Raw genomic sequence first — 1,153,433 nt, forward strand, 5'->3', positions numbered from 1 at the left:
CTGCCATCCGGAGGTGGGCTCGGCACGGCCGGCAAGGACAGGTAACAGCCAACACACTCCTGTCGAAACCGAGCTGGGAAAACAGCACTGCATTGCCCTTCCTTGTATCCTGCAAAAATCCTGCCATCTGCACATTCTCTGCAAGATCCATCATCTGAAGTCACAAAAGGCAGCGCGTTTCAAGGTCGTATGTGGCTAAAATATCTGTTGGCTGCTTTCAGGTACACAGAAAAAACATGACACAGATACACTGCCACGTCCATCTTCCCATTTTATTGTAATCCCTCAAAATGATCCAGTGGGGATGGTCAACTTCCCCTCCAGCCTTGGTTAATGAATGTAAAAGAAACACTCTAAGTCCCATTGCATTGGGCCTGACCCTGAAATTGGGCTCCATTGAATCAGAGCTGTGGGATACAGTGAGCAGCATTACCCAACCCAACTTTCACATGCTCAGAGCTTCTTAAAATGTTGGATTAGCACATCCCTAAGTTAAATCACAACTTTTACTAGGCAAACAAAACCTCTCAAGGCAACATACTCAGTTCTACTCAGATTTTCCAAAAGCCTGTGGAATGCCTATTTGTCCTGAACCAAATTCACCAGGTGCTGTGTTAAATGGGAGAGGCTGGGGTAAGACTGTGTCTCCAGCTTAGCTAGCCCCTCTCAACCTGAGCAGGAGACTAGTCCCAACTCCAGATTTCTTTCCCAATTACCAGAAAACATGCAGCAGTACAGACTATGCATCTCCCTGCCCACACATGCAACACCTTGTCTATCAGAGTACTTCCACATGTAGAAAGAGCTCCAGGCACTCAGGTGTGGTGACAGCAGCTCTGGTTCATACACCACCTTCACTGATGGAGGTGGTCTTGCAGCACAGCACTTAGTGACAACTCAGGCAAGTCTGAAGTCCTGCCTGAGCAGGGAAATGGAGGAAGGACTGCAAATAAAAACCAAGACTTAGGTATTTCTTTGCCCTGTCCTCACAGTAAAACAACGCCATATAACAAGGAGGAGGGGCATTAATTATGGCTAGGAGTGATAAAAATAGTTGCACCCTCAGCTGTTGTGTTTCCAGAACAGGAATGTGATATTTGAGCATCCTACAGAGCCCAAGAGGTGTGGGAAGATGGTAATTCTAGTCAGTTTTGTGTAAGGCCTGGAGACATGGGTGCCTTGTTGGCTCCTAGCCTTTTATAACAGCAATAGGTCTCAGTTTAATGGCTTTCTTGCTGATGCCAGCTTCGTGGCAGGTGTTAACCACATCAGTCACGTTCTTGTAAGACTCTGGTGCCTGGAGGGGGGGAAAAAAAGAAAAGACAAAACTATGAACAACTGATAGTCACATGAAATCAGGCATAGGCTTTTGAAATCCACTCTTCACAAAAATAACCATGTCAATGAAGAGTGTAGAAGCAGATGAACATATTGAGAATCTGTCCACCTTATGTATCTAAGAAATCTGTAAGACACTTAGCTTTCCAAATACACTCTCATCATATTTCAGATAAAATATTAGCTATTTTAATCCACTTTTTCAGATAATGAGTGCCCCAGCATGTTAGAATGGCAAGCCTCATTATCTAGTCGGAAGTGACTCCAACTTCTTCTTTACAGGCAGCCTTTAAGTTTTATCTTCACAGCTCCTTAGTGACAGCAGTAAAGGTTTAACTCTACAGTTTCCCCCCCTGGCCCCTATTCTGACAAGGAAGCTGCTCTTAAATACAGACTTCAATGTGATCAACATGTTCATATAACACCAACACCCAGAAAATCATAGCGCCAAATGATTAACACTTTTATGAGTGAGGTTGTGAACAGAAAAGGCACGCTCATATTAATGCAGAGGAACTGGAAGTCATAATACTCAAAGTTCTCTGACCATTCAGAGTTCTCTTCTTGAGCAAAGTTCATCTTAAAAGAGGATCTTTCAAGATGCTACTAATCTACATGAAAGCTGCAGAGTAAGGTAAATTTAAGCCAGGGAGAACACCATTCAAGAAGAAAATCCATAAAACATAGCTACTTTTGTTGATGCTCACACAAAAACAGCAATTATCCCTATCACCAGGCAGAAGAGGAAAAAACATACCCCCAAAACCTGTCAATCAGGCATCTCCCCTTTCAGCATGCTTTTAGGATAGAGAACATTTCACATCATTTTCCAAAAAATTTGACAGCTCTATCAAAAATCACACAAGCTGCATATTTAGAGTACTGGCAATTGCTTAGCACTGCAAAAGATCAGGTCAGGGAGGGTCACTCAGCCAGGGAGCAAGACCCCCCTTTTCCTTCTAAGATAATGAAGTACTAAACTCACTTCTTCCATGACCAGTTTGGGAGAAGCAACACGGATGGCAATACCCATGTCAGCCAGCTTGTCCAGTACGTCCTGGAAGTCCAAGTTACGTCGAGATTTGGCTCGAGACAGTGCACGACCCTAGGCCAACAGTTGTGTTAGTTCTACTTTTTGTAGCAGTTTGGAAAAACAAAACTCTTTCTTATCAGAAAAACCCATTATTGCATTATAAGCAAACACAGAATGACTGAGAGCACAGACCACAGTAAATCCAAAGACAGGAAATTAATTTGGCCTTCAGGTCACAGGCTCCTGCAAAATCTGGTACCTCTGGTATGAAGAGTAGGAAAAACCTCATACCTCTGGTATGATGAGTAGGAAAGTTTCATTTGTATAACACACTTGTCTGCAAGTGTCATTTTACCCAAACCAAACAGTATTCAGGACTTGGAATTTACTGGAAGCTGCTTCTCTTCCTCAATCATTGTCTCACACTATGAGTAACAGGGGAGAAAACACCTTCTAAATACTGAGGAGTTTTATATATAGACAGCCTCAGCCCAGTTAACCTCCTAGTTAGCTCAGAGGTATCAGAATTTTGTAAAATAAGCTTATTCTCCAAATCTTCATCCTAAAATCTGCCTTATAAAAAGCAGTATATCCCCTAGGTTTTCTGCAGAAGTAGTCACAACTACTCAGTAAGGGACCAAGACTTCTACCTTGCAGTTCTCCTGGGCAAGGACTACTGGCAAGGCTAATGTCTGCTTTTATGACCAACAGAGGAATCACACATTGGCTGACCCTTCAACAACTTTGTTCTCTGGATGAGTCTCATCCCAAGACCTCCCTGAAATAAATTCTTGACTTACAGCTCCATGGCAAGTAGTTCCAAAGGTCTCAGTCATGCCTTGCTCTGTGCCAGTGAGGACATAGCTGCAGGTGCCCATTGTGCCACCGATCAAAACAGGCTGTCCAGTCAGCTGTGGATGCAAAGCATTCATTTGTAAGAAAAAGCTGAAAAATCTCATTCTTAAGAAAAATCTGAGATTAACTGTGTCTCCAGAAAAGGAAGACAGATTAATATTCCTTGAGAGCATCCCTGGTTGTCTCATGTGCCTGGAATCAAAGCATTCTAGAAAACTAACTGGTCTGAAAGATGCAGACCAGTAGACCAAAAGCCTTGTGTCCAAGAGACAGACAAGGCAAACCACTGAATCCTGAAGTCCATAAAGGACTTCTTTCCTTTCATGTTCTTCCAACCATTTTGGGTGTGGAGCAGAAAGAGAAGCTCAGTGTCCCAAAGATCTAACACAGACAGAAGCTGAATACTGCCATCCCACCAGGGTTCCAGTGCTGTTACTTTAAAAAATTAACTCACAGCATTTAGGTATCTGTTAGGAACCCTAAAATTGTCTGATTAATCCAGAATTCTCTATTTCCTTCTCCCAAAGCTAAACTTACTTGATAATCAACAGCAATAAGAGGATGGTGAGGCGGGAAGGCCCTGGTTGATCCCTTTCTGTGCACCAGCAGAGTCCGCTCCTTTCCATCCACTACATGCTGTTCCACTTTGGCAATGTTGTGAGACACATCATAGATAACGTGCATGTCAAGGTCATCTGGGGTTGTGTTGAACACTTTGGCAAAAGCCTAAAAAGAGAACAAATCAGGCTGTGAGATACAAGACCATCATAATTCAGCCACAATGGAACTGAATAAAACAGTGCTGAGAATGACAGAATTGGACTACACAGATTGTTTCTCTGCCCACTGGGAGCTTCCTGTTGTAATTCAGTCAGAAATCAACTAGGCAAATTTGTGCAACTCTGAAAAGCTGGCTTTAGCAACGAAATACCCCAATTTTAGCAACAAAACCCCCACTTTTCTTATATCCTCTTTTTCCAGCTCAAGGCATTTTCAAAAATACTGCTTAAGCAGCTTCTGCCAAGTACAATCCGGTGATGTTGAGAGGTTTTAGACAGATTGTCAGGACTACAGCTTTGTGCAAGTCTCTCCGGAAAAAAACAGTTTAAGAAACACACAAATGAAATAAAGTTAAATAGTGCAACTACTCTCTGTTCTCTGTGTCAGGGATGAAGCAGGAAAAAATATCTGCATCAGAGACAACTCTGCTCCTACCTGTCGTGTTAGGAAAGTCATGGAAGAGCGGTTAACCCAGGCATAGTTGCCAGCAGCTGCCATTCCCTTCAGGTAATCCTGTCCCTCTGCAGAGGCAATCCTGGCACACGCCAGCTGGCGATCATTCACTATGATTTTGTCCCGTTTCATAGCTTTTTCCATAGCCACCAGTGCATCTGGAAAATAAACACAGGTGATTTCTTATTTTGCTGCAATCTTTGAGATTAACAAGGTGTGTGTAATTTATATCCTAAAACTGAACTCATGTGTCAACGGTCAAGCCCAAGGCTATTTCTCAAATGCAAAAGCAAATCTGTGGCAGAACGTTATCAACTGTTTGCAAACAGATAACACCTGACCAGGCAATTCAGGATACTCTCAGCAATTCACTGTAGGAAATGCTCTTTGGTGCTGGAGTTTGCTGTCAGTGACAAGACCACGCTGAGGAGTTTGGCTCACTCCAGGCAGCTACACCAGTCAGATCATACCTGTGGCAACCTGGTGGCCCAGCCCTCTGCTTCCACTGTGGATCATCACGCACACTTGCCCTTTGTGGTCAATGCCCATTTTCTTGGCAGCATATTCGTTGTAAATCTCATCCACCACCTGGATCTCGGCGTAATGATTTCCAGCTCCCAGGGTCCCCAGCTGCCAATCACAACACACTGATCAGACAGGGAGCCTTTGGGAGCACAGGGGAGAGCTACAGCAACAGGCAATAGTGCAAATTGCTACAGCAAAGTTTTGGGTTTAGAAAAGGTTCTTTGGGAGAAAAATATTCCCATATAAACTGCAAGGAAGTAGAACTCAGTAGCATCACCACTTTCCTTTTTGCTCAGATTTGTAACTACCTGTGGTGTTGGAACAAGACTGTGATTAAACACGAGGAGCAGGATCTACATACAGACTGTGCTGCCACTTTTTTCCACCTTACTTTGGCCTGGATGGGAAGAGTATAGCGTATTGAGACTTCAGTTTGTACAGACAAAGCAGACAGGCTTATACTCAGTTATAACTCCACAAAGAAATTACAACATCTTGTTAATTAGGTACTTAAAACTTTTCAGTAGATTAAAACAAGATATTCCATTTCCAAGCCAAATCTTTTTCAACTCTGTAACAGATGATTGCTTATTTGCAAGGCAAATGTGAAAATTTGGGACATAACATTATTTTGAGGTTGAAATGCTGTAATTTTGCACCACCCCAATTAATAAAGAATAATATCAATTAGACCAAGAATGTACAAGAAAGCTTTACAAATATGTCATTAGTATAGCCATCTCAAATTGTTCCACACAGAGCAGTGGGACACTATATACAGAAATTAAATCCAACTCTTAAAATTGTGATTCAGTTATGAGCTAGTTCCATTTATTATTGTATCTTTTCTTGCCCTGCTATTAACTTGCTAAGCAAACACAGACTAAAGTTGAACACTAACTCGCCTATCTCTTAAAAACAAAATGCATCTGGATGTGGAAATGGCACTCAATATAACTTCCAGTACCAGACGTTAACAGATGAAAACCTGATGGCCCCAGAGACCTTGGGTAAGCCCAATATTATTCTCCTCTGTTGCAGCTTTGTCAAGAATTATTCAGAACTGACCTCACCATCTCACCTTTCCCCCTGCCCAGAAACGCTAGACAGAGTTTCGAGAAAAGATACAGAATTAGAGAACTACTCTCTAACATTTATCTTTGAACCCTGGGAGCATGCACAGCCCCACTGAAAGATAACATTACCTGAGGCAGGCCCCTTTTCTTTGCCCTTGAAGAGACTTTGTTGGGGTCGGCCTGTAGCATTCTTCCATATTCCTCACAGTGCTCCTTGTCCTCTGCCCAGGCATAGCCCTCTCGGAGAGACCAGTCCACACCCATCTCCAGCGCCTCTTCCAAATCCCTGCAATTACCAAACACCTACACATAAGATGATTATCCTTGGATATACTCAAAACTCCACTGGATATGGCCTTAAGTGACTTGATGCCTTTTTTTGACAGACCTAACTTAAGATTTAGATCCTTCCTGCAAGGAGTCGGGTGAGATGACCTCAAAAGATCCCATCCAACCTAAATTATTATATTATGGTCAGCCCCCAACTCTCCTAACAATAAGTCCAGCTTCTTAATACTTCATGAAAGCTCTACAAATATATTAACTTCTGGTACATCATCACTTTTTCCTCTTTGCTGGGTGGGAAATATCCTATTTTCTATCTTTAATCCTCTCTTTCAATAAAGACCTTCATGTTCATGGAAGAAGAAATGAGAACCCAGCAAGAACCTTTAAGGGGTTTAAATGGGGGAGGAAAGAGTTGACTGTGCATTGATGATTTTGTCAGTCCTGGTAATGCACACATGCAGAAAGAACAGAAAGCATTCTAGAATTACTTTTCCTTTCTTAAGTCTCTCACTGATAAATCTTGCGTCAAAACAAACAACAGAGACATCCCCTCTAGGTGATGTGTGCACAAAGTCATTCTCTTACTTGGCATTCATGGGGATGACACCTTTGGAGCCAACACCAACAGGAATGTGGTCAAACATAGCCTGGGCGAGCTGTTCTTTCACAGGTTGCACGTCACTTTCATCCAAATTTGTCCGCAGCAAGCGGACACCACAGTTGATGTCAAAGCCGACACCACCTGCAAGATGAGAAAAAGCCATGTCAGGGAGCACGTTCTGAAGGCTGCAATCTCACTCCTTTTCCTGTGACACAGTACTGGGGGAAAAAAAGCAGAACTGTACTAAGTTTCATTTTAACAGATTTACATGAAGCCTCAGACTTCAAGACATAGCTGTATGATTGCCTACAGAGCTCTCCATTCACAAAGTTACTCCAGCAAGCTGACAAAGAGAAGTGGACACAATTATAAAACACACTGCCCATAGAGAGAAGAGAGAATGTTCCTGTTCCACTGCCTCAGGTCAGAAGAAAAGTGACAGATCTTAGAATGGCTCCCTGATGTAAATTGCTCTTGAAAGCAATACCCAAAAGTAAGTTCTTTTTTGAATCTTCACTGGAATAAATAATAAATAGTTATAAGAAGTAATAAATACTTATAAGGAATACTAAACTTCAGTTCTTGATGTTTTGCTTAACTATTTATAATAATAAATTCTATAAAGCAACGCCAAATGTGAAAGATAATCATGCCACCTTTATTATGAAGGTTCTGCTATTACTAATGTTAGAGGGGAGATACCAAACTAAGAGACTTTGGGTCTCAGTCAATCAGGAACACTTGAACTGATTAAAGCAAAACTAAAACACGAGTATCATGTTTCATGACAACCACACAAGCTTCAGACTGTCAGTAACCAAAGATCTGGGTGTTTACTAAAAAGACAGACATACTGTAAAGTCATGTTTTAAGTGGAGAAATATCCTCAAAAGACGTTTTCAAACTACTCAAAGAAACTAGTCAGTTCTTTATCAATCTGGTGAAACAAGGTCAAAGACTTCAGAACTGAGGGATATCACAAGTCCAAGCTGCAACACAAGGGCAATTCTCCCTGTACTGTTTAGCTGTTCTCAGTGTAATGACCTGCTCCATAAAGAATAAACACTCTAAGTGCAAGAATTAAGCACCCCTTAACTTCCTGTAATTCTCATATTTTTTGCTTTGTTTCTGAATGTAAAGTACTGTAAAGTCATGCCATTTTGAAAAGTATTTTTATACCATCCCAGATATTTCTCAGAGCAGGTTAAGCCAGTCATCCTTACCTGGTGAAACCACTGCTTCAGGATCACTCATATCAAAGGCGGCCATGTTGCCAATAGCAAATCCATAGCCAGAATGGACATCTGGAAGGCCTATTGATCTCTGAAAGGCAATTTTAAAGCTTTATGAAACTCAATGCTTGCAGAGTAGCCTTGGTTATACTATGCCTTGTGGCAGTGGTTGTCATATTTGCGAACAAATATACCAAAAAGAGAATGGATGTTCAGATGTAGGTGGAGTGAACACATCAACTCAGGTAAGGGTCTAATCTCCTGCACTTACAGACAGTCAAAAAAAGCAGAGAGCAGACCTCTGAAGCAAACACCCTGTGACACCCAGAAAGTTACCAGAAATTGGAACTTTTCAGTATCTATTAAAGTGCTACCACACACTGAAGTGAACAGTACTTTTTTGCTTCTTCTGCCTCTTTGACATCACCAAGAAATCCTTGGTTTGGAGAGAAAAAGTTAAGACCTGAATACGTAGATGATTGTAGCATCTCTTCTACAAACTACCAGCCAAAATTCCCATTTTAGAAGGTTGTTACTATTCTACCTTACTCCATTTTGGCCTGACCCCTAAGGCATTTAATAGCATGATGGTCTGCCTTTTACTGCATCCATAAATTCAAAACTTCTGCCAAAAGAGACAATTTTAAAAAATCTGTTGTTACTTATTAATAAATGCAATATTGAATGTGAAAAGGATAATTTCCACATTGTACTTTGCACTTCTGGAAAAGAGTCACGGGTAAGCATTTTCCTTCTGCATCATTATATGTGATGCTTTGCTTCCAAAAAGTCACAGGATGAGGGAAGTCAGTGTTGAGTGTATGTGAAGGGTCACTACTCACATGAGGCCAGTAACAATAGTACCACCTCCTGCTCTCTCCACACTTCTCCATGTATTCCAGAGCAGAAGCAATTCAAAACCAACAAGCACTTAGTATGAACAGCGGGAAAAGGTGGCTCAAGAAACTGAAATAGCATGAAAACCTCTATGTCAAAAGCCAAGCAATGAAGTAAGTGGCTGCTTCTCTCTCTGATAACTCAGTTTTGCAGCCTGCCTTGCAAGCACGCCTTCCTCAGACTCAGGTGCCTAACATACAAACTGCCTCGAGAAGAACTTTGATCCATACCTCTTCTCATGAGAGAGTTTCCATTTGGAATGCAATAATCTCAGGCAAATGGGAACAGAAAAAGAGCAGATTTTTCAAAGCAGGTACTCACGTGAACAATGCCAGGCAATGCAGCCACATTCCCAATCTGTTTCATAGCAGGCAGGAAGCCACCCGCACCTGAAAAAGATTTTTTAAAAAAAGTAATCTGATAATTTACCATGATAATCACAATGAAACACTCTCTAAAGAGGCTGTTTAAAACACTGGCAAAAGAGAAGTCAGCCTCAGCAAGACTTCTAATCTGGTATAAAGAGCCTGGCATTGTGCACAATCTGCAGTTTCATTAAATGCAGTGTTTATTTCACTGAAGACCAACTTCTGCTGTTTGTACCCATAGTGTGAGGTCTGTGCTAACAACAGCAGCGTGCTGCCCCCAGCCCAGCTGGCGGCTGGGATCCAGCCCTGCACTCCAGCCCCACGCAGTATCCCCCAGTGAACTCTGAGAGCGGCATTCAGGGAACACTCCGAGCAGTGGCAGTGCTGGCACAGCCCGCTACAGCTGCCGCTGACCGCCCGCACTGCTCCCGGCCCGAGCGGCGCGCACGGCGGGAGAGCGCGCTCCCGTTCGCCGCCTCTCCGCACCCACCGCCGGGCCTGCCCCGCTGCACTCTGCGCTCGCAGAGGGACGTGCGGGGACACAGGACAAGAGGACAGCGTTAAGTTGTGCCGGGAGAGGTTGAGCTTGGACATTAGGAGGAATGTTTGGAATGTTTGCTGGACTCGATGATCTTAGAGGTCTTTTCCAAACCGACTAATTCTGTGTCACCCCCGGGGTCAGGGGGTCCGCTCCCCGCCGGACCCACCTCCGCCGCGGCAGGCATTGCGCAGCTCCTCGAACATCAGCTTCTCCAGCGGGTCGTTCACGTAGAAAACGCCCTCCACCTGCGGGGAGAGCCGTCAGCCGCCCGGGCCGCCCCGAGCCCGACTCCGCGCCCCTTCCCGACCCCCACCCCGGGCACCCAGGCCCCGTCCCACGCACACGCATGTTCGGCACAAAGCCCTTCTTGATCCGCCAGCAGTTCTTGTCGATCTTGTCCAGGTACTGCAGCTCATCGTTGTAGCTGCGGCTCATGGCGGCGGCGCTCCCGGTCGGCGGATCCCGATGGCAGCGCCGGCCGGCGGCAGGAACTGACGCGGGCCCGCGGCAGCAGCGGACAGGAGCCGCCGAGGCTCAAACCTCCTCCCTCAGCCCTGCCTCCTGCTGCCGCCGCCGCCGCCGTCCGTCCGTCCGTCCGTCCGTCCGTCCGTCCCTCGCCTGTGCCGAGGCTTGGCTCGCCCCCAGCGAAGCCCATGCCGGGCCCGTCTCCCACGATACTTGGGCAACCCGCGGCAGGCATCGGGTACCCGGGGCCGGGGTGTGAGAGGGAGCGCAGGGGTCTGGGTTGTACCTGGCTGCCTCCTCCCTCACACCACGTACGGCTTGTGTGGAAAGTTTGTGTGGGGCTAGTTTGTGTGGAAATACCCCAAGTATTTTTTTTCGAGTGCATGTGCTTGCTGAGCCCCCGGGCAGAGTACCTTTGGGGTGTTTAGGTACCGCCTTGCAGCAGGTGGGATGAGCTCGCTCAGCTCCGGACAGCAAAAGCTGCCTGCACCCCATCGCTGATTGTTTCTCATCGCAGGGAAACAGGTGCGTGGGAGGCCGGAGCCGGCTTCCCGTCCAGGTTTGGCCAAAGCACAAGCACCTACGCATTGCAGGGCCGGCATGGCCCTCTGCAGAACTGTGTTCCCATTTGCACACGAATAAAGTACTGGAAAAAAAGGAGGAGAAAGAAAGAGGGTAAGATACCATACAGAAACGAAGTAAGAAAAGTATCTAATCTTCAATTCAGAGAAAAGATGTCAGAGAGTTAGATTTAGAGGTCTTACCCAGAAACACTGAAGGAGTTAAATGTATCTAACCTGGCTAAACAGCACTAAAGAGACTAAAGAGAGCACATGACAGGCACACAGATTTGAAGAGTCACCCGGAAAGATGGAAAGTAGTAGTGCCACTGGCTCAGGTCCTGTTCTGCATATTAAGATTTATGTTAAGACACTGCAAAGATTTTACTTCCCATTGTAACTGGGACAGTTTTCAGTTTGACAGTTCCACAGTTCTGGAGAGGGCTCACTCCCTACTTCATGCATGGTGTGCAGAAAGGAAGTGCTTAAGCTTGTTAGAGTAGAAATATATTAGCAGCTGTATCTGCCCTAGCAGCATTTTGACAATGTACTTTTCCTAATTTTCAAAGATTGCAGCATCCTTCTGGAAGTGTATGGACAAAAGTGTATTTCAAAAGAGTCATTCATCTTAAAAACATTTTTGCATCAGTTAAACTACAGAACAAATAAATGTCAAGCATGCGTTACATGTTTTCCCTTGGGTCTGCTTGTGACCACCATTACACCAGCTAACCATTCCATCAGCTTTTTTTGATTCCCAGCACCCCTCTTTCCCCCAGCCAGGATGGGGGTTGTCAGAGCTCAAGTTAAACATTTCAGCAGAACTGGACAGTGTTTAGTCTTCAGAGTCACATTATTGACTTGATTTGAAGTTCATGATTAACACATGGTCTCTCTTCTCCTGTAGTGTTTGTAGTGGACATCAGTCGAAATCAACACATATCCCTGCAGGGAGGAGAACAGTCATGGACATACTATGAATTAAAATGAACATGTTATTTTGGAGTTTCTTAATTTCAAATTGATCTTGGTGTTTAAGGTCTAAAAATGTACTGAGAAGAGCTGAGCCTTGGAAGTAACAAGTTTTATTCAACTCTGTCCTTTGAACTTTGCAAAAGGACTCCATCTTTCCCTGGGTGCTATCCCTTTGCACCATGTTAGTGACAGAATGGAATCTAAAGATTGTACAGCCTACTCAGGAAGGTTCATCTGAGCCTTGAGGCAATTAGGCAAGGATCACAAGAGATTACCTAATTTGTGCCACTTAAGAATTAGCCATTTAATGTAAACTTGTCCTTAAAGCTTCCCCCAGTGTCAGCACATACAGAGCAATAAGCCTGCAGAGAGCAGCTCATCACAGTCACAGAATCACAGAATGGGTGGGGCTGGAAATAACCTTAAAGACCACTCAGTTCCAACCTCCCTGCCATGGGCAGGGGGGTTGGAACTGGATGCTCTTTAAGGTTATTTCCAGCCATGGGCATGTCCATGGGCAGGGACACCTTCCACTAGATCAGGTAGCTCAAAGCACCATCCAGCCTGTCTATGAAAAGTAAGAATTGTTTTTCTTCTGTTGACCATAGCCATCAGAGTGGGACTGAAAGTGAAAACTCTAGAACTAGAGCCTAAACTCTAGCCTTTAAATGGGAATCTCATTCACTTTGGTAGGGCATAGCAATTCTGTATTGTCTCTCATTCCATTGTTACTGATGAGGAGATTGGTGAGAGAACGTGAGGGGGAATGGGCACTGCAGAATCACTAAAATCCTTCATTCACAATTAGTCTATAAGACTGTTGGCAGTGAGTGCCACTGAAAGCATTGTCTGAGCAATTATATTTTGTAGAGAACCAGGTATGTGGGAGGCAAAGAACAATTAAAAACAACCTTTGCATTTCCTTTCCTGAGCTGTGTTTTGTGCTTAACAGCTAACAAAGATTTAGAAGTCTCTGCAAAGAAAAACTTCGAAAAAACTGAAAATAACTTTGAGAAGTTGTTAAGCAAGTGGAGAAATGCAGAAGGCTTACTCATTTTCTGGGCATTAATTTGTCAGCAATGCCCTTGTACTGACTGGTTACCCAGCAACATTCTGTATGCCCAAACTAAGGGCTAGTTTTGGAGAAGGATAACCAGAAGGCAAAAACTATTTTCTGAGGGCTCACTAGCTACTTTTGGCTACTAGCCTCAGTGATTATCACCAATTATTAACAAAATCCGGGCATCCTAGATGCACAAAATTGAATTCTCCTCCCTCTCATATTCCAAGTATTCAACAAGACTGTGAGATAGCAATAACTCTAATTTGATGTGGTTGGCCAAACTTGAACAATATGTCAAGCCCGTTTTTACACTCAATTCCAACTTAGAAGGCTGAAAAAGTTGTACACTTGATCACTTCATAGTTATATAATCAGTTCTAACTTTTCCTCTCAAAGAAAGATACATTCGTTTCTAATAGAATTTTGCCATTACTAGGGACCTCATTTTAAACCCATTTTTATTAGTTAAGTAGCTCCAACATAGCAAATTTCTGGCACTGAAGAAAGTGAATAAATGCCTAGGGGAAAAAGTAAAAAGAGAGATAACCTTTTATAAAGGAAAATCTTTCATAAGTATCAAAATCTCACCTTTACAATTGTAATGTGAGGTCTTGTAAAGGTAACATTGGCCAGATTGGGAAGAGGGAATCCTTTTGACAGTTTAGCTTAAAAAAAGAGACAAAAGATGATTTAGGTATGCATTAGAAAGATAATAAACATCTGCCCTTCAACAACACTGTTTATCCAGAGACTTGTAGGTCATTTATAACAATTAGCCTCTTAGTCTTCACAAGCAATCCTGGGAGGCTGCTAAGATGCTCATTTAGCAATGGGAAAAAAAGAATTACAAGTGCTTCTCTCTTGGCAGAGTGTTGCAGCCAAACCAAGGATTTAACGTTCAACACATTACATACTGAGTGCTTTGTCCCTAATGATCCCTGAGGGATTATTAATACAGCTTTACCATCATTAGGACCTGTTCCCATTTGTATCCATTAGCTAAAGAAGGTGATGTTCATCCCAGTATAGAGGGTTGACAGAAAGCTGTATCTCCCTCCAGGGCCTTAAATAAGATTTATGAGAGGCAAAAGCTCTGTTCTGGTCTAATAAAAAGGAATGTATTTCACATATAGTGGCCTCAGGCAGGTGTGCAGATGAGAGAGATTTTGCTTTTCTCCCCGATGCATCAGGACCACCTAGACTGAGATGAAGGCAGATGAATTTTTGCTTTCCTACTGATTTTTGCCCTTTTTGCAGAACAGTGAGAGGGAGCACTTACACCCCTACAATCTTCACCTTACACTGCTTATTGGCTGATGGTCATTTTCTACTCCAAGTTAATGGGAGCTGACAACTTAATCAGAAAGTCAGTAGAAGTTCCTAGAATAACCCATTCTGATGGAAGCTTTTTAGCTGATGCTTTGAAATACAGCTTTACCATTAGCTGATGGAATTACTTCAGTCTGTAAAATGTAAGATAGGATGTTCTCCAGAAGTAAGACCTGCCACAGACAAGAAAACTGAGTTAGCCATCATTTCCTGATAGTGGAAGAGCTGTTGTACCCTAATCCTGGGTAGAGTTAGTAGGCTCTTAATCAACTTCCAGTTCTCTTTTGGCCTCAAGAGTCATAAGTTCAAGTGAACTTCAAATCTTAAGGTTTTGGAATGATGCAAAGGAAGTGAGATGCAAAATGCAAATGTGTTTCATTATGCTTGGCCAACATTTTAATTTAAAACAGTCTATTTGCTTTATTTGTGAGATAATATATCACCAATAGCAAAGCAGGACCAGAACAGTTTTAATCCTTTCTCCTCAGCTACTCGGAACTGATTGATTATACTGAGAATGAAATGACTCTGTGGGGGCAGGGTCTTCCCCTGCAAGGCTACAACTGCACTATTTCAGGCATCTGAGGGAAACATCTTGACTCCCCCTCCTTGCCAGAATTCTGAGCACGTTGATGAGCACCCACGGAGTGCCTGTGCCTCAGCCATCCCTGTGACCATTGGATGGCGCTCTGCTCTGCTGCTACAGCTCAGCTCTGCCCTGCTGCTGCAGCTCAGCTCTGCCCTGCTGCTGCAGCTCAGCTCTGCCCTGCTGCTGCAGCTCAGCTCTGCCCTGCTGCTGCAGCTCAGCTCTGCCCTGCTGCTGCAGCTCAGCTCTGCCCTGCTGCTGCAGCTCAGCTCTGCTCTGTTTCACCCTGATGATTCGAGAGATCTCTTCCTACTGCAGCCGGGGCAACTACAGAATGTCTCATTTGCACAGCACTAGCTTGCCCCTAAGAGTTTACTTTTAACTCTTTGGGGCAAGAACAGAGAGGTGGCTGCCAGAAGACAGGAAGAGAGCCACTTGGGAATGAAGCCAAATGATTTAGAAATACTGATAAAATTTAGCTGCTTACTCTTTAGCCTTGATATCACTGATATTCTTAGTTTGCATTTCCTATATGCTTCAACTACCCAGTTACCTCAAAAGAGCCAACACTGGAGTGGGCTAGGGAGAACTGGATCCTGAGGGAAAGAAGTGAAACAAGATGAGTCACTAAGAAAGGATAAACACAGTTATTCTAATCATGTGTAGTCATGCTGTAGGGCTCCAGGTCTTTGGAAGCATCTGTACAGAGATTTTTTTTGAAGCACTTTCACCCACTGCATACTGCTACATAGAGAAAGATATGGTTTTCTTGGGGCATTGCTGAGCATCCATGCAAGAGTGTGCTAGAAGAGCTGCAGCCAGCAATTTGAGTGTGCTTCTCCCTCTGTATTGTTCTGGAAATCCTACTGACAATTGATTTTACCAAGGACTTGTAGGGTGTCAGGTATTTTCCAAAGATTTTGGTACATCTGCATAATGCTTTCATGTGAGTCTTACCAGGAAGGAAGGATCTGTTTATTGTGTGGTGCTGCTGCTACTGATGGCTTTGTTGCTACTGCCTCTGTTTCCAAAATGAAATACTTATTTCCTAAGTTGCTCTTGTATCTAACAAAAGATTTCTGAGTTTCCTCAGCACCAGTACTTGAGTTCTCAAGGCCAGCTTCCAGCACACTCTAGATTTTCCTCTTAAAAAATTACTGCAGAAAATGCTAACAGCACTATTCTCCTTAAATTCCTAACATCCCTCTGCCCTGATGAACTCTGCATGTTCTTAACCCCGTGTCTTTCTTAGGGACTTTTATGAAATTGGAGTCCCAATTCCCAGTTGTGAGGTCCTGATACACAGAGCTTCTTCTCCATGAAATATGACATGTTAGATGTGTAAATGGCCTAGCCTCTGGTTTCCAGCTTTCTGAACCCTTCCAAGTTGCAGGAGTTTAGTTGGATAATGTCTGCAATAAGAATATCTGCATAGGGAACCTGCAGGGGCCCAGGTTCTTTACTGTGCCCTGGACTGCTCTGACATTCTTTAGTAGCACAGGTTGTCTAGAAAGCCATGACATCTTGCCAGACAGAAAGTGATGAGGGAAATTCTCAGATGATTTATGGTCATCAAAACTGCCCTGGATGCTTAGTTTGTCTAGCTCAGAGGGGAGAGTAAATGTAAAAAGAAGGGAAGTCTAGTGAGACCACTTCCCTGCAGCGGTCCACTGGTGGGAAGCCCCTTGGGGCCATTGCACTTGTCAGAGAGAAGCTTCCTGCCTCCTCTAATCTGTACAAGTGCTGCCAGATTAAGATAATCTAATGCAGGTGAATTTACCAGCAAAACTTATTTACAGTTATCTGATCGTATGTCTAAACTACTAATGTTGGGATTGCTAACATTGTTTTCCAAAGGAAATATTTTTCATCCCAGATTGGATTACCTGTTCAAACATAGCGAGCCCATCAATTTCTGATCAAATATATTCAGGGAAATGCTGGTGTTGGCTGCCTGCAGAATAAAGAAACCATGGTTTACCAGACATAAAAAACCCCAGGACCCTTTCTATGAATTAGTCACAAACACATAAATACCATCTTTTCAGTTATGCATGGAAGCTGTTTTAGGTAAATGCAGCTTTCTCATTGCAAGGCTGCACACAGTAAATGTCTGTTTATTTGAATGGCACTGACAAGAGCTGAAATGGAGGTAATGAGATGTCATTAATCAAAGCCATGAGCAAGATGCCAAGAGGCATGACTCACACTTGCAGAACTGTCATTGCAAAGAAAAAAACCTTGCTTAATCAGAGCCACTACATGTTGGGATTTTTGTCCATCTGTAGGAAAATGTTCTTTGCTGCAGAAATGTCCTATAGGTTAGTTGAGGTCATGCCTATACCTGTGACACAGGTATAGGTCATGCCTATACCTGTGACTATTCCCTTGTGTAGGGGAATGTGCATGTTTAAGTACTAGAAATTTGGCATTTTCTTTGTTTCTTGTACAGAGTTTTAAAAGAAGGAAGGAACAAACATATTTAACCCTGAGTTAAATGTCACCTTATTTGTTGTACTTACTATGGTCAGTGTGAACAGAGACTGGGTGGTTGAGTCTGGCAGAATGGCCAACACCTCCACAGAGCCCTGAATCTCCTCTGTGAAGGAATCCTGCTGTAAGCTGATGGTAGGGATTTCAGAAGACATTAGCTTCAACATCACTAGGTAGGGTGTAATTGAATATTTAGCTACCTGTAAGATTCAAAGACAAAAAAAAAGAAAAAACATTTTTCTCATCGAATGGATCAGAATACAACATTTTCTCACTTTTGAAGCAATAATTCTTAAGTATTTCCTTATGATGAGGTTAAGGACAGCTGTTAACATAAGATTCTTTCAGGTAAGCAGGAAATAAAGGTTTTCTGTGGTGCTAAATTAACAGTATTGGCCACTCAGGAATGCAGTGAAAAGTTCCTTCCACTTGAGGAATACAAATTTTTCCATATTATTTCAAGAGAAATTGAATACTAGCTAGTGAACAGAGGAGATAAATGGACCCTGAATGTGGTATTTAGTCGCACAATAAAAGAGCTCAGGAGTCATTCACTTTGAAATTCACCCATCTCAGGAGACGGTTCCTCCTCAGGACTGTCCTCAGAGGAGCCTCACTCTGTTCATTGCCTAAAGAGTGAATAGGCTCACAAGTTCAATATTCAAAACAGAAGGGGTGGAATATTTGCATCAATGCTCATGGCATTTTATGGAGAACATCATACATGCCTACCCTTGGAGAATTCTTATATTTCTGAGGAAGGAACTTAATAACATCTGGGAAGCAAACAAGAATGTGAAGTACTTTGAACTATTTGATTTCACCCATCCTCTGCATTTATAGCCTAAGGGTTCTTCTGCTCATTTTTGGTTTCTCATCCTGTCTCAGAAGGCTGGTGGAAACCATGCATGCTCATATTCTCTGTCAAGTTATATTCATCTCCTTCACCTAAAATAAATGGAAATCCTGTGCATCTGCCTTGTCTGTTCCATAGGATGTAATGTTTCCTGTCCATCTGTTAGTTCATTTTCCTGCACATGGTCCCTTCCCAGGTTTTCTGCTCATCAGTCACAGGTCAGCAGCAAAGTAAAGAGAATTAAGCAGGTTTGGGGAGGAGAAAGGCGATTTTTCTGAGCTGAGAACGCTCTTGGATGTCTCTCAAAGCAGAACTCATGACTGGAAGCTTTTTCCTGCATGGAGCTGGTTTTAGGTAGGAACAGCTGTGGCTTGGGCATGGTGCCCAGAGAAAAGATTGATGTGCAAGGTTATGGGCCAAGATTATGTTTGGTAACAGTGCAAGTCATTCAACTCATCATGGGGTGGGAAGTGACAAGGCCCATCTGCTCTGCTGTTACAAGGCGCACGTGTGCCTGCTTCTCCAGTGCAGGAGCCCTGCTGGCCCTAGAAGCCTTTGGGATGCACCAGTAGTGAGGTGTCTTGACACCCACACTGGGTGGCTTCCCTGAGACTTTGTGAAAGTAATGATACTCACCTCAGGGATGGTACTGCTAAATATCTCTGTGTTTATATTAAAATAGCTCAAGTCTGAAGGAAAAAATAAAAGAGAGAAAACAAATGAGTTACCAGATTTGACCTTCATGGTCAGCTTTTCTCTGAATGCATTATTACAGTCATTTCAATTAATCTTTGATTTTGTTCCTCTCAGAAATATTCCTAAGAGACTCGGTACACTTAAAGCAGCTTCCCAATAATACATGCCAAAATAATCCCTCAGAAAGCAAATTCTTAACATCATTATAGTTTGGCCTGCAGTCTATAGGTTTTGGGACTTACTGAACCTCCTGCAGTCGGGCTAGCCAAGTCAGGCAGCCTTCAAGCCACAGATGCTGTGCTTTGACATATGCTTTGCTTACAAGGCCCCTGTAGTATTTTCATTCTAAGAAGATCCCTTAGAAAGCAGCCAATGAGGCTGCAAAATTCTCCAGAGCTGATCTCTTGTTCCTGTTAGAGAACTCTGTGCCTCAGGTCTACAAACTCCTTATTTTTTGGCAGTATTTGGTTCTTGGCTCAGTGGAACTTGGCATTACTTACACTCTATATAGATGCCTGGCTGTGGCCTGAGGCATCTATATAGAGTGTAAGTAAAAGAGAATAACAATACCCTAGTATTTATAATCTGTCCCAGGACTCTACAGACCAACTGAGAGCTTTATATGGCCACATACTGACATCTGGCAGGTCAAAGCCCTAACTGGGCCACTCTGACCCCATTCCTCTGTGTCCTGCTCACCTCCTCTGCAATGGTCATGTTGAAGGCCCCTGCGGTGTAGTAAGCAAATGAGGAGCTCTGAAAGAAATACTCAGAGAAGGCAAGGTACAGCATGGAGTCACTTTGGTCTGGGATTGTGAAGGAAGCTGCCATGTAGGGAGAGTCAGTGTGGTTTCCAGCTGGGAAGACTACGCCCTAAAAGTTATTGTCAGAGATAAAAAAAACCAGAATCAAAATATAACTTTACCATGACTTCAGACAATGAATGGTACTTTCCTTGACTTTGCCCTGGCTATTCATTTGGTATATAAATGAGTATGCAGGCTTTGTAGTACACCCTGAAGGCTTGGTGCTTTCAAGCAGGTGGTGAAGGCAAGTTCCAGCATTTGGACATCTTCACAGATGAGGCCTAAGATCTGTCTTTTGTGATACTGGTCACCAAGGACAGTCTGCCACCTCAGGCCACACTCTAAATTAAGAGTCTAAATATTGCATGAAGAATGTGACTAGTGGTCCTCCTTTCTCCTTTTCTCATCTCTAGGAATTTAAATCTGAGAACTGCTGCTTAAGAGCTATCCAATGGTCTCAATTACAAAATTGTTCTGTAAAACCAGAGGTCTTTCTTGGTCAAAATCAGCACTGTATTGTGCCCAGAATCAAGGTGATAACTTGTGCAGACAAAAGGCTTATGAGAGAGGAAAGTTATGTCAGACAAACCCAAAATGCCTATGTTGTCTTCTGCATTAGCCATCATATTGGCCAAGCCTTGCAGATCTAATACTTCCAAATGCATACAGATGAAACAAAGAAGTAAATCAGTAAACTGATTGGAAGTGATGAAGACATATAAAGTTTAAAGTTTTTTATGTCCATTTTATTAGTTCTGTTTCTGTTTAATCTCAAATGTATTTTGTCTGTCTTTATTTTCTCATCTAGCTCTAAAGTTCCTGTTGTCTTTTAAGGACTATCAAAATGCTTACAAGGTGCTGAATCACAGTAGGTGACCTCTCCATTCAATCCTCACTTGCTGGAATTACCAGTCTTTGTATATTTCCCCACTTATGTGGAAGAGTAGCTCTTGGAACAGCCATGATTTTACATCTTTAGTTTGACTCAAGTCCCTGCTTAAAATCCAGCTGCTGCAATACTCAGAAGAGTTTGACAGCAGCTGCAGAGCTGGTGTGCTGAGACCAGTGTCTACCACACAAGCAGATACTAACTTTTTGTTCCTTTTTGTTTCCCCCTCTCTTATTTCCCTGTTGTCCTTTTTTTAATACTTAATTTGTAGGATCTTTGTGACAAGACTGCCTTTTCATTTGGCCTTTGTAAAGAACCAAGCACAAGGCAGCTTAAACTTAATTAAGGATCGCAGATACTATAATAATGACAACTACCCTCAATCAAATCACCTTATACAGAATGACAATGAAGTCATTTTAGAATCAGGAACTAGTCAGATTTTTTCAGTACATAAGGAGACTTTTTCCTTAATTTGAAATAAGCTTTCAAGTCTACAGACTCAGCAGCATTCCTTGGGCTCCCATGCTTTTGAAAGGGTCTTCTGCCTTCCCATTCAAGAAGCTAGGGGCTTAATTCTTGCTCTGATAGTCTTGCTCTTTCTTCTCTCTTATCCAACAGCAGACACACCTAGATAGTCCCATGTATAGAAAAATTATCCTGACTGACTGAACAATGAAGTCCCAGCTATAATCAACAGTGAGAGAAAGATGAGGTTTAATAACTTTTTTTCTTTCCTTTCCCTTTCTTTTCTGTCTTGCTTAGTCTTTTAACTGCACTCTATTTTTTACAACCAGCTCAAAAGCAGTTTAAAGAAAAGAATGTGGCTTTTAAAGAATTCATTGCCCAACAGGATTGTTACAAATTATTACTGTAACAAATTCAATAATGCTTTGAAATGTCTGTCTTCTCAGATGGTGAGCCTTTATGTTCAGAACAACAACCATGGTCACCTAAGAAAGTGTCTCATAGAATAATGGAACCCACAGCAATGTAGGCAAACAGCACTACAGGCAACTACCTTTAAGTCCAGGTCAATGAATGTTTGGAATACTGCCAGCAAGCCACTTAAGGAGTAGACTACTTCAGCCATATCATCAATCTGCATTACAGCTGTAAGAGTAGTAGATAAGACACAGAATATTACAAAAAACATAGAAATAATTTTATGTATGCATAATTACAATTACATAATTTTATGTATACTTGAAACTAAGTCAAACTATGTATACTTAAAACTAAGTCAAACTATGTGTACTTAAAACTAAGTCTTTTCTGAAAGAGAATGACACAAATTGTTCCAGAGAGTAGGGAAAAACACAACCAGGGACCTCCTAATATGCATTCTGACCTAAGAGTTGATGTTTCTACTGAGACTTTATGTAAAGTGCCTTCTCTAGTTTGTCTATTGTTTTCTCATTGTGGAAAGTAAGTTTGGTCTAACCCCAAAAAGGAGATGGCCATATCAGTGCCTCAGGGCATAAGGAGGTGTTGGGATTTTTTGTTTTAAGAGCATCCCAAGTAGCTGTAACTTGCAAGTACTTTCCCAGGAGAGTGCCTGATCTGCTTAGATAGCTGTTTTGCACACCAACACTTTGGGTGTCTTAAATGCCTGTAAATCTAACCCAAAGTAGTTCAAGTGAGAAGGCTTTTGCAAAGGAGCTTTTCCATTTTTGTCTCTGGCAAGTCTGATAAATAGGTAAGTAAAACTTAATTTCCAGTCAGGCTAGGAGAACAGGCTTCAGCTTGTAAAGTGCTGTGTATGCAGGATGACTTGGAGCATGGTAAAGGAAAACTGTCTTAGTAGAACTGTGTGGCCTCTAAGTGGCATTTCTCATAACAGAAGTGCACACTGCCACACTTGCAATTTGAGAATTGCTACCAAGTCCTTGGCTCTTAGAAACACATATTTCTTGCTCAAGTAGCCCAGCCTTTAGTTAACTGTGGTTCTGTATGCAAGGGAGCAGATGGAGCAGAGGGACTGATACCACTCCTGGAGGCATTGCTAAACAGCTGCTGTTAAGGAAGGGGGAGAATTTCACTGATCAGAAGAGAGAAAACAGAAGGAAAAGGTATCACCGATGACTCACCATTCAGTGATCAGAGGTCTCCATCTATCAACTGGATCTCAGCTCTGATATTGGGACATGACTACAATAAGAGCACACTCAAGTTATGGCCTGATTACCATGGATGCATAAGCACCTCTTACATGTGTGCTAGCAGATCTTTCTGCTGCATGACACACATTGCAGCATTTGTTTATCAAAACACCTAATCTGGCTTCTCTTTACCTAACTGGATCCCCAAGGTATCTGGTTGGTGCAATGCAAGTGTGTTGTATGTCAGAGCTACAAAAAAGAGGGACGTTTCCAGAGGCAGCCTGGTGGGGGTGACAAAACCACAGCCTTAAATAGTGCGAGGACAGATCTCATACTGGTGTCACAGGAGAGATCTCAGAATTGTGGAATCATTTAGGTTGGAAAAGACACTTAAGATCAGTGAGTCCAACTGTAAACCCCCGGACAGAATGACAGCCATCTCAAGCTCTGTTCCCTCTCAGCGGCCCTGGGCAGGCTGTCACCAGAGCTACTCACCCTTTTGCTACAATGAAGTCAAAATGTCATACTATCAGTTGATATACTATAATTTCTCTATGTGTTGCCCAGTATATGTTTTGTCTGCCAAGCATAAAAATAACCCAAGCCCCAGGATGCCTGTGGGTACACAGGCAGGGACTTATTCTGCATTGGAATGGAAAAATAACTACATTATCCATCCCTATTGCTACTGAGGTTGAACATAGCTGTGTCAGTATCTTGGCTATGAACCTGTCACTTTATCTGGAATAATTTCTGGCTGGCAAAATGATGACTGTGCTGATCAGACCAGAATAGGACTATTACAGGATTATTTTTCTAATTCTTCCTTTGCCAAGTTCACATCACTGACTGAATGCTATCCTCCTTACACCCCTCCCCTACACAATGTGAAAAGCTTACATTAGTGACCAAGCTCCTGTGAATGGGTTTCTTCAGATACTTGATAAAGAAGTTATGCAGGAAGCTAGAGGGAAGGAAGAAGGCAATTAATGGGTCAAGTACTATGGTCACTAAGGGGAAATCAGGTATCTCTGCAGAACATGAATTTAATGGCCTCTTAGTGTGATATTCTGTTACACATGGGACCTTTTTGAAATGTAAAACCTGTCAGAGAGCCGCCATTTAGAAGATGATCATTTCAGCACTATGCATGTCAGCCTGGGTTAATTAATATTTATAAAAAATGGATTTCTTCAGAAGACCACCATCTTATATGTACAAAATGGTCTCTGCACTAGAAACTTCCAAAACAAGTAAAAATAAACAAACAAAAACAACTCCCCCAAACAGGTGACAAGAGTGGTATTCAGACAGTGAGAGAAATACAAGAAAATAATGAGATACTGTTTCATGGGGCTGTATCCAGAGGGTTAATAGACAGTCTGTTTCTGTTCAATTTTGATAGCACTGTGAGTAGGAGAAGTGAAGCATAGTACAACCTCATAACTTCTACCTAGAGTTGAAGATTAGAGCAGAAGTTTGAAAGTGCTGAAGAAGCACAAGGGATTGTTTGATTCTTTCTTTATCTTCTACTGTGTGTAAATACAAGGCCAAATATCAATGTTGACCATTTTAATGCTTTATTGGGACCCCAGTTCTCACCTGTGCTGCCTTATGATGCCTAAAAGCAGTTCTGTGTGCCCTAATTTATAAAGTTGTCTCTGTGCCATTCAGTGACAGTTATTTTGTGAGAATGTTTATACAGATCTCTTCCACTTACCCAGTTTTCCCATTCAGCTTGATATCTACATCACCAGGAGTTGTCCGGCAGCTGGTGAGGGCTATTGATGTAGGGCCTGCATTATCCAGGGGTGTTGAAAGGATTGCAGTAACAAACACTTTTGAAATGTGCACTGTGCCTCTTCCACTGTCTTTGCTGCATCAAGTGAAAATAAATAAAAACTGAAAAAAATCCACCTCTTCACTATGGAATTGCCTGGTGATGTGGACCCATGGCTGGTCACTGCCACTACTCTGCTTTGCCTGCCTGTGTCGGGTGCTTGCCAGTGAGGGCACTGTGACTCCTGCTGTGTCACCCCTCAGGTCCCAGGTCCCTTCCCCCTGCATGCAGCCCTGCTGTCCCTGGCAGAAGTGCAGATCAGAGACTCCTGTAATTCAGTCAATTTAGCAATACAGGTAATGTGGGGAAGAGGGACTTCTTTCCTCTGAAACAGCCTGGGACTAGGAAGGTGTGGAGATTGCTCTAAGGATATTGCCATTTGCTCATCATTTTCCACCAGCTTTTGAACTGTATCTCTTGGTGGCATAACAGAGAGTTTCTAATAGTGTGACTGCACTATGAGGGTTTATTATACTAGACTGTGACCCACCACACTACAGCTTTTCTAAATGTGTCATTAGCTGGCAGGCTGGACAATGACAGCATTCAGCTAGAGCAGCAGTCCTGTGCTATTTGCAGCAGTGCTTCTCAGCCATGGACTCTTTATCAGGGCTGATGTCTGAGGGTGCAGGGGCTGTCTCCCACCAGCAGACCTGTCAGAAGCACCAGTCTGTGCTCCTGGGTTACTGCTGCCAGCTGATAAAGAGCACCTTTACAAGGAAGGGGTCACAAGAATAAACTAAAATTTGCATTTTTATATTATTCATCAAGAAAAATACCCCAGAACATGCAAAGCTGTACATACAACATCCAGGTCCTTATGTTCCAGTTCACATCAATGGTTAGAGAAGCATTTCCAATCACCAGTTTTATCCCAGACCCTGGTAGGAGGGAGATGGAAGCACTGGGTAATTCTACAGCAGTAACATGTATCCTAGAGCATGAGAAAGAAACGGGAGAGAAAAGATTTTTTAAAAATGGATTTAATAAGTCAAAATGAACACAAAACAGGATTCAAATTTCAGTCAAACACAATTTGCCCCCAGAGAGAATACTTACCTTGAGATGTTGTATTTGACATTACCAAGCCCAAATTTCTCATGGCCAGTCAAATCAGGGAAATGCTCCTTCTCCATATTCTGCTTCAGGATTTCCAGCCCAACCTCCCTGGCTACAGGAAAACAATGATCAGTTCAGTTGCCTTTGACAGTGCCTGGGAGTTATGTGTTTCTGGCTTAGGAAATGTGATGGACACAGAATCAGCAAGAAGGTGGTATCTCACTTGAGACATGGCAGTGCTATTTCAGGTCTCACTCCTAGTCATGGCAAGAGCTGAACTATCTGGCTCAATATCTGAGGTCAGGTGAACCTTGATATGATGTACAATACTGTCAAGTAGCTTACTGACTTTGCTCTTTTATGCTCTTAAACTTTCCTTTATAGCCTGCCACGGGGTCATTTACTCCCACTTCAGTATTGAAGGCAATGCTACTAGCAGCTCTTGATGAGAGCATCACACATACCATACTCCAGCCCCTTCTGGGTGATCCTCACTTTGACTCCAGGATTGGCACTAAGTAGCCCACTGAGCAAACTTAAGAGAAGGAGAGAACAGCAAATCTTCAGCATCTTCCTCATTTTTTACAGGACCTGTTAGTAAATATTTATAATAATAGCAGAAATTCATGCTGTGTCACTTGGTGGTTGCACTCCCTTCCCCCCTACCCCAGACACCAGCTTTCCCTCCAGAATGAAGAAAGTGGAAAGCCCAGCAACTCTGGCAGAGAAGACCACAGACTTACAAAAAGTAAGCTCTGTGGGGTAGAGGAGAAAAATCAACCTATTCACTGACATAGAGACTGGGGAAAGTGCTTGGGATACATCCATCTGGACAAACATTGAACTTTTAGGCTGTAATTTGGTGGCTCTACAGGATTCACCACAGGGCTGGTGAATGAGAGAAGCCAATGCCCATCCCAGGGGCTTCTGTGACAAGATTTAAACCAAGATAGAGTTATCTGTATAAATCACAGACTGCATGTAGTGTGAAATTCAGAAGGTCTTGCTTTCAGCAAGGTTTCCCAGGGAGAGTGAGAGAAGCCACCCTGATAGAGAATTTTTAAACAAACCTGGACAAAATCAGATAATGTTTTTTTTTTTTTTTCCCAGAGCTGGGAACAGCCTTCTATGGAGTTATTTGTCATCTGGGACTGACCTGGCAAACATGTCACATTATTCTGGTTTTCCTCATTTCCAGCTACTGCACTGGATTATAAACAGCTGAAAGTAGAGGAGAGTGTCTTTTCTAGCAATACTTTTACAGATAAATTTTTTTTAGTTACCACAGGGCTATGGAAGAGCTGTGGAATTAATTATGGAATTAAACCATCTATAAGAAGACAATTGCCTCTTCCCTAATATCTGAAAAATTCTTTTGAAATTGCTGCATCTTTCAGTAGCTGCTTCATTACCAGAGGTAACAGTATACCTCAAACCACTAGAATATTTTCAGTCATGATCACAATATAAACAATCTCCAAAATTATGAGAGAATATTGACTTAATTTTTTAACACTTTCAACCAATCCTGCAGAACACCTTTGCCTTTTAGTATAACTAGCATTGTCTTTTTAAATTTTAACTGACAGATATTGAGAGATGAAAGAAACACACTTCATATGTAGAACAAAAACAGAAGACTGGAAGGATACGTGTTTTTGGCATATGCATAGTTCTCAAACTTTAAAATATCAAAATTTAACTAGATTTAGCTACATCAATCACTTCCCAACAAAGCCACTCCTTGACAAAGAGGAATCACCATGTATTTGTTTCTATACCTCTCCTCTGAAGGGTGAAGACAAGATCTTTGCTGTAGCAGACCACAAGGCTGAGGATGTTGCAGGGAAAACCTTCTGCAGCCATGAGCCCATCACTTAAAGGAAAGAGCTGTGGGCTTGAAGAGAGCCAATTGCTATCACCTTCAGCGGTATCACCTAGGGAGTGGCCTCTGATAACCACATCCCAAGCTATTTTGGACCTTCCAGGTAAAATCTATTAAATTTCATTTAGGGATAAGCAGAGGACAATGTAAACTGTTGGCTGGGGGTGCTCAGGTGCCAGAATGCAGAGATTGGGGTGGCATGCTGCCTTTGTGGAAGGTGGTTTCAGCACTGGTTTTTCAAATGAGGAGGAAACCCTAGTAGGAATTCTAGTATTTCCACAGGACAGATATTCCTAGCCATGCTTGTACTGTAAAATAAGTAAATTAATGCGCCATTGGTATGAAAAACAGATGGAAAACAAGTCCCATCTGTCTGAAATTGCTCAGGATACAGGAAACCATAAAAAATATAGTATTTATATTACAATACATACATATATATAAATGCATACAGACACTGCAGTGTATATATCTGGTACAAATATATAGTATCGGGTCCTTGCAGTCAATATTTTCCATTTCTTCTGTTTTCTTATCCAGTTAACCAGTACTTCAGCTAACCAGTACTACTTGGCTTGTCAAGGAGGTGATTTAATCAATTAGCTTGCAAGTACCAAGCAAATGCCCCCAGGCATGGGGCACTTTGCTGGACAATCTGAGTCACTTCATTGTGCAATCCATGAATAGAAAAGGTAGAGACACTTCTCAGTCAGTCAGTCAACAAATGCTCATACTTCACACAGATTTAACATCTACCACAGGGAGTGACCTGCATAATAATTTCATTATTCATATCTCTGGCCACTGATGATGAATGTAACTCACACCCTCAGTTACATAAGCCTCTATACATTTTCTCATATCAGTGAGGGACACCAATCTAATTGAAAATCTCAATTTCTTTGGAGTTCTTCCAGTCTTTTTCTAGTCACTCTTCATCTACCAAACAACACAAAGAATTAGAAGCCCTGCTATGACTTACTGCTATTTGGTTTCAGGATGCCTTTTTTTAGTATTCTATCAGACAGCCGGATAAATAAACTGATTCAGCTCAAACTACACAAGCAACATTTCTATCCTGAACTGAACTTTCTGTAGTGTGACTTTTGTAGAGTAGTTTTCCTTTCCAAATGCTTTTAATGTCTCCCGGTTTAATGTCTCTGTTGACACTGATAAAAGAAAAAATACAGCTTCCATTTTACAAATATTAGAAGTATGGAATTATTTGAAGGTTGATACCCTTGAAGAGCTGCAGCTACTCACAATCAAAGAACAACTTCTGTAAGATACAGAGGCCAAGGACAGCCTTGGCTGCAGGGAGCATGAGACTGTCAGGTTTCAGATCCTGGGAGAAGCAACAAGACAAAGAACAGAATTACAACCACAGACTTCAGATGAGACCTGCTTGGCAGGATCTGTGGGAAGTTGCCCTGGAGATCAGAGGCCCAGAAGAGCTGGCTAATCTTCAAGGGCAGCTGCCTCAGAGCATAAGAACTGCTATTAGAATGTTCAGACAGTTCAGCAACTGTGGCAGAAAGCCAACATGGAGAACATGGAGCTACTGAGTGAACCTAAACACAAAAAGGAAGCATGCAGAAGATGGAAACTGAGACCAGCTACTTGGAAAGAACACAAACATTTTGTTTGCACACATAGGAATGAAATCAGGAAACCCATAGTTCAGTTGGAGCTGAAGGACAACAGGAAAGATTTCTGTAAGAACATTGACAGCAGAAGATGAATGTGGGCTTATTGCTCAGTGGGATGGGAGAGTAGTCACAAAAGACATAGAAAAGGCCACTTTTACTAGCAAGGCTTGTCTTCTGGCCTGCACCAGCAGGTGTGGCCAAGGGGGCTGGAGAACATCAACTACAAGGAGAGTCTGAGAGATTATGCTGTTCACCCCAGAGAAGAGAGGGCTTGAAAGGCCATTTTGTTGCATGAGAATTTTGCAAAGAGACTACAGAGAAAATGGAGCCAGACTCTTCTCGGAAGTGTGTAGTGAAAGTACAAAAGGCCACAGAACATACTGGAACATGGGAAATACTGATTAGATACTACTGAAAAAAATTACTTTAAAGGTAGTTAAATAATGAAACAGATTGTTCTGAGAGATTATGAAATCATCCTTGGAGGGGTTCAAGACTTGACTGGACACCATGCTCAATAGCTTCATCTAATTAGTCCTGTTTTGAGCCAGTGTCTGAACTAGATGATATTCTATAATTACATGGCAATTCACTGAGATTTGTAGATCTGTTCCCACTCTCAGTGTCCAGTTACAAAAGGACAAATTGTGAAATTCTTACAAATAATAAGGTCTCACTCCATACACAAAGTTTTGCTAACACTAATGGAAATAAATTGAATTATGCAAGAACTGGCTTTTAATATTAAGAAAATGCATTGTCTACAACTCTAGTGAAAAGAACCAGTCACTTCTTCTCATCAGGCTGCAGGAAGTTTTCCAAAGCATCAATAATAATTAGCTACACTCACTGTACTTAAAAACAACAGATTTGCTTTGTGAAAAGTGCTTAAGAAGTTTTTAGTAAAACAGTAAAAATAGTGATGAGCCACGCTTCTAATGTTATAGCATCTACTCCCTATAAGACAACAGAAAGAAGGCTAAATTTTTCCCTTATTGTTCTTTAAAAGTAAAGGACATCAGCAGTGGCTGTGAAGGTCCTCCTCACCCTCCAGTTGATAGCGAACATCAATGTAAATAACCAGATGGCTCTAATGAAAGAAAAAACATATAAAATGTGTTTCACCCACCCTAAATTCAGGTGGGTATATTCAGGTACAGTACTCTGGGACTTGTTCCCATGGTAACACCCTCAGCACGGCAGGAGGCAAGAGTGGTTTTGTGCCTCCTGAACTATAGTTAACTTTAGGGTAGCAATGGGCTCTGATGTAGGCTAATACAACTCTCCAAAAGACTGAGCAACACTTACCACAGAGACACCCTGCCCATGAGCTTTCTTAGAGAATGGTCAGAGAAATGAGGACTCAGGCACTCAATGCTCCTAAGCCCTGCTGGGGATAGTAGTGCTGACCTTGTCATGTCCCCATGAAGGTACCCCAAAAGGCTGGTGGGACCTTTACAGCCTACAACTGCTAGGGGTGGGGGGGCTCATTTTGGTTCAGAGATTGCATGTTATATCCAATGTATAGTGAAAGCTTTACTATTGACAACATTTAGATCTACCCACCGCTGGAAAATGCACCCATTAACAGGCCTGAAACAGCAGCAATATTCTATAAGAGGAAATTTGGCTTCTCACCTGATTCATTTTTATTACAGATCCAGTCAGGCTAGTATGGGTGAAATTAAGAAGAGGAAATCCTTTCCCTAGTTTATCTTCAAAAGGGACAAATAGAAATACATTTGAAAGTAATAATAAAATGCATTCCAGAAGCATCTTTCTCAAGGAACTCAATTTGTTTGCAATTTCCCTTTAATTAGCTGTTGTGTCTCTCAAGGGAGCTATTATTCATATGTACTAAAAAGGCAAAAAACCATGCAAAAAAGTTGCATATAAACCTCTTACAATCTCTCAGCTATCTGACACTGGGATCTGCCTGCCTTTGTTCCTCATCTGGTATTTCCCCCTCAAAATCTGGTTTCTGCTGTTTTCCATTCTGACTTACTGTCCATCTTTATTTTCTTCTCTACTTGATCCTCTCAGCCTGTGGGTTCCTCTTGTTCTCATCTATTCCTATTTTCCTGAATCAAACCCCAGCTTTTTTCTTATTTGTTTTTCTAAACATCTTACTTTTGATTCCCAGCCTTTCATTCTCTTTCTTTTATTCTCATTGATAGGTCAGCTTTTTCCTCAGCAGTCTTCTCACCTCTGTTCACCTCACAGGCAACTTCTGTACCCTCCCACCTGCTTCTCTCTGCCATCACCCGCTTGCTCCTTGTCCCTTACTCCCTGCATCCCACGGAGCTGATTTTCTACTCTGTCCTGCCTGTGGCAGCAGGAGAAGCACAAAGGCAGAGGGAAGTGATAAAGTTAGAGATGTTACCCTGAAGCTCAAAGATGCAAGTGTGCTCTGCACTTCCTCAGTTTGGGCCATTCTCTGGTCATGGCTTGACTCTGTCAGGACAAGACTCAAGCCAATCTCAGCTCTGCTGCCACACTGCATTCAGTGAAAATGGAACCCTAGACCAGTGTTTGAAAGGGAGCAAACACTTTGTGCCAGCCCCTGATCCATATGGCTGAACGACCAGGATTGAAGTCCAGCACAGAGTAAACCTGACCAGCTGTCACCAAATGGAAAGAAAACCTCCCATAACAGAGGTACTCCCTTTTATGGTTTCAGTCTTGCTTTCCACCCAGCTGTGCTTAGGAACTGGCTACAGTCCTTACATTTGATTACTGGAATCACTATTCTCTGTAAAGCATAAGACAGAAAATTCTCCACCAGTGACTTCTGCTGTGACGGAAAAAGCACATTTGCTGATTAGTGCCTGATGTCTATGAGGTTGTAGCTTGATGAGGAAAATGGAGGGCTAGGACCAAAGTGACAAGCAAAACAATCAGAGCAGAGCTTGACAGAGAAAATCTCAGGCAAAAAAATATTTATTTTGGTTTAAGTTGCAGCTGAACAATGCAAAATATACATGGCAAAGAGGTGTTCATGTATCTTGCAATGAATTAAATTGAAGGGTTTTTTTTCTTTAAGTACCTGGGATGAACCTTAACTTTAGGAATGAAATATGCTAAACCTTATTTCAGCTGGTAGGACTCAGTTCTCAGAAGTGAACTGCTCTCTGGATGGAAGAACTGTCCTGTGCTTATGCTCTGTCTTAATGCCACTGTGATTAGAGCCTTTCTCCCTTTACTTAAAGATGTGGGTTGGACTAAGTTGCTGTGGAGTCTCAATAAGCATATCCAAGTCTGCAGTGAGTGATCAAAATTGTGGCAGTGTGGGTTTTTTATTCCCCTTTTAAACTCCTGTTTTTATTGTATTTGGTTGAAGTGATTTAAGATAATTCCTGAAATGGAATTTAAGCCTGATTTTGTATCCACTCCAACTACTATACCTACTCCATCCAGCTGTGAATTCTGTCTGAAGCTAGGCAGGCTATATAATATTTTGAGCCTCTGATGAGGGAAAAACCCAAAACTCTCAGACATATCTTCTCTTACTGAAAAGAGAAAGAAAAGCAGAGAATATAGAGTTTCAAAACACAAAGAGCAGTGGCAGATGATTTCCCAAGACAGACCAATAATTGTTCACAATAGGTTCAGAAGAATTTCTTTTGCCTCTGAAGGGCTCAGCTACCTTTCCTAGGTACTGAAACCATCAACTTACATCAGGGAAACCAAGACTGGAGTGCAGCAGGGAAAACTGGAACCTGAAGTAAAAAAAAAGTAAAAGAAGAGGATTCACTAGAGGCACAAGTTATGTTCACTGCTTGAAAATTCATTTGTGGAAATTCATACTTATTTCATGCTGATCCACACATTTAACTTTGACAAAGGCTCTTCAATTCCCAACAAATTTTAATTAAAACTGGCACGACTACAAATGAGTTCTAGAATCATCAGGCTCTTCCTGATACTAATCTCCTCCTATGGTCATGTGTAGTCCAGTGCTGTGACTACAAGACTTGGGAAATCAAATTTTTCTGTAATAGTAATTTCCTGGAATGGCTGAACTATACCTTTGTTAAATATTAATTATGATTTGAATAAACTCATACCTATTTCTAACTATTATGATTTGCTAACTTTTCCCACTGATGCCTGTAATGAATCCTTGGTTCACTGTACACATGTTCCTGGGGAAAAACAAAGTTTTGAAGAACAGGATAACACATTTTTGTGTCAAAAGCTCTAAGTGAGCAGCACCATTACTTCTTAAACTTATACTGACAGGCTCTGATCATTTCAAGTCCTCTTTTCCTGTTAAAAGGTCCAGTGACTAAAACTAAGAAAAGACTGCTCACATTTTTCTTTAATGAAATTATAATAGAGTAAAAATTGTTATAAGTTCTGGAATTCTAACCCACCTTGATGTATAGAACTAATGTGAAGAAACACTGATGTGGGCTACTTGTCTGAAAGTCTTTGCTTCTACCCATCATGTGCATTTATGGAAAAAGAGGCTTTAAACCCAGCCCTACTTGAAGTGTGGATAAAATGCATTGTAAGACAGCTGAGAACAAGCACAATTGCAGGTAAAAACACAAAACCAGGAAGACCTAAGTGAAATCTAAAATGCTCTGAGCTTCGATTCAAACTACAGACACCTTTCTAGTCTCATTTGTTTGATGACATGCTGCTGCAGTGTGTGCTATGTAGTCTCACTTTCCCCTGCCCCTCTCATGAAGGCATATGGAGAACTATAGGGACAGTGGTCCTGTGCAGAGTTTGCACTACAGCACTTCTGTTTATGGTGCTCAGACTTTGCAGGAACATTCAGAGGGTTTTGAGTAAACTACTGAACTTGATTCTCCAAAACCAACATCGACTGAAACAGATGCCCTCAAGATAACCAATAAATTGAACATTATCATCTGGAAAGGTATTTAAGCTACAGAAAGGGGGAACATCACGGGGCACAAGAGACATGGTTGTTCCACAATATTATTATATTTCATCTCCAAGATTTAGACTAACCAGTTGAAAGTATCTTGGAGCTCCTATGAGAAAGAAGGTAACTAATATTCTTTTTCTCATGGTGAAACAAGCACTGTCAGCCTGACACAAATTCTATTGTATCCTAATGTAGGGATAATTAATGCTTCTTTCTGAATTTTTCTTGGTTACCTCTTCAGAAGTAATGAGATAATCAACATCTGTTTGCTTATAGTCAAATTGGCTCTGGTACTGGCTGTCTGCAGGGAAAAAACAAAGCAGTCTTCTGTGACTGTATGCACAGATAGATACTGTCTTAGATACAGGCACAAATGCAGTTGCTTTTGTGATTGGAAACACATTGTCTAAACTTTTTGTGTGGTCAATATGTATAGATTGTGAAATCATTTGTGAATTTGCTGTTTTCTGCCAGCAACTGGGATTGAGTGAACAGAGTGATTACACTGCCCTGATTGCCTCTTTATCATTAGGATCATTTAAGTCCTTGCATGGCTGACATAGTTGGTTCACTTGCAATCTAATGAAAAGATGTCTGGGGACACACTGAACTATTTCATAACACAGAGGTTAGGAACACTGCCCATCAGACAGTAACATTTTTATATATTACAATTTATTCTTGAATAGTTACTCAACCTCCCACATGGAGAAAAGGGCTCTCTGCACCTGCCTATTAAATCTATTAACTTCTACAATGTGTGGTGTGTGTTTCCTTCCTGTGAAATGCAGCACAACAATGTGCATATTTGTGGCAGAGCAGTATATGCTATTTTATGCTAATCTCTAAGATTTTCAAAGGACCAGGAAGATTAGTAGTGTGTGATTTGTCCAGCCCCAGCGCTGAACATTATCTTCTAGCTCCTTTTACTTACTAGACTCCCTGCAAAGATGTACTGGGTGGTTGAATTTGGCAGAACAGCAAACACTTCTACACAGCCAGTGATCTGTAGGACACATCTGCCTGCATTTAAACTGACTGCAGGAAGTAATGTAGCCATCAGCCTCAGCAGCACTGGGCCCACTGCTGTGTGACTCCAAGCAATCTGAGCAGGTTGAAAGAGGAAGAAACTGCTGAGGGCAGAGTTAAGCTTTTCTCAAGCTACAGTTCCTACAGCTGCATCATAACCGGGTGCTATTCACCAATCCTCTTGTAATGAATCAGTATTAAAAAAGCTTCATTTTCATTACACCAACTGAAGTGACAAAATTAGCATTGCATATACTCCGAGTCTCAGAGATAATAAAGCAAAAGATGAAGTTTTAAACTCACTGATACTGAATATATATAGAGAAACAATTTAGAGGCTACTCCTGAAAAACACATTTTAAGAGAAAGAGATCAGTATGTTAAATAAGTGAAGGAAATGAGTGATTCCAGTTAAGAAAAAAAATATTAATCAGCTTAACAATATAAAGAAATTGGAAAAGTTGACAAGCTTTGGAAACTCCTAGAGGACAAAGCTTCAGTTTGCGATGCAGATTCTGAATTTCATAGTCTTATAGTAAATATTGCCATATTTTTAAAGCATTTCATAGTATCTTAATTTCTTGCATCACATTTATAGATTCATGACTATTATTTCCCATCATATATAATCTCTAGGAGTCAGAAATCAGGAATCTTTGCAAAGAGAAGTCAGGCTAACAATAGCAGAGATACCATTACTTTGAAGAGGAATGAAAGGAGACTGATCTGACAGATGGCTACCACTTATTCTTTTTAACTGTTTCAAAGACTGAGAGGAAATCTAGCCCTCAGAGGAGTGGAGAATGACTAAAGTCTAGTATGATATAGTTAGGAAGAGTTATCATGGTGTAGACAAGTAAGTTTGAATTTTGCACTAAAAACAGACCAGTTTTCTTGTCTCCTCCCAGCTTTTGCAAATGAGCTAGCACACAGATAATATCCATAGAAAACATTAGATAATGCTTTTTCTTAAAAGAGCTGTACAAATAAAAGTACTCACCTCAGAAATAAAACATCTGAGTAGGGAAGTGCTTAGATTAAAAGTACTATTAAGCTGTAAACAAAATAAATTAGGCAATTTTATCAGCTTGAAAATTAGGTTTTCCTTGGGGGGAAAAAAACCCAACACATCCTGTTTATTTTAGATAATCCATGTTTTGATTTAATATTTTCTTGCCTCAGAATGATTTCTAAGGAACCCACAGTGCTCTTTGGGACAGAAGAGAGAGATTTATCATGGACTTGATTCAGGAGCATAAATCAGTAAACAAGCATTATTCTTTGAAAGAACAGACATGACTTCTGCCTCTGAGACTTTCTCAGATGAAATACGCTGAATATGTCCAAGGCAAGGACTCAAAAATCTCATTTGCCTTTTTGCTGCTAACCACTGTGATGATGTTTACTAGTACCATTTGTGTCACCAGTTTTCATAAACACCCTCTTAGCATTGCTACAGTTAGCAAAACTTATTGGAAACTTTGACTACAAATGCCACTGTGGAAACTGGCATTTCTGAGAGGTCCTGTATGTTCTTCAACCACAGAGGAAAGCTTAGTTTGCTTGTACCGACTGCTTGCTTCTTTCTGCTGCTCTCTTAAGTCTGAGGATTTATTCTAGTTTGTCAATATAGCCAATACATTTATCATGGGCCACTGTGCAGCAGACTGGGGCTTCAGTACACTTCTTCTTGTCTTGCCCTTTTCTATGTGAAATCCATGCTGAGAAAAGCTCTTTTAGATTCCTTTTGCCACTCCTGGCACACCAACTTTTGATGTTCATTCTATCATTCTTTGCCTAGAGCTGCCAAGAAGTTCAGTCTGAAGTCTGAAAGGGACTTTGACTACTTGAATTATGACAAACTGAATGTCATGAATCTCTCTTACAAGTGGTATAAGTAGGACCCAAATCTATGTGAAATGGCAAACATAAGGTGTTAGTGTTTGCTGACTATCCATCTTGCTAATATTTGTAATTCTATTACAAGCAAATCATACTCATCTCCTTGGAGATAGTGATGTTAAAGGCCCCTGCTCTGTAGTGAACCAGTGAAGCAGACATAAGAAAATAATTGGAGACTTCCAGATATATCAAGGAATCACCCTGGTTTGGGAGAGCAAATGGAGCTGGCACAAAGGGAGGGTCTGTGTGATTTCCCTCTGGATAGACTATGCCCTGCAAAAAGTCATCAGCAAATATTTCTAGTTGAAACATTTTTATCTGTTAGAATGCATTAGCAGTGGTTGAACAGAAAGATTTTTTCCTAGTCTGAAGAAAAGCTTGACATTAAAGAAACCTTGAACTAAGGAAATAAGTTTGTGTTATGCCCTAAAAATCAGCAAATTATGGCTCTTTAAAAAAAAAATCAAAGAAATCAAAGAAAATCTGGGTGCCATGCTTTCAAAGTTTTAATTTGAGCATTCAAGTGATTATTCTGAACAGCAGCTACAAGACACACACAAAAAATAATTCTCTGGACCACAGTTTTCTTTCTCTTGTAGCAAAGACACCTTTTAAAATTTAATGCTGAGGGTGGCATTTCAGGAAAATCTTCAGGCACTCCTGAAAAGCACTGGAAGTTGCTTAGGACAGGGACACAAAAGAGCCTTTTATATCACTTAATACTTAGTCCTGGCCCAGCTGCCAATCCTCCCAGACCTATTTTGGGTGCTGCACAGGTAGGGGACCTTGGTTCAGGTATGCTAAGAAAATAACTATTAAAATGTGAGAGGGTATGAGGCCATGAAATTAAAGGAGAGTAATAAAGACAGTAGATAGTGTAGTGACTGACACTGTGAATGTTACTAGCTGGAAGATTCAATAGGAAAAACACTGGCATGGAAAGGTATAAAACCCTAAGAAAAAAAGCTGGAATTTGGAAGAAGACAATTTATAACCATCAAGAACCAGCCTGTTCCAATGAGCACTGAATAACTTGCTTGACTGACTTAGAAAAGTCATCCTGTGTCCCACTGTGATGCCCATGTATTAAAGCTTAGCCTATGAATTCAATATAGTGACAGTAGCTGATAAGTAATTGCTTGGTTCTTTAAAGCTGTATATATCCTGCTCGCAAAGTTTTTTGTATGTGGTAAGAGCTGCTTGAACAAAATCAGCTCTGGCACATTTTTCTTAACTGAAATCTGTTCTGAGAGCCATGGGGATGCTCTGAATTACAAGGACTGTTGAAACTGCTGGAAAAACTGGGTGTTGCTGAGATAACTCCTTCAACAAAGGTGAAAAGTAGATAAGAACTGTTATGTGCTGCCCAAGGACTGTCTGAGAGGAGCCTTTTTTTGGGTGTAATCTGTACTTATACAAGATGCTGAATCATCTCAAAACAAACAGCTTTGGACTGCAATCACGTTGGGAACCATCACAGATTATGTATCACTGCTAACAGGTGAAGACCAAGCAGCAGTAGAAGAGCTGTGTATCTAAAGAACACTTTTAAGCTGCTTGTAAAGCACCTCTGAAGGGCTTCAATTCTGAAATAATTTAATTACAAATAATAGCTTGGGTGAATTAACAAATGCTGGTTTCCAAAATAATTCTTGACCAAAATTCCCAAAATGTCTTATTGTTTTTCTAAGTAAATGTTGGAGAGGCTGAATAAGACTGTAGTGAGAGAATTCATCAACTCAAAAGATAATCAGAAAAGTCTTAGAAAGCACACATATTAAAGACAAATAACCTTCAAATACAAGTTAATGTGTGATTTGGAGACTGCTGAGAATTAACTAGGGAAAAGTCTACTTGTGCAAAAGTGTCAGTCTGGCTTAAAACTAAAAGAATGATAGACAAAATCAAAACAGATGCTATTTACAAAACCACATCACAAACAGTTATTACTTAGTTTAAGCAAAGCATTTTTGCGATGATGAATCTGAAGAATGCTGGGAGATGGAAGAAGAAAAACACAGAAATTATTATAAGGGAAAAAGCGAGAGTATTCCCTTTGGAAAAGCCACTGATTCCTCCTGCTTTAGGCCTTGTTCTCCTGCTGTTCACAACTGAATACACTTTGCAGAAGTCTCTCCCGTGTAGTGAAAAATCCAGGGCAGAGTCGCTGTTTTTGCTACATATTTGCACCAGAGAAATAAACTCTCCTATATGGTTAGTGAAAAACTGCTAAACAGGACTAAATCCTATGGAAGATGATGTTAGCACGTTTTTCTGCCTATCAGTGCTGAAGAAAAGGGACTTTTATTCACATAGAGAGTGCTTAATTATCAATATGATTGAAGACTTTTTCTGAGGGTGCTGGATGCAGCCTCAGTCTGTTACTTTTGACTGGACTATGTAGTCTGTTTATACTGTATAAAAATCAGATGGCTTCAAAGAGAAATGGGGGATTCACACAGAGATTATGAACATCTCCATATGAATATGAATGTGACAGCACAGCTCAGCGTGCCCTGGAACCTGAAGTGTTTAGTTATGTGCTATGTAAGAAAATTGTCTCAATGACCATGATTTTCAGTAATATCTGCCACTGCTTGGCACATGGAAGGTATAGGTCATTTTAAGAAAAATAAATGTCTACTTACTCTGCTTATGAATAACAGAGCAGATAATAGAAATACCCACAACGAACAGTGAAGAATGGGAACAAACTCTATTACTTGAATTATATTACTTACAGGAATTTAATTAATTTGAGTTAAGAAACAACCCAAATGTTTTCAATCTTGAGGGGAAAAACCCTAACAAGAACAATAATAAAAAGCTGTGGCATTGATTATAGTAGTGAAAATCTTATATCCTTTTTGAATATATATAACTATTTTACTCACATCTCTGCAAGAATGACACAAGTATGGTTACTGGTGGAAAAGAAACAAGCTCTGTGTGACACGGTCTGCCTGCAGCATCTTGTTACCTCACAGAACACAAGTCTTATGTCCACACACCAAAAGCATAAAGGAAAATGCTCATCTCCAAAATCTAAAGAAATAACACAGGTCAATTACAACAGACTGAAAGATTGCAGGTGACTTCCTATGGGTACAGAAGAAATCTAAATATTGTATATAAGATGCATGCAAGAGATTTCTAGGGTGCAGTATGGAGTATGTTAAGATACAGAACAATGGCTGTATTTTTCTTCCTTTCCTTTTTTTGTACCATGAACACCGGAATAGTTTGGCATCTAATAAAAATGGCTACAATTTGAGCACTATGAAAATTACTTAACAAAAAACTGCTATCACCAACTCACTCTTATGCTTTCTAAGCAGTGCATCCATCAATTTGATTTTGTATTTGATATTTAGGCATAGCTATTTGAAAAGAGAGACAAGTCAGACATGTAGGGCCTGTGTTTTAACTCCTCCCTTCGCTAACTGAAACCATCTTTGCAAATTTACATTTTATCCAATTTGTTGTGAATGGGCTTATCAAGATAACCAGATAGAAAGCAGTAGATACAGCTGGAGGAAAGGAAAGGGACACAGTGGCTTTCTTACCATGGACTGACATATTTGAAATATAAAATCTATCAGACTGGGACATGAATGTCATTTATATTAACAAGAAGCAACTATAGCAATACTGTTGACTGTTAGTTGTTGACTATAGTTGACTGTTTTTATTAATTTGAGAGTCTCCTAGACAAATCTAGGGGGTTGGAGTCTTAGTAGAGCTATATAGAAAGCAATCTGCAAAGTTGTGAATGTTAGTTTATAAATAACGCTCAATTAGCCACATTTTGTCTAAGAAAAAAATTTATAGAAAATCATAGTAAGAACTGTAAGCATTGTTTCATCTTCTCTTTTGAAAGCTGTATTTATAAATTGTAGGTCAGCTTGCCAAAAAGCTTAATCAATCTAGATGCCTTTTATATCTGCAACCTTCCATTTGCAACCTTGGACTCTCTAATATGGTCAAATGTCAGTGTTTTCGTGTGCAATAGGTCTAGTCAGCTCATTTGCTAGCACATGCAGGAAATGTAAATTAACTGCACTTCACACATTCAACAAAGGAGTCTAGTTTTGAAAATAGATCATTACATATCTCTTTTCAGAGCTTTCAGTAGTTAATCACATCCTGTAGCTGGATCCTTAGAAATCAAAATTTGAAAAGTATCCCTTTATGGTACAAACAGTGCTATTTCTCACAGAATAATTAGAAAGTTTGCTGTATATACCTAGATCCTCCACATGATTTGACTTTAACACTATCAGTGCTCAGCTGGCAACTGTGTAGCAACGTGCACAAGTGGCCACGCTATCCCGTGACACTCCGAAGATAACTGCAATAAACAGTCCTGGGATGAACACAGCAATTTCTCCTTGGTCTTTGCTGCTTGGGGAAAAAAAGCCAAACTCAGTCAAGAAAACATCTGCTGTAAGGGAACTATTTAAGAAACAGCTTGTAAATCAAATGTGAAAGAACTTCTTGTTTCTATTATCTAGAATGAAGAATGGGTTTCCAAGGAATTGAAGTATTTTAGGGACATGCCTGGTATCCAAAAACAGATTATATGCAAAGGTTTCCAGGACATGAATTTTCAGTGTGGTGCGGGATTTGACAAGTTTACAAAAATGTCACAATTTCACAGAAATACAGGACATTCCAATTTTTCATGACAGATCAACCTGAAGGTCTCTGGGACTGCAACAGCAGAAGCCAGATAGCTCATAAATATATAACTCAAGTTTTATCAGTGCTTTAATTGTTCCACTTTGCTCTTTCTAGTAAGAAAATTTTCAATAACTCCTTTAGATCTTTACATTACTCCATTTTTTTTGTCCAGCCCCAAATCCATTCATTCTCCTTTCTAAGAGAGAAATCTTTCTAAAATCCCTACTAAGGTATCAAGAGAAATCTCTTTAAACCTGAATTCCAGCAAATTTAGGTACTAGGACTATGGTTAGGAATTGCAAAAGCTGTAGACCAACCAAGTAGGACAGAGAGTTGAATGGTTGTTAGAATAGCCTTATAAAAACCTCATTTTCTATAATAGCACTGACACTGAAAGCATCACTTTTCACCCTTTCATCTTGATAACTTGAGTTTTCTTCTCTCAGGCATTACTACAGTGATGGTACAATACTATAGAGAAAGAACCTTGTCCAAGAGAAAGTTCAAACCATGAGTCTCTCCACTTTCCTCTTAATTTTTTTTAGGCAATGCAAAATTCCTGGAAAAAGAAGCTGTGATGCTAAAAGGTTAATTTTTACCCTAGACTGCCCCTAACCAAACCAGTGTCTAGTATTGCCAGTCACAATATTTTGCAAGTCCTTCCTATCAGCATTACCATATTAAACCTCCCCTTTTCAGTTCATGTATCTTTTTCTTCACAATAGTGATGAAACAGAAGAAAAAACAGAGAGTCTGGAGGAACAGTGACAGCAGCTCCCAGCCACCAGTCTCACTGAGACAGAATGCAGAACTGCATGTCCATGCTCCTTTGGAATCAGGATGTGCTGTGCTGTGAAATTTTGCAGCCTGGTGATCCATCTTGCTGTGCTATCTGGCTCACAATAGAGCAATGCCTACGGTTACCAGCTGCTCCATTAACCCAAATTGTAGAGATTAGCACCTTGCAAACTTTTCTGGTATTCCAGAAGTTTTAGCCCTCCCCACTCCCAAGAAAAGCTATACTATTTAATACCATTGTATTACAACTGTATTGCAAGAATGCTGAAATAAGTGTCAAAATCAGCATGTAATCAAGTCATTACAGACAATCTTACACTGCACAGGCTTATGAAACTAAGTCAGTTTTCCATAGCAACCCAATTTCTGGAGTTTCTGAAGTTCTGAATGTTTGGCATTGTGACCGTGCCCTTCCTTTAGTAGGAGTTCTTTGGAAGGCAATAGACACTGTACCAGCACATAGCTAATTAGCTATGAGCTGATCAGCTATAGAGTCGACCTTCCAGCTATACTATACAAAGAAAGTAACAAATCTGGCCACTGTAAACTCTGTGGTCCTGAATATTCATGCAACGTCTGGACAAACTGAGCATGCTAACAAATGTCAGAACTGACACTTCCCAAAAAGATCTCTGGAGTAAAATAATTTTAAAAAACCCAAAATCCAACATTACTTGTCAGGGGATGTTTCCTTCTTAAGAAGCTTATTCAAATAGATTATTGTTGGATTGTAGTTAAATTATAATGTATATCTGACTTGAAAAATGATTTCCCACTATATTTCTTAGTTTCATTTGCAATCCTTCTCCCAGAGCCCTCCTACCTGCATTCTGTACAAAACTTCCAGTAACCATGTGTGTATTGTCCAGTCTGCACTGATTGTAGCCTGTGCCACTGACAGATAAATGCCAGTGCCAGGAATAAAGGAAGCAGAAGTTTCTGGGAAATCTACAGCATTAATTCTGTGCCTGCAGAATACAGAAAGGGGCATTATTAGACTGCATGTCGAAAGACTAAGAAGGACTTCTGATCACTTAAAACCCTTTTGGTATAAAAGGCAAAGTCTGTGCTTCAGTAAAAGCATTTCCTAGAAATGACTGATCCATGTATATTTTAGGAAAGAAAGACACTTGTACCATTATAACTCATAGCATCCTTGGAAAAAGAATCCTTGATATTTAGCCAGGGTGGGTTTTTTTTAGTTTGTTTTTGTTTGTTTTGTTTTTTGTTTATTTGGGTTTTTGTGTATGTGTGGGGGGGAGTTTGGTTTTGTTTTTTTTTTGTAACAAAAACTTTCCTTGAGAGAAGAATGAACTCTTTAAAGAGAAATAAAGAGAAATCTTCTTGCCAGGCAAAGAATAAATCGATGTTTAATCTCAGATACTACATTTATAAATAAATCCAGGTTGTCCAAATGCTAGCATTTGCTGAAGACAACCAAAGTTTTTGTTCTCCTATTTTGCTTCCTTGCCTAAACAAAGGGCTCTGGAGAGGACCCATTTTTCTAAATTAAATCTTACTTGAATTTTTCCCTGCCAAAACAAATATTTCTGAAATTCAAGGATATTGTCTTGCAAATGGGTGTGTTGAACTGAGCTGAACATTGTAAAGATATCACGTCATCTTATTATGCAGTATACATTCCTCATTGTTCCCTGCTATCTGGCAGATTTCTCTGAAACAATTGCCATTAGTCTGCTTTCCCTGGGGCAGAAGGCACCAGCTACTTTCAGCAAAAATGACCATAACTTTCCAATAACACCTCAGGCATGCCTGATACCTTTAGGTATCTTGTTTGCAGTGAGCCAAAATCAGATTATGTACCAGGAAGACCGCCAATCTCAAGAACTATGGTTGGGGGAATGAATTGGGGTTTTGAAAATCATGCAATAATTTAGATTGAAATAGGACTTCAGGAGACTTTTCTGGTTCAACCTCCTACTCAAAGATGAAACAACTCAGAGACTCTGCCCACCTTAGTCTTGAACTCATCCGAGAATGCAGACTCCCCAACATTTTCAGTCCTTGTTCTGGTGCTCCCTAGAATGTTTTCTTAACAATGCAGTACTTTTCTTGATGTGACTTATGCCTTTTGCTCATCATTGTTCCAGTGTGTACCTTTGGAAGAATCTGGCTCTGTGTTCTCTTGGTTTTTTGTTTATAGCCTGTTGGAAGGTGGGATTAAAGTTTGTAGAAAGACCTGCTTCTATATTAGTCTCTGTATTTGGAAAACTTGTAGGAAACTCTATAAAGCCATTTTTCTACTGGCTGTCCCTGGTACAAAGATTTTCCTCTTCAATAAACACTTGTTGAGCCCTATCCAGTTAAAATGGTAATTTATGATGTAAATTCATCCAAAAATATTCTGTAAAAAGCATCTTCCTGCCACATCAGCCAAGATACATCATCCCCTGCACACATTTTCATCTTATCCCTTTTTTGGCTTTTTTTTTCATCAAACACAAACAGATTATTTTCACTGCTACAGATCCTTCAGAGTAGAAGATTGTTAATAACACCAATTCTGCCCTCTTTCACACCTATTTCTACTGATGTATCATAGCCATGCTTACACCTGTCTTGCCCCAACCTCTTACACAAACTAGATGAAAAAAACCAGCCAAGGTGCTCCTTCAGAAGCTTTACAAAGTTCACCTCTGAGTGTAGCAGAACAAGTACTTTTAAAACCAATCAGAAGCAGAGTTAGATGGACCACTAAAATTTTACACTGAACAAAACAGTGGCTGTGTAATTATTGCAATGTTGTAATGAAAAGCGGTTTCATCATAAAACTTTGAAAATTATTTCCTTTACTTAACTTGAAATGACATAGTTGATGTTAACAACTGAGAAACTCTCCTGCCCACTCCAGCTTGGGAAAGTCTCTTTCAACACTGCTTGCTTCAGGAGCTCCATCCCAATCCTCCTGCCTACAAGAGGACATAGGAAAGCATGTGCCTTGCAGATTAGATTCAGGCACCTGAAGGCCCAGATACACTGCTGAATAATTTAATAATTTAATAATTTAAATAATTTAATTTTTAACATAGTTCTTGCAACACTCTGATTCTATGATGCTTACCTAAATCACCTTCCAACTACAAATATTCCCATCTACAACTTCTCTTAAGCTCACATATAAGACATTTAATCTAAGATCAAGACAATCTGTTAGGATCATTTTGTCCCTGAGTTGTATTTCATATTCGAGAGTTCATGTCAGGTTTCTGAAACTCTTATACTCCCTTCATTCATAATGTGGGTGACCATGGGAAACACTTGATCATCATCCTTACCTCAGATTGGCTCACATCTGTTGGATGAAAAAGCAAGTTATGAAGTAGCAAGGCAATTTCTCTCTGTAGTGGTTACTTATAGAAAAACGGTCACATATGCATCTGAAGTACTGGTATGTCAAATGCAGAACTGTCTGAATTGTTGCTTGTGTACAGGAAGTTGTTTGAGTTTTAAAGACAATCCTCTAAAATGATTTCTTCCAGTTTCTTTCACAGTACGTGTGTTTTGCCACTGCACCTTAACCTTTACAGACTGCTACAGATATCTGACTTATTTCCTTACCTTCTTTCCTGCTTTAAGGAATCTCTAATTTCTCGAACGTTTCAATGCTATTTGTGCATTGATAATATACACAGACCCTATTGTCAACAAACAGAGCATCTTTTCATTCTAAATTCCTTGGGCCTTCCTTCTTTGATTAAGACATAACTAAAACTTTAATACTGAATGATGTCCTGGTTTCCAATGTTTGTAACACAAGAGTCTTTAGCTTTTGACCTCACAATTGCTGAATACAAAACACCTGGGTTTTTTCATTGCCAGGCTCCATAGTATTAGAAAAGCAAAGAACTGAAATTTGTGATAAGGTAACACTGGAATATCTTTTTATAAAATGCATGTTTTATGAGGGAGAAGTAAGTCATGATTCCCTGGGAATTCCTGTCTCCAAAGCAAAATATGGCCTCTCACTGAAATAACTTAAAGCTCTCTTATGACTGTCAGTGAAGGCAAATAGTGATCACAGGTGGAATTTCTCTCAAGGTTCTTGTAGCAGGCAAGAAGCACGAAGGCAGGATCTATTGCTTCAGCCTTCAATTCTCACATTAAGGGAAAGGATGTGAGGCACTAAGATCTTCAAATATGAGAAATACCTTTGGGAGGGGCACTGTTAATCTGCTCTTACTACTAATGCAGGGGTGTGCCAACTTAGTCTGTTCATTCAGCAATTGGAAGGCCATGCTGACTGTCACAAGAACTCCTGTGCTCGCAAGAAGAATCTAAAGAATCTAAAGGCATCAGAGATCCCTAGAAAGCAAGGGAGATCAATACCATTTTGGGTGATGGATGTTTGCCCTGCACTTTTCAACTCCTCAGAAGCCTTTAAAACAATGCTCATACAGCCAAATAAGTGGATCTGATCCTTGCTTTCATCTCAGTGGCATAAACCCTTTTAGTTTTCACCTCACAAGTCCATCGTTTACCTGTCAGCATGCTCGGTACATAAATGACAATTAATCCTTAGCATGACCCAGTCTTTGTTGAATTTGTGCCTTGTTAACCTTTATTACTAATATTGATTCTGTAAACAACTGAAATTCTATTACATGTCCTTCACACCCATGGAGTAAGCTTTAGGTAAGAGACAGTGAAAGTTAGCATGAATAGAAAGAGTATGGAAAACATACTGTGGAAATTTTCTTTTAGGGGCAGAATTATGGCAGTCACTACATTTTTTTTTTTAAAGAATAGTACATGCAGGTGCTGTCCCATGCCAAATGCAGGAGTGAGAGTCAAGGTGTGAAGCTATGTGGCTGTTCCAAAATGGTAAGCTTTTTTTCCCAATTTTGTCTGTTTATTTTCAGCTAAATATTGCACAATAAGTCAGGTTTCTGACACTTTAAGAAAAGAGAAATTGTATGACCATCTAATCCTGGTTCTAAGAAAGTATATAGGTATAAAGAATGTAGTAGAACCTTCTGGACCGTAGGAGAATGCAGTCATCAATAAAGGATAAATTCACACATGGGATGCACACAAAAGAAAGGAAATAAATTAGGGAAGAGACAAAGTGTCTTCCTGGTGTGAAGTGACAAAAGGAATATATTCTCTTTCAGTATTTAAGAAGCTTGTTCCTTCATTGCACCTCTATTAAGAAATGATATTCTGTACATAGAGTATTTATGATAAGTTAACTTCTGGCATCATATATTTATGATAAGTTTACTTCCAGCCCCTTCTGAGTAATCCCCACTTTAAGACCAGGATTAGCCTCAAGCCTCAAGGACAGCCAACACAGCAGGAAAAAATACCATATCTTTAGCATCTTCTCACCCTTGTCACAGATCTATTAACAACATGTATGATACGGATGTTTTCATAAATTACGCATACCATGAGTTGCAAAAAATCAGTATCCATTACTTCCCTCAATGAAATTTGGACAAGGATGGATAGGCAAGAGGACTTTAGTTAATGATTTTATTGTGCAGAGACATCACTGTGGGAGCCAGCACAGATTTCTGATTCCTTGGATATCACTTTGGCAGGCACTAGGTTTTGGTGAGACTGAGTGGTTCTGCTCCACGACTCTACCCTTTCCCCACACCCATGTCTTGGCTATTGTATTTTATCATCTGTCCTACCACCTGCAGAGTGAGCATGACAAAGCAATCCCAGTCAAGCAGGAGTAGGTCTGTCTTTCTCTATAACACCACATTCTTTTTACAGAGCCTCCCTAGGATACACTGGCTTTGAGAGTTCCAAAGTTTTTCAACTGAATCTTCTGGTCTAATACAATAAGACAGGTCAGACACTGCTACATGAGATTGACTAAATGAGATTACAAGAGAAGGGACTGCAAGGGTAAATTCAAAGCCTGTGTGAGAATTACATGGTAATCACAAAGGAACAGCGAAGGGTTTCCTGGCATGAGAATGCAGTGGTGTGGGTGAGTGCAAAGCAGGCTCTGAGCCACTGTGTGGTGGGACATAACCACACAACACAGATTCACAAAAGCTGAGGCAAACTGTTTCTTTCTGTGACACATCCCTACTATAAAAGTAAGGTTTCTTTGTTCAAAATTCTTGAATTGATCCTGATTTTCACTACCAATCACAGCTACTGCTCAATTTCCTAGAAATAACAATACTGTTTCTCAAGACAACTTCAAGTCTTCCCAGTGCTGCCTTAGAAAATTGTTTATTAGGGACCCATAATAACTTTATGCTGGGCTTAGCACAGAGGGGAGTGGCACATCCTTTTCTAACGTCCGACTGTGATCATGATACCTGCCTATGTATAAAACCATGCAGGTTAATTAGTAGCAATAAGTTTTGCTGGTTTCCCAGTCATTTGGAGTCTATAAAGTCATTCCTGGATTTCTAACCAGCATCATATTGTCTTGGACAATCTTTTCCATAATCTGCTAGAAAACACATAAATGCTCTTAAAACGAGCACAAACCCTCTGCTCCACAAAAAAAAAAAAAAACCCCAACCCCCACCCTTTGTTAGTCTTACTTCTGTATTGAACTTAGTATTATCAGGTCAGACTACAAATGGTTGCAAATCTATGTTCTACCTAGTACCTCATAAAAAACTGGTCCTTGGTAATTTCCCACTATAAGACAGACAAAATACATTATCAATATTGCCCTGATATTGGTTCTTTGAGGAATCCTTACAAAGTTATCCCAGGACACTGTGCAAGAAAAAGTAGTTTCAGGGAAAAAAACATTTTGAGAACATAATCCGCATTGTGACAAATTTTGAAAATGTACCCTTTAATTGGTCCATCTCTAGTTCTTGCCGTTTTGGTTTTCTCTATTTTAAGCAACTCAAAATAAATACTTTAAGGTAGCAATGCTGTATTATGCACAACAGACTCCTGAAGTCACATACCCTGCATGTTTTCCAAAAAAGTGTCCTAACTTTTCTTGCAAACATGCCACTTTCAATCCTGATTAATAAGGGTCAATTAAAAATCAATGTAAAACCAGACAGACAGATTTTTCTATTATTAAAGGAGATGGATATTTACTAGATATTTATCTAGCAGGATTGCTAGAAACATTGATGCAGATGACATACCTCATTCCCATAGCATTTCATTCACACTGAGGGACAGAAAACAGCAGTCTTGGTCATTACTGTGCTTTGGAGTTGATAAGTTCTTCTTTGGATCTTAAATGTATGTTGGGTAAGAAGCTGAAAGAAAAACTGAACTGCCATGGGAATAAAAGAAGTATCATTTCAGGCTGCTTCCTTACACCAACAAGCTGTACTTCTGCACTCCAAAACTGATACTCTTGTTTTCATTCCCAAGCCCCTCTCAGACTCAGGATGATTGTACAAGGTCCGTCAGATGACTGAGGCAGACAGAGCTAAGCAGAAGGAACTTGTCAGCTGCCTGATAGTCTTAATGAGAGCTGCCAATTGCACTGCTGAGGACAATAGATGTCAGACAAATTGCTCTGATTTTTATCTTCAGTAACTGAGCAGGCACAGTCCAATATCTGTATGTAAATAATTCTCTTAATTCTTTTGTCTTCACAAAGATTAAAGTACCTTCAAGTACTGTTTCAATTTGTGTACCTGTCTCACCCTCATGAAGTATCCTACTTACCAGAGTGTAGATACCATGTCTGGTTTCTCCTTTGTGAACAGTCTGCAAAAACTCTTAAGAAAAATCACAATAAAGATAACAGATGAAATTTGCCTAAGAACTCAGCAAGCATTTGATGTAGAAAAAGTCACTATACTTGTCTTGTACAGGTTTAACACATCCATAAAAACACACTATCTTAAACTGACCATCCTCAGAATAGAGTATATCTGAAAAAGAATTTTGTCATTGTCTTGCCTTGGTCCGGTACAAGATTCTCCAGTCTACAGCCCACAGAGTAATTTCTTTCACTTTCAAACATTTAGAAACCCCATTAGTTAACAAACACAAGACAAACAGTTCTCAGACACGATAGCAAATATAGTGTCTACCCAACCTGAAGTCCAGAAAGAGCACTTTAGTTTCCCAAATATTTCTGCTGTTATCTCTGGGACTGGATTTTTCAGTTTCTTTACTCCATTCTTCCTAGTTACTCTGCAGTATACTCAAGAACCAGTATGGTTTTTGCAGCTCACTCAACAATGTCAAATCAAAAAGGACTCAACACCCTCAGGGTTTTAACCCTTCCTACACGCTGATATTCCATATGGAAGACTGCCTCTTGAGGGAAAAGGAATATGAAGTTTATATGATTGATGAAAGAGATATATTGGTAGGAATGCTTAAAGAAAACAGCAAATGACACAAGAGTTTGCTAAATTACATAAAAGCAGATGAACCCTCTTCCCAACTACTGGGAATACCCACAGAATAAGAAAAACTCCAGCAAGCTCCTGCTCATGGTTTCCTGCATTCTGTGTAGAAAGTCATGCTATCCACTTCCCAGTTCATGAGGCAGCCATCAATCTTACTCAGTGAAATCTTCAAATAGAAAGCACAGGAGGCAATGGCCACCCCTACTCCACAAGTTGTATCTGTGAGTATGTCTGGGACACTCCCCAATTTTTCAGCAGCTTTGCAAAAGCTTTGTGTTACCACAGCTTTTCCTAAGTGTGGCTTTACTACTGATACCCTTCATAAAGGCTTTCAAGGCCTTGGAGCAGGGTTGCCAGAGAACTATTAATCTATGCCAGGCTGCAAAATAAATAGCATAGCTGCAATGCCTATGCAGAATCTGCTAACAATGGATAACAATGTTGGGAAGCAGTTGTCTGATGAGCTGATGGAAAAAACCATTGTCACTGTTAGGATCCATTGAGTCAATGTTGCTGAGCTCTGTAACTGCCCTATCCTAGCACTTGAGCCAGGACTATGAGGCTCATTTTTACCAAAGTCCCTTTAGCAAAACAAAAATCAGTGTCCTTGTTCTGGCTCTACCCTGCATGCTGCCCTCATAGCTAAGAATTGAGGGGTGGTTCCCAAGACACAGGGAAAGAGTAAGAAACACTGAGACTCTGAACAGGAATGCAGCAGGCATTATTTGTCTGCCCAGATTTAGACTCGAGTCCATCATTTGCATAGGTCTGTTCTAAACTTTCTTCTCCGCTTTTCTGTGCATAGTTTGGCTCACTCATCAGCCTCTTGTACAACCATTCCCTTCCTTTCTGGGAACTGACAGTAGCATGAGGCACACTCAGCCTAGGCAGCCACTTCCCTGGGTTCACACAAATTGCAGTCCTGTCAGATTTCCAAGAGGTGGATGCAGTGATCTCCCTAAGAAAAAAATGAGCCTCTTTTTACCACCCAGAGAAATGTGATTTTAGTCTGCTAATGAAAAGATACAAAATTCTGACTTTAGCCACTTCAAATACTTTTGCTCAGCACACAACTCCCAGCAATTTGATACTGTTAAAAATATAGAAATACAAGAAAAACCACCAAAAGTGTCTGAAGCAATCCGGCAAACTCCAGGAAAACTGCTGGAAGGTCTTTTGCTCCATACAATCATGATTTTAATCAGCAACAGAGAAGATAAGAGCCACGTGAGCAAACTCAGACACTGCTTAAGAGTAATCTGTAGACAGCCAACCTGAGATGGTGTAACGCACTCACTGTATAGAGCATTAGCATAAAGGGCTCTAAAATACCTTCTAGCAGTAAAGCTGGCCACCAGCAAGCTGCAAGAATTTAGGAGGTTGCCTCCACTGGCTTTCATTTGAATCTCCTCCACTGGCAAACTTCAATGGCACTTCAGACTTTGGCACTTCATCTCCCAATGATACTCCAGCCTTCATACCCATCTCCTTCTCTTCCCACACTTTATCACATCTTTCAGTGTGACTCTTGTCATTCAAAATATGAGCATCGTAAGTTAATACATACACATATGTATTTATTTATACATATTATAAAATACATCATTTATAGTGGCAAATACATGAAGAGAAATAACAGAAAAGGTCCACCAGCTCACAGCTTTATTACCACACTCTTCTTTCAGGAAAAAAAATTTCCATGAGGTATGTAATTGAACCAAAGAGACCTTTACATTTTATAGCTCTCCTCTGCCATGGGACTTGGTCAACAGGACTCCAGCTTTAATTTTCAAATAACTCAAGAGCACCCACAAGGGCTATCAGTAGGGTTTTACAGCTTTGGTGAAACAGGTTCTGTTGCCTGTGTTTCACACTGACCATGAGGAAAAGAAACATCCTCAATAAAGTACTTTGAGTAGAGAAACCACAGTCTTCAACGACCATTTCAAGCTACTGACAAAGAGCTTTCTTTTGGCACCATACGGTGTATTATCTTAATGAACTAGATTTAAAAATAATTTACTCTTTCTGACAAGAGTGAACTATGCTGAAAGTCAAAATTCCTCTGTACACAACCATTCTTTAAGCCTCTAAGCACACAGGTTTCCTATAGTATTTGGACAAGTGCCCTTCCCAGACAGAGGCAACTTCATATATGGCCTTTGAAAGTCTCCTGCCTGCACACTGAGAAAAATTAAAATGGTGGAGAAAACCTGTAACTCATCAAATAACAGCCCCTTCTTCTAGAATGATGTGTGAAGGAAAAAATAATGGTGGTGTTGAGTCATGTGAAATTTGCCAGACTTGAAAGCTGAGGAAAACATTTTAGCCTTTCATCCTAATTGTTTCCTAGGAGGTTTTCCTGCTGTGTGGAAAATGTGTCTAAACCTTATATTATAGCATGACTCATAAAGTTCAAAGGAAAAATTCACAGAGTGGCAGCAAAAAAGCTCACTTGTAACTTGGTCTAGCTGGTTACCCAATAATGACTAGTCAGCTCCTGAGAAATTGAACCACCTCACGTCACACAGTCGCTTCAGCCTGCGCAAGCTACAAGAAAGGTGGTTCTGCTGTTAGCAGCATGTCTGCCATGGAGCCAGTGGGGTAACAGGAGGCGGCTGTGACAGGGATAAGTCTGGAGAATGAAACAGAGTAGGACATCCATGGCCAAAGGAAAATGGTGATGATGTTGAGGCAGCAGCTTGACACACTTTGGATTCAACCCTCCTCGAGAGAGCAAAGAATTTCTGAAAGGCACAGTGCTCCTCCTGTGCTCTCCTTTCTACTTCTCTGCAAGGTCCACTCTCATCCCCCTCTGTGGCAGCAACCCACTCTTCTGGGTTTATTCAGGATGTGTCCCCATTTGATGATGACTGTGTAAGGACTCTATCCAAAAGGGCGGTGGCAAAGGGTGCAGCTTCTCAGGAAATCCCTTGTTGTTGTGGTAAGTTACACCAAGCTGACTGTAATGAGCATCAGCTCTTCCCTTGTCCAGCGAGTGGTGTTCCAGCTCAGCTGCCTCTTTCCTTTCATCACCTCCAGTGCAAGCCTCTCCTTTCCACTGAGGAATTTATTGGCATGTTGAAACCAGAGGATGGCTGCCCTTCAATTTGAGACATCTCTGAGAGCCAACTCTAAAAAGAACTGCATGAGATTGATTGGATGGCCATTTTCAGATGCATTAAGGAGATTTCACCTGCAGCCCAGAATAGTTTTTTGGAGTTTCAAGTCTCCTTTTTCTTGCTGGGCTCCCAGGTGCTGAAAGAAGACAGCAGGGCTGTTCCTACAGGGTTAAGCAATGTGATTAGGGCCCTAATAAGCAGTTGTACTTGGTGGTAGCTGTCTAAGCTAGGTCTTGTAATTTCACTTATCATTTTAGTATTACATTCCCAGAAAGTACCCCACTTATGTTATTCTTTGTATGGGGAAATGTGATGCACCCCATGATCTGAGAATATCCATTGTTCTAAGTTAGCTCTGAATTTACTGCTTTTGAAAATTCTATGGAATTCATTAAATGAAGTGAAAACTTGAAAAAAAAATTGCTTTTTACATTATTCCCCCACTCAACATTATGCTCCTGCCAAGTGTGCACTTTCAGATAAAAGACGTGAGGAAATGCTATTTTTCCAAGTATGACAAGTGAAGGGGAACTAAAGCCAGTAAACTTCAGTTTGTATCACTTCATACTTTTGTCGAGATTATTGGCTCACAGGTGTTGCAGCACTACCTCTGAAGTGACAACTTAGCAGACTGGTGTAGAAAAAAACATGTTCCTTAATAAAACTAAACACTCTCGGGGGCAGCATCCTCCTTCAGCCTTTCCTTTTGAGCATTTCCACCCTCGGCCACAGTTTAACAGCCAGCCAGGCTCTCCCTTGTAGCGTTGGCTACAGAACATCACCTGGCCCGATGTTACCCTGAGGAGGAGCAGGGCAGCGGCCCAACCACCCTCGGCACGCGGCATCAGGCAGCCCGAGCGCAGGAGTTACTCCGCCAGTTGCTCATCCACGGCAGGGTAAGAGGCTGAGGAAGAGTGGAGCCGTTGTGAGGCGCGGGAGCAGCGCCGGGGCCGCACACGCAACAATGGCGGCTCCCGCATCGCCTGGGGGGGCGCGCGCGGAGGCGGCTCCTCCCCGCGCGCAGCCGAGCGCCCAATCATCGATCGTGGCTGGGCCACAGCGCGGCACGCAGAGACAGCGATTGGGGGCGTGCCGCGAGCCCCGGAGGCGGGGCCGGGGCCGGGCTGAGGCGGTTCCGCGACAACCAAAACAACGGCCCGGCCCGGCAGCCCTTGCGCCCGCGCCCCGTCGCCACCTTCCCCGCCGCTGCCGCCCGGCGGGGCCCGCTTGGGGCGTGAGGTGGGCGCGGAGACCCCGCCCGTCCCGCTGCCGTCGCCATGAAGCTCCGCGTACGGCTGCAGAAGCGAACGGCGGCCCTGGAGGTGCAGGGGGCGGAGCCAACGCTGGGGGAGTTGCGCGCGCAGCTGCGCCTGGCCCTGCTGCCCGCCTGGGGGTACAGGTAGCGAGCGGAGCGAACCATCGCGAGGGGTGCCGGGGGGAGGCGGTGCCACCCGTGCGCGACCCGGGCCGGCGGGGCCGTACCACGCGGCGCGGGGAGAGGGATCTGCCCCAGGCCCCGAGCGCGGTGCTGCCCCCTGCGGGGCGGGTGGGGCGCTGCGGCGGCGGCGGCACTGCCCGGCCCGGGGATTGACAGCTCCCAGCCCGGCCGCTTTACCCGGCCCACGGCACCGGCTGCCCGGGCTCCTGCCGGGCCTGGGACCCGGGCTGCTTCCTGGCTGGGCGCTGCGGAGCGGGAAAGCAAAACTTCGGCAGTGCTCAGTTGCAAAGTGCGGGTTGCAGCGCGGTTAGAGCTGACTGAGATTTCTGCGCGGCGCTGAAGTTACAAAATGCTGTAGGGTCTCGGTTTTACACTTCTCTCAGGCTTCCTGGACAATCTCGGTTGAAGTTTCATAAACATTTTATCTGTGAAGATCTCACGGCATCCTCCGTAGGAAAATGAATTGCCTGTAAAAAGGGAGCGTTTTCTGATGCTGGCTGAAGGGTTTGTGTCACAAACCTTTAATTCGGTCCGACGTGCTGCTGTTTCACTGGTGATTCACACAGCAGTGTGGGCAGGAGGAATCTGAAGTTACTGCTTGCCTTGCCGCAGTGGGTGTATTTTATAGCTGCTGCCGGGTAGCTGCTTCCCTGCTAACCAGTTTCATTTCTGGGTTTTTTTTTGCCTGAAGTGTCTTATCTTATTATCCTCATTTGCAGCTAGTATTCTATAGGACACCTGCTGATCATTGAAATTAATATTTAGCTTGGTGAGAAAGCAAGTTGGTTGAGTCTTCAACACTATTTATTTTTAAATAATCCGAGGCAGTAGTTTATTTAGATCTTGTTTTCCTAGCTGTGAAATCTCTTTTGAAGGACACTTACTTGCTTTCCTTCATAACTGTTTTATGACCAATTTCTGTGAATGAAATTTTATTTACCAAACAGCTGCAGCAACTTAAAATGTACTTTGGCAAGAAACATGGGGGAAATAATTTCATATAATCTTTTTCCCCTCACCCATATTTCTTTTATATACGGGTAATTAATTGTGGATTAAGCCCTATGGCACAATACTATTGTAATATGCAGTATGCATTTCTAATTGTAGAATCATAGAATCATGAAGGTTGGACAAGATCACCAAGTCCCATCTTTGCCCAATCACCATGAGGCCACCTAAACCACAGCACCAATTGCCATGTCCAGTGTGTAGCTATCCAGGTGCAGCCAACCATGTTTCCTTACTGCTTTTTAAAATTATTTTGCAGTTCTGATACCACGTTTTCAATAACATTGAACAGAAAAGATGCTCTCACAGAGGATCAGAAGACCTTAGCTTCATATGGGATTGTTTCTGGTGATTTGATATGCTTATTACTAGAAGAGCCAGATGGACAACCCAGCCTACCTCCTCCTCCTGCTACTCCTGCCCCACTTCAGAATGGTCATGAGCCGTCCACCTTGACCCCCAACAACAGTCAGGCCAACAGTGCAAGAGAAGGGCAGAATGAGCAATCTGACAATGACAAGGCTCTGGTGGAAGTTCAAGAGAGTGGTGAGAGGGTAAGTACATGAGAATTTTCCTGTACAGCACAAGGCAAAAAGGAAGGTGTCCTGTTGTGTCAGTTGCTGTACTATGTAGGAGTGAATTTCTTGGGAATATGTGGTTCCCTATACTTGTCTGATACATGCTCGGTTATTTGAATGGAAATTTGTCTCTGTTCATTGTATATTACTGTGGCACAGAAGAGAGAGAGTGTTTCAGGTTTACAGGAGTATATGTTTTTGCTGGAACATGCACTTAAGGAAGTAAGGATTATGTTTCTTGCCTGCCTCGGTGCCGTCTTCTTGAGGAACCGAGTTTAGATTGGGGCAGATGCAACAGGCAGTGTTGAAGACAGGCTCTTATTTTTTCCCCCTTTCCTGACCCTTACCTTAGGTAAATCTGCTTATAGTTTTCATTCTTCTTTTATTTAATAATGTGTCTGTGTGTAGTTTTGTCAGTTAATTAATAACATGCCATGATTTATAAGAAAGGAAGCTACAATGAAGCCACAGTGTTCCTCAAGTGGCAGCAGATGCACTCCATTGATCGATTTTTTTTTTTTCCTCCCCTGCTGTTTAGGCCTGTTGTTTGTTGGCAGCCCAAGTTGGCATTTGGGTTACCTGCCATGCATATTGGCTAAGTTCAAATAAATATTGATACTGTAGTGATTAAATTATTCCTATGTATGTTGCAAAAATTCTGATGAAGGTTTAATATAGTATGATCACTTTGCCTTCAGTTAGTATATGCAACAAAATGACAGACCCTTTCATGAAGGGTTTGCATTATAAAGATTAAAAACCACAAGGGCTACATATATGACCCCAGTCTCCATCTGGAATGCTAGAAAATGGAGGTATAATGAATCCATACGACTTGTATGGGAAATCAGGCTGGAATAAGCAGCTGTATAATGTTGATGTATATAGAGGTGTAATATTCTGAACAAATATATGCTTTGCTTTCCCCTGAAGGCAGGATCCAGCCAAGAATTTCCTTCTAGATTAGTCCCAGAAGATCCTGACCTGGAAGAAAGTACAGGTTCCTATCCCTCTGAGCCCATGCTGTGCAGTGAAGCTGCTGATGGTGAAACACCCCATTCCTTAGAGGTGCTCTACCTTTCTGCTGAGTGTACCAGTGCCACTGATGCCTTGATCGTTCTGGTTCATCTTCTCATGATGGAGACAGGCTATGTACCTCAGGTAGGTAGGTGCAGCAGAAGCAGAAGTTTCTGGGTCAGTGTGGGGAAGCTGTGGAATATACAAGCTGCATCTGAGGATCTGCTTCTGCCTTTTTACGTGTCAGTTTGCTGTAGGGGCTGCTGAAGGATCAGCTTCTCAAAATTCACAGAAAGTTTTCAGGGTGAAGACTGGAGCAGCTTTTAGAAGAAGAGGCCTGTCCTTGTGTTTCTGTTGGTCCTCAGCCTCACTGGGACCCAGCTGAACCTCCTGCTTCTGCCTTTTACTATAAAGCATGTGAAAATGTGCTTAGATTGTGGCACTTCCCCAAAATACTGCCTTAAGTGTCGGTATCATCTCAATGATATCCTGTCAAATGGTATTTAATGAGGTCTAAGTCTGCCAAAAAAGTGTCTCTAATTCCATATTCAACTTAGTGCCAAGTTTGGCTTTGATTGTACTAATCTGTAGAGGTGTCATACTCAAGCACCAATGGCAGTACATCTGTACGATGTATGGATTCACTTTTCCCCTTTTCATTTGCATTTTATGTTTACTAATACATGGCTGAACATGGAGAAAAAGATCTAGTCTCAGTAAGGTGTTTAAATTCTCATCTTTTTTCTTGCAGTGAGGCTGACTAAGCACATGTGGGTGTCTGGTTGACCAATACCAATTTAATAAATCTGCTAAGTTCATTGTAGCACCATAATTTGAAATACTATGTAAATAATACATTTGCCACTGTGAATAAAGTTTATGGCAGTGAGCAGGCTTGGAGGTATGGAAGATGAATGCTGTGCAGATTTAAGAGGAAAGAAAGAACCTACTTGTGCTTGTGGTTATATTATATCCCACTCCGATAATCTATCTGAGCTGTTTCATACTGAAATTGAAAGCAAATCTGTTAGTTGAATCAGGTTTTCTAATTAACTTCAAACTGTCATTCTTAAAGCCCTGTCAAATATGGTAAGTTCACAGAAAAGGTGCAATAGCTTTTTTTTGAGCAGCAAATTAATTATGTGCAGGAGTTGTCAGAATGCTGGAATGGATGACAGAATGAAGTATGTGTCTCAAAGAAAGAGGTGTGAGTGCTCACTGAATGTCTGTTCCTATCAGGACAAAAATTACTGAACTTCACTTAGATTTGCTGTTAGTTTTGGGGAAAATGTGTATAATCATATATTTTCATGATCACTGAGTCATTAGAACTGATCTAAGAGTTGAATTGCAAGCATCATTCTGCCATTTCCTAACTTCCAATCCTTTTCTCACCCTTCAGCATTGGTACATTGCAAAAGTATGACAGTATGTTTGTTACCCCTTTACATTTGTAGGGGATAGAAGCCAAGGCAGTCTCCATGCCAGAGAAATGGAGAGGGAATGGTGTTTATAAGCTACAGTACACACATCCCCTTTGTGGAGAAGGTTCTGCTGGTTTGACTTGTGTGCCTCTGGGAGATCTTATTGCTATTAATGGTAAGTCAGTCAAGTCTTCATCCTGGATGCACATTCCTAAGTATCACCATTGTTTACGAAAACTCAAGTGTGCTTTTGTGTGTTTTGAACTGCACCTTTATTACTTGGGTTGCTGAGGTGCAGAGGATGCCACTTCCTGATGCTGAATACTCTTTTCCAGTCTCTGTGTTGACTGTTTTTTTCCCTCTTGTTTTAAGAGATTAATCCTTAGGAGTTTCAGCTGGCCTTTTCATTGCAATATTGTAGAAATATGTTTGTTGTCTCATTTCATAGGAACTTTGGTACACATTGCCAGACATGAAGGAAGTAGATTTGCTTCAGCTACAATGTTTTGGCTTCTTTTATGTTTTCTGCAAGACTTAAAGCTTCCAGACTATGTATTACTTAAGTAATGAAGTGGTCTTTGTTGTCTCTCTGTGTTTTAAATTTTGAAATGTCTTTCTTTCTTTTATTTGTAGCAACATTAAAAATCAACGAAGAGATTAGAAGTGTTAAGAGAATCCAGCTATTGCCATCATCTTTTGTTTGCTTTCAGGACCCAGGTATGCCTGAGCTATGATCTCATAGTAGTAAGCTGAAAAGTAAAGAAGGGACACAGTGGGTAAGAATTTGCTTTAGTAGAACACCAAATAGGTACAGAATAGCAAAAAAGAATAAAAGTGTGGTTACCATTTAGGTTAGTCGTAACTTCTTGGTAAAAGGATTTCAGAGTGTAGCCATTTACTCACATTTTGTTGTTATAACAAATTGAATTTCTTGGATTAACAATGTAAGGAAAGAACCTTGTAAAGCTCAGTTTATCATTTGGCCCATATGCCTGTTATTTATGAGGTCTTAGGCATATGTGCGAATCTCTGGGACAGCAGATCTGAGTGATATCCCCTTTCTGCCTGGCAGCTCAGAGTTTCAGAGGCTGGTTGTACCTACACTCTTGTTGTGGTACTGTAGTTGTTAAATTCTTTTTGTCAGAAAACATGTGCTGACCACATGTTTTCTGACAAAAAGAAACCATAGTTTCTCCAGAGTGCCAAAATTAGAGTGAAAACTAAGTTGAGGGAGGAGAGAAGGGCAGATCCATGTGGGTCTTTGTGAGCACAGACCTGACCATCCTTATATTCTCTGGAGGATATGAGTTGCTTTACTGGCAGTCCAGGCTGACTCAATTTCCTATGTTCTGTGTAGTCCCTGATACACAAGTCTAATTGAAAGGTTGTAGAAGAACTAACTGAGTGCTGAAGTGTGTCCAGTATAACACTAAAGTGTTCTTGCTCCTCTTTCTTCAGAGAACAGCATGGAAGAGTACTTCTGTCAGAGAAATGAAGGTTGCAGGCTCTTAGAACATAGATCTGTGTTAGGCAGGAGCTTTGAAGTCTGACAAAGGAAGCTCTGACAGCTTGAGAATCAGTTTGTTTCCAGAAAACTCAAGTCTTTCCCTTAACTGTGCCTTCTAAGGCTGAAGGGAAAGCTTAGCCCAGTCATGGTTTCTAGTGACTGACTTGTTGCAGGATTATTACACTCTAGATGCAGAGCTGCTCCTATCAAGATCACAAGCAGAAAAAAGCTGTGCTAATAAGAAAACTGTAATTCTTATATAATTGTTGCATTATAACCTCTTGAAGTTAAGCTTTTTCTCTCTCTTCTTTGATAGAGAAGGTTGCAGGTGTTTACAAAGACCTTCAGAAATTGTCCCGTCTCTTTAAAGACCAGCTGGTTTACTCTCTCCTAGCTGCTGCCCGACAAGGTGAGAGAAAATATTTGCAATTAAAGATGGTACTTAATTTTTGAGGATGGAAGGAAGGGAGTCAATCTAAAGCCTTGAAGGAAGAGTGTTAGAAACAGCTGTTCAGTGATAGGCGTATAAGCAGTAAAAATAAAGTAAAATATACATGCTAAAGAAATCATATTAATCTTTGTAACTCAGAAAATGTTAATATAATTCTGGTTTTAATTTTGATTGCTCTACTCTCACTTCAGAGATGGAAATGGAGTGGCTGTTTTCCATGCATAATGATGAGCAAATCCTACCACAATAATTTTATAGCAGTAGTTCTGTAGTTTTGATCTATTTCTTTGTCAAAACAGAAACATTTATTTAGCATCATGTTTGGAAGTCTGACCTCAGGAATGATCTTACTAGGAACGGTCATTGAGGGCTTGGAGAGGATGGTAGGAAGTAACCCAGGCTGGTGTTTGTGAAGCAGTAGGAACCTAGGCTTTCTCTGCATACTTACTGCCATAAATGGTCTCAGCTTTGTATTCTGAAGACAATGGAATTCCCTCTAGACTTCAGTGCATGAAGATTTTATGTGAAGCATGTGCTCTATATTTGTCTTTTTTGCAGGGTCATGAAATTGGACAGGTCTTTTTCCCTCTACTTATTCCTTAGCTCTGTAGCCTATAAGCATAATTTGGTGTGCAATGATTCTTAGGCATAGTGCTCAGTATAAAGTGTCATTTTCCCTATTTTGTGCTCCTCTTAAGTGTAGTTAGAGTTGCAAGAGATCTGTTTTGCAAGGAGTCACATCACAGTAATTGCTCAGAAAAGTGGTGTAACTCAGGCATCAAAGGGAGAGGATGTAAGGGAAAGATTATAATGTCCTTTCTTTCTTTTAGGGACTTCGGAGATAGAAGCACTACCTAAGAGATGTCGAGTTTACTGTATTTTTTCTGAACTTTCTTTCTCCTTTCTGTAGCTTTGAACTTACCAGATGTGTTTGGGTTAGTGGTCCTTCCTCTTGAGCTCAAGCTTCGGATTTTCAGGCTTCTGGATGTCCGTTCCCTCATCTCTCTCTCCGCTGTTTGCCGTGATCTCTACACAGCTTCCAATGACCAGCTTCTCTGGAGGTTTATGTATCTGCGGGATTTCCGAGGTAATGTTAGGCACATCTTTTTCTCATTATGTTCTCATGTTAACAGAGGGGTTAGTTCTGACAGGCTTTGATAAGAGGCTCCTCAGGGAACCAATAATGAGATTGAAACACTGTGAGTAATGCAGTTGTTTGTGATACTAATCAGTACAGTTGATCAGTGTGTGATTCAGGGGGATGCAGAGTTTTCTACCAAGGAAAATGATTGGCAATCTTCTGAGCCATTATTGATGCTCCACATGGTTCATCCCATTGTGTGGTGCAGGCTTTCCTTGTTTTCATCTGTTTCCTTTGCTACCTTGGTGTATTGGCTACTGCAGATATTAGGAAATGGAGGGAAGATATATTCCTGCTTCAATTTCTCACAAGAGAGTTAAGAAACAAAGGTAATCAGGGGAAGTGCTGTCAGAAGGTGAAGGCAGAAATTATGTTTCTGGGATTTCTGTATTTAATAACATTTAATGATCATGCTTTACATGGAATGGGTGTGCAAGTAGATTACCTATCAAATGGACCTGGAGCTTTATATTTCTTAAGATACATTATCTTTAGAAAAAGATGTATTGACCAAAAATGTTTTTCATATCTTGATTATTCTTTGCATTCTGACAAACTGCAGGTATCTGTGGCACAAGATCTGTTGCTTTTCCTAATGCTTTGCTTCTCTTTGTAGATCCTATTGCAAGACCTCGTGACACAGATTGGAAAGAAGTAGGTGGCTTTTTAATATAATCTCTCTGAGATCAATCTTAGTTTGAGAATTAAGTATAGACTTTGGGAGGCAGTAACTTTGAGTTAAAGTTTAGCTTAGAAGTGTGGTATTCTATGTGTGCATGTTGATCAGACTAGCGGAAAGGAACATCAACAAGTTGTGGTGCATGCTCCACGAAGTTTAGAGATCTTCAGGGGTGCTGTGCCTGGTCTTTGGTGGGCAGGGGAATTGCTGGTCTGAGTTTTCAGGCTGGTGAGGAGCACGTTTTTGAGAAGTGCTGTAAAACTGAATGCAGCTGCTGAAGCTGGAACACTTAGAGAGCTTTAAAATGCTTTTTTTTTTGCCTGCAGCTATACAAGAAAAAGTTGAAGCAGAAGAAGGAAGCTCTGAGATGGAGGCACATGATGCTTCTGCCCCCTATACCTCATCCAATCCCCTTTCATCCCAACCCATTCTATCCTAATCCCTTTCCACCCAACCCATTCCCATCAAATCCAATCTATCCCCCAATGATCATTGGGGGAGAATATGATGAGAGACCAACACTTCCATATGTTGGAGACCCAATTAACTCACTCATTCCTGGCCAGGGAGAAGCACCAGGTCAGTTTCCTCCATTCAGACCACATTTTGACCCCATTGGCTCCCTACCTGGAGCAAACCCCACGCTTCCAGGACGAGTTGGTCCCAATGACAGGTTTCCACCTCGACCCAGCCGGGGCCGCCCCATGGACATTCGCCGTGCATTCATTTGATTGCTGCTTTTTCCTGCAGGGAGTTCTGTAGTTACTGAGCTTGCTTTCTAACTGTAGGAGATTGCAAATCCCAGGCACTAACATCTGCCTTCAGATTGTGTCAAGAACATGTGTGCATGGTGATGTCCCAACTGCAGAAGCTGGGTTTGTTTTGTGCTCCGGTAGTGCTGTAATACCTGGCACTTAAGGTCTGTTCCTCAAAGAGCTATGACTTAGAGCAGTTTGTTCTGCTGCCCCCCTCCTTGCCCTTAATCGTCTGTGAAGTGCTACTTAGAGACCAGAATAACGGCCAAATCCTTACTGCATCAGATAAAGAGCACTTTAAATACAAACCCTCTACTTGTCTGTTTTATTTGAAGAGTTTTACTGCATTGCCAGGATGAAAGGTTTTGTTTAAAATCTACTCAGCTAATTAATAATCTTTATTAACAAAAAAGTTACCACATAGAACAGGATACTGCCGCTGTTATGGTGGATGTGCGTTCATGGAAATTTTTAAAGGTGTTGTTTCCTTTTTCCTTTAATATTTTATTAGGTAAAAAGCGTTTTTGTATTGTTACTTAATGCACAAAGAATACAGCAAAGGGATTTTCTTTACAATGGAAATATTAGAACACAAATTAATTCATTTTACAAACAATTGAGTAAAGTCATGCCACAGTGCAACTCAGAAGTCTAAGCAGAAGCAGAGCAATTTTACAAAGAATCAGCAGCAAAACTTTTGACTTTGTCCTTGACTTTACAAATAAGGATCTGTAGTACGTGACTGCATCTACTGTGACTAAAAGTGGTGTGAAAATGCATCTGTTCTTCCTATCTGACATACTTAAAGAATTAAATAGGCTGACCTGGTTACAGTGGGGATGGGATCACAACATTATAAGAAGCAGAGCGTATTCTGACTTTAGTAAATTCCATTTAGTTCCATTACTTAAGTATCAGATGATAACTTGCCAAAAAAAAAAAAGTGTTGTAGCATGTTATGAGCACCTTTCAAGTGTTGTCTTATTAACTAATGAGCAGCTAACAAGACCACTGGTAAAGTTTCCTGATGAGACCTGCAAACTGATGCTGGAGCTCAATTAAAGGAAGACTGGAATGACTGAACTTTGCTAGAACTTTTAATTTCTTATGTATTTTTTAAGATGATTGATCTCAGTGTTTCTATAAATGTGAATGGTACTAATGGCTGTTGTGACAACTGATACTATTTTCTAAAACTTTTTTGAAATTCCAGCTGTGGAAATGGAGTGACATTTCCTGTTAAATACAAGCTATTTAATCAGTAATTCTTATGTGCTTTTTCAGGTGAGATTTCAGTGGTTCATTTTCTCGTTTTGTATAAAATCAGCTGACATTAGTAAGGTCAGGGAGTTTTGCCAGTGGAAGTAAAATATAATACTTTATTTTGCTGTCAAAAGTTGTATTGCTTCTTTCTTCCTTTTCTTCTTCGCAGAGATAGTTTTCCTTCCCTACCAAGATTAGCCTTAACTTTTAACTTTTTCCTTCTGTGGTTGAATTGCCTTGTTCCAAAAGCATTTTCACCAGTGAAATGTATAGTCAGATCTCTTAGAGTTTGCAGCAATTCTTTATATTCCACTGACTATAAAAAGGAAAAGGTAAATCTATACTGTATTGGTCTTGCACAATTTTGTCCTTGTCATGCTTCAGCAATGCTTCAGTGCTTCAGCAATGCATAAATAATACTCAGATAAGGGTACAGAGCTTTAACTGATAAAATAATTAATAACTTACCTTTTTCCTTTTTTTCCAAGCTATTTTTGGGAACAGTGACAACATAATGCGTGTTAGTTAATTTTGTGGTGCCAGTGGTGCTCACATTGCCAATGCCTTGATGACAGTCGCATGGTTTGCCCTGCTGGCGAGCCACGTGCTGCTCTGGAATTGGGCCGTCTTTGCTGAAGACAACCATGAAGTCATACTTCTGCAGGCTGATGCCAGAGGTTCAGTTTATCCTGGATTTTGTCATTGAAATGTTTGGTTTTGAAGTAATGAACTCAGCCCTTTTACACATACACCACTAAGTGACCTGAAGATACTCCTTCCCTTTTTTTGTTGTCCCTCACATTGTAGTAAAGGTGTTGTGAACCAAAGATTAAGAAATCTGACTTAGCTGGAACTGTAAAGTTCCTTAAAGAGGAGTTCCTGTTATTCATAAAACAGGGTATCAAGTATAAAGTATCTCAGGACCAACAGTATAAAATTAGAAGACAAAACAGAGGAAATACTTGAAAACTACCTGCTTGTTTTTTGTTTTTTTTTTTATTTCCCAGCTCCTAAGTTAAGTGTGTATATCATTGCTGTTGCAAATGATAAAAGAGAAATCACAAAAGATGAAATGCCTTAAGATGACCATTCCTTACCTGTACTAATCAGTATCTAGCACTGTAAAGGTTGCTACTGAGTCACTTGGAAATAAGGAACTATTATCCTTGGCTTTTCTATTTATTGTTTTATCTTAATCATGAAACTTCAGGCCAACCAGATGAAGCAGCTGAGCCATACACAAGGTCTATGAGCCATACACAAGGTCTTACGTACCTGCTTGTGATTATTGGAAGACTGTAAAATACCACTGCATTTACAAGTGGTATTTTGTAAGCAGGACTGCTGTTCTGCTGGACCTTAGCTTGCCTGGGAATGTGTGTTCCATTCCTCTTGAAATACCACACCTAGCTATGACAAGAAAGTCAAGGTGTTCTTCAGTTTGTAGCTAAACAGCAAAATGTAAACTAATTTTCCAGGTGGTGGATATGGTTGGGTGTCGTAGCTGTGTCCCAGCTGCTTCTCGGGCTGGACCTAAACACACAAATCTATTCATGTTTCCTGGCTTCCGTGTGAAGAAACTTAAAGCAAATAGGACAAAAGAAGCTTTGACCACGTTCTCGGTGTTCACATCTGTGTGAGAAAGATCCCAAGGTGTGCTGTGGGACTTGTGTGCCTTGTGATTTAAATGTAGCTTCTCTTTACCAGTTTTTCTGTTGTTTTCTTACTGCCCCTACTGTTATATTTAGGTACCTAAATGCCTCTTGGGTGTACCTTTGTTTTCCATTCATATAAAAGAAGAATACCCCTTGTATTCCCTCTTCTCTTTTTCTAGAGGGTAGGGATTTTGGAGTAGAAAGCCAGCATCAAAGGTGATAATTTGAAGATGGGATGATGCATTTGTGAATCTCCTGTTAGCACATCTAGTATGTGAGCATCATAGCTGTAGATGGGAAGTATACTGTTGGAACAGTTATAGGATGCAACAGATTTTCATCATTCTAACTTTAGAAATCAACTCACTGCTTTAAAGCACTTCTGTAAATAGAACTGAAGGTGCTTTTTCAGGAACCATGGACTAACTAAATTAAGCTCAGAGTGCCTGTTGTTTGTACTTGATGTTACAACTTAAAGCTAGGCAGTGAGATGCAATTCTGTTTGCTTGTGCCTCAAAAGGCGACAGCTGGGAGCTGTAGGCAAATGAAGAGATTGAGTCACTACTGGGAATGAAGGCTGACAGTGCTGTCCTGTTCCTGTGGTCCGTCAGAGGACAGCCCTGCTGTGTTCAAATGCAGCCTCAGCAAATTACCCAGCTGTTGCACTTTCAGTGATGAACTGCTGTTGATTTATGGGACCATGTCGTACTAGTCACCATTCCTTTTTTGTATATGGTCTACTGGTGAGGGAATCATGGAATTTCAGGGGATAAAGCAATTGAGGGTTCTCTCAGTAAACTTTCATTTCTGTCTCTGCATCTCTGGTGACCATTCAGAAGGGAAAGGCATAAACCATGCTGAGGGAAGTGTTACAGAAGGAAATCCTCTTCTACATAAAATGAAGCCTGTTAATCTACTTCTCTTGCCAGTGGGACACTGCTTGCTCAAGGCCATTTCTCACTCTTTTATTGCTCCTGGAGACAACACAGCAGGGACTGGAGTTTTTTTTTCTCAGATGATGACATATATTTATGATGCTACATGGTAAACTGCTTATCAAACCCTGAAGGACAGCACAGAGATGAGGAAAGCAAAACAGAAGACAAACCATCAGAGAATAAGATGGTTCTGTAATACTGAACTTGAGGTATAAATCATTGATCCAGATGAGTCTCTTGAGGGACTTCCAATCTGGAAAAGCTGTGCTGTTATTTGCCATTATATGTGCAAAGGCCTGCTCAGGGGTAGGTCATACAAGGTCCAGATGACTTCATTGGATTTAGATGTTCATTACAGGTGCTGTGCAGGAAGGATTTCCTTGTTTGGCTTTACTCCCACCAGTGAATCATAAGATCCAAGATGGCTAATGCAGCTGTTGCTTTTGCTGCTTTGGGGATCTCCTTGTTTAAGTGACAGCAAAGATCTGGGCCATTGGCTCAAATATTTTTTTGACTTACTGACATCCCTGGGCATTCTTAAGTATCATCATGGTGAAGTTGCCAAGGGAAGCACAAAGCCAAGTCTGGCCTCAAAGCTGCATGTTGAGGAAGTGGGATGAGGACTGGCATCTGCATTAGGTGTGTTCCAAACAGACCTCCCAGGGTGCAAGGGGTAGGATCTCAGCTGGTATAAATAGCTAGAAATACATGGATTTACCTAGGATGAGTTTTTTCAATCAGGAACACAGGTTGTGTGGGGTTTGTCATGTCCCAGTTCCAGTGTATGTGCACAGACACACACAGCTTCTTTCAGTGTTGCAGGATTAGAGGAAAAGCACACCAGCAAAGATCCATCTCTGTCTTCTCTGGAAGAATAATTCTTGGGAATGGTCAGGGAGAAGTAATACTGATTGTTACTGCTTGGGACAATCCCATATGTGCCCTCCTGTGGCTTGGTGTCTCAGGAAGGGCCCAGGTCATCTTATTTGTGAAATGTAATTTTCCAGTTCTATTGCAAGTTTGTCACCTTGCATTCATTTTGCATTCACCCCAGCAAAGTCAGTGGGAATTCAAGGCGGGAGACAGGATTTCACTCCATCTCTCTGTCCATTCAGTATTATGGAACACTCAGCACACAACTATGTGCACTTCATCAGATCTGCTATTAATTAAGCATGTTCCTAAGGGACATATACAGCCAGATGTGACCAAGTCACCAAAGTGCTTGGAGTTTAGCTGGGTTTTGTCTGGAGTTTGTGTGAACTGTGAGTGTGAACTCTGGTGTTTTCAGGGGCAGGGGAAGAAGTTGTTTTTTTGTGTGGAATGCCCATTTCTTAGGTTATTTTTGAACTAAGGCTACAGGGTTAGAACATGACATTTTTCTCTCAGACCTCGGGAGTCACACGCAGGGGACATAAATGCAAGGCATGAAACAGAGATGTTTTATCTGCTATGAGCAGAATGATCTGTAAAGTAGCAGAGTAAAGTAGCAGACCATCTGGCTGACCTGCTTATGTGATCTTTGGTGCGTACTGATGCCTGGTACCGTCCTTATCTTGAACGTAGTTTTGCTCTGAAAAGTGACCTTTTAAGAAGTTGCTATAATGAAATTCCACAGTTCACTGGATGCTCAAGCATGCTCACTTTGTTGGTCAATGGATACTTATTCTTGACTCTGCCTTTGCATGGGTGTTTCTGAAAGAAGCCTAATTTTTTTTTAGCTTGATATTAACAAGAATTCAGTAATTGGAAGTTAACAATTGTATTGACTATATACAAATTAAAATAAAACCTAGTTTGCACTGTCATAACTGTGCAAACTAACAGAGGTTAAACTGTGACTAACAGAGGTTAGTAAGAGTAAAATTTGCTTTACAACTCAGTCATTTGAACAGATATTATTCTGATTATGCACAAAACCCAATGAAATACTGACACTTTTATACAGTCACTTTTCAGATCATTATTTGAATATTTTCTTTGTATTAGAACAACTATAGTTCTCTAAATTCCCTTTACCCAGGTGTTAGTTGTAAATCGCTGGGTTCACTGAGTGTATTCCAGGATGACATCAGGTATGACATAATGTAGAGTGAGGGCTGACAAAAGCACAGATCCAGCTGCAGGACTGTTAATCAGAAAACAGGCTAGCAAATGATTTCCTCAGGTTGCGGATGGTTTCGGCTTTTGCTTCATCTTCAGTGGCATTTCCTCGCTGAGATGACTCAGGTATGCTGAAGTTGTTTGTCAGGGACTGCGATTTGCTGAAAGGGAAAACAGAGTTCAGTCTCAGCAGGAGAAGGTGGGAATTCAAAGCTGGTTACTCAAGCTTAGTGTTTCATCACAAAAACAAATGCTAGGATAAAAAGATAGGTTGGCATGGAAAATACCCATGTGCTAAGATATCCAGGAATGGGGGAGGTGGGACGGAATGAGGCATGGGCAAGTGGCTCAGTCCAAACTGGTAGGTGTTGATAAAAACATCCGACTAGAAGTATGCAGTTGCTGTTTGGTGAGGCTGTTGTGAGACACCCTGAAGTAATTTCACTACTAATACAGAAGAAGAGATTAATATTGGGGGTCACCTGTCTTTCATCAGCCTTACCAGTAATGATTGTCTTGGCCTTTCAGCTGTGAGAGCCCAAGAGGCTGGGTAAGTTGGTATCCAGATCCCTGGCAATGTGTGCTGTTTCCTGCCCTCCCCAGCCTGTCTGCTCTGACTGTCAACTCTCTAATGCAGGTCTTTGGGTTGACCACACTGCTCCTGCTGGCTGTGTATCTGCTAGTGATCAAGTTCAGATCAGGATGTGCTTTTGAAGTAAATGTCCCAGTTTTCCCTGCTACCATGCTTAGTTTCTTCTGATCAGTAATAGGTATCCATCCACAAAACTAGACTGGAAAAAGTATCTGAAATATGTATAGTGTGTAGACTGCATCCTTAAGTACATCTCTTTTAGTTTATCTTGCTTGTGTAAACATGATCACTGAAAGCTTGTTCTAGAACATCGCTCCTCTGCTTCTCAGAAATTGTCCTCTTATTCCTAGCCTATGTTTTATTCTGGCCTGTTCATACCAATTTTCTTGTGTTAACTTTTTGTCAGTGTCAGACCTTTTTTTGGTCAGTTTTCCTGTCATGGCGCCAGGTAGATATTCTCCACACAGGGTGACAACAAAAGCTGCTTCCAAAGATCCACAACAGTTCAGCAGTGTGCTCTGCTCCAGAAGAGTGCTTCTACATACAGTCACCATCTGGAATTTTATATACATGAATAGGGCCATGTCCCCCTGTCTTCCCAGCCTTTTTGTTACCAAATGCAAAAAGAATCTTTGTGGCTCCTGCACTTAGGAAATAGTGAAGGAATAACCCCTGGTGAGCTTTCTGGCCAATGCTGTGCTGTTTGCAGCCTGGGAGGATTATACACCCTGCTGGGAAGGTGGTGGCTCTGTTGATATGGCCGGGGTAGAGCACATGATGAACACTGAGCACATGAACAAGAGGAAGAATGTGAAATCTTTGTGATGTCAAATACAACCTGGTTTTCCTGACAACAGGTCACTGGTGCGCTGTTATGCCAAGGGATACACATTTACCTTTGAAGTCACTCACAGTTGTGCAGGCCTTTGTCCCTGGGGACTGCTGCTTGACAACAGGTGATATATTCTCCACGTCATCTCAGGATACTTTCTGGACAGCCTTATTCTAATATCTACAGATACTAGGAGTCTGTCAAAGACTTACTTCAGGTGTGGGTGTGGGGTGGTTTGCTGCTTGGACATTTCCGTGGGGCTCGGCTGGCTGGGAGCCCGGCCTTGGGCAGGAGGCCGAGGCTGCTGTGGAGGGAACGTGCCTGCCTTGGAGGCCTGGACTGGAGAGGAGCCAGTTGCTGATCGGATTTGCTGTGGAGATCCAGGTGACCTTTGCTGCTGAGGGGAAGTGGACTGGGGACTCTGGGGCTGCTGTCCTTGAGGAGACAGCCGCTGCTGTGGGGGTGCGTTTGTTCGAGGAGGCTGAGATCCTTGTGGCTGGCGTGGTCCACCTGAAAGGGACATGTAGACATAAACATGAGGAAGTGCATGTGGTGGGCAACAAGCATGGAACATCTCTATGGAAGGATGGGTTTTGCTAAGAGGAGAGACTCTTTGGAGTAGTTAATGGAGAAGAATATGGCAAATACTCTCTTACAGGCTTAAAATTGGTGTGATTTCCTTCTCTCTAGGGTTGTCCATTTCTCTACCTTCTTCAGCACTAAAGAAATTTCTCCGCTCTCCCCAAAGGGAGTCACTTCAGCCTGCCTTACTCTTCATGTATCTGGTGTTTCTTATCCTTGGTGAGCACTTCCCGCTTGGGTAAGGAAGAGTCACTGGAGAAGCAATTGTGTGGGTAATGTAAGCTGACCCTGCTGGTTTGGGTTAGCAGTCCCTTCACGGGCCCAGCAGTTTGATGTGAGACATTCCATCCTATTCCTACCCTCTGTTCCAGAACCATCACCCAGTGCCTTCAGTTGCTTTGGCAGCAGGCTCTCAGAACTGAAGAGGATGTGGAAAACAATTGGACATGACATGAAAAATTGCTGGACAAGACAGATAATACTGTGAGAACCTGACAAAAGTTACAGATAGTGTTGTGAGGTCTGGCTGGATTTCACAGCTGGTCAGGGGAGTTATGTGAGTAGAAGTTTACAGAGAATTGAAGGGGAGTACTGGAGACAGATGGAGAGTAGTATCCTGCAAGGCCAACAGCTCATATCAGTAATAGTATGGAATGCCAAGATTACATAGAAATGCTCAATTTTGGATGCAGCAAAACGATGACCAATGAGGAAAAGATAATTAGAGGAGGATGTTAATTTGGTAGAAGGTTGAAATGGAGAAAGGAAGGGAAGGTGGCAAAAATGAGGGTCTAATGAGTTATGTGAATTGAGTGGTTGGTGTGATCTGGCTACCCATGGGGCAGCCCTGTGCTTCATCACCTCAGTGTACATCAGGACAATAAGCCAAACCTCTTGTTCTGACCAAGCCACATAAGTCAGAACTGCTTCTGCTGTCAGGAGGAGCTGGAGGTGTGCTCTTGCTGACATGGGAGCTCCTGGACAGACGGATCAATGATCCTGGCATTGCAACGTTGATGTCTGTTCCAAGCCTGACAACACTAGCATCTTCTTATCAATTCTTAACACTTGTAACTGCACAGCTTTGTGCAAACACAATATACTCTGTGCCCAGAATCCTGCTCCAGTGCCAGTTCAAGTGGCCTTGTTTTGCTGAGCCAAGTCCTACCAGTGGTATCAACTGGATCTATATCAAATTTTCATCGCACTTTCTAAGCTTCTATGGAATATGACAGTATTTGCTTTAATAGTACACTGAATTTGCTGCCTGCTTGGCAGTGAATTGGAAAATGAACAAAACCTTTATCCTGATACCTTTTATTTAGAAGGAAAACTGATATGACTCAGAGTCACCACTGACATGGGAATCAGAGAACTGTACCTTGTGGAGGAGGCCGTGGTTGTGACAGTTGTCCAAGTGGAGGTCCAGTCTGAGATTTCATTGACACAGGCTGAGCTTGTGGAGGCTAGAGGGAAAAAAGCCAGTCCAGTTAATACAGAGTCCCTAAAAACAAGCCCTGAGGTAATACAGGAACTGTAGAGTCATGAAGTCTTCCTTAAATACACTCACACACATACAGCATCTGGCTGGTAAAATCTCATGGGACTAAAATGGAGAGGTGAGTCAAAAAGAGCATAGAAGTTGTTTGCTCTCAGGGAATAACAATGAAATGAAAATTTAGAATGTTTTTAGGCAATCAGGAATTACCAAAGTATCTGGCCTGAGGGATTCTCTCAGTCCCATCTCCTATTTCGGACAGTTGCCAGCACCAGATGTTCCAAAGGAAGGAGGGATGAACCATGGAAATGTCTATGGAGTAATCATCTCTGTACCCTGAGGGGTCTCCTCTTGATTACTAATAAGCATGGGTCAGCTTCAGCCCTGAAACACGAAGCTTATTATCTGCGCCACAAAATCTTTGCAACAGTTTCAGATATTTTGTTTTGATATTTATGTCCAGACCCTTTGAGTCATGCTCACCTTTCAGCCTCATTGTCTTTCCCATTTCTTATCTCTCTTGCTTTGTTCTGAGTTTTGAGACTAGTTCTTACAACCTGCCCATGCTAGGCCATCCATTATTTTGCAAACCTTCACTGCCCTCTCTCTCATTTACCTCCTTTCTAAAGCCAAGAGACTTTAGAATCCCTCCAGTCCCTCCATGGGAATATTTCCAAGCCCCTAATTGTTTTCATCACCAACTTCTCTTTCCCAGCTTTGTAATTTCTCCTGCAGATGCCAGAGATGGGTCTGCTTATATTTTTCCAGATGAAGCAATATCTGGGTTCTCTGTATACATTGCCAGTTCATTTTTCCTGCATCCTAATTTCCTGCTTTTCCCTTGTCAACACAACCATAGGCTGAGCAATGGTTTTCATTAGCCTGTATGCAACAAAGTATTTCACAAGGGAATGGCTGGTGCCACTTGAAAGTTCTGCACATTGTTTATGCTCTCCCTCTCTCTACCCCCAGCTTTGCTTACCCTTCAGTCTTCCATATGGAGTTTCATTTGCTGTTGTGGTGACTGAACATACATAGCTCTGTCAGATGTTCTTCACTGCCATCCTTGGTCCTGACTAATGCAAATAATTTGGTGCCATCTGCTCTTTCTTCTCTCTCACTGTTTAATCTTTTTGACAGATATTTTAATAAACAGATTAAGCAATGCAGAGCTGCTGCACAAAGGGCTGGTCCAAAGTTAACAAAAGTCTGAGTAAGCCTATTGCACAAAATTGTTTATGAAAACCAGGAAAGCTGGAGACAGATAGGCTGGTACATGCTGGATTATTTACATGCAGAACATCATGATAAAAGGGTCTTCAAGGCTCCTGGAAGGTCAGAAGAATGAGCTAAGTGGTTCTGGAAATGTGAAGAAATGTTTCATAGTTGGAAACATTGAAATTAGTTTCAACTGACTAGCATAAATGTGATGAAGTTGCCAGTCCATCTTTTGCACTATTTACCTGCAATGGGACTTGCAAATGGACAGGGAAGGAAAATCTGGGAATTTTCCATTCATGGCTTCTAGCCCTACATAGCTTGGGAACTAAACCTTGCCTTGGTGTTGATGGAAATTACCTGTTCTGATGCTGTGAGATGTCTTGATTAGATCAGGCAAAGAAAAGGAATTGGATATCCTATTCACCTCTACAGTTTCTCCCTACAGTCAACCAAGGCATCTCAGAAATAAAGGCAAAACAGGTTTTTGAGGCTGAGAGATGAAGGGGTGAGGGCCAGCCCAAGGTCTTCTGGTGGAAGGTCAGAGAGGCAAGGACAGAATCACATTGTAGCCATGGCAGCGGATTTCATGTTGAAGGCATGAAAGCAAACTTGTCATTAACATCCTGTCCTGGGCTCAACCAACCCATTTATCAACATGGCCAGGTGCAGTATCCTTGAAGTATCCCCTCTGCTAACTGTTCACAAGAATTAAAATCTCTAACATCTATATCTGAGGTCAGCTTCTGCTACACAATAAAACTTTACCTTTTAGCCCCTCCATGCTTTCTTTTACAGCTTGTCTGTTACCTTGCCTAAGGCTTTTTGACTAGCTACATCATTCTGACTGCCTGTTTTCTACCACTTCATGAAAGTATTCCCAAAGAAATGAAAGGAAAAGAATCAAAAAGAAATTAACGGGACATTTTTTCTTCTTCTTTGCAAAAAAAATCATGTGGTAAATGCCCTGACCTGTGGTTTCTGCTGATTTATTTATTCTTCTGTATTCTTCTTTAAATTATCATTTGAGATAATTCATAAAGTCTATGACTTACTTGTCTAAATTTTTCTACATTACCCTTACAGCTTTCAAACCACATATTTTGTATCTGTTTTACACCAGTCCTCTGGAGCAGTAACTATTTCTAATGATATTGCACAGTTTTTTTGGCAGCTTAGCCACTTCCCAAATTCAGTTCATTGGATGTAGCCATCTGGAATTGGGGGCTTAATTTTTTTAAAATATCAGTCATCACTGACTTAATAACTGTTTTTGTTCTTTTCTGTGTCATTCTGATCAGGAAAAACTATAATGAGGTAAAGAAATTCCCCACTTTCAGCAATTACATTTACTAGAGTCACAATGCTGTCTCTGTTGTCTTCTTTTCCTCCCTAAAATTTGGATGATCCATAGAGCCCACCAATTGTTTGGTAGGGTTCCATTTTCTGAAGAATTCAAAGAACTTTTTTCATTCTTTCCTCTATCTGCTCCTTGAAATTAATTTCTATCCTTTTTACATTTCCTTTTATTACTTGTAGGATGCCACATAAAGGTCTTCTTAAATGTCAGATTTCCAAATTGGAAAGACTTTTTTCCGTTTGTTTTAAATATCCTATCTGTAATTTAATTCTACAAGTTTATTTCTCACATTCTTTGTTCAGGAGCAGATCAGAAATGTATATATGCATTCTGGAAAACAGTGGTCTCTCAAATAGCATCTCTACAGTTTTACTGCTAGGGAATGGATTAATTCTCTTTTCTCATGCTTGTGTCATACCCTTACTTTTTGATATCACATTTGTCCCTTGGACATTAAATCTAATTGTACACACTCACTATCTGACTTTGTACCTGGATGTTTCTTATGGCAAAGTCAAGGTGTTTTTACCTCCTCCTGAATTGCTGTTCCCCTGTGATATTTGACTTGCTTCTTGATAGCTGAAGTCTCACATTGTTGTGACTCATTACTTTTCCATCTCTGTCAATTCTGTGCACTCAGTTTCATAATTTCTCAGGATTTTTTAATCCAGAGACTAGTACAGAGAGGTCCAATAATAAGTATAGGTATTCTATTCATACCCATAGGACTATGTATTCAGTACTGCTGCCTTTATATTCGGAATTGCTCTTTGTATTCCTTCTGTGGAAGTCTTCATCTGCAGCAGTAGTTCTGCATCTTAGCAGCCTCATATTTAATTCTTTCTCCCTGGACACTTCTAACTGTTATAACATTATGTTAGTAATGCAGCATGTACAATTTTTTTGATGTTTGTGGCACCAAGCCCTTTCTCTTTTGTAAAACACTCTAGTTAACATGTTTGTGGGTTTAGTTTTTTTGATTATATATACAGGTAATTCTAGGTTTTATTCCCAATGAAGACCCTTTTCTTATTTGACTCTACTATTTGACACCCTATCCCTTCAAGATTTATTTTGTTCTTGTTTTTGCCTTAGTTGAGGTCTGCTGTAATCCAATCCAATCCTGTATCAGTATATTACAGACAGGGAAAACAGATGCGTCTGTCCATGTTCTCAGTTTCTGTTGGCTTGCCCTTTTCTCTTAGTTCATGCACTCTATATCTTGGCTATTTCAAATGGTAGTTCTTGATTCCACTTTGTAAATGCTATCTCTTCTGCATCACTTTTCCTGCTTCAAAGCATTTTCAGTGTCTATTAAATGTTTACTCCTTCACTCTAGCTAAAACTTGGAGCTGCCCCGAATACCCTTTGTGCTGGGTCCTGGTTTAGCAGGAATAGACTGTCATATGACAAAGGCAGAGCACCATAAAGTGCCTTCTCCCATTTTATTGTCTCAAGTGGAAATGAAAATTCTACCAGTGTATTGCAATCAGGTTTGTCCCTCAACTTTTTACTCTCTTGTCTCTTCTGTTGTACAGATTTGTTGTCCTCAAACCTTCACACTTGGCTCTCCGTTAGGTACTGAAAGAGGTGCAGCAAGTATACCTGGATACTCAGGTTCTGTTTTGGGGTGTTTCATTTATATTTAACTGCCTCTGGGAAACGTGGTAGTAAAATTAGATGCATTTGATACTCAAAATGGATGTACACAAGAAGAACTAAGGGGCCAGTTTAAATGCAAAAGTAACAGGTTCTTATATGAGTTCAGCTTTAGTAAAGCCTCCCCCGATGAAGGTGGCAAAGGACATCTCTGAAGAAGAAACTGCAGTAAGGAATGGAACAAATCTTGCTGGAGATTCCCACTTTCTGTTCTTGAAAGCAGAACAGGGATGCAAAAACTGGAATGAAACCTATCCTGAGGGATGGTGTTAGACAGAAATGAAACTGGGTTGTGGGTTATAGATTTGTAGAAAATTCTGGGTATTAGAAGTACCTCTAAAAATGCCCGTCTTCAGTGTGAATCAGTGAGTTTAGCAAGTCAGAATGTCTAGATGCATGGACATGCTACTGGTGTGATGTCATATTTATCTGGAAGGAGAGTAAGGGAGAGAGATGTGCTCCTTAGGGGTGCCCACTTCAAAGAGCCTGTGAGAGTCTCCTTTGGAAGAGCAGGAGTCAGTCTGTTCAATACACTCCCACATGGGACTGTTCAACTCTCTGAGATGTGTGACTGCTTGACACACTCAGTGAGGAGACAGAAAGAAAGAAGGTCAGGGAAATAACTTGCTCACTAGGTTCACTCATACCCAAGGCCTCAGCGGTGACGGTGTAGATCCAGCAGTGGCGGCAAGCTGAGTCATTTTGGAAACAACCAGATCCGCTATAAGTTGTCTGTCCTCTTCTATGTGCTCCCCAATCAGGGGCATTGAGCTGTCCATCACCTGCCACAGGAGGCAAAAACAACAGTTAGTGAGGTAGTTTCCTGCTGGCAGATGCCTGTTTCAACTCAGCTCTTACATGAACCTGTTTTGTGTCTGCACATCCTTGTCAGTATCTACAGTCACCACTCTCCTCATGATGAAACATGCTTGACTTTTCCAGGTGTGGGATTTCGCTTAGGGTTTTTTGGAAATGTGCTTCCCCCAACTCTCCATCTTTCTTCCCTTCACAACTTGGGAGCCAAGCCAAGACCTATGGTGGCTGGAAGCTTTCTATATCGACTTAATACAAATTTTCTCCTTCACATGTCCCAAGGAGATGCGTCTGATGGATAAGGTCTGGCATTATCCCACAGTACTTGGGGGTGACATTGCAATTTAAATGGCCACAGGAGAAGAGAAACAACATGTACTGAAGCCTGAGGAGATGAGAGCAACAGGGACTGGAGGAAACCAGGAAACATTTGGGATTAATGAACACAAAGCACTGCACCCTGAGAGGGAAAATAAACACCACAGATGTGTAATGAATAGGATGTCACCAAACCGGCACCAAGTGCAGGAAAATAAACTTGGTCTCTGCTTGTCTTCTTGATAATGCTGTGATACAACTGCTGCCCAAGCAAGTTCTACAAATCTACTGGGGAAAACTGGGAAGCAAGACTGTGGGGATGGGGGAAGGAGAACTGTCAAAGGATCTTTGAGGTAAGAAATGGCCTCACAACAATAATACTGAAAGCACAGCAGACCCTCATCTGTATAGCGGCCCTGAACATGATTTTCAACAGTTCATCATAAATCAAGTGTTTTGCAAACATTCGCTAAATCCCACAGGAAGAACTGTACTCTGATGAAGTTAGGATTCAGCTGGAGTAAATATAATAGTACCAAAATATCAGGGTTGGAAGAGTTTATTTTATTTTGCTTTTATTTTTAAAGCAAACATTAAAATCCCTGGAAATGCAAAGTTGAAGGTTGAATTGCTCAAGAAAGGCACTGACTCAATGCTCAGATAACAATTGGAAGTGCACTCCACCCTGGCAGGGCCGCAAGAGGGAGGGAAATGGAAAATTTTGCACCTCTTTTTTTAGATTTAAAGTAGAGGAAATCAGTGACATGAGTTCACTGAGTTTGTATTCTGCTCTTTTCATGCAGCATAATGGTTTTGTTTAATTTCTACAGGTGTCTTCTATAAACACTAGAAAAGCTACCTAGAAAGGTTTAACTAAGGTATGCATGGAAAGGGGGTTGATGTTTATATCCATGGCCTACTTGGCCCAGGGGGCAAAAGGAGAAGGTTAGAAAATTATATGTCAGCGTTTGGCTAAATACACAAGGTGGCTTTTCCTTCCACTATCTACTTAGCTGTTCTTCCATTGAGAAATGAGGTGAGGAATGTGATGCTTCCTAATAGTGTCAGGGGATGGCAAATTCCCACCTGGGTCTCACTAGCCAGGGGCTCCTGGGGGCCCTCCAGCAGGTTTCCCTTCTTTCCACTCCTATCTTAAAAGGAAATGTGGCAATTACAGTTCCCGAGAGAGAAGCGGTCTCCCGTGTCCCCGCACGGCGCGGTGCGAGGGCCCGTGTGGCCACTAGATGATGCCGTGTGACCGCTGGATGATGCCCTTACCCTGCCTAGCGTCAGGCGAGCCGCGCTCCCGGCTCCCCGGGAGTCACCGAGACACGGCTCTGCTCAAAACACCCCGAGCCCCGCTTGCCACAGACGCATAGAATGGTTTGGGCTGGAAGAAAACTGTAAAGGCCGTCCAGTCCAATACCCCTGCTATGAGCTAAGACATCTTCAACTAGATCAGATTCCTCTCGAGCCCCATCCAGCCTGACCTTGAACGTCTCCACAGATGGGGCATCCACCACTATCTGCACAGTAAAAATGTTCTTCCTTACATATAGGCAGAATGTACCATCTTTTAGTTTAAAATCATTATCATTTGTCCTGTTGCAACAGACCCTGCTAAAAGGTTTGTCCTTTTCTTATGGGCCCCCTTTACATACTGGAAGGTGCTATGAGATCTGCCCTGATCCTTCTCTTCTCCAGGCTGAATAACCACAGCTGTTTTGGGAGCTGTCTTCATAGGAGAGATGCTCCAGCACTTTAACATCTTCATGACCCTCCTCTGAATCTGCTCCAAAAGGTCCATTTTTTTCCCTGTGCTGAGAACCCCAGAGCTGATTTCCCTATCTCAAGGATTGCTTTTTTCCTCTTTCTGTGGCTGCAGTGGCATAAGAGGAAGATGGTGCTTTATAAACCAAAGGCTCCAGGGGGAGTGAGCCCTGGAGCAAGTTCCACCTGAACCAGTGAAGACACACCAGGGATGAGGCTATCTGATGCCCTGATGTGTAGTATCTGGCAGGGGAATGTGAGATTTGGGAAACAGCAAATACAGGAGCTATCATGAACAATCACATGCACAAGGGAAGGCCTTTGAAAATGGCAGTGATTTCTGACATCAGCTGGTTGCCACTGAACTGAAAAGGATCACGAGCTGTCCTCCAGGAAGGGTCAATTGGTCTAGAACTGGGCAGATACAAATGCTAATACTGAATAAATCAACTGGCTGAAAGGAATATGTGAATTACAGACAGACTGCACTCATCCCTTCCCGGGCGATCACAGAACAGCTGGGCAAGGAAAGAAGATGTCAGCACATATGGACCCAGCCTTTGTAGCTGCCCAAGGTCAGAGGCTGCTCCTGGTGCAGCTGCTGCTGCCTGATAAGGTGAATGAGGGGTGAAGAAAAGTGCCCAGGCAAAGAGACTCAGAAAAAGATCATCCTGTTTCTCCTTATGTGCCTGTATGATGCTGAAGCCTGGGCTTGTGTTTTTACACTCTGATGTGCAAGAGTGGAGTGTTAGGTGATTTTGAGGAAGGAAGGAAGGAAGGAAGGAAGGAAGGAAGGAAGGAAGGAAGGAAGGAAAACGATGATTTGACATATTAAAACAAATTACAGGCACTGCTGAAGGGATGAGCAGGGCTCCTTGCAGGGCAGCAAGGAGCATGTCTAGTAAAATAGCTTAGCAGTCAGGGCCTATCTTATTCTTCCAGGAGGAAGAATAAACCACATGGACCATTTTTCTTGCCCTCTGCTTGCTTCATATTTTTTATCTTAGCAGAGATGTAGAAATGGGCTATATTACAAAAAAAAAAAAAAAAAAAAAAAAGAGGGATTTACCAGCATTAACTGCTAAATTCAAAATCTGTTTCAATATGAGCCATGAAAATGGTACATAAGTGTGTAATGCTCTGAAGGCAGAAATGTAACAGATTCTGCTGTTTGTCATGGGAAAAGAAAAGGTGAAGTTCAACTAAGAGCAAATACCATGTGTGCAAGATTACTCTTATGCTGTTGATAACTCATCTGTCTTAATCTAATTTATTTTGCAACGAACCACTGTGATAAGTCTCAGTTCATAGCACTGCCCATCACTACTTCTGTGAATCTTTCCTGAAGAACTACTTTGTGAAAATTAATTACTGCCTGCAACTGCATTATGCAAATTCCTTGTTTGTTTAGCCCAATTAGGCATGCTTTCTTGTAAAGTGTCATAGCACACTGTTCCTTCTTACCAAGAAAATACAACTGTCACTCTGTCAAATAACTTTTTTCTCCCACTATCAAAAGAAAAAAGCAAAACAAAGGATCAGTTTCAGACCAATAAAAGTACCCCAGGAAGTTGGCTGGAGGCAATTAATTACTTGTCAACATCTCCCTCAGATATGCATAAAAAGTTACCTGTTTGGCTTTGCTCTGCTCCTTACATTGCACTCCTTTCCCAACAACATCATCAGCCTGGCATCTGAATGCCTGCTAGATATTGGTATATCAGGCCTGCTCAATCAGGTTCTCTCCACTGTGGTAATTCAGCATGACCCATCTGAAACTATATAGTGTTTCTTCTGATTTGTGTTGTATTGGATGTGTTGCTGCTTACCTTGGTCACAGAGAGAGGAGCACAAGCGTGCATTTCTCTGTGTGTGAGCTGATGATGGCTGTTAAAGTACAGATGTGCTTTTCACCAGTCAGTCACACACAGTGGCAGATGTGAAAACCCAGAGGCATACCCAGACAGAGCCATATAATCTTTAAGCCCAGAACTAGCAGTGTGTGCACGTACATAGGCTTATGTGCAAGAATATATGTAGGGATATGAAAACCACATATCATGTCTAACCATGTGTGGACACACTCCAAATGTCCTTACAGTTGTCTCTAGCAAGGCTACTTTCTTGCTCTTTCTTTCCCAGCTGCAGCGGCATAGAGATTTAAAAGTGCACAGCAGGGAAACAGTCTGCTCTGGGGGATGCTCCTCTAGGTGCTGATGAATTGCATACGGGAGCAGACCCATTAGCCCTGGCCCCATCAATTCAGGAAAAGACAGAGGCTTGCCAGCGTTTGGTTGCTGGCAGCACGCTTCTATCACATGGCCTTTGACAGGTCACTGCTCCCCTCCCTGGGGAGAGCAGATACATAATGCAGGAATGCACAGTCACTGGAGGGCTCATGTGGTTCTCATCAGCATCCCAGCCCTCAGCGGGTGGGACTGCTCTCCCACACATAGCTTTGCAGTGTGTCAGCACCCCTGCATGAAGCCAATAGCCTGGCTCTGCTTGTCTTCCTCAGCTGGCCTGTGTTGGTGGAGTTTACAGCAGGTCAGATCTTGTGTCTCCTCAAGTCGCATACTGACAGAGGCACTTGCTTACTGGCTGGATTGTCTCGCCTCCAGGGCATCTCTTCAGTTTCCCACTTTGATTTTTCTGGCCAGCTTTTCCTTCTCTGCCCTGTTAGGATGATCTGAGTATGCTATTTACCCCACCTCCATATCTGCCTCTTGGCCTGGGAAGGAGCACATTGAGCTTTAGCTCTCAGAGCCACAGTCTGTCCAGCCCTGAATACAAAAAGTCGTAGTACACATTACTCAGAGTAACTTTGTGGTGCTTTGTCTTGATGGCCTCTTATGTAGTGAACACTGTCTACGCAAAAGATTTTAGAAAATACACCTTTCTTTTTTTGCTCTATCAAGGTGCTCCTGTTGCTTGTGAACCTTTTGCTACACTCTCACCATTTATTTTCTTCTTTTAAATAAAGTGCAACTTGGATTTTTGTTTGGAAGTCCCCTTTAAAGTGATCAAAGAAAGGTTCATTCAGAGAGAAATTGAGATTTTTAATGAACTGAATCATCTGCTGAAAAGCTGAGGTGGCCAAGCACTCTGTGGCTCTCCATTTCCTTTCACTGTCCACACTGAGAAAGGAAGGCACTTCAACCCTGACACTTTGCTATGTATCTGCTAGTTTGGCTGGGGCTCTGAATCAGTTCCTAACGTATCAGTGGGCCATGGCCTGAGGATGTAGGTGGGCACAGAGGAGCAGAGACTGCAGAGCACACAGGGCTGGTGCAGGTAGGTGCATGTGAACTCCAAGGCACAGTGCTTGCAGATACACTTTCCAAAGGAGACTTAACATTCAGGGTGCCCATGCTCTCACCTCAATGATATAGTCTTTTCCATCTTTGCTGTGGACAGCTTTGACAGCACAGATATCCAGACCTCCAAACATTTCTGCGCAGGCATCGGCCCAGAGTCGGTACCTGCAGAAACCACAAGAGCATGGCCTAGGATTAGCTGTCCTTGGGTAGTCCACCAAAACCAGCCACCCACCCTGCTGCCCATAGGAACACAAAGTGATTTGGGAGCCCTTATTACAAGCTGTCCTTCATGTGTTTTGCTGAGTCCTTGACTCCCTCTCTTGACTCCCACTCACAGGAGATGGAGTAAATAAAGAATCTTGCCAAAAGTTTCCCTTCATTTCAGATTGATTCAATCCTGCCCTCAAAGCCACCTTAAAATGTTTCTTTCCCTCCTTGGTATTTACATCAGATCTCCAGTTGGTTGTCATTCAGCCAAGCTATAAATATTTAGCTCATTTAATCTCCCAGTAGTGTTGGCCCCTCAGCGTTTGTATTGGCTTTGCCTGAAAGCCCTCCATTATGCAGGCAGCTTTCTCCTGATAAGATGTCCTGAACATTAGGACTGGAATAGGATCAGAAAGTGAGTGTTGAATTTAGCAAGGAGTCGCCATCCCCTCTCTGATCTGTAATGCAGTAGCTCCTGAATTTTACAATTTACTTTCAATTTTATCCTTTTACAGTCTCCTGCTTCCTTCTATCCCTTGGGTGTTGTTCCTAGTCAGGCAGTCTCATCACACGGACCAGGCACTATTTGTTGGAGGGTGACCTTCAGGCTGCAGCATTTTTCCCTATCCATCCCAAGATGGGGATGTGAGCTGGTGGTCCCCTAGCTATCCTGGAGTCAGAGGAAGAGAGAGAATGACAAGTGGCATGTTATGGGGGGACCACATTCCCCCACTGTGCAAATGAGGAGGGAATGAGGCAGCTTGGTTTTATTTCCTGTGCAGCTGTGCCGTGGTCCCGGCCATTTAAATAAAAATAATAATCTCAGAACAGCAGATCTGTAAGCAGGACTATGACATGATGCAGAGAGGGGAGGGAAGGCCACAATCTCATGAAAACACTGAAATTTTGCAGACCCTACAGGGACTGGGGAAAGAGCTGTTCTGGCTAAAGAACAAATTTATGTCCTTGAAGACAGCCAGAGTCCCCATATCTTGACAATATAATGATGAACTTGTGTGAACACAATGTCTCTGGGAAGAAGAAAAATTATGACTTATATGACTACCGGTGCTCTTTTATCCCTAATGAGGAGACCAAGTGTGTTCACCCTGGACCCCCAAGGAAGACAGTGTATGAGGAGGCATCAGTAGCATAAGGAGGAGGAGAATTATGGACTGCATGATCAGGCAGGAGGCACAGAGAGCACCCCTCATGCACTGCTGTGGCCCAGCATCCAGGGGCACCATTGTGGGAACCACCTCTCTTCCTGAGGAACATCTCTTGGCATCTGGGCACAGCAGCCAGGGAATTGTTGGTTATGCCAGAGACTCTGATGGCTGCCCATCTTCAGTGTTTGTTGGCTATAGGTGTGCACTGGGAGCATCAGGGCTGCTGGGGTGTAATAGGAGTCTTATAAGGAAGGAGATCATATTTATGCATGTGCACCAGGTGTTGCATTTTCAGAGGATTTACTGTCATTTCTGCATTACCTGAACATTTAAATTCTTTGTACTTATGTTCAGTACAGTAGGTACTTCAGGTAGCTCCTACTCATCAGAGCATTTGAGCACATTCTTGCCTTGTTTAGTGCACTGGCAACTCACAGATTTCAACAGGGTTTGTTTCATTTATGGCTGAATAAGACTGGAGTGGTTATTTGTAGTACAATTAACAAAACAAACCTTCAAAATGCAGTGTTGCAGGCTGGCAGGAATCTGGCTTTCAGTCCTACAACACTGCAATAAGGTAATGTCTACCCTTCATGTGTCTAGCTTCAGCTGTGTTATAAACAGCCAGGATGCATCATCATGTCCACTTCCCACAGTACTATTAGGGTCTTGCAGAGTCACCTTCAGCATCTGATTTGGGGCTTGGCTTCCCTGTTTCACAGAACTAAAGGTGCAGAAGGGATCTTAGATGGCTGCCTGCACAACTCTTGTGCTCCCAAGAGGAGACATTTCTTTAATCTGGTCTGAAAGAGGACAGAGATTTGCTATCACCTTCAGAGCATCAATTTCTGTGCTATGCTATCCTTACTTTAGGAAAATACAGGAAATGTTGAAAGGGACCTTTTAAGCTATAATTTATTTCTTACAGTATTATACTTGTAAGTAATGAGAAATGCCTATATCATATATTTAAAGACCCTATGCTCTTTCAATTTTTTCATCTTTAGAATGAAGAGGTGCTCAGCTTGTGGGCAACTTCTTCCAGGTTGGTAACATTTAATGAAGGAGAGTGAACATCTGCACTGCAGGCAGGATAGTCTACAACTCTATTGGAAAAATATCAGTGGTCTGCTAACTGAAAAAGCTGGAAAACTACATAGAACTTGTTGCATGTTTTTCTCAACATCTCATTAGGTTTTCTCTGAATGTTCCTTTTATTGTTCTTTGGACTTTCTCCAGCTCCTTGCTATTTCTCTTCAATTGTGGTGCCCAAAACTGGAGAGTCAGAATTAATCATGAACCTGACAAACTGGAGGTATAATCTCAAAAAATCTTAAATTCACTAAGGATGAATGCCTACATGTAATCTATAGATTTTATAAATCTATGAATAATCTACTTAGATGGGATGGAGAAAAGTGATGAGAACAAGTGTTAGTTCTGCAGGATAGGAGTTACAGCAAAGCATGTTACCATGAGTCCACAGTGTCAGGCAGTTGCAGTATTAGCAAATATCACAGTGATTTGAATACATGGAAGTAGCATTTGCAAATTTTAGTCTGTAAGATGCATGAGGGAATTCTTTCTGCTCTGTTCAACAGTGAGAAGATCTTAACTTAGACAGTGACCACTTTTGTGAGCCTAAGCAAAAAAGTGCTTTCAGCACATCAGCTGACAGGTTTTTTCCTGTTAAGCAGAAGAAAAACTCTTTTTCTGCCTCTCGTTAGTAATATATTTAGGATAACCTCATGTTACTTTGTGTTTTGTACTTTGACCTTTCTGATTTTATCCCTACATATTTGTACTGGTGTGCTTGACCTAGTATGCTGGTCTTGTTTCCTGTGGTTGCATTCACTAAAGATCTAATGATTTAGCAATGTTGGTTTCTAGCTGTACTTTCAGTCTGTTCTTCAAAATAGGACAGTTTGCCTTTGTGTCCTTAGTATTTTTTTAAGAAAACACTTGGTCTTTTAAAGTCTTTATCCAGCCTCCCAGGAGACCTCACTTACCAGTTCTCCCAATTGACCAAAGTCGGAAATACAATTCCTCCCTTCTAACCCAAGAATAGCTAATACTGTCTTGAAACTCTTCCTTACCTCTCTGTCATTGCAATCTGTTCTAGCATCGCAGAACCTGTGTTTGCCTTCCAGTTTCCAGAGATGGAAGTCCTCCTAGGAAAACAAACCAAAAGCATAACCTGAACATGAAAATAGACTCCTGACCCATCCTCCTGCATACTGTAGTGCTCATTCTTGAGTCTGTGCTTGTACAGGAGGGGATGAGGTGAGGTTCTTCCTCCCAGAAGCCTTTCCAAATCCTTCCTGAACAACACTCCATACAGGATATGTTGTTCAGACCCATGAAAAACTGACTGAGGATTTTAGGCAGAGAAACCTCCAAGGAATCTTGAGCACACATCAGGCTCTGTGAGTACTCTCTTTCTTTATACATTAGACCTAGCAGAGCTGAAATGTGTGTGAAAGATCTCTAGGATAATCACCCTTATGTTCTGCCATGAGTAGCATCCTCCATCCATGGAACAGAAGCTCTCCAGGCAAATATTTACTGAGCAGCTTCACAAAGTATCAGTTCTGACATTCTGGGTCTACCTAAATTTGATTTCAGTTGTACTTCTGTGTCCACTTCAATTTGATTTCAGTGGTACTGATGTCATAGAATATATTATCATACTATCACTGACTTTTCATCGACTTTTCATCATGGCTCACTGTCTTCGGACTTGGAGAATTCCTTATTTCAAAATCTTTGGAGTTTCATTAGCTGCAACTGATAGTTATTTTCCAAAAAAGGTACTGTTGCTAGAAAATTCTGGGTTTCACCATCACTGTCGGGGGTGAAAATTTTCCTTTTCTTGACCTTAGGCCCAAGGCAGACATTGGACAGCCTGCTCTGACAACACTCCAGATAACCCTTCCATAGTGCACAAGCCAGAACAAGTCAACAAGCTGACAGGATACATCCAGGAAGCCTCTCCACACTGAAAGAGATTTATGAGTGGAGTATGAGGTGTGATCCAGCACTTCAATATAAGGTTGTGGGAGCCCTTGCTGCCAGTTCTCTCACATTTTCAGCAACATGTACAAAAGACACTGAATTTGCAAAACTATGTTCAGCGGTGGTAATAGTGATGTCCTGCTAGACTACAAACTTGAATCATTATAGCTGACTACCTAAGGCTCCCCTTTACTCTTGTGAGAGATACCCTGGAGTGCTTTTCCCAATTCTCCTCCAAACTGGCATGTTTAGTTGCTGTGAAATTGAAATTGTCTTTGTGGCCATGTTTAATGGACTGGACTGGGGGGGCTGAAGGAGCATGATTACTGTGTTGAATAACTGTGTTTTCGTATAGTTGTCTTTTGGGCCTGTTGCCTTCACCCAGCATCCATTCTGCTGCCCTACTTCCTAAGCAAAAGAATGGATTCCTCCTCAAGCTTGGACTGTCATTAGCCCTTTGATGGCCTGTAAGGTCAGTGCTCAGTCTTCAGCCTTTCTTTCTCTTTTAATATGGGATTTGTAGGATTATGTTTTTCAGTTCTGCAATGAGAAGAACCACTCTTTGCTAACATTTATTTTTAACAGAAAATTGCCCTGCAGTGGCAGAGGGCATCCAAAATCCCATTAGTACTGGTGGGAACTCCTGGAGTCTCATTAGTGACATGATGATTTGACACTGGGGTTTAGAATATGTACCTGGCATACCAAATGTAAGCACCTGTGTTGTTCCTAAGAAAATTAAACCACAGTTTGACAGTTTTACAAGGAAATTTAACATGGGAAAGCTCCAAAAATAAGAACTCTGCTCAAGCCATTGGGCTGATTTGTTGGACTTGTTTATGCCTATCCAGCATGAGCCAGTTTTCAGCATAAGATTTAAAATATATCTCTCTGCTGTATTCCTAACTTTCCTGTTAGGGAACCTTGCTGTTTTGAAACTGAAGAGTTTTATTTGAAGCCCACTGGATCAGACACCAAACCCTACACCACAGCCGCTGTCAAGATCACTCTCTTCCAAGCAAGTCTGGTCTGAGCAGTTCAGGAGTCAGCTGTGCCTCCAGACTTACAGAATCACAGAATCACTGCATATTCTCAGTTGGAAGGGACTCAAAAGGATCATTGAGCCCAACTCCTGGCCCTGCACAGCACCATCCCCAAGAGTCATATCATGTGCCTGAGAGCATTGACCAAATGCTTATTGAACTCTGTCAGGCTTGGTACTGTGACCGCTTCTCTGGGGAGCTGTTCCAGTGCCCAACCACCCCGTGGTGTAAAACCTTTCCTAATGTCCAACCTAAATCTTGCCTGACACAACTTTAGGCCATTCCCTTGGGTCCTGTCACTGGTCACCAGGGAGGAGAGATCAGTGCCTGCCCCTCCTCTTTCCCTCATGAGGAACTTGTAGACTAGGATGAGGCCTCCCCTCCATCTCCTGTTCTGCAAGTGACCAAGTGACCCCAACTGTTCCTCATACAGCTTCTTTTCAATTTTCTTTTTTGTATTGTATGAAGTGAAAAAGGAGACTTAAGACAAAAAAAATTTCCTAAGGATGTCCTGCCTCAAACCCCACTTCTCTTAGGGATTGAAAGGCTTCCAACAATCCTAAACATCAGGGGGCCACACAGTGTACAGTCAGTATCTTAAAGAGAAGGACCCCAGACTCCTAGAGATCAGTTGCTCAAACAGATCTGTGACCACAACACCTTCAGGATTGTTTAGTAGAAGTGGATAAATGAGCTGATCAAGAGCTCTTGGTGTCCTATCTCAGTCTATAAGTAGCTCTAGTTTAGTCACAGTTGATGTGCACAGTGAACTGCTTTGGCGGTGACAAGTCAAAAATCCTAGTCATGAAACTAGGAAGGTAATACCCTACAAAGGAAGGGTATTACCCTCTTCCTAAGAGCTGGTGGCAAGAATTGCCCATGTCTGAAAGTCAATAGCTGCTGGCTTAATTCAAAGTGAACAACATTTCATGCGTCTAAACTGGAAATGATCCTGCTGTTTGCCTCCAGTTGGGGTGAGTATGGAAGCAAAATTTCTGTCCCAATTTCCCCTGTAACATGAACTGTTTTCATGTTTTCTCTTTACCAGTATTACAATGGCAGTCAAATACATTTGGTGGAATTTTAGGCATATATCATATGCTGCTTATCTGCTGTTTTCAGACTGGCTCAAGGCATGGACAAAGTAGGAGTTTGTTAGCAGTGTAAATCTGGAGTCACTGCACTGAAGCCAATGGGAAACCAACCTGAAGCCTTGGGCCATAGGCTGGAAGGAAGTGCATCGAACATCTGGGGCAGGGAGGAATACATGACTCACCCTGCAGCATCCTCCCTCTGGCAGATGCTTGGTGCAAAGTAAACATATTCTTGAGAATTTCAGTGCAGTCTTTTCTCAATAGAAAAGGGTTTTTTAAAGTCTATATGTGTGGGTGAAGGTATAAAATCACTGAATAGATTCCATGGCTCACAGATCAAAGCAAGTCACTTAGTATGACGCTACTGCAGATGCTGGAATTGCCTTTAAGGCTGAGATTTGCTAGCGTGACTAATGGTTTTGAGTCTCCTATTTGGGACACCAGTCAGAGCTCTGATATTTTGGGTGCTTTTACCTCTGTCCTTGGACATAGTAGGGACTTATACCATAGAAATAACCTATTTTGTCTAATGCTGGGGCGGAAGGAACAGTCCCTGGTGGGACTGACTATACTACTCTCCCAAGCTCACATCCATAAATGGCTCTCTCAATTTAACTCAACCTCCTGGGTTAGCAAGTCACTGGGTGAATCTTGCTGTTTGCTTTCTTTGCTAATGAGCTTTATTTCTCATTAAGGTGTTCTCTGTTCATGTCAGTTTTCACATTAAAACATTTTTTCTTTAGCAAACAATTATCTGTGAAGCTATACTCCCAAGTGGGATTAGGTCTTCGTGTGACTCCTTTCTTTCCTCAATCATCTGGTGTTATTTCCGATCCCTGTTCTGGATGAGTGCATGGTGAGTGTGAATAATAAGTGAGGAGAGAGTATGGTCAGGCTAACTTGGCCTTTGTTTCAGTTAGAGGCAGTTGGGGAGCAGGCTCTGGAGCCAAGGCTGGGTGTGTTGGCAGGAACAGGGAATTTTAATTGATATTTTAAACCTTCTTTCCTTTGGCCAATTTGAGTCAGACTCTCTGAGATGTTAATGTAGTATTAGGCAACTGTGCTATTGTTGATCTGAATCAATTACAAATAAATTTTCTTTCATTGAGATCACATGAAGTAGGCAAGTGTCCCCCATGTCCTTCCTTCCCATGAAGAATGTAACTCAGTCATTATCTAGTTTTCTTAAACATCTTTGTGCTAGGAATCCAACTGGGATTTTTAGGCAGTTATAGCTGAAAAATATGTGATTGTGTACATTTGATTATCTTGTTTAACTATGCTTTAGCAGAACTATGGCCTAGAGGTTTGCAGACATGGACCCAAAAGTCACAGTGTTGTGGGTGTTAGGTAACATATGCAGTTTATCTGGCGACCTGAAGAATGTACTGCTGGAGCTGACTACTTATCCGGAATTCTGTGATTGGATAAGGAGCTTCTGGAGAAGCTGTGCTGTGTGGCTTTTTTCATATACTGGTTTGTAGTAAGAAGAAACAGGTGTCTTACTGACTCATGTGGTTACATCTCTAATTGAGCATGGTGACTACTGAAGTTTGGCTGAATGCTTTTTAAGACTTTTAAACATACCAGCACTGAAGATTGCTGTCATGCCACCTCCCTCACTGCACCACAGGGCAGGGAGGAGCTTTGGGGCACTCACAGAAAAGTTTCACCTCCTGTCCCTCCTTTATATGCAGCAAGGAGCACACAAGCAAAATGCCCACAGAAACTCTGTGTGCTGCCCCAGCTGAGGCTGTTCATACCCGGTGCTCTGTGCCCCTTGTGTGATGTGGTGCTGTGATCTGCAGCTGGGGAGAGCATAGGGTGCTGCTGTGGGCTGAAAGATGGGTGCTGCTATGGCCTGGACACTGTAGGACTCCAGGAGTTGCAGCTAGTTCAATCTTTTTTATTTTTTTCTCCAGGTGGAAAGTGGGTGGGTTCAGCTCCCACTAGAGGGTACTTGGAGCTGGAGGACTTTGCTGGAAAAGATGAACCCTTCAATAACAGGATGGAGAGGTGATGGCCAAGCACAGTCATTATAGTGGGAATTAAGTGAATCTCAGAAAGAGACAGACAGAAACAATGGCCTGACAGTGACTAATAGAGAAGATGATTGGGATCTGGGTTCAGAGGTGGGGGAAGAACAGCAGGGTTATTCTTCAAGGAAATGAAGTCTGCTACCCACTCCTGCCCAGAGCAGGCACTGACTCAATCATATCCATAGCACTGCCTCCTCCCCATCTCGCTCTGGCATAGCCATCCACTCACATGTAAGCCTTGTAGTTGCTGCCAATTTTCTGGATTCGGATGTCGTATTTGGAGTCAATGAATGGCTCGGTGGTGGCATAGGTTTTTGCCATGGCTACTATGCTGGCCATGTCCCGGAAGTCGTGCTGGTTCTCAACTTTGACCTTGATAATCAAAATCCAGTGAAAAAGAGACAAGAGCAAAAAGAACATGAATACTTTGTGAGCAGAAGTCATCTCTGCACCTGAATAGCACAATGTTTATTATGAATTGCACAGTTAAACCCTCCACAGACACAGCTGAGGACAGAGCAAGTCTTCTGTGATTCAAAGAGAGAAGGCTTCCCAGAGCAAACCAACCCAGACAAATCCATCCTATTCTCCTTCCTTATGCACCAGCCCTGGTCATCCTGGCACCAGAGAGGCAGCTAGACCTTTGCCCAAGTGGCTCTTGCTAATGCTCTTTGCTTTTAGGATGCTTCAGAAAAATATTCAATCTCTTTAGAGCTATTACTTCATTCTAACGTTGCAACTGCTGTTTCCCATGTTGGGATGGATGAAAACAGAGTATTTTAGGTGGTCAGGAAATACAAACCGATTACAGGAAATCAACATGAGAGCTGGTTGTCTGTCACCTCTAGCCTTCAGTTCCCTGCCATCTCACATTAACCCACTCCAGACTTTCTTTGAGGATTGTAGGTCTCTTGACTGGACATAAACTCTGAAGGAGAAGGATGTCTCTGGGGGAGTTTTTGACTCTTGGGGAGACTTGTGTGAGTGTGAGGCAATGGGCATGTGGGTAGGACAGCTGGTAGGGTGTTAGACTTGAGTCTCACTTGGAAACAAATGAGCAGTTGGGACCTATGAGGTACAGTTTTTCTGAGAAGATGGCTTTTCACAGATCTGTATTCAGTTATGGGAAAACTTCTGTATCTTAATTAAAAAAAAGTTAAATGAGGATGACCAAAACAGTAGAAGTTCTATTGATCTACTCAAACCTCTACAAAAGCTCATTGATTTGGGAAAGCAAAACTGAACAAGCAGGTAACAAGAACATAGTGGACAACTTCACCTCACTCATATCTTTAATTATGGTCTTTAGTGTATTGGCAAACACTTGTTTGGTGCATCATGGAAACCTGTATGAGTCTTTTTCCTTAGGGCTGGACGTTTGCAGGGAGGGTGGATTAATTTGTGGAAAAAAGACCATGACTGTATGAAAAGGATGAGCGAGTGACTTTCTTTATGGTTTTACCCCCACTTTGTCTTTTGGTGATGCTTTGAGACCACAGCTGGGGATTGCAGCCCTGCTTTGTTAAGCATGCAGTGACGGGTGACAATCCAAGGGTGTCTTCTCCAGAAGAGCTTTCCGGCTGCGTCACTCTGTGTTAAAGGAGGGTGATGCCAGACTCCATGGAGCCAGCTGAAGGAAGCACATGCAATGGTATTTGGTGTTTCTTTACAAAGAACAAACAAGTGGTTTTATGTATCTGCTTTCAACCATGGGAGGGTGGGAGCCATCTTCACTCAGGAATAGAGAACAAGCTTGTTGCTAACCTGCTTTACTCTGTTTAGATTGTTTTGTGTAAGTTCCACCTTACACATAGAGCACATACAAAGATTTAACCACATCCTGTTGCAGAAAATCTTTCAAAAATGGAACAGTTGTGGGGAAGGTGAAAAGTGCAACCAGTTGGACCGATGACCATTTCTAGATGCCTGAATTTGCTTCTCCTATTACTGACCAGTAAATACCCCTAGTCCTTCTCTTCTCCCTTTTGCTGTGGTGGGAGCTGTGCTCTCACCATCCAGGAACTGCTGAGGAAAGGAGCAGAGGGCGATGACAATCATCTGTGGGAAGGAATGGTACCAAAAAAAAAAAAGGGAAATAACAAATATAAAGGGGATATGTAAAGGCAACCATTACATGGCATCCAGGAGGAGCAGCCTTACTCTAGGCTGTGTTGTTTCCCTTTCTGTCTGAGTGGGGATGTGCAGGGCAGGGTGAGGTGGTAGGAATGCCCTGGAGACAGCGGGGAGAATGGGAGAGGGAATCCAGAGTCTGGACTTGCAAAATACCAGAGAAAACAATGCAGGCTGTGTTGGAGCTGGGTATTTTTGTTGCACTGATAAGAGCTGCCCTGGGCTGAATGACATCAAGCGAGTCCCACCCAGATGAGATGATCATAGGAGGGACTGCAAGGGTAGGCGACACTGACACGGTGTTAAAACATATTCTCCCAGACCCTTTTGGGAGTGAGAAAATACAAAAGCCATTATATAATGACCTACTTGGAACAAGGACATTTGTAGGATTTGAAACAAAGTGCTGTGCTTGTGCAACAGATGTCTTTGGGCCCAAACTGAAATATTTGCATCCTCAGCCTAGGAACATTTGACCCAGAGCAGAGGAAAGGATGCATCTCCCCCCTCCAGACTGGAATTATACCATATTATATTGCTAGGAAGGAGCTCATCTTGTTAAATGTGATGTTTCCTCAAAAATACAGCATGTCTGGAAAGGAAGGGTCCATTTTTCCTCCTCCTCCACCACCCCTTCCCTAGAGGGAGAGAAGGAAAGCAATTGAAAATGTTCTCTCTAATGGGCCTGAGGACTTTTGGCTGGGTTAATAAAGAGGGGGGACTCACCAAGGACACAAAGTAAGAAATGAAAAATAAAGATGACTCCCACAGTGCTACACCACTGCACAGTCCTCAGGAAACAGCTCTGGCAGCTTCCCCGGCCTGTGCCAGAGTACTTCCCATGGACTTTTCAGAAAAAGCAACTCACAGAAGTCCCCTTGTAGGGGATCACAGCCTTATTTCCCACCAGGCATCGAAATAATCACCACACCAAAGCTGAAATCTGAGCCACCATTTGTTAATTGTTAGAGCCAGCCAAATTTCACAAAACAACAGCCATGTTCTGGGTTAATGCTGGTTTATCCCAGGGTACGGTTATTACTTCATAAACAGGAAGCACTCAAGTTACAGTCAAATTAGATTTATTTTCCTGCCTTATCTATTGAGTCCCCCATTTTATGAGCTTTCTACTTTTAAATTTTGTATAATTCATTTCCTCCTGCCTTGTAACCCTTTTAGATGTCAATAAGATATCTATTTTCCTAACAGAAGAAAAAATCCCAGACATAACCGAAGCCAGGATGGCTATAGTGTGACACCAGAGGACATTATTTAAGAAGGTACTATTAAAAATCAATCTAGTGCAAAGTTACGAATTTACCTAACAAGAGACAAATCTGTCTTCTAAAACGGCAGGTTGGCCAATACATGAAACTGATAAAAGGAGTTGAAAAGAAACCAACAGGAAGCCATTTTCCCCGTCTCTCTCTTTTATTTTGCAATCTTCTTAGGATAAATGCTATATTCCATTAACTGCATAGGGAATGCAAACAGTGAATACAAACACAGCCCCTGCCCTGGCAGCCTGTTTGCTTAGCTGTGCTGGCTGTTTGAGCAGCAATAGATTCATTCTGAAGCCATAAGGTGCTGTTTGCTGTAGCATTTTAGTGACCTGCTAAGAAGGGTTTGGGCCAGTGTGTTGACAAATGCCTTTTCTGAGTAAGAAAGCTCCTCCTTCCCTTCTGGCTCTCTTCTCTAACCCAGGCACCAGTTGGAAAGGGGAGTCTGGCTGGTTTGCTGGGGACATGCTCACACAGATGTGACCATCCCTTTGCCCTGTGGTGGCATCTCAGAGCCTGATGCCACCACATGATCTGCATCTGGTACCTGTTGCCATCCTCAGCCTGCCCAAGAAGAACTGATCTTTCTGCCTGTGGCTGGAGAGCAGTCCAAGGAGCAGGTCATGAAGAAACATTCTGCTCCATCCCTGTTGCAGACCTTGTTTTGAGATCTTTCTTGCAAGGCAGAATCCGTTCTGGCAGAGTTAAAACTCCACTGTGGCAATTTCCTGGGCAGTCTGAGCCACACCTCAGATCTGTGAGCACAGGTTCCTTTAGTGAAGGATCTGTCTGGGTAGAAACTTCTGCTTCCGCTGTCTTACAGGTCCCTATCTGCTGCCTCTTCTACATCCCAGATGTTCCTGGACACCAGGGTCCCAGGGCTACAGCTCTCCTCCCTTATCCTTAGTCTAACCACTGCAAGGTCTGGCTTTGCAGTCCCCTTTTGCTTTCATTATGTGGCCACATGAAAAAATAATCGGGTAGCCAAAGTGCCATAATTATTTAGTCAGCTAGGACTGCCCTAGCCTTGCCTCTCTTGAGTGTCATCCAGTGTGAACTCTGCTTTTGAGGTTAACTCTGCCCTACAGGCTAAACATACATCACTTGGGAGATAACTTGCAGAAGCACTTTCTGTGTCTAAAATGAGGTTAGAGCCAGGTTCAGCTGGAAGGTGAGTGTCCAAGGCTGAGCCAGGACTGGACATGGCAATGTGGTGTTTAACTGAGTCTTGGTAGGCTTGTGAAAATGCACAGTCTGAGTGTTTTCCTCCAGAGGAACTGGTGCAGCCACACAAAGCTTGTGATTTTTCGTCCATCTTGACCTGCTCTCAGCCTTTCTGTAGGGACCCTACCATCTTGGGATAGTGGGTCTTCAGGAACAGTTCTGTGCAGATGGTTTCTGCACAGAATCCCTGCACTGAATCTCTCCTTTCCTCTACCTGCACAGAATCTCTCCTTTCCTCTACCCCAAATTATGCTCTTATTCTCAGAAAATACCCAATCCAACTGACACACAATCAGTTTAGGCCTAACTTTGGCCCATCCCAAAATAGTGAAGTCACAATGGTGTCTGCATTTCCTTATTATCCTCACACTGAAGTTCCCCATCTGCTGCCCTTAATGCTTTCAACCTTCCTAGTACAGAGCCCAGGTCTTGGCTGCTGTGGTCCTTGGTGCCTTGAGTCAGTCACTGTTTCCTGTGTTCAACAAAAGCTTCCAGACTGATGTGCAAGAAATGGGGATGTTTTTGCTATTTTCAAGACGTTTGGAACATCCTCACTCATGAGTCAGTGGGAATGCAGTGATTGGCCTGCTCTGTTGTGAATGAATGTTACTTGTCAAGTCATTATTTGTCTTCTCCAAAAGAAAATATTTGTTCCTTGACAAACTGAGGCAACCCTTTCCCTTCCTTTCCCCTTTAGCACACTGGATTTTCAAAGCTCTCACTTTTGGAACATTCTATTTCCAGTCCCGAGAGAGACAAGGTGACGAGCTGTCCTTCCTGATAAAAACCTTGCAGTATTTTTACATTACAGAGTGGCTCTGTTTAGTTTGTGCTATATTTATACCAGGGGAAAAAAGAAGCAGAGAAGTCTTTCCCATCCAGTAAGAGAGAAAATAACTCTGAACATATTATTACAAACAACAAGTTTTTCTTCTACAATGTCATAAATTCATCCGAGCCAGGATTTGAACTGGGAAGGTGTTTTCATAATTATGGGGCAGGAAGGGGCAGGAAGGGACAGGAGTGACTCTTAAACTGACCTAATTTGAGAGGTCTAAAAATAAAGTAGGAGTAGCAAAATATACATATATATAAAATTGATATAAATATATGTAAATTCACATGAACAGATACTGGTTTTCCTCTCTTTGTAGATCTGGCAGTTGTTTCCTTCTCATGATCTGATCAAGAAGAGGTGAAGAGGCTCTTTGAGTGAATTTACAGTACTGGGCTCTGTTCCTAGGGCACTTTAGGGTCATGTTAGCACACAAATGGCAAATACTAACACACTCAGAGCTTTATTCTTTTCCATGGGCTCTGGCATTATGAGATCCGGAGTCAGGAAGAAGTGTTATTCCTTTCTCACTGCAGTGCAGAGAGAGACCCAATCACTTCTGGGGTAGGTAGGCTCAAACTGCACAATGCTTAAAAATGCCTTGATCTCCAAGGAGCTGCTGGGTAAACAGCAGTTCTGTTCTGTACATGGAAAGACATCTCTTAGTGTCCATCTGTGGTTTTCCTGGAAGATTCCTTGAGTACTGTTGATCTTGTGAGTTTGGGCAACTTAAGTACAACATGAGAAAGGTCCTTCTCTGCTGACTCCATTGTAAACAGTTGTCTAAGCAGTATTTTTACAAATATTTTATTTGTATCGATACTGCACAGGGCCAGCAGCAAAGAGAGCACTTGTTATCATCTTCCAGTGCCATGGAAATATGAACTGACTCCAAATTTTGGAAGGAGGATAATGATGGCCATGGGAGGGGCTGAGGGGCATGTGTTCTGTTTTTAGATTAGAAGCTTGTCTGTTCTTGGGTGAAGGCTATTACTGGTGTCTCTGTTCAAGTCAATAGAGAAGCTGTTGTTTCTGCTTTTCTCAATGGAAATTTCAAAAGATGTCTGTTATTGCAAACGTGTTTTCTCCATCTCCATGTGCACCTCACATGCACACATCACTTGGCAAGAGCATTTCTTTCACAAATGGTACACTGCCATCCCTTTTGGTTCTGATCCTGAATAATAGCTGCTCCTCTTCCAAGCTGAAGACAGTTGTGGTGACCTACCCTTAAGGGGAAGGGAGTCAATAGAGCCTATTTTGTACAAGTCCTACTGTGGTTATTTTTCATTTTAGCTTTGAGGATTCTTTGTTCAGCCCTCTAATTAAAAAATGTGGTGAGTGAATTTTGTGAAAATTGTGTCAAAACAAACAATATGTGAAAATGAAAGTCTATTATAATTATGCTCCTTCTAGCAATTATTACAAAATAATAAACATTCAGCACTTACACTGCCAAGAAGGTTATGAACATGAATTAGCAATAGGTATCAGGTAATCATTATAATTCCTCTAGTCTGTAACACAGAGAAACTGAAGAAAACTGTGAAATGACACAAATCTCCCTGAAAGCAGATGGTGGAACTCTTTGGGCAAGAGGCATTTTCTGCATCCAGAATTCTTCTGGCTCCTGGCCACTGCCTCAGACAAATAAAGAATAACAATGCCAGGACTTCCCATCTTTGCTCATTCTTCTATGTGTTGGTGCCTCCCATTACACGTGATTTTATCGTTAATAACAAAAATAAAAAGTAACTACTTCCTTGACAATTTCTCTTGTAATAACACTGAATTCTCACATCCTTTGAAGCACCAATTACAGGTACACGTACATGGCTCACTATCTTGGCATCATTTGTTGCAGTAAGTACTATTTTAATACTCACATGTGTACTTTGACTAATATAGTGGTTATTCTATCTTTTGTTTCTCCAATCACTGATTTAATACAAAACATGACCTGACACAGGTGCTTTATTAACATTTACTTTGTTGCACACATCAAACCAAAAGCAAACCTATCTCTTTTCATATTATGTATATTTTATAGCTAAAGACCTGCTATTTCCTGCTATCTTCTCTAATTCTGAAAACCAGTGCAAGGAAATAATTTAGCTCTCTCTAATCTCACTGGTTATTGCTTTTGCATTATGATGGTTAAAAACAATATAATGTCTCCTGGGAACTTCCCTCTTCTACATTACGTTATTGTAGGTTTGATTTTTTTTAATCTGTAGGTGTTACTTTTCTAGTATACCCATAATTGCACTTCTCTGTATTTCTCCTGATATTTTCTGCAGTTTCTTTTGTCAGTCCTGCTTGGGCTTGAACCTTACTGTTTCAAAAAAAGCATGAAACAAATTCTTGCTAATTGTGTTTTAAACCAACTGATTTATTCTTTATTTTATTTTATTGTTCTCTCTTTTTTTGCTCTGCAATGAAATGCAGTGAGACTGAACAGAGAAAATTTAATCAGTCTCAACTTTCCTTCAGGCTGCTTGTGGCTGGAGAAGGGCCCAAACTAAAACCATAAGGTCAACAACCCTTGCTTCCTGTACCTTCCCCATCTACAGAACAGAGCAGTGTCGAAACTCCGTGCCCAAATGCACATCCAGACTTTGCTAGTAGTCACTAATTTCATAATGGACTAAAGTAAACTTGGCTTCAGACCAATTCTTTCTTCTAAGATGCTGGCTGTTAGCCTATCTTTATCTGGAATGACTTCCTACATACCCTCCTTGTACCTCTGAGTACAGTTGTGCCAGGAGTCTGAATAGAACCTCTCTTCCTCCTTAACTTCTGACAGCAAAAATCAATATAGTTAAAGAATAAAAAGGGAGGGAAAGTATGAGGTGGAAGAAGATCTGGTGTGTGCAGAAGACAATAGCTAAATGTTCTGCTGAGAGTTTTGTCTGGAAATGCTGTTGAGATTGGAGTACTTCTCTCTGATTCTGCCCTCATTTCTGTAGCCACTAAGGATCCTTGCTGCATGAGACACATGAAGCCCTGCATTACAGGTGAAATGGCAGAGCAGACAGGGACATGCAGGCTTGCAAGGTCTCAGGGGAGAGGTTTTCCTCCTGGTTTGTCCTGGTTGGTTTTTGCTAATTAAACCCTTCCTAGGAACAAGTTAACAAGCACCTTAGGCTGTCTGCACACACTCTAATTCCATGACACCTCTGGCTGCTTATCATAGACAGTACCAATATATTAACCAACATTTCCTGCTTATTCACATGTTTGTTCCTTGATGCTGAAAGCCAGCTCCACCACTGGCACAGAGATCTGTCCCCACTTCCTCCCCAGCAGCTACCATCCAGACAGGGGAACATTGCAACCAGAGCAAGAAAGATTATTAGATCCTCCATGTGCAATCCAGCAAGCCAGAAAGGGCTTCAGTTTCCAGAGCACAACAAACAAATTGTACCAAGTTTAAATTTGGTGTAACTATAAATACTTTTCAGGCAAAGTGTGAGGCTAGGAGAAGGTCTGTCTGCTCTAGGGAGGCACTGCGACAGGCGTATCAGTTACCAAGTTCATGTAGCACTCATTTGGATTCAGAGATGATACCTCAATTTTGTACTTCTGAACAAACCAAGTTTTAGACAGATAGGGGACCCCTTTTGAAAAGATATATGCAAGAAAGAGGAGACTCAAGTGCAGTAGGAATGTGCAGGTGATGCCTCACAGAAAGGGGAGCCCAGTCACCCCAAAAAACAGGGGCTGCTAATTCACTAGGGGAATAAAGATCCCAGAGAGCCTGGGAAAAACAAACAGGTCCTTCTGGGTAGTGAACTGTTTTTCAGGATTCCTTGGCAGGCAACCAGCCACTCTGCTTTGTAAGGTCTTGTTCTTCCTTGCAAGGAGGAAAAAAATAACTGAAGGGCTCCCATTTTTTGAATAAGGTCGTCATAATGCACTCAAGAAGCCCAGTGCCACAGCTCCTCATTGTGAGCGCTATGGGGTGTAGCTGCACTTTACAGGTGCTTGAATAAACAACACTACCACTTTCAGGAGAAGAGAAAATGTATAAAAGACAAGCCTAATGACTTCAGCCCAGCCAGTTTTCCCCCACACTTCACCAACCCCCCTTCCCGCATCCCAGAAAGCCTCCAACCCAATCCCACTGCCTGTCTCCAAGTGCGTGACAGTGGAAAAAGGCCTTTTCTCCCACAGGAACAGCCAGTGCGACCCAGATAGGTTGTGGGGACGTTTAACCCCTTGGCTGGCTGGTCACATGCCATGTGTAATCACAGGAATGCTGAGCCACATATGTATCTGTTTCCAGATATATAGATATATATATTTTTTTCTTTTACTTACCTTCCCCATTCCAGCATGAGCATGTCCCAGCTTGACCACTACAGGAAAATTTGGAGTTGTGAGCTGAAAGACAAAAGGACCCTTTCATTAGATTTTTTTTCCCCCCAGCCACTGTATTTGGAATAATTTTCTTTGATTTAGTAGCTTTTACTCCCTTCCTGGATACTGTAAACTGCGTAATAAGAAGGCCAAATAAAGTTTGCCTGGATGATAGGGAAGTGAGCAAATAGCGCTTTACTGGATCCCATATGATTGAAAATGGAGACCTGGCAGAATTCCTCAGATCTGACCCACTTCTGCTGTGTGATAGCAGTTTTCCCACTCTGTACATAAGGATTTGTGTACACCCATATGCATGTAAAACACTGTTGCACTTGCAAGCCTGAGTAAGTGAACACTTTCAGATGCTGAAAACACCTGAATGGTGAGAAAGACAAGGGTTGTTTGCTCTTCTCCACACTGAGTGCTTTGGCCTTAATAGTGAGTGCACTCTTCCCATCCCCAGGGAGGGTGGGGGGACAAGGAGAGAAGGAAGTGGGGCCAACACTTAGGTGCAACTCACAGAGTCCATCTATTCATAAAGCCTGTTTTTCTCTACCTTCAGGGGTGGGTATAGTGAATAAAAGAAAACAAAGAAGGATTGGAATCAGCAATAAAAATAGAAAAAGGCATATTTTCTCCCAGTCATATTTTCTCTCTGGCTTGTGTGGTGTTTCCATTGGGAAGGGTCCTGCCACCCAAGGCATACAAGGTCCTCTTAGAGCATACATGGGATTGATTTTACTTGAAGAACTGCCAGTGCCCTCTCTGCCTCTTTTTCTCCAGTTTCAAGCTCATGCAAGGATTCACTTGGAGTGATTGGCTCAGAGCTGGGCAGCTGTACTGGTAGGAAGTGCACATGTCAGGATTAAGTAGGATATCTGCACCACATTTCCCCTACGTACTGGCTGGTCCAATTCTACACCTCTGCTTGGCATCCCTGTGCCCTTCATCTTGTCCTGTGCTTATGATTCTTGTGATCTAAGTGCTATTTGTTCAGTATATGGCTGATTAATTTTTATTGCATATTTAATTTCCTTTAAAGGCACTTTTATATTTGCTTAAGTGCCCGAAGTGATGAGCTCTATTCATTAAGCAGTTAACCTGGAGATCTGGCAAAGGGAGGCAGTTGAATTTTGATGGATAAATGGGTCTTCTATTTATTTATGTTTGAGAATAGGTAAACAACTTGTTCTTGTGCTAATTACCAATTGTCTGTACAGGCAGGCAGGCACTATGCCCTAAAGATAGAATGGTGCTGCAGTCTCCATCTGTGGCAGCTCACTATAAATAACAAAATTAGTAATGAACACTGATATGTTTTGCTATTCGGCTGCTTATATAAAGAAATGTCACAAGAGAGGGGAACAGTGAGTGCATCACGTCCTCAAGCAGCCTGTGTCCCTTTCTTCAGGCAGAAAGCCGAAGAAAGATCCTCTTTGGACCACAGAAGGGCATGATAAATCACAGTCCTGGCACAGGCTGGGACCAGCACCACTGCTTCAGAAGAAGAGGCAGAAGACTGACAGGTGGCACTCCTGAAGTCAAATGGTTACATATATGTCCAGGCACGTGCTTTTGTCCTCTATTTCACCTTTGCCTCTTTAATTCATTGGAAGAGCCTGAAGTTTAATTTATGCTGGCATAAATGAATCAATTGGAGGACTGCACCTGAGGCTTACTGAAGATAGGGTTCTGGATGGACCACGCCAGGCCTTTAATGCTGGAAGATGAAAGGCAGCCTAGTAGTTGGGGCACCCACCTGCTCAGGCTCTGGGAGATGTGGCTCACTTCCCAGCTCTCTCATCCCTGCGCCATGTGTCCTGTTTGAGCCAAAGTGCTTGCAAGCCCTGGCCTCTGTTCCCTGTTTGGAAGCGGAGGCAGCAGCTGTTCCTACGGAGCAGGAAAAGCAAACTGCACGCTGTGAGCCTGCCTGATAGCCTGGCAAGGAGGCCAGAGAAGTGTGCAGGATAGATAATGCTCTATCGCCAGCTCAAAGCAGACAGAGGCAGGAAGCAATGTCTCTGCTGCTCTGCTTTTTGTTCCCTGCCTGTGATGTTGCTGAGGGAGCCTGCTCGGGCATGGGGCCCAGGAGTGGGAAGCATCTGTTTTCCTGTATACATGCAAAGAAAGTTTGGGATCCAGTAAACAACCCAAGTTTACTGTTAGTCTGGAAAATACCACGGGCAATGACAACGTGCTGCACAAACTTCTCCCTTTCTTTTTGCTTCTTGGAAACATCAGCTCAGCTTTCTGACTAAGGCTTGATCCCATGCCACATAGGGGTGATCAGCATGTTAGGGTCACATGTGGCTTGGCCTAGGCATAGCACTTGGGGCTTGAGGTGAGACAGATCCAGACTGTGAACATGTGGTAGCCTTGCTGGGAAAGCTGTGGCTCCAGAGAAATGCTGGTGCATGGTTAGCCAGGAATCTGCCTCTGCCGCTGAAAACCCATCAGATTTCCACATACATGAACCTGCCTTATGGGGGAACCAACAAGAGAGCACAGCACATGCACAGAACTGCATTATATAATGAGGCTATCTAGTGACAGTGGAGTGCCCTTAGCCTGCGCTGAAGTTAAGTGTAATCAAAAGCTCTCCATAGTCTGCAGGACTAAAGCAACCAGAGTCCACAACCATGCACTGGAAAGCCCTTGCTGAAGTGGTGGAAGTGGTTGAACACCACTGCAGTCAACAGGGAGACCTCCAGCTTCCACCACAGTCTTGCTGGGACTCAAGTCCCATTTTTGTTGCTAATAAGGTGACCAGCCAACATACTTGGCAAGCACCCAGATGGATAGGGAAGCCAAAAGAAGGGAGAATCTGTTATGCACACAACTCTGATGCAATTCACGCACAAAAACAGTGAGAAGATCTGTAGGTGGCCAAAGCCACCACAAGGGCAGACCCCTGAGATGAGTATTTACACATACTGAGTCATAAATTTCCCAGGAAAAAAGATTATTATAATCACAGAATAGCATCACATTTTAATAAGAAAAGCATGTTTTTACTGAAATCATGCAAAGACATATATCTGTGTCTTTCTATGTGTTGCAAGGGCCCCTCTTTTCTCAGAAAAATAGTGAAAAACACTTTGATAATTTTGACATGTGCATGAACTGTTGACAGGACTGTTATAAATGAAGGTAGCAGGTTTTGGGATGGGTCTGTAGTGCTGCAGCTAGCTCAGTGATCATATGCAGGGTGTTAGTTCATATGCATAACTCAACCCTTTGAATTAAAATCTTACAAATGTATTCCCAGTGGTTGTGGCAAAGCCTTGAGGTGCCAAGGATTACATAAATGTCTAGAGCTTGTCGTATGTAGAGGCCTGTTAAGAGTCAAACAGCAATTTGAATCCTGAACTAGCAACTCATCCATGTCTTTGATAGTAGGGAAGAGAGTAATGAAAATCATTTCCAACTTAGAACACTGATGGCCCAAAGTGTACCATTTCAGCCCCTGATTTTCAGAGCTCTGCTCTGTGTGTAGTGTCACTGCAAAGACAACTTTGCACTTTATCAGTTTTGGCAGTGGTGTGTAAAATTAGTGCTGGTATGGACACATTAGCCTTTATTTGAAAACAGCGTGGCTGTCAACTGCGACACTTTCCCCTTTACCTTCTGCCCCTCCTTTTAAAAAATAATGAGGGCTTCAGTACTTTTTGTAAATTTATGAATATTTTCTCTATTCTTTTCTGGTGGAGCAGTAGAACAGAGTTGGATCTAAACTGATCTGAAGGAAGGAATGTTAGACAGGCAGTGTTCAAAGCCAGGTTGGACAAGGTCTTGAGCAACTTGGTCTAGTGGGAGATGTCCCTGCACATGGCAGCAGGGAGTACAGATGATCTTTAAGGTCACTTCCAACCCCTTAACAATTGATGATTCAATGAAACCTGTGAGACCCTCAAGAGAGAGGTTGATTTTAAGTTTGTTATTTTTTGTACTGTCCTATAGTCCATGAACAAAGTAGAATGTCTCTTTTGATTTCCTTCTGCTATGTATAGTTTTGTGCATTAGTTCACCTTAGCTAGTTCATTTTATACAATTAACTTTCAGTTTCTAGAACTATTCTTTCTTCTGCAAAACCCTTCCAATCAATGCTAAAATAAATAGCACAGGCTGCAATTACATAATGGAGCAAAAACTCCCCCATATTAGAAGGAATTTGGGGTGGTGAGAGATGGGGTCATTAAAACTTTGTTCTCTTGGCATTGGTACTGTATTACCATAGCACCCAGTGTTTTCAACCAGGCCAGAAGGCGCCATAGCACAAGGTATTGTAATTTTGCCCTCACCCTTCCCCCACAGGCAATATTCTGAATTTTTCTTTTATACTCTAAAACTGATTTTTATGTTTACTTAGCTGCTTTCACTTGTATGATGACAAAGTCTGGTTTGGGTGGGTACCTAATGGATGATGGGAATGTTGTTCACGCACTTGAGACCTAAATGTTGGAAGTAATGTGTGTGGCACTTCCCTGGTGTCAATTAAGTTGAAGGAGATGTGAACATATAATTTCCTGTAAAAGCAAGCAAGCTGATTCAAACCTACAGGAAAATAATGATGTCATGACATTATGTCATTGTGTTTATGGAACTATCTTACTAAAAACTTGAGCTGAAGATCAGCACCGGAGAGATCAGGACCGCATGTGATATGGTTTCCTGTAAGACACACACCTGTGTGTTGATTACTGTATTGTAATTAGAGCACAATGAAGAAAAAGATTATTATCTGGGGAAAGAGGGCCTCAAGACAGCTTTCAAGACAGTTGAAGTAAATCCTGAGGAAGAGTAGGTATCTGCAAAGGTCTCAGGAGGAAGGAGGAGATAGGGGGTATGATGAGAAGAGCAGGGAGATACTTGTGACAGGAGGAGTTCAATGACAGGTGGATCACAACAGCATTATATACAGGTGGGATCTGAAGCGGTGGGGCAGTTGACGGATGAGATGGCAGCAGGGTGGTAAAAATATCCTTTGATTCTCCCATTGCTTTGAAAAAGTACAACAAAAGAGAAAAAAAAAAGAAACCCCAACAGCAGCATGACCTAATCCCCACATCCTCGAGTAAACAAACCACAAACCAATGTTTCAGGGCTCCTAACACTTTCTGTGGTTAGAATGGGTCATGGAAGTGAATAAAAAGTGGTAAGCACAAACCGGAACATTTTGTCATTAATTCCACCTCTAATGTTATGTAACTTCTTTATTTGAGACAAGACATATTTGGGTTCCCCTAGTGGAGAATAGGAGTGTGAGCATATGATATTATTCTAATTCCTTTGGAGCTTCAAGTGTGAGAATTATACCAACATATCCAGACAAGCAGATGCTCAGCAAAAAAACCCCAAAATGCAGTATGTGTGTACTTGTATTCACACTTCACACACATATCTAGCAGTCCTGGTTGATAAATCCCCTCTACCACACATCAAATCACAAGCAGGTTTTTAAAAGGTTCTATGACTTTGTAGAAAATTTCTATAATTCCTTAATGCATGATGTTCACTTGGCTATTTTGCAGTGGTGCCTTTAAGGAAGCTTATCTTTCCTTTTTTGCTAGGAGAGTGAATACATTCTCCCAAGTCCTTATGTTGAGAAACTGTCCAAATATTTTTTTGTGGGATGCAGTGAAAAAGAAGAAGAAACTCGAGTTTCATTTTCCTCCTGACCTGAATTATGTGCCTTTTGCTGTATTTTTCTCTAATTAGAAAATTCCATCCCACATGTAAATGCATTGCAAAGGAAGAGATGGTGAACACCAGTTGTTAACTGTCGCATCTAAGCTATGGTAAAAGATATAAGGAGACAGATGGGAAATAAAATGCTTTATGAATTTATGCTGGAGTCTTCAAAGCCATCACTTCTCTAAGAATCCTTGGGGTTCACAAGATACTGGCCAACAAACCTCTCTTCACTTGGCAGGTATGACTGTCTCCTTTTCTTTGGGAAAACTCCGAATTCTCACTGATTTCAAAATGGGCAGCATGGGGTTTCTTTGGAGAGAAAAAACTTCCCTAAACTTTACGGAGGAAAACAGCCTTTTGCAACAAGTCTCACTGAAGCCAATCATGACCCAGTTACTGCTGGTCTCTAATCTCACCACCCAGTCTCCTGCAGGTACATTTCTGTCACCAAAGGACAATGTGCATATGGTTCTCACCCTGACTTTTACACACAGGGAAGCTGTGTGTCCCGACTGCAAAGCTGGGAGGCCCCCACATGACTCCAAGGGCTTAGTTGCAATTTCACAGCCTTCTGTAGCACATCTGAGAGTAGTGTAGTTATCTCACTGTAAAATAAGAAGCAGGTCCTGGGCTTATTAGTGCATTCATTGTGAAATACCTGCCTGCCACAGAAATGGCTCCAAAGTTTTCTTGTAAGCCTCATGCCCTTGTGAGTGCCAATGACCATGTGCAGACTTGGCCAGCATTGCCATGTCAGATGCTGGCATGAGCAATGAGCCATGGGTGCTGCTTAGTACAGGCAATGGGATACTGGAATATTTGAAATACTCTCTGGGCTCCTGAAAGCTCCTGGGTAATGAATCACCACCTCCTTCCCTCTTGCCCTTCTTCAGCACTGAAAGCTATAGAAATAGCAGCACAGAGGACCAGGCACAGTTGGACTTCTTCGAAAGATTAATTTTTTTTTACTTTTTTAAAAGCACAGTTAATAATCTTGATTAATGCCTCAGGAGGGACTTTGGACATAAAGAAGAATGAGGATTACGGGAAGTATCACCCTGAAGCTGGCATCTCATGCCACATCTATACAAGTAAATAGAACAATGACATAGCAAGGACACTGGCCCTGATTTGCCTGTACTGTTAAATCGTTAGACCAATCTCTGGCATATTCTGTCTCAAGATGAATAAGCTTCTCCCAAGCAATTCCCAAGCACAACATGGAAGCACCATAAGTCTGCAGACATGCCCCACATAACACCGGAGGCTAGAAGAGCTTGATAACACACACAGCTGTGGCTGGGCCATGACAGAGCTGCTGGAGAATGAGCCTGGCACTGTATGGTTTGCTACTGCTAATATAGCCTCTGTGTGCCTCACTGGGTTGAGCAGGAGAGTAGTTCTTATCTTGCATTATGTATTATATTTGTCCGCTGCCACATTAGTGTTTCATTTTGGTTGTACACACAAATGGTCTATCTCATGAAGCCAGATGTCATACCATTCCCATATGACAGTTTCCACTGACTACATTTTTCAGGCTGACTTCACAGTGGATCCTTTTTTTGGCTTACAGCCACAGGTATTTACACCACATTTCTTTTGCCTGCTGACCTGGAAAGTCAGGTATTGCCTCACATGAGAAATGTTTGAGCTAGGGGCTCAGTTTGTTCTGTTTTACAGGTGGGTCATATTTTCAGCTTTTTGAGCTCTTAGGCTCATGCAGGAATTCAAATACTTTGCTAATGTGGACTGGAGTAAAATACACACCCCTACTTTTTGTGCTCTGGGGCACTAATGTGGGGAGTAAATCTTGTTCTATGGATTTCCCTCCTTCTTGAGATGCACGCAGAATTAAACAGTGGCAACAACTCTTCTTAACCTGAATTTGTTGTGGTGTCTTTTTTAGGCACCTAGAGCGGGTGGGGGCCAGGTATGAGCTCTGCTCTTCCTACATCCTCATTCTTGTGCTTCACAGTTTCAAGCTTCTTTCTCCAGATAAAAATCTTCTGTGTTTATCCAGACTAATTTTTGGCTCATGTCAGAGACATTGAGGACATGAAAGGCAGCCATTGTATCCCATGTTTGAATTAGCTCTGTGTCTGTTGAGATTTCTTGGGAACTTTCAAATTACATGTTTTCAGCAGGAGCCAAAAACTGTAGGAAGGGCTGTATTTCACAATCTCTCCAAATTCAGCAATTGCTTGGGAAAGAGAATGAGGTCGCAGGGGGCAAATTTTATATTTTGAAAGGTGAAAGTATCATGTTTCAATGATTCAGTGAATGAGCACTAATTAACTTCTTCCCCCATCCCCAGTCCAAATGGGACATGGAATGCTTTCAAACTGCAAAAGGGAAGTTTTTCTGACATGAATTAAATTTCTCCATGTTTCATTCTTGAGGCTTTTGGAGATATTCAAAACCTTGAAACCTCTCAAGAGCTGAGAAATACATTTTCCTGTCTAAGGCTTCAAGGGCATCGGTCCACATTGGCACCACTTGGGTATTTGTCTCCCTCTTGTGTCTCATTCCATGAGAAAAGATACAATCCTGCCCCGCCTGTTTGATAAAGCCCCTAGAGCTCCCAGTGAATTGGAAGAGGCTGTGGGTGACCTGTGCTCCTAACTGTCTGCGAACTCAGTGCTGAGAGACAACCTAGTTTGATTAGCAATAAAAAGCAAAAAGGGAGATCAAGCAGGCTCCACACAGGATACAGGCAGAGTTATTTTCAGCTGGGACTGGCTTCTGTTTACATCTTTCCCAGCTGTAACAAGGAAGGGGCTCCTGAAGTGAAAGCATTCAGACGAAGACAGAAGAAACCACTGTGTGGATCTGCCTTTTTCATCTCGCAACCACCACCTCAGCCAGTGGCATTTTTCCCCCGCTGAGCACACATTGATGTACTACAGGCTGCAACAGCCAAGAATGGTGAGAAGCAGGAAGCAGAGAAATTCCTTTTGGAGTAACACATAGACCCTCTTCTTTACCTTGGGCAAGCCTGGAGTAGCAAAGGATGCTGTGGTCTCTGTGAGCCCACTCCTTCTGTTTGTCTAGAGAGAAAGGGTTCACCCTTTACTGGAAAAAGAGGTGGAGACCTGAGCTGATTTCATCTCTGAGGCAATATCTCCACTTCTCAGGGATAAATGAGACAAATGTGATTGAGTTGGTCCACGCCCAGTACAGGAAGTAATTTGTTTTTTTCCCAGGCACAGTACTGAGGCTGTTGCGGGATCCAGGTAGGATTATGGAATGTGAGCAGAAACCCACATGGAGGTAACCAGGGATGTGCCCAAAAGAAGGGCATTGGGTTCAGCAGAGGAGCTCATGCCAGGCACTCTGGTTGGAGGTAGAACCAGGCACAGTAAAAGTCTGAAACTAGTCTGGAAAAATGTGTTTCTTTTAAAACGTGTTTCTGGAATACAATTCTACCTCTTTTCGTCCCATCAAACCTCATGCCATTAAATTATTTTTCAAATATAGCTGCTGAAATCTTCTATTGAGGTAATGGTTTTTATTCTCATGGAGGAAGTGCCAGCACCTCAGTAATGCAGCAGCTGAACTTCTCTGCAGTTTCTGTGCTGCACAAACTTTGCTATCAAAATACACAGATCAAATTTCAGGGGAGCAGGAGTACCTTTTAAACAACAAATCTTTGCACAGACAAAGGAAATAGTTCACTTTCTCAAAGAAGATAAATCATACCTTAACTGTTTAGGCTTACATAAAGGCTGCAAAGTAAAGTTAATGCGCAAAAAATTAGGTTCAAATGAGAGAAGCCAAATGGACTTTTCATTTTTTCTTGGTTTTATTTCTTAAACTGTGAAATCAAAGAGAGTTTTTTGAACAAAAAGAGTTTTGTATTCTTGCAGACCCCTCAACTGATTGGTTTTCATCCATCAGTTGTAGGTGGGACAATAAAGAAAATATTCAAAACTTCCCATACAGAAGTGGCTTGGCTAATTCCATCCTCAGAGAGTAGCAGGTGTCCCTGCAATGTATCACAGTGCACTTTTGGACTTCAGTAGCAACAATCTCTGATACTGAACCTTGAGGACAGAGTGCTATTTCATATGCATTTTGTAGACAGCCCTAATTAGTTAAATTAGTTTGTCTGCATCATAAATGTAAAGCAGCGCACATTGGATTTGTCTCTAATTGTGGCATTGCTCTGGTGATGGGTTGCAGACTTCTTTTTTTTTCTTTAACTTTCTCATTAGTACTTAGCTTTAGGCATTTGTGAGAAACCACAGCCTCCTAAAGCTCCCACTCCTGTCCTCTTAATTTTGACTCACAAGGTTTTAATGGATGAACAGAAGGCAAAGAAAGCCTTTGGTTCTCATACCATTCAGCAAACCTCCGGCTGGCACTGGCATTGTTTGGGAACCCTTGTGGGGATGAAAGCAAACTCTGTACAGATGTGGCCTCTTCTGAGACTGCCCTTTGAGGCCTGTTGATTCTCAGAACAAAAAGCACGTGAGGAGGGTGACTGGCAGGGGATTTCCATGGAGTGCTCTAAGTGAAATTATTTTAAACTGATCCTGCACCACACAGGGATAATAATAGTCCTTGGGAGAAGGGGTTCTCAAAAGCACAAATGCTGCTCTGATCCCTTCTTTGTACAGAGTAAATTTTTCCATAACCTCAGTGGGACACTGTGTGGAGATTCTCTGGGCTGATAGGCTCATGAAGCACATCATGATGCAGGCCCACCAGTTTGGAGCAGGAAAATGTAGGGCTGCATGAATGTGGTAAAAAACCCACATGTAAATGGCTTTTGAAGGGACAGTTTGGGTGTTTCCGTTCCCAGACCTTTCTGGGGAGGGAGCATGGGTCTGGCCTACATGGATCTAGCTGCTGCTGCGTATTTTTGGACCTCAGTCTCCACCTGTGAGAAGTTAATGGAGTGAAGCCATCTGGTTGGCTATCTCTGTGCCTGCTGGGAAGACACGTCCACAGGGAGCTAATGACAAATCCTGTCCTTTCTTCCTAAGCCCTCACATTGGGAGTTTATGAGGCATGATATGCGAACCCTGCCCCACGGAAGGATTAACCAGCTCTCTGAAACTGGGAGTGGTAAATGGGATCCCTCCTGAAACAAATCCGACTGTGAGTACAACCACTGTTTAAATTGGGGCTTTGGATGGTAAAACTGTAACCAGGGCAGGAAATTTGATTGCATCCATCAATCCAGCTGTCTGACTTCATGTGGCTGATGCTGCCCTGAGCTCATCACTGCGGCAGCACGGCATCGCACACGTAAGGCTTGGATCCCCGGCCACACCGAGGGCAATGGGAGTCAGCGAATTCATTTTGATGAGGCCATGCTTTCTTTTGCAATATCTGGTAAAGAATGTTTATCTCAAATTCCTCTCCTACCCTGAGGTATTTTCACTGTTTTATTGCTCAATGATGTAACTTTTAAGCAATCCATATGAAGATGGTCTTTCACGCCCAAAGCTGAGGCTGACTGAGAGTAGAGGGACAGCTGAGAGGCTGTGGCCATTCACCCAGCTTCTGATGCAAGGTCCCAGGGGAACATGGACCAAAGCTTCCTCGAAGTGTCCCCACAGCAGGGAGAAACAAGCTTTTTCAGGAATTTGGAGCAGTGCTGGGAAAGCTCAGAGAGAGGGGGGAAGCTGCTGACCCCTTCCACTCTCGTCTCTTCCCACACATCTGTGAGGTCTCAGATGAGGTCATTGAGGACAGGCTGGGACTCTTCCTTCTAGGGTGGCACATCTCCATGCCACACCAGCACTGGCCTGGGACCATGGACCTCATTTGCCCCAAAGTTTCCAGGTTGCCAAGTAATGCCAGGAGACACAAATTACTTCTATATGTGATTTCATTCTTTTATGCCATAAGCTAATTGCTTCCTTGTACCACAATATGTTCCAGCTGTCGGTCTTTATCTGTTTCTGGGTTTCTTCTGTCACTCTGGAGCATGGGCAATTTAGAAATGGTTCCCACATTTCCTCTTTTACTTCAAAAGAAACAAGAAAACAAAACACTCTTAGGCAAAATCTGGCTGCTCCTAACTGTACTTCTCCATGTGAGAGGATCCAAGATCAGATTTTCTAAAATATTACTTATTAAAAGGGTTACTCTGCATTTGTTGATGAAGAGCAGAGCTTCTTTGGGGATGCTGCACACATAGAAGTACAGACAGAACTGGGACAAGCTAAGCAGTGCAGTATGTGACAAAGTGTTAATGTTTAACATGGTGAGACTCCTTGTCCAAACTTACAAAGTCTGGCTTGGGAGGGAGAATAAGGACCCTTCATTTGTAAAATTTGGTGTAAACCTTCTGTGTCTCCACCAAAAGATGATATTAATTATATGACATTAATTATATTGAATTCACATCTTTAGATCCAGTGGGCTGGTTGAGAGGTGATTAGGTGGTACACAGTCCTGTATAGAGAGCCAGAGATCAGATTTTCAGAGCTACAAGCAATCCATGTGAGAAAGGGATTAAACAGGTCCTTCTTGTCCAAGCACAGCCTTAAAACATTTCCCAACACCCAATATTATTTTTAATGTGCTTTCAAGATATAAAATAGTATATCAGTTTTAATATTTTTAATGATATTTTTATATTTTTAATGATTCAGCTAAAGCCAGCACTGACTGAAAACAGAGGGCAGCTCCTCTGGTAAGTGACGCTTCAGTGCTGCCAGCTTAGGGCTGAGGTCTTCAATGCACTAGGCATTGTACAAAACCAGATTGCAAACATCCAGGCAAAACACAACTGGCGAATAAACAGGAAAGCAGGTGAGTGCAGGTGTAGTGGGAAGATGGTCAGCACAAATGAGTAAACACCACATTGTGACAGAAAATTGTCACTGCTACTAAAGACTTATCTGGCTAATCAGAAGTAGATCCTGGGGAAGCACATGAGTAGATCCTCCCAGTGTAAGCTATTCTGAGACTGATTATTTGACAGGTGGAGATGTGAGAAAGCACCAGAGTGAAGCAGGTCCTTCAGCCATTCCCACAATACTGAGTTTTCCCAGGCATGCTGGCCAAGCGTGCTCAAGCCAGAGTTTCTGTGTTACCTAACCCACAGGCCTGGACCTGATCTGTAGTAACACTTCTGATGAGATTTCATACATTCCTTAGCTTAGATGAAGTCTAAGGATGCAATGAAAGAACTAAGCTCTTCTTGAAGTTGAGTTCTTAACTTCCAGAATAAAAGCCTAGGATTTGGAAACGTGAGATCAGCAGATTTACACGGATGAAAACTCAGTTTTGAGCATGGTCTGACAGAGCTCTGACATTGCCTGTCTGGGTGTGGTGAAAAGTATACTTGTTTTCAAATCCATGCATTGGGAAGAACTTGCAAAGGGATTTTTTTCTTGGAGACCTATTATCAATATGTATGCCTATAAATTAGAATATATTATGCTGAATACTGTGGAAAACACACCCCAATTCAAGCATTTATAGTCAAAACAGAGACAATGAAGGGGAATTATCTTCATTTGGGGAATGGAGAACTGAAGCGCTGGGAGATTAAGTGACTTGCCATGAATCAAACAGGCAATCTGTGGCAAAGTCAAGAATAAAATCCAGATCCCACTGCAGCAACCTAACTAGGAACATCCTTCCCATTGAATAGTTTAATTAACATAAAATAAGCAGCAAGTTGACTCAACGTGTTTTTAATTTTACTTGCGTACTTCAGAGAACACAATAATTGCATTTTATAATCTAAAAATAAACAAACACATATGTTTGTTAGAAAAACAACAGGCACACAGGAAAAATAATTCTTCCTTCTATTGTATTTGGTGTGGAGCCCTCCATTAGGACTAAAATTGTTATGTGAAGTGAAGGAAGAAGGCAAAGAACTCTCTCCTTCTGTACTAGTTCATTAGAATTAAAAATAAGCCTTCTTTTAGGTTTGTGCTGAGTGCCAGGGCTCTGTGTAAACAGAGAGTCAAAGGACAGATTCTTTAAGCACAGATTCCATCAAATCCACCACATCCTCAGTCATCTCAGCAATCTGCAGAGGGCAAGAGGCAGAACTGAGAATTTGCTAGCACCTTTGCAATTTGAAAGGGTCCAAAGATGGAAAGAGTCTGGAAAGCACCTGAGCCCTCCCATATCCTGAAAAGTAAGATAAGAGCAAAAACGGATACAATAGCAAATCCCAGTCAAGGGAAAGATGTCTTTTAAACTCAGCAACAAATCTGTCTAGTCTTTGAAGTTAGCTACACCAGGCTTCATTCCCAGACAGCAGGGTGGGCATTCCTCTCTAAAATTAAGCCCCTGGCAATTGCTTCCCCCAGGAATAGGCATGTACTGAGTGCAGGAAAGCTACACGTGAGTGACAATAGGATTTAAAGAGCAAGAGAGACAGAAGAACTGATTTAGACCTCATGGGAACATTCACGGAGCCTTTTCTACATGCAAAATACTTACATTGAATTAAGCTAAATCAATATAAGCCAGCTGGAAAGTGATCAATGGGGATGGCATTCCCAGGCAAACAAGAGATCATTTTGCAGGGACTGCCTACCAGCCTAGTTCCACGTAGCCCTGGCCAGCACAGATTCACTGGGAGGGTCAAAAGGCAGCAGCTCTTGTGGTAACCACTCTTGCAATACATGATGCAAGCAGAGCCCATGTCTGCAGCTACTCCCCTGCCAGAGCACAGCCACATCACCAGCCCTGACAGGGAGCACTGGGTCTGAGGCAACTGCCCTGTGGATGGCAGTGGAGCAGCTGGAGCCTGGTGCTAGAAGGATGATGTCCCAGCGCAGAGCAAGTGCCGAACAACTGCAAGTCTGCCCAACACATGTTTTGTATGTAGATCAGCCTTCACTAACTTGGGCTCTCTCCTGCAACTCCTTTCCCACAGTTAAAGTGAAACTAGAAAATTTGGCAGATCTCTGGCTTTTGTCTATGGAGCTGAAAAGGCACAACTCTTTCTTCCTGTGACATTGATGCCAATATGACACAAACCCTGCTTTGGTTTTCACTGGGGTGACTTTACACAATTTTTTTTGTCTGTAAGGAATGTCAGGAAAATGTGAGTAATATTTGATGCGCCCAGAATTATGTCTAAGATTGCATTTAGAAGCAGAAACTTGGCAAACTGGAACCCGGTGGCTGCATCCTTCCAGCCACTGCATCCCTTCCAGGAGAAACTGCCCCTGTTGCACTCTACTTTTCTTTCACGATCAAAGCTTGAAGACCTTTAAAGGTTATAGATAGATGGAAGACCTTTAAAGGTTATAGTCCAGGTTTGCATTACTTAAGCTAAAGAGTTGGGAGTGAGAAACTGAATAAAGCAGGTTTCTGTCACACTTCTCCAACCAGTTACTTGTCACTCAACATTAGACACACATGAATCTCATTTTTATATCTGCAGCAGCCAGCCTGGACAAAGTTTAATATCAGTAGATCAGTTGGAGGTTTCAGAGCCTGGTTTGTCCAAACCACCTGATACATACCTCAGGCTGAGAATTGGTGTTCCTCCCCACTGATGACTAAGACAGTGCTGGTGACCAGGTCAAATATATACATTTACAGGATACATGTGTAGATTTGGTTGAATGAAATTGATTTTGACTAATGCCCTGGTGCCCACAGGTAAAAAAAACCTAAGAAAATTCTCTGAATGGAAGAAAAATCCTCACCTTACTGGAGCTAATGCTCTCTGGGCATATGGAGGCTAACTTGAAAAATTTAAACAGGGCTTATTGTCTGCCAGCAGAAGTTGGGGGCCATGGAAAGGGAGGAGCCAGGTTTGCTCTAAGATGCTGGGAAGTGGTAACTGGAGTGACTGTGTGTGGAAATGTGGACAATCTGTGTCCTTGTGGCCTCCAATGCTCAATGATTACAGGAAATTATGCTTAGGTGACTCTCCAAGTGAATGGCTCTACATCACTCAGAGGTGGCTTTATTTTTTGACAACAGCTGGCTCAGGATTACTGGATGCTTCTAGTAGTTTTGAATTAAGCCTGATATCTGTGGCTCACCAGGATCCTGCAACACAGGAATTTGAAGAGTACTGGCTTCCATGTAAAAATGAAACATGTGAACCACATGCCATTAAGCAGTAAGATAACCAGAGGTAAGGGCAGCAGAGTTTTGGATTGTCAGGGGGTTGAAAATCCAAACTCCTTGATCTTGAGAAGCTGACTCTTTAGGAGGACAGCAAACATGGCTGGAACTTGAGAAAAAGCAGTCAAAATCTACTGGATGAGCCAGAGCTATTTTTTGGAAATGCCATTAAAATTTGCCAGCCAAAGGAAATTACCTAATTCAGACTAAAAGCTACACAAGACAGACAGTACTGTCATGCTGCAGAGGATGCCATTACAAGACAGGAGAGTGGCAGCAGAATGGAATATTGAGCATGAAGCTGCCTCACAAGACTGCACACAGATCTACAAACACCACAAGTCAGGACAAGGACATGTATTTGGAAAAACCTTCAAGGACCACAATAATTTCTATCTCTGTCCAAGACATTGCCCAGCATGGACAAAGAGAACAATAGCACCATGTTGGCAGGCAACATTTCATGGGACCAGCAAGCAGTGCTGCAGAGGATTAGAGCACTACCTGCTCAAAAGCAAAGGAACATGTGTCTTGAACATGAGACTGGTACAAGCTGAAATGTTGCCAGGAACAGGCATGTTAGCATAGCAAGTAAAACTACAGGCAATTGACCATAAACAAATGAAGCTTGGGACTTAGTGTGGTGAGCTAATTCCTATTAGAGTTGTGACTAAACTCATGGGCAATTAGCAAATTGGAAGTAGTACAATTTATAATCACACCAAGAGAAAAAAATTACCCATGAATAAAAACATGCCACTCCCTTAATTTCATTAAAGAGGTAACTCACCAAACAGGCAGAAGATCAAAACGATTGAAAAATAATTTGAGGATATCTTCCAAGGGAAGGGGAACCTGTTAAGGCTAGTCACAATTACTGAAATCACAGGCCAGTCAAGTGAAAACTCCCATGGCATGGGAACAGTTGGTCAGCTGATGCAGTCTGGCATAAATTCCTTTATGTTGGAGAAATGAGGTATTTATTTCAGAGGCAGCCTTACTAGATAGCCATAGAGGTGATCATATCCATTTTTGCTAGGTTTACTCACATGGCATAGCTATTTGCTAACACAGCACTGCAGTTTTAGAGATCTGTCTGTGATGAGGTGTTATGAGACATTTTATTACTGGTCCAAATTTACACTCAGTACAACAGGTTGGTCGGAAGCATAATTAAAATGAGAAATCACCCAGTGGAAAAGTGTAAGGATGTAAGGAAATTAGCTATTACCTGCATTTAGCATTGCTAAATTATAGGATTTTACAGAAGATGAGTGGTTTGTCAGCTACACAGGTCTCCTTCAGCAAAAATCTGAAGCAGTAAGAATGCCTAAAGTGTTAGAAAGTGGTCAAACTAAAGCCTAGCACATCTACAAAGAAACAGATGAGGCAGAACAAACTTTTAAGGACTGAGGTCCTGGAACCATCCACTCCTTCATGAAAAAAAAGCAGTCGATCTATAAAAAAAATGTATGTGGCATTCTGTGTTTTTGTTGGTGAAGGTGCACAGGGAGAACTGTACTTTGAAAGCAGCAACTGCCTTGATGACAGGCCCATGTTATGCACTGATGAACTGAAAATCAGGCCCCAGTGAAAGTGAAATGCATCTCCTTCAGATATGATAGCTCTAAATAATTTCTGAACAGGCATAGCTCACTCAGGACTACTGTTTAGTGCCATTTAGTGAGGAAGTACTGCATTAGCTGGCATTCAGGATAAGCATCTCTTGAAGTCAAAATAATTTTGAAATTACTTAGAAACTGATTGTACTTTCATCACAATACTGATTTGCCAAAAGATCACATATCAGTCCAGTATAACTAGGGAAAAGCAAACTAAAAAGCATTTGAAATGCAAGGTTTCAGCAGTTCACAATGGCTTATCTCTTTGTGAAAAAATGTCATCAAGACAGTATTTTCTGTGGACATTTCAGTGGAAATGTCAAATGAAAGCAGGAGAATTTTAAACACTAGGAGAAGAATACATTTCCCTTAAATGCAGATTTTTTTCTTTAAAACAGTCAATCGACAATATTTTTTATGCCAAGTGGGACTTTTGGGACATTGAAAATCACACAAAACTTGTAATTCTGTGATGGCCTATCTGCTATTTTCTGCCAGGCTTTAAGTCTCTTGTGTTATCATAAAAATTACAAATCAACAGCACAGATCTAAGAGAAGCACCTATGAATATTCTGGGAATCTAAACGAATCTAGTTACAACTATTAATAATTGGAAAGTTAATTAGACTGCTGAGGTACTTAGATATCTAAGGACCATTTCTGTGGTCTGGGCCTGAATGCTTTTGGGACAGAGGGGCAAAGCACTGCAGCTATATTGGAAACAGCTGAAACAACCTTTGTTTTATCACAGCACCATTTCCTAACTTCTAAACCCATTCCCCCTAAAAATCTCCCATAAACCATAAAATGCCAACAAGAAAAATAAAGCAAAACAGAAGGGATGTCCTTAAAATAAAACATTGAACTAAATTTCCTTCTGGACTCCTCATAAGGTTCTCCCATCCCAATAAGGGAATAGTGACATTGGTTCAAGGTGTCATCCCCGTCTGAGTCATTCAGCTGCACAGAAGGGAAGGGAAAGGGAAAGCATTTTGAATAGGTCTCCAGGGCTTTAGCCCACTGAATTCCTCCCCAGCACAATCTCTGGAAGAAGTGGAGGAACCCCTTGAGCAGGAAGTGATTCAGAAACATACGATGGTTTGTTTGCAGTGACTCACAACACATCAATAGCAGAATTGTCCAGAGACCTATAGAATGTCAGGACTCTTTTATACCATTGTGCAAGCACAAGTACCAAGAAACATATGTTTCCTATCACTCAGCCCAGCTTTATGCTAGACTAATACATAATAATCTCTCTTGCTTGAAAACATTCCTAGGCTTGCATAGATGTGGTCAGCATATTATTATTACTATTAGCATCATCATTAGCATCATCATCATCACATATGTTTCTGTTGAAGATTGCATAGATGCAATTACAATTTGTTTGTTTCCAGCAGACTGCACTGTGTCAATATATACACTGTGGATGGTGTGTATGTTTAACACTGTCCTCTACAAGCAGGTTCCATGGAGACATGCCATTGCCTGATGTCTCTGTGGCTGATCACAACTTACTATAAGATACTGGTTTTACCTTTTGAAAAAGTTTTCCTTTTTCAAAAGGTGACCATTCAGGATGGAATATTCCACCCTGAGTGCTTCCCTTAAGAAAAATAGATGGAATATTTCAGGGAAACCAGAAGGCTTAATTGACATGAACTCAGACACACAGGCAAAAGAAGAGTTGGTTTGCCTATAGTGAAGAATATTTGTGACTGCTACCTTGTGAATCTGAGAACTTCAGCTATTTAAAGAGCCAATGAAGAGTAGAAGTCCCTGAAGTTTTTTAATAATTACAAAAATTTGTCTTCATGTCACTGTCACTTTGGTGAAGTTTCAAACTTCTGGTACCTGCAGTTATCACCTGCCAAAGACCTACCCCATGTGTATCAAAACATCTCCCAGTGCTAAGCAGGTTTCTGAAGTACAGAGGCTCACTGAGATCCTCCCCTGCAATTACAGGTGCTGCAGGTACTGAACTGAAGAAAGGCAGTCTGTGGGTGTGGAAACATGAACAAACAAATGTCAGGAAGCATATTACTTTGTGTGAACTGGTACGTAGCAATTATCCCTGTTCATTCTTACCCTGCATAAAATGGGGTAATTCACAGCAATTTACCTTTCAATAAAAGGCAAGTAAACTGCCCTGCACTTACAGCATGGTGAGAGCTGTCAGCAGACAGACACCAGTTTGTGGTCACCAAGAGTTGATGGGATGTGCTACTGCATGGTGACCTTTCTGCACCTCTGTCCCTTTCTTTGGGACATGTGGGGCATGCCACTCTCCCTGTGCTGGGCTAACATTGGGGCCACTGGGAATGCCCTGATTTAAACACAGGGAAAACAAGAATCAGCTCTGGGAAGGAGTGGTTTTATTGAGGGAGAAGTGGAAAGTCAGCTGATGACACTGGGATTGAAGACTGCTATGAAGGAGGAAAATAGAAGTAAAGTCTGCCCATGTGAGAATAAGGATGGGAGACAAGAGCAGAGTATATGGGGACCAGTGGGACAAAGAGACCATGAGGAAAGACAGCAGAGATGTGATCTGATATGCAGTGATAAGGAAGGCAAGGAGTAGCTGGGCAAGGAACTATGGACCAAAGAGCAAGGTATTGACAAGGGTCTTATAGAAGGCAGGTATCTCACAGGGATCACGGGGCAAACAGAAAACTGGGATGGGCTGGAGAGAGTTTGAAACAAAGGGGTGCACTGTGAATGAACAGATATCTGGGAAGGGAGTCTGAGTGAAGAAACAAGCAGGTAGGCAGAGTCAGAGAGGGGAGGGAGCCAGGATAAAGGCTCCCTCCCTTCCCATGGATAGAGAGCCAGGGATAAAGGCACTGGATGGGTCAGCCAAGGCCAGTGGCACCAGTGACAAATATTGGGACTTAGTGGGCACCATGTTTATGACAGGGAAGAATAGGACAGATATTAAAACCAACTACATGAGGAGAATGGGGCTTGCCTAAGGGGCCAGGATTGGACAGACACAGAATGTAGACACAGATGAACTCAAGGGAATGGGGAAGGAAAGCCTGTCTCCAATGTGACCTTTTCCCTTCAGAGTCCAGAGTGGATTTTAAATGTCCTGATTGTTACCAGTTCTCTCCCAACAGAAAATATTTGCAAAGATGTCCTTATGGCCACAGGTGATGAATGCAAATACATGCCTGCTCTTCATGAAGTGCAGGTCAAAGTGCCAACCTTGGTGAGTCATGCATGTACCAATATACAGCTGCCAGAGGGAATTTTTTTTTCCAGAGTGATTTGTGGTAAGCCTAGGGATTGCCGTGCCCATATATCACATGAAAAGAACCTTATTAAGGTCAAAAAGTTAAGCACCCAAAGTTTAGGAAACACAAACTTCATTTTCATTCCTTGTACATAAGCTTTATGAATCAGGATTTAATTACATGACTATGAGCTATTTTTTCCACAGGTCTTTTTCAGAAGGGTCCACCAGGTAGACCTGTTCTGAGGCTAAATCTGGACTTAAGGAAGAGGTTGTTTGCAGGACCCCTGCTTCATTTCTTCCAGAAGTCAGAAAATGCATAATTATGTGTCAGGGAGTAGCAGATTAAGAAAGAGCACTCTGATGATTTAGGCAGCTGAAAGACATGTTAGGGAATTGAGTTCTATCCCTAAGTGTGTCAAAACGTCCAAATAAAATTCTGAGAAAATCCTTTAAATCACAGTTCTCTGTAGGAATTAATGTTCTGTCTCTCAATTTTTGATTCTCTTAGTTTGGACACAGTAAACTAACTTGAAAAATTTTCAATCCTGCTGTAATGAACTCCAGAGACTGGCATCTTGGACTCATGTTTGTTGTGGAAAGGAAGAACTGACTTCTTAAACTTTTCAAACTTTTTAAAATATGGCTGGAAAACAGGTTACAAATATGCTCCTGTGGAATAAATACCAGATGTAAAAAGAATCTATAATCCAGTGGAGAAAAGTAAAGTAAGCACCTGTATCTGTGAGATGAAGCTAGGCAGATTCATATGAGGAATTTGGCATAAAGCTTTACTAGTGAAAGTAATTAATCATCTCTCCAAAATCAACCCAAGAAAATCATCAGCTCTTTATCTCTTCAGGTTTTCAAATCAAGACTAATTGCCTTTGTAGCTACTTGCTTTATTACTTGGATAATCCTGAAGTATTTGACTAATTACAGGGATAACTTAATTAAATTATATATAGGTCTGTAAAACAGTCAGACTCTGTGACCTAACAACCCTTATCTTTACTAATCCAAGTGCCAGGTAGTCACTGTTGCATCTGAAGTCAGTCAAAACTTCTCTGTGATTACATAAAATTCTAAATAGTGCTATACAGACAAAAAACTCCAAAATCTCAGATATCTCACTTAAGATTCTTAAATACAGTACTTTTGAATGTAATCCCTTACTAGCTCAAATTTACATCTATATGATGGGTCTGAAAATCTCCCCTTAGGTGGAAGGAATGTTTTGAATGTGCACTGTTTATTATTTATGAAACTTCAGCAATGAGAACCACTGAAATGCCCACAAGTAAAAGAATAATTCTCTCCTTAGGACATCATTTGAATAGTGTCAGAACAGTGGACCAAAACTTATGAGGAGGTAACAGGTCATTCAGTCAGAATTGGGTGTTAAATGATGCAGAAAATTTGTGGAAAAAAGTCAGTATGTGATCAGTAATCAAGGACTTATGCACAGATGCATAAGGGAAGCAAAGAAAGTTGTTTCAATCAACCTGATAATGGAATTTCCTAAGATATCTACAGTTTTCAGCCTGATTATGTTCCTTAGTTTATTATCTGACATACAAAATAAAATGAGGTTTCTGCTTTTTCCTGAGCCCTGAGCTCACTAAAGCCCTAATGATGCTGAGAGCCCTTACCTGGAACTCACACCCATGGGCCCAGGAGCTCTATCTAAGCTCAGCCCTGGGGATTCGTTGCTTGCTTGATCCATACTGGAGGAGTGCTGGTCTCCTGTCCAGCCATGGCCCTGCTCCTGTCTGGTTATGAAGCCTGTTGAACAGGATCTAAACTGATGGATTGGTTTCATGGATTGATTTTTGTCACTGTGGGCCTTCCTGGTGAGCACTGGATCTGATCCTTTTCCCTGACTTTGTGGCTTGGCCTCAGAACCTGTCCCATCACCATTATACAGCATTTTGACCTGAATTTTTGGTTGGACCTGGCCATCATCTCTGGGTTTGTCTGGCTCACCTCTGGCAATGTGGGACTGAGACCTGGCTACTAAGGCTCCCCCTTGGCTCCTACCTCACCTTCCTTTAAGGAGCAGCCCTGCTCTTGCTACTCCCTGACAGATATATCCTGGTGTTTGGGTGCTGGGTGCTCTGAAGGAGCAGCTGCCTTGCCATTTGAAGCCAGAAAGCAACATAACAGTTCTGAGAGGGAGGGAGAACTCTCCAGCCAAACACATCTAATTTTATTTTTTAGCCATAACAAAAGTTTGGTGACTGGTAGCTGTGTGTTATGTGGGACTAAGTGCATGCACCCAGAGCTCTAGTCTGACTGTAAGATGACATCAGCTTAAGCAGCATGCCAGCAGCTTCTGTCATCTCTTTCCTTGCTTGCCAAGAGCTGTTGATGCTTCCCAAAACATGTGGTAAAAGAAGCCTCATGCGTGTTTACATTCAAGGCAGGATGAAGGCCTGGCCCTGACCAGACAGCCAGAGTGCACTGCAGAGTCTGAGTCAAAACAATGCTGCTTTGACAGAGGCTGGTTTCTGATGGCTCCTCAAGAGCTGGGCGAGGCTGTTTCCCATCGTGTTCCTCTGCTGTATCTGTTTATCTTCCATGACATTCCGATATGTGAGAAATCAAGTGTGGGACCAAAACGATCGTCCTGGGAATGACGGAAGTAAGGTCTCATGCTCGAAGCCAGTCTCGGTGAGTGGTTTCCAAAAGCTGGCACAAGCACAGAAGCTGTGGATGAGCTCTGTGAAAAGCTTATCTGTGTGTGTCCTCTGCCTGTTTCCCAGCAAGTAAATATCTTGTAATGTAACCACCCTTGTAACCGTGCATGACAGAGATTTACAGGAACGTGTTTACTTTGGTATATAGGTGTAATACCAACAGGTGTTGGTACTTTGGTTTATAGGTGTAATACTGCACAGCTTCTAACTACTGAAGCAGGCTTTCCCTTGTGAGCTGAACAACTCAAGTTTGAAGGGGACGGAGATCCCTCTGCTGAGAAAAATGCGTGGTCTGGTGAGGACGGTGTCCCCTCTCACCACCTTGGGAAGCAACAGAAAGGGATTCATGGGTAGGCTTGAGTCTGTTCAGTTGGCACTTTATATTTTATCATGACAGTAGTGAAGTTTAAAAAAAAATTTCAAATATAATGGGGAGGGATATTGTGCCTTTTAATTACGTGCCATAAGCTGGGCAAACCAGTGTTACTTAAACATGGACAGGAAGAGCTTGAACATCCTCATTTTAGGCAACAGCTGTACTTCAGAGAAGTAACAATCCAATCTAAAGGATGGATTGGAATATGTTGTTTTAAAAAACCCTTTCTTTGGACAGAATGGAGTGAGTATATGCGTGTTCTTGTTAAAACAAAGGTGTTACTGATGACCAGAAGTGGCTGTCAAAGTCAGTGCAGGTGGCCAGCTGAAGTAACCTGTAGGGATGGTTAATGGGCTAAGAGAGACAGGTTTTAGTGGCCTGGACATGCTGTGTAGCCTGATGAAGCAGGGGTCAGGCCTTGCTATTCAGCTGTGTCAATCTCAGGCCCAGGCCAGCAGAAACTGCAATTGTGTCTCTGAAACAGCACTGACAGCTGCGACACCAAGAACTGATAGGGTTTGAAATGATGGCTGTGTTATAGGAAAGGTCTAACTGATTAATCTAGCCCTTCCACCTCATTGCTCTTATAGTACATTATTTTGTTTATTTTTACTCTTTTCCCTTTACTCAACAATGTGCTGTTTTGGTAAGTTGTTAGGTGCACCATATGGCAGCAGGGAGGCTGAGCCCTCAGATGAGCCCATTAGTTCTTGTTTTCCCATGTTTTGAGGTGGCAGATTCAGCTGGTGCTTGTTAGAGCCTCAAAACTGAGCTGGACCATTCTGCTGCTAGCCTAGGATCATGCAGGAGGATTACACAACCTTAGCTTCCCTCCATTTTTTTCTGCTATGAGAATCTGCTTTATTTTGAAACATAACTAAAGAAAGGGGAGAATGGTACTTCCAAGGAATATTTACTTTCTTAATGGCTTTCAAAGGCTTCAGGCGAAAAGGTCCTCATCTGCTCATAAGGTGTAGAAGAGTGGCCAACTGATAGGACCTCACATTCTGGTAAATTCTGGAAAATTGTAGAAGCCCTGTAGTGCTTTTTCAGAGTTCAGCATGCTTGTCCAAAATCTCTGTAAGCCTTTCTCACCATAGTACAGCAAGTCTTAGGAAACTCATTGAGTCCATCACCTCCTACCTCTAGTTTTGCAAAACTTCCCCAGGGGCTTCCTCCTTTTTCCATCAGGCTTTGTGGTTTATAACTACAGGGGCAGAGTCACGTGAATTTGGTAGTAGTACTGCATTCAGAGCCATATATAATGAAGAGCTGCAATTTGCTGGGCACAATGACTCTGCTGGGATCTTTCTCTGTGCTGCAGGCAGGGCTAATGCATATGCAGCTGTTTTCCACTTGGTCACGTTATCTTCTGTAGAGGGGGCCCCACCACATTCGCTGGTTTTGCTGCCCTTTAGTACCACTGGAGAACTTTCCAGTTTCCCAGAACAGATACTGTCCCACTAACTCCGACCTATGGAGTTAACCTCTAACTTCCCCCAGTTCAGAATGAAAGATGCCTGGCATGCACAAAGACCACTTTCAATGAGGGTGCACCTGACTGCATTGCTGGATTTTGTGGATGCTGTCTTTTCTTGCTTAATACTAAAAACTCATGTGTCCTGTACATGGAATTTACCCTGATTATTGCATTTCTGGTAGGAAAGCAGAAGCTTTTCTTTGTCAGTATTTTTTATCTCTGAACCTCATTCTGAAGATATCTACCTTCTCCTTTTGATTCCAGGCAAATATATTAGTCTGCCATTGTTTTTGAATTAATTCCCCATTCTGTATTTATATTTGTGCTTTGTTCTTTTGGGGAGACAGCTTTTGACACGTCTGTAAGGGTATAGAGCTCTGCTGGTAAAATAAAAAATAAGTTTTAGTTCTAACACCCTGAGATCCATGTGTTTCCATTCTAAGGTCCAAAGAGCCAAGTGAATAAAATGTTACTTGCTTATTCTTGATTTTATTTCTTTAAATCTAGACCTCCTGATGCCAAGACAGTTCTTCTGAGAAGAGACAGTAAGAGAGAAATAATTATGTCCACATTTGTTTTCGTATTTTCTTGACATTTTAATTTCAAAACCTCTAAAAACTTCAGGCTGCAAAGCAATCTAATCAGCTGTAGGTTCAATTTTAAAACTATTTTCTATGTTGAAAGTTAGAGGTATCATTCCTGGAAGACATCACTGATAAGCACGTAAATGTTGCAATTTGTAAAGAATATTTTAAAATGTCAAAAATAGAACTCTTGCTTCACATTTGATGATCAGAAAATACTCCAATACTTGTTTTTTTTTAATATAGTACAGGTGGTAGAAACACCAATGGGAATCTCTAATATCACTTAAAATGGGTTGGCATGAAATGGTAGTAAATATGTCTGTGCTGATACTGGTTTAAAAAGTAATAGTAGCAACAGATATTTAACTGAATTCATTATGAACAATTACTTTTGAATGTAGTTTCTACTTGCTACATTCACTTGTCCAGGCTGGTTTCTTCAAGGGTATGTTTGTTAGCTTTTGAAGCAAAAACCACCAGCCTTTAGGCTGTTTTAGAGATATTTGCAGCTGAAAGCATAACTTGTTACATCATTCATGTTACTCTGTTCTTTCCTGGATGTCAGAAACTACAGAAATACTTCACAACTAAAATGGATCAGACAGCCAAAAAGCCAAGAGAAGGAAAAAATTTGTAGGCAAGGAACTGAGGATGAGAGATGAAGCAGCCTGCCAAAGTTTACAAAGGAAAATCTATGCTAGACTAGGAATTGGACCCAGACATCCTAAATGTCAGTCCAGCTGTAACCACAAGCCTGTCCCTCTTCTGATTCATAAATACTATTGCAAATTAACTAGCAGCTCTGAGTCCTTGTGATACATTAGTCATAAATAGTGGAGTAAAAGTATTGCATTCTTTGTAAAAACACAACACTTTGGGTTTGCCTTGGTACTAGTCAGCCTTTTTAACTAAAGGGTCATTGACTGAAATAAGGGCTGCAGTTACCAGATTTAGACTTTGGCTTTTTGTCATTGCTGTGTGTCTGTAGCCAGGACTCACTAAGGACACTACTCTGTGACAAAGAGACTACATTGGTAAAAAGAGGACCTAGCATTCACATTTTAGCTGTCACAGCAAGGAATGATTGCTGCCACCTGAATAAGTGCCTTTTCTTGCATAGGTATCATGCATATATATCTGGGACATAGGCGTGGGCCTTCAGAGTATTTTTACATGACAATAAGTTATTTGAAGCCAATTGACTCTGCTTCAGGATTTTTGTGGCACCATTTCTATTGTGGCTGAATACCTCTGAAAATGTCTTCTCAGAAGGGAATAGAAAATCCAAAAGGTGTCTCTGACCATCAAGGATGGTCTGAGCTTGCTCTCAAAACCTCACCTGAGTGTAACATTTTAAAATCCCTTGTTACTTCCTAGTGGGGTCCTCTCTGACCAAGGACTGATTAGAGAAGATGCTGATTGTACAGCTGATGCCAATATTAGTCCCAAAGAGCATCCATCTCAAACTCAAGTTCTATGTATGTATGATCTGTGGCTGACTTAGAATAATAAATGGGAATCATGTTGCTCGACATGAGGAAATTTAACTATAATGCTGCTCACCATATTTTAGAGGAAAAATAGCTGTGAGGCATGCAATGATCTAAGTCTGCTAGGAAATAACTCTATCTGTACAGTGAACTTTGGGAAATCCCCTTGTCAAATTCAGTGACTTGTGACTATAAAGAATCACAGAACAATAGATATTGTGATTGGAACAGCTGTAGAAGTCATCAACTCCACCCACAGAATTGCTCACAAAAGTGCTATTGCCAACACATCATCTGGTCAGCCCTAACTCTGAATAGCTGCATCCTGAAAACTGCCTAAATTGGATATTCTATGACCTCTGTGGCCTGTCTGTTCCAATGCTGCACTACCTTTATAGGAATTTCCTTCTTCATGGCCAGCTCCTGTGGCTCCTGTTCAATGCTGTATCATCTGATACTGCTGAGGAAAACACAGATGTGTTGTGTTTGTAATTACCCTTCAGGCAGTTGCAGGCTGTTTGATTAGCCTTCCTTTCACCTGCCTCAACATGCCTCAGCACACCCTTGCCAATCATGTGCTCCAGGCCTCTGACCTCTTCTGGTCAGAGTGTTAGACTTCTGCTGGACACTCTCCAGTTTCCTCCCATCCCTCTGCAATGTTCAGGTTCCAGATTGGATAGTGTGTCCTATGCAGCCTCATCAGTGTCAGGCACAAGGGAAAAGAACTTTCCTAGATCTGCCAGCCATGCTGCTCCTAGTGTAGTGCAGAACACAACTGCCTTGTGGTGTCAATGCAGGATCAGCTCATTCAGCCTGAAATCCACTGTAACTTCCAGACTTTCATCCTGACTTTCACCTCAGCCAGTTCCCTCCCAGAGTGTAGGAATCATTCCAGCTCAGGTGAAGAACTTTGCACTTCTCTCTACTGGACTTAATGAGGTTTCCATAGCTACAATCCTTATATCTTTGAGGTGCCCCTAGGTTGAACATGTCATTTGATGTGTCAGATTTCATAATTTTGCATCTTCCAGTGATATGCTGAGGGTGCATGTGTATGCTATTCAGGTTGTTGGTGAAGCACGTGGATCACAGGATCAACCTCTTGTGCACACCATTTATTACTAGGTGTGAGCAGATGCTAAGCCTTTGATCATCACTGTCTTCTCAGTCTTGTGGTCCAGCTGATTTTTAACCCACCTAGAAGTCCTTTTTCCAACCTTGGCATTAAAAAGCCTAGAAGATAGCAGAGCTTTACCATTTCTAGGAGTTTCTAAAGCAGCACTGGGGGGTATTGTTTCCAAATTAATTCATAGAGATTCTCCAAAAAGACTATCTGCAACAGTAGGAGATTGATAAAAGAAAGACCATGTTCAAACTGAAATTAGGCATTTATGGAAGATAGTGTGCCTCTATTGTGCTGGAAGTTTCAAAACTGTTGCTTTCCCATTCTGCTATTGCTTCTTTCCTTAGCTACAAAAATTGCAATTTAGATTGATTGTGCAGTTAAAGGAGAAGGGATGAGGCCTGGGGTAGAGACAGTGAGCTGATACTGCCAGCTAACATCTACAGACCCAGCAAACTGCAGTGAGAAAAGGCCACTTTACCTTATGTTGTCCAAACGTGTTAATTCAAAACATCTTTTTCTGGGAAAAATTACCTGGCATTCTGTCATAACATTTAATTACAACAGATTTATTTCCCCACCCCAGATAGACTGAAAGAGTTTCAAAAGGTGAAAAAATTAAATAAATTAATTTTAAATTTTGTTTTGACTGCAAGTCCTTCTTCCTGGTGTGAAAAGAATGGACCAAAAAAACCCCTTCACTCTCCAAATATGCCTGGCTCTGGATTTGGATATTTCCTATCCAAAGTCTCTGCCTGTAGTCCATATTTGTTAGCAGGAGGTCAGGAATTAAGACAACCCCAGTCATCCAGGTCAGAGCTGTTATAAGGGGCCTTTATTCATTCAGTTGTTCCTTACTCATCCTCTTTCACATTCAATTTCTCTTTGTTTTCTCTTTGTGTAATTCTTTAAGGGGAATTACACATCCATATGGTTAGGAGAGAATGGATTCCTTCTTCCTCTGTAGACAGTAAGGAAAACTAGAGGAAGCATCAATTTGTAATATAAGATGACCAAAGAAATCCTTAGCAATTATTTCATCACAACTGTCTAATTATGAGGCTACAGTTTCCTCTCTACACCTGAGGAACTGCAGGGCTGAGCTACATCCCAGATGGGTGTGGTACAACTGAACAGTGCCAGAATTAAGTCCTATTGGAGAAGTTCCTCCTGTTGCTAAGCTGGCTGGGTGACCTACTTGTACTGTCACTGGATACTGAGCATCCTTGTTTGAGCACAAAGTTGGTATTGTTGCTGATGCTCAGACTTATTAGCTATTTCTCCCTGCCACCTATGATAGGATTTAATCTCAAGTAATCTGAGGTGGCAATGAAACATGATGCAAAGCAACTTGGAGGGCTTTTCACTTCAGACAGGCTTATTCAGTTTGCCCTGTATGGCAGAGTTTATTGAATACCAAGCAAGAAACCTGTTCTCAGGTAAAAGGCTCTCTCCATATGTACGGTGTCTTGCTGCAGTGAAGGAAGCTGCCCTGACCTTGCTTTTGTTCCTCTCCAAAAGCCAATTCAAAGGCACAAAACCAAACCCCCAAGAAGAAGGTGAAGGAGCTGGAGCCCAGAGGCAGTTTCCAGCTCCCTGGCATAATTTCTCTCCACTAACATGAGCCTCCTCAGGGATAGGGGTCAGCAAACTGGGTTCCCACCACCCACTTCACATGGCAGGGACTGCCTTTGGACTTGGGGATGAACAGAGGGAAATTTTCCTTCAGCTCAGTCAATGCTGCAATGAGGTGACTTTGAGTCCTCCATCTTTCAGTTACTTATTTTCTTGGCATTTCAGTGAAAGGCAGAGAATCTGTTTTCCATTTGCTGTACTTTTGCTGGAGACTGTAATTGCTCTTTGAACCTTCAGGAGCAGGAAACCCATTAAAGGCCCAAGAGGACAGGGATTCAGTGCCAGCCAGCACATTCCTTAGCTCCTTTCATCCTGCAAGAGGAGAGTGCTTCTGGCTTCTCCAGAAGGGATATTACTACATTTTGTTCAAATGTAAGGCTGATTTCAAGAGTAATTTTACCACTCACCTTATAGTTATCATAATTCCTGCTATTTGCAGTATTCTCTTTACAGTTATTAACACAGAAATTTCTATAGGGAGGTCATTACAGAAAGCCCAAGTATCAAGCTTGCCTTTCAGTATCTTGCAGACTCTAATGGCAGATATAATAACGAGAAAATCTGAGCTGTGGGCATGGCACATCAAGCTGTGGAAAACTGTTGAGTCAGAGCTTTTAAGTAGCCCCTGGAAAGAGAATGAGAAGGCTGCATCTGTATGGGATTTAAGAGTGGCCTGTTTCAGGTAGAAAAAGTATGAAAAATCTTTCATGCATGACAATATGCCTTAAATGATGCAGTTGCCATTCAACAAGATTATTTTTTTGAAGAAGTGACATGGCTCAGAATAAGTGAGATAGGCATTTTCTGGATTATCTTGGTGGTGCACCCCCTCTGTGAACTGCTGATAATCTTCCAGAAAGTGGGAAGTGGTTGGCTGTTACTTTGCCTCAGTACCGTGTGCCCCACAATGACTTTCTGCTGCCTGAGACCCCTAGGGTAGCTAGCTGGCTGTGCCTGAGTCTGTCCCACAGACTCTGGAGTGGGAGAGAAGGAAGCAGCACACCACAAAGAGGAAAGGGTAAGCCTCAGAAGGTACTTCTAAGAAAATAATGGCAGACTGGGGTAGTACTGGGAGCAGGAAGGCACAGATATTCTTAGCTTAAAAACTGAGAATGAGGAGCTTGGATCAGGTGCAACGAAAGAAACTAAAGAGATTCTTTTAAGGATGACCCAGCTGAAGTTTGTTTGTTATTCTAGTGAACTTCACAACAGTTAGTCCTATGCCGGGTTTTAGCCCATTCAGTAGTTGGCTCAGTGCCATTTCAGTAACACAGATTGTCACTAAAGCTGATATAATGATCTGGGGAAATAGAGGATAGAGTGCACAAGAACAGAAGTGAAGTGGCTCACAGTGTTGTCCCATCCTTACCATGCTGAAATAGTAAAAGGAAAGGAAGCAGGAGACATGAGGATGTCCCATGTGTCTTGAAGATGTCAGAAAGGCCTTGAGACTTCTCCAGCTGATGTCTGGGAGTGGGTCCTACAGGAGAGGAGCTAGACAGACCATCCTAGTGATGGCAATACTTGCAGAGGAACTATCACTTATTTTCTGTATTTCTCCTTATGAGGGATCAAAAAAAGGATTTTGCTAGGCAGTGACATGAAGCAAACCCTGTCATGCATGCTCTGTGTATCCAACAGAGGCACTGACATATTTGCAGTGGTCATGGGTTTGGAAGGAGCCTGTGCTGTACATGACAGTAACCATCTTGCTTCCAACAGAAAATAGCACTTTGCAAGTGACACCTTCTCTGCAAGGGACCAACAGGCTAGCTCAGCTCTGCAGTTTGCAGCAACAACCAGGTTCTGAGAGTGGGGAATCTTTGCTAGTAATCCCTCCAGACTCCTTTATCTTCGCATAATCTAGCATAAAGGACAAGGATAAAGCATTGGTTCTGGTCCTCAGCATTGTCCAGATACGCATCTCCCTTTCTCATTCTTATACTTCAGGTTACTTTAAATAAGGATATATAGAATCATGGAATTGTTTAAGTGGGGGAAGACCTCTGAGATCAAGTCAAGACATTAGCCTAACACTGCCAAGTCCATCACTAAACCAAGTCCCTAGGAACAACTTTTACATATGGTGTGTATAGCACACAAAATGCCTGCAAAAAATATTTGTAATGGCTGTGAAGTCAAGTGCTTAGAAACCTAAGAAATCCAGGATGAAAGTTACCTGAGAATGAGTAACATTCAAGCATCCCCTGATGGCTGCTCATGGCTGTGAAAGCCCCACAAGGGCTCTCTGCTGTACCCCCTGCCTCTTGCATCGTGGGACATAGATGGCAGTGGTCAGCAGAGGAAAAGGGACTGCAGAAGCAGCAAGAGTCATCATGGCACTGAAGGGATGGACTGCTGCCCTGCAGAGCTGACCAGTGCTCCTGTCATCCAGTGTGATGCTTGGCAAGTTAGCCAGATTCCCCATGAACGATTGTGACAAGGCTGTCCATTGCTTTCTGCATGCTTAACATAGCCTCTGGTCCCAGACTGTGTTCTGAGGCCAAGCAGGGTTATTTTTATTATGAATTGATTCCCTGATCCTATTTGCAGAACAGGCCCAAAATTGAAAGTGTGTGTTGTGAGATTCAGTGTAGGGCCAGGGTGGGAAGGCAAGGGCTCGGGTGACCATAGTGGAAATTATTGGACCTGACATTGCAGCCAGAGCCCCCTGAATGGCTGAGCCACAGCTGACTTGCAAAAGAAATGAACACTTGCTAATGCACCTGGACTTCGTGCTTAGAATATAAAATGCTGCAGCATGGTATAAACTGAAAATCCAAGTCCTTGTAATTCTGTATCAAGTACACAAATCTTCTGACTTTGCACTTTCAGCAGGCAGCCTCTCACTTACAAAATACATAATATTTACTGTCCTGCTGTGAAAACAAATTTGTTGATGTTTCTGAAGCAGTCAGATACATCTTGCTGAATGCCATGAGCTCAAAAGGGGTTTTAGGGTTTTAGTCATTCTGCTCTCAGAACTTTGTTTAAACCCTATGATAAAGATGATCTAAGTTCATCCACTGAGCAGAAGGACAAAGCTAAATCTGAAATGTTTATTTTTTTAATTGCAGAAATCCTGTGACAGGAATCCTGTCAAAGAAATTATCTACATTGCATGTCTCAGAGTACGGAAATGAAAACTTCAGTGTCAACCCTTCTTTGGGCATTTCTCATGGGCAATTCCTGGCTTTGCAACTACAACATTATTTGAGTGTAGTTTTTGTACTCAGACAATACATTTACAGTCATCTTCACTAGTAGCGTACCAGTCCCCGCTGACCTGAAACATTCTCAGCTGAAAATGTTTTGTTTTAATTAACAGTCAGCTACAAGCTCAATTAAGCCAGAGGGAATCTTGTATATAGACAGCTTTTCTTGGAATAAGTGGTTTATTTGATTTGGCTTCCTCTGCTTTTTTTTTTTTTTTTTTTTTTTGTACAGGAAAAAATATGAAACATGTGAGCATCTCTCATCATCTTTATAATCTACAAACCCTTCTGGATGGGCTTACTAGCACATCCCTGGAGAGACAGCAGGTATGTGTGTGGGAGCTGGAGTATGTCTGAGATGGCTAATGACCTGTTGTCAGATTTTTTTCAGAAGCAAAGTTCAGTAACACTTCTGATGTGGCAGCCCTTTAGTACAAGAAATTTTTAACATAATTTTTGATTGGAAAATAAAAAGAATGTAAGAAAAATAGTATTTTAAAACTTTTTTGTTTTCTCTGCTCTCTCTTAGCTTTCTGCTCCTTGTTTACAACTTGGAAGCAAAGGAACCAGATTCTTTCACCCTGTGAAAGGTTTAAAACAGGTTAAAGCACCAGCTTAGGATTTTTCTTAAGTAATAACCAACAAGCAAAGCTAAATCCTTTTGCAAAATAACAAATTTAATCGGACAGGCAGCTTTGCACCAGCTTCCGCCAATCTGCTGCCCAGTGCAGAGGCACAGGAACCGAGGGGGCTGCAGCTGCTCTCCAGGGAGACTGGCAGGGCTCCAGCACCAGCCTGCCCAGCAGATAAAGGTTCCAGCCTGTTGGGAGCACGCAGCAAAGTGTGCGACTGTCCCACTGGTACTCAGCGTTGGGAAACTATTAGAGGAATGTGTAGTTCAACAAGCCTCTACACACATGCCTCTGTTTTTTCCCTTGAGATAAGATTTCGTGTTATGAATTCTCAGGGCTTCCCCTGTTTTTCTGGCCAGAGGAATCCTGGCTTAACCCAGCAAATTATGAGAGGGGCCCACAACATGGGTCAGAGGCAGGCCTTGTCACCTGAGGCACCTGGCAATACATTAGGAAGGAGTTTCATAAAGCAGGGAACTGTCATTCTTGGCACAGCTGTCCCTGCAGAAAGCAGACAGTAGCTCCTGCAGCCCCATCCATGTGCAGTTCAGATGCCCTGAGCTGGGCTTTAGCAGCACTGTGGGCTGCCCAGAGCAGGCTCCAGCCCTGCACAGTTCCTGGGGTGAGGATGTTTGCTAACAGCTCCCCGTGAACTCCACAGCCTGAATTGTTATCAGCACCCACTCCAGGCAGGTTACAGCGAGTTCGAGCTTGCCTGCCTGACCCAGGGGCTGGCCTGTGATTACAATGTCAGTGTATGCTCAGCTCTACACCCCCTCCTGCACTGCCTCCTTTGACAGACCACTTAATACACACCACTTAATACACACAGCACATTTCTGAAAGGAAGAAACAATTCCCCCCTCCACTCAGAGCCTAATGGAGAAAAGTCTTGCTCAAATACAAGTCCATGAAATGCTTCAGAGTCATTTTCTTGAAAATGGCTGGGAGTAATTTCCTCCTTTGTCTCAGAACCTTTTCTTACTCTTTATTTATATAAATACTTGCAACAATGGCTAATTGTCAGAAAAATGTAAGCTATTTCTTAGCAGGATTCTTGTCTGCCCATTTCTACATTCCAAACTTCTGTCTTTATGGCTGAGGTCTTGACTAAATTATATAGCTCAGTACTGAGCTAGGTACTACCTCCCCAGAATGAGCCTGTTGGGACTGGCAAGCATTCTTGTTAAAAGCCTGAAATAAAATAATCTGTTCCAAATGACTTATTCTTGGCTCTGGCAACTATTTGTGTGTATATATACCCCAAGTTACGTTAATGTGGAAGTAACAGATCACAGAGAGCTGGTAGTGTTGTATATGATACTTACACATTATGCCTATGGCCATGACATCACTGCCCTTGTTCTGGGCTCCAGTGATGGTGTAGCCAAAAAAAACGTAACTGAGAACACAACTCATTGTTCCTCTCAGCTGCTGAGGCCCTATTGACTTTGTGAGTCATGCTCAGCATGCAGAGGTGACACATTCCCCCATTAGTGTTACTAATTCCCTGGTTTGGGAAGGGAATAGCGCCTGCTCTAGGAAAACAGGGAAGGGGTGGAGAAGCATTGGGACTCACAAACTCGCTAGCATGGCTTAGCCTTTCTGAATTCATCTGTCTGCAGCACAGATATGACACTAGGGTCTAAAGTTGTTATAAACAGAGGATTGTCCTGAGGCTTATATAGGACAACTACTATTCTTTGGTGAATCCTAATGAGAGGCTCAGGCTGCCTGCAAGATACAGGGAACTAAGACCCTGTGTTTTCCTTTCTGTTTTGTTGGCTGACCAGCATGGCAGGCCAGAGGGATGGAGAGTTATAGGGACAGAATTGCTCTACTGGCCTCAGTTGGAGAGAAAAGAGCTGAAACAGCCTAGAGGTGGGCCTAATACTGATCAACATATGCTGGCACATATGGGTGGATTTGTGTAAGAAAACAACAACATCATCAGCATAAAGTGTGAAAAGAACCCAGTGAGGATCAGGAGTACTTAACAGAAACTGCAGGTGGTGGGAGATGCTTAGCTGGACCCACTTAATAGAAGCTGCTAAAGGAGTTAGAATAGCTGCAAGAAGCAGCAAGCCAGAGGGACTGGTCAGGGGTTCCTACCCTATCTCAGCTCCAGCTTGAGGAAGCCTTTGCTACCCAGCAGGTGTGTGGCAGTGCCCCTGAACTGTCAGATGTGAGTAGAATGTTTCCAGACCTGGGGAGAAATGGTCTGCTCTAGCAGCTGTGCCAGCAAGCAATGAGAAAGGGCTTTGGCAAGTATCATTCTGGGAGCTGGTGGATGCCTGTTGTTTATGTTCCTTTGTCCTTTTGTTCTTTATTTCCAAAACAGCGCTGTTCTGCTAAGCCATTTATGATTTGTGAGCAAGGCAGGAGAACTCTCTGAACACTCAGTTAGTTTATTTTTCTCAGGTTGGAAGTTGGAACATGAAATTCTATTTATTAATGAAATTGAACTGCCCTTGCTGTTGTCAGTTAGACTGGAAGAAAGAGTACATTTATTCCTTCCTTAATTTTTTATCTTTCCCTTGTTGTACACTTGAGGCAAGGATGAGGAAAGCTGCTTATTGTCTGTGTTTGAGCTCTTTGCAGACTTGATGAGTCTCTAGTGAATGTCTGCATGAGGAGCCATTGGGAGGTTGGTACCACAAAACTGGACTTTCAGTTTATATACAGGAAAAAAAATAAAGGGCCCTTTATTTACGCTCTGTTGATGCCACCCCTTGGCAGCTTTTATACCTCTCCTAAGCAGAGCCTGAATTCCTGACTGCATCTGACATGTGCTCACCATGTGTGGCTGCAGTATGCAAAGGTGTGTAAAAACTGGATATAAAATAACTCACATGAGTGGTAGCATGGGTCTAAGGTCAAACATGCCAGGCAAAATTCTGGGTAAACGCCCAACAAGTGAAGCACACGCCAGCACTGATGCACAGCACTGCAGTTCCCTTTGCTAGCGAGAGGAATGAGGGAGGTGTGCCCCCACACTGCCATGTGTCTCTAGGACACTGCCAAGGTATTTCACCTGGGAGGCCAAGGAGAGGAAATAAGAGCCTTTGGTTGTGTCCCACTGTAAATGGGGCCAGAGGTACACTCTGCTGATGCCACAAGCATTGCACAGAGTCTTTGGGAAGGCTTTTTACAGCTTCTGTTCCAATTGCCAATTCTGGCAATTGCACTTTCAGAGCAGTATGAACAGTATCAGCAGCTTGAAAATATGTTACATTTGAAGACTTTGGAGTCCAAGACTGCTTCTTACTCTTGTGTTGCTCAGAACAGCCTGGAATGATGTCTAACATACCAGACTGCTCTCAAGCCTGAGAGGCTGTTTCAGCAGTAGTCAGGACTGGCAGAAGCCAATTGAATCAGGCAGAGAGAATGCAACAGACTGGCCTGAGGCTGTTCATACAGCCCTGAAGGAGTCAGCTGCAGGGAAAGGACTATTTGGGGAGATAGATCCAGATCTTGTGATACTTGCTCAGTTGCACAGGGTGAGAGGAAGCTGTGAGCAGTCTCCTTGCAGGTAGCCCTGTGATCACAAAGACACCTTTGTCTGTCCTGCCATCACTCCCCTAGTATTTGTACACAGACCCCAGTGCCATCTGCCTCCTATGAAAGCTGACCCCCACGTGCTGCTTTTTTCACAGGGACTCGATCTATTCCTATGTTTCTCTATCCTTGCTGGAGGAAAGTGGACTTTCCTAAAGTCTAGCCCAAAACACATTATGAACCCTTTCACCTTGATTCTCTTCTTGGATCCCCTTAAATAAGATTACGAGGCCCTCAACATCTTTTACTTTCTAAATTCACTCTTCAGAATGGTGTATTCGGTTCATTTTCCACAAAGGGGAAGGCTCCATGCATAAGATGCTGCAGAGAGCCTTTGCCCCCACCCAAAGTCTTGTTTTTCAGAGTGATGCACACCCCGCTCTGGTATTACTTAATAAGAAGTGAAGTCACTGCTTTCCTCCCCTTCAAACTGCTCCACCCTCAGTCAGGAGGTCTGCTTCTCCACCCTTTGGCAAAACAGCTGTTTGGGGGTGGAGGTGAGTTTAGGGGTGGTGTTAACCAGCCTCTCATCTGGGGAGAAAAAAAACAACCAGTCTAGCCCTGTCAAAGACCTGCTTCAGAGCTGGGAACAGCCCTGAAAGCCTTCCCCACTTCTGTGTTTGTGTGTATTTCATGTGAGCACAAGTTAATAAGATCATTCATGTCAGTCTGTGGGGCTACTTTAGGTTGCAAAGAAGAGTGTGAGCACAGCAAACCACCTGGCTATTCTTTATTTTTCTTTTTCCCTACTCCAGAAGAAAGTTTTCACTGGAACTCTCACCCTCATACTTTGGCAGGTAGGAAGAGGCAGAGAAGTTGGTGTGTAGTGTGATGTGGGTCTAAGTTCTCTCTGCTCTGCTCAGACCTTTCTCACAAGCAGTGGGAAGACAGTCCCTAGGAGTTGGGTGCAGCTGCATGATTTTGCCTTACCTCTCTCACTGTGAGCTCAAGTAGCCCAGAAGCTGCCCTAAATATACTCCAGCATCCAGCAGTCCCTCAGGGACCACGTGCCAGCTAAACATGCCTGGAACACAATGTGGTGCAGCCACTCTTCCTTCCCACCCTTGACATGCCCTTTCTGGCATGCTGGTGGCTGTTCTGGCTGGCTGCTCACTGGACACTTCACTGCAACACAGAAACCACAGGCAAGGGAGCCATGCCTGGATTACATTCTATATCCTTGGAAGACAGAGTGTTGACTTTTGGGGTCTCAACATCAAGGCTTTTAGGGAAGGCATTTGCTCCAAGAGGTGTTACGTCGCTCTAGAACCTCCATGTTTAAAAGGGGAACACGGCGAATATTCATTCAGAAAAGAAATTGTATCATGCAAGGAAGCACAAAAATTGTGAAGGAAACTTGTCCTGGTAGGGGAGGCAAATGTTTCAACTGGCTCATGCAGAGGGTGACAACTGGAAGGGACCTCTCCCATGAAAAGGACAAACAGATGGCGAGGGACAGAAGGCAAAAGCAGAAGGTCTGACAAGTGAGGAGGCAGCTGGTAGGTCCAGTGGTCAGGATGGCCAGCTGCCCGGGGTTTGGAGGACTGGACCTTCACCTGCTGTAGAGTAAATGTAGTTTTGTTCCAGTTTTGCTGGGACCAGTAGAGGAGCTCTCTGTGTACATAACTACTTTTCTGGTATCTCCTGCTTCAGCGAGTCTGTACCAGCTCATGCATTCTGTTCCACTGTGCTACAGCAATTTATACTCCAGTCTCTGTTTTCCCTGCTCCTCAGGCATTTCCTGGCTGAAGCAGCCATTAGCTCTGCTCTGCTCACTCAGATGCTTTATGATCGCTTACTCTTAAATAATCAACTCAAAAGCAGTAAAGAAGAAAGTAGGGGTCCCACGAATTTTTAAATTTGCTTATATAGAGGTAGCACCTCACTCAAATGCCAACATCCCCATTGTGCCAGGTGCTACACAAAAATGGAACCAAGTCTGTGTCCCAGAGGGAAAATGATTTTCATGTTAGCCGAGACAGACAGAGCTAAAGATGCAATGAGCTAATACTGGTTAATTCCAGCAGTCTAGGACTTCAGCTTTGCATTGTTACAGAGCTCACATTCCTGGGTCAGAGAAACCATATTTTTGGGAAGGTTCAGTGGAAATGGTTTTGGGACTGTACCAAAGCCCTCCCAGGATTCCAGTTTTCTTAGTCTTAGCCTCAAAGGAATTTACAGCTGGCTTGGGCAGAACTGGAAGTCCCCACAGGAAGGATTTTGTTGATATTCAGTCTTTGGAGGACAGTGAGTTTCTCTGTGAAAGGCAACACATATATCTGTCCATGACCACAGCACCACACCCACCATTCCTCCAAAACAGATAGAATTTCACGGGCTCACATGACCCCATTCATCTGTTCAGGGACTATTAGGACAACCTATATATGGGGTGTAGTGGGGGAAGATTCCCTCCATGCATTCCTCCAGTTTAGGCAGGACTTATCTCTGTCTGAAAATGAATCAAACTGCCAACACATAAAAATTAAGGGACCTTCAGCCATCAGCAGAGCTCCCAGGAAAGCAGCTCACGAGGTCTGTTTTATGTGCAGACTGGCTGCTTCCTGCCAGCCAGAGCAGGGTGCTACAGGCAGTCTTGTCCAAGATACCCCAGTCAGTCTTTTGCTTTTGGTCCAACACAAAACCAGAGGTGTCTGTCTAATTAATAATGTAAATCTGGCCTCTGGCCTATTCTCAAGGAATACTGCTTTTCTGTCTTTGAGAAACATAATAACTACCTTTTCCTCCTCCTAATCAAGTTTCTCAGGATTCCTCACCTGACTCTAAGATTTTTGAAATCAATCAGCTGAAAAAAGGTTAGTGACACAATTTCCAAGCCTTGAACTAAATTTTCTTACATAGCAGAGTCAGCATCTAAGGGCCCATAAACCCTTTTAATGTCCACAGTCCCACACATCCATCACTTAGAGCACACACTTTCCCCTGTAGAGCATCCTCTACAGATTGTATGTGGAGAGGAGAGGCAATCAGGAGAGGGAATCCATGAGAAATTTAGTGGAAGAAAAAGAGCCACCTGTTGCTCATGTTTCTGGAAAAATTTGGTTGAGACAAGAAGAGTCATCCCTACCCTTTTACCATTCTTTTGTACCCTGTGGTGCCTCTGGACTTCAGACTCATCACAATCTGTACAGCAAACCTCATGTTAGATAAAGCATTGACATCAATTTACCACAGGAGTGTAAAGCAGGTAAGACTCAGAGTTCCCTGAATGTGGTATCTGCAGTATAAATGCCACAAGCTGCAAGCTCCTTCCCTCCTGGTATGGCACATTTATTGCCACTATGTTCATTTTAAACCCTCTCTAATGTGCACTCGATGCCCTTTGGCAGGGACTCATCCTGCCTATTATGTATCAGTACAGTGTTTGGGACAATGTGGTTTTGGTTTTTCTAACAAAGAGCAGTGCCAAAACATAATGAAAGCGTATCAGTCATAGCCTGCATAGGAAAGGCAGTGTCCATGGGATGATAACATCTTTGGTGGTTACCATAAAATTTTAAAGAATAGGTCATTCCCCTCATACACTTTTAAAAAACCTCATAAACTTGGTATGCTAAGAACTACAAATATGAATATATTTCCCTTATTTGGAAAAAAAGCAAATTATGCTTCCAGTTGCACGATCCCACTTCATTTTTTGATATTTGACCTGCAGATTAGAGGTTTTCACGTCATCTGTCAACCCACAGAGACTATCCCAAGGTTCAGTGTGTGTGAGAGAGATAGGAAAGGAACATTAGGAACAGGCCAACCACAAATAGCTAAAATTAGCTATGAGAACTGGAGTACTGAGGTCTCTAAGGAACACTAGTCAAAGGAAGAAAATGGTTGTTTGCTAACCTCCCACTTATTCTACTGCCTCTGAGGACTCCTGGCTCATATCCCTGCCCAGACATCCTACATGGCTATTTAAGAGGATTTCCCCCACCCCTTCCCCCTCCATTGGCCATAATTTTCCTTTTTTGTAAGTGCAGTACAGAGTGATATGGAATTCCTGCTCTGGCAGCAAGATTCTGACTGGAAACAGGAAATGGGGGCTCTGCAGAGCTCGGCCTCTGTGACAACACGGACGTCACACCCACGTGCAGACAGGGATGCTTCTCACATATGGCAATCATCAGCAGCTCCCCTTTTTCCTCCCCTCTCTCTTCCCCAGAAGGGCTTACAAAGCCCTAGAGGGGCCATATATCGAGTTAGAAGCAGTCTTTAGGAAGCACGGCTGTGTGAGGCCTCAGTTATGACAGAACATGATTTCTTGCATAATTCTTTCAGATTCTCTGAGGCCAGTAAATTTGAGACTGTAAATCTTCACGTGACCAGAGCATATAAACTTAGAATAAGACATGGTATGAATTACAAAGAGACAGCCCATCTTCTTCAGAATCTGATTAGGGGAATCCTTTAAGAACTGTCCCTTATATGCAGCCACAGGCATGGTTTTAAAAGCTTCCCTCCCTCCTTCTTCCCAGAAATGCCTGATGGAATAAGTTGGGTTATTTGGCAGCACCAGGTTGTCCTATTTTCTCCTTCCCATTTTAAAAGCCTTTTCTCAAAATAAAACCAAATGGCTATGACTACCTAATCCTTCAGATTACAATTTCAGGGAGAAAAAAAAATTGTTAAAAGTGATTGCATTGATACATGTGAAAACACCTTAGGGGACTTGGAGACATTGTCTAAGCTAAGGAGGTAGGTTCTGGAGGAGCAGAAGGAGAAGGAAATGCTCTTGTAATCACTAGGAGTGAGTATGGGTTTCCTCCAGCCATCTCTCTGGAATGCTATTGCTTACATCCATACACAGATTATGCTATATATTAGCCTCTCTAGGCTAACTTGCCATTATACATGGTGTTCAAAGGTGAAGTTTTATTCTGTATGGGGAAGTCAATTTCAAATGAAGTAAAAGATTGCCTCCCTAGCTTGCTCCTTCTTTTTCATGGGGTGCACTGTGCTCTTCTTGATGATCCTGTTTCTTTGGCACAGAAGAGACTTTATTTAAGTATCAATGGAAGAAGTTTTTTTCCAGCAACAGCTCATTCAGTCTCAGCACTGGAAAGGGGAATTGAAATGCCTTCAGTAGGTACACCCACAGCTATCCTATGAGGAAACAGAGACCAGATTAGTTCCTTCTATCCTAGCTGCACTAAGGATTTGTTGGCACTGCACAGAACTTCACCCCTGCCCTCCCATTCCCCTCACTGGTCTTGTGGTGGTTCTGCTGAACTTGAACGGAGGGAAAAGGAAGCAAGATTTTGGTTAAAAAATGCTGGGTTGTAATCTAGGGAACATAAAGATACAGCTAAAATGTAAACACATAAAATACTTGTCTATCTACTGTCTTTTGTACTGTCAGGTGCTGGGGAAAGTCTGCTGGAGAATCATATCTCTGTTGGTAGAAACTGCTGTTGCTCAGCCCTTTGTTTATTATTTTCCATTAATTATCCCATGATTAAAACTGTGGATTCCTCCCATGCATTGCATAACTTTTACTCTGAGAGCACTTTCCTCACTGACCTCAGCTAGGTGTCTAGGGAGAACCCTTCTGCCTCCCTGGCCTGTGTGGTGAGAATTCAATCTCTTCTTGCAGTTACCTTGGAGAGGAGAGGCAGGCAGAGGCAGAGGGAGAGAAAGAGGAAAGGGAGAAGAGAGAATGTGCTGTAATAAGCTGTTACTGGACACCTGCTTCTGCCAAAAGTGTTCAGTCCCTCTCCAACCTCTTAGCACTTGAGATGAGCCACTGCTTTGGAGCGCAGTCCAGGATCCCACTGCAAGGCACTTGGGATAATGCCAGACTCTGGCCAACACTCTGTGTGAGATTTGGTGGCACAGCTACAAACAGCAAAGCTACAGAGAGGTGTTTGCTTGCTCACAGCACATGGTCAAACTTTGGTACCTTCAGAGTTCAACTCCTGGTATGTATTCTGTACATATAGACTACATCTTCCTGGTTCCTGCAGCTCTGGGTAGTTCTCACTGAAACACCCCTCAGAAAGGCACAGTGAAGGGATAGAGGCTGTCAGATTAAAGGAAAGGGGAAGAGAGGCTGTGATTAGCTCTGTTTTCAGTGGACAAAGAATACTATTTTTGCACATCTGTGCTAAATCAAACAATGATTTTTTCACTCCTGACATTAATACATTAGGTGTGGAACTCACACTGCTGACCTGAGAAGTTCCTTTGAGGAATGCATTACTCTTCACTTGGGAAGAGCAGGACAATAAACAAATAAATGTTCTCACTTTAGACTGCAGATCTACAATCTCCTCATCTTTTGTCTCACACCGAATGCCAAGATTTATGGATAAAAATTCCAAAAGAGTGAGGAAACAGAAGTGCTGCCTTTTGCTCTAGAGAAGAAAGAGATCCGTCCTTGAAATCTCCCATCGGAAATTCCCCAGCTTCTCCTGGCTGGGACTGTGAGTCTGAGGGAAGGGCCTGATGTCAGTGAGCAGTCAGCTACTGTTTAGAATACAGCATAGATTTGGGAGCACAGGAAGGAAAGCATTGAAAAAGTCTGGATTTATAAGAAAAATCCTATGCAGTGGCAATTCCACACAGAGGAACTGCTTCTCACTTTTGACATCATGCAGTGGCATGCATGACAGGAGTCACTGAGTTCATTCCCTGCTGGGACATTATCCTTGTCACTAGAGACTGTTCTTGTAACTAATATCTTAATTTGCAGTTTCAGGTGAGAGGCTGGTAACACCTGCACTATGGGGATGAGGAGACTGGCTTATTCTTACAGGAAGTTTCTGAAGGTTGTGCAGGGAGAAGCAACTCAAGACATCAACTTTTCCTGCACTTGCACCTGTTCTGCAGGTAAAGAAAAGACCCTTCCTTCACACCAGACAGCCCAATACTATCTTCAGGCTCTTTAAAGAAACAAAAAAAGGGACGCAAGCACCGTGGTGCTGCTCTTTCTGCTTTTCATATGTATGGTAATTTTAGGGGATTCCAACATGCTTTAAAACCAGTGACACATCCTAGGGACTGGCACATGAAGGGGCTGCAGCTTTCATAGCCTCAGGATGGTCTAAGAGATACAGGATTAGTGCTTCCTGCCTGGGATCTTTCTCTACCTCCCTACACTCACAGGGGGTTGTGGAAGCAGATGTATCCTGACAGTGCCCTCTGATGAGAAGGAGAGAAAGATTATGCTGAGAGATGAGGAAGCAGGCTCAGTCCATGCCTTCAGAAGGCTGGTGAGAAGCCTTCAGAGAGATGAGAGAAGAAGGATCTAGCTGTTCAACATGCCAAAAAGGCCATGTCCTTAGGTCAGCCAGCTCTCCCCCCAAGGGAGGCTATATTCAGCTCTCCTGCTCCTCTGTGGCCAATCATCACTATGAAAAGCCAGGCCAGTAGTTGAGAGAAAACTGGGGATGGAGTGGTCAGCCACCTCCAGTAAAAAGAAAAAATTGGAAAAGTTGAAAATGAAATACTGGACTGTGCCGGGGGAGCAGAAAAGCACCAAGATAATACCTCACCCCTGACAAGCAGAGTAACTTCACAGGGAGGGCAACCAGCTGTGAGAGACATGCCAGTCTGGCAGGCTTTCTGTCCCACACTTGAGTTTGAGCAGGACATTAAAGGCTACAGTGAGAGAAGGCAATAAAATCTTTGACAACCACACCAACCTTTAGGCTCTTATCCCATCAAAAGGAAGATTTGCCCCATAGCTGCTCATGGAGCTGATGCAGATGTTACTGCGTTTCTGTGTCTATCCCTTCTTCCTCAAGGGAAGGCTTCTACAGAGATATTGTAGAAGCCTCCCCTCAAAGGCTTCTACAGAGATATTGTCTTCTTCAAGTTACGTGGATAGAAACGTCAAACCTCGATTGCAGCCATGAATCTGCTCATGAACTCTGCTGGCTGCAATGCCACAGAGCTGCCTTAAAGCTCTCTTAAAAATGTGAGGCATTCCAGTCATTTTAATTACTGTGCATTGCATAAGCCAGAAACCAGTTCATACAAAGGAACAACAGAAAAGTGATTTTCAATTGCTCTCACTCTCTTCTGTATTTAGTGCAGCCTCCAAAGCTCTGGGAACACCAGCTCTTATTACCATTTGAAGTACTTCATCTATTTGAAATCTCTTTGTTCAGTCACTTAAAGCTATTGATGCATTTAGAAGGCTTTAAAAAAGAAAATCAAAACTTCAATTTGAAAATGGCTACAGCGGCAGGAAAGCAAAACAAGAGAAATGGAAAGACTTACTATAAACAAAAATGAGAGAACATTAGTTGCTTGGAATGAGGCATAGGCAGGTAGAACCAAGCAAATCACGTCATGTCCTTCCCTCCCGGATTCTGTCAGACCATCTAATCACTGCCTCCTGGCTTGAACCCTGCATGGTACTGAGCCCTCTGGCCCTGGTCCAGAAATGCACTTAAGCTTATATTTAACTTTGTGTATGTAAATGGTTCTGTTGACTTCAGTAGAGCATCTTGTGTGCTTAAAGCTGAACATGTGCCTTAGTGTTTTGCTGGATTTGGGCCAAAGAGCGCGGTCATGTGCAGGAAACATTTTCAGCTTGATAAGGCTGTTAAAAGATATTTCCTGGTTACTCTTCTGCAGCTGATGCCACATCACAGCCTGACTGAAGGATACCCAACTACTGAGGGGTGATTTCATATTCCACAACCCTTTATAATGTAATATTCCTGGAAACACATGGTGCCTACAGTCTGCTACCAGGCTGGGTGCTCTCAGTGGGCACAGTCTCTAAAGGATTCTTGAAGACTGAACACAGTATAGAACTGTTAGAGCTGATGAAAATTTAATGGTGTACCTGCAATGAAAAGCTTGGGAATGGGATGGAGTGTTACCTATGTCTGGCTTGCAGACAGGAAGGTGACATAATTCCTTTGCAACCTCAGAGAAAGAGATCAAATGAATTTTTTTTGTATGTATTCATAGAATCAAAGACATTTTTGAAGAAGGAGTATTCTCATTTTAAATAGCATATAAAGTTCACAGATACAACACTGGAATTAATAGGAGTTTTTCAATTTGTTTCACATACATAAATCATAGCAAATACAAACATTTTAAACAAAACATCTTCTCAGAGGACAATGTTAGAAAAGAAACAGTTTACTGAAAAAGAAGCAGATAATCAAGAACCTTTTTGTAACACAATGCATGACAATTCTCTACTGTCCTACAAGATGGCAGGAGTGTGCTGTAGAAAGAACATCAGATAGCTCTGAAAACACCTACCCTTCCCCTCATGCATAAAAACAATGAGACCTCCTAGAGGGCATGATGCTGAGCTGCTGCAAAAGATATAAAGATTATCAACTTCAAGAAAAGTTTTTAGGACAAGAGGATGCTTTTGAGCAACTTGTCAGGTGGACAATTTAGAATGCTAATGGCAAGACTCCACACTCATGAATCAAGTCAATTTGCTGTCAAAAAATTAAAATAGAAAAGGGCCCTTACTTCAGAAGCTTTTAAAGTTAATATATTGTTAAGGAGGTGGCAGGGCTGTTGAACTGCAGGTTGAATTCTCCTGATTTCATTCATGCTAAGCTCAGTTTAAGCCAGCTAAGATCTGGTGATGAACTGAAGTGTTACCAACCACTACATGTGACATTTGTCAGGGTATTTTTCTCTGGTGATAGTGGGGTCTCTCTCTCTGCACCTCCCCCTCTCTCTCTTTCTCTCAGCCCTCCTGGTATGTGGGTTTTTTTTGCCAGCAGTTGCTGTAGTTTGATGAAGCCCTTCTGTACTGAAGCAGCCGGCATCCCTCACAATGAAATGTGATCAGAAGGCAAGTGAACATGCCTTTAGTTCATATCTCAGTCTCTGTCCCTGGTTCCAGGCGAGTCTTGTGGAAGGAAAATGATGTAAACATGCACCTGATATAAACTAATATGAGTATCTGAAAGCAGAAGGTAATTCTCCTTCCCGAAATTTAAATGACACCCAGCTTAATATGTTTCCTTTTCCAAAGAATCGGTTCTTTAGGTCCTGCGTAGAGCTGGCTGCAGGCGCGGAGGTCGAACCATCTCTTGCAGTGCACTGCCCCCTAGCACTGCCGCGCACATTCCTGCGCGGAATGTGGAGGGGAGAAGGACGCTGAGCTCAGTCAACACCACCTGCGGGACATGGCTTTTCCTGGGAATTTTCACACCAGCTATTGACCCAGCCCAGTCATGCTTGGCTTGCGGGATCCGACGGGGTCACAGCATGAAGTTGTGTGGCTGCTCGGTAAGGCAGAGAGATCCTTAATTGTGTTCAGCAGTGTGTTCTTGATGGAAGACTGGAATAACATAGATTTCTTTATTTGGGGACATTAAGCAAACGTGAATTCAAATTTTCTCATATGAAGATCAAGGTGTCTATTTTCTCCTTCTTTCAATGCTGCCTTCTTTATGGCCATATAAGGTTTAAAGTTTTATCTGAGCAAAGAAGCAGAATGACAGTTTTTATTTATTTTTTTCCCTTTGCAGTTTTTCCCATGCAGACAGGGCATAGAAGAGGAATTCAGAGATAATTATCCTTTCAGTTCCTTCATTGACCTTCTCTGTTAATCTGACACCATTATCAATATTTTCTCATATAAATAAACACTCAGAATCTTTGCCTGGCTTTTTCAGAGTCACTTTGCCAGTAGGTCTTAAAGGGGAGAGGCTAATATTGGATATCTAATGGATATTATCAGATGATAACATAGAATATCTCTATTTGCAGATGATAAAATGAGTGTACAGGCAGATTAAAGTATTTAACAAAGGCCTTGAGCAGGCCACTGGCCAGACTGAACTTTCCTGAGTATAATTTACCTGTACTTTACAAAAACAGCACAATCTGGTTTCTCTGTGTGAAGTGTACTCTTCAAGAGGCAAATAAATATTGTTCTTAATGTACAGTATCCAGTCCTGATTGAAAAAACTGCACCCCAACTACTGTAGAGAAATGAATCTCTCTGAAAAAGAATATCTAAGTGTAAAAAAAGCAGGTGAATCAGCTAAGCCCTGATCAAACACAGGTACTACTACTCCAGGCAATGATAATAAAAGCACTAAAAAAAATTCTGGATCATTTCCCAAACAGTGGTATAGAGGATAGTGGTAAGCCTTGCCATACTGACAGCCTGCACCCCATCCCTTCTGAAGAGATGTGCCCAGCCCTTGGATCAAGCTGTGTCACTCCTTTTCATCTGATTGCTTCTCTGGATTATATCTGAAAAGTGAGCCAGTTCCTGCAATCAGCACAAACTTGGTGTCATTTTAACTAGCTTGGTCAGCCTCACTGTAAGCAGGCTACTTCCATACCTTGGAGGGCCCTGTGGAACTTCAGTAATTTCTGGGCCCCTTCCTCTCCCATTTCAGATATCGAGAAAGTGGGTTTGTTTTTCAGTCTCCTCTGAATGTGTCCTGCATCTGTATATCATAGACTCTCAGCATTTACACAGCACCCAACAGCTTAAAAGCTTATTACAAAGCATTTAGCATGTTAGTCCTCGGAACACACAGGAAAGGTGTTATTATAGGAATGAAGAAACATATTCAGGGGAGTTACTTGGCCAGAGAGCGAAGGGAGGTGGTGCAGGAGCTGTGATTATAATCTAGTTGTGTGTGGGCCAAACTCTCCCTTACTTACACCAGTGTCAGGTTCTGGCAGAATTCTACTTATCTCAGGTATTGATCTGAGATGCTGATAGGCTAGGTGTATCATGATGTTGGTGGATATCAAACTTTTTACAACAACAAAGGAAAAATGAGAGTGCCAGACACACCTCATTCTTCTTCCGTGTTTCTCTGCTGAGGTTGGAGGAGTTGTTCCTTGTTTACAGCCAGTGAGACTGAAATGACATCCACCCAACCTGAGGGATCCAGCTTCACTTGTAGTACCTTGAACAGACAGTCTAAGTACCTAAAATATTTTTTGAACAGGGTTTCTTGTATTGCAAGTTGGGCCCAATGGTTCAGACTGTGAGGTGCCTAAACAGAATGATTTATTTAATGCCCTGTCTCACACATACTTATAGGACCCGTTAGTACCTCAGCACCATCTGATTTTTTCACTGTGTTCACTAATGCACATTCCTGAGTAGCTCCCAACACTATTATCCCATGACACAGGGATTTGAAGCACAGTGAGGCAAAGCTGCCACACAGGTTGTCCGTGTCACAGCGAGGGTAGGAACTTGTGTTTCCCACTGCTGGCATTGCAACCTTGATCCCTACTGACAACACCCATCCTGAAGCTTTTGCCTACCAATGCTCCAAATAAAAGCCTGTGCTTCCATAAGACAGGAGATTTTAATTTATATGGACTGTATGATTAAAGAAAAGGTGTAGGAAGACTGTGTTTCACCCAGATGGAGCAGAATTGTAAATCTAAAGACTTAGCTGACTATACAGAAATTAGGACAGCTGGTCCCTGGCCTTTAATACCAGCATAATTTATAACTAGACGCACTTAAGTCTTGTAAACCCCGTGGAAAGTACTCTGACATTATATACACTGGTTTGATACTGTGATTAATCACCCCTCAGTCCCCTTTGGAGGATAATAAGGCTGTCTGTATCATGCAGCTGGCAATCTCCATCCTTACAGTCCCAGCTCTTCTATAACATTTACATTTCTACAGCTGATGGAAATTTCTGGCTTCAAAAGGGGATAAAGGAAAACAAAACAAATAGGACATTTCTCTAAATTCAACTAAAGCTGCTCTGCTGAAATATACTTTGAGATTAAATATTGGGAGTGCCTGGGTAGAAACAACACTGCTTTTTCCAGCTTGGTTTTAGCAGGTTATGACCGCTTTCTGACTGAAAGGCCAGAGAAGGGGAATTGCTGGGTGGTGGAGAAGGAGCATCTGAGCAGGATTAAAAACATGCAGGGCAAAATCCTGGTTTACAGTTCAGAATAGGTCTTGTCCTTTCCCCCCATCCTCTTTCTACGGCCTGTTGGGAGAGGAAAAGAAGCAGCACACTGCACTTGTGCGTTAGACAGCTCTTTGGAATAGCCAGAGTGGTGTGCCTGCAGTTTACAGTCAGTTTGCAGGCGGACTGAAGGGAAGCAGCGCGAGCTGTCCAAGGACCGCAAGCGTTCTCCAGGTGTCCTGAGGAGCGGCGCGGGCCGGCCCGGGGCAGGGTGTGACAGGCTTGGGCGGACACTCGCCGCTACGGGAGAGCTACGGCCGGCACGGAGCGAGGCTTCCCCCGCCCCGCGCTACCGGGAGCGAAGCGGGTCGGGTCGGGTCGGGTCCAGGTCGGATCGGAGCGGGTCGGGGTCAGAACCGCGGTCGGGGTCAGAACCAGGGCCAGTACCGCGGTCGGGCCAGAACCAGGGCCGCGCCCCCGCGCGCTGGGCGCCGCGCGCCGCTCTATTCCCTATAAGGCGCGGCGGGCGCGGCCCCGCCCCGCGCTCGCGCCGATGAGGTAATGCGGCGTTGCCATTGGCCGCGCGCGGCGGCGCCCCCGGAGCGCGAGCGGCTCGAGCCGGGTATAACTCCGCGCGCCGGTCCCGCTCTGCCTGCAGCGCTCCGCACCTCAGCTCCTCGCAGCTCCGCACCCGCACCGTCCCGGCGAGCGAGTCAGCCAGAGGGGCAGGGCAGGCAGCCGCGGAGCACGGGCTGTTAGGGAGCAAGAATAAAGTCAGCTGAACACAGCATTGGCCGCTTCCCGCTCCGCAGAAGTGAGGAGGCACCTCGGGGGCAACATGACGGCGTGGCTGAGCTTCCTCGTCGTGTTCCTGTGCAGCTGGAGCCTGCGGGACTTGGTGGTGGAGGCTTGCACTTGCGTCCCCATCCATCCGCAGGATGCTTTCTGCAACTCTGACATCGGTAAGTGCCGCCGCCCCGCAGCCGCCCGGGCCGGGAGGGCTCGGGGGAAGCCGAAAGCTCCCGGGACCCTGAGGGGTGCGGGCAGCAGCGCGGCTGTCACCGCCAGGTAGCCGCGTCCCGCGAGGCACGCAGTGAGGGCAGAGGTGCGGCAGGCGGGTCACACCCCACAGCGGTGACCTGACTTTCCAGGAGCGGCTTTAGCTCTGTTGCTGCCGCAGACGTCTGGGTTGGTAAGAGGAGAAGCGTGTGGTGGCGGACCCCCGCCCAGCCCTCCCAAGCCCTGTCCCACGGCGGCAGCAGCCTTTCCCAGAAGTATCTTAAAGAGATCAGTCATTGTTAGAGTGCCATATTTTGTACAGCAGGACAGAAACACAATTGGAGGTGTAGGCTGCCAAAACTTCCTCCTCAACTTGGTGACAAGAAGTAGGAGGCAGGATTAGGATGGGTTCTCCCAAGCCAGGAAGCTAGAAGAGCAGGTACCAAGTGTCTCCAGGCTTTCTGCATGCTGTGCTGTGGTCTTTGCAGCTGTGGGAGGTATATATACCTGCACGCTTTTGGGAAAGTTGAAACGCTTTCCTTGGATCCTGACTGATATTTTCCACTATGGGTTTCAGCATCCCTAGGGTTTTTCGTTACACTAACTTTAGGTAGAGGACAAGGACAGCACCAAAAATCTCTGAGGAGGAGGTAATAGAGACTCTGTTCCCAAGTTTGTTGGCTTTCTTGTGGCCGAGGGTGGGTAACAAGATATTGTTGTTGCTTGTTAGCTCTTCCGTGGCAAAGTGTACGAAATCAATTGGTTGTGTCCTTTGAGCTACAGCCTGTATTTACCATTACATGGACACATGTCTATGTAATGGTAAATACAGGCTGTCACTTCAGCAGTGGTGAGAGGACGGCACAAGTCCGAGAAGTCTCCTGCCTTCTCTGTAGGTTGTCTTAGTAGCACAGCATAAAAGGGGCCAGGGACTTTGCACTGCTGGTACCCACATGGTACTGACTCAGAGTAGAGTCTGCAAAGAAATCTTCCTGGCAACTGCTATGGAAGTCAAATAGAAAGTAATTCTCACTGCAGCAGAACACCCATTGCTATGAATGCTGCCAGTAGCCTTTCAGTAGCCAAGCTTAGTGGCAAAATATCTCTTGCCTTGAGTTCTACAGAAGCTGCAGTTGTGCCTGCTTACTCATGTTTAGTTTATATAGTGAATCTGCTCCTGAATGCCAAAAACCCATTCCATATTAAAAGTGGTGGGAAGGTTGCACTTTGTTTCAGTGACGATAGCCTGGAAAACATACATAAAATAGTTTTATACTGGGAAATTCTTCCAGGAAACTAAATTATTTAAACTTCTGTTTCCATTTTCATAGTTTGGATAGACAAGTGTGCCACCTAAGTGGCAACTGGCAGGGAGATTGTCCTTTCTGTGAAAGTGAGACTGGGAAACAGTTTTTCCACAGCAAAAGCTCATGGCAGCATGTGGCCTTCATTAGCTGCATTTTGGGAGAAGGACTGTTTTCTTGCTCTGGTTAGGTCATGCTATAATAGATAAGAGGTAATTTCAGTTCAAAAATGGTATTAAATATATTTTTGTAATAAATACACACTGACAGAATATTTTTACTAGACGGATAAGTGACTCAGGGTAAACTATGATGTTTCATATAATGGTGCTCCTAAACTTTAGGGCACAAAGTTTTTCTGTTTTCTACTCTGTTTTCTGGTTGAGTTTAAAGTCTTCCCTTCATCTTTCCTTTCTCTCTTCTGGGCTCTTCATTATATCTCAAGCCTTGGCTTTGCTCTGAGACAACGTAGTTCAAAAAGTTGATATGTCTGGGGCTGTCATGCCTACAGACATCACAGCAATGCAAAGGAAGAGCAGCTTGAGGGGAAAGAGCAAGCCATTCCAGTAAATGCCTTGAATGCAAGTTTGGTTAAGACTGCATGGGTTGAAGAAAAAGTAAATCCTTACATTTGCTAAGACTATCTGGAAAATGTGATATTTCTGTAGGCTGATTTTAGTAAATGCTGTCATGTTCTTCATATGCGGAAAGGACAAAAAGCTCACTAAAACTTTCTGGCTTTGGAGGAGTTAATCATCTCCATGGAAACTGATGGCAGTGTACTAGTGCAGTGTTTAGACAGACTAAACTACACGCTGGGTTATAAAACACATTGTGGAGAAGAAAGGGACTTGGCAGCAAGTTTTTATCGCTCTTAAAACTTCTGACAAAATACCAGCTCTAAAGGGAGGAGTCAGCGCAGTAAGGGCTGGAGCAAAAGAGGCTTTTAAAATAGCTCCTAAAACAATGCAAGAAATTAACTAGCTAGGTGGCAGCCTAGGAGAGGCTTTTCATCTTCAGAAGCATTGTATTTTGAAGAAGAAGAAAACTTTTAGTTGAGGACTGTAATGCAAACTTCTACTGTTGATGTTTCTTGCTTAACCAGTGAAGTCCTACTCTCAAGTTTATTCTCTTCTCCTTTAATCTGATCTCACCGGACATTTAATTTTTCATTTTTCCGATGGCTCAGTTCTGATACAGCCTCCCAACCCTGCAGTCACTAGAAGGTTTTAATCTTTACAGAAACAGATGGTCAAATAAACCCATTGGAAAGGGCAGGATTTCAATATGTACATAGTTTGAAAGTGAAGGTTGTGTTCTTTAAAGGAATCTTGAACTTCATAAATAACAATGTATATATATATATATTTAATTTAAAAAAGGAGGAAGGGGAGAAAAAAGAGGTACTGTTGCTAGAGGTACTATTGGTCACAAGGGATCTTTTCACTCAGCCTGACTGTTCCATCATGATGAATGGAGCAAAAGTGAAGAGGTGTGTCTTATCTGGCCCTGTGGGGTCAATCAATAATAAAATTGCTATTTTAACTCTTGGCTTTCTTTCTTTACCGGGATCAGTAAGTGCCTGAAGAGGCAGTACCGTAATTGGACAAACAGCGGCTGCTATGATTTGCCATCTGAACTTTGCTTCCTCCACTCCTGCCCTCTTGCCTATGACCCCTTCCAGATGTGAATATTTTTCTTTTGTTTGAATTAAGAGACCTTTTCAGAGAACAGACACCAGGCATGCTTTGTTCTTTTGTGACAAAGCTGTGACATTTCCAGCTGGACATAGCTGACATGAAAGGGACTTGTTTGTCCTTTTTTTGCACGAACAGCAGGAATTTTTGAGCTTGGCTGCAGAATGTTGAATTCACAGGTCTGGAAAACGCCTCCCATTTGGCTGGCCCCCTCTGCCCCACATATCCTTTCAAAAAAAAAAAGAAAAAAGGGAGAAAATATGTCAAATTGCAGACTGCACTTTGACAAATCAATCTGCAAGTTTATTCACTCCACAGCTATCTTACTTCTATCTTGCGCATATACTTTAGAGAAGAGCTATGGCACTATAGATGTCTTTTACCTAAGCTCAAAGGAGCTCAACATTCCTCTGTGCTGGGGGAAGAAATACCTGTATCAGCAAGGATGCCAGTGGGTAGTGCTCCTCTCTGTTCTAAGTAACCTCGCTCTTGGTGAGATGGAGGTGGCAAACTCTGGGGAGGCGAAGCCAAGTTCTTAAGAGTCCCTTGGTGCTGTGGAAGCTGTTCTTTATTCCATCCTCCTATACCCATAGCACTGAGCTCACAACACCTGCAGTGGCTCCCATCCTTTGAACTGAGAATATGAGAGAAGAGCAAGAAGAAAACAGCAGAGAAGGAGGAAACTGGTGAATTTGTTTGGCCTGAAGTCTCAGCACCTAACTGAAAACCTGCCCTTTCCTGGTTTCCCTGAGTTGATTATTCCACCTTCTCACTAATAACCTAAAAGAGATGTGCTGAACACTTGATCACACATGAGATTTTGAACATGCTTTCTTTATTTTGTTGTAGTGATATCAAATGTCCTGTCTTAGCCTCTAAGGCAGACAGGTAAGGTCTACCAGACTGATAAAAAAGTTACAATAACCTGTCTCAAATTAATTATACCAATCTTTAGTGCTGAGATGAATTTAAAACTTTTTTTTTTTTTTTTTTGTTACGTGTTGTGGCAAAGGTTGCAAAAGTGTATCCACTTCAGAATCAGACATTTGTCACGGAAGTAATGATGTGATTTTATTTTTAGACTGGACTTCCCTTGGAGGCATTTTAGAAGCAGGAAATCTGAGAAGCATCCCATAAAGCTTCAAAAAAGAATTTAAAAAAAGCACTGCAAATTTCATTTTATGTGGGAAGAAATGGAGGAGATTTGTTTGACTTCTATGGAATTCCCATGTCCATGCTAATAACTTTGTTGAAAGAGGGTGTTCGTTGTGACTGGTCATGTCTCCTGACAGAATTATGGCCACTCCACAGAATGATGGCAGCTGAATTATCCTATTTAGTAGCAGTGGAAATAGAAATTATTTCTTTAGTGGTTATTATTATTATTATTATTATTTTCTTTTTTTGTATGTGGTTATGTGCAATTTTAGTTCCTTATAAGAGTTGTGGGATCTGGAGTTAGTCACTTGACCAAATGTATCTATTAAAAAACAAAAGTGGTGAAAATTACTGTTCGGAAGATGTAGTGCAGAATGTTATTTCTTTTTATTATTGCATATGCTTACTCCAGCTTTCCTGCAGGAAGTGTCTCCAGCAAGGTCTCTAAGCCAGTAGAGAGCCAGATGTTCCAACCTTAAGCCTTGGAGCTCCTGCTTTATGCAGACATTTTTTTCCTTATTTTCACTGATTTCCCACATGTTCTTTAGAACTCTCCACCTGTCAATTGCTCCTCTGATCTTTCTGGAAAGAGGTGGGCTGGTGTGAACACAGTTGTGTACAGCCAGGCACAGTATGGTGTTTTTCATCTGGGTTTGGGAAGGACCTGCCTTATTCGTGTCTGTTTTTCAGGATGAGCAGATTTGATTGTTGACCATAGGGGAAGTGACACAAGGTGTCACACAAATTAATTCTCAGCTCCATTGGTGGACTTCACATTTTCTGAGACACTACTACAGTTAATCCTGCACTTTCAGACCTTCTTGGATATGGAAACTGAGTTGCATCTGATGAAATGGATCTCTGTACTCAAGTGCAATCCCAGCTGGGGTGGGTGGGGCCAAGCATTTTTAATAGGAGCACTCATTGAGTCACCTCGGCCTAGGTTGGATGTTGGAACTACTAAGATGCAAACTTAGTTTTATGATGTAACAATGTTGTCTAAGGTCAACTTCTTTTTCCTCACAGCTCCAGGACCATGTGGTGCTCTTAGGTAGCCCAACCAAGCGTGCATCACTGAAGGAAGGAGCCTATTTGGTCTGGTCAGGAGGTGTTGGAATTAAATGAAGCTTCCACCAGCTGCTCTCTCTGGGAGTTTGGAAGAGCTGGTAAACCTGAGAGGACAGCTTGGTTTTAGTCAACAGGCAAGACCAGGCATGCTGTGTTTGCCAGCTCTGAACTAGACTAAGCTAGGGGAACTTATTTTTGGTCCTCATAATGTCAGCAGTGCCTGTGTTTGAGTTTCTCTATAATTATGGTGTTTTTTTTTTTTTTTTTCATTTCAAGATGAAGAGGCTTTTGCTCTAATATGCTGCTTATTGCTGTAGACTTTCAGGGTATGATTCTGTCTTTCACATGATAATATAAATTGGAAGCAAATTATAGTGGTAAAATGATAGTAGTGTAGAAGATGAAAGGAAAATTGTGCCTTCAAGCACCAATTAATTAAGTAAATGCAGAGTTCATTAAAGGCCTACTGTAGCTCATCTAAACCTCTGAAGGACATCCACATGTGACACTTGAAATTTTACTGGCAGAACTTTGATTCTTACTACTCTTTAAGCTAACTATCCCTTCCATAGACTTCTCTGAGACAAGGCTGATCAGAGCAGCTGATTACATTTGAAACTATCCGAGACTGTTTCAGCTTTTCCACAGCTTTGTGGCACTGAACGCTCTTTGCAACTTGCTGAACTGAAGGTCATCCCATTTGGTAACCCTCTGTGTAGAACTGCTCAGAGCTCATAGGGATGACCTTATCACTTCTCTGCCCACCAGTGACATGACTACCAATGCTATTTGCCCATAGTGGGATAGGGCCTTATTTAAAACTAGGGCTAAGCTGGGTGTGCCTTGGAATAGCTTGAGAAAAGAATGTTAACCAGTGTGAATTTCAAATTTCTGCTATTTGAAAGTATTAGGCTAGTGCTGGGCTTGAGGTAAATGAGACCAAGGGGGGATTAAATGGATATGCACCCTCTTAGACAAGATCTAAAATCTGTCCTAGTAATGAATATGGAGAGGAAACACTGAGCCAGCCTCGTAAGCCTCGTGCTCTGCGCAAGGCAGGTGCATTGTCACGTGCCTCGCCAGTATTTCACCACCTTGTATCAGGGCTGGATTTGACTTGATTGTTTCAGGTTTCTAAGAGGAATGTTACAAACACTAGAGAGCTTAAAAGCTATTGTCAAAAACAAAGTTAACATTCTACTGTAATGTGAAGTAGTTCTCTTGAGTGACCAGAGTGAAGATATAGTGCGTTAACTGACACTGTCTAATAATGTAAAAATGCAAGTAATTTCTAATAACCCTGATTACTTTATTTACTCAAAATTTCTGCCAGCTAGAAAAGATAGTGGGAGTCTTCTGGAAACATTCTTCAGAAACTCAAGACAGAAGTCTCTTGAGCTGCTTGGTGCTAAATTTAATGTTGACTATGAATAGTCCAAATTCCTGCTAGTGTTTATATAAGACCTTTCTAAAGGGCAATTTGAGCCCTTAGACACAGTATACAGACAGTAAAACTCTAGTTAAATAGCAGAGAGGTGCATATACAAAAAATTATATTAAACCTCATAAAAATCAGCTATGGTTTGCCTGCAGTGTAGAATCTCATTTTTACTTTAGAAAGAAAGGAGGGGGTTTGGGGTGTCCCTCCTTGGACAGAAATGTGCCAAGAACCAGCAGAGAGCAGTGCTTGGGGAGTAGGGAGGCCATGGTCACTTTAGGGATATGGTCTTGGGCTGTGCTAGTGGGTCAAGAGGTCTGTGTCAGTGGGCTCAGCTTTGAAAACTTCTGTCTTTATTACAGGCTGGGGAAGAGAATAGTAAGAGGCTCAATGGGAAAGCTGTAATGGGAGAAGGTAATTAGGAGCTGCAGGAGTGGCAAAGACCCTCCAGAGAGTATCTCAGAGTATAAGGAGGAGAGAAGGACTCCTGGAGAAGGTAAAGGTGCAGTGTGGAAGCCCCAGTGAAGAACTAGTGCAGGCTTGTCAAGCCAGGAGTCACTAGCTGTGACACATGGCAGGCCGCCCTGCCTGGAGCTATGGGAACTGTGTGGGGCATGCCTAAGGTGGATCTTACCCATCCAGGAGAGCGAATGTGCGCTTGGTCTTCAGAGATCACTTCATTAGGAGAACCACCATAAAACAATCTGCTATTCTATTGATTGATCCCTAACAGCCTGTAGCATGGTAATTTCTGACTGGCAATCGAGGCTTAGGCTTTGAAAAAACCCAGCCATGGATGGAACACATGCCCTTTATATGGACTCCAGCCAAGCTGTTGCCTTCCTCCATTCAGATGAATGCAAAGTTCCTTCAAGTAGCCCTTCAAGAAATGCAGGTTGTATGGGTGTGTGGGCAGGGCTTGGTCTTTTATTTTTGCCAGGTGAGTTACAAGGAAAATACTGCTTAGCTGGAAAATTATTCACATTGAGCAGCAGGAGAAGCAAATGAAGTGAAGCCATATATAACATGCTGTCTAAAGGCACTTTTGAAATACATGATGTAATAAGCTGCCCCACTACAGCCAGGAGATAAAAGGAGAGTGTGCAGGTGGCAGAGCCATCATTGTTCAACATGTTCAACTGATCCTGGGCAAAAATACACACTAATAAAAAAATCTACAATCTTCCTTAACTAGCTGTCTGTTCCTAAAGTGTCAGAGCTCTGTAATCCTGCTGGTTCATAAGAGTTTAGAACCAGTTTATTGGGGAGGTAAAAAGGCATGTTAAAGGGCCCAAGGAGGGAAAAGCAACCTCATAGATTTTCCCCTTTCTTAATTCCTCAGTTATGACATGAACAAGCTCAGCTTTCTGCTGGCTGCATGATCACTGGTACTTCAGCAAAGCAGCTATAAATTGCACCAAATTTACACAAGAATGAGCAGGTAGCAACGGCTAAACCAGGTGCAACAGCATGAAGGTAACACATTATTACTTCTTGCTCCCTACTGATTAATTAAAAAAAAAAAAAAAAGTCACACAACAGCCCATAGGAAACAGGAGTACTTCTGTTTCAGAGGGCTATATTTAAAATGACCCAACTCCTGTTGGCCTAGAATGAAGGACTTGAATTTTAACTCCCTCATGTTGCATTGTAATTACAGTATGGAGATTTCAACATCTGTTTCCTTTTCTCCATGTTTCCCTGAGTATTGGGTGTTACTGCAGTGAAGTCAGCAGGGAGGCCTGCTGGCATTATGTTAGTCTGTTAATTTTCTATAGAGGAGCACTGAAGCATTTGTTCAGACAACACATTCAATCTCTCATGCTCAGTGAATACACGAACAAGCAAAGATCTTGCTCCTCTGATGTTTAATCAGCCCTCTCAAATTTCATGGATCAGCTGTAAATAGGAAGATTTTCCTCCAGTGAACAGGTTTTGTTGTTTGTCTCCAAACAGTTAAAATGCAAGAGAAAAAAATGCTCTTGCTTGTACCAAGACAGGAAGACTACAGAATGGAAAACTTCCGCTTAACTTTGAAAGACGGGAAATAGCTGGTGTTGGAAAGGGAACAGGTAGAGGAGGAGTGAGCCAGGGGATATCTGTGGCAAACCAGCTATTCCCCAGACACTTCTTCAGCTCTGTGTTCTTTTGGGGGATGGAGTTCCAGGCTGACCCCTGTGCTCCAAGCCCTTTATACACTTTCCAAGCACCCACCCCAGTTCTCTACTTCCTGCCTCCTCTGACACTGCTATAAATATCCTGCCTGCCTTTCATAGGTCCAGAGAAATGCACATTGCAGATAAAACGGATCTGAGGTGACAGTATGAAACAGCTTTTAGACCGGCTCTTGTGAAGTGAGTGACCGTTGGGTCCTCTGCTTTATCTTGTGAAGTGTGAGGTTTCTGAGTCCCCTGCTTTAAATTTCTTTAAAAGTGAAACATGCTCCTTATTTATCATGCTCACCTCTGGATTAGGATCCATGGGTATTTTTCTAAGGAAATTATTTCCTCCAATAAATAATGTGCTACATAAGGCACAGAACTGAAAGCTGAAAGAATTCTGGTATTTGGGAGAATGTAGGGTGGGGAAAAGATGGAACTAGCTGAGAGACCACACTGCATGCAAAGTATAGCACTTACAATACTGAATATCTTAAATGCTTTGGTGAGGTGGATCAGTCCAAGAGGAAATAAAAGAGTGAAGTGATCCCTGGGGCACTGAAATAGCCATCATGTACAGTACTTCAATAGCCACAAAATACCCAGCCCTCCCTTAGCATCCTGCAGGGCAAAAATCACAGAGAAGCGTGGGAAGACAAGAGCTGCAGTTCCTGTGCAAGAAGTTCAGTATTGAAAAAGATAGTGCTGGGGTGGGGGCAGGATGAGTTCTTAAGCCCTTTGTTTTACTTTTTTAAATATGAAGAGCAGCACCTATCCCTTTTTTTTTTTTTTTTTTTTTTTTTTTTTGTTCCCCAAGGGGTTGGGGATTAAGGATTTACATGGTTATTTCCTTAGAGGATCAAGATAAAAAAAGAGACTTCAATAAGTCTCTTTCCATCTTCTCTACAGACAGTATATTTTCAATAGAATTAAGCAGCTGTCCTGCTTTCCCCCACTGTAAAACAGTTTGCAGCTTTACAGAGAAGTAGAGAAATAGAAGATTTTATAATATCAGATAGAACTTCTAGGTGTAATTTAGGAGACTCCAAGTTATCACAGAAAGGTTTTAAGGCATTCAGACAGAAGTTCAACTAGATCAGGTGACAAATAGCTAGTGACCTTTATCAGTATTTTGCCTTTAACCTCTGTACTTTGGAACTAACACGCTGCAGCAGAACCTATCATAATGAGTCATTTGCATCATCCAGTGCAGCTGGAGTCCTGGTACTGATAAAATATAACTCCCAGAAGTGTGGTGTGGGATACTCTCATTTTCCCAAACCTCCCTTCTCAGGCTGTCGTTTTAATTCCTTGTTATTGGAGATTGATTCAATCCATGGAGTTTTAAGTTCCTTCCAAAACTCTATAGAGACATATTTCAACTCTGAAGTCTTTTTTTCTTTATCGGGATGAGTGCCTAATCTACCTCCCACATGCATTCTAAATTGTAGCTATCTCTTGAGTTTGCCACTGTATTCTGTTTTCCTCTTTTTCTGTTTGACTGGGAGATCAACAGGGTAGAAAGCAGGTCCTTGCCAGCCTTTATTCCAAGGTTTAAGTTGACTGAAGAAATGGTGTAGATTGAGATCATCAGACCGCACCTGTTTGGTGTATTTGGCTGTATGATGGGAAACAAAGCTTTCACTAGTACCGGAAAGTTTTCAAGCCAATAGGTTCCTTCCTGTCAGTGCAAGATTTTGTGTTTGTTTCTGCATGCCCTTCTCACACTGATTTCCTCTAGTACTAATGGCTGTTGGAAGAGCTGGACAAAGGAAAGCACCGGGTCTTTCTTTCCCTCCTGTTTCAGAAACTGCTTTCCTGTTTGTCCTTTATGCAGCATGGCAGCTTGGGCTATTGACGTAAACTTTGTTCTTTGTGCTGTTCAAAGCTCTCCTCTTCTAAATTTGACATTCTACTCACATTGCAACTGCTGTTTTGACAGAAAGAAGGAAAGAGGAGAGAACAGGATTCTAGGTGGTAGTTGTCTTGGCACACCTGGGGATTCACATTTTTGTGCAGGTTCAATGTTTGTACATCAAACTGTCATAATCCTGCACATGGCAGGATTCCTCCAATACATACTCCTCAATATATATGTGGACCAACGTTGGAAAGATTGACCAAAGTTGTTATTGAAACACTGTGGTGGTGCTTTGAGGAAGCATCACTAGGTTGCACTGTTGAAAAATATGGGAAAGACAGTTTTGGTTCAAAAAAATATCCAGGACCTGAATGGGAGAGGAAGAATTCAGAGGAGTTTTCTAAGAGTAGCTTAGCCCACTTGGTTCCCTTTTCTGATGAAATCCACCAGGGCTTGCAGTATCCCATCTTAATCCCATGGCAATTAGGACCAAAATGCTGATGTATGTGATTTTCCCACTGAATTTTGGCTGTATTTCTTTATTCTACTTTTTCACCTCATGTGAACATCACTGCTGGAGTTGCTGCAACATGCTACATTGTCATAAACATACTGAGATGCAGTAATGTGGACAATCATTGTACACTGGGATGAAAAGGTGTTAAATAAAATAAAATCTTGTTTCTGTGTATTCCCAGGGTATTTTTCCTTGCCAAAGACCAAGCACTGAATGGAACTATACACTCATGAGTTAGCTACATGTTTGCCTGCCAATTTAATAGGAAGAGTAAGCAGGATCTGTTATGCTTTTACCCAGAAAAACAAAACTGTGTTTTGGTGAGATTTCACTATAATGATGGTGGTTTCAGATCAATTTTGGTTTTAGAATATATAGGCAGCAAAGCTAAAGCTGACAGAACCAGGCAATGCTGGTCTGCTTTCTGCAGAACCAGTAATGTTTCAGCTATTCAAGGTTATATTTCTTTTCTGCCCTGTTTGGAAGGTGACAGGGGAATCCTTAATTGTCTTGTTGTGTTTTCCTTAAAATCCCTTAACAGAAAATGTTACTGCAATCTGAGGCAAGGAGAATGTAATCTGTGGCTGTTTTGCATAGTTGGATTTGTTGTTTTTGTTTTTAAGCCAACTTGTGACTCTCTGAGGCTAACACTGTTCCAAATCTTATTAATAGCAGTCCATGACATTTTAGAGGTTTTATCTTTTCATTATTATTCATACATGCTCATTTCTGAATTTGCTAATGTGCGCTTGCACTTCCTCAGCTTCCTTGCTTGTGGAAGGAAGCTGTGGAAGGAAACAGTGTGCACCAACAGCATGGTTTTGTTAAGTGGGGTTCTGCTTATCCCCACAGACTGTTAGACGTGAACATGAAACTACACATTGTAAGCTACACCTCTGATTTTTTTCAGGGGAAAAAAAGCTCTGTAACTATTCTTAGTTGGTATATTATGTGTGAAATGAAGTAGTTCCAAGGGGATGAACAACTGCTATTCAGATAGGGTACGTTTATGCTTTGGTCTTCTCCTCAGAGCTACAGCAGTTCAGTGTTCTTGACTCAAAGTGTATCCTTGGGGTAGGAGCAAATCGGAGCGCGGGCAAGGTTGCCAAGCCCAGGCTTAGACGTGTGCCTCGTGTGCGTGTGTGTACATCTCGCAGTTCGGTGATGACCCCGGTGACTTCTTGAACTTTTAATGACAATGCAGCTGTCTGTTCATGGTGCTAATTAACCCAAAATCTGATTCCTCCCTCCCCCTCGTTATCCATTGCGTGAATGAGATGTGAAAACAAGAAGACGACTTTTCCCGTGCCCTTAGGGCTGTCTGAGCCTGGCAGCAGTGACCCTGCCTGAGCCGAACTGAAAGAGCTGCTGCGCAATGGCCCATACGCCTTTTTAATGGACTATTAAGATTTCACCTTCTCCCCCTCCCTCCAGTCCTGTAACAATTTGGAGCGATATGGCACTTAGGGGAAAACAGCTGCAGGAATAACTTCTCTTTTGGAAAGCCAGAGACAGCTGTTCAGTTTGTAAGTATAGGGATTCCTCCACTACTTATTTAGGGCCTGATCCCACTCCAGTTAGAATCAGTAGAAAGTTTCCAGCTGGGTTCACTGGGCAGTTGAAGGAAGCAGCTTCAGGAAGCAGCCTGCAATCAAACAATACTGCTTCAAAATGTTGGAAACAGAAAAGAAAATTAAAGTAGGAAAGCATTTATCACAGAGTTGACTTTCTGACTTGACTGCAGGCTCAAAGTAGAAGAAGTAAGCAGGCTGATGAGGAACAGGTTAAATTAGTGTTTGTGGTATCCTAAGTTGCTTTAAAAAATGGTTTTTGTAGGTCTACGTTTATTTACAGTCTGCAGTGTTGGCAGACTTCTACTGGCACAGTGAATTAAAGGACGGATCTTTGATGTTGAATGCTGATTTTAGTTTAGATGCTCTGAAATCATAGGGGATAATGGCTTACTTTTTGAAATTATGCAAGTTCTCAGTACCTGCAGCTCTCATTTGTATGAATTTACATGCCATGTATGAAAAATGAGGAGAAAAATGGAATTACTCTTGCTTCTGTTATTAGAGATTGTTGTTGTCACCTGATTTATATACAGTGGAAGAGAAGGCTAGAAACTTGCTGATGAGGGTCAGATTTTCTGCTTCATAGAGAATTTTGAAATGGTAGAAGTTTATTCCATCTGAAATGTGAGGGAAAATGATAATATTGGAGTTTCAGCATGACATTTTCTAGGAAAAGCTATTCAGATACATCTGAATCTAATGTTTTGAAGGATTAATTGAAAATGTCCAATTTGACTGAAGGTGTCTTTCATGTCAACATTAAGACTTCAAGTGCAGTTGAAGAGAATTGCTGATGTAGGTTAAAAATAGTTCAATTTTTTTCTGAGAAAAAAAAGAAAAAAACCAGTTTTGCTGGAGTTTATACTTTCTGTAGAAAATTGTGACTTAAGTAAAGCCATGATCCCTGACAGGAAAAAGCCTTTCCAAAAACATCCCTGATGGCTTAACAGTAACAGCCTCCCCTTCTGGAAGTGATGATTTTGGTCAGGTTACATGCTGCCTCTCAAGCTGGGAGAGATTCCAGTTCATTAGTCCTTCTAGGCTTATAGTTAGCTTTTTCTGAATGCTCAGAATTCCCTTTAAAACACAAATCTAGCTTTTCCTGAATGCTGAGAATTCCCTTTACAACACAAAACTAGATTCCCTTTGCTTGCTCCAGTCCTTGTCAATAGGCTGCTCTTGTGTTTGCTGCATTAATGAACAAACAAGTTTGCTTTGTGATTGTGTTGCTGCCAGTGGACTGAGACGAGGTATTTCCCCTTGTATTTCTGTTAGTTCCCTCCCTGTCAATGTTTAAACAAGCTTACACCTGTGTTCCAGGTGCAAGCTTAACTCCAGCCCTGAAAAGCCGGCTCTTGGGAGTGTGGTTCATTACTTTGCCAAAATAGTCCTATTACAGCAATGTCTGAGAAGACTGAGACAGGCAGGAAACAGTCAGGCTTGGTGGATACCCTGGAAATCATTACCTTTCTCTGTAAACATTCAGCACTGCCATATCCAGAGAACTTCTGCCTCCCAAACAGTTAATGGGCCTTAGAGCATTCAAAAATAGCCATCATTGTGCCAGGGCAGCTGTGAAATGATTACCCAACCACATCTTGTGACCTTTAGGTTTTTTTCTAAAAAGTTACAAGGACACCTAAGAACTGATATGGGAATGCAAGCTTGTCTCCCTCAAATTGGAAATTTATGAAAGTTTTCAGTAAGAATTCTTTCTGAAGCTGTCAAACTCCAGTAGCACAGATGAGCTAAGTGACTGGTACATTCACTTCAGAGTGAATCTCCATCAGATTCATGTGATCAGACTTGAGCATTTCCATTTAAAGCAAACCCACTTATTATCAGCACTGTCTAAGAATAAAACAACATGGGTTAGTCTTTAATTTGTGTAAATATTTGTTGAGCAAAATAAAAGTCAACAATTGGTGTTAGACAGGCACACATAACCATTCAGTGTGTTCTCTGCACTTACACAAGTCTGGCTAAGAATCATAACTCATTAATATGTCATTGGTAGCATCAAGGATGTATATAAGCACCCTAGTAATGATACAGTACTTCTGGGAATCCATTTTGATTATGGTCTACTGGGTTGTTCATGGATACGAAATTCTGATGAAAAGTATGTGTGAGGAAAGTTTGGGCAGTAGAAGAATGAGATGCAGTTTCCATAGAACACCTTAGGCTAGTCTGTCAGTAGGACAGTCAAGGAGTTTGAGCAAACTGTTTAAAGAAGGAAGGTGACTGACCACTGGCTATCTACCTTTTCTGCTGTCAGTGCTCTGTGTCATTGCACAGGGAGAATCCTGTCTTCAGAGCCAGAGGATGCACAGCGTGCAGTATTTGTGTTGCTCATGTAAAGAACTGGTGGTTTTGGTTTTTTGGGGATTTTTTTTGGTTGGTTGTTTTTTTACCTGATTTTCACAACAAATCAACACTGAGTTCTTGAAGACTTCTAAAGTCAAAAGTGAAGGATGATGCTTTGGAATGCAGTTTTGACAGGGCACTACAGGGACTTCTGGAAAGTTCTGGATAGGTGGGCAGATTAGTTCTATTGCCCTGCTATTGTCCTAAGCATGACCTTGTATTGTCCTATCCTTGACCTGTAGGCTGCTGGGAACTGTGTTATGTGAGGCTCACTCAGGACTCAGGGAGGTTTCCTACTTGCTTTAATGAACAGTGAATCAGGATCTGAGTACTACACCTAAAGCTTTACGTGGTGCTCAGACTCCATAAAATTCTTCGTGTACCTAAGATCAGCTACATGGTAGTAATTACTGTGATTACATAACAGACATTAATAAAATGAGCAATTAGTAAATTCCTTAAGCATTGTGATATAACCAGAACTGTGTCATGGATGTGTCCAGCGTATGTGAACAGTCTGCAGATGCTGGCAGCTTGAGAACAATTGATAATGTCTCCAGAATGGTGGGAAAAGATACTCTTTTTATTGGGGAAATTATTTGAATGCAGGTTTAATTTCAGGGTCTGGCAGACCAAATACTAGGTCCTGTCAGGCCCAGTGTGAATAGGAGCAGCAGAGCAGTGCCTGTAGGCCTGACCTAGTTAAATATGTGTACCTCTCTGGTATGGACAGCTGCTTAGCGTGTCAGTGTAGCGCAAGTTTTGTAATGCAGGAAGGAATTTGCAGGCCCACCCAGTACCCTTGAAATCTATACATGTTCCCAAACAGTTCTTCCTCTCTAGCTCCTACGTGCAAAATTGAGCATAAACCATGTGATCAGTGGAGTGCGGCCTCCTCGCAGAAAGCTGGCACCCATCCCAGATGGGCAAGGTGCTGGAGCAAGGAGAGTCCTCTGAAGTAAGTTGATGAAGCAGGGAGTGTCCAGGCCTGGGGCTTTTGATAATCTCTCTTTTGAAAGGTTTGCGTGGCTGTCAGAGATGCCCTACTTCTAATGCATAGATGAAAACTCACTTCAGATGTTCTCTTTAGTAGGACTGTCTTTCCTCCTCCTTTTCCTCCTGTTGAACTGTTTGGATCTGGTGCCCAGTAGGTTTGTGGATTGCACAGTGGGTTAAGAAAGACTAATAAATTGGCAAATCTAGCTCAAAAATTTTTATATTGCATCCTTAAAAAATACAGTGATGAATTTATGATGCTTGTTAACTCTGGTTATACCCCAAGGGAAATCTAGCACCAAGGACAAAAACGTGCCAGTTCTATGTGTCTGGTTTTACTGAAGTTTCATTATTACTTGTAATGCCAAGTAGCATCTACCAGGTTCAAGCCCTGGGCATTCACTTGTCAAGTGCTGGATCAGAACATCTTCCCTCACCTCCTCTTTGATGTATGTGAGCCCTCTCTTGGCTGCTTAGTGGAGACAGTGGGTTTGTCCTGAAACCTGATTCTAAGCTGCAACACAACAGCCTACAGAAGAAACTACCATAGCCCCATAAAGCAACTTATCTACAACTTTACAGGCTGGGGACTTTCCTTTCTCAGCAGAATTGAAATTTCTGGGTAATTTATCGTAAAATAAAAGAAAAAAAATTCAGAAGGGTGTGTCTACATTGCCTCTTCAACCTGAAATCTCATTGTGTGCCCATTTTGATATACACCAGAAAACAACATCATTTGAGAATTATTTAGTTTTAACAGTATTTTGTTCTTTAAAGAGTGACCATGACCTCAAGAGAAAAAAAGTCTGCCCCATGTGAATCAGAATGGGATTTCTGTGATTGTGGTAGGTTCTTGAAAATATCACTTGATCCATTTTAATCACTTTAGCACTTGTTCTTGCAGTTTATCATCATGATCTGTGGAAATAGAAGATCAGCTTCATTACAGCTGTATCACTAAATCACAGGCAAAGGACATATTTTCCTCCTTGCAGAGGCTGCTCCCCTAACTGTACTCTTTAGGCAATTCATCTCTCATCATATGCTCCAATTTGCTTTCCATGTTACTGCTCACTTGATGGGTTGGGAAACGATCAATGCCAGATGCACATTCCTTTCAGGCAGTAAATGCTCCTGCAGCAGTAAGTTATGCGCACCAGCTTCTTGTTTCATTAAAATCACATATGGTTTCCATTTGCCCCTAATGGGTCTCACATCAGCTCTGCCATATTCTCTGAGTGGAAAGCTTAGACCTGTGGCTCCTTTGAACAGTTCCAAAGAACTGTGGGAAACCAGAGCCTTGTCTCAGCCTGGCTTCCCCTGGTCTGCTATGGAAGTACTGTGTCAAGAAGTACTTGATCTGAAAGAGAGGGCTGAACTAAATCTTATTCTATTGCACCAATTGTATGTAGACAAAAGGAAACAGAAAAGGTGTTTTGAGCTGAGTATTGCTCTGAGTCATAAACTTGTTATCCATTGTTGTAAGCTGGCTTTGGAAGAGCTTTTGTGTGATAATTTTGACAACCATCTTTCCAACACTGCTAACCTTGGCTGAAAGCATTTCTGCCTTTGGCAGTTGTCAGAGACACAAAATGAGGCAAAATGCACTCTGCTGAAAACAGTCCTTGGAGAATGCACTCTGCTGAAAACACTCTTTGGAGAGAGATGTGAGATGCCTCTACTGTGCTCTGTACATGAGACACGCCCTTCCCCTCCCTCCACTTGTATCATTTTTCCTTCCTTTTCTCTGATTCTTGCCTACTGCCTTTTGCCTTAGCCTGAATTTAACTTCCAGTGACGATTTAAAAAATATAGGTGGAAAGTAAAAAAAAAAAGCCTGCCAAAAGGGAGACAGAAAAATGTCTAGTTGGCAGGAATGACATTGTTTTCTCCTTTTATTTTTCCAGAGTGTTCTCAATGCTGTAGGCATGTTCATTACATAGTCTTCAGTGTCTCTGCTTAGATCTATAGCAAACCTAGAATGTTTTGTTGATATAAGTTGTGAGACTAACCCAGCAATACATGTAACTCCAGTAACTCAACTCTGTGCCTGATCTAGCTAATCTCTTATGTCTACCTGGCTTCACTGAATTTAGTAGCTGGTAACAACAGACAGTGGGTTTTTTTTTTCTTTCTTTCCTTTAGCTTCTCTGTGTTTTTAATGAGGTATTTCCTGAAGCTAGTTTTTACATGTACTAGCATCTACATACGGATCTAAGAGATTCTACTTGGACCTTTTAAATGAATATAAATGCATTTTAGATCCATCTATTCTTCCTTCTCCATTCAGTCTTCCTTCTGTATTCCCCACGGCGTGTATGATGGGGAAGCAGGGGAACTAACATCAGGAGTTAAATGCAGGGGAAGTGCTGGGCAGTTGAGAGTTTGAGCAACTGGCCAAGTTGCATATAGGAACCTGAAGGAAATGCCCAGAAGAGAATTTGCAGAATTTAACAGAAATCTCTTGTTTCTCTCTGATTCTTATGTATTTCTAAGAGTGCTTGGACTTCCATAGGATCAGATGCACCATATAGGGAGGAAGAAAATGCTTGATACTGCTGCTATCACAAAGGTTGTATCCAGTTAATAAGCTACAGGTGAAATGCCAAGCACTAACCAAGTTCTGCTTGGTTGTTTTATGCAACCTTGTGTCTTTAATTTATGGTCTTGTTGGGAGGACTAACTTTCTCCCAAGTAAGTATATGCTAAAGTATATGCTATTCTAAAGAAGCATATACTTTCTATTCTAAAGAAGCATATACTTTTTGAGGTGATGGAAGGTCTGACACAATCAAAATCTTGTATGAAAAAGTTGTATCACTCCTTATTTTGCAGTGTTAGAAGTCAAGAAGCACAACATGTTGTGCAAACAGAATCTCAGTGGCAAGGAAATCTGCAGGGATGGGAAATGTGGTTAATATTTAGCAAGTGTAATTGTGATCAGTTGTTTAATACGCAGCTTAGGCCTGGGCAAACCCATTTAATTGCCTTCCACTTTTCTTTGGGGTGGCCTTCAAACAGACTTGCCATGCCACAGAGAGGGGAAGTTTTTTTGGAACTGTAAAACAAAGGCCAAAAGTAAATGTCATAATTCTGGTTAGAACAGGGGAAGGAAAGTTATCTCTGTCTTGCTTTCCTGTTTTTATTTAGACTTCCATTGTTAGTTACCAACACACTTGCTGATGTAAATGCACGTCCTTTACAATGTGATATTTATGTGACAACTGACTGGCAGAGGTGAATGGTGTTGAAAAGGTGCTCTTTCTCTGTTCATGTTCCTGAGAGCACTTTGAAAAGACAAGAAGTCAAGATTTGGAGTGCCAATAATGGAAACTAGTTTGTTGGTCAGGGTATGAGAAGAAGGCAACCAGCAGTGAACTTCTTAACTTCACTACCTTTTTTTTTGCTTCCTTGATGTTCTTTGGTGATGCTGTGTACCAGCACAGCTGAATTTGACTTCTTCAAAGACAAAGCAAAAAGGGTTTGGTTTGCCTTTTTTTGGCTTTGGATGAAGGTCATGATGGAATGAGGCAAAAGAAAACTTCTCCGTGGTATTTTTTCAGCCTTCTTGTGCTTTGCAAGAACCCTTCAAATTCAACACTCTAATTTATAAAAGAATTCTGTTTTGGTCATGGAGGAGGAAGCAACTTTCAGTAGTAATAGATCATCAAGCTGGCTGGAGGCTTCTGTTTTTTCCCCTCTTCATAAATCCCCTGCTGTAATCAGTGTTTCCCTCTCCCCTCTGCTTTCCTGTGGAAGTGGAGGAATGGGTGAAGGGCTGCTATCTATTCCCTCTCCTAAACCAGGCACCAGGTACTTGCTGCTCATAGAAGCCTGCAGCCACTGGGCAATTCAATAGAACCTCCCAAAAGGCTGCAGACAGTTGGGCCACACTTACAGTTCAAAGGACAAAATCCACCCCTAGTTATGGTCCTCTGGTTTTAGGGCAACCAAGAGTGTTGCCCTAAATAGATAGTAATTGCTGACAGATCAGCCAGGGCAGTGGCAAGAGGAATGCATCATGTGAGAGTGAGTAAGGGAGACAGCAATTCCATCTTAGCAGCACCATCAGCACCACTACTAGAAAATCTGTGTGTAAAAGCATCCTGCTTTGACCACATTAGGGGACACTCCCATAAATGACACTCAGTAGTGTGCTAGGTATACTCAGAGAAGTCTAAAACATACCAGTTGCCTTAGCCCTGTGTGATGTGAGCCCTCCAGCATGTACCAGCACAGAAAGGAGTTCTTGTGAGGCAGATCAAATGAGAGAGCTGCTAGTAAAGCTGGTAAAAAGGTCTCAGTAAATTGCTCATGGAAGTGAACACTTGTATAGTCTTTGGATAAATAAAATGGCAACCATCCTCCTTGGCATATCATGTGTCTGGTGTTGAAGCAGTGTTTTTAAGTGTTGGTGTAGTCAATGGCCTTAGGACAGAAGGAGCTTCTCTTCAGCCTCCCAGTCATGTTGCTGCTCCCTATATATTTAACTTAGCCACTATGTCAGAGAATGGCCTGGGAGAATAACTTGTCTCGTGTGTCTCCATTAGTAAACAAGTCCTCCACATCCTTCACTCACTTAAGTGCAATGAGCATGCATTTCAGCCAAAGCTCTCACTTAAAATTACTTATATTGCACACCAATAAAATAAATCCTTGAAACAATAATGAGAAGTGTGGCAGTTGTTACCCTCCTGAGCTGTTCATGGTAATTGGTCACAAGGGAAATGGGTTTGGAGCAAATCCTGGTCTCTGAAGGGTGTGCCTCTATTTAAAATGCTGTTTATGGATGACAACTAGCCCACTTGCATGAAGGCATCTGGTTCTCATGGTGCAATTGAGCAAGCAGCCGGGATTGGTGGTGTTAGGCCGGGTCTGTACTGCTGCCCTCTCATCAGGGGAAGGTAAGATTTGGGACAGGGTCACCATCTAGTGGCTGGTCCCGATAAAGGACACGGGCTGAATTGAACCAGGACATATGATGTTGCATATCGGTGGGGAAAACGAGCTGCCACACATGTAGTAGTTACTCTGTGCCTGGATGGAATTATTTGGTAGCTGAAAGTCTTTTCACTGTGTTGTTTCCTCAGCTTAGCAAATGCATGTTTTAATCTCTGTTTTTCTGCTCCTTGACTCGTGCAAAGAATGCCTTCTGACATCTCAGATGTAAAGTCAATGTCCTCTTCTGCTTCATGCCTTGCCTTTAGGCCTATTCTCCCTTGAATCCTTGAGAAAATGGCCACAGAGTAAGTGATAAGATAAAGAGTATTCGAGTTAGATATGTATGCATATGGGCAAATAAAAGATCAATTTCTCTTGTTCCCATTCTGATTTGTCTGCCTTTGTAGGACCTCATCCCATGACATTTGGAAAAGATGTAGGTGATTTTTGCCTGTATTTATGAGTGTTCTTGCACCTGCAGACAGTTTGTACCACACTAGAGATGCCAGGGAAACACAAACCAGTAGCTGCTGGCACTATACTAGTCCTTGCAAATCTCAGCCATCTCTGTTTTCCTAACTACCAAGCTAGTTTACATTTTAAAAATGCAAACAAAAACCGCAAAAAAAGCCAAGGAAAAGAGATAAATACACTAATAATTTGTGATACATTCTTAGATGCATTTCTTGAATACTCAAACACAGCAGGTTATTATTTTAATTATTTTTTTTAGAATATCAACTAAAAGCCTGGTTTCCTTCCTTTCATGAGGGGATGTTTCCTCCCTCAATTTTTTAATCATGTCAAATTTTGAGAAGCAGTACATATGTTTTCTCCTCTTTGTATCATGGCATGGCTGCCATGCTTATCTTACCAAGATTTATATCCTTGTCTAATTTAGCTTTTCATAAATAATTACAAATCACTCATGAGACCTTGCCAACTGCTCCAGTCCCACAAAGTGACCTGACCTGAAACCCCAAAGTACTGAGAAACATTCATCTTGGAGTATTTTCATAGGCAGTGCTTCAAAGGAATTGTGGTTTAAAAATATGCAGCTATTTTGGTGACCACTTGTGTGGGATAAAGTTCCCATCAGTAATAGCAGGACTGTAATAGAGCTTCAAGGAGAAGGGAGGAGCTCAGGAGAGCAGTCACAGCACCTTTTGCCTCATTCTGCTCAAGAAGTAGGAGTCTGCAGCAGTAAACAGTTGACTTCATTAACTTAACATGGACTGAATTTGCAACAGAAATGCTGTAAATTTCAGATAATTTGCAGAGGGTGGAAAGTTCTTCTGGCAAGTAGGCATGGCCCCTGCTCAGTCAGGAGCAATGTTCTTTATTTTCTGTCCAGGTGTGAATAGTGGCTCAGCCATATAACTGGAGAATGGTGGCTTGAAGGAGCAAAGATAGGGATTGGGAAACACGGGGCTGCAGGTGTGCAGTGTGGAGCTCTGCTCTGAGCAGGGTGTGCAAGTGGCTCTCGTGTGTGGAGCCTTAGGGGGTTGAAGCTACACATGCAAGAGCAGTTCTGAGCAGTTCTGTCCATCCAGCATTTCTCTTCAGTGGCTCAGAGGCATCTCATCCTCAGGGATGGGAATGTAACCACACAAATTAAAGGAGATACACTTAACTTGGAATGTCCTCTGCTACTTGGCTAACAGGTTGTTTTTTCCTTTAATATGGGAAAAATTGTGCAGGGTGGGTTCTTTTTTTCCTTTCTAGTTCTTCAGTGAAGAAAACTTAGCTAGAAATGTTACAATTGGAGTGATAGGGCACCTTCTCTGAAAAACAGAGGGCTTGACCCTCTTACAAAAGGCTTGAAGTGATAGCTCACGCTAAGGTTTGTCATGGCTTTTCTAGTTGAATTTGCTAGGATGGTTCTCCAACTTTATTAGGGAACAGTAATAGAAAAATACAGACCCTTCTACTTGTTTGCAAGGGTATTATTAGTTGAAATCACAATGCTCTTATGTCCTAGTAGAGGTATGCATTTTTAATATTTCGTGAAGCTGTTGGTTAGTCCATAAATCAAAGCTTCTGTCTGAAATGGCTGTGGTACCCTAAGTAGAAGTCAAAAGACTGACAAGCTAGGAGTGAAACACATGAAGAAAATGGTTTTTAGGTATTTTGTCAGCAACTGAGAATGTGCTTGTGGTCTTATATGCTAACTATGTTCTGGTTTGGAAAGCCTAACATTTTGTAACACTGACTTTTAGTATATTTCTTATAATTGTCAATAAGATATAAGATTTTTTTTGTTCATGTTAGATGTGTTGGGCAAACACCAATTTTTTTCAATTTCAGTGTATCAGCAAATGAAGAGAAGATTTTTGACACTCTCTGCTATAGACTCCAGTGTTAGTGAGCTGTCTTGGAATTTGCAAAACCTTAAGGAATTATGTTCTTTCTCACTGACCCTTGGACAGTCTGGTTTCTGTAGCTTTGCTGGTGGTTGGGGGCAGCAAGGGAGGAAGCTAGTTCTTTAAAGACTTTTGCAGTCCTCAAGTACACAGCTCAATATGGCTACTAAAATTTGAAGATGAGAGTAAATTGAAGTCAGAACAACTTGTTAAATAGAAGAATCAATGAAATTGCTTTTACTGCCATTGGGAAATTAAAAAAAAAATTGAAATTTTACACTTAGTGAATGAAGGTTTTGTTGGTTCCTTGAATCAAAGCCAAGACTGTCTTACCTAGTTTAAATTTCTTTGACAAGTCTGGCTGAAGCACAGGATATAAATCAGAGCAGAGTGGATTTGTCTTCATTTCACACCACCCTCGTGGAACAAAGTCCAGGAACTGGTGTGTAAAACCAGACCTATCTATTCCCTTAAATCTGTTCTTCTGATCATTCCAAAAGTTGGGACAAGCTTTTTGTCTCCTTAGTTGGACCTAGGTAGCGAAAAAAACCTTAGTCTTCTCTTTTTCCTCATTCCTTCCAGTGGGCTTCTGCAGATTTGAAACGAAAATGCAGCAAGATGTTTGTTTAATGTCCTTTATATTCAGGAAAAAATATCGCAGAACTTTGTTGCTGCTGTTAGATAGTGTTGTAATGCAAATAACTCACTGTATTTTCCTGCTTTCACCTCTTTAGCCCATTTCTATGCCTCCCTGCGTTTTGTTTTGGTTTTCTGTGATAGATTAAAATGGATAATGCCTGCCTGTCCCTGAGTTTTGCTCCTCTGCTGAGATGAGCAGGTAGTTGAAGAACTTTTTCAAAGAGGATAGATAGAACAGTTTTTAAAATTTTCTTTTGTGTGTGTGTGGAATGCCCCAAAAATGGATGAGCAAGAGAACCCTTCATTAAGCACTGACTGTAAACTTCCCACTAGATAAAAAAAAAATCCTTATCTATGAGACCTCAAAATCCTTATCTGTGTTGGGTTGGGCTCAGTTGACATTGCTGTAGTGCATCTGTGGTACACTGGCAGTACCTGTGCCACAGAGCACGCACTGCCCCTTGTTATCCATGAGGAAATGCAGTGCAAGGTACATAAGATCTGATGCGTCAGCTTTAGTTTGTCTTCCAGGTGACTTCTGGCTAGCCTGGCAGCTTTCACTGGGCACTTGGTGGTTGCTGAATAATCCAGTTTGCACAGTAGCTGTTTGTTCAAGGGAGCATTTGTTAGTTTTGTGGCCCCTCAGAGGTGGCAGTTGTAATGAAATCCCAGATATGAGATATTCCAGTGCCCTGTACTGAGTTGTTATGTTTATTGGGAAACAGCTGCAGTGGGCACACAAAGAACAAAGTAAAAGTACTATCCTATTGAACATCATCCTGTATGTTGAGAGTTAAGGCACTACAAACTTTGCTTAGTGCAAAGATTTTAATCTGTCTTGGTCCCAGCTACAGTCTGCTCTGCAGATTTCAGTGAGAATTAACCACAAATAATGCTTGTTCTTATTCTTCATACAGAACTGGATTTCCTCTAAATAAATACCTGCTTTGCCATCCCATTTTACATACCTTCACTATGTGTGAGACTTAGAATAAATTGAGAGGAAGGTTGACCTGGACTTTTGTTTATTTTACAAGATAACTTATGTAAACAGATTTGTGTTTTTGTTGTTTGTTTCTTTTTTTAAGTGGACGATATAGCAAAAATGCTGCGTAAAGTTGTCTATAATTTGCATTCTTTTTCTCTCCCTTATGACAGTGATCCGAGCTAAAGTGGTGGGGAAGAAGCTCATGAAAGATGGACCCTTTGGAACAATGCGATACACGGTCAAGCAGATGAAGGTATGTTTGCAGACATTTCCCATGGGCTAGGAAATATGGTAAGGAGTCTAATTAACACATAATAACAAGCACTTTGCATATTTAACAGCACCTCCACTTTTTGTACTGGCCATACAGAAGGGAAGGAAACCAGCAACTGGTAGAAACTTGCCTGAAGAGGGGAAAGGAGCAGGAAGAGATCATTCCTGACATACAGTGCTGAATACCTGAATTCTCCCATTATTTTAAGATTTCTGGTAGTAAAAGATGCCAGATGGTCTTCTCTAGGTACTGAAGAAGTGTTTTGTGTTCAACATGCACAGTGTTAGACTGGAAATGCCAGCTTTTCCATGCAGCACAATCATTAAATCCAAGAAGGAAATTATGGTAGGGGGTCTGCCAGCCTTGGGAGAGTGCTCATTTCTCTTCTTTCCTTGCTTTCTTTGTGATCAATAGTTAGGATTACAGCATTTTTTCCATCTACAAAACAAATGAAAATCATATAGTGAAGTCTTTATATAAAGCTAAAGGGAGCGTTGTAGCTTTTAAATACCGTCGGCTTAGAAGAGCTGTGAAGTATTGATTCAGAGATGAAAAGAGGTACAACTACACCAGTTGCTCGATTTCTTTAGTTTCTTTCTTCAGAGCTCTAATTCTTTGCTGCACAAACTGCACTGAACCTGCTGCTTTGGACTTGGGTTTTTTTCTTAAACTGCCCCCTTGTTATGTAATGCTAAAAATCAGCACTAGATTGTTTTTCTTGGCAATGCCATTCCAGTCATAAGACTGGTTTATGTCTTTAGGAAAAAAGAAAAAAAAAAGAGAAAGGGAATGGAAAAGCTTGGCAGAGACTGCAGAAATCTGAAACATATTAGACAAAGTAAAGGTTCAGAAAAAACCAGTCACTTGCTTGCCTTGTAACAGTAACTCTCTTTATAAGGCAGTTTATAGCTAAGCACGAAAGCCGGGAGGAGGAGACGCAAAGCCTGTTTCATAAGCTGTCGCAAAACCATGCACGTAGCCAAATCTGGTCCTAGCATGGCTTTTCCACAAGAGTGGAATGCCTGCACTTTGAATAAGAGGGCGTGAGGTGCTGGGCTTGTTGACTTCCTTAAAAACCTTGAAAATTTCTCTGCAAGATTCCAAAGGAAATATATATTTGTAAAAAAACCCAAAATAAACAAAACAAACCAACAACTGGTTGTGTTGGCAATAATGAGATAATACTGCTTTTTTTTTTTTTCTTTTTTTTTCTTTTTTTTTTTTTTTTTGTTATGGCTGTTGTTGGCTTCATCAAGCTTGCAGCACTCTGCCTTTCTTCTCAAGTTTTGTCACTCTCCAGCTCAGCAAGTGTACCCTGCTTCACAAAACTACTCAGTGTCTGCATGCTGCAGTGGCTTCATCAGCTTCTCTTTCTGATTTCATCCTGGTCTGTCCAGTACCACTTCTTTTCCTCCTTCTCAGCCAAGAGTTTGGTGCTTTCTGTCTAACATATGACCATGAACTGTGATCTAGAATGATGGTAGTCCCTTGAAACGAATTACTACCCTATTTACCACTCAGAACAGTGCCCCTCTTCTAATTCAGTCCCAGCTGTTTTCATTGGGTTATTCTGCAGCACGGGGCCTTTCTGCAGGAGCATTTACATAGTGTTTTTTAGGAAGTTATGTGTCCAACAAAAGCAAGAGGGATTTTAAAAAGGAAATCTTGTGTTGGTCAAACTGCCCTTATGTCTGCTGCTTAGATGGTGAGCTGGTGGGATGTTGCACTGGACATTTAACTGTGACCTTTGGCAGGAAGGAACCTGAAGCAAAGTGCTCAGTAGGACTGGAATGTCCGGAGGACAAAGTTCTTCATAAACAAACAAACCAACTGTCTTCTTTGGAAACCCTGCTGTCTTTCTGCTGAGCTTAGAGACTTCAGTATAAAGAGGGATTTAGATCCATACAGTGGGGGAGTTCTGAGTGACACAGCAAATTTTTCCCTTGTTTACTCCAATGAAAGCTAACTGTCCTCCTGCTGAAAAGAGAACCAAGGAGGCCTATGGCTCTGCACAGCTGTATGGGAACAACTCTGAAGATAAAACTAACACGTCAGTCTGCATAAACCCTTCTGCACCTGCAGGTGAAAAATAAACGAGCCATTTAGTCTGTCAGTGTGTGCTGAATTGCCTGTGGAAAGCACTGAATGCCTTAAAGGGCAACAAACCATCTCTGTAGTTCTTTCACAGGCTCCTTGGAGTTTGTGGGTTAGATTCTTGATCTCACTAATATTCCTGAACTCGTTGCTGCATTTCACAACTAAACCAACCTTGGGCCTGGACTGGAGCACAAAGTCAGCCCACAGGGACAGAACAGTACTGGGCTTTCTAGAGTTCAGGTTTGTTGTCTGAAGAGGCCTTGTGCTTTTCCAAGTAATCTCTGCCTCTCCCCCTTGCTTTCTCAAATAATATAAGAATACTTTGAGATCACGTGTCATAAATGTGCACAGGACTGATCTAACCCCTACATGTTCTGTGATCTTGCAGTGCATTCTGAGAATGGCCCAAGCCTATTTCCAGAAACTGCAAAGGAAACAAGGAGATAAGATATTTCTCCTCCATGAGCACAAACAGTCCTGGTTGACCATGGCAGCACCCTGCACAGGCTGCCAGAAGCAAGGAGACTTTCCTTGGTTTGTTGCTTATCTGTAAAATGAGTCTGTGGGGGGAAATGTGATAGTCCCAAGAGGAAAGAAGTGGGGTAGGATTAATTTAGTTTAATTTTAGACAGACTAAAATGAGGTGTTGAGTCTTTCCTGCTCTCTTGTCAATGGGTAGAGAGAGGAACCACCAAAGTGTAATTCAGCCCACAAGTTGTAGGCAGCTATTTTAGGATGGGCTGAGTTGCTCTGGAGGTGTCTGTTCTTGGCATTTGACTAGAGAGGATGCCTAATTCCTGTGAATTGCCTATATTTTAGGTAGCTGAAGGTTAGGCAAGGTGTGACTCCCAGGTCTTGGTATCTAGTGCAACCTCACAGGGGAGGTATAGAGGGAGGAACATCATGAACAGTTTTACAGGGTGAAGTCGTTTAAGCAGCAGGAACCACCACAGGATTTGCCTGTGCATTTCTGAGGCAGTATGGGGGCTCCTAAGGGGAATGCTGACACAGATGGAAATAGAGCAGCACTAGCAGACATCACCATGTCATGCTTGCTAATACTTTATTCCCTGTTATTATGCTTCCAAAAATACACATTTGTGGGGACAGGAGAACTCTGAGGGTAGCAGTTAGGAGAGAGGCTAGCTTTATGGGTGGGTTTCTTCTGACTGGTCTAACAGCAAGACATTTTGTATATCCAAAAATAATGTTCAAGGTATTGTTTTATTGAATAGTGGGCATCTGTAGAAGATTCCCCCTTGCCAAACTTTCTTTTTCCTTCCCTGAGAACCAAGGTCCTACTGGTGAATTTTATTCAGTCATCAGAGGGTGTGGGAAGCCCTGACTGCCCCAGCAGGGGTTCAGTCAGCATGACAGTGGCTCCCATCAACGTGGATCACTGAGGGCTGAGTAGAAGTGCTTTTTGGGAGGCTGAGCATGCTTTCTTTAGCAGCCCTGACTGTGGTGGCCCTGATGGTAATGTGAACAGGAAATTAGCTCCAGGAGCTGAAAAACAAGCCCCAGTTCAGCATCACTGGCTACTTCCTAGGCAGTAATGTTGGGCTTGATAGCTTAGAAGATGAGAAAAGTGATGACTAACAGTCCTGTAGAAAGGACCTGAGCAGCTTCCCAGGGGAATGATTAGGGTAGCTCATAGCCCTGTGGGCAGCAGGAAGAAAGGGCTCCAAGTGTACTTGCTCATATGTAGACCTTACAACAGAGATGCTTAATTAGCCCAACATGAGCTCAGCACTGTGAGTGACCGATCCCTTGCACTGCCATGCACAGTGTGCAGCTCTCTGCAGTGTTGATAATGCACTGCCTGGAGGGACTGGGCAGCCCCAGCTGTTATCTTAGCTCATTTTATCTGCTTAGATACTGTTACCTGAGCTTCTTGGTGTGACACCCACTAGAAAGGGGTCTGGACACGTGACCTTTATTCTATGTGCCTTTCCTCACACTACCCTTGGGAAGGAAGAAACAAAAGTGTGCTGAGGGCTAAATAACTCATCCAAGGACAGACAGGATGCTTGTGCCAGAATCTAGATCTCCAGCTCTGTTGACTGGATTGGAAAATCTGAGTAGGCAATCTGATAACCAAGAAAATTGCAGGGATAAAGCAGAGATTAGGTAAAGTTCACTTCTTCCATCTCCATTGAAAGACTTTGGCCATTTATGGATACAATATCATATTTCAAGCATGATCTATGAGTTTTTGTTGGTATAGTAGGATTAATTAAAAAAACGTACTTTGCTTGCATATTAGCTGGGTATAGAAGAAAGGCTGGAAAATGCAAACTCTTTAGTGTGTCTTCTACTGCACCCAGCAATGCTGTTACTGGGTTGTGACACTGTTACAAGATCATGCTGATTAGGGGAATCTAAGGAGAAAAAAAATTACCTGGCTAACATTCCATAGATACTCCAAAGATAATTTGGCCTATCAGCATAGCAGAATTAGTAGTAATTTTTTATGGTTTTATATTAAGTATTTGGGCCTAGCATAAAGTCTGTTAAATTAACAGATGTTCTTCCACAAACAAAAAGATTTGTTGTTTTTAAAGGAGGTAAGGGCATGGTGAAATACCCTGGAGTAATAGGAGACTTAAAGGAATAAAATGCAACCTGGAGAAGAATACTACAGCTTAGGTGACACAGCAGCAAGGATCTATAGCTCTGGGATTGTTTGGGATTTTTTGGTCCTCTTTTGCCTAAATAATTAATATTTACTACTAAACTGAACGTGCTGTCTATCAGTAAAGATGAGAGGGAAAAGGATAGGCTGGGAAATGCCAAGAAACTGATTCTCTCTGACTTGTATTATTTCTTCTTTAACTTCTAAATATTGGCCATTTGTGGAGTTGGCAGGGAAAAAAGGAAAAAAGAGTGACTGAATGCTTTGAAAAGACAAAAAAATATTTAAAGATTAAATTCTCAGGAAAATAATCCTCTGTGTTTCAAAAATAGGATATGTTTAATGGGTCCAATGTACACATGTAGTGGATGTTTCATTGCTATGCAAAGACTTCATTATGCTGCTAACAGGTGGACATGAGTTTCTCTAGATTGCAGCAGTAAGACCAGGTCAGATGGGGACATGTGCTAATTTCTGATTGAATCCAACTGCCTGTGTATCTGTGGGCTCATGTTTCGATTAAACTGAGCTGGAAGAAAGATTATGAAGATGGAGGAGGAGTGCAGAGGAATTATGTATACATGATATTTTCTTTATGGCGCCCATCAGTATGGGACTAATTTTAGAAGATGGTGTAGAATTCAATGTCTGCATTCATTGCGTTAGAGAAACAGTAAGTCCTTGCTGAGGTCAGCAGGAGTTGCGTGTGCTACACGTTTGAGAAGGAGGTGTCTGGCTTGATGACTTAGATCAGGCGCCAAAGGTTTGAAACTCTTACAGCAACAACACTGGAAAATAGGGTAATTGTTTAAAAGAAAAACCCTTTAGTTTGGAAGAAATTGTTTAAATCACATAGAGAGAAAGATTCTAAGCTTGAACTAATTTTATTTCTCCCTAATTTTGACCTTTATAAGGGGGAAAAAATGTTCAGGATGTTGGCAGAGCCTGCAGCATTGGCACTTTGTTCAGTCAGTGCCACTGGAACTAATACGAATGGGAAAAACTGGTCCCTGTGCTGAATTGCAATGGCTTATTAGCAGGTGGTTTTTCTGCTTTACCAGCAGATCTGGTAGGGAGACTTCCATGAGTCCAGCCAGTGTCATTATTCCTTCACTCTTGTAAAAACTAGAAAATTTATTGCTTACCACCACAAACTAGGAATGTAGATTGTAAAGAACCTTAAGTGAAATTTGCCCTCTGAGGATGACTTTTTATTCTTTCTCTAGATGTACAGGGGCTTCCAGATAATGCCACATGTTCAGTACATCTACACAGAAGCCTCTGAGAGTCTTTGTGGAGTCAAGCTGGAGGTCAACAAGTACCAATATCTGATTACAGGTAATGGACCTTGTACTTCTCCATAAGCAAAACTTCTTCTGTTTTATACACACACCTGCTAAGGACACGGGCAGTGGTGTAGATAGCTCTGTACACAATTTCCTAAGTGTTAAGATGGCCAACAGTAATCTGGTGTTCAGTACTCTACTCTGAGTGACTCTGAGAGTCACTTCACTCTCTAGATGTCCCTCTCTTTCCTAAAGTGTGTCTTATACCCAGAGATGCTGTGACAAGTATGTTTTATGACAGTTCATGGCTCTCAATTTATACCTGAGCTGGCATGTCTGTCACAGGGAACTGGGTGCTACTGGGCTGTGTCATAAATGGAAGGTCATTTTTGGAATGAGCTGGAGAATGAGATGGGGGGGATGCAGGGGGATGGACATGTGTCAGTTGCCAAGTCTTGTTTCTAGGGAAGGTGTCTAAGGAGCAAGTTAATTTGGTCTGTTGTTAAGAGGAGCTGGAGAGCATTACTAAACTGCATGTTGCTGGTGGTGCTCTCAGCTGGCACAACACTCCTGACTTTCAGAAGTGCTGTTATCTTGCTGGCCAGAGATTCCTGAACTAGTTAATAAAAAGAGAGCATTTGCTGAGCAGTGGCTGAAGCCAAACATATTGAGAACATTAGCAATGTCAGGAAACGAGAGAAGTGCTTGAGCTGAGAAGTGCTAACTTGTGACCATGTGTCTGTTTTCAAGGCCGGGTGTATGAGGGGAAGGTTTACACTGGCCTGTGCAACTGGTATGAGAAATGGGACCGGCTGACTCTGTCCCAGCGCAAAGGACTGAACCACCGTTATCACCTGGGCTGTAGCTGCAAGGTAGGTGTGTCTCTAGGGTGGCATTCAAGCCCAAGAACTCTGTTTCCCCTGGCTGGTAATACTCAATGATGCCGGAGAAGAGCCAGGAAGAGAAATGGAGGACAGCAATTTTTACAGAGAAGAAGTAAAGTTCATTTTCAGTGTTGAGACAGAGAAGAGACAATCAAATAAAAATGCAGAGTCTGTGCCTTTAATACCTTGTTGGAGTTAATTGGGGTTGGGGAAGACTTTCAGAATCTATGCAGAATCATTTGCAGGTGAATGAAATCAGGTACCAAAGGCTTGGCAAGATATGTCCAGCTTTTTTCCTGTGTAAACATTTTGAGTACTTAAAACCCCACAGCCTGGCACTGGAACTAAGACTTTTGCATGTGGCGTCAGGCCTGCAAAAACATAGACATAAGCTCAACTTTTCTGCACCTGAAAAGCCCTTTTGACGACAGAGTTAGCTGTGTGTGTGAAGCTAAGCACATGCTTACGTGCTTACAGAACTGAGGCTGAATTTTGTATTAATAAGCAAGGTTTGAGGCTGTGGAATTTTGAATCACTTGTCTCTGTTAAAAAGACATATAATATAATGTTGTTTTTACATGTAGCCTTACCTGATTTCTCTTTCCAATTGCAGATTAGGCCCTGCTACTATTTGCCCTGCTTTGCCACCTCCAAGAATGAGTGCATTTGGACAGACATGCTCTCCAACTTCGGCCACTCAGGATATCAAGCAAAGCACTATGCCTGCATCCAGAGGGTGGAAGGCTACTGCAGCTGGTATAGAGGATGGGCACCTCCAGACAAAACGATAATCAATGCCACAGATCCCTGAGCAGCTTTCCCTTTCCTTATCTCCCCTCTCCCTTACTTGTGGCTGATCTTCCTTTGGACACTAACTCTTACCAGATCGTGATGATGACAATGAAATTAGTGCCTATTTTCATGCAAATTCTAGCACTTCGAACATTTAAAAAAGAAAAGGAAAAAAAAGGAAAGAAAAAAAGTCTGTGCTACCTTACTGAATTTTTAATCACCTTTTCCATTTTTTGATACCACTCATTCTGATCAGACAACATATGGGAGCTTACTTTTGCACACCAGAGGGAAAAATGGGAGGGAAAAAAAAGGAAAAAAATAAAAGAAGATGGAGCTCTTGCTCTGTTACATGTATCATTAGCTGTAGCAATATAATCTCTATTTTTTTAGGAAAACAAAAATCTAAAAACTATGCCAATTAGGCACTGTATTCTTCTATGCGCTGGCTTCCCATCACCCCTCCTCATGCACTAAGTGCTGAAAATACATAGAAAAACCTATTTTAAGGGAAACAGATTTCATTAATCAGATTAATCAGGCAAACGAAGGAAAATGAAAAGAAACCCAGCCTAAACTATGGACAAAATGACATCCAAAAGAAATCCTCCTCTCTAGGAGAGATTGGCAATGTGATTGACTCCAGCAATGGGAGACTTTACCTGGTGTGTCTGACCACATCATCTGGTAAAAGCATTGTTGACTGGCTGTCCTTGCTAATTCAGTCACAGTGTGAATGCAACAGCACATTTGAAGTTCTGGCTTTACCCAGAACAAAAGAGAGTATTTTGTATTCTTGTTGTTGTTTCAAAAACAAAAAACCCATCCCCTATTTTCAGGGAGGTAAATGCAACTACAGCAGAGCATAAGAAGGGTTGTCCTATCCTGTTTTGAGCAGCACTGGCCCCTGAAATTTTTGCAGCTTAGCTTCGACAGGAAAACCAGCTTGTGAACACCTTAAGCCAAACAGATGCAACAATAACAACTGTAAATCAATCATGTGCAAGAGGGAAAGGGGAGACTTGCTAGAACTCATATTATTAAAAGAAATATTGCCAAAATAGTGTTTTGCTGAACTAAGATGTATATACACGTAATGACATAAGCTATTTTTGACAGGATGTGGAATTTTTTTGGTGTTATAAACAAAAGAATGGTTTGATTGTGTTTTAAAGACAGAAATATTGACATTCCGAGTCAGTGAGTCGCTTTTAAGATATTGAAGCTCCAGTGTATCTGCAGTAGTGGCTACAGTCATTGTTTCCTCTGTAACTCCTTGCACCACGGTTCCTCCCCTGCAGCTACAATAGCTGCGTTTGTTTATATGGTGAAAGGAAGTGTGTGTGTGGGCTAGGCAAGGAAAAGTGGTCTTCTAATAAGTGTTGTCTGGGATCATAAAATTTTCAGCTGCCCGGAGGATTCCTTTTGTGTCAAGTGCTGCGTTTCCCCCTAGGCACTGTTAAGCATAGCCCTGTGCATGTGCTCATACCATGTCCTGCAGTCATGTGGGAGGAGAAGCCTTACTGTCTTGTGCTTTGCTGTTGACTGGAGAAGTTTTTTTCATTCTATTTTGGTTTTTTATTATTAAGAAAACTATAATATAATTTTTCTTATCAAATAAAAGTATTTTAAGTTTTAATGATGGTGAAGAAGGGGTGCTGACAAAATGCGTGACTTAAGTTTTGGATGGGGAGGGCTTGGGCAGGGAGAAGATTGTGCTTAACTTCATTTTTGTATTATTATGATTATTTATCTTAAGTTTCGATATATCTTCTGTTCATTCCACTTAGAAAGCAGAGCTGCCATGAACAGGAAAAAGTTGTTGCAGTGATTCCAGCTTGGGGTAATACAGCATTTTACAAATCAGTGACCTCAGTTACTGGAGAGTTGTTTAGAACCACTTTGCCAAATGGAAAAGAATGGGTGTCTGAGATGGGCCCTGATGTGTTTTTAAGTTCCTTGTGTGCTACCAGAGCTCTGCCAGATGTACACCCTCTGAAACACCCCATTTTCTGGATGACTTGTTGCAGCAAAAAGCTTCATTTTTAGCATGAACTTTGAAGGGCATTTTCACAGAATTGCTGTAAGAAGTGCCCAGGTCTGCTACATATATTTTTTTTCCCAGCAGCTCTGAGTGGCAATGCAGCACAAACACATTGAAAGTCTATTCCTGTGATTTAGATTTGGAACATTTCTCAGAAGTCCTCTTCCCTGTGACTACTCCTAAATAACGGGTTGGAGATGAGAGGGAGAATAGGGTGCTTCATGACACCTGTCACAGGACCAGGTGGTGGTTCAGAAAATTGTTCCTTTTGGCAAAATATGGGTTTGGGCTTTGGGCCCAGTGGAACAATCTCTGTTTGACTTTTGCATGGCTGACAAAATCTGTGAGGGTCACTGGGGGCAGAATGGAGCCACCCTCAGTGTCTGCATTGTTTGGAGTTGCAGGATGTGGCCCTCCTCAAGCTCAAGGTGACTTGGCAAAGCCAGTGTCTCTTTGAGCTGCAGCCACTTCTCACAGCTTTGGAAGGCTAAACAAAAATGCCCCTCCATGCAGTAAAGTGTTGATTTGAATTTTCATTAAACTGCAGCTTTGCATATTTTACCTGTCACTGATTCATTTAGCTAGCTGAGACATCACAGTATTGCACTCAAATTATTGTGAAAATATTTGCATTCTAATACTATCAGGACTTGTGTCCCTACGTAGGATATAATGTAGCTTTGTGCTTTGTAAACAACAAAACAGCAGATGCATTACCAGAAAGTGAAGCATATTCCCACTTTGTTTTGCAGACAGTAAAATGTATCTGAGATGCAGACAGCTAGACTGGCAAGGGCAGAGGTTTGGTGGCAAATCTTTGCCCTTGCTGTGTAAAGAAACAGTTGTTAAGGCTTTTCAAAATGTGAAGCCAAAAGGAGGGGGAAGAATCCAATGAAAATACATTTCTTTTGGGAAGCTTCTTTATTCTGTTTCTGTGGATGCTATCAGGGACATGCATTTCTTGGGCTTGTGCTTGCATTAAGGACCTGCCTGAAGGCACTCCTGAAGTAGAAGCCATTACATGGATTGAAGAGGCTCTAAATTGGACTCTAAGACTTCTTCCTTTCTGTCAGCTCTCCTTTCTTCTGCCTTGCTAAGTCACTTCTGCCTGCCAATGGAGATGTCCTGGATTACACACACAGTCCCTGCCACCATGCTTTAGACACACAAACATTATTAAAAATACTTTTAAAAGTGCATAGCTAATATCTAGACCGAAGCTGTTCAGTTTCCTATGCATATTTTTTCCCTTACTTGCTATAGAGTGTTTTCCCCTTTAAAATGACAAAAATAGATATTGAAGGTTTGGGAAAGGTTAGATTCTATTTGCCTTTTCCAAAATGGAGGGGGTAGAGAGTAGGAGGAGATCTGTGCATGGAGTTTCTTAAATAAAGTCCTCTTGTGGGAGGCTTCTACCTCCCCTGAATGGGAAAAAAATGCCATTTTAAAGTCTCAATTTCCCATGTTTTGAAGAGTTACGTGGCCCTTTAGGTAGGACTATTCTAAAACATACATCTATCATTGTATCCCATTTATACTTGTCAGAGTGAAATGCTGATGGGAAACATACTGTTGTGTTTTTACAGTAAAGACTGTTGGAAATAAAGGCCTCCATGAGAACAGGTTTCCATCCTTGCAGGTGTCTCTGAAAATACTGCTCGCTTTATAGCTTCAAAGGACAGAACAGAATTTAGGGAACTGCAAAAAGTTTTGGTTTTTTTTAGAGTAAGTGACTTCTGGGGCTACCAGTCTTGAGAAAAAAACATAAAAACCCACTAAACATTTGCTGCTGTTTTGCTTGTACTGGCTTCTCCTTCTCTCTGACACTGTCCTTCCTTCATAGAGCCACTCTGCTGTTCCTGATAGTCACGGAAACTTGGGGAGAGAACCAAACCCATGTGAAAAATCTTGTCCAGAAGGAATGTATTTGTTGCTAAATTTTCTAGCACTGTTTACAGATTTCCTCCATGTTATTTATAAATTTTATATTCAGTGAATGTATATTGTCTTTTAAGGTAATGTTGCATAATGTTCACTTTTTATAGTGTCCTTTTATTCTAAACAGTAAAGTGGTTTTATTTCTATCACAGACATTCTGTCTCTGCTTCACTTATATTAGTTTTCGTCGACTTCAAATGTACACAAATGGATTTGCAACTGGATTTCTTAATTTCCTTCCCCTTCCTGATACCCTTTTATTGGTCCCAAAGGAGATATTCCACCTCTGGTAATTCTTGTGCTTTGGCAAAGATCCCTTCAGGAATCCCCCCCTCTTTTTAAGAGCTTGTTCTCTCTAAGAATTGTTATTGTGGTCATAAGCCCAGGAGAGGCAAAAAATCCATTTTGAAGTGAATGACTCCCAGTTGTTAATTGGCCATAGGAGGTCAGTACAGAGCAAGGCACTCATTAGGGCTGGCTGTAGCACCAGTAGGTCCTTGGAAGAACACTTACCAGATTGCTCTTATTTCCAGAAAACTGAACATTATGGGGAGGTCTGAAAGGTGCATGCCCATGGCAAAGGGAAGAGAGGTTCATCTTTTCTGCTGTGAAATGTCAGAATCTTGTGTCCTCTCTTTAGGCTTACTGTTTAAGGCTGATTTAAAATACCCTGTTCTCGTGGGAAAGTAGCTTCAGAAAAAGCATTTTCAGATAAGTTAAAATGCTCACAAAAATGGACCTCCTGTTAGAAACCTTCTTTATCTCATGTTTTACTCTTGGAAAATATAGTCTCTACAGAGATGAAGGAATGAAGGAGGTCTTTGAATCTGTTCTCTGTTTAATCCAAAGGTTTAGAAAGTAGACTCTGGAAAGTTTTGGATATAGAAGGATGAGGGTCTCCTGTGTGAGAATTTAAGTGCTTAAAGTGTGTCACATTGCAAAGAGGTAAAACCATAGCACTCGTTATAAACACTTCCAGGGGGTGACCCATCAAAGGAACACACTGAGTTTTATGAGTGCTCACTGGTACAGCTTGGAAATACCTCCAGGAGAGTGAAGAGAAAGAGTGGCAAAAGAGGATCAGTATATTTCTATCTGACAAATGGAGAAGCTGATGCACAGTGGAGAAGCAACTTCCACAGGTATTTGGTGATGACTGTAATGCAGCATGCTTGGTGTAGACACTTGACCTCTCAGACACTCACAACCCAGGATGCTGTGAAGATGCTCCCAGAAAATATATTTATAAGTTGTGAAGATTCATTCTGTGAGGCAGACCACCCCTGTCATCTGGGAAGGGCTGACCTGAACTTGCCCAAGTGGATTGTTGCTCTGTAAATTGTTGGGAAGTGACTGATTTAAACCAGATTACTCAGGCTTGCATGTCAGCAGTAGTGCTTGTGTTCATATGAGATTACCTACAGTTTAAAAGGCTTCCTGTACCCTTTTGGAAGTAAGTAATAGCATCTCCAAGTAGGTGATTAGTTACAAAGATGGAAAATAAGTGAAATTAAGATCAGTGCTAACCAATCTACTTTGCTGGTACCAAATATATCTACATCTGCAGAACCAAGAATCAGATTGCCAGACAAGAAAAATGTGCTAAAAGTGCTAACTTATTTGCAATGATAACCTTTATCAAGTCTTCAAAAAATACTGTTCCTGAAATGGTGGTCCAAGTCACAACTGTCCCGAAGTATTACTTATGTCACAAAATCGTCTTCATAAATCATTAGTAATTAAATGCAACAGCTATGTGACTACTTAATCTTATAAATGTGCAAAACACTGTCACATTGTTTAAGGACTATCCATTTCTTTATGTCTTAAATGATAATATAACTTCATGACTGTACTTACCTCCACGATGTGCCTGTGAAGCATGGAGGTGCCATAGTCTACACAGCGCAGGTAGAGAGACAGTATTGGAACAGAGAGGTGAAGGACTGGCATTTAAAATATTTGACTACCTAGCAGGCAGCAGTGGGATTTTTCACAGGAAACTAGAGGATCATGTATCTACACCCTGTTTTGTGTTGTGGCTGGCCCACAGTTGCAACAAGCGTGTGACAAAAGACAGGATTGAATATTTTTGAGCCTTAGTTTGACATCTCAAAAACCGTCATGTTCAGGCTGGCAATGCTGCTTGGGTTCACAGTCAAGCCTGGGAAATGAGCTCAGCCAGCCAGTGGTCACAGAAAGGGTCATGGTTCATACAGGGTTTCATCAAAGCCTCAGCCATGTAGGAAGAGCCACTAATTCATGGATGTAAGTTGGGAGCAAAAACTCACAAAGGACTAGTCTTTCCTTTAACACAGGGAAAAAAAGAGCCATGACCAGCTGTAAACAAAGCCCCTCTCTTTGCCATGTTCTCCAGGACTAAAGGCACCTATGCAGATTTCTTTGGAAGGTGCCCTGAGAGTTTGGTACAGTGCCCAGCAGTCACACAGGGCACTGAGTGTTCAGCTGTTGACAGAAAGACCAGACCCCAAAGCACTGTGCAAAGAAAACATGAGAAGCTGAAACAAACTCTTTTAAGAACACCAGGTTACCCCAAGTACCTTCAGGTTGATAAATGTTTCATGGATGGTGAGCACGTGACAGACCAAGCAAGCTAACATTGTGAAACAAACATCTCTTAGGATCCATGTTCCAAATTGTCAGAATATTTTTAAACAATTCCATGAGTAGGGAAAATCCACTTTATCTGAATAGAGTGATTCTTTGCTCTAAGGGATGAGCTTTTTGCTGACTGTGTTTTAAAATGGAATTCTGCTTTAGTTTTGAGCCTTTGAGCCTTTTTGTACATTTTTTCAGGGTCCTTACATGACCTAGGGGAGGGCTGGGCAAGAAAGGAAAGAGGTTCCCAAGCAGTGCCTTTTGCACAGCACTTTTTAGCTAGTATTCTTCTGTAAGCAAAATTCAGACTCTTCCCAGCATTCCTGCCACCATTTCCCGGGTCCAACTTGCATCTGTTGTCTCCACCTCACCCATAGTGGCATCAGAAGAAAGCAAAGTTACTCACCATCTGCTTATGGCTTGGGAAGAACGTTTGCTCCACCAGGGGGAACTTCTCAGGGCCCAGCGAGTTGAAGATTTTGATGAGTTGAGAGAACTTGGGGTGAGGGAGGGGGAACAAAAAACAGACACAGTGGATGTCAGTGACTCATTGTGCAACAGGCAAATGCTTGCAAAATGTTCTGATAGTGGTGAAGGAGGTGAGAGAAATGTTATCATGTCCTTCCCACCTTGCTTTCTTGACCTGAGAGCAGCAAGAAAATATGATGCTGCTGTATTTATTCATGGCCAAGCCAGCCTATGTACACAAACCTGGACTAAGGGAGCACAGAAGGGATTCAAGAGCCAGAAGGGAATCAGTTTGCATTTACTTAGAGATCTACTATGAACAAGATTTGCATTCAAAATGCAGCTGGGGAGAGGAGCCTTTCTTAGTAGAGGATAGAGCCAGGAAATCAGTGCCACCACTCCCATCAGAGACCAAATAAAACAAAGCTGTCCCTTGGATCTCTTCCTCACAACCAAATCCAAGCAAGGCACTTTGTGCTGGAGGGCAGGAGAGCTGCTAAGGGACAGTGATTACAAGAGGGTTTGAGTGTCAGACCAAGGGAGTAGAGTCCACTGTTAATCAGAACTGACATTTATAGTGAACCAAGGGCCCCCAACAGCCCTTCATGAATGATGAAGAGAGAGGGGTTCATCTGCCTGTCCCTGTCCCGTCTACCATGAGGTCTGAGGGAGGCCCCACTCTGTGAGGGGCAGTATCTAGAGAGCAGTATGACATCAATGGGGACAGCAGCCACTGGCATTTCACACACAAGGAAGAACATTTGTTATTGTCCCCACCCATCAGCATGAACTTCACCATCATCACCACTATCACCATTATAAACCCTTTTACCCTGCAGGGTTGTGCCCAACCAGACACAAAGCTCCCCATGGTAGGACTGAGTTTTGATTTCTGTTCAGGTTCCAAAACCTTGAGAGAAGTGTAACACATCACAGCAAATTCCTGCTCCACTTCAGCCATCTGTGAAGCAAGCAGACCATTCTGTACGTTCTCTGCAGCCTCCCTGTTCAATCCATCATTCATCACACAGAGAAAAAAAAATCAAAACTATAAGGGGGAAACCTAATAACCATGACAGAAAATGTTTTTGAAGTAGGGTTCATATACCAAAGAGAGTAAGAGTGATGCATATCCCAGAATCTCAGGAGGAGCTTAGACACAGCCCTGCTACCCCAGTGCTGAACTGGCATGACTTGAAGTGGTTGGACTGGCAGCCACATAAGAGAATAAAGTGTTTGGGAATTGGTTCCTGCTGAGCTGGTAGATAGATCTGAGTTCTCCATTGACTCCTATTCATAGCGTAGTTTATAAATTGAATTCAGTTTCCAAGCCCCTCAGAATCAGGCAAAATCAAGTTAATTAATAAAGGTCTCCACCCTGGGCCAAGTAAGGACAGATTTTAAGTCTTTGCATGAGTTTCTCAAGTTGCCCATCAAAGGTAGGGATGTATTAATCTTGAAGGAGATCTCTGTGTCACCTAAGGGAAGAAAACAGACATCTAGGGAAGAAGGGAAAGAAAAGAAAGCTCCCTTTCTTCACAAATGCACTAGCAGCTTAGTCTTGCATGTTCTGAGCACTTCTGGGCAACAGCTGGAGCCAGTAAATGCACTAAATCACAACACCAAGGTTACATTGCAGATAGAGAAAGGTACTGAGGATGTTTTCTGCTGAGTAGCCCTGTTAAGGCTTCTCTCCTGGTTACTGGGCTCGTCTAAGGACTCCAAAAGAATTGCTACATAAGAAGTTGAAACTTAATTTGCTGGTGGAGAAGAACAACCCCTTTGAGAGTTAAATCTTGGCATGCAGTCACTGTGAAAAAAAATTAGGCTGCAAGGTGTGTGCCAGACCCAGGCCAAATGCTGAAGAGGCAGCTGCCAGCAGATTTGCAGACAAATGCAAAGAATCCTTTTCCTGATCTCGTAGTTCAAAACACAGCATTTAAAGAAAATCTAGGAAACATCAAAACGCAGCATATCCCATCACTAACACCACCACCACCCTCACATGCATCAGCAGATAAGAGGAAAAACTCCCAATGTAGAATAATTATTGTTGGCAAGGAGGGTATTGATGTTGTGAAAGGAGGAGAGCTTGCTTCTCTTAACTACTTGCACTAGCCCTGCACATTCTAGAAAAGAAAAATAAAGCCCTGTTTTGACTAGCAAGGTGAGCAAACAGGGCTTAAAAGTTAAACACAATGAGCCAGAGACAGAGAGAGAAGGAAAAACACTCTGGCTGAGAACAGCCCATGCCCCTTGCTGTGTGTGCATGCAGCCCTGGTGAACCATGGACATTGTGATGTTGAGGCAATGTACAGTTATCCTGGGAAAACAGCTCAAACAAAATAACTGGAACAATTGTGCAGCTGATAGACAATGTTCTGACTTGCTCCTTTTGAAGCATACAGCTCTTGGCTGTTGCTGAAATAGCGAGTGTTTCAGATGAGAGATTCAGACATCTGGGAGCCTCGTCACTGGGCCAAGCCTGCAAAAAGATCTGACTTTGGTATTGCCCCTCATGGGACAGTTTCCTCCCATTTTCTCTTTTTTTACCAGTTCTCAGGGACAGGATGTTGACAAAGAGACTCCCATGTTAAGTGGTGCAGCAGCCTCTGAGATACCTGATAACAGAGCTCAAGTAACATTTCCCCATGCAGATGGGTAGGAATGTTGTTGTCAGCAGCTCTGCTAGATATAACCACACCTTCCACATGCTGGCAGCAGTTCTGGCTTTCTGTCTTTCCACTGGTTTTAGTGAGATTGCATCCAGACCACAGATAACACATGGGGGAAGGCAGAGCCTGGTTTAAGGTACCTGGAACACGCAGGCAAGGGAAATGCCTTGGCCTGACTGTTTGGAGAACAGTTACATGCAGGGAGTCTTTACAGAGAAATTAAAAGATCCATTCAGAGCATCTTAAGGCCTTTCACACATTTTGAAAGTGCCTAGGTCATCAGGGAGCCTATATCCCTTGACAGTCAATAACAGTTTGGCTAGGAGTCCCTGGACTCAGGAGGGGACTGTCAGAAAAACTTCATGTTTTCTGCTGCCTTAAAGATGCAGAAGTTGCTTCGCAATTACAGACGTTACCTGCATGCAGTGTGAGTACTACTCTGAGCATTCTTCCCACTGTATTTTGGACTTCAACTTAGAATTCTAACACAGAAATTACTATTGGTCCTTGAAGCAATGTGCTTAGTGTGCTTGTAGTATTATTTCTCAATAGTTCTGGGATCATCTTAGATTTCTTAGATGTTTCTCTCAGAGTGTGAGACTCCCTGAATACTTTTTTCTTTTCTCTCATAAACATCTAATTCAAACTGTGCCTGTTTTAATCTTAAAAGAAATTTTTGTATTGCAGAACTGGAAACCTGGAAAACGTCATTAAAAATGGGGCTGCATGTTTGAGTAAACTCAAAACCAAACTCAGCTGATTGTAATTAGAGTTGCTGAGAATAAAATGTGGTTGCAAACTGCCAAGGAAAAGCAGTCTCAATTTCGTCCCCCTCCACAAAATCATAAACATTTCTATGAAATGGAACCGTTTTTGGAGAAAATAAAAAATGAGAGTGAAAAGCACATTTCCCAGGGGTATTCAATTTCATTTCTTCATGCATCTCAACTGTTTTCTAGATCCAAAAAGTTTCCAGTAATCTTTGTTATGCAGATCCCTTATTTCAAGATGCTTGTTTTGCAATCAAAGTGGAACGTGCACCAAAGTGTCCCTATCTCTCACTTCCCAGCTATCACAAAACCAAAATTTTCTGATTCTGCTGCCAGTGAAGCTTTTTGCCCTCAAATACCCCCCTGCAATCTCTCCATGAGCTTAAATACCATCTGAACGTTTCTCATTCAATGCAATCTTAGATTGCTGAGCACATTGCAATCACTGGTTTGGGAGTGATGGGTGTGCAGGGGCAGCAAGGAAAGGAGGCACTCTGAAAACCTGTTTAAATTGTTTGCAAGTGGTTTCCTTGACTCCTCTGGGAAGGCTGTCTGTGCCAGCTGTATTCCCTGTGAGGAAAGCATGGCACAACCAGACCCAGAGTAGCTAGAGCCAAGCTGCTGGCAGAGCCAAGTTCTCCCACACTGCCTTTCCAGCACTGCTTTTTTTTTTTCCTTCCTTTTTTTAATGTGCTAAGTTTGTTTGTTTCCTTTTATTTTAGATGCCTAAATATAGGCCTTTCGCATCTTGAGGCCCCTTCACACCATCAGAAACATAATTACAAGGCATGAGTTGCAAAGTGTCAACTAAGCCCTGACTGACTTCACCCCAAAATCAGATGGAATTGACCACATGGCAGTGTAAATGTGGAGGCTTTTTGTCTGGTCATCAGGGCCAATGCACTTGTGTGTAGGACCAGCTGTCAGAAACAGTGAGGAGGTACTGAGCCTGGAACTGAAAAATCAAATGGAAACTGAGGTCAAATGTGCATTGCCCACCTATACAGTGATGGCAAAGTGAGATTGTTCTCACTACCCTGATTATTGCACGACAGCATTGTTGGAAAAGACAAGATCTTTCTTTTGGTCTCAACAAACCCCACAAATGTTGTAAAAGGGGTGAAAACTGAAAAGACTCTGTTTATTACACCGGTACCATTTTAGTAAGAAATTACTTAAATCCAACACTGCCCAGTCATGCAAATAAAAGTCTGAGACCTCATCTGGACTTGAGCTACCAACCAACGCACTGAGGACCACTAGGATATTTATTCCAAGGAGAAAAACAACAACAAAACCCCACTTAATTAGGCGATGAGGAAGACAGCTATCATTTGCTATAAAAATTCCATCTCACCCCAAGCTCAATTTGTTCAATGAGTAAGGGAATTCCTGAAAACGCATCTAAAAGTTTTCCATGGAAAACTTTCATATTGGAAAGCCCTATCTCCTTCTCACATCCATATAGCTGTAGTTTGCTCCTTTGAAGAATGCAGGGAAATTTTCATTCTGGAAGCATCAGTGATCAGAGAACATATTTTGGGACAAAACTGCTCGGAAAACACATACAACAATTCCAAAATGGTATCAGGATCTGACTTCCTCCTGCAGGTGCTGCCATGGACAGCCTTACTCTTGTGGCTCATGGCCAAATTATCTCTCCAACTCTCCTGCTTCTGCAGCTACAGCTGCCTTGGAGCTGGTCATAGAAATCGACTGGGGATTTGGGGCTGAGAAAATACAATGATAATATTTTTCAAGGTTTTCTGAGATTCTCATGTGAACTTGACAAAATTTAAAGAATGGGTGAAGGGAGCTTCCAGTGCAAAATATCAAAATATTGCCCTGCCCTCATCAGGAGCTGACCCAGCCTAAGTCTTTGCAAGGTGCAGTATTTCAGGTTTAATGAACCAACACTTTATGATAATACTGCATTTTGGTCTGAGACTGTTGCAGAACTACATGTGTGGTGATTTGACCCTGACTGGACTGATTTTCTCTACTTCTTCCCATGTGGGTCCTTCCCACGCCTTACAAGAAATCTAGGTGCTGCTGCACTATCAGCTCTTGGTGATCCTTTTGAGTCTGGGACAAGGGAAACATCCTGCTCAGGGTGAAGAAATGGCATCTTGATACAACTAGAGGCTGATAAAGAAGTAGTTCTGGTAGATTTTTCCTCCAACGACTCCCTGGACTCCTAAGGTTGTTTAGATTTTAACCTAAAGAGACCAACTCCTTTGAAACTCCTGGAAGGTGAGCTGGGCTTTCTATTGGTGCCAGAGATCTCCTGTGCAGTGCTGACACGCAGCAGAGCTGGATCATCACTTACCACCCAGGGCTTGCTGCAGAAGTTGTAGATGGAGTAGAGGGAGTTGACTGTGTGGACGCCGCCGTACTGGAGGCCGATGATGAGGCTGCGGAAGTCTTCCCCCAGAGCCATGCTGTAGGCGTGCTGGCGGATCAGGACAAAATCCGGCTTGAAAGACCTGGAAGAGGTGAGGAGAATGGTGTTTTACTTTCAAATGCTCCAGAAGCACTTCTAACCACTCCTTGTTTCTTTACCATCTTCCCTTTTCTTTTCGCTAACACATGTTGCTCTTCTCTAGGGCCTCTCAGGGTGTATTGCTTGTGTTATAATGTAACAAACCCAACAAAACCCCCTAGTCGTTTGAAAAAAAGGAAAAATCCAACGTAGCTGCAAGTGTGAGAGCATAGAAACAGGCCAAACAGATTTTCTGCAGTTTCCATGTCACTCAGGCATGCACAGGAACAAGCCACAAGCAGAGCCAAGGGTCATAAATTCACTGGTGGGGGGATTCTCTTTTCTTTCTAAAAGCTTGGCCGTACTTGGCAAGCTCTTTGCAATGTGCAACGCAGATGAGGGAGCAAGTTTGTTTCCTGACGATTGAGCTCTGTATTGAAGCAATGCCCAGTGGGTGGGAAGATCATAAGGGATTTCAAAAAGCTCTCATACACATCCATACATTGACACACATTCCCCCTTTAATGAGTTTACTACATACGCAGCACATCCCAGGCTCTTATGGCTATGAGTCAACAAGTGAAGGGCAGGCATAGCAATGAAATTAATCAAATGAGTAGAGCCCCTCATATTCTGCTGTGACTTGTGGCATGGACTTCCAGAATATTATTTAGCAAGACTGGAGCTTGGACTCCTATGGTTCAACAGCAGCAGCCCTCAGCTAATGCACAGGAAAGTGAGGCCCTTTCTAGGTAAGCCAACAGGCCATGGATTATCTTTCAAGCAGCCAGATTTTATTCCTTGCTGACACTCTGTCTTCAAAGCCATTCAAAAATATCTGGAAACAGCAGCTGGAAATAAATGGTTCCCAAAATGGAGCCCAGCAGTTCATTCTCGAAGGAGGGGGCTTTTCCACGGAAAGAAGGGATTATTTTACAAGTTAACAGAGGTTGCATCAAGGACATTGAAAAATTTCCATGCTGTATTAAAGATTTTCAGAGAAATGAGCTCTGTAACCAGGTCCCATTACCTCACTACCCTCGAACATTTTCCTTGCTAAGAGACTATAATTTCTATCCTTTGGATGTATGAGCTGGAAATACTTTGGGTTTATAGCCCCTATTTATATTTCCATCATTCTGGCAGGGAAATGGTGACTCTGGGCCAGATTGTGGCAACAAACACTGTACACAAACCCCAGCACAGCTTTGTTGTTTTAAAGCTGTTCATTTTGTTTGTTGACCTTGGACTTTTGTTATCACCCGCCTGACACACGGTGAGGAGCATGCTCAGCTTTTGTGATGCAAGAGGCCAAGCTGTAGAAATGTTGTGATTCCCTCCCATGGAGGTTTTTTAAACCCAGGCATGTTCCCTAATGTACTTGGCACCAAAGGTGGTGCTTTCCTCCAGCAGCAGGATGCATAATGAGCACCGTGAGGGCTGTGCTATCGCTGTGCAGCTGATTTATGGACCTCCCTGGTATCAATGGGGATGAGGCAAGTGGTGACCCCCGCTGAGAAACAACAAGTGAATACAAATCTTGGAAAGTCTGAGCTGCTCCATTCTGCTGGACTTGCTGTGTAGAAAGCACCCTGGAGGCAGGCACAGGTCCCCAAGAAGGATTAACCAGCTACTTAGGACCAGGACTCAGTATCTGTGCTGAGTTACTGAACAGCTGTGGTGCCTGAAGAGGCAAGAGCTCTGGGCATGTCTCTCTTCATGCAGCTTTCTGAGAGGGGGAGGACACAGAGTGGCTGGGAAACTGCCTTCATTGGCTTTACTTTTGCCAGCCAAAATCTCAGGAAAAAAACTCTTGTCTTTTCAGATCCTGGCAAAGAAAGAGTTTCTCCACTTCAAGGATGGACACAAGAATACAGAATTAATGTAGAAAAGCCTATTCTCAAACTCTGTGTCCTGTAGGAAGGCAGCGCACTCTCTCATGCAGCAGATGAGGAGTGAATCTCTAAAGCGAAGGTGGACACTGAATCCCTGTTTTGAGCTGTGGAACAATGTGAATGTTCCCATGGATACTGAGAACAAGGCAGTGGAGTGCCAGGCCTGGGACTAGCTGAGAATAAACATCAGCTGAAGAGCAGCAGAGCCTGTACAGAGAAACGGAGACCAGCGGCAAAATGAATAACAATCAATAACATCTCTGTGCAGAAAGCAGCTCCCCAGCCTGCTTTGGGGTAGAGAAGATAATGACAACAATTCCTGCTGGGAGGTTTCATGCCTTAAAGAGATCTCCTATTTCTTATTTCTGCATAGAGCCATAACTCTGGCTTGCTTCCTGGTCCTTCAGCTTTTCTCACTGAAGCACAAAGAGATTCGAGGGCATGAAGAAAGAACACAGAAGAATGCACTATTTGCATCAGAAATAGCATGATTAACACATTAGATCGTCTCCCTGTGCTGAGCACTGGTGAGGCCACACCTCGAATCCTGTGTTCAGTGTTGGATCCCTCACTGAAAGAAAGACATGAGGTGCTGGAACATGTTGTAGTGAGGTGGGGATTGGCCTCCTCGCCCAGGTAACAAGGTATAGGACAAGAGGGCCTCAGGGAGAGGAAGAACAATGGCCTCAGGTTGTGCCAGGAGAGCTTTAGTGGATATCAGGAAAAATTTCTTCATGGAAAGGGTTATCAAACATTGAGACAGTCTGCCCTGGGAAGTAGTTGAGTCACCACCCCTTGAACTGTTCAAAGGGTGTGTGGATATGGCACTTAGGGGTGTGATTTAGTGGTGAAAATGGCGGTGCTCATTAATGGGGGATCAATGCTCTTAGAGTTCTTTCCCAACCAATTCTGTGATTGTCAAAATACTTCTGTATGACCCCTTCCGCAGTGCATAATCATTTGCAGCCAAAGGGTGCTTTATATTTCAGCACCATGATGGGTGAGAGAGCTTTTTTCTGGTGTTGTTGGAGAAGGATGGGCTCTCCTGCTCTCTTTTTAGAAGACTGACAGTCTTACTAGACACTTTGCCCTTTGTGTCAGTAGAAAAAGATCTTCCCAGGACACTGAAGATGACATCCTCACTTCGGGTTCTGGCTACCCTCCATTATTCTAGGAGACTTCATTCAGCTTTCAGATACTTCACAGGGATCAATACACTCTGACTAAATTCCCTTCCAAAGCCTTTCCTATCTGGCATGACAAAGAAAAGAAGAGAACTGCATAATTTAGCAAAATGATACAACAAGTTTTGCATTACTGGCAGTTAATGAAGCCTTCAGGGAAGCGTCTGAGGCACAAGTCCAAGCCATTAGAGGCTGCAACTTTTGCCCAAGAAGTGCAAAAAGTCCCTCCAAATATGCAGTGCCTCAGGTGTCTGACACCTAATAGAAAATGGCATTTACAAATAGGAACAAGTTCTTTTTGTGCGTTGCTTCAGTGTTAATAGCATTGTTATTAAATTACTGAAAATTAATATGAAATCAATGACATTTTGCCTTATCTCAATGTTAGATTTAGCATTCTGTTTGATGCTTTATTAAAGTGGAAAATATGCTAAGAAAAAAAAGTCATTTCAGTCAAAACCTCATGTCATATTTTCTACAGAAAGAAATAAACCTTGTTGAAGTTATTCAAAGAAAGAAAAAACATATCTATAAATAAGATAACACAGAGCTGATTTGAGAAAAAAAAGAAAGCAACATAGAATAAAGAATAATCTCTCCTTACTCGGCTGGAAGAGAGAAGCAGGGTTTTTTTTTTAAACATTATAATAGAAAATGGCTGAGTAAAAAACACGGGAGGTGTGGCAGATTAGTGCAGCAAAAGCAGCAGGAGCCAGGAATCACAGTTGCAGTAGGACCAATACCACTGTAAGCAGATGAGGACAGCCTGGAAGATACTCTGATTTGCTTCTCAACCACAGGTCAATGCTCAGCTAACCATTAAATCATGTCACACACTCTCTGAACTGGAGTCTGGCAGTCTCAATAGTCTGCCATATATTTTACTTCTAAACTGATTGACATTGACAAGGAAAATCATGTGGACTCAGACAAAGCCTGAAAGTAGTAACAACCACACCTGCCAACACCAACTTGCCTTCAAAATGCTTGTGATCCTAAGCTTTTACAGAAGGTGATCCAAATACTTTCCAACATCACAGAATAAGGTCACAGAGTAATTTAGTTTGGAGAGGATCTTTGGAAACCATCTGTCCCAACGCCATGCTCATTGCAGGGCTAACTCTGAGGTGACAATAGGATGATTGCCATTTGCTGGAAGAAGCCTTAGTAAAAACCCATGTGGAAAGGAGACAAATTATGGCAGGATTGATAAAAAAAAAGCTGATCAAGACTGAAACAATGTACTAAAGTTTTGAATAATTCTTGTATTTAGTCCTGGATTAACTAATTATTGAGTGCTCTAGACCCTGGAGGCTTATTCCTTATTGGAAAGAATTACTGTAAGTGCAAAAAGGGTCAGGGAGTAGTTTAATATCTGAAATGTTCCCCACCCTGGTCTGCTCAGAGTGACTTTTTCTTTCTGGCAGCTGCCTGCACACCAAATGTTTTCCTGATAACTGTCAGCATCCTGCCTGCAAGTCGGCTGGGCGCCAGCTGCCAGGGAGGTGAAGGGGGACATTATTCATCTGGGACATCAGCAAACCCCAAGGGGAGAAGCAGGCCTCCAAGCAGCTGTTTAGCAGCAGGAGCTGAGGTGGAAGTAACTGAGAATAAATGCATAAATCATCACACTCCGCTGTCTCTTCTATTTTGTACTTCCTGCTAAAAGAAAAATTTAAAAAAAAATTTAAAAATTGAGGACAGGAAGAGGCAGGTGAAGAGAGGGGAGATACTAGTGAAAAAAACAATGCTAGATCATCCCCCATATGGGAATAATTCTCAGTTTATAAATGTTTACTAGAGGTGTTAAATTCCTTCATATGTAACTGCAGCTTGCCAGGGTGTATACTCTGTTAGACACCTCGCCCCAGCTCATTGTCTCTGCAGGGTATTTCAGTGAGGAAAGTGGTCATTTGCCACAGTGGTCCCTTGCCTAAACTGAATTTTCAAAATCTTACAGGCTGTTACACACACTTCTCCATTACCTTTATGGATTGCTATGCCATTGATAAAAAAAATATTGCCCAAATATTTCTGTGTAAAATACATAGCACATACTGTACTCCACCGAGTGGCACTTTCTGCAGAACTTGGGAGAACCAGGCGTTCAACATATTTTTCCATCTGGCTGCTAGAAACCTAAACTTTCCCTATCAGTTTCTGCCATTTTTTTCTCCTATTTGCAACTTTACAAAAAATTGCAGAAATTTGGTTTGGAAGCAGCAAACCAACCAACCAACCAGCCAACCAACCAACCAACCAACCAACACAATGACACCCCACCCCCAACCCCCAAAACAACAACAACTAGAAAAATACACTTTATAGAAGACCCTAATTAGGGTCAAGAGTTAAATTAAAAAAGGCAGGAATTTGACAATGGCTGGAGTTCATCTTTGGCACAAGCTTATTGGAACATGAGAAGCTGGACAATGACCTACTGCCTACCAATACTTGTTACATCAGTGTCCACCAACAGCAGCTACTCCCATGACCTTCCTGCGCATTGTCCCTGTAGAAGAACTACAAGAAACCATCAACTCTTGTGAACAAATTGTCCTGGAGAGATAAGAAAACATCCTTCTAGCAACGTGCAACTACTGTGTGGTGAGCAAGCATGGCCTCTGTGGAATAGAAAACCTCCATGCCCCTTTCAGGCAGCTGCTTCTCAATGGACCTTTGGGGTGAGTGAACCTATTGGGATGGGACAAATGCAGTGGGCAGAGGACAGTGTCCTCACTGGGCTTTAAAGATCTGGCATCCTGGTGCAGACAGATCTTTTTTAGTCAGACTACGCATCTCCTGGAGCCTGCAAGCTCTGAATAGCAGGGAAACACCTGTGAGTTGGCCAGTTTCTTCTCTACCCCTCCCATGTAAAAGGATTTGCCTCCTGAAGCTGTGACTGTACTGTAGCTTGCAGTGTGAAAATATGCTTAAAGAAAAAAAGCACTTTCAGTGATTTTGGGAATGGTGATTCAACAGGCTGCTGTCCTGTTGTCACAGCACAGGGAATCATAGAAGCACTGAATCAGCTGGAAGCAACAGGAATGTCAGTGTTAACTACAGGAATGAATGGGCTTGTGTGGAGAATTCACTGACCCCACCACGGCTGTGAGCAGCAAGGGCACATCATCCAGGGTGAGCAGGGGAGACACACACCTTACACACACAGGCCACATTCAGGGAGGGCCTGTAGGGCTAAACATCATTTCATGGCAGAGATCTTCCCCACAGCAAGGCTTTGTCCTGGGTGCTGTTCCTCTTTCCTTTGCTGATATTTTGGACACCCCTCTACACTCACCAGGGCCATTTCTCCTCTCAGGGTCCTCCCCACATCAGACCCTGGGCATCTCCTGTCCACCAGCTGCTGTCTGTGCTGTGGGGCTGCATGGAGCCTGCATACCACACTCTAAGGGGTATGGCCACCACTCTGATAGGTCCCATGCAAACATGAAAATGTGCTTTCTCTCCTGGATGATTGGCCCCAATGGCAAAAGAGGAAGCTCTACAGGGAGACAGGAGATGAGAGCAGTCTGGTGCATGATTAATTTATATCCTTAAAGGTCTGAATTGCTCCCAAAGACATTAGTATTCCCCAGGTAAAAGAGCTGTCCAGATTTTCAACATATCCCTGCCTTATATCTAGTGGAATTAATAGCTGAAGTCTGTTGAAGCCCAACAGTCAAGCATTTAATTGAATACAGAACCTGAGATCATAGTTTGGGAGTCTAAATGTTGCTGTCAGAAACAGACACAACCCAAATTTGCATTTCTACTTAGACACTTTTATAATATCATGAAAGCATAAATGCATCTCAGAGTGGGTGCAGTGCCAACACTAACAGCCTCTTTACACTGCCAAAATATTGATATGAAGGGCCCTTCAGAGGAATGTGAAAATAAATTCCCCTTCCTCCCATCTAACCCCAGTAAAAGTGACGCAGTCCAAGAGCTTTCTAGACTAAATTAGATTCCAGACGGTTCACTCTATCTCTTTCTGTTTGTGTGGGTAGACCTGTCCAAAAGGAGGTTGTGTATGCACTGGGAGGAGGATGAAGAATCCACCCAGGTGTTTTAAAAGTAGGCATGAACCAACACTTATTTTTACACACTCTTTAGTACTCCAGTAGTACTTTGCACACAGAAATTATTCTATTTCTCTGTTGTAAGAGTTGCTATGTCTAAGTTGGAGAGGGATCCTTTGGGATGAATAAATACTACCTCCTGCTTCCCATATTTAACTTTTTAATAGGGAAGGTCTGCTGCCAATTTTTTCCAAGTAAGTGCTGGGGTAACAAGGACCCCACCCCACCAGTCCAGGCTGAACCCAACGCTGCTCCCAGCGCCCAGCTCATCCCACCAGTGTCCTCAGTCAGGGCAAGGGTTACAAGGCACTGACATAGAAAAGTGCTTGCTAGAGGCTGCACAAGATACTTCATGGCCAACTCTCTGAAGGAAATGTGCTGAACAGGCTGATGGAGCCTTCACAAACCATGGTGGAACTGGCACAGAAAACACAGATGCAGTTTTTTAGATTTGTTAGATCATAGCCTCTGTCTCCAGTAGCACATTTTGCTGACACTATCTCAAATCCTCTACCCCCTCCTACAGATGTGCAGAATGTAGTAGCTAAAAAAGAGAAGTTGGAGACCCAGAACATTGTTACTGTAAATTTAAATTCTTGGAGCCACATTTGTTTTAAAACTCAGGCAAGCAAAGTAATGTCTGGCTTCAGTTAGATTGTTTGCTAACTTACTTGTAGCTACTTATTTCAAGATGCACAGGCTAGAAGTCATGTATATGTCCATGTCTTTGCTTTCTGTAATTGCCAATAATATTTCTAAAGCATATTTTTTTCTTTTTTTAAAATTATCCTGAGTCAAAAGTGGTAAATGGAAGGCTTTAAGGACAGTTATACCTTCTTACTAAGGGAATTAATCTTCCTGGTAAAAGAACCATAATTGTTTCCTGGTGCCGTTCAAATCAGTTGACGTGGGGTGTGGAAGAAAGCCTTAATTCCAAGGTGTCAGAAAATACCAAGTGATCAGCAGAAAAAAACCCTTTGGTTCAAACTTTGCTTTACAGGTGCCATATGGTATTTCCAGTTTACAGAAAGGACTAGGAGACCTGCTCCAAAATGATGGAATTTAATAGGCTAAGAAATTGTTAGATAGCTTATCAGTAAATGTAATGTCAATTTGGAGAGGGCAGCCCAGTGGTTGCTGAATATGAATATGAATTGTTGGTCTTAAGAAATTTATTATTTCAGTGATTTAAATCTACTGGTCTGTAGTATATTCACTGTCTTTCCCCTAAACTGCTACATTCTTTTGCTCTCCCTTTGAAGAGGAATGTGAAGTAGGCAGGGCTCCTGCAGGAGGGAATCCCAAACTTGGTTGTTAGCAAGATGGTGTTGTATTTATCTCCTTATAAATTGTCAGTGGGATTTCCATGATTCTGGGAATTTGAAAAATATGATGAGTACTATATTTCACCATGTAGAAGCATTCTGACTTTTGACTGAATGTTTTGCTCAATTATTAACAGAGGACAAATAAGTGATGGAAAAAAGGTGACAGCAGCAGCAGGGTTGGTGCACACATATGAGTTGAAGGTGTCTCCCTGTGGCTGGGCACTCTGAAAGGTGTCTGCAGCCAGGCAGGACATGGCTGTGGATGGGACTGTGGGACTTGAAGGAAGTGGGAAGAAGCTGTACCCATGTGGATGGGTTGAGGTACCTCTACACAGCTCAGTTCCACAATTTGCTTTCTAAAGTGAAAAAGAGTTTTAATTTCTATACCTTCTAGGGTATTTCTGGGAGTGGCTATGGAAGTTGGCAGACCTAAGATCTTATACTACTGAGCTGGGCACAACAGGGTCATAATAGCACAGGCTGTAAACAAATATTTGCTGGTTGCAAGGATTATGGCATGTAGCATATGCTATATAAAATGCATATCCAGACAGGTATATAGTTACCAAATCTGCTTCCCACAATGAAAATGTGTCCTTAAACATGCAGGAATGAATACAAACAAAAAAAAATCCCTCCTGAGCTAATGCCATTCAAAAACCCACGTAATTCACATATAAATATCCATGCAAAAATGGTAGCAGGAATACCTGTGTGTTCACTGTGAGCAGAAACATGAACACCATGCCCCAGACAGTTTTGTAAAATAAATTTTGTCTTCAGTTTCAGTTTAATAGCTCAAGATCTTTCTGCCAGATGTATGAATGGCTTTGGGAGGAAAAACACAGGAAGGAAAATGAAGATGTGATCAACCTAGGAAATGGTTCTTGGGAAACCTTCCAGCACCATGAGCAAGCGAACACAGGAGTGCATTAGCACTGCACACTGTCTGATGAGTGCTCCAGCGGCTGGTTCATGGGACATAATGCTTTGTTTCACTCAGAAACAGACAGGGAGAAAGCAAATGCATGTAACAGACACAGATTTAAAGGTTTTTAGCAGAGGCTCGTGAAATTTTACCAAAGAACAAATGGAGATTTGTGGATGTACTAAGAGAGATGTCAAGTCCTGAAATGAATTGATGGACCACAGTTGACAGTGACATGTTTTGCTTTGCACTGTTTGGACTGGAAATGAAATTTTGAGGAATTAAACAGAGGCCAGCATGCTGTTCTAATAATCCCTTTCAAAAATATCACTGCATGCTACATTATGTGTCTCTACCTCTAACTTTGAACTAGTTGCAAACAGACAAAAGCACTGATTAAATATGTCAACAGTATTAAACTCAAAGATCCTGAATACACCAAAATGTGCAAAGGAACTGTACAAAAAGAAGCAGGGTGGCTAAAAAAATTAATTTGGAACAACAATGAGATTTCAACACAAACAGAGAAAAGCTATTGTATCAAAGATGAAATGTAGAGTTGTAATGACAGGAACCCATAAAGATGAAGGCTTCGGAATAATAGGGTGGAAGGTAATATTGTTGAAGAGGCATCCTACACAGATGTGACACTATTCTTTACATTGAACTTGTAAAGATGCATCTAACATTAGCTCCAAATTGCTGTCACTCTGGAGCTTGAAAGAAGGGGAGCAATGCTTTTGGGAAATTAATTAGATGTGTGATTGGAGAAGCATTGCTTGGGAAAAGAGTCTGCTTGCAATGAATGCAATTATGAAGTAATGCTAGTAGGACAGAAATCCCCATCAAACAGAGATAGGTATTACCTCTGAGATATACCACAGGGCATTGCCAGAGCACTGGCACATCTCCCATAAAGAAAACAATGCTATTTCAGGAACAAATCAGGCTACAAGAATCAGGATCTTAGAATTACAGAATAGTTTGCATTGGAAGCGACCTTAAAGGTCACCTGGCTCCAACCCTCTTGCCATGAGCAGGGACATCTTTCACTAGACCAGGTTGCTCAAAGCACTATCCAACACTGAACGCTGCCAGGCATCCACACCTTCTCTGGGCAGTCTGTGCCCGTGCCTCACCACACCCACAGTTAAGGATGTTCTCCTGGTATATAGCCTAAATCCACCCCTATTCAGTTTAAAGGCATTCCCCCTTGTCCTATCACTACATGTCCTTGCAAAACTCTATTGTAGTACCCTTTAGATATTGCAGGTCCCATAAGGTCTCTTCTTCTCATCTCTAGGCTGAACAACTCCAACTCTCAGCCTGTCTTTACAGGAGAGGTGTTTCAATCTCCTGATGGTAATCAGGGCCCTACTTTGGACTCACTCTAACAGCTCCACATCCTTCTTATGTTGGGTGCCCCAGAGCTGGACACAGTGCTTCAGGTGGGGGGTCACCAGAACAGAGCAAATGGGTAGAATCCCCTTCCTTGTCCTGCTGGCCACACTTCTTTGGAGGCAGCCCAGGATGTGGTTGGCTTTCAGGGCTGTGAGAGCATACTGCTGGCTTATGTCAAGCTTCTCATCCTCCAACACCCTCAAGTCCTTCTTCTCGGGGCTGCTCTTGATCTGGTCATCTGGGCTTAGTGGCTACTGCAAGGGCAGTCCACTGGGATCAGGGCCCAAGACAGGCAGGCTAATGAATTGGAGCCACTGTTTAAAATGAGGGTTAGTTGACAGAGGAGAGAAAAATCAAGGGAGAAGACGATCTGTTGTCCCTTTTATTGGGAGACTGGAGGCTAAAAAGAACCTGAGAAGGAGGCATTTGCTGTTGCATGAAGGGTCTAGACCAGAAACAATGACTGGCATAATGTGCACCTGAGACCTCATACAAACCCACCAGAGTCTGGCCAGTCTTTTCACCACTTCCAAGAATCCTTGAAGCTACCAGCATTGTGCTGCCCATTTCACATATTTGTCACACTGTGAGGCCAACCTGCTTGCCCCAACACTGATCCACAAAGCCCAGTTTCCAAGAACAGCTGGTGCTCCTCACCTGACCACCTTGGTGCCATTCCTCATCACCTGCATGTCCACCATGCAGCCACCCATGACGTAAGCAGCCAGGTTCAACTCGGAGAACTCTGCCTGGAATGGAGCAAAAGGACAAACTGTTACTCAAGGGTGGCAGAAACACAAACACACACACACAGACGCAGAATTTTCTTTGTCTGGAATGTGCCTTTCCTTCTTTTCTTTTTTTTTTTTTTTTTTTTTTTTTTTTTTTCTGTGAGGCAACTGGAGATCCAATTATAGCTGGTTTTCCCTGAGAGACTGTAGAAGTATTTATGGCAGGAGCCACTTGGGGTGTGAAAGTACACAGGATTAGACTTATTGCAGTAATAAGTACTGAAGGAATTAAGAATGAGCAGGCTGAAAAATGCACACAGGAAAGAATAATAAAAACAATAACAATAATAATGAAAAGATGTTAGGTCATTTGAATTCAAATTCCAAGTTTCCACTTGGAAACATCCATTTAGAATTATGTCTGAGTTGGCTGTCATGCCACTGGCCAGCTATAAACCTAATACAAAAGATTTAAACCTTTTTAAACCTCATTATGTTGCAGGAAGGTGATAAGCAGAGGTCACCTGATGTGATTTGCTTACTAAGTTTTTTACTATTAAAGAGTTAGCAGAGCTGGGTAAGTTATTAAGAGAGCTGCTCAATCATTAAAACACTTTGTATTTTAAGAGAGGCATGACTTGCAAGGCTGAAATAGTTGGCAAGGGATATTTCAGCCATGGGGAGCAAAAGATACAGGGGTGATTATGATAAATGTAAATAAACAGGTTTCAATTTTTGAGGCAGAAAATTTAGTCTTCTCCCTTTGAGCAGTTTTTTCCCCTTCCTTTTAAGGCCTTTTTTCAGCCTTAGTATGATGAAGGCTGGGCAGGAGTAAATTCGTCTTCTAACCAGTAGCTGTCTAATACCAGAGCACTCAGATGGTGCTGCTAATACTTATGACTTTATTGAGATCCTTGTACTGTTTAATGTTCTTCTGCTACTTCTATTAGTTGGAACCAAAAGATAGTGCCAGGAACAACTTTTATGCATTAAAAAAAAAAAAGGAAAAAAATGAGTGTTTTGTCCTCATGAACTCATGGAAAAAACTTGCCAATGGAGAACTGGTGCACCTGTAAAGGCTCAAAGGCCAGACGACAAATGAAAAAATAATTTCCAACTTTCCTTTTAAAATCCATGTAATTTTAAAGCAATGGCTGTGGACTGGTGACCCGATGATGTAATGAGATTTCATGTCTGCAGCTCGGCGTAAACTTTTTAAAGCAACACCCTTACACGATCTTACATCATTGTAACTCCCAATTACAATAAAAAGAGGGGGAAAATTCCTATTGCTGAGAAATAAATTCTACTTCAAACACAAACACACACACAGAGACATGCTCACAGGGAGAGATTGGCAGTGGTTCAGGTGACTGCCTGGGTTTTACTCATGAGAGATTGCACTGTGTTGCCTTGGCCACAGCCATGCTTCTTCAGTGACCCTATCAGATCAGAGATGAGCAAACATGTACCCCTGAAAGGCACCTGCCTTTTATACATTTGAAAATCTCAGGAGACCTAGGGAGAGAGGAGTCCACCTTGGACAAACTCAGTAAGATCAGATGCTTTGGGCACCATCAGTGATCTCCCCAACAGGTCATGGCAAGCTTGCTAGTTTACACATTAGCTCCAGAGGCTCTGTGGACTGGGGAGATGAAAGGATGTTTTTTCCACCTCTGTGTCTCCATATGCCTCAGAGATGTCTCACTCTGAAAGCAGAGTGTTGTCGAACTGGACCTCCAGCTATTGTTGCTGAGGAATGCATCATCTGATGTGAACACCAATGCAAGAAAGGGAAGTTTTAGGTCTGTGTTTTCATGTTTTTTATGCTTTTCTCCCAAAGTTTTTTCCATGATGGTTTGTAGTAAAGTGCTTAACCCTCCTCTTTGCTGGGAGTGAAAATGGGCAGTCTTAATTTGATGAAGGACACTTGCAGTCTGACTAAGTTGGTCTGACAGGCGTTTCCCTGAGGCAGTCAGGCCAACAAAGCTGTGCTCAGACACCTGACCTGCAAACAGGCCTGAGAACCCCCCGAGCTGGTGAGTACTTCATGCCAAACTGCCAGGACCAATTTCAGGCCCTGCTAATGTCAAGAGCCAGAAGAAAAGGAGAAATCCCCTTTGGCAACCATTGTCCAGGGAATGCTGGCAAGGAGAGAGAAGTTTAGAGAGGGTCTGGGGGATTCAGCTATCTCACTCCCAAACGTCCAGATCTACAATCAGAGCTGAGGGACAATCCTGACCTTTGCCTGGCATTCACTTCTGCTTTAACAGACAAAGTTAAGGAATGCTGCTCCTTTCATGTAGCTGCTTTGTTCTATCCAACAGGCCGCTGCTAGCTGGCTTTTGGAAGAAGGCTAAAACCTTCAGTCAGCAGAAATTGTTTCCTGTTGATTTTCCAGTGCTCCCTGTATTTTTAACTTTGTGGGTTTTGTAGCCCGATGACTTCCCTTGGCTGGGATTTCAGCTCTGAGATCATCTCCAGCCTGAGTTTACCTTGCAGACAAAGAGGTCTTTGAAAGCAGCCCATGCAGATAGAGTGACAGGTAACTATGCATAAAACAGGAGAGCCCAGCTCTCTGTGGCCTTGCAGAGTCATTTGCATTAGGAATCATGGAATAGAAGGTGGCCTTGCATTAGCCTGATGGTGTTTTATACTTTGCAGCAGTGCCAGTGGCTGCAAAAACATTCAGGGCAAGAGCAAACCATGTGTGACAAACGTGACACAATCTGTCTTGAAGAATAATCTAATAAGACTGTGGGAGTAGAAATATTTCATACCTCTGTGAGGCTCAGATGTGAGATGATGCCCACAGCTACTTTGATCACAGTTCTGTCAAAAATGCCTCCTTCAGGTATTAAGAATTGGAAGACTCTCCAAATCATTTCGACTAAACCTTAAGGTACTCTCAGTTTCCATCAGTGTCCTCTGTGTGCTGGAGATCTTTTTGGTGGGCTATTTTAGAGTGTCTATTTCTGTTTCCTGATATTAAAACAGGAAGATATTTTCATTTTCAATCATGCAATAGTAGAAATGCCTGGCTTGGTAGCTATGCCTGTTAGTGATTTAGGGGAACCATGTGTTCAAGGTGTATTTTAAGCATTTTTCACAGAATAACAGAAAGCTGTGTTGGAAGGACTTCAAGACATCACATAGTCTTTCTCTCTTTTCTAAGGCATGACCAGCTCTGCCTCTGCCATTGTGTGCTGATACTACATAACCTTCTTCTGTCTTCCATAGATGAGGAACCTCCGCAGGGAGTCTCTACCTTAACAACAATGGAAAATTTTCCCAAAGCCCAATCTGAATCTCTCCCCTTACTTTTAAAGGCAGCAATTTTTTTGTGTCCATTACTTCTTTCTGCAGAAACTGAAGACTTATTTTATTCCTCACAGACTTGCCCTTCCTTTTTTTTTTTTTTTTTTTTTTAAGACAAAAGTAGTCCCATTCTTACAAGATTTTCTTGCAGGTTAGGTGATCTTTTCAGTGAATTGATCAGAGTTGTTGCTGTCACAGGGATTTTCTCTGGCAAGTCCACAACTTCCTCCATATGTAAAATTGCCAACCATATGCTTGAGTAGGGATTTGTCATACATGCAGCAGTGTGACTATTTTTTAACTCATATTCTGGCTGAGATCCACTGTAATCCTTGTACTGCTTTGTCTGGCCTACTGACTAGCCTGGTCTGTGCCATGGCTTAGGCACTTGGGATGAGGAATTGCTACTGTAAAATCAAATCTCATACATTCCTCATGGATTTTATGCCTTATTTTTTGGTGGATCTTCCAATATGTACAAGGAAGGGCCCACATCAGGCTGCATTCCTAAAGCAGCACATTTCACTACAACCATTACAAGCATCCCATGGGGAAAGTAAGCAATCCCTAAATCCTGCACAGGCAGAAAGGTGGGCAGATAGTTTGGATGCCTATGGGATGAGGGCTGAGGCTATGTATGCATGCAGAATTAGAGATTACACATCCTGATTCCTCCTGTCTTTTCCTGAGACATTTTCCCTCGGGCAGGCACCCTCCTTCCCACCTTTCCCCAGCACTAGGATTGCTCTCTGGGAGGAAAGAATGGAGAAAGTCCATCCATGATGTGAATATTGCTTTATGGCTGCAAGAGCAGCTTCCTCAAGTGCTCTTCACAAGTCCTGAAGCTGGGATGATTCTCCTAGGCTAGAGATAATGCTGGTGCTGAAGGGCCACATGCCTTCACCTGTGAGAACAACTTTTGGTGCATCAGCTCTGATGGCATTCAGAATTGTCTCTTGAGTTTTCATTTCAGAAGTTATGTGACTACCTGAAAATTTAAGGTCTAGAAAAAGCACATTTCTAAATATTTTGATCCCAGGAAATGGCTCAAAACCATGAACTCTGTAAACTTCCAAAAGCCAATGAAAATTAAAAAAAAAAAAAGAAGATAGTATTCATTTAAGAAAATAATGAGTTTAAAGTAATTCTTGCTAGTTCTCCCTTTATTCATGGTTTCTGAATGCTTGCATGTGGCAAGCTATGAGAACCCTGTTGCTGTTCTTGAACTGCTTTCTGGCATTCAGCTGGAAAAAACCCCAAACCTTAAACATATAATGAATAAAAATTATAGTGTTGTTTGACAAGAGGCTAGTTTTCCTTTCATCACACACAGACCTGTCAGCCTCTACCTTTTGAAAGGACTATTTTACACCACACATGAAAATACCTCTTCAGGGCGGGAAGTACAATGGAGCTGGAATTCATGATTTGTATTACAATTATCTTCTGTGACTGCCAAGTATAACTTTTTTCCTGACAATGCTGCCAATGGAGTCATAATCTATACCACAAGACTTTTCCAGAAGCGTGTACATAGGAGTTCACTGAATAATCATTCCCTGAAAATAAACTGAACAGTGGGAACAAGTGAATGAGCTGTGCAAGAAAAATGTGTGTCAGACAGACAGAAGGACCCACCTCGTCACAGCAAGGAAATGGTAGGAAGGAGAAGGGTGAACAAACATCAGGGATAAAAATGTAGATAGACCTTTGGGCTTCATGACTCCTCTTTCACACTTTTCACCCCACTCCACCATCAATTAGGCAATGCCAGGAAAGATGTCTCTGAACATATTAAAATTCCTATGGGAAATACCTGCAGGAAAGGTACCCTGAAGGTGGGGGACCCTCTCTAAGAGGTGCTGCTTGCTCTTGCCTGCTGTGTCCCTCATTGGTCTGTGCAGGGCACAGGACTGGAAAAGCCCATCAGAACCATAGGGTTTAATCCCTTGCTATGCTTGGCACTGTGTCATGAAACCCTTACCTGCACCAAGTTATTTACTAAAAGCATTCATGTCTGTTTTATGCTCTGTTATGGCAGGAGAAACAAACTGAACTCTTTCAGTCTCCTCTCATAAGCCAGATCTCCATGGCCATCCCAGTGACCCTGCTCTGCACATGTCCTGCTTTGCAGACATCACTCTTCCAGACGGGCATCAGGGGTCCCCCTCATCTGCCCCCCACCCTCAGGGTCATGTCTGTCTGATGGGTCTGGGGCTGTCACGTCTCAGCCCCATCTCTCTCACCCTCTCTGCTTGTCTGTGGGGATATATGGCCATGAGGCATTCCTCTGGGGCATGGGGCACGTTTCATGCCCAAGGGGACCCCACACAAGGCATGTAATGATCCAAATGGAAAACCTCCGAAATCCTCAGAGCACACAAGGTTTAGTTTCCTCTGGGACAGCACAGAGAGGGTGGGGAAGGAGGTGCTGAATTAGTTTCTCTCTAATGAAGAAAAACATCTGACAGAGCATAAGGCCTATGGTATAATTCCTCCTCTTCCTCAGTACACTGTGGTTCCTAATGCCTCCTGCCCTCTGGCCAATGAAGAACTGAGGAGATAAAAGCAAAATTTTTTTTTGGTGAGAGACTAAAAGCAATATGGTCCACTCCTGTGGCACTTTAAGATTCTTCTTTAAGTTCAACTTAGCCTTAGAGCCATTTATTCAAACTTATGCTTTTCATTTCTAAAAGAACTTTTTTAGTATTTGTATTTCTAGAGAAAAGAACTAGAGATGCATACACTGCAGATCTGAAAGCTAGAAATCACCAGAGAAGTAAAAGCAACAATGTGGATCAAAATTTAAGCAGCTTATTTTTAGCATAAAATAAGAGATAGTATTTTTAGACTCAGCTGTTCTCTTAAAGCTTAGAGCTTTACCCATACTGAGTAAAACTTAAACCATCAGGGTTTTGATCAGAATAGGTCAAACAGATTTTCACTTTTGGATCAGTGTTTCAATCAGTCTCATGAACAGTTATCATTGGTACAGAAGTGGAAAAATACCCAAACAAGCAAAATGTAATCCAAGCTGCCTCCAAAGAAAAAGAGGCCATGACTCAGGGGAGTGCTTGAACTGGCTTTACACCACCAAAGCCTTTCACCTCCCTCCCTCCAGCCAGCAGGAAGAAAGCAAAGGCTCTGCTTGCCCGATTTCACTAAATGGTCGACAATAATAAATCCTTCAGCCTTTAAAGCATATTATAAATATGATTTCAGTGTTACACTGAAGATCAGAAGAGAAGAAACAAAGTCAACAAAATTAACAAAATGTTAATTTTAATGAATGACGGGAGAGTGGTGTGCACACTGCAGTGTCCTTGCCAGCTCTCTCCTCATCCATTGGCACCAGGTGATGCCCACAGTAACCCCTGTCTCTTCCTGGGAATAATGGATGTGAAGAACTAGGGCCTGGGCTTGCTAGCAAGGTATGCAATTCACTCAGTGCCAAAGAACCAGAAAACCTTATTGGAGAGTCCATGAAACCTATTTTCATACAAGCTGAGACTTGCAGAAGCAGCTCCCTGAGTAGCAGGATGGCATTTCACAGTCTCTTCCCTGTGTATTACCCAGTGTCTAACATGAACTGGATTCACCTCTTGCAGAAACTTAGTACCTTCAAACATCTGCCTGTTTCTGGAATTCAGCTGAAGTGAGCCAATGCGTTCCACAGAGCTGGGTGTGGGGGACAGACAGAGCAGGACAGCATGATCACAAATGTCCTGCATTCCTCAGAGAAGATGGGAGGCAGCCTGGGGAGTTGGTAGGGGTGTACAACCAGATTAGATAGCTGAGAGAGGGAGAGACACTGCTGCTTGCAGCACTCCTGCTCCATTACAAATAAGTGATGTCAGGCTTTCAAAAAATATCACCTACTATCCTGTTCTGCTTCCCCTACAGATTGCTAAAATGGCTTGCTTAGAAAGAATTAAAATGTAACAGAGATGGATATGAAAGAGGAGAGAAAAAGTTCAAACCAGCTACTGAACATCCTGGAAGAATGGCAAAAGAGTTAGCATGGGCAGTAAAAATAAGGCAATGGCTTTTTCCCAGTGTGGTTTTCCAAGAGTATTTAACATTTGGATATTTCCTTTCATTGCTTTCTGCCATTCAAACTTCTTTGTTATTTAGCCTTTCAGATCAAAAGTGGTTTTTTTGCCTATAAAATCTAAAAAAAGTTCCTAAGGCAAACTGCATTTCTGGCTGAGTTAATAATGTGTGGTTATCTGATACAGGATCACATGGAAAAATGAAAAACTAAATGAACTTACTGAGCAGACTAAATGCTCAGGGTTCAAGAGGTGCTTAAGAATCGAAGTCTCTGATGGAGAGTTTATTCAGAACTGAACAGCCAGGTTAAGGCTTGTGCACCATGGCACAGTCTGTGTGCCACGTGGGGGAGAGTTACAGGAGTGAGGGCTGTGAGCTGGGAACTCACAGAGAAAGATGTGGACCATGTTGATGAACACAGTTATTTTCTTTTTTATTTTTTAAAGAAAACTGTGGAAGAACATTCATTTTTCAGGTAGAGAGGGTCAACATTCAACTTCAGGGGACCAGTTCCCACAACAGCTTAGGCTCCTGGACTGCTTGAGGAAGAGGTGAAGTTAGGAAGGTTCCAAATAAATAGGGTAGAAGCAATGAGTGAAAATTAACTATCAAGAAATACTGAGCAAGGATGGATGGACAAAATAAGAAGGGAAGAAAAAGCCAGAGTCTGAAGGAATCGGTGCCTCTCTCTTGACCTAACAATACACAAGAGGGGCCTTGACAATGCAGCCTCTGTGTTTCCCCGGAGAGATAGTGGTCCAGCTGGGAAAAGTCATCTTCCCTTCTTCTGAGGTCTGCAGGAGTCAAGAGCAGCTCCCCACCCACTAAATGGAGGCTGGGCTGCCTGATCTGAGTTGGCAGGGAGGGGAAAAGTGGAAATAGCCAGGATCCTTGTTTTCCATTCCTCAACTCTCCTACCCACTGGGGGCTTCATTCCCTTAGGCAATGCTATAGTCACTATGTGGGCATTTAATGAAAGTTGCAGGGGCACCAGGGAAATTGCATTATGGTCTTTGCTTGGAGCATTTGTTCCCTCATCTGGAACATGGGTATTCAGCCTATGTGAAGGATTTCAAGAGGTAAAATGGGAAAGCCTCCCTACAAGAGCCCGTGGGGACACGTGATAAGCTACTTTGTGATGGTGACAAGGGTCACAGCTTGATCCCCCAGAAAGGATCAGGAGTCCATTCCTGACCTTCTGCACTCACCAAACATTTGAAGGCAGTTCCTTTATAAGGACTTCAAGTGCAATAACATCTGAGGAGAAGGATTATGAGGGGAAAGGCAGAGACTGGAGGTTTGGGAAGGAATTAACAGGCCATTTTGAAGAGTACCAAGTCTAGCTTTGAAGCTGAACCCACCTTGAATGATGAAGAGGCTTGAAGGGAAAACCTAAATTATTTGGTTTCATGCTTCTAAGTGAGTAGCATGATTTGTAAATTTGTAAATTTTTCCAGTTCTCTTTTAGGATAATTGCTAAAGCTGACAACAAAATAAAGACTTTGATAAGGAAATGCCAGGAAGAATTATTCTTGCTAATACCACCCAGACTGACAAGTGTGATATCAATAGAAAAGAAAAATCTGTCCCAGACACAGTTTGATCAGAACATGTGTGCTCATGAACAGTCATAGACAACAGGACAGGACCCCTTTGAAAAGAAAAGAAACACCTTTTCAAGGGCAAGGGGGTCCTGAAAAAGTCTTCAAAAGCACTGCACTAATAATCTGTACACGCACACGATGCAGAATCAACAGCCTTATAAAAACAGAAATATCAGGTCATTCAAACAACATTCAGCAGCTTTCTTTACCCACCCAAACATTTTTATAGTCCTAATGAGTATAAAACAAGCATATGGTTCCTTCAGGACCACCTTCTTATCTCTACATCCCTCTCTTCTTATGCCTGCTTTCAAGTTGGGTGCGTGCAGATGATTATTATTAATAATAATTTCTCTTTTGGCAACAGCATCCAGTCTCAGTCCATATGGGACTTTTTTTGACAGACACTGCACCAACACACAGAGGAGGGGACAGACCCCAACATGAAGAGGTTTCAATTGAAATGAGTATTTGGTGACAAGGCTAACAGGGAAACAGAATGTGTCCAGTGCCCAGTGGAGCACATAAAAAAAAAAACAGGCTATGAGCCTCAATACTGTTCCTGGGACAGATTACCTCTCCCTAGCTGTGTCCACATTCCTTAGAGAGAAATTCACTTGGCACTGACCTGTTCCACTCGGATATCAAATTCTCCATTCACCTTCTTCCCCTGGAAATATTTGGCCCTGCAGAAGAAACAAGAGAGATAAACATAGTTAAATAAGATTTTGGGCTTTCATTACATACAGTTTTGCTTCTGCATTTCCCTTTTTTGATGAAGAATTTCTATCCGGGTCACAGCATGTTTTTCTAATTCCTATCTTCTTTTACCTTTCTGTTCTCCAGGAGAAACCTTCCAAGCCAGATGAAAACCACATTGGAAAGTTCCTTCAAGGCTTGTTACTTTTTCATTTAATTCTCAAACTGAAAACCAAATGTTCTCCTAATCTTTTCCAGGGAACAACTCTAATCAGTGATTCCTTGCTATATCTCATTTAATACTCAATCTTTACTCTGTAAAAGGAGAACAACATATGGCACAGCATTGGGAATTTCTTCTGATGTTGAGCAAGGAGCTTTATCATCACAGCTGAAGTACTTGTGAAGCCTGTTCTCATGCTCTCTCACTCCAGAGCTGCTTTCCACTTCTGTTCCTTTTTGCTGTTGATTTAGGGAAACTGTATCTGCATCTCTACAGGGTCACTGATGAAGGATCTCTTCTCCTGAACACAGAAACTGTGTTTGCTTTGGGGTTGAACACTGCTGTGAGAAGAACATACACCTTCCATCACCTCTGTTCCTATCTCCTCACACTATGCAGACAACAAAGCACTTCTAGTAGGTAATTCATGCAGGGGGAAGGCTGTCAGTAGTGCTGGAGAAGAAAACAGAGGAAAAGGACAGACAGTTTTAGATTTTTGTATTCATATTTATGCATAATGCCCCTTATATTGATTCATCAGTGGGGAAATTGCCAATATAAATTTCCCAGAGAATATTTCTCCCCAGTTCTTCCTCTCACCAAACAAGCTTGACAGAAGAAAATATGAATTTATTTTGTTCTCCTCCCCTATAAACTTTCAGAAGGCCATGTAGGCTCCAAAGGGCTCTTCTATTTGGAAAGCATTGAAAACAGTTTAGCCCTACAAGAGCTGTTTCCAGAGACAAAGTAACTCTGGGGTCTGTTTCCAATTGGCAAAGAAAGGACAGAATAAAGAAGTAAAGGAAAATGAGGGGAAGCCGGCTTTGCTCCCTATTTTATAGTATGAGAAAAAAAAAAAGAGCTGGCTTGCATTTTTACTATGTGTCTATTTGTTCCAATAAAAAAAAGAGAGACAGTAGGAAGGCAATTTTCCCCATGGCTGAATCACATCAGTTTATAGCTGCATGCTCCCCACCCCCAGAAATGTAATGTGTAAATAAAAAAGTTGTTTTGTCATTCTGGCTCAAAATGAAGTAAAAATTTTTCATTATAATCGAAAAATACATTAAAAATGGCAAAAGCCTTCTGCTTAATTCTAACAGGGACATCTGAATGCTGTATCACACTTCCCTTCCCAGACAGCCAATCCATCAGCCTGTAAGACTTCTGCATAGGTGAGGGACAATGTAGCAGCCAGGTGTAACCGAGACCAGGTGACTCAAAAAACCCCTGTTTGGTATAAAAAGCAGATCTCTGACAATTTTTCCTTTTTTTTTTTTTTTTTTTTTTTTTTAATTTATGAGCATTGCATGAAAAAAACAACTCAGCAGACATGCTAAGACATCATGCCTCTAACAATAAACAGGAACTCTAAATGCACTTAATAATTCTATTAAATTTCTGGAGGCATGGCTCAAGAGGGTCTGGCAACATTCCTCACTCCTAAACATTGGGGATATTGCTGGAACCAGTGACTTCTTAAAAACTGCAATAAGCTTTCAGAGGGCTCACAGGAACTGCTCTGAAATTTGAGGCGTGCTATTCCCTGGTACAAGTTTGTTTTTATTCCCAGCATGCTCATAATATATATTCCTTACCCACATTTATGGAACACACTTCCTCCCTCTATGGCCTCTCCTCTTTGTTGACCAGCTGGTTGCAAACTCCTTGGTGATGCTTTGCTTCAGCTTGTAATGAAGTGTGATTGACCACAGTCCTCAGCCTGGTTCAGAGGTATCAAAGGGGCTTCCACTGCCCGGTCCAGGAAATTAGCCTCCACACAAAACCATCTTTCTCCTCTCTGCAGTACTGGCTGGGCTTATGGGTGGTCACACAGAGGGTGCACCCAGCATTAGGAGTTGCTGGAGTGGTACAAGGGACCTCAGCTTAGACACTGTGTGACCTCTCTGTCCTATCCCTCTTTCCACACAGGTTGTCTCATCCAATGTCCCTAGAACTTTCCTTTAACAGTAAAATATATCACTTTCTTCCCAAAACAGTCCCCCAGGAAGCTTAACCTGCTCTGAATGTCTCTGAAGACTACAGGTGCTAAGCGATTTGCAGCCAAATATTTTGGCCCGCCCATCATTTTGACAAAGCCCAGGGTAAGAATAAAACATTTCTTACTGAAACATTTCTGAAATGGATGGAGTGATGTTTTCAATTCTCACCTGGGGTTTTGGAGCCCCTGGGCAGTAGAGGCTATCACAATGAAATGAAAAATGGCCTTAGTATCCTCCTGGAGCCTCTCAAATTTTAAGCAAGCTGGAATCATTGCCACTGCTGTGGAAGTATCTCTTGCAAGAGACTCTTTTGGTCAGTTCTGCACAATGTCTGAAATGGCTTGTGGTCCTCACAGTGGGCATGGGACAGAGGAAAGGAAGACCAAGCTCCTGTGGTGGGGATGCATGAGAAAGAGAGATGGATGTTTCTGGCAGACTCCTGGCTGCACAAGACATTTGTGGATGCTCTCTGCCGCAAAACCACCTGAGCAAGTCTCTTCCAGACCTCTGTCTAGGACCTGACTGCTGCAGCGTTATCTAGGCAGCTTATAGTGCAGCAGCAGAGGAGCTGTGCCCAGAAGACCAGTCCAAAAACTTTCTGGCAACCTTGAAAGTGTCCCCACTCACCTTCAGCTCCCAGTGATGAGAGGAGCAGTTCATGGCCCCAGGAGGGCTTAATGTCCCCAGCTTGGGACACTGGGCAAGCCACTGGCCACACAGACCCACCGCCTCTGCCAGGCAGTCAGCAGCACTGACCACTGCTTGGCTGGCCACCCCTTTATTTAAAGCATGGCAGATGTTCAGCTCAGCACAACACAGAGCTATAATTTGGGCAGGCAGGGTGCAGATGGGCTGGTGTGGTTGCTGTGATCTCAGTGAATTAACATGTAAACATGTTTTGACTGAAGAAAACTGCAGGGCCATGCTCAAGAGCAGTTCCTGGGTGGGATTTATAGAGCCAGGCAATCCATTTAAATGTGGCCCCATGCACTGAGAGGGAGGAAGGACTGTGATAAACAGACAAATGTCTGCCCTGGCTTGCAGGAAAGAAGCTTGCCTCAAACCCCTCTCTCTTTCTGATTAAGAAGCTGCATGCTCTGGAAAACAATGTATTTTATGGGTGCGAAGACATCAAACAGACTTAAGTTTTGCTTTCTGTCCCAGCTCTGACATGATTACAGGGACATAAGAAACCCAAAGCCTCTTCTTATGAAGTAATCTGGAAAGGATATAAGTTTATTTTGTAGAGATATTCTGTAAACCAGCCCCAGTCTGCCTCAATTACCATGGCTGGAGGAAGCATACACAACAATTTTCTGTCAGATATGGAGTGTACCTTTACCAGCAGTAGGGAATAATAAATGATCGTTTCACCCCCCATTACCTACCTCAGGCTAATTCACTGATTTTCAGATCTTCCTAGGAGAGACCTCAGTGGAACTGATACAGCAAATATTGGAATGCTGCCTTGGAAACTGGGAAGCCATTCTTCAGATGAACTAATAAGCTTGAGCCCAAATCCCCTGTGAAGTGAGTGAGCCCTGACTCACACCTCTATCGCTGTTCAACAGAGGCCTTGAGCTACAAACTCAAGAGCTGGCTTGTACCTTCACTCAGAAATGGGCTCTCCTCACTGAGAGCATGCAAAAGAAGGACGCTAGGATATTGTAATGACAAATTCCTCCAAATCCTCTGACTGAACTTGTGCCTCTGGATCAAGACACAACAAGCAGAGAAAGCCAAGCCAAACTTTGCATGGAAACCACTTATCTAGAGCAGGAAGCAGCCTTTCCTATGCTGTGGAGGGGCCAGAGCAAAACACAATGAAGAGAGAAATGCACAGGACTCTTGGGGAGAGGTGGGCAAGCAAGTGGGTGTAAGAAAGGGGAGGAATAGTAAGAAGAGACTCGGGTAAACAAACCAAAAAGCATCCATGGGTAAATTCTGGAATTATCTGAATTATTTCCCTGGCATCACATTACACATATTTCTCTTGGCCCTTGAGAAAATAAGGCATGTAATTTCTTTCTGAATAATCTAGGAAAAGGCGAGGGCAAAGCCCCCCGGTTTGGGTGTGGGGGTGCCCCAGGGAGGGTGGGGAGGTGGTGAGCCACTGTATAAAATCCCCATGTCAAAGGGCCTGGGGGCCCAAATGATGCACAAGGCACTCACTGTATGTCCACATTGTCTCCTTCATAAAAGGGGCTGAGACTGGGAAAAAGGAGGCAGTTTCCAGGATACTGGCCAGCAGCTGCTGGAATGCCCCGACCCCCCCAGCCCCTACACGCTATAAGGGCAGGGGAAGGAGGAGGAGTGCCCTTTTTTTTTTTTTCAAGGTTGAAAATAAGATTTTCCTTTAAGGAGCCAGCTCTCATATGGTCCACTACTTTTCCCCACTTCAGAAATTCCCAGCTGTACATAGTAAGAAATTTTGAGATGGTCAACTCCTGACTTCCCAGGGCACAGGGATGGGAAAAATCACTCCGTAAATGCTGAGGCCTGCAAATTGCTGGAGCTTTTGTCCACATCTACTTTGGCCCAGAGACCTTTATGCAGTGTTCAGCTGTGAGGTGGACTGGTTGGTAATTAATTCTTATTCTCCAAGAGTACCTTGGGGCAAGAGATGAGGGTGTCAGAATGCTGAATAAGAGTGATGGATGTGTGCTTTGACACCTCAGAAAACAAGGTTTGAATTAAAAGTTAGATGGACCAGAGGCAAGGGCAGAAAGAAAGAAAAGGTACATACTGAGAGGGAAGGACCAGTGAGTAAATCTCAGGTTTGTGGTGGGTCAAAGGTAACCCTAAATACACTGCTACTTTGCCAGGAGCTCCATAGAAGTTTCAGCTCCATCCCTGGGGTACAGCAGTGCTGTGACCAGCCCTGCCTCTCCCTCGGGCAAGATCACTTTGCTCTTGGTGCTGTCACCACCTGCCTTGCTGAGGCCACCGAAGCCAGCCAGCTCCGCAGTGCTGCAGGTGTGTCCTCGGATGGGCTCTGGGAACAGACTTCTTTTGTTGCCTTCTGGGAAGAACCACAAACCCAGCCCACTCTGGTTACTGTGAAACCACCCCCGAAACATTATTAGTTATGGGATCACATCAAGGGAAGGAATGCCTCACCCGAAGGGGGTTGTGTTGGGCTCTGATGGCAGGACGGATTAGGGTTTTTTTGGATAAAGGAAGTCCTCCTGGTGAGGTCCTTGATGAGATCTGAGGTCCCACCCTACAGGGCTGGGAGGATTTTCTTGGCTTGAATGCAGATGGCAAGAGAAGCGTTGGGGCAGCAATGGAGAAGTGTTTTTAAAATCTTCCTTTGTGAGTCCTCCCTTTCTGAAGGCCTGTTTTCCGGGAGACCTGGCTTGGCAAGCCACCAGCACTTTAACCATTGCAGACACAACCATTCAGGCCACTTGTCCTATTCAAGGAATTGTGGAGTCCCACACAATAGTGGCCTCCCAGCATCTTCCTGTGCCACCTCCTGCTCATCAAACAGGGGTAATCAAAGCCATCCCCCACCAAGAGAAGAAGCACTAGTTAGTGCAGCACTATTGCTTTTGGGCACAGCCTTTTGTGCTTCTCTGAGCTGTCAGAATAGGAAGGACACTTTGCTGTAGGTCTGGTCCCCCACCCAGGCTGTGCTGTGGTCACATTCCTCCTGCCCACAAAGAGCTGGGGGTGGGAGGCTGGGGGGTGGAGGTGGGGTACTGCATGAAGTACAGCATGAGGCAGCAATTTGATTTTTGTGTATTATCAAAATAGTGCATTGCTGGAACATTTCCAAGTTGCTAAATCTAAATACTATGGCCTGGAGCTGTTTGCAAGGGGTATCAATTATTGTTGAGGATCTTGCAATTTTTTTCCAGCCTACTTCAGTTCTCCTTGAATTTGAGGAGCAGTAGAACTGGCCTAACTTGGACCAGTCCTGGGGCAGGGCTGTGGATTTTCAGGCAGAAGAAATCTGGCTCACAAACCTTGAGAAATGTATCTGAGGTTTGGGTTTGTTGGATGTTTTTTTTTATATGTACAGGACTAGGCAGGACATTCTGAGGTTAAATTCTATGCATTTATAGGAACTCTGGTAAAGTAATTAAGGACCCAGATTTGACTTGCATTAGCATAGTTATAGCCTGATGGGGAATGTTTTCCATATTCCTTGTGTCTATTTTTGTAATGATACTAATCCTTTACATTTCTGTATCAACTTTCATTTAGGGGGACTAGATCCCAAGACACTTTACATATGCAGGACAAAAATACAGACAGACATGACGGTGCTATACCTAAAACAGATTGAAAAGTGATGTGATAAATGCAATTTCTTGAAAAATTTTGACAGTCTTGTCTCCTTTTCACCCTTTCTGTATGCTAGGGAATACAGAAACTCTCCATGCTGCTCCCAGGCATGCATATGTGCACAAACACACACACTCATTTAACACAAACTTGTCTCCACTTTCTGCTTTCCACTTCTCCAAAAGTGGAATTTGGCAGGAAGCATAGGGAAAAAATATTTGGTCCTGGGTAGACAAAGCTAAATGATGAAAATTTAAGGGCTTTTAAACCAGACTTGTGAAAACGTGAATTTTATGTCTAAGTTTTTTCAAATTACTGCTACATTGTTGCACAGAACTTGTGAAACATTAAAAGTTCACCACTGTGTAAAAAAAACTTATTCATAATAATCTATTGTCAGTGACCATCATGTTAGATGATTTGGGACTTTCTTACCAGGAAATATAGACAAAAGTTTGAAATTTTACCGGCAAATTCCTAAGTTCAAGCTTAAACTCCAAAACTTCTCATTATGCTTAAATGAGTTAGGTCCACTAACTCATTTACCATGACTCATAAACCATTATGTTTAAATGAGTTAGGAATACTCCTCTTAATAGGAGGCTTAGTATATCACCTTCAGCCTACTGAAAGCATGAAATGACTCATGACACTTACTGAATATTTTTAAAAGGAATTCCTTGAAAAAAGCAGGAACTCCGATGTTACCAAAATTCAGTATTAGACTGTTATTATTCACAATCAAATTTTTAGGCAAATGACATATTTAGAGCTCAATATTTTTATGTTTCAGAAGGAAAAATTATTTTCTTTTTAAAAAAAGTTGATTATTTCCTTTGACCAGTATAAAACAATAATCCTGTCCAATCAGTCCATAATTAGACCTGAATCATGACATTATTGCTATACAAAGAACCATTTCAAATGTTTTAAGAGGATTTAATTCAGTGCTAATCACAGTTTCTCTCTTTCTTGATCTTAAAATTTTTGGAGACAGTATGTTCAGGCAGATTTGGCTGCAAATTAAAGAGGAGATAAAACAATGCAATTTTTATATCCTCTGTGACTCATTTTTTGGTGAAGTATTTCACAATACTCATGTATATAATACTCACAATACTCAACTGCTGCACTTGTATTTTGGACAAGGCAGCAAACACAGCACTGTGAGCTCTGGAAACAGCCTGAAATGTGGACAAAACACACCAATGGCTTTGAAAAGCCACATGAGCTGTTTCACAAATGTAACTTAGATATCCAGCAAACGCAAAAAGAACAACTTTGTTATGCTGTCTGGTCCAGAAAGCAATGCTTTTAGCATGTGTGGCTAATAGGAGCCTTAGCTGTGCTTGATCACTTCCCCCATAAGCTGTTTAAACATGAGGCATTAGGCTGGAAAGCTGAGCATTTTCACAGAGGATGGGGGTTAATAATTCACAGTGCAAAATCCTGTTTGATCTGCTGAGAAATTCAATCCAGCTAGAGCATAATTTTGTTCAATAGCATGGTGGGCAAGGAGGTTGCCAGAGGTGGGATGCTTCCCTGCTGGCTGAGGTCAGGCTGCTGGAGGTGGCCCATGTGCCAGCACCTGGAGTTCTGCTGTCTCCCTTCCTCATGGTCTGCTCCCTTTTGCTGTGTGTTTAACACACGCACGTGTATTCATGTCTGAGCTCCATTTTCTCTGGCAGCTGCTGTAGGTGAGCTGTGGATGCGTCTTTGGAAGTCTCCCAAGGCACAGATACTCCAAGCCCACCAGAAGGAGCCTCATTCTCCAGGTGGAGGCTCCCCAGCTGAGAAATGTGCCAATAATGAGAGCAGAGAAGCTGAGCTTTTCCCTGGTGTGTTGATGCACAGGTACACTCACTGCTGTGCGTGCCTCTGAGGGCTGCCTGTCAAAGCCAGGAGCACAAGGGAGCTCTATAGGTAGGATTTTCCTCTCGTGCCCATCCCACACATGGCAATTCACTGCGTGCTTCCTTGCAATGCCTAGAGCTATGCCTTTCAGGAGAATGGAAAATTTGTCAAAATGTTGCCACTTTAACAGAAAGCTGGGTGAGTTCCCTTGTTCTTAATAGAATGTACCTTTCTTTTACTGCTACTAATGCAGAAAGCAGCTGATCATATTTTGTGGGACTCACATTGTTTTTATAGTACTTTGCCTCTGGAATAAACCAGAGCATATTGCATGTCAAGAACAGCAAGGATTTTATGGTGTAAGACAGGCCATGGATTTCCATGGATGCTCTTTCTTTCCTTCAAACCTCTGAGAGAAATTGAGTGCTACACTGTGCCATCAGAGACATAGGAGCTCCTCACAAATAGAAAGGATTGTCATTTGTCTTTTTAAAGTGCATTTAACATGCACTTGCCTATTTGGGTTGTTAAAGCATTTTGTCAAGCAATTGTGCAACACCTCATCCTAACCCACAACTGCAGCCCTTTGCTGTAATACAAACAGTGATGATAAATTAATGTCTGGCTTGGCAATATCGCCACAGTCTCCAATTCTGAGAAAGTGTTTTCATTTAGAGAAGAGAAATCAAATGGCAGATTCCACTGTCTCTCACCCTTCCTGTCTGTGAACAAGCTGGTCCTTGTTTGTAAACCCTGTGTAACTTGCTCTGGGGGAGGAGGCATTGTGGAAGCCCCTCACTCTTGTAAAAAGGGCAGCACATCAGTAGTTATTTCTTGGGGATTTTTTTAGTTAGCTATTTCAAAAGGAGAAGGAAAGAGTTTCTTGAAAACCAAATACAAAGGTTTCACAAGTAGAAAGAGCAGAGCAGGCAGAGGTGAAATGCATTACAAACATGATGCTCTTTCCAAACCCAGAATCAACAGCATTGAAGAAACAATGTGCTGTTGTTCACCTTCCAAAGTCTGGAACTGTTTCTTTACATGATGCAGAGGGGATAGTCAGAATCCCTGGATAATCAGCTTTGTCAGCTGGGCTCTCACAAGGTAAACAGCTTCCTGAGACTGCTCAGCCTGAACTCACATAACACCCTGGCTGAGACCAAGAAGGTGACTGGTGTTGCTTAGAAGTACCTTACCAAAAATAAACATCCACGGAGCCATGGAGTCACTGCTCTTCAGTGCTGCTCTCAGGGGCTCACTGAGTTTCCTGAAGACACAAAATCAACCAGGAGGAAGCACTCGTGGCCCACTGGAATGGTTGCATTGCTATGCTCTCTCAGAAAGGACCGGACTTTAAACTGGGGAAGTTTCTAGGCATGTATTTCTGTCCATGCTACAAAGAGCCATGGCAGGCAAGGGTTAGTAATGTTCTTTCCTTGTTTTTCATGTCATACATACATCAGGGTATGATCATGAATTCATACACTAATTTTGTTCAGTGTCCTCACAGCCTTAGAGAAAGCAAAGGCAGGGAGCCTTTGCAAGCAGCATTTGATACCTGCAGACTTGTGGGTTGAGTGAGAGAGCTGGGATAAGTGAAAGGGATATCCCATCATTCCTAGAAATGTCTAAGTTATAGACAGCAGAGGGATAGCCAAGACAGCAGGATGTGAGGAGTGCTTAGAGGAGTGGAGGAGTGAGGACAGCATGGTAGCCTTGCTTAAAGGAAGGTATACTTCCTTTTTATATATCCCAGCTGTTGCTCCCTCAGCAAGCTCAGCTCACAGACCACAAAGTCTGCATGACAGAACAGCAGCTGGGCTATATAGAGGCAGGAATTCAAATGAAGTGTGTATATTTTAAAACATGAAAACCCTGAAGCAGGGTCCAACCCCTCCTTGTCTTTTGCCCTGCCCTGACTACCCCAGCACCATTAATCTCAAGGAAAAACTAGACTGGCCTTTGAGCTAGGGCTTTCCTCTCTGATTACAGTGTTTGGACTACACAGTGCTGGCTTAGCCCCAGATGCTGGAGCATCAAAAGCACGCCCATTCCCAGACGGAGGATGCTGTGTTAAGGGACTGCCACCTGGCAGCATCTCCAAGGAACTGCAAAAACACTTCGCAAAACCTTGAAGAGGTTAGTGAGCATCAACCTGCAGGAGACTCGTGGTGCACCCAGGAAAGAGAGATCAGGTCTGATTGAGCCAGACTGATGTTGCTGACTGATGCAGCTGGCATTGAGGGGCTGCTGCTGTGATGAAAGACACTAGGCCAGGGAAACTTTCATGGTGACAACCTTATCAGGGACTTTCCCACTCACTGAAGAAGTTGTTCCTCCTTTGAGAAAAATCCCACTGTTTTGCCTCTCTTAAGTTGGCTGAAGATGCCTAGCCTAGATGTACTCAGTCATGGTCTCTTTTTAGGTAAGAGCTAAGCTTTTGATTAGTGAAGATACATGTGAAAAGGTAGGTCTCACCTTGTCCCTATTCTTCTAGTTAAAAAGAGAAGAACAAACGTGACAACTGTACTGAAGAGTGGTGTGGGATGAACAGAAAAATAAAATAATCTCTCTTGATCAAGACCCAATAACCCAACCTTCACTTTGAAGTCTTCAATACTGCCCTCTTACCTGGGCTACTCTTTCCTTCTTTTATTTTGCGACAAGCTGGCAGATGAAACAAGAGCATCTTTTCAACATATTCTCTGGATATTTCCCCCAGATAAGACTCTCAGACAAGTTGCCTAAAGCTTTCTAAACCAGTTGAATTTGAAAAGGAGCATGCAAAAGGCAGTAAGTAATTTCTGTAACATTTCAGAAGACTTCAAATGGGAACACTTTGGAAAGTTTACTGTGCTACCCAACATCATAGGAAACAAACTTCCAAACTTTTTTTTGTAAAGAGACCTGCATGAACTAGACAAATTTGAGGCTTAGCTGAGCCTGAGATCCTTTTGCCAATGCACATTGCTATGCTTAGCATGCGAAGGGCCCTTGACAGGTAGTACAATGCTTGGTTATCTTTTCATAATTCATGTATAAATTTGCATACAGAGAAAAGCTCAAGAGAGATTGAGAGCTGAAGAGATTAAGTCACTTTTTAGAGTCAGCACAGTGGATTAAGGTCCTGAATGACATCATTAACACACCTTCAGCTGTGACCTCGTAGGATCATTGCTATCTGTGACATCTTAGCTAAACATGCTGAGCCAAGAATGCCCTATGCGTGTTCGTATATTAAGGCCATGAAGAAGTTGATCAGTAAATACCAAATGATCATTTTTTACCAAGAAAGTTATGAAAAATCCCACTCTGCCATTCACACAAGTTGTCTGACAGACACCAACTGAGGGCCAGACCTTCTTACCCAGATGTGAAAGCATCTGTGCACCCCCTGCAGATTATCTGTGATTCCCTGAGAATTCTCATGGATTCATGAGAATCCATGATTCCCTCCAGCTCCCTGGAGCTGAATTAGTGGGGGATCAGGGTGACTCACCAGTCTGTGTGCGCGTCATCGATCACCAGGAGGATCTTGGGTTTCTGTGCCGCGGGGGGCGCGGGCCCGGCCGAGTGGTCCATCAGTCCTGCAGCCGCCTGCGTGGTTTGCTTCATGGCGCTGGAGATGGAGCTGAAGATGCTGCTGCCGGTGGAGGAGGAGTGCGAGGGCTGGGGCGGCTGCAGGTGCTTTCTCTCCGTGGCAGGAGACACCGGGGAGCTCGTGGAGCTGTCGGGACGCTGCAAGTCCATCATGTAGCCATTGGGCAGGTTTGCCACGAAGCTGCTGTCTGAGAGACGCCGCCGGAGGAAATTCATCGTTACAGTGCTGTGGGAAAACTTCCTCAGAGAGAGCAAGGCTGAATAGTGCTGTTACCAGTCCTGGAGGATGCCTCTGTGGCCGTGTGGGTACTTCTTTAAAGTCCAGGCAGGCAGGCTTTACCCCTTGAAACTGTGCTGGAGATCTATGCCTAATTTTGTCAGCTATATTTTCCTTCTCTCCTGTGGGAAGAGAATCAAAGACATATATGTGAGATACATACTGTGAGACTGAGTTAAATAACTTCCTTTTGGTGTCTTAGGTACCTTAATCAACAGAAGAAAGGACTGCTGGTTGCTATGTAGTATTCCACACTGCTACAGTCAAACAATTAGGACAAAATATGTGTCACCATTGTAATCCCCAAACGTTTTCTGGTCTGTAGAGACCAGCCTGCACTAGCTTAGGGCTAACAATTCTATCACTGTGGACAAAGAAAAGATTACTCTGATGATAAATGTTAATTTTAAAATGAGAGGCACCTTATTTCTAGTATCTTGTGTGTTGAAAATTGCAGAATAACAAGCAAATAATCCAAATGGTTAAAAAGTTGTATCATCTTTGGTAGGCTTCTGAGCAAGGTTTTGAATGTAAGGAACAAATGTCCAAAATTCAAATAGGATGTAAATAAAAAATAGCAGAATAATTCCCATATACATTTTGATCAAGTTCAGCGACAGAAATTACACTTTTTTGCCCCTCCTCCTCTCTGCACTCAAACTCTGAGACAGGTCCTTGCTGGTGGTTGTTTGGTAGATACTAGCAAGCCATCTGATTTAAGACATTCACTTGGAGGAATTTTGCAGGTACTCAAAACTAGAAACTTGGCTGTCTAATCTTCACACAGTTTTTTTCCTCTCTCATTGGTGTTTTTGGTTTGTTTGTTTTGTTTTAATGGGAATTTATTCTGCTCTTCTCTTCAAATGAGAAAACTAACATGGTGAAATATAAGTACTTGACTCCTCTCCCTTGACCATGGTATGATGACTTTGTTTTTACTCAGAATACTAAGTATTTCAGCGATTAAATAATCTCACAATTTAAAAAATATTTCACCTCTAGGCACACCCCAGAAGACAGACTTCCACAGTAATTCCCTGAGAAATTTTTATCTGCTAAGACAGCCTTTGAGTCCTGGTTGGTGAGATTTAGGGGAAAAACAACAAAAAATTATTACTGGTAAAACACATGCATTTTCTGAGACATACATATTTGCAGCAATAAAAATGAGTGTTACCTCATACATCAAGTGAGATGAGTCTCATGCATCCATGGTATCATTGTTTAAATTATGCCTAACTCCCTTCAGGTCTCTTTGAATGACCCCCTGCAAATACTGGAGCTCCTTGCCTTCACCTGGTTTGGTGTCCCTTACTGCTCACCCTCCTGTCCCAAATTCTAATTGCCTCCTGATGGCAGAAAATTGTCTTTCCCCAGTTGTCCAAGAGGACGAATTGTGAATGTCTCTCCTGGAGCTGTGGGTGAGAGCTCATGGAGCAACCAAACAGCTTTCTAAAAGTAAGCTCTCATTTATTTTCACCTACAGGGATTTACAAAGCTTTGCAGACCAAAGAGTCAGACCTGTCCTTGTCCACATTGGTCATAGCCCCCAGACCCTTAGAGAGGCTCAGATGAGCCTACCTGGAAGTAAGCAAGCTACAAAAAGCCCCTTGGCAGGTCCCCAAATCTCAATGTCCATTGCCCCCCTGACTCTGCGGGCATAGGATCCATCCAGAGCAGAGGGCTCCCTACTGGAGCTGCTGACCCTGGCTGATTAGAATAATTTTTCTTTTGATTTCTAAGCCCTGGCAGTGCAAGTCCTCTGGCTTTGCTGGAGCCTGGAGGTAGTCTTTTCCCAGGGAATGGCTCAGGAAATCTTTAATGACTTCCTGCCACATTCACAGTCGATAATGTATCTCGGGGTATTGTGCTGACTTCCCGCCTGGTCCTGGTGCCCCCGGTGACTGCACAACATCAGCAGACACACACCAGGGAGCATTTCAGTAGCACTGCCTGCAGCAATTGCTCCAAAAAGCAGGTAATGGAGAGCACTCATGAATTGTGAGCTAGCTACTCACCCCATATATACACCCACACAATACTTGCCCTGCTGCAGGAATGGTGAGTGCCAGCACTGAGCCATCCACTGTTACCTGTCCAGGATGATGGGGGTCGAACAGCCTACAGAAGCTTTGGGGGATTTATATGCCACAGACTGGGTAAAAATGTGTTATGCTGTCCTCTGCTCAGGAACCTGTGTTTTCTCCTTGCATAACACAAAGAAGAAAAATCCCCTCCCCTCAGTGACAATTCATTCAGGAGAAGATGTAGTCCTGGTTAAAGAGGAGTATCCCAGAGATCTGCCCACTGTCAGAAGGGCTCCAAATGAGTACCCCATTGCTGTGTACAGCTATTAGGCATGCTTTCTTCTAGGGCCTTGGTGTTAACTGGCAAGACATGGGGCATACATTTGATACTGCTCTTGGGAGAAGCACTTGCAGCACAAGATTCCTGCTCTTTGCATGACTTGCACATCACAGAGCTGCTGGTTCCTGCTGTGGCAGCTCTCAGCCACGGGAGGGAACCTGCCCCCAGCCATACAGGCTGGACAAGGTTCTTGTCACAAGCCAGTATCCTTGGGACAGGGTCCATATTGACTTCCATTTTTGTCAAGGTGCTTCTTCCTCTCTGCCAGGTTTTTGCATAGCTGCTTCCTCCCCTGAGAGATTTACACTGTCCAAATGAACATGGATAACTTGCAAAGTATCAGCAAGTAAATAAGTGGGCAAATGTCTCTGCTGGGCCCTGCAGTGAGGGAAGAACAGCATGGAGGCCCATGACCTAGGGTGTCCCAAGACTGTGTAGGGCCAGAGTATTCCATGAGGTGCATGGAAGGCACACAATTTTCCTCTGCAATGGGACTTCACAAATTGTGCTCAGTGCTTGCACTAAACAATTTATCATACTTAGTGCAAGGCTATGACCACTCTGCTCCTGGCCCCTTTTAAACAGGAATGTTTGCAGTGACCTGTCATTTTTTTCCACCAGGGGTTTTGTAGTGGGAGCTGTTGCTGGAAATGCTGGGAGCTGGCAAAATTCTCTTGTCTAGAGAGTTTGGGACATTGCACTTAGTCTGGCCTTTCCCTGTACTGGTTGGCACAGCCTCCACTATCTGCTAAGACTGGGCTGCATGCTGTTGGCTTGGGGAGGAAGGAGAGGAAACCTAAGCTCTGATGTCACAGGGAAATCTCCGTCTGGCAAAGCACACAGAGGTTAAAATCAATGGATGACACTGCAGCAGAGAGCAACGCATGGCTCCACTCTGGGGTTCCTCAACTTTGGGCATCTCGGAGTGATGGTCCTCCTCTCATTACATACATTTTCCTAATGATCTGGCTAATGTAATTGAAAAAGTTTGTTGTTGTTTTTGGTTTTGTTTTTGTGGGTTTTTTTTTTAAGGCTTCACTGTATCGATTTGTCAATTGCCATTAGCGCCACCACAGAGATCTTCTCTGCAATGGGAGCAGCGCAAACTGCCAGGAGCTTTTCTGCCAGCAGTTTACATCGCTTTGATTGCTGGAAAGCCTCATAGTCTGCTTTTGCATCACTCACACTTACTGTTATTTAACTTTCAGAAGTAGGTGTTTTCATACAGGCACAGGCTGAGTAGGTTAGGACCTCATTTTCCTATGGCTTGAAACTCTCTGTGGACTTCCTGAGGGCTCAGCCTGTCAGGCCAAATCTGGCTCTGTTGCTCTTATGCAGCACAACATCCACCCAGTGCACACACAGATCTTACCCTGGCAAGTGAGCAGGGCTGCAATTTTAACAAATGCAGGAGCCTACACCTCCATCAGAAGCAAGACAGATCTGCTGAGTGTTTTTTGTCACTCCAGAGCCACAGGCAGGAGAGCTGCTGGCTCTACACCATCAAGTCATACGTTCCCTGTGTACACCAGTCTCCGTATGGCTCACACGGAGACACATCACCTACTTTATGCTGTGCCAGGCACAAACTTGCCTGCAGGAAGGGAGCTCCCTGCACAGCTGCAAATACAGCCCATGGGCTGCTTCCAGACCAAGCAACAGCTCCTGTGGAGTTCCTCAAGTTGCAAGACAAGCAGCTGCTTCTCACCAAGCAGGAGTCATCTGCTGCTGAGTTGAAACAGCTGCTCCTGAAATCTAGCTGGGAAAACAGCATCTGGGCCATGGAGCTGCAGGCTGGGGATCTGCTCTATACTTCAGGGTGGGGAAATAATAACTGAGGCACAGGAGAATGAGTGAGTCCTGAGGAAAGAGAGCAGGCAAGAGAGACAGGGAGAGGAGCAGGAGGATGAGAAGGCACTAGCAGAAAGGGAGGAAGCAAGCAGGAATAGGCTTAACCAGCAGACAATGCAGGAACACGCAGAAATCCCAACAATGTGAGCACCTTCAGGGAACCAAAAGGGAACAATGTGAGCATCCAAATGACGCAAGAAGAAAGTCAAGTGGAGCTGACCTTGAAAACAATAGCCAAGAGGTTGGCACTGTCAGCCCCTTACTAACACACAGTTAAACTTCCTGGCTGATATTTTTGGAAGAGCAAGGGAGGATATGCAATCTACTCACTCAGCACACTGACAGCAGCCAAGCACCTACCTGCTTTCTCTCAAGGATATACTCCATGGAGACGCAAGTTATCTCAGAAAACCTGTTGACATGTGTTAGGAAACAAGAACAGAATGTTCACTTAAACCTCTAGTTGGGTTATTTTCTGATGTGCAGCAGTGTCTGGAGGGAACCCAGCTCAGCTGGCTGATAGCTGCTACCCATGCTTAGATTTCCCCTGAGCTTGTTATCTCATGCTGTCAGGTAATGAACTGACACAACCACACCAACCTGCATCTGATTACTGCTCTTGACAGAGCAATGCTGGGGGCAGCAGGATGGAAAAACACTGCGGAGGGATTATCCCCCACCTCACTGTTAGAGACTGCACTCTTCCTTCTGCCCCGCGGTGGGAGGGAAGGTGAGGGGAAGCTCCTTACCTGGCAACAACCATTGACTTTCACCCCCTCACATCCATTTTGCAGATTGTCTTCAGCATACATTTAGTCTTAATACTTAATAAAGTCTTAATACTTTCCCATGGATCCCTTTCTGCCTTCGGGCATACTGACATAATGTGGGAGTTGACCTCTGTGGAGGGACAGCCGTGTTAGGGAACTCAAAATCCAGCTGGAGGCCTTTCCACACACAGTATATTTTTTAAAACTGTATTTTCCACATTTCTAGTATATTTCAAAAAGAAGAAAGCATGAGGTTATTTATCATTGTCAAGCTTTCAGTGTTTCACCCTGAATGGTTTCAGTGTTTCAGCGTCCCAAGCTTGGCATAACTTGGCATTTTTTGGGAAGAACCAAAAGCATAATAAACAAATTGTTCTGAAATGAATTAGAATTTTTGTTAGATTTTTATTTCATTTGCCACAGTCCTGGGTCCAAGAGGTTCACACATTTAAACATTTCTTGGTATTTTTCAGCAACAGCTGAAATTCCATAAATCAGGAAATTACAACAATTTGGGTAAGAAAAAGAAAGTGATACGCCACCAAAAATACTCCACATTTTGTAAACCTGAAGCACATACAAAAAGCATAAGAATTGGAAAGACTGAATGCCAGCCCAAAGAACAGAGCAAAAGCAGAGTTTCCCTTCTGGTTTTCAGTTTGCAGAGAGCTTTCCCTCTACAGTAGACACTGGTTTAAATTTTCCAGAGCATGTAAAACTTCAGCACAAACCCCACTGACACCAGCAGAGCCATATGGTGTCTTTTGAGGCAGTTGCAAGAAGTCAGAAGCCTGCAGCTGGAGGGGATGCCAGGGCAGGGGAGCAGAAAGAGCTCTCAAGACAATAATCCTATCTGGAGCCTGAGTCTCCTGCTATGTGTTAGACAGCAGCTCACCAGAATCAGAGAATGGCCTGGGCTGGAAGGGATCCTAAGAATCATCTAGTTCCACCCATCCTTCTGTGGATTTTCACAAGAAGCCAGTCTCTTGTGCATTCAATTTCTTGCTCAGAGAGACTGTCAGAGATAGCAGGATGTCTCTCTGTCAGAAGCGAATCACTTCACAATATTCAACATGCTTCACTAAGCCACTGAAACATATAAAGGTGCAATGATTCCGTTGTCTTATTGCTGCATTCCTGTAGATCTTAAAAAAAATCCTCTCTGCCTGCTTGGGTGGCTATTTAACTGGAAGTCTGGGTTTCAAAAATCTTTTCTGTATTTTCCTTTTGCAAAGCTGCCAGAGTTTTCTACACAGCAGTTTCATGGTAGGGGGAGGGCTGCCTTATTCCTAAAGATAGTGGGGGTGTGCATATCAAACCAAGTGCAAATGGGACCACTTCCCAAGAGCTACACCCTCATTTGCACAGCAAATGACTAAGTCTGCTTCCTCTTTTGCCTAATATTTCATAGTGGCAAGTGAGGAAAAGAAGATGGGGAAAAACAATCCGAGGTGAAAAAATGCCTCTGTAAGATCATCAGACTTTCAAGTAGATTGCAAAGGAAGATGACTAAAGCCATGAACAATAGTGAAAAATTTTCTAGCAAAAATAAATCTGAATATTATGATAAATCTCTCTGGCTTTAATATCCCCCAAGAACAAATTACGACGTGCTACTTCTTGGAAACAATATATTATTTCATCATTTTAGTCTCACTTTGGAAATCCTGTTGGCACCTAATGGCTGCAGTGTTGTCTCAGTGGTAATATCCTCTTGTCAATGAGCTTATGGAGGCCTTTTGTGGCCTGTCTGTTCAACATCAATAATTGCTTATCAGCAAAGCCAGACCCAGCACAACTGGAGCAGGCAGTGTGTCTAATCCTTGAATGCCACAGAGTCATCTCCATCTCAAAGTCAGTTGAGTTTGCATCCTGGCTCCATTTCTTATTTCCCAGGAGTACTGTGGTCATTCCTGCCCCCAGCACTAGCGACACTAATGCTTCCATTAAGGCTGATAGTTACACACATGCCAAAGTGGCTCCTCATGGTGATAGTAAAGGAAAGCAGGAGACAGCAGTACAACCTGAGAACTTGTAAAGATAAACGCTCTGCATATTAAGTGGATAAAATCATAAGAAGGAAGTAAGCAGGGCTTGGAAGGTCCTGTCTTTTTCCTTCCCAATCTTGGACTGATGCAGCTCATGTTGTGTGCTGTGAGACATGCTTTAAGTTCTCTGCAGCAACTGTGCAAGTCCTGATTTCATGGTGATAGGAGTGAAAGTGGCACCAGACACACCATTAATAGAGCAGGGATTTCCTTCAGCTGAGAGGCGTGCTGCTTTGAAGAGTGCTGATCTGAATAAAATCAAGGAGCTGGGTGTATTTAATATGTAGGGCCTGCCAATATGCATTAGGGCTCATGCAGATAAGAGGTGCCTCAGGGACTGACAACTCACTGGGTCCCAGAGGAAACTGCAGCAGCTTTCCCAGTGCTAATGGGGCTCATGTCTTGATTGTGATCACTTCCTCATTCCCGTGCCATTTTCTTTCTACTCTATTTCAGTTCTGCCACAATAGACTGGTTATTCAAAATGCTTGTAAACAAAATATTTCATTACCACAAAGTGAACTAGATATGTTGTAGGGAAAAAAGTGCTATAGGCTGTGAAACAGGAAAAAACAATTAATTAAGAGATTATAGTATACATCAAATAGATAATTATTAGTTAACTGGTAATGATAAGAAGGATTTTCTGTTTGGAGCCCAAATTGTATCACTTTTGATATGATTATAAGATAAAAATCTATTGCATATTTCTAAAAAAAAAAATCTTCAAACACAACTTCATAATCCTTGCATCTATGCTTCTAATTCATTTTAAGCTGCTACAAAAACTCAGTTTCTTTCCCAAATGTTCTATGCTTCTGGGGGTTAAAAAGTCTTCCTTCAAACATTTTAAGTCCTCCAAATTATCTGTAGTACTAACATATTCCATCTAAGCTTTGCTGCCATTTGCATCTGCCTCATTTCTTCCCCTTGCATCACTCCAGGCACCAGCACATTCCAATTTCCCAGATTTTCCCCATATGGCAAGGAACCCCTTATCATATACTTGAGATTTACTTCACCTGATGGTGTGAACTGCAGATACCTGGAGAAATAAAACCTGTAATTTGCCTTTGTGTAGCTCTTTTGCTTTCTAACCTTATGTGCCCATCTCATGTAGCAATACAAAGACTAAGCCAAGAATTGGAGTACCCTTACTGCTTTATTTTGATAATAGAAGGGAAAGACAATGTTTCACTGCATTCTGGGCAAGATTTGTGACACAACTGTAAGACAGCTTGATGCCAATTCTTTCATGTGATGTAGAAGTGGTCAGAGATTGACTGGCTGGACTATTCCTGACAATGAGGATTGGTAGACCTTCAACTGGAGCACTGCAGGGGTTGTCTCAATCTCTGTGATAGCCAACCCAAACCATGCTGAGGATTTGTGGGAGATATTTTCCCTCACTTTTTACATCTTTGATCACATGGTGACACATGAAAAGATGTGTGGGTTTGTGGAACATGTCCCTTTTGCTCCCACCATGTACCCACACACTTCTCACCCCAACAAGGGCACATTCCCCTATCCCAGAGCTGAACTGAGCACCCCAGTCTTTGTGACATTGCCAGTGCCTGCTTCCCTGTTGCAACCTCAAAAAATGTGCATAAGATCCTGCTCTAGCATTGCTGCAGGTTGGAGAGATGCAAGACAAACATATTTGTGGTACCAGCAGAAAGCTCTGCAGGACAGTCAGGTAGGTGTTAGGTCCCTTACAATAAGGAATCTGGACAGGTTCTGAAGGCTATTTATGAGTTTATGTTGTCTCTGTAGGGACACTGTGTTGATGAAGAGTTGCATCACCAGAGATGCACTGCTAAGATTAGAAAATAACTTTTGAAAAGCTTGTGATAAATTTTATTGCTATCTTATTTCACTAATTCTCTTTTATCTGGCTGTCTTCTCTCCCAGTTCCTGCCTGCTTGCCTATCCAGTCTTTGTACTCATGCTGGATGGTGTAGGAACCCTCCACAATTGGCTCCAAACACCAGATACTATGTTTAGACGGAAAGCATCAGAACATACAATACATGAGTGTGGAAACTGGATTAGATTCTGGACCCATACAAAGTTCTGAGAAATCAGGCTAGTGGGCTGTGCCCAGAGATGGAAATAAAGCACAATGTGATTTTAACAAAGTCTCCTGCTATCAGCTTGGGGAAAGGTCATGCAGTGCCTTGGTTTCCCATTTAAGAAGACAAGCTTTATTTTGCAGAGTGCAGAGATCGTGCAAGGCTCAGCTCATACACCTTCATGCTACACTTCTGAGCCAAGCACAGGCAGCTTCAAGAGCTCTGCTTCCCCTGCTGATCGATAGCTGAATTACAAAGCTTTTAAGAGTTACAAGGGCGGCCAGCCTTATTTAGGAAACAAACCACCAAACCTTTCAAGACCTGGAGAGTATATAGCCACCATGAGTGGGGGAAAACATGAAAAAGTATTCTTGGAAAGCTTGGGAAAAAGCAGCACTTAGAACCATTTTGTAACAGGGAACACAAAGGATGAATCTGCACAGCTATTTTGGGTTCTCCTTCTGTGCTTTGAGAAGTTCTGTCTCAAGGAAAGAAGAGAAGGAAAGGAAAGAGAGAAAGAAGACCATCTGCAGCTGGACAGCCCCAGCAGGCACTGTGAGAGGAACTCAAGCCACAGGCACTGATGTGAACTCTTTCTGGGTGCACACACAAGCATGGTGTGAATTACTGTACTTGTGTACAATTGTACAATGATATGGGTAATGATAGAAGCATCATTGCAAAGTATTCCTATTCCTCTCTGGGGTAATCTGCATTTTTCAGAGCTAAGTAGTGCTGTCCCACATGACTGCTGCTTACAGACAAAAGCCACTTTTACTCTGGATATGCATTTACAAAATAAAAAGACATGCCCACGAGTAGACTGCAGTATCAGCTAAAGAATCCAAACCAAAGTCCACAGAGTTCTGAGTAAAAGCTGAAGAGTTGCCTTGCTCTGCTAGGTTTGTTTCCAGCTCTTGCCCAGAGTGCCTGTGCTCTCAGGATCATTAAGGCCAGAAAGTTTGAAATTTTCTGGCCACCTGTTAACAAATGCCTCTCTGTCATCACTATGGAGGCACAGAACTTGTTAAAAAACCACACCAAACCAAACCAAACCAAACCAAACCATACCAAACCATAAACTCCAGAGTGTAACTTCATAGCTTCAGGATTTCCATGGCTGGCATGGATAGCCAGATGTTAAGTAAACAGGCTGAGGAAGTGTTTATTCCCTGCAGCTTTGCAGAGGCACTCACCCTGGCCTCCTCCTGTTCAGATGACAAGCCAAAATCTGTGCTTACACTTGCATATCCAGCATTTGCCAAAGGTTTGACCTGAAGGGCAGAAGCGATATTCCTGCAGGTTACAGTACAGCAGTCAGTTCACTAAAACACACAAAACATTGTGCTTTATTTCAAGACTGCACACACAAAAGAAAACCGGTCTTTGAGTTTTTCTGGATCAAAAGATCTGTTCCTTTCTCTATTTTTTCTAAAGGACTTTAAGCAAGTTACTAACTATACAAATAAATCATTGAAAGGTTAAATTGGGTCACATTTTAGAGAGACTGATCTCTGCGGTGACATAAATACAGATTGCAGGTGTTCAATAATACACAACATAAGTACAGCAACTCTTTAAAATTAAATCTACCTTAAAAACATATTACTTGTTAACATGGAAGGATATACAGAGTTCTCAGCTTAAATGAGTACTGCTAATGTCACTGGAGTCTAGTTTCAGAGCTGATTACTGCAAAAACAGTTGTTGATGCCCAGAAGATGATAATGTGTAAGAAATTAGTATATGGATGATCTGTTATAAATAAGCCAGGTTAGACACAAGTTCTGTCCTCTTTTTTATCTACTCAGTGCAAAAATAGTAACCAAACACATCCCAGTGATGGGATTATAAAATCTGTTATCACTGAACTTCATTGAAGTATTGAATCACCTTTCCATGCTGGCGACAGGCCCTGCACATCCACATGTGTTTTCCTAAGAGTTGCATGAGTGATCCTGGTTAAATCACTTCATATTAGAACACAAATGTAAAACCAGGACAAGAAGGGGCCATATTGTGAGCAAAAATAATGTACACAGCATGACAACAAATATATAGAAGTCCTTCACTATCATCAGCTTAATCACTTGCTCTTGTCTCGCTTCAGCTCTCCATCATTAGTATCTCATTTCTGAAAGAGGATAATTGCTTTGGATCTCTTCAATTACCACTAAAGCACTGCAGAGCACTTGTAGAAATCAAATGAATTTGAAGACTAGGATCATTGAGCTTGTCCTCCCACTAGTGCAGCTTGTGTACTTTCTCCTATCTCCTCCCATCATGAGTTTATAGTTTCTGATTGAAAAACAACTCCAAGGCTAGTTTGTAAATACTCACCAGCTGGTCCAAACTAGCCCTGTAGTTAAGCCATAGTCCCTGCAGCAAGAGCAAAGCACAGCTCCCTAAAAGCCTGAGTGAAGAAAACAGTGTTTTCTCCCAACTTCAGCAAGGACTGCACGACCACATGATACCCCAATGCAAAGACACTTGCTTAAGCATCCCAGGAGAGCTCAGATGTTCATGCTGTATACCAGAAGCTCTCTCCTGGGCAGCTAGATCTTGAGCAGCAGCTGCTGACAGCACAGGGCTAGGCAGTGCCTCGCAGCAGTTTTAACTGAGCTGATTTTTTGGTTTGTGTTGCCCTGAAAATTGAATAAAAAATATTGCCAAGTGATGCAGGAGGTGGCAGCTGGTTTGTTGTTTATTGCAGATGATTATTGAATAGGGCCCTGAGCAACCTGACCTAGTGTAAGGTATCCCTGTCCGTGGTGGTAGAGGGCAGAAACTAGGTGATCTTTAAGGTCCCTTTCAACACAAGACATTCTATGAGTCTATTCTTATTTCACCTCCCCCATCAGCTGCTACCCCTGACCATACTACAAAACATGCAGGTGCTGTGCTCTCCTTAAAAATCCTTAAAAATCTCCTTAAAAATCCTTAAATCTCCTTAAAAATCAGAGTTTTTCTTACCTGCCCATTGCCTTTGTTGTCCTATCACTAAGCATGAAAACATACACTTAGGAATTCAGACAACTGAAGAGTCTATTCATTCTTCACCACCTACTCTGTTCTTGGAAAATATACTGGTCTTACAGCATTGTGTGAGGTAATCAGCTATTGCTTCTATTAGCAGAACAGGGCATAGAGAAAAACAGTAGCAATGCTACTTATTTAACTGGAAACTATCTCAGAAAGCAGAAAGTCAATTCTTTCCCTTCTAGCTCAAGCAAAATTCTCATCAACTTCTAAGGGGTTCTCTCTGAAATGAAAAAGATTTGGAAGTTAGAAGTGACCCCTCTCTCATCCTGATGATGGTGGAAGGCAGATGGTCTTGCACAGCTGGCATGATTTTTGTAGGAGATGTCGGCTGTGACTTTGCAAGGTCTGAGTTTGTCCTGGGTGACTAAAGGCACTGTCCTGCTCTGACGGTCACGCCTCTGGAGGTGACAGTCTGACTGTGGGGCTCAGCAGAAGAAAGAGGTGGCACTTTCCCGCAAGAAAGAAGCATGACATGTAAAGCCAGAGGCCTGTGAACTGTGACCAAGAGTCAGGGACATGAAAGAATCTTCCCTGGAAAAGCCTGCCTGCACATTAATAGGAATTGTCAGCTCCAGCTCTTGACAGGCATCATCCTCTCCTATGCCTTGTGTTTCTCAGTAGCTGGGGCCTTGAATGGCCTCAAGAAACTCTCATATGTGAAACTGGCCCTGTGGGGAACAGCGTGGGAAGCCTGGACTAGAAAGGCTCTGCTAAATTATTAAGGTTGCCCAGAGTGAACCAAGGTAACCTTCATGTGGATTCCTGTCAGCCTCTTTCAGTTTTATTATAAAGCAGCAACCCCCTACCTCGCCTACTCCTCTCTCTCCTGCTAAAAGAAACTTCACAAGACTGCTGAAGTAAGAAAGTCTGCCCAAAAGATTAACTAAATACACACAGGCCTATTTTAGATAGAAGCATCAAGCTAAATACTGCAGCATTGAGCTGTTGGAGGGAACACAGTTCTTCATCCAACCCCTCTTGCCAAAATGCAATGCTTTAGGGAACATACAGGGAAATACAGGCACTGAGTCTCATCTTTAGCAGTAAATCAAAAAACTTTGGGGCTAAAAAAAGAATAAATGCTTCCTAGCTTGTCGCATAATTTGGTTTTGCCAAGCCCACTTCAGAAAAGAGCTGTGCACCAAGTGTATTGTTCCCTGCCCATGCGCTGTGTCCACAGCCCCTGGCAACTGCCAGTGATGGGCACAGTGCATCAGAAGTGTGTGTGGTGACTCAGGGACAGAAACACATGGTGCCATCACCTCTGGCACCATGGGGTCATTCTTTAACCCAAATTTCCATTTTATTGTTCACTGCTGTACAGCAGTGGTTATAAAAAACTGCGCTGTGCTGGTAAGTTCAGTGAGAAAACTCCTGATTTTCCTTCTTCAAGAAGGATTTGTATTTTCTAGCATCATCCTCTGGAGTGTATCAGCTTGCTCTGCAGAGTCAGGAAAAAGTATTTCTGCAGCTATGAATGTCTTTGATATGTTCCTGGGCTGCAATGCACTATAGGGCTCTTCAGCCCTACTCTAAACCCAGCAAAGTACAGTTAAAAGTGGGGGAGAAAGATGGTGGCATGACAGATATGCTCGTTATGTTTTACAAAAGAACACAACCGCATAGGCCAGAATACCCTATATTAAAAATAATGCACTTCATCTAAAAAAGGAGTGTTACTATATTTTAAATGACAGATTTTAAGGGTCTGAATCATCTTGGAGCTGACTGTTCTGCTGCTATTGGTTTTGCTTTTCTAATAACTCTATGTAAATATCCTTGTGTTTGCTTATAAACTTAATTTAGTGCTGGTGAAAGCCTACCAGTCCTTCTAGATTAAAAATATTTTGCATTGGCTACATAAAAGATATGATGTAAGCATTTCTGGCTGTTTTTTTCCAGCAGGCTTGGAAGTTCTGAGTTGCAAAGGAGTGGGACTTTCTCCATTCACTTGGATGGGAATCAGTAAACTATTTGACTCCAAGTAATCTGAGTGGCTTTAGCTGTGGCTTTTATGAACAACTGGTCAATTAGTATCTTTTCTTAAATGGCTTTGTGGTTTTAAAGGGCTAGAATCAGCAAGTTAAAATACTATTTCCTTCTTGTCAACTAAATGCAACATTAAATTGCAAATTAAAACATAGGGCTCAAGGTAGCACACTTTTTAAACTCAAGGGAGCTCAGCAAAAAACCATTTCAAACCATGAAGACCTGGCTGAAGACACTGCCATCTTTCAAAAGGAGTTGGTAGGTGTATGTTTGCTCCTGTGTATGAGAAGAAACACAGAAGCAAATGCTTTTTTTCCCCCCCAGCTGAAGGAGTGCTTGATCTGGATCATGCTGAGAGTGGGAAATAAATCAGCCAAAAGCCATAAAGCTTGGCAGAAACCAAAATTTCCTTCTTCCAAAAAAATGCACACCCCTCTCTGTTACTTTGTCCAGCTTTTCTCATGGCTCTTCAGTCCTGCCTTTGTCCTACCTTCCTCCTTCTTTCAACACGGATTCTGATTTATTTTTCAGACACACAGGAATATAATGCTGCTTGTCTTCTTCAGGCTGGAGTATGATACAACACAGCAGTTCTCTCTCTTGTTCATATCCCAGTCTGACAGTTCAAAGCAAAATTTAATGTGCTTTTAAATATGACTGTAGTTACTCTCTCAAAGTGATAGGAAGGGTATCCCAGTTTCAGGAAACCTAGAAAAAGGGTCTTTCCTACTCCATCCAATTCACTTTTTCCCCCCTCCCCCATGCCAGTCCCCCACAGACCATCCTGGGAAGCAGACAATCTTTTCTTCCTCTTCCTGTCACTCTGATGGTAATTCAGCCCTTTGCAGTGGAGGGCTGCCACCAGGACAAAAGATTATTCCCCCCAAAAGTCCCACCATAGACTCTTCCTCCTACTTTTCCAAGGCTGTGTCATTAGTTTTTCTCACTTTTATTAGTTTTTCTCACTTTTTTAAATTACAAGCTTGTGCCCTGGACCACCTTTCCTGTGGCCAGTGTAATCTGCTAAGGGCAGCAGAGCCAAACTGCACCCTTGCTTTAGCATTTGATCTGCCCAGACATAGTAGAATTATTCGTCATTAAACAGACAAGAGATGAACGTCTGGAACCTGATAGCCATTAATACAGACATCATTAGTTCTGCTTAATCACTTCATTTTCCTTGATAACTGTATTATAAATATATATGAGTCTACAGTACTGGACTGGTAAGTGATCTGCTACAGTTGCTAATCAAATCTCTGTTACTTGTCAGCATTTAAAAAAGCTCCTTGACATTTTCAAATTTCTTGATGAAGTAGAAGAATACCAAGACAAATCACAAAGGATGGGAAAAGTGAAGAATTATCCAGAATGGAGAGAGAGAGCATGGCTTCCCCACTGCTTAAATAGAAAGGAAACCATTTTATCCCATAAATAAAAGGCCAATCTAGAAATTGAAAGATTTCCATTTGGTCTTACCAAGTCTGTTTGAAAACTTAGGGTCCAGGGCTTTGTACACCTCTGAGGATGTAAATCAGCCAAAACCACAAAGGCCTGAAGTGAGAAGAACAGCACTGGAGTGAGCGAGAGGGAGGGATCCATGTGGCAGAGTGACACAAAATACTCTTACAACAGCTCTGAAAATGCCCTGGGTGGTTTGTCCGACATTTCAAGTTAGATGTTTCACCTACCAACAGATTGACAGACCAAGTTGCTGCAACTTTATAAGCTATTAATTGTGTCTGGGCCAGGACAACTCTTTGTAGTGCCCACCTGGGAATTCTAGACTTATTTGCTTAGCTAGTAAAGAGACAGGAAAGGGATTTTTAGCCTAAAAACATTGCAAAAGAATTAAATATCCTAGAGTATTTACTGCAAAACTTGACATTCTGGGGAATTTCCAGACCAACTAAAAATATATCCCACACCCCTATAGACTGAGCAGGACCCTCTGAGATGAGAGCACCACAATGCAACACACCAGCCACTGTGCAATAAGAAACAAACAAAATTGCACTTCTTTTTCTCTTTTTTTCTTTTGTCTTTGTAATGAGAATAATACCGTTTTTTCTTGTTGGAAAGTGCAATGTAAATGGCATAAATAAAGTAGTTAACATGAAAACAATTAAAGCAAAAATCCTTGTTGCAGAGTAGCTGTGAAAGTTAAGGGGCATTATGGTTCAGTCCTCTGGTGTAGAATTTGCAATACTGCAAATCCCATAAGAACACTTGCTCACACATCCCATGGCACCACCCCCTCATCCCCCCTAAAAAACCCAAGAAAAAAGCTGTACCCTTTCTGGGGGAGGAGGGATGATGTGGAGCACGCAGTGGCTGGTTTGTTCTGATTAATGCTAACACCAACAAGGAGCACGAGTTTTGCATCCCATCCCGCCTCTCGTTACTAGAGTACATAACCTCCTAACCTCCACCCCAGAAAGTGATATCATTGCATGAATTAATCATCTTTGCAATTAATGGCAGAAAAGCGACCTCAGGTTTCCAGCACAGTGTCTGGCACCAGTGAATTGGCGATGACGTCAGCTTCCCTGGGAATTTGCTGGCGTTTTGCCCGTTCCTGAGCTCCCCGTTGACTCTGAGGGCAGAAGCAAACAATGCAGGCACCCAGCCGGCCGTAACTGCTGCCAGCACCACCGGGCTGCTGCTGCTGCTGCTGCTGCTGCTGCTGCAGCCTCACGGGGATGCTTCTCCTGCCAAATCCCTGCGGGCATCTCCCAGGGAAGGTGCACTTCCCAAAACCAGCAAGAGCAGAGGACTTCCTCTGATGTGCAGAGAGAGGGACAGGGACTCTCCAGGAGCAATGAGTATCTGCCCACTTTTGGTTGGGTGAACCTCCTGCTCTGCACCTGGGAGCTGTGCAGCCTTCTGTAGTGAGTGAATAAGCAAGTTATTCGACTATTCCTCTGTTTTGGGGCAAAGGGAAAGAATTTTATTATACTGGGGAGTTTATTCTCAGATGTCCAGGGTTGTTTTTTTCATTTCTTTGGTGACTCTGTTACTGTGAGTGCTCTGAAAGCTGGAGTCAAACACAACTATGACCATATGCCCTGTGTTAGATCCATTTTTTAGTCAGCTATTCCAGGTGAGATGAGGAGAGCCTGCCTCTATCCTACAGGAATCTGCAATGTTTCCTTTTTTTCATCACCCAATACAAGTACCCTCTGCAAGGTGGAACCTTTTCGTACTTTTACCAAGTGAGTGTCCCTTTGGCCCCGCTTGGTGTGCATGTACACGCTGTGAGACAGAGGGGGTCAGACTCAGCCCACCACTCAGAGGAGCACAACCAGAGACTCCAGGAGATGTCATGGGCAGAGTGTAGACATGAATAGGGAGGTGCTCTCTGATGGAGATATCAGTCATTTTCTAAACCTTCAGGCCACGTGAGAAAATCACAGAAAAGAAAGAAGCTTGGGTAGAGGAAAGCTGACTCCTGACGTAAGAAATTTGATGTCAGGAAGGAAGGAGAACCTATTTGGGCAAAAGGCTAATCCAAGATAAGCCATTTTGTAGCTTCTCCCTATGGGATTTTCTGCCTTACTTCTCTTTTTGGAGGCAGCCTCTGGCTGCTGCTTTCTGAGCAAGCGGAAAAAGCATATCTCCCTCCACAGTCATCATAAGAATGAGTTTCCAACAGAGATGAGATATCCACAGGTGAGCAACGCCTTAGTCTCAGCAACACTTTCCTCTGGATTCCAGCTTGAAAAGAATGAGGTGGTGAACCCCTATGAGGAGCAGCTAAAAATTTTAGTACCTTACAATGACCTGTGACCCCTGCTCCAGTTAGTACTGGAATAAGCTTACCCCAAATTCAGGACAGCCTTGTCTTACATGCTTGCAAAGATGTAAGCAGAAGAAGTGTGATTATAACGTCACTGCAAAGGACACTCACTGTCTGCACGGCTTAATGCCACTTGCCACATTTGTAATCCATCTTCCCCCACCTGCCCTGTCTGCTCAGCAGTCACTTGTTATCAGAGCAAAGGCAGTGAAACAAAAGGAAGGGCAGAGGCTAATTTGCTTGATGTAGTCCTGTTCTTCCAGATGATGTCAATTTATGGGCTCTACCCTGATCCTCAGAGATGTTCACATTTGCATCATTAAAAGGGAAATAACAAATATGTGGAAGCAACTCAATAAGCTACCACTTTAGCTGCAGGCACAGCAGGCAGGATGGTTTGAGCATCAGTTTCCCTAACCAGGCACGTTACCTGTCCTGATTCCCAGCCCATCTCCCCCTTGCTTTCCAGGTGTAGCCAGCTCAGCAGATAGGATTAATCCACTTCCGTACTTACTTGCATTCTCCATGTTAGAGAATCTGATTACACAGATTGCCTGCAATTTATCTCTACCTGCGACACCTAATGCTCCAGTGTGATCTCCTCTTTCTCATTTTAACATCTCACTGCAGAGCCTGTACATACACAGACAGATGCACATACACTTGCTCCGTTTTGTTTGCCAACAGCTCACAAAGAGCCTTGGCATTTTCATTTTCAATCAAACCAGAAAGCACTACTGTTTTCCCCAATCTGCCCATGAGGTAATTCCTCCCTTTGGACTCCCCTCTTTACATTTATACTGCACAGGCTCCATGCACTGCTGCTGGGTCCACACAAACCACAGGAATCTCTGCACAGACACGCTCAGTGAACATGCAGCGTTATAGAGCCCTGCAGCACATATAAAGACAAAGGCACAGGCTACATGCACTGAGCAAGTGCCACCACATGCATTTCTGCTCCCTCCAAACCCTGCAGGAAAACATTGCCTGCAGAGTGCTTTCCTATGAACAAAACCAGCCTTTCAGCACAGGGTCAGTACATGATTCAGGCAAATCCCTTTCCCACCCGCTCCCTTACCTTTCCTTTCCTTATTCTGCTAATCCAGGGGCCCTGGACCGATTGCTTTTCCCTCCTGCACACAAACTGCCAGTCCGTCCTGCTTCACATTCACAGCACACCAGCAGGATTCACCGTCATCCCATTCTGCCGGATCCTTATCACCCTATTGGCCAATGCCAGACAGTAAATTCAATTAGGCTCCTCCTTATAACTATATTATCACAGGAACAGGGATGAATAATTTAGTAAAACAACAAGGGTGTGCAGGCTCTGGTGTCACAGACTTCACCCCCACTGTCAAGCTTTTATCAGAGAGGTGGGTAAAAAAAAAATAGAATCTCTCTGTCACTCCTGAAAAGGAGACCTCAGATTACCCACTTGTATTCCCCACTACATCCCTCTTGTCCTCCTCCCCCTAAGCCATGGCATTCCCATTTTATTGTTGCACCTCCTTCCTCAGCCCATAATACAGTATTTCCCTTGTGAATGGTTACCACCACCTCAGTGGATGCAGAGATTTCTGTCCAGGCAAAGCAATACTGCAGAGCATCAAACACTTTGCCTCTTTGCTGAATGCAATACGTGAGAAAAGAATGAAACTGTTCTGGAGAAGGGACTGACAATAGAAGCAGATCAAGGGAAAAGGGAGAGTCTGCCTTGTATCACTGTATCTTCTGTAAAGCAACTGCTGTCATCCCATCGGTTCGGACACCCAGAGGATGCAAGTACATGGTTCCTGAGAGAGAAAGGTTCACAGATGCACTGCCCAGGGACTGTGATTTCACATGCCTGCTGTGGGAGTTTGGATCCCCACATAAAAAAACCCACTCTAAAATGGCAGTTTTCCCCCAAACCAAATGACTAAAGTGTTCTAGTGTTCTGTTTTGGCACTTTTTTTTCCTAACCAGAAATTTCTACAGACAACTACCTATACTTGCATTTCCTAAGAAGTAGTTGGCCCCAAAACAAATACTGCTGTTTTTCTTTAGGTGATGCTTTGTTTGAAGAGTTACAGACCATTGCAGATTCCCTCAACAGGGTCACCACTATCTAAATCAAGCCTCAGACCACTTTGATTGCCTAAAGAGTTTTATTGTTATGGGAGGAATAGTGGAAGTGGAGGAGCTCAGCAGGGCAACCCTTTGGTATTCTCAGAACAGACCAAGCAGCCAACAGGGATTTTTAATGACCATTCACGGCAATATTGAAAGCTACTGCTAATACATGCTGATGTGCACAGTATTAACAAAGAGATGTGTCATTCCACCATTATTGAAAAATTAACAGACAGGATGAAGCTGCTGTTCTTCTTCCCTTAGAGTCCAAGAACACCCTTTACACTCTGCTTTCCATGTGCTAATATTTACTCTGTAGAGTCTATATATCTACTACCACAACGATGAGAGGTTCAAATTTGCACTAGAGCCCAAAGCAACTCAAGCAACTCCTACACCAGCTCTTGGTTTGGCTCCTCTCCCAGGCCTGGCGGGCTGGGTAGCCTCAGCTCTGCCTCCAGAGGCAACAGGGACACCAGGGTGAAGTCAAGCCCAAGTACCAGCAAAGATACAAAGGCAGTTCACTGGTGACAGACCAGAAGTTTCCTTATGCACTGCCTTCACATTGAAAGACTTGCAGGAAGCTGGGACAATGCATGGGGGTTGCCACCAGCCCATGGCTGGGCTATCTACCTCCATCTCAGTCCCAAAGCAGGATCGAGCCATGCTGCCTTCCCTGGGAGAACAGAGTACAGGATCAGTGGATGCTTTTGCCCTTCTCACCAAGTTCAAAGTGATCTAAAGAGTGAAAAAGTAACAGTCTCTAAGCTTTTGTCTTTCTCTGTTATGGGCTTCTTTGCCACAAAAAGGGACAAAACTGTCCTCTTGCTCCTGAAGTTGCTTCACTTCTGAAGAATGGCAGCTGCTCTTTTCCTCCTCCTCTTTCCCTTCCAGCCATCCAAACTTTTTTCCTGTGTTAAAGGAAAGCCTGAATTATGCACTTGGTGGTAGCTTCAGAGCAATTAAACTAAGCCATGTGGCAAGTTGCCCAGTGTCACTACCAAAGCTCAGGATGTTTTAGCATCATTTGTTGAGGAGCTTTTACATGATGCTTACTTAAACCACAAAAAGAGAGCAAATTAGGCTGTTGCCATGACAACTAGGGAATCTACTCAAAATTCAGGAGATGCTGGGGAGGGGGGAGAGCCCTTCAGTGGAGATCTCTGCATCATGAATATGGCCCTTGGTTATCAAATTCCTTTCAAGTTAATTCCTAGCATCAAAGCCTCCCTGAGAAAGGCTTTAATAATTGGGAGCAAAGCTTGGCTAAAGAGGGAACAAACCAGCCCTCCCAGCACTAGTGTGAATTTCATTCTGCTGTGAGGTGCTCAGCTCTGTGGTCCACAGAGCAATCACAGAGGTGGCAGCCCTGCCACAGGAGCACATATGCAGCAGGGTGGAGGAAGGGGCAGGGGCTTTACTGCAGACAGGCACTGGAGAGAGAGACAGACAGACCCTGAATCTGTGCTGCAGTTAAGAGGAGAGACAACTTCCACAGGGTAGAGGGAGAGGGAGAGAAGGAAGAAGGGTCCTCGCCACCTCTGGTGGAAACCCTCTGGAAGTTGAAACAAGCTGAGTAAAGTCTTTTGCTAACCCCAAGGAATGAATTAAAGCAAATAAGAGAAAGAAATTGCAGGATCGATGGTGTCAAGAGAATCTGACAAACTAAACAAATGAAAGACAGGCACTACAGTTCTTCTGATGGAATTAAATCCTTGGTAGGATTGTTGAATATTTTCTATCAAAGCGGGCTCTCTTTCTAATTTTTCTTTTCTTTTAGCTGAATATTTTTTCTGTTGCACGCCTTCTAAGAAAATCACTATTTTAATAGAAAATTTTCAGTGAAGTCTTCTGGTTCTCAATTGCAATAGCTGAGGTATTCTTGGCTGAAAACAAAGTACATTATTTTGGAAAAATTACAGACAGTTTTGTAGTTTTCATAGAAGCTCTCTCCTTTCCCATAATTATTTTTGATCAGATAATTTATTGCTAGTGGAAGTTTTGGCATTCTCCTTTGAAATGATGCCTTACTGGGCATAAGCCCCTTTTGGAGGGTAGCAGCAGTAAGTGGGAGCAGACTCAAAATTAGGGAAATTTGAGCACTTGGACAAATGAAGTTAAATTGCAAAAGTTTCTTGTCCTCTCTTTTCATCTCCAGATGAAGAACTGTGTTTAGCATGAACACCAGAAGCAATTGAGAAATTTAAGGATAGATAAATGATTGTATTGTAGTGAGCATTACAGTCCAAACAGGATACTTGCCAAGCAAAAGCACACATACTACAGAGATCCAAAAGTTCAAGAAATTTTGAAAAAAACCCCTGTTTATAAAAACGATGCATTTTCATTATACAAGTCTTCTCATACCTGATGTTCAGTTCATCTTTTGAGCCACAAAATTCATTGCCAGTCTGCCTTACTTGGAATGTTGTGGCATTATTTCAACACCTTGAGTCACTGTTGATCTTGGGGTCTTCTTCCCAGTGCCTGGGTGTCCACATACACAAGTTGCTAAGAGTGTCCAACACCTAATCGATTATAACTGACCAGAAAACAAGGCTTTAATTCATTATCTACTTGCAAATGAGACTGGCTGTTCCTTTTCCTGCTCCCTCCCTGCCATTTTGCCAAAGCCTTGCACAAAATATTTATTAGGTAATCCCATTGTAGCAGCAGGAGTAGGCTGGGCTGCACACAAGCCAGGCAGGCTTGGTTTGGACCCACAATACATGGCAGAGATGAGGTTGAAGTGAGCTTCTTTTTCATATTGTGACAGCTACTTTAACAGATGTCAATTTGGCAAATGTGCTCATGAGATGGCAGGAACAGAGGCATTCAAGGGCCAGGTTCAGCAGAAATAAATCTGAAGAGCCTGAGGAACAGAGAACAGGGTGATAGGAAGAAAAGAGCAATACATAGCAGAAGAGGAATGGCCCCTTAGAAGTATCTGGGATGCTATTTTCTGAAGTGGGACAAGTTGAATTTCTCTTATCTAGTCAGATTGAGGCATTATTCTGAGGCTTCAGTGCTACTGCATATCTGTATGGTGGTCTCTATAAAAAGCATATTACCAGCCCACTGAAAACATGTTTTATTATCCTAAACATGTCCTTAATTAAAATGGTTTTTCATTCGTCAGCAATAGCGACTTATTCAAACAAACTTTTCAAGAACTTCTAGGTATCATCTCTTAATCTAGGGAAAGAAAAGCAAACCATTTTTCTACTGGTATTCTTTACTTACTTCAGTAAGTAAAGGTGAGGAGCAGCTGAGGGAGCTGGGGTTGCTTTGCCTGGAGAAAAGGAGGGTCAAGGGAGACCTCATCACTCTCCACAAGTATCTGAAAGGAGGCTGCAGCCAGGTGGGGGCTGATCACTTCTCACAAGAGGCAAGCAATAGGACAAAAGGAAACTAGCTCAAGTTGCATGCACTAGAGGAGCTTTAGATTGGATATTAGGAAAAAAAATCCTCACTGAAAGGGTTGTCAAGCATTGGAACACACTGCCCAAGGAAGTGATTGAGTCACCACCCCTGGAGGTATTTAAAATACACGTACATGTTGTTCTTAGGGACACAGTTCAATGGTAGACTTGGCAGTATTAGGCTAATGGTTGGAATTGATCCTAGAGGCCTTTTCAAACCCAAATGATCCTATGATTCCATGATTCACTAAATTTTTTCTGTAATTAGCTTATTCATTGCAGTGACTTCTTGCTATCTCAAAGACAATAGCAATGAGGCCTTTAAAAGCCATGTTTTATCCCACTCTGCTATTCTTACACAAGAAAGCAAAAATATAATTTTTTTCCATGAGGCTCTGTGAGTGCAAATCTATTTAATAGCTTTAATCATCTTTAAAAATACATCACATTTTCACCAAGTCCTGTGCCACGCTTTGCAAAGCATCGTTTCTAGGCTGTTTTCCAAGGCAAAAATAGTGTTCCTGTTCACTGATGGTATGGATTTTCCCCTCCCAAAGATCAGAAAAGAGAGAGACCTGCCCTAACTCCATGTCAGCATAGGCAATATGCCAAAGGTTATAGCACCCATTTAGGATGAAGGAAACAAAGGGCCCAAACCTGAACAAAGCCAACAGGAGACTCACCTCTGGGTTCTCCCCAGCACAGAAAGTAACTGCACCAAAATTTTGTCAGCTATTCAGAGCAGAGACTATTGTTACACAGAAATTATTCTACTGTCTGGACACCCTGCAACATTGGGCCAAATACTGACCAATTGGATGACCAATGGCCAAGACACTCATGAGAATGTGACACTCTGGCTTGTAGCTCACAGAGCACAGGTTTGACTTCTTTCTCCCACATTCCTGCTTCATCTAAGCGTGTTTTCATCCAAAAACAAATCCTACACTGGATTTGTTGTTTGGATATTTAATTGGAGATGAAAAATTCTACCTTTCTGTTTCTTTACTTTCTTGGATTAGAAAAACCTACTTCACCTTTTAGAGTTTCTAGCCCTTTTGACAATTAAGGAAAACATCATATACAAGATCTGAGGTTAAATATCATGTTCAGAAGGGACAACTGAGCTGAACTCATCTTTGGCTTCCTTTTAGCTAAGAGGCCCTGCTCAGTCACACAGCATACCTAACACAACACAGGGAAGCTCTGGGCAATGATCAAAGCTCTTTTCTTACCTCAGAAAAGGTAAGTTCCCACTGCAGAAGAAGAGTTCTGGCACTGCCAAAGGATTCACACTAGGATGAAACTGTTGTAAAATTACAGCAGAATCATGGTCGTCACCTTTGGCAGACAGCCATCTGAGGAGGGCCAGTAGGAATGACCTAAGTAGCTCAAGAGAACCAAGAGCTGATTTGCTGCAGATAATAATGTGTGCTGACTGGTTTGCTACAAATAATCTGCTTCTTCAGATGCCTCCATGCTCTCACATCCTTCTCCTCCTCCTCCCTTTCCTGGTTGCCAGGCAACTACAAAAGGACCAGAGAGCACGCTAGAGGAAACCACCTTGTGGAACACTGCATGGGTTTGGGTTTTCTTTCCTAGAAAATGCTCCAGGGCAAAGTGGCCTTGGCTTTGGAGGCAACATCTCACTGTGAGACCTTGCTTTGCATGAACACTGGCTGTGGGGCAAGTGATGTATATCCATTATTTCCAAAACAAATGCCTTCACAGACTCAAAGCTCGCTTCCGAGATTTTTCTGTGGCTCAGCTACTTCCCATCAATTCCACAGACCAATAGTTTAAGGAGCTCAGGCACAGAAGCTGCCAGCCTGTGCAGCAGGAGATTTCCCAATAGCAGACATCCTACTCAGCTGAGGATCATTGCTGTAGCTGGCCAGAGCCATGTGTTTGCAGCACTTAACAGTGTGCCCATAGGGTTAATGCAAGAGAAACACAACATTTTTTGACCAGAAATGTGCTTGCTCATAAAAGCTCAGAGACTTATAGAAGAGGACTGAGATCAGCCACTAGAAAGTGAAAGAGAAAGCCCTTTACTGGTATCCATGTGAGAGAGGCTGTCTCATTCTCCCAAGTTTATCTGGCTTCCTTATAATTGAGGGATAAATCTCAAATCTATGAATAACTGCCCCTTGGGATCTGATGGTTGGAACCATCAGTATTTCAAAATGTAATTTAGTTTAAAAAATGATGGCATGAACTAACCAGAGGTATAAAGTCAGATTAAAAAAATACCTGGAAGATTAGACACACACATCTATGACTTTACTTTCAAAACTAGCTTAATGGGCAAAGTTTTATGCTCTGTGACTGAATCCAGCAAGAAAGAGAAGAAATTTTCCATTTCACCATCTTCAATATCACTTTTCATTTTAATTTACTGAATTCTCAAGGCTTTTCAGTATTTCAGGCATATTTTTGAGACTTGTTAAGACACCCCAAAATCTGGTTTATACTCAAACTCCATATATCATGCCAGAAAAGCCATTTTTTCTAAGCAAAGTTTTCCATTTCTATTTTCTATTGTGCTGCCTAAACTGATAAACCCTGTACCCTGAGGCCATTCAACCTAGCATCATTCCCTACAGACTCCACAGTTCACAGTTCACACAGCCATTTTACCACATATCCCAAAAAATCTCAGGAATTTCTACAGTTTCCCCCAGAACTCTTCTCTCCCAGCCCTTTTGAGCCCACCTGCTATTTCTATACAGCACACAAACATTAATTAGTACTGATCTAGATGGCCAGTCCCTGAACAGACTCACATTTTGCTCTCAGTGGAAAGGAGAATGCTCTTCCTCCCCCACCTACACCTCAACCAAGGTTGAGTTTTACTAGCAATGAAATAATTTCACAACTGCAAAGCTCCAATTCTGAATCCTGCTGTTCTTCTTTGAGATTTTCTTAAATAACTGCATCCAGCCTAGAAGCAGGTTTCTTCTTCAATCCTCTAGCAGTCCAATACAGACAGTTAATTTTTTCCTGATTGTTTTTTTGCTTTTTCTTGTCATATCCAAGGTCAAATTTTGGCTCTCTGTCTTTTCTGCTGAGGTTCGAAATACAAAGCAGTACTCTATGACAAAAATCTCAAAAGTGCATTCACAGTTTTTGGAGTGGAAAATTAAGTTTAGAGTGACTAAGGAAAGGAAACCAGGATTTAGGAATAATTTTATTTTTGCTGAGTTGTCCTTTTTGTCCTTTTAAAAATCTTTCAAATTTGGAAGGAAACAAAACAGCTATTCTAATGAGGTATTAATTTCACCTTTTTAATCTCAAGGTCCCTGCTATTACTCAGAGAAGGGTAGGGATGGGATTATGACTACTGGCAAGCAAACCTTGCTGTTTTTTAAATGATGTATCCTTTTGCTGGCTCTAGAGAGAAATGTCTTGAATAAGAAAAAAGGGTTTGAAAGGATTTCCTGAAAAGAACGGGATAAGCAGGATTGCCTGGACACATTTTTCTGCAGTTCTCCCAGCTATGCAGTGTTGTGCAGCAGCCTCAGCCCTGGTGGCCCAGCTGGGCTCTGGAATGGGGCAGATTTCACATTGTCCCAAACCCCAGGGGGTACAATGGGCAGGCTGAGGCAAGAGGAATGAGGAGGGCGAATACAAGGGGGCAGGGGAGGGAATTGTGAAGGGAGGGGATGGTGAACAAGTAGAGTGGCAGGGAGGTGATGTGGAAGGAATCTGGTGTAGCCATGCAGATTCCTCTTGTTTGAAGTGGTTAAAGACTTGTTCAGTGAGGAAGAAAGGTGAGGGAATAAATTCTTCCAAAGATGCAGATATCCTAAGGGAGCATTTCAAATAGCAGTGTGCAGTGGGCAAGAAACAACTGCATTTAAAAGAGGGGTCTGGGAATCAAATACTCTAAAGGTTTCAAAATTAAGCACAGAAATTGTTAACAGAAAAGTTACAATTTAGAATTACTTGCTGACTGATAATGAGAGTAAAAATATGAACATATTTCTTAATGCTGGTGGTTAAATGTCTTCCTCTGAGCATGTTAAAGAAGAAGGAGACACTGGTAGTAGGCTGAAAGGAATTTGAGAGAGCTGGGTATATGCTACAGCAGCAGACAGAATGGCTAGGACCAAACAACACAGCAGAACAGATATTGACCACACAGATATTGACCACTATTCCCTCTCAGTACCTTTGGTGTCTCCTGTAGGGTATTATAAATAGTGTGACTTCACAGTTATTTGGGAAATAACACGTTCTTCATTAAAGATAATTTTTCTGGGATTGGCTAAGTCAGTTTTCCCTCACATTTCTTAGGCTATGTCTTTGAAGCACCCAGCACCCTATGAGGAGGCCTTCAGGTTTGTATCTCATTCCAGTTGAGCTATTGTATGAGGAGCAGGGCCAATCCACTTGGACAGAAGAGCACACTGGTGCAATTCAGATTCTGGTGCTGCTGGTTTTGGGGCTGCTGGTTCTGGTGTTTCTGGTTCTGGTGCTGCTGCAGCCCCAGCTCTGTGTTTGCAGCACAGTGCTCTGTGCTGTGCAAGTGCACTTCCATGTTCTCATAAGGCAGCAGCTCTGGCCTTAGGGACTGTGGTGCAAATTAATATTGTCTACAGCCTCAGTAGAAAAAATTAGTTATATGTGGTGTCTATAAAGCCTGTGAGTGAGGGGTAATGAAAACTCATCAATTTTCACTGGTTTTCATGGGTGCTGTCCTGCAAATGCACTTCAGCAGAATCACACAGTAATCCTGGCTCCTGAACAGGAGAAGACTTTCATATCTACAGCTCAGTCAGACTTGGCACAGGCCTCTACCATGGGGTCTTCCCTATTTCTTAACTGTATCTACTTCTGCTGCTGCTTAAATGACTTCCTGCCTTTATGACACAATGAGAAAAAGATTAATGTATTCTCATTTTCATGGTTTTTAAATTTATATCTTAGATATACTTCTCTCTCCAGTTCTTTATGCATTTAGATTGAATGTATCTGGACAGACTCAAGATTTCTATACCTTCCAGACCCAGGACTCTTTCCCAGATGCCTTTAGACATTTCAGTCAAATGCTGTTTTCCACACAAGCCTTTTTTCTCCAGTCAGTAGATTCTAAGGAGCCCCACAGAGAAGGAAAGACGACACTGAGAACCCCAAATGTTGTAGCTGTAGCACCTGAGCTTTCTTTGTGTACATTGCTGGGGAATTGCTGCCCATTCTGTAAGTCAGCATTGGAGCAGAAGATCAGAAACATCTTGCAATATCCTCCCAGTGCAACTACATGCTAAGCAGTACCAGTAAAACAGAGAGATTTATATTTCAGAAAAGAGCTTCACCAATTTATTTGTGCTGAGACTTCTTCTCCATGGGGTCTGTTTACCCAAATAAAGCAATGTGTGAAATTCAACAGCCACAGAACCTCAGAGAAGTCTTCTGTCTGCTCTTATTAAAGAGAGAAGGAAAACACCCAAGGATCCTTTACTGTAGCAAAAGCTAAAACACTGTGGGTGGATGAAGCCTCTACATTTTAAGGACTTCTGAAATATCTTTAAGTCCTCCAGGCTTTCAAACCATTGCAATACAAGATCACTGTGGTCACTAAACAGAGATTATGTACTGCAGATCTCTGATTCCAATACGTACATCACAAGTAAAAAGATAAAAAATAAGTTAAATCCTGTGAATGTCAGTTAGGAAAAATACAATCTTACCTCTGCAAAAGGGAGAGATTCATATGAAAGTAGAACCACCATGCTTTTCCATATGCCTTCCATGCTGTGTGAGTTGAGGGTTGATTTGTTTGCAGTATTTAAAGCTCCTTTTTAATGAGTTGTGTGAAATCTGGCAGACACATAACCTCTTTGAACTACAAAGCATTTCCTGCATTAATGAAGGAAGGAAGAAAGAAAGCCAAGAATTAATTTATTACAGCACATTAATTACTGCATGAAATAAAAGTTCAAATAATCAGCAGAAACCACAAGGGTGAGGTAAAGGTGAGAGAGAAGATAAAATATGTACATTCTGTTTAGTGATAGCCAAAATGGGCCCCATTACTACCAAACAAAAATATAAGAAATGCAGCTGGAGTTTGTTATTGCAGAAGAAAGGAATTATATTGAGGCAACTTCTAGAAGTCTTTTCTTTTGGTAAAAAACCTGCTCTAACCTTACACAAAGGGAATCAAATAAAAATAAAGATCAACCACAGCTAGCAAGAGTGGATAGATATACAGAACTGCACAACTGGTTCCTAGAAAGGTATGTCACACATGAAAAGGGCAGCTGCAGACTTGGAGGAAATTTTGCCATCAAGGGGGTGATTAAAGAATTAAAAAACCCAAAAAACCCCAACAAAACAAGCACAATGAAACATTTTCCCCTGAAGCAAGGCTCTCAAAGGGTATGTTGTAAAACTGTGCACATGCGTGGGCAGGAGATGCGTGCGCTTAAATACTGAAGGTACATGACAAAGGGAAGTGGTGAAAATGTCATTTTTACAGGATGAAAAGTGAACACAATCATTTGTTTACCTGTGCATGCACAGGTGGAGTTGAGGTTCTTCTCTTGCAGTGGAATACCTCCTAGGGGCAAAGCAGCCAGGAACAGCATCCTGCACATCCAAACATCCCAAAGCAAACCCAAAGATCTCCACTCAGACAAGAGATAATGACAATCTGGCCCATGGCCATACATCTTCAGTCTTGCATTCATTGCCTGCTGCCACAGCTCTGAGACCAGAGGACATTGCATGGTCTGTCCCTCCTACATCATGTACTATATACAGCGGCACTGACAAGCATTGGTGGCTGTGCCCTGTCCTGACTGATGACCAGGAAGAACTCACTCAGTGCTATTCCTCACATTTTCATTTAAAGGTTACTGGGGAGAAGCCATAATACTGAGTTTGGGCTATGAAATTGCTGACTATATACTTGCAGTATTAGCCAGCAATGAAGAATTTTGCAGAATCCACAGTTAGAATAGTGATTGCCTTCTTTAGTTTGCTGTAAGATGGTCTGCAAATCTTTTCACTGGAAGCACCAGAAGAATATCTGTATTCTTTCTTGCGTTTCTGTGGTTCTAGGTTTCCTCAAAAGAAATATGGTTTTACATTAAGAGATGCAGGTGATAAAGATTCATCATTTAGATGTGAACCCACAGAACCTAAAGCAGAGCTACCAGAGAAAGCTCAGATGTCCTGCAATGCTCCTAACACTGCTCTCTGTGTGAACAGTCAACATTAGTCAGTCACATTGTGCAGAATGTCTTTGGTGCTTGTTTCTGGACATCCCACCAGACCAGGTGGAATACAAATCTCTTGCTCTGAGAAATAAAGGATGACATGAGACTGTTAACTGAAAAGGGAAGTGAATCAACTAAATGCAAGACTGAGATACTCAGAGGGTAAAAACAGGGCATACTGAGAGCAGGTTTCCTCTGGAGGGCACCACATCTTTCGTCCTCCTGCTTGGCCAGTGCAGGATACCTCAAAGAGCACACAGAGCAATCCTGAGCTGCAGTGACAGCCTAAAGAGCCCCAGCATCCTCAGCAGTGCTTGCCCAAGTGTGTGTGTGAGGACAGCATTGCCTGGAATTGGAGTGCTGCTCCCTTCCCTCACAGCTCTCCTTCTCCAAGCGCTGCAGGTTGTTTTGTGAACAGCCTCATTCACTGCAGGCTGCACTTGCTAAGGCTGGAAACTCATCTCCCCCCTCCTCCCAACCTGCCGCTAGTTTTGATGGGATATTTTTCTCCCCATATTAGCCTGCTCTCTGCTTCCCTCTCTTCCCGAGCTGGGCCTGTTTCCTCCTTCTAATTATTCAGGCAGGAGAGCAGATGGCAGGGGGAGTGGATCTCTCACTCGCTCATACAGACATGAAGCTTTGTCACACAAAGAGGGAACAACACCAACTGCACAAGAAAGCAAGATATTCCAGAGCCTGATTCCTAGCAGCCCCCTATTCTCTGTTTTTCCTTCAAGCATGATATATTTTGGGAAACACCACTCAGTTCTCAGTGTGTATTTATGTCAGTTACATCACATCATGCCTTTTCCTTCCCTCGTTTTAAAATTTTAATTTAGCTGAGAAAACAATTCACAGTGCAACATTTCTCAATTTCTCATTTCTCACAAATTTTTTCCTCTCAAGAAGTAGCTGCAGTTCAGTAGTCACAAACATTTGGGATGCCTGTTTACAAGTCCCCAGTGGAAGCCTCGGTCACCCTGCGCAGATGTTCCATAATCAGAGCAGGTCAGTTGCAATGGGGTAAGTGGGGCACGGGCAGGATCTTTCTGACCTGAGGGGAGGACATTTGTACATCCAGCTTGCCTGCAAACTGCTGGGATAGTCACCAGCCATCCCTGCACCTGGTTCCGTGATGAGGGCATTGCTGGGAGTGTTCCCAGCAGGCAGATTGTACAAGCCATGCTAGTTTGTAGTCCAGCAGTATTTACTGTCACAGAATTAGGCCACTCCATGCCAGTTGGCCTCAGTACCCAGGGAAATTCCTGGACATGCACAATTTATTAAACTGGATGTAACTGTGCCTCAAATACCTACACAGCTGTCTCAGGTGTGCTGGCCCAAGTGACCTTTTTATCAGCGTGCCAAATCCAGTTGCCACTGGAATGCAGCTGCAACTATCATTGATAAAGCTTCTGTTGCAGTTACCACCATGACCAAAATAAAATGCTGATGAGAATACACATATATTTTCCCAGCTCTTGCAGTCCGACCAGCTCTAGCTGACAAAACACCACTAGGACCTAACAGCAAAGCCATTGTTGTTGCCTCACGGATAAAGAACAGCAATGCTTTACATGACGTCTTTCAACCAAAATTTTGCCTGGTAGAGTCTGTAGCAATAACAAAGTGCAGTCACCTTTTGATTTATAGTGACATTCCATGGGTACCCCAAGAACAGGACAGAGAAGTCATTGGTAAAGGCCAGTGGGGTCTGGGCATTTTAACTGAAACAACAATGCTGTCTTTGACTGCTATACAAGTACTGCCAGACTTGAAGAGTTTTTGCTGTTTTTCAGAAAGCCTGAACTGAAATGACCTTGCAGAAAACTATATGCAACTGAAAACAGCTATTCAGAAAGAATGGAGAAGTCAACCAAGTCCAGATTTTAATCTGTAGTTTCAAAAGCTTCTCTCGTGCTCTAAATTAAGATAACTACTGAGTTTTAAATCAATGGAGCTGCAGTGGGAGAAAACTGGTGAGAGAGGACCTGCCTGATGTTTATCACACTAAAGCAAAAACTCAATTTTGTATCAGGAGAATGAGCAGCAGGAGCCAGTGAGCTTCCATTCAGCAAATTTACGAGTTTATCAAGAGAAGTATCACAGAAAAAAAACCAGCAAAGAGGAAGGAGGGGAAAAAACCTTCATGTGGCAAAGCACTATAAGGTATTATCTTCAGACATCAGAAAAAATGTAATTAAATCTCTTACTAATGCAAATGCCATCTTGCTTCCATTTGTCATCAATGATGCTAGACTGTCAAGGTAACACAGACAAAGGCAACTTAAGGCATGTGCTTTCATTATATGTCTCAGAGACAAAAGCTTTGGCAGTTTGATGACAAACAGGAAGAATAAGAACATTCTCTGGTTTCATTGTATGTAAAACACAGTGCATGTACCTCCCTTCTAGGATGGCTTCTTCATCACTACAAAACTTAGACTACTGTGGCAATAATTGTAGCATACCTCAAATTGGACAGGATCCATAAATGTACCTACTAATCAACTTCTCTCTAACTGGTCCCTGCCATGTGACTTTTGCCATAAGGCCAGTCAATAAATGTCATTGTCACACAAGAAAGCAGATGAAGGGCACTCAAGGAGAGGAACTGTAAGCAAGGCAAACTGAATAATCCTTCACAATTCTACAGGGAAGCATGGACTCATCTCAGCCATGTTTTTATAAATCATATAATGGTCAAACAATCAATCAATGAGGAGTTCAATCCCCTGAGCCCAAAGCTGCATGATTTCTTTCTTAACTGCTTTAAACTCTTCCAGCCCAGTTTAAGTTGAGATTTCGCCAAACACAGAGTGTAACTGTTTTGTTGAATTGGGAATTTAGCCATGGGATAATGAGAAGAAGTTTTTTTGTGTAGGGCTGTTGTAAACATAAAGCCTGGCCTCATGTAAGGCTATTTACTTCAATAGAGACCTGGAAGACTATCAACAGCTTTCAGAGTCAACCAGGAGGCTCCTCTGAGCAGTTTCTAGTTATGTTTACAGAGCAGGCTCTTGGAAAACCATTATGAAATACTTGTCAAAGGGTCATTCAAGCATTCAAGTCCAGTCACATTAATACCCAAAACAAAGCTTTCAAGTCATATCAGCATTTGCTATTTGTAAAACCAGAAGGCAATCCCATGCCACCCCCTCCTTATACTTTTATAACTTGGATTTCCTCCTCCTCCACTCCCAACTGTTGTTGACTCACTGTCAGAGTTTTTCTTCCAATTTGCTGTAATTGCTTTATGTTGAGGCTCTATTGATCTGTCGAGGATGTGCAAGTGGAAGGAATTTCTTGACAGCTCTGAGGCTCCAGGTTTCTGCCTGCTGGCAAGCAGGCATGGGCAAGTCAGATGGACAGAGGTGAGGGGCCAAATGTCAATTTATTTTTACTAAACACCATCTTTCCTGTGCCAGCGATACCACCACCACCCTTTACCCAGCATGAAAAAAGCATTTGAAATGACCACAAGAAATTGTCCCAGTTCCTGCCTCCCCCAGGCACTAAGATGAACAAAAAAACAAACAAAGCAGAGCAGAGTCTAACAGAAGAAAGGGCAAGCTAAACACAGATATTACCCACAGCAACATAGATGTTTGATCCTGTGTATGACTGAACCCAGATCCTGCAGCCCAGCCTGCTGGTTAGTCTCCTTTTCCAAGTAGTTTTTGAAGTACTGTAGCTGTCTTCCTGAGGAACTGTGCTGCCATCCCACCCACCTCTCACAATGAATATTTTTTCTTCCTTAGGTGTTGTGCACTCTCCTTGGGTAGCACAGCCCTGAGCACAGCCACAGTGGCTCTCATTCACTGTGTCCTTAATATTGATAGCTTGAAGGCTACCAAATGTTTATCCTGGCTCATGGCAATGGCCAGGGATCTTTAGAAGTCTCATTAGTGGCTGATGAAATAGATATTCTGTTTGTCATGAATCATCTGACATCGTTCATCCAACCAGCCTCCTGCCTGATTCCAAATGCCAAGGTTTCCCCAAGCCAAGCTTCCAGGAATGAAAGCGACAGCACTTCAAATCTTACTATTCCTCAAGTCTTTGGACTGACTGTTGTGTGGATGCAGTCCAAGCTGGGCCTAGCAGAACACACCAAGCACTTGCTTCTCTCTGTATCACACAAAGTTCTTTCATTAACAGTTCCTGCCATGTAATGTCATTTTGCCATTCAGGGTAAGAATTGTTTGTGAAACCAGATTAGTCCTTTGATTTGCAGTGCTCCCAGCACACAAGAAGAGGGATGAGATAAAATTAAAGGTCTGTGGTGGTTCAAAAAGCAATTTGATGTGCACCTAGGCTTTTGCTAGACATTTATTCTCTAGCCACGTAAGCCCCATTGCAGCCAGTATAAGAAAAATAGGAAAAGATGAGTGGATACAGTAAGGCAATTGCAAATGGGGTGTGCAAACACAGAAAACACTTTCATACTCTAGCTTGAAAGATTTTTATAAGCAGAAATAATGAGGCCTAACTGAGTTAATATAAAGGAAACACTTAGCCAGTTTGACTAGATTACAGACGGTCCTGTTAGAGAAAAATGTACTTACATCACATGGGATATTTTTCCCCCTCCTCATGACACCAAGATTTGTTGCAACACCCAATAAATTTGATTTTTTTTACTGTGACTTTAAAGGCTGGAGACTTTGTATTTTTCTGACAGCACAGGGTCACAGGAATTGTTTGGACTTGTCCCAGTGTAAGCTTATTTTAGGATGTTCTAGCAACAAGGAAATCAACTGTCACTTAACTTTGACTTTTTTTCACTTTAGAGTAGTAACAAAGAGTTTTTGCGTGTTGTGTTGTTTGCACCCTTCCCCACCTCTGTGCTATCAGTAACCTGCACACACAAGGCTTCCTCTGCAGGACTTGTCACTCAGGCCAGCAGCACTGCACTGTCACTCACCACCCTGTCCTGCAGCGTGCAAGTAACTAGACAAAAAGCAGGGAAAGCAAAGAGCCTTGTGGGTGTATAGACACTCTCTCAGATGACTGCAGAGCTCCTGAGGGTTCCTCTTTGCTCCAAACAAGAACATAGCTCTGCTGCCCTTGCCCCTCCTGCAAGCAGGAATGGCAGCTGCACTTTGCTGCCCGCAACACTCAATACTCAGAACATTCATTACTGCCAATGTATTGGGTGAGCAGCTCAATCCTCTGGCTGCCTAATTCACCTCCTTTAATCCAAACACTTCAATGCTCACTTTACTTAATACAGACCCCTCTAAATATCTCCTGGTCTGCAAGCCATTTTCAGGTAGCAACACAGCTGAAATACAGTGCTGGTTGTTGTCTAGCTTTGACATCAAAAGGCTTTTGCAACTCAAATCTGACTGTTCCAGCACCAAGACTACAAGGCAAGACATATGACTCTACTTGAACAAGCAAGAACAAGCTAAATAACTGTGCACATGGCTGCCTGGGACCAACCACCTCTGGGTTTCTGCTAAACCCAGAGCACGACTCCCTTGTGAAGAGCCACAGGCAGTGCAGGATGTTCCTCAGCTTTTCCTGCACCCAGTCCCCAGAAAACAACTGCAAATGAACATTGCATGGCTACTATGGAAGTGTGGGCTCCTGTTGTTTGGGTAAGAGAAGTTTTAGAGACAACAATTAAAAGAGAGCATGAAAATAGCGTTAGTAAAAAATAAACCAAACAGGAGCTCAAGACTAAGGAAGAAATAGCTGCAAACACCATGTACCTCCACCTGAAAGAGAGGAGTAAATACCCACTAGAAACAGCACAGTTCTCCTGGAGAAAGCCAGAGCACTCTGGAAGATCATCACACCCTTCTCCCCTAACACACAATTTCCTGTATAACGTTTTAAAACTGTATTAATGAGGTTTTTCTGTACTATTCTGGATTATGAATGTACAGTATTGTAGCAAAGCCAACAGGTAAGCTCAGACAACAGAACACTTGTCATTGCCTTTCTTGTCTGCAATTTTTCTGGTCTGGAGACTGGAGAGAGGGGCAAGGTTTGTTCCCATGACAGAGGGCTTGCAGCACACTGACCAGCTCAGGCTCTCCAGGATACAAGGGTAAGATTTTCACCTTTGTATCCTTTTCCTTTCCTGATGTCTTCCATGACTCACTTGGACATACACCACAGGATTTGGCAGTTTTCAATCTCAGTCCAAGAAGATATCTCTGGTTCTTATCTGTAAACAATGCAGGCACTTTCATGAATGTCAGATAATCTTCAGTGTGTTATTGGTATCCTAGCTCTGGGGCTTCCATGAACTTTTAAAATCACATTTCAGCCCTGAAAAAAAGAAGAATGGTAACCCCTGAAATTACCTAACAACTTCTCCCAATCTGATATTATTAGCTTTAAAGGAAAGGCAATTCTGGAGCAATGTGGTTAGAAATGAAATTGTGAAAACAGGTAACCTGGAATTTAATCCACAGTGAATCTCTAATTGTCTCACTCTAATTATCATTACAGCACATTAAAAAAAATCTTGTTCCCCTAGTCCACTTCATAGAGTACAAACCTGAAAACCCCACCTATAACAGAAAAATCATGGAATCATAGAATAGTTTGGGCTGGAAGGGAGCTTAAAAGGCTTTCTACTTCTTCCTGGCAACAGTCTTAATCTTGATCCTAAATGGTTTCTGAATTTTCACATGCAATATGTCAAAACATTAGGAACTTGGGGATTTTTAACAACTGAAATTTAGGTTGAAGCCTTGATAGAAACAACAGTCTTGCATTAAAAGTACTGAAAATTCTCAGAAAAGTTAGAAAGTACAATTTTTCAAACTTGTATATAGGAAGACTTGAAGTGACAACCCTTTAATTTTCCTTGTCAGAATGAAAGGTGCAATTTCTGATCAAAAGAATTCAGCATCTCTAATTTGAAGACTTTCAGAAAGTGTTTTCTCTCAGTTCATTTCTGCCTTTGTGGACCAAAGGAGAGGCTAATTTTTAAATGCTTAAGCTTTCCAGGGATGGAAGATATTTCTGGACCAGCTCTACTGAATATGTTATGTGCCACTTGATCTTTGTGCCAAAAAAAAGCTTTCAAATCACCTTTCACATACACAGAAAAAAGCCAGCCTAATTATGCTCTTTGGTCATGGAGTTTAACATCACACAGAGCTGCCACCAAACTGAGAGGGTTTACATCAGAAATGACAGATGGCAAGATGGTTGCCACCCCTATCAACCCTGTCCTGTCACTGGTTCTTGAGTCTGAACGTGCCTGACACAAGGACAGCCTCGGTTTATAGCTGCTAAAGCTGAAAGGATGTATTTTTCATGTCAACAGAGTGGAACAGTTGGTAATTTTTCCAGAGGAGAGATTGCAGCAGGCTGCCAGGCAGCCATCAATTCTGACACACTATTCAGAGAGTCCCTGTTGCTGCACACCAAATGTCTGAGCCGCAGCTCAGGAAAGAGCTGGAAGGTGAACAAGCAGCTGACATGCATAGAACAAGCTGGCATTCCCACAGCATGGCCATTTTTCTAAGAGTCCTTTAAAGATCATAAAATATGCCTAGCCATTAGCTGAAAATGCTGAGGCTCAGCCAGAATTAAGTCTCACATATACACAGATGTGAGGTAAGCATTCATGTACACACATCGAATAACAAATGCTATGGATACTTCAATTAGTCTGAAACATTTAACACATTTAGGTTTGGAGACTGAAGGGCAATCTCATGAAAAAGGAGCACAGTAATTTTCTGCTCTTTTTCCCCTTTGCGGGTGGGGAAACAGTGAGGGTGATTTCTCATAAAAGGGCAAAAGTGGGCAGGGAGACTTAGAGAAGTCTATAGGTTTGGAGAGGGACTACTAAATGTTAAATCAAAGCCACAGCACCATGTCTGAAGTGTAGGCTTATTTCAACCCTGTTGATGAAGTGCTCTGGTACACTCCAACACTTGGTGAGCAGGTTGCAGCTAAAGGAGAAGGCAGCCTGCCTAAACAGCAATTGTCCCTTTTCTGACTATCCTGTTCCCTCATGAAGGCAGTACTGCCCTTAATAGGTCACTGGATCCCTCTCCCAGGGAGAAAAGACATCCCTCAGGAAGCAATGTCTTGGCTGTTTGTTGTTTGGGCACGTGTACAGATAACTCTCCTGCTCCTACCATCAGAAAGTCTCCACGAGGCTGATCCCTACTGTTCTGAGCCATCTGGATATATCAGCTCCAAAGTACTGCAACAGAAAAGCAGTCCATAATGTACTAGAGGAAAATATTCAATGTTAGCTGGGCACCAGAGATGGGGTGGATTAAGTATTCCTGAACAGCTGTCCTGTGCCATTTGTACTGTGCCTGTAGGATGTGTGGGTATTTAACAGACACGGTTCTCACTTGAAACAAGACCTCATTGACCAGTGTTTTACAGTTAATTAAAACCCAAATCCATATAAACCCATGTATTTCCATGCTGTGAGAAAAACATTAGGTTGAATAGGTCACTTGCTACACTTTAGAGGTCTTCTAGCAAAACCAGACTGCAGGGCTCCCACAGCCTTGCTTCAAGCCCTGCCACTGGCAGGGCAGTCTCTATAATACCAGGAAGGATAAAATTGCAGCAGCTATTATTTTTCATTCTTCACTTAAGAAAATGACCCACCACCTAAAACTAGGCTAAGATAGCTTCCCTTGCATTAAATAAATCATGTAAATTGCACTCCCGTCTTTGAGGAATTCACATCTCCTCCCAAGAAAGAAGGGGGAAGCAGTTCCTGCAGGAACTTAGCTCTTACTCTGTTACATGTCTGAGGCAATTCCTCACCTCTCTTACAGAGAGAAGCATGAACATACCCCAGGCCAAGACTCTTTGTGCTAGAATTCCATCCAACAAAAGAGAATGATGAGATTACGCTAATGCAAATGCATCAGTAGGAAAAAGGGTCATCTGCTGACTCGCCTACCATTTTCCTCACAGCATTTCTGTCATCCTGATTTGCTGCTCTTCTGTCTACAGAAGCAAAGGGTAATCCTATTGTGCAATTACCTCCTTCTCCTGTAATTAATTTGTTGCTTGAAGGAACAAAGCTAAATGACTTTTAATTTTATTTTGAAATAAACTGTGCTGTGCAACTTCTTTTGCAGAAATGAGAAAAGAGCTGATTTTCTTCTGGATTGTATTGTTCTTCCTTAGCATTGTGTGCTTGGTAAATTATATTAGCACAGCATGAAGCTGGCACAAGATATGTGACACAGTCTCAAATGTAAAATCAAAACTGTTTGGTTAGGAGAATAAAGGATATTTCCTCCTCCCCCTCTATCCACAATATTCAGGGAAGAGGAAAGCCATAGCTTGGCTATGTTTCTTAAATTGTCATTAAAATATATAGATATGTCCTACAGCAAATTCCTTTTGACTGATGCTAAATGCCTGACTAATTCTGTAGGCTGAGATTAGAAGCGACAAACCTACAAAATTTTCACTAAGTCATTTTTAACATGACATACATTATACTTTCCTTTCCTGGACCAGAAGCAGCTCACAGACATCACTTTAAAGAGTTTTCCTCAACCACTGCAAAGAGTTCTGCCAAATGTATCGACTGAAAGGCCAATAAAAAATCGAAGATTCAGGATCTAGGTTCTATATATTCCCTGTCAAAAGGAACAATTTCAACACTCTCTAAGGGGAAGGACCTCTTTAGTGTGCCTCACTGAATAAATTTGGCCAAGATACTCAATCCACTCAAAAGGCATGTTGCCATGAAGCACCTCTTTTGCTGCTCCCATAAGGCATGTCTGGATTTCAGAAAAGTTCAGAAGCCCCAAAGAAAAAGATTTCCTTTTAAATAGCCCAAATTTTCTTTTGGATCAATTTGATGTTGGATAAGAATATTTCCTGCTAAAGCTTTCAATGGACAAGAGGATTTGATATGATGAAATGTCAAGCAAAAAGCATTAAAGGAGCTTTATATCATTTTTAGTGAAGTTGTCTTTGAAATCCTCTACTCCGTGTTTAACTCCAGCTTTGAAACTTACTTAATGCTGATTATTTCACATGGCAGGGCTTCATTCATGTTGAAGATCCTAAAATTGCAGTTATTTTAAAGGGATTCTCTACCTTATCTTTCTTACCCTAGCAATAAGTAAACTCTAGAAAAGTATTAGCTTAAGTTACCTATGGCACTGAACCTCAAATTCGCCTGAAATAAGCTCATGCTAAAAAAATCCTGGAATTTTTGGATTTGGATGAAGACCTTTGATACCCTTCTTTCTATATCTTAAACACTCATGGATCATGTTAAAACAGAGTAGGGCAGAAGACTCCTGAATTTGATGGGAAGAAGTGAGGATGTGGCTTCACTGCAGACAGCACCCCATAAAGAAGCTTCCTCACTTTGGGTGGGGGAACAAAGGTGAGTCAATCATGGTTGCTCCACAAGGAGCATCCCTCCCACAGATGAGCATACACATGGACCCAGTGGGGCTTCTTGTTCAGAGACAGCAACCTGTGAGGGGTTTTTGGCAGGAAGACTCCAAGAAGTCCTACAGTTTTGACACTAGCAATAAGGATATTAGGGAAAAAGTATGGACAGAAAAAATGGATGAAATACGAACACAGTTGCCAGGGTAAGCAAGACATTTCAATAGCTACAATGTAGGGCCAGTGAGGCGAAGAATACTTCTTAACTGCCACAGCTGTAAAAAGTTGCAAGAGTTTTAAGTCTACTCAAAGATAAGCAATGTAAAAAGGAAAAATAATTAAGGTTTGTGTAGTCATAGAATTACTACTTCTGCTACATGATAGCACATGGTGATAAAGTGAGCTTTAAAAAAAAGGAAAGCAGCTAATGTGATACAGTCAGTGGATGGGTGATATCTAAGTCATAAAAAGCCGTCAGAACCAATGAATTTCCAGAAAAACAGTTAAAGAGTAGACTGAAGTGCTCTAGAATTTCCTAGCTGTCTCATCCTCTTTTTTTCTTTTTTTTTTTCCTAGCATTCTTCAAGTAAAAAAAGGAAAAAAAAAGCCTCACTTATTTTGACAGTCCTGTCCTTATTTTTAAATCTCAGCTTATTCACTAGAAAGGAACAATTAACCTTCCAGCACAAGTTCCAATTCATATACTCAAGAAATTGCATTGAATGAGTGATGTGAGGTCTGAAATTAGACCACACAAATTTTTAAGCTCTTGAGCAGACTAATGAAGGTAATTATTAGGACAGAAAGGCATTTTCTGAGGGAGCCTGCTGAACTGAAGGCACCAGTCTAGCCTCCTCATTATGTACCACAGCATGGCACAATAAGCTGGCATCCACTGAAGTAGAGAACTTCAGCCCAAAATACTTCAAAAAGATGTAGCTTTTCTGAAGAACTGCTTTCAGACTATGTACCTTTCTATTAGCCTGCAAAGCCATAAGGTCAAAGAGTAACTGAGCAAATGGGATGAGACATCTGACAAAACCCTCGATCCCATGGCAGTTTAGCAGTTTACTATAACCTACTTGGCAGGAAATACAGGGAGCTTAGCCACTATCTGGAGTGCAGGTTTGAGTCCCATCAGCACAGCCAGTCAGGGCATTTCCAGAAAAACGTTGTGGTACTTGAAAATAGATGTACTGCAGGGACCACCAGCAGTGAAGGCATTTTTGTCCTTCAGGAAATCACTTCATGCTGCTAATGTGCATGTCTTTTAGGAAAGCTCAGGGTGATTTTTTGGGGTTTTTTTGTCTTGTCTTAGAGTAGCTCTTTCCCAACAGTGTTATGCCACAATCAGGGTGAGTTTGAAAAAAAAAATTACATATCTGTTTATTTGCAAAACTTTTACAGAAGATTAGCAGCAGTTGCATACAAAACCCAGAGGAATTTTGTGTCAGAAGGAGATCTAATAAAATACACATTGAATTTTGAATTCAGGCAAGTGCATTTTTCATCTTCCCCAAGAGGGGAAACAAGGCTGCTGTGGCAGCAGAATGTGTTGGTGTTCCATGTCAGAGCTATATGCAAAGAGACTAATGTTATCTTTGCAGAAGCTTCATTAGGAAACTGCCCAGAACACAGAAAAATAGATCTTATGTGGGGCTGCACACACAAACATAAAAATTAAAATTGCAAAAAGCCTGAAGAAAATTGGCTGCGTTTCAATTTCAAGTAGAAAAATAAATTCCACAGACTAGACAATTATTCTCACAGGCTGAAGGCTGGAAAATTTTCTGTGTTTCATGCAATATTTTCTAAATTTTGTTTATTGTTCTGAAAGATGACAGAGAAAGAAAAGAAAAGATGAAAGAAAGAAAGAAAGAAAGAAAGAAAGAAAGAAAGAAAGAAAGAAAGAAAGAAAGAAAGAAAGAAAGAAAGAAAGAAAGAAAGAAAGAAAGAAAGAAAGAAAGAAAGAAAGAAAGAGAAATGCTTCAGTGTATGTTTGATATCATTATTAATGACGAAGAAACTGAAGAAAATACTACATTAGTGCATTCTGATGGACTCTGTGGGCATGGTTAGGGTGCCAATTTGGTTAAAAGACTGAATCCTGGCCTAATTCAATTACTCTCTCTTGCTAGAGAAGGTATGCAAAATTGTACAACAGACTTATCTCTATACTCAACTCCCATAGCGAGGCGAGAAAACATTACCTAAAGTATGCTCTACCTGAAACTATGTATTGATAAAAGCTTAAAAGTCTAGAGCAAGGACTAAAAGATATTGAACCAAAGAGATCTTCACATGAGTTACTGAAACTCTAGATCAGTCACATCAGCTAGATAATCCAGGTCAGTTGGACTTAAGATACAACAGCTAGGTGTGAACTATATGCAGCTTCTTTAATGTCAGTGCAGAATTTGCTGTAATAAAACAAAGTAGAAAGTTTTTGAAGGCAGTAGAAGGTTTTGAGAATCTGATTAACTTTTTTTTCTACTTCTGCTTTTACAAATCAAAATAATATGATGTGTCTTTTCCTTAAATTGAAGCTCCCCCAGAAGGTTGTTTAGAAACTCCCTTTTCAGAAGGAACTACTGAGCATTTCAATTCTAGGTACCTCCTCTGCTCTGAGCTTTAGATATTTTTTATAAATCTTCAGATCAAGTTCCTTGAAAGAGATGTGACAGATAAACAGAACAGGTTAAAAAATAGGAAAATATAAAAAAAAAAAAGAAAATATATTTCCCAAATTTTTGAAAGTTGCTTAACAATCTCACTCACTCTCCTAGTATTGGACACTGAGTTAAATTTTCATGGCTCTCAAATTACACATCTTCACTTCAGTTAGACTCATTTTGTGCTGATGCCTCTAAGTCACCCTGTGCTTCTGGGAATCTGACTCCTTGTTTGCAGGGTACAATGTCCTTCCCTCTCCATCTCCATCGGTTCCCACATTGAGTCCCAGGAGGAGAAATCAAACACCAGCAGGCTCACCTGGAGCACACATGTCCAGGCAGTGAGACCCTCTCAGCACAGTAAGACAACAGGACAGAGAGCTGAGTGCCTGAGGAGCTTGCTACAGCCAAACTGGGATACACTTTGGCTTTGGGCAGTTGGTTTCTGCAGCCACCTAAAGCTTCACCCTTGGAGGCCAGAGGTGCATCAGCTCTTCTTCCCAGCTTGTGCTGCCCGGCTACATTGACTGCACATTTCCCATTCTGGGTGGGAATTTAGTACTATGGGAATACAAATATAAACTGGGGATGACAGGATTAATATCACATGCCACACAATCCCACTTTCAGACACTATTTGCAGTTAAGAGTGTATTTTGCTGACCACTGGTGGGACAAGCCAGGATGGTACATGCCAGGATTAGCAGAATAGACAGAGCTGCTGCCTATCTCATGTACACCAGAGTTCAGCTAGCCAGGAGGAACAGGGTGTGTGGAGGACTAGCTCTTGCTGGGAAGGGGAAGAAAAGAGCATGCCTGCATGCCAAGGATGCTTCAAGAGCTGAGAGAGTGGGAGAGATTAGTGTGCAACACATGCGCCCAGAGCAGCTAAAAATGGACAACCTACATACTTCAAAGTAACTGTTTAAGTATCACTATCAAGGTCTACCTGTGCCTAACTTTTCCAATGAATGACAAGAAAGAAACTGGTAACTCCTCTCTTCCTCCACCCAGACAAAACACTGGCACCACTGATGGGAAAATGGGAGCAGGGTGGAAGACAGATTCTAGTCTTTCATTGGGTTTGCAATGGAAATCACAACTATTGATAAATGTGTTGCCAAACAGGCAATATATATTTACTAATTTTGGTTCATTTGTCTTCATGGAACCCACCAGAAAAAATTAATCTCCCAGCTGGAAGTATGCCACTGCCAGAGCCAAACTCCTCCAGCTTGCCTTCAGGGGATTCCTTGCCTTTCACTGTGATTGAAAGCCTGTGCTGCACCACTGAGCTGCACCTCATTAAATTAGCAGTGAGCAGACTTCACAGAGCTGCTTCCATTCTAACACCATGAGAGTCAGAGCTTGCTGCTGCCATGAGGAATGAGCTGCTGAATGTCATGAAAACATCAACATTTAGCTGTAATGAGGAGACACACAGGTAAATAATTTCTGTGCCTCCCTTCCCTAATGAATCAGAAAGAGATAATGTTCAAATTTTGGTTTCAGCAGCCTGGCTTGCTCTTTCTGGTTCTAGGGGACTTCTATTAACTTCGAGAAAAATCAGGCACAAGCAAAATATTTTGATTCAGACTTGGGTCAGTGTGAAAGGCTTCATTAGCAAAGCCCACCTCTTGCCAGAGTGTTCATGTGCTTTGCAGTAAGGCCCATATTTAAATACATCTGCAGATTTCACTCCACTGATTTTGCAGAAAGAAAGAAATGAAATTATGAAGGCATATCCTTTAAAAAGATGCTCATCTTTGGATGCTTTTCCTTTATAAATAAAAGGAAATCATGAACAGCTACTGAGAGCAAGGATAAGGCAAAGCAGTTCCCTGGTAATCCTGTTTCCAAATTCAAATGTAAAACCCATTGTTTATGAGGTCAAGTAGCTGAAAGTAGCAGATAAAAACTGTTTTTACCAATTGCTATTCAATGTGTTGTCTGAGCTTAGAGAAGTGCAGCTGGACAGCCTGTAAGGAAAAGGATTTCAGAATAAGTGATGCAAGGATTATTGCTGGCCTTGGGAGTTTAAGCTGAGCTCTTATCACACTCTTCCTGGACAAACACCCACACTTCAAATGGTGGTGCAAGCAGTTATGAGGGTGAGGTGCTGATGATCATCATCATTCACTCCTGAGATGGAGCTTGCCATGGGAGTCAGATCAGTCTGTCAGAGCTCTGCAGCTGGTACCAAGCAGTTTGGTGCAGCTCTCAGTGCAGCAGATCTGGAGGCCATGCTGCTCACTTTGTGTCCCCTTCCAAGCACACCAGAGTACACCACTGAGAGGTTTAAAAATCAGTTCTGGAGACAGAAAGCCTGTTCATGTCATATCCCATGTTAGTGCCCAGTTTGCTTTCTGCTTTGACACTTGGAGCCCCCATGTATCTGAGAGGCCGGTGAAGTGAGATACTCTGGCACTGCACTCCTGAGGCTCAGCAGGACTTTCTTCTGAAGGAATCAACTCAGCTGAAAACAGATGATTTCACTTGGTCTACAGACATAGCATTAGCATGTCTCACTGCATATTGCTGCTTCCCTGCTAGAGCACAACTCAACCTAGAAGGTTTGTCACAAGAAATGCTGAAGTTTTCTTGCTGTTAAACATTGTCCTCGTCCAATCAGAAAGATTAGAGAGGTCTTGAACACCTTCAGAATATCCGGAGATTTATCCTTTCAAGCTGTGACATCTCCTTCTTGCAATTAAGCTACCATGCATTAGTGCTGGTCACACCAGATCCTGCTGTGCAGCCAAGGACAGACAACCAAACACTGAGGCACATGCAGGCTGTGAAAAATGAACGTGCCATTTTTACTTCTACTTTGTCCGAAAGACCACAGCCACAACTCAAACCCTTCTCTTGCTGAACAGCCCAGCTGTTACCTCTGATCCTTTTATCATTCTGACATTTTTCCCATCTATTGGGAAGGAGAGGGACTGTGAAGGGCACCCTGCCTTATCCAACCCACAGCAACAGCAATGCCTTCAGGTGTCTTTCCCCCAGCTGAACTGAACTGAGCCTGTTAAACACTAATGGGAACTGAGGAGTAGAAACATACATTATCCATCAAAAAAGCAGAGCCTCACATTTAAAGAGAGAGCAAAGAAACAGCCATGGGAAGACTTTAACTCATATCCTGACTTGTGGCAATTACTGCCTCTCTAGTGCTTTGGGAGCCCATCTTTTTATATTACTTGAGATGACTTCTGCTGTTTCATTCACTTCTCACCAATTTACTGACTAGCAAGTAGCAACTTGAGAGCTTTCTGAAGAACAGCAAAAACACATTTTGCATTGCCTACTACTGCTTAAAAAATAAAAAGAATAGAAAAGAAATAAGAGGGACCTTTCAGCAAAAGTGAGAGAGAGAGCTCAGCCAGTGTGGGCTGCAAATCACTTTTGGACCTGCAACAAACCCAGCTGAATTACACTTATCTCTCTGCCTCACTGGCAAAATGCTGAAGAGGGAAATTGCCCTGGTCTCATTGGGGCTGTTTACTATTCAGAAGTTAGGACTAAAGGGCTCATATATAAGTTTTATCTTTCTCACTAAATTCCTAAGTGTCTTTGCTCAGCTAGCTCACTGCTTTCAGTAAATGGGCTACTTGAAACTAGCTGAAACTTAAGTCAGGATAAGGCTAAGGCATCTGCACAGAAAAGGCTTTGGGCAGACATGTTTATTTAAAAGCTTTAAACCACTGTGTTAAATTAATGGTTCAATCAGTTTTCAAGGTTTTAGTGATGCTTCCTCACTGGTGGAAAAGAAAAATCTTTCAGTGGGAAAGTGAGCCTTTTCTAGACTCCTTTCAAAAATGTTGCTGATAGAAGCCACAGCTCTTTGGAGCGTGCTGGAAAGCAAGCTGTGAGCTTGGCTCTTCTCACCAGAGCCCTGTTCAGTATGAAATGAACATCACACACAGGATCTTTCCTGCATTGTAATCAGCCTTACTAACTCAGGGTATGTCAGCAGTACCCCCATGCACCATGGCCAGGCCCCCAGCAAGGCACAAGTCTAATGCAGAAGGTTGAATCTCCAGCTGTTTTGGTGGAATAACAGGTACTGGGTCCCAGATCACCCCAGGTCCCCTGTTTTCATCTCCTAGTTCTTATCCTGAAGCATATTAGTTCAGCAATTCACTATTTTTTTGTTTAAAGCAGAAATCTCATGCTGTACTAATAAGTTCACAGGGTCAATGCCACGATACCACTAAAACACATCCAATCTGGAAGCTGGAAGAGTGAGAGCCAACTTCACAGCTGCAGAGAGAGGAACATTTGCCAAGAGACCCCGCAGTTTTGAAGAGGACTATAGGACACAAGGAGCAGACAGGTTGAGAGACATCACAGCTTTCCTCCTGCAGCCACTGCACAGCCAGTGGCACAGAACTCTTTCTCCTTCCTGTAACACCACACAGCAGTCTGCCTTCTGCCATGATATATGCCAGCAGTTCCACAGAATCCATACAACCTATGGGACCTAAAATATAAAACATTTCATTGCTAGAAGTATATTTCTCTAAGGATGAAGACCCTTCCACACCCACCTTCCCTGGTTTCCTTCAGGAAATGTATTTCAGAGACACATTAAATACCCATAATTAACTACTTTCTTATCAAACTCCATTGCTGTAAGCATGTGAAAAATAGGGTATAATTTAGTCAGCACATGTAACATACAGAATAACTCCCTCACTAACATTAGGTAAAACTTACTATGCAAATCATAGTTTTATAAATTTAATTATCCATTCATACCATAGTACATTTCTTGCTGGACAAAGCTTCTATGATGGAGTGAAATATGTTGGAAGCAGAAAAAAACCTCTGTGCTGTCTTTTTAAAAAAATAAAGAAGAAATTTGCACTGAAATAAATGCTTCATAAACATGCATTAAGAGGGATTTACTAAACAAAAAAAATTCTGAGGAAAAAGTTAAGAAATATGAACATGTCTTAATATGTGCTTATTATAATGCATAGTACACTCCCAGGGTTACAGACACTTGTAATATATAGCATTTGCAAGTATCTAGAAGAAATTACTACATCAAAAGGAATATAATTGGGCAATTACGAAGCATTTTGAAAGACTGAACTTTTATGACACTGTTCCTTTGAATGCTCTTGTGCTGTTCTTGGAATGAACATTTTACAGGTCTTTTTTGACTTTCTAATGCTCCTTTAAGAGGCTTCTGAAAAAAATCCCTCCTCCCTTCAGGTTTCCCCATCTAATTAGAATATCACACTCTCCCTGCATAGCCAATATTTGTTAAGAATAGATAACTACAAACACCGAATTTCTCATGGAACAGACAAGTTCAGTTTGACAAGCCACCTCCATAATTTCAAATGAACAGGTACCATTTAGAAAAAAGTAGACAGGAAGAGACATCAGAGGTTTCCTTCTTTTACCTAATGGGACCATGGTGCCTATGCTCCATGGGAAGTCTGTAATAGCTTTGAAGGCTTAACTAACAGGCTACTTATTCTATATTTTCCACATCAGCTGCTTAAATATTTAATCTGTTAACACCTCTTAATGGTATTGCTGACTGCTGAAGGTTTAGCTTTCTGAAGCACTTACTGCTGCCCAGCACCCTGCTGCAGAAGTCCAGGTGGAATCCTGTGGGAAGCCAGCAACCAAGGAGTTAAAGCTGGGGATGAGGACAGTACACACAATAATTGTAACTAGCCCTCGTTTAGGCCTGCTTAACGAGCATAGCAGATCATTTGTGACACAACCTCAAGCAAGTAAAAACCCCCAAATGAATTTGATGCATTCCTATATGGCATGGCTGAGCAGAGGGGCTTTAGTAAGTTTAAGGAGAAATGTGAGAAGGCAAATTGGGTTAAACAGCTTAGATGGCAGCTGTTCTTGTCCCTGAAAAGAAAATGTGTTCAATTATTCATGTTCAGCTTAAACTAACAATGAAGCCAGCTTCAACAGAGAAATTCTTCTGCATTATTCATACCATGGAGAGAGCAGAGTCTCTGCAATGAGGTGTTTTTGCAAATGGATGAAGCCTACAAATGGTTTAGAAGCTGGGCTTGTTCATAAACTCAGTGGAGAGAGAGAGTGTGTGTGGTATTTAAATATTACAAAAAAAAAAAATTCCACTGAATACCCCTGGGAGCAAATAGATAAAGCTTACATCATCTGGAAGCTAGAGAGGCTTAGAAACATTATTGAGGCAAATTTGAAACCATTACAGAATGGTTTAGATTGGAAGGGATCTTAAAGCTGATGTAGCTCTAATCCCCTTTCCATGAGCACACCTTACACTAGACCAGATTGCTCAAAATCCAGTCCAACACTTCCAGGGATGCGGCATTGACAACTTCTCTAGACAACCTGTTGCAGTGCCTCTGCACCCTCATTGTAAAGAATTTCTCCCTAATATCTAATCTAAAACAACCTTCTTTCACTTTAAAGCCATTCCTCCTTGTCCTATCTCCTTGTCCTGCCATTCTAAAAGGTTCCTCTGCAGCTCTCTTGCAGTTCCCTTTAGGTACTGGAAGGTGCTGTAAATTCTCCCTGGAGCCTTCTCTTCTCCAGGCTAACAACTGCAATTCTCTCAGCCTTTCCTCATAAGAGAGGTGTTCCATCCCCCTGGCCATCTTCATGGCCTTTGGGCTCATTTGAGCAGGTCCATGTCCTTCTAAAGTTGGATGCAGCACTCTGGGGTGTCACCAGAGCAAAGCAGAGGGGCAGAATCCCCTCCCTCCAAGTGTCAGCTGCACTTCCTCACATGCAGCCCAGGACACTATTGGCAAGCATCACCAGGAGGAAACAATGAAGTTCACATCTCAGGTGTCTGGTCATTGTATCTGTTATTCTGCAGGATGCACCAGAGAAAAATCTATTTAATGCAGTGGTTATTGCCTCCCAACAGGTCTTCTGTGGTCACTTAACTGAAGGGCCAGGAGTTCTCAGTTTCTCCAAAGACCCCAGCTAGCCTTCAGACCAGCTTCAGCAGACAGCTGCATATCTTTGCTATGTCTCAAGGAACTCCAACAGCTGAGCTCTTCTAGCTGTCAGCAGCTGCAGAAACTGCTCAGGTCTCTGAAAATTATATAAGGGGGTAGTCAAGGTGGTACACCAGCAAAGGAAATTCTTCAGAGGTTATTTTGTGAGTAGGAATTTTAAAGAAGTCTGGAAGTATCACATCACTTGCTCATGACAGAAGAGCAGAGCTGTCCTGCAACAATTACAGGGTCCTATTTGATGGGAGCACCACGCAATCCTGAGGGCTTCATGACTCAACGTAGAACCTGCACCTATCACAGTCATCCCTTCCATTCCTCTCCAAACTTGCTGTTCTTCAGAGTAATATCCTATATGGATGCATTCATTAGACCTCAAAGTTCCTGACAAAAGTTGTCTGGTTTAGCCACAGAGTGTAACAGAGAATGGGCTGGAGAAACACAGGAGGACTCTGAGCAAGACAGACTGAGCTTTTCTCTGCAGGCAAATGCTCAGAGTCCTGTCAGCCAAGCTGAGAAGACAGTTTTCAGGGAACTCCAGATGATATCCCTCCATGTGGTATAGACTGAGATGGCTTCCTTTCATTCCAGTGGATTTTTCCAAACACCACCATAACTCTGCATGAGAAACCCTCCATTTCTAGTCTGATGAAAACAGCAGTATAACAAAACCTGATCAGTAAATCCCACCACTCTTTGCAAGCCAATACAGCCTCTCTGGGATATGCCATTCCATTTATTTATAACCACAGGTGTGCAAACTCAGCTACAGATATGGATCTGAGACAAGCAAGGAGCTCTGAACTCCAGAAAGGAAAGAAATGTGGATGAAAACAGACCACTGACTCCAGTCATGTGGGACTGAGCATCAACACAGCCCTCGAGGTGCATGGAGAAATGTGTCCTACCATAAATAGGTATCCAAACCAGTGAGCTCACAAAATCTTACTTGCCACTGCCATGGAGAGAGAATAGTGACAACCTGTAACGACATATCAGACCAGATGAGAGCAGCTCCCTTTGGTACTTCATGTTCTATGAAAGACCAGAGCCAGAGACAGTGTACGCCTGTAATCCAGAGTGAAAATTTTAAGCTGACCTCCTGCGGCCAGTGGATGCCGGCCAGTGCACAGCCAACAAGGCACAGCAGAAACCTTGCACGGCCTCCTCTGCAATACTCAGCTCCAGGGAACACCGCTGTGCACATGTTTTAGTGACTGGTGCACCATGCAAAACCCATTTATCTCATCCCAGCCTCATCCATGTCACATAATCCCTTACTCCTACTCAGTTCCTACACAACCACACTTGTACCAACTCTGAAGTTGCTCTTCTAGAATTGCTTTATTTCAGAGGCTGAAGTTCGCCCTCTGCAGAGCAGACCTAAAAGGTCTGTGGAAATCTCTGCATCCAGCCCAAGCCCAGTCTTTGGGATGCAAAGCACTTTGAGAGTGAGGGCCAGGATTTTAATCAAGATTTAAGTCACAGGCCTCATGCCCTCCCTGCAATTAGTCACCCCATTAACCAATTATCCTCACTGTTGGGAGCTGGAACTTGATTTTTAGCCTGATTTTGTCTCACTTCAGGCGCCAACCACCGTGCATCAGTTTTCTCTTGGGTTAGAGAGCCATCTAGCAGTGGACTCATCACCTTGCAGATTCCCACAGCACATTAATCCTTTTTCATACAAGCTTACTAAGCATGGATTTTGCTGCATACATTTTCGTGAATTAACCTCAAACATTTTCTGAACTTTCCTGACCTCCTCCACCATCAATTATTCTTTTGGATATGTAGGCAACATAGACTGATGAAAGAAAAGCATTCAGGGACTTAATAAGAGGTGACAGCATTACTTCTTTACAGGTTATCATTTTACTGACTTGTTAATTGCTAGATTGCTACTCACTACCCAAACCAATTGACTTTCAGAGCTTTATGCATTTTCACATCATATGTTCCCAACACACTACACAGCAAATTGATTTCACTATGTTCTTTATTGGAATCACAGTCTTGTGGATGGGTTTTCAACATTCCACCCAAAGTTTGGGAAATATATTTTACGGAAAGTGTTTTATTGCCAAGAGGAACCCAAGCTAAACATAGCAACATCCTGTCTTTGCTTGTGTACTGCAGGAAAGAGCACACCCTTCCCTCAAGGGCTTCTAGGCCTGGCTTCTCCTCCCCACCAGCCTTGGCATAAACCACAGCACTGAAACACAGTGGCAGAGCATGACGTGTCTGGAACAGAGGCTTTCATCCCCCAGCAGAACACACACTTGTTTTAGCAGCATGACTACAATAGCAGGAGAGTAAGCACCAGAGAAACAGGAAAAGGAGAAGGAAAATAGGTCAAGATCAAGAACACGGCTGAGCCCTGGTGCATTGAGAACATGGTCAAATACATACCTGTTTTGCAGATGTATTTGTCGGACAAGTGGCAGGTCCCATTCTGGCTTTATTCCCAATCTTTGAACGTACTCATTGATGCAAGTAACCCCAGACTTACATGAGCCAGGATCTGTCCTTGAGCATTTAAGAGGTATTTCTGACAATACACCAGTCCTCAGGCAGGCACAGACCTGATATGAACAGCAAAGCAGAGGTCAGTGCAGCTCTTCCCCTCCTGGGCCTCCATCCACTCCCACACTCTTCCACATCCCTGCTTCCTCCACTACCAAAGGCAACACGAGCTGGCAACGCTGCCATGGAGGAGAAGGGGACAGCCACTGTAGAAAAGTAAACTCATTATGGCCCCATAGTCAGAAGGTCAGACTCAGACTTGTGATAGGCATCCAAGACACAAGTCTGGGCTACTCTGATCTCAATTTTATTATTTATTTTAACCAAAAATGATTCTAGGCCTTGATTTTTTTACAGACCAAACTGATATTAGGATGGAAGATCATGGGTTCAGGAAATGAAAATATTATTTTAAAATTAAAATATATGTAGGGTGATGTTTAAGCTGCTCAGAAGTAATTTTTTTTCCAGATGGAGTTGACGCTCCTAATTTTTTTGCTTTCTTTCTTTTAGCTGATATTGTTACTACAAACATAACTGTATCCCAGCTCTTTTGGATATGCTTCTCCCTACACCTGGCTTATTAATGGAATAATTTAAGTCCTTCAGATCACTAACAGGCCACAGGATCCAGGGATCACCTCTGCACCTGTGATTCACCTAATTGCGTGGTCCTCCTGCAAGTATGAGTTACTGAATTTCCTTCTATGCTGGAAGGAAAAAAACCCCACAATTTACACAGAATCAAAAGTTCTCTCTAAAGCACCTTTTCTTCTTTGGGGGAGATCACATAACAGAGGTTTAACGCTTCAGCATCTTTAAAAGAAGAAGACAAAGCAATTTTCACTGGCCTTTGCAAGGGACAGCTCTGTATGTCCAGGTGCACACTCACTGCCTGCTGTGCAGCACAGGCAGGACCAAGCCTTTGGTGCTGCCATCAGCTGTGAAATCCACCCCACTCACCTCCATGGAATCAGAGAAGAGTTTGGGTTGGAAGGGACCTTCAAAGTAATCTAGTCCAGCCCTGCCCTGCAATTAACAGGGACATCCTCAAAAAGCTCAAACACTCGGAGCCCCATCCAACCTGGCCTTGAATGTTTTCAGGGATGGGACATCCATCCACCTCTCTGAGCAACCTATTGCAGCGTTTTACCACCTTCACTGTAAAAAAAGTATTCCTTCCATAAATTTACCCTCTTTTAGTTTAAAACTATTGTCTCTTGTCCTGCTGCAACAGGTCCTCCCAAAACACTTGTCTGCATCTTTTTTACCTGTGCCCTGTCAGTATTGAAATGCTGCTATCATATTTCCCATATCCTCCTCTGCTGCAATCTTAACAATCCCAGCTCTCAGCCTATCCTCACAGGAGAAATGCTCCAGCCCTCTGATTATCCTCACTGCTCTTCCCTGGACCAGCTCCCACCGGACCATGTCCTCCTTGTGCTGGCAGCCCAGAGCTGGATGCAGCACCACAGGTGGGGCCTCACCAGAGTGGGACAGAGGGGCAGAATCCCCTCCCTAAACCTGCTGGCCACGAAGCTGCTTGTTTTCCTGGATTAGCATCACTGTTTTCCCAGGATTAGCGATCCGGAGGCACCATCTAGTGGTGTCTAGAAAATGCAGTCTCGCATTTAGTTGCAGGTTCTTGCAGACTTACAGAAACAACTCGTATCATCTGCTAAGTGTGCACCCTCCACCTCCTTCTAGACAGGGAAGGAAACCTAACACAGGATAGACAGGAAGCCCTGCAGAAAGAGGTTTGACAAGCCATTACTCACCAGAGTCACAGACAGGCTCTAGACTAAACTAAGCTTCATAAAAAGATGAATAAAAAGACTCAGCTGGGCATCACTTGAGGGAGAGCACAGAACAGGGATGTTGCTCCTGGACCCTGACCTGGCTCCAGAGCCACAAATGGTGCTCCTAGACACAAGATCTCCATTAGGCTTTCAAATAAAGTGACATTTTCATACCAGATCCTGACATCAAAACCCGGGTGGTTTTGTCAGAAGGAGCAACTCCATTTGATAATGTGCCCATTTAATGCAGAATTCAGTATGAAGACCATATGATTCCTACAGTTTTCCCCTTTAACAGCTGCTTGTACTCCTCATCCTATCTGTCTTCAGGAAAGCCAAAAAAAGCAGATGCTGATAGAAAGTAAGAAACTGCACCTCACCTAATTCTTAGTATTTGCAATTTATATTTAGTTATAGGCAGTCAAGTTACCTTTTTCTTGCATTCAAAGCCCTCTAGACAATAAGCCTTTTAGTCCGCATTGCATTTGCCTTTTTATAGGCATGAGTATTTCACATACAAGCCTTTTTGAGCTGAAGGAAACATACTGCTCTATAATCACATGACCCTGCACAGTACTGGAAACAAAGTTTTCACACCTATTTGTTTATATATGGTGTTCTTAGATCATCCAGAGACAATAATGCCCAGCTTCTTTCAGTAATGCTTGAGCCAAGAAAAGGATGAAGAATTTTCTTGCAGGCATTTGCCTCACTTTGTGTCTCATTGCAGAGTTGAGCAGGTTTTGTGTATTTGCATCTCCGAGTTCTCCACCACTTTTCCCCTCTCAGTGGTTTAACTTTTTCTGGCACTGACATTTTGTACATTCAGCTACCAGCACTGTACTCTGGCCCTTACTCTCCATACAAAGAAGAAAGCAGCTCCTTTACTCCTTATACTGTCTCTTCAAAGGCATTTTCATCCTGTAGACATATTTATTTAAAGAATATAAAATAAACAACATTTCCTCACCTGTAACCTGTAATGAATATAAATTTTTCATTTATTTTCAGTGTTCTCTGCAGATTCTGCACTAGAAGCACTCTCCCAGGTTCATCATGCTTTTGTCAAGAAACCTTCCAAAATTATTGAACTATCAGGGTGCCACCAAAGCCACACCTTGACCTGTCTTGAGTCAGACTGGCCTCCCTACCAGAGCCTGCAAGGAGCCCTTCAGTGTCAGCCACTGGGATCAGCAAGGGCAGGGTCAGAGCACAGTCAGACTGGGAGGAGCACAGAGATTCTGCATGGGGCCAGTGTGAAAGCCGAGCCCAGTGACTAGCTGCAAACTCAAGAAAGGAGGAGGAGACACTGTGGAATGGGAGCTTACAACTCCATCTATGGCTTGTTGACAGGTATTAATGTGCTTTCATCTCCACTCTAGCAAGGACCATGGTTATACTGGGAGCCCTCTTTTGGTATTAAACGGTGGTCAAAAGCAGGACTACTTCAGTAACTGTGGGTGTCAAAAATAATAAACACCTTTACAGGGCTGTATCTTTAAATTCAGACTGAAAATAACCCAAATCCCAAATCTGAAAAAAAAAAAAAAACAAAAAACCAAAACCAAACCCAAATCTTGCAGATGTTTTCTTTAAGATGGCAAAGTACAGTTGAAATAGTTGGGCTGATTCTGTCTGGAGTATATTCAGCCAGAGGCAGGTACCCACAACAGAAAACAGCAGCTTAAACAACATATTGATGCTGAAAGCAACAGAAGACATGCAGATGGAAACATCAAGAAAACTTAACAATAGCTGTTATTTCCTGCACAGCCTATAATTAGATACTAGGGCAGTACCTTATACATACTTGAGATCCAAGCCAGAATACATTTTGGTTATTTTTCCATCTCTGCATTCCCATCTGGGCTCCTTGTGTTGATGCCTGCCAGCTTTCTGACAAAGCAATATATCTGTGGCTGATAGTGGATAGGAACCATTGTGAAATATGTTTTCTTCAAAACCAAAATGCTATTAATTTTTTTCTCTAAATAAGTGCTGAGAACAGTAAGGTTTAATTTCCTGCCTCCCCACTTTGCTGACTTCTCTTATTAACCTCAATTTATTTTTTCACCTCAGCCTGTAAGAGAGCTTTACAAACCATGGTGTTATTTCAACACTTATTTTTCATTCTGATGCCTGGCTTGGGAAGACATCAAACTGAGTATTCTACATTTGCTTTTTTAAAAAAACCCACCCTTTTTTGATGCCTAAGCACACCCTGAGAAGTTTCACTTCAGACAGCCATTTTTGGATACCGTCCCCTAGAAAAGTTCAGACTCTTATGTGCAAGGGATAACTATGGCCTTTCTTGGATGTCAAGAAACACAGTTCCTGTATCAGGACACATTTTCAGTCCTGCTGTCTAACCCTTCAGTAGGGAAGCCCCAGAAGGTGAGTGTGGGCAAGGGCTGCTCCTGTGCACAGCCCACAGTGCCCTTGGCATTTGCAGATGAGGGGAAAGGGAGAATCTGGCTGGAACATGCTTGTACCTACCTATCCCCAGCTGGGATGCTGGCCTGAAAGTGCCTTGGGGAGTCCATACAACATCATACTGCCAGGTTAGTGACAGCACATCAGCATCGCAGGCCACTGCTTGGGAAAGCAGGTGGTGTACAGGCTGGGAGGAAACCCCCTCTATATTCCCTCCAAAACAGCAGGCATCAGGCTGTCTCTCATTTCTTCTTTTATCTTTTAACAACTCACTTTGACTCACTTTGTGTAGTGTAGGCTTGAAAGGGTGAATTTAACCAGCTGATCAAGTGGTACTTCTTGTTGGCTGAAGCCTATCAGATGAGACAAGATAATACAGTCCTGTGGTAATGCAAGCACTTATTTTCCAAGTGTCTGAGTCATGAAACCATTTTACCTGTCTTGGGTCTCTCAGAGAGTTGATACAGTAGAAAAATGCTAAAAGGCATCTGAAAAAGTCACTGCACCTAGAAAAAACTGTGGTGCTGTTTTGAGGTAGTAGCAGAAAGTACAGCACGATCTAACTTGATATTCAGCTCACAGCCTGCTAAAAAGCCAGTGAGCATACAGAAGATCTGACTGAGCATTTTCCCTCTTTATGTGACCTAGTGTCAACTACAAAGTTCAGAGAAGCACGCCACGGCAATGAAGATGGATATTTCCAGACGAGTCATAACAGTACAGAAAAACCCCTCAGTGCCTTCACTAAAAATCAGTGGATCTGTACCTACGCTGGGCCATAAGCTTTCATCTAACACTAAAAACCCAGACCTACCTAAAGCAAGTCAAGTCTGTGTTGAAGGACAACACTGCTCTCTCCCAATTCTAAGAAAATAAAATCAGTTTTAAAGTTGCTTCACGCTTCATGAAAGAAATCTGCAGCCAGACCCTGGCCCAAGAACTCTGTATGACCCACAGAGGCACAGAAGGGCAGAGGGGCAAAGTTTGGAAGTTGCCTCTGCAACAGTTTTGTTCAGCCTTCCTGCCCAGAGCAGAAAAGCTTCTCAGGGCCAAGCTTGATAGGATTTTGAACATCTCAAAAGGTAGAGACTCCACAACCTGTCTGGGCAATCTGTTCCAGTGGCAAACCACCCTCACAACAAAAGAGTAGGGTAGGGTGGGGTAGGGTAGGGGGGGGTAGAGTAGGGTAGGGAAGGGTAGGGTGTGGTAGATTGTTTTTCTGTTGTAATCTTAAGGTGTTCCTTATTGTGAGGTTATAGTGGTTTGTTCCATGTACCCTGTTCAGTTTCCCCAATGGTTTTGCCCTGAAGTTGTTTACTACTATTTTCCCGCCTAATCTTATGTCAGTCCCCATGTCAATCTCCCTTGCACCTCCCTGATTTCCAGACCCTTCCCTCCCAATCCTTGAAGTACTGCCCTCTTCCCTTGTTCATCAAATGTAACCCCACCCCTTTCTCTAGAACATTCCTTGTCTATCCCCTTTCTCTCAAAGTTCCATTGATGTGCCAAGCCTGATCCCCTCCCATGTTATCCCCTATTGGTTACCTAGAATCTGATCCCCACCTACATTCCTCCCCTGCTGTTCTACTACGTGTTATCCTCGTCTAGTACCCTCCCCTGTTCTTAAGTTGCTCTTACCTTGTTGGAGCTTGTCACTTGTCCTGAACTTCCTCGGAGATTAAACCCTCTTGAGAACTTACACAAGTGGCCCCTCTCGTCTCCTTTGTTCTGGCTTCCTCAACTCGGGATTCCTATCAGCAGCTGCCCAGAGCAGCTTTGCTGCCTCTGGGAGTTAGACAGCTCTGCTCTACTGCCCCCAGACTGGCCCAAGGGGTGGATAGGGGCAGCTGCTCTTGGCACGGGCCAGGAGGTAAGGGCTAGCCAAAGGATCACCAAGCGACTGCCTGTGTCAGCAGAGTTTGGAAAGTAACAATGCTCATCTACTCCAGTGGCAGGATGTGGGCCATGTGTCTCACCTGACACATGCTGATCTCTGCTGTGATGAAGCAGTTGTAGGGCTGCCTGTAGAAAAGGCTGGGTACAGCCAGAGTAAGTTTTGATGAGACCTCCTGGCAGGCTTCATCTGTGACACAACTTCTGTTGAAGCACCGTCACCGGGTTCTGGATGTGATTATTTTGATGAATAACATTCATACATCACCTCTCTGCTGGAATTTAATTGACATAAGGAACAGAACACGGAAGAAATCTGTGCTGTGCAGTGACCCAAAGATATATGGAGGCCTACTTACAAACTCGGGTGAAAAATGGGAGAATAATAACACCTATTTCGCAAGGTATTTGACTTATAGGCCTATAACTCTTAAATCTTGGCAAACATGCTCCAGAATGATCTGGAAATATGAGAAATTTACTGCACAGTAAGCATTCTCCCCCTAATGAAAGCAGCAGGGCTTCCCACTCGTCCTATTGCCTCCTCCTGCCATTCATCACTGAGCAGGGAAAAGACAGAACTCCAAAGCTCGTAGGTAGAAATACGATCCTCACACCAGGTTTTACACCTCAATGAACCCCTTATTTCAGCAAAGGCTGCTTTACACCATCAGCCTATCCATCAGTCCAGTTCACATGATAGAGGATGCAAAGAGGAGGGAAGAGATAGGATGTCAAGAAAGGTCTGTTTCTGAGGAGGTGTGAGGGAGGAGTAATTTGGGTAAAGCAGTTTGTAACTGTGCTGCAGGACTGCTGTTGGCTGGGGGCTGAGGTGACACATACCCCAATTACTCATGCTAGCCTAAAGCACCGGACATGAAGCCCTGTTCCTTTTGCTGCTGCTGCTACCACCACTGGCTCCTCAAAGGGGCTGCAACACTGCCCAGGGATGGCACCCAACCAAGCTGGCTGGGTCTAGAGAAGACAAAGATCTGTGCTGGGAGACAGCCAAAGAAAGTGGTCTGAAAAAGCTTTCTGCAGGCATTAAAGATGGAAAAACTGTAGGTACCTCTTCGGAAATTGGAACCAGTAAAAGTGAGATGTGAGGCCATAGTGAGAGGAACGGAGCGAAAAGGTGAGTGAGTGCAGGCAGAATGAAGATTTGTTTGCTCTGAATTAATGAAGTATTTTATCTGCACAGAGCCAAAGGACTATAAAGTTTCAGTCTGCACTTGTTTTTAACGCTTATTATTTCTTGCCTTTATAGCAAGAGGCCTTTATAGCTCGACAGCAGAAATAAAGCAGTCTACCAGAAAACAAGCGAGGCGTGAACTGCGATAAGAACAAGGGGAGATCTGTTTACCAGGCAGGATGAAAATATAAGTAATTAGCTTACCAACAGGCAGGGACTGCTCAATCAAAAGGCAACATGATGCACAGAAGACATTTACTGATGGACACAGAAGAAACTATTTCAAGGAGATCAAATTTAAACTCAGCTAACAGGAATTTAATGATGCTGTCATTAGTAATTCAGATAGCTCTTACAAAAGACATCACTTCCATTATCCAAACTTTTCCAAACCATTTTACTATTCATAAACTATTCATCTGGCCCTTTGCAGTGAACCCCAGGCTGACTGGAGATGCTACTGGTTAATGAACATCCTGTTCAGACTTACTGTGGATGAGAGACGGCCGTAGGCAGAGTCACAAAAGCAACGCTGTGATCTTAAAAAGAATTTTTTCAGCTGAAAAAGAAGTGTGGATGAAGGTTAAAACACAGGTCAGGATGTAGAAGTTCAGAGACTCTGATCTGATCTACCAGCATTCTGTTTGATGCTCAGTCAAGTATTATCTCCACATGTATTCATTTCAAAAGCTGAAATAATGGTAATAGTTACTTAATTCAAAAGGCCACTGTCATGACTAATCACAAAAAAAATGTTTATAGAACACTATCAAATTCTTGGGCATAACACATCACAGAAATGCAAAGTATTGTTTATAATCACAGAGAAAAGACTATGTTAAAAATATCAAGGTTGCAAATTCAAGTATTAGAAAGCTGGAGATTTTCAAAACTTAAGGTATAGATAAAATCTTAGTTTGACTTCTCTATTTGCATGTACAATCATAGGATCATTAAGGCCAGAAAAAACCTCCAAAATCATGAAGTTCAACCTTTGACTGAATATCATCACACCAACTAAACCATATTGTGAAGTGCCACATCTACTCATTTTTTGAGCACTTCCAGGGATGGTGACACTACCACTTCCCTGGAGAGCATGTTGCAATGTTTAATCACTCTTTCAGTGCAGAACCTTTCCTAATTTTTCTAAGCTTGAACCTCCCCAGTACAACTTGAAGCCACTTCCCCTTGTCCTGTCAATACTTGCCTGGGAGAAGAAGTTGGATGCCACCTGGCTACAACAGCCTGCTTTCAGGGAGTTGTGGAGAGTGATCAGGTTCCCCTTGAGTCTCCTTTTTTCCAGACTAAACACCCCCAGCTCCCTCAGCTCCTCCTCCCAGAACCTGTGCTTTAGAGCTTTACCATCTCCACTGCTGTTCTCTGGACACCCTCCAGCACCTCAGTGTCCCTGCAGTGAGGGGCCTAGCGCTGGACTCAGGGTGGAGGTGCAGCCCCACCAGTGCTGAGTACAGCGGGGCAGTCACTGCCCTGGTCCTGCTGGTCACATTGCTGCTGACACTGTCACGATGTCCTTGGCCTTCTTGGCCACCTGGGCACACCTGGCTCATGTTCTGCTGCTGTCAACCAGCACCCCCAGGTCCTCTCCTACTGGGCAACTTTCCAGCCACTCTTCCCCTAGCTTGTAGCACTGCATGGGGTGGTTGTGACCCAAGTGCAGGATGTGGCATTTCACCTCGATGAACCTCATACAAGTGGCCTTGTCCCATCAATCCAGTCTGTCCAGATCCCTCTGCAGCATCTTCCTACCCTCCAGCAGGTCAATATTCTCACCCAACCTAATGTCTTCTTCAAACTGACTGAGGGTATGCTTGCCCCTGTCTGGATCATCAGTGAAGGTATTCAAGTGGACTGGCCCCAAAGCAGCCTGGGGGAGCACTCCTCATCACTGGCTGCCATCTGGATTTAAGTCCCTTCACCACAACACTGGGCTTGAGCAGTGCATTACAAGGTACTTTGCAAACACAAGAAGTCATTTCAGGGCAGTACCTGGCAGCAGCAGAGCAAATGCTCTCCCTCTATCAACACACACATAGGAGCCATCACATACATACCAAGGGGACAGACTCACTCATGGGGATGTGAGCAGAGCTGGCCAAAAGCCTGGGGAAACCCAGGGCATTGGGAATATTTCTCTGTCTGCTCTGGGGTGCCCTGATCCCCTGGGGAGCACTGACTTTGACCCTCATTCATGGAGAAAGTTTCCTAGAGTTCAAGATAGACTAGAATGCACAAAAGTGTGAAATAGATTGTAGAGAGTAGTGTAGGTGTATCAATTGGTGAGAAATTTAGGTTTTAGGATTTTTAGTATGTTGTGGATGGATGCAAGATGGAGGGCACAGGGTGTCATCCTGGGTTTCTTCTTCATGCTGCTTCTTCCTTCTTCTTCATGGGTTTGGGTGGCATTTTGTAATTGGGCAGGAAAGCCTGCATTGGGGGCTCCTTGGGGTCAGTTATTGGGTATATTGAGAAAATAATCTAGGTGCCAGTTCTTAATTGGATAGTTTAGTCTTACAAGACCTTGTAACGAGATTGTTAGCCATTTTGTGCTTTCTAATGAAAAGCTGCCAAACTCACAGTGGTGAGACTGTTTCACTGATAAGAAATAATAAACACCTGAGTCCAAATGTGAACTACTGTCTCAAGTGCCTTCAATCCAGACCCAGAGAAACTGACAAAAGCCTAAATAGCCACAACCCCCAAAGCTTTCTATAGACAAAGAATGAAGTATTTATGGGTGTGTGATAAAAAACAATGCTAGAAGTATCCACCCTGGAGAGTGTATGTTACACCTATGGAAAACAGCACAACATTCATTCAGTGTTATGTGCAATGACTGGTAGCACTCTGGCATTAACTTTGTTAGAATTTGTTTTTTACTACCTCATCCTGATGTTGCTTTTCCTTCTATTGGATCACTTCTTTTGCCTTGTTTGTGGCATCCTGTACTGCTGCTTCTTGATTTCTGTATTTCTGCTTCTACTCCTTTCATCCCTTCTGGTTGTCCTTCCTTCTTTTTCTCTCTGATTTTTCCTCACACACACTTCCAGTTTTTCCTCAAAAAAACTTTCTCCTCTGCTTTCCTCATATGCATTTAATCATTACTGTGTTATCTTACTGTCATCACTGCAAGAGCCCCATGAATGCCCTTCCACTTCCACAGCCCAATACTTTCAGCTAAAAACTAATTTACTGGCAAGAACTGAGGCAACAGATTAGCATAACTTTGATTACAAACTGCTCCATGAAACTGAGAGAAAATCCAAACTAAGAGAGGCACAAACAACAGATAGCAGAGGCCAAGAGAGTTTGTGATTACCACAGTGCTCAGTGAAGCATCTACCTGCAACCTAAATGACTCTGTGGCAGCCTGTGCAAACTACAAGGAGGCTGCCCAGAGCTCTGCCTCCTCTTCCTCCTCAATAAGATTTCTGTATGGAATTACCCAGAAGAAAATTAGGCTCCTAGAGAAAAAATACATCTCAAAATTGGGCATGCAGTGAGCAAACTTGATAAGAAATATTGCAGGGGAAATGAAACTTCAAAGAGAGAAATGGATTAGTGATAAACCTCTCACACCTGAGCAAATTTTTCATGTCAATTAAGCTTGGGATAGGTCTATTAGGTTTCATAGGAGTTACAACACTGTACATGAGATCTGAATTGTCCTATGGTATTTTAAATATTATCCCCTCTTCTCTGCCCTGTTCTTCCTACAGCATGAAAGTGTCTATCTAAAGGACAAGAGTCACATTTGCACGACCCAAGTAAGAGGATTCAAAGTGTGCTAATGATCCAAGCTGTTGCATTTGGCATTTTGAAAGGGCAATGCTAGGATCTGAGATTATGGGCACAAAGACAGATTTAAGCAAATCAAATTCTCACAACTATTCCCATATAGGCCACTTACTTGAATTACAATGTTTCCAGAGGTGACATTTCACTATAGCATTTGGAGCAAAAGGACATGCCTTCCTAAGACAACTTTTTCTTTGTCATCCTGAAATGATGTGCATGCCCAGGACAGAGGGATAGAGAGCCCACTGTGATAAATGAAGTGGAAACTTCAGTTAAAAACATCAGGTAGTTTCACATAGAATTAAACATTCCTGTTTTGAGAAGACTACTGAATTTTGTGCAGGCAGAGAAATCAAAGTGGGTCTGAGATAAAACATTTATTACACTGGGCCACCTGCAGAATTATCCAGGAACAACAAATGCAATTTAGATTCACAGCCTGTCTTAGCTTACTTACTCCAGGCATGCGAGTCACTGGAGAGCAGCACAAAGCATATTTACATTCCCAGTCTTATCCGCCCTTCAGCCAAGCCCACTGCAGAACTCTTGTCTTTCAATCATGAGTAAAGTTTCTGTCAATTGTACAAGCTAACCCAGCTGTGCTATGTATAGTTTTATTTGGTCTGGCTGTGGAGATAGGAATTAGTTCATTTGGCTGGTTGAAAATCCTGACTGGCTCAGTCTCCCGGAGAGCATTTCCACAATAACCTGTAAAACATGTGGCAATCACTGCTTAAAGTACCTGCGGCTTTCTGGTGTCTGCAGATAATCCAACCATCCAAGATGTAAATTATATAAACAGCTTGGGACACCCTGATCTGGAGAGGTGTGCTGTTCCTGTGCCATCATGTATGTGAGACAGACACAGGCAGAGAGACCAAACCTGATCCCCTTTACTTTTTGAGAGAGAAGAAACTAAAACAAGGCTCTGCAAAGTCTTCCCTGGTCAGCACATCCTGAACCCCATTTCCAAGTACTTCCTTATTCCCACAAAAAAAGGCTCCAGGCTACTGGTTCTCAAAGGACTTGGCCAACAAAACTTAGTCTTCTTCCTTAGCTCCACACAAGAAGCAGCAGCACAAACTCCCCTGGTTACCTCATCCCAGAAACATCCTCGTTATCCTGGCACAGAACTTTGCAAAGGTGAGGTATGGGATTGCCACCCCATGGTGGGGACAACTCCCAAAGGCCTTAACATCAGAACTTCTGTCCTCTGGCCTGAGTGAGCGGGGAGTGAAGGAAGCTTTGTGCCCTGTGAACTGTCCTGCACAAGCACAAAAGCTCAGAACCTCATTTCACCACGCCCATGCTCCAGGCTGGGCTTCCCAAGCTACCAGTAATGTGAGAGAAAGCAGACCCAGGCTCCCAGAGGAACAGATGTTCAGTCCTTGGGTCCTTTGCTAAGGATGTCTCTTGGTTAACCTTATCTCCAACAATAATGTCAGTCTGACATATTACTGACCCTCTTCCAAGTGTTTCCAATGAGTCCTCAGAGATTTTGCTACCTGATACAGACTTTCACCTTGTTTGAGTTGTTAAACCAGTTGTGACTGCTACGAGGTAGTCAGGAAGGTGACTGATACTTTCCAGGAGTCTCTAGTGGCAGAATAGTGGCTATAATTAACCAAAACTTGTTTTCCCTCCTTCTGCCTCTTGCTCTCAGAGTGCACACAGCAACACATATCATAAGTGTGCACTGACGTGTGACTCCAGATAAAACAGTGTTCTCTGCTGAAAACAAAACCAACCCCAAATGTAAAACAGGCAAATAAAGTTTCAGATAAAACAAAAAAACAAAAAAACAACTCATCAGACCCATGATTTCCCCAACAGCATTATTTTCTGCTCCCCAAGGAACAGCTGTTTTCAGACTAGATTAGCATCACTCTATTGATGACCCTTCAGAATGAAGTTTCAGGGCAGCAGCTTCTCAAGTTCTACACGACTTACCATCTATATTTTTGTTGTGGCCAAGCATCTTTGCAAGTGCAGAATAACACTGCTCATTCTTGCTCAGCACGAGAGAGATCTCCCATCTCCAGGCATTTCTGTCACACAGGCAGCCATGGAAGGGAAGCTAAGCTGAGAGCAGTGCAGAAACAGCAAAATGCAATGCCTGAAATGTAATATGGAAAAAAGCACTAAAGACTCTTCTTAGGGTTGTTGGGAATGTGAACTTTATTCTTATTTAATGTGATGCCTCTAAAGGCAATGGGCCTGTGCTTATCAGGGAATAGTGTCCCAGGAACTTTGGCAAGAGCAGAAAAAGTCATTAATCGTTACACTGTAAGTAAGTGAAACAGGAAAATCTTTCAGCTTCCTGATTCTTTCCCTCCAAAGGCCTCCTGCCCTGTTCATCCAGCATTTTACACTGCAATGCTTAAAATTTGCTAGATGACTTACAAAAAACACTTTCTAGCATTTCCACACAGTTCCAAAGATGTTCCTTACACAAAGGGGCAATGACTTTTGTGTTGAGAGAGAGACGAGGAAGACAAGGCCACAACTATCCCCACAGGAGAAAAGTAAGTGGAAAAAGGTGTCATTTACAAAAGGGTGAAGTTGTACCCTGCTCAGCTGCCACCAGAGGAGCAGGAAAGCACAACTGCTCTTAGGCTATGTGTCATAAAGAGGGAAGGAGAGACTGAAGAGCAGGACAAGAAAGCTGGCAAAGTGTCCCTGTATGCTCATTATCACCCACTCGGGGCAGCAGCCAGCAGAGGGCAATGCCAGCCCACATACACACCACTCCAAAAGCAAACAGGGTGGCCCTGTCTGCCAACCAGTGTCCCAACACTATCTGAAAAGTGTGACTTAAATAGGATATTTCCCCTTTGCAGACCTGTGGCACTCTAGCAGTGATTGTGCTTGCCCTTTTACTTATGCAGCCCTGAGCAGCTCTGTGTGCCATGGCATGGGGAAACAGGGACCTGAAAGTGCATGTCTGGCCCATTCAATACAAAACCTTTTTATTTTTCATCAGTCCCACAGCCATGCAATTGGCTTTCCTGAATCACTTGCTATGTACAATGGTCTGAGCTGTCATCCACTGCCTTTCAGCTGTGAGGCAGGTAAATGATAAGCAGTTTTGTGCTGCTTGATTTCTCTGTACTTTAAAATATGCCTGGTTGAGCCTCTGACACCGGACTGTGCAGCTTGACATCCTCAATGGCGTCAAGCAGAACTGCAGTCCCAGCTAACACAGCACAGAACACAGGTGGGTGTGAACTCACTCACCTAGGAGCTACAGCCATGGTCATTCTTTCATGCTATTGCCTCTCCTGTCAGCTGTCCCCCAAAGCAAAGCAGTCAAGTTTTTATTGTTGCAAAGGTTTTCAGGCATTACATAATAAAATATTGCCTGTGTATGACCAGAAGCTTCAGGTCATGGCAATATGGACTGCTTTATGTAGTGACAGGAACAGAGCACAGCTAGGAGAGACAAGGGCAGGAGAGATGGTGTGCAGGGAGAGCACTTGGAAGAGCAGGGGAGTGCCTGGGCTTGCTGAACTCCCAGAAGGAGTTGGGACTGAGGTGCCAACAGAAAGGAAATTCAGGCAGGTGCTTGGGCAGAGTACGGCAGTGAACGGTGAGAGCTGCAGGAATTTCTCTATGAGTTGGATGAGTTTAAATGAATCAAATAATTGTTTGGGCTGGAAAGGAGCTTAAAAGGTGTTTAGATCTAGTTCAAACCCCCCTGCCGTAGTTTGGGGCACCTTCCACTAGATCAGGTTGCTCAAAGCCCCATCCATACTGGCTCTGAAGGCTTCCAGTGATGAAGCATCCACAGCTTCTCTGTGCAGCCTGTTCCAGTGTCTCACCACCCTCACAGTTTGCAATCACAACCTCAACTTGCTTCAGATAACTCAGCTCTGTAATGGGTATGCCCTCTTTCCCATTAAGGACTCTGTACAAAGGATGAACGTTCAGAGGACACAAAATATTACAGCCTTTAGCACAGGGTTTCAGCATTTGCTTCTCATCTTGATCCCATCTGAACTCTGCAGTTGGGATAGGTACAGGAATGAAAGGACCTACAAAATCCCTCTCCACAATACCTCCATCTTGGCTGTCAGCAGACCACTGCTTCTTGGAAAATTTGGCATGGCATCTCTTCCCCAAAAGGAGAGACTCAGTCAAGCATGTCTCATCTTGTCACAACACATGAACGTGCACAGCCCTGCACCTCTCTCTTCTAGTCAGAGTCAAGCAGAGATGTGACAGGCTAAAATATTTTCCCTGTCAATAACCAAATGCTCCAGTTCCTGTGCCTTCAGCTTTGCAACAGCTTATAAAGCAAACTGCATTGAGTGCTGGAATCTGCAGTAGAATCCCATTCAATTTTTTTCCAGACAACAGCTGGGTTAAAAATCTTTGACTAACATGGTTTCCCTGCCATACGAATCACTTTTCTTAATCAAACCAATGAACCATCCAATTTAAATCTGTTTCTCATGAAACAGACATTTTACAAAGATTCAGGTGTGATAAATAACCACAAAACTTGAGACACTGAGCTGAAAGGGGCCTCCAGCTCCCAGTTCCTGCCTTTCCTGACAGCCAGAGATGTGAAGAAAGCAGTCATCCAGCTCAGGGTCAGGGCTGTGACAGCTCCTCAGTGTGCTGGGAAAGGGCAGATAAACTGCTGGGTCTCTGCTGTGTTGTGTTGTAGCTGAGGGGAGTAGCTGTAGCACAGCAGCAGAAGGACTTTTAAAGGCTCCAGCTGAAAATTAAGCATCTTGTTATTTTAAAGGATGTTTGAAGTTAAAGTCCTATGCCTCACACTCAGCTGCAATGAACAGAACAGGTGGACTGTTTCTAAAAAACTTCCTCACTGCAGGGGGAATACAATGAAGTTAAGCCAGACTACACATAGGCAGATGTTCCTACAGCAAGGCAATTCCCAGACAGAGAAGTTCTGATCCATGAACCGCCTCAATGTATGGTACCAAATCCCCCATCTGTGCCAGAGAAAAAAAGCATCATGCTGCCGTGTTGATGGGTTCACTGGATGGGAACACAGTGACACAGGTTTGTGCCACTGCTCTCTCCCTTCCTAGAAATCCCAGGGAAACCATGGAGCCTCACTGAAATAACCCAAGGTTTTCCACCCTCTCTACCAGCCAGCGGCACTTCAGAGGGACATTGTGTAAAAACCACCTCTGTGAGTGCAGTAGCATACAGAGCAAGGAGGAATTTGCCATGAGAGTTGTTCCCAGACGTGGTTTGTAGGCTTGCAGCTTACCCAAATAAGAACACATAGCCTCACCACCTCAGCAGCCACTGCATAATGGGAAACACAAAGAGAAGTGAAGAAAGGCTGAAGACAGTGTCACTAAAACAAGAAATGAGCTCCAAGGAAGAATGCTGCTTAAGGCTTGAAAACAGGCATTGTTAGGTTAAAAAAAAAAATTAATAGAGGAATAAATAAATGCTGTCAGTACAAAGTGACATTTCTGGTCCTTGAAAGCTGTCTCTGCTGTTTGATGGAGCACTGTGGCAGTCCTCTGAGTGTGATGCTTATATACTACTACAACTGTTATTTTGGAACTGAGCTGACTGATTTGTGTTCAGGGGGCATCTCATCTATGTTTCCTTTTGCTGACCCTCTGAGGACTGACAGACACACACCTATGATGAGCCTGCAGTCTCAGTCAGTGGTTTGCCTGTGAGTACCTCAATGTTGCTTTGTTCCTTTAAGATTCCCTTATGGTTTGCCCAGGCAATCCTGATGGACAAACCCAACTTCACAAACTTCCTCCAGATTACTACAAACTAGCACATCAGTAAAATATACAGCAGTAGTACAGATCTCCCAATTTCTTCACCACAAACCTAAGTAAAGGTTTCACACTTGTTGCAAACATTGCCCAACCATAAAAGGTAATGAGCAGATGTGTGGGTATGCACATGTGCTCCCCCAGAAACAAGAAAGAGTAACCAGGTGAAGAAAGGACAAGGACTTGGGTCTCTCTAGGAGCAGTGATGAAACTAACAGGGCCATAACAGGTGGGCTGCTCTCTGAAAACAACATGAAGGAACTCTTCTCAGGAAGAAATACATGAGAGTTCTCCAGTGCAAGACAAATCCAAGGGCATGATAAAGGAAAGGCAACTGTATATGGATTCTCACACTTGCCTATGCAGTTCAGGAAAGAGGAACAATTGCTTCTAAGAAATGTTGTTATGCCCTGAAGCAGAGGATGAATTGAACCCATTAGAGTTGTTCAATCTTCTCTCTGGTGGCCACTTCAAAACAGTGGCTTTTGTTTAGCAAAATGTGTACAGCAGTTATAATTGCAAAATTAACCTTCAAAATCAGAAACCAGCATAACTGAAGGAGCTGTATCAGCAAAAGCTTGGAACAAGAACTCTGAGGGGTTGTTGCCATTTACCACCTGAAACTGTCAGCTCTGGAGCCAGACTGGGGGGTAAATGTCATCAAAATGCTATTTTTTTTTTCCTGGTATACAAAGACTGATATTCAGTGACCAGGTGATACGTGTGGTTTCACCACAGGCAGTACTTGGGTTTGTATGACTGACATCCCCTTCTCAGCGTTGCTGTGAATAATCTATGCTTTTATTTATGCTGCAACACAAAATTACCAAGGCTCAAGGTTTTAGGATATCCCAGCATCAGGGTTATGAAATCCACACTTTGGTAGGTGAATGAGGTTTTTATTTTCATTTTCCACGCAGGCTCCGGGTACCTTGCCAAACAAGTCAACATAGAGCATGTGACTCATACTACCATCGTGCTCCATAATTCTTTAGGCATAATTTGGGCAGGGGGAGAAAGAAGGGAAATCACAGACTGTGCTGCTGTGTGGCAGGAAAATAAAGGAACTGTAATCAGATTTAGTCTGTGGAAACCTGAGATGGAAACTCAAGTGGCAAATTAGGGAGATATATAGCCCTCTTTCATGCCACTTGAATGGCTAAATATGTGGCAGAATTCTCATCAACATCTCCATCCTCACACCTGGCTCTTGAGCAGCATAACATACCCTGAGGCAGCAAGCACACACACATTCCACATCTGCCTGTCCCTCCCAGTCACCAGGTAACTCCTCTTTTAAAACAGCTTGAAGATGAATGTAGTTACACAAAGACCACAGAAATCACGCAGACAGGGAGAGAGAGCCTGCAGGAGAGCTGGCATGGAATGAATGCCCCATCACTACTTCAGTCTTGGGAACTCAACTTCCCCCTTCTGATGAAACGTAACTTTTGAGCCCAGGCTGAACACACTGTAATCTGCCCTACTGCACCTGTCCTGGATATTATTAACCAACATAAATCCTAAAGGAAGCACTGTTCTTTATTTCTAATTTGTCAGAGGTGGATGGATTGGAAGGGTTGTGGGTAATATGGAAATGGCATAGGCAGAGGATCCCTTCTGGGAGCCTGATTATTGAAAAGCGGCTGCTATTTACACAGTTAATGCCATTCACTTCCTGCACCTGCTCAATCATTCATTTCCCAGTGCAAGCCAGCTTTGCCTTGCTGAAAAGTCAGGGAATTTAAGGGAGTTACACCTGCAGGTTTTCTTTTTCTCTACAATGACTGCAGAGTTGAGCTTATAAAACTCCCATTTGTACATTTTCAGTCCTTCATCTTCCTTTTTTGCCAATTATTTTCCCACCCACTTATATGTATATATGCTTTTCCAAGTATTTATGTTTCTGATAATGAATCCAAAGCCCTCTTTTTCTAACTCCTGTTGGACTCCCAGCCCATTCATGTACTCCAAAAAAACCTATTTCATTCTGCAGTTGTCCAAAAACACCCTAAAAACTCAGCTAGCTTCCCCACTTACACTAGTTTTTCTTCATATTCTATGCAATCTTTGAGAGATGCTCCATGTCCTACATCCAGGGACATCCAATTTTTATGATGTCCCTATGAATGTAAATTCTGTGTTATCCCCAGCAAACACACTTTTATAGTTGAATCTACTTTGAATTCTGATTTAACAGAAGACCAAAACAAACCACAAAGAATTATGCAGCTGACCTTTCTTCCCATTCTTGCCCCAGTCTCCTTTCTTGATAATGAATGTCTGCAGAGAGGCTGTAGGCCACCAAGTGGAAAGGAAGCAGGAAGGGAGAGAGCTGTAACCCCATGGTTCTGCCTATTAGTGCTTAAGGACACACCAGCTGTAAGTTATATTAGGGGAGGGGCAGTAGCAGCTCTGAGCACCTGAAAAACCCATCAGCAAATGTTAAGTAACCCATCAGCAAGGGTTAAGTAAGAAAAGTGAAGGCTTCTGGTTTTTGATAGTTTTCTTTTTTCCATTATCAGGAGAAGGACTCCTATATAATGTAAAATCCATGCTGCCACACAGCACATAAAGCCTTTGCAATACTAAACTGTTAGACTTGCTGCCATGCTGGTGGTGAGCTGTCATCCATTGCAGAGGATCCATCTGCTTGTTGTCATACTTACACAGGAACTGAATAAGTTGCCCCCATCTGCCAAAGTTTTGGCTTTCATTACAGAGACAACAGCAGGAAGAAGGTCAAGGTCAAGTAAAGCAGATAAACATGATTAACTCAGAGCAGATGATGACTCACCTGTCTTCAGTGGGAACAGCCTGGTACTAATGTGTCTGATTGAACCAGGGTTGGAAGGATAAACCAACTTAAAGGGAATGACAGTGCAAAAATTAAAAAGTAATAAAAAGCTTGAAGTTGAAAGCAAAACAGCTCATGACCTCTTTCTTTTTGTTCCCATCTGAAGAAACAACGGTATGCTCTTAAAATCAGCACCTGTCAAGTCAGACGCTGGAAAGGAATTGAGAGGATTATTTCACAATTTTATTGCACAATTGAAAATTAACCTGGTTTTTTTCCAGTATTTACAAGCCATTTACTTTGCACACACAATCTAAACAGCATTTTCCCCAGTAAAATTGTCACCTAGAAAACTTACACACGGACTGAAGTTTATGTGTAAATTAAGTCAAATTGCCTCAGTCTGGAGGGGGAGGTGCTTGGGAGGTGAGGCAGCATAAGGAAAGACACATTTTTCTTTTCTCTTTCCTGAAAACATTACTTAAAAATCTTTCCCCAAGCTGGGGAGAGAAACAGAAGAGTTGAAGCAGAAGGACATCCAGTCAGGTAATATATTGGGAAATTCAAGGTGCTGAGTTGGAAAGATTCAGAATCTTCAATGCCACAAGCCTTGTTTCATGCATAGCTCACCCTAAAGGTCATGGGACTCCAGTTTTCCCCTGGAGAATGTAGAATCACCTTGGCCATGAGAGAAAAAGAATGAGGTTTGTGTTTTAAGAAGAAACACACGTGGAAAGCCATTGTTGGGGGATTTTACCCCTTTCTCACAGTTTCTTACCTGCACTGTTGGAAATGTGCTGGCTGACACACTGCCACAGACCTGGCACAACCCGACCACCAATGCCAGGGGTAATATTTTACCCACCATTATGAAGCCCACGGTTTTGGGCTGAAAATGAGTGCTTTTCTGCTGTTAGCACAAACTGTCTGTCACAACATGCAGCACAGTCTCTGGAGTCCACAAATCACCCCCCTCCCGTGGCTGATCCACCCACACCTTTTCTGTCACATGGATTGTTGTTCTCAAGTTTGTCAGTTAATATTGAGTATAAGGCCTTGTAGCACTTACTGCTTAGTTTCCAGAGGATTTTGACACCTGCAATCTTAAATGAGTATGTGGCAATTCTAAAACTGATGCTCACTACCAGCACTGTAACCCTTTCTGCTACTCACAGAGCAAGGGGTGATGTGGTGCTGAAGTGAACTGAAATGCCCTCTTCTGAAGTCCTGTTCATTCCATTGACTCTCAAAGGAAACAAAGGGGACTGTGAGGGATGTCATTCACCAGAAAAGGCTGCCCAGGAAGTGTCACCATCCCTGGAAGTATTTAAAAGATGAGTAGGTGTAGCACTTAGGTACATGGCTTAGTGGTGGACTTGGCAGTGTTAGGTTAATGGTTGGACTTGATCATAGATTTCTCTTCCAACCTAAATGATTCCATGACTCTATGACCAACTCCCACACCACGGGTCTCAAGACAGCTGCCAAGTTGTATGGGCTGAATCAGGGCCTGAGTGGTTGTGGCTGGGCACCTAAGAACTAAGGATTCTGGCATTGTGAGATTCATTTGGTATTCAGATCACTTTGGTGCTACCTTTCATCAGGTTTTGGGTACCCTAGGGAGGAGAAATGGATTAAGTTTTGTTTTTGCATTAATGGCATTTGAAGCCTAAGTATTCTCTCTCTCTCTCCTCCCCTCTAATTTTTTTTGCTCTCTTTTTTTAAAATTTAACATGTTATTGATAGTTTAAGGGAGCCAGTAATGGAGAGGTATCTTTTCTCTGTGTAATAATTATAATCAGATCTCAGCACTGTGGATGTTGTATATACTGTCTTTAAAATGCCTGTCAACACCAGCCTAAGGTAGGATTTAGGGCTGCAGCAGATGGGAACAAGGAGAAAAAGTGGAAAACGCAAGAATGGGCTGGCTGCAGAAGGATCCTGAAATGGAACCCTACAGAAATAGGGAAATTTGTAAATACTGGAAACCTGTGCTGATATTCCTGGCTTGAATAGATTACTAACCCTCATAGTGCTGCTGATTCCAGCCACACAGGACTATTTACAATTATGCTCTTTCTCTCAAAACAGTATTTTCCTGGAAGGTCTATGGATGTAGTAGACAGAAAACTTTGAACAAAATGAGTACGTTAAAAATAAACCAAAACATAGTGAACCCTTTTTTACAGCTTTAAAATGATGAATTTTTTATCAGGTGTAGCTTGAAGATTAAAATTGAAAAAAAAAAACAAACCCTGCAGAATAAATTTGTGTGGAGGCTTAGGTGCCATGTGAGAAACACTGCTCAGTACTGAAATCATGCAGTGGTCTGGTATGAGCCAGCAGACTTTCATACTTATTGGAAGAGACACAGCTAAGGTAGAAGTAAAACCTGTGATAGCACAAACTAATAAAAAAATCCCCCAGGCTACAGGAAAGACTTTCCCTGCACTAACATGGAGGACAACTCAATGGCCCCTCAGTTCTGTTCTCCACAGACAATGCTGTAATGTTTTCAAGTCTGACAGATGCAAAAGAAAGCTACAACATATTAAAATAAATAGAATAGAATCACAGAATGTTCTGAGTTGGAAAAGATCCACAAGGATCACCAGGTCCAACTCCTGGCACTGGACGGGATCATCCCCAAGAGTCACACCATGTGCCTGAGAATATTGTCCAAATGCTTTTTGATCTTTGTCAGGCACAGTGCTGTGACCACTTCCCTGGGGAGCCTGTTCCAGTGCCCAAACACCCTCTGGGTGAAGAACTTTTCTTGATATCAAACCTAAACCTCCCCTGACACAAGTTCAGGCCATTCCCTCAGGTTCTGTCACTGGTCACCAGAGAGATGAGATCAGTGTCTGCCCCTCATCCTTCCTGAATGAGGAAGTTTTAATTGCAGTGAGGTCTCCCCCCAAGTTCCTTCTTTTCCAGGTTGAAAAAGCCAAATTATCTCAGACACCTCCTATGGCTTCCCCTCTAAACCCTTCAGCATCTTTCTGGATCTTTATTATACTGTGGCCCCCAAACCTGCCTGCAGCGCTGGAGGTGAGGCTGCCCCAGTGCAGAGCAGAGCAGAGCAGGACAATCCCTCCCTTGCCTGGCTGGCTGTGCTGTGCCTGAAGCCCTCCAGGACAGGGTTGGCCCTCCTGGCTGCCAGGGCACTGCTGGCTCGTGTTCAACTTTGAATATAAATATCTAAATTGAATAACATAAATAAAAATATTTTGCAAACTTTTAATTTCACTTATGAAAATAGCAATGAAAGCACTAAAATTTAGAAAATATTTGTGTCTTGGGTGATGTGATTCAGAGTTGTTTTTTAGTGCATGTATTTTTTTTGCTCTATGAAGCATAAAGAGAAAGATGATGATAGTGCCTGTATTCTCTGCATTTGTGACAGAAGCTGGAAGGTTAACTTGGTGGATATTTTATATTGATGACTCTCTGTGAATGTTAATCCTTGTGGGTCCTTACAGTACTCAATAGCTTTTTTATTTTTTTAAATTGCCTTTGCTGTTTTTTGAAGAAGCCTTAACAGTGAAAAATACAAGATGTAAACTCTCTGTGAGCCATTTGAACCTGTATAGAAATATTCATTGATGTTATGGACGAAAAACATAATTTTTCTTATCTATTCTCTTGTCAACACAGCAGAAGCTTACTGCCTGGCCTGAACACTGAGTCTCAGGTGAGCTGGATTAATTGGTGCTAATATAATTAATAAACACTGAGCAAGGTGTCAAGGGAAAATACACACATCTCTTGTTCTCATTCTGGACCAGCAAACTGCTGAGTCCCATCTTTTCCTCACCCCAAGGGGCCTCTGTCACTCACAGCAAGTGTACATGAAAAATGCAGAAGAGCTCGGTGAAATCTATCATCAGAATAAGAGATTTCATACTGAACTCACTATTGCCATCTACAAACAGTCCCAGGTGGTGGCGCCCCTTCCTTCCTGCTGCTGATGTTGAGGTCTGACTGGATGAAGAGTTCATGGATCAATCTGCATTGGACAGCTCTTCCTTCCCTTATAGCATCACTGGAGAGCACTGCTGGAACAAGAGTTCCACAGGCAGATCAAAAGAAGAAATTCTGTGAACCTCACTAACTCTAGCTTTGCCCCAACCATTGACCTCAGTGCTGACAATTTAAGAATGGCTGGATAGTCGAGACTCCTACTGTTATCAAGCTTCTATTATCTTTTTTCTTTTTTTCCTTTTTCTTAAGGGCACCAAAGGATCAGTATGGAAACTCAAAGAATTGAAACAAATTAAATATCTTTGAGCTGTGAATAGTTTACTGTCAGTGCTTTCAATAATTTTACAATCCACAGAATTTACTGCAGGTGGGATGCATTGGCCAGTGTTTGTTAAGAAATGCCACAAATCCAGAATGGGGTAAGTCCAGCCCACACATCCTATGAACAAATCTTCTGAGGGACTTCAGAATGCTTATGTCTTCCTCATTCCTCTGAAAATCTGGCTACTTAAAACAAACCCATCATATCCCCACCTGCAATTATTTACTTCATATTTCTTTGCTTACCTGACAGACTGCTCATAGTCCTTAGAGTGGTCCCAGTGATGGAGCAGATATGCTTGGACAGAGCTGGGATTCATCACTCTTGCAAGTTCAGCTGTTAGCATTTGTAGCCTGGGGGTGAGTGCTACAAGGCCTCTGAATGTGTGATTTCCATCAGCTTCATAGGATCCCCTTCACATGAGAAAAGCCCGCAGAACAGAACTGCAGGTGTTCTGCTCTGAAAGCCTGAGAGCATGGGGGATAATTGATTTTCCTAAATCAGTTTATACCTATCCTTTGGGGAAAGAAAAAAAGTCTGTCTTTGCTCAAAATCAAGACTGCTATCACATTATGAAAACCTCAATGAAAGAAGAAATAAAAAGAAGTATCATACACCCAGCTGCTTCATTCACCCAAATATTATGCATTCTCTGAAAAGAAAGGAAGAGAACTCCCTCAAAAAAACCTGAATGAAGAATTGTGCACAGACCACATCCTACTATATATATGTGAGGGGACAGATACAAGTTTTATGAGCAAATCACCAACACCACCACCAACTTGAAATTTCAGATCTTCTAACTTTCATGTGATTGAATTTGCAGCCTTATCACAAGACTTGTGATGTAATTGTTAAAGCTGAAAATTCACACTTCCACTGAGTCTCAATTATGTTGCCATAATACTCAGAAATAGGCAAAGCTTAACTTGAATTACCTGGCCTAATATGTTTGGGGACCTGTTCTTGAACATACCTGGTAAGGGTGTCTAAATCCCTGGTCAGAACTGTTTCTTTGGGAATGAAATTTTGTGTCTTGTGGCAGTGGACCATGGAGCTCTCAAATGCAGCCTTTCCTACCTGTGCAGTGACTTCCACAAATTCATGCTGCAGAGATTTAAGACATTTTAACTCTACAGAAATAGTAATGTGCTAGAAGTCAGCAAGCTGCTCTTACCATATGAGGAGAAGCCACACACAATGACTGACCAGATACTAAACTCTAAGCCTGAGTTCAGATTGTTTGCATCCTGACACTTTCAGTGACCTAACACTTCCACTGGAGTAACCACTAACATGTCTGAACAAATATGTTCATATGAATGACCACATAAATAAATATTTGGCTGGTTTTCTAATTCCCAGATTATTTTTCTAACTCAACATCTTAATTCTTCTCTGTAAACAAACCCCAAATCCCAAGTAAGGGTAAGAGGAAAACGTTCCAGCCAACTGACACATACACAGCTCCTTTTGAAATTCTCAAGGACTTTATGTTCTGTTTTGGGAGTGTATAACTACTCATAAAACCAAACTCTTATAAAATCAAGATTTTTCTAAATCCAGGTTTGTAAGCATTTCCTGAGCAATTATTTGCTGTGCACAGCCAGCGGCTTTTCCAAGCAATTTCATATTGTGAAACAATATACAATCTTCAAATAATCCACAATACACCTAAGTGTTTGGATGTAAACACATCATCTAAATATACATTATTAATTACTACTGTAAAAATTACTTCATTGAGCTATCAATGCTTCTACATTTTCAATGCTGCAGTGGAAATACCTGACTATTGGCTGGCATTTTCTACTAGCGACTTATTTGTTCTAGTTTCACCTAGTGGAGTTGCCAAAACTTAGCTGCTTTTTTTTTGAAATATTTCCTAATATTGAAATATGTTTTGAGCTAACAATGATACATTCTCTTTCTAGCACTCCCACCACTGAAAGTGTTAGACCTGGTTGAAGTTCATAAATAATGACACTCACCCCACTTGCTGTGCTTGCTGTGTTCTGCTGCTGCTGCCCTGAAACCTGAGGAACACCCATACAGTATCTGGCAGAGCAGGAAGGAATGTCCTGAGCAATGCCTAAGAGTAATATCTCTGCTGATTTGCCAGGACTCCCAGTGCTTCTGGCCATTAATCTTTCTCAGCTGAAAACAGATGGGGCTATTAGGCAGGCTGGAGTAATGGGGGAAACTGGCAAGACAGAGAAGGAAATGCATTATCTTCTGGGTAGAGTTGCACATAAAAATGAGAACATTAAAAATGTATTTTTCATATTTAATTGGACGATGTATGATTATACCTACCAGAAAATGATGTGCAATGTGCTTTGTGCAGGGCATTTATAAAACTGTTCAGCTGTGCTAGGCCCTTATTTTCCCCTGTGGAGAGAAACAGCAGCTACAGTTTTGATGAGGTTTTTGTGCTTTTCCCTCTAACACAGGGCTTACTCTGCTGCAACAGCTACTGCAAATAACACTACAAAGTGCCTCTGCTTGTTGCAGTAAAAGAAAAATGCAGCTTACAATTTACCAACAAACCACATGAAGCCAACCAGGTAAAAAATCAGTACTTTAGGAGTAATGGGAGCATATGTCAGATTCAGTCTAACTAAGGCGATGGAACTGCAGGTACAGCTGCTGATTCCTTTATGCCATGGCATCCAGGATAATGATTACAAACAGAAAAAAAAAAATAGCAAATTATGAAGTGGGACCAGATTGTTTACACAGGAAAACTAGCAAGGCTGGAAGGAATTACTACAGGTAGGACTTGGGAAAAAACCTGATAGATACTAAGAACTATCCCAGATAAACAGAGACATTTTCTGTGTAGGCAAATGGTAGATGATCCTTTGAGAGAAAGTGGTATGATGGAAACTACAGCCAAACTTTTGAAGATGTGTGTATTTATCTCTATACATAGATATATCTACTGTGACAACTGAGAAAAATCATAGAAACATATCAGAAGGGTATGATAAGGTATCAATTAAGTGTTTCATCCAAAACTTGGGCTTGCAGAGCCTGTTACATACAGGAAGAAGCATGAAAACAAAAATAGGAGGACTAGATGCCAGGCAGGAGGTTATTATTTGGAATAATAATTATGTCTGATAGTGGTGGGATGTCAAAAGGTGCTAGAAAATACACAGTTCTGGCTTTGGGACTTGAAAAGTTTGCAATGACTCCTGAATGTCAATGTTTGTAGTGGAGAGGGAAAAGGGAGATACAGAAGGGAGATACAGAGGCCAATTTCTGTAACACTTTATTTCTGATCCCCTAATTAGGAAATTAGAAAAATTTCACATTTAGGAAGGTGAAAGAGGAAAATACCCTCAAAACCTAGTAGGGTGACATTCAAGGTAAATTTAAAAACAAAACCATAATTTTCTTTTTAAAGAATCAATGGCTCTAAAAAAACCGACTAGAAAAGCTGAAATCCTCAGATTAAAATAGAAAGGGCTCTGATAAGACAGCCATGGAGTATGGTACCCCTTGGATGAATGGAAGACAATGACAAGGAAATGTTGATATGACTAAATGGGAAATTTTAGAAGTTATTCAGGCCAAATAGGAAACTTTCAGAGAATGGAAATAAAACTATGTAAAGCTGAAAGGAAGGTATGTAACAGTTAAGATGGAGTTTGAGAAAGCTAAGAGGGAATCTGAAGAGCAAACAGTAGGAAGTTAAAACTGAAAATGAACATTTGCCCAGTACACCAAAAAGCAGAAAGTGAAGATAATGGGCAGGCCACCCCAAACAAGTACAAGAAACAATTAAAGACAATAAAGACATTGCCAAGAATCTAAATGATTTATTTGCATCAGTCTTCACTGAGAGGGTGCTGGAGTGGTATCTAAACGAGAGACTCACATTTTCCAAATATCAAAGATAAGGAGAGGTCATAGATTGAAGACTCAAGAGAGATGTTGCTGGAACAAATCAATAAATCAAAGGCATTATGTTACCAGGTTTATCTGCTACTTCTGGAAGATTTCAGGAGAAAACTGAGAATTAAGTAACAAAGTTCCTAGCAAATACTTACTACACCAGAGGACTGGAAGACAGCCAGTGTTATAACTGAGTTGGGAATTTTTTTTGTTGTCTGTGGTGGATTTTTTAATGGTGTTGGAGGAGCCCTGGCAGTTACAGACAGATATGTAATCCTAACTTGCCATTAGGTAGATTGTTTGAAATATGCTAAAAACCCCCAAGACCCACACCTCTCTAATTATGAAGCACAGAAACAAATATGACATGACAGATACAAGTCAGTACAGTGTCTATAAGGACAAAAAAAGGGACTCTTTGTACCTACTACCAATCTCTGAGCTGGTTACACCAGCCAGCACACCTAAGCCTACCCAGGAGGTCCCAAGACTCAACCTATAGGCAAGTAGCAAATCATTACCTCCCTGCTCCCCCATCCTTCACCACTGAGAAGAGAATAATGAGAAGAATGCTTATAATGGAACAGCCAAATAATGGTTATGCTGCTGTAGGGCAATCCAGCCTACCCTTAACGTTGTTAAGCCAAGGAGAAATGTACATCTGGAATGCATATGGAACATAATGGTGGCCACACCGAAGCTCTGACTGGAGATTTCATGCAGGTATAATGAATGGTAGCCTCTCTTAGATCAGCTTTTGGGATCTTTCTGCACACTGGCTAATCAACAGTCCCTGTGCTCCAGGGTTCTTCTCATTCTCAATCAGTACAATGACCTCTGCATTTAATGGTAATACAGGACTTGGGGAGTTAAGACTTTGATGTTTTTAAAAGAACGTATCTTGGCCAGAACTGAGCACTAATATCATTTCTTCCCAGCTCTCTCCAGCTTTTTATGTAAATCTTTACATAAAGCCATTAAGAACAGAGAAAAAAGCTCTTTGGAAAATTATGCAGTGATATATTCTTATGCAGCCAACACTCCCAGGGGAAAAAGTGAAAACTACACACAGCCTCCCGCCCCTTTTTATTTCTTGTCAAAGACATTGCCTTTTTTGGCTTTTCTTATATATACACAGAATGATGAACTGATATTTGTAGTTTAAATGTCTGGTTTAACTGCATGGTTTCCACCGTATCAGAAATCTCTCACAAAATGTCAGGTTAGAAATAAAACCAAGCTCTAGAGGGATGAGGTGGGGAGGAAAGTAGAAGGTCCAGTGGCTGAAAAACAAAATGGAAAAACGTGAGCAGAACACAATATGGATCCATTTCCCAGCTCAGGCAGTGGTATTGGTACATGTGGTTGTTTGGGGTTTGGGGCAGGGAGACAGACACATTTCTCACTGAGTTGTTTCTGCTTTCTCTATTAACATTGCAACAGAAATTACAAATAGCCCTGAAAGGGGTAGTGCACCTCATCTTTTCCTCCCATGTAAACACAACATTAATACTGAAGATAAAGAAAATGGCAAAAAGTCCAGTGTCTTGTTTTCTGCATTTTGCTTGTTAGGTTCCTGTTCGCCCTCCAGCAAATTCCTGTGTGTACCGATGTTGTGAACTTGACCAGTCCACGTTCAAGCAAACACTCACTCAGATTCCCAACACATTCTTTTCTCCCCGTCCAATGGGGAGTTTATTCCTAACAGTTCTGCTCCTTTTAATTATAAACTCCTTTAACGAAGTAGTTCTGAGACCTTGCAGCAGGCAGCAGGAGAGCACCAAGGCTACTAGTTGCCTTTTACTCGTTTATATTCACTGTTCAGCAAAGAAGTCCACTTAAAGCCTAAGGCCCAGAGCCTTCACGGATGGGCAGCACTGAAATGAACCTACAAATCAGTATTCCCCTGGTACAATGTGCCTTATAGGTAAAATCCAATTCCTGCCTAAAAGAGATAAAGGGTTAGAGCTAGGCCCTTTATCTTATGAGACACATGTGAACAAGTTGCTCTGATGAAAACAGACTTTAAAGTGACAAGTTCTGTTCACTTTCTGGCAGAGCTACTGATCTTCTTTACTGGACCACCAAAACAGAAGATGGCAAAGAAACACAAGGGAGATATTTCCTTGGCAAGGAAAGGAGCAGCATTTAGGACTGGGGCCAAGGCAGGGTGGGATATAGGGGATTTTCCTGATAAAACAATTAATTTGAGAAAAAAAAGACCAACCGATATCATGTATACAACTGAACCAGTAACACACCTTCTCAGGAGTGCAGTTTTGTATAAGTGTCCCCTGTGTTTTCAAGGCTAATTCAGACCTTTGGCTCATCCTGCATTAACAAGGTCATCCATTGTTAACAGGGCCCCTGTGAAAGTTCACAGGTGAAAGTTCCCTTTTAAAGTAGTGCAGATTTGAAATTCACAGGACAGCGACCCGAAGATCTTCCTTTACAGATAAAAAGCATGTCAAATTATTAAATAGCAACATAAAATCCTATATTCTGAAGGTCTCTTGTCTGCAGTCAAGAGAGCGGAGTGCAATCCCAGCCCCTGCCCAGTCCCACTTCGGGTGGCTCGGAGGGTGCCCGGCCGGCCCCGCTCACAGGCACCTCACAAACGCTGAAGCCGACAGAGCCGGGGCAGTGGGGGAAGGGATGAACGAGCATCATCCGAAGATATGTCACTTCAAATTTCTACTGTTAGAACTGCCAAGTATGATATAAAAACAGAAAGTATTTCTCAGTTTGGAGTTCGAAGGCCAGGCCCCAAATGCTGAGCGGCTCTTGCCTCAGTGTCCCTGTTGGCCAGGCAGGGGCTCCACGCTGCTAACTGTTGTTCTCTGCCGTCAGGTATTTGAGGGCCGCGAAGCCGTAGTGGCGCGACATGTCCTGCTGAAACTCCTCCTTGAGCGTCTTGAGACAGATGCGGTATTGCTTGTTGGAGCGGAACTTGGTGATGTCGAAGCTGGGCGCGTGCGGCATGTGGATCATGTAGGCGTTGGGCAGCACCGTGAACTCGTATTCCTGCGGGACAAAGACATGGCTGTGAGGGGGATCCCAGCCTCCCACAAGGCTCCTCCTCAGCCAAACATGCTCCAGCGCCGAACGGCGCGGTTTGTGTCTCAGGAACAACAAACCCATCAGGGATCTCAAACAAGCTGCCTTTGTTTTTTCAAGTAGCTTTTTCTTGGTTTTTTGAAAGATCTACCTAATCTTTTTGTAAAATCATAGAATTTTTGGGGTTGGAAGGCACCTTTAAAGACAATCTAGACCAACCTCCCTGCAATGAGCAGGGACATCTTCAACTAGATCAGGTTGCCAGAGCCCTATCCAACCTGTCCTTGCATATTTCCAGCGAGGCAAGGTCCATATCCCCTCTGGATAATCTCCTCCAGTGTTTTCCACCCTCATGGTAAAAAAACCCCAGCTATTTTAAAACATTTTATCCCATATAAGCCAAATAGTGGGGAAATAGTACAAAAGGCACACCTGAAGCCATGTCTGCCACACAGATTTTTCAGCAATGTGATTGCAACAACACAGCTGTGAGTACACAGCATGAGTCTTAAGTGTCCATGCAAAAACATGGCTTTGCCCCTAAAATTTATTTTGCTTGGGATAATGGAATAAGCTACATTTACAAAGGCAAAATTGCATGACATATGTTGCTTTGCCTATATGCTAAGATACTTACGGAGACAAAAGTGTCCAAATTTATTTATAAACCTGAAATAAGGGGAGAATATGGTGTCATTTATAGGCAATGTGTGAAAATGAACCTGCTAATTCCATATGCTTTGAGACATTTTTACTCAAATTAAGTTCTTCCTCACAAAGTTTGAAATACTGTGCTAACTCTCCTTCTCCTGTAAAACTACTTCACTTATTCTCTTTATATCTGACCAAGTTCTTTGACAATTCTTGTTGTTAAAAAAATGATGGTTGATTTAAGTCTCCATTATGCCTGTAAGATTCTTTCAATTTTTACAGGTAAATATATAAGGATTAGAGCAAAGCTCAAAAAAGCCTGATTCTTAGACAAGCTGAAAGTTCACTAGTGTAGGATATGCAACAAGCAGGTATCTTCTGCAAGGAACTGGGTAAGAGATATGAACCTCATTATTCTGTAGCCAAATAAAGTACCCTAATCACTTTTTTCATATGGAATTTCAAGAAGTCGGATTTGTATTGGATGCAAATGATAAAGAAACTTTGAAGCCTCCACAGGCAAATTTCCTATTTTCTCACACAGTTTCTATCTGCAGCTGTTGCTGGATGGACTCCTTAACCAATTAACAAAAGAAACTGGACAGGGAAGGAACAGCCACAGAGCATGCTGCCTTTACAGGAAGTGGTGCAAAACTCCCCCTGGTTTGTAATTCCCAGTCACTTGTAGATTTAGGAGTCTGTAGAGAGTCAAAGAATATCTGCTGCAGATAGGCAGAGTACTCCAAAATATTTTAGTAGAGATTTGTGGGAAAAAAACCCACACGTCTGCTGATAAACCTTAGTGTTTCACCTGTATGTGCAGCTTAAGAGCAGATGCAGCTCCTGTTTCCCTATAAGAATGCCTGCTCCCTGACAGACAGTGCTAAAGTGGTAAATCTTTGTGCATATTTACAATGTTGTCATATACAGGAATGGTGTGCTCTGAGCTTCTGTTTGGGGTGCAAAATGTATAGCAAGAGCAAAATAAGCTGATGCTCACATGCAGAATTTATGCACCTGGAAGATGCTTAGGACTAATGGGGAACCAAATGTGAAACCAAATGTGAAACCAAAGGCTGGCACCATGGAGTGAGGAGAGCTGATAAACTCTCCTACAGAGAGACTGTAGGAGACTACAGAAAATTACTCTAAAGAACCTTAAAACTATGGGCTGGAGCTGCAGAGGAAGATGCATTCCCCTCATACAACCTTTTCTTTGTTCTCTGTTTGCAACTCAAGTCTGTAATACTGCAGGTCAGGGACTGTCTACACTCTGCAGTGCTAACTGTTCAGCACAGCAGCGTTCTCATCCCTCTGAATGGTCTTCAGACACATAAAGCCTTTCAAAAAACTGTGAGTCTACTGCTAATAATCCCCTTTGAAATATGCTGGGCTAGGGTCCTGGAAAACGGGACACTTACAGTCTAGCACAGTCACTGGAAAGGTAGGGAAAGGTTTCCTAATGACCTCGCCCTGCTACATGGAAGCCTCTGTTGAGAAGGCAATGCACTAGCAGGAACCTCTGTCCCTAGCTCCTAGATTACAAATTCTTTAGATGGCGACTAGCATTATCTGTGCATTTGTACAGCATCCAGCTCAGTGGACACCTGCATGCTCCCAGAATAACAATGATGATTATCTCCATGCCATGTCCTGCTCTGAGGGATGGCAGAGGCACAGGCTCTTGGAAAGGGATCTGGAACAGACCTCTTGACAGACACTGCGGTCATGAGGAGCAGCGAAATAACTGAGAAGCTCCTCTGCCTGCTGGTAATGAAGCCAGCCTAGCAGCTGGCAGCAACCTGATCTGTGCACACCCCAAAGCAGAGGAATGCCACAGGGGAAGTAGCTGTGCCATCCCATGTCTCCTCTAGGCTCATTTGTGGGAGAACCTGCCAATATCCAAATTGCTACAGAGGAAAAGGAAGCTTCTTTTAAATGTGATACTGTGCTCAAGGCTGGAAGAGTGAGAAGAACAATTTCCCAGAGTTAATTCCAACCCAATGGTCATTTAAAATAATTGCACTATGATCAACTTTGAAAACTGTTTCCATTTCCCATGTGCTAATCTCTGTGCTGAGCAGACACCTCTGAACAGAAGAGTTAAATCCTGAATGCTACATAAGAGCTGCCACTGGGAACATAAGACTTGTTACCCATATTAACAAATAATAAACCATTACCCTGGCACTCTCCACAACTGATGGTTAATTAATTAGTGCTTGGAAAGTGCACTAGAAAATTACAGTGCTATAGCAAAGTATTATTAACATTAATATAAGGGAAAATGTTTTTTCTAGTCTGTAATAATTTTTTGTCATGTAAGAAGGTACAAATTTGTTGGGAATGACCTTGGCAAACAGAGGGCAAGTGGCTGCCAGCCCAAGGTGACCATGTGGTTTTGTAAGTAGTAGAAAATATCCTTCCCACACATGCCTGCACACAAATACACTGTAGCCCACACCCCAGAGACACAATCTCCCACTAACTTGCTCCAAACCTTGAGCTGCTCTGCTTCACATAAAATGGTAAGACTTGAGAAAAGAAGGATCTGCTCTATTCCAGATTGATAGCAGAAGCTATCACAAGAGGATAAAGATCACCAAAACCTATTTTTTTGGTTAGCATGAAATGCTACTAGTTCAAACACTGGGATTGAAACCAAACTGAAAAAAACTACAACAAACCCAAACTAAAAAGAAATGCCATGACCCAGACCTTACTGATGAGCACAGTGGGTAACTCCTCATCCAAGAACAGCAGGGTGATGCAAATCCTGCCATTTCAGTGAGCAGCAGCACTGGGCTCCCATGGAGCCATAGTCACTGCCAGCCTCTAAGATTTAGGTTGGCAGCAGGGACCTTGGCAACTCTGAGAGCTCTGGTGCCAGTCTGGGACTCCTGAGCTTTCTCTGCATCCTTATTATTATAAATTCTGCCCAGCAGCTTCATCCCAAGTCACAGATCCAAGAAGCAGGTAGCCCAAGGCTCAAGTACCTGGATCCTTTAGAGTCAGCACCATGGCCCCAGACTTTGGAAATGTAAAGACCATCTTTGCAGAAATGTGCTGTAAATTCCAGACAGAAATTAAAGATGCTTGCCTTGAATTCAACTGAAGATTAGTTTTTGAATTGTAAATTAGTATTTGGGACTCACAAACCTCAATTTAATGGAAAAAACCCAGCTAGGTCTACGTGTTCCTTAATAAGTGATGGGATTGGCAACAACTGCTTCAATGCTTCGGTCAGGATGAAAGCCCTACAGGGGTTGTGCCTCTGCAAAACAATTAATTTCTTAAAACTGACAAATAAATGAACTCAGACTCAGCTCTTCATTTAATACTTGACAAGCATTAAACAGAGTGTTCCCAACTCAAGAAGTGCTCATTAAGGAGCTCAGTAAGGCCAGATGAACACTTTGGTGATGCAAAGCGTGACGCCTTCCTACAGGACACAGCCTTGGTTGGAACAACCCTGCTGCAGAGCCCTGGGTGAGATACTCGTGTGTCATCTTCTCACCTGTGCATCCAGTTCCATGATGTGAGCTACTTTGTTCCAGCCAAATCCCACAAAGCGCCTGTCATACTCCGGGCAGTCCTTCCTGACAACAACGTATGGCTCAAAGTCTGCTTCCCACTCCACGCGGTAGGGAGTGGTGGCCGTTCGCCACTTGGCAAAATTTGTTGGCGCGTGCCCTTTCGTCCAGACATGGTACCTGAAACAGACATAAACGGCAGGGACGTGGGGAGGCAATTAGATAGAAAGCATCTTGGCGAGGAAACGAAATATTACCTGTTAGATGAAATGCTCAAAAATAAGGACATTAGCTTACAGTTCACATCATCATTTTCAGGACGTGTCGGAGGCAATTTCTAGGACTATTTCCAGCACGCCTCCCAGAGCTCAATGCTTAAACACATCTAGCTGGTGAAGGATAGTGTGAAAACAGTACCTCATGCTAATGTGAGAAACCATTACACAGTACCCTGTCAGTTCATCTGCACTACAAGGGCTGTGTCTTATTCCTAGCAACCAAGCAGCTGCATCAGTCGGTGCTCTAAAATCGGTGTGGAAATCTGCAGCTCAGATAAAGTCCCTAAAATTAGCCATTTCCCCACCATGGTGATATTCACGATCTGTTTTATAGGCAATTTTATAATTTGCATGAGAGACACCTGCAGCTCTGGATAGATGTTCTATGTTATTAATTATGGTTATTACTATGGCAGGAACCAAGCTGCATAATTACATTAATAAGTAAAATATTACATAAAGGCTATCTGCTCTACTAAGTTCTACATTGTGGGGAGTACTCCTGTGATCTTCAGTATGGCAATCAATTTGATTTACAGAAAAAGATCCTTTTGTATTTTGCTAATCTACTTTAGGTCACCGCAGGTCTCTTCCTAGCACAGCTTGAATGCACCCCATTAGTGCCAGGGTCAATGACTCTCTCGCCCACTTATTCTAACACTTTCCAAAAATCAATGAGACAAGCTTTTTCTTCAGTTTCACAGATTAATTAATGAAACAAAGGAATAGCAGGTATCTGTATTACAGCTCTGAGACAGATAGGCAACAGAAGGGACAAAACAAATATCCTGCCAATTTGTAAATTAAGGTACATTGAATTCACAGGGATGACTCACATGCTAAAAGTGAAGGGATTTGAGCATTAAATATTGCAAAATTACAGCATGATGTAATGCTTAAATCCCAGAAATTCTCATAACATTGTAAGCCATTGCTAAAAACAGGAATATAAAATCACAGCCTAGGAGTTTTCATTTGGACATATTTGTATGGCTTTTAACAGGAGAATCAGAGGTGTTCATCTTTACTGACTCTCTCTTTAGGGAAGTGCAGGAAGACTGAATTATTACCATGGCATTGGGGTCACAAGTAATGTATGGTCCTTTGTATGCTGCATTTCTAAACTGTAAATAGGTTTTACCACTTTCAGATATCTCACTTAGGGACCAGGGGAAACAAAACCGTTTTGTATTAAAAAACAGTGAAATAATGACAGTGACAGTGAAATAATTCTCGAGAGATTATTAGTAAGCAGTGCCAGATTCACAAAGATGCTTATAACCCTTAATGCCCTTTGGAATCATTGCCAAAAAGCCTATCCCTTTTCTTGGCCTCTTTTGGAGATGAGTGGCTAACCTAGCCAGTCATGAATGTGCAGCTATCTATGCTGGAAAAAAACCTCAACCCAACAGTCACAATGTGGGGTTTAAAATGATATAAGATTGTGGAGGGTGCTGTATCTTCTAAAATCCTACCTCCGGCATTTTGAAATTAATTACGATAATAATAATAATGACTGCTAAATACTTATGAAGTGATTTGTATCTTCAAAGCCCCGAACAAACTTTGGTTAATTGAGAGATTCCTGCAGAGAAGCAGCCAAATGCTGCTGTTATTCTAGTAACACTCTCCCACTGATTTAAACAGGGGGTAACAAGATGCTAACCACAAAAATAATTCCATTTCTTTCCACCCTTTTTGGAAGTATCAGTGTAAGCACCTATAGCAGCTCAAGTATAACCTCTGTGAGTCAAGATAGCCAACTCCAACTAGCAGGGCAAAATAAATAATTGGGAAGAGACAATAAAGTGAAAATATGGAACTGGGGTTGCAGAGACAAAAAAAAAAAACCCAACAAAAAAAACCCCAAAAACAACAACAAAAAAACCAACAAAAAAAAAACAGAAAGAAAGGAGTAGATTTCACAGTACAAAACTAAATAACAACAGAAGTTTTTTATTACCTCTTCAGAGTGATTGATGTGAGTAGAAGGAAAGAGAAAGGCAAAAGGACAGCTAAGGTCCTGACAAAGAGGTAAATGAATATTGGATGCTCAAATGAGGTGTACACACAATAGTGATGGAGGAGTAATTAGACTGAAAACAATCTAATTGTGAGAACATTAAAAGAATTGTGAGAGCATTATTGTATTACATATGTACATACAATATATATGGGTTCATACACAGATAATCTGCTGGAACTAGGTCTTGGCCAATGGCTGATTACATGAACTGTACTGCAAAGAATGAGAAGCAGACACCATTCCATGGAGGTCCATAGAGAGGCAGCTCCCATTAAAGGATGAGTCATTCCAACAGACTTTACTATCAGTGATGCAGTTGTGAGAAGAGGTTCACTGTCTATACTGGTATCCCATCTCACAGGACAAATGAATAAATGCAATTTTCTGTTCAGGCCCTTCTCACTCAAGACTTAAATACACATTGAATTTTAAGGCCACACTCAATCTGACAATCCCTGGAGTACTTAATGAAAATTGGGAACAATATATTTTTCACTATGCTCACATTTTTGACAAATCCAAACCAAGTAATTCAATCTCCCTAAAATCACGATGAGTTTCTTTCCCACGGTTCATGGAAAACAACTGGAACACATCACATCCCCTCCTCCTCCGCTTTGGATCCAATGCTTCATTTTACTTGTGTTCCTAATTGCTTTTATTTAAAATAAAATTTCATTTTGCTAAAGTTAGCAAAATGAAGTAGTTATTCTTCTCAGAGTAGTCTTCCTCCCTGCCTCCTCTAAGTTTCCCGCTTCAGTGAGAGAGATGAGTGAAAGAAGAACTTTCCCACTTCTGTTCTCAGATGCTTCAACATTTTGCTGGATTGTGGATGCAATCAGTTAATTAGTTAATCAGCTGTTGGTTTTTATGTTTTCTCACTGCGATGATGTGTCTCCTGCCAGCTGTGGTTTCCCCTGTGCCTGGATGTGTGTGGGGATTACATTTGTGTCCATCAGCTCTTAGCCAGGCCCTGAGCAGGCACATCCTCGGGAGCACATTCCCAGCCAGCAGCTGCCAAGGGAGCCAGCGAGCTGGCACAGAGCCCCCGCTGTGGCAGAGGGTTTCACACAGCACACCTTGCCAGCCACAGATGCTCACTTGTCTTCTCTTTTCTTCTGTTGCTGACTGAGGGATGTAATTGAGAGCGGTTGTGTACTTCTTAGCTGCCCAGAGGTAGAAAAGGTCACCATTTCAAAAAGAGGTGACAAAAGCAATTTCAGTGAGGGAAAGATTGTAATCTACCGTGTGGTGTGAGGTACTGGGATGCTGCAGGCACTCTCAGCAATCACTGTCACACCAGTCCTCCCCAGCTCACTCCCACCTGCTCAGCAGCAAATTGCAGCATTATTAAAGCACCTTGAAGGTGGAGGTGGAAATTCTCAGCCCAGAGCTGAGAGCCCAGATGCTTTGTGGCTGTCTACAGACTTGAGCAATGAAATGAGCCAAAACAAACTGACGAAGCATTTGTAAAATGTATCCTACATTAATACGTACACCAGCTACAGACTGCTTGTCCTTCAAGTCTTACTTAACCTTGCTTTGGAAAAACTCCCACTGGTGTTAAAGACATTTTTGCCTGAGTGAGACTTGAGAAAGGATTTGCAAATCCAACTGTGCATGTAACACACCGACATGCTGTTTAGCTTGAAGATGAAATCTGTAGTGGAAGGCCACCACTGTGCAGCTGACTGCTGGTGGAATGCAACATCTGAAAATCCTGAGGGTGTTATTTTCCACTGGAAAGACTTTTTCTCTCAGCTATGGAAGAGGAAACTATTTTTTATCAGATCTCTTGTTAATTTTTATGTCTTTTGTATGTTAAACAATGATGGCAGAGGGAAAAGTACTTGCTTTATCAGTATCCTTAAGTAACTTTCCAGAGGCATGCCTCTCTCAGTCACCTCAAGTTTCTGTTTCAAGGCATTTATTGGTAGAATTCTGACACTGATCAGAATTATGTTTTTCAGACTCACACAGGCTGTCTGCTATGGTATGTGTATGCAACCACATGAGGGAAGGGTGGCTGCTGCAATGAGAGAGGTGTGTAATATAGGGAATGGGAAAAGTGTGAGGAAAGCTCTAAAGTAAGAGAAGGATGAGAGGTATGATATGGAGCTCCTCCAGCCATGGATAATGCCTAGCTTTTTCATAGCTTTTATCTCAGATCTCAAAATACTGCAAAAAGGAGAGGTGAACATTGTTACCTGTATTTCAGAGAAGGGGAACAGAGATGTAAGAAAGCAAAGTGATTCGTGTAGCACCTCTCAGCAGGGGAGCAGTGGAGCTGAGAAGAGAACGCAAGTCTCCTAAGCCCCCTCTCTGTGCAACATCATAAGGCCATATTGTACTCTTCCCATTGCTGAGATGCTTTACAAATGTCTGCTAATCAGACCTTACCACACACACCTAAGAGATGGTTAACCCCTGCTAGCTGCATTTTAAAACTGAGGAGTCTGGCAGGTAATAGAAGTGACTTGTTCACAGCCACAAAAGAAGTCTGCTTCCAAGAGGAGTTCCAAATTTAGGTGTTCTTTGCTTCTTAGCCTCTAGTCAGAGTACTCTCTTACCTCTGCACAGAGGAACTCTAGGTATTTAAGCAGCTGTTTCACACTTTAAAAGAGCATAAGACAGGCCTGTGTTTGTTTTTCCAGTAAGGAAGAGAACCAATGGGCAGAGATACATTACTTTTGGTCACATGAGAAGACACAGCTCCACAGATAGTATTTGGCAGCCAAAAAGTAAATTACACGCACTTGAGTGTAATGGTCACGCTTGATTTTGTAGTGCAATAAAAAATGATGAAAATAAAACAAATTTGATTTAACAACTGAAGTCCTTCAGTAGAGGACTGTAATACAAGATAAAATGCTGAGCTTAAAGACAGAATATATCCACATGATTCTGTTCACTGCCTCTCTTCGAAAAGGGAAAAAAATTCCAGTAAGTTTCTTAATGTACCTGACAGTGAAAGAGAAGAACCAAATATTCAGAAGAACATAAAAACCAGAGGTAATCACCACAGGTTAAAGAGTACTTTCCATTACCTGAATGTAAAGAGGGTTCCCATGTCCAACATAGATAACAGCTCTGCTTTTGACTTGGGGAAGGAGAGGCGGTAGCGCAGGGTCTCAAAGGCAGGTACAATCAGAGCTTTCTTGGTGTTAGCTAGGTCTAGCTGGATGACAGACTTCCTGGCAAAAGAGAAACAACAAATAAAAGCAGGAAAATTTTCAAATGAGCAAATCACTGAGCTTTTCAAGATAAAGTGCAAAAAATGGGTAGTTAGGATACTATAAATGTAACTATGGCCCATATCTTTTCCTACATGTGTTTCAAATTTTCTTCTCCTTTTCGTCTGCTGCTCTAAGAGCAGGGAGAGCAACAGAATTCCAAATGAGCTTGTGTGTTTGACTGATCAATGCTGATCCGACTCTGTTGGCAGCAGAGAAGTGCTCTACACTTGAATGGACTGGGATGCCTCTCTTTTTCCTTCTTTTTGCTGAAAGTTGTTCAGTGCAGAGACTGTTTGGGTGTGTGAGTGTGTGTGCACATATGTATTTCACACAGGGCTCTTTTCCAGGCAGGGGCCTTGGGATGATTGTTGCAGCAGAGGAGCAGCTTAGCATTGTCTCATCCTGCCTGCCAGAGGTGTTCAGCGTATTTTTTTCTAACAAACTAAAATTCAAAGAAAAAGAAGTTACTTTTTCCATCCCCCAACTGAATCTTACTATACTTGTCATTAGAAATAACTCTGTCTCAATTTTTATTTCATTATCTCCATATTTCATACCAGAAATATGCCTCTCTCCCTGTCAAAGTCAGTTCCCCTTAACAGGATTCACTGTCCTGACTTTTATGTTACTGCAACAAGCAATCAAGGAGAATGGTGACAAGCAGCAAACTCTCTACAGCCTTTTAAGTTGAAGGAATTGGGATCACTATCCTAATAACAGAAGAACCAAACAAACCATTTTTCTAAGCCCAGAACACCTAGAATTCATTTATACTGCTGTCACAGAAAATGAAGATGAGCACAACTACTTCATAAAATCTGAATTTTAGGAAATTCATACCACCCTATAGGCCTGTTCTATATTAAGCAATCTGTTCTCAGCTCCTTACTGCAAAGTTTGCATTGTTTAAAGAGCCTCTGACACATTCCAGTTAACTTTTCACAAATGAAGGATTTTAACAGCATCTTATCATAAATGGTTTTGTACTTTCTTCTTGTATCTTCTCCCTCACCATCACTAGAGGCCAAGATACCTGCATGTCAATAGATGCATCCTTCACAACCAGCAGTTGTGACCTTCCAAAGTTGTTGAGCAGTGCCATTATACAGTCTTTATGATGCTTTTAAATGTTTATTCCCTTTCACACTTCTGAGAGCAGGGGATACTAATATAGTTTCTTTTCCAAAATCTAAGTCTTTCTGGTCTCTGTGCAATCTATCAGCCTTGAGCAGTACAGTTTTGGGGATTCATTTCTAGGAAGGAGCAGGTAACATTTGCAGTGATGCTCATCCTTTGGGCTGCGCAAGGGAACAGCAGCTTCCATTTATGGCTGTTACTATAACTTTGTTTTATGGAGAGCTCAAAAGGCCCAGGCAAAATTCAAAGCCTTGCTGTGCTTGCACTGTCCAAGAGTAGGAAACAATCCTGCCCACCAAAGTTTACAGTCTGAAGCTGACCAAAGCTGCAGCAGGCACAGGTATCAAGCACAAGTAACAGCAGAAACTGTCAGACAGAGCAACTTGTGATGAATCTAGTGCTGAATGTGACTTATTAACTAATATATGGGATATAACCACAAAAATGCTGTTGATACCAGCAATCCTTTCTGCACATTCCCTGCTGTTCCTGTCACCTCTAAATTTCATACAGTCGTCAATGCCTGAACTATTAGAAGGAATAAATGATAGTACCTTCATGAAGAAATCAAAAAGCAGAGGGAAAAAACTGACAGAACAGCCTGAAATCACTTGCACTGACAGAGGTCAACATGAAGAGTGAGGTAAGCGAAGAGAAACAGAGGTCTGGAAACAAGATACTTGAGGTGCATTCAGGCTACCAGAGAGATGTGGAGATACTTCCAAAGTGAAAAAAATAGCAGGATATTCTCTGCAGAAATATTTTCAAGAGATGCATGAAATATTTCATGAGGTGCATGTTGGTATGGTGGGTTGACCTTGGCTGGACATCAAGTGCCCACCATGCTGCTCTTAGCCCTCCTTCTCTGCTGGGTATGGGAAAGAAAATAAGATGGAAAACAACTTGTATGTTGAGATAAGGCAGTTTGCTAAAACAAAACCAAAAGGTTGAGTATGCACCAACAAAGAGAGAAATAGAAGATTTTATTTTCTCCTTCCCATCAAGTGATGTCTGGCCACTTCGGAAAGCAGGGCTTCAGCACGCATAGTGGTTGTTGCAGAAGGCAAACATTCTAAATAACAAATGTCCTGCTTTCCTCCTCCTTTTCTCAGCTTTTATGTCTATCTGAGCAGACACCATTTCGCATGGATTCTCTCTGTTCAATTTGGCTCAGCTGTGTTAGTTGTGTCCCCTCCCAAGATCTTGCTCACTCCCAGATGGGGGCAGAATGATGGAGAGGCAGCAATGATGCTGTGCCAGCACTGCTCAGCAGTAGCCAAAACACTGGTGTGTCAGCAACACCTTTCCAGCTACCAAGGCAAAGCACAGCACTGTGAGGGATGCTACCATCACACAGGGAAAGACCTCCAGCTCAGCCACAACCAGTGCAGGTGGTAAGGTCAAAGCGGAGGGCTCTCCAAAATAACGCTGGGAGCTGAGGCACACAGACAAGAAGTCCAGCAGCACTGATCTCCGAGTAGAATCACCTGCCCTTGAGGTGGACTCTGTGACGTAAAAGACTGATGCAAAGGGAAGAAGAAATCACTGCTGACATCCAGATGTTGGACTTCAGAGACAAAGGACAACAGAGGCCCTTTAAACTGTGATAATGGCAGGGAGGACTTGTTAGAGAAAAAAACACCTTCCATTTTCTTCTCATAACTTGGCTAGTTGGACAACCAGCTGAAATTCTAACTTCTTCCTACTGGAAGCAAATCTACCTTTTCATTTTTCTGTGGGATGACTTTTTCTCCTGTTTTGAGCGGAGGTGCTATTTGTTGGTTGGCTGGTTCTGTTACCATTTGGGAATAAGAAAATTTTGTTGGTGCTGCCAGATACCTGGAATGTAGGGAATACATTTGCTTATTTTGCAAGCTAACACTGGGTAAACTACGTAACTCTTGCACTATCCTGATGAGGGCTGTTTTTTTTGATTAAGTAGTATTGATTCAGTATCCACTTTCCTTTCTTATCCTTTTCCCTCAAACCCCAAAATAAGGATTTATGACTATGAACAGCTAGCTCTCTTTGTGCTAGTGTTGTCCAGGAAACCATTTTCCAGCTATCTTTGTGTTAAGACCTATGTGTGTCATTCTGACACAGTGAAGGTTGGGTTAAATTTTAAATCTAATCAACAATATTTTTCACAAAGCAGTGAAGAAATGAATCCTAAAACACAAGAGTCTCCTCACAAGCTGAATGAACTCCAGCATGCTGATATCAATCTTCTAATCTGCATTGTTATTTTCAAAAATTAACACAGAATTCTCATCCTCATATAAGTAGATAGTAAGATCCTTCCCATTTTTGGAGGATAGAGAAGCTCAGACAGAAAAAAGCTAGCAACCTAATCCTAAAGCACTACACTCAGAAAAAAAAAGAGTCCATCATCGGGATTTGGAAAGTAGTTGGTTGCAAGTTACAAATATGTCAGTCATTGAACTTGTGGGTGAGAACTGGAGAGTTGCCAACCACTGTTAAATTCATTTGAATGCTCTTCCTCTCTGCAGAAGACACGAATTCATAGACTACAAAGGCAACCAAAACAAAAACCCCAATAGACACAATCTGAACTATCTCCCTAGCTGAGATGCTGAAAAATAAGCAGAACTACTTCACAACTCATGATGTAGGGGACAGATACAAAACCCATGGATGGAGCTGGGATGCTGGGTCCCAATTCATGCTAAATATGTCACTGGAAGCCAAGGGCACATTTTACACAAATGTGTCAGGAAAGAACTTCAATGCTAGTTGTGACAGCTGTAGATAAGCAGCCTGTCTCACGGTTTTGTGTTAGAAGTCACTGTAGGATGACCCAAGCACCTTACTTGCAGCAACCAGAAGAAGCCTTTACCTCTGGGGCACTGACAAGATGACCTCAGTAACTACTGGTAAACAGGAAATCTTTAAATGATACATTTCATTCTGTACTTCACAGAAGACTAAAGCAGGACTAAAAGGGTATTTGATGGAGATAAAAACATTGAAATGGTTTTACTTAGCAGCTATGAAAAAGCTCAATTAGCACAAATCTAAGTGCAAAGCAACAGATAAATAAAGGGATACATAACCATCAGCTCCATCAGCTTCTCCTTCAAAACTGGTTGTAACCTTTATCATATGACACCTTCAAAATAAGTTGAAAATATTTTTCAAAATTCCTTTCTTTCCGAGAATATATTATCTGCAGAGACATAATATGCAATATATGTAAATCAGCAAACTTTCAGTGAGTAGGACTTTCCTGGCTTATTCTGTACAAAGTGATGCCCAAAATACCACACTGTTTCCATTTGTTTATGGTTGTTCTATCTGAGGAAATGAGGATAAAGATGTTTTACGTCTCTCTAACAAACAATTGCTGCCATTCAGGCAGATAGCTAATCAGCTATTTGCAGAGGCAGTGGGAACAGTCAATGCAGAAAGACACAGGGTATCCATATTTAAAATAATCTCAATGCAACTCCCTGCTACTTTGCTTAGAAAAATTGTTACAGAAAAAGCTACACAAAAGCATCTAGTCCACATGCAAAAAAAACCACAAACAAACCAAAAAAACAATCCAATCACTTTTTAAAGAGCTGGTAGTAGCTGATTAGCAACTTCAATATTCCCAAGCAAGAGAGACTCTCAGTCAGAGTTGAGGTGGTACAGGCCTTAAAAAAGGCTGGCAGGGTAACACAAAGTCTCAGAGGTAATAGCTCTCAGAGAGCATCTCTGCTTTTTTCTGAAACATCACCAATGCACCGTCATGCTGCACTTAGTTCTGTAATACAATATCACCCTATGAGAATTATTTCTGTGGTTGTAATATCTCAAGGAAATGGTGGTACTTCATTCTGCCTTCTCTCCTCTTTTCTTCCTTTAATTGCTGGCTCCTTTAATTGCTGCACATCCGTGCACTGTGAAGCAGCATGAGAGAACAAGTTCCTTATCTAGCACTTAATGCCATAATCAACATCTGCCATCCTTACTGTGTCCAGCAGTGATCTGAAAAAATGTAGCACTATGCAACACTAACAGAAGAATAGAGAAATGAAGAATAACTCTTCATCCACGTATCTGGAGATGCATGGATGTATCTAATGTGGGCAAGGAATAGTTTTGGAGTGCTCCTAGCACAACTTGAAAAGACTTCAACAAAGTAAGAGGAAAACAAGCTTACACAGTGTGCTAATACTTCACTGATACAACTGAAATTCAGCATCTTGAAAGCCATAGAATAGTTTGGGCTGGAACCCAAAGGTCATCTAGCCCTTTTTTTTTTCTAGTAGCTTTATCTTGGTTTTTTGAAAGATCTACTTTCTCTTTTTGTAAAATCATAGAAATTTTTGGGTTGGAAGGCACCTTTAGAGATAATTTAGACCAACCTCCCTGCAGTGAGCAGGGACATCTTCAACTAGATCAGGCTGCTCAGAGCCCCATCCAGCCTGACCTTGAAAATTTACAGGGATGGGATACCACCTGTCTGGGAAACCTGTACCAGCATTTTGACATCCTCATTGCAGAAAACTTACTCCTTGCATCTCATCTAAATCTCATCTCTGTTAGTATATAACCAGTTATCCTTGTCCTATCTCAACAGGTTCTACTAAAAAAGTTAGTCCCCATCTTTCTTATTAAGCTCACTTGATATACTGGAAGACCATAATAAGGCCTCCCTGGAGCCTTCACTTCTCCAGGCTGAACACCTTAACTCTCTGATCCCTTCCTCATAGAAGAGGTACTCCACCCCTCTGAATAGTGAGTTTGGCCCTGTAATGTCTTACAGAGTTAAGCCTGAAAGAAAGAAACTCCTCCATAAGTTCATGATACCAGAAGGCATATTTTCCTTTACACTCCAAAGCCCCAGGCTTATGAACTGATAGGGAACACCTACAGGCAGGCCCTCACTGGAACACTTTGATCAACTTTTACCAAATTAGAATAGAGATGTAAAGTAAACTGGTCAGGATAAAGGAACTGACATCCTCCTGTCTGGCCACAGGGTGTCCTCCTTGCTCTATGCTTTGGCCTCAGATGACCAGCCTCTGCAGGGCAGAAAGGTCTTAATTAAAAAAAGCTCAGTTAATGGATTGGAAGTCTGTAGTTTGCTCAGCCCAACCTGCTCACATTCAGTATGATACAATATACACTGATGTTACTCCTCCCAGTTTCCTTAAGACAATTACTTTGCCTTGACAGGTGCTGGCATTGCAGTCATATTTTTGAGATGGTTAGACTCTTTTCAAGATAAGGAACTGAATTAAGAGTGTGTCACATGGACAACAAGTTCAGTACTGCTCTGCATGTTTTTCTGTCACTGACATTAAGAACAGAATTAACACCAGAGATGTTTAGAGAAACTGCCTGTTTCACATCTCTGCTAATAAATGATGCTCTTGGACATTTAATAATACTTAACCCAGTTCAATTTTCAAATTGGTTCCTCTGCAGCCCTGAGGAGATTATTCTAATGGCTAACAAGACTCACATTCAGACCTGGGTTTTTTCTTTCATAACTATTTTGCTTTACTTTCCAGTTACAGTCCCTTCTTCTACTCTAAAAATTCTTGCTCTTTGCGGGCATTGTCACACCTCAGATCATTATATGCTTCCGTTTCCAGATCTGCTCAAACTGCTTTGTTTTGGGAATATGTGAGAAGGGTGGTGGAGAGGGGGAGTGGAGAGGCTGAAATGGTGGGTGGCAGTGGGAATTCCCTCACTGTCCATTACCTGAGGTACTCGTAGAGTCCATACATGGGCAGGAAGTCGATGTCGGACAGGAACATGTATGGTGTGCTGATGTGCTTCATGGCCACGTTCCTGAGCAGGTTCACAGGGTAGAACTGCCCCTCCTTGTACACGATGTGGTAGCCAACGTTGTGGCGGCTCATCAGGACTTCCGAGCCCTGAGCGTAGCGCAGGAATTGCTGGGCTTCTGCATCGGAAAGGTAGAGTGCCAGGCTGATGGGACCTTCCCAGTGCTTGCAGATGGCTTCAAGCATCTGGAGCCTGGAAGAGGAAGGGTGAGAGTAAGAAAAAGCTATTTCCCTGTCTGGGACTCTGTGTCTGTGTTCACCTGACCAAATGCAGATATCTTTCTCTAAGTGAGACAGATTGGGGATGCTTTATATGCTGTGGAAAGCAGTAAATATTTCTACAGTGTAATTCATTATTTAAGATGGTAAGTAGAGGGTCTCCTCCTGGACAGATGGCCTGCACCCTGGATACACCAATCTCACTAAATCCAATGTAGCCTAAGATGGCCCTAGATCAGATACCTAAAGCACCATCATTTTCTGTCTAAAGCTTTGATGCCACAGGAAAACCCACATGGATAACAGGACTTATCTAGTGGGAGCTTTGAGCAATTGCAAGGATCTGTTCATGTGGATCTACTTAGAGGATAGAGGGCTCATAAACTTCAACTCTGTCTAGTGCCCAATTCACATTTCAGGTCAAGCTATTCCCACACAGTAGCACACCACAGTGCTCTTCAACAAGCTTGTGGAGGACAGAGGTGTATGGACCCACCGATCATTTTACCTCCTGTCAGGAAAACCTTCCCCAAATTTTTGCAAGGCAGTTAGTCAGATCTTAAAGGCTGTTAAAAGAGACACGTCAATGGGATAGTGCCTTAGGTGAAAATGTGCAATAACTAGAAGAAGGCTTGATGTCAGGGAAAAGGACAGAAGGGGTGACACATTGATAGAAATGGGATTTACTATTAGTAGGGAGTAAGGAGAGGAGGAAGGACAGACATGGCATTGCTGTGGAATATCAAAAGAACATTTCAGAGAAAACCATCATTAAAAGTACTAACTTGTGTATGTTCACACTATCTCAAATTTCATTAAATAATTTCTTAAACAGATTGATGTTTAAGAATCAATCAATTTGATTCTTTCATCAATATTGATGAAAATGACAAGGAAAGATTTAATTTGCAAACATAAATCAAACCCAACTTGGTCAAAATCATTTAAACGTTTTGGGTAATTTATTGCCTAGAGATTGAGATGTGTCACCCAAAAGTACCACAAGGACTGATTACAAAGCCTCTTGATTTAATATGAAGGGAAATGACCTATGCAGCCTAGCCAGATATTCTATTAAAATCTGGGAAGAGTAGATGATGCAAAATTAGTATCTTCACTCTGTTTGAAATCCACATTACTGAATTTTTCCTATTAATATTATACAAAATGCAAGCTTTCTGCATTATCATAATCTGAGAAAATATTTTCTCCCTCCTACTATCTCCTGAAGATTTGCAAAAAAAAAAAGAATTATATACTCATGCCAGTAAACAGTCTGCCTTCTGAATGATTGTGATGATACCAAGATGATATAATATTTTTTTTAGATATGAGATATTACCTTACTAGTCTACACTTGGTACATAATTTTCTTTTTATCTGTTATTGAAACAAAGGCTATTATCAGCCTGAAACATACAGCTGAATTTGAAACACAAATCAATATAAAAATATCTAAAAGGTATGTAAGGGGTCTAGAATTTTGATTACACAAATAATAAATAGGGGGAAAATACATTTTTTTGCCTCTTTCCAACATAATACAAATCTGCTAATCAGGAGACTCCAATCTGTCAGCACTCAAATTTAGGGCATCAGTTTAAAAATGGAAAACTTGCCTAGTAAAAAATGCAGCAAAATGCCTTCTAAGGACTCCATGCAGTGGACTGATAGCATATATAACTTATTTAAACAGCACATCTGCTAATGCAAACCTTTTCATGATACTGAGGTGGAAACTGGCTTCTGGTGGTACAAGTTCCCAGCTGGACACCTTAGTACCCTTCAGAATACTCCATTTTACTGTGTTGTTCTCATTGACAGGCTCTACATCCATAAATATGATACAGGGACTGCTAGGTGATCCTCCATAATCTGCTCTCTATAAGTTGTTATGTCTCTTTTGACCACAAAACTTAGAATTATGAGTTTCTAAGCACAACATGACCAATTTATTTTGGGTTTTTTAGTGGACTTGAGGAATGTGTTCTCTTAAGGACTCTAGAGAAAACAAATGTACTGCTGTACTGCATAATAATGAGACCATAATTTAGTTGGTAAATTTTTTAAAGGTCTGTTCAGCTAACTGAATTTTGCTGGAATTCAATTGTTTTGTGAGATTCTTTATTTTTATTTTTCTTCTTAAGAATTCTCAACTGATTTCCAGCTCATTCTCAGATTCTCAGATTTCAAGCAGTGTATTGCTAATAATGTCTTTCCTTTTCCCCATTCTGACCTCATTTTTTTTTAAGTTCTTCTCTGATTTCTGAACCTCAGGTACGTACTGAGTCTCTAAAAAGCCTGCTTAGCCAAAACATGTGCATGAAAATCACACTGAAGCAACCAAGCCATTATTCAAGGAAATGTCACATCACTGCAAAAAATGACAACTACCCAATAATGAACAACCCTGAATGAAGTCTGTCTCAAAGCTTCCACCTAAAACAATAATGTTAGCTTGCAGAATGCATCCCTCTCTTCCATTCCTCAAGCCTACAGGACAGGTAAACCTAAATCTGTCATGACAGTCATGTCAATCTCACCTCCAACAGGACAAGGGGAAGTGCCAGGAGTTGTTTTTTTGCTTTTCCTCATCTCCAATAAAAATTTCAAAGAATAATTCAGGAATGTAGTGTACAGCATGTTGTTTATGTCCATGTCACCTTACAGCTGAGACACTCTTCTTAAATGCCTACAGTTGTGCCAGAGGAGTTTAATAAAAGCAGTTTAAAGATGATGGAAAAAGATAAGGCAGTAACTGCAAGATGTGAAAGGAAACAAAGCAGCTAAGCAGTTCTTTGGTAGGTTATTATTTATTGATTTTAGCTGAAAGAAAGTATTTCCAACTCAAATCAATAATTTATAGCAACACACCAGTGAAGCAGGGAACATTTTTCCTGCACAGAACCAGGACGGCTGTTCTTCCTGAATAAAAATGTGTGGTTCTGTCTATCAATAAAAACATGTGCCCCAGTGAGGATCCAGAAAGGGAAACAGATGCTCAGACTTTGCATCAGTGCCACTGAATCAGCACTGAGCCCCAGCTCATTCTTTTTAATTATATTCTGGGGGGAAAAATATACCATGTGCACACACCGGCTTTACTAATTTACTGTGGCACTCACTCAGGGTCTGGTTCAATTTATTTCTTTATTTTTTTACTCAGAGGTTTGTGAACACTTAAGAAATGTTTACTCAATTAAAAATCAATAGAACAGACACTGATGTGCACAGCACATCATAACACAACATGCAGTGCCAAGGCACCAGTGGAATAGAATACCACTTATTCATTTTTGTTTATTTAAAAAACAGGCTGTAAGTGTTTTGTTTGTCTCAATTCCTGTAACCCTCCTGGAAAACTGCTGACCTTCTACTAGTGTAGCAGTGGTGTTATTCACATGCCATGTCATATTCTGTATGTGCTATGCTCAAGGAAATGATGAGTTTCTGGATAATACTCAATGACTTCTGATTTGTTTTGTAACCCACTATGATGGCAGTAACTACAAAGTTTGGACTAGATTTGAACTGAGAAGCTGGAGGAAAAAAAAAGAGAGCTGACAATTACAAAATTTCACAAAACTGGCTGACCAGACTGCACTTTCTGGAAAATTTCTTCTGAAAAAAAAAGCTTCTGAAAAATTTCAGCTAATTGCAATGGTGGGAATCAGAAAGGTATATGTGGAACTTGTCACGAAATGGATTTTTTTTCCCCAAATTAAATACTAATTACCCCAAATTAATTTCCACTTCACCTAAGAACTAAAAGCTCAAATGTTCTTCTGAGAATCAACATTTGGATAAAGATGCAGTGACTGCTCAGATGGAGATTCTTTATTTCACACTAGCACAGTATAAAAAAAAGAGTATAATTTTCAATTTCCTAATTTGAAACTAGAATATTTAGTTCTGATTCTTACTGTAAGAAAAATCATTAATTGAAATTTTCTGCAAGGAAAATGCCAATGAAAGCAAAAATAACTTCCTCTAGTGCAGAAAAACACATGCAAAAACTTGGGTCAGCTACAACTGCTTGCCTAATTCTATTACAAACATCTGTTTTTTCTAAGTTGCTGCAAAACTCCATGGACTAATAATGCCTGACAATCCCATAAAGCAACAACTTTCTCAGCTCCAGGAGTCACCTTCTCATGAACTCTACTCATGTAGAGTGTAGCACAGTGTGTTCACTGCACAGACAACATCTAGGTTTCCATGGACGCGCATTTTTCCTCTCTCCAAAGCACCCGATATTCAGGTTTCCCTGTAACAAAAAGCTGTCTCACGCTCCCAGATGAACAAGAGGTGTTCCCTACCTGTCCATGGACAGTTGTGCCACCAGTGTCACATCGGTGTTGTCTGCAGCAGGCTCGTACTCGTAATGCAGAAAATAGAGATGAGTGCGATGGACGGTGAAGCGCTCCCGACGGAATTCATAGCACAGGTCGTCCTCGTCCAGCTCAGACAGCTGCTTCTGGAGCTGCAAGCAAAGAGTGGAAGTAACATCGTTTCCTTGTAATTATTTTAGCACATCAGAGAGAACCAGGAGGCTGGGAAATTGCAGAATGATGCAAAGAGGAATGAATATACAGAGTAGCAGGGTTTTCCTGAGGTTTCCCTTGTTACTGCACAAGAAATTAGAAGGAAGGGCTTGCAGGTAAATTCATAATGCAGACAAGGACACTCTATTATGGTCTATATATTCTCTATATTAACTGTATTACATGCTTTCAAGATCCAGTGACCAATCCCAGTTTGAATAATCATCAAGTCCAAGAGTTAATGTTCCAATGTTTTGCATAATTTCATTCTTACTAGAAACAGTGCCTCTGCTGGAGAACAGTAACTGCTGCTACCAGCACGGACAGAGAGCTGGAATGTAACATCTTTAACTGATCATTACTCCTTCTCTTGAGATTTATGTTCTTTTCACTGCAGAGGTGCCAGAAGTAAGCCTTTAAATGGGATTTATGCTTCTGGATACCTAGTTTGAGAAAACATCTGGAGGATGGTAGATGATAACTTCCTGGCTCCCTTGGAAACCAAGCCTCTTCAAAGAAAAAATGGGCATCTCAAAGCAATCCAATCCCAAGTCTCTTAGACAGGTAGCTTTAAGAGAATAAACTTTAGCTCTAGGGAAAGGTAGAAGTGAAAAACTGACCAATTGTCTATGCACATCACCAATTCCATTCCTAAACTAATTATTTTTGGGGTTGGACTAGATGATCATTGAACGGTCCTTTCCAAATCAAACTATTCTATGATTATATGATTCTCTGATTTTAAAGCCAAACATCTAGCTAGGATATTGAAAATGCATTAATTTTAAAGGAAGAAAACGATCACACCTGCAATAAAATGTTATGAAGATGAAAATTTTTTCTGGTTTTAGCATTGAAATTGAGTTCAGTATCTATTGCTCTAAAATGTAGGTTACAAATAAAGTATAATTTTTGTATCTGATTTCTTAAAAGCAATCTGTAAGAACAATAGCCAATTAGTAAAAGATTCATCAGCAAATGAGAAAAATTATATAGGAATTTTACAAATTTTGATAAAAATCACAGTGTACCTCAAAACTATTTTGTTAAAAAGGTTATTGAATTATAGACATCTTTTTGTCCTGCTCAGAATGAATAAAGTAATAGTTTCACCATCTTCAAGAAAAAAGAAAAAGGAAAATGTAGGTATTTTCTGTTCTGTGTTAAGAAGAGCTGTTGTTCTTGGAACTATAAGCATAATGGTTGCCATCCCACAGCAATACTTACAACTGACTGTTTTCCTGTGAAGGCTGATGGAATAATTCCTGATATTTTCCTGTACATCACTCTATAATCTTCTTCTGAATAATGGAAATACCTACTTTGATTTCAATGAGTTTTGGATAAGGCTGTCATTCTTCTCTGCTATTGTTCTGCACAGATCTTAAAACACCCCTCAAGAGGGACTGCTATTAGAAAGATGAGAGTCTGAATCTTCACAAATCTTTACTCAGGCAAAACTTCTATTGGTATCAAGATCTCTTTTAGGTGGAATAGAAATCAGGAGTTCTTTTATGTATCCTTGGAGTTTCATTCTTTCTGCTTTACAAACCATCATTCAGCTGAGCCTGCACTCTATTTTCAAAATCACATTCAAATAATATTTGAATTAAACTCAGTATTTACAACAATGACTAGAAAGCATCTTATATCTTTCTGTTTCTTCCTTGAAAAGGACATTAGTGTTCCCTTAAAAGAATTATTAAAAAGATGATTGAAATTTTGAAATTTCAATAGTTAAAACAACAGCAATGCACATTTTAGGGGTACCTTACTATCCTTCTGAATGTACAAATGACCAGGCCAAAAGATTTTAATTGCACAGCAGTTATTAATCAGGCAGTCACCAAATAATTATCAGATTGCATTTGGGTTGAAAGCTAAGAGGCTAAAATATTTAATTATGAGTTCAAGAATAACATTTGGAGCTAAATTACAGCTTTGTTCACTATTGAATCCTGGGTGAGAGAAGAGGAGGAGACATAGCTTCTGAGAAGTCCCACCTTTTTAATGGTGAAGCTCACCAAATCACAAAGTTGGTGATGGAGGTGAAGGAGAGAACATAAAATTTCTCTAATATAGTCTTTTCTACTGCACACATATTATGTGGATCCATTATTTAAAGACAAAGAACTCTTAGCTTGGTTTGAAGTTTGCTCCCACACTGTCTTCTTGAAAAGATGTGTTTATAATGGGAATGCTGACAGATCTACGCAAACAGATGCTTAAATACAGTACTCAACCAAAATAAGGACTTGAATATCAGCTGGACTTGATAAAACCATTGTGGATTTTTTTTCCCATTATGGATGCATCCATTACACTGATAATGATACGCCCAACCCAGCAAAAGTTTCTCAGCTGTAGAGAAAAAGCATGTATTCTCCTAAGCAAGTACCCTGCTAAGCAAGACTGTGTGCTTCTAGAAGAGTTTCAATGCTAAGGCTCCTTGCCACTTAGCATGTGGGAAATGTCACCCCTAGGAAACATTCTCACCGTTGAAAAGTATTTTCTGACTGTGTGGGGTAGATACTGTCCTAGCAAATACCGTTGTGGGAAACAACACCTGCCTTCATTAGCATCATGGTGCTACTTGGTTCAGAATTAAAAATGAACTATGGTTCAGAACATGGTTCAAAAAAGAAAAATGAATTGTGATATGCATAAGGCCCAAATGAAGAGACAAATATATAAAAGAAATACAGGCTATATTATTTCTCTGGGACACCAGATGTGGCAGGGGATCAGGCTCCATCTCAGGAAAAGTAGTCTTTGAAGCTAGGCTAGTCAGAGAAATAGCTTAGCCTTGATCTTCCAGGTCTACTTGTCTAACACATTTCTGTGAGATGAGGTGTTTTGTATCCCTATGATAGATGGCAGACCTGTATGATACATGGCAACACAACATGTACCTTTCACTGGCAAACTGGTGACTCTGCTCATGAATCTTCCTTCCTAAGGCTGTTCCTAATGTAAGCAAATCTGTCATTGGATTAGTTTTTTTCCTAAACTGCTGTGTCACTGAAACAATTCACTTCCCACCAAAACCCAGGACTTCATATCAGATGAGATAGATTAAAAATCCAAGATCAGAAGTATTTTCTGAGGGATTATTTATTAAAAAAAGATCAAAGCCCACCAACAAACAATGTCATGTGTCTACAGGCCAGTTAGATCTTGGGGAAAGGGATAATACCCCTAATGTAGGCTCTCTCATCAAGTGTTTAAGTTGAGGTGAGATGACACTAGGCTTAAGTCACCTGCTCAATATCCCACTAACACAAAAGGAACTGAGCAGCTTAGACAGAAACTCAGAACTTTCAGATCATCTTTCCTTTTCCCAGATGTGTGCAGTTAAGTTTCATAGTACAAAATCAACTCAGCCACTGAAATGAAAACTGACACCAGCCCAGGATGTAACAAAAACCTGGTTATAAACTGCAGCAGTTTCATTTTCTCCTGTGTAGCTGTCCAGTTCCCACCACAAGGCAATTTGGATTGCAACATTTAGCATTTTGAAGTGCGTGAATTAACAGTTGCCTTTAGCACGGCATAAACAAAACAGATGATGATGATGTAGAGAGGAAAAAGCATTCACTGAGTCTTGTTTTGGATGACCTACATAAAGTCCTTCTGGCCTCTCCAATGATCAGTAATAAAAGCCAGACTAATCCTACGTCAATTAAACTTTTATTCCTCCCACACCATAAAATTTTGCACATTTGCTATGGGTCAAATTGAGCCTTCTGTGAAACAAAGCTGTGCTAAGGACAAAGAGGATAGTTCCTGAGCAAATCCACCTGGCAGGAGGAATTTTGCTGCAGTGTGTGAAAGCCACTAATACTCCTGCTAAATGGAAGTGATGGCTTATCCTGACTGCAAATATTCAACACAACTGAGAATACAATTCTTAGGCATGTGGAGTATCTCAGACAGTTCTGTATATATCAAGTACAGCTCCCCTTGATCTTAGCTGCAGATGTCACATTTGGGAGTACTCTTCATCTCCTTTCCCCAGACCCTTGACAAACATTTTTGGCTGAGCTGTTCCCAGACCCCCTTGCAGCACACTATCTTGACAGGTAGGTCACCTTGCTTTTGTTGCCCCAGATTAGTCTTTGACCCATTCCTTCTTGTGTGGGAAGTTTTATGGGTCTAAGTCAGTCCCAGTCCTGTGTCTCATCCCATGCTCCCTGTTCAAGCAGTCTGCCAGCTCCTTATACCTATAGGTACCCAACTGTCCTTTCCTCTTCTTGGTACACTCTCTTTCCTTTCTGCCTTTGACCTGGATTTCATCTCTTTTGTATGTGAATCTGGATATTTTCTCCTCCCTACTGTCCGGTCATCGCTGAGGGCAATGCATGTCCCTCAGAGCAGAGACCAAATACAGGTTCCTGCTCTCAGCTCTACTGTCCAGTCAGAACCTGGCATGAAGGATTCAGAGGAAATAATCACAGAAAACACCACTCTTTGTCCAGGTCCCCTGCCTGCAGCATGCCCAACCCTGCTGTGTCACTGGGATATGTATAATCTGGTCACATGTATCCATGCACATTCCTAATAAAGAGTCTCCTGAGACCTGAGCCTCCTGAAAGTCAAAGAAAACGCTACTGGCAATGTGTAAGCCATAATTTTTCTGCATTATAATTTGCCTAATTTGTCACCAGGCTTGCAAAAACAGCTCCTTCTCTGAGGTATGGAGTATTTTCATGAAGAGGTCATCAGAACTTTTGGTGTGGACAAACCTCAAAGCTTTCCCCCATGTTTCATGTTAAAAAAAATGTGAGAAAAGAAAAAAAGGGTATAACAGTATGACGAAAAAAAATCCCAGTCCATGTGCTCCTTCACTTAATAATATTATAAACAGTTGAAAGCAGTATAATGGCAACTTTCAGGCAAGTAACAGGATGCCAGCTCAGCATTTAATAACAATAACAGTTACAATAATAGAAACAACACAGCTGGGGGAGTCAGGATTTCACCTCAAAACTGCCATATACCATCTGTTATTACTAGAGAAAGACTATGACATCACAAAATAGTACCTTAAATTGCAGTTCTACAAATGAGGCTGTACTCTTGAAATTCAGCAGGAGCAAAGGGTACTCAAAGCATCAGTCTGACTGCGAGTTCAGGCTGTGATACTGACTTGGAAGCTTCATTTACATGCTATTATAGCCACTCAGAAATTGCTAAATTTGTTAGTTCTGTTTATACTGCGTGGTACCTTGGTAGAATCTCCCTCTTTTCTGGTGAATACTATTAGTTGGCATGCACAGCCTTTTGCTCATATTAGGAATCTTTGGTTTTGCACAAAAGAAGTAACTAAGTATGTAAGTACACATCTAAGCAAGTTGTATGGGGACAGCTGGAGTTTTTTTACACTGTTTCTTTGTATTGCTGATTTAAAAATTTGAGAAGAAAACATGCAGACATTTTTTTTTCTCCTGTGTTTCCTGAAAGTCTTCTCTAATGGGATTCTACTGTCCTTTCCTTAAACTGAGCAGAATCAGTGATACACTTCCCACTGATCTTGCCCTGGGGTTTTGGATCAGGACACAGGCTTCACTAGCAGGATGCTCCATTCAACCTTCAGATACTTTGGCAGAAGTACCTGGTGAGAAGCTGTCTGCAGGAAATAAGTTTTATAAGAATGCTGAAAGGTTGAGTGTGTGCCTTGGTCTAAAATCAGGCTGACAGTAACTATCTCATAGAGTAACTATAGAGATTGGCTGGAAGATCCTGTTGAAATATTCTAGGTTTTACAGTAGGTCCTTTAGAATGAAATGCTGGAAATAAGCATTAAAAGCCAAATGAAAATGTTCAAATTTGAGATTATTATATTATTATTTGAGATTGCCTTTTTGGATTTCTCAAAAATCTTCCACATTGCATCCAAATAAGAAAGAGGGTGTGGAAATGGGGAAATAGCATGGAATGAGTAGGATAGAGTGACTAAGGACATGCTGCCCACTCAAGTCAATGACTGTGCTTACAGGAGGGTTTGGTTCATATTCTGGATTTTCCACCCAGAATCTGCACAGAAGACAAAGGGATGACTGTAATACCAACTTACAGAGAAGAGTCTGCTTTGCATGACCTCACTCAAGCACATATTGAACAAGGGTACTCTTAGCACATGGCAGGCTCCTGCTCCCAGCCTGCTCCTGCCACATAGAGGTCTTGTAGCTTGACTATTTTCAAGAAAGGATGAAGCACTCATGTACACATAGACATACATATATGCATTTTTACATAAACAGATAAATTATCCCATTCAATGGGGGTTTTTTTGCCTCCAGTATTTCAGTTTCTGAGCCCTATCTGTTCTATCCACTCCTTTGCAGTGCTTTGGAACCTAGTAAGAGTCCAGTCTGGTGAAACTGAAGATCAGCATCTGATTAAATCAGAACTATGCAGTATATCATCTGAAGATGGCCTTCAGACCTCTTAAAATTCACTCTCTGGTATTATACTTTCATAGCAAACATTAGAAAAAGAAAAGTACTGGTACTTCCACATGTATATAGACATAATATATATTTAAGCATACATGTATTCACATGCATACACAGAGGAAGGGTGAGAGAGATTGAAGTGAGATCCAATTACCTTTTAAACTAATGCCCCTTTATATCTCTCTGGCACTGTTAAGAGTCCTTAAAAAAGGAAGATATGTAATTTACATTCATTTTAAGGCCATCTCTGTAGTGATGAGAAGTGTAAAGGGGCCTTAGAGAAACAGAATCAGCCCAGCGGTCCCCACTGCCACACTTCCTTTTCCTGTTCTACAGATATTTGCATTACAAATGGAATTCCTTAATTACAGGTTGAATTGTAAATAAAACATCACTACAAATATTAAGCTGTAGAAAAACAGTGGCTGGTATATTGGAACAGGACCTTAAGGGTATCTTTTGACACAGCCAGACTGCGATTGAGACTCACACCAAGCCACTGCTTCTTCCACAGCAGGGCTCAGTGCATTTAGTGCTCAAGTAATTCTCTCCAATTATAAATAGCAGAGCTGTTCTGACATTTTTTCCTCTGCTCCACAGTGCACAGAAGCACAGGCAGCTGAGGGAGCACCTTCTACCCATGTACACTGCCTAACGTAAGAAAGCCCTGTTGTGTTTGGGGGTGCCAGTCTCAATTCAGGAAAAAAAAAAAAAAAGGAAAAATAATAGGAAAAGATAACTTAATCAGCAATTCCTACCTCATACATACCTGACTTAACAAAAATTATAGCCTTTCACGTAAGATACAAGCTTATGAATCCTAATGGAATTCTATGAATGCATCTTAGACTGAAGGCTCACCTAGGCCAGCATCCTCTCTCCAGCTGTGAGCTGACTGCCTAGGGAGTGTAAAAGTGAGGATTTCTCAAAACTCTAACCTAGACCTCAACTTGTGGTTCAAGGACTTCCAGCACCAAAGCTTAAAAGCTCCTGATTGATTTGCTTTCTGAGAAGAGTAACTTTTGAGGACATGTATACTTTTAGAAACATTACTTCCTGCTCAAAGCTTCATCACATTGTGATGAAGTGAGAACAAATGTCTTTGTTCTGAACCTGCTACTTGCTGTTTCCACTTCATGCCCCCTAATTCTTGTACAGGGAGAAATGACAGTGCTTTCCTCCTCACCTCACAAGATGCTCTGCTTCTGAAGATAATCCTGCAATAGATCACGGGAATGTGCTGGATTTAACAGGACACCTGTGACACTGTATATGCTACAGCAGATAGAGCAAGAGTTGTTTCCAAGATAATCCTGTTCTTAGGGTCTCATAACTTCAAAGCTGAAACTTGCTTGCTATGTTCTACAATAAAAGGACATAGTCAAGTCTAGAGGGGAGTTTATATTAAGGGCAACTAATACAAATGTCTTCTCCTAAGTGACTATTTTGAAGTCTTCTGAAGTTGGATTTTTCCTACTTCAGATTGTTTTGATAGAAGGCTGTTAACTTTTTGGTGCCTCTTGGCAAATTAGGAATCACATATTTTTGTATGCCTAGCTTGTTCTTTTCCAGTATCTTATATATATATATCTATCTATCTATGATTTATAAATGGAGGAATGAGTTACATTTCTTTTTCAGACACAAGCCATACCATATAGCATATTGCATTCTACTTGTCTTGAATAAGAAACAGGCTTGAACAGTTAGTCATTTCCAGTGTCTGTCAACCAGATACAAGTTCAGTAAAATGTGCTGTTTTAAACTTTAGGGACTGCTATTTACAGCAAGAACTTGCATTTGCTCTGCACTGCTCCCAAGGAACTTGTTGTCTGAATAAATCTGTTTATTAAGGATTTACAGAGCTCTGGAAAATACAGCAAGAAGTTTGTGACTGCATTCATGCTCTTTGAACCCACACAACATATTGTGAATTCAGTACAATTTTAACCTGCATTCTCAAAGTGTTATAAAGGTGTGTATTGTTTTCTTTCTTTTAATGTCTCAGTCAGCTTTTCTCTTCCTATTCTACCCTCTACTCTGTCTCTTGTATCTTGATGTCTCCAAGGGTGAGGCTCTTAGTGGTTTTTTATCACATTGAGTTCACTTGATTGTCTAAAAGGCTCTTGCAGAGGATTTTCTTCCTCCATGTGCTTTTGCTTTGCTGGTGCACTCATCCTCCCTCTCTCTCATTCTCTCTCTTGCTCTTCCTCACCTCCTTGTCTCTCCCAGTTAAGCCCCACTCCTTTCAGAAGACAGTGAGATGGTAAAATAAAGTGTCTGGGAAGCTGTGCCTTGGGTTAAAATATATCTATCCAATCTCTTAGTGCTGTATCTAAAAATATGGGAATGGCATCTCCTGTGATCATTTTATTCACAGGCTAAATGCAAACACTACCAGCCTCAATGATGATATTGATTGTCAATTACCTCTTAATTGCTAATGTGTACATGATACTGGCTTTGCTTAATTGATTTTTATGTAGACAACATTGCATATTTTAGAAATATTTTTTTCCTGAATAAACTGTTACAGATTCCTTTTTATTTCCTTTCAGGTTATGTAGGCAAAATTGGTACTTGGTCTACAAATCTCCAGAAACCATATTATACACAAGGAGTTCATATACATCTGGGTATAAACATTTCAGTTAACAGTTTTTTACTTTGGAATTATATGTACTAATGCATAGGCATACACATACACGTACATCTGTGGGTAAACATCCTCGATTTCAATCATTTCAAAAGATTTGCTTAGTCTGAAAGGTTCTGATTGCAGATTTTATGCAGACACACATAAATACTGCTTTGATTGGTTAAGGGATATAAAAAACCTGCAGTCTCACAGCCTATGTGTACCTTGAAGCCTTTGCTCATTCTGCAGTCTGCAGCACAGCAAAAATTCACATACCTAAATACCAGTAGTCTTGGTATTTTCCTTTCTTCTTCATTATTTGTGCATTAGTATCTACCAGACAAAACTGACATCACTGTTTATTGAACAAATACACAGCAAGAAACAAGACCTCCTGGAAAGTTATAGGTCTGCCATACTGAATCCAAAACAGAGCCCTGGCTACTAAGGCAAAAAAATTAACTCTATCCCAGCTGAAATCACTACAAGATTTAAGGGTGAGATTGCCTAATGGAATAAGAGCCCAAATCCTCATTTTCAGCTTGTGATGTTGGGGATTTTAAAAGGGCAAAGGAGACAGAAAAAAAGCAGCAAAAGCCAGGGTAAAGATGGGATTAATACAATGGTTTTACAGGTGAGGAACTGAGGCACAGAGAGATTAAATGATTTGCACAGTGTCTTTCAGGGTGCTGAGCATTGCCTTTAATTCTCCTGAGTTCCACTGCCCTGCACTACCCCCACAACCAACTCTGAGTCTGCAGAAATCCTGTGCCTTGTCTGAACCACCCTTTGTATCACCAAGCTTTAGACATCCCACTTACATTCTCACTGTTAACATCTGCTTCACTGGGGCAGCCAAAGAGTTCCCGTCTCAGCAAATTCCCGTCATATTCCAGGAATGTCAGGTAGAGGTTGCGGAAAAACTCCACATGCTTGTTTTTCACTCGCAGCTTCTTCGGTGAGTTCCAGTGAATCACCTCAGAGGGAAAAAAGAGAAAAGACATCCTGCTGTTAGAATACAGATTTGCTTTATCTGCTCTTTTTATGCGTGTTCAGTGTGCTGCCCTCTTAAAAACAGAAGAAAAAAAAACCTCAAACTACCCACACTTCTGTCTTTTTATAGGGAAGGCTTTGCCATGTCTTCCACAAGTAACTGTACACTCTGGAGGTGATGTGCTTGGAAACTCTTCCACGGTATCACCTGCACATTCTCAACATACTCTATGTTGAGAACAGCACCTTGTAAGTGCTGCCACAACTCTAAAATCATGGAGCTGATCCTTTATGGACTCTGCTGAAGAAGATGGAATGACAAGGGACACAGTGATGTTTAAACATTAATCTCAGATTTCCACATGACTGTTTCTGCTAATGAAACTGATTCCCTGTTTCAGGCCAGGCAGCCTCTTTCCTGGTTAGATATTGAGAAGAAGCAGCTTGAAATTAATTCCCATACCCATTTAAATAGTTCAAAAAGGACTGAATTTAATCTAACTTCCTTTTTGCCATTGCTTAATTTAAACAAGACTGATCTCTGTTGGATTAACACAACACAGCGATGCAGTACAACTTCTCACCCTCTGAGTTCCAATTTCTAGCAGGTATTTATCTTCTGCTAATGGGAGATGACTGTGGCCTAGACTTAAACTCTAATGCTGGCATAAAGGGCCTGATCCTCATTTGCATTGAGGCAACTTTGCACCGCTGCCAGTGTGAATGGGAATAGGACCCTAAGGAAAAACCAAGAGGGAGATGATAGTGGCTTGCAGGAATGATTTCATTTTATAGAGGCTATATTTTAGACATAAGAAAGAAATCACTGAATGCTTTGTATTCAGTTTTATTCCTATGACTTCTAAAGAGGTTAAAAACAAGAGTCTCCCTTCGGAATGTTTCCAAGCTCGAAGTTCTGGAAGTTCTCTGAATCCATTAAGATAATTGTGTGAAGACACTGCGCCACTCACACACAGCACAGAGCTGCAGCACCATGGTCAGCTTTGCTCTGAACATCATGGCTCAGGGAGGGACACACCGAGCTGAAGCCCTGCACACACAGCAGGAGCAGCCTGGAGAAGATAAATGCAGCTCCCTTGGTGTCAGCAACACAGCTCCACAGGAACAGGGAGTTCTCTGAAACCATGGTATTTGTTGCCGAGTGAGTGGACTGGGTGAGGAAAGAACAGGACACAGCCTGAATTCTACCTGGACTACAGCAAACAACAGGTCACTCCTCTGAGTGCTTATACTGCCATAAAAGCTATAGCACTCTATTCTACCCACCCAAAACCCACGAAATATCTCCTGATAAGAAAAGCTTTATCCATTACTGGGATTTCACTGGTAAGCCTACTAGGATGTCAGAAAACCATACAAGCTCTTGAAGAAAAACATCTGTAGGGAAAGAAGAAAATTTCAGATATTGGCAAATTGCTTTTCCCAGTTATAGGAGCACCTTAAATAAAGATTATGATGCATCCACACACTGCACGAATTTGGGAAATTATTTGGACCAACTTACTTGGTGTAGATATTTGTCCAAGGAATGCTACATTCTTTGCTGGTTTTACATTTCTCCAGATGTTCAGAAGCACAGCCTAACTGTGCAGAAACATGTTGCTGCATCATGTGGTGAAAATACACCACATAAATGAAAAGAGCTTTGGGTAAGTAAGGGCATAAACTTAGGATAATGGACTTTTTGCACTGAAAAATGGATCATCAAAATCTCCTTTCTTTGAAAAGAACTTGACATATTTCCTCCATTGTATTTAACTGCAGCAAAAGGCATTAATGCTTGAAAAAATCTCAGCAACTGAATCCTACCTCAGGGAAATGGGCACATGTAACAGAAGCACAGAAGCACAGGGCTGAAGGAACCTAAAGAGCTATTTACCAGTTTTACAGGGTACCGGAATGCATTGTTACAAGCAGACATAGAATGGAAACTGTCTGCTGGTAACTTGTACTTATTTAAGAGTGGATCAAAGAAAGCTAAGAAGCTGGCAAATGGGACAAAAATGCTTGCTAGAAAAACCTTTTGTGTGCTATCCATACTGCTCCTACTCTTCATGTGTTTCCTTTTGGATACTGTTGTGGTTTGAGAGGAACTGAGTTTTTTGGGATGCTGTGGTCAAACCAATAGGTGCTCAGATTTGAATATTGGCACCTGGTGTGGCCACTGGGGACATGGATACGCCTCTGAGAACACGGGGGTTAAAAGCAGAGAACTCCCAGGAAAACCTCTCGTGGATTCTGGTAGGGAAAGAACTCGGACCTCTCCCCTGCCCAGCTGCCGGCTGGGCGGGGGAGGAGAAGCCATGTGGCCAGGTGAGGTAGGCCTGGCCCTGAGGATGGAAGGGTGGAGGGGCACCAAGAGACATCGGGCAGCCACCCGACCCCCCCCCCCCCCCCCGCCAGGAGAGTGAGTGAGAGAGAGACGGTGTCTGTGCTTGTGCCACCTTGAAATTTGATAGCACGGCCAGCCGAGAAGGAGAAGGGGGGGGTTGCGGTGAGAAAGTGCCTGGCAGGGCAGCCGTGGGAGTTCTGGACAGGCAGAGCATGAGACTTTTAACCCTTTTCTTGGATGATGGAAACCTTAGAAATGCTAATCCTCCTGGAGCTGAATGAGAAGAGAGATAGAGATGAGATAAGATGAAATGGGCCACAAGGGAAGTGGAGAAGAATCTTAGGTGGGAGGAGGTGATGGAGTGGCTTTTGGCTAGACTTTTCTTGTATAGCCATGGACAGAACCATTTTTCCTGTGACACAGAGACTGCATTTGGGGGGAGGCAATGGCTCGGAGCCAAGAGAGTGCAGTGATGTTATGTGAAGGAGTGCGTGAACAGAGGTGACGGGTGAGGAGGGTGGTTGGTGCCCTCGATGTTCAGTGGAGGAGAAGATCTCTGTTCTTGAGACCCCTCGGCCCCAGGGGGTGAAATCTGGGGGGGACAGGTGTCCCGAAAGTGAGAGACTGTGCTCTTTTTTGGAACTGGACAAAGCACCCTTAAAAGAAGCAGCTCTGGTCCATGCGCAGTGGTGAGAGCACTGTACATGGAAGGAAGAGGTCACGATGGCAGACGTTCTCCGGGTGGTGCCACGAGTGACATGGAAATACACGAGGTTTCAACGGTGTTTCCTGGGGAAGCCTATGGCACAAGAGGGACTCCTCTCCTCTCGATGAACTGAGAATTGATTATCTGAAGGGTGGTGATGGTCTGGGAGTTGGTGATATAAGGGATGGATGTATTAGAAATTTGGTGGGGGGAGGAGGAATGTTTTTGGAAGGTTTTCATTCTTTCTGTGTGTTTCTTTTTACATATAGTTGTAGGTTAATAAAGTTTTTTCTTCTTTATTCCTAAGTTGGAGCCTGCTTTGCTCTATTCCTGGTCACATCTCACAGCAGACACCAGGGAGATTGTATTTTCATGGGGGCATTGGCATTGTGCCAGCATCAAACCATGACAGATACCAACAAGCATCCTCATCTTCACAAGCATCCTAATGCTGCTGAGCACTCTGAGCACCCAGAGATCTGGGACCATGAACACAGACATGGCTAATGATGATAACCTCAGAAACTGTCACAGGACAGGCTCCTAGGTAGTGCAGGAAATTCCCATCAACAGAGTGTCACATCACAGCCAGGCCTTTGCTGATGCCTCTACCCAGTTGTGTGGGAGATGATTTCAAACCCAGACAACTGCAGTTGTCAGTGCAGAGGCTCTTTGCTGCCGTGCTTCAGGATCTGTTGTGTGTGTAAGCTGGAAAGTGTCAAGGGCTTAGCTGGTGGCTCAGATCTGATCAGATTTGAAACGTGTCAGGGTGCTGCATGTACACTGATGTCAGGAGCCTGGAGTGAACTGCACACAGCTGAATGGAGCTGATGACTATCTAAACAAGCTGATTTTTTAATCAAAAAGGACAGCAAATGCCAATGTGTGCTAATATGATGTGCTAAAGAACATCAAGGAACTAACTATGCAACCATCTGGATGACCTGAGGTAGAAAAACCACAAAACAGGTCTAGCAAAAAAGCAGGCTGCTTTTCATATGTAACACAATTAGATAAATAGTATGTGATATACCAAAGCATAAAAAAGAACAGCAAGTTACAAAAAACAACAAGACTTTTCACCCTGATTTAAAACACTACATCCAAAGACCATGTGCTTTTTTATGTCAGCCCACAAACTCACATTCAGTTCTGGCTGTCTGATATGGTCTATTGCACCATCAACTACAGCAGAATTTGTGCAGGCCAAGACACTCTTGTAGAGACTGTCAGGGGCATCAGTGAGGTACACAATAAAGATTGCACAGGTAAAGCGATGGCCACTGCATTAAAGACTTTAATGTGCACAACAGTAAATTGACTGGAGAAATAAAAAAGATCAGTTGGCAAGAGACTACAGGGAAATCAGAAGGAAAAAAAACCCACTTTGTTTGAAGACTGTTATCTCCACATTAAAAAGAGAAAGTGAATCTAGAAACTGAGAATCTCATTACTCCAACATCCCTGTTCCAAGACTGAATAGCACCATAATACTGTGTTTATTTCTTCTTCTAGTTTCTAAGTTATTTCAAAGCTCTGCTGGTTTACAGAGGAAGTTCCAGATAGAAATATAAAATTCCACTGCCATTATCTGGGTAGACACCTCAGGAACAATGCTAGCCTTCAGGCTGACCTACAGGGCCTTCCCACTCTTGATCACAGCCTCCTGAGGACTATGAGAAAATACACTTCCTAATCTTCATTTAGCAATTTAAGTACTGAAAGATCAGAACTTAAAATTCCACATCTATTTAACACTTGGTTAGTTATCATTAAGCAATTTGGCACTATCCACATTTCTGTTAATACCACCCTAGTTAATCAGCAACCATTACCACTCCCTGATTACACACAGCCAACCTCCTGGAACACTTCCATACGTTTGTGGCCTAAACCAGGCTAACTGCACCCATAGTTCCCATTTATTCCCCAGGTTCTGACCCAAGGCACTCAGTGAATGACACAGTGGGAGCCTCATGGACTGGCAGTGGGATCTGTGATGGGAGGGAAGAAAGGATGTTATATGCTGGAGGAGTCTAGGAAGGCTCTAAACCAGTTATCTGGATGGAAATACACTGAAAACAAAAATTCCAGCAAACCTCCTTACATTACCATCTGCATTTAATCTCTGGGAAGATTAAATATTTCAAACATGATGTTCAAACCATGAAACAATGAACATAAATACATTATTTCTATAGGTACCTTTAACCATTTTTTTCCCCTGAAGCATTTTCTCTCTCAAAAAGATGTATTTAGCCAAATGTTTCCTTAACCACAATCTCTTCCATTTTTTCACCCAAAGAGACATCTTGATAATTTCTTGCTCTGTTTCAGCCCTTCCAGAATCAGAGAGCAAAGGATATCCTGTATAATTATATACCTGCTTTCCAGGCTGAAGGGCAAGAAATAAGAATAAATTAAGCTTAAATTTAAGCTTAAAGAAGTTTAATTTTGCAAGGCACTGAACAGATATCCTTAATTAAGCCCATGAGCACTTCACAGTTTAGGTAAACAAGTGGTATTTTGTAAACAGGAAGCTTTTCTGCTAAAAAACTGGACTCAGGCAACCAGACCCTTCTCATTGAATCAATACGAGTTAAACATTTGGCAAATCTGCACAGTAAAGCCACCTATATATGTCACTTTAATGCCATCTCAATAGGCTTTTTTAGAAGCTTAAATATGCCCCAAACCACACTGCAAATATGCACCACATGTGTAACTTATGCCATGATTAGAAATGTCTGGAAACTTTATTTTTTAAAGTGTGTTTTATCAGAAATGAATGGTTTAATAAAAGAACCAATTTCCTCAGAAAGGTTCATATACTTCATAAGAATGCCATCACAGAGATTTTAATGTAATATTCTAAAACACCTAAGTGGAAGAGACTTGAGTTGGAGTAGCCAGCAACCCTAATTTGGATGTGGGACTCAAATCCCTGACCTGCCTAGTTTGGTGCCCATGGTCCCAGGGATTACTTTACTCCCCTGCTTACTGCCACTGCTGTATGGCACTAAGCTGACAGACTGCCCCTGCCTTGTGCTTTTCAAAGGTCATTATTTGTCCTCTGAAGGATTTTTCAACTTCTTTTCCTTCAGCTCCTGTGCCAGCGTTTAATGAGAGGCCTCCTGCCTGCAAGAACACCCCTATAAAAACCCATGGTGCTTCCTGTGTGGCAGGACAGAAACATCTGACTGGCTCCAATGTTCACTCAAAGGAGGGGTGTTTTTTAACCCTCTTGAGCCCTCACTCCTCTCACTGCAGCTCTTCCTTCATTGGCATTAAAGGGTGCAAGGCTGCAGAGTGCCAGAAGCGCTGCAGATTAGAGCAGAAGTGCTTGGACAGCATGGGGCAGCTCAGGGACTGGAACACAAAGAGGTGAAATGGGTCATGTCTGAGGCAGAGCTGAAATGATGTATTACAGTTATGGAAAAGAAGCTGTTAAAACTTCTGTAAGCAATATCACAAAGTCATTCCAGTGTGGAGGACACTCCCAGGGAGGACACAGTGAATCACAGAACACAAGTTCCCAATGAGGAATTTATGAGATTCATGATTTATCTATCTGCTGATTTAGTATCAGCTGTATTCAAAACCAGTTTGAAAAGCCATCAATAGGTTGTAAAGCATTTTTCCATGTTAAGAGTGTGTGTAAATTCTAATAATTTGATACATTCCCATTGAAGAGTCAAGCATCTGATTTCTGTGATTGTGAATTACCAGATTGTCTGCATGTAAATAGCATCTGTATCCTTGACAACCAGACTTTATGACTGACTCATACAGTGAGGTCATGATTCATTGTCAGAGGTATCAAAATTCAGTACCTTCTTTCACAGTACTTTCCTGCCATTAGGTTTGTGCCAAATCATAGTAACTGAGATTTCCTTACAGACAGGAACAAAGTACTGACCAAGAAGCAAGCAAAAGCAGGGACTAATCCAGCAAAAGCAATACATAAATGAACCTCAGATTCAGACCAATCCCCCAGGAAAAGGAAAAAAAAATCAGTAAAATGGATAGAGATGCAATTTAACGTGGTCTAAAAAGAGAAAAAGGTGATCAGAATCCTCTTCAGGCAATATGAAATATTCAACTTCTCCCTAAGCCTTGCATAAATGTGAAGAAAGCAGCAAAGTGTCTGAATGCATATGCACACAGAGGTCCCTGAACAGCCCTGGGGGTCCAAGCTTACTTGACACAATTCTGTGTATAAGAGATGACAAATCCTCAACTCCCTTGGACTTTGAGGCCAGATGGAATCAAATCAGCACCTTTTCAGTCTGACAGGAGGAATGCACTCTGTTTTGGCTGAAGAATCCTTGACTGGGTCAGCTTTACCTTTTGAATTTAAATCTCTCCATTCACTTCCTTCTTTCTTATGCTATTCTTCTTTATCCTCCAGTGCAAACTTCAAAATCTGTCTTTCTTTCCCTCTTACCCTCAAGGTTTGTTCTACCTTGTTTCTCATTCCAGTCTTACCATGCAATAAAGAATGTGCCAAATCTGTTGTGTTGTACCATTTATATTAAATGCCACGGAACTGATTAACTCGGGTGATTTTAAGAGTGAAATTTTTAACTTGGAGTAATGACATTTGTTAAGTTTTTGTGAGACTCAGATACCTAACCAGCTGGTTTCTTTACAGAACTAGAATTTTGATTATTTTCATAATGCAAATTCACAACTTTAATTGGTCCATGCCTTTTTTTTTTTTAATTGTATGAAGAATTTTAAACAGTGCTGCCTGAGGGTCAGTTCTTTAACTGCTCAATATGGGAACAGCTTTATTGAAACCATGGGGTTTTATGTGCACCAGATAAGGCTCTGACCTCTCTTTCAAGGCAAAGAATTTCAGCCCAAATTTAGTATGTAGGGGATAATTTAAGTAGAGTGAATAAGTCCAGTTTAGCTGAAGAAATTGCTTATGTGTCTTCACCCCTTGTTGAGTTAAAATACTTCAGGCCAGAAAATCAGTGGAGAGTATTGCACATCTTAGACTTCACTGCCTATGCTGCAATGGAACTGACAGTGTGACACAATATACAGCAACAATGACCAAGCCTGAATTACAGCTGTAAAGATAAATTTGTTAATTGACAAGAAAGAAAGGATTTAATTTGTTTTTAAAATACTGTCAAATGCTTACTTGTAGGTGTTACATATGAGTTAGATGTCCCACACCTGAAGCAGATGAGTTAACACAGTCACTGGACTCAGAAGATCAGACATCTGCTCTGAGGTGAGCTCCAGCCTCCAAATCCACTCATAAAGATGACACTTTGGCTGTCTAAATCCAGATGTACAGCAAGGTGTACATCTCAATCCCTGAAAGCACCTTACAGTTATCCTGCCGGCCCATCAGCTGCCTTGCCAAGAGGACATCTCCTGTAGGTCTGTGTTTTATCTGCCACTCCTATATGGATACTGCAGAGTCCCTGTGGTGACTCAAACCATGTTTAGGCAATGGAACCAAACCCTTCATCCTTGTTACCAGCTTCAGTATCTTTTCCTCATGTAAATGGTTGTGTCTTTACCTTGTGCTGAGTCCAGTCTCAGTGTCTCAATAACATAAATTAATCTCAGTATCTAATTCACAGCAAAATACTGTGATATGTCAAAGGTGGGATGTGTATTTTTCTGAAGTACATATTTTAGGAAACATTTTCCCTGTTACACATCTTTCTTTTTGTTTCAGGCCCTGCAATCACTGTCAAACATGATTCTCAACATGAATGCAGTACAAAAATCTCTATCAGTACTTTGTTTCAAGGCATAAAACCATCATGCTTTTAAAGTGCCTGTGTTGATCCTGCCCTACAAACAGGTATTATAAACCATTTAGTGACTAGTGTACTGACAGTACAGTGATTTAACTTTAAAAGCTGTCCTCTACGGATCACACCTGAATAGACAGTTGTGAATAATTTATATATGAAATTCAATCAATGATGGCCAGTTTTGACAGGTCATTTAACCCATGTAGAACTTTTGTCTCTTGGAAGCACATCTTTTGCAAGTGTGTTGAGAGTGATTGATTTTCTATATTCATCCTGCATCTGGTGTTCATATTGAACACTCCTGCTGTTACTCTACAAATTGCTACAAGGGAAAACTTTGTTAGATTTAGGATATATGATGTACAAAGAGGGTGGCCAAAATCTGGAACCTGGGGCCCAGGGAGCATGTGAAACCTCAGTGCTTGGAGACTCAACACTCATCTGTACAAGATGCTGAGCAGCTGGGTCTATCTATGTTGGTCCTGCATTAAGTGGGGTTTGGATAGTACCCAGAGAGCCCTTGCAACCTCTTCCATAGTTTTGTGCCTTTGATTTTTTTTTAAACCTCATTTGCATTCTCAAAACTTAAGTCCAAATATACAAACCTTAACTGAATTCTAAAATCAGTCACTGAAAACTACCTAATATTTACTATGTTCTGATGCCACTAGGCTGCTCTGATGGAATCTACTGCTGCACAATCTTACTCTACACCTGGACAAAGCTCAACCAAGCTTCAATTCTGAACTCTCTGCATGCTACATTTGAATCTCTGAGTTCAGTCTTTCAAAATGGCCAGGGCACAATTGATGTTCACTTACCCATATCTATTAAAATTCATCCTGCTTTAATACTCTACTTGTTAATAGTGAAAAATGTGCTAATAAACTCACACTATAGTTTCATTTAATTAAATTAATAGGTTTTTAATCAGTCTTCTTTTTTTCAGGACAAAACATGGGAAAATGAGTGGCAACATGACTGGGTAAAGTGTGTGCAAAGGCTAAATATGAAGTGAGCAAGGTCTTTACATTTCTCCTAATGCATTTCTAGCTAGGGTCTGCCCAATCCTCTCTGAATTTCACTCTGTTAAATGGTGTTCAGCAAAGAGTTTCAAGCTTGTCCAGTACAAAAATGAAAGGTTTTGTATTCTTTGTCTAGGAAGACCTAAGACCTGAGAAAGCAGTAAGAATTCAGTAGTAAGTTGCACTGGCACAGGTGGCAGGTGCAAAATGTAAGAAGGCAAAGCACTTCTTTAACACCTTGCCAAACCCCAAAGCAGCATCTATATTTGAATTTTCTAATAGTAGTCAGAATGCACAAAACCAAAGTCACACTTCCTTTCCCCGTTTGGGTGTCTAATGAACAGTATGTGTTAGTTTCCCCCGTACTTAAGGCAGTTTATCTTTCTCTGGCAGCAGTCCTTCATTCTCTGTCCCAAAGGACACCTCCTCTGCAACATACCTTCAGGTCAGACACATCTCTGTAGCACTGCTCAGAACGGGTGTGATCAGAAAGCTGCACATTCCAGAAACATGGGAGCTGGTAGACAAGGAAGGGATTTTGTTTGATGACCGCATTGAAGATATCCTAGCAGAAAAAAAAAAACAAACAGAGAAACATTTGGGTATGTTGTTTCTACTGCGTGAGGTGATCTCAACTCCTCCCCCAGCTGACTCTCCTTCTCCCCCTCACAGGCAGAAATTCCAATGGTGATGAAAGGTGAAGTCTGTAAACCTTTCTCCATAATTCTGTTGCCTTGGAGGGTGCTGTTAATCTAAGGGGTGATATATAGATCCACACAAGAGCAAAAAGCTCTCCTGACACACAGAGCTAAGGCACTCCAGCAAAGTTTTCTAACATTCATCTTGTACTGCTGGCATGAGGTGTGGTTCCTGTTCTAGTCACCAGGGAGAGTAACAGGCAGTAAAACACACAGTGCCTGCTGGCACTGAATACTGCACCACTTTTTAACAAAGGGCAGGAAAGTGAATCTGGCAGCTATATTGCTTCAAGGTGAATTACTAGACATGAATTTAGGTAGAACTTTATTGTTGCAACAAGTACCACAGGTACTTTATGGAGAAGGCATGTAGGACAGGTTGCAGAGCAGCCTACACCATGAGGGAAAGAAAGTTTTACCATAAGCAGTCATTCCGTTGGAGAAGTAAGTTAAAAGGACAATCTGAGGGTAAGGTACTAGGGGAAGACTCAAGCAGCCCTCCTCTGTTCTGCAAAATTCTGTCCCATGCAGGTATTAGACAGCAACTCAGGGCCTGACTGAAAACACAGTGAAGTTGCAAGAATCTTTTAAATGAACCTCAGGATCACCCTGCAAAGATGCTGTACAGAGTGCACATCTCCATGAGCACAGCGAGGAGCGTGCTTCCTTTGTGGTGACTGGTCAGCAGCCAGAGGTAGCTCAGAAGGAGAACAAATATCTAAATATGATGCTGTATTGAATTAACATGTTCAAGCTGTTGAGCAAGAATTGTTGGTTCAAGTCTAGTATTACATTCTGTTTCTGGGTCTAAATTGAGAGCTGGCAAGAAGCACAAATTGAAAAACTGTATTTCTATGTTTAAGCACACTGTTTCTTCTCTAGGCCTCAGCTTCCTATCTGTGGCAGGGAGACAGCAGCACTTTTGTCTTTACAGGGCTGTTGTGGCAAGGAGTACATTAAAAGACATCTGGGACTCATCTGCCAGAAACAGTAAAGAAATCTCAGGAGACTCTTAAAACTAAAATCTGATTAGACAATAACCAGTGGGAAAAGACACAGTTTATTTGGACTTCTGGTGCCTGGAGGGTTCTCTGTTAAAGAAGGGAGGACAGAAAATGAAAGCTTGAAAACCCCTTTTGTCCCTCTTATGAATCATCTGAGCAGAGGAGGTAAAAATGTCAGTGTAGTAAGAGGAACCAAACCTTGTGACTAAATCTCCATTCTCTTCCACATTTTGCCCAGAATGATTCAACAGATGGTGACTACAGGCACAATAGCTTTCCCTTGCCTTTTCCCACATCTCATCCCCTCTCCCTTTCTTTCCTTCCTCAACCCATGGCTCAGTGGTTGTGCCACAGTCCTGCAGTGTCCCACTCACCTGGTCAGCCAATGAAGTGGACAGCATGCTCATCAGCTCCCGCTCCGCCGTCAGTCTCCACATCTGCTCCCACTTCATCTTCCGCAATTTATCGAGGAGCAGCAAGATCACCCCTGAAGGGAAACACAGGGCAGAGATAAAGGGAACCCATGATGTCACGTGCCAGCCAAGGCCCACCCTGCCCATGTGCTGATTCAGCAGCTAAAACAACATAAAGTTATCTGACACACCTGACTGCAACCCTTGAAACTTCTCCGAGGAACAAATTACCAATGCTGGTTACAATCTAGACCTTGACAGGGCCCGCCATTGAGGCACCAAGTGTGCACAGAACAGGATCCTCAAACTGGAAATTTTAAGTTGGAAGAAAGGTACCTCAACATTCATTGTATTCCTCAGTTGCTTTTTGGCTGGCCAAAATTCCTAGTGTACAAGAAGGGAGAACAGCAGAAACAATGAAGCTGGATTGAAACACCAGCAAAACCTTTCCTACAGTGTCTTAGAAAAATCTGCTTGAAACATGAATTGGGAAAGGCTCAGATAAGAGTGCTGTCATGGGGAATGAATGCAGATTGAAGGACCACAAAGAAGGAGTACTGATAAACAGCAGGCTGACAGAAACCACCTAGTAAAATCAATGACGGGTTCTGTGTTGTTTCATATCTTCATTAGTGGAGGGAGGAAGTAAACAGAACAGTAATGACATCTGCAAATGACATTTAACAAGAGGCCTTACAAAAAAATATCATGGCAACTGTAGAGAACCGTAGCAGCTACACAGAAGAATACAAAATGACAAAAAGCAGGCACAGGGAAAAGCTGCCTCAGGGAGTCCAAGTTGATAAAAGTAAAAGTAATGAGAAAAAGAAAAGAAATGTAGTCTGAATGCTTAAGAAAAACTCTCCTAAAACCGCTGCAGTGAAATAAACTAAAAATGGCAGACAAACTACTTTATTTCATGAGTCTTTCCAAATCAGACTACACCAGGATTAGAAAATGTACCTGGAAAAGTGCTGCTCTGGATGGGAGAGGACATAGGTGGTTCCAGTTGCTTCCTATATTTAGTTTCTATGACATGGAAAGTTTCTTTCTAGTAAAACCTGGCACTGCTATGAATAAAAAGAAAACCTCTCCTGGCAGTGCATTTTGTGGCCTATTTTAGTTGTGTTTTCCATTTAGTCCATCTGGTTCCCAAGGATGCTGGAACCTGTGCTGGAGGGATCCCCTTTCATCTTCAGTCAACCTTTCTGCTTCCAGCTGTTAGATTTTAAAGGGATGCATTGTCACAACATGCTACAGTTAATTTATGCCAGTGTGTTTGTCTTCTCTCCAGCATAAGAAAAGCCTATTTTAGAGCATGTAGTGTGCATGCATGAGCTTCTAAGAGAGCCATTATACATTGTCTGAAATTCTACATCAGTGTGAAACAGGTTCCTTGTGCTGCAGCAATAAACTGGGTGGGAGATCTCCTCTCCAGCAAAGGATTTTTTCCAGCTGGCAAGAACTGTCAGCTTTGCAGTTAAATGCAACTGAGAAGGTTCTTTATTAAGAAAAAATAAAGAATAATGGTTAGATAACTGTAATAGAATAGTTTTTATAATTCATAGACAATAGGCTGATTTTTCTTAATTTCTCTAAGCCTCCAGTCTTAGGAAGGAGGAAGAAAAGGGGAAATATTTTAATATGTGCAGTATTCTCTTTTTTTTTTGACTTCCACTCTTATCCTAGCAGCAGATTATGGCATTGCAGCTAACAAGATTATGCTGTCCTGAGGGGCTATCATGGTAGCAGCTGAGAGTAGAAGAGGCAGATGGAGTGAAAAAACTGGAATATATGTGAGAAAGGATGTACTAAATTATAATGCAATAATGGCTACTGAAAATATTCACAAAGTTTTACTGTTTCCCCACCAAAACTGATTTCAATGTGATTTCTATTTTAATTCACCTGCAGGCTTGAGTTTAACACCTTTGTACAGTTTCTATTTAGGTTTTTAATTTACTGCTGCCAGAGAATACTTACAGCAAGTTTAAATATTTACTCATTAATATTAGTGAGAATAAGATATTTCTACTAAGAGGAGAATTTAATACTATTCACTAAGTGTTACTGAGTGCAAAAGCAAAGCAAAAGCATGTGTTTTGGGAACTTTTATAACAGTTCACACAGAGGAAAAATTATTTTTTTCAGAACAGTGAACTTCAGGTTCTTGTCTATATTGTTGTGTTGCCAAAAGCAAACATAACAAATGAACTAACTTCAATCTACACAATTAGTTTGCAGGCAAAGTGTCTGAAATAAGGAAAGGAAAATATTTGCCTCAGGATCCGCTTCCCTCAGAGTCAAATTGAGTGAAATCTCAGACTAAATTCAAGATGACATACAGCTGAACATAAGGGGAAAAGGGACTCGCTCTCATCTGCTGTGCTGGGGGAAGAAGAGACTGGAGGAAAAACAAGAAATGAAAGGAATATTTTATTAACATCTAGCCCCAGGCAGCAGGACTTCTGATCTTTTGAGAAGTACAGCATCTTCCTGCCGTAACCTACCTGAGAAAAACAGAAGGAAAGCTTGGCAGCAAACAAAGAAAAAGAGAGAAGTGGCATCCCAAACATCTCATGAGTATTAAACAAATTATGATTAGCCACAGAACACCCTATTTTCTTTGTCCTGAGGAAATAGTTCAGGCATATCCAGAGATGTAAATATCTCAAAGATCTAGGAGAAAAAGAATGCTTTATTACTAAATTTGTGGAAAACATCCTAGTCTTGTTATAACTTGAATGGCATTTCTCTCCTGCTGCTTGATGAGACTTTGCTTGAACTACCAAAATTTGACAGATTCTGAACTGCTCAAACAGGCAAACAAACAAGAAAGCAAACAAACAAAGAAAGCAGTTTCTCAAAAATGTCATTTAAGGACACACAAAAACCCAGATCCAAAACCAAAATAAAAAAACTCCCCCTAAGCACAAAAAAAAAAATTGGTGAATAAATTGAATAAAACAGGACAATAAACCTGAATTAACATATTTGGATTAAAATGTTTCAGTTGGAAAACACTGCAAATTTTTTTTTGGTACATTTTGAAGCTCAATTTACTTGAAAATAATTTTAATCTCAAAATTGATACAAATTAAAAATCTTATTGAAAATTATTACAAGATCTGAAAAGGAAAATAAATTTTCTATTTTGGGTCTAACCAAACTTTGGGAGTCACCTTTTCCATCCTTTTCCCATTTTTTGATTTAATCTTCCAATGTTTTCATTAAGCAATGGTTTCCAGAGATGCTTTAAGACATGTCAGCAAATTTGTTCTTCTTTTTTGTTTGCTTTTGTTAATCTGCTCCAGAACAAAATATTTTATTTCATTTTTCTGAACAGTATATTGAAAGTCTACAGAAAGATCAGCCATTTCCCTTGGAATACTACCAAGCATCCCCACCTCTTGCTTCTGGAACAAAGACAACAGCTCCTCCTGAAATTCAGAGAGGAACATATAGTAGAGCTGGAAGTAATAAACACCATTTTTAGACAAAACAGAATCACTTAGAGATGTTATAGTGAAACTGGACAAGCTTTCAAACTCAATCAATTTATTACAATGGGCCTTTTAAAGTGCCTGAAAAAAACATTCAGTGCTGTGGGGGAAGAAAATGTAGCTCCTAAGAAATAATTTTCTGTAGGATCTTGCCTTTCCTTTTGGGTGGAACAGGATGCTTTTGTGAGCCTTTGAGGCAATGCCATCTTATATGAGTAGCACCTCAGAATCTATCCCTGTCAGGTTTTTAAAAGTTCTTCTTGAAATCAGGCCTGCAACACTGAACCAGCTAGACAAATAACAAGTAGATATCATCATAATATCCAAAACAGACAGGTAATACACACTTCAAAATATATCATAAAGCAATAGTGAGTTTTAAAAAATTACTGGGATTTTGCTATAGCTAAGCAGCACACCAACACCAACCAAACCACTGAGTCTGAGAGAAATAATGAACTAACTGAGTCTGTAAGAAATCACTTTAAACAGGCCTTTATAATATTATGCAGATTTTGTAATAAATATCTGACCCAGACATTTAGGGCAGTAATCTACCGTGTTTTGCGAAAGAGATTTGGCACCAAAAATTTCAACTCCATTTTAAGTGCTGTGGAAGAGCCGTGTAGCTCTGCTATCCTAGGAGAGGCTCCATGATAGTGCTGATTGCTGAATACTCTAGCAAATACTTACAACTTCTTTTAATTCTGATTTATTGTACTTGAAGTCAATGGAAACTGTCCCAGCGTGCAATGTTAGGGATGTGACTATGCCTTTGCTGGTCAGGGCTCCAATGACCAGTTTTGTTAAGGACTGCATTTGGAATCCACTGAGCCACAGCTCCACACCACTGGCTGTGGCCTCTCTTTTCCACCCACAGTATCAAGAGCAAACAGAAAAACCTAAGTATATGGCTGTTAGGGATTAAAACATTAAATTGAAGTTAGAATTCCAAAACAAGCCACTGCACACGTTTTAAAATGTACATCTTTGTGTGGATGAAATTCACAGCATTTATCTCACTTGGTTTATGGACTATCTGTTGCTCATAATTTGACCAGCCATATCATTACTGTAATAAAGCCATATTTTTCTATAGCTTTTAACATGATGTGACTGAAAGGACTGTCATTCTAGCACATTTCTGGAGCCTCCTGAAACATTATTTAACTATGAATTTCATGCACCAGTCTTTTTTTCTCAAAAAAGCTTTTCACAATCTAAAATACCCAAACTAATAAAAAACTTGCACGGATGTACAATGTGTTCATTGAGAATAAATGATGATCCACATTGGAACTTTTCTCTCAGAAAACTGAACAAGGCTGAGAAGCTGTTTTGAAAGAAAGTGTGCGTCCCTCCAGGCATGGTGACAGAATGCAATAGCCCTCGTTTTCTCTGCACATGTATTAAAATGAAAGTTGTCATAGAGGGCAATTTGAAATGTTGTGCAGTCACTCTGTTGGGAGGTTGGTTCCTCCTGAAGCATTAGAAACATTTTGTTTACACTTCCTGATGACCATTTAATTAAATAGAAGACTTTTACTTTCTTTATTCTCTTCTTCCCAATTATGGTACTTTTCCTTAGGCAGAATTAAGATGAATGTTTTACTCAAGCATAGTTCTAACTTCTTATTATAGAGCTGCTCACTGTAGCTCAGAATGTCCCAGTTTTCTGATTCTTTACTGCTTAGATGCTATTCTTCCTGAGCAATTTGGAAGAAGATAAACATGTTTTCTATCTTCTATTTAATTACTTCCACTTCTGGGGGAATTTCTCCAACTTTCTTTAAGCCTCAAAGCTGCTACAGAGGAATTTCCTTGATTCCAGAGTCTAGAAGGTCTGGAGGAGAGGAAACATGAGCCATAAGACTTTTTGCAGGTCTATGGAGGAATACCTCTGCTACTTAGAGACCATCCTGTTCAGTAATGCTCTCTCCTCTTATCTCCCAGAATCTTGTGAGGAGAACTAGCAATTCCACAGGCCTTTCAGAGGTCAGCAAAGAAAAATCTTCTCTAGACCTGAAGAAATTGGCCTTCTCTCACACAGATCCCAAGCATATAAAATCCCAAGCAGTAAAAATTCACACACTTAGCAGCCCAAATTGCTGAAAAGATTCACCTAACATGGAAAACAACATGGCTGGGAAATAACAAAAATATTAGAAAAGTAAAAAATGGAAACTAGGGGTTATTCCCAGCTGCTGTTTGGGCATCAAGGAAGACATTAAGGATAGTAACCTTTCTCAAAACCCTGTATCCTGAACCTTGTGCTTAGGGTTGTTGGAGACAAAAACCATCTGTGAAGAAGCTCCTTACATGGCTTCTTTTTGTGACCCTTTGAATATATAGCACAGAGAAATTACATTTTAGAGGCAAAAAAGACATATTCCAGGGAGTTCTCATTTGGTAAACTATGGAAATGGCTTCTAAGAAGGGAAAAAACCCTGTAAGAGGCACATCATTAAAATCTCATAAAATGCAAAAGACTGGGAAAGTTTTTTCTGAGCACTTTTACACCTCAGAGAAAACAATCTAATCTCAAACCTGCAAAGGGAGAGAGGAGGGAGGTTTCAGCCATTATACACTGTATCACCATGGCAGTGGCCACATGAAGTGGAGATCTGTCTTAAGGACATCTCACAGCACTGTCATGCACAAGGATCAGCTGACACATCTCTGCACATGTCTGAAATACATCATGAAGATGCCAAAAGTGGCCACTAGCTAAAAGATGGCCAGGTACACATCTTATTATAAAGTATTTTGAAATGTGAGATTTAAAATGAAAAGTGATATTGGGGGGGAGGGGTGTGAATGTCTAAAATTTTTACCAAGTTTTAAAGAACTTTTCTTCTCTTCAATACTAAAGCTGCAGTAAATTCTTACACACAAGATTAACTGTGGCTTCATTTGCCTGTGTGCTTAGGTGGCTTCAACAGAAAAAAAAAAACTCCTGATTAAATACTTATTTAGGTGATAGAGTCAGAAAGGATGATTTTTCACTCTTGTATAACAGAGGTCATAGGATTTTTCAAAATCAGTTATGGGCCTACTAGAGCATAACTTCTAGAAAAAAATTCAGTCTTGATTGAAACATTTACAATAATAGATAGTCTACCACAAACTTTGATAAGTTATTCCAATGTGTAATTACCCTGATGCAGGGTGCTTCCCTTATTCTAATTTGAACATCTCTTTGAACCTTCAGTCATTTGATCTTGCTGAACCTTTGCTAAATTGGCAAGCCCTCTATTAAGAAATGTTATTTTCTCCTCCAAATATTAATAACCTAGGATCAAATTATCCTTTGACTTGGTCCCAGATAAGCTCCTGGAGCCATTTTTCCAAACTTCATGGGAAAGTTTCCAGTATTATTGCTGAATTTTGCAAATTTTTGAGTGGTCATCTTTGACCTGTGAAGCTTAGCCCTGGACAAGTAGCTAAATCTACATTTTAAAATATAAACAGTCCAAGAAATGATCCCTAGCACCCAGAGCACCAAAGCCCTGGTTGTGTGTGTACAACTGGGGGTGAGCATGCTCTGCTCAGGGCCTGGCTCTTTCCTGAGCACGCCCTGCTGGCCACATCCATCCTGCACAGCACTTGTCTCTGAGGTCTGGTTTATGCTCCTTCAGTCGTCAGAACGATTATCCTGTTTGCATTTCTCAGTGTGGATGACATGATGAGAGAGCCAAGCCACAGTTTTCTAGACTGGAGTGTTTTTAGCAAGGAACAGAGGGTCTGTGTTGTGTGCACTGGAGAATGTCATCAGTGCATGTGAAATATTAATCTTCTGAGGCCACACTTGAGGCTTAGAAAGAGGTGCCAAATAGAGTGTAGTCCTATCCATGCCACCTTCCAGAAATACTTCCTGAAGTGAACAATGAAAAAATTACACTAAATTTATTTTTTTTTTAATGAAAGACAGTTTGGTTCCTGAGAAAGACAGGGTACCAACTAATTTCTGTGTCCTGTGGATAAACAGGGAGCCAAGAGTGAAGAATGAACTGAGCAGCTAAGTTACCTGGCAGTGTAGACATCAGGTGTGACAGGAGTAAAAAGCCTCCATTCCATACAAAACAAATTCATCTCCTGTACTCATACTCGAAATTACGCTACTTGTACATCCACTGATCACACAAAGTATTTTGTCAATAACAAACCTGGAGTTCATCCAATTACCCATTCTGGGTAGGGATGATTGTCATGCATCTCTTAATTCTTCCTGAACATAGAATTCTTCATGTCAGTGCCTCAAAACACAGAATTGTGAGTGAGTGAGTGTCACAACTCTACAAAAAGCCAGAGGAACTGGACTTTGGGTGAGCTGTGCTGAAGAGGAATCACAGAACAATACAGACTGTACAGGGTTACTGTGCAGGAGGTCCAGTCATTGCATCTCCGTGTGCAGGCATGTTTGGAAAAAGGGATCACACAAAACGGGTTTTTATGGATAAAAACTGAGGAGGTTTGTTGAAATTTGCTGGCTATTTACACCGTTAAAAGCAAGTACATCTTCCAAAAGTAATTTATCTTAGACTCTCCACCAAAGAACCACCCACCTTTAAAAGAAAAAATAATCTGTTTCTTAATCCTTAGCTGTTGTAAATCAGCTTAAGTCTCTTTAATGCAAGAGTCAGGCATTTATATCAGATCTGGACCTTATCTATGATACTTATCTGTGTTTTATTCTTCCACAGAAAGCAGCCAAAAGTGAATGGTAACAGGGACCACTGCTTTAAATTATGTTTGGCTTTTCGGTTTTGATCCTCTCAAAGGCATCATATTCAATAGGGGTCAAAATACCAACAATTTTACAAGGTTTCCACTTGGGACTATGTGAAGAGGAAAAATGCATGCATCCTGCACAGGTGCTAATTATTTTGGCTGGCTTTTAATATTAACAGTATCTGCCTTATACTTTCCCCCTGCCTTCCCCCCGCCCCCCTTAATGGGCAGTTTATTGACTGAGTGAGATTCAGGACGAATAGAACATTCTAAGATATGGATTAGGGGAATGAAAGCAGCAGCACACAATGAACAAGCCTGGAAATTAACTACAGCATTTAAAAAAAAAGCCCAGGAAACATAATCCTTCCTGCACAACCACTTATTTTCTAGTAACAGAGAGAAGGATTAGGTTCCCAACAGAAATAGAGAGATTTGCTTAAGGAGCTGTTTATCATGCTCATATAACCAAACTGCGGTACAGTTTGGGTAAGGAGATTGCAAAGTTGGACTGCCAAGCTTGGAGGGTTGTGTTCACCAATAAAACACCCAGATGGTGGCCAGTTACAGGGGGTATTCCACAGGAGTTGGTACTGAGCCTGATACTATTAAGCATTCAGAATAATGATCTGGAAATGGAATAGAATGTGTCCTAGGCAATGTAACACATGACACCACATGGTGGGCTGTGGCCTAATTCCCTGGGGATGGGCAGCTACACAGGTTCCTTGACTGGACAAGTGGGTATGAGAAAGCTCCTAAAATTCAACAGAAAGTCCTGAAAAGGACTATTCCTGAATGGAGAGTACATGCTGGAGGACAGGTGGATAGAAAGGAAATTTCCAGGAGAAGTTCTAAGGGATTGGGTGGACAGCAAGTTGAACATGAGCCAGCAGTGCAACCTTGGGGCAATATTCCATGTGTTGAGCTAGATTAGCCCTCAGGTCATGGGAGGTGATACCACTCTTGGCTCAGCACTTTTAAGACCACATGAGAAGCACTGTTTTGGATTCCTCAGTCAAATAAATATCCTGATATGCTGAAGTAAATCCATCAGAGAGCAACTCAAATGGTCACAGGCCTGGCACTCATAAGGATAAGCTGGAGAACTGGCCTTCTTCAGCCTGGGGAAGAGATGACTGAGGGATCTCCTGTTGCTTTCTAAAACTACTTAATGGAGCAATAATTTTCTAACAGATGCACAGAGACAGAATGAGAGATAACAGTCACATACTGCAGCAAAGGAAAATCTAATTACAAATATGAATCTTTACTTTTATTTTTCACTGAATAGAAAAACAGTGGCTGAATACAGGAACAGGCTGCTCTGAGAGGTATCCATGAAGACACTTAAAACTCAGCTGGAAAAGGCCCTGAGCAACCTGAGCTGATTTTCAATGGGAAGAGGGCCAAAAGACTTTGGGAGATCTTTTCTGATCTAAATTGTCTATAATTCAACAATTCTACTTGGGGAAAACTTCTCTTTTCACTGTCTGTGACTTTCTTGAGTACAACTGTATAGAGAAGATCTGCATATAGAGTGTACTGCAGCACCCCTGTCCTCCCCTGAGCTCACTTTGACAAAGATTGGTGCAGAAGGGAAGGCAGAGGAGCTACAGCACGAACAGTTAAAGCCAGGACATAGCTGAACATAAAGACAAGACAATGAGGAAAGGCAAGAAATGAGCTGCTTCTTCTGAGATTTGTGTGTAGTCCACAAGATTTGCAGATTCTTCTCTTTTAAAGTCTCTTGGTATTTTTTTAAATGGGAAAGGTTTGTCCTGAACTTAGTTTGCCCAAACACAAAATGCTAGGTTGCCCTAGCACCTAAGAGATCCTAAGAGGATCCGACTATGACCAAATCCAACTGGTTTTGTTGGCACTCTATTAGTGGGAATGACTTTGACACGGGGTAGAAAGACATCTTAGTCACTCTGCTACTTTCTGTGACAGGCACCAAGCTCCCTATTAAGAGTCCAAAGATGGAGTCCAACTGTGATGCCTCTTTTCTTTGTTTCAGGACTGTGGCTAAATCTGCTGTCTCTGTCTCTACAAAAAGGAACTGTCTTTCCACAATCACTTTTATGAGCACAATGAGAACCTGGAAAGTGAACTTGCACTTCAGAAGAAAACGTACTGGTTTTACTATCACTATGCATTTGTCTGGGCTTCTCCCATCATATAATAGAAGGTTTTGTTCTCAGTGTAGACACCTCAATGCCTTTACTAAGCTTTTATGTGCAAGCCTTTCATCCAAATTTAACCTGCTAATCATTGTCCCTCTACAATAAAGAGGGCACTTCAGACTGCTGGACAACATAATTACTGATCAAGGTATGTATGTTCACATAAAGAACTGCCTTGATCAAGCTAAAAATAAAACACTTCAAAATGATTTTTTAAATCATTACATTGGAATGCTACCTCTAAATGCCTGATTTATGTACATTACATGGAGAACTCTACAGTATGGACTCTGGTCAGATCAATAAAACTCCCAAAACGAAGACAATTTAATCAACTAAAAAGAAATAAATTTTATTTACTCCAATACAACTAGAATCTGGTATAGACTGTCTAAATGCCATCTTTTTTAATCACAGGTTTCCTACAAGATAAATGTTTTCAGTGTTTCAAAGCAAGTCTGGTGGTGTTTTTTAAAAACAGTTTTTGCAGGGGCTGAGACATGAAATTGCTAAGGAGTAGAGGAGGTATCTGAGAGAATGCCATGAACAGTAGACTAAGTCAGCCACAGTAATGCTTTTACTACATGGATAGGCCTCTCAAACTAGAGACCTCATTTTCAAAATCAAAGACATATTGACCCTCATTTCAGAAATGTCAAGCATGCTGTAAACAAGTTCTCAGTACATCACATGCTTTAGAAAGTGCATGAGAAAGACCTGAAATGAAGCTATTCTTTGAGGATAGTCAGCTTTAAGATAGCTTATTTTTAAGTGCAAGCTACAGATTATAGACAACAAAGATAGGCATGGGGTCATCAAAAAGCAGAATTATTGCTTTAGCTTCCCACCTTTGACACAAACAGACTAACAGACTAATACTTCCTGTTGAGACTGAAAGCAACGAGAGGCTGGCATTCCTAAACTGCTACCTGGACAATGTGCACAGTATTTGTACTTCAAAGGCACCTTTACATGTATAAGGCTCATATGTATCACCATGCTTTGCACTGAGAACAGTATTTACTGAGTAAACTCACGGTGCCTTAAAGGAAGAAAAATCTAATTCCAAAAACTGGCACAGTGTGAACCTAAGCAGATGAAGAAAGTGCTGCTTTTTGACTTGTCATGAGTGTTGGACATTGGTTTTTTAATCATTAAAATAAATTTTTCATCTGTTTGCAAAGACTCCAAAGGTACTTTGACCCAACCCTAATGACAGGTCTTCTATTACCAAACATCACTTATGTTCGAATTAATGGCAGACAGGAATATTGCAATGGCTTTAGAGGGGGCATGGCTAAGCTTGGTCAGGCCACCATGGTGGGTTTAAAAGGTTCTATAAACCATGACTTTTCTGACTTCTTCATTCACTGAGACAATTTGACAACATCCTCCTCTCTCAAGCAGCCAACATACTTGACTACAATTACCACAATGCCATGAGCAGAAGCCTGTGGAGCTCGGTGGAAAGCTGTTACCAGGTTTCTGGAGCAGGACCACAGGCAGTGCCATGACTACCAACAGCCCACTCTGCACTGCTTCACCAGTCATTTGTTTTCTGCACTGAAGATGCACAGCTTCATCATGAAGGAGCACAGGATGTGATCCAGGCTTATTTCATATAAACAGTCTGTTCTATGCTTGTCTTTCATCATTCAAATTTGTTAAATATAATGCAAAAATGACGTAACACGTCCTTTCAATTTCCAATTCCACTTCCACAGGTCCTTTTCTTCAGGGAAACAATAAAGGAGAGAGACTAATTCTAGCACTCTTCCAGTCATTACAAACACAGGAGTAATAAGGCACAGTACACATGTAGCCTAGTAATCGTTAGGTGCTAGCCATTCCCTTCTGTTCCCAATCCACAAATCTGGTAATGTCACATTTCCCAGTGTGGGAGTATGAATTCTCAGCTCAAGCTGTTGAGACACCTCCTTATAGTTTCTGGTGGTTCCACTGAGGCAGTGCATTTCAGTTGAGCCTCAAATCTTCAGTATGGGCTTCTGTAGTCTAGGAGTCTGAAATCCCCAGGGCCAAAGTTTTTTAAAATTACCCCCAGCACCCAAATTATAGATTTATCCCAAAGCTCCATTTGGCAGGCATGGGGTCCATTCTCAGCTGATGGAAGTTGGCTCTGCTGCACTAAAGCCAGAGAAGCCAGGGGTGAATCACCCCCCTGAAGAAGTGGCCAGAAGCCTTAACAGTCACCAGAGACTGCTTTTAAAAGCTATTCTCCACCATGATGGAAAGTATTAGACAGACAAAAAGTACTAAAAAAAATACTAACAGCTTTTATGTTTAGAATTTCTTTTAAAAGGTACTTTTCTGAGGACTAAGATGACTGTTACTCCCAAAATGAACATCAAACTATATAGTGCAACTCTGAAGCTGTAAGTTTAACATCTGTACAAAGAAAAATCATAGTGTAGCAATACTTTCAAAAGCACAGTTTAGTCAGTGAAAGATAATATAGTTACATAGCAAGAAATTGTGCTTGAATTAGTGTATGAGGAATCTGGAAGAGTTAACTCAGCGCAGACAATCAGCATGGAGTGGATGATACATAAAAAGGGCATTTGATTAAGCAGCTTACTGAGTGTTTGCCAGTAGAGTACAGAAAAAATCTTGGAAACCTTTGTGGTACAGAAGGAATTGTGTTTAAAATGCTTGAGGAAGAGAATGTTATCACAAATAAAGAATGGTTCTAACTAAGAACACCTTAAACACTAATTAAATCATCTGACTTTGGGTTTGGTCTGGTTTTTCAACAATTATATTATCATCGACTAAAGTATGACTTGGATTATCTGCCTGTGCAAATGAGGAAGAATGAAAAACAACCAAATAAAATCTTTCCTTGAAAATCTGTACTGGCTGTCAGGAGATCTGTCCTGGGCATACAAGGAAGAGAGGAGTGCAAATGCTTACTGGGTTTAAAGAACCAGCGAAGAAGGAACAAACACATCCTTGCCTTTAATACACCTGCCTTCTGGGACTCTCCCAACCTATATGTTGTCCAGAGAGGCTCAGGCATAGAAAGATAAGAGTGAAAGAGAAATTATCTTCAGAAACTGTTAGGAGCAGTAGAACACTTTTGACTTTGAGAGGTGCTTCAAAATCAAATCTGCCAGGGTTAGGTCTGGCTGAAGAGGCTCACATAAAAATCTCTTTCCTTAGGATTGTATCCTAGGTCTGTAGTAAATACTCTCCCAAGAGCAAGAGCAAAGTCTGTCTGAGAGCCTTCCCATGATCCAGCCCTGTTTAGCTCATTAAAGTTTCAGGGGTTTGAGGTCCCTTTTGGAGTTCCTAAGTACAGCTCTAGGCACTAATTTCCATGCCTTCCCCCTCCTGGACCGCTGCCTTTCATGAGTGTTTTGCTTAGAGATACTGCCCCTCTTTTCAGAGTCCCCCTGCTTTAGTTTTCTGAATCCTCCTTAGCCACACCGTTGCGCTCAGTGTCAATTATTTTTATTTACTGAACCCATTACACAAGACCCAGTCTCATCTTCCCTGAGAAATGTATACCTCCAGTCTCTGCTAGATTACTGAGGCAAACAATTAATTCAATCAAGGAATTTATATTAAAGGGTGCTGATTCTGTCAATAATCTCGTTTCCTACTTCTCAGAGGTTGCACTGTTTCACTCTTGTTCCACATCCTTGAAAAAACAACATTCCACTTCTTATGATCACTTGTCAATCTTCCATACATTATCTACCTTCTGGTTTTCTTTCTAAAAAAAGAGTTTTTATAACTACAAGGTAAGTTGTGTGAAGAAAGAAATTGTGAGGAAAATAAAATCTTGTGCAGGAGTGCAGGATTATGGGATTTTGCATGGCTTGATAGGTATGTATTAATAGAAGAATAAACACATGCAGTGTATGTGAAGGATGCAGATATTTGATTATTTTTGCTTTCAGTGTTAGGTTTATGTGATATACTGACATTTGGTATTCCTAGAAACCATTTGCACAACTAAGTTAAGACAACATAAGTTAAAGCCTTACAGATTTTTTTTTAATGTTAACATTTTAGAAATAAATATATATATTTTATACCATCCACCATAAAGTACTGCATTATTCTGATCTTATGTGGTTGTGCCAGATTCTCTCTGCCGGCATTAAAATGGCAGAAAGGAAAAGGCAAAAATACGGCAGAAAGGAAAAGGCAAAAATACAGCAGAAAGAAGGTAGCTATAGAAGGTGGTCATTTCTCAGTAGAACAAAAGATACTGCTTTGTGGTGTAACAGTGAACTGAATTGACACCAACAAGTTGAACTGTGTATAACACAAGCTTTCAAATTTCAGAAAAAATCCATGAAACTTATCTCTGTCTCATGCTTTGAGGGGGCTGGGGAACAGGGATGGGCAGACCTAGCCTTTCTATTTGCAATTCTGGCAAAGAAGAGTTAGGAAACAAACCTATTATGCCAAGATCTTGTTTCCACACTAATCTGTGTTCTGTTAGGCTATTCTTCTGAACATTTCCAGAGAACAGAGATGCTCTGCAGAGGCTAAACTATGAATTCACAAAAACTAGTGGGATTCCCACAAATATACATAGGAATATGGAAATACAGATGACCCAACCACACAACTTGTTCAATCCTTTTTCTAGTTAGTCTGTTTAATTTAATCCAATCTATTTCTGTGAAGCAAAATCACTTTTATGGTGAGTAATTTCCTGATAGTTCAGGGATATTTAAATGGACTCATCTGTTCCAAATGGAGGCTTCACCATCTGTTCTGCCCTTTTATTACAAAGAGAGAGAGAACCGAACTCACTGCATCAGCATTTAAAGGCCTGCAATGAAATGATTTAGGTGTATGCGTGTGTTCTGTATGCACCTGGTATGTTTTCTCACATACCAAACACAAATCAGTGGGAAGACCTGTCTCTTGTAAGCTAATAAATTCTCTGATCTAGTGCCTTTATTCCTTTCTCATGGCAGCAGACACTGATGGCCAGTAGCTTGCATTTTATAAGGCAATTATGACCCGGTTGGTGTCCTGCAGGGGTTATTATCTTTATTTGGCTAACATTTTGTGATACCATTTATTTCTCTACAGAAAACTATCAACTCCTATTCATTCCCTCTTGCTGGGCCTATATACAAGTCACAAGTCATTGTGGACAGAAATCTTGTAGGAGATGTGCTGAGGACCTGTCAGATTGCTGAAAAGCTCTGTTCCTCCCCAAGAATGTCACACAATCTTTTCTAACACCATTTAGAGAAGACCAGAAATTCCAAAATGCATTACATTGCATCATTTTTCCTTTTCAGAAAGATAAATTTAGCTGTAGCTTAGGAAGGGAGGAGCCAGTTACCACATCTCATACTCTCTATACCAGGAGACTGACTGCAGGTGTTAATTCAAAGCAAACCCTCAGGTCCTACCTGTGTTGTAGCCTCTCCCAAGCGCTGGCCAGGGCCGATGGTTCTTCCAGAGATTGCCCAAATACCAATCACTCTGGTTCTCCACCAAGCCAAGAACTTGCTGCCCTGGAAAATGAGCAAATTGCAAGAATATCATAAGATATAAGACAGTCAATAAATGGAAAAAACACAGGAAATCTGGAGAGGGACAACCAGTGGAAGAAGGCAGAAAATGGGGTGCTGCCTTCCTTCCATGCCTTCAGAAGAAGCCAGCTTATGTAACAGACAAGCAGGCGTGGAACAGCAAATTCAGCATGGCTCATTTCTTCCCTGGCTAGCCTGAGTAATTAAACACTGTGGGAACCTTTGTCACGCTGACAGAAATATGTCATCCAGACAAATCTGAATGCCGCTTGATTTTGGAATACAATGATGGAGAATCCTCCTAGTGAGAATTAAGTGTTGGTAAAATGATCATCTAATATGAAGATCTGTTCATACTCTGATGGAGAAAACATAATTGAAGAACAAGGCTCAATGTCACAAAGAGTGACTGAGAAAAAAAGAGTAACACATCCCTCCCTTTTGCTTCAAAAAATACTGGATTTGAAAAGTTTACCTACATAAGAAAGTTGCACTGTTTTAATTTAAGAGAGTAATTTAGAAGTCATTTGGGTGAGCCTGTGTAGAATGCTGCATAGAAATTATGACTTCAGTTTTATTTCAGTTTATCTTGCATTGATTAGCAGCTGGCTTCAGCTAGAGTAAAATGTATTTTAAATCAAATGTGTCTAGAAGGTTTGCACTGCTTAAAAATCAACCGAGAAATGAATGTTTGTATAGATAAGGACTTAATTATGTATCCTAAAATGTGGTGTGTAAAATGTAAATAAGAGAAGTGATTGAAAGGATGCTGTGGTAATGGAGGTTGGAGGGAAGGGGAGAACTGCATTTGGATCTAGTCAGAGAAAGTAAAAGGAATGGTGCTTTGAAAGGACATGCTCAGTGAGGGCACTGAGACTAGTACTGGAAATTATTTTGCAATCTTTTGAGAAAGCAATTAAGCATCATGCTTTGAAGGCTCGTTTTCAAATCCCAGCTATGCTTGTAAAATTGTGTGCATTGTCACCAGCAGTGCACTGCAAGCCTGAAATGACCATTGTATGTTGCTTACATAAAACCACAGCTATTTCAGTATGGTCCAATACAAAGGTTGGGCTGAGAATAAGACACAAAGACAGATATGATTAACTCAATTTTATAATTGGCTTGAAAGGTGATTGCAATACACTCTTCTGTGGTATCTGCAATTCAGTGGAATGTCAGTAACCTCAATGTGTCTTGAATGCTGTTTCAAAGAGTGTAAGCAGCAGTGATTGGCCAATGCAAATAAAAAAACCAAGCCAGAACACTAGGAAATTTTTCAAGGAGTGAATGGAAATCAATCTAAAAATAACTTTGAGAGATTAACAAATCCACTCCACACCACTCTATCATCATCCTACTCTATCCTAATGACAACATGACACTCCTCACCTTATTTTCCAGTGATGTATCTCCTATTCCCTTACATATTTATTATACAGTATATACAATTTTTTCATGTTAGATCCCATAAATAAATTTTTAAGAAGGTGGAAAAGCTGGGAGAGAGCAAAAGGATCATATCAAACCCATTGGTGCTACTGAAAACTGGTAATACTAACAAAGTGCAATGCACAAGCAAGTGAAGGAAATTACAAGCCAGAGGCAAACACATCCTAAGCAGCTCTGTTCATACAGATAAATGACAGCATCTCTCAACCTGTGACACACATGGGACACACTGGAGAGCACATCACTCACAAGCCATATACTGTGAGGAAATATGAAAGGGATCTCAACTGGCTGAAAGGAGCCTAAGGCAAAAAGAGGCCGAAGGACACAATTTAAACCAACACTTGTTGACTCCCAGCTGGAAGTCTGCCTGTTTATGGCCACTCCCTTACAGCTGAAGTAGAATAAATCAAGATAAGAAACATTGGCTAATAAGGCATGAGGAGAAATAAAAAAACCAAACCAATAGAAAATGCAGGTGTAGCTGGGCTGGAATGGGTTGGCATAGTTGGTAGGAAGAGACTGACCCTGCCCATAATCTAATAGCACATTTCACAACTCAGCAGTCCAGAGATCTTTCTCAGGATAGTACAGCTACCATCAAAAGAAATGTCAGAATTCCATTTGCAAGAAGCAGATACCAAACTTCTTTACCACAGAGCATCAATCTGCTTTCATTATTTTAGCCTCATGGATTTCCCAACATGCTACAGACTTCAGCCTTTAAACCAATGGATAAGGAAAAATGAACAAACCTTAATGCTTGTCAATGGTTTTCATTTCCCACGTACCAGTCCAAAATCTCAGTTCCAGTAACTTACCCCTGAAATACTTTTTTCTCAATTATTATTTCTCATGCCAAGATAAACTAAAAAAGGTTCAGGAAATTATGTTGGCATGTATTTACTGTAGTTGTATAATTTCTTTCTGTATTTTCCCTTTATTTTTGATGACACCAGAAAAAAACCTCACTTTCACCAGTACTCCTTGAGGTTTCATATGGGACACAGATGAAGGCAGAAATGAACATCATGTAAGCTTTAAGGCTCAGATACATGGATCAGATAATGTGACTTACTGTGTATCAACTGAGCTGGAAAAACTGCTGTACATGCCCTCTTAGCTTGTCACAAGCACACAGTAAAATGTATGAGCTAACATGCTCTGCTTTGCTCTTGCAATGGCCTGGGAATGTGCACACGTTCACACACTGTTCTAGGGTAAAGCATTATGCAACTTGTCAGGCTGTTGTAACTCTTACTGGTGCATAAAAGCCTATTAGGCAGATGTGATAGCTTGTCTCCCAAGTCACCTTGGAGAAAATTATGGAGATATGCTTTCCATCTTCTCTAGTTATATTTCTATTTTCTCTAGGCTGGAATAGTGTTGCTATCTTGCTAAATAATATATTTTATTTCCCTTTACATTGTCTCTGTGATCTTGATTTAAGGCAGAAGTAATCTAGAAAATAGAACTTCAGCTGCATAGCAAATATTAATGTTTCCAAAAAGGTTTTCATTCTGAATCAATACAGAAAAAAAGAAAATCAGAAATATTTTCTGGAAGACATTCCCCAAATATTTTGATCTGAAGATATAAAAATCGCATCTAAGAATGTACAACCATCCTCATGTTACATATAATACAGATGCATAATATATACTCTATAGACTACATTATTCCATGTATCTCAAAGTTCAAACAAAAAAAATCCCAAGTTGTGTCCTTCCAATTACAACCAACTAAAAATTTACTCAAAAGCTTTCACTCAGTGTTTTAATGCAATTTTGTTCTTTAAAGAGTCATTGTGAGAATATCTGTCCAGTAGCAGCTATTTCATTTAGTTATTTACTTTTCTAAGTGCATCACAAAGTTACAGACATGAGGCACTGGATGAAGGGATGCATGGTGTCGAGCAGGCATGTTGAACAGCTCTCTGACCACAACCAGCCTGTCCCTCTGCCACCCTTTGGGCCTCCCCTGCAAGGTGCTCACAGTTCTGCAGGAAATATCACCAGCTTCACTTCACCTCTGATCATACATCAGTCTGAATTCAGGTTTTCTGGGCAGCATAGACTAGAGTTCCCTCCCAGCACGGCCTTTTGGAAAAGGCAAGCATAAAGGAGTTATGTGAGCTATTCTTCCAGCAGATGAGAACACGGTGCCTGCTTTAATGGATTTGAACCTTTCAGCATTCTGAGCTGCTGGTTTCTTCTTCCTAAGAGTTATTATAATAAAATACCACAACTAACAGCAAAAGCTCTATCATTTTCTGTTCTGGTCCTGCAGTTATGATTAAGTGCACTCCTCTCACTCTCTGTTACTCCAGGCACAAGTTAGCTTATGAAAATTAAGCTGTCTTTCTTACTTCTTCATACATCACCACTAACAGCCAGACAAGAGAAAACAAGGCTATGATTCTGGCATGACCACTGTGAAAAATTACCAGGCAGGCAGAATTACAGCTGGATTGCTGGAAATGGGGCTGTGTGCTGCCTGGCTGTGGGTTGAGACTTCTCCAAAAAGCAGCTGCAGCTACAGCATTTTGCACAGAACAGCTGCCTGACAGCTCCCTCATGATGAGAAGCTTGGCTGTTGCTGAGAAGAGGTTTCCATGGAAAAACAGACACTTCTGAAGCTGACAACTCAGTGCCATTAATTCTGCTTTTGCTTCACAGATTTTTGGTGGCTAATGGAGGGGAAAGCATTATGCTGTAACTCAGACACTGAAGGGGACTCCAGACCTTAATTCAGCTCCCAGCTGTGACACTGATTTCTTGGGTGACACTGAACAGCCTCTTGCTCAATTCTCCCTGAAAAAAACTTTACCCCTCTTCCATTTTGCCTGTCTCACATGTTGCAAATGTACATCCTCAGCGTTAGTAAGTGTATGCTACTTTCTACTGGAAGGGTAAGAGCAGCAGCGTGTGGCCAGGCTGCAGCTCCATCCAGCACGGAGTTGTCTCCAGCAGCAGGGAGGAGCAACTGTGCAACACAGAGCACAACACTGCAGCTGTATGGTGCCTCTTCTTAACAGGGGTCCTCAGGATACAGTGACTCATGGCACATGACACATCTGAAGGAGTATCAGCTATTTTTCATGTTGGGTCTGGTACCTGCTGCTTTTTCTTGGTGCCAGTCTCCGTGCCTGTGAATAATATTTTCCTATTCTGCCCTATTTTTTCCCATTTTTAGAGGATTTCATCTTCTTTGCAGTCTATGGTACCCAGGACCTTAACCTGAGCTCTTGCATTGATGTATTTTGCTATAAAAAACAATAAAAATAGTAGTAAAAAATTACAGTTATTACAGGTACTTCAGGTACTTTCAACATCTTCCTTAGTGGAAGTTTTTTTTTTCTTTTAAACCTATAGTGGCTTTTACATGACTCCACTGCAATTAAAGTAAGAGCACTGGACCTACTGCTAACACTTAAGTGTGAATTGCACTCTCTCAGGACATCAGACTGTTTCCAGAAAGAGGAAAATAAGAAGGCAAAAATAAAGGGGAAGAAAGGGCTGGAGTGTCACCTGATTTCCCATGGCCAAAGGATGAGCTGGTGTCACCGAAAAGATTCAGCTCACTTCTCCTGGTTGTTGGATTTGCAAGGTTTAGCTGTATTTGGTAGAAGCCTTCAAAGTTAATATCAAGTGCAAAGTAGTTTTCAGCCTCTAAAAACATAAGTAAGAAATTTCTACACTGTGGACACTCTTGAAGTAGAACAGAGCAGAACTCTGTCTTGCTACTTCTAACTACTCTAACACCCATGGTTTAGATAATTAGGAATTTAATACAGACATGAATGCTGGAGCTACATCCAGATACTGCCAGAGCAGTGCAGGTCTTCAGTGTAAGCTGAAAGAGAGGAGAAGGACTCAACAAAAATTTAAGATTCAAGCTTGGCAAGATTCAGAACTGCAGCATTCTGCTCCCAAAATGAGACACAGAAAAAGAGAACAAAAAACTGACAGAAGGGAAGAGGGGAAAACGTACATCTTCTCAATGTGGAAATATTCTAAATTGGCCAGTACCAAGCCTGATGAACACTGTCAGGACTAGCTGAATCTATACTGGTTGAATCTATACTGGTGCAATGAAGCAGAGTTATTTTCTGCATGATTCAGAGTTAAAATCTTTGATTAATGCCCTTCACTTCTTTTCGGCTTCTCCTGATTTCTTTTTCTTCAGCCTTTAAACACCTGCCTAACACACCCTTCCTTTCTGAAATGTGTGAGGCCACATCCTTAGCTGGTATAAATCAGCATGATTTCAATGAAATTAGTGTACTTAAGCTGACCAATACCAGTTGAATGTGTTGCACTGCATAATAAATCTTGCCTGAGTGACCCTTTCTTGATGGCCTTCCTGCCCCTGACCATATATTGGTTCATATAAAATAATTGGCTTCCACAATATTTCACTTCTCCCACATCTCTCATCCACCTCTTCAGATCACTGTCAAGCTCAAGTTCTTCATCCTCACTATCACTGCCCTTTGCAATTCTTGCACTGTCTATATAAATGCATGTTTTTTCCTGCTCCCAGGCTCATTTCTCTCTTCTACTGCCATGTCCTCTCTCATTCCTAAAAGAGACTCTGTCTTCTCATGCAACAAATGCCCTGACTTACCTCTGAAAATTTATTTCAAGCACAAAATCCCTCAGGACTTTCCTCCAAAATTTTCTTTAGAAATTTTACCATGAATCCAATGTATAGTACACACATAAAATTTTGTGGGTGCTCTATAACACAAGTGTGCCAGACCCTAAAAACACAGTCTGACACGGTCTCATACACTTGTATGGTACAGGACACACTGTGTTCAGCAGAACTGAATGCTTTAACCTCTGCTGTGCATTTATTTCAGAGGTGTGCAAACATGTGACAGATATATGCATTACATTTGTATGCACATATTCACATGCACATACATAAATGCATGCATAAATATGTACAGACAAGTGTGTGCAAATATATAGTCTCTGCTGTGAAGAACTTCATTATTACATACGGAAATGTGAAGTTTCATGGAAAAATGCCTCCTGCAAAAGTTAAAATTTTTTGCTTGATATATCATTTGCATTTAGTACATTGCTGTCCCCCAGCAACCATTTCTCCTCCTTAGTGGACTAAATAGTCACGGAGAGAAACTGCACGGACAGTTATTAAGGCCCAGGTTGGATGAGAAGGTGGCCAAGGAGAAGCTCACTGAAGGTACAGCAGGACCGGCTCAGAAGAGGAGAGGATGGCTCCACAGGAGCATTGTGTGCATAGTACACTGGTGCCAGGAGAAGAAGAGAGGATACAGGCAGTGAATACCTGCTAAGAATGGATGGTAGACAAATGAGGCAGATTTAGATACAATAAATCAAGGGCAGAGAAAGTCAAGATGAGCCAGGTTGACTCAATGCAAGAGAAAAGAGCAAGTGAAAGGAATAAGGCAAACTCTGGCAAGGCTGAAACAAGGATGTAAAGCAATGTTATCAGCTGACTTCTGGGATGCTGGGATGTACTCAGAGATGGTGAGGTGACGAGGACAAAAGAAGGTAAAGCAAATCAGACTGGAGAAGAAAAATAACTTGGCAGGAGTCTATACAGAGAGAAACATGACAAATATTTTGTATGTGGTAGGAAGGAGGATTCAAAAGGCATACATAAAAGGTGATCAAGAGGATGAAGCATACAGAACTGGATTGAGAAAGGTTGGGGTGAAGACCTAGATCTGATTGATCCTCATAAGGAAAGATGAAAGAATGAAATCAATCAAGAGAAGAAAATATATTGGGTTTCCACTCATCTTCTAGTGTCCTCCAAGGAGCTTGTTAGAAAAATTAAGAGGACAGTGAGAAGTCCAGCAAAACCCAGCAAAGCTAGTAAATCTATCATTAATGTTTGCAGCGCTTTCATCTGCAGAATTTCAGTGAAATGAATTCTCAGCAGCTGAGTACAAGAGGGTAAGCATAGGAAAAAAGCCTTTCATTTTGCAACAAAACTTTTTTGAGGTTTTCTGTGGTCCCTTCCAACCTGGACCCATTCCGTGACATGCCCAACTCATTGCCATGAAATGTGTTCTGGAATAGAGTCTGGAGAAGAATGAAATGGTTGTGCAATTGTAAGCTTGAGCAGAAGAGAGGCCCATACCAGCTACATGGGCTGCTGAGCCAGTCCTTCCTCACCTCTGTTTTCATGTTACTGTTTATAGTACAAATAGTCCCAGCAGTAAAACGGCCATCTAATTAACAATAGATATCTAACAGGCAATAGGAGATGTCACACAAACCGTTTCCAGCTGGTAAATACTTTGATAACCAGGCTGCAGGAGGTCAGCAAGATGTACCCACTGCTCTGACTACACACCTTTTTTTACTAACACCAATGGCTTTTCCTTTATCATGGTCTCCTTTTAAATTTTTTATTTATTCAATGTAAAACTCCACACTCTTGTAAAATTGAAAACTTCTTTCTCTGAAAGCAGCAAAACATCCTTGTGAACAAAGTCAATTCAAATCCACCCCTTCTAATATTCAGGCATTGATTTGAGAGAAAGGGTCCAGAGTTTCAGGAATAGGCAAGGTTTTAAAACCACTGCTTGAATTTGGGCTATGAAGGAATAAGTGATCACTGAACAAAAAATGCTTTATTTTTTGTTTTTGCTGCCAAAGATAATGCAATAAAACTGTGAAGAGCAGGAAAGTAACTATCCATGCACTATGACTCTGCCTGTCTTAAGTGCATCAATTTTATAAAGAGGATAAGGTCCTGATAGGCCCATTTTTGTTGGCACAAAGCCCATCTGTGAAACGTGTCTCAGTCACGGGGAGCCGAGCAGCAGGATGCAATGTGTGATCAATAAGGCTCTGATCTGATGCCTTTCAGTAGCAGCACTTCATTAAGGAGAACTTACAGCAGGAGAAACTGAGGCTCATGGTGATGGAATGACACTTCCAAGGTCACTGGGGAGGTGAGTGGTGATCTAGGAACAGGTGCCAGGACTTGTGAGACCCAGAGCACCGATTTTAGACATTGAGAAACTGTCCCTAATGAGAGCCTAGTGCCTAAACTGTCACTGCCAGTAATCACTCAGAAATCCCCACTCAGCTCACCTTCGAGCAGCTGTCAGCTCACTGGGTCCACTGATGGCTGAGTTTTTCCCTGCCACGTCTTTGAATGCTATGTGCTGCCCTGACATAGATTTACTTTGGGTACATCCCTTGGGATTCCAGGCATGTCTCATCACTTTCCTCTTGTTGTTCAGGCAGCTGCATTTTTCAGTAGTGATGTTAGCTGAAAGATCTTAACTCATATTTGCACCAGGTAACAGAGGTTCAAAGCTGTCTGTTTGTCCCTCATTTTCACCACATCACTGCATCACTACTCTTCATCAGGTTTCAGTGATTGTTGTCTGAGGTTGTTGGAATAGTAAACTTCTTTGCTAGCAAGGAATTAGAGAAAGAGAGTTAGAGCTTCTTAATATTCCAAAGACTGCTCAAGGAAACTGCACAGCTTCCTACTTAGATCCTTTTGGGCAGTTATCATGTATCAACAGCATGATATTAGCCCCCTTTTCTTTTTATTTAAAAGGAACAAATCTTTTAAATTGATTAACACACCAAGAATGTTTTTAAGCAAGAAATCAGTGTATGTATCATAAGTACTTTCCCCAAGAATCAGAAAAATCCAAAATGCAGAAGCAGAGGCAGAACCCCCTCTGCCCAAGATGAACAATATGAAAAGGGTTGGTTTTCTAGTGACAATTAAAAAAATCAAAACAAATCAGAAAAAAATATAGAAAAGGGCTGTAGCTATCTGCTTAATGTGAAAAAGGTTGCCAAGTTATAGTATGTTGTGTTGAAATCCAACAATGTTGACATTATTTTTCCCCTCTGTTGGGTACAGTTCTGTTAAAAAAATAAACAAGCTTTGCATTTCCCTCTGGCTATGTGGCTTTATCAACCTCTGCAAATTCTTCTAGATGAAAATTTAGGAGTTGTCTCTTCAGTAGACACAGACTGCAATAAGATGATGCTACCTGCCTAGCACTTCTTGCCAATGATCCAATGATATTAAGCACACTTACTACACTGACAATTGGTTTGTGTAAACAGCTCACTTTATCCTTTTAATTACTGGCTTCAAGACAGGTTAGAGCTCACAAACACTATTGCTAGGAATTATTTATGCATCAGGAGTATGAGACAGTAAGGTGACACAACAAATATTTGTTCACGCCTAATGATTAAGCACAATTAAACCTGTGTCAGAAATAGGACAGAGCTCTGATACCAAACAACAACTTGCTGTTTTGCATCTTGAGCCTACAGAGTAAGAGATGCTTCTGCCAGATGCTATAAAACAGTGGCTGTTTCAGATATCTCATGCTTTAGTGATGAGCTCAAGAGTCTTGGGATCTGTTCCTCGTTCTTATGTTGACCGTCTGCGCAATCGAGACAGGTCACCTCTTCAGTGAGCTGCAGCCTCCCTAAATAGGATCCTGCACTCAGGCAGTGGAAAAGAAGAAAACAACTTGAAAAACAGAAGTGTTGTAAGTTATTTTCTCAGCAAGAGATGGACCACTGCAAATACCTAATAAATGTGCAGAGAATTTGCCTTAAATTTAACACAACCATCCTTTCTCTATGTTCTTCTCTCTCTTTCAATCTGTACTCTGGAGAGATCTGGATTTAAAGGGTAAAGTGGTTGAGATGTTCTCTTGCTGAAATATGAAATATGAAATATGTTTACTTGTGAACCCAACTTGAAACCATACATTGCATTGGCTCAGCTTTGCCAGCACGTCCAATACTACAGAATCATGGCGGGTGCAAAGGTGAAATTACGAAGCCATCTTGAGCTCACATTGAGCTCAGTACCTTCTGCTCTAAGAATAAATTGTGCAGGATGCCTTGTAGATTGCTAGCAAGCATTAGCTAGTTTACTTTCTTAGTTTATGGCTGTTTACTACACATATGACACATTTTGCTTGCATGACTACAAAATGGTTAATATTCCTGATGCAGAATCCAGTAAGGCTTGGAAAAAGCAATAACCCCCCCATTCTTCAGTCTTTTGCAGATCACTCTGTGGATAATACCAGTGGTTTTCAGATGTTTAACACTAGTCTGTCTCAGCACTGATATTTCCTTTTTGTCTCTGTTTATTGGCTTAGTAATGAGTGATTCCTGATGTTCTGAAGAATCTTCAAGCAAAGAGGAAGAAGGCTATCTCAACTAAGTAAAGGGATAAAAATAAGTGTTATGAAAATCAGCTTAAGTTCCCTCTCCCTCCCTGTTGTTTAATTATTTAGTTAGTGCAGGTCAGGCTTTAATTAAGACAAACAGATGAAAAATGTGAGGCCAATAGGGCACAGGAAATAAAGAATTTTATCACACAGCCCTGAGTCAGAGAGTCTTTGAAGTGTTGCAAAAGAGTTGAAGTCCAAAGGCAAAGAGGTGAGAGATTAGCAGAAGGCACCAGTTTCACTAAGTAGATCTGTTGGTGATAACAGGAAGAAAGGGCAAGACTTGCTGTCCACTGAAACACAAGTCCCATAATGTATTCTGTACATCATATTGTTCAAGCCTCTAATATTTCATTCATTGATTTTATTGTCAAATGAAAAGGTGCTTGCTCCAAATGGCATTTAGTGAGACAGATGGGGAGAGACCCAGAGTTCATTACTGGGAGTTTGCTCACTGGATAACATTGACATTATATGATAAAAAGCAAGAAGAGGGCAGAAGTCTACTGGTCCTAATGTTTAGAAAGGTCTTTCTGGTTCTCCTCCTGGAAGCTGAAGGGCTTTGCACCTGGTCAGACTGCAGACTGCCTCACATGTCATCTGCATCCATGAAAATGCATCACTCCAACTTCTCACACAGGCCCTCCCTCCCTCTTCTGGCTGAGTGCTCTTTCCCCTACATTAGTATGGAAAACAGCATACTAGCACTCCACAAACCCCACAAACTCATCCCCTGTAATGAGGTCAACTTGTGTGGACCTTCTAAAAGGTTATGTGCAGGAGAGGCAAGATGTAAAATGGATTTAGGCTGAAAATAGTTAGCATTTGCTGGGCTTCAGCAAAACAACAGCATCTGTAGGCAGGCACAGCAGCAGAACTTTAAATGCCCGAGTGGTTAAAAATAATGTGCTTACCAGCATCTTGGAAAAACTTTTGTGAACTTCTTTATTAATTATAGAAACTCCATCTAGATTTAAATTTAAACAACAGTATCCCTTTTTTAATCCCAGTCTACTTTTACTGCTTTTTTTAAAGTGACTTTTATAGCAAGGTTTAGCACTAAAGTCTTCATTCAAAAATACTAAAGAATCAAAATTATCATCTCAAATATTGAAAAACCCTCATATTTCCACAGTAAAATGAGAGAGATGCATGAAAGAATTAAGAATTCTGAGGACATCAAGAAGCAGGAAGCCAAGTGTGCAATTGCAGCAGGAAAGCATGCAAAGGGCAGGGAGCTCTGGTATCCGCTAATCCCCTTAATCCCTACTAATGCATGAAGTGCAAGCAATGTCTGCTTTATGAAGTAGTAAAATGCTGTTATGAATTTTGAATCTATCTTGCATCTCAATAAATTTTGCAATCAAAAGGGTAAAAAATTCAAGTCAAATGGCAGTAAATTTCTATTTACTCATTTTCGTCTTCACCTGTTTAAGGATTAGATGGAAAACAAAATTAAAACTGAAATCTCTAAAATGGACCTAGCTAACTCACTCCCTCATAAGCACAAATGTCAGATAGCACACTGTATTTGCTCTTAAAAAATGGAATAAATCCATGAGGTAGGTATGAGAAAATTATTCACAGCCTATCTGTATCATAAGCCTCTTCTGTGATAAAGAAGAAATAAATTACAAAACAAAGGGCTTCCCTCTCAGTCTTTCTTGGATAGGAAAAAAAGAAATCCCTCACTCATTAGATAATCACATGTCAGACTAGACCCTTTATTGGCTTATAGTTCCATGTAGTGGAAACTGATGTCACCTTTTGTCAGTCATGCTGCATAGCCATTAAGCCATAATAAATACAAATTACAATATAAACATATTTAATATTTTAGCAAATTAAAAATGGATTGCCTTTCAAGTACTAAAAACCAACAAAAGTTTATATATGCATTTGCAGATTAGAAAGGCAGTAAGTCAAAGAAAAAATAGAGCGATATAGAAGACAATTTTGGCTGCATATTAGGATGATCAGTAGACCCAGTTAAATGTAGAGATGAAATCTTTACTTCCATTGGATTTAACACTGTGAGAATTCAGACCTAGGTCACATAAATGCTGCAGAAGCAAGAACACTAATTTGAGAAATTACCATCCCACAGCAGGAGTTACTGCCCAGCATCTTGGTGTCCAGCTATCTGGGTTAGCTGCAGCCCTCTCCACTGCTCCTCCACAATGGCTGTATGGAGAGTGAGAGGGACAGTAGGTCCCCATAAAGCCTGCTCATTTAGCTCATGGAAAAATACTGAAGAGATGATAGCAATAATTTCTTAAATCACTCCAAACAGAATTGTCAGGACATCAGTTTATTGCTCCAAAAGCATCCAGTAAATGGGACGTTTACAGATAATCTGTTCTAATCTCTAAAAAAGGTAAATCCTTTGGGAGCACTGAGGGCAGATTTGTGCAAGGCTCCCTTCAGTATCTCACTTCAGTTTCCACCTCTGTCCTTTCAGAAGGCAGAACCGATATTCCTTTTCCATGATTCTTTTCTGGAGGTGCACAAACATTGTACTAACTTATAAAATCCAATTGTGTAGTCCCAGACAGACCTGCCTAGGATGTACTCTTCACAAACAAAAGATAATGTAGGTGGTTCTGAATAACTCTTGCAGTATCATCTGTGCACAGATCTATTTTTTTTTCAAGTCTGTCCTAATTAACTCGTATTTTAATCCATCCAGTTTCAGTCACCTTCTATTACAGTGTCGTAAGTGACCACCTGGGTCATTTCTTAAGTCCACACTTCATTAGCACTACTTTTAGCTTGGACCTACACTTGCTTCCTGTCATGCCCTGTTTTCAGAAATAGACTTCTTCTTTACAAGTATGTTTTCTGTCTAATTTGTAAGATTTTCTCTCTGTGTTCAATGCTGTAAGATATGGATGGTCAATTGTGCTTTGCAAACTGAAATAAGAAATGCAAGGATCATTTTCAGTGGCACTTACTTACTCAAAGTAACAAAAAAGAGCAGAACACAAGACTCCCTCTACAACACATGAAATGCTAGTTTCTGTCCTTCTAGAGTAAGACATGACCTGGTTGAATTTAAAGCTCTTAATCTGTCACTTAGCCCATTAATTGCATGAGGAAACAAACTCCAACGCATAGATCAGATTCTGGGACAACCTTCCAGTTTTTATCACCACATGAAGAGCAACTGAGCTCCCGTCTTTTCCATTAAAGAAAAATAAGCAATTTTCTATTTAAGCTCACAAGATCAATGCTGCAAGGAAGTGAATTGTAGGAGTATATCTGCACTAAAAGAAAGAAATATTTATGTGAAATGTGACTTAAGATGCAAAGGCATTAAAAAGAGGTCATTGTATGTTTTGGAAGACTTATAATGGACTTATATATCATTATCAGATTCTGACCAGCTCTAGATACTGAAAAGTACTGATGTTATTTCATTTCATGACAGATGGGGAGGTTCACCCTTCAGAAAGATTGAAGGAGGGCTGACTCAAGAGCAATTATAAATTATAACTAATTTGAAGGATTTTTTCCCTCCTCTTTTCCTCCAAATCCTCTAAGCTAATTTTGTAGCTAACGCAAGGACAGATCTGAGAGAGTAATTATCGAGCAGGTACGACAGGATTAAGTAAACGCTCTATGACAAGACAATACTGAACTTCTCTCACTGAACCACTACACAAATTATTTGTGGCCAGGATTAAAGTATTTAATTAAATCATCTTTGTGTAGATGAAACATGAAAATCATTTTCTAAATTGCTGCAAGAGAGAAAAACACTTCCCTTCGTTTGCTTCTTACAATCTATTGAGTCTGTAGTTCAAAACCAAAATGATCAAAACAGCAGTGACTCACTGGCAAGAGCATTACGATAAATCGAACTACCTTGAAAGTTATCTCCTTGCATATTTTTCTTCTCCAGCCAAGATGGTTGCAACATCAGGCAAATGCACGACTGCAGAAAAAGACCGCTTCCAGACCAGAAAGGTACTGTCCCTCCATGATACGAGAGGTTTAGACACAGGAATTCTTCTTAAAGTAAAGGTGCCAGTCACTTCAATGAGCTCTTACTCAACATTAGCATTCTCCTAGAGGACTCTGAGGGAGAAAAGGGATTGTAATGTTCTTGTTTCACAGAAACAATGGAAAAGAAGGAAACCTTCCTTCTTAAGAAAAGACTAAGTTTGTGTAGAACAAAGGATTTTTTCACCCCTGAAATCAACAAGGGGAAAACCCACCAAATTTAAGACATAGCTTCTTCCTGAGATGTATTTTCTGCTGTACCAGAAGGGAGAACCAACACTGGGGGGTTGCTCAGTTAAGGCCAGAAGGTTCAAAATATTCTCTGTCTCTCAAGGCCTCCATCAGCAACTATGAGACACAGCAAACCTAGGAGAGAGAACTGAGAGACAGGTACCTAGTGTTTCTATGGACTGCACTGAAGAACATCTGAAGTCATGGTTGAGCTGGGAGAGAAATTTTAATGTTTCCATAAAAGTGTTTTTAAAGTCACATTTAGAAAACTGCTTTGAGTAATGAATACCTGAACTTGGTTGGACTTCATTTGGCTGCAGAATTGAATGGAATAATCTACTAGTGGATAAAATGCAAGGATTTGGACTTAATTCTCTAGCCACTGTCAACTAGGATGGAATGACTTCAAGCTATTTCTTTCTATTTGGACTAGTATCTTGGCTGGAAGAAATCCCAGTGGGGAAGAACTGTGTTGGTTATTAATGCAAATCCTTACTATCTCCCTTCAGAAGAGAAAGGTGTTGTCATTTTTCATACTGGATGTCTACTTATTACAGCAGAAAGCAAATCAATGCTTTTTCTTTTCTTTTAATTGCAAGCCATACCAAAAAAAAAAAAATTTTACAAAACCATTACAGATGCATCAAAGAATAAAGTATTGTGAATTGATTTTTAGGTCTAAGAAACCTTGTCATAATCTCTTCAAATGACAATAAAGATGAAAAATCTACCTACAGCTAAACTTTATTATTCCCTGTGCTGCATAGTTGGTAAAATAAATAATTTTTGAAGGGAAAAAGAAGGAAAGTTAGATAAAACAAATATTACAAATTTTTATAATGATTTCTTTTCAACGCCACTGTTTCAGAAACAGCCTATGGATTCTTTGCTCTCAAAAACAGCAAAACCAGTTAATAAATGTTCTATGCGAATAGTCATTAAATGAACAGTCTGTGTGAGTATATGTGCAATAAAAACCAAGACCTAACACTCAGTAATTTCAGTGAGTTTTTGCTCACACAACTATACACATGCATTTGTCCATATGCAGCAGAAACTAGATCAACCCTTCTGAACAATGTTAAAAAACAAGGAGTCTCTTTTAATAATTCTAATAATTTCTGGATTTACTCTATTAGTAAGTCATTGTGAATGAGAGAGAAACTAACACTATAAATATGCCTGTAACAATAACATGTACCAGGGAGCAGGGGGAAATATGGAAAGAAGCATATGAAACTGCTAATGGAATAATAATAATATAATTCTACCTAAGAATTATAGAGTGAAGGTCTCTTGTAAGCTCCAAGGTGTATGATACTGCACATATTAAAATATTTCCACAGTATAATCCAAAAGTGATTTAAATACTTACAGCAGCTTTCATAAAAAGTTTGATGTATCTCTTCTGGACCACTTAACAATCATGAGCTGCTGCCTAATTTCCCTTCCCATCATTACTTACTGTCAATAAATGCATGTGTGTTAAAATTAATTTTTCTCCTTTGTAATTAGTCTTGGTCTACCTGCCTGACATATTAACTGACTCTAAAATCTCTTATTTGTGACATCAAATTATTTCCATGGTGACAGATTGAGACATATTCCAGAGTAAGAGTGGTAAGTGGGTCATATTTGACTGGGAAGGGGAGAAAATTTCCAACTTTCCTTTATATATATTTGCTTTGATTAGGCTAATCAGTAACTATAGGAAGACACGACTGTGGTACAGTTAATTTGCTGGGGAGCTGATAATCACAGAGGCTTGTGAGAAAGTTTTTAAGGTTATTGTGGGTAATAAAGACTTTAAGAATACGTCAATCACTTTTTGAAGATTAACTAATTTGATTCATAACTTCAGGCTTAGTTCAGTACATAACTTAGTTCACTGATTTTTAATTTTTTTTTAGTGGACTGTTCTAAAGAATATGCCACTTTACAGCCATGTTGCAGTAGCTTTGAACATTAAGTTCAGTCTGGACTTGACACTAGAAAATCTCTGGTCCCCGTGTCTTTGCACAAGGAATTTGCTCTCTTCTCAGATTTTTTCCATTTATCAGCTTCAATTTGCACTGTAGACCATACTTGAGCAATGGAACTGTATCTTATGTCTCTGGGTCTGCATTAAAATTTGATGTGTTCTGCTGCACAGGCATGTGTGTCCTTGGATGATATCTGTCAAGGGTGCTCCAGTGAACACCAGTACTGAAAGTCCTCAAAACTTGCCAGCACTTCTGGCTTTAAAGGGCAACTGAATAAAATATACTTTACAGGGTGGTCTTATACGTCAGCAATAGCACCTACTATAAGTTCTGATAAAGTGATTCAGTGGTGGGACTCTGTGTGACAGGGAATGAAGACCCTCCATTTGACCCTCACAAATTCACCTGAAGGAGTAAATATTCAGACACAGCAAGCAGGTATGACTCTTCTATCTCAAGTAGAGCCATTCCAACTTGTAGCAGGTTAGAATTTGGCTCGGTAAATTTATACTACAGAAGAATGAAGTAGTTTTCATGTATTTTCTGGGTTTTATATATTTTCTCATAAAAACACCAGCTGCTGGTCTTTGCTGCCAATTAGCAACCTCCCACTTTCCCATTCCAGGCAAGTCGGTGAGGAAAGTTGTCAGACCAAGAACAGAATTGCTGGCAAGGCACCCTCTGGCCAAGGCACGCTCCATGGAGCACATGCTGTGTAGGAGAGGCTTTGCCATTTGGGAAACTGGGCCTCATGAATTCTAATCCAGAATAACCCAAGTTTAGCTCCTTAGAAGAGCAAGCTAAACTAAAACTAACAACTTTCACTTTTCAAGTGAAAAAGAAACCAACCATGATTTTGGAAATGCTACCAGCATGGATGTGTATATTGCTGTTTGATCACTGAGAGTACATCCAATGTGATGTTTTCATGGGGAGAAACTCTGCAAGTAGAAAGCACCAGAATCATGTGCGGCCCTAGATGTTCAATTTCACAGAAAATGGTAGTACTTGCCCTCTAAAAGTGTCTGACAGCAATCATTCAGGTGTAGTGAAAATGGCACCTCAGAAACCACAATGAAACCAGACAGCTACGACTTCACGTATTCACAGTAAATCTTCAGCAATTATTCCACTGAGGCTAAACATGAGATAAATCAAAGGGAACTATCAATTCCCAGTGTAAAAAGGGCTCAGTGAGGAAAATATTTATTCCTGTGAGGAATTTATTTGGACAGGGGGAGCTTATCCAGAGCTAGGGCCTCTACACACACACCCCCCTTGGAATGACTAGGCAAGATAGAATGGGACGGAGAAAGGAACCCACAAACAGAACCCAGACTGCAGAGGCAGCAAAGTGCCCACTTATGTCTGCAGCAGAGCTGGGAAACAGAGCTCAGATCCCTGCTGTTCCACTTGGTGGAACTGCTCTTCTCCTTCTCAATCCTTCTATGGATTTTTATCAACTTATTTCACGAGCAACAAAGTTTGCCAATACACTGTGACAATGTTAATGTGTATAAATCATGAACCTTTTTCCTTGTTTCAACAGAAGAGTCTAAATAGCTGCTAAGATTGCAAATTAGTTCATCTCTGCTTAAAGGATTAACTTTTTAGATCTTTTGCATATCAGTGAAGTTAAAAGAAAAAAAAAAGACACACAATGCTTTCCCAGAGGGAGTAAAGCCACTCTCCCAGCAAAGCTGCTTTCAACTCCAAGTTCTGGTAACAAAATGGCAAAGAAAAAGCTCTCTGCACCAACTTATTAATGTCAGACCCGACCTTGGGAAGTGTTTTGTAACATGTCAGAACACAAAGAATATAGAATTCAGTAATTAGCAATCATGGAGAGATTATATTGATGTTTTATACATATTGGTGGGTAGACAGAGGAGGGACAGCAAACAGGAATATTGAAACCACAGCAGACTGGACAGTCAGGTTGATGAGAGTAGTTAAGAAGATTAATGTATACTCTAAACTGAACTCCCCTCGTCGGTCAGTGCTCCATAATTTAAAAGACAATGCCAGAGCCTTCACTTCAAGGTGACAGAAAATTCTGATGATGAAAAGACACAGCTGAAAACTTACTTTTAATTAAAAAGCAAATAGACTGAAGCTCCCATGTGCCTAAAAGGAAGTAATAGCATTTCAGAAACAGAGGGGAGGGATTATTTAGGTAGTTCATTTTATTAAATAAAAGAATTCAAAGAGAACCAGTAACAACTTTTCCACCCTAGTATCCTCAATAACATAAGATGATTACTCACTGACTTAATGAGAAAAAGTTTGAGTCTAAAGAGAAAGCAATTAAACTGACAGATTTGCTGCTACCAAGAACAGATATCCACAAAATGCAGAGCTAGGATGCATTAAATGACCAGAATAATTCATGAACGTGAATAAAGATGATGAAGAAATGGATGACAAAATTCACATCTTCCATGCAATAATACAATGGGCAGACCATTGACAAGCAAACTGACAGGTGCATGCTCAGATGGACACAGAGGTGACATATTCCTAATATTTATAAAAAATTGGTCAAAACGGTTATACTAACAATTTATGACATATGAGAGCTCAAAAATTAAAGCAGAAGAGGCCAAAACTAGTTTTATATAGAAACTGGAGGTTTCCAGTTAGTTTCCCTTTCTTGCTGCAAACACTTTTAACCTGCTGAAGTTTAGTTGTGAAACTATTTTAGTGTTAAGAATTTACGAGTTGTGGGCAGGAGCTGTTTTTCCTAGGGATCACTGAGCTCTGTAGCCTCAGGCATGCAACATCTGCCACAGCATGTGCCAGTGGGGAGCAGCAGCAGTTCGTCATGGTCAACTGTGACATTTTGCTGACTGCTCCATCTTTTTCCCAATTTTGAACTCAATGATCTTAAACTTCAGCCTAAATTTCAGCATCAAAGGCCTAAGAGGAAGGTAGTACTTCACATATCCTCTGCAGTTGGAAAGACCCCATTTGGAAGACACTGTTCAATGAAGGGGATAAAAGAGGATGCTGGTGGAGAGCAACACTTGGCCCTGAATCCATTAGCCAGGACAGGCTCTGATGTTATCTGCCCTAACTCAATGCTGTATCTCACTGCATCATCATTTTCAATCTTGCTTAAGTCAATGAGACTACTCATGAGCTTTAACACTTCAGCCTATGATTAAGTACTTCACTAAATAAGGTCATTAAATTTAAATTGTAGATGCTTGCTAGGTACTCCTGAAGGTTGTTCTCTCACCTGCAACATAATCCCTGCAGGCTCATGGCTGGCAAAACAAGTGGCTAAATAACATCCAAATCTGCATGTCAGCAATCCTCCCACTGAACTTAAGACACAGGAAATTGATTGATTCAAGAGGGAGCTGTGTTTACCCTACTGCTGATGTAGGCAAGAACAGAAGCATGTTATGGCTTGTAGAAAAGATTGAAACACACAGGAAAGGAAAGGTGGATGAACCACAGTGTCCGGCAACCTTAGCTGGTTGAAGTAGCAAAAGCCTTACAACTATGTAGTGTAAGGCTTAATGCAGTGTTTTGCCATTTCTCAGCAGGAACTATCAGTGCAACATAATATTTTGCCAGTGCAGTTAACTAGCTCAGGTACATGTGCATACATTGGCCCTCACAGAGATATATCCTAAAGGATTCCTAAAGGATTAACACAGCACTTGAAACACTACCAAGCTATTTTCACTTTTCTCTATTCAGTGTGCACACCTCAAAGCAGCCCTCTACCCTGCTTCCTATTCCCAAACAGGCTATCAATCACAATGAAGGGTATGCTAAAGCCATAATGCAGATAACAGACCATTAAAAGCTCAAATGAGACTACTAAACACGTTTCATTAATCATAGCACAATCCAGTCTTGAATCAGGAGCTACAGATTTGGCAGGTCACTAATGGAAGGCTTCTTTCTACCTGATCCTGGTGACTGGGAAAGGGAATTGCCTTAAACCTTTTGCCCTTCCTCCTCTTCTTTGGGTGCACATAACCTGTGAGTGTTACATTGTTGGGAAAAGACAGTGAGAGAATAGAGAATAAAAATAAGAGACCTGGTACGAAAAAAGAGTGTGAATGCTCTCCAGAGAGCCTGGATTCTCAAAGGAGCCAAAACACCCACAGCTTACACAAATTTTAGTAACAGTACTTCTGAAAAACTGGCCAAATTGTCTCCTTCTCCCTTGCAAGGGGTCTTTATTTAGGGATTTGACTGAGTATCAGAAAGAGGTGTTATCTTCCTAGGGTCCCAGACCCAGTGCTGATCTTACCTCTTTAAAAGCATACATAGCAGGTAAATTTTTAAAGAAAATACTGTAAAAAAGAGATGCCCCCTTTGAACCACTTCTTATTTGTACATGTCCAGTTTTCTCAGTAATTTTCCAAGCCCTTTCCAGAAAAAGTCAACAGGTTACCTGCTAGGCAACTGCCAGGTGAACAAAGTTACCTGCTGAACATATCTGGCTCTTTAACCCTCCTGATGCCACATGCCTCTGCATCATGGCTTCCAAGTGGCGCATACATTTTTTTTTTCTTTTGACTCCAGAAGCAGATTGGAAAAGGTGGTCCCAGCAGAGGTAGTTTCCTTCAACAGCAGAGACAGAAGACACTCTCAAAAAGATTCTAAAAATTAATTGGAAGAGACAAGATGCCAAAACTAAAGGGGCCTAACAGAATGGGCTTCAAGTTTAATCCTAGTGGAGGATGTGAATCAACAAACTTCTTGCAAGGAGGAAGGGTTTTTTACCTTAGTTTAACCTCACTGTGGTCATGCTGAACTCCAAGGTTTACTCTTACAAAAGACTTTCAAATGAGCAGAGACATCAGTTGTCGACATTGGTGGATGGATTTTACTATGGAATGCTAAAAAATGGGAAAGAAGTGTTGAATGCAGAACAAGAACTTTCAAAAGCACAGCAGCAGAGGCTTGATTATGCCAGATAGTTGCTAAACTGAGTTTTTGAGCTCATTCTGTTCACAGAAACATGTTATCACCTAATGTTACCATCATCACTTAGTTATGTTATCACTTAATTCCTGTATACTAAAATGACAGCTTCTATTCTGATAATGTGTGTTTCAGGTAGGATTTTGGAGCACTACCAATTAAAAGTAGATTATTAACATACTTTCATATGTTAATAAACCCCTGACTCCTATTATTTGTTTTTAATGTTGCCTAATATTTTAAGATCTGCAGAACCTACAGCTCCTGCCAAATGGAAATGGGTTTAGAGGACTCAAAATGTCCCTACTGTGAAATTTCTTGAACACACTGTGCTTTGTGGCAGGGGTTGGAAACACTCCTAAACATTGAAGAAAATAATTTCCGACAATTAATTATGTTTCCCCAGTACGGTATCTTCCTTCCTCTGCGGGGTTAGGCACCAGGGCCCCAAAAATACCTTGGGAGTGTTTATTAGTATTGCACATTCTAGAAGTATCTAGTAACAGGGAAAAGTTGGTGATAACTGCTTTTTTTAAAGAGTAGGCTTTTTGCTCTTATGACTGCTATGAAAAGCAAAGAAGTGTAATATCAATGAATCAGACAACAAACAAGAACTGGATACTTTCTTTTTTTCTTGGCATCATCATTTTTAAGTAGGTCTCCTGATATCTTGGAGGGTGTCACCATGGTAGACTATTCCATTTACAGCAGGTTTCAGGAATTAACCTCTCAAAGTCAGTATTTCAGGTTCACATATCCCTTCTTACACAGGTGTTTTTTCTCCTGTGCGCAGAAGGCTATGACGATAGCTTTACATTCTTTGGCACAGCTACCTGCATATTTTTCAATGCCAGGGTTTTGCAACAAAAGTGATATCACTTTGGTAGCCATCAAATGTTCATGCAGCTCACCAGGATACAACAGAGATGAAGAAATACCGGTCCCATACTGAGAGCTAACTGGCAGCACTTCTTGTACCTGTGTTTTGTGTTAACACCAGTGGGCAAAAAAGCACCACACAGTCCATCACTCAGTTCTCCTCTCCCTCAGTGGGACTGGGGAGGAGGAAAGGTAGATTAAAAGCAAGAAAACTTGGGAGTTCAGATTGGAAAAAAAACCAAAACAAACAAGCAATTGTTTGATAAGTGAAGTAGAGGAAGAGGGAAGGGAAGGAAACAAATCAAAACAAGTGATGCCACACAGTTACTCCTATTGGTAACTGATGCCCAGCCAGAACCTAATCAAAAGATGTCTAGTCCCCAAAAGCTGCCTCTCTTCCCTTTTAGAAGAGGATGATGCTGAATGCCATGGAATAATAACTCTTTTGTTGGTGAGAGTCACCTGCCTGGTTGTGTCCTGTCCCAGCCTATTGAGTGCCCACCAAAGCAGGCACTGTGGGGGCAGAGTGGGAACCAGGGAAGGCCTTGATGCTGTGCAACCACAGCTCAGCAAAAGGCAGAACATGAGTGTGCCACCAGCACTGTTTTGTTACCAAAATCCAAACCCCAACATCATATATACTGCTATGAAGACAATTATTCCGGACTTTCAAGGAGCTTCCCTGCTGTTACCTGCATACATAGCACAGATTAAATGAGACTGGTAAACAAAGGAGTCCAAGCTATGCTAAATACTTTAGCATGTTTTTAAACATTTAAACACGTGGGAGTGAGCTTCAGAGTTACCATGTCCTGGACATCTTGTCTTTATTTGGGTTTTGCTGCACCATGACCTCTTCAGGAGACCTGCCAGTGTTCCATGGACACAATACCTCCTTGCAAGCAGCTGCCTCTCTGGAGTTCTGTCATCTTTCTCTGCCTGAGAATCTGCTAGGAGGGATATACTGCCCTGTTCAGCCATCACAACCTACTGCACATGGGTTTCTTTTGCTTTTTGCGAGATATTTCACATACCCTCAGGTAAATGTGACCCAGCTTTTGAGTAAGGAAGTGAAAATGTTAAAGGGGGTGGGAAAATGCAGGAAAGTATCTTGCCAATATAAGACTGCATGAGTCATGTAAGGTGTATCAATGATTAAACACTAAAAAGAATGAAGCAGAACAAGTGTGCATTAGAGGTGCGTCCCAAATACGGGCTGGAACTAACGAGGCTTTTCTTTTTACCACCAGAGAAAGTTTATTACATGTACTTCAAAGGCAGCTGACTTAGTGAGCAGTGGAGATGGGTCAGATACATCCTTTCCACTGACACTCAGCATAAAAGGAGAAGTATTCATAATGGAATGGCTGAACTGGCTATGAAAATAATAACCCATGACTTTGGAAAATTTTAAAGAGAGGATTAAACCCAAAAATAAAAGGAGAGGGAAGGGAAGAATGGCATATTAAATAAAAACAGAATCCTGTAGTTATTTCACAGCTACAAAAGGTGTGTGCTGATGCCATACATGCTCCTCATTCTGACCTCTGGCCAGGTCCACAAAACCTGACCTGTGATACACTGGGCTGTTGAAATGCCTCTACTCTTTACAGCTGAGGCTGACCAATTAAATGTTAACAAAACTGAAAGTGGGCTAAAAAGCACCTTGATTACCAGTGTAAATGCAATTACATCGAGAGCTATTGCAGACACCACCAGACCAGGAGACCTGTTACACAGGGACAACAGTGCAGATGGGGAAATAAGAAAAAAAATCATCATGCAAAAGTTACAAGTTAATAAGCCTGAGGAATAGAAACCCAGAGAGAAATACTGAACGAGGTGAAAACAGGTGGAAAGCAGTATATTAGACAATAGAGAGCTACAATCTGCTGTGCTTTTCACAAGGAACTGAAAGACAGGAAATCCTTGGTTCTTGTTTCACTTGTGAGGCTGCCTGGCACTCAGCCCCTGCTCAAGTTAGACCCTCCTGCCTCTAGTGCTCAGTCTTGCCTGAACTTGTAACTTGTGGAAAGAAAAAGTGCTGGTCCTTGCTGACAGCAGACAGCCACGCCACATCTGTATAGCACTAGATTTCTAAAATGCCCTTGTGACAGAGCTGTACACTCAGACAAATTCAGGTGTTTCTCCGGCACTCCATTGCTAAATTGCCTTGCGATTCTTCACATGAAATCACATCAGCTTGAAAGTGAGCAATTATTAACCTGCCACTGACAGAGCAATGGCATTTCAGGAACAGGACTGTGCCACTCTAACATGGTTTATAGTGTGTGGAATAAACACAGGACATCCTTAAACTACAGCTCAGATGTAAGTACACAAATTCCAAGTTATTCCAAGCTAAATGAAAGCTATCACAACTTCTCTTGCACAATCACCAAATTTATCCACATTTCACAGTTTCCAAAATTACGGTTCCTTCATTTTTCTTGATTTTTAACATAATTTCATGCATTTTTTTTTTCAGGAAAAATTAATCTGTTGAGCATAGATGGTACGAATACTTCTAGGAGACCTCTGCTGGTCTCTGAAGTCTCTTGTCTTCAAAAGAAACCCCACTCTACATCCCACACATGCACTGTTTTCTAATTAAAAGCTGGATTCTCATCTAATTTTCCCCAATATAAATCCAAGGACAGCCTAAATGAAAGAAATGAAATTGCTCTAGATTCAGTCTATGGCAAATGAGACAAGGATCTTGCCCTAATCTCATGAATGTCTCCCTTGAGATCTCCATTAGTAACACTGTTTTTTTAAGTGAAAAATGCACCACATTCTTGCATTTTTTCCTGAAGGAAAAAATGGTGTTTTTAATACATCAATTCTACACAGTTACTGTTAAATTTCTGTGAGATCTGAGGCAAAATAGTTACAACACCATGCGATCTCAATATACCCCCTCAGCAACAGCACTAGAAATACAACTGTAACATATAATTAAGTAACCTGTTTCAGTTTGTATATATTCTAAGCCTATAAGGGAAAACTGTGATGCAACTACACCTGTCTTCCTCCTCAAGTATCATTAGTACTAATTTTTTACAATTTCACTCATGGATTCAGTTGATTTCAATACACTGCTAAGAGATACTAATCCCACTTGCAGGGCCAGAAATGAGCATTGGAATTGGTAAGGGTGCTTCACGCTTTCAGGCTAATAAAACACTTGTGACATTTCTTTATCCTGAGTCATCTGAAGGAGTTTGCCTCCTCTTTGCCCTTTCACAATGGACTATGAACAAGACATTAGAGCTACAAAGCTCCTTGGAACAAGCTCATGTTTTTCCTGACAGCTGGGCCAGACACAGGCAGTCTCTGGAGAGAGGAACAAAAAGTATCAGCTATTTTGGACATCTAAAGAAGCATATCCCCAGTGCATTTTTGCAGAGGTGGACATGTAAGCATGATTTTTATTTTTTTCTCCCCTGAAAAGCCCTCAGCCTTAAATGACAGCTCTCCTATCTCTGCTTTCTACTCTAGTTGCAACTTCCTTCAGAGTTTATCACTGCTTTGTCAAGCATTGGTCACAAGGGGACAAAAATAATGAAAGGTGCTCTCCAGGTCTCAACACACTTTCCAGAGATTACTAAACTAATCTTTAGTTCTTAATTTTGACAACCTGAAACCTTACATATTGTTAGAGAAATTATTAAACATCTTCCTATTCTACCAAGGGATAAATTAAGACTAATCACAGCTTGGGATAATGAAAATCAAATTTCTTCTACTTTAGAATCTGCCTTCCAAACTTCATCACAAGAAATTTGCATTCCCATCTGCCTTCAGCATGAAAGCCAGAGCTACATAGCAAGGTACTTTAGGACAATATATTCCAACCAAGTTAGTCCAAGCCTCAGTCCAGCCATGGCTCCATGCTCGTTAGTACCCAGGTTCTGTTCATGACTGAATCACCCAGCAGAGCAAACCTCATACACAGTCAAATGTGGGCACAGATGACATTTCTATTGCATTAGCCAGAACCCATGATTTGGAGCTTGGGCTGACTTTAGGCTTACTACAGAAAGACAGATGGTGTCTGATCCATGGTAAGGTTTCTCACAATAGTTAATCCATTAGTATTTTAGAAAAAAAAAAAAAGAATCAGCGACTTTATATCAGATACCACTTAGTGCTAGGCAGCTATGACATTTCCATCTCTAGTCTTTTATTTATTGTATCACTAAACAGTGACCTTCATCAGTAAGTCTGCACTTCATAATTTTCTACCTTTTGGGTAACCTTGGGGCAAGGTTGTCTACCTTTTGGGGAAAGTACAGAACTGGCTCTCTGGTGAAGTGTGCCTTGCAATTTCAGAGAGTGTGTTCGAGCAAGAAACTGCAGATAGACCTCAGAGCTCTGTTAAAAACACATGGTGATGGGAAGACATGAAACAGGTTGTAAACCATAAGAAAGGTGAAAAACAAGGCAGCTCAAACACTGGTGTCACACTCCCAATGACAAAACAGCTCTGAAGCACATGAAGAACTCTTGTTACTGAAGCACACTGATATTTAAGTGTCATTTTTGCTGCCCATGCTTACCCAGTACCAACTGTACTGGCTAGGGCAGGTGGTACTGATCCTATGTTCTTTATTGCCAATATCCTGACACTCCCAGGGGAATACAGTGGGTTAGGCCAACATCTGCTTCATTACAGGGTTTGCAAAGAGCCTACTGCAACCTCCAGCCCCTCCTTACCTTTGCTTCACTTTAAAAGGAAATCTCCCCAAATTCTCCCTCTGAACAGGTACATATTCCAGATCCAGATCTAGGTTCCCCCCCAACATGATTGCTGACACTGCAATCTTGCTTCTTTACCTGAGTTTATCTCAGAGAGCAATCTCAAGCAAGTGAGGGAAAAAAAAAGAGTAGAAATCATATTGCATGGTGGTAAGTATTCAGTAATTTAAGTGAAACAGGTACCAATTTCAAGGTGGTACAGAAGTCCCTCTGAAGTCTGGCTACATTTTTTTCATGAAGGAGAAATCAACATCAATGTTATGAGGAGATAAAGAAAAAGGAGAAGTAAGTATTTACAACATTTAAGCATTGATTATTAAATTTGAAAAATTTTGACTGGAAAAAGGAGTTGAAGAAGAACTAGAAGGAAATAATGTCCAGTAAATCCTGTTTAGATTAGATGGAAGACATCTGATCTGGAAACTTCAAGATCATGGAGGGGCTTTCGAATACAATGAAAATTAAGGGTAAGAACCATTCTAGGGTATCACTTCTCTGAACATGTTAGGGGGAGGCATTCAGAAAGCAGGAAGGATATCATCTTTCCAACTAATTACTACTCCCAGGGCTGAATAATTCAGAATGAGGACTGGAGAATTTGAGGGTCAAATGAGGGTCAAATGAGACTTGTCTAGGCTTACAGAGGGGTCAGAAACCATAAAGCATAACTGTAAAGCAATTCCTGCTATCTCCTTGACCTTGGCAAGGGGGATTCTTGCAACATCCCAGCTGGAAACTTTTCTGTTCTTTAAAACATGCATATCAGGAATGAAATTTTTTTCATCATTGATGCAACTGATTACAGGAAACTGATAGACCTGTACCTCCCCATAAAAATAGTGATCAATAACAATCTCCACAGCTGTCTGACTATGCTTCTCTATTCTCTTTCCAAAGAAGTTGTGTGGCTTGTCATAAGACTATGAAGCTGTACTGTGCACTCTGTTTACTGGGGCAGAGTACATGGTCTGCAATGGGTCCGTAACTTCAATTTGAAGTTTGATAGCAAAGATGCCCAATAATCTATCAGACCTTAGGAGAGCTGATATGGTCCAGTGGTCCACTGCTCTGGATAGTTACACAGTGAGTAGATGGAAATGCAGATTAGTGGAAGGAAAAGCTCCATTCCTTTCAAAACCAAGAGGCTCTGAAGAGCACAGCCATTAAAGGTATCACAAAGGAAGAGGCAAAAGTCCTCAATACAGAGAGATCACAAACAATTTAGGGACTTGCCAGGTCCCAGCCAGCACCTGAGGCTTGCAGGCTATCAGTATGCAGCTGGAGCCAGCTCTCAGCAGGAACCCCTCTCAGCTTTGTGAGAGGCTGCCTCATTCTGCAATTCTCACTTCAGCCTCCCAACAGTCTCACGGAGCAGCCCCATGCAGAGAACTTTAAAGAAGCCCCATAATTTCACATTGACAATTATCATGGCAAGTTGTTTTTACACTAATTCCCTGGTACACAATCAAAGCCCTAACTCCTGTTTTGTTAGGGGTTTTTTGAGTATTTACTCATGTAGACTGATTAGCCAGCCCTGCTTTAAGCTTAATACTTCTGACCTCCAAGTTAAGCAACAGGAATTTGTTTTTACTCTTTTTCTGTTCTCAGTCAACCATGACACCAGACTTTCTTCCTGGGTTTAAGCATATGCTTCATTTTTGTTACCTATTATGTCATTCTGACACTTTCTGAAACTGCTGTAGTGTATTGTGATATACCTGCAAAAGGCCAGCATTAAATACATTACGTGAAGGAAAAAAAAAGATTCTCATAAAAACTGTCACCCACAACAGCACGTTTCTATGGTAATACAGGACGGCTTTGAGTTGTTATGGCAACTAAACCTTTAAAAGCAATAGCATAAAACCAAAGCAAAAAAAAAAGCCCAGAAACAGAGCTTCATCACTACTCTTCTCAATTTTATAAATAATTTTCAGTTGTCCTTCCCCCCACAAAACCTAGATTGAATGTTACAGTGATCAAAACACTTTAGGAAGACAAAGAAAACCTCTTGGCTTCACAGCAATGGGTGTGTGGAGAATCTTACCACTCTTTTAAATAAAACTATGACTAGAAGTGCTTGTACATAAACAAACCTCTGGCACCATAGACAACACAAATAAAAAGGTGGTGGCAGTGACAGTAGACTGATTGCTGACTGCAGCTAAGAGGGGATGGTAGAAGGGACAGGCCAAAATTACATTGAATTAAATGCTGTGTTAACTCCTTAATGTTACTATGTACTTCATTATCTCCTTGGCAAGTGGTTTTTTTTATAGCCAGATGTCACTGCCAAGAAAATGCAGAAAAACTCTAGATATGTGTGCTTGCCTCTATATAGCTTCACAGAAATTTACTGTGATATATGGTGTTCTTAAATAATCGTAGGTTTCAAGATATACCATCTCGACTAACTTGGGATATGTTGCCTCCTCTCCCTTTTCCTATTCCTTCTTCCTGCTCAGTATCCTCGCTCTATTCAATTTCCATGTTGCTTTCTCCTTTATCTATCAAGTTTTATCCACTTCCCATTACTACATTTGAAAGAATTAAATGAACACAACAGTAGAATTGTCTGTGTGTGAACATCCTCTTCTAAATCTGCTGAGGTGCCTCAAAACTGATACCCCAGAAGAGCATCCCTTTGCTGCCCTGCTTACCACTTCAGTCCTTGTGCACATCAGACCTGTCTGAGGTCACCCAACTTACTACTTGTGACCCATAACAGGGGGTTAGAGTTGAAAGGAGAACATATTTAAAGATTGCTCTTCCAACTATTCATATCTTTATTTAGTTAGTAAAAAAAAATAAGCTGTAAGTTCAAAGCAGGAATGTTTACATAAAGCAGGGAATACAGGAACTAGACTTCTTTACTGATAGCAAGTCAGCAGCATCCTGTTCACTCCAACGTTTGATAAAGGCAGTTCTTATCAGATGAGATGCACTCTTTCAGGATTTTAGAACACCAGTGCGACAACATTCATATCATCATTTCTTAGTAGTATGGGAATGAGCGTGAACCTCCAAGTACTGTCAAACATTGGTGCCAGTATGACTCTGCAGCAGGTTGGCAAAGCCCTAGAGAAGTCACTTTGCACCTGCAATAATGGTATCCTGAAGCACATAAAAAGAAAAAGCATTACTGTCTATTAAGCAGAACATGTGCAGGAAGACAATGAATGAAATTCAGGAAACCCTGTGCCACTTTCAGAGGCGATGTGCATTTCAGTAAGTTGCTGTGAACATAAACTGGCAGACATTTAGTGCTGATGACAGAAGAGTGGTGGCATTGAGTCAGCCAAGGACAATTTTGAAAGAGAAAAAGTATGATGGCTCACTTTGCTGTAGGGCTTCAAGACCTGCTTCAAGTCACACATCTCAGCAGGGCAGAAGCAGTAAGCATGTGCTAGATCCTCAGATGGTTCATGCTCTGACACATTTGTCAACATCAACACTGAACGCTGTATCACCTCCTTTGCTATCCACCTCCACCTCTGTTCCCACCACACAAACTCCCTTGGTATGTCAGAACAGTACTTACTTGACAGCTCTGCCAGTCCTTAGGCAGAGAGGAAAAAACCACTGCATCCCCAAACACAAACATAAGTAGCTTCAGGATTTCACTTGGTTGTGCCAGCAGTTAATGGTTTTCAAGAATCTGTTCTGCTGACATGTTCAGTCCCAGCTCCAGAATGAATCCCAGAACCACACATACCAGAAGCAGCTGACACAGGGTTTGTGTTACACCAAAGCAGGAATACCATCAGCTTAGATTTTGAGACTCTTTTAAGTATTTAGGCATTAGTATTAGTATTAGTATTATTTGTTATTGCAAAGGAAAAAGGAACTGGCCTGGCTTTTCACCAGAAAATGTCTAATGTGCATCTCTTTTACAGACATGAACTTGGGCAAAATTTACTGCAACTATGGATTTTGCACTAAAGGTCCAAATTCTTTTCAGGACTATGAATTTCACTGTGACTAAATGTAGGAAATAAAATATGAATACAGAAAAGCTGTGGGGACAAAAAAAAATTTTGTCCCCAAGTCGTACTGTATGTTTATCAATCACCTTTTGGTATGCATCTAGAAGGACTAGGACAAAATTCTTTTTGTTGTTAGCAGTATCTCAAAGGAAAAAAATATTTACCTTGAGGAGTCAGAGGGAGTAATGTTCCTCTGTTTAATCGAACTGTTTGGCCCATGCTAAATGCAGCTAGAGATTACTGCAAAGAACATGGAATGGAGCCAGTTTCAAATTCAAGTAAAATAAAGACCCTTGAGAGATGCAGAGTGAAGTGGCCCATTACAGACCAAGTTAATTTTTTTCCTTTTAGATTGCTAGGATTAAAATAAGGGGTTCAAACATCCCTGATTCTCTAAATTAATTGGAAAAAAGAAGCATGTGGAGGTTCTACTTTTCCCACTAAATTGGACTGATTATTGATTTCATTTACATGTCTGACTTCTAGTTCATGTAGCTGTTCCCAGGTTTTGCTCATGGTACATTTGTACACAGTCTTAGTGCAGTTATGTAATAAATTGGTTTAATTTTGTACACACATTTTCCTCTTCCCTGGCTGTGCAGAGAGCAATACCATGCACTCACCCTGCTGATGGGATAATCATGCCATTGACCTCTGGGCAATATGTGCTACCTTACAGCTTGAACCTGAGAGACAGATATTCTCTACACCACTTTACTCTATGCAAATCCATGTGCTGCCAAGGACAATATTACAGGCATAATTTGCAGCATAAAACCAAAAAGGTGAAATCTTGAATGAGAGCTTTGTAATTGGAAATGGGGCCTGAGGTCCTTAAAAATATGGATTGCTAATGCAGAACAAGGTAGGTTCAGAGAATGTGCCTGGTTTGGAGAGGGAGAAAACAGAGTATCAAGTTATTACAATGCATGTCACAGAGAGCAGTGAAAAGTGTATGTGCTTGATAGATTGCACGTGATTAGAATGAGGGCCTTAGGCAGGGAAATCTAGCTATTAAATATCATTCTTTCTTTAGTCCTATTAATACAACTATCAAATTTTAGAGTAAACTTCATTTGTTAGGTGAATGACCCATGTGTCTCTTCCACCTGGCTTTTTCCCACATGCAGAAGTTACTTATCATTAGACATTAATAACTCCTGGACAGGCTGCTACTCCCTCCATACTCACTGCCTGCTCATGCACTTGCTCTGCTTTACTGTCACCCAGGGAATGCAGAGGGATTGGTATATGGGCTTAATTTGTGTGCTCCACCCAACAAAACAGGCAAACATTAATGTCTGGGGTTTTTTTAATAGCACTCTAAACAGAATATAATTATATAAGTTGTAAATTGACAGGGCAGGGGTACTGAATGCACTTGAAAGGAAGCAGAAAAATGTGAACAGACTAAAGGAGAAAGCAATCAGCCTAAAACATTTAGTGGTGGACAGCAACTCCTGATTGATGTCTCCTTTTTAGTTTCGATGGGGGAGTTATTATTTTCCTCCTTGGTTTCTTCCCACCCCTTGTTCTCATATATTTTCCTTTTAGCATAGCCTACTGGCATCTCATTCCCAGAAATACATTTTCCTCTGCCAATAACGAACATGCAAAGCAAAAATGCTCCTTCTGCAAGTCTGCACCCTGTGGGAGCTGGATTTTCTAGCTTCTGAGGAGGCACAGCTTTTGCTAGTCAAGGGAGATGGGGATATGCACTTTGCTCCTTTGATGCCATGCTCTGCCCTGATTTCTCTTAATAAATATTTGGAAGGCAGTTCAAAAAAGCTCTACGTCCATTCTCCACAGCTGGAGTACTGGAGATTAATAAAGTCTCTTTAAATCCTGAAGAAAGAGCTCAGAAGAGAAACTGTTTTTTTTGCTTTAACACTGTGTGAGTCATACAATGTTTAGTTTGGGTGTTTGATACATCACAGCATCTAAGCCAAAAAGACAGCTGTAGAATGAGTGGCAGGTTAACAAAGACTGGAGAACAATAATGTAGAAAAAGCACTAAACTGAGGTTGAGAAGGTAGAAAAAAGTCCTCAAAATTACAGTGTTACAAACAAAATTTTATTACAAATCTTGTAGCATGTAGAGAGTTTTTATTCTAAAATCTTCAGTTGTGGTATCAAAAGAGAACAGAAAATACCAGTTTTCATTTATAATTAAAACATCTCTATCTTCCATGGGAAAAAGCTTGAAAACATGACCAAAGGGTATCCCTTGGAAATCAGAATGGAAAAATAAAGAACTCAAATCTTTTATTTTATTTTACAATTTACCCCACCATGAGTTATACCCTATTTCTATGCACGGTTGGCCTTTCACCTCCAAACATTTCTGCCTGATGGCAGAAACAGACAAAGAACCATTCAGCTAAAATAGAACTACAGATGTTTCAGAAACTGCAGCCATTCTATTTTGGCAGCAATTCATAATCAGAATTTTCTGATTATGTCCCTTGTCACATTAAAATCCATAAACTAGAATGTGCACATGCTGATCCATATAATAAACTCTCTCCCTTGGAGCTCATTTACTGAGGTCAACCTTCTCACATACTGGCTTCCCAATAAAGGAATATCACAGCAAAGCAAACTGCAATTAGGGGGGAAAAAAAAAGAAAAAAAAAGAACTTCCATCCACTCAGCTTATTTGACAAGTGTGGAGAGAGAGAAGTGTTCCTCCCCAGACCCACAGAATCAGCAAGTACCACCTCTTTGTTTGATCCTCTCCTAATTACAGTCACCAAAATTAACCCCCAATCACAGTTAGAAACTTGTCTTTTTCCCCCAAATATCCTAACCCCTTACTTTCTTTCTCTTTTTAGCAAAACAAATCAGTATTCTTCTAGTTTCACACACAGATGATGACAGCATTGTGAGACACTGGAGCACAATACCCCTCAATATTTCTATCAGCTATAGCTAACTTACAGAATTCTCTATCAATGAAGCTTCAAAGATTCTGTAGCAAAAAAGAAGAATGCACCACAATATAAGAATCAAGAATGGAAATTCTTAAGCAGATAGAGCCTCCACAGGGACCTTTTCAAAGAGAAACTGTATTTCATTTGTCTAATAACCCTAGGATGAGCTATGCACTGTAGTCTAACCAATAAATACTTACACAAATCTTTCAGAAGCTAACAGATGTTTCTTTTATGAGCAGAGACAAGTGCCATTCGGCCTTTTTAGACACTTATAAAAATTCAGATAATTTTAAGCTATTTTAATAGCTGCCTGACAATTTTATTAATGCACTCTGCTACAATATGATCCTGTTTCCTTCACAAAAAGACTGACTCATACAATGGATTTTATACATACTAAGGTGCATGCTGCTAATGTCTTCCTCTTGATTAGTAAGAAAAGAAAGCCTGTTTTACTGACCAGAAGAAACAGAAAGATCTCTGCAGGATTTAACGTGAGCACTGTGTCAGCCCGCAGATATCCTGTCTCAAAATCATCTGGAAGCTTTAATGATTTACTCAGTGTAAACTGACAGACTTAAGTACAGAACCTACCCAGAATCAATTCTGTGGCTCAAATCCTGCCTTGAGCCATAGGTGTCAATGAATTTTAAATTTTAATCTTGGCAACAACCAAGTATTTTACATCATCACAAGAACAGCACACCTATAAAAAGCACAATCATTGCAGGAGAGTCAAGGGCTATGACAGGTATAGTTTATTAAAACAGGGCATCACTGATAGAGCCAAATTCAGGGAAATTTATACAGCACCTGCTGACTCTGCCTGCCTCTCACCAGTGCCATCAGCATCTCACTTTCTGGCATGCTAAATTCACATACAAATGAAAAGTTCTGCATGCACTTGACATTGCAACCTTATGTATAATACTTCTTGTAGGAGATAATTACTAAAATCCCTACACAAGATGCTTAAATTTGTGAGGGTTATGATTTTTCTTTTTTTTTCTTGTTTGTTTGTTTGTTTGTTTGTGCTTTTTCCTGAAGAAGCTGCAAAAATAATATGAACCTAGACTGTTACCTCAGGCTTTCTGCAGAGCAATATGCCAAAGCACCCACATGCTGAGTGTTTGCAAATTTCAAGTTTGGGATTGACTGTGTGCCAGTCCCTCTTCAGCTCTGGGCACCTGATCCTGCACCAAAATCGCTGCTGACCTTTTCTGGTATTTATGATGTCAGTATGGATTTTTATCATTATCTGAGCTCCTGCCACAAAGCAAACAGCTTCTATAGCATGTTTTTACTCATGCAAAGTATGAACATGTGAATCTCACTATTCCTGTCAATTGTGCCATTTCTCCTTCTTGTGTGCTTGGTTAATGGAATGTCAGCTTTCCAGGGAAGACTTACTTGCACAGATGAACACCAATGGTAGCTTATGTTCTCTGGGTGATTATGAGTAGAGTTATTTGAAATGCAGTAGTTGGCTATTACCCAGTCTCTGTTGTTTAAAAGCACTTAAAATATTCATTGTATCAGCTAGCTGGATTGTGAGGCTAACATGCAGTAGTAGTAAGACATCACTGTTCAATAAAACCTCTGAGTTTTGACATGTACTTAGAAATATCATAACGCCCTTTGATGTAGCATTCAATTTAACACAGAGCTCCTCAACACTGATCTCTACAGGGATTATTCAGGTCTCATTTGTGGGTCCCAGCTGTGACTCATGCAAAGCAATATCCTAAAGGAACAAGACACAGGAATTGTCACCTGACAATGTAAAGCAGGAAGAGAGTCTCTTGCTACTTACACGAAGAGCACCCAGCACACAGAGACTGTGATCCAGACTGAAACTGCAACTTCTAAGACATATAATTATGATGACTGTTGTTGTCAGGTTGCAAATAAATTCAATCCTGAGAATCCATATTTAACACCCAGTAAAATTAAAAATCAAAACCTTGGAAAAAAAGGATCCACACTGCAGGACCAGAAGTTTGGGTGAGTAAGAATAATGAAACAATTAGCAGGTGTGGCCTTTAAAAGAACTTTAAGATTGATGGCACAGAACATAGCTTTGGACTCCTTGTTTTCTCAGAAGAGTTTCCACAGTTTCTGCAATAAAAACATATTGGTTACTAATCCTTGTTGTCTGAAACACTCTGCAGCACTTCATCCAAGAATACACTATGATCCACAGTCCCACACTTTTGCCCTTAGGCTAGCTACTTTCTCAAGTTTAGAACTGTCAAAATCTAGTGAAAGATGAATAGGAGACATAATCAGTGTCAACTAAGTCACAGAAAACATGCATGACAGGTTATCTTCACCAGACTGGCTGCAGACTCAAACCTTTGAAGTCAATATTTTGGAGGTATATCTCAGTCCTAAAGGAAAATATTCTACCTATCTATAGAGCACTAGAGAATGAGGCTAAAGCAGAAATGCTCAAACCCCAGCTGAAAAGCTGAATATGCCTCTTGAAAGTTATGGGTTCCCAAAGACATATTTATGCATAGACATTGAAGTTTGCATATAAAACTATTAATAATTACACAATCCCCAACAGGCTCCTAAGAGAAACTGTTAAATGTTACATTGCTTGAGACACTGTTTCAGGCTACCAAAGAGAGGTGTGAATTTCTCCCAAAGCCTAAGGTTGCCATTTCAAAGAAGAGATTTTTAAATTTCTGTACTCTGCTACAGAACAGCTGGATCACTTATTCTAAGGGCATATGCAAAGTGCTTATCAGGAAAGGGCAGAAGAGCAATAATTTACAAAGAAATCCTACTGCCTTTTTTCCATCTACAGAGTGAATGGAGTAGTACCTTTACCACCTAAAATATTAAATTACTATGTAAGGGTCTGATCTTTTCAGCAACTCTTAAGATAACTGGAATAAGAACCTTTGCAGAACAAGGACTTTGGGTATTGCAGGTGCTGTTTAAAACATACTGTAGGCCCTTCTACACAGCAAATCAGACCTGGTTAGATTACAAGACAGTTCTGAATATGAGATTCTTCCAAGCATGGTGTCCGAAAAAAAAGGAATCTGAGCTACTGGTTTCCCTTTATCACTGTTTTTGCTGGGAAGAAAAGTCTTCCCAGGCACAGAAAGAATCACAGACTCTAGTACCTTCCCTCTGTGTGTGGCTGCAATTTGGAAAAGGCTATTCTGGACTGCCTCATCAGTTATGTTGCAGCAACCTGGAGACAGAAGTTCTTGCCTTTCCTGCACTGATGTGAAAAATTCTTTAATTTGCACAAAAAGCATCCTGGTGTAGGCAGGTTTATAATGGTGCCTTCTAGCCAGCAACTGGTTGTTGAAGCATCTCTAGAAGGAGACCCAGTGGGTCTAAAGCTGCCCTCCTAACTGAGGTTGGGTGTCATGAGAGGTTCCTTTGGAGACTAGCATTTCCCTTCATAGGAGTTTTATTGTACTTCTGTTTATGTAATATTTCAACAAACATTCTAGATTGCCCCCAAGAAATCTTCACGAACTTACCAGGGACTTCTGTGAGAGAAACAAGGAAGAGATTAAAACATTAGTTTAGTAAAATATCCTTTGGAGGAATATTTGGGGCTCATGACATGAGACAATCTTTTGTAATGCAGGCAGAAGAAATAGAAAGACACTTCAGAAAAAATGAGAATCACCACAGAATTAAGCCAAACATTTACAAAGCAGTAAAAGAGTATCATATCTCTCCAAATTACTTGCCCTTCCTTCCATTTCCATTGAAGGATAGAACAATACAATCATTTAGGTTGAAAAAGACCTTTACATCCTACCATCAAAGTAACACTACCAAGTCCATTCCACTAAACCTTGTCCCTACATGCCACATCTACACAGCTTTGAAATGCAGCCAGGGATGGTGACAACTTCCTGGGCAATCTGTTCCAATGCTTGTCAACCCTTTCTGTTAAGAAATTTTCTGCTGCCCTTCTCTGGACATGCTCCAGCATCTCGATGTCATTCTTGCAGTGAAGGCCTCAGAAATGAACATGGGACTTGAGGTGTGGCCTCACCAGTGCTGAGAAGAGAGGAACAATCCCTGCCCTGGTCCTGCTGGCCATGCTATTGCTGATACAGGCCAGGATGCCATTGGCCTTCTTTGGCCACCTTGGCCCACACTGGCTCATGTTCAGCTGCTGCTGACAAGCACCCAAAGATCCTTTCCCACTGGGCAGCTTTCCAGCCATTCAGCCCCAAACCTGTAGTGCTGCATAGGGCTGTTGAGACCCAAGTGCAGGACCTGGCACATTGCCTTGTTGGAACTCACAGAACTGGCCTTAGCCCATAGATTCAGCCTGTCCAGATCCTTCCTGTCCAGAGCTTTCCTGCCCTCCAACAGATCAACACTCCCACTCAACTTGGTGTTGACTAAGTGTGCACCCGATCACCTCACCCAGATCATTGACAAAGATATTAAATCAAACTGGCCCCAACACTGAGCCCTGGGAGACACCACCAGTGACTGGCTGACAAATGTGTTCAGCTCCATTCACCACCACTCTCTGGGCCCAGCCATCCAGCCAGGTTTTTATCCAGAAAACACATCTAAGCCATGGGAAGCCAGTTTCTGTGAGAATGCTGTGGGAAACCGTGTCAAAGGTTTTATTAAAGTTTAGGTAGACAACACCCACAGCCTTTCCCTCATCCACTAAGGAGAGCCACCTTTGTCACAGAAGGAGTTCAGGTGCGTCAAGCAGGACCTGTCTTTCACAAACCCATGCTGACAGGGCTCAATCCCCTGGTTATCTGGCACATGCTGCAGGACAGCACTCAAGGTGACCTGTTCCATGATCTTCCCTGGCCCCAAGGTCAGGCCAATAGGCCTTTAATTCCCCAGATTCTCCTTCCGGCCCCTTCTGCAAATGGACATTGCATTTATTCATTTCCACCACACTGGGACCTCCCTGGTTAGCAAGATCTGCTGACAGATTCAGCCAGCCACTGCCCCTGGCTGGCTCCCTCACCAGCTGGGTCAGAAAATAATCTTCCACACACTCCAGGAACTTCCTGGACTGTTTCCTCTCCCCTGTGTTGTATTTCCAGCAGACCTCTGCTAAGTAAGTTCAACTTACCTCTCTGGTAAGCTCAAGCTCACCACAAGAACAAGGGCTAGCAACTGTGAGACTTCCCAGCTGCTTACAGAATATTTCTTCTGCCTCCTCATCCCAGGTGAGTGGCCTACAACAGACTCTCACCATGGTATTTGCTTTGTTGGCTCTCCCTCTGATTCTTACCCTAAACACTCAACTCTGATGTCACCACCATCGAGGTCCCCTTTGCTAATGGAACTGCAGCCTATGACAAGGGCTGGAGAACAAGCCTGTGCTTGGACACTTCCTCTCTCCTCCACAGCATTTAGGATCCAAAGTCTTCTCCCATCCCAGCTCAACACCTGGAGCTACGGCATTGTCTCATCTACTCGTTGTTTGTGCACAAGTGCCTGGGAGATGAGCAGATGTAGACATTGACCAATTTATTGCCAAGATTAAAAAACTGTGGAGAAGCAGGTGATCAGCCGGAATTGAAAAGAACACGGGACAACTTACAAAATCATTTATTTGGGAGCTGTGCTATGTATGTTAAGAGGGCAGCAATGCAGGGATTCTGTCTCCATGTGTAAGTTAGAGTTTTTTACAGCTCTGATCAGACAAACATTCTTGCCTAGCTCGATGAAAACTGATTTGCACACACATTTTACATCCATTAATTATTCTTCTCCATATTTCCATATTTTCTGCCTGTATTTTCTTTCAATCTTACATCTACCTCTGCTCCATAATCCTCTTTTTACAAGCAGTCTTTATGCTTGGTTTTATCCCCCCTGTAATAAAAGCAAGGGATCTTCATTAAAGTTATGACAGAAATTATAAGCAAGGAGGCAATATCGCTCATTGTCTCAACTCAGATTTTGCTCTCTTTGACCATGCAGCCCTCTATCCCCAAGTTCTGTTTATCCACATTTCTTTTCCTGCTATGACATGCTATTCACTGTAGTCAGTCAAATATGGCTATTAATGGGACAGCTGCACACAGTGAGACAGTACAATAGCCCAGCTATACTTCCTATGCATACATTTATATTACTTAAGGTTGTCAGGGTATTTGTTTGTTTACATGAAACTCAAGGTTCAGTGGAGGAAAAGGCTTGGTGAAGAGGTCTGAACAATACGTGGAGGAAAAATTGTATATTCCTTAATAAAAGAAGCTTGCGAATAATTAAATTAAGCAAAAAGGTGACTGCTTCTGGCTTGCTGAAAAGACATCAGTGTATCCACAGAAGGGAATGGAAACAAATGCATGAAGAAGTAAGCACTAGAACCCAGTCCTTGACATAGAGCTGAAAATAACAGGTCCTGTCCCGGAGCTGGGTACTGAGAAAAGCAGGCCTTGTGGATTTCAGCAGGGGATAAGTACAGTAAACGTGCTCTTTCCTGGCTCCCTCCTAATGCAGTGCTGTATTTTGGCTTCTCTCAATAAATACTCCCATTTGCTTAGGCTGACTTAGCTTGAGATGATTTTGAGAGAGATGATGAAACACATCAAGGCTACACTTTTACAGGGTTGTAAACCTTTCAAGCAGGATGCTGGATTGTCTCTGCACTTACCAGCACTGCAATACATATGCTGAGGACAAGAGGAGAACAATAGGGTATGTCTCTGACTCTGAACAGCTGGCAACACTGGAACCTGGGAGAACTAAATGGTTTTAGTGGTGTGCTAGCCAGAAAGTGCTCTGCTTTGTGACAAACTTTTTTGTAATCATCTCCTTATAGAGTTACTCTAAAAGTGTCCTTTCTCAGACTGACTCTGACATACATTTTCAAGGAGCTGTGGGAAATGGGAATAGGTAGGGAAAGCTATTTTAGGTGCTTAGAATCCAGACCCCTTTATCAACTTATTAAGAGGACCAAACAGCAAATTATTTCTATTCACATGTGTTATTCTGTTCCCTTCTTCTTCCTCCCTGGTTCAAGAATGATCCCAACTTCATTCATTTTCAGTGGCTACATGGAACAGTTAAATTGAAAGTAATAATTAAGTTTTATTATTAAAAAAAATAATAAAGCCCAAGTTCTTCCAAAAGGTATTGAACAGTACATAACTACAGCACGCTCATAATTCTTTATCATCTACTGTACTGTCAGGCTCTCACCTGCCCCAAATAATCAGACCAATAAACCAAACTACATAGACAATCAGTGTTGTCAATTAATCTATACAGAACATCATTGAGAAAAGAGATCACAAAGAGAACAATTACATTCAAACACCAAAAACTGAAAGAGTGAAAACATTTAACAAAATCTCAGCTAGCCCTTTCACCCACACTGTATTGCTTGCCTCATCATTCTCCCCCCGCCCCTCAAATAAGGACAGTAAAAAAATCATTAAAATACCTTTGAACTTGTGAAAGACGGCCCATAGCTCAGCAATGTCAGTGGCAAATGTAATGTCTGTGTCGAGGACAATGACTCGCTCAAGATTGGAAGGTAGAGTCTTAGTCAGAACCAACTTCATCAGCCCGTAAATCCCAGAGTAGTGTTTGTTGGGGATCCAAGACACTTCAGACTTGACAGGAAATGGGAAGTCGGAAAGAGGAAGAAAAAATAATCTTTATTAGAAAGAGAAAATTTTCCTGAAATTAGTTTCTTGTCATAGTGGAAGATCTCTGAGGTGGAAAGTCATCTAAAAGCCTGTATTTAAATTTACTTCAGAAGTGCTGAAATACACTAGTTTCTGAAAGCTTGGGGAAAAAAAGCTCTTTCAGGCAACCCCTTCACACAATATAACTAAAATTAGTTGAGCCTTTCTGGTCTGGCAGAATTAATTTGGAGACATCCATGTGTCCTTATAAAACTGAAATACATTTTTAGTCTAAAACTTCAGGTGTATCATAGATTACTTTAATTTCAACCAAAAAAGAAGTTGTCATCTCAAAATTTTCTCTGATGCAGAAGTAACAAGCATGATATTTTCCTTATATTTTTTATAGATTTGGTGGTCAGAATTTCAAAAGGCCAATTATTTGAAATAATGGGCCAGAAAACTGCAAAAAAATTGTTTCTTACAAATGCGAATTTTCCTTAAGCCTTACATCTTTAACTTAAAACTACTGAGGTCCCACAGACATGCTCAAAAGTAGAGAAATTTACAGAAAATTGTCAACCACACTTTTTGGTTTTATGTACTGAATGTGACAAACTCAAACATTTTCATTTCTTCAGTAAGAGCTAAAAAAATAAATTTGTACAGCTTGTAAAATAAAAGTTGGGAGGCTAAGTTCCATAATGCATTGTACTCTTGACATTGGGATATTCCATGAGCTGTGTTTAGTTTTCTTTCTGTGAGACTCAAGTCCTCAAATTTCAAAAGTTTCTGCTTAAAGTGGGATATTAGAAGTTTTTGAGAAGTTCCTATTTCCCTGTCTGAAACTCCTTGTTTGTTTTAAGAGGCATGCACTACAATTCCCAGATTTTATGTCTTCCCTGGAGTAGTGCTCTCAATAACTTAAATTAGTATTTTGTCTACAAAATCTTGAGTGAAACAGATTGCAGGATTTGTCCTGGCATGTTACGCTTTGGAGAAAGTAGGCAGAAACTCAGTGTATTCATAAAACTGAGGAGATTTATTCTGTTACTTAACTATCTTATATCTATTCACTGCCATTGTAAATTTTATTCTATGAAATAACATTTGCACAAAAAAAAAATTCCCCCAAAATCCTTAGAGAAAACCTTCTGTAAGAGAGTGAGTTCCTATATTTCGAAGTTGGAAGCATGGTTGAAGAAAGGCTAATAATAGGTGCTTAGAGCACATTTCTTTTTGAATATAAAGTAACAAGGCCTCTGATGATGTAAGCTGACCTCCTCTATTCCCTTTTAAATGGCACACAACTTTTCTCTGTATTCTCAGGATTCCTGTACCAGGGCAGAGCTCTCTCCCACTACCAAGTTCATTAAAAAGACAGAGGGAAGTAGAACAAACCTTTAAGGAGAAAGAAAAGAATTTCAGGGGAAAGGCAGGAAAAGCAGATTCTCATAGAATAAAACCAGAAAGTGCAAACTGAAGCATGAAGTTTTGGTTGGTTTATTGAAAACTCAATGCTCCCCAGAAATATCTTCTGTGTGTAATAGAGATAATTTCAAATTCACACCCTCACAACTCTACTTATTTGTGGTCCGTGCTTTCCCACATCGTGGCTTTTGGAATGGACCATCACATCATGTTGTATTTAATTTATACAAAACAGTATCTACTTTGCTTCTACAAACCATACTGTTCTGAATCTGCCACTTGATATCCTTGTGCTAGACCAGTCATACCTGACATGTTAAAAGTGTTAGACATTTACAGACTTGAGCTTGCTTTTACCCATTGCTATGTTATTAATTTTGGATGGCATGTCCTTCATTTTATTAGCTGAAATATTTCTCCAGAAAAACACCCACTGTGCTTATGCAAATAAGTTTAATAAGGTAGGGGTTCATATGTTGCATGAATAGCCTGACACAAGCAGGGAAGGTAAAGGGTGGCTGGAAAAGCAAATCACCTTCAAAGTGCAGTTGTTTTCTTTGCTCTCAGGATTCCCAATTTCTAACACCATGTATCTGGTGTTAGAAATTGGGAATCCTGAGAGCAAAGGATTGCTCTCCATGTATCACCACAGAGAAGAAACCCATGTCTGGCAGTTCCTTCTGATCTGGCACACAGAAGGCAAAAGCTTGCCATCCTGAATCCTGATGTCTGAAGGCACCACTTTTTAAAATGAAAGGGGCAGCCCCTGTTCCAAATGGTCCATCACAGCTGGCCAGCATGTGCTGGATTTGAGGACATGTTGAAGCCTGGACTCCCAATCAGTCCAATTTATCCCCAGTTTCCTCTCCTGTGATACAGAGTTGACTAAGATGCAAACAGAGATCCTAATTAGCCCCCAGCATAATTTCTTCATGGCTTTGCTATTCAAGAATTATGTAACAGTTCCAAATTCACGGTAAGGAAAACTCCTTGCGCTACAAAAGAGCTGTGAAGGCTCATTCTCTGGCTCACCACATTGCGTGAGGAAATACACGGGCACGGTGTTGGAGCAAGTGCTTAGTCCTTATCTCGGTTTTGGCCACAACCTGGAGGTTATTCTGTATCATGTCAAAACCTTGCAGGGAGCAGGGCGAAGGGACTCTGCCTTCTGACAAGAAGAGTGTGGCTTCTGGTCAAAAAAAATATTTTTCGAAATATTGTCTAAATACTTTCTGTAAGTTTTAATACAATTTTGTTTGCCTAGCACAGTTAAAATGGCCCATATATGGCATGTTTGTGAATCATATGCTAACAAGCTAGATCAGAGCTGGCTTCAGAGAACAAATATTCCTAGAAGATACATCAGCAACATTAAAAAATAGAGTTAGTAAAAGAGAGTGAAACAAAACAGTGTGACATACTTTGCCATTTGTGTAATTCCTAGTTCAGCAGAAACATCACACCTTGGATCTCTAGCTCTCAAGATCTGTGTTTTTGTTCATGAGAGAAGAGCAAAGAAAAGCATTTAGCTGGTACTGACACTGATTCTTTAAAGTGAAATAGTCTACTCACTAAAGGTCCTTCATCAGAATCATCTTTATTATTTTCATAATTGAAGACTGAAAACAAACTAAAATATCTAAATTATTTGAATATAAAAATCACAAGGCCATGAGTCTCCATGCAGCACGTAACTGATCACCTGATAAATGCCAGAGAGATGGGAGCAACAGTCTCTATGTTCAGGTATACCTCACCAGCAAGTTCTCTTCCCTAATTGTGCTGAATCTCTGGGAAAAGCTGACCAAATCACAATTGCTGTGCACAGCCTGACTCAGCTTTCTCACAGCTGCTACCAATGTATAAATGCTCATTAAATTAGTGTCATTTTTAACAGAGAAGTCTCATACATAGAGCTTAAAATGTTTCCTTGACTGAGAAAGGGGAGAATGGTGGCTCATTCTCTGTGAATAAATTGTATAGTGGCTACGTTCCCAAGCATTTAGGTATTTTCATTTTTTAAAACAGTTGAGTCTAATTGCTCACACATTACGATCACCAAGCACAACTCTTGTACCAAGTCATCACAAATACATCAAGCCAGACTTTGACTCTTACACTGTACTTCTTTATGGAACTGCATGACTTTTTTAATATGTTCTTTTTTTCCCACAAAGAGATGATGGGGCAACTTGCCCAGGCTTCCCCGGTGAATACTGACTGCTCTGCAGATGTAAGTGAAGTATCTGTACAAGGACAGGTCACCTCAGCCTCTTTGAAAGGGATGGAGGCTTGGACTTACACACTTAGCATGAAACAAGTCTGGAAAACAGTACCAGCATGAACAGAATGATAGTGACCAACACAGAAGGACAAAAAACTTTGGAGCTTCTGACACAATATTTTGTGTATTGTGTCAGATCAATCACCCACTGAGCTCAGTAGCTGGCACCATACAGTAGATGGTGGCAGGTGCCTACTGAAGAATATAAACCCAGGGGAATTCTATACCAATACTGCTCCCATATATATTTTCATCCTGCAGTGAGTTGCGCCAAATTTTGGAGCTACTGGTGGTATTATTGTTGGTTAATAAATTTTGGTGGATTTTTCATCTGTGAATTAGATCAAATTAGGATACACTTTCATATTTGGTAAAAGTCCAATTCATTATATTGAATATATATATTTTTATATAAAAATAAATATATAACATATATACATCTCATATATATATAACATATATATAAATATATATAACATATATTATATATATTATATATATTATATTATATATAATATATATAATATATATAATATATATAATATATATATTACCAAGACACGTTGCAAATATGACTTTGCTGCACTCACCCTTCTCTTTTCCACATCACTAAAATCATGATAAACAGAGCAGTGAGATGAAGCACAAGAAAAGAAATGATGTATTTGCTGTCTTACCTTAATACATGTTTACATGTACACAAAGTGAAGCATCAAAACAGTAGCCAGAGGAAAGATAAATTAAGGCTATATGGGACTGTAGGACTGTATGTAATGTTTCTCTTATAGTTTACCAGCTTCTCTGAAGCACTAGAGGTTGACAGAAAGCCTAATAGCCTGATTTGCTACATGCTTCTTGGATTGGAAGGTGATATATAATAGTACCATTAAAAAAAACTCTCAAAACTTTTAGCTAGCAACTGCACAAACTTAAGACTGCATTTCCTTTCTATAAATAGAAGTTTCCCTTCTAAAAGCATTTCCCCCATTAAAGACTTCTGATTACTTCCCTACCAGAAAAAAATTCTATCCTGACTTTTCCTGATGAATAGGTTGTACTCAATACAGCATCACAAAATCACAGAACAAGCTTTGAAGGTACCTCTGGGAGTCATTTGGTCCAACTTCCCCCTGACAAGCACGGCCACCCAGAGCCAGCGGCCATGTTCAGATGGCTTTTGACTATGTCCAAGGATAGGGACTCCACAATCTCACTGGGCACCCTGAGCCAGTGTTTGGTTACCCTCACAGTAAAATAATGTTTCCTGATGTTCAGAGGGCTCCCCCTGTATCTCAGTTTGTGCCCACTGCCCGTTGTTCTGTCTCTGGGCATTCTGACAAGAGCTTGGCTCTGTCCTTTTCACACCCTCCCTCCAAGTATTTATGTACAATGATAAGATCCCCCTGCAAGCCTTCTCTTCTCTGGATGAACAGTCCCAGCTTTCTCACCTTCCCTTGCATGTGAGGTGATTCAATCCCTTCATCATCTTAGTAGCCCTTGGCTGGATTCTCCATTATTTTCATGTCTCTCTTGTGCTGAGGTGCCCAGAACTCAGCCTGGACCCAGCCCTCCTTCTGTGGCCTCAGCAGTGCTGAGGGGAAAAGGATCATGTCCCTTGACCTGGTGTCAATGTTGTATCTGTCCTTGCTGCAAGGGCAAATTCCTGGCTCCTGTTTGACCTGGTGTCCTCCAGATTCTTTTCTACTAAGCTGCTTTCCAGCAGATTCTTTTCTACTAAGCTGCTTTCCAGCAGGGCAACCCTCAGCATGTCATGGTACAGGGGTTAGTTCCCATATGCAAAATTTTGCACTTTTTGTTGAACTTCATGAGGTTCCTGTCAGACCTCCTTCTCTGTTAAATAGTATTTTTTTGCCATTTACTTAATGAAATTCCTCACTGTCCCACAGAATATATAGCACCACAGAACACTCTGAGGTACAAGAAGTGCCCCTCGCTCAGCATGCTAAGATGGAATTTTGGCTGATAAAATGTTTCCCTGGCAGCATATCCTTAAACACTTTACCCTGAAAAAAATGCAACCTCCAATACCATATTGATTTTGTCACTACATTCACTGCATCTTCCTAGGTATGCTTGGGGAAAAAAAAAAATCGATCAAAATAATGCAGAGCTATGACATAGTATCCCCTTGCCCACTCAAGGGCAAAGACACCCGTGCTGCTTGGCTGACTCCACAAAAGCACCACCAGGTCAGTGCCTTGCAGGGGCCTGTAGGTAAGGCTGGCTGGGGTGAGGCACCAGGCTGAGAATCAGCAGCCCTGAGGCACAAGGTGCCACCTGCATGCCTCCTCCCCATCTCAGAGGTGGGCTCATAAATGGGATCAAACAGAACCCAATTCCATCACCATCCAGACTAATGGCTGCAGATTCTCTGTGCTGGGCAAACAGCCAGCAGCAAATAGAAGAACTAAGAAAACAGAAAAGGCAGAGGGAAGTAGAAAATACAGTCTGTAGATTTTGCCTCTCCAGAGCCTTCATGCCAAGTTTTACCACTAAAAATACCTAGCATCTAGAACAGACTAATTTAAACAAAGAGAAATGTGAATCAGGTTTTGTAATAAATGACTCAATGGAAACATGGATATCCAAAAGTAATTGGCATCTACTTGCTCCTAAACAACTTCAATATAGGCAATATCTTCCTTGAAAATTGCATCAGTCACATGATAAACTAAGTTTGAAATCTCAAAAGAAAGCAAACAGAGCAAAACTTCCAGGCCACAGCAAAATCAGAGTGTTTTAAATCTGCACAAGTTGTAGATGAATTGTATCTCACACTGATCTGAAAAGCAGCGCAATCTACATTGTGAAAGAACTTCCAGCAGGAGGGATCTCTGTGAAGCAAAACCAGCCAAAGTCTTTTGTAGCTGCTGGCTTCAGGCAGCCCTTACAAATATCCTAGGCATGGGGAACAATCCTGAAATTCTGATGTGTGAATCAGGTAACAATAAAAATTGTTATTTCCTCTGACTGGATAAATAACTTTCTAGACACAGCTGACAACTTGTTTTTCACAGCTTTTTCATTACTTGCTTAGTGCTTTGCTGCTACTATGAACACTACAAGTAGCAAGATATTGGTTTTTAAATCATGTGGCCTTCATTTAAGACAAAGCTAACAGAACTGGGGCTTTCATGTCACTTCTAAACTGGAGGAAAATACTGCCACCACTTTAATAATGATCATATTCTGTGATTTGTAACATAAAGCATAAAAAGAGGGGGTAAAAAAACAATATTGATTTGCTGGCAGAGGACAGGAAGTTTTCTTTATGCATGGTTTTTCTCATCACTGTTTTTCACACAGGGAGAATTTCATCCTGCTGTGAATATATGCCATACACTTGAGTCACAATTCCAGCAGCACTAGCACGGCTCAGGATTAGTTCCAGGATAATCCTTCCCATTTTACATTGACTATACCTCACAATATCTAACCTCTTTGCTGGGACATGTGACTGATCCCCTTTCTCACTCTCTTGCTTCCAGGGAAGAGGTATCAACACCTTGTTGCAGAGACTGGGTTAACTGGGAATCACTGAGGAAGGGGAAAAGTAGGTTACCATTTAAATTTGGGTAAACATTCATGCCTGTCTTTAGCACATTTTTTTTTACAGATAACCATAATAATAATAATAATAATAATAAAAGAAAGAACCTAGATTGAGAAATTCTAAATCCTCATAGATCCTGAGAGGAAGAAGATTGCTGTCATCACCAATAGTCTTCTTAGAAGGAAAGCCAAAAGGAATCTCCTTGCATCTTACCTTCAGAAAATCACTGCATCTGCTCTATCCTTGTCAGGCATCCAGCAAACATTAACAGAAGAGCCTTATTTGAACAAAACCAGACTCTTCTATTAATGTTTGCTGGATAACTTGTAACTTCCACATTGAATTTAGTTTTTTCCTGTGTGATTCACATGTTTTGATTATACTGATATTCCCCCTCATAACAAGTCCTTACTATTTATATGAATGGTTGTCAAGGAAACCAAAAATACAGCAAAGTTGGGTAACTCTTCTGGATTCAGAATTTCTGGTTTCTGAGTATTTTAAGAAATAATAACTTGCTCTAAGAAACAATTGTAAGGAGAAAGGAATTTATACATCTTTGCTAAAATTATTTTTCTATTTCTGCTGGCCTTTGAGGCTGTTCTTGCTCATCACAGAAGCACTGGTGACTTTAATAGGATTCTGCCTCATCTTTCACTTTAAGAAACAGATGGTATCTTCCACACATGTGTGCAACAAGTCTGGATACAAATAACACTGAGCAAAAAGGTTGAGATAGAAATGGATGATTATTTGAACCTCTGGGTCCTGGATAATGTAGAGCAAATGCAGAAACCGTGGAGCAAGCCACAACTGGAAAGGGAGATTAGATATTAAAAAGGCAGAACAAACAAAACCTCCAAAATCAGCATCAGCATACAGCAAAGGAAAATAACTGCAAATTAATTTTCATCTCTGTAGCAAAGTCCATAACACAGTCTGACTGATGTTGAGGACTTTTTTTCTTTTCTTTTTTTATATTTTCCTTCCAAATCTCTCATCAATATACACATGCACACAAAGGGCAGACAAGTGGGAAAAACCTGATTCAAGGATGCTTCTTCAAAACAACATCCTTAAGAACAAAATTAAATGAGGGTGCCAAGAGCTTATCCATGTTTTATACGGATACAACCGCAGACATAAACTAAAACTGATGTAGGTGGGTTTTTTTTTTTTGGTCTCTGCCACTTAGGCAACAAAACATTCAGCCACACAGCTTCTTCAGAAAAGAAAGGACCAAAAGGTAATTCACCTACTGGGATCTTTAAGGACTATCTCCCTCCCCTTAGGTATTTAGCTGGCTTTTCTCCCACTTTATTTAGCCCCATAAAACTCAAATGGCCAGTTTCTATTTGAGTCCTTTTCTTTACTCTCATTTGAGACTTTCTAATTTTTTTCATTGTTTCTTGCTATCTCCAAAATGCTGAATGCTCTCTTTGTTTTCCTTTCTTCAGTTGTGCAAAATGAGACTGCAGAATGAAAAAGTCTGGCCAGTCTCAGTTAGTGCTGTATCTTTGTTTCTTGTTCCTTTGAGGCCCCTGGCCTCAACCACAGCTGTTTCCAGTGCAGCAGTCAAGGGTGGAGGACCTCAAAGAGTCTTAGCATCCCAAGAGAGGTCAGTGAGAACCAGCCAAACATCAGCCTCCAGCCCCACCTCTCCAGAAGAGGCAAAAGAACAAATCTTCCCTAGAAGATAAGATAAAGCCTTTTTATTTTTTCTTCCTGTCAGCGAATGAGTGAAAAGAGACAAACAAGCTGAAGTAGATAAAATGGCAGAAAGCCAGAGCTTTCTGCTAAAAGCTGACTGACAGGTAGATCTGGCCAGAACTCGCCCAGTGGTGAAAACTCAGGGCTGCCCTTCTCGCTTCATCTGTATGGAAAGATAAGAAAGATCAATTGCCTGCTTTAATTGCCAGTGAACTCAATCAACAAGCTCTTTGTGCTAATTCATCAGGGAAGATACTAATCCATGAAAATATTATCACTGTCTGATGTACTGAAGCTTTTCCACTTCAGTAACTATGCAAGTACATACACACTAGCTGCAGCCATTCCATGTTCTAGCACATTTCCATGCAGCTCTTGGGGTGAAAGCCCAGCAACACAACCTGCATTTTGCATGATGTCAGGATAACAAACAGGTGTCATCAAGATGCACTATCCAGGATAAAATGCAACAGCATATGCTGCATAAACATGTTTTGATGGATAGACAAAAGCTCCAACACAGTGACAAAAACCTATCTGAAGTGGGATTCTCTCCCAAATGAAAAATCCTTTTGTAAGGATTATCAAAGAAGGTTGCAGAAATTACAGTGACTATTGCTAACCAAGTAATACCTGAGAAAGGAGATTGCAGGTGTAAAACACTAGTTATCATGCACAAAAACATTCCCAACCAGACACCAAGAATGTTGAGGGACTGCCTTCCCACCCTTTTAAGCCTGAAAGATTCCCATCCAGCTTGTATTCTTACAAAACAGTGTTTGACAGCCAGAGTTGCAAAATAAAGAATCATAGAATATATCAAATTAGATGGGACCCATAAGAATCATTGAGTGCAACTCTCTTCTCCTCACAAGACTACCTAAAACTAATCCCTATGACTAACAGGTTCATCCATGGTCAGGCTTGGAGTCATGACCGGAGTTCATGAGCTTGGCGACATGACCCTGGGGAGGTGTTCCAGTGACCAACTACCCTCTCAGCCTGATGTCCTAGGGTGGTTTGTGGAAAGGATGTGGGAATGCAGCTTCCACCAGATATCTGATATCTTAACACAAAGTCAAAACATAGCAAATGCTTATGAGAAAAAGAATCCATTCTTCTTTTCAGAAGAAAATCCCTACTTACTATTGGGCATCTCACCAGTAAAATCACCTTCCTCCAGACCTAAACTTACACTGTTTCTGCCTAAAGAGTAAGAATAGTAGAACTTCAACAGCTGAAAATGCTGCACCAAAAAAAGGCCATTAGTTGGTGGAACACACATCCAACTAGTGGAATAAATGCTACATCCCATAAAGAACTCTTATGTCTCTTTTTTTTCACCAAAAGCAAAGAACTTCCAGGAAAACAAATCAACCTCCACCCTGCAGAGTTGGAGGCCAGGTGAGTAAAACTTCCTATATAGCAATTATTGCTTCATGGGAATAAAAATTACATAAAACAGTGTTTTTTTCTCCAGTGCCAAGTATTACCATCTCTCAAAACTCCTAGGGACTAAAATGCTCCAGGAATACATCCAGAATAAAAAGAATAATAAAGGATAAAAGGTATTACAATTACGAACAAGCAAAACTAACAATAACCTAGTGCAAAAAGCAGCGAATGTGATATGGTGAAAAAGTATTCTTTTCCTTTTTTTTAGAAAGAGCTAAATTGTCTCTCAAACAATGCAGCATTAACTAGATAAACAATCTGAAGAAAATAAAGACAATGGGAAAGCTGGGCTCCTTCAAAAACAAGAAACACTGAAGTTCATGACATCAGTCTAGTTAATTGCCCTGCTTCTGGTTAAGTATCATCAAATAATTCAGATAACAGTGAGTTTGCATGAGTAGTGTTTAAATGAAGTGTCCATGTAGCAGGCATGTAACTCTTACAACTTCCTGAAACATCTGAGGGCTAAGTCCACCAGTGGCACCCTAATTCCATGTAATCTTGGAGTTTCATCCTAAAGACCATCAGATAAAATTGCGATCAGACAGGTGAACACAGGTCCCAAATGTCTCATTAAAACAATACAGATGGAACTATTTTAAAGGCTTTCATCTGTGTCAGCTAAAAACTGTGGAATCCATTCAGCTGTGAAAGGGGTTGAATCTCAAGTAATGGAGGAGTATATGGGAAAATTAACAGGGGATCAAAATACTACTCAGTTTTCATCTTTTTTTCTGAAAGGGTGAGACCTAGACACCATCAACTTAAGCTCAAAGAATGAAACTTCCACAGGATTAAAAAATTTGATTGGAAAAGAGGTAGCTCTACTAAGAGAAATGACTCAAGTCAAACTAACATCAATGGCATCTCATTAATAACCTTACTATGTATCTCAAAAAATCAAACTTTGTAGGATGGCAGACTGACCTGAAAAGTGTTAACTTCACTAAAAGAAACAAAATTTCTCAATTTACAAGTCCAAATGTTCTCATACTAAGTCGACTCAAAAAGAGATGATGTAAATAGCATTTCATTAACAATGTTATTACCTATCCCCCCTTTAAAGCAAGTATTGAGACTAAAATCAGCCTGTACACCCTTACCTGGACTGAGATGGTTTCAGACCTATGAGAAGAGTGACTTCAGCATGCGCTTGTGCTGTGCCAGGCACACAGCATGACTGTCATTTTCACTGCTGTGAAAACTTGTCACACAAAAATGTGTGCCCAGACAAGGTGAATATTATTTCTGTCCACAAGAATGACTATTTCAGCCCCAGTCCTTCAGAAGACTTGGTTCCTACACTGCCTGCTGAACTGCTCCACGGCAAGTAGCTCACATCTGATCTACTGCCCAACACTTCCCTGAATCTCAGTTGTTTCTCAGAAATAAGCCAACACCACAAATAAGCCAACATCATTAACAAATGAGGAAATCTAACCATTTCAGCTCCCAAGTTGTGAATCAAGAATATTCTTGGAGTCCTTGCAGCCTCCTATATTTTTCAGCTTATCAATCAGACATGGAAATACATTTACTTCAGTTCTTTGTAAATCTAGAAACAAGGCTCATTAAACATTTTGATAAAATGCTCGCATCAATACTGATCTTCACTAGGAATGCCTTGAGCACTCACTGCTGCTCTTCTGTGAGTTATTGAATGCCCTTTGACAGGGAGGTGTCCCTGTGAGCAAGTGAAGAGCCATTAAGAGCTAAGACCATCTAACTATAGCCATTATATGTCTTCCCAGCTTTCTACCTGCAGATGCCAAAGAAAGAAATTGTGTTGGAGCACAGGATGACCATTAACTCTCTCCAGCAAGTACAGGGGATATACACCCTACATCCCTCATGCAGATCAAAGTGTTCAAATAACTTCTGTATATCCAAGGTTAGGTCAGCAAAATGCTCTCATTTCTCATAGGTGGATGATAATGCTCTGAGAAAGCAGCTGCTGTAATGGGGATGCATGGAACAAACGATAGCTGCCCAAGTTAGTTTGAGACGTGTCTTTTTTAGGCTTTTCCAGGGCATGCTTTTTAATTTCTGTCAAATTGAATAACTTTTGGAAAATCTCATGTGAAGTTATTCATCCTTTTCTCATTCTCTGCTAAAATTGCCTACCCTGGCGGTGCAGCACATGTTGCTGCAATGAGCACTGTTGAGGAAGCTGAATGCCAAACAAAAATCCTTGCTGTTGAAATGTCACAGTCAGCTACTATGATACAAATGTGGGTGATTTTAAGAGGAAGAGAGTTGGCTCCTTAGTCCTCACTCCACATATGTTACACAGAGCAGCTACCCCATCTTGCTGGTGGACACAGAACAGAACAACTGTACTGCTTTTCCCTAGAATCAAGAAAAAGGTGGAGCTACAGAGAGGCCCACAGCAATTAGAACTAAATTATAAAACTAACAAAGAACGCCAATGTTTTTTCAAAGCACCAGCAGCAGCAGGAAAGTACAAGGGGTTTACAAAGTCAGACATGAGGCTTTCTTCTCGAATAGTAGTGGAAGCACTGCACAATGTAACACAGGAGGCAGACTTCACAAAGGTTCCACTGTGCTGGGGAGTTTGAATTGCTATCTGTTTCTTGGTGGATACTAATTTCCTCCCAAACAGTCTGAAAGAAAATATCTTGGCTTAAAAAACCAAGTCTGTTAATTTCCAGTCATCTTTACTGAAAATTATTGATAAAAGACTGTTCTTAAGATGGCAGCACTGCGTCACAACCACAAGCATCTTTTATCACCTGAGACTTCAGGCCTTTAGCACTCAACATGTCCATTAGCAAATACACAAAATCTCAATTATAAAGTAGAAATTCAAATCTAAAAATAAGTCATAAAAGTTATACAAATCTGTAAAATGTTTTGATTAGAGACTTCATTTTCCAGTATCTTGGATTTGCATATTTAAAAAAAATAAAGAGAAGGGGACATGACAGGAAGCAGCAGCAGTCAATGTCTATCATTTCACTGACATGTGCAGAGGGCCAGTTTACAGGAAGACAAAAGGCTGGTGAAATGCAGGAGCACTGCAAGCCCCCCATGACACGTGAGAATTTTAGATCAAAACCTCAGTGCCATAGAAACACTTTAACTGAATACTTACTGCTGCGTGAATGAATGTAAACATAAACAGATGCTGGGCTTCTCTTTCTGAGTTGCATTAATAGCAATTAGATCTTGCATATGAAGTGGAAAAGAAATGAAGGGAAGTAACATACTTCTCCTTTATAACTTTGTGTGTTTGCCTCTGAGGCACACAGTGAACTACTTAAAAGATAAACAATCCTGTGCTGCCCTTAACAATATATAATCTGCATGCAGTGCAATGCAAACACAGTCAAATCCTTACAGTCCATGATAGTTTAGGGGTCAGTCACTATTACTGTGATTGTTATAGGTGGCTGCAACATCCAGTGGAACTTCTTTACTAGGAAGATGATGGAAGGCAGGAGAATGCTGACCAATTTTATTGTTCAAGGCTTTATCAACATTGCTATCGTTGTCACCTTCTTAAACTGATGTGAAAACCACCAAGCTAATAATCTGTTCATCAAATACACTCTCATATCTTCCCAACTGGCAATCAGAATCCCTCTCTCCCAAGCTCAGAAAGTAGTAGCTGCCATTCTGTTGAAAGTATTTGTTTGATCGTGCTTCCAAAATTGGTATATTGCAATACTGCAATACATACAGCCATATCACTATTATTACTCAATGGAAGAGCTTCTGCTGGTATCCAAAGATTTCATGGCATTTGAGCTGTTTTTGGTGCAATTTGCTGCAAAGACATTCACATACTGAGCATATTTTAAAACAACTAACATTATTGGGATTTTGACCTACAGTAATGTTTGCATGGACAATACAATGTGCCAGACAGGACACTTGCTCGCTGTCTAGATGGTAAAGGGAGTCTCCATAGCAAGGGTTCTTACAGGGTCATCTTAGTTGGATTGAGTGAGACTCCCTAAAACATGTTTCTGTACAATGTTTGTAACCCAGCTGACCCATGGTCCTACCTGACCACTGCAAGATATGTATTATGTGTGACTATAGAGTACCTTAACCTATGTTCAAAACATTTCCCAACTATCTAAAGTATGTACAATAGACTGTCCTACATGATCATTTCTACGCATGCAGGAACTGTTCCGATTGATTGTCTTACTCTTGTACAATTGATTAACTTTGCAGCAGGAACTGTCTGTGAATATCTGAGACAGCCAGATTCTTTGCCCAGGATGTTAATCGACATGCTTAAGCATACAAATTGGTCTAGCCACAGCAGGGTCTGCCTGGGGAATCTCAACAACTGTCTGAAATTCCCACCAGGACCACTCCTGTAACAAGCTGTCAAATACTTCTTGTGCCAGCAGTTCCATCAATCACCTAGCTTCAACTTGGGCTGCTGTCTCAAACCAGTCCTTTATCTCATCTGTGCAGAGAACAAGCCTGGGAGCTCCTGGACCACTGAGGGAATTTGAGTGCACTAGGGTTGCACACAGGCACAGCCCCGAGAACCAACTATGCTACAATCATAATTAAAGAATTAAACTTTATTTTCCTGCTTAAGTCTCATAGCCCTTGCCCATTAGCTCAGCTGGCTAGAGCATGGTGCTAATGACACCAAGGTCGTGGGTTCAATCTCTCTACAGACCCTTCACTCAAGAGCTGGACTCAATGATCCTTGTGGGTCTCTTCTAACTCAGAGTATTTTGTGATGTCTGTCTAAATGATGTCAATATCTGACCTAGTGAACTGGCTTCAAAATTCAGATGAAAGTGGCTAAGAAGTAATTCACCTCATACTGCAGCAAATGCCCAGAGATAGGTGATCTTTATGCCATGCATTACTTGAGTTTGGTTGTGCCGTATCAGACTACTGATTTTGACTGAGTGTGCAGATGTCAACATTTCTGATAGGAAATCACCTAATGCAGCACTAGTACTCAGATTTGTGGTCTGTTGTTTCGGGGAACAGTAAAAGCTGCAATATTATCTATATGTATAGCAAAGAATGGAGCTTTCCATATTTCTCTTTCAGATCAAATGGTCATCTATTACAAAACCCTATTCACCAACCCTTCAAGTTCATAAATCAATTGCAGGACATGTGGGCTAAACTATTTAAAGGAGATGGCTTTTCTGCTCTATCAGTGATTAAAGGACTGTGTATCTGGGCCATTTACTCACAGCAGAGCAGGCAACTGCTCATTCTACATTCTGCCTTCTTCAGTTCACCTGATGTTGTCACCAGTGTGTCAAGCAACAGGTGGGAAAACAAACTCACCTCATCTGTATTCCACCCATCACATACAGTACTGCCTTATCGGCTGTTCCTTCTGCTCTGGGACAGTGCAGATCACAATAGATTTAATGCCTGTATTTCCCTGGGAGTGAACTGACACAAGATTCCATGTTTAACAACGAAGTGCAGAAGCCAAGTGCCCAAGCTGCACACCTTCAATAGTTTGTTCTGGAGCTTCTTCATGTAAGACTGAACTGAAAAAATCCACAATACCCTGCAGCCACATACATGCAAATCACAGCTGTAATAGATGAATGTTTCACAAGTATTTTTTTTAACTTTTATTTAATGCTCAAAGACCATTTTCACTTTCCAGTTATTTTGTGGGATGCATTGTTGTATTAGATACATCTATGCATTAGGACCAAAGCTGACTAACACAACTTAAGTGATCATATAAAGTGAATTTACACTGCCAAGTAACTTTCCAGTTTGCAGTCGCAGCCATATGTGGCCACATAAATTCGGAAGAGTTTTGTATGGGCCATACTGAGTAGTGCAAGAATGAAGTATGTAGCTGTGGAATAGTTCAATTACTGGCACCATTATCAGCAGCCTACACTTCAAGGATGCTTATTGCTGATTACTGACTGCACGTAGCAGGTTTAGTTAATGGGAGAGAGTTCCAAATCCTAACAGCTAGTGAGTTGAGGGAGAGCTTTTAAGCACCCATCCGTGTTCCTTGAGGTTTTTGGCAAGGCAGTGAGGAGACAGGCCAAGTTATATTGGGGAAGGTTACAAGCATCTTAGTACAGCTGGCTGTTAAAATCTTCAAACTAACTGGTTTAAAGAAATACATCCAGCAAGCTGACATCTCAACTGCATCTGACCCTGTTCCTGGAAATGCTGTTATTTTGGCTCAGCTTCACAGTTAAGTTTCCTCCTCTTCTATCCCATCCCTTATAACGTACCCCAAGCAAAGATATACCTTTCCTTGGCCATTCTTTCCTGTGCTCCATCTCTCTTCCAAGCAGGCTGCTGGTAGTTTGGCAGCATCTGCTTCTAGGGAGAGAATGAACCTAGGCTCTTTGTGGTGCAACAGGAATGTGAACAGCTGTGTCACCTTGCAAAAGGAAAAATAAGTCTTCTCTAAGTTTTAAAAGGAACATCTGACATGCTTAATTCACAGCAGATATGTTGGTTTGCTGGCCCTAGAAATTCTGATATAATCCATGATACCTTGTCTTCCCTTTCTTGCAGTGAAGTGTCCAGTTTTCCTCTAAAACCTGAGAGAAAACAACAGCCCCAGCCAAGACTAATTTTCTGTGCCTTTCTTCAGGACACTGGTATCTCTAAGCTATACAGCATCTATTTTAAGAGCTGCAGGATATGTTAAGAAACACTGCCAAATATCAAATACTTTAGTCTCCAAATTCTGCCTTTTAAAAAATTAATATGCTACTGGAAACTGTTGCCTGAATTCTAAATAGCTACTTGAAAACAAAAAAGCATCCATATTATTTATGGAGGATCTAATATTATGTGCTCTCTTCCACTGTTTGAGCAGGAACAGGAGGAGAAGCAGGACTTTTCCTAGCACTTAAGGGCTTAATCTAACATGCCAGCTCCTGCTGCATTAGAAGGAAGAGGCTGGAAGCTCATACATATCCAATGGGAAAAAAACAAACATGAAATGAAATGTTTTCTGCAGCAGCTAAAATGTGTTCCAAAACAATTGAACATCAGTGAATGAAAGCGAAGTAGAAAGTTCTCATGCCATTACTCAGTTTAAACCCTTTTAAAAGTCAGAAATTGGCATTGATTGCAGGCTTAAAAAAGAACTATGGAGGGTCATTTAAACTGAAACATAACATATACTGTAACAGTGAATCCATAGATCACTTCAGAGAAAGACAAGCTTTCTAGTAAACATCCAGCATCAGCTCTATGTTTTCTTAACACCAGGCAGCAAAATACAGCTCCCAAGAGTGCAGGTGAAATACATGAACCTAAACCAATCATTAAATCCTCTCTAGGGGCTACATAAGAAACAAATGAGATGAGCTTCTACAGCTGTCTGTAAACAGCTCCTCTGTCGTCTTTGCTAAAACCTGCAAAATGATCTGGATATGAGCCAGCATCATTCCTGGTTTTTTAAAACTCTGTTTATATTTATAACTCTTTGCTCTCCTTTGCCAGTGTCTATCACATTCTCCTATGCTCAGTACTATATACGGTGATTCTTTGGCCACTGAAACCAGGGAAATTGCTTGGTATGGAAAATGATGAGCTCTGAACAAGAGGGGCAAACCTGGAAAGACCTATTTATGCATCAATACCTACATCCAGCTAGAAACTGGTCCTCAACCTAAAGCCTATGGGTTGCATGCAAGATAATCTAGTGTGGATGTAGGTCACCGGTCATATAAAAAATCAAGGCTGAGTGAAGAGGGAGGGATAAAACAGTTTTGCTCTGTAGCCTCATATCTACTCAGTGTTTTGCCTATAAATCAGAAATTGGGGATCACTGAAGTAAGCTCTCTTGATTATTATTTACTTAACTAGATTGGACCATACCCAAATGACCAGAAGGAAAACACTAAGAGGTCTGTCTTCCCCAGCTGAGAAGCTAATTAAAAACCCTACAATTTGCAGAAAAGCACATGTAATATAGACACGTACGAGATTGATAGGAAAAAACCTCCTCCTTGCTATAAAGCTATAAAGAACAGAAGGGGGATCTCTGGCTAATTAGGTTAATATCAACTTATGGCTTCATGTAAAAGAATCAATGAAAAATAAAACCAGAAACAAAGTATTTTTCTCAAGAATCACTTTTTTCCCTTTTCCATCTCTTTCTAAAGCTTTCTGTATTCAGTATTTCCCAATGTGGTGTGCTTTGAATTTCCCCTTTAGTAAGTACAGCAATTTGCTAAATTTAAGGTTTTTTCCTTGTTTCAGGGTCCTGTTCAGAACAGTCTGGTAAGTCATACAAATTACTGCCACCAACTTCAAATGCCAAAGTCTGAATACTTCATTCTACCTCCACAGGTAAAAAAAACATACAGCTCCAAATTGATGCTGTGCTTCCATGTTCTGATTTAAACTTTTTAAGTATGAAAAGAGAATTACTTTGAGTAAGTGATTCCCAACTCCCCCACCCCGTTGACTGAACTCTTTTAATAATCATTTCTTTTGGAAGGGCATCCATACAAAAAAGGTAGCTATTGTACTAATGCTACCTTGCCGAAGTGTGTGTACTTAGAGTTTCACACACCTGTGCTTGAGGAATGCAAGGCAGTTAGGTGTTTCCAGTAATAGACTTGGGTTTATTGAGCAAGATTCTTAAGATTTCACCATTGCTGCTAGGAAGAAGTATCCTTAAAAAAACATAGTGTGATCAGATGGACAGCCAGAATCCTCTTGCTAGCAAGTAAAATTCTAAGCTGCTACACAAAACATTTCATTAGCTGCTCTCATTCTAGAGAACTGCACTGATTTTAGCCATTTAGCATCTTCCAGTTACGTGTAATCAGGGTTACAGCCATGTCAGCTCGAATTAGTTGTCATCAGGGACAATATTTTTAGGCAGTAGTTCCCCTGCAATTCACCAGTCAAGGGAGATGAGGAACAAAGGGTGACAAGAAATCACAAGTATATGACTGACACCTGTGTCTGTGTGTCTTTACCTTGAGCTCATCTGCATCATAGAAGTCTATGCGCACTGCCGGGACCATCCACGTCTGGAACAGAGTTGCCAGGATCTGTTTGGCAATTGCATCTGCGATGAGGTGGAAGTGGAGTGGGTTCCGCCTGATATGAGGAGGGAGAGGAACGCGTTAGTTCAAAGGTTTCTAATTCCTGTTCTTAAAGGACAACATCATAATTTACAAAGTTTTATCTGTGTCTACCATGTCAAGTTTTGAGTGTGCAGCATGTCTGGTGGAGTCCGGCTCTGTGGCCAAAACACTGAGACACAATTTGAATACACATGACCACAACACAATACTCAATCAGTTTCTGGGTGGCTATGAACACACAGAACCTTTGACTCCAGCAGAATGTGATGATTTGTAACACCTAAGAGTCTTGTCCCATGCACCAGCTCCTTAAAAAAAGGCCAAGTTAATATTCCTTTGGGGACTTGAGCTTTGGAAACAATTGTTTCAGTTTCTAGGTGAACCTGGTAATTTATCTTTGTAGTAAGAAGACTGTCCTAAGTTAAATATAACAATTTAAATGAGGTGAAATTCTGGGACCCTTGAGTTTACATAGAACTTTTCTACAAAGCAATCTTGGGGAACCAACAGCTGTCCCATAGGAGCCCAATATTAGATGTTTCAGGTGAGTGCCTTCTAGCTATTCACTGGCATAGTGAACAGAATGGAAATCGCAAATCTTACCATATCCTTTTTTACTAATGGTTAAAGAAAGGCACTCACTAGAGTGCCTTTTACTTCAAAACACCAGATCTGGGTTCACCTCTGAAATTACCCGACTTAGGCTAACTGAAAAGCTTCAAAACAAGATGGGTGAAGCCAGTATCAGCAAGACTGGCAAGTGTATGGGTTTTTCTATACTAATAGAATATACACAAAGTGTATGGGTTTTTCTATACTAATGTGAACTTAGGCATTATAAATACCTTGTTTAATTCCCTTAAACTCCCTCCCTTTTGGGGGGAAAATAAGCAACAAAATTTGATCTTAACTTCTGCGGTAGGAAACCTACCAGTGGAAATTACTCACAAATTGTAGTCCTCCATGTTTAGCCCTAGCTTAGCAACTTTCTCTGTCAGCAAAAAAGGACAGACTTTGAAAGAACTCCTAAGAGGAAAATATGCTTGTTTAGACTTCAGCATGGGATCAAGCTTTCTTTGATCCCTAGAGTGGAATAGTGGATTCTCATTCCTATGGAATTTGTAAAGCTAAATGAGTGTACTTGTTAATTGGTATTTTTCATCTAACAAGAGAAGTATTTAGTTTCAGATGTTGATTAAAGCAGAAGATGAGTGATGCTACTACATTCTTCAGTGTGAATGAAAAGTGAGGAAAACTATGTTAGCTCAGGCCAATATACTTCCATTACATTTTTGGGCTTAACCCAAAAAATGAAGGTTATTTTTTCTCCATTTTCTACATTAATAAAAAATGTGTGCCTTCCTTTTAATGTTTCTCTTCTTGCTTTGATGAGTAATACTGCTTCCCACTGAACAAAGTCCACAGGAAAATGTAAAAATACATATATTTGTTCATTGTATTTTAACAGACCCCTCAGCAGAAAGAGGAGATTGTAGTGAGAAGCAGTGTATGACTGGATTTTGCAGATCCAACCCAGCACTCAGGGCTGCCAGTGAAGCTGCTGTATTGGCTTCAAGGACACTGTGGATCACATTATGTGCTTACAGGAAAAGCAGAAAAGGGCTGGGTAGAAGCCTTATATATGAGATAATCATGATGGCAGAATAAACCCACAGCTGATCTGCCTTAAACAATATCCAAAACACTAAGCCACAACACGCTTTTCAGAAGACAAAGGTCTTTCAATCTCCAGCTTGTCCTGGAGGGAGGAGGGGAGGGGGAAAGGCACAAGCTGCCAGCTGCTGAGTGTCCCATTACCAAGCTAAAGGGATCACAGCAATTACATTTACTTCACCAGCCCAGCAGGAGAGTAGAAGAGGACATCCTGGCTCATGCAGATTCCGCAGTAACCAGGCACCTTGCCAAGAAAAAAATCAGGAAATAGCAGCGATCAGGAGATACATCTCATTAGTAGAGACAAGGCCAAGAGAAACAAAGTACAACACCGGTGGCTTTGGGTACCGGCAGAGCAGTATCTCAAGACAAATAAATATTCAGTATCAACATACACATCCCACATAGCTCCCTCTGCTAAGGAGGGGCTGAGTCTGGGTTCTGGTAGGACTATTTCCCAGCTGGTGTTCTTCAGTAATTTCCTTCCCTTTTTTATTCTGGGTTATTTATCTTATATTCTAAAGTAGAATAAGAAGAGTAAAAATTCAGTTAAAAAAAAAAGAAAGCTTCTTTCAAATGATCATTTAGTTAAATGGAATTTATATAAAATATTTCAAGATGAAACACACTAGTTGAAAAGAAAAAATCTGACACAAAGACACTCAGATGTTCAGTAGCAGTTTATACTTATCTGAATGACCCAGAGTGTATGAAACTTATATGGGAACAAGTGGGTGACATTTACTTTAGTTCATCTCCTGCTGGGAGAAAGAAAAAAGGATGGCTGTACTCCCACACAGAAATGTCTTTCAAGTTGTTAGCCTCATGGTAAAGATTCAGCTGGAAGGAAAAGTGTGTGTCAGAGGCAAGGCAAAAGATTATCACTTACAAAAATATATCCCCAAAATAGTATAGTGACCTGATGACATCTGCAACTAAATGTGCATCAGCCACAGAAAATTTTACTCCAGATGAGATTTCAGTTCTGTGAAATGTGAGGTTTAGCATGGTGCTGGAAGCCAACAGTGCACAGCCTCAAAGCTGGAAGACCTTCTGAAGGTAACAAGACTAGCATACACACAGATGACATCTTTCACCTCTTCTGCTGTCTGCAATATGTGAAGCCTAAAAGATATGGATTGTTTCAAAGTGTTTAAGAAACAAGTTTAGAAGCTTGAAGATCAACCAACATTCATTATAACAGATACAGAAGAGATTCTGCAAGATGAGAAATCTTTCTCAACAGATGTATGAAATGTATGTCATGATTATCTGACAACATGATTGAATCAGTGGCTATAAGAATTGGGGATGACAATCAGGATACTGTGAAGGATTCCATTGAAAGCTGAATTTCATTAAACTGGGACATTTTGCTCATTTTCCACTGGGCACATCACAAAAAATAAAAAAACACACACATAAAGGCTGGTTGTATCTTATACTGATAGAAATCCCTATAATGTACTGGGGACAGTATATTCAACTATGGAATAACATGGGTCAATATAAGGCAACTGTGATAAACTTCTAACACAAAACTAACAGGTTTTGGAAAATCCTCAGTATTCATGTGAATTAATCTGTTTAGGAATAAATGTTTCTAGTATCCCAGGTTTCAGAACAATGAGCCCCAGGTCTTCCAGATTCCTTACTGCAGAAGCAGCTATTGTAACAGCCATAGAATTCCTCACAAGGTCCAGAAATACTTAATCTTATTTACTTCAATGATTTTGAACATTTGAATTTCTACCAACTACAACTTTTCACAGTTTCTGCTACATGGAAAATGCTGATGCATTAATGTCTTAATTTGGTAAAATGTAGTTCCAAAATATGGCTATTTCCCATCAAGTGGAAACTTAAGGTTCTAAGTACTCTGTTCAGAAAACTGCAAATCTCCCTATATTAACTTATTTCCACTTATCTTAAGATCAGAACACTATCTGACGAAGTGAGCCATATGTAAAGAGCACACATTTATTTTCCTAAATTACTTTCCTCAAAAGTGAACAAAGGGAGATTCTAGCCAAGATTTTCAAGCATGGATGCTTAAGTATAGGTTCTTAGACCTAAATATAGGAGTTTGAATGAATGCCCTCATTTTCAAAATTGCTGACGTCCTATAAAGTTAGGAAAATGAAAAGACGTCAATTTTTTAAAAGTCAGGCCATGAATTTAGAAGTCTATTCCAAGGTACCCATTTCTCTACATTTTTTCTTATCATGATGTCTTATTCTTGCATTTCAAAACCTCTTATTCTTCATCAGATTTATGATCTGCTTGCTCAAGCATTTGTGGCCCTTTCTTTTCAAATAGCCACTGCCACAGACTTAAATACAGAAATCTACAATTGAAAAAGGGAGTAGTGAACCAAGGCTCACTATTCCCGTCTGCACTATTCCATAGCTCAATTGTTAGTAATTCAAAAGGCAGCTCCTTGGCTGCTTGGTTACACAGTTCTCTCTCTGCAACAGAGAAATTTTATTTTCTAAGAATACAAAAAGGTCAGTAGCCGAGGGGGTTTATTTCCAAAACCTATACTTTATCAAGGGAAGCACAACAAGGTAGTACCTCTTATATCTGTAACAAATGGTTACAAGAACTTCAAACAGGAATTACAAAAGGCAGTTTGGTAAACTTTTTCTCCTAATGCCCATATGACAATCCCTCTCTCATATGAGAAAAATTTTAATGTGAAAATCTTCAAGATGTTTTTATACCACTTCACACCCAGTATTGATGAAAATGCTCCCCAAAGTATTGGAGAGAGACTAAATACACGCTTGCTGCATCACTCATGGATCTTCTTGTTTTGTGTTTACTGACAGAATTTCTTTGAGAAGTACTAAGAGTAAATCATGAGCAGATTTTTTTTAAACATTGCTTTCTCCATTATGCTCTATTGTTAGGACAGCTAGAAAAAACAAAAAGTGTGTATTGTTGATGCATTCATATGGATCAGAGAAACCAGGTCACACTTTATGTGTTTTGCCAGAATAACCTCACACAAAATAGACTGACACATTAGAAAAGTTGGAAACACTGTCAGAGGTTTTGAATTCTCAAATTAACTCCATTAAGGCAAAGTGGTCTCAATGGAATATAGCCATTAGATTATATAAGCTTTAATTACCAGCCAGTGTTGACTTGTGACTTTTACTTGGAAATTACATGTCATCCTTTTAATTTAATTTAGATTTTCATTTGCTTTGTCTTATTCTACTTGTTCTGAGAAAAAAAAAAAAAAAAGAGTTCATTATTCATACAGCATTCTGTAACACAGCTTCATATCCTGTTCTTAAAAATGCTCTGACATACACTTAACTTTAAGGTTACAAGCAGCCTTCTTAAAGCAGAGAGGCAACTTCATATTAAAAAGCATTTGTCTCGTTGTCTGGTTTTGTTTACATTTCTTCCAAAGCCCCCACACTCCTATGCCACTATTGCTGTAGTATAAATGGAGAGTTCAGCCAAAGAAGTAAATGCAGTGTCTCCTGTGAAGAAGAGGGACTGACATAGTGGGGAAAAAAACAGAAGGCCACAAAAAACCAACACAGTATTTGCTGGCACAAAAGAGAAGTTAATTGTTTACAGATTGTCAGGCTGACCTAACTGCCAGAAACATGCATAATTGTGTAAGTTTGTTTTTTATTTTGTTTCCAAATGAAACATAGTGTTAGGCATGTTTTTGAAAAAGGACACATTAAAAACCATTTTAGCTCTTATTGAAGTTAAGACTTACCCGAACTGAGAAATTATCTTTTTAATATGTAACTAGGATTGTGGGCTGTTTCTGTAGCACTCTAAGGTTTGCAATTTTCAGAAATGGAGTAAAACATTGAAAAATCACCAATGTAACTTGGACCAATAGTTGCAAAAGATTCAAGGAACATTATCAACCACAGAAAACTGCTTCAATTTTGAAAAAGAAATGCAGGTGCTTTTTAGCTTACCACTATAATCACTGTTTCCAAAAGTATTTGCACTTCATTCATTCTGTCTATTTAACCCAATATAATACATTTTTAGTGTTTAGTCTTTTGGTTTGGAACAACTAAAGTGAGGCTGCTCTAAGGACATGGTGATATGCTTGTGTTAAACTCAGATAATTTTTTTTACCCCTGCAGTGGCTTTATAAAATCTGTCATAATTGGGAACTGGATGTGCAAGAAAGGAAAGTAGCAAAGTTGCAGAGTAGGACTGAGTATTCATTCTACCAGCCTCCCTCTGTGCAGTGCTGCCAATGCATATTTATCAGACTGCAAACCCTGCACTATCCCAGCTCTGCTGAGTCTCCTCCTGAGAACAGACTGTCAGTTATGTCAAACTGGGTGTTAAAAGCTGCTGGATTTTGTGGCTGGAGCATACGTTTTTGAAAGACAAAACTGGAATCAAGCTCCTTTATCACTGGGAATGAAACTCATTTCTGAACTATGGTGTTCTTATGTGGAATCAATCACACTACCCCTTTCCTCTCCTTTTCCCACTCTCTGGAATCTGAAGATACATGTGGTTTCTCAAATGGTCTGAACAAGTAGCTTGCCTAAGTCTCATAATATATATGGTATGACTCAAATCTTGGTGTTTTAGGCCTGTGGAGAGCTGAAATGTTCAATATGCAGGATTTGCTGTACATTCCTGCAAGAGAGAAGAGACAGCACACTCCATCTATAGAAAATCCTGTAGCTTTTATCCTTAATGACCCAGCACTCCTGCTGTTTTGTGTCTCTATTTAGTACTCTAGCTAAAGTTGGGGGTATAACAAATATGTTAATGCTCCCTGGGATTAGACTGACATGGCCTCCTTTTCTCAGAGCTTTTCCATTAGAGAAGTAGAGATTTCCTATGGAAGTAGGGAATTTAGGTATATAGGTTTGTATCAAAATGCATGCTAAAACATTACTAACCAGTACAGAAATGCCAAATTAATTACTAACCTGTACAGAAATGCCAAAAGAAGGACATGACATCTTCATGAATTCCAGATAGATTCACTGACATCAGTGTCTTACAACAAACACCAACTGAGGTGCAGGAAGACAGGTGAGGACATTAAGCCTGGTTGCTTTAAGGGGTCAGTTGTTTAATCAGTAGATTGAATTCAGGGTGTGTCAAAGGAAAAACAAAATCTCTATGACAATAAATTTGGCAGCAGATTTTTTCTGTTCTTGCAAAACTTTTAAGATTGAATGTGGTGATACTGGAAATAAAGGACCAGTAGCCTAACTTAGAGATTAGGATAACAAACTTCTTGTTAAGCAAACTTCTCCATTGGAAACATACAGACCTTTCAAACAATGGCTTTTTGGACAATGCAGCTAGGATGCACCCTCTGGTGCATATTTAGGGTTAGAAGAAGTGACATCTCCATGCCTGTTCTCACTGACGACCCTCAAGCCAGAGGTAAACTTGATGCTGACATCATGAAGCACTAACTATCTGAACCAACCACTTCCAACTCTCCTAATTCAATCCTCCTAAATGCACTATCATGACCTGTCTCCATTCTGCATTCCTATAATTAAATAGATCATAGCAACTAAAAGAAGCCTTTCCAATCATCACCATTTCTAAATTGCATAGTGGTCTCCAAAATAACACTGCTTGCACATGGCAACCAAAGCAAAGAAACTTAGTTCTAAATCAATATTCAGCCTAATTTGTTGTTTCTTTTTGCTTATTCTGCATCCTTCTACAGAACTGCCATTCCAAAGATAAAGATCCAAGAAAGGAGTGCTACTGAAGCATGGCCATGGAGTCATAGCATCAACTGATGCTTAAGAAGCCTGTGTTTTCTAGAAGATAACAAAGAAATGTCTGTCTCTGTCTCTTTTCTGAGAAAATCTTCTCTTTCTAGCAAACAATTTAATACCTAGTGAGAAACCCTAGTTCTAGGCAGGAATGAACTTAGACTTGTCTTTAAGTATGTTCTGAGCAAACAAGGGAGATAGGTTATCTGGAATGTACCCAGGTTTCCTTAGCTATACTGGACTTTATCTTGACCACCTCTGCTGAGTTCAGCAAATCCTTTGACATGAGCAGCAGTGCAGGCCAAAACCAGTAGGTTCTTGACAGAGGCAGAATCCATCAGACTTAGAAATACCAATATTAATTACCTTTTTTTTGTTTTAACATTTTAATTTGTTATTATTTAATAATTTAATTACATGACAGTATTGTTTATAAATTTGCTAATTGCTCAGAGGAGTGCCTTAAGTAAAACAGGGACATTTCCTTTAAAGAGCAGAGAGAGGTTGTTTAAACCTTTGAGCTGTGAGATGTCTATTATTTACAGAACAATTGGAAACAGAGAGATTAAAGCCTTCTCAAAATGGATGCAAGTATTAGGATAGACAAACAGGGAGAAGCTTACCAATAGGATAACTCATGTCACCACAAAAATATGATTTTCCATTAAATCCCTTAGAAACAACAAAAAAAATACAAAACCTCCCCACAACCTTGCAATATAAACCCAGTTTACACTGAACAATTCAAACTTCTAATTGGAAATAGATATAGTTTTACCATTTACCAGAATTTTAACGTTTAGTAAAATCCCCCAAAGAGAATGACATGGATATTTACTGTATTTTTGCTTTTGTTATGTTTTTTAGCATTGTTCTTCTGGTCCTACCCCCATCTAACATGAACATGCTACTTCTCAAAAGACTTGCAAAGATTGCGTGTCGATAATGGAAGCTGCTCTTCTATTTTGATTAAACAATACTTATGGCGTCTTTTTTCATACTGGACAAGATGAGCATTTATATTATTTTAGGAAGCTTACCAAAAATGATAAAATGGTGTACTAAAACCATTGTCAGGGAGTGACTACTAAGGCTTCCAGCAGGAGACTGGAGGCAAATGTAAGGAGCAAAGTGTGGGACTGGAATGCCCCACTCATGATAGACACAAGAAGATATTACCACATGACATGAACAAAAGTAATTCACTCTTGCACAAAATTGTCTTTCAAAAAAAAGCAGCATATTGAAACTACCTCCCTTAATAATTTGTTTGTACTGTAAGCATATTTTACTAGTCTATTTAACCTGTTTGAATCAAGCAGTCTGATCACTTCCCCAATTTTAATCCACTTTTGGCAACATCATTGGAAAGCATTTCCGAGAGAATTTCTAAACTGGACAATGGATACACACATATGCCCACACAGAGTTTAATGTGAATTCTCTTTTTCTGGAGTTGCTGTCTATTAAGGGAATTGGTTATTTTGTTTTCATTGTACATTTATGCCTCTCAACTTTGGGAGCTAACTGTACTAAAACCAGGTTGCAAAACCTTCTGAGGGACTGTCAGCAGCCATTCCAAAGCCAGAATAAAGCACCTGAATTTAATGAAATAGTGTATATACTGACTGTAACAGCAGGTTTACTTCAAAAACAAATGTCAAAATTGGAATCTGGGACAGTTAAGCAACCAGTGTGAATTTATCATCTACACCTGTGCCATAAACTGATACCAGAAATAGGCTAAATGAATACAACACTGTTATTACCATTATCACTATTTTCCAGCATTCAGGAGTGTGTGGATGCTTTACAGTGAAGATAGATACTATCCCTATTCCCACAATGCAACAGGAGTAGCAGGTGGATCTCTGATCTCTCTTATTCACTGTAGAAAATCTTCACACAGGTGAAATCTATTTGAGATGATCATGAATTAAATGTTTCATTTCTTAAAAAGAGAAAGGAACCAGGGAAGGGAGTCTGACCTTCTTCTGAAGTAACATAGTAAATGTACAAAAAGCTCATGTAGTGATAATCAGATGTACAATATACAGGAAAAGAAAACCTCCTTTACCTGTGAAATAAGACAGACTTGACGAGTGTGACAACATCCCGGCTGGCATTGTACCCTGCACAGACAATGGCAACGTGGATAGTCTGTGGGAGAAAAGGAACAAAAAGAACAAAATTAAAGCCCGCTCCTGTGCTCATCACTTGTTAAGGAGAGCACACACATGACACTGCTGTTGTTCAGTGTTGCAATTGTTAGGGATTTGAGTGGGTGTTTTGCAGCTGTTTGCAACCCACTTGAGGCAGTTTGCTAAAAACATCTTAATTGAGTTATAGCACCATCATCATTCCAAAGTCATTACTACCACTACATTACATCAGATGTTTGAGTAGAATTGCATTTATTAGCTAAGACATACATGTGCATGTATGTACACAGACCCTCCCCAAGTAAGCAGCACACAAAATCCTGAGTGTGCAAACATACAGATATTTTTAATCTTCTGAACTAAAGTTTAAAATTGTCTGATAATTAGAAGCAGGTATGATCTCAGAAATTTTGAATTATTTCTGTCTTATGCACAGGCCCTATGGAGAGGGTGAGCAAGCTCTCATGGATGAACATGACTGTGATTATTGGTTTGCCAGGGCTGGATGCATCCCAGTGATGCGATGGGACACAGGCTGTGATGGCAAGAGGCCACCTCCCTGCGTGTGACTACCAGCATGGCCTGTTCTAGCAGCATTAATGTGAAGTTAAACACAACCCCCACAAACACATTCGCTCCACCTCATGACACTGGTAAATTATCACTTATTCTGTGCCTTTTTACCTCCCTTTTAACATGAGGCAGAGGTTTCCTCATCTCTTCAGGAGGAAAGGGAAAATTGAAAAGGCGCTACGAGTCATTATTTAGCAGTAAGTACTAATCTGAAAAATGCTATCACGTTACTCTGCTCTGCTTTTAAAAAGTAGCCATTTCTGCTCCCTAGGGACAAAAAAATTTTAATCCTATCAAGTTTTGACTCCAGGTTCTGTGATCTTCTGTTTCTTAGTGGTCACAGAAATGAAGCAGAGTTCACCATGCTGTCATCACAAAGCTGCCATTGGGGACACAGCTGTGAAACTGCAGGGAAGCCTCATTTGGCTTCCATTTGAAGCTTGGTTAGCTGGTTTCTCACACACATAGCTCTCATTTTCCACAGAATGCCCACTATGCTGAGAACAAATGAGGAATTCTGTCTCCTCACGTAGCCACAGATTCCCAAAGCCTGGCTTGTAACAGAAGCACATTTACACAAGAAGTGCCATGTGTTGGGCACATCTGAAGAGCCCACAGCCCCATCCATTAAGATCCCCTGGAACAAGGCACAATTTGAATCATACAAGTGCCAAGTGGCTGTGCCACAGTGGAACATCCACATGAACATCACAGCTCCCTCCAGCCCTGCTGTGCTTCACAAGCTCAGGCATATTTAAGATCTGATGTTTTAAGAGGACTTGAATTAATAAGACAACTGTCTGTCCAGAGAGATGTGAGAAAGAATGTACTGTAGTACATTTTGGCAGCCACTCTGTGAGGTATTAGCACTTTAAATTTATGTTAAAGTGAAAGGGAACCGAGCATGCTCAACACTTGGCAAAAATTGATTGTGTTCTTCTCTTGTGATAAGAGGGGAGAACAGAGACTGCTTATTAATGACTTCTATTACAGCAGGACTCTGTAATGTACTCATTGGCATGGGTTGCTGTGGGTGCACTGATTCCTGAACCTACATGTACTGCCTCCTCTCTCATTGTCACCTGGTCCCCCTCCCCTTCCGGAAGACCTAAAATCCTTCCCCTCAGTGCCAGTTAAAATCAAATTAACTGAGAACAGTTTCACCCTTGCTTTAAACATTTCACCTGAAGGCACTAGACCAGAAACAAACATTTTAGGGATTTCCACAGAATAGCACTGTCATATACAGTCATCATTGTTGTATACCACCTACACTTGCCAGAAAAGCTCTCCTCAAAGCCACTCTCTCTACCTTACAACTTCCGTCCAAATCAGGGTTTATTCTGTCAAGTTCTTGCCCACATCTGTTCTCCTTTTACTAAATCAGTTTGTTTCAGAATTGAAGGCATGCATTCCTTGCTGTCTTCTAGTAGCTGCTGTTGCCTTGGATGCTGCTTCAGCCAGGACACAGTGAGAGCAGCACTTACTACGCTTCTGAATGCTCTCTTCCAGCACAGAGACACAGGCATCCATGTACCTTCTGCTCAGCCTCTCTGTGGTGTTTGATATTACATATCACTTCTATTCCTGCCTGCAATCAGTTAAACAACAGAGCAATAATCCTCAAAGAGAACAGAAATCAAGACCTTTTCGTCCCAAGTTTTTTCCTGCAGCATGCTTCAAGGCTCAGTCTATTCCTCTCATTTCCTTGATCAACCTTCCTCTCTCTTGTTGTTTAACTGTTAAACAAAGTCAGTGGAAAAACAGATAAGCCAAATGAAGTTATCAGCCTGAACTGCTTGCAGATGTTTGCATCCCAAGGGGAAAATCATTATTTCCAGTTTTCTCCACTCTTGCTCCAAATGCATGTTTGGATTGAGAACAGCTGGCTGTACCCAGATTCTGGCAAGATATGGCTGGAATAAGCACTTGAAAGAACTTGCACCCTCCTGAGCATACTACTGTAAGCATCACCTCAATTGTCACTTCTCCCAAATTCCTTTTATCCATCTGCAGATGGCTGGAAGAGTGTATCCCCCATCCCACCAGAACTGGCCACTGTGATTCACACAACCTCCAGACCCAATGACTGCAGCTAACACCAAGGACAAAAGCCACATGACCAAAGAATGCTCCAACTTCCACTGCAAGTGTCAGCCTGCCTGTTTGGCTCAACATGTCCCACCAAACTTCTCACACAAGGCTCTGTATGTTACACGTGCCCCTTTACTGTTGGCATTTCATGATAGTTTTAGATAACACTAGTCACACTCTAGCCTGGATATTTCAAAATTGCTGCAGGACCAAACTGAGCATTCAAAGTGTCCATCTTCCTACAATGCTCTCTTCAAAGTGAGTGATGGATGTGTTCACCATTTGCTGCAGCAGTTTGGACTCAGGTCATTCACTGGAGATGCTTTTGGATAATGTAACTCACTGCAGCAACAAATGAAATGATGATACGCCTGACGATACAGAGTCAATGAATTCTTCCTCTGTTTATAAACAGAGCTATGAAGAGGTAATCAAAACACTGTGGAAGTGCATCACAACATTCTCCCTACAGGCTGAGGATCAGGGACACCAACTGAACTATTTTTAATTTTAAATAGTTTAGGAAGCACTCAGGTGTAGGTGCTTCAAGGTACTTAAGGAAGCTAAGCTTCTTTAGGAAAGGGAGTTTAAGTCATACCAAGGTATATGCTAACATAGCTCAAAACTCTTAACTCAGCCACTACACACCAGGAAAAGCCTGTCTCTAAATGCAGTATTTCATGTTCTGGCATAATATTATTGTGAAAAAAATATCCAAAACCCAGTTCTTCTACACGAAGAACTGGGCCCCAGATCCATACTGATGAGGAGTATACAGTGCCTAGATAAGCATGCATAACTATTTCTTCTCCTTGGGCTACTTTTTGGAATGTTGAAATAATGAGTTTAAAAAACCTGTATTAGTCCTTATAGTTAAAAATAATCTTTGGTAAGACATTCCATACTTCAGTAATTTTCCAGTAGGCTTTCCATTGTAGATATTTAATCCTTCATAAATAATTGTTGAATGTGATTAAGAGATATTACAAGTATGTTACAAAATACTTGTGTTTGTTTCCAGAATTGAAAATTTTTCCAGAAAAACTTGTTTGTTTTTTTTTCCCCCAGTGGCAGATAAAATCTGCTTTACATGTGTTACACTGCTGATGTTGGTGAGGATCTGTTCTTGATGGCTGTGGAGCACTACACACTTAATGCTACTGAACAACACTGTTGAGAACAGGAACAATACAAATATGCCTCTGAAAATGCTTCAAATGTTAAGTATCTTGCTAAGCCACTAAATGCTATACTCCTAATTATCAATTTCCTAATATATAATATCTTTCAAAAATATTTATAAATACACAATTCAAGTAAATGCTCAGTTTAGGGAGGCACAAACTGGAAAGATACTGGAATAACACTGTAAGGAAAAGGCATACAATTTTGTTATCTTCCACTGGCATTATGCTCTCCTTCTGAAGCCTGTTGTTACTTCTGACATCTGTGTAAGGACTATGCTTACTCATATTTCCAAGGTTTGTGTTCAAATGGTCTACTCCTGGGAAGGCATGATGGGCATCTGCTTGCTCAAGGGAGAAGCCCCTTGTCTGGGTGTCTGATCTTTTTCTTGCAGTATAATGCTGGTCCATTTTAAAGTATCAGGAGAGCTCTCCTGTGATGCAAGAATAGAAAGCTGTGGCTGGAATGCAACAAACCCACAGCTATTTGATATAGATCACAATTAACATCACATAGATGATGCTTTATCAGAGATTTAATGTTCATTCATTGTAACTGCACTTTCAAATGTTTTAATCACCATTAAAGACCTTCCCAAATTAGATTGTGAAATGTTACCACCAGTAAATCTCTAAGAACAGACTCAATGAAATGAGCAACCCATTGCTGGCACTCTTAGTCTCCACCAGAGCAAGAGTCTTCTTCCTAAGAACCCTTGTTTCTCACTACCTAATTTGTCAACTCTTGCTGTGATATATTCCAGGGTCAGAAGCTAAAAAATCCCTTTGTTTACACATCTGAAACACAGAAAAGAACCAGAGAATGAAAGGCATCAAGATGCCCCTCACAAAAACACAGGATGAGAATCTACACTAACAGGATAAATGATGAGACCCTTGGCAAATCTGGTAATAGGGAAGTTTCATTTTCACTTCCATTTCTGTAACTGAGTTACTGATTGAATTCCTTAAGAGAAGAGTAAGAAGTTGAGATCAAAATAGCATGCAGTGAAATAGGGGGATGGTAAATAATGTGAGATTTTGTATTTTATACAAGCATTGCCTCCAGCAGAGTGCTAAACCCCACTGAGCAAGCAAACTCATTGGCAAAACACATTACAAACTGTAAGGCCACTTAAACTATCCCTACTTTAAGCTACTGTTTTTGTGTCCTAGATTGGTTGGTACATTGAACAACCAAGAACTGAGATTCAGCTCATCACTCCTTAATATAATAATAAGGGAAAAGTAAGGTTTGCTGATTGATGGCCTGATTAAAAGAAATGCCAAAAATCTCACGCGGAGGAAAATCAGGCCCTCTATCTGGAGGAGGGAAAATGAAAAACAAAAACGTCCTCTTCCCTCCCTTACAATAACATTGTCTTTTTTCTACATTGTTGGACAAAGATATCCAACTGGAAAGCAGCAGTTCATTTTCAAACTGTGCTTGATATTTTCTCATTGAATAGAATTTATATTAAGAAATAGTTAGGATTTCTTTTTCCTCTCACACCGATTTTCTTTCAACTTCTATCTTCCAAGTGGCAGCAAGCAAGATAGAAGGTGATATGGTATTACCCTCTTTGTAGAAATAAATGGAGGAAGTTATTTTTGATAACTTTATCAGCTGAGATTGGCATAAGGCCTTTAAGCGAGACTTTCTGTTTTGGATCTATTCATATTTGGACCTGTCATCATTCAGACATCTCACAACTAAGTATCTGGATGACATCCACAGAAGTACTGACGTAAAATGGCAAAAACCAAACTAAACCAACCACACCAAAATGGTCTCAGAAGCAGATTGCCTGTTCCTGCAGCCAAGCACACTGCTAGTGCACAGCTCACGCAAAGCACCTGCTCCCACAGCAACATCCAGACACACTCCTCAAAGTGAGTCAAAAGCACAGGCTGGCTCCACGAACCACGATTTAATTAATCATGAACCCTGAATTGTTTCAATATAGGCACAGAAACAAAGAAATAAGGCTTTTCTAAGCACTCTGGAGTCATTATTATTTAAAATACACAGGGTCAGCTCACCACAGGTCTTTATCTGCAGAGCTGTAGTGAAGTCAGCTAGAAGCAAGGCTTTGATTTTTATATCAGGTTGGGGACACAAGAACGAAAAAGACAAAAAGCTGTGATGAAATAATAACTCAGAAGATATTCTGATGACAAATGTGTTAAAGGCTTTTTTAAAAAGAATAATAAAAAATTATCTGAAAAGCTGCACGCAGCAGACCTTTAAGATGCTGGTTTTGGAGGAAAAGGTTTCAGAGGAAGGAAACGGGGATCTGCAATGTCCTTAAGGGACCACATCTACCAGGCTTTGCTTCTGGCACGTTCCTTTGGCATATTTACCTCACACTTCTCCACCACGGGCTGCTGGCCGCACTCGGAGCTGTTCCCCGCCACGATGCCAGCGCGCAGGCTCTCGCTGTCGCCCGTGCCCTCCTCCATGGAGTAGGTTTTGGAGTGGTTGGCGCGGTGGTGCGCGGCGCCCCGGGCCTGGGCCAGGCTGAGCTGCTTGCGCAGCGCGCGGTTCTCCTCCTCCACCTCCCGCACGCGCACCTCCAGGCTCTCGCGCTCCCGCTGGCTCGACGCCGTGTACCGAGGGCTGTGCGGCTGCGACTCCAGCGGGGACAGCGACACCGGCTTCCCATCTGCACCACAAGGAAACAGAGCACTTCTGTCAGAACACACCAGCTGCATCTTCCTTTAATATTGGTGTTGTGAGGCAGAGATGCGCTTCACATACAGCCATGTTTTATGCAGACTTGGCACTCCCAAGCCATGCTTAAGTGCACGGTAAACTTGGACAAATGCTGAATTCTACAAGCTACAGGTCCTACTAATTTTCAAATCACACCAAAAGATAAGCATGTGTTTCTTTGTTCTCATAGGGCTGCCTGCCAGTCTCTAGTCTGGGAAGACAGTCAAGAACATTAGGACTTAATTCAAAGGCAATTAATATACAGTTAAATATATTTTAGAAATATATGCAAGATGAAATAATTTTGCTATTCCCACCCCACTTCCTTCACAGTCAAATGACAGAATTTTGGCAACCATTTTGTGCCAAACAGTAGCCCCAGCTGATTCACATGTGTGGAACAGATGGGTTTTATTCAGCGACATAGTATTATGTGCTTGCTGAAAAATAAGAGGTTCAAGGCAGAAATGTTCAATGCACATGTGGGCCAAATTCTGGAAAGTATTCTGGCTTAAAAAGACTCAGTGGAATTTTCAAAAAAATAAAAAGGTTCAATTCAACACCTTCAAGTAAAGTGTCTCAAAAATATTTAATGAAAATCAAATTGAAGCAAAGCAAAAGACAGTGAGAGTTATCCACAGTGTCACAATTAGCAAGAAATTCCTTTGCAGTGATGATATGTGAGTATCTTATACTAAAGTATTTCTCTGATGTAATTTTGTACTTGCATGTATTAAATCACAAAATTATTGAACTGCAAGGTTGAAAAAACCTCTAAGGTCATTGAATCCAACTGCTAATCCAGCACCAACATATTCACCATTAAACCACATCCATATGCACATCCACATTTTTTGAACACTTCCAGGGATTGTGCTTTTACCATTTCCCTGAACAGCCTATTCCAATGCCTGACCATTAGGTTATTTTTTCCTAATATTCAACAAAATCTTCTGTGGCACAACTTGAAGTCATTTCATCTCATCCTGTCACTTGTTGCCTGTAAGAACAGGACAACCCTCACCTGGCTACACTCTTATTTAAGGCAGTTTTAGAGAGCAATAAGGTCTCTCCTGAGCCTCCATTTCTCCAGGGTAAGCCCCGCCAGCTCCCTCAGTTTCTCCTCATGGGACTTGTGCTCCAGACCCTTCCCCAGCTACACAGCTCTTCTCTGGATATGCTCCAGCACCTCAATACCCAGAACTGAAAGCAGGATTCAAGGTGTGACCTCATCAGTGCCAAGTACAGGGACATGTTTGCTATTTAATGTTTTTTCCAGTGCAGACAGTCCCATTGGTTTTATCAAACAAGTAATAGCCTGAGTGGTGTATAAAATGGAAACCATGCAGTTATTGTTTAGAAATTCTCCCTAAAAAGTACGTTTTTCACCTACCGACTCAAAACTATCTCCCTGCTATAAAGACCTGTTCATTGCTTGTTCTTTTTCATTGTTTCACATTAACATGAATGATGAGCAGTCCTCTAAACTGACTTCATGAAAAAAACTGGTATGGCAATCAAAGCCTCAATTCTAATTCATATTGTTGAGTTATACAGGTATACACACTTCCTGTTATGTATATAAATCATTATCTTGATTTTCATCATCATCTGGATAGAATATCTTGCATTTCTTGCAGGCTATCTTCTAAAAAATATTGTAATTTATTAATTTATCATTAGCAAAGGTTATGGATAAATCTGAGACTGAAAAACGTCTCAAGACAAATTCTGGAGTTTGGCCACTAACATGTTGTAACTTGAATGCTCCAGCAAATAGTTAATTCAAAACTTAATGAGATATTTGATAAGCCTGAAAATAATGGGTGCATCAACAGAGAAATGTCAACATGTCAACATAAAGGACAGAGCCATGCTACAATTAGACATGCAATAGAATACTGGGTTATCTTTCTCCAGCAAGCTTGGAGGACCTGGAACTGAAGTTGTGTTATTTCTCAGCTGCTGATACTCAAGGAAACTAAGATTCATTTGGTTGTGATTCTATTGCATCCCCATTACTGGACAGCAAGAGTGTACTGTGTAGACACTCTGAGATAAAAAGAAAAATGGCACCTTTTCTCACCCACAGAACAACCAACCTGTGTTATCAACAGATACACAATTACACTGCAAATCTAGCCAAGGACTTCACTGGCTATCTTAACTCCTCACTTGGTGAATATCCAGCCAACACAGATATTAACTCATTGCTTCCTGCCTTTGTCACTGAATTCTCCTAGCTTCAGATAATTACCAGAAAAGGCAGCAAGATATGGAAGTGAATCTCAGAACAATATTCATCAACATTTCAAAATATGGAAAAAAATTAAACATATCTTTACTTATTCTACAGACATAAATCAATAGATCATAAATGCTGCTTTTCCAAAATTAAAACTTTTAAAATTTTTCTTATCTTTTAGAAAAGGATACCATTTTGTACATCTGAACAATTGCAGATATACTGATCAGAAAAGTTCAAGTGTTTCTACACAGTATTTAGAAGAAACAGCATAGTCTGAGAAAGGGACTGAAAGAAAATATCATCTCGCTGCCTCAGACTGAAGTTGCAGCAGCTATGAGAGCAGCCCAGTCTTTATGCAGCCTTGGCTTTAAGTGCCAGTAACTCCACTACTGTTCTCTCAGTAGCAAATATTTCTGCTGGTATGTAAAAGGAGTAACGAAATCCTCTCAGGAATTAGCTAGCTAGGCTCTTCATCTGAAATGTACAACTAGTTGAAATGCACTGATTTACTACAGAAATTATCTATGTTTTATTACAAGTGGCCAAGTCCAAGATATTTTCTGAAATTATCTCTTCTGAGTTTGTACAGCTGGACAAGTCATGTTTTGTTACTAATACTGCTCACTATTCTCAGGTGTATCATGTACTAGCTTTATTTTCACATCCCAGCTCTCTCTGCTGCAAATGATAACATGACAATTCCAGGACCCATGTGAAATAAAATTATAAACCAAAAGAGAACAGAGTTTGATCCTAATACTCAGAAATAAAGTAATATTTTTCATAAATTCAGAGATTGCACAACTCATAATTTTTGCACATCTGAGGCTGGCAAGGCTGGTAGCAAGATAGTATTTGATTTAGTTCTGTGTGTTTCATCTCATCTCTGAAGAAGGAGTAAGTGGATTAATGTTAGGGACCACTGACGTTTGATTGTGTGTGTTGCTTGGCAGAAGAGTTAAACTGATTGCACTGCACTTGAATTTTATAGTTTTTAGTAACTGGCAGAATGCTCTGAGCTGGTGTCTAGGCAATTTTATCTAATCTAAATCAAGATAAAATAACATAACACATAACGAGGTCTGTGTGACTTTGGGACTGAAGATGTCCCAGGGAGCACAACAAGGAACATTACTGTGCTCTGAAGCAAGTAGTGTACTTTTGAATGGTGTGATAAATAATAATATAGCTATTATTTTTATTATTCATTTGGGGTTATTGCTCTATTTTTGAACTTTGGCAGTTTCAGTTTTCAACTTCAGGTTTGTTTTTTTTTTCTGTGTCAAGCCTTTTACTTCAGACTTGTGCTAATGCAACAGTACCTACAAAGACCTGCAAAATTCCACTGTCCACAAAACAAAACCCAAACACAAAGCTGAATAACTATTTCATGGTCAACAGCAGTCAATGACTTATTCTCACACAATTCAGAAAACTTGACCATATGTAAGTTATGAATTCTATGGATTATTGAATCTTTCTGCATATAGGAAATCACTTGAATTTAAAGTAACAGATTTCATTTAATACTAACTTAAGCAGAATGCCTAGGACACTGGACAAAATAAAGCAATCAGAAAGCAATCCAGCAAAATTAATTTGAAAGGAGAAGGACTGAACTGGTGGCATTTTCTTTCTTACATACAGAACTTAAAGGATAGGCATTAAAGCCAAGTTCTTTGTTTTGTAGTTACCAGACTTGGGAGAGGTGATAGTTCTGAAAAGGACCCAGTGGCATTGGAAAGTTGCCAAGGAAAGAGGCATAGAGAAAAAAGAACATTTATCCAAGGGTTACTTGGGTAATAGAGAAAGAAGCAGAGTGTAGGAAAGTAAAATTTTCTCTGATTCAGAGAAGAAAAATGCAGAAGCAGGCATCCCAAGTTTTCCAGACAACCCAGATCTGAACTAAAATGCTTACAATTGTGTTAGGAACTGAGGCCCATAAAATTATGGAGCATGTTTTGGGAGGGTTTTTAAAAACTTTTTACATTTCATTTGTTAGAAGGCACAAACTACGTGTGTTTTGGCATCTTGACAAGGTCTAGAGGTTTCTATATGTTTCAGCCATTACTCATCCCCTGCCTAGTAGCATGCAATGCCTTTAAAACAAACTAATGGCAGTGAAGTCTAGGCTGCTCCTTAGGTAAGAGGAAGTTATGCTGCCCAGAGACAGTGTTTCAGTCTGACTACAGATACAAGATATGCTTCCATTTCACATTTGTCAACATTTGAAAATTCACATTATTTCTGCCCACTTTGAAGACTAGCAGCATAAGAATTTTAACCAAAAGCCAATATTTTGCAGAAAGAAATGGGATAGCAGGTAACCATGCTCATTACTCTCCTCCTGATAAGGGCTCAAAATAATTTCAAGTTCATTGCACAATTATTTTTTCCCACATCAAGACCATTGTGGAGAACTCCATGGACTCTAAGGTAAAAAAAAAACCATGACTGCAGTCAGGCTACAGAGACATAAAAGCCAGGTGTAAGCAGATAAACTGTCCTTTCTATTCTGGAGTTCTAGCTCAGCTTTAATCACCCAACATCTTAGTACTCCATGCACTGCTGCTCAGCTGGCTGCTCTGGTAGGTCCTGGCTATCTGGGCAGCTATGAATGAAGTTATTTCTGCTGACACTTTGGTACTTTAGATATGTGCCTCCATGAGTAGGTGCTAAGGCATCCCAAAGTACCTATTCTCACACCAATTTTTTTTCTCCAACAATTTTTTGTGAAACACTGCAGTGTGATCTCAGCTGGAAGTAGAAAACCTTGCCTGAACGACCATTTTAACAGGGAAACATAGTCCAAGCAATTTACTTCAGGTCTGTAAGTACAGAACTTCTTCATCCTAACATGATATGAGCCAATTAAATGTTCCTGCTTTTCACGTGTCAGAGGCAGAAACTTGTAACACTGAAAGATGTCACAGTAAGTGCACCGAAGGCTGATGTTCACTTGACAGAGACAGCACAAGAAGTAACAAGAAGCCTTTTCATACAGTCCACACAAGTTTCCTCAGCTCCGACAGAAGAACTTCTCCCCATCACTATTAAGTCCTTCTCAGGATTTGGCATGGACAACACATGTGTTAAGTTACCTGTTATTAGTGAGGAGAGGCTGTTTGCACTGGAGATGCCAATCAACCATCAGGCTTGGACTCAGTCAATACTAATTGCACTTAAGAGCTTCAGCAATTCTTTAAGTACTAAATTTGTGTTCAATTCCACTGCTGTTAAGGGTACTTAAGAACACATTAACATGGTTTATTGAACCCAAACCTGAACCATTCAATTCCACTGAAGGTCAGCCTTACTTAAAGAATCATGTTATTGCCTGCTATTCATATACAGGGAAATGACTTTCTCAGTGTCCTTTCCTTGAACAAAATAGCCCTCTACAAGCAGTGGATTCAGAAATCAAACATATCATACAAAAAAACCTTCACCCCCAGAACACCAGACTTGCCAAGTGCATTGACTTTGCTTGGCCAGTTTTGGCAGCAGAGGGGCTCCAGGGGCAGCCTCTGTCTGAAGCTCCTGGAAGCTTTCCCCATGTCCTAGAGAGCCAATGTTGGATGGCTCCAACACGGACCTGCTGCTGGCCAAGGCTGAGCCCATCACAAGCAGTGGTTGCCTATGAGCTGACCACAAAGAAGGGGTAAGAAGTTACTACACAGAAGCAATTGTAGCCAGAGAGGAGAGGAGTGAGAATACAGGACAGGAACAACTTTGCAGGTACCAAGGTCAGTGCAGAAGGGAGGTGCTCTAAGTACAGAGCTAAGATTTCCCTGCAGCTGTGGGAAGATCGTGGTGAGGCTGATGTGCCACTGCAGTCCATGGAGGTCCGCATGGAGGTCCACTGGAGGACCATATGCCAGAGCAAGTGGATGCCCAAGGGAGGCTGTAACCCTGTGGGGAAGCCCACCCTGGAGCATGCTTGCTGGTGGGATTTGTGACCTGTGTCGGGGTGTCACCCTGGAGCAGTGTGTTCCTGAAGGACTGTATCCCATGGGAGAGACCCATGCTGCAGCAATTTATGAACACCTGCAGCCTATGGGAAGGACTCTCTTGGAAGAACTTTGTGGAGGGCTATCTCCCATGGGAGGGACTCCACATTGAAGTAGGGGAAAAGTGTGAGGAGCAAGGAGATCAAATGTGATGAAATGACCACAAGCCCCATTCCCTGTTTTCCTGCACCATTACAAGAAAAAAGGGAGAGAAAAGCAGGAGTAAATTTAATTTGGGAAGAAGGTGGAAAATAAAGTGGGCTTTTTAGATTGAGTTTTATTTCTCATTACCCTACTCTCATTTGATTGGTAATAAATAAAATTAATTTTCCTGAGTTGAGTTCTGTTTTGCCTGTGACAGTCAGTAATTGGTGATGGACCTCTTTCTGTTCTTGTCTTGACCCATGAGCTCTTCATTATATTTTCTCTCCCTGTGAAGCTGAAGAGGGAAAATGATAGTGCAGCTTTGGTACTTGGTGTCCAGCCAGGGTCAAGCATCCACTGAAGTCAAACACAAGTTTGGAAATGTGAGAATGATGGTCTCCTGTTCAATCTTTGCTGTCATTCCCTTCTGTTTGCTGACAGGATCCTGCATGATCACCACTTTATTTCCAAAGAATATCAGCATCATTGTATGCTGGATGGATGGTGATCATAGCTATTTAGGAGGTTGTTTCAGCTCATCATTCTGTTTGTAACCACGCATACCTATCCTACTTATTTATTCCCTCACTGGCCTATGATGTTCATTACTATCCATCTTAATGCAGCACAGGGATCAGTGATGTCTTTTAACAAGTTTTTTAAAGGAAAGGTGGTACTGTGAGTCCCTCTTTTACAGTCAAGCAAGAAGTTGTGGAGTCCTTAACACTCACAGAAAATACCATTTTCGGATGCATAGCTGAGCTGGGTCTGATACAGTTTTTCAACAAATAATCACCTTTTCTGCACTCCAGTCTTTCAGAGGACAGCTACATATACAACAGTTATAAGCTTAACATTTCTGTAATGCAGGAGTCTGCAAGTTGGAAATCCAGGAAATGTGGGGAAAAGTACTTAGCAGCCACTTGCAATATTATTGTTTTATGAACACCATGTAATGAACTTGGTGGTAGAGACAGAAACAATTCCTCAGGGCAAATTTGACTTCATAAATTACAAAGTTGTCCCCTGCCTTGTTCATGACACAAATTCCAGTCTCTTAAATTAACTAAATGGAGGGGTTCAAGAACCACTTTCTCTGCATTGCTGCATTTGCTCTGCATGCAAAAATGGGGAAGGGGTTGTGTTTCAGAAAGGCTTTGCAGTTGTACCATCAATGATGGCATCATGCTGCAGAACTGCAGAGAGCTGTTTATGTGCTGGCTGAGCAAAAGCAATTCTGATAGGGATTCTCTAATAGGGATGATAAAGAGTAAAAGATACCAGGTAAAGAAAAAGCATGAAGCAACAGAATGCAGGAAGAAGATCTAAACATAAACATCCTTCTTGGAAACAGATGTGACTTTTTAAAAATAGTTTGTTTTTGCAAAAGAAATATAGGCTCATTAGCTAGTTATGAATGTTGGCTTATTAGCATATTCAAAACAAGGGCCCATAAGTCTTAAAATATTTGCTCATTTCCTTGTCTAGAATAAAGTAACATTTTTTCTGTTTGTTCTTCTCATTCTTTCTTTCCCTGTTTTGCATTGCCTTGGCAATATATATGCCTCTTCAAGAAAAGGACTAAAAATAACATTTCTCTCCTTTCCATTGGCAGCAGAGATGTAAGAAAATAATATCTTATCAGAGTGAGCACTGAGGGAAAATAAGATTTTATCAGGGACTTGGTTTGACAAAGATAACATGTTATCAAGAGGGGAACTTGGCAAAGATAACACATTATCAATATCAGGAGTAAAGCCTGGGGAAAATAATGTCTTAATACCTATTAGATTCTAAATAAGCCATCTGTGCTCTTGACAAATTGTTATTTTCTCCAAGTCCCATTCCTGTAAAGATGCTGATTTTTTTGGCAAACCACTTCTTTAGCAGTTGGGAAGCGGGGGAGAAAGAGCAGAAAAGAAGCTCCATCTCCCCAAAGGTAGAGGGGTATTCTCTTTCTGCTCAAAAGCTTTGCAGCAGGTCACTACTGCCAATGTGACAGCCAGAAAGACTCCTATGTGTGGACGCTGAAGGCATATTGCAGGGAAATCCCCTACAACAACACTCAGCAAGCACACTGCAGAGCACCCGGTGCCAGGAGGAGAGAGAGGGTCAATGCCCCTTCTGTCCTCTGACCATGCTACCAGGCCCTGAGGTGTTGCCTGTAAGGCTTTTTGGCAAACACACTTCTCTACAGAAGCAATGACTGGCTATCCCTTAGCAGTGACTTTTTGTCATAAACAACCTCATCACAATTAGCAGTATACACGTGGGGTACAAATAAATGAGATCTTTTAGGTCAGTTACAGACATAAATCCCTGTTCAGTTAGAGGTTAGCATTCCCACAGCTTAAGCTGACCCAGAGGGTCACACAGAGCTTCTCACCTCCTGCAGTGCAACACATCCAACTCAGCTTTAGCTGGTCTGAGCCAGCCCAATTGCCTCTGCCCTGAAGCATTCCCCTCTACCACCTCCATGACAACCACTGCCTGGTGGATGCCTGTGCCCTGAAGCTGAAACCTTCTGCAACTCAATTATAAATCTTTAGAGTTTCAATCTGGATGAATTTAAATAAATTGTGGCACCTCCTGGAAAATGAGAAATCCAATTAATAGTAGGATGGACCACTAAACGTCCTAAATGGCAGAATGTGGGTGAATGCCACTGGTTATTCATAGGAATGGGCAAGCAGGGAATAATTAGAAGGGAAGCTGTGGAGGGCCTGTAGGAGTGTGATGTGAATAATAAAGCACACTTAGGAAAAGGCATATGAATGATATCTGCAGGGTAAGTATTTGTAGCCAGCTGAATTTCCCTGGTGTAGAGCACAAGTGGGAGAGAAAACAATGGGATTTGTTAATCTGAAAATTTCCTATGGAGAAGCAGCATCTCTTTTTTCATTAACCATTTGGACTTCTTAAACCCAGATATTCCCTGCTCAGGTGTGTGCTTTGTCTTAAGGTGACTACTGGCCCTGATATAGCAGAATGTATAATCAGCAGCAGGCAGCCATTACAGCTCTCTGAGGTAAAGCATGTGCCCAAATGTGTCACTGCAGCTGTACACACCACTGTGACTATCATTCATGGCATGGGATGTAAGAGACTGGAGCTATTCTATGTTGGCTCCTGCTCAGTAATAAACTGTGGAAGAGATAGGAAGGGGAAAAGCCTAAAATGCATCATTTTACAGTGTTTTTTAAGAGGACAGAAAGTAGAAGAAATAAGCACATGTAAGCTTAGAAAATGTATATATCTATGTTTCTACAATTGCCACAGTAACCACAAGGTAGAGACAAGCATGCTCAATGCAAGCCTAGCAGCAGTTAATTCCAATTCTGTTGCTGGTAATTAGCCTCAGCTGCTCATCAATAGAGGCTCCAGCTGATAATTATTAAGTTAAACTTCTGAGCAGTATTTGCATATGTAAAGCACGCTTTCCCTGTTGAAGCAACAATGGATGCTATAATGCATTTCCTGATTGTACAGCTCTTGGATTTGGGGAACCTGGGCAAGAGAGTCTGCTTTGCATATCCTTCCTCACCCTCATCAGGCCAACCTTTCAGAAGAAATGCACTTGCACACACTGGCATCTACAAGCTACAGTGGAAAACAATCCTAACCCTGCACAAAAGGGAAAAATTCATTTCAACCAGAATAATACAAAAGACAGTTCTGCACATTCCTCTAAACATTTACCTTAACTTCCTTACAATGTAAAAACAGGCAACAACTTGTCTGTGACAAGGTAGCCTGGTCACCTTAAAAGACACAAATTAACTCCAGATTTGGTCCATTAGCTCCCAGTGACCACCTTTCAGATGCGGTGGAAAATTCAGCATCATTATGGGATTCTCTGTTAAGCTTTTTCTCATATTAGTTCCTTCAGGTCAGAATTTCATTTCCTGAATGTGATACTTGGTCACCAGTAACAGCCATGCCCCCCTGATTAACTGCAGTGTCAAGAACACAGATAAACACACACCATGCCTGGATTATAAGTATCTCTTCAGTTCTCCACGTTTTCATAATTCCATGACTGATAAGACATGCCCAGATCTGCTTAATACCCAAGGAGTTCAGAGGCACAGTCCCTTTAGGGATAAGGAAACATGAAAAGGAATAGGGAAGACTTTTGTGGAATCTATAAGAAAACTCCTTGTGCCTCCATGTAGTTACCCTATCACTTTGGTTTGAGTCAATGGTAGGATACTATTAACAGACCTGAATGTTTTTTTTTTATCAGACAACAAGGAATAGTAAAGCAAAAGATCTATTTATTTGATGATAAAAAATATAAAGCAAAAGTAAACCAAAAGTTTGGCTTTAGGTAAACATGGGAGATGGGCTGAAAAAGGGAGGTCTAAGGCAATGCAGGTGGTCAGCCTCTAGGAAAGCCACTCTCTTTTAAGTAATGGTTTAAAACTTAGTAAATAGTAAAATTTGTGTGCCTTGCTGGAAGTCACATGGTAGCAAAACAGACTTTCATCACATAAACAGAAATGCTGCAGTGTTACTTCAGCCTGGTTGGTGATGCTGAAACCTGCTCAAAAGCTTGTTATATCCCTTCATCTCCCTTGGCACAGAGATGCCATCAGAGAACCATGTGCTCGTATTTTGATTCAGGCTGCTGAAAAAGGAGACTGAACACTCACTGAGCATCAGGGATTGTTCAAGGATTAATAAGTAAGTAAAAAAATCCAAATTCTGCACCACAGCATTTCTTCCTTAGTAGTACCAAGATCTGTAAAAACCTTCAAATCTTATAGAGCACAAGCCAACAAAACAGCTATGAGCATACATACATAAAGTCAAGTAGCAAAGAAAAAAATTTTCAGATCAGTGATTGCTCTTCTTTATAAATATATCTGAAGACTACACAAGCACACAGTGTTATTCCTCTGATGATGTAACACTGCTAAAGTTATTAGTATTGTTCAGTATTGAGTCTTTTTTACTCCCCACACATTCTTAGCACTTCATTTGCTGCGAATGCCATTTCAGCCACTTCAGTCCTAAAGAAAAGTGAAGGGAAAATGCAAATAACTGCACATTCAGGATACATGAAGGCTGATCAGTGTTATGACATTTATCTTCACTTGTGACAAGAGATAAAATAACTCTGGAGTTAGCTTCCTGTCCTCCTCATGAAGAAAAATGTCATATCAGATAATCATGTACTATATACAGCAAAATTGTTAACACACTTTGCAGAGGAAAGAAACATCTCAGCAGTGATACAGATGGTAGGTTACATGTCATGGCTATGACATCAGAAATGAAACACACATCATTTTAAAACAGTAGATGTAAAAATCAGTCATGGCAGAAGAAATACCCCTACAACAACAGTACATAAATTAGCTAAGGGCAGCTAGTTATTTGCAGAAGTTAAAGTTGTGTTGAATAGCTATGAGTTGTTTGTGGAAGTCAACAGTACTTTCAGAATTAGCTTCAGTGTGGCCAAATATCTATCCAAGGGCTACAACAAATTTTTGGTAATCAGACTCTATTGATATGGAATATGGAACCTCATTTTTACACTAACTTACTCAACATTTACATTTTTAAAAGTATTTAGCTTTAATATATTGGAAATGCTCCTTCTACAAAGATATGGTAAGTTTCTAAGAACTGATTTTTTATCAGATGTATCTGATTGCTGTATCAGGTAAACAGAGATTTCATTTCTATCAGTGATTTAAGTTTCCTATAATACACGAGGAAAATACTTTTTTATTATATTGTTATTTTGTTACAAAATTGAAGACAGTGTATAAGAAACATAATCCTCTTTCAAGTAAGCAAAAGGCAAAACTTGGTGACTGATGCAAACAAGCGTAGGTCTAACACTGCATGATATGTGCATGCATACAGCACGGTGGTATTACTCATTTTTATCTTGCACCACAAATACACCCAGTGCTGTACTGTTTAAGGTTAGAATGTGGGCTATGTCCCCTGTGCCCCATCACAAACCTGCTGAGCTTCCTGTGAAGCAAGCAAAGGAGATTTTTCATTTTCAAGCAGCCAAAAGTTTATTAAGGTTAAAACCAGAGAACTGGGAGCAAGACTTAGCTGTTCTGCTTACTTAGGGTTTGTCTTGTAACAGATGAGGGGGATCTTGGAGACTAATTCACATTTCTGCTGTGCTCCACAGAAACATCTTAATGCACACTTAGGATCCTCAACTAGATTTCTGAAGAATATGCCTACTCTTGTGTATGACAACACTGAGGTTAAGCCCTACTGACACACTTATTTACTAATATGAAAGAAAGCTGCTTTACTCAGAGCAGTAGTGCTCAATATTGACAGGATTTGCATGCTTTTAAGTAAGCATTTCCTTTTTTTTTTTTCTCAAATAGATGTCTAGTTTCCCAAGTTTTCATGACCTCCAGGTGTTCCCCTCAAAAGCAGTATGACACCTCTTTAGTAAGCACAGACAAGGTAGGATTTCTAAGGATGCTCTTGTGAGGTGAGATTGGATGCAGGGCCAATGGCCATCACTTTCTACACTGATATATACTACAAACTAATTGATGTCTATGACAAGTTTCTGTGTTGGAGTAATGGGAAGATGAAGGCAGAGGCATTTACGAAAACTACTGTATTGTGTTGTGTCTAGAGGTCAATTACAGTCCTACAATTGTTCTTTATTCTGTTGACAGATTTTCACTAAATGTATTTCTCCATCTTCCTTTGTTAGTGTAATTATAGGTTTATTCACTTCTACCATTTGAAATATCTTTTATGTTAACATCATTGTGGGATAGACAGAGACTTGACCAAAATTGTTGCATATTGAAAAAACACAAATTAACGTACCTTATGCCTAAAGAACAATCAGACATGGAAAAAAACAATAGATCAGCTACATAACAAAAATGCTGCAACCTTAAAAGTCCTTTAAAGGTCGAGCAAAAGAAGAAACAACATGATTGGAAAAAAGAACAGAGAAAAAGGTGGCTTCCTTTCTCACCTTGTTTCAGGAAAAGGGAAGGATCTCAGTCTTTTTAATTATATATTCCATATGAATTTGAGCTAATCTAGACATGGAAATCAGCTGTTAAGAAGTGACATTGGATAAAGCTGAGGACTGAAAGCTAAAGAACATTGCTTCCATCACCTATATTTTCTCTCAATCATACCCTTACAGAAATTAAGGAATCTCCATCTATGACATGGACTTCTCCCTTCTAAATTACGACCATCTATCCAGGAAAACCTGAGGCAGGCAACAGACTTAGAACACTTTATAGTCCTATTACTACAAAGTTTACTTTCTAAATTATGCCTTCTGGTTTTAACTTATCACTAAAACAGTACAGATATTGAGTTATACCACTCCTGACTTTATGCTTTCCTCTGAAGAAGATCCTGTATGTCTAACATTATATAATATGTATCCTGTCCCTTATGGTAAAATTCCAATAGACAAGACATTCCAGTGTGACTTCTCCTGTTTTGAGAGACAGTCTTTTCTCTCTTGAGAAATTGTAACTTCAGCAGGTACACATTTAAAATTCACACTAACACCTTACCCTAGTGTGTTCTATGGAAATTATTTGGTTTCTTATTTGATGAGCACAAATATTTATTGTGAATTCCATCAGACAATGCTTTTCTTTCTTTTCTTGAATAATCTGACTGCATTAAATCAACAGGGAAAGTTGTATTAAAACTGTATTTAAAGTCTTGCAATACTTTAGATTTATTGGAAAGTCAAATTTTGGAGCTACATGAGAAAATTTCAGTGCTATTTGCTTGTTTCTTTTGCATTAAGATCTCACTTTCATCCCTGCAGCAGAAGCTGAAAAAACATCACCTATCATGATGAAAAAAATCAGAAGACAAAGCTTTTAAAAACTTATCATTTTAGATATAGTAAATTATGCCCTTTGAACTAGCAGTGCAAAATTTTTCTTAGGATTGTTCAAATGTCTTATGCTTTACCATGACAGCAGATACGTCAGGTAGGCTGGGTAAATGGAAGGGCCAGCACCTGTGACATGTCTGTAACAGCTATGGGGAATCCATCAATACAGCCTAAAGAGAATTAAGAGAATCCTCAGAGTTGTCAGGCATTTAAAGGAATCTAAATATCCTTTAGTAATCTTCAGTAGAACTTCAAAGACTACATAATTATACCTGATAATACACAAAATTAACAAGTATTTATCATGAATTTGAATTACTGAGGGTTTGTTTATTTTGGTTGGAACTATCCTTGAGAGGGCTCTGCAGGCAAAGTTTTGTACTGAAAAATGTTATTTTCACTGATCCCTCCCCAGTACTCATTATGGGGTTATCTCCTTCTCCAAAGGAGAAGCATTCAAAAGATGTCCAGATTGCAGGAAAGAATGCTCAAATAAAGGTAAAATGCCATCATTTCTACTGTGTCCCACTATGGTACTTAAAAAGCTGAAGTTTAGCTCTGCCAAGCATATAAACCTCCAAATCTGTTAGACAGCAATTACCATGTATTTAATTTCACAGCTGTGCCTTTTCCCTTTTTGATTCAGCACCACCACCTTTTTCTGCTTCTCTTGTTCAAGCCTCTTGCATCTGGTTCATAATCAGGTCCTGATGATCCTTAATGCCTTGATTTCAGAGCCCAGCATTCTCCCATTCCTTTCTCCATTTTGAAATTTCTGCAAATTCTATCTCCATCCTCTGTGTGGCTGTGCAGAGTGTAATCCCTCATACTAGGCTGATGCTGATCCTGCTCTGTGGATTAAGCAGTGTAAAATGCCTATGTAACGAATTTGTACCTTCCAAACTGAGCAGCCCAGGTATATCTAATCTAACCAACTGGCTTTTATCAGCTGCATACAAGAGATGTGAAAATAAGCTTAATTTCAAGCCTCAGTCACATAGCCACAACCGTGTTATTATTTTTTGTATTTAACAGAATGAGCACTTGTGAGGAATTCTAAGGTACACTCTGTAGTTATACATCTCTAGATTTGGTACGGCTCAAGATTCTTTGAAAGCTGTGAAATGACAATATTTTCATGCCTGGTTTTGATTATTTCTCTTAAAAAGAGAAAGGGAAGAAATATTGCTGAACTTCAAGTGCAATTTTGCTGCTTTCTTCTTGTGAAATCTGTATTCCCATGCCAGATGGTGTCTGAGTTATCAAAGTTATTACCCTAAACTCAATTAGGGAAGAATGAAAGTAATTAAGTAGGGGGTGAAGTGACAGAAATATTCAAGATATAAAGCATCTAATAAGGGTGAGGACTCTCTAAATTAGATTGAAATTCATCTATAAATGCAACCTAAAACAGAACAGCTTGAGCCTTCACTTTTAAATATTCTAAGACATAGTGCAAAATTCAGTACTTGCTCAAGTGGGCACAAATCCCAGTGACACAGTGGCTGTAGAAGGTGGGAGTATTTTTTTTTTTTCTTTTTGAGAGCCTATTAGTAGCAGTCACCAAAAACACTGAAACAGTTACAGCTCAAAATGCTCCTCTATCTGTTGTGGAAAGGCTCTTCAGGCTGTTTTGTCAACTCAGGAAAGCTTGTTTCCTCTCTAAATCCTGGCTGGTTTGTACTCACCACAGCAAAAAACCAATTACAGCAAATACATTTTACCATAAAACCTGTGAAGGAAGACACCACAGAGGTACTGTTAACACTTTACATTTCTTTTTTCTCTCCATGTTTGCTTTTCCTTCCATGAATCAAATCAAAAGTTGTCACTGAGCTACAGGTATGACCAAGAACTGTGGCTACGGGTTTTAGGATGAAACAGCCAAAAATTATTTTTAACCTACTGACGATGGTCTACTTACAGGAGAAATATGTAAGAAAACCCAATGAAAACAAATCTTTTTTACTTACCAACAGTCACTTCTGCATAGCTTCAACTGACAAGAATCATGTTCATGGATAAAACTAATCAGGATTATTTGCTAGTGCTCTGCAGGCTGTTCATTCATTTTCTCTTTAAAAGATAGATATATAACCAAATTCTCAAGATAAGTGCAGATGAAGGATGGTAAGGAAAATACTGGTTTGTTCTGGAATGCTCAGAATTGGAGCTGCATAGCTGAGAGAAGAGGAACACACACTGCTTTAGAGAACAGGGATGTAGATGGTGCTACTGCCACAGGTAAAATCCCTGTCCAGAAAGGAAACAAATTAAATCCTAATAATGCTTGTAGCTCTTGCTCCTCCACATACCATAACATAGCAATACCATACGATGCCACGCCATACCTAAAAGTACAACGTGGAATGAATACAAGAATTTCAAGGATAAGCAAGTGTAAGTTACAAAATACCAGAAGTACTTCTGCCTTCATTTAGCTCATGTGTGTACAGCAGAAATAAAAGAAATAAAAGCAAAAAGCACTCCTGTATGTACTACCAGGAGACATGCAAGCCCTAATAATGGTTCCAGTTTGCAGGGCACTGACCTGGCAAACTGCAGTGTCATGATACATGTGCTTAAGAAAGCTCTTTTCCCACCACCATAAAGAAAGGACTGTTTTTAATGTACACTACTTAAATGCTGGTCTTAGCACAACCTCACAAAGGTTACAAACCTCTGTAGGAAGGGACTGCAGCAGCTCCATAGAAGGAAGAGTAGAAGCACAGGCAATGAGTATGAACTTCCTAAATGAGCTGGGGCACAGCCTAAAGGAATCTGCCTTCAGTTACATCCTTTCAACAACAGTGGCACACACTTTTCTTGAGCAGGGCTGTTCTCAAAGGCTATGCTGGGACCAAAAGCAGAAATATTCTAAAGACTAATTTCTGCAACTCAAGAAAGAGAAAGAAGGCTTGGAGTACAGTCATAGCAGAGCTGCCACTTGCAAGTCTTAGAAAATATGATCCCTGACAAGTAAAGCTGACTTATGCCATTGGGAACAAGAAAAAATGGATCAGGAAGTAATGGAGAAAAATTCATGACTGGAGACTTTTGTCTCTCTCAGGAACTGATTCACCAGGGTCAAAACAGGACACTATGGAGCATATGGGACTGCTGCATGTATGGTATAGTCATGTCTATCAAATGCTTCTAGAGGGAAACAAAAACATCCATCTGGAATTGCTATCAGTTCAGCTGCAACATTTCTGGAAATGCAGCAGCATGATGGCTTCATGAGCACTGCAGGTTAGGACAGCTACGGCAATGGCATTTCCAAGTGGTGTATGAGAACTTTCCTCCTGTGCCACAAGGGCAGCATAAAGGGCACTCTGCAAATTGTTCCCTTTCTGACCCCCAATAAAGCTACCAATAAATCACAATGAGTGTATCTTGCCAATTGAATTTCAGTGCTTGGAAAATTTTGAACCCAGGGCACAGTACAGTGATGGGCTTATATATGTCTTCAGGAAAAAGAGCTTAAACTATTAGTGCAATGGAGTATGCAGAGAGCACTGAAGCGCTGCTCCAAGAAACATGAAAATCAGTAACTTGAGGTCACATTTCATATCTGGCTTTGTAAAATGGAAATAGCAAGAAGGAGGCACAAATCCAATTTAAAATAGAGAACATGAACCAGAAAAAAAAATAAAAACATAATGAAAACCCAGAGATGGAGCTGTTAAGACAGAGATGTCAAAAACACCTATTGGGTCTGAGATAAGCATAGCATATGCTGGCAGATGCTGACCCTAATTTCAAATTTACTAAGGAAAAGCATCTGATAGACTTCTGGTTAATTTGTTGAAAAAAGAAAAAAAAAAAAAGCATAGAGCATCTTTAGACTTCTCAATTTTAGGGAAACCTAAAGAGCAATATATTACTAAACTCACCTATCCTAGTTTCAGGGGACAATGAAATCCTAGTAAACTAGTACCTCAAGCTTCTGTAATGTTGACTTACTCAGAGGTATAAGGAATTAATCTAAACCAATGGATATATTTATAGAAGAGCAATTCTCCATAGGCAGTGACATATTCATCAGCACTTTCTTTGAGAGAAAAAGAAAACTACTAACGTCAGTAAAAAGAGTGGTGACTCCCTTTATAATTCAGATGAGGGAGAATCCTACCACGCATCTAGTAGGCCAAAATTATTAAGACAGTGATTGAGAACTCTTTCCCAGAACAGCTTGCTCTGCCAAACCTATATTTTTATCTTTTTTTGAAATTAATTTATTCCCCAGCTGTCAAGAAAAGTCTAGCAATGAAAAACTTTTTAATTTCCTTTTTTTTTTTTCTTGTTTCTCCTTCCTAATTCCAGTGTAGACTGGGAGAAGGAGAATGATGAGCTAGAAAAGCACTCATAATTATTGTTTTTCTTTAGGTGATAGAGAAGATTAATATTATTTCATTTTTTAAATCCCCCATATTGGTACTTTACAATGAAATTATATTATCTGGAATTTTTTTAATGTCTTTCTACCATTTGGTAAAAAAATAAGGTCTTGAAGATCACGTAGATGATTTAGAACCACATACCATAAAAATTAATAGTCACTGAGGAGCCTGAGAGGCACAGATTGCAGGTAGGTGCACTTTTAGGAATCTATCCTTATTCAAATTGCTTAAATGGCTTTAGAAATAAAGTCATAACAGCCTAACTTTGTTCTTGAACGTGAGATTTAATATTCCTTTCAACACATTATCCCAGGACTTACTACAAATCCATTCTGATGGGCAGGCACCTGCCAATGCTCTGTAAGCACACAAGCTTCAGGAAATGCAAGGGCTGCTGAAGGGAGGGGGAGAAAACCCACAAACCTGAAACAAGGTTTTTATGCCTGTGGCTGCTACTGAAGGGTTTGACCATATCCAGTTTTTATTTTGGTGGTACTGTAACAATTTGACTTGGAAGATGTTAACTTCTGCCTTACGTCTATTATACTGATAAAGAAAATCATGCCAAAATTCAAATTTGAACACTCTTTCCTGTTTAAATAAATGAGACAGGCTAGTGCCCTGTCCTACTAGTGATCATTTGCTTTGTGCAGGTAACAGATCAAAGTATTTCAGTCAGCTTCTAAGTGTGAGTTTTGATAAATGTAGCCTAGTTTTAGGCTGCTCCATTCATCACAGTGGCTCTGAGGCTGCCCATGCTCAGAAATCTCAGAATCAGAACAGAACTTCTTGTGCTACCATGCAGCAGTTAAGTCATATTTTAGAGAAGAATAACAAGCAGCCTCACAAATGGAACATTTTTATGTGATGGTACACTGTGAATATGAAATACTAATAATAAGATTTTTGGAAAAACAGTTCATTAGTTTTTCTTAAGTAAGACTACTGATTAAAATGAGAACATTCCCTGTTCACTTCACTAGCTCCAAATAAAAGAGGAGGTCCTTAGAGTACCTTTTTTCCCAGCGAGTTCAGGAAAATTAAAATCAAAACAACAATCTTTACTCATTTTATATATTTATATTAAAAGTCCTCTTATTTGGTAACAAGCTAACAACCAAATCCTTGTTGAAGGGATTTTTCAGGCTTTCAGGCAGCCTACCTGAGCTTCCAGAGAGACTTCCTGAGCCATGAAATGGGGTATGAAAATGTTTAATCCCTGACTGAACTGCTATCCTTGTGGAAGCACTGTGAGTAAATACAATTGCATCAGAAAAAAGTTCATGTTCACCAGCAGTACATTCCATTGTGGGGAAGCAGCTTATTATATCAATACAGAGACATTTTTTCACTGGTGCACTTGCCTCTGTGCTGGAAATGCTTCACCAGTACAAGATACAAATTATTGTCTGCTGGCGAGGTGCTCTAAAAAAATACACTCCTTAGACCACTGCAGTATTTTACACTTTCCTTCCTTTGGATTTCTATAAATAGCATTTTTTAATCACCAGCAATTTACATATAAATAAAGCTTGGGAGATGGAGTGGGATTTTTAGAATGGCAGTCATCAGTTACAAAAACAAATAGGATGTGCTCATCTTCCTAAATCTCTCAGATATTTTTGAACCTGTAATGTGGGCCTATTTCCCCAGCTCCTAAATCACCTGGGTACAACTGAAAAGCACATTCTTAGTCAAAATAAATAGTCTTCAAGACTTTTAAAATAGGATGGTCAGGATTGTGCTTTTTAATTAATACTTAAATTCTAACACAAATTAGATAGTTATTCCAAATTGTTCAGCTAGTTTAGCTTTCTAGGTATTTTTCAGAATAATAGATTTATTTTTGATATTAACAGCATTTAATCCAAGCACAAAAACTACTGCATACCCAAAATCACTGATTTGCTTTTTTCTTCAAACTATGTATTTTCCAAAACATTTTGTTGAGTTTGTAGATTTTTTCCAAGCTTTTGAAAGCATAAGGACAATTTTTCAGCAAAGTTAAAAAGACACTGGCCAACAATGATATTAATTCATGAAGGTCTGTTTTTGTTTTTTTTTTTTTTTAAAGAGCAACTATCAGAAAGAAATACGTAGAGACTGTCTAGATTTAGGCAGTGGTAAGAATGGTAGAGACAAAGATCACTCTCATCAGAAAATAGCATGGCTTTCTGGCATTTATTGCTATTAATCATATGAATATATTTTATAAACAAAACTAAAAACATTACAGAGATAGAAAATTCTGTAAGGCTCAGGTTAGCACTAAAAAATTATAAATTTGACATCTTCTATACTGTCATTCTTTTACTGTTTTTTCTCAGTAAGTTCCATGAAGACCAGCAGTTCAAACTCATATGAGAATTCTAGTTATCAATATAGAAGAAAAGCTAGAGGAGAGACTACATTAGGCACTTGCTATTTTGCAGCAAAAATTATATTTAAAAAGTTATCACAGATGGCATGTACTCCTGCAATGTGATATTGTTTTCATCATGGGGTCAGCTGCCAAAATAAAGATTTGGACACACAGTTTTACAAAAAACAGATTAGGAACTGTGGGTCCAAAATTTCCTCGGCTGTGATCCACTTTAAAAAGTTACCCTAGGAGCTATGGCAAATATAGAAAATCTGCCTTTGATATCACTGAAGAATACAACTGAACTTTTCTCACTTTTCATGACCATGGCGCTGGGCTTTGGAGAGGAGGCTATGTAATAATCTGGATTCTCATCAGTACTTGTGAAATTCACAACTTATAAAATCAAAATACAAGAAATTTCACTTTCTTGCAATGAATCAGCTCCAAGTATAATACTCTATCTTTTTTAGTTTAAACGAATTTCATGGCAGAATTGGACAAAGCCATCTGCTGCCAATTGTCTTGGCAAGTGGCAGCATTGCTGCTGGCTGCTGCCAAAGCACAGCACATTGCCATACATCTGTTAGAGCTGCTATAAACCAGCAAGCTTCAGAGCTCCTCTGCATTGCTTCCTCCTCCCAAATCCCTGAAGGCTGAACATGGCCAAAGTACCACTGGCATGGCATAGGTGGGAGACCTCATCCAGAATCCTGGCTGTACGGGGGAGCAGGGAGCTTCTCTCTCCTGGCTTTGTCCCTCCCTCTTGGAGGCTGTGAAGGCTGAGAAAAACTGACTGTGTCCAATAGACACAGCCTCCCTTCTGGTACTTAACTACTCATGATGTGCTTAGAAAGGCTGCTGGTAGCCATGGGCTGGTTCAGAGATAGCCAATGCCTGCTGGTAGCCATGGGCTGGCTCAGAGATAGCCAATGTCTGCTGGTAGCCATGGGCTGGTTCAGAGATAGCCAATGCCTGCTGGTAGCCATGGGCTGGCTCAGAGATAGCCAATACTGCTGGTAGCCATGGGCTGGTTCAGAGATAGCCAATGCCTGCTGGTAGCCATGGGCTGGTTCAGATTGCAAATGCCTGCTGGTAGCCATGGGCTGGTTCAGATTGCTAATGGCAATGCACTGATTTCAGCTAAGCCATCCTCATCCTAGAAGCTCACAGGAACTGAGGTCAGGCTGCCAGACAGAAGATGGCCTGAGTTGTTCATCTCCCCCTTTAACCTAGGGGTTGCCATTTAGGGTCCTAGGAAGCTCATGTGACCTTAGCTCATGTTTTGATGGAGGATTTTGATCACTGTATTGTGAAGCATGCTGAGAAGAGCCTTGAAAGCTTCTCCATGAACACACTGATGAAATTTTACCTCGCAGCGGAGTTGAGAGCACAAAGACACAATATCCAGTCCTTGTGTCAACCACTGCCAACCATTCAGGAGAAGCAGATAATAATGAACTCTCTTAATAGGAAACAATGGTGAAGCACCTAGACATCACTAGTACTGACATGAAACTCACATCATCAGTTTCAAATAATTGGTGATATTCTCCAGGCTCTCACAGCTGCCATAGTGCAGCTATGTAAGATCTCAGGTAATGTGTGAGAGTAGAAATATACTTAGTCCTGCTAATGGTAGAGAAAAAGTGATGAGTAGTTCCCTAAAGGTTTAAAAATAAAAGAGTAAATAAACCTTCCACCTCACCACCCACCAAGATTTTCTGAAACAAGCCCACTGATACCAATGGTAAAACCTCAGATTTTCTGGTACGGTCTCTTTCAGCCTCTGTTAAATCACAAAAATAATTATAATAAAATAACAATAATTATATAACAAATATAATTATATTTTTTATCTTTTATTTTTTAAAATACTATTTAAAAAAGGCAACATGCTGTCACAGCTATTTCTTAAATTACCATGTTCAGCAAATATAGGCAAAGAGGCCAGACTAAGTTCCCTGATTTTTGCTGATCTGGTGTGTTTTTAGAGGTTTCATATCAAAACAAGCATCAGAAGGAAGGCCTCAAAAAACACACTGAAATACTGATATGTTCTCAAAAGAAACTTGTTTCAAAACAGAGAAATTATTTCTTACTGATTAGTCTGACTTGATGGATTAGAAGAAAATTAGAGTCAGTGTATTTACAAACTAGCACCCTAAAACATGTCAGAAATGAACACAACAATATGTAGACCCAGTACTTAACAGGGAATAAATCAATCCAAGTGGACACAGATAATTTTACTATACAGACTCCCTGAGCAACCAAGGGATGAATGGTGGGTTAAAGAGAGAGCAAAAAGCTGAAAACCTATTCTCTTTTATTACCAACTACTATGAATAGAGCCAACAACCACTAATAGCAGAGACACCAGTCCTACATGATTTACAGGCCATAAAGACACTTAGAAGGCATTAAATGAATTAAGTTGATTCTCAGCCAGTATTAACTACTACCTAAAAGCAAAAGTATCCAGTCAAGGAGAATCCTTGATCTCTGCTGCTCAAGGTGGGGAGTTCAGGAAGCTGAACCCAAACTGACAAACCAGCAAGTATCTTAACCTAGGTGCCCTGCCTCAGAAAATGCACTTTGTGTAACATTCTGTGCTCGTTTTCATTTCTTGGTTCACATTGTTTCTAGGATGGCAGTAACTAAGCCCAGTAAACGTGTACATGCATGTGAACCACTATGAAGAAGTTCCAGCAGGCAGTGTGGTTACTTAGATGACTGAATTTATGTAAACACTTAAGTTTATGCAGAATCAGGGTCTTGTATTTTAGAACAGGATGTAACTCATTTTGTATCTTACATATTCAGTGGGAAACAAGCTGTGAGTGCAGGATTGGGGTTCCATATTTAAAGTCCAGAAATTCAAATTCATCCATGGTTCTCACAGTATCCACTGCTCTCTCCACTTGCACATATGTAGTGTTTTGCATTTCTGTTTATGGTAAAAAATTAATGCTCTGAAGTGTATGTAAACATTACCAACTTATGCTTCCCACAGCTGCTGTAACTCTAAAGTTCTTGGCTTCTGTGCTTTTAAATTAACAGTCATAGCAATATACCAAAGCTTCTTCTTGCACTGAAATTCAATTCTAGGTAATTGTTTTACAGTATATAACCAAAACACTCAAATTGATCTCTTGCTCAAATAGCTTACCTTCTCAGAACACTCTGAAACAGCAGTGGCAGGTCACTTACTGCTACTCCTACACAGCATTTCATCTTCATACCTATAATTTTCTTAAAATCATGGGGTTTTTTTCAACATTATGGACATCTGTCCTTGTGAAAGGTCCTATTCATAACACCCATGAAGTTTTCCAGTTGTGTTGAAATCATTCATTCACAGAAAAAGAAATCCAAAGACAGATAACATTGTTTTATCCCCTTTCCTTTGTAAATCTCTACAGCATTTAAATTAATATCTTTGTCCCCTCCTCATCATGTAGTAAATGATATTCTAAGCAAAGTGCTGGATACCTCATCTCAATGGGTAACTTTCTTAAAAGTCAGAATTGGCAAAAATGGGGACAAAGAATGAAATGATTTCCTGCTACAGTTAAACAGTAATTGAATAATATTTGCAAGGAAAATTATTTTCTCCTGGAAAATAAGCAATTTTCTCAAATAATTAAAAAGTCTTGCATAGGGTTTTCATCAAAATGTAAAATTTTATCCTGAACAGTCACAGTCTGTGAACAACTGTAAGCCTCTTACAAAGGACATTTAGAATGGAAACATTTTGTCAATCTCAATTCTTTATAAAAACACTTCCATATTTTCATGTGTATTTGTACAATATAGATAACTGGAGAATATGGAATACTGCTCTGTTCTGGTGATCTTTATTTAACAAGGAACTCAGTAAGCTGAGTTATGCGAAGATCTACAGAATGGCCTAAGTGCTGGAAAACCTATTTCAGACTGAAATGCTGAAGGACAGAAATCTACTCAGATAAACAGAAGTATGGCTAATAGGCAATTTGCTCATATCCTTTAGGGAAATAGTGAAGTTCACTCCAACAAGACTTCCAATTTCAAGAGAATGGTACAGGAACCAGAGATTGATAATTGAATTTTCAAAAATGAAAGACAGAAACACAGTCCAAATTTTGAGCAAAAAAAGTAATTAAGCATTGACATAACTCACCTAAAATCACCAATAATTTTCTGTCTCTGAGTATTTTAAAATCAAGAACAAGTTTTTGTAAAAGGCAATAAAACATCCTGTGGCCTTTGTCATGCAGAAGACTCCAACTGCATCTTTTTGCATGGCACACTAGTAATTTCCTTAATGTCAATGATTTTGGTGAAGGACTAGGAAAGCACAATCAAATAAGAAAAAAAATGTGGACAAGCTAAAAAATGTGCATCCCAGAGTTCAGTGATAGCCCCTGCCTGGAGAACCATATTTCTGAAATTTCAAAGAGGAATTCGGAAGTGCAGGAATCCAAATGTTTAAGATATGTGAACTACTGAAGTACTACCACACTTCCAGTGTGAAGCCAGCCAAAGCCAAACTTCATTAATCTGCTGCCATATCTCATGGCACCAAAATCTACAAAATCACACAAAACTTAGATTTGAGTATTACTGGCTGAAACCAAAGTAAAAAAGAAGTAATATAAATGTTAATGAGATGATGTCTGTTTCACTTTATTTAAAAGACAGACTAATCCCATAATCCTAACAAACAAAAATATTAGGCTCTCCACAATTACAACATAACAATGTCCAGATGGTCCTGTCTGTAGGGAACAAGAAGAACAAGAGGCTTTACAAGTTTAATTCCAGGGAAAAAATCCAAGTCCTAAGGAAAACTAAGACAGAGCTACTTTTGGAGGTGTTGAAACAGTGACTTCACTGCAGTAAGTAGCAGCAATTGCTTACAAAGGTATTCCATGTAATTTTAAAGGGGAGTCAGGTATATATACTCCAACATTACTGAAGAACGTTTGTGTAAGGTAGATTGAACATTTTTCAGTTTCCCTTTTTAAATTTGTGTGGTTTATTCAAGAGCTATGAAAACTATAAATCAGTCATTGATCTCTCAATGATATCTGCACTAACAAAACAGACAAATAAAGAATTAGAAAGATAGGGAGGAGATTGGAAAGTTCATAATTTTTCCCTTGTGAAGCCTCATTGTGGTGAATAGTTGGAAGAGCCATTTTAGTCACACTGAGGTAGAGCTATTGTGCAAGGATACACACGTTCAGTTCTTTGGACTGCAGTGCCCCCTTTGTGTAAACTCAGCCCATGATGCTCCAACACAGGCTTATAATGGTGCTTCAGAAAAATTTCAAAAGGGGTCTTGAGCCATATGATTCAAGCTAGAAGGGTAGCCCCTCAAGAAAAGCTTTTGATACTTGACTAAAAAAATGAAGGAAGCTAATATGCTGACAAGAAAAGATCAGAAATATGTCTAAGCACATACCAACGTCATGGAAAACAGTGCATGTTTGGCAGACTAAATGAACTGAATGGGACCTTCTCTCTTATTTAGAGACTTTAGAGAGTCTGTCATTTTTGAACACAGTAAGTGCTGTGATTTTACATAATATGATTAGTTGCACTGCAGACAACTTTAAGACTTGACTTTTGTTAACGGGAACGTAAACCAGGATGTTTTCTATCCAGTGGTCCATACTAAATATGCACAGGAAGACAGTGTGCTCAAAAATAAAGGAAGGAATTTGTGCCAGGAACAGCCAAAGCCACTACCTAATACCTATCAGAAAGGACAGGCTGTTTTATTGATTTGAGTATTTATTCTGTGTCAGTACTCAAAAAGGAGAAACAAAATGATCATGATGATTCTTGGGCCTGTTGCACTGATGCCAAATGCACTAAGTGCACTTAAAGTAATTAAAAAGTTCAACCAAAAGTCAGAAGACAGAAAACTAATTGATAGGAATATAATTAAAGATAGACAGCCTTTTTCTATAAATATCAATTTGGTAAGACTGATTCTATCTTTACATCTGATTTTAAGTTGGCAACTAAATATTATGCACAGATGTACAAATTACCATAGCAAGGTGTCTGATCAAGTAACATATTTTCTTGTTAAAAAGATACAATACGAGGACATTCTACATTAAGAACTAAAACCTGGCTACTTAACCAGACTGCAAGCACCAAGTTTACTGAAACAGGAATACCTGCCGAGATCTCAAAGTACTCAGTAATATAGTGGTTCCTATTTAATATTTACTGATGTCTAAAAAAAACAAAACACAACAAAACAAAACAAAAACAAACAAAACAAACCCCCCCCAAAACTTTACACACAGCACCAAGTTAACAGTGAAAATTATGCTAAAGACAGGGCAGTCCTGCCTACTCAGACAAAATGCAGTTCATTATCTACAACTGCAAAGGAATATTTTTAGGAACAAACAATGCAGAGTATATCTATAAAAGAGAATAATGTATTTTGGAAAATATTGATCATGGAAGGGACTTAAAATCAGCATAGGTAATAAGATAATTAAAAAGAGTTTTAAGAAGCAGGAGTGTAAGTCATTTGGTACTTGGAAGTATAACTGGGGAGTAATGAGCAGGAAGTTGTAAATATAAGTAGTACCTCTTTATGTAGTGGTGATGAGAATGCTATTTCATACCACCATGACTTCTGTCATGTGCGTTTTTTAAAGTATGTTGAAAATCTTGAGAGGGTTTAGAAGAGAGCCAGCAAAAAAGTTAAAACTAGAGATAATGCCCCACAATTGAAAGAGATCAAACTGTTCAGCTTGCAAGAAGAAAACTGAGAAGTGAGTTGACTGAACTATGTTAGTTCCTCCACACGAAGAAAAGAGCAGGAATGGAAAAGCCCTTTAATCTTACGGAAAATGATTTAGCAAGAACCACCAACTTGAAGACAAATTTTGAATGTGAAATGGAGTACACATTTTAGTAGTTGAAAGTGACTAATGACTACACAAGCTTCCCATCAAAGACCAGTTGAGACAATGTCCAGTTGTCCTTAATGGCTTTGAACTCAATTAACCTATGACTTCCATCAAAGTTCAGAACTGGTCCTGAGAACTGCACACTGACAGAGTTCATTGAAGCTGCTGCTGCTGACAAGATCAGGCCCCACACTACCTATCCCACCTCTGCACACAAGGTCTAAACAAACATATTTCCTGCTCTTCATCCACAAGGGTCTCTCTTGCCATATTTTACCTGGAAGGCAACCCATCAAAGAGGAAGCAGACATCTCCCAACTCTTTTCCTAAGTAAGCACACAGGAAATTGCCACAAGCATGGATGGCCAACTTCCATGAATCCTACTGAGCTGCCCAGAGGCAGCGTGACCATTGGTAACTGCATATTACAGTGCAAACTGCTGTGGATTATCACAGAATTTCCCAAAAGCTGCTGTGCCCTGGGCTGTTCTTCTGAAAACTAATGATACCTGTGTCTTGGAGTTAGAGAGAAACGGCACTCAGCACTCCCACACTGCAAGTAGTAAAGACAGAGAACAGGAAAATAACATGCACCTCCTAAGTACTACTTGAGATGTCATAATTCTTCAACGAATCTTCCTTAGAACTTTAAGACAGATAAAAGAAAATAACCCAGAAGTCTTAGATGAAAATCTCAGAATTCATCTCAACTTAGATGAAAATCCCATGTACCTGCCTTACATGTACAGTTTAGCTTTTACAGTCTTAATTAATGTGAATGCGCATGTGAACTGCTACTCAAAGTTTCTTTTCTATAGCAAGAAGATTTTTTGTTCCTTAGAATGCCAAAGAAAAACTTGAAATTATTATCTAGTTATAAATTCTGATCTAATAATTCATAACCTAAATGGTAGCTAATGAGGACTTATTTTTAGGAGAACAGATGCAGAGTCACTTTAGAAACAAAACTAGAAATTCAATGTCATGATTTTTGTGATTCAGAATGCAGGATATTATTTGGGATTGACAAGACTGTATGGGATATTTTTTCTAGCCAAAGAGACACCATCAGTCAAATTAAATTCTGTTAAATATTTAAAAACTGAGAGTGTTTAAAATATTTAAAGTTTTGAGGAATTATATCAATTCTTTTCTCCTTTTGCCTATTTTTGTGATTTTACTACTACATTTTCTTGTTTAACAGACTAAGAATGAGAAGGATTCTGTTCACACCACAATAGATATAATCTTTCTTTTATTTTTCTGTCATTGAAAATAGGTACATAATGAAGCTTTACTATGGGTGAATTTAATTCATTCATGACAGTTATATATCACCTTGTTGTGCAATTTTTTAACATATCCCCACTTTTTTAAAAAGTTAATTAAAAGAAAAAAATGTTTAAATTGCCAGAGATAACATTTATTAGCTACAGGCTAGGACTCACCAAGAAGCCTGAAGCTTAGTTAAGTATCCATCTTCTTATAATTAATCTGTTTTTTTCTTTTTTTTTTTAAGGAAGAAAAATATCTACACAACGGAAAGAATGGATAAGACTTAGAGAATAATTACTCTTGAAGGTTAAAGATTTTCAAATATTCATTAAAGAAATGAATGGAATTAAAAAAAAAAAAGCACAGAGTTTTCTTTTTTGATAAATTTCAAGAAAATTGAGAGGTCCACTTTGATTTGTCTGCTAGAATGTATCTTAGTGTCCTCTCTTCCTTGTCTCCAATGAGCTGATAACTCATTCCCTTCCTTAGTACTCATTTGAGTTTTATACACATTTGATGGTACAGACTTGGAAATGAACAACAAACCATGCTACATTTTTACAGATAGTGACTTGTGAAAACTTTAATTGCAAATACAGAGATATCAGGCATCTCTCTCCACAAGCTGCTGTCTCACTACACGTCTGTTTTTGGTTCAACATCTCAAAAAGCCAAAAGAAAGCCATCAGGGAGGGTTCAGAGGGAAGGATGGGCAGCCCATGTCAGGCTCTGCAGTAAAGCAGCTGCATTTCACATCCCAGTGTGCAGCTGGCAGGAGGAATTCCCACTGTAACCAAACCAAGCTCGGAGCACATTATCTCCTGCCATTTCATATACAGTGCTGTCATGGTTTAGGAATGGTATTCCCCAACTTAGTTCTTCCATCCAACTCCAATTGGAGGCACAAAAGGCAAAGATCATGGGTTGTGATAAAAACAATTTACTGAAAATGGCAATGAGATAAGAAAACAAACAGTAACAGTAACAAGATTAATTAAAAAAACTACAACAAATTATTCACAGAGAAAAATTCCCTGATAATTGACAACACCAGACGGCTCCCTCCACGTTTTCTCAACCAGGAAGGAAGCCTTTCACTTGGAGAGTCCCTTTGTCTGACCCCAGCAATGACATGAGGTAATATAGAATAAACTGCTCATGCCCTCTCCCTTGGCTACCACAACATCTCACCCTGTATTGGCCACAACAAGGAAAAGCATGTTTAGGTTTCCTACCTGTGTGCAGTATCTCCCCATTTGCAACTGTGGTATAACACAAGCACAGTTTTGCCATTTAGCAAGCCCAAACTGCTCTTCATTCCTCTGGTAATATGGGCTTCTGCTCTAGACTTGTCACACAGGCAAATTCAAATTTACTGAAAATTCAAACAACCCAGGAGTCAAGGAAAGCATTAGAGACAGGGAATAACATTTCTTTCCCTTTCAAACTCTGCTTCCAAAGTAAAATGCACTTCAAACTTTAATGATCTATTTAAACCTTCATTATCCAAAAATGTAACCTTTTGTCACTGTAGAAAAATGGACATGCCTTTAGGTATGCCACTCATAATAGTCCTTTAAATATCTTCTAAATCAAGTTGCATTTCAGACAGTGAAAGTTCTACTTTGACTACAAAGATATATTAAAATAATATCCCATAATTACTAACAGTGGTTGCTCCAATAACAACTAATGAATAATTTGGGAGTTTTGATTATTATTTTGCCCCAAGGTTTTGTGAACTTCTGATAGGGGGAAGTAGGAGAGAAATTGCCCTCTGTGCCTACCAGTGGCAGATACAAACCCTCCCAGGAAGCAAGCAGGTGCCGGCTGAGAGACAAGACAGAACAGGATGGATCAGTCATGCAGATCACTTGGAAAGGCCTCTGGTCTCCTCCAGTGCTTTTTCACTCCCTCTACTGTTAGGGTTCCCTTCTTGCCTCTGCTTCTATCAGGCTGACCATTATCTCTGTAACTTTGGTGATGGGTAATGGCAGTTTGAATGCAGACACACCAGAGATGTTTCCATTAACCAATTCAGACACTGACACCAGTAAGGCTAGATCACTTCAGGCTGCACACAGGCTTCCAAAATATCCATATTCCACCTTACCTACAGCAGTGGATACTGCATATGTGACAGCAATTCTTCAACTGTACTTCTAAATGCAATGTAGACATACATTGAGTTTTGATATCCTGTCACAATTGCTTTATTTCTATAGAACATCTGACAATCTCCCTCCTAGCACCCCTTTTCCCTTTTATCATAAATGACTGAAAAAGAGACAGCTTCTTCTCCCTGTAAAGGAAAATCATGTATTATCTTTTATTTATTCTTAGCTGCAGTGAAATAACATTTAAACCATCTGGAAACTAGCTGAAACTAAGGACAAACACCCTCCACTAATAGTTCAATACAGAATCAGAGAATGATTTGAGTTAGGAGAGACCTTTAAAGGTCATCTAGTCCCATACCCTTGCAGTGGGCTGGGACATCAATGACTTCACTTGGTTCAGGTTGCTTCAAAGCCCTATCCGACCTGACCCTGAATGCTTCTGTATATGGGGCATGCACATCTTCTCTGGGCAACCTGTTCCAGCAGGAAAAAGACTAAAAGTAAGCAGAGAGAAGCAGGACATAGATTTGTGAGGAAATTTTTAACTATCTGAAAATCTTGTTTTCTCATTTCTCTTAACCGGCCAGATGATTTCTCATCACATATTATTCAGTGAAAGCCCTAAATACAAACATGTAAGTTTGTGCAAATAAAACAGATGCAAAATCCCCATATAGCTGAGTAGTAGGAAAAAAAGAACAGAAAGCTACATTGGTCAGGAGAAGTTTACTCATAAAGGGGATAATTAATGACAAGAAAGTGTCCCAAAACAAAAACATAAAATGCAGTCAGTGGTTTTGGTTTTTTGGGTTTTCTCTAGTTTTGTTTTTTATGTTAAGCATAGCTAAGCCGGTATTTAGAGAGCAGAATATGCAGCATAGGAAAGCATTAGACAGGTTGAACTATGCCCATCTGACTTGCATGAATTCTCAAGTCTGAAATGTCTTCCTTGTATAGAAAGGAAAATCTGAACCATATTGGATCTTATCTGTTGCATCTGGGGGATGCAACACTCTTCTTTTAGTTTTATTTCCAGGCTCCTTGGGTCCTTCAGACAGAACACATTATAACTTTGCTGAACAATTTTGAGATGTAAAACCAAGCAACAATAACCCCTTTTTTTTTCCTAGTGAAAATCAATTTTAAAAAAAGAAAGCAAATGATGCTATTTTTTTAAAGAGCGAGAGCAAGAAGTAATGATGTATATGTGGAGGGAAACTAGCAGTGGTTAAAATTTTCTGGTCACATCATCATTGGTGCTGAACAAGGAATATAAACACTATCAGAGATATACTAGAATAGCAGCCCCTACTCCCACTAGGCAGCACTGCAGATATGTCCCCAGGAATCCAGTAATGAAACAGAGAAAATTGAACATGTGTGACAGACAGAGAGTGAAATGAAGCACAAAAAAGTGCCACACAAAAGGCTTAAAAGGCTTCAAGGTGTGAAACACTGAGGAAGAAGTCAGAGCGTAAGGGATACGTGAACCAGCACAAGTGCAAGCTGAAAACAGGTACAGGACCGTGGCATTCACATTCCCTGAAAAAACCCCTTCACTCAGGATTTTTCTCCTGGGAAACTGAGAACCCTCAGAGAAAAGCAAAACAATTCTTATCTCATTTGCTTCTCTGTGTTTTGCTCCTTTGGAATATGTTTGGAGATGGTTTACCCACAGGTGATTGATTGTCCCACTGGCTTCTGGTGTGAGTTGGTTTGACTCATTGGCATTCAGTAAGTATCCTTTCTGTATTCTTTAGTATAGTATAGTACAGTATTCTTTAATATAATATAGTATTATAAAGTAATAAATTAGCCTTCTGAGAACATGCAGTCAGATTTATCATTCCTGCCTTCGTTGGGGCATTCCCTGCAAATACAATACAGTATTTTGAGTAAGCAAGGCTGAAGTGATAGAGAGCAAGCAAGCACAAATGTGAAAGAGAAAACAGGGGTGCAGGTGAGCATGCAAGTGAGCAACAGAGCACAGCAGTGACAGGCTGTGATGCAGTAAGAAATGGTGAAAGTAGGAAAACTGAAAACAGTTCCATTTAATTTCTTTTTTGTTGCTGCTTTTACCCTCATCATTGATCAGAAAAGAGAGTTTTACATGAAAACACTCCAGACAACCCTGTGAGAAAGAAACAAAAGCCACAGTGATCACTAAGAGTTATCAATAAACAAGGCACTGGGAAATTGCTTTCAATTGTGTCCAGTAAGCTGAGGTAGTCAGAATGACCATTCAGTGTCTTCTTTTGAAAAGAGCAGAGCGGAAGAAAAGGCAACAAGTAACTTCAAAAGAGCAACTGAGCACTTAATTCTCACTTCTCTGATGAACTGTTCTTGTCACAGTCTACTATGAAGCCAAACATATGTATAGAATCACAATAAAGCCTTCAGCAAGGAATTAGGAGCAGAGAAATTAGGGACTACAGACATCAGGTACAACTATCTGTAAGGCATAGAGACTAAATAAGACTAAATAAGAGGTCTACCACTGTATTGGGTTTGCATGACACGGTTTTGGTAGTGGGGTGACTCATGAGCCTTTTGTTATGTTTTCTTTCCCCTGTTCAGCTGAGGAGAAGAGTGAGGGTGACTTCAGTGGATGCCTGGCAGTCAGTGAAGGTTAACCCACCACAGCAACACAGCTGCAGTTACATAAAAGTATGAAACCAGGAGATATTTCCTCATTCAAAAGAATTCAAGTTTCAAAAGAAACTTTAAAGAAACAGAGGCATTCCAGTACTTATCTGGATAACAACAGTTATGGTGGTCAAATTACTCTGCTTATTCTGGTAACAGTCTTGACGCACCACCTCTTTCTTTCCCTCTTTATCACACAGACTACAGGATACCTTTTTTAAAATGGTACTATTTCCAAGAGTTTCAAGAAAATTCCCACCTATGTAAGATGTCAAGTAGAAAAAAGAGGAAGCTATTTCATTTCATGGGGTTAATGGCAGAGAAACTGCTTGTTATGGTTTTTTGAAGACAGTCTCAAGTTCATTAGATTTTAAGAGTATTAAAGCCAAGAGGCTAGATGACTTCCCCATGGGCACTCAAACTGTCAAAAAAGAGTTATTTCATTTAACCTTTTGACAGTCATATTTATTTTATACAATAAATGTAATTTGTCATATTCACAAAAAACTGTAATAAAAGATTTCCATGAATTCATTTATATCTTGAAGGTTACTGAAGGTCTACATGGTGAACAAATAACTCATTAGTGCTTATCAAGTCTCAAATTTGGATTTCATGAACCAGGTTTCATCAACATCAAGCTTTCTCAAAAACTACGTACAGAATATATTATAAATAATATGTAGCATAGCAGGTTGCTAATGATTTCCTCTGGGGTTATGAAGGTTTCATTCTCCTCCCCATCTGTCTTCCTCTCACATATTCTCTGTCCTCTCTCCAGCTGCTCTTTCTGTGGCAGTTTGGGTTTTTTTTCTTTCTTAATTTTTAATTCTGTTATCCCAGAGGTGCTACCACTGTGGCTGATGGGCTTGGCCTTGGCCAGGGGCAAGCTCTTCCTGGAGCTGGCTGGCACAGGCTCTGTTGTAAGGGGAATTTCTCAGGGAATTCACTCACCCCTGTTACTCCCCACACTACCAAAACTTGATCTCACACACACACTCCCCGAATAAACCCTGAACCACCCACTTTGAAAGAAATCCATTTTCTCACGCAACTGCACTCAAGAGCTTGGAGTAGTTCATGTTACACAGTGAGACTGTCACTCAAAAAAAGCATTCCTAAAGCTTAACAGCATTCATTTTTCTCCATCAACACTTCTTTGCCTTTGCCTAAAAAGGCTGGTGAGACTAATTAGTTCCCAACACTCCACTATTGTTAACAATAATATTACCTAGCCTATAGAGCATTTTTCATCAGTAGATCAAAAAGTGCTTAGGAAATAAGCCAAGTGTCATTACCTCATCAAGTAATAACCACTAAATAATCAGCTCTGCTGCTGCTTTAATCCTTAAAAATGGTGTTTTAAAATCATGAAGAAGCCAAAACATAATCTCCAAATAATACACCTTCTCTAGCAAAGGAGATTATTTATTTCCTGTTCAGTGGAACCCAAGAGAGCTCCATGAAGCAAATAGTGAATATATTTGCAAAGATATCACATAGGATTAGAAGGGACCTTTGCAGTTATTGAGCTCAGGCCCAGTTGTCCCAGGCTGAAATATCATATAAGCCCTTTCTTAAACAGCTTGAGTTTTGCATTAAAACTAGCGAGAATTTTTTTTCATTAATACCACACAGAGTCTGTGTCAGAAATACACTGATCTGATGAACAGATATTTTCTTCCTATTTGCATTCCTAAATGCATTATTGATCTGATAAAACACATTTGTCTTGGTATTAACAGTATCTGCTCGTGTGAAAAGCTCTGCCCTGTCTTGTGTATTTAGAAAGTTCTCAATCTGGTAAAGGAAAGGAAAAAACAATTAAGTCTCCCATCCTAATATCTAGCAAAGCCTTTCAAGTTGTGCCTGTGGCTATTGACATCATATATACATCACCAACTATCCCCCAGTATCAAATCCAACTTTACTAGAAATATTTATTCTAAGTCCAAGATTCAGTTCCAGATGGTCAGCTAAGAATCCACTATAGTGTATTAAGACTACTCTTTTCCAAGGTGCCTTACATTTACACTTACCAACACTGAATTTAATTTGCCACTGTACTGCTCTGCTCTAAAAAAATCTGTGGTGATGATTTCACAACTCTTTTTCACAATCTATCAGGACACAGAACTCTCTTCTGTTTAGAGCTACTTCTCCTCTTGTCTAACTCTACCTAAATCTCCCATTGCTACAATTTCAGGCTGTAACTTGCTATGTTCTGATCAAATCCACTTTTGTATGCAATGAAAAGTCTAGTCAGCTTGCAGCATTGAATACAAATGTGCAGTCCTTGTCTTCCTGAGAATTTCACTATTTATCAACCTTTCTCTCTTTAAACAGCTAGAGAAGAGGATTGACCTTCTACCATATGCTTTAGGACTGTACTAAGAGAACCTTCTCAACAAACATCCTCAGAAATAATAATTCAAACATCCTGCATTACTGCTTATGTGAAGTTCTGATCTGTTTTACCCTACCTTTGCTATCTGAATAAACAAAGATCTTCGCACTTACATTTTTTTCTCCCATACCCATAAGCTGGCAATTTGGTAAAAATTGTTGTTACCAATTTGGTAACAACATTCTGCTGTTAATACTATAGATTGTGTCTAAAGATAAAGAGGAATGTGGTTTTACCCATAGTCTGGAATCTCAAAGCTGTTCTTTCATTGAACAGGACATCCTGAAACAATATTGATTCTCTCAGTTTCATCTCTTTTTTCCTCTTCTTCTGTTTCAGTATCCAGAAATGTACTTTGCCTTTTATATGAATATAAAATAATTAACCAAAACTTTAGTGTTGTAGTTACTTCTTCAGTTTTCTTTGTAGTACACTGGAACTGCTCATTAGAGTACACAGGCAGAATATGAACTCCTTATCAAGTTGCAGTCATTGTCTTTTCATTATTCTTCATATTATTTTTAACCACATAACCATCAGTAGCCTTACTAGAGGGTTGATGTATAGCCTCTGCTCTTGAGTTAGACTAATAATAGAAAGTACTAGGAGGTCTAAAGAGACTTGAACTAGCCTTAAATAGTCCTTCCACCATCAGCCCCCACCAAAAATGCCTCATTTACAGGATCACTTTTCTCTTTCTCTTTAATATATTGCTCATCTAATGTTGTATTTGCTCTTGAGAGGACCAAATAAGCTGGTTATCCATATTCCTTGTAACATCAAATTCTCTCTTAACAATTATTGATGATTTCCTACAGTTTTAAAACACTCATTCAGTTAAATCCATAAACACTTGATGACTACCAAATATTAATCATCAATTTGCAAGTTTGACTGGTAGCTTTTATGTTCTGAATAGGTTTCACATTGAAAAATTTCCTGTAATTTCAAAATATACAAACCTAATGAATAATCTTGAAGGTCCACATTTTCATGGAGCTGAATCTTTTCACACATACATGATGCTCAAATACAAGAATAGTGTGTAGCTCAGCGAGGCTGCTTTTAGTGATCCTGCAAATGGTGCTTTCAAAACAGAACTCCATGTCTTCCTGACTCCTCAAGGTAATACCTTCTCTTTTCCATATGAATCCACTTTTTTACTTCATCCCACTACTTGCAATGCATGCATATCTTGTCCTTTGTCCTTTCTTCCTGCCTGGATTATTACTGAAAAAAGCCAGCTTGCAACTCCATTCAGCTTGGAGTTTATGACAAGCGACAGTAACACCTGAGAACTGTTCCTTCCTCACTCTCATTCATTAGCTCCTGTATTCCTAATTAAGGTCTCACTTTCTCAGTTTTCACCATACCATTAGAACTTTTCAGTGAGATCCACTAAAAACAGGTTCCAACTCTCAACAATTCTGTTCGTGATTCCTACTCTCACTTACTGCAAATGATTCTTCCAACAAGCACCACATGAAATTATTACAGATAATTTTTCCACCAGTGGAAGTCTTCCATTACTTGTCTGCCTCTAACCAGAGGCTATTTCACCACAGCTCCTAGATCAAGCACCTTACTTTAGTGCAATCAAACAGTAATTAGCAGGAAAACAACCCCTGTCCAGGAATGGCTCAGATTATTCCAATCTTACATGCAGTCAAACAATGTGCCAGGACCTTAGCGGAGTATTTCTAAACAAGATTCAAATAATATAAGGTCTTTCTATTCATTGTAATGTAATGATGGATATACAAGGTAAACAACTATTAGCTATTAAATATATAAGTCTATTTAAATATGCAAATGTTTTTCCAAACAATTTGTTTGCAAGGGCAATACCTTGTCCTTAATAAAACAATTAAAGAAATTGCGAGTCTCATCCTCCTCTACACATCAGATGTGTTCATAGATTGCCATATGGTGCAAATATTTTTTTTCCCACAAAATTATGATTATGCTTTGCTTCAGGTTGACAATACCATTCTAGATATGCGTCCCCTAAATCAACCGACAAATTAAATTGAAGAAAAACAGTACTATTGTTGTACATTTGTTGGTGGAAAGGGTTCTGTCCTTTCTTTGGTGGTAGCAATTGCAATGTGTAAAATTATTTTTTTAAGCTAATATCTAGACTTACTGGCCTATTGTGTGTGTAGTCTCCAAGATGAAAAAGTGGCTACTAAGAGCAAAAAAAACTTCTTTTAAAAAAAGACCATTTCTAATACAGCTCAGCAAGTTTCTGTGACTTGAAAACTTAAGAGGCCTGCTGAAGTTCCAGGGTTCATCCCAAGTGACCAATGTAGATAGAGGCCTTTTAGGAAGCTAAAATAGTACAGCTACACAAGAGTCTTCCTGGCAAGATAGAATAAATCAATACCTCCAGTACAGAAAAGTACCAGGCTGGGAAGCCAGATTTTCTAAGAGATTTTAAAAGGCAATGAGAGATTCTGGATTAAAGATCTCAGGTGCTCAACCTGAGCCTCTTCAAGTTTGAAGGGACCTGTTTTTCAAACAGGGGAAACACTGACTCAAAACCAGGCAGCCAGAGCCAGAAATGCAAGAATGGCAGCATCCACAATTACGACCTGCTTAGAATGCTACTTGAGTGATTTCACATCATGTGCTGTTCAAATGAAACTGCAACTTCATTGTTCAACCAACAAATCCACGTGTTCACACATCCACAACCTCATACATGAGGTCTATCTGAAGACCACAGAAAAGACTAACCATTTTTCTTTTGTGCTGTGTGTTGCTTTATCTTAGTCTGATCTGCCCTTTTCTAACTTAGAAAACTGTAATCTCCTGCGGCTCCTAATGGAGACCCACTCCTAAAACCTCTTAGAAGCTGATAAAACTCCAGAAGTAGGGGGGTATGTAGATTGCACATCATCACCTATCAATACTTCACTGTCTGGTTGTAGTTAACAGGTGACAGGAGTAGCATCATCTCAGAGAAGAATTTTAATTAAGTTTAGGTCTTCTCTGTAAGGTAAATCTGTGCCAGTCTGAGGTGTGCCATTTTGAACAGCAACTGCTATGTCAACTAGTCAGCCACCCCACATGAGTGCTTTTATCAGTACAGATGTCATTTTGGAAGCTGTTTTATGAAGTTTTCAATGTGGACTCTTTCTTGTCATTCCCTGATTCAGTGTGCTCCACATCATCCATACTGCACCACAAATCTAACCACACTTCTCAGGCACAAATAAATAAATGCATATAAACAGGAGGTGAGGACAAGGAGGATTTGGAATTTTTTAAGGGGAGCAGGTAGTCACATACCAAAACAACAATTCCCACAGTTTTCAGTATCTTGACTTAACCCATCTTCTTCCTGAATACAGTAAAAACCGTGAGTCCCTTAAGTAGCTTTGTTCAAGAAATAACTTTCTTGTCTCCATCTCCTCACAGTGGTCTTCAATTAAAGCCTAAAATGATGAAATTCTCTGAGATTGACAGAGGAAATAAAAGGAGAGGAACCACTGAAATGCACCTTCAGAAGCAGGTTATTAAATGTCCCAGAGACATTGGTGCAAGTGGCAGCCACCAGAGCTTAGTGGAAAAAAGAGAGCAGAAAATTAAACTTCTCATTGGGCCTGATGATGATTAATCTCTTCTCTGGTGCGCTGAAACTGCTTAATCTTTGCTATTAATATCATATCACTGAGGTACCCGTATGGCAGCTGAAAGGGAGCATATGCAAACAGTTAAAACTGGGGAGAGGAAATAAAGACCGCAAATAACAACAGGGGGACGTTCTGCTCTTAAGTCTCTCAAAAGCAAGAAACTCAATATGAAGCAGAGAGTCACCATCAGCAACTCTGAAGTCAGGTTACTATGAGGCAGCTCATGGGCAAACAAAGTCATGCAATTTAAAGCAGATAAATAGTAGGTTTCAATCATTTGGTTAAATGACTGCATTTGCATTCTATGGGAAAGATCACTTAATTCATCACATCTCCACTCAAGTGTACATGAACAAGCAACTAATGCCTTCACCCAACTCAAATAAGTCAGATAATTGTTATTTTCAAACTTACTTACCTCTGTGTATATTGGCAAAGCTTTGAAGAAAGTTAGCTGGAGTTCCCTGGAAACCAGTAATTATGTGTAGCTGTGCAGATGGATTTGTAAACTTGGTTCCTATAAGAATATTATAGAAAATGTAACCTCACTGTTGAGATTTTTACCTTAAACCCTTCGGGATTTGTAAAGCACTGAAGCAAGAGGTGAAATCGCTAAATCCATTATAGTTAATACTGCTAGAAAACATTCTGTGCGTATTATATTTCAGACCAAAAGAATCCTTTGTTAAAGTCAGTGTGGATCCCTTGAGATACACATTATAACAGTTTGATTAGTAGAGAATAAAAAGCAGACTTTTATAGCATTCATTCATCCGAAAACATTACTCCTGCTAAAGTTAACAAGCAAAATCACAGAGTTGGGTTAAATGAAATCCAATGACAGCCAGGTAATACAGTGATGGTGAAATATTAAAGTGGCGATATGATTCCAGTACAATTCTAGAATGCTGAATGCCTTAACATTGGGAAAGAAACGGATGAGAAATCTTCCATGTTTTAATGCTCTAAAGGTAAATTGTAAACACTACAGTGATTTTATGTTTTATTTGGAAAATTGAGAATACAATACTGATAGATTTTAAGTTTATAAGCCTTGATCCCATGAATAACTGGTTGCCAAATTAGTGCTGAAATACATCTTTCTTCTTAAATTTAATAACCATGCTTAACCTGCAATCGAAACTGTGATTTGATCCTTTCTGAAGGGTTATTTTTCACAACTGAAAACGTACACTAACCTGGAGCCCAAAACAAATATTTTGCTTGGGAAATTAGTTTTTCTGGACTGGGATGGCAACTGATCATCCTGATAACTAGCTTCTACTAGCTATGGGAAGATTAGCAATTATCCTATGAATTTATCTCTTTTTTTAAACAGCTGTAAGTTGTGAGAGCTGTAGCACTGTAGCACTCTCATCTATAGTCCTCAAGGTGATATTTTTGCAGCTCACTTTATGTACTGCTATATCTCATAATCATGATTACTCACTTTACATGAAACTGAAACTGTTAAAATGATCCTTTTCTGTTTTTTTTCCCTATCATCTACTTCTTGTCTTTCACGTCTTACCTTGAAGCCAGAAATATCTGGACAGAAATTAAAGCATGTATTTTTTAACAAGACAGAATAATTTATTCAGAGAAGTGCTAGAATCCTCCAGCAGCTTTAAAATCAATTGCAGAAATCTGGCTAGAAGAACAGCTCTGGTGTATCTGGAACACATGGGTCAGATGCAGGAATTACCAGCCAGCATTATTCTATCAATTCTACAACATAATACAGCCTGTGCTATGCAAAATGTGAGAGACATTGACTGTTAACAATCACTATGATGGTAAAAACCTACAAATCTTCAATCAGTAACTGTTCTGTGTAATTTTGAGAAGAATCTACAAATTTGTCTGTCAGGTCCATTTTGAAACAAATTAAACAAAGACTGTTGTAACTAGTCTAGGAGAGATGCAATGACACATAAATAAGGAAAGGTGAATGATAAAGTAGGAAAAATTGTAGGGAAAGAAAATGTTGGGGAGAAACACAACAACTTCGGGGTATTTTTTTTCACTCTACTTAATCCCATAAGAAACTGATAACTTTCACACTTCTTTATTCCAGCAATTCCCCCAAGTGCTTTTCAACATATAAGAATAATACCATCTTATTAGCTATGGCTTTATTTCAGCTCCAGAAATAATCTATATATTACAGAAATGGTATGCAACATTCTTTGATTTTAAACTACATTATGACAACCCTAATCCTGTGTCTATGAGCCAAATGAAGATCCTAGTGTAGCACCAACAGCTATAACTGGGTTTAAACTGCTTAGGAAAAACAATAATCACTTGGAAGATGTAGGGGCCCAGGTTTCAATGGCCAGATAAGAGTCCACAAGCTGCCCAGGCTTCCCCTGCTGCTCATGGTGGTGCATCTCTATCCCTGACAGGGCCTGTGCTTGCTCAACAACAGCCAACACAAGCAGGGCTGACTGTGCTAGAATCACACTTTCAGTTCATTCTGTAGATACACATTTTTGGTTTTCTAATCAGGACCCTGGTGTGTTACTAACTTCAAGCTTGTAAGCTGCTCCAGGTGTTTAAAAGCTTTTATTGGTGGTGGTGATTTCACTGGGCATTTCAGAAGTTGAGGAAGCACTATGCAAAGAACAAACCACACACCTCTTCTCTATAATAGGTACAGACATTATTACAAGTTCATTGGAAAAAGTATCTCATTGTGAAACACTTCATTTATACAGTAAAATATTTTAACTGTGTCTATAATTACTTTTTAAAGTAAATATATACCAAACAAGCACAGTCTCCTTTGTATTGTGAATTTAATTTAGGAAAATGTGATGATTCTATAATTTTCTTTTATAATTTTAACTTCACTACTTTCAGCTCTCCACCCCAATTCCTCATCTCTGCAAACTCTGTCATTCAGCAATTTGAAAGACAAACAGAATTATAAAATTAAAAAAAAAAAAAAGGTTTAAAACCTTGATGTTTACATCCTGGACTTTCTGGACTTTGACCATTTCACAGAATTATAGAGAATGTCAGTCATACCACAGGTTAGAAAGAATTATTGTCACAGGATGGCTCAAATAGCTTGAACAGGGTTAAACTGGAAGAGAATCTCAGGCTAAAAATGTATCAGTCTCCAGGTCACCAACTTTTCCTCTTTCTGTTGGTATCTACAAAGCTGAGTGAACCAGGATGACTGCTGTCAGGCTATGTTTTTGAATTTAGTCGTGCATGTCACTCAGTAGTCCAAGGATATCTAGATAGATTAAAAAAAGTCTCTTTCAAGTCTAGAAACAAGAACTGCAAAGCAACACAAGAGAAGTAAAACTTCAAGGGAAGGAAAAAAATTAATCAGCTGAACAATTCAATGGCTGTCATGTCTGAAAAACATTTGAAAAGGGTACAGAAGGTTTAAAAAGAAACGTGTTGAAGATACTGGTATTGTTAAGCTAACCATACCTAAAACAGATTGACCCAAAAACAGGGTATCAACCTTCCCACTTAGTTGCTTTTAAACCATTCCAGAGCATAATCTGCAGAACATAAGAATGACCATACACAGTGTATGAAGTAATTATCTGATTTTTTTTAACCAGACTCCTCCTCCTTCTAGTATTATATACATTTAAATAAATATTCAAAATATGAGTTTAAAAAGTACTGTAAGGCACTTCAGATACTATTTGCTGTCTAACAAGACAAGACAAGATTTTGATTTCAAACTTTTTCCTGATCTGAAAAACACCCCACAAATTTTAAATACAAAAAGTTCAGAAAAATTGAATAGCCCAGATTATATGTTCTGAGAATCAAAAACAAAATTTTCATTTCTATCATTTAAAGCATCTCTTTTTCAGATTTTTTTTCATTTTATGCTTATACATTTGTTGACCTGCTTGCCTCTATGCCCCCAAAGCTCATTGATTAATTTCAAATTACTTTGTTAGAGGGAAAGAAGTCACAGGTAATGAAGCGTCTACAATTGCCAGAAACACAGAGAGAGAGACAGAGATGCCAAACATTTTACCATTGAGAAATACACTGCAGCAGGAGCTCAGGATTTATTTAGACACCAAGAGATCCATATGGGAGCTAGATTATATAAATTGTAGGAAAAGCAACTTCAACATCAATCAGCTGCATGGTATCAATCACAGCAAGTCAGGCTACATTAGTTCCAGCACACAAAGGAGTTCGGATGTACTTAAAATTGCACACTTTTTTTCAGAAAGCCAAGTGTTGCTTCTTGGGGTTTGTTTTTCTGTTTATTTTTAGCAAGACATTTAAGCTCACCTTGCTTTTCTGTTTTTATACTAAAAAACATGTTTTGATGATGAAGTGAGTAACTATCCATCTCTGAAACAGAGAAGGAATGATCAGGAAATAGCAGTCCTACTTTAAAGTCTTCCACATAGCCCTAACAGAATTTGGGCATCCAGATGTCTCTTCTTCTTGGGAGAAATTTGCTCCCTTTTGTGTAATGCAACTTTTATAGATGGCATTTTTCCCAAAAGTTTGTTCAAAGAAGGAGAAAGACCAAGATGAAACAAAACTCTTGAGAAATCCCACAGGTTATATTCATTTAGCTGCTGTTCCAAAGAAGCTGGCCCCTCACGCCTGTCAAAGAATTCCTTTTCATTCTGACCTTTATGTTTCTGCCAGAAATGACAAATTAAGAGCTGTCAAGGAAAAGAAAGCCAAGAGAAAACTGGTGTTTAGAAGCAAAGAAACATTCCATCCAACCATGAGATTGTACAGAGAACAAAGAAGGTAAGCCCACAGCCTACTTTGCTTTTCTGAAAGCATGTACTTAAAAATATGAGCATCAAAATAAAACGTGTGCCCTCTCTACTGGAATTCTGAAAAGAAATGTAGGCTTGCTTTCCCTTGGCACAGCACACTGACAGAAGAAGTGGCCATTGCAAGATTCAAGGCTTCTTCTGAGATGACAGGGTATTGGTTTAAGAATGTGAACTCCTGGCAAGCTGAAAAAAACCCAGCATTGATTTTGACATTCAACTTCAGCATTCCAGTGGGAATGGACTATCCTAGCTAAGGATAAAATTGTATTGCAGAATTCTAAGTTTAATCAAATAAAGGCTGAGAAGAAAAAAAAAGTCCATGTTCCTCACTAACTCCACCATTTGACCTCCAAAAGCTTCTCATGGCCATGGTGTATTTTGGCTTACATTCCTGATACAAGGCCATTCTTGTTTTGGTACAGAAACTACTTCAAATATCCTGTCACTGCTCACAAGGTTATTTATTTATAAAATGGGGAGTCAAATTCTTTCCATATTCACTTAATTTTATTTTCTTAGTGATGGACATATAAGGCTTCTCAAGTCTGTAAAAAAAAAACATAGGATCACTGACTCCTCAGTTAAAGATGACGAGCAGAGAACGAGCTCTCCAGCTTTCACAGCATGGACCTTCTGGTCCTTTATCAGCATTCTGTATAGCAAAATCACCAGGGTTTCATAGAAGTTTTCCAGGAGCAACAAAACTTCTCATAAGCCTGAGGTCTTTGCTATCATAATTGATGGTACTCTGGTAGGATTCCCAAACATATTTAAGAAGGTATAGCAACTGCAGTAGAGACAGAGGTGCTTAAGTGGTAATTCTCTATCACCTGGAATAAATGTAACAAGAGAGGAGTCAGCCAGCACTATTAACTCCAGAATGGAAAGGAAGGGGTGGCTTTTTGACTAAGGAGAGCCAATATTCACTAAATCCACCTCCTGTACACCTGTTCAGGCACTCATCACAGAAGCACCCTTACTTACATGCAGAGGCACCCTTTCAAGACTTGTCCTCTCAGAACTTTATTAAAAAGACAGGATCAATACAAAGGTGGAAGCTTCTGTTTTAAATGGACATTGGATTAAGTTGTCATGTTTAATTCTGTTGAGACACGTAACAGATAAAATTTGGGCCAACTGAAGGAAACATAGTAAAAAAAGCAATTGTATGTTTTGTGTCTTTTTGATTACATTGTCTGTGAGGGAATTATTTTCTGATGACTGTTCATCAGTTGCGAGTGTCTGATAGACATTTTAGTAATTACTTATTTGTTTGCCTCTTTCTATGAGCCACTTCATGCAAGCATTAAAAGTTTGGGCAGTTTTCATCATGCAACAGATCACGTGATAAACTTTTGGCACTTAATTGAAAAAAGCTGAACCCCCAGAATCAGTTTTTTGATTCAAGTATTCACAAATATGATTTCAAAATCTACTTCCCATGAATATTAAAACTGGATATTCATTGTTCCCATAGACAGTCTTCTCAATTAACATACTCACTAGGATATTTATGGAAACATACACAAAAAGAGTGTGAACAGCATTAAAGTGAATCCATTTAAACACAAAGATGAATATTTGCAGCCTTCCTTCAATTTATTTTATTGTATTTTATGAGGTGTTTGCCCAACTCTGGCTTCAGTCATGTCTCTACAGATGACTTTGACTGAAATGACTTGCTGGGAATGATAGCTGCCCAACACTGGAGTGAAAAGAGGACAACCAAAGAAAGCAAGTCCCAGGAAAGAAGGCAGGCTCTATTTTTTAAAATGCTACCCGAGCAGTTAAAAGAAACCAAAGTCAACTACTCCTTTACAGAGTCCCTTCAGGATCTCACACAACTTTCAATTTTTCATCCTAAGGTTACATTACTGGCTCTGTCTTTCCTGGGAAATATATTCCACACAGGAGCTCTACACACATACTGTAGGATTTCAGCCTCAAGTGGATCCACCACACAGGGACTAGTAACACAAGCGTATTTTCATCCTTTCGAAACGGAGGTGACTGTAAATCTGCTGAGGTCACACAGCCACAGTGAACTTTTTTTTCCTTTTTCTTTTTTTTTTTTTTGAGGAATCAGTAATCCAGAAAGTATGGTCAAATTACAGTTCCAAATCTCCATTTTACATGACCTTCGTGGTAAGGGGGAGAGCAAACTGCTTCATATGGCTTGAAAAATTAAGCTATTTATGGAGCTACCACTAGTTAGTGAAACTGCTATTTTCTTTCTAATGAAAATTCATCATGTACTATTTGATTATTTTCTCTTCTCTGTTTTAAATGCACTCCACTCTTCCTACTCTATTACTTTGTCTTTTGAATTAATTCTAAGAATGTTGGAACAATTAGCTTTTTCATTCAAAGTAACAGATAACTGAAATTATGGTGTCCTTGTGCATTATTAAAAACAACAGTAACCAGGAATATTCAAAAGCCACAGAATATTCAATATCATCTTTAATATTCTTCTTCATAACCTTAATAGACATTTATCCATGATTAATGAGACTTTTAGTAGCTACTGCTGTTACAGCTTGGGTAACACCACCTCCAATGAATATCCTAAAGGAAGGGTCTTACTGCAAGTGTCGAGTGACAACTGTGAAGTAGCAGGCTGCCATGTACTTTCTGACAAGAGAACAAAATCCAAAATAAAACAAACTGTCTTAAGGAATTTGAAACTATTCAAAAAGCAGGGCATGGGAACAGACTGCAGCAAGGCATATTTTATATTACAGATTGACTAACAAGGCTTTTTAAGGGTTTCTAATGTGATCCCACTCCCATGCCATGGCAAATGAATAACTTAAGTTCTTAGATATAAACACATGGATGAGTAATGTTATTCCTAATTACATCAAGAACTTATGAGGCAGACACAGTACTACAGATTTCATATCAGAGATTTGAGTCTAGAGCCCTGAAACACACAAACAAAGAAAAAAATGCAGAAGAACAAAAAAATCCCACAAAATTTTTTGCTATGGCAACTCAGCTAGGTCAATCTTTTCACTTAGTGAATAAAAGCCCACAGTGATTTTACTACTGTACTTAGGTATCTCCAAACAGAAACATTCCCAGGCCTGGCATGGCAATTGGATTCACCAAGGGTAAATCATGCTTGACCAACCTGACTGCCTGCTGTGATTACATGACTATGAATATATGACCATTTGATGCAATCTCCCTTGAATTTAAGCACAGTATTCTTGTATCCAAGCTGGGATTTTACCCTGTATATGGTGGACTACTAGATGTGTGAAAAACTATCCAGGAATGTTGGGCTCAAATAGAGGGGGCACTCATTCATGGTGCGTCTGCAAGTCCATGTCTTCTCTGTCCTTGGACGTTTTCAAGACACTGTTGAATACAGGCCTAAAAAATGTTGCCTGATTCCAAAATCCACATTGATTTGAGCAACAGTTTAATTAGAGAACTCCTGAGGCCCCTCCCACACTGAATAATTAAATGAATCTATGAGGATACCAAGTATTGATGATTTCTTTAATTTGCTGGAGAAAAGCCTAAGAATCATTTACTCAAAACTAAAACCAGATGTACTGAAAAGAAAATTTCTAGCCCTGTGATTAACAAAAGAAACAAGTGCCAGGAGGCAGAGAGGATTCTACATTCGTGATGCTTTCAAATCAAGCCGCAGTGCTGTTGTGAGCCATTTTCTACTCAGTTAGAGAATCACAGAATGATGCAATTGTTTATGATGGAAAAGGCCTTTATGATCATTGAGTCCCTCCATTAGCCCAGCACTGCCATGTACACCACCAAACCATGTTCCTAAGTGCCACATATACACCTATTTTAAACATCTCCAGAGGTGGTCACCCAAACACTTTCCTGGGTAGCCTGTTGTTTGTCAAACCTTTCCATGAAGAAATTTTTCCCAATATCCAATCTAAAAATCCTGTGGTGCAACTTGAGGCCATTTCCTCTTGTTCTATTGCTTGTTACTTGGGAGAAAAAAGCCACCCCCACCTCACTACAACCTCCACAGTGAGCTCAAACATGAGTAAATTCTGGGAACCACTGTGGAGAAAAAAAACCCAAGAAGTCATGTAGAATACCAAAATGGCATTAACTTTTTGTCTTAATACCTATATGTTAAGAAAATACAAGCTGTTATTTGGCTAAATAAATAATCAATCTTAGTTTATTAACCAAGAAACATTCAATAATCCCCATCCAAAATTAAGAAAAAAGAAAACAGAAACAGAAAAATAACTGATCGTTACTAACTGTACATAATTTCCAGTCCTTTTCCAGTGCAAGGCTACAATGTAATAGGTAATGGGCTTTGCTCCCTAGCTTGCATTTAAGATTAATTCACAGTGAGAGCTTTAAGTCACTTCAAATACCCCATAGCAGCAAGATTTGTATTGAGTTCTCTGTAAAAACAAAGGATTCTACTCACAGAGGAATTTAAAACACCGTGGCATTATCAATTGTGGACACAATTAAAATAGTCATTATGACAAAGCAGCATAATATTCTTCCAAAAGCAAAAAGGTGAGGCCTGCATTTGCTCAGCTTTTAAAAATCAAACAAAATCAGTACTGTTCTGCCTGCCAGATCATTATTTTTAAGTATGCAGCTAGCACCCCTCATATTTCCAATTTAACATGAATCCCACAAGTGTTTCGTTCTAGAATGAGCTAATGGAGTTACTGCACATTAAGGTAGAATTGTAAGTACTTGAATAAATTTGCATAAACAAATATTTGTACATGGAATATAACTAATTCAGAATCGCATGCAACACACAGAGAAAATCTTTACATGCTCTTACTTGTGATTTAACATGGAAACCTCTTTTGTTTCCAAACACAGCACAGATTTGTCAGCCAAGGATACATGAAAGAAGCTTGACATTTTAAACAATGCCTTTTTAAAATTATCAAACTGTAAACTAGTGACTGAACAGTTTTTACAAGGTTGGAACACCTTTCTTCATGCTAATGCAACTACAAAGGCCAAACGACGTTTTTTGACTCTTGCCAAAATAACAGACCTATTGTCCAATATAAAATGCTTCACCTCCACAATAAACAAAACAAACAAATTTTAAAAAGCTACAAAGTAGCAAAGAGCAGGAGAACCAGAATCCTTGATCCTCCCCTAACTGAAGTATTACTGCTGAACGTCTCTAAGGCCAGGAAAAAAACTTCATCAGACAGGTAATTTAAAAGACAAAGTAGTGATTATTCCCTGTCTCATTTTAAAAAGTGCTCATTACAGAGCTGCAAGTCAATGTACCTATAAACTGGAGGATTTCCATCTAAAAAAAGAAGGGGACAGAAAGATATTCCAACTAAAAGAATCCACTGACAGTCAGGTGGATGTGGATCCAAACTACTTTTATGTAAAGAAACCTTATAAAGATATGCATTGATTGTCTGTGTTCAGCATTTCTGAAATGAGATGCTAAAAATCTTACAGGGCATAGGATAGACCAACTTTTAAAAATTAGAAAATACAGAGAAAAGATTAGTAGACTGGGCAGGGGGGGAGTTGTTGCACATTTTCAAAGGTGAGTGGAAAACCAAGTAATTGTGGCCAGTAATTAACTGAGCATCCTCAGTAGCGATAACATGGTAACAAAGGCCTTTTGTTGAAATCTGCACCTTGGGAACTATTTCATATGCAAGCCAAACAAAATTTATTTAAATAAAACCAATGATGACTGATCTACATTTGTCTGCCCAGCTACAAATCATCCAATACCCCACCACCCTCCCCTCAGCCATTCCTCTCCTACCTTCAAAACTCCCAGCAAACAGATAAATCCACGTAATTGCTGGGACAAAAAGGATGGTCAGAGAGGCAGCCAGGAATTTCCGTCGCCCTCTGCAGATTCCCAGCATTCTCTCAGGAGTGCAGAATCCCAACTCAAGGCTGTTCCTATGTTGGAAGCAAATAGTCCACAGCCTCCCACATATTACTCCCTGAAAAGGAAAGGAAAAAATATTTCAACAGCTTATCACTCTACAGAAAGTTACAGACTATGTCAGTATTCCAAAAGAGTTAAAAAACAGGGCTAAAAAAAGGCTGCTGCAATTGCAAGGTGGTACCCATTTCAAAATTATCCACAACTACTTAATAATAAAGCAAGTTTTAGAAGTCAAATTAAGACAGTAAGTCAATAAAGCACATCATATCACCTAAATACACTCTAAGCTCCATCTTACCAAGAGATGTCAGTTTTATTTACATTTTGTCCTCATTTTTACTTTACAGGAACTCTGAGATCTTTGATGCCCATGTGTGCTGGGGTCCCATGGCAGATAAGAGAAAGCCACCCACATTCCTTCACCAGCTCTCAAAGAGCAGAAGTCACACCACTGAATCAGTGATGCATTGCAATTGGTCATGAACTCAAGAGAGTGAACCAAAAAAAGGAAAGCTGAAGTTTAGGGGTAGAGAGATGTTACTGAAATTACCCACTTTGCACACCAAAAAGCAGCGCTGATGAGCTGCTGTGTAAAAGGGGAGAAGAGAAAGTGCAAAATGGGCAAGGAAATATTCATATCCACATAGGGTATATCAGGAGCTTTTAGACTGTATGCCATGAGAAAAATTGATTCTACTCAATAATGCAGTTTTTATTAGGAAAAAAAAATCCGATCCTAATTTGAAATAATTGTTCTGCATTTCAGAGGGGCCAAGAAAAAATATATTATGATTTTTATTCACAGGAAAACAATTATTCCCACACCAGTGCAGGCATGCAGAGCATAAAAATGATGTTACATACTGATAGCATGTTTTTTTGAAAGGGAAGGAAAGGCTAGTAGCAGACAAGTTAGAAAAGGAAAGAGAAGTATTCAGTCCATGCAAATCTACTTCAGGTTTTGTGTGAAAGGGCTTAGGTTTTTCAATGCTAAGAATAGAAGTAGTCTACAAGAATGGTAGGGAAAGAAAGAGACTCTGGAAGTACAAGGGGTTTAATAACAGCGCCCTTTGACTTATGCTTCAACCAGCACTCGAGCTGATACAAGCAATGTATCATTTCTACAGTGACATGTTAACAATGGCTGCTGTGTGTCTTGAGAGTGTCTTAGCTCTACAACTCCATATATATTGCAGCAAAAATCAATTCTGAAATTAAATTACAGCAAAAATGAGAATGTAGACAAGAGAAATAGGTTCAGACAAAAAGTCTCTTGTGCTAGAGATACCTGGCTGCAGTAATCAGGCAAACTTACGGCTGTTCCTTGAACATTCAATAGAGCCCACTTTACTACACTACAGTTTAAGAGCCATGATAGTACTCTGACCTTGGAACTGATAAAATGGACTATAATTTGTCCAGAGCCAGCACAAAAAGCATTCCATTGTGTCAGCTTTTCAAGGCAATGAATGCCTCACCACTGAGATTTTGCACAAAATATGTGGGCAGACTTAATATTACAACTGGGGTATTAGAGTCACTCTGTGTTAGACGGAGACACACATTTGGTAGATAAATTGTGGAAAGCTCTTATCTTTACTCACTGCATTTGGATAATGATTACATTTCATTTCTTTTCCTTATAGCACATAACTTGTACAACTCTGAAGAGAGTCCTTTACATGCCTCCTTGACAAACACTGATAATTTCCCAGGCTTCTGTGTTTATAAGCATGTATATTATAAAATGCACAGAATCACTTATTTTAAGTAGGAATTCCTTTATTTCCTTAAATGTACTGGCATGCACCACTGACATCAGTCTGTGCAAAGAAAAATAAACCTCTGAAAATATAAACTCCCAGGCACAGTCATTGGCAAATAGCCACATCTTGCACTGAAACATGCACTGGCTGGATACTGCCCCTATCAATGACACCTGTAAAACTTACAGGTAACAAATTAAGAGTCAACACCACAGTTTCTGAAATCAAACTGTTACAAGTGTGCTGATACAAATTTCCAGGGCAACAACATACAGACTCTGAGTTACAGTGCTGCTAGTGGATTAATTCATCCTGGGGTGGCATATTTAAGAAATAATTTGATTTTTCCTATATATTCTTTTAAATATCCATGCAAGTTAAGTTTCTGAACAGGTTGATATGGAGGATGGAATCCAGCTTTTCTGCTCTATGAATATAAATTACTCTAACAAATCAAAAAGATATAAGGCACAACACCAGTTCAGCTGCGAAGGAAAGACAGAAATGTGGCAAATTCAGTTTTCTACAAATTGTCATCTTTCAGACAAAACAGCCAAATCATTTTGTACATTCATGTGTATCTTTTATCTAACTAGAAAAACATTTGGGAAAATCCTAAACAGACAAGTCAGCTTGTGATGGATCACCCTAGGAAATGTTAAGATACATCTTTTAACAGTGCTTTAAAAGATACATCTTTTAAAGTGCATGCTTTAAAAGAGCCGTATAGCCACTTTAAATTATGCTTCTACAATATCCCCACCTTCCCAAAATTGTGAATTACTTCCCTTGGGTCCTAAATATTCATTTTTAGTGTATAAAATCACAGCCCCTGCTGAGTAGTTTTTTCCAAAGTAGATGATGCATCATGTGCAACCCTTACACAAGCGATTACATAAAAGGTCCATGAATGGTAATGAAGATCCTTGGCTTACAGGAAGAGATTTGGACTCAATCATGTATTCACTATTGGCTTTACTCAGAAACAATGTTACCTAATATACCACTGTCAAATAAATTGAAAGAAGACATTGCAGCTCTTTTGACTTGATTTTCTTTTCAACAGTGCCAGATTGACATCCACTACGGAAGGAAAGGGATTTGACACTGGCTGGACCAAGGGCTGAGCACAAAACACAGTTGCACATTTCTGCCATACGAGCCTGCAAATACCTTTCAGAATTCTCCTACAGTCTCCACCACTCCGCAGTAAGACTGCCACAGTCCTACTGAATCAGACTGTCACCTGCCTAAAAGCTCTTCAAAAGCAGCTTCATGGTACAAGCTAAAACTGAAGCTACTTCAGATGTGACATTGCTAGGCACATTCATCTTTTCAGTAAAATGGTTCACTTCATTTGCACAAAGCCATGCAGTGCTCCTCCTGACAGTTTTCAGTCTCAACAGCTATGCTAACTAAACACCTGTACCCAGAAATACACAGCATGAAATATATCAGAAACTGTAAAACAAAGGATAAAGGAGGATAAAGGAATAACCCAGCCAATTTAACCACAGCATCCAGGTGTGGTATTCTGATGAAAACACAGCCTGTGGTTGCTCCTTTCCTGTTGCCCAATTTTTAGATCTGAGCCACAAAGAGCATCTGCAACTTTATCAATCCTTATTGGGTTTATCTCAAAGCAAGGGAGACCAAAATTAGACCCAGAGAGAAAGGGAGCATTTATGTTTGCAGTTTCATACACAGTCTCAGCTACACCCCTCCAGCCACAATCAGATTTCCTGCTTGTGCCACAGATACTAAAAAGTGCATGCATTGCAAGATATTGTTCTACCTTCCTCTTTAATTGTGCTCCAAGAGCATCATATAATCATATTTTAGAAATATGACTCAGGAAATACTACCAACAAAAGCTAGCTGCATGTACATCATATTCATTATGCCTTGCTGTCAGCGTGTCAGGTGCTCTACAGTTCTAGGACACACCAGTTCAGGATTTATAAACCTACTGCACAGAAGCAGCTCCACAGACTGTGCTGTGACCAGGGGCCAGCTCACCCCTCCCAGACTGCTGCTAACCATGCTCCAAAAGGCTTGGACAATGCCAGTGTGCAGGGTCATGGTGGGAGCTAAAATAATTTGGGGTTGTCATTACTAAGATTTACTCATGACTTACCCACTGGACCAGAATGACCTTTCTTACCTTCACGTATAGTCAAGTACTTCCATTAACTACACAAACTTAACAGAGTGGTTTCTTTGTTTTAAATTATGGATTATCTCCTCAGCTAAGCATGAAGCAGCTAACCAGTATGAGCAGCACATATATTAAAGTATGTAACACAACACTAATCACATTGGTATTCAGTTTCTATACATTTATTTCTTTTAATTATGGAATGAGAACTCGACTATGTCAGACATTCAGCAGGAGTTCTGTGAAACAGTGGAAGTAATTATGAAAACAAAAATCAAACACAATTAACTAGATTTAACTGCTCTACTATAAAAAGCTTTTCTAACTGCTTCAAACATTTCCTTGCATTTGTTACAGTTAATCTTTTCCCAGTAATCTTCCATTTGTTTTCAGAGCCACTGGAAATAAATATATACAGTTAAAGCTGTTTACACAGCAATCCTGTGCCTTGGCTTTGTTGTGTTTTATAAATTAATGTTATCCAATTCTTTTTGCTCTTGCAGTCTTTGTGCTCTCTTTCTGCACACTTGCAGTCACAGAGTCAATGAACAATTTCTCCTGCAAAGCTTTTCCCTTGGCTCTGTATCAATGTGGCATTCATCCCTTATGGGAAATTTTTCAGATTTTTGTCAAAAACATTAATAACATAAAGTAAAAAAGCAGCACCTATGCAGTATTTTTCTGGGTTTTTTTAACATGTTGGTAATGAGGGTTTATAATGAGTTTACTCCTTGACAGATTTTACCTTGCAGCTTTGCAGTCTTCCCATTATGGGAGCCGGTTGTCATGTGACATTGTAATATTAAAGAAAAGTTTGGTACTGTAAAGGCAGGTTGTAGAGTAAACTCAATATGAAAAAATTAAATTATAAATCTTTATTTAATTAAACATTTCTCTGTTAATTTTCATGGTTTAAGCCCAGACAGCAACTAAGTACAACACAGCCACTTGCTCCCCACACATCCTTCCAGAGGAATGGGGAAGAGAATCAGAAAAGGGGAAAACTCATGGGATGAGCCAAGAACAGCCTAATAATTCAAATGAGGCAAAACATTATTATTATAATCACCATTATTATTACAATAACAGCAACAGTAACTGTAATGAAAAGGAGACAGAGAAAGGAATAAAACCCAAGAAAAAGCAAGTGATGCCCAATACAGTTGCTCACTGTCTGCTGACCAATGCCCAGCCTATTCCCAAGCAGCAGCCAGCCCCTTCCAGATAACTCTCCCAGTTTGTATACTGGGCATGTTGTCATATGTATGGAATATCTCTGGCCTTTGGGTCAGCTGTCCTGGCCATGCTTCCTCTTGGCTTCTTGTGCAGCTCTCATTGGCAGAGCATGGGAAACTGAAAAAATATTTTATTTGAATAAGTATGACTTAGTAACAGCCAAAATATCAGGGTGTTATAAACATTATTCTCATATCCAAAACACAGCACTGTTCCAGCTACTAAGAAGAAAATTAACTCTATTCCACTCAAAACCAGGATAGTGAATATATTCCACTTCTCAAGGTTTTAGAAGAGAAACAGCATCTTGAAAGAAAATGCCATCTCTTCTCCCATCAATCTCTTCTTCTTCCACCCGGAAGAAATTAATGCAGAAACAAATCTAAGGCCCCTTTTGTTCCCACACTCCAAATTTCCTTGGCATTGGAGAACCTCAAAATCAGACTTCTTAATCCTACAGTACCATGACTTTAAAGAAGTGAAGCCACTTTAAAGTAAAAGATTACAGCAGAGGTCCAAATGCACTCTTTCTCAACTAGTTACAAGGAAGCAGTCCTATCTGTAAGAGAGAAAATAGCCAGTAAGTTGACAGCACAAATGAGTTCTGCCTTGGAACTGTGCTAACTGCTCTGAGGGCACACAGGATTGACATCTTTTATATCTTCACTCAGTACATGCTGTGGCTTAAGGAAAATTCTATTAGTGCCTTGTTAATCAAAGTTTTCTAGAAGGTTCCAGCTGTAAGAAACACCACCACAGGAATGAAATCTCTCTTGACAGTAGTCACAGACAGAGAGAAGCAAATAAATAACACGCTTTCACATTTTTCTCCTTTCATTTCCATGTACCCCTTTATGCATGTACATATATATATTTATATATCCACTTGTAATGGTATTCTTTTTTCCTTTCAAGCATATACTTTCATTCAAAAGAATGAAAGCCTGCAACTTCCAAAATTATTATTAAGGAATAAAACAATCTAAGACCAGCAGGACAAGAATATTTTCCTAAGTCTCCAATCAAATGTCACTGTTAATATGACGGGGGAAAAATGCAATCAGTTGAGAACAAACAGAAGCAACAAAATACAATCATGACAGAAAGATTTATCTTGCCTGTAACATTTCATTTGCAACCAAAGAATTATAAATTATACTTACTTTTAAAGCAGCTACTGACCTCTTTTCTCTTAAGGAGTTCTCCAAACCCCATCTTTATTCCACTTTCTCAGCTATATGGGCATACAGCATCAGTATTTCCTGACTCCCTATCTTATCTAAGGACTCAGCACAACTCAAGAAAGTGAAATAGAGCCTGGCTTGGTTTGTGTATGGCAGAATTCTAACAAGGCCCTACGTACATGTACTAAGAGTGCCTTAGAATTTGAGATCTCAATGCCCCTGAATTATGAACAAACTGGAGACCATGACCAGCCATCAGTATCACATACCTGTGATACAGGACCTGGCAACAGAAAAGCAGCTCTCCTTCAATCACAGTCTAGAGCCAGGCCACAGCATTATTACATGTATGAATTCCAGACTTATAAAAAGGACATAACTTTCCAAATCCAAGCATCTCCACCTAAAGTAGTGGCAGAAGACAATTAAAAACAAACAAACAAACCAAAAATAGGTAATATGCTATCTGTTTTAACATCAAAGAAAACATCAGTTTGTTGGTGCATCACTGCTCTGCCAACCTCTACACCAGAGCCTCCTTCTACTGCTTAATCAAAGCCATGGGTTTGTCCATTCACCTTGTGCACATACAACCACATAGAAAAGAAAATGCTCTTTAAAACAGGAGTAGGGCACTATGTGCATCATACATAACCGTTCTCTGAAATTTTTATGCTAATACTTTGCTTCTCAGCTGAAGTTCTTGGATGCTTGTTCAAAAGCAGTGTTAACCTCCATTAGAATCCACTACGTATAAAGCTGCTCTAACAAGGAAATTGATTAAAGATTCATTAGAAAGTTTTGCTCAGGAGAGAACAATTAGTTCTTGAACTGTTCCTCCCTGACAAAAAAAATTCATCTTTCTATAAAGCAAAGTACTACTATAAAAATTCTAAAAAACATGACAAAAACCCCCCTAACTTTTATTTTACTGTATAGATCTCAAACTACAAGTTTGTTTTACATGAGAATTTATAACATGCTTACATATTCATAGCATGTTTATAGCAGCTACTTACTTGGCAGATGGAAATAAAAGCTGGCATCATACTTATAAATTGATCTTTATTAAATATTTATATTAAATTAGACAAATTAAATTTTTTAAAAAATAAAGGAAGAGAGAAATGGGCCCAGATGGCTCTCTCCTCAATCCTGACAGTAAAAAGGAAGGAGCTGAGGAGTGCATAGATCCCATGGGTCAAAAGTCAGTTGTGCAGCTGGTCCTGAGTGACAGGAGACACCTGGCTGCAGCAATCAGGTAATGGTTGAATACAGGTGTTTTAAGAAGGACTAGCCAAGAAGATCAGAAGGAGGAATTGTTCTGTATGTGAGAACAGCTGAAATACCTGAAGCTTTCCTTAAGATCATCCCCCTCTACTCAGCAGTAATGAGAAACAAGTGGAATGCTGCGTCCAGGTCTGTGCTCCCCAGTGACGCTGCCAAAGAGGCTGCAGAGCCTCCATCCTTGGAGACATTCAACACCCAACTGGCCTCCAGCAACCTCCTTTAGCTGAGCTTGCTTTAAAGCAAGGTGTTGAACTAGGCAATCTCCAGAGGTCCCTTCCAAATGCAACTCTATAATTCCTGATGCCACAATTTTGTACCCAGTCATAAAACAAATAGTGGCCATTTAATGTAAATCCTCAAAATTCAAAGTAATAGTTATTCTGCTATGCATGATTGAACATGCACATAAACAATTATTTTGAAACACACAGAGAATCCCAGGTTAAACTTTTAGCTAGTACAAATCAATATAGTTTTAGTAAAATCAATTCAACTAGCATCAATTCACAAAAACTATGGACTAAGTCTCCCAAACTTGATGAAAAGTTGCATTTTTTATATAAGCAAAGTTCTCACCTCATTACTATTGCCTAAATATTACCAAACCCAGAAATATTTTTATCATATTTATATAAAATGAAAATTCCAAGAACTGCTGGTAATTTCCTATTTGAATAATCAAGAATCACCAAATAGGTAATGAAGTGTAGTGTATGGAAATATGTGACCATAACCAAAAGCAGAAGACAAATCTTTTGCTACAATCACAGTGCTGATTTACCAAGCTCACTATACAGTCTCAATAGCTCTTTGATGCTACTACAGAACATCAAATAGCAGCAAGAATTGTGAGCAACCCTTTGTTTGTAAATTTCCTGCAGAAATCCTTGTGTTACTACTTCTTAAATATTATACCATCCAAGTGGGATATAAGGATTTTTTATTTCTGTAGGCTTTCTGAAGGCTGAGTGGGTTCTCTACGAATTAATGGGAAAGGTGCTTACACCCCACACTCCATTTTACCTGACAGAAAAGCAAAGCTCTTGCAGAATAATTTGATGTCAGACACTTTAAGTAGGAAAGGCAGCTGTGGATTTAGGTTATTTCACACAGGACACGTTCTTGAACACTGGAATACAACTTGATAAACTGGAATTTATAAACACGGATGTCTCATGGCTTCGTATTCAGTACTACACAGATCTATATGGGTATTAGACAATGACACAGGAGTTCTAATTACAAAAGGACCATGAAAGGTGTTACCAAAGCTAAACAAAGCCGTAGAAACCAGCCTCAAGAAGAGATCCTGGCAAAATGCTTTCTAAAGAATCCAAATTTTCCATGTGTGGAGTCAGCATTTCAATAGAATCATAGAAAAGTTCAGGTTGGAAGGGACACCTAGAGGTCATTTAGTCCAATTCTCTACAAAGCAGGTTAAATAATGCTCCTTCAAACCAACGAATCATTTGCAGAGCTCTTTACTCTTCATTTAAAAACTACTTTCTGAGGGAGGGTGGTTTGCCTGGAAAAAAGGGCAGTGGACTCTGTGCTCCTATGTTCTCTCCATTTCCAGAAATGGCAATGATTTTTACTAAACATTTCATTATATCTCTGTGTGAAAACTTCACCGTTTGTAATTTCTACTGATCTCATTATCATCACCATTGTTTTCGGAAGTTCCTATAATTCTCCAATTAAATGAAGGCACAGAAATAATAAATATAAAATATTTAGTAAGTCTCTAAAAAAGAAAATACAGTGAAAAGAATTACCTTATTCAAATGCACATAATTAACAATTCCATGTTAAATCTGATTACAATTCATAATTTTCAGAGCAAAAGGGAGGTTGCCAGACCTTTTCTAATGAAAGAAAAAGAGGATAATGATGATGTTGAGGATCATGAAAGGACGTAGAGGAATGTAAAGGCATGGCCATGGTACATAAAACAAAAGCATGCTTTGCACTGGCTGGTGGAGATAAGGAGAGAGACAGAGGATGAACACCTCTTATTCTCTCTCCTAACTGCTTCTATATTCTAGTATCTTTTAAGACAATTTGACTCTTTCTGTGTCTGGCAATCATTAAGAGAGCAGAAGTTAAGCTACCCTGAAGGACTTCAATAGCAAGTCTCATGAGAGCAGGACAAAAACTGGGTAAGAGTCTCAGAAGAATTTAGATGAAAGAGATCTTAACTCTCAAGTCTAAGATTGTTGTCAACTGGATGAAAGTATTTCACCCAAGTGAAACAGTCAAGCAGAAATGACTGAAAGTTTTATTATGAATATTCACAGCTGCAAAGGAAATGCTGAAAGACTCTTCAGCTTTCTATACTGAAGTTTGATTCCTGGAACATCCCCCATATTAAATCTTTATAGTTTAAAACCAAGAAATCCTTAAATATGTCTTTATACAAAAAAACTTAAGAACACACATATATAAATATTACTTAAACTGATACCAAAGCCAAAATAATACATTTGAAATACATTTTTTAAGAAGTTAGTCTAAGCAATGGAGCTGCATTTAAAATAATCCCATGAGTACCAATATTTTAATAACTTGGCTCCCCTGCTTGTTCCAGATCTGTGATTTGTTAAGGCTCTCCACGTATCCCTTAGTTCCTGGGCTTCCTTTCAGGGTGACACAGGTAGGTTCTCTGACACAAAAGCAGGAGAATTTTTGAACAACATTTCCCACAGGGGCTATTCCCTACAGACAGCATAGATAAGATTGCTCCGTGTGCACTGTAACACTCCCCCAGTGCTGCCTCAGCAGGTTTGCTGCCTTCAGGCACTGCCATCATGAAATGCAACACACACACCCCTCTGCACCATGACATGACTTGGGTGAACTGTGGCAGTTTTTGTGGATCATACAAAGACATAAAAATAGCGCTCCCTTAGGATCCAAGCAGAGCACGTTACACAACACAGATGCAGGCAGTCTGTTCCACAGGGGCCAGGCCCTTCCTCCTCTTGGCCTGCAGACCAGGACATCTTCTGGAGGCAATGCCTTTTGCAGTACAACTCTCATAGTTATAATGTCAGTTTTGTTACCTACAGATGGTCTACTCTATTCTTGTATCACGAGCATCACATTATCTGTTGCCATAACCCTACGGGACACAGGGACACAATATTTTGAATCTATGGGCCATGTAAACTGCAGATTAAACAATCATAAACTAAATGAGGTCAATTCAGTTATAACTGTACAGAGACTGGGATCACAATACTGACCCCAAGGCCAATGTTTCACCATCAAGATGAGCTATACCTCAATATCTATGCAACAGAGAGCAGTAACCACTATAGATCACTGACTGCACTTTCAGCAGAGGAGCTTTCTCACTTGCTCAAGGGAACCTGTCAGTGAGACAGCATGAAAATATAATGGTTGGGAAAACAATTCCAGCACACTTCTAAAAATAAAACTTTTTGAAACTTTTTTTGTTGCTAGGAGATGCAAAAATATAGGACATAACAATGCAGTTATCTGAAGAGCAAGAAAAGTAGTCCAGAGTTTTATTATTATTATTATTATTAGCTAATGTGATGCAGACAGGTTGGTTTTGACAACAAATTACATAATACTGTTTTTCCAAAATTCACCCACAGCTATGAGGACACAGTTTGGTAGGACAAGTTTTGTTTATTGCCAGGCTTCTATTAACTACTTTTTCAATTGATGAAAAAGATTTTTTAAAAAAGACTAAAAAGGGCTTGGATGCCTTTGGTTTTTTGGCTGCTGTGGATGAGACCTACGGATATATAAAATACGTGCAGTGATTATATGTTTTATTGCAGAGCTGAAAGAGAAGGTAAATCCTTTATTTCTAACCATGAAACTCCATTGAGAATATTTGAAAATTTAGAGAATATGCACGAATTAAATGGTCCAAATTTTTAAAAGATGTCATCGTTTGCAGAACACAGTACTAATGTTAAGTTTGGGATACACAAGTTAAAGTTACTCTAGAAAACTAGAGTATTTTTTTCACCACTAACTCCTGGGAAAATATGAGCTGCACACATTTTACAGGCAACTTAGAATTTGGTCTTGGAAGTCCTGAAGTTAAACTTTCAATTATTTCTCCTTATTTGCCACAAAAGGTTCAAAATTGTAAAACTCATTTTGTTTGCCTTGTTTTATGGAAATCTCAAGGTATACCTTGTGGTGACTACATTTCTTATACTGTGCTACAGAGAGACACTTAAAATGTATTAAGTTATTAGAAGGAGCTCTGGTACATAAAGTGAAGCCAGCCCAAATGTATGCTTTGAGTGTGTTAAGAATGACAAGGCTGGAAATTTCAACAGTAAGGCTGCTGAAATACCTCTTCTATAACATGCTAAAAATGCCCTGTGCAGTCTTCAGACATTTACTGGCATTTAGACATAATTTTGTAGTTAAAGGGTAAATGATGTTCTGAGTGGTTGATTCTTTGGCCACAACTTTTAAAATTATTTATCTAACAAAAAAACCCTGTAAAAGAAGGGAAAAAAAAAATGCTTGTGCCAGTAATAGGCATTACCTCCAAAATGCATACCCATTGGCTTTGTATTTCAATGGCATAAAGCAAAATCATCTACATTTGATTCAATTTCTCTAAAAGGAAATATTCCTGAAAGGTTTCAACTTGATGAAATACTAATATGGATGTTCATTGCTTGTATTTTGTACAGTTTATGTACTCTCTTATCGAATAAAGTCTCACATTTGCAAACTTGTAATATATATTAGTTTCTAGCTCACATACAGCAGTTGGAAGAATACTTTACTTTTTTAAACAGACTTTGAGAGATTAAAGAAACCAGTCAATATTTATTGATATGGCTGACCTTAAAATTACAGCATCTCTACAGCCAAAGACTTTTACAAACTGATTTTGAGAGACAGTCAAATATACTGAAAGCAACAATGAGCACCATTTTAAATAAGAAAATGAAGCTGTAGATAACTGGATAGCAGGGTTAATGACTACTAAAAAGTATAGTACAGTGAAAAAATATGCTAAAGGAAATGGTGTTCCTGTAAAATACCCTTAAACTAAGGTAATATATCTTCTTTCTGCCTAAGTGGCCATTTCAACAACATGCATTAGCAGCCTGACAACCTTGTGTGTCTCAGAACTGCATAGAGTTCCCACCAGCTGTGGAGGGAAAGAAGGGACTGCTCTTCTCATTTTCTTAAACAGTACCTTCAGATTGGAAAGCTTTGAAAGCTAGTATCTCAAATCATATCTGCAACTACAAAAACATGAAGTTTTCCTTTTTTAGGAAAATGCTGTAGTTTATTAGAACTTCAAGAACCGATCTTGAAATAAAATGTCACCGCCTCATGGCTTCTGAGAAAATCACAGGGGTTAGCACTACTGTTGGAGGCATTACTGGAAATGCACAGATCTGTTGGACACGAGTGCCAACCATTACTTGATACTGATCTCATTTCAGGCTCTTATCATGCAGCTTTTGGAATTTCTGAGTCTGATTCAGGCAGAATGCGTCTGCTGTATTTAACTGACTTCCAAGCATATATACCATGCTGACAAAATGTTTATAAACTCTAACAAAACAGATGCCTGGAGTAGTTTGTAACCAGTCAAGGTAGAGGTTCTTGAATATTTTAACTATTGAGAAGACCTTACCAATTGTACACATACAGGTAAGAATATATGTTAGGACATTTACAGATTAATATTATAAACCAGTTCTGTGAAGTAAAGCAAAATTGTAAAGCTTGACTCATGTCTTCTTAGTGTCTAAAAACACTTTGGAAGAAGCAATGTTGAATTGCAACACAACTTGAGGTATTTTTTGTCACCTTCAAAGCTATATTCCATGATATGATCAAACACTGTATGTGTCATTCATCTAATACTTAAAGTGATGCTAGCAAATAATTACATGAAAGAATTTGGGGGAAAACTGCCTTTTGAACAGCAACAAACACAGGGGTTTATCAGCTGAAAAACTATGAAACACTACAACAGTTCTTTGGAAGAATATTTTACTACTTTTGATGCTAAAATACTTTAGCAGTAGAAATAGAATTGTTTTGGCTGTTCTCATCCCTCCTTTGAGGGTCTCAATTTTTTTAGTATTTCCAACATTCCTGTAACATATATTGATATAAAGATTCCTGAATCTTTAAATTCAATGTCATAATATTTAAATATCTTTGGGTTTCCTTGGGTCTTTAAGGTAAAAATTTAGGAGTTTGAGGAAAATTCATTACCCAGCAAGTCAATGGTAAAGTTAAGAAAAGAAGCCAAAGAGCCCAACTGCAGTGAAAATCTCATCTAAGCAATACCTCAATCCTCATTAATATTTTACCACAGTAACTCAATAATATTGTCTAAGTGCCACTAACAAAGATTAATGAATCAGATCTACACATTTCATGGGGTTTTTTTAGGCTTTTTTTCTTATAACATGGTGGATTTTCTGTTTAGGTTTTATTGCCATCTGTGAGGTTAGAGATATTGGATACGAACATCTAAAATTGTTTTGCTACATGAGGAATATAAATGACTTGAAGGTATAAAAATTCTAAAGTTTATGGGGAAAAAAGTTCAATCTGCATGCTAATAGCAGTAATATTATCAATTGAAACCCTACAGCTACCATGACATATGTCTCACAAATTCAACCTCTATTCCTTTTGGTGAATCAATGTGGAAAAACACAGGGAAGCAGGCAGTTTCAGCTACAACTGAGAAATAATTCAATAAGTCATTTTACATCAGCATTCTAATTCAGAGGAGGAACACTTTCATCCTTTTTGACACAAACTCCCAAAGCATTCCTTCTTATGCTAGACTGAGCTACATGACTGAGGAGTCTGAGAGGGGACAAACTGGATACCCTTAGGATGGAAAAAAACCAGAAGATACATTCCAGAGGGTATGCTAAAGGATGCTCAGCTGCTGGGACAAGACTGCAACTAAACCACTGTAAAAACCTTGAATGAATGTAGCCTGTGTATCTGGTCCTCTGCACTATTTCACTCTACACATCCACTCCTGCTGGGCCTCAGTAATTGTTAACATGGACAAAGCTGTACCACATCAAGCTGCAGAAAATGCTGAAGCCACACCAAATAATGGGTAAAGTGGAAAAGAACAGTTTCATATAGCTGTATTAATGAGGAACAAGTCACAAGCTGTGGAGCTGTCAGAAAAATCAACAGCTGTGATCAAATGCAAGTTTTTTCTACATCTAAAAATTAGGCTATAAAAGAATTCCCTTTTTTATCATCCCAGTCATAACCTGTCTTGTGCTGAAACAGAACAGCTCAGCTAATTAGATACTTGATAAAGGTAGCTTATTTGGGGCATTTTCCTGCGTTTGCATTTACAGCAGGCAAAGGAGGCAAATTACTTACTTAGCATCAACATTTTTTCACTTCAAATCTAAAATTCTAGACCAGTTAATTCCTCAAAGGTAGCAACGAATGAGACACATTCTAACTCCCAGTACTTCAAAGAAACTTTTTAACTGAGACATACAGAAATTACTCAGGCTGCTGTTGCCGTCCTAAACGCTTCCAAGCAAACAACCGAGTTCCAGGTAGGAGGGTGACATTGCGAAATGACACACCCCGATGCTGCCCTCCTCGAGGTTTTTAAGCGTGTAAGCGAGCTCCAGCAGGAGGGAGCAGGTTGGGAAGCCAGCCGTGCGATTCCCGGTGCGCGGCCGGCCGGCAGCAGGTGGCGCGGCCGCGGGATGCGCTGCGGGACGGGAGCGACGATCCATCCATGCCCGCCGGCCGCACGCACCGGGATAACGGCACAGCTGCGGGAAAACGCACAGCAGCCGGGCAGCGGGGAAAAAATCGCCCACCCAATGCTAGAAGCCAGCGGCTGGTTTACCCACGTCGTGCAAATAACAGTAATACTGTGCAAACAGAAACTTAGTTACAGTCAAAATGGCAAAATTTCTACATTTTTCCTCTTCCCAGCGCAGAAACTCCTTCTCGTGCGACTAAGCCTATGGAGCTCTGCATAGGAGGATCATATCTAATAAGTGATGTGCAAACAGAGCAAGCTCCTGTCCCTACAGACCTTCAGTCTAAAAGCATCCAGACAAAAAAATACTCTGTTCTTCCATAGTACAACATAACAAGGCAGACTGAGGTGCCTTGTCTGTTATCGGACTAAGCCTGAAACGTGACCTTAAAAATGGATTCCAAAGACGAGGTTCACCACCATAACTGCAAATTATCCTCTTTAAAAGCATTATTATCACAGAGCCATGCATGCTCTTTTCCATTTCACCACCTAAGAGAACCTACCAGCTCAGACTCTCTCACTCATCAACAAATTATTAAGCAACACAGTTGGACATTACACACAGTCTAAAATTAACAATTAGAAAGCACCTCAATTCTCCTTTAGGGCTTTTTGCATCTAATTTTTTTTTAAGACATGATTATTTGGGGGTTAATTTTTTTAGGAAGTTCTCAGTGTCACACTTAAACAGTCACTTTTTGGTTTTTTTCTCCAAACATTTTAAAACAAAAAAAAAATTCTAAGGATTATTTCCAGAAATCTGCTTTGCAGTCCTATAACTTGGCATGTTCCCAGTATTTAGTGTTGAATTACAGCTCTGGGAAATAAATGAAACATCATTTCCAAAAGAAATGACATTTTTCACAGCAGTTTATAAATGTATTGAGGGATAAATTCCATTTTTAACAAACCAGTCAGAACTGATCTCACACAGGAAACTCCAACACAATCTTTAAAAAAGCAAAGAAAAAAAAAAAGACAGAAAACACTTGCAAAACAGCTCTGCGTGATGCTACTCAAAAAGCAAAGAAAGTATGTTCTTCCTGTACTGGGGACAGACAGGGCTCAGGGCCACTGGTCAGACACCATCTAGCCTAGGGATCATGAAGGTCTGACCTTTTCCTGTCCATCCCTACTCAGTGTTACCTAAGAACCCAATGCAGACCTAGATTTTGCCTGCCTAGTCATACCCTTTCCATTGACAATGCACATTCTTATTGTATTTAAAAACTGGCATTACAACAATCATCTTGTTCTTTCATTCCAAGCTTACACGAGTTGTTTTAATTTAACATTGGCCACCTTGTGCACATGAACAGGAATACAAGTAGGTGTCTCATGTTATGTGCATGAAGAATTTAGAGAACTAACCTGAAACAATTTGAGTTTACATTTCTGCTTTACAGACATGGAAGTGGATGTTCCTTTGTATGAGTTGTGGGGCTGATTTTCACAATCTAGACTTTAGGAAAAACCAAGTATTTTCTTGTTTAGTTAACAGTACTGTGGTTTTAAGGCACAGCGCCAGAGCTGTGACATGGGACTGTGGTCACAGAGGGGAAAAAGCAGTCTCATAGGGGAGCTATGCACAATAATAAACACTTGAGCTAACGTCACTTTTCCTGAGACAGCATTTGAGTTTGCTCTGCAGAGAATAAGAAAAAGGGAGGTAACAGCCTGAATAGGTGTTTTGCAAACAAAACACTAGTATAGCTTAGCACATTTCCATACCCAAATAGGATGACAGCAAAAGCAAAAAGGACACTAACAAAGCTGACAGGAATGGCCTTACAAGGTGCTACCAAGTAAAAAAAAATAAATTTCTGTAATGCGCACATATTGTCAACAATCATTGCTTCCCTTGATACCTGGCAACTGCAAAACAGAGACACCTTCTTCCACACATGCTTAGTTCATACTTTTCTCACACTAAAGTCTGACACAATTATTAGTTTAGACCTCCAAAATTCTCACATTTAGACAGCCTGAAAATCTTATCAGAACCTGTGGGAGCATCATTATCCTCCAAATTCTTCACAGATGGAAAGCAGTGGCTGAGAGATATCTTACTGCTTTTTAGGAAGGCAGCAGAAAAATCAAAATGCAAAACAAACAAATAGAAGATGGAAGCCTAGACCCAAATAATGGACAACAGACTATTAGTTATTTATTGAAGACAATCTTCTCATTAACCTTTATCAAATCCTTAAAAGACAATACCTTAAAAAAGGCTCATTGACTTTTTTGTCATGTTTTAGCTTTGCAGAAACGGAAGGTAACAATCATAGTTTAGGGAAAAAAAACCCCTATTTTTACAATGGCTTTTTTGAGGATCTAGAGGCCAATACTGTAGGAAGTCCAAAAATAAATATTTTTTTAAAATATGCTTTGCCATTGTGGGAAGTCTACCTTTTAATAAATCCACTTCTGTAAAGACTGAAGAAGACATGACTGCACAGAGTACAAGATATCCAAATCTAGGCTCCCTTTTCCATAAAAGGTTGGAGCAAATGACCTTTTAAGCCCTTCCTAACCTGGGCTCTTTCTCTGATTTTATGAAAAAAATGCTCATTTTATATTAAAGGTCACAAGTTCTAGATTTAGAGACTTTCACAGAAGTTATATGCACTCAAAACAAGGTCTTACAAAGTCTCAAATTCAGAAATAAAATTAATACAGATAGAATTAGCAACTAGCTTCAAATATGTAGGTTTTAAGAAGTTATGACCTACATTATAATGCAAAAATAGGCCCCAGAATGGAAAGGTCGAGTCACCCCTTCTGTTGCTAAAAAGAAGACAGAGCTTGTAGAAGTATTAAAAATATCTTTTACCATTTTATTTTAATTTTAGTGGGTTTTTTTACACATTACTTTGAATCATCTTCATATTGTTTGGCAAATACCAAGATTTTGGAAAGGAAATGAAAGACCTTTTCTCCATCTGAGCTCAAATAAAAGCAAGGCTGCTTCATCACTCACTAGCTGTGATCTTAGCCCTGGAAAAGCAAGAGCTAATCATAATATACAAGAATCTGTAAAAAGGAAAGACACATAATCTGCAATCACTCATATATATTAGCAAGAAACAAAAATCTTCTATAAAAGATTAGCTGTTATTGCAGAATAGGTATTCTGACTCACGTTTCTATCACTGATAATGCCTCTTAGAAAAATAAATAAACATTTTCCAACCTCTTCACAGAAGCAATTTCTCCCATATAATACATTATCTCTTCTGGTTATTATGTATGTAATGTATGCACATTCTTCCTCTCTTTCAGATCATTTGTTTACAATATAAGCTAATGAATTCAGTATCTTCTATCTTTTTCTTAGTCCAGGATGCTTTCATAGGGAGCATAAAAGTCTCATTTTTCAGGCAAAGATTTCAATTAATAAAGGACCAGAAAAAGCTCAGAAAGCCAATCATACCATGGGCAGGGTGAGGGAAGTGCACAGCACAGGAAGGACATTGACCTGGAGTGAGTCCATCCATGAATGATGATTAGAGGGATGGAACACCTCTCCTACATGGAAAGGCTGAGACAACTGGGTTTGTTTTGCCTGGAGAAGGCCTCAGGGTGACCTAATAGGAGCCTTTTGCTACCTGAAGGGAGCCTACAGGAAAGATGGAGAGGGATTTTTTAAAAGGACATGTGGTGACAGGACAAGGGAGAATGACTTCAAACTGAGATCAGGTTTAGATGAAATATTAGGAAGAAATTCTTTACTGTGGGGGTGCTTAGGCACTGAAACCGGTTGCCGAGAAAAGTTGTGGGTGCTCCATCCCTGGAAGGGTTCATGGCTACGTTGGATGGGGCTTTGAGCCACCTGGTCTAGTAAAAGATGTCCCTGCTCATGGTTGTGAGAGAATAAAACAGAGGATATACCTACAGCTTTTACAATGCATCTCCTCCTTTCCAGAACTAGAGAGATCAGAGGCATTACAGAACTCCTTGCACATAGCAAAGGATGTTTGTTTCATCCCATCAATCAATTAAATGCAGAGAGAGCAGGACTATGAAAAAGAGTTTGGATGAAGGATGAATGGAAACATTGTGAAAGGACCAAAAGAAACAAATCAGTAAGAGATCTCACATGTTGATGGGCACACCCAAATATACACCCAAAAAACTGCACTTCCATATGCAGCTTCTCAAGAGGTCTGGTTTTAGAAAATAAAGGACAAAATTAAATCATTAAGAGAAGGTGACAGGAAGAACAGGATTAGAGCTATAAACCACCCAGACAAGGACAGTACAGAAATCAGCAGCATTGCCTATTGACTTACAGCAATGCTACAGAATGAAAGGGCCAAGATTGCAATCACTGTCAACTCCTAAAGAGTACAAAAGGTACAGTCAAAAAACCCCATGTGATCACCAATCAAGAAGAAAAATGCAGAAGATATGATGAGGACTTAATAGCCAACATCTTCTATCCTTCCTGTGCCTGTAAGTAATCCCAGCCCCATCACCTGATCCCACATCTAGGTGCTTCTGAATATGCGATAAGAAAGTGAAATCAGTGAAAGATTAAGTATGAGAAGGAAAAATGTGTTTTGTTGAAGTAAAATCAGCTGTCCTTTCTATGGGCCTTCCCCTATTCTATTTTGTGACACTAGTTGCTAATCCTTTTTCAGTGCCCTGGCCTGGGATAACTTGTGCTCCCAGGCCAGGGCACTGAAAAAAGCCATACCATGCCTTGTTCACAGCAGGAAACTTCCTACTTGCTGCAGAAGCCAACATGCTTGGGGATGCTGAATCATAGGATCCCATTCACAAATGCATGCTTACTGCATAGTCTCATGTGAAAACATATGCCACACAATCAAATAACTATCCCTAAGCATCTTACATGCTGGGATTTTAATAATTAGGGAAATCTGTTCATAAAAAGGAAAACGAGCGATGTGTCACTCAAGTATAAACACCCTTGTCACACAAGCCTTTTCTTGCTGTCTTTTATAAAATGAAACCAGGAAAGGATACAGCAACTAAATGTTGTACCGTCAATAAAAGCTAGTAACAGCTACTGTTATTACTTGTACTAGTGCAGTAATTAATTCCCTTTTCTCACACATGGCAGCTTCCTCTAATGGAGCTCCATCCATGAATACCAAACCAGGCAGAGTCCTTCCTCCAGCAGCAACAGGGCAAGATCTGTCATGTGTGCAGATCCAAGTCCTGCCCCTGCTGTTACTATAAAATTCCATATGGCCATGGTAAAGACAAAGTGACAAACACAAAACAGCTACACATTTGTTACAGTTCAAACACGGGTTAACAGTGATCCAAGAAACATTTTTGCTTCTCCTTCCAGTACCACAGATGGAACCATGCTTACAAGCACGGCATCACATATACGATCAATTATATTATTTAACTTCTTGCAGCTGTAAGCAAATGAATAGACTCCCCATTGCATTTGATGGAGAAGTAACAACTTTTAAGCAAACAATAGCATGGGCCACAAAGAGTTTAAAAGCTGAAAGGCAAAACAAAGGGAGTCAATTTCCCACAAAGTTCTAGTATGCAAAATTGTGGAAGCATTGGTAAGTAAAGCATGTTACTACAGAAGTAGCCTTATATACTGTAAACACTCGGTGTAGTTAGTGCTTTAACAACATGCACTTTAAGTATTACTGTTTGAAGTTTTAACTCAATAAATTACAGCTCCACTACTCTGCCTCTGAAATAAGGTTTTTTCCTTTGAAATCTATTACAACATAGGATAAGGCAACATTTCATTAACATGCAAGTGTTGAAAATAATGAGCCCACACAGTCATAGTTCGCAACACAGATAGACATTTTTACTTTATTTAAACAAAACAAAAAGAAGTTGAACGGGGAAAAGAAGAGCCTTAAGAGAAAAGAAGCAGACTGTGTTTGCTCTAATGGGAGGTAAAGAAAGAACAAAGAAACTTCTGACCTCAGGCACAGCCAAAAATAAAAGGAGTAATGTGGCTTCTTTCCTCACACAATTGCTGACTCTGTATTCACTTATTCCCATTACATACCATTCAGATATGCAAAGGAGCTGGTAATTTCTTCAGGGGAAGATTTTTGCCATGTTATTTATTAGCTAGGAAATAATTCCTGACACATGCTGAATTTTTGACAGACTTGCTCAGTTTTGACTCAGCCTTTTGATAATTATACAGCAGCAGTGCCTATGAATAAAAGTAATTTCTCTTTGCTTCTTTATGCTGTGATTATTCCAGAGTCCTCCTGATAGCACGTATTGAGTCATTTCAAATACTATTCATTTTCTAAAACTTCTACCTATTCATATTACTTGTGAGTTTAAGCCTGTTTGTTTCATCTTTGTCTCAAATAATGGTTAGATTTTTAACATCCTTAGAAATGTCTATGTAGTGATGAATGGTACTGCACAGACCCTCTGTAAGCAGGAATTGTATGTATTTCTTCAAGTGTTATATACCTCAACTGGCATACCTCTGTTGAACCTTCAATATTGTCTGCCACTTTATTCCATAATAGAGATACACAGTTCCTAAGGTAGCAAAGCTTTTTGAATCATTACTTTTGGGAATCGAATTTAAGACATCCTAGTGGGAGGTCCCACTTTCATAGAGTAGAATTCAGTATTCCATGAAAATCAGGCTTCTTTTAGTTAAACTCACATGCCTGACAGGCTAAAAATAAGTGCAAGAAAATCAGAGTTTTCTGCAGAGGAAAACTCTTGCATCACTGCTGACAGAAGAAACCTAGCCCCTGAAACATGTTATACCACCAAGCCTCAACTGTGGTCATGAAATGTTGAGCCTAAGCCCTATCCATGGTAACTCTGAGTTTGTACAGCGTGTACCCTCTTTGATCTCTGCATACTTCCTTTTGAATCAAAATTTAATTTATTGGAAAGCTTCATAGGCGTAAGTATTAAAGCACAACAGCAGAGTTCAAGTTTCTTTACAAAGCATCACTGAGAAATCAGCATGAAAACTCAAAGGAACACTAGATACTCTAGCAAGCAGTTAGGTAATTGAAAGGTTAGGAAGTGACTAAAAAAGCTGCAGCCATCTGATCATTTGCTTGAGAACAACTTTATCCACAACCTTCTCCCCCCATAATCAAATATAATTTAACATAATCAAACATTCTCAGTCTCTTGGCTACTGTGGTGCAAAGAAGTGGAAGGTGAAAAAGCAGTAAAGGAAAATGGAGCAGGAACTGAAGAGGGGCAGGACATTGAGAAGCTTGCTTGATAGATGCTCTAGCCCTTTGTCAGGAGTTCCACTCAAGTACAGAGACTGAGGGGTCAGGACACCCTAGGCACAACACACAAGGACTGCAGCCAGCCAGAGCATTGACAGAGTGATTCTTCCAACAGTCAGTCTCCTGTGATCTCTCAGCAAATGAGAGATTGTTATCAAAGGCAGCTCAGCTCCCTAGGAACAGAGAAGGGCTGAGACACCAGAGCTGTAAGGATCCCATTCTAGCTGCCTTTATGGCAATAGCATATAGGCATATGCCACTGCCACACTGCACACTGGGAGAACACACTGCAACAGACAAGGGTATTTCTCACTCTTATACACTGACTTAAAGGAGTAACTGTTCCTTCTATCATTGGTGAAACTTTTAAAACAGTGGCATGCAAAAAACTAATGTTATAGAAATTATAGAACAGTATCTCCCAGTGTTCAGCCATTCACACATAGCTTCTGCATTTCTTACCCAAACTTCATCTCTTTCCAGCCTAAGCAAAGGAAGAAATATCATACTCTTCCACAGTGCTCACAGTGATGTTCAGCATTTGTAAGATGCTGACACAAGATTGTTACAATCTCAAAGGGCAAATAAACTTATGTTATGGTGGTGGCAGAAATTGCAGAAATTCACATCTAAAAGCATCAATTGCATTTCTACACTCTGGGGTTCACTTGCAAGATCTGTATTTTTAGAAAGCTAGCTGCATCATGGACATAAGAGCAGCCTCAGCTAGTATCACAGAATTCCAGACAGTTATTTTCAATTCGTTCCAAGTGCCTTTTTAAGTGATGGGAAGAGAAAGACACGATACAAGTAGTTGTTTGCACTTGCTGTACAACCTTTCCCATTACACCAAGTGCAGTAGGACCACCAGGAAGCTTTCTGCACTGAGGACACTCTCCACTCCTGTTCTCTGCACAAGCTCTGTGTGCTGAGAAGATGCTGCATTCTGTAGCTGGCAGTTTCTGGAAGAAATTGACTGCTGCTTTGTGTGGGATGGCCGACAGTGCAAGTACCATGGAGATACCAAAACACCGATGCCACTACTTTAGCTACTTAAGTCAGATCCCTATGATTAAACAAAACAAAACAAACAAAAAAAAAAAAAAACAGCAACAAAACAAAAAAAAAAAAGTAAAAAAAAAAAAGGCTGGTAACTGCAAAGAACTCTTTTTAGGTCTAGTTTTTGGCTCATTTCCATATTTCCACCTCAGTTCAGTAACTGCTAGAAGGCCATAATTCCAACAGCTGTTAAGATGTTAGGGTTTTTCTTTTCTCTTTAACAAAACTTTCCAATGGTGTAATTCCTCCCATGAGCATTCTGACTATGATATGCTATTATATTCTGGGAAGCATCTTCACTAACAGAAGCTCAGTGACTGCAGCTACAGCAACATGCATCAGAACAACACGTCCATCGTTATTCCATGTTTTCTGTGCTTTATCTCTTTGCTCTTGAAAGTAGCAATAATAAAAGTTGTAGCCATAATTCTCCTTGACAGCACCGTATTTGAGGCTGCACCCTTTCAAAATGTGTCTTGAAGAGATGATATATTAAACAAAGTACTTCAGGCATGGATGGAGCTGTCCTGTCCTTCTTTGTCAAGGGAATAGAACAATATTTGAAACAAGCCCCTCTGAGCACTGAAAAACCTTGTTTGTGCATTCCATGATGAGACACGAAGTATGAACAATGAAGTGCATAATCCAAGTTGTTCTATTACTGGTGTGATGAATGGGCCTGATATTATAACATACAAGAACACAGGCTGTTACAGCAGAGACATTTGTATTTAATGTCTTTAATGTATTTAATCTAAATACTGCCTAAATACCACACTGTTCTACTACATGGTGTATCTCCCATATGAGGTCCTGAACTTTGCATTTTCAAAATGTTCCAGTTTGTTTGCTATGGCCACTTCTACCTTTTAGGAGAAGAAAGGCAACTAACTCATGCATGCTGTCAACACAGTTCACAGTATTGGCCTTGAACCTGTAAATAAAACTCTGCATGTGTTTTCTGCATCTCCTAGTTAAATAATAGGCTCAGTATTACCTACTGTCAGTGCAGTCCTTTTCACAGTCTCTGAAAGAAGAGGAGAGCAGAACTTGCCAAGGATAAGCAAAACAAGACTGCAAATACACTAGATCTGGCTTTACACATCTCTACTTTCCAGCAATGCAACTACAGGCTGAGATCAGTACTTGAGAAAATGCTTTTTTAACAACTGAGGCAATTCCACTCCTTTAGTAAAGCCAAGTTAAAAACAGAGCAGGGGAGAATGAGGAGGGAGGAGGGACAATGTGAGAAAAACTTGGGAGAACAACTTTGCTAAACACAAATCATGTTGTGGTTTAACCCCAAACCACTCTAACATTGTATATGGTTTTTTACAACCATGTTGTAGTAGAATTTAAAATTCACTTTTTCCTTATGGTTTCAAACCTCAATTTTAGCCTTGCTAAGAAAGCTATCAATTCCAGAACAGCAGGTAGGAAGGAGATACACCCAACTCAATATCTCTAAGCATCAGGTAGAAAGATAATGAGCTGGGTGACTCCTTCAGAATATTGGAATAGCAACAGGTACCAGAAATTTATTTTCTTCATTTTCTACAAGGTCTTATCAATTCTGATACTAAGAAAAAACATTTTTAAGAATAAAATCACAATTCCATCCATCTCAGTTTCAATCCACTGAAACTAAGAGACAAATTGCTGATGGCTTGACCAGATTGTAAGCACATATATAAAACCCACACAGAGCTCATGAAACGTACTTTTTCCATCTTCAAGAAAGTAGAAAGAAGCCTTATGATAAAGCCCCGATCTTGGCCTTATCAACCAAGCAATGCAGGATGGTGTGGGAACTCAGTCCCTCTGGGAGACAGAGTGCCTGAATACCCAGTTAGCTCGTCGCCGTAGGCTACCCTTAGCAAGATTGGTGATTGTCAGCTCTTTAGAGATCATCAGCTCTCTTAGGATTTCAGCTCTTTGCTTGCTTGCTAGGGCGCCTTTGGCTGAGGCAGAAGCAGATGCGAGAGAGGAGAAGGAGAAGTCCTGGCGGTTCCACAGCGATGGTTTATTGGGGAGTCTGTGAAGGGTTCCAGTGACAGCTCTTCTTCCGTTGAATGGGCTAAAACAGACCCTTTTTATAGGGTATAGGGGGATCCAAATTTGTCCAATAGTAAGGGTCAAGAAGAAGTGGCCTATGAGGTTACAGAGATAAGCTATGGGGGTGAGGGATAGAAGACAGGAGCTTATTTTGCTGTCCCATCATGACTCAGCAGTTCCTACTGTTAAGTCTCAATCCTCCATGGAGCTTGATTTAGTTAATATAAAGGACATATCGTAACTATTGATATGTGGCCACAAGATTGGTCAAGGGTCTAATCATATGAATCATATGAATAAATGCTGCAGTTGTCTCCATATCTGACAACCAGATCAAACAGGATAAAAGGTATTAGTAATTAAACTGTGAAACCATTTACATGGGAATTCAGTCTGGAAAGACAAAAAACCACTTTGCTTGGCACAAGGTTTTGTAAGGTCCCAAACCCATGCTGTTAGCAAGGCACAACTAACAGAGATGGGAAAACAGAAGCCCTCTGAGACAACAAGATAATTTTTCAGGTTTTCTTTTTGTGAATTCTTTTTTCCAGTCAGGAAACATGGATTCTTATTGATAAAATCCTTTGCATGACACAAAATTAAATCAGGACTATAATTTACCTGATTAAAATTATTTCTACAGAACCTTTTAAAAATAAAAATATATAATATATACATTGAAATTTATTAACATTCATTTACCATTAATAGATGTTCTTTTGTTTGTAATAGAACAATTCCTTCCCACATCCAAATGCCAGGGCACTACTGGGGATGGGGAAGGAGCAACCTCCTTCAAAAGGGTAACATCCAGGACAGGGGATGAAAAAATACCAACTTTTCTAATTGAAATGATACTCCACTGCTAACAGAAGAAGAGGTGTAAAGCAGCCACCTTCAGCTCACTCCTATTCCTGCCGCTTTTGCACCTTGCCCTAATGACAGAGAGCTTTGATTTTCACATGTTCTACACTGCAGTCACATTTGGGGCCTGTAAATACCAAGCCAGAATTGAAATACAGCAGCTTTGGCTTAAGCAGGAGGTACCCAGAGCTACAGGATACAGTAACATTCCCTGAGAGTCCAGGGACTTCTCCTGTAGCAGCAAACGAACAGCTGAAAGAGCAGCAGCTGCCCAAGAGTTATTTTGGGGGTTAACCGAGATTGTTTACCATATGTGGAGAGCAATAAAGACCATCCCACTGCCCTTTCAGTCCCCTGCTTTCAAAGCTCTCATTATTACCATGTTTCCTACAAATCACTATTATAGCCCTTACCAGTTGCTATTACAGTGGTCTGAATACTAGTAACTCAAAAAGCTCTAATCAAGTAAGGTGCAGCCAAACTGATAATGTATATAAAGCACCAGGATTCCTTTGAGATGTGGTTGTACTTGGAAGATGACATATTGTAAGGTTTAGAAGACAGTCTGTGAAGTTACTCTCTTTTCAGTCCAGTCCTCTGCCCTGGTGACCCAAATATTAAGGCCTAAGAGGAGAATGAAAGGCTGCATACTTAACTGCCAACCCTAACTCCAGTAGTATAATAATTCCTACTGTAGAAGCTAGGAGGATGCAATCCATAGTCCTACTACCTTTCCTCTTAAAAAAAAAAAAAATCAAGAAATCTACTGAATTATGTACACATGTCTGCAATGTCTGAAGTTACTGGGAAATCCAATAATATTATTTACATCTAATCAATAAACAATCAATGTCTACTTAAAATCTCCTATTCCACTGCAATGATACTCAACATCTTGAAAAACATTCAAAAAAATCCTAAAAAATTCATATTTTCATATCATGCTTGCAAGAAAATTGATATACGTGATCTAGTGAGAGAATAGCTCTTTGTTGACAATTTCTGAGAGAAAGTAATTTCACAGCCATTTGATTTGCTCCTTATGCTTGTAGTCTATCAACAGATAAGAATTTTAACCAGTTTAAGAGCACAAAAGAATGAGCATCAATATTAAGTAGGAGAACAAACCCTTGTACATATAGTTACACATATATAATTTTTGTATCAAACACCTCTCACATTACAATGTGAGCATGAGCTCGCCTCTGGCATTAGAGTATAGATGATGTGCTTTTTTAAATATTCATTCCAACTGAGCGGTATGATTAAAAAGCCTGGTTGCACAAACAATTAGGTCTCTGGGCAGTCCAAGGGGTTTATAAGCTCAACACACATTTCAGTCCACAGGACAACAGAAGATGGAATAGAACAAATGCAGCCAGTTTTAGCTAATTGATAAAACAGAAAAGAATTCTAAGGGAAAAAAAAAAAACAAAAAAACAACTGTGGTGGAGAAAAGTTCAATAAACAGAAAAAGAATGCTTCCAGAACACAAAACAGAACTAGAGTAACACTGTTACAAAAGTATTACAATGTTCTCATTCTTAGAAAACACATGCCATGAGCAAAATGCATGCTACTACCTTGTTAAAGCCAAACCTCACCTGTGTTTTTAATTAAGTTTCCTAGGGGAACAAAGCTTGTGCAATTACTTTGTTGTCAGTAATAACTTCAGTACCTCTTGGGCATCTTGTATCAATTTGAAATCCTTCCTTCATTCTTGTATCACCATTCAAAAGCAAGAACCATCAAGAAAGTGCATGTCCCTGCAGCAGAGGTCTTAGCTGCCTCTAAAATTGTCTGTTTAAAGGTTCTGTAGGCCACTAGTTTTTTAATTTTTGGACCATCTACCCCATGATTTTAAGGAGATGATACAAGGGAAGGTTTTGTGCTGTATCTCTGTAGTTAGCACACACTTCTCAGGGTACAAAGACTGAATAGCACTGTGAAGCAGGTAGGGAAGAAGCCAAAAACAAAACTGGATATGGCCAACACATACTTTGTACAAATCCTTGCTTACAGTGCACAAAACCTACCATAACTTTTCCTATTTTAGACATCTGAAGTCTTACAAAAATTCATCTGAGACTTTGTAAACCAGTTCACTGAAAACTTGACATCCAAAACAAGGTGCACAGGATCAGCTAAGCATGATGTGAGAAGCTGGCAGCACTATGCTGACAGAGTAAAGGTTATCCAAGTAACCTTCATTGCATTTGGCCAGTTTCGCAAAGATAAAAAGACAGGGTTGGTTTGTTTAATCCTTGTGTGAAAATCTTCCATTTCCACCCTAGTATTTCTTTAGACAACATATAAAATTGAGAACTCTAGAAATGCTCAGTAAAAGCCCAGCTATACTCTCGCTAAATAGGATAAAAGTTTTGCTACTGATCTAGAGGAAAACAAAACAAGCTCTCAGTTTTATTCTGAAGGGTATCTGAATTCTAATCTTAATGTTCAATTGAAGTTTTCTATTAGAACATGAAGTAGCATCATAGTTGAACAACCATTTTTAGCAATCCTATGGAGAAAAGCACCTTTACCACTTAACTGTTCTTCTTCCAAGAATCATTCATACAGAGGGGTCTGTGAAATCAAAGCAAAGGGAAAGGATGAAAAAGCCTGTAAGAACCAAAATGCATCCTTTATAGCTATATAGTTTAATTTAATCCCTTCATAAAAATGAAGCCTTCCAAATAAAAAGTAGCCTGAGTTAAAGTCTATGCCTATTCCTTTTTACACATTTCAGCAAAGTAAGCAGAAGAAAAATCCTAAGTCTAAATTGTAAACAATGGTACTATTCTAGAGGTACCTACACTCAAGACTGATAATCTTGCCTGGTCCTTAAAAGCAAATGAATTTTTGAAAATTAATCTTCTGCAATAGTTGTTTTATACTCACCCAGGACTACAGAACATAGATTCCTTCCCTTTGCAATATATACATTGCTTAAAAACAGAAGTTTCAATTCCCCTGCTTAGCCACAGGCCCCCTCCTGACTGCTGCTCATCATATCTTGAAAGCAGTGTCATCCACCAAACAGAAGGGAAACATGAGGCACAGATCATTTAGGATCATCAGCAAATCTACTACAAAGGTGAGATGAGAATTTAGGAGGAGAAGGAGAATTGTATCATATACTGTACTAAGCCACACCTGCTCTCTTTACAGCCAAAAAACAACACCAGAAACAGCAGGTGTATGAAATCTATAGCTAAGTCAAGAAGACTAGTAGGAACGCCTCCCCTTATTCAATTGTTTGACATCCAGCCTCTGCCCAGCCAAAAGGGTGAAAGGATTCACATCCTCTCTGTTCCATTTCCCATTTTCCTTATTCTGGCTGTGAAAAGCACTTGGGGCCAAAAAGTAGTCAAACTGTCCCAATTAGTACAAGTTACTTGGTAATTTCAATAAATTCAAAGCACATAGAAAAAGGAAGGTTCAGTTGCTGTTATAACTGGTTTCTACTAAACATGCAAAGTTTGTGGTCTGCAAACATCAAGTAACCAAAATTTATCCTAAATATTTTCACTTTCACATAATCCAGAACTTCAAAAATAGGAACTTCGTTAACAGCATCCCATTATTTGGAAGCATAAAACAAAATTTTGTTTGTGTCTCAGCACCTCCAAAGCCATCCAACCCACCTATGGAATCATGAAATTATACACAGACATGACAAAAAAACGTACACACTTCTTATTCTGTATATATACAATTTACATTTGTATTAAACAGAATATACACAACCTGTTTAAATCTACAGTGTTCACATTTGAGTCAATAAATAGGCGGACATCTTAAAATATACACGCAGTACTTTTAGAAGCAGGATATAAATTTCTTAAAAAACATCAGATATTTCATGTAGCATAAGGACTTTTAAAAGAACATCGACAGCTTGTCCACTTTGATGGTAAAAAGGAGAGAGCAAGCCTCCTGAGCCAAATTATCTCAAAATGTGTCCTCTTTCATTCAGTTCTATCATTTAGTTAGCTTAGAGAAAGATGGGTCAGTTGATTGACAGTCAGTTGACCAAAATGGTGAAAACTAAGAATCAGAAACTAAGAATCAAATACAGAGTAGATCCAGTGGAATCTGTCAACTCAGTGTTATACAGCAACAATGTCAGTAAGCAAAGATCTAGATCCTGACCATATAATTCAGACTTAGGGAAAAAGAACAAGTCCTTTATGATTCTCCAGGATCTCCTCTGCTTTTACCAATCATCTAGAAATACCTACAAGGCTGCCAGTCCTTCAACTCCTAATGTCTGAAATCAGGTTCAAATAAGCTGCATACCTCAATGTCTCCAAAGAAATGCTTTTGTTGCCTGCAAGTATCTAGCACATAGGATTGAGATAGAGACATAATCAGAACTTGTCTCTCCTGCACCACACTACTTTCTGCATCACCTTTTTTCCCCCCCTCACAAGACTTTTCTGAGCTGTATTTTTTAAATCATTTTTGAAGGAAAACACACAGAGACTTTCACCTCTTCTATTAGGTATGATTGAGACGTGAAATGACTGCATATTTGTTTCCTCTGAAGGTCTTCAACTTCTTTTCTTGTGAAAAGGAATGCTTGTCTCTCTAGGTATTTCCTATTCATAACTTCTGGATAATTTCATCTAAATTTGACTGTGTCAACATCTTCAGTAGATGAAATTCTTGCTAGTTTTCTGAAAATTGGCAACTAAGAGAGCATAAAAAGAAGAAGAAAGTGAGCACTCCCAGTGAAGGAAGGTAATTACACCTCAACCTTTATCCAACACTTTAGCATGTAAATGGGTTTGCACTAACCACCCTGTCTGTTGTTAATTCTCCAAGTAAGTAGGTGATATGAGTGGGATCTGTGAATGTTTTGTAGAGAGGTAAATTAGGATAACAGGATACATTTCAATAGAAAATCAGTCCTCATTAGTTCAGCTGTTTATGAAGCATCCTGTTTTACATTTAAATTCCATACTCAGTGTACTATTGAGCACTGTGGTTAGCAGAACAAATAGTGTTTTGACATTAGGAGAGATTGAAAACTGAGCCATCAAAAAAAGAGGGAGAAATTTAGTCAGAGTTATGACAACTCTTTACTGATATAAAACCCAGAAGATCTGTAAAGAGGTATCAGACAGGAGTCTGAAAAGCAACTAGTTGAGGGTGTCATGAAAGCAGAGATCTGAGCTTCCCTGCCATCCTGAATGAACGCCAAATTAGAATGTCAGGAAGAAGGGATTCAAGAACTCTCTCAGTTCTGTTTATAGTTCAGAGTTTAAAAGAGGTTCCTTCAATAAATAATGCAAGTATCCACATAACGCCCTCAACATCTACTTTGCGCATTTCAAGCCAAGTAACATTCTAACTTTGCAACTGTAATTTTTCCTGCCACCAGGTAAAATGAGAAAGAGTAGAAACACCCTGCTCTCCAAGAGAAGCAATGCTGTCCATTCTAAGAAAACACGTAAACTTATCAGGGACTCTCCTAAAAGGCCAGCAGTCTTTTTAACACACTTAAAAAATATTATCTTCAATCTTATCAAACATTTATATCAAATATTTAAATATTATATTTATTACTATAGATATAATAATATATAAGATATACTGTATAAAAATAAATATAATAGAAATATAATAAAATATAAAATTAAATCTTCTCATAATCCAGAAAATTATTTTTGGCAATGTGTTTTAGACCTCAAGGATGGCACTGTACTTCCCTTTCAGCAGACACAGCTCTTCCCACAGCTGTGTTGTTCTCTCCACAAGGCAGTCATAGAAGGCAGCACACCACTCCTCTGCCACTACCTCAATAACCAGACAAGCCAAAGCAATACCTCCACTCTGCTCATTTTCCACATTACAATCACCTTTTCTGAACACAGTATGTGGTGTTCTGAATGTACAGCGTTGCAGGGAAGCTACAGAAGTACAATAGTTTCAGTATTTCCCAACTTTGCAAAAAAACCTTTCCTGCCTGATTCAAGATCATATTTGCTCTCCTTTAGGATTGCATCACATACACAGTTCAAAACCACCTTGCAGCTGACAACCCCATTCCATTCTTTCCCTTCATCGGTCATTTTCAAACAACAGCATTTCCAACACATAAATGGGGGCTTTACATTTGCATGCTGTCCATATAATTCATCTCTTTTCTTGTCCAGCACTTCTGTCTACTATTTCAGCATTCCACGTGATCAGTCATTTTTCTCGCCACCTTTCACTCTTTATTTTAAACTTGAATTTTTTCATCTTCAGTAGCATTTACCCACGTAACAGGGCATCACATTTTGAAATCCAAATAAATAAAGACTCCTGCTCCTTTTTAAAAAATTAGTTGTCGTTTTAGATAGCAGATTAGTGTGGTATTAGCACCTCTCTTGCTAAACTCCTGATGCATTTTTTATCATTTGCTGTTCACCTCCATGTCTGTAAGCACTCCCTTCCTCAAAGTATGTTCTAAACTAATGCACTGAGATCAAACTAAAAAGTGGAATGCAGTCAAGGGAATATCTGTGCTCTGGTTTAAAAGAGAGACACCATAGCTACCCTTTTCTAGCCACATAAAACAACCTCTTATCTGGCAATTCTAAAAAAATCCTAACCAGCAGATTTACAATTTCATGGGCTGGTTACTTCAATATTCTGAGGTAGGGATTTTCAGGTCTGTTCAGTTCCAACACATTAAATTCTTTGCAGTTTGCTTTCACCTCAGAAATGGTAATTTTCATGTCTATACATATACCCCTTCCCAAGAGCTAGCCTGCCTTCCCTACAAACCCTGCATTATCATCTGTACTGTAAACAACAGCAGAGCATTCATTAAGGTTTCAGGCCGGATGTAGATTACACTTTAACAACCACCTAATCATTTCTGTATGGTGTTTTCATGTTTCCTTTCTCATCCTCTCATTACATTAAGAGTTACAGAGCTGTCTACTCTGTATTTTCACTTTCTTTAAAAAAAGATCTACTCTTCTGCATTGGCGACAAACTTCAGCACTGAACGTGTGTTGAAGGCTATTCTATAAATAGGAACAATCTCATTCACCATGGGAATCACTGAATTAATCCCAAAAAAGAGAAGAAGGTTAAGAACTCCTGAAAGTGGTACACCCTTCAACCCGAAAACTGGGCTATGGAGACTGAGCAAAAGTATGTGTAAAGAAGTAAAAGAGATGTCCAGGCAGCAGCTGTGGAGCTTTTAAATACACTGTATATTTTCATAAATAAAACTGGATCTTCTGTCTTTGAGTAGATTTTGGTCATTCTTTCACAGCAGCGAACATATGAGGTAAATACTAACGTGAACTTGATTCAGAATGATTCACAAAGTAGCTGTGCTGCTGCAAGGTACAACTAAATAGGTTAATTCTCACCTGTGATGTGTGCACAGATTACCAGGAGGCAGGCAGTTAACTTTTACCAACTGCTGAGAAACAACAAGTATCCACATTTGTACCCTAGACTGAAACACAGTAGGTGTGAGGCACTTCAGTCCTCAGCTGACAAAGAAGCTGCCACCCAGACACCGTTCTGGAGTCAGGGTAAGCATGTACACAATCAGCACAGGTAGCTGGGATACAGAATCCTGTTATTCATATTAATCTGCTTAAGTATCAGAATCCTCCAAATGTACTGAAAGGTTATCAGTAGCTCACCATTACACACATGCAAGTCTGGAAATGTGTTTTCTGTGCTGTGGAGCCTCAACTTGGGCCCAATACTGTACACACAGACTCAGGAACACTTAACAGAGGGGAATCATCATCTACCTCACCCTGCTGGCTACACTCCTGCTAATACAACCCAGCATGTAACTGTCTTGCTTTGCTTTGAGGACATCAGCTGATTGATGTCCAATTTGTCATCAAGCAGGGTTCCCAGGTCATCTTGTGCACAACTACTTTCCACCCAGTCTGCCCCCATCCTGTAGTTACTCTGAGTTAATTCCATGTCAGGCACAGGACTTCATGCTTGCCTTCCATTCCCTTCTTTGATTTGGATTCATTCTTATTCCCCCTCTGCATCCAAGTTGAGAGACACAGGTAAATGTGATAGGAATCCAGAATTTCTGCAGGAGAGAGATCCAGGTGTGACTCTCTCCTTTCTCAGCTGTGTAATCGAGGAATTCTTAGTCACAACATGACTATTCTATACCAAAAAAAAAAAAAAAGCATATAGCATAACAAAACATCTTTCAAACTCTCCAGCTATCAGCACATGACCCTGTAAGCCATTTTCACCAATCATACATTTTTCTTTTCAGAAACTCTCAGACTTTACTGCAAAATCTTGAAGTCCTGTTTCAAAAGAAAAAAAGAAAACCCTGTGTTCCTCTCCTACCAGTCTTCTTGGAACTTAAGTCACCCTTATTTCCTTTTTCTTTATCTACTAGATGATAGCTAGTAATCTAACTTCTTGTCAAGAAGTGGCAATATATTTTTCCTTTATCTCAGACAGCAATTCTAGATTGCCAAAAATGCTGAAATTTCCTCCTGCTTATTTGTTTCAAAACTAAATAGCTACATTACCTTGATTTCATACTAATGGGGGTGGGAGATGTCCTATTTCTGAACAGGTGCTATTTACAGAACAGTCTCATGTCAGTGCTAAAACACAGAACGAGTGAGTCATCTGTATCCTGTACATGAAAAACTAAAATGATTGCTTCAATACTTACAAACCCCTTGACCAGCTCTCCTATTCTAGCAACACACCAAGAGCAGCACAGCACAGTTATTGAATAAGGAGAGAATTCTCATCCTACCAGGCATGCCATATGTAGAGCATTAACTTAAACTGGGGCAAAGAGGATTTACATAATAGCTTTATACACTAATCATGTCATCTTCGGACCTCTACAGTTGGCAAATAAAAAAATGGTGCCCTATTTATCAGTATAATTACTCAAGGGATCTACAACACAAGAGAAAACCTATATAAAATCAGTACAACACAACTTTTTTTCCCCATTCCCTAAATACTTTCAGTCTAAAAAGTACAATTATGCAAAATTCTTATGTCCTCCTCAGTCATCCAAATACCCTGTAGCAACACCGCAGGAACATGTGGACTAATTTGAAGCAGTTCAAAGGAGGTAACTCAGAAGAATGGATATGTTATCAACAGACTTAAATTTGCTTGTTTCAGATTACTTTTCTGGGGAGGAAAGGTACTGTCAGTGAGGAATACAGCAGTGCTAATATGACACAATATGAGTAAGCCAGGTCAAAAGCAGTAAAAAATCCCCAGTAAATACTCATCACAATTATTCCAAACACAATGCTGTAATTGCCAATACTTACAATTTTATTTATTTATCCTTACATTGATTTGTAAGTTTCACAAAATGAGGAAACTGCAGCATTGACAGAAGAAAAGCCTGCAGTATGCTAATCTCACCCAGCTTTGCCAAGCCACCTCTCTCTTGATCTGCAATAACTCTTCATTTTAGTTACTGATCCCCCTTGAAAAGGGGTTCTAGATTATGGCAGACAGATTAGAGTTGAGAAAAGTTGTCCGACAGAATAAGAACAAGTAACTCTTTCACTTGGAGGTGAATACTGTGGTATTGATCCCTTCTGTAAGACAGTTACAGCATCAAAGGCAAAAACTAAATTTTAAGAGGATCCTATTACTATGGTCAACTAACATAACATTTTGCAAGCCACTGAAAGAGATGACCTCTGCCCAAACAAACTTAAAATATACAACAAAAAGAGGGAACATTAATTAGGTACTCAGTACAGAACAGGCAGTGAAACTGACAGATTTTAGTTTAATATATATAACATTATTCTTTTCTTTCATGCACGATGGGGTTGCAGAGGATGTGTGTTTTAAGGAGGAATTCAGTCAAGAAAACCAGGCTTTACAAATACATATAAGGTAAGAACAGCTTTCTGATGCAGAGAGAAATTCTAAGCCTAAGAGGCAACATGAGAAAAGATGATAATAAGCAAGAAGAACTGACAATAAGGCAGCAATGCAGGCAGAGAGGGAAGAAGGGGGACTAATGGTACAGGCAAAGACTTCCAGCATCCTGGCTGTCAAATGTCCTGATGGCTGTTGGGTAGCTCTGGGCATGGCCAAAAAATTAGTTCAATAGTAAAGGTACTTCAACACACCACAGTTGTTCTTTGTACCTCAGTGGGACTAATCAAGGACAGTGTTAAGCACAGAATAAATGATATATGAATGAGGTGGAAACCAATCGGAAAACATTGCAAGTAATTCTTCAGCTGAGTTAACACGACCCCTACAGGTGTTCAGCCAAAAACAAAGCAAAAATCTGTCAAAGTCTTGCACAAACTGTCTCCATGTAAAGCCAGATGTTATTCTTTATTCAGGTAAAGACCCTCCTACCCTTATCTATAGCACTGTTTCTTTCAGATTAGAGTATGTGTCTTCAGAGAATCATAACCTAAATCTGCACGATTCCATTTGTGTAACTTAACTTCCACATCACAACTATGAGACTCCTACATCCTAGCTGTAAGCTACTCTAGGGGAAACTCTGACTGGAACACACAAGACATGGATAGTGAGGCATGCCACTGTTTAATCCCCATCACTTTTTATTCAGTCTTGCTGTGGTAGCAGGTCTTGCTCCAAGAAGCTGCCTTTATATAAATAGAATCATTTGACTGTCCAGCCCAGAAGAGTCACTGTCCATCTTCTGCGAGGAAAAGGTGGGAGGATGAATGGAAGGAATCATGCTACAGGCCAGACTGGCCCATGAACTGTAAGTTGGATCAAGCTGCTGTAAATCATATAGAACAGACTCACAAGCAAGATGGAAATTTTAGCACTGACCATGTTTAACATATTTCTCTTGTCCACTGATGGTGGAAAACAAAGCTCTAGACAACTACACTTCTAAAGAGCACTTCAACCACATGAAACAGGTTGCTACACAGGATATTCACCTTAAAGGGATTTCTTTCTCATCCTTTGGGATTTTCTTTCCCATTTTCACAGATCTCATGTCCAACACTTGCTAGAAAGCTAACTTTTCTTCTAAAATTCTTAGTGTAGAACCCACAGAGCAGGAACATGTTGAGCTAGTCTGTGCAAAAACCATGCTCTTAAAGAAAGTTAAAATGGGGTCTTAAACCAAATACCTTAACAATTTTGAGCTGGAGAAGGCTACTGACTCAGTTTGGGTAGCCTGTACTTCTGCTTCATGGAATAAATAAAAAAAAATAAATTCAACCCCAAATTGATACTTCTGAAGAAGCCTGTATTTATTGTTTTATTTAATAATTCATTCCATTTTTCAGGCAAGCTATGCAGGTAATGAAGTTTTACTCACTAGAAAGCATAGAAGTGAAGTCTCTCAAACTACAGAAACTAAAACCTACAATTAAGCAAACCCATTTTCTACCTTTTCTCATCATACCCTTTGCAAGAAGGGCTATAATGAGTTGTATACACAGTTATATACACAGACTTCAACCAGGACCAACTTCATGCCAATGTCTATCCTCTCTTTGTTACCCACACAGAAAATATGAGAATATATTGTTCTTTCCACATAAAGTTATCCAGTACCTAGAGCAGCCACATAAACATTTTAAGAGCCCAACAAGAAGCAATGAAGAACGAAACACATTTTCCTGAAAATGTATGAGTAAATTACCTCGTTATCTTATGCTTTACTGATAATGCTATAATGAATGTATTAGTACTTAGAAACCAAATTATTAGAGACTTTATATAGTAGTACATCATAAACCTAAATATCACAATGTATTACCACATAAATCAACAGTAACAAGTAATCTCCATGCCCAGTTTTTTGCTTAAAAATCAATCTCCATCATAAAAGAATTTGGATAATGTGCTAAACATGGAGAATGTGCTATATTGACTATCCTCATTAAAAACACAAACAGCAGATGTAAAAAACACCAACAGCAGTAATTGACTGGACGGTTTCAAACAAATTGAGTGCACACTAGAAAATCCCCTGAAAGGAATATAGGACTTCTTGATCCAGAATCTGGCAGGGAAAGCCAAGCCACAAGAGAAAGTCAAATTGCTAAATGCAATATGACAGAATTGGTGATAAATAAGTAAGCTCTGTTTTGCAAATTATCAAATCCAAAGTAAAGTACTGCGGGCATGTCCCGCAGTGGTTTACATCACACTTCACTGACTATGTTGATTACCATTTTATGAGCAGAGACAAGTCCTTTGCTTGTCCACAGATCTTTTTCCAGAATCATTCTGCTTCTCACTCCAAGACAGTGCTGAGATCCTAGCTGCTGTTGTGCATTATAGTCTCTTTTAATAGCTATGTACTATATAGTTTTGTGGGTATCAAAACAGCAGGACTTTCTAGAGATTGCTACTTCTCCCAAGGTCAAAATAAAAACCATACCTGCATTAGGAGAAATAGCAAATTACCCCAGGAATCCTGGACAGACTGAACATGCCAAGGTGTGTTATAACCAAGTAGCAAGTTAAGTAATGAAGACCTTACATGGCTCAGTTAATTATCTTCTCACCTTGCTATCCAGAATCATGCCGTTTCCCAGATCCAATTCCTATCCTGAAGTACAACTTTCTGAATGGAAAATTGTCACAGCACATGTCACAGCTGCAACAGCCACAATACACAGAGTATCACCATACAATTTCAGAAAGCTTTAAGCATTTGCCCAGACAGAGTAACACCACACCATATCAGAAGGCTTCAGGTGCCTGCCCATCCAGAAAAACAGCATGTCACTCCACAAGGCTGCAAGCATCTGCTCCTGTTGTTCTTTAGCCCAAACTTCCATACCCATCATGTCCACACATTGCACCTGTGTGCCCTCTGCTGCCTTTGGTGGTTGGTCAGTGCCCCTGGGCACTCCATGGCTCATTGCTGTCAATGCTGCTCACCTGCTGCTCACAGCTGCAGCCCATTGGGGATGAGGCTTGGCCACAGCCCCACTCCCAATCACCACAAGCTGTGAACCTACAGAAAACCATCCAGGCACAAGAGAAAATTTAGATTTTTTCCATTTGTCCAGTTTTTTCAGAAAGCCTTCAGTGAACAAACATTCATTTTACTATTCATCTCTTTTGCTCTCAACATAACATTTTTCTTGTGTTTGTAAACAATGAACAAGTAGAAGTATTCACTTCCTTTTTTTCTGCCCCATCAAAAAAAACCCAAAAAACTGCCATGGGAGCCCGCCACGTGACTAATCAAGGGCCCTTCTATCACACACAATATTCTCATGCACTGAAAAAAGTAATACCCATTCCTCAAGAGGAGATGGGAATGGTGCTGTTTAACTTTTTCAAAGGCAAGGATACTGGAAATGTGCATGAAGCTGCCCTGCTACCATATTCTTCTGGGCATAATTAGTCAACCAGAAACTTTCCCTTGAGAATGACAAGGCAAGAAGAGAATGCAATCACTGCATAAAATAGGAATGAACAGGTCATGCTGGTGAAGTAAGGAAATAACAATGTGCCAGCCTTCCAGGCAGTTTTGCTCTGCAAGGTAACAGGTAACACGTCAGAAAGAGATGTGCAAGACCAACACTTAATGATGCACCTGTTTTCTATCACAACTATAAAGTCCTAACTACAAAAGTTCCTTTGGGCTGAAACACAAGAAATGGTTTAGGTGGTTGTATTTCCACAACATTTCTGAAGTTTTTGAAACATTTTCTGAAGTTTTCCACAACATTTCTCAAGTTTTTTCTGAGTCTGTTCCTTCTAGGGTTACAAATCATACAAGGTTAAAATATGAAAAACAAAACACATTTCTGACAAACAGTAATTAGAGCTTGGACACTCCATGAGCTGTACTACTTGTCACACCTCTGGCTGCTCCAAATTTTTCAGCTATTTCAATCATAGCAAGGCCCCTTGCACTTCCCTCTGCGATTGCTGGTAGTTCTCCCAACTTTGTACAGATGATGGCTGACAATTGGTCTATCATGTAGCCTGGCCTCTTTTACTAGAAACACTCACTGCTGCCTGCAAGGGCACTTGGTTCTCCAACATGGGAGGTAACTCTTGTAGCTGGGATTTCAGCACAGTGCATCTCAAAAAAAGTACCATGACAGAGACAAATGGTCCTGGTTTGATTGACAAAGTTGAATCCAAAACTGCCAATAAACTGCTGCCTCAGCCACCGGCTGTGGAAGCTGGCATTTAATCATGTGAGTATCAAGGCAAATAGGTCAAAACTCCTTTCCACACTTACCCAGCATCTACCAGGATACTATGACAAACTTGAAAAACAAAAGAACCCAAATTTTCAGCTATTCATGGATCAGGTTTAAAGCTCAAATACAAGTGGTTATTTCTCCTACCGCTTTTATTGTCTTATTTTTGACACAGTTGCTTTTCTCCCTAGTATCTGTAATAAAAATTGAAATTAACACACCTAAATTTTATGTAGTTCCTCATTCACATTTTACCAAAATCCTTCTATCAAATACAGGACAATAAATGTCTATGTCTTCCCATGAGCAGTACTGCTCTAGAATCCCCATTTGTTAAATGTGCCAGCAGAAAGAACATACTGTGTGAATGCTACAGCAAGCTTTCTTTTCTGTGAGTCAATAAAAATATTTTTCAACAACTGATATCCGTAAAGAAAAATATACATACATTATTTCTATACATACATGCACATGAATATGCACCTGAACATCTGATATGGAATTCAAAGAGTATCTGGATTCATAATAATTAATCAATAATAGCCTTTTAAAAGCAGCCTTTTAAAACTTTTTAAGAACTGATAAATATTTCTTGCTCTTCTTATACTTTCAAAACAGGTTCCATGACACTGCAGACCGTGTTTCTTTCTATTAAAATTATGCTGTTTTAATTCAGCCATTTTTAATATAGAAATGACTACTTTATTTATATTATTGCAATTTAATTTCTGTGTAACATTTTATTATGACCACCACCTATGACTCTGCAACCCTTTACTGTTCCAAACAAGGTGATTCCTAAAACAAAGGATCCCATTCCAGGATCATGTTTTATTTACCTCATTAAAACAAATCACACCCTCACAAGTTGTGTTAATGCAGAACTTTTCTTAAAACAATTTGAATATGCCAGTCTTCAATTCACCCTGTTCTTTACTGATGTACTGCACAAAGAATGACTGATAAAGAATTCACCTATCCTAGCACAATCTAACAGTTGGACCTCTAAACTAGCTGAATGTAGGAAAAATGAATGACAGCTGCACCAAGCGCCAAAGGAATAAAGAACAAGAGAGGTCTGCAGATCAGACATTTTTCTCAAAAATAATTTATAGGTGGCAGGAAAAAGCATGGTGATTTGTTAACTTAAAAATGCCTGCTCTTTGCCCTTTTCTGTCCTTCTCCTTTCCTGTTTTCTTTTGCTGCCTAGTCTACTTTTTCATCATCTTCTTTCCTTCTCCCATTAAATCTTTGTTTTTTTATGGTCTCCCTGAGTCCTTCTGTGACCACATCAACAAGCCTGCTAGAAGTACTTAATACCAAGTGTTTTCTCACTCCTGAGAAGTATCAACACTTCATTTATTCCAGCTCAGAAACATCAAAAATCCAGGCATCTTTATTCCCTTTCCCCCTCCCACTTTCAACCTCTCTTGGACTCAAAGCATGAGCCTGAATCAGAAACCTCCTTACTGGTATCATAAGGAAGAGCCACAATAGAAACAAGGAAGTACCTACAGTTCTCAAAGATCACACTGTTACTTGCCATAACCAATGCTGCACTTAGAGAAGCATTTCTATTATGCCAAGTCTTCTAGGTGATGAAGACTTTTAACCCTGACCCCCAGTCTCCAGCAATCACACAGACTCTGAACAAAATCACTGAATGAAGAGCTACTTCTTTTATTAAGAAGTAACTTTCAGTTTTAACTACAGCAGAGAAAAATAAAATTATAAAAGATGAAGTACTTAAATAATAAAGGCCCAGTACTTATTTCCATGGGTTCGAATCTCATAACTGCTTTTTGGAGGGAAAGCAGGTTTATGATATGTAATTCTGGAACTGACAGTAACACTGTAAAAGGAAACATTTGACTCTTCTGCTCATCATGATTACTGTAGACTTGCAGGAAGCATTATGTTTGCATTCTTTGGTGATGGGGAAAATTATTCTGTAGCAAACCAGATTCTTGTTCAACTCAAGGCAGAGAGAGACAGGTACATGGAATACCCTTCCTCTAATGTGGAATCACCCATGCAGTTTGTAGTAGGATGAGAGCTTTGGTTTCAATTGATGAATTTAGGAATCTGAAAAGAATTCCTAGTTACATGTGAACCAGGAAAAACACAGCCTGAGTATGGAGATCCCACCTGCAATTTTTCTGTGTTTTACACTGGTCAACCTCCAAGCTCAAGAAAACTAAATCACAGAACATCTTGAGCTGGAAGGGATCCATAAGGATCATCAAGTCCAACTTTCGGCTCTGCCCAGGGTAGCCCCAAGAGTCACACCATGTGCCTGAGAGCCTTATTCAAATGCCTCTAGAAGTCTGTCAGGCTTGCTGCTGTGACCACTTCCCTGGGGAGCCCATTCCACAACCGAAACATTGGAAGAACCTTTTCCCAATGTCTTTTCCAAAATCTCTCCCAACCTGGCTTCCTGCTATACCCTGGGGTCCTGTCACTGGTGAGCAGAGAAGAGATCAGCATCAGGACTTGTCTGCAGTTTGCAACATCTCCCATTCACATTTCCTCCTCTAGATTTACACATTCTGTAGTAAGATTATTGTTTAACAGTTCTCCTGGACTTTCTACAAACAAGCCAATTATTGGACCTCGTGTACTTCTTAAATGACAATAGGTCTCCTATGAGTTCAGAGTAAACTAAATTGTCAGTATCTTAAAGAAACACCCAAAAGCCCTTGAAACCAAGAAAGCTACAGCTTTCATCCTGGCAACATCTTTTCAGATGCTTAACTTCAACATCAAGAATTGTCCACTCTCTACAGCATTGCTTGATTTACTGAAGTGAAGGCATCGTTCATGTACTTACAGAATTAGGGCCTCAGTGAAGAGGGACTGCATTCTGAATATTTTGTTATCTCTGTGTTGCAGCTCTTGCAATTACTACAAGTTGCCTGATATTTGTTTTTCTTCTTCCAAATCACAAGAGCTTTAAGAGCTTGAAGAATTGAACCATAACAGCTCAAAAACCCATATGTAAATAAGAAGAATCTATTTAAAAATGCTACGTTTTTCTTTAGCAACCTTCTGATTTTAAAAATTACATGAGTGTGCTGCAAGGACTGATCTCATTTCTCAGTTTGCACATGGATTCTGATAGCAGCTGGGGAACTTCCATGAAGTGCAGCATTGAATAATTTCCCCCAACTCCCAATAACCCTTTAAATAAATGCAACATAACAAAACCTTGAGCAGAATTTCCTAGAAAAACAGAAGTTGAGGGGTTTTTTTCAATTAAAGAAGGGAAAAAAGATACTCTGCTTGAACAGAAGCAAGGCCACTGTGGATTATAGTAGTATTTCTTCAAACTTTTATTTATTTTTTTTTCTTTTTTGATTGGAAAATGTAAACACAGATATTACACTATTTTTCACTTCTGTTATCAATAGATACAGACAAAATATTGATTTTCCTAGTTTTTGCCCAGCCTACATTCGCAAACCACAGAAGAATGGCACCATTTCAAATTCTTGAACTCCAAAGAAAGAAATACAAATGCACATCATATTTTAGGTGGGAAAACAAGAATGGGCAAAGAACCCCGATTTCTTCTGTAGGTGCTTTTTTTCGTATCAGTTACAGCTTTAAGACAAGGTCCCCTGAAACCCAAATAGATAGGACCACATACCATAAGCCTTCCCATCACTGCAGACACCATCAGTGCTCTAGAAACAGATTTAAACTCTGGACAACTCTTCCCTTCCTCCCAGCAATCTCCTCTGCACACAGTACTACTGAAGGCCCTGTATATGAAATAGATTTAGAATCTACTTTTTGAATTCCCCTGTGGCAGGAAGAAAATAAAAACCCATTCTACGAATCTTTAACTGAGTATTGCTATGGCAACAATCATAATTCAGAACTTTTAAAGCAATTTCTAATGGGATGTATTTATACAGACAAGTTAGTACATGGCTTTAAAACAGACAGAAATGTGTAATCAATCAGGAGGAATTACTGACAAAAAAGATGAAAATAATTTCAAATGTAACACTATAAGATTTAAACCATGACTGTTTGACCTAGTATTTATACAGGACAACAATGAGTGTAGAAATGCTTCCTTGACCAGGTAAGTGAAAAAGCACAGATTTGGGCACCGAAGTATAGAAATTCTTATGATGATCAAGCAATGAATTCAAATAAAAGAGCTGAAAAATAGCACTTCCTCCTCTGCTTTGATCTTCCATAGAGTTTACAGTTACACTTCAGTGCAGTTTTCAGTGGCACAGAAACTCCTCATTAACTTTCTTAACTGACAGATTAAGATCAAAAACAATTATGATTTTCTAGAAAAATACAATGGGCTGTGACTTAAGAGGCAAGAGTTCTCCCTATAACTCTGGATCAAGACCTACACAATTTGATCATATTACAGTTGTTTGCATTTCCCATTTACATCATGAGATAACACTAGCTTTCCCCTAACCCTATGTCCAACTTTCCTTTTTGTTAGGTCATTAACTTTTCCAAGAAGGACTGTTCTCATAACACGGTTACAGAGGCACAGGGCACAGATTTTTGGTTGGGATTTCTGACTGTTATGACCTGCAGGTTTCAAAATGTGTATCACAGCTAAAAGACTGGTAGTAAAATTCAGCATTTACTGTGGCCCTAATGATCCAAAACAATCTGTGACTGCAATAATATAAATAACATTTAGAGTAGCACCAAGAGAAAAAGGTGACAACATATAATCACAACTGCTTTTGATTGCTAAGCTTCATCTGTGTTAGACAGAGAACAGTAACCACCTGTCCACAAACTGCTTATAATTGGGGAAGCTGAGAAATAATCTGTGCTATTACTATTTTGAGGGGCTTTTTTGTTCATTCCCTCTTTCCCTTTCTATTTTCAGGAGAGCCAAGTCTAAAAATAAGGTGAGAGGCACATAGAACACCACTGCTTAAATGGGATTTTGCTTTGAGACACTTTGCCTCAACAAAAAGAGTCAGAGAAACTCTAATAAAGTTTCCACAAGCTACCTTGAGATCACCATGGTTTTATAGTATATATTGTATGTATTACTATATATATAACTGTGTCTGATTCAATAATGTACTTATTTTTAGAATACCTAAAAGTTGATGTATTCTGTTATGCCTTCAACAGCAATACTAACCTTTCAAAGGACATATCAAATTCTGACTAAAGCCAGATATCAACATCTACATGTGAGAAAACAAGCTCCACAGCAAGGCAGTTTCAATACTACTATATCAGCAGGATGAAGAGAATGTAGTCCTTAGAGGAATGCAAGGCACTGAGACTCTAAGTTCAATTAGCAGTATATGGAGGATAGGATTTGTATCAATTCACCAGCTGCCTTGCTGTAGACCCTCTACTAACCTTACCTAAAATTCACACCATGAAATAGCTCAAAGAACAGCATCTGCCTCAGGAAAACACTGTACTATAAGCATTTATTTTCTTAATTACCAAAATTATTACATTTCCACCACTAATCTAACCAAGATGACAATTAAAGCGTGCACAGTGCTTCAATTACAGCAAGTCTAACTCATTCTGCTCCAAATCTACAGTACTGGGAACTTTCTCAGGTGCCTTTATTTGATAGCACTGCTTGTTATGGCAGTCACTGATGAAGTTTTCCCTTTCACAATTAATACAGCAAGCACTGGTTAAAATACTGCCTTCTAAATGGCACACATAATAGCTGTAAAGAAGTGGCAACAGGAAAAATTTTCCAGTCTTGAGAAATCTGCTTCTAAGATAAAATAATTCTCATACGTTGTAAAAGATGCTGAGAAATGATTTTTTCAAAAAGCCCGTTTACATAGGACACACGCAAATACATTTATTTTTTTACTTCCTCTGCAGCTGCAGCTAAGAAACTATTACCAGATCTTTGCTGAGATAGTTGGTGATTATCACGTGCAAATAAAAGAAACAAACATCAACACATTGTATGCCACATTAAGTTCCATTCCTGATAAAACCATTAGGGGACAGCAACACAGTCAAATGAATAGTGAGAAGACACAATATGAGCTGAAATGAGTGAGGAAATTTTACACTATTGAAAAGACATTACAAATGAAGCCCAGTAAGGACAGTGTCAATTACATGCTTCTGCCACTGGTCATGGTTCTCTTGTCAATTCTATACAATCAACATTCATTGCTGCAAAGTTCTGGCTTTGAGCATTTCATCACTGTTATTTTAGAAAACTTAGTATAAATGGATGCACATTTAACAATTTTATGCAATTCTGATTCTAAATTTCTGTTCCGACCTCATGAAATAATATTCTTTACATTTTATATTGAAAAATAAAACCAGTTGTCAGTTTAAGAAACAACTGCAAAGATGACTTGATGAAGTATAGAATGAAGCATGAAGTTTAGAACTACCACAGAAGAAAAAGCCCATCTTGGGAATGGAAGAAGCCTAACAGTAAAAAACTCAATGCAGTATTTGCAAAAATAGCTTGGGCTGCTCTTACCCCCTACTTCCGTATTGGAGGTCTTCAGTCCCAGAGCAATCAGGTATTGAGTGGGCTGCAAATCATACTTCTGTAAATACAAATATGATTTTGTTTCTCTTTATGCTTCAAAGATTCTCTCACATTCATGTTGTTTATCTTTAAAGCATGTGCCTGCACTTACATAAAATTCATTAAGGAGATTGTTACTCAACAGGTGCATTTACTTTGGAGTTATTTTTACTTTTCATCTTCCATTTCGCCCTTCACCACCCATCTTTATCCTGGTAAGCTGATGAGGAAAGGTCAGCGAGCATAGGAGCAAATTTGGTATTCAGCTGAGCATCATATTAAAGATAAAACTGACAGCTGTAAGAAGATAAAGGGTAACTCATTTTCACTTGGTTAACTTCTGTGGACAAAAGTTGGTACAGAGCACAGAAGAAACACTGACTTTCCTCAGTATGAGTTAGACAGGCTTTCAGAAATCAGTGCTAGCAGTAAACAGATAAAAGTCAGTGAGACTGGTTTGTCTACCTGGGGACATTGAGAAAAATCAATCAATTTGTGTTAACTACACACGTGGAATTTGAGTAGATTAACTGGACTACATTTAGGGACTGTGTGAACATGCTTGCTCAGAATCACAAGCTCTGCTTGGCTTGAAACAATTCAACTGGAAAAGGAAAGTACCCACAGAATAGATTTAATCAAGTTAAACTAACTTCTTAAGAAGTGACATGTTTAACAATACAGCTCTGTTTTCCAGAGTCGCCATGTGTGCAATCCTTGACTTCACACATAAAATTTTTTCAGACGCCTCAGCTCAAGGATTGCTTATCCTTTACTGCTCACTGCTTCAGAACATGGAATTGGAACTCATGGAATAAGAGCAAAATTCACATCATAGAATCACAGAATCATTAAAGCTGGAAAAGACCTTCAAGATCATCAAGTTCAAGCTCTGACCAGACAGTACCATGCTACTAAGCGCCACGTTCAGCTGTTTCTTGAACACTTCCAGAGATTGTGACTACACTACTTCCCTGGGCAGCCTGTTCCACTGCTTGACAGCCTTTCAGTGAAGAAATTCTTTTTGATTTCCAAACTGAACCTTCCCTGGTGCCATTTGGAGGCCATTTCCTCTTGTCACTGGCTGCCTGGGAAAAGAGGCCAATCCTCACCTGGATACAGCCTTTCAGGCAGCTGTAAAGCAATAAGGTCACCCCTGAGCCTGCTCTTCTCCAGACTAAACACCTCCAGCTCCCTCAGTTGCCTCTCATATAACTCATGCTCCAAACCCTCCCCCAGCCCCACTGCCCTTCTCTGCACACACTCCATCACCTCAGTATCCTCTTTGCAGTGAGGGAACCAGAACTGAACACAGAATTGGAGGTGCAGCCTCCCCACTACTTAGGTCAGGAGGGAAATCACTGCTCTGGTTCTCCTGGCCACACTACAGCTGATACAGGCCAGGATGCCACTGGCCTTCTTGGCCACCTGAGCACACCTGACTCGTTTTCAGCTACTGTTGACCAGCACCCCCAGGTCGTTTTCTATCTGGGCTGCTTTCCAGCCACTCTTCCTCCAGCTTGTAGCACTCCCTGAGGTTGTTGTGATCATAGACTGGTTTGGATTGGAATGGGACCTTGAAAATCATCCAGTTCCAACCTCCCTGCTGTGGGCAGAGACACCGTCAAGTAGAGCAGATTGCTCAGAGTACAGGACCAAGAATTTGGCCTTATTGAACCTCATACTATTAGTCCTTGGCCCATGGATCCAGCCTGTCCAGATCCCTTCCAGCCCCCAGCAGATCAACACTCCTGCCCAACTTAGTGTCATCTGTGCATCTGGTGAGAGCACACTTGATCCCCTCATCCAGATCTCTGATAAAGATATTGAGCAGGACTGGACCCAATACTGAGCTCTGGGGAACCCATGAGTGACCGGAAGCCAAGTGGATGTGACATCATCCATCCCCACTCTCTAGGCCCAGCCATCCAGTTTTCAACCCAGGGAAGAGCACATTTGCCTAAGCTATGGACTGCCAGCTTCTCCAAAATGCTGTAGGAGACGGTATCAAAGTCCAAGCAGAACACATCCACAGGCTTTCCCTCATCCACTTGGTGGGTCACCTGGTCATATAAGTAACAATCAGTCACTGTGCTTAGCTAGAATATACCAGCAAGGCTCTCTTCTTCCAGAAGAAAAAAAATGCACCCAAAAATCTCCCTGTGGGTTGCAACATCTGTCCTGAACAAACAGATGTAACACACCTGTAGAACACATCTGACATGCACTGGGTGCATGCACATTCAGGTTTCAGTGGCCAAGTACACAACAATCAGGTGCCCTGGACTAGTCAGTGCCATCGCTGATGAAACCTGCAGACCACCCTCTGCTTGTTCCTACACTCACTAAATCTGGGATGTGTTTATTCGCAGAAGCTGTGATCACACCTCCTAACAGTGGCTTTTATCTGCCATAGTTTTGCATAATTTCACACATGCAATTACTTACATGGGTTTCAGATTCCCTGGCTCTGCCCAGCAACTTCCATATAAAGTCAGAAGAGTCAAATTATGTCCTCGCATGTTGACTTGGATGTGAAAGACTGTACATACTTCAGTTTTATCTATTTATAGACGTATGTGAGCTTGTGAGGATATGCACATAATTAAAGGCACTGCACCACAGTGACACCTCCAGCTGAATCTTTTTTCTCAGAGAGATTTCAAGCCTCACAATATGGAGTCTAGGTGACAAATGAACCCTGTATTTCTCTCAAATATACCTATGGCTTTGAGACTCGTATGCAACGCCAATTACAGAGGAGCAGAGGGCAAGAATGTGGATTTAACCAAACTGCCCTTCCAACAACTTGGATTTTTCTTCCACTATGGCAATAAAAGGACAAGGAATACCTTATTTCCAACTACCAGAATGACAGATGCCTATTTGATTATTCATTATCCTCCTTCATTGTCTTAAAGAACGTCTGTTTTAGTGATTTATCATGTTTTTTAATTAAACTCAATAGTTTAGAAAAACTTCACTGATGAAGCACTGAACTTCTAAGATTGAAGGGGAGGGGATTTTCAAATGCAGAGATATAAATCAGGAATTAAATTCCTTCTGAAAGCCACTGGGAGTAAGCCTACTGTCTGAGGCCTGTATCTTCAGTGAAGATGTTTCAGCAAGAACCTAAGACAACATCAGTGACAGCATTAGCTTAGGCATGAAAGGTCCTATCTGGAGCACTGACTGCACTTGCTGACTTAGCTGTCATTACTGCTTTAGCACTGCCCCTGAAGAAAGGAGCTGGGTTCGGGCACTCACTGTCTAGTGCTGTCAGGTCATGGCTTAAGCAGTCAGTGAGAGAAGCAAAGGTATCTCCTCAGTTTAAACACAGATCTCCCATGTATGAAATGCAGGCCTTCCACACAGGGCAAAGAAACTCAGACCTGCAAAAATATCTGCTGCACAAGAAGACACATTTGAATTTGACTTATTTAAGAATATATATCATATATCACCATTCTTCCAAAAGGATCCTCCCCATCTAAACCAGTTTTGGAGCTTCTGTTAAGACATACCTGTTGTAGATCACAGAATCATGAGAGAGTCTGGGTTGGAAGGGACCTTGAAGATGACATCTGGTTCCACTCCCCTGCCATGGACAGGGACACCTTCCACTACACCAGGTTGCTCAGAGCTGGGCAGGTTGCTTCTCTGGGCAACCTGTTCCAGTGCCTCACAACCAGCACAGTAAAGGTTTTGAGTAATGCATAAAATGTAGGCTGAAAACTCCCCCAAAATCTTAACAGTCCTAGTACCATTCTCCTATTAACATTCTACTAAAAACATGGCATTTACATACATCTCCAGAAGGGACACATTATTAAGGGTGCATCCCTCAATTCCTACGCACAACAGTTGTTCTTCTTCAAAAATTCATCTGTGGCTGAGGAAAGGCATTTTTATTTCTTCCTGCTCTTTCTGTTCCACTGAATTCAGACTTTCAGAGTATTATCAGAAAAAGACCAAATTCCTCTCTTCTCCCCAGCAGTCTCCAGCCCTTCTATAATGAAGGCATGCTTTTGAGGAAAAGAAGGGAAAAGATTAGCATGGGATAACTTGGATTCACTAACAAAGAATTAATAGTCATATTAATGTGGAATAAACCTCTATCAAAAGAAAATTCTGTAACAAACCTCCATATCAATACTGCCTGTACAAACTGGACAGTAAGCTCAAGTGAACTCTTAGACCAAAATACAATTAATCTAAAACCTCCTTTTTACAGTAGGATAAGGAATAGTAGCACAGCAGAGTAGCCAAGACCACAATATAAGACCATTTACAAAGGCACATAAGTATTCTGAGGTACAAAACACCCAGGCACACGTACGAAACACCATTTTCCTAGGCACCTCTCAAATCCTAAATTACGCAGAATTACAGATTAGGTTTTCCTCTTCTAGGAGTAGCTCAGAATGACCCAATCTACTTGCTGCCTACTGTGTCTATTCATGTGACTAAATTATAAAGCTAACCAAGATATCACAGGTCAAAAGATCAAATACCCCTTGCTTTTGACACCTATGGCATGGTAAAACAACATACAAAAATAATTCCTAACCATTTCTGTCTGGACAGCACAGAGTTAAATTTTATCACTTCAAATACTCTGATGCCCTCCTGCAGCAAGGAATAAACACAAAATCTTCATGTTAATGAAAAAGAATTGCAATATGTGACTGTCTGATTATCTGCAGACAATCATATTTGATAGGAATACAAGATAGGATATTCTGGTTTATGAGACAATTCTTTGGCATTATATACCATCTTTATAAATAATTTCCCCTGAAAGAAGTTATGGTAAACAGCTTCTACAGTACAGGCAGACTGCAGTTATGTATATTTGCATAGGACAAAGAAAAGATAAGGTTGCCAGCTTCAAAGATGAGAGGGCAGAAATGGAAGCTTACTCACAAGTCATACATACTGGAGGTGTGAGGTAGGAGGGAAGAATAACAGCTCATCCTGAAAACAAGGATCACTGCACATTCCCAAAATTAATTTGGCACTGAATATGAAAATACTAATAAATACATATATATAAATATCTAAAAATAAAAGCTCCAGAAAGTTGTCTTTGATCTGAATAAAAAAGGTTACATCATGAACTGGTAAGACAAGGCAAGATAGAAAAGCAGATCAAAATATTTCACATAAAGGGATCAGGATAAATAATTTCAGTGATGGAAAGACCAATGTATTGCACCATCAGTAAAATGAGTATCTAATAACAGCTATAACCATGCCAACTCCCAGACAGGGAAACCAATCTTGGCAAAATCTCCAACCTAAACTAAGTGCATTTCTTTAAAAACTTTTAGTACTGGGAAACATTCTAGAAAGTTGGATTACAATATCACTTTCTTTAAAACAATTGTATATTATAGAATCAACAGGCTCTGCCAGTAACAAATACACTCACCCACTCACCAACTGTGGATCAGAAACTCTGCAAGGCAAATGGACACAAGATTTATTGCCTTCTGCAAATCTTAGATTTTCATCTACATACATATCTACGTATATCATAAGGTTGCAATAATACTCAAAGCCCTGCTGTAGGACTGTCGCTCCCTGGAGCGAAAAAGGCAGCCTGAGACAACAGAAAGGGGTGTGAGGGATTATTTCTTCTTTTTGAAGCAACCTAACTTCATCTTCTCAAAATCAGACACAGGCCTCCTTCCACAAACTCCAGCTCCCCTTTTTATCTCCTGAATTAGAGTATTTAACAGAATGACCACCAGTACTTGATGAAGTTTCCACTTCCTAAGGGAGCTCAACTTGGCTGGCTATAGAACAGAATTTCAGAACTCACATCAGCCATAAAAGGGATAAAAGGACCTACCCCACGGTACTCCGTCAAAAATGCTACACAAGTATCTCCCATTGCATCAATATTTCATGTCTCCTGGCCCCTGAGAAAAGGGAGGTTGTATAGCATCCCCAACAGAGGAAAAAAACACTGTTTTTTTTCTTTTTTGTTTAAACAAATGGAACACTACTTTTAGAATCCATATATATCAGAAAGCTTCCCAGAACTACCGCCTTCATTTCCTATCTTTTGCTCCTGCTATGAATCACACATACAATACCAGCTAAACCTTCCCTTTAGGTGTCACATACTGCTCCAAGACTAGCAATTATTTCTGTTATGTTTGCTTTACTATAAAGCTTCACAGAATGCTATGTATATACAGGTAATAATTTCCCTTCAGCTTAGTTGATCAAATTCTGAAACTATTTCACTGACAAACATCACTTCAATAAGATAAGACAAGTTCCTTGTTTTTCCTTTTAAGCCTCTGTGGAAGCAGTTTCTTTCCCATGAACACTGGCTAGTTTGTTTTGTCTAGTAATTGAAATAGTACAACATCTTGCTTAGTTTCCTCTAAAGCACAACCAAGTTTTAGTGCTCATAAAACAGGCAGCAGTACTGAAAAACCTAAGTAGACTAAGAGATCAGGCCAACTTGCTCCTAGACACTTAAAATTGTTAGTAACTTTCATTCCCCAACAACAACAAAAAACCCACCTTCTTAGAGAATGGCCAGGTGTCCCATAGCTGGTAGTACTTCCCTTTCCCTCACTGCTGGAGTTACCCTCTTCAAGCTGTGGTGCTGCATGTCCAACTCTCTAATCTTACAGGCTCTTTGCACACTGCCAGCAAACACCATTGAGTGTGATTCTCCCAAACACATTTTGAAAAGGCACCCTAACACACTGCAATGATACCGAACACAAGTTCCATATCTCATGTCTCCTTTCTCTGTTTCATTCTCCACACTGAGTCTCTCCTCCCAGTGTTTTGCCACACTGGCAGAGAAAGGCAGCCATGGCTCCAGCTGCCTGCAACTTAATAGAAATCATTAGGCAAAAGCATGTTATTTCCATTGCTACAAACAGAACACTCAGGAAAGTACTGCTTGAAAGGAGAGAAAATTAAGAGGCTCATAAAGTACAACCAAAGAAAAGTAAAACATCTATAAAATGTGTTTTAGGCATTTGTAGGGATTTTGCTGTAAAAATGTTCCTTAAGTCTAATACTGTCTTAATAGTTAATCAGCAAAAAAGCTGATCTGACTTGTTTAATCTAAGTTGAATCATGAGCAAGAGACTAGAACTAGATGATTTCCTAATGTTCCTTCCAACCCAAATTATTTGACAAATCCACAAAAAACATTAAGGGAGTCTTAAGATTGCTGTTGGACATCTAGAGACCTGGGAGTACAAGACAATCAACATTTCCATGACAACTTCAAAATGGCACTGCAGAAGGAAGGGAAGACCAGAGAGTTTTAGGGAAGCTCTTGCAGGAGTTTCACCAGATTGATGAAGATCCATACAGCTTGGTAGATAAAGTTGTATCAATCTAGACATGATGCTTAGGAACAATAAAGGAGCCTGTAGACAACTTGCTACTCTAAAATACTTTTTGCCTTCTATTTTTGTTCTACTCTGAAAACTGTTTAAGATGGCATTATATACACCACTGGACATGTATTTCTAAAAGAGAAAATAATCAAAGTACAAGAACTTAGCTAAATGCAGTGGCTGGTTAGAGGCACTAACTCTAACCAGCCACTTAGGATTAAGTGCCAGGACTTAGGATTCTGAAATTCCACCACTGGTAAAGACACTGCACTGAATCTTTGAGATAATAAAGGGTACATATGTCCCCCATGCCATGAAATCCAGCTTTCAGGAAGGACAGTGGAAATGTGGGCCACAGTAAGTATATTAAAATACAATACAAAACTGTGGTATATAGTTTCTTTCTCTCTCTCTCTTTTTTTTCTTTTTACAAACAGCATTGCTCTGTTTATATTCAGGAAGTAATAAGGGCTTAAAAGAATCAGCGTTACTACTGACACGTCTCTCTAACTAAAATGATGAGGTTGGCTTATCTGTTCCAAAGAAATTTATTAACATAAGGCAAATTAAGAAGACTTTAAGTACCTTAGAAATCCATTTCTTGTTTTCTGCTCATCTCTGAAGAAGAGATAGATAATGAAACTCAGTCAAGTCAGACTAAATTTCATATTGTCAGTGTGGTAGTATTTGGGTTTCAGACAATAAGAATTTTGTCATCCTCTAAAATAAGTTTATTACCAGCACTTTTTTTTTTTACAACTCTATGCACTTTTGTACTTCTTATTTTAAGGAAAAAAGCTTCTTTTCCAGCACTTACATAGAGGCTCATTTTAAAGCTTACATATTCTCTTGGCTTACTTTAAGGATAGATGAAGCTGGCAGCTGTCCACTGAGAGAGTTAGGGGCAGTAAAAAAAACCCACAACTTAGAGTGTTCATTATTCACTAAACAAAGTTATCACCCACCAGTAAATGGGCAAACTGGCAGGAATGATGACACTAATTCCTTACCAGCCTGCTGGAGATGAAAGGAGCACTCCTCCCTGCTCCAGGAAGTAAAGTTAAAACCTTTTGGTGCTTTCTTTTATTACAAGAAATGCTGTCAAAAGCTGCAAATAATTCCAGTTAAGACTGCCCAGGAAAAAAAAATAAAGATTGCATGATGCCTACTGATTCTTATGAATGGGAAAAGTACAAATGCTGGCAAAGTCCTCTTTTTGGTATCATACACTTAAGATCCTGGCACAGCTGACAGAAACCCCTGATATACAGACCCCAAAGAACTTGAGTTCTTGTAGATCTGCAGGGCCTACTTTTCCAACCTGTGCACTTCAGCTTTGTAGTCTTTAATTATGAACAAAATCTTCAAACATATCTCTAGAGTAATAGATATCATCCCAGACTTCTGCCCCTCCCCCAAAAAATCTAGACAATTTTTTACATGGAAAAATGATTTTGAAAGTGGGACTTGAAAGCATTTACATTCATATTTTTGTAAGGCATGAATATAGGGACCAAGTGGAACTCAACTTTTTCTCTCTAAATGCACTCCACTGCTAACCATGCTCCTCCAGCAGAACTCAAATGTTACAGTGCATTGAATACTGCAGAACAGCTCAGCTCTTCACTGCAGCCCTATAAATCAAGACAATGACAAACCTCAGCCCTTCTTAAAGAGCTTCTTGCCTTTCATTTTACCACTTCCACTACTTCTCTTCCCACTGACACATCACCACTATCCCCAAAAATCCCATCACTTCAATCTAGTAGGGAACAAGGTTTATGAATCTCTCATAGAAGAAAATTGTATGTACAAATTACCATGATGGTTACTCAGCTCTTCCCAGTGTTAGTAATATATTCTGCACACTTACATTTCATTTAAGTGGTTCAGGATAACAAGCAGAAAGAGAAATTCTCCTACTATAACAGACCCACAAAGAGGCATGAGTCTGGAGTGATTAGTCAGGACCAGCCGGTATTCCAATTCTGTATTTAAACTGTTTTGAAAACTGTATGAAAGAGGAGAAAGTGTAACAAATATAATAACTTTTTTTCTGCAAAAGACAGGAATAAAGGCTTGCTTATCCAATATTAGAGAGCACACGTGGTAACTCAGGTTGGAAAATAAACACAACCACTAACACAAGGTCCTGTTTCCATTCATTTCTAGCTCTGCCAAAATCCCAAATCTGAGGGGTTTTCAATGCTACCTGTCTCCACACCCTCTGAGTTTGTTCACATTCTTACACCATGCTTTGCAATTTTAAATCTGGCATAAGGAGATCACTTGTATAATTTCATCACTGCTGATTGAGCTTTATACATTTTCTGTCCTGAACCACTGAGCAACAAGTATTTGTATGACCACTTCTTGCACAATGTGCAGTCCAACCAGTGAGCTCAATCAACATGTCAACCTTTCAGGTGCTATAGGAAAAAACATGGATTAGAGTAACAGCCACCCAAATGCCCCAAACAAAATATTTCAGCCTGTAAAATAAAAAATTTAATTTCTGACTGTGAAGTACCACAGAAATTGATTGGGTGAAAATATTCTTTAGAACAATATGCTCGTTAAAGTTCCAAGATGTCAAGTCAAATCATATTGTAAGGTAAAATATCTGCTCACAATCTCCTCCAGGAAATGCCTGCACAACATGTTTAACCAGCAGGCACACAGGCAACTTTAATTCTGACATGTCTTAAAGTGCTTTGGTTTTGATTTTTTAGTCTTTCACGTTTTTTAATGTGACACATTTTTGAGCAACTTGACAGTTCAACAGTTAAGATGCAGTACCTCTATTGCTACTGGATTCCCAAATACCAATGTTTATTGTTCCATTATTCTTCCTTTAGTGGCACCAAAATATTAAAAAAAAAGAAGAGAACTTAAGCATTCTAAACTCAGCATAAACACTCCAGAGGTAATGTCATTTTTCTCTCCATTTTGTATAAATTTCAGTACATATTAATTTTTAAAACCCCTGAAAAAAGAGAGAATAACATCCAAGAAATTTCAACACTGATTACCCTCTTTCATTTAACTAATTTTTCCTCTCACATAGCTTGACACTGGTTTGTTTTTTTCAACAGCAGTTTTTAGCAGTAGAGCATATTTCTGGCACACACTGTCAGCCATAAACTTGGGATCTCAGGTGTCCATAGCATTGACCCAGATTATTTTGGAAGTAGTGTCCCCTGTGAGGAAATCTGGAGAGAAACAAGCTGAGAAGCACACACTTTCTCTTTCAACGTGCAGGTGGGTAAGTAACATAACATGAAATGTGAGGGAGTAGAGATCCAGGAGCTGCTTTTAGCCCCATGGCCCAACCAGGGCCTTTTCTTGCAATGCCTAAAAGAAAGAATAATTGCTATAGGTTTATTCTCCATCATCTGTGTCTGCATTTCCAAAGGAATAAACTACAAAAATTTTGAGAAAGAACATGCTGAAACTACTGCAAAGTATAAAGACATTTAGCAAAAAAACCCTTATTTTCTACAGCAATGGGTACCGTGTTCTGGAAAGGTAGAAATTTCTAAGAAATACAAGTCAAACACACGTGCCATCAGAAACCTTTTCTACAACCTCCAGCCTACAAGGAAACAGCTTTTTCTCTCAGATGAGAACATGGCCACCTCACATTGATCCCAGCATCAGTCACTTCCAGGCAAAATTACCATAATTAATTGTAATTTGGTCAGAAAATGGAAACAATTTCTTCCAAATCTCTATTCCAGCTTGGCAGAACACAGCAGTTTTCCTGCCTACTGTCAGTTCACAGCCCAATTGCAAGGGATGTCTCATAGAGTCCCCCAAACCCACCTCTGCTTCTGCCTCCAGGTCCCAGCAGAGGACCTGGCAGGTCCCAGTCAGGAATAAAATATACATTGATGGGTATCTGCTGTGCACTAGCCATCTGAAGGAGACAGCACTGATTTTGCCTTTATTCCACACCATTAGGAGCCACAACTTTTAGAACACCTGACAAGATGACGAAAAAAGGGATTGCAAGTGTACAGTAACATACTCAAGAGCCAAGAAGTCCAAACAAAAATATTTTCCCCAACCAACGTAGGACAAAGGCACAAAATTCTAGAAAGGCTCTTGAGGACTTTACACAGATGCGTGACCCTCAAGAATGGCCACATATGACAGTGACTGAAAGTACAAAGAGTCCAAAGATTAGTTAAACATCTTGAGTGACACAAACAAAATGTACAAAAGGAAGATGTTCAACAAAGCAAGGCCCTGTCCGCCAGACTTTTGGCTTGCATACTATGTATTGTCAAGAGTTCACAAACAGCTGGATTGATTACAAAGATCAAGAAAACAAAGAAAACTTAAATGTCTGTAAAAGGAAAAGAATTTTATTTTCTGATGAAATCAGCAAGAGCTTCCAAAGCCAATCTCAAGACAACAGTACACAAGGAAATTGATTGTTTCCATGCTTTTAACTTCTTTGCTTGGCCCAGATAGTGCTTCTGCACACACACATTACCACTCAGATCAAACTCATAAAATGTTAGTATTTCTTTTACAAATCTCTACTTGTATGCCAGCAGTGGTCAAGTATGTCTAATGGTGCTGTTATCTACCACTTTCCTGATGTGCAATGAGACCAGACTTGATACAGGGATCTCAGGTTTTAAAGAGCCTGAAATCATCATAAAGGCAGTCTGGCCATGATTTCAAAATAACATAATCTGAGGAGTAGGAAGACAATATCACTTCATTTTGTCCTCCACTGGGCATGAAAATAAATCTGCAAACTCTTGCTTTTTCCCCTGCAGTAGTCCTGGTATTTTGTGTAAATTAGTAAGGACAGTTTATCCAAGAGGACAACACCTCAGTCATTCAAGCAGCACCATAAAATCTACAGCCTGAAATTTGACAGCACAGCTATCAACTTTATGAAACTTTTATTATCAGTAGCTGAAAAATGCACCATTAACTAAACATACCCTTTCTTTTGTGTTTTACAAGAATCCTTTACAAGTTCCCATGTAGGAACATAAGGAATATTTACACACTCAGTGTCCAGGCCAGTGTCACCCCAACAGACCACCCTTCTTTAAACTATGGTGCTTATTAACTTGGTTCTAACACTCACTTATACAAGGGAACTACTGTCATGAACTATCCCTGGCTTCTAATACCAACTAGAAACAAAGAGAATCCATGAGATGAAGGCAGTACTTTAGTTGTGAACCTTTACCAATACACCAGGGAGTGGGATGCTGAACTTGTGGCTAATTACCAATTGTTATGCTGGTTCTGCATGTAAAATTGCTGTTACTTTGGCATGGACAGCGACAGCTCCAATTAATAGATACAAAAACAATTCTTGGCAAAAGAAAGCAAAACATGGCCAAACATGCTAATGCAGCAGTCTGTTCTTGAATTCCCAAGTCTAGACTAAGTAAATATTTTTAAGCCTCTATGAGGTGAAAAGAAGGACAAAAAAAAAAAAGAAAAAATTCAGTATTTGTAGCCACTGAGGTTCTCAGCTTCTTTTAATGTGAAATGAGAAGCTTTTAAGGAGAAGCAACTAATCCACCCTGCTCCCTGTTTGTGTTTGCAAATTTAATGGAAAGATGCAAAGCAATCCTTGTTCTGTAAGTTAGTGAACCACCTCTTGCAACAGAGGTAATAAATGGAATGGCTCTAGCACACAACATATGAGTAGAAAATATATGTCAAAGAGTAATTCTGGCTTGGTCCAGGAGTTACCTCCATCTATGAAACAAACTTATTTCTTCATCAGCCCTCTGAAGTTTTAAACATGAAGCATAAATCAGCTCAGTATTTTTCACATGCAGATGAAACTAAACACATATTTTTAGAACATGAGCAGTGCAATTGTTTAGGGCAAAAGGAGATCAATTTTGAAGAAAAAATTCTCCATTAGAGATCCACTGTCATTCCTAGGAAAAACATCTCACAAATACAACCCAAAGTCACGTGTGTGCTCCCAGGACAGAAAGAGAAAAGATTTCCGTAACAGACCTTTGAATGAAAAGCTCAGGGAGGAACTTGTGTGGTTTTTAATCCACTCTGAATTTTTTAAACAGTGCTAAGAAGTAGTTGATGTGGAGCTGAAGGGAATTGCACACAAATGTGCCTTAGTGAAGTTTTACCTACTAATAAACCTCTTGAGGGTAACAGAGAATAGTACTGATCTTTTGAACCTGATACTGACTGTGACCTCTGCTTCCACAGTGAATTTCAGGGATGGCTGAAAGCTGATCACACTCTCCCCAGATATCAGCTGGGGGTGGCTCTTGTCAGATGCCTACCCCAATAACAGAACATTTAAGTCTGAGTTGCTTTGGGATTTAGCCAGTCTTGTAGCCTTCCTTTTTCTTCTCCTCCTCTCATTTCTCTCACGCTCTTATAAAGATTACTCAGGCAACCATACTAAAAATCCATACAAAGTGACCAATTATCACAAAGCATCTGAGAAAACTCACATTATAAAGGGAGTTTTTTTTGAGGAAAACTCAAATTATAAAGGATTTTCTATTGTAACCAGAAAAGGACCTGTGTTGCAACTTAATGCTCTAATGCAGGAGAATAACAGTAGACTATGTGGTTATAAAGGGAGCAGAATGTCCAAGTTCAGTTATTGATTTTTATTTTTTTCAGAAAAATATCAGGCTAATGCTTGGATTAGAGAATAAAGGGTAAGCCTTACAGGGAAAAGGAATTTGCTTCTTTCTAGATACAGGACAGGTTCATTTAAATCTCAATAAATGGATTTTAAGAACTCTTACTGAAACATTAACTGTGCTTTTTCTTCAATTTTAAGTCATCATGTGGGATGATAATGTTCTTTTACTGGTAATACTAAGTCTTGGGCCAGCCAGAAAGCAAAAAGGAATTTTAGAAGGGTGGTGGGAAAGAGGAATTTCATGTACCGTACAGCATTTAATCTTGCTAGAGAAGTTAATTTGAAACTTTAGCTGGCTCCCATTCTCCCAATATCTGCTGGATAGTTATCTTTTGTTTTGTTGAGAAATGTGAAGTCTTTTCTCATTCCAACTGACCTATTTTATTCCAAGAGCTACTAATAAAATGTGCTGCCATATTCTTAAGCTTCTTTGAAAAATCATGATCATTTGTGCCATTCAGTATTTGCTACCACTAACCTCAGAACAGGTACAGCTGTCCCTCCAATCTTTTGAGCTTCCACAGTTTTTTATCAGATTAATACCCTTTTAGTAGTTTCTCTAGGTCAGTTTGGCATTTGTGCATTGTTTTCTGAATCGTCTGTGCTTCTAGCCAATACTGCTCAATTGGCTTCCTACAGAAATACCTGGGGAAAAAAACAGGAAACACAACTGATAACACAAGACAAAACCATCAGTGATCAAACCATAAAATGTGAGACCTTCTTTGACTCAAAATCTTAAAAGATTAAAAAGTCAGCATTAGATTTAGCTTAACCTTTATTTATGGACTCCAAATTCCTGTAATGGGGAATAGCTGTTGGAATTCTACAGCCTGAATCATCAGGCCAGATAATCAGATTGATTTTTCTGGCATTAGCAAACATCTCATTATGGAAAACACACCCCCCCCCAAAAAAAAACAGAAAAAAGAAAAACATTAGAAATGAAAGGACTAAGAAATGCAGAGCACCCTAGACTCCTAAACAATGAAACAAAACAAAAATACCAAGCATGTCCCCTATTATATCTCAACAGGATGTCCATCTGGAAAGTCTTACCTTCCAGATGCTTTCCCCTACTATTTCATAGTCCTGCTAATCTCTGAAACTACCCCTAGGGGGAAAACAAAACACTACACAATTTATTGTCATGTTGTTGCTTTCAAATTGGACAATATACAGGGAAATAGATCCTGGACAACAGTCAGTGTTAATATTACAACTATAGGAGCAGAAAACCAGAACTGGATCAAATTGAAATAAAATTGAATACAAACCCTGTATCAAAATACATTAATAAAAGCAAAAATGCATCTTACAGCAACACAACAGTAAGTGCATATGCAAAGAATAAAAATCCTAAATAAATTAGGAAGCCTACCTATCTCTTCTCCTCAAACAATCAGAGTCAAATCACATGTTTATGGCCAAACTTCTATACAACTTTCTTCTTTTTTTTAACATAGAAGCATGAAGTCAGTTAAGCCAAACTACTACTACAGCACTTTGGAGAAGTCCACAAAATGTTCTCCCCAGGTAGGATGAAAAGGTTTCCTCTTACAGAAATCATCTGTACCCTAAAGAATCTCATAAGCCTGTCAGTGAAGCAAGGCAGAGGTATTTTATTCAAATTTAAAGGGAGTATTCAAATTTACAGAGGCATTTTATTCAAATTTACAGGGAGTTTAAAATCAAGTCCTTTAAATCTGAAAGTGACACTTCCTAGCCAGATACATAAATATTTGGGCTTTGAGTCTACTTGGACTACTTTTGATACCACTGGAGTTTTGTGGCTAGAAGCCCTACTGCCCATTGTGAGTGATTGGAACACACTGAATAGGGCATTCCCATGCACAAAGTACCTCCACAAGGAGCTGACAAAGTACTCACAAAAAATAAATATCTCAGGTAGCTAAAAAAGGATGAGTTTTATTGCTCTGATTTTCTTTTGCTGGATTGCTTTTAAGTGTGATTGAATTTACATAATACCTCTTTCCAACTCAAGGTGCAACAGTACAAGCAAGCAAAGAGCTGATTCCAAATGCAAATAGAGTAGTAATGAACTTCTGGCATATCAGTGCAAAGAGACACACAGTGAGGAACAAGAAAAAGTATTTGGTTTGACACTGCTGCCATTCTCTGCAGCACTACTTGCAAAAGATTTGGGGGTGTTTTGAGAACATACTATTTCATTCTTTCCAGGTGTGTTATCTAAAAAAACTCCTCATATCAGCAAGTAACAATTAAAATCACTGCAGCAAGTTCACATAAAAAAAGTAAAAGTAGGGGTTTACACACCTTTATGCTCCCAAGCTGAAAGCACCCAGACACACATGTTCCAAACAATAAAGCAATACATGTATCCTGCACATATAAAAAACAACTCCTAAGATTACTATGAATGTCTGCCCACCATCAATCTTTCTTCAGGATACGGAAAATACTTCAGTCATCATTTCCATCTGCAAATATAAAAAGTATGCCATTTTAAAAAGAAAGCACAACACCGTTAAAATCTTCAACTCCTTTACATGGAAAACATCCTCCTTTACATGGCATTCAGATAGTTCAAAAGACAGAACACATTCATGAAACAACATAGAAAGAAAAGCGTCTTCTAACCTATATGAGGGATAGCAGCCAAAATTTCCTGCATTGTTCTTTAAGTTGTAACAGTTACAAGCAGAGAGATGCTGTATTTCAATAGAGCTAGAGAAGACAGGTTCATTTGCTGTAGTAACATTTACTACAGAAATATTTTTATTTGCCATAGCATCACCCTCTATTGCACAAGTAGCTATCTAGTAAGGCAGAAGTACTTGCCTTTCTCACCACTGCTAGCTTGTCTCAGAGGTTTTTCAAAGATTTCTGCTCATAAAATCTTTGTCTAAATGCACTTGCACACAGCACAAGGCAAAGAGGAGATGAGAGACAGATGCTTCTGCATGGTAGTGGGTGGGATGGGAGAGAAGCTGGGGAAGCAGCTTTGCATCCTACCCATTACAGCTATTTTCCTTTTAACCATCTAACAGCAAGTCACAAATTCACCCTAAACACATCAAATCCTCTGAACTTAGGAAATGATGCATTATTGAAGTCACAGCAGGGAAGCCAACTCAGTTTAGAGGACATAAAAGACTAACACTAGAACAACCTTTTTCATCACAAGGTTATGGATTAAAAACAAAGGCAATGTTTTAATGTAGTGAGAAGATGCACAGTCAGAGAAAAAGCAAGGTAAAAGCGTCATTTGTACTTCTTTCCAGAATAAATTCCTTCCTAGAAAAATTCCTCTCAGACAGATTTCCCACCTCAAAAACAGCACTATAATCTCAGGATTCCCTGCTCCAGCATGTAACCTTTCTTCCACATACATTTTCCTCAGCTACTTGAGTGTGCATCTCTTGGAATAAGCTGGGTGTCTAAGATCTGAAACTCACTTCCATCCCCTATAGATTCTACTAATGCATCATTTAGTACTGTAAAACTGCAGCTGCAGTAAAGTTGGAAAGTAAAGAAATTTTTCATTTTTTTTTCTTCTGCTTTTGATTGCTTATCTTAATATAGGCCTTTAGTGGTTGCAATATTTGTCAAAATATATCAAGTTGCAAGTTTTACCAACCTATATTCACATATGCCAACTACACATAACACATACTTGCAAGTACAGTACATGTGTATCTTACTAAAGTTCCAATATATCAAAGCACAAAATGGAAGACATTTCTATGTAGTTCCACCATGGAACAGAGCTAAGTGAGCAGAAAGTCCTTATCTAGCTTGATCTAAGCTATTGAAAGTGAAATCAGAGGTGAAATGCATACAGCAAGGATGACTAAACCCATAAGTGGTCGAAAATTATTTGGTTTATTACATGAATTCAAGAGACTACAATCATTGTGAACAGGCTATTATCAAATCTCTTCAGTGACAAAGCTTTCTGTACAAGATAACAAATAAAGCAAGTGCATAAATCACAGGGATATGTGGCTTAAGGTCATTATCCCAGAGGATTACAGGCTGGTTTTTGCATTGTCCCTCTTTGCTTTTAGTACCTCCATCTCTGTTTCCATACTGTAGCTGTTACTACCACTGCTATCTGAAGGCCACAGTCCCCTATTGTTATGAATGGCAAACAGAAAAAACCCTCTCACAGGTTAAGATAGAGTCTGGGGTAAGATTTAAAGGTACACTCAGTAAGCTTGATTTAGTAGTGTGCTTTTAATGAGCTCTGTCAGTTGTGTCCAAATGTGTATGCTTCAATTACAGAGCACCATGCTCAGCAGCACCACAGACTGTGGTTGCCAAGCACCACCAAAGACCCACGGCTCTTGTGCTCACCATGGTGCAAACATCTAATGAAGAAACTATGCTTGTTTAAAAGATGCTCACAAAATCCAAAGGTAAGGGAAACAAGTGGCTAAACCAGGGAAATATGTATCTGTAGACTAAACAGGCAAGTACAGCAATCAGCAGCCACCACACATTTGGGGATGCAGCAAGGGAGTAATCACCTCTCAAACAAGACCACCACTGTCACTGACAAATTTAGAATATTCATTACACACAGTGTGTAAACTTCTCACAGTCTGAGTCAAAATGAAGACTTAAGAAAATATGCTGGAATTATACAGCACACAAGTTCAGATTTTAACCTGGAACTCCAGATACAATGAGAAATCAATGCTCTGTGCAACCCTAAGCAGACAATTAAAAGATTTCACCAAGTAGCCTACAAACCTTATACAGGTCATCATACCACCTCACCTCGTTAAAATTACAGACATCACTACAGACACATACACTTCTCAATTTTTAAGAATACTTTTCAGAATACATAAATAAAAACATCCCAAACACTTATATTACCATCAACCTCTTTTTTTTTCCCCCCAGTAAGAAAGTGAAAACTCGGTCTCAAGGCAAGCCCTCTTTCCTACAGACACATACATACATGTGATCCAAAATGTGAATCAAAACCTGATCAGTAAAAACATGAACCAGTATAGTGAAAGTTGGGGTACAAAAACTAGAAGCAAAATCAGAAGTGAGAGTGCCAGTGAGGAGGTGAAGAAGAAATACAAGCATGCTGTTATAATCTACTAATACAGGAAAACTTGAATACTATTTATAAAACCAGAATGCTCTTCTTCCTGACTACTAAGCCACTATTCTTGTAACGATGAGGAAGAAAGAAATTGGTTGGAAATCTTCAGTCCTAAATTCCTGCTTCAAAACTATGGTACTTTTCAGCAAGGCAGTTGCTGACTAAAGTAAAATGCTTAGCAAAGCTGAGCAGTAATTAAAAGATTTCATTTACAACACAATTTCACATTTGTACAGGAGGCAATATGCTTCTTACAACATGAAATTTCCCATAAAACACATGGAGATATAACACCATCTAAGCCTTGAAGTTGTCCTGTGAAATATTCCACCACCTCCTTTGGTAAATAAATATGTACTCTGTCCTGGTTTCAGCCAGGACAGGGTTAATTTTTACAACAGCCAGGAGGGGTATGACCGGGACTGGAGGTTACTCTGCACCACCTCAGGTCATTTTCTGGGGATGGAGCAAAGGGTCCTTCCCAGGGTACCACAGCATTGCAGAGGGAACAGTTGGGTACATTCACCTCTTCCTTGGACACTCCATCATTAGGATTGTTACTGTTCATTTCTAGTTCATTGCTGTTTCCAATAAATCGTTCATATCTCAACCTCTTTTGTGCCTCCAGTTTTCCTCCCCAGCCCGCCAGATGGGGACAAGAAAAGGCAAAGTGAGCAAGCAGTGTGTGGTTTGGAGTGTTTCAGTGAGAACATTTCATTGGGGAATACCATTTCTAAACCAAGATACACTTGAATAAAGACAACTACTGAAGGCAAAATTTAAGAGGTAGTGAAAACAGTCAAAGAGCGCGGTTATTGCAACTTTTGAGGACCATGTATTCAAGTCCTGCTCCAAAATTTAAATTTACAGACATCATGCAAATTTAAATTTACAGACATACAGACATGTCTACATAGCTGGAGCAAGCCTTAATGGCTTCGCAATACAAGTAATAAAATTTTTTAAGCTGTATTTACAGAAATTAGACCTATATCAGTTTACACTTTGTTTAAAATTATTCATTTCAGTTTGTCAATTCCTGAATGTTTTAGACGCACATGCAGATAAAAATAACATAGATGAGTCTGCATCTCCTAGCCAATTGAGAGCAACTTGAAAATTGCCTACAGATCACCATTCATCCTAAATAATTTCATTGGAGTTAATGACCTTACAGATGAGAATTTTGACTACGGAACACTCCATACTTATCTTCACCTCAAGGGAAGATATTCCTAAAAGACCTGAAGCATTCACTACTTTTCAGTTTAATATATAAACATGGGACAGGCAGTTAGACATGTCAGCATTCTAATTTGATTTCTGTAGAACTTCTTCCTCCCATATGTAGTTTCACAATGGCAACAAATTTTAACTGTTCCAAGTCTGGTTAGAAAACCTCTACTTTATTTGAATGTTCTTTTTTTTAAAGAAATAAATACACATGAAACCAAAACTTCAGTCCACCTGTTAGCTACAGACATGCAGGGAGAGAAAAGAAAAAACCCTACTAAGCAAAACAGCACCTTGGACATCCAGTGATGCTTAAAGAGATTAATTTAATGCATCAAGCAAAGCCCATTCTGCATTCTGATATAACAATCTCAGATACACTCCTATGCCAGCACTTAGCAAAGCAGCTTCTACAATACAGATCTTTGCCTGCATCAAAAAGATACTCCTGAGCCACAGTGTTAAGAGCAAAAGCTCTGCTCTCCATAAGCCCAAAATTTTTACAATCACTGCATCCTCTCCAGTTTTCACACAAAGTATAAGCCATGACAAGAACACCTCGAAGGAAATAATAGTTTTAAATGAAAGTAAGAATACTTAGCACCTTTCTTGTGCATTTCAGCTTTCAAAAACACTTTGCAAATATTAACATGCCAAGATATAAAAGCGCCATTGTTTCAGTCAAAGGCAGCAAGAAGAGAGGATGCAGAAGTTGGTAGCAAAATGGATGGATGGCTGCTATGTTAATTTCGTAAACTGTGGCTTCATTTCCATCATACTGATGCATTGAAACACGTTCTGCACTACTAGAACAAAGATGTGCTATTTTACTGAATATTGAGAGATTCTGGCAGACCTGGCCTAATTTCGATTCTAATACTTCTTCCACTGAAATTCCTGTTGCTTTTCTCAAATTAAACCTGCAACACCTTTTTTCATTCTACACCACCATGAAAAAAGCTTTTACAATCTTATTAAGAACCGTGTTTTTCCTCTGCAGTTCCCATTACTGCCTTTCCAAAGGCACACCTGCCCAGTAGAGTCAAGATGATAGATACAAAGACGTCATTTGTTAAAGTTTGCTCAGTGCATGCTCTGAATTCCATTTTCTTTTTATAGGGTACTGTGTAGCTCTTCAGCCTCTAATAGGAAAGAGTTATGCAAAAAGATTCATCACAAAGCATCATCTGCTACATTCGTATTAATTTGGGGTGTCACACACTACTAATGTAGATCACTGTTGGGATCTCTTCAGAGAGCTCCATGCCATCCCAAAGCATCATTGCATGCATGCCAGTATTCCCCCACAGAAAACACTGGGAGTTAATGGACAGCCAGTTAATCTCAAACACCAGGACTCAGACAGGTCCTCATCTGCATTGGTTAGTACCTCACTCACTCCACCATCAGCAGCACTGATTTGAGGGAGACAGATCATAGAAAAAGTAAGGCAAGAATGGCCAAGTTTTTCACTTCAGTATTTAATGTCCAGCTCATTAAGGGCACAGCCTGAAGCCCTGTGAATCTGGCAGAAACATTCCCACTCAGGTGTTGAGGAGGGCTTTGAAAAATTCAGAGCTTGAACTTGATATTGATAAAGGAACAGGAGCTAGCTAAGAGCAAGAGGCACAGGTTTCATGTCCTCCCACTGTTCAGCCCAGTTCAGCAGGCTTGATTACTAGTGGGAATTTGCACTGGGTTACCTCAGCCAATTCAGATGAAAGGTCTAGTCAGCAGAAAAAGCATGGAAATTGGCTCCAGGTTAGCATTTGACAGGACTATCTAACTGAAAACATCCTAGGGTATCATGTAGCAATCTCCTTGGGTAGAAGTAATGAGGATTTGAAAATGGATCTGAGAAAATTAGAACAATTAGAGCCATTTCTCACTAGAAAGATGGAAATTAATATTAAAACAGATCCTGAAAATGCTTCTGTCTTAATATTTTTATCTCTGACCTGCTGCAAAATCAGCGCTCAATCCACTAAAACTCCACCAGAAATACCACTTTGTTCTGATTAATCAAAGACACCAAGTCCTAAAAACTGTCTCAGTACCTGACTCAAAACAGACCAAATGGAATGAGTTTGTGGTGATCAGTACAATTGTATCACAAACTCAGAGATGCATGGTGAATATAGGTAAAGAAAAGACACAAAAAGTACAAGGAGACTTACATTTCTTTCTATCTGTGATGAATGACTCAGTTCCTGCCATGTTAGATGCATTTCATCTTCATAAATTACCATCACATGGCAGGTGCAGTGGGATCTGTCTCAATCCTGTTAAAGGTTTTTTGTTTAGATAATACAAAAATGGTATTAAATACTACTCTAGTATTTGATTTTAGCACTTTCAAACTGAATATAAAAATATACTTAAAATACCATATCAGTGTAAAAAAATGCAGTCTAACAGAGAAAATCAGTTGTGTCCTAGAACTAAAGTGATTTTTTTCAGAATCAGCCCATGTTGCTGCTTTCAGTAGATCTCAATGCAGGAACACAAACTGTATTTTTTCCAAAGGCATTTTAACAAACTAAGCCACCAACAAATAAGCATGCATTACTCAAACAACAATTACTGAGATTAAAAGTACAGTCCAAGAAATTTGAAAAAGGGGAAAGTACAAACTACCAGTTTTCAAACACTTCAGCATACTCTGCTGTATTTTCTAAGCACTTTTGGGCAGGAATGCTTTCTTGTGTTAGGAATTTCTGACACTCCAGCTATGTTGGTTGATGGTGTGAAGAGTGACTGCTGATTGATGTCACTTGGCTAGCAGAAGCTGCCACACTAGTCACAGTTATGCTGGCAAAAACAGTGCTTTCAGTTGAATTGCTTCCCTCCATTGTGGAATTTATTTTTTGCATGAATAAACATCAATATTGTAAACACAAGGAATTCAAGATGTATATGCAGGTTCATGGTTATAATTTTGCTGGGATGAATGGAGACACATTGCAATAGCTTGCACGAGTAGAGTGCTGCAAAGGAGGGATACAAGCTCATTGGGAAGGGCATGTCAGAAGGACCTGGAGGTGGAGACACCTCTCATGAGAGAGGCATCAGAATGCATGGAGCTTAGTCTGGGCATGGATGATAAGCTAAGTGAGAGTTTACAGGCATGGATTAGAGAGCAGACCAGTATGGGTGACACTGTAGTGAGAGAGCATCTGCTAATGGGTGACACTGTAGTGAGAGAGCATCTGCTACAGGGCACCTGGCCAGGAAATCAAGTGGATAAGGCCCTCTACAGACAGGAAGCAGCAACCTCACAATCACAGGTCCTGTCCTCACAGGGGAGGACTTAAACCACTCCGGTATCTGCAGGAAGGACAACACTAGATGCTTATCCAGGGATAAGCAAGCATTAAAAGCATTCCTGGAGAGTACTGATAGATTCCTGACCCAAGTGATGATAGAGAAGCCAACAACAAGACACTCTGTGCTGGACCTCATACTTACTAAAAAGGAAGGGCTCCTCGGAGACATGAAGGTCACAGGCAGCCTTAAGCTGCAGTGACCCTGGTGGCATTCACAACACCAATAGGAGGGAGAAGAGCAAAAAACCAAGGATCACATTTCGGGCATTCAGAATAGCAGACTTTGGTCTCTCTGGGGACCTGCTTGAAAACAGCCCACAGAACAGGGCCCTGGAAGGAAAGACGGATCGGAGAAAACTGCTTGATACTCAAGGATCCAAACTCAAGAAATATTCATCCCGAAGAGCAGAGAGTCACACAAAAATGGCAGGAGGCCTATAGAGATGAAAAAGGAGATCTTGGCAAAACTTAAATACAAAAAGAAAGCATACAAAATGAGGAAGCAGGAAGAGGCAGACTGAAAGGAGTACAGAGACACTGTCTGAGCATGCAGAAATGCAGTCAGGAAAGCCAGAGCCCACCTGGAGCTAAAACTAGTGAAGAATGTCAAGAAGAAGTATCTGAATGGAGGGTAGAGCCAGATCCTGTTCAGTGACAGCAAAAGAAGCAACATGCACAAACTGAAACACAGGAGTCCCTCTGAACATCAGGAAACACTTTTTCACTGTGAGAGTGAGCCCTGGCACAGGTTGCCCAGAGAGATTGTGGAGTCTCGATCCTTGAAAATACTCAAAAGTATCTGGATTTCATCCTAGGAAACTGGCTCTAGGTGGCCCTGCTTGAGCAAGGGTGATGGACCAGATGGCCTCCAGCAGCCCCTTCCAACCTCAACCATTACCTGACTCTTTCAAAGTACTGCTGTTACAGAAAACTTCCAGCCACAAACCAGTGTTTTGCTGCTGGTTTAGACCAGCCTTCCTGATCATAGAGTATCCTTCAGGTACACTCAGTGTACTTGTGCTTCACCCAGCATGCAATGAGCCCTCTCTCAACCAGAGCTCTTAGGCATTTTAATAAAATTAAAAAACAACTGCTTTCTGTATTGCATTGACAATTTGAATGTAATAGATCTTTTCTCATATCATATTATTTTCATATACAGCAACTTAAAGTATGAAGTTAAGGACAAAAGGAAAATAAAAAATCTTAACAGAAACAAAACTTGAGCCTTTCTTAATATATCAGTGTTTAATAGCAGGACAGATGAAACTGAGGAACAAAACTCAAACACGTTGAATAAAATATGTTGTGAAATTAATTATTTTAAAAAATCTTGATACTAACCTCAGATCCAGAAATCTTTACTGCTGATGCATAATACAGCATTTTTATAACTGAGAACAGAAAGGGAAGAAACTCACCATGAAAATTTTGAAGAGCTTTAGGATGTTTGAAAAAATTGTTCTCTATCAAATTTTATCACCTTCAGACACCTGGCAAACATGGATTTACCTCAATGCTGTTTCTCTCATTCTCCCCACCCTTGCACCCTTAACAAACATGCCCAGCAACATGGCACTAGCTTTCTGTTCAAACAAATGCTGTGTCTGCCCCTGCTCATCATGGGTCAAAGAGGATATAAAATGATGCAATCAATAAAACTGCCATATTTTTAATCCAGTTAACATATGTCAATAATTCAGTGGAAATTCTGGCTTCCTTACTGTTCATTTATGGCAGCTTTTCTTCTAAATGGCAGTGGCTTTTTCCAGTTACACTCTCTAGGTTGTTAGCACCACCTGACCATAAACAAACTCCATATATTTAAAGAACAATAACCTACAACTCTTAAATACCAAGACATATATTAATTTACACCTTTAAGCATTTTCCTATTTCCTTCTTTTCCATTTTCAAGATGTAAAACACACTCCTTTCTTCCCCTGGTCACAGCGCTGCCTCTATATCAACAAAAAAGTATTTGTAAATTCCACTTTGATCCATTTATTTTGTCTGTTTTCCATTTGTCAATTAACTTTCACTTGTTTGTTTTTAGATGAACATAAATTCTGAATATTTACACAACATAATTATTATATGCCAAGTATCATTAGGGACTTGGTTTCATCATCTAAGGCACAACTATATTAAGCAGTAGTTCTTGCCAAAGACAAGAACTATTTACATAGTTCACATATTTAAGGCACAGGACAGTGACTCCTTCAGGAAACCAGAGTTCTGCTCTTTGCTTTTTTTATTAACCACTTAGACAACTTTGCTCAAATCACTTCACCCGCGGTGCATCAGTTTGTTGTCACAGAATGGGTTTATCTTTCTATACTGCCATTTTCCTCACTCTAAGCAGCTCTGTAAAGCATTCAGGAACCTACTGATTTATTTCCACAACACGTCTAAGACTAGGAAATTGGCAAAGTTATTCTGCATATGAAAAATACTGCCGTCAGTTTCTGTTCCTTACATACTAGTGGCACAATATTACTATTTTTGCTCATCTTAATAAAGAATAAATGTTAGGAACATATTTCTTCTCAACCCTTTCACCAACTGTGCACAGTTAATTCACATTGCAACAGTAATATAAATCAAGATCTAAGCTTACTAAACAGCACCTCAGATGCTTTTAGTATATGATGGAGTTGGATATACCTCAGGTGCCAGGCTGAGAGTAGTGGAAACTGGCAGTATGACTAAGTTGAGATTTTAAGTCCAACTTCCCCAGCACAGCACACAAAAGCAAGGGGAAAGACTCCAGATAGCAACAATAGAAATGTAAATCCCAAAACTGATAGCCATATTGCAAGACATTACTATGCATGGTTCTCCACTCTCCAAACCAGCTGGAAAGCATCCTGATTCCCAAAGCAAAGCCTTCAGGTGGAAAGGAAGTGTTCCAACAATGAAGGATTACATGGCTAACCTGAACAATGTAGGACTGAATGACCCCAGAAGTTTGCTAGAAGCTACTATTTTAATCTAGCAGCCTTTAAGCTGCAGTAGCATTATAGTGGGAACAAGGGAAAAGGCAGGCAGACTGTAACGTTTGGAAGGAAAGGTAGGAATTTAAGCTACTGTGACTATGCTCCCTTCTTCACATCTGAGGTCTGAGAGCAGCTAAGGAAGGATGAGAATTTATTCCCATACACATTTCTTCTTTCTCCAAGTTCCTGCTCATCACCAAATGGTTTGGCTTAGCCACTAGCACATCCCATAGTCCAATACACTCACTATTAGCACTGATTTTTTCCCCTTCTTTCTTCGTTTGTAGCACCCCCATCTTCACAACACAAATCTCAAGGAGGAAGACATCACCAACTAAAAGCTTCTACCATTTCTTAAACTGATCATTTTTGCTTTGTGGAAGTTAATGCCAACATGCAGCTCTTCTAGTACTAAGAACAGTTCACAACATCATCACCTACTGATGTTGGAATAGTTCCTCTGAAGAGGAACAGATTTCTCTTAATGTAGTTGATATTAAAGAGTTCTGGAAGATCAAGATCAAGAATGTAAGTTATAACATTCCAATAATAGCAACAAAAACATGTCCACCTTTACAGGGACCTCACCTACTTCAATGCTCCAATTCTCTACTTTGATAAAACAGCATCTAATTGTACGGTATGCTCAATATGGAAGAATCCAAAAATACAAACAATTGCACCCTTTCAAAGCAGTAGGAACCATCTTTATCTCATTTCAGAATTCCCAAGCACGCCAGCCAATATTTTATCTTTGAAAATTTGTCTTACATGAATGACAACCTACAGGTTTAAATCTGAGTCACATTCTAGAACCAGTCTTAGGACTGAAAAACGATGAGACTACAGAAATACAGAATTTAGCTACTGCTTTAAGAGCCTCAAGGTGAATGCCAGTTCAATTTATATAAAAATACCAGGAAGCCTCATACATCCCTTCTGCTAACAAAACAATGAAAGCTAATATTATTAAGAACAACATCATACATTTGGGTATTTAATAATGCTAAAATTATAGGGCTTCATTTCTTATTTCTATCCAATGGCATACACCTTTCTAGAACCTTTGACATGAAAAATATTGAATTAAGCAGATTCATACAGTGAAGTCCAGTAATTTTTAAACATAAAATCCCATTTGCAGTACTGATTAGAAGCAGCATTAACTGAAGACAGAAGGGAAAACAATCACCAAGAGAATTTAGTACTGAGGGGTTCAAGGGCACAGCAGGGAAATCAGAGAGAGGGAGACAATGAAACCTCACCAAAGAAGATGGATTGAGAAATCTAAGTGTCAACTGAAAACATCACCTCACTTGACTAGTTCTCAATTCTTCTTGCTCACCCCACTCCACCATTCAGTGACACTTGACATTCCACAATGAGAAATACTCAGTTCTCCAAGCTAACAACTTAAATTCATTCCCAAATCCATCTATAAATTGTAAGCAGTTTCATATTTCAGTTAATAAATAAAACTCTACAACTCCTTCCCTTCATTTCTCTCCCCTTTCTCTTGTGTCCTGCTAAAACAAAATCCTTCATTCTACTTTGTATTTAAATGAAGATTCCTCAGTAACAATTTCTAGTTTTCTCCCAATCTTAAGTCTTAGCTGCCAAATGCCTATCAGTAGATAAAATCTAAAAGCTAATGGTAGAAATGAAATGTTGATACTCTGTATGTTAATATTTCATTCTGGGATAAACTGTAGAGGAGCTATTGAGAGATGCATGTCAACAACTTAACTTCCCTGGAAGTTTTAAGCAGCAGAACATTTCTTGTGAAGGAAGCAGAGGGTTGCTTAAATTTTTTTTTTCCTTAACACATGTTTTCTTAACATATATAACTCTCAGCACAGCTGAGTGAAAGCAGGTTAACACTTACATGGGTGGTGTCCTTATTTAAGAAAGCTTTGGTTCTGGTGTTACCACTGCTAGTGGCAGTTTGGTCAAACAACAGCAGATGAGAACTTGCTATGATTTCTCTAATATTCACAGATTTCTGGGAAAACAGAAAATCAAGCCACTCTTCCTTGATCTGACCCTTGACAAGCAGCCTCTCAGCCAGCACATACAGTCTTGGTCATTATGTGCAACTATTCCCTGAGGATTAAAAATTGGTATAGACGTGGAGTAACAGAAATGACTCATCAATACACAAAAATGCATGGAAGAAGAGTAGAGTGGTGATGGCACCTATCTTCTAGCATTCACTAGTCAAGCAACCAGAGCCATGAGGACAGGGAACTCTAGCCTTAAAAAACAATCTATTTCTTTTTATTATTCTCAGGCATACCTATCTTACGTGGGGATTAGAGATGAAGGCTGCACTCTGCCTGCATCAGCTGAGATTTCCAACTTCTTCCACCACTAGGGTTACATGATCAGATCTGACTTTTTGCTACAGTATGGGCTGGACATTGCTGGGGCTCTTTTTGATAATTTTAAGTGTAGCTTCTACCCAGTTAACCCCGTGTTGTGGAAATAGTAGCGACAGCCAAGAAAGAAGGTGATGTGGATACTACTATAAACATTATCAGACCTGGTCAGATCTGCCAATTAGAATGAGTAATGGAACTATTTTGCACAGTTTGCTTCTAATTCTGACACAGATGGCACTTAAACAAGGATTCCAGACTTGGCAGATTTCTTCAAAGTCAGTGCCAAGGCCAGGATAATCCTTTCTAGCAATTTTCTCCTTGATTTCTGAGCTACCAACTTCCAAATAAAATAGAATTTCTTATCTGCTGCTCCCTTTCTACAGCCATGCACTGTACAAGCTCTGACAAATACAAGACCTTCAAATACTGAACCAAGCAACACCAAAAGAGTAATGAATCCCTACAAGGCACAACCCCCATTTCTTAACCTTTATCTTCAGGTGGGTGTATCACAAGGAAGAGAAAAAATAGTGATTCAATGAAAAGGAAATTAAAAAAAAAGTAAAAATATCTTGCTTGAGGTAGTTCTGCTCTCCAGCTCTTAAATTATGCCAAGTGTGGCATAATGAACAATGACTGTTTTTAAGGCCAGCATTAATCAACAATGGTTGTTTTCTAAAGTTAGCATTCACTACCAAAAGGAAGATGAGCCAAACCCAGACAACAGAGCAAAAATAGTGCAAGGGACACGTGTGTACATTTCCTTGCAATGGATGTGTGCAATGGACATTGTGTACATTTCCTCACACAAAACTACTTTTGAGAAAGTTCTTTAGTCATAGCATTAGGCAAATAACCAACAGATCCAACTCTGAAGAGAACAGAGACACACTCATGAGGAATAACCAACTGCAAATTTGCACTGACCATTATATTCTCTTCTGAGATGAATCTTAACGTTATCAGCACAGACACATTACAGGAGAATAAGATACACCAGAAATCTCACATCCTTAAAACAGACATTTTGTTGATTTATTCTAATAAAGATGATGAAAAGTCTTCAAAGCTGACAAGAGCTCATTAACATAGGCTTTCGTACAAGACAGGGAAAAAGGATAGACACACATTTTTAAAAAAATTAATTGCTGTTCAGGGTCTAGATAAACACTTCCATCAATATCAATAGGAGTTTGCATGAAGAGAGTTTAGCATACAGTGCAAAGACTCTGTAGTCAGATTATGAATTTTACCAATTATAAACCTTTTATAAACATCAGGAAAAAAAAAGCTTGGTATTTGGTGGTTTTGTGTCTGTGTTTATTTTTTAAGATTGCTCTTATAAGGCCACATAAAAAAATAAAAACTTTAAAATAATTAGACAAAGGATAAAAGAGGGAATATTTCAGTAAGGGTCTATTAACAACTGATTGTTTATCCCAGGTAAAAACAAAAGCCACACATTTGAGTAGAAAGTAGTCTCACGAGTTCAAAATCATTGTTTTTAAGAACACTTCAGTGAGTTAAGTGCACTTGGGAGATACCTAATTTTACGGTTTTCTAAAATAATTAATTCAGAAGCAATACTACTTTTACTAATATTAAAGTCCTACGCACTGAAATTTCAGATCAAGCCTCTGACAGATCTTAATGTTTCTAACAGGCATGCAGTCATTCATCCCTGCTCTGCACTTTGGCTTTCTGAGGACTGTACTCCAGAATTTCTGCAGATTGAGTAGCTGGCACAGAGAATTCAAGATATAAGTAATACTATTTTCAGTGCTCCTTTATAGAAAACCAGTGCATATCTCTTCAGACCTGAGAAAACTTACAATCTTCTCACGTCATCCAAACAACAAAGAAAATAAGTTGTCATGTATATTTCAGACATTAAAAAAAAAAGTATCTTGCTCCTTACTGCCAGTCAAATACCTCCAAGCTATGCTTTACCTACCAGCAACTGAGAAGAGGGTATATACTTCAAAACCAAAAGATGCCACACACAACATAACCCAAAAATCATGAGAATTAAACATCAACAGGATGGAAAATAGGCACCAGCTACTACTGCAGGCAATTAAAAGACAAAAAAAATCAAAACCAACCTACCAATCCAATTATCCATCAGAGACTCTGCAGCTACTGCGGCTCTTACATGACTTGCAGCCTTTCTGATCAAGGGCCGTCACAGGACACCTAAGTGGTAAGAATTTCACATTTCAAACTCGGAATACCTACCAGCAATTGCCAGTTTTCAAGAAGTACAGGGATACCTCTTCCACTTTTCTCCATTTTAAAATACTGAAACACAGTGAAGACATTCAGTGTAAGGTTTTTTTGTTAGCTTGTCCTATTCCTGTAAGTAAACTAACCTCTGATTGTCTATCTCCTTTGCAGCAGGGAGCAAAACGACTTTGTTAGAAGACCCCTGCCCTTAACTCATCACCTAAGTTCCTATATATGATTTCTCCTCTAAGCTTACAGTATTATGATGGAGCTCCACAAGGCTAGAAAAAAGAACATTTCATAGGTATCATCACAACAGTCTATGCATTTTCACCACTGAATGAGGGGAAGAAGCCCATCCAAACCAGTCCCCCTAGCGACTCAGTGGGAGTCTGAAGAGATGTGGCAAATCACTACTCTCTCTTTTCGTGTGTGAGGCTAGCTTTCTATTTTTGCTTTGGGGTTCTTCCCTGGTAAAAGACATAACCCTTTACGGAAACTAGGCAACATTTTAACCCATTCATCAAATTTTCCTCTACTTCTACTACTGAACAAGTTTAAAAATATTTTGTACACAGAAAATTAAATCTGTATCCAGCAGATACCATTAAATAAAATATGCTGACCTGTTGGCAATTGCCAGGTCTGATTTTAACATGGCACTTTGTTTAGCCTGGTGCTTTCTAGTCTTTCCAGCCTTTCCAGCACTGATACTGTCTAAAAAGAGGCTAAGAATATTTAAAAGACATTTGATTTATTGCCATTTCCAACCTGGCATCCATACATTCCAGAATACATGCATGACAATCAGTGCTGTGAAAATGTTTCCTGTAGTATTTTTAAGAGTGCTATGTAAAATACATACAGAAAAAGGTAAGACCTTCTAACAACTGTTCAAATGCCTCCACTGGCTAATTTTCATTTAAAAATGCATGTAGGGAAAAAGTAGTCTTTATATGCTGTGTACCAGTACCCCTGTTTTAAGCTGAACAAAGCAGGAGACACTGTACTCAGGTGAAAACACAAAAATCGCTTGTCTGATGTTCTACAAAGAAGAAAAACCACTTGCTTGCTAAAACTGGGCAAAAGAGAAAAACTAGGAATCTCTCCAAAAAGTGTTACATAAGGCATTGCCAAACTTCACGTCACCTCCACAGGGCCGCAAGTTGCTATTTTCCCCCATCCCCCGGTGCGCAGGGATTAATGATCTGAATGACACACTTCTCGGATAGGAGGTAATAGCAGAAGCTTTCCCAAAGGAGCGCTTCCCGGGCTGGAGGCTTGCAGGGGAGGCTGGCGGGTGATAGGGAAATCACCCAGCTCGGCTCAGCGTCCCAGGCGAACTCCGGCTCTGCCCCCGGGTCCCGTTCGGCAGGGCAGAGCGCTCACGCCCCGCGGCTCGACTCCCTCCGTGCCAGTCGCGGCCGCCAGCCCCGGCTCCCCCGGCCGCGGCCGCGGAGCGGCGGCACTCGGCGGGGCTGGAGCCGGAGCCGGAGCGCAGCCCGGCCGGAGCAGAGGGCGCGCGGCGCCGAGCCAGCGAGCGGAGCGGAGAAACCTCCCTCGGCCGGGGGGACGTGCCCCTTTGTGCCGGCAAGCGACACGCGCGCCTCCGCCTGAGCATCTCTTCAATTCCGGATCTGATGGGGATTAAAATCCAGCACATAAAGCTGCCAGCCCGGCCCTCAGGACTCGGGTGCCCCCTTCCCTGGGCTGCTGGAAGGGAGACACTCACCGATTGTTTCTTGCCCTCCCCCGCCCCTCGCCTCCAAAAGCGGCAGAGACTCGACAAGAAGGTGCTTACCTTCCCCGGGTGGCTCCCGGGCCGGGCGCTCAGCGCCAGCCGCTCCGCACAAGCAAACGCTCCTTCCCCCTCCTGCGCTCCAGGCGGGCAGCTCCAGCTCCGTCCCCGCAGCCGGGCGCTCCGGAGGTGTCAGCCAGCGGGTCCCAGCTGGGGCGGCAGCGGCAGCTCCACTCTCCGCGGGACGAGGAGCCGCTAACGGTGGGAGGAGGAGGAGGGCGGTGGCGAGGTCCCGACTCTTCCCGGGATGCGCCGCCGAGGTGGCCACCTCCTCCGCCACCCAGCTCAGCTCTCTCCGGGGCCTGCCCGCCCCGCGCTGTCCCGAGGTGCAGCCCGGCCGCGTCCGTCCGTCCGTCCGTCCCGCTCGCCTTCCCCCGCCCTCTCCCCGGCGGCGAACCGCGCGGCGCACAGGCCCCGCCAGCGGCCAGGAGGACCCGGGGGCAACGGGGGATTCCGGCCCAGCCTCCTGCCCGCTCCCCGGGGCCTGGTGCACACTCTCCGCGGGGAGAGGAGGCCCTGCCCCGGCCTGGCGATCAGCTCCGGGAAGGTCACCGGCACGGCGGAGCCGAGCACGGAGAGGCTCCCTCCGGCACCGCCGCGGTCGCTGCTATTGCTGCCGGCCCGGAGTCAGCGACCGCTGGGTGCCGCGCTCCGACCGGGTTCGCTCCGTGCCCGTGCCTGGAGACCGCCCCCGAGTCTGAGTGCCAGGCTGCCCCCTTCCCCTTCCTTCCTTCCTTCCTTCCTCGCCTCCCGCCCCTTCCCCGCTGTCAGCCTTCCCCCGCCGGCTCCCTCCGGCGCCCGGTGCCTGCGGGTGCCGGGGCCGCGGCTGCCCGCTCGGCGGGCCGAGGCGGAACCGGGAGCGGCCGCCGCTGCCGCTCGGCGGGTACCGGGAGCCGCACGCCCGCCGCCGCGCTGCCCCGGGCTGGCTCAGCGGCGGCTGCAGCGCCCGTGTGTCTGTGTCATGTCTGTGCCTGGGCGGGCGGAGGCGCGGGCCGAGGCGGGGCCAGCCCGCTCTCACGCCGCCCAGCGACAGGCGCCGAGCGCCCAACCAGCGGCAGCCGCCGCCGCGCAGCGCCCGCCCGCGCAGCGGGGCGCCCCGGGCCGCTACACCTGGGCAGCGCGGAGGGGGCCCCGCCGCCGTGACAGCGAGCCCGGCCCGCGGCCGCCGTGACAGCCAGCCCGGCCCGCGGGGGCAGCGCCGGCCCCGCGCCGCCGCCTGGCCGGCGGTCCCGAGCGCCGCCCGGCGCGGGTAAGTGCGGGGAGGGCGCGGAGCGGCCCGGCCCGGCCCCCGCCTCGGGCGCCGGCGGCGGTGGAAGACCCAACTCCGAGCGCCGGTACCGCGTCAGGAACGAATAAATATGACGGCTTCTGGCTTACATGTGTGCTTGTAAGGAGTGTGTCCCTGCGATGTGTCCTTTCGTGCTGGCAGCTGCTGAGAGTCGAGTGATAAGCGCACCTTTTGTTATTTCTCTTTTTTCCCCCCCGTTAGCATAGAGCAACCATCAACGCCTTTTTTTTTTTAATTCATAATTGTACTTCATTAGCAGTGTAAAATGGATTTTTGCAATACATCAGCATTCTGAGAGGACTGTATGATAAGCTGTGTGTATGGATGTATAGTGTGCCTGAAATTCCAGTAGGAATATGCAAGGAGAACAGAAATGAACAAGTGTGCATACAATCCCATTTTAGAAAGGCATTGATCCATTCTTAGAATGGAAGATGAAGCAAAGTATACATGTGCTTTGAGTAGCAATGTAAATAATCAAAAGTATGAGTAATTGGGTTAGTAATCAGGACTTAACTGCTTTCTTCTAGAAAGATAAGGGAATAGTTTCGTGTTCTCTAAAAGATACCGTGAATGCTAATTTCTCTCATTACATCAGCTGCTTGGATGCTGTAACTCATGCAGAAGTTTCTTTATCGGGCAAAAATTATGTTTTGCAGTATACTGTACCAAAGTATTGTGAACTCTGGAACAGGTTATTCATAGCAGGATAGTATTTGGCAGACCTGATTAAGGTATTGGTTCATCAAGCTTATTATTCTACCACTAGCAGCATCCTTTTCCTGATGCTTTAGTCAAGCATGATATCAGATGAACTGAAGTAAATCATGATGTTGGACATGCCACTGATAACACATAAATCTTTAGTTTACTAACTGAAAATTTTGACATACTGTGATAACTAGGAGAGCATTTTGTAGGGGGGAAAAAACCCAACTCTCCTTATCTGTAAAATAATTTAGTTATTTTAGGAAGGATTTTCTGGAATAGCTGTGGTTGCATACAGATTGGTGTCTATGTGCTTATTTTCATGAGCAAATCAAAGTCAGAAATGAGCTGTACTGAACTGACTAATTTTCTCCTTTCTCCTATGTGAAGCTAAAGGATCAGCCTTGAAGTAATAATGTTCTTTTGCACTGTGGAAGGATTGCAACTGCTTTGGTGACAGTCACAATGAATGAATTTCTGGGGATGTAGGGAGGACGAAGCAGGGCTGTGTACAGCTTCATTATTAAGAAAACCAGGCTGTCCACTCTCTGTTACTATAATTTTCAGCAGTTCCATAGTTTCCAGCCTCATGCTATGTTTTCAAAACTACTAACTTGCCAGAGTCTAATCCTCCATAATATTGAACAATTTCTGGAGGTTCTTAATGTTCTTATCTTCTGTTTAGAACAGGAAACTCTCAGAACCCACAAGAATTCTTAGGGTTTAAGAGCAGCATGGATTATTAGGATTATCTAATATGCTACCATACATGACAAATGATAGGACATCATACTGGAACGAAATGTCTGACTTCCAATTGCTCTGTATCTGTCAGGTTGGTGACCTACTCACAAAAGGACAACAGTTGTCAAAACCCAGAGCAATGTTTGTCAGAGGCTCCCGCTGAGAATGCTTACCACGAGGTTACAAAACCTGACAGGGACAGGAGGAATGACTACCTATGAAGATAGAGTTTTTCAGAAATTGTGTTTATAAGCAAGTACTCTTTTTCATAGTCACAATAAAATTGCTCTATCAGTCTTTGTCCTTGAAAATCCTGAAGTTGCAATTGCTTTGGACATTGAGTAAACAAGCAGTGCAGAAGGATACTTATGCCAAGGGCAGGTAGAAGAAATTAGATGCAAATATTTGCACTTCAGATGTCATTCAGCCAGGAGGAAGGTTTCTCTAGAAACTACACAGGTTCTGGAGTGAGATGTCTATTTGCATGTTAAAGAAAACAAACAAAAAAGCAAAACCTATAGTAATGCCAAGCATATAACTTTTTTTTAAATGATCGTTTCATTAGGTAAAAATCTCCAAGCTTCAATAGTCCTCTTATTTAAAAATTTTATAAACCAGATGTTTATTTTTTAATAGAAATGTGTCAATTTTGTAATGGTGTTAAAGGATTGATTTATTAGTGATGTAAAATTATAATGTGAGTATTTGGTCTCATTTTTTCTTTACTGGAACAAGAGATAGTTCAGAAGATCAAAGAGATTATGATGTTACTACACCAGAACATCAGTAAATAAAATTATAATGTCTACCCTGCACACTTACAGATTATCTGTTTTTTTGATTAAAAGAATAAAATTACTTTCCATTTTACCATTTCTTGTGAAAGGGAGGTCTTAGGCCCACAAGTATTCAAACTTATAAAAGTGCATGAAGTTCATCTCCCATTTAACACCAATGAAGTCCTTTTTACATTCTTACAGTTGCTTCATTGTTCTAGCTGAATTCAACCACTATGAGGTCTTTTGAGATAAAAAGACAGTGCTTTGTTCAGAAGGCGACTGAAAAGTGCATTACTACTTTAAATAGTGCAATTTGTGCCAGTCGAAATAGAAGCTAAAATATTCCTGAAAACCAGGAGGTTATTTTGTCCCCATTCCTACACACACACTCTTGTGGCTGATCAGCATTTTGAATACCTAGTGAGGTAGATGCTGCTGTGTCACACTCAAGATATGGGATATGCACGGACAAAGCCAAGTTCTCCATTGCCTTCTTTTATGTGGAGTTGATGAAATAGCTACTTTTCATAAAATCAACCATTCAGGGTGTTGTCACAGCGATCAGAAAGTCAAATCTGATTTGGCAGGCTAGTTGGATTGTGCTAACTGATCCACAGAAGGTTGTGACTCTTTGTGAATTGCTTTTCTTCTAAATGTTAAATTGTGTATCTTGTTGATAGTATCAGAGCATGGAGAGCAAGACCAAAAGTCTGAAGCAAGTCCTAACCCTTGAGATGCTTGTTACCATCTGCTGCTGCAATGAGTACAGCACTACTGCAGAACAGGCTGTCTGGCTTGTCTTGTAGTAGGAAAAGGCATTTAGACAAGAAATAAGTGAAATTTAATCTACTCCGGAAAAATAAATTCCCAGTTCTTGAGCATGAAGTAGAAGCTCTGTTAAATATGCTGTCCACAATGGGCAGTAAATTAAAATTTAATGGAGATTTTCCTGTTACAGAAAAAAAAAAAAAAATAAACAAAACCATAAAATAACAAAAGCCAAGAAAGAGCAAGATTCAGATTGCTGGATTATAGGAACTGGAGAAAAATAAACACTGGTAAACTGAATGCCTTTAAATAGTCAGAAAACTCCATAAAAACCTAAAACTTTAAGAATGCAAAGGAAATTTACTTATTAATTCAGAAATTACTTCTCTTATACCAAAATAGAATTTAGACAATAGTTTAGATTATAAATATCTGTGTTTCTCTCATGACATCAGGTGTTGCTACATCAGAAGATTTCATTTTCATGTTGGTTTCTCCCAGATTTCAATTGTACTTCTAGTTGTAAAATGGTAAACCCCCATAACTAGAGGCTTACCTAGCATTATGCCTTATAAGAAAAATATTGTGAAGGAAATATATTGCTTTATATTTCTGACAGAACTCTCTGTGTACTTTTCTTTCATTGTTGCCATTTACTACTTTCCATTTGTTGTAATTCAGTCATTTAGAGAAGAGTTGGGGGGTTTTGTTCTTTTGGTTGTTCTTTTGGTTGGTCTTTTTTAAGGATTAGTGATTTAAAACCAATAAAAACAAATGAAGATATGCAGAATAAATATGATGCAACTTTAATTTTATGAAGATAATCAGATTTCAGGTTGACAGTATTGGAGTTAGGTCCCAATATTGCCGGGTGGAACGTGCCTGGGCTCTTCTGGCCCTTGCTGCTTGACCAGAGACAGCAACAGTGGTGGTTTCACCTCAGAGACACCCCTGGCTGGCTGGAAGTGGCAGCTAGCACTTGGGACAAGTCCAGGCAAGCAGGAACTCAGTTTACCTCTGATGGGAAGGCTTTAGGCGATGGTGAAGGAGAAAAGACGGATTCTCCAGAGGGTTTAATCCAGAGCTTTATTCTAGGGTCACAGGTCTCTGAATCTTGTAACAGCTCCAACAGAATACTGGACCGTGTGGTTGCTGTGTCTTTGAACCCTGGGGAGAGGGGGAGGGAAGGGGTAGGTGTGCCACCAACCAAGTAGGAGGGGGGGAAGGCTCAGGGGACAAGTGACACCTGGATGGCCCAATGACCCCAGGGCTGAGGGGCATCTTTTGAACTTGTGCCAATCACACAACGCCCTTGCTGGCATGCCGAGATTGATGGACAGCTCTCAGCAGGAGGCAAGGGGAGGGGAAGGGAGAGGGTATTGGCACACCTGGGAAAGGACTGGGATAGCTGAAACAGGGTATTACATCACACTGCAACATGATAGTACTTCTATAAATTTTGACCTAGCATGATGAAGAATATCTTGTGTTTCTACTTACAGAAATAATCGTTACTATTTTGATAATATGATGTACATAACTTAGAAAAAACTTAATTTCATACACTATTTATTTTTTCACATTTTTTTATGCCAAGGAATCTTAACCCCTATGCTATTTGCTACAAAGTTCTGGATAATTTGCAGTACCTTAATTGTTCTGTGCTAACACGTATCATTGCCTTTACAGAGTCCTGTGGGAAAAGTATCACTGGACAAACTTTAAAATCATTTCAAATTTCACTGGCTAGGAAGGGGACAGTGACCCAGGCACTCTTAAGCCTAAATCAAAGTATGTCAAGGTCCATGGAGCAGCTGCACTGATTTCACTGCTATTCGAGCTGAAATATCCTTGATGTCCTAGTGTGTGTTCTGGGAAAACATATATACACACACACTTTTATGAGGTTTTTTTAAATAATTGTTTCTATTTGACTGCTTCACCTCACTGCCAAGCAAACAGTGGATCTAGTGTCTCTTTCTTGTTACTGTGTTTCCTTTGTTACACTTGGCCATTTATTACCTGGAGCTGTGAATGCTGAGACTAAGAAAAGCCTTAACTGAATTGTAGACATGTATAATTAATATCTGCCAGCCTTTCTAGAAATATTAAAGCACAGTATGTATTATTCCTCCAGTCTTAGCCTTATACATTTAGATTTTAATTCATCTGAGGACACCTTTCACTATCTGGTGAAAAAGAGGATACTCTACCTGATCACGAGAAGACCTTTTTTTCCATTAGCAATACCTTTTTTATACATGGAAGGTTTAATTGTTTCCAGAACAGCTTCATTAACTTCTGAAAGTGTTACCAATACAGGCCTCCCCAGAGCCAGGGTACTAATTAGAAAGAAAACTGGCCTTAGATTAGTTTGAAGAGTGGTGTCTTTTTTTTTTTTTTTTAAGAGAGCAGGAAAGCTCATTCCATCATTGACAGAGTGTTTCTTCCAGAATGTAGGAATAACTGCCAGTTGTATGAACTCAAAAAATACCTGTGAGAAATGAATGATTCCCACAATAAAACAACCTCTTCAGACAACCAAAAATAGTAAGCCTAATAATGATTATGTAAATAATGTTAAGATGTGCATTCAAGGTCTGTGCAGTTCAAGCAATGTCCTTTATGACCAACAGTCTGTGTCAGCTCCATGATCCCTGCCTCAGTGGGTTGGGCATGTTTGGAGGTTGCCTTATGAGTGCTTGGATTGCTTCCTTAGATACCCAGATTGTCAGTAGTAATCTGGCCTTTGTCACATTTACACTGATTTTATATTAAACATGCTTTAAGTCTGACCAAAAAAAAAAATCTATACAGGACTAAAGAGTGAGTGTAAATAGAAAATGTAAACTAAATTAAAATAGATGGATGAATAATAAAAACACAGATCCTATTACAAGTTAAAGCATGATATCAAGACTTGTTAAAATAATTTGAAGTTTTGTATTGATGGTCAGGCCTTTAAAATCTGTATGAAAAAAGTACCTGGATTGAAAATAGGTACTAAGGGAAAAGAAATTACCCCCAATTTTTTTTATAAGGATCACTGCCCAAATGGAAAAGTTTCTGGCCAAGAACAAAAGACAGTCAAACCCTGGAACTTCCATATTTTTCCCATGAAGGTTGTATTTTAAATATTTTCTAGGAGGATTTCTCTAGAAAGCAGAAGTGCATTATAGCTGCTACTTTCCAGTGAAGAGAGAGTAAAATAAACCCCAGATCCTGACTAATGACTCAGGCTTATTTGCTTTTTGGCCATTGCAACAATAGGAATGCCCAGTTTGAAAGTTTTCTGTCAGTTTAACAAAATTTGTAGAAGAAAGTCCACTTTCATGTCCTTGTCAGACAAAAGCACACTGAAAATGTATGTACATGGATGTGAATATAAACAGGGAGCATAGTCTGAGCATCTAACATGGACTTATTTAAGTGGTCACAACTGGTTGTGTATCTTAGAAATGTACTGTGAATAAACTAAAATGTTCTTTTTCTGGGGATGAGGTGTGACTGTGAGCTTCACCCTGCTCTCTGTGCAGGACTGTCAGTGCTGAAGAAAGTTTCTGTGTTCTTGCTGACATTTCAGAAGTTGTGAGCTACGATCTGGACTTGCTACATTGGCAAAAGAATAGGGCGGGTCATGCCATCTCAGCATGAAACTGTCAGTAACAAGGATAATCCTCAGTCTCAACAGCAGTTACAGGGAAGATGATGCTAAGGTCAGGCAACAAGGCAAGACCAATACTAGTGCCAATGAACCTGTCAACATTAAACACCTCTTTTCCAGAGTAGTACTTCAACACTTCAATAGTCTGTGCTTCAGACTGTGTCTTGACATGGTAGGGGGTTTTCCTTTCATTTGGGTGAAGCTAAAGCTGTCAGACCTACTAGAGGCCAAGCAGACTAGGCCAGAAACAGGACAGACCTTTAGAGTCTGAAGGTGACATTAAAGGAATCCAACATCAGATACAAAAAATGCCCAAGAAATTTAAGATATTTTACACTCTGTGCATGTACTTGTCTTTCAGAGCTTGGCAGCCACAGGGGTGCTAGCATTGCTACTTCCTCTGAAATTGCAGTCTCTATCAGATTGTGTACTGAGGAAAGGCATAAGCTTATACTTGCACCATGGATGGTGTCAGAATTCACAGTTCCTGCATCACCTGAAAGAAATGACCAGACCAAGCAAATTTTCCAGTGAAATCAGCACATGTTTAAATCCATTAAGGGAAGAATTTCATCTACAGAGAAAATAATTTTGAGCAACATTTTTCCAACTAACATACAAGAGCTCGGTGCTGGAAAACAAAAAAAATATCCTGTCACTGTGCCCTTTGCCCATTTTGAAAATATTTCCAAGTGTGATATTTTATTGTTCGTATGTCAGCTTGACATTACAACAGTTCCAGTGAGAGGTTATAACCTGAGAGATTTCTCCAGTACTCGACTTGATGCCAATGGCCTTTGGAAACTTTTGCCCACCTTCTTCCACTCAGCATAACCAGGTGCAAAATAGATGCAGCCAAGACAAGTGCTCATCAGCAGGAGGAACTGTATTTCCTTGCCTTCTCCCAGATCTAGGTGAAAAAGCAGCCACTCCTTGGGAGTGGGCTTTATGCCAAGTGCAGTGGTAGCTTTGTTAGGGCAATCACTCAGCTTCATTATTACCTCATATTTATCAATTAGCTAATTGAAAGGAAGGATTAGTGCAAGTCCTCTTTCTGCACTATAATCTGTGATAAGTTTGAGAGGTGTTGGAATATTTACTATTGGGTGATTGGCAGCTGGAGCCTCAGAACTAGTGATGGTTTATAAATCCTTTCCGAATTCTTCTAGGGAACAATGATACCAGTCTGGGAACATTAAAGGAAAAAAAATATTTAACTGAGCCTTTAGAAATCTGTATGTGCTTAGTAGAAAGTTGATAAAAGGGAACAGCTGCATCATTAAAGAATCTATACCCATAAAGTGAGCTCAGACCTCTGCTTCTTTCTTGACTAACGCAGCACCTAAGAAAGCTCACTCTCCTCAGAATCATTACCAGGCTTTACATCTGCTGATCCCTGACAGCAAATGGTTTAAAAAAAAATATTCTCTTCACCACTGCAAGAGAAAAACTGAGTTTTTTCTAAACTGGATATCTCTCTCTAATCAAGCCCGGGTAGGGATGGATACTGGAATTTACAATGGTGAGTTTATTTCTTCAATAGGAGAGAGAAAGAGAACAAAAGAGATTTGATGGGGTGTTGGGATACAAAATGAAAAACAGGATTGTCTGGATGAAGAAATCGCATGTTGCTAAGATAGAAATGGATATCTTAAGAGTTCTGTGAAATTGGCACCTGATCTTTTTGCACGTCAAAAAAAGTAAGGGTCTGGTGGAAATCACTCTGTCATCATGTAATTAATAATCATGTTATAATCTGAAAAAAAATCTGTTTGCATGTGAGAATGTAGTTGTCTAATTTTATATACTTGAGTTTGCAACCACAGCAATGTTCTGTTAAGGTAGCTTTGGTGTGTAAGGCTGGATATTGCAGGAATGGAGAAGATGGAGTCTTAAAGATTTTGTTGCTTCAAGCTTGTACTGACTGCATTGCTCACTAGTGCCTACATGAACAGGAAGATTTTTTTTTTAGTTTCTTTCTAATGATGGTACCTATGGTAAAAAAATCCCCAAAACCTACTAATAGGCACAAGTAAAGGTCAGATACCAAGATATCATTGAAGGTCTCAGAATATTATGATAGTCCAAACTGTTTGTATTTGTTGTGGGCTACAGTTAGAATAGAATTCTGCCATCAGATTTGGGATTTGATTCCTGAAATAATACAACAGATATTTTCCTTTCTAAGCATTTTTTAAGAAACCAGCTCATTAATAAATGACAGTTTTTGAAGAATATTTTGACAGGATTGGTGTAACAGGGCATGAGCAGAAAGACAATCCTAGCAACCAGCATTCATATGGTTAAAGGCTTACATGCAAGTGACACCTGCATGACAAACTGGATGCTGGAAGATACAGTTGTTACTGCTTAACTTCCATCCATCTGCCCCTTTACCTCAGTAGATCAGTTGTTATATGTGCTAGTAACCAGGTGCTCACAATGATTAATTTGATAAACTCTCTTTCTATTGTTGAACAAATTTAGGCTCAGAACAAAGAAAGTTGTGGCCTACCTATCCTGTAACTGATAGCAGAATGTCTATAACACAGAATCACAGAACCATTTAGGCTGGAAAAACCTCTAAATAACTAACTTCAGGTCAGAAAATGTGAAATCCAGCAGAGGTGCAAGCAGAGAATGCTGTCTTAAGACATTAGAAGGCTGATTTTAAAGAGGAATTATACCAGCTGAATTGATGTTATGTTCCAGTTGATTTTCTAGACCTATTCCTTCTGCTGGGAAAGGAGGCAGCCTTTCGGAAAATACTAATTTTTAGTTTCCTCTGCTGCAAAGAATAGTTTCAGAAAAAGGACATGCTTGAAGCTATTTGTCACAAAATGTTTAGGTTGGCCAGAGAGCTTGAGACTTCACAAATATGCCTCAAATATGCAGTGCAATGGAGTTTCAGCATAGTGTACATCCCTGATATAACTGATGCTTAACATGCTGTTTCAAAGGCATCCTTTCAAGAAAGTTTCAGTAGACCCAGTCTCCAGCCTGTCCACAGGGTAGTTGTGCAGATCCACACCATGTTTAGTGAGAAAATGACACTTTCTATGTTAGAACCTTAACATATATTGGACTGATCAACATTCTTTGAATGACAGGATTGCACAACAAAGTCAGTAGCCCCACAACTCTGTACTTGCCAGTTAATTTTGGTGGAAACATGTAGATTTTTTTTGTTGTTTTTGTTTTGCTTTTTGTTTCTTGGTTTGTTTTTTGGTTTTTTGTTTTTTTTTTTTTTTTATTTTGTTAGCAGGACTGTTCCTTTTAGGAGTCTGATAGCGGCAATATACTTTCCATTTTGTGTGTGTCATTTCACCAGGGACCGAAAGATATGGATGAAGTAAGAAGAGCAAATGCAGGAGGACAAGTAGTCAGTAGAAATCACTAAACTCCAATGCTAAAAATATCCTGTCCCCACCAGTTTAAATTCACACCTACTCCTCTGAGTAGGTAAGAGAAAAAAGAAAATTTCCATCTGCAGCTTTTGAAACTCCATTTGTCTCCTGAGTACTGAGCACCAGATCTTCAGCTGGTAGTGCTGAAACCTTACCATGTTTCTGGCAGATCCATTCTTCAACACCAGACTGCCAACTTGAGTGTTTAAATTCCATATGACCTCAGCAGTACTTGAGGGCAAACAACAATTGCCTGGGGATCTCAGGATCTCACAGGATATTGTCAGCCTGACTAGGCTAAGCTGGGTAGTAGAACAGAGCATTTTAGAGTTGGGTATAATGTGCAATTCATTCCTTAGCCTCTTCCTGACTGTTCCCAGCTCTGCCTCTAGCACTGCTGCTTACACATACTGCTTTCCTAGACCTAGACACTAGCTACTAATGAAGCACATCAGCAGTACATTTGCTATTTAAAACAGGGGCATGACCATCTCAAAGCAAACCAGACACCAGAAATAACACTGCAGTGTGGACTTGGACTGGGCAGTGAGCAAAAAGGATGGAATCAAAGAGCTGCATCATGCATTTACAAAGTTTAGGTGAAATGAACACAATAGTACACCAGGCTGGAATGTAGTTGCTGGAAATGTGGTCACAAAGGTCTTTTTGACTGGTTAAGGCTGTTAATGAGAAAAATTACATCGCTTCTAATTGGTATGCATGTTAAAAGCTGTGCCCCAAACAAATGGAAATCAGATAGGATTCTGAACAGGCTGTGTAAAATAAGTCCCAAGGAGCAGAACTCAGAGAAAAGGAACTTGCTGGTAAAAAAAGTTAATTTCACCAGTCACTGCAAATAATCTCAAACAGATTCTTTATACTTTCATATTTTTGTGATGTCAAGCTGTAAGAGCTCAGAAATTTTCCAGAGCTTGTTGCTGACACTCTTTGGGACAAGACTGAAGATCTCATCTCCTAGCCTCAGTGAGTCACCAAAGGCTATGGGTACTGAGACCACAGCTGTGGAAAAGATATACAGATATGCTAAACACTGCATATTGTCAGTTTTCACAGGGAAATCGAGAAGGCTTTTATAGGATTATGTAAACCTTTGCAACAGAGCAGCACCATAGCACCATGTGTGGACCAGGTGAGCTGTGGCCCAGCAGGCTGCGTTCTCTATACCAGGGCCATGGAAAACCAGCTGTGATTGCAGCTATCACCACTGAGAAAACAGCCAGGATGAAGAGAATTAAACAGTCTGAAACAATTATTCCATAAGAAATTGTTCCAGAGGGAATCAAAAGGTGCAGTAGGAAAAAAGAACTAGTTCGGTGGAATCTACTACTGCTGTTATGAAAATATTGATTTGGAAAATAAGTTCTGAGGTAGTAATCTCTATATGATACAAACGTAATCTTCCAGTTGACACACGTTTTTTCAGAGGGGAAGAAAATCAGCCTGACTTCTGTACTTCTGTAGTTATAGGAATCCCTTTTCCAAATTTCTCATCTATTCATATATTTCCAGATTCCCTTGATTTTTAAAAAGCAGTTATTCATGGCTGCAAGTGCAAACATCTGGTCAGTGGGAGGGAGTAAAAGGTAGCCAGAATAAAGAACAGTTGTCTGGAGCACAGACAAATCACTGAAGAACTTTGCTGCCTATTTCTTGATTTCTTCTTCTTTTTTTTTTTCCCTTTTATGGCTTGCGTTGGTGGGATTTACAGTCTAAGAGCTAACTCATTGTTAATGCTGGTTCTCATCTGGGAATAGACACATTTAAATGCTCATACTGTTGTAGGCACTGAAATTTAGCAAGCCTTTTTTTAACAGTGCTATTCTATAAAAAGCATAGGGAATGCCCATAAGAGGATCTTTTCCTTTAGCAAAAAGACACAACCTGATTAGAACAGTACATAATCTTAATATATCTTTGGTATCTTTGGTATTTAACGCAGAACTCAGAACCTAAGGTGCTGGTGATAACAGCATGCTGGAAAATGGAAAACTGCCCGTCTGGTGACTTTTTCATGGTTTGCCCAGAACTGATGGCAATTGCTAGATGAGAAGAAACACATGAGAGGAAAAGAAGGATGGCTGCCAACACTAAAAGTCACTGTTGCTCTTTCTTCTTCAGCTAAGACAAGAAGCCAATGCTCCAGCCATAAGCAGGAATGGGTTGGTGGAGGATTAAGGAGCAGTGACAGATACTTGGCCTCTGGAAGAGGTTGAGAATGTCTGAGTGAGAAGATGGTCCTTGGATGCAGATCTCCAAAACTGAACGAAAATAAGTATTAAAAACACATGAAGGGGGGGGGGGGGGGGGGAAGGAGGTGGAGAGAGGAATAGGTCAGAAAGAAGAAATTGCAGCATGATAAAAGGTGGAGATGAACAATGGAGCCAGAGACCTATGCAAAAATAAATGAAAATAATGAAGGAAAAACATTAGTTGCTGTTTCAGTGAGCTGAAGAAAGTAAATAAGATGAAATATGGGAGAAAATCACAGAGAATAAACATGGAAGGCTACAAACCTCATTGCAGCTCACAGCTTTCCCAGTGTGCTGAATGACTAACTCAACAATCTCATTCAACTTGTGAAATATTCAAAATACCATTAGTTAATTTTGTAACCTCCTCCCTGGAAATGCAGTACACTTTTTATACCACTAAAGATGTGCCTCACAAGTGGAAGTAGTGGTTAATTTGACAAGTTATTAACTGTTGAGCCCAACTGTCCCATCAGTAACCAACTTGAAAAGGAAGACAAGTAAATATGATGGCAGTGGAACATTAGTGAGTAAAACATTGATCATTCTGTAGAGGTTAAATGGAAATGGCAAAACATCTATGCTGGCTCTTGCCTACTCTGAGCTTGTGCAGTATCTAAAGTCAGTCAGTCTCCAAATGTTACATACAAGAGTGAAGTCAAGATAAAAGATTTGAGCCTATCCCTGATCTGATCTCTCATGAAAAGGAGAGGACAATTTAGGAATATCAGCTTCAAGTGTAAACGAACACAGAATATAAGCAGGGACTGATATATTTGATTTATAAACACAATACAGAAAACAATCCCCAATTTCCTGGAGTTCTTGGCTTCTTGCAAGGACTCCTGTCCCTTTTAGTATTCAATATGGATTATGTTCAAAGTAAATTCCTCTGTTAAATGTCAGCAAATCCAATAAATGCATTAGCATCTTATCTAAGCAGATTGTTCCAAGTGGTTTTACAATGGTTAGTACATTTTATATGCAGCAAAAATCTTTAGCAATATCTGTTTTCCTTAGTTTCCTGTTAATTTGGCAAGGACTGGCACACCAGGCTTCATCACAGACCGAGACTGCATCAGGCAGGATGAACTTCTGATGAACATTGACCACTGAGACTAATAATACCTAGTTATGGCAAAAGTTTATCCTGTGTGGGCACTCACAATTCTCCTCAAAGCAGACTGTGAGAATATTTGCAGCAGCTTTTGTCTCTCCTTGTAAACTGGTGAAGCCCCCACCAAAATGCAAATGAAAATGCTGCTTTAGTCATACCACCAAGGTCTCTTAGTTTCTGCTTCCAGTTTTAACAGAAAGATTGTTTAAAAAAAACCAAAACCCCTAAACACATCAATGACCAAACCACCAAGACAAACTAACTCAGGGTACGAACTTAGACTTGCTGTTGCCAGACAGAATTCCTTTTATCAGAACTTTATCCCAAATATTCAAATCTAACAGTCCACATCTGCCTCCAGCAGGCAGCAGGAGATTCTGGCAGATTCAGTTATGAGTCTGGGGCAGCAAGAGGTTTCTGCTCATTTGTAAAGTACAATTTGAGGTACAGTTAAGATTTTTGTGTTGTGAGGATTTCACAGAATGCAGTGCAGATGAAACATTTGAGTTAGCAAAATGACAATCCAGAGTTTGCAATGCAAAATTAGACCAGATAAAATTGTAGAGGGAGCATTTTAAAGAGAAAGATAAGCAAATGTCACATTGGGGTTGGGGTTCTCAGGAAGTTAGAAGTGAAATTCAGTGGCTTCAAGGGTCTTTGGAAAATGGTAGCTTATTCCTTGGAGAATGAAGTAACAAACCAGCTGGTAGGGAGGGGTGATGCCAGATGCTTCAATGTGTGCTTGAGGTAGGGGTGGGAGAAGATGAAATAAAGGGAATTTTCTCCAGTCTAATAGGCAGCTAGAGGAAAATTATATCAGGAATTAAAAGCATAAGGAGAAAAAATACAGTGGCCCAGCATACTGGAAACTGGAGATGAATGTAGAGCTCTATCATCTCCCAAAGACAGACATAATTTTCTCTTATTGAGAATTTTATTGTTCATACCCATCTCCAAGACACAGGAAGATCATGGCTGTGGAATCTCACAAAGTTACAGCCAGACAACCATTTCCCCAGAAAGTGACAGAAGAAAAAGATTTGTAGCACTGGTAAGAGGGTTTCTAAAAGAGAAAAAAACTGCTTTGAAGATGTTGTACACAATCATGTAAAGTCTTAAGCTGGAACTGACGTAAATCTCACACGGAGAAAGAAGGATGAAGGAGCTGCTGTGGGACTTGCAGCCAGCTGTGGGCCACCCCACAAAGACTGTTTTTCACTTCCACATTAACTTCACAATATGCAGTTTTCAGTCCTGTTGATGTTGATGCATCCTTCTGTTTCTAGCAGCTGCCTGTGCACAGTATGTATTGTGGTAGGGGAATAATGAATCAGAGAATGCTTTCTCATGAGACTAAGCTAAGCAAGATGACTGTCTGGTGGTAGCCAGCTTCTTTACTAATAAAAAATTCAAACCATTACGTCTCCTTCACTCTAGGGGTGACTCCAGCACTCAGTCAGCCTCTTCCTCACAGAAAGCTGACAGTTAGACCAATTTTAAAGAATACAAATCTCCTCATCTTGTCTTCATCTTTCCCAAAAGAAGCAGAACTGAGCTTAAAAAACCAAAACCATGTTACCTAAACCCATAGTTTTAAGAGGTACTTGTCCCCAGACAGGTACCTGATAAAGTAGCATTTTAAACCACTTTTCCCTGGCATTCTTTTCACCTATTACTCTTGACCTGTAAATCAGCTCTCAGGAGCACTGTAATGACTGAAGCAACAAGTCCTGAGCCCTTTATCTGACAAACACAACTGAAGGGACAGCTGAGAACATGCTTTGTAGAGGTAGAAGCAGCAATACTGAAAGCATTCATTGCCTTAGCAACTAGGACAACCTCTTCTTTAATTAGCACATCATGGTCTGAACTTTGCTAATAGAACCTGCCCACACTGCATGCTAACCATGGGTTAGGTAATCTCGCACTTGCCAACACAGGCAGCCTACCACGCTTCTGCTTCCTGACATTCTCCACATGAGCACTCTGTTCTCAGGTCCCACATCTGCAGGCAGGCTGTGGGTGGTGTTAATGAATGATACATCCTTGGGGTTTCTCACCCTGGACTCATGATCTCCTATCCCATCACATATTTGTCTGGGCTGGCAGGCACAGGGTGCTGTGGAACAGCTCCTGTGTGCTCTCTTAGGATTTGGGAGGTTACTGTCCATGACACAGGAATTATTTCCTGGCATTAGCTTAGCAGATATGGCAGAGAAACAAGAGGGCTACCTCACTGCCCAAGCAACCCCACTTGGCCTATCCTCCCCAGTTCCTCTCCCTGCCACCCTCTTCTGGAGTTTCTTCACCTGTGGCATTACTGATGACTACATACAATTTCTAAGATCCAATGGCACCAGCAATTATAGAATACGCTCTTCCAGAAGATATGCCATATAGGTTTGTAGTACAGTTATTCTCTGTTCCTTCCCCAAAATTGCAGGAGAAAAAAACTTATTAAAAAGGTGATCAAAAGAAAATAGATATCTGGATGAAAACAAGCGTTGAGGGGAAAAAATAGGGTTTACAAAGTCATTGTCATAGCTCTAACTACAGCTCATTGAAATTTGTATCAGCATAGCAATAGTAGCACTAAGTTTAAAGCAGAAAGTGGAACTGGTCTGAGTTAACACGGCTCAAATATTCTGGGCTGAATTCTGTACTGCCATTGGCATTAGAGAAAGAGAGTCCAAAGCTAGCATGGGTATGTCTATGGGAAATCCTACCAAAGCAGTGGAACAAACTGTGCTCTGAGACAACAGGTCGCACTTAGTGGGAAAAGTACAGCATTCAACAGAAGAAAAAACTACATTTTGATTGTTTTAAATGCTTTATTTAATAACGCTCTAAACTAAGGAAGCAAACTCTTCTCTTTTTTCTCCCGCTATATTTAATTTATCCTGGGATTTAGGGAAAGAGCACAAGATCTTATGCTGGGTTTGAAACGCCTGCTGAGCAAAGCAGTGAATGACACAGACTACTTGTGGGATCACCTTCAGGGTATTTTCACCCACGGTTTCTGTAAAACTGCATGACAAGATGTTTCTTAATTAAAATATTTACATGTTACAAATGTTGAAGAAGAGGTTTTCACAATAATGTGGGGATGGTTTCTGTAGATATTTATTTATTGTGGTATGTTTTTTTGGTTTTACCATTGAACAAGATGAGCAGAAAGAGGAAGCTGCTGCCATCCTACAAAAGTAGAGATACCTACTCAAGATACCAGATATTCCTTATAAAGGTACACTCTCAGAAGCAAGAAATTGCACCTTAAAATCAGTAAATTCCCTGAGTGCACATGCATACCATACAGTATCAATCACATATAAAATATCAACCTTGCATTATCAAATGCAGCTAATGCTTGGAATGCTGGCAAGAAGATGCTTTTCTTCTGTTCTTTAAAATGTCAAACTTTTAACAGATCATTGCCCCAACAGAATCAGAGATTCAGAGAAGTGCCGTGATCAAAGACACCCACCATTCTTCTGAAGAGGAATTCAGGAAATGCAAGTTCAGCTAGTATATAGAACTATCACCTCTTTGCTCTGGTTATGTGCATCTTTAAATTAGCCATTAGATAATTCTGCCACTTCACTGAATTTTCTGCACTGAGGATATTTATTCTTCCTTGTCCAGGAGGAATGACTTTAGTGGTAGTTATGGAAATAAAAGAGATAATAAAGCTCCCATGCAAATCTTATGTTTTGTGTATTTTCTTATTTGACTATAAAGTGATATTCCCAAAGGTGTGGAGTCAGGAACGTTTTAAAACTGCTGATGAGCATCACCCATTGCTATCTTAATTAAATATTAGTGATTTACCCATTACAAAATTCTTTGTTCCATTCCTTTCCTGGTGTATGGAGGCATAAAAAGAGAGTGTAATATCAACTGCATAAACCATTTCTATGAAATAGTAATAGTGAAGTTGACTTCCTCTTGTGAAGTATTTTGAGATCTACTCATGGAATGTGCAGTAGGGGCAGGTAATTTCATTATAACTCTAATAGACTCTTGCCCTTCTGTACACTGGCAGGTACTTGCTCAAGCAATTAAGATATGGGATGCTATCAATTCAGGGTGTTCCTTCCTTTAGCTGGAATAGTAATAGGACCTTGGAAACCACATAATAAAATTACTTTTCAAATGAAATCTGACATACTTGCACACTGCCACTTGTTTTTATGCACTGATCTCTCCACCTATGGAGAGATCTTGCTGACAGTTCCTGTTGCATTCCCAAGATAGTGATGATGATACTGCATTAAACATCTCCTTGGAAGCCAGCAAGCCTCTATTGCTTCTGTAAACATCTCTGGCAAGCAGAGCTTGCTCTTCTCTTCCTGTGCCATGGAACCATGGGGAAGCAAGAATGAAAGCAAGAATCCCTCAATCCATTAAAACCTGGAATTTCTGCAATATTCAACCTTCCAAGATTATTTGCTTCTGGAATAGGAGAGCCTTCCCACATGGTGATGATTGGTGGGAGAGTAAAATAAAAGCAACAGAAATTTCCTGTGAAAAGTTTTTCTTTTCACTTTTTCTAATGTGTAAAGATAGCCAGCAGAGGGTTTTCAGAATTGTCCCTATTCTTTATGTCTCTCTTATCCTTTCAGAAAAGTCTGCAAGGTGTCAGCATCCCACACCCAAGGAATTTTGGTTCACTAATGCCCAGATTAGGGTACTCATGAAGATTCAGAAGAGATTTTATAATGTTTGTTTGCCAGAGCACATAGCTTTGAGAGGGGAAAAAAAAAGATAAAACCAAAATAGGTGTTTAGATTAAAAGTACTTTTAAACGATAAAGTTTAGCATGAGAACTCCTGTCATCAATTTGCTTTTGCACATAGAGTGGGTTAAACCAGGGAACTTCCAGCAAGTTTCCTGGATAGCTGGCAGATCACATGTATGTTAAAGCTTTTCCTTTACCTGAGAGAGTGGAACCTGACTTCCTGGAGAAAGAGTACTGTGCATTCAATTCTGATTTGCCATTATCATGAAACACTCTTTAATGACAATGTATAGTATGGGGAAAAACTGGTGAGAAATGCTAAAAAGACTCATGCCAGTGCTATGATTTGTTGACATGTTTAAAACTCATCCCTGAAATGGATTCCTTTGAGTCCTTCCATGACTCTTGTCAGGAACCTCTTGTTTGCCAAAAGGGAAGGTGAAGTCCCCACAATCTTGTTTTACATTCACCCGCAACATGGTGTGAGCAGGAGTCCCTCTGTTTCACACACATTTGGCCAGTCAGGGGGATTCTTGGGTTCAGCATTCCTAATCACTTTATTATTGGATTGTTTTTTGGGTCACTCTGTGTGCATTAATCAAAAAAGTCCAGATCAAGAGAGGTCAAAGCAATGCCTCCCCAAATTTGCCACTGCCCTTTCCACAATTGAGATCACTCCTTTAAAATTTAGACCAACATTTTTCTTTATGGCATCAGTGGACCAGGGTAACATTTACTTCAAATCAAATGTATTTCCATAAGAGTGACAGAGGGCCCCTGTAGCCTTGCTTGCCTGCAGGAGCAGGGCAAGAGGAAATGCCAAGGGCAAGTCTTGCTCAGACCTGTAGTCTTGTTCCCTTTAGAGCCAGAATGTGTTTCTTTTTTTATTCTTCCCTTCAGCAATGAATTGAGTTCCTGCAGCAGAAGGAAGGATTGTTGACCTATACATTCACAGTGGAAAGGTTACTTCAATCAGAGGGGAAAAAAGTCAAAAACAAGAGGAAATGGTCCCCAAATTGTGTGTGTGCATCTGGGAAAGAAAGCTCCTCTACTCTTAAACAGAGGTGTCAGAAGAGAGCTCCTTTATGGTACTTCCAGCAATCATTCCAGATGACATTTCTTATTGTTTTTAGTTTTAACATGAGCACACTTGAGAGCTCCACTCCTAAGTCAGAACACATTTTGTTAGCAATTGTACAAATAATTTCACACTTTCCCTTCGTGGGAGATCTTACAAGTCTTCAGGAGACTATACAGAGCAATTATCAGGCCAAAAAAATTGCTTTTAGTTTACAAAAAAGTCAATAAATAAGCATATTCCTTGACTAGACACAGAATAAGAAACAATTAACCCCTTACCGAAGGATTTGCTTGGAGATTTTGTTTTGTTTTGTTTTTTGTTTTTTGGGGTTTTTTTGTTTTGTTTTTGTTTGGTTGGTTGTTTTTTTTTTTGTTTTGTTTTTTTTTTTTTTTTTTGTTTTTATGCAGAAGGTCCTTCTCTGTTATTTCCAAAAATGCCAGTGAAAATGCCATGTGAAGATGAGGAATTGATCTTATTTCCTCACTATGAATATGCACTGTCCTCTGGCTCTGGGCAGAGCTCAACTGTGAAGAGTCACAGGGACAGCACAGGTCCCTGGTAATTACTTCTGTGGATGGGGACAAATATAATAAAAAGCAGGGCATTAATGGACTTCAGAAGCCTCTGTGGTCAAAGTACATGAACCTTGTATCAGCCAGAGGTTGGGAGGGCTAAAGCAATTTCACCAGCTGTGTGATCTTTCTGTGACTGGAGCAAGAGGCTCATGAGAGCACAGCAGAGCCTTCGTGTACACAAGTGAACACAAAAGCTTGATGCTCTTCCAAAGCAAGGACAGGGGAAGCAGTTAGTGTGAACCCTCTGATTCAAGAACAGGTACCTTAGGACAGCCAAGCACGAAATCAGCCTGCATGAAATCAGGTATTTTCAATGTTTCTAAAGGGTGCAGAGGACCTGTGTGTATCTGGGGGGTGTGGGGAGGGTGAGGTTAGGCAAAAGAAGAAACAAGAAAATGAAGTTTTTTCGTTAGTTCTTAAAATAACTGAGGCTAAAATATTTCCTACCAACCCTGACAGCTCATATCTGACTTGTTGTCCTTTGAGACAGCCAGCCACAGCACTAGTTTTTAAGTTCCAGCAAGAAATTCAAAGCTGTTCAACAAGTCCTCAAACCATAATAAAATACTCATGTTTTCTGTATAAGTTTGTGCACAAGACAGTATGTATAATTAGTCATGCACAATCACCTGTACTTACTGGAATCTGAGTTTTCCAAGACAAATGCATCCTCCTGTTTACAACATTTCTTTTCCTCAGAGACTGCACAGCAAGTGCTTTTCACATAATAAAGGTGATTTATTTCCTTGTTGCATCACTTTGAAAATGTAGCTGCTTCTGGAATGATACTGAGCCAAATGGTTTAGGTATCTGGCCAAGAGTAAGTCTGTGAAGCTGGAGCAAGTAAAAGCTCAGTTCAGCTCAGTGCCAGTTCCCCAAATTGTTATACTGTACCAGTTTCCCTAAGGCCCTTTCTTTGCGGGCCAATATCTCTCCTTTTGACCTTGGACCTTTTAGTCTCATATCCTTTTGACAGTGCCTTGTAACATGCTAAAGTTATGGCACATTTCACCTGTGGTTTTGCACCAGGCCACGATGCAACATTTTATTTAAAATCAGCCTGTGGCTGCACAGAGGTAAGCAAAATTTGCAGTGTCTATAGTGAATACAGCTGTACCTTTAAATATCCATTCACAGATATACTGAAAACCTGACTAGACAAGGCTTTAATGAACTTGGTGTAAATTTGAAGTCAGTTTAAAGCATGAAGGTTGAACTTGATGTCCAGCTGAGACCCCTTTCCATCTAAAGTGTTCTGCGGTTTTTCACAGAAGCCAGGCATGACGAGGCATGATGTGAAGTTGAATTAAAGTCAGACTGCCCTGATTCACTAGAGCTGGTGTAGAAGTGACCAGGTCACCAACAAAAGTCATCCCAGCTCACTCACACAGATGTTTGGTGAAAGGTGGAGTGCTATGGAGGGGGGCCACTAACTGTGAGTGCTGATCTCAGCTCTGGAGCAAGCAGCAGTCACCTACATTCAGACAAACAAAAACATCTCCTTCCTGTACATTTCAAAGTTTCCTCAGTCCTACCTCAGGTGCTGAAAGGAGTAGTAGTTCCCTGCTCATGACAGACTCTAAGTGTACACAAGAAAGACTTGTGTTTGTGAAAGAAGTCTTTTGGCTCTAGATTTTGGCTTACTTTCCAAAATCAGTATTGCTGTCCCACCAAACTGCCTTTGGAACTGATTTTAGGGCTTCTGTCAGAAAAGCCAGCAGCAGAAAGACTCTCTTATTTCTAAGTAACATAGCTATGCCAAAGACTCCAAAGGTGCCCCTGATTCTTGTTGCTTGCTGGAGAACTTTCCTGGGGGTGCTCTATCTTGAGGAAATTAGAGCAGCTCCCAGAAACTCTGCTTCAGTTTCAACAGGAGTCCAGAGTGATATAGAAACGACGGGTATGATTCACTTCTCCAGATTCATCTTATCTTAGTGTAGGTGTCTAAAATAGGTCAAATGAATCACAGCCGAAAATTCCTGCTTAAAAGACAGTCTGCTTGCCTTGCTCAGATACATGTTTTCATTCCAAATGATTCTCACAGACAGTTCTGACACTCGAACCACAATAGGAATGGTACATGTATGTTCAGCTATATTGACATATCAAGTAATCAGTATAATGAAATTACATATTTCAATGCATTTGAAATAATTGTAATTCTTTTATGAACATTACCCACATGGTAATTTCATAATTTCTGGGTTCCAGAGTGAAGGCAGGAATGTTAGGTTTACTGACCAAATGGTGAATATTTCTCTAGAGAGCTCCAAACATCAGTCACTCACAGATCAACAAAGACTTCTCAATCTTCCAAATCCCAAGACCTCTCTTCTACCTTTATATTCACCATGACAGGAAATGCATTATTTATATCCAGGAAAAGACAGTTAAAAAAAATGAGAGGAGGGACTATCTGCCAATCTTCTAAATCTAGTAAATTCTGCCACTAATATGGTAACAGCCTCTTTTTCTTATGAGAGAAAGAATTAATTCAGTTTACTCAAGAGAAATAGCAGTTAGCCTTTCACAGTGTTCAAAGGTCCTATGGTTCATATTAACTTCATTCATAGGTCTGGCTCAACAAATTGAATCACACTGCACTGGTCTCTCATTCTACCTCATTATTTTAGCTTATTTCATAAAGAACACAGTCTTTGCTAAAATTCTTTTAAAGCCAGGGAATAACAGCCAACACACACATGCAGAGTCCATCTCCCTTGAAAGAAAATGACATTATGACTTACAAGCAAGGTTTTACTCCTTGCATGGACTATCATAGTCTACAAAAATCACAGGTATAACATTGATCCCAATATACCCCTGTTCTTGCCCACAAGTTTTTAAGCCATTGCCTCAGCACTCTGAAACACATCTAAATAGGATCTAGAATAATTTGTGAATTCTGCTGAGCAGATTCTATCAGAACAGAATTCTCTGCCTGGAATCCCATTCTGGATGCTTCAGTTATCCAACTTGGAAACAATCCAGAGTCAGGTGGGTGAAACATGTATGGCACACACACACACACACACACGTGTGTCTGTGTGTGTGGGGGTATTTTAATATATATATATATATATACATACATAATGGATATGGATATCTGGAAAGATTCAGATGAGAGAAAACAATGCCATAAAACAGGGGTACAAATTGTCATATCTCCATAATAGTTTAATAGTTTCTGGAGGAGAAGATAAACACCAATGGTCTCTCTCACTGATTCTCAATGATCATCTGTGTTTCACCACTTCTAACACCCATCACAAAGGTTCTCTAAGTTTGAATAAATTCACTCTCTGCCATGATCCCTTTAAGGTATTTTAAACTAAAGTAACCAAAAAAAAAATCACAGTATATCCTGTACGATTATTCCTTAATTCATTTATTTTTGCCACAATCTTGTAATTTTCACTATTAAACACCTAGATAAGTACCAAGAAATCACTATTCATTGGCCAAATGTGTCTCCATTAAACAGAGTTTATGCTAATACTATCTCAGTTAAGTAACAGTTATTCATTATCCTCAGGCTAAATTGTTTCACTGGCAGATGTCTCATCAAAACAGCTGTTCTGAACAACCACAACCATACAAACCAGGGGATTTTCTATTGTCATTATTGTTGTTGTTATTATTAACAATAAGCATTTACATAAACACTTCAGATGTATGCAACTCACAATTACTCTCTTGGAGTTCCTTGCCCTGAAAGTTTGGAAATTCAAAGATCATTTATCACAGTGGAAGCAATTGCTAATTGGTGATAACACAATACAGCACATGCTTTTTGATATTACTGTTATCCTGGAGCAAGTGTTTGAACTTATCTCCTGCTACTTTGGAAATTTTCCTCAACAACCTAAAGAAAAGCAAATTTAAAAAGACTGCATTCTCAGCAGCCAGAACTGGACTGGAGAGTTTTCTCATCTTTCCTCTTCCTCCATTTCTTTCTCCTCTCTCCTTGTGTTTTGGACTTCTCTGTGCATTTGGTCTCACCAAGAGCCCTATTCCCCTCCCACCAGCACTATGTGCTGCACTGTCCTTCCTTCTCCCTGTTGGAGGGATCTCTGTGCTGAGAAAGGCAGGAAAACCAGGTTTCAACCCTCTGCTTTCCTGTCTGCCTGCCTGGAGTGCTGCTTGGCCTCTCCTGCCTGGAGAGAGTTCACCCAGGCCCTCCTCAAGGGCAATGCTTGCACAACAGAGCCGGCTGCATAGACATCTCAAACATTTAGCAGCCAAGTTCTAACAAGGCTGTAATGAGCACAAATTAAATGTCTCAAATGCTCAACCTTGAATATAAATAAAAAACAAAAGCAGTTTTCCATAGGAACAGTAGAAGGGGGAAAGGCCACCTCTACCAGGTACTGTGTCCATCCTCCAAAGAATGGGGCCACCACAGTTTTGACAATAAAGTTTTACCTACTTGATGTCATGGCAAAAAAACAGTGGTTTCACCCCTTAGCCTCATTTCAGGGAGTTTTTCAACCATTTTTGTCAAACCTTAAAAAAATGCATATGCTTATTCTGAGATAAAAATCCCACATAGGAAACATCAGTGCAGTCAAAATGAGTAGAAGTTGAAAATAAAGACCTACAAAGGGAAGTGACAGGAAACCCAGGTAAGTGACATTTTTAAAGGTGCTTGCAAAAGATCAGTAATTGGGAAAGAAACAGGAGTGTGAGCCTGTGCTTCCAGTCTCCCTAGTGGAGTAGAGAGTGCTTAAGCAGCTCAGATGCTCTGTGACAGGACCCAGGAGAGTGTGGACCATGGGGGGACCGAGTTGGAGTCAGGACAGAAGCACAGGAGCTGGATAATCCAATGCAGCCGCCCGGGCTGCGCAGGGAGGAGCAGGATGGCAACGGGAGCCAGCCGCAGTGGGGCTCAGCGCCCTGGAGGGGAGCAGAGTTGTCCTGCTCTGTGAAAATGGCAGCTTAGGCCCAAATGGCAGCTCAGGCCCAAATGGCAGCATCTCCAGTCAGAAGAGAGGCAGGTGGGTGAGGCATTGCCTGGGATCCAGGAGGCTGCGTGTGGCAGCAGCATTGCCGCCTCACCTCTGATGAACTGACACTGCGGTGAACGCAGCTCCCCTTGCAAAGATCTTGTTTCATCTGTTGAATTAAGCTTGTTAGACAAACCCCAGAGAGATTTGGTTGGAGCTTTTTTTCCTTTTTCATAATCTGTGAAACTTAAAAGCTTGTATTCTTCCACACAGTCATACATTTGTCTTTTCACTGTTTCATAAATGCATATTTTGACTGCCTGAAATCACCAGTAGTTCCAATGTGAATGCAAGAAACTCTCAGAGGATGGTTAATCAAGACCATTAGCAAGGTCCCATGTAGAGTGTTAAATACCAGTTTGGGTAAATTTAACTGTGACAGTAAATGCAATAAGTAGAATCACCATGTTGCTAGTCTGGTCAGGGCAAGCAGAGGTATTCAAAGTTTATGTTGCCCAGACTACATGAGTCAAGCAGTTCTACTTTGTTGTTTTTAATGATGTTGAGTGGGAGACACTTCAAGTCCCAAAATGTTTTTTTTTAATTTTAGATTCATTCCTAACCTAGGCAAAAATAAAAAAATCTATCTCTTAAAAATGTTCGCTGTGAGAAACCCTCCCCAGACACAAAAACTAGTTCAAGTAAGAGAGATCTATTTCATTTCAATAATGTTAAAATATTTTTATTTGATTTTTGCTGCCTATCTCTTATGTATCCCTGATATTTTGATCCTTCTCCTTCACTGAGAATTTCATAAAACTCTTTTTAACTTACAGCTTTTGTTTCAAAAAGAAAAAAATCTGAAAATTATCAGTTCAATATGTTTAATTGTAACACCCTCATCCCTCATTACAGCCATTAAGAATTTGCATTCTTAAAATAGGACAGGGAGCCCTGGAGTCAGATCCCATCTCCTTTGTCAGGAACTGTGAATCTTATCTACATCCATGGTGAGCTAGATGCCGCTGACAAGATCTAAAGAAGCTTTTAAGCTAATAATTCCTCAGATAGCTTGGAATCTGGGTGAGAGCCAGTGGGAGTCTGGCATGCGGTCTGATAAATTTTGCTAGCAATATAGTGGCTTTTCAAGCTTTGATGAACCTTGTGTCAGAGTATCTCTAAGAGATAGCATCTTCATCTTTACACACAGATTCCTCCAGAAAATCAGCGCCTATATCACAATAAGCATGCAGCAGTTGCTAGTGCCCAATCCTAACTATTTGTCATTTTACTGAGTTATTTATTTTTTGTTCAGAAGATACTCAGGTTATTTTGCAGAAATATGATTCCACTGGCAGATAGAGAGACTGGGGGAAGGGAGAAGGTCCTGTGATGAGCACAGCACAAATTATGTCCATCTGTGCCTATTGGGAGCAGGAGGTGCCCATCAAGGTGCTGTAAAGCATTTTCTTGAATCTTCTGATGACTAAAAATATTTGCAAATCCATTCCCAGTTCTTTCCTTAAATAAGTGAAATATAAGTTTAACTTATATATTTAGTGTGCTCCAAAACTGAGGCATCGTGACTCATGATGAATCATGAGTACACTGGTTCTCAAAAGTTTCTTCATCTTTTTCATTGACTGAAAAGGAAAATGCTTTTTAGGAAGAAGCTGTCTATGTGGTATGTAAAAACACATCAGGAGGCCAGAAGGCAATATTCCAAAATGTGGGAGGTTTTTGTCCTTGCAAATCAAGAGGGTCGCGTAGAGCTTAAATTCTTGGATAAACACGTATCTTATTTTCTTCATCACTGAGGAGTAAAAACAGACAAAATGAGAACTTCTGCCCTTGCCAGAGTGGGTCAGACAGCTCTGGCACAGTTCAGCACAGAAACACAACATACTTATGTATTCCTTTAGACCAGCTCAGCAAATAGCCTGATTTGTGCCTACTTTTTGCAATTATTTTCTGGGAAAAAAATCTTCCACAGTCTCCCCATAAATAATTCATGAGAGTATTTATCTTAAACTCCTTGTCCCTCGGCCCCATAACTACTTGCTCTTTAAATAATACCTGTGGTTTATGTACATGTAACTGACTGTGCCTCTATTGCCTATAACAATACAGATAATTTTCTTTGGCTGCAGTACTCTATCATTACTTTGGCTCTCTGCTTAATATGTCACAGTCATGAATGCATAACAATGCCTGGTAACTTTTTCCCTGCTTGTCTCCAAGTTTTTTAAAGTGAAGGGAGGAGGGGCAGAGGCTGGCATCTAATTAACAATTTGTTCATTTCAGCTTTGTAATGAGAAGGAGAAAGAAAAAATATGAGGATGGCTGTTTATTACTTAAGCCAATATAATGTCAATGCATGACTGTGGCTGGCAGTGTGACTTTCCGAGGCTATTTCTTTGTGGGTATGTAAAAAACTGTAAAGAAAATGAAGTGTAAAAAAACCAGACAAGCATCAGGAGGAAAATATTTCATCTTGTACACAACTAAATGGGAAGAGAGACAAGCAGGCAACAGATGACAGATGAATGGGCCTATGATGGACTGCATTTTTTGTGTCAAAACAGAGCCAACTGTCTAACAGTCATTCAGATGGTAGGAGAGGCACCACACAGCATGATTTCCAGTTCAGCTGGCACTTAGGGGTTTAATTATGTACATGGTAAATATTCTGCGATGATGATATCCTGACTTCAGATATAGGCACCCAAAGCCAAGGCTTCTTTCTAGCTCTGCCTCTCCTACTGTTCTTAGTTTTCACTTTGAACTGATATAAAACTGTGCTGTGAATTCCCAGGGATGAGGGAAGGTGTCACAAATGCCACATCACCTGTTTCCATCCCTGCCTCACAGAGAACATTAATTCCTCTGTTTGTTCATGGCAGGGGTCCTGTGCTCTGACACGACTTCTGCTCTCTGACATGAAGTGGTTTGAAAAGACAAATAAGGCTGGCTCAGGGTTTATTTTTACATTGGCAGGTGGATATAACCTGCACAGTCCACTTGTTTTCTGCTCTTCTCTTTGACTATCCTGTAGCTCCAGCAGTGTAGCTCAACACAGGTGCTTTCCTTAAAACTGAAATGACACCGAGGGTATCAAATAGAGCTTACAGATAAGCAAAAAGGATTTCTGACCAGTCAACTTTCCAGAACTGACCAGAAAATTTCAATCTGGAAGGAAAAGCAAGGGGCTTTTTGCAAAGTACAGCAAGAAATAATTGCTTATTTATGAATACTTAAATAATAGAGCATAACTACTTCTGTATGCTCATAATAAATGGTTTTGTTAACTATAGTGGAGCATTCATTCCTGCGCACACAACTGCCATTGGTGAGCAGAAGTCCACCAATGATGGATTGAGCTGTCCCTTCTCATTGGTGATTTCTTTCACACTGTCTCCAACTTCACTTTTGCTGGTGTAAAACCAGAAGTAACTTCACTTAAGTCACAGAATGAGAGAATGGGTCAGGTTGGAAAGGATCCCCATCAGTGATCTGGTCCAGCCTCCCTGTGCCTCGTCTCTCTTGTACTGGACAGAGCAGAGAATTGGACACAGCACTCCAGATGTGCCTCACTAGGGTTAACAGAGGGGCAGGATCATCTCCCTTGACCTGCTGGAAATTCCCCTCCTAATGCACCCCAGGACACCAGGACACCACAGACATCCTTGGCCCCGGGGCTCACTGCTGGCTCATGGACAGCTTGTTGTCCAGCAGGACCTCCAGGTCCTTCTCCACAGAGCTGCTTTCCAGCAGGTGGGACCCCAGCCTGTACTGGTGCAGGACCCTACATTTATTTTTGCAGAATTTCAGACAGCTCCTCTCTGCCCATCTCTCTAACCTGTCAAGGTCTTTCTGAAGGACTGCACAGCCCTCTGGGGTATTGGCCACTCCTCCCAGCTTGGTGTCATCAGTGCACTTCACCCAAGTCATTGATGAACAAGTTAAGCAATACTGGGCTCAGTTCTGGACCTTGTGGGACAAGACTAGTGACAGGCTACAATTGGACCCTGTGTCACTGATTATGGCTGCCTGCTAACTCTGTTGTGGTTGTCAGAGGAAATGGAAAATCCCTTCTGTACTTTTGCAGCTTTGTCACAGCTTTTAGGAACACTTTGAGAAGCTGTCTCTGATTTACAAAGCCCTTCCAGCTGCAGGCTGTGGTTTCCCTTCCTAAGGCTGTTTTTGTTCATTACAGCAATTGAAAAAAAGCTGGGGCTTTTCTCCATTTAATCTCCACACGGGAGATCTGCCTATTCTGTCTGCACGATACTTTTCCTTGATGCTCCTAAACCTCAGAAATTGCTCCTCTGCTACCCTAATAGAAGGAAAATATATTGACTCTCACAGCATGTGGCCATCCCAGAGGGTCACAGGTAAATGAACTTTTAATTGGCCTTCTGCTTGTGTGTGTGGTTGGGGATTCAGGGGCATGGGGAAGATGCAAAGTACTTGTCAAATAAGTGGTTAATTATTCAGCAATAGCAGAGATGAGCTAAATGAGGAGAAATTGATCTTCCAGGACATAATTGGAGCTGATTTTTCTAAGGGGAGCAAACACCTGTTTGTCACCCTAGGTTATGCAGAGGTCCAGAGATCTAACTAGGGTAAGGCAGATACCTCTGTATGTCTTCCAATATTTGGTGAAGGAGTAAAGCAGGGAGGCCCAGCTGTGCTGTCATTTACCCTGGGCTTCCTCTAAGGACCCTTGCCTATTCTGTATTGAGGAACACAGCTGCCAGTTTCCCCTGTAGCTAAGCATCTGGGAAGGATTCCATGGCATATTCCCTTAGTTACAGAGTCTTCCTTCTTTATACTGTAAAAGATGAGACACAGAGAGAGAGCAAGAGACCTGTGTACCTTCAATGGACTCTGCTTTATAACTGAACTGCATTATCCAAGCTTCCCAGATGGAATATGCAATTTCAGTGAGTTCACAACCAGTGATTTCTCTTTATTTGTCAGTTTTTTTCCTGCTGTGTGATACTAAGAAGGTATGAAAGTTGCCAAGGTGTCAGCAGTCGAGGAAACAAATATGCTGATAAAATGACTTATTAGGTTGCAGTAACAAAAACTGTCTAAATTCCTTCCTAACAAAACCTGGTCATGATAAATTACATCTCTGCATTTGAAAGCACCCCCAGTTCCCTAATAATAACCTCTCCAGATGAATCCGTGCAGCACCGGCTGTTTCAGTTTATGGGATACTCACGCCGTGTCTGTTTGAAGAATTGATGACCCTCTGTAGCTGTTTCAAAACCAATTTGTCCACACACTGTGAGATAAAGATTTTCACTTCTGTTGAGTGTTAACCCAGAGAGTGCTGAACTTCTGCAGCCCTCCCGGAAAATGAGACCTGCGGAGGAAAGGGATGTAGAGCTCTGTCTGATGACAGCAGAGTGGAGATACAGAAACATGAACTCTTTAGAAGTGCTGTACACATTTTGATACTGTCTTTATAAATCCCATATTAAAATGAAATCATAAGTAAATATACTATTCTATAGGAAATGCTAATGGCTTAGAAGACTAGGAAATTCTGAGCCAATTCTGTTCTTCTACATTACTAGGACTATGGAGAACATTACATGTGCAAGGGAGTTTTCAACATATTAGACCTTTCTAAAGGATAAAGGAAATCTAATATATGGAAATTTCTTCAGAAAGTTTTTAACTCTCTCTTGGCTTAAACAGAAGAGTCTAGGCTAAGACATGCAATTGTGTCTGTGACTTTTGGTTACCAGAGAATTACAGAAGGGGTGAGATTGGAAGTGGCCTCTGGAGGTCATCTTGTCTCTGCTCTGGTTCAAACAGGGCCACCTACATCAAGTTCTTCAGGACCATCTCCAGATGAGTTTCAAATATCTCCAGTGGTGGAGACTCCACAGTCTCCCTGGACAATCTGTGCCAGTGCTTCATTACCCTCATAGCAAAAAAGTATTTTCTGATGCTTACAGAGAACCTCCTGTGTTTCAGTTTGTGCCCATTGTCCCTTCTCCTGTCACTAAAAACCCCTGAAGGGCGCTTGGCTCTATCTTCTTTGCACCCTCCTTATAAAAATTTGTATAAAATAGTAAGATCCTCCTCCAAGCCTTCTCTTTCCTGTGCTGAGCAATGTCAGCTTTCCCAGCCTTTCCTTTCATGTGTGGCACTCCCGTCCCTTCATCATCTTAGTAGACTTCGCTGGACTCTCTCCAATGTGTCCATGTCTCTCTTCTATTGGCGAGCCCAAAACTAGACCCAGCACCCCAGATGTGATCTCCCCAGTGGTGAGTGGAGGGGAACGATCCCCTCCCTGGACCTGCTGGCAACATTGCTCCTAATGCAGCCCAGGATGTCACTGGCCTTTGCTGCAAGGGCATGCTGCTGGCATATTCTCAACACAACGTCCAACAGGATCCCAAGTGCTTTTCTGTTGTGCTGTTTTCCAGCAAGACAATGTTCAGCATTTACTGGTGCCTGGGTTCCCCTGTAGAATTTTATGAGGTTTCTGCCAGGTCATTTCTCCAGCCTGCCAAGGTCCCTCTGGGATGGGAGCACAGCCCTCTGGAGTATCAGCCTAGTCCCAGTTTTGTGTCATTGGCAAACCTGCAGACAGTACACTCTGCCTCATTATCCAAATCATTAATGAAGATGTTAATCAGAATCAGACTCAGTATTGCCCTCTGGGGCACACTGGTACTTACTGGCCTCCACATATACTTTGTGCCAGAGGATCACCACCCTCTGGGCCCAGCTGTTCAGACAGTTTTTGATCCAGCTCACTGTCTGCTCATCCAGCCCATACTGCAACAACTTGTCTATGAGGATTTTACAGGATTAAGCTTTCCTTGATAGCCTTAGGAAAGTCCAGGTAGACAATGCCCACTGCTTTCCTCTCATCTACCAAGCCTGTTCTTTCATCACAGAAGTATTCAATTTGGTCAGGTACCAGGCTGGAAATGTTTTGAACACTGAACTAGAAATGACTAAAGTAGAACAGATTTGCAGAAAGCATCTGCTTAATACTTCCCGCAAGTCAGTCTTTTATAGGCATCTAAGATTGTGCATTTAAATTAAGCAGTTTAAATTTTATCTTAAATGAAGCTGGTAGAAAATAGCAATTCAAGATGTATGCCTGACTACTGCAGGCAACATCTTTACTGTTATGTTTAACAATCAGGGGAAGAAAGGAGCTGTTTAAGAAAAATCCTTCAATTTATGGTTTTTCTTATTAGCACAGATCTGAAAATTATGCCTTTCTGTGTGCTATTAAGTGCTGATTTTTAAGTGTTAGAGGTCTCCATGAGGTCTGATTTAATTATTTAGTATTCCATAAAGGCCTAGTTTCAGCTCCTCCATAAGTCATTGGAAATGTTCCCTTGATCTCAGCGTGTAGGTCCCTCTGAGTGCTGCTCAGGCTGTACATTCAGCCTCTGGAAGGAAGAATTACTGCCTGCTGTGCATTGCTGGAGCTCTCCCAGCCACCCCCAGTGACCTGCCACAGCCTCTCCAAAAGGAGTAATTGGTCCAGTGAGGAAAACAGAGGAGACAGACCCATAGGGGAGGAATCTCTCCTGCCATTATGGCCATATTTTAAGTTGCCTTTTCACTGAGTAAATCTATAAGCTGCAAGATCCTGGTTTTTTGGTAACATCTATTTTTCAGCTTCTTCAGTTACCCCTGTCTCCTTTATCTATCAAACCCTTTAACCACCTGTCAGCAACATTTGAGAAGGACTATGAATAACACTCAAGCTTCTGTTTGTACTTCTCTGTGACCTTCTCCAGATCAAAGCCCTTCCCACACTGGGAGTATCTGCTATGTCCTGGCTCTGTAGGAGACCAGATCAACGCTGTGCTTCCTCTGTATTCAGGGCCCACCTACTGACTCCAAAAAATTGTGAGGGTTGAATGATATCTCCTCTAAGAAGAAAGAAGGGTAAAAAAGGATGGGCTTCAAAGTTTAAAGGCCAGCCTAAATCTTCAAATGTCTTCCATGTCTGGCCGACACCTTGCCTAGAACTGCAAGACCAACCAGTGGGATACAAACATGAGGGAGGAGACTATAGCAGATGTCAAAGCTCATTTTATTCCCACAAAAGAAAACCCAGAGATGAATACCCTATTTTAGACCTGTGTGATTATGTCTGTATACATATTGGACTACCTGTACACATGAATTGTAGAGCTATAGTCACAAATTTTTGAGTTTTTGAGATGAAAGGTTTAAGTTTTTTAGAACTGACAGCATGTCGTTGTTTGGAGTTTCTGCAAAGTGAGTTGATAATATAAGAGATACAGTAAGTTCTACAGGTTTATTTGGACACCAAACATCAGACAAGAACCAAAAACTGCTTCAATACCTCTAAAAATTGAAGTAGTTGCTTAATATATCTATTCTGGAAACATCTTAATTGAGCACTTACATTTATGCACATTTAAGTCCTATTGATTTTAAAATGGAATTTAAGCACACACCTAAATGCTTCACTGATTTTTTATATGGGGGAACAAAAAAATTGCATAGGGGAGCAGATTAAAGGTCCTTCTAATAAGGTGTCCAATACTCATCAATGCTCAATAATGGATTTTACTTTTTAGTGCTATACCATGAAGAAATTTCTTCCTGACCTCAGCAGGTAACCATGCCCTGAAGCATGAGAATTGATAGCCCTTGTAATTGTATTTAGCTGGTGTCCTTGCAGATGTTCTTTTTATTTATATAAATGCTGAACCACTTGAACATGGGGAGTGATCATTCTCAATATCTAGACCAGTGAATATTATGGTTTAATTATACCTTTTGTAAACATCGCCTTTCATCCACTCACAATGTATTGCTTTGTAATTTCATTCAAAGGCCACCAATTTCTCTTTTATTATCAAATAGGCCGACTAGTAGTGCTTCCTTTGCCTTCCTTTTATTATTTATAATTCTCCATACCTTTATCGCAGCTACCTTCAGTTCTCAAGTTATTACTTTTCTTCTTCTGAAATGTCTTAAAGTGAACTGCCTTACAGTCACATCTTTGGCATAAAGAGCTCAGCAGCTCCAGCTCAGCAGCAATGCATGGGAAGGAAAATAGCAGGCCTTTGTTGTCAATTATTCCATGTTGTTGTGAGCAGGTGGCACAGAGTAATAAAAGGATACTATTTCTTTCCTGTCTCATTTTTTTGGTAAGTGTGGAGAATGACCACATCTTCTTTGCCTTAGGCTGCTTTCTGACATTCTCTCACATGTGTTATTACACACGTAGGTTCACTGAAGTCAGTGGAGATCTAATCTTGTGGAAGCATCTAAAATTCTCTGTGAGAGATTTTCTGGATCTGGCCCCATATGGATTCATCATGTAATGAAGGTACAAAAAGACAGAAGGATAGGAAAGAAGAAAATGAGATGATCAGATCCTGCAGTAACTTTTGAAATGGCTAAAAGGCAACATGAGGCATTTCCAATTCTTTACTCACTTCCTCTAGTTTTTAAAACAGTAAAATGAGACTGTTCTGTTTGATGCCGGTATTGTGATAATAGAGACTGTGGCTCTTAGGGGAATGATTGGGGCAGAGAAATACCAACAGCTAGAGAACTTGCTTTGAAAAGGTTCCTGTGCTGGAAGGAGCTGCTCACACACAAAGAAAGGAGATAGGCTGAGGCTGCTTGGGGAGGAGCTGGGTCAGAGCAGGGATTGCTAATGAAGTCTGGTCAAGGTCACTGGAGGCAAGAAAAGCTTCTTCACATTCAAGGGGTGCTGTCTAGTGAATGAGCCCAAGAGAGGAATGGGCTGAGATACTGGGAGACTGGTCTGGGGAAAAAACTTGAAGACCCAGGCACAAAACAGATGGGCAAGGAAAAGTGCAGATGCCAGTGGGGATACCAGGTTACAGGTCAAGCAAACAGGGAAGAAACTGATTCAGAAAAGAGAAAGGAAAAGCATTTAAAAGGGGAAATAAGTGGCTTCTTTCTGCTATGCCCAATATGACCAAATTAAATAATCTTAAGCATTTCTAATCCTCCTTTCAATGGAAACTCTCCAAGGCTTCCCTGGCCTCAGTAGGCAATCACTTTAGGCTCTGAAGCATGAGATATGATTACCATTATAATTATCTTAGCTTGTATAGATACAAATGTTACTAATGGTCATGAAATTGTCCAGTGTGGGCTCTTTTTTCCCTTCCTTTTAGACAGTCTTTGCATTAGTGTCCTTAGCTTCCTAGGATTGTGAATTTGTGAAGAGGAGTACATGCTGCACAAGTCAGTCCACTCCTCAGATTTGTTCTAAATATACAGCCTTTTACAATCCCTGGCCAACAGCTTCCCTTGGGTTTCTAAAGGATTTTGAATAATGAAAAGTGAATTGGGAAATGAACTATTGTAATGGGTGAATTTTATCAGATAGTTTTATGGAAATTGGTGGATTATTTATATATACTATAATTGTAACATGATTCACTTAAAACATTTGAGCGCTAAATGTACTGCTTATTAATTTACATTTTAAGAGTTCCCTTGTTCTTGCACTATGTGACAATATGAAAAGCACAGACTGATTAGTTTTCACTGTTTCTCATGTAATTATGAATACCTCAATAAAATCTCTCCTAACTCCTTTCTCCTTTCAGGCAAAATAGAATAGGGTCCTTTAAATTTACAGGTTTGACTTTTGACAAGTAGATAAGTTTGCCTCATTATCTGAAATATTGCCCTGTACGTTCCTAAATTGTTACTGGAAATTTCAATATACTGTTTAACTGCACAGGCTTGCTTTGATACTCAGGGCGCACCATTCAGGCCTGTGTGGGGTATTTACCACAATACCACCTCACTCCTCACTTCACTGCACAGGTATTTTGTACAACCAGACACACAGCCTGGGATCTGATTTGGAAAACAGCCCAGATGAAGCCAAGGGTTTTATTTAAATGATTTTGATGGGTGATAAGCTTAAATGAAAGAAGGCTTAAATGCAATGAAAGAAGACCTAAATGAGTCCACAAAAATGGCCAGGAAGCTTTTAGTGAGCAGTCCTTTGGGGGAGGGACTGTCTTTTAATCAGTCCTATAACTGACCAGATCCTATGGCTGGGGTTGGGGTGTAGCTAGAGCTGCTGATACCATCACAAATACCATGCTCTGGAAGTAGCAGGATTAGTAATGCCTGCCTTAATATCCCCCTTCTCTACAAGCCCCCAACTCTCTGTTCCCCAATTCCTGTACAATGTTATTGCTTACAGGACTTTTCATAGCCTGTCCACTTCCTCAGCTGCATCATGAGACTTGCGTCCTCCTCCTGTGCCCCTAATCCAGGGGAGAAAATTGTTGGGCAACAGACCTGCATGGGCAGGCTGAGTAAAGCAGGCAACCACAGAGCTCACTCTGAAACCTATCCTCCTATGATGACATTGATTTGGATCTCTATCCTCTATTCTTACCCGATTCTAACAAGGCACAGGTGTTTCAAATCTCTGAAACCTCCTGAAAGGTTGCTTGAAAATGGGCAATGGCTTTAGGATGTAGGAGAGCAGCAGCAGGGCAGAAGAATGATTTGATGAGGCTTGTTTCCTCAGGAAATGAGGGTAACAAATAAATAGTCAAGAGTCAAGCTGCAGGTATCAGTGATAATGGTAGAAAGCTTAATATATTTTTTGTTTCCCTGTAGTAGGACTCATTGTAAGACCCTTGGTCTGGGCTTCTCAGATAGCTGGAAGTATTTAATAAATCTGTCTATCATAAGAATAGGGAGTTATCCTGGCAACTCTTGGATTTCTGCTTGCTATTTCTGTGCTCTTTCCTTCTTCATGTAGCAAGGAAGCTTAGTTCTGGAGAGGGGAAATAAACAGGGTATGTGTGCCCAGCAGGGTGGAAAGGTCGATGGTCTTTCACACACCTGTGATTCACAGTGTGGGTCATGAATGCCACATGCCAGATCAACGATCTTTCTTTCTCAGCAGAGACTTATTCCCTTTGGTCCATCAGACCCTCTTGGCTGATAATGAGGAAATATTATTCCTAGAATAATACAGCAGATTTCTGCTGAGGAAACTCCACCATTGGTTTAGAGAAAGTGCTACAGGTGAGAATGGGCCTAGATGGGGATGTCCAGCTGGGCAGATGGAGACCCTGCTTTTGGCCCCTTCTGCTTTTTAGCTTTTTTCTGGTTTCAGCCACCCCAGTGAACGCCTGTGTGGACAGAGAAGATCAGTTTTCACCATCATACTCATTAAAGCTGAAACTCTGACTGTAGCAAATAGGCTGTGAAGGGCTAAAGTTACAGCATCAGCCACCTGTGCCTATTATATAGGTCTCGCTGCTTTCCTCCTCCCTTCTGCTAACCCTTTCAGAAGAAAGGCTGTGTGTGTGTGTGTGTGTGTGTGTGTGTGTGTGTGTACAAGAGAGATGGACACCTTGAACTGGACTCTTCTCTGCTGCTGACACCACACTTCCACCTCAGCAAGATGCTGCCCTGGCAGGAGCTGCCAGCCTTCCAGCAAAGCATCATCTGTCAGGTGGAGCATTAAGCTGCTCTCTGTGGAAGCCAGGCCTATTAAAATACAACCCATTTCAGGGATATAGTGGAGATGCATTGACCAGTCTCAACATAAAGAATAGGAGCAGACTTCCTGTGCTCAGCATTTCCACCTGAAAACAAGCTTGGTAAATGATTCCTTTGCATGCTCCTTACCTTGTCTCCACAGGCTTCCCAGTCTGGTGTGTTTACTGTAACTCTTTGTTGCATCCTTAGTCAATTTTCCCACTTGTTATAAAAGAAATAAAAGTTTACCAAACAGATGAATAATTCTGATTAACTATAAATGGCTGGATGCCAGGGGTGTCCCTATGGTGCAATTATCCACTCCTTCTTTGCTGTAGCAAAAGAGCATCTCTTTAAAATATCTGTCAGATGCTGCTACTGCAGTAATGTAGTGCTCTGCAGGCAAAACCCATGGCTCTGCCTCACCCACCTCCATGCAAACTACTGTGGGGATCCACCTCACAGCTGGGATCTTAGGGCAAATCATTATAAGCTATTTCCCCATACTGTTTGGTGAGCAAATCAGCAATCCCTACACTGGATTAAGTTCAGAAATACCTCCCTGAAGCTGTTGAGTCTCATAAAGCCCAGGATATGTATGTAGAGCCACAGTAGCTATGTTTCAGCACGTGAATTTTTAATGATGCTGCTCTGCTGGAGTGGTGCTGCTTACAGCTCACACTGCACCCCTGGCCAGCAATTTTCCTGCAAGCCAAAGAGTTTATGAGCATGAGGTAACCACAACCTGGCTCCAACTTCCATTCCCCTATCTCCAGTGCCCACTCCCTCTATTAAGAGCTTGACTGTCTTTTTTGCCATGCAAAGGCAGCTGTGCTGGCTCTTCCACCCCGTCTTATTCACCACTAATAAATCTTCAGGAGAAAGTTGTTACTGATGTCTCTGCTATAGCAAAAGCTTCATTTGAGTAACAATTTCTCTTCCTGCATGCTCAGATTCTTCTTTTTAGTTTCTTATCTTTCATACAAGGGCATTTCTAAAGGAAATTAATCACAGGAACCTTCTCCACCCCCTCCTCAGATCAGGAGGTTCAGCCCAGCCCTTATCCCTGGGTTACAGGATACTTAAGAATTATACTCCCTCAAAACCTCCTCTTGATTTGCTTCCTTTACTAGGATACACATTTAAATGTTCACCAGAGAAAGATAACTCTCTGTTGTGGAAGCCAGGAGCAATTGGAGTTTTGCTTTCTGCTTCAGTGAGTTTTTACATGAAGCTCAGGTGACAAAGAGAAAGCACAAAACAGAGTATAAGCCTGAAAAGCATAAAAAAGCCCATATACAGGAGCAATCATCAGTCCTTATGCTCAACCCTAAAAACATGCATGCTGTCTCTGTCACAAACCCCCAGAATTAATTTCAGTAAAAATGGTCACAGAAGCAAACTTCAGCATTTGACTTCTTCCATTCTCCCAAAGAAAATGTTAGCTCCCCAGGAGTTACCAGGGGGCTTTAAATAAAACCCTCCATTAAAAGGTTTTATGCAAATCCAGGAGCAGAGATTCTCTTCCTTCCCCCAAAATGCTTATTCAAGCTTTTAATTTGAGGAAATTTTAATCTTTAAATTTATTTTGTTCTTAATGCAAGTTTAGTACATTTTAACAAAAACCCTTTTGTCTAACTATTCAGAAAAGTAGGCCGTGTTTCTTCTTAAAAATCCCACGGACCTCAAATTAACTCTGGAGTGTTGTAGGAGGTTAAATTTAATACCATCCCTCCGACTTGCATCAATTGGTAATGCAGCTATTTCTGCTGTACATTTTCCTTCTTTCCAATGTCATTATTATTTGTTTTTTTGAAATGTGGGAGGATCTATCCATCCATCCATCCTAATTCTGAACCAGGACTCTGCTATGCTAAGGGTTATACAAACACAAAAGAAACCCATGGTTCTTTCCCTGAGCACGCAGGGCTGTGAGACAGTGATGAGGAGCTCAGTAACCATGGCCAGAGCACATGCAGCAGCTGCTCGGCCAGACTCAAGGTTTTTGGGGGGGTGTCAACAGCTTTGATGGCCTTAATGTGACTTTGGAGGAAAACAATGCAAAAGTAATTGTGGGTTTTAATGGGAACCTATTGAAAGGTGAAGGTGCCATGCAGAGTAAAAACTGCAAAGGTGTTTATCAGAAATAGTAACATAAGCAGAAAAAGCCCAGTGTCAATGAAATAGCAGAGACTATTACCATGCTGCTTGTTTCACTTTAACTCTGCTACTGCTGAAGGAAATGTTGTTCCTCTGCTCAGCTCTGGCATGTTGTATTTATTCCAAGAGTCTCCATGAGAATGCAACATCAGCAACATTATGAATCTGACACATTATCTGAACCAGTATGGATAAGATAAATCTCAATATCTAGAGGTCATAATCACTACTAGTAGTAATAGCTGAAGCTTTGTCTGCATCAGAGAGTCAGCACAGGCTCAGCAAAATCCCAGTTAAACCCTTGGATTATACAGATGACGTGTAACTAGGAAGTGTAGGTGTGCTCTAGGTAATTTTCATGCAAGTGTGTTTAATTCTGAAGATATTAGCTCTCTGGGCTCCCAGTGCCCCAACATGTACTCTGCTTTCCCTGCTGATAAGCTGAGAATCTACTCTGATACCGCAGACAGCAGAAGGGCTGTATTTATATCCTGCTGGAGTACTACTTCAGAGGTTGTGGGAATGCCTGCAAAATTTGCAGGTCAGCATTTCACAGTAATAAGTAGATGGAAACTGTGAACCACTTCCCACACTCAGTTATGAGATCTGCCCTCCACAACAGTTAATAGTCATCTTTGTTAAAAAGAAAAACAAAACAAAAAAACACCAAAGAAAAACAAAGCTACAGGAGGTATTTACTTCACAGCTGCATGCATACAATCCACTGATGCTTTCCCAAATTTGAAAAGGATGCTAAGGTTCAAGGGAGCAGATTGGAACAAATATCTGCTGGGAGATAGCAGCAAGTCTCCATTCAAAGAAATGTGAGGAATAAACATCAAAATAGTAACACAATGGATAAAGTCAATCCTGACCTTTTTGAAATTGAGACTATGGTAATTTATTCGATCATGCATGGAAATACCATTAGACACCCAGTGCTGGACATTGCTCTGCAACAGCAGACTTATGAAATCCTCTGCTCTTCTTCCACACTTGTGCTCCTGGCCATGGATGCTTCCTAAGCTGGAGAAGCAGTTGACAATGGAAGGTCTTCTCTGTTGATTAGAAGACACTCGGAGTCCTAGTGCTTCCAACTGATCTCAACAGGATGTTCCAAAGATAGACTACTACCAAAAATCAAAAACCAAAAAAGCAGCCAAACAAAACCAAAACACAAAAAAAGCCCCAACAACAACAACAACAACAACAAATTAAAAAAAAATAGAACTATACTCACTTTGTAAGGCAAAGTAAGCTGTTTCAAGTGATGATCCCAAAAGAAATGCTAAAACAAGAGGAAACACTTGGGAGCTTCATATGATGCCTTCATCCTGGTGAATCAGGCCCAGTCTGTTTGTTTATTTATTCCCCTGATTTATAGACCATCTACTGCCATGGCAGCAGGGTGTCTATTTACACGTACAAGAACATAAATTCTGATAAATTCCATAAAAGCTGGAGAACAAATAAAGCTTAAGAAAGAACCCCAAACCTCTAGCTAATGCTAAACATCTTGAGTTGTGTTCTGAATTACTACACAGGAACTATTTTGAGCTCCAGAGTTTTTCACACAGAGATGACTGATAAAAATAAAGGACTACAAGCATTTTTGAAGGCATTGAAATAAAGGTCAATGGACAATTTCTTGAAAGCTCATATGTGATTTAGAAAATAAAGTCTTATTTTGAAAGACACCTAGGTACTGAATAGCATCTCATTCTAGTGAAAACACTGAAGATTAAATACTTCTTGTCTTGGGGGGTCTAGGTCTATAAAGGTCTTGTGGCCTTTCAAAGTACTTTAGTTTTAAAGCTTTATGTTTAAATTAGTTTTATAATTAAGTTTTAGGTTCCTCAATCATTTGGATTGTATAAGACTATTGGAGAGCCTAAATGCCTTTACGAATCTGAACCCTGGGAAATTAACGTCTCTTGACACTGGATGAGACTGCAGGCCTGCAGGCCACATTCACTGAGACTGAAGCAAGTGAAGTGATTCAGCTCTGCTAAGGGCCTCAGGACCACTTGTCCAAGGAAAAAATTTTCAAAGGCACAGAGAATTCCAAGATCCTCCGTCTGATATGGGTTAGGAGGTGAATTTCCAATAATATATTAATATGAAACTTTGCTTTCTCAAAGGAGACAGAGGCTTCCAAATCAGACAAACTGTGTCTTCCAACTTCAGTCTGTTGTTAAGAAAGAATTTTAACTATGAGTTTACTCAGCCCTCAGTAAAGTTATTGGAGAGTTCCCTCCACATCTCTTGGAGAGCAGAATAGTTCTGTGACAACTTGCTGTAAAGGAGGAAATCTATTGCAATGCTTTGCTACCCTTACTGCTAAAACTTCTCTAACACTAGCTTGCTTTCAGTTTTTCCTCATTATTTCCCACCTTAACCACCATGGACATGAACAAAACTTGATTCTTTCCTTTGCAGCAGTTTTATATTTATTTCTAGAGACAGTTATATTTTTGTTCATTTCTCTCTTCTTTACAATACATAAATCCAATTGTTGCAATATATCCTTGAAGAAATTTAACTTTTTCACCTTACCTGTTCATCAGATGGTGGATACAAATCAGTTATAATGGTTGTTGAAGATGGATGTCCTCTGTACCGGCTTGGATTAACAACAATGTCCCTCAAAAAGTCCAGTAGAAAACTGAAATGCAGACTGAGTGAGACTCAGTAGTAGAGGTAGAGCATTATTGATCCTTTAGGCTGGTCTGCATGCCCAACCAGGCAGCAACAGTTTTGGTAAACTTGCAAGTAGGGTGAACCTGCGAGACCTAATATTTTTTGTAAAGGGAACAAAGATAAGCAATGAATTTAATTTTTTTGCCCTGAGACTACAGAAAAGTGGGAGCTTGTTCCCAGTTTCTTCATAAGCTGAACCTTGCTGACTAAAAAACAGAGTGTCTGATTCCATGAGTATAATTTTCAGACTGATTGTGTCAAAAGGGATGGAGCGGAGGCAATCAGCTCTCACTACACAAGAGAGATGCAGTATGAGCTGTGTGCAAACCTTCAGGAGGGTTTTGATGAGGAGCTCTGGACTGTGAACTTGTGCTCAGAGTTAGGGGTGAACAGCTGATAGTACTGCCTGTGGGCTGGATGACTTTGTCAACAACAACCCCAGTAATCTTAGGGGTTTGGAAATGTGATTCAGTTTCAGCCTTCTGGTAAGCAGGGAAGTATACTTGAATGCAGTGTCTGAGAGATATGCTAGCTTTGAACCTGATCTAGTCAAACAACTGATGAAGAAGAGAAAAATATTCATCATCATTTCAGGAAAGATGTGAAGTAGGAAGAGGAGAATTAATGTATTGCTTATGGATGAAATATGGATTCAAAGTTTTTAAAGCATGCATATGTTTTAACAAAGAGAAAATATTATGTTTCATGATTATGATACATTTGAACAGGAAACATAATTTGTTAGATGCCTTGCATTAAACTCTTATTTTGGCTAATAAATACATAATGCTTATGTAAAGTATTATAGCACAAAAATATATTTATTGCTAGTGGGGAGGCTGTTTGTATTAGGAACAAAATTACTACTTCTAAGCTGCCATTCAGTGAAGGTTATCAAATCTAAACAAAGTCTATGGTCCTGGAGATTTTCTAAAAGCACTGTTGGAATTTGGCACCTAGGGTAGAACACATAGCTGCAGCTCTTGAGGCTGGCTCATGGACATCTCTGAGTGAAGTGGCAGGATTATTTTGTGGACTTGGCAAATGATTCTTCTGTTTATACAGCTCAGCAGGATATTTGCTTTCTCCACAACAGCAGGACACTGTGGATTCATGTTCAGTTCGTGACCTGCTGTAACTCCCACCTCCTTTCTTACAGAGTTGTTGGATTTCTCTGTTCTGTAGTCATTCATACTCCACACATGGCTGTTCACTTCCATGTGGTTTCCTCCCTCATATCCTGTTCTTGTTCATTTGTGATTTTGCCATGTGTTCACTGATCTATTGGATACTGTGCCTTCCTAGCAAAATGCACCAGGATACTGTAAATAACTGTGGAGTTCTCAGGTATCATCAAATTATTTTCCTCCTCCTGCCCTGAAAAATAGACTAATTGGGCAGAAGTGAGATCAGGAGAGAAGAGATATCTTCCTTTATTGTCAGGATTGGACTACATATGGCCCTTAGGAAAGTCCACAGAAGAGGCTCAGGATAGGAAGAATCAGAAAGATATCTTTGTTCACGTGTGATGTGGGCAGAGTCAAGGCATGAGGTGGTTTCCTGCCACAGACAACAATGGCTATTGCCTGTGGCCTGTCTGTTTGTGTGAGCAGGTCCAGAGATCTGCAAATCTGATCTGGCATTTCTGGTGCCTTTTTAACCTGATAGTTTTGTAATTTACCTGCCCACTAGACAGAGATCTGCTACCACAACAGAAATCACTAGGGAGAAAAAAAAGAAAATAAAATAAATCCCCCAACAGTCCCTCAACCTTAAATTTTTCTGAGGAACACTGGAAAGGGTTAGAGGCCTCTCACCCCCTCTGACCATTCCATCCAAATGATTTCCTTGTTTTTTCAGTTCACTTATCTACACTTTTTCAGGCTCAGAAGACACTTGTTAGGGAAGTATAGAAAATCACACTGTCAGATGGGTTGGCATGAAAAAATTACCCAGAAAGATAAGCCTCCAAGTGTCTTGAGACAGCACTGAAATGGAAAGAGGTTATAAATAAGGAAACTGGCGAGAGTGGCTTATTAAGAATTCTGTCCTGTGCTTCCATGTAGAAGGACCATATTCCTGGCACCAAGGGGATGGCTTGCCTGCTGCTACCATACCTCTTCACTAAATGTGTGATCACTTCTGCAAAGACATGCAGCCCTGCAAGTGCTCAGTGCCATGTTGCCATCCGCACCGAATGTGCATCTGAGATGCAGCAGATATGGGCTCACCACTGGTGACAAAACCACCTGCAAACATTTTTTTCTTTTTAAGAATGAAAGTTTCATCTCAGATCAAGCAGAATGTTACATTGTGGAGTTAAATCTGTGCATTTAAAAAAAAATCCTAGGACTTTCCAAACAAGAGAGTTTGGGGGGGGAGGGGGGGGGGAGGAAGTCAAGAGTTTGATTCACAAATTGCCAAAACAGACTGCTTCAACTTTCCACTTTTGGTTCTTTTTCTCAAGTTATTTGGTGGACAGTGAGTCAACTGAATCGAATCAACAGGGAAAAATAAGAGACAGTACAAGTGAAAAATATCTCTTTCCTGCTCCAAATGTAAGAAGATATTTTCTACCTGTAAACTTACCTTGGGGCAGACAATAGTTTCCCTGGCAGGCCCAGCTCACTTCAAGTGTTTTACTACTAAGGTGCCATTTTGCCTTTCCCTGCTGCTCTCAAACGCCTTTCTTGGGGCAAAATTTTAGAGTAGATACAATCCTAAACCACCAAAGGTCTTACTGTTTTCTTTCTATCTGTCCCTTTTCACTGATTTTTCTTCCACTGCATCTATTTTCCACCTACATACATTTTTTTCACCTGTTGCAAGAACAGTTTCCTTCTCTCTTCCCCTCTGTATCTGCTTTTTTTTTCTTTTTCTTTTCCTGGCCATCTTTCCTACAGTCCTGTTGTTTTGTACAAGTGTCAGTACTACATCTTTTAATGGTGCAGCCATTCTATTCTCTCTTAAGTTCTTCCAGCAGCTCACTGCAAAACAGTGAGGGTGATAAACAGCCTCACCACCTTTTTATACAGTGGCAGAAGTATTTCTGTCCCCTTACTGGGGATGTATCCCACAATCACATTTATTAGGCATGGTCACCCTCTGACTGATTTATCACATAGGTCTGTGTCATTTACCATTGTTCCCAAGTGATGCATTCCTACCTCTTAGGAGATATTCCTCAATGATACTAAGCTGGGAAATGCTGTCAATGTACAGGAGAAGAAAGCAATGCTACAGGGACAAGTGGCCAATGTTAAGGACTGAAATAACAGGAACAGGATGACAGCCACTACCTTAAACTACACCATCATGAGCCTGGGGACTAATAAGAATTTCTGCTTCAGAGAGGAGTTTGTCAATTGGAAACAATGCATTAAAGGCAACCTAAAATAAATGCTTTTCATTAAAGAAAAAGGAACATATTTTTCTCTGGAAAAGATAGTTTATATGAAAGAAATTAGCTTGCTAACTTGTATTTCTTGTTAAGAAGATTTGATTAACAGTGATTCTCTAGGCAAATATTCTGACTGCAGTGAAAATAGTGCTTTCCATCAAAATTTTTCAATTATAAAGTTACCCTTCTCTATATGTAGCTACTACTTACAGCCCATTTTTTACCAGACTGGTAGATGTCATTACATCATTAAATCAACTATTTATCTCATTTTATTGGAGAAGGGGCAAAATATTTTTTCTAACTGTCAGTACATTTCTGGCCACAAAGAACATGATGATGGGTAATGGAAGGCTCCCCCAAAAGCTTCTCAAGGAGTTCTGTCTTAACTTCAAGACTGGAGATTAGTGGCTTTAGCAAAACTAACCCTGAGCCCAAAAAGCCAGACCCCAAGGAGGATGTGGTGTGAGCTCCATGCAATAGCAGCTTTTTCCATTTCCACCACACAGATGCTCATTTCTTTCTTAAACTCTCAAAATCCTGTTTTTTCTTAACCTTTTAGTTTTTTTCTTTCTTTTCTTTTTTTTTTTTTTTTTGCCCCCTAAAGTTGTGTTTGCTTGTGTGCAGCTCACCCTTTTCCTTAAAATCCTCTTAATTTTGATTCCTTTTGCCAAATAAAAGAGCATAATGTCCAGGGGAACAGAAGGGGTAGCCTCTGTGGCTGTTCTGTTAAGCAGCCCATGAGAGATGGGTCAGTTCCATTGATCTTGCAAACTGTACTGCAGAATTTTGTTAAATCCTGTCACACATTACAGCTCACAGAGGGCCAGGGGAGCAGAAGGGTACATCAAAAGCAGCTCAGAGGTGGGTGGTTTACAGGACATCTCTCCATTTCTTTGTGGGTAGTGAACTGGATCCCAGGTAGACCAGTGATAGTGGCTTCATTTTCCTGTGCTCCTTTCAGATAATCCACTAGCCAGACTCCACGGTTCTCCCTTCTACCTCTCCCTGTAAGTCATGTCATATATCCCTTACCAACACCTACCAAAACAAGTCTGAACTACTTGTGAACAGCACATTGCTCAAGGTCAACCAATTCACCACACTTGACTGATTCTGCCCAGCAGCTCTTTGAACTGTAAGGTTAGGGAAGGAAATTTTGGACTGGAAAGGTCTCGGATGAGTTGTGGTACAGATGAAATCTGTCTTTGAGTAAAAGGTACTATTTGCATGCCCCTCTGAACTCTTCAGCCCTTATTGAATGTTCTCCCTTGAGGCTCTTTCACTTTGGTGCTGAATTCCAGAAATTCAATAGCCAAGCCATTCCCATTAATATACTGTCTCTCTCCTTAACTGTGTTTCCTACACATCTCTATAAATAGATTTAGGCACTACACTTTCACTGTGTTCTTTAAAGCTGTGAACTTCTGTTACCATAGAGATTTTTTAAAAAATATTTAGCCATGAAAGTACCAATATTAGACTGTAGGTTCTTTGGGCAGGGAATTCCTTTCTGTCTGTGTATTGTCCTTTGCCAGACACATTACAAACAATAGATATTCTATAGATAGATCTGTTTTACAAGCTTTTTCATGGATTTGAATATTTCCCATCCTTTGAGCTTCCTTTTCTCTAAGGTAAATGAATCCTTTCTATATGTAATGGATAAACAGGTGGTTAGCTTTGCATCTTTGCTTTTTCACCTGGCCCTTCTCTTATTGGAAGAACTGAGCCTTTGTCTGCATGGATCTTTTCTTTGCTTCTGTGAGAATTAGGTCCAGAAGAAACCATTTTGCTTCCACTTAGCAAAAGTTTAATCTGAATGATGTAGGGATTTGCATACATTTACCATTGGTGCTGTGAAAACCACTGCTATCATCTGCCTCTAGTACGGCAGGTTTCAAGGGAACTGGAAGAGTCTGCATTATTAGGACTAAATTAAACATTGACTTCAATTGCTCCATCTTAGTAAACCCTTCACTAAGCACGAGGAGAGCCTTTATCAAGCTTGAGTATGCCCTTAACTTCTGGAAGCAAAAGAAATAACTATGTTCACCCCTTTTTTACCCTCCTCCCTTTGAGGGGATGCTGGGAGGGTATCTTCATAAGCTTTCAGACAACTCAGAAGTCAAATGAATCATTCTGTGGGCGTAAAGTTGGAAATCAGCCTGTGTTTTAGAAGAAAATGTAATCGACAGGGTTTTAAACAAAAGAGACGCCACAGAAGCAAAGCTTGTCACACCATGTCAGCATCTGACTGGGCTCATGTGTTGTGACTTGAAATGCTCTGAGGCTCGGGCAGTGGATAAGGAAAGGACAAGTGAAAGAATAACTCTGCTGCTCCACTAAGCTTAGTGACTCTAATGAAGCATTTTGTTGAAAGGGATGGAGCTGTTGAAGGGGAAATATGTAAGATGTGCAATACCCAAACTTAGTGGGATTGGAGCAGCTCCCAATTTCTTCACAGCTGGAAAAGTGCTTAAATCCTAATCAAGTTCAGAAAGCATAGGGGACTGACTTGCTTTCTCCTAGCTCCAATTGAACTCTCCTGCCACAGCAGAGTTGGGTGTATGTGGCCTTCTCTGGCTCTAGATAAGCCTTGAGTAGTTTTACCTGGAGAGTGTCTTAAGATGCATCATGAATGGGTGATTTAGATTGCTCAGAGAATCACCACCAAAGGTATCAGCAAAAGCAGGTTTAATATGAAAGTTAAAGCACAAGAAAGGTCTTGGTTTGACTTCCAAGGGTCTCACTTAGGACTGCTGTTTATAGGTTTGCAAGAGAATTGGCTTTAGCTGTAACAATTTTCCATCTTGGTCACAACTGGTCAGTAACTTTCTTTAAAAGTTCAAAATTGTTGTTCCACTTCCATTGTTACTCAGGCAAGAAAAGTAAGTTTCCAAGGCTGTTAAAAAACAAGCTCGTGACATAGCACAAGTTCCTGGGAACAGACACTGTTTCTGATAAGCTCAAGAGGAGCTGGCCCAAGTGCTGTTATTCAAGGCTGAGGTCTAAGGAACATTTCTGAGATCATAGTGTAGTGTGGGGGATGTAGTGCCACAGGTTGTGACTGACATGTATCAGCAGTTTCACCTACTGAAATGTTATATTTCTTCACAAAAGAGGTTCAACAGAGGCAGTGGCAGCATGCACAGCTCCCCTGTGCAAAGGCAGCAGTCTTTGCTCTGAGGATGAGAAATGGCTGTGAGTGTGCAGATTAGGGCTCTATACATAAATAAATTGAGGGACACAGAGATTAAGGCTTGTGGGGTAGTAAGGAAGATTGTTTGAGAGGTAGGCACAGGACTGAGACCTGGCTTCTCATCACCTTGGAGTCCTTCCAGTCAAAAGCGAGAGATGGATTTGTCTGAATTCCCTCCTGGAGGTACTGTCTTGCTAGTCATTGATTACAGAGTGGTTTTAAGGCAATAATATTCCAGGCTTTAGGGAGCACAGTCAGGCATCTAACTACCAGCAGGATGAATCTGTGCCTGGAAGGGAAGAAAAGCGTCGGTCCAATCTTACCCTTTTGTCTTCCAATTTGCCTGTTTTACAAGGAACCAATTTTAGTTGTTCTTGCACTGCAAAACAATAAAAAGTGATGTGCTTTTTCTGTCTCAATGGCTTTAGGATTTTCTTTTCCTTCCCCTTACTTTTTTCCTGTTCTTTATATCTGTTGCCATTATATTCTATACAATTTCTTTCATATTATACTGTTCTTGTATTTAATCTGGTTTCCCTGTGATACAATACTGTTGGAACACATTTGTGTCAACATCTTACATCTAGCAACCTGCCTCGTTGGGCTGATTTTTTGTTGTTTTCTGCACTTTCTATTTCCAGCTCTCCTTTGCTGCTCTGTTGTCTCTTGCCTTTGTTTACTCTACTTCACCAGTTTCACCTGCCCCTCAGTTCAGACCTACACCTTGAATAAAAAAAATATCCCTTTTCTTGATTGGTATCATACATGTTTATAAATACATGCAGGAAAGGGTGAGGGGCAATTTTACAAAAACCCAAGACCCTTCAGCTGAGATGACTGTCACTCTGCTTCCCAGCTTCGGAGAAATGAATGTGATGGACCTTTTCATCACAACACTTTACTCCTTTCCCCCAAGTCCAGAGAGCACTCAGGGAAACCTGGCAAATGATGTTAAGGTCTCCTGAGAGATGTGAGCCATTCTGCAGGAACAGATGGCATTTCCCACAGTTAATCAGTGTTAAGGAGAGCAGAACAATCTCCTCTCCACAGGCCTGCCATCCCAAGGCGACAGTGTGACTGCAGGACCACTGGAAATGGTTAGTTCCTGTGACTGAACCCAAGACTTAGCTGACATATGGACAGAAGGGAGGAAAATGCGAGTCTTCATCCCAGGTGATGTGCATTCTGGGCACCTTCTCCCCCTTGTTCTGGTTTCTTGAGGACAAGTGTGCCGCAGGCTCCATCTGGTTCTGTAATAAAGGATAAATTATTAAAATAAATACAATATTGATGAGATGTTCTATAAAACAGAGGGCCTTTAAAGTATTGATTAAGAATTGAGAAAGTCATAATGAGTTTTATCTGCAGAAATGATTGGGAAATAATTTTTGTGTAGTACCTCTCTTCTTGGAGCAGGTAAAAGGCAATATTTAATCCCTGGACTTGACTGTCAACTCTATAGTTTATACACCATCCAAACACAAATTTTTACAAGGTCATTGTCTTGTCCACTCAAGAGCCTTGTGGCACCTCATACAAAGTAATAAAATTTCACAATAGCATTAAGAAACAACTAATCCCCATTACAGTAAAGATAGGACCAAGTAGGAAGATCAGCGTTCCACATCCTGCAGTGTATGTTTTACCTGATAGCTTTCAAAACCACATGGAATCAAGAGAGAAAGATGTGTAAAGGCAAAAATACGGATCTCTTAAATAGTTAAAAGAACTAAATAGTTCTTCCTTAAATAAAGAATAAATACTGATTATTGGGTTTGGATTAGAAAGGTATGACCTATTCTAAGTTGGTTCTTCAGAGTCAGCTGAAACACACATGCTTAGTAATAGCTATAAAATTGCCAAATGTACATCACGATTTTGGCATTCATGCAATTCTTGTAATCTGCTCCTAGTGAGGAGCATCAGGCTGGTTGTTAAGGTATCTGCAAACTGACATCATGTGCTTCCCTCTGCTGGGATGTAACTTCCCTGGAGTTTCCCTTATCATGACTTTCTCTCACATGAAAGCACCAAATTCTCTGACTCAGCACCTGCACAAACCCTTTTCCAGACTCCCATCATGCAGGCATTTGTCCTCAGGCTCAGCTGTTTGGGACAGGTTGCAGTGAAAATCAGTTGTGGGTAGACCCAGTCCTTCCAGCTGTCGTTTAGCCCCTTCTAAAAGACAGAAGGGTCTCTCCACCGCTTTTGGAGAAAGGCACCTTCAGGGAGTGAGTCAATCTTACCTAAGATCTAAATCAAAAGCTTGGCACTTCTAGAGGGTGAATCAGACCTTAGCTGGGCTGAATCACTCCCTGCAGCTGTCTATCAACCTGACCAGCTGGCTAAGTCTCCCAACTATGGTGCCTCTGAACTGCCTCCAGACTGGTTTCTTTTGAGCTTGGTAAGTCCCACAGTTAATCAAAACTTCACCTATAAAATCCTGCATTTCTTCTTTCTGTCTCTCACCCAAAGCTTAGTGGTCTGCTTGTGAAGCACTTTGTATATCTCATAATGAATTCCTGATTCTTTACTGCTGAGGTTTTCCAGCTGCCTCCTCCACCTGCAGAGCCATGAAGCAGCTAGTTCTCCAGTAGGTTTCAGTCAAATAATTCTACTAAGGTATTTCCAGTTGAATAGGTAAATGACCCGCTCTTGACCTATCTAGTAGATCCTTGGCAGGCCCTGCCAATTTTTGGTATCTTTCTACATATTGTGGTTCTTTACTGTGACCCACAAAATAAGCGGAGGCCCAACCTATGACTGATTTAAAACTGACTTTCTATGAACCTGATGTCACTGCATCCATTTATAACATGTCAGAATTTACTTCACCCTCTTCTCTTCATAATTCTCTAGCTCCTGTCTGTGGGTCACTATCTAGAAGTCTATTAGAAGATCTGTTAATAGTGGCATTAAATACCCTCTCTATAACTTGAAATGGAATATTCCATAAAGCAAGGTCTCAGATTTAGAGGAAAGGAATTACAGAGGTAATACAGCGCTCCTGAAATATTGGTGTGGAAATGTCCAGATCCATATAGGATAAGTATGTCTAGTTAGGGTCTTCTTTTTTTAGGGTTACAAAGCCTGGGGCACAGATCAACGGAAGTATTTGCACTGCAAACACTGAACATTGCAGTGCCTGTCTTTCAAACCCTTCATTCCTGATTTAACAACACTTTGGAGGGTTGGGTGCTAAGGAACAGAATTCACTAGAGCCAGCATGCTGAGAAGAGAGCTACTTAAATTAGCCAATAGGAGAAAACAACAGGAGGGATGAGTTTTAAATCACGTCTCTCTTGGGGATTGAATGCCTTAATTTGACTTCATGGAGATTAGTTTGTAGGCTGCATTGCCTATGCAGGGAGGAAAATATTTGAAGGCTCTTTAGTAAAGGCATGACGAAGCCCAATCGTTAGAAAACAGGAGTAAAAAAATCAAATTGTAAGCAAAGAGCATGTATTAAAGAATCAGGATAATTAACTGCTGAATTAGCTTATCAAAAGATATAACACATTTTCCACATACTGTGTGGCATCTTGCACTCTGAATTTCTCCATCAATACTGAAAACAACTAAAATGCTATGGTTCAGGAATTACTGGGTGACAATATTTGTCAGGAGCTTAGTGCACATAATCTACCATCTCCTGTCTTTTAAACAGATTAATCTGCTTTTACCAGGGCTAAATTTGGCCTCACTCCTGTTCCTGTGTGCTCAGTGATGTTTTGATATAGAATAATGTGAGTTAAAGATTGTATCAGCTTGTCTTGTCATCTCTCTATAGCCATTGCAGGATTGTCCTTTATTTTTCTGTTCATTAGTAATTTGACCAGGGCTTTTTTAATGTATGAACTGCTTCTGTTGTTTCCCCTGGGATTATTCAGCAGTCTATTAGAGCTCATTTACTAGAACATTTTCAATGTATAAATTGTCCTTCAAATCCTCTGCTCACTTACCTGTCATTTCTTTAAAGTCATACCCCCTATGGATCCAGTTCTCCCTCTCTTTTTGCTGATTAGTTTTTGGTTAGAGATACACTAGTCATAGATAGTCAACCTATGTGGTGGCAAGAAACATGCACCTTTTATGCAATTCAAAGTTATCTCTCTTTCTGGATCTGGAAGTCTGGTCCATTTTCATTTTTGGTCTTGCAGTGCCACAGCAGGATCCCTGGGAAAACCCTATCACCAGCTGTGCGTGGTCCACTCTCAGTACTTCCCCACAGTGTGCTCTGCAAGGTACATGTGCTGCTCACTGTGACCCCCCTGAAGCTTTGAGTGATGTTTTATAGAGGATCAGCAAAATTAACCATGCTTGGTGGATGTTACTTTCCCCCCAGTTTAATCAAACTCTGTAATCTGGGGCATGCATTTGGGACAAAATGAACCCGATCAAAAGCAACAACCTGATTTTGGCTGAGTTAGATCTTTTAATCTTTCCTGCATGATTGCATAACCTCAGGTGGAAGAAACTTATAATCACATTGGCTTTTCTCTTCAGTGCATTGCATTGCAGACTTGTAACTCATTTATTCATTCCCACCATCCATCTCTTACCAGTCAGCTCTTCAAGTATTTCCCTTTCCTCAAAAAAAAAATTAGTTTCAGAAGAGTTTTCCCCTGTGTGAATTTTCCCAGGCTGAATCTAATTTTGTTTTATTTTCAAACTCTATTTCTTTCTCAGCTTTGACAGTTACAGGGCAAGTACAAGAAGCTACACGGAATTAAATGCAATCCACACTACTTCTCTGTTCTCCTTGGGATTTGCAACAATTCCTGGTTTTGTATCACCTGTGAATGTAATTAACTCAGTCTTCGTTTTGGATAAGGGTTGTAACTGCTCAGTGAAGAAGTGGCCATGGTGAGATCTGAATAGATTCAATCTCTCAACTAAGGGAGGGATTATCTTTCTAATAGGAAATTATTTTAGCAGTATGTTTATTTACGTGAGAATCTTATGTCTGTTTTTATGTCGCACAACAACATTTTCTGTGTGAGCTGAGAGCAAACTTTCTTCACCTTTTTTTCACTAATTTTGCCTTGAAGTGAGAAGTGATTGGATTTGCAAGCCTGATGCACGGTCTAAAATGCTGTAATGATGATTTCTTGTGACTTTTTTACCAGATTTGTGCTTTCAGGGTTGCTGGTTTGTTGTTTTTGGGGTTTTTTTATTTCTCCCTGAAGGGGTGGGTACAATGTCAGTCATGCCAGCAGCTACTCCTGCAGTCATTCCCTGAGACAGCAGCTGTGCTGAGCTCTGTGCCCAGAGCCACCAGCAGCTTGCTTTGGCAGAGGTGCTGCTGAGCTGCCGTGTCAGAGCCAGCAGAGGGAGCAAAAAACATTGTATTCAGGAGCAGCATTAGGGTTTTGTTCATTAAGTATCATCTGTTTAAGTGAAAAGTTTTCTTTTTTAGTCTCAAACAGATTTTTTTCCTTGCTTTTATACTTATACTAGAATTGTCTCACCTAAAAACTTCCTGCTCCGTAGGACTGTGAAAACCTTTAAGGCTCTCATAGAAAATGAGAGTCACCTGTCCCATCTTAGATCTGTGGGAGCAACATGAAATGGAAGAAGTGCTGCAGTACCAGCGGTCAATCTTATAATGCAGCTGCTATGGAGCAAAAATACATGGAGATTGGGAAGCATGAAGACTGAGTGTATTGCAATGTGCAGCACCACATCTCACATCCTCTTTGAAGTTTCTTAGAACTTCGTGTACATCAGCATAATAACTGAGCTGAGCAGTGCTGAAGATTGCTGAGACTCCTCCACACTCGACTTTCAGTAGCTGGGGGCAGAGGCAGCCTGCCAGCGCAGCACTGGGCAGTACCAGCAAGCTGAGAGGAGGTCCTGTGTTTACGCCTGCTCACGTAGCCTGGATTTGCTCTTGTGCTCCCTATTGTGCATGTTGCAGCTGCTTTTTAACATCTTAGAGAGCTCTTTGAGCAAAGGGTCACCTTGATGCCTTAATGTGTAGTGCTGAAGGCAGCAGGATCCCTATACCTAATGGGGAAATAATTATTATAATTAAAGCATCCAATCACCAGTTTGGTTACCTTATCAGTAGGTCAGCCTCTGAGCCCGAGAGTCAGGATGGTCTTGCTACTAAGTAACTCATATACTCAATTAATATCTGCCCTTTGTTCTTCTACCCATTATGCAGCATGAGGCAAACACAAATACTTCTCCTCTAAACTTTTCAAAAAGTTCGTTTAAGAAGCATGAAGTCAACCCTGATAAAGTGCAGTGTTGAACTCTGCGAATAATTACTCTGAAGTTTGTTATTTCTCATTCAGAATTCTGGATGCAAATGCTGTGTATATACTTTAAATTTATCTCCTTTCTACTAAATGCCATATGCTATTGATTGGAGCCATAAACATAATAATTGGTCTAAACAGAACTGAACAGGCCATTGGGATTCCCTTACAAATGCAATTGCAGATTTTTTTCCCACTGAATTAAGAAAAGCCAAACATTTGATCAATAATTTAAGAGGCCATTTTGTGCCTGAATATGTTCATGATGGAAGGATTTCTGGTAGAATTTAGGAAAGCTGACGTTGGTTAAAATAGATATGCCTTAGAAAGGTATCCAGTAGAAAACCTGGCCTTCTATATAAAAGGAGAAGAATAGGATGTCATAATAGCACAATACTGAAAAAGGCTGTTTGCTTTCTGGTCATGATTTCCACTGTTCAAATGAATTTCTAAACCTTTAATGAAGTCAGCAAGGATGCTGAAAGATGACCTGAAGAAGACTTCTGGAACCAAAGTGCTAGGTCCTGACTGCAAATCCAGGTACCTAAGCAAGGTAAATGCCTATTTGATTACAGATCACCATCATCATCCCCAAAAAGATTCTTTTCTACATCTGCAAGGCTCTGCAAAATGGCCCAGAAAAAGGCAAGATGAGGTAGAGATCTATATATTTAGTTTTAATTTCTCTGGTTTTTCACTGTTTTTCTGTTTTTCTCAGGATGACCCTCTTCTCCTTTGGTGAAAAAGTGCATAAGATGGAGTATAATATGAAGAATGCAAGGTGCTGAGAGAGAAGAGTGGTAATTGCCAGTCAAGCATGGCAGATAGACATTACTGACACAGAAACTGTATGGAATAACGTTGTTCCTGAACAGAGAGACAGTGACAGAAATAGCAAATGGGAAGCAAAATCCAAATGTAATAAAACTTTTGGCATCCTTCTTGTATGTGGGCTTTAAAAAATGTGCGTATGCCCCACTTCAATGAAAAGCTACATTAAATATGTCACAACCTTCAGCTTTCCGGCACACATTTAAAGGATGGAACTGAATGAACATGGTGAAAATACAGAGTGCTTGACACAGAAGCCATTAAGGTAGGTTTTTCTTAGTTTCCGAAAATGTGAAGTATGTGAGAAAAAAGGAAAATTAACACTTGAACCTCCACAGTCCACCTGGAAAGCACTGCAAAAGTTTTAGGTGTATTATTAATAAAATTGTTCTAAGCTAGATCATGAGTAGACAAAATCAAATGAATGAGATAAAGATTTGTCCAGATAGTCTGAACTCTGCATTTACAGAAAACTGGACAGAGAAGGTTGAGGATCAATGCAATCATCTCTAAAACAGCTGGAAATCTTGACAGAGTAACTGGAAAGAGAACAAAAGAGAAAGCTTTAGCTGTAGCTTTCAGTCTTTGCCAAACATACCCAAAACTTGATTCTTAACGTCATGTAGTCCTGGTTACTGCTTAGAGATAAATAACACAGGAGAAAAGCAATAATAAAATCATAGACTCATAGAATAGTTGCATTTGGAAGGGACCATCAAAGGTCACCTAGTCCAATGCCCCTGCAATGACCAGGAATATCTTCAACTGGACCAGGTTTCTCAGAGCCCCACCCAACCCGACCTTGAATGTTTCCAGGGTGGGGTATCCATCCCTCTCTCTGGGCAACCTGTTTTAGTTCAGCTCCACTAAAACTTGGAGCTTCTGGATTCAGAAATTATCAAATTCAAAGCCAGCAAATCACTTCCTGTGGCCCTGAGTGTGGAGCTACATGGTCTGACCAAAGCCATTAGTTCTTGAAGGTTTTCTGGGTTGCTACCTGTCACCTTTCACAGCATTGTACTATGGACTGGTGATAGTGAGATTTAAAAACCCTGGTACGGACTAAGATGTGGAATCCAGTGGGATGAGGATTTCATACACACTGTCTGCATGGCGTTTACAAGCCTGACAAGTGCTGAGCTTTCTTGAGCAAATTTTGGTAGTGGGTGTCAGAAATGACCTTGCCAAATAAACACACATCTTTGTGGTGACTGCTTCATGCAGGTGCATTCCAGCAATGAGAATCTCACTTCCTGATTCCCCAAGGTATTTAAGTGCCTTATTCCCATTGATGTCAATGGGAATCAGGTACTTATGAGAGGACAGGGCTCTCCCTTCCTCCTGTTGTGTAAGATGGAAAAAGATGGAAAGGATCTGGCAATGATGGCTTCAAAATGATTTCCTGAGACCTGTATCTGTAAAACTACTGAAGGTCTTCCTGAGGCTCTGGTCTGTGATAGAGCAGATCTGTGGCTGCCCTTGCGTTCCCAGATAGAGATCATGAGACACAGGGAAGAGCTTTAGCACACAGTGGGCCACCCCTATTCCCTGACACTCAGGCTGGCAAACCCCCTTTCATGTGAGCTTCAAGATACTTGTCAGGAAGTGTGTTCAGATTCCTGAGGTCTGGAAGGTCAAAGCCATTCAGTGCAGGTGAGAACCAGGCTGCAGTGTGACAGGGGCTTATCTCTGAATGGGCAACCAGGTGCAGCTCTTGGCTGCAAAGTCTGATTTTTGAATCTAAACTATTCAATATTTGAAATATGTCTGTACCCCAATACCTAGCACAATTCTGGCACTGTTTAACCTTTCCACTTGATTTTGGATGTTTATATCCCTGCGGGGTGTCACTTTTATGATTATTTTCCTGTGCAAGCCTTTTCCCCTTTCACCAATAAGTCTCTCACCATGCCAAGCCCTTGGGCTGCCTGTGAGTGTTGGACAGTTAAAATCCCTGTCAGTCTCCTGCCTTCTAGCCTTCGCTTTGGAGTGTCACAACAGCCAAGCAACAGCTCCTGTGATTTAAGCTTTATCTCTTGCTTAAAATTCACATGGGCTAAACCTAGCCACAATGAAAGGTTTTGTCTTCAAATATATTAAAATATTTAAAGCCACCATTGCTGCTAAACTTCTCAAATTTCTGGAATATGTAATTCCAGTTGAATGAAATGATTTAAATAGACTGTGCTTTGGGAATGTGGCCCATAAGCTTTCAAAGAATTAGAAATCACTACAAAGCCATGGGCTCTCACTGGGGTGCACACACACACATCAACTCACACACATGCTCAACCAAGCCTATGCTACCAAGGGAAAGGAAAATTTGAAAAAGCTTTAAAAGCTTGTTCTTGGAGCTGGTATGGAAGGAAAACCAGGAAGCCTGTGGCAGAGCTTAAAATTTGTTGTAAAACCTGCCTCTGATTCCTGCAAGAGGCCCAATGCACATCACCATCCACTGCTCAGCTACTCCCTTATGAGCTGAAATCCAAGTACTCTAAAGCCAGGAGGAAGCAGGAGGCTACAAGGATTATTTACCTTAACTAGACTTTCTAATTTCCATAATTTCTGCTGCTTAGAGAACCGACCCCTGACTCTTTTTCTTTACCAGGATTCAGAGTCATTATCTCTGCAATTAAAGCAGTTACAGAGGTACATTTGGAATGCAGGTTCCTTTGAATTATTGCTAATAGAAATATTGAGGAGCTCTGTTAGCTTTGATCTCTTATCACATTGTGCACAGAGCTCATTCTTGTCTCTTTCTCCCTCCCTCTCCCTCTCCAAGCATGGCTGCTCCCAGCATCTCTGTGTGTAATCAGACATGTCACACCTCCACAGAGGTAAATTGGGTTTATGTAAAAAGGAAAATTAAATTAAAACTGGTGAGGAATTAATTGTAACTGCCTTGGATTAATCTATCATATTAGACTATTGTTGGCACATCAGGGCAAAATATCAGCTAACCCAGTTTTTGGAGTGTTAGGGGGAGGGAGCACATTCATCTGCAGCTAAAGAGGCAGCAGTAACTTCTTGGAGAGATGTTATTTACTTTTACAAAGTTGTTATTCTTTTGAAATAGTGAAATATGTAGCATCAGCTATATCCTTTTAACAGCAAAATCTGTCTTTTCACTTATGGAAGGACACACCACATTTCGTCTATGTCAGCAAGAGGACTTTATCAATTGCATACCTGACAAACCCATGTGAACTTAGACAAAGTGGTAAACATGTCTAAGCCACGGAGTTAACTATCTCCACTAAAAGCAAAAACCACCAAATCATAGGTTATAATAAATAGGCATAAGAGAAATAATGTTCTATCAAAGTAGTTTGAAGGAAAAACCCTGTTATTTCTGACAACACAGTTGCTGCAAAAGAAAAATATTTTATCCTCATAAAGGCATCTTCTTTCTATGCCATAGCCAGGGTCTTTATGACATGCTTTTTAATGACAGATGAAAAATTGTCACTTAATGTCACCTGGATTTAATGGGGAAATGTAACAACTCAAGGGAAACTTAAATTCACAACTGGATATCAAAATATTTGTTGAAGTAATGAGAAAATGAAGTCAATATACAGTTCTTAGGGTGGAAATTCTTAAAACTTAAGATCAGCCCTACTGCTTTAATTTGAACATCATGTGTTCAATGTATCCCAGTTTTGAAACTCAGAATCCTGACAGGAAGAAAGTAATATTCACTTGGTTAAACATATTTTCCAGAGTCTAATCCCTTTGACCTAGTTTGTGTGGTCTTAAATAAGTCACCTTTCCAGGTATCAATTTCCACACCTGAAAAGCAGGTTTGATGTGCTTGCAGTGACACCACAAGTATGAATTCACTGCCGTGTCCCTGGCTCACTCCAGATATCATTGCCACATAAATACAGAGCTCTGCCTGAAATACTGGTGCTACTCTGGAAATGACAACACAAGCCACTTTCTCAAGTCACTTGTATCCATAAGCACCTGGATGAGAGCGGGGATTTTAGGGTAGTGGTAACAGCCCTGTACTCAGTGACCAGCTGCTGAGCAATGATTTGGAAGGACTGTCTCAATTACAGCTGAAGCACAGCCTTCATCACCTCCAAGTGACAGAATTACCAGAGCATGGTGAGTGGCAGAATATCAGCACAGCACTTTTCTATTATTAGTGAGGATATATTAGAATAAAGCTGCCTTTATTCATGACAGACAATAGGCAGACACTTGTTCTAGGGAGAGGATGAGTCTCTTTTTTTTTCACATAGGAAAATGACACTTTAGCTGCAGCCTTTAGTGTGGAAACAATAGTCTACAGCAATGAGAAATAAGAAAATGATTCTCTGGAATGGCTTCAAAATTCTCTGCAGCCCAAGTGAAATTGTTATATAAAGCTTGGGAAAGCAAGAAAGGAAGAGGCCACTGGAAAGAGAGAACATAATTTAATGCCATTTAGAGCAAACATAAGAGGTCATGTTGTAGATACTCACTCATGTAGTCCCAGCTACTGATAATCTATAGCTCTCTAATAGTTGGGTGTGGAGGTAACCACACAGCCCACCTTTGGAAAGTTAATTCTGTGTGTGTATATTGGTGGGATTAGAAGTTTTGGACTAGTTGTAAAAAGATGTTTAGAAATGTGTAGGTGTACAAAGCTCTGGGGTGTAAGAGTTTGGTCTTATGGTTTATCAGCTGGTTTATTGCTGACATTATGCCCCAAATGTTTATTTTGCTGACCGACATTTAAGTACCTGTCATTAATAAATCAACAAAGCACTTTCATCCTGATCTGTCTTAACAATTCAAACTGTGCAATTCTTCCCTGCTACAACAGATGTCTTGTGATTGGGGCATTTATTACAGACAAAAATTATTATCTGTGTAGATAAATAAGGATTAGTTCTTGCAACAAGAGAATTTTTGTCTTTAGAGAAAATCGGTCAATTAAATCTGAATAAACTGAACCACAAAAAGAATGGAATGAGCCTGTTAATAAAGTCTAGATGTACATTGATGTAGTTATCTAAATTTAAAAGAATATTATAAACTTTCTTTGAATCTGACTGAGCTAAACTTGAATGTGACTGTGACAAATTAACTTTGGATACAGTCCCAGAAAAGAGTCAAAATTGAATTAGGGTCTCATACCTGATTAAAATGGATTTAATGTCACCCTTGAAAAGAAGATAAAAAAAGCTGGCCTCTGTGGTTGGCGGAAAGAGCTGAGGATACTTACCCATCTATGGGCCTTGGTAACCTCAAACTAAACTTCATGTTTTCAAAAGAATGCAGACCAATAGAGTTAGCGAGTGCTCCCCTTTAAAATACCAGCTGTGTTATATTCTTGGTACTCTGCCACATCAGGTCACACGAGATGTTGATCTTGGCCAAGAGGAATAAGTAGAAAGAATGGCTGAAATTAGAAGGGGCTAATGACACAGTCATTTTGAGATCAGTTCAGATCAGCTGAGGGGACTGGATCAGCATTTTTTGACCAGAGGCAATCAGGATATCTGCTAGAAGAAGGTAATTAGACATCCTAGAATCATGAGTTGCCCAGCTGGAAACTAATGAGTTATGGAACCCAAATGAAGGAGAAACAGAGCCTAATTAGGCTAAATAGAAATTCCTGGAGGAGCAGGGAAATGTCAAGGAGTAGACAGAAAAACTTCTTCCCGTGCTTTTTAACCAATTTTTAAAAGAAAAATAATTGGGTTTTTTTTAGCATAATTGTTTCTACTTTTATTGCAAAATTGAAATCACCTTCTCTTTCTGTTTCCCTCAGCTTCTCTGTCCAAGTCAGTGCTCTCTTCTTAATACAAAAGGTTTGGCAGTAGTTTTCCAGGTGGAGAACACACTCTCTTACCATGAAGGTTTGCTGCACAGGGTATGGACACAGGAAGGAGATCATTGCTGGCAGTATCAGCAAGGTGTGGCTCTCCTTGAGCACACAAATTGAACTTTATTATCCCTGAAGTGGTCCCATACTAAACAATGAAAGACATCCTACTCGGAACAAGAATTCTGCCTCCACACTTATAGTGTCTTGGACTCCTACCACACCTGCTCCATCATTATTCACTGTATACATCTAGAAACTTGGAGGAATTTTGATCCAAATAGCTTTAAAAGGAGATCCAGAGGTCTAAATAAATCTTCCAGATGCATATTGAGTTTTGGATTTGGATCAAATTTACCTCCAGTCCGTGTATATACTTAAATAAAGAAGCGTAAAGCAGAAGCTGCAGTCTTTGGGAATATACCCACCTCTTCTCAAGCAACAGCTTTTAGGCAGACAGTGTCATCAATCCATGCACAATGGTTACATGGGCTATGCATGGGAGGAAAGAGGGGAGCTGAGAAGCCTCTTACAATGCCTCCAGAGATGCTTTCAGCTGTGTTGTTGTGATGTATCAGGCTGAAAGAAGGTTGAGAGACAATGGAAAGAGAGCAGCAGCTGTGTCAACAGACAACACTTGTATTCAAGGATGCTGAGATTTTCAAACTGGTTGTTTAAAGTGAAAAATGTATATATAAGTGGCCTTGATTCACTTCTTCATTAACAGATGTTCTCTCCTATGTGATCTATTTACTTTGTTAGAGTGACTGGAATTAAGAGCTAAAATTTAGTCACTGGCTTTTGAAAGGTGTAGATTTTCCCTGTAGGACAGGATGGCAGAGCAAATGAGGGTATCTGGTATTCTGTGTGTAATAGCCTCTCTCACTGAGGCAGAATCAGGGAACAACCTAGGTCAGAAGCGACTCTTGGATACTGCCTGATACAAGACCCTGCTGAAGGAAGAACTAGTGTCCAAAGTAGAGCAGGCTGGATCAAACACAAGCCATAAAGGGGTGGCTTCCCCTTCCCCACAGAAACACATGCATTTCATGGGCACAGTGCAGTGCCATGGCTGCTGCCCTGATTTGCAAGGATTGGAAGAGAGCTTGACTTTTTCAGTGAAACTTGGTGAACAGCACAAATGGCAAAATGACAAAGCTTGCATACGAGAGAAGACAAATCCTTTCTCAGAGCTGACCTTGCTAAAAACACAGACATAAGACAGCCCAAACTGTGAGAAATTTCACGTTGCATATACACCTCCAGATGATTCTTTAGACATTTGTGACAACAAAGAAAAAAAATCAAAACAAAGCTGCCAAGAAAGTATTTTGAAATCCACAATGCTCTTGGGGAATGATGAGGGAGGAAAAGACAAGAGAGAAAACTGAGATCATAATTCCCTAACAGGTAAAGCCCATACTGGCAGCCACTACCTTCCTCCAAAGGGTTACCAGATAAGACCTACCAATCCTGGACTGCCCTTTCAGTGTTTCCTCCCACCAAGAGGAAATATTTAGCCAGGCTACCCTCATGGCTACCCTTTCACAGATATTTTGGCATTTCTGCTTTCTGTTCCACAGGTTCAAAGCTGGAGGAGAAGTGATTGCATCTCTTGGATCTACCCATGTACAGACTCCCATTGAATAAAGGAAGAAAGGAGTGTTTCTATTTTCCATTCTACAGTGGGCAGATGGCAACCAAAGGAAACTCCACAGCTTTTAGCAGACTTGGGTACTCAGCCTATCCTCCTGGATTAGCAGCACAGTGACTTAAATTCAGGGTCAGTCGTGTTATCTTCTTGGTGAGATAGTGTTAAGACTGGATACTTGTATCACTGAACTTGTGGGGAAGACCTGCAGTAAATATTAGACATATGTAAGAAGTGTTCTGTTAGACAGTTTAGGAAGAGTGATAAGAATCTCCTACTGGAGCCAGGAACGAGATTTGCTCTGCTCTGTGAATATGTTAGCTCAAAAGGCTGTTCTTCCTTTTGGGCATGCTAGTGATGAAAGCATGAAAGTCATATGTAATTTTTTTCCTGGGGGGTGGTAAGGAGGAAGTGCAAAGCTCACTGCAGTCATCTTTGGGTAAGGAAGATACTCTTTTGTGGTTTTTTCTTTGTTCTTCTTCCTTGAATTCTTCTGCTAATCTAATGTCTCTCTTTTCCCATGGTTGTTCAGTCTGTTCATCTTTCTTTGCCTTCCCTTCATGCATCTCAGTAATCCCATGATCCAAATTCAAACTCTTGACCGGCCAGATTGCCTCCTCAAGGCTCATGGGCTGAAGCCTATTTTGGTTGCTCCTCAGCCTAGCAAATTCATTCTCTCTTCTGCCTTCCCATGTGAAATATCATCAGTATTTTTTGGATGCCTCTACCCAGTGTATGTACAAACCTGTCAACCCCCCTGACATGGCTCAGTCACAATGCCCCACTGGAGTTTCCAAACAGCAAGGAAGCCATCCATGAGCAGCTATAAGAAGAAATGTCAGCCTGGTAGTAGGCCGCTGGAAATCACACGTGGGAAGGAAAAAGTCAAAGCTGAGCTCAGGGCTGGATTACCCTGTAGTCTGAACAGCAGAACTGTTCCCAAACTTATCCAGCTGGGACCAGCTGTCTCCTGTGGGAGCAATAACACTTCCATGTTTGCCTGGGCTTATATCTGGCCCATCACCAGTCTGCTAAGTGACTATTTGAACGCTGTTTGCTCCCTAGGAATCCCTGCCTTATATTACAGAGAGGTCCCTAGATGTCATTTGCCAGTTGGGAATATTGCACAAATTGGGCTTCACCATTATGGATGAACCAGTGCTGAGACTGACTTAACATCAGTGATGCAGATAAATACCAACCTGCAACCTGCTTAATTACTTGGTCTAATCAGCCTGGGGCAAAGGAGACTGAGGGGAGACCTCACTGCACTTACAAATTCCTTGTGAGGGGGTGAGGAGGGGGCACACCCTGATCTTTTCTCTGTGGTGACCAGTGACAGGGCATAGCCTGAAATTGTATCAGGGGAGGTTTAGGTTGGATATTAGGAAAAGGTTCCTCACCTAGAGGGTGATTGGGCTCTGTAACAGCTCCCCAGGGAAGGGGTCACAGCACCAAGCCTGACAGAGTTCAAGAAGCCTTTGGACAATGCTCTTGGGCACATGGTGTGACTCTTGGGGGTGGTGCTGTGCAGGGCCGGGAGTTGGACTCAATGATCTTTATGGCTCCTTTCCACCCCAGCATATTCTGTGATTCTGTGATTTTGTAAATGGAAAGATGCACTTCCTTTGCAAAAAGCAAATGCTGATAGGTCAAATGTGGACCTGAATAATTTTGGGAAAGCTCAGCTTTCTGCTATCAAATTTGCTGTAGGTAGATGATTTTCTCTGTGTCTCACCATCATCAAATACAGACATGCCCATAACCAAACATTAATATTTATTTTTGGTTACTCCTTTATCATACTTAATTTTTCCTGGATATGCCATAAAAAAAAAAAAAAAAAAAAAAAAAAAAAAAAAAAAAAAAAAAAAAAAAAGGAAAAGAAAAAGAGTGAAAATGCTGTAGAAAGCTGTAGAAAGACTGAGATAGAAAGGGAAGGAAGGGAAGCAATTACAGAAGGTGTGACATATTGGAGCCCATTTTCTCAATAAGAGAAGTTGATTTGGACCTATTTTTGTCAGGACAAAAGATAACAGCAAAGGAAAGATGACCTACTAAATTTGAAATAAAACTCTGGCAATTTAATGTCAGTAGGAAGTCAAAACAATAACAGAAAGCAAATATGCAGGGATATCCCTAGCTTCATATTAAGTAAAAAAACCCCTGGAGCTACACACATTTCATATGGCACTCTGTCTCCCTCTCACGGTATGCCTTTCTTTCTAATCAGAGAAATCCATAGACTGGCTGACATAAGGGGTCCATTGCTTCTAGTGTGATGTCCCTGGAAGGACTGGAAGGACCAGGGACCAGAATAGCACCAGCTCAGCTGCCCAGGTTAACACACCGAGGTGGTATCCCAGGTTATGTTGGATCCAGCACCATCTTAACTGCACATAGAAGCTGCTGCTAGAGGTGCTCTGAGCAGCACCAGGACCTATTAGCATTGTGTGGGGCACACATCTTTTTCCGTGAACCCTGCAGAGTGCTGAAGTCATATTCTCCTCACCCAGCTGCAACCACATCTTCAGTACCCCTATTCCTCAGGATAAGGATAATGTGATTTTGCACAGCTTATCTACCTTTTTCAATTAAAGATAGCAAATGCAACATCAAACATTTTCATTCCTACTGATTTTTCCATCCTTTCTTTCCCTACTCTACTTTCCTCCTTTTCTTTCTTCCTCAGGTAAAGCCTGCTCTTTCATCTTCAGTGTCACAACAAGAATCCAAAGTAAAACTGCACTCAGTGAGCAATGGATGTACAGTACACAGGGTCTGTAGGACAGAGCCTCACTTCTACATATACATATAAGCTTTATATCAAAGTTTTAAATGCAACCACATAGGTAAGCCAGTGAATCTGCTAAGCTGAAGATATGAGGATCCTTTCTTATTTCTTTTTTCTTAAGCATACAGACTTCCCACCAGAGTCATTATACAATTTCCCTGGGGTGGTCCTTCTAACAAAAATTCAGGAACAACCTCTACATATTTTGAAAAAGTCTCAGTGAAACTTTGAATTTTATGTTCTGCATGTTAAGGGATAAAGGTATTAATGTAAGTCATTTACGGATTTTGAACATTGAACATTGTTTTTCCATTCTCAATTGAAAAGATGAGCCTAATGCATGCAAAGAGCAGCAACATTTTCCCACTCAAGCTGTATGAATATTTAACTGTAAGAGGTTTCTTTTTGCCTAATCTGGAAAAGCAATAGGGGCGGGGGGGGGGGAATCTACAATGACTTGAGACTCCTGAGCACAATGATGCAGTGCATTCACTCACAGGATACTCTTCCTACCAATTCCTTGAAAATTATCCCTGGAGATGCCAGCCTGGGTGCAGGTCTGGGGAGAGTCAGTTGTGTGCTGAGCACAAAGAGACTGAGGTGTGAAGTGGCAGCTCTACAGTTATCCCAGAACTGCATTGAACACAAAGTGACATTGAACAGGTTATCTGCTGAAATTGCCAATACTCTATGAAAGTTTTAGTACTGCTCAGGATATCCTGACCACATTCACAGAAACAGTCTGTTCCTACCTGTGCTGGCCACTGGCTGGGAAGTGTGGAAATATGAGCCTAGCTACCTCTGCTGTTTTACAGAGTTTCTCTTCCTCTTTTCTAATTCCTGTAGTTTTCATCCTTCTCCTCAAGCCCTGAAAAAGGGCCCAAAGGCTTTGGAAGTATGTCCTGTTAGGTGGTGAAGAACACGACTCAAAATACAAAATGCATTGGAGAGAGTGTGGAGTTGGAAAGCTTCCCTTCCTGTCAGACCACAAGTAGCTGTTGTGAAACAACTCTCAGACCCAGATTTTACTGCTGTTTGATGATACTGACAGCTAATGCTGATGACACAGGGGCTGGTTATCACTGGAAAACAAGGAGCGGGGCTACTGCTGTGGGCCAAACAATTAGCAGCTCAGAGGGCTCCGGGGAGCAAGCAAGCTTGCTAAAGTACCAGGGAGCCAGGAGTTGGTGGCAGTGGCACACACAGACAGCATGTGAAGCTTGCACAGTCCTTGATAGTCTGAAAGATGTAATCTTAGGCTTGGCATGTTCATTTTTTTAACCACACAAGCTACCTTTGATTTTCCCTGCATTTTATACCAGCTGATCTGGTTCAGCTGTGACAGTTCATCTTAATTCAAATTACCAGAACTTCATTTGGTTTGGCCTCTAATTTAACATATTGTTCCCTATCTGATATTAAGTTGCTTATGCCATGCCAGTCTGGTGTCTCTTCTGTGTGTAGCACTGTTCCTGAAGCTCCTCAAGTTCAAGTGCCAGAGACAACTGTACTCCAGAGACCTTGTTAATAAATATCTGTCCCTTTGCTATTCTAATCTTCTCTCTCTGTCAAACAAAGTTGCTGATTGCACAAAATAATTTTGTGATTTGTTCTAGTGTTTAAAACTTTGGAATGAAACTTTTGGAATGAAACTTTTGATTCTGTAATTGAAAGGAGGAGATTACAGAGGATGATAGCTTGAAACTAATAAAGAAAATATTCTTGTCAAAACATACTTGAAATTTTCCTCTGCACCAAGACAAAAAATTCAATAATGATGATTTTATTTAACACTGAAATGGAAAATAGGGAAATAATAAAAATTTTGTTCCTCTTGATTTCAAAGCACTCTTCAAGATTAAAACAAACAAAAATCAGAATTTGTTAAAAATGTGGAATTGAAACATTTCAGTTTTACCCACCCTCCTCCTTATATATTTCTTTTATTCATTTTGACTAAAAAACAACCTGGATTCGCAAAAAATGTAAGTAATTTTCAAACTGCAATTTTAGTTATCAAATAATTATCCATTTGAGAAATGTGTATGGCTCAGGCTTGTAAAGAAAAGCTAAACAGGAGACAACAAATTCATGTTTATTTATGACAAAAATCATTCCTTGGGATTCTTGGCTGCTGTGGTCAGTATGCTTCTCCGTGCCTTCATTACTATTTTGCCTTTACTGGCTACTTCTGGATGAAAGAAAAAGGGAAGAATAAGCCTTTTAGTGAATTGAAGGCTCTTGTTGCACATTCTTTTTGTTTTGATGACCAAACTCTGTTCTCAGGATTCCTTGCTGCATCTGTTTCTCAGCCTATCAGTTTCTTTTATTTGCCTCAGCATTAAAAACATTTGGTGTCTTTTTTAAAAGATAAAAAGGAAATAAACCCTGGAGTATAAAGGAAAAACAGTGTTGGGAAGATAGGAATATTCAGTTTAAATGTTATGAGTTTAAGCATTTGATTAAAAACCATCAAAATCTCCCAAAGGAGATGGGACTGCGAAGTGGAATGCAAAAGCAACGGCTTCCATCCATGATGCCAGTGGGGAAAGAGGCAGGCTCAGATGGGAATTCATCCTGGAAGGTGACAGAGAAGCAGTTGCCTGCCATTCACGTGTGAACGAGGCTTCTGCAGGCAGCACTGGTGCAGGATGGCTGTGGTGTCTGCAAGCAGTGCTGGGTGCTCTGCAGCAGGGATTTGGGAGCAGGCACTGTCTTGGTAGGGTTAAAGCCCACCTGAAGCAGAATGAGAGCCAGGAGACTGCAATACCGTCCTTGTTAGGCAGAGGAGCACATCTTAATTATCCTTTTTTTGTGTGTGTGTCAGTGTACACAAGGATATAGGCAATGTTTTAATAGATCTGAAAAACATCTGCAGGTCAAGCTAAAAAAAGGAGATTTGCCTTGGCCTCTGGACCACAGAAGGGTCCCTACCATACCTGACCAAAGGCCTGATGGTCCCAGCACTTTTTCACAGTAACAACTAGTGGATGTTAAATAGATGGACCAGCAGTGATTATCACATCAGATTGGGCACAATCAAATCCTTGTAACTGGTTAAGGAGGTTTACATGCTGGATTAAACACAAAAGCTTTTTAATTTGTTGATCTGCTTGTAAAAATGACCTGAGAGAGATGTGTGGAGTTCTCCAGAGCAGGTGGAATATCTTCTTGGTACCAGCCTAACATTCAAATGACTAGAGAGATCTAATGCTGGAGTGTTGAAGGCAGTTTGGGCATAGTAATTTAGGAGCTGAGCTGTTCCAGAATAATTTTCTTACAGAGCCATTCCCATTTAACAATTATAAGCTGGGAAGGGAGGCAGGAGGAGGAATTTACTCTCCATTTTGCATCTAAAATTCTATCTCTGCCTTGTCTGGGTCAGGCAAGCAAGATGAAATATATATAAAACACACTGATAGAAGTTTGAGTTTCTAAAGCCCAGTTTGTGAGAACTTAAAAAACAAATATGGCCTTTTCAACCCATCTTGTGACAGAATTAAAATAAAGCTTTCCAGAGTGACTGTCAAAACAAGAAAAGACTGATTACCTGACAAAAAGTTAGTAGAAATTCATAACAGAATAAACTATGCAAGAACAAAATTATGCTGGGATGCAAATTGATATTTTAGTATAATGGTTGGTCTTTGTAACACTGATTTGTCATCTGCTGTGCCACGTATTTAAGAGCTTGCAAATCCTCCATGATCATGTAATCAATATAGCACATTGATGGGTTTTTTTTTTTTCTCGACGACCAAAATGTTCAATTTTGATGTTGAATCCTGGAAGCAGTGCTTTGGTATAGCTGCCAAACCTAAATCCAGAAGAATAAATAGAGCCCACGAGGGGTAACGGGCTCAGCTGCAGTGCTGGTGCAAAAAGGCTGACACTGACAACTGTTCTGCTGCTTAATTTTCCTATCAACAAAGGGGAGCTACCTAAGCTCTCCAACCCTCAGCATAATGCAGTGGGTACACAGGTTAATATTCATTACACATTCAAGGGACGTAGAGTATATCAAGCTCAGGTCTGGAAGCTTCTGGGAACAGTGTTTGTCTTTCTGTTGTGTGGCAGCACAACACACATCAGCAGCAGAACTCCTGGAACAGGGCTGGGTTGCTAGGCAGTGTGTCCATATAAATATTAAGTACTAATGATATATCAGCAACATATGTCTCTACACGTTTAGAATGCATTTGATTCAGCATGCTCTTAAGTGCTTTGCTGAACTGAAGCCATAACTGCTAAATGGTGAATTTGAACAGGAAAATGCCACAGGAGAATGGTCTGCAAAGAATAAAATCAAATTATTCTTGGGAATGATAAACAAGCATATATAAAATGAGCCACAAAACTAGTTGTTTTAATGCTGTGAGTGGAGTGCAGATAAAGGCTAGAAAGTTATAAACACTGATGCAGCTCTGCTAAATTCAGTGGATATGAATTTATTGTCCATGAGGATTTGCGTAAATCTAGACTTCCTTTCCCACTGGTATAAATGATTCAAGACTCACAGGGCATCAGATACCCCATTGCTGAGAGCAGCAACAGAAATCCATCCCTTTCTGAGCTGAGTACAGAATGCAGAACTGTTAGGATGGGAATCTAAGAGTTTAACCAGGATGGTCAGGTATAACTAAGGGAAAGTCCAGAGAGTTGAGTCTGGCTGTATGTCTCATGGATAATTAAATATTGTGAGGAAGGTAAATCCCATTTTCACTTCTGTTTCCATTAAATGTTGCTCTGACAAGGGGTGGGGATAGAATGGGGGATGCAGAGCTACTGCTCAGGATAAAAAAAGAAGGGAAGTAAAAGAAAGCCCCAGACGAAATGGACAAGCAGCAGCAAAATCCTGACTCTGACATCACTAGCAAAGACCTATAGAAATTGCCTACACCAAATCAGTCTTTCAAATCCATGAGTAGAAAAAATAAGTAATATTAAATGGTAGCTAGTAATTCATTCTTAATATGCATTTCAAACCAACTCTTCTTTCATTCTTTTTGTCTCTTCCATCTTTTTTTTCACCTTTTCATCAACACTGGAAACTCAAAGAGGGATTGCTACTTCTGAAAATCAATCAGAATAGAAAGGAGATCTAATAGAAACAAAAAAGTCTCTTAACCCTTACCATCCCCACCTAGTCTTAGGCTTATTCATTGTTCCAGTCTGAAAATTATTTGCAAAATTTAAATGAAGCAAAATAAAAAAAAGATTATGGAGATGACTGAAGTCTCTTCAGGAACCAAAAAGTAATATCTAGAAAGTGGGGTTTTGACAGTGATTGAACCTGCAAAAATGAAAAAGCTGAAAGGCTCACAGGAAGTTGTTAACTAAATCCTAATAGCAGTATAAATCTCTATTTCAAGCTTAGTAGGAGGTCAGGAAAAAAAGTCAAATGCTTATTATTTTGATTAAATACATAGGAAAAAAAAAGCCAAACATCTGATGTTTGTGCTTTTATTGGACCAGGACAAGAAGTGTCGTGAGAGCAGTGAATTCCTAAGCAGATTGCAATTAGCAGCCAAGGAACTGCCTTTAGTGGGTTACCCTCCTTGCCCTGCAGCATGAGCAGATGTGTTTAAGCACAGGTATGCTGTAGAATGCCTTGCATGAAACTGCTAACCATCTACATGGGCAAAAGGCAAGGGAGGTAACACTGATAATGATAACTGTAAAAAGTCACAAAAGACATCTCCCAAGAATGTGACCAAAATTTCAAGATCTACTCCTTTAGATCTGTTTCCCTGCCAACCTGCTTGCCTGTTGAAGCAAGTGGTAGGAGAACAGGTATCAGGCTTACTTGTTCTTGGATCTCAGGCCCTAATGAGTAAGAAATAGCCAGAGTGGATGACACAGAGTTTTGGAACTGCATTGTAAAATCACATGTCAGGAAGGAATGGAAGTCAGTGAAATGTAGAATTTGTTCCTATGCCTTGAGTAGCAGTCATATTCTAAAATCAGGAAATAATTAGATATTGAGCAGCTTTTTAAAAGAATTTTGAAACTTATCTAAAATTAATTTATATTAATTTTACTTCATAGATAACAGTGCACTAGAACTCACAAGGCATTAGCTTTACATTTTTGTGGAAGGACACAAAACTGGTCCATTTTTGTAGCACTTCTGCAGAATGTATATTTTCCCTGGGGATTAGCGACAGAAAATAGACAATTTCTTCTAAGATGGTTAGCAGAATTTTCTCTCAGATACACTGTATTATGAATTGTCAAACATTTATGCCACGAAGATATAATAATTATATTGTATTTTTATGAATCTTTTACTTTGACCCTACACAGAATAAACTCCAAATTGGAGGTGGCAGCTGGGGCAGGGGTCATTCTCTGTTCCACACTGGAAGGCAATGGCAGTGCATGTTTTTCTCTCTCAAATTTCACCTTACATGCATCCTCAATTCAGTCTATCTGCTTTCTGCCATTTAGAGGGCTGTCCACAACCTTTGCTGATACTTCTATTTCTATGGAAACAGTCTTTCTTACTTATTCTGTGGCAAATTTCAAGCTGTCTTTTCACATATTTTTCTTTTTTTCTTTTTTTCTTTTTTTTAAATTTTAGGTCTCCTTTCCTTTGCCTTTTCTCTCAGCTTCTTCTGTACTTGCCTACCTTCATTTTCCTTCAAATCTATATGCCTTTTTATTTCCTACTCTTTGTGGCCTCTGAATAATCTGTGCTATAATTTTTCCTTCCACTCCTTTTTCTTTCCAGTCTCTTTCTATTCCATTTTGTCTTCACCCTTTCTATTGTTTCGTTGTACCCTCTTGTCTCTCAGATGTTTCACCTTTTTCTCCCTACATCATTCATTTGAAGATTTTTTTACTTTAACACGTCCCTTTCCCAACACATGCATGTGTCTATTCCTTAATTTCATCTTCCACATTTCTGTGAGGTCCCAGACATTAATTTTCCTCTGTCCTCAGCCTCACTGCCAGTTTTTGCAAAGGGGTGGAAAACCTTTCTAAATTCAGTTGTGGGTTAAAAAACTGTGAAGAATGTCCCACAGAGATCAGCAGAAGAATGTCCCACAGAGATTAATGAGCATAGTTTATGGAGGGGCAGAGGTGCTATGGGCTTCTTGGGGATATCTCTGTAAATCCAGGAGTTAGTCTAGCAGGTGGGGCTGATGCTCAGTGCTGTAAACTAAAATTTTACATTAACAAAACTTAAGGATCCTGTGTGTCATGTTGTTATCCTTTCCATTTTGTCCACAGCAGTGGGTTAGTGACAGATATTGTAAACCTTAATATCTTCTCTGAACTCCAGAAAATTTTAGCCCAATCTGCCTCTTCACCTATTCTAATAAGTGACTTACTCTTCTTTCTAGTAAGGCACTTACAGAGCATTCCTGCAGTTGTTTTGAGACCCTCCCATAAATGACAGTCATTATCATTAATTGATAATTAGAACCTAAATTGTGACCTACTCTTGCTGCAATTTCATCCTGTATCCCAGGGCATTGCAGGCTATTTTATGGATGATCATGGTATCATAGAATCATTAAGGTTGGAAAAGATCTTTTAGATCTTTCAGTCCAAAGATTAGCCAGTACTTCCAAGTCCACCACTAAACCATGTCCCTAAGCACCACATCTTTTGAATGCTTCCTGGGATGGTGATCATGTCACTTCACTGGGCAGCCCGTTCCAACGTTTGGTCACCTTTTCAGTGAAGAATTTTTTACTGATATCCAATCTAATGATATTTCATTGTGTTCTTTTAGAACATTCTTTGAGTATACCTACATTAGAGAAAAATTGAGACAGTTTAATATGCTTAATTTTCTAATTATTCAGTATTTTGGAGAGCTCTCTCCTATCTGTGCTATTGTTGGCAGGGATAGACAATTTTCTTCACAGTAGCTGGTATCAGTCTCTGCTTTAGTTTTGTGCTGGAAACAGTGTTGATAATTCAGGGATGTTTTAGTTACTGCTGAGCAGTGCTTACGAAGAGTCAAGGCCTTTTCTGCTTCATCCCACCAGTGAGGAGGAGGCTGAGGGTGCTCAAGGAGTTAGGAGGTGACACAGCCAGGACAGCTGACCCAAGGGATATTCTACAGCACACTGGCACCATGTTCAGCATATAAAGCTGAAGGAAAAAGGAAGAAGGGCATTTGGAGTGAGTGATTGTGTTTGTCTTCCTAAATCACTACTATGCATTCTGGACCCTTGCTTTCCTGGGGATGGCTGTACACCTTCCTGCCCATGGGAAGTGGTGAATGAATTTCTTGTTTTGCTTTCCTTGTGTGTGTGCAAGCCTTTTGCTTTACCTATTTAGCTGTCTTCATCTCAGCCCATGAGCTTTTTCACCTTTACTCTCCCACCATCCCACTGGGGAGGAATGAGCAACTGGCTGTGTGGGGCTGAGTTGCCAGCTGGAATTAAACCACAGCATTATCACTTTCCTCCTCACCAAATTAATGGATCTAGCTCTCTTCTGTTTCATTCCTATTTGAAATACTCTGCTGTGATTCTAATAAGTTTCACTTCCCTTTCTCAAAATATTTTTTTGTTTTTCTCATGGTCTCTTTAATTGAATTGACCAAAAGTAAATGTAGTATTCAAAGTAAGGACATGCTGTAGAACCAGTTGTATACGATGGCATTTTATATAATTTTGTCTTTGCTATTCAGGATCTCCTTTCCCATGCAACCAAACATCTTATTTGCCACTTCTTCATGCACAGCAGATGTCTTCACTGAATGATCTGTAATGATGCCTGGAACTATTTTCCTAAGAAATAACAGCTTATTCCGAATCCATCAGTATATATCAGTATTTTAAATGTTTCTTTCCAGTGCTGGTTACCTTGCACTTGTCTAAAATAAATCTGTTATTGTGTTGCAAATTTCTCTAGTTTGATCGATCTTAGAATTTCTCCCCTCATTTCCACTGAAAGATTTTATTCCTCTTGGCAATACTACAGCTTTCTTTGGTCACGCTCTGTTCCTATTATTTAATATTATTTAATATTATTTAATATTTACACAGTGGGATTGATTCATCCCCTGATCAACACCTGATATACAAAGGCCTGTTTGGAGATGTTGTAAGAAGTAAACCCATCTTTTCTGCCACCCTAGGGAGTGAAGGAATGTCTGTAGCCACACAAAGAGAGTGCAGCTGCCTCAGGAAGTGTAATTATGGGGCAATTCTCTAATTAATCTCTTCTCTTAATTGAACTGCTCCTGCATTATCTTCATGAAATCCAGAGCAGCTCTGCCCTGGAGCAACTCTGCTCACCAGGAGCAGATGTCCCTCTGGGCTGAGTGTGTGATGGAGCTGCAGTAACTGCAGCCTGACTCTCTCTGTGCTGTGCCATTTCCTGAGAGTGTTGACAATCCAGGGCTTCTGATTTTCTTCTGATTTTGACCCCCAGCTGGACTTTTTAACAGCAATTGTCTTCTCATTTCCTCATGTGAAAATCAAAACAGGCCAACAAACTGTTGTAAGAGCTTCATCCCCAAGATAGTATTGATCCCATCCTCTTACACTGGGCATCAATAACAGGACAAGCACATGCAGAGATGGGTTTTACGTGTGAGACCCTGTGGATAGCATAGCCATAAGGCAGTACAGTCCTGGCTGCCAGGGCCCATCCACAGCTCCAGCCAGGGAGCAGGACACTGGAGACAGTCCCAGGCATTTGGCATCAGCCAGGGATCAGGGATGGGCCATGGGCAAAGGTGGGCACTCAAATGGGATACAAAACTATGTTTGGGGCTAGATTCTGGTACAGTTATAGCCTAAAAGCACTCAAAAAGCACCCACACAGGCAATAGGATTGTACATTGTTAAATGATGGAAAATAAAAAAATCCATTATTTTGTAACTAAGCAAGATCTTGACACTGGGATTTTTTACAGGAGAATTATGGCATTGGGAAAGTCTTGATGTTGTATTACCTGGTACATTTAAAATTAAGCTGATCACAATGTCAGCACATGCACTGTGGGAAACACTCCAAAGACAGATAGGTAATGCAGTGAATAAAAGGGGTTTTCAATCTCTTATTATGATAAAATTATAGCTTGAATTGTTCAGCAAGAAAAAGTTGCATAGATTCATTACATGCAATTTAAATCTTTCAGTTTTGTTACACATGCAAGGAACAAACTAAATCCCAACAGGATATCACCATACTGTGCCTGTGCCATCCAGGTAAGGATGTATGAACAGCATGTAGTCATGTTCATAATGAATAAGAAATGAAAACAAAGCCTGTCACTTTTGCTACACTGGCCTTTCTGCCAGTGAGAATGACATATGCCATTATTACTTTAGACATTTTAACCAGTTTATCCACAAGAAAGAAAGGAAAAAAAAAAAGAACTCTTGATGAACTATTAATTACAAATGGGCTTAAAATACTAATTATCACTGGAAATATAGGGTATAACCTTGCCCTGGGACATGCAGCAAAAATCCTGTTGTCTTCAGAGTGACTTGCAAGTATATATCCAAGGGCAATGATTAGACTATTATTATTTGCTCAAAGAAATAAGCCAGGTAATAATGAAGAAGGACATTCTTAGTGTTTCATCCATAACACTGCAACCTCAAGCCACATATTTCCGATTCAACCTGGAATCTTTTACAGCATGCAATTAGCCTGACAAAATACTGTTTCAAGTCTCATTCATTAAGAGATTCCTGAGGGTCTTGGTATTTTGCTTTAAAAAAACCCCACATTATTTCAGAAAGTACAAAGCAACTTTTCAACTGAGACTAGACCCTGAAAAATGAGAGAGAAGGGAGGGAGGGAGGAAGACAAAACAAATACGTGCATTGAAGTTTATAAAGTTGAAAAGACATCTTTGTTCATATTTGCATCTGTGAAATGCCCTCTTAAAGTCACACATGAATTATACAGAGAAACTGGAAAGTTCTTATTTCTAGAATGATCTCTTGGGTTCATTTAGTAGAAGAAGCATCCCAGATCTACTTGAAGACTTTGAGAACCAAGAAATTTGTGGACTAGGAAATTTACTAAGATTTTGAAATACTAATGAATACAGATTCCGTAATGAATACAGAAACTTACTAAGATTTTGAAATACTAATGAAAAACAGGTATTGAGACTTGAGAAATGCAAAGCTTTTAAAATGTTTTCTAATCCCTGAATAAACAAGCCTAGCTCTTGGAATCTGGTATTGTATTTTCAGAAGTAAGACATCTTAAAGCATTTCGGATAATGACCTAAGTGCTGGTCATTTGGAAAACTGGGCCCTTTGAACCATCTTAAATGGGACACACATTGTGATTCTGCCTGTTAAAAATTTATTCTTGAATTCCTGGTGCTTGCTTGAAGTTTACACTGCTAAGAATACTGAAGACAGTGCAAGTACATTAATTTTCAGCAACATCCTTCGCGGACAAGTGCTTATAAGGTATTTGCAAAAGATCAATTGGATACTTATAGTGTCATTGATTATTATTTAATAATTAATTAAATATTAGTATTTAATATTAATATTGAATTATTTAAATATAAATAAATTTATTATATATTATTATAAATAATTGATTTATAATATATACATATTGATTTATTAATATTATTATAAATAATAATATTGATTAGCAATTAATATTATTATTTATAATAATAGTCTCAATTTATTTGTTTGGAATATTTTTGAATATATTTTTGAATATATTTTTTGGTGTTCTGTCCAGATCTGCTGAACCACAATGCCAGCAGGCTCTGGCATGCTTTAACATCAGGCCCAGCATTCCTGGCCTGAACTATAAAACTGCTCTTGTCTTCAAGGGATGAAGAGACTATTCCCACAGTACACAAAAATATCTCTGGCAACAATAGGAGCAGTCACTCCTTTGCGCATCTGCAAGATAAACTGTTCTTCTGTAAAATAGCAGGTAATGGTAATGCAGCTTTTGACCTTCAGCAGGGAAACTTTCATTGCTGAGTCTAGATCTTGAGTCTACATCCTCTATGTCCTTTGAGAATGCCTAGATAGTTACTGGAAGCTATCACCCCAATAACTGCTTTGAATATGAGACAGCTGAACTCCTGCTAATAGCTCTGCCCTGCTGCAGTTCCCTCACATATGGTTTTTCCTATGCAGAATTACTATCAGCAAGAAATCTGGCCTCATTGTCTCAGGTAGATTGCATTTGCCTGTTCAGTTTTCATTGCCATCTTTCGATCTGATTTTTTTTTAACCTGTTATCTCATGTTCTGTTGTATTCAAAAGATTCTAATAGCTGTTGCAGGAAAGCCACAATGGAATATTAGGTAATCACTCATTACATTTTATGAAACATGTCTAAATTACTACCAAATATTTCTCTACTATGCAACCTACTTGGATTCTAGTACTGTGAGGATTTGCTTACATGCTAATTAATGCCTGGTGGTTTGAAGTTTTGAAGTCTCTCAAAAAAAACTCCAACCCCCCCCCAACCCCCCCAACAAAAACAAACAAAAACCCCAAACAAACAAACAACAACAAAATAACCCAAATCAAGCCTATCTTAAGTATTTCCAGAAGGGCACCAAGAAACAGAGGAACTTCAAATCACAGAGAAACTTATTAATCTTTTTTTTCTCTTCTTTAACGTTAAAAGACCTGATTCCTGAGGGATCAGTAAAGTACTTGCTTAACTCTGTTTAAGTTGCTGTCAGACCTGTCCTTAGCATATGAAGTAAAGTTAGAGACAGCTATGGTGTCAGTATCAACCAATGGTACAGAGTAGCAAAATAAAAATATAAATAAAATAATTTTTTTTTAAAGTATCCTATAGACTACAGAAAAAAAACAGTACTTTCCTAATTACCTCTGAAGTCTGAACTTGACAAGAAAATATATCACACAGGTCTTTGTTGAATGTGGAAAAAGACAGCCTTCACATGAAAATATCATGCAGCATCTTCCCATCTTTCTGTCCTCAGCTATGAATGTTATATTGTTATAGATGACCAGATCTTACTTCATTTATTAGAGAGCTGCATAGTAGATGCCATTTGCAGAATGTGCAAGTCTTAATAATCCTTTAAACCCTAAGGAAGATTCTAAATCTTCTGGACTTCACTATTCTCGACTTCTACAAGAATCCGTTATGTCTGAAAAGCCCCAATCCCAGCTTCACCAGCTCTGGATTTTACCTGTGAAACCTCATGGCTCAGACTGAGATATATTGACAGAACACAAAAATCAAAGAGTAATATGCCCATTATCAGCTTTTCAGCAAAATTATTCTTTCTAATTTTGTTCTCTTTTTGCAGTAATGCTTTGGAAAAGTCACAGACTCTCCTTTCCCTTTCTGACTTCAAATGTTTGTTTTTGGCCAACATAACCCTACCTCTCTTTTTGTGAGTTTTTCAAGGCAGACCTGTCGCATACACAGGTCACAATGAATGATGAAAATTGATGCATAGACACCATATGGAAAATCTTCAATAGGCACTAGAATTGTATGACACGTCAAACACTGTTCTCTGAATAATCCTACCCTGCTTCCTGGCTGAAGGTGTTTCTGAGACATCAGGCAGGCGAGAGCATAAGTATAGTGAGGGATTCCAAGTCTAAAGAGTATTTTGAATCTTAAAACCATTTAACTGTCTGAAGCTATTTCATCTCCCCACTACCTTGTGAATTTTGCAATTTCTTGATTTCCCCCAATTTTAGTGAGCTAAGAGATAATGAATAGGAAAGTTTTCCCTCAGGCTGCTGCTGGGGTTATGTTTTCACACCCCCCATTCCTGATGAAGTGCTCATGAACCTCATCATGAGCCATTGCAGTTTACAGCTTGATTTTGCTCTGCAATAAAATGTCAGGCTTAAGGCTGTGCCTATAAATGGCAGGAGAAGTTCAGCTGTCCACTCTGCCAAGCCAGAGCAGGAACCTTGGCAGCCCCTCAATTGTTACAAACACAGTTTCTCATCATTTTGTTTTCTGGAGCAAAGCTGGAAAAGATAATGTCAGGGTACCCCAAAGGCTTCAAGAACCAAAAATGACTCAAAAGGTGTAAAGTGCATATCAGGATTTATGAGATAATCATGCCATTTTAGTTTGTATTTTTTTGATTTGTGGGACTGGCAGCTCTGGTTAGACACAGTTTGCATATGAGACTCAGACTGACTGATTTCACAGACACAGGAGAATCCAGTGTTTCTGGGGTTTGGTTGTGTGTACCTGGCAGGATTCTGCACAGACAGAGTCACTTTTTTCTTTGGGCGGGTGAGGACCCCTAACTAAGCCTAGTTGTTTTTCTGGGGCTGGGCTTACACAGCTACAAGCTGGTTTGCAGTGCTAGCAGCTGTGAAGACAGCACTGATGGAGGCTTTTTTTCCAGTGGCAGCAAAGTGCCTTGGCTCAGATTCCTGCTGTCCCAGTGGAGTCGTTATAAAGCACTTTCATGCTTTGTTTCTGGCTCAGATTGCCCCTGGCATCGATGTGAGCGCTCCCCAGGGCAGGATGAGCTGCTGTTACCCTCTTCTCACATGCATGCCAGCATGTGAGAGGCAGTCAGGAGCTGTATCTGTGGGAAAAGTCAGCTTGCCTTTCCAAGGGGAGATTCCCAGGGTTTTCTTAATTTTAAATGCAAGCACTAATGCATAAAGAGAAGTGGTGGAGAGAGCAAAACTGAACGTCAATGCACTCTGCTGAATATAAGAGAGGGAGCTGTGGATAGCACCTTTAAACCTGGAAGATTAAGACCATTAGAGTAAGGGTAATTTCATAGTGAAAAACCTATTTTATTTTACCTTCTGTTGAGAGAAGTAAAATTGCAATGCAGTTTTCACTGCACAGTTAGGGACTGGCAGCCTTTATACACTCTACAGCCTATGGGATAGCAGAAGTAAAGGTGCTTTCTTTCTTCTGAGGTTTCAGAAAATAATTTTGAAACAAATTAACAAGAATGAGACTTTGCGACATCAATTACTTATCTCCCAAAAAGATATGTTCTAGCAGAAAGCTAGCTATCTAAAAGGCTAGAGGAGGTCACAAAGATATGTAACTTACACAGACTTCCTGATGAAATATGTAATGAACCTTGTCCACAGAATTATTAGGTATTACAAAATAGTCTTGAGATGCCTTTTTTGGCAACTTAACTTTTAAGCCTTAGGGTTAGTGTGAGCATTATTTGATGACCATAATGACTTGTTGAAATGTTGGCTTTTTAAGGAAATATGACTGAAATCTATGTACATCCACCTCTTTGCTTGCTCTTTGCTCTCTCACCCTCTTGACCAAGCTGGTTGGTGCTACCAGAATCAGCAAAAGGGCAAAGTATCTCCAAGTTACAAAGGTCTGACAAGTTTCAGAAAAAATTGACAGCTGAGAAAAAATGGAAGCCTCAGATTAATACTGTCATTGAGGCAAAAGCTTCATCACAAACACAAGCATGGGCTGAACTAACCCCAGTAGATGAAAAATATAAAGTTATACACCTGAAGTTTGATTGCATGGGAGGGACTTGGGGTAGGCAGAGGACTAGCTGGGGTAATCGTGGTAGGGGCAGGCAGAAAGATGAGCAGATGTAGGATGCAAGTAAATAGAAATCCAGAAATTATTAATTCTGTTGTTACCATAACTGTTGTGTTTTTTTTTTTTTTTACCACAAACTAGAATTCCAAATAGTCACAAACATTCAGGAGCTGCAGAATAAAGTCAGACACCAGGTTTCACAACAATTGCTATGTTAGATCTGCTAATGTTGCAGCACCAGAGCTCATTCTTACCTTTCCACAGGGTCAACCAAACGCTGGGTGGTAACGCTGACCTCATTAAAAGCAATTTTCATAAGCAGTCTCTATGCTTGGTGTAAGGACCTCATTAAAGAAAACACAGCTTAATAATATGAGGGTTCATTGGAGGTTAGATTTGTCAGCAGAAACTGGCCAGCTTTAGTAATTCTGTGACAAAAACACAACTTATCTTTCAGAGATGAGGGAAAGGACAATCTAAAATACCAGTGATTTGTAAGAGGCATCTCAGATAAACCCAAAATTGAGTTCCTAGCTTCCAAATATTTAGGGCAGAATGTTTTATAATTAGAAGTATCTATTGTTTTCTTTTCTAACATGGATGTCACTTCTGGAGGACCTGTGATGCCTAAAGATTTTTAGTTTTTTCATATATTTGTAGCTTTGTAGAATTTAATATATATTTTTATAGTTTCTAACACCTTCTTACCCTTTTCCCACCTTCTACGTCTTTTTCACACTGTAGAACTATAGCTAACCCTTTCTAACAGATTATGTCACACTCTTGAAATTTTGTTTAGCGTTATTTCCAAGAAAATAATTTCTAACAAGGACATCTTGTTTTGCACCAGCATTTGAGAGACAAAACAAGATATAAAGCAAAAAAGTCCCTGGAGACACTCCAAGGGGCAGGCCCAAGGCTGGGTCACCAGGGCAACTGCTCTCCTATTGGATGTACCTGCTAGATAGACTAATTCGTTAACCTTATAAAAATTGTAGAAATCCTATGCCATGCATGCTCATAGCTATTTTTGTGCACCCGAAAGCTTTCATTAAATAACAGCCCTTTATAATATCACTTTAATATTGTTTGGAAAATTTTTCTTTTGATTCCAGGTAACAGTGGCTGCTTTGATTGAAAATTAATATGCTGATACAAAATCCCACAAAGGATGTGTTTTTCACCATCCTCCAATCTCACATATCTACCAAATAGCAGCCTGGGAAGAGAGTCAGCTGCTTATATTCAGGAAGGATCTCAGACATAATCCTTGTTTGTCAGAAGGTACAAGGTAGAAGGGAGCTTTTCCTCAGTAATTTTTGGGTTTTTTTCCCCTCAGAGTGCAGTGGAGCAGTCAAAATGGCAGCGCAGGCACCTGAGAGGAGCTGAGCCCAGTGGAGCGGCCATGGAACCCAGCTCAGCCAACCTCCCTTCCACGGGTTTGTTTGTCACTGCTGTCCTTAGTTCTGGGCTGGGGGGGGGATGCTGCCTGTGGGAGTCCCTCGCCATCTCGTCTCTGTCTCCGCCAGCCGTGCGCTGCGGCCTGTGGGGGCAGTCGCCATCTCACCTCTCTCCAGGGAAGCCGGGGATGCGGCCTAGGGGGCGTGGCCGCCATGTTGTTTTTGTTCCTGATGGTCAATGCCTTCTGGTGGGTAAAACATGTCCTTTTGAACACTTAAGTTATTAATATTGCGGTTGTTACTGTGCATTTCTTATTCCATTGCTCTGTGCTTTCAGTAAGTTATTATCTCAACCCATATTTTCTGCTTTTGTCCCTCCCTTACCAGAAGGGGTAGAGGTAGCAGAGCAGCTTATTTTGAATTTAAATTCCTGCTGGTGTTTAACTGCTACACATGCACACACACAAACTTCTGACTGTGTCCCTTCTTGGTACAGCTGTTTATGTATTCTTTGTCTTAAGACAAACTGACTTGATGGGGTTTTTTGGTGTACCATAATCCCAATCTGTCTACTCTCATCCTGCTTTTGCCTGCCTAGTACTGAGGATCATGACTATGCTTAAAGGCAGAGATGTCCTCTGTATTGAAGCAGAAGTGTAGCTGATCAAGTTATTCCTTGCCTCATCCTTTTTCCCACTGTTTATTATTGAATTGACTGTCTTTCAGGCGTTATTTCTGCCTCAGCTCCCTGAGCTGTGCTAATAGCCCACACTGCCTTCAGTCACAATTTAGGCTAAACTAGCTGATTTTGTACTGAAGCAGGCTATAAACACTCATACAACCTCATGATGCAGGTTGGCTACAAAGACAGGCAGAGGCTCATGATGGATAGCCAGTAGGCAGAAAAATCTTAATCCACCACAAGGTATATCCAATGGGATTTTACGTCTGTATCATTATATATGTATTATAGATAGTCATAGAGACTAAGGCCAGAACTACAAAGTATTTTAAAGGGAAGCAAAGCTCCAATCTATCTCTTAAATCACAACCTGTGTGGCTTCCTTAAAGACACACAGGGAATCTATGATGGAACAGGAAATTGAATTAAGATTCACAGGTAGCAAGTCTAAATTGCATTTTTTTTCAAAGTTGGAAGTCAAGTTAGAAAAACAATTTGCAACTAAGCACTGCACAGCAGTGGAATAGGAAAGTTTTAGTTTATTTAAAGTATAGAAACTTCTGTGAATTGCAGGTGTTATAGATTAACACTTTAATGGGAGCCACATGCGTTGCATCCTTGATGTCTGACTACTAACGCAGGTTTAAGAGATAAAATTGTTTTGACATCTTAGGAGGACATGATGTTCTTTCTGAATATAGATCAAGCTGTCTGTGACATGTAAATGAAACTCTTCTGAGTATTTTTTTTTTAAAGAAATATGATCAAAAAGAAAAGGTAGAGAATTTTTCATCCTTATATGCTATCCTGGGAGTCCAGTTCTAATTACAGAGTCTCTTTGGACAATGGCAATGCTTTAATCTTGTTTTGCTGAAACACTTAAGCATGTACTAAGGTAAGGTTGTTTTCAGAACTGCATGTAAGTAATACTTAGGTCACAATGCCTTTCCATGGTGCTGACTGTAATTTCCATTCATTGATTCTGATTGTCTGATTTAATTTTTGGAAGATGTTTACATATATATTCATATAAGTTGCCATTAGTGTACATTGTTTTTCCCCTTGTCTGCTTAAATGTGTGCCACAGACCTCTTGTATGTCTCATGAAATATTTCTTAAACTGGTTTCACACTGCTTCTATTTTTTCTAGAATAATCCAAATTTTCAGTTTTTCTTTTCATTCTGTTATTTCATCTGAGGAAAAATCATTCTGTACTCTGAAGTTTTGTGTTGGAGACAGCCACCCTAAACTCTATAAGGAAGAAGAAGATGACGTGTCATGCAAATGGACCCAAACTCCACTTTCTTTCAACAAACAGGACATTCCCTTAACGGCACTACCACTTCACAGAATTTCAGAATCAAAGAATCATGGAATTGTTTAGGTTGGAAAACACCTCTAAGATCACTGAGTCCAATCATTACCTGATCACTACTAAGGCTACCACTAAACTGTATCTCTTAGTGACCTATCTACATGTTTTGAACACTTAGAGGGATGGCCTCAGACTCTGCAAACTTCTGCAGAGTTATGTAATGTTCTGTCTCTGTGCTCCTTCTCCCTTTCACATCAGAATGGTTTGCTTTCCATCTTTAGCTTCTATGCTAACATGCCTCTTCTTCTCAGTGTCATGCTCTGTCTCATGCTCTTGCACAGGCTGTCCCCTCATTAATCACTATTTGGTCCTATCCATGCTTTTTCCCCCTCTATTGCAACTATCTGTAACTGCACGGAAGTCATGGACTCAGACGCTCACATCTACTCGCACTGCATTCTCTCTTTGGCTTATACAAATCCCTACTTATTCAGTATTTATGTATTTTCCCTTGTGTGCTCCAAATAAGGATTTATTTACACAGAGGCCACATGGACAAAGTTATGGAGGAAGTTTGCCAAAGATTTTGTATACATTCACTAATTCAGTTTCACATGAGACAGAGTGCAAGAAGTAGCAACATGGGAAGCTTTCTTTGAAGAGGTTTTGTAACTTTTCCACTCATAGTTTAGTGGTACCATCCTTGGGCATGTGGCCTTGATTCAGAATGCCATGCATAAAGAGAGGCCCTTTGTTTTGTGCTACTTCATGGAGGAGAGGATGGAGCATGAACACATTCCAGAAATTGGTACGACAAAGATGCTTAATTCGATAGCTACCTTCCAGGTGATCCAGAAAAAGAGGTATCTGTGCCCTATTTTTCTGAGTCCTGATGCTGTGGTTTTTCTATGAGTATCTGGCATCTAATTCCAGGAGTATTGTGTTTTCTGTGGCTTTCTTTTCTTTTTCCTTTCTGTCCCACTTACAAGAGAGCTACAATAGCTCCAACAGGATATTTCAGATTTTCTGAACCAGAAATGCAAAGGGATATACAACATTCAACATTTAACAGAATTGTTTTGCCTTCTAATTTCTGTTTAAAGAAGCAACAAACCCTTAAAACAAGACTGCCATGCTCATTATTCTCTGCTTTCCCTCAGGCACGTGCTGTGTGAGTGGGAAAAATTACATCTCACAGTCTGATGCTGGCTACTTTCTCTCCCTTAGCTTGCCTCCATCCTTTTTCAGGGTTTTATCAGACCAAGGTGATAAATCAGGTAGAATGATCCTGCCATCAACTTTACTCTGGAAATCTAAATTAGGTGACAAGGAGAGAGATAGAAAGAGTTTGTGGAGAAAACACCAGTGATCATGGAGATTTCAATAACAAATTCTTCATTCTGTGTGGGAAAAGTGTCTTCCAGAACTGATATAACGTGCCATTGTGCACCCTTCAGTCCCTTCCAGCACATGGAAGCCATGTCATTATGGCATAAAACAATTTCCTTCCAAAGTATCTAGAAATCCTGGCAAAAGAAGAGATTATGATTTACCCTGTCTTCCCTTTTTTCCTTTGACAGCCTGCTATGTGCATAACTATGCTCATGGCATTCAGGGCAGTCTGACCCACTCATGCCACATTAGTAGATGATACCTTCTCCAGGTAAGAAGGGATGAGAAAAAGACCTCATGTTGCACCAGGGGAGGTTTAATTGGATATTAGGAAAAATTCTCTCACTGAAAGATTGGTCAAGTATTGAAACAGAATGCTCAGAGATTTGATGAAATCACCATTTCTTGGAAATGTTCAAAAAGTGCCTAGTTGTGGTAGCTGGGGACATGATTTAGTGGTGAAGATGGTTGGACTCCATGATCTTGGAGGTCTTTTCCAACCTTAACATTTCTATGATTCTAAGACATAGTGGAGAACAAACGAGGTCAAGGCCTCATTGTATCCATGAAATGGAGAGCTCTGCTGATGGTAGCAACCACTTCTTAACATGCAAGATCATGCTAAGGTAAGGAATATTTGTCACCAGGCATAGATAGAGATGCATCTGAAAATGTTTCATTTTCAGAAAATTAAACAGAAAATGGATGAGAAAAAGCTTAATTACTGTTGGCAGGTTTAAACCCCTTCTTTGGACTTTCAAAACAGGAGAAAGTATGCACCAAATTTGTATCCTACACTCTCCTCTCCAGATAAACAGGGCACGGACTGTCTAACGCAGTTGTGATTTATCTAACAGTCTGTTGCTGTTAGGCATATCCTCTTACTTTCTAACTCACCTATCTGCAAATAGGTGAGTCTGGGAGGTGAACACCATTATGTCAATGACCAAGGATAACTCTGTAAATCTGTGTCACACTTACAGGAGACAGACTCTGCAAAGAAACAGCTATGGAAAGTCAGCAGGTATCACCAGTCCTAAGCCTTCTTTGAATAGCTTGCAGCTGAATTTTGGGACACAAATAAGGTGAGGTTTCCATTTATTTGACTTTCTGGCATTTAGATTTCATAAGGATAATTTTTAATCTTTTGTTTGCAAGCTACCTAAGATGACAAGAAACCAGAGTGTGAAACTTATAAAATCTTAAAATTGGGCAGTGCAATATTCAGCCTTAATGTCACTCTGTTGACTGGGGACATGGTGGCTTTTATATAAAAAAAAAAAAAATCCAAAAAACCAACAAAACCAAACCAAACCAGAATCAAACCCAAAACCAACAAAAAACCCCAAACCAAAAACCCAACAACAAAACCCAGATTATAGGAGAATTGTGTCAGATAGGAGAATAAGAAGCAAGGACCTCAGAATAGCCATCTCTGAAGAATTTTGTTATTGTTCCTGCTTAGCTCAAGCCAAATCAATGTAAGGGTTTGTTCCAATTCCAATTAGTCCATCGTAGGTCAGTATATCTGGAAAGTCCTAAAAAGATCTGTGCAGTTATTTCAGGAGACTGAGCAGCCCAATTTCTGTTCAGTTAAATGTCAGCTGAGCATACCTGGCACTTTGCAAGTATTGCTTCCCTGAAAAAGATGAAGGCTGACTCTGACAGAGAAGTAGAGGGTGAGAATGGAGAGATGCAAGTAGCTGAATCTCTTAAATGTTCCTGAGCATCATTAAAAATAAGGGTGACCAAGGAATGTAAATGTAAGACACCTAGGTCAAAACTTGAAGTGTGATTTTGGTGCAGCATCTCTAGCTACATTAACTGGATATAGCTTGAAACAAAAGAATTTGAAAAGTATTTACAATATCCTGAAGGTATTTTGACATCTGTGCATTTGGATATTTTAGTTTTGTACTGAGGGGATAAGGGCAGAATAATTCCTGCTTGAACTTTACTCACTGGAAAGTAAAATAATTGCTTTTGCCAATGAGAAAGAACAACTTAGAACAAGTTCTGGCCAAGTTCGTACCAAAGGTGCTGAACCCTTCTCTTTGAAGGGATAATATGTAGCAGAGATAATTTTTTACTGCATGCTGATATTTCCTCCAAATTAACTTAAACTGGCATTCTGCCTCAAAAGCTGAAAAATATTGAACCTGACACTCTGCTTGTTTGTTCTCCATTCAGAATGTCTACAGCTACCCTTTTTGTGACTTTTCTATTGCTGCTGGTTTTCCACTTAGATTGCTTAGATGTCCTTTCTCACTATTCTCAAAATCTCTGTTGGCCCCCAAGTGACTCCTACACTGTGACTCATGGGCCTCTTTCATCAGGAGGCAAAATAATGGTCTCCTTCGACACATGCTGGATGTGTTCTGCACAGCTCCAGGGTTTCTGCTGCTGCTAATGAGATTTTTCTGGAGGGTTGGGAGAGATCATTAAGGAATGATTTCTGCAAGCCCAATATTAGTTTTTCAGTGTTTAACTAGGGGTGCCTCCTCACAGCTCAATGCTAATAATGGCAGAATGATTGCTTTGGTAGCAGGGTGGTCAAGGATCATCTCACTGATGTCAACACACAGGTCCATCTGCTAGACTGAGTGTTTTTGAACTTTTGTACTGATGAAAAAAAGGAGTAATATTTTCAGACTTCTAGTAAGGTGAGTTGTGGAGCTGAGTGCTAAGTGAAGGACTTGTCACAAGGCTAATGGTGACAAGCCAGGTATAACCTGGCTGCACAGAGAGGGAATTCCTACCTTAGTTAGGTATCCAGTCCAGTGAAGAAAAGAGAGAAAATTATCAGAAATACTTAGTTTGAGAGCAATCCCTGTCCTTGAAGACAAACAGGATGGTACTAGGTGGTGGTGGGTTGAGGAAAATGAAAACTGTCCTTGGAAGACAGCCTTGTCAGCTGCTGATTGTGGGCTTGGTTAGAGAATGGGAATCATGGGGAAGAGAACATTGGGATAGGAACTGTGGATAGCATAGAATAGCTATAAGAATAGCTATAAGCTAGAAGAGCTATGGGACAGACAACACATAAGAATTTGGAAAAGAGAAAGGGAAAGCTCCCTGAGATGCTATTCATTAGTACTGTCAGAAAGGATTCAAGAAGATTGTGGATAAATATTTGAAGGGGAAGGTACAAGTAGTGCAGGGAGACAGAAAAATGAGTAATTAAACATTCTTCAGTTGCTCAGACAACATCCTTTACTCCCAGACCTGAGCTGACAAAGGCCTTAGGTTTCCCTATTTGCTACTTTGGAAGATAGCATGACAACCCTTAATTCTTGGAACTTGGAATGCTGAGATACAGGGTTTAAACACCACTGAAGTAGCTGAAAAATTGAAGAAAGGAGAGAGGCTGAAAGGCATCACTGATGTGGCATGCTTCATAGATTTTGCAAGAGCAGGAGAAAAGATCACCCTGATGGGGACGCCGTGCCTTTAAAAGGACCTTGGCAGGAAAAAAAGTGCATTTAAGAGGAAGCTTAGGTTTGGACATACTGATATATTAAGATTCAAAAACAGTTACTCAGGTCACAGAGCTTTCCTGGAACAGTAGCAGAACTGTCCAAAGGCTTAGTGCCAAGGGATTTCTGAATACCACATCTAAAACAAAGCAAAGTGTCCTTCTTTGTGAAGCACAGCAGGTAAAACCACTGCAGAACTAAACCACTGAGATCGTACATGAAAGCCACAAGAAGTTTGAATTCTGCTCTGCTTTACTTGCAGTGGTGCGCAAAAGATGATAAAATTTACATGGTTGCTGTATTTTGACATTCTGTCTGTTGTCAAATATTTATTGCTTCTAAAATTTTTGTTGAAGGGATGGCTAATTATTAAACTATAACAAAGATGTATATTTTCTCATATTAAAAATAAAATGGATAACTATAGGTTTTACAAAAAATACAACAAACAGGTGAAAGATTTCAAGAGGATCCAGGGTTAGAGAGCTATTTTTACAGTTTCTGGGAATTAATGATGTTTCTGTTAAGATACCAGATCATAATTACCTACTAACAGTGATAAATGTCTAAACAATCATACTGGCAACAACAGGAGGGCAGTAGTTACACATGGGGGTGTCTTTAGGGAACTGCAAAGCTCTGAGTGTAGATTAGGGTTGAAGGATCCCAAATTCCCCATCATTATTGGTCTTGAGGCTGTTTTCTTTCCTCCTGTAAAGCCAAACAGTCCTGGAAGGGTTTTAAACTCAGGTCAACAAAACTGCTGACAGAAAGGCTATATTCACATTAGCCAAGGGAGGAGTAAGTCTCTTCTTTGGGATTTACATCTGCACAAGAAGCAAATTTCCATTAAAATGGAAACACTTCCCAAGTTAGAGATCTTTTTTCTTGCTGACATCAAATATTTTCTTGTCTGCTTGCTGTGTCTGCTCTGTTTCTGGCTGGAATTTCTCAGGGCACTTACATTTGCCTAAATTTAATTCTTGCCTTAGGGTATGGTTTTGGCAAACTGCCAGTTGGCATGTGCTGGGAAGTCAGGGCATTTCCCTGGGAAACGTACTCTCCAGTAAAATCTGTTCCACACTGATAACATTTAGATCTGAGAAAAAAACAGCAGAAAAGTATGGCCGAGGGCCTTTGGCAACTTCAGAGAGAGCCAGAATTCCTGCCTACAGCTGCTCAAAAAAGTCTAAATTTACTAGAAAAGAGGGAGCCTTTCTGGAAGCCATTAGGCTTGGAGGAAAGCTAAAGCAGCAAGATACACACAGCTAGTTTGCATCACATGCAAGTCTGCAAGGACAGAAAAGGTAGGAAGTGAGACAGTTGCTACAGGGAAACTCATCTTCAGCGTGGGTACATTAATCAGCAATTTGAGAGTGATGCTATATGTGCACAACAGAGTAGGGATGCAAATGTAAGGGGCAGAGAAGGGGCTGGAGAAGCTGAATTGTTTAGACTCTTTCCATACCTCGACAGGTAAGCAAACTGAGACTGCCTTCAGCAAGTCTTCCTGTGAGTGGCAGATCAAAGGCAGTCTGGTTACCCATAAAACTTTCTGGATTGGTTTTTAAAGGCATGAATGTCAATTGACTTTTACTCTTTAGAAATTATACCATTCGCATTTCTCTCCTTTCATGGATACCAACAATATAGTTCTCTTCAAGATTATCAACAGCAGTTTAAATGAACTTAAAATAATTCAGGTGACTGTTCCTCTGGTAATTTAGCTGAAATCAGCCAGAGTTCAAAAGTTAAGAATGCAAGATGCATGGAGAGAATAAAAAAGTTGACATGCCAAGTGCAATAGCACAGGTATGGTGGTCTTCACTTCAAAAAGCAGCCTAAAAGCTGTTTGTTGGCAGATGAAGGCAGACAGTGATTGTTACCACTGCTGCTCAGGATGAAGTCCTGGAAACCATAAGAATGGCTATTAGAATGAGGAGGCTGCGACCAGACATAGCCTGTTTCTTTCAGCAGTGTAGAACACAGCTCACAGAACTGAGATTCCTAAGGTCATATAGAAAAGCAGCAAGATCACAAGAAGTTACACATATTGTTTGCAAGTAGAAAATTCAAGAAAGGGGCTAAAGACACCTTTATTCAGGGCTCAAAATCAGTGACACTGAAGAAACACTGATATATTTCTCTCTTCATCTCTGAAACAGCCTTTCTTTACTCACTGCACTTTCATCATCAGCTAAACTGTGTTTCTCTGTTCTGTGTGTTTAGAAATTGCAAATATTTAAGAATTTGATGGGGCTCTGTGAGTGGGTAGCTCAACTGCAGATATTATGCACAATTTATTTTTTCTCAGATTAGAATATTTAATATAAATCTCTTAAGACAAAGGAAAGGCTGTATGCTGTTTCAGTCCAAACTCCTGACCAATTGAATAGTTAACCATATATTTTAGGCCAATGGTGATTAATGGGTAAAACTTACTGGAAGTGAAACTTAGCCCATGGCTAAATGGCAGTAGGAGTAAGAATTGCACGCCTAAAAAATCACGACTTTTGTGCTGATGATAAGCATACAAATTCTGTAGAACTCCTCAACTAAATCAATATCCAGTCATCCAGAATCCTTATGATAATTGATTTGGAGAAAATAGGACCTTCCTTCACAATACACTTACCTTCTCCCTAAAGATATAGGTAGTTCAGAAATAAGAAAAATAAGATTACAAAATATCCTGGATTTTTGAGGCTTTTTTATTTTGCTAGATTAAGCTTAACCATTCTGCATCAGGTGGAAGCTTATTGAATTATATCTGAATACAATTTAGAACCTGTAGCAAAAAAGTTTAGAGTATTATTATAATATATTTTTTTGTTAGAGTATTAATGAAAACTCCATGTAATTTGAAAGGCTGAAAAGTTCAACAAACTGATAAAGTCATTATTGTGGGGAGAAGAAAATGAAAAATGTGTAAGAAATCTGAACCATCTCTTCTAGGCAGAAGCTGGTCTCTAAGTGCTATGACCATTGCCCAGAAGTGGCACTCAGTTCCCTATGATTGCTTTTCCTAAGGCTTTGGACAGTAGTGTGGGAGTGCATGCTGCTTTTGAGGGCAGCCAAATTACTTCTAAACTGCATCATGAGGCCTTTCTTTTGATTAAAGCATTTTAGCATTTCATGGAAGTGGTCTTCCCCACAGCCTGTGGATGGGGCTCACTACCCAGGCAGCCCCAGCCTGCCACATCTCTCAGGGCTCTTCCAGAGACAATTGCTTCTCTCCAGGGAGTGAGTTGAGTGTTAGTAATGTTTCTTTCCCTCAAAGAGTGCAAGAGTGAACCCCTTGGGCCCAGTAGGAGACAAGTGCCCGAGTCTGTTAGCAGTGTTCAGCAGCATGAGGTGTGGCTGTGTACAGCCATAGGCTGTTAGCTTTTGAATGAAATATAACAAAGGCAATGGGAAAACAGAACAAACTGGATACAGGGGCATCATTCCATTACTCTAGACTTCAAGGGGCTTACCAAAATCAAGTGTATATTGCAAACATTCAAACAAAGAGCATGTGAATTCATGTTAAGCAGATACAGAAATACGTCAGCTGCAACAAATGATTTTATAAGTCTCTGTAACTGCTAGGAAACTGTCTGGATGACAAAGCCCCCCACATGTCTCTGAGTTTTGCCCAAGGGACCACAAACTGACTAATGAACTTGTCAGTAAGGATGACAGGGCTTTAGAATTACAGCAGAGTAAGAGTTCCTATCCAGAATGCTGTAATGAGAGTGTTTTGTGCTGGCTGGATACCTGTATGGATCACTCCTTTTATTTCCATGCCCTTTGCAGCCTTTTGTGTTAATCAAAAATCTTGTATCTCCAAAACTGCCCACCAGACAGGCCCTGTTAGCTTTTTTCTCTTGCAAAGTCCCTTTATGGATGAAGATAGTTCAGGCTGCATTAGGGGTTCAATGTAGATCTTTCACCTTGTAAATTGCTTTAGCTGATGTTGGTTGATGCATTTCAAATCAAGTGTCATGTTGTCAGTGTTGCCTGTAACTTCTACCCCACACTTCCCTCCCATGCCCAGGGTAGGCCCATGAATCCTGGTCTCCAATATCTTCCTGCTGCCTAGCAAATTATAATTTATTTTACTACTTGTGAGACAAATCTCTATTTGACAGCTGTTTCATGGTGAAAGCAACTGTTTTGTCAGCAATTCAGTGGCAGAAGCCTCTTCCTGGGACAAAAATCCTTTACTTAAACATTTCAAAACATCTACTCTGAGGACAGTGGAAATTCTATTATCTATAACTCACGTGACCTATTCTCCTATGAGAGGGGGAAAACAAAGCAAAATTAATTCATTAAGTAAAGATTATGAGGAAAAGTAGGCTTTGTAAGGAAGCACTGCAGTTGGCAGGTATCTAGTCATTGTCATTCAATGGAGGCACCCTATGTTTTCAACACTGCTGCCCTGTGCTGACAGGTTCAAAGGTCCAGTGGCATCTTAGTCATAGGCACTAGTAGGCAGCCCCAGGCACAGGAAGGCAGATGGCACTGCAAAGCCTGCCTCTGTTTGAAGCTAGAACAAACCCAAATCCATGCCCAGAAAAGCTATTTATTCTGTCTTCATTATGGGGCTGAATCACAAAGCTCTAACCCCGGGTGCCTGTTGCTGCCTGAAATCAGTGTGTCACCAGGGGATGTCCTGTCTCTCATGACAACTGTCATCTTGACCAGCACACTGTAAATAGAACCAGGGAATCACTGCCCCTAAACCCACAAGTTATCACAGTGTGTGTTGGTGCATCAGCACCAAGCAGGTCTGTGTCCTGAGAGGAGCTGCTGCTCTATAATCCCCCTCTGAGCCAGGGGCTGCAGCATCTACAAGGAAATCTTTTATTTCACGCAGTGTCAGGGAAGCTGGGAAATAGCTGGGAAAAGGTCAGCTCTGAAAAGATGCTTTTACGACTCAGGCTTGCAAATCTTGAAGAAACTGCACAGTCTGAGACACTGAATTGTCAGAAGTTCCATTTGTACTTTTAAAGGTACTGGCTCTGTGGGAGGTGTGAGTTCATTCAGCTGGTCACTGCACAGCCTGCAGCGTGTTTGAACTCCTGATCTGAAATGTCCTGCAGATACCTGGCTAGAGGGGCCGCACTGGGAAACATCAGTCCTGGCTAAAATAGGAAAAAAAGGAGGTGCTGTGGGAGAAATTATGACTAAAAATAGAATGTTTTCACCCTCATTACAAAATACAGGTAAAAATAAAATTCAACACTTCCAGTCTTTCCGCATCTCTGAATGACAGCCAGGTATGAATTCATGGCACTTGTCTCACTGCTAAAAAAATGCAAAACAAAGGCAATTTCCACATTTATTTTTAGTTCAGTTTGTTAAATTCCAATGCTTATAACAGGGTTAAATTTGGTCCTAAAAACTGGTTTGTCCTGGGAAGTCTGCTGTAACTAATAACCCATTTATGTTCACATTACTTGTTTTAAAATGCATATGGGATTAGTGGGTCTTCATTGTGAAGTTTTTCCAGTGAAAAGTGATTTTTTATCCAAACAAGGATTTTCCTTTTTTAATAACTATAATAATAATAATAATAATGATAATGATAATGATAATAATAATAATAATAATAATAATAATAATAAATTTATTGTTTTTCAAAAGGAAAAAATGGATATAACCTTCTGGCAATAAATAATCTCTTTCTTTATAAATTTATTTGGTCTTATTCAGTTTTGAAAATTGAATGCATATCTTTTTTCTCTGTAGAGATCTCCAATAATGGTGTTTCGGTTTGTTGGTTTGTATATTTGGTTTTTTGGTTTGGTTGGTTTTTCTTTTTTTATTTGTAAAACATGCCTGTGAAGAAATTTTAAAAGTTCCAATTAGTGGGTATTATTCCTCCTATGCTTTGAACAGAATACAATTGCTGGCTCTTTTGTTTCATAAATTCCCCATACAAATATACATTGTACCCAGTTTAGGTTCCTGAAAGATACAGGGATTAGAAACCTCTTTAGCCTGACTAAATCCTTTGGAAATTTAAAATGGAAAATATTATCATGGTTTGAGTGTTAAATCTACCAAAATTTTGTGTAACCAGTTAATTATTTGCTTGAGAGGATCCCTAAGTCTTCTTGTGAAAGCAGGGAGCTTTGGCAATGATGCAATCCCCAAACCAGAAAGGCAAGCACACAGTTGTCATACAGAGTGGGGGGAAATGCCAAGCAGCTGAGGAATTCTGAAGATTTTTTGTTGGAACAGCTTTGCTGAGAGGACAGGTACACCCAAGTAATTAAAAGGAACAGTTTAAGAAGAGAGAATTAAGGAAAACTCCAGGGAACTGATCAAATACAAACAGTTGGTATAAAAAATGCGTCTAAAGAACAGGCAAAAAGTGCCTCCAGAAAACGTGAAAGGGAAGAGGGAGGGAGTGCATTGTGAGCCGGTGCACAAATTGCAGGAGCAGGTGAGCAGATAAGCTCTGACTGCTCACTTCCTCCTGCCTCTAAAACAGCAGGACTGTGATGCATCCCACTGTAGTTACAGGAGTGCGTCCAAAGACCCTCATCATCCAAATGTTTCATTTCCTGACAGCAAGAACCTGCAAAACTCTGATATTTTGGACTGGCTGCTGAGGCCAGGAAGTCATGTTATTTTGTGATGGGAGTATCAAACCATGGTGATAACTTTGCAGGAGGAGCTGGGAAAGGGTAGATCCTTTTTTAATAAAAACAAATCTGTGCTGCCAAGATATAAATAGGATGGATAAATTTTCTGCTCATCTGACTTTGTAAAAAGCTCTCTAGAACTCCTCAATCAGCAAAAAAAATGTATCTAAAATGTGATAGAAAGGAATTCCAGAGAGTTCAGGCTTGAGAAGTGACCATTCAAATGTCTTTTAAGGTGTTAAAGTTGCTTGGCACTATTATGGTTTCTGATTATCTTATAGATTTAACTTTTTAAGTGACTCTTTTCTTCTATCTGAAATGGGACCCTGGTAGCTAATTTTAATTTATTATGGCTACCTTGATTTGTCTGGCAGCAAGGTGGGGGTCAAGCAGATTCTAACAGTAGGGTCTTTTTAGGTCAGACAGTAAAGGGAATGGGTGTGGAAGCCAAAAGACTGAAGAAGAGCAGAGGATAAAGAACAGTTAGAATAAGAGGTGTGAAGACATCACAGCTATCTACTTATCTGTCACAGCACACCTTCCTGTCACCTCTGCAGGACCACTGATGTCTAAAATATGTGAAGCAAAAGTAATTATCCTGTCTCAGTGGCTCTGGCTTTTTATAGAAGTCAGTTAGTTTGAGGCATTTTCTGTTCAAAATTAAATTAGAAACAGGCTTTTCAAAACAGCTGAGCTACTGAATGTCTCAGTATGACGTTTCCACACACATGCATGTGTTTTTGGCATGCAGCTGGCATTTTTCCCAGCTTCCTGAGACAAATGGCCTACTTCTGGGAACCTTTTCCCTTCAAAATCCCACCTCGATACAGTGTAGTGTTTTGAATTTCCAACCCTTTTTTTTTTTTACGTAGGTGTCTGAATTTATAATGCAGCCAGGTATTCCAGAAACAAAAAAAATTTACATGCTGAGGGGAAAGATGCATTGAGCCAGCATGGGTTATTGTTTTTGAAATTGGGGAATATCTTAATGTAATACAACAAACTTCAATGAGGGAAGATCCTTATTACATATCTTTCATCAGAATGCAATAAAGGACTAGCAAGAGACAAATGTATAAAGTAAAGCAGAAGAAAGTAAAGAAATACATGGGTATCTTCTCTGTATGGGCTTTTCAGGCCTATGTATTTTGTAGTTCTGAGTCTATTTAACTATCAAAAAGCATGCTCAGAAATATGGACTGACAAAATATGTACCCTGCAACTCCTTCTCTCTCAGTTCTGGGATGATGGAAGGATTTCAGGTGTGTGAAGGCCTCCTTGAAAAAACAAAATGAAGTACCAGGGCATTGTTTTGGAAATGGAAATGCACCCAGCAGTAGGTAGAAACCCAAATTCCTTTTCTCCGCTGTTTCCATCACAGAAGAAACAGAGTTCTGCATTCAGGATGTCCTTGTGTGCTAGCATGGTAAGAGTCTGATGTATTTCAAGCTTATAATTTTTCTTTTCAAGTGTTTGGTTTTTCATTTCTCTTTTTATTTTCCCCTCTCTGTTGGGCAGATGATGGTTCTTATGAAGGGTCATCAGTATTACTGGGAATGGATTCACCGGGGTAAAATAAAAATGGGATGTAGATTCTCTCCTTCCCTGCCAGTGCTGCCTGATTAAATAAGTGTGCTTCTGATTGTGAGACAAGAGAGGTATTGCACTGCCATGCAGCCAAAACCTCCACACTGGGGCTGTGTCTGGCCCAGTTTATGAATTGCTCTTATTTTGAAGAAAATCCTTGGCTAGCCCCTTATTTTTCAGATGCATCACAGCAGATGCAAAAAGATAGATTATGTCTGGATTTTTGCTGTAGGATTTCCTCTCTGCTCCTTTGATGAGGCAGAGTAAAAGTATTCTTCCCTTTTTTAAATAAAAGCACTGTGCATAACATTTTTCCATGTTTCTGAAATATTTGTGAATCTTTAGCAGAAAAATGTAGAAGGCCACTATATACACTATATATTCTTTTTTTTTTAACCTACTCGGGTGAAAAAGAAAGGCAGGGAGAGGACAGGAAATGGGACACTTGCTCTTTCCTTACAATCTAGAAGTCACTACTGATGGAGGTAATTACTGGGACAGTCTTTTCTGCCTTCTCCACAAGTGGAGGTAGTAAAATCAGGCATCAATACTAGAAGGGATGCTAGCAAGGAATAAGAACTGACATTGAGGTCTCCGTAAATGGCAGTTTGTCATTACATTGATGTGCATTGTTAAAAATTTTTTATATGCTTCCAGAGGCTGAATATTTGACATATTTGTAGTAATGAGTGAGCCTTCCAAAGTGGATTATACAAAGTACAACATTTCAGGCTAATTTTGAGCACTGTGTTTACTTTGGAAGCCCTTTAAATCCACTCTAAAATGGTTAAACCAGAATTGTCTGCTGAAGCATTTTAGGCTTTCTGAAACAGAATTACAAGAGAAATTGCTTTTACAAAAAGTCAACAAAAATGTTTTGCCTTGCACAGTGCAAAAGTAGAAATAGTTACTGCAGAAACAGGAAACAGAAACAATTTAATCGTTCAGACAGCACATACATAGATTCTCCTCAGCACCTTCTTTCAGGAGAGATCATCCCAGGAATTCAGTACCACTTTCTAAGTGAGAACTCAAGAAAAAAAGAGTATTTCTTGTTATAGTGTTACACTGCCAGCAGTGACTGATAACTCAACCAGTCACTAACCAGGGACTCCAGGTGAAGGCACTGGGACTCCTAAACTTCCTTAGCAGCTCAGAGGAAATGTTTTTTTTAAATTTACAGGTTGTATAATTCTTTCCTTTTATTCTTTTTCTCCCTCCTCTACCCTGCCCATCAATAAAGGTTAGGCAAATACTTCACTGAAAATGTTAGGACTTGAAAAAACTTTAGATCAGGATTGTTGCTGGCTGCATAGCAATGGGGCAGAGATCAGGGCAGCTGGTGCTGCACACCAGCAAGCAGGGGTCCTGGCAAAGGCTGTATACAGAAAACCCACTCATTGCCTCCTGCTGTCAGGCAGGCTTTTGTCAGTGCTGACAGCCTGTCCCCTTCACAAGCATCAAATTAATTCCAGCACTAAAATAAATCTCAAATTGAGCCATGGCTGATAAAGAACCCACAGCATGTCCTTGTTACTTTCTACGTGTGCCTGTCTCCTGTCTGCTGGAAGGGCTCCTTAACCAGCTCTGCATGAGCAAACAGATGGGAAGCAAGCGAATCTAGCAGTCATCTTTCCCTCTGCTACCTCAGCCACTCTAGACTGTGACACATGGAGGCTCCCAATGGTGGGATTTACATAACAATTTAATTTTAAAGAAAGAGGACATATATTTTTCTGGCAGCTGTGTAATTAGTGTTGTTCCTCAGCAGACTCACCACTGCTCCTTATGCTTTTTACAAGAAAGTTAGAAATGGCAGAGAGGTTTTAGCAGACAGTGGTTTTCTAGAGTGAAAGTCAAAGTCCTTGCTAGAGTGGGTAAAAACTGATCCAAAATATAACTTCAGCTTCATTCCCTGCCTTCAATCTTACATGTCCTTTGATTTCCACACACAGAATTTGGATGTGTTCTAAGGACAACCCCAGGGTGCAAAGATAAAGATGGGAATGTGATCTGGGGGCTTTATTTGTGGATTGGCCTACATATTGATCATACTTATGCACAGTTCTGCTTTAAGTTGTATTAGTTCTGTTTTCATCTCAAAGCTTTATGCCTTTATGGTATTGATCTCATAAATACAAATACTTCAGAATAATTGCAGAAAACTTGAGAGAGGAGAAGAAAAGGCCTTGCATAATTTAAAATCTCTTCTAATTTTTTCTCTTCTTTATGCCATGGTTTTTGAGGAATGCTGGACAGGGTGGGAAAGATCTTCATCTCAACCTTTGAAGACAGGCAAGGGGATAATGAGAATTTAAGCAATAAGGCAGTAAAAGTATCTACACTAATTTTGTAAAATTGACAGAATAACAAGAGTTACATCTTTGCTTTTAGTCTGCAGTAGATTTACCTTCTCTAAAGTCATGGTGATGAGTAGTGACAAGCACCAACCCCCTTGGAGAGGAGTAAACATTTTGTACTTCAGAGGCTCGTGGCCATGGAAGACATGGTACACTGAATACTATTAGTTCCCTGGTGCTCACCCCAGACTGATGGTGAAGTGCTTTGCTGGCCTGGAATGACCACAGGTGGCAAAAAAATACACATTCATTCCATCCATTTTGTGCCTGAGAAATCCTTTTGGGGAGGCTAAATAGAAAACAGAGAAGTGTCTTTGTGTGCAAATGCTTTCATTGTACTTCAAACTGACAAAACCCCATTTATTTACCCAGGTCATGGTTCAGACTACCCTGAACTATCCTTGTTCCTATCTGATTCCATTGGAAGAATTATAGGGCAGAGGGTAAAGTTTGGCTACAGGTGGAGCAGGTTTCTTTCTGCTGTTCCTGCTTTCGTGCTTTTTTCCTTCACCCATCTTTTTTTTTTTTTAATTGAATTCTATGTTGAGATTATGTGCCTCTCTGCCTCTTTAATCTTCCACTTTGAATTCATTTGCAATGTGATAGAATGAGTTTTTGTTTCAGGAGGTGTCAGTGAGACCATGATAATGCATCTCAAATGGTAAAGTCTGCATCTTAATTGAGTACCCATGTTCCTCCTTGGCCATGTCCTCTGCCACAAATTCAGTATAAGGGGGCACAGGGATAAGGGGCTGGGGTTGAGGAGGGGGAAGGGAAAAGAGAAGGCACTGAAGAGTTTTAAAAGGATTTGTGTTAATTCCTTCAAGACGTCCCAATGTGATGTTTCTCAGTCAATAGAAGATTAGATTGAAGAGAGGATAGCCACTGTTAATCCTCTTCTATCCATTCCCACAATGGGTATTAATATAGGAACAAAACACAAACAAACTTGCAGAGGATTGTTTTTTGTTCATTTTTTCCTTTCACTGCATATCAAGAAGAGCACTGAAGATCAGAGTCTTTGGTCTCATTTTTCCCAGGAAGGCAGTAGTCAAGGGGGATTGTCACATGTGCTGCACTGATTAGTCTGCAGCTGCAGACCTCTCAGCCCAGAGCAGTAACTGTAGCCAGGCAGAATAAGCATTTCTCCTTCCAGCAAGGTTGGAGGGAAAGGGCAGTGATTCAGGGTCCATGTTTCCTTTAAGTGAGACCATGTGATTCAAACTTTGTCATTACCATTAACCTTCTGGGTTTCTTTCCACATTTTTTAGGAAGAAATTTCCTTTGCATTCACTCAGTATCAGCATGAATACTAAAGAGTGTTTCCAGTCAGCCAGAGCCAAGGGAGCTGTGAGCCATTTCAATTCCAGTGTGTCCATCTGGCCCATTCTCTCACCTACCCCTTTATTAAGGCATATCTGGCTTATTTACATGCTACAAAGAAAGGGAAGCACTAGTGATTAACTGTTTCCCTCCTCATGCACTGACCAGACAATTATTAAATACCTTCATGCATTGTTTGAACTGACTTTAGAGAGCTTCTGTATTCTTGCTGTCTTCTGCATCTCCCCCAGAGCAAGAATATATGTCCTAAAATAGGTCAATGTGCTCACCTTTTATTAGAGAGCAGACTGGCAGTGAATATGGGAGCAAATGAAGAGGACATTGAGGTGGGGAAAAAGAAGAGTCTTTCTTCATTCAACCACCTCCTATTTTTTTTCCTATTGATAAAAGAAGAAAAAAAAGATAAATTAATGAAAAATTAATGCAATATACAAGCCTGATCTTTAAATAGTCTCTGTCTAAATATGAACATCCTGACTCTTGATGGCAAGTATGTTCTGCCAGTATTAACCTTTGGGGAAGACTGAGGTTATGATCATAAGCATTTCGATAGCAACTTTTATCATAAGGTACTGAAGTCATTCACTAGCACTAACCTGGAATAACTTTCTGGATCAGTTAGTTACCAGTTCTCCTCTTTTACATACAGAAAAGCAGTGTTGCAGAGCATTGAAGCAACTTTCCCAACGTAGTTCATAGCCTCTGGCATAACTCTGGACCAAGGCAAGGTCTCTAGGCTCCAACATTGGTGCCTTGAGCACAGGGTGACACTCCTTAAGGCAGCCCATTGCCAGACAAAGTGGGACTTTATTCCTCATTTCCAGTCAGCACTGTAGCAGCAGAGAACTTCTGCTTCCTTTGCTTTTGGTCAAGCCTTTTCCCTACAGAGAAATAAATAATCCATTTGCTGTTTCTGCCTGACATATCATCGAACATGCACATCTCAGACATCTAAAACACAGGTGAACAGAAGTAGAATCTGTTTTAATATATAATTGTCCAGTTTATTTTAGGATTCTGGAAAAAAGAATGTTCCCTATTACACACAGGAGCTTTAAGTAGGTTTCATAGGCATCACCTGTCATTTTCAAGTAGAAGATTGATAAGGCTTGGCATCAATTTTATCCATGGTCTCTGCTTCCCTCTTCTCTCCTTAAATATGTTTTTTATTCTTTACTCTATCATCTGATTTTGATGAGCTTTCTGTCACTCTCCAGACCAGATTGTCCAACACAGGATGTCAACTACCAGCAGAACACAGATATGCCATTCTTCCCATGGAGCATGTGAAGAGTAGAGCATCTCAGGGATTGTTCCAGCCCATCAGTCCTAGCCCTGCTCTGCTCCTGCTCTCTAGTAGGAGCTGTGGGGTGTAAAGGAAACATGGACAGCCTCAGCATACCAACCTGTACAGGCTGGGCTCCAGCTGCTCCTTTGATTGTTTGCAACCTTGGCTGGACTTACTGGTTAGCTCAAGCATAAAAAAAGAATCCCTCCTCATGCAATAAATAACAGTGGTTTATTGCCTTTTTTTTTCCCCTGGCACATCTGTGTCAGCCACAGCTGGGCAATTCTTCATCATGAAAGTACCAGCCAAGCCTTGAAATCCAAGCCTTTTTTACTGTAGGCAGTGATGTGCTTTCGGAGACTCAGCAGCTCATGTTCTCCAGAGAAGAAGGAGAAAATCACTCAAAACACTAAATAATATCCTGACTGAAAGAAAATGAGGGCCCAGTCTCTGACCTTCTTTGGCATTTTACTTTGACAAAACTCATGGCACCCAAAACAGCCTTCCCAAAGGTCCCGGAGCTCTTGGAAAAATCAGCAGACTGCACTTGCTGCAATTATTTGGGGTTGTTCTAGTATGCATGCTCAATTCTCACTTCTTTCCTTTGCCTGGTTACAGTTTTTATCTCTTCCTTGTTTAATCTGGTATAGTTACCACTTTGCTCCACAGAGCTCAAATATATTTCCTTTCAGGTGTAGCTTTAGTGAACAATAAATTTGACTCCAGTCACTCATAACACTCTTAACCAATTTAAGCTCTCTCTTCCCTAAATTCAGGGGCTACTCAAGGAAAAACTCTCCTCCATATTTCTCCTCTCTCTCCCAAACCAAGGTCTCTTCCACACTGATTGATTCACCATCACCTCTCACATGCCAGCTGCAGCTGAAAAGCTCCACCTGCTGCTATTACTCAGCAGTAATTGCACTGCACTTTTGTGCAGGCTACAGGCATTCATCATCAGGATGACTCAATAAGGCAGCCCTGAATTGATGAAAGGCCTTAGAGCCTCCATTTCTCTTGTACATGCAATAGCCACCTTCTGGACAAACTCTGGTGTGTGTTGGGTGGATGGAAGAATGCATTTTATGATGAGTAATTTACTTGCCAAAATTTGTCTCATCTCCTCCCTGTTCTCAGGCAGTGTGAGGACCAATCCTTGCAGTCATACATTACTCCCTAAATATTTCCTGTGAGCGATGTTGCATGTGTAGCTTATCCTCAGGCAGTCCCCTAGAGAGTGTTCAAAACCAAAGCTGTGTGACAGATGCATCCAGTCTGCAAGCCAGGACCTTGGTGCTTCCCAGGAGATCCAAATCCTTTGTGCCTGCTTATTCTGCTGCTGGCTGTGCATGGCCCTTTGGCTGGGCTTGAGCTCTCAGCATGGCTACAGTCTCACTCAGGCTTCCACCTGATGTGTTCCAACTCCTTCCCAGCTGCAGCCCCATCACTGGCCAGGCACACAGGGAAATCCCTTCCTTCACTTCCTCATTTGTTTGAAAGCAGCCAAAGGGCCAGGTGTCACCGGTCACTGATTCCCCTCAGGGGCCAAGAAGAGGGCAGGAGAGAGCTTCTGGTGAAATGTCCACTTGTTTCTCTCCAAAGCCATTTCCCCTGCTGCTTCAGGACTGACCATGCACACGGGGGATTCACAGGAACATTGAGTTGTTTTTAATGGAGGTATTTCTCTGCCTGTGCTGGGCAAATGTAACACTGGGATGAAGGTCTCTAGAGAGTTCAAAATTCACTTTTCATAACCATTATGTAATATTCCCTTGCAGCTGTCTGGCAGAACATTTCTGCTAACTAAATCACCAGAACAGATCTGGAAAGCAAGCAGAGCGTATACCTGCAGGGTCATACAATATTTATTTACCACTTGCAGGGTTATTTCATTTTGCTGTGGACTACCATTTATGCAGCTTTGGAAAGATGCAACAGCTGTGTCAGGAGGCAAACCTAAGTCAAGAAAACCGGCACTACTCTTGGCACTATTATGAACTCTGTCTGTAGCATCCCAGCAGCTCCTTCAGTGCCTCTGGTCACCTTGACCTGGGCAGCAGAAGCATTTCTGTTTGCTGTGGTGTGATGAGTGTGAGCATATTGGTGGATGAGGAATGTCAGATGTTATGCTGGAGTTGCTGAACAGGCTTTCCACCTTCATTTCTGTGGGTTTTCTTTGATTTCCCTTGTGCAGGTTGTGGAATGCATTCCTATGTATTTTAGATATCTACACCTACATACATATGTATCTAAAAGAGTTTCTGTATATATATGCATCTCTATATTGCACCATATTGATAATCATTACCAGTATGAGGGGGAGTTACAAATCTGAAATACAGCAGACATGCATTGCTGGTGCTGTCAGTGGGATTGCATCAAAGCTGACTGAGAATATTAACAGGCTTCTTTTTCCTCCCAAGTATCAACACTTTGAAAATTCAGCCTATTTGAGAATTGGCCCAAAATGAAAGGAAAAAAAGAGAGTTGCCAAATCGTTCAGTTTGAAAAAGGTTAAAGATTTTTTTCTCTCCTTTCAAATTTAAAAATGTAGTTGAAAATGTGATAAATTTTACCTCCTTTGGTTGGGAAACATGGTTCTCTCCAAACTATTTCTGTCCCAGACTTTCTGGCATTCTTAGAAGTTAATTGGTCTAGAGTTTTAAAGGTGTCGCATATCAAATGTGTCTGAAGATGCAGACAAGTGTACACAGTTCTAAAATATAAAACTAAATTTCATTATGCATTGTTAGGTACCAAAGTATCTTTACAAACCTGGCCTGTATTTCTTCTGTAGGTGGGTGTCACAAGTGTTAGAGTAACCAATGATTCATTGCAGATGTTATCATTGGGACACACAATTGCTTGGTATTACCTTCTTCAGGACTCCTCAGAGATCTGGTCCTGATTTCCAGATAGAGAAAAAAACTCATCCTCCAGTCCTCCTGTTTCACAATTTTATGTACTTTAATTGCGAAATCAAGTAATTAGGAAGTGTAACATAAAATAAATATTAACCCAATTTATTTTAATTTATGTTGATATAAACAAAACCAATTAATCTAATTATCAGGATAATTAATCCATTCTTAATAAATCAACAACCTTATAAGCTTTATCTAACACACTGGAGGACAGCAGTTAGCTGCCAGGCATAAGCACAACATAGCATTATCAGCACCAGCTGGAACAACTTATTTCATTCTGAATGCCAGATATAGCAAGGTGTCAGTCACTCCCAGATCAAAGGTGATAGTGGTGTTCATTTAGATAGTCTGTTCAAATTACAGATGGTCAGACAGTAGCCAATGTCTCTGCTTTGCCAAGGGAGGCCACATAAAAACATCGTGGTGTGTATCACAATGATGCAGCTTGTTACATTCAAAATTCAGATGAAAATGTACTGAGAAATGCTTTCAGGATTAATCACACAACATTTCCAATTTCTAAAATTTTGTGCATGCATGATTCTAGAAAGTGGCTGTTTAAGTTAGAGATGCCTTAGACATGCAGAATATATTAGTTAGCTGTTGTTAATAAGAAAATCCCCATATTATCTGCAAACACACACGTGTACACACACAGAGAAAACCACATTAAGTGTCAGAATTCTCCTTTTACTGACACTAGAACTACTCTTCTAAGAAAAGGATCACAGAAAGACAAAGGTTCTATGTTTAGCCGATATAATTTCTGTGACTTTTTTCTGAGAGTTTCAGGAAGCTAACACATTGTTCAGAAAATTAATTAGCCGTTTCCTTGAACTACCTGTTTTACGCTGATAATTTTTCTGTCCAATCATCCTGTGTATTGCAGCACACCTGTCCACTTTTTGTGGCTTTCTGGGAAGGTAGAGAGAACATGAAGTTGTTTAGGTGTGGTGGTAATGTGATGGCAGCAGCAGGCAGACCCAGTTTCAGTGGCTAGGAAAGAGCAACATAGATTTTTTGATTTTTCAGAAGGGATGATGCAGCTTATCCCACTTCTTCCTAACTTCTGCTTACCAGTTTCTTGGCAAATTCAAATGAGATGCTTCTGAATTCACTAGCATTGCTTGATATATCTTGCTTCTCCCTTTAAAAGACAATCCTATATCATCACAGGGAAAACAGAAATTCATCCTATCAGACAGAGAATATATAGATTTTTTTTAATATTTCAGATCATGCCTCAATGGATAGATGTCACTTATTCTATTCCACAAGAGTTCTGGCTCAAAAATTACTTGGAAGTAGAGAGATAGCAAAACACTGGTGCTAAAGATAGTAATTCTGTCAACTCCACACAGCAGTTGCCAATCTGCAAGAACCCACAGAACTGCTTCTTGACAGCTAGTTTCCAGCTCCACTTTGATCCAGGCAAATTTAAGAGCAATTATCACCATTTGTCACCAAAAAACCATGGGAGTTTCCTTGTACTAACTTGGATTTTTAATCAAAGTTCCCTAGACACAGGCCTGTTTTTTTCCTCTCAGTATAGCCTCCAGAAAAGACAAGCCTGATCCTAGTTAGGTCGCCTTACTGTAACTGGATTTAAATGTGTATTGCAAATTAATTAATTTAGTAATAATAGTAATAGTAGTAGTAGTAGTAGTAATAATAATAATAATAATAATAATAATAGCAGCAGCTCAGGTTTCATTGTAAAAGGGTAGTATTTTGTAACACAAGACACAAGACACTCCCGAGAAAAGTAGATGTGTGAACTAGGGAGGAGTTAAGTTTTGTATGGTGGTGATTTCTTGCATTTTCTAAGGCAGACCACTTGAATTTCAAGTCTTATAATTCTGAATGGTGGTGGTGTTGGTTAATTTTGTTGTGGCTGCTGTTATTTCTCTCTGTGCTTGGAAAGCCTTGCAGGGCTAGCAGGGGATAAGAGCTGCTTGTGGGTTTCACGGGTACTTGCAGGCACTCTGAAATAGTGAGACTGAGATTTTTGAATTCCAGTTGCAGAGGGCAAGTTGTGGGGACAGGGGTTGTCTCAAGCCCTTCAAATTTCATTGTCACAATGTTATTTCTCTGTCCTAGTCTACCTCTGTCTTCCCAACTCAGTGGTTCCCAGTTTTCCCTTTTCTGATCAAACATTAGAACAGGCTACCTAGGGCAAATGATTCTATGACTCTATTGGGAAAAACCTCCTGCAACTAACAGCATCTTTTGCTCTTCTCATTAATGGAACTGGGGACCTAATGGGTCCTATATGATAAAGCCCTCCCTCTCCTTCCTCCACAGAAGATAAACCTGACTCATGACAGAACAGGGCTTAGTGGATTCATTTAAAGGCTACAATGGTCCCTTCTGTACATCTTGATGCAGCATGTTATGTCAAGTGGCAGAAAAGGTTCAGAGGCACATTCCGCAGCACAAGAAATGCCACTGCTGGAGCAGACTGGGAAAGCTGCAAACAGCAGGGATGGGGCATGGGGGGGGTTGCAGAGGGTGTGCAGAGATCACCTGGGCTTTCCTGGCAATGCTGCAGGTGTTCACAGTAAACAAAAGGCAATGTCCCTCTGAAATACAAAGAACAGCTGGACTCTAGCAGTGCTCTCTGTTGAGTTTTCTTCAGCATTGTCTCCAGTTTGCTTTCTGCTCCTGGCTGCCTTTGGCACTGCAAGGTCTTAAGGTCTTTCTTGTGTGAAACTTTCCCAACCCGATTGTGATGCTGGTCAGGTTCCTCCTGCTTCCTCCCTCCCACCCTGAAAATGTTTGTTCATCAAGAGAAAGCACCTTCCTATATGCATTACAGCTCCTGATTGACAGGCTGGGCAGAAAGTGTAATTTTTAATGTTGAAGTGAGGTTGACAGGAATAAACTAGCGGTATGATTTTTTTGCTTTGCTGCTATGTTGAGATAAATTGATCTTGCTTCTCCATTGTTTTAGCTATGCAAGAAGAAGGACTTCTCTGTTTTCCCACACTATGCAGTTGCAGCAGGCCGGAGGAGGTTCCACTAGCCAGCAGCCAAAGATACAAGATACATATGCAGAGAAGATTAACAAGGTTTTAAAAAGTAAGAATCTTTTTAAAATAGCCTTTAGGAAGATTAGTGTATGTGTACTTGAGCCCTTATCCCAGCCAAGGGGAAGGACTGACAGTAATTTATGATTAGCTTGAAACCTTTATCTGCAGCCTAAGATTTGCTTACGGTTTAAGACAAGAAAAGATATCCAGTGATTAAAGGCCAGGACTGGGAATCCAGGGCTCCAGGGTGTTACACTCATCTATACTGAAGTACATTAATTTAGGGTGTATTCTTTAGCCTCCCAATACATCTCCCTTCTTCTGCATCCCCTTTCCCATTAAAACAATTCCCTTTCTGACACCATTGTCTGAATTACTTATGCCTTTCTTTGAGGGTCACGCTTAAAAATATATTACAGCCTGGAAGGCACCCAGAAAACGGGAAAAGAAAAAACCTGATGGCAAGGGCTGGATAAACTACATTTCTGAAAAAGCTCATACTCTGAATATCAAACCCCTGTATCATTCTTGAAATCCTTCTAAGATTAGACTTGGTCTCTCAGGCTTTGAAGACTAAAAGAAGCTTTTCTGTGTGGCACCTTTTGTATGGACTTTGCAGAGTCCAAGGGCCACCTAAAAATGTCAGAGAGAGCTAAGCTCCTTCTGCAACTACGTGGGTGTAGGCAAAGAGCAGGTATGAAGGCAAGGGGAGAGGAGTTGGGTTCATGCCTACAAAGACATGACAGCAGGGGAATATTTAGCTGGAAGGAGAGCATCATGTGCAGGAGCTACTGGGGTGTGTCCCTCATGGGAATTATGTGCCCTCAGGACACAGCACAGGACCCACAGCCCTGGAGGATGACTGTGTCCCCAGCTTTTGCTAGAGGGAATGCTTCAAGGAAAGAAATCTTGGTGTGGTGATCTTCCTGTGACCCCGCAGTGATGCCCTCCACATTACCTCCTCTTGGAAAGAGCTCTCTAAAGGGATCTTTTCACCCTGCAGAATATTAACACATTCACCAGACTTGTCTCACAGCTCCTTCCCATTTTTACACCAACATAGTGCATTCTTTGCTCCTCCCCTGGCTTTTTCTGCCTTTGGAGCACATCAGGGAGACAGAGGAACATGACTGGTAGCTGATCTTGACAGCTGGAGTTCAGTAGAGATGTGGATAATACTGGTTGTGTTCTAGTTCCTCAGTGAAAGGTGGACAGCTGAGAAGTGTGCGATCAGTGCTCTCTCGGTCTGCCCATGCTTTGGGATGGACCACACAAGAAACCATGTTTACCTTTAAGTAGTGGGATCCACATAAAGAGATCTAAAGTTCTTGACCAATTTTAGTTGGACAAAAAAGGTAGTTGCTTCAGGCACTTAAGAAGATAAAATGAAAAAGATCTGGGCTATGATGTGTTGCAAGGAAGTCATGGCTCTTCCTTTTCTTTCATTCCTTCTCTTCCCTCCCCCCTCAGCTGGACATGAAAAATTGTCTTTAAATAATTCTGTCTGCCTCTCAGTTTTTTTAGAATTTTTTGCTCCAGTTTATAAATAAGCCTCACTTCCCAGTTACATGAATGCTCCTGATTTTGGGTAGAGAACCGGGATACTTACCCAGGAACTGCCAATTCCCCCTCTCTCTGTATAACCCCCCAGACAGGGAGGACAATAATTACATGTGAGGTCAGGCAGAGAAAGTGAACAATGCAACTGAAGATAATGCTGACAAAATAGAAGAAAGAAAGGAAAGAAGAGTGAAGCCGTGGATCATGCCCAGGTGAACAGTGATGGGGTAGGGCAGATCACTGCACTCCTCCAGAGACTTTTGCACAAGCAACATATCTAAATGATACTCTGAATGGGTCTCCTGTTACCAACACATTGATTTCCGCTTCACAGGGAAATTGGGCATCAGAGTTTAAATGAAATGGAGTCCTGCTGTTTCCAGGGCATTCTCCCATGTCAGAGTAATGGAGGGCACACTGTGATTTGTATAAAAGTAAACAAAATAAGGCTGCTGCAAAGGCAGTAAGTTGGGTTTTTTTTCCATTCAGACTAAAAATCCCAAATGTTCTCAACATAGATTCTCTCTTTCCCCACCTCTGCTTCAGCAGAGAGACCCTTGTCCTACATACAGCCTTTATTTCAGTTGACCGGATCCCACAGAGAGCCTTATTCCTGGATAAATAGCATTAAATACATAATAGATAAATTAAAGGACTGATAGCTTAATCATGTATAACAAACTACATGTTTCTTTGATATATCCAGCTTTTCTGTATCAATTTTGGGGTTTTCCCCTGTCCTATAATCTTCTCCACTAGTTACAGGATCCTTGTGTGGCTCAGTTAAGATGGTATTTTGGTATTTCATATGCTGCCCTTCCACCCTCCCAAGGAAATCAGTCTACTCCTGAAACTGAAATCTTAAGATGTGAAAAATGAGCAACCAAATATCAGTTTAGCATGTAGTTCCCACTGCAGCCTGTCAGTGGAAATGGAAAGGTTCATCTCTAGGCAGCATGGGCAAGGAGAGCTTTAGGTGTAGTTTTCTTCTTTGCATCAGCACCAGCCATCTCACCTGACAAAACAAAAGGCCATTCATCAGGCTCTATCCCATCAACATTAATAATTTCTTACCTCCCAAGCACTTGAAATAGTTTGCATAAATACTTGTGTAACACAAGTTACCATGGCATGAGAGGTTTCCTACCTCAAGCAAAGAGATAACATAAAGAAGGCATTAGCCCACCTGGCATTAGCTCTGTGGTACCACAGTTGGATCACTTCCATCCCTGAAACAGCTTGGATATGACTGTGTTCCCCCACATTGTACAGGGTGGGCATTCTCTGCAAAGGTCTAAAACTGCAGCTGCCTCAAGTTTGTCCTTCCAACCATACAGCAAAATCTCACCTCCCAGAAACAGAATCTTGGGTTTGCTCTGGCAGTGACAGTAGCTCTTCCTCCCATCCTTCTGGCCTGGAACATAAGCAGGGATCACATTTGTGGTCTCAGGCAAAATTCAAAGTCATAGAAGAGGAAAAAAATGCAGATTTACTCCTTTTTAAACTTATACACATAAGGGAGCTACAAAGCTAGTTGTTTCTTTCCCAGCCCATTTTATCATCTAAGCAGCATCAAGTTGGCGTGCAACCAAACACTGTGATTTTACCACTATGGTCATAGATTTCAGCAAATTTGTTTTCCCCAGACAAACAGAGACAGGCTAATAAATGCAGATGAAAGATAAAATGCAGCAGAAAGTGAAGGGATAGGGAAAAAGAATGAGCACTCTTGTCAGAGTGTGGTGATGAATGGGTAGCTATTATTTTCAGACTCAGGCATGTACTGGGAATTGACTTTGGACAAGTCGAAGTTGCAGGTCAAGGTCAATACCTGAGTCAAGCTTATTATTCAAAATCTGGATCATGTTTCCTCCTCACTCTTCACAGCTAGGGCAGTAGGGCAATACTAAATATTAATATCTCACCTTAGAAACTAGGACTGTTTTTAAAGAGATCCACACACATTTAAACTCCAAGAAACAAAGTGAAGCTACACCTTAATGAGCTTGAAGAAGGATGTCCAACTGACCACCAAGGATTTACCAGGGCTGGACCCCTAACATCATTGTCCTAGGAATGTGTTAGAGCTGGAAAAGAGAAAGCTAAAACCAACAGTGAGAGCAAAAGACTATGTTGCTTTTAACTTACAACCATAGGAGCAATGCTGCTGCATGGGTACCAAGGTGGGGGGGACAACTGCTGTAAGGTTGAACACAAAAATTGTGGGCTTATGCTTTAGCTTTTAAACTCACTACCAACCCAGACTAGGCTCCCCATTGTAACTTTCAGCCATAGAGTTCAAACTTGGAATAAAATATTTTAAAAGTCTAAGGAAATGATAGAAAATGAATAAGAACTATGGTGAACCATCCTCTGCTGTCTGCTAGCTTACTTTGTTTTATGCATTTTATCATACTGGGAAAAAACTGTTGATTATTTTACAGTCCTCTACACCTTGACTTAAGATCCACAAGCAATGAACTGTCCATAGGACAGTTTTAAGACTTCCTTAGAGTTTCATGATAGTAATCCACTAGTCATAAATCCATCTCAATTTCTGCTGATTTGCTAGATGTGGTGCGTCTACATGAATGATCTTGCTATCACAAGAATTATCTGAACTTCTATCCATGGAAAAAAAACAGAGCATAACTTTCAAGTTTTCATCTTCCATTTAAAAGTTTGAAAAAATGAATAGCACTGAAGATTCCCCTGTATTTGCACAGGAAGTGTGTGACAGGGTTCACAGGGGTTCTTGGATGAGGCAAGAGACGAGAATGTTGACTCCATGTTCAGAAGGCTTGATTTATTACCCTATGATATATATATTACATTATAACTATACTAAAAAGAAATAGAAGGAAAAGGTTTTGTCTCTCAGAAGGCTAGCTAAGAATAGAATAGGAAAAGCATGATAACAAAAGGCAGCTCTCTCGGACTCTGTCCAAGATAGCTCGGCCTTGATTGGCCATTAATTATAAACATCCAAGACTGGCCAATCACAGATGGACCTGTTGCATTCCACAGCAGCAGATAACCATTGTTTACATCTTGTTGCTGAAACTTCTCAGCAGGAAAAATCCTAATGAAAGGATTTTAATGAAAAGATGTCTGCAACAGAAGTGGGTCAAGCTACTCAAAAGTGTACAAGTCTGAAGCAAATTTTCAGAGTAGTGAAGGAAATGTGTATATTTGTGAAATGAGAAAAAGACTAAGTGAAAGCTTAATAAACTCCCAAAGGGAAGAGGAAAAGAAAAGATGTTAATGCAATTACTGCTGATAACATTTTGAAAGAGTGTGTGTATGAGAGAGAGAGAGAGAGAGAGGGAAATTAGTACATCAACTTGGAATCTTTAATTATCAGCATGTTAATTACCCAACAAAGCTATCCTCTTATAATGAAAGAAATTAACAAATATCAGAAGTGTTGTTCCATTTAATCTAGAAAAGGAGTGCTGAGATCCAGAGCTGTGTGATGTAAATCTGGAAGAACTCCAAAGAAGTCAAGAGAGTTAGCCAGTCTCCAGCATAAGACAGCAGAGATATGATGCAGTAAGGAAATACACAAAGTACTGTCTGATTTCTCTCTCAGAAGGAGAAAGGCTATGAGATTGGCTCCCTTTGGTCCCTGCATGTGACTGAATGCTGACTAATGTGTGGTTTAACTAATGAGGTTCCTTTGCTTGGATCATTGGCCTCTTCCTAATGGGCTGCTGTGTGAGTAGCCTTTACAGAGGTTATAAGTCTTCTGTTAATTGGGAACCAGAGGTAATTAGGAGAATGGAATCACATCAGTGTTTTGTTACTAACAGAGATGAATCAAAAAAATAAATATTTAACTCAGATATACGTTAGGCTATTTATTAGGCTGCTGTTGCCTACACACGTCTGGTTCTGTTTAACCTACAGACTTGTAAGACTTGTGCTTCAAACCCTTCACCAGCTTCATTGTCCTTCTCTGGACATTCTCCAGCACCTCAATGTCCTTCTTGTGGTGAGATGTGCAAAACTTAACACAGGATTTGATGTGTGCCTCACCAGGACCCAGTACAGGGGCACAATCACTGCCCTTGTCCCACTGGCCATGCTTTTCCTGACACAGGCCAGGATGACATTGGCAAAACCACAGGAAAGGGATCAACTCATCTTTTACATTCTCTCCAGTTTTTACCAGAGTTGGATAAGGTTGCCACTTGCAACATACCAGTCATGAGCACTGGTATGATGAAAACCTTATCTGAGGTTTTCATCACATTCAGAGCCACAACAGAGTAAAACAGACTTTTCTGTACTTCAGAGAAATTATTGGGCAAATATGCCCTCATCTTCCTTACATCCAACTTCTTAGAATTCATACAGAGACCTAGCATAGCGTGGCTGGATTTTGTCAAAGGTTTTTTTTGCTTAAGGGTTTATTCTTCCCCTGATGAGCTCTTGTGACTCCCACAGCCACTAATGGGAAGCAATACATGCCTGGGAGGAGAGCTCTGTCCCCCCTCAGTGAGAAAGGAAAGAGTGGTTTTATCAGAGTGGGATGGGGAAGAACAGAAGGAAAAGAAAAGCTTTGAAAACTGTCTAATTACAGTTTTAACTGTAATTAGGTGTTTTAACTGCTCCACCAGCCAGTGCATGTACTGAGCATTTAGCACAGCAAAGGTTTGTTTTTCTTGATTAGAGAGGAGCATTTGAAAGATTGGTGAATGTGTAGGAAATAGAAAAAGAGAAAAGCTCACACCACTGGTGAAATCCAGATGTGGCTGCTGAAGGGAATGCAGTGGTGCATTAGCAGCAATGAGGATGATGCTGCAGCTCTTCTTATGCATGGGTCCATTTTCCAGACAGCACTTTGGACTTCATTCGACTGAGTAAGCATTCAAGTACAGGAATTTCCATAAAGGAACCTGAAGAATTCTATGATGATCACTTATGAGGAATTGGGTCCCTGTGGTGGCAACTCTTACTGAACAGGGACAGCCTTTTCCTTTCCCCACTGGTAGCCTAAACAGGAGATTAATATTAACCCCAGAGGTGCCCTAGCTCCTAATCAATAATAGATTCACTCATCATTTTTGTTATGGGAGATCCAAATTCAGCCCTCCTGGGAAATTCAGTAGGAGGACAAGGACAGTTGTATATGAAAATAGAAGAAAAAATAAATTATTAAGAGTATTCTGTGTAATGTACCTGAGTGTTCGTGTGCCCACAGTGCTATGGTGTTCCATTCTTCCAGCTCATACCTGAGCGGCTCTGCCCACTTCCAGGAGCCCTCCTTCCCAGCCAATTATATTGTAGGCACAACCTCCACATAACAGAATACAGAGTCAGAAAACTCTGCAGATAGGTCTTTTCTTGCCTTTAAGTAAATAAATCATTCTCCCCTTCTTTTTCTGTATAACTCTGTAACCAGTTTCAGCTTGACTAAAATGCACATCAGTTCAAAGAACAGCTATTTAAAAACAGCTTCTTAAAATAGATTTTATTCTCACTTCAGTGCTGATGCTAGTCCTCCTTCCTGATTTCTGCCTCAGAGTTCCAGTCAGACCTGTCTCTACTCCTTGTGTATCTGCTTAATCTCTTCACTGCCAGCCACAATTGCAAAGTAATCTTCCAAGAGATTTTCTCAGCTACTTACCACAAGGACACTTCATTCCATGCAGAAAGGACCCCAAATTGGCCAGCAGGGAAGAAAAGGGTAACAAGGCCATTTATAAGATGCATCTACCTGTCCGCTCATTCCTCTGCTTGTAACGACACAGAAAAAAAAAAAAAGAAACTCCTAAACTGACAATGCAGCTGTTTAAACCAATTTTGCCACAATGCCAGCAAGAGATTTAAATGGCACATTAATTTCTACCATAGAGGCAGAACAATAAGAAATGTGCATGTCACAGTAAATATTGTGCCTGAGATGTCATGGGAAACTGCAGAGCTCATATGCTTGACCTGACATAGGTTTATGTATTTGAATTTGCATAGCAAAACCTGGAAAAGAAACAGGGTTGAATTATGAACCCTGGGAGAGGTGTCTCACAATGCACCAGGGTTCAGTCCCCTATGGAAGTTCTCACATCTCAGAGAATCGAATGAGCCTAACAATACAGTGACTCCACATTTAGTAAAAGATGTTTTAAAATTTTTGGAGGGCAACATTAGTCTGCTTCCATGTGACTGAAGAGACTGAAAGGCCTGAGGAGCATGTGCAGGTTGCTGAGAGGTATCTGCTAGAGAGTCCCCACTCTGGCCCTCTGCCAGCATGGCAGGGCTAACTGTCTTCTGCCACCTCTCTAAAGGTGACTGCAAAATGTATAGAAAAAAGGAAACTTCACAAACTCATGAATTTCTTTCCAGTGAAAGCTACTGTCTTAATAGCTCTGGAGAATTATTTACCTACAGTGGGTAGCAAAGTGTACTGTGTCTTCTCTTTTTTCATTGCCCATCACAGGGCAAGTGGAAAATGAAATCCCTGGAGATGAGGCAGTGTCTGGCCTCCCTATTAAAATAAAAGCAGTAAAAATTAAATTTAAGAAGGCCCAAACAAGTAAAAGCAATTCTGTAGATAGATATAATAGGTTTTTCTTTGGCAATTTTATAGTCTGAAGATAACACAAGGAAGGAAAGGCATGAGAGAAGTCAGGACCTGAACAGAGAGTGTTCTGAAATACCTCTGCCGTTTTTAGTTTCTCCTATATGTTTGATGCTCTGTGCAGGTTCCCTTTGCTGTGTGTGGTTCCCATGGAAAATCCCTATAGAGTTCAGCTCCACAATGGTGGGGATTGCTGTGATGCACATCATCTTTGGTCTTTTAAGCACTGAATGAAGAGCTACCATTTCTTTCCTTGCAGTGATGCAGTTATGAAAATACTCTATTTCCATCTGCCAATTTTCCACTTTTATGGCTGGCTCAAAGAATTTCAAGCCTGCTGACTGTTCTGCTTTGTGACAAAATATTAAGCACTGAATTTCCACTATCTGCATTAATGGGATATGCAGGTACTACATGTAAATAGTGGGTGCCAGCATGGAGACACCTCTCCTTTGAAATTTCAAAGAGGTACTTTTGTGGCTCTAAAATGGTTTTGGAAGTTTCTCAAATGCTGTTATTTGGACTTGCGATTTTTTCTGTAAAGAAAGCTATTTCTGCATCCTCCCATTTATCTCCCACTCCTTTTGCTTCCTGCAAGATAGCTAGTTGGAATGCTATGGTTCAAACTCAAAGTATGCCTTGCTACTTAGTGATGGTGAAGCTTTCCTATGCACTCTCTGGGGCTGTCAGGGGTCAGGCTGCAGCTTGTCTTTTCCCAGCAAGGCTTTCCAGGAAGACAAGTTCACTACAGAAACCTGGGAAACCTGGAGGAGTTGCTAGCACAGATGTCAGAGCAACACCCGAGGAGTTTTTCTCCATAGGGGATAAATCTTCAGGACCTGAAGAAGTCTTTTAAGAATTTAAGAATGCCTTTAGCCTCTCCTTCTTTCAGTTTCTTGTTGATGCTGTATGCCAAGAAGGCTGTATTCCTAAATAATGTAAATTTAATGCTATCCAAGAGCCTCATGGGCTTTAATGATTCTCAGGGGTAAACACAGGGATGTGCTGTACAGTGAGCTGCTAAGCAGTCTGTCCTCACACCTGCCTCTGCTGTCACAGAAAGTGTGCCCTGCGGAGCTCTGCTTCCTATTCATCTCTGCCTGAAGTCTGCACATCCTTGTCTCAGTGCTGACCATCACCCCACCTCCCACTGGGATTTTAAAGAAATCAAGTGGGCAGGTGGAGAATAACTAATGTGTCATAATTAAAATAAATCAGCAGACATAGTTCAACCATCGTTTGCTCTCCTATGGCAGCAAATATGCTGGAGAGAAATTTTTTACTGTGCAGCTGTCACACACATGAGTCTAGGAGAATCTTTGCTCCTTCTATTTTTTTACCTATGCTAGAATGGTGTCCTGCTAATATTCCACTCTTGATTTTACCTTGTAGGTTGCAACACTGATTGAACTGTGCATATGCAACTTGTTTCTCATCCACGTGCTTTGTTAAGCTGAGAGAAGCACATGAATCTACCATATATATTGGGGATTTTTTTTTCTTTATGAAAAGAATTCCTTTCTCAAAAGTAGTCATGAGCCAATCCAGATGGTAAAATTGGCCCTGTTTCATTAAAGTCAATAGTACTGCAGCAGTTTAAAAGAGGTAGAGAGGTGATTCTGCAGAGTCAGGAGGTTAAATAACAGATCTGTCCAAGCAGTTTGTCAAAAAAACATGTTGGAGACTAAATAATTACCCAGTACATCTTCCTAATGTAGAGCTGTTCTTGGTTCATTAACTAAGACTTTATTCAAGTAGTTCCAAGTGATAGGGTTCTGCCATTTTCCTCATAATTTCCTTGCAATTAAAACAAAAAAATCATAATATAATGTCCCTGGTCTTCTGTACAGGCTCAGTTCCTTCCTGGACTCTACCAGGGCATTCTAACTATAGAGGCCTTCAGCTCTATGTGTGATCTTGCATCTCTTCTCAGATATCTCCCACTCTTAAGAACTTCAGAAGAATTGCTCTTTTCACTCTCACTGTATCATACAAATCTTTCATGGTTTGGACAGTCTTTCCAATTCTAGTATTAAGTGAAGGAAACAAACCCTAAAATGAATGTTGAGCCTCTCCATTGAAAGGCAGTTTGAAAAAGAGAATAAATGCTAGATCATCTTCTGAGATGCAAGGTGCCCAGTGAACCTGGGCAGCAGCAGAAGTACTCTGTTAACAGCACCAGACCTGGTTCCAGTACAGGGCACGTTCCCTCTTCACCATTGAGTTTCTTTTGGTCCATCAGCATTTTAAAGTGCCTTCCTTGCCAGCATGCTGATTTCACCCATAGCCCACTGTCCCTTCTAAACTTTGCTTGCCATTAGCATTACTGTTACCCTGATTTCTGGTTTCCAATTCTTTTCCAGTATTCCAGATGATTCCCTGACCAACCATCATCACCTGAGTTTCCCTGAGTCAGATCTAATATTGCATTGTGATTGCTTGACTATTCTTCTCATTCTTCCTCAACAAATACTGAGGCTCCTAATCCCACAGCAATAAGAAAAGAAAGCAAACAAAACCATATTGAATGAAGCTTCTTTCCCAAGGCTTAGGGACATGCTTGGAGATGTCTCAATTCCCTCTTCCAGCTTTATAAACTGCTAGACATAGTCATTATCATCTCAGAGCTGAATCTATTGTGAAGCTATGGAAACTGCTTTAAAGTATGCCTTAACTGTGCTACCCTGCACATTCCCTTCGTTTCCTGACCCTTCACACCCACCAGGAGCTGAAGAAGGAGGTGATGATGGGTGCTGAGGACTGGGAGAATCACCTCTGGTTCTTTGCCAGCTGCTATGCAGAAAGCATTGCCAGCTTCTCCCACCATTCCCCTCTGTCACTGCTTATCCTCTCTGGTGCTTATAACCTGTGTGACTTTGAAAATGAAGGTGAGAGATTCTCCCCCATGGGAGGTACAGTACGGGGCTGATCTTAGTTAGAGACCACAGAAGGGTGAGCTGGGGACCCAATCCACCAAAGTACCTGCAGCCTGAGTTATATTTGCTGAAGTCTTATGAGTGAAACACAGAAAGCAAGACCCTATTACAGTCCTCATTTCTTTTCTACTGTTGGCTGTAAATGTTTGTCATGTAGCTCAATGCACCCTGTCAGCAAGAAAAGAAAACCAAATAAAGCAAAGGAAGGTTTTATTAATGTCTCTCTGATGAGAATGGGTTTATGGTAGTAAAAGGACCCAGACATAGGGTCTCGCTTGAATTAAAAATAAATTCTTATATAAGACAGGTGAGAGGAATATTTATACAAATGTAAGTAAGGAAAGAAGGATGGAGGGAAGCTCTAGTCTTGATTGGGTATGTGAAGGTATGGAGAGAAAGAGTGACTGGAAAATACATGCCTTCTGGGAAAATGAATTCTTTTTTATAATAGGAGAGTTCTATTCTGCTAGGCTTTGAAGCAACTTCCTTTTTTTTTTTTGTCTTTGTCAAGGCATCATGTTTGGCCACTTGAGTGTAGTCTGTCATTCTAGCTTAAACAAGATGAGAATTTTGCCTTGTGCATTGTGATGCTGTGGTTTGATGGATCCAGATGAGGCTCAGGAGATGACAGCATTGCTTTCAGCTCTGTCACTGGCTTGCAGGTTGACCTGGCCCAGTCATGTAATCAATCTTTGTCTCATTTACCTGCCTTAGAGTGAGACTAGTGGGAATAAATCTATCTGTTTTTTAGCTTGTATTAGGTATTCCTGGTAAAAATATTGGATTCAAGCTTGTGTGAAAAGGACTAGAGATACATGGTCACTTATATTCAAATATTTATTTTCATGTAAATAAACCAATAGAGAGACTCCTCTTTGTCCTGATCACTTGAAGGAAAATTTAAGAATACTCCTGTAGATTATAGAATTGCTCGAAAAGGAATATTCCTTTGGTGCTTTCAGAGGATCTCAGTCTTTGCTGCCCTGCTCTGTTGAGGATTGGTGAACTGCAAGGATGTGGCTGCATTTTTGATAAGGCACCAAAACATCGAAACCACCACGGAGCACAGCACAGTGTAGCTCAGAAGTGCCCACACTGGCTCTGACACACATCCCAATAAGAGTTCTACTTGACCTTATTTTCCCTGCCTTTTTAACATGACCACAGCTAATGCCCCTGAAATTTTTCCAATACTTGCACTCAGAGATTTTGCGCAATGCCCTTGGCATTTCCTAAGCACGCCAGATGCTCCACAGCTCTGAATGGTTATATTTATATTGTATTTTCATCCTAGACTTGAGCCCTGGGCTTTGGCTTCACACAGTTTGCTATTTTGCCCAAACGGATCTCAGCTGTCAGGAACGGGTTCAGATCATCCTGCCTGAGTATGACTGGAGCTGCACCTTGTGCTCTCTCTTCCCCCTCCACCCCATGCTCACACCTCATTTGCTGAAGCAGGACTGACCTGAGAGGCTGCATGTGCAGGAGACAGGACACTCAAGCCTGTATTGAGGCTGAGAATAGGAGACAAATCAGAGTTCTGATCTCATCTTGTGTAAGAATCTGTGTCTGGGCAGGCTGTTCGGGTCCAATCCAGCTAGCTATGGACCCCAGCCCACACGATCTTACACAGGACAAAAGGCAAAAGACAAGAAGTGCTCTTCTCCACGTGAGGGCAAAGTCCTAAATTTATTTCCTTGATAGGACACCAGATCATCCAGGTTACCCCCCAGGCAAGAAAAAGAAGAGACCAGATGCCTCATGGTGAGAGACTTTTATACCCAGGGAATGGGGGGCGGAGGAAGAGGACCACAGCCAATGGGATACAAGTGAGGAGGGGGCCCAGGGAGGAGTAAACGTGGGACAAACCATCACCACCAGGGCTTCTGGGGCAGGGAAAAGCCATGTGATATAAAAGAGGAATTCCATGAGGATACAAACATACTATTCTGTGCAGTAATACAGAACCCAGTGCAAAACAACTAAATAACTATTTAGTGCAATACAAAAATCTTGCACTGCATTGCTCTTTTCAGCAGCTGCTACACAGAAGGAGCCAGTCAAGAACAGGGCCTTTTCCAGGCATACTTGCTCCCATAAGCACATTAGCCCTGGAAACATAAACAGAAGGCAGAAGAATGTCTTGGAAGCTTATGTTTTCCTTTCCTTGTACCATGTGTCTCTACTTTTTCTCTCTTCCTCTCTCTCTCATCCCTCTCTCTCAGGTGACTGCTATTTCTCTTTGCAATGCCATGCAAGAACAGCCCACATGCTGGGCATTAAATGGAGATGATATGGATCCACATTTCAACAATTTATCTTTTGCTGGCTTGTTTGAGACTCAAAGTACCAATCTGCCTTCTAATACCTCAGGTACTACTAAATTTGAAGTGACTCTCAGGAATAGCTACACAGATTCATAAAGCTTTTTACATAGCCTCAGCTTCAATATAGATAGATGTTTTTATTTCTTTATTCCTTCCTGTAAAAACAGTAAAGTATGTAGGTGGACATCTAGTCAGACTTTTGGGATGTCTGTCTGAGATCTGTCCCATTCCTCAAAGGCTTGGCACCTGCAGAGAAGTAAATGCAGTTTAGGATGGATTTTGTACATAGTCGAAGCTATTGGGCAAACAACAACAACAAAAAATTTCAAGACTACACATTACCAAGCTAGATATTTATTTCAGCTGGTTTTATTATGAGAAGTCCAGAGCTAAACATTCCACTTTTAATATTAGAAGCAGCGTTTAATCACCTCATTTGTGCAGTCAGCAACCAAACACTATTCCCTGTCTTAAAAACTGTTGGAAAGGGAAGGGGGTGACAATGGTGTGATTTGCTGGAGACACCAATAAAAAGTATGTAACAAAACTAAACTTCAAGAGTTGGTAAAAGATGGTGGCACCAAACCTATGTTCATTTGGTGTCTGAATCACCTATCTAGACAAAGACATAAAGTGCCTTGTACAGGCAGCTGCTCTCCCACTGCTCAACAGAGGCCCAGGCAGGGCACAACGGGAAACTGAAATTTCACTGCCCTTGTTTGACAGTCTGTTGCTGATGGCTTTAAACAGTCCTAAATCCTTTCCTATAAAAATACTCTTTAAAATGTGCTTGAGAGTGTGAGGAAAGTAAAACTTTGTGGGCTTTTTTTTTTTTTATTATTTCCTGGCTCTTTCCCAGTGGTAGTTATAGACACTGAGTGTGTGTGCAGGCACACAGTCACATGCTTTCCCCTTAAAATGAGGAAATATACACTACATGAAGGTCTCCTGGTGCATGAAAACTGAAAAAGTAAAACTAAACTTTAAAAAAAATGCATTTAAGAACAGCAGGGCTGTGTTCTCTCCATTGCTTACAGCTTGGACCCCAGTGCAACAGGAATTTAAATAACTTCTTAAGAATCAGGCACAGTTTTTTCTGGTTTGCTACTAGATCATTTTTAGGGTGCAGATGGATGGGACAGTGGGTGGCTTGTCCTCATCACAGACCCCTGGACTTCCTCCACTGAAAATGATTAGTCTCCAGTGCTGGAATGCTGTCTGGACCAACACTGGAGGAGATGGATGTCTCCCTAGCTGTTACCAGGCTGGCCTTGCTTGTTGTGACCTATTTCAAACAGATAACTTCACATTTTGGGCATGGACTAAAGCCTGAGCTGAAGAAGGATGGGTTTAGGTATGTGCTGAGTGATTTCCCTAGTTAGAGCTGGAACAACTAGCAGATCACACTCTGTAAAGCACCAACATCTGAAAAAAGCACCACATCCTAGATCCCGAATTACTGGTGTTCCGGTGGGAATTTCTTTTAATTTGGTTTTCTGACCTGAGAGACTTTTTACAGAGGCACGTGTGATAGAACTAAGGATTATGGTTCCAAACTGAAAAAGGTTAGGTTTAAATCAGTTATTAGGAGGAAACTCTTTGCTGTGAGGGTAGTGAGACACTGGAACAGGTTTCTCAGAAAAGCTGTGGGTGCCCCATCCCTGGAAGTGTTCAAGGCCAGGCTGGACAGGGCTTCAAGTAACCTGGTCTAGTGGTAGAGCAGATGGAGCTTGATGGTCCCTTCCAACCCAAACCATTCTCTGATTCCATGGTAACTAGTCAGCAGATACCTATGAAGAATTAGACCCTCTGGAATACATTCCTGAATCCTTAACACAGGTGGGCCACATCAACTTCTAGTTCAGAGAAGACTTTACATATTCTCCCCATGGCCACGGTTGAATCCCTTCAGCTGCACAGCTGCTATAGCAGAGCTGTCCCAACTTCAGGCATTTATCTGCATGACCAAAGTTGTCCCAGGCTTCTTTCACTGCCAAAGGACAGAGCTATAGAGCTAAGCATCTCCAGCCCATGGTTTGGGGTGGAGCAGACTGCACCACAGAGGGCAATGGGTGCAAGCAGCACTCCTGACTGCAGAACCCAGCAGCTCTTCTTCTGTACCCACTGACAGATGAATTTTGGGAGGATAAATCCAGCCCCAGCAGTAGACAAGCTCTGATTTGTGCACATATTATAATTCTGTGAGGGCACTGCTGTGTAGATTTCCTTTCCTGAGGCTATTTAACAGAGGTTTCATTATGGAAGGAGATGATACAGGCCCATGTAATTTCAAAGGAGAACAAAGCTTGCTGTGGAGGTGTGAGCAGAATCCTGGAAGCTATCTGGAGTCAGGCTGATTAGATAACATTACCCAGACAGTTTTCATTAGAAAAGAAGTCTTTAATTAAGTCTTATAGTTTTTTTTGCAAAACCATATGAATTTCTGTGGAATTCCTGCAGGAGAAAACATTTTAAAAATAAAAATAGATTTAGGATCCCATTTCAAAATTTTGGTTTGAAACAGGGGAATTGTATTGGTACTACTTTTCCATGCATTTTTCATATTTCTGTTTTGTGTATGCCTTCTTTCATGAGATCACTGTTGAAATGTTCTCATTTTAATTTTTGTACAATAAAGCAATTTCTTGGATATTAATGAAGCCAGGATTTAATCCAATTCACAAAAAGAGCTGACACTCTAATTAGCTCAATGTGATTGCCCTCAATAATTGAAGGCAGACAAATACCAGGATATTTTAATGACCACTTGCATTCACTTTGATGTACCATCAGCAGTAGAAACAAATGTTATATGGTCTTAATTAAAATGATTTTTTTAAAACCCACACAAAATTTGGAATTATTTTTGAAAGCCAGGTAAGAAATATTGGAAGATCCAAAAAAGAAATCTTTTGGAAGTCTGATTCATTTTCTTTTCTTTCTGGAATTCTACTTCTATATTTGAAATTGAGCTTGCTAGTGAGTAACCTACAGTAAATTTGGCTTTAATGGTTTAAAATGATGCTAGCCCAGCTGCATTGTTTCTCTACTGATTGAGATAACCAGCCTCAGAGTAAGATTCAATGAACTTTGTGCAGCCCCCTAATTGCTTTCCTCAAAAGGGACGCTTACCTAAAGGTGCCATGCAGTAATCCGTGGTTCTCTGGGCTTTATGTAAGTCCGACCCGGCAAGTTCGAACCCTTAGCCCACACGGACCTGCATGGACTGAAGATAAAAGACGAGAAGGCTCTTCCCACGTGGGGACAAGTATCCTGTTTATTGGCTTGGGATGGGCACTGCTGGCCGCAGCAACCACCCAGGTGGCAAAAGAGGCCGAACCTTTACCTGCAGTGGGGTTTTATCCCCCAGGGGAAAGGGGACGGGGAAAGAGGACCGTGGCCAATGGGATGCCATTGCGGAGGGGTGAGGGGAGGGGTATCCATGGGGCAGACCACCAGGGTGTAGAAAGGAGTGCATGGGGAGAAACCATGGGATGAGGAAGGGGGAATAATCTAATGACATACCACACTCAGTACAAAATTCCCATTACCCAGTGCAGAACAACTACTAAATAAACTATTTAGTGCAATACAACAGTGCCAGACTTGAAGGGGCTGGGACAGGGTCTGACTTTGAGTCCTGTCTTTCAGTCTGTCTTAGAAGCAGTGACTTCCAGCAGGGTAAAATAGCGAATTGCTCGAGGCAGAGCATTTTATCTGGTCCTGCATGCTCGCCCACCCCTGCCAGGTAGCCAGCATCCCATAGCATCTGCAGGTGGATCTCACCCTGCCTCTGTCTTAATTCCCCCTTCTGTAAAGAATGTAAGTAATAATGCAACTACCTACCTCAAAGCAATGCAGGAATTAATTACTGTTAGTAAAGTCCTTTGAAGATAAGATCTAAGTATTATTATTAATAATTTACCTGCAATTTGCTCTGTGCCTTAAAAGACAGAAATAATTTACCATGAAATTATGTGATACTACCTAGGGCTAAATTAAGGTCTTGAATGGATGTGAAGGGCTTACATTACTGCTAATGTAAACTACTATGTAGAGCTGCCAAAAGGCAGAACTGGGCTTTATGTAAATACCCAGCCAGGACCTCATTATATCACACAAAATTAGTACTTATAGGATACAAAGGTCATATGAATTGTAAGTTACCCATTTCCTGAGATATATACAGAGGTGCAGATCTTCAAAGACAGCCTCTTCAAAAAAAGTAAAAATTATTTAGTTTATACATTTAAAGATAATAACACAAAAGGCTGAAGATTTATTAGTCAAAGAGTCAATGCTTTCCTTGATTTCTTCAGACTGACACAATAACCCTCTTTGCATAATTTATCTCCCATTGTTTACCTCATTCATTATCCTAATGAGATACTTAAGCATAATCTCCAATACTTGTTGTGCCATAGGAGTGAAGATTTAAGCTTCAGGGGAATGAGATTCAGTGCTGAAAAACCAAAAGACCTGTGAACAGAAATGGAGAGACCAAGGGACCCCTGACAGCTTCTCCTGTCGGAGGGAGCAGAGAGCCACATTCTCCCCTGGCATTCTTGGTATTTAGGAGAGAAAATGATGCAGTTCTGGCAATGTTCCAGTCCTTCCTGCACCTTGAGAGCAAAGGGATGCTTGCAAGCAGAGCTGTGCCTTACTCATGCACCCCTGCTTAGCTACGACGCATGCTGCAGTAACTTGCTGTGAAGTCAACTTTCCTTTGTGTGATAAATGATGATAAGCCACCTGCAACACTTCATGAATCTCTCCTTTAAACCTTTTCCAGGGATGACAGCACATTTTACTTCTATAGTTTATGAACACACACCCAGAGATAGGGGAGAGAAATATACCCATTTGAATGTAGGATTCTTGGCAGCCACCACAGCCATGAGACAAAACAGGTTGATTGTGGTGTCAGTAGAGGATATCTTCTCTCCCAGTCTGAGGACCAGGCTCTGGGCAAATTTTATGCACAGAGCATAGCAAGCAACATGAGGAAGTCTTAATGTTTTGTAATAGATGATAAGCTTTGGCCAAGTTTTCATCATATTTTTGAGATATCTTCCTGAAGCCCTATCAAATTTATATATCCAAGGTTAACAAAAGATAATACTAATGAGGATGAAATAGCAAGAATGATAAGCTCTAGCTGCTGATGAGGTGAAAATACAAATAATTTTCCTGTGAGCAAGTCTTTACAGTGAGAAGTGATAGTGTTGGTGTAACAGCACCACAATGACGAGCTGGAAAGGATACCCTAATGTATCACCAATACTTGGTGATAACGGAGTCCTGATTTTTCCTGTCTAGAGACAGAGTTATCCTCTCTCATTCTTTGCTTACCAAGCCAAAGCAGTGGAAAAACCTTCTCTGTTTTTAGTCTGTATTTGAGCAACTGAATCATGATGGAGAATTTAGGTCAAGCTAAGCAGATTTAGCTTAAGGACCTGACCACTGTTCTTAAACTGTATTTGCCCCAGTGTTTGGATGTGAGTGGTAACATGAGTCCCTCTCACAGCAGAACAGCTTATGTGGTGGGAGACAACAAAAAAGTATCATACCCTCTCCTAAAACAAGAATACTATTACAGCTATTTCACAGAGTCATTAGCTACTATTTATAGGGATTCTGAAGCAAGTTTTCTACTACAGAATTTAAAATTATCATTAATGCCTTGCTTTGCAGAGCTTTCATGGCTCACTTTTGGATCTGCACAGATCAAAGTGCTCAGGAGAAAGTTAATTTACAGTTAACAATACTATGTTTTTACATGTTATTTGTGCAGTTCCAGTTTTAACCAGGAGACAGTGGTGGTGCTTAAAGCAATCCATGACTTTGTCTGTCTCTCAGAAAATATTCTGAGAACTCAAATTTCCCCCAGAACACCAACAATCAAGTCCTCTGCTTTTACCAGTTCAGAGTACGGATGTGAAACTGGACTAACCCAGGAAAATACGCAGGTAATGACAGTAGAAAATCAGACCCTGTTTTTTAATGTGTTCTACTTTGTGTAGATATTAAAAATTCATGAGGAAAAAATCATGGTTTGGAGACTTGCCCATAAAGAATCATCAAATATCAAAGACTGACATTTTGTTTCCTCATCTGCATCAGGATGAAACTACTCGCTCTGTTTCTGGCTGTGACCTAAAGTCCTATCCTGGGCTTTGGAAACCTTTCTGACAAAAATTTCATAGAGATGCTGATGTTCTTACAAGGACAACTTCAGTTTGAACAGAGAAGTATTTTTCTGTTAATCCTCAGTTTTCGGCAAAATGGGTAGTTTGAGACAGCTCCAAGTACAAAACTTGATTCAGAATATGATCCAGCTTAATTTCATTGTCATCCGTGGTCCACATTCCTTATCTTTATTTAATGGTTAAGTGCCTTTTTGAATTTGCCAAGATGGTGCATCTCAGTTTCTAGAACTGTGGCATTCACATTCTCTGAACAGAGAGAGACATAATTCTCTGTCTCAGCATTTTTCCTGGAGAAGCGCAGAGAGAAGAAGAGGAAACAATTCTTATCTCTGCTTGCTGCTCCTGTTGTTTTGCACGTGTGGAATGTATTAGGAAGATTGTTTACCTGAAGTGATTTGTCAGTTGGATTCTGCTGAGGATTGTTTTGTTTTCTTGGCCAATTGGGTCAAAGCTGTGTCCTTACTGTCACAGACAGTCATGGATTTTTCTTTATTAGTTTCTTTTCTGTAGTATAGTATAGCATAGTATCTCTTTAGTATAGTCATCATATAGTATTAATGTAATACATTATAGTTTTAATAAAGCAATTGTTCAGCATTCTGAATCATGGAGTCAGATGCCAATCATTCCCAGATGTTGGGGTCTCCTGAATTCTCTATGAGCTCCAAGTGTAGAACCATACTTAGAGCTCATAGATACCACAGGTGACAATTGCCTTTGTTGCTTCTCAAATCCACCTGCAGCCATTTGGTGATCACACAGGACCAGGTCTGCTACCAGGTTGGAGATATTTCTTCAGCTGTTAACACTTATGGCTACACTACTACCCAGGTCAAGTGCTGACTGTATTTTCAAACAGTTCTTTGCATGTTGGCTCCATAAAGACAGGTACTAGTTAATAAATTTGATATTTTTGTTGTATTTGTAGCAAATTACAGTAGCAGGTGTCACAGGAGTTGAATGCACACACCCAAGAGTCACCAGTTCAGCTGATACTGTAGGAATATTTTTAGATGCCTCTTGTACTAAACTGACCTATACTGACATTTGTGATTTGTTTTCAGTAATATTTTCTGGGTAGCAGAATCTGTCCGGTCCTCCTGGTCAGTGAACCATGGGCTCAGTCATTCACACTTCCATTACATTGCACTGGATCTCAGCCACCTCATATGTTGAGTTCTTAGCTACAGAGGCTGCTGTCAGCCCCTCAGATTGGCCTCCACCCTTTTCAGAGACTTCCCAGCGACAATTGAATCAACTGTCTTCTGGTGTTATCTTCAATATAATGGACCCTGGATGCCTAACACGTACCAGACAAAGGAACACAGAAATATCTGTCTTTTAGCAGAGGGCAATAAGTCTCTACATGGTAGTATGTGGCCTACTTTTCAAATGCTAAAGTTGACATGGAGATGAAAACCAAAGCTTAGATAGATATGAGAAAAAAAAGAATTAAGGCAGCAGAATGAAAAACCTGTTACTCAGACCCACAGAGCAAAGTCTGAAGGGAGAGAAAATGTTCTTCACAAGAGGAAGTGACAGCAAAGTAAAACTGTTCTCAGACCCAGATGAAGGACTTTTTGAGGCTTCTCTGTTCCTACTGTACTAACATTTCTGATGTGTTGAATCTGATTTGCAATTTACTTCCATTATAAACTTCTACTGTCAGCCCTATGTCCAAACTCAGTCTTCTCAAATTTTCATTATGTCTCAGTCTTTGTTATATTGAAATACTCGCTGTCAGGGACATAACTTGGTTTGTCACTACATGATCAGTATTCATGGCAGCCATCTCTGAAATTGTCTTGAGCAATCAACCTCATGCAAGCAGTGATATTGGCAAGGCTGGAATTCTCAAGTTGTCCATGGATGCAGGTGCCTTAGGGGCTACTGGCATGGGATCAAATAGAAATAGCAAAGCCTTTCTTGTTTCAGCTGTTTTGCTTGGTGTGGTTGCACTTTTATATTGATTTGATTACACTTTTATAGGTACAGATATTTCCTCTGGATCCATTAAAGAATTGAAAATCGACCTTCCATTATGGAAGAAACATTTTTCTGCATAATACAGATGACACCATGACATCTTTCAAGCAAGGTGGCCCTCTGGGGAGTGTTCATTACTCCTATGTTTATCTCTGATTCTCATGATTTTCATTTAAGGGTAGCTTTTCAGTAATTAGGGTAATACTCTCTAGACACATCTGAGCTTTCTGCTATTGTTAACTGACCTAGTGGAGAGGAGCCTTGCTTAAGCTGTAATAATATTACATTTAACAGCACAGTGACAGCAAAGAAAAAGAAATTAGGATAAAATAAAATAACCCCATAAGTAATTGTAGAGCCTGTGGCTTCCTTCATGAGTTGTGCATTTGCAATAAGTATGTGCTGTGACAAAAGTGAATGCAAAATAATATCCTTGCAGGATCCACAATGAATCATTTATTGGTTAAGTAACTGTAGTTTCTGAAAGGAATTCTGTCTTCTTTAAACAGATGAGTATGACTATTTTTATAATTATCATCGGGCAGTAATGCTTCTAAAAACTGTGACTGACAGGTTGTAGACTTCTACCCAAGAGAGGTTCCAGGAGTTTGTATTGTTTATTTACAAAGGATACTAGTAGATGGAACTCTACACAGAAATTTTATGCCAGGGTTTGGCTGCTGTCTTCATTTTAAACCAAGAAAATCAAAAGTTTTCAAATTCATGAGGTAAGTGAGAACAATCCCACTTCTACTGAAATCCAACTTCTTCTGGGGAGGAGAAACAAGAAATTATTCACGGTATCTGCTGAATAAGGAGCCTCCAGGTTCTCAGTTCCTTGTCAGCTCCAGTTCTTAGCTGCAATCCAGCATTCCTAAAGCCCAGGAGTAATAAAAGCCTAAATGCCTTGTGACAGGCAGGAGGTGGGGAGCTGAGGACTTTGAAGCTTGTAAACTCAGTATCCCACAGGGTCTGGGCTTTCCATCCCTTATCAGCTTGACAGGAGAGTGAACTGTCAAGCAGAGGGGAGTCCAAAAAATGGAGTTTCTTGTCCTCCAGTTGGAAAGGCAGGCTGGTAGCAGGCCAGATGAAGTTTCCAGTCAGGTTTGGAAGCCTGTCAGTGGTTTTGCAGCAACTTCATTTGCAATTAAACTGTCTCAAAGAATAATTTTATTTTTGATGAATAAGCAGTTCTTCTGTAGGAAGGAAAAACTGAACTAAGCAGGGAATTTCCAATTAGCTACAATAAGAGGCCTGTTGCTCACTGAGTGTGGCACTTGAAGAAAATATATTCCAGAAAGCAGAGTCATGAGGGTGGGAGGAGGAGTCTGTCTATGGGTAGGTAATAGGTAACCAACAAGCTACTGGTGACTGCGCTGGAAATATGCACTGATGATGCTTTGCTATTAGTGCAGCCAGGGGTTTGCAATGAAGGTGTAGTAGGCAAAAATGCCTGTGCTGACTGTATGACTTCTGTGAAGTGATTGTCCTGCTCATCCCTGCCCATCCTCTACTTTGTGTCCTGTCCAGCTCTCCTCCAAGTCATCAGCAACCTGATTCAGCTCGATGAACTGACAAAAGGGTAGTTTCTTCCTTCTCTTCTCAATGTGTTTTCTGCCATCATTAGGATAGCCTCAGAGTTGGAAGCTGGAGTAGGGGAGAAAGGGAAAAGGAGGAAAGCAGGATGTTTTCTAGCTCCCTTTCCCAGGGTCAGTAAGCCCTCTGAGCCATATCCCTTATGGCCAGTCATGCATAGACGCCTCAGACTATCTGTGCAGAGTCTGTGCTTCAACATAAATTTTTAAACCTGTCCTCAGGTTGCTTCTTTAAAATTAACCTCTCCTTGCCAATTCTTCTCAATGTACTGTACTTGTTATAATTGTCCTCATAATTCTTGGAAAATCTGTAGTATAGATCTGTAATGCAGAGGTTCCTGGCAGGTCCTATTTTCACATGCCTTGGTCCTACCTGAGCATTCTTGTTGTTGACTATGGTAAAATTAGACAATTAGAGAAGGCAAATGTATGGCACACAAAAGTTATATCCTATGCAGCCCACTGGAAACAATGAGAGGTTTGTCCATAGGAAACCAATGGACTTTCTGTAAGACCTCTGACACATGAAACATATGGATTATAGAATTTTTCTCATTAGTCTCATTTTCTGGGACATAAGCAATTTAGTCTATCTCAGCTCAGATGGCAAGATTCAATTTCCCACCACTGCCACAAAACTTGAGTAAACTTGGGTTATTCTTTGACAGCAAAATAAAGGAACAAAAATATCACATTATTTTTCTCTTTAAAAATCTTAGGAAGTTTTTAATACAATCAAAGATTTTGGAGCTTCCCAAGACTTCAAAGTTGATTGAATTTGGCAATACCAAGTTTCCAACAATGCAGGAAACATTTTGCTTGATGGAGAATGAAATCATACCTGGAGTTTCACTCTCACCCAAACTCCTTAAAAAGATTTTCAGAATGGTGACAATATTACAACTCTAAGCAGTGGGAGATGATTTAGGTAATTTCACCAGATGCTTCACCAAGGAAACATGGTCATCACTTAAAAAAACTTATAATGACTATTTGTTTGGAATCAGCAAGGGATTTTGTACTAATTCCTAAGGTTTCAGGAGAACAGTGAATTTTATGCTAAATTTATTCATAGACTAGATGTACCTTTTTATAAAGTGCATAATAACTCTGATTTGTGTGTTCAGATTATACTATCTGCTCAGACTTGCAAAGGAAAAGGCAGGCTCTACTCCTATATCTCTAGGGAGGACCTCTGCCTCCTGCACTTTTTTAAAAATTTAATTCATTTGAGGGGAGGGGGAATATGGAGAAGAGAGGTTAAAAATTGTATAGCAGTTCCAAAACATTGAAGAAAATTCAGCCACCTTTTGCTTGATGCAGTTACAAAGCAGTTCACTTTGTAAAAAGGCACATCTACAAGAAAAAAAATTAAGCCAAAACTGAAGGGAACATTTGTCTCCTGGAGAAACTGTGAAATCCAGTGTAATATTTTTAATTATTTTTTTTAATTAGCACAGGCATTCTCAAGCTTTGGCAGCAAGAGAGGCCATTTTGCAGTGACATCATGTGTAATATTGACAGAATCAATTGCCCAGCATCCCAGAACACTGGCCTGCTTCTCAAGCTGGGTCACTCATGGAAAAAAGCAGCATTTCATGTCCTGGAAGATCATATTTTGCTGTAGCTTATCTGTCACATAAACTAGAAAGACTGGAAGTAAGACAGCTTTTTAGAGCACCTTGTACCTTCAAATTTCAAGGCGCTTTGCAGGGACAGGGCTTAAAAGGCAAACATGAGAGGACTCATTAGTGCCGCATGCTCTTCCTGCTCCTCTGCTGCTTCTGCTGCAAAATGCACCTGGTGCTGATTTCCTTTGTAATGCACCTTGGGGAAAAGGGAAACATATTTTCTGAGTGGGATAGCATTCTGATAGAAATAACTGCAAGGAGAAAGGTCCTGCCCCAGAGTGTCTCTAGCCTCAGGCTCCACTCACACAATGCATTCAGCATGCAGTGCACTTCGTGCTTTGTGAGCAGTTCAGCTGACTTCAGTGCTGCCTGAAGCGCACTTTCACAGTGCCTAAAGTTAAACACATACAGGTAAGACTTTGACTAGTCATAGGCCAAGTGCTACAGCCTTGTGAATTTCCCTTTGCTATGGATCTCTGTATTGTGGAGAGCTCCCCTGAAACATGTACCACTTCTGACTCCAAGTTCTACCTGGTGAGAAAAAGCAAGAGTTGAAGGAAAAATATGCAACAGAGAGAGAAGGAAGGAGTAAAGCATGTGGGAACATGACTGTCAGGAAAAGAAGGAATGTGGGATAGCTTAAAGGTTGTAGGAATCTCTGGGCACCTTCATGTAGGCAGATGTGGAGAGGCTGAGCTGGCCATGACCACAGATGTGGATGCAATCTAGCTCCAGTTTAGAAACCTTGTGGCTGTAATAATGAGGCTTGGGTTTGATCTCTGCAGACTTAGCCTGCACACAACTGTTAGCTGAGATATGGGGGCCAGCCAAGTACAGTGGTAGATACATGGGTACCAAATCCTCTTTCCAATCATTCCTCTATGGGGGGCAATTCACTTGCAGATTGCTAAATATCTTGCATTCACACTAGGTCTTGTCCAGCAGGGCTTTGTTCCTACTTCCTGCTTGTGATTCAAAGAAACAGAAATGAGGAAATTATTGTTTTCAGATGTGAGATTTATAATTTTTTTGCAGGGGTAATCTCATGGTTTTGGGGAATGGACCTGATTTATCTGAATGTTTTAGATTGGCAGTGTTGCATCTAGATTAGCCTTTCCTATTGTGAAGTTGCTAGTTGAAAGTCCTAAGGACCTCAATCCAGATCCACATCTACCCAGATAGCTAAACTGAATGCTGTGCAATTTTAGTGCATGCGAGTATTCCAGAGAAAACTTCAGCAGGAATCAGATTCTCCTTTTAAATTTTTCTTCTCACACATTTCTGACTTTTGAGCTTAATTAAATCCCACAGATGGTTGGCATTATGGCAGGAACAAGCAACACATACTGAAAATCCGTCCTAAAGAGAAACCCTTTTGCTTGGCCCATTTCTGCACAGGGAACTGAGTGGTGTGAGCTATTGCCTTTCCAAGAGCAGCCATATTGGTGTGATCCAAATGGATTTAGGCACAAGTCTTGGCACATGATATTAACATCTCCTTGCTGCATGGAAAAATGTATTCAGATCATCAGGAACACTCCTGATATTACAATGGGAGAAGACACTAACTAGCAAAGAAGTAGAACTTTTGAAGAGTTTTTCCACCATTCTGACAATGGAGCTAAAGGGAAAAGATAAATATCAGTAGGTATGGAAAAGAGTAGGTAAGGGAGAGGGAAAAGGAACCAGACCCAGATGGAGAAAAGAGGAAGAAGATAAAAGGAAGGAAAATTAAAGAAAAAGGAAAAAATGTGGAACATAGGTACCCAAAGAGGATTTGGGTCTTTCTAGAGAACTGGTTGTTTCTTTGGTTTTTTTTTTTTTTGCAAAATGTCTGTTGTCTGTAGGATGTTTCACAGGCACTGAACAAAAGATGTGGAGGAAATGGATTATTATTTAATTTCTGAAGTTGTTTGTGCATCTACTTGACCTGATAGGCATCTATAAGCCAAATAGCTGAAAACTACTACTCTAGATATTGGACATGAAAACATTATTTTGCTATCCATGCAGCTGTAGAAGTGATAAATGAGAGATGGAAAGAAACAGGCAGTTCTGTAAGAATGCAGATTATCTCTGACAGGGAAAAGACAATGTACTGGCAACTCAGTAGTAGCTGAAGCAAATGACAGAAACAAAGAGAGAAAATAGGTCTTAAAGGAGGCAAAAATAAGTTGGCACAATGTTTTTTCTTGATCTGTGGCTTTCATAATAGGGCAGTTTGGCAACTCAGCCATCTCTGAGCACCTAGAAAGAGAGTTCAATAATGAGGCAGCCCTGGCCCCAGCAGCATCCAGCAGCTGAGGATGGCAGTGATCATTTGCTGGCACCTGAAGCTCAGATCAATGCATCCTGCTCTGGGTGAGCTACAGGGGGACAGAGGGAGCAGACTCTTAATTGAAGCTCACAATAAGAGTGAAATACTCTGGCTAGAGTTACAAGTTTTTCTCATTACTGTTAAAAGTTGGAACAGTAAAAAAATCATGTTCCCTCCTCTGTCTCTACCTGTGGAAGAAGAGGGAACATCCACAGAAAGCCTCCTCTGGAGCATCCCTCAGCCCTTCCACATGCTTCCTGAGCACAAGCCCTTAGCATGGGTTTCCAGGGGTGCAGTTAAGTGCCTCCTGAGTATTTATTTCTGCTGCTTAGTTGAAAGTTAAATACAAATCTTAGTTCTTTTTCAGACTTCTGAACTGCCACACTCCTGTCTTACCCTCAGAGCTGAAGGAGCAATTTAAAAGACTTAACTACATGTTATCATCATTTCTGTTTTGATGTGTTATTGCTAATTTGCATCCTCATTTCCTTACCTTCAAATCTAATAGAAGACAAGAACTGTTCCCTTTTATCCCATTTTCTTTTATTTCTCCTCTTGTTTTTTTTTAATAAGGAGAAAGACATAAAGAAAGCAAGAAAATAAATACAAATACTGAAACAGCTCCAGATGAAAGGCAGTAAAATGACTGCCTGCTGCTGTCTCTTGAACTGACTGGCAGCAACTTAGAATTTCTCCTGTTGGAAACTGTGGGACTCCTCTCTTTGCACTGCTGGATCCTTTTAACTCCATCAGGTCTGGTCAGGAGACAGGCTGCAGCAGCAGCAGCAGGTTTCTCAAGAGACTTGGAGACAGAGCCAGATGAGAAAGGGGTGTTCCTTGAACTTTTCCAGGAGTATAAGTCCAACCCAGCTGCTGTCTCACCCTCCCTGACTTGGAAGGACTTTAGCTGCCATGCAAGGACTGAGAGGGTCTCATTTATTTTTTTCCTCATCACCTTCCTGGACTGTTTCTTCAATCCTTTTCCAGGAAATCTAAGACAGAACAAGCTGGCCTTTGAAAGATGGTACCAAGGAAAAGTAGCAGCAGAATTGAGAATAGAATAAAAAACTACACTTCATATCTCCTGAAGTGTCCTGAGCCACGCAGTACATCTTGTAGGTTCTTGAGTCTGGAGTCTTCCTTCTTGGAAAAATACAATCTGTGCGAGATGTGAGCTATGAAACCCTGTAATGGGGGCAAATGTTCACATGGAAGCTCCCAGGAAAGCTCTCAGCATCCAGGCCTTGAAGCTGCCTGGTCAGTCCCTCTCCAGCCATGTCTTTCCTGTCTCTGCATGGCAGTGTGAGTGCAGCCAGAAAGGAGTTGAGAGCTGAGCACATTAAACTGGGCTTAAGTAATGTCTCTTCATCACCTGTGGGGTGTTTAAAAGCCAGGAGAAAGTTCACACTAGTCAGGCTGCTGCTTCAGCCTGTAAAACCAGCCACAGCTCAGGCTGGATTTATGGGAGAGCATGAAGGTTTCTGAGGAGCTGTCTCCCCTTAGCATGGTCTGGTCTCCTGGGGTGCAAAGACAAGGGAGTAGCTGCCCATCCCCTGCTCTGGTCTCCTGACAGACCTGTTTCTGGGCTGACACCAGTGGTACCCACATCAGGGACATCTCCACTTAAACAGCGATGGCCTCTCCTTCCCCTGCATTTGGAGTTGACCCTCCTGCTGCCTGGGCTGGCTGTGCCGCCCTCCATGCTCCATCCATGAGGGATGTGTGGTTCCCAGTGCACTCTGGGGCGTGCCTCCACCCCAGAGAGCTTCAGAAGCCAGTGACACAAGCGCTCTGTGACCTCTCTCATGTCAGTGGGGTGCAAATCAAACAAGCAGAGCTGCTCTTTGCTGAGCGCTGACTCTCTGGGTGCTGGACTAACATATGAGGGAGCGAAGAGACAGCAACCCCCAGCCACAGCCCTGCATTGCAGGCTAAGACAGGCACAAATCAGAGAGGTAGTGAGGGCACCTCTGCCTAGGAATCGAATCCTCCCTGCCTGTGCCATCCCTCCATGCAGAGTCCAGCTTTCACGCCGATGAAACAGAGCCCTGTTTAAAAACGCAGCTGCAGCCATCACTGGGGTTTTTCCCTGAGCACAAATATTCCTTTGACAGCATGTCTGTATCAAGTTAACTGGCAACAGAACTGCTGTTCTCTCCAGTTTAAGTGAAACATGTGAGTCCCTTCATTTAGGGCTTTGAGTCACAGAAGGAGCCCTGCTCCCCCATGGTTCCCAGTCTGCCTTCCCACCCTCAGGTCATGCTGTTCTCTTTCCCTTTTGCCCCCATGTGGGCAGAGTCCTCCCCTCCCTTCCCTTTCCTAAAACCTCTGGGTCCCCTGTCTCACATTTTCCCAGGTCAATCCCCGTGCCCTTGCACAGCATCTTCCCTTGTCCTTTTCCTTTGTGGCTAATAAAGGAGATTTGACTGACTGCCTTTGCTACCTATTGAAAACCATGTATTACTGCTACAATGAGGTTTTTTTGGTTTGATTTGTTTTGGTTTTTTGGGTTTTTTTTAATTGACCTAATGGAAAAGGGAAGAAAACAAAATATTAATTTGCTCATGAAGACCTCAGGAAATCTAAACCTCAGGAATCCTTAAAGCACCAGGAGATGAGATATAAATTAAACAAATTACTCCAAACTCTTTCCTGACACAACTCTAAGAAGTCTGATGCACACAAGGGAGGAAAATTGAGGGATGACAGCATCTCTATTTTCTTTGCCTTGTATAACCACTGTTGAAAGCAGAAAGGTTGTTCCAGCAGAAACTTCCTCAACAAAGAAAGAACCCCGAAGTATTCCTCCACACTGTTCTGCAAGCATCTCTAATTTTTTCCCTTAAGAAGGGGGAAAGAGGAAGATGTTATCCAAGAAGGAAGACACACTGGTGCCTGTGACAAAATAAAACTCCCAGACTTGTCTCTGCTGGCCTTCTATAAGTTCTTGCTTGTTTAAAGAATGGAGCTGTGTTTATTGCCTGGTGGGCCTTGGGAACCTTTTCTGAGCTAACTCCAGAGCCACTTAAAGCCCCACAGTACAAAAATGCTTGTGTCCCACAGGTGGTGGTAGGGATCAATGAAAGCGGAGCTCCAGGCCCCAGGAATCCAACTGACAGCAGCCAGCTTAGGAGATGTGGGAGACAGTTTGGAAGAGCAGGTGGGAACTGTTTTATCTCTTGCAGGCAGTGAAGGATCTGGGTGGCTCCAGCAAACCAACTGTTCCTTTCATAATGCCTTCTTTTCTTTCAGGTTGTGGTTGACACACCGGGATCTTTGTTTGACTTGTTGATCCTGGTGTGCCTGAGTGCCTGCTAATGAGCTCAGAGGCCTTGTCCCATCATTTTCCTCTTTGTGATATTGTACTACTCAAAGGCATTTTTCTGAATAGGGGATGCAAACATTGAATGAAGCCACAAAATGCCAGTCTTCAGTTAGGGAGGAAGATTATTCTAAATGGTGTGCAAGAGCTGCCTTCCTTGCAGACACTAACCAAGCAATGTTGGGTCATGGTCCCTCCTATTCTCTGGGAAGCTGCAGGCTGGGAACAGCAACTGCACTGCTGCTCCCTCCTGGCAATTCAGTGTGCTGAACCCTTGACCACCACTTGATTTAAGGGGTGCTTTCTACTCTCTGTTCGCTCATTAATTATTAATTTGTTAAGTCATGTAATGACTGTGTTGATCATTAACAAATCCATCTGGGGCTAATGTGCATGTCATATCCACTGCGACAAGAGACAGTAAAGCAAAGCAAACTAACCAGACAACCAATTTCTTTCTCTCTTTTCTTTATCTATTTGTATGTAATTGATTTGCAGTTAGTTGATTTTTCAATTTGGCTTTTTGAGGTTGGTTTGCAAGTACTGATTTTTTTCTTTTGTGTTTTGTTTCTTTTCTTTTTAAAAAGAATTCTAATTTACATCTGTCTGCAACTCCCTGCTGGGGATTCATCAGGCAAATAAACCTTTTCCTTCAGTTTTTTTTTTTTAAGTGCAGTTATTTCCAACAGCCAGAATCAAAGACTCGAAGGACTAAATCTTTAGCACTAGATTTTTTCCAAAGTAGGTTATCTCCAATTGAAGTACTACAACAAACAGCAGAACTTCACAACACTGAAGTACACAGACACCCAGACTCCTTTAGAAATGTGGCAGTCTCTTGGCAGTCATATGCTGGTGAAGATGTCAGACTAATTGCTGTGTCCATAGAGTACTTTCTATTATGCAGCACAAGAATCCTTTTGCCAGCACTTCCCAGCAATATCGGATTGATCAGATCATTCCTCAGAATGAGAAGCTACAAAACCAACTTTTTTTTGATGGAAACTCCACAGAAATGCAATCTATATCAGAGTGTTTTGTCACAAGGTTGCCTTTCCACTACGAGTTTGACTAGGGCAATGCAAACCAGTGTTAACTGGCACGGTCTCCTAGTCTTTGCAGCACTTAGCTGCTTAAAAATGGTAACAAATCAAAACTAAGTGGAGGTAAGAGGTTTGGCATTATATAGCAATTCCCCAAGTTATTATCTGTCTCTGTTTATTCTGATACATGTTTCAGAACATTTAATTGAATGTTTGCTGCTAGTTTAACTGAAATGGGGCAAGGTGTTTGGTTTGTTTGTTTTTATAGCCTGCCTCCTTAATTTTATGAAACATTTGCTCCATATTTTCCTAATGGGAGTGGAATTCTGCTCCATTCTCTTTTTCAGCCTCTTTCCTTCTCACTATGGAAGTGGTGGCTGGCTGGATGTGCTGGGTGGAGAGACCTGTGAATGAACATCTCCCAGTGATGAGTGAGTGGACAATAAAAACTGTGCCCATAGTTTTAGAGGGAAATGGAAACAGAAGCACATGGAACCTCAACACTGACAAGGGCAAAGCTCAGACTTAATCCTTCATGCTAAGGTTGTGCCATCCACACACAGCAGGCTGCCAACCCGTGGTTCAGCTCTGTGGAACACTACCTGGTTATGGATGTTGTGTGTTTGGGTGCCAGGAATGGTTCTGCCCTGAGCCTGAGGCAAGCTCAGAGCTTTGCAGTGCTTCTTTGAGCTTGATCTGTGCAGCAAAGGCCAGATGATGCAGGGCAAAGTGGTTACCAGCAAGTGGCTAACCCTGAGAGTCACAGCATTACACCTGAATCTCACAACTGCCCAACAGGTCAGTCCCTTATGCATACATTTTCTTCTTTCTCTTGTAAAACTGGGAGTGAATCCATGAGAACTCTGCCTTAAGCAAGGCAATGTGGGGCTCTCCAAAGTTATTTGAGATTTAGGGTTGGGTTGTTTTCTCAGTGGTCCTTTCTGTTCAAAATTCCAGTTTAGCAGGGATTATGAGTCATTGCCAAGAAATCCAGTCCCGTTCTACACCCATTAGGTCCCCAAAATACAGCCTCCAGTCTGAACAGAGAAAGCAGAACAAGAATAAAAGATACAAGCATCATAACATTGAACTGCTTTTCCCGTTGTGTGGGTGTAAGGAAATCCCCCTGGAGTAGCTGAAGTTTTTGCAAAAATACTCTCAGCAATACATTGCTGGTAAAGAGCTTTCTGTGATATATAGGGTATGAGAGGCTGCAGCACAATGGACATAATTCACTACTTCTGCTTGAAAATAAATCCTACTCCAAGTGGCATGAAATGAAGGTAGGAAAAGGCAGGGAGAGTGGAGATATTTCAAGGAACAGAAAAGGGATAATTGCATTGCAGGCCTGGTTTTGTCTTAATTCAGCTTATATTTTACAGACTCAGACAATCCTCCTTCACTGACCCTGTTGGGTTGCAAGGTGTTAGATTTCTTGCAGACAAGATAAAGGAGATATTGCAAAAGTACCCTACAAAAGGAGAGTCTGGACTGGGTTGCTATTCTCTGTATTCTGAGGATGTGAATTTGTGGTGCTTTTTCTGCAGCAGATCACTTGTGTAAGTTTGGGCAAGGCATGTTGCTTTTTCCCCCCCATCCTTTTAGGTCAGGGACTATTTCTCATTAGCTTTGTATAGAACTCCTGGCACACAGAGACACTGATTTTGGTGAAGGTCCTTAACTTCAGAACAAGAGGTGTGAGAGGAGCATACAAATAGTAAATGTCATTGTTCTGAGTGAGTGGTGTGATCAGAGATATTGAACACTTAATTGACTCCCTCCAAGCATAAGCTTTAGGAACATTTGAAATACCCCAGGAGTAACATTCCCAGAGGTCTGACAGACATGGCCCAGGACCTGTGGGACACCCTGAAGCAGCATCTAGAAGCCAGGGAGAATACTGCAGGGCATCTCAGATGGCTTTAGATGCCTGCAGTGAGAGAGATGAACAGAGCTCTGGAGCCTTTCCTCATGAAGCTGGTTTGGAGGCCTCTGTAAAAGGAATTGGCATAGACTTCTTTCCCTCCCTGCAGCACCTTTCCCTCCATTCCAGGGCCCCACACTGTGAACAAGGGTATAATTTTCAGTGCTAGCTCACCTTTATTGTAGGGGATTACTGCAGCCTAGGATTATGGGCCAGGGTGAAGGGGTACCAGAGGGGTCCCCAGGTGGAACAGCAGTGGTGAGCACTCATTCTCTTGCAGTGATTTGTCCATGAACTTTTGGGTCATGTTAACCAGGATGCTTTAGACACAGACACTCTTTTTTCTTCCCATTCACTGAACCAAAGGAAACAGTGCTGCTCTTTCAGCCCAACCAGCAGAATAGAATATACACACAGAAAAAAAATTGGGTCTATTCCTTATCCTGTAAAAACAAAGGTGGAGAAAAATCATCCAGATTTGCCATCATCTCTGTGTGATTAGCTAATCTTATGTCTAGGATCAATAAGGAAAAGAAAAAAGTCTGTATAAAATGCAGATGTCATTTGACATATTTATATGAAATTAATTAAGGATCAGTAATCCTTAAGGGGAAGAAATGAAGAGTGAAAGGGATTTAAGAGTCTACATTGACCTCCAAGTAAAACTGAAAGAAATTATTAGACATAAAATCTAACATATTTTTGCAGCTCAAGTATATATGTCCTATAAATATAAGTTAAGGTGTAGATTGTCCCCAGGGACTGTTTCCCTAACCATGTGGGTTTAAAAAGCTTGTCTAAAAGCTTGTCAGCTACACAGAAGGGAAGACAACAAAGTTTAGATTTCATCTTGGGATAAATAGATCGAATACAGTTTTCTTTCCATTTTGTCACCCATGTCTATATATCTCTTTCTAACTAAGGTCTCCCTTGGATTTTGTAAATAAATATTTTTAATTTGCTTTTGCCTTCAAGGCCTGCTTTGAATGTAAGTAATACATAGTGTGGTCTGCTCCAAGAGATGGTGTGAGTCATGCAGGCCAGTTCCTTGTCCAGCCTCAGAGTTCCTAGTACGCTAGTGGAAAGCCTTGCACATCAGAGAAAATTCCCTGCAGCATGACAGGAGGGAGAAAAAAAAAAGAAACCATGGAGCTGGAATCTCTCTCCTTTTTAGTTGTATTTTTTTCCTTTTTTCCTTGTGTTTTTTTTCATACCTGTGAGGCATTATTTGCAGCTTTGAAATCATATACAAATATTTCCCAATAAAAATTAATGATCTATAGAGTTAGTTTACTGCCAGACAAGGTCATCAAACCAAATGCAGTAGATTTAAAAGTGAATGAATGATTCTCGGAGCATTGACAACATTTATAGTTTTATTAACCCAATATGAGGGAAGTTGAATTTTACTTGCACAGGATCACGAAGAGTTCTGGCCTTTCATACACACAAAAATACAATCTTTCAAATGCTTTAAGTTGCTTCCAGGACCATGTGACTGAAGGTATTGGGTCACTGTGAAAATCAGGGTATCCTCATAAAGTTACACAGCTCTGCTTTTTCAGTGATAAAAATAAGATAAATTCCTTCTTGCATTGCATATTGATGAGCAGAACTCAAAAGAACTGACTTGTGTTTTTCTTACAGTGGCAAAAAGAGCGTGACTGTAATGAATTGCAGATAGAGTTTAACTATTTGTTTGATCCCTTGAGCAAAGACCTTAACTCCAGAGCTTTTAACCTTTCTTAGCTGTTAATGAAAGACCTGCTTTTCAGTTGGGTAACTACTATGTGTGAATCATCCCAGGATAAAGACATGACACAGACTAGATGTTTCAGTAAACTGCTCATATTAATTCATTTGTAAGCCTATAGTCTGAAGCTGAGATACACTATGTTAATGAGAAAATATCACAAGTAAATAATTTTGTATGATGATGATTTCAGCCACCTTTTTAGAAATTCCACCCTAAAATGTAGTGTTTTGGCATGCAAGAGGGATGGAGCATTCTAATCTCACCTTCCATTCTAATCTTTGCATTATAATATAAGTGCTGCATTTTCCAGAAAATTTTAAACTATTTCAGTTACTTTTATTCCTGACATACTACATGGTAGGCAACAGCACCACCTTCCCCCCCCCCAGGATTTTAGAATAGAAATGCAATGGCTGTTGTATCTGGTGTTCCACATATCACTGTGGTTAGTTTATGAAGATTTAAAGCTACCCTGTGCATTACTTGAAAAACCCAATTCTGCAATTTCCAAACAGCTCTGTATTTGGACTTTTGTGATGGGATTAATGTTTCTTACCTTTGCCTTCTAAACAGTAAATGATTTCTGCAGCCTGGCTGCCTAGATTTGCTCTCCAGCCGATAGAGACTCTTAGATGCTGTGTTTGAAAAGGATGAATTGCCTTCTGGCATGGTTATATCTCTCCACCACTTTTATGGGCTCTAGAAGAAACCTAAGTTTCCAGATGCCTGGCTGAACTGCCTGAAAGACTGATTTAGGTACAGACATACTCAAGAGTAACAGTGTGCCACTTCACTTTAATGTGGTCTGCTTGGACAGTGAATTTAGTGGAATGAAAGCAAAACACTGAGTAAGCTTGCCCATGCACAGATTATGGGGGAAAAAATTACTAATTTTCATATTGTCAGATGATGCTCCATATCAAACTTCATTGCCTCACAAGCAGCAAGTGCACAAACTGCCCCACTGGAGTGTTAGTGTGACCATAAGTCAACAGTTTGTTAAAATACCACAGGTTGCTGGTGGTGGATCATACATTTTTATTTACAGATTTGTTCCAGAATATTTCTTACACTTCAAATGTACATTCTAGTTGAAGGTGGTTTAATTTTTAGCTGGAGATACGTCCATAATGCTAGAGTGACATTTTCACATGTACTTGCTTAGAATTAGAGTTCATATTATCAAAGGTATTTCCATTCAAATGACCAGAAGCTACAGGACTGAATATCTTTGAGGATCTGGAGTTAAGTCCCATGTTCAAAATAAGAGGCCCTTAAGAGATTATTGAGAGTAAGTGGAATAGAGGTTCCTGAATTCTCTTGATAAAGATGTCTGGGTTATAAAATTTGTGCTGAAATGTGTTTTTAAAATTTGTTTTAGCCAATTCATAAAGCATAAATTCAAGGAGTGAAGAAGACATGCACCTCTTTTCTCTACCATTTAATATATTGTTCTATGCAATTATAAGTTATCTGGAGGTAATGACTCATTCTAGGAATAAGTATAGAGTGTCTTCTCAAAATACCATCTATGGGTAAGGAGTTTGTGTCTGATATTACACTCTTCCATAAGGCAGCTGTAATTCCAGTTATATATGTATACACGCACAAATATAGCCATATGCCTTTTCAGTTCTTAACACTTTTCAAGCTAGATTTCTGTCATTTGAGCTTATTACTATGAATGCAAATAGGAAAATTACTATGAATGCAAAATTTACTTTGTTTACTCTTACCTCCATCAGCAAGAAACTCAGGAAAGGTTAATTTTGGCTCTATCCAAAGAAAGGTGGGATAGTCAACTTTACTTATATTCCTACTGCTGTTTGCTGATTTTTATGAAAGATGAATTAACAGTGTTGGGAAAAAAAAAAGTCAATTTGATGCTTTTCTTGCCAAATTTCAGTTGGGATACTCTAAGACACATCCTATCTTCACTGTAGAAAAAAATACCCTCTTAGTGGGATTTATCTGATGATCATGTGGGTGGTTATTGTTATTCAAATTTAAAAACAAATTAACCTTGTCAAGACTTATGAGCAAAGTCTTACATTCCTTTCTGATTTTTATCTTCCTTATCCCTCTCAGATATTCAGGTCTCATGGATTAAAAGGCCATTAGGAATCATCAGGACATCTTGTCTTACGTCCTGTGTAAGCAATTTTACTTCCTCCACAGACATGCAGCAACATGCTGTCTTTTCTTCATTGTTCTACTCACATTTTGCATATTTTCAAATGGAGGCAAAATTTGCACCTAAGCCTGATGGGAATACTCTTGGAATAAGACCTAGTCTGTGCAAAGTAACAGCAATATTCACAAATTAGAGTAGATCCCCCCTAAATCTTATTTTCAGACACATGATCAACCTCTGCTGGCCAACTGAATTGTGAAATTTCTGGAACTCTCTGTGTGCCTCTCCATACCTTATTTTAAAAAACCCACCATGACAGACCTCAGTCTACTGTCATTGCATTAGCCAGAGTTTGTGTGCAAGTGTGGACCATCTGCCATGCCACAATATTTTTACACTGCTTAAATGTGACCATTTGCATGAGCCATCAATGTGTTTTGCTGGAAAGAAACAGTATTTGTATTTTGTATTTTTCCATGAAGCAGTTTGATGTATGCTTGGCCCTGCAAGAAAGGTGATCTGAAGGTCTGGCTGCATCTCTCCACAGTTAGTGATGCATTGCACACTTTCCTTCAGAATTCTGTTCCAAATAATGCAATTTCACATCCCCCTGATGCTCCCTGGTTTAAATTTAATTTGTATGCAGTTTGTGTCACTTAGGAACAAGGGGAAAGAAATAGCACAGTTGTAGTACATGATAATAATGCTTTTCTCCCACTTTTTTTCTGTCTTGACTAACCAAACTAGAAATACTCTAGGAAAAGTAATGATTCTTAGCATGTTTGTTCACACTGGTCAATACCCTACATAACACAGGTTCTGGGACTACCAGAAAATATTCTGTGAAAAGCTGGGAAAAGGAAGAATTGCTGTCCAGTCTGTACTGGCTACAGTGATGAGGTCTCATTTAGCTATGAAGGGAAGCCAAGGTCATTAATTCAGATATATCCTACTGCATCACAGTCACTGGTCTTTAGTCACATGGAAGTTAGGTGAGATGAATCTGTCCATAATGTCTCCATCCCCACTATTTAGATATAAACCATCAGATTTTGTGCTTGGCTGGTCTTTCAAATTTGCAGTGGGAACTTTTTCCCTCTAAAGCTATTCACTGTGTCTTGTGGTGGAAACTGACAGCTCATCTCGATCCTGTGTGGAATTAAAAGTAGCATGACATTCCCCAAGGTTATAACAAAGCCTCTATGAAAACACAAACACATCATCAGGGCTGGCACAAAACTAAGGCCTTATTTGATCCTTTTGTGTAATTTCTGCTTTGTCTGTGAATCTAGCTATTTCTGGACAGCCATGCTTGTGGTTGTGCCACAAAATGTCAGACAGAGGACATGGAGACCTGGGCCATGGTAGAGGGGAAAATACACTGAACTGCTGGGTCCACTGATGCTATTGTTTCTATCTAACCACACAGTCAGCCAGGTCTCACTTTTTCTTCTTATCTGACCTATGATTGTACAGGTGCAATCTTTTGCCTTTCTTTGATAAGTAGCCATCTCTGGTGTGGAACTGAAAAAGCTGAGCTGGTGAAGTGCCATTCAGCAGATAATTTGCTTTTTCACTTCACTTTAAACCTTGTTGTGTTTGCCTTGTTAAATGTTTTATGATGTTCCTGGTCTCCTTTTGAAAGGAGATTCGCTGCTTTATTTATTTGCATGCGACTGATGAGTGCTCAGGTCTGTAAAACTTAGCTTATCTCAAAAAGTCTCCTTCAAGAGCGGGTCCTTGATACACAGTGGGTACTTGATACTGTAGCTGTTCATCCCAAGATAACTGAACTTCAATCTTCCTTTGTGTCCTGTAGTGCCAGACTGACAGTTCTGTACTAAATCTTGTTTGTGCCCATCAGAGAATTAAAGTACTTAAAGCAAAACAGAGAGACATTGTCTGTCCATGAAAAGTCCAGTAAGTGCCCTGCTGTGACTGCATTTTGCACATTCTTGTGTGAGATACTGGCCACTAATGCTAAGTCTAGTTCAAGTGTCAGGCAAACATTAAATTAAACAGCATTAAATTAATTTTATAGAAATTTCCTTGGTGATGCTTCTCAACTTGGAAGAGATCTTTTCCACCTGCAATCTTCTACAGACAAATCTGCTCTATCAACCCATACTCTGTGATCAGGGGTATTTCTGTTCATTTTATTCATGTACCATATTTTTCTGATGAAAAAAGGGGTGTGGAATGCATGAGGAAGAAAGTCTACTTTATGGCATCTTAAATCAGTTCCATTTCAAATAGCATTTTTTGTCTCCACAGCAATTTAGATCTTTCAAAGATTAAGATAGCAAATATGCTTCTGCAAATTTTACGGTGAACATCTGTATACTCCTCCATAATCAGATTGCCAAAGGAAGAGAAGCCAAGGAAGGAATACCATCAAGCAAACTCTGAGCAAGCAAATGAGACCATAATCAGGCAGTGACCAGCACTTTTCCTTCTTTTCCTATGTCTGCAACTGTGCCTGATGGCTCTGATGATACACCTCATTTCTGACCTAGGAAACCATCTGCAATTATGCCAGTTTAGGTCTGTTTCAAAAACATCTTTCTTCATGCACCACCTGCAGTGTTCTTTGGGAATTTTTATTTCACTTGTATTTTTAGTCAAAGCCATAATTCTTGTAAAATCACAAGTGAGATATTAAGATAATGCTCATCTGTACCTACTGAATGTTTCCAGACTACAAATAAAGAATAACAAGGGAAAAGTTTTGACAAAGTAAAATCCACGTCTTGAGGCAAATGCAGACAAACATCACCTGGCACAATTTGCCAAAGAAGATGCTGTGTAAGAAATAATAAAAAGAGAGGTAAAAAAATCGACCACTTTCACTTGATAATCTATTACCCTCTCTAGGTCTTTCCAGGTCAGTCAGCAAAGTCTGGAAACTGAGATCCCTCTGCAATAGCAATAGCTTTGTAGGAATCAGATGAGCAGTTCCAGGGTGGATGCATTAGACTCTCAAGTCTGTCTGTGGAAAAAGCAGGGTACAGCAAATCAGGGTATAAACTTACAGCAGGTGATATACTTTGTGCTGACACTTATAGGAATATTGTCCATATAGTAATATTCAGAAAAAAAAATTTAAAGCCCATTTGACTCCATTCAAACCTTGTGATGGATGCTTCTTCAGAACAAATGTAGCTTTTATTCAGTTCAGTTTATTTCCATTTTCCAGAGGCTGTGCAAGGATTTAATGCAGTTTGTCTAATCCATTATAAATGCACTTGGTTTTTAAAGCTGGATTTAACCTTTGTCAATGTCACTGTGTCAATAAATGCTCCAGCCATAGGGGTATTTACGAGAATAATGATAATATGGGGCAGGCCAGCCTCACTTTACAGCCTGTGGAGAGATAATGGTTACATACGTAATGTTAAATGCCGCGAGCTGCCCTGCTTAGAAGAACTCTCTCACTTCATTGACTGTGGAAAAAGACTGAGCAGGCTGATTTTCTTTATTTTTTACCTAAATTAGCCTTTAGGAGTACCCTTCAGTCTGCATGCTCATATCTTAATGTACACACATAGGTTACTTCATTTTGAAAGTAAATAGTCTCTCTATGGATCTGTTTGCACTATTATAATAAAATAAAACAACTCACAACTGCATTGAATGAAAGAGTATAGCTACTGAAGAGATAAACAAATTATTCTGTGCTCTCTGGAAATGTAATAGCTCTCAGGACTCCAGCTGAAAACCTTTTAAGATGTTTGGCAACAATATTTTCTGCTCCTATTTACCCTAGGCCCATTAGCTGCATTAATAATGAAAGAGAAGAAAATAGAAACTAAGACAGTCTTTGCCTTCCTGAAGACATTGATTGCAATTCTGGAACAGTTGATTCTTGACCTTAGACAAACTTGTCCTGTCCTGAGGGTTGGAATCTGAAGATTAGGGAAAGTTGACATTTCTGTACCAAATATCAACTGTTCAGTCTTCACTGATCTGGAGAAGAAAGGATGATCTGATTGCCATGACTGTGGGCACTGGGTGGCTGACTCTTAGAGGTAGAGCACATCTTCCTTGGCTCACCAGCTGGGTTTGTTTTATCTTTGTAATTACATTTATATGGCTGTGACTGCTTAGGAGCATATGGACACCTTTCTGAGACTTCATGGATTTCTGCCCAGAATTACAGTGGAAAGCCATTTCCAACAGTGGTTAGGAAACCGACCCAGAAGCATACAAAGAAATTCATTATTGGGGCACGCTACCAATCAGTGGTGATTACTGCAAAATATTTCTTAGATTATCTTTGACTGTTTTTCTCCTGCAGTGTTGCTGAATTCCCATGATTTCTATTTTTTGACTCCTATTTTCTCAGCCACACACTTATATACTGAGTAAGAAGTTCATGCTTATTATAAACATTAGAATATTATTGCATTGATGTCATCACTGCAGGGACTTGGCCTTGCCTCTTGCCATCATATAATCTGAGGTTTTAACTCACATCCAGGAAGAGCAAACAGAAAACAGCTATATGCATATTCTTGAAACTCTGAGCTAAAAAGCTAAAACATATATAAAATTGGACAAGTGAGTATTTATTCCAGCCAAGATCTAAAATTTTCCTTCCAAAAATACAGTAGTTCATAAGCTAAGTTCTTTGGTGTTTCTCAGTGGTGGCACTCAGGTTCCTTTATTATACACACCAGCTGAAATTTATATTCACTGTTCTCTCATAATAACAGTATAAAGAATGGAAGATATCTTGTGCTGTCTGTTTATTAGTAGCCTAGAAGGTCTCTTTGGCACTGGTGTTGTTGATATAGTTCTGGAGCCACCAGATTTTAGACAGAAAGTGGCATTTGCAATGACAAAAACTTTACATTCCTCATCTTTCTGACTAGCTTACTGTCAACTGCTTGGTTGCATTTTACTAAGACAATTTTTTATGCTATTATTTTTTACTTTGCTTATGTTGCTCGTGTACATTTAAAACTGCTGTTCGTCTTGCTGCTCAGGGCTTTCTGCAGCACAAGACGCACATGGACTATGACTTAAGGCTGTCTGTGGAAGAACTAGGGAGCTGGGAACTATGTGCTCACATAGCCTCATCCATTAAATTTTAGGAACTTGGTTTGGGCGGTAGTGTAGGACTACAGGGCAATAATGTTCTGGAGGTACATGCTCTGCATGTATTTTCCCATGGCACAGAACAGCACAACAGGGGCTGCCTGCCAAGCAGACACCCCAAGCTCAAGGCAGAAAGCACACATAAAATACCCAGAGGAAGTTTTTGCAGTACAATCAGTGCCACACCAGTAATTTAAGAGTTACATTTGAAAAAAACTGTCCAGGGTCTGGGGACAGGTTGTCAATTCTGTTTTACCTGAACCACATCCTAATTTGAGGCTTGTCTGAAAAGCTGACCAAGTAACATGCTCTGCCATGAGTCTCTGATATTCTTCAGTGTGGGTGCTCACTGCAGTAGCCAAGCAGAAGCTTGGAGACTAACTCATCTGCTTGCAGCATCATCCCCTAGGGAAGAGGGGGATATTATTATTATTGTTATTGGACTCAAGTTTTAGCTTTGTTTTTAAGTTTTATTTAAGTAAATAGCTTTTGTCTATTTACAGTCATTTCTCAGAAGTGGCTTGACTTTGGTCATCTAAGAACCAATTCTCCAATTCCTACAAGACTCATTAGTATTGTAACTGCAGATGGATTGCACTTTGTCGTTCTTTGTTTAAAGATTTGTTCTAGGAAGAAAAGTGTTGCATTTTAAGCAAAAAACCACCCACCTTCATTTGTGATCATCCTCTCTCCTTTATTGTAGCCAAGTCAGTAGCAAGAGAACAGAAGTTAGGTGGCTGGGCCATGCTAGCAATAGTACCGCATTTGCAGAAATATGAAATCCATGCTGAGATCCTCAACTCAATCTTAAAAGCAGGGAAGTCTCTGCTGACAGTCTTGAGCTCCAGTGAGATTTATGACTCAGTACTAGAGCATCCTCTTTCTTAAGCTGATTTTCAGGCCTGTGAGACAGTGCAACATCCAGAAAGGTCCACTTTCTTGCAAAACTGGTTGGTCTGAAGCTGCAATGAAGTTGCCTTCCTATGATTACTGGTCCAGCACTGCAGGAAGTCAGAATTCCACATTAGAGTTTGGAGGAGAAAGGAATCCCTGTGATATAAAGAGCTGTTCCTTGTGAGAAACAGGACTTAGGCAGATAGTTGAAGAAGTCAGCAAGGTCCCCTTGAGCTGGATGGGATTCAATGAGTGGCATAGCTCTAGAAAGAAAGAAGAATATGGGAAGAAATATTTATAAGGAATCCACTTACTCTTTAACTGTAATCTGGATTTTACTTTGTTTGACTTGGATATTTGGGGAATGTATGGAAAGAACATTTGAGTTCCCAACAGCAAAACCTGAGATGCAAAAAAAAAAAATCTAGAGGGAAGGCTTTCTTTCACTTTGCTACAAATCACTTGGCACAAGCTTCTTTATGTGCCAGCCTGCAAGAGCTTCTCATGCCTCTGATCTCAGTTTTAATTAAACTCCATTCACATAGAGGTTCTCATAAGAGGCAATGCAACAGCCTGCAAAAGTGATTCAGGTGAGAGGTGAGGAGCAGGAGAGTGATGAAAGTCTCACTTCTATCTGGGCTATTTTTATACTGCTCTCATCAGCACAGTACCAGGATGCCTTCCACTAGCACAACAAGCTGCACAATTAGCATCTTGTAACTGTGCCTCTTTCTCATCCCTCCCACCTCCACTGTGCACAGGGGGATTGTGGTTTCAACTAAACACTTTAAATGCAGAACTAGAAGTTTATAGATCTTCAGTTCCTGATACTGAGGATGGTGGGTTGTTAATGGCTAAGCCAGAAGCATTCTGACAATGTAATAGAATATGACATAACCCAGAGTGGCATAACATATGTGATCTTCACGCATAGCACTTATTTCTCCATTGAAAAACACTAAAAACTAACCTTTAGAAAGCTACCAGCATAGTTAGTGCCAGCAGGGAAGATACAAGAGCCATTTCCCAACAGGAACAGCTGGCATCCCTGTCAGTGTCACAGGTGAGAGGTAAAGGCCAGATAGGTGTGTTTGATGAGTAGCAGTGGTGAGTCAGCTCCCAGTGACCCCATGTTCACCATGACAGCGAGGCAGACAGGAGAGGGAGGCTGAAATACAAAAAAATGAGATGGGAAACTACACTAAGAAAAGCTTTTTTCCTGGGCCAAGAATCGGGGGAATACTCTGGGCCTCACATACTGCCTCCTTCAATGCCATTTCATCTCTAATTGCTGCAGCAGCTTTGATGGGCTGTGATCCCCACAGTGGCTTTGAGACGAAGTAAAATATGGGCAAAGTAGGAAGAATCATCGATTCTGGTACATAATTCATAAAACTCCTGTTTAAACGATCCAGTTCATGAATTCCAAGTTGATGAAATATTCAAAGGAAGATAAATATATTTGCAGGTATTAGACTCTCTGGCACTTAAAATCTCCCAGGACATTGTGCCAGAGAGTTCCCAGCCATGTTAATCACGCTGTGCTGTGAGTAACCTGCTGCAGAGTGCACACTCTGCCAGATAAGGAGAGGTAGGGGAGAAGGCAGCTGGAGAATCATGGATGGCACTAAAACCACCAGCCTGGCTTCCAGTCACCCAGGTCTTAGGGTAGCTTGGTGCCCCCTATGGACTTCTTTGTGAGAGGACATTGGACAGAGTGAGAAGCTTGGGAAAGCCCCCAGAAAAATGCTTCCTCTAAGTGGGGGCACTGGGTTGTTCTGGTCTGTCCCAGGGGTGCACTGAAGTGTGAAACCATTGGAGACCAAATGGACAAGGCACTGGAAGGTCCTGAGTGGGCAAGGGAGGGCACCAGTGACCAAGTATGCAGTTACTGTCAGTGATTTCTCTGATATATTCCCACAGCCATCATCAAAAGCCCTGGGGAGAAGGGCTCTGTAATGTGGTGTTGGGATTTCCCATGCACCTGGGACTGGTGACTGCAGTCACCACTACTCTCTGAGCACTCATGTCTCCCAGCCCCGGAGAGGTGCATCTGGGTTCTGCTACCTTCAGCTCCCAGGGACATCACATCTGACATCCCAGAGTCCCTCACAGCATCAGGCACACACTCCACAAAGCATCCCACACACCCCACAAAGCATCATCACTGAAGGCTCAGACATGTCCAGTTTCTCTTTTAAGGGAGACGTAGTCTTTAAGTCTTTCCACAATAGTCAAGTCGGTCGCACCTCACTGACCAGAAGGTTATATCAGTAGCTAGAAAAGACCTGCTGAAATATGAGGAAAGCTTTACCAAGTAGATCTTGTCACCATCTTCTCCCTGTTAAGCTAGTCTCATTCTGTGGAAGTAAGAAAGTCATGCTCCCTTTTCAAAGCTCTGGTGTGAGACCTGGCCAAATATTGTGTCTGGCAGGATCTGAAGAGTCTTTTGCATGCTAGACAAGAAAGTCAGCCAGAGGCAAGTTGAGAGGGAACAGCAGAGGCCATTGAACTGGAGCTTTTGAGGACCTAGAAAGTAATATGTCAGGAAAGTGTCTAAGGTGCAGCAATATATGGACTTCTCTATTGAGAACAGCCAATAATAAATAGCTCTAAAGATAAAACCAACCAGAAAGCAAATAAACACCAGACTTAAAGACTGGAGTTCATAATGCTTTGTCTAAGTCTTCTTATACTCAGAAGAACAAAGTTATACACCAAAAAAGGAGGGAAAAAACCCCAACCCAATATAAAAATATATTACCTGATTCTGAGATAGATAGAAGCAAGGTGGGAATACTGGTAATGGGATCTTTGAGAAAATACAAAAGGAAAGTGTTCAAAAGGAAAGAAGGAAGAAAACATAATGAATTCTGAAAAGCAATATTGTGGAAGAAAAGCAGCAGCTCTGGGGATAGTTAGCAATGAGTTATACGGTTTCTTGCAGACTCAGCCTTGTGTCTCTTTCTGCAGCTCTACATGTGATCAGAGCTGGAACAGCAAACAATTCTTGTCTTTTCACCAATTTAGAGATCATAAAATTACACTTATGACTAAATAATAAACTATGCTTCCTTTCTTTATACCTAAGGCATATGCTGAATGTGGTAAACTGCTGACAACACAGAAGTAGATGGGTTAAGAGGCAAGCATCCAGAATACAGACAACTCGTCTTCTTGCTTCCTGTGAAGAAAGGATGTTGTTCAATACCTTACAGAGGGTCCCTCTTCTGGACCACAGCAACCTTGAGAAACCTTTCCTCCCAGCCACATGCTGCTTGCCATGTTTTCTGGCAGATGCACTTGCTGCTGTTGTTTCAGTATTTTAGGATAACTTTTCCTCCTGCAGGAGGGCAAAGTAAAGCTCCAGAACTGGACATCCTTTTAAACTTTGCAACAGCACATTATCTACCTGTCCAGAGCGGGAGGTAGATAATAGCTCCAATAGCAACATACTGCTCCAATACCTTTGAAGTTCAACACTGGCCAACATACTAGAAGGATATGCTTAACATAGAGAGTGGAGAATGCCTGTAGTTTGCTTATACCATGAAGCATGTTCCTTCTTGAATGAATGGAATTTACTAAAAAGCACCACTACAGGCAAAAAAGGCAGAAAGGTTTCTGCACAGCATGAGCTCCAGCTTTTTTTTTTTTTTTTTCCTGTTTGAAGGTTTTTTTTACCTAGGGACTATGCCCTATCTGGAACTTTGCAAGTCGCAAAGGGACATCTAATGGTTTGTTCATACATTGCAAGCAAACCCAGTGCTAGAATGGGTGTCATGTGATGAATTTTTCCAGGTTCTGCTTGCCAGGTACTTATGTCTTTTCCATAGAGCTTTCACTCTATCACCTAATTTCTTTTGGCTTCCCATTCTGGAGAAGAAAAGAAACTTGTATCTTAGAGTTTTATGTATTTACCCCTTTCTCAAAACAGGGTTATAAAGTGAGAGATGCTGAAATTTGGTGCTGCTGTGATAGAGACAAACCAAGTGGATCTCCATTCCTCAGCCCAGAAGTAATAGACCATTCCACCTTCAAGACCTAAGCTCCTACTTTGATCAGTAAAGATCATGCAGTCAGCTGGATTTGCGTCTGATTTCCCATCCTCTTAGTACAAGGGAAGGAAGCCGTAATTAAACCTGTGCCCACCTTCATCTCAGAGCAATGGTTAATATTTTACAGTTTGTTCAAAGGTGATTAAGAGGAGTTCTGTAAGGGCAAAATATCTTTTCATTAGTGCCACTTGTAGCAGGATTAGCTAATGGATATTGTGTCACATGCAGGTTATCGCACCCTGAACAGTTGTGTATAGTTACAACACACACCCGATCATGAGATCAATCAATTCATGGCAGAGCTGTCCTACATGCAAAGGAACTATGGGCATTTCAGCTCTGTTGGAGAATTGCATGGTTGTGACTGCTCAGCACCTCTCCACACATGGCCTTTGCTCTGAATTCAAACACGACTTTCATAAAGGTTCTTCTAAGACCCATTATTCTTTATGGTGTGACGTGTGATAGGCTGCTAGAGAGCATGAGCTCTATAGGGCATCCAGAGTGAGTTTGAACCTCCTGGGAACAGAAGGTGTTGGCTGAAAGTACTGGACAATGTGTTTTTAATTTGCCCTTTGTCAAGGTCACACCTGGCTGATTGCCTCTGCAAGAATCCTGGGTATCAGTAATTAACAACATCCTCCTCTTCTCTGCAGATGAATTTTTGTTCTTCCTTTGAAAGTTCTCTTGTCTGCTATGAACTACATGGAGAGAAAGTGAGTGAAGGGGCCTCATTATTTTAAATGGGGCTTGACAGAACCTAACAAAGAGCATAAAACAGAGCAACTTTCACACACAATAGCACCAAGGCACTTACAGAAAGGCTGAGAACTCAATTACAGCCCATTACTGTTGGAGCTGTCTCCTGCTCTCTTGCTCTGTCCCTGTCCGTTGGTTTCCACAAAATGAATTTACTTTTGGCAAAGGTCAATCTCTTCAGCTGTGGTGTTTTGGCTAGTGATTCTTATTAGCACAAGTCAGTGCTGATTCCAGCCTTCTCACAAATATCAGGAGAAAAACAACTGAAGGAAAAGTGTGTTTTCCTCTTTGATAATTCTGCAAAATGGCAAAACTCAGTCAACTACAAGGTAAAAAGCAGTATGTTGTTATGAAGTGTTCTTGCAGAAAGGTTATGACATGATCCTGTAATACATCATGAATACATGCACACATACACATCTCCAAACAATGCATGCATATAGCCTGGTTGCACTTTTTTTTACTGTTATTCAGACTTTTTACCATTGATCAGACTTTTTGTGGTTTATCCAAGGTCTCAGATGGACAATACAGATGATTTTATGTTTTCATAATTCTTCTAGTAAAGAACCAGTGAGAACTAGATTAAAATCATAGCACTGGTTACAGTAGCTTAAAACCTGCTCGATTTTTGCCTGCCCATGAACAGCTCCACATGGTCATCAAGACACACTGCCATATGTGTCAGGGTAAGTGAGGCACTGAGATGGCAGGACTCCTGCAGACAGGACTGCAGTAGAATGAAAAACAGATCCTTGGAAGCAACAGATTGGCATTGGACAGCCTGCCAACAGGCCCTCCAGGGTGTAAGAAACAGGCTCATTTTAAAGTGCATTAAAATGCTTTTTGAAAGAAATGTATTAAAAGATGGTTGAGGTTGAAATGACAATCAAGCTAAGAGTCAAAGTGAGTTGCACAACATAATCAACCTTTCCTGTATATATCCATTATTGCTACACTTTTATCCATCATCCTGTACAAAGGTGGCAGCTGAATTTGAAATAAAGCTCAGCCATCCAGCTTTTGAAACAGAGAACATCTCTTCTGTTCTCGCCAGCTCCTATCTCCTTCATTATCCACTCTGTGTGTTGAACAAGAATCCTGGAGTAGAGAGCAATGTATGCTTGTTTCTGACATTTCCTCAGCTTCACAATTTGCCTCTTCAGACTTTTAATATTGGCATGCCAGCTTATTTTTTCACTGGATTTTCACACTGGCTTTTCCACAAAAACTGTTGCAAGTGGAACAACACCCTTTCCTTCCCTGGGAGGCTGGGTGCCAACATGAATCCCTGTTTTTTCAGCTAACGGAGTAACTGATATTGTCAGTAGACCTTTGTTGTCTGTGAAACCTAAGTACAGGAGTGGAAGCTGACACACATTTCACAGCTGTGGCCTAAAACTATTTGTTGGAGGGGCAAGGTCTCTGCAGTGGGGGATTCCACACCTCTGGATGCTGCTTCATATTTCTGGCAGGTGGGAAGGCTTAGTGTTATGAGAGTCAAAATACACAGAAGAGATGGTTTAGGGGAGTTTAGAAACATGAACAATAGATAGGGAAAATGTAAAGTGAGTTTGGTAGCTACAGAGATTTTTTAATGAGTGTAAAAATTCTGACTTACAAAATGTACTAAATTTTGTCAGTCATAACAAAGGGGTTTTATTATTTCCCAGTTCCCCCAGCAAGCAAATGTCATGTCTGTGTTTAGCATTAGAAAATTTGTTTTAAAAAAATAAAAATGGAACTAATTCATTAATGAAAAACAAAGGAATAGAGTATTTTCCCTTTTCACCTTCCTTAAAAGGATTGAAACACCTTTTGCTGCAATTAGAGAAAATATGTAATTGTCTTTGAGCATATTACTTTACATGGATAAATTCTTAAACAGAAAAGACATATTTAGCATAGTAACTGGTGCACAGTGTATAGCAATGAGCATTACTGCTCTCTCTGTCTGTTATATAATTATATTACTGCTACTCCAAGGGCATTAGTACCTGCTTTGTATATCAGTTTCCCTGTTACAGTTAAACCTTAGAACCAGCTGTTATTTGCTTATTCACTCTTCTCCTCATTGGCTTTCTTAGAGATTCTAACAGATGCATTAAAAAAGCTTGCCAGAGTTTTCTGAACAAATAAGAGTTTTCCTTCAGGTTTTCAGACGAATTTGTTTGCATATGAGGGCTAAATGTTCCTGGAAAAATGCTTAAAAATTCCAGTGAGCAAGTATAATCCTCATTTTTCCAAAAGTGAGGTGAGTAGAGGTGAACTCTGACCAGCTGCCTGGAAAGACCAACGTGCTATGTGAGATGTGATCCTTGAACAGCTGCTGGCAGATGCTTGGTCTTTCCTCATACCTTTACCAAAGACTGGACTCCAGCTGCACAAAGCCTCTCCTCCAGCAGCTGCACACATATTCCCAGGGTATGGCATATCAGAATTCAAGATCCCAAGTAACTGGGGGACAAAAAAGCTCAAATAACTTGTTTCAAAATCTCTTTCATTCTGCTTGTTCAAAGCAGACTTGGTTTTGATTTTGTCATGCTGGCATATCCCACAATGATAGACTAGCCTGATTCCATCTCTCTTAAATCATTGCTGATGCCTGAAAATATTTTACAGTTCTGCAGTTAGGTTTTGGTATGCTGGGTCCCAGCAACCAAAAGATGTTTTGTGCCATTGAGCACATTGAAAGTTATTTTCAGTAAGGACAACTTTTTTCCTTGTCTTTTGAAGGTGTTGAAAGATGTCTTGCAGGGTGTTGTTGAAATCTATGTGGGTTTGACTAAGAACTGTACAGTTCTCTTTTATGATATCCATTCCCTATAACGTGTTTTGTTGCTACCAGCATTTTCAGACCTCTGACAGTAAATCTGGTTCCCCTGTTTCTTGCAGGATTTGTTTATTCTTACACTCCCAGGGTAACGGCTATATTTTTGTGATGTCTGAAATAATGGCGTACAGAAGGGTACACAAACAAAATGGCACCTTCAGGCCATGCCACAGTGTAGCAAATGTCAGTATTTTTCTTGCTGCTTTTTTCTCCTTCCGCTCCATTTTTTCCCCCTGCACGACCTCTCTCTATTCTCTATTTATTCTTGAAAAATATTCCATTTCTGTTTCCTGTGAAGGTGGGAGAATAGTGGGCTAAGGGGAACTAATGAAGAACTGTCCAGCACACTTCTGTCCTTCCCATTCTTATCTTTCCAACACAGTTTCTTTTGTTCACACAGACTGAGTAAATGGGGAGTTTCCACCAAATCTCTGGCCCATATTGTCTGAGATGCTCCCTGCTCTGCAGACAGCTAGTGGTAGGAAGAGAGCTAATGAGGATGGATGACCTGATATCCTTCATGGTGTGTGATGGCCAGCCCAGCTGGTGGGACTTTTATGGTACAACAGATTTTAGTCTTCTTTCCTATAGCTACATATCAATAACTTCTTTTCCTGGAACAATATTTTCTGCTTTTAGGCACTCTTCCTCTTGTCAAGCTCAATTAGATTGCTTTGGGAATCACACATCTGAAAGCCCAAAATCTGACCTTATCTTCATGTAGATGGATGAGAGTAACCAATAATCTCCACTCAAGCTATATTTTACCTCTCACTGAAAACAATGAGGATCTTTAAGTTCTGTAAGAGCTACAGAAATGATGCATCAGGCAAGACTGCATCAGCAAGACAACCAAGCGATTTTCTGATACTCAGAACAAAAAGGAACTCAAAGAAAAAAGACATAGACTTCTGTGTCTTTAAACTCAGAGACACTATTAATGACTTCTCAGGAAGTTCCAACAAAAAGCTGCACTACCAGCTCTCTTTTTCCACCCCTGTTCCCTACACCTTTCCACACATTTCTCAATAATGATGAATACTGGAACTCAGGTAGTTGCATCACACACAACCACAGTTGTAATAAAAGTCAGATACATAGAATGTCTGTGTCAGTTTTTTTACTCAGACAGCATTTTTTCTCTCAGACAAACTATACCTCAAAAATTTCTCAGCATAAAACCTCTCTGATCATTCACAGTATATCCATGCATTTTACCAGGATCCTCTACCATCAATCTGACATTGAAGAACACAGCAGCATGCAGATTTAAAACTGGGCATAATGCAAAATAGCTCATTTATTTCTCAATCACTTGGAGTGTCACCAATTCCCATGGAAAGATACAAGCAGTTATTCTTGAAGGAATAATAATCAGAGAAAATCATGGTTTAAGAGGTTTGTGAGAAGTTGTATATAGCAGGACATCTCTGTTGTATGAGGATAATTTCTTCATCTGACCTAAAACCCAAAAATCCTATAGCAATTTTCTTCAACAATTTATTAACAACCACCAGACCATTAGAGTGTCCATGGATTTCACCAACCTCAACTTTCTAATTATCATGATTAACATTACAAAATAAATGTATTTTGAACAATCATGTTCAAAACCCCCAGCACAGCCACATATTCCTCCACAAACCAGTCACCTATAAAGAACACTAAGTGAGTGTGGCAAATAACAATAAATAGTGCTAAAGAAACAATCACATTGTGCTAGAGAAACAAATGTAAAAACAACTGGTTTCTTATATTCGTAAGATTTTCAGAGATCCTGCAGTAGAAATAATGAAATACATGAATCCCTGCTTTTCTCAGACTGAAACAAATACCATGCAGTGGACTGTAACAAGCACCCCACAGCACAACAAACTCCTGCAGCAGACAAGGACCCAGTTATGAATGGAAGGCCCTTCCTAACAAAGCAGTCATTCCAAGTCTGATCACCCAAAAACTCTTTGTTGCTAACACTCAGAACTCTTGGACTCACCAGATGTTCACCAGCAGCCCTCCTTTCATTTTACCTCTTACCGACCTATTTCAAAATGCAAACTACATCCTTCCTTCTCTCTCTCTCTTTCCTTCCAGACTCATAGCTCTCCCTTTTCCACATCTTTTCTGAATTTGTTTGAGGGAGCAACATAACTATATCAAATGAAAAGCAATTATTTCTAGTCTATACTTCAGCTTGGGCCTCAGTGCTCATCTTGTCTAACAAAAAGACTGTGACAAAATTTTCTGTGCTTTCCAGCTCTTTACAGAGTGGCAGGGTTCTTTATTAGACAAGCTGACAAGCTTCATTAAACTTTTCACTGCATTTTTGCTGGACATGTCTTAAGACAGCACGTTTACAGTCACACAGATTTTGTGTTGTAATTCAGTGAACATTATGTACCATCCAGCTGCATTTAATGGAGTCTCATGGGTGTGAGCAGGTCCATAACCTCTTAATTAAAAATGCTGTAGCACAAACAGGCCCAAAAGACTGCAATAGTACCTGATAGACAATTAAAACAAAGCTCTAATAGCTTTGTTGCTTGCCTCTAGTGATAAAATAGAACAATCAGAAAGCTCAATAAAAATCTATCAGTCTGTGTGGAGAAACATGTTTTGTGTAAGACTGGAAAATGCTGCTCTACTTGTGAGCAGTGTTACAAATATTTTTTTCATGTTAAGAACCCTTTGGTGGCAGAGCTACTTTAAGTGAACTACATCCTGACAAAAGTTACTCCTTCACTTCCTTCCATCCTACTGCTTGTGTGGGATTGGCTGAAAGATGCAAAACAATCTGTTTCACACACATGCATACACAAACCTCTGTGTTTTTAACCCAAAACTCTCTCTCTGTAAGAGATTCCTTTCTGTTAAAGAAAACTGTACTCATAGATGCAATATGGAACAGAGCACTGGTAAGGCACTGATAAGCACCAAGAAAGTGTTGGAGATGAGGGAGGAAGGAAAGCAGGCAGTGGGCAGAAAGATCTTAAGCCATCTTTTGTGCTGAAGGCTATCACATGGAGTACTGCTCTTGGTATTTCCAGAATATTTTCCTTTACTAAGTGATCCAAAGTATCTGTTGAAAACATCTAGAACCTTTGTACCTCTCTAGAAAAAAACAAAAACAAAACAAAAACCAAACCAACTTAAAACGTGTATGTTCTGCATTCTTTTTTCCTCTTTGTTTTGTGATCAAAAGTGTATCACCATTTGAAGTTAAGGATTAGCTGTTCTGACTTTCACTAAAACCAGAAGTGACTAGATGTCATTACAGACCCTGTTTTCATTCCAAGATACGTAGATCCCATTGCTGTAGATAACCATTGTAACTTTTAACTGCACAGTCTTCAAATCTTTTAAATATGAGGCTGTCAGGTCTCATCCTACCATCAGACCCTGGCTTTGATCAAGGCAGACTTGAACCATTGTGATTGCTACCCAGAAGACATACTTAGTTTGCATAGAGTATTATTCTTATAGAATCTGTGTCAGATGCCATTTCTGTGTTTCCATCAACTTTGGGGACATTTTGGACAAATTATTTAATGTTTCTTAGACTTTACCTCTGGCAGAATCTTAATGCAAAAAAAAAAAAAGCAATTAAGTCCACTTTGTCTTAGCATGTTTTGTCATAGAGCTGTTGAGCTTGGGATACATTTCTAATTGCCTGCCTAGGCCGTTCACCTAAATTATGTAAGAGCTGATTTAATTATCCTTAAAAGCTTCCCTCTAAATGAAATTCCATCTTATCCTTATATATCTCTCAGTATAAAGCATGCCTAGAATTTTTTACTGTCCTTAAAATAGCAAAACCATGTTATGGGAATGACTTACACTACAGAGAGGCTTCTCACTCTTTTTTTACATCAGGGAGTCAACAAGTACCACAGTCCTGTGAAGTTTTGTACCTGTTACCCATTCCCCCTAAGGGTGCAGAGTAAACTCTACACCAGCTTTCATGTTGAGTCTTCTCATTGCTGAAAACTCCTGTGTATGAGCTCACATTTACTAGACATGTTATTGTTTTCTAAAGAATTAAGCTGAATATTTTTTTGCTTTCTGAAGTAAGTTGTTAAGTATTTGTGAAAAATTGAACCCCATATATTTTGGTGCAAAAATTGTTTGTCTCAGAGATGCATAAAACAGAGCCATACCACAGCACTATAGAGCTATTTGTCTGCGAAATGCCTCACAGTCTCTTACAAGACTTAAAATTATACATTTTCTCCAGGGAACTTCAAACTAATACAGAGATTTTGAACTTCAACAAACCAGAGTTTGTCCCACAATGCATCTTTATGGTTATTGATGTATGGCAGAACCAAAATTCATTCTATTTAGATGTAGATGTGGATAGAGATTTATAGATGTGTTCTGCTTTAAGGAGCTTTGTTTTTCTACAGAATCAGCATTTTCCAGATCAAAATATTTATGTGCACACATTTGTCAGAGATATTTGTCTTCGAAAAAGTTTCCCAATGGAAACTTTTCAAATAGCAGAATTTTGAATCTATGCTGCTAGATACCTGCCTTTCATCACCTTCACACTGTACCTAATGTTTGCTTGTGGGCTCTATCATGTGACACCCATTTCATGAGGCATCCTTAGGGTTAAGAGAAGCTTCTTGTATTTGGTACAAAATGTCCCTAAAACAAGCATATGCATATGTTCCCAAAAGGAAGGAAAGAAATATGGATGAAAGCACTCTCTTATCAGCTTTATTACCTTAATTCTGATGTGCCTGCTATACACTCTTTTATTACCTGCTCAGAACTTGCTAAAATAAAGGTGAAGTTGGATATCATTTATTCCTTTTAAGACACGTAATTTGTAGAATATTGCACAAAGTTCTAAGAATGTTGCATCAAGGTTCTTTGAATGGCAGAGGACAATGTCTCTCTCTTGTCTCCGAGAGAAGCTATCTACTTGACATTTGTTTCTAAATGTCAGCAAGACCAGAATGGGTGAAATGAGTCACTGAACTTTTCTTGCTGTTGGCTAGGGAGCAAGGATGGCTAGTTTAAATAAGAGTAGGGGAAGGAGAGAGAATATTTGTAGTCAGACGAGAGGGGAGGTTGCTTTTTCCTGTTGTTGTCTGTCCATATGAGGTTATGGTCACAAAGCAGCAAACAGTTAGTTCACTCTTAACTATACAAATCAGAACCTGAATGGGTGTTTGTAACGTGACAACTGGTTTATCCAGGAAAGACTAGGAATGATGCTCAACCCCTGAGGGTGGTTTGGAAGAAGATAAAAGTGGAGGCTGTGGCTCAAACTCATGGAGGAATCCTTCATTGAATATGTCCTGGTTTAGGGCAAATTTGGAAGAGCGTCTCTCCCCCCAAAGGGGGCCCCTCCAGAAAGCAAACCCACATGGCCCCTCCCCCCAAATGGTTCAGGAAGAATTCCATGGAGAGAAGTGGAAAGAACCTGCTTATTTAACAGGCACAGCACTCCCCAGCACACAGAATGAACAATACCAGGTGACACCACTCTTTCACCACTCTGAAAAACATGACAAATTCAGAAAGTCTCTCCTGGGGGTGGTGGCTCTGTTATCAGTCCCTCCAGCGCTGGGGCAGCTGCTGCAGCCACCAGGTGCAAACTCTCGGTGTTCCCAGGTCCCAGTCCGGAGCAGGTTCGAGTAGGTCCAAAAAAAAGGAAAGGAGAAACAGTCCAGGAAGGAATTTGGACTCTTTAGCTAAACTAGCTAATGAGCAGAAGCAAGAGCAAGCAGAAGCAAAGCAGAAGCAAGAGCGAGAGCAAAGCGAAAAGCAAAAGCAGAAAAGCAAAAGCAAAAAACAAGAGCAGCACCATGTACTGCCCTGTCTCTGTGTCCTGCCAGCCATGGGGGAGCGGCTGATAAGAAACGAACACAAAACTTTCACTCTTCAGAGCCAGTCTTGAAGGCACAGAACATAATATCCAGCATAAACAGAACACATGAATGGGGATACAAGCATCATAACGTCACCCTAGGACAAAATACTACCTGGTGACAAGTAGAATATGCAGAATATAGGGCACGTTTTGCATCTGAGAAGAGTGAAAATGATATCAGCAGAAAACTGGTAAGGCTTCAGATCTATGCTGTTAGAGCAAATGGTAGGAAGAAAAAGCATGGTTTGGCAGCCTTGGACAATTCTAGGCTGTCTCTTTCTCCACCCAGGCTCCACACAGTTTAATTCTCTCTTTGCCCTGCTTTTGCAGATTTCTAAAAATGGTTATAAGTGGAGCTCTCACTGAATTCTAACTGAGAAAATCATTCCAGGACTCTTCAAGGAATTCTGGCAATACCTCCAAAATTACTTTCCTTGATCATTTCTCTTTTAAGCTGCCTATTTTATCCACTTCTTCTACCTTCCCTCTAATTTTCATCTTCTTTTTATCTTCTTCTTTACCACCTCTATGTCTTGTGGTTTTCACCACTCTGTGGTGAAAAATGAACATTGACCAAAGAACTCTTATCCTCCCCTGGGGAAATAGAGGAATTGAAGATAAATTGTTCTGCTCCATTTTATTTTTTTTCTGTTTTGTTTTTCCTTCCCCCAATTATCATTATTCTTATTCCTTTTCTCCTTCTCTTCTTTAGTTCTACTCACTCTCTTTCTTACTGTCCGTTTTCTGGTTTTGTGACAGATTTCTGACAGAGAACTTGCTGCAGGTCAGTGGAAATTAGGAGAATTTGTTTTTCTATTATTGCTACAGCTTTGCACAACACAAGTTAATGTAGCATTGCAGTAGTGATGATCTTGACAAGCTTGGAAATGACATTTCAATTCTAAATCACAGCCATTTATAACTTTCTGTAAAAAATATTACCTTTGGGGCTCAAATTTTTCATGCTCAGTCTCAGTTCAAGACTCAATTGGTTTTAGAAACTTTCATAAACATCAATCCAGCTGTTTCTATATTTTTTTTCAAAGTTATCCAATGAAGAGGAGGGAAAAAATTGTTTTCACCATTTAAGGCATTTTTCATATGCTTTTCAGCCCCAGCAACTCAAAACAACTTTGTTTTGAAACTTCACCCTTGAAAATGAACGTACTCCTGAATGATGCACTGCTGTGTTTGAAGAAATTTGGTTTGGAAATGACATACTTATAAACATTAGAACAGTGTGTGCTGAGCATGTACAAAACATTATATCCCTTCTTTGATTTAGACCTCTACCCAACAGTGATTAATGTTCCCAGGCATGAATATTTGTTTGTGCGCTCATGAAAAATAGAGATGAATAAGATCTATTGCATCATCTAGTTCATCTTACCTCCAAAGGCTTAAGGCTGCACTGTCTATTTGTACCAGTGACAGAAGCTGAGAGTCACAGAAAGGTCCTTTCTTGAAAGTTTTCTGCAGAGCTTTAGTGGAACAGGGTCAGCAATTATAACTCCAAAGAACATTTCTTTGTTTGTACCTTGGCTTTGCCATCTAAAACACATTTCTAGAATTTCCTGATAGGAAATTCAAGAAATGGTAAAATGTGTACTCAACAGGTTGAACTATTGCCCAGTCTAGCCTAAGGCACTCAGCTTCCTTGACCTGCTTTGTAATTTTGAACAACCTGAAGATCTTGTCAGGAAGTTTCCCTTGTTATGATTTGCATTGTGAAGATCTTCAGGTTATGGCAATAGTCAAGTCATGACCAGTTATGTCCCTCTAAACAGTACTCTTCTCTCTTTATTATTTGTTCTTTATTATGAATTCATGTGGCAGATTATGCCAATGACCATTCATTTTTTTAGACAACCTAGTTGTGCCAAGCTTCCTTCATCTTTGTCTGTAAGCCAGTTCATGGAGTCATTCAGCTATCCAAAAGATCCTTGGCTCTCATTGCACTCATTATGCTCATCCCCAGCTCTCCTATTATCCCAGCATATCTGCTTTCTACTGCACTTTTTTGCACTTCTTCATATTTTTCAGTAAGTTTTCGATTTTAATAGCAGGGCCTGGAATGGAAAGCAGTTCTCAATGGTACTTTACAGCATCCCATGGCAGGGCTACTCTAGGAAAACATTTTGGCTGGCTAGGAAATAGTAAATATTTATCCTGAAAGAAAAAATTATCTTAGTTCTTAACTAAACATGTGGGATATTTCTGTGGCATAAAAAAAAAAAAAATAAGAAGAAGCAGCAGAAGAAGAAAAAAGCAAGGGAAACAAGAAATTATCCACAAAATGTTTGATGTCACTGAAAAATATTTTGAACTGGACATTTAAGACTGTCAGCAATGTTTTTAAGGCAGACTAGCTAATACACTTACATAACAGAATTTTAAATCTAGATTTGTATCTCTGCAGGAAAAAGAAAGAGGATATTTGCAATTGTGTTAGCATACTGTAGTTAGTCCATCATTCCTCTGAAGAATTACTGTCACAAGATGACACATATGAAGAAAAATACCAAAAGACACCAAATACTTCTTAACTCCCTCACATGCTACTTCTGGAAAGCTTATGCAATTTTAAAAAATTCCAAAGTTTTTCAAAGCTGTTTGTTTCAGGGACCTGCATTTTCTGAGACATTGAGCTGGAACCTCATTTTCCGAAAGAGCTAAGTACTGCAACTTTGAAAAATGGGCTTTTTTAGTTGTCCCAAATTGGAAGTTGAAAAAGGAGATTCCCAGAACTAATATTTCTTTTTGAATACATGTTCTAAATTGTATTACTGGAACACAGGCAGTAGCATAGCAGAGACAGCACAATATATTTCTCTTTGTCTGGTAGAGAAATGCCACATTTCTTTAAAAAACACATGTATTTTAATGGAACTAAGATGAAAATTTGGCTGTAATTGGCAGATTTGAAGAAGTTATTTTATTCTAACTTATTTATGTAAAAACCAATAAACTGTTCAACATATAATTACTTATGAGACATCTATGGCGAGAAACCAGTTTTCATATTTCTTCGAAAAATGAACAGGAAGTGGAAATTTCCTTCTCAAGAGAATTTTAAATAATCTCAAAACCAGGACATGCTATTAAAAGTGTAAGTTGTCATAATACGGACTTTTTACAATTAGCTGGTTTCAGAAATGTAATTCTACAATGTTCCTTTAATCCTTTTACGTTTTGTTCTCTCTTTCTTGGCTAATTAGAATGATTTGCCCTTGTCATTTTTATAAAATGTCTTTATATATTTAAAGTGCACTGTCATCCCATGCCATGATCTAACTATGATCATCTCAACTCTGAATAAGTAGATAAAACTGCTAAAAACTCACTCAAACACATACCTGATGTGTCCATCTTCTTAATCTCTGTGTACATAAATAGGAATATACCGATGCACTATTAGGTGAAATTTTATTTAAAGTGGTTTTTTGCCAGACAAAGGAATAAGGCATAGGAATTTTCATGGAGAAATGTCTCATGTTCTTCAAACTATTATATCGTGATTTCAAAAACTAAACATACCCCAAACATTCTTTATTATTTTTTAATGTGTGAGTTTTTCTCATAACCCTTCTTTGTGGTACCTTGAAATTGTATCATCTGGGACCTACTGCAATTATATGATTTTCTTGCTGACTTTGTGGACAAAATAACATTTTGGAGTGAGAACATTGAAAATTGCTTCACTCTTGGACAAAGTCAGAGATACTGCAGATAGAAGTGGTAGAAAGGTGGGATGAATATTGTCTGCTTTCACAAATGTCACCAACATATTCTTCCTAAAAAGGAAGATAGTATAGGACACATTTCAGAGGAAATATTAGCAGCTAATGTTCTAACATGGTGGTTTGGTAGTCCAGGCACAGCAATATAGAAATTCTTCACTACTGTGCTAATGTCATGGCAAACTATTCTGATGGTTGCAGAAACTTTAAGCAGAATGAAGCATGTGGCACAGTTGCAGAAGCTAGGCAGACCCATGGTAAAGAAGTTTAAATGGAAGATTCTTCTTCTTTCAATTCATATTCATTGACTTCTCAAAAGACTGAGTCATAGATATCCATTCCCAGACATCCTTTTAGGAGAAACAAGGCTGAAAATGATTGCATTTGTGTTGCTTACAAATGATTGCAACTATGTTTTGTGGCATTTTTTTATGGGAGGTTCCTTACTTCACTTTTTTCAGAGCCCAGCTACATGATGGCAGAGTTACTGACCTTGTGGTCAATGTAATAATCCTCAGCTGCCCTACCACAATTATTGCTCTCACATATATTTATATCACAGCTGCTGAAGCTTCAGGATATTGCTGCAGTACCAATAATAAATATTAATATTTCTGTAGCAATCAATTGCTCTTAATTACTTTCACTCCAGGAGCCAAGTGAAAGAGGAGCCAAGTTCCAAAGAAGAGAGATCCTTATTCAGTGCCTTATTTCCAAAGGAGAGAAGCAATGCAGAGAGAACGGGAAATCTGCCAGCAAAAGGAGACACCTGAAAGAGGAAAAGATAAATATTTAGCCACTGAGATCTGTTAAAGTACAAAACATCATCTATAATTCAGATTCAAAATTACTTTATTTAAATAATATCACAACTGTACTACAAATAGTCCTCCTATGCTGTCAAGTTACAAGGTAAATGTGAGACACGTACCTCAGTCTTAACTTACTTCCTCTCCCCTGAAAGTGGGGCTGTCACTGGAACTCTTTCTTGAACTGTTACTATATTTGTACTTTTTTCATGCTATAGTTAGATCTTTATCACAACTCCAAGGCTGAGCAGTGGAAAAATTGGACAAAAATATTACTCCAGAATGATTCATCCATTGGAGACCTTGATCCAAATCTTGTGCAGAAGGGCTGAGCATTGAGCATCCAGTGAAGAGAGGCAGAGAGAAGTTCCCATGGCCCCCCAGCAGAGGCAGTGCGTGCTGTGCTTATGGAGGCTTTGCCAAGGGGAGCTTCACACCAACCACGCCTAAAGCTTTCAAACTTACCTAGCCTGTCCATGCCAGCATCACCACCTGGTGCCAGGGAATGGAGCACCCCCCCACCAGGTTTTACAGACCTTTGTTGCTACAACAGGACTTGGGAGTAACTGGCTGAGGGGCAATTTGATTCCTTATGAATAACATAGGGAAAAGCCATGGGAAGAGCTGGAACTCAACTTCTCCTCCTCTGGCTTCCTACAGAGACTCAGTGACCTGTCAGCTAGCAATTCATCAGGAGTTTAGACAGGGAAAAGTCATCCAGGAATGTTGTCCTCTGAGAGGAGGAAAGAGGGAAATTCAAGAGCACAGGAAAGCAGCCCATCTGGAATGAACAAGGAAATGAACCTATAGAGAGAAGGGAGGTCCAGAGAGGCTTTTGAAAGAGTCTTCATTCCTGTGGAGGATTGCATAATATAGTATTTCTTTTTACATAAACCGGAGTAAATAATTTTGCAGTACTGACAAATCTCTCTCTCTCTCTCTCAACTGTTCTCCATCTTTGTTGTTCTGATTATTATGGTTCAGATATCACAGAGAATCACTTTCCTTTTTTCCTTCTTAGGGATGAAATAACTACTTTTTCGTGTAGGTGGTGAGAGGAATAGAGAGAAATTGATTTTAATGCTTCCAAAAATTCTTCACTGTGTCAGTAATTTCCTTGTCCAGCGATGGTCTGCAGTCACAAGAAACATAATTTCCATTGTATCACTGCACTGTCAGTGTGGGATGTGTCACAGAAGAGCATCTTAGCTTCAGGCCCTGAGAGAGGTCTCTAGGCATGGCTTGTGAAGGCATGTACACAGACGGCTGCTTCCAAAGACTGTGAAGCTGAGAGCCTGGAGGTGTTTGTACCTGGAGCTTTGACTATCAGTGGAGATAAAAGGCATCTATGGAAAAGTCTGGGATTTTGCAGCCAGTATTTGGCCACCAGAGAAAAAAAGGCTGACCAAGGCTACAAAAAGCACTAGGAATATGCTGAAAGTTCTTAGGAGATACAGAAAAGTTTCCATTTGTGCTCTGGATATAATGCAGGGTTTATGTGAAAGACTGCCTTTATAAGCACTGCAGTATAGAGAGGTGGATAAATTCAGATCTGTCTGGAAAGAAAACCGGATGTGATATTTATCTGAGATTAGCAATCATACAAAGGTGAAATATCTCCATAGAGAGAGCTTTTGCTTCTCTGTCATGATCTTTCAGAATCTTCCAGTCATTGTGGGTGGTTCAGATGATAGTCCTTGCTCAGTCTTTACCAGGTAAGAAACATCAGTGAGAATATTTGGATGCTGAATCAGGAGTAGGGGAATATGGAGGGCTCTCACAGGAGGTTATGAAAAAGGAAAAGAAATTGAGTTATTGTCTCTCAACAGTCTGTCAAAATAAAGTTTCCAGAAACTAAATCTTCTTTACGGCGCTTTGGTAGAGGTTGGTGGGCAGCACAACACTGGGGTCCTCACCTTATGGCCAGGCAGGTGGATGGATAGTTTTTCCATGTTTGCAGAAGTCCCTACATCTTTTGCATTGCTGGGCTTCTTCCGGCTGACACTTTGTCAGCTAAACTCAAAAATTATACTTGGTTGTCATGAAGTGTTTGGTCGTTAAAAACAAGCTGTCATCCTGGTAGCCTACAAATATAATGTATAATTAAGCGTATTCTGTCCTATGTTTCCAAAGCAGTGTTACACTAATGTCAAGATATGATAATCTAGAAAAAGGCAGTGGGAAACAGGAATAGCCAGACATGTAGGATGTTTCTGTGTCTCCAACATGTTCATTAATTTTGGGGACTATGGCCTTACACCCCAGACTGCACATTGCAACATCCACCCCAAGAACAGGGGCAGCAACAGTGGAGCTTAATAAAAAGAAAGTGTTGAAGTTTATGTGGGAGCAGGTGGAGAATAGGATGAAAGAGTGCAGGTTTCTCACTTTTCTTTCAGTGGAGTCCGTTCTTGTTACTAACATTGATGGTGTCAGGACTTCATCCCTCCTCTTTGTAACAGCACTGTGAGCGGGGAAGCAGACTCCCTTAGGGAAGCTGGAGGATTGCATCCATTCCTCACAGCACATCTCGGGGGCTATGTGCTCTGCTCACATGGTGCAACATCCATCTCATGGCAGGGTGCTCTCCTCTTTTCCCACTCACACAGGTGCCATCAGCAGGACCTCTAGCAGAGGCCAAGTGGTGCTGGTATCACCTGCCTGTGGATACTCTCCCAAAGTCACTATCCTGCTGGAGCTACTGGCAGACCTAGAAATGCAGCATTTGTTCCTGTTTGTGTGCTTGAGTTGCTCATGGGAGAAAAACCACCAAGTCATACAGGACTTCCAAAAAGGAAGATTAGAAAGCACCAGTGAGCCAAGCACCAGTACCCATTTCATGTGTGATATAATTAAATGGTTATTTACAACGAGTGTTTTCTAACCATCATTGTTTTGGACTCTCTCTACTCTATTTATTATATTATAATTTCACTATATACTTTGCTAAGCATTGGCAGCCATTTACTTTTATTACACTGCTGTATCTTTGCCTCTCCTGTGCACTTTAATTGCATTATTTGCATTGAACATATCTGTTACTGTTGCATAGCAGAGTAGTGATGTCTCTGGATATTTATAAAGTCTCTTTTTATAAATGATTTGGAAGCAACACATGGCTTTTGAAATTATATCTCAGACTGTCTTTTCAGGACTGCATGTCTAATGTGGGTAAATAGTTACTGCATGTAAGAGAAACCAATATGAGAAAGGGAAAGAACCATCTCAATTTGGCATTTAGTGCAGAATTTTGGGTTTTATAAAGTGCCTTCTACACCAAGAAACATCTGAAAAAAAATTACAGATCTTTTCAGCCTATCTCTCTTCCCTGTCTCATCTTCAAATTTTGTTCTATAATGAAAAACTTTTTTTTTTTTTCCTTTTTTGCTTGTCTCACTCTCTCCAATTACAAGTGCAGGGGCCAAGAAAAGAGGAGAATTACTCCTGGTCAGCAAGAGGATCTCCTTACACTGATGAGCTAAGGACAGGAGCAGTTTAGCTGAAGGGAGTACAAAACCTTTTTCAGCTCTATTAAGAAAAGCATATGGGCGACGAGTTGATACAACATATTTTCAGTTGGGTTTCCTTTGCCAGCTCTGCAACCTGTTTTGTCTTTTCTTGCAGAGTGATTCAGTTTCCTTCTTAAATGCAACAGCTTCAGAACCACCTAAGTATCCTAAGGAATACATGCAATGGAAAGTCAGTCAAGCTGACACTCCTGGGTGCCTGTGGTACTTCTGGAAGATTTGACCTGCAGAAGCTTAGAAAACCCAGAGGAAATGTCTTGACTAGTGAAATCTGAAGTTTTCCCATATGTCAACAGCTCTTGCACTAGGGACATGCAGTCTCAGGAGTACCAGGCAGAATGGAATAATCACTTCCCTCTGCCTGCTGATTACCCTTTTTCTAAAACCTCTCAGTGCTTATTTGGCTGCCTTTGCTACAAGGAAACACTGTGGAGTCATGTTCAGTTCTCTCAGTCTTTTTATGCAAAGCTGCTTTCCAACCCTTCAGTCTCTGGCCTGCACTGTTGCATGGGGTTATTCCACCCCTCATGCAGAACTTGGTATTTGCCTCTCTAGAATTTCATGGTCCTCTCATTTTTACAGCCTATGTCCCTCTGAGTAGCGATCATACCCTCTTTCATGAAAACTGCTCCCCCTGGTTTGGCATCATCTGCAGCCTTGCCAGGAGTGAGCTCTCTCTCATCACTCTGGTTGTTAACAATAATAATAAACTATTGTGTCCCAGTACTAGTTCCTGTGGGATGCCACTGATAAGACTATCAGCTGGACTTGTTACTGTGGATTGCTACTGTTGGAGCCCCACAAGTTTTCCACCCTCTCATCAACTCAGTCAATAGTTCTCCAGTTTGTTTATGGACAATACATAGCCTCTCTGGTTCCCTGTTCCAGTGCTGAACCACTCTCAACATTGAAGGTTGTTTCCCTTATATCCAGTCAGATTTATTTTTCTGAGACTTTTGATCATTGATTTTTTTGTTTTTTGTTGTGTACCTCAGAGATGGGCTCCATCTTCCCTATAAATCTACTTTCAGTTGTAGCAGACAGAAATTAAATCTATTTCCACCATCCTTTCTCCAGCATGAAGAAATGCAGCCACATCCATCTTTCCTCACAGACTGTGTTCTCCAGCCATCTATCCATCTTCATAACACTCTGCCAAACTTGATGTAGTTATCACTCTCTCTCCAACAGGGATCCAGAACTGGACAGAATGCTGTACATGCAGGCTCGGGCCAAGCAAAGGGGAATGCTCCCTTAAACCTCCTGGCTATGACTGAGGTGGTCTCTACCTCCAAAGCAGAAGAGGCAGTGAGAAGGCTCTGCAGGAGAGGCTCTGCAGGGAACTATGGTATGTCCTGGAATCCCAGTGTCTCCATCCCCTTTCTTGGAGAGCTGGCTGATTTGTACCCCAGATTTCATTTGGACAATGTGAGCAGTTTTCATTTCTGAAGACATCAGGGCACAGAGGTAAGGATGTGTGTATGCCCCCAGACTTGCTCTTGTGTGGTGTTTGGAGGCATCTGGTGCTGGACATTCTCAAAGAGTTTCTAGGTCCTGCAGGTGGTGCTTTAGTCTAGAAGATGGCTCAGACTGGAAGGTGGCAATCCCTACCCTGTATAAACAGCACAGGAGGGACATGGCTGAGGAGACAGGGGGCTCAGAGTCTTGTTTTGACACGCACAGCCCATGCCTGTGGGACTTGTATGGTAGTTGTAAATTTGATTTGGCTGTGTATGACAAATCTTATCTGTATATTGTGGTCTTGCTTGTGAACAGAACAGCCCCACTGGGGCCCAGATTAGATTTGTATGGGAAGCATAGTCAAAACTAGGCATTTTTCCTTTGGGAAAATATGTGTGCTTTGTGCAGACATCTGTGGGAAAGATAAACAAGTAGAATAGTGATCCATTGGGTGCAAAGAGAAGAGATAATTAATCATACTGGTTTTCCCTGGATAGAGTTAATTTCCTAGTAGCTTGTGGGGTGCTGTATTCTGGATTTGTGCATTGACAACACCCCAATGCTTCAGCTATTGCTGGACAGTCCTTTAAAGCATCATGGCTGTTTCTGCTTCTCACACTGGCCTGCCAGGGAGGAGGCTGGGTGTGCACAGGAAGGTGGGAGGAGAAACAGCTGGGACAGCTGAACCCAATGGAAAAAATGGAGATTTTTTAACTTACAACACATGACAATTGGCTCAGCAATAAAAGCTGCGGGGAAAAGCAGGAAGGGTGAATGTTTTCAATAGCAGCAGGGCCAGAAGTTGGGCTTTGATGATCCTTGTGGGTCTCTTCCAACTCAGAATATTCCATGATTCTTCCCAAGTCATCTTTTCTTCCCAAGTCATCACTACACATGATGGAGCCCTGCTTTCCTGGGGCAGGCTTACACCTGCCTGTTGAGGAGAAATGATGAACAAATCCTGTAGGCAAATTCTGCTTTATCTAACGTGCAGCTTTTGCTTTACCTATTAACCTGCCTTTGTATCATCCCATGAGTTTTCACACTCTTGCCCTTCTGATTCTCTTCCCCATCCCACAGAGAGGAGTGAGAGGGGCTGTAGGACTTAGTTGCCTACTGGGGTTAAACCACAACATAAATATTTGTGATCAGTTTCATGGACAGCATGTGAAGGACTGATGCAAGATACCCAGTCTTTTTCCTTGCCTGAATTAAGTATCTTGGACTTCACTTTTCAGTCTCTGGGAGAATTCTAAGAACCCTTTCCTTTTAAAAGTACGAAGTCGATAGCTGTTAAAGGAGGGCTGCCACTGAGCTTGCATACTGCTGAAGCAAGGCATGAAAACAAGAGCTGAGTTCTAGCAATAAACATCAGACCAGGAATGGTGATGTTTTTACAGCAATTTATTGAGTAGTCCCTCCAAGGTACTAGTCGTGCCTGGTTTATTACTTTTAGATTGGTATTTGTGCATGTTTTTAAAAATAGAATTAAGATGAGGATTTTTCTGCCGTTCGGGGGGGGGTGAGGGTAGGGCAGGTGTTCAGCTTTCTTCCTTTTGTTTTTCATTATGTATTCTATGTGGTCCCACACTGATACCTTAATAAAATATTCTTACCTCTCATATAGAAGATTGATTGTTGTTTTTAATTAAGAAATCATCAGCTAGCATTTGACAGGCCATTTTCAGCCTCATTACAAATGTGTTCTTGATTAAATTTCTGGTATATTCAATATCCTGTAAATCAGAGAAGAGTGCTTTCTCTTTTCTACTATTCTATGGTAAACATGACAGATATGATGTCAAAAGCATGTGCTTAGCATAAAGTACAATAATTGTAATGGGGAGTTGAAAACCATGTAAACCCGACTCCTCAGAGTGGAACTGAATTCAGTAGCTTCTCTCTCATCTGGAGATCAGTTAGGAAAGTGTTGTCTGGCCCATCTAGAAGATTTCTTCTTATACAGAAATTAAAAAAACAAGTTGGAAGACCCTACTCTATGGTCTTGTCAGGAGTCGGTCTTCAGAGTTGGGAAGACAAAGGAAGATGGAAAAGTACTAGAAATCAAAGCTGAGCAGGAGCTTAGTGCTGCATGCTGTGTGAAGGAGGTGTCAGTGCAAAGCAAAAATAGATCAAAAAGGTGTGTGTGGGGGGGTGGTATATGTGTCTTAGAGACAAAAGATGAGACAAAGGTAGTATGTAAGAAGGGGAGAAGTAAGAAGCACTCAGAGCTTTGCACATCAACAAAAATGAAATTATATATCTAAAAATTAAGAAGTAAAATCAAAACCTAATGACAGGAAGGATAAAACTCATTAATGGACCTCACAGGACCTGCCTAAATGCCCTGCCAGATATAGCTTAAAAGAAAAATAAAATATATCACCAAAACAAACAAAAAAAAACCTTACAAGAATACATTCTTCTCTTTTGGAAGATGCTGGGCATCTTTCTTCTCTCTGCTAAACTGGGTGCACCTCAGTAGTCTGACTTTCTCACTTAAAATGTCTATAGCTGGTTACTTCCCACAGAACATTTCCATGCTGACATCTCCTCTTTCTCCTTTCTTGATAAACCAACTTTAAGTTAGACTGGCTATGATTTGTCTTAAGGTAGTTGAAAGTTGCCCTGCACTTTCATTGTCACTAGACAGAAACTCTTTTCTGTGTCTTCTCTCACACCATTATCTGTCTGATGATGTCTGGGAAAGCACCTAAAAGCCAAGGATAAGTACCAGGTAGAAGGTGTACAGGTAACAGTAACTGTCATGGACAGCTATTCTTCACTCTGTATTTTTATCTATTTTAGGTCTTACAGAACAACTTGAGGTACCTTGGAAACTGTCTGGTGTTCTCTGTAATAATTCTGCTGGTCCGGTCTGGAGTGACTTCTGAAATATTAATAGTAGTACTTAACTGCATTCAGGTGATGCTTCATGTGTTTACCACCTCCAGGCTACCTTCTCCACCCCTTTTACAGAGCCTAGTACAATTTCTAAGTGGTGAATATTTTAAATAAGGTTGAACCACCCTGGAATTGATGTTAGTTTTGCTGATGCCTGACAAAAAGGAGAGTACAAGCTGAAAAACACAAAATAGATTTCACATTTGTTTGCAGCAGCACAACATAAAATTGCAGTGGATTGGAAACAAAAGGAAGTTCTATGTCTGGAAGAAAGAGGCTGAAAGGATGTTTGGAAGGGATGATAATGGAAAAGTTAACTGATGTCAGAAGTGATTACACAGGAGGCTTCTACGCACTATAGCTGCCTCTCTACAACTATATTCAGCAAAGTTCAGCAATACCCATTGCCTGATGCCCTCAGCTGCCACTGCATTCTTTCACACTTTTGCAAATGCTGGTTAATACAACATTTTCCTGCTCTGCTGCTTAAAGGACACATATCAAAAAGATGGCTTAATTTCCAAAAGGCTCTGATGAGTAATATGGAAATAATGCCACATGGTAAGCTCAATAATAATAATACGTCCAGTGCATTTTGCTTGAACATGCTTTAATCTGACAGCTTTTATTCCTGCTCTGTGCTAGAGTTACGTTTTTCCTTTGATCAAAATAAAAATAATGAGAAATGCAAAGCACAGGCTTGGTAGAAATATTAATTCATATTTTTATTGGAACACAAAATCCTAAAATACCTTGTCTTTACTGATCCAGAATCCTGTAAATAGAATTAAATTGGTGGGGTTATATTTAATTTTTCCTCACTCTCCATCTCTTGTCTGCCTGACTCACTACCCTCCTTTAACTTCCCCAACAAGATAAAACTGAATACCAGAGGTCAGTAAACATCTTAGTTTTCAAATGACAAAAACTGAACTGTGCTCATGAAGGTCTAATCAACAGAGCTGAGCAGAAATTTTGTAATCTAATGTTTTCTCATAAGAAAATGCAGATTTGAACATCATCTAATGGGACAGAGAGAAAGACAGGACAAAAAAGGTATTTTTATAAGGTAAAAAAATTCTGTTTAAAAATACTTATGCAGTTAGATTCCAATAGTTCATTTTGAAGCAAGTTATAATTTGCTTATTATTTGGGGTAGAAATTTAAGCTGTGATAATGATAAAATAGCTCTAGAGCATTTCACTTTTATATTTTAAACATTGATTATAAGCTTGGTATATTCATTTACAGTCATAGAATCACAGAATGACTTGTGTTGGAAGGGACCTTGAGGATCATCCAGTTCCAACCCTACTGCCCTGGCAGGGAAGCTTTCCTTAGACCAGGTTGCTTAAAGACCAGTCCAATCTGGCCTTGAATACTTCCAGAGATGGGGCATCCACAACCTCTCTGGGCAACCTGTTCAAGTGCTTCACTACTCTCACAAGAAATATTTTTTTCCTGAAATCTAATCTAAATTTCTCCTCTTTCAGTTCCAAGTCTTTACCTATCTCCTCTCCAGCTCTCCTGCAGGCCTCTTTTAGTTACTGACAGCTGTAATAATGTCTCTCTGCAGCCTTCTCTTCTCCAGGCTGAACAGCCCCAACTGCCTCCGTGTGTCTTCGCAGGAGAGGAGCTCCAGCCTTCTGATCAACTAACTGGTCCCCTCTGGACTTGCTCTAACAGGTCCATGTCTTTCCAGTGTTGAAAACCCCAGACCTGGATGCAGAACTCCAGGTGGAGTCTCACAAGAGCAAAGCAGAGGGGGAGAATGACCTGATGCTGAATATTTAGAAATATATAGAAATATTCAGCATCAGAAATGAAACTTTCTCATGCCTGAAATCTGAAATTCTGATATGAAGAAAAGCTTTGACTAAACAAAAATTAAAGCTCTGAATTTGTATTATGTAGCACTTCAAATGTTTTTCAGTTTCCCTAAATTTAAGCAAACAAACATCACAAAAATAATGTGAAATATCTTCTGGCACGTCCAGTTTTATTCTGGGCCAGCATTTTTTACTGGTGAAATTTACCAACAGAGCTTCTTGAAACAACATAAATCATTGGAATTACTGGTGGATTAAACAGGATTTACTTTTCTCAATTGCAAAATACCATGTGATCTCAATGAAAAGTTTAATCCTAAGACTTCAAACTTTGATGATCAAAATGATCTGAACTGTGTAGAATGGGGTTACTTTTAAAAGTTTTACTTCTACAAGGAAATGATCAGTTTATGGAATTCAGACAAAATGGCAGGCAGCAGAACCTGGCTGACTGCAGTCAGAAATCTGAGCCTTTTGAATTTCTGGGCCACTTGAATTTCAGTCTTTTGCTTTCTTGAATCCCTGGTATCATTTTTGGGGTTCTGTGCAGCATCTGTAGCAGAGAATATTCATTGCGGCTAACCTGGGCAATGAGGACATGGCCTGCAAGAACCAGCTGCTGCACAGCTGGCCAGACTCCTTCTCCTCCAGACCTTCTTTAACTTAGGGGGCATTTGGGAGCATTAAGAGTGATGGTAAGGAAGAAGACAGAGAGAATGCAAATTTCTATATAAAGCTGCCCTAAGTTAGTATAATTAGATGGAACATAACTGAGCCTGGGGCTGGTTTATACTAATGTGATGCTCATGTGAAAGGTGCCCTGAGTCAGGATGTGCAAAGACAGCTGTAAGCAGATCTCAAAATGTAAACTCCAGTCTGCAGTACTGTAACAGATAAAACATTGCATTAGGCTCCCACAAAAAGCACTCTGGTTTAGACCAGGTTGATTGAATTGAATTAAACTGAGCTAAACTGCATTTTGAAAACAAATCATGATTTCACACACTGCAATTTGACTCTTAAAAGATGAAGAAATTAATCTATATTTTGAGAACATAAGGTGGGCTTTGCTGAGCTAATTCTGTGCACAGATTACACTGTACATTTTTACAAACCATTAATAGGAATTCAGAGCCCTCAGAGCTTTCTGTATTGAATCTCCATCTGACATTAGCACAAGATCTGTCCAACTCTCACAGCAGCAAGGAGGGCCTTGGTCTCAAGGAGACCTGGAGGGACAGAATCGGAAAGAATAATATCTTTAACCTTAGGGTACCAGGGATGCATCTAATAGCCCTGGTGATTGTGCTAGCTTCAGACCTTAAATCATCCTTTTCAGTTGATATATAAGGCCAGATTTTCTTGTGTCCTCTGGCTGCTTTGAGCTGTTACTGTAAGGCAACAAGCCATAAGCTGAAGTTGTCTCACTGATTAAACCAAATTTATAGTTGTTTTTCCACTCTAAGAAAGACAGAGATATCTGAACCATGATTTACAAAGACCAAGAGAAGAATATCACAACATTATCAGCCTTTAATGATGATGGACACTAAGCTCTCATAAGCATTTTCCTGAGACATGTAGAAATAGAAAGGTTCAGGTCCAGCAGTTACCCCTCTATGGACTGGGGATCTTTTGTACATAAAATATTTGGCAAAGGTATGGTTCTCTGATACTGCATCCTGTTCACAACAACTAAATCCTGCAGATGGTGGGTGGGGGCAAAACATTTCTCTTTTCCTTATCTTTCTGGCATATTCTGAGGAAAGCAGCTCTGCATTTTCAGGGCTATCCTACATATTAAAAATCTTCTACCCAAGACTCCAAATCAATAACAATTCTCAAAAATATTTTCCCAGGCAAGTAACTGAATCTTCTCTAAAATATCAGCAGGACCAGAGATTGTCCATACGGCCACCTTATACCTGCCAATTCCCTTTCGCTCTGATACAGCATGCACTTATCTTGCCCTTCTGTTTATCTCTGTCTGGGAAAAGAGATGTTCCTGGTGTTACTTTAGAGTCTATTTTAAACTGTGATGAGGTCATAATGTTGGGTTTTAAGTCTACTAAGATAACATTACTAAATGTTTTTTAACCAAGCACTTCCACCTCACCAGTGACAGACCCTCTCTTGAGAACAGGTGGGCTTTTGTCCACTCTGACATACTTTAAATTCTGGGGGAAATCTGCAGGATAAGAATACAGTTTAGAGACTGGTGCTTTAATTAGCTAACTGAGCCAGACCTTGTTGTGCCTGGCATTTCCTAAGGCTGTTAAAAGGAACTGGTTACATCCTTCTCCCCTTTACCCTGGAACAAGGGTTACACCATGCTCTGTTTCCCAGCCTCAGGGAGCTTTGGTAGTCAATTGCGACTGAAATAAAAGTTCAGCAAGTTAAAAGTATCCCAAATGCAACATGCAGTTCTGCCATTATGTGGCTTCAGAGGTGGCAGAAGACAATAAAAGTTGATCTCTACTGTGTGGCTCTTGTGTGCACAAGGAATCAATCTCTTGTCAGGGAGACTCATCAGTCTCTCACCCTTGAGATACTGCAAACTACAAAGTACTTCAGATATGTCCTTTTGGTTAGTGTTGCCCACTAAAATCCTGAAAACTCTGTTCTTACATTCCTTGTCCCATTGCATGGCTTTAAGCAAATACTCCATCCCTTTGATTGCAAGACAACAGAAATGGCCAAAAATGGCCAAAAGGCACAATGGAGTTTCCTGCTTCTCTGAGCACAAAAATAAATGAATGCATCTGCAGACAGCATGCCACAATTAAGTCTTCTGCCTTATTTGTTAGGTTTGCCTGTGAATATTAAGATTCTCTCTCTGGTGTTTTTATAATGACTCAATTATCTTTTTTATCTGATGCATTTTCAAGAAAGGTATTATTGTATTTTAAAAAAGAGTATTATAGCTCTTACTCTCTGAAATAAGACATTAATTTGTGGTACCAATAGGACTTTGTGGGTAGAGGGTGGGGGAATAACATTACAGTTAAATCGAGTATTATAAAATACCCATACTTGCAACTTAGTTCTACATTGACTCATCATGAATGAGCTGGAGGATATTTTTTATCTGCAGCAGTTGCTTCAATCCATGCAGCTGATGAGGCCAGGTCTTGTTATGAACATGGCACCTTCACCCACAGGTATTGCTAGTTTCCTTTACAAAGCAGGGCAGGCTGGCATTCCTAATTGTATCTTATTGACAGAAAAGGTTCCCAGGGCATGAGGATCAATTACCAAACCCATGGTACCAAATCCATGCTTGTTTTGGAAAAACAAAGAGAGGACTCATAAATGGCATACAATGGAGAGAGAAACTAGCAAGCTTTCCCAGGTGAAAACTTTAATGAATTTTGAATGTTGCAGTGCAAAGGAGAAACCAGTGCAATATGGTTTGTATTTAGAAAGGAGGTTTCAATGACGTGTTTAATGCAGCATCCTCTTTTACCACAAAATTATCTGAATGTTCTGTTTCACATGAAAGTATTTTTGCTTTCAAGTTTCCAGCTTTTTGCATCATTGATACTGCTACTGTTCAAAATACTGCATCATTGACACTAGTACTGTTCAAAATACTTTTTTTTTTTTTTCCAGGAGCTCCCAGTTCTCAAAAGACAACAATTCTGGAAGATCAGTGAAGAATGAGAGTTGAGGGACTGTGAGAGCTGTGCAGGAATTAATCTTAGTCATGAAAACATATGGATGTGAGGGAGGGTAGACATTATTTTGCAAGTGGCTGGAGAACACAAACGCAAAATAACTGTCCAGCCTGTCAGAATTATCACGCATGAATATCCATGAGTGGATATTTATTATAAAACATTGCTATGTTTAGGGTTGCCAATCCCAGTAGGAAGGCTTCATAAAATGTTGTGTTTTGAAACAATGCTGATGGTATTTGTTATTCTGTAGCCCCACTGCTCTATCAAGCATAGCTATCAGATATTTTAAAGGGTCCTGTGGACGTAAGAGCTCAAGGTGCAAACTGGTGTGTGGTGCCCTGTAAATTCACAGTTACTCACAATGTACTTTGACTTTCATAGGAACATGAATGCAGACATCAGCCTGCCCACAAGAAAAATTTCAAGTGGTACTGATGGGAAATATTCTGGATTCTGTGATTCTACCCAAATGGGTCAATTTAAAGGAGAGTTTATTTTTTTAAGTGTGAGAAGTGTTCCCCTGGCTCTTTCTTGAGTGAACATTATAATTTTCCATTTGATAGTGTTTTTTATTTGGCATTTAGTGTCAATATTTGGCTGAATATTTCTACATATTGCAAAAGTCAGGACAAGAGTGGTTTAATCTTCACTGGTTCTTGGCTTTCTGTAAAGTTAAAACAGTATGTCTTGTTTTGCGTGAAATTTTGAAGGTTGAGTTATTCAGGGACAGCTATGGGTATTGTTGTAAAATCAGTTTTTCCTAGGTTTGGTGGCAACAGAATTCTCTGACTTGGAAAAAGTATTCAATGCACAAGAAACTCTCCTAGTGAAGAGTCCAACAGGGACTGCAGGAATAAGAACACAGCTTTGAGTGATGGCTGCATATGTCCTTGCGGCTACTTCTGTTATTCCAGTACAGCTCTCAACTAGAGTGCAAAAAGCCCCAGGATTCAGGCCCCCTTCTGCTTAAGCACTAGTAGATGACCTCGTGTAACAAGGCTGGGACCCCTGTGTGATATTGGAGTACAAACCTACATTTACCTGTTGGCCTAATTTGAAGAAGTTTTAATGGTGCTGGGTATGGAGCTGGGATGATCTCAGGACAAGAAGTTACCCCAGCAGTTCACTGTGTCTGCTGGAAACAGAGGCATGTTGTGGGTTTGCACAGTCTGCATGTAGCTTGGTCCAGTCATCTTGCAGCAGGAGAAGCCCCTAGTTTGGAAGACAAAAAGTGAAGGACGAGCAATGGCACAACATGTCTGGCAAAAGGAACTATTTTATCTTTGCAGGAAGAGCCCAGGGAGAGGTGAAGAGAGCAAGACAAATCTGATGAGCAGAGGAACTGTGAGAGCAGGCAAGGAGAATGAGAGATAGCACACAGACAGTTTGAGAAGGAGACAAGGTGTAGATAAGGAGCTGTATCTATCTAATAGATATTCTTCCCTTAATTCTAATGGAAATTCTATCTCCCAGAGCCTGTCAGTAGAAACCTAATCCACCTCTAAGGGATACACAGCACTGCTCAAAGCAGAATTCAGATGATGACAAGGTCATTTTCATCTCATCTGCTCTAACAGCCCAGCACCCTCACTTCCTCTTCCTTGCACAAGCTGAGAAAGGAGAAGAGAGGCTGAATGACAAGTAACATTTCTAAAACACCCAGCATAATTCAGGGATGGCTCTGCAGCTGCTGAGGAGAGTTTAACTTTGCTTTTCTGAAGAGTAGCTACTCTGTCGTTTGTTTGGGGCTCTACAGGTGACCAAGGAGTTGCACTGAACAAATAGTTGCTGAAAATGCAAAGTTTAAAGAGCTGGCACATGAGCTACCCTTTTCTGTTTTCTGAAAGGAAAGCTGAGGCTATATTACAACCCGGCCTCAATTCAATGCTAATCCTACTTAAAAGGTGGACCAGACGACCTTCTGAAGTACCTTCAAACTCAATAAAACTGTGATCTCCTTAGCTATGTGAGATAGATAAATAGATATATACACATATGCATGTGGACATATATATACCTTAAGTTCTTTGGCTAGAAAAATAGACCACACATATGAAGACCAAGCACACGAATAAACAGTTTCTCCTTGTCTTTAACTTTCTTGCCGCAGACCAAATCCTAAGAAACAGTGGTCACATTTCCCAGCATGACTGATCAACTCGCAGAATCAGGATGAAATATCTGTCTTCACTTATTTAACCAGTTTTATGGAATTTAAATATTTCCCAGATTTGTTGCATGTTTATTTCTTCTTGTCTTCTTTCACAGGGCTACAATCTTTCAAAAAAGTGACCAGTTGCTCAGCTGTGCTGCTGAAATACGCACCTCTACATGAAGGAGATACTTGCTTATGAAGAGTGTTTAAGCTCCAGCGCATGCTCATGAGAAGCAGGTGGATTCATCTCCAGTTGCATCCAAAGTGCAAACACAGTGACTCATCTTTTCAAGGGACTTGAGGCAGACACTAACTTTTGTGACACATATCCCAGGTGTCTACCATAGCAACCTGAAACCTGAACTGGTTTACAGTCTATTCCGGGAGAACTTGCTCTTTTCTGTCAGTGTCAGAAAAAAAGTGATTTCAGCCTGCCACTCCCATCACTGAAGTTCTTACCATGTAGGTTTCACTGCTTTCCTTTCTACCTGAGGGCCAGCACTCAGCTTTGTCAGGCAAATGGTTCTTGATTATTTATGGAACATTTCTGCAGCGGGACAAAAAGTCTGCCACTAATAAAGACCAGCGTTTCCAAAGAAGGAAAAGCACCCTAATCTTGAATAGCTGTGACAAGTAAAAGCTCTGCTATTTCCTTTGCTTCTAGACTCATATTCATATTTAAATTGTTGCACTTGTTCTTTCGTTAGCTTTACTGTAAGTACACTTACATGGATCTTCATATGTTGCTAATCCTGACCTTGATGTGCTGAATTATCTTCTTGGTTTGGCTTTGGACCTTGCTTGTCACTATGATTGCTGAGCTGGAGGATGATCCTGGTTACCCTCACTAGACTTGCTCTGCTTGCTTTGCTTCACTTCTGGGGGACTGTGATCTTGCTGTGAGGCTACTGTCCCTTCTGCCCTGCTCCCACCACTCCTGGCTCCCCTTCTCTTTAAGAGCAGCCTGCTCATGCTGGACATGGATTACACTCAAAATGCAGAGATGGCCTTATGACAAAAGACTGACAAATACTCTAAGTGTGTGTGGTCAGAACGAAGCACATTTGGTCAAGCAGTTTGCAATGAACAGGACACTGCACTGTAGCTTTGCAGCCACACAGTCCTGCTGCACCCCAACAGGGGTTTGGACCAGCAGACACTGCACTCTCTCCCCCCCGGAAAAACTTTGAACTCCTAATTTGTCTGGTGCATGCCTACATCCATTTAATAGCCACATATGGCCATAGATCATTAACGCACAACCTGATTACACAGCTGCTTCCCTTTGCTAATGACCTCCAGGATCAAGCTCAGCTTGACAGATGCAGAAGTACTAACCACAATGATGAAAGAGCACTTGGTCCTGGCAATCTGAGTGTGGGGGAGAAGGAGAGGATATTGCACAATTTTTTTTGATTATTAATAAGAAGTCACAGATCTGTAACCATCATGTTAATGGACAGATCCATCTGTCTTGTTAGGGAATCTGCTACTGAAAGAATTCTTGCCAATAGCTCAGGGAAGTGAGGTGGGAATGCTTTGTAGTTTTCTCAGTAATCCTCTAATACCAACCTCAATGTGGATGTAAGGAAGCACCAACCCCACAGTGGAGTCTGAAGAATTGATGTGCCCACTAAAGCATTACAGACTGAGTATTGTGTGACTAATATGGGTTTGACAAGGACACAGATGTGCCTATGTTTTTGAATGGTGTAGTAGAAGCTAAATAAGTACTAAGTAAGTGTCTGAAAAATCCCTATACATTTTCAGGCCTGTAGAGGATGATCTTACTTCTCTGAGTGCTGTCCATGTTAAGACTGGGTTGTTTTTATAGCTCCATTTTATCTAGAGACATCCCAGGGGTGGCATTTGGGGTTAATGGTGGGTTTTGTGTAGGCGTCCTCAAGATGCCCCATTCCATGACCCTGTGGCAGAATGCCATGGTGAGTGAAAAGACCAAGGGTGTTCCTGAGGGTAGCTGTGCCTCATCTGCCCTCATTGCTAAACAGATGGAACTGCAGCTGCCTGGGAAACCTGCAGGTGTCAAGGGGAACACCGAAAACTGTTGAAGCAGGGGCTGAAGGGCTGGTAGAAGTCCTGGCTTACCTCAGTCAAAGCCCTACTGTCTTATTGAAAAAGAGCAGAATAGAAATAATAAAGACCTATCCTTTGCATTTTGATAATCACAGAATGCTCCAGCTGGGATTTTGCAGGGACTCTGGATCTCTCTGATAGTCATGCAGAGAGCTTATAGCCTGTGGTGCCTTGTAATCTGTGGTATCCAGAGCAGAGCTCTCTCTAAAAAAGTATGTGAATAGTGTGGGATCAACCTGACCTAGCCACTCAGAGCAGTGATTGCAGTAATTTGCACTTATGACTCTGTGTCAATGTTAAAAGACTAAAATTGAAAGTATCAGTACTTCTATCTTTTACTATTCCCCTCCTCAATGATTATTTTCGTATTCATACTAACAGTTAGCATGGAGGTCAGAGAGATCATTTCCATAACTCATTTTTCATACAGCTTTTGCCCTGTATCTTAACTCAAGGCACTCCAGATCACACAATATTCTCCATGAAAAAAGTGCTGATATTGGCCATAAACCAGAAATCACTACTTTCCTTTTATAGTAACTGTCCCCACAGTCATAATGAAAGATGCAGTTATCACAGTATCTTCCTTGCTTCCTCCTGTGCTATCCCTCTCTGAGTCCTCCTCTAGGTGAGTGAGCCCTGTAATGTGTCCTTGGGGAATTCACAAGGTCCGAAAGGAACAGATGGATATGGGTTGTGTCCCCATGGAGGGTGGTGCTCACCCCACTGACAAATACAGTTCTGAATGAAGTAACTTGGAGCTGCTCTTGCTCACAGCACTTCGCAGCCAGCACAGCAGCATGTGGGAGCTGGGTGCTCTGTTCCAGCTCATCATGACCTCTTTCTCTGAATATTCTGGTGTAGAAAGAAAATTCAGGGACATAGCTCCATCTGCATGAGGAGACACCATTCTCTTTTCAAGGTGATTTTGGGTCATACCACTATAGTGGTGAAAAAAACCTGGGTGCAGAGCCAGAATTGCCTGTCAGTCTCCTTCCAAAAGTGAGACAGCAGGCTGGTTGTTTCAGCTCTCTGCTTCACTCAGGGAAGCCTCATATTCCTCTGAGAGTGATCAGCTTAACTAGTAAGAACAGAAACACAACTATAATTAGTAGAAATCGCTGCTTAGACAAAGACCCAAAGAGTGAGCCATGCCAATAGCTTATAACTTAGCAGACTCATCAACAGTTAATTAACAATGGAGACATTGAAAAATTAAGTATATTTACAACTGCAAGAGGCAGTGTCAATGCAAATCTGGGCCTAGCTGAACTTACTCTTACTTCTAAGAGTGGGAGTGTTGGAATGTTTCATGCAAAAGATTTGAATTAAACCAACCCAAAGCTTGACCCAATCCCATACCTTTAATTATACTATATAAATATACATGAAAGGTGCACTTAAGATACTATGTTCTGTTGTTATGGCAACTGATATTTCAAAAAGAGATGATGAGAAATAAGCAAAGGAAAGCTATATGGAAACAAATGCATCGTGTTGTTATAGCAACCTTTTAATTTCAAAGAAGCTGGGAATTACCTGTGAGGTAAGCATTGCTGGGAACCTGCTTCCAGGTGTGGTTGAGGTGGGCCAGAGAAAATCCTGTTATATTGAAGACTGTATTTTGGTTGAAGTTTAACTCTTGGAATTATAGGGTACCTTCTATATAAGACAATCAGTAACTTAAAGCAGAAACAATGGGTTCATCTCAGTCTTGTCAATTTACCAGGTTGCTGTTCTGTAACATTTGTAATATTTTCAAACTGATTTGCTTTCTGTGTCAGTCTTTCAGAAGCATATTAACATGTAGGGTCCACAAGATTTGTCTTAAAATCATGAGATTCCCTGGGAAGAAACATGTAAATATATATGCCTGGAAGAGTTTAAGGCCAGGTTGAATGCAGCTCTGAGCAACCTGGTCTAGTGGAAGGTGTCCTTTCTCCATGGCAAGGACATTGCAACTAGAGCATCTTTAAGGTCCCTTCAACCCAAATTATTCTATAAGTCTATGGTTCTGTTATACACACACACACACATACAAATATATATATATACATATGTATGTATGTATGCCTGTCTTCCTCATTCTTGTTTTAACTACTCCCATGTGCCAATCAGTTTGTGTCACGTCTTCCCTCATTATTGTCTTACACCTCTCTTGGTTGTTTCTTCTTACCCTCCATTCTCCCAGGGTCCTACTGAACCTGAGCTAACAAGCAATTTCACACCTGGGAGGGGTGAAGCTAAATTTACAGGAATCTTGAGCTCCAAAGGGCTATTGCACAGCTAGTAACAATTCTAGCCTTTTGCTGATTTTGCTTAGCAAACGTGACAAAACAGAATGGGAGAAATGCAGTCCTGAGGAGAGATATTGTGTGAGAATGGAACCAAGGCAGTAATTGCACTTAAATATATAATGAGACTGCAGCCACTGTACACGAGAACACTCTGAAATCACCCCATTAGCTATGAAGTGATAAAAAAAGAATCCTTGCAGAGCACTACTCATTCACAAGCCACAGGACCAGTACTGCAACCAAGAATAACTTCACCATCCTGTAAAGTGGCCATGAGAGGAAAATTAGGGCCCAGTGCCTTCTCTTGCTTCACACACCTGCTGGGCACAGATGTGTTGGGAGAAAGGGGAGCAGGAGGGGCTGTTGCTTCCCATTGGCTCTGCCCAGCTCACCAGCAGTGCTTGCAGGATGTTTATGACCCAGTCACAGCCAAGCAATACCTTTTATTTTTGCTTTTAGCTGGACAACAGAAGCTTCTGCCTCCTATTGATATAGCAGGAAACTGGTTATTCTTCTTATGCAAATAAGAGCTTGCCTCAAAGCTGCAGCCTGTCTTCTTGCTCTTGGCAATGGGGAGTGATTTTCAGCTTTCTGAGGGAGGTCACAGCTGGTAAGCATGCTTTTCAGACTTGGCCCTTCCAGGTTGGTGGGTCACCTGGGAGCAGAGGAGGAGCAGGAATATGGCATGCACTAGTTGGGTGTAGCAAGTGTAACATTTAACCTGCCTTCTTTACAAAAAACACAGTTAATTCTAATTCTGGAAGTCAGCAGAGGTACGTGAACATTTCCAAATCCAACCTACATTCATGAACAAGGCCCTACAACACAGGGGGACAGGGATGACGACTTATCTGCAGAGATGGCCAAAAGGCTGTGTCTGTTGCGCAGGCGTGTGGTGGGGCTGCAGAGCTGGGGAAGGATGCTCTGGGCTCCTGGAGGTTGGGAACTCTGTCCATCACAGAATCACAGAATATGCTGAGTTGGAAGGGACCCACAAGGATCATTGAGTCCAGCTGCACAGGGCAACCCCAGGAATCACACCATATGCCTGAGAATATTGTCCAAATGCTTCTTCAACTCTGTCATGCTTGATGCTGGGAACACTTCCCTGGGGAGCCTGTTCCTCTGTGTGAAGAGCATTTTCCTAATTTTGAAAATAGAGTGCAACACATGGACTTAGTAAATCCAAGGAGTGCAACACCAGGAGTTAGCCAACAATATAGGTGGGATTTATTTTGGCAGGGTTTAGCTGTGCAAACATGTAGTGCAAACTATGTTGAATCTTCTTAAAAGGGCTTTCTTCCTGCTTGTTAGGAAGAAAGTTTAAAAACTTGTTCACAGATGCAGCAGATCACCTCTGGAGGTTCTTATCTCACTTCAGTAGTGAGAAAATATAGAGAACTGGGAAAGAAACCCTGTTTCTGGGTGTTAGCTGGGCAGGAGCTAACCCATATATTCTCAATATGGCCTACTTGAGCCTCACTAGAAAGCATTTAGCTTAAGAGAAGGGTTTGCAATGGGAAGACGTGCTCCTTCAGTAACAGCATCATCATTGGGAAATGCTGGAATAATATTTTTGCCAGGCTCAGGTACAGTTCAGCTTTGAGGCACCTTTGTTTGTGCTGTGGGTTTCATGGGGTCTCTGAAGCTCCTCAGGGCCTGCACAGCTCCTGTTAGAGTGTAAGTGCTGTGCACACCCAGTGCAGGAGCACAGCAAAGATCCTTAGGGCTGTTTGCTAATGCCCAGACTGTGCTCTGGAGCTGGACCTCAAGAAAGATTAGGAAGCAACCAGTCCAGCCTCAGGAAGCATAGCAGAAAGGAAAACCCAAAGTGTCTGAAATTTTTTATTCATTGTGGTCTGTCCCCCTGCCTTGGTTTTTTCTATTACCACATGCATTTCTGTGGAAAGGTTCATTTCTCATCAAAAGTAGAGGTGGGGGGCAGAGATGTTAGTTCAGTTTTCATTTATTGTTTGTCAATAGTGACAGCCAGCATTTGTTTAAATGTGGTAGGTGGTTCATTTTTTTTCCAGTTAAAGTCTCAAACAATGATCCTTATTCAAGGTTTGTTCATTTTCTACCAGAAAATATATGAGTAAAAAAACGATTTTCCAATCAGCTCTTCTTCCTGCTCCTGCATCTTGATGTCTGTGATTCATTGACTTTCATACAGGCTTCTCTTTACATTCAAGACAGTACTGATTTTACATTTTCCCATTTTTCCTGTGTCATCCAACACCTTCTTCTATTGCCTCACCCACTTGGGTCAGATTCCCATGTTTATACAACTTAAACCCTTCTCCAAATCAGCACAATGCTATCACTTTGTTTATGGAGATACAGAAATATCCATTTCAGTATGTTCATACTTTGTACTGATAGAAATAATCCTACCCATTTCAGGCTTGTTCCTTCTAGGGACTGTATTGCTGTAGCAATTGCATAAGAAAAAATTACGTTCACAACCAAAAATAAGTTAATCATTACTGACACTGAATAGAGAACTCATCATGAGGTAGGTGGTGGAAATGATGGTTCTATTTTGACCATTTGGCAATGACTGAAGTCGAAAATGGGCACATAAATGCCCTTATCACACTGAACCTGGGTCCAAGATTTGGACAGATTTCACTGGAGAAGAGATGGATCCCTCTTTCCTTCTCCTTCCTCTGCTAAGCTTGAGGACATCCTTGACTGGAAATATAGGGCTAGCTTCAAGTTTAAATGGCAGGAGCACTGTTTACATTTCTGTTTGTTTACTGAGACCTTGAAATGCCTCTACAGAGCAGTCTGCTCTCAGAGCGACTGAATATATTAAATTCCAACACCTCTTCTCTCTAATCAGAACTGAAAGATTGGCTTCAGAAAACAAATGGGATATTATTTTGCCATAATGGTGTTTCATATTTATATCACTAGGTCTGAAAGGAATTGCCACAAAAAAAATTAAGGGAAGAAAGAGAAAAAAAAAAGTCCTAAATGTTTAATGATCCTCAGCAAACAATCTGTCCAAAGAAGGAAAGATTTTTTGTCAGTCTGACAACTGATCTATAATCTTGTTCTACTTTGTTAGTGCTCCCATCCCTCCCAGCTCTGCCTTGGAGAGCTTCTAGGAAACTTCATGGAAAGAAGAGCTATTTCTTTAAAGGTCTTCTCTAAACATTCTTTAAAGGATTCTCAATTCTTCTGACCTTTTGCATTGCTCCCTGAACAAGCCTTAGGGCTATGGGACACACTGAGAGTTACTGCTCCTGTGAAATATCCACTCCATACAGTGATGACACCTTTATCAAAAAGGCTTCAGGGTGATTGAGTATGCATGAATCAAAATAAAATGGAGGAATGTAGTCCTGAGTGCTGTTTTCCTCATGCCAAAGTAAAAAACATTAGTTTGAAGAAAACTGAGTGTAATAAATTTTATTTTAGTTTTGTACTGGTTAGATGGTCCCCCAGACATACCTAAATAGAAATCATCTTCTTCCTAACTGTGTCTGTGTCCTTGTCACTGAACTCCTCCTGCCTCTGGAGTAGGGAATTAGCTTTTATTACTGAGTCTGCTGTTTGCCTTTCCCATTCAGCAGAGGGAGAACTACAAGTTTTGTGATGCACATATTCATATACATCTGCCCTGTTTCAGAGAAGTTCCTGCTAAAAAAAAAAAGGGACAGCCTATTTGGTTCAAAGTCCTCCTAATAAGATAGTTTTGACCTAAGGTAGTGATAAAAGAAGTACTGACAAGATTTCCTCATGCTAGTTACAAAGATGTGTGACTAACCCTGAAAGTCCTGCTGGAAGTGTGTTGTGGTTAAAGCCCAGCTTAAAATGAAGGAAATGAAGCATCACGCAGCCGCTTTCTCAAATCTCCTGCTCTTCCGTCAACCCAGAGGAATGAGGAGGGGAGTCAAAATAAAACTTGTAAGTTGACATAAGAACAATTTAATAGGGAGAACAAAAGCCATAGACACAAGCAAATCAAGGAATTAATTGACTGCTTCCCATGGGCAGGTGGGTGTTCATCCACCTCCAGGACAGCAGGGCCCTATCACACATAGCAGTGACTTGGAAAGACAAACACCATTACTCTAAATGTCCCCCCCTTCCTCCTTCTTCCCCCTACTTTATATACCGAGCATGATGTCATTTGGTCTGGAATATCCCTTTGGTCAGTTGGGGTCACCAGTCCTGGCTGTGTCTTCTCCCAGCCTTCCATGCATCCCCAGTCTCCCCACCAGCATGGCAGTAGGAAAGTAAGAAAAGGCCAGGCTCTGTGTAGGCCCTGTTCAGCAATAGCAAAAACATTTCTGTATCATCAACCCTGTATTCAGCCCAAATCCAAAACACAGCCCCACACCAGCCACTGTGAAGAAAGTTAACTCTCCCCTAGCCAAAATCAGCACAACGGGATGTGCCAGGCCACAGAGCATGTCAGATTAGGGAGGGAGTGCTGTGACATTCAGACTGGAACAGCAACATCACAGAAGCTTATATAAATGTTCTGGGATTAGGGCAAAGCTTTGCAGAATGCAACAAGAGATTTAATCAAAATTGACATTTTCCTGGATAATTGAATGACAACGGAGGCAATTGCTGCTGCCAGCAGTGGAGTGAAACACAAACCAAATATGTGTTTGTGGTGGATTTCAACAGCTGATTTTTTGAGTTCCTAAGCTTCCTTTCTCTGGAAGAATGAAGGGTATGGCAGGAGGACACGCCTTCCACATGTACTGTTTCTCATATTCTTTCCTTCCATCTTGGGGCGATACTGGAGAGAGGATTACATGACAGAGAAATCTTTGCTTGGTCTGTTCCAACACAACAGTTCTTTTAATTACTGGATTCATCAGCTGTCCCAGAGAGGATTCATTGCAGTCAGCTTAGAAAATATAATTTACTTGTGATTAAAAAAAAGTCTGGACTAAAGCTTCAAGACACCTGAAGGTGCATAACTGAGTAATACTAACTGAGTATTACTAACTCAATACTGAGTAATACTACTTTACTCTGTAGTAAAGCTTTTCCTTACTTTTCTCTGGTGTCATTTCAGTGGGCAAAGCTCTGCTGGCAATATTTTGCAACACAGGCTGCAATTGCAACCCAGCCTCCTCCTCCAACACAGAGGTTCTCAGACTGTGTCCCACAGAGCACACGGGACTGGCTGCCAACAGCAGCTGCTTCCTCACATGTTTCTGGCTCCTTCTCTTCACTTCCAACAGTTAGAAATAGTTACAAATACATTTAAGTGCTCTCATAATGTTTCTTTCCCATACAGGCAATTACTATTATTGGCACAGGGATTTACTCTTCAGCAAATAGAAAAGGCAGTAACTACACACACACAGATTGGAGTTCTGATGGCCCAGATAAGGTCTGTGGCAAAAAAAGGGAAAGTCTCAGTATTAATGCAAAGGATCCCTGCTATAAGGACATCATAATTAGCTGGTAATGCTTAATCTTTTCAGGTCACTGGCTCGTATCAGTGCAAATACCCCTTGGGTTTCTGGATGTCTGACAGACGTAATAAGAGCTCTGGGTTCATTAATTCTCATGTTAATAATGTTTTCAATTTGTTGTATTCGTTTCATAACTAATATTTGGCTTTCAAAGCTGCAAGTATAATATCTTCCAAGGAAAGCAGTCTGGAGAAAAAAGCCAGTAATTGCATGATTTGTATATCAGCTTCACTTAAAAAGAGACCAGAAGAGAGAAATTATTTTTATTTCTTTCAATGTCACAAACTCAAAGAGGCAAACTGCATCATCTTTTTCTCACACTTGGCTATTGGGACTGTACACATTTAACTTTTGGCTCTTCACATCCAGGACATGTAATGTACCATTCCCACCAAGGCCTTCTCCTGCCCCACAGACAACACACATGGACTTGGATTAACACTGAACTTCATTTGGCAGAAATGAAGAACCATCTGAGGAAAAAGTTTTTCAAAGGCACAAACATTTTCTCAAATCTTCTTGATCCTGAGATTTATTTGCCTTGACTCCTGCTTCCCTTGAAAAATCCAGAACAACCTTTCTTAGGATGTCACCTTTCCAGTAGCTCCAACAAATCTGTATGCAGGACAAGAACTACTGTGAAGTGGGAATATCACAGACACTCTAGTTCCTTTGGCTTTGTCTGTGTTCTCCATGGTAAGGAGGCACAAGAATGAAGGAATGAGAGAGCTGACTCTGCAGCACTGAGGACTGGAACCACAACATTGAATGCTTGGCAGAAAACACAAGAGATGGTTGGGTTAGCCCAAGGTAAAAGGGCAATGACTTTAAACATAATTTATTATTTTATTTCTGCTGTAGGGAATAGGAACTGTCAACAAATGCCTATGACAATTGATTTCAAGACTGTAAGAGAACAATAGTACTTAAAATGTCACCTTTCAGCAGGCATGGATTATAGAGTAACTGGATTTCATCAGTGAAGGAAAAATAGCCATAGGATGATTTATTCTCTGTTACTATTGGTCTTTCTGCTGACCTTTACAAATAGAGGTAAAACCTCTTCTTCACTGCAGTCTGTATGACTTTGACTGCTATGCTGAGTAAAGGTAGTCTGTCATCCAACCTCCTCAAGCCCATGCCTCACATCCAAACCTAGTCATCTGGATAGAAAAAACACAAGGATATGTTACAGAGTGTCTTCAAAAAATTAAAAAAATAAATATGTGAAAAGGCATTAAGAACATTCCTCTCACACTCAGCCCTCTCATACCACGTCAGCACGGTCTGCAATCAAATCTCCAAGGGTTATCATCAAGATAATCTGCAAGAGTTATTGTCAACTTGTGCAGCTCTCCAGCCTGAGTCTGCTTGAAAAGATCAGAGAACCCTAGACATTGATCATAACACAGGCTTGCCAAAAGACATGCATTTAGCATGGAGCAGCATCCTTAGCACAGTCCAGATGGCTCTTTGAAGAGATTTTATTATGCTTTGTTCCACTGCAACAACAGCTCTCAATGGCATTCTTGTTTTGTTTTGTTGTCAGGCTCTGGAGAGCAGGAAGCACATGATACTGCTGTGTTCCTCATATATACAGTTCAACTACCACCCTGTCACCCTCTTGTTCCCAGTGCAATGTGCTAAACATGCTATTAACAGATGGCTGTTACAGGAGAAGAGAGAAATAGCTCTGGAGTTCAGCAGCCCTAAGGGGTAGCAAATGGTCCCAGCAGGAAAATGTCAATTGAGCTTTATTTTCCTGGTGTGGCCGGGCTCTTCTCAGCCCATGAGTGAACTGCAGCCTCAGCAAATGCACCATCTCATCGCAGCAGGGGCCTCTCAGATTTTACTCAAAATTTGGGTTTGCATCATCATGGCTATAAGAAGCAATAACTGGTTATTCTGGCAGTTCTGAACCCACAGATGTGCAAACAAGCCAGGCAGGGTTTTAATGTGCATTTCCATCACGCTCTTCTCTACTGGAATTTCTTGGCAAACCTAGAAGCAGGCCGTGCCCGTACCTACAGACGGATAAAGCAATAAATCTTTACAGTTGCTGTTTTCCAAAGTAGCATTCAAGTCAGCAAAAACTTAGAAATATTCCTATTGCCAGTGCATAACTCCCTCAGATGCCTGCAAGAGCACAGGCAACGTTTCCTTGATTTGTGCACTGGATTGTCTCTGATCCATTCATTGCAATTTCCTGAGCCTGCTGCCAATTCAGAAACTATTTCTGATATCAAATAAAGGCAAACACACCCCATCTGTACCCACCACTTCTCTGCCCTATCTGTGCTTGGGCACAGCAGGTCACAATGGAAGAGAACAAAGATGATGATCCAGAACAAATTATTTAGGCCCAAACTATTTAGGCCTAAACTTTGGACTACCATTTTGGCAACATTAATCTAAGATGCAAATCTCTTTCCCAAATACTTCTTGAAGATAGTTGTGAGAGCAGCTTATGGTGTGCTGCTTTACAACTTATTTGCACATATGTAATTCCTTAATGGTTCTCCTGACATTTTTTGTTTTTTCATAGCACAATTTTATAAATGGGAAAAATTAGGAAGAACATGAGACATGAGAAACTTCCTAGTAAAAGAGGGGAAGCAGTCTGGCACAAGGCAAAAAATGTACATTATTATGTTCTTTTCTTTGTTAAGCTAAGAGATAATATATTCAGAATTAAAAACAATATGCCAGAAGCATTGCATGCCTATCTGAAAAGTTTACTGTGAATTTCAGGAATATTTCTCACCCTTTTTAATATGTTTGATTCAGGAACTTCTAAAATCATGTAAAATTGTAAAAAACATGTATTCAAACTGTTTTAATGATATTTCTCAGTAGCATCCTGTGATTTTTATTTCCAGTGAAAAATATATTTGTTACTTAGAATACTTGTTTTGTAAGTGAAAAATAGCTTAACATGACACTTCAAATGCAATATGGGGAATTATATTCTGCCTGAATATTTTTTTCGAAAAGTCTCATTAGATACAACCCCATATCATCAAATTAGCAACACAGAACACACTGCAGCAGTATAAATTGCATGAGATGTGAAGAGTTTAAATGGAGAAAGATACAGAATGGTAAAAGCTAGATAGACTACCTGAAGGACAACTGTGAAACTAGAATTCCAACACCAAATAAAAATACCAGCTTCCTAAAGAAAAAGAGCAAACTTGAAAAGACCAGTAATGACTGTCATGTCATCTTTGACACCACTGATGTATTACAGGAACAAAAGGGCAACTTCTACAAATTAAAACTCTTAAAATTATGTGATGTCGGCAACATCTGAAATGAGCTTTTGAAACGTGGGCCTGAATAAACACAGGATTTATTTATTCTAAACATTAAGCCCTAACATGTTTCAGAAATACAGTGCAGCAGATTAATTTGCCCAATATATTCAAGCAGAGATACTCTCAAGCAAAGTAATTGCACAGATACTTGTATTAATAGCTACATGAGCAGATGATTCTGTCCTTTTCCCTCAAAAATCTGTTCCCCTAGACTATTACTCTGATAAAGAATGAAACCGTCTGTGGCCACTAACAACATAATTAATAAAAGCCAAATTAGTTTCCCTCCTGAAAAATGAACCATGGACAACATCTTCACCTTACAGATACCATTAACAAAAGTTTTAACCTCCCCCACCTTATCCACAAAATGAAGGAGTTATTTTCCCCTTCACAGACTTTCTTAAATAGGGTCCATCTGGTCCTTCTTTCTGCTAGAAAGTCAAACTAGTGGGCAGAGCTGGGATGGTGTTTGAATGCAATAGTAGGCAACACATGTAAAATAAAAAATGAAAGTCTAAAAGCTTATTAAAAATTAAGCTCTACTGGTAATTTCAAGTCAAATCACTTGTGTCTAGCTATGAGCAACTTGTTAGCTAACCTTGAACAGCTCTTGCCCTAAAAACAAAAGTTCTGCCATTTGTTCTGGAGTACAATTACCCACCTGAGAGTTTGTCATGTCTCCCTGATAAAAACCAGGATAATTCAGTCCTAGTTTTCAGGTGGTACCAAGCTTTTGCCTGTGTGGTTTGATGAGGAAAACAACCTGTATCTTTTGAATTCTCCAGTGAAAACCCCAGGAAGTTTTGGTCTAAACTGCTGTTAAACTGCTAGGACCGTTATGTTTTTGAATTGATTCAGCCTCCTGAGATACCGAATACATCGAAGGAAAAATATGTTTGGTCTCTCTTGGCAAGGGCAGCAGCAGCAGATACTTTCCTTGTGTTAAAGCTCTAAAGCAGGACCCTTGCCTGGTGGTGCTACGTTGGCTCTGAGCATACCCTAGACAACATTGTACTTTGTTCTTCCAGATTAGCCCAGATTTTTCATCTTTCAGAGCCACATACAAAATCTCACCAAATTGTTCTTTGGGGAATCATTGGTCTGACGTAAGAAGGGTTACATACGAAGGAGACCTAGCCTATCCACGTCCATGGCAGCATTGTAGAGCAGGTCAGAATATCAACACAGCTGAGAAACACACACAATGCCCAGGCATTGAACTAAAATGCAAATCTTTGGGAAATGCTCATTAAACACTGTAAAAGATTGTGGGATGCCACAGATCCCCATGCAGATTCATGACACCAGCAGACCTCTGTGTGCTGCAATATACAAATGTAAAGCATACACTTGCCAGACAGACTCAGTGGTCATAAACTAAAGGTGGAAAATGAGAGGCATAATGCACAGCTAGAACCGAGAGGAGACAAGCCATATAAATCATGAGGGGAAAAAGGGGAAGAAGCGATTTTTTTTCCCCCAGCAGTATCCAAAATGTGAAAATGCATGAGAATTTTACTCCCTTGGACTCTGAGAGAATAAGAGAAACATTCCTTACCCAAAAGTCACAAACAGTATTTGTTAAACCTTGGGGGGAAAAAGAGAAGGAAAAAAGTAAAAAGGGAAGTACTATGCAGCAACATAAAATTACATCTGAAGGGTCAGAAGGATTACGTCCCAGGAAGGCTGCTGTCTGCCTGTCTTGGAAGAACCACATACCCTGCACCTTTGATAGCTCCCTCAGGAGCCTGTCCTTTTTCAGGCTTTAACAAGGCTGTGTGCACATGTCAAAGAGGACCATGCCACCACTGTTTCATCTAACAGCAGTCAGAACAGTGACGTCACAAATGGATCTGGTGGAATTTCAGGTTTGTCTGTATCACTCTTTCACTGTGGCATCTGGCAGTGATTTGCAGTAGTTCACAGGGTAGAAGAAATGCCCCATTTTATAAACATATTTTAGTCTGATTTCCAATGTAAATAAGGCAAATGTGGTTATTTGGGTAAAAAGAAAAAATGGAGAAAATAAATGCTGCAGGTTTAAATGGAGAAATTAGGAAGTCCATTTTTAAAAAATCATTCAAAAAAGCCAATTATACTGAAAATTAGCTTCCCTGGTTCCCTTTCTCATGCAGGTACACATGTTATTTTGTAGACCTGTGCTTATTCTACTGGTGACGTCTTGATCTTTCTTAGCTGCATGCTGTCTTTTTAGTTAATCAAAGGGTGTCACCTGCATGACTCATGAATTCAGAGGTTATCTCCAAGTAGTCAACAGATATAGATGTCCTTCAACTCATCCACAAGGGTTGGCAGCAGTTCCTTTCTTGGAGACACTGTTCAGTGCAAACTCTGAGAAGATTTGTGTTTGCTCCCCATTCCCCAGCAGCCCTAGCAAACAGGGTGAGGTGATTGTAAATCATTTCTGTATCAGCCCTGAGCAAGCTGGTTGTCTCAAATTAATTTCTTTGTGGACAGAGGTTTTAGAAATGCCACAATTTCAGTTCCCTCTGTCTGCAGAAAACAATCAGGGCAATGAGACAGGATGAAAATGCAGTGGCTGCCTTGCTTGTCCCAGCCTATTGCTGCTGGACCAACAGTCTGACCAGCAATAGGTTTCTGACCAGAGCAAGGCATGTGGTTCCACTAACATTGAGCTCACCTCCCAGCTCAAATGGCCACTAGGGAGAGGCACAGATTGCTGTTGTTATTATCTGAAGTCACTGCACTACAAGAGCATATGACAGGTAGGTTAACACACCCATTTACAGTCATTTGGCCTCGGCTGTCACCATTTCTGGACTTCACTCCTGAGAATGGCATTCTGACATGACATGGGAGTTTGAAGGGAAGGGAAACAGCCCCTAGACTGGATGGTAATTAGCTGGTAATTAGCACACTCCCACTATGGCAAAAGTTATGAGTACAGTGTCTCAAGAACATTATTCCACAGGACTGTCAGTCCAGGGCCCTTCATCAGAGTTTAAATTCAGCCCATTTTCCTTTTTACGGTCTGAAAAGTGAGTATGTAAAATGAATTCTTAGTGTTTCCTATTTATTCCCTCTCAGTGACTTTCATATGAAACATGCTTTATTTAAAACTCAAAAATAAGGCTTTTACCTGCCAGCAAATATAAGTTCAAAGCAATTTCTCACAATCAAGTTATGTTCCTTCTCTTTCATACATCATCACTAACAACAATGATTCTGGGGTCAAAAAGGAGGAGGAGTGTGTGTTTTCATGATGGATGTGGCAACATGGAACAGAACTCACTTTTGCCTGACTACAGTGCTGACAGTAGTAAGATTTTATTTGTGTCAGTAAAAATAAGGGTTGCCATTAAGTCAGGGGAACCTAGTGCATGAAATGCTGTTTTTATCACCACTTTCCTCAGCATAACCTCACTTTAAACAAAGCCACAAAACAAAAATGTCTCCCCAATGCTGCATCTTGTTTAATTCAGGTTGCCAGAGAGCAAGCCAATTTGTCAGAGACTATGCCTGCATTGTCATGCTGCACTGGTGGCTCATAATTCTGGTGTGGTTTATTCAGGGGTCCTAACTCTTGGCTCATGGCAACAAGCAGACAAAGGCATGGTATGTAAGTGTCCTTTTGGCCAGTGCTGACTCATTGGCCACCTGTGTAGTTCTGAAGCCTCCACCTGAATTTTGAACTTCATGATTTGCAATGTTACACTTTATTTATTGTGCACCAAATGAAATTTGAAATGAGGGGTTTTTTTGTGTGCTAGGTTAAAAAAGAAAAAAAAGAAAGAAAAGAAAAATGAAACATTATTCCCAACATGTTTTATGAAAGGATTCAGGGACAAAAATCTGATCTTGAGAAGTCTAACCTTTACACATCTGACCTTCAGATCCAAAAGAGCATGTCCAGAGAAAGAGATGGAAGAACTGGTTTGCTATCCATGACTCCAGCTAAGCCCAGGTTGCCCAGACTTAGACTTAGGTTACAGGTAATTCTCAGGACAGGAGCATCCTAAAATTTGCCCCTCTCTTTGCATCTGTTTCACTGCAGATAACCTTTTCATAACCTTTTAAATCTCCCTGGATTCCTTGGAGTGAGGAACTTGATAAGACACGGGAACTGAACCTTTCTTTCTTGAGAGATTTCTAACCAGCAGGCTCTGGACCATTCTGGATTGACATAGATTGACCACTTCTGCCATCAACGCCAGGTGCAGCCCAGAGATCTGATCCTCACTGCAGCAGGAGGAAGTAATGGAGGAAGAGCAAGCGTGGGTCACACACACATGGGTCTTTGCTCCAGACAGGAATCCCTTGACTTTTTCTTAGGAATTTTACAAAGTACCCTAGGTTATGGACTATTGGGATCTATGACCTTCAGTCATAGATCTAATCCTGCAAATTTTTGCATCCTCTTGTGATTCCCCCACTGATTTCACATTCTGGGCAAGTAAGGAAGGTTGCCCTGTCACTGAATATGTGAACAAGCTCCTGAAAATGAGTCACAAGACCCCTCTTTCCCCTTGCCATGGGAATAATGGCACTGAGCCCATGAGAGAGAATGGTGGAGGAGTCACTGGCATCTCCTCCCCTTTTTATTTAGGTCCTTAGAGGAGAATCTTACTCCTTCCTCAGGTCTATGGCAGATCAAGCTTACCGCTTGTATCCTGTGGTTATGGAAGAGTGGGAATTAAAACCCTGCTTCAGAACTCCTGGCTTGGGCAATGCTCCTTAAAAGCAGAGTTACCCACAGAGTGAAGACAAGGCACTCTAACAGTGGGAAAAGCCCAACTCCCTCATTTTGATCACAGCCTCGACATTCCTGGGTTTTTTAAGCACATTTCATGTGGGAAGTAAATCAGACCTAAGATAAATATGGGTCCACATCTAAGGAAAGTTTATGGGTGCACATAGGAGCATGAACAAGTGGGCAAGGATTAAAGCATGAAGCATAAGGAAAAGCCAGAACTGAAGTGTTTTGAATTACCACTCTCTGCTGAAAGAGCTCTCAGCAAATTGCCCTAATAGGTATTGCTAGATTAAATCTCTTGTATCTGCTCCATTGCAGGTAGTCTTTTGGGGAAAAGAATAAAAGTGGACTTTATTGATTGTGATAATTATTTCATACTATTTTCAATTGAAACTTTCTTAAGACAGGAAAAATCAGCTGTTTGCTTTGGTGAGTTTGACCTGCTAGAGAGTTTTTGTTGTTTTATTAGTGTACATGCAAAGAGCTCATGGCTTGCCTCTTGCCAGGCCTTGGCAGAAAACACAATGCAGAAAGTTTTGACATGAGTACAAACAAGTCTGCTTTGTCAAAAACATGTCGAGGTTTAGTGCTTTGAACTCAAATAAATCAACACATGAAGGATATCTTTTCAAAATTAAAATGTTTTCTTTATGAAATTATATGGAAACTGTAGTTCAGGTACCTGCTGCTGCGTAGTTCTCACTTTACAAAGAGTTTCCTACAAGAATGACATCTCATGATCTCATGCATCATGTTCTCCAACTTGGTAGAAGCTGGTGATGCCTCATGCCAGTTGCATCATCCTAGTGGAAAATGGGAACTGCATCCATATAAGCCCATCCTAGAGGATTAATGTAGAGTGTGGGGTCCTGAACTACTGTTCCTCAGCTCACCACGTGGCTGTTTTGGAGGTGGAACAGTCTCTTTTCATTTAAAATCTTCAGAATAGCAGCACTTTTGCTTCTCCTCCTATTCAGAAGACACAATTTACAAGATGGTATGCTGAACTTTGGAAACCAAATTTTTCATGGAAAAATAGTCAAGAATAGCCCTAGATCTTATTCTTCTAAAGTTTTATATTTACTAACACCACAAATGGTCCTAACAGCAACTGTTGCATCAGAAAAAGCCAGGAAAAAGAGGAGCTGCCAACTAGACACAAGTTCCAGTGGCCAAACATTACATTTTAAAGCCATCACTAAACATTATGAGTGGACTTGGAAAGATGATTTGGCACAATAAGGGACAGGCTACCACAGCCTGTTCAGCTCTGAGAGGTTAAAGAGAAAGCTTTGGCCTCCACTGCTGTCAGCTTAGTGCTCGTAAAGTAGCTTAAAAGCACTTTACATCTTTTTTTAAAGCAGCAGGTTAAAAAAGCATGAAATGTGGCAGAGACGAGTAATCAGGTTCTCTGAATAACACCTTTCTTCCTTCCAAAATCTAAATCTTGTTTCCTTTACTCCTCCAACTCATTCTCTCAGCCTTTGCATCATTTAAGTTCCCTCTCTGACTCCTAGAAACAGTCATTGACATGAATGATGATCAGGGGAAGGAAAAGTGTGGTAACTTAGCTTTGTCTGCTTGAAGTTGTTGTTTCAGCTTCAGCAGCTTTAAGTTGTCTGTTTCACTGAGATTGTGATGGAGAAAGGAGTAATTGTAGAACAGCTCAGTCTTTGCCATGGAGACAGTGATGGGGAGAGTATATCTGATGAAACTCACTCAAAACCAAGTGACAAAGTTTTTTCCCCTGTAGAAAATCAATTAATTACTGTGAAAAGTGGACCTAATGTTGTGCCAGAACAATCTGGAATGTTCTCTGTGTCAGCTGAGTTAGAGCCTCTCTCCATCAGAGCATATATTAGAAATTCAGTATATTTTCAATACAAAGTGCTCTCTGGTAAAAGCCATCCTCCAGTTAAAACACTGAGTCCTTCAAGGAAGAAGGTCTGTTTTAGGGAAAATATCTCTTGGAAGTGTTCTTGTGAGCTGATGTGCCTCCTGTTTTCCTAAATGCAGAGGAGGAGAGAAGTTAAAGGGAGAGAAATGTGAGAGAGAGATCATCACCAGAGTCTTGGGACCTTAGCACTGTGTCATTGAGAGCCCCATAACCTGGTATCATGGGCACCCTGTTAAATAACACCCTTGATAAGCCTCTCAAGACACATCTTCTAACATTCATGTTTCCTACCCTCTCTAGTCTGTTTCCAGCCTCCTTGCTCCTGATTTTGACTTTCTATGCATTACTTTTCTGTTAAGATAGGTTTCAGAAAACCCTATGGGAAGAAGAAACTAGTTGTTGAATTTGTCTTTATGTTAGCTTGTAAGCAATACATAAACAAAAGACAAACATGTTGGACAGCGTTCTTCTAAGGAGCATGATGACCATTTGGCTTGGACACCTGAGCAAGATACAAAATACAGTGCCTTCTTCACTGGTTGCTTTTCGCTTTCATGTCATATTTCATAAGGATGGGGCTTTCTAAAACAGGTGCTTAAAAAATATCAAGTTTTGGCATATTAGGAACTTGAAGAATCACATGTAAAAACATGGGAGTTAATCTTGATTCCATAAAATTACTTCATTGTTTTGCCCTTTCCTTTACCATTACAATGTTGGATTTTTCCTCTTTAATATACTGTGCTTACAAATATTGCTTTTTCCTTATTACTTTCTAAATTTTTTCGGCCCATCCATAATTCAAGATTTATTTCAAGGACAGGACTTCACTCTCCCCATTCCTCATTGTTTATAAGAGAATTGCAAGTAACAGATAACTCAATGTTTTCTGTCCCCTCTCCAAGTTTATTTCTCACTCCTGATGGAGCTGACCTTCAAAGTTGAGCAAGCTTCTCAGTAGTGGTTTGAAATCAGATCTCTCCTTTTTCAGGGTGGCTGTCCTTGGCACTTCAGGGTATAACACCTGGAAAATGATCCCTGCTGCTGTGGCACAAATCCTGATGTTGCTCTACAGCATCACTGCATGCCTGAAAGGTTCACACATGGAGCATTCAGGTTGCTCCTTACTTTGTGAGTGACCATTCACAAACATACCCTAAGAGCTGGTGGTGCTGCAACTTCTTACCCCTTGTCATTGTACTACTTAAAGAAGAGGGCTTGCAAACCAGCCCAAAACACTGCTGTAAGCTGTGTCACAGGGTTTCAACTTTAGAACCTACCCTGCTGCTCTGCCACCCCATACAAAATAATGCTGTTGTTGGATGTTCTGAGTTTGACAGAGGTTTAGCTTTGTAGGAGAAAAGGCTTTATGCTCTCAGCAGTTGTTTCCAACATCAGCAATGAACTCTAATGCTCTGTTTGAGTCTCAGCTTTCTATTGATATTTCAGAATCATAATTTAACTCATGTCAAAAGGAATAGAGATTTTTTTGGTTAGTTTTTTTTAAGTTTTCCAAAGTGATTCTTCTGTGGCTCTTTTATAATAGATAGGCTTCTAATGATAGCATCATTTTTTCCTACTGCAACATAAAGAGGAGGCAATACATTAAAGTGATAAAGCTCACAGTATCTCTTGAACTAATGAGTATCTCTCTGGTCAGAAAGAAGCAGAGGGAAAGAGGGGCCAATTTCCCTAAGAGGTCCTTTGTTGTAGCTCAGTAACCCAGCTGTCACTCACTGCTTGGAGCATGCTAGTGCAGAGAGATGGGGCCAGAAGTGGACAAAAGTGAAATCCAACCAGAAGGGCTGAGTGAATTCATGCTGTGTGGGATTTGCCAGGCTGAGGAGTCACAACCCAGGGAGGCAGGGTTCCTGCAGAAGCTCCTTTTTAAGAAGCAGTAGTGCAGCACTCTTCTCTGATGCAGACACATTGCTCCACACCACCTGTGTTTTCTTCTAGCCAAGCCCTGAAATTCATTCTGGAGGAATTGCATGAAGGGGACCACGCAGGAAAAGCCACCTGCAGTGTGTACCTACAATACCCTGACAGCAAGGGCATAGAGCCCCCAGGTACTATAACTGACACATGAAGGACAAAAATCTGCACAAAGAAGTGCCAGGAGTTGGACTTCTAAGTCTTTATTAGGCTCCCAAAATAAAAGTCTGCAGTTTTTCAAAAGAGTTCAGCACTGAGGAGATCTCAGAGTCTCGTTCTTAAGTGTGGTTACCATTAAGCAGGATATGCAGCTCCCATACTGGGAAACCCAGATTAGCATAACCACATGCAAATTTTCACACAGCACAGAAAAGAACCAATTTCAGAGTATAAAGTCAGGTTTTTAATAGCTTTTTTTCATCCTCATATTAAAAATCAAGCTGGCCCTGTGGGCAGTATGGCTAACAAAGCCTGGGTTTTCACTGACTCGTGTCTCGTGACTGGATTTACAGTAATTTCAGAATATGAAACCTCCAACTGAAGCCTTTGTTGCCCTGGAGGGCATGGATGAGGGTGTGCTTCTTTGGACAGGGCTCACATGGCAGATTTGCTCATAGGCAACACTGAAAAGCTCTTTCTGAGCATGTATTTTAGTGAAGCTTGAATGATCAAAACATAGCTGAGACATCTTTCTCAAAGTAAGATGCATTAAGAGAGAATAGCTCTGGATTTTTTTTTTTTGTATTAATGGACTGACAGAGTGATCAGAGACATTTCTTTTATTTAAAAAAGGAGGCCAAAGATTGATGCAAGTTTCTTTGCAAGTTAATATTGGATAATAGCAATAGCCACTGTCAAGTACCAATGATTATAATATATTACTCTGTTTAGATTGTCTGTAGAAATGTCTCTCTTAAGCAAAAGGACAAATACTCTACTTTTCTCTTCTACTCCAGCCACCAGCCTATATACATTTTCCTACTGACTGTTATAAATGATCAAATTGGAAGCCAAATTTATAAGAAAATGTAGCAATGATTTATTAGATCATCAGCAAAATAGAATTTCGAAAAACAACCACCACAGCCAATAGTCAGCGTCAAGCCCGGGTTTCGGCACTGGGTGAACAAATCGATCTGAGCCCCGAATGTCAGAGTCTCCCCCTGTTCACACCGACTGCTTCTCCCAGCGAGCTTATACACAGTTTATTCTGCCTGGGGCAGAAATGACTGAATGTTCCTTTGTGTCCCTTCACATGCAGAACTGGGGCCATACATGTGCAGGGGTAGACAAAAGTCCGGTTCCAGGTGTCTGGATGATGTCAGAGCACTCGGAGAAGTCAGTATTCCCATGTAAAGGGTGGCGCCCAGTAGTAGATGCAATCTCCAAGAGCAGATCACTCTTGAGTGGCCCGGACATTGCAGGGAAGTCAGTGATCATGGCTCAGGAAGGTTTCATTCATACGTTAACAGACTTGATATTATCTTAAGGTCTGGGGCCAGGTGGTCAAAGACATAGCTGGGATTTTACAATATGTTATACATAAATAGCATTAATTATCTCTACCATGTACTACAGTGACCATATAACAGAAGGCTCCTACTGCAACTTGTGCAGTTAAGAGAGATCACAAAGATGGAATTCTTCATCCAGAAACATTAGGTTGCATAAAAATTCAAATGTTCTCTTTTCCCTGTGTGTGTTCCAACAGAATATGGGGTTACAAATCCAATTTGTCAGGTTCTGTGACCAGCACTGACTGCCTGCTCCCAGCACCCTGGAACACTTGCAACTGTGCCTTTTGCTGCAATATTCTGACCCATGTTACTGTGACAATTCTTTCACTGACTGTCCAGCTTGTTTATGCAAATTCTACTTGGATAATTAAAAACACAGTCCAGAAGTCATGTTAATAGCTTTTCTGAACAGCTACATTCAGAAATTTCTTCCCCTGTTGACAAATAGCAAACAGGAGTCCAAAGTAGTATTAAGCTTCTGGCACCCAACCTGTAATTCTGAAAAGTCGTTTTTCATAACACCCAGTGTGTTCAAAGAATCTTCAATTACAATATATAGTGCAATAAATAATAGCTTACGTCTACTTATACAAATAAAGAACATAAAGTGAAAACCCCCAAAGTGTTCCATGTTTACTAATGGAAGAAAATACAGCTGCCTGTTCTGTTCCATCTTTCCTCACCTCCCTCCCCATTGGCTGCTTGCACCTTGTCAGAAACTTCAGCTTTCTGTCTCTGGAGCCAGCACTTGTCTCTGTGCTGCCTGTTCATACAGGACCTAGAATCACGAGGTATTTATCAGGGCCTCCAGCTGCTGCCACAATATAAGTAATTTTATCAGCCTAATGTTTTATTTATTTGCACTTAACGTTCCTATTTAAAGGGGAGAGAATGTGGGAATATTAATGGAAAAGTTGGGGGCAGGAAGCTGAAATGAGTTATTAAAAGTTTCACCACTTGAGCTTTTAAGCTTCTCCATCTGAAGCTGCTCAGTTTGATGTGAATGCATGCATATCTATCATGCAAATTGTCCCAGAGGCAGCTATTTTGGGCAGAGCTATATTCATTGTGGTGTCACAAAAGGTCGATTAGGTCTGCCGAAATTCCTGGTTGATGCTGATTGACTGTGAGCAACATTTAAGTCTTTCAGATTTCCTTATCTAGCCCATTCTCTGCAGGCTGAACATGGACGTGGCACCTTATGCAACCTCACAACAGACACCCTGAGCTGCAGATTTAGGAGTTTTTTAATTATCTGTAAGTAAGGAGGGAAAGAAACTGTGGTGATTTTCTTTTCGTGCTGAGGGGAGTTCTTTTCAGGCTGCTGCAGGAAGTGATACAAAACCCAGTGAGATGAGTAAATAGGGCTCTTCTCCCAGAGCTGAGAAAATTGAACAGATTTTCCTCAACTGTTCTCACAAAAATACACCTGTCAGCCAACAATGAAGTGGAAAAGCATCTTCACCTGAAAATGCAGCTTGTTATGGAGAAGGCTAACCAAGAGAAAAGAGAGGGGTGAAATTGAAACTCCTTTGAATCCTGAAGTCTGTTATATGACTTCACATGAACCCTACAATTTCTACTCAGCACTGCCAGTTACTCTGGTGCTATGTACCTTTACTTTGCTTATCTACTTTGCAAAACTATCAATTTTCCCTTCATCTTGCTTAAAAGAAGAAACTTAATTTTTGCAAAGTTTTGCAGAGAGAAGTGATGGTCTGCTTGAAAATTGCACATTTTAGAAAATGGGTTCTAAAGAAAATATGAAGTGCTGCGGCCTAAAGCATAGACACAGATGCATATACATATATAAAGAGGTGAAGGGAAAGGAACACAACTTTCTTTCTACTCTTCACTTTCTCTGTAGATTTTTCCAGGTTAAACTCAGGCTCGACAGGCTTGCTGGGTCTAGCCACAGAACAATTTGGGCTAATATTTGCTCCTGTGCAGATGCTCGAAGATGCAGATGAAAAGGCTTCCAGCAATGAACATAGTAAAAGTGGATGGAAGGCCCTCAAATCCTTTTTGCTGGACTTCCCACACACTTCTTTTGTGTGAAGAATGCGGTCATTTGTGGCTGTGTAATTTCTAATATCTCGAACAATGCATGGAATGATAAGCACCTATTGGTTCTAGTGATTGGCAACTTTTGGCAGGCATTTAAGAGATTTTTAAACAACCCTTAATCCCTCGCAGCTGTGATTGAATGCAGACCAAAAGAATTGGCATTCCCTCTGCATCCTTTGACTTTAAATATAATCACTTGGTGGCAGTGATCGTGTACATTGTCTTTAACAGTGGAGGAAATGAGCTTTAATTTTACAAAGTGATTGCATCTTGGCTTTCAGAGATGCCTACTGCAAGCCTATTCAACACATGCCCCAGTCCCTGGGCACAGAGCAGCACTATAAGCAGCAGAACCATTCCAAGAGCTGCATCTGGAACTATCCCCTTGAATAGCTAAAATGTAGCTGATAGCTTTGGCCCAAAAGCTCAGGAGACATGGTATTTCTAACAGCTCTTGTTCTCACTTTGTCCAACATTACACGTCTGAGTGAAACCAGGCCCTGATGTGGGACTTTGTAGTGGATCACGCACTGGAAATGGGAGGAAGAGCACGTTTCACCTGAGGTCTGTCATGTGCCCCCAGTGCTTTATCCCTACTGTGACTACAGCCCCTTCCCTTTTTCTCCTGTTCATAAAACTCCTCTGCTTTGGGATTTTGAATAAGCACACATATATTTGGCTTTCTTAAGTCAGGGGGCAAAGAGGGTTACCAGAAGACCATACAGACACAGGAACCTTTAGCAGTTACAGTAAGAAGACAGTAAATATGAGCATTACACAGTCAGTTCATTTTCATTTATTTTTAACACCTCAGGACAATAACTGGTTTGATGGGGCTATTTTAAAATCATTACCTTACTATATTCTATATTACATCCATTCAATTTCTCACTTAAGATTAAACAACCCACTTGAAGGAAAATATCTTTTTATTAAAGTCACATTTTAAAAAAACAGGTACTGAGATTATGAGGAATTAAATATTTACATTCATATGGAAGAATTGCAATAGAAGGAAGCATCTTTTCTTCCAGACACCGAAAATGCAACTATGATTTAGAGAATATCCTCTCTAATGTAAAAGAAACAAGTTCTTTCTCTCCCACATGATTTCTTCTCCTCTCACACACACTGCACTCTTAGCCAGTGACCAGGAGAGACCACAAACATGACTTAGCCAAGTGAGTTTTTCCCTATTAACTTTAAAAATTGAATCTGCAAAACAACAGAGTGCAAACATTTGTTGAGTAGTTAAAAGAAACAAGTCAGCAAACAAAACACATTACATCATCTTGCATATTCACTGTACCAAAATAGCTTGTACAAGGCACAGTTGATGGCAAAAAAACTTAGTCTGACTGTGCAAGGAGTTGACCCTTGTGGGATTGTGACCTCATCCCATGCCAGAGGGAGATGCACACTCACAGCCCCCCTGGAGCAGCCTGGTACATAGGGGTTCAAAGGTGTGTGGCCTCATGGGGCGCTTTTGCATCAGCACTTACAGGTTGTTGGGAGGGATAAGGATACATCTAAACACTCAAGCACCTGTAGCCCCCAAAGGAAGAGGGAAACTTGCATGTCCTTCATGTGATGAGGGATCCTACCGGCGGATGCACAGTTTGAAAATTTGGACTAGTTGTAAAAAGATGCTGCAAAATCGAGTTTGCACAGTACTATTTTTTAAGAGCCTGATCTTATTTACCCATTGTATTGCTGATATTGATCCTGAATATATAGTTGACTGGCAGTTAATTACATGTCATTAAGTAAAACAACACACTGTCACAGTACCAAGCTACTTTAAACAACATGAATGGTGCAGTTTTTCCCTTCAATACCCATTATACACTGGTCCATTTTTACAGAGAGATGTAAGCTATAACCATGCACCAGATCTCACAGCTGCCTGATGTTCCACAGGAATCAGGCAGACTGGAGATAGGTGGCAGGTTTTGAAGCAGTGACATGAGTCCTGGCCATATTGTCTGGCCCCAACCCCAGCTCCTGCTATACCACAGGTACCTTGGCAGCTGCCAGCACCTCCTGCCATCTCTTGTGTCCCATAAGGCCATGTCTGGCTCCTAAAGGGTTTGTTCTCTGTCCAGTGCTTTTGGTCACAGCAGGAAGATTTTCCAAGGCCTCTTGATTTCTGTGTGAATGCCACCTCATGACCCTGAATGACATCCCCAGAAGGCAGCCTCTTCATCTCACTTCAGCTGTGGGCAGTGCTTGTGCTGGGATCTTGAGCTGCCCTTTAACTTGCTGAGCCCCTGATGTACTTAGGGGTTTCAGTGTCTCCAAGTGCTCACACAAGCTATTTCCACTGCCATCTCTGGGTGCTCTGTTGGATGAGGATGTGATGTCAAGTCACATTATGTCCAGAGAGATATGAAAAGACAGGTTTAAATATACAATGTCATTTCTTTCTTTATCTTACCCAGTCTTAACTCTGGCAATTAATGCTCCAGCTCAGAGGTTCAAATTTCCCTTTGGGGCCACTGGGAAGAGCATGCTTTGCAAACTCTGTGAGAGAGCCTTTCCTTTCTCACCTCTGGAGGCCTTCTTCATACCTTCAAGAGCTTAAAGGAAAGGCAGGACCTCCTAGCAGGTTCAGTGGTCCTGTCATATCTTTGGAGCCTCTTGCTCCCAAGAAATGTCTCATCCCAGCCAGCATCCTGGCAGAGGAAGGGATGGGACATGGCACGCTCCCTGTGGCAGATACCTCTGCATCACAGTTCCACCAAAACCCTTGTGGAGAAATTGGGAGTGACAAAGTCTACTTTCTCTGAACAGCAGATAGGCAGTAGCAAAATTTCCTGTTCCTTGAAATGAAAGCAGCACAGATTCTACTTGCCACTATGCTCCCAAACCTAAGGCCATCGTGAGATCAAGAAAATGACTGGGAAAACTATGTCATAAAAGCTGCTCATAGATCTGTAGCAAATCATTCCAGAGGCAGGTACTATAATCAGGATCTCACAGCAGCCACCCACACTCTTTCATCTAATTTTCCCTGAATGAATATCCCCTCCCTCCACAGTCCTTCTTAACTGCTGTGATTTCCCTATTGTTTTTATTTTTTTCAACTTCTTTGACTGTTCTTGGTCCATTACAAAGGGAAACCTCTTCCTCTGAAGATCAAGTTGGGATATTTTATTTCCCAGAAAGGGTGAGTTGTCACATTTGAAGCATCATTGGGTGCTTGTCTGCAGCAGCTTGTCCCCCTGCCCAAGGCACCATGTGGGAAGAAGGCAGACTGTCCCTCCTTTGCTGCCATACTTTGTGTTCACCATCCTTACCAAAAACTCACTTCATTGCAGGGTTCACAGTCAAGGTTGATGATTTCACAAGAGATCTCAAACCCTATTTCAGGCCTTTTTTGTTATTTTAAAGAACACCATTTTGTTTTATCTTCCTGCCTTATGGTAGACATTCTTTTGTCCTTAGAAGTACTTAGGCACGAGCTGTGCAAGGATAACAAACAATAACTACAGTCTCATGGACAGCTGAAGCCATTTATATGGGAAAGAAAAAAACAACAACCACAAAACAAATGCCAAACCAAATAAAATCACACTGATCTTGGTAGCTCTGGCTAAGAGAGGTCTCACCAGCATGGCTGAGCAATGATGATTTCAAAATTCAAGTAGTCGGGGCAATTGTCCTGTCTGTTGTCACTTGATGGGCTTTCTGCTCAGAGCATGCATTGTCCTGAAAAACTTTTCTTTGTGTCTAGTTTATGCTATGAGATTTGTTGTTTTATACTGACCCACATCACCTGTTTCAATCCCAAACGTTTCTACCCTCCAGGTTTATGCTCAGAAGCACCCCTGAAGTTGATACAACTACTTGGGTGCAGACCTACTCTTTGGCCTTGGCATTTCAGAGGCCCCAGGCAGAACTGTGCTCTTCTGCACAAAAGTTAGTAGCCAAGAGAGGCAGAGAATTGCAATTTTGATCCTAGGTCTTGCTTGAATGCAGAATAGGGGAAATAGAGCCTTGAAAATATTTTATTGTCACTGGCTTTGCTGGGACTAAAGTGGACACAATACATTGCTCAAGAATATTTTAACAGACGTTGGATCAAATCCCTTAAGATTCTCTCTCACCAATAATTTTTTATTCTTCATAGTTAGTCCTAGAAGTGATTTATTCTGAAAGCAAAGGGGGGCTTATCTGCAAAACAAGAGACTCCACCTGACACCTCGTGTGAACTCAATTGCATAGGAAGCACTTCAATATTGCAGTGAGGGGGCATAATTCCTGCTGGGTGCTGATCATTTATGGCTTTGAAATTCATTTTGGCATGTTTGCCCTTGGGAACACTCATGCACTTGAATTTAGCAAAGTGCCCTTTGCACATACCTGGATTGGGATCAAAATTCTTACCTTAAGTAGGGTGTGAGGTGGTTCATCTTTAAAACTAAATTAAAATGTTGAATTGTGTAACCTTCAGCATGTCCCTCTAGATGAAAATCACTCAGTGTTACCCCAGTAGATAAATCTCCTTGGAAAGTTCATGCATAAACTGTATTTAAGGAAAATAGCTTCTAATTATGCAAAGATATTAACAACCATCCCATCTGATTGTAATGAGGATAATTTGCATTATTCCCAAACAAAAAGCTTCACTAGAAGAGTTATGGCTGTTATGCATTTTGCTACAGTCCAGCTAGTGATCAGAAAACCATTATCTTGCTTTACAGACATTCTACTGCTCAAAAAAGTCAGAATGGCTGAAGATGAACAGTTTGCAATCTGTCACCATGTACCCCATTGCTACATAACCCTCCATCATTTACCACCACAGTTTCTTAATTTATTTTTCCTTTATAAGCTTTCTGCTGCTCTTTCTTTGGTTCTGAAAGAAGTATACCATTGGACTTCAATTACAGGTTTTTCTCAAAGAGGTTGTAAAGGACTCTGGATGGACTATAATCAGAGGATTATTTTGGTTATGTCAGAGGATGGTCAAATCTTGTACAGTATTATGTGGTGAAGCAGCACAATACTATATCTATTAGACTCAGAGTGATCAATCCAATCCATTTGAATTATGAAATGCATAGAAGATATAATTTAGGGAGAGTTCACGTATGGAAGTTTGGGTTTAGCAACATGTTTTATGAGCCTATATGGGATGTATGTACACACTGCCTAATAAATAATCTCTGAGTGCCATAAGCTGAAGTTTTAAAGCAGCCTCAGAGAGTCATGCATCTAACTCCCTTATGTCTTTGAAACCCCAGACACAATATTCTAGAAATAGGAAAGGGGCTAGTATAGTAATTACAAGCATATTTAGAAACTGGGAGAGGGAAAAAAACCTGGATTCTGGGTATTGTAAATTGAGGAAGGAGAGAATGATGAACTGTGTAGCTCTTTTGGAGCTAAAGGACCAATATACTCCTGTGGCCTTGAAAGTTTGTATGAATTATCTAGCAGTCATACAATGTGCCTGTAGCAGTGTTTTCTTTGCAGAAAGCCCTGACTCCTTTCAGGGTTTTATAGTTTATTTCCTTTATGAAAATTAAAACTGGATAAAGGGCAGAGGGAAAGAAATGCAGCTGGTGGGTATGTGGGTTTCTCTTGTTGTTTTGTATGAACTGAATATTTTTCATTAGGCTGTATCCATATTAGGAGCCGTGATGAGGGATAATGAGAGACATGGTGAATAAACAAAAGAAGGGACATTCTCTGCTAATGTTAATTGGCATCATTAATGAAAATCATCACAGAAACAGTGGTTTTCACTACCTGAGAATCTCATCCAGAGTGCTTAAATCTCTTCTAGCAAAGTAAACCAAATTAGTGCAAGGTTTGTGTCTGTTATGATCACGTAGCAGTTGGCTGAAAATTGCAAGCTTTTTTGTAAATATTTATAATTAACTTAACTGGAATTTACCAGGAGTGTATCTGTACGAGTATATAGAGAAATACCTCACCTTGGTTTCATGTTAAGCTATGTATTCCTTTATATGTAGCCATTTAAGTGTCAGCAACTTGAGAGCTTACTTTGCTGTCTGCAATTTTGCATTTTTAAGTAGATATATGCTATGGCAGTCCTAAACACAGGTATGTGGAACTCCTTTGTACATTGTCAGCAGTAATCACATCCAAAAGGTAGTTTCTATGTCTGAGGAAGAATTCTTGGGCTACACACTCATTGTAGAGCCCACAACCCTGAAAAACTTAGTCCTTCTATCAACATAATTTCAAAAACCCAGAGAGGCTACTTGAGTTTTCATTTATGATAACAAAGAAATGAATACCAGAAAAAGCTATTTGGATTTGTGTACTGTGCTCAGCTGCAATTTCCAGGGGAATATAACTTCTGATTGAAGAGTTGCATGTGTTTGGGTAATCGATCCATGATGAATTCTGCATGGATTCTCTACACTCCAGTAAAATGTTGACTTCTCTTTCAGTTATTCTTACATTTATGGCTCTCAAAGTCTCTTCTTCCTTGGCAGCTATTTGCATTTAAAAATTAAGAACTTAATTATCCTCTATGTCTCTTTCATTTTTTATTAAATTGGATTGAAACCAGGCAGCAGGTTCAACAGTCATTGGGGGAAGGAATTTGAAGTCACACAGACAGACTATGTGCATTCTGTGTACACATAAAAAAAAAAAAGAATTAAATAAAGATTTTCCCAATTTGGCAGCTGCAACTACAATCATTCTGTGACCCTTCTGCATTCTTTCTACTCATCTTCCCTTCTCATAAATTTGCTGTCCCTTCTCCTCTAATCTTCATTTCACTGTTGCAACTCCTTCTCCCTGTTCCTACCCTCCTTTTCTCTTGGGAGTATCTTTCTTATTCTTCCCTCCCTGAAGGTTTGTATCCCAGCAGAGTTGCTTCTGCTCTGCTGTTACAATCTAGAAACCAAAGCAACAGGAATTTTGCTTTGAAATGAGAAGCTTGCCTAAACACATCCAACACATTCAGCAGGAACACTTTTTGCTCCCCCCTGCCTATATACATTTGGCTCTCTTAATTGTTCATCTCTATTCAAAGCAATTTCCTCGGCACACACATTTTCATTAAATGTAATGAAGGAAGGACAATTTAGCATCCCACCTGTGACAACTCACTGATTCAGATCATGATGACCTGTTGTGAATACTTGGGCTTCAGTCAAGATTTTGATTAGTGAGAAGAAGTAACCTCTGCATAATTAAGATTGTAGTGAGAATTTATTTATTCTGAGCCAGTTTAATTTAAAAGTCCATTAATTAGATAATATATGAAGGCACCTCCAAAGCACTCACTGGCAGAATTTCTGAGAATTTACAGTTTGCCTCACTTCATATTCTGAAAAGTTTGTCACGTGTATAGTCTCCAGAAGGGGGGTAATTTATTTGTGGGTACACTGAAAGAAAAGCAGAGAAACAGCCTGTAAAATAGGGCGCTTGAAATTTTTGATGTCAATCATATCTGGAACAATATGAAGTAATTCTTGCTTTTCTGTCATGCTCATGAATGGTTTGGCCTAGAAATTTCAAATATGATTTATTCAAAAGGTCTTCATCCCTCCCATTCTGCATAAAAAGAGGAGAAGGTTGGTGAACTTGGAAGCTATCCCCTGGAAATTTGGAAACAGCAGAGCTGCCTGATGGGATCTGAAATAGCTTATTGAGTTTGTCACTGACACTATGGGCTTCTATAGTCACAAAATATGAGAATAGACAGCAACAGTCTGTATTGCTGTTGGAGAGGGAGCTTGGCTTCCTTGCAGCCAGCTGTTCTTTTAGTCACAAGCCAGCACCAAATCTGTATTAGTCTCTTAATACATAGGGACTATTAATAATCACCATGGCACACAAACTACACCGGTGCGTGGAGTTCTGAGTCTGTGACTCCTCTGTTAACTCCACCATGCTCTGAAACACACAATCATTTTCTGATTTGTTCTTGTTGGTCTCCCAGTCTCATAACATCAGGGGAGCACTCAAGAGACATTTAGGATGAAGAAAAGGGGTTTTTCATTATGATGCATCTTCTTCCATCACCACGTTGATGCCATCCAGCTTGAAAAGCTCACTGAACAAAGCAAACAGCAGAGCAGTGATAACAGGCAACTGTGGCTTTAGCAAGAAGGAATACACAAAAAAATCCAAAAGGTAGCTGTCAGATAATTACAGAGCTTTATGCTGTAGGCTGCATATGTGAATTTCTTGAGATATTTATTAGAAACACATTCTAATGATAGAAACACATTATGATAGAAAACGTCATTCACTTACTTTTGTGAGCCTACATTGAAAATTTCAAGAACATGTTACACAAAAAATGCTTTTTTAAAATATCTGTGTTTGAGGACAGTGTTCACGCAAAATTTACTCCCTCACCACTTAAAAAAAAAACAAAACAGTAGAAGAATGTGATAACCATAAAGCTAGGTCTGAACATAAGTAAATAGAAGCTTGTTACATGCCTCCCAGCTCATTTGCATTTCAAATAGTCCTTATATAAATTTAAATATTAATAGATAGTTCTTATATAAATTTAAATATTAATAGATACCTGTGTATGAGATGGATGACTATTGGAATTTACCAATATTGCTGAACGGAACGTACCTGAGCTTGTCTGGCCCTTGCTGCTGAACTAAATAGCAGCACTGTGGTGTTTTCACCCCAGAGACACCTTTGGCTAGATGTGTACTGCAGCTGGGCACATCTGGAGACAAGTCCAGCCACGCAGGAGCTCCGGTGGCTGCGGGATGGAGCTTTCTCCCTGTAACAGGGTCTGCTCCTGGGGTTTACCTCTGGCGAGGAAGCTTTCAGGTGACGGTGAAGGAAAGGAGTCGATTCTGCTGGAGGGTTTCAATCCAGAGTTTTTATTCTGGCCCACAGGTCTCTGAATCCAGCAACAGCTCCAACAGAACTCTTGACTGCGTGGTTGCTGCCTCTTTTAACCCCGGGGAGAGGGGGAGGGAAGGGGTAGGAAGCCCACCAACCAGGTACCTGAGAGGAGGTCTTAAGGGACAAAGGACACCTGGATGGCCCAATGCTCCCCTGGGGCGTAGGAGGCATCTTTTGAATCTGCCAATCACGCCCTTCTGGAATTCCAGGATTGACAAACGGGGCTCGGCAGGGGTCAGGGTGGGGAAAAGAGAGGTGATTGACACACCTGGGAGGGAATCTTCAGGGGAGGGACCCGGGTTTCTGAGGTAAACCTTGAAATCACACCACAGCAGATGACTCATCTCAATGGCTGAAACCAATGGTCAGAAGTTGTATTGCAAAATGTTTGAGGATTTTCCAGCAGAAATATGGGAACTTTATATTGTAAGAATACCCACATCTGCTTCTGGGAGTATGCCAGGGTGGAGTATGCCAGTATACCTTCAAAGCTAGCTTCTCTTGCATTTTGCTTGAGTAGCCTCATGTGATATTTCATGTTGTAGTTGCTCTCTTTTTGTCATTATCTAATTCACAAAAGAAGTTTGCTTCCATAATTCCACAACCACAGACACTAGATAAGAGGTGTGGCTCAAGAAGTGAACTTCCTACATAGAAGCTGGGGACATCAGGGATCTAAACCAGCTCTCAGATGACTTGGCAAAAATAGTATGTATTGTTTGGTTTTGTGCCAAAATACTTTGATCTTTGACTTTTTTTCTCTCTAAACACAAACATGGACTTTTCCCCGTTTGCACTTCTACAAGAAATTCTTGACTCATCCAGAATATAAACGAGCCTCATGAACTTCAGTTTAATGATGAAGAGATGAGAGGGAGAAAGAGGTTTTCCAATGCCTTTCATTTAATGTGACTTTTGAATTGAAGACAAAACATCAGCAACCTTCACAGAATGACAGAATATGCAGAGTAGGAAGGGACCCACAAGGATCATCAAGTCCAACTCCTGGCCCTGGACAGGACTATCCTCAAGAGTCACACCTTGTGCCTGAGAATATTGTCCAAATGCTTTTTGAACTTTTTCAGGCACAGTGCTGTGATGACTTCCTGGGGAGCCTGTTCCAGTGCCCAACCACCCCCTGGTGAAAAACCTTTTCCTGATATCCAACACAAACCTCCCCTCACACAACTTCAGGCCATTCCCTGGGTTCTGTCACTGGTCACCAGAGAGATGAGATCAGTGTCTGCCCCTCCTCTTTCCCTCATGAGGAACTTGTAACTGCAGTGAGGTCTCCCCTCAGTCTCCCCCAGGCTGAACAGACCAACTGACCTCAGCCAATACTCATATGGCTTCCCCTCAAGGCCCTTCATCATCTTTGTGGCACTATTTTGGGTGCTTTCTGATAGTTTAGTATTTTTCTTGTGGCTCCCAAACCTGCCCCCAGCCCTGGAGGTGAGGCTGCCCCAGTGCAGAGCAGAGCAGGACAATCCCTCCCTTGCCTGGCTGGCTGTGCTGTGCCTGATGCCCCCCAGGACAGGGTTGGCCCTCCTGGCTGCCAGGGCACTGCTGGCTCATGTTCAACTTGTCATGATCCAGGACCCTCAGCTCCCTTTCCATGGCACTGCTCTCCAGCATCATATTTCCCAGTCTGTCTGTACATCCAAGATAGTCCCATCCCAGGTGCAGAATCCAGCACTTTCCATCACTGTACTTCATACAGCTGGTGATTCCTCAGCCCTCTGATTTATGCAGGTCTCTCTTCAGGGCCTTCCTGCCTTCAATGGAGGCAACAGCTCCTGCCAGTTCTGTATCATCTGTGAACTCGCTTAGTGTCCCTTCCAGTCCTGCATCCAAGCCATTTATGAAGATGTTGAAGAGCACAGGGCCAAGAATGGAGCCCTGTGGAACCCCACTAGTGACAGGTCCCTAGTCTGATGTCACCATAACCTTTTGTTCCTGACCTTTGCACCTTACTCAATTTTTTAGCTGTTGAAAATTGCCCTTAAATAAACCAAATTGCAGTTATATTTTTCTAGTCTTCAGTGCAAAAGGGAGGTGTGCTTCTCTGTCCTACTTACTGGTTCCATGAATCTGCTGGTGTGCAGGTATATTTTGAAAGCTTTGAAGTACACACTGATTGTTAAATGAGAAGCTCTATACTGAGTATAGTAGCTGTAAGTGCTATTTGGAGTAGTCAATCACTCATTTTGAATTGATGTTATATATTTTTGTCCCACTTAGTGTCAACTGATACAAACCAGCATCCATGATACTGAATTAGTGAGAAATAATTCAGTAGTGAATTAGTATAAATTCTCTTTATAAGGCAAGGGATTATTTCTGTAACACATTAAGCTTTAAAAAAATGTTGTTAATACTAGATAAAATCTCACTATGTGTGTTTCAGGAAAAGCTTGAATGTCAGGAGTGTGTTTTCATTTCTGGAGAGTGACATGTCAGATTCTTGTGCCCAAGGCAGTAACTTGCAATTTTCCTGTAACAGATTTCTTCTGGGTTTGCACTGAAATAGCTCCTTACTGTGTCTTCTAAATCTACCTTCCATTTCTTGAAAACTTGAAAATGAGAATGAAATTATTTCTTTTTACTCTGCAGAGATGTCAGGGAGGAGGCTTAACATTCATTTATTTCTACAAAGTAGTGATGTTGGATATTACATGTAAGTATGTATTTGTGCAGCAGCTCTCAATCTGTATTTTGTGATGTCTGGTCTATTTTTAGGTGTATAAGCAACTCTTACATCCCCTGTACTAGAGACATTAACTATATTTGCTAGGGATCAGAGATCCATAGCATGAAAAACCACAGTGTCCAAGGAAACAAATTTGTAGAAGTTGTCATCTGTAGGTCTAAACAGCTTCATATAAACTGCTTGAGGATGCAACCAAAAACCAGGGTGAAATCTCATGCATCCTCCCTTTTCTTTGCTACCCATTAGTTTGCCTCATCCTCTGCTTTCATTCAAGGAGGCCAATAAAACCAAGCAATTTATCTTCTTTCTTCCATAAATGGCATCTTCTGCTATGGGATATGTTTGAATAGAGAGCTCAGATTTTCTTCTTTCTCTTGAGTTTGTACTATCCACCTCCAGGCAGAAATACCTGCATTATGTCTGTAAACAGCCAGCATATGATTAAAGCCATCACAACCAATAAACATGAAATAACAATGCTCATCAGAGCTGGTGAAAAGATAGCTTCTTCATGCTTTTAGTGACCACTTCAGTCTTTGCCAGTGGCTTTTTTTCATTTTGTTCCTTCTGTTGACTTGAAATCTTAGGACTGACCTTGGATTTTAAGGGGAAGATGACATCAATACCAAAATTAGCTTTTTGCTTGCTTTGTAATTCCCACAGGCAAAAGATATATGAAATATTTCTCACAAAGGGCCTGAAGCCAAGTATCTCCTCAGCACCTTGCTGTGCTGGGTAGTCCTGTCCAACTGCCTCTTTTGCTTCCACCTTCCCATGGAGCAGCTAGGCAGGTGGATGCTTCCATTTTTTTCTTCACTGAGAGAGGCTTTCAGGCCCCTGGTGTCTTCAGAGGAAGAGTGAGAGACCCTGAAACAGGTTTTCATGAGGACAAAAAGTCACCTAGACACCTGCTTCCCCTTGAGGACCACAGCTGGTCTCCTTAATGAGTGTTTGAATAAATTGTATGTGTACCTATGATTTCCAAGACTTTTTGTTTCTTCATGTTTCTCTTCTCAAGGAACTGAGTTGGTTTTGCTGATGCATGAAGACAGATAGTGACATACCACTCTTTCCTTAGATAAACGCACATACATGAGAAAAGACAGAGGGAATAGAAATAGATAAACAAATGCACAAAAATGGTAAACATAAATACTGCAGATGTAGATAGGGGGAAAATATATGGCAGGCAGATCTCTAGAGAAACAGATGGATAGCCCACAGCAGTAAGCAGTAGCTGTCTATGAAAGATAGGCAAATGCAGTGGTAAATGACTCGTGACTCTTCAAAATTTAATTTGCCATGAAAGCCCATCATGAATGATGCAAAGGCAATACCAAGTAGAAAAGTAGGTTTTCTTCTTAACCTGTGGGATGGAAAGTTATCTGACGGGTTACAATGAGCAAACATGAATGCAGATACACAGAGATATCTCAGCACTTGACAGTTCTCAAAGTTTATTGTCAAACTAAATTAGCAGCAGTCTGCCACGTATGGGCAGGCAGAACAGCAAGATGCTCAAATGTCTGCAGTGAAATCGTTGCCTCCCATGGCTCTCTTACCACCATCTCCTTCCCCTTGACCTCCATTCACTGGTTCATAAGATATTAAGGTGTCAGCAGTCAAAAGTAACTGCTGGGAAAGGTTGAAACCACCTTATTTACTACTCATTGTCTTTCCTATTTAATTTGCTGGTACCTGTCAGTCCTGATATGGCTGAGAAAAGGGTAAGGGCCTTTTTTTTTCCTCTGTAGAACTAAAGAACACTTTTAAGCACTATCCCCAGACTCTGATAAGCAGACTACAGTTGAAGTTGTAACAAACATGTGGACTCGAGATAAAGTAACCAGAGAAGTCTGACTTTCATATGCTTGTGGAGTTCCTCTGGGGAAGAGTGATATAAAGAATTGTGCAGTTACATGTAAGTTCTTGTCTTCAGAGACCTCCTTGCCCTCAGTTTGAAAACTTTGTTCTCTATTCACCTTATAATATATTTGTTTGGGTAGATGGACACCTATAATGAGCAAGTTTCCCACAACATGAGATGTAAACTCTGTGCACAAGGAAACTGAATCTTCCCTCAAGGTGACATCTCCTGATTTAGCTACCAGCTCCTCCCTTGTGGTCCTTCTGCCTCATATGTGGCTAGAGTGTCAGAGCTTTGCTAGATTGTCCCATTTAAATGTTTTTAAGTTAAATTTCTATGTGCACAATGCTCAGCCCATGTCGGTAATATGCAAAGAAACATGAGGTCAAATCACACTTCCAAATGGGAAATCCCACAGCTCTTCAGACAATATTATCCCTCTCTGTCCTTATTCCACTGCATGCCATCAGGCCAGCTTACAGACATCCCCCCTCCTCTCAGCATTTAGTCTTGCCTGATGTCCTCAGGGAAGCAAGGAATTAAATGGAATGGATTTTTAAAAGAAAAGCAAGGGAGCCCTCCTGCTGGAGCTGAATAAAGTTGAGACAGCTCTGTCAGCTGCATGTCTTCACTTTGCAGGGAGCTGTCAGTAAGCTCTTTAAAGTTGGGGAACTTACGCAGGGAAAACAATTGTGTGTGTCACTTGTAATCTACATGCGCAAATTGCACCACGTTGAAAGCAAGAAAATTCATTTTTATTTGTATAAATAGATCTGGTAGATTTCATTAAGATTAGGTCAGACTGTGGAGTTATCACATAGGCTTGTTTGCACTTTTTGTTAATCTTCATTTGCAAATGATGATTAGTGCCACAAAACTCTCTTGCTGTTTATTGTAAAAGCCTTCTCTTCTTTTCTTCCTGTCAGAAAGGCTCAGGAGGAGGGAGAGGGGAGGGAGGAAGAGAAAGAAGGGGACTTCAAAGCCAGTAGCTAGAACCAGAAGGAACATGAAAGTGGATTTACTTGAATCAGGAAAGGAGGAAGGGAGGACAAGAGAGAGAAACTCTGGTACTGTCTTAACATCCTGGATGGAGCAGGCCCAAGCAGGACCTCCTGATAATGAAGCAGTGGTGCAAGAACAGTGCAGATCAGTGGGTCAAAACACAAGGGACATAGAAACTACTGGAAACTGGGGGCAAGTGGCACTTCCCCTCTGCTTTCCAGTTCATACAGTTCTTACATCCCTCTGACAGGGATGTTCATGTCCCTCCTGGTGGCCCATCAGATGACGTTGTCTGCCTGTTATCTGCAGTTTACCCTTCTCCCACCCTCTCCAGAAAGAAATGGTGGATACTGAGTACACAGTGTTATTTAGAAATACTTCTGTTGGGTCACTAAATTTTATGCTTTACATAGACTGACACCTACACTGCTGCAATCAGCTAGATCTTAAGAGATTAGATTTTAAGAGAAGGTTTTTAATAGATATCACTCTGTAACAGGGACTTGTTCACAGTGCTAACTCCTCAGGTAAATCTGGGGCTCAGGATGAAAAGACAGAGACATGCAAGGCTGTGTGAAAAGGAGGAAGCAACAGAATGGGAATTCCAACAAAGTGTGAGGGGTATTGAGGGAGGAGTACAAGTAGGGCCACGGGGAAGCTGTGAGTGATGCTGGAGAGGTCAGTACATGCGTATGCATAGCAAGTACACTCACACCAGGGCTGAAATACAACCCTTGCCCAGACAAACTTATCTATATATTTTTCGTTGTGTTTTGTTCTAGCCTCTGCTTCCTGCCATGATGTATCAGAATCCGTAAGAATCACAGACAGAGCAATCCTCTCTCTCTCTCTCTCTCTCTCTTTTTTTAATAAGCCTTTCCTTTCACATAGATACTCCTTCATATCTTCATTTAAATGCTGACTGTTTTTCAAACTGTTTCCCAGCAGGATCTGGTAACTAGGTCAGTTTTTTAGCACCTAATTCTTTTACCAAATACTGAACAAATACATCAGGGTATTCAAAGTACAAGAGGGGTGTGGATTTGCATAGTCAGCATTCAGGTTCCCCCAAGCCCCATTCTAGAATAATGGCCCTGGATTGCTCTTCAGTGACAGAACCCATTACTGCATGGAGGAAAAATAAAACTGCTTTCCAAAGATCCCAAGGGTAGAGACTGTGGGAAGCATGTGCAACATTTTTTCAAAGAATGTATTCACAGCAATTTTTTTTTCCTTTTATGAGTAATATGCTAGAAGAAAATATAAGTAACAATACAAAATTAAATTTGGTGAATGTGCTGAGGGGCAATCCTTAGAGAAACCTTATCTATCTTGAGTATTCAAACACATCAAATTGCTGGGCATGATGGCAATTACTGCACAGCATATATTCAATTTGCTCTTGTATATACAATATTATCTTCCGTAAGGAACGGCAAACTGCAGAACATATTTCAGTAAACACTATTCTGAGTAAACAGAAATGGCTTGAGTGTGCACTTCTGTGCATAATAATATACCAATGAAATATTGCTCTGACAGAGCTGCTAAGTGTCAGGGAGATCACATCCAATGAGAACTTCTTCAGTGTTAGGAGGTTCTTCTTCAGATGCTGGGAGAGACAGTCTCTAGTATTTCTGGTGTTTCCTACCCTGTAGTGAGAATGCAGGTGTTCCTTTTGTTCAGGCAAATTAAAGAAAAAAATGAAGGCAGTTCCATTATTCTTGTAGACACTATGCCACGAGTGCAGAGACAGGTCAATCCACCCATATATACCCATACTGAGGCAGGTATACATATGCACTTGTGTGTGTACATACACACACATATATAGGACTAAAATCCTGTGTCCCCTTATATTTCAGATGAATGTCCCACCATGCTGAAGGTTGTGTAAGCCTCCCCTTTTTATTTGACTTATTACAGGAGCACACTGCTAGCTATCAGCCAAATACACCCAGCAGGCTGGATATGACCTGCTATATTAGCATTGGAGAAGCTGCAGTGGAGAACCAGCATTCAGGCCTGGAGCAGAACAGGCACATTTTGTATAAATTCTTGCCAGAACATGCTGATTCATCAAAATGAAGCTTTTTGCAGAAAATGGCTAGCTCCTCTGGCATTTTCCTTTGGCATAACATGTCGGCTTCTTTTCAATCAAAATATTTTATTTAAGAGGTCAAGATGGCATTTCTGGTTTAGAGCAGAAAGTAAATTTTATTTTAAAAATGGGGAAAATTACACATCTATTTAAAAATGCAGTCTTTTGAAAAAGTTCAGGAGAGATCCATTCACTCATCCAACTGAACACATGGAAAATTCAAATCATGTCTCACATGAGGTGGGACATGTAACCACTATTACCAGTTTTCATTATGTTATTAAAATTCCTCTTACTCAACCGCATTAACATTTTTTTTCTTTGTAACCACTATTAATTTTTTTTTCTTTGTAACCACTATTACCAGTTTTCATTATGTTATTAAAATTCTTCTTACTCAACTGCACATGTCTCTCTAGTCACAGTACTCTTCTGCCTGTATTTTACCAGGACACCTTTCTCTCAGCAGAAGTTCTGCATTGTATGCAGTGACATTTCCAGCACTAATTCAAGAGCATAAACATTATGAACATCATGCCCCCTTTTAAATGGTACCCAAGTACTGAGGAAAGAAAACACCCACAGAATGTGCACAGACATCTTTGGTTGCATGTCTTTTTCTCTTGGCTTCCTCCCCTCCTGCAACTCATGGATGTTATGTTGAAAGTTTTTTATAGAATATTCTGTACCAATACAAATGAGTTAAACTTCATTGTAATCAAGACATCTGCAGTTCTTTATATCACTAAAGAATTTGTTCTGGTTTATTTTTTTTTTTTTTATTTTAAAGGTTCCTCTTCCTACTGCTGCTATCCAGGTTTCCCAGAGTGAAACCACTCCCCCTGCTCTTTTTGATGATGCTTCACTGTGGAGGCCAGAAAGCCAATGATTTAGTCATGGAAGAGCCACCAGCTTTAATTTTTAATTGTAGTACAGGGAACTGAGAACACCTTCAAAGTCAGGGGGGCAATGTGTGAGAGGCTCAATTCCAGCTAAGGTGGATTGGGGAGGTGTAGTATGACATTTCCAGCAGACAGGAGAGTAGCCTTCATCTGAAGAGACAATAACTTCTTGACACACTCTAACTCAATCACTTATGATTATCTGACTCTACCCTTGAGCAATAAGGATAAAAGGCTCTTTTTAAATTGACTTAAAGTCCACATAAAAAGGTTGCACCAGTTCAGTTAAATTAATTTAAAACCTGATTATTTAAATCAGCACCACTTCTGTGTGCAGACAAGATCTAAGTGTTATGCTTTGTGGATGTAGCAAGTCCTACTGAAGGTACTGAAATGGCCAATTTTCCTCACAATCACCCTCCACTGGGACTGAGAAAAGAGTTATAAAAGATTGAAATTTGGCTTTCTTGGACACTTTCCTATTCAAGATATTCCAAAGAGCTTTTCAGTAATAAGCTGGATGCAGAGAGAGCACAGACAAACACAGAGGCTGTTAATTCAACAGCAGTGGCTCCAAAAGAGCTATGAAGGTTAAAGTCTCTATTACTAAAACAGAGACTGTTGGCAATCTGTCTTAGAAGTCTCTTCTCTAGGACACCCCTGTGGATGGCCTTCATCCTGATGAGCCTGAATTGCCATCTGACACCAGATGCTATTGCAATATTCATGTCACTCTTCAGGAAGCTGTGCAGCAAGCTTACACGCATGGAATGGGTCCTGGGACATTAGGGGAGGGTGCTGTGAAGGTGGCCAAGAATAGAGCACTCCTGGGGAGAAGCACACAGAGAGACAGAAGCCAAGAGACCAACTAACATTGCTGGGGGCAAGTGAATACATTATGTTTTTTACCAAATTAAAGCTGCATTGAAGGAATTTCAGACCTTTTTTCTTGGGCTGCCTTAGTGCCTGGCAGCTAGACAGAGACTGAAGGCTGCTGCTGGGTATATAAACAGTCAGAACCAGCCTGCAGTTGTCACAGACAAACACAAACACCATTGCATCACCTGGAGGCATCCCAATTAAATGAAATTGTCATCTTCACCAAGCCAGACTTAGCACGATTAAATGTCATTAGGCTTAAATTAGGTTTGCTCCAAGAGATGTCCTGAATAAACAAATTTCCTGATTAAGTCCAAGTGGCATGTACTTTAATAAACTCTGTAACCATACTCTTGCACTTTTCCTAGTTTTATTGTTTCCTTGACTCTAACTTTCTGGTTGTCATAGCATTCAGCCCATGGTCAAACCCTTAAGTGCAAAAGCTCTGCATATAAAAGTCCTTTTATTTTTGCAATGTCATTTTCAGATTTTATTAAAGGAAAGAGAGCTTGTTTCAAAAATCAGGAAAAATGGTATGTGCAAAGCTAAAGCTAACACAGTTGATGGAACCAACCGTAATATTCTGGAGGCTGCAAGGTATTGAAGGGATGAGTGCAGATTGTGTACAATCAATCACAAAAATATGAGGTACTTCTAAGTTTCCTGTCAGAGATCCTGCTTATTCCCTCACAACAAGACTGGGATAAGCTCAGCCTGAGTTTTCTCTGTATAGATGTTCAGGGATGCCCCAGTGTGACTTTTCTGCTCTGCTGATCCTTTCCTCTCCCTTCCTCTCCATCTGGTTGCAGATTACTGAATGAGAGATTTGAAAACTTCTGGCATGCAACCACTGAAACTGTGTGGATTTTAAGTGTTTCAGTTGATGGCTTGAAAACATTACAGACAAATGTCTCGGTTTGAAGGACAGGTGTCTGCCAAGGAAGGCAAGAGCCTCTGAATTATTGTGACTTTGAAATTAAGGGGGTTTCAGGTGCAGATATGGGACAAGAAATAACAGTTCTTTACTGGTGTGCATGTTATAGCAAGGCGAACACACAGAACCACAGATCAGCCCCAGGCGTCTCTGGGCCGCGGGCGCTTTCCCTTTGCTGCAGGTCCGGTCCCGGCCACCAGGGGCGCTGCGGGCTCGCGGCCAGGCAGGGCGGGTGCGCTGATTCCCTGCGCCGGCAGGGGGCGCTGTGGCGCAAGTGTGGCCGGCTGACCCTCGCACTGGGACGGCGGGAGGGGAGAGGGGAGCAGAGCCCGCCCCTCACACCTGCAGGCCCGCCCCTCACTGCCTGGAGCCCCGCCCCTCACGACCCGAAGCCCCGCCCCTCACGACTCACAGCCCCGCCCCTCAGCGCCTGGAGCCCTGCCCCTCACACCTGGCCAAAACCTCAGCCTTCCCAAGAGAAAAACCCGCAGATGGTAGAGCAGCCAGCTCCACCGGTCCCCCACCTTGGCCATTTCTTTTTTCTCTCTTAAGTACCTGTTGTTATCGCTTAGCAACAGATGGGACAAAATTCTATGAGAGAAAAAAACAACAAAAGGAAAAATCCTAACCACCGGCAACAAATATAAAAAAATCAGGTCTTTCTAAAAAAGATGCTCCTGTCAAGAAACTGGAGAACAAAAGCTTTTCTCTACCAGTACAAGAGGACAAAGTTTGGGAATAAGACTCAGGGTGGCACAAGAGCTTCATGGGAAGCTGCCAGATTGAGAGAAGACTTGTTCCAGGCCAAGGTGACTGACCATAATCTTGTCTCTCACTCTTTTTGTACAAGATACGCTACTAGCTCCAGAGCACCTCACTGATGAGTCCATGAATCTAGTTCTGGTGCCTGATCAGCTCCAGCTCATGGTATCACTCTTCTACCCTGTACACATGTAATATCCCAGCAAAAGGACACAGCCTGGAAATGCACAAACCTCTGGGGAGGAAGAAAACATTACTTAAGTCCTGAGTTTGAAGATAACTGGCAGTCCTGCCACCCTGAATAAGTTACCTGAAACTAAGAAAGTGTGCAAGCAGAGATAAGGAACAGGAGTTAACAATTAGGGGGGTTAAGCACCAGAATGGATCTTCCAGACAGACAGTGCAATTTCCATCCTGGCAAATTTGCAGGCTCTGCCCTGCAATCCCAGTCACCCTGCTGCTCTGAGCAGTTATACAAAGGCACTGCTCTCTTGGATCACCTGTGAAACCTGTTGTTACACTGCATGAGGCCCAGACCAGCTCCTCCAAGGAATGGAAGGTGAACACAGAAAACACCTATGTCTCTTCTCTAAGCAGTCCTGGGAAAGTCCTATTGATGTGCCAGACAAAGGCTGAATAAGTCAGATGCTTTTCATCCATGCAGCTCTGTTGCTGCTCATTGTTGCTGTCTGAGTGACATTTGAAGAAATAAAGAAAATGAGACTGTCATTATGCATTGCAAAGCTGAATAATTAAAATTGCCTCCATCATACCCCTCTTTTATCATAGGTTTTATTCATATAACATTCCCTCTTTTTCATGCTAAAAAGGTAAGGCATAAAACAATTTAGCAGTTGGGCACAGCATTACCTAGAGCAAGGAACTGAGTTTCAACTGCCTCATCTTTAACCAGGAAACTGGTGAAACTCAAAAAATTTTAAAGCTGATCTAAGTAAAGAAACTTATTTTCATGACTCCAACGACCATAGCAGTTGCTTAGGCTGGCTTTGAAAAAGTACATACTTTGCCATTGTTATAGATGGATAATGAGATGATTGGCTCTTGCAATTAAAAGATAACTATTGTGTGAGTATTCAAAAAAGCTACAAGTGACGTATAGTATAGTTATGTTATTGTAATCTTCTGTTTTCCCCATAGTTCCCTTTCTCCCCCCCTGTATTGCTGCCATCAGACAGCCTGAGTTGTCTAGGACAGGTACAAAGAAGGCTGCACATGTGTCCCTTGCTGCAGGCAGTTGGGATTGGAAAAGCTTGGTGCTTAGGGGGTGCGGCGTGGCAACACCTGACCTCCAACCAATTTATAAGAAAGCAGTCTCCACCGATAAATGGCAAAGAAGAGCTGACTGACAGACTTTGGGAGGGGCCACGGCCCCAGGGGTATAAAAGACTGAGCATCCATCTTGAAGATGAACCAGCTATATGGTATCCATGAGGGGCAGTTCCCAGTGCTGCAGCTTTTTCCTTATGTAGTCTTTTGCTGTATTTTTGTCAAGGTTTAATAAACCTTTTTAAATTTTCAAAGTGAGCAATTGTTTCTCACACCTTTGTCATGGAGGCTGAAAATATGTCACACCTGTACATAGAGGACTGTTGCCTGGACTGTGCATCTGACCTTCACCAGAGCTGTCAGTTACAAACACAGTGGAAATTACAGCTCATTCTTTGGACTCACGATGCCCACCTAATGTGTTCAAAATAAGCTTCCTGTTTACTTTAGACTGTACCTAAACCCACAAGCTGAATGGTTCTCTGAATGCCCTTGTCGAGCATAAAAGCCTTTCTTGTCCTTGTGATTTTCCACAGCTGCCTCAGGTGTCTGTACTGCTGCAAACAGCAATTAAAGGACAAGAAACCTGTCTGTCAAGCACAGACCCAAAAGACACTGCATTTATCCCTCCCCTTATTTGCTTTCTAGCTGGCAGAAAACCCTCCGTGATCAAGGTATGCACTTTGCCTCGGGACTCCTTTCTCTCCTATGAGTGTAAATATTATTCATACAGAAAATAATTGAGTCCTCCAGCCACTGATTGTGTGGACAAATACAGATTGAAGGCTGGATTCCTGTGTCCCAATATATTCACCCAGGTCCTTCCACCAGTGCTTTGTTTGAGTGCCTGTAGGCTGCTCTCAGGGTGTTCCTTAGATCTTCCAGATCACTTCTCAGAGGCAATAAACTTTTCTCCACTTAGTGGGTTTAGGCATATTCCTCAAAGATCGCCTTCATTCAGGAGCAATGAAAAAACTGTGAAAGCAATTCCCTTGTCTAGGAAGACTCAGGCCCATTGCTCTTGGAGTAGTACTAAACTGCAGTATATGTTGAGTTAGATTACAATTCTCTGTCCAGGGCATCTTACACAAAATATTGTGTGTCATGACACAAATAATGGGACATCCAGCTCTGCTTTCAATTAGATTAACTCTGAACAAATTATGTTTGGCAGGACAGCTTTCAAAGGAAGGAAAAATTGTGAGGTGGCCACATCATCTTTAAAAAAGACAGAGTAAAGCATGCTGTGATTTTTTCTTAGTTGCTATTACTGCAGCAACGCAGAAGCATTTTCTTTATATCTAGTGTATATTGTTGCCTTTATGACCTGAAATACATAACTGCATCATCTCTGCTCCATTGTACAAAGCTCCTGGTATGTTTTTGATGGGAAGTATAAGCACATGTAGTTTTCCTAAGAAGCAGCAGCTGAAAGCCTTCTTATACTCACAGCTTCTAATATAATCTGCAATTGATACAAAAAGTACGAGAGCTTTTTGATTGTATTTTCCATATCTCAGCTTTACTCTCTGTTTATTTATGTCCACCATGAAAATAAAATGTAGCCAAGTCTCCTTCACCAGTATTCCTACATATCAAGAAGACAGAACCAGCCTCTTCACAGCCATGTATGGAAAGAAGAGACATGGTGGGCATAAACTGAAGCAAGAGAGATTCATATCAGATATGAGCAAAAACTTATCATATTGAAGACAGATTATCCAGAGGGACTGTGCCTCCAATTTCCTGTCCTTGGAGGTTCTGAACTCCTGAATGGGTACAGATGTGAGAAATCTGTTTTGACCTTGTCTTTCTTGTAGTAAATTAAATATTATTAAGCCAAAGAACATCCAGCTGAGCTATAACATTCTTTGATGTGGTAAAATATGCTGCCATAATAGAAATGGCAAAAGGCACCTAGTGGAGGTGCCAAAGAGGAGTGCAATTCCAACTGCTTTCCCATGACTGGGTAGGGTTTAAGAGCTTTGGATAATGAGCAAGCTGAACCTTTCCACATTCTATTAAACTTCAAGCTATATTCAGATTGTCTGGCATCTAAGTTCATCCCTTGCTATCAGAAGAAGAAATGCTGCTGGGTTTTGGTTTATATGTTCCCCCCACACCAATCTCTGTCCCCAGACTGTGTTCTGGAACTGCTTTTCTCCTCAAAAACTTACTGCCTGAGCATTGGAGCAAGCTGTGGTAAATGCTTAACTGCCCAAGCTAGCTTCCTTTCAGCTGTCAACACTCAAGTACAAACAGTTGAAAATGAAAATAGTTATCCTATTATGGACAAAGTTGCTTTAAGAATAAGCCAGAGGAACAGGCATATTCAATATAGCTGGTTGACAGGAACCATCTCTTAGTCGTCATCAAATCACTTATGTACCTAGGCCATAAAGGTAACACTAAACTTGAAAGTATTTTCAGCATAGAATTCTAAATGGAAGATCTGGTATATGTTTCTTGGAAAGGGTGTCAGGATATCTGGGCATCATCACTATGATGTAAAGAAAATTATGTTTCAGAGATGGAATATGAACTGCAGGACTGTTCCAAGGATGAGTAGTATATAGTGTTTATATGGAAACAACAACAAGTTGTCTACTTCCATCCAAAACAGGAGTGGAATACAATTCCTCCAGGGTACTTTTCACACACTCAGTGAACATTGACTTGACAGCAGATAATAAAAAGTTTGCCTGAACTATCTCTGATCACAGGACTGCCATGGCTTGGTTGAATCACTCCTGGCTCTAGGAATATAATTTGCATTAAACTACTTTGGGTATTAACTTGTGATTTTAGTTCCCATTGCCTCAATGCCAAGATTTAGCCTATGTCTCTTGAACATAAAGTGTGCTATGCATTACAGCACTGAATTAAGTTCTGTGGGAAAATGTGTGTGTATACAAAGCATGCTTCTGGCTGAACAAGAGCAAGGCAGAGAATAACATCTGATAATATCTTAAATATGATAATATGTGATAAAGATATCAGCACATGTGATTTCATGTGAATACATGAGGCAGTTGTATATGTCCATTGAACTCCAACTTCCTTTTGCCCTCCTTCAATAGCATTTTTGTCACTTTAATGAATGAATGTAGCAGCTAGCATTATTGGGAGGATGTTTTTAAATGCTGCATGTCTACTTCAATCTCATATCCTGTGTTTATCTTGTCATCTGTGCTGTGGTCATAATCCATGGTTGAACAGCTCTTTGCTTCTGGGGGACCAGAGTCTGTCAGTGTTTATCCACCACTCCTTTCAGCAATTTCTCTTTCCTTCCAAACTATGGCTATTTTGTGGCCTTATGAAGGACATGAAAATACTGTGTGTGCCATGACTGAACTGGGACACCTTGTACAACAGCCTTGACAAACCCTTTGCCTCTTCTGGCCTCCTCATGTGTCCCTCCTAGCAAATGCAAAAAGGTGCTGTGTTGATATGATAGCACCAAAGGAGATATGAATCAAGACTATCATTACTAAATGAGGGAAGTGAACACATATAAGTGAACACTTTTAATTTTTGTGTAGAGCCATTGGTGCATTTTCCTCTCGTGTGGATTGCAAAACAATGCAATAGAAGTGTTCAGAAAATAGAAAAGAATAATTCAAATCTCTCTCTCTTGCAAAAAAATATGTCCCAGTTTTATTTCATTTCCAGAAAAACTCTGGTCAGATGTAGGTTTTCTCCTGAAGTGGTATGCCTGCTTTCCTCAGTTTGCTGATAGGGATCTCCTGGAAGCTGAGGACACAGCTGACTTAGCTATGGGCATTTATGAAATGTTTCAAATAGAAGGGTCTGTATAGTCCAAAGGCTGAGGGCACAGCCTCTGCCTGGCCTGACTGGATTGTAGGATCTGAGACACATAGATGGATTTAGCACAGCTGTCTTGCACCCAGGACAAGCCCCAGCTAGAGTTTCTGCCTCTACTGGCACTGAACACAAAGCCCTACTTCTCATGCTCTTCCACCTCCTCCTCCTGCCCTTACCTGGGAGGCTGTGGTCTCTCTTCCTACAGGGAACAATTCAGCATCCCATTGTCATGACTCAATCCTCTGAACCCAACCAGCTTCTGGGCGCAGCATGACCACAGCAGTAAGAGCCATCTTGATAAATGTTTAACATTACGGAGTTTTTTCTTCCATGAAAATAAACCAAGGCTTAAATGTTCAATTCCTTTCTGCTCTGTGCACATTTATGTTTTCTCTAAATGAGGCCACATACCCTAACTCTGTTCCCCCTCCTCCCCTGGAAGCTCCTACTCTCACATTATTTTAAGGCATCAAACCTGACTCAGTAAATCTCTTATTTCAGAACTGTCATGTTTTAGCCTCAGAACACAAACACAGTATTTGTTCCTAGAGTGCTTCCTTTTTAATGCTTTAAAAGCTGTTACAAATGTCTTGTTTCCTCCCAGCCACAGCTGTATTAGATTATCTGTTCTGGTTTTGGTTGTTTTTTTTCCTAAAAGAAAAAAAGTAGAACTCCTGATGCAAACTCAGCCCTTTAGAACAGCAACTGATTTTTAACTTTTTATTCCCCAGACCAAAGGTTAACCCCTCTTGTCAGTTACTAAAGGTTGTACTGGATGCTGCCAGGAAGGAGCAGCAATTTTCAAGTCAAGATTTCTAGGAGCAAAATTGAGACACACCATTTTCAGAGTGTACCTGAAATAGGCAGCCTGCAGGGAGCAAGCAGGTTTGTTAAAATTGCAAAAGGATGAAGAAGGAAGACAAAGGAAAACTTGCTGCAAAGGACAAAATGTTTCTTTTCCAACCATTGCCTAGGGATGGGGTGGGAAAAGAGAGCTGTTCTGTGGTGCTTCTTTTTCGGTAGTAAAAGCAAAGCACCAGCAGACGAGTTACCAGGGAGAGTAATGCAAAAACAAAGCAAAATATTCTTACCAGTTAACCCATGGTTTTAAATTGTAATGAATTAACTTTGTATATTTTCAAATACTGCTGAAGGAACACAAAATTATGTTGTGTGCTGATGAAGAGTACTGTTTTTAAAAAAACAATTACCTTTCTGAATTCTAGGATAATAAAAAAACAGACAATCTTCAGTTTTGGTTTTCTCTTAAAAACAACTCAATGGGATCCAAGGAATCTTGGATATGCTTTAGTACAGTAGATAACAGCTTAATCATTGAAGCTGAGAATATAAATTTGCCTAGATGAGGACAGCAGGAACAAAGCAATGTGTCTATGTCACTGTAGATCCATCCTATTTAACTTACTGTAATACTGTATAAGAATAAACAACATAATGCATAGTGGTAGGTTGATAAACAGATATAAACCATCCCTCGGGAAAGGATAAGACTACTCATAGAAGGGTTATTCAAGAAGTTAGATAACACACTGTGAAGAGAGAAACCCTGTTATAGTTTAAAGGCTAGTGATGAGGATATAAAGTTGGGATTAGTGAGCAGTATACTGTGTTACGGATGAGATTCTGTAGTGCCACTCCCTGACAAGGTATTTTCCAGACCCAAGGCTGGAAAGCTTCCATCTCCAAGAGGTGGGAACTAAGGAAGTCACACTTTTAGAGCAAGGAGAAGGAGTGCAGCATTAGGAGTACAAACCCAAACTGAATCTTCTGCATCAGGGAAGAAATGTGCTCTGCTGATGTCAAGGAGTGTTCCTCACAAAGAGACGTTTTTTCAGAAAAACATGGTAAGCAACACCTGCACTCTCAAGATGGAGGTGAGGACACCAGCCTGTTCATTACACTCATTCTTGACTTACAAGATGTGCCACACTACCTGAGCTGGCTTCTCCCTTTCTTGTGCAGACTTGCTCAGGAAGATGGAGAAGCAGAGCCCAGTTTGTCTCAGGACAAACATTGACCATGGAAAGGCTGAGTCCCACCAGAAGGATGAATGGGAGCCAATTTCCTGAGTCTTGCATTAGCTTGCCACCAATGAATGCTTATGTCTGAGGCAATGTGGATTGGTTTTGCTCTTTTTTTCAGCTATATCACCTGCTCAATACAAATCATAGCATTGTAAGCAGGCATGAGGAAAATCAGGATGTCCTGAGACAAACAGAACCCCAACATTAACCCTGAGTACAAGCTGATCAACTAGCATCACAGTCTAGTGTTTCTCATTGCTGGACTGCTTTGGAGGTTGCTACTGCTGCATTCAGGGGACCCCAGAGCAAATTACAACTTGATAAAAAATGGAGAAGCATTATCCTGCTCTAAGGAGGCACAGAAAGAAAAGGAGGTGGTCATTATAGATGGATAAACAAAACTGGAGAGTGAAAATCTGCGTCTGTCGGTGGCCATAACACTGCAGAGCTATTTTCTTAACTGATTGTCATGGCCCACTGGCTTTTGTTTTGGTTCCTGGCTTAGACAAAGAGCTGGCATGTCCTCTGCCTCCTGCTAGTGCAGTTTAAAACAAGTACTGTGGGCTTGATGCTAGCCCTAATGTGCATGCTGGGGTCTCTCTTTTCTCAGTTTGCAGTTTGCACTTGTATTTAGGTCCTCTGCTTGTTTATGATTTATGAAGCTTTCACTCTGTCTATCGCATTTAACAAGCAGTGTGAAGAAAAGAAGAAGCTTTTAGCTCCAAGGCAAAAAGGAAAAAGAAATGGTTTCTCCTATTCCTTTAATGCAATTTAAAGGAGATTGGAAGTTAAAGAAGCCAGAAAGGGAAAGATGGAATGGCAGAGGGAGAACAAAGAAAACCCTAGACACCTTTAATTTTCCCTAGAGGAGAATGTTAGGAAAGACAAAGATCCTTTTTCCCCTCCAGCCCCCAAACAGAAGTATTTTTCAGAGACACAGATTGGATTTTCAGCTTTCCCAAATCATCTTGGCAAGGTAAAGATACCTTGTACAATCCTCATCATCTTTTATTATCTCTACTAAACCAAGTCAAGTGTTATTTAATTAAAAGGGACACGTAAGGCTAGGTCAGGCAACTCGAGTATAAAGGCAGATACCCAAGACAGCTCCTCAGTTTGGCAGAGATGCTACAAAGCTTGGGGACTGGGAAAGAGGCACTGCAGTGAATCACCTGTGGTTAAAAAAGGCACTCTTCCTGGGGAGTGAAGGAAATAGATGGGACATCTGGGATAACCTGGTCTGAGGCTGCAGCTCTGGAGCTGAGCAGAGGCTGTTGAAAAGGCTTGAATATAGACTGCAGTTTTGTTTCACTGACCAATATTTCCTGTACCCCCTTGGAACCCCCATGTGCACCCTCATTAGTTCACTGGGAGGTCTCATCCTCCAGATGTATTAAGCCACTTTCTAGATACAGTGAAATGAAGTTAGAGAGTCGAGTCCTTGTGCTGGACAACATCAGATCTCAAAGAAAAGATGGCATGCCAGCCAATCCTTCCTCCTTGTTTTTGCTGAAGGTCTCTCTAAAAATCAAGAATACAAGTATGGCTTTGAACTTTTATTGTGACCTCAATAAAGTCAGATGATTTAACCTCTTTCTAATGACACAGAAATCAGGTTAAGCAGTTTATTCATTACCTAGCACGTAAAGTTTGTTAAAGTCAACAACAACGAAAAAGTGCACAGGGTTAACAGTCTTTGGTTCAATACCAGAACAGTCAAACTTTTGTGGTTATGAAGAAGGGAACCCTTCCAGCCATCCTGCATAAAAGTTCCTTTTCGTTCTGTTATAGGTTTTTTATTTTTCAAATGCCTCAAACTCTAAGAAAAAAAATACTTGTATTAGAAAGAAAGCGCAGCACATTTATTACTGAAGACATTGGTTCCTCCTTACCTCGTCCATGTTCTGTCTTCCCTAAATACCAGGAGAAATAATGTAATATAGTTGCAGTAATTGTGAAGGTAATAAAGAAAGGAACATGAGAAAAATTGCATATTTTTTCTGAAAAGAGGCAGAAAGGCCTCATACACACTTGTTTTCCACACCCAGGTCAGCTTTGATCTCTGCAAACATAAGATTTAAGCCAAAAGGATATTATTTTCTAAAAGTTTTAAGCATCTGCAAGTAAAGGCTTAAGGTAAAAGTAGCTTCTCAGTTGTAAGTCACTATAATTAGTTCATGAAAGTGGCCAAAATATTTAAATGAGGTTTAATTATAAAGATTGAAGAGATGATTTCAGGAAAGTGAATTGCAACCTTCCAAATTAAGACAGAAATAAAAATCAAGGCAGAATAAAAAAAAAAGTGCTTTAATTATACTTCATATTTTTTTTCCTCAAACTGATTGCAAAGCTATATGGATAGCAGTAATCACACACATACTGAATTTGGGATGTGATACAGCAGGACTTTGGTACCAGCAACCTGTATTATTCAGTGTGGGGGCATCAGTGCACCAGCAAAGTCAAGAGCACAGCTCCTTATTTCCATGGGCTTTTGAGGTATGGAAGAGGCAATGATTAATGGAAGCTTCTCCATTTTATTCACAATTCTTTCACCAGGCCACTTCCTAATTGTATAGTTTTGATAGTAGGCAGGCTCTTGCTCCTGTATACACTCTGGATTGATGGATTTCTTCATTTTGGGCTTCCCACTCACTCCAAACCTCTGGTTCTTCTGTGCATTAAAGGTCAGGCTTCAATTTTCTTGCCTGGGTACTTCTTATTCCATCTCAGGTGTTTTGTAATTAGATCATACAACACTGTGATGTATGTGAAAGGAGCTTTATAAATCAGTATGTAATAACAACATAACAATACCGCATCCATTTGTTAAAGAAGAGGGAGGGTATTCTTACTATCCAGAATATAATTTCCTCAAGGTGAACCTGAGGCAGGACACGAGGCCTAAAGAGCACCATTGCTCTGCAGAACTGCCATTCCAGGAGAGAGTGCTGCAGACGCTGACGCACAGAGCCAGGCATTCCCTCACCCCGGTTTTGTGTCTGGAGTTGCCACTTATGTGTGAACAATAAAGTCACCTGGAAGTCAAGAGCCAGACTTTCAAGGGTGTCGAGACATCTAAGTGACATCAATAGTCACTGGGATTTTCACACCTATCTCCAGCTGCAGTGAATGAGAGATGGTGCTTAAGTGCACTTTAGACAACCTAATGCCTCTGAAGACCTGACTTTTCATTTCCCTTTGCTCTTGCTTCTCTGTGCGGCAGAGGTAATACTGCCTGCCTGGCAAAGGGCTGACAGTTTTCACCCTGTCATGACCACATTTAATCTGTGTCAGAAAAGTGCTGTTTAAAAAGAAGCAGGTGTTACTGTATTTTTGGGAAGCGGTAATGGCCACCACATGCCAGCCTTTGACATACAAGTGACTACAAACACAGCTACAGCCAAATGAGGAATTAAGCTATCTTTCCTGAGGTAACCACACTTGTCATGATGCACAGGAAGCAGAGGTACCCAGGCATGCCCTGATGCGAGTAATCCTGCCACCAGGAGCAGCCCAGTGCCACCAGACTCAGATGTAAAGACTCACTTGGTGCTGTGTCCCACATGGATATGGCCCCAACAGACTCCGATCAGGCTGGAGAGAAGCCTCCCAGGCCCCTTCAGGCAATGAAGGGGGAGAGGTTTTAGCCACAACCCTGAGTATTCCTCAGGCAGGGCAACAGAGTGTTTATGTGATCAATTCAATGGGCAGGAGAGCAAGAGAATCACTCAAAAAGGGCTACATCAGTTCCTGGAAGCCTTGGGAATGGAAGAAAGATGGCCACCATTTCCAGTGCCCATATATACATATTTACTCTCCCAACAACATGTTATTCCCACATTCAGCTCTGTGCTGCTCCATGCTTTCATCTTCCTGAAAGCAGCAGTTCCAGTGACAGGGTGCTTTGTACCCTTGGGCTGGATACCAACTGCTGTGTGCTGAGCTACCCATGCACAGTCAGTTTAGCCAGTTTAACTGCCTAAAACCTCAGTCCTAGCTGGGACATCATCTGCTAATGATATGTCTGCCAGCTATAAAACCTGCCAGCTACAATATTCATCTTTCTACCCATGGTCTTAAGAGGAAGATGAATTAAGATTTTAATGTCCTTAAAATGGCATATTTAAATACTCCTCATTATACATGAGGTATTCTTTTAGAGCTAGAAGAGTGAGGACTTCTTCTGAACTGCAGCTGAATACACATTGGGGTCCTGATTCTCACTCTCCCTCCCCACAAGAGACAGACATGCTCACAGCAAGTGGACTGTGTGCTGCAAATGTTGGGCAGGGGACAGTGCTTCAATGGCTTATCCCTGCTGAGGAGAGCTGAAGGAAAGACCCATTTTCCCTTCTCTTGCTGTCCTGGACTGCAGTTGCATCAGAGGAAGGAGATGCACAGGTGTCCTAGTATTACTCACTGCTTGAGCTAGATAAAAAACAGCCCCAAGTGCTGTGTATGACAGCACAGAGCTCCTACAGACAGCTGGCTGTGTAGGAGCTGCACTAATTCCAGCCTGGGCCCACATTCCTATACTCTGCTGTAGGGTGGTTGGTATATGTTATTTTGGGTTCAGTGCTCCATCTCAGTGATCTGGCTCATGGAGCATCTATACAGACACACAGAGCAGGTACTTCATAGGTTGTCCTTCAATTATTTCCCTTTCCCAGCAGCTCTGGGAAAGAGTCACTTGGCTGGAAGGGAGGAAACACATCCACTCTGTCTGAGATCTAAGCTGGTCCATCTCTAGAAATTGGAGGACTGTATAAAATAGGTCTGCTTTACCATCCTCACCAAGCAGATCAGGGAACTGCAGGTGGTATGTCCACAAGTCATAAAACCTGTCAGTTATAGTATTTATTTTTCTACCATGTGTTTAAAAGGAATAAACTTAGAGAAGGTTAATTAAGATTTTAATGCCTTTAAAGTGATATATTTAATTATGGGGAACTGACCAGGCAGGCCAGGGTGCACCTCAGACTTCATCAAATGGTTAGCAGCAGTAGTGTCAGGATGAAGGGATCAATCCTAGTGCCTGAGGTGCATCTGAACAGAGCAGGAAAGTGATTCAAGGCCCATGGCTGTCATATCCCCACTGTTTGCTTTGGGGATAGCAAACAGCAATCATAGCACAGCTCTTTGTAGCCCATGTGTCTGGGCTTCCTTCCTACAGAAACCAGGAGGACAGGCAAGAGTGGAGTCAGCCCATGGCTGGGGTATCTATCAGGAGATCTTCTTAGTTCCTGGGTAAGTCCAAGATTTCAGACACAGTCTCCATTGCATTAATGCATCACATGTGACACCTCCTGTCTAATGTAAGCTTTTGAGATGGATCACCTGAATCTTCTGTATCCCACTGCATCCACCCAGCTTTAGCAGATTCTGAGAGCTACCAGGCTGACCAGGAATGGTGGTAAAGGCTCTGCAGCTAGCTAGCTCATGCTTGACACACATTGTCCCTCTATGGAAACACCACAGATTACATAAAATAATGGTATTGATTTTTATTTTCTATTTACTGCTGTTGACATTGCTTCCCTCTGTATTTCTTGTTTCTTTTTCCTATCTATCTAATAAGGTTTCTGAAATCTTCCTAAAGTGCCAGCAAATAACAGTTGTATAAGCACAGCTTGTTGGTGCAAAATCTTTGACAGCACTTAGACAAAAATTCTGGCCTTTCAAGCAAAAATATTTGCCCCTTCAACTTTTGTCACTTTTAAGCCCTACCCCATCTCCAAAACTTTGATTTATTAATTCACTAAGTCACAAAGAGTTTTGACTGCTGTTGAACTGTGCAAAATGACTGAAGGCCCCGTGTAAAAGCCAGGAGTTCTGCCTTGTGCCTGACAGGCAGTGTTCAACCATTAAATCAGAGATGGTGTGGAGGCTGGGCAGTGTCAGCTATATCTTGTACATGGGCAGCTGCACACCAGCAGCTGATGAGGTATTTTGACACAGATGTGTCACTGAAGAAGTCATAAGGGGGAGGCAAGCTTCATAAGTGGAACTTTAGAGCCCCTTCTCATCATGTTTGAAGCATATTAAGGTGTTTTATTGCACTGTGAGAGCATATGAAAGCTTCTAGGGAGAAAAGAGTACACAGCTCCCATGGCAGGAACCCAGCAACTAAGCATGTGTGCAAGTATAAAGGAAAAATAATTTTCACCCTTCATTTTGATAATTCTCTCAGCTGTCCTTCTCTTGTGTCACCTTTTTAACAGCTTTCTTCATGCTGGAAGATTTATGTATCTCCCCATCTCTGACTACATCAACTCTACTATGGAAAGATGGGTGGGGGTAAAATTAGAGGAAACTGAGAGGTTATGTTCCCATCCTAGCAGAACTTAGAACAGAAATTATAGGATAAAACACAGCTGCTGCTCCCTGGATGGGACACAGTTGGCATACTCCACAATGGTTCCTCATACAGCAGTAAGCACCTGCTAAAGGGGATGGAATGGACCAAATATTTATTTGCTGTCCTACTGCCTACTCAGTTGTTTTGACATTCCTTAGTATTCCTTTGCTGTGCCTTTACTGATTTGCACTTGCTGATTTCATACCACCTCTTAAGCTTTTCAGCACCTTTAGCATGGCATCCCTGTATTTCAGGATACTTCCAGTATCACAGGATACTTCCAGTTTGGTGCTAGCCACAAGACCATTAGGTGTCTCCCTTATTGTTGCATTCCAGTGCATCCCAGATGATACTGAAAATTATGTGTAGAGCCTGATCATCCACTGAATAGACAACAGTCTTGAAAATAATTATATAACTTATAAAATAACAATTTATAACATGTCCAGAGGCAGCAAGCTTAGGAGTGGCCTCTAAAAGTCATCTTGCCTTTAGGATTGAAGCTGTTTTTGATGGATAATACCTACTTTGCTTTCAAAATGCCCTGTGCTGATCACTACCTAGCCTCAAAAGGCAGTGTCTTCCCACCACTGATTAGCACATTCCTTCCTGGTTTTATTGTGAGAAAATGCTTCCTAATATATAGCACATGTCACATTTACTTAAATTGTTGTATTCTGTTTTGAACAATATTTCTAGGTAAAAGAAGCCCAGAAATATTATTGTTGATTATTACCTGTAACAATGTATGTAACCACATGTGTGTTCCTTTTAGTTTGGCTGGAAACAAAGCAGACCTAATTAGAGGGTCATAGAGACATATTAATGAGGTACTGAACCCAAGGTTTGAAGATTTCCTAAGAGAAAATTGTGTAGTCAGGCCAGAAATTATATTTATTTTACTTTCTGTAGTAAACATGCAGCAAGAGTCTGCATGGACTAGTTGCTGGGTGTATCTACATCCATGGTCCGTGGCTGTACCTGTTGGGACAAGTTGGTTTAGTGTGTGTGCTGCTTGTGAAAGTGCCTAGAAGTGGTTACCAGAGAGACTCTAAGGGCCAGGCAGCTGCATTTGTACTTTGACTGCTATTCTTCTAGCTACTAACTCTGCCAAACTCAGGGACTACCCACAGAAACGCCTGCTACAGAGTGACTCCTGACTGAGGTCTTGTCTGTTCTGCTTTCAGCTGGAATAGAGTTAATTTTCTTCTTAGTTGCTAGTACAGATCTACACTTTGACTTTTGAACAGAAAGAACAAACGAACAACCAATGTCCCTTTTGCTAATCTCGAAGTGAGAAGGATTAATAAACTGTGAATTTTCAGGGAACTGTTACTCAATTGAAGTCATGTCACCTTTCGTTTCCTGCCTGCAAAATCCCTGAGGCATGCAGAGCTACAAAGTCACACAGGCACACTCCAGCAAATGTTGGGGCAGGTTCTCCAAGTATTTAAAAGGGGAATAATCCTTTTGTGTGATTTTGAGACTTATCACTTTGGAACTTTTTTCAGAGGCAGCGGTCTCATTGAAAATGAAGCATCTGCTATAGCTTTTATAATTTTAGCTAATATGTTCCCTTACATCCTGCTTTCTGTGACATCAACATATTTATGAAGACCAAAAGCAGAGCCAGACTTCACTGTGGATTTCTACAGTATTTTTCCTGGCACCCTTATGGCTGCAACATCTTCATGTGTATTTTGACCATAAACAGAATTCAGATATATTTCTCCATAGTCCCTCCATCTACTTGTATTTCTATTTATGAAGTTACTCAGTTCTCTCTTATGATACATAACAGTGCTTCAGCTTTCTGAAGACAGTTCATCCCTGGCTGCAACAGCTGTGGAGAGCACAGGGAAGGATATTGCAAGTGGTGGGAGGTGATGGACACTCTCTGCTGACTGTAGAATGACTGAGACCTATACTAGATGCCTTTTCAGATGGCTAAAAGTGAGATTAATCTCTAGGCATCCCAAATGGTCCCTTCGTCTCTTCTTTTTCTCAGGACTGCCAAAGCACATTCCATGGAGCTGGAAATTCACAGCACAAACCTCCAAGGGTGGGCAGTCTGTGCCATGAAGGCTCAGATTGCCCCACCAGAGAGATACTATTGCTTGTGGTTTCTCTTGAGCTGTGCTGGGAGGTTTGTACTTGGTGTGATTCAAGCCAGCAGGAGAGTCCAGCTGTGCTGCAGAAGTGTGTGAGAGACAATCTGACCCCTTGATGTACTGGGACTTCATGGTTCCCACTGGCTTTGTTCCACACACTGCTGATGTGAGATGGCACTGCAGCAGTTCTGGTCTGAGAACACACTTAACCAAGCAGTGTACCTTTTGCTCTTAATCCTGTGCTGCCTTGGATTCTTCTGCCTGATTTGTTTCATTTTATTACCCAGAAAAAAAAAAAAGTTACCCAGAAGGCATTATGACCGAATTGCTGAAGTTCAGTGAAACTTTTCTATTCTTTTCACAGAATGCTTTTCTGTACTTTGTCATACTTACCTGAAATCTTCTCATGTGGATAGGAATGGAGTTCATAACACTAATTAAACTCTCAGGACATGAGCAGAAGCTGAAGATGGGCTGTCAGAGACATCAAACTGGTGTCCATAATCCCAAGCAAATGCATAATTTATCTCATTGGATTTTATCTAATTTTTAAAATTAATCTACTTCTTCTAAGTTTCTCCTGGGAATTCCATTTTTTAGGGTACCTAGGGTGTCTCTTCATACCAGAGGCTAGAATCATCCATCTTTTAGCCTCACATCTTACAAATCACTTAAGGCTCATGGAAATTATATAGATTCTGAGATGTAGCTGCAGAGCATCTCAAAGTGAAGTGTGTGTTGTCACCATTGGTTTGTTCTCCCAAGTCAAACTGATTTCCTAGAGGAAAAGACACATCTTCCTATGGCTAAAGGGAAAATGGTGTGGTGGATTTTAAGTTTTGAAGTGGGAAGTATGAGTGGAAAAGCAGACTATAAGAGGAAGAAATAATTATGGATGTCTCAAAATTTTATGTGTCTGAGACATACATATATGTCACTTGTATTTCTAAAACACTAATTTTATAAAAAAACAAAAATCCTAACAGATGTATTGCTAGAAATGAAGAGTCTCTTAGTGGTTGAAAAATTTACTTCAGGCTGCTAATTTGTAAACTAATGAACTCTTTTCAATCATCAAAGCTACATTAGGCATCTATTAAAGTATTAAGGAAGGAAGGTAACCAAGTCAGAGATGATATTATGTCTTTATTTTCTGTATATTGGACAGTATATGCACCTGAGAATGTGGCAAAAGAAACCACAATATTCTCCTATCCCAGTTTATAATGGAGAGGAAATTAGTTACAAAGACATTGCTTGACTTAACAGTCAGAGTAACAACACCACTGGCTACTAGAAACAATTCATCTGAGTCTCTTCTGGTCTCCTGAGAAGCTTGAAACAAAGGTGTGAGCTAGGAAGGCAGAGGGCCAGTTCAGCACACTCTCTCCCCAGTTTCTCTCATTTATTTGCTGGAGTTTGAAATTTCATTTATGGATCCATATTAGAAAAAACTAACAAATATACAGAACTTTAATTTCAGAGTGTGATTTCAATCTCAGTAACTCAGCTTGGCCTCAAAGCCAACAAGTATGACTCTCTGTAAAACCAATCACATTCAAGTCTCTCTCTCACCATAGCCATGATTGTCCAAAATGAATGAGCGTTCTCTTAAAATCTTTAGGGCTTCCAATATACACATAATGTTCTGCTCCCTGTTTGAGTGCTGCATTGAGTTTGGGCCTGAAGCAAAGTCAGGAGGAAAAGAGTCCCTTGGACAAAGTTGATTAAAATGTCCCCGGAAAGGACTCCCTGTATTTCCCTCACTAGGAAAGGGAGGCTGCTCACGGCCACATGCCTCTAAATTATTGTCTGATGCCTGGAGCACAACAAGCGTCAGGCTTGCACCAAATCAAGCAAGGTTAAAGGGAGCCTTAAATCCTAGGAAAGATTTGCTTGGTTTGAAAACCTTAGAGGGCACTTCTGTTTGGACTTCAGAGGTGTCCCTTTGACTCCTGCAGGGTACTTCTCTGCAGCAGTGGAAAGGCCCTTCATGGTTTTCTGGGAGCTGTTGTTCTTTTTGAATGAGTCTTGTCCCTTCACTTGTTTGTCATTCAGACAGCAGCCTTCAGGGAAATGCCACAGACAGCAACAGGGGATCTGCAGAGAGCAGCAAGGCAAGAGCTCTCGCAGGAAAATGCACCTTCATTCTGCTCTCTGATTTTCCACAGCATTTTGGTGTGTCTCAAAGGTTTGTCTGAAGCATTGTGGGGAAATGTGCTTTTTGAAAATGTTATTCTTGCACAAGTCTTTTGGAAGAAAATGTCCAGGGAGAAGAACAGAATAGTCATCTGAGAGGGCTTCATTGAAATGCTGCCTGGGAAGGACAGTGGTGAAGAGAAGGGGACATTCCTTTCAATGAAAAGGGGAGCAAGCTGCGGAGCAAAAAGACAAGTGCAGTTGTGCCACAGAACGATCAGATGTTACATGAACATCATGTGAGGAAGGTTATCAGGACGGAGCAATCCATTGAATTAAAGCCCCATGACTACTGTGGGACAGGACTCACAAAATCTTATGATTTTTCTTGGTAAAATCCATAGTACTTCCCAAGTCACTTGAACATTAGAGTTTTGAGGTGTGAGCTCTGGAGAGCTCTGCTTGGTCAGAGCACTTTCCCTTCAAAATTCCCAGGGATAGCAGATGCTTGAATCTGCAGTGTTTCATGGGTGGGTGGCCAAAAGAAAAGGAAGTTGACAGGAAACGTGTTTTTCCTCAGATTGTTAGAAAATCAATATAGTCTCCTGGCATACTCTTTGTTCATTAACTGGCAAAAGGAAAATATAACCAATCATCTGTTGAAAAACTTCTGGCCAGATTTTGTTGAAGGACATGAGGGTGAAGAGGGAGGAAAGGTCTGTGAAAAGCATGGGACATGGCTGGGCATGGGACTTAGCTGCTACTCAGCATGTGATAAGAAATCACCAGAGAGGAGCTTCTACTGTAAGGAATCAGATCTAGTACTCAGTATATCGTCTCCTGCCTGCAGACAACTGCCCATGAAAGATTACTTCACTGGAACTAGCCAAAATATTTCTTTTCTCTCAGGGTCTTTCTCTCCAGAAAGGTTGTGCTAAGGTTGGGTTTTCTGCATCCTTGGGAAAGTTGACACTTCAGAACAGCCGTGGGAGTATTTAGGACAGTAGTTTGCAGCCTGCAGGCTCCTCTGGGGCTCACTGCTGTTTCTAAGGGACTGGTGAAAGCTGGCTCAGAATAGAAAGGTCAGTACACTTGAAGCAATTTTTAGTTCTGTTAGCAAACTGCAGGGAGTCAAAAGTTATCACTCTAGAAATAGTCATGGAATTAAAGCATGGGCTTGATTCGAACACTGGTGCTTGTGCATGTGCCTGTGGCCCCAGCAAGTCTCATGTCTGAAGCAGAGCTAGTCACTCCTCTCCACCACATGCTGGTGCCCAATGCCTTGGAAGGAAGACCTCCACATTTCTCTGTGCCTCTGGCCACTTGACAGAGGCTGAGCCTTTCAACATTCATTATTTGTCTCCTGACAGTTCTCTGCCAGGGCTCAGCAGTCAATGAGACTGCAGTTTTCAATATTATTTTGCACACATCACCCTGACCCAATGCTCAAAGAGCTCATGTCTGCCTCCTCAGCCAAGTTTTCACCAGACTGCTGCTCACTGGCATGGTGCACACCAAAGACCTCACTATTGTGTTTGTGCCTTGAGCATGAACCAAGAATTGCTACAACTCAAGGTACAACATCTAGAAAATCATCTTTGGACCTTTAAAACCATAAATGTCTCACCTGCAATCACACTAGAGATGCCTGAATCATCAGGTGTCCCTAACTGGATGAAGTCTTTCTAAGAGCTTCAGCAAAACCAATTAAGATTTACCACTGGTATCAGTAAAAGCAAAATTTAATTCTGAAGGTTCATAGAATGACTTGGATTGGAAGGGATCTTAAAGATCATCTAGTTCCAACCCCCCTTCCAAGGGACACCTTTAATTTCACCGGGTTGCTCAGAGCCTCATCCAACCTGACCTTGAACACTTCCAGGGATGGAGTACCCTCAATTTCTCTTGGCAACCTGGTCCAGTGCCTCACCACCCTCACAGTAAAGAATTTCTTCCTAATATCTAATCTAAACCTAATCTCTCTGTTTGGAAGCCATGCCCCCCCTTGTCACCCCATGCTTTCGTAAATAGTCTCTCGCCATCTTTCTTGTAGGTTCCCTTCAGGCGCTGGAAGGCAGCAGGTGGGTCACCCCAAAGCCTTCTCTCATTCAGGCTGAACAAACCGAATTCTCTCAGCCTTTCTTTGTAGGAGAGCTGCAGCACTGCAGGCGCGGTCTCACCAGAACAGAGGAGAAAGGAGCAGAATCCCCTCCTGCACCCTGCTGTCCACACTGCTTTTGAGGCAGCCCAGGACTCAATTGGCTCTCTGGGCTGTGAGCTCAGATTGCCAGGTCATGCTCAGCCTCTCACCCACCAGCACCCCAAGGCCTTCTGGGCAGGGCTGCTCTGAGCCTGTTCATCCCCAGCCTGTGTTAATACCTGGGGTTGCTCTTACCCAGGTGCAGCCCCTTGCACTTGGTCTTATTAAACCCCATGAGATTTCCATGGGCCCACTTCTCAATCTTGTCTAGGTCCCTCTGGATGGCATCCCATCTTTCAGGATCTGCTCTTGAGGAGCATAACATATGACTTCTCAGTCTGTCCAACACGTAGATCAGTCTTACTGAACTTCTGATCAGCACTGTAATATAAATATTAAATAGTAGCACTAAGAAGTAGGGAAAGAATTATTCAAATTGGACAGTAGCAATAAAACAAGGACTAATACATTAAAGCTTAAAAAATTAAATTTACATTATTTAATTCTGTAACTGTGTGATTTAACTCAGCAAATTGCTTAAGGGTCCATTTTGCATGAAAAGTGCTGTAAAAGCTGAGTTTTATTGTTTCACATTTATCTTGAGTGTTAAGAAAAGTTTTCAGAGGCAGCAAATACAATGAAAGAGAGACTTTGCCTAGTGGAAGAAGTGGAATTTGGACAATGGTAAATCCATGCATCCTCTGTTTAGTGCAGGTGAACTAATGGCTATTTAAGACAATGAACCGAGTGTGACTTCTGCCTTAAGAAGTCTCAACACATTCACAGATGTAGGTGGGCATCACAGTGTGCTGGCTGTTTGTTTCATTCTGTGCATCCCCATTTGGGCACATCAGGAAAAGGAGGCTCAGTCAGGTTCAGCACTACTCAGAGCCTCCCCAGCTCTTCTTTCATTCATCTGAGACATTTCCACAAATACTGTGTTGGGTCTCTGAAAAGTTTCTTTCTTACAGTTTCTTCAGTTACCTTGAAGAACAAAATTTGTGTCCTTTAGTGTGGGGAGGGATTGAGAACATTGTTGGGAATCAAAAGTATCAGCACTGGTAAAACTGGAAGCTGTAGCTCCAGCTGTGGTGCTCATCTCTTCAGCTAGAAATCACTGGCACAAGTAGATATACATAGATACACATTCCTTCACAAACCTTACATTAGTTTGCTCATGCTGTGGGTAATGTATGCACAGACACTTTTATCTCACTTCATTTGGCAAAATCCAGAGCTTTGGGTTTCCAAGCACTAGTGGTTTATTGTAAGATTAAAAAATCCTTGCTTCAGAGAGGTCAATGACAGGGCTTTTGGTTGTTACCCTGTGTATTTCCCAGAAGGACCACTGAGGGCAAAGGAAAAAAAAGAGAGATGGAGAACAAATACTGCCTTGTTGCCTGTGTTTGTCCAGTGCCTAACCAGGTGGAATCCCAATCCCTCAGGTTACTGCAGCTTTGAAGTGTAATATTGTTAATAATAAATAATAATGTGCTTAGCTTGTCTCTCCCTTTCCCCTGTGTAGTTTCTGGTCTGTGCTAAATTCACTCAAAATGAGAGTAAAAAATGTTTTTGTCCAGGTACAAATGATGCTCTGATACACAGAGTGTAGAATTACTGCCACCAAATGATTTTTTATCCTAGGTAGAATTTGGGCACTTGGAATGGTGCCTTGGGATGTCCATCCTTTCTTGAAAGTTACTGACTAGCCTCTGTCTTTTATAATAATCATTATGTTGTTTTTTGATCTGGAATGGTTTTGAAATCTTGCAGGATCCTGTATGCACTTTCAGTATATTATTCTGTCACTACAGGACTGTGTGCAGTCCTGCTCACAAAATCCCTGGTCTACAAGTGAGACAAAGCTGAACTCAAATTTTCTTCGATCTGTTGGTGTTTTGTATTCCTACAGCTATTTTTAATAGATATCTCTTTTCTAATAAAGCCCAACATTTCTTCATGCTTTCATGTAGGGAACTCATTGATTTATTAATATTTAGCAGCTAAAAATATCTCCTGTTTCTGGCTTAGCAGCAATACTTCTCTGTCTCCATGAAAACATACAGGACAAAACCACAAGCCTGCAGTATGCATTTTAACTTCCATATACCAGAGTCAATATTTGCTTTCAGTATGTTGTTCCTCTGATGAAAAAATGGAAAAGTACATAAGTCTCTTTGAACAAACTACTGTTTTAGAGAAGACTAAATCAATAGAGTCAATACAGAATTAAAAGTAAAAAAAAAAAAGTTTTAGTAATGGTTAATAAGATGACACATTTTAATTTTTTTCTGCACTTCATTATTAGCCTTTTATTTTTATTTCTTTAACATCTCTAAGCTTTACCAAGACCAATATCAGGATATGAAAAATGAAGCTTCCTTAACAGGCTTAAGACTAGAGAGATATGCAGCTGAGCTGTGCCTTGCTATAAAAGCCCCTTCAGCCCAGAGTGCAATAATCATCTTGCTAATCACAGAATATCATCTTTCATTTCAGGAAACTGCTCTCAGCACCTTGGGAAATTTCCTCGGAATGAATCACAAAAAATCATTTCATTTCTAAATTACAAATTAAACAAATGACAATTAATTGAGCAAATAGCTAGCTCTATTACTGCCTTTCTTCTTGCTGCCTGTGGACCTCCTCCTGCTCAGGCCTCCCTGCTTTTCTTGCCTTGGGATTCAGCTTGCTCACCATAACCAGCTGCCGCTTCTGAAATTCCCTTTCCTCACTGGCCCAAACATTTTCTATTCTCTTCACTCAGCAGAAGCTTTCTTCTCCTTGCTCCCTTCCGTAGCTGAAAAGGAGCACAGTGATGAGAAAGGGTGAGGGGTCTGCAGAAGGTTTTCTCCAGACTCTAGCTCATTAAGTTCCTACAAAATGTTTTAGATCCATGTGGCTTCCAAGAGGCTACCTAATGCCTGCTGCTGGGTGCTATGGAATCAGTTCTCCTAACTTGCTCCCTGCTGTTTTGCCTCTGACACCAAAGTAATGCTGAGATCCTCCTTTTTGCCCAGCGTTCCAAACCCTGAGTGTTCCCACCTGATCAGTAACAGTGAGGAGCTTCTCAGAGAGGCCTGAGGGAGGCAATGACTAAAAGAGCACAATAAGCAGAAACAAAGGTGGTGGGATTGCCTGACAGAAAATTTGAGCAAAAACCACCACCTTAATTACGTTTGTTCAGTTGGAACCACAGGCTTCCTTCAGCCCTTGCTCACTGTTTCAGTATCTTCTGGAGTTTGTGTTATTTTGAAGTTTTTGAGTTTCCAAAAGGTGTGTTCCCTCTGAGATTTTCCTTCTCTCAAAATTGATTCCAAGTCCTTTCTACTAGACTTCATCTGAAGTTTCTAGGACAAGCTGCCTTGAGAATAAAATGCAGTTAAAAAAGCCACAAAGCAGTGAAAAAAAAAAAATCAGGATGCCACATTGGTGAAGTTTACATCTATTTGGAGACTGAGCTAGAGGCTGTATCAGATATTAAACCTTCAGTTGATGCACCACCTTTGATCTCTGGCAAAAATAGTGGTGTTTTGACAATAGAAAATGATGAACAACAAGAAGAAAAAAAAATCTAGTTTATTTATTTTTGTCAGAATAGTTATGGACAGAATTCATTCTGAGAAGAAAAGAAATCTATTCAGAGGCTTGTGTTAATTCCAAGTGAGCACATAAATCCAGTTTGGGGTTTGTACTTCACATGGAACTTTTCTCCTGAGATTAGATATGGGTAAATCTTGAACTGAAGCTTTGTACCCTGCTCAGACAGATTTTTGCAGAAATGTAATTGAAGCCAGAGCACAGACACCCATGTGGGAAAGGAGAGAAGCAGAATTATAAATATAAAAAACACAGAAGGAGCCGAAGCGATGAGGAAAACAGGGTGTTATGGGATTCTGGAATCACAGGAATGCACTAAGTGATGGAACATGCCCCCTGCTCTCAGAATTAGCTGCTTCATTAGCAACGGCTCTGCTCAGCCAGGGAAGTTAATTAAAGGCTGCAGCCAGGCGTGCACAGAGTGAGCAGCACTGCGCAGGGAGGCTGCTGCTGCTGCTTCATGCAGGCTGGCAGGAGAGGCTTTGTCCTCCTTCACTTCCATGCCTGGAGCAGCCATGCTCCTATGCCTCCCCTAAGGAGATGGCAATCGGTCCCTGCCCCGGTGGCATGTGCCATGCTGGGCACTGTGCCACAGAGGGAGAGCCACTGGGGCATGGGCACCATGCAAGTGTCATGCCTTGGGTGCAGGGCCAAGCCCAGAAAGGAACATGATATGTTTCAATTGTCCACGCCGACCACTGTGGCCGACCGCAATGTTGATGCAATTTCCCCAGTTTCAGGACAATAAGGGAAAATTTAGCCCCAGTTATGGGCATTTTAGGCAAATAGGGTCAAATTAGGCTCCACTGCTCACAATGCATGGGGTCAGTGCTTTCCATGAGCATACATGGACACATATAGAAACATGGAAAAGTTTTATTAAAAATCTTGACTTTAGTTTACTGGTGGATCCATAAAATGGCTCTCCCAGCCTCTCCACTCTGGCTCTCTATGGGTCAGCAGCAGACCAGCACAGGTGGGAGAACTCAGACTGTCAAGAGTGAATTCACTCTTGACATGGCATTCACTGAATGAGTGAATGCCATGATTTTTATCCACCATTTTACCTAGGCTACTCTGAGGCTTAGAACCAAAGGACTCCCCAGATGAAAGGAGCAGAAAAAGCCCTGAAAAAAATATCCAAAATCATAAAACCACCTCAGAACAACTAAACTGACTTATTGCAGGATTTATAAAAATAAATAAATAATGTCTTCAGGGCTTTCAAGCTTTGCCACACACTTCGCTTGAGTGACTTGGTAGAGCTCAACTGTGAATGAATTAAAAGGAAAAAAAAATAACCAAACAAAAAAACAAATCCCAAGGCAGCAACCTCTGCTACCTCAAGGGATTGCTCCAAAGCTGTCAGCACTGCACTGCACAGGGCAGTGTGCCCCTGGTCTGATATGCTGGTGTCCCATGGTGCTCAGATGTTCCCTCAACCACAGCAGGGAGCCAGTTGCCTCTCCCTTTCTTCCTTGAAGCTGCCCAAGCATGGGGTCTGGGCAGGCAGAGAAGTGCCCCCTGCACCCTTGGGGAGCCCAAAGGCAGCTGTGAAGTGCCTGCAGTGGCCTGGGCCCAGCTGTGGCTGCTCTACAGGATGCCAGGGGGCCAATCATTAGAAAAAAGAAAAGAGGGTGAATGTCTGTGTTGGGTAAATTAATAGAAAACCACAGATAGTATGCAGGGGAGGCCTCCCAAAGAGGCAGAGAAGATGGCTGGAGGCAGTCTCTGCGTCTGTGATCCAGTGCATGACTTGGAGTCCTGAATCACAAAGCTAGTGGTGGGTACACAGTAGCTTTCAGTTTTTCTCACTCTGTATTTCCATTGAGAGACACTTTCAGCCCTCAGACCAGCAGTGAGATGAAGGACTGGGCAAAACAGCACAGCAGCCGTCCTGGACGAATTCAGCAAGTGCTTTCCATTGAATGCAAGTTTGTTTCCCCAACTGTTTTGTCTGTATTTAAGATCCTTTTGGTGTTTGCTTTCCAGAAATATTGTAGCAAAGCATCTTTGCCAGAATGAAAGCTCATGAAAAATGAATGTTGAGATACAATCTGCAAATATGCACTGAAAGTAAATTTCCTGTTGTTCAAGCAATTGTAAAATTCATAATTTGCCTTATATTTTATTATATAAATTACACAATCAGAGCACAGTAACAATATGAAGTGAATTATGTATGTAACCAACATTGCATGCATTCCAAATATCCTCAACAAATTACTGGTGAACAATCTACAGGCTAAGAATTATTTGCTTGCAAAATGTATGGATCTTTTCAAATAACAAAGTCATTACAGGAAATTCTTGTCTATTCCCAGAAAAATCTGTAAATAGAGAGAGAGTGTGAAAATGAAGAAAAAAAAAAAGAGATTCATTGTGCTCAACTCAAGCAATCTAACTCTGTAATTGACCATCCATGTGATTAAAAAGCTGTCAAGGACAAGCTCTTGAGGATGGAGTACCTGGTGTAGATATCAAACTGTGACAAAATCGGAGAATTCATTTGGACAATCACATGGAGAACCAACATGCCCAAACCTAATTTTGGTGTGAAGAGCTTCCCGTAGGGAGAAAATCAGAGTTTTTAGCAAAGATCTGCAAGGCTTCCTCAAGTTCTGCTTCCTTCTTGGAGAAAATAAAACACAATTGCATAGAAACCTTTGCAAATAATGCCCTTTGGAATCTCACCTCATCCTGGCTAAACCACCTTCCATCTTCTCTGAGCCAGGGAGATACTGTTTGAATCTTCAGTTGAGTTGGTGGCCCAGCACTGGGGTAAGGGGGCAAGAAGGTCTTAGAGCTGTTTCCCTCTCTCCTTTGAAACATGAGCAAGTAATTTCCCCACTCAGTACTGTTTTTCTAATTTCTCCTGTTTCACTGTTTGCTGCAGAAATTAGGATTCAGATGCTCTAAGTGCTGTTTCTTCCTGTGGTGCAAAAAACCACACACCAGGGCTGATTCTCACCTGAGCATCCTTAGACCAAGACACCAAGATTCTTATTTAGTTAATGAACAGAGGCACCTCCAGGAGAAGACTGACCCCACCTTTCTAAAACAGCTATCACAGAATGGGCTGGTTTGCTGTTGAGAGCTGTAGAGAGAACCCTTTCAACAAGCACAGCATAGGTGCTTCATTTTGGGTGGCTAAAATCAGCTGAATTTCTTTACCCAGATTCACACAGCACCTTGCACAATGCGGCCCGGATCTGCCTTGAGACCTGCAAACACTAGTACGGATTTTAATCAACGAGAGAAAACTTAATTAAAAATTTCCCATGGGGACTGCCTTCTATTCTAAATGTTCAAGGCTTTTAATTTAAAGAACAGAATGATTGAATCTTCCCATCACATCAGTAAGGTAGATAATCACCCTTAAAATTTCTTCTAGCATGAAAATTCAGGCAGGGAAAGACAAAGTGAATAGAAACACAGGTGCCAATTCCACCTTCACATCCCAAAAGGCACACTGAGCAAAGATACAATAAAACCAGATAATAAGATAAGGCAGATAAATGGTTTGTAAGAGGAAGACAACCTCTTGAAGTAAGTCTGAATGTGCTTTCAGAAGTGTTGTTCCACAAGAAAGGAAGGGAAACTTGGTTTTGTGCTATTGGGTGCACAAGCTGGTGGCTCTTGAATAAACTCAAAAAACACACAAGGAGGTGTGGTCACTTGGCTCCTATTCCTATTCCTCCATCTCTGTCCTTTTCTGCATAAACACTGTGGCTTCTCCCTGAAATGAAGTCACTGCAGGTGCTGCCATTCCATCCTAAGGGATGTGTGATGTGTTCTGCTTTCTGGGTCCACCTGGCAGAATTCACTGTGAAACAGGGATGCCTCCAAGGGAGATGGAGATACCTGAGTCAGCACTGGACTCTGCTGTCAGTGTCCATGGCCCCTTTCCAAACCCTCACTCAAGGCTGCAGCTGGCTGCCAAATTTGGAGCAATTATGCAAGAGAACTCACTATTAGTCAGGCACGTGGATCTGAGCTGATCTTTTCTTCCTTTAAAGAACAATCCCACATTTCATGTCTGCAGTGCAAAATTCTATCTGACACGTAATTTAAAAACCAAGCCTTACTCCAGTAAATGGGATCAAACAGCAGGGCATTTCATTTGACAGAATGGATATTTCTAGTTTTAATATTGCATTAACTTTTCCTCTCCATGCCCCTTATGGATTTTTCATTCTTAGGCAGCAGTGCCTGACTTCTAACCAGAGTTGTCAGTCTGACCAGGATTTCAACAGTTCCCTTGGGTTCAGAGAGGGTTCCTGGAGAGCTGACATCAGCTCCCTGTTATTGTCCATACCTTGTTTCTCTTGTGCCAGATGAGAACCTTTGATCTTAGAGGGATTGGAATGACCCCATTAGGTAGAAGTGATATAGGATTAAATTGCCAATAACCACAACAGCTTAGAAGGCTGCTGCCCTCCACCTAACACAGCTTGCAAGAGGCCTGCAATATCACCTCGTGTCTGGGGCCCTGGTAACACACTCCCAGATTGTGAATCATCTTGGTCTTGCATCTTCCTAGTTCAGCTTACAGGCAAATATCATTGTCTGCCTACACAGCAGGCAGCCTACTACACAGTAGTCTAGACAAAACCTCACTCCTTTGTTTTCCCCTGTGACTCCTGAAAACTGTGCTGTCACAAGGAGAATGTCGAGTAGGAACTTCTTAAGTGTTAGCGTCACAGTGCTAGCAAATGTGAGGTTTTATACTTCTCAGAAGGTGATTAGCTATAATATGAATAATACAATACCTATCCTAGACACCCTGGATGACAACTCTGAGTAATTACTCCAGCATGATGCAGTAAAGTGCTCTAGCTAAATGCCTAAGTGCTACATAACAACAGCTTTTAATTAAAGTAACCAAATATCTTTAATGTTGGGTAAAAGAACTGTAAATTTGAGAATGTTGTAAACATTTTGGACATCAGATAAAGACCAGTTTTTGGTCAGAGACAAAGCATGGAAAAATCAGCATGACAAGTGAATTTCAGGGACACAATCACACCTAAAACTAGGAAGGTTTTGTGGAAACTGCATCAGAAAATTGACAAGCCCCACTGACCAGGAGGACCAGAGCTCTCTCTGCTAAACAGCTGGATCCCCAGAACCTGAGTAGACCTTCCCTACACTGCTAATGTCATGTTATTTGACACTGCCAGGAGAGAGAAGGGGGTTAATAAAAAACAGCTCCATGCTGTATTGACACACATCAGATAACTCCTAGCCAGGACTGATCTCAGATCCCTTTACATGACAGATGGTAGTAATTTAATCATGTACCAGTAGATGTTTTTCTATCAAGCCTAGTTGCTGTATTTTAATGTCCAAAATGATACAGAGTGTTTTCCATAGGATTCTTTTTATTTTTGACAAAGAGTAATGTCAAGAAAAACGCCTTCTAACTGCCTCTGCCAAAAGAGGGAAAGAGAGCAAAAGAATTGACACCTGCACAAGCTGTCTGTGGCTTTAGGGATGAAATTCATGTTCCATCTGGGTGGTGCAACATGAGAACACTTCCTCCCTCCTAAGAAACTCACATGCCCTCTCTGTCTTGCCCACAGCTCACCAACAGATTTGAAATAAGTACCACTTGAAATCATCACAACATGTTTCTTCAAATAATGTATCCTGCCTGCACAAAGCTCATCCACCACATCCTGCCTGCTCTTGCATTCCTCTTGAAGAGCTTCATCTGCAGCGACATTTACAGTGAATTGAGTTTTCTTGAGCATGGCTCAAATTTGCTTTATGTCTCCTTGTATATTCTCCCTTTGCATCCTTGGACTGTCTGCTTTTTATGGAGGCTGATTTCTCTGCAGATCAAAACCCCAAGCCAGTCCTTGGAGACCATTAGACTCACTTATAAGTAACCACTTTAGGCATCTGAGCAGTAAAGTGTGTTCAGCCACCAGACATTACTCTGGGCTCTCGGAATTCCTGGGTCACCGGTGTTAATGCAGCTGGTTTGTTAACTGTGCCCAGTGGGGTGGGTTGTTCAGTGTTTCTGCATTGTCCATTCATGTTTTGAATGTATTTTGCATACCATGGATCCTACAGAAAGTACATTTTTAATCCAAACTAGTAAATTGTACCATGTTTAAAATTTTTCAATCATAGAATGGGTTGAGTTGGAAGGGCCTTAAAGATCGCCTCATTCCAACCTTCCAGCTGGAATAAGGGACACCTTTCACTAGACCATGTTCCTCAGAGCCCCATTTACCTGACCTTGAGGATTTCCAGCAATTGGAATCTTTACCTGTATTTTTTACTGGAAAAAAAATTCTGGATTAATTGCATAAATAATTCTTACTCCTTCCAAATCATTGAGGAGAATTGGTCTCTCTACAGCAAAATCACCAACTGACTTGACACCTAGTATTATTCCAATTTTGTTCTTACTATCATTTTCTTTATCCTTGTAGCTATGCAGCAGTTCATTTTTATCCCTTCAGATATTCCACAACGGCAAGTCCTCTTGAAAATTCATGTCCCTACTTGTTTTGAAGAAAATGGGCTGTAATTAAGTGAAGTTGCATTACTTACAAAGTTGTCATTTGCAACACCAAATACATAAAAGCAAGGGAAATGCATCATTAAGGACATAAATCTTCTCTTCTACCCACCTAATAAATAAACAAACATATTATTCTTATCAGGTACAAAGTACAGCACACTTCATCAAACTCCAGAAATGTAAACCCCCACCTGTTCTTTCAACAGCAGCATTACAATGAAGTGCAGAGCTTTCCTTTAAAAAATAAAGTCCTAAAAATCTGGACTCAGATTCTTACAATGGCATAAATCAGCATAGTTCTTCTGGCTCAGAGATTGAGTTGTTTAACATTTGTTGAAAATGTAACACATTATATGTGAAGTTCTTTGTTCTGCTCCATAATTCTCTTTCTCGTTTGGAGCTAATATTCTCCTTTGACTCCTATGTGTTGTGGGCTGGTAGGATCCTATTTCTAAATCAAAACTGGTATCTTCCTAAAGATGTATTCTACATCACACCTGCATTAATTCAGGGCAATTTAGATGGCTGATCTGACTCCAACACCTTACTTGTTCCTTTTCACCTTGCAGTGAGTGAAGGTTTTTGAAGAGCTCAATGTGATCAGAGGGACTGTGGTTAGAAGGCTGCAGGTTGAATCACACTGTCACAGGGTGTAAAGGAGCAGAGAGTTTTGTGGGGTGTTTTGCAAGTGTGTCTTCTTTCCTACCTGCAATCCCTAGGTCCTAGTGACATTCATCTACCATTTTTTGATTCCTCTCTCTTTGTACAAAGGGCCACGTCTCTGCTAGTAATCCAGGGCTCATCAACTTTCTGGCCCTGGTGCCAGCAATAACCTGGCTGAAGTTTGACCTCAGAGTCACACTGTGCCTTAGAAACACAAACAACAGGTTTCAGAAACTTATTGTATAATGGATTAGAGCAGATTTTTCTCCTGTGATCCCAAATTGCTCAGAGACCATAGTTTTGAGGAGACACTCCTGAATTCGCCCCCACCTCAATCTCTGTAGCTTGACCAGGGGACAGGGCAAGCTGGTAAACACGTTGTGGGTGGTGGGTCACCTTGGGAAGAGCTTTGGGCTGCTGCTGGACGCACAGTGATGGCATGTCAAGAGGCACAAGAGGCAAGGCTAGTACAAACACCTGGTCACTGTGGAACTTAGTGTGATGGATACTTAGGAAAGCAGAAAATGCCTCATTCTTTGCTTCCACAGCTGCAGTCAGGCAGACTGACCCAACAATTTGTTCTCATCACTGCTACTTGCATTCTTTTCATCCCTCCTCTCTTTTGCCTCTGTGAAATCACTTCCAATGGTGCATTGTCAGTGCTGGACTCAGGTGGATACATCTGCAAATTCAGGGATTTCTGCTTTAGGGGACGGACAGGTATCGTTGGTACTGGGACAATCCTGGGCCCAGGCCTCTCTGGCTAGCTGACTGTCTTCAGAGACCTTTCCTGGTTGAGGACATGACCCTGGCCAGTTGAGTGAGAGATTATATAACCACAAAAGAAGAAACATTTCCAAAATAAAGTTGATATTCATGCTAAGTTCCTCAGAAATTTCATGAATGTATATCCCACCTTTCCTATGATGTATAAAAATTGCTTGGTGGATAAACATTTGGATGTAAATAGCAAAATATATTCTCAGTCCAGGCAGCTCACAGCTAAAGAATTCACATAACAAATTAGAGCAAGTGAAAGAGCATGAAGACATAGTTAAAAAACCCCACTAACTATGATTTTTTATCTCAGTAACTGACAATTACTATATTTCTTAAATTCACCATCATAAAGTTTAGTTACTGGTAAGTCTGAGCTAAAACTCCTAATTAAGACAGAACTATAAAATTCAACAGTTAATCGTAGAATATTAGAGGAAAGATACTGAGAGGAATAGTCCAAGCTGTAAACGTCTTTACTTCTTCCATGCCAGGATGTGGGTTTGCAAACTGGTCAAAAAAGTCCTGTTGGAAAGATTTTGGGGAGAAACAGGGCAGCACAAGGCTCTTGATAGATCTCCTAATAGACTCAAAGATTATTTGAGAGACTGAGATTCAGCTAATGATTAACTTCTCCTAGAGAATGTGCTACAGGGCTTTGACTGGGATACTTCCAGCAAAATCTCACCACTACAGCAAATAAATCAAACGTGTAAGCTGTGCTCTGGACTTGAACACACTGACCATGTTTCAGCTGGTAGTCTCTAATCAAATCTGCATGCAGGCTGGAAATGGACCTAGCCCTTCACTCTTCTATTCCTCTGTGTTTTTCCTGCCTCCTGAAAGCTGTTTGCACACTTTACAAACCAGGCTGACAGTGCTATTTTTAAATCAGCGTCATTTTGAGTTTCAGGTTTCAAGTGAATCAAAAAGGACAGAAATGGTGGCCTTGTGTTTACAAAAAGATTCTGACAGCTCCTGGGGATTAAATTTGTGGACATTCAGAGAGGCCTGGATGCTCGTCATAATGGTGCCTTTTTAATTTTTATACTCATTATAAAAGTAAATTAAAACAAAACAATAGGACAACTGTGTTTGCTGAATGTTGTGGATTTTAATGAGATTTTGAGCAAACAAACTCCACTTCAAAACAGGTGTTAAAGAACAATAACTGCAAAATCCTATAAAAGAAAGTAAACAACCAGTATGACTTCAGGTTTCATTTACACATGGGAAAGACAGACTTGTGGAGTGTCATTTAATTGGAACTTTGATTATTAATACAATGTGACATTAACAGCATTATTAGAGGAGACCATGCAGGGTTGAGCTGATTAATGGAGTTGACTGGTCCATTGAGAGCTGAAAGTTGCCTAACAATTCTGCCCATTAATTAGCAAGATGCCACATTTCCTCCCTCCAGGCTCTGCTCCATTGAACTCACAAAAGCTTGCAGCTCCTTCTGCAAATGTTTTCAGATTTTCTTCTAGGAAGTTTTCCTTCTTCCTAAGAGCATCCATGTGAAGTCATATCAAGAGCTGTATTGCCACTGCAAAGGCACCAGCAGTGGGACTCAAGGGAATATTTTAACAACCACTTAAGCACATATCCTCAGCGTGTTTTCAGTTCACAGGATCTCATTGCTTTCTCAGCCTGTGCAAACTTTGAGCATCCATTATTAACTCCCACAAAGAATCCCACTGCTTACTCATCCTTTCTTTAAAGAACCAGCTGCTACACCCATGTCACTTGTAATTTTCTTTTTTTTTTTTTTACCTCACAGAAACAGAGGGTGGAAGGCTGCTGTGATTAGGTTGGTCATTTGGAGTTTTAACTTTCTAAGAAGAATATTCCCATCAACTGAATGTCCCAAGAATCAGGAAGCTGCTAAATTTGCATAAAACTCCCTTTGATTCAGTAGCTACATCAAAGATATAAACCCTTATTTATGAAAGTTGCTTGTCATCCAACAGACTAAATCTATCACAAAAAAGCAACTGTGCCTTAGCATTTTCTACAGGGTGATCCCAAGACATACAGGAAAATTATGATTTCCTCTTACATTGCTTAGGAAAGTTCTATAATGATATATAAATTAAAATTGAAACTTCCAGGCGTATTTTCAATGTCTCAACAGAGAATACTGTCAAAAATAAACAAACAACACAAAGAGACTTGAAGAGAAATTAGATTTTCTGGAAGAGGTTTGGAAACTGCTTACTTTATTTTCAAAACCAACACAACACAAAGACTAGAAAATAATACAGAAAGAAAGAAAAATAATTGGGCCCATATACCTTTTTTGTACATGCACAGGATGAAGTTGTCTTGAAATCTTGCTCTACACATACAGAACAATAAGCAATCTTTTCTATTTTGCAAGGCTGATGCATGCTTACACAAGCTGCAAATCAAACCAAAATTCTTCATAAACATGCTTTGAATGGACATTGATTTCAGCTGCATAAAGCACTGGGATTTATAAAACACAGCTTTTCCTTTCTAGAAAGTTCTTAAATTCCACAAAGCAATCAGCAGAACTGGTGAAGGGAAATGAAAACCAGTGGGAGGGTTGTGGAGAAGTGTAAGGGACAAGTCTGTCTGTGAAAAGGCAGCTGAAGTCCCAGTCCAAAGAGCATCCTCTATATGATGCCTTCAAAAGTGCCTAAGTGACAACAGAGATCCAGTGAACCTCTACCAGAACATGTCCATGCAGAACTGGAGCAGGAAAATTTCCCACTGAATGGATTTTTCCTATATGTCTGGTCTTCTATCCTAGTGTGGGTACAGCTGTACAAAGCCCATGCTCCATGGTCAGAGGTGTTCAGACCATGACTGCACTGTCAGGCGCAGCTGCTTTGTCAGCTGCAAACCCAACCTACTGCAAACCAAGTTTGCTGCTCCAAAGAGTGGCACTGATTGCACTGATAAGTGGGACAGTCCCAAACCATCCAGAGCTGTGAGACCCCTGGATGTGCTACAGGGACAGCTCCAGCTGTAATGTGAGAGCCTTACAATAAGAAGTTCGGGTGTAACCCCTACTCTACTCCTGTGCTAAGCAAAGACTCAGAGCTGCAATCTCAAACCATCTTGAACCATTACTTTCACCACTCTGAATGAGGCTCCTACCCTCCAGAAAATTTGATGGCATTTAGACTACTGCCTCACTTAATGCTTCATTTCCTAAGGTGTTTTAGGTGCTCACAGGTGAAGGTAGGCACTCACTTAGAGTTTTGTAAAGCACCTAAAGAGACTAAGGGTGATCACAGTGGGGTGTAAGCACTTCATTTGCACTTTTGAGAGCACCATTAGGCAGCAGTGTGTATTTTTAGATACATAAATACTGCGGGAATTTGGGTTTGGAGTGCAGTGGAGCACATGGTTGATGGGAGATCATGTCATCTGTAAGAAATTCACTGCATTTTCCTTTGTTCATAATCCTCATACAATTGGAAAAGAAATGCAGGTAACTGGCCCCTACAACTTTCACAGACCAATGTACTGTATATGCCTGATTACTCCTTCGTTTCTTTCTTTTATCATCTAGCAAATGAAATCCACAAAAATGGAAGGAATTTCAGCACCTTTTAATTTTTCACAAGCCTTTAAACACAGGCCTCTCAATTTTAAAATCTTCTTTTCCTTCAAGAATACCAAGCTTTTTTGTAGTAAGTTTCTTGATGGTGTTTTCCAAGCTCTTTGTGAGTTTAATAGCTCATTGCTATTCTATATATGGAGAAACTGAGGCATAGAGTTGATAGGAATGTGTACATTTGTTCATCAGACCAAAACTGAGAAAGTTGCTCAGGATTTCCAGTCCAGTGTCCTGGGCTAAATTTTACTTACCTTAATTTCAGTAAATTCATCACATAGTCTGACAGATATAGTACATGACACAAATAAACATTTTTTGTTTTTTAAAAGATCTTCTTTTAAGAATTTGTTGCTCAGGTTTCTACCTCAGTAAGAGACACTTGTGAGCATAGTAAAGACAAAGACACAGTTTAAAAAAAAGTTAATCACAGTGAGGAAAGGCAACATTAAGAGAAAGAGAAGACCAGCAGCAGCTTCAACATATACAGACTGAAGTCCCTGATGAGGTCTCCTGCATCTACTGGTGTCTTCATTCCAAGCCAGGTGGAATTTGAAAGCCAAAGGAATACCAAGACCCACTATGAAAGCAGCTCGTAGCTCCTAAAGCTCCTAAGGATATTTTATGGGTAGATGGGTTATGTACTGCATAAGGGATGGATAGCAGAAAGAAATATATCAGAGAATTTCTTCTTTGTTTCTTTGTTTATGGCTGGGTGTTTTTAAGTTAAGACAACTTTTGAAAGTTAACTGATAACTGAAAAGCAGACTCTTGTAGAGAGCCATAAGGATAAATTTTCTTTATGGCAATGATAATTCTCTGGTAGAGCAGGGAAAACCCTCTTAGATTTTAATTGAAAGTGAATTCTAGAATATATCTCACGTCTTAGCTTCTCTAACCCTTCAAAGAGACAATATGAACTTCCAGCTGATGATCCCTTCCTCCTGTGTGAACAGAGAAATTAATGAGAAAACAAATGTGATTTCCATCATTTTTAGTGCACTACAAAGTAATGATTTATAGAGAAATGAAAGATGACATGTCTATAGTCTAGATAACTAGAATCCTGAAATAGCTGAGATGAGAACAAACGCAGTAATCTTCCACTGATAAGCTAGAGATGCAAAAAAAGGTCTTGGGTTCAGGTCTCTTTGTGGGCTTCAGCTCCTGAGTTCCACCCAGCCAGTGACAACCTAAAACTGAAGAAGGTACTGTGAAGATGTATAACATACTCAGTGTAGATTGATTTGTGGTGTCATAAATGAGGGAGCAAGCAACAACATGGAAGGTAGCAACTAAAGCCAAATGGTTCTTCTCTTCTTTGGGTTGTTTTTAGTCCTAGTTTGCTCTTGGGATAAGACTGAAGGCTCATATCAAGATATGCCTTCAGGTGTGTCCCTACACAATAATTCTGCATACATGTTTCCAGCTCTGACCAGCTTTGGTAAGTCTAGAGGTAATAAAGAATCAGTTCCATACCTGCTTTTGAAAGTACACTTGATTGCAGCAGACCTTGGAACCTTGTTTCTGCAAGAAGACTTAGAGGTCAGGCATAACCTGGCTTCAGAAGTGCTGTAGGACAGATCTAAATGTCCCAAGAGCAAAACCTCAATTGCAGCTCATGGTTTTGTCACTATGAGTTATAAAAACAAAGGTAAAAAATAGGTAGTGATAAATTCTGTTCTTTCAGAATGATGGCTTTTCCCTTATCCTTGCTAAAGAGAAGGTTTTGCTGAAGAGGGTCCTGTCCAAAGAGGCCTCTTGCACTTCCCTGCCACTCTAAAAAAGGCAGAGCTTGTCTGTCCTTCTTCTTGTCTAGAATTCTCCAAAACCCATCAGAGCAAAGAAAAACCCTTATCAAAGTGAGTAGAAAATAACAAGATAGCAAAACAAATTGCTGATCCTGACTCCTCAGCATGTATGGAAGGCTACTCCTTATTTCTAGCCCCTGTCCCTTTCTTATAATGCTTGTGATCACTGATTTATTTGACAGCTTTTTTTACATGGATCACAATGGATGCTACAATGAAAAGTGTCTGTGGCTTGTTTAAGGATCTGGATATGTACCACAGGAACTGTGGTAATAGTACCTTTAGAATACACTTGGTCACCAAGCATTGTGCTTATTTGGATGATATTGGCTAAATTGTGCTTGTGGCTATTTCCAAGGGTGACTGAATCTGAAAGCCAGCTGAAAGGCTTTATTCAATGTGGCATTTTCTGTTTTTGAAAAACTCATTTTTCACTATTCTGTATGAGACCACACTTTCCAACACAGAGCTTCACTGGTTTGGGCAGTGCAGGGGCCCTCTCTTCAGTGAACTGATGCCATCAAGGCAGATGGAGGAAGCAGAGGCAGTTTTCCTTAAAACTCTTCATGACTCTTCAAACTCTGTGGCAGTTCTCTGTAGAACTCTTCATGGCCTTCTCCATGGAATACTGAGTGATGAAATTCTTGTCTTCTCACTCCCAGCTACCATAACTGTTCGTTCAAGGGCTGTTCATGAACTTTTCCTCTCCCTTCCTCTCCCAAGTCACTTTAGGCCTGTAGTTTAGTCTTCTATGGAGAAACATTGAATATTTAAAAAAAAAAATATATACATATATATGCAAGGTATGTTTGCTGCACAGGCAAACTGTCTGCAACCTTGGCCCAGGAATATATTATTTGATTGAATACCTTCACCAACAGCAGTGGTGAAAACTGTGAGAGAGCAGCTTTGGTGGGTGCCTGGCATACAGCCAGGTTCAACCCACTAGAGGACTGTTAAATCTCTTCTGAAAGGGAGGAGAAAGCTGTGCTGTATATTTGCAGGTGAGGTGCAAAGACTTGGATTGAATGACCTCCTGTGCAGGGAAAGCCCACAGTAAAAAAACAGCTGTAAGAAATCCTCCAGGAAATTCTGAACCACCTAATTAATTTGAACCTGGCACCAAGGATGTGTTCATCATTTTCCCAGCTTTCCATTGTGTCAGTGGGAATTTGCCTTCCCCAGAACAGGCAGCACATTAGAGACAGGATGGCTGAACCTGCATGGGTGCCCATCATCTCAAAAAGCCTTGTAGATTTTAATTTGAGACAACATATCTCTTTCAATTCCTGTACTAGGGGAAAATACCTCATATGCACCTTGTCTTCCAAGATGACCATTCTCTTCACAGATCTTTCTCCTTTTTGATTGTACTGTCACAAGGGACATATATATTCTCACTTCATCACATTCTCTGCAACAGTAATACTGAAACTCAGGGATGGATTATTGTCTACCTCATGTTGATCCTGGTACTCTTGAGACACTAATCCTATGGATGAGCATCTCAGTTATCTTTTCTTTAATCAAATCCCTAACCCTAATCAAATACTGCTATTTTTAGCATGGACACCTTATAACAAAGGTAATGATAGTAGCATTTTAAAATTTTTTGAAACAGCACTGGTGAAGGCTTAGAGATTCAAGCTTTACTGCTGATAAAGAATCAAGTGCAATTGTTTCTTAACAAGGGAAAAAAATTCAGGGAAGGGTTTATGACTGATTGTAGAGAAAAACAGTACAGGCGGAAGAATCTTTAGGGGGTGTGGGGTTGAGTGGTTATTTTTCTGGAGGGGATATTACTATTTAGACCCTGTAAAATTTGTAATCTCTTTTAAGTATAGAACAATGTAATGGGTTGTGGGGAAGACTAGAAAGGCGGAAAGCAGATGGTTGTTGGAAAGACAGTCTAGGAAAAGAGGGAGAAATTAAAAGAGAAAAGCGATAGTAAAAGTAATAAAGGGACAGTACTTTTTCCCTAAAATGCATGAAAACATGCATATTTTATGCCTTTGTGTCTATGCAAGGGCCTGTGTTTGGAGCAAAAAAGTGCATGTACGTTTTCTGACACATCTGGAATGCCTTCAATTATCTGTGCCAGTAGGCAAAATAGATAGTATGAGGTTTATTTAAATTAAAGAAATATGAAGTTTGATGAATTAAATATGAAAATAAATAATACACATTGTGCAGTAGCCCTTGAATTTGCTTTGATGTGAAATGCAATTTATTTTGCATCCATTTATTTTTTCCCATTAGAGCTGCAGGTTTTTATTCTTCATAACACAGAACCCATTGCAGGAATTGTCAGGAGATAGATACGAGGCTTTTAAGTGAGAAGAAAATTAGGAAACTGTAATCTCGCTATCTCAATCTGTGACTGATTGCTACTAGTACCTTAATTCCACTTAAATTTTTCAGCAATCGAATAGACTGAAAGATGGCCATATCAGTGCCACAGTCAAGCTAAATGCTAAGAGGCAATTGATGTTTCTGGACAGTGACATGTGTATCAAAGTCAGCACTTCAGGATGACTGCTGATGGAAGAGGTGACACCGCATTTAGCAATGCATGTCTTTCTCCTCCTGTAGTCATCAGCTTGCTTTAGTTTTAGTCATGTCTGTTATTGGTCTCGGAGCTGTGTTCTGCAAGGTGGGCAGATTGCAAGGCAAGGGCAAGGATTTATAGCTGTCAGCATCTAAATAAATGTCTGTCGGTGGAATTGCCCATTGGATTTCTGATGTCTGTTTTCTACTGAAGTGCCTTAGCAAACTGGGGTTCTTATGAATGCACCTGTTTTTTCCCATGGCTCTGAAAATGGGCACACAAGCAGTAAATACTGAAGTGAAGCACTCCCTTACATTTTTAACCTGCTATGATCATTCTCTTTCACACAAATGCCAAGAAAAAGTTGTCTGTAAGGTATTAGCATCTTGATTTGACATCATCAAAGTGGTGCAGACAAAGATTTTGGTATTGTTTTTTACTTCAATATTCCTTTGACCTCAGACACAGGTCAAAGCTCTCCATTATTTTTTGCAGTTCAGAATGTGTCAGTAAAAGAAAAGAAACCCACAGGCTGCAGGTTTTCTTCAAGTAAATCAAAAGCACTAGTAATTGCCTTTCATATTTTATTTCAGAAAAATAGTATATTCATGACTCAGTATGGTGCTGTAGACAAATTAATATTAAGGGAAACATAGAGGAAGCTACAAGAACACTGAGAGAAGAAAGCATCTGGGAAGAGCTTTTTCTTTCTCTAATGAAGAGAAAAAGATGGTAATGCCTTTAGATGAGGTTCCTAAACAGATGTGTGCAGAGCTGTACACAAACTACTTCAAAGTAGGACACAGATGTTGTCTGAATAATTTTCCCAACACTTTTCAATATACGTGCATGGCGAGCAAGGAGTTGCTGTAGTTATCACTGGCAGGGGTGATGCTGGAAATGTTCAGTCTGGAAATTTCTGACTCCAAACTGAGACTGATGTCCAGGAATGAGGGGAATACTACTACTCTTAAAGGTAACATTGTGCCTGTTACCTTTTAGTGTAACTCGTATTCATGCAAGGCAACTGACTAAATATTGACCAAGCCAGAAGCCTTGGAGGGATTGAGCTGTATCTCCACTCCTAACATGAAGGCTTATCAGAGCAAGTCATTCTACTCAAGTTTGGATTAAATTTCTCTGCATCAACATTTCAACTATGTATTTTTACAGACATGAACCATCCAGCTGAAAGTCATTTATTCTGTATAGTGTATCTTCCAAAAGAAGAGACTTGAAGCTTTTATAATTAATTAAGTTTCCCAGTTGCTCCAAGTGATGTATTGTATGGAGTCAGGATGCATGTGTATGTAGTGATTACAAAGATGCTTTGAGCAGGATAAGCTGCACAGAAGCACAACTAGATGCAAATATCAATTACATTTTTTTCCTGCCCTGCCCCGACATTTCTCAATACACTTCCATCTCCTAACTGCAATATTTGCTATTCATATCTGCAAAAAAAGACATCCAAACAAATATTCTTACCTCAGCAAATACTCACAGTGTACACTAAACCCATGAAAAAATTAAGCAGTGTTGGGTATGGAGAAGTCAAGTACAGCATGCCATTTTCTTCATATGCAAAAAAAGTCTTTGTTCCACATTGTGCATCTTTGTTCATGGGCATTTTAATTGTTCCCCAGTCACACTGGCTTCTCTTGCAAGAGGTCCTCCTCCCTCAATCATTCAGTCTCCTGAGCACTCAGCATAGGTACTGTGTTACCTGAGCCGCTGATTCTCTTTGCACTTAATCCCTCTAATCAAGTGGGGAGTCAATCTCTTGTCCCAAGTAACAAGTAAAAGGATAAAAGGAGATGGTCTCAAGTTGCACCAGAGGAGGTTTAGATTGGCTATTAGGAAAAATTTCTTCAACAAAATTATTGTCTGTGGCATTCACATTCTCTGAACAGAGAAAGACATAATTTTCTCTCATAGGATTTTTCCTGGAGAAGCACAGAGAAGAAGAGAAAACAATTCTTATCTCTACTTACTGCTCCTGTTGTTTTTGCTCATGTGGAATGTGTTAGGAAGATTGTTTACCTGAAGTGATTTGTCAATTAGATTCTGCTGAGGATTGTTTTGATTCCTTGGCCAATTGGGTCAAAGCTGTGTCCTGGTTGTCTGGAGACAGTCACAGGTTTTTCTTTAGTATGTATCTTTTGTATAGTATAGTATCTTTTTAATATAGTATAGTATAATGTAATATAATATCATTTTAATAAGCAATTGTTCAGCCTTCTGAATCATGGAGTCAGATGCCAATCATTCCCTGCATCGGGGGCAGCCCTGAATACTTTCATTGTCAAGTGTTGAAACAGGTTGTCCAGGGAAGTGGTTGAGTCACCATCCCTGGAGGTGTTTAGAAGGTGTGAAGATGTGGTGCTTAGTGACATGGTTTAGTGGTGGATTTAATAGTGCTAGGATAACAGTTTGACTTAAAGATCTTAAAGGTCCTTTCCAACCTAAATGATTCTATGATTCTACCTAGAAACTTGTGCATCTGCATCATTGCTTCTGGGTGACCAAACTCTTGTCTTTAAACCTACATCATCTTAACTACAACAGACAGATTATTCATACATCCTTCAGTAAATTGTTCCATTGATCACAATGATCTGAAGGTATTCCTGATTTCCAATGTATATTTTTCTAGCTTTAGTCAGTATCATGGTTTTGATGCCTAGAGAGGCTACCTGGAACAGAGGCTAGACAGTGTTAAAGGAATAAAGAGGGTATTTATTAAAGGCCTTCAAAGGATACACCTTGGGCAGTACAAGAGCCTGGCCACGGCTCTACCCAAGATGGACTTAAGATAGATGCAAGATGGACAACTGGTCACGAGTTTTCACACTTTCATAAGTTTTGGTCTATTTACATATCAGGGTTAATAGTCCAATTACAACTTCAGGTCATAAAGTCCCATTCTCCCAGATTTCTTTCTTCAAATCACTGTTGTTTACACCTTTTGGGCTTGAAGCTGCAATGGTGTCCTTGGTTCTCAGGCTGGGAAGGGATTGTTTTGTCTAACTAAATTGTGAACCACTTTATAGGAAGTTCAGAGTTACACACTAAGGCAGTACAGAATCTGAAAAATATGAAAGCTAAAACTTAAGGTATCAGTTTAACCCCAGCTGGTAACCAAACCCCAGCTGCTCTCACACTCACCCCAGTGGAATAGTGGAGAGAATCAAGGGGAGAAAACTCATGGGTTGAGATAAAGGCTATTTAATAGGTAAAACAAAAGCTGCACAGGCAAGTGAAGCAAAACAAAGCAAAGCAAAGCAAGGAATTAATTCACCACTTACCATGGGCAGGCAGGTGTTCAGCCACTCCCAGGAAAGCAGAGCTCCAGAACACATAATGGTGACTTGTGAAGACAAACACAAAAATCACTCCAAATGTCCCCTTCTTCCTTCTTCTTCCCTCAGCTCTACATGTGGTATGGAATATCCCTTGGGTCAGTTGGGGTCAGCTGTCCTGGCTGTGTCTTGTGCAATTTCTTGCGCACCCTCAGCCTCCTCCTCACTGGTGGGGTGAAGCAGAAAGGCCTTGACTCAGCACTGCTCAGCAGTAACTAAAACATCCCTGAATTATCATCACCATTTTCAGCACAAATCCAAAACACAGCACCATGAACAGCTAGTGAGAAGAAAATTAATTCTAAACCTGCACAAACAGGTATTTGGATATATGACTTAGTGTCAGAACGTTTTCCCATTCTCCCAGTAGGTAGTTTTAGGTCATGATATAGCAACTCTTCTGATGGCCCAGGTACAATGAACATATTTAAGTCTTTTACTAGAAGGCAACATATTCTCTCATTGAAAGAGACTTGCATTTTTTCTTTGAATCTCTTTCAATTTGTCAACAGATAGTCACAGAGTGTTCTTGAAGAGTGGAAGTGACAGGCTGTGATTGCTAACTCTTTGGTTGTGTTGCATGTGCCTGAAGCCTCAGTATGTCTGTTTTGGCAGACAAATTGTTTCATCCTTCCTTTTATCATGCTGATGACTGATAAGAAATAATGCATTTGGTTTAGTGGCAGCTGTTTGCTCTTTCGATGAGCAAGGCTACTAAATTTAGCACCTTTTGGCACAGTCTGAATTTGTTCTCATCGTCTAAGATAAATGAAATAGAACTGGTAATTTCAGTCTTGGATTTCTTTTGACCTGCAAGCCTCCCACTATTGCAGTCATATCTCAAAAGAAGTTAATATCTTTTTGGTAAAATGGTAGTCTGACCACTTTAAGACAAGTGTCAAGGCTTAATTTTACCATTTCTTTATTGCATTCCACTTAGAAAATGCTAACTGAGAAGGGCAGAAATGAAATTGAGTAAGAAGGTATACCTTATTTGTTAGTGGAAAAAATAAGTGATTTAAAGTGGTTTAAACTCTCAGACTTTTTCACCTTTGAAACAGATATCGACTGCTTCTTTCCACACCCAAGGTTCCTGAACACACACATACACACACCCACATGGATTGTGTGGCACAATTTGAAGCATCTCTACCACTTCAGGCAACAGATGAGGTACTCAACCTTCCTAGAGGACTGCTTCCAGCATCCACAGCCCTTGCAAAGGATCTGGGTCTAGTCAGACCAACCATGCCTGGAAAATAACAGCACAGGCCAAGGCTTACCAGGGAATATCCTGCATTTATCCATTTATTTTCATAGCCATGCTCTAGATCTTGAATATTTCTGGGCATACTTAGAGCACTAGATGTAGCCCTAATATAACAGCAAGTAGAATTTCTTGAACAAAGTCGAGGTTCAAGTAGAAAAAAATTAAGAGGGAATGTTGACACCTCTTGCACTCTGAAGCATGCAATTTCTCCTTTGGGAAGTAGGGCATAAAAGCATTGAGTACCTTCATTCCACCTATGGAAGATTAAGGTATTAGGTGACTAAAAGCCATGTTGGGGCAAGGTCCATGTGGCCCATGAAAGGCTTTGAGGTTTTTAGCATATTTTCTTCACCCTTTCTTACTTCTTCCATGCAAATGAAATTTATTTATTTGTTGAATGAAGAACCACAACTAATCACAGCTATTAAAAATGGATTAACATAGGCATGCTCTATTTACAGTGTTAAAAATGGATGGTGCTCTGAAGTCCTCCAGAGCATGAAAATAAAATGTCAAGACTTGAAATTTTATCTCAGCTCCAGTTACGGGAAGGAAGCACCAATATTTCAAGGTGCTTTGCAGAACTTCCAGGTAACAGGCAAACACCTGACACTTTAATTTTGATGCTTTAATATTATGCTCTTGAAAGAATCAACTCTACTCACAAATCTTCAGAAGGAGACTCCCTTTATCCTTGTGAGATCTTTGATCAGTCATGAAATGCTGAAGAGCAACACCATCAGAATAATTCTTGTTGGATGTCTAATTCCAGGCTCCATTGAAATTAATATAAATTCACATCTCCCCTCTAAAGTGGCTGTCAGGTTCATTGGCAAAGACAGATGAAACTTGCATTGCTTATGTTTATATGGCATTGTATAGGATAAAGTTTCACACATCTGAACACGAGATCTTCATTTGGGAAAGAATGGGATGTGTTCCATTCCAAATGATTCTTCTTTAGTGCAAGTCTTGACTTTTATAGGAGAAGACCACTTTGATTTGCTGAGTATATAAATTACTGTAAGTTATTCTCTGATCTGTTTTGGTTATCTCATTCCATTTCCATTTAGTGTGAGATCAAGGTACCAACCTTTTTATTTTGTGAAGGCCACTGAGCAATTGTTAAAGAGAAATGGTCTTCTGTTTGCCATCAGACTGACCAAGCTGACAATCAAACCTTACACTGTGAAAGCAAAAGACTTTATGGACACATTGCTATTCAGTCCTCTCCTCATGGTGCCAGGAAGCCTTTTAGCTGAATTTCAGAGTGACCAAGTGAGTTGATTTTTTAAAATTGTTTTTCCTTTGCCTGCGGGTAAGGAAAGACAATCATTTGTTCAGTAACCTGATAGTCACATCAGAGTCCTGGGTTCAGATTTAAGTTGTATTTCAAATTTGTTACAACTTGAGTCAGGAGGTCTCCTCTTGTTTGTGCTGCTGTTCCTTCTTCTGTAAGTTGGGCAGGTAAGGGAGTGCTTATCAAACTAAACAGTATGTAGGGAGAATTAAAGCCAGCTAGTTAGTGCACATTGTTTTGGTATTTCACTTTTTGAGGCTACTGTTATTATTTTTACATATCCACAGCATATTGGGTGTCCAATGTGCCTCATAAAACTGTCACATTTCTGGCCAACAGAACTTCCAGAGAAAAACGAGAAGTGATGACTTTGATTTCACTCAGTACAAAGAAGGAAAACACTGTAAGACTTATTGAACAAAGACAATATGGGAGCTGTCTTCATGAATACAGAGCATTTTGAAAGTGCTTTTTTTTACCCTTTCTCTCTCACCTCAGTAAAGAACTTTAGGAAAAAGTGGAACATATTTTGAATATGTGACAGTAGTTGTTTTCAAGCTTACACCTTTAGTGGGGCTATTAGAAAGCATGTGGCTACACAGATTTATCTAACTTGTTCTGGGCTTTACATTCCTTACTTTGGTGGGTTGTGTGTGCTGTTAACAACCTCAGTTGTGAAAATGGGCTTTTGTCTGGAAAGTGAAATAATTTCTTTGACCCAATACAGTTATTTTATGTTTGACCATCACTCAGTCAGTTCTACCAGCATGGAGTTACTGTGATTATGCTTGTAATTGAAGGTAAGTGGAGTAGGGTGAGCCATGCCAGAGGGAAAGTGGGGCTCTAAGAGGAGAGGGTACAGTCAGAAGATGACACCTTTCCAATATTTAAAAATATCCCAGATTATCTGAAAGTTAAAACTAATTTCTCTGCTTGATGTATTTGAACAGCAAAACTTGGAAGAGATTTTTATCTCTAGGGTGCATTTTGGAGTTACTGGATCATCATGATTAACTGACAAGGGGTCAAGAAGTGGGGGAGTTGATTAGGGAGGTTACCCAGTGAGGAGGAAGGGAAGCCAGGAAGAAGCTGGCTGTTTGGTGAGATAGAGGAGTGTGTTTCATACAGCCAATTTGCAACAATGGATGCCTGTGAGAGTTGCAGTATATGTGCTCTTGTTTTTCTATGCATATGAGACTTATCTCCCTCCTGCTGTCTTTGGAAACAGTTTTGTAGGCAGGAATAAGGGAAAAACACTCTGTACCTTACTTCAGCACATGAAGCTGATTTTCTCCTTGATGGCATTGAAAGTTCATTATGAATTCAGCTTTTCCATACTCTCAGAGCATGCATAAATGAAATGACAAATTCACCACAACCACTGGATATGAATAAGGTCTGGATAATGCTATACAATCCCTCTGGTTCTGCAGTTGGCATAAGAGGGACTTCACTGCATGCTACCATTACAGAAAATTTAACTTCTAAACCCAAGATGGGCCAGCTAAGATTTTTACCATTTTATCATCCTTCTTCTTGTTTCTTTTTGTAGACCTTGCATGTTGGAAGGTGTATAAGTAACTACTGGTGGAACTATGGACCAGAAAACAAATTACTTAGGGTGGAAATAAAATGGAGAAGGCAGTTTTCAATACTTCCTAGCTACTCTGGGCATTTTTTTGGTGGGGGGAGAAAACCATGAAAACAGAATGTAGCTGTAGATTTCAATTTTGAAGTGAATGTTTAGAACTTGTACCTCCTGGGTTTTTTTGTCTATTTTTGCCAAGGATTGCTTTTTGTGATGTGTGGGCTATATTTTTAGTTTTAAACTCCCAAGTGATGAATTGAATGGTCACAGTCCTTGCATCTGCCCTCAGTTCTCCAGGTGCCTGCTCCTTGAAATGCTAGAAGACTTGTTGTTAGCAGGCAGAGACAAATGCCCTACAAGGACAACAGCAAATGAGCACTGTAGCATACATGGATCATCTGTGTAGTTAACACTTGCTGGAGAAATAGACTAGAGATGAATGACTTAACAGGAGCTTGGAAAACTTACTGTTGAGTATAAACTACAGTCCTTTCAACTTCTTCTACAACTTTTAAGGAAAAAAGGCCAATGTTTTAAAGTTATTCATTCAATTTGTGATCAGTTAAAGAAGAAGCTGGGAGAGGCCAGCATACTGTGAGAGAAATTGTGGTGAAGATTTAAGCCTGGTCCTGTATTGAAAGCTAAACAGTTAGAACTGATGTTCTAACTGATAGTCAGTCAGAGCACTTATAAAGTAAAGCCCCCTTTCCATTTTACAGCCTCCTCTGAATTTAACCCTCTTTTGAATACCCTTTGTTCTGTAGCTATAGTTGCCATGCTGAACTCTACAGTCCAACTCTGAAAATTTTGGGAGGTTTCTTGCATCCCCTGCTGAACTATAAATGAGCTGAAATGTAGGTCAGTCTAATTTAAAATTATGCCTGTATAAAAAGTTGTTGCCTGCTGGATGAAACAACTTAAATGACTGCTTTGGTACACTCCTGGATAGACTCTGAACTGTGCCTCTAATACCACATGTTGTTTGAGGTTTTATGTTAATCTTCATATATTTAGCATGATGGCTAATGCTTTCTCCAAGGGTCAGCACTAAAGAACTTCAATGTTTCCAAGTCCAATCTTAGAGAAGAGCATTGTTATCTTGAAAGAAAACATTGCAGGACCATAATGAAATAACTTGTGGTGTAACATTCTTTTCTATTTAAGTTTAGATTTTTGTGGGAGAAGATATTTGAAAACACTACCTTCCACCAGCCTCCCATAGCCCCAACAGAATAAATCATTCAAACATGCAACAAATAGGAAGACCTAAAAATCTATTATTTTATCAAAGTGTCTTTTTTCCCATTTCTCTCAGACAATGGTGTTAGAAAGAGATGGCAGAAAGGGAAGGCTGTATCCTAACCTGAGGCTGTATTTATGCTTATTGATGTGCTGTTTGCCACAAAAAATGGTTTCCCAAATTTTAAAAAACTACATCCCCACTGAGAGAAACAGAATTGACTCCATCATTTGCTTCTATGAACAATTTATATTAGCAAAAGAATGTTCTTTTTTTCTCTTGTTCATACCCTCTATTCTTTTCCTGGCTCTCCCAAATGCAGCTTCTGAAATGCTAACTCATATTCCCCAGCATGAATCTATCTTTCCTTTCTTACACTGCCTGGAAGTACTTTGAACTAGTCTGGGCAGGACCTTGAGCAACCTGATCAAAGATGGTCCTGCTTTAAGTACAGACTGGAACCAGATGACCTCTGGAAGTCTCTTCAAAGGGAAGTTATTCTGTGATTCTAGTAACATAATTAATTAGACTGTGGTTTGGCATTTAGAGTAGCTTAACTAATGGTCAGCTATGATCAGTGCAGGAAAACTCTGGCCCCAGGTCTGCATGACACAGCCCAGCTTCCAGCTTTCAGACCTGGACCTCACATGTAAATCTTGTACCTTTTGAAAAATCAGCTCTTGAGCTGTCTCAGTGAATTCACAAACAAAACCTAGCTCTCAAACACCAGTCCTTGCTGCAACTGGTACCAACTCAGAAAGAGTATCTCCACACTGATTTTCTTCATGCTCTCTTCATCATTGGGCATTGTCAGAAAGAAGACAGAAAACTTGTGAAAAATGTCCATGCTTTTTGAACCTGCCTGTAAAAAGGCCCACACCAGAAAGGTGCTGCTTTATAATGTGACATGTTTGTTCTAGCTCCTAACAGCTTTGGAAATAGGCAATCTATTCTACAGATTTCAAGTCTGCATGAGAAATCAGAGTGGGCTGTTGGCAGCGGGATCCAGACCTGCTTACACTGGTAAACCACAGGCTGCTCATAAGAAGATGAAAGACAAGACTGATATGGAAGCATTGGTATTGACTTCCACTCCAGGGAGAGAAATCATTGCTGGCCCTCCTGCATCTTTCCCATGTGCCATAAAAAGGAGCAGCATGCTGGCAAACCACTGTGTTTCTCATACTTTGGAAGAAGAACACACTTCTAAGTCTGTGCTCTGCTTCACACTTTATTTTCTCTTCTCCTAACTTAGTCACACTCTGTTTTTCTTCCTGCTGTTACCTAAAGGCCTTCCAGCTGTGGCTGGGACTCAGGTAGCTGCTCTGTGCATAGCAAGATGTACAAGAAGATGTGAAGCATGCAAGAAGCTTTCAGAGATGGTGTCAGCATGTAAGTCTGCCTGAAAGAAAAGCAAAGCTGTTCATAAACTGATGCACAAATCAGGTCTGAGGAGTTTTCTCCAGTAACTGATACTCTTCAGACCAGACAAAGGGAACACAGAACACTCTGGTTAAAAGTGGAGAAAACTTCTTCTTTAAAGCCATGCAGACTGTGGCACACGATGCACAGTGCCTTACAGGAAGAGAGGTGTCACTGAAGTGGTCCATTCCAGAAGGAACAAGCTGAAGTAGTGTTGCTCTGAACAGCCTACCTGGAAAAGCCTGCAGCTGGAGTCATCCTCTGAAATGTGACCTGGTTTCATGTTACAGTGCTGGCTGGCACAGGCCAAAACCACGTCAACATGTATTCTGAATTAAAGGACTAGTAGTAATGTGCAAGAATTTGCATTTGTGACCTAACACAATCAAATAATAGAGCACACAACTTGCAATAAATAGAAATAAACATTCTACCAGGCCCTCTGGCCATATCCAAACAAAGAAACAAATCTGCTGCAGTTAAAATATAATGCTATTTCTAAAGACTTCTTTTGGCTATGGTTTTTACCCTCAGAGGTCTAAAAAAGAAGGTTACTCCAGCCAGCTCTAATCTCTCCTGTTGCAGGCAGCTCAACCCTGCCTCATAGTTTTTTCCTGAATTACTAATCCTGACAAGATAGCTTTCCTAGGCCTGTTGTCCCCAGCATTTCCTGCATGAATAGCTCATTTGTGCTTGCTGATAAATTTGTTCTATGTTACAAGGGGGGCATTATGAGAAAAGAGAATATCCATAGACAAAAACATGAACTATAGTGTTTTCTTGGCTTTAATCCAAATGGATAAGGCTATTGGAAACCTTCTCTGAATAATCAGTTACCAGATGACTGTCAGTGCCTGCAGCTAGGTCACTGCTGGAAAAAATCACAGAGGCAGAGTCTCCAGCTTGCTGCATAAAAGGTACTGAAGACAGTTCAGGCTGAAATCTTCTACTCTCAATGTCTCTAAATACCAGGCACAAGAACTTCACTCTTGCAGTTATGAAGTGACCAATCTTAGAGGAAAGACAGGATTTCAAGTACTTATTTGCAGCTCCAACCTTGATTCTACTGTTTGGATAGTAGGGAGTTAAATGACATTTGCTCAGACATGTGAAGGGCAGCTTATCTTGACAGGGTATGTCTGTGATATCTAGGAAATGCAGTGTAGTGATCTGATTTTGCTTTTTAACAGGATGGAGAAAAAGAGAGAGACAATGGATCATCAAGTATATCCTTTATTTTATTTTGTTTTCTTTCAAGAGAAAATCTTTGATCATAAAATGGCGATTCCTGCAAGGCAGAAACAGAAAAAAAGTTGGGGTTTTTTTGCCTTTCGATAGGCTGTATTGAACTGGAAAAGTCGACAAGTTTTGGAATTTGGTCTGTTTGTTGGGTTTCTTTTCTTTTTGTTGAGAAATGTGTTCTGTCACTATTGTGGGAACTGAGCTGCTGAAAAGCAAGTATTAGAAATCAGGGTAATGAGGCATCACCATTTTTGCTGTGCTGGTTGAAGCTCTGAAGAAAGGCTAGAAATGAACACCAATTTATGGAGGAATTTCACTTGACCTCTTTGCTTGAGTACTTTGTGAATTGAGCTCAATTTCCTTCAGCCTTAAATATGTTTTATGACATGGATATTTTTCCCTTTTCCATGGCACAAAATAGTTCTTTCTTACAAGAAGTTAATTGCCTAAGATGAGATCAGTTGAAAAAAAATTCACCCTGAGAACAGGTTGCATTTTCTGTCTTCTTTTCATGTAAGTTTGGAGAATTTTAATTTGTGGCAAGTTGTTGCTGTTGCATAGCAACACTTTCACACACAAAACAGCCACAAACTCTACATAAATATAATGCTAATAAACGAGGAGTGAAGCTAACTAATAGGTGACCAAGTTTACTTTGTAGTAGAGATTAAGTGTGGAATGTAAGTGTAGACTTAACTTTGATATTCCCTCCTTAAAGGTGCAGAGCAGCACTATCCTGGCACTCCAGCAATCATCTCAGAATGTGTTTTGAATCTTGATTAACGTCAGATAATTGGAAATACCAAGGGCAGCTTGTCTGTGTGACAGGGATGGGTGAGTGTCTTGGTAGAGACATTAGGCCACGCATGCCTCCAGTAATGTCCCTGCTCACTGCAGAGTACTTGGCACTTGATTAAATTATAAGCAATGTCAGAAGCCATCAGGAGATACTTAAATCCTTGTCTCCTTCTAGAGAACTTGTGCATTTGGCTGTCTGACAATGACCTGAAGTCAGAACTGTCACAGTCCATCTGCAGTGCACCAGTGGGGGTCAAATAATTCCCTAGCCACTGACCCTTCACCAGTGACCTTGTATGGCTTCTACTCAGTAGCAGGAGAGCAGCAGTCCCACCCTCTCCCCAAACATGCACTGTTTCTCAGTTTCCTCCAGAGTCTAAGTGTGAGATTAGGCTGCATCCCCAGCATCTGCTATGCTTCTCTTGTGGGCATGGCCCAATGGCTAGAACCTTTATTTATCCTTCTCTTTTTTTCTTTTGTGACTTGTTTTCCTCTGATGCTATACTTACATCTGGCTCAGAGCAATTATGGTCACTACAAAAGCTGTATCTGTCCCTGTAATATCACAACCCTGTAAAGAATCTGAGCCATGAGCTCCCAGCCTTGCTGTTCCATCAAACTGTCATGTTCCAAATGCAGAATGAAGCATTTTCCTTTACTAAACCTCAGGAAACTTCTGTCTAACCATTCCTCCAGTTTATCAAGAACGACAACTCTGCAGTCCAGTTTCAAGTACTCTACACAATTCACCATCATCTGCAAACTCAGCAAAAATTTATTCTGACCCATTACTGAGGTCATAATGAAAATACTAGAAAGCATCTGCCCTGCTATTGACCCTCTCAGCTGTTAACTGGCAGTCAACTAGTTTTGAACAGCTGACACCTAAACTGAACTCAGCGGTCTGGGTAGTTTCTCACACATTTTTTTAAGTCATGCATTAAAACCATATTTCTTTATAAGGATGTTATTTCAAACTGTCAAATGTCTCACTAAAGTCAAGGTGAGCAACCAATAGTTCTCTCCCCTCATCCATAATCAAAAAAAGCAACCAGTTTTGTTGGGACAGCTTGTTCTTGGTAAATCTGTTCTGGCTGTTCCCAGGGACCTTGCTGTTCCTATTTCGGGCATTCCTTCCAGAATGGTTTTCTGCATAATCTTTCTAGAGACTGAGGGCAGACCTGCAGTTCCAGGTGTAAAGGTTTTTCCTTGCTTAAAAAAAAAAAAAGAAAAAAAATCTTCTTTCCTTTCTGTAATCTTAAGGAACTTCTTTGATCACTGTGATCTCTCAAAGCAATAGAGAGTAGCCTGCTCAGCAACCTTGGAAGTACCCCATCAGGATCCACAGGCTGTGTATGCTTACTTTGCTTCAGGGGTCCTTATCTCAGTCTTCCTATGCTGTGGATAATGTTATTTCCCCACCTCCCTCCCCAGTCTCTGCCCTGGGCACGATTCTCTGGGAAGTCTCAGGGGAAAATCTGTCAGTAAAATGGGGCTCTCCAGATACAATGACCATTTCAATTTCAATTTTAGGCAAGATTTGACCGTCCCCATCCTCCATACATGCTACTCTTCTGTATTCTTCCTGGATGCTTTGACCCTATTTTCACCTTCTGAATACTTCCTTTTCTGGTTTGCGCTCAGTCAAAAATTCCCACTGCAGCCAGGCCACCCTCCTGACACACTTGCTCATTTTCCTGTGAATTGCAATGAACCAGTCTTGGGCTTCAAGAAGCTGTCTTGGAAGACCAGCCAACTGTGCCAGGGCCCTTTGCCTTGGAATGCTGCCTCCCAGGGAATCCTTGTGTCAGTTCCCAGAACAAGCTGAACTTTGCTTTCATGTAGAGCAGGTTGGTGATGTTGCTGCTGGCTCTCGTTTATTGGGAACTTGCATTCTACCATATTATAATCACTGCAGCTTTCATCATAAAACTGCTTTTTTTTCCTGATCATTTTTACTCTACCCATCTTTTCTGTTGGCTTGTCCAACACATCCATGAATGAATTATCCTTACCAGTTCTGGAAATTTTTGGATTGTTTGTGTCCAGCCATGTTCCTCTCCAAGCATGTGCTGGGTTGCTCCCCAGCTGGTCAGCTCCTGCCTGCATTGTTCTGAGAGGTTTTTCCTTGCTGGATGCAGGGCTTTGCATGGTCCCCACTGGCTTATTCCCCCCCGCCCCCACATTATCCCTTCTGAAAAGCAAATACTTTTCTTCAGAGGTACATGGAATGCTCTATTAGCCATGGCTACTGCCTTCCTTCACATGCACACAAACCCTGCTGTCAGTGTCCCTTCAAAACAGTTGAAATGGAGATAACAGTAAAGCAATTCTGTACATTCTGATTATGACCTCATTAGCACATTTCTTCCTGCAAAAGAAAATTCTCGTCAGACAAAGAAATCTTGTTCTGGAACAAATAAGTCATTATTTTATTTTAAAAAGCAGTGTAGGGAAGGGGATTTAATTTTAGGAATTTTTTACTATTCAGTTTTTTCTGAGAGAAAAAGCAAAGAAAAACAGTAAAATGACAAGAAAAATAGAACAAGAAGAAAAATTGCTGTATTTCAAAGCCAGTGAAAATTAGACTAAGCCAAATGGAAATCATAATTCTTCTATTTCCCTGGTTGCTCAGACATGGGTAATAGGCTTGGCAAAGCATCAAGAAGAACAGGGGCCAAGCTGTGGTGTGTTTAGAAGAATCAAAAGACTGTTCAGAAGATTTCAGTACACCTCAGAGGAGAAAAGTCTGACATTTATCTACAGCTTATTCCTTACGAGGAGGATAAAGGTGAGCAAAACTCATACAATGCAAAGACACTTTTTCATCTTTGGAAGGGAAGCTATGGCAATAGGGCAGTCTGGCTAGGTACACTTTGTTTCTTTTGAGATCACATGGTGTGCTTTAAGCCAGAAGTACATGGCAAAATTAAAAGCATGAGCAGGACAACAAGCTTTAAAAGCTGCAAAATGTGGGCTCAGGCAGGTGATGGTGAAACACAGAGCATGTAATAGCATGCAAAACAGAAGTCAGAAAACACTGTGAGTACAATTATCTTCCAGAAGGTGCCTGCCAGAAATTATATTGGCAAAAATTGCCAGGTCTTTCATAGTTCTTGTATGCTTCCAGAAGAGGAGCTGACAGGCCCAGAAAGTTAACATATTTCACATTCTTTTTGAGAGAAACCCCAGGCTGAGAGCTTTGCTATCAAGAGGATCTGAACCCCAGGGCCTCATTACTGATGTAGCTTTAGCTGCAGGAGTAGAGGGCCAGTATTTTAGTTTCATATGCCATCCTTCCACTATTTCCAAGGTTATTTCACAATGGAATAGCATTGTATTTGTTCACACTTCTCACGAAAGTGTGCTGCAAATATCAAAGGGTAAAGAAATTATCCAGTGTCAGGAAGAAACAAACTTACACAGTGGGAATCTTAAGGAGGTGAGCAACTGCTCACCAGAGAAAGCAAGGGTCTAGAAGTAGCTTTTGACTTGGGAAATCCCTGCATGCCTTGCTGCACAAAACTGAAGCAATCTACTGAGGGAAGGATAATGGCTTACCCAGTTACTCCTTCCTTCCTTCACATGCCGCAGGATGACAGTGAGTCCCTGTGGGTTAGTCAATGACATGTTCCTAGGATCATTGCATAAGGGCATTCATGCATGTAAAGAAGTTCTCGTGATGGAGATAAGTAGAAAGTACCCTCTGAAACAGATTAGCTTTGGAGGTTGAAAGTAACCTTGCCATTTTCTAGCAATGAGGTCAGCTAAACAGTAAAGTAGCTTACTGAGCAAAGAAGTTGGATTGCCTTTGCTTGGGCTCTTTCAAGTCAGATTTGATACATTTCAGAAAGATGTTCTATTTGTTTAGGGGGTTTTTTTGAACTGACTTTGAGGAGAGAAAATGAATTTCTGAGTATTTTAGAGGTCAGAATAATTGGTCAAGGGAGTAGAACTTCAGTGCTTAAAGGACGGGAACTTAAGGTCCGTGACAGCTCATCTAGATTTTTTTTTATAAGCCAGCTTAGTATCATTACTATGGGCATAGTCAGGAGCTGGTACAGTACAGTTCACGCAGGGAGACAGTGACTTCCAGCTGGTCCTGGACAGAAGATAGAGTTTGGGACACCAGAGCCACACAGACCGCATCTGTCATATTCTTTGTCCTGCTCTATAACACACATCCTGGACCCCTTTCTGATCTACTGTTCTCTAATGTCTTCTACCATTTCAGTTTTGAGTTCTCCTCCTCTTCTGACCCTGTATACCTGAGAGGCTTTACACAAACTACTTTGTTTAATTCAGGTCCTTTATGGTATTTTAAGAAGGCAGTTCCTGACAACTGTTCTGTCAGAGGGAGGGGAAGCCTTCTGTTTCAAATACATCACCATTTGAGTATGAAAAAATTGGTTGTCTTGGTATAAGAAAAATTGCAGGAGTTTGGAAATGAGTTGCTGAAAATTTATGAGGAGGAGAAAAGAGGATGAAAACATAGATACTGTCTTTCAATTTGTGCCTTTCTTCCCTGTCTCTCTTTCCTCCTCTTCTCGCTTTTTTCCTTTTGGATTATCTGATGTATAAACAGCTTTTACTATGAACTTTGTTGAGAATATTAATATTATCCTTGGACTTTGCTCAACACATAGCAACCTTCCAATAGGAAAGACTGCAGAACTCACAGGAAACTGTAGGCGTACTTGGGTTTGCCTTTACCTTTGAGGTCCTGACCTCAGTTGTTGTAACATGTCACTTCTGAGTACTTTTATTTAATTAGCAGACAATTCATGTTTGGAAGTGGCTTCAGAGGTGAAGTCCCATGCAGAGGGCATTATGCTGGTCTGTTATTACCATGTGATAAGGGTACCAGAAACTGCAGCAAGGTCTGCAGTGGAGAGGAAAGGTCACTTTTTCCTTACCAACAGCACAAGAAACTGCTGCTGCCTGGGAATCTGATGAGTCTGCTAAACTGCAAATCGAAGTATAAGAAAAGCCAGCTAAACACCCTGGAGCAGTTTTCAATGTAGCCCCCTAACAAAACTCCAGGAGCTAAAAAGAAGTTTAATTGAACCACATCCCTAAAGAAGAAGAGATTTGCCAGCACTGGAGGGTCTGCTGTGACCCAGCTGCTCCTGGCTATGCAATGGCCTCCAGAGGATCTTCCACTGAATCCTTGGCCATGTTCTTTAACCATAGGCTGAGCTTTTGTGAATTAGCATGAACATTGCTGAAATTCACTTTTATTCCATTGCCTCTTCACAGTGTGAGCTCAGTTTGAGGCGAACAGGAAAACCAGCCTCTCAAATAGAAGAAATCTGAACAGAAATCCAGGGTCTGTTGTTCCACAGAAGGTACTATTTCTACCTTACCTGTCTCGTTTCTTAAATTACACCCAGTCTCCTATGGCATCCACTGCAAAGAAGAGTTGCTGGAGTAAAGCCAGGCAGTCTGGGTTTGGTGCCACTGAGGGCTGGCTCCAGCTGCTGAGTGCTGCCTGCAGCCACACTGCAGAGCACCTGCCTGCAACCTTTCTGCCTGTGCTGCTGCCTGGCTGCACCACAGCATTTCAGACAAGACTTACATTGCACTTTGTCACCCCTGTGACAAGGCATTATCCACTCGTACTGAACCTACTTTTGGTCCTTCTGACAATGTTCTATTTGCTTTTTGGACCAGGTAGACTTTTCCATGTTTCTTCTTTGTCCTGGGGAAAAGCAAACCTCACTTGCCCAATACATCATAGTGGGTATCTGGATAATTTGTCTGCAGACCAGAACAAGACTGTGGTCAGAAATGGCTACCAGATCAGTGAAATTAGATGACACACAGCCTCATTTCCCACCTCCCCCCATCCAGTTTATTCTGAACAGATAACCTGCAAGAAAATAGACTTTTACAATTGTTCCTAAATTTCATCTCACTTTTTAATAAGCTGGACTGCAGCTCCATCTCCAGACATTCACCCAGACTTGTCAGCATGGAATATCTTGGCTCAGAGCAGATAATTCTGTGAAGAAATACATGGTGGAAAAATGCAGAGTGAATCTGAAGGAGGAATAATTTTGGGGAACCAAACTATAATCCCCTTTCTGTATTTCTCAGATCCAAATTCCAGATGTGCATAATTTGCGTCAAGAGAAGGAAGCAGCCAGAGAAAGGAAGAAATAAATAATTTACAGTAATAAACAGCAATCACTGCACATCTTAAATATACTTCCTCATTCACACAGTCACAGAGAGGATTTATTCAAAACCAATTCAAGGCATAGGACAAATTCCTATTTATCACTCTGAGGGCTTTCCCTCCTTTACCCCCCTTCCCAGGCTGGAACAAAAGTCTGCTTGATAGGGAACTGCTGTTTACATCCAACCTGTGCTAGGCATCATCCTTTAAATCCATGCTTACACAAAGTATCTCCACAGTCTGAAACCCTGAACTCTGTGTTTATCCTAAACACACACATTCAACTATTTCCATGGAGAAATCCTTTTGAAGACAATAGCCACAGATAATGTTGAGCTTCAGAATAGATGGGCAAGGGAGAAGCTATACAGTTTAAATGCATGCTATTTTCTCCTGTAGTTTCTGAGTGCTGTAAAAATGTTTGGTGCATACTTGAATGGAAATGTGCAATGCTGTTGTGTAGTACACCTTGAGCTAGAAGAGCTAGAGGGCCATTAGATATGGTAACAGAGTGCCATCTCAGCTGTAGGCTTCACTCCAGCTGAATTTCCTAGCACTCTTTGATAGAATCACCACTTCAGATACAATGCAGAATTTTCATCTAGAGGTTTTCTTCCACTGCTTTTTTTTTTACTTTTTTTCTTTGCTTTTCTTCCTTCCCTCTCCCTCATGGAAAAATACACATTTGTCTCTGTCTAAAATTAAGATATTGTCTGTGTGATTCCTTCCTCTCCCTGCTTAAAATCTGCATTCCTAAATTAGGACTGGCATGATTTAATTAAGACAGACATAAGAGAGAGAGAGAATGCTCCAGAGAAAGGCTAGAGTAGGACTAACTGGAGGAGAACTGTGATTTTTTTTCAATCCTGCTCAGGCATAATCTTAAAGACATGAAGCAGCACACATGCCTACTCAAACAAGTTGTTAGCAAACTAATTGTGCATTACAAGACAGCAGAGCCACACTGTGCTCATTATACTCTGTTTAAAGACGGGTTTAGTGCAGTCAGAAGGCAAATCAAACATGCCTAGACATAAGGTTGGAAGGGGAAGATTGCCTCTTTCCTTTTAAGAGGCATAGGAGAAATCATTTGCTTTAGCATAGTCTGTCTTCATGAAAGACTGAATACAGAGCCTAAATGGCCTATCTGCTCAACTCAAAGGGGCCTTTGAATAAGAGACTCCTTTTCTAGGTTCTCAAGAAGAGAAGGTGAAGAGGGACTTGCTCAAGCAGTCCATTCCTCTGCCTAAATAGAATGGCAGGCAACAAATGGCTAAAGGCAGATGGTCATGCTGGTAATGGATATTTGCCAAAAAAAAAATACCCAACAACTTTGAGGTGAGCAGAGGTAAGAGATTGTTTGAAGAGTGTATCCAGAGAGAACTTCCATAGTTATTAAACATAGACTGAACATGTATGAGAAGTGGAGAACTGGATTGCCCATGCATATGGTTTGAACACATGTATGAATATTTATCCTAAGAGACTGAAAGACAGGTATTTTATCTCAGAAGATACTTGTGTACTAATACAAATAGCCCAAATTGATGACGAAAGACTCAAACCATTTTGTCCATGAACAGTAGACTTCATGTCCAGACCTGGTGATACATCTAGTGTGCTCATTTCAAAAGGATAAAATTAATTTTGTAGATTTGCATGACCTTATACTAAAACTACATCAGCCGTAACAGGTTTTAGAATTTCTTTGAAAAAGAAGAAAAATTAAATTTAAAAGAAAAAGTTAATTTAATTTAAAAGAAAAGTTAATTTATCATAGCTGTTTTGCAAGCATTTGGTACATAAGATCCAGTCTTCCCCATTCTAGGTAGCACAGTGATCCTACATGAGGATGTTCATACTCAAAGAGTTAAGCTTTAGTTTGTTAAATGCAGCCATGAAAGAACTAGGAATTTCACCATAAACTGTGACTCCCTTAGATATCTTCCTTCCATACATTCTTTGGTATATGTGTACTACTTTTACAGTATATTCTGTGAAGGCTACAAAAATCCCAATGAGTAGGAATGTAAACTGTATCATAAGGTGTGATTTGTCCCTTAAATGTAGACACTTAATGCTGTTTTAGCCATTCTACGGCATGAAAAAATTTCTGGTTCTTAATCAGAATTCTCTCTATCCAGCTATCTACATCCTCCCAACATTGGAATATATGTAGGATTCTTTTACATAAGATGCCCCATGCAAACACTGTGCTTACAAAGGCATTTGCATTCTGCTTCCTTTATACTCATGGACAGAGCATGTGCAACAACTAGACACCTTACACTGTGGTTTTCCTGTCTGTATATGCACTGCTAGGCAGTCCAGGACCATGACTACTCCAGACAAACCTTGTCAGAGACAGTGAGATGGACTGGGAATAGGATTGCTGGGAAGGGTGTGAGCAGGACTGAGTTCTTCGATGTTCTTTCGCAGCCTTCCCTTGGTACCTCAGGTGGCCACCCATGAGAGGAATTCCTCTCCTTTGGCCTGATCAATATGAGACTGACCATCTAAAGCTACATTGTACAGGTATACAGACTGATTTCTCGTGTCTGCTCCAGACAGGCTCCAAACTTCCTAAATATGGAAGCCTACAAGAGAGACTGCCCTGAACCATTGCTTGGGCAGCTTCCCATGCTACCTGGTGCTCTGTAGAGCTGGGAAGTGCTCATGGCTTCACAGTCTGATGTGCAAGTGTGAGTAGTCTGTACACAAAGACTGCACCCACTCCATTTTGCTCCACTGAACAGCATTCCCCAGTCTCTGTTGCTGTCGCCATGCATTGAATAAAGTGCCATTAAAGTACTTTAATTACTTATATATTTCCTTAGATAACAAGGAGAAACATGGCAGCCCGAAGCCCTATTTGTTCCTCGAGAGCAGGAGGCAAAACCATTTCATAGCAGCCTCCAGAGGCAGAGGAGGCTGCTATGGAGGAGGAGGATTATAAAAACTTGACAACAGAATTGCTGCTCTCCCTGATTCCCAGCCCTCAGCACAAATCTGAGTGTGGATCAAGGGTCAGTCCATTACAATGCTGTTCCCCTGCACAGCCCCTCACAACTGATGGTGGATATCTTACTAGTCAGTACAAATGCTCAGAGAGCCCACGATTGATGTTCCAGCCTAAAAAGATTCAGTGCATTTTTTTGGTCCATTACATGATTATCTTTCAGAAGTTCCCATCAGATTAAAAATTTCATTCAGAAAATAGGATATGTCCTGTTCTTTCCTCTTTCCCCCAGAAGATTTTGTGGCATAACCATCTAGCTAAGTTGCACTAAACAAAAAGCCAAGGGAAAAAAAACAACAAACAAACCACCCCCCATAAAGGGACACAGGCTGTTGTTTAGTCTTTTCTAGTCTCCTCCTTGCTGGCAGAGAACCATAAGGCTTTCTTTACAGAACAGATTATAGACAAATGTGCAGTGTGAGTAAATATGGAAAGAGCTTGTCATCCTGGTTACCAGTAGTCCTAGAAGTCTTAGCATTTGTATACCAGCACATGGTAAGACTATTTTCCCTCACAAGATTTGGCTCATCATCACCATGATCCTGTCAACAGAAACCCCACCTATGTAATTTCACCAGACTCCTGGAGACTGTCTCTGGTGCATGGCTACTGGTTCAGCTAGAGATTTTATTTTTACTGATGATCTCTGGGACCTCCAAGGCCTAGATAAAACTGCAAAGGCAGCTCACTTACTCTGAACATGCACATCTCCAGTTCCCTACAGCAGACTTGAGCCTGGAAGACAATGCCCCCAGTGTCAGATACCCTTATTGCAGTCCCAAGGCACAGTAAGCAAAGAACAGTTTCTTTCCCCGTCCCTCATTATGTTCTCTTTCCAGAGAGTGCTGCTCAAAACTTTCCAGCTGAGGTTCTTCACCTCTGTAGACACAAGGGCACCTGCTCACTTGAGAGAGTTATCCTGCATCAGTTCAGGCTGGAAGGGCAGCTTCCAGTGGGCCCTAGAGATAGCAACCAACATATTCTGGGTACACTGCATACAGCATGATTTGAGCCATCTCTTCGATCTTCAAGAGACAGAAGAGCAGCTTGAGTTACTTTATCTGACATGGTATATCTGCTCCAGCAATTTGATAGTTAATCACTTTTCAGCAACATGAATTTAAATAGTTTGCACTGAAAAACAGTCTTCTCATGGGACTGTGACTCGTTTGGTTTTGGTTTTTTTTTCATAAAGCATGGTAGTGCAAAAATATGTCAAAATAGTAGCCTGTTGAAAAAGCTGAAAACCAGCAAACCTGCATTTAAATTTCAGATTACCAAAGGGCACTTTGTATTCTGGGTTATCATGTGCTAGTATCTGGTTTCTTAAAATCTAGGCATTACAATTTTGAGACATCATGCAAACATATCAAAGAATTCAGAGTAATTAGGTCCTGCAGATGCTTTTAATGAGAGACGGGGTTTATACCACAAGAAGCTTAACACAGTATGGGAGTCTTGACATAATATTTCTTTAAAATATTGTGCATATCCAGTTAGGGAAAGATTTTTTCCTGAATGGTTGTGAGGGGGATTGTAACTAGATGAGCTTCAAGGTCCCTTCCAATCCCAACCATTCTATGACACTATGATTAGCTCAGTCAAACAGCCAGGACACAATGGCTTTGTGTTCTGTGCTAGACATGTGGGTGCAGTGGCACTATGCACAGATGGGACAAAAAGTATTTGAAGAGGACGTAGGGAAACTCAGCAGCAACTGAATGAGGGAACAGCCAAAATGCAAGTGCAGGTTCTTCTTGGTGCCATTTCAAACACTTCTTTCTGCTCAGGAAAGAGGGAGGCTGCGCAGAATCCTCCATATTGAGCAGATAAATGAGTTTTTCCTTATGAAAGCTGGGGGGAATGAGGCTGCCACTGACTCCCATCCTCAGCTAGGGAGTGTAATTGTGCCCAAGGCCAGGCAGCTGCTGCCTCCTGCCTCTAAATGGAAAGGAAGCAGTGCTCGTATTTTTAAGGAGGATTTTGACTGAAGCAAATTAGAGCAGTCGCAAAATATACAAATAGAGTTAAATGAGAAGGCTCTTGATTCTCTTCTTCACATTGGAAGGAGAAGGAAAAGCTGAGAGTCAGCCAGCCAGCTGCAGCTCAGTCTTGCTTTGAAAATACTTACTAAGGCAGGAGAAATTGGAATTAGCTGGAGACAGGAAGGTTAAAAGCCTTGAGAAGACCAGGCACTAATTACCTATTGGGGAAAGGGAGGATCCATGTCCCATTTCTTCTCAGTTTCAGTCATCCACAGGGACTGACTGCCCATCCCCTTCTTCTGCTCTGAGGTTTGACCAAGTAGTGCCATCAGGGTACTGTGTTTGTCCTTACTGATCAAATTAGCAGTCGCTAAGAACAAATGCCCATCCTTAAAAGTGCCACACACCTCAGTAATGCTCTATTTAAGCTATTCTTATAAAATGTGTATGTAAAAATACGAATATTTTGGAATCTTATAAAATTTCTGCACTGTGTCACCTGGTGCTGTGTGTCCATGCTAAAGAGGCTTCAAAGCACTCTGGGAATGGGATATTTGTGCCTTATCCAATGTTTTCTTCACTCCATGGCCCATTTGTCATGCCTGGTCGATCTGCCTCCCACTCAGGATGGACTCTGCCTCTTCCTGCTTTCTTCAATTCTTCACTAACACAAACAGAGAAATGCAAACCTGAGGCCATGGCAAAACATTTTATAACACTGACCCAAAACCAGAAGTGTCCTGAGCTGGTGAAAGACTTCATTTAAGAGAATTTATAGGGAAATTATGTCCGCTATGGCTTAGTAAAAAGTAAACCAATAATCATTTAATATCTGTTGATATGTAAGTTTAAATGTACAACCTTTTCTTATTTATCAGTACTGTTGAATGAGCAATCAGATTTATCATTGAAGTCCTGTATTAAGTTAACACAATGCAAACTCTTTAGTAAATGGTTTTAAATAAAATATTAGTACCTTCCAGCAAAGTGACCTGCCTTGATAATTACAGATATTGGCCTATCAGCACATAAGCTATTTGCACCAACAGATGCCATTTATTTATTCAAATCCAAGAAACACAGCCATTTCAAAACAGGAAAAGAGTAGAAAAAAGAATTGGTTTTGAATTTTCTTGGTTATTACCCAACAAATCTGCAGACAGAATTAGTTTGTTATTGTAAGAAACAGTGAGGCAGATTTGGGGTACCTGAACTATTATGAAAATTTGTTCTAAATCCTAATATTGCTAGAAGTCCCTCTGTTTTTGAAAAAAAATGTGGAAGTCCTTCTGATCTTTTAATACAAGGTTGTTTCTTACTGCCCTGAAAAATAAATAGATATGGAGGTCTACATAGCTTCTTCCCTTTGTATATTGATATCAGATATTTCCTGAAGGTGAGGGCTATCTCGTTTCTGTACTGGCAAATCAATATCTCTCCTTCCTTCACTCTTTAATTTCTGTGGCTTTTTGGTTGACCTCTAATTTTTAGTCACAAAGGCTACAAATAGCAAAAGGTTGAGACAAATTTTGAAAAGACACTGCTATGCCCTGCATTTGGGACCACAGCCTGCAGCTTCTCTGTAACTCCTCTCTCTACAGGCTCCTGGAGGAGCTGCTGGATTAATGTCCCTACTGCCAGGGCCGTGACTTCCTTCTCTATTCTGGGCCTTTGAAAACTCTGAGGGGAATGTGAACAGACTGCCAAAATTCCCTGCAGAGGCTGGGGTTACACATAAAGCAGCTTCACAGTTTTAGTTCTCTTCCCAGCATGTGCTACGTCCTGGTGGATTTGTGACATCTCCTGCCAGATCAGCATTCACACTCCTTTCCATTTTCTGGGAGCCACCAACCTGTCAGCCTCATCACTGTGCCTGGGAAGATCACAGAGCACATCCACCTAGAAGCTCTGCTAAGGCACATGGGGAACAGGGAGGTGAATCAGGACAACCAGCTGGTTTCTTGTTGAAAATTGCAATGCAAGTTGTTTTCCATTACCATCTGTAGGGCAGATTATCTTTTGTCAAGTGGGCAGTTTGCTTTATCTCTCTCTTTGAGTGACCACATTCACATCTCCCCCGGGAGGGGGCATCTGCTGATAACAGACTATTGAATGTCACTGCATGACTGATAAGAACTGTAACATCCCATTGTGAGATGCTCTGCCCAGAGGGAGGAGCCAAGCATTGCTACCCAGATATAATCCAGAGGTTTTTGAAACACCGGCACGGCTTTCTCCATGGGATTCCCCAGAGGAACAGCAGCTGTCTCTCCTCCCACTGGATCTTCAGAGGAAGAATACATCCTTCTCTACAAGTCCTCCTTGCTCCAACAGAACCACACCTGATATTTCAGGAGGACTGCAGCCACATTTCCAATTGGACTGCCACCAACACCCTGACCCACAGTGTGTCATGTTGGGTTCTGACTCTGTCAGTGTTGTTCTAGTGTACTGCATTCTTTATTTTATCCTTCATTTTATTTTTTTCCCTTTCCCTATTAAAGAACTGTTATTTCCTGCTCCCATATTTTTGCCTGAGAGCCCCTTAATTTAAAATTTATAGCAACTCAGAGGGGTGGGGAGGGTTTACATTCTCCATTTCAGGGGAGGTTCCTGCCTTCCTTAGCAGACTCCTGTCTTTCCAAACCAAGACATTTCTCCAAGGGCAAGCCTTGCCTGACCAGCCTAATGGCCTTCAATGACAGAGTGGCTTACTCAGTGGGCAAGGGGTACAGATGTCACACATCTGCACTGCTCTATGGCCCTTTATATGGTCCCCCTCAATCTGATCCTTCTGTCCAAAGGTAAGGAGAGACAGGGATTTGATGGATGGACTGTTGGGTGAATAAGGAATTGGCTAGATGCTCACATTCAAAGGGAATTGGTCAAACATCCTGGTCACCAGAGCTTCTTCCTGCAGTATTCCTCTCCTTTTCCATGTTAGTGTTAGAAATGTGTACCATGACTTCATGTTTTTCTACCCAGCAAACAGAAACAACTTCAGGTCACAGGAAGTAGTCCTTTGACTACCATATTCCACTATATATGTGGCAACACCTTGACTCCTTTTCATAACTTATTGGATAAAAAGAAATTGGTTTTGCCTCCAGCCATCCTGAACACTCCAGTCTTTTTGCAGGTGCAGTGGCTTTTCAAATTGTCATCACAACATTTACAGAGGAAGCTGCCACAGCCCCTCATTCATTTCTTTATTTGCCTTCTGACCTTTTCCCACTCCATTTCCATGAATTCCTCTTCCCTCTTCCTGTTTTTCTCTCCAAATGATACCAGTCATCTCTCTGTGTCTCATTATGTCTACAACTGTTGCAAAAGCTTTTTCCCCTTGTATCTCTTACCATCTGGAACAGTCCTCTTTTCCTGTTGTTTCTTTCTGCCTCACCACTTCTCCATTTATTTTCAAATCTCATCTGAAAACATCTCTGCTCCCATGCCTGTGCCTCCTAATTTCTCTCTCCCTCTGCTATTATGAATTATTTAACTTTGATAAGTACCTCGGGATACCATTTGTGTGAAACAAATTTTACTAAATAAAGCTGTAGTCTACAATCAGCAGAGCTTACCCAAATTATTTGCTTTTCCACTTGGTCTTCAGTAAACAGTAGATCCCCCCATGATGATAACAAACAGCATTATGCTGATGACCACTCAGTAATTGGAAAGAGGAGAGATGCAGAGCTATCTTCCAGGTTTGTGAGGAGCAGAGATGCTGCTCACTGACAGAGCCCTTGGGGTGGACCACAAGTCAGGAGGAGGAGTAGGAGCAACTCCTGGGATTCCTGGGGGAAGGCAAGGGAGCAGTGCAAAATGTTGTGAGATTGCAAAGCTTATTAATTATCAAGACTCACTGATTAGCTCTGCTTTCCTCAGATCTCATGCACATGTGTAAATACCCAAGGCAGACACCTGGCACGAGGTGCAGATCTAAGACACAAACGGCTGCAACAATTATCTGAGCATTGCTGCAAATCAGCTCAGGGGAAGCCAACTGAGGAAAAAAAGCAGAGCTATAACCTGCTCAGCTCAGAATTGCAGAGCCTGGAGAGGTGCACAAAGGGCAGCTTGATGCAGTTATGTGGATGGTGGGGATCATTCCCTTCTGTGTATTGATTCTCCTCATCTGCTTTCCTTTAGCTGTGAACTATTAAAACAACCACAAACATAATAATATAACAACAACAACATATATTTTGAGACCCTCAGACACTTCATGAGACAGATGTTATTTGTCAGTGGCTTTCTCTCACCTGCCCTGGATCCTGAAGGAATGTCTCCTGCATCCCTTGTGTTCTGCACCCTCTGTGGCTTACTGATTTAGTAAAAGATAGCCTACCCAGGGGATCTGCAGAGCAAGACATTCATATAAACTGATTAGAAACTACATCTAAATAATAACAACTCTTTTGAGAAAATAAAAGTTCCCGAAAAAATGAAGAGTAAAAGAGGCTAAATTTATTGAATAAATAATTCACTATGAATTATTCACTCAGCTTTGGCACATACAGCTATTAAATATAAATATTCCCCAATTTAACATATAATGCAAACCAATAACAAATAAAGTCAGCAGTGGAAGAATGTTCTCCAGCAGTGGAAGAGTGCTATGTAGTTTAGCCACGCAAGGATGGCCATTTAATATGCAAACATGTAAAGCCTAATTCATTTCAAGACAGGAAATGAAATCTTGCAATTTCAATGAGTATCAATACAGAGAGGTTCTGGTAATTTCCTGCACTTCATGTCACCATATTCCAATTTATTGCTTTCACTTTGTTTCAGAATTATTTTTTTAAATTGCATTTCATTTCTTCAATTTATTCTCCAGTCTCTTTGTTTCACTTGGTTTCCAGATTTCACAATTTCAATGAGTATAATTTTTGCTAGTTTCAGTCCTTGTCACTGCACCTGATGTCATCCCAATCCATTTCATTCTATTCACTCCACTTCCAAATTTCCTTTTTTTTAGATTGCATTTTTATTTTATCATAGCTCCTTTCAACAGTGTTTATTACACTTTATTTTCTGATTTCAAGATTTCATTTCCTTTCCTGAAATGAAATCTTGTGATTTCAATGAGGATCAATTCAGCAAGGTTTGGTTCATCACTCTGCACTTCATGTCATCCTATTCCATTTCATTATTTTCACTTCTATTTGACTATTTTTTCATTGCATTTCTTTTCATCAATTTCTTCTCCTGTCCCTTCACTTTGTTTCCTGACCTCAAAATGTCAGTGAGTAGAATTTTGGCAAATTTCAGTCCTTCTCACTGCACTCTATGTAATCTCAATCCATTTCCTTGTATTCACTCAATTTCCAAATTTTCTCTTTTTTTTTTCAATTGCATTTGATTTTATAATATCACCTTTCCAGAGTGTTTGTTACTCTTTATTCTCTGATTTCAAGATTTAATTTCCTTTCCTGAAATGAGGATCAATTGGGCAAGCTTTGGTTCATTTCCCTGCATTTCACATCATCCCATTCGCTTTTATTGTTTTCACTTAGTTTCAGAATTTTCACTTTTTTTTCCCTAACATTTCTTCAATTTCTTCTCCTCATTCATTTCATTCTTCAATTTCTTCTTGTTTTCATTCATTTCATTCTTCAATTTCTTCTTGTTTACCTTTCTTCTCTGATTTTGGGATTTCAATGGGAATAATTTTGACAAGTTTCAGTCCTTTTCACTGCACCTCATTTCATCTCAGTACATTTTGTTGCAGTCACTCCATTTCCAGATTTTATTTTCAATTTTGATTTGATCATATCTCCTTTCCAAAGTGTTTGTTAGACTTCCTTCCCCTATTTCAATATTTTATTTCCTGTCATGAAAGGAAATTCTCCACAGACAGAACCCTAGCCCATACCCGTAAAAAGGCATCATTAGTGGTGGTGCCCAGGTGTGGTTAGGGGTGCCTCTGGGGGCAGCGTGTGGAGTGACGCGAGGGGAGGGGACAGTCTGAGGAGGGGGGTGGCAGTGTAAAGGAGGTTGGTGCTCCTGGCCCATGACCTGTGAGCCTTGACCCCTGACCCTCTATCTCTGAAACAGCAGCTCTGTAACCCTGACCCTGTAACCCTGGAATGGCGGCACTAGGGGTGGTGCTGAGGGTGGGCTGCAGGCAGCCTGAGGGAGGGTCCGTGCCGGGGTGGATGGTGTGAGTGGAGGAGGCTCATTTCAGGAGTCTGAGGGTGAGGGGTGGCAGCGTGAGGAGGGTGGCGTTGTTAACCCTTGACCCTTGAGCTTTAATCCTTGACACATGACCTTGACCCAGAACTTAGACCCCTGGCCTTGGACCATAGACACTTGACCCCAATGTCTGACCTCCTGACCTTCAACCTTTGAACTGTGACCCTTTGACCTTGTGAGCCAGTGACCTTGGACACAGGAACTTCACCCCTGATGTCTGACCCTTTGACCTCTGACTTCTTGACATTTAACATCATGGCCTTTGATCTCATGACCTCTGACCCTGTGACCTTTTACCTTCTGACCCATGACATGAGGTTTTTGACATTTTCCTCCTGTGACCTTTGACCTCCTGACCTTTTGAGCCTTTGACAGCATTACCTTTATCTTCAACCCTATGACCCTTTGACCTCCTGACCTTTGACCTTCAATCCCATAAACTTTGACCTCTGACCACCATGACCTTTGGTCCCATGACACTTGGCTTTAACCTCTGATCCTATGACCTTTGACGTTTGACCATGTGATCCTTGGCCTTTGATTCATACACTTAGAACTCCCTGACCTTTGATCTTTGGCCCCAATACCATTGACCTTTGACCTATGAGCACTGTGATCTTTGTCCTCCTGACATCTGAAAATTTACCTCTGTGACCTTTGACTTACTGACCATTGACCTTTGACCTCCTGAACTTTGCCCTTTGACCCCTGACCTACCACTGACCTTTGACCTAATTGAGGTCATTTGGGCTTACTTGAGGTCTTTGAAGTCCTTGGTAGGGTTTACTTTAGGTAATTTTTTACCTTTGACCAATGACCTTTGACTTTTGGTTATTGACCTTTGAGTCATGAACTCTGACCCTTGACCTTTGACCTTTGATCCATGATGTTTGACCTTTGACCAAAATTTGACATTTTGTCTTTAATAAAAGAGGGAGGAGAAGGAGAAGGAGAAGGAGAAGGAGAAGGAGAAGGAGAAGGAGAAGGAGAAGGAGAAGGAGAAGGAGAAGGAGAAGGAGAAGGAGAAGGAGAAGGAGAAGGAGAAGGAGCTGCGATGGCCTTGGCAAGCCTTTTGCAGCTGCAGTGTGCCTGGAGCTCTGGGATTTCTGGTCTTCCCAATCCTAACCCTAAGCATAACCCTAATCCTAAGCAGAGCAGTAAAATCAGCTTTTTGCTTAGATGGCCAGTACATGGATTGTGCCAAGAGGAAAGGTGGGGAGGGAGCAATAATTGGGCAGTGGGGTTTTCTTTTTTTCTAAATGAAATGGACTGATATCTACCAAAATGATATTCACTGGAATCTCAAAATCAGGGAACAAAGTGAAACGAAGAGACAGGCAAAAAATTATTAAGTGTAATTGCAAAAAAATAAAAGAAAAATTAGAAAATTCTGAAACAAAGTGAAAACAATAAAATGGCATGGGATGACATGAAGTGCAGGGAAATGGACCAAAGCTTGCCAAATTGGTACTCATTGAAATCACAAGATTTCGCTTCCATTCATGAAATGAAGAATTTGCTTTCATGAAAGGAAGTGAAATCTTGAAATCAGAGAACAGTATTGTTAGCGTTCAGAAACACATAATCACGAAAATGATAATATGTCGGTGCTTTTATTGAAGAGCTCTGGGTGTCAGGGGTATTCAACCCAAATCTGACTCCGACCATACATTCAGGATGAACATGTTTTTATATTCTATCGTTATATAACTTTCATGTTAATTATTAAACTTATATTGTTTTATTGTATACATAGATTTCAGTCAAGCATGGCTTCTCGTGGTGCCCCCTTAAATTTCTAACATAGTTTCTCATGATTCTTCTTATGATTATACAATTATATTTAATTACTAAACAATCATCACATCTAACAATTATATCATTTATCATACTACTTACGCAGGTGCAATGATCTGGCAAAACACAAAGCCTAACATTTTCAGAGTCTATCTTTAACATTTTCCATGGCTCCACTATCAGTATCGACAAGAGTCGGTCTATTTCCCTGCACTTCATATCATTCCATGCCATTTTATTGTTTTCACTTCGTTTGAGAATTGGGTTTTTTTTAATGACATTTTATTTCATCAATTTATTCTCCTGTCTCTTCATTTTACTTCATTCCCTGATTTCAAGATTTCAGTGAGTATAATTTTGGTCCTTTTCACTTCACTTCATTTCATCCCAATCCATGTCGTTGCATTCACTTCATTTCCCAAGTTTTTTTTTTTTTCCCCCTGCATTTAATTTCATCATGTCTCCATTCCAGAGTGTTTGTTAGACTTTTTTCTCCAATTTCAAGATTTCATTTCTTTTCATAAGAGGAACCTATTTACAAGCATCAGCCATTCAAAGTACTGCAATTTACATAGATATAGTGCAGTTACTTTTCACTGTATCAAAAATTTATTTGTTTTGGTCAGGCATGTTGCCCACTGCCTGCCTTCAATTCACCCTGCCAGATACACAGAATCAACTCTCTCATCCATTTAATTAGCAATGAATCTCCTCCATACTACAGGTGAGCCTACATGTCACCCCAGGTTTCATCTTCAGTCTCAGATGATAGAAGATGGTTGACCAGAAAGGGCCATGAGATAGATAAAATGTAGACCTTCTAGGCTGAGGCTTTGACATACTTTTATTGAACTCTTACAGTGGTGTTGACTTGTTTCAAAGTAAATTCCCGTCAGCTAACTTTAAAGCTTGTTTAAAATAGTCTCTCTTGGCGCAGTCAGTGTCCATCAGTCCCATCACCTTCTTGACCTCAAGCATGGCAGATGAGCAGTTGGGTGACCTTAGGGCTGCCCTCCTTTAGTCCAGTTCTACCAGATGAAAAACATTACTGTTCAGAGGGAAAGCCAAAGCAGTTCCTAAATAAAACTAACTTGACCATCTCTTTTTTTGTGTTCTGGAATCTGGAGGTGATGTGAGAGTGAGCAGAGCTGTTCTGGAGCAGCCAGGTTAGATCTTTGTACTCAAACTGTAGTGTTCCCCACCTAGCTTGGTTTCACTTTATCCAGAGCTAGCAAATGCCAATCCTGAAGAAATTTATTCCCTATAAAAATTTCAGCCTTCAGCTTCCAAGTTTATTTAGCTCAAGATATGGTAATTGCCAGCTCATAAACAGAAGTATACCCTCCAGTACCAATCTACTTAATAGAAGTTTATTGGATAACATTGACCATAATGATAACTAAAACAGATATACAGCCCCATTAAATGAGGTTTAGTCTTCAACAGCCATGACTCTGTCTAGCAGCTTTAGTCTAAGTTTTATCCCCCCTATTCAGTACTTTACAGTCCTTTGTTCTTTCCTGCTTTTTCTCCAGATTCTGGTGCTTTCTGTGTTGATGTTACAACAGCACTTCAGCTATTTGGAAATACAGCACTAATAAAAAGTGCCTTGAATAAAGGGAACATAAGGTCTCACATCATCATTCTGGTTTCTTGCCTTGATCTCTCTGAGCACTTCACATTCCCCTTGCTGGGTATGCTTTTGCTTAGCAATCATCCTTCTCTTCAGAAATAAAAAAAACTTTTCTTGTTGATAGACACAAAAAGTTATAGCTATAAAAGTCAGTTTGGACCACCACCTCTTAAAGAGAGCATCAAAGCAGTGACAAGGGAAATAGAGCTTGGGAAAAAAGATCTGTTCCTTGTTTGTGCAGCTTTGTGTGAAACCAGAGTAACTACGTGCTTAAATACTTCTCAGGATCACAGCCTTAGTTTTTTTCCACCCAGTTCCTCATTTTTAAAACACAAATTATTTCCCCACTTCCACAAGAGAATTGTGAGGATAAATACATTGAGATCATGAGATATTTGGATATCACAGTTAAGAGGGTCAAGTGACTGCTCTGTGTGTTTTATTTGTTTTCTTATACTGTTTTTGGGTTTTTTCAGTGGTTGATACCATATCTTCAGCCAAGCTATGTTAAGGGAAAATATATTTCTATTTCTGTGAAAGCTTCATCCTCATTTTTTCACTGCTGTTTCACAAATTAAAATATATTTTTGAATCCAATAGTGTTCTCACTATTGTACTTAGATGTTTTCCTAAGTCATATGGGTAACCACTTCTGTCCTTAATTTCATCAGTTCTCATTAACATCTTGTGACAATGAGATCTGTCAATCACTTTGGTTTTTTGCAGAAAAAAATTCTGGGGTTTAGCAGTTTTATATATTTTACCTTCCATATTTGCAAACTATCATTTTATCTTTGTACACAGACCTACCTTCATGTTTTTAATTGGCATCTTGGTATTTTCTTTAATCTAGTCCAATCCACTTTGTGAAAACAACCTTTCCTTTGTTTAACTTACATTTGCTTGTCTAATTTTATTTACAAATATGATGTTACCGTGACTTCTGTGCAAAGCTCTATTTTTATTCTGTATACTCTGAGGAACTCTAGTCTTCCACTTGCTCATAAACACCATTAGTTTCTGAGACAAGAAATTCCTCAGGTCTCTATACATCATTTTAGACAGAGCTACTAGAACTAAACCACCTCCAGCCAGGATACACCATTTGTGCAAAGAGCACTATAATAGCTCCAGTACCTTCCTAGCCCATGCTTCACACCCCCTCATGTCCAGCTCAGCTTTTATAAATCAGTGCTCTTTGAGGAACAGAATTCTTCACTGGATCATCCACACATACACTTAAATGCTCTCAGTTAGGTGGTTCTACTTTATGTATCCAGCAAACTCTTCTGACTACCTGTGGGTTATCTGGCTCTAATGCTGAGTGAACATATCCTCTCCTTTGCAGTTTCCATCTGCATCAGGAAAGGGTGAGCAGGAGTTCCTTGCTCAGAATGCACATGTGCTCTTTTCTCCTTCTGCAGAATTTTGGCAAGAGGCAGTCACTGCTGGAGATTGTCAACTGTATATTTTGGAGCCAGAAATTCAACTAGTTCCATTGTTTGCATTAAGACCACCAAAGGAAAACAAAACCAAATGAAAACCACCCAACAACACAAACCTGAACTTCTGCTCAAAAGGAGCATTAACAGTCAAAAAACAGAGTTCATTAAAGTGAAGTAATATCCTAAATAAAGCTAATGTACTCTTTCCTGTTCCAATAAGCTTCATGAATAATGGATAAACAAAGCTTCATCTGCTTTAATTAATCTGGTTTCAACATTAATTTGACCCAACACAAAATTAGCAGTCAATTTAGAGCTTTGGTTAGTGAACAGGTTCAGGTTATATAAAGAGAGTGTGTTAGCAGAAAGTGTGTGAACAGCAAAGGGCAGTATTTTATTCCCTGAAGTAAAAGGCCTGGTTAATAAATACACAGCTAAGGTGGGGAATGCATTTCCCTTGCCAAAAGCTAACTTTACTCCGAGGTTTTATTTGCAAATTCAGACTGGCACAGATTTTCTTGCCTGTTCCAGAAAATTCCTGAATTTCTTTTAATAGGTATCTATCCTCTTTTTGGAGAGTCTTGCACTGATGCAGAAGTGATGCTGCTGCCTTTTTAACACAGTCCCTTCTTCTGCCATCAGAGAATGTGGCTTGGATCAGCCTTGGAGCTCTGCTCAGTCTTCACACCACTCAGCAAAATTCCTATGGCTGTCCTCCCCAGCAGCTGGGGGATGCTCTGGTAGAAAGATGGCTCAGCTTTTTCCCCAGCAGTGTCTATGGCATGGATGATTTAAGACTCTAAATCCCCTAATGTTTTTCATGTGTTTAAAGGATTCCCCAACCAAAGAGGACTCACAGTTTGCATTTAGATTAGCTTTGCCCCACAACACATGTATAGAACTGTTTCTGTAGAATAAGATTCTGTAGAATTAGGAGTTAGAAAAATTAATTTCTACCTGCTTGTGTCATGTTCCAACTGTCAGGTGTGAAGTTCTGTTTTGCTTTGTGGTTTTATGAAGAGTAACAGTTACTATTTGAGCTGTTGCTGTATGGTGTCCTTGAGGTAAAGGGACTGATTGCATCCTTTACATGCCTTCTTCATGCAGTCAATCTCAATCTTTGGTGATAAAGTCTGGAGAAAAGCTGAAATTCACAGAAATTAATTGCTTTAGATTATTGGTGTCATAAGTAATCACATATAAATTACTTCCTATTGCAGATCTAAAATAAATACTTGAAGGTGATGAGCCCTTGTTTACACTGGTGCTTTGGGAAAGAATTTAAATGAGTGAAATAGTATTATACTGGGACCAGAGGACTGCAGTAATAAGTTCATGCTTCTTCAAAATTATTTTTCTGTAATAGCATATGATTCTCTTACAAGGAAATAAAAGAGAAAATTTTCAATTTTTAAGAATAATTGTCACACAGTGCCATGTTTTGCACATGACCCTTCAAGTGCAGCAGGCGATAACATTGCAGAACAGAGTAACAGCATTGCAATCTGAAGAGGTGTCTAGCTCCAGTGCTCCTCAAAAGTCGTATAATGGGCAATTCCATAAGCCTTACTGTCAACTCAGCTACGTAGCCTTGAACCACTGTCTCATAGATGGGGAGGCTGAACTTATAATTAGATTTTGCTGAAAACAGATCATGAAGAAAAATAAATCACCTGCAAGAGACCTTGTGCTTGGTGGAAACATCCTGAATGCATTTGAAGCAGCATCTGAGCCTCAGTTGGGCTTGCTGGATGAAGAAAAAAAGCAATAGGACTGGAGGAAAGTTATTAAACTGTGCAAAGTGACAATGTTTAAGGGAACCATTTCCCTCTTGATTCATTGCTGCCTCCAAAAAGATGAGATTGAAAGGAAAAGAAAAACTGATAGTTTCTCCTCCATAGATATATGGAGGAGAAGATGTGCAATTCTGATGTGCTACTCTACACACACACACACACATTTGCTTCTGGTAGAAATTATACTCTACACTACATAATGCTTGCTTGCTGATTTGTGTGTTTCCAGCTGGTCCCTGAATATCTTCCACCTGAAGAGCAGGTCTACAATGTGCATGAGTATGGCTGAGGGGCACAGGGTATATTGGGAAGGAAAGAGGAGAAGTTAGAAAGGATTCTTTTCTGAAGATCAGGTTGTATATGGGGAGAGCCAGCTCCCAGTAATTGTAAATTAAATGGGCTGCTCTGTCATACCACAGCAATCAGAAGGCTATTGCAATAGCCAATGATCAGCAAGGCACAGAGGAACTGTACTCCTGTATCTAATGGAAAGCAGCATCATGCCTCTTATCCCAGATCTGTCCCACAAAAATATCCCCTTTCTCTGGAGAAGAACCAGCACAGCAAATGAAACAATTTGAATAAGGGCCTGGAGGGGCTATTCTGCAATAATGGCCTTATGCAAAATATCCTTCAGCCTTGCTTAGAAAATGTCCAAGATTCACAGGAATCCAGTGAGACAGGATTTGACCCTATTGACAGAAATCATCCATATCTTCTCCTAAGAAGGAGAAGTTAATGGTACATCTAAGGGTTCAGCTGATGTTTGCTGATGATCTCATCAGGTCTGGTCTAAAGAGATCGTCAGGGCCTGTTCAGTCTACCCCTGTTTAATAATGTAGGTTCTTTAGCCTTTTGTTAGAAAGCTGTGGGGCCAATGCCCCATCCTGGACTTCCCTGGAGCTCACAGAGTTCAGTAAATAATCACCTAGGAACACTTTCAAAACTTCTACTTTTCCTTGGAGTGAGTGTCAAGGGTAAAGGAGATTGTGTTGATCCATTATTTGAGAGGTTTGGAGCTACCTGGAAAAATCAACAACCTTTTTCAAAGACCAAAGTACTTTCAAATCTGCATACTTATGATGAGTTCCCTGTAAACACCTCACTTTCAAACAGGTAGTTTTGATCCATTTTTGACGATTTATTCAAACTGTGGCTCACTTGAGACTTCACTACTGTGACATTCGACTTCTTCACCTCGTCATTATCCCCAAAAAGTAATCATTAATAATTATTGACACAGTCAGATTGCCTTTCTTTTTAAGTGCCTCATTGGAAGCTTTCAGTCTCCTGAAGAAGGTAATAACATCAGATGATCCCTTGCCATGGTCTGTGTGCAGGGTTAGCCTGCAGCTAATAAAAGATAAGCTGAGCTTTGCCTCAGTATGTGAAGGCTGAGAGATCACGCATTAATTCACATTTGCCACAGGGCAGGACTATGCATGAACAATTGCCTTGACTCAGCTAATGGGCCCCACAGCCACATTTAAAGATTTAGAAAAGGACCACAGCACATTCAGAAAAGGCACTTGCTGTAAGCCTCCCCAGACAGATCCCCTTATCTTATGTTTCAGACCTTGATCATGTATAACTGTCCTAAATCTTTGTTATTCGCTTCCCTGTGCCTAATTTGTACCTCTGTGTCAGAATCTTCCTCTGGGTGTTTGTGCTTTTTGCCAGTCTGTTAAGGACACTCCCTCTAAACATATTTGAATGAATTGGAAGCAGTCTTTGGTGGGCTTTTTCCAGGATAATCCTACTCCTTATGGCAAGTGTGGTTTCTCCTAGGCTTATCCAAGTTTTTTTTGCAAATGTTAAATAGCACTGATATGAACTCTATACATTAGGTAAAATTCTCAAGAAAGGGAGCAGTCTTAGGGTTTGAGGTTATATGTTTTTTTTCTGGGGACATTTTGAGTAGATAAGGAAAAAGGGCTGGGGTAAAGGGCTAGGTTTAAAGAACTAGGCCAAGGCTTTTTGGTGCCAAGGGGGACATTCCACTTCATGTTCCACAGACAGGGAGGATTCTGTTGAGGGAGTCACTCAAACTGTTCAGAAACTCCAGAATGGGCTGTAGAAAAAAATTCCTGATGTTCTGTCAACCAAAACTGATAACTTTTGTTACGCTTTTTATTAGCCTATTTAAGCAGAAGAATCCCATGAAGGTAAGGTGGCAAAGCAATAAAGATGCAGAAAAGCTAGGTAAGTAGGAAACAGAAAACTAAAATGCGCAAAAGGTTAGTGCATTAGATGAGGTATTATGCATCATTTTTCCTTTTACCACACTTAAGGACATGTCAAATGTTTGTGCAGTTCTGCAGACACCTCCAGCTGAACAGTCTGGCAACTTCTCCTTGTCTAGGACAGACAAAGTTTCAAAAGTAGTATGTTCTTGGACTTATGCCACATTACTCTGATTCCTCCTGGGAGAACAAAGCAGGTGACTGACAAGGATGATAAGACCTTGATGTTAAATTCTTGCCATTTCCAGACTTTTCCTAATACAGCACTGGGCTTGCTCTCCTATTGAGCTTCTGTGTCAGTCTCTGGGTCTTAACACTGTTACCAGTAATTTGCCAGGCTTTTTGAATTTTTTGATGCTATCACTCAGACGAAAGTCACAGAGTATTATCTAGTCCTAACTGGTGAAGATGGGGGAAGAGCAGTACATGCTAATATATCAGCAGATCCAGTGCACTGTATCTCTGGGCAAGAACCTCCAGCAAATGAAGAACTCTTATGCTCTGCTGAATTACATCAGCCATGCTTTCTTGTTCATGACCTGAAAATTTCTCCCAGCATAGAAACAAGGACAAAATTAGAATGCCACATGCAGTTGTTGTTTAGGCATTCACTAATTGTAGTTAATGCAGTTGTTATTAATGGACATTTCCCAGGATGTCCTAATATACATCTCCCACTCTGTTGCTTGTTATACCAGTTGGGTGTGGTGTTATTTCAGATCCAAGGCCTGAAGTCCATAACCTGCCATAAAGAATCACCCACTGTATTCCTCTGGGCCTAGCACTATAATTTTTGGTTTAGGACTGAAGATGTTGAGACTTTTCTCCTCACTAGCTCCTGTTGACTGCAATTTCTGTGATTCTCTCCTTATTTCTCCTGCTTGGTATTGTCTTAAGAATCCATGTGTACTGAGTCTGGCTGGGATGCGGTAAAATTTCTTCATAGCAGGCTGTACAGTGCTGAGTTTTGGATTTGTGATCAAAAACTTGCTGATAACACACCAGCCTTCAGCTATTTTTGCAGTGCTTGCACAATGACAAGAATGCATCTTTTTCCCACTCTGCCTCCTTTGGAGAGTAGGCTGGGTAGTTAATAAATTGTGGGGGGACAGAGGCAGGACATGTGACCAAGACTGACTAAGGAGATACTCCATGCAACATCATGCCATACTCAGCAATCAAAACTCAAGGAGAGGAGTAAGAAAAGGAAGATACTTTTATGGCACTTGTCCTCCAAAACAACCACTGGGATTCAAAGTCCCTGCTTTCCAGGAGGCAGCTGAACATCTGGCTGCCACTGAGAGAAAAGTAGTGGACACATTCCTCCTCTGCTTTGCTAGCACACGCAACTTTGCTTCACCTTACCAAACTATTTTTATCTTGATCCACAAGTCTTCTCAGCTCCTCTCTATCTTCTCTCCATCCCACAGAAGACAGGAGGGAGGGAGAGGCTGTAGGAGCTTGGCTGCTGCCCAGAGTCCACCCACATCCCATGCAAATACCAGGTTTCCACAGGAAACAGCAAATTAGTTGCTCAAAGGTGACTGCCCAAGGCTGTTGATTGCAGTGAGTTGTCATAAGTTCAAGCTTATACAGCCATCCCTTGACCTCCCTTTGTATTTTATACATAAGATGATTTTTATTTCACATTTATGTGTCCTGTCAGGTACATGAATCCATGACTAATGAACACAGGAGGGAGTTCAAGCTCCTAGAATTATTTAAAGTAAGAGTTTTACTTCTGTTAGACCAAATATCTACTAATGGGTACAACCTGATTCTGGTAGTCCAAACCATCTACTCCTAAATGCTTCTCATATGTAACTGACACTGACCATGTCAATTGCTTTTAGTCACTGCTGACACCAGGTTTTACTGATACTTGTTGTGAAACAGTTGGTGTAGAACATGTGACAATTTTTCTTGTGGTTCTACTATGCTGATGTTTTTGATGCATTATCCCAAGTGCTTAGCATGGTCAAATGATCAGCAAAATTCAAATGCAATGATTTTCCTTTCTCTGAACTGGCAATACCCACACAAAAATTCAAGCAAGGGAATGAATGAATGAATGAATGAATGAATGAATGAATGAATGAGTGGAATACTATACTGAGGGCTTAGAAAAGGAGCTCTTCCCTTTTAATATCAAAGCTGGAATTTAGCAAGTTGATTACATGCTTCTGCCTTTTCAGTTTTGAGTATGTATTAATTAAGGCCATTTCCTTGGAGGGCCCTGGAAGTCAGTGCATGGGACATTGACTTTTTCTCTGTAAATGGCCATGAATCCCTCTCTCAGGGACATTATCTTTCCTGGTCTCCTCAATCAGCTGCACATCCCCCACGTTTTCTGCATAATTTGATATTTTGACTAAACCAAAAAAGCATGTTTGCAACTGCCTGTGATAAAAACTACACCACAGTAAACCCAACTACAATTATCCTTGGTCTACTGATGTCCCTCCATTTTTCTGGCGCCATTCTGGTTGCTTTTTACATGTGGGGTCAATCACCAGTCTTCAGTGCTATGTGAAAACACACCTTCCCTGTGTGTTTGCAGATGGATGATTGCTTCTGTTCCAGTGGGTCCTAATGATTTCCACCATGGACAGTGTCTTTGTTATAGAGGTGCTACATGAAGCAGATGTATATTTGTGACCTGGATAACTCCTCCAGCCTTTGAGGTCAGAGTCCGAGAGAAGCTTTTGTTATTCTAGAGGCATTTCAGTCTCCTAAGCATGAAAGGGTACATAAGGCCTTCCCAGGCTATGAGCTTCAAAGTTCTCTTCCCAAGAGAGACCATGAACATTTTCAGAATGGTTATTTTGGTGCTCTGACCAAAATGGTTTCTTTGCTTATTTTCAAATACCTTGTTAGTTTGTTTTGTTTTGTTGTTTTGTTTGTTTTGTTTTCTTTTCTTTTGGGGGTTTTCTTTGAACTAAGAGTAGGCAAGCATATTATTCTTCTGTTCACCTGAGAACAACTTACCAAGATTAAGGCTACCTCCTCTTCTGGTATCCACCCCATCATACATTTGTGCTTACCTTCACAAGTTTGTCCCTGCCTGCCTGCCTTCAAAGAGTTTAGCACTGCAAACTGCTGGGTGGGAAGGCCAGTGTTTGTTTCAAGCTGCCTGGCACCAGCTTGGCAGGGCCAGGCTCCAGCTGGCTCTTGCAGTTACCTCCACTCTGTGTTTTGGAACATGAGAGCATCTGACACACACCAATTTCATTGAAGACAAATAGCCAGAGGCAGTGCTTTCTTTCATGGTTCTTTCAGAGCAGACATAATAGGCTATCAGCTGACAGCCTCTCTAGGAATTTTCCAAGGGGGCTTTACATTTTACTGGGATGACATTCAGGACACTTGAATGCTGGGATCTTCATTCATTTCATATTTCCTTGGAACACGTATTATGCTGTTTGGTGATAGATGAGTGAAACTACAGTGGCTAAAAAGGGAAGATTTCCCTACAATTCTCTTTCTAAAATATGCCATTCTAAATAAGTAATACAGACACATTGATCCTTTTGGAGCCTTGCTCCAGTACTAAAAATGTTTTGGATTGAATTTGTCTTCAGTGACTCATGGCTTGATCATTTCCTATTTTGCATATTTTCCAGACCTCATTGAGGAATTTCATACAATATAACCCACTGGGTGTTGTGGACTTTCTCATAGGAGAGACAGAAAATCATTTAGAAAAAGCTTTGGACAATATATCTCAAATGCAGAATTGTGACAAAGTTCCTAATTAGTCAAATGCAATTTTGCCCAGAACATATCTTTGTAAGAATCTATCCCAAAGAAGAGCAGAAATCTTTTAAATTCAAAGCAGATGGATTTTATTAGACTATTAGAGGGATGGAGCACCCCTCCTATGAGGAAAGACTGAGAGAGTTGGGGTTGTTCAACCTGGAGGAGAAAGCTTTGAGGAGATCTTATTATGACCTTCCAGTACTTGAAAGGGGCCTAAAAGAAAGATGGGGATAAACTTCCTAGGAAGACTATTGTGATAGGACAAGGGCTAACAGTTTTAAACTGAAAGAGAGTTATTTAGATTAGATATAAGAAAGAAATGTTTTTAAAGTGAGGGTGGTAAAGCCCTGTCACAAGTTTCCCAGAGAGCTGGGAGATGTTTGTGGAAACATTCAGTCAGGTTGGATGGGGCTGAGTAACCTGATCTAGTTGAAGATATTCCTGCTCATTTCAGGGAAGTTAGACTAGATGGCCTTTCAAAGGTTTCTTCCAACTCAAACCGTTATATGATTCATGAATCCCTATACCTTCTTGTTTGTTTGTTTGGTTGGTTGTTTGTTTTCTACTTGACTTTTTTCAATTTTTCTTGAGAGATATCTACCAAGTTTGGACTATTACGTCTTCTTAGAACAAGAGAAGACTGTTGTACGACTCTTACAGAGATCAATTTCTCTTCTTAAATTTGTCCTTCAGCAAAAGCATTTTTTTTAGATTACTATTATTTTAATTCCAACCCTTGTTGTAGGAATTTTCCTCAAATAAATCTTTGTAGTCCAAGGCTTGTGCTCCTAGTCTGCTCTCTGGAGACTGTGTTTCCTAGTAACCAACATCCCTGTACTGGGAGATCTGGCACATTTTTCACTATATCTTGAGAAGGGGAAAAATCGGTTTTATTCAATAAATAGATTCTGACAGCAAAAGTGACCTAGGCATCAAATAAGCAAGCAAGGAAAAAGTGTGCATACTTTATGCTCTTCTTTTTGGCTTTCCTATCAAGCCAAAACAAGGAGGGTTACATGGGGTAGTTTGTTGAGGAAAAACTAAAAGAAATGTCAATTATGTATTGATAAATATTAGAGTAGTTTTTAAATAACAGAGTAGTTTTCAAAAAGGACAAGATACCAGGACTCTGGCTTACAACCAGAACCCTGTTATAGTATTAGTAGAAAACATATTGTTAAAGACAATTTTGAAGGGAAATGTGAAATGTACTTCAGAGGCAGAAGAAAACATTTTCCTAAAGTCTGAGAGTTGTTTCTCCTCTCCACCCCCTAAATATTTCTGGAAGACAAAGAATGCAAATTTCAAAAGCAATTTTACATTTGACATAAGACATTGGCTCATGGCTTTCCTTTTTCATCTATTGGGTATTGTGCCTGTTTTGGTAAGCAGCTAGACATTCTTCTAGGAATTATAGACCCTATTCCTTCTGGTGGAAATAGAGGCATCTGTGTCTAGGTTTCCATGCTGGGACAAGATCTAGGATGAACATGGAAGAATATTAAGCCACTGCATTTATTCCAGCTTAAGAGACTTAGCAGGTAATTTTGAAGTATGCCAAATCATTAACTATGCCCTCCACCAGAGTGTTCTGGTTTCAGCTCAGATAGAATTACTTTTCTTCCCAGTAGCTGTCACAGTTCTGTGTTTTGGATTTCAGATGAGAATAATGTTGCTAACACACCAATATTTTAGCTGTTGCTAAGCAATATTTACTCTAACTCAAGCACTTTTCAGCTTCCAACACCACCTCACCAGTGAGTAGGCTGGAGCACACAAGAAGCTGGGAGGAGATGCAGCCAGTACAGTTGACCCTAACTGGCCCAAAAGATATTCCATACCCTATGACATCTTGCTCTGGATATAAGCTAAGGGGGAAGCTGGCTGGGGACTGCTACTGAGGAACAGTCTGGGCATACGTTAGTAGGTGGTGAATAATTGCATCATACATCACTTTTTTGTATTAAAAAAAATATATATATATATATATATATATACTAATTATTATCATTGTCATCATCATCATAATTTCCTTTTTCACTCTATTAAGCTGCCTTTATTTCAACCCACAACTTTTACTTTTTCCCAATTCTGTCCCTCATTCCACAGGGTTGGAACAGGGAATGAGTAAGTGGCTGTGTGATGTTTAGCTGCCTGCCAGGTCAAACCACAACACAGAAAAAGCCATGAAAGTGTAGGTTTTGGGAAGAGAACACCTCCATTGTTTGTTTTTACAATATCTAGTTGGACAGAACTGTAGCCACAACTTGGTTCCTGCACTTATTATTATTTACAAATTCTGATAGTAGCAATGTTATTGTTTACAATTCCTTTGACAGTCTACTTTAAATGTGGACCAATACGTTTTTTAATAAAAGTTATATTTTAAAACATAATTTCCCTTTTAAACTGAAGTGTGAGTCTCTGCAATAAATGTACTTTTCAGTTCTTCAGTTGAATTGCTCTTTATTATTGCTTGTACATATGTTAAAACTATGGTCAAAATGTGAGCAGTAAATCTTACACTAAAGTCTCTTAACTTTGGAATTGTTTTCTAGCTATAAGGAATGACCCTTGAGAGGAGGAGAAGTTTAATTTAATCTACCTTTGGATAACACTGTACTGCTACATGTAATACAGATAGATCACCAAAAAAAAACTGTGAGTGCTTTATACAGACAAAAAAATCATTTGCATCCAATTCAGTTAATTCTACAGCTGGGATTCTCAGTCTGTTTTTTATTATGTTCCTGTTTTGCAGATGGATGATTGCTTCTGTTCCAGTGGATCCTAATGACTTCCACCATAGACAATGTCTTTGTTATACAGGTGCTACATGAAGCAGATAATTTTTTTTTTTTTAAATGAGCTCTTTGAAGGCAGAAGCTGAATTCCAACTTGAATGCAGGGCTCTTCAGTCCACTCACTGTCTTCAGCAAGGTAGGACCAGAACTATCTTCCAATCTAACTCACACTTGTCTTCAACCAAAAAAATGTGCCCTCACTTTCCCTTCCAGTTGGTAATAAGCAAAATGCAGGGATATTAGCATTTCCACCTGCTCCCTCCAGGGCTTCGAAATGCTGTGCTGTAAGCTCCTCACCTAGACTGACTTCCCAGTTTCTTTGTCACAAGTTTAGGTCCACGAGGAGATGAACCACTCCAAGTATTCTTGCTTGCTTTTTGTACAGTTTTTGTGGTGCTTTTGGAAAGCTCATGCACAGAACTGATTCCAATTGATTTGAAAAAGAGCAATGCTGGAGGTGAATGGAAAGGTTAATGGCAAATGACAACATATTGATTTGAATAGTGTGGCTGTGTTGCACTCCTCCATGCCTTTGATTTCCAGCAGGTATGAGGAGCAGAGGGACTATCTCCATTTAGCACAGCATATTCATGAAATATGCACCAATTTTTTTAACACAAACTCATATCTCATATGCCAATGTCAGAAAATACCTGTGCAAACACTGGGAAGCACAAATGGAAATGCTGTGTCACAGGACAGAACTGGCAGTCCCCTGTAAGATGCTGCTGAGAGCATAATGGGTGTACTGGCTCCTGTTCTGGGCTTTTTTTGTGAGGTGCATGCAGACAAGTTGCTTCAGAGTCTGCTTCCATGGGGATGCTCTGGGACTTCCTTATTACATGAATTAATCAAAATTGTGTAAAGGTATGAATTATAAAGTTGATTAGTTTCATCTATCTTCAAACTCTCCTTCCCTTAAAAAATAACATGCCAAAGGCTTGAGGGACATGATAACCATCTACAAGCTTATTGTGACTGCTATTTTTACAGCTTCCTGCATAATGGGGCTCTAGCCTATAACTGAAGTTGTTACCTAGTATAAGCAAACAAAAAATTGCTTTCTCTATATTCACAGCTATTAAATACTAGCATCAGAGGAATTATGAATTAAATCTATCATATTCAAGAAGAGTGTGATTAGATTAAATGGGGCTGGATGATTTCCAAAATGATATATGAAATACAATGATAAAGGACAGTTCCCTCAGCAGTGAGCTCAATTACTCTCCCTACCCCAGGAAATGAGGAACCAAATGCTGGAGATGACTGTTGGGAGTTTCCATGAGGTTTTGGAAGTAGGATACATGGATAAATAGAAAACCATAGAGCACATACACAAGCTTTGGCTGCTCTCAAAACTTTAGGGTCCTTCAAAGGATAGTGCTTCCTTTAGAGTCAGGTACGGCTACTCCTGCTGACAGTGTATCCCTGGGCTGAATAGTACTACAGAGCCCATTTTTCCTGCTCATTTATGCCAGACTGTATGGATTCACCTAACTGAAAGGCCTCCTATGGAGTCCTAGAAAGCAGAAGTCAGTGAAACTCTTTTGCTTCCCAGGCACATTTCTAGCTTACAGCAAAGAATGCTTCAGACTTTAAATAGGACACTCGGGTGCCTTAGCAGGTAGCAAACTGCTTTCTGCTTTGGGCTCAGAGAAGAGGCAGAGCTGTGTCTTGGTGGCCTGAACAGTCTGCTTTGTTCTGCAGCCAGTTCTGCGTGCAAAGAGCTGTCATGCTTGAGCACAGCCACTGCCATCTGCTGGGTGTGTATGGCCCATTTGATGGTCTGGTGATCACTGATCACTGATTAGAAAAATTGGCCAGAGCAAGTACTCAATGGGGAAGGCCAAAAATGTTGCACACGCAGCTTATGTATGCCTGTGCTTGGAGACATCATTGTGAGACAGGCTGAGAGGGCAAAGCCATGGGACTAGGCAGGGCTCCAGGTTATCCAGGTCTTGAGTCTTTTTTCCTGTATTTCTAAAGGTTGGTGGGTAATGATAGTGACAGCATAATGTGTTACGGGTATGTGAATTGCTTTTGGGTAAAAGCCAGGGAGGAGCAGCAGCAGATTATCTTAGATTTTGGCATCAGAAGCAACATTTTTAGCATTTTGCAATCCACTCCTACTTTTCATTACACTCTTTGACCTTACTAAATCTACTGGGTAGACTTTGGATCCACACATTGAACATGAAGGCTCTCTTTTCAAGGGATGAGAAGTGCACTGGCAGATCCTCTCAGTCATATGGAATCAAAGTTGCCAATGCAATGTGCTAAGCTCTGTTTAGCACTGGAGAAGAATAAAAGAGAAAATGAGGATGTGAGGATGTCAGTCTCCTGCTGCCTTGTGTACTTTCACTGCACCGGTGGAGCTCAGGAGCTCAGACCTTTAAATGTGACATGTCTAATTCCCCTTTGTGCATCAAACGCTGAACATCTCAAAGTGATGGCACCCAGCATTCCAGACCACTTCCAAAAACATAGCTATGTAACTTCCCTGTGCCTCAGTTTGCCCAGATGAGAAAGGGGCAGATGATGTGTGAATTATTAAGTTTAATGTATTCATTTTTTAAGTGCTTGGAGAACTGCAGAAGAAAGACCTTTTATTCTGTGAAAGTTCCGAATGATAGAATTACAGAGAAAGTTATTTGATCTCCTAATCTCCTACTTAGGTATGAAATATCTTCTTGAAATTCCTGCAGCAATTCCATTGACACTTGGTTAGCTAGAAGGTACTTCCTAGAAAGGCTTTTGAGTGTGATTTAAAGTCTGCAGATCATCACAGACTCCACTATATTTTTATAAATACTTTAGGGTTAAGCAGTTAATTAGTTAAGTGGAAAGTGGTTAAGGGTTAATTACCTCCATTTCATAATTCCTTAAAAATGTCTTCTTTCCAGCCTGATCTTTATTTCACCTCAGAAGTAAATTACCATGTGTTAATTCCTAAAGTTTTTTCTAAAAACTGTATGGATTTCAAAAGAGGCTATTTCTAGGTGATGAGAAATAGATCACTTAAACAGGAAATAGGGGATTTTAATGTGCTAAAGTTCAAACATACATTATAGTACATTATAAAAATATGCCTGTTGCTTATGCTAGCTACTATACAATATGGTGAAATACTAATTAGTAAGTTGCCCATACACCTACATAAGCCTACAACGCCCTATAATCAACACCTCTCAAGCCACCCAACAGATCAATCATTTTAGTCCTCACCAATTCTTCTGCTTCACCAGCCTTGAACACTCAGAGAAAACCTATCACAGTCTGACATATCTTGATGTACCCTGGGATGTGTTTCTTTCAAAACATGTTCTACATACTTAATAAACAATGTATAATGTCCACAGTAGAGATTCAGCAGTGCATTTCCATCACAGCAGAAAACAAGAAGCAAGGGAAAGGCTGTGTGGGAGGTGTAAATAATGAGTGGTGGAGAATTATACAGTACTTGAAGACTGATCTGAACCTGTTAACTCTTTCTTTCAGACTTTTTCATATTTTGTTTTTGTGGAGTTTTTCTACTCTTACAAAGAATGTGTGACTGTAGTCCTGATTTTTTTAAATTTGTTTGCCGCTTTTTTTTAACACCAGTATTTTTTACTTCTTTGGCCTTTTCATTTCAGCATCTTTTTAGTGGTGTTTAGCATATACATCTAAATCAACAGCTGGAAACTATTTGCAAGTGGCATACTCTTCTCCATTGCATCAAGCTATGAATCACTGGCTCCCTCATGAGTAGTTACTGAGCAGGTTCATCAATGGTGTGAATGTGTTATTTGCCTGTGTCACTGCTTACCAGTGACAGCAACAGATTCTAGGTAAGCTTGCCATAAAGATCAATGAATCAGGAGCAGAGTTAAGAGAATTTAGCTTGAGTCCTGGCAGACCAACAAGAAATAATTCAAAAAGCACTGACTCGCTTTTTCCTGAGTCTAACAATGTTTTACTTCCTATAGGCTTGAAAAAGGACAATCAATAGATCTGGTTTTGAGATGTTTTTATGCTACCTGCACAGCAACTTCTCACCAAGTTTCATGCAGGTATCCCAAATTATCTGGGCTGGAAAGCAGCAAGTGGATACAACCATGTTGAAAATAAGATGGTAGTTTGGAAGTCTGAGTATCACTATCAGCTTGGAGCAGTGAACAAGGCTGATGGTAATTCTTCACTTCAGTCAATTTTTAAGTAAAGATCAAATATTCTTCCTCAGTTCAAGCTGGAATCTTTCCAAGAGTTCCACTTCTCCAATCTGATGTCAGACTTAGTGACTTCCTAATGGTCTTATATGGATGTGTGATTTATGAACATGTTCTCTACTGGTATTGTCCTGATATTGCTGTTGCCTGCATAAAAAAACCCACATTTTTTCATCTTTCAGGTGAAATATAAGTTTATATTCACCAAGATTAAAGCAGTGATCAAAAAAAAAAAAAAAGGAATGAAATATATATCATTATTATGCATGACTTTAATAACTTTCCCAGACCCATTCTGACAAATCATGTTTGGCTTCACAATTCAAGGTGAATTTAACAAGGAGAAGTATTCTTGGGTGACCCTTCCAACACATGAAAACAAAAAGGAGCTTTTTGCTGGGATCCTTACGAAGAGCAGTGACTGACAGGACTGAATGAAGGTCTAAAAACAGAAGTGCCAGTAACAGAGTGTACCTTGACTGAGCGTCAGTGGCCATTATCTCATCAGTTTGCACACAGTCCTGCTAGACCTCTGTGGGAAAGGCTCATCTGCTTTCTGCTTGGAGGTAGTCATTGCTATTTGCCTTTCACTTCCTCTATAGACACCACATAGTCCATAGTTTTCAGTACATGATTTTGAAAAAATCATGGATGATACCATTGCGAGATCTCACACAGGAGAAAAATGGTGTGATATGTAGGGCTGGAGTAGTAAAAGCGGGAAAAGAAGGAGAAACAGTAGAAGAAAAATATTTAGTTCCTTACAGTCTAAGTTAATAAAAGCACCAATTTGTCTGGGGTTTGGTTCCACTTAATATCAATATTAAAATTTCCAATGAAATGCTAATATTTCCCTTCCATCTCTTCTTAGCATATCCCCCTCAGTAAATCAAGTTTTGTTAAGTAGCAAATATGATTTGAACAAAAGCTCTCAGAGACAGAATTTATATAGAGTAAAGTTGACTCAATTTCTCAGTAATGGAGATGAAAAAGCACTTTGCTGTCTTTTTGAAACATGATAATGATGCTTCTTTGTCTTTCCCCCTGCATAAAAGCATTTAAAGCTATAAATATTGGGAATCTGTGATGGAAGCAGGATAAAAAGTTTCTTGAAAGATTTTTTCATGGCACACAGGAGAACACAGGGATTTCTTTCTTTTGGGGGGCCTGAGTTCAAATCCACAGGTCATACTTGGGAATGGTGCTTACCACCCACTCAACCTTTGCTTGTTCAGAGCAATGAGTAGCCCAAATGGTGCAACTTTCTGCTTTCTCTGAGAAATTTGTCCTGGAGTAAGGAGGGACTTGCAGGCACCTTAATGGACAAGTCCAGCACAAGTCAGATATGTTTCCTTGTGGGAAAGGTCAACCAGTCTTTGGACTGCACTAGTGTCAAGGGAAGAGATTTTTCCACTCTGTTCAGCATTTGTGAGAGAATTAAGAAAATTCCAATTAGATACCAGGAAAAATTAATTCCTAATGGAATGATAGTGGTCAAAATGTGGGGACAGTGGCCTAGAGGATACTGTGGTGACTGAGCAGTTGTGGAATAGCAGAGACACCCTAATTACACCCTGCTAGAAGTTCCCCACTCACTACCTTGCAGGTTTTCACAGATTGTAGATGGGCATATTTTTATCTCCAAGGCTGAAAAGTCCGGGTAAATTAGTCTTAGGGGTTTGACTCAATTCAAAGCTGCGAGACAAGTGTAATCTTGCTCGACACTTGCTCTCTAGAGGTCTTTTCTTCAGAAGGAACTTTTTGATGTATTGCCTTTTGGTTTTCCTTCCTGTTTCCCCTCCAAAAATCAATGCTAAGTTTTATGATGTCCCATCAGGTCAGTAAAATAAAAAAAGCATGTAGGGATATTCATGAGTCTTTATACAATTGATTTTTTCCCCCACCTTGATGGGCTAAAACCCAGTGCAAAAGGTTGCTGAACTCTCTTTCCTCTTTCCACCTCTTTGTAGGGAAAAGTCAGAACTGGTGCTCACACTGTTTGCCTAGAGATCAGCTCCCATGCCCAGCCTCCCTCCTAATTCGCTTGCCATTTCTGCACTGTGCCACCACAGTGATGGGGGCTTGGCTTCCAGAGGGCTTGCATCCATCTTTATTCTGAGGATCTGCTAAAAGCTGACCCAGAGATGAAATAACCATTAAGAGGCCATCGACTGCATTTTAGGAATTCACTAAATGCTGCAAATAAAGATATAGATTTTATTGTCAGACTGCACAAACAGGGCCCTCATTGAGATATAGGAATTGATGCTGGCTAAATCTGAAATGGCTGGAAAAATAAGGAAACGTGGAAAGCATCTGGTGTTTGTTTCAGAGATGTGAGAGGAGACCCTGGTGATAAATCATGTGTTGAAACAAATGAGTTAACAAAAGCCAGCAAATTTGCTCTGATTTGCCTTCCATGGGAGAATATAGATCTGTGATTCTTAAGGGGCCCAGAGGGTCTTTCTCTTTATTTCTTATCTTTACCCTAGGAGCTTTGTCCCCAGGGACATATTTTACATGGGACAGATGCACATAAAAGGTGGGGAAACATTGTGTGCAATAAATTAAAATAATAAAGAGGAGAGAGTGGATAAAAGATAACCTGTTAAAGCTGAAATAAACAAGAAGGATATGTAAGACATAACATCACACACTGAACTTCAACAGCTCACGTGAGGAAAGTCTTGCAAGTGACTGTCAAAAGCAGGCTGTCTGTGACCCACCAGAATGAGAGGAGCAAACATCTGTGATCTCAAGATGCACTGAAGCAAGGTTAATACCAAGAAATATGGCCTGGTGGAGTGTCCAGTTTTGGCTAGCTGTGATGTAGATAGGTTAATTTAAACTAGAATAGCCACAGAAACAGATTGCTAAAATACAGGGGGAACACTGAAGCCTTTTCCTGCATAAGCCAGGAATCAAGCTTGGTTTATTTAGCTCTTATTTAGGGCTGATAGAGAATAGTGATTGCTGCCTAGCAATACATCATGTGGATAAACACTGTAGGAAGGGAGACTGCTGTCTGCCAAATCCAAAGGATATCAATACAAGACCAAATGGCTTTAGAGGATGGTCCCTTGTCAACAATGGGATGGAGGAAAGGAAAAAACATCATCCCTTGCTTGGTGCTTGATCATTCAATCTATAAAAAGGAATGATGGCCTGCTTGCAAATGATGGATGCAGGGTAGATTAAATAATTCAGATGGCTTTCTGTCCAGCTTCCTCTCTGCTAAGAAAATCGAAGACAAACAGATGAGGCTCCCTCTGCTCCTCATGCAACATCAGTTTATTCCTTCATCTCTCCCGACAACAGAGCAAACCACATCTGCTCACTGGCTTTCCTCAAGACCCCTGAACTTTGGTTTTTTACAAAAGCCTCTTGTTGGCTTTCTGATACAAACTGTTCTGTCCTGGAGAGCTGAAGAAGAGTCAAAGATCAAATGAGGTCCCATGGGTGTAATACAATTCCCTGGGATCAATGTTCTTTGTTTCAAGGAGTGTGTAGCACAGCTGTGTCTGCACCAACTCTAAAAAAATGACAATGAATAAGAGTACCATGTAAAGCCAATGTAGCATGATTTGCAGACTCAACTCCTGCATATGTTTGTAAGTACTCCAGGATCTTCCAAAATGGAAAATATTGGTGAACGTCAAGAATGAAAGTTCAGCATAAGTATATCATAGGCAACAAGAAAACATCTTAAAGGAATTCCAATCTAATATGCTCTAAAATTATTTAACTATTTAACTATTTAATTATTTAACTATTTAACTATTTAACTATTTAACTATCAATTCCAAGACCAGAGATAGTCACACCATAAAAACTCAGTTACCAGGCCAACAATTGCAAGCCCTAATTGCAATCTAATTTAAACCATTAAGAGGATATTTACTTTATTGTTCTCAATACAATAAAGAATAGATACTTGATCAATTCTTTAGCCAAAATGAAGATATATTTTTAATAACTGTTAGGCTGTTTTCTCCTCTTCTTTATTTCTCATCCATGTAAATCTAAGTCTGCTGCTGTTTTTAATGTAACTCCTGACTTGGACAAAAAAACAACATATAAAATTTCTAAAAGAATACCACATCTACCTGCAATATTTATTGGGTTTCCTGCCTCTGGATAGGGTGATCCGACATTTTGATGAATGGATGAAAAAGTAGCCTATTTTCACTAGTTCACTGGTACTTGCCTCTGGTGAAACTCTGTGAACTAACACTCTATCACTGCACCTGGAAAATCACAACCAAATTTCTGTCTTCAGTGAGAGCCAACCTTGAGAAACCGATTTTTCTATCTAGGATAGAAATGGTTTCCTAATGGACTGATTTCCATCAGGACTTTGATTTCCATTCCTAAGCCTGTGGCTTGTATTACCAGCAGCATTTGACATACAGGAGTAATGAGGTAATCATGTTGTATGGACATGCCAGAAGAGCATGGTCCCCTGCCTCAAAGGATATGATATCAAAGTATGATAAGAAACAACAGGATTTTCACTTCTGAGGCACAGTTAACATTCTCTTTTCCCTACTCATACTCAATAAGTACGGACCATCAGAATTCCAGAAGGATAGCTTTGCATGCACAGTAATCATGAAAGGATAAATATTATGTTTCCCAAAAATGACCTGTGGACTTATGGAGCACTATATAATCTTATTCTAAAAATCTCAAAAATCTTTAGAGTCCCAAGACCCATGAGTGTCCTGCCCTCTCATATTACAGCCCAGTTGATGTGGATACTCAGGTGAAGAAAAAGCATAACTGTGAATTGTTATCCTTAAAGGAACAAAGAACTAAGTGGGTCTCTTTTACTGAAGTCTCCCTTTTCACTCTGTCTAAACATGGAACATGTTGGACTACACTTCTTGAGTTCTAACTGCTCTTCCCCACAATAGAGACTGAAACTAGGCTTCATGGCTGGGTACTTCCAAAAAGAGAAGAGTTTAAAGTGCCCTGCCATTGTAAGAATGCTGAGAAGGAAACCACCTTTCACAGGGACTATTTCAGGTTGATAGCAGCAGAGTCAAGTGCTGTGATTGGGAAGACTAGTTTCTGCAATGTCAATTCAGACAGATTATTACAACACTTCTGCCATAGTAAAAGGATGTACTCTGCACAGTGCTGAGTGTTATCTGAGTGGCTTTCAACAGAGTAAGAAAAACTGAATTTCACAGTGGTTGAGGACTTGTGATCTTCATTCTTCAGCATAGAGAGGGAAGACAGGAAGAAGGATTGTTAAGGAAGAGAGAGCCCTGGAGATCTGGAATTCCTCCTGACACCAGCACCAGTGACTGCTTCTCAATTTGCTGGAGGAGATGGTTCTGCCCACCATTATTGACCCTCCCCAGAATGGCCCACATGGCCCTTGGGGAATCTCTGGAAGAAATCAGTAGAAGAAGAGCTTTTGTAAAATATCAGTCAGATGCGAAAGCAGTAGAAATCTTCAGACATGTTACCTTGCATTATATTTTGTGTGAATGGACAAATGGGCAGAGAAAAGAGCAATGGCTACCAGAAAGATACAGACTATCCACTGCTGGGACCAAAGCTACCTGCACAAGGAAGAAATGTGAAATCTGCTGAAATCTGTTACTAAGCCTGACATGTGACACAGCTGAGAATCCAAGTAGAATTACACAGGCTTGTAAGAAATATGGCATCTTTCATTCTGGTGCTGATAGAAGTATTTGGTTTTGTCTTTACCAAGGCAGATATTCTATCAGACTCAGGAGCTGGGCTTTTCAGAAGCACCATTCACTCTTGTATTATTTTCATTAAAATAGAAAGCACAGATTAAAATTATTCCAGCTGTTCTTTACCTATACAATACCAGGCAGGCAAAAATTATAAGGCACGCCATCGTTTTCTTGGCACAAAACAGCTCTTAAATAAGGTGGTGGAAAAAAAAAGGAGAGGAGAGGAGAGGAGAGGAGAGGAGAGGAGAGGAGAGGAGAGGAGAGGAGAGGAGAGGAGAGGAGAGGAGAGGAGAGGAGAGGAGAGGAGAGGAGAGGAGAGGAGAGGAGAGGAGAGGAGAGGAGAGGAGAGGAGAGGAGAGGAGAGGAGAGGAGAGGAGAGGAGAGGAGAGGAGAGGAGAGGAGAGGAGAGGAGAGGAGAGGAGAGGAGAGGAGAGGAGAGGAGAGGAGAGGAGAGGAGAGGAGAGGAGAGGAGAGGAGAGGAGAGGAGAGGAGAGGAGAGGAGAGGAGAGGAGAGGAGAGGAGAGGAGAGGAGAGGAGAGGAGAGGAGAGGAGAGGAGAGGAGAGGAGAGGAGAGGAGAGGAGAGGAGAGGAGAGGAGAGGAGAGGAGAGGAGAGGAGAGGAGAGGAGAGGAGAGGAGAGGAGAGGAGAGGAGAGAAGAGAAGAGAAGAGAAGAGAAGAGAAGAGAAGAGAAGAGAAGAGAAGAGAAGAGAAGAGAAGAGAAGAGAAGAGAAGAGAAGAGAAGAGAAGAGAAGAGAAGAGAAGAGAAGAGAAGAGAAGAGAAGAGAAGAGAAGAGAAGAGAAGAGAAGAGAAGAGAAGAGAAGAGAAGAGAAGAGAAGAGAAGAGAAGATCATCAAAATTGTGACTGCCCTGCATATCCACACACATGTGCAAGTTGATCTTTTATTCCTGTTCCCACTAGGACCTTCCTTTTCACCCAATGCAGCCCCCAGACACCTTCATAACTTCGCTTCAATTTATTATGTTTGGTTTTTATTTTAAAAAATTGTAAGAAGCAAATTCATAAGAAACAGCAATTAAATTAGCTTGTAAAGCCCCAGAAATGCCCAAAGCTTGCAGGCATCCTCCAGCAAATATACGATCACTAACTCTCATTTTATGTCATATTTAAGCTGCACGTCTTCATGCCTGCTCAAGCTCTTCTCACCTCCAGTATAGTGTGCAAAGGCAAATGTACACACAAGCAAGCTGTGCAAACCTTGCCAGCATATGCATCACTGCTCTCAACCCTCCCAGGCACAAGGTGTCCTTTGTATCCTGTGCAACCTGCTTTTCAAAGCCTCATCATTTATACTGTAAATCTGTGCCTGGTGCTTGCTCCAGAACATGCTCCCATCTGTATCCCCTTCTCTGTTAAGCACACATCTTTGAAAGTGTTTGCCTTATTCTGGAATAACAATTGGCTTGAACAGAAAATTAAAATTTACTTGCAGATATTTTCCAGGCTTAAAAATAGTAAACAGGGACCTACCTATGTCTAGCAATGAGGTTTTGTGGCCTGTTATTGACCTGGAGTTTCTGGTGAGGCATGGGATAGTTTATGGAATTTTTTGGTAGTAGTGAAATGTTTATCAGTTTTAGCCTAAGGGATTTCTAATGAAAAATTCATGCCTAAGTGCATTCCTTCTAATTTTCTGTCTTTGCATTCTTTTAGAGGGCACGTTTAGTGCTTGTTTTTGGAATACCATATAATATCTATCCATCAGATGGTCATTACCCTTGCCTGCTCACTACCTTTTCCCATTGAGTTCATGCTCTTGCAGCATGCATGACTGGATTTTTCCCTGTATTTATGCATTAGCGTTGCAGTCATCTTCAGGCTACTGGATTTCAACATTTGAATAATATTAATTATTTATAAGTTTTAATTAAAAATGTATGCTTTGCGTGCTGTCCTGGACGTTTGCTTACAATCCTAGAGATTTGAAATGTGAAATATATAAGTTTGAATTTTCTTAAATTTCCAAATATGCAGACTGGGTGCTGGGCATGCTGACTTTGACTTAGGGAACGTGGATCAGTCCAGTCTGATCTCCCTTTAACAGAAGAATGGAAAGATTTTAAACGGATTTAGACACAATCTCAAAATTTTTAGGACCCTTGAGGAATAGTACATTGACTAGAAGTGTCATGGGAAGGCTGGGAATCTCAGTGTCAATGACTGAATGCAGCACAGAGGTGAGTACAACTGATGTATAATGAACATTTCCACCAGAAAAAAAAAAACAAACCTAAAACAAAAACAGAAAGGAGAGAGAAATGGGAGTTTTCCTAAGAATGACAGACTTCTGTCATCCTTTGGGGAGTAAGAGCTGGGATTGGGAATTGACATTGCAAAATTTGTCTGCTCTGTGGGAAGCTCTTAGGGAGGGACAGAACTGTTTACAATGTTAAATTGAAATGTTCTCCAAACCCTTGCTCTGCCTGTGTGGCGCTCAAAGATTTCTTCTTCTCCTATAAGACACAGAATGTTTTTTGCTCATCTGAGGGCTTTCTGAAACAGATGGTAAGTCCCAATGTGCCATGTAAAATTAGAGAGGAAAACTGTCTCTAGAAGAGAATGTGCAGAGAAGGGAGAAAGGTCTTTATTAGTGATCTTGTCCTTCTCCTTTTTACTGTAAACCTGTGTAGGCTTCTGGGGAGGGCAAGGAGTCACACAGCTCTGCAATTCTGATGAGATGGAGGGCGAGGGAGCAGTTTGACTCTGGGATCCAGGAATGTTAAGTTGTACCCAAACCACTGGTACTGGTTTGGTGAACCAGAGCAGCTCTACTCTCAGGAAAAGCATCGGGTTTGCTGGAGACTGCTGCAAGGGTATTTTTGAGGTTTAGCTGACATACAGAGTTGTATGCATGTGACTGTGCACAGGTTGGGAATGTCACCTGGAGAGAACAGCCAGAGCTCCAGGACAGGCCAGTATAGACACAGTGTACAGGATGTATCTTCCTGCAATCTTCTACTTCCCTTTAAAACTCTGCAGGTAACTAGGCTTTGCTCCTTCAAAACCAACAAAGCATCACTGGCTGTGCCACACAGTCTTTGCTGTCCTCCTTAGCCTGCCAATGATGCTTTGACTGGCTAAAGTAAACTTTGCTGGCCAAATGGCTGTTTTGCTGCTTGGGTTGGTCAGTGCTTGTCCTCAGGCCTTTTGACATGTTCTGGCCAGGATGAAATTATTCTCTGCAGAGTAAGAAACAGAGTAATGGATTTTTTTCTGCTGTATGGGCTATCCTTTCAGAGCAGATGGGAAAGGCATATACAGCATTATATCTGCAGTGCTTTAAAGAAGCTGCAAGAGAGGGAAATAAGCATCAAGCCTGGTTATAAGCAATATCTGGAGAATAAATCTCCATTAAACAAGGTTGAGGAGGAGGGGAAACTAAGGGGGCAGCTAAGTCAAATAGCAGAAAAGAGCTTGCTTTAAATGCTCTCCTGGACAGGCTCATATAGACTAATTAGCTACCTCATGAGCTAGCTAAAATGCAAGAGCTGGCACTTTTTTGTTAAGCATAATCATAGAAATCTATTTTCCTGACCCTATTTTCATTATATCATCAATTAATATTGCAAGTCTGGTTTTACCTCAGGCTATATTCTCCTGCTCTCAACCTTAAACCTAGTTGAGGGATAAGAGAGCCTAAATAATCTCTGTGTGCCAGGCACAATCCTCCACTGGAAATGAAATGTTAAATTCAGAAACCAGTCAGGGGCAGGGAGTCACCAGGATATTGTTGGGAGAGGCAGTAAAAGCACCAAATCATACCAGATATATCTGGTAGCTTTCTATCATCATGAGGCTTTTTGGAAAGTGGCAAGCTGTTGCAGGAAGGAATTCAGGCAGCCACCGTGAGCTCTCTACAGAGGATAAACCAGACCTGCTAACATGGAGAAATGCCTTCACTCCTGCACATCCTTGCTGCATAGAGAAAAGCAGTTAGCACAGGGAATTTGTCTTAATGCAGTTTTACACTTTAGTGTCCAATTTTGCTCAGGGAGGAGGTGCCTGGGGATTTCCAATACATCTGTTCTAAGAGGGAAGGCAGAGGGAAATCACTTTAATTAAACTAACAGGACTACACTTTGAACTTTTACAATCTGATCAAAGTGGAACAGAAGGAGGAAAGTGGGGGGAGACACAATGGAAAGGATTTATAAAATATAAATCATAAAGCAGAGAGGAGAGAACATAACAAATGGCAGGCCAGGTGCATCCTTCCTAAGTGGTGCTGAATTTAGCCCAAATCCCTCATGCTTTTTTTCCCCTTGGCCATCTGAACAGATGTCTGTAGCCTTCAGACAACTTATAAAATATGGAGGGAGGAATTCTGCTTGGTGCTGTTGCCTTGAAAAAAAGTCCCAGCTGCTGGTTTTTACTGTGTTTACATCCACTGCTCAGGATCTAGAGGGAAAGAATACAGTGAGCAGCTGGGATTTGTAGGGGACAGTGGGCTCTTCCATCAACACATTTACTCTTCTTTTGCCTTCCTGTTGACCTCCCAGTGAGCTATCAGCTTTACTTCCCTTCATGTTGTTTTAAATATAGGCAGCAAGGAATAAAATGCTCTTTTTCTTATGAGTGTTCATTTTCCTACTCCCTGTGTTTACCACCCTAGGAGGAAAGTTAGATTGCAACTTGCTAAAAGACTTGCAAACAGAGTGAACTTCATGCAACACCTTTGGATGATGCCTTCTCTAGGCTGCCCCTAGATTAATTCCTGCTCATCACTTCCATTTTAGCCTCTTAAACTTTTTTTTCAGTAGGACCTGCCTTTTCTGAAGACCCAGCATGGAGATTTATGTGGAAACTGGGATTACCAAGGCCATAACCACATAACCTACCAATGCCATTAAGGATCCAAATCCCTTTCTAAAGCTGAACTTCATTGAGTCTCTTTGTTTCCTTGCTGTCCCTACTTCCTCATGCCATTGCCACCTTCACAGTTTATGGCTGAAGGGACAAAGCCTTCGGGTCCAAGGGGGCAGGATGATACAGTGTCATCAAGAAGGGACCACAGGGTTCACTGTTGCAGGATGACTGAGGGATGAACTGTGGCTTTGCAGAGCACTTGGGCACATTTTACTGACTGGGGGAAGAAAGACCATCACATTCTGCAAGTGCCGGTTAGTTCAGACATAAACTAAAGGTGTAAACTTAAAAGCTACAGCTTCAGTCATCTACACACATTCCTAACCCAGTTAAGAGCTCTGCCTAAAAGCAAAATTCTCATGTGCTTCATCCCTGTTCAAAAGCACAGGGAAACCACTAAAACCACCATGCAAGCTGTACAATGACATGTTGGTGTCTTGCAGCCTTAGAACAGGAAAGCCAATATCGGCACCAGGAAAGACAATATCTGCACCTTTCACTTGCTACAGACTTAGCAGGAGTTTTCTTTTCAGGTTTTGAGAATGGCAACACATGTGGGAGCCCTTCCTGCTTACATTTTTGGAAGCCCTTCCTTCAGTCCCTGGTCACCATAATGTTACCCCTTGCACACACACTCTCATCAGGCTCCATATTTTTGAGTTCTGATTTACAAGAAGATATAACAATTCTCTCAGCCTGCTATCTGTGTCTGGCAGGCCATCTGGTGAGCAGGTTGCAAGAAGAATCTTTTCCGTATAGCTACTTCCTAATTCTTCAAATTAGATTTTTTTCCCCTACTTCACCTTGATGAAAAAATAATCTTGAGCTCCTCATGATGTTGATCTCAAATGAGCTCTAGTCTATTCATTTCTGCTGTGAAGGATTTATTAAACAGAATGTAAAGGGGAGAACATAATAATGAAGCTTTAATTGTCAAACTCTTTACCTTGTTGCCCTCCTGCACCCCAAAGAAAACCAAGAAGCAGCTGATATTGGAAATACTAATTATTTTATAGATAATTAGCTGCAATTAGTCATAAATGCACCTGATCTCACTTAATAAAGGCAAGAGGGGGCAGTGGGAGGGTGTGGGGAGAAGAAAGAACCCTTTTTTAAATGTTGAGATATACAAAAGCAACGAGAGTAAGAAAATAAAACTACAAATTAGAAGATTTCCAGTGTCAGTCGTAGAAAGTAATAAGGCTGCAGAAGAGGCAGAATTCTAGAAAAGTGATTAAATAGTTGAAACTTCAGCTTTATGTAGTGAACTAAAAGAGGCTGCATTTTGGTCTGGTTTCCTATCAGAAGTTTACATCCTTGTGCTTTGTGAATATAATCTCCTCCTCCACTTTCCAACAAACAGAGTGCTGAATTTTAACCCAGTCCTTCTGACAGAGGTACATCAAGTTTCACTGAAATAGTTTGCTCATACACAAGTGCGTCTTCCTTGAAGTCGGAGGCAGAGACCCGTCTGTGAATGAAAACCCAGGCAATCCACATGGAGATGAGTTTTTGTTGGACACCTGGCAAAAAGTTTCAGGCAGACTTTGTACCTCCTGAAACTCCAAAGTCAGTGACCAAGAAAGATATCCTTACAGACATGATGCTCCACTTGCACCAGAGCTTCCAGAACTCCTCATTCTCTTTTCTTACTCAAGTTATCAGTGAGGAAAGAAGAGGTAGCCCTCCTCCCTTGTGGCATGCAGTGGGACCAGGAGGGTTTGGTGGCTCATGAAAGGCCACATTCACCCCTATGGGTGCTGTAGTGCTGCTGCCAGGGCAGGGGGCATGGCAGAAGGCTCATGGGGAGCAGGCAGGAGGCACGTACCCTGTGTGGCTCCCCAGACATGGCCCAGCTCTGTGACTCTGCTGTTACTGCAGCAACTCCCCTTCCACATCTTCTCCCTTCCATACTTGGATGTATCTTTATAAGGACAGCTCTGCAGCTTTTCTTTGAGCTTCCCACCCTTCAAAGGAAGACAAAAGAAACTAGAAATTTTTATGGTAGCTGGTAAGAGGCCATCACCCAGGGGGGACTGAATTACCAGTGCTATTTCTTGCAGTGAGATCAACAAGCTACTCTGTATATACTTTAGACAATACTTTATGGCCTTTTAAATCAATGTGCTCACAGATCTCTCTCAGCATCACCTATGGCACAAATTCTTTTTCTCCAGTTTTCTGTAAGCTGCCATAATTAGATGGATTAGGGGAGTAAACAGTCCATCACTGACCTTCTTGAACGTAGTAGATGAAACCCTGCTATAGAGCATCACATCCCATTAAAAGCCTGCCTCACTGAACACAAGCTATTTCACAGTGACAGAGGTCTTAATAACCATGCCTAAAGGGAAGTTATTATTGGAAAGAAATATCAGGCATATAAGCCATGGCAAATGCATGGATGATGTTAGGGCTGCAAACTCACATCATCAGGTTGTGATCCAGGCCAGCAGGCAGCAGAGCAAATATGCTGCTGGACTGCTGTGCATAATCTCAGAGTTCAGCATGTGTACCCCATGTACACCCCTGACTTATGTCTTGCACACATGCAGAAAAGAACTGAATTTCATTTCTGCCTGTAGTGCCTTTTGCCCTATACCCTTTCTTATGAGTATTAACCCACAGCGTGCCACACTGCCAAAGTCTGTACAGTACACAGCACTGCCTTACATTCCTTTTTATTCCATATGCAGATGCTTTTGACAAGCCTACATCCTGGTTTCTTTTCTTTGTATTTTTTTTGGGGGGGTTTCTGACATCAATGTTAGGCTTAGTTCAATAGCACAGCCTTGAAAAATTATCTAAATTACTTCTCTGATGCGGTTGACAGACAAAGCATTCTTTAGAAAGGTGATATGGGCAGATTGAGTTATACCAGGAGAGGCTGCAAAGATAACCCCCCAAAAAATGCACATTCCCTCTGCTATTTTTCATAGGACCCTCCTGTTCAAGTGATTATTATTTTACTACTTTATTCACAAAAATACCAAATGTTTTCTGAATGTTAGCATGGATGATTACCATTTGACTCCCACAGTCAGGCAGCAAAATATTTTGTTGCTTCTTCCTTGCAAGTCCTGACTTGTGGGACTTTTGAGGAAATGTATTGCTTTTGACAAAACTTCCTTTTTGAAAGATTTACATCCAGGATTAAAGCTATATTCATAGGTGGGTGAGACTATCCAAATGCAGATCAGTTCAACAACCCCATTAGTTCATCATTCATTTAGGATGTAAATACTACAAAATTCTGGTGAACCAAGATGGACAGGGACCTGAAATCCTCTACAAGAAATGGAGGCTTTAGATAATCCAGAATATAAATTCCTCTTTCTTCACTTACCCTCTTGTTCCTAACTCACATTAAAAAAAAAAAAAGTATAAACAGAGGGTAAAAATTCTCTATTACTCTCTAAAGATTACTTACATTAAAATCCAAAGGATAAAATTGTTTCTCTTCTCTTCTCTTCTCTTCTCTTCTCTTCTCTTCTCTTCTCTTCTCTTCTCTTCTCTTCTCTTCTCTTCTCTTTCTGGCAATTTAAAAGCCTGTTTCCCACTCACTGAGCAGGTGCAGAGGGAGTCAGAAGATCACTCAGCTTTATACAGCATTTTCCTCTATTGCAAACAGTAGGTATAGAATCTTGAGTTCCCTATCTTTTTGCTAAGTTCTTAGAAAAACAACAAGAGACTCTGTTCCAAAGAATTTCACATATTTGGCGAATACCCTTAATCACCTGTCATGGCCACAAATCTGCAAATACTACAAAATTTGAGTCCCAGCCTTAGACATGTAAAATGGAGGTGGTGTTGCTCCAAATGGTTTGACAGGGAGACTGAAACATCACGCTGCCCTCAGGGAGCTTCTTGCTCAGTACAGCTGACCATGGTTAGCAAACATTCCACAAGCAGCATCACAGAATGGTTTGGGTTGGAAGGGACATTAAAGATCACCTTGCTCCAACTCCTGCTGCCAAGAGCAGGGACACCTCCCACTAGGCCAGATTGCTCAGACCCCCATCCAACCTGGCCTTGAACACTTCTGGGGATGGGAAATCTACAACTTCTCTGGGAAACTTCTTTCAGTGCCTCACCACCTTCTGAGTAAAAGTCTAAAACAATTTAGACTCAAATATGTTGGTGCTGTTTATCTACTGTAAATGAATAACAAGCACAGCTCTAGAATAAGGACTAATTTTCACAAAGACCCGAAGTTCATAAATTCATTTTTCAGGTGAACCATGAGTAATAAGCTTCAAAAGCTTATTGGTAATAAGCTTATCCACGAGTAATAAGCTTCAAAAGAATGTATCTGTACAGTAGAACTGGACATCCTAGAAATGCAATAGAACCTTCAAATGTCTTAGTGTAAGTACAAAATAATGGAGTGTTTGAAATATACATTGTCTCTCTGTAGTTATTAAAAAATGCTGGAAGTCATAATGAAGTATTTCTGGAAAAATAAGACTTTCAAGAAAGCACCCAAAATTCTGGGCAGCATGAGGTTATGGTCTTCCTAGTAATAGCATCTCTGCCAGTCAATGTGGACTCTGGATCTACCTTTCTTCTGATTCAAGAGTATGCCTTGAGTTAGCTAAGTCTGGTCCAACAAATAAGCCAAACCACAGCAAAATTCAAAAATGCTGTGGTCCAAGATGATGTAGGGAAATGTAACATTTAGACATGATATGCACAAACATGTATGTTTGGGAAATGGAGCAGGGCGTGGAATGGGGCTCATTCTTTGGATCCTGCACAGCATCTGGGTATAAGCATGGAAAGGTCTTCAACTGGGAGGGAAGGAGTCAAGGGAAAGGTGGAGATGAGAGGGAAAGTTAGGAGCACTTTTCTCCATGCTACTGTTTTCAGCACTGCTGCAGCTAATTTGTGCTTAGATATGAGCAGCTGTCATCCCTGTGCCTTTTACATCTCCATAGAAGTCAATCATGAGCTGGCACATCCCTCTGCTCTCCCCAGGTCTGGCTGCTGCTGGAAAACATTGTTTCAGCCTAAGCATTGCAGTTCCTAGTATGCATGATTTTAATGTGAACACTCAGCAGTAATCTCATATCCTTTCTGTTGGACAGTTTTCTTTGGCCCATCTAGTTTTGGATGTTGCTGAGTTTTATAGGGATGTTCTCAGTCAGTCTTTAAAATGAGTCCTTTAAAACCCAAGCATATTTGAGGTTCATAATGCCAAAATAAACATAAAATGACTTGTGAATTGCTGACATGATGCACAAAGAAGCAATTTTAAGTCACACAGATCCCATACCAGAGTGAGCATTATCCTAGATGAGGCAAAGATAACACCAGTAGAAGGAAAGAGAAGTGACTGGGCAGCTTATCAGAAATGATGAAGTATCAGTGGGAGGAGAGTTTTCAGAACCTCCATGGTCATTAATTTGAGGTCGGAGAAGATATGAAGGTCACAGACTCTTTCCAAGTTTGGTTTTATGAAGAGCAACTAGCAGCAGGAAGGAATGCTGTGAGTAGTGCTCAGCCCACCAGAGCAGCAACCAGGTGCCAGGGTGTGTGAAGATGCTGCAGCAGAAGGATCTCATACGAGTTGGAGCACTGGCCCTGTGAATCAAACAGAGCCTGTCATGCTCAGGAAGGTGAAAAAGGGAAGCTAGAGAACTCATCAAACAACAAGTTTCTCCTCACTCCATCTCTTCCTCTAGATCATCCTTTATTTTTAATTGCCATAACTCATCTGCCATTACTTAGCTGCTATTTCTCATGCCAAAGGACCAGGCATTCACACTGACTCCAGACAGAGCTCCTTTCCACAAAACATAATGGCAATGCTTCCAGTTCACAAAACAGTTCCTTGCACTCTTCAGTATGGAGCCTGCCTGCCAGGAGGGAAGCAGGGCAGGGGTGTCTGTTCTCTGTGAGCTCAGAGTTCACAGTTTTCCAGACAGTTCAGGAAAGGCTCTGATGTTTGCCCTGCTTCTCCTCTTAGAGAGCAAAGTTTCCTCTTGGAAACCAAAGATGGTTGGAAGTGCTCCTCTAAAGTAAGGGGCAGGAATACGATGAAGGGGAAAGGGAGACACTGTCATTCCCTTGGGTTGTGCACGCACAGGTATGGGTGTGGGTGTGTGGGGGGGTGTGTGTGTCTTCCCTCCCTTCCCTTCCCTTCCATCTCATTTCTTACAAAACAGGCAGGAACTGGAGAGAGATAAAAGGATGGGGCTTGTCTTTCTACCCCTCCCTTTCTGTACTATAAATTCTTAAGCAGGCCCGAGAGAGAGAGTAAATTGCTTTTTCAAGTTTTATCAACAAGAAAGCAGCCCAGAAGAGTTACAGTTCAGTGCTCAAAGATTGCGTTCATATTTAGCATGAAGCTTCCAGACCAGAAAACAATTAAATACATTTTTTTTCCAATTAAAAAAAAAAAAAAAAAAAAATATATATATATATATATATATATATATATATATATATATATATGGAGGGGTGACTCTCCCCTCCTAATGGTATGGAATTTGCATTTTGTGGATGTAACTCATATCCCTGATTCATTTCTAAGTTTTCAGTCTCATCTGAAGTAAATTGCCTCCTATAGTCAGGGTTATAATAAGACCTACCCCAACTGGGACACAGGAGGGATGTACTGGACCATGGCAACAGCTCCACACAGAGCAAACTATTTCACAAGGCATTTTCCAAAAATGACAATTTGGGGTTTTCAGATATGCAACATGCCACTGAAAAGCAGTTTTTTAAGCCTGCTCTGTGTCATAATTCCTTACTTTAGAAACATCAGATGCTATTTCACAAGTTCTAATTTTCAATTAGCAGCAAAATTGAAAGATGGGGAATACTGAAAAGACAACATATTTCCACATGCATGTACATGTGCTAGTCTGTGACAGAAAATTAGAGAAAAGGAATGCTGATAGATGATATCAGAAAACCACATGAAAGAGAACTGTTTCCTTGAAAATTAAGAATGTATATTTGCAACATTAATTTTTGTCTATTCCATTCAAATCTGTAAGGTTTTGAGTTACATTGTTCTTTCAGAAAAACTGACCCTCTTTTCTGAAATCTCAGGAGAAGCAGGAAAGGTCTAATCTGGTTTTTGTTTTAAAAATGAGCCTTGGGAAGAATTTTAGTCTCCCTGTGATAAAGCTCCATTTAGGGAGTACAGCATGGCAATTTCTGGTTCCTTCTTCTCTATCAAACTGGTTTCCCTCCTCATTAAAGTAATAGAATAGAACTTAAGAAGTCCGAGATGGTGAGACAGCAGCAGAAGGGGCAGGCATGTTGGGGGTCAGCTCACAGCCCTGTGATGATCCTGACTATAGTTTGTGGTAGAACTCTCTTACTTCCTGCTGCACATCTCCTGAAGCCAAAGGGAACTAACTTGCACTAAAGCTCCCAGGAAGCTGGGATTAATAAAGTTCTCATCATCTGCTCCTGAAGCCATAGGCTTGGAATTAAACTCCAAACCTACGCTCACAGTCCTCCAACCTGCTGGTTTTGGCAGCTGTCATATTTAGGTTGACATTGCTATGGCATTACAATTTTAGTAGAACCATAGAATTACAGAAGCTTTTTGGTTCATGAAGACCTTTAAGATTATTAAGTCCAACAATAACACCACCAAATCTGCCAATAAACTACGTCCCTAAACATCACCTCTGAACCATTTTTAAATACCTCCAGGGATAGTGATTCAACCGCTTCCTAGGCAGCTTGTTGCAATGCTTGACAACCCTTCTGATGAAGAAATTTCCTGGTATCCACTCTAAACCTCCCCTGGTACAACTTCAGGCCAACTTCCTCCCATCTTATCACTCATTACCTGGGAGAAGAGTGACTGCCATGTGGCTACAGCCTCCTTTCAGGCAGTTGTAGAAAGTGATATGGTCCCCCCAAGCTTTCTTTTCTCCAGGCTAAACATCCCCAGCTACCTCAGCTACTCCTCATGGGACTTGTGCTCCAGATCTTTCAGCAGCTCCATTGCCCTTCTCTGGTTATGCTCCAGCAACTCAGCGTCCTTCTCATTGTCAAGGGTCCCAGAACTGAACATGGGATTTAAGGCATCAGTGCTGACTACAGGCCTGCTCATGTTCAGCTGCTGTTGACAAGCACCCCTTATGTCCTTTTCCTCCAGGCATCTTTCCAGCCAGGCTTCTGTGGAGCTCAGCCTGTGCCACTGCATGGGCTCATTGTGACCCAGCTGCAGGATCTGGTACTTGACACGCTACCAACAACGTGGCAGCAGCAACAGCGTGTTTATCCCAATCATACAGGGGGAAAGGCCCTCTGCACTTCTTTCACTCCTGGAACAAGGAGCATAGGCACAAATCTGCAATCTCTGATGTGAGGATCATTAACTAGTAATCCCCCCCTTTCAGTACAGCGAAGCCCATTTTTGCCGTGCCACCTTAGTGGACACATCAGAAGATCTGTCAATTTTGTCACTGACTACTTATGTCAGTGCACTAATATTGCTCTATAAGTGTTTAAAATAATAATTAGAATGGAATGAATAATGAATAAGCTGAATAATTTATTCAAATATATTGCAAAACTTGAACAACTTAGTTGATGAATATATTTAATAACTCACTCTGTCCCTATCTTTGTGAATAATATGTTTAAACTAGATGAGTAATTTGTTTTTAAAAAATTGTAACTTTTGTTATATAAATCATCCACTTAATATTGTTCAACCAACTCTAAATAATAGTTCATTACTAGCAAGTGCATTTTTAAATGGTCACTGGGGGCCCAAATAATCATGTCTGAGCATTCTGGGAAGACTTTTTGCTTATAAAATACTTATTGTGATTAAATATGATCTTTCTAAATTAGGAACTAATTTTTACTTTTTAGTGGACTAAAAGAAGACCAAGCAGTAGCAGAAGGTAATAAGGATGTCCCTCTTTTTCCTGAAACCATAGCAACATGCCCATCTTCAGATGGGATGAAAGCTACAACACATGAAGTAGTACAGGAGGACAGAAGTGAAATTATGCCCAAGTTCCTGTTTCCTCATCTCCAGTGTCAAACTAGAGAGAGAAACTCCAGAGAGAAAGCACTGAGCTCTGTAGAAGTGATCCTGAAAGAGGGTGTTGTACCACAGGCTAGAGGGTTTGCAGTATGTAATTACAGAGTTAGCATCAATTCAAATCAAGAGAGCTTTCTTCAGTTGGGATATGAAGAAGAACTCCAAGACAGAAGTGTCAAATAAGCAACCCTTTCACCCAAGGATACTTCCACAGCGAGAGTCAATGAATGAACCCACATTAAGACCAAGGAAGCAGTAACTGTTCCGGCTGCCTGATAATCACCAAAGGTCATGAGCGAGAGATTTTCTTGTCTATTGATCTAGTGTACTTTTCCCAACCCTGGATGTTTTTGTTCAGCTCTGATAGATTCTCAGACCCAGGACTGAGCTTCCCCAAGGAGCCATGCAGTATACTTGGTAGCATTCCAGCTTTTGATATTGAAGACAATATTTATTGCTCAGGGAGAAAGAGCTCATATTTTTTTCAACTCCTACCTGGACTGACTTAGTTGGGTTTAGCCTTGAAGAAGAAAAATATAGCAAAGTGCCCTTAAAGATTAAAATTTATTTTACTTTTTACAGCTTTGCTGTAAAGCCCTGGGCTGAAGTACAATTTGCAGTTATAATTATAGTATTTTAAACACACAGTTTTTACTTGTAACCTTTGTGGTTCTGGCTCAGACACCTCTGGATGTGTGACCTTAGGGGTTTTATTCAACCTTTCTCTCCACAGTCATCTCATTAAAATTTTTATCATGTAAAGATGAAGCTCACAATCCTACTTTTCTCAGTTACTTGTAAAGCCTTTTGTACAGATAAGCCCAAGGGGCCAAGTACTCAGCCTCTCCTAGGACTACTGGGCACTGCCACATGAAATGAAATTCACAGGTTGTTCTTGTTCTGAGACAGTTCTTCAGGATCCTCCATGACAGGTTTATTGGTTTTGGTTGCCCACTTATGACCACCAGTCTAAGCCTTTGACCTTTGAGCATCTATCTGAGGGAAAGTACAGGGTGTCTTTTATGAGGTTTGAGAGCTGTGTGAGACTGAATGTCTCAAGGCACCCAGGTCAGTACTGTGTGTGAAGATACAAGGCTGGAGTGCTGCAGCACTCTTGAGCTTTGCCTTAATTTTCTTACCTATGGAGCAAGTTGCCACATTTCCAGCCTGTAAGAAAACATTGTTAACTGAGGAGCTGGGGTTCCACTGTGCACCCATGTCTTGAGTTAGATGGAACCTTAACAGTCAATAGGTTAGTTGCCTGAACTGAAGATTATATTTTAACATGCTCTGTATAAGGGCTGAAAGTCTCTTTATATATCCCCACATATACAAGGATTGTCTCTGCAGCAGTTGGGGTTGAAGAAACATTGAGTCTAGCTGGTCCTGATTAATTGAGAAGGACTTGGAGAAAGAGCAATTTCTGTATCAGGCTCAAATGGAAATTTCATACAGAAAAACAAAGTACACAGATGGAAGAGATATAAGATGTGTTAATAGCAATGCCTGTGCTAGATTTATATATATATATTTCCAGAGGGCTGAACAAGCAATTACAGATGGGAGAATGTGGAACAGCCATGACTTTTGTTTTGGGGAAGGTTGACAATCTTATAGGCAAGTCCTTCCAGCACTGGCAGAATGTCCGTGCACCACCTGGAGTCCTTGTCTCCTGCTGCAGGATATCAAGGGAATCTCACTGACTTTAGTTGCTGCAGTTGTAAGCAGTGGCAGGAGAATGGCTTTCCCTGACATGCATTTCTCTATCTGTGAAACAGTGAGTTTAAAACATGGACTCCACTATGAGTTCCTTTGTGAGAGTCGCTGCTGTAGGACATGCATACTGTGACCTCCTCATCTCTTGTTTTTATTAGCTCAAAATTCTATCTCCCTTGCCTTAAGCCATTGCAAATGCTCTTGAAGATATCACTCATGTTTCCAACTACTTGAAAAGGTTTAGTTCAGCTGGAACTATGCTTCTCATTTCTGCGTATATCCTGTACAATTTATCTGTTATTTGAGCACAAGCGGCATAGAACAAATTCATTCCAGGGATCAGAAAAACTCCTAGACTTCCTCTGTGCATGTGTGTGTCTGTGTGTGTGTACACTTTCGTGTGTGTGTGTACATGCAGGGGCATATTTCTCTGTGGAAACTTTAATTGGACTCTCAGTCCCCTAAAAAACAAGTACAGCCAATGGATTTGTTTACAAAATTCAGCCACTGAATATTTAGTATTAGAAGAGTAAATTTCAAGCTGAGCACTTGCAAAATCAGGCAATGAACTGTACAGACATCTGCTATCTTGCCTCGACTGATACTGCAATGGAAAGCTCTGTAATGCAAAGTGGTATTAAACTAACTGGTGTAAAGTGGGCCTCAACCTTTACCTGGCAACCTGGAATGCTTACAGCTCAGCTTGGCTGGACTTCCAGGAATGCAGCCTATGAACTAAACTAGTGCAACCTCTCAGCTCCTTCTACAATGTTACTTCAATGTTATTTCACCTCACAAGGCAAAATAAGTTAGCAGTCCAATTTGCTGCATATATAGACATGTTTGGGAACTTATTAAATCACTGAAGTTGTCTGCTTTTATGATATATAATCATGGGAGCTAGGCATACACAATATTCTCATCTCAAGCACCTCTGCAATAGCAAATGTTAAATCTTTTGTTACAGTTGTATTACTGACCTTTCCCATAATTTCAGAGAACACCTGATATGCACCAAGGTTGGAAAGATTGCCTCATAAGGTGTAGGGCTTGTTTGCTTTCTACAGTGCATAATCACATTGTCATAAATGTGAATGACAATAAATGACCAGAACTGCTCCATGCTTCCTGTGTTTAACAAATCTGCATTTTGCTTTTTCACCCATGTGTCTTTCTCTAGGTTGAAGAGTCCAAGTATGTACTCCCCCAAGCATTTCATTTTTAGTGTAGTCAGAAAATTTGAGTTTTCTGCTATAATTTTGTTGTCTTTGAAGCCTCATGCTCCTTGATCTTTCCTTAGCTTACATAATAACTAGCATCTCTTCTTTTTTGCAGTTCATTTTTTGGTCCCTCTTACTGAACTTCAGCATTCTCAGACAATTGTTCCTTTAGGGTTTGTTTTGGTTTGGTTGGGGTTTTTTTGTTTGGTTGGTTTTTGGTTTTAGTAGGACACAGCTTTGTGTTTGTTCAATAATTCCTTCTTATTCCTAATAAAGCTTCCTTATCCTTCTGCTAAGCTAGGCTTGTTATCTTTTGGTCTTTCTCAAATATTTATGGGAAGGTAGTGCGTGCTGTAACCATGTACCATGGCATCTTTGAAAAAATTCATTGCTGTCCAAATAAAAAGATTTTTATATTGTAACCACTTATTTTAGCTTCTTTATAACAAGACCTCTTATTTTTTGTGTAGTTAGGATTTGTTTTTTAAATTCATCAGTACAATAGCAGACCTCTTGGCTCTTGCAGGAGGACTGAGGATGTTGGACATACACATTTGTATTGCCACCATTCCTAGTATTGCCACCATTCCTAGTAGCTCTGTGACAGCAACCAAGTCCTGTACATTGGTGATAATTTCTCATTCTTTTTCCTTGTATTGTATTTCCATAGAAAAAGAAATTTTCATTGAAAGTTCAGCCCACACATCACTCCCTGTCGCAGACATCTTTTCACTAAAAATCCTTTCTTTAAGATTTTTCCTTCTGAGAATCTAAGAGGCCTCAGAGACAGAATGTAAACAATGGTTATCTGCTGCTGTGGAATGCAACAGGTCCATCTGTGATTGGCCCATCTTGGATGTTTATTTATAATTAATGGCCAATCACGAACAGAGCTATATCGGACAGAGTCCTAGAGAGCTGCCTTTTTTATCATTCTTTTCCTTTCTCTTCTTAGCTTAGCCTTCTGAGGAACCTTTTCTTTCCTTTTCTTTTTAGTATAGTTATAATGGAATATATATATATCATAAAATAATAAATCAAGCCTTCTGATCATGGAGTAAACATTCTCATCTCTTCCCTCATCCAAGAACCCCTGTGAACATGGTCACAACTCCCCACAGTGAAGTTTATTCAGTAAATGAGGGCGATTGTAATCTTATTTTATTGTTCTTTCCTGCTTTCCTGGATGTCCTTCAGTGTGTCAATCTATATCACCATCTTCATCAGGCAGTCTGCAATACAGCCTTAGTGCTGTATTTTGCCTACATGGGACTGGATTTTGATTCATAGGGTTTCTGTTACTTGCTGACAAGATTCTCTTGATTGTTAATTTGATTTGACTCAAAGTTTCTTTCAGGCTATACTATGATCCATTCATCTAGAGAGATCATTTTGTCTTTTCAGTACCATTTTTTAGATTAGTATTACATTGTCCATCTGCTTCTCCTTCCACAAAATCTCCAATATATCTTTTATGTATTTATATTCATTTAAATCTAAATATTCCTATCTCCCTTAACTGCTACTATTAAGGTAGATGTATGTATAAAATAACTTTTCACTTTCTTCTATCTGTGCCAGTGTGCATTTGTTTGTAACTTGGCAATTTCTAGGTTTTGTGCTTTGTTTCACCTGAGGATGAAGAGTTATTGTAATTTCAGTATGTTCTCCAAACCCTGTGCTCCTCAGCACCCTCCTGTGCATCAGCAGCTAGAACTGCCTTGGGCACACTTTCTCCCATCTAGACATATCTCTATTATTGATGGTTCTGGTATCTCTTATGTATATAATTTTCCAAACAGCATTATGTGTTCATATCTGCCTGGCCCAGAGCTGATTACAAGAATGTGTTGGAGAAAGCTGCCAAGGAGTTCCTGCTCTTTTATCTTCCTATATATCATTGGGGATGGTGGCCACCAGCTTCTTCCCAATATTTCCCAGAACTCTAGCAAAAAGCATTGTGAGAGCTGATGCTTCTCAACTTAAAGGCAAACCAGGAAACAACTTTTGCTGGAACCACAAGCCCAAACAGGGCTTATATGTTTAATAAGCAGTATCCACAACACAGGTGCCCACTCCAGTCTCTCATGCAACAGTTTCTTGTAATGTCATCCTCCTCACAAAACTCAAAACCACACCTACTTCCCCTTCAGGAAGAAGGTTTTCAGACCCACAGGCACACAGACCATAGTAGCAATCACAGACAAATAACAAATAGAGAAGGAAAATAGCAAAGCCACAGTGACAATAATTTTGTCTCATAGCTGACCACAAGTCTGCAAGATGGCAGGATCCCTCATGGGTTGAAGGAATTGTTCTTACACCATATGAACACAAAATCAATGCACTATGTTTAAAGAAATGCAAAGGTAGAAGCACATCCTGTCTCTCATGAAGACTTTTCTCACTTGTTTTTCCATAGCTGACCAAAACAGAGAGGCAGAGATTTTTAACTGCTGCTATTCTGTCTCTCCTCACACCATTTGAGGAAGGTTTGTGGTGGGGCTGCAAAGATATCCCAGGCCCTCACACTGCAGCTGGCTTCATGTACTGGGCTGCTCAAACTGAAACAACTCCAAGACTTTGTAAATCAGGGTAGAGACCAATTTCCCTTCCCTTCCCTTCCCTTCCCTTCCCTTCCCTTCCCTTCCCTGCCTCCTCTCCCAAGGCATTGAGTATAAGAGCATTCCCTTTTCAGTTATTTTCTCTGAACTGAGGGGTGGGGAAATGTCACATTTGGGAATATAAAATCTGGCAAGAAGGAGAAGAAAAGAGACAGGAAGCAGAGAATTATTCTGTATCGTTCAAAAAGCTGCCTTAGGGGGTAAAATGGTTGTATTGAAAAGAGTTCTGAACTGCTCTGAATTGGGAAATTTTTCATTGGTTTTACAGTTGGGCCCTTGTTGGCAGAAAGACCTCAACTGTGGGAGTAAAAGTCCCATATTTTTGAGTTTTCAGAAACTAGTAGGGTTCTCTCTTTCATCTCATAAGGACTGTCTCTTTTTGGTTTTACTGTCTGCATTACTGTGTAGTTTCTCCCTTCTTTATCATCTGCTGCTCTCTGTAACAGGGAGATACAGCACATCATTAAGAACAAGTAAACACCATTAAAAAAATTCCACCTCATTGTCACTGCATTGTTTTGAATTGGATTATTGACTCTTGAATAATGCCAGAGTTAGAGAGAAGCAGGCAGAAACTAGTTTTGAATCCTTCTGGGTAAACAGCCTGCTTACAGCATCAAAAGAAATGGGTTTACTCTAACTGCATGCTCTAGGTGGAAGAAATTTAAGAGATTTTCTCAACTGCAGCTCACACTCAGATGGCCCTATTTTGGGCAAGTGGCTGCTGACTAGCCAATTTTCCTCAAGCACCATAAGGAACATGACATCACAGCACTAGAAATTTAAGGAAGGGGCTCCACAGCATCTGTAAGAACATGGTGGGAATTTAAGCACTAGTCCTTTTTCTGCAACAGATAAAGGATCTCACAAAAATTCAGAGTGCAGTTGATTTGTGACTTTGAGACCATAAAATGGCTTCCTTACAAAGGAAAAGAGAGATAGGACAATCTCAGCAACACTGAGAAGATGTTGTTGTGTGAGTAGGAGGGAAAACTCACTTTAGTCAGGTAGAACCTGTGGTTCCAAGAGGTAGGGGGAAATACTTCCTCCAAGGTCTCATCTAAGGAAAAGATTCTCTACTGTTTCCTTAAAATATTTTCCAGCTCAGGGTGTATTCTCTTGGGTGAGAGGGAAGATGAGGTCTCTGTCAGACACTGCTACCAGGTTGTCCCAGGAGAGGTAACACGAGGAAGAGTGTGAAGAAACTAATCACATTTATTTAAAAGGATGGAAACTAAAAAATAAGTCAATGGTAAATTTGGGGGCAAAGTGGTACCCTGTGAGTGTTTCACAGAACAAAGTTGGCTTATGAGGTTTTTCTCACAGTTCATCTGTCCTTGGACTCAGGATATGATGGGACTTGTTCAAATAGCCATTCCCCTGCTCCTTTTGAATCAGTCTGCTTTCAGTTTTGTGTATAGAAGCTCTCTCTCCTTTTTGTATCAAGAACCACCATGACATCTTTTTAAAATCTGTCTTTGGCATTTTCTAGGACAGACAAGATGGGGTCTCAGTTTCTTGAGAGATGATGTGCTCCTGCTGTTTATTCCCTACTTAATCCTCCAAGTGTGACATCAGTCATCTCCATGCAACTCACTGAGACTTTCCAGGCACAGGATTATCAATGATACGGACTCCAGTGGGGAATGCACAGCAGGAGCAGATGCACAGTAGAGGCAGAGAAAGAGAAGCCTGTTTTCATGCAAACAAGAACTCATAATGAAGTGGTTTTGTGGAAGAGAAAAAGTGGAAGCAGCAAATATGAAAAATATAGAAAACGTACCTGATATCCTGAAAAAAGGAATTGTCAGGGATCCTGGCAATTACAGTTCCATTAATTTAAATTCTATCCTTGGGGTGAAAATGAAGCAAATATGAGAGAAGGGAGGAGGAAAGAGAATCACTAAACAGCTGGAGATAAAATTTTAGTAATGTAATTTCAGTAACATGACAATGGGTCCTCAGCCCAGCTGGATCCTCTAGGCACCAGTAAAGTACAAATAATAAAAGAATAAATCTTCACAAACAGATATAAAAGAGTTTAAAATAATTAAAGTAGTAGAGCCTACTGGAAATTCAGTTGCTACACCACATTTTGGTTTTCCATAAAGGATTTGATATTGCATCTCCCATGAATGTACTTGAATAATTAATTGAGATTGGCTTCAGTAGGAGTACTGCCATGGGGTCTACAAATTGGCTGAAAGAACATTAGCAAATTGTAATGATAAATGGCAGTGTTTGAATTTGGGGGAGGCAGCTACTGGGGTGCCACAGGGATTGGTGTTATGTCCTACCTCATTTATCACCCTCATTAATTGGTCTGGAAGAAAAACAAACAGCACATTAATGAAATTCACATTCAATGCTGAACTGAGGGGGAGTTTTAAATCCTTGTAGGGATTAATAAAAAGAAAAATCAAAAACATTCAGGAAAAAAGAAAGATGCAAGGACAGAGATTTTTTTTCCCCCCTGAAGGAAATAATGCAAGTGCTAGGTCTTGCTTGGAATATTAAGGGAAAAAATGTTGACAAAAAACTAATTCTTTTTAGAAGCCAAGTATTCTAAAATATGTGAGAACATGTCCCCTGGAAATGCATCCAGTCTTAATTACAGATCCCAGGTGATGATTCTAATTGTATGTTAAAATTTGAAAAAAAAAAAAAACCAACCTGAAAAAACCCCAAACTGACCCAGAAGAATCGGTTTATTGACTAACTACAGTACTGAGTGATCAGTCATTAGGCAATGTATTTTATTACCAACATCATGGCAACTTTCTTGTTCTAGTGTTTTTTCCTCTCTCTCCTCTTTATGTGTGTTCAAACCTTAGCAATCCTGAAGGCTCTTACTATGTTTTTCCTTTATTTTTCTCTTGGTTTTGTTGTCTTTGTCTTTTGCCTATTTTTGATTCTCTTTTCCTGATATGATCTGCAATTACTCACCAAGAATTAACTTCTTGGACAGACCAATTACCTGATAGATTGCAATGCTTCCAGAAGCCAAATACACCTGTCGCTCAAGAGCCCTAAAAGAAAACTTCTTGTAAAATAGTGGTAGAATCATGACAAAGCATTTTTGTATTTTCCTTTTGATTGTTCTTAGTATAATATCAAACAGATTTTGATGCTAAACTTAGCACATGCTTGGTTTTTCAGGGCTGTGCCTTGGTAATTGAATATTTTCACTTAAGTATGATTCTCAGATTTATTTCTTACTAGATTAAGTCATAAATGTAAATCAGAAAATATTTCTCAATGTGGTGTACTGCTTTACAAAAGTCAAAATGGTTTTCGTTTCCTGCACAGAGACTTTGCATCATTGGCTGTTCAGGATTCCAACGGTACTACCACCAAAAGCTGACCAAAGCAGAAAAGAAACTAATCCATATTCAGCATTATGCCACCAGCACCTTCCCAGAAATAGGCAGCATGTTCTCCTTGAGGGGTATAGTACTGGTTTTTAGGGTGAATCACAGCATAACACATCCAGAGGAATTTTCCATCAGTTTGACAGCTCTTCAGCACTGAAACCTCCTCTTCCTTGGCCCTTGGAAGTTTTGCACTGAATGGCAGTACAATCACAGAGTCATCAAAATTGGAAGAGACCTTCAAGATCATCTAGTTCAACCACAAACCCAGCACAACCATAATCTCACCTCTAAACCATACCCTCAAGTGCCACATCCAAATACTCCAGGACCTTCCACAGCTTCATTGCCCTTCTCTGGACACTCCTCAGCACCTCCTTGTTGTGAGAGGCCCAAAACTGATTCAAGGTGCAGCCTCACCAGTGCTGAGTACAGGGATTAATCCCTGCCCTGCTCCTGCTGGCCACACTGTTGCTGATCCAGGCCAGGATGCCATTGGCCTTCTTGGCCACCTGGGCACACCTGGCTCATGTGCAGCCACTGCTGAGCAGCACACTCCTGCTGAGCAGCTCTCTAGCCATGAGGGCAAGGGGGGCAATCCTGTTCAAGACACTGCAGCAGAGCAGATGAACAAAGGATTTTTCTACATGGCTGCAAATGCAGCTGGCATCTCCTGTGCTGTTCTGAGCACCGCATCACTGGAAAGACATGGAAAAGCTGGAGGGGCTTCAGAGAAGAGACACAATTATTATTAGGTAGTGGAAAAGCTTGATTGATATGGAAAGATTAAAAGAGCAAACAGTGTACATCTTGGCAAAGCAACAACTAAGAGGAGATATGTTAATCATCTCCAAATAAATTCAAGGAAAATCCCAAGAGGAAGAGACTTTGTGCAGGCTAAGTACAATGGGGCATTGCATAATAGGATGAACTTCAGAGAAGAAAAAGTTGTGAAGTTTGAATGTTAAGAAAAACTTCTTCCTTTCTAATAAGATGTGGAAAGTCTCTGGAGAAACATTTTTCCAGAAGTGCTTAGACTATACTGGTCCCAGTACAAGAGAAGAGTTCAGCACCCCTTCCACAGGGGTCAAAAGATGGAACATTCTCCTGAAGTCAGATGGCCTCTTCCTAAAGCCAGAGACCCTAAATGGCTAGCTGGCAGTTTTTGTGAGAGAGGCATCCTCTTGTCTTTGAAGCTGCCATGGCATGTGTTGTTTGTTCAGTGAGAATATCACTGGTGCTGCATGCCCTGCCAGCCTGCTCACTGCTTCAGCAGGGTGCTGTATTCTAAGAGAAAGGCCATCTGTGAGATGTATTCAGTAGATTCCTTTATTAAGAGCTGAGATACATTAATGTGTAACAAAGAACAAAGGAAGTGGAGGTGGTATTGCACAGTATATTACAGTAAAACTATTGAATTGCTTGTCAAAGGGAGACCTTGATTGAAATATTGCAGCAAAGATGTTTGAAAAGTATCTTCTGGCTCACAGCCATTAGTCAGCACTGGATTAGTAGCCATGTACAGTAAACTGCTGCACCAAAGATGTTGATTTGCCAGGAAGGGCCAAGAGGGAGGGGCTTTTTTTTCATTTATACAGAACAGATACATATCAAGCTACACACAGGATTGCAAGGTTTCACCCCCTGTGTCAGATGCTGATCTCTGCAGGAGAAGAACTTGAAGAGCAGAAAATAGCTTTTCAATAAAAGAATCTAGGATACATTAAGTAAGACATTACTCATTGGGTCATATATCCATTTCCTTAGATGCAATAGCAGTAACAGCAACTCTCTAAGCTTCTCTGCACAAACTCTCCTTGTTATACTTTACGCCATGACAGATGTGAGGTAATTTACTTAGGGGTGGCCTTACAGGGGAATGGGGGCACTGTAGCCAACTCTACTGGGTCCCAGCACAGCAGAACTCTGCAGCCTGAGGATCCGTTTCCCTCTGTGCCTGAGCTCCCTCAGATTACCTCTCATTTATTCAGGGATGAGTGCAAAGGTTACTGGTTACCTCTCTGTCACTTAGTCAAGTGTCCATAACCCAGCTAAACACCATATTTTCCCAGAGGAGCTAGATATTTCCATTATCTTTTTGTTCCTTTATTTACCTGAATATTGACTCCCTGTTTCTATTTCTTCACCATCCCTAGGCCTGTAGAATAACTGTAGTGTTAGCAATTATTTATGGGAGAGCTGCTGATGCATGTGACAAGAAATAGTGCTAATGGTGGTGTCTTTTAGCCTGTAAAACAGCTCCCCCAAGTAAACTGGTGGAAGTCACATCATTTGGATGTTTTAAACTATCCTGGACAAAGCACTGTAAAATATACTGCAGGGAACAATCTTGGAATGGCAGCAAGATTAATAATAGATTACTCTTTCATTCAGCCTAGAAAAAAGCCATATGAGAGTATTTAGAATACTCCAGAGATGGGCCAGTTTGGCCTGTCCTTTCAGGGGTCTATATGGGCAGTGCTCCTCTGCAAACACCAGGTTAGATTTGTCTTTGGGGGGGCAGACAGGTAGAGGAAAAGGGGAAAGAGCAAATATGAGAGCATAGCGTGTTGCATATATTGTCCTGACCACCTTTTTTTTTTAGGACATTCCACTTCACTGCCCCTGTGCTAGTCATCACTCTCACCCTGCAAACCTTTCCCCTAACTGAAACTTTTTTTTACTCTGATCAGCTTCACATCCACCTGCAAGAGTCCTGAAAATCCTGTTCTTTTCATCTTTTAGCTCCACCTCCCTGTATGTCACTGCTGGAGTCACTAGGGAACCAATGGCTGGCTACTGAGAAAAGGCTGATGTGCTCAACCCCCAGCACACCACCATGATGGTTTTGTACAGATTTGGCCAAAAATACACACCATGAAGAGGTTAACAGTTCACAGAGTTACACCACAGTGCAAAGAGCACACTTAAAACTAAGAAGCAAAGAACATAAAAGTCATAGTGATTAGTCTCTGCTAACCTGACAGGGAATGATAGATTTGATAAGTGATGCTACTTTTCCACTCCCTGCTATATAACACACCTTTAAATCAGGTTAAGGCTCACCAGACAGGAGCAATCATTGTAAAACATGTTTGGCTAGGGAGCGTCCCACACTAAAATATCTTTCTGAGCCAAAAGTGGAGGGTTCATTAGATTTCTATGAGAAGAGGCTGAAGGAGCTGGACTTTTCAGCCAGGAGAGGCAAGGCTGAGAGGATCTAACTCACCTCCACTACTACTACAACTGCAGGGATACTGTTCACTGGCTGCCAAACTGGCTGGATAGCCAAGCCCAAAGAATGGAGGTGAGTGGAGTTGAATCCAGTTGACAGCCAGTCACTAGTGGTATTCTCCAGGGCTCAGTATTTGGGTCAGTCTGGTTTAATACCTTTATCAGTAATTTAGATTGGATAGTAGGAAAAATTTCTTCAGCAAAAAGATTGTTAAGACTTCCAAGGGAAGTAGTGGGAAGTAGTGGAGTCACCATCCCTGGAGGAATTGAAAAGAAATGTAGAGGTGGCATTTAAGAAGACATTTTTAGTGGTGGACTTGGCAGTGCTGGGTTAACAGTTTGATTTGCTGATCTTGCAGGGTTTTTCCAACCTAAATGATTTATGGTTGTATGATACTAAAGACTGTGCATGGTAAAAGGACAAGAGGCAAGGTCATAATTTGCAACAATGGAAATTTCAATTTAATATAAGAATATATTTTTACCACTGGTGTGGTGAAAACAACACAAGAGTGGCCCAGAGGATTTGTACAATCTGAGAGATTTTCAGTGCTCAGGTAGGTAAGACCTGAGCAACCTCATCCAGTTTGGTAGCTGGCATTCTAGAAGCAAACCTTCTGCCAGAAATTGTTTTATTATTTTCTGATTTTGCATTTTAAGGTGTGGCTGGGTGGTTTGGTGTTCAGATAAAAGCTCCAAAACCCTTCTGAAAGGTGAGTCAGGTACAGCAAACAGTGTCACATGGGAAATTATGGCTTTCCATCTCTTCTGTGCCTCAGTTCTTCACTTGTTGCCCCATTCACAAAGGTCAGTGCTGTTGTGCTCCCCAAGTACTTGGGAGGAAAGAATTAAACACAAATGCTTTCCATAGGAGTGAAATTCTAGGTAGGAATCACACACACATACACTCTTTAGAAAATTTAAAGCAGAATGTATTATTCTATTACTTGGCTTGCTGACTTTTTGCCTGTCAAAATGGCTCTTGTTGATTCCACTGTGTCCCTGAAGACAGAAAACTAAGTTGACAAATGCCTGCCAGGCAAGCAACACTAGCACTGTCACTTGCATTTTCTCAGTGGAAAACTGGAATTTGTTGTCAAACATGAAATTTCTCATGACAAAATTTCAGTTATGCAAAAACTGGTTTTAGGCAGGACAGTCCTTAGCTAGCTCCTAACAAGAATTTATCCTTTTCCTTTTATTTCTCATCCACTTAGCCTTTAAATGATTACAGCTCTTGTTATAAACTTACCAGACAATGTAACATAATATATATCTCCATCAAGGCGAGGGCATCTAGGTTTTTCCTTTAATGGTATTATTTAAAAATAATGGCTCAAGTGTTCAGTTAAAGCCAAGTGGAAGCTACTGCTTATTTCAGCGGCAGAGTTTGCTCTGTGACTTAAGGAAAACTACTTAAAACTGTCATTTGTAAAATGAGAATACTCTTTTCTATCCCTAAGGAGATGCAACTTTTGAGCCTGGAAGGTCCAAGTTTGGTGCAGTTTGCAGCCCTGGCTGCTTCTGCCCTCTTTCTTCTCCTGCCCTCATTTAATGGGAAAGCATCATTCAGCTAGGAAAGATAACGTAGATAGGAAGGTAAGGTCAGATTATGAGAATTTATTTTGCTCATACTGCTGCTGCAAACCAACAGCTTGTTGCTTGAGGGTCTTACCCTTTGCTCTATGGGGTCATTTAAATCTTGCTGAAAAAATTCCTCCTCTCTCTTAGCGCCCATGAAACCCAGCTTCTGTTTTCCTACATCTTGGTCTCTGCTGCTTCATTTGTGATGTTGGTATAGCTGACAGTTACTTTCTTGCCTGTTGGAAAAGGACTAAGACAATAGTCTCCCTCCTGCCACCATGCTCAGGAGTAGTGGTATGAATGAAAATTTTCCCCCTGCTATAACTCAGACTGGCTAAACCTGACTTAGTTTCCAAGAATCCATTTCAGCAATGATCTCCTGTAGACCCCAAGAAAGTTGGTAATGCTCAGCTAGTGACACTCAGTCTTTGTAAACTCAGCCTTGCTTCTCATCTTGCTGGAGTAAAGCTTGGAAATGCACCACATGTTTAGAGGGAGCTGGTTAGGGAAGTCAGTGTGGGTGTGCTTCCCTTCCAAAGCCATTCTGCAAAGACCTTGTGGTGTTTGTATTTCCCACCCAAATCTGCTTTCTATGGGAGCACTGAATTACCCACGGGAAGGGAATGGGTCCTGGCTCAGCCCTCTTCAACCCACAGACTAAAAGGCTTCACCTGCAAGATGGGCATAGCTGGCTGAATGACAGAGTTGTCTGATAGTTCAGAGATAAACCTGAGACTCCAGCTGAAATGCATTTGATGGCTGGAGTTCAGCCTCTATTAGGCAAGAATCCACATTGTAAAGGGAATCAGCTTTGCACCTGTTTTGTCCCTAGCATCTCTTGGCTAAGAAAGGCCCACCCTTGTGGTAAAAGGCATTAGAAAAATAGTAATAGATCCTATTAAAAAAAGACTTTGATCAAAGATCTTTCTCATCTTCTTTCCTTGTTTTCTTTATTTCTCTTTCTTTTCCTGTCCCCCCTATTGTCTGATTATTCCAGACAACTGTGTCTGATGGCCTGGGGCAATTGATTGTGATCATAAAATGTCCATGAGGCTGGAGGGTAGGAGCATACATAAGTACCAGACAGATAATGTGTGCCATATATACATGTAAGACTCACATGCCCTGGTGCTGGCTGACAGTAAAGACAGCATATAAAATTATAAAGTACAGAATAGCTTTGGTCTGTGTTTCCTTTTCTAATTGCTGACTTTGCCATGTCTCCTGGAGTCACTTGAAGATACTCCCCTCCTGACACTCCTCTGTCCTGACTCTCATCTCCCTGCTCCCACCCCTCCAGCAGCCCCTGTGTGGCACTTGGATGATCTATGTTCAAGACCCTGCTTGACCATAATTTTTTTGTATACCATTGTTTGGGGGTTTTGTGCAGTGCCACCAGAGTGTCAGCTGTACAGAGAAGGAGTAACTCTGCTTGCTCTGTGTTCCTGCATGTGACTCCTAGGATGAGGCCCTACCTCCAGCTCTGAGCTGGGCCCACCTGGCTAAGCCTGATCTAAGAAATAGATCACCCCCCACACCTTGCAGCAGGCTCCTATCTCACTGTGCCCCCTCTGTGGGGATGTGCCCTGGTTACTGGTCATCACACTGACACAAACAGCCCCTGAGGGGCTTTATGGCACATATCACAGAGGTGATGTACAGCACAGCTTCTCTATTTCCTTAATGTGGAGGTGTGTCCCCTGCCTCTGTATCCAAACTGTTCATCTTGCCCTCCTTCAGAAGCCTGCTCTGTGATCAAGGGAGCTTTGTGTCACATTTCACAGATGCCCAGTTGAGGTGCCCAGGCTGGGATCACTGAAGAGAAAAACCTCCATTTGTTCTAAAGGCATCCTTCCAAATCTTGTCATAAGCAATCAGACAAGCTTGGCAGAAAGAGCCTTTAGTTTTCTGCTATAAACAGAAAAAAGTAGTATATGATCTAAGCTCCTAACTATGCTTTTATCTGTTAATTCTGATATTTCCCTCAGCACATATCATCAAAAAATATGTCAGAATATTTTTCTCTCTGACTATCTTCCTGTCTGCCTATTTTTAATTATATCAGAATTAGGTGATTGCTGCTGTGGATTATGTTTACCTGAAGAATTTGCATGCTGATTACAGTATTTTCATACCTTAGAATAAGCCTTTTGGCTTAGTAAAACATTAGAGTTCTGAAATGCAATGTTCCAAAAGCAAAATACCCTGAGAAATAATGATAAGTCTGCAACAGCAACTTATCTGCACCTAGACACCCTCTATATTTGAAGGTAATGAATTAACAAAAGCCTTAAGATGACATCTTATGTGTAACAAATGAATCTGGAATAGAAAACAGTTAATGTGTTCAAACTACTGTGCTTAAAACTTTTAGCTTATTTTTTGTCAGATGCTTGAGCGATTCCATATCACAGCCTGAAGATTTGATTATCGACACAAACAGAAAGAGCTAGCCCTGGCTGTCAGTGAAGCTGTGGCCACTTGACCCTGGCTGGACATGAGGTGCCCACCAAGGCTGTTCTATCACTCACCTCCTCAGCTGGGTAGGCAAGAGAAAACAGAGCAAAAGGCTTGTGGTTTGAGATAAGACAGGGAGAGATCACTGACCAGTAACCAGCACTGGTGAAGCAGACGCACTTGGGAAAATTGATTTATTATCAGTCAAAATCAGAGTAGGGTAATGACAAAGAAAATCAACTCTTAAAACACCTTCCCCTCACCCCAACTTCTTCCTGGTCTCATCTTCACTCCCCATTTTCTCTACCCCCTCCTCAGCTGCACAGGGAGTTAGGGCATGGCATCGTTGTCAGTTCATCACACACAGTCCCTGTCATTCCTTCCTCCTCAGGGGGAAGACCCCTCACACTCTTCCCCTGCTCCAGCATGCAGTCCCTCCCACTGGAGACAGTCCTCCATGAACTCCTCCAACATGGGTCCTTCCCATGGACTGCAGTTCTTTAACTGCTCCAGAGCAAGTCCCTTCCATGGGGTCAGTCCTTCAGGAACAGACTGCATGTGTAGCAAGCCAGGAGGCTTGAAGCAGAACTACAGTTGAATGTGGAAGCCCCTGCCTCTCCCTGGGAAGAAACACAGAGCTCAAACCCACTCCGGGTAAGGCAGGCAGCCTCTTGCTCCTTGCTGAGTCTTCAAAGCACTGAGGAGAAGATGCCCTGTGCTGCAGCAATTCCTTGACTGACAGCAGGGCAGCAACTTCTGAGTCAGCTCTGCCTCAAATCAACAACAACTCAGGAGACACAAGAGCCCAGCCTGCAGCAGCCAGCAGGTGATATCTGAGTATCTGCAAGAGTTCAGAGTCCAGAGGATTGCTTGGTGTGTTGGCTTTTGTTTGGGTTTTTTAACACAACAAAAGTGATAACATACTGTTTACCATAAAAATACTAAAATTAAAAGTTCTGGCCCAGTTGGTAACCTACTATGAACACTGCTGAACAGTGACTCTTGTTCTACTGCCTATTTGCTAGAAAGGTACCACAAAACTGGACAGGGGAGTCACAAGATGCAATTCAGTGACTGGGACTGGAGAAAGAATGAAAGAGCCTGCTGCCTTTCAGGGAAAGACTTAAGGAGCTCAATCTGTTTCAGTTAATCAAAAATAAGATTGAGAAGTGATGTGGCTACAGGGTATAATTACCCACATGGGGAGAAAATACTGGCTACAAAAGGGATCTTTAATCTAGCAGAGAGACACATAAAAAGAACTAATTACCAGAAGGTGAAGCCCAGCAAATCTAACATAGTAATGGGGCACAACTTCTTAGAGCACAGATGATTAATCACTGGAACAAAATACCCAGGGAAACAGTGGGTTCTCCATCTCAGTGGTGAGGTTGAATGCTGCTCTGTAAGACTTGCTTTCAGCATGAGATGCCAGACTCCCTAAGGACACTCATAGTGGAAGCCTATGGCCTGTTTTGCACCAGACCAACAATTCTTTCACCTCACATCCACTTTACCTCAGGATGTCTTCTGCACAAAGGCCTTCAATTCCACATCAATAATGGTACTTTCTCACCTTAACTTTGCTACTTTTTCTGATGTTTCTTCCATGGCCAGTTCTGGGAATAATTCTTGGGTACCCAGCCTTTTATTGCTCCTGATTGCCATGCTCTCCTCGGCCTGGACATCTGCCCTATTTTCCCCACACCATACTGTGACATCTCTCCACTTTTCTCCTCAGAGCCTGCTCTGTTGCTTTGCATGCATCCCTAAAAAAGCTGTCTGTGTTACCAAACAGCTGAACCAACCAGGGCAAGGAGCCCCAGGACAAAATCTGTCACTCTCTGCTCTCACTTGCCACCTCAGAACGTCCTGCCTACAGTGACATCTACACTTCAAGGGACACACAGATTCAGAAAGGATTTCCCAGGCAGAGATCTCCTTGTGCTACCACACACTTAGCAGCCTCTGGCCTTTAGAAAGTGTCTGCTCTGCCTCCCCTTCCTACCCCAGCAGATGGACCCAAGGCTCACCACCAACCCATCCCCACTGCTTCCCTGGCAATATATCCCCAAACACACAGCTGGAGTGTTTGTAACCTGTCAAGTCCCTGCCACTCTGCAGACAGAAGGTTTCACAGACTTGATGTAGTTTTGTGATGAAGTGGCCCACCTGCTGTTAGCTCTGGGCCAAACAGGCTTTTGAGGGAGGCTCCATTGGTGAAGCTCATCTGCCAAGAGTGGTCCAAAGCTCCAGTCCCACCAGAGTCCTCATTAAACTACTCTTTTTTTTTCATCTTCATCTTGCAAGGCAACTTTATCTCTTCCTTCCAGGAGTGGACATGGCTAATGCAATCTTTGCATTTATCAGCATTGGGATGGATTATTAGAAGAAACCAGATCTGGGCCTCAGTTTAAGGCTGCCACTCAATTTTGAATTAAAAAAAAAAAAAAAAAAAGCTGCCTTCTCTTTGGCTGAAGCCTCAGAAGGCACACAGAGCTTCTTTCCCGGTCCCTTCTCCAGATCTTCAATAGCATCTGGCATCAATTCAAAGTCTCATTTCTCAAAGAAGCTGAAAGACTGAATCTGTTCTCCAAGAAGGACCAAATTTCAATCTGTGCCCTTGGTGGACAGCTCCTCTGAGCCAATGTCTCTGAGAATGGACAACAAAAGAGCTCTGGTGGAAGGGAAGTAAATCTGTGTGGAAATTGTTTAATTGGGGATCAAGAACACTCCCAAGCCTGGAGGTCTCTAAGGGGTGTCACTCAGCTTTCCTTGGAGGCAACTTTATTGGCACCATTGACACTAACAATAGAAAAACCTTTATTCTCCGCTCATGCCCTTATTCCCTCCTAAGACAACAGCCTTTCATGAAGAGTGCTGGCTCCAAAAGGGAAACCGCAGGAGAGCCCCTGAACCCTGAGCGGGAATTAATGAATTTTCTTCACATGAAAATTGCTTGGAGGCTGCAGTAATGGATGCAATATAAAACTCTACATATAAGCAGGAGAACTTGACCCAGAGTTTCTAGGTCAGCTGTCAAAGCAATAAACCTAATTTCTTGCACTTGAAAATGAGTGCTGAATAAGGGAATTGCACAGATGAGGACTGCAGCTTGTAGAAGATGAAGTCTAACCCACCCGACTTCATCTTCTTTCTAACCTCAAATGCTGTTCCAGAGCTCACTCCAAAAGCACTGTCACTAGACCTGCATCATTACCATTGCCCCAGGAAGATGTTGCAAATGAAGAGTTTAGGTGGCAACCCAGGATTCTCCTGTGGCTTTCCTATCATCAAGATTCCTAAACTTACACTTTTTTTTCCCCCTCTAGAGTTGGAAGGACTAGGGGAAGTCATGAAGGAGCAATAATTCAGTACATTAAATATACATGCATGTGTATATATATTTATAAAGAGAGAGAGAGAAAAAGAGAGTTAAGAAACTGCAAATCCATGAGCCAATTACAACTGACTTTCTCCCCCCTTCCATCTTTTTCATTTATAGTGCAAAATAGACCTTAAGCTCCAATTCCGAAGTAATCATTGCAGTAATTCCCTCTAGAAGAGAATCACTATTTACTGCTTGCATTTTCACCTCAAATAGAAAATATTAAAATGCAAACATAGAAGAACTGGGGTTAAAAAAAGGTATCCCCATTTTTCTCAGAATGGCATACCGGGAATGTATATTGCCATGTAAAAATTGAATTATGTATTTTCCACTGAGTTTTCAGTAGCAACAAAGTCTAGTATTTCTGGAGCCTTTGTCAGTGATACTTGTGTCTCCACAGTTACATGGTGTGGAGTAAGGCCACAACCCAAACATTCTATCACACAATGACTGCATGTTGATGCACAGCAAGGGGAGGCTGTGGTGATGAAAAACAGAGATATCCAAAAAGAACCATCCTTGTAACAGGTGTAACATCACTGGTGATATCAGCAGCAAAATATTGGTGATAACCTACTGGAAATTACCAGAAATCAAGCATCAGAAGATATAAAATTACATTAGGATCATGCTTGCAGATGCATTCAGGATAACACAGGGATGTGTTTGCCATGCTAACAACACTAGTCAATTAACAAACCTTCCAGGCCAAACTAGAACTGAAAAAAGAGACGCTCATCCAGTTTCTGAAGTGCAGCAGTGCACGAAGCGTGGGCTCACTCCATATGTTCTCTCCCTCCTTGCAGAGTAAACCTCAGTGTTGCTTTTGCATGTTTAATGACAGTTTTCTACAACTCGCTGAGCCTGGGAAATATTGGAGGAGCTATGAGTGATTAAATTCAACTGGAGCGAGGCCAGCTCATCTCTCCATTCTTCAAAGCTGGTGGAAAATGTGCACCAGTAAGAGGTGAGGGTACTAAGTTCTCCAGCATAAAGAAAGCAGCCACCCTGCTTAAAGTTTGCCCCAGAGAGGCTGTCCTGCATGTGGTCATGCCTCAGCCCCTGCCGGTCTACCCAGCCTCACCCTCATCATACAATGAGATTGAATGTTTTGCACAGTAAATAAGTAATCTCAGGCTATGAATCACAGGGCTATTATTCCTTCCAGGCTTTCTGTTCTCATCCAGAGCAGAAACTTTCTAATGATGCCATCAGCTGCAAGAAAGGAAGCTTGAGTTATCATAGCTTCTGGATAAAATAGTATGTGTGCAGTACACAATTGCTTGTTTGTTCAGATAAGGTGTTGTTAACAGTGAGCCCTCTGACTGCCTGTAATAAGGCAAAATCAGTTTGATACCTGGCCCCACTGCCAGATGAGAGCCAATGGCCTGTAATGCACCCACTCTTTTCCTTCCACTTACACCCTTTGAGACTGATCACAAATGGCCCTTGGCAAATCATGAAAAATGAGCCGTATTTGTGTCCAGCAGTCCTATCATGCATTTACTCCATTTCCACAGACCCCCCACCCATTTCCCTCCCTCCCTTCCTAGAAGATGCTATGTGGGTCAGGAATGTGACAGCTCACACATGGCTCTCCATCACAGCTCTTCCATATGGCTCTACAGGCCAGAACCCAGAGAGATCATAGCAGCTGCAGCACAGAACTTTTGGGCTTGTATACTCAGACTGGCATCCAAAATCTGTGCTAAGGGCCCACAAACACTATGGTGCATGGAAAGAGGGGGTTGGTGTGTCAGAGCAGCCTGAATTTGACACTGAGCAATTTAGTGAGCACATGGATGTGCCAGCTTTAGCACTTGATGTGTCCTGTCTTTCAGGAGAGTAAGAGGGCTCTCCACAGCATTGAAGGAAGAAGTTCCCATTCCTACTTCCCAAGGATGGAGAGTAGAAGTTTTGTCCCTATCCAGTGATGGGTTTGGGGCATTCTCTTCCTAGTGGGAAAACAAGTTTGTTTCCTTGCCTAGTAGAGATAGACTCGTATATCTCTTCCAACATTTGAGTTGCGTAACAACCTGCCCATCTTTTAGGCTTTTCCAACCCTTAACCAATTGTCAGACAATAAGGAAATACTTTTGCTCTGTTGCTCTCTACTCCATTGACTGGAGCATTTGCCTCAGCAGGTAGAATGTCTTGGTTTGGCATTTTACCCTAAACAGTTGTTGAAATGTAAGGTAACAACTTCCCAAGGCTGAGCTTATTAGCTTGGTCACATGAATATGATTTGAAATCTTTCAAACTGGAGCTCACCTTGCCTTGTGCTGCTGCATTGAGGAGGCACTCAGAGGGCAAAGGGCTGGCTCTGTTCCCTCTAGACAAGTCCATCATTACGGGAAGTGACACAGAAGAGCAGAGAACAGAGCATGTATGGAAATCCCAAGTGAGTGGCTGTGCTCTGATAGAACATCCATACATGCTCCCAGAGCTCTCACAAAATCCTTGTTTACTACCTACCTTTCAATGTCTGTTGCTAACATATTGTCTCTTGTCTTCACAACTTTTGGCATTCTTTGCCTGCAAGAATTGCTTAGAGACTGGAAAGCAATGCCCAGTAGAAAGAGTGTCCCCAACATTTTCCCTCAGTGGGCAACTTCCTTATCACCTTTAAGCCCTGTGAGATTGGACTCCTTTTTTTTTTGCCAAAGGCTCACTGTCAGTTTCAGTGTAGGAATTCCAAATGTTCATCTCTTCATCAATTGCCAAATACTTCTTCAGGAACAAGGAGAGGGATGGCTGCTTATTGATGCCAGCCTGCATCCTGAACTAGAGATTTCCAGCTCCCACAATTTAGATTGCACCCTGTTTAGAGTGCAGCAAAGAGAGGCCATAAATTACAGTAATCTGTGAAGTCCAATCACAGAAGAAAGATCAGAATAAAATTAAGGAGTATTTTTCTTCCCTGTCCTGTGTATGCTCCCTATAGATCAGTATAGCAGTAGGAGAGAAATGTGTACACCCTGACAAGAGTCTTTCATTTGCTGGGAGCCTGGGTCCTTCCAACATGTTTTAAGTTGTTGAAGCACTTGAAATGTAGCCAGCTCATTACGCATTGAGATTAGTTACAGGGTATCTCAGTAATAAAAAGTAGAGGCATATAAACCTATTGTATGAAAATCTGCTCCCCACACAGGCTGTACACATTGTGGTCATTCTGCCGGAACCACTCAAGGAATGCAAAGTTAGGCATTTCTGTAGGTCTTTCCAAATTTGGGGTTGTAAGGCAAAATTAGGGGGGAAAAAGCCTTTACAGCACATGGTTGGTATAGGATTTTCAAACATTTAAATCACAGCTAAAGAAAAAACAATTTCCTTCAAAATAAGGCTGGGCACTGTGCAAAAGTACAGCTATTTACATGGCAAATCACAGTTTTCAACTTTCAGCCATTTTATTCATGAGTGGTTGAGAAGGGTCACAAGATAAAATGGGAGAAATGCATTCTGCTTTTTGTTCTCACTTAAAAATATCTGAATACTTTATATGCAAACTTTTCAAAACTATTCACCAAGCATGGCACATTTTAGTTTAGAAGGCAGACACTTCACAAGCTACAACTATTGACAAATACATTTTGAAATAAATAACAGTTTACCTGCTAAAATATAGAAATAGTTGTCTCTTACTTTAATAGCTGATACTATGTCTTTCTAAACATAGAAATAAGATATCATTTTATGTCTAGTACCTTGAATCTAGGCTTTTAAGACTTCTAGGATGAAAAAAGTGGCTAAAGAAAGGTGAAAAATATGAAGGAAAGTGGAAAAAAATTCAGGTTGTTTTTTTTCCATTCACTTTTGAAGCACAAGAAACATGACAGTACTGACAGTACTAGTGTTTGCAGGTGTTGCAACAAGGCATTGACTTATCTGGTTTTATAGTGAGATCATTCTGCTCTAATCTTGTAAGGATTTTTATGTGATCATTGTAAAGGATTTTTCTCATGACTTTTCCAACACTAAACAAGAGACCTACACAGCATTTGGCAGGAATTATTTTTTAATTTTGTAATGGAAGATACAGTATGATTCATTGTGGCAGCAGACCTGCTCCATGGGAAGGGCTGGTCCTAAAAACACAGGACAGGCACTTTCCAAAACGGCGCATAAACTCTGGCTTCTGCCAGGACCAAAGCTGCTATGGAAAAACAACAGAAATGTCAACAGGCTTAACAGACCTTTCTGATAACCACTCAGCACACAGTACCAGAGCAAGCAATTCTAAATCTGCTCCCGAGAAACACAGCTTGCCATTTGGTTCTTATGTCAGGAGAGAAATGCTGCCTTCTTTGTGGAGATATGTAACTTCACCTGAACTGCCAAAGATTTTCTCTTTTGTTTTTTGATTCCCTGACCTCCAGAATAAATGTGTTCTTTAATATCAAAAAGCATGCAATTCTTGGCCATTTGCACATCACATGCACTGTCCTGAATTTCAGTTTCATGCAGATATCTGTGAAATGCAGGAGCTGACACAGATGAGGTGCAGTTCTGCATGGTCCACTGTCCTACCTCTGACAGCCATGGATGCACAGCTACAGCCAAAGAGACAGTCCCGGCTCCTCCCTCACCTCAGAACCACTGCACCTTTCTTCCAATGCTGCCCCAAAGCTTCCACAGCCACTGGGGTCCCAGCCCTGCCTGTACAAGTACTGCACCTCTCGGTTTTGTTACGAAAACCCTGGTCTCCCAGAACCACCACTGGGTGACAGAATGGCAGGGAAATGCCTTTTGAGAGCAGAAGTTCACAACCAAATGAAAAGATGTCACACTGTACTACCTCAATCAGACACTGGGGTAGCAGCAGTAGCATTTTCTGCCTTCCTGCTTCTCTTTGTACTGCTCTGGAGTTGCTAAGTTGATACCAGCCATGCCTCTGTGGCCATTTGGGCATATGAGTACTTCAGGATGTGGTAGACTTTGCAAGGATGCAAAGATACAATCAAGTCAGATCTCACCCTAGGGCAAAGAAGCAGACAGTCAATTCAGGCAAATATTATCAAGTGATTTTAATACATTTGTTGTTCTTACTCTTTTGGGTAATAATGAGTAACAGCTTTGGGGACAATTGCACAAAAGGTGCCTCAATTAGAACAAAATATAATTTTGTAGGTGCACACAAAGAAAAAGATAAGGAGGAATGGAAATTATACAGTAAAATTTATGATTTATGAAGAACTCTTCATTTTACTGCGAATCATAATGGACTCCTGCTGCTTATAACCTTATTGTAATCAAAGGGTTATATTCATTTCTTGCATAGTTACATGCACATAACTCCGATTGAAATTAGCAAGCATTTTGTGCTTGCTGTGAGGAGCAGAGGTGCCATACAATTAAATAATTTACTACAGCTGAATTAGAAACAATGAAGATGGCCTAGAATGTTATAAATGTAGATAACATTGTTCAAGGATGTATAGCATTGTCCCTTTGACCTTTTGCTGGGGTTAAGATAGAAATGGTCATAGGCATTGGAGGCAATGGGAGGACAGGTTTCTTGAATACAGCAGTCACAGGGCACCTCAGGAAGCAAGGATAATGCAGAAATCAGGAAAAAAAATTGTTCCAAAGCTGAATTCTTCTGAATTTTTGCTTCTTTTTGAGTTTAGGCAGTCTGATTTTGAAGAAAAGAAACAGCAGCAAAACTATCCTTGCCCCTACTTCACATAAGAGATCAGTACCATTTGTCTTCTCAAGTGAGAAACAACATATAATGCAGGAGCAGTAGCTACCAATAATTAAAGCATCTAGATCTTCAATGCTTACACAGCACACAGAAGCTCATGAATGTTGCAATGTGGAAATAAGGACAGATATCCAAATCCCTATTTAGCTAACAAAATAAGTAGCACTTGTTCTCAGATGTGCCAGACCCCCCAAGGCTCCAGTCTAATTGCTCTCAGAGGCTGTGGACAAACATCCTCCTTCAGATCCAGCTGTGCTGCTGGGTGTTACCACTGCAGCTGCTCATCTGTGGTGTTCTCCATCCTCTTCCCACCCCTTCCCTCCTCTAGTGTTAAGCACCCTTTTGAACCAGCCCACACAGCAGTTTCTGTCAGCATTCTATAGTTTGTGCCAAGCCAATTCATTCAGCTCAGTTTAAGTGGTTTAAATGGGAGGTAGCAGAAGTGATTGTAGCCCTGAAGCACAAACTTTGGGCAGCAAGGCAAGGATAAATCATCATGCAGCAGCCACCTGGAAGCTGATAAAGAGAACGAAGAGAATGAAGCTCAGGTGCAGAACAGAGGTCAAGTAGCAGTTCAGATCTAATAAGCCATTTTTTCATTATGGGAAAGGAAAAGTCCCATGGAATTATCTGCACTGGGTCACCCCCATAGGCTGGACATACTAGACCAACAGGTCTTGTGCCATCCTGTATATCTGATTTTCCAGCTTCTCCCCAGTTCTGGGATGTCTCATCTGCAATAAATGGAAGGACACTGTTCAACTATGGCTGCCATCTATCCACAGTACTTGGGTCATATTCTTTGTTCCTCTGCCTGTACATGCTGAAGTACCAATGACCTTCGAAATCTTTGGGGTTTGGTATTTTTTAGGGATTCAGACAAATATTTCTTGTCAAGTATCTTTGTTTATCATAATCAGTCCAGAAAAACATGAATTTTCTGCCTCCAAGGTACACCCTTAGCACCTGTGATGTAAACAAAGAGTGTCTAGCTCCTGATATCTTGTGTGTTCTCATCCAGGGAACCCCAGTCCAAAAATGTGACAGGAATACGTGGATGAAACACATAACTCAAAAGGCTTGGCTGGTCCCAAAACCACTGACTGTACTGTATTTGAAGAAGCAGCATTTGCACCTACAACAAATATTCTCTTTTGGTCAGTGCCTCTAAAGGGCAAATCTTTCAGCCTTTCTCATATAGGAAGGGATTTAGGATGACTTTATCATCTCTCCCCTTTTCCCAGCTCCAGCTGTTTGAAGATCCTGTCATGCAGTGTTTGCTAAATAATGTGTCTCAAAATGGTGGCAAGACAAAAAAGTAGGACCCATGCAAGAGACAGCCCAGCCTCCATATCCCTGCCCTTGGGGAGCTGTGTCCAGTGCATGCTTCATGCATGATGATGCATGAAGCATCCCAGCAACTTTCTCATCAAGTGATTCTCAACTGCAGAGAAGTTGGGGATCCCCATCCAAATCAGCTGACCCAGCTGGAGAGGAAGTGCAATCAGTAAAAAACCAAATCAAGAAAGTATTAACTAAAGTCACCTTGTTCTAACTGAGGACAGGTCATAATCCTCCCTGAGTCCTTCTGGGAACATGAGAGCTTAAAGAATGAATCTCAAAGTCTCCCTTGTTAGGCACAGTAATGTGGTACCTCTGTCTCTCCTCAACTGGTCCTCTGCAGCTGACTGATTCCCAAGGAATAGCAGTGAACCTTCAGATTCTCCTCCAGTACATAGAGGGGCAGGGAGCATCCACCAAGGAGCTGTTCTTCTCCTGTCCTACCCCGGTCAATTATGCAGCTGTAATAGAGGCAGTTAGAAAGTGACAGTGTTCTGCCCCAGAGCTTGCCCCATTCATAGATGTGAGTGAAATCTGGGCTTCTTTCAGTTTTAGCATCCTCTAGATTAAATTAAAGGGGAGATATTTGTGTAGACTTATAACCTGAGGAAGGATTTAGAACAATTTGAAACCTCAGACAAGTTCAGAGAGTGATTCTGCAGTTATGCCTCATAACCCTGAAGAAGACAGTGCAAAGGCTCATAATAACAAGCAGCCCTTTTATGTATAGAAATGCTGATTCTAATTTCCCCTACCTTTACAATGGCATGGGACATTAAGGTGAAAGCAAGCACTTTTTTTGCATAAATTTCCCTTGCTGTTATGACAGGGACAGACTTACAGGGAGAAGGGCTGATGGGGCTATAGGTCTGATTACAACATATACTGACTGCCATGTAGTCTCTTAGCCACAGGTTTGAGAGTGGCTGCTCCTTTTTCCCCACTTTCTTAGATTGTGGTCACATTCCACTCAATTCTATGCTACTAAAATTTGTTTCAAGACCTTTCTGCAAATGAGAACAAAGGGCCGTACACATTTTCTTAGATCAGTCCCTCATTTGTTTTATTTTGCAGTGAACAAAATTATTTCTATAGCTCCTGTCGTGTTCCAGAGTTCATCTTGGAAACTTCCTAGAGAGGGATTAGGAAGCAGAAATTATCTTCTGGTGGTATATAGAACCTGCATGCTCCAGGGTGCCTCAAAGGCTTTTGTCCTCATTATATGAATTAGTGACTAGTTCTTTAAGAGGCTTCAATAAATTATGTCCTCAAATACAGATAAGCAATGTGTACAACGTTACTAATTTCCTTTGTACAAGAAGGAAAAACATTAAGCAGTGGTATGAAGGACACCTAAGTATCCCTCCTTTATGACTCATGTCCACCCATCTTCACAGCCTTTTATTCTGGAATTACTGTTTGAAGTCTTTTTTGCTCTTCCCTTTCCAGAAAATATTCACTCTCTGAATGGCTTAGGTTTGATTTGTTAGGACAAATTAATCTAAATCACTGCTATTAGGAACATGGTAAACTTCTACTCATGTACAAAAGATGAAAAGTAACAGCTAGGAAGTGATTATTTCTATTACTAGGTTTCTATACCAAATTTCAGACAAAACATTCCTGCTCTTAATAGCTTGAATGTCCAAAAAGAAATCCATGGTAACTTCATCAACAATGTCTGAATCTTTTCACAGACTGGATGCTTTTCAAGGAATAATATTTTAATCATCTTTCTTAATGAAGTAGAGAAGATCAGTACAATGTGCCCATTCTGTTGCTCAGGCACTCAAAGTTGGCACCGGCTTCCCATTAGGGTTGCTCACTTGGTGACTCCAGGATGCTGAGGCCCCGATCAAAGAACGTAATGAAGCACATGGGCCTAAACATAAGCCTGAAGGTAATTTCTCAGACTGTCTTGCGTTCATTAGAATAATCCTGCTCCAAATACCTTGCAGAAACAGTATGGGAAAACCAGAAGGGAAGGGAGACGGGTGTTATTTGCAAACAGTTTTGACAAAAAATTCCAAGCATGGAACAGCTGACACTACACACCACCTGAAGTGGTGGTCTCCTGAGCAAATCCATGGGATGTGAAGCATTTACATCAGTCTCCTTAACTTCCTGGGCAAAGCCATTGTACTGAACTGCACTTCATTGGACTGCTGTAACTGGCACCTCTGAGCACAATAAGCCCATTCAAGCAAGGATCCTGTTACTTGTTCTTCTTTTCTTCCTGTGAGGTCTGTGACAATCAGTCCAAAATTACACAGTTAAAATAATCCCTACATCCACTGAGAGGTGGGAAGTGGGAACTACAGACAGATGTGGAGCGCAGGAATTTTCTAAGCCCAAATTCACCCTTGGACAGAGTCTGGCAGGCTGTTCAGGCACCCATGCAGCAACCCCAGGCACAATGACACCTGTGGGCAGAGAGCAGATTCATCTCCCTCCAGTTTCTCAGGATCAATGGCCAGCAGAATCTGATTTGCCCTGTCTGCAAGTCTTCTGGTGTGAGAAAATACAAAACTTTGGCCGAAAGGAATGGGTCCTGGCCACAGAAACCACAGACTGCAAGGTTCCCACACTGAGAAAATTCTATTATAATTGTCAGGATCTTGTGGCTCTGCAGAGCCGCTAGTAAAGCTTACTTTACCCAGTAAAGTAGGCATGTGCCTGTGTACAAAAAGGAAGATGTGATGGTTTGGGTGCAGTAAGCTAGGCACACCTCAATTTGTGGGGACAGTCTTAAAGAAGAAATTGTTGCATTTTATTTCAAGTTAATTGTGTGCATATTTCTCATCAGTATCCCATCATCAGTCTAGACTATTGGAAATGGCTTTGGGTTTTTTTTTTTCCTTCAGCTGCACTCCTATTCTTTGCAGAGGCAAAATCACTCATGAATCTTAAACAGCTTTTGCATGGAATCAGCTTAGCTAATGAAAAAACAGAGAAGATTGCCATAATCTCTTGAATCTAAGGAGTAATATAGAGAACTGATTCTATCAGGATGAGGAAGAAAGGAAGTCATGAGAAAGATGGCCAGGTGCATTATGAATTTTTTGCAATATATTTCTTTAAAATATGTGGGGGAGGGAGAGGTGACAGTATTTTAACAATACCATTATTTTACATCATCCTTCTCCTTATTACTTATGGACAGGCTGATGCTGAGATTTAGCACAGGAAACAGTTTTAAGAATCCATATATTCTTGGCTACAGTTCATGCCCTCAGACTGTGCCAGAACACCAACTGAATGTTAAATATCTAACCTAGCTATGCATTTTTAATGCAGACTTTACCACTACGTTGAAATAACACTAAGCACTAATGGCAAGCCTTTTTCTTTTTTAACACAAATACGAGGCAGTATCCAGAAACTGTACTGAAACAGGAGGTGTAGTCAGAACCAACATACACTGCAAAAACCTATGATTTCTTCCCAGAGACAATGTGTCATTCACAATGACAGTGGCATGAAATTAGATGTGACCACACTCATGAATAAGGTTTGCTGGACTGGGAACTTTTCATTTAGAAGATTCAGGCAGGTCTGCAATTTATTCTAGTGCTGCCCATCTGTATGCCTCAGCTATGCCACTTGAGGTGTGTTTGTCACTGAAGGCAAAATGAGTCATGGCTCTTCTGCCAATGCTCCACAAACTTGCTTTAGATGTAGAGGTGGAAGTCACATCAGGCTGTCAGCCCTCCCACACCAATCTGGTGGCCCAGCACCTCACCAGTGAGGCTTGTTTGGATCCAGGCTTTGTCCTAGAGTCTCTGCACAGCAGTGCCCTGGGGTGTTTTCAGGCACTAACTAGGTCAGAGATCTCTGACCAAGCACTGCTTTGAGTAAATGTTCCTTTAGAAACTATGAGGATTGTTACATGAAATAAATCAGAGGAGACATCTCATCTTTCTTTCTACGGCTTCTCTCGTTCAGTTAAGCACTGATGGCTTCAAGGCAGAGATTCTTCCAGTGTTTGTGTAGATAGGGCACCTTCAGTTTCAGTGGCAGCTGCTAAGCACCAGTGCAATACACAATAATTAATATGCATTAATAGTATATACCAAAGAAATCAGCTGACTGGCAAGTCATATGTACCCAGTTCTGAAAAGATGATTAGACCTTTATTATTCTCTTTGCTCTTAAATGCATACATAACTGTATATACATATTTCTTCTCTATGGAAAAATTAAAAAAAAAAGGGGCCATTTTAAAAATAAGGTATATAAAGCCTGAGATCTGGAGAGAATGAGAGGAATGTTCCTAAGCCATGACATTTTCTGGACTTTGAAATGGCGTCTTCAAAATTTTTAAATTATTTCTGGAACAAACATACTAGGCTTTCATTATTTCACAAGTCTTTGATTCATTATGCTTTTCACTGAAAACAGAAAAAAACCCCTCAGTGTAAGGGGAAGAACTGGAGATCAGCTGCTACATGAGCAAATTGAAAAAAAAAAAAAAAAGGAGAGACAATCTATATCCCTGTAAAAGATTCCACCATACCTAGTCTTCTTCTTCTGCCTTCCTAAAACATAAAGCTTAAAGGATTCTTTCATTGGTATTGCCTTTTGCAATATTCTGCTTTGGGTTTGCCTGATACTAATTTAAAACATGCTTACCCCGGTAGTCAAGACCAATTCTGAGAAGTGATGCTTCCTCACTGGCAGAAGGTCTTTCTCCAGTAGACAGGGATGAAACCATGCTGGAGGAAGCAGTTGGAGCCCTGCAGCAGCTCACCCATGGCCCTGAAGTGGGATCCCTATTCAATAATCAGGCACCAAACAGAAATATTTTTGTTTCTAATGCAAACAACGTTTCTGGGTTTTGCTTACTCATTCTGTCACTGAGACACCTGAAAAAGAGGGGTGGTCTGTTATGTACCAAAGGCAAACAGTATCACATTTCTTTTCCTCACGGAACTTAAGTTCTCATCTCATGTCTTTACCCTAAGGTGTCGAAACCATCTTAATTTCCTATTTCAGATGCTAAAGAGCAAGTAAGGTGCTCCTGATGCCTTAGTTGTATTTCTCTAGAACATGCTATGTATTTTGTCATTGTTTCCTCTGTCAAAACTCATACCATGGACACTCTGTGGAGGACAAAGTACCTCAGCTGCCTAAAGAACCAGCACCTAGTTCTCACCACCATCAAAGTTAGTTGAAATGAATCCCACTCTTCATCACTCCTACTTTCTGGGCAGCTCAAAGATACCTGTTATAAGCTGCTCATGCTGTGCCAGCAGTCCTGCTTCAATCAATGCAACACGTCACACAGTGAGACATGACCCAGCTACAGCAGAAGTGATTTTCCTGTTCTCAAAATCAATGAGTTCTGCCATTGATTTTCCTTAGGACCAAAATATTTCTTTATCTTCAGGATAATGATATAAGTATGGCCTTGATGGTTAAAAGTAAAGGTCTGTGCAGCCCAACAGATTAAAAAAAAAAAAATAAAAGAAAAAAGGAAAAAAAAATTTAAAAAAGGAGCAGAAGCAAGGCTGGGATAGAGTGATTATCCCCATTCCTTTCCAGTAGCTAGAAAGTATGTTATTACCTGAGCACTGAGCTCGTAGGTCTGTCTACATCACTCGATGCAAATTTTTTTTTTTACCTAATGCCAACACATTTATTTAATTGTTGTTTTAATTTCATTTCATTTGAGCTTTCACAATTTCCTGTGACAATGAGTTCCACAATGTCATCTCTTGAAAACATATGGTACTTCTTGTAAACTGTCTAACAAATTGTTCCCTCCGTCCTGGCATTTAAGAGGTGAGCACTGCATTGGTTTGCATGGTTAAAAAAAAAGTATGTTTTTACCATGTTATCTATTTATTTCCTAATAATTTCTAATACCCCATTTGTCTTTTTGACCACTGCTAGCTTTGAGGTGATTGTTTCTGAAGAATTATGTGTAATGATTCCCAAATCTGTTTTCTGAGTGGTAATAGCTCATTTAGAGTCCATCACTGTGAATTTATAGTTAAGGTTGTTTTCCTCCATGTGCATTACTTTGCATTTATTGACACTGAATTTAATCTGCCATTTTATTACCCAATCACTCAGTTTCTTGAGCTCCTTTTTTAAGCCTTCACAAACAGTTTTATCTTTAACTGTGGTAAATAATGGGATGTCAGCAGCTGGATACACCAATTGATATTCACCTCTTTTTCAAGGAGAGTATTTAGAGGCATGCTGTGCCTGTGGGACCACACCAACAATCTTCCTCTTCTGTTAAGTTGCCCCTACCTTTTAACGTCTACAAACTGAGTCTCCAAAACACCCAATACCTCAGGAGTACCTAGACCATGTGACTTTTCCCTGCTCCTTTGTAGAGACTCGTGCCCGCCCACAACTTTTTCCTGTACTAAAACTCCCTTTCACAAATCCAGGCCTCCTGGTCCCAGCCCATCGCGGGGAGGTGACGCCCAGAGTTACAGTTTTCTTCCCGCTGTGTCTCACCAGAGAAGCTCGCCCCGCCCTCCCGCGGGCGCAGCCCTCGGCGCCCGCCGCCCTCCCGGAGCTCCGCCCGGGGCAGCCCCGTGCGGCTCAACCCCTCGGGGAACCTCCGGGCCGGCCGTGCCCAGGGCTCCATCTGGCGGCGACCGGCCGGCACGGTCCCAAGTCCCTCCTAAGACCGTCAGTCATTCCCTGCTGCACTCGCTGCCGTAGTCCTTCCCAAGCCATAGCACTGTCACAGAAATTATGCAAGTCCCAGCAACAGTGGGATATGAATGCTTTTACAGGGGACAAAAGCCCAAAAAATCCTGTTCACTATTCTGTTCCCATCTTCTTCTAGGGGAGGTGGATGAAGAAAAATGAACTGAAGGCCATGAAAAGGTATAGCTGATAAACAGGGAGCCCAGGACCCTGCCAGGGTAGCCCACTTCAACTGAGAACTTACCTACTGTAACTCAGAGCTCAGTGCTTTTGTTAGCATGCTGCTAACTCAGGGTAGACTAGCTGTGTCTGTAGAGTGCAGAGTCAGAAACACCGAAAAAGAAGTTGCTTTCTAGTTTATTCTTCACTTGCTCAGAGAGAGGGCACTGAGAACAAGGGGTTTCATCTCCCTCACTCTGGGCAGCACTATGTGTCAAAACAAAAGCCAGTGCTGAAAAAAATAACCATCTTCTCAGGCTCACACCCAAGGACTAAATCACTTGTTTGGCAGTCTGCGTTAAAAGAAAGTTCCACAGCAGAAGCAGCATCATGGTACAGCAAAGTCCAGCACAATTCTACTTGGAGAAACCACCATGTTTGAAACCATTCTGTACATCTCTGAACTGCATGGTGCTAACATGCCCTATGCACATAGAAAAAAGTTCAGATACAAATATTGAAAGTACAGCCATGGTTTAGCTCATCTCAGTTCAGCCCAATTCCACAAATGGCAGTGTGAAGACATTATAAGATTTTTGTAGTTTTTTCCCCTTAAGATCACTGCATTAACTGGACACTTCTCATCTTACACAGAGAAGTGTTTCCTAGTTCTATTCTTTTCCAGTATCTAGCACAAGGAGGTTCTTAGGTGTTAAAAGAGAGTGAGCTGCAAACTCCGTCTAGTGCCTTGAGAAGCCCATCTGGAAGCTACATTTTGGAGCATTGAACAAGCACAGAACACAAAATCAATGAATAATATGACTACAGTATCCACAATAAAAAAATGCATCAGATTGAAGCATATTTCTAAGCAAACAGCTTCCAACTTTACTCATGTTTGCAGGCTATTGGTCTAAAAGACACAGGCCTGAACTGCATGGAAAGGACCCACTGCAAGGCTGAGTGCAGTCATGATGTGCAGCAGTGACTGGGAAGACACAGAGCCATTCCCTTTTCCTCTGACCTAGCACGTATACTATTTGGCCTGGGGAAAACTTCAGGTGCCAAATGAGGCATTAAATCAACCTCAATTGGAAAGCTTTGTTAACAGTTGCAATTCCAAGCCAAAAAGCAAAATCCTAACCTGATCAATATTCCAGGCCAGCCAACACCTGAATCATGTACATTGCACAATTTATAAACGTAAACTCTTTTTATCTGTTTTCCTCCAACTGATGCCACTGCACTTCAATAGTGTGATCCAAAACCTAGTGCTTTTTTCAGCCATGAACTAAGTCCATATGAGGAACGCAGAAAGGCATTAATTTTATTTCCTCCAGGTGTAAAGGTCTTTAGTGCCCTTGAAATCTAGTACTTGAGCTGTGTGTGGTCCATGGATACTCAGTCATCATCCCAGGCAGGAAGCCTGGCTGCATGGATCATAAAAATCACACAGATCATTTGTTCTCTGTATTTTGTCATGCAGAGGGTGGCTAAGCATACCATGGAATCATAGAATGGTTTGGGTTGAAAGGGACCTCAAAGATCATCTAATTCCAGTCCCCCTGCCATGGGCAAGGACACCTACCAGACCAGGTTGCTCAAATCCCCAACCGGCTTGGTTTGTAACAAAAAATTACTTGTTATCACTCTCTTTATCTCTCACAAAGCAAATAAAAATACTCTCAAACTGCATTTATCACAGTTTCTTCAAGACAGACTCAAGGCTGTGCAAGTTCTCTTTCTCTGTGTCTTTAAAACACACTCTCTGTATTTGGTCTTCTTAAGTGTTACCAAGAAGACTCATCAACAATTGCTTGTGGAGACAATAGCGGGAGGAGAAGCTGACCATTAGCACTGAAAAGCAACTGCAAATTGGGTAGGGATGAGCCAGCTTAAGCTACCAGCTTGTACTTAAGGTTTAACATGTTGTTTCCTCATCTTTCTCCCTGCTGCAGCTGCAAATAGAAGAGACGTGCAAGCTAGTTTAATCTTTCTTATTAAAAAAATAGGAGTCTATCAGGGTCCACACACTAAGGACCCAGGCGATCTCTTTGGCTTGAAGTATTCTGGATTTGATTAGCTCAGTAACAGATGGTGAAAAGTTCCTAGTAAAAAGATTTTTGTGTAAGGCAGGGACTATCCTTTTTGAAGATGAAGGTAATAAAAAGATTATGCTGCAGCTCTTCTTGATTTTCTGTATGTCCATTATCCATAGGCTGGATATTAACTGTGCAGTCACCTGTGGATGACACAAACCACTATGCTATTTCCACATACAAAGGGAACATCAGCATGGTGCTACAGTGTCCCAAGTGGGGCTTTGGTTCTGCTGGACATAAGCTTCAACATGTCTGCACTGACAAGGTCCCTCACCACATCCGTTTTTCTACTGTCTCCTTCCTGCATGTTTTCCACACTATTTCAAATGCATTCAGTGCCAGCTGTCTTACTCCTTTTTGTGAATTGTGTTATGCCTTTCTGTATCACTATTACCTTGCATTACCAAGAGAAAAAAGTCCTTGCCTATGTATGACTGTTTATGTGTGTGTAATTATTTTACTGCTGTGTAGCTGTGTTGTATTAAGGTGATGCCAACTGAATATTTAGTGATTTAGCTTGTTACGCCTGAGGTGAATTTTTATTGAAATGTGGTATTTCTATTATGAGCTATAAGCCCCAAGTCCAAAACATGCATCTTCAGAACTCTTCTCGGAATATTCTCAGAAAATTAATTTCAGATGTATTTGGTAGTTGTAACACTTCTGTAATGATGATAAAACACAGACATGCTGCAAGCTTGATCCAACCAGCATTTCAATCAAAGGAACATTTTATTTTACATTTATGGCAGTCAAGGTGGGTCCATAACTTTTTAAAAATATTTAAGTGAAACTGGAGGTCTTCATGTATAACCAGGAGGATGTTTGAACACAGCATTCAAATTACTTGGCACTACACTTTGGTTTACGTAGCACAATTTCTAAATAACCATTGCCAGAACATGAAGTGGGATCTAGAGATACTTCCCATGTCACTATTGTTAGTCAAGTGACATTACATGTGTGGTTAACTGAGCACTGAACTAAATGTGATAGATTTGGATGTATAAAAATAATGTGATTTTGCTCTCCATTTTCTTCTTAGTTCATCAGAGAAGTAACAGAAACTTATTCTTTAAAACAGAAAGTGATAGGTAATAACAAGCTGATTCTTAACCACATCTCACTCCTATCATTAGTGTACTATCCTGTAAAAAAATTTAGAGAGTATTTACCCAAAAAACCCCTACCAAAGCTGGCAGTGACTGCCTTGTGTATCCAGTACAGATAGAGATGCCAATTAGTATGCAGTCTGCAGGGAAGATCCAGTGGATAGAGCACAAGGCTGTACCTGCCTTTGCAGATCCAGAGGAACAAATCTACTTGATGCCCAGGACAGATTAATGCACAGGAGTGTGCCTGGGGCTCCAGCTCTGCTTTGATGTCAACAACATTTGTGTTTTCCTTATTAAGAAATGCTTTTAGCCCTCCTGGCTATGAAGGAAAGCTGGAAATGACAACCTGTGTGTCATGGATAGAGCAACATCTGCTTGAATCTGCTGTCAGCGTCCAGCAGAGAGAAGGACTGTATCTAAAGCTAAAAGGAAATCACAGGGACTTTTTTTTTCCCTAAATAAAGAAGACAGAGAAGATTTTTCATTTTTTAAAATTCCATTTTCATGGACTCCATAACAAGAGCACTGACAATCTGAAAATATCTTCACTTTTCAAAGCTTACTCCCATAACAAGGCAACTAAATGGAATATTTCAGACAATTGTTGGGGTTTTTTTGGCAATCTAAACTGCAAATAAGCTTCAGTGTTCAGCCAGAAAGGAAATTAACTGTCCTCTTACATTACCACTATTGTAGGCAGGAGAAGGGGGGAGAGGCAGACCCTGCACAAGCTGCCCCAAACAACCCTCACCAATCTGTGCCCAGATTTCTCTCTGGCTGTGCAGGGGCTCCTCACTGCCTTGTCCCGGCCATGCAGAGCTCAGCTCCCCTCTGCTATGTTGATGTGTGGTGGGGGTAAATTTTCACTTTCTCCTCGGGATAGGCTGTGGAAATACTTACTGGATCATAAAATAACACAACTCTCGTAGTCCTTTTCAGCGTCTCACCAGTGACTGAGAGCTCATCAGCAAAGGAGGCTGAATGAGTCAGGAAAAAACCACAGGGAGGGGTGATCTATCAAGCAGCTCTTGTCTTTTGCTTTCTGAGCTGAGAAAATGCCCTTTCATCCCCTCACAAGTTGTCTGGACCAGAAAATTCTCACCTGCTTCCTCCTCTTCCTCCCCTTTCTCCACCTGTGGCAGTGCCATAGTGTGTGTCACAGCCGAGGTGGCTTTAGCACCTACGGGCACTTGCTGAGGACACAGACAATGGACCAAAACGAGCACAGGGAAGGGGGCTGGGGGCCACGGCTGAGGAAGAAAGAGTTCATGCAAATGAATCACTTTTCAGGTGATTCATCAGTCCTGCCTGTGAGACAGATCATCCCACCTTCTGCAGAGACTCTGGCCATTTATAAAAGCTTTTAGTATGTCCTAATGCATCTGCCCCTTAATGTATGAGCAGAAGCAATCTCAAGTCTGGCATTGCCTTAGCTTTCCAGTACTTGACTCTGCAGCCTCAGCTAATAATGTTCTTTAGACAGACCTTCTGGTGTGTGATGTTATGGATAAAAAGCAGACAGTTCACTTGAAGAGAGGCTGAGTTGGCACAGAGCTACAGAAATGTTGCTTTCCTGTAACAAACTGCAAAAAAAGAAAAAGAAAAAAGTCCAACTATATATAGCCCAAACAATTTTCATAGCCTGTGCCAATGGCACATCAGAAAATACAGAAATATGTTTGAAATGTCTGTGGTTATAAAAACATGAGATGGCTTCTTGCAGAAAATTTTTTTGAAGTGCATGAAAGTGGCTGTGTTAGATGTCACCCAGAGGAACCAAACTAGGGCTTTTCTGCCTCAAAGGCATAGACAGCTTTAGCAGCTGGATCTAAACTTCGGCTCAAGTGTGTGCAGTTCGTGGGCAGATCCACAGAAGGATCTGCAGTTAGCTGCAGGTCAGAAGTGCCCATTTCTCTAAAGTTTGAGTTCTGGTGCCACTACCTGAGTGGAAACACCATGATTCAAAGAACAACTTCAGGAGAAAAACCATCCAAACCACGCATTTGCCCTGTAATCGGACAGTTTACTTTGGTATGCAACTCAGTTTCCCAGCAGACCCCCATGGGCCCATCCAAATCCTAACAGTGACTTGCTGCTCTCCTCCAAAGATCCTTGAGTCACAAGAGCCTCTTCTACCCCTGCTTCTGCCACTTCAGCACTTGGCCTTTCTCTGGAAGGATGCAGCAAGGAAGCTCTTAATGGGTCCCTGTGGGGCATCACAAGAAGTCCAGGAGTGAGGAAGAACATCAGGCACATAATTCATGACCTGCCTCAGGCAAAAGGGGGCAAACAACAACAGCAGCAACAAAAACAAAAAAGCTCTTCCCTCCAGAGTAGAGTAATAGGAGTTCCCACAGGAGCCCATTAAACAAAGCAAAATGCTGAGAGCCTAGGAATATTGTGCACTTCATCATTTTCTCAGGATCCCCATGGATAGGACAGGAAAAGTTGCAATGCTGTCTAAGTGGAGGGAAGGAACCTGGGAGGTGTGTGGGCTCTGCCAGGCAAGAGAGATTTGTACCTCCTTGGCAAGTGGAAGAATGTCTCCTTTGTGTGCCTGCAGGTGATATTTTTCCTTCTCTAGTCTGTACATGGATATCTTGTGCTCTCCCAAGATTTTTGCAGGCCCTCAGTGGACTGTTTGCTTGTTCTGCCATTTTGCCATCTGGCCAGCCTAACACGACTGTCCCTGGCAGAGGTTGAAATTTTGATGTTTTGTCTAAATTTGGAAGTGACATTTTCCTCAGGTTTTGTAATTAGAACTAATGAATTGCCACAGTGCAATCTGTTTTACTTTCTCTTCATGGAGTTTGACCTGAATTTTAGCACTGACAAAGATGATGTGTTGACAGGACAGGCTGCAAGAGTGATATCTCCAGTCTGCTCTGCAGATGTGTCTTGCTCCTGCCCAGAATCTTCTGCTATTAAGACTTCATTATCTATTGCTCTCACTCCTCTGTCAGAAAAGATTTTATTCTCCTCTTGAGACTACATTTGTTATGACTCTGAGGACATATCTTCATACCCTCCTGCCATTCCTATTCAGGACCTGTAAAGAAATTAATACAAACCATCCCAGCTCATCATGAAATAATACTTAAGGTCTTGTCAGGCAAGAGGATTCAGGATCACTTCACTCCCTTCACTTTGTGAGATAAGTATGGTTTGGGGTATTTGACAGACAAAATCACAAATTATTTTAATCTTCCCCACTATAAACTTCTTAAAAATTGCATGCATAGGTGCTGCAAAGACTGAAGTTTAAAGAAGACAGGGAAACTCTCAGCATCTCTTGTGATTTCTAGAATAAGTCACCTGAAAAACAGGTTTTAGCAACCAGCCTTTAACTGATTTTAAGTTACTGGGTTTCCTTATAGATATTGGATGCTCTCTGAAGTTTCCTGAAGAGAGGAAGTGGAGAAGAAGGTGCTGATCTCTTCACCCTGGTATCCAGTGCTAGGCTGTGTAGGACTAATTCAAAGCTGAGCCAGGGAAGGTTTAGACTGAACATTAGGGAGAATTTATTCACTGAGAGGGTGGTCAAACACTGGAACAGTCTCCCGAGAGAAGTGGTTGATGCTCCAGTGTTTAAGAGGCATTTGGATAATTCCCTAAATAACATGCTTTAATTTGGTCAGCCCTGCGTTGGTCAGGCAGTTGGTCTGGATGATCACTGTATGTCCTTTCCATCCAAAACAGTCTATTCCATTCTATTCTGTTCTATTCCATTCTATTCTATTCTATTCTATTCCTAAAATTCTTTCCCACCCCAAAAAACTGCAGAAACCCTTTTATGCATAAAATCAAGGTTCCTCTTGGCTTATAAATCACAGGCTTTACTGTATAAAGTAACTGGAGGAGAATCCTTGCATGCAAATCAGATGGGTAAGACTACCACTTCTCATTCTGTGATATCTTTCCATCATGGGAATGTCTCGACCTAAAGTGGAAGATGAGGATGTAAGACAATTTTCACTTCCCCACCTGGTCTGTCACAGCCCTGGTGTGCTTATCCCACAGGCCATGCTGCCCTCTCCTGCTTGGCTTTGAGAGGCAGAAACAGTTCAAGCAGTGATTCCCTAAAGCTGGCTCTGTCAGCCTGAACATTGAATTAATTAGTGGTAACTAAAGCACTGTTTCACAACACTGTTTGCAAAGCCCATCATGTGAAAGGTGGTTAAAATCCATGTAGGGTGTCAGAGCCAGTTGGGAACTTTATGGCATGGTACTGCTTTTTCCTTGTGGAAATCACAGCAGTTTTAGAGAAAGGTAAGGTTGGCAAATCCATACAAGCTGAAATCTGTGACCATCCCAGACAGATAAAAACCCTCTTACACATGCAGTATAGAATTTTTTTATTCCCACATAAATTATCTATGCAGTAACTGTTTTCCAGGATACCTCCCAGAGTGGACTGCTCAATTTGAGAAAAAATATCTACAAAAAAAGTGGGCTTAACAATATAATATGATAGTTAACTATGCATCCTGTTAATCAGGACAGACAGCACTCTTAGGAAAAACATACATACTACAACTTTCCCTAAATGTTTTTTTTTTTTTTTTTTTTGCATCTATGAGACTAGGAAACTGGGTCAGCTGCAAAAATGTGCATTTGCTCTGCACACACAGAGCTCTGCACTACCAGGCTGGGGTTGTTTGGATTCACTGTTCATTAAAATAAAATAAATTTTAAAAATTCTTCATGCTCTTGAAACATGCTCTTCCAATAGCCTTTAAAAGGTCATTTTGCCATGTTCAAGATTACTGCTTTATTTAAAAATGAATTGATTACAGTGGAAAAGTAATTTAAAGTTCAACAGCAAGACAAAACATTTTATTATGATCAAAATGAAATGTTTTTATTGAACTGAGACTAATAGACTGAAAAAAAAAAGCTAACCCAAAACAAAAATTACATTTTTTTTCGAGTCTATCAGAGTTTGACTTTTTGTTCTGGCTTGGTGTGGGAGCTTACAATCTCAAAATCTTCCCAGCATGGGAAGGCTGCTTCCTATGAAACTGTACCCAGGCTGTGAATTACTTCTAGACCAGGCTTCTCAGGAATGAGACAACAGATGCCAGCTCCCCTGTGAGGGAAATGAACATTTCCCTCACAGCCAACACACTGATGGCCAGCTAAACCAGCTAAAGGCTGACTTCTGCCTAAGTACTCACTTGGTCTGTCTGTGCTTTTTTTTTTCATACAAACACACTGAAAAAAGCCCATGTGGTTAAGAACACAGAACAAAAAAATAACTTACTTAGTCTCACACTCCCAATCTGTGCATTGAATGGTTGGTTCAGGAGTGGGGGATGTATGTACTGTACTCCAGGCATGTAACTTTTAGACAATTAATCTACACTACTTCTTGAGGCTTTTTCTCTTGAAAATATAGGAAGAGAAATGCATCCTGAGGGGTGTTAGGTACATTTCCCTCAGACATTTGCCTAAGGATACCTTTAATTGCCCATTGGCAGAGCCAGTCTCCTCCTCGGGTGCCAATAAGAGAGTTTGCCATGCCACTGTTTCAAAGAGTACCTTCTGCTGGCATCTCCTTAATGGATTAGGCTTTAACTGCAGGTGCCACTGCAGGACAACAGCAGCTCAGCATAGCACCAGTGATTCCTAGGAGCATTCAGTGCCTTCTCCTTGTCTTCATCACCTGGATGATGAAGAACCATTCCAGGTCACCAGAAGTTCATTTCCATGTATCACCACAGACATATATTCACTACCAAGCCACAACCCATTTGAAATAATGAGCTACAGGTCATGGACTTTATGTTTTACTCTGTTATTGATTCCTTGGGCTTTTCCCTCCCCTTTTTTCTCTGGAGAATTGGTTTCATTTCTGTACATATGGATTCTGTAGCCTTCTTCAGTAGGTGGGGAGAGAACTGTTGTTCTCCCCCATGTTTGCGAGGATGGACCTCATTAAGCATGTTCCTTCTTTATTTTTAGCTTTCCATCAGGCAAACAGCAAAAAAAATCAAAGCTTGTTTATAGTCATGCTGGACAGCTCTCCATGTCAATTGCTGCCCCATGGCCTGAATTGTTATGAAAAGGACAATCTTTCATCTCTCCAGCCCTTTCAACATATAACAGCTCCTGCTCCATTCAAAGCAAATTGCTCCCTATCATGGACTAACTAAAGATTTTTGATAGAAAAACCTCTGCAAAGGGCTATGGGGGGCTGGCAGTGGAGAAGAAGCGTTATGAAATACAAGAATGGATTAAACAGAGGGTGAAGTCGTTAAAAAACACCTCTAAATTATGTAATCAGTGACCTGGGCTCAAACTGTTTGTGTCCTTCCTCTCTTGCAATCCTGCTGCTGCTGTTAGAGGTTTTGGCTTGGGAGAAATATTTTTCTGAATCTGTTTCACCTTGATGGATTATGATGCCATTTTAAATGTCAATTGATAATAACTGTGCCATTAAAAAATCACAAATGTTATCTGTTTAAACCTACAGTGTCCCTTTTAATATTATTTCTAATTTATGGGCATTTTGAGGAATCTACAGAGACCACAGGGCTAATAAATCTGAGGTGAAAGGGGCTCCAGAAGCAGGCTGTGTGAGCTTTCCACTAGATCACTGCCAGCTGTTGAACTTTGAGGAGATCAGAGCAGCTCAGGTGTCACTGGGGAGATTGATAGAGTCCAGTAAGGCATAAAGGATGGAAGACAACCTGCAAGGACATGAGGCTTCAGAGGTGGTGTGGGCAATTTGCAGGTGCAGGTGTGTCTCTGGCTGCCTGAGCTGGCTGACTTGCTCTGAACAGCTGAGTGAGCACAGGCCCTGGGAGAGGAGCTGCTGTGAGCTGCAGCATCCATGCTGTGCATAAACACTGGACAGCTCTGACTCTTGAGTCTCATTTGTGAACAGAGTTTAAAGGAGATGCTTCAGAGGCATTGGGAGGAATATCATCCCATTACTGCCTTCATCCAGTGGAAGAGATCAGTGGGCCAGGAACAGTCCTTTTTCATGACTGACAGGGTAAACACAATTCTTCTTCCTCCTTGAGACAGCCAGTATAGGACAAAAAATTCCAAAGTATTGATCTCAAGTAGATTTTAAATCTATGCATCCAGAATTTTCCACTTTCTGAAATTCTTTAATTTATAAACCTCAGGGGCTGTGGGGACCTCTAGATTTGCCTGGCACTGAGAGGATGAGTTGAGAAAATCAACACGGCACAATTTTGTTCTAGACAGCCGCCTTCTGCTGTAAAGGGTTTCCTTCAGAGCTCAGCAATCCCAGAGGAAGATGTGTTTCCTGCCTCAAGGAATTTATAGACTAAATTAGATGGGTAGCACAATAATTGTAACAAATGAGAGTCATCTGCATTTCCAGGTCAAGCAGAAATATAAAAATATCCCCAAACTACCCTGCAAAAGCCGGCATATTAGAACTTGGCAGAAAAATAACTTCTTCATTTTCCGGTAATTTAAAAGTAAATAATTTCTTGTTTTGAACTTAAATAATTTGTTACATTTCAGCAACTCAATCATTTGAGAAAGGGGGTCAACTGAACTATTTTAATTTGCAAAATGTTCATTTGCATTTCAAGGGTCTATTTTTTGCCACTCATCTTTATTTTAACATAATACAAAGCAAGGAAATTCTGGGTGAGCAGTCATTCCAAAGGCAGTATTTAATCTTTTTTTTTTAATTAATGAAATTGCATTTATCACTATTTTCCCACTTCTGTCTTAAAAATAGTAAAACGTTCAAGTCTTTTGGTGCTACTTAAACATTTTGATATCAAACCTGCCTTTTTTTCTGAAGAAACTTTTGTACACAAAACATGGGATTTATGCATCATTACACTGCTGCTTTCTAATCCCCTTTCAAGAGTTGTCACTTATTTATCCTATTTCCTACTTTGTGCTTGTTTTGTTTTCAAATATAGAAGAACAAAAGTATATTTCTCAGTTGACATTGCCTTCAGTTTCAATAAAAAAGTACAATACAATCAGACAGAACAAAAATAAAGCCTTCACAAGGACACTTTCAAGTTGTAAATTTGCATGTGAGCATCTAATTTAAGCACACACAGAAAATCAACTTGTCACTGCAAGCAGCAGGGAGGTTTAAAGTTGCAGACTGAGACAGACTAGTTATACAAACATGCACAATTTGATTTTGTGACATGGGACTACAGAATCATCTCAGCAGGTGCCTGCACAGAGTGAGCTGGTGGCAGTGGAGACAGGCAGTGCAGGCACTCTGAGTATGGGGTAATGCTGAATTCACTCATGACCATAGAATAAGTATTTATTCTATTCTGAGATGGAAACTTGGAGTCTGCCTGTCTCAACGCTCTTTACTTCAGAATTTTTTTAACATGAATGCACATGTGCTTCTGCCAGAAGGCTACGTTTCTCCCTTTCAAAACTGTGTGTGTTTAACACAGCAAAAATGGAGCTGGGGCAAGGACCAGGGATAGGAGGTATATTTTTTGCCCTGAGAGTCTCTAGGCTAACTTACTCAGCTATGTTACCCAAATATATGGATTCTCTCATGAGGAGTACTGGGATCTATCAGACTTTCCTATGAAATCCTCCTCTTCCTCCTCCTCCTGCTCCTGCAGCAAGATATGAGCTCCTTGAACACCTAGGTTTTAATAACAAAACAAAGTTTTCCATTGCAAATGAAAATGTGGCTTTGCTTCATTTAATAATTGAAGCAGACAAATCCATAGGCTTCACTCCTGCACCAATATAGATCCTTTAGAAAAATGGACAGCAGTGGAGGCTTAAAACACAGACATCCCTAGATGTGATTTTCCTGTGCCTGAAACGTACAGAAAAAGGTAGCACAGTAAACATCAGAGAGTTCAGACAATGTAATATATACTAAATTAATACAACGAAGGCTGGGTCAAGGACTCTCAACTTGAGGCATCTGGGAAGTAAGATTTGAAGCCATAGCTGTATAGGAAGCCAGAAAGGAATAAAAGTGGCCCCCTTTTTAGCGTCTCAGGCAAACAGAGTAGGAAAAATAGGGTGTCTGTAAAAGAATGTACTAGGTTTCTCCTTGTGCTTTTTCATGGGTTTTGAATCAGGAATCACAAGGAAAAAAGCGAAACCCTCTTATTAAATAGGCAGTTTTAATCCAGGATATGGATTCAGAGCACCTTTCTTTCCTTTCTCTCTGCACACACACAACATGCTCACCTGTTCTCAGCCCATAAATTACCCACTCTCTCTCTAAGCAAAGAAGGGGACACATCCTTCTTTGTGTGCCCAGCCAGGATCACAGACTCTGGCAGCAAAGCTGGAGAGGACAAAGCTTGGCTAGAGAGACATTCCTCCAGTGCAGGGATTGAAACAGGAGGATGTTCCCTGCTTCATGGGGAGGGCCGCAAGAACTTTTGCACCCACACAACAGCTGCCACCTCATCACAGAACCAGGAAGGCACAAGATCCTCCTTTATAGAAACAGCAGAGGGATGCGAAGGGAACAAATGAAAACACTTCCCACTCTAGGGCACATGTGTTGTCAGTGTGAAAGACGCTCACTGGTCTATCCTGTCGCCTGGGGAGAAGTTTGATTCATAAAATCAGATAATTAAATATTCTTCATCACAACTGGCTGCATCATTTTGAACCTCTTCCATTGTTCTTTTCCTCATCAGCCCCCACCGTTTTTCCAGTATCTAGAATCTGGAAAAAGCCGAAAGCCTTTCATCTTATCAGGTGTGGTTTATTGCCCCCTGGTTACACAGTAATTTTGGTCTCCGCTCCATGAAAAGGTCATATGATGGGATATCAGCTCAAGAATTGTCAGTTCGCTGGACAAATAAGGCAGGGACTGCCAATACAATTATAAGAGCCTGATAAGGAAGGCACAGAGAAGAACCAGCAGGAAAGGGAGAAACGACCATAGTAATTTAAAAGGTGAGGGGCAATCCCAGAAGAAGGCAAGAAATGCCCCTGGGGGGAGGGAGAGAGAAGGAACGGGACTGTATCTAACCACATTCTTCCCAAAATAAAAATTAACAAGAAGATAGAAGTGGCTCAGGAGAGGAATCACAGGTATTCGCCCTCATTAACCGGGAAATCTCCCGCTGTGCTGGATGCCTAATTGGGAGGCTTAAGCAACTGGTAGGATGATTATCAAGCTAGCTTGCCTCATAGCTCAGGATGGAAAGAAAATAATGTCTTCTCTTTACAAGTACAGGTGGGGGGTAGAAGGCACTAATTCCTGTTCCTACACGTGTTGCAAGGGCCATCTCTTTTTCTCTTGTGACTGATAAGATGGGATGATGTTGAAAAGCACCTGCTTGGAAAGTTCAAAGGGTTTTCACAATAGAAGAAAAGAGAATCTGAACCAAAGCTGAAGGCTAGGAGGGATGGCTGAAGGAAAACCTGGGAACTGCCGGTGAGGAAGCTTTTCATATGTGACACCTCCTTGTATGCCAGAGAAGTTTACAGGTTGTCTCTCTTGCTAGTAAATGGCCCGAGGGTCAAGTCTTTGTCCTGCCAATTATTTTCTTAACTCCATAATGGTACAAATCCAGTGGGCTTTCTGCAGGTTTCAGCCTGAAAGCAGAAAAGGAAGATAACTACCCCACAAACAGGATTTACCAACAAGAGGCAACCCTTCCCAGGGCACTTTTCTCCTGGTTCTGCAAGGAGCACACCTCCTCCTGGAATGGCCATAGAGTGTTCAGAGCTCCGTAAACACGGAGCAGGGGGAATGCTCAGCAGTGGGTGGGGTTGGGAAGACTTTCAACCCCCACTTCACTTGTAACCCCGCAGGTGCTGGTCCCGGTGCTGCGAGGAGCGGGCGTGTGCGCTGAGTCGCGGGTGGCCTCTTTCTCCTCCCAGCGCCGCCGGGGTGACCCGGGCATGGGTGGGGAGGGACAGGCTCCATCCCAGCCGCGCGTCCCGCGGGCTGCTCCGCCACCCAGGGCAGCACGGCAGCGCTCTGCGGCCCACGGCCGCTGGGGCAGGAATATGACGGACCCCCGCGGGGGTGCTGGACAGAGGAAGCCCAGCCTGTCCTTTTCCATTGAGGAAATCCTAAAGAAACCTTCTGCCAGCACTGTCCCCAGCAGTGACACCAGGAACAGAAGCAGCTACGCTGAGAGACCTCCGTCCCTAAAAGCAGGGTCACCGGTGGCCTTCGGTAAGTACCAGTCATAAAAGTGAATGAAAATGTTTCTTGCTTTTTGGTCTCGAAGGCTGTCAGGTTCAGTCACCTAGAATTTTAATTCTTTAACTTTTATAGGAATTTGGGATTTCCCTTATCAGGTACAAATCGTTCATTATATACGCGGAAATAATATTTTAAAAATAATTTGCTTTCAACCTCCCAGTAGATTGGACTCTGGGGTTTGATACATTGTAAGGCCTGGATGTCATTGGAGAGGTGAGTATGCAACCTGAAAAGTTATTTCAGGTAGCTCTCTTCAGTGAGGAGTGCTTATTGTAAAAAATACAGCATCTTTCCTTTTAAAAAACATACTCTTGTTATCTAGTATGGGGGGAAAGACAAATAAATGTGTGCCATAAGGACAGGTATTCAGACTCAGGAAGTGAGCCTAAGACTGCTGCAACTTAACAAAATTTTTTGAGTTTCACTTATACCAGGAGTTGACTATTGTCTGGAATTACAGCCAAATCTTATATCAGCATCCTTTTCTGATAAATTTGACCACTCACCCTCAAGCAGGAGAAATTATCTGTAAGGGTAATGGTAGCTACCGGAGTGTTAGAACCCAGCTGCTGGAATAAGAAAAGAGAAAGCATATATGTTTAATAATTTCTTTTTATCATCATGGACACGAAGTTCTTTCATGAAGTAAATGAAAACATCTAGGAGAAAAACTTGCATGACTTTGATCTTAGCAAACCAGCAAGTGCATTAGACTTTTTGACTTCAGTTTTCACAGTTTAGTTACTCTGGCCTTGAGTGAACTTTTACCCCCACAGAAATTGTCTCCTTCTTTCATTGAACAAAGAACAACATCCAGCATTTTCTGGATTAAATATTTTTTAATCTTTTTTCAATCTGCATTTTCCATAAAAAATAGATACAAGCAGATCCACTTAAACAAAAAATGACCTGTACTTTTGGCACAAAATTTTCACTCACCTGTCACTCAACTTCTTTCAATAAAGTTTAATGCTACACTTTATTTTTCATAATATAGAGTGATATTTTCATGGATCAGGACTCCATTTCCCAGGACAGTGGATGAGCCACCCTTTAGTAAGGGAGAGAGTCTTTTTCCAAATCCTGTCAGTCCAAGAAACCATTGCCTATTCACATAGAAAGCCAACAAGACCTAAGGGTGAGGGGAACTACTCACTACTGTAACTTGAGTTACTGGGGTTGAACTCAAGTACCCTAACACTGACTCTTAGTCATGCTTTGCACAAGATTTGGACTTCTTTTTGTTCATCTGTGACACGGGATAACTCATCTCCTCACTGTGTGCCTCGCCTCACAGCACTGGGGCTGAACATACCTCTGCTGCCTTTGTGCCGGTAACTGTAGCTTTCCATGGAAACTTGTGTTTGGGAAAGAGAGATAGCATTTTGCTGCTTTTTCCCAGAACCATAGGATAACTGGGGTTTGGGGGGACCTCTCCAGGTCATCTTCTCAAAGAAAAAGCTGTTCCAAAGACAAAATGAGGTTGATGAAGGCTTTGGCAAATGTTGCTTGCCTGTTTTTCCACTGGTACTATTGGAGGACTGGAGCATTTCGAGGTTTCCTTGAGCTGCTTTTGCCAACTGGAACTGGACAACCAGTCCTGTAAGAAGCAAGACCTTGGTAGTTTGTAGAGGTGGACAACGACGTGGCTGAGGCTCCTGCTGGTGGAGTAGGGCCCATGTGCCAAGGGTTGTGAAGGGGGAGAAATGCTGCTGTGAGCTGTGGCAGTGTGGTTTGGTGAGCCGAAAGTCCTTTCCTGAGGGCCCCTGGCAGTCACTTTGTGCCACTGGATCCAAAGTGAGACAAATAACACCACTGAAAATTCAGTCAGTGCTTGTTCACAGTATGGGCCACAGAACTGCATTTCAACAACATGAGAGTGTTCTCTGGGAACACAGACAGGACCTTTTTGTATTAAACCTTTTTCACAGTCAATATGTTGAAGCCCAGTTTCACTGTGTCTCAGCTAAGTGTGTCTTGGCCACTGCAAGTATGAGGGTCTGACAAGTCTGTGTGCAGGACGTGGTGGGTTCCTGCACTGCTGCCCTGCCAGTGCAGCCTCAGCCAACATCACTGCACCTGAGCACACAGTCAGTTTTCCATCTTGAAAGCAATGCAGGCAGAACCATCAGGCCTTGCCTTTGGCTTTTCTTCACCACATTCACACCAGAGAGAGACTGTAGCTGTGGCAGGAGAATATAGTGACTCTTCTCTCCCCTGCTAGAAAGCAAGGCTGGGTTCATAAACTTAAGGGAAGGTAGAATATTAACTAATGAAAACAGTATATATATGTGAAGGTTCATTAAATTGTTGCTGGAAGTGGGAGAACAGGAAAGCTGTAGAAATCTTCCAAAATGTTTTTGTACTTTGTTTTTGCAATTGATCAAGGAATTAAAAAAAAAAGAAAAAAGAAAACAAAACCTTTTCACTATTTGTTTCTTACCTAAGAATGTGGTACCTAAATTTATTACCCTTTGCTTTCCGAGCAGAACTGTGATTTATTCAGACAAATTATATTTATTTCAGAAGTGCAGTACCTGGGCTGTACATCTTGGGATAATTGTTGTATTCCATATAAGTCATTCAGCTTCATGCCATATTACACTGTCATTAAAAAAAATTGTGTAAATAATCAGCCACATCTAGTATGGCTCAGTGCTGGCCAAGGTCAGGGAACTGAAATGAGCTAGGGAACTTGCTGGAAATTCCAGGATGGGACACAAATCCAGCTGCTCTCTCATAACAGTTCAGCAGCAGCAAAGAAGGAAGTACTACAGGTCAGGGGTTAGTTATATCTTACTAAGGTTTTAAGAACATTCCCCACAATCCTCTATGGAATTTTTCTGACCAGAGCTGTGATTCATTTGAGGGACAGCAAGATCCATATGGCACCACATAGGCTACTGTAAGGTAAATACTGAGGCCAGAAATTACCATCTGATGTAGACATCTCAGTACCAAGATCACACTTGTCCTGGAGTCTAAATCTAGTTATCAGCTGAGGAGATGAGTAGGACCAGGGGAGCAGAAGATAGAGAATGTCAGAAATGGTTGGACTTGGTGGTCTAATGTTTGGACTCAATTATTTTAAAGGTCTTTTCCAACCTATGATTCTAAATGAGGGGTGCAAACCAAGATTCCCAAGAAAACTCATGGGTGCTGGATCAGATGACTTCCAGAAGTTGCTTCTAACAAATTATTCTGAGTCTTTGACGAAAAGGACATTGTGATGTACAGTGCAAGCCTCTCACAGAGTGGTATGGGAAGATCTCTAGGCCTGACTCCTGAGTTCATATGTTTCTGTGAGTGTAATTCCAGTGGGACTTGGAATAAGGAGTGTGCAGTGTTCTCTGAAGCATTTGGCTTTCCAGTTGCGGTGTTAGTCATAGCAAAGTTCACTGCACAAACACAACAGCTAGAGGACCTGGAGCTGCAGTTATTGAAGCTGTTGAAATACTTTAAAGACTCTTACCAAATTAAAAAAAAATAATGGACAAGAAGCCATTTTAGTATGCAATCTGTGCTTTCCCTCTCAACGTTTTGTCACAATGCTTAGAAAGGGTAACCATGGCCTTTGCAAGAAACACAATTAAACACCCAGTGAGTGCTGATCTCCTCCCTTGTGCCAACTCTTTCATTTAAAACACAGAAGAATATCAGACCTATTTCAGAAAAAAAGATTGTTCTGAAATTCCTGAGAACCTGATTTTAATGTACTTGAAATTACATCTGAACTGATTGTTCATTACTCCCCTGTTTTCTGCCAGTGAGGTTTCACCAACAGGAGATCCTTTATCAAGTCAGTGAAAACTTGGGATGAGTGTTACACCTGGGAAATTAATAGTGAATGCAGTAACAGATATGGTAATTTCGTCATTCTGCCTGTGTTATGCTCCATCATGTTAAGGATATGCAAATTAATAGGAATACAACCACCACTTCACACACAAATGTCAATATGGTGATTGTTCACCTTTAGCAACACTCCACCCATCTTTACCACTAAAGAGGAAACAAACTGAAGGAATCTAACTGAACAGATACCATCTGGCCAATAAGACCAATTCACCCCACCTATTGCAAAGAAAACCAATAAACCTGGAAAGCAAAAAAATAGGAAAGAAAGAAAAATATGTAAAGGAAATAGAAAAAAAAACCCCACAATACAAATATGCTTCCATTTAGACTTTTCCCTGTTCGCAGCCTTAAAATCATAAACCTTGTGCCTCCTCAGGTCTGTCTCCAGTGATTGCACAACAAGGCTTAAATGGAACTTAGATCATCTGAAATAACCTCTGCTTTCAAAGTGAAACCCTACTACCTTGCCTGAAATTGTCCATCCTTTCCTATGCAACTGAAAGTCAAGAAAAAAGACCATTTTGAGCAACAAGTCAAAGTAATTTCTGTACACAACAGTAACAAGTATCTCATGTTGTGCTGGGCTGAAATGTCATTGCCTTCTCTGGGAGCAAAAAAAACCAGAAGAAAACTACATTCTCTGGAGGAAGTTTTGCCCCATGTCAGTTTATAGCTGCTTTTCAGAGCTCTTGCTGGAGTCACATGAATGTGTACCAAAAAAAATTCAAGCTGACCTTAAGAGCAACCACTTCAGGCAGGCTTTTTACTTGGTCAGAACAACAAACAACAGAGAAGGTTGCAATGCAAACAGGATTGGGGCTCCTAACTCTCAGCTATGTGCTGTAAACTCAGTATTATTAAACTCTGCCTTCAATCTTGTCCTCCTGAAAAACTCCTTGATTAATTCAGAGGCTCATACTTTGAGGTTCATACTTCTTTGATCTCAAACAACAGATCCTCCCACTCCTTTTTGCCAGTTCAGAGACATTGGCATTTTCCAATCTGCCTAGGACTGTCTTCCATTTCCTCCCTCTTCTTTCTACTTCAGTCGGTAATTGCTCTGTCCGTGCTTATACATAACTTGTGCTCATCACTGGGGTGTGTGAGCATCTCAGGAAAAATACTGGGGAGGAAAGTTGTAAATAAAGAATAAAGACATGTGAAAAGTCTTCTATAATTTAGGAAATGCTATTTCATTCTTTAAAAGTTTTAATCACTCCCCATAAGAGCACCTTGCTTAGGTACTCTCACATTTTTCATTACTGTAGGATATAAGCATCATCACTTTTGTAACATATGAATTTTCACAGCATCATATCTAGCAAAGGAGTGCAACTAGTCCTTAATTTAGGGTTGGGAGACTAAGATAGAAGTCCTGGGCTAGGAACCTATGCCAGTACTGATATCCTCTGATCATCTGTTATTTAACCCCTGCCTCATGCTAGTGACTATTCCCAGGTCTATCCTTCTCCTTTATCCCACAAATATTATTCAAAACCTCACCTGTTTTCTCTCCAGAAAACTCAAAGTTAATTGATACTAAAGGAATAAAATTAGTTCCATTTTGCACAAATGCAGAAGTGGGCCAGGTTTTTACGGTCCACATGACTGTACACATGTAATTTTGTTTAGAAGGTTACTCAGATTGGTGATATTTTAGATAACATTTGAACAATCATTCTTTATTGAAATTAAGCTTTGGCTAATTTTTGGAGCTCTTATAACTTCGTTTTCTTCATGTAAGTGTCAACCCTCTATAAAACTCCTATTGTGTGAGCCCTTAGTGAGGGCAGAATCAGAATTAGGTACTTTGTCTCCAGATGTTACAATTATCATTGCTCCAATGCTGCTTTCAAATAGAACTTGTTTGTTTGAGAAAATAAATCTCTAACAAGTCTAAAAAGTTAGATATTTTGCCAATACCAGACGTGACAACAAATATATATATATATACACACACATAAAATGTATATTAAAAAGTGGAGTCTCTTCAAGTACAGCCTGTAGTGGTTCACACCTGCTGCCATTTAGATATGAGAAGGGAGAGAGGACCACCCACAGGTGCAGCAAACTTCAGAGTCCAGATGTGGGAGACTGCTCAGGAGTGCAGTCCATTATTGCATTAGGAGTTTAACGTTCTTTGGCAATAATAGCAGACAAACCTGTACTGTCATATTTGCTCCCAGGCCATTCAAACCATGAAACCTAAATTCCACAATGGGTACATTATGTTTATGTGTTGCTTTTTACTCTGGCTTTCCCAGCAAAAAAATCCAGGTGGGGAGGAGAACTAGAGCAAATTCTGGGTTTGCCATTAAAGCAGCACAGACACAGATGTCTTGTCTCTGAAGAGACAACTTGTCTCTGAAGAGACAACTGGGCCATGATTTCAGTTACCAAAGGCAGCACATCAAACATTCAGCATCAGGATTTATGGCTAGGCTGTAATACAGAAAAGGGAGGTGGAAAGTGGGGTATTTGGTGTAACTCTCTTGGGATGCTGACAGCCACAGACAACCCACTGCTGTAAACCTCGAGGCTTCCCAGCGTGTTATGTTTCAGTGCATGGCTTTGCAAGGTCTGCTTACGTTCACAAGGAGGAGTAAGAACTCATAGTACATTCATGAGGGAAGAGAAGCCATCTGGAAGATCTTTGTGGTGACCCTAGTACACAATTGAGGTAATAAGGCAACACCATGGCTGAAGAAAGATTGTGGCTTCTGGGGCCAATTTCCTCAGCACTTGGGGTCAGGTGTCCTAGCACATGACATCACTGGTTGCTGCTGAGGTTACTGCAGTTTGTTTATAATGTCCATGCTCAAATCTAAGTTAATGTTACAGCTGCACTTAGTGAAAATAGGCCAACACACGCTTCTCCTGTTTGTCCTGTCAACAAGAGCGTGCAGGTGATTTCACAAAGATGAGCTGGCTGTCAGTACCTTTCTAGATATCACCAGCATCACTTGTCACAAAGGCAGAGGGGAAATGTTGACAGCCTGGGCAGAGGCTGCCTTTAGAACTGTCCAATGCCTAAATCAGAGGAGCAGGCAGCCCAGATGGAGAAACGAGGACAGAGGAACATGAATTGGGGAAGACACTGACTTTTAGCCTATTCATTGGCCCATTTTCCTATAGGGTAGATGTACATACAGGGACATTTAAGAAAGGAGCAGACTTGTAAATACATTTGGCAGCCAGCAAATTCCATGGCAGTCTTGTTGACAGATTTTCAGAGCAGCTCAATATCCACTTTGCTTCCAAGTTCTTCCAAAAAGGTAGCCACTAATTTGGATACTGACAGGGAAGCTGAGATTTCTTGATCTTTTGGTTATGTCTCCTTATTTTTTATAGTCCTTTTTTAAAAATCTCTTTTTAAGGACCATTGAAAGTTTTAAAGTGGAAAGAAGCAGAAAACAGGCAAGATTTGGGGGTCAAATTCACCAAGATCCTGTGTCTGCAACATGGGGTAATCTTGGCATTGAAGTACAGCACAGAAGGATTAGGGCCATTTTAAATACAACCAGGTTTGAATGGTACAATATCCAGACCACTTTTTTCACACAAACTGGAAGGTGTGCTGAATGGTGGCTGCTTTATTCAAAGCTGTCTTGTGCTGTGTCCTTCACAGATTCCAGCAGCCAGAGTCAGTCTGACTGTGACTTATCTTCAGCCAAAATGCTTCTTCCCACCACGTGTGCTACACCCATGGCCAAAGCAAGGAGAGTGCAGGCAACTCACTGCAGAAGACCTACTGCCAATCCAGTGTCCTTCCTGGGTGAGGACACGGGACGTGAACGTCTGGAGGGCAAAAGAAAACATGAGAAAGATCAGCAATGTGGTTTCCCAGTGGACCATCCCCTTCATGGTGAGTGCCTCTGTATCCAGACTTTCACCTTCAATGCCCCAAAACACAGCTGTTATCTTATAATTATGTATATGGTGATACCAAGCAACAGACAGCACGAGTGTTTCCATTGGCTGAGTCACAGTAGTTGGTCATAGCTCTTGGATGAGTCACAGAGACAGTTCTTCATTCTTGCCATCAAAAGCCACTATTTGAGCCAAAGTTCCAGCTCAGTCCTACCAACTCTACCAATGTTAGTGGTAGGCACTGTTTTGGGTGTTTATTGCCCTCCTGCTTGGGGTGTGAAGAGTTGCCACGTTCTGAGCCTCACTGCCAGGGTTGTGCAACGCCCATTTCCTGAAAATGTGCATTGCACAAGGCGGGGAGAGAGGCTGGTGAATAAGCTGAGTCAGCTCACTGTGTTCTGTACACCTTGGACCCACTGTAGAGGTGATGAAGAGGTCATCAGCATGCACACAGGCAAACTGGCGACAGGCAATAGATCTGGGAGGATGGGTCAGGCACAATTTTCAATGCTGGCCATGTTGGTGAATCTGCTAATTTAATTAGTTGTGAGCATTGGTAAATAGTGGTCTATCTCCTAGCCAAAGCACTGGACAATAAAAATATCCTTTTCCAATATGTTGCACAGAAACTTCAGGCTAAGCAGGATATGTGGTACCTGAACAAGACAAGTTCCTAAGAGACAGACAGCAATTAATTAGCAGCATATGACAGAAATTTCTCTAAGTTCTTTGTGTTTGAGGAAAAGTAAATACAGACATTCATACTACACTCCAGAAAACAGGTTTGCAGCAGCAGCAGAAAGGTGTTTTTGCACAGTCTGTTATTATTTACTCCAGGGAAAAGAGGGCATTTCATTTAAGTCCATTGAAGATGGCAGATACGGGGTTACTCAGCTGGCTTTTCTGAGATTCACACATCATCCTTGCTCCATACTTTGCAAGCTGGCAGGAGAAGCAACGCTTTCTCTGAAATACATTTGAAAGAAAATCCTTGTTTCTGCCACTGCTGCCATGGTATACATGAGTCTTGTGACAAGCTGCTGTCACCTCCTCCTCCTGCACGAGACAGCCATCAGTCTTGATGCAGGAAGAAACCTTGTAAGATAACTGGAAATTTTAGCTTTCCTCTGCCCTGTAAGCTGCACACAGCTCATGACAGCAGGGCTAAATCATGTGGCCTCCTCATAGAAGAGCCAGGGCTGTATGCATCTGGCTCTCAGAGTTGCCTCTGAGTATAAAAGTAGAATATTCACATATTCTCTGTATGAGGGAGTCTCCAGCCAGGAGGAGATCACACCATAGCTGGGAGGTGGCTATCCTGACTTGGCACTTAGCCTCCTTGACCAGCACCATGGTGGGTACCAGTCTCATCAGTAAAGCAGGGGAGGAAGCATTCAATTATCTGCACAAAACAGAGCCAACATGAGCAGCCCCCTTCAATGGCAGCGTGTATTTTAAAGGAATTTTAAACAAAATCCCTCTGTTCCCTGGTCACAGTGAGGTTTTGAAGCCAAGCAGAGGTTTAATGATCTGCCATTTCCTAGGCTACTGGTTCCTGCAGTTGCTGAGCCTTTGATAGAAGCTGGCTGGAGAAGGAGGGAGAATCCTAAAGCACAGGATTGATGTTTTCCCTGTAGCGTGCAAACAATGATGTTTCTGATCCTGTTCATACACTATGTCATTCCTAGCAGAGAGCTGGAGGCCTGGGTTTAAAATACTTTCCTGTATCTCAAGTTTCAGCCTCCTTCTTCCACTTGACATTACAGGGAAGAGCTGGCGGCTCTTTTTCTCCTGCTTCTGGCTGTGGCAGGTATCACCTTTCTCAGACAAAGTCTGCAACAACACCTGCAGGAAGGGTGGACTGCATCATCCCTGGAAGCAGTCTGTAGTCCAGCTGATAGCAAATTAACTTCTGTTTATGCACCTGTCAGCTGGGGGTGGCTTCAGACCTGCTTTTGGCATGGCAGCTACAGGTCAGTTATGGGCCCTCTGACAAGGCACCTTGGCAGTCCCAAATACCCATAGTGTATCCATGGAGGTGTCCCCAGGACCTCCCTCAAACCCACACCAGCAATGCCTGTAAGCGCTCAGAGAACATCACCAACCTCAGCAGCAGGAGACCTTTCTGATGTGAAAAGACATCAGAAACCCTTAGTGGGGTATTCCCTCACCTCTCTCTCTTAGCGCACATCTATTGATAGTTTGTGAGGAAGGGCCCTGGACTCTGTCTAGACACACACATCTGTTTAGTTGTCATGGAATAGAAGAAATGAGGTATGCTATACAATCACCTTGGAGGCAGGAGAGCTGGGCTTTGGTGCTATTTTGTATGGGAGGAGAAAGGTGAGGAGGCTTCAACGACAGCCTCCTTCATGGGCATGTGGTCTGAGATAACAAGAGCACCCCAACTGTGACCCTGAGTATGGGATTTGGAGCATATTTCCAGGAAACTCTGTAACAATTCCCTAAATTTTTCCTTTTCCCCACAAAATGGCTTCTGCCACTAAGCGGTTTAGAAATGCAGTGTCATTTAAGCTAAATAGATTTATGTCCTTATCACAAACCACTTGCAGGAAGCAATGCCTCTTGTACTTTGAACTTAAAGGCTGCACTGTAAGCAAAAAAAGAAGAGGCCTCATATGCTAGAGACATGCTGACACTGTCATTTAGTTTTGCTAAACCCTTATTTGAATTTGGGTGCCTTCATTCAGAATGCTGTATGCTGTCACCTGTGGCCTTCTGCATGGAAAGCTCAGCAGAGCCTTTTCAGAAAACCTGGATTCTTGGAAAGCAGCATTGATAAAGCCCATTTTAGAAGGAAAAACAGCTTTGATAAAATCTGTTTTAGAAGGAGATAATTTGAAAGAAGGCCTTACTTTGAAGCTGCAGGTACAGACTCTGTTTGGGCCAGCTTCTGTGAGATGAGTCATTGCAGCCCCTTTGCCATGTGCAACCAGCATCACTGCCATGGTATTCAAATCACCAGAGCAAGCAGGGCAAACTCTTGTGGTTGTTGGTCACCCTGTCAGCACCTGTCTATGTAAACACCCAAATCCTGAGCTCCCACTTTCTTTTACTTCTCTTTGCTCTGACCTCCCTGGGACTCAGCTTGCTAGACCAGAAGAGTAGAGCACTGGAGCCTGAGAGGATAACACACCCCCATGCCTGCCTGACCTGCCTGCCTGCAGCAGCTCCTGGTGGAGATTGCCAAGTACAAGATCCCAGCCTAGTTTGGATCCTCCTAGGGAATCATTTTGCAATGAGTCTTTTACACATGCTGGGTTTGATTGTATACATTGGGCAGGTGTGCACTGTAACTACATCCAGAGGCAGTGTTTGAGTGTGCCCTGCATTGCACACAGATAATGGTTCCAGTCTTCTGCTCAAGCAAAGGAGCAGCTGCTGCCTTGGAGAAGCCAGGTAGCAGCATCACCTTCAGACACAGGTGGATGTGTGGTCCTGTGGGATTTCTTCTCTGGGCAGTAATTCAAGGTCTGCATAGATCATGCTTCAATAAACAGAGCTGGCTCCTAATTCCACCAGAAGCTGAGGGCTTCAGGCTGTGAACCACATGTGGTTCAGAGGTTCATGTTATTTCCTGCAGTTCATGTCTTCATTATTTGCTGTAAAGGAGGCTGCCCTAATGAGTCAACATCAACCAAGTATTTCCATAGGAAAAATCTTCTGCACATTGCTGACTGTGAGCTCAGGGATCTTTTTATTAATCTAATTGTTTTATTGTTATGATAGCATCTGTGATGCCATCATACCCAAAGCATATTGATGAATTCTGGCGGCAATTTTCATAAAGGCAACAGAAAGTATAGAGATAATCTCAGTTCTGGAGGAAGTCCAGTATAAGTCATGTTCCCTCTGTACTGATGCTAGTTGCAGACATCCTTAGCTCAATGTTTATGTTTTCTCTGAAGTCATAAATTCACTTGTACTGTTCATTTGTGGACAATATGGTCAAATCCCTGTACCTCTTTGAAACAGCATGGTTTATCTTTCATGGAACAGTCTTTTCCCCAATATGCTGATTTACCTTAATGCATTTCTGAAACACCCAAGAGACAATGAAGCACTGTGCAATCACAATCCCAGATAAATATCAGCTGCCCAGACTACACCAATGGGACTGTGAGAAAGGGCACAAGCATCTCATTGTCCTGCAGAACAAAAGGAAACAATTTTAAATGAAAAGGAAAAGCAGGAGGAAATAAAAAGAAATGCCCATATATATAATTTGGCTGCCATTAGCTGTCTTACCAGCCTTTTGTTTATCTGTGTGAATGGTCCCTGCAGCCCTGTGTCTCTAAAGTGCAGTGTTCCTCTATATACATTTGGAAATGCCCCAGACCATTGACTTTGTTTTGGTGGGTTTATTTGAGGTATTGTTGCAGGCTTATTCTTTGTTTTCTCCCTCTTTGAAGACTGACTGTTTATAATGACACCCTTAATAATGATATTAAATGAAAACCTGAATCTTTTACTTTCACCGTTCAAACTCCATTCACTGGTACAAGTAAGCATTGAATAAAGCAAAGCTGCCAGCAGCTGGGGACTATCATAAAGTCCTTTTGTGTTCTTTCTTCATGGGTTTTGGGTTTTGAGTTTTATTTATTTAAAGCAAATGTTAACATTCAATGCTTTCCTCAAGCAGTCCCTTCTTCCCAGGGAATTTTGGATACAAAGGGTACATTACACAGGACCCAGGGGTTAATTTGTTCCTTCTAGTCGAATCTGTATGGTGTGACCACTTGTAAAGCTGATGGCGCATCATGATTAGTTTATTTCAAAGGCTTTAATGAGTATTTATTGGCTTCTCCAAAATTGTCCTAGAACTTTTTATTAAAGCCCTGGGATATGATACTGTTTATTACTGTTCTTTGAAATTGAGGGTAGGTCTTTTACCTACTCTTTTAGCAAGCCTTTTATACTTAAAGGAGAAACAGTAGAGGTAGGGATGTAAATAAACATTCCTGATTGGTGTCTAGATGTTTGCAGGTACAAATAATCACAAAGAACAGGAATAAAGAAAAAAGCAGGCTGTCTGTGCAACCTGCAATAAACTCAGGTTTCTCCCTGTTGCAAATGACTGGTTTCTTACAAGGGTTTTGGACCAGAGAGTGGTGGGGAACTTGTTTTCTTTGGTGAGAACCATTATTGGTTTAGGCTGGCCACTGCTTTTAAGGTGAGATTTGACTATGGCAAACATTCACTGAAATGAATGTATCAAGTGTCAAGCTTGAGATTTAGCTGCATGAGGAGCCTATACATGCCTCTGCCCCAAATCCACATTGGCCTGAAGGAGTACATGAAGGTGCTGGCCCTTTGGCCTAGGTACAGATCTGATGGTTTGCTTCATCCTTCAGATCCTGTGCTGACCACTGGCTGTGCCAGAGCTATGCATACCATCATTTCAGGCAGCAGCATTTGTAAACACTGTCATTACTTTTCTGGCAGACAGGAAAGGTTAAATTCACCAGGGGCTCAAGGCCGATGGTGAGCACGATCCTCCACAACAAACTGTCCGCATGAATGGTTTCATACATGCTGTCTACTCCTTGCCAACTCCTCTGACAAGCAGACTTAAGAAACTCCCCTGACCACCTCTGTACAGCCTGCTTAAACAGGTTTCTAGCCTAGTATTTTTGGCTCACACCCCTTGATGTCTGTACATCTCTGCATTTCAGTCTTGATGTCAGGTGATTGGGTGCAGTACTCATTAGGGTAGAAGCAACTCTATATGAAGGAGTTTTGGACTGAAGGGAGGAGGTCAAGACTTTAAAAGTTCAAGTTGTGCTTCTCTGAATTAACTTTGGCAATGCCTGAACAGGCAGCAGCTTGATGCTATATGCTGTTTCACTAGCAGGAGGCTCTATCTGGAGCACGTCATACCCATCCAATTAGGATCAGTCTCACTGGCTATGCCAGTCCTTCTTAGGCTGAAAAACCACTTTAATAAAGATTAGCCACACTGCAATACTCATGCCTAAATATTGCAGCACAAGCTCTTTTGAAAGCCATGAGCCACCTCTTTAACTAGGAGAGGGACTGCCATGGGCACATCCCTTTATACAGACAAGCAGGTTTTGTCCTGGTGCCATCAGCACTCTGTAATAACTGGAGGTTTTTGCTGTGGGGCTGTCTGCCGTGAGCAGAATCTCACTACACAAAAACAACATTCAGAAAAGCCACAAGAAGGAACTGGCTGGAGGAGCCACATATCTGAATTACAAAAAGAGAGAGAGAGAGAGAGAGATAGGAACTTCTCTGAAAAAGGCAAAAAAGGATGAAAGAGAAATTAACCAGACATAATGAGGCTCTTTTTCAACACACCTGAGTTTCTTTCTGAGAAAAAATGAGACAGTCAACTTTGTTACACAGAGAAAAATACATTTCTGAGGATATATAGCTAAAGCCACTTGCTTATGTAACTGCTTTCGCCTTGTGAGAGATGCAGAATCTTTGAATCTGTCTGTCGCATACTGTGAGAGGCTGTCTGTCCAGAAATGACAAAGAGGATTGCAGCGAGATAAACTGATCCTACCAGTTTTCATCTCCCTGGATTACCTACCTCAAGGCAAATACGTGCTAGTAGTGATTTCCAGCCCTTCTCCTGTGTTTTTAATTCCTTTTCCCTCCAGTGTATGGCCAAAGTAGGCTTGATACAATCCTAGCTGCTACTGGGGTAAGTGTAAATGGGGGGTGCAGTTGCAGAGATCTCCCTGAGGCAGCATTTTTCTAACTGGTTTAGATATGCAACTAAGAAACAGCAGTGCAAGGTGTACCACAGGCTATTTGCCTACTACGGAATGTAGTCCAGAAGAAATTTGCCCCAAGTACAGCATTATTGCAGCTGTGCAGCTTTTACTTTAAAAACTGCAAATGTTAACAAACTTTTACAAGTAGTTATCAGTATTGATTTGCTCATATCTCAGATTTCTTGAAACTGTGTTATACTGGACAGTGGAAATAAGCTGCAATATGCTAAGCTAAAACTGTGTAATAAGCAATTGCAAATCAGATGCTTTGAGCTGTGCTTAGTTTAAGGCCTTAATCCCCTAAGCTCCCTTAATTTTTAGGGAAGGAATGATGGGGGCCTTTACTTCATATGGTTATTTGGAGGTCAGAGATTACATAACAAAATAGGTTGTGAGAGGCCTCTGGAGACTGTCTTGTCCAACCCCAAATCTAAGCAGGGCCAGCTTAAATCAGGTGTCTTAGGCTTTTGACCAGTCAAGTTCAGAGCATATGCAAGGACTGAAACTTCACAGCCTCTCCTGGCCCCCACATCAGACTACTCTCATTATGAAAACATTTTTTTACCTATTATGTAACCAGAATTTCCCTTGCTGCACCTTGCAGTCATTGATCTCATCCTTCCACTGCGCACCTTCAAGAAGAATCTCTATTTCTCCAAAGTTCATATGTTCCAACTTGCTTCAAGCCTGACCTAATAACAAAGCAGATCTGCAAAGGACAAATGAGCCTGATACCAAATTTGAAGGAGCTATCCTGCTTTATCAGTACGGAGAATCTGGCCCTTCCAATGTCAACAGTAAGGCAATGTACAGACAGCTGTATCTCTAAGCATCTGAAAATGCTGACACATTTAGCTGCCTCGTATTTTCAGGCTTGGTTTCAACAGCCAGCTAACCTGCAAATGACTTTCATGGAGCATAAAAGCACACTTGAATATCCCCAGCTTTTACATAAAAAATAGCTCAGGAAACTCATACAGAGTCTTATTTCCCCAGAGACTCTAGAGCCACATTTGAAAAGCCAAAGTTACACTTCCAACACTTCCTAGTCTTACATCTTCCACCCACATTCTTTATTAGACTGTAATTCTGAATGCTGTTGTTTGCTATGGGATCTCTAAGCTGAGGTCCCAAGGCAAAGGGAACTATCAAAGCTACAGTCAGAGAAAGTTTCATCTTACAAGAGAAAATGTTAACACAGAGTCCCAGATTTTTTGCATTTCTTAATAGTTTTTTTAAAAATTAGAAATAGAATGACTGATTACTTATTGAAAAAATACAGTTTTCTATATTCCCTACTGGCAAAAGTCTTGATTAGTTCACAGGAGTCTATTTTATTAGCAATTTAATTTCATATATAGTCAAAATCAAAGTATGTTCTTCAGTCTCAAAATACAAACTGTATTTTGTTCAATGTGATGAAGTTTCAGCTTTGCAAAGTTTGGTTTCAATAGGATTGGTACTTCTCAGCACTGTGCAGATCTTCCCCTTACATAAGAGTCTTGTCTGTAATACAGTTCACCTTTCCAGAAGGAAAAATGTGGAGGATTTAGAGTGGACTGATAGGGAGTTTCTTTTGTTCATCACCAAGTTATAAGGGTCATTTTCATATCCAAGAAGCTGGTATGAGACACCAGAAACTCACGTGTCTCTCTGAAGTGATGTTCTCTAGTCCTGGACATTTCTCAGGTGCCAGCAGGCCAGAATATAGTAAGCCAAATATTAAATAGGAGGGGAAAATCTTCCAAACAAGAAACAGCATTATGAACTGTCTTATCTACAGGGGATGTAGTGTCCTAATATTTCTACTGTCAGAACTGATATTTCCCTTTTCTTGCATATAGCAATAAACCCCCTTTGCAGTAATCTTTTGAGAAGGTTTCAAGTAAATGTAATCAGAGCTTCTTAGGAGAAGGTGCCCTTTATACCTTCAGCATAAACACACACAAATATTTCTCATTTCAAATCTCTGCCCCCATAGTGCCAGCAAGATTCAGTGGAAATAACATTTTTCTTCTGAGACTGAAGCCAGTGCTGCAGTTTAATGAGTAGTACTTTGATAGGCTGGTGGAAAGTCTAATGATACGGATTTAACTGTGTTGGACATCGGCTTTATTAGGCTGTTTCTGAGACATGGTAGTATTGACAGTCATGATAAATGACACTCCTCAGTTATTCCTGCATGACTGGTTTCCTTTCAAAGTCCCCAAAAGGGTTAGAAAAGATGAAATATTCACAGTGGTATTGTGTCCAGGCTCCTTCCTACCAAGCTGATGAACAGAATATTTTAATCCTTATTTTCTGTGTCAACAGAGCCACAATGAGGTTTTGATTACAGAATGAAAAATGTCATTTTCTGGTTGGCACAGGGCTCACTTTATATTGGCCTAGGTGTTTAGTTACCTTTTCACTGTGTTAGCCCTCCAAAGGATGCTAATGGCTGAACAAAAGAGGGGAGAGGTACCAAGTCTCTTTGAGGGGCTAAGCTAACCTTGTGTGGTTAATTGTTCCCATTAGAAAGAGTATGCCTCTAGTTACATAGTATGAATTGTTAGTTGTCATCAGACCGTGGAAGACCACAAGCAGCCATGCAGAATAGCAATTTTTTATAACAACATGGTTTCATTGAGAATTACTTCAGGTCATTGAGTAGCAAGCTCATCACAGTCAGTAAAATAATATTAGAATTTTTATGCACCCATCAGATGCAGCTTTCTGAGCTCAGTAGAAAAAAACCCTGTGGTTCATAATGCTTGGGGTATGGCTTTTTGTGCTGGTCACTCAGTGTCAGCTGGAAGATACTCCATTTGTGCATCAGAGAAGATTCCAGCTTTGGGATGAGGCTGAACTCCACATTCTGCAGCTGCTTCTTCCTCTCCCTTGCAAGACCTTCAGCATCATTTCAGAGCTACTGAGACTTCATTCTAACTTACATGAAGTGCTATACAGAGTTCACGATCTAAATAAAATATGCTGGTGTAGGAGGGCCTTTTCAAAACACTTGTAGGAGTGTTTAGGGAAGCACTTTTTGTGATCACACCACAACAGGTGAAGCAATGGAGCATTGGAATTCACAGCACCTAAACTTCTGCATGGGCTTTAAGGCCTTATTCTTAAGTTCTTTAGGTTAAGCTTGTTTAGAAAGTCCCCACACCACAATGGTACAGTCAGAAAAATACCTTTTCTTTGCAACAGCAGAGTTAAACTGCCGGCTATCCCTGATGCTCTAAAATGGTATGGGAAGAGAATAGCAGTCAATCAGGGGTCAATGGCTGGTCCAACACTGAAGGACTTTGGTGACAAATTCATTGCAGGGCTAGTATGCTAAAATACATAGGCGTTTGTAGCTGTTGACATGCAGTGGATCCGTGGAATTAGCAGTACAAATGGACACTTTTGACTCATTCCTTTCATGATAAAGGAGTGCATTCATGTTGTCTGCTAGAGAATACCAGGAGCCAGTCACCTATGATAAGTACACGTCTAGAAGGAGTTGTAGATGCCATCCCAACTGCAGAGCAATTAACAGAAATTGCTGCATCTCTGAATCTTCTTGTGGTCCTGTAGCTTTTTCCTGTAAAAAATATACATACATCTTTCCTTGTTTTTCACAGCTGAGAGGAAAGGGAAACGAAGAATCCGGACAACATTCACAACTGAGCAGCTCCAGGAACTGGAGAAAATTTTCCAAGTGACTCACTACCCGGATGTTCATATTCGCAATCAACTGGCAGCAAAGATAAACCTCCCAGAAGCCAGAGTTCAGGTACAGTGTGTCTCCAAAAGGCTATATTCACTGCAATTCATTCATTATTTGGAAGGCATTCTTAATAGTTTATGCCTGGGTGGCAATGCTAATGAGATAGGTGACCTCTCTTTTACCCTACAGACAGGGCCACTGTCACTGATCTCTTTTTACAAATAGGGAAAGAAGTATTTTTCGCCCAGCTGTGACTAACCACGTGGAATTAATCAAAGGGTTAACAGAAGCTCTAAGCATACTAAATGCATAGCAAATAAGAGTTAGAGATGGTTATGAGTAACCTGTTGGACTCTGTAGCAACAGAGCAGCCATTTATGAAAATATTTATTGATCATTTATCAACCATTTATAGGTTAATATTCATCTAATACAAACTGTCATCCACATCCATCTTCCACAGGGTCTCAAAGCACATGAAAATAGTTGCCAAAATGGAAGTGCTTCTTAGTGTTCTGTATTTCGATAGGACAGGCTATAAATGCCCTGGCCATAATTTCAGTGCACAGAAATTAATCTGGTTTCCCCCAATTGTAATATAATGTTGCTGACTGAGCTAAAATTGACCCCAAATTCTTACTGCATAGGAAATACGCTACATTAAAATATACATACCACCCTGTATTGGCATTTGGTGTTGCCTACCAGGCACTGTAGTGATGATTTTTGCTTGAGGCAGTTTCTGCACTTGCTGTAATGCTATCTATAGTCATTGGTGTACTTCTTTGCATATATCCCTCTCTAACAATCAAAGTTCAACACAGAGCTGTTTATTGACTATGACATGCCTGGGACTATTGACTAGCCATGATAATATTGCTTCATCGTTAGGTGACAGGCAGAATTAGACCTGCATTGCCACAATACGCCCATCAGCAATACCAGTACTCAACAATGCATTTCCAACAGCATAAAAGACAAGCTGAGCTGCCAGTCAGTGCTCTCCACAGAACAATGAATCACATGAAAGAATAAGGTATTTTTCTGTTAAAAAACAATTGTTTATAATCTGTATAGGGAAAAATAAAAATGAGTTATTACAGGAAACATCAACCTGAGATATAAATGAAAGAAGTAAAAAAAGTCCCTCATGTATGAAGTGCAGATTGCAAATTCCCAATTCAGACAGTGTTATACATGACACAGGAAATTCTGTCTTTGACCTCATCCTGGCTGATAAAGGGAAATCAGCCACAGAACTAAAAATTAGCAGTAACTTAGGTTCAAGTTACAAGTTATAGTTTCAATTGACTGCATTTGTCACACAAATCAAACAGCACACAGAGAATTTGCATATGCTTTTGCTACTTTGAAATAGTTTTCACAAAGCTTTGTGTAAGTTAAATCACCTCAGAAATATAACTTAACTATAAAAAAATTAAGTGAACAACCAACCATTTGGTAACCAAATGAAACCTTTCATAACTGTGAAAAATCTTGTTTCCTCCAATCAAGAAAAAAAAGTTATGATTGCTGTGAAACATCTTAAAGGTATAGATGAAACTGTATAACTGCATGTGTTACACATAAAAAGTTAAGAATCCTGTATAAGTAAACATGAGAAACAAGAAATTATAAAAAATAAATCAGCAAAGCAGGAGGGTGCAGGCCAAAGCTTTGGTCAGAAAAATTAAAGATCAAAAACTCAATAAAAGTCGATTAAAAACAAAAAAAAAAGCCCAAAGTGATCAATTATATTGATCTGTTACTTTGTAGAAACAGTAGGACTGTCAAGGATAATGGATAAATGGCAAAGATGTGCAGTCATAATTTCTGCTCTATCCTTGGAAATATGTCAGGGAGCACTTTCTAAAAGGATAATGTTGAACAGCAGCTGCTACAGACAGGTATTTTTTAATCTACACATCTAAGTAACTTACCTCCAGTGGTTCTGAAAAAGCTGCTTGAGATGTAGTTTAGGTCATCAGTGTTGATATTTAATCAGTTCTGGAGCATGAGAGACATTCCATTCCAGGGATCTTGAAGAAATCTAATGGGTCAGTATTTAAAGGGTAAACAGGACAACCAGATAATGACTGGCCTGTCAGACAAACATTGGTTTTTGGCAAAAACTGTGAAAAGAACTGCATATTTTGTTAATGGAGAGTTAAAGAAAAGATAACATATTTAATGCTTATCAGCACTGGTTCATGAAAATAGACACTGCCAAACATCTTTTTTATGGTGAGATTATTAGTGACAGTTTTAAACTGAAAGAAGGTAGATTTACTTTGTGTATGAGGAAGAAATTCTTTATGGTGAGATTGGCAAGACACTGGAACAGATTGCCCAGAGAAATTGTGGGTGTCCCATCACTGAAAGTGTTCAAAGTCAGGCTGAATGGGACTTATGAGCAACCTGGTCTAGTGAAATATGCCCCTGCCCACAGCAGAAGTGTTGGAACTAGATTTTCTTTAAAAGATGCATTCCAACCAAGAGTAGTCTATGGTTCTGTGCATTTGGTTGATAAATGTAGACAGAGCATGAGGAATAGGTTTAAAAGACAATTGAAAGGACTCATGCTGGGTATGGAGAAATCATTTTAGATGTAAGGGTGCTGGAGAGCTGGTTGGGAAAAAAAGAGCAGTTTGGTCTGAGAAGTGTTAAAATCTTTGCCTTTAGTTAAATAAAGTAAGTCCATGAAGTGAGAACTTTATCCCATGTGCAGATTTTAGAAGGAGCGCTTCAGAGACTGAATGTTGGCTGGAGTGCCCCCTTTGCCCTCTATCACACTGTGAGTGTTAAATGCTGCTGTTTCACCATATAACTCCTGCATGGTAGAAAGGGAATGGAAAAGTTCATACAGACTAAGCAGTTTCCAGACACATGCAAACACAGATAAACAAAACTGTCCGTTCAGTAACCCCAGGTACTTCTAGCTATCAGCAATATAGCAGCTAACTATCAGCAATATAGCAAAGGGCTCCTGACATTCCCATTACTTCTTGGGTGAGAGATGCAGAAATAACTGAGCTGCTCATTATTTGGCTTAAAATACATATGTATTTACATCCAGTAGCACCTGTCTTCAATAACCAACACTTTGTGTTCATGTGAACCACTTGCTTACATTCAAACAGCAAGTCCCTTAGCAAGCTACAAACTACAATTGAAGGGGGCTTCAACTTTTCACAGCAGTGCAGCAAGATGCACAACTGCAGCTGCACAATAAATGCATTTATGCCTCTGCCAGAAGGCAGACTGGTCAAATCAGCTGACAGATGAAAGGAACTCCCCAGAGAAAATTAGTTGTTTGCTTTCCAGTGCAAATGAGACAGCTGACAGCATACTCAGATTGCTGAGTGATCCCCTTGGGTCTTTCACTTTAGGTCCCTTATGTGAATTTCCAAATGCTACAAGCTAAACATAGGTAGAACCTTTTACTACATCGCCACTGGTGACACACTTTTATTGCAGCCCAGCAAAACATCTAGGTGGATCTTTTCTCAGTCTATTCACCTGGAAACAGGGTGGAAGAGCTCTGTCATGAGATGTCACACCTTCTAGGGAAAACAGAATGCTGTGTGCATTGACCACTGCACAGCTTTGTTCCCAGAAGGATCTGCTCTCCCCAGAGAGCCCTGGGAAACCTGCAATACTGTCTTTCCTTGAACAGGGTGATCCTGTTTCTTCTGTGAGCCACAATAGAAAACAAGGTATCGTGGTCCAGAGTTCCCACATGCTATGTAAAGTGTGAAAAGTGCTCTGTCAAACCCAGTGGTTTACTTTAGATTCAGCCCCTGGTTCTGCTGAGCTGGACGTCAATGTTTTCTGATGCTCAGAGTTTAGGGAAAGTAGTTGGCTGTGAGAAGTTCTTCCTTCATCTTCTGTTAATTTCTGTACCTTTTCTTTCTTGCCTTTATCCAGATCTGGTTCCAGAATCAGCGAGCAAAGTGGAGGAAACATGAGAAGTTCAGCAACTTTGGTGCCCTTCAGTATCTGACAGAAGCAGAAGTTGATCTCATTCCTGCTCCCAAGTCAGATATCACAGTGAGTATTGGACACTTTGTGTCAAATCCCGTGAGGGAGAGCCAGCTATCCTTCCCCAGGTAGTCACTTCACCAGTAGTGCCACGGGACTATCCCAGAAAAGGAGCACTGGAAAAGACAAAACAAGCAATATGACAGAAAATCCCACCATCTATCCACTGATCAAATAACACATTTCTTCATAGAATTAAACCTGTTTCGTTAATATTCTGTGAGGTGTCTCTTGTAGGGTCCTTCCCCATTTTGCTTCTAAATCACTTCCCTGTAAATCATACTTTGATTCAGAATGTCTTTATAATCAGAAATTTCCTAAAGAGGAAGACCTAAGACATTTGCAGACACAAAGCCATGTCCATTTAGAGACAGAATCTCTTTACAACATCCAGCCTTGGTTAGGCTGACCAGTACCTTGACCTATGCTTTAGCAGTCCAGGACTGTTATTTTTTAGGCTGCCACACAGGCTCTTACCCTGACAGGAGTTTTTTCAGTCTAGAAAAAAGAGTGTTTTGCTTTGTGTCCTGGGTGACAACACACCACTGGGGTTTAGGAAGTCTGTTCTTCTAAACTTTTCTTCCTAATTACTGATCACCAGGGAAACAAATAAGGTTGATTGTAAATTTCATCTAAGTAGAAGTCCATATTGATTCACCTGAGACTATGCTTTTATTCTTGAAAGGCTCCTAGCTTGATGCCAAGAAAGCTCTCTGCTTCCTATCCTGCCGTGGGATACTACTCACCGCTGCAAGGACAGCTGACAACTGCCTGGCTGCCCAGCGCGCTCTCCTTTGCTCCCCACCACGTGGAGCTGCTGCCCTTCCCAAAGCCATACTTGCTCTTCAATGTCCTGCCCCCTTACAGCTCGCTGCTACCCCACAAGCTGGAAAGGAGCAGTATCTGTGCCAGCTCCTCATAGAGCAGGACACGGGGCAGGGGGGGCTTTGGGGATGCCTTTCTCTTCATGTCCTCCGTGGAGTTGTGTGGTTCCTCTCCTTGAACAAACCTGCTGGGATGATGGGTGGCACAGGTGCCATGTCACCATGCTGGAGGAGGGGTGCCACAGCCCAATGGATGAGGGCAAGAGGCACCAAGGACGAGAAAGGAGCTTCTCATCTCCCTGAGGAGCAGCATGCTCCATGGAAACCCAACCCTTCAACCAAGAGCCTCTCCCCAGGGGGACAGTGCACCAAGCAGCCCTGTGAAAGGATTTTCTGGGATTTTACTCAGCCATGAGACATTGGATGACCCTATTGCACCGATGGCTGGGGGCAGGAAAGACGCTGGGGATAAAGCGTACACAGGCCTAAGGGCCAGCCAAAAGTGCTTTTCTCTGCAGGTTTTGGTGACTTTGCTCATACATTCTGGTCTTTATGTACTGGGCTGCTGCAAAGAACATGTTTAGGTCAAAAATCAAACTTTCAAGATACTTTTTTTTTCCAAGCAGTCAAATGGGGGGGGAGGAGGGTTGATTTGCTGTCTGTGTTTTTGACTTGAATAAAGGGGAACAAACACAATCTGAACTGAAATATTACAGTCTGAGCTCTGGATTTGGTACTTCAAGTCTCTGGGGGCAAGAGAATTCTTCAGCTGGTTAATTAAAATGCTTATGAGGAAGCCTCTCATTTTTTGACCTAAATTAAGAAAGCTCCAAAACTCCCCCAGAAACAATAACAAAAAGAGACAGCCTGAGTTTAATCTGCTAGGTCTAATAGGATGATATGACCCCACAGTTTAGTTTAATTGTAGCTAAATAATGAGATCGGCCTGCCCATTTACAAAATGTCTCTATCCCTGTTATTTACATAATACTCATCCCCTTCCAACATACGGTGCTTTTCTCTCCCCTGCTTATTCAGGGTCCAATCCTGCTTCCACTAAGGTCTGCACTGTATATACTGTATCTGCTCTCTTACGGGTCTTCCACAAGACCTTTCCTCATGCCTGCTTGGATCTGAATTGTCTATCATCTTCATCCCTGTCATCTTATCAGTCACCTGAAGGACACTCAGGTCAGACACAGGGCTAAACTTCAGCTCCAGCAAAGAGCTTCAACACCTAACTGATTAGAATCAACACAAATTAGTTCTGGTGTTCGCCTCATGCAAGTTCAGATGACTACATTGTAGCCACACACACACACACACACACACACACACACACACACACACACTCAAGGACCTTGAGTTTACTTAAAAGAAGAAAAAAGTGATCACACTAAAGTTTCTGAATTAGGTGCAGGTCACTCATTAGTGCAGTTTCCAGAATGTGAATTGTCCTTACTCAATGATTATCTGAAATATAGGCATCATAATCATCTAAAGCTAAGGGGACACAACTCTGCACAATAGCCCAGGGCTCAGGCCAGCACCTGCATTGAGATAGCTCTTCCTGCATGAATATTTCATAGCCTAGAGGAAGATTCTGGGATGATCACAACATGACCATTTTCCTTGGTCAGGATATGGAGGTAAGAAGCTTAGGGTGCTACTTTTACATTGTTTCATACTCTGATATTTCCACATAATGCTGGGTTGGACACACCAGTCCATGGGACATCCTCAACTCTGCAGTTCTTCAGACACACAGGTTGGCTTTGGCAAACATGTCTTAAACCTGACAAAGAGTTGCTTGAGGGAGAAGTCATCCAAGGAAGCTGACCACACAAGACATGAGTATGGAAATGGAGTCACAGTTTCATCCTAGCCTTCTTCACCTGACATCAAGTGATTCAAGTGACAGGGTTTACAGGCCCCCTGGGGGGGACTCCTGCAGTCTCACAGCTCTCCATGACATTCCACTTGCATTTTCCATATGACAGCTTCAACCTTTAATCTTCCCTAAAACCCCTTGTGACATAAACAATTTCTGCCCCTGGCTTATGGCCTTGATTTCCATTTTCACATTGACTTTTTGGTAAAAGAAAGAGAGTAAGAGCTAGAAAGCTTTCCTTTTATGGTTGCCGCTGTTGTTTTATGGGGGTGGCTAGAAAAGACAGCTGGGGTTTCGAGGGGGTTGTCTACTTTTAAAGGTTTCTCTTCTTCTTGTCATGTGTTTACCATATGTTTTGATCACAGTCAAAAAGAGAGCATGCAAAGAGGGTGATGCCTGCTCTGCAATTCCATGCAGGTACACACTAGACCTTGGGTCAAAAAAAGCTGTGATTCAAAGCAGCCAAACGTCTGGTTCCTCATGCTTTTTGATCAAGCTCTACGTCTCCTTCCTACTCTGTGCTCTGACCTGACTTTGCTGAGTGATTGTAAAATACCCTTTCTCTGTTCCTTCACATCTCCCCTTAGCCTGGACAATGGGTCTCACCTAATGGCCTACTTCTGTTTTCTTGCCCTGCTCACATTTTGCTCTGTGTAGTTTGATTTGGCTTTGATATGAGAAAACAGTATCACTTCTAGCTCAGAAACCATCAAATGAGGCAATGTCAGTGCATCTCAGGGAATTAACCCAAAAGACTTGGCGTAAATAAGGGCTTAATTCAAAATAAAATGGTCACCAAATTAATTCAGATGGGCTTTTATCCAACCAGGAGAGTTTGGCTCTTCCAAAGGTCTTCTGTGACACTTCCTCCCGGCTTGTGTACTTATGCAAACCTGTTCTCTTCTGGGACAGCATTACCCCACTTCCAGGACTTGTTCTTGCTTCTGCTGAAATTCGTAATTTACAGTGTCTATGCAAAGATACCAGCCCAGGATGATTTTATTTTCAAGTGGCTAACAATAAAAACTCACCTCCTGACCACCTGAAGAATGGAGAGGGTAGGAAGGGAAAATGCCTTTCATTCCAGGTCTTCAGGGCTGGAGCTTCTGAAAGGACTCTGGAGTTTGATCAAAAATGAACCTGATGTCAAAGCCACAAGATGGGTTTAGATTAAATACTTCAAAAGGAAACCCAAACAGGTTTGGTTTTCAATAAGCTCAAAAAAAAAAAAAAAGAAATCTGTGTCTCAAAGTAGCAAGTGATTCATTATTCCAACAGCTATTAGATATATATTATATGTCATGGGCATTTCAAGGAGAGGATGTCCCCTCATGAGACAGCTTGCATTGGTTCTCTGACCCTTCCTGGAGCCATCATATCAAGCAGTACATGTTGGCCACCTGAAAGATCTGAAACCTGTTTAAGAATGGAAAGTGTACCAGCCAGCAGCCACATGCCAGGAATCTGTAGTAGCTGTCCCTTTCTCTGCATTTCAAAACCCTCATAGTCATGTTCTTTGCCATCATGTTACTCGTCTTTGTCACGTGGCTGACGTTGAGCTTAGAGGACAGAAATTCACTGAATCCTTCATCATCTTTGATTAAATATGGATGCTGCTATTTGCAGCATTGCAGAACCTGGGCCTTGTCAGCTGTAAATGCATTCCAATGCTTCCAGTAGCAGAAAAGAGACACTTTGTCCTTCCATAATAGGATAAGCCAATTTAACTCTTTCTTTCTCTGCAGGAAGCACATTCCTGACTGTAGGGTGACCTTTCCTCTGGTTTTGACTACTGAAGCTAGGAAAACTTAGGGCTCTCAGCAATACCAGCCTTGTCTATCCCTAATCTTCCCCTCTCTGAAGCCTTGCTATTCCCTGCCTCCTCTCTTTTGTCTCCCACACACATTGACAGGACTAATACCCTTGCTACTTTTGCTTTATTCCCTCCACTAATATCTTTTTGCTGCTCTGAACTTACAGCTGTCCCATACCACACTGCCAGGATTTCCCAAGCAGAAGTAGGTACACACTTTTAGGGGTGCCTGGCAGGGTAAACACCTCCTGAGAAAGCACTACCATGAAAATCTTGCTGGTATAAGGACCTACTCAGAAGGGCCTTTTTCCTTTGTTTTCATGGAGCAGAAGTAAATAGATGTCTGGTGTTCAGGGGCTATCATATGAATCCCAAGATTATCTTTCTTATAGTTACAGAAAAAGCAGGTCCCCACCAAGGGGTCTTAAAGCTGAGCCTGCATCACAGGTGTTAGTAATCTTTTATTGATTGCATTTTACAGCACTCCACAGTGCAATCTGGCTGCTCTGAGACACTTGGAATTTCAACAAATTTTAACTTTCAAATTTTGACATTTTTCTGTGTTATCTGTCTGCCTCAGGCCAATGTCTTAAATCTAAGCAATTCAGTCCCTGAGGCTGGGGAAATTGTGCTTTTTAACTCAGGGTGACAAAATTTTGGTGCCCTTTTGAAAACAGCACTTGGAGCAGGAGCTTGAAATCTGGCACAGAGGTGGCCTTTTCTGTTAATTTTGCTCTTTGCCATCATTGTCACCAACTACTGTTATCTGGCCAAAGTATTAGTCTTTGAAAAGTATTGGTTTGCACAGGTTTATTCTGTATCCTTTAGATGATAGCAATTGCATTCCTTACGGAATTGATGCTCCCTAGGAGTGTTTACTCTGATGGCTCAGCACAGTCACCCCCCACAAGTTCAGTTCTTGGCTTGCTGTGAACAACACGTGGCTCAGACTCTCATGAAAGCCAGCAGGGCCCTTTTCCCTTGCTTCCTGAATGCCCCACTGCCTCCATCACAGGATCAGGCTGGTGGAGCAATCTGCTCAAGCCTAACAGTGAAACACATGAAATAAATAATTTCCTATGGACACTTGCAAAATATATGGGGTGCTATGGGGCAAACACTTTTGATCTTTACCTTGCAAAAATCTGCTGTTCAGCTCTCTGTAACTGGGGCCCAGGAATGTCTCCAGGAAGGATGTAGGAGTCTGGTTCAGTCTTTGTTGTTACCAACAGGAAAATGTCCATCTACCTTGGCAGAACCAGAGATTGGTGTGTGCTGGGAAAAAACACCTCTAACACACATACTCACTAGAGAAAACTGCAGTCAGAGGCCTGTTTATGTTGCACAGGGAGTTATTCAAATGCAGACCAGCATTAGCATAGCATTCCAGGAGTTAATATAATTCCAGGCAATTTAGTGCTCTCCAGTATTAAAGCTGCTGTCCTGACGAAAACAACAGCATGTGGTAGTATCTTATGTTTTCTGTGGTTAGCTGAGCTGCTTCAGACAAGCTGTTTTAATAAAGTCAGATTTGTGCTTCTGTTATAGTGAATGATAGTGCTGAAGGAGCTATGAAGACTAGAAACTCCTCTTCTGGGAAGCCAAGTCTTCTCAGCTCGTGTAGGATCTGTTGCAGCACACAGCACTAGCCCAGGAAATGTTTTATCATACTGTCATAAAATAACTGCTTCTTAGTGTAAATGTTTACTAGGAACAAAATTAATCTCATGCCTTCATTTTCCATGGGGAGGATGGGATCAGGTAGAATATTCCCAGTCCTGCTTCTCCCAGCAGATCAGTAGATCCTGCTTGGGCTCTTTGATTGCTCTCCTGGCCCCACAGCCTTTGCATTCCTGCCTGCACCATGACCCTGCCTGAAAAGGGATCGCCCTCTTTGCCCATACCAACCAGAGCTGTGCATCCCATCTTCCTCAAGGCAGAGAAAACTGAGGGTGCACATCCTGGTGAGTAGAAGCTGTGATCAATAGGTCTTGGGTCCAGTTGTGGCTTTTGGCCTGGGAATTGCAGCAGTGGGATCACACCCTCAGTACTAGTGGTAGCAGATTCCCTCAACAATGCTGGCTGTTCCCACCTCTGAGAAGAATTATTTTGAAGTGATAGGGGCTTTTGAACTTCAAATATGCCTAAATCTCTCCACAGAGTCTGCCTAATTCAGGCAGTCTGGATGTGGCCACAAAACTATGGCTCTGCAATGCCTACCTGTATCAGGCACAGTCTGGATACTGTCCTTTATGTAAGGTAAATATCTTAACAATACTCCTTTTCTTAGAAGGCTGTCTTCACCATCCAGCATGGGAAATAAGGGATGCAACACTATGTGTACTCATTCAGACTCACAGAACACCTGCTCCTGAACCACACGTACAGAAAGAGGGAGAAAAAAATCTTAAGAAAATTAAAAATCAGATGAGGATAGCTTAATTAAAACATAAACACAAATGAAATCACAACAATCAATGGTAGTTCAACTCTAATTGAATTTTATCATCAGCAGAGCTGCTGTTGTTTTTCCCTTCCTCCCAAAATGAGAAGCTCTGGAAAGGAAATGTCCCACATCAAATTTCACATTCAGTTGAATTAGTCTGGAAATCTTTTTAATAAAATTTTAAAAAAGAAACCTTGACAGAAAACTTTAATTCCAGCCAAGGCCCTTAAACCAACCACCTTGTGCCAGAAAGTTCAGTGACAGAACTGGGGGTGTCAGCACTAATCATCTGCCCCTGTTTTCTGAGGGTAAATTCAGCATCTGTCTCCAAGCTGGAGAGAAGAGGCCCTGGAGTCCTCGAAGGAATTGTCTTGTAATTCTGATGTGATGGCATCAGCTAATTAGCAGCTCTAACAAACTTCACCTCCAGCCCCCCAGCCCTCTCTGGATTTTTCTTCAATTATGGCTAAGAGTGCAGCTTGCAAGGAGGGGAGCTACTGAAAGTTAGAGAACTGCATAGAATAAAAATGACTGCAGCATTTAATGACACTCCTGTTTAATTTTGACAAACAGGAGTATTAACATCCTGCAAATAGGGACAAATTAACATGGAGGATACTGAGCAGAGACAAGCCCCAAAGCCCTTTCTCTGGCCCTTTGCACAGAACTAAATTTTACCAATGCCAGTTTTAGGGACCTGTCAGCCTTTGAACATGATTACTCCTTCACATATTGGTGTGACTATAAATACATAATTTCCTTGAGGTTCTGCTTTATTAAAATTATTAACTCTCGGGGTTTTCTTGCTGCACTCTTTTCTCATCATACAAAACAGCAAATACTGTTTACCACAAGAAAAATAATCACTTACATACCAAAGGCAGAAAACACTTTAAGTGCTGTCCTCAAAAGAGTTTTCTGTTATGCTCAGAAAGTTTGGCTGGTTCTTTTATCCCTCGGTGGCATTGGAAAATTTTCCTACTGAAACCAGTGCAGTCCATTTTTCATTGAAATCCCAGCATTTCCCAACTGCCATAAAATGACATTATTTTAGAAATGCCATAAAATCACAAAGAATTTTACGAACACCATAAATGTGGCCATGGAAAGAGTGAAAAATGTTCAAAGTGTGGTTCCATCTCTCCCAAATAACTGTGACACACCTGTCACAGTACAAAGCTTTGGAACAGTTATATCACCACACATAGCAATGTAAAGCACAGATGATGACACAAAACAAATGCTCACTGCTGACACTTAAAAGAGCAGCTGTAAAAAATAGCAGTCCATGATAAAAAGCACAGCATCAGCCAGTGACTTTATGCAAAATATTATTTACTGTACAAACATACTGGGCTGCAAAATATAGCTAATAAAATAAGTGATTTCCCTGCCTGCTGCTTCCAAAATCACTCACAGTCTCCAGCAGGCACAGTTCCCTAGGGGTGATGGAAAATATTTTCTAGCAGTTGACAAGAAACTCTTGATGAATTTTTTTCTGTTTTGCTGGCAGTGAAGAGCCACCCTTGACAATCTGATTTTAACTCACTAAACTCATTACATCTCATTACAAGTCCCAAGGTTTAATTTTTAAAAAATTAAAAGCAGACACTCAGTTGCTAAATAAATCAGATTGCACCTCCCAGAGACAGGACCTGTTCCTCCAGCTCCACAGTAGCCAAATGGTGTGCCAACATTTTCATGCAACACAGAGAACTGGCATGGGTCATGCTAAATGTCACCTCAGAGCAAAGTGACGTGACAGCTGAGGTGTTCTGAGTTTTGGCCAATGCAGAGCAATAATGTGGTGAGACAGCAGCCAGGTTCAGCCTGCAAGTTACTTAGGGACACCTACCCAGGAGCTGCACCACAGCAAAGTCCCCTTGGTGGGGAGGAGCAGATGGAGAATCCTCAGGTGTCCCACAGGTGGCTCCCTGGGCACTGAATGCCTGTGTCACACATACATCCTTTCTTATCCCCATCTCACCTGCACTTGGAATGAATAAAATCTCTCTCTGCATGGGCCGTCAATTTTGAGACATGTGTGCCAATAAAGATCAACTTGAAAAAGCTCTGGGAAGATCAGGCAGGCCTCACAATTTCTCTAACTGACAATGATGGGTTTTGCTACCCAAACACAAAACAAGAAGAAAACCTTCTGGTGATGCAGACCATGTGACTCAACAGAAATAGAAATCCTTTTCCTTGGCTGATTGCCAAATGATCTTGTTTCTTCTTAATAGGTTTGTATTCACTTTCATTTCCCCCTGTTCAAGGAAGCCTTTCACCAGAGAGCCAGGCTCCAGAACAGGAGAGGGAGAGATGGGCATGTTAGGAAGAGTTTCTTCCCACCAGCTCTTTGCTACAGAAAAGCAGTCTGCATTCACCAACTACACAAATTTGGAAGCATTTTACACAATTTGGATTCTCAATTCCTTCCACAGTGATTTCACTCTGGCATCACTATATGGGCACAGATCCCTCAAAATGGGGGACAGCTTAGGCAAACACCTGGACTCACCACAGATGCACAGAGTGTCAGATGTGGACTGCCACTCACTGCTCCAACTCAGCTTTTCTCTACAGAGAGCTGCCTCACTTGGGAAAGTAATCAAAGAATTACAGCATCATAGGATGGTTTGAGTTGGAAGGGACCTTAAAGATCATCCAGTTCCAACTCCCCTGCCATGTGCAGGGACATCTTCCACTAGACCAGATTTCTCAGAGCCCCATCCAACCTGGCTTAAACACTTCCAGGAATGGAGCATCCACAACTTCTCTGGGCAAGAATCAAAATATGTGAAACACACACTGAGGTGGTTCACGGTTTCCTACAAAGGCTCACAGAATTTTCCTGGTGTAAATTAACTCTGACATTTCAGGCAGAGTCTCCTGGGAGCACCAAGAAGTGAGCACAGAATGAGGGGACAACAAAGCTTGAAAAATCCTATTGAAAACAGAGCAATATCCTTTCTGGGTAGTCTTTCTCAGACAAACTCCATTTTTTTCACTTGGGAGTTTCCTTGTTAGTTGTTTTTTTGTTTTTTACTCTCCTTGTTTTAAAATCCTGACACATTGACAGATGCTTCCCATATATTTCCATCCTGTAGTGTATTAAATCTTGATGCTGAAACAGCTACAAGTCATTTCAAGGGATTATTTTTTTTCATTGTTACACCTGGGTCATCTGAAAATCTAAGGGGGAAAAGACACATTCTCCACTGGCTCTGTGTTTAAAATTGTTTATCTTGCTACATCTTGAAGCATCACAATGAGCAGAATTCCACCACCCTGTGTGGTACAAACTCCTGCACAAGACTCTGCTAATGGTTTCTTTTTCCCAAGCAGGAATGGCTTCAAAGCCCCAGAGTTTTCTCCTTAGGCTGGAAAAATACCTGAGCCAAACTCAGATGGAATCAACACACTAGGTAGGAGCTATATTAAAAACTCAGAGCAACTTTTTTTCTCTCTTATTAGCTGGGCAGTGCAAAGGCAGCCTGGGCTGATGACAGCAGGAATGTGTTCATTAACCAAAGGCATCACGGTTGCCTTCCTATTGCTGAGCTCTGCAACTCCTACCCACAATCAATGCTGCTTCAGTAGCAGAGTTTAATCTAAGCTTTGCCCCATTTATCCTAATAAAGACTAAAGATTTATCTCATTTTTTTTGTTACTTTTCTTTTCTTTGTGGCAAAATTCAGCTAAAAATCCTGATTGCTTTATCACTTGCTCTAAGCAATGGTTGCATTGTGGGCAATGCCCACATGCCAGTCAAAAATGCCATGGAGAAATAAAATCACAGTCTTCTGGGTGATGGAATTTTCCTTTGCAAAGGAAATATTTTGTTGCCCCACATCTTGGGTTTCCTGCCATGTGAAAGGCCGTTCAGCCTGATATTTGGCCCTCAGCATTTGCAGAAATTGTATGCAATACATCTCTGTCTCCCCACATACCAAGAAACACATGCCAAACACAGTCTGGCCCAGAATCATCCTACTTCTTGACAGATGCTGTTCCTAAATACCTCCTCTGGAAAGGCAAAATGCTTAGAGGGGACTGGCAGTCATCAGGGAATTTTGGTGCAAGGTCACACACAGTGAGCATTGTCAATAACAGTACCAGGTATGACACACATCCCCCCAGTCCTTTCTTTCATGTTCCCTGAGCAGCACCACGCACTAGCTGTGATCCTGCCTCAGAGCCTGGCTTCACTTCTGCCACTTTTTGCCATTTCCCTATACTGAAAGAGGTAGCTACATAGGCCAGTGCATGGAACTGGACAGCTGCTTGTCTCTGCTTCCCAGGTACTGTCTGCTCCTGTAGCTGATAGCACCACCCTGCTCTGCCCATTTGGTGAAAAAAGGAGGAATAGGAAGCTCATTTCATCAAATGATGGATGCTGATAGCATAGGTTTTACTACCTGGGGCCAGCTCAGGAGAATCACAGCTCCCCCTGGGCCCAGCTGGCAGAGTGGGTGCTCATGAGAAAGTGCAGTTTAGCAGTGACCTGCATGTACCACACACTCCACTTGGAGTTGCACTTAAAGCTCCTCAGCAGTGCCAGGGTATGAGGAAATAAAGTTGAAAAATAGAATTATTGTGGATTTACACAGAGGCTGGGGACCATCATGAGGCTGGAGGGAGTACCTGACAACCATATCCCCCTCCTGAAGGAAAGCACCTCCCAAACCCTCTGAGAAGACCCAAACTATTCAAAAGCTCCAGAAAGCCGCTGAGTCCCATAGACTGGAAACTGGTATCTGACAGACTGGGCAGGCCAGCAGCATTTGCATTTACTTTTTTTAATCAGCCACCTGCTACATGACCCCAGTTCTGCACTGTACACGTGAGATGGGAGCAGAAAGACCTTCCTGCTGTCTGCATGAGACAATCAAGTCACTTAGCAGCAATTAGCCTCCCAACCAACTTAGCTTGTACTATGGTTCCTGACAGCTCTGGACTTCAAGATGTTGTTTGAGGGAGGTCATAAACCAGTCTGGGTTTTGGTGGTGCTGAAATGGAGCATGGAGCTAAATAAGGGAATATAATGTGGCCCATAAAAAGGTTTAACCCTCAAGTGCCACAATGGAATCCATTGTGCCATTTACAACCACCCTTTCCAATCAAGTGATATAGCATGAGGAACTAACCAATGTTTCCAACTTCTGCTTCTGTGTCTACACAGAAAATAGGAAAAATCTTCTTGTCTTCCTTCATAAAGAAAGGCATCTTTTTTTCAATTTCCTGAGAAGCAGTGCTGTATAGTGCATCCTTGCCATTTGCTGTAAGTGTGATGTTATTTTCATTCATCTCTCTGGTATTTTTAATGTATTGGGATACCAGGACCCCTGATGGTGCTGTGGCTGGCACTTAACCTCATGTATTAGGTACAAATTCAGGTTCTTTCTACAGGTCAGGCAAAGACATGAGCCCCACTTCAGTTGCTCTAAACCACCTCATGCAGAGTCTTTCCTGATTGCAGGGGGAGCTAATTTTTTTAGGTTAAACTGACCCACTGCAAATCCACCACAAAAAGCCCTGAAGATGCAGGGATTCTGCTCTCTGAACCACAATGTTTTCTTGTTTTCCCCTTGCCAGTGTTCTGTCCCCCTTGTCTGACATCTGTCAGGCTAGGAATTAAAACTCCACCAAGCCCTAACAACAACATCAGTAGCCCTGGTTCTCATCACTGATCTCCACCTGCAGGTTCTGATGCCCAAGGTGGTATGAGCTACTGCCTGATAAGTTCTGATCTCTTGTGCTGTCAACAGCTTGCTCACTGACTCATGATGTCCTGGGGGACAGGAGGATGTGGATAAAATTCTGCAGCCAGTTGTTAATCTGCTTCAGTCAATGCTAAATTTGTACTATAAACATTTGCCCTGAGTGCGTGAGCCATTGTGCATGCGGTGCTTTTTTGTGCCCGTTTGCGAAGCTGAAGAAATTGTTTTGTCCCAGTTGCCTCATGCAGTAGTGGAGCTGTTCATTTGAAGAAATGAGGCTCCCTGGAGATCCCTGGAGGATGCAAACTCTAGATGGTTTTGCTTGTCTTCTGCTCCCAGCGTCCAGTCTTAGGGCATCTGACTGCACTGACAAATCTTGTAGTTAGCTGCAAGACTTTACTGAAGGAGGGTAAAGACATGTATGAGAAAAAGATGCCAAAATTTGGTTACTTGTCAGGAAGCAAGTAATTTTGGGGTTAACCATATCCCTGACAAATGCAGGGCCAGTCCCTCTGTTGCCTCGAAGGCCACAGTTCTGTCAGTAGCAGCACTGTTCAGCTTGCTTGAGCCCTGAAAACTGGGCCTGGGATCTTTTCCCAGTAAAAGATTTCCCAGTAAAATCTTTCTCTCTAGATTTACTCTGCTGCACCAGAAGCCCAACACACTGATCTCCCATCCCAGGCAGGCAACAATTCTTGATCCATGTGTCTCTCAGCTGATGATCCTCTTCCAACAAGGTTTGAAGGTGTTGTAGACAGTAGGGCTGGCATCTAAGGGAGGCCAGCACAGAGAGGGAGACACCAAGTCCCTCCAGGCAGCAAAAATGCTGACTTTCTCTGCCTTCCAGAGAACCTGTCTTGCAAACCTGCTCTGTGTCCAGCACAATTTCTTAGCAGGTAAGACTGTGTAAACTCTCAGAAGAGGTCAGCATGGGGGCAATCCACAGAGATGCCCTTTTTTTCCAGCCAGTGACCCTGTGCTTACTTTCTGTGACCTGTCCTTGAGGAAAGAGCTGGGCAGTGGAAAGCAAATCACACCAGGAATTAGGACTAAATGAAGAAAGAAACAGCACAGAGCATAGGAAAAAAAGAGAACAGAGAGAGGGAGCAAAGCAGGTAAAAAAGTAAAACTGATAATGTGTTAACTTCCACCAGAACAAAAGATTTTTCTGATTTTTTCTCAAACAAAACCCTAAAAGAACAGCCTGGCAACATGAGAAGCCAAGCAGAATAGAGAAGCCATCCTCACTTTCACCAGTCATAGGTTTCAGCACTTTTCTAAGCCCCTGTCTTACCACAGTGTCCCCTAAGTCCCCTGGTAACCCATCAGAAATCTTCTCTGGGCAGCTGGTTCCCTGCTGCGTGTTAGTGCAGAGGACAACATGGGAAAGGATGCTGTACTTGTATGCACAGAAGGAGTAATGGGCTTTTTGCTAGGGAATTTAGCTGTTTGCCTGCCTGCTTCAGCACACCAGGCATCCCAGAGTGTGGAAATAGCACAACACCAGAATGGCAGCCTGTGCCAGTGAGAGTGCAGGACATTTAGATATGTTTTATGCATATTATTATTACAGGGAATCTCTTCAATTCCCAGGAAAAAACTTGACTGTTTGATTGACTTTGAGGAAGTGGTGACATTTCTTCAGATAGGGCGGTAACAGGGGCTTGTTTGGGAGCACACCCGTGATTCACTCGAAGCAGTTTAGATTGCCAAGGCTAATTAAGTTTAAAAGTGCCAAAGACCATAAAATGCTAAAGTTCTTGTGTTGCATACATCATAGTTATCACATTGCTGCTAGCTTGCTGAAGAAATTGAGTCCTTTTTTATTGAGAGAAGGTACACTCTGTTTAGTACTCCTCACATTTTCTAATAATTTGTTCTTAAAAGAATAATTACGAAATGAAGCATAGGGCAAAGTTATCTTCTTATCCAGTAAGCAACCTTATAACTTGTCCCCATCATTAGGACAAAGTTCAGGTGGGATGTTAAGTAATGCAGCAGTAGAAGCAGAACTAACAACAGCTGTGGGGTTCCTACCTCGTTCCTGTCTCAGTGCCATGGGCTGGCATCACATGGCAGGCAGGACCTGGAGTTTAAAGTCAGCCACCTGATGTGCTTCGTGCAACTCCTGAGGCCTGGGTTTACTAGCTTTTGTTCTTACCAATAACCAGTAAACAACAGAGGCACAAGAAGACGGGCTCAATCTCTTAAGAACCGAGCATGCGTTTTATGCTTTGGCATGGTGAAGACATTTAACAAAGTTGTTGCCCAGCTTAGAATGGCTACATGTAGTAAACAGCAGTTGCTAGAAAGTGCTGCTTGCTAGAAATGGCAGAAACTGCAATATAAGCAATATACATGTAAGTATCTTAATGATAATTGCATCCAAGTCTTCTTGGTGGAGCGCTAGCTGCCAATGGAAACAGCCCAGGCTTGCTTGTGTTAAGAACTTCCCTCCAGGTAATGCCAGTGGTTTCCATCTGTGATACATCATGCGTATCATGTCTCAACTAAAAAGTTTATTTGCCCTTCACTGGGCTTGAGTGGCACCATAGAGAAATTTGGATTTCTGTTGTCTCTGCAGTGACCTTTTCAGCCAGTTCTCACTACTACCCACTGAATAATTTGACCCGTAGAAAGTGCACTTCAGAAGTAATAAACTTGAACAAGCATGAACTCAAAAATACAAGTGGAGCTGTTGAGAGCAGTTCTGCTCTTTCCTTACTGGTACCATGTCAATAGGGGATTTGCTGTTTGTCACAGGAAACTGCCAGGAAACATATTTAGATGCTGAACTTCTGAACTTCTCCTTTCACCTGTGTTTGAACCCTGCTAAATGATTTTACAACTATTATTGCTTTACAACCCATGACTGTAAATTCTTCCATTAGATTTTATTACTTAAGGATAAAAATGTGTGCCTGGGGTTTGTATTTATATTTAATAATATGTGTATGAGCTCCCACACGAAGTGACTGATAGATAAGATAGAAGGGAGAAAACGGCGGTTTGCATCTGAGAGCTGCGGCGTCCCTCGCTGGGAGCTCTGACAGGGCTGCAGCGGGGAGATCTGAGACACTCAGCCCCCAGTCACCTCCCCAAAAGGCCCTTGGAGACCAGGAATGCTTCATGCTGGAAAAGAAAGAAAATACCAGTTTTGCCAGCCTCAAGCAATAAGAAAATTTTTATTATGGCCCTATAAAATCTGTGGAATGTTTAAACGTACCATTTATTTATAACACGAGTCACTTGGTTTTGTTCCCTTTTCTGAGGCTGCTGGTCTAACAATTTCAATCTCTCCTCCATCTTTTGAAGGGCTATGCTCTCCTTTCATTTTTTGACAAACACTGAGACTATGCTATAATAGCAGGACTCAAAGGGCCTTATGAGGAAAACAAGCAAATGAACATTGTAAACAACTGGGATAAAAATTATGGGAATTGATATCATCAAGTTCTCAATTCTTCTTCTATACACACTCACTGTCTGTCATATGATCAACTTTTGAGAGACAAAGCTGTTTCCTTCTTTTTGTTTCTTTATTCCAGCTTAATTTTTGTGGGTTGTTTCCAATCAGAAATATCAAGAAGAGGTGAAGCTTTCTAGCAGGCTCTGGCTAGGGAAAACTATGAGTGCTGGAAAGAGAATTTTCTCCAGCTCCATCACTTGTCACGGAGCCAAAACCTTGCAGGGTACAGATGGGAGCCTTGGGCAGAAAAGCAAAGGCAGCTGCCTGGAGCACACCGTGTGTTGGAGCCACAGACTAACAAGCAGGGAGTGCAAGGAGAGCACAGAGGCCGGAGAGCCTGAGAGCCAGACACACCACAGGCTAAGCCTTCTGACAGGAATTTTTCTGCTGCTGGTACAGGGCTAGTTTTGCCTCAGGACAGCTTGACATCATTCAAAGGCCTCCACTTTGCCTCCTTAAAAAGATGTCTGCAGGGGCTCCAGCCAAAAATACCCACTTCCACTGACAGAAGACCAAATGTCCTGCAAAGATCTCAAAGGGCTCACTTGAGAGAGAGGTCTAAAGCACAGAGAAGCTCAGCTTCAGCCTGAGAAATAGGTAGCTGTGAAAGGGGTGGTAGAAGGGTTTCTTCTCTTCCCAGAATAGTTCTCCTATGTCTACCAACACTTCTTTGAGATAAAATCAGGTTGAAAAAAAGTGTTTTCATACAAGGCTTAAAAGAGAATATTGACTCCAAGAGAATAGGGAAAGTCTACTCCCTGATGGAGAAAAAAAAAAAACATTTAAGAAGGGATAGGAGTCTGGATGGACAGGGAGAGTTTGGAGAGTGATTCAGGGTGTTTCAAATTCACCAGCATGACTCCTGTTTCAGATGATACAGAACTTGTATTTCACAGTTGTGCTCCCTGTTTCTCCACCTCATCTGTCTCCATTACTCAGTTGTTCCAAGTAAAACTCTAAAGGTTTTGCTCTGCAAAATGAAGAATGGGTTTGGAAGATCCCAAAAGACAAGAAATGTGCATTGATAGCATTTTTTAAATGGTATTATCACTCTGCTTTAACAAAGTTTAAGGCAATTAACTCCCTAAGAGCCTCAGGTGGCTGATTTCCCCGATTACTCAGCCAGAGGGAATGTCATTGCAACTGCAGCAATTAATTAATTAACTCACACCAATTGATTGAAAGAGTCACTCCATTATTAAGCCCTTGCTTCAGTCTCTTGTCACTTTTCTGACACTGCTGGGAGTTGTGTTAAGGATTTCCTGGAGTTTTGCTTCAGCTGGAAGGCAGACTCCTTTTAACAGTTACAGTCAAAGCAATATGTCAGCTATTTCCTTTTCCAAGGATGAAAAAGCCTGGGCACAGGTATTAGGTGACCACCAAGTGTGGTCAGACAATGCAACTCAGTCCTTAGAAACTGGGAAAAGCCAACTTTTGGGCTCCTTGTCCAGCTGGGATTAATCAAACCCACCCATGATTTCTCACCACAGCAGCACAGGGAAAGTGATGGCATAATGGCCAGCTTCAGCCTTGCTGCTGGAGGCATTCCCTTCTGCAGACAGTGATTTTGTCTGAGACAGCAAGGTGGGAAGACAGAGCCAACCACTGCACAGAAGGTTTGGAAAGCATGAGGAGCCAAGCTGGTCAGACTGTCCAGTCTGGGTGGGAAGGACATAGATTTTCCCTCAAGGATCAGCAGAAGAATGGGGCCTTTGTCTCCAAGCTCTTTGCTCCTCTATGCTGAGCTATGATTGTGCTTTCTTACTCTGGGAAGTTATCTGAGATGCACAGGCAGTTGTCTCCTGCCAAGAAATAGTGGTATCAGGACTGCATGCCATAATTTTTCTCTCTCATCCTTTCCCACACTGATGGCAGGTTTTAACTTTTTGGGCTCTTTTCCAGTTGCTGTCAGAATTCTTTGGTGTGCTAACCGATTTCTTTGGGGTTTTTTCCCCTGCAAAAAAGGACAGCACAGGGAGCACAGGCAGGAGGGGTGTCCAATCCTGATGCAAGCACTGTCCCAGGGACATCACCACATTGCCAAGCCAAGATGGCTCCAGGCTGGGCAAGAACTATAGGGAATAAAAATACAGTGCACTTCCACTGGCTTCTGCAAGCATGCAGACAAAACAGTTCGCCTCTAAATTTTCTTCAGACAGGCATACTTTGTATGTGGGTGGCATGACTGGAGAGCCTGTCTGGTCCTGTAGTGCCTGTTTCTCCTCATCTGGCAGCTGGAGCCCACCTCAGGATCAGGCATCACTGCAGGAAACTATCAGACAAACACCACAGACTGTCCTACAGGTCTCACGATGGCTCACAGTTCAAATGTGATTGCATCCAGACTGGACAAGGCTCACCCACTGCTCCATGAGCTCCTGTCTGGTTTCTCCTCCAGCCCCAGCAGTTCATACCCCTGCCCTTACCATCCCTGGTAACTTGAGCAGGGAGGGCAGGGGGCCGATCCTCCAGAGTGTGAGCCTTCCTTAAACTCTTTGGAAAACCATACTGAGAAGGGTCCCTAAAACTCCTGCAAATTATGGCCCTTCTATTTTAAGAAAATTACAAAAGCTATGTTCCCCAAAGCCAAAGGAAGGTGACCAAGTGGCCTAGACAGAAGAGCAGCAATTCTGTGTGAGTTCTGCTCTTGGTACAGCTAGGAGCTAGGAACCACTTCTGTGTCCCAAAGCACAGCCAGAGCTGTAATTCTCTGTCCATAAACTCGGACCCTTGCTTACTCCCTCTGTGCTGGTCCAAAAAGACAGGCATGAGTAGGAAGGACTGAGCCAGTCATGAAGGGAATGCCTCAAAAAGATGCCTAATGTGTCAGCCCAGCTTCACACAGAAATATTTGTGAGCAGTCTGTATGATGCTACAGCTGTGGCAGTAATGATTCACAGCAGGGTTTAATCCAGGCTTCTTCACTGCCATCCTGTGAAACTGTGTTAAGCTGCTTGCAGCTTAAGTCTTTCCTTGTAGACGGCACCAGGGACTAATTAGTCCTTTTAAATGTGCTATGTCAGTAAGTGCTGAGCTCCTTACTTATGACTGACTTGGATCTGATTGATGTATGAAAGTCTCTTCCATGACAACAGCATCAGGCACTAGCCAAGGCTGCATTGACTGCTGCTGATGATGGTCCCACTGGAAAAGCCAGTTCAAACTTCCCAATTCCCTGCCTTCTCAGTTGTCTGCATGGTCACTAAACCTCCAGATTAGCCAGTCTTCATTTTTGTTTCTGCTCCTAGTAACAACACCAAGCCTGTGTGAATAAAGCTGGCCTGCAGTCCAGGAATAACACAGAAGCCATAGTCACAAGGAGGCAGTGACAAGAATGACTTAAAATTACTCTGGCAGTGACCTGTTGTGTGTTCTTGGACATGTGTATTTCTACTTCTCTTGACATAGTTTCTCTAAAGTTCATTCTGTGTCTCTTTTGGTCTCAAATGCTTTTGGGTAAGGACTGTCTCCAGCTCTGGGCTTGTAAAGCTCTTAATGCAACATGATCTTGACCAAATTCTCCAAGCACTCTAAGTAAAAATATTCAATTCATAGGGCTGTATAAACATCAATAATTATTTCCATATTTTACAGAAGAATGGTTACGCTGCCCACTTTGAGGTAGGGCTGTATTTCAGGATGCTGTCATTATACTTAATTGATCATTCCTTCAGCACAAAAAAAAAAGAGGCCCTGCTCTTTTAATCTAACCCATTCTTATTGTCATACTTGCAAACCCTGTTTGCTGCATTGTCAACAGCTATATTTAATTTTTATCTTTCTATATCTAATAGAGCCTACCAACATCCATCACAGAGCAGGACTCCTGTGCTGCTACATGAGCACAGGAAAAAAAAACTCAGTCTTAGCCCCAGAGAGAGATATAAGTGCTTATAAAAACAGTGATAATTCTTTCTCCTAACACTTCTGTGAAGTAAGCAGTATGATTATCAACCTCATTTTACAGACGGGGAAGTATGTCACAGAAAGGTTAAGTGATTTATCTAATAACATGAAGCATGTCAGTGACAAGTAAAAACTGGAACTCTTGATCCCAGACAGAGTTCTCTAGTCTGTAAAGCAGATCTTTAGCAGTAAAACCAGAAATGAGGACCACAATTACTGACACAACTGTTTTTAAAATGCTCAGCTATTTTTGAGACAGAAAACTATGAAAGAAGAATTTCCCAACATTATTTTGATCTTTTTTCAATAATTCAAGTCCCTAAGCTGAGAAATCTTACATTTCCTAAAACTGTTCCTAAATAAACCCATGTGTCCTAACTATGTTCCTTCTTTTTTATTACTCAGTTTTCCTCATTTCAAAACCTCACCTCTAAATGTATTTACCTAAAAAATGGTAAACCAGATTTTTGTTTCTTATTTTTTCTTATAGACCCAAGCAGCCCCTTGTGCTCTAAGAAGTGTTTCTGAAATGTATCCCACATGGGTCCAGCCAGAGTCAGCCTCCAGGGCAAGTCTGGTCCCTTGCCTGTGCCTGATGTGATTTCCTGCATGAAAGGAATAGACCCTTTCTCACTGCTGCCACAGGTAGCCTGGGACAGGGACAAGCTGGTGCTGAGCTCTGCACCACCACTCCTTTGATGAGATACCTTGAGGGTCCTGCTTGAGGTGTGGGACCTCTGGGCAGTGGGCTCTAGAGCAGCATTCCCACACCTGTTCTGGCACCATGTGCACTCCAGCTCGGTGCTGAGCTGTGCTGCAGCCCCTGTCCCTGCAAACAGGCTCTCCATCCTCAACCTCAGGTGTGCCACCACCACCTGGGAGGGATATTTATGCCTCCTTTTTCTTTGTAGCTGGCTGTCATCCTAAAGTCAGCTGGCAGAGGAGCCACAAACACTCCTCCAGCTTCAGGCCACAAAGAAATGTTTCTCTGTTTTCTGAAACATGATTAATATTTAACTAAGTAAGATTCCAGCCTAGCTGGCAGATGTGAAACCTCAGGTGTATCTGTCACCTGTCCAGCTGCCCGGCAGAATGAGGGCAGGCAGGAGCCCTGAGGTGCCAGCCTGCCTTTCCTGCCTGCTCACAGCTCCCATTCCAGCTGGAGAAGTTTCCCTGGGAAATGGAGTCCAGAAATGTCTCCTCTGCCACATCCCCCAAAGGGCGTAGTAGTTAATTCCCTCTTTACCTTTTCACCTCTGCTTGACCTGTTTGTAATGTGGAGTTTATGATGTAATTATATCTCACGCAGCTGAAATTGTCCCTTGATCACCAGACTGATTACATTTAACAAGGCATAAACTCCCTCTCTCCTTCTCTGCCAGGAGTCCAATTTTAAGCTCTAATTGTTTTATAGGCCTTTTGCACTCGGGAGAAAGAAAAAAAAAAGGGAGAAAAAAAAAGAAAAATTAGTTGCCATTTACACATGTTGTAAAGGCACATTTTTCACCCTCCCATCCACACAAATGCCTCTTGGGGACTGCCCAAATGACTAACAACCCAACAGCTTATACACCTCAGTGCTTTCCTAATGATTGCTAGAAGCCTCAGCTTTTCTCTGTCTCAAGTACAAATTGTTTCTTAGAGGTGAGCAGCAAAGGCCCCTTTCCAGGGCAAGAGTTTCTGCTCAGGGTCACCAGCAGCTGCCTGCTGGCACATGGGGCTGGTGACAAGCCAGAGGGCACCAAGCTCTGCTCAGACCTCCTCCTGCAAGGGCTCACCAAGGGCACCTTGTCTTGAGCAGAGGAAAGGTGTGCAGTGAGTTATTGTGGCTCAGCTAGGACAAGCTGAGTGATTTCTCACTCTGTAGGAGAGTGGCCCTGAGATTTCACTAGCAACAGCCAGGTTATGCACTGGGCACTCCTGACATCTTCTGAAAGCATTTTTCTTTTGAGGGGTTTTCCTGCTTCCCATTTTCCTCTTTGAAAAAGGAGGACACACAGTGTTAGCTACAGACACAAGGCATCATGTTATTACTGTAATTTACTATCTTGTTCCAAGCAATACAACCCAATAGATTTGTTGCTTTCAGGAGGAGATTCACCAAAAGAAAAGGGGCAATGAGACCTGAGGAAGGGAGGGAAGAAGGTAGAGGAAGCAGGAGCCCATGGGGTCAACTTTCCCAGCATTAAGGACAAGGCTCACTACCTCTCAAGTTGCCCGTGCTCTTTTTTAATAGCAGTATTCTGCTCACAGCCTGTATCGACTGGTAGCAGGTGGTGTGCAGGTTTCTAAGATAAGTTTTTGGTCTTTTTGTGCATGTACAGCACTTTATACAGTAAGAGTCTTGCTACCTGAGGAGAGACGCTGCTGAAATACAAGAGAATGGGGTGTGACCCAATACTAAGAATAAGAGCTTGTATAAGGACTAGGTGGACCATCAAAATAAGGAGGTGAGAGATCTCTGCAGAGAGTACAATTAATGACATTTTCAGAGTACAGAAGTCCATGCTGACGGTCTTCTCTGTCTCATCGGGCTCTTTTCCAGGTCTTTTGGCTGCTAGAGCTGGCTTATTCCACAGTATCTCTTGTTTTTTCTTTTTCCCTCCTTCATTCCCCAAGCTCACTTGGCCCTAGGGACCTTTAATGCCCTATTTGCAGTCCAGGCAAATGGTCTTTCATAAAATCCCAGCCAGATGTCCAGCTGGTGAACAAATCATATAGCTTCATTGATTTCTGTGGAGCCATAACAATTTATAGCAGCTGAGGCTCTGGTCCTATAAACTGCAGCAAGCTTGGAAGGGAACTGCAAAGGGCTGCATACACCACAGGTTAAGGATGTATATTGGTGTTTGGGGAACTGGGAAAGGTTTGGAGATAAATGTAAAGCAAAGCTGAGGAGCACAAGCAAACCAAGTGGGCTGCCAAGCAAGGTATAGAGCAGCACTGTGTGTTAGGAGCATTGGGAAATGACTGAGCACATTGGGGTACACTGGCTTGCATTCCTGACACACTAGCTAAAAATATTATGATGGAAAAGGAAAATGCACCAGATGCAGGAGGAAATTTCACAGAGCAACTTCAGAGTTCTTACAGAGGCAAAACAAATTCATGAAGGCACAGATGTGGACATAACAAAGCAAGAACAAATCTGCAAGCCATGCCCAGCGCATGTCCCCAGTAAGGGGAGCATCATGAGGGGTGTTTCAGCAGGGCTCTTACGGTTCCATAGTTTATTCTGGTTTTATTAATATCTTCATTTGATATGTGGAGTAGTTGGGGGGGAAAACTAGAGAGGATATGAGAGTCTACTTTCAAAGGCAAGCAAGGAGGAGAAATAACAAACTGGGAGCTGGAGAAATTGAAACAACAGGAAGAAATTACCCAAATGAAACATTAAGCTTAGGGGAAAAAAGTAATTATCTGAAATCAGGGAGGGAGGAGGAAAATAACCCAAACCACAGGTGCTTAATGGCAAAGATAGCTGCAACACTGGAACACTAAGGGCTATAATAGAGGGCAAATTGCATATGACTTTGGCAAAACAATGTAAGCCCCTTGTTTGTTTACAGAAGCACTGTACAGATTATGCAGCAGCAAGGCATGCTCTTCTTTCTCTATGGATGTCACATCTAAACTATTGTTCTCTGTTCTGGGCATTTCAATACCCAAAAGCTATTGACAAAGCAATATATATTAATTACCAGAATAGAGATATCTGATTACAAGAAAAGGTGGAAAGAACAAAGTTTGTACCAGTTCACTAAGCAGTGCCTAAAAGTAAGTAGAATCATTTCTGATAAGGAGGCAAATATAAAAGAGGGACAGCAAAATTACTGGAAGGAAGAGAAACATAAGAAGGGATGAAGAAATCAATTAATTTAGAAAGTCTCAGAAAACTTTACCAGGAAACATTAGTATGCTACTTGGTATAACAGGTTTCTCCAAGGGAAGGCAGTGCATCCCAGTGACCTGGGATATTGTAAGGTTCCATAAATCACTAAAAGTGTTTTGTAGGCAGCTTGTAGGGAAATTGACAATTGCTAATGCCAAATTTTCCTGATGTTTTTTCAAACATTTATCCATGTTTTGGGTTTGTGTTTTTTTTTTCCTTGATGCAGACCATCCACACATTCTTTAAATGCTACCCAGGAGGTGGCATGAGCTTCTTATTGTTAGACGTTCTTCAAGGGGCATCTTCCAAACCCAGACCCACCAGGCCTGCCTGTTTCCCATTACCCTTGAACCTGCTGAACTGCTATTGTTTTTCAGCAGCATTACAGTTTCCTAACCCATCAGTTCGAGGAAGAAAAGCAGGACATCCCATTTTACTTTCAATTACACAAGACAGCAGAGGGTTAAACTGAAAGTGGAGTGAAAGAGAGAAGTTGGCTTTATTCTTCCCTTCATACTCCCAGCTCTCCTCTTCATTTTGCTATTACAAGAGGCCAGAAGGACAGAAAAGCCTATATATTTCTTCTACTTCAGCTGATATGATCTGTCCCCAAGGGATTCCTCTACTTTGTATTACCACAATTCCCAGGCCCTTCTTCCTCTGAGCTTTCCTTTTCCATTATTCCTCAATTATTGTGTCTGATAAAAAAATCAATTATTCTATTCAGTCTTCCCTAGACAGCTCCAATTTCAAAATGGACATGCCTAACCTGTTACCAGTGGGTGCTAAGCACTGCTGCTAAAGAGAAATCAACCCAGGAATCTGGGAATCACACACATACACACCCCATTTCACAGGGGATTGCACACTGTTGTAGCAGGCAGATTTATTTTTCCAAACATAATGATCTGAACTGTCATGCAGGAAATATGAACTTCATTTCCTTTTCTCTTAGTCTTCCCCCCTAATCCCCCTCGTTTTTTTGATTTTTTTTTCATAATTGCCTGAAAATTTAGTAGCAACTGGGTGCTCAGTTACAGGCAGAGTGGGGAACTCAGCATTAACTCAGCATGAACCCTGGAACTCTGGCAGCTCTGATTTGCTGCCAAGAGAAACAAATTAGGTCCTGTTCTGCTAATAGGACTGTGTGTACAGAACATGTTCTAGTAAGCAAAGGCATTATCAGGGAAATGGGAGAATTCTCAGGGCCACTTTAAGGATGTGCTGATTCTTCAGTGGCAGGATCCCATCTTTGATGTTGTCTTTGAAGAACACCTGGGACAACAGCAAACATATCTGAAGGCAGAATTGCAAATAAATAGCAAATAATTAGTGGATACCCACAAAACACAAAATGTAGCTCCATCTTGACTCTTTATAAAGCACTAATAACTGCTTTGATTAAATCTTAGTCTCATTTTCCCTTTCTATAAATGCACAGAAAGCTTGGAGCACCAGAAGCTGTAATATGTATTGTCCTGCACAGGCTCTGTGGCCCAGAACTATCTTCCCAAAAATCCTGCCCTGCACTCTGCCACTCCCTGAGACAAGTGGCTTAATATGACACAAATCCTTGAGGCCACAGAAGAATATCAGGTCACCCAAGTATTGCAGACACCTCTTTGCTGTATCATGGAAATAGAGGAGCAGAGATCTCTATTTTTCACCCACAAATTGATGAATCATGTAATCCCTCAGGTATGAACTCATAATTTTGCACCTGTGTAATTTTGCATGTGTGCTTACCTGTTGCACACATGGGTATTTACATTGCCAGTGAAGGCCCATCAATGTACTGAGAGTCCTGCAAGAGGCCACCAGTTAGAAAATTCACCTTACTTCAACTCTGGTCTGTGAACCTCAGTTCTGTGCACAACATCTGACAATGGCTGTGGCAGTCAATGAGCAGTTCTTCCTGCTTTCCTTGCTAAACCACTGAGGTTTAGGCATTGTTCATCTCTTATTCATCAGCCTGTTGACCATGACAACCGGCCTGGTTGCACAGGCAGCTGTACTGTCCCCTCTCTGGAGGACAGTGTCCTGGTTTCAGCTGGGACAGAGTTAACTTCTTCCTAGTAATTACTAGAGTGCTGTGTTTTGGATTTAGTATGAGAATAATCTTGAGGACACACTCATGTTATAGTTGTTGCTTAGTAGTGCTTACTCTAAGTAAAAGACTTTTCAATTTCCCATGATCTGCCAGTGAGGAGCTGCAGAAGAAGCTGGGAGGGGGAGCATGGCCAGGACAGCTGATCCAAACTGGCCAAAGGGATATTCCATACCACAGAACGTCCTGCTCAGTACATTAACAGGGGTGAGTTGGCCAGAAGGGGCTGATCACTCCTCAGGGACAGTCTGGGCATCAGTCATTGGGTGGTGAGCAATTGGGTTGAGAATCACTTGTTTCTCTCAGGTTTTATTCCTCTCTCTCTCTTCTTTACATTACAATTATTATTGGTATTATTAGTATTTGTTAGTAGTATTATTATTTCCCCCCCAATTATTAAACTGTTCTTATCTCAACCCACTATGTTTATCTTTCCTTTCCAATTCTCCTCCCTACCTGGGAAGGTGTGAGTGAATTGCTGCATGGTGCCAGCTAGGGTTAAATCACTACAGCAGCTGTGTTTCAGGTGCAGTGTCACCTGCTAGGCAGCACAAATAAAACCATCTCAGGGTAGCAGGGATGATAGTTTTTATGTTATGTTGGCTGGGAGACCTTGGGCCCTGGAGGCACTGGTGGGAGTTTGCTGGTGTTAGCTGGAATGCAGATGGAATGCAAGATTGGAAACTTAGCAGAAGGCTCAGGGACAAACATTTGGATTGTAAAATGGATCACTTCAAATTTCCAGGGAGAAAGACTTGAAGGAGCCCCACCTACCCACTGCTTTTTATGGGGGGCGTGATTGTCACAAATCAGCAATCATTTGCAACCATAACCTGCAGGGAATATTTCCTTCAGATACAGCCGTCCATAAAGATTTCGCATTAAGAGACATGGGTATTTGCAAGCACCATCTAATTTTGAAAGCTGTCAAAACACCAGCATCAATTGCATTTAGTCAGAAAACTAAACTTTCCCACAGCTACCCAGCATCTCCAGCTCTTGCACTGGATTTCCCTGAAGACAGGATTCAATTCATAGGCCTGACCTTGTAGACTTTCTAAGTCCTCTCATACTGGCCTTTATGTGGAAGCATATATTTTTATGAAGAAAAACTTTTTACAGAGCTTCAGAGGACAAGCTGCAGTTGAGCAGCCCCACAGAAAGAGACATCATTACAACCACATCAGCAGCAGACTGTGTTGGTAGCTCAGCAGCCAGGGCTGTGCACTGTGCTGATGCTGCACACTGTACAAAGCCAGCCTCTGAGCCTCATTCCTCTGGCCATGCCTTCCTGCTGCCCTGGTGACACTCCCTTACTTAGTTGTGTCTGTGCCCTTTAGGTCCTGAAGTGACAGCTATTGCAAGCAGCAGAAACGTGGGAGTGGGAAAGAGGACCAACAGACCTGGAGAGACTGCAGTCTGGAATGAAAAAGAAATCAGTTCCTCCTTGGATGAATATTGCAAAGAGAGTATGTAAGGGGGAAAAAATAGGTGATCTACAAAAGATATGCAAAGGGAGGGAGGAAAACCCATAAAACAGTGAAACTGAAGGAGGCTTAGCAGTGACAGATCATAAATTCATACACAAGCAGGCCATGAATTACAGCAAGGACAAAAAGCTGGAGGAACCTTGCCTCCAGCTGTGGCTGCTGCAAAGGCAAGGAGTTGCTGCTATTAAATTCAAACTCATCCTCTCCTCCTGCAGCCTCTCTTGCTGGTGCCAGCAGTGGGACTGGGCTGAGCCCTAGTGCTGGAACAGGTTCTGGTGAAAACCATCTGCAGCAGCAGTGGGAAAGGCAGTTTTCTCTATCCATGGAAATCTGCTGCAGCTGTACAGAGGAGACCTCTTGGGTGGAGAGCACCAGCTAGCCCAGGAGGATGAAGACAGCTACATGGTTTGCAAAAGCTGAAGTTGATGGTCAACAGTTTAGAGCTCCTGCAGCAGTAGATCCCTTTCTTCCAATCCCTGAGGTGCTCCAGGAGGTAATAGCCCTTTCCAGCCAGACAGCACCCAGAGCTGAGGGATTATATTCTGCTTTCAGCATCCAACAGACAGAAACATGCCCAAAGTGAACAGATTTCAGAGGAGAGCAGTAAAACATGATAAAAGGGTCAGAAGAGTTGATTTACAAGGAAAAAATAAAAGAACATATGTTTAGCTTGGCTCAACAGTTACTGTGAGGAGATCACCAGATAGCTGAGAAAGATTTGAAGGACACAGTCAACAAAAAGGGATCTGAGGATGTGGAGACAGATGGGCATGCCAGCCCTCTCCCTTGTAGAGGTATCCCTTAAATGGGCTATGATGAGATCTTCTCAAACTCTCATGGACTGCAAAATCCTCCTTGGTCATGGTGAGTTCCCAGCATGCTTTGGAACCTCATATAGATTTGTTGGGACCAATTATTTTTTCCCCTTTGTACCATCCCTGCTTTTCCCCATAAAACCCCCAGTTTCTACCCTGTTCAGGAGAGAGCTGCTGTCCCTGGCCTCCTTTGCAGGGTGCTGGAATAAAGGCTACCTCTGCAGAGCTACCACACGGTGCTCCTGTCTCCTTGTCCCTGTGTTGGCCAGGGTACACCTTGAAGGCAGAGCTGCAATCACTGCTAAGAGCTGAGCTGCCTGCCCCTTGCTGAGGTTACCCAGCAGCAGAAGGACTGCCTAGGACTCCTAGAAAGTTGTCTCTTGCCTCTTTTGTCTCTCTTGCCTCTCTTGTCTCTTGTAATAGGTAGAATCTAGGGACCTCTCTCTGGGAAGGTTGCGACGTCCAGGTCAAGCCATCAGATGCCTGATCGGCCACCTCTACATGAGGGTAGAGAGAGAAGGGAAGTGACACTACTTCTTGATCAAGAGGCTTTCATTAGTAGTAGCAGACTGAGAATAACCCAGACTGAGAATCTTCAGTAGAGATGGCTACTAAGAGAAGGCAACCACTGCCTAACAGAGATGTGCTGCTGTCATAGCCATCAGATGTGAGCAGGCTGCCCCTCTTCCCTGCCCCTACCACCATTAAACAAGGGTGTCACTTCCCAACAGATGAAAAAGGTCATTCCTCCTCTGAATTGACACTACAGACAGTTGTGACACTGTCCGTAATAAAGACACTGACTTCACCAGAACTGAGATTCATCCTGCCTGACAAAAGCAGTTACATAATATTGCAGCAGTAAAATGCATCTCTCTTCAGACTGTGCCAGTATTAGCAACCTTCATCTCAGTTGTCATCCCACTGCAGAAATGTTTTGTGGAAGCTCCTGGACTCCAGAGGAAATTGCCCAGAACATGTTTCTGGAGGAGTATTCTGGCTTAGCTAACCCCAGCACAAGGTGTTACAGCTGATGCTGTGTGTCTACAACTCTGCCCTTAGCATATGATAAAGTAGTTTGCCCAGATATAAGAACAACAATACAAAAGTTGTTCTATGGATTTGCTTACCCTGCTACATATTCAACTGTTGTATATTCCAGAGGACATGGAGATATATTGCACCTTTTCCCAGTCCCCTCTATTTCTGGACCTGCTTACTGGCAATGAAAAGCAATTCAGAGTGCGTATACTGCTCATTTCAGTTTGCTGCTTGTTGGCAAGAACGAGCAAGCAAGCAGGCAAAAGCATGATGGATTCCACTTTGCACAGGTGGTTCTCCATGAGCTGATGCCCAGTGGAACGTAGAAGTAACTTCCGTGACATTTCCACCCTCCTCTGCTTGACAGTGTTCCCAGATTTCAGTCCAGCTGAACAGCAAACAAAAGCATAACAGCAGGAGAGGGTTGGGATACTCACTTTTTATGTGCTTTCCAGTCACATCACAGCTCTCATAGAACAGCAGAGATATTTGTGATTTTGCCCATTGAGTTATATATCCTCTCTCCTTTTAAAAAACTGTGTGGTCGTTTGAGAACACTGAGCTGGAAACTGGAATTATGGATACTGGAATATGTAATAGGATTATGGATTATGGAATATGTAATAGGTAGAGCCTAGGTTATCCCTCACCCACAGCAGGTACCCAGCCCCCTGCTCTGGTTTCTGCCGCTGCAGACATCCAGTTCTGGATGAGGGAGGACCTTTTGGCAGATCCCTCCAGTTGTACACACAGAGACATATCCACACTGCTATAGCTGGCAGTGTCCTTTCCCAGACCAAGCAAGGTGGCACCATTACCTCTTGAGGAAATTAGAGAAGTTAACCAGAACAATGACTTTGGAAGGCATCCAGAAGGCCATGAGAGGTAAGAGCTCATGTTTCACTGAAATTATAGTATCTATCAGCCTATGCAAAGGGCTTTAAGAAGCAAGAGCACCTTCATAGGAAATACAGCATGTGTGCGGTGCAAAGCACATATGAGAAAGCTAGTTCCATACTCTGGAAAAGTATAAGTACTTATTCACTGAACAGGAGGCACAGATGAAGAGAGAAAGAATGAGCATTAAAAAGTCAGACAAGGTTTTTTGCACATAATATATGTCCAAAATGCTGTGCACCAAAGCACTAGGCAAAGTGTCTCCCATTTGGATATACAACCAATTCATTCCTCCAGAGCACGACACAAAATCCAGAGAACGTACACTTCCATGAAAGACAAGATCACAACTTCACAAAACCTACAGTATACATCCAGCTCAAGCATAGTCCAAAAGTATTAGCCAAGCATGTCATTTCACATCACCTTTATGACTGCCCATGGCATAGAAGATATATGGGACTGGTCAAAATCCTTTGAACACCCTGAGACCAAGTACTCTTGGAATGAGGTATTCTGGGAAATACTTCATTCTGTATCCATGTCATTCCTTGAGCAAATCTGATGTTCAGTCCGTCTCTGGACACATTCCCTATCTTAGTGTTGGTAACAGCAGGCAAAGTTACAAATTATGCTGAACTTCCTACTCTTTCTCACACCTGTGAGAGCCCAGCATGAAAGCTCATTCTTGCACCTCTGTTTGGAGGGCTGGAGGAGGCAGGCAAAGGCATCTTCTCCTCCCAGGCTGAGCTCCAGCCAGGCCCTCAGCGACGTGGCAGTGAGCATGGCTGGCAGCCTGGCCCAGCTGAGCTCAGCACAAGTAAATCCCTGTGCCAGGAGGCAGTAATGAAATTGCTCAGAAAAGTCTGCAGACAGCAGGGTTTTTCACAGCATGAGGGAAGAAGATTTTTGAAATTAAGATGGTCATTGCCTGCCTGTGTGCAACAGGCAATCAGTAAGCCTGAGCAGGTCTCTCTTACCCCAGGTACCTTACCTGTCTCCCAATCCTAAGCAAAGATGTGCTGTGAAAACCAAGGTCCCTTAGCCCATGTACTTTTACCTGCTGCCTCAAGTCCCTGTGTGGGCACTGAGGGGGACTGGAGCCAGATGCTGAAATACTGCCATGCTGTGAGTGTCCCTGCCTCTGTTTCACCTCATCTCTCCAGGCAGTACTGGTCCAAATGGGCTTGGCATGATGGCGCTGTAAAACAGCTCCCTAACCAGGTCAGCTCCCAGCAGCCACCAAAACCCACCTTGCATCTCCAAACCCAGTCCTAACAACTCCCTATCCCCCAGCAAACACTGGTCAAACCATGTCTGCATCTCATTTGGAGCTTAGAAAGAGCACTGCAAGGAGAAGAAGCCCTCAGCCAGTGCCTCCCAGAGCAGTCTGTCTGGAGCAGAGAGCAGGGAGGATGGTCTACACAACACTGTGGGCAGCAGCACCTTCCCTGTTGCCTGACAGGGATCTCACAGTGCCCAAAGCAAAGTCAGCAAGGGGACCCACAGCCTTTCCCTTGCAGTGTCTGCACCGAATTACCGATCCCCACATACAAGAAAGCTGAGCAGCATCTGAGCCCCAAGGGAACCAACAGGTGAGCAAGCTTTTGGTGAGTTCCCCTTCCTTCTCCAGGCTGGCATCTCCCCAAGGAAAAGCTGAACCACATTGCCAGAGAGCTTGTATTTCCCTTCCTGTACTGCTCCTACTCACTGGAAGCAAAAACTTGGTCAAAACAGGGAAAAGAGGGATCCCACAGCACCAACCAGACAGAGGGAAAGCTGCTTCCTAAAGTCAGGCAGAAGCTCAGGAATTTGCTCTTTCATTTCTAGCAGAAGAGGAGCATCTGTCTTCCCACCTGTTCCTCTTAAACATAACTCCTGGATTTCAGTTTCTGAAGCTGACAGCTTGCTATTAGTTAAAATGCATTCCCATCACAACTAAACATAATACCCAGCAATTTTAAGTCAGCACTGGTTTAAGGGAGTAATTTTAACCACATTAATTTATACCTGGAAGGAAAGCAGTCTGCTTCTAAAATATACATTTCTTTGGAAGAAAGGCTTTGATAATAAGGGAAATAAAACTGAGGCAAATTCCCAGAGACTGCTGCACTGAGGGGTCAGACCAGTTTTCATCACCTGTGATTCTTTTTTCATTAATTTTTCATAATTTTTATGTGTCAGTTACTGGTAAAACAGCATCATGTGTTCAAACAAACTCACGTCTTGCCAGCCTGTCTTTGCATCTTATTAGATCCAGCAGTCATCATGCTAAATTTGTGCCTTCCTGTTTATTTCCACTGCACCAGATTGGAAGGAGCTGTTGACTGCGTGTTCTTATAAATAATGATAGCACTTTGCATTTATATAACCTTCCATCTGTGGATCAAAGAGCTCCACAAAGCAAGGTTTGATGTTCACATTTTATTATCATCTTCTCTTCTTGCACAGGGAAAAGAGGAAGCACAGAGTGAAGAGCTCCCATTCAGAAGCCAGTTTCATTGACTAGGGAACAGCTCCTTTTCAGGCCCAGTTTTTAAGCCCAGGATGGCTTTCAAGACCCTAAGGCCACACCTGAACTTAAGAGGAAAATGTAGGTACCCAAAACCCTCTTGACTCCAAGGTCACCAAAAGCCCAACATGTTGATGCCTGTGTGGGTTATCCTACCTGGAGAAGACAAGGGAGAATCTAAATTCTCTATGTGGGCAGATACTGGGTCATCTCCAGCAAAGTGGGAGCAAGACAAATGTGCTAGCCAGGATGCTGGCCATAGTGGACAGGCTGTCTCTCAGAGGGGCTTGGTGAGGTGGATACCTGCTTAATTTTAGTTCACTCAGGGCATGAACCCTCAGAGAAAAGGGCAAAGCAGCAAGGACAGAGCCTCATTAAGTGGCTTTACTCCAGGAAGACTTTCAGAGTAAGCAGTGTAGGAGTCTCTAGAGAATTAGTTGCTAGAAGTCAAATACCAAGAACAGAACAGACAGACAGAGCAAAACCAATGCTCCTCAAGGCCAGGCCTGGTGTGGCCAGTCAGTCAAGTTCATGTAACATTTCTGGCTGCCACCTCTGTCCTTGCATGCACAAAATAACTTCTGAGTCCGCAGTCACCCCCTATTCCAACAGCCTTTCATCACTGCCTAGTTGTTTCCTCCCTCCAGTACACACAGCTTAAAGTTGCTATGTCAGGATACAGCACCTCAAGTGCCTGGAAGCTGCTCAAGGTGCTGGTTTTGTGGTGACAGTTTATTTTTACATGTCCTAATGCACAAGGAAGGTCCAGGCTCGGTGAGAAGGGGAGTGGAGATGTCCTGCAAAACATCAGCAGCGGTTTTTAAGTCTCTGAATGGAATTTCAGGGAGAAAGGAGCAAAGCAGTTGGCAGAGACACCTGCTTTTAGTCTAAGTACTTGCTTTCATGCTGGTTTCTTTAAGTCCTCTATAAAAAAATCTTGTGATGCTCCCTCTCCTTAAGATATTTAGACATCACTTTTCCCTTTGAAAACCTACTGCACAGTGATTCTGAGCAGCTCTTCCATTATCTACTGGTTGGAGACATATGCCAAACAAATACTCTGTAGCCCCTCATGTATTCTTACCCATCAATGAACAAGCATGGCTTTAGGCAGCACGAAAGTGATTCTGCATTTAGTATTGTGTCCTCCTTCTTGCCTTCTTACCACCTGGACCTACTGAGCAGCCCCCACTCTCATACACATGCACACTGAGGCATAGACTTTGTCTTCATGGCATGGAAGACAAAGTCAAAAAAGTCCATTTAAATATGGCTGAGGGAAATGCAGAAATAAGGAGCCTGCAGGCAGCTAATCTGTGCATAGAACCTCCATGCAATATTCTTCAATAAGAAGAATGGACTTCAGGACAATGGATGTATTAAATCAAGAATATACTTTTAACTTGTTTTCCCAAAATATGTTAAACCTCCAGCTATGTTACATATGTGCCAGCACACTGATCCACATTGGCTTCATATGACCCATCATCCTACACTCTGTAGGTGGAATGCCAAATCCCATACGCTCCTAAGCCAGTCAACCCTGGTTTTAAGGGATATTCCCAGCTATTAATTTTTCAGAAAATTATGGTCCAAAATTTTGAAAGTTTTTTGTATTTTCTAAAAATAATTATTTTTGCTGCTCAGTGAAAACCAGTCATTAACCCTCTTTTGCCAACTAAGCCAAAATACATTTGTGACTGTGTTCTTGTATTCTCCACTTGATAAAAAATAAAAGTCATGGGTTTGTGACTTTCTATAAAGGTATTGAAATACTATTCCTCTAAAGCAGAGGAAATGTACTTTCTGTGGCTTATCTGGAAGTTGCTAGGGTGCAGCACTAGACACACATGCAGGGCCCTTCATATGTCTCTGCAGCATTGTATTGCTTTCACCTTTCTGACACCTCTCACACGAGTCATTTCCAAAAGCACACTGAAGTCCAGGAAAGGGCTAAGGACACCATGTAAGCACAGAGCAAACTTATTCTCTCTCCTTCCCCAAAATGCTTTAATCCCACATGAGAGATGCACACACAGCTAGCTCATGTGTCAGACCTCAGCATTCTCTGGCATCACAAATCCTTCTTATTAACCATTTGTTACTGATTTTGTTTTTATAAATGGAAATCTTGGCTGGAGAAAGGCAGGTCTTAGGTACCATAATAAACAAAAGAAAAACAAGAAGAACCCCAAAGGTGGTAGCTACACTGCTCATCCAGAGTGGTCATGGCCTGGCCAGAAGCCACATATTCAGGGGGGCCTCATAAGTAACAATACATGCCTGTGGAGGCTGCCCTTCCTTCCACTTCCATGCACCACCATCAGCCCCAGTTCCTCTTTGCTTGGAAAACCCTACTGTCCTAACTCAAGGCAGCAACCAAGAAGAGATGCAATGCTGATGGTGATGAAGGCTGGGTACCTCCACACCTCTCTCAGTCAGTAGTGTGAGGTACCAGCACCAGGCATCACACCCCCATCACAGCCCCTGATATGCTACACCTCAGTGAAGGTGACAAAACCATCATGGAAAACAACAGAGAAAAGGCACACACAGGGAGAGAGAGGGAGACAGGAGAGCTGGCAGGCAGCTCCCCGAGGACAATGTGATTCTGTAAGCCTTAACAACACCAATCAAGAACCACAGATTTTAATCTTTGCTGTAATTAACCTTATCCAAACGAGCAGCTAGCTGACTGGCTTTCTTTGGGAGTCTTCTGGCAATTTAATGTGTCTTTAAAATGACTTGGCACTCCTAGAGAAAGAGGAGAGGGAGCAGAAGATTGATGCAGTGCCAAGCATTTACTCCCACTAATGAAAAGGGATTGCCAAGGCTGTTTGATTATATATTGTACACTATTCACTAGGTGCTGCTCAGATGGGAGCACTGCTGTAACCGCGGTTTCCTCAAAACCATCAACAAAATAACCTACTTTGCAACACGAGTGTGGAGTGGAGTGCAAAGCAAATGGTACAGGTATTTCAAATTACATCTGCAGCATGTTAAAAGGTAATGCAGCATGAAATCAGTCTCACTCACACTGAAGCAATGGAAATGACAGTCCCTGCAGTTCTGGGCAGGTTTTGGCTCTGAGGTTTGCCTGCTGCCCTGACCAGCCGTGCATGTTGGCACAAGGGGCCGGTGCAACAAAGGCTTCTGTTCATTCAGCTCTTTTGCTTGAGATAGGGATGTGACTTGCTAAATGACTTGCTGTGACTGCCTTGGCCATCTCAGAGGTCATCTCAGAGCTTGGGGTGGAGCTGAGAGATCTGTGACAGGGTGAGAATTGGGGGCAACATTTGGCTATAGGCATATGAGTTAAATACTTCTTGGCAGTTGGTACTTCACGTGTACTGGTTTCCCACCTTATTTAAGACCCCAGAATAATTTCTTAGAGGTCTTAACCCTTGCCTATGAGTAGCATGGAAACTTTGATGAAATTTAGACCACCGAAATGTGATAAATTCTCTGAAGTTATTTATAAAAACTGCTTTTCTTTATGCACTTGTTTCTTTACTGCTCTAGCAGATTTCATGGGAAAAAAGACACGGTGAATACCTGGGGACCAGCATGTTTATTTATGCTGGGCGTTATACATAGGACCAACAGGCCGGGATTAGGTTTCTACTTCTTTCAGCTTAATAGCTGCTACTAGCATGTTGTCACCAGATTTCCCATCTCAAGAGTGACATGGGTGGAGCTGGACTTTGGGGGGAGCAGGCATGGGGTGGCCAAGAAGAGCTAAGCACCAGTTTATTGGTGTGCAATAACATCCTTTCAACACAATTAAGATTTTTTTAACACTCTTGTAACAGCCTTAGAGCTGAAGGATCCATTTCTGTCCATTACTGTCTGGTGCATTTCTTCCCCAGAGAATTTCCTAATGCCTAATCTCAACATTCCCTGGTGCAACTTGAGGCCATTTCCTCTTGTCCTGTCACTTGTCAGCTGGGAGAAAAGACTGACCGGCTACAACCTCCTTTCAGGTAATTGTATAGAGTTACAAGATTCCCCCTTGAGCCTTTTCTCCAGGCTAAACCAACACAGCTCCCTCAGCTGCTCCTCGTAAATCTTGTGCTCAAGAATCTTCACCAGTTCCGCTGCCCTTCTTTGGTCACACTCCCTAGGCCAAGTCCATGGCACAGCCTGGGGCTGCCCAATGCTCTGCCCAACACTCAGAGGAAGGCAGCTGTGTGCAAACTATCACTGGGGAGGAGTCTGTGAAAGATCCAGTTCCCAAGCCATGCCCAGAAATCCCATAGGCAAACACAAGCTGGCACAGGCCAGCAGTTTGCCTGAGAAGGCTCCAACAGGACAGCAAATAATAGCCAACATCCAGAGGTGTTTCTGGGCACTGTTTGGTTCACTACTGTAAGTGTAGCTACTATGTCCCATCCTGCTAAAACCATATTTCATCATAAATATCTTTAATGATTATTCCACCTTATTCCAAAGGTTTAGCAATAAACAAGCTGATTCACCACCTGCTATGAGGACTGCTAGACCTGCAAGGATTAACATTTAGAAAATGTAATGGAGTGTGGCTAAGATGAAATACCACATTGATTAAAGACACAAGAAAACCCAGAAGTGAGGATGAGAGAGAAGCTACAAGGACATTAAACTTGCTGTGTACTGGGCATTACTGGGCATCAATCCTGATATGGTTGGGTGTGGGGTTGGGCTCATTCTCATGTTTCAATGCAAATTGCCCAACAGCAGAAGTGATACCAAGCTCCTTCCTGCCAGCTGCGTGTAACAAGACTCTCAACACCTGCACTGGGCTGCTTCAGCTACTTGGAGAGTGTTTCTATGATGTTCAAATTGCATAAACCTGGAAAAACTTTTTTGAAGCCAGTGGAATCCTTAGGGCTTCAGGTTAATTAAAGGAGTATTCCTTTGGATAGACCAACACACCACCCACTCTCTCTAAATCCACATTCCTCTTTCCCTAATGCAAGTGGCCAAGGGACATGAGCACTCATCTGCACAGTGAGCTTCATGGTGGGAAGGCAGGCCTCTTTATAGCTCAGTAACATCTTATTGAGCAGCGAGTTCTGCTGAGCTCAGGGGCTTTATCCGAGGGTAAATCCCTAATTAAAACCAACATGAATGCAGGGAAAACTGGCCCTCTTGCTCCACTCCATTTTACAGTTTATTCACTCAGCTTTGTTTTGTAGTCAAGTCTAAGGATTAACTCTTTTTGTTTGCTTTTGGGTGGTGTTTTATTTTTTGCTTAAAAATAGAGCATTTATTGAGAAGTCATTGACTGAACATAGCCTTATGCTCCTGTAAGAATCTGATAAAAAGATGAATGCCTAGACTACTTTGCAATGGACAGATCAATATTACAATATGAAAGTGAGAAAATGATTTAGGATTAGAGGTGGCATGCTTGGTTCTGATCTCACACAGGATGTAAATCAGGCATTATGCCACTACAGTCAATGCCAGTGCCCTGGGGTAAATCTATTAACACAATCCTGAATCAAACCAAATAATTTCCGGGGTTGTGGAAAGTGAGGAATGATGGTTAAGTGGGACAAAACAGTAAATGAAATAATGTATGGATCAATTACACACTGTTGAAAGAAAAAGTCTGGCTTCTACTTGCTTAAAATGGAGTTGCACGAAAAAAAAGTGCACGAAAACAAAGCAAAATTCCATGGGGAAAAAAGTATAAGTTCCATTTAAGTAGAAATCTTCCAGTGGTAGAAAGAGCAAGTAGCAAAGTCTAGCTAGCCTAAAGGAGTACTTGTGGTGCAACCTCTCCTTGGCCTGAGGAGCTAACCCATATCTGGCAGATTGTCTTGGGCAGCAACTTCTGTTGTTTCTAAATCTCTCTCTATAGCAGCCTTAATTGTTACTTCCAGAAGGAAAAGGTTGGTGACCCCTCGGCATTACCCAAGGCCTGCAAATGTACCATCCACTGTGGCACCCAGTAACACAGTCCCTGATTTCCAAAGCTCTAGGCCAGTCCATTCTGCTTACAATATGACTTTTCTTAATCTCTCTGACACCAGATTAAAAATGTGGTAAAATCCAGCATCACTATCCTCCCTTGCTTATTATCTTTTTACCCTCACCATGCAACACACACACACCAGTGCTGCTGCATCTCGAAGCCTGTCTGTAAAGTCAATCCCCTTCCTTTTGTAGACAACCAAGAGCTGTGCCAGGATTAAACTGTTCATTTAAGAGCAATCAAGTTTACATGTGTTGTGTTTTCTTTTGTTTTACTAAAGGAAACACATGAGTGAGTGATTAAAGCAGACACTTGGGTTGCTGCAATTCATTGAGATTGCTGTTGTTTGCTTTGATGAGATTCCAGTCTGCAGCAAATTTCCTCCCCATGATTAGCTTGGTGTGGAATACACAATGCTTGCTCCTCTGGAATAGACCTGGGGAGAGCAAAGGCAGCATGTTTATGCACTGATGTTCTTGATTATTTATCATCTCTGTGGGATAGCACAGGTTAATAGAGAGGCTGCAGCTAATCCATGCAGAAGCTCCTACCCATCCTTCATTAGGCATTACAGAATGATCCCTAGCAGGGAAACAATGTTGATCTTAGCCAAACTGATCCTTGCTCTGCACCCCACAAACAGCCTGTGGCAACTTTTAATGCTCTTTGATAGCCACAGACTCTCAGTGGGGAAAATCTGCAAGAGATTATGTGACTGCCCACTATGTCTCTCCCTCAGTCAGTGGTTTTTGTCTGCTGCCACGGTTTCATAATCATGCAGAGCTTTTGCTGCAGAGGGAAGGGGGACCCAGGGAGAAAGCCCACAGCCCAGATGAGAGAGGGGACATAGCCTTCCTCTCTGTGTCCCTGTACTTACAGACTAGGGTGGCCCCTCTTCCCCATGCAATCACTGCTTCCCCATTATCTCAGTGCAACAACTCAAACTCACCTCCTGACAAGAGATTAGTATGAATGGTAGTGCTTGTGCTGCTGCATTAGGGATGGACTCAAATCGTCTTAAATGCAGCAAGCTCATGATTGCATGCTTTCTGCCTGTGCCACAGACTGCTTATACAGCTGGTGCTCCAGCTGTGTCCACACACATCTGGAGGACCACCTCCAGGTCGCTATTGCACGCAGATTCACTGCTCACCCACAGCCTGCAAGCACAGCCCAACACAAAGCCGGAGGATGCTGGAGCTCAGGTACCCTCCCGGCCATGCTGTGCAGTAGTGTTATGGGAAGCCACACAAAGACATCAGCAGAGTTCCTGGAGGAACATGTGAGGGGCTTACAGGCCATGGAAAAGGTGTTAAAAGTGCCTCTAAGCATGCCCAATGCACCCCTCCTGCAGCAAATATCCTGACACGGGTTTGCACTGCACCTGGGCTGTCTACAGGTCTGTGGAAAGCAGGAGCAGATACTTATTAGTTATTAGCAGATATTAACAGATATAACTAAGATATTTATAGTTTAAAAACAAACAAACAAACAAATCACCAGGGTTAACCGGGTAACAAAAGTTTTGCCAACACTAATCCACTGCAGAACAGGCATGCCAAAAATGCCAAGAATTTCATGGACTTCGCTCTCAGATAGAGAGAGAAATCTTGATTCAGTATCTTGGATAGCACTGCAATCACCTTCACCCCTTTTTACACCTCCTTGGGACATTGCCACTGCACCTTCATCAGCACAGCAGGAACTCTAACCAAACCTATGGCACGTGGGGATACCCAAGCCCTGAATGAGGTTTGGTCTGCTCTTAGCACCAGGGCAGCTGCACTACCATAGTCTCCTTTTACTCCCACTCTGTTCCTCTGGAGGTTACTCCGATGCATCTGGACCTCTTCAGCTTTCAGAACAGATCCAATGGGCACTGTCTCTGGCTGCCTTCACTTACCACAGCTGTCAGCACACCCTGCAGAGGAGGGCTGGGCCCTCATGAACCAGAAAGCCATCCAGAGCTTGTCTGCCTGCTTCCCCTGTTTGCTACTTGTCACCTGTTTCTCAGTGAAGTCTTAGAGTGGGTCCTGCATGAACAATTTTTTGGGTCATTTCCTCACTACTTTGTTGCTTTTACTCCCATTTGATCATATTTGGCATCCTCTTCATCCTCCCTTCTAGAGCTTTTCCTCTTATCAACATTCCTGCTGTAGACTGCGTTAGTCTATTGCCTCCTACAAGCACGTGTGTGTGTCCTTATTTCACCTCTGTGGCAAACACTGCCTGCCACATGCCTGATCTGCTGATGTATCTTTTTGCCCATCACAAAACGGCTGCCAGAACAGACTTGTGGGTCTCTAGAAGCTCTGACAGTGGAAGTCACACCGACCCTCAGTATCCCAGAAACCCCTTGCTCTCCTGGGAGCGCTGGATACTTGGAGCATGGCAGAGCAGTTTTCTGGCTATCCAGATGGTTTTCTAGAGTCAGGTATTCTCTTCCTTGTGTCCTGTGCTGAGCAGAGCCTGGCCCCCTGGCCATGTGGAGCTGCTTTATTTGCAAGCAGCCCTCAGCTTTGCTGTCCTGGTGAGAAGGGCTTGTAGCCCATCTCTGTATTTCACATGCAGGGCACCTCAGAGCAAATACTCTGCCCTGGCAACAGCAATTTGCCCCACCTGCTCTGTGCCAACATAGATTGCTTTGTGTCCTGAGGGGAGTTTCAGAAGAGCTTTATTCCTGGCAAACAAGGCAGGAGAGATAAGGAAGGAAATTGTTACCTTTGGAAAGCAGTTTCATAACCCCTCATAGTCAACAGTTGTCTTTATGACAGACAGCTCATAACATGGAGCAGGCTGTGAGAGGGTGATCCCATGTTACAGCCTGTCCTTCCCTCTGATGCACCATCTTCTCTATCCCTCTCCCTCCTTTCTTCCTAGCTCCAGCCTGGGGAGCAGCACGCAGGAAGGACTCTGCAAACACACACTGCTTTGGTCACCTCACATGGATGGGCACTGCCACCAGGCCACCCCACACAGCAGCACCTAGGGAGTTTGTGTCCTGATCCACATTTCCTTGCATGGAACCCCTGGCATCCATCCTTCCAGGGCTTCTGTGAGGCCGAGGAGTGCAGGGCCAGGAGCTGCAGAGGTGTGTGGCAGGTCCTGGAGGGAGGGAGGAAGGTGGGCTGTCTGACACATGGAATGTGACTGGGGAGCCAAGGATGCTGAGATGGATCTGTGCTCTCCTGAGTAAGCAAACCGTCCTCAGGAGTCAGGGTCAGGGGAAGAAGTACCCTTTGCTGTCTGCATTTAGTTTTGGCTCCTTCAGAGAGAAAGCCAGGCTAGACTGGGCTCAGACTGGTGTTGATGTCTCAGAAATTTGGTAAAAGATTAGCATTGAAAGACTCTCAAAAAAAAAAAAAAAAACCATCACAGGGTTTGGGATCTGCTCATCTTCTGAACTGATTTGCTCACAAGTCCTGGCCTTCAGAAAACTCTGCCAGATTCTCCAATCATATTGGATATAAGGAAGGGGGGAAAAGGAACCATAATACTGTCAATCATTCTCACTCTTAGATCTATTAGGCTTTTTTCCCCCTATCTTTGTAATTACAGTATTGTATAAAGTGTAAGATAACATTCAATCACTGTAAAATAAGATTTAATTATGTCATGATGAGATTCATTAGTTAATATTTGTATAGTGCTCTGAACATGGAAAGTGGTTAGCAAGCACTAAGTATTAATCTTGCTGTTTCAGAAAACAAGGGAATTTGCTTTGGGGGAGCAGGAAAAGCACAATAAACACATGCACTTGGGGTGTATCTTCAGCTGGAATAAATCACTGGCTGGGCCACATGTACCTTTGGCAGGACTCTGCTCTTTGGACAAAGTTTCATCCACGAGGCCCTGAGTGATGAGTCTCTGATGAAGCCACTACAGGAGCACTACAGGTCCCTTTGTTCCTGGACTGTTCCCCACTTACAGCAGCTATCCCTTTTTCAGTGACTACAGCACCATGTAAAATAAAAACAACACTAGGGAAGTATTGCAGGCCACCAGCTCTGGTGCACCAGCAACTTAATTTCCTTGGGGACCCTGACACATAGAGAGTGGGAAAAACAAGGGGTACTTTGCTGTACTATTATGAACCAGATCATGATGGCCCCAGCAGCAGCATCTTTCAACATGGCAAGTGGGAGGTCTGGCACTTCTGCACTTCAACAGATGGTCTATGGAGAAGCACAGAAGATGGTGCGGAAAGACAGGCACTTCTTTTGTGCAGCCACCAGCACTGGCTTCTAGTCATTCTTTAGAAGGAATTAGTTCACTGAGGACCACACTATGAAAATGCAAAAAGCATGGGGAAAAATAAATTTTTTGAAAGGGTTATATTAGTATGTACTAATGAGTGTTTCCTAACGTGTAAACTGAAGGGGCTAACCTAAGGTTTGCTTTGACTTACAGGAGCATGTGGAGAAAAGAAACAAGCAGTAATCCAAAATACTATCCAGCAGTGTCACTATTAGATGGCTAGCTATATCCCAACCCATCACTTCTGTGTTGTATGAAATAGCACAGTATACCAGCTCTGAGAAGAAGCTGCAGTCTCCTAAAACCAGCTGCCCTGACCCCCTGGCTTAGCTTCAGTTCCTGGGCCTCTGAGACATTGCAGCGACAGGGCCAGCTCAGTCCCCCAAAAGACTCTCTTGAAAGAGCTACCCAAAAGGCAACAGCCCCTAAGGCAGTAAAAGCAGTGAGGTTGTCCCTGTATGCCACAGGGTAACCCACTACATTCCTGCTTGCATGAGTGCTAAGGTTCATATGATTGAGACTGCATAGTTTGTTCCCTTAACTCACACTTCTTGTAATTCCAAGACAAGTACTATTAAGGGCATTCATTTATTTTCATCATCCCCATCTTCTCTCAAGCATGCAATGATATGTTCTTGCCAGAAAGCCGTTGTTTTGTTTAACTCTCAGCATCCAGTCCTCCACTTTAGTGGGTTGCACGGGAGGGTTGCACGGGAGGGTTGCACGGGAGGGTTGCACGGGAGGGTTGCACAGAGCTGTCACCCTGCAGGATCCACAGCTGTGTCCCCAAAAGAATCCCACCTTTCGAGATTCACTCGGGCCCCCTTAGGCCGCGGCTCGCCATGCTCAGGGCACGGGGGTGATGGGGAAGCCGTGTGTGTGCTGAGGGCCGCGCTGGGCACAGAGCAGCCCTGGGAGCCCCTCTGTGCCGGGCAGCTCACAGCACACCGCACACCGAAATGTTCATTGCAGCTGGAGCTCTTCAATTAAGTGGCAACAGTCGGGAGAGTAAACACAGAGGTAAAGCACCCACTTCCCGCGCAGGAACGCCTCCACCTACAGGTAAATCTGCCCTCTCTGCTGTGGAGGAGCTCCCACTACCCCCCTCCTACGCACGCTCCGAGAAGCAAGAAGCCTCTGTCGTTCTCAGCGATCCCGGAGGAAGAAATCTTTGTGGCACGCAGGTTTGGCAGCACTCTTAGAGCGTCTTAAAGGGCAGCAGCCAAGCTGCCACCCTGCCTCAAGTCCCTCCTCTGCCAGCGACATGTCACCCAGAGGGGCCGGGCAGGCCACACGCTTAACCTCCCTGAGGAGATCCCTGTGGTGTCCCTTGCGCCACCAAAGGCAGCGCAGGGCACCCCCAGGACACCCCCAGGCCACCCCCTTCATCTCAGGATGGCTGGGGGTCAGGGAGGCAGCACATCTCTGCAGCTCTTCGATCCTGTGCCAACTCTTCTCCAGCCAAACTCCTGCTCGTTGGACAAAAGCTCATTTTCCCCATAGTTCTGGACTTGCAGCAAAATAGGGCCTAAGGAGGTACCAGGAGAGCACGGCAGGGCAGAAATGCCGCAGGTAGTCCCTAAAATCGAGACGCTAGGGCTGGTTGCTTTTATATTTTTAAGGTACTTAAAGAAACACTTGTATTTTTCACAACTACTGAGCTCAGCAGGAACTCTGCAGAACTGGATTCCTTATTATGTGTCTGCTTCAATCTGGTATTTAGCCTCAATTTAAGTTGTAATTTCTCCTTTTTTTTTTCTTTTTATTTCAACAGCAAGTCATAAAACAATGCATCATCAAAATGATGGTGCACCCTCTCCAATGGTTTCTTTCACCAAGTCTGAAGCTGGGCTGCTAGTGCAGGTGTTCCTAAAGAGAAAGCAAACCAGGATACCCAGGACTTTCTCCTCTTTTATTTAGCTTGTCATCTCAGCTTGCTGAGCAAACACTTCCATCTAGTGGCCTGCTCCACACATGCTGGGATGATGGATGTCCTTGGGAGTAACAGGTGGTCAGAACTTTCTGCAGAGGAAAAACAATGATCTTACAGAATAATCAGATTATTTCTCACTGGTGAGAGGGGCTGGATTGTGTCGAGCCGCTTATCTTTCCCCTCTGAAGCCTAGGGCTGATTATCATGTAATGCTGTGCAGCTGCTACGAGTACCATGCAGATTATAGGAGTAATCAGTAGTAAATTACTTCTGAGACAATACTTGGTTGCATGTAAATGATTACTTTGGGTAGTCATTTGGAATAGATTAGTTTTGCAAAGTTTAAACAATCCTGGTGGGGGATTCTGCTCTCCTTCTGTCCTGAGGGGACAAACTGCACTGCTGAACAGCCAGCACAGGGGAGTGCATGCACACAGGTTCATCCAAGTGCTGCTCCTGTTCAGCTCCTGGCCCTTGTGCTCTCTGGGGTAAATTGTTTAAACTCTTTGCCTACTTTCTCTACCTGAACCATGCAGACAGTCTGTGAGCTATGTACCATGTTACTGCCTGGTATAAATAATAATGCCAGCACAGAATTCCCTTTAGGATAGCCTTTGTGCTGGCTCTCTGATGCCTCACATGGATCTTGGCATTAAAGGACTAGTAGGGAATATTAAGGGAGAGGGCTGCCATCAGGTATCCTCTATCTCAAAGCATACATGAACAGATCTGAGATCACAGCTGGGAGACATTGATTTTTTTACCTTCAGAGCTTAATTTTATTTTTATGACAGCACTGGAATATTATCTTAGAGGCTGATGACAGCCAAGATCACCTGAAAAATGTCTAGAAACACCCACCTCCCAAATGTAGTTACATGTGTTTCCCAGACGTCACTTAACCAGCACCAATGTTTCTTTACATTACTATATGAATTTCAACAGCAGCTGAATTCCCCAAGTGACACCAATCCCCTGGACCACTGCCTCCTCTGCAGAGTCAAAAGTAAGAAAATGAAAGCCTCAAAAGAAAGCACACGCCAGACAAATTCATCTTGTTCTGCACCACAGGTATGGAGAGGGGGAACAGAGGTGACAGTGGACACCCATGGTACAGTCAAGGACAGCAGTGAGGCTCCTGAAGTTTCTATCCAATGCCTTATTTGTTAGGTTATTCTTTCTCCTTCAAACATCTGTGGGATAAAACCTTCAGGTGGCTGTGAGAAGAAGTTTTACTATTATTCTTTCTTTCAGGGCAGAACAGCTCTGCTTAATACATTTTTAAAGACTATATTCATCTAGGAAGACTATTAATAATTAAGAAGAAAACAATGGAATTATGGAAATTAAGGCACCTCTGGGTCTGTGAGAACATGGTATTTTCTGATGACTTACTGGCATCCCTTCTAGCTCCCAGACTAACAGCATGGAGAGCAGGAGACATTTGTACCCCAGAGGGACCACTCTCTTTAGTCCAGGTCAATGCACAGGGCTGATGCTCTGTAATTAAAGACAAGCTGTCACATGATTTTTCACAATTTTTCAGTCTTTCTTTGCTGTTTGCATTAAGGCAGCAAGAGAACCTTCCTCCCTCCTTGTCCTGTCATTACAGGGTCACTAAAGAGGTGCTGGCTGTGATGGACCAGCAGGAATCACAGCTGCTCTCCCATGGGGGGCCTCTGCAGATTTCAACATGCCAGACTACATTGTCAGACAAGGTTGTAGAAGTGAATATCTTGCTGGACATCATGTTTTGAACACACTCTGCAAGTGCTAAATGGCCTGTTCTGGACCTGAGAAATGGAGGACTGGCCCTTGTCTGTGCATTTTACAAGAACCACTGGCACAATTAGGGTTACACAGAGTCCTGCAGCCAAATACTGCAGCATATGTGAATATTCCTCCAACAGGAGTTCCCTGATGGGCCCTGCCCATCTGGAGATGTCTGTGCTGCAGGGATCACTGCTTGCCAGACAGAATTTGGCTGGTTTGGAAACCAGTAGCTGTGTAGCTTTGGCAGCATCCAAGGTTCCCAGGGCCTTCCTGGAGAGTACTTAGAGCTGATTTCCCTTTCATTGAGGGCCAAAGTGGTCCCTGGACATGCTGGGAGGTGCTAGTGACAGAAGAAGGTCATAGCGGCTTTGATGCCCATAAGTAGAGGTTAAATATAGGGAATGGAGCAATGTCATAGGAAAAAATCACTTACTTCTCTGCAATTCTTAAAATCAGATAATCTTCTTTGGACTGAGCAGTGCTCCTCTAATCTGAGAAGGAAAAAGCCTGCTCCCTCTCCCAGTGAAGAACCACTAATGAGCCAGTACCCCACTGCCCACACGGGTTGTGGGTACCAACAAAAACTTCTTCTTCCCCTCTTACTTTCACATGTCCTGATTCCCTCTCCTTTAAAAGAGTGGTGGGATGAGCAGTATATATGCAGTATGTCTGTGGCAGAGTGGCCACCAGAAATGAAATTACTACTCATCACCTGAGCTGCCATAGCAGATTGGACTCAGGTATTCATTGCTCAGTCCAGAAAGGAAATAAAATTTCTTGTCCCAGGTGACCTTCATAAAGTCACTGAGCTACACAGTGAGCTACAGACTAAGCTACAAATCACTTGCCTATGCTCCCAGAGTTTGCATGGATAAACTGTTTCAGCCCTTTCACCCATCTCTGCACCTACAGAAACTTCCTGGAGTCTGCTTTACATGGAGAGCTACAAATAAGTTCAATAACTTTTAGATTAAACTTTACAAGTGGTTCCTTCCTCTCTAAGCAATGCAAATAAGGACTGGTGTGTCAGATGTGCCAAGTTTTAAGACTTTCCTACCTTCCAATGTCCTCATTGAATACCAGTGCCCTCAGCTCAGACTTGGAGAAGTTACTAAGTGACCCCAGTTTCAGCTCAGGCTTGTTTTCCTGTGAGCAAATAAGAGTTAATGCTACAATACCCCTTCTCTGCAGGGCACTGTGTGCTATGGGGTGCTTTATGGTCAGTGAGTGGCTTCAGCTCTACTCTCAGTGCTGCTTCATTTATTTGCTATCAGAAAGAGAGAAACAAATTGTGTGTCAGTGCCTACCTATTCTTTAGGGTTCATCCTGGAGAGAGAAATCAATGACTCAATCTCTTCTTGAAGCATCTACATTAAAACATTGGGAGTGAAGTCTGACACTTTGTGTGTGTGTGTGTGTCCATGCATGGTTCAGCATTGCCATTCATCGTCACTCTCCAAATCAACAATTATCTGGAGTCCCCCAGGAGGGAAATGCACTCCTCTCATAAGCTTGCAGTAATGACTAGGAAGCAGTGGTGTGTAACAGAATCCCCAGTGCTAAGCTTTCCCTGATAACCACATACACTTATACAATAACCCTAAGTTGGTTCCAGTCCTTAACGTTTCCTTATTACTATTCCATGGAGCCTGTGTTGGGAAGAGAAACATCACTTCCCTGCAAACTAATATCCAAATGCAAGTCGTGCTTAGCATCTTACATGGGTCCTCATAAATTTGAGTGAGTTCCCTGTGTCTTCCATCTCTTTCACCTGACAGGATGATCACTCCCTGCTATCTGTGAGGAAATATTCTGCACTTATGTATTTCCTTCCTAGTTTCTTGGTCTATAACTTTCTTTTACCCTTCCTCGTTGCCTAACTCTGACCACTTTTGGAAGGAAAGACCGGTAACCCTTGAGATTTTTCTATGCATGCCAGATCCATTTTTTGTCAGAAGACCAGAAAAAAAGTTGAAGGAGGTTAACATAAGAAATCCATGAGAACCTTTTTATGAGAAATTTTTATGAGAATAAAAATTTCTTTACTTTGGGATGAGATGGTACAGTGCTGAAAACATACCTAAAAAAGAATCAGCTACTAAAATATGGTTTACATCCAGCCCAGCCTGACATGGACAGTCCTTTTCCATATCTCCTGTTCTATGTGTATGTGCTGACTGATCTTTGTGCTCACATAATTGGAGAGAGCAGGAGCTTGTGTATTTGCTCTATGATATTATTGATATTATTGATTATGAACTCTTCCCTGTACATAAATCTGCTTGCCTCCTTACAGAAGTTATAGCTATTCATGCCAATTTTTAGATATATATTAAAATATGTCTGTCTCTCACCCAGAGGACCTTGACATTGGTTAAAATTGCAGCCCACACACACGAGAACAGCTCCAGAGCATGAAAGACACAGCACTCATTATGTATTCCAACAGGCTGTGGATTCTTGTGCCTACGTGCACATGCATTTGTTCTAGCCAGACCCTGCCTGATATGATAACAGCAGCAGAAGCCCAGACAAAGACAAGGGTTAAGAAGCAGGCAAAAGTGGAGAAGAGATTGTGGAGAAGGCAGGGCAAAAGAAGAGACAGCAGAAAGAAAAAATAATCCACAGGTACACAACATCCAAAGACAAAGAATATATTCATATGTACCTGCTCTCATGTACAGACCACAAAGCTCCCTGCCAAGAAACAATTGCCCCCATTTTGCCTGCCAGGAAACTCATCATCCAAGGGGGAATCTGTTGTTCAGGGTTGCTCCCCAGGCAAGAGGCAGAGCTGCCAGACACAATATCACCTCCTGTGTCCCAGCAGCCCAGCCACAGCAATGAGGAAATCCTCAGCTTTGCCACCCACAGCTGGGATGCACTTCCCAGGAGCATGGCTCTGCCAGAGACACCAGCTCTGGTCCCAAAAGCCCACACAGTGAAGAACAGGACCATGGTATGGGGCAGAAGAAAGGCATTGTGTAGTGGAGCTGGGAGGAAAGTGGGTCCTGTGCTCAAGGAATCAGGGCAACATTCCTGACTGTGTGTCATGACACCAGGGAGGCTGGGGGACACCTTCTGAGTATGGCAGATGGCAGGCAGTGAGAGAAGCCAGCCTTGTCCTGCCCTGTGCTGCTTTGGCTACAGCTCTCTGTACTCCAAAGGGTCATTTTCCATAACTCCTGAAGGCAGCAGGGAGTTTCCACAGGACTGACAGAAATCTTTTGTTGTGCTAATATTTTAAAAGGGTAAAGGAGACGACCCAGGTAATTATAAGCCTGTCAAGCTGACATCGATCCCAGGTAAAATAATGGAGCAGCTAATAGGGGAAATATAATTCATGCCCATCAGCAGGGGCTTATGGAAAACAGACCCTGTCAAATGAACTTAATATCTTTCTTTGTTGTGATTACAAGTTTACTTGATGAAGTCAGGGGTGTTGATGGCAAAAAAAAATTCAGATTTTCTAAAGCGTTCAACTTGGTGCCACACACTAGCTGGATTTAAATCCTAGAACAATACAAAGCCAACAGAATACGTGGTAAATGAATTAAAGTCACTGACTCTGAAAATATGACAGAAACCAGAAAACTGTCATCATGGCAATTGTCTAATGGATTGAGTCCCACAAGGTGAAGTGGGTTGCATGATGGTATTTTACTTTCATACCTGTGGTCTACTGAAATCTCTAACTCAATTCTGTTGATCGGAAGGCTAAAAAATTGTGAGGAGATGTCACTGATACAAAAAAACTTTGTAATTTCTTGGTGATGTTGGAGGAACAAGTATGGTAAAACTGTATGTGTTTCAGTTGAGTCCAACGTGAAGTGAGCATATCTAAGAACAGAAAATTTAGGCGATACCTACAGGACAGGGAACAGACAGGAATGCCTTCAAAAATGAGTTGTGAACCCCAATTAGTCATGCATAAATATCCAGTGTAATACTGTCAACAAAAGGTCTGGTAGAGCACCTGATCAGGACCACCTCTGCAGCCAGTAAGAAGATAATTCACCTTTTATTTGAAACTTGCAACCACACCAGGGACCCAGACTGCTCAGTTCAAGAAACAGTTTGATGAAATGGAGATGCTCAGAGAAGATCCAGAACAATATCCCTGAGATTTGCAAACCTGCCTTTCTAGGCATGACTCCAAGAGCCAAACTGCTCAGTTTACCAGGGTGATGGCTGTGGGGGTGATCTGACCATCATCTTTTGGCTTCCAACAGAGAGGAAAGCATCAATAGCAAAAGTACTATTGATTTTGGTGGGGTAGCTACTTGCTGAGTGATACCTGCTCTGGAGCTGGTCCTTGATGAATAACTCTACCCCCAGTATTTATCTCCTGTACCTGTAAGTAAGGACCATTACTTGTCTGCTTGTCAGGACATTGCAACAGCAACTGAGATGACAGCTGAAAGGCACTGCCTCAGTGCCAGCTCACCATATAGCTCCATACATTTTATTATTGAGTCTGCTCAGCACTGAGCAGACTGCAAAGTCTCTCTTATGCCCCAAATGGCTTCCTTTGCCTCAGAGGCATCAGGAAAGGCTCAAAATAGCCAGAGAGGCTCTCACAAAACCTTCCTGCTGGGAATACCAATGTGCACCATGCACAGCCTAAGTGCACATCCTGTACTGTGGTTTAAGCCATGATACCAAGGTGAGCTAGTGCAGATGGCTGTGCACTATTAATTGATTACTAACAGTAATAAATGGATCCATATTGTGGACTTGTAGTCTTATAAATAAGGTCCCTGGCATTTGTACTGACAGTAGGCAGCATGTGGAAATGTTCTGGAGGGAGGTGAGCTCCCAGGCCCTGTGGAATGCAAGCTGCCACCCTGCATCTTGGCCAAGCAACTATTTATTTTGTATTTCAATTAGAAAAAAGCTCATCAGATCCTTTGGTGGAAAAAGGAAATTAAAAATAAGACTGACCTCTAAGCCCACTCTGGGGGCTAAATTTTCTTATTTGATTAACATTTCCCAGGTCCAGAAATAGAAAGGGTGGCTGACTAATAGGCTTAAGATCTCTGAGGTGAAATGATGCTACTGACTGAAGAATATGCATTAGCTGGCATCAGCACAGCCAGAAAAAAAAAGGAGAAATCCACTTAGAGCTGCTTCTCCTGTAAGATAAGCCCCAGGTTCACAGAGTGAGATGCCTCCTCCCTGCTGCAGCAGTGAATTAAGTTTGTCATTTGTTATTGTGTCTTTCCAGCGCACAAAATAGCAGCCCTGGGCTGTAATCTCCACTCATCTGAGTCTGCACAGTAATTGCTGGCAGCCATGGAAACCAAACTTCCCACAGTCATTTATAAACTTGACCCTCCTTGCTTCCTTATTGCTGTATTCAGCCAAGCCCTTGATGGGGGTAAGTGAAGAGAGAGGAAATCGTAAACTGCAAGAAAATCCAAACATTTGGCGGCAGAGCACAGAGAGCTGGCCAAGAGCCCATCTGTGAGTGGAGCCTTTCCAATGTCACCGCTGGCTTTGCAGCAGGCTCCTGGAGGAGGAGGTGGAGCAGTGCCATCTGCTGCGATGAGCTCCCATTAATGACTAACAGGCCTTGATCTGCATCACATGCAATGGGAGGATGTCTCCTTGCTTCCAATCCCACCACCAGCTTCCCAGGGACCCTTGGCCATGCCACATGACTTGCTTTCTGCCTGAGACATCCCAGCTGTAAACTGGGGATATCCTGTTTCACAGCATCACAATGAAGGTGAAATGATGAAGGCCTCTCAGTAGATCAAAGATTTGGACCATAGAATGCCAAAGAACTCATGCTTCTATTTTCCTCAAGGGTACAACAAAGATTCTAAAAATGCTTCCAGCCCAGCTGAAGATGGAGAACTTTGCCTAGGTGACATCCTGCCAGAAAACTTGATCAATGACCAAATACTCACTACATGCACAGTCTCTGGATGGCTGAAGCCAGGTGAGACCTCTGGCATCACTGTTAATTACACAACTTTGTGGCCATCCAGAAACCTGGTCATCTTATAATTGCTGTGAAATACCTATAGCAGCAACAAAAACCAAAGAAATCATTTGATAATGGCTAGATTTTATCTAGTTTAATTATTCAAGGATCCTCAGCTGTCACACTTCAGGAGCAGCAATGACTGAATGCTGACAGGAGTTTCAACACAACTGAAAAACACATCATTGACCTTTAGGAACATCAGATTACACCACCTGACAAATGGCTACATCTCATTCCTACAAACCACTTGTAAGGGTTTCTTTTCTTTCCCCAGTACTTTTGCTATGTCAATATTATTTGATCTAAAGCCCAGTCCAAAGGATGACTTTTTCTTCTTAACATGCCACATCAGGTTATGATATCCTGTCAAAACATGTTAAGCCAGGCTCAGTTATGTTAAAAAGTGACACATCTATAGCAGCTACAGCATTCAAAGATGGTCTTTTCTGGCATGGTGAATTAAGAAGTATATCACCTCATTTAATTTTTTTCCTTTGGGAAGAAGGAAGCTAATTAAGATATGCTTAGCATGGTCATCTTTTTTTTTTCTAAAACACAGACATCTGTAACTATTTGGACCTTACTTAAAAGGAAAAGAATATGATTTGGTATCATTATTTACCTAAGAGCTGTGTGCTAGCCATAAAGTTTGGCTCTAGAGGTTAAATTTTCTTGTGTTCAGATTTGTTTTGACCCAAGGTTTTCAGATTGAAAGAGTGTTACACCTCTCAGAAGGATTTAGGCGCTTCCTTCCTCTTTAAATACTGCCTGATGCAACATGATTCTCCTGATCATAGGAAAGAATAGCAGCTACATAACACTCCCTTTTCTTTTCCTAAATCCTTGTAGCCATTTCATCTATATCTTCCCACAACATCTGTATTTAAATTTCCCATTTCTCTGCATTATTAAAAAGCCTACATGGAGCTTGTGAGAGATTTGCACCTCTGTGCTGTACATCATAGACTAGAAGTGTTGCAGGAGAGGAGTTCAAGCAGTAGAATTTGTTGTGCCCAGCTGCATCTGCTCGAATTTGGCCTATTAAAACTGCCAGAATATCAACTTTTACCATCTATGCTTTCCTCTGTACCTTGCTAGCAGCTGGTCACTAAACTTAGTCATGAGAAATGGTGCACAGAGGCATCTGGAAAAAATAGGTGATCATGGTAATCAATAAGTGCACCATAGTGGACTGGCATGAAAGGCTGGGCTGAAGCATGGAGAGAAATCTATTTCATGTTTTCAGCACCCCCAGTATTTGCCTTAAGATGCTGAGTGTATCTTTGGCATGATTTGTTTTAAAAAGAGACAAAGATCTAATTTGGTAAGCCTACTACCCCTAAATCTCTGAGTAGTTTAGAGTCTGCATGTAAGTTCACCTGCTCTAAAGCTGCACACGTGCACATCAAACACATGCACCAGAAGTGCTTTCATAGCTAGAAGCCTTTAGGGAGGCTAATGGGACAGCATGTGAGCAAGCTCATCAGGTCAAGAAACATACTAACAGCACCTTTCTCACAGGTTCCAGACCCACCTAGACCCTCTCTGCCCAGGGTGAGGTCCTGTCTGCCCCTGGAATCAGCTCCACTTCGCATGGTCACCAGCTCCTTATCTGCAGCACTGCCCACAGCCCGGGTAGGGATCACCACCTGGGATTCACCCTAACAAATTTACTGGGGCTTCAGGTGCAACATTGAACAAAACAGAGTAAAACTCCAGCTTTCTCAGCACCCACTTAATTCAGCTGCTTTGATTTCTGTGTATTGACTTGACCTAAATTATTTACCAAGTGATGTTTATTAGAACAAGCAGCACATACGCTTGCCCTGTTCTTATTCTTCTCCAGGCATCTGTCTATGGCAGCAGTTTGGCAGGGAAGGGGAGGAAGGAAGGGGAAGAAAGCTACTGATTTTTGTTTGGGGTTGGTTTTTTTCAGGCTGACAAATTTTGTGGTGACTACAAAAGATATTTAATGGGTGAGGTAGAAAAAGGCCCACTGAAATGTCCCATTTGCTGCAGGGTGTGGGATCTAGCCAGACAGGATTGACCCACTCCCCTTCCCAGCCAGGTCCATGAAGGTGCTGTTCTTCTGCTGGCTTTGCCAGTTCACCCCATTGTGGGGAGTTATGGCTGCACTGGTGCTATGTGGCACAGAGGCTGGATGCAGTGGGAGGGGGATGCTCGGACAGAAAGGCAGCAATATCTTCCTCAGACAAGAGGGGATGAGCTGGGGGTCAGCACCAGTGTCAGAGTGTCTCAGGCCTGATGATCTGGAAGAACACTGTCAGCCTCACAGTATCAAGCACAGACCCTCACAACAACAGACAGCAAGTAAGCAATATGAAGTCCTGAAATTTTCTCCCAAAACTCTTCTAGTGATACTTCCACACATCCCAAACCACCTACCCCTTTCCCCAGAATCTAGCTATGGCAGGATCCTTGCACACTGGGCATAGCATAGTGTTTGTTAGCTTTACTCTCCTTGGAGGATTAGATACTTTATTTCCAGTCTTTATACTGTCAGCTGCTCTACCCAAAAGCAGTGCCTGGGATTTGACTTTTAAAAGCTGTTTCTGGGGGCATACAGCACTCTGGTTGCAATGCCTCCATGAGGTTTTACGCGTGTACTGCTTCTGAAGTCCATCTGTTCTCCTCAGAGAAGCTGGGCTCCACTGCTGTTCACCCCAAAGGATCAAGAGAAATGAAGGAAGATGCAACAACTCGTCTGGACCCATTCTTCAGCAGGAGGTAGGAAAGATGCAAGTGGGAAACTGCTAGTTCTGCTTCCTCCAAAATCTAACTGCACATGGCAAATTGGGCAGGCAGAGCATGGATTGTTACATCCTGTAGGACAAACAGGATTAACAGCCCTGGTGCTAGCCAAACATAGAATTATAAAAAACCGGGATGGAAGGGCTCAAACAACATCTTGTCCACCCCAATTCCACAAGGCACCATCTGCTGTTTGCCTAGTCAGCTCTTAAAAGCCTCCCACGATGGAGATGTCGCCGCCTTTCCAGGCAACTTTCTCCACTGCTTTTTCTGCCATTGCTGTCAGGAAGCTTTGTTCTCATGCCAGACTTAAGTCTCTTTTTCTGCAATGTATAGCCATTATTCCTCACCCTCACCAAAGCAGTCAGGAAAAAAAAGAATTCTGTTTCCTTACTGAGGCTTTTTGTGTTTTTAGAAACCATTGTCAACTCTGTCTTCAGTCATCTCTCAGTTAAAGATTCTAGTTCTTTCACTCTTCCCTGCTTAACACGTTTTCCACCATCTATGCTCTCTATCTGTATGTCACCTCAGAACTCTTGGAGTGTGGCGATAGCATGTCCAAAAGAGGACCCAGCAGTCTTCCAACTGGTGATGTTTGTCCTTGAACCATAAACTATTTTTCAGGGTCACTTTTTCCATTAGGCATTTCAAATCCTGCCTGCCAGACATGCATAGAGCCCTTTCCAGATGTGTGTAGAGCTCACTCTCAGCTGCAGATTTAATAATCCCCTAGCCCATCCACCAAGCTGTTTTAATGAAAACATGGTATTATAAAGCACCCACTCAATAAATCTTTACAGTCTGACAGCAAATCATTGAAAATTTATCTCTAGATCTGTTTATCCTTTTTCCATTGGACTGTTCTCTAGTTTGTGTGGCTCCATGTCTATAGCAGACTGACATACTTGTTCAGCTCAGTTTGTATGGTGAAAGCACCAGCAGTGTAGCACCAGCATAAGTTTCCAAGGGAGTCACACTAGGTGCAGCCTCCAAAGAGGTGGATTTTTCCCTTGCAAGAGCTCCCAGAACAGCAACATGACTGTAGACAGTTGAGCTCCATTTCTGGTAGCTGCAGTAAATGAAAGACCAGGCTCCACAGTGTGTTTAGGAAGGGAAAGCTTTCTGGAGCCATTAAGTCACTAACGTCCGTGTAGTCAGACCTGAAAGAAAGGTGCTGAATTGATGGATGTACTTGTCATATTTATAGTTTGTAGCAGAGTGATGAATGTGCTTTGTGGTTTATAATGTGATGCTCATTTAACTCTCCTTTTTAAGATCTGGCTGATTTATAGAAGCCAGTGTTACTATTGCGTTTCAGTGGGGTGACAGGGATAATATTAGAGCACAGAGGTTTGTCAATTAGTCTTGAATGACAAAGCCAGGCTGCAAATGGCTGCCTCTGATTGGGAAGATTTAACACTGGAGAAAATGGATCCATTTTAAAGACATCTCTGGTGCAGTAGTGACCCACTGATTTATGTCCTTACCCAGCATTTTGTGGAAGTCCTAATTTATGGGGATACAGTTCCAGCTGCCTCAGTGAGTCAATTCACAGAGGTGTGTTCCAGCACACAGCATATCTCTGGCTGCAGCAGATGTCAGGTACCACTGCCCAGCTGTAACAGAACACCCCAGAGCCATCCCTCCCCTACTTTTCTCATGATGGCTAATGGTTTGGAGTTTGTTTTTATTACCCATGGAGAAGCGCTTGATTTTCGGGAGTCAGGTGTTCAGTATGCACCAGAAAGGGTGGGTGCAAGGTCTCTCATCATGTGAGTCAGGGCAGGCACTGCTGAGAGCTTTGACTTATCAGACTTAACACACATCACTGTCCATGTTTTCAGCCTCTGCTCTGCCATGGACTCTCTGCTGACTTTTTTTAGCAGGTCTCTTCCTCCATCAGCCTCATCTTTCCCCCCACTTTAAAGCTAATGGAGGTACTTAGCTCACACATGTAATGAGCACTCGAGCAGCACTCTAAAACCACCAGGCACATGTGTGTTATAAGCTTTTTCACCCCAGGAAGGCAAATACCTATGTGTCAGACAAAATCGCATCATACTATTTCTGGTAGGATCTTCGATGTTCATTTAGCTCAAAATGCTTTGCTAGGCTACTGGAAATGCAGTTAGTTATCAAGCTAAATATAGCAAAACATCTGAGGTGAAGGCAAGAAATTTAGAAAAGTGAAAATGTGTGCAGACAGAGAAGCCAAGATCACCCATTTAAATCAGTCAGGACACCTAGTTCTGTCTTGGTCCCTCTGGATTTTGTTTACTCCTGCAGAATTTTACGACAGCTGCCCCTTGGGAGTGCATTGCACACTGAATTTTGTCCCTGGGACAGGGACATTTTAAGCATCCAGATGGTGTGAGAAACAAAAACTTGGATGCACAGGTGCCTGGTGCTGCACAGGTGCAGGGAGGTCAGGATGAGGAGTGGGGACAGCTTTGTTTCAGGAGGGGAGGAGCAGACCCAGCCAGAGGTGTGTCAGGGATGGGGTGGAGAGGTGCCTGCTGACAGGTTCCAGGGGCAGAGCTGGTACAGGGCTGGTAACAAAAAGATGTGGTTGGGTTTGGGGAGGAACCTCATCTGTTGGCTCAAACAAACCAAACCCTCATGACCTAGGATGCTTTTGAAGGCTGCTGAGAGCACCTCAGCACCAGCACCTCCTGAGACAGCCCTGGAAAAATGCCTCCCTCTCATGGAAAATGGGCATAGTAAACCATATGTTAGCAGTGATGTGGCAGTCAGGCTCTGTCACCAGAAAGGCCACAGACATCCTATAGATTGCTCTGAAGTGGGTCTCCTGCTGGTGAGTTCTTACTGCTATTTTTAGGCTGAGGCACTTTTTGCCTTCAACTTTCCCCCCTTTTTTTCACCATCAAATGGCCATGAACTCTCTCACAGCTGAGAGAAATTTGTATCCTTCAGCAGTAATAGATCCATCATGTACTAGGCTGAGGTAACTGAATGCAGAAATGCATATTTGAGATGCTGTTCATTTTAATAAACTACACTGCATGAGTGGAATAGATATTGAATTTAACATATACTGGCATGAAATAATTCTTACTAAGTGGTGTCTAGAGTCAGTTTTCAATCTAATTTCCCTTCTGTAGTTTGTTTTGTTGTTCTTTTTTTTTTTTTTTTTGCATAAATAGATTTTATAAAGATCAGCAAATCAAGTTTTGGGCACGTAGCAGGTTTTCCTTATGATGAAGAGGACAAGTATGGTTAAGCATCCACCTGTACACTTAAGGGACTGAGATTGTTTGTTGGCCCTGATATACTGTAACTCATCTGAATTTATCTCATCAGCGAAAAAAATTGAATTTTCCAGAGGTCCAGCAGACTTTTGAAAAGCTAAGACTTCTGTCAAGGTTAATTAGGACATAACTTTGGAATGGCACCAAGGTAGCTGGCCCAACATGGAAAACAGAGGCATCAGTCTGGCCCTCACCCAACCCTGTGAGGCTCTGGGAGAGTGGATGCAGCCATGCAGCCAGAGAGGCTCCTGCCCATGCCCTGGGGTGAGCTGGTAGGAGGGATGGCTTTGCTAAGATGAAAGACAGCTCTCCACAAAGAACCCCTCTCTACACTTCTGCCATTGTCCCCATTGCATCCTTCAAAATGGGGCTCAGGCTGGAAAGTAAGAGTTCCATACAGACATGGTTTCTTTCTCCAGATATCATCATCATCGTCATCATCATCATCATCATCATTATTATTGCCATAAATTGTACAGGTACAAAGCCAAAACTTCATCATTACCCAGCCTGCCTGAGATGGTCAGTGGGAACAGAGGTGGTGTTCCTCCTCATCACCAGCCTTCAGAGAGGAGGCCTGTGCACAGATGGACAGGTTTGGTGGATGTTTCCTGTTAAAACAAACAGGGGGAGGACAATATAATATATAGTAGTCATTAAGAAGAGAAAGAGTTGATTTCCCCAAAGGCTTTACTACAGGACTTCAGCTCAAAGTAGCTGGCACCTTGTGCCACATGACCATCATCTGTCATCTGTTATTTCACCCCCTCACTGGAGCCAATCTGTCTGAGCAAACTCATCTTTCTGGCTGCTGCTTTCCCAGTGAAGTCTGAGCCAGCCTTTTGCTCCACGACAACACGTTGAATCCAGCCCAGCCTCCCAGCAGCCAGAGCTCTCACCATCTGATGGGTGGTTTGTCTCAGCTTGGTTCCATGCTGGGGGAAAACAAACACATCTCACCACTGGGCTGCCCAGCTTTTGGCAGAACAGCACAGATGGTGCGGCATGTGGAGCACCCCCTCATCCCCTGCAGATGTACCTCTAGGTCCAGAGCACTGCAGGGATGCATCTCCCCACTCACCTTCGTGCAGGGGGCAAGCACACCAGCAGATACCTCAGACTGACTCTTTCCATGAAGAATATGGACACATTAGGCTTAATCCACTGATCATGGGACTTATAGCACTCCTAACCTTTCAGTCTGACCTTGATAGGTCAGAGCAGGCTCAAGTGAAAAAAGGGCTCTGCACTGCTCCAAATTCCTGCAGCTCCAAGCCAATCACACAGCCATGGTGAGCAGCAGAGACCAGGCTGCAGGCATGTTAGCAAATAACTGCTGTACAGACTGTTTATTGTCCACTTGATGCCAGTCCTTGTCAGCATCAATATCCCAATTTCTCTTGCTACAAACAAAGGTTAAGTGAGTCCAATTACTCTAGTAAGGTAATATCAATAATGCTACTAATTACAGCAATCGCCTTATGGATCATTAGTTTGTGATTATGACTTGTCAAGTGCTTTGGCAATTTTATGCAAGAATCACTCACAATGTGTCATGGAAAAGAAATATCTTCTTGGCATTGCTAGGCTCTTCTCTGTATAAACAATCCTAAAAGTTTGTGTGAAGTCTGCCAGAAGCTTCTTAGGAAAAGAGATGTCCATCTGTATTTGCAGATCCACAACACACAGTAGGAAAAGGGTAATGGCAAGAGAGGGTTGGAGGGGTCCTACCTAATGCAAATGGAAATTTATTGAGTCCTGAAGAATTCCAGACAACAGGATCCCATGCAAATAAAATGGACCCAGGTTGTGTGAAATACTGACATGTTTTCCTAATAAGAGGCATTATTGTCCTTACAGCCTCCCTGGAGAGTCTTGGCATGTCTTATTTTATTTGAATAAATAATTAATTTAGTTTAATTAAGATCATCCAACAGTCTGGAGATAGGTTTTACTAATTCAAAATGCATGGGAGGGTCTAAGTATGTAGATGGTATCCACGGAAACTGATTTTTCTCTTCCTGTTGAACTGGAGGTAGAAATTGGAAAGCTCTCTCTGTCTTGTAAATTTTCCTTTGCCCATAGCTCTGCTGTCAGAGCAGTGGTGACCAGAGACGGGATATTCCAAAGACATGCAGTAGGAACCCTTCTGTGACCCCTTCTTTGGTCACAAACAAGTGAGTTCTTAGTGCCTGCATCACACCGAGGAATTTTTGCTCATTTAACATCTTTTCCAGGGCTTTTCCCAGGACCCTCTCCACATGACCATATTCCACATTTTAAACGCCTTGCTTAAGTGAGTACTAAAATCATTGAAACACAACTTTAATTAAAAATAAAAGGGAAATTGAATTTAAAGTCAGAGAAGAGATCATTATAGTCAACTAATCTCACTCATGCACATGACAGATTATAAATTTCACCCTCCACTTCTTGCACCAATATGCAGTAGAATTAAAATGCCTGTTCTAGAAAAGGTCCTTGTCTGGAAGATGATAAGATTCCTCGACTCATCATCCCATTAACAAATTCAAGGACTCTTTAGCATTTTGAAGGATCTTATAAAGGTCTGGAAGCCTTATGAAGCTAAAGCAAACAGCTGGAAGTGAGATTTATTCACAGACAATCCCTGAGTGCTACAATATCCCTGGAACACATAGGCATCTTGTCTACACTTGCTCCTCACTGTTGTTCTGGACCTGCTGTAGGAATCAAACTGGCAGAATAATCATGATGGAAGTCCTGCTACTTACTAAATTTTCAGAAATGGAGAAATGTCTTTCTTTACAGTTCCAGCTTCAACAGTGAAACTCATGGCTAAATGTCTGCCAAGTTGCACAGCTGGACAAATGGTTCAAAAATCCAGGAACCTCAAAGAGCATAAGAAGGTAAATCTCAGATGAACATGACTGTAGAAAAATGGCATCCAGAAAATGCAGCATCCCAGACCAATCTCTGCCACATTCTGCCAAAACTGATTTGACAGGCATTAGCACTTTGTTGGCCATAAAGATGCAATACAAGCAATCATATATTTGGATGGCTGAGAAGACAAGGACTTGACCTCATTTCTCACTGCATACCCTCTTAGACTTAGGAAGATGGCTCAGGCAAGGCTGAAAGCAATATTCAGTCCATAATCGTGAAATATTTAACAGAGAAAGCAGATGCTTAATAAGATTTTAAATTACTCATTAGAGAAAACCTTAAGCAAGAGACAATATACACAGGCACATTAAACAGGACAGCATCATGGTTTTTTCTATTCCCTTTTTAATGTACAAGCAGACAACAGAAGAAAAAAAATCCCTTAAACTATTGTAATAATACAGCTTCTGTCCACATCATTGGGATACCAGCTGGAAAAAGACAGGTAATTCACCTCCAATTTCATTTGGCAAGATGAGAAGATCAGATGAATTGTGATCGTGTTGCAGCTTTGGGTTGCAAGAGTAAAAGCTGCCCTCTTTGTTCTCCATGGTCGGCATTGATTTACCCTCACTTGAACTGAGAGGTTATTTAAGCAGTAATTTCAGCTTCCTGCAACACAGAAGCAATAAATGGATTCTCATGTGCATTTGACACATTTTTACTAAGCACATTCATGGGGAGACAACTGTTGATTATCCTCCAAAGACAACTGAAATAATAATTATGATAAAAAATGTCAGTGGGAGAGTATGGCTTCAAGCACACCTGCCATTTGTTTATCCCTGACACGCTCATAAATACCCACTTTTCTCCTCTTTTTTCTTAGGGCTCCAGGAAGAGAGGTGGCAGGGTGGGGAGAAGGGGGTGAGATGCAAGCAGCAAGGCTGTTTGTGGCATTCCTGGTGACTGAGGCCCTTGCCATTCATTAGTATGTGTTGAGCAGCTTCACAGAAATGGGAAGTGATGTTGTACAAAAGCATTGGGAGTTAATTTCTTTTTCCTCATGGGAACATTTGGCCTGTCCTGAAGACTCTGCATTGCTTGGCTGTGCTTTAAGCAAACCAAGAAGCCAATCCCAGACTTGATGTGACTGTTTTCCCCTGCCTACAAGGGCACAGAAAGGACCATAGCCTAATTGTGTGTGTCAATGTGCCCAGGTGCATGGCAGATGGCTGGAGACCACTGTTATCCCACCTTTTGTGTTGTGCTTTGTGCAACCTGATTTTTGCCAGTCCCTTTAGCAGGGGTACAAGAGGGCTCATCCACCTGCTCCATGAGAGGACCCCAAGGAGACATCAGCACCAACAGTTTTCATCCAAGCAGTAAGCTCGTGGTTTAGTAGCAGGCTTGGTAGTGTTAGCTTAATAGTTGGACTCAATGATCTTAAGGATCCTTTCCAACCTAAATGTGCCCGAGGCACAAGGAGCAGCCCTTATGCAGGCAGGCACAGACCCTTGCTAGCTGGACTGCAGCATTTCCACAACCTTATCCCCATGGAAATGTTCTACATGGATATAGGGAGCTCAACTAAATGCTATCTCTGACAGAAGAAGACTGACTGTCTTCACTCTGCTGCTCCCTGTATGCACACCTCATTACCACACTCAGGCACTAAATAAGTGTCTGAGCACTGCACAAGTGTAGGATCCCCTTCCACCTACTCCCTCTAGTCCAAAAATGATGCCTTTTCCCAGGAAAGTCAAAATGGGCCTCATGTAGCTGATTTAGGGCTGTGAAAATTCACAAAGCTGCCACTCCATCCCCAGCATTGGGAGTATGCACCACACAGCTAAAAGAGGAGGTGCAGCTGACTTGATTCCTGCTTTCTCAGTGCCTCCATTCCTGAGCAAAGCATCTTTTGCTCATACTGTGCTAGAATTAGTTCCCTGGCTGAATCAAACAGCCTGCAGAGCTGTAATTTTGGCACTGCTCACCAGTACTAAAAACAACTTTGAAAAAGAGAAAACAAAAAGGAATACCATATCTGTCAGTTCTTGGCACTAATCAGTGAAAATGGCTTCACTTCAGTGGCACCAAATGAACATAAAGGTAATTGAAATGGAACGGCCAGCAGGCTGACCACCTTTAACAGTATAGTCTCTGTGCCAATTTAAGAATTACTTGGATTTTTCTCAGGGGATTTTAATATGTATAATTACATTAACATATAGGACCCCTGTAATATGCCAAGCCAACAGCCCTAAAGATCTCTGTCCTTTATAAACAAAACAGATTCAATCCAGGGAAGAGCTGCTGCCCTCTCAGGGAGCCTCATCCTGTCCATCAGAGATGCAGCTACTCTAGATCATTGTATAGTTACTGACCAGCACTGTTACAAGCACTAGAGTAACCCAAACAATGACATCTATCCCCATGTCTGTACCTCTGACCTTTAATCAAAAGCCACCAGCCTGTGGTTCTGAGTCAAAACTCAGAAACTGTTCAAGTGCAGCTCAAATGTAGGATCTGTCCCATAACAGAGCCATGGCAGTGCAGGAGCTGGAGGTAATCCAGCTCCCCATGTGTGATGGGAAATGGATTAAACCTCATAGTCCCATCCTCATGTCTGAATCAAACCAGTCCCTGTGGCAGAGTAGTGGAGAGAAAGCTCTCAGCTGGATGTGAGAAGTAGGACACAGTGATTATATGGAAGATTATGATGAGATTTATTGCTAATACAATATCTAAATATTGCCAATGCAGTATCTAAACAACAGCTTTTACATCATCTATTACAATGAATTAATTACAGTATTATCAGGTCATGGTCCCTCCTGTTGAGTCATGAGTTTCAGTGAGACCCCCCTGCTGTCTAAACTTCTCAGAGAAGTCTAGGTGCAGCTAGGCCCACTTAGTGTCCAATTTGGTCAACAGTTTGAAGGGTTATAAGCAGATTTGACTAGAAATGTACATGTTTCCAGTCTTTGGCCCTGCTGAATTCTCAATTATAAAACAACAAAGCACCTATGTAGCTATTTTAGGATTTTATCTCTGTGTTTGACCAGATATTAGTCTTTTTAATCATCTGTCCAAAAGTCAGCATTCCCTGCCTTTAGACTGGATGTACCCTGCAGGCTGCAACTTTGGGAGGCTAATTTGCCAAGTTGTTCCAGTCTCCTGCAGTATTTTATGCCCTTCTGCAAGCTAGTGTGCACCAAAGTCAAATGAAAACATCTCAACTCTCCCACCCCTGGAATGCATTAATTATGCAAGCAACCAGAGAGTTCCTCCTGAAATACCCACCTGGTGCTCTTATCTTAGGACACATTGCCATCATAGAAAGGTATGTGGGTATGTGTGAGGGGGGAGAACAAATTCAAAGACCAGACTAACTTTTCTTGCAGTCTCAGTCCCTTCTCACCACGAAGAAACAGGATTTCTGTCCAGGCTTTGTCAATCCCTGCCTGTAAATCTCTCCCAAAAATTCTCCCAGCCTTGGCTTCAAGGAAGCACATGATGTCTGCTGACCCTTGGCTGTCAAAAGTTGTTAACATGATTTTGTAGGGTCAGGAAAGCTGTATTAAGTGGTCTGAAGTTCCTAAAGGCTAAAGTCCCTTGGAGGCAAGGGATTGCCTAGGCAGCAGTCCTGCCTAGCTCTTGGCCACAGTGTCCAATTGGAGATGCAAGTATTTCTTCCCATGACTGAGGACTCAATAAAGCACCACCCCAAACACAGAGGCTTGTGGATCACAGAGGATTGGCTGTGACTGTGTCCACTCAGCCCAGCCTGGGATGAGGAGCAGTGCCCACCTCACCCAGGTCACTGGTTCCTCTCCTTCACACACCTCTGGATGTGGCTTTTGGGGATATGAACCAGCACAGCTCACTGGTTCACAGCAAGCCAGCCCGGGCCAACTCATCTCTCCTCAGAACAGAGCTGGGTGGAGCATGAATGCTGTGTGTAAAATGAGGAAACAAGCACCCAAGGGCTGACAGGATTGGCTACCAACGCCAATAGCCTCATTTCATAAAACCTTGGTCACCTCCAGTCTCCTCTGAATCCAAGTCAGTTTTGGTTTTCATTCTGAATTCCTCAGACCCAACCTACCTTTCAGTGAGTCTGCTTTTGAGATTCCTTGCTTTGCAGACTGGGAAAACTAGCTTGTTAAAACATTTAGATGGGGAGGGCTAAGAGCATCTCCTCTTTCTGTAATTCAGGTGCAGAACAGAGGGTGCAACCACAGGGCACATCAGAGCACGCTGATTATTCTGTCAGGAGCAACTTAAGATGGCAAATTTTAAGCTCTTATTTCTGATCATGAAACTCCTGCAAACACATCAAGATTTTTGCACCTGCACCTCATTATTCAAAATTACTTGATGAGTAGTATGTGCAAACATGTTTAACTGCACACAGATCATTTGATGTGACCTTCACTCAAGAGTTCAACTTTCACATACTGCCAAACGTGTCACTGCATTTGACTGTGGTACTGCCAACTACACCATTCTTTTCAGCCTTGATTTCTTAGGGCTGAAAAAGGGAAAACATTCCTGCAAGAAGGATCAGAGAAAAAAAACAGCAGGACATTTTGCTGTTCTGTGAGATAAAATTCAGACAATGAAGGCAGGATTCAAATTTAGAATTATTTTCTGCCTTTCCTGTCTAAAGTATCAAGAAAAGCATAAGCCTGATCAATGGATTGTTTGGAAAACTTCACGTTTTTTCTTCATGGTCTCAAAAAGTAATCGCATTTGCATACATGAGGGCGATTCTCTTTGCAGTGGAGTATCTTTCTTACTGATTTCACATCTGATGATTGCTTTAGCACTGGGAGCCTGGATAGATCTATTAAATGGCCTGTAGTGTCATTCAGTCCTCTTTGTAGCACAGGTCCCACAAATGCACCAGTTCTCCTACTCTCTATTTGCTTGTTTTAATTTTGCTCTCTTTCTCCTGGAGCCAAAAAGGGAGGAGAGAGGAAAGAACCAGTGACAGACACCACTGATATTGCTTGATAAAAGGAACTCCTACACATCAGTGATGGGTGAGAGGAACCTAGGAAAAATCAAATTTGACTGATAGCCTCAGTTCTGGATCTCTTGCCTGAGGTATTGGCATGATAGTGCTAAAGGTCTTCTCTTCTCTTCTCTTCTCTTCTCTTCTCTTCTCTTCTCTTCTCTTCTCTTCTCTTCTCTTCTCTTCTCTTCTCTTCTCTTCTCTTCTCTTTCTCCCAGTAATATTTCACATACCTGCCAAGCACGCTGATTTGAATGTATTCATCTCCCAGTTTCTGTCACCACCTATCATGGTTCATCACAATCACTGCTGCATTATTAATAATCCTTCCTCTGTGTATATGTGCATGTTTGTAGCCCAGATGGAAAAGAGCTCCACCTGATCAACAGCAATCTCAGTGCAGGGCACTGTGTGGGGATTTGGAAAAAAATCACTAGAAGTCTGCTCTTCTATGTCAGTTTGAGAGACAGTCCATCACTGCTTAAAGCATCTTCTCCAGCTGGCCATGCAGGATACAAATGAAGTGACAGGGAAGAGAACAAGGGTTTACTTATTTTAATGGAACTAATCAGGAAGTTATCCTGATAAGATCACAGTGTGAAGAGTGTGTAGGTGAAGGGGGATTTCACCCCGAAACTCTGCAGGAAACCATGAAGATAACAGCTTTGCCTGGCTAAAGTCCTCACTGAAGGGCATCATGCAACATTTTAGTGAGCTGACAGCATTGTCAATAGGATGACAATATCCTATTTTAACTGGTGAAGTGGGAAAACTGTGTCTGGTGGCACAGCAGAGCAATAAAGAACCTCATCGATTAGTCATGCATCCTGTTGGGAAAGAAAAAAAAAGAAAATCAATGGCATCAGAAAGGCCAAGGGGCACTGACATGTAATCCCTACTTCAGAAAATTCTGGGGAAGGGCATTAAGAGCCCTGTCTTTCCCTTAACACTAGAAATGTCTGCTGGCTCTCCAGGACACAGAAATGTCAGCACTGATATTTCCAGAGAAGGATCCACTAATAAATCCTAATCTGTGTTTTGCCAGAGGGCACCTCTTTTTCAAACAAACATGTATGTTCATCACCACCTTCCCTTGAAAACAGAATGGCAAACAAAACTGTATCCCAGCCCCCAAAGATAACCCCCAGTCCATTATTTCCTCTGTGTGAGCCATCTATGGCACTTTAGAAGGCTCTAATTTTACCTGTAGGGCCCAGGTGGTGAAATGGAGAGTCCTTCATACTTGGCAGAATCACCCTGGGACTCATGTCACAGCAGATTTGCAGCTTTATCTGTCCTTTGTTCCTTAGTAGATGGAGTTTCATGGCCAATGAATAATCATCTCTTTGGAAACCATCTCTTTCCAAAGTACTAAACATGATGGTTGGTATCTTCCTCAAGAAAAGACAAGGCCAAATGAGCTTGAGAGTTGAATCTGTCCTTCAGCTCTGAACCCAGTTACTCTGGAGAGTACTCAAAAGCCATGCGCTAGGCTTGTGGCATATATTTATTTCTTTGACAGAAGGCTTACCTTGTCAGTCTGACAATAATGTTTGATTCTCACAAGTGCTTCTCAAAGCAGCATGTGCGTCATTAACCTCCCTCCCATCCGTGCCTTTGAGGTTCTTCCCATCCTACAGTGACTCTTCCTTGGCTGCAGAATTGCTGTCACCCTGCATCTGCAGTCTCCTGTGGTGGAACTGAGGCATGGGGTGCACTAATTCATGGCTTACAGCAGCTGAGAAGGTGAATCTTTGTTAAGATCCCATCCTGGGAATGAGAGAAGCTGAGTCTTATGTTCCCTTCAAGTGCTTCCAGAGGGAGGCAGAAACTCCTCACAAAAGAGTGTGGTGCAGGGGTGAGCATGTTTATTTTAGCTCATTTCAACTGCCTGCCATGCTCTGACAAAGAGATGTCCATCTTGCCTCAGGAGCGGGATTTTTAAGGTTTTACCCCAAAGCATGTGATCCAATACCTACCCTTTTTGCTTTGCCTTAGGTATGTTGTAAAGGGTTGTAAAATTAGTCCAGCCTCTTTAAAATCCAGCCACAGCCTTTGCATCCATGACCTCAGGGAGAGGGGCAATACATTCAATGGATAAACTACATGCAGCATTAAAAAAAAAAAAATCAGCTCTAAAGCTGCTGCCCTTTAATTTCAGTGAATGACCCCTTGTTCCCGTGTTGCAGGACAGAGTTTAAAGAAAAAAAAAGGAGAGAAAGGAAGAAGCAATCAATTTCACTTTCCATCTTTAATCATTGTGAATGTCTCAGACAAGGCTCCCTCCAACTAGTCATCATTTCTGGCTAAAGAGTCCCGGCAATCTCTCATCATCTGTAAATTCAATGACACTTGTGTCTTCACTGACCTTCTCTGGACCTTTCAATATCTTCTACATTTTTCTTCACCTGACAAACAATGATTTCTGACCTCTCATCGGCTTGATCCTTCCTGTTGTCCTCTGAAAGGAGCCTGTTGCATTATTCAGCCAGTCCCTGACTATTGCTTGCTTTCTGCTTATTTGAAAGCAGGTACTGGAGTCCCTGTTTTCAAAGCAAAGTCCTTCATTTTAGGCAGATTGTCAGTGAAAGAACAAGTTGATAAAATCTTTACACAAACCTCAGAAGAAAGCTTTCAAAGTGAGTTACCCCCTCATTTCTACTCCTAACATACACACAGAGCTGAATATTGCTGTTGACAAGCCTGGAGAGAACAACAGAATCAGTTTTTATTGCTATGGCATTCACTGGCTTTGGAAGCTGCTCATAGTTTAGCTCTTTGGGGCTTTTTTGCCCCTAAAATAAGCTGTAGTTTTGGAGTAGGGCTCAATGTGGAGCTCAATGTGTTTTCCAATGTCTTGGAAAACAGAGTGTCTGGTGCTAGCAGAAATTGTGAGTGCATTGGTCTGTGTGCTCTCATGCCTCTTTGTCCCTCTCTATAAAACAGTCAGTGATGCTGGGGACCTGCTTTGCAAGAACATTGATAGCTGCTAATGAAGAGCTCTAGAAAGAGCTGGCTGTTATCCTACATCAGCAATTTCCTTTGGTTTTGGACTGGCCTGTACAAAGGGCCCCTCCTCCAAAACATTCCATCTCCCCATCCTCACAGGATAGGAAAGCAAGGACATGTTCTCCCCCAGCCCTACCCACTGCTGTCTTACAGCCCAAAACTTTGCCCAGGCCACTTTGCCCGAGGAGAGCGCATGAACCTCTGTGAGCCCAGCTTTCTCCTTCTTCTCCCCAAGCTTCTTTGGGCAGCAACAAAACATTTCCTGCTGAAGACCCTGCAAGTGTCAGTGATGGCTGTGAGGAAACAAACCAAACCAAACCAGTGCCATTCATATACCACAGCTGCTCCTGCAGCTCTCTGCAAACTTCTTCAGTGCTGCAACACTAGGCCAGTTCTTGCATTCCAAATTTGCTGCAGAGCCCTGGCAGCCGGGCACTTATTTTTTTTCCATGAAACCTAAGATGCTGAAAAGCAGCTAGTGGCTTCTGCCAATCCTTCCCTTTCATCTCCTTGCTAAGGCTTCCTGCTGCTCACAATACTATTGCACTCATGCTCAAACTACCCCAGCTTAACTGTTTTCTGCTGCCAGCTCTCCAGTGGACGGGATAGTGCAGGGATGGGATGAGAAGAAAAAGTTTATTTTTTATGCTGGGTTTCTTTCCTATGCTTGGTTTCTTTGCTGCTTGGAGAAGTGGCTGAAGTGATGATTATCAGGTGTGTGCTAGCAAAGGCTGGAAATCCTAGAAATCCTGTGCCATATCCTTTTCATGCTGTGAATTACTGACCTTGAGTAGAAAATAATCTGCTACTGAGCCACATTACAATGGAGTACATACAATGTGGGCAGCTCTGCTGATGTTTGTCAGTCTTTGTTTTACTATTTATATCTGTAATTGTCCTGAAGAGAGAAATTAATTATAGCCTGTCTCCTTATCCAGAGATTTTGTTCATATTACAAACCCCTGAAAGCACAACTCAAGCAGTTTCTGATTACCAGTGAAAGCCTCAAACTGGAATACAAGCTTCTTAATTAATCTCTCCCTCTTTCCCTCTTTTCAAATAATGACTTCATGATGTTTATGGGGGGAAAAAAAGGAGAAGAAGAAAGCATGAGTTAGAGATTGAGAGCAGAGAAACCATTTTCTTCCATAGAGAAAATAATTGCAGGGAAGAAGCTGGAGGTAGATTCTGGCTGAAGATTTCAGGCATCATATGTGGCATTTCTCCCTCTCCAGAAAAGTGATGGAAGTTGGACAATAAAAACTGAGCATCCCATTTGCACAGTCCTTCATGTCCCTAAGGCTCTCATGGTCTTCCACTTGCTGAAAAATCAGATATTTTCTATAGAAATGGGATTCAAACAATTATGCTTTATGGAGATGAGCTAATGCATATGTGTCTGTCTGTTCAGTTGTCTCCTTTCTTTTCCTCACTCCCCTGAGCTCACTGGGCAATTTCAGCTGATTTTAACTGGAATAACAGGCATAAATTAAAGGTTTCTTAGAAAAAAAGAGGATGTCTGTGTAGAGGACATAGTCTCCATGTCCTAAATAATGGAAAGTCTGCTGGCTGAACTCACAGCTCATTAGACTCAGGACAGTCCATATGGATAGGAAGCCTTTTAAATGCCCCAACCACAGAAAAAGTTTCAGTTGGAGTGGCTTGACCCAGGTCTCATTAGTTCCCCTCATCATCAACTATTCACTCCTTTCCTCCTTTCCTCCCCTGCCTCTTACAGGCTCCCTTACAGCAGGTTTTCAGTACCTTTTGGGCCAACAGCAGTCTCTCCAGGCACTGAATCCCCTCCCTCTTTTTGATTCTTAACGGTGAATAGGGATGGGGAAGGACAGAATTTCCACTTCTGCTCCTCCAACATCCATTTGTCCCTGTGGATGCTTAGGCAGAACAGAGGCTCTGTTTTCCCTGTTTCTCTTGCAATGATATAAAAAGAAGAAACTATCTTTTGTTCTCACATTCCTCTAAACTGCCCTTGAGTGAGAGGATAAGTATTTTGTTTTATGACTGTTACTTCCCAGGTGATTTCCCTCTTCCTATGTTACTACTAATCTGCTAATCTACAGCCACTCCCAGGGATGAGACCCTGTCAGGGCCCAAGGACAACAGTGGAGGTCATCAAGGGCCATTTATGGATTGCACAGCCAGCAGGGGGCCGGGGAGCACCGCTACCAAAACTCAAGCACATGCAGCTGGGGATGCTGGCAAAGGCAGCACTCCTCCAGCCCCACCTGGCCTTCAAGCCTGTGGGTGTGAGGCAGCACAGCAAGGTCAGGGACTCCCTGTGTCAGAGCAGTGCCAACAGCCTGGGGAACCTGGTTAAGGCTGCTGGGGCTGCTAAGCAGGGTAGTTTAAGCTGTATCACTGTCTCTTGCTGGGGAGCTCACCATCTGACTGCTTGCTTTGGAAAGGAAGCCTGTGATGGAATGCCTCCTAAGGGGCTCCTGTACAAAGCCCTGCTCAGCTCTCAGATAAGCAGCTTGTATCTGAAGGCAGTGTTTATGTCTGAGTTAATTCCTCTCCCTTAGAGATTACGGAGGGATTTGAGCAGTTTATTCTCAGAAAAAGCGAGGGAGAGTCTCTCCCCATGGTGATACCTGTGGGAACCCTGAAAGAAGCTGGGCGCTTCCTGTCATGCACCTGTCTGATCTCCAAGTCAGAGAAAGCTGCACAGCTACCTGTAAGGAAAGTTCATCCTCTGGTTCTAGAAAGGAAAGTCAAGCTCACTCTTAATTAAAGCAAGAAGTTAATTGTTTCTGTTAAGATAGTGTAGATAGGACCCCACATGAGATCTTGTCCTTGCTGTAGAGTGGATTAGGAAGAAAACAAACAAGCGTGTTGGGAAAAGCCAAGATTGCTCATTATCAGCATTTCCTAGAAGATTGTCAGAGCAGGTCATGAGACCCACAGGCATGTCAGAAGAAACCAGATGTATAAGTATTATAAGTCATCTTAGATGGTGGGAAACTCACTGGATGTGTACTTGTTACCTTGCTTTCCCACAGAAACAAAGTTAATTTTAAAAAAATCTAATAAAACTATCAGGTTCCAGTCCTTCTCCCTTCCCATGAGTGGCTTCTGAAGAGGCTGATTGTGAGTCCAGCCAGGCTGGACAAAGAGGGCCAGAGACTTTTACATCCCAATAAGACAATGGACAAAAGCTGTCTGAGTGGTAAATACTTGAATAGCACAGCTGAAAAAAAAAAAATCATTCAAGAATGAGCTCAACATTCACAGAGATTAGAGGATCCATAAGGAAGACACACCTGAGTACACCCCAACCAAAAGACCTCAAGGTGGAACTTATCACCCCAAAAAGCACAAAAAGGACACTGTGCTGTGTTGGTCACAGCTCACAGCACTTTTCCTCCTGCCAGGTCCCTTCTGTCCCCTGCCTCCTGGAAAGCCCTCTCTTGACAACGTCTCAGCATGTGTCCATCTGTGCCTGCCTGATGAAACAAGAGGAAAACCTCCACAAAAGGAGGGGAGAGAAAGGAGGACAGGTAGGAGTCAGGTATCTAGAAGAGCTAAATAAGACCCAGAAGGCCCAGTCAGAAACTACTGGAAAGGAATGAGCATTGCACAGCAGTGAAACTGTGCTCAGCTTTTCTGACAGATGTTTCTGACAGATGTGTTCAATACCCCACGTCTCACTTCATTTGGCTTCCCTCTCATCTGTTAGCCAGGGATGTTGATTCATGCACACACAAGCAGATGTGCACCCTTTGGGGTCTGATGGTGCTTTTTATCCATCCCCAGGAGTCTAAGGCTGGACAGACATTTGAGAACAGACACCAAAAGAAGGAGACCACACCACAGCTGACCTATGATCTGCCTTACCTTGAAATGCAACTCAGCCTAAATGATGCTGGGCAGGGAAGGTAAAGCTGGCTTCTGTAAAAAGCAAATACCATGGTGAATGCTCCAGCAGCAGTGCTATCAGGTGAGAAAACAAGGGCTGCCCAAACATGGTGGAAAACATGAGATGAAATCTTTCATGTATCAGTTATCCTCTTTGAGTTGACATGGAAGGACAATCTACCTTTCTTCTCTGAACTCATCTTGAGCTGAGAAACAGAAGGAAAAAGACATCTTCCTTGAATAGAAGGAAGCATCCTTCCATTACAATGTGCACTTGCAGGCCAAGAAAGCCAACCCTATCTTGGGCCACATCCAGAGCAGTGTGGCAGCAAGGCAAGGGAGGCGGTTCTGCCCCTCTGTTCTGCAATGGTGAGATCCCACCTGGAGTGTTGCATCCAGCTCTGGGGGCACCCAATGTGAGAAGGAACACGTACCTGTTGGAGCAAGTCCAGAGAAGGCCAAAGGTGATCAGAGGGATGGAGCACTGGTCCTATGAAGACAGGCTGAGAGAGCTGGGGTTGTTCAACCTGGAGAAGAAAAGGCTCTGGGAAGACTTTATCACGCTTGTAAGTACTTAGAGGGCGCTACAAGAGAGCTGAAGAGGGACTTTTTACAGGGTCATGTAGAGGTAGGACAAGGGCTACTGTCTTTAAATTGAAAGGGTACAAATAGATTAGATAGTAGGAATAAATTACTGTGAGGGATGTGAGGCAGTGGAATAGGCTGTTCAGAGAAACAGTGGATGGTCCATCCCTGGAGGTATTCAAGGCCAGGTTGGATAGGGCTTTAAACAACCTGGTCTAGTGGAAGGTGTCCCTGCCCATGGCAGGGAGGTTGGAATGAGATGAGCTTTAAGGTCTCTTCTAACATAAACCACTATGATTCTATGATCTTCTTTTAACCACTATGATCTGACAAGGATTAGAACAATTGAATAAACACAGAGCCACAAAATTAGCTTTTTAGAGCCTGCTTTTCAGAGCAGTATGGCACACCTCACCTTGCAGAATGCAAACCTCATGGAGTTCTGCAGACCTGAGAGTGCAGCTATTCGAATGCAATGTGTGATATTTATAATCTGCAGAGCGGCTGAGTAGTGTGGTATGTGTTGCGTTTGGATGCATTGCACTGCTAACTGACTCTTAACTTCTTTCTGATGTGTGGTCAGAAAATGATTTGTAAATGTTTACTATCAAAAATGCTGTCATGAGCTATGCTGTATGTTAAGTAAGTTGGGCTGAAGTGAGCACAAATCATCCCTATGATCAAAGCTTTTAAAGTTCAAATCTTTAATTAACTAGGAAGCTCTTGCTTTCACATTGATAATAAACTGTTATGCTGAGACCTTCAAGGAGCAGCAATCAGGCTTGAAATCATAGGCAATGTTTCTTTTTGTGTTGGTACATCCTGTACAGTGAGAAGATTTCAACTTGACATGTGTGTGGCTTTGCACTTCAACGCTCACTACTTCAGTGTCACTCCTCACCCTCTGTCTAGTTCCCTATTCCAACAACCAGCCTGGCATCCTGCTTCATATGGCACCATGTCTTAGACCTGTCACCTTTTTCCACACATTGTGACATTTCCCTTCCTTCCCACAATGCTCTTGCACATGCCAGTGTTGTCTGCTTGACTGTATGAATCTGGAGAGACTGTAACAGGTGCTGACGTACGCCAAACTTCAGAAAATTTGTCTGTGCTCTTTTAACCCCATTAGGAGGTTTTCAATGATGTGCAAGATGGCAGATCCTCAAAGTTATTAATCTTCTGACACCTACTGTGGTATTTAAGCAGCTAAAAACCAATAAGGACTAGAAGCATTATCCTTTTGCACTCTTATAAATCTTTTTGTGTGCTTACTCATGATGTGGGCTTCCAGACTGTCCTAGACTCTCACCTTTTATAAATCAATTCCCTGCTGGTTTGCAGAACTAAAGACCTGAGTCAATGAATCAACAGCTTGTTTTTCTTAACCTAAAATTTCAGTTAGAATGAGGAGTCTACACAGACCCCTGCCTGAGTATTTTGTAAAGCTTTGAAACATTAAATCAAAAGCCATTCTAAATTCAGCACTTCCCTTGGCTCCTCTTTTCCCTTTGAGTGGAGCAGGGACATATAATAGACCATAGTCCTGCAGCAGGAAGAATTTGTGGCTAGCAGCTGGATAAGCCTCCACTAGCCACAAATTAAGGGGTCCAGGGCCTGAAGCAGAGAGAACTATTTTGACTTTTGAACCTAGTCCCGCTTTGTTTTGTCAACAATTATTTGGACAAAGCTCACAACTGAAGCAGCACAGGCATCAACCAAGTAGTTCAACCACTGGTTTGATCCTGAGGCACTGACACAGGAAAAGCAGGAGGTCCCAGCCTGAGAGCTTGGCCTTTCAGAGGGGGCTCCCCTGGGTGCTCTGTGTATGCCAGATGAGTTGCCATGCTGGAGGGAGTCCATGCAAAGGCTGTTTGTGAGGGGACTCTGCCAGTCGTCTCTCAGGCTGATCCTGCACAGCAACACAAACCCCAAAAATTTCCACAGCTGTGGGAGGTGAGGATGTGGTGACAACCTGCAGCTGCTCAGAGGAAAGCACACTGGAGGCCTCCAGATTATGAAAGACATGGAAGGAGGTGGGCTGAGAAACACAAGCTATCATTGAAGTCCTTGCAGTTCTGAAGTGACATCCACATGAGGGCGAACACAACTGTTAATCCTGGAAATGCTGGGGATGCCACTGGGAATGCCACTGAGACAGTAGGATCACTGTGGTGCCAAATGTGATAGGGGCTTCTTTTTTGCTCATGACAATGTCCTGAGATGTGAGATTCTTCTGGACCAGCACTCTCTGGAGACAGAAAGCTGACATTGTGCAAATTCCACATGCCTCTCTCCACTGAGGTCCTTATCAGATGTGCCAGACCTGGCTGTTTCTGTATTACACTTCTCCTTTTGTGGCTTGGTCCACGCAACTCAGTTCTCAGCCACCTCATCCCCTGTTTTAGTCAAACCTGGTAGTATCTGCACAGCAGCGACAGTACTACTAATTTTGCTCCCATATATTTTAATTCTGAGCACAGATTGCCACAAACTATTGCCAGTCCTATCCTCCCTTTCCTTTTCCCTGCAAAACCAGGTTATGCTGCAACAGAAAAGCATTCCGCCTCAGTTTGAAGATCAACTTCTTGTCATAAAGGGAGTAACTGTGGTGGCAAGGCAGCTCCCAAGGCCCCAGTTCAGCAGTTTGTCTCTGATCAGCAAAACATTTAAGCACATGTTTACCTGCAGGCTGATGATTATATCCCTTAGACTTGCCAGAGCCATGCTTTTCTGTCTCTGGTTTATGCACCCCTAGAGACTCATGAACTACTTCTAAGGGGGCCTGAAAGGTACCTAAGAAGAGCAAGCTTCTCACCAAGAGGCTTGTTTGCTACAGAGAAGGCCCAGACTCCTGCTCAGGGAATGAAGAGACCAAAGACCACTGCTTGAGAGCAGGACGGGTCTGACAGGATCAGGCCACAAGCTTTAACAAAGGCCTGAAATCCCACCACCTCTAGTATGTCTTCATGGGATCTTGCAAACCAATGTCAGCTTGCTCTGGAGCCAATCTGACAGGATGCCATCAGCTCCAGACCCAACATGGAGCAGTGGTGGTGAGCACAGGGCTAAGTCTGAGCTGAGACACTGAGATGAGGCACAGGCATTAACAAAAGCCTCCAATCTGGAGCTTGTGTCAGCTTGTTTGGAGCAAAATCAGGGCATACGTGGGTCTGCCTGAAAAATATCTTATAGATACTTCCTTAGATTGAAAGCTGTGGAAAGCTTGGTGTTTCTAATCCTCTCCACCATCTGGACAGAAATTACATGAACTGCCCATTTTTTTCTGGGACAAGGCTGTGTCAGATTCTTTTTCACAAAACTGATCATGAATAGGCACCTGATTTCAGCCCTGAGGGCATTGTGCCCATTCCTGCTCTTGCTTCATCCCCCCATGCAGCCACAGCAAAATAAAGAAGCCTGCAAGTGGTGAATAACCTGGGCCCATCCAATCTTACAAAGTAAATGTCCCATGTCTGCCCTTTATCGATCCATCTGCAAATGTGCATATGAAAGTAGGGAATTCGTGCTGAGATTTACTAAAAATATATCTAACTCACCTTGTGTTTCAACCAGCCATTCAAATTACTTTCAGAAATCTATTATGTGCATTATCATTTTTATTTTCAGCACAAAGGGGATTTTTTTTTCCCAGCCAGTCAAGTTACTGTCTACTTTTATACAATAAATTGCTATAAATTAAGTTAGCAGCAGTATAAACAGAAGTAATAGATCCCTGTCTCTGTAGTGGCAGCTGACAGCATTATGGAAATGTAGAATGTCTATTTCTGAGTTTATTCTAATGCTGATGAGTTCGCACTGATGTTCGTCTCTCTCATTTCTCATTTTATCACCTCTAATGCAGTGATTTCCCCCCTGCAAGCTTCTCTTTCCTGAGGCTTGATTTAGTCAAGTAAATCCTAAAGGCTAATTTAAAAATGAGCTGTAGAAAAATGCTTAGAGTTGGCATAGTAGGTACCACTTAGGCTTTTGTTTGAATAACAAAACTTTGCTTCAAAATAATAAAAGTTGCTGCAATTGAATGCATTCAGTCCAATAAAAATACAATCCATTTTCCCCTTGAAATATGCTCATAATAAAACAGAGCAAGTATTTTTGTTTTAAATCCATTTCAAAACTCCAACCCCTGCTGAAGGACAGCATGGAGCAAGTGAAGTAGGAGGGAGAATGAGAAAGTGAAAATTTGTAGCCCAAAATGTGTATTTGGATGTGCAAACACATAAAATTGTCTCCTTTTCTTTTCTACTTACCTTTCCACAGCTCTGGCTGTGTAAAGACAGCCTCAAAATGCATGGATTAGCACCAGTTTGGAGGATTCTTTCCACCAGCAAATTGTAATAGGACCTTGTGGGAATAAGAATTAAGCCCTTAACCTTGTGAGAGTTTCCAGATGCTGCAACCCCCAGTATCAATTAAAAAAAAATAAATCAGTACTTTCATAAATTATAGAGGAGGTGATCTTGGAAGAATCTCTATCCAGAATTATGTTTGATGACCCTCACTTTTGAAACTCCCATCTGCCTTTTCGCAGAGCACAGCAGCACTTTTTTTATTTTGTGAGAATTTGGCGAAAGTGATCTTAAAATCTGTGACAAGAGCCGAGAGCCATGTCCTCCCCAGTACATTTGCACACAGTTGCCTTGGTCCATTTCCAGACCTAAAACTCCATTGAAAAGAGCTTTTTTTTTTTATGAGGAATAAAAGTGTGGGTTGGTTTTTGGTTGGGGGAGGGGAGTGGGTGGGAGGACCTGTTAAAAAAAAGCAAGCCAGAAGAATCACAATAACCTTTCCTTCTTGCTCCTGCCCCAGAGTTCAGCTTGTCATTGAAGCAGACAGGAAGGAGCTATTGAACCCATAAAGACCAGATTGTGACCGCCAGAGGAAACTTTCTCCTGGTTTTGACACTGACATCTGAAGGGATCCTGGAGACTGCTTAAATTTGGTTAGATTTATTTGAAAAGCAAGCAAAACAACACTGACACCACCAGCCAGGCTGTGCACCCATTCATCACACTGCTATGGAGCCTCAGGGTCTAATGGTTGTAGCTGGGAAACTGACTGGAATTATTCCTTTTCCCAGGAAATTCCTGAATTGGGAAACTTGAGGATTATTCAAGACCAATATGATTCTGATTTTTAATTCTCCAGTGTATTTCTCTCCTCTTACCACTTTGCTTTTAGCATTTTGTTGAGCAAAGCCAACTGCAAGAGCACAACAACAACAAACAATGCCATTAACAAATTCCTGTTATCCAGTTTCATACCTGAGCCATGGAGTGAACCTCTGCTGGTTCCAGGGATATTCTCTGCTCTCAGCCAAAGCTAAGTTAGTTACCCTGCACTACCTTGGAAGCATGTAACATATCATAACAACACAGCCATTAGCATGGGTATATACCAGTGTCTGCAAGCTACAAACTGGGGCCATTTCAGGGAAAAACAAGGAATCTAAAGAAAAAATAGGGAACCACCCATTAAAACCCAGCCTTTGTGAAGGCACCAAATGGAGAACACAAATCTCTTGCTGAGGAAGAGGCAAGTATTTTCTTGGTAAGTATGGCTGCCCTTGCATCCCCTGCAAAGCTGGGAACTGGCTGCAAGGAGCACCCCATAGCACAAGTTGAGACCAGGAGTTCAGGGCAACAGGAGCCCAGAAATGGCACTACTGCCATCTAGTGATTTTTATAACTGTTTGAGCTTAAGGGGAGATGCTGTAAATCTTGGCAGGCAGCACTAGCTTAGCAGTGCAGAATAATACAGACATAATCTGTGAACTTACCTGTGGTAAAGAGAGGAACACGGTGAAAAATACAGTGCTGGATGTCTTCAGCACATAATGAACATAAGGTTGTGTAGATCCACGTTCAGCCAAAAAGATAGTGCTGAGACATGACTGCTAGCAATGACCAGAGCAGGAACATTTAAGAAATGATGCATTTGACATTTATGTGATCATTTGTCTCCCATAAGCATTTCTTGACAGGTTCTCAGAATTCAAATTTGCCTTCTGTTATGGAATATGACAGGGCTCTGCTTTCCAGAATGGAAGGGTTTAAATAAAAAGTGTATTTTCAATTACAGTAATTACACTAGAATTAACACAGAAATTTCCAGCCTTATTTAAAATTGTGCTCCTGTACTCCAAGAAACCTGAAAGCAGTGATTTCCACTGCTTCCTTTTGTCATAGCACAAAGCTTCATTTTACCAGTCATTTCCCTCTCCACTAAGCTCTCCTTTCTCCTTGTTTCACAAAAAAATGCTCAGTGATTAGTGGTCACATTTTCTGCACTCTACCTTACATGGTGTACATTTTTCATCCCTTCTCCATCTTTTCACTGGTATTCCAATCTTTGTTTATATGGGAGTTTTTTCATGCGTAGTCTCATCCCAGTGGTCTGACTAAAACACATTCTTCTCCTCCTTTAGAGTAGATCTAAATTGAACTGAAAACTCCTGCTAAAGACATAGCACCAATTTGCATAATAGCACTGCAATATCCCACACACCAGACTTGGTGCATTTTGCTTCTCTTTAGCCACTAATTTTGTCCAAGCACATAACTATTCATTTGTCAAATGTGCTGAAAATATGCAAATGCACTTAATAGAAATGGAAGAATGTCTGTTACTTTTCTCTTTGTTAGATCTTAGACACTGTCCTCATCCTCCCACCTATCAGAGCTTGTAATTTACCAGTGCTGTTTCCAGGACAAATATGTCTAAAGAGTCCTAAATTTTAGCTCAGTAATAGGATTGCTAAATCCAAATATAGAAGATCCAAATAAATATATAGAGGTTTTGGCCCAGCCTCACTTATTTTACTAGAACACTGCTGTGGGGGTGTTTTGAGCTCTGCTAATTTGCAAATTTCTTGGTAATAATAATCTTTTCTTCAGATTCCTTCAACTGGAAACTAATGCATTTCAAGGAGGAAAATGTGAAGAAAACAGCAACAACTGAAATAGACCCAGTGGGGAGGGTTTTCAGATTTGGTTTTTATTTGGTCATTTATTTCTGCAGAAAAAGCAAGCGGGTCAACTAAATAAAAAAGAAAACTCCTTGCTTATGAAATCTAGCAGACCATAGAATGCTCTTGAGTGATGTGGTAAACGCTTCCATTACCTGAGACATTTAACCGTGAATTGAATCCAGGACTGTCAAACATCCCATTCTTTCTGTGCTCCAAGTGCAGCACCAACACTCAATAGCCTTCCCTGGCTGGTACTGTTAAGAAAAGAAATGAGTTATGACTGGGATATACACTGATATAATCTCTCTACTTCTCTCCGTATAAGTACACTGTTACATCCTGTATAGGAACAAACAGGTTTTGTGGGTTTTTTTTTGTTTTTTTTTTTACATTCCCCCATTCTGAAATCATGACTGAAACCCACCAAATTCTTCCCTAGGTCTCTCACCAAATATATGAGGGGCACACAGACCCATGTGCCTTATTTAGGACCAGTACTTCTTGGCAGGACAATTTATCCCCCTTGTGTACAAGTGATCAGTACACAGCCCAGGCACATGACAACGATTTGAGAACCACTGGGAGCCTGGTCAAAACTGCTTCTCAGACTGTCACAGCTTCAGCATCCCCAGATAATATGGAAGATCCTCAACTTCCATCTGGAGAGCAATTGATAAAAAAAAGAAGAAATTTCAAAATGTTGTTGCATGTTGCAGTGAGCAATGAGCTGAAGGAGCTTCCACTCTGATTCATCTTGAAGCACCTTAACTTCTTTTGAAGGTTTCTGATGCGCATTACAAAGAAAATGTTCTCATTTCAAGTTTATCCCATGTTTGTACTAACACTTCAGACCAATACTGTCTTCACACCAAAATTTTAAGCTCAGCTTTATGACTCTTCTGTCTGGTTGGTACAAAGCACAGCTAAAATTCCTTTTATAGAGGCCTTTCATTTCTCCATGTTTCCCAGCATGAGCTCAGCCACAGCCTAGACTGCAGAATTGCCCATCAGATAGTTCTCTTGTACCAGGGTGCCATGCCACAGGTCATTATTTTTAGGTTCTCCTGTAACCCAGAAAAGTGAGCTTGACTTAATTTTATTTCAGATTGTGGCACAGTGAGAGGTGAGGTTTCTTTAAGCAAGTTTGCAAACAAAAAATAGTGCAATCACAAAAAACAGTCACAGTATCCCTGACCAGATATCTTTAACTCCATACCAAGGGCTAAGTGCTTTTACATATTTGGGGAAAGACGGGTTGATGTTTCCATACCGTACAGTTTTTCTTTTCTTTGAGTGACATATTCTATTTGCAAAATGAGAATGAGTGCAGGTACAACAGCTCTCTATAAATACTTCAGAGCAAAAACAGCAACAGAAGACAATAATTATAATAATTATATTAGCTAAAATAAGATGTTGGCACAAGAACAAATGAATGCAAACTAACCAGGTATACATTTAAGCTGGTAATTAGGAGATGGTTCCTAACCATCAGACAAGAGACTGTCTCCCAGTGAGCACTGTGGAGGAATGAGACTTGATTACTTTAAGGAAAAAGATTGATCAGCTTACAATACAATGGGCCTTACAATGACAGTGGGCCTACAATAGCAGAGAACAGCACTTGATGACCCAGATCATGTTGTCTTATCCAGTGACCCTGAAAGCATTGAAAATTACCTGTTATGTAAAACTCATAAAATGTCCTGCAACACCCCCAGCTTCTCCCAACACATAGGACTCTGCAATTCATAACTTTTTGTTATTCCTCAGCTCTCTCATCACACCAGTACATTTCCTTGCCTTTACTGTGACTCCAGCCTCGGTGAGTCTGGAGCCCTTTCCATATGTTGTCTCTTGCCCATATTATTGCAGCAGCTCCACACACTGTAGCACACTACAGTCACAAGCTTGGCATTACCTCAGCTGGCATCTCAAGAATTTTGCAGGCAACACTGTCCTGTTGCCACCCTCTGCAAACTCCACTGCTACTTTCGAGCTGTTCAGGTAACAGTAAATCTCCTGCTTTTTCCAAAAGTTCTGATCTCCAGCAATGGCTTCTGTAGCCAGAAGTAGAGGCAATATGCAGGCTTGGTCCACAGAAATAGGCATGAGCCATCTACATTATCTGGAGAGAGATATTAGTAATATGGTAATTTCTGCTACCCAGTACAGGACAGATGTCAACACTCTGGATCTGTGACAAACAGAAAGCTACAGGAAGGAAGCACCCCAGAACTGCAGGGTTTTTTTCCTAAAGGTGAAGGATCATGCTACAATGTCTAAAAAGAGAAGAGCAGGTCAGTCTGACCTGTACAGAAGATGACTATAATGAATCAAGGTATGAGAGGAGGAATTTAAATACATTAACAGATTCAAGGGGAAAAAAAAAAGCAAACCAAGAATACACATAGAGCTGAATGCCTGCTGTTTTATGGGACCAGGGCTGTGACCAGACACCAGCAAGGTGTCCAGGGTTCAGGCATGGAGGATAACCAGAGTGCTGAAAGCAATGCAATAGGCCTTGCATGGCTCCATGAAACTCAGATTAAACCAATTCTACCTCCCTGGCAGCTGGTGAGAAGGGAGACAGCAAAGTCAGTGAAAAGAGGCAAATTCAATGCTGACAGATTGCCTGTCTTTAGCCTTTCCTTTCTGTGTATCAGCCCAGTATAGTCCTTTCCCCTTTGCTTAACTACTTCCAGGAACAGGCTCTTCCTCTCCAGACCCCACAAATCCTACTGTAGTTTACCATACTATTTCCCTTCCAGATGGACACTGACCTCCCATCTCACCTTAGCCCTCTCAGCATGAATACAGAGTGTGCAGCACAAGGAGCAGGGGAAGAAGGTGTGTCCCCACTGTGACAGATGCCGTGGCTCCAGGGAACATTCAGGCTGCTGTATTGACATTACAAATGAATGCACACACCTTTGTGGTTTCATTAATGACTGTACTGAAAGATGAAGAGACATGAAAATGAATGCATCCTGCAAAAAAAGCAAAGACAAATAGAAAGTAATTTAAATAAAGCTCCAACACCGAAACAATGCACATAACAAATCTTTTGAAGTTTTGATTCTCTAAGGAAGCAAGTCCTTGTATCCAAAGAGGAGTCACCAGCATTGCTTATACATAAGACTAAGGAAATTATATGGGTGAGGCAATTGGCAAGCAGGCAAACAAGGTTCACTACACCTAAAGTCACTGTGACCTCGTGGTCACTTCCTCCACTTTTCCTGTTTAAGAGCAGCTTGGTAGCTGGTAACAGCCACAACACACAAGTGCTGTAATGTGCACAGAGAAGAGCAACACTGCCCCCGCAAAACAAGCAATAGGACTAATGAGGGCTACAAAAGTAGCACTGCCTGTATGCTGCTTCTCTTCCACAGGTGGAGAGCAGAGGTTTTAAACCAGGTCCCATTCCAGTTAATGCCAAATCATCTCAGAATCTAGGGAAAAATATGAGAAACTGAAAGGAGTGAAGAGAGATTTATGAGTTGCAAAACTATGACAGGTAAAATTGATAATTGTTCACACAGATAAGTGCTGAATTTAATTCAGTACATAACTTGGTTGTAAGCTCATGCTCATTACTCATTCCTCTTACACTCACTGCACTTGACAAACCACAAAACTAAGTACTAAAACCCAATGAAACAAAAGAGACCCAATGAAAAAACTAAATCTAGCAGCTTGGACTGGTTTTCAGTCAGGAGAAAATAAGCAGACAAGGATGCATGGTGGAAATGAAGTGGGGAAAGCAAGGCCAGATTGGGTGGCTTCATGGGCAGTAAGTCCTTAGTACATAGCTAATCTTGCATTAAGCATAGGGAACTATACAAACATCCTAAAATATTCTGCACTGCCAAGAGCATTTTATACAGTAGTTAACTCACAGCCAAGAGGACACCTGAGGGAACATACCATGTACCCTTTTTCTGTTTCTTTCCCAGGGATGTAGGCAAAAGAATGCAAGATGCTCTGAGCAAAAGGAATAAGCAATATTTTCACAACAGTCAGACTTCAGTCTGAGACTGACTGAAGTTGCACTTCAGGTTTTAAAAGCTATAGGGACTGTTTGATTTTCTGATTCCCTTGCTACGACCTCTTATATTCCAGAGTACAAAGAAACAGTTCTGTCAAGTTTTAAGAATTTGAAGGGGTTGTGACTCTCTTAAATTTGCTATCAGCATTCTGACATTTTCCCCACCTGACCTGTTTAATCTAGGTGTGTACTCTAAAGAAATTCCTGGATTTTCTAGAAAAGCAAAAGGCTAAGCTGTCTGAAAGCACCCAATAAATGCCAATGTTTTGTGCTGGCTGGTTCCCTTTATGAGCTCTGAAGAATGGGAATGATTGAAATTAATTTTTCTGAGCATTTCTTTGCTGATGAAAAGTGCAGTAGAAGGGACTGTATGTTATTGTTGTTACCATTACAATTCCTATTATTATTACTATTATGTTTGTTCTGTGGGAGGAAAGAAACTTGGATGGATCGCAGCAAGGGAAGTCTGAATGATTGGTACTTCAGTAGCTTTATGTGCAAGTATCCTGCTAGATGTTCATTTTTGCAAATTCACCTGCAAATTCATTCTCTCTCATATACACACAGTCCTGACACAATCTAATACATATGAACCATCCAGTACTAAAAACATTAAACTGCAGGGGAGCTCAAATGCTTTCTCTTTCTAGGGTGCAGAATATTAAGCATACCATCCCCACCCATTTACTAGCTATCATTACCAAATGCTTGCTATCATCAAATACCAGGATAATTTAAGTTCTCAATTTTCAAAGCAATCTGAATCCCTGTTTCTTCGGGCTGCATGTAGCCTCTCCCAATCATGCTCACAGCTTCTTCTGGCTTGCTCCCATTCTGCCTCTACCTGACCCATAGGCCAGGAGTTGACTGATGATTCTGTTATGTCCATAGATGTTTTTGTACAGCCTGTAGCACAAGCAAGAAAGCTGCAGATTATAAAAACATGGGAACTGTGATTTTGTTGTGCTGTGCACTGTCAAATAGGGTATGAACCCATCACTGGGACCCCTAGAAACATCACCAATAAGCAAAGTAAAGGAGTAGGTCATGTCAGGTTCAGCTCTGGCAAGATCCTGGTCATAAATGTGCAGAGGCACTTGTCTGCCGTGGTGATTCCTCCTTCAGTTATGGTCTGGAGGGCAAGGAGTGATTTTGGTTTTGCCAGTAGCACACGTGTACATGCCTGAGAACATCAGCACGGGCTTTGTGCTCAGCCTGGGGGCTGGCCCTGGTGTGTTACAGCTGCTGCACTTGCAGACACTGAGCTGTGTGCACAGGCTGTACCCCTGACTTTGGATCAAACTACACTTTCACACAGCATAACAGGCATAGGCCTCTCTTCAAATTCCTCTAGGCCTTACTTGACTGCAAATAATTACTGTCATCATTCTGTACTGGTTAGGACACAGAAGCATCAGCAGGAGCAGAAGGCGGGTCTGTAGGGGCGGGGAATGGCCTGTCTGCAGTGGGTCAGGGCTGACCCAGGCACTGGGAGCAGCAGTCTGCAGACAGACAGCATGTGACTGTGAGCAGCCTCTGCCAGAGTCACGGGGTGTCTGCCGGCACCTCAATAAAAAGGCTCCTCTTGCATCAGTGGAGATGATGAGATTTAAGGTGACGGTGAAATGAGGTTTGTTGAACCTCCCATCAGGTCAGAGTGAAGAAGAGCTAACCGAGCGGGGAAAAGGATTCTTTCCTGACCTGGCTGTTTTCTGAGCTTTTTTTAACCTCTGTCTTGAAGCCTTTGCAATAATGAATGAGCCCTTTAGAAGATGCTGAGGGCAATTTGCCTTTCTCTTGGCTGCCACCTTTGGGCAATCGATAAGAACGGGTGCGAGGGGTGGGCGATGCCTTCGCGGGCATTAGTCCCGAGTGGGCTGTGCAGTCGCGCTTATCGCTGCCCCAGCTGTGCACTGCAGCTCCTCGGGGAATCAGTCTGAAGGGAGATGGGCCCATTCATGTGTGTGCGCGACTAATCTCACGAAAGTGCAGGCTTTTTAATGTTTAATAACAGGATTTCACCCTTTCCCACTGACCCACCGCGGCAGCAACAAGCGGCCAACAGCCAGCCCGGGCTGCGAGCCCAGCCAGCTCAGCCTCCTACGGGCACGGACACACGAGGGGAAGCTGTGCCGGGACCGCGCAGCGCCCACACACACCAAGAGGAGGCTGTGCCAAGCTAGGGCGAACGTGGGCACCCCTGCACAGGTGGTGGTGGGGTCGGAGCCGGGCACAGATATCCCCCGTGTTTGTCCCCGTGTGTCCCCCGTGTGTCGCTCGGCCAAGTGGGGACGCGCTGCTCATCGATGAGCTCGGCAAGCCGGCGCCCCGCCCCGCGGGTGCCGCGTTGGAGGCGCTCGGCGCTCGGCTGGCCGGCGCTGGCGCGGGTCCCTTGTCTCCCTGTCCAAGATGGCGGCCGCAGGCGGCGGCGCGGCGGGAAGCGGCGGGGCCGAGTGAGGCGGCCGCCGTTCGTCCCCACCCTGCGGCCGCGGCTTGGCGCCGGCGGGCCTTGTCGCCGCTGGGCGGCCCCGCAGTCGGGGCACGCCCGGGCCTGCTGCAGGGGCAGAGCCGCGGGCTGACGTGAGGCTGGAGCCCGCTCGGGTGAGGGGACGCGCGGGCGGGAGCGGGGCGGACGATCCCGCTTTGAACGGAGGCGGCGGTGACGGGGCCCGGGCTCCGGGGGTGTCGGGGCGCATGCGCAGGACGGGCCGGGCGCCGGTCCGTGCCCGCGGAGGGGCCGGTGCCGGGGTTGGCGCCCTCGGCTGCGCGCGGAGCTGCCGGCGGTGCCGCCTGCCCTGACGGCCCCGGCCCGGGGCGCTGGCGGCACGGGGTGAGGGAGCCGCCTCCACAGCCAGCCGGCACCGGGACCGAGGACCGGGGCTCCGTGCGGAACCCCGGGGCTGCAGAAGAGCCAGGCTAGGCCTTGAACCCGCAGGCATGTGCGCTAAGGAGAGGGAGACGTGCAGGGAGAGCTTCCCCGCTGAGCCTGTGCCATCGCTGCTGAAACCCGGGAATTTGAAGCAGGGGAACCTAAGTGAGGTTTACAAGATGAGAGTGGTTAAGGGTATGTTTTGTATTTGCCGGATTGGAGGTCTGGGCTGTGAGCACCTTTGGGCAGTATCTACCAAGCTTTGTCCTTGCCAAGCAGATAAGATCTAAAAAGAGACTAAAAGGTATGCATGTAGGCACAAAGAAATCTTAGGCTCTCCATGTCATCCATTCATGAATGAATGTCTTCAGCTTTGTTTTGCAGAGCAGTATCTATATTAGACCCTTTCTGTCTTGAGCACAATACTCTGGTGTTGTGTGTCCTCTCAGTGAAGTCTGTCTGACAAACAAACAGCACAAAATGTTGAAAACGTCTGGTTTAAGATCACTAGCCCACAAGTGGCAAGATGCTCTTTTTTATTGCTGAGTGCAGTGTTCTCTGCATGTACATAGGCAGTGCTCTTGTGTTTAGGTGGAATCCTTGTGTTTGCTACCAGCAATATATAATGGTCAGAACACTGTCTTGACATTCAGCAGTGGGTATTTTCTCAAAACCCGAAGAAATAGCATGTATTCCTATGAATTTAAACAGAAGCATCTCGTGTGTACCCACAAGCCTGATTTAGTTGAGACTTTGTTGCATCTGTTAAGTAACGACTGTAGGATGAATGAGTTGTACATTGTCAGCCTCAGCCAGTTGTTTATAAAATCGAGTTGCGTGGGGGATGTACAAGCACCAGTTCCCTGCTCCCAGAGTATTCCCGTGTAGCTTCAGTGTGGTGAGATTACCATGGCAGCTGGGATGAACAGGCTGCATGGTGTTTGCACCTGGGTGTTTACACATGTGCACGTACACACAAACACACAAAGGCAGCTGGCAGCCATTGGATTAATCCCATAGGAGCAGAATGTTGATCTTGCTAAGCTGGTCACTGGCTGAGGAACAAAAGCTGCTTGCTCTGAGAGAACCAGAGTGTGGCCATTCCACAGTAGCACTGTCCTGCTGCATGCCTCTAGCTGGCACAGTGGCTCCCTTAGAGGAGGCCTGAAACCTGGGGGGTAGAGGTTGGGTTGCTGCAGGCCTAGCTAAAAGGAGTGCTCATCCCCTCTCCCAGGCTGGCATTCAGAATGGCTGCAGTGGTAGCATTGGGAAGCACATCAGGAGGATACACACCTCTAATACAAAATGTGTGATCCTCTAGTAAAAAAAAAAAAAAAAAAAAAACAACACCCACAACAAAAAAAAACCCCAATAATTATTTTGTAATTTAATTCCTTCTGCCTGGTCCCTTCTTTTCCTTCACTTCATCTGAGACTCAAGGGTTTGAAATCTCTTTAAACATCCCACTCTTTGGCTCCTGACAAAAAATGGCTTTGACACAGGGTGCAGTTTTGTGTGTCATGAAAATCAAACTCAGTTGTCTTCTCACCCTCTTTCTATTTTTGTAAATAAATTAGTTCAGTGATTCAGATATTTTATAAGAAAGGGTGGCATTTTCTATATTTAGAATAATGCAATATCCATTTTGATTAATACACCCAAATCTATCAAGCCTGAAGAGTGACCACTCATTTCCTTTCCCACTGTCTCCCAAAGAATCCTTATTTGGTTCAGAGAAAGTTTCCCCATTTACATAGTGCTTCTTCTTTGTGGGAGGGTTATTTTCATTCTCTGTTTCTCAGACCTTTTCCTATAGATGGGAACGGGGGAAGGAGCCCAGACGTGGCAGCTCATTCACAGGCTCCTGCAGGACCACCATGGCTTATGATGGCGCCAAGAAGAAAGAAGGTATGACTGCTTCATAATATCAGAGGGATTTGCAAAAAGAATCAACAAATAATTTTTTTTGAAGGGTGCCCTTTGCAGCCATTGCCAGGCCATGCAGTCAGAGTGGGAAAGAAGTTAGGGTGCTGTGGAGCCCTTAAATTTAACCTGGCCAAGTTACCGGAGGATCCCAAGCCCTTGACTTTCAGGTGTAAAATACTGGGATTAGAACTTGAGAGAGAAATGGGTGGTATTTCCTCTGCAGACACCCTGATTGGGAACTCTGCCACTGCAGCCTTTCTTCTCCCTGACAAGTCAATGGGACAGGGGATAATGATACATTTAGTCATGGCAACATTTCTAGATCCACTTGTCTTTAGGAAGGAACATACAGGCATTAGAGATTGGATCTGGAATGATTGTGTTAGAGCACCAAGCCCCATCCCTCTGGTCAGACAGTACAGACTGTTACCTTTCAGGTCTCCGTGCTTGTTGGGTTTTGTGCATCACTCTGTGCCAGTATCCTCTGTTAGCTTATTTTATGACTGGTCCACTTGTCTGTCGTTCCTTAATGTGGTATTTCATTTCTTCCTTTTTTCCCATTTCCCATAAATCAGAGTCCCTAGAGAGTCACCGAAGTGTTGACGACGGGCTGGCACCTGGCAGGATACAGCGAGAGAAAAAGCGCTCGTACAAGGATCTTCTGCAAGACGAGGACGAGACAGCAACTCAGGTAGAAACCCTCAGAGAAAAGGTTCAGGGTGTATGGATATGCATAAAGGTAGTGATGGGATGGGATGGGTTTCTTTTCCTTTTTTTTGATTTGTTTTTTATTTAGAAATGCATGTAGAAGACAACAAGAGCAGCTAATCATGTCCTGTATTGTTCAGTAACTTTCCTGGAGAAAAGGAGGGAATCAATCCCTGATTCCAATTTTTTTGGCCTCAGAAAATGAGGTAGTAGGAGTGTTGTCCCTGTGTTGATGGGACATACCTTGCAAGTAAGAAAATGCTCTTAATAACTTCTTACACACATTTTTAAAAATATGGTTATGGAAATAGCCAGCAAAGGATGGACAGAATATTAACTGATGCACTGTTGTCTTCCTGATTCTGCAGACAGCCTGAAACAATAGCTCTTGAGAAGAATAAACTTGCCCTATTTACCTCTTTGGGCCCTTAACTCTTGAAATCACATAGTGGCAACTTAAGTTTCTTCAAAAACTTCTTTCCTCTTTGAGCTACAATTTCTGCTGTTAGCTCAGAGGTGGCTATCTAGTGATTTGGGGTTTTTTTCATCTCAAAAGCAAATTTTGTTTTAAAATTAAAATCTTCTACCCTGTGGTTGGAATTCTTTAGAGGAACTTCAATTTCTATTTCATAAATTGATCAAACCACAGATAATAATTAGGTGACATGGCATATTAAGGACAAATTTTTGTCCCATCATTCTAGTTGTCACCTCTTTGTACCTCCTGTTACTTCTTTTTCAGCATAGTAAGCATGAACTGCTCTCCTTTGTTTTCAAGGCTCGATAGTCTATGTATCTGAAGTTATTTCTTAGCTTTATTAAAGGGTAGATGTCAGTCTTTTATCAGTTTATCAGCTGATCTTCAAGTGATGGCTTGCATTGCCCATATTTCAACACTCTGCAAATTTGCTTTTTCTTTTATGTTGCTCCTCTCTCTTGGGGGTCTCCCTGCAGAGATCTGTCTTTCAGTGTCCTTGGAGCCCTGTTGTGCTGCCGTGCCTACAGAAAGCTCTATGTCAATTAGGTGACCATTGTGCTGAAACCAATCCTGACTAATGATATTTTTGTATTCTCCCACCTATCTGTAACATGTGTTTCATCTTACTTTAAACCTACACTGTGTGCTCTGGGGGACAGAGTAGGTTTTCTTTTAGCATCTAGAAAGATGATACTGGTTCATACCTAGAGATCCTTGATGTTACAGCAGTACAAATAACCCTTGATACCTCCTATAAATTTTTATCTGTTAATAGTCCATGTGACTCTGATATTATTTCCCTCCTTTTTGACAGCAATTTTTTTCTTCTTATTCCAGGACAGTGAGTTTTTTCCAGGGACAGAAGCTCACAAAAAGAAGAGAAAGCATTCCTCCGATGAGTTCTGCTACAGAGGTAAGGAAGTAATCAAGCAGGAGAAGGGGCTAACAGATCATGACTTTAAGGAAAGGAAGCTCTTAAACCAGTGTCATCAAGCTTTGTGGTTAGTATTTTATAGAAGGAGAATACATCAACCTGCATTAGAACAGCTAATCAGAAACCTGACACTGATCAGCACCAGACAGCAGAAGATTAGGGAATTAAATTTTCAGAGTCTGGCTTAACAAATTGCCATGGTAGGGGGTAGAGATCTTCCATCCCTTTTTCATTGATAAGTTGTAGTTTGCTAACTCATGCCTTCACATTTGACATTTGTTTTTCTTGTTTACCGATTGCATTGAAAACTAATTATACTTACAGGTAATATAACTTCCTCTGGATTTAAAAAAATAGAATGTCTGAGATTAAAAAAGAAATGCTTCTCGGTTCAGGTAGTCTCACAATTAATAAGTTGGCCGGAAAGTAACAATTCAGCTCATAGAAGCTTAACATATTTAGGATTTATTATTGGTCCAGTAGAAGGAGAAAGCCAAACTGAAATCTCATCTTTCATCAAAATCTGTCTCCAGAATGAAAAAGCTCATATTTTCAACTCATTGGTTTCACCTTGGCTAAAAATGTCACAAAAACTGTGCACTTGAGGTGTAATTTCAGTTAGGTGTATTTTCATCAAAATATTATATTTCATAAGTCACAAATGGAGTTTCACAAAACTTCAAGAACTTCCCTGCAGTCTCTCCCTTCCTTAAATTATTTGACCAGCTCAGATGTCACAGCCTCTGAATTGTGTCAGTAAGGCTGTGCTGAGATGGCTGTGGTTCTTTTTAAGCCAGGATGTAAATCTGTCACCTGTAATTGGAAGGCCCACAGGATTCTCACTTCCCTTCCTTTCCATCTTTAAGGGAATCATCTCAATGTACATTTCTTTTGATCTTTTTCAGGTGTCTCGCCTTTGGATCTACCATCAAAAAAGAAGAAAAAAGCAGCTTCTAGCCCATCCTCAGCTGATACAACCATGGATTTACTTAAGACTATCAACTCACCTTTAGCCACAAGCTCAAAGTCTTCAAAGAGGACCTCTGAAAAATCATCTCATTCTTCCTCTGGCCATTCTGAAAGCAGAAAGGAGCATCCCAAGAAGAAGCTGAGTGGGAGCAGTGGGGAGCACTCAGTGGATGACAGCAGCTCCCACAAATCTAAAAAAATGAAACCTCTTTACGTGAACACGGAGACACTTACACTTCGTGAACCTGATGGCTTGAAGATGAAGCTCATCCTTTCACCAAAAGAAAAAAGTAGTGCAGCAGATGATGATTCTTTATCCTACTCTTCAGCACCAGCAGCTGCAAAGAAATCTTCAAAGAAATCAGCTCGAGATGAGCAAGGCTCATTCCTGCTGGGGCACGACCTGCAGAGCTTCCTGAAGTCATCCCGGAAAAAGCACAAAACACCTCCAGACTCACATCCGCCTTCTGAGAGTTTTGGTGCTGACACCTCCCTTCATTCAGAGGGCCATGGAAGTGAGTACGAGGTTTCAGGTATGGAGGCACCACCAGAATCTGGTTCTTCCTCTGGTGGAGAGTTGGAGGCTGGAGAGCTGGTGATAGATGACTCCTACCGGGAAATCAAGAAGAAGAAGAAGTCCAAAAAAAGTAAGAAAAAAAAGGATAAGGAGAAACACAGAGAGAAGAAGCACTCCAAGTCTAAAAAGAGTTCTGGGCACTCTCCTGTGGCGGTAGCAGAAGTAAGAGTGTCACCACCACCTGCCAGTACCCCCTATGGTGTCCCTCCACCTCCTCCTGCTGTTTTTCACTCAGATGGTCAAGGCGAGAAGAGGAGGAAAAAGGAAGACAGGGAGAAGGACAAGTCTGAGAAATGGGAAAAGGAAAAGGAAAGAGAAAAGGAAAGAGAGAAGGAGAAGGAAAGAGAAAAAGAAAAGGAAAGAGAGAAGGAGAAGGAAAGAGAAAAAGAAAAGGAAAGAGAGAAGGAGAAGGAAAGAGAAAAAGAAAAGGAAAAAGAAAAAGAAAAGGAACGAGAAAAGGAAAAAGAAAAAGAAAGAGAAAAAGAAAAGGAAAGAGAAAAGGAAAGAGAAAGAGACAAAGTAAGGAAAATTTGAATTTCTTTTCAGAAAATAGAAATTGGGTGGTGAGTAATGTTGAATTAGGCACTCCATTACAAAGGCATGTTAAATTGAAACAAAGGATAACTGATACCAATTATCAATGGTTTAACTGAAGCATAATTGGAAAAATGTGTCAGCCACTGTGATTTCTGTGTGTAGCAGAAGGAATATATGTTCTTCTAGCTCTTCTGGCTTTGTGGTACAGACAGTCTTTAGCCAGTAGAGGTTCTCTGGGAAAGTTATACTTAATTTTGCTTGGTGTGGGTCATGTACCAAGTACATCTGCATCTTTTTCTAATGTGACTGTCTCTAGCTATTCCCAGGCAGACTTCTGGACTAGTGATCAAAGTTCCTGTAAAAAGGAATCAAGCTGTTACTTGAAAATTGAAGATATTTACCCATTTACTCCTGTATTCAAATGAAATTCTAATTCTAATAGACTACTATGTTCCCAGTTTTGTCCTGTCCTAGACATTCAGTTTTCCATGGTTACTGCATAAAGATATGAGTAGCAGAAGTGGTAGCTAGCATGTGAACGAGTTTACAAATGAGATAACTGTAGCTGTGTAAGTAAATGGGGAAAAAGAGCTTGTGCATGTTCAGCTAGAGAAATAATGCTTTGTATGAGGAAATGGACAGACAGAGCCCAAATCTCTTCAGCCATTATCCTATTCTGTTTTGGAATTTTTCCCTGATCATAGCTCAGCAATTGCAATACCTTTGCTGTCAATGTACTGCACAGTCTCTTTTCCTGCCAAATGGAAGTACTTTGTAAGGATGCAAGGAATGGAACAAAACATTATCATGAGGACTTAATCCTTTTGACAGATCTATAATAGGTACTGTGAATAGAATAACAGATACTGGGTTTTATTATAGGTTTTAAAACTGAAATACATTACCAAAGTTGTATGTTGATCCTTAATTTAGAATAGTAGTTTGTTGAGTTTTGCAAGATAAGCCTTGTACTAAGACTGTTTCTGGCTGATTCCTGTGCTTTCATAAAGACTAAATTCAGCCAGGAGATGTAAAGGACTGCTTTTTAAGTTTTCTGACCTAAGTATCATATCTTTCTTTAAGACTTTAATAAATGCCAAATTCCTACTAAATTGGAGAAGGTCTCATCATAATTAAAAATCTTTGTTTCCTTTCTTCTTCTGACTAGCCAAAGAAGAAAAACATGTCTGCTTATCAAGTGTTCTGTAAGGAATATCGTACAAATATTGTGTCTGAGCATCCTGGAATAGGTAAGGGAATAATCCAGCCTTCTCTTCTCTTGATTTTACGCCAGTCAGATTAATTAGCAGAACATATTGTCTCCATTTCAGACCAACTTCTTAATTTTGACATAATGCAAAGAATCTGCCAATGTTATTTAGAATAAGAGATGGCAAAGGGGCTAGGAGTGGATTTCGTGGTTGTATTATAATTTTATTTTAACCAAGTTGTGAATCTAGGTAAAGAACTTGCTAACTTTTTATTTACTTAAAGAATTACCTTCATTGTTGTCACTTTCCCCTGAATACACTGTGACTTCATCTTCCTGCTATCAGCTTTTTTTTTTTTTTATTTTAAAGAGTAACAGGAATGCATATTTTTAGGACAGTGTGGAGAGTTGCAGTTGTAGAATGGCTTGCTTCCTAAATGTGTGTGGAGGGGCCGGTAAATTTCCTATGTTCTCCCAGGATTTTATGATCAAATTTGTTTTAAACATTTCTCTTTTCTTTTCTTTTCTTTTCTTTTCTTTTCTTTTCTTTTTCTTTTCTTTTCTTTCTGCCAGATTTTGGAGAGCTAAGTAAAAAACTGGCAGAAGTGTGGAAGCAGCTACCTGAGAAGGATAAGTTGGTGAGTGTTTCTGTCAGATGTTTCTGGAAAATTATTTCTGTGAACTAGGTGCTTAGATGAAGAATGTGGTGGCAGCATTGCCACAATGCCTTGAAATATGTTACCTATATCCTTAAAGCATGTAAAGGTGGAAAGTATGGAAATCTTGCCCTTGCAAACATAAAAGCATTCATTTTGTTCTCGTGGGATTGCTTCACCTCCTAGCTATGTAACATCATTCTGCCTCCAGGTCCTGGCATCAGGTAACAAAATTACCTAATGTTATGAATCTTTCTTTTCTTACCATGGTAACTACAGACCTGGAAACAGAAAGCTCAGTATCTCCAACACAAGCAGAATAAAGCAGAGGCTACCACTGTGAAGAGAAAGGCATCATCTTCAGATGGTGCTCCAAAAATGAAAGGTAATTGTTGCACTTTATTTGTCTCATCTCTTTTCTTGGACGAGACAAATTTTTTAAGACAAATTCTTTACCTTGGGGAAGGTAGTGTTGCCTGTAGAATAAAAAACAAAGGTCCTTACTTGCTTCACCTCCTTACCTGCTTTCTCACATGACATTTAAATCATGTTTAAAGCATGACATTTAAATCACTAGTCAAATCAATTTTTCTGTGAAAGTGAGAGTGATGCCAGCATTTTTCATAAAGATTTCCATGTCTGATTCATAGAATGGTATTGGTTTTGGCAGTTTAAGGATTGAAATGTAAAAGAAGAAGAGGCAGAAATGAGGTTCTAGTGGGATTAGTTTGCTGCTAGATAGAAGATGGGTTGTTCTTGGTTTAGCATCTCTGATACCAAATCTCCCCAGCTGCATTCAGCTGAGGTAGACAGGTTCTGTACATGTAAAAAAAATTTCAAGAGTCCAGAGACTATGGGACCGGGGTAACAGAACTATTCAAGCACCTCATGCCTATGAGATTTGAACTTCAGTAACTAAATAGGCTTGTGAGTAAAAGAGTGAAAGCAAGGAATATGGAATTTTAATTAGTATGTTTTCCAGCTTCTCCAACAGGAGTGGTTTCTCCTCACAAAAAATCCCCCACCAGCACCATGGTGGTGCCTTCCTCACCAGCCAAAGCCCCTGAGACGGATCCCATTGATGTAGCTGCACATTTACAGTTACTGGGTGAATCTCTGAGCCTCATTGGACACAGACTGCAGGAAACAGAGGTGAGCTTGTAACCAGCAATGTCACAGTGATGTCCTGTAATCCACACGATACATTCAGGGAGATGATTGTTTTATTTTCTTAAAAGTTTAACCAGTGGTTTTCTGTTAGGAAGAGAAACTAGAGGTGGCATGCCCTGTTTCTTTGATGCATCGCTCTTTATTTTCAGTGAAATAAAAGGCCTCAGTAAACAGTAGGCAGCAGTGAAAGACGGGTGCTTTGCAGCTCTAGTCTTTGAGACCAGTTTGTAGTTCAGCAAACTCTTCAGTCTTTTCTTGCTGTAAGTTCACCTTTGATTTGGTACTTCCTTACTATTTAGTCAGTCTGGGGTCAGATTCTGTTACTGTTCTACTTTTTACAGAATTATGACCCTTTCCCAGGAAGTTTCTTGCATGTCCTCTAGTTTTCTGGCGGTATCCAATTGCCAGTGCTTTGGATAGGGACTACAATTATTTCAACTTACCTGGTAACATAATGTCACATTTTAATGGCTTCCTGCTATTAAATGACAGTGACTCTGTGAATGCACATTCACAGAGAACTCAGCCCAGCCTCTAAGGAGAAAGTATTTTTGTCTCAAATAATGTCACTGAGTTTTATGAGTAGCATGATAATCTCACCCCACTATGCTTGCTTATTTTATCAATGGTGAAATAAATGTTCTTGCATTTTGGTTTTGGTATGACTGATTTGAGATCATGGGAGGAACAACCAGAGCCCAGAAAAGCACACATTGATATACTTTCCTGAAAGTATATCAATGACTAAAGCATTTGTTACAGGCTTAGCATTTCTTTACCTTCAAAAATAAAACAACTATTGTCATTAGGACTCATGTAGTTAACAAAATAGATGGTACAAAATGGCACAGAAAATATATGACAAAAATTTGTGGAATCAGTGTTTTATGCAACTGACAACTTTGTGGTGTTTTCTGTTGATTCCTACCTTTATCCTGCACCAGTTTGTTGACTACTGAAATCTAAAGTTTTTGAGCCAACAGTCTCTCCAAAGCACAAGGCACAGTTTTGTTACTGTGTAAATAGTGAGAGTGAACTGGAGGAGGTGAAGATACAGTATCTACATGAGAGTGGATACAGTTGAGAAAGAAGTGCAATTTCCACTACTCATCCCTATCCAATTTTTTTCTTCCCTCATTACCAGGGAATGGTGGCTGTTTCTGGAAGTTTGTCAGTACTCCTAGACTCAATCATCTGTGCTTTGGGCCCGTTGGCTTGTCTGACCACACAACTGCCTGAGTTGAATGGCTGCCCAAAACATGTTTTGGTGAGTTCTTTGTGGTTATTTTCTTTCTAGCACTGTTAATTTCAGTAGATTACAAAGAGAGCTTTTTTGATTAATCAGTGTAATATAACTATAATTCCAATGCAGTAAGAAAATTTGTCTTGGTCATGGGCTTTTATAGAGGAATATTTATTGAAATTCTTACAGATATTACCGTTGTACAACATTGTGCAACCTTTTTTTCTCCCACTGGCAACTGACCTAATATTTGTAGCATGGATTGCAGCGTGGGTAGGTCCTGTTTTAGTCATGATGAAGTCAATCAATCTAAAACAAAAGTAAACCAGTATTTTTGAAAGTTCTAATTTTCCATAAAAATAAAATCACCTTAAAGCTGCTCTATATCACACGAGCTGTTTTTCCTTCAGTAGCATAAAAACCAATTTGTGATCTCAGGATTCCTAATGTGATGGTGTAGGACCTTTTACAAGTGGCTGAAACCTTCTCTGAGAAAGGAAAAATAGTCTCTCTCTTAAGGAGCTGCATAACTACAGTTTCTTTTCTGCTTTAAGCTACTCTTAATATTGAGCCCTGATTTAGCAACAGCTTGTGGCATCTGTGTAGCCGGGTGTGGACATAGATTAAGATGGCAGCAGCCATCAGGAGTCATACTTCCTACAGGAGACATGAATAAAGCAGCAAAGGAGAGGAGCAAAAATAAAAAAACTACAGTCTGCAAAACTTAAGAGATTAAAAACAAATCTGGCAAAGGGGGCAACGAAAATGGGATATGAATTGACATGTCATAATAGGGCAGCCCAAACGTTTATTCATTACAAGAGTGGACTGTCAAAACAGGAAAAAAGTTGAAAATTTAGTCTGTGAACACCCACAAACTGGCTCTATGCACAAAAGCTGAGTCAGTGGGGTGTTCCCATCATAAGCCATGGAAAACCTGATGCTTTTTTTCCTTCCTGCTTGCCAAGTTTATTCAGAGCAGTGACGCCACATGAGCAGTGGTGCGTTTATTAGAAACTCGATCAACTTATTGTTACAAGGAGCAATGGAGCTTTAGGTGAATTATGGCAGCTATGCTTCACTTCTGGAAAGCCCTGTTCAGAAGCTGATAATAAATCTGATTTTCACAGTCAGGTACATAACAACAGTGGTGTTCTGAGACACAGATAAACCCCAGCAGTTGTGTTGCAATTTATATTTGAGACAGTAGATGGCATTGCTAAATTCTAGAATCACAACTGGTGCAGATCCAGCTCCTCCATCTCTCAGTTAAAGGTGCTGCTCCTAAGGCCTCCTTCAGCTGTCCAGCCACGGGCTTGAGCTAACCGAAACACTGCATCTGAAAAACATACAGCTGGGTCTTTTTTTCTGATGGGCATGAGAAGGATTCCTACTCTCAGAATTCTGTTACGTTTTCCAAGAAAAACTGAAAGACACTTCGTTTTGCCATCTGACACCCTGTTAGAGGTGATCAATGGGCAGCTTTGGTTGTCTCATCCTATGATAACTTGTAACCCAAGTAATTGTGCTTAGTACCCTCACCTGTGCCATTTTTCAGAGATGTTGAGTTATTACCTGAAACTAAAAACCACCGAATTTCTTTTCCCAGTCAAACACACTAGACAACATTGCCTACATCATGCCTGGACTTTGATGGGAAAGGATCCTAGGATGTACTCAGCCTCTGTGTAACTGACTTGTGTATGTGCACTACGCCAACGTTCCTGAGGGGCTCCATGTGGAGGCTTTTAAAGTTTTATATGTGTATAGTATATACATAGGATTGTAACTATTTGACTTCTATTTTATGAAAAGTTGTGAACTTAAGCTGAGAAAACCCTTTTGTGTCGGTGGGTGAAATGTCCTTCAGTGTGAAAGTATTTTGTATGAAGAATTCAGAAAGCTTTTGAGATATTTGCCTTAAATTCAGATTTAGTGGGGGAAGCAAACAGAGAATAAACTTCTCAATATAAACAAGAAAGCTGTCACCATGAGAAGGGTCTTTGAAACAGGTGGCCCAGAGAGGTTCTTGACTCTCCTTCCTTGATGATATTCAAAAACCGAATGAGCAGCCTGCTGTAGTTGGACTTGCTTTAAGCAGGATGGACCCGATGATCTCCTGCTGTCCCTGCCTAAACTAAAATATTCTGATATTCTGTGGGCAGGTAGAGATGATACATTTTGGACCAGGGAATAGAACTGAATTCTTCACCAGCCCTATTTGTAACTATTTCTGTTTAAAACACACTTCTTGAGGGAAAAGCTGGATAGCTTTTCACCTCTTGGTCACTTTATCCAACCCCCACACCTGTCAGTACTAACTGAAAGTTGTCAGTGTTGGCTGGCTGGTCTGCTAGCTGGTATTTGAAGTGAAGTAGATGACAAGAAGTTTATTTTTTCCTTGTGGACTCAAATCATTATTAGCACAATGTATCAACCCATTGCATTGGCTTGAGAGAATGAACCTCCTGCTGATTTTTCCACGGCATGGTCAGCCTGCTTTGATGGAAAGGAGTAGAGAAGCAGATGGGAAAAACTTGGATTGCTTCTGCCCATCTTGCACCTGTTTTGTGAAATGGCTCATCCACCATCTCTCTCACCAGCACTATTGCAGGAGCTGTGGTGCTGCTGCAAGGCAGCGACCAGTGGCCAGTTTGAGGCAGTTATGGCCAAGGAAGGCATATGTGGGTTGATTGGACTGGTTTCCCTTCCTTCCAGCCACATACTTGGAGTTTGGTTTTCTGCTCCTCTGGAAGAGGAGCAGCAGGAGAACACTTGATTCCTGTTTAGGCTTTTGTCTGTGTGTATGTATGTGTATGTGGTGTTCATATCACATGTATTTAACTTTTACCAATATCTGTAACAGATTTTAATTTATCCTGTATATTTCTCTGTGTGTGTGTATATATTTATATATATATACATAATTTAAAAGCAAAAATTCCTCCCTCAGCCAACAGTGTGTGAAAAATGTGAATCAAGTTTGTCTCAGCTCACTTCCTGCAGGAATCAACTCTATGTATAGTAGTAAGCATGGGCATTGTGTAAAGAAACACCAGGAAGATTCTAAGAGTTTGTAGAAACAGGCTGTCTTGTGAAGGTGGGCAGAACAACTGAAATATCATTTGACTCAGGCCTTATCAGCTCTCTAACAGGAAAGTTTTAAAATTAGAGACGAGGCATTTTTTTACTTCCAAGTAAGTCTAGCTTCTGTTTTTTAGGACAGTTGAAAGTGAGCTGTCCTTCATTGTGGCTGAGTCCCAAATCAGAAGTAAATTAAATCCTGGGGTGTGGAGGATTTTTCTCCCCATGCCTCTTTGCCACGTATTCCCCAGATGTGCCTGTACAAGGTAGTCTGTCTCTTACAGAACTTTTCTCAGTGCAGTGAGGGGTTTTCTCAGCAGAGGAGGCACAGAAGGTTCTCAGTCCACCAGGCCAGAACACATGTTTTAACAGCTTAGGACAAATCCCAGTGAGCCTGGAAATAGGAAGGGCCCAGGAAGGAAGCAGTCCAGTCCTGCTTCAGATCCTGGCCCACACTAAAGCATCTGCTGTTGTGAGCAGCACAAAATAACTGGTTCTTTCCAGCCCTTCACAGTTGGGAGCATTGTGGTGAAGGGGTAGATCTGCTTTTGAAGAAACAGAAGGGGATCAACCTTAGCTTTGTCCTCTGTACAACTGAAAACTCTTGAAGAGTGAAAAACACATACCCTGGTGTATTGTATTTTTATTAAAATTTGTACACTTTGTATAATCTGTATCTTGTGGTATTTGGTACTATAAGGAAACTTTGTCAAGACTTAGCAGTTTTTATATTTTTGTTATTTCTTTGCTGTTTGGTCCAGATTACATTACAATTATACACAGACTTTTTTGTACTGTACTTACAATATAATTTTTTTTAAAACTTCTGGAGTATTGTCATTTATTTATGGCATTTGCTGTTTTCTGCAGCTGTTGTTACTACTTGTATTTACTGTTTCTCAGCAAAACACATCCAATCCTAACCCTCCTAAACTCACTCACTTGGCAGGCAAGCTGTACTGTTTCCAGCAACACCAGTCACCCAAATTATCACTCAGGTTCCTGACTGCTTGGGACCCCCCAGAAGGGAGATGTAGCATGGAGCACTGCAGGTAACACCAGGGCATTTGTCTTCCCTGCTGCCTCACCTCAGTTCAGCTTCCTGGCGTTCAGGTGACACCAGTACACGGGACTCAGGTGTGTGATGCAGGAAGTCAGGCGTGGCAGCGTTAGACCAGGATTTGTGCTGGTTATTAACACGTCCCCATTTTCCAGATATGGGTGTTGGTTGATTGCAGCCTCAGCTTGGGCAGGGCAGTTGCTTAGGCCAGGAGCACATCCCAGAACGTGCCAACCACCTGGGTAGAGTCACAGGATGGTTTGGGTTGGAAGGGACCTCAGATCATTTCCAACACCCCTGCCACAGAGACACTTTCCACAAAAAATTTGCTCAAAGCCCCATCCAACCTGGCCTGGAAGACTTCCAAGGATGGACATCCACAACTCGGCAACCTGTCCCAGTGCCTCACCACCCTCACAGTAAAGAATTTCTTCCTAACTCCTACTGAGAGTATCGGGAGTCCTTCCTACTCACACCGGGCTATGGAAAACTAAAAACCCATCGCCACAGGCTCTCCGGGCTTTGGGCATCGCCCACGCTCGCGGGTGTCCTGCACGAGCTCGGCGTGGCTGCAGAAAGCGGCGGCGGCTCTCGGCGGGAGCCCCTCGGTTCCTGCGCCCGGGGCTGAGGACCAGCGGGACCAGGGACGCGTCGGCTTGCACACGGCCCTACCCCGGCAGCCGCGGCCGCCCCGCGCCTCCCTCAGCCCGTGGCACGGCGGGGCCGGTCCGGGCGGCGGCCGGTGGCGTCACAGCGGGGCCCGGCGGGGCCCGCCCCGGCCGGCGCGCGGTCACGTGAGCGGCGGCGGCGGCAGCGTCAGCTGATCGCGGCGCGGCGGCGGCGGCGATGGACTTTCTGCTGGGGAACCCCTTCAGCTCCCCCGTGGGGCAGCGCATCGGTGAGAGCCGCATCCGCGCCCCCCGACCCTCCCCGCGCCCCCGCTCGCCCCTCCGGCCCCGCGCCCCCGGGGCGTCCGCCGGACCCTTCCTCGGGGAAACGCCGGCCCCCGCCTCCGCGGCGGGACCAGCAGGGCTCTGGCCAATCAGGGGAGAGTTCTGCTCTGACTGACGGGTGTTGCGGACCAATAGCGAGCGCGCAGCCCGAGGCGGCTCCGTCGGGGGCCCCGCCAGCCAATCCGTGCGCGAGGGGGTCTCGGGGTGGCGAGGTGAAGTTTGCTCGTTTAAAGGGGCCGCAGGCCGGTGGTCCGCGCCACGCCCCCTGCATCGCCGAGCCCCGTGATTGGCTTGGGGCCATTCCCGCCCGCGCCTCTTCGGGGGCTTCGGGCAGCTGCTGATTGGCTGGGCTCCAGCCAGGGCAGCCTATCGCGGCCGGGCGGGAACGGGGTGCGTGAGCCGCGGTGGCATGAGGGGCGGCCTCGAGAGCCCGGGGCTGTGGGACGGGGTCAGTGAAGGCTGTGGGGACAGCGGGGCTATGGGGACAGCGGGGCTGTGGAACAGGGTCAGTGAAGGCTGTGGGGACAGCGGGGCTGTGGAACGGGGGCAGTGAAGGCTGTGGGGACAGCGGGGCTGTGGGACAGGGTCAGTGAAGGCTGCGGGGACAGCGGGGCTGCAGGGACAGCCGGGCTGTGGGGACAGCAAGGCTGCGGGCACAGTGGGGCTGCGGGGACAGCAGGGCTGTGGGATGGGGTCAGTGAGGGCTGCAGGGACAGTGGGGCTGCGAGGACAGCAGGGCTGTGGGACAGGGTCAGTGAGGGCTGTGGGCACAGCGGGGCTGTGGGATGGGGTCAGCCAGGGCTGTGGGGACAGCACACTTGTGGGGACAGCAGCCTCAGGCTGGGCTTGCCCAGTGGGACCAGTGTCCCCTACCCGAAGGACTCAAGCGCTGGGCAGCTGGGGGTGTTTGCCTGCCCTGAGCCTCCCCGCACTGAGCTGTGGGACAAGCGGAGCCTGGCAGGGCCTTGCCCTGGCTCCTGCAGCACGAGCTCTTCCATCTGGCTGTGGCTCACAACATGGAGCACCAGCTCCCGCAATGAACACAGCACCCACCCTGTGCCCTGGCAGACCCATGGGCACATGTTGGGTGTCCTGCAGTCCCTGTGCTCAGGGCAGATGGGGAACATGGGAGAAGGATGTGGCCTGAGAAAGTGGAGCAGAGATGCCACAGTTAGAGAGAAGAAGACTGTCAACAGCCGCACTGGTGTCAGAGCAGGGATGCAGTTCTTAAAATGCTTAGAATGAAGACTCTCTGTTCCCGTGTTGTATTGCCTAAGAGCCTTGAAGTTGTGCTTGAAGGCTGATGCCTATTTAAACTCTCCACTTGTGAGTTCATGCACTTGCTCATTCTTGCTGTTCACTGCTTGTCAGACCTTTGCTGTTTGCTGTGAACATCCGGTCCCACATTCAGTCTTTTTGGTGTCCTTGTATGGGTGAATAGGAGGCTGTGCCTGGGGTGGGAACAGAGCAAGCAGCTGCTTTAATTAATGCTTTTATTATAATGATTTTAGAGGCTACCCTAAAACTTTCCCAAAGTGTGTCCGGGGCATTGTGATGTGCCACTCTGGTGTTGGGACAGATAGGTGAGATCCATTACAGCCAGGTGGTGGAAGGATCATCAGGGAAGACTTTGTGTTATCAAAATCCTCCAGATGATCTTCAATATACCCCCAGAACATCACATGTTTAATCACATGTTCTAGAAGAAGCCGTCTCCTGCTCTTTCCTGAATGAATGCTCTTTGTTCCCTCAGTGAGTGTATCAGATATGTCCTTGTGTTTGGGTAGAGGCAATCTGAAAGTTGCCTCACAGATCTTCTGGTCAGTTTAGTAACCAGATTGTAAGTGGGTTATACCTCTAGGCTTTGTTACAATTAAATAAGGGATTCCCAAGCAACAGACCAACACCAAAGAAGAGGAAAAAAGAAAAGATACTTCAAAAGTGTCCGAGAGGAGGTGAGAAGCAGAGGTGTGATTCTTGGGAGTTCTTACTGGCTGGGGGTTTACTGGGGCTATGGAAGTCCAAAGAAGTGGAGGAATTACAGCACATGAGAAAGGAACTCTCTGGAGGACTTGAAAGGGGTGGTGATTGAAAATATGAATATGAACATTGCCTATCAACATCCTGGGGATGTGGATAAATGCTATCTTCCCTGCTTAATTTGGGACACAAACATGACTTCCCCAAACTCGTTTGGTAGGTCTGTGTCAGCTGTGTGTCCAACCCCTGAGCCTGATCACCAAACCTGCACAGTGCTGCTGCCCTGGGCTGTCTGCAGAAAGATAATGCTCCGTCCTTGTAAATTATTTGGGCAAAGTCACGTATGCTTGATATAGCTTATAAAGTCTAAAATAGCTTTAGATGAAGGCTAAGGGGAAAAAAAGTCCTCTGTGGCCACTGCAGCAACGTTCTCAAATTCCTTCATTAATGTTAATCTAGTAAGACCCATTTATTTTGCTGACTAGGAAAGCAATGCTCAGATAATCTCAGTGATCTGTCACAGAATGAGTCAGTTGCAGAGGAGTAGGTTTTCTAGTTTCTTACTCACAGTTCTGAGATTTAGTCACAAAAGTTGCCTCTCCTGTTTTTGCACTGTGATGTCTCTTCCCAGGAGGAATACAGACTCAATTGTTTGGGATTTTTTGTATTTGCTTCTGTTGTGTGGTGGGTTTTTTTAAACACCAGTGGGAAAATTTCCAAAGAGTGATAAAGCATCATAGTTCAGATTCCCCTCTGGAAAGGGAACTCCACTATGCCTCCATCTAGGAGCTAAGAGAAGCTTTTTTCCATTTTCAAAATGGAAAATCTAATTCCAAGGAGGTGAATTGTCTCTAAGTGAGAGAATGGAGAAGAAACCACCACGTGAGCTCTCTCCTCACCCTGGAAGTCTAAAATAACTAGTAATTATAGCAATACCAAAAGGGACACAGGCAGGTTATTTCAGTGAGTGAGGGCAGCAGGCAAGGGATAGAAGTAACGGTGTAGCACAGAGATGACACAGATGTTTTTTATGGACAGGGGTTATTTTAAGCATGAGGACCAGGAAAAGTCGAGGCTGTAAAGAGGGAGCAAGTAAGTAGGGCTCCTGGGTGAGGAAGAGAGGCAGTTGCAAAACAATATACAAGAAGAATCACCACAACCTTTTGGATCCCACCTTGCAGGTGTTGCTGCACCCCTCTGTGATCTTCTGGTCCCTGCAAGGTTGTGCTTCTCAAAAAGTCATTGCCTTGTCTTCTGTGCCTCCTCTGTCTGGAGTAAAAGGGGCAAACACAGCAGTTGAAGAGTCACTTGATCCCTGAGAATTTGAGCTGATTCACAGGAAAGGAGCAGGAGTTCAGAGACACACATACCCACACCACTGTGTCAGCGCAGTCTGTGTCCATCACCATCCTTGAATTAGGTTTGGAGCCGTATCTCTGGTCGCTCTAGAATGCACGCTGTGCTCTCAGGCTTTGGGGGAAGGAAACAGCTAAATGGTGAAGTCCTGACAGAGCTGGTGCTGAAGTTCCCTCAAGGGGAGTAAAAGCACAAGGCTTGTACAGGATGATTTGGGCCTGTGAGTTTGTGAACTGAAATGAAGTTGGAAGAAGGGATATCTTGCATTCCTTTCTGCTGAGCCTAAGCTGTCTCATGCCATGAACTGCTGGTGTCCTCAAACGCCTGTTGAAATGGGTGAGAAGGTGCTTGATGCTTTGCTGAGGAACTTAGAGCCAGCAAGAAGCACTGCAGGGAGCATGGTTTGAAGGCTTCACTTGGAGGAGGCACAGAGCATATCAGGCAAAGGATTTCTGAGTGGCATCTGGCTGGTTATGGGTGCTTCAGGTCTGGAGTGGGGAGCAAAGGGGACAGGAGCCTGCACAATACCTTCTGTCCCTGGCTCCTGTACTTCCCCACACTTCTGCACTGCTGGTGTGCTGCTGCAGGGACAGCTGAGTGGGATCCCCAGCTGCACAGTCTGCTCTCCCCTGCCACCAGGGCAGACATAATAACCTTGAAAAGAAGCAAACTTGTGAAATGTACTCATAGCACAAAGCAGTGTGCAGATCCTTTGCACCAGTTATGCCAAGTGTTTGGAGTTCTTCATTATCTGCTGGTTCCAAATAACTTTTATCACCTAGCTGCAGTCAGCAGGAGCACATCCAGTGCCATGCAGGAAAAGAGCCCATGCTCTGGTTCAACCCGTACCACAGTCCTGCACAGTTCTGGGTCCATCTGAGCAATTTGTGAGGCAGCAGACTGGAATCAGACAAACCCCAATGCTGTCACACCCGGGGAGCTGGACTGGCTGCCAAAACGATGTGGCTTTGGAGCAGCCCCATGAAGGGCCTCCTGTACATTCAGCAGCCGATGGTTTGGGGCTTGGATGGGGAATGGCATTTGCAGGCTCACGATAACCTCTGCCAGGGGAATTCCCTGCTGCAGGTCAGGCTCAGCTGGTAACACACACAAGTAGATGCTGCCTGATGACCACCAGGCAGAGTGCTGGGTGTGTGACAGTGCCCTGCCTCCTGTGCTCGCTCTTTTTAGGGACTTGTCGCTATCCCCAGCCATCCCAGGCTCAGATTTCGTGTGGAGCAGACAGCTCATGTGCTAATTACAGCTCATGAAATGGGGCCAGCCACCCTGATCCTTCATGTGACTAATTAAACTTTGTTTCCTTCCCTTCTGCAGGCTTTACAGAAGGGCAAAGTTCAGGATTTTGGAGAAAACTCCATATCTTACTAGGCTTGGACAGCCCCTTACAGCTTGGAAGAGAGCAAGGAGGATTAGAAGGGCATTAGCTCCAGCTTTCCCAATGCCAGCTAGGCCAGGCCTTAATTTGTACTGGGTAAATTCAAGCCTTTTGTCCTTGGAATTGCCTCAGGGTCACATTCCTGTTTTCCATATGCTCTAATACTGCTCTTCCAGCTTTGCATTTTGTGACCCTGTGTTGTGTTTATGGCAGGTTTGGTGCTTTCCTGCAGCTCTCCCTTGATGAGTGTATGAACTGGGGTGATGGCAGCAGGATGGCCACGACATTGTGGGGTAACAGGGGCAGGGTGTGTCACTTCTGAGGAAGCCCAGTTTTCCCCTAAATGGCCAGGCAGGTGAAGGAACACACATGGTTTATTTACATTCCTTTCTGAAAAGCAAACCTGCTGCTTGACCTTGGCAGGATTGGTGCATTTGGAGGGAAAGGGTGGTGGGGAGCAGGTTACTGTGTGCCACCAAACATTGGGAAGTGAGGAAAGGGTGTTTGCAGATTAAATTCATGTTTGTGTACAATGCGAAGGAAGGTTGGGGAGATTTGAACAGCAAGGATTGATGGTTAAATGCAGGTTTTATTTTGTCCTTTGTTTTTTCTGCAGCTCAGAGCTTCCAAGCAGGCTCAGCCCTGTTCCCAAGTTGTGGGTTTTTCCTTCCATGTGCAGTGAGAAGAGTGGATGTAGACTTCACTTTCAGCAGAGCAACCCCCATGTAGTGGATTTCTGTGATTCATTGCCAGTGGCAGCAAACAGTGCAGGGAAACTTCTGACTTGTTCAAACCATGATGTGTCATGAGCAGGGGATCCTGGAGGAGAGTGCAAGTGAGGGGGGCTTTGTGACCACATGATCCAAACCCATCAGACTGACCTGAGCTGCAACCTGCCTGCCAGCACGGCTGTTGTCCCAGGGCAGGAGGAAACCTGGAGCTCTGTACTGTGTCCTGATCCCAAAGGAACCCCAGTGGAAAATATTTTCCCTCATGTGTTACCACAGTTTCCCCCATTGGCTGGTACATGCTCTGGTGCACCAGACATGTCTATTGCCCTGGATGTATTCTCCACCGGATCACCCAGTGCAATCCTTCCTCCTGTGCCTCACTGAGGAAGCTTGGATCTGCCAGAGATAAGGATCCCTATGTAAAGTTAATACTCAAAGTGACAAAAGTTTACCTGAATCAAGGAGCCTTAAGGTTATTCCAGTAATAGCCAGACCTTTGGAAAGGTGGAAGAGCATCAAGAACAGTCTGCCACTCTCCTTCCCTGTCTGCCCTCTTCCATCTGGCTGTGGCCACAATGTCATCACCATAATCACTGTGTAATCAATGCGTTCTGTAGCCAACAGAAAAGGTGGTGGCTGGATTGTGATAAGATGCAGATAGCTTCACACTGTGGTGTGCAATCTGTGGGAGGGACACGTGTAAGAGGCTGCATTGCACAGTGCTGTGAATAGCTCTGTGCCTGACCCTAAACAGGACATGATGGATGTGCTTACCCAGGCAGGAGTTAAAAAATCTTCTTCCTGTGTTACGGCCTTATCTCAGTACTGTGTGAATGGGCATTTGATTTCATTCCTACACAGGGATCATTAGCTGCTGGGTCAAAAGCAGAAAAAGGCAGCTCTGCAGAGGAAGGACCTCTCTAAAGGGGTAGAGAACCCACAGCAGCGAGGGAGAGCCGCAGATTTTGCAGGGACAGCAGTTTTGAAAATGCAGGCATTTCTGTAAGTACCTTGCTGGGACTGAGCTCTCCTGAAGAGCACCTGGTAAGTGCTGAACAGGTCTGGCCAGTTTTAATTCTCTTGCCCCAGTGCTAAGTCAAGAGTTTTGTAGGATGAGAGAGCTGGAAAGGATGGTTCTTGTCATCTGCTTGCCATTAGCTGTGTCTGTGTTTCCCTGTGGTCTTGGGAGTGCCTGGGTCCTTCTGGCCCCACTGGCCATTCTCTACTGGTGGTGTTCCTGAAGGCATCAGTCAAAGGCATAGCTAGGACTGAGACATGGATGATTACAGGGTGGAGGCACTGGTGCTCCCAGTAATAGCTGCTCATTTCCCAAATCTCTGCCTTGAATAAATAACATCAAGGCTGACTGAGGAATTCCTAATTAAAGGGGACATAATCAAAGCTGGAACAATATTGCTTCAACTTCAGCCTGCAGTTTGCTTCTGCCCACACTCCCTAGAGGCCAGAAGTTCAGGGGAAAGGTGTAAATATTAAACAAGAGAAACCCTGCTTTGGTTTTCTATGTTTGCTTGTTTGTTTTTATAGAGCTGGTGTACAAAAAAAAGGGGACTGATTCTTTTGTCTACTTAAGTGGTACAAACCAATAATTGGAGCTATTTGCATTAGATCTGTATCAGGGTGAGTGGGCTGAACTCAACAGTTTCTGGCCTTGCAGGAACAAAGCAAATAAGCCCCCTTTTCTTTAGCTGTGGAGCTGAAGTTATGCTGAGCCCCTTCCCTTCATGTGCAGGGCACCAGAGGTCACACAGAGTCTGTTTGTAATGTCAGTAGCATTGGTGGCATGGGCAAAGCTGGGCACCCACCATCCCAGCAGTGTGCTCTGCCATGGTGACACCTAGTGGGGAGCACTTGGTGACCCAGAATTTGCCATGAATTTGCCTCCTTATATTTTGTAGTGGCAGCAAGGGAGAAGCAGGCTGGGGCCTGGGGTCTTGTGGGAGCTTAAGAGTGCCAGGGCTACTCTTCACCTTGGTTTCTGTTTTTCAGAGAGAGCTACCGATGGGTCCCTGCGGAGTGAGGATTGGGCTCTCAACATGGAGATCTGTGACATCATTAACGAGACTGAAGAAGGGTAAGGGAGCTGGCAAGGGCCCATATTCAGGGGCAGGTCCCTGAATTCCCTATAACACCACATCCTAGGCTGCAGTAGTAGCATGCACTGCTGGAGGTAATAAGCTAGGCTTCCCAGCAATCCCTGAGACAAGACTCTGCTAGGAGACCTAGAGATGTAGCAAAGCTGTCAGAGCATTTATTAGATGCTTTTCTATAATCTTGGTGTGCCAGGAGCCATTCAAACAGGCCTTCAGGGTCCCCAGACAGCCCTCTGTTCAAGCCAGGCTGCCTCCCACCTCCAGAAGGCATATTTGCATTTCTTCCACTTTGATTTATTCCCCCTTCATACCCTTCTCTTTCTCTCCTCTGGGAATGTAAAAATCTAAAGGCTGGTGACTGAGAGAAGAGGGGGAAATCTCAGGCTGCTATTCAGTCCTCTTACTGTGCCAGTCTTTCTTGGGCTTCTTCTCAGGTATTTTCATGTACAGTCACTCAAAAACACACAAAGTGGGTGGGGGAGCTCTTTTCTCCCTCTCCCTACAGGAAGATGTTCATCAATCTGCCAGACTTGTTAACTCAGGAGCTGGGGATTTGCCACTGAATTCAAGGGAGAATGCTCCTTCTCACAGTGGAGATATCAGGAGCAGCATGTAAAAAAGAAGGTGCTACATGGAATAAAACATGTAGGTTTTACTCCTGCTGTCCTACCCCACAGTGATGTTGACAGAGGATTAGCAAGCCCAGTTTTCAGCTTCACATGTATGGAAACAAAGTCAAACACCTCTACTTACAGATCTGTCACCACTCCTTTTCCACTATCCCCACGGTGCAAATACATCTGTCTCTGTCCACAGTTCTCAGGCCTGAGCTGTGGCTGCTTTCAGGTCTGGGCACCTGATAACACAGCTGGACAGGCTCTCCTATTGTCCTGCTAAGGCCCATCCACTGACACCAGGCTGCCCCACAGGCCAATACACTTCTGCCCTCCTCACTGAGTCAGTGTCTCCACCCCACTTTTCTCCTCCAGCACCGCTGCTCTTCCAGCTCAGCTTCTCCTCCTGTGCTCTGAATCTGGTTCATTTGTGCCCTCTTAAGACCACAGTGGACTGAGACCATGGTGTTTCTCCCCTCTGAGGATGGTTAATCAGGGCCTGCTATACTGTTGCTCTCTTACCCACCTGCCCCATACAAGCAAGATTTTGCCAGTGTGTCTCTCCTGCAGCTTTTGAGCATCCTTCTCTCTGGGGAAATGTTAAATAGCTCCTCTTTGAGTAACACAGGAATTGCTGCAGATTGGTCTCTCCTTCCTGTTTGTAACCCATGCCAAGCTTTTCTGTGATCTCCTCCTCTTCAGTCTCTCTGCCATGGGATTTTGCTCTACCCCCCAGGAGTGTGTTTCTAGCATTGTTTTTAGTCTGTTCTCTCTTGTGTCCTGAACACCTTGACCTGTTGCAGACATCAGCACAGAGGCCTCTAATTTCAGTAATAGCACTCAGGGGCATGGCTTAATGGTGGACTTTGCAGTGTTAGGTCTATGGTTGGACTCGATGACCCTAAAAGGTCTTTTCCAACCTAAATGATTCTATGATCAGCCAACCTCACTCCTCTTGCAGAACCACAAGCAAAAGCTGCTTTACCAATCACTGCTTCAAGCCATGCTGAAAACATGGTGAAGAGGGACACCTGCTGAGTATGAGGCATCCAGAACCTGTGGCTGTTTTTCTTTGCCTCAACCTTTTGATGATCTTTCTTCATCTCATTTCTCCTTCAGGCCCAAAGATGCATTCCGAGCCATTAAGAAGAGAATTGTAGGGAATAAGAACTTCCACGAAGTTATGCTGGCTTTGACGGTGAGCAGTCAGGGCTCTTTCTCTTCTCTGTGATACCCTGCTGTAAAGCTGAGTGCTGAACACAGGTTTTAGCATACATGCTGAACAGACTCATGTACCTAAAGCCAATAAGGCTAACACATGAGGACAGAGAAGGCTACAGCTAATGCTTTATTGCCTTTGAAGGTCCTGGAGACCTGCGTCAAGAACTGCGGCCATCGTTTCCACATCCTTGTGTCCAGCCAGGACTTTGTAGAAGGTGTCCTGGTGAGAACAATCCTGCCAAAGAACAATCCACCTGCCATAGTGCATGACAAGGTGCTGACCCTCATCCAGGTGAGCCAAGAAGTGTGAGCATCTGCACCATGCAGACAGTATGTGTCTTTAGGTGTTTGTACAGAAGGCTGTTGTACGTGCTGATGGGCTGTACTGTCTCTTTCTCCCCAGTCCTGGGCAGATGCCTTCCGCAGCTCTCCAGACTTGACTGGTGTCGTTGCTGTCTATGAAGACCTGAGACGGAAGGGTTTGGAGTTCCCTATGACTGATCTGGACATGCTGTCACCTATCCACACACCACAGAGGGTATGGGAGCATTGCTGAAGAGAAGAATGTTGGGCAGCTGCCATTCTGGAGCAATGAGGAGATTTCAGGAACTCTGTCTTGAATTTAGAGGATTTTTGGGTGTGAAATGTGAGAAGCTCCAGGACAGCCAAGAGCTGTTGGGACCAGCTGGGGAGCTGCCATCAATATTTCTCCTCTAGTTGCACTGTCCTGCCAAGTGTGTGTGTGTCTAACATTTCCTTCTCTCTGTCACTTTCCCCACCTTTGTAGACTGTGTATAGCTCCAACTCTCAATCTGGACAGACCTCACCTGCAGTCAACTCCCCTCAGCAGATGGAGTCCATCCTCCACCCTGTCACCCTGCCCCCCGGGAGAGGCACATCCAGCGACACGCCCATCACACCCACACCAGAGCAGGTGAGTTGGACACAAGTCCCAGGATGTTGCTGACTCTTCTTGTGTTTGAAGCTATTTCACAGACACTGTTCTGGGACTGCAGTACTGGTCCTGCCCGAGCCTCTGTCTTCACAAAGCTGTTCCTCTAAAGTACAGTCTTTTGAGAGCTCCCCAGAGCTCCATTGTGGTCACAGTGATTAACTGGGATACTGCAACCAACATTTCCCTAAGACAGGGCTGCTTGCAGGTAGAAGGAAGTGGGGTGCTGAGACATGATGCCTCCTTATCATCTTTGTTTATCTTGCCTCACTGCTTACTTTATATGAATCAACCCTATCTGGCTATGTGGTTTCCAAAGGCTTGGGCTTCCTCACTTGTTTCCCCATCCTCTTTTCTTCTTCCTCACCCTGACTTCATACAACACCATGTTCAGCACCAAACTCCTAGCTGTCAGTATTTTGCATTCCCTTGCAGAACAGAGGGTAGAAACTGTTCTAAAGAGGCTCAGCAGCAGCTTGTAAACCAGAGGACTAAAGCTTCAACTACACACTTAGCTGAGGCTCTCCTGTTGAATAGGAATTAATTGTTTTCCCCTGTCTTACACCACTTTGGAAATTAAACCATTTAAATGGCTACCACATGGGAGCTGTTAGCTGAGGAGAGATTTGAATCATACCAGCAGCATGTGCTGGCTATTAAAAATCAAGGCCGAGATCCCAGGTGAGGGCCTGGCAGCTGCTACCAGCAAATGAATTTGATGTTAAGTCATGGAGGGGTTGCCTGCTGGGAGCTCCTGAGAGCTAAAATGAGTGGTGACAAATGAACTCCCCAGTGGCTGTGAACAGGCATGCACACGTGGTGCCATTCCCTGCCTTCAGAGCTACCTCAGCCATGTCCCCGGCCTCCCCTGGCAGAGCTGTCACTCCACTTCGTTTTTGCAGATCGGGAAGCTGCGCAGTGAGCTGGAAGTGGTGAATGGGAACACAAAGGTGATGTCAGAGATGTTAACAGAGCTGGTGCCATCCCAGGCCGAGCCTTCTGACCTGGAGCTGCTGCAAGTAAGGAACACTGGGCAGGGTGGAGGGCTGGCACATGCAGCACAATTTAGCAGTGACTTGATGGACTGAGGCCCAATGCAGGCCAGGTGTGGGGAACAACTGGACAGTTTAGTGTGGGGCTTATCAGGGAATGAAAGGATAAGGGAAACACAAGGACAGTAGAGTTTCAATGGTGGATGAAAATTGCATTGCCAAGGCTGGAATTATTTCACAAGGGAGTTTGTAGTCCACAAGGGCCTTTCTTTCTGGGTAATGTGTAATACAAAAAGCATACAATTATTCTATGTAAAGCTTAGACTCAATTTACCTCTCACACCAAATATTTGTTGCCCATCAGCAGTTCCTGATAGATCCCAGTAGCCTCTGGAATCTGTGTTCCAGTCAGAATTCCAAATTTGTGAGTGCTCAGCCGTACTGTGACCTTTGTGGGTGGTGACTTTCCCTGCTTTGAACAGGAGCTGAATCGGACATGCAGAGCCATGCAGCAGCGAGTCCTGGAGCTGATTCCCCGTGTCCTCCATGAGCAACTCACTGAGGAGTTGCTCCTCATCAATGACAACCTCAATAATGTGTTTCTGCGCCATGAAAGGTACCTCTCTCCTCCCCTCTCTTCCCTGCTCTCCCACAAGACTTTACTGCCCTTGAAGACTGCCTATGCCACCCAGAGTATAATACTCGAGACGTATCAGTCTGTATCATCCATCTTTGAGAACAAAGCCAAATGTTCTCAATTTTTGCTGACTGAGTCCTGCCCCTTCAAAGCTGCTGTGTAAGTTCCTGATGGGGTATAAAGATGTCCCTGTGGCATAACCCAAAAGAAGGAGGCAACTGCATGGAAAGAGCTGGTTTTCTAGCTCTGAGAGAGATGGAGACAGAAAGGAATTGCCCAGATGGGATCAGCACTGCTTTTTTTTTCTTCCATTTCAACAAACACATCTTTGCTAGCTCATCCCCAGATGAACTGTAAAGGAGAGCTGTTAGTTACAAGTAACTGTGGAAGGTCCTAAGAAGCTTTCTCACACCACCTCTCCGGAGACATCAATTCTCTGGGTCTTACTGTGGTATCTTGAGGGGAAATTGGGCACTGAGCCATAGTTCCCCTTTCCTAGTGGGTAGGAAAGGGCAGACTGTGTCAAGTCTTACCAAAAGTCTCTTGGGCTGTGGGTGAATGAGCCCACACTACTGAAATGCATGCTGTCACCTTTCCTGCAGGTTCGAGCGACTTCGGACGGGACAGCCTGTTAAGGTAACTCAGAGCAACTGCCCCTCTCTGCAGCTTGGTTTGCATCCTGCAGGTCTAGCAGTGCCCTGCTGACTTGCAGGGAGGTTCAGTCTGCCCCATTTAGAAATGGTGGGCTTTGCTTTCCCAACCAAGCTGCACCAGAGCACCTGGTACATGGGACACTCCATTTCCGCTGCAAACCTCGCCTTCCCTGCCCAAAGAGCAAGAGCAGAGCAGCAGCAGTTATAGTTATTGAATAATGAGATTCCAATTCCCATATGAGCCTACTCTGAGCACTACCCTGTCCTCTGAACCAGCATTCACCCTACTTACTGACATCCAGCAGAGCTAGGAGGCTGGCTACCCAGGCATATGCTGCCCTGGGACACTATTCCTAGCCAGTTCTCTGATCACTGTCCCTCTTCTCCCTCTTCACAGCTGATATCTTTCAATGGGTGCAGAAGGGCTTTCCTCTCCAGTATCAATGAGCTAGGATTGTAGGGTCAGGGTATCCAAGCTTCAGAAACTCTCCACCATCTTCTTTTTTCTTCTTCCAAAGGCATCAAATGAGGCAGAGAACAGCTTGATTGACCTGGGACCCAATACTCCTTCAGCACCGAAACAGCCTGAAGTCACCAGCAACCTTTCCTCTCAGCTGGCTGGAATGAGTGTGTTGCTATGCGGTTTTCCCCTCAGTCTTTCTCCTGTGCTGCTTTGAAAATCCTTTCCTGCCCTTGAAGCATCTCCCAAAATTATTAAGTCAGATTCCTAGTGTAACCTAGAGAAATGCCATGTGTTTTCAACTAACAAATTCATGAAGAAACTTGTATATGCCCCAAGGCACTCAAGCATATGTCTTGGCATCCTCACCTCACATAGTGCAGGAGGTGGCCATGACTTAAGAAGGATCTCAGCATTAGTCTGTGGCTAAGGACCTGGCCTTTGGCAAGACTGGGGATAAAGTTGCTCCTTTTGCAATGCCTGGCAGCATTGCTTACTTGCCTCTCTTGCTGTGTGGTGTCAGGTTCACCACTGAGGTCTGAAAGAAGTAGAGCAGTTGAAGCTATGCTGCAAAGGCAGCCATGAGCTTATTGGGCCCAGGACCCAGGATTTGACAGGTCGTTTACTCAAAAAACCTGAGGGGTCCTGGGAGTTCTTCAAGACATACCAACAGCCTACGTAGCACTGCCTAGATGCAGTTGCAGAAAATTGGCACCAGACTTTTAACAGACAAGCCAGCTGAGATATTTTTCAAGTCAAGTGTTTTTTGGATGATGTCTGAGTCACGAAAATCCACTCATCTGTCTCAGAGGTGCTTGCCCAGAAGCACAGGTTATTTTCTTCCAGAGGTTATGGAGCAATTCCCTCCAGAGTTGTCTAAGATGGTCAGGAACATCTAGCCTCCAGCATCAGTAAATTCATGCTGCTGCTTCTGTCTGAAACTGAGCCAAAAATATCTACTGAGTGGGCAAAGAAATAGCTTCTGTTACTTCCCCCACAACTGCACACATGCATAGACTGTGCTGCAGCTGAGGAGCAGGATGGAGGAGTGGGCCTAGAGTAGTTAAGCCTGTTCTGATGACAGTTTTCCATCCAGCACTCTCCAAGCCCACAGTCCTCCCTTTACTGTTCTGTGCTGCCTGCTCACCCTGCTCTCTCTCCCACAGACCTGGGCTCAAGCAGTGTGAGTGCAGGGCTGCACTCCCTCGACACTTGTGGCAAGCTGGAGGAAGACTTTGACATGTTTGCCCTGACCCGTGGCAGCTCGCTGGCTGAGCAGCGCAAAGGGTGAGTGGAACAGCTTGCTCTGTCCTTTCTGCCTTCTTGCAAAGGACAAGGGCTCAGGGAAAATGGGGCTACACCCCGACCAGCAGCAGTTCCTGGAAGACAGCAGGATGAAACAGAAATGCACTCTTCACACACACAGTGTTTGTAGCACGAGCTCTGTGCTCCCAGTCCTTTTTCCTGCTTCCATCATCTCCCCTTCCTGCTTCCATCATCTCCCCTCCTCTGGGCATGGGGAGAAGGAATTGGTCTCCCACATGTTCTGGGAGATTCAGTGTCTGGGAATGAAAGTGTGAAGTGGGACTGGCTCAGTTTTCTTGTTTGCCTCTGAAGTCATCTGTCCTGACTGGGATGATGTTGAATTTGGGAATTGCTGAGTACTGATTCAGCCTAACAGAGTATTGAGCTGGAGTGCAGGAAGAGTGCAGTCCGTTGTGGCTTGCAAGAGGGCACTGTTCTGTGCCTCAGCTTCCCTGTTGGCAAGTGGGACTGATGTTTCTTCTTCCATGGTGCATTTGTAAAGCACTAAGAGCTGGGTCTCCATAGTGCTGGCTGAACTAAAGAGGCCTTCTCCACTGCAGAGTGGATTCCTGAATCCTTGTTCTGGAGGAGCTGGCAAGAGCTGTGCTGACCAGATCCCCTGGGTTTATAGACTGTGGCTGATCTCACGCTGCTTTGCCTGGCAGAGCCATTCACTGCTCTCCATAGAGTACCAAGCAGTAGAGCCCACGGGCCCATCACTGCCTCCAGCCCTCCAAGGCCTGTGCTCCTGCACTCCTGCAGCCACTGGAGTGCCTTGTTCTGCAGCTGGCCATTAGCAAGTTAAGGTCTCTTACACGTTTCAAGTTAAGGTCTCCTAACGATGTCTCCTTCCATTCCTCTGCCTCAGACTGCTTCTGGTAAATGTGGTGGGGAAACCCATGGCCTACACATGACTTCATGTGTTTTGTCCCTGGGTTTCCCCACCGCTTTTACTGTGGGTTGTGCTGCCTGAGGACAGAGGCAGTCCAGCACAAAAACAGTTGTATCAACAGCACCCAGTCTGGGGCTGAAACCAGAGCCACTGGTATGTGCTCAGTGCTGGAGTTCTGGACAGAGGTGGAATTGTATCCTCTCTGCTGTAGCACAGTCCTTAACAGGCCGAGGCTTATGATCTCTGCACAAGTAACAAGACATCTTCTATTTATTCCTGCCTGCACTTGTACTCCTGCCAGGTAACCTCTAGTGGCTCAGGCTTCACATTTCACTGAGAGCCTCTGCTCTCAGTGTCTCCCTCCACTTGAACAGACCTATTGCTCTACAGCTCCCGAACAGGACGTGCTGGCAGAGCCTCTGGGGTTTGTTCTTGACCCCCCATGCTTCATGTGTGTCTCAGTGAGGGAGTGCTTAAGGCACTTCAAGCCTTTCCTGCCATTCTTCCTCATCAGTGGCATGATAGCAGCGCTGTACTTCATCCTGGATGCCATTGTCCACAGCGGCCCCTTCACTGATGAGCACTTCTTTGAGAAGTTTGAGCGGCGGTGGCCCAAGCCCCTGGCCCCCAGCAAAAACAGCTCCACTTGATGGTCTGCTGGATCTGTGGGATTGGGCCTGGGAACAGCTGGAGAGGAAACTTGTGGAGAGTTTCTGTGAAAGGCTTCATTTTCCTAGCATGGAGAGTTTTCCCCACTCGGCATGGATCAAACGGTGATGTGTGGCATTGTCATGTGCAGTAGCAGCCTAGAGGGGACACAGGATTGGGATGAGGGAAATTATGGGTGAGGCATGACTGTGTGTGAAAAGAGGTTGCTGTAATGGTGCATTTGGAGACTTGGAAGCAACACTAAGCTCTTCTGATCATCCAGTCTCACCTATGGCCAGCATAGCTAGTGAATCTCTGCCACCATCACTTCTCACGTGGTATTAAAGAGCTGGTTTTGAGCTGTTTGTGTCTGTGAAGATAGGTGAGTATGTAGGTGAGGGCCTGTTGCTCAAGTCCTTTCTGAAATATCTGTAATATTCTGTTCAGTCTGTGTTAGTTTTTTCTCTTTATAGTCCACCCTAAAGAAGGTGAAGGTTGTGGTTAATGTACCTAGCTCTGTAAGTCTGTGTCTTGGTTTTCATGTAAGTCCTTGTCATCCTTCTGTCACTGTGCCAGGGCTGTCCTGTTGTATCCCACAATGTTCCAGTGAGTAGGTTGGTCTGTTTTGTGGTGGGCTACACCTATAACAAGGGCTTTGCATACTTTTCTAGAAGCTCTTGGTAGCAGAATGACAAGGCATGAAAAGTTGTGCAGTCATGTAGGAGTTCCTGCTCTTCACTCTCAGGCATCTCATCAGCCTGTTGTCTCCCTCTCTGATTCCAGGGTAAAGTATGAAGACCCCCAAGCCACCAAAGGCCTTGCTGGTGCCCTGGATGCCCGGCAGCAGAACACAGGAGCGGTAAGTGGCCACAGCTTTTACTGCATCACCAGGAATGGGAGTAACCTCCTGGCTCACCAAGGAAGTAAGGGTGCTGTCTGTTGGGAAAAAGTAAAGTGATGATAACTCCCAGTCTCTACCAACCTGCATTTCCTAGCTGGGCTCATACCTCATTCTTTAAAGCCCTGAGGTGAGGAACTGTGAAAAGTCTGGGGTTGCCTCAGGCAGTTGAAGGATGTCCCTCCCCAGGGAAACTTCCACCTGGAAATGTATGTTTTATTCCTCTTCAGTAGATTTCCATGTCCAGTCACCTTCTCTCCGCAATCAGAGAAGTAGGCCACCAGTATCAGTATATTCTTTCCCCCACCTTAACCCCACTGCCTCCCCTCTCCCTCACACTGCAATGCAGACTCTCTGTCATCCAGGGGGAGTCTGGTGCCTCTAGTGATGGAGCCCAACTGACAAAGTGGATGATGCGTCAAGGAATGGTGAGATCTGAGGTGGTGGAGGGCCAGCAGGGAGGGAGGAGGCTGGGGCTGCTGAAACAGAAGCATCACTGGCACAGCACATGAGGATGCACAGCAGACATCAGCAGATACTGCTAACTGAAATGGAGCAACCCTGGGCTGGGCCAGTAGTGGAGACTAGGCTTGGGAAGGAAGCAGGCAGTGTGCCAGTCCTTCCTCAAGTAAATATATGTGTAGGAAAAAATCCTAGGAGCTCTGAGGCCAAGAGAGCATGTGCCACTCTGAGCTAGAGGATGGCCTGTTTTGGGGTGGGTGTCTGAGGCAGAGGCAATAGCTGGTGGCATCATGAGGGTGGCTGCTGCCATTCATTCTCCTTGCAGCCTCTCCTTCTTAACACAAGGTGCCTTGTTTGAAGGAAAACACATTCTGACTTTAACCCTGTTGAAGGCCTCCTCCTGTAACTAATGATTGAGCTTTCAGGCATTTGAATTTGGTCTTTTGGCAGCAGGAATTCCTGCAATTACATTCCCTCAGGCACACAGAGGTTTTGACGCTCCTAGGTCTGAAGCTTGTTAGCCTGTCTTCCTATAATGGGCACAGCCCAAGCTGATGTCTGCTCTAGGAAGTTTCCCCACATGCTGTACAGTTGGCTTGAATGCACTTCTACCCCAAAGAGATCCTCTCTGGGCAGCCAGTTTGCTTTGAAACTTCCCTAATCTCACACATCCTCTTCCATTCCCATTCGTCCATCTGCCAGCTGTGATAACTATCTGTGGTTGCTCCCTGGTTTGAGGAAATCTGTCTTTGGTACAAAGGTGTTGCTCTTTTTCTTGGTCTTGGTGTTTCCTGAGGGCAAGGGAGCTATATATATTAGAAAACTAATAAATAAATTCCCACAAATACTCTCTCATTCTTCTGCTTGGGGAGCCTCTAGCAAGGACTGCTTCTTGCTCAGCTTTGTTCAGGAGCTCATGACTGGAGAAAAGGATCTGGGGTTTTGAATCAGACTTTGTTTCTTTCAAGGTTACCTCTGTCCACTAGGAATATGTCTCTTTGCTGTTTAAATTGACCAGGGCTATGAATTCTTCTGAGCTAGCCTCATCCCTACTGGAAGTAAAATTTAATTGTAGATGACTTCCTCTTTGATGGGTCTGTTTCAGTAGTTTGGTGTGATATCAAATCCTGCTGTGCTCCATGATCATACCAGGGAATCAGTTCTTGGCAGGTGTCTTTCCCCCTTTGTGTGCTGTCAGACCTGGCACCTCCAATATCTTCAGCATTGCAGAGTTTGACATCAGATTGTCACTGGTTTGTAGAGGGAGAAGGTGTAGAGAAATGCATGTCTCTTGTTCTCTGGCTGCCTACACAAGCAGACAACTTCCACCTAGTGGGTCCTCACCAAAAAGCAAAGTCTGGTCCAGTCCTAAAACCCCAAAGCCAACCACCAAACCACAGATGCTTTTAATGGCATGTATCCTGGAAACTGCGTGTCTGGGCATGGATGGGACAGAGGAAGCAGGTAAGCAATGGCACAGATATCTGGGGAGAGCTTTGTAGTGGCACCAGCTGGATTTGGATGGGCCTGAGCTGACTGAACGATGGAGTGAGAGGCTGAGCTTCTGAGTTGGGCTTTCTTTTTGCATTGCAAATCCATTCCAGTGGATTTACTTGGAACATCCTCTATTTTCTTGGCCTCACTGCCCTTTTTCTTTCTGTCCCAGGTACCAGTTCCTCAAGCCAATTTCATGGAAGACATAGAAAAGTGGCTCTCCACTGACGTGGTAAGTGAGGGGCTGCCTTCTTGGAGCCAGCAGTCCTGCTGGAGTTTCCTGTGGGGCTGGACTTCAGGCAGTGTATAACAGCACTGTCATCGCTGAATGTGTGGCACAGACTGCTGGGAGGGACCAGGGAAGGAAAAGCCAGGGACACAGGCTTTGGGATACCACAACAGCATCATCAGCCTTCTGGGAGCCACAGCTAATGAACTGAAGGCCTCTCCAACATGTCTGTACTGTGGAAGTGGGGGAAACACTGTCCTGTCTCTCTGTGTGCAAAGAATCACATCTGTGAGATGCCTTTACCTACCTTCCTTCTAACCATGCCCTTCTCCTTCTCTGCTAGGGAGACTCAGAGGATCCAAAAGGTGTCACCAGTGAAGGTGAGATGTGCCAGCCAGCCCTTGTCTTTAACTGTTCCTAGCAGCACTTCCTTGGCTCTTCCACAGACCTCCCTCTTTGCTAATGCTCTGCTCTTCTCTTGCCCTCAGAGTTTGACAAATTTCTGGAAGAGCGAGCAAAAGTTGCAGACCGCCTCCCCACTTTGTCCAGCTCCTCAGCAGGGACGTCCCTCTCCCCTCCTGCTGCCAGCCAACATCGGAAGCAAGCAAAGGAAGATGATGCTATGTTTGCCTTGTGAATGCTATGGACTGGTGTGCTGTGGAGCAAGAGGCTGTGTGTGCTGTTTTGCTTGCCTCCAACCAGGGGCCAGCAGAGGAAGGACTCTGTCCCCTTCCTCCATTCTCTTCCTGTTTTACCTTTGAGTTGTTTTTATTTTTAAGCTGCTTTCAGACTTCAGATAATCTTTGTTGTGTTTAGGGATATCATACAGTAGACTTGTAAAGGGGGTTTCAAAGCTGCTAGAGAATGTGGTAGTTGTGGGCTTTTCTTTTTATGGTACAGAGTGGGCAAAGCAGAAGAAGCTCTGGAAGAAGCTCCCCCATCCTACTCTCCAGTAAGGTAGGTTAGAGATCCTGCCCAAGAAACAGGAGAGGCTGCAGTCTGCTGCTGAAATCATTCCTGCCTGCCTCTTTCCTCACCCCTCCCCTAGAATGTATCTCCAGCCCCCCTGCCTGCCAGTGTTAGACCGGAAAGCAAGGGGATGTGAAGCATTACTGGTGGCCGAGGAGGAACACTAATAATGGTAGAGGGACCCTGTTGCTCTAACCTCTCTTGCACAAGTGCTTGTGGTATGCAACACCTTCCCACTCACAACCCCTTCTCTTCCTCGCCTCCCTTTCCCCATCAGTTTATCCAGAATCCTGCCCACAGCCCAGATGTTTCCATTGCACGGCAGCCAGTCGTCCAAGCCCTTGGCAGCTCACAGGACTGCAAGCGGTACCCCAGGCTGAAGGGGCTCTCTCCCATGGGGCAGGATGTGCCTTCAGCAAACTATTTGCAGTTAATTTAATTCTCCATTATCCTACTTTTATCCCAGTGCAATCCTACCTCCCTCTCTCCCTTCCACTGATGCCTTCCACCACATTGTGCTGTGGTGTGGGGAGTCCCTCTGAGCCAGGCCAATGCTACAGACTCCCTTGGGATGGCTGTGTGTGCCAGGGTCACAGAGCTGCGTCCCCCTAAAGCAGGAGGCCCTTCCATCAGCATTGTTACACCAGTGGGAACATGCTGTTGCTGCAGAAGCTTGTTCAGCTAGTGAGCACAGAGGGGAAGTGAGACATCAGTCATCTCATGTCAGTAGAACAGCCCTGCAGCAGCCAGAAGTTCATCTGCGCATGGGGAGAAAAACCCTTCAGAGCAAACTGCACATGCTGCCCACTTGTAAATGAAAGGCAGGGAGGAGGGTGCCAAGCTCAGGGCTCCTGCTCGTGGGATTTCTTGTTGAGTGTGGGAGAGTTGTCTTTTTTTACTGCACATTAAAGGAGCAAAGCCTTGAGCCTCCCTTGAAGGCATGGTGTGTACTGTCAGTGCTGGGGTGGGGAGGGGAGGATGCTGTGGGGAGAAGAGGGATGAAACCATGCAGCCACATTTGCTTTCCATGAAAAGGCAAGGGCACTGGTGCTGAGAGGAGAACAGCATGGGGGCTGAGGGTGCTCCCTGCTTTTTACTACAGTCTTGTGGGGAGGTGATTACAGGCCATCTCAAAATAGCAAGAGGGTGAGCTACCTCCTCTCCTTTCCCTCTGTGTCTTGTGACCACATCTGAATACCCACCTTGCAGCCCATAAGTCACTTATAAAGACATGCAAGAAATACATTTGCTACTAAAGGGCCTTCTGGTATCCACAGGACATCCTCAGTTGTACCTATACCACCTCTCCAGTGTCCAGCTGAGTGGGAGCTGTGGGAGGGATCCTTTAAAGGAAGCTGAGTGGATTTGAAAATGTCATCTGAAAAAAGGCAAAAGGGCTGAGCTTCCCCTGCTGGAGCACGTGCAGGAGAGGAAGCAAGAGCAGGGTCATGATGGAACAAAGGCTGGTTCTGTAACTGTGGGGCCAGAAGGCCTCCAGAGGAAGCAAGGCCAAGCCCATTGGCCAGTTCCTGGCCTTGGGCTGCCTGCCTCAGCTGGGAAGGAAGGACTCCTGGTGCCCCGTCAGCATTTGTGCACCATACCAGCCTGTTCACAGTGGTGATGCTTTAACACTGGTTCATGCCCTCTCAGTGCCTCCAGCTCCCTCAGAGCACTCCCTGCAAATTCCCTGAAAGGAGAAACAAAGACATCCTGAGTGAATGAATATCCTGAGTATGGGGAGTTCAAACTCCTCCTTACTGCCTCTGGGATGCCCTGAGCCCACGTCAGGACAAAGACCCCATCTTCACCCTCACCTTGTTTTTAATTCCCCAAGCAGCTAGCACAGGACCTGGCAAAGGCAAGAGGGAGCTGTCCCCAAGGAAGACTTGAGTGCAGTAGAAAGGGGTTGCTGTTATTTTTGTCAAGGGACAAACAGATGGAAAGCATTTTTGGTGTCTGCCAAGTGAGGTCAGTTAGAATCGATGGCCAACAGGTGAAAATTAAGAGTGCTGCTTGTGGCTTCTGGGGTGAGCCTGTCCCCTCTCAACTGTGCAGCCAGCCATGGTCACAGTGCTTTCCACTGAGATTTATCCAACAGTGACAATGTAGCTCTTTTTCAAGGATGAAGGCATAGAAAGATTCCAAATTAGTACTGTCATACTTGTTGTAGATTATACCAGTAATACCTTGAATAATTTTGCAAGGTTTCTTTTGAGAAGGAACTTTGGAAAAAAACCAAAAACCTGCTAGTTCTGCAAGGGGTCATTTTAATTTTTGGCTGGGCACTTCGCATTGGCAAAAACTGCTTCATGATTGCGAAAAAGAAAAAAAAATGACAGCACTGTAAGGAATTCTTTTAAATGCCTTTCCCTTTTTAAGTCTTCTGATGCTGTTTTAGAAAGAACAGTGCTGCTCGCTCTGACCACCAGATGGCTGTGGTCCCTCGCACACCCAAGCCCGGGCTTCCCGATTACAGAGAATAGCCCCTCTCTCCCTTGGCAGGGACCTGCTTAAGGCTCCGCCACCTCCGGGGACAGAAACAAAACAAAGTTTTTCCGTAGTCTAATATTATGCTGCAACCATCAGCCCTGTGCGGCCTCGCACAGCGACTACTCCAGAACATGGATTCACCCACACGTTGTGACTGCACGGAGGATGGGAAGGGGTGCTCATGCTCTGCCTAGGCATCCATTAATAACCACTCTGGGAACAAGATCCTGACCTGGACAGATATTTTGCATGACCCAGAACAGCTGTTGCTATGCCAGATGAAGAAAGACATAACTTCCTTGTACTGGGTCAGAGTTGCTTGACATCTCTAAAAACTAAATATACACTAAAAGTTAATGAGAATTTCCATGATGTTTGGGTAGCGTGATATTGGGCATGCCAGCATCACATTCATACAGGCAAAAAATTACATGTTTCTCTTTTACCAACCACTAACTTCCAAATAGTATGTGAATTTTTTTTAAAGGGTGATAACAAAAATATGTCCTGATTTCCCACAGCATTGTCTCACAAAGTCAGCACAGAAGTGTCCCAAGTCAGTTCACTGGGAAGGCTGTTCTCCATTCCACAGGACTTTCGTGTTGCTTTGCCGTGTCAAAACTTCCTCAAAGCTTATTCTGAATAACAAAATTCTCCCTCCCTTCACAAAATGAGAATAAAGCCACTTCCCCTTTCCCTTAGATTACTGTTGGTGCTGCTAAGGGTGGATGAAGACAATACAAACAAATGAGAGGAAAAGTAGGAGCTGCAGTGCTCAGGAGCAAGGGAAGAGAGATGGCCACTGCCAGGATCACTCCCCATGAGTCCAAGTGTGCTGCAGTGCTGTCTCCAGCAGCCTTCCTGCAAGGCTGGACATTGGCTCTAGCCAGGCACTCTTGGATGGGGGTGCAGGGGTTGCTACACTGGGCCAACAGAGAGGCTGAGGGCTCAGCCCTGCCAGAGAGAGTCCTGGGGGCTCTGCAGCAGGGATTTTCTTGGAGGGATCAGGAATTCCCTTGCAGCACAGAAAAGCTGCGTGTGCCTGTATCCAGGCGCTTGTTTCCCTGTTCAGTCTCGGCAGAAAAGTGTGGATCAGGCACGAAGCAAATTTGACAGCAGGGTGAGGCAAGGACACGGCTTTCCTGTGGCTTATGGGGAGTTTCTTTCACCAGCACAGAGTGGTAGGAAAATCTGTGTTTAGAAAGGTTGCCGTGAGGCACTTCACTGGTATTTTTAGCTGCTTGAAAAAAAAAACAAAAACAAAAAAAAAAACCAAAAAAAAAACTTAAATGCCAGATCAGTCTCAGTGAGAAGGAGGTGGCAATTTCTCTGAGCTCTTTAGCAGTCTTAGTCCAAAAAAGAAGAAAAAAAAAAAAGGTAATTTAAAAAGTCAAGGTGTGGGTGATCTGCCAGCAGTGCCCTGCTGCCCCTGGGCAGGGACACGTTTTGTGCTGGCATGCACACCATGAACCACCAGCTCCAGCTGGGCAATGAGGGGGTGGCTCACCCCACACCAGGCAATTTTATTCTCACCACTTGCCGAGTACCTTTGGTCCCTCTCGGCCTCTGCCAGACCACACCCAGCAATCGAACACTTCAATTCAAATCCCACGTCGCCTTGGTAATGATTATTTAGCTAAAGAGCTGCCGCCACCGCCCCGAGGTCCTGCTGTGCCCAGCACTGCTCAGGGGAAGGGCTGAGCCCAAAGCCCTGGTTCCTCGGTGCCTGGGATGCCGGGGAATGCATCCCCCCAAAAAGGGGGTGTCTGGCCCTTTTGCTGTACCAGCTGCAGTCTGTAAGCTCCATAGCGCACAGGGCTCTCCAATGCTGAGCCCAGTCTGCCCTAAACTAAGGTCTTTGAAGTAATATCTGCCCTTTCTAACCCTTCTTTGGCTTATTTCTCTTCGTCAGCATGTATCTGTCACCCTCCCAAGACAGAGAGCAGCTCGGTGGAGTAAATAAGGTCCTGCCTGCCTGCCCTGGAGTGATCTTTGGTAATAAGTGAAGGAGGGAGCACAGTCTGTGCCACAGACACTCTGTGTGTGTCTTGAGTCACTTAAATTTGGCACATCCCGAATGCCAGTCTCTAAAATGGATTCATTCCCATACATTGTTCCTGGGTTTGCTGTTTTGCACCAGCACAGGTGAAAGCCAGTGCCCATCCGGCACCCCAGAGTTCCTATGCCTTGATTCCCCCGTACAGAGCGGAGACTGTCCAGGTCCCACAGCAGACGGACACAGCAATCCTCCGTGTCCCCGGGTCAGAGAGGGCTGCAGCTTTCCCAGCCTGGAACACCAGCTTTTCCAACCCTCCTGCCTGACCCGGGGCGGCTCTGGGAAGGACAGCTGAAAGGGGAACACTCGGTGGCTGCAAGTGATGCCGCACGTTCCGCCAGGGCATGAGCCCCCAAACCCGCAGCGGGCTCCCGCTGGTGCTGAGTCACCTTTTCCCAGCTGGGCGTGCTGCTGAGTCAGGGTCAGGCCGGGCCGATGCTGAGTCAGCTGTGCGAGGGGCTCTGCTGAGTCACGGAGCGCTGCACCTCGGGCTGTTCGCGCAGGGCGGTGACTCCGCTGCGCTGAGATTGCAGCTGCTGCTCCTGGCCCCGCTCCCTGTGCTCCGGAACACTGGAGAAATCTCCAGAAACAGCCCCTTCCTGCGGCCCAGCACTTCTCCTGTACCCTGGACTAGGGAACCACGCACAGGTGATTTGGAAACCTTGCAGGGAGGGGGGACTTGGGTCTCACTTTCTGTGCGAAACTTGGCTTCCCGTTCCTCCTCCTGAGAAAAGGGTGTGAGCAGTGTGGTACAAGGTCCTCTTTGTTGCATATGTGTGATTTTTCAAATCCAAAGTTTCACGGTTTGTTCTGTCTCACAGTCAGGGCACAGTTTGTTTTCCATGGTTGTGGCACTGAAACAAAGGAGGCAGCAGCACCGACTGAAACAGTTGCACAAATGGAATTTTTATTTGCAAACTCTGCCCCATTCCCTTCCACACCTCCCTTTGGCTGCCAAAGCAGCTCCTAGCTGGACACAGGATTGATTCCCATGACCACCAAGACTCTAGGAAGCATGGTGGGCTCTATGCACCCTCTCCCAAAATTTCAGCCCAGTGTACCCATTACCTGCTGTGTGCTTAAGGTCACTGCCTGACTCTGGTCAGGCCCATGCCTTGCAGGGCACTTGCTCTTCCTCTTTCTCCCTGCTCTGTTTCCAGACAGCCCAGGCTCTCTCCTTGCTCACAGCCATGTGCTGGAGACACCAATGTGCTGCAGCACACATATACCCATACATCTATGAAAATATTTATTGTAATCTGCATTTCCTATTTTTGTCATGCTGGTTCATTTATCCTGGGAAATTTGCCTGTGCCTCCATCTCCCACCACACTGTTTTCCAGAGTTCTGTGGGGGGGGTTGCCTAGCACAGCCATGTCTGTCTATACAACCCTCCAAAGATACCAGCAGTGCCAGCCCCATGGACAGCTGCAGTGCCTGGGCTCTCCATAGGGATTTCCAGTGCACTGGACTCTCGACCTCCTTTTTCTCCACCTGTATCTTTGATCTAGACTGGGATTTTTAGATGCTGAGAGAGCAGGGAGCGCAGTCAGTTCTGCCAAGGTGGGGCTGGGAGAGGTAATCTCCCTTTGGTAAACACAAATTAACACACAGGATATCCCTGTACACTCCAGCACAGACTCCTTTCTCCAGCAAGTCATTTTAAGCAGTTACTGTAACTTCTTTTTCCCCTAGCATTACACAGCAAATCCTGGTCCTGAGTGATGATTCAGCTGCCTGGTTTGCACTCAGCATTCTGAGGCAGCTGCATTTTGCTGTGTCACGGTCTGAGAGAGCCCATGAGCCCCTCTGAGCTGGCCAAGGCCGGTTTTCCCCACGGAAGCTGAGCTGAGCCGCTGGGAGCTGCCTGCCAGAGCCCAGAGTGGAACAGCGCTGCCCACAAGGGACTCAGAGAGCTGACTTGGCATCCCGTGACTGCCTGTGTAACTAGACATTTCTGGCCATAAATCTACTGGCAAAACAGGCTGTTAATGTACAAAAAGGAGAAAATTCCTCACTTCCCTGTTCCACATGGAAACACTGACCCCTCAATAACTTTCTGTTGTTTTTAACCATTCATCTCCCATCTCGTGACTAAGCATTTTCTCAGGGGCTGGGATGTACAGACAGGCTTTTAAGCCCAGCAAGAATTTTTACAAATACCTTGCCCGAGGCTACTTTATTCATCTTTGCTAGAAATCCCCTGGGCAGTTTTGCTGGTGTCCTCACAGTGAGTAGCTCTGGCAGCACCCAGCCACAGCTCCTGGAAGGGCAGGAGACAGCAGGGCTTCTGGCAGGGACAGTGGAGACCACAGCTCTGAGACTTTAGTGATATTCAAGCAGAATTTCCTAGTGACCTGGATGTGGGCTGGCCTCTGATTTCCCATGGCCCTCTGTGCTCTGGGAGCAGTTTGCTCTTTCCACTAAAAGCACTCACCTCCCTCCCCATTCATTGCTCTCAAGTGCCAACTCCCAGAGTTTTCTTTGAGGAAGAGATGGTCCCTCAGAAATCCCTGCTGGCACACTGGCTCCCTCGGTGGCACTGACCTCCCACCCATCATAAAGCAACAGCACAGCAGAAGCAATCCAAGCCCCTGCTGCACAACACGGCGGGGGCCAGAAAGCTCCAGGCCAGCAACTGCAAAGATGATGACACCCCACTTTCAGTTCTCCTTCCATCTTGCTGCAGGGCATTTGGGCCTTTCCAGAGAGCTAGGCTGTCTCACGACTGCTCCATCCCAAGAAACCCAAATCAGAGAGAAATCAGACAGCATAAATCATTTATGGGGCATGGCTTGCTTGTCTCACCTTTGCAAATCTCCTGGCAGAGGTGAGCTGCATCTCTTGTGACTTGCCCAGGGGAAGGTAAAGCCCCAAGAGCCAGAGGAGGTACTGCTCCATGTCCTGGGACAGTATGGTCACAAGCCAGAAAACCTACCTGGAATGGTAGCAACATGACTAGAGACCCTCTCTTTCTTCCCCCAGTCTGACTCAGACCTACCATAAAGGGAAAAGAACTTTGGGATATATCTTCTATAGGGCCTCCAAGCATGCAGCTTCTTGGGAGAAGGCAGGTGGGCACTCTGGGGACAAAATCATTGGCTTGAAAGCACCCATAAAGTCCTTGGGAAGAACTGGGTGCATTGCCAGGGCTGCAGGTGAAAGGAGGGGCAGGGCTGGAGGATTGGATTTTTTTCATGGTATTTCACAAAATGAATAATACACTCTCATAATATAATTCTTATTCTCATGTAATTTCCATATATTCCCTACTTCACTAGAACTAGAGGTTCAATTTGTGCTCCAGCTTCCCCTGTCAGAATAGGACTCACTGATAAATGACAGAAAACAAGAGTTTTAAGGAGTTATGCTAGAGGGAAGCATTCATTTTAGGGCTGTTCCTGTGGCAAACTGTAGTTTCAATGTTTTCAGGAGGGACTGGCCCTGGGGCTGTCTGCTCTACACATGGACTCTGCATTCTCAGGAGATGTTTGGGGCTTTGTCACACTTGCTTTGAAGGTTCAAGACATCCTGATAAATTTATTTTACCTTCCAGAAAAGCAAGCAAGTTGTCTGCAGTGGCATGGGGGTAAGAATGGAACATCAGCTTTTGTCAGCGTGCACTGTTGCTTTAAAAGACAAAAGCAAGACAGGAAAAGTCTGGCTGAGTCAGGATGGAAATGCTGAGTAATCCTTCCTGAACACTGCATGCCAGATGTCTGCTGGAGTAAAAAAAAATAAGTGTGGAAGGATACTCTTTCCAGAAGAACCTTTTAACTTAGAGCCCCCAGCCCTGCTGGGGCTGGTGTGGGTGCAGTGACAGGGAGACAGGCGAGGTGCTGGCTTGGGATGGCAGCACCCACAGAGAGGGCAGCTGCAGAGGGACAGCAGATGCCACAGCCCTTCTCCTTCCACCCAGGCTCTGCCTCCCCACCACCCCCTGCACCACCGTACCAGGGAGGTTCTCACACCCACAGAAGCAGGGGAATGGTGGCTCTAGGTGCCCTGCTTTTTTGGGCTGAGCATAAATGTGTGCTTTTCCAAAGTACACCCAGCCAGTGCATCACCTGCCCCTGCTAGCCCAGCTTCCAGCATAGTTACAGGTGGGAAAGAAGGGCCCAGCATCATCTGCTGGCTGTTTCACTGACCAATTTATAAAAAGAAAAAAAAAAAAACCAACAAAAAAAACCCAGCAGAGAAACACCTACTGGTAGAAGCACCATATCCAACTCCTTTCCCAAATCAGAGGAATTATTTGCCTTTGAAAGTCCCTGCAGATTTCCTCAGTGTCCCTCAAGTCCTGTATGATATCTTTTCAGCTACCCCCAGCCTCCTGGGAATCTAGGAGATGGGTGTGCTATTTTCCTGAATTGCCCTGCACTCTGCTGTGGTGATGACAGGAGCCAGCTGTCAAACGCATCCAATGCCATTGTTTCCATGAGCAGGAGAGCATGGAAGGGCTTTTGCTGTGCATGGGTGCTGGCACACCTGTGCTGGCTCTGTGCAAAGTGACAGGGCAAGGGGGAGCTGCACAAGGGCAGGTCTGGCACCAGCAGGCCAGAGCTGGTGGTGCCTGAGCACAGCCACGGGAGATGGGATGGTTATACCTGAGCTGTGCCCGAGCAGGTGAAGGTCAGGGCTGGATTAGCTCTCCAGGCAGGGGGCAAGGCACACAGACTGGGGTGCAGGGCGAGGAGGCTGCCCTCTGTGCCCCAGGCATCAGCTCTGTAAATCCACCCTCCTTGTCCAACCCTGCCGTGCACAGGACAAGGAGCACCTCTGGCAATACCCGGGCTCTGTCTGCCACGGGCAAGGCACTGAAAGGGTTACAGAGCCAGGCACCCTCAAAAGAGAAGTTTCTGGACGTCCTCTGGTTTTTGCTTAGTAATCAGGATGCATCTGGTGACTTCCTCCTGGTTCCTGGGGGCTGGGGCCAGGAGGGGTGTCAGCGGGCTGGGAGGGAAGTGCTGCTGTGTTGTAAGAAGTTTGTGCTGCTCTGAGGTCAGCGCTCCTGCTCACGTGGCCTGGCACTATAAAGCTGGATTGGGACAGGCTGCCCAGCTCAGAGCCTCACTGTCCTGGGAGCTGGAAGGAAGGAGCAAAGCACCAGCAACAGCAGGGAAGCAGAGGAGTGGAGAAACATGGAAACTTCCCAGTCACACAACTCCGAGAGGTGAGAGCGGGACGGGAGTGAGAGGGAAGTTTTGTCAGAGGAGTGTTGTGTTTCTTGCCTTGCTTTTAGGAATGCTGTTCCTGTTCCTGCTCTGCAGGGAAAGGCATGCTGCTGCCTCCACCTCTGGATGGAGTCTGTCAGTCTTCCTTGCTCGGGACACTGTTTGGAAAGCTGGTGCTCTCTGGGTCTCATCCACATCTTTCGGGAACGCTCTGCTCCTTTTTCTGCCACCCCAGGCTCCCCCTTTTGTCCTAGAGAGCAAAGATCTGTTTTGTCAGAGGAGACAGCACTAATACCTGTTTCACTGTTCTTCCCCAGGATGTCCACAGACCTGTCAGAACTGCTGAAGGAAGCTACCAAGGAGGTGCACGAGCAGGCAGAGAACACACCGTTCATGAGGAACTTCCAGAAGGGGCAGGTGTCACTCCAGGAGTTTAAGGTACTTCAGCAGCATTGCTTGGGGATGGGAATTCCTCACCAGATAGATCAGATGGAGACTGAGAGGGGACTAAAGGGGGCAGGATGGGGCCAGTACAGGTGAGGAGGATAGGGACATGATGTATCAGCATCTCCTATGAAAAACATTAAACTTCTGCACCCTGAGGTGTTACTGGCTCCCCCTGCAGAAGGTGGCAAAGGACTCTGCATATCACAATGGGCAGCCAAGCTGAAACAGGAGAAAAAGGACAGAGGTTGATGGGACTAATGCTATTGCTTTTCTCTTGCTTCATAAATCCCTGCATGTTATTATTGCCACTCATAGTTAATGGAGATAGAACTATGTTCAGATACTTGAGCAGCTGAAATGCCCAAAAGAGGGAGAATTCTGTATTTACAACACTCTAAGCAGCTGCAGCTAGAAATAATGATGGGATGGTGAGAAAGTGAGGATGTGGGATCATTGCTGGCACTGAACTTTGCATTGTCACTTGAGTTATACCACAGCTGAGATCATGAACAATAACTCAAAACCAGACTGAGTTTGAGCAATCTGTGTCTGCTACTAACAAGTAGGAGCCTGTTGCTTTTTTCAAGATAAAAGAGAAACATTTCCACATATTAACCTAACCTGGCTAGATACAATTCCTGGGATCTGAGCCACACAACAAAGCAAAGAACAAAACCAAAACAAACACCTGGGCTAGAAATTCCTGAGAGGCTATAGGAAGTGACACATGGACTTGCAAACAACAGCTACCAATTCAACCTGTGGCTTAATTACTTTGTTGTTGGATTGTTCCTTGGCAAATAAATCCACAGAACTAGGAAAAAGACTGCTTATTTCTGACAGATGGTATTCAGAATACTTAGCCAAGCATAAATTCAATCTCAGGTGCTGACTTCCTGCTGTAAGAAATATGGCATTGGTTAGGCAGTGATCTTTGACACAGGCAAGCTGTAAAAAGACCTTCAGGAATAAAACTTTGTTTCTTAGATGATTTTTACATGCTGACAGTTGAATGAGATGGGACATGGATTTTAAAATTTAACAAGTGTCTAAAAGCCATGTTTCTCATTAAACCACTACCTGCCTCTGAAAACAATCAGCTGAGCTGCATTTTTGCTTAATTTGGAAGGCAATGTTCCCATGTTTTGTTTCTTTTCCGGTAAGCTGGGTAACAGGTTACTGTTTAAAAAACTGTTTTTGTTTACTCTCTTGGCAGACCTATATATCTGGCCTGCTACGTGACCCCCCAGATGGTGGATATTTGTTTCCACAACCAGTCACTGCCCATGTGCTTATCAAAGTCCTATTTTCTGGCACAATGGGGCAAGGTTGAAACAGGAACTCTCTCATTGCAGAACTGACTGCTTTGTGAGAAAGTAAACAGCTTTCTCTCCTGTGAGCAACATAATCCCCCTAACCCAAACCTGACTCAGCTCTACTGCAACACCTTCATCTTTTACCATTTGCTGCTCACAAGGGGTCCCAGGGTAAGGAAGGGGTTGTGTAGGTGTAACAGCCTCTGAAAACAGAATGCCTGGGGAAGGAAAGAACACAGCTATATTGTCTCAGATCACATGGAAAAGTTGGCAGATAGAAGAAAGTATCACATAAGCTGGGAAAAACAACAATAACAATGGTTTCAAAATAGAGGGGAGAACACAGCCTCTCAGCACTCCTTCACAAAGACATCTTTCAGAGGCAGGCTGGGCTTCCAGATCCCTTTTATCTTGTCTCCCTGGGGCAACTGAGGAGGCAACCCCACTTGCAGGCCTAAGTGAGCAGAGTGGTGGTGCCTCAGTTCCCAGGACGGTGGGATGCTGACAGGATGAATATGTTGAACAATAACCAGGGTGTGTCATCATCTCACAAGGCCCCACAAAAGGAAGCCACATTTTGGAGCATTCAAATTTGAACAATGTACCAGAAAGGATACCTTTGGGAATACCCTTTCTATTGACTGAGGGAACGGGAAGAGACCAGGAATGCTTAAACAGGGCTCCAGTTTACATCACATCAAGCTGCCAGACTTTAACTTGAAGGCAAGGCAGTGACTTCAGAGCAAGTAAGACCAATACCTGCTGGAAAGGGCTCACCTGATTGCTATCTCAAGCAGAAGGGAAGGGCTAAACAGTGTCTCCCTGTACCTTGCACTGTTTTCCACGTGGGAAATCTGCAACATCACAGATGTTTGTGACTCATAGTGGGTGTGCCCACGAGTACCTTTATTGTTAGTACAATTTGTCTCACAGACTTGAAAATGACAAAGAGATGCACCTATAGCTCACCCTCTTTCTTCTCTTTTAGCTGGTTACAGCATCCCTGTACTTCATCTACTCTGCTCTGGAGGAAGAGATTGAACGTAACAAGAACAATCCCGTTTATGCCCCTCTGTATTTTCCGGCCGAGCTGCACCGCAAAGCTGCCCTGGAGGAAGACTTGAAGTACTTCTATGGCAGAAACTGGAGGGAAGAGATCCCCTGTCCTGAGGCTACTCAGAAATACGTCGAGAGGCTCCACTACATAGGCAAGAACGAGCCAGAGCTCCTGGTGGCCCATGCCTACACTCGCTATTTGGGAGACCTGTCAGGGGGGCAGGTGCTGAAGAAAATTGCCCAGAAGGCTCTCCAGCTGCCCAGCACTGGGGAAGGGCTGGCTTTCTTCACCTTTGATGGGGTCTCCAATGCCACCAAGTTCAAGCAGCTCTATCGCTCCCGCATGAATGCTCTCGAGATGGACCTTGCCACTAAGAAAAGAGTCACGGAGGAGGCCAAGAAAGCATTCCTGTTAAATATACGGGTGAGTAACAACCAGCCAGCCCTGCCAGCCCACATCCTCTCTCAAACAAGAAAATAGCTACGGGGGAAATACAAGGCCAGTATTTGCACTGGGCAGCTTATGAGAAGTTGCGGATCAGGGTGAGCTGGTCAGAGTTGGATGGCCATGTTCTCCAACCTGGCAGCCAAATAAAACAATGGTCTCTGAAAAGCTCTTCTCCCTCCCTTAGTGTTTGAATCCAGTCTCTTCTATGTGTCACTATTCAGATATGAATGAGGGTTAATACTGTGAGTGGGGATTACTACATAGTATCCTATGCCTCTGTGGTGATGTTACACAGATCCACTGTGCACTCTGACTAGGTGAGAGGCACCTTGCTTTCCTTCCCATCAGAAGGTGGGCAATAGCCTTCTCCTTAGCTGAAAGCTTCAGGGAGAACCTGCAAAGAGAACAAGGAGTTTGAAAGACATCCTCTTGACCTCACAGACAACTTTTGCTCCATGCAAAATGTGCCAGGAGACTTAGACTGAAACCTCGTGTCTTCCTCTAGTTCCTAAAGTGCCTGGGGAAGGGGCAGGGGGTCCAGGGAAAGAACAAGAGGAGGCCACATAATGAGACAGTGTTTCTTGTCCTCAGGTGTTCGAGGCGCTGCAGGAGCTGGTGTCCAAGGGCCAGGAGAATGGTCACCCTGTGCAGCCACAGGCAGAGCTGCTTCGCACGAGGAACGTCAACAAATCACACCAGCACGGTAAGACACTTCCAAGGGCAGGTGCTTCACAGTGCTCCTTCCTTCCCTCCTCCTCCCCTCCTCTGTCCTTGTTTGTAAAAGCCATTGGGAAACAAGCATGAGGTGCTTGCCCCATCTCCAGCCATCAGCAGGCAGTGCAAGGAGAGGCACTGCTGTGTGCAGAACTTCTTCTAGACATGGCAGAGCAAAGATAACACATGTGGGCTCTTCAAAAAGTGTGTCAGGGAGGAAGCTTTACAAAAAGAGACTCCTCTCTCCACCTCTAGGGCTTTAACAAATGTAAGGTTCCTTCACCACAGAGAAAACTGACCTTGAGTTCACAGAAGCAAGGGCATCAATTTTGGGTGCTGCAGATCAGCCGTGGTGCTGTGATGCTGACAGAGGTTCTTCTGGACACAGTCCTATCCAGCAGCCTGTCCTTTTGGACTGTATCTCCCTCTGATCATTTTCCTGCCTCCCAGAAATATTGCTGAAAATGCTGCAGAGAGTGAGCTGGGTTTACAGTGAGCACTGCTCTGGATGGTGGAATGTAATCAGGCCTGTACCTGAGTGAGGAGTGAGCTCAGATGTTTACAGAGCAGAGTAGTTTCCATGAGGACACACAATTCAAATAAAAAATGGCCTACCCATTCTGAAACTAAAATGGAGATTTGTTTTCAGTGCATCCTGGATTGAACCAGAGTTTTTCCATGGCAAAGATGAAAAGCAAACATTACCTTAAGCATCTCTGGATAGTGAGGCTTAAAGCAGCTTCTGTGGGAAAGGCATTAAAAGTTGTCTGTGAAACATTGCCATTCCTTTCCCAATACATGCATACAAGTAAGATTTTCAGAAAAATTTGGTGTTGGAAGAGGAATCCCATCCTGAAGTCGTACTGCAGAAATTGCTTGGAGTGCTGAAGACTGTTCAAGGTCTTTAGATGCTGAACTAATTAAATCAGTAAGAAGTAGGACAGAAAATTCCTTTTAAAATCCTAGCTTCAGTATTTGTCTGTCTTCTGCACATATCAGGGGTTCGATGGAGCTGGGCAGTGCACGTGTAAGCCTGTAAGGAGACAAGGGAAGAGGCTGGTGGTCACCTACAGGCAGAGGGGCTGTGGGCCTTTGTGATTCCCAGGTCAAGTCTGCTGCTTCCCCTCTCCACTGGGAGAGCAGAACCTGCTGCCACTGTTTCTCCCAGCTGGGCTCTGGGCTTTCTCCTTCTTCCCTGGACAAATCCAGCAGGGTGTGCTCTGGCACTGGGGAGAGCAAACACTGCACCTTAGCAGCTTCTTGCCACAAACTCTTCTCACTTGTCTTCATTTGCTTCTTCTCCCAATTTGATGTAGGTGCAGCAGCTGGGAAGGAAAGCGAGAGGACAAAGCTGAGGAGCGCAGACACGACCGGCACGCCCTCCCTGCTGCGGTGGGTCGTGGCGCTCAGCTGCCTCGCCATGACGGTCGCCGTGGGCTTGTTTGCCATGTGAAAAAGCAGGACCTTCACCTTCTCTTTGTGACTTCCCTCACCCTGAACTAATCCACCTTCCCCAGTCCTTGTGAGAGAAATTACCCCTGACTGGGTACTGTGATCTTGGTTCTGCCACTAATACTAGGAGACTTTTCTCCCTGGAAATCAAAGAGTGCTGTAAGGGGGTTCAGGCAAAGTTTCTCCTGTGCTTGGTGTGAGCTCTTCTCAGAGACTAACTTTATCACCAAAAAACAAGGGTGCAAAAGGCTAAAAGCAATGGCCATGAATTGTCATTGCTTTACAGAGTGCCTACAAAAACCCTACAGGATCAGAAACACAGCTTTGGCATCTGTCTTTCCTCAGAAAGATGGAGTTCCTCGGAGCTCTGTTTGCTCAGATTTTTTTATACTGCTAGATAATACTGTGATCACTTTCTCTGTGGAGCCACATGCTCCCATGGGTTCATTTTACATGACATTAGTAGGTCTTTTTTATTTCTTTTTCCCATTATTTTTGTCTTTGAAAAACAAAAGACAGTTGTTGGGCATATAGTGTCATTCTTGTCTGGTTGTATAATTTATACACATAATAAATTTCAATGTAAAGTCTTTGAGCCTGGTGTTTCCTATTATTAAAGCCTTACCTGGGGAAAAAGGAGGTGTCTTTCTTCCTCCTGGCTTTATGTCTTTTGGAGCTGCTGCCTGCACAGACACAACAATAGACAGAAGTGGGAGCCAGACTCTGCTCCCACTCAGTGCTAACAATAACCTGTTCTAAGCTGGGGCAGGTTCCTTCAGCTCCTACACATTGCTCTCTCTATTTCTAGAAACAGCACGAAATTCAGTGAGCGTGCAGAGTATTTATAGGGGGTGGAAGTGGCACATAAGAGCTGGTTGCTATTCTGTCACAAGCAAAATGTGATGGGACCCTCAGCTGGTTGAAACCAGGAAGCTTTCCCTGAGCTGCCAGCAAAGGGCTGCATTGCCTCTGCAACAGCTTCAGCTGGAATCAGAATTGCCACGTGTGTTTTCACCTCCCAAAAGTTAAAGGCATCCCAGGTTTTGGTCAAGGTGGCTGAAAGGGAGGCATCAAGCACACAACCACTGCCCTCACCCTCACTCCCAGGACTTGGCACACAGGTGGCCTTGCTAAAGGCACTCCAAACACACAGCACTGCTGGAGCAGCCCATGCACACAGCTTGCTTTCCTTGCCTTTTGCTGAGGCACATCTGGAGGGCTGGGTTTGTGTGCAGCCACAGGCCCTGCCTGCTCCAGGAGCTCTCCCAGAACAGGAGAGGCTGCAGTTGGGTATGGCACTGCAGGTACTGACAAAAGTGCTCTGTTATCACCCAGAAAGCCTCTGTGATCAACCTGTCTCCGTGATGTGCCTGTTCTGGCTGTGACCTTAATCCCAAAGAAACATGTTCCTACTGATCTGTTTTAATGATCAGCACTGAACCTGCTCAAAGAACAAGAATCAGAAGGCAGGTCCTGCTGAGAATGAGCAGTGGGAAAACAGGACTGTTATCATTCTCAGGCTCTTTTCTACTCTGCATCCCTTCCCCAACCCCCTTTAACAGTTCTCTCTTTGGATCCACCTGCCAGAAAAAATAGTTAATTCTTGAAAAAGATAGTCGGGTGTTTGAAGAGCAGGAATATTGCTTGATAGCTATTTAAATACAAGAACTTGTTCATTCAGATTTGAACTAAGTTCTACCTATTGAGCCACTCTAAACCATCCCAACTAAACCATTTTGTTCATTCAAACATGACCAGGAAGCTCAGATCCCAAAGAGACAAACAAATGTCCATGAGCTCAGAAACACACTGCACCACACTCAGCCCCTCTCCTCTCCTCAGAGAGCCTGACTGCAACCTCAAAGCTGGAAAATATGGGTTCTGACAGGTATCATACCCTCCCTGCTCATGCCAGGAGAGAGACGGTGCTTTGGGTATCTCACAGCCATTGCTGTCACACATAGAAGATTCCAGACTGAGCCTCAAGTCCGCAGAAATGGAGACCAAGGCTTTGTTTGTACCTGTCTATGATCTGTATGAGTACACCTGGTTTCTGTACAGCAATGACACCCTCTTCATTTCCCGCGGGCTGCAGCTGAACCCTCCCTTGCCACGCACTCCCAGCTCGCTCTGCATTAGGGCGCGCTTTACCACGCTTCGGGGCCAAACTGCGCATCCAGCGACCTGCCAGCCTTCCCCCCAAGTTCACAAACAGCCAGGAGGAAGGCATCCCGGAGGACTCGTGTCCTGCGGCCCTGAAGCACTGAGGGGCCCCGGCTATCCCAGGAGCCTGAGGAGTGATTAATCCACTGTATTCCCGCACCGCCCGCGATGGTATCGCCCGCTCCCCCCCCGTGCCCCGCCGCAATGGTGCGGCCCGCCCGCCATTTCGCTTCCCCCCGCCCTTCGCTCCCAGATTTCGCGCCACACCGCTGGGGGCGGGCAGGGGGCGGAGCGCCCCGGCCAATCAGCGGCGGCAGGGGCGCCGCGCGCTCCTTCTCGGGGCGGGGGCGAGGGGGCGGCTGCGGCCCAATCAGCGGCGGCGCGCGGCGGGCGGGCCAATCGCAGCGCGCGGCGGCGGAGGCAGCGCGCGCTCCCTGCCCCGGTTTGGTTTCCGCCGCGCGCCGCTTTTGCCGCGAAAAAGTTGGGAGCGGGTTCCGGTGGGGAGCGAGGTACGGAGCGGCGGGGGGTCGGGGTCGGGGTCGGAGTCGGAGTCGGGGTCGGGATCGGGGTGGGATCGGGGTCTGGTTGTCCCTGGGGCATTGCGGGGAAAGAGCGCGGCCCGTGCGTGGGGCGCGGCGCGGGGCACTCGGCTGGGGCGATCCCGCGGGGCACTGGGTGCGGGCGGGGGAAGGAGGCGGCCGGGGCTGAGCCAGCGCTCCCGCCCCGCAGCGGAGCAGCGGCCGCGATGTCCGGCTTCGACGACCCCGGGATTTACTACAGCGACAGTTTCGGGGGAGACGCGTCCGTGGACGAGGGGCAGGTTCGGAAGTCGCAGCTGCAGAAGCGGTTCAAGGAGTTCCTGCGGCAGTACCGGGTGGGCACGGACCGGACGGGCTTCACTTTCAAATACAGGTGCTGCTGTGGCCCCTTTTCTCCTTCTGAGCCTTGCCCATCCCCATCTGCACATCCAGTCCGCTCTTAACCTCCCTCCTGCAGTGCACACCCCACAAACACAGTAGCCACTCTGTCTCTTCTCGTCGGCCATAAAAAGCTCAGTATTAAGAGGTGTTTGTGTTTAACGTGACAGAAAAGCAGAGGTCCGGTGTTGTCACAAATTTTTAGGCAGCCAGCCAGTGGAAAAGATAGCAATAGAGGGATCCACACTGCCAGGCTTGCACTTAGTTCTGAGATTCAAGGTCTGTGTTTGAAGTTGTAGTGCTCTCTGGTTTGGAGAATTTTCTGTGTCTATTAAATCAGTGCACCACTCTGCACGTATGCCTTCCAACTCTGTGAAGTTCCTTTGGCCACCTTTTGCTTATGCAGTTTGGAGAGACAGCTCAACACGTTGAGAAAACATAGAGATACATCATAATCAGGGTTAGAACGGGCTTTTGCCTCTGAATTTCATTAATCCTGGCATTTGTAAGGAAAATGTTGTCTGTTCTGTTATTACTGCCTTTGCTTTAAACCACATCTTATGTATAGTAATTATTATCCTACATGCAGGTTTTTTCTCCCTGTTTATCTGGTCATGTAACTCCAGTAAATACTTCACATTGCCACTGCAGCACTGGTGTCCCTCGTCTTGTGTCACCTTTCAAAGTGGGCTTGGGTGAAAAGTTGCCCAGCTTCCCCTGTGCTTCTCCTGGAAATCACCTGATTTTCCCTGCTTGCTTTCCAAACCAAGGACTCCCAGCAGAGCCTGCCTTTTCTGATCCCTGCAAACCTTTGCTGTTTCCTGCCTTACAGGGATGAGCTCAAGCGGCATTACAACCTGGGGCAGTACTGGGTGGAGGTGGAGATGGAAGACTTGGCCAGCTTTGATGAAGATCTCGCAGACTATTTGTACAAGCAGCCAACAGAGCACCTGCAGCTGGTAAGGATGGGGGTTGGCAACCCAAAATATTGTCACGAGAGCAGCTCTGATGTTCTGCTGTAACAGACCCACTGATAGCTAGCCCATTGCTCCCTCTCTAGTTGGAAGAAGCAGCAAAAGAAGTTGCAGATGAGGTCACTCGTCCTCGTCCCTCAGGGGAGGAGACTCTCCAGGACATCCAAGTGATGCTGAGGTCGGATGCCAACGCGGCCAACATCCGCAGCCTGAAGGTGAGTGAAGCATGTGGTGTGATTGCACGGGAGCTTTGGGGATCTGGTCTCATGGCTCAGGACAGGTTGTTGCCATTTGTTTGAGGGTTCCCAGGGAGTCCCTGGGGGCCCCCTAAGCTGTAAATTCCCTGATAGCAGCAGGCAGGCAAGGAGACTCCACGCAGCTTCTGAGGGGGCTAATTAGGTGAGGGTTTATTGGGGGTCCCACCCCCAGGAGCAGCAAGGTTTCTGAGGGAGAAGGGGGAAAGGGGAAGAGTGGAGGCGCCTAGGTAGAAAAGGGCCAAGAGAGAGCAAAGGGCCAAGAGAGATCCTCGTCTCCCTCACACAGTTTTACAGGGAGATTCAAAGTGAGCACGGAATAAGCCTTGGGCCAATGGGATTACAGATACATGCTACTTCAGGGGAGGATCACAGGCTTGGAATAAACTGTACATTTTCGAGGGGTGAGACAGAGCATACCATTTAAATAAAATGTAACACCACAACAGGTCACTCACTAATTTACAAGCAGTGTTACTCTGCAGCTCAAATCTGACTGCAGAGGGCTGTTATTGCTGGTTCCTGCTGCAGGGACGTTATTGCTGTTGGTGCTCTGTACAGAGTGTGCTGTCCTTTGCTCTCATGCTTTGTAGTTTCCTATCCATCTTCCACTGATGCTTTTCTCACCTTCCCTTCGCTTTTGCCTTTTCAGTCTGACCAGATGTCCCACCTTGTGAAGATCCCTGGGATTGTAATTGCAGCAACCCCTGTGAGAGCCAAGGCCACCAGAATCACCATCCAGTGCCGCAGCTGCCGCAACACCATCAGCAACATCGCCGTGCGCCCGGGCCTGGAGGGCTACGCCCTGCCCAGGAAGTGCAACACGTAAGGACCAACAGGCTGGAGGGCCAGAAAAGACTGCATTCCCTCTTCCTGCTCCTGCTGCGTCCCATGCATTGCAGAATCCCTGTTCCACAAGGCAGCAGGATCTGCATGGCTCTGCCTGCACCCTTTGTGCTGCCCCTGGGCCAGTGTGCAGTTCTGGCTGGCAAGTTCTAGCTGTCCCTCTGTGGGCGTGCTGCTTGTGACGCTGCACAGTCAGTGCTGCATGCAGCGTTGAGTGACCGTGTCCAGGGAGTTCTTCTTATTCATAGGGAGTTTCGCCTGTTGTGCCTAAAGGTTCATTCCTGTCCCCAGCTGTCCCATAATGCTAAGTTGCTCTCCTCTTTTCCAAACCAACTCCTTGCTTCCACATTCCCACTCCTGAGGGGGCTGTTTTGTGTTACCTTCCTTAGGGATGCTTTTCTGCTGGCCTTTTTATCCTGCTTTACAGCTCCTGGTGCCTCTGAGAACTGTGAGCATTAGACTGCCATTGTGCTGCAGCTCTCGAGGCAACCTGTCCTGGTGGGTTGTGTCTTTGGGCTCATACCTGCCAGTATTTATTTTCTGCACCTGAACTCTAATGGAGCTTGAGAGGGGTTTGGGCTAGGGATCATTCCCAATGTGTGTGGTCTGTACAGCACCTCATTCCTGATCCCTGACTGCATGAGTGCATCTGCTCTCTGGTGTTGCCCTACCTGAAAGCCCTGCATGGAGTCAAGCATCAGTTGTGCCACTCTGAGACAGCAGCAGGACATGGAGCTGCTCTTAGTCTCAGAGAACTTGTAATCTAGCTAGGCAGATATGGCTTGAGAGACTGGAAGGTGGATGTCAGCCTTGTCACATTGCTAATTGCTTTCTCACCAGAAACCACTTAACATTTGCTTCGTGCATGAGGTTGTAAAGAAAAACGCCCTGCCGTGTCACTGAGTCTGTGCTGCTACCCTCTGTGTAATTAATGAATTAGAGCTAGCAGAGGAGGGGTGGGAGGCAGGGAGAGTGCTCAGACAAGTGTCACCCTGCCTCTGGCTTGTTCTCATGTACATATTTGGCACTTGTAGAAGACAAGACAGAGGGCTTGCTGGCCTTTGGTCTGGCCCCATGTGTCTGCCCTTAGCTGCTGATGTGGCACTGCTTGGAAGGGCAGCTGTCCCTTGCTGTCGCTGCTGTCCCCTCCACAGGTGCTGCTCCAAGGGGCGGCTCCTCAGTGCTAACAGCCTCCCCTGACTGATCTCTCTGCACAGAGAACAAGCTGGCCGCCCAAGGTGCCCTCTGGACCCTTACTTTATCATGCCAGATAAGTGCAAGTGCGTGGATTTCCAGGTCCTGAAACTGCAGGAGTCTCCAGATGCCGTGCCACACGGGGAGATGCCCCGGCACTTGCAGCTCTACTGTGACAGGTACTGGCACAGCCCTCCCACCCTGCCCCTGCTGGCTGGCGCTGCTGCCATCCTTTCCCACCACCATCCTCTGCCTGTCTCCTCTTAGGTACCTGTGTGACAAAGTTGTCCCAGGGAACAGAGTCACTATCATGGGGATCTACTCCATCAAGAAATCTGCACAGGGCAAGAACAAAAGCCATTACAATGTGGGGGTGGGCATCCGGAGCGCTTACATCCGTGTGGTGGGCATCCAGGTGGACACGGAGGGCTCAGGTGAGGGCTGCTTTTGGTGTGCATTTGGTCTGTGTTGGTAGCCTGGTGTTGGGAGACACTTCCCACCCTGTTCCTGAACAAGGAAGTGATCCCTCAGCAAGAGCTGTTTGAAATCACAGCCTTCATCCTTCTCTGCTGTTAATGTAGCAGAAGGTTCAAGCCATTCCAGGGTCTGACTTGTCCTGGGCTCTCTTTTGAGAGCTGTTAATGTAGCAGAGGGTTCAAGCCATTCCAGGGTCTGACTTGTCCTGGGCTCTCTGGGAAAAAGTAAGGCTTTTTCCCAGTCATATTAAATGAGGAGGTCTCAGCCTGGGTCCTCCAGGGCTAAACCATCCCTGAGGATCCCAGCTGAAGTCCCTGGTTAAGACTGTATTTAAAATGTGGTCCTGACTGTAATTCTCCCTCTGGTTCCTGCAGAGCTGCTTTGCCCAAGATCCTTGCTTTTTCTTATCAGCCTCTGAGGACACAGCAGCCTGCCTTGCTGGGTTAGCAGATGCTTGCCCTCTCCACCCTTCCTACCTGGTGGCACTTGGCATGATTTTCAAGAGGGGATTTTGGTTGTAGTGTGTGTGGGGGGAATGATACAGTTTCCTCTAAGACCTCTATTTGTTCACTGTTGCATCATTCCCCTCATCCCTGTACAGGACATGGCTTCAGTGGCTCGGTGACCCCTCAAGAAGAGGAGGAACTTCGTCGCCTTGCTGCCATGCCCAACATCTACGAGACCATTGCCAAGAGCATCGCACCCTCCATCTACGGCAGCACTGACATCAAGAAGGCCATCGCCTGCCTCTTGTTTGGGGGCTCCCGCAAGAGGTGGGGAAGAGTCAGCCCTGGTTTCCAAAGTCAGTGTTTTGTTATCAAAATAAACGCTCACCATCTCTCTTCCCTCTCTTCTCCCAACCCCATCGCTCCAGGCTCCCGGATGGCCTGACCCGCAGAGGGGACATCAACTTGCTGATGCTGGGGGACCCTGGCACGGCCAAATCCCAGCTGCTGAAGTTTGTTGAGAAGTGTTCACCCATTGGGGTACGTGCCTTGAGGTGCCCACTTGTAGTGCACCCCTTTTCTCTCTTCTGCTCCTTGTCTAGCCCCAGAGACAAGACCGTGGTCATGGCAGACACCTGCTTGTGCATCCACAGGCAGACTTGCTGGCAGAGGCACGAACTGCCATTTCCAGTACTAGCCTAGAAGGGATGGGCAGTGAGGGAGGGAAGGTGAAGAAGGTCATGCCTTTTATTATGCTGTGAGCCAGGCTGTTAGCATATGTCCAAAGACGTGCCTGGTGCTGCTGTTTATTGTTGAGACTTGATCAGCAGAGGGGCTGGCTGGTCAGGACAAATTAAGTTGACTGCATCTCAGGCACGGACCTCCAGCTTGAGCCCAGGCATAGAATTATGTTTTCAGCTGTGTTTTTTTGTAGTCTCTATTAAACTCAGCCTCTGACTGTATTGTTCCCTCCAGGGGCAAACAAAGCTAATGCAGCAGCCCACCAAACAATGAATCACTCCCTCTTCTGTACTTAATATCTGTGTTTGTGTCTGCATGCCCTCCGGTGTGTCACAGCTGCTTCGTCTGAGGCTTGGGATGAGGCAATAGCCCTGCTCTTCACCCAGCACATCTGCTTTCTACATGTGCTGAGGGCTTTTCTTGGAGGTTCTTCCCTCAGGAGCTCTGGATTTTGTGGTGCCAGGGATGTTTTGTCTCTCAGCTGGAGCAGTGGCCTCCTGGGTGCTGCTGCAGCTGATGTCCTGTCCCTTTCCTTGTTCCACGTGTCACTAGGTGTACACCTCAGGAAAAGGCAGCAGTGCTGCTGGCTTGACAGCCTCAGTGATCCGTGACCCTGTCTCCAGGAATTTCTTCATGGAGGGAGGAGCCATGGTGCTGGCAGACGGAGGAGTGGTGTGCATCGATGAGTTTGACAAGGTACCTGTGGGGCTGCCTGTGGGAGTGGGAAGGAGACCCCTTGGGATGCCAGCCTGTCCCAGCAGAGCCCAGAGCTGCAGGAGGAAGGGCAACTCTGCTGACACTCCCTCACTTCCTTCCAGGGAAGGTCGGGGATGGGGTTGCAAGGAAATTCAGTTGCATCCTGCCTGCTTGGGCAGAGGTCCTCACAGACCTTTATGTGGGGGGTCACTTCAGTAAGTATGTGGCAGAGGTGACTGATGGTGACTTTTTCTCCTTGCCTGGTTTCTCTCACCTGGGATGGGAAGATGCGGGAGGATGACCGTGTGGCCATCCATGAGGCGATGGAGCAGCAGACCATCTCCATTGCCAAGGTGAGCTGTGGATTGAGCATGCTGCCCTGAGGTGGGAATCTGAGAGCCCTGCAACCAGTGGCCACACATCTTTTGCCAGAACTGCCCATTTTAGAGCCCAGGCAGTGGTATTGATGGTTGCTGGTGTCGCTGGTCTGAGAGCAGTCAGCCCTGCCTGGAGGCTTTGGGCAGCCTGAACTTCATGGCTTCTCCTTGCTGCTGGCTGTCAGGCTGCACCTGCAAACCCATGCTTTGTGCCAGAGCTGCCCAGGAGGACTCAGCCCTGTCTGCCCAGTGTTTGTGTCTCAGATCACAAACCTGGGGTGAGGTCTCCTCTGTCTCCGCCCTTGATAAGAGGTTTTAAATAAAATTACTCAGTGCTCAAGTCTCAGCTGAAGCCAGTCCCCTTTCAGAAGGACATGTGGGTCCTGTCCCACCATTACAGAGCAACTGGGTGCTACTTATGGGGCTTTATTTAAATGCAAGTGATTACAGTGAGTCCTTGAAAATGGCTTTCAACCTTTCTCTGAATAATGACCTGCTGTGACATGGAGGGGGTCTTGACACCATCCTTTTTTTTTTGCCTTCACCCACAGGCAGGAATCACAACCACACTCAACTCCCGCTGCTCAGTTCTCGCAGCTGCCAACTCCGTCTTTGGGCGCTGGGATGATACCAAGGGCGAGGAGAACATTGATTTTATGCCCACCATCCTGTCCCGATTTGACATGATCTTCATCGTTAAGGATGAGCACAATGAGGAGCGAGACATGGTGCGTGGAGCCGCGGGTGCAGCTGGGACTCAGGGTGCCCCTTTCTTTGGGAGGAGGAGGAGACAGGGCCTTCCTGCTCTCTGACTGCCTTCTGCTTTCCCAGACGCTGGCCAAGCACGTGATGGCCTTACACGTGAGTGCCTTGACGCAGACCCAGGCCGTGGAGGGCGAGATCGAGCTGAACAAGCTGAAGAAGCTCATCTCCTTCTGTCGGACGTGAGTGTCGGGCGTGCCTTTGGCACCCCCAGGCTGCGCAGTGGGAGGCAGTGGTGAGAGGCAAAGCACCCGGCACTCTGGGTGCCCTTTCTCTTAACTCCTGCCTTGGGAAAACGGTGAAAGAGGAGCTCTCAGTGGTGCTGCAGCACCCAGGGAAGGGAGGGGTGCCCGGGGGACCCTCCCCTTGGGCGCTGGCTCCAGCTGGTGTTCCCCTTGCAGGAAGTGTGGCCCTCGGCTGTCAGCAGGGGCGGCGGAGAAGCTGAAGAACCGCTACATCCTGATGCGTAGCGGCACCCGCCAGCACGAGCAGGAGAGCGACCGCCGCTCCAGCATCCCCATCACTGTCCGGTGAGCAGCACCCCCGCCTCGCCCCCAGCACCTCTGGGGCTAGGGCTCTGTTACTGGGCTCATCCAGGAAGGGGCTGTCACAGTGCTGGGCTGTGAGAGTGTGGCCCCGAGCCCTGAAAGTGCTGTGGGGGGAGGCAGGAGGTGCACAGAGTGGGAGAGGTGGGGATGGCTGGAGTTGGGGGGGAGAAAACATCCCTGAAGCTGCAGTAGAAAGCAGGGAATGTCTCTGGTGGCTGCAGGCAGCTGGAGGCCATTGTGCGCATTGCCGAGTCCTTGGCGAAGATGAGGCTCCAGCCCTTTGCCACCGAGACAGACGTGGAGGAGGCCCTGCGGCTCTTCCACGTGTCCACGCTCGATGCGGCCATGTCGGGCAGCCTGTCAGGTGAGGAGGAGATACTCTGTGCTGGGGGTAGGAGAGACATGCTGGACCTGGCTGCTCAGGGCAGGCAGAGACAAACTGCTCCTCTCTCAGTACCTGGCTGTCAGGGGCAGGTGCTGGACCTCCTTCCTGAGCAAAGACAAAGGGATGCTTTGGGCAGCAAGGGGCCATCGTGGGACTGTGCCTCACAGGGAGGGCAAAGGCAGACACTGAGGATCTCCTGTGCTGCCCAGGGAAGGGCTGGTCTGGCCCCTTGTGGTCCCAAGGGCAAAATCTGGTGCTGGACGTGGTTCCCACATTCAGTTCTGTGGTTGGAGCTCCACAGCCTTTTACAGTGGAGTTGTTAGTGGGTTCCCTAAAGTCTGTAAGCTGTGCAGGTGTGGTGGGAGACACAGGAGCTGAGCACTGTGTCCTGGAGAGTGACAGCTGGGCAGCACAGAGAGCTCACTCAGTGTCTCCCTGCAGGGGCAGAAGGCTTCACAACACAGGAGGACCAAGAGATGCTGTCCCGCATTGAGAAGCAGCTCAAGCGCCGCTTCGCCATCGGCTCCCAGGTGTCCGAGCACAGCATCGTCCAGGACTTCATGCGCCAGGTGGGCCAGGGACCCATAGAGGGCTGGGCTCCAGGGAAAACCAGGGACCCCAGGCTGCTGCTGGGGACATGAAACCCCTTCCTCAAGAGCAGACTGGTGAACCTTTTGGTCATGCTTTAGAAGTTGTGTGTAGGGAATGGTGTGCAATGTGATTGCAGAGTTTAAGGAGACTGAGGTAATTTTCTGCGAAACCTCTGAGGGCTGGGGCTGTTTGGGGTCCTACCCTTGAAACCAGAACTGTTGGATTTATGACACTGGCTGCAGTCAGATCTGAAATAAGGAAAGCATCAGTGTCTTGGGCTATTGGGCTTGCTCCTTTTAGAGAGTCCTAGCCAGGCTTTGGCAGAGGTTGCAGGTTCCTGCTGAGCTCCTGTTAGCTATTCCATGCTGGCTCATGTTCCCCCACTCTCCCCCTTTGCAGAAGTACCCAGAACACGCCATCTACAAGGTGCTGCAGCTGATGATGCGGCGGGGGGAGATCCAGCACCGCATGCAGCGCAAGGTCCTGTACCGCATCAAGTGACCTCCCTGTCCCAGGCTCCAGGAGGGAACTGCTGCTGCTGACACTGCCCAGGAGCAGGCAGAGTGCCCCTGGGAGCTGGGGCCTGCTCCTGAAAGAAGCTTTTCCTTGGGGAGCCCAAAAGTCCCAGGCCTCCATCTTGAACCAGGGTTTGTGGTGGTCAAGGTGTCCCTTGTGTGCTCTGTTGCTGTGTCATGTCCATGTTTCTTTGAACTTTAAAAGCTTTTAGTTTGTATTAAAATAAAACTTGATATTGGTAGCTTGGGGTCTTTGCCCGTGAGGGGCAGAGGGGATGGATCCCTTTCCTCCTTTGAAGGGGGTGCAGGATTTTGGATAGAAAGGTGTCCCTCCTGCCTGCCCTCCCTTATGCACTTACTCTCACTCAGGCTCCAGCCTCATGGGTAGCACCAGCAGCCCTGAAGCCAGAAACTCATTTCTCACTCAGGGTTTGTCTATTAAGGCATGAAGCCTGTTGGCACAAGCTGTCCAGTTGGGCTCAGCAGTGCAGGAGGCACTTTACCACTCCCTGTGTGCAGTCTGCTCTTTGCTAATCCCTCTTTGCTTTATTCCAGGGCTGCAGCAGGGACACCCTTTACCCTGCAGTGTTAAAGGGCTGTGTGAAAGTCTTGCTTGAGGCATGGGCAGAGTTCCCTGCTTGCTCCAGTGAGGATGGAGATGAAGGATAAATCCCCACGAGCTGTGTGCTGTCCTCCAAGTAGTCCCTGCCACCTCCTCCTTTATGCCAGTGGCCTTGGGGAAGATTGTCCCACACACCAGGAGCCTCTCCTGGACACTGCCCCAGGGTGTCCTTGTGCAGCTACTCACCCTTCTGCATTTGCAGCACAACCTTGCACTTAAAAACTTGGCAGATTTTAGTCCTGTGTCTCTTAAGTGTTCTCACAGAGATGTATGGTGCTGGTAGGTCCCTGCTCTCAGCAGCCTGGGGCCACCCTGCCTGTGAGGACACTGCTGAAGCAGTGTTGGGTGAGCAGAGCTGCTGCATGTGGTGGACAGGCTGGTGCCTGTGGCTGCTTTCAGGCTGAAAAACCCCAGGAGAGGTTTCAATAGCAACAGAAACATTCAGGGCCAGCAGAGGGTACCAGAGCCTTGAGGATGCCAAACTGTGGCCCTGCTTGTGGTGCTGCCTCCTTCTCCTAGAGGGAAAACCAAGGGAGCCCAATGGGCTGGGCTGTGCTGTGCACTCAGTCTGGCAGCTCCCACGAGGGCTGGGCCCCACTGCAGCACTTGGGGGTCCAACAACATCCCTCTGCTGCTGGGATTTGAGGCACATGGTGCACTCCTGTGGTTGTGGAGTTGGAAGTCTGGAGGGGCTGGGTGGGGGTGGCATGGGAGAGACTGGCTGCAAATTAGAGGAACAGCCTTCTGCTCTTCATTCTCCAATTTTTTTGTTAGGGACAGCCTTTGTGGAGGGCTAGAAGGAAGAGAAGGCTGGCCTAGACTCCCAAAGAATAGGCCAGGATAGGTCTCTCATTCTGGTGATTTTATTACCCCATGATTTTGCATGTGCCGAGCACCTTGTAGTGTTTCTTGGAGCAAGCAATGCTGGGGCAAAAGAGGGCCCCTTTGTGCCTTTTTTTTTCCTGAGGGGAAACTTTCTGTCCTCACAGTGCTCCCTGGATGTAAAAATAAGAGAGGGATGCTGCTGCTCCATGGAGGGGATCATCTCCAGGAAGAAGAGTAAGTGGATGTGGGAATAACAGCCACATCCTCCCCTAGAAACGGAAGTACTCAAAACTCCAGGTGTCTGTTGGAGAGCATCCTGCCCTCCTCATGAGCTTGCAGCATCAGGAGGGGCTCTCAGGGCAGGGTCAGCACAGGCCTGAGGCAGCAGCATGGTGTTGTGGCTGTGTTCTGCCACGGCCCCTGCAGAGCTGTAGTAATGGGTCCTGCCGGTCTCTCAGCCCTGCCACTGTCCCACAAGTACCTCTGTCCTTGCTCTGAAGGTGCAGGCAGTATCTGTCTGTGCTTCTTTCAGAGGTGCACAAGAGCCCAGCAAACACAGGAGTGTGGGAGTGCAGGATCAGTATCCACAGCCTGCTGTTAGTGCTGCCTCTGGAGGAGCCTGAGCCTCTGTTCCCAGGCTGGAAAGGAACACCCAGTGATGGGACTGGATGGGGAGAGAGATGGGCATAGGGTAAGGGAGCACAGTGCAAAGGGCTCTTTCCCTCATCTACCTTCCTTCCCCCCTTCTCTCCTTTCTTCCCTCAGACACCCCCTCATCATCACAATTTTTTTTTTCTGTGCTGGAGCAACAGAACATGGCTGGATTTTGGCTGCTGCTGGCTGCCAGAGGTGGTCATGTGTCATTCAGAGGTTTTAAATGAGCCATCATCTCCAGGAACATCAAGCTGTGCTGGGCGTTGGCAGGTGTGGAGGTTGGAAATTGTAATTTTTTAATGTTGTGTTCATGACATGATAAGAGCTGAGGTGGATTTCTGTGCTGGGGATCAGAATGATTGATCTCTTTGTGCCAAGAACTGTGTTGATGATATGGTATGAGGTTATGTAAGTGTACATAGGACGTGAAACAACATCTTTGAGCAATTAATGCATGCAGTGTAGTCCCAAGGAGCAGAGCTGGGATGTGCACAACTGCTATTGTTTGGAACTTGAGCTCACTGCTTAGTGCTGACTTGTGTTGAGCACAGCACTGCAGGTGGAAATTGTGTGAGGAACAGCACTTCTCAATTGGGTGGGTGCATGGTGATATCTATTTGATGAACCATCATCCTCCTGGTGAAGGTGTGTCAGTCTCATCTGAAGTTCTGGCATGCTGAGATTTGGGATAAAGTCCCTGTCCAAGTGTGGTTAGATGGCAAAAATTCTAACAGAGAGAGCAAAACCAGTCAGGCTTAGCCAGTTGGATCTGAGCAGCAGAGCATTGCCTTACCTGGCCTGCTGACCTGACCCTGTCCCTTCCTCACCTCAGTGCTGTCTCTGGCACAGGAAGCCCCTTCCCTACCCCTGGCTTGGCTCTCTGGGAAGCACAGTTGGATGAATGTAATCACCCCAAACCAGGCAGGCACCAACAAGGATCCGGTGCCTTTCATTCAAAGCTTGGGCTGTTGTAGAAGACCTCTTGCCCCAGTGAATTAGTACCTGAAGAATTTGTAAACTACATCTGGTTCTGCATGAGATGGGTTGATCTGTGTGAGTGGATCACTCCAAAGAGATCCAGTCCACTGGGGTCTTGCCAGCATTTTTGGTTGTCTGAGGACATCGCCTTAAGCTGCACCAGGGAAGGTTTAGGTGGGACATTAGGAGGAATTTCTTCACAGAAAAGATGCTTGGAATGGGCTGCCCAGGGAGGTGTGTAAGGAAAGACTGGACGTGGTGCTTAATGCCATGGTCTAGTTGACATGGTGGTATTAGGTCATAGGTCAGACTTGATGATCTCAAAGGTCTTTTCCAATCTAGTGGATTTGGGATTCTGTGAAGCTCATCAGAATATTTCTGTGAAATGTCAGTGGAGCTCCACTACTGTAAAATCCAGCAAAGCTGAGTCATCACATCTGCACCAGTCAGATTTCTTCCATCTCTGTGTGGGATGAGAGCTGTTGCAATGCAGCAACATAACCTCTGAGCATGTTGTTAGTGTCACTTCCTCCATAAAATAAAACAGAACCGAACTGCAGAGTCCTGAGGGCTATTGCTCAGGGATGTGAGATAAACACTGGCGAGTGGGATAGGCTGATATGGGCAATGTGAGAAACAATCTCATCTGGTCCAGCAAGCACCAATCTCAGACAAATGAAGTTGGGACTCCTTCCCCCTTTCTGCTGCTGACTTAGTTGAGCAAGTGACTTTATCTCCTTGCCTGTTCTGGATAATAACCTTTTTGGAGCACAGATCACTTCTTACCATGATTTTGTGCAGTGCCTGAGAGAACCAGTAGCCCAATCTCAGTGGCAGAGTTTACTTGCTGGCTTAAGTAACATTAATACATTCTAGGGCTTCTCCAGCCCTGGTTAGGATGAGAAATTATTTCCTGCAGGCAAAGAAATTCCTTTGATTTGCTCTGGACAATGCCAGAAAAGATCAAGAAATTAAGGAAGACCGTGGTGCAGCAGTGCTGTGCTGCCATGTGGAGCAGCACCCCCCGTGGCATGGGCTGGGGTGCCTGTGGAGTGCTCTGCTGGATGGGGCTCTCATGCTGAGTCTCAAGTCCTCTAAGTTTGATTAGCAGCCTGTACCCCCTAATTCTGGGCTAGGTTCCTTCAAAAACCACTCATTCTCCCACAGCAGTGATGTACCAATGTCTGCCACTGCTCTTTGTCATGTTTTGCCATCCTTTTGCAACATCCTTTGCTCTTTCCTGGACACCTCTGCTCCAGGTCTCTCCCAGCAATCCCAGGCAGTCCATTTACTCCTCCTCCCCTCCATTTCATGCCTCATGCCCGCTCTCTCTTCTCATCTGCATGGTCATCCCCTCCTATTTCCCTTCCAGGCCATTGTGGGCTGTCCCTTGCCAGCCTGCCACCTTAGAGAGTGCTTAGCAAAAGGCTCCCTGCTCCACAGGCAGGCAGGACAGCAGGGTATAACCTGCTGGATCAACTCTCAGCCCTGCCTGTTAGGAACAGGACACCAAGGGACATTCCTCAGAGAACACTGCCTGGACCATCTGCTGTGGTCATTCCTCTTCTCCTTGCCCTTCAGCTTTTACCCAGCCAAGGTGCTCCACGTCCTCTCCCCATTATTTATCTTCACCTTATCTTGCTTCCCTTTTTTATTTTTTCATAAAGCTTTTTTTTTTCTTTTTCTCAGACTAGGGTGTGGATAATTTGGCCAGAAATGCCCCAGATCTCTGGCCAGGAAAGCCAGGCAGCACTGGTTTATAAGCCTTCTGGACCCTCAGAACAGAAGCAGGAGCACTATCCTGCTTGCCTTGATCCCAGTACCCGTGGACTGCTTGCTGAGTGGGAGGCAGGTCTGTCCATAGCTGGCCACGTGCTGTGTGCCCTTCAGCACCCAGCACCTCTGCAGTTTAAATATGCATCTATAAATAGATGCCCAGGCATCCTTCCTTTCTGGAAATCCTTCACTTGATAGAGTCTGTCAGGTTTCAAACTGCACCTGGTACTTTTTAGACTCTGACACAAATATAAAAAAGGTGAACTTCAATATTTCACTAGGACTCTGGAGGTAAGTGCATAATGTTAAAGATACTTATAAGATTTTTAGAGAAACAGTTGACAGCTCATCAAGCATACAGGTAATATCATTGTCCTAGACCCTTGCACCAGAATAAGGTGCACAGTATACATTATCAGATGTCTTCCATTTGTGTTTTGTAATGAGGAGGTCTTTGGTGGTCTGCCCAGGAGTGCAGACTGTCACCAGTCTGGGAGGTTTGTCATTCATGTGGGTCCAGCAGGTGAAGGGTGAGGGCATGAGCTGGGCAGAACCAAAGATACAGAGGAAAACAGCTTTGCCAGCACCACATGGCTCTAACAAACTGCTCAGTGCCAGAGTCCTACATACCTGATGCTCAGTCCAGATCTTTTGGCAGCATAGCTGCTGCAGTGGAGGAACTACAATGTCTGATTTACCTGGCTTCTCCTGAGTCAGGCAATTAAAATACCAAGGTTTCCACAGTAACATCACTACTGCCATGGTGCACCAACATGGCTTTACTGTGCCCTACTCAGGTACAAATGCAACTTAGAGTAATAGATAAATCCCATGCAAAGAGGGTGAAGCTTCTGCTGTTGCATCTCTTGCACTGGAGAAAAGGGTAACGCTAGGTCAGAGAACCAGCTCAGAAGGAGAAGCCCAGCATTTGAGTCCCTTCTCTATGAGAAAAACCAGAAGACCTATTTGTTTGTGGCTCATGCTGCACGCCCCAAATCCAGAGACACAATTTACAGTCGTGACCCCTTCAC

General features: G+C 41.6%; 13 protein-coding genes and 3 long non-coding RNA genes across 32 annotated transcripts; 8 read left to right on the forward strand and 8 right to left on the reverse strand.

The window, feature by feature from the left end:
• Positions 1-258: 258 nt before the first annotated feature.
• On the reverse strand, positions 259-10,487 carry RTCB (RNA 2',3'-cyclic phosphate and 5'-OH ligase). The gene is made up of 12 exons (XM_054631386.2): positions 10,330-10,487; positions 10,154-10,232; positions 9,400-9,467; positions 8,173-8,272; positions 6,934-7,090; positions 6,190-6,346; positions 4,930-5,089; positions 4,442-4,617; positions 3,764-3,952; positions 3,172-3,282; positions 2,324-2,443; positions 259-1,297 (listed from the first exon to the last, which is right to left on the reverse strand). Exons 1-12 carry the CDS (start codon positions 10,420-10,422, stop codon positions 1,190-1,192), a joined length of 1,518 nt encoding a protein of 505 aa, XP_054487361.1. The 5' UTR covers positions 10,423-10,487; the 3' UTR covers positions 259-1,189.
• A 1,153-nt stretch (positions 10,488-11,640) lies between these two features.
• BPIFC (BPI fold containing family C) lies at positions 11,641-26,285 on the reverse strand. Its single transcript, XM_054632169.2, is given in 15 exon segments — positions 11,641-11,957; positions 13,639-13,715; positions 14,489-14,552; positions 15,519-15,561; positions 16,852-16,919; positions 17,488-17,658; positions 18,951-18,995; positions 19,701-19,883; positions 21,727-21,818; positions 22,796-22,856; positions 23,708-23,771; positions 24,528-24,683; positions 25,453-25,581; positions 25,707-25,818; positions 26,171-26,285. Coding segments are annotated over 15 exon segments (1,446 nt in total). The 3' UTR covers positions 11,641-11,891.
• A 3,973-nt stretch (positions 26,286-30,258) lies between these two features.
• On the reverse strand, positions 30,259-55,053 carry LOC129119925 (BPI fold-containing family C protein-like). Its single transcript, XM_077177986.1, is given in 19 exon segments — positions 30,259-30,330; positions 30,879-30,955; positions 31,968-32,034; positions 32,917-32,959; positions 34,377-34,444; positions 35,078-35,248; positions 36,173-36,218; positions 37,157-37,347; positions 38,867-38,904; positions 38,907-38,957; positions 40,394-40,456; positions 40,543-40,604; positions 41,321-41,399; positions 41,402-41,478; positions 43,392-43,526; positions 45,377-45,490; positions 47,799-47,917; positions 49,473-49,530; positions 54,884-55,053. Coding segments are annotated over 19 exon segments (1,701 nt in total).
• Positions 55,054-55,110: 57 nt separating this feature from the next.
• On the forward strand, positions 55,111-64,322 carry FBXO7 (F-box protein 7). 2 transcript variants are annotated; one of them, XM_054631626.2, is made up of 9 exons: positions 55,111-55,412; positions 56,722-57,016; positions 57,974-58,201; positions 59,515-59,656; positions 60,115-60,198; positions 61,305-61,397; positions 62,350-62,526; positions 63,197-63,234; positions 63,586-64,322. In XM_054631626.2, the coding sequence occupies exons 1-9, from the start codon at positions 55,291-55,293 to the stop codon at positions 63,988-63,990; spliced, it is 1,584 nt and encodes a 527-aa protein (XP_054487601.1). In that variant the 5' UTR covers positions 55,111-55,290; the 3' UTR covers positions 63,991-64,322. The 2 variants fall into 2 exon arrangements, with proteins under 2 accessions (XP_054487601.1, XP_077034619.1); XM_077178504.1 differs by lacking the exon at positions 55,111-55,412 and adding an exon at positions 55,432-55,955.
• A 1,932-nt stretch (positions 64,323-66,254) lies between these two features.
• On the reverse strand, positions 66,255-257,986 carry SYN3 (synapsin III). Of its 6 annotated transcripts, XM_077178501.1 has the most exons (16): positions 252,148-252,292; positions 248,747-248,821; positions 237,704-237,755; positions 232,748-233,247; positions 220,805-220,862; positions 211,128-211,219; positions 199,497-199,653; positions 193,661-193,750; positions 102,295-102,357; positions 92,732-92,874; positions 87,408-87,482; positions 83,995-84,097; positions 78,362-78,496; positions 73,361-73,445; positions 71,610-71,907; positions 66,255-70,134 (listed from the first exon to the last, which is right to left on the reverse strand). In XM_077178501.1, the coding sequence occupies exons 4-16, from the start codon at positions 233,062-233,064 to the stop codon at positions 70,002-70,004; spliced, it is 1,749 nt and encodes a 582-aa protein (XP_077034616.1). In that variant the 5' UTR covers positions 233,065-233,247; positions 237,704-237,755; positions 248,747-248,821; positions 252,148-252,292; the 3' UTR covers positions 66,255-70,001. The 6 variants fall into 6 exon arrangements, with proteins under 6 accessions (XP_077034616.1, XP_077034614.1, XP_077034615.1 ...); XM_077178499.1 differs by lacking the exon at positions 248,747-248,821; XM_077178500.1 differs by lacking the exon at positions 237,704-237,755.
• On the forward strand, positions 153,206-190,790 carry TIMP3 (TIMP metallopeptidase inhibitor 3). The gene is made up of 5 exons (XM_054631627.2): positions 153,206-153,578; positions 178,856-178,938; positions 184,918-185,029; positions 185,728-185,849; positions 186,475-190,790. Exons 1-5 carry the CDS (start codon positions 153,455-153,457, stop codon positions 186,670-186,672), a joined length of 639 nt encoding a protein of 212 aa, XP_054487602.1. The 5' UTR covers positions 153,206-153,454; the 3' UTR covers positions 186,673-190,790.
• Positions 257,987-306,324: 48,338 nt separating the features above from the next.
• LOC143694110 (uncharacterized) lies at positions 306,325-808,845 on the reverse strand. The gene is made up of 2 exons (XR_013182339.1): positions 808,702-808,845; positions 306,325-309,136 (listed from the first exon to the last, which is right to left on the reverse strand). It is a non-coding gene; the product is annotated as an uncharacterized LOC143694110 (long non-coding RNA).
• LARGE1 (LARGE xylosyl- and glucuronyltransferase 1) lies at positions 314,221-585,909 on the reverse strand. Its single transcript, XM_077178505.1, has 16 exons — positions 585,772-585,909; positions 583,854-583,940; positions 505,146-505,332; positions 454,164-454,465; positions 447,864-447,946; positions 438,249-438,372; positions 418,660-418,831; positions 376,697-376,801; positions 360,833-360,945; positions 359,196-359,321; positions 348,715-348,870; positions 338,573-338,736; positions 333,949-334,227; positions 326,905-327,051; positions 321,538-321,733; positions 314,221-317,336 (listed from the first exon to the last, which is right to left on the reverse strand). Exons 3-16 carry the CDS (start codon positions 505,249-505,251, stop codon positions 317,139-317,141), a joined length of 2,271 nt encoding a protein of 756 aa, XP_077034620.1. The 5' UTR covers positions 505,252-505,332; positions 583,854-583,940; positions 585,772-585,909; the 3' UTR covers positions 314,221-317,138.
• On the reverse strand, positions 511,900-569,145 carry LOC143694038 (uncharacterized). Its single transcript, XR_013182215.1, has 3 exons — positions 568,997-569,145; positions 567,177-567,343; positions 511,900-512,024 (listed from the first exon to the last, which is right to left on the reverse strand). It is a non-coding gene; the product is annotated as an uncharacterized LOC143694038 (long non-coding RNA).
• On the forward strand, positions 586,016-654,937 carry LOC143694109 (uncharacterized). 5 transcript variants are annotated; one of them, XM_077178507.1, is made up of 5 exons: positions 586,016-587,017; positions 642,828-643,205; positions 646,831-647,053; positions 648,708-650,171; positions 650,345-654,937. In XM_077178507.1, the coding sequence occupies exon 1, from the start codon at positions 586,016-586,018 to the stop codon at positions 586,937-586,939; it is 924 nt and encodes a 307-aa protein (XP_077034622.1). In that variant the 3' UTR covers positions 586,940-587,017; positions 642,828-643,205; positions 646,831-647,053; positions 648,708-650,171; positions 650,345-654,937. The 5 variants fall into 5 exon arrangements, with proteins under 5 accessions (XP_077034622.1, XP_077034624.1, XP_077034625.1 ...); XM_077178509.1 differs by lacking the exon at positions 648,708-650,171 and having other exon boundaries at positions 650,345-650,544; XM_077178510.1 differs by lacking the exon at positions 646,831-647,053 and having other exon boundaries at positions 650,345-650,544.
• A 94,130-nt stretch (positions 808,846-902,975) lies between the features above and the next one.
• On the forward strand, positions 902,976-998,444 carry ISX (intestine specific homeobox). The gene is made up of 5 exons (XM_077177996.1): positions 902,976-903,142; positions 982,195-982,431; positions 992,818-992,969; positions 996,831-996,953; positions 997,630-998,444. The coding sequence occupies exons 1-5, from the start codon at positions 903,067-903,069 to the stop codon at positions 997,864-997,866; spliced, it is 825 nt and encodes a 274-aa protein (XP_077034111.1). The 5' UTR covers positions 902,976-903,066; the 3' UTR covers positions 997,867-998,444.
• Positions 998,445-1,084,491: 86,047 nt separating this feature from the next.
• Positions 1,084,492-1,099,322, forward strand: HMGXB4 (HMG-box containing 4). 5 transcript variants are annotated; one of them, XM_054630982.2, is made up of 11 exons: positions 1,084,492-1,084,735; positions 1,086,806-1,086,911; positions 1,087,505-1,087,620; positions 1,088,953-1,089,028; positions 1,089,955-1,091,114; positions 1,092,301-1,092,382; positions 1,092,916-1,092,980; positions 1,093,278-1,093,383; positions 1,093,981-1,094,150; positions 1,095,313-1,095,435; positions 1,097,021-1,099,322. In XM_054630982.2, the coding sequence occupies exons 2-11, from the start codon at positions 1,086,881-1,086,883 to the stop codon at positions 1,097,063-1,097,065; spliced, it is 1,974 nt and encodes a 657-aa protein (XP_054486957.1). In that variant the 5' UTR covers positions 1,084,492-1,084,735; positions 1,086,806-1,086,880; the 3' UTR covers positions 1,097,066-1,099,322. The 5 variants fall into 5 exon arrangements, with proteins under 5 accessions (XP_054486957.1, XP_077034630.1, XP_077034628.1 ...); XM_077178513.1 differs by lacking the exon at positions 1,084,492-1,084,735 and adding an exon at positions 1,084,765-1,085,198; XM_077178514.1 differs by lacking the exon at positions 1,084,492-1,084,735 and adding an exon at positions 1,085,286-1,085,307.
• LOC143694111 (uncharacterized) lies at positions 1,099,124-1,100,267 on the reverse strand. Its single transcript, XR_013182340.1, has 2 exons — positions 1,099,903-1,100,267; positions 1,099,124-1,099,793 (listed from the first exon to the last, which is right to left on the reverse strand). It is a non-coding gene; the product is annotated as an uncharacterized LOC143694111 (long non-coding RNA).
• A 44-nt stretch (positions 1,100,268-1,100,311) lies between these two features.
• Positions 1,100,312-1,121,445, forward strand: TOM1 (target of myb1 membrane trafficking protein). Of its 2 annotated transcripts, XM_077178516.1 has the most exons (16): positions 1,100,331-1,100,453; positions 1,106,833-1,106,973; positions 1,107,979-1,108,063; positions 1,109,816-1,109,894; positions 1,110,060-1,110,209; positions 1,110,321-1,110,455; positions 1,110,705-1,110,851; positions 1,111,772-1,111,888; positions 1,112,344-1,112,477; positions 1,113,101-1,113,134; positions 1,113,670-1,113,778; positions 1,114,778-1,114,898; positions 1,117,240-1,117,315; positions 1,119,483-1,119,542; positions 1,119,883-1,119,919; positions 1,120,028-1,121,445. In XM_077178516.1, the coding sequence occupies exons 3-16, from the start codon at positions 1,108,026-1,108,028 to the stop codon at positions 1,120,174-1,120,176; spliced, it is 1,386 nt and encodes a 461-aa protein (XP_077034631.1). In that variant the 5' UTR covers positions 1,100,331-1,100,453; positions 1,106,833-1,106,973; positions 1,107,979-1,108,025; the 3' UTR covers positions 1,120,177-1,121,445. The 2 variants fall into 2 exon arrangements, with proteins under 2 accessions (XP_054486959.1, XP_077034631.1); XM_054630984.2 differs by lacking the exon at positions 1,106,833-1,106,973 and having other exon boundaries at positions 1,100,312-1,100,453.
• An 8,628-nt stretch (positions 1,121,446-1,130,073) lies between these two features.
• Positions 1,130,074-1,136,251, forward strand: HMOX1 (heme oxygenase 1). 2 transcript variants are annotated; one of them, XM_054631350.2, is made up of 5 exons: positions 1,130,074-1,130,227; positions 1,130,546-1,130,666; positions 1,132,980-1,133,471; positions 1,134,087-1,134,198; positions 1,135,526-1,136,251. In XM_054631350.2, the coding sequence occupies exons 1-5, from the start codon at positions 1,130,196-1,130,198 to the stop codon at positions 1,135,660-1,135,662; spliced, it is 894 nt and encodes a 297-aa protein (XP_054487325.1). In that variant the 5' UTR covers positions 1,130,074-1,130,195; the 3' UTR covers positions 1,135,663-1,136,251. The 2 variants fall into 2 exon arrangements, with proteins under 2 accessions (XP_054487325.1, XP_054487324.1); XM_054631349.2 differs by lacking the exon at positions 1,130,074-1,130,227 and having other exon boundaries at positions 1,130,355-1,130,666.
• Positions 1,136,252-1,138,221: 1,970 nt separating this feature from the next.
• On the forward strand, positions 1,138,222-1,147,789 carry MCM5 (minichromosome maintenance complex component 5). The gene is made up of 17 exons (XM_054632027.2): positions 1,138,222-1,138,333; positions 1,138,554-1,138,736; positions 1,139,574-1,139,700; positions 1,139,802-1,139,930; positions 1,140,622-1,140,794; positions 1,142,033-1,142,188; positions 1,142,277-1,142,443; positions 1,143,088-1,143,259; positions 1,143,361-1,143,472; positions 1,144,226-1,144,369; positions 1,144,657-1,144,722; positions 1,145,298-1,145,474; positions 1,145,578-1,145,690; positions 1,145,910-1,146,038; positions 1,146,278-1,146,420; positions 1,146,883-1,147,010; positions 1,147,432-1,147,789. The coding sequence occupies exons 2-17, from the start codon at positions 1,138,570-1,138,572 to the stop codon at positions 1,147,531-1,147,533; spliced, it is 2,205 nt and encodes a 734-aa protein (XP_054488002.1). The 5' UTR covers positions 1,138,222-1,138,333; positions 1,138,554-1,138,569; the 3' UTR covers positions 1,147,534-1,147,789.
• The last annotated feature ends 5,644 nt before the right edge of the window (positions 1,147,790-1,153,433 follow it).

The sequence above is a fragment of the Agelaius phoeniceus genome, chromosome 5, assembly GCF_051311805.1.
Source record: "Agelaius phoeniceus isolate bAgePho1 chromosome 5, bAgePho1.hap1, whole genome shotgun sequence".
In the NCBI taxonomy this organism is placed as follows: Eukaryota; Metazoa; Chordata; class Aves; order Passeriformes; family Icteridae; genus Agelaius; species Agelaius phoeniceus.

Coding starts and splice junctions, on each gene's coding strand:
- LOC143694109 (XM_077178507.1), top strand. CDS start 586,016: ATGCGCCGCCGAGGTGGCCACCTCCTCCGCCACCCAGCTCAGCTCTCT.
- HMGXB4 (XM_054630982.2), top strand. CDS start 1,086,881: ATGGCTTATGATGGCGCCAAGAAGAAAGAAG. Junction 1,087,621..1,088,952: donor AGGACGAGACAGCAACTCAG/GTAGAAACCCTC, acceptor TTCTTATTCCAG/GACAGTGAGTTTTTTCCAGG. Junction 1,091,115..1,092,300: donor AGGAAAGAGAAAGAGACAAA/GTAAGGAAAATT, acceptor TCTTCTGACTAG/CCAAAGAAGAAAAACATGTC.
- SYN3 (XM_077178502.1), bottom strand. CDS start 233,064: ATGAATTTCCTCCGGCGGCGTCTCTCAGACAGCAGCTTCGTGGCAAAC. Junction 199,654..211,127: donor AATGGCACCAAGGTGGTCAG/GTGAGGAGCACC, acceptor CACCTCTTCCAG/GTCTTTCAAGCCGGATTTTG. Junction 84,098..87,407: donor CAGATTGCAATGACAGAGAG/GTAAGGAAGAGT, acceptor TGGTTTCTGCAG/GTACCGACTCTGGGCCGATG.
- ISX (XM_077177996.1), top strand. CDS start 903,067: ATGAGCTCTTTGAAGGCAGAAGCTGAATTCCAACTTGAATGCAGGGCT. Junction 903,143..982,194: donor CACTCACTGTCTTCAGCAAG/GTAGGACCAGAA, acceptor TGTCCTTCACAG/ATTCCAGCAGCCAGAGTCAG. Junction 982,432..992,817: donor AGTGGACCATCCCCTTCATG/GTGAGTGCCTCT, acceptor TGTTTTTCACAG/CTGAGAGGAAAGGGAAACGA.
- MCM5 (XM_054632027.2), top strand. CDS start 1,138,570: ATGTCCGGCTTCGACGACCCCGGGATTTACTACAGCGACAGTTTCGGG. Junction 1,138,737..1,139,573: donor GGCTTCACTTTCAAATACAG/GTGCTGCTGTGG, acceptor CCTGCCTTACAG/GGATGAGCTCAAGCGGCATT. Junction 1,144,370..1,144,656: donor GCATCGATGAGTTTGACAAG/GTACCTGTGGGG, acceptor TGGGATGGGAAG/ATGCGGGAGGATGACCGTGT.
- TIMP3 (XM_054631627.2), top strand. CDS start 153,455: ATGACGGCGTGGCTGAGCTTCCTCGTCGTGTTCCTGTGCAGCTGGAGC. Junction 178,939..184,917: donor ACACGGTCAAGCAGATGAAG/GTATGTTTGCAG, acceptor TTCTTTCTCTAG/ATGTACAGGGGCTTCCAGAT. Junction 185,030..185,727: donor GTACCAATATCTGATTACAG/GTAATGGACCTT, acceptor TCTGTTTTCAAG/GCCGGGTGTATGAGGGGAAG.
- HMOX1 (XM_054631349.2), top strand. CDS start 1,130,355: ATGGAGTCTGTCAGTCTTCCTTGCTCGGGACACTGTTTGGAAAGCTGG. Junction 1,133,472..1,134,086: donor CATTCCTGTTAAATATACGG/GTGAGTAACAAC, acceptor TCTTGTCCTCAG/GTGTTCGAGGCGCTGCAGGA. Junction 1,134,199..1,135,525: donor CAACAAATCACACCAGCACG/GTAAGACACTTC, acceptor AATTTGATGTAG/GTGCAGCAGCTGGGAAGGAA.
- FBXO7 (XM_054631626.2), top strand. CDS start 55,291: ATGAAGCTCCGCGTACGGCTGCAGAAGCGAACGGCGGCCCTGGAGGTG. Junction 58,202..59,514: donor AGACAGGCTATGTACCTCAG/GTAGGTAGGTGC, acceptor TTACATTTGTAG/GGGATAGAAGCCAAGGCAGT. Junction 60,199..61,304: donor TGTTTGCTTTCAGGACCCAG/GTATGCCTGAGC, acceptor CTTCTTTGATAG/AGAAGGTTGCAGGTGTTTAC.
- RTCB (XM_054631386.2), bottom strand. CDS start 10,422: ATGAGCCGCAGCTACAACGATGAGCTGCAGTACCTGGACAAGATCGAC. Junction 6,347..6,933: donor GTCATCCCCATGAATGCCAA/GTAAGAGAATGA, acceptor TGGTAATTGCAG/GGATTTGGAAGAGGCGCTGG. Junction 2,444..3,171: donor GAACTACTTGCCATGGAGCT/GTAAGTCAAGAA, acceptor CTGTTGGCCTAG/GGTCGTGCACTGTCTCGAGC.
- TOM1 (XM_054630984.2), top strand. CDS start 1,100,402: ATGGACTTTCTGCTGGGGAACCCCTTCAGCTCCCCCGTGGGGCAGCGC. Junction 1,110,210..1,110,320: donor AGGTGCTGACCCTCATCCAG/GTGAGCCAAGAA, acceptor CTTTCTCCCCAG/TCCTGGGCAGATGCCTTCCG. Junction 1,111,889..1,112,343: donor CTGACCTGGAGCTGCTGCAA/GTAAGGAACACT, acceptor TGCTTTGAACAG/GAGCTGAATCGGACATGCAG.
- LARGE1 (XM_077178505.1), bottom strand. CDS start 505,251: ATGCTGGGAATCTGCAGAGGGCGACGGAAATTCCTGGCTGCCTCTCTG. Junction 376,802..418,659: donor CGTCTTTCACAAGTTCAAAG/GTATTTTAATGA, acceptor CTCATTTTCCAG/GGCAGCAAGTTCTTGGCTTG. Junction 360,946..376,696: donor TGGGAGAGGCTACAACACAG/GTAGGACCTGAG, acceptor GTTTCCCTTCAG/GGGTGATCTTGCTGCTCCTC.